This window comes from Halichoerus grypus, chromosome 2 (assembly GCF_964656455.1).
Source record: "Halichoerus grypus chromosome 2, mHalGry1.hap1.1, whole genome shotgun sequence".
Classification (NCBI taxonomy): domain Eukaryota; kingdom Metazoa; phylum Chordata; class Mammalia; order Carnivora; family Phocidae; genus Halichoerus; species Halichoerus grypus.
This window is the reverse complement of record NC_135713.1, coordinates 6,827,471-7,956,048: the sequence shown is the minus strand read 5'-3', so window position 1 is coordinate 7,956,048 and position 1,128,578 is coordinate 6,827,471. Positions and strand designations below refer to the sequence as shown.

General features: G+C 43.1%; 2 protein-coding genes, 4 long non-coding RNA genes, 1 other non-coding gene and 3 pseudogenes across 14 annotated transcripts; 7 read left to right on the top strand and 3 right to left on the bottom strand.

The window, feature by feature from the left end:
* Positions 1–114,959: 114,959 nt before the first annotated feature.
* LOC144380936 (large ribosomal subunit protein uL18-like) lies at positions 114,960–116,400 on the bottom strand (annotated as a pseudogene).
* Positions 116,401–164,402: 48,002 nt separating this feature from the next.
* LOC144380935 (uncharacterized) lies at positions 164,403–179,085 on the top strand. Its single transcript, XR_013445290.1, has 3 exons — positions 164,403–164,479; positions 167,146–167,411; positions 178,954–179,085. It is a non-coding gene; the product is annotated as an uncharacterized LOC144380935 (long non-coding RNA).
* A 38,279-nt stretch (positions 179,086–217,364) lies between these two features.
* On the top strand, positions 217,365–225,354 carry LOC144380934 (uncharacterized). Its single transcript, XR_013445289.1, has 4 exons — positions 217,365–217,519; positions 218,182–218,271; positions 221,400–221,521; positions 225,223–225,354. It is a non-coding gene; the product is annotated as an uncharacterized LOC144380934 (long non-coding RNA).
* A 113,886-nt stretch (positions 225,355–339,240) lies between these two features.
* LOC144380933 (uncharacterized) lies at positions 339,241–351,275 on the top strand. Its single transcript, XR_013445288.1, has 4 exons — positions 339,241–339,328; positions 339,773–339,976; positions 342,521–342,612; positions 350,856–351,275. It is a non-coding gene; the product is annotated as an uncharacterized LOC144380933 (long non-coding RNA).
* A 3,847-nt stretch (positions 351,276–355,122) lies between these two features.
* Positions 355,123–362,022, top strand: LOC118543214 (large ribosomal subunit protein uL30 pseudogene; annotated as a pseudogene).
* A 97,843-nt stretch (positions 362,023–459,865) lies between these two features.
* Positions 459,866–460,762, top strand: TAS2R1 (taste 2 receptor member 1). Its single transcript, XM_036104550.1, has one exon. It carries the CDS (start codon positions 459,866–459,868, stop codon positions 460,760–460,762), a length of 897 nt encoding a protein of 298 aa, XP_035960443.1.
* Positions 460,763–528,482: 67,720 nt separating this feature from the next.
* LOC118543458 (uncharacterized) lies at positions 528,483–531,640 on the bottom strand. The gene is made up of 2 exons (XR_004921072.2): positions 531,266–531,640; positions 528,483–528,829 (listed from the first exon to the last, which is right to left on the bottom strand). It is a non-coding gene; the product is annotated as an uncharacterized LOC118543458 (long non-coding RNA).
* Positions 528,927–528,996, bottom strand: LOC118543642 (small nucleolar RNA SNORD123). The gene has a single exon (XR_004921186.1). It is a non-coding gene; the product is annotated as a small nucleolar RNA SNORD123 (small nucleolar RNA).
* Positions 531,641–531,719: 79 nt separating the features above from the next.
* Positions 531,720–1,011,231, top strand: SEMA5A (semaphorin 5A). 8 transcript variants are annotated; one of them, XR_013445480.1, is made up of 24 exons: positions 531,720–532,217; positions 638,200–638,291; positions 699,003–699,200; positions 743,758–743,857; positions 759,759–759,804; positions 829,987–830,049; positions 840,835–840,933; positions 842,518–842,731; positions 857,806–858,091; positions 860,956–861,091; positions 867,717–867,921; positions 896,408–896,615; positions 920,185–920,302; positions 928,325–928,506; positions 934,716–934,859; positions 944,689–944,836; positions 980,284–980,509; positions 984,118–984,336; positions 991,534–991,704; positions 994,265–994,420; positions 995,819–995,866; positions 1,000,404–1,000,615; positions 1,003,672–1,005,022; positions 1,008,115–1,011,231. XR_013445480.1 is itself a non-coding variant. In XM_078066551.1 (24 exons), the coding sequence occupies exons 4-24, from the start codon at positions 699,080–699,082 to the stop codon at positions 1,003,789–1,003,791; spliced, it is 3,222 nt and encodes a 1,073-aa protein (XP_077922677.1). In that variant the 5' UTR covers positions 531,720–532,217; positions 532,350–532,483; positions 638,200–638,291; positions 699,003–699,079; the 3' UTR covers positions 1,003,792–1,011,231. The 8 variants fall into 8 exon arrangements, 5 of the variants coding, with proteins under 5 accessions (XP_077922677.1, XP_035960374.2, XP_035960399.2 ...); XR_013445478.1 differs by having other exon boundaries at positions 1,006,302–1,011,231; XR_013445479.1 differs by having other exon boundaries at positions 1,003,672–1,006,445.
* LOC118543447 (serine/threonine-protein kinase VRK1 pseudogene) lies at positions 913,498–914,831 on the top strand (annotated as a pseudogene).
* Positions 1,011,232–1,128,578: the final 117,347 nt, after the last annotated feature.

Here is a 1,128,578-nt window from a genome sequence, read left to right as displayed (position 1 = left end):
CAGCCAGCATTGATGGGATCTCAGGTTTGAGGAAATGTGCTCAGGGAAGCTGCACGATAGAGGACTAGTTGGCAGTAACATAGTAGTAAGATAAGCCGTCCTGCGCGTGGGATTCAGCCAGCCCTGACGGCAGATCCCTGCCTGGCCCCAGCAGGAGGCCCGGACCAGTGGCTTGCCCCCCGTGGAGCCTTGCTTTCCCAGCTACCCCGAGGACCCGCTGGGATAATGATACACTGAACAGGGGACTTCTTTGGGTAAACTCATGACACAGAGTCTTCGGTCTGTAAGTGGTATTTATTATTTTAGATACTAAAGAAAGTTACGGATTATTTCTGCTAGTCGCTTCTTGACTTTATGAAAGCTGCCATTTATGTAATATTTCTCATTTACGAGAGGAGACTTGACTGATTTAGATAAAGACAAGGAAAACCTTTGAATGTGAGTAGACAAGCTTCATGTATCTGAAATTAGTATTAAATGGTGCCTCGAATAATCCCTATGCATCATAGGAAAGAAGCGAGCTCCCAAACATACACACCTGTAACCTAAATACCAAACCGTCTTCACAGAGGTTTGTTAAGATGAGATGGTTTGCATTTTTAACTGAAATCCTAAAACTATGATCAGCTTAATTGTCATTTAAATGAGCAGCAACCTGGAGACTCATTCATTCCTTCAGCAGATACTTACCGAGTATCTACTGTGTAATAAGCTTTTCCGACTCAATGGTGAGTAGACCTGCAAGGCCTCTAATCTTATGGCATGTATGTTCTAGAAGAACGAGACAGACAAATACGAGAGTGAATGTTAGTGTGTGTGACGTTCTCTGAAAGAAGACAACAATGTGACAGTCTTGGGCATTTGTTAGGTTTTTGGCTGCTACTGTCCATCCCTTCCCAGTGGCCCCCGGTTTCTTAGGAATGAATTCTCTCCGATGTGTGTAGTTTGCTGCCTGCCCCTCCGTCACTCCCGCCAGCCCTGTGACTCAGACAGGGACCTGTCATAGCTCCCTGCCGGGCAGGTGTGATGGTAGGGGCAGGGTTTTGTGTTCAGTAAGGATGCATTCAGTAAGTTTCTAGACGCTCCTGGCAGACTTCCGGAGGCATCGGGCTATCTGGAAAGGCATATGTAACTTGCTGTTGTTGGGTTTCTCCTTCAGCTTCCCAAGAATTAGATGATGCCTGGTCCTGCAACCTCAGAATAAAATAGACCATTTCACAGAGGTGGTGAGATTCATGAAGTCTGTAAGATCTTTAATTGATTTTTTCAGTTCTGCCTTCAAGTATCCCGTAAGTGACCTGTGAGAATATTCTCCTAGAGGTTATCGTGGCTTCTCGGACTGGCTGGTTTCAATGATCAGTTACTGGATTGAGGATATTGATTAAGTTTGCACACGACACAAGGCAAGGAGTGAGAGCTACTACTTTTGATGTCAAAAGTAGGATTCAAAAGTGTCTGCCGGATTGAAATCAGGGATAAGTACTAACTCGATAAAATTTAAAGTTCAAACAAACAAACAAGAATAGAAATAGAGCTTAGTGGTGACATAGCCGAACAGGAGCTGTTGTGACCAGACCTGGAGGTTCCGTCGACATTCGGCTCAATGACCAGCACATTCCCATCTGCATGCATCTTTCTCTAAGAGGTTGGCCCCAGGGTTGCAACCCCTGCCCTCCCCCGGTGTCCCAGGGGGGCGTCGTGGGACCCTCTGCCGATCCTGGCATTCAAACTCCCTGAAATGCTTAGCTCCACCAAGAGGCTGTGAAACCAAGTTTAAAAGATTTAAGAACGGAGACTCTTTCAGACACACCGTGTTCACCGTTGCTGAGAGATGGGGTACACGGTGACAAGCCACAGCCAAACAGAACAGAAAAAATGCAGGATTCCTGACGTTTCCACCTCGCGGCTGGATACTAGGCCTCTGAAGTTTGCAGGGCCATCTGCTGGGAGCTTTGGGAAAGGTTTTGTTGTGAACAGAAGGAGGTGCTTGAGGAGGGAGCATCCTTCCTGTCTTTGGACGAGGAACACCTGCCGTCCTTGTGGCTGTTTTGCAGCCACCAGGGGCAAAGTGAAGATGGGGGCCAGGAGGCTGGTGGAGCAGAAAGATGGACAAGAGTCCAGGTGTTTGACGAGACCACGGAGTTGCTGAACTGACCCAGAGCCTCCAACTTCAGGACATCTTACGTGAAGTGACAAACCCACATTGTTGCTCTCCCACGGGTGTGGGATGTGCCCTGTGGTGGCCTGGCCGAGGCAGGAGGGTGTGAGGCTCAAGTGGGGGGAGGGAGCCTGGCAGTGTGGAATGCAGGTGCCCCTGAGCCCGTGCCCCCTGTCTGGAAGGCGCTGCAGGACAAGGCACTCGCTGGCAAGGTCAGAAGCACGTCTGGAGTATTCAAGAGGGACGGAGAGCTCCCACGGGCGGAGGCCCCACTCCCTCCCAGAGTGGCGTTTGGGCAATTGTACCAACAAGTCAAGAGGGCTCTGAATGTGGACCCAGCCTTCACCAGTGGCAGGAGTCCTCCCAGGTGCGTGTCCTGTTCTTGGGGACACGGGCAGAGCCGAGTAACAGCGGAGCCTCAGCCACATCCCTGCACCCAGGGAGTTTTGTCAGGGGAAAGATGATTCTTCCCAGGATTAGAAAGGAATTAATAAAAGGAAGGGAAGAAAACACTCAGACTGCTCTCTTGGCAGATGGGGCTGCCAAGGGGAGAAGCCATGACGTGGACTGCACGTTTGTGTCCTTAGGTTGAAATCCTGACCCTCTGTGTGCTCATACGAGGAGGCTGGGCCTTGGAGAGGTGCTTAGGTCCTGAGGCTGGAGCCCTCCTGAAGGGGATTAGTGCCCTTACAAGGCGACCTCCGAGAGCCCCGTCCTCCGCATGTGAGTGGGAAGACAGCCAGCTGTGACCCAGGAAGGGGCTTCTCACCGGACACCCAGGGTGCTGCAGCTGGGATCTGAGGCTTCTTAGCCCCATAGCTGAGCGGAACAGATGCTTGTCTTGTGGGCCCCCGGGCTGTGGTGTTCGGTGACCGCAGTCCGAGCTGGTAACCTAGACGGTCTGCACCCGGCGCTATCCAGACTTGTCCCTGCTGTAGTCATCATTTCCTGGGCCCGCACGAGGCACGGAAGTTGCAGGGAGCCAAGCTTCCAGAGGATTCTCCCCAGTGCCAGCTGGGGAGAGCGGGAAACCATCTCCCTGACATAACGGTCAGGGCTGGGTGGCTGGGTGGGCTCCTGAAGTTCCCCTGGGCCCCCTGTCTGCTTGACCATCGGGGGCTGTGGTTGGCACCATCACAGGGGGAGGCTTCTCTGGGAGGGATCTCTTCTGTGCCTCCCGGCTCACACGGAGGACGCTTTCAGCACAGTGTGTCCCTAAACCAACACGGGTGGTACAAAAACAGCTAGAGCTAGAGGGACAGGAGCTGCTGCGTTGACAAGCAGACGTGAATTCTAGATGGTAAAGGGTCTCGAGAGCCTGTCCTACGAGGCACAGTTGTTTCCCCAGGATGAGAGGAGGCGTAGAGGAAACAGGACAGGCGTTTCCCAACGTTTGAAGGCTTGCCAAGCAGAAGAAGAAAGGGAAAGTGATGATGAGCATGATGACTGTGACCCAGGAGTTTCCGTGCACAGAAACACCCCGTTCTTATCTTCATGGGGGAGGCACTGTCTACTGACTGTTTTCATTCTTAACCGCAGGGAGATGGGGTCGACTTGCTCGGTCCCGACCAGACCCAGGAGCACGGAGTCTTACTACGCTCGGTTGCTTACCTGCAATTAGACCTGTTCTAACCGGCTCAGAGGCGTAAACTTGGCTCTTGGCGTTGGTGCTAAAGCTCAGTCTGAAGTAGGGTTTTAATAAAGTCGTTTGAAGTTAGAATGCGTTGCCCCTGGACTTAGGGACTTTGTTGTCACTGGACATGCCGCTGCAGAGGGCCGGACAGCCACATGGTGGAGATGTTGTACAGGGATCCATCCACGAGCAGGTGTGGCGTCTTAACATGACCTGGAATGAGCACGAGTTCTGCAGCCTTAGCGGGACCGCCAGAACCCTGAGAGCAGGACCCAGTGGGTCTGGGAGGCATCAAAGCAGCTGTTAGCAGTGAGGGCATTTCATACCACTCCAGCGGTGCCTGGCCTCCCCCAACAGGAGGCCACGGGCAGCTTTTCCCTCTGCCATACGACACAGGCGTAGCGGACATCTTGAAATCTCAGGGAGGCTGATGGATGACAGTAAGCTTTATCAGAGCTCCAGCCGAGAAGGGGTAACGCCCAGAGGAGAAGGTTGGAGTCTGTTAAACCCCCCGAGGGCTTGGCTGCAGTTGTGTTCCCCAAGTTCTGATGAGAACCAGGAGACTGTTCTTGAATCGCTGGGAGAAACACATCATGAATGGTGCCTCATCCCCTTCTAAGTGACACCGTCCCACCCGTCAGCTTTCAAGGGAGCAGCTTTATAAGGACGCAGGCTCTCTGACCCTTCTCCAGTTGATGGGGCCAGAGTCTGGCATCGGAGCCAAAGGCCGAAGAGATGAGATGAGTCCTGCAGATTCCATACATTGGGGAACAGAAAGATCGGGGACATCCAAGTGGAAGTTAAGGTCTTGAAGTTGAGGACAGAGGAGTTTGGATACCCGGGAGAGACGAGAGAGTAACAGGTTTCTCTCTGGGTGAAGGGCTCAGTCCCAGGGAGCAGACCACAGTCCTGGGGAGTAGGACCCTGCCATGGGCCTCTCCCCGCCCACCCCAGAGGGCCCAAGAACCGGCAGGAGCAGAGCCGGACTGTGGCCGGCGGAGCCCTCGCGTCCCTAACATCGCAGCCCCCCTCAGAGGATTCAGCTGAGTGTCGTGTTCCCTGAACAACTCCATTTATGAAATAGGTTATTTTATGACGAGTGTAAATCGCACTTGTCATGAAGGGTATTAAACACAAGGAGCTTATTATCCCCAAAGATGGGGCAGGCCATATATTTACATAGAAAAATGGATATTTATATAAATAAGGAAATCTGCCATCTGAATAACACAATAAAGTTTCTGCGCTCAAATAGAAAACTTTAGTCATCCGGGATCCTCTCAGGCAGAGTGAAGTGTTCCAGTAATAGTGACACATTATGCTTATATTGGAATTGGCACGCTTGTGACCCAATGGACTGACGCGAATTGAACATGAACAAAAAAATCATAAAACTTTTATAGGTGAGGGAAATAGGATCTTATTTTTTCTAATTTAATATTATGGTGAGAATATTACCTGAGAAGGACCGATAAAACAACAGCTCATCAATCACAAAGTTTAATGCAAGGATGGAAAGGAGGAATCAAGTAAATTTTCTTCTCTGGAATACTGTGGGGTGAAAAATTGGGCAACGAAATTACCCTTTATGAGAATGAATCCAGACGTCAGGAAAATCCACAAAACCCTGCGTGTGTCCCAAACTTGGTGGATACGCTCGAGGGGCGAGGTCTTGCAGGGTTTGCTGTGGAGATAGCTGGGCAGTGTTGTTCGTGGGGAACGTGACGGCGACAAGGCATTAGGCACGGGTGGTGCACATGGCGAGCAGTCAGCACATTTGGGAGGCAGCTGGAGTTCTCTTCTAGTGATCGTCCCTTCTTGCCCCCTGACATTGACCTGTCCCGGACACCCGGGACACGTGGAAGAAAAGGCCAGGGGATGAAGGGATAAAGAAGGGACGATACATATTCCCATTTTCAAGGGCATTTGTGTTTTGTTGAGAGCTATGATATGAATTTGAACTTTCAGTGAGAGTAAAAGATGGATTTGTAATGGAGAAATGTCAGATTCCCAGTTTCCACCTGCCCTGGCCCCAGTCCAAACTACCCAACTGGCATATCCGAGACAGCTCAGAAAGGCAGACTGTGGTCCCCGCAAGTTTCTCTTGACCTGAACATGGTAATTAGGAGTAGAAATTCATAGTCCAGACACTACGGTAACGAGGAATAGCTCTCAAGTGTTGACTGTCCTAGGTCTTTTAGATACATTATTTTAGATTCTCCTACTAACCGCAGGGTAGGTATGGTATTTCTCAGTGGGGGAACCCGAGGCATTTAGAAAGTAATTGCTTTGCTAAGGCCCATGTACTCGTTAGCAAAGAGTGGAGCTGGTATTCGAACCCAGGCCTGTCTGACACTAACACCTAACACCTGTATGAGCCCCCTCGCACCCCCCCCCCGTCACTGCCTAGCCAGAGCGTGGGGAAGGGTCTGCTTCTCCAAAATCCATCCCGTCTACCCAGTAGCTTAGATGTTAGCAACATTCGAATAACTCTGAGGCTTGGGTCCCCTGTCTCTTTGAATCAAAATAAATCTTTTTTTGGGAGGCATAGCGTGGTCCTTGAGTTAGAAGCATAAGCCTGAGAAAAGGATAAAGCAGCCAATTTTTCAGAACTGTCCCCCACTCAGAAACACGTAGAGGAAGTAATGTCTCCTAAGCAGAACTTTATCACCTGCTCTGTAGGCCCACCTCCTGAAGGTGGGTTATTGCAAACATGTTGCGGCCTGTCTGTGTTGGACAATAAGCAGCTTGTGCAAGTACCCACATCTCCACCATCCGCTGGGGCTGCCCTAACAAAGCAGCTCTGTATGCCTCATAGTTTTGGAGCCTGGAAGTTCAAGACCAAGGTGTTGGCAGGATTGGTTTCTTTTTTCTTTTTTCTTTTTTAAAGATTCCATTTATTTATTTGACAGTGAGAGAGAGAACACAAGCAGGGGGAGCAGCAGAGGGAGAGGGAGAAGCAGGCTCCTTGCTGAGCAGGGAGCCCGGTGCGGGGCTCGATCCCAGGACCCCGGAATCATGACCTGAGCCGAAGGCAGACGCTTAACCGACGGAGCCACCCAGGTGCCCCATCAGGATTGGTTTCTCCCTAGCTTGCAGGTGGCCGCCTTCTCTGCTCGCTGTGTCCTCACCAGCTTCCCTGATGGCTCTTCCCCTTACAAGGACACCAGCCCTGTTGGATCAGGACCCACCCCAACAGCCTCATTTTAGCTTCATTCCCTCTTTAAAGGCCCTATTTCCAAATGCAGTCCCATTCTGAATACTGAGTAGAACTTTAATACATGAGTTTTGGGCGGGGCGGGGGGAACACAGATCAGTCCATAAGAACATCTTAGCAAGGTAACGACAGCCTCGTTTTTGTAAGCACATAATTGGACACAGCCTAAGCGTGTGTGAGCTGAGACTGGTTGAGTGCACGTGGGTGTATCCGTACGGAGCAGCCGGAGGAAAGGCTGTGGCAGAGTGACATGTCCAGACGCCTGTGTGGTTTCCAGCCGAGGTTGGAATTCTGCAGGAATGCGCATTGAACCCAGCCGGTCTTATGGAAAAAGCCGGGGTAATGGGAGACCACTCAGGATGGTTGCAACCTTGAGATCCGGGCATTAACAGCAACAGTTGTTGGTATCTGGGGAGAGAACTTGGCAGGCAGCTCAGTGTGCTGGAGGCTGCCTGTGGGGATAATAATTTAAAAAAAAAACAGCGTGGGAATGCTGGTTTGCGGAAACAACACAGTGCGGATGAGCCCTGGAGGGCTTGTCCCCTGCCGCAAGCCCAGGACTGCAAGGCTGGGGTGCCCCTCTCCGGGGTGGGACGGGCACCCGTACATTTTCTAAAAATCCAGCTGACAGGCTTCTGTGTTGAGGGTCACTTCTCTTCCTGCGGAAGTTTCCGGTTCTCATAATTCAAAGCTAAGCTCCCCTTGCAGAAAGAACCTCGTAGAAACCAGCGGAGCTTTCAGGTGATCCTGACTTCGTTCCCGATGCAGCCGTGGAATGGGAGTTACTTGGTGTGACAGTAACAGGTGCTGTAGGAGAGCAGCGTGCTGTCAGGTGTAAACGAGGGGAGGAGACTGAGATTGGCCTCCATTTGTGTAAAAAGGGCATTCACAGGCTTACACATGCGTGCGCCCCCCTTCCCCGACTCTCCCACACATCCCCTGCCGGAAATCATCTGTGAGTGTACGAGAAACTGGTAATAGCTTTTGCCTCTGGGGAGGGTGGTGGGGCTTGGGATGTGAGGTGAGGGCAAGACCCCTTTGATTATAGATTTTAAAATTTTTTTTGCATTTTTTTTTTTTTTACCATATATAACTTTTCAATGAAACGATAATTCTTTAAAGTTCACATGTACAGGTAGAAAATTAGCTTTGGTTCACATATGAGATGGCACTTTAGAAAGCACATACAGGAGAGCACTGGTCAGTGATGACATGGGACTGAAATATGCTGAGCTGGTGTGACCGTGATGAGCGGTTGTGACCATGCTGAGCCGGTGTGACCATGCTGCTTTGTGGGTGTGACCATGCTGAGGGGGTGTGATTGTGCTGAGCTGGTGTGACCATGCTGAGCGGTTGTGACCATGCTGAGGGGTGTGATCATGCTGCTTTGTGGGTGTGACCATGCTGAGGGGGTGTGATCATGCTGCTTTGTGGGTGTGACCATGCTGAGCGGGTGTGACCATGCTGAGGGGTGTGATCATGCTGCTTTGTGGGTGTGACCATGCTGAGCGGGTGTGATTGTGCTGTGCTGAGCTGGTGTGACCATGATGAGTGGTTGTGACCATGCTGAGCCGGTGTGACCATGCTGAGGGGTGTGATCATGCTGCTTTGTGGGTGTGACCATGCTGAGCGGGTGTGACCATGCTGAGGGGTGTGATCATGCTGCTTTGTGGGTGTGACCATGCTGAGGGGGTGTGATCATGCTGCTTTGTGGGTGTGACCATGCTGAGCGGGTGTGACCATGCTGAGGGGTGTGATCATGCTGCTTTGTGGGTGTGACCATGCTGAGGGGGTGTGATTGTGCTGAGCTGGTGTGACCATGATGAGTGGTTGTGACCATGCTGAGGGGTGTGATCATGCTGCTTTGTGGGTGTGACCATGCTGAGCGGGTGTGATTGTGCTGAGCTGGTGTGACCATGATGAGCGGTTGTGACCATGCTGAGGGGGTGTGATCATGCTGAGGGGTGTGATCATGCTGCTTTGTGGGTGTGACCATGCTGAGCGGGTGTGATTGTGCTGAGCTGGTGTGACCATGATGAGCGGTTGTGACCATGCTGAGCCGGTGTGACCATGCTGAGGGGTGTGATCATGCTGCTTTGTGGGTGTGACCATGCTGAGCGGGTGTGATTGTGCTGAGCTGGTGTGACCATGATGAGCGGTTGTGACCATGCTGAGCCGGTGTGACCATGCTGAGGGGGTGTGATCATGCTGCTTTGTGGGTGTGACCATGCTGAGCGGGTGTGATTGTGCTGAGCGGGTGTGACCACGCACAGTGGTGAGTCAGACTCTGGGACACCTGAGTGCTATCATGTTTCAGGGCAAACCCATTGGTATTCAGGGCTAAGCTTTTGTGAAGGTGGGGAACTGAATTCCAGTGCCTTGTGTTACTGGTTAAATATTGTGTGTGTGTGTGTTTTTCCCCAAGTCTTTTCCTCTTTGTTCCCTGATACACATCTTTATCCTAAAGTTGGAAGAGAGAAGCACATGATTTGTGAGGTTTAGGTCAGCAGCTTGAAGGACCCCAGAGTTAGAGGGACTGCAGCATAGGGGGTGGTCGGGGCAAGGCTGTGGGCTCGCATGGAGGGGGTGTGAGCAGCTCTGGGGGAGAGCCTCTTCCCCGGGACACCTTCCCCTCTGATCTTCTCTGCCTGTGTTGGCCATGTCCACCTCGTGCCCCTGGCCTTCTGTCTCACTGCTCTTTTTTGCCTTCTCTGGGAGTTTGGAGGTAACTTTTAGAACTGGTTGTGCCCAACACCAAATTGTGATAGCAAGTTAAAAGCCAAGATACGCTCTTTGCTTTTTGTATTGTGTAGAAAAGGACATACTGGGTAGACTAGCAGGTGACATACACAAACAGCGCTGAATGGAACCTTCAGGTTATTGATTCTAAATAACCATCAACTGCTGCCTGAAACATTTCGTTTTTGGATATGGCCCCCCTGCCTGAGGCCTTTTGGGGACTGGCTGTTCACTCCTAACTCTTAAGGCAGCTCGTCTTACCTTAGGGCACCCTGTTAGAAATGCCTTCTGAATACCGGGCTAAAACCTGGCTCCCTGGCACTTCCCCCATGGGCCCTTATTTTACCCTTCTGGGGACCACCCTGAACAATTCTAATGCTTCCTCCATGGGAAATCCCAAATCCAGACATTTGGAGGACTCTCTTCCTGTCCTCACTGAATCTTCCATTCTCATGTTTCTTCATATAAAGCAACTCTCCCTACCCTCGTAACTCTCCTCTTAACACAAGCTAGGTTTTAAGTTATCTTTCTGAAGTGTGGGTTCTGGAGCCATGTAGAGAGCCAAGTGTGGTCCTACCAGTGCAGAGGGGAACAGACAGCCCCCTTCCTTGCTCTGTGCTTGTCTTCAGACTGACACCTGATACTCGACTCACGTGGAATTTTTGCTTGTGCTTCTGATAAGTCACCTGTCCTGTACTATATTGTTACATAGACCGTGTCAGTGGAGTTATTTTTTTATTTTTTTTATTTTTATTTTTTTAAATATTTTTTTTTATTTGAGAGAGAGATCGAGAGAGGGCATGAGTAGGGGGAGGAGCAGAGGGAGAGGGAGAAGCAGATCCCCCGCTGAGCAGGGAGCCCAATGCGGGGCTCGATCCTGGTACTCCGGGACCATGACCTGAGCCGAAGGCAGACGTTCAACCGACTGAGCCACCCAGGTGCCCCTGGAGTTATTTTTTTAAAAGATTTATTTATTTGAGAGAGAGAGAGAGGGCACGCGCATGAGCAGGAGGGGCAGAGGGAGAGGGAGAGAGAATCCCAAGCAGACTCCATGCTGAGCATGGAGTCCGGTGCAGGGCTCGATCCCATGACCCTGAGATCAGTGCCCTGAGTGGATACCAAGAGTTGGATGCCTGTCCCACTGCACCATCCAGGTGATCCTGGAGTTTTGTTTTGTTTTTTTGTTTGTTTGTTTCTTTTGACTCAAGGGCATATTATGTTTTTGAAGCAAGTAAAAAATTTAAATATTTTCCTTTTCAAGTTTTGTTGTGTTAGATTTGCCCCACTGCTACAGGATTTTAAGGGATTTGGGATCCTAATTTAATCATCTAATTATTTGGTTGTCCCTGTGTATTTTATGCCACATATAACTTTAATAACCAGGAAATTAGTGTTCTTATCTACCTTATTTGATAGAAAAGCCACAAATTTTGAAAGAGAGTCCTGGGACCTCCCTGTCCTATAAACTATATCATTTGCTCTATGGGCCAGCACTCCCAGGAGGTGGTGGTTCATTCATTTGTGCTCTACTCACTGATGCTCTCGATCTGACCATAAGGACATGCAAATGAGCATGTAGCCCGATGTCCCCTCTGCGTGGGCTTCATCACTGTGTGCCCGGGTCTTAGGCAGTCCATAAATATTTGTTGAGTAAGTGTGTGAGTGAAGGATGTTGGGGAAGAGGGGGCACAGGTCTTAACTGAAGTCCAGCTACATTGTTTTCCCTTTATTCCAACCTAGTCATGTTGGTGCACTGGTTAAAAAAAGAAAATCTCCGGGGGGCCTGGGTGGCTCATTCGGTTAAGTGTCTGCCTTTGGCTCAGGTCATGATCCTAGGGTCCTGGGATCGAGCCCCGCATTGGGTGCCCTGCTCCACGGGAAGTCTGCTTCTTCCTCTCCCACTCCCCCTGCTTGTGTTCCCTCTCTTGTTGTGTCTCTCTCTGTCAAATAAATAAATAAAATCTTAAAAAAAAAAAAAAAAGAAAATCTCCGAATCTGTTCCTGGCAATCCATACCGTCTCCTGAAGTCTCTACTTTTTTTTTTTTAGACTCATAGTTTATTACTTGCTTTCCCACATTTTTCTTTCTTCTTTCTTAAAAAAAAGCTTTTTTGCAGTATATCTGAAATACCACCAAAAAAAAAACAAAACCAAAACCCCATAAAAAATCTGGGCATGTTTAATGTATACAATATGATGAATTTGGACATATGCACAAACCCATGAAACCATCACCACAATCAGGGTAATAAGCATATCCATCACCTCCAAAAGGTTCCTCCTGCTCTTTTGTTTTTGTTTTTTAAGATTTTATTTATTTATTTGAGAGAGAGAATGAGAGAGAGAGAGAGAGAGCACATGAGAGGGGGGAGGGTCAGAGGGAGAAGCAGGCCCCCCGCCGAGCAGGGAACCCGATGTGGGACTCGATCCCGGGACTCCAGGACCATGACCTGAGCCGAAGGCAGTCGCTCAACCAACTGAGCCACCCAGGCGCCCCTGCTCTTTTGTTTTTTGATGTTGTTTTGTTTTGGTGTTAAGAACACAACGTGAGATCTACCCTCTTAAAAATTGTGAAGTATATAACACTGATTTTTTTTTTTAAGATTTTATTTATTTATTTGACAGAGAGCGCGCGTGCACAGGAAGTAGGGGGGCAGAGGGAGAAGCAGTCTCCCCACTGAGCAGGGAGCTCCATCCCAGGACCCTGGGATCATGACCTGAGCTGAAGGCAGACGCTTAACTGACTGAGCCACCCAGGCGCCCCTACAACACTGAATTGTTAACTACGAGCACTGTATCGTTTGGCAGATTTCTTGAACTTCTTCACCCTGCATAACTGAAACTTTAGACCCCTGAACAGCAGCTCCTCATGTCCCCCTCCCCCAGCACTTAGCGACCCCCATTCTATTCTCTGCTTCTAGGAGTTTGGCTATTTTTGATTCCTCACGGAGGTGGAGTCCTGCAGCCTTTGGCCCTCTGTGACTGGCTTATTTTACTTGGCGTAGCGTCCTCCAGGCCTAGCGGTGTTGTCACACGCGGCTGGAACCTTCGCTTCCTTCCTGCGGGGCGTGCATGGACCTTCAAGGCTGGTCTTTCCCTAGGTTAACTAATGCCCACACTTGTGGGTCTGTATTCCCAGAATTGACCTTCCTCCCCTTTCAGGACCTCACTAATGTTGGCGTACCACTCTGGATCTCTGGCGCTTCTGTTCTATACTATTTCTCCAACATCCCCAGTAATAATTTGGGTGTCTCATTTACACAGCTTCTCTGTTTTCTGCACACTATTTTATTCTAACATGGATTCATTTAGAGCAGTTAACTGACAGGGCTATCTCTCTGTAGACTGAAAAAGCCCGAGTTACAATACGTTTTGCTATCCATCCTGTTTTTTTTTTTTTTTTTAAACTTCCTTTTGCTTTTTATGACTGGAATTCTAGCAGTGCTAGTTTCTTCCTGAGTAAATTATTCTAAATTTGGAATTTCTAATGAAAAAGTTTCCTCTTAGCAAAAGCACTAATTGAGAGAACATTTCTTTCTACTCACAATTTTTCATTTTTAATATGTCACTTAAAATCTAAGTATTTTGGGGGTGGTGGGTTCCCAGAATAGAACAATGAATTTCACATTTACTGCACATTTCTACTTTTATTTACAGTTTACGAAGTACTTTTAATAATTTTTTTTTTTCCATCTACCAGTTCAGCTGAGCTGGTTATGCTCTTCCTCCCTCTGACTTTCACCTTCATGTTTTTTTCTGTCTACTCTCTCTTGCATCTTGGACCCTGTGCTCCTTCTGTCTTGATGGGGGTCTTAGTCTTAGGCTTTTCCTTCCACATTTTTCTTTTTCTTTTTTTAAGACTTTATTTATTAGAGAGAGAGAGAGAGAGCATGAGTAGGGGGAGGACCAGAAAGAGTAGCAGACTCCCCGCTGAGCAGGGAGCCCGACGAGGGCCTTAATCCCAGGACCCCGAGACCATGACCTGAGCTGAACGCAGATGCTTAACCAACTGAGCCACCCAGGCGTCCCCACATTTTAATTTTTCAGGATATAATTTTTGATTGCAAAATTCATGCCCTAATGGAGCCTCTTGTCATTTTATTTTGTTCTCATTTAACTAGTCATCATCTTGTTTTTTTATGTTTTATTTTGTAGCCTATCTGCTGATGTAGCATCACTTTTGTCTCCAGTAAATGAAAGGAAAACATTTCCACCCACTTAGTAGTTAGGCAAAGGGAAGGAAAAAAGCTTGAGTGCTCAGCAGTTCTCTGAGATGAGATAAATACGTGATGGATTTGCATTTTATTCTGCTTCACGGTTTGGTTCACTTGTCGGCATTTTGTATGTTCAGTAGTTTGGTGATTATTTGTCCAGGCTTTTACTTGATGCCTTTTAAGACATGAATTTTGATCCTATATAAAGAAAGTTTCCATAAAAACAGAAGGTTTTAATTTTTTTTCAGGCATAAAGAATTACTTTGCTACAGAACACAATGAATTGTGTTGAGATGGATACGAACAAACATATTTCAAATTATCCATATGACTGTTGGTCAAATCCTGCAGACGGCTAGCAAACATGAAAATAATTCAGACTGATGATGATGAATGCTTTCCCAGAAGCAAATGAACTATTGCTGGAATTAAAACGAGAAAGAGGATTTTACTGCTCAGTTTGTATGTGGAGGGAAATGATGAAGGACAGTGATTTGCTATTTATAGTTTTTTCCCCCACAGCAGGAGAAAGTTTTGAAGTTTCAAAGTGGGTTTGATATATATTTCTTGCAGACAAACCTTTGTTCAGAAAAACCAATATTCTGGCCTAAGAAAATAGAAATCTCCTCCAAATATTGGCCGATAACGATGACGTATATTAGTACGACGTAGGAACGTTTTAACATCCTATTTTAAGGTGTTAATGGTAGAGGAGGAAAGCTAGAGACTTAAAAAAATTGAGGTAGGATTCACATACAGAAAAATTCACCCTTTTTGGTCTTCAGTGCTGTGAGTTTTGACAAATGACAGTCATGTAACTACCACACGATCAAGCTAGAGAATATAATCCCACTTCCCACAAAATTCCCACCCACTGCACTGTAGTCAGTGCCTCATCCGACTTCTGCTCCCTGGCAACCCTGATCTCTTTCCTGTCCCTACAGTCTGCCTTTTCCAGAAAGTCACATAGACGGAATCATACAGAATATAACCTCTGTGTCTGGCTTCTTTCACCTAGTGCAACGCATTTGAAATTCATCCCTGTTGTTAGGTGTTTCTTACTTTTCCTTGCTAAATGGGGCTCCGCTGGGTGAATGTACCTGACGTTACCATGCACCAGGAGAGAAACATTTGGATTTTTTCCAGTTTTTGATGGTTATGAATAGAGTCACTATACACATTTGCATACAGGTTTTCTTTTGTGAACACAAATTTTGCTGAAGTGGGCTAAGTCCCTAGGAGTAGGATTGCTGGCTTCTATGTTAACTTTATAAGAGACTGTGGTCTATGACAATTCTCATTGCTCTGCATTCTCCTTAGCATCTGCTTTTCCCAGTTTTCTTTCCTCCGTTCTAATAGATTTGTCCTGGTTTTTTATTAGGGTATCAGTTTGCATTTTGTGAAGTGTCTCTTTGTAATCTTATTTGCTACCCGTATATCTTCTTTGGTGAAGTGTCTGCTCAAATCTTTTGCCTGTTTTCAAAACTGGGTTGCTTGTTTACTTATTATTGGAATTTGACAGTTCTGTATGTATTTAGGATACAGACCGTTTAACCTACATGCATTTTGTCAGTATTTTCTTTCAACTTGTGGCTTTTCTTTTTCATTCAGTTAAGAGCATCCTTTGCAAAGCAGAAGGTTTTAATTTTGATGAAGTCCATTTTCATTGATCTTTTCTGAATTGTGCTTTGGGGTTATATCTAAAAAATCTTCGCTAAGGTCACGAAGATTTTCTCTTATGTTTACTTTTAGAAGTTTTATAGTTTTAGACTTGTATGTAGGTCTGTGATCCATTTTAGGTTAGATTTTGTTTACGGGGTAAGGTATAGATGAAGGCTTATTTATTTGCATGTGGCTATAATTGTTCCAGCAGCCTCTGTTGGAGGCTGTTCTTTCTTTATAGAGTTGCCATTACATCTGTGTTGAAAATCATTTGACAAAATATATGTGAATCTATTTATTTTTTTAATTAAAAAATTTTAATTCCAGTATAGTTAACACACAGTGTTATATTAGTTTCAGGTATACAATACAGTGATTTAGCAGTTCTATACTTTACTCAGAGCTCAGTCACGACAAGTGCACTCCTTAATCCCCATCACCTGTTCCCCCCATCCCCCCTACCTCCCCATTGGGCACCATCAGTGTGTTCTCTGAGCTCAGAGTCGGTTTCTTGGTTTGTCTTTCTCTCTTTTTTTTCTTTGCTCATTTGTTTTGTTTCTTAAATTCCACATGTGAGTGAAATCATATGGTATGTGTGTTTCTCTGACTGGCTTATTTCCCTTAGCATTATACTGTCTAGATCCATCCATGTCATTGCAAATGGCAAGATTTCATTTTTTAAAAAGATTTTAGGGGCACTTGGGTAACTCAATTGGTTAAGCATCTGCCTTCGGCTCAGGTCATGACCTCAAGGTCCTGGGATCAAGCACCACATCGGGCTCGCTGCTCAGCAGGGAGTCTGCTTCTCCCTCTCCCTCTGCCCTTCACCACCATCGCCGCCCCCCTCCCCCTGGCTTGTGCTCTCGCTCTCTTTCTCTCAAATGAATAAATAAAATCTTTTTTATTTATTCATTTGAGAGAGAGTGCACGAACAGGGAGGAGGGGCAGAGGAAGAGGGAGAAGCAGGCTCCCCACTGAGCAGGGAGCCTGATGCGGGGCTTGATCCCAAGACCCTGGGATCATGACCTGAGCCGAAGGCAGAGGCTTAACCCACCGAACCACTCAGGCGCCCCAAGACTTCATTCTTTTTTATGGCTGAGTAATATTCCATTGTATATACCACATGTTTCTTACCCATTCATTGATCAATGGACACTTGGACTGATTCCATAATTTGACTACTGTAAATAATGATGCAATAAATATATGGGTGCATATATTTTTTTGAATTAGTGTTTTCCTATTTTTTGGGTAAATACTGAATAGTGGAATTACAGGATCTTATGGTAATTCTATTTCTCATTTTTTGAGGAACCTCCATACTGTTTTCCAGCTGTACCAGTTCGCATTCCCACCAACAGTGCATGAACGGTTCCTTTTTCTCCATACCTTTGCCAACACTTGATTCTTGTGCTTTTGGTTTTAGCCATTCTGACAGGTGTGAATTAATAACTCATTGTAGTTTTGATTTGCATTTCCCTGGTGATGAGTGATTTTGAGCATCTTTTCATTTGTCTGTTGGCCTTCTGTATGTATGAGAGTCTATTTCTTGACTGTGTATTCTGTTCTGCTGGTCTGTGTGTCTATCTTTTCTTCAGTACCATTCAGTCTTAAGTACTAGCTTAAGATAAGTCTGAAAAGTGGATGTGAGTCCTCCAACTTCAGTCTTTTAAAAATTATTTTGGTCATTCACTTCCTTTGCCTTTCCATGTAAATTTTAGAATCAGCTTGTCAATTTCAACAAAAAAGTCTACTGGGATTTTTAAAGGGTTTGCATTAAATATACAGAATATATAAAAATATATATGTATAAAATGATAACCACTAGAAAAAATATGCCATCCTTTATAAATACCAAAAGAAATTTAAAAAGTGCAAAAGTGGTGTCATTACTGAGTCCTAAACCTATATTCATGCAAAATTCTCTGTAGTCGTAGGGACACTAGATGATGGGTTGGTGAGAACATAGACCTAGCTAGCTCTAAGGATTTTTTTTCTTCTACTTCCTTTATCTTCAAAACATCCTCTCGTTTTGACAATTTGAAATCCTTATGAATAACTTTTTAAAAGGGCTTTGTGGGTACCGTTATCTTTTTTTTTTTTTTTTTTAAAGATTTATTTATTTATTTTAGAGATAGAGTGTGGAGGGGAGGGACAGAGAGAGAGAGGGAGAGAGAATCCCAAGCAGACTCCCTGCTGAGCGTAGAGCCGGACGCGGCGCTGGATCCTAGGACCCTGAGATCATGACCTGAGCCGAAATCAAGAGTCAGATGCTCAACCAACTGAGCCACCCAGGGGCCCCTGTTATCTTTCCTATTGTTACGGTTTTAAGAGAGCATTTCCAATCTTTCTTTACCTTGTTGGAATTAGTCATGTAGAAATGTGATTCCAACACAGTGGCTTGTATCAGTTTCAGCACTGCTGTGTTCATACACACTCAGTGTGTTTGGAAAATCTTTGATTTAGAGTAGGAATTTTTAGTTCCTAAATGGTAGGGGCCACATGGCTTAATTTGCTCCTTATGCTTGTTTTCTCTCTCACCTGGCCTACTCTTAAAAATGTCTGTAATGAGGGCACGTACTGCATGGAGCACTGGGTGTTATACGAAAACAATGGATCGTGGATCACCACATCAAAAACCAATGAGGTATTGTATGGTGACTAACATAACATAATAAAATTAAAAAAAAATGTCTGTAATGTATGGTGACATTTTGTAAGACATTTCTCATTTTCTCTTACTGAAAATATGAGATGGAGATATTAGTACCTGATTTCTTTCTCCCTCCCTTTTCATGACTGAAGAATTCTGAAAAGCTGGCTTCTCATACAAAAGATGTTATAAACATTATAGTTGTAATATATTTTAATTAAGAAGTCTATTATGATAACAACTAATAGTTTTTTGTTTTTTTTTTAAAGATTTTATTTACTTATTTCACATAGAGACACAGCGAGAGAGGGAACACAAGCAGGGGGAGTGAGAGAGGGAGAAGCAGGCTTCCTGACGAGCAGGGAGCCCGATGCGGGGCTCGATCCCAGGACCCTGGGATCATGACCTGAGCCGAAGGCAGACGCCCAATGACTGAGCCACCCAGGCGCCCCAACAACTGATAGATTTGATCATTGTAATTCAGATCCAATATAATCATTACCCTCTCAAATTTATTATGTGTCCGCAGTGTCAGTGCTAAAATGATGTTGAACATAATGGAAATTTGATATTCCTATGTTTTAAGCCTTCAGGAGCCTCTCTGGTGTTTTCCATTGCGATTTTATAAAGAACAGCAGACTGATCTTTAGATTTGTAGGTCAATTTATACCATCTGAGGTTATGAGATAATTAAGTCATATCTTTGTAATTATCTTTTAAGATTGACCCTTGTTTTAATGAACATTAGATATAGTTATTTCCTTGGCCTGATTGCAATTGTTTTTCCAATATTAAACACACATACACAGTATTTTTGAAAGGGACCATGTGAAATTTTTGATGAATCAATGAATACTAGTTGCAAGTTGCAGAAACTGAAGAATAATTCTCAAAAGTTGAAATATATTAGTCTTAACCATAGCTGGTACTTTATTTAAACTTAATTGATCAAATACTTTGTAAAATGGTAAAACATGTTCAGGAAAGGGAGAAGGTGGAGCGTAGTCAATGAATGGATGTGATTTACCTTCTGAAAAAAAATCATTGCAGAGAATTTTATTATAATTATCCCAATAAAAAGGAAGACAGTGATTTTTGATCATTTTATTAGCCATTACTCTACAAAAATGATGTGATATTTTTACATCGATACTATATGATACAGAAAAGTAATGATAAAAATTTTTTCTCTATTTAGGGAAAACAGATGTGACAGAGCAAAATATGATTTTTAGTATTTCATCTTAATTGTTATAACTTTTTTATCCTCCTACTTATGTGTTTATTAACATTTTCATCTTTTATTCCCCCAAGTTTTTATTTAAATTCCAGCTAGTTAACATAACTGCAATATTAGTTTCAGGTATAGAGCTATAACTTTTTATGTCATTTTTTGGACATAATCACATCTTCATGTATCTTAATATTTTATTTTTTTAAAAGATTATTTATTTATGGGGGGGGCAAAGCAAGGGGGAGGAGTAGAGGGAGAAGGAGAAGCCGATTCCCTGCTGAGCAGGGAGCCCAATGTGGGGCTGGGTCCCAGGACCCTGAGATCATGACCTGAGGCGAAGACAGCCACTTAACCAACTGAGCAACCCAGGTGCCCCTCACATATCTTAATATTTTCTCTGATGTTTTTTATTTAAGATTTTATTTATTCATTTGAGAGACAGACAGAGACAGACAGAAAGAGCACAAGCAAGGGGAGAGGCAGAGGGAGAGGGAGAAGCAGGCTCCCCACTGAGCTGGGAGCCCAACATGGGGCTCAATCCCAGGACCTGGAGATTATGACCTGAGCCGAAGGCAGACACTCAACCATCTGAGCCACCCAGGTGCCCCTGATGCTTTTTTACTTTATTGTTGGAGCATTGATTTTTTTTTTAATTTAAGTGTACAATTGAGTGGTTTTTAGTATATTCACAAAGTTGTGCAATCATCCCCACTATCTAATGTCAGAATATTTTCTACATGCCAGAAATTACCCACTAGCAGTGACCTCTATCCCCCACTTCCTCAGTCCCTGGAAACCACTAATCTATTCTCTGTCTCCAGGGATTTTTCAATTCTGAATATTTCATCTAACTGGAATCATAGAATCTGGCCTTTTGTGCCTGGCTTCTTTCACTTAGCGTCATGTTTTCATCCATGTTGTAGGATGTAACAGCACTTCATTGCTTTTAGTGGCTGAATAATGTTCCAATGTACGGATATGTCCAATTTTATTATCCATTCATTAGTTGGTGGACATTTGAGTTGTTTCCATTTTGGGCTATTATAAATAATGCTGCTGTGGACATTCATGTATACGTGTTTGTGAGAACATGTGTTGTCAGTTCTCTTGCTGGGTCATATGGTAATTCTGTGTTTAACTTTTTGAGGAACTGCCAAACTGTATTCCAAAATGGCTGCACAATTTTACATTCTCACCAATGTGTGAGCATTCCAATTTCTCTATGTCCTCACCAACATTTGTTATTATCCATCTTTTTTATTTTAGCCATCCCAGTGTGTGTGTGGAGTGATATCACATTGTGGCATTGATTTGCATTTCTCTGATGATGAATGATGTTGAATATCTTTTCATGTACTTAATGGCCACTTAGATATATTGTTTGGAGACATCCATATCCAACTCCTTTGCCCATTTAATACATTGGGTTATATATCCTTTTCTTGTTGAATTGTAAGAGTTCTTTAAGTATTCTGGAAAATAGGCTTTTATCAGATATATGATTTGTAAGTATTTTCTCCCATTCTGTGGGTTGTCTTTTCACTTTCTTGATAGTGTCAAAAGCACAAAAATGAAGCACGCTTTTAGCTTTGATGAGGTCCAATTTATCTTTTCATTGCTTGTGCTTTTGGTGTCACATCTAAGAAACCATTGCCTCATTCATGGTTGTGCATATTTACTCCTATGTTTTCTTCTTCTTTTTTTTTTTTTTTAAGATTTTATTTATTTGACAGAGACACAGCGAGAGAGGGAGCACAAGCAGGGGGAGTGTGAGAGGGAGAAGCAGGCTTCCCACCGAGCAGGGAACCTGATGCGGGGCTCGATCCCAGGACTCTGGGATCATGACCTGAGCCGAAGGCAGACGCTCAACGACTGAGCCACCCAGGCGCCCCTCCTGTGTTTTCTTCTAAGAGTAATAGAAGATGCTCTTACATTTGGGTCTTTGATCCATTTGGAATTAAGTTTTGTATATTATATGACATAGAGTTGCAACTTCATTCTTTTGCATGTGGATATCCAGTTGTCCCAGCACCATTTGTTGACTATTCTTTCCCCACTGAATTGTCATGGCATCCTTGTCTAAACTCAGTTGACCAGAAAGGTATGGTTTCATTTCAGGGCTCTCTATTTTATTTTATTTATTGATCTATAAGTCTGTTCTTACGCCAGTACCACAGTCTTGACTGCTGTAGCTTTTTAGTAAGTTCTGAAATCAAGAAGTGCGAGTCTTCCAACTTCTTTCTTTTTTAAGACTGTTTTGGCTAATCAGGGTCCCTTGAATTTCCAAATGAATTTTAGGATCAGCATGTCAGTTTCTGTTAGAAAAAAATGTCAGCTGGGATTTTGATAGGCTTTGCACTGAATCTGAAGACCAGTTTGTGGAACATTGTCATCTTAACAATACTACATTCTCCATCATGAAAATGGGATGTTATTCCATTTAGTTAGATCTTCAATTTCTTTCAACAGTGTTGTGTAGTTTCCTGCATTCAAATCTTGCTCTTTTTTTGTTAAGCATATTCTTGAGTATTTTATTTTTTATGCTATTGTAAATGGAATTTTCTTTCTTTTTTTTTTTTAAAGATTTTATTATTTATTTGACAGAGAGAGACACAGCGAGAGAGGGAATACAAGCAGGGGGAGTGGGAGAGGGAGAAGCAGGCCTCCCGCTGAGCAGGGAGCCTGATGTGGGGCTCGATCCCAGGACCCCAGGATCATGACCTGAGCCGAAGGCAGACGCTTAATGACTGAGCCACCCAGGCGCCCCGTAAATGGAATTTTCTTAATTTCCTTTTCAGATTATTCATTGCTGGTGTATAGAAATGCACTTGGTTCTTGTATATTGACCTTGTGCCCTGCAACCTTTCTGAGCTTGTCTATTAACTCTAATAGTGCATTTGTGATCCCTTAGGATTTTCTTTTCTTTTAAGATTTTATTTATTTGCGAGAGAGAGCACAAGTGGGGTGAGGGTCAGAGGGAGAAGCAGACTCCCAGCTGAGCAGGGAGCCTGATGAGGGACTCATTCCCGGGACTCTGGGATCATGACCTGAGCTGAAGGCAGATGCTTAACAACTGAGCCACCCAGGTGACCTCTTTTCTTTTCTTTTTAAAAATTTTTTATTTATTTACTTGAGAGAGAGAGGGAGAGCATGAGCAGGGGGAGGGGCAGAGGGAGAGGGAGAAGCAAGCTCCCCTCTGAGCAAGGAACCCCACGCGGGACTTGATACCAGGACCTGAGATCATGACCTGAGCCGAAGGCAGATGCTTAACCAACTGAGCCATCCTGGCGCCCTCCTTTAGGATTTTCTTTTTTCTTTTTTTTTTTTTTTAAAGATTTTGTTTATTTATTTGACAGAGAGAGACACAGCGAGAGAGGGAATACAAGCAGGGGGAATGGGAGAGGGAGAAGCAGGCTTCCCGCAGAGCAGGGAGCCCAATGTGGGGCTCGATCCCAGGACCCTGAGATCATGACCTGAGCCGAAGGCAGACGCTTAACAACTGAGCCACCCAGGCGCCCCTAGGATTTTCTTTGCACAAGATCATATAATCCAATCTGGATGCTTTTATTTCTTTTTCTTCTCTAATTGCCCTAGCTAAAACCTCTGGTAGAATGTTGAATAGAAGTGGTAAGAGTAGACATACTTGTCTTGTTTCTGATCTTAGAGGGGAAGTTTTCAGTCTTTCAGCATTAAGTATAATGTTATCTGTGGGTTTTTTTGTAGATATCCTTTATCAGGATGAGAAAATCTTCTATGCTGGGGCACCTGGGTGGCTCAGTCAGTTAAGTGGCTGCCTTTGGCTCAGGTCATGATCCCAGGGTCCTGGGATCAAGTCCCAGGTCGGGCTCCTTGCTGAGTGGGGAGCCTGCTTCTCCCTCTCCCACTCCTCCTGCTTGTGCTCGCTCTCTCTCTCAAATAAATAAAATCTTAAAAAAAAAAAAGAAAATCTTCCATGCTAGTTTATTGAGTGTTGCTGTGATAAAAGGTATTAGATTTTGCCAAATGCTTTTTCTTCTTTTGAGATGATGATGTGGTCTCTATTTTTAATTCTATCAGTATGATGTATTACATTGATTGATTTTCTTTTAAAAAAAAATTTTTTTTTAAAGATTTTATTTATTTGACAGAGAGAGACACAATGAGAGAGGGAACACAAGCAGGGGGAGTGTGAGAGGGAGAAGCAGGCTCCCTGGTGAGCAGGGAGCCCGACGTGGTCCCCTGGGACCCAGGACCCGAAGGCAGACGCTGAACGACTGAGCCACCCAGGCGCCCCGTTTTTCATATATTGAATCAAACTTGCATCCCTGGGATAAATCCCATTTTGGTTATGGTGGATAATTTTTTTATATGCTACTGGATTCAGTTAGCTAGCATTTTGTTGAGGACTTTTGTGCCTATAGCCATAAGGGATATTGGTCTATAATTTTCTTCTCTTGTGATGTCTTTGTCTGTTTTTTGTATCAGGATAATACTGGACTCATAGAATGAGTTCTGAAAATGTTGCTTCCTCTTCTATTTTTCGGTAGATTTGTGAAAGATTGATGTTATGTCTTCTTCAAATATTCAATAGAATTCACTAGTGAAGCCATCTGGTTACCTAATGCTTTTGAAGAAAATAAAATCCGTATTTAGTTTTACTTACATCAAGGACCAATATAGTAATAGTTGGCATCACAGCTTGGTTATCACCTTAATAGTTTGCTTATTTAAATATCTTTAGAAGTAACTCACCTTCCCAAATGAATTGTTAAAAATCAGATCCATCAATAATTGACTAGTTTCAAGATTTATAGCTTAGTTAGACTAAGGAATCATGTTTGATGGACTCAGGTATCTTTTTTTTCCTTAAGATTTATTTGTTTGTCAGAGAGAGAGAAAGAGGGAGAGAGCGAGCACGAGCAGGGGGAGTGGCAGGCAGAGGGAAAAACAGGCTCCCTACTGAGCAAGGAGCCCGATGTGGGACCCGATCCCAGGACCCCATGATCAGGACCTGAGCTGAAGGCGGACCCTCAACTGGCCACAGGCATCCCGACTCAGGTATCTTTTAACTGATTAAAACCATTAACTGAACAAACCCATTTATTCAGTAGACATTTATTGCGTATCTATTATGTGTTAGATTTAGAAGAGAAATTTTGACATGAGGATAATGTTCTAATTTGCTGCTGTGGAGAGACTTCAGTTGTAAAATGTACATGGTTAGCTGTATATTGGAAAGACTGGGATTTTCTGGTCATCCAGAATAAGTGTTCATTTGACAGTGAATCTTTTTTGGTAATGAATTTGTAAACTGATTTTAATTTGCCTAACTCTTATTCTTATTACTGGGGCATTTAATTATTCATTCCTTTTTGAAAACCTGGCCACTGATTTCCTCTTGAGTGTCTCATTATTTGCTAAAATCTAAGACAAAAGATTATTTAAAATTTCTGTTCTTTTCTGAGCTTGTTATATCTGGCATTTTGTTGTTTTAATATTAACTTATGTTAATTAATTATAGTTTAACAAAGGTGATTTGACCTCAGGACTTTAATTAATAGCCATTTATTTTTAAAAGAATTGCTACTACATGGATCAAGGAAGATGAATATGAAAATAAGGCCCAAAGAAAACTTGCTAATCTGGTACTTTGTTATAGTTCACCTTGTTGTCTTCTCTCCTTTAAACAGAGCCAGCTATAAAGAGAGTATTCTTAGGTGAATAAAAAATGTCCTTTCATATCCTTTAAAAAAGTCAACTGATCTCTAAAAAGTTTCACTTTAATAAACCTCAATTCAGAGAAATCCACAGCATTCCTCAGTCTGAAGGGTATTCTTAGAGGTGGAAAGGAAGGAAATTGTGTTACTGTTTGCAAATGAAAGTCCCTGAGTGAAAAATCTGTAGCAAGATGAATCGTCATTCACTCTTCAAGGTCTAATTCTTCCTACTGAGTTTTCTTCTTTGGGCCCAGTGACACATTCAGTGAAGGATCGTGATTTTATACAATTAATTCCACGACTATAAGTACTGAAAAAAGAGAGGTTATTAAAACTTGGGAGACTTCTGAGTTCTAGTAAAACCATTAAGAAGGAACTAATGTGATAATAAAATGAAAAGCAATTCAAAACTTATCAGCCTAATAAAGAATATTACCAAATATCTTACCATAATAAAAATCTTTGAAAATGAAACAAAGGAAAAAAAAAGCCCCACCAGCTCAGATTCACAGTCTGTTATGATGGGTTTGGCCCTCATTAAATCAGCCATGATATCTTGAAGAGGATACTTAATTACTGAGTGATTTGTAACCAAATTCACGGGAGAGTTATAGGGGGAATTGCAGGCTTCTTGGCATCAGCATGGCGCACCAGAGTCTCGCCACAAACACCGTCTACCCTTTGGTACTCACCTGTCTTTTCTGTGATCCAGTTAGAAGCAGCTCTTTCCCCCGCGAGGCAGTGAGTTACACGTTGCACTGAAATAACACCATTCGGCCAAGAAGCACAAAGTATTTTATCTACGCAAAGGGAGTCTGCTGTCGAGAATTGCTTTGTGGCAGATGGCAATGTGTACAAGTGTCCCACCTCCCATTCTCACCGTCCTGGAGGGAAGAGACGATGAAGTGCTCAACCTTGGACGCTAATTCCTTACTACAGAGGAGAGGCCGGCTTCCCCCCGAGCGGACTTGTGCTTGCCCGTTCCATCTTGTCTGCACACAGGATTATCGCACACACAAAGCTTGCATTTCACAACCATCAGAAATCATGAGACGAGCCACTGAGAACAATTAAAGTAATCAGAATCGCAGAAATGCCAGGCGCTCTCTCCCATTCTGCCTGTCTATTCTCACCCTAACGCCCCTTATGGGTTTCTCCAGCGCTCTGCCATTCCTATGGTGTTTCTTTCTCTCTCATCCCCTTTCTTCAAGGCTCTCCTCCTCCCAGTACCCTTAAGTTACTTTCAGATGCCTGGTAGAGTTTTAGGAGTCTCATTGTTTTTGGATTCCTCTCTCTACAGAAACCAGGCTTATACAAGGTGAGCTTTCCCATAATAATCTCCAGTGATTATAAAATTGGAATGGACTTTAAGAAAATGAATCAACTCCCTCATGTTAGGTGAGAGGTCACCAGGAAAGTGATGTGTGTCAAGTCATAAAGAAGTGGCTGAACTGGAATGGGCATGCCGGTGTCCTTGAGCCTGGTTGAGTGCCTGCTAAGTTAATTCACACTGGGCTGGTGATCAGCAATCCGCGCGCATTGTCAGGGCTCTAAGACGTTTGGCAGAGCTCTAGAAAGCCACTGGGCCAATCAATATGGTGCGTCTCCTTGGAGCATCAATGCAAGTAGGACTTTTATTGGAAAAACATTAAGTGTTGTGTCTCTCAGCTTCCGCTCCCCTTCCGTGTTCAGTGTGGGGTGTTGGGGCTGAGACCGCACATTTCAGCTTTCTTAGCTGCTCCTTTTTAGGCTCTGTCAGGAGGGGGGTTGGAGGGTGGCTGCAAGGCTGGAGAAGCGACCTAGTTTTTCCTGTTTCCTGTGACTGGCCTTCCATCCCTGGGTGTCTGACGGCCCAGGGACAGTTCAGTTCCTTACCTCACAGCATCACGTATTTAGTAGCAATGGCTGCTTGCCGTTTGCAGTTTTTCCGCATGCCCGGTGTCATGGCTCTCCTTAGAAGCACAGTGCTGGGGCACCTGGGTGGCTCAGACTCTTGATTTCAGCTGGGGTCATGATCTCAGGGTCGTGGGATCGAGCCCTGCGTCGGGCTCCGTGCTCAGCATGGAGTCTACTTGTTCCTCTCCCTCTGCTCCTCCTCCTGCTCTCAAGCTCTCTCTCTCTAAAATAAATAAATAAAATCTTAAAAAAAAAAAAAAAAGAAACAGCACTGGCTGTTCGTGTCCTCTCCTCAGAGACCCGGGTCCCCGAGGGGGCTCCTCCTCTCCCCTTCTAGAGCTTCATAATCCCAGCCTCATCTCTTTATTCCCCAACCCTAGAGTGTTACGCTGCTTTCTGCGTCACGCCTCTGGGAACCTCAGTGTCCCCTATCTGCGTTTTTAGGTCACCGATGCTTGGTTGTCAACTTCTTTGTTAAATTCTCTGTTAAAATAGTAGGGCATGGTTTCTGTGTCCTGACCAGACCCTGACTGACCCAAGTACTTCAGTCAGTATTTACTATCATATTAAAACAATCATCATATCTATGGAGTAGACCGAAAGTTTATTTACATTTAAAAGATAAAACAGAAACAACCTCAAAGGAATTTCAAGCCTCTTCAGAAATGCCTCTTGCATTCCCTTCAAAACATCTTTATTGTCTTCTATTAGGGGTACCTTAGTGGGGAAGTTTGAGAAGCATAGGCTTAATGAGTTATTCCTGAGTACATATCAATGCCAGGACAGGAGGGAGACTTCTAGAGGTTCATGCCTTCATTTACTTTTTTATTTTTAATTTTTTTTAGAGAGGGAGGGGGGAAAGGCTGAGGGAGAGAGAGAATCTTAAGCAGGCTCCATGCTCATTTACTTTTTTATTTTTAATTTTTTTTAGAGAGGGAGGGGGGAAAGGCTGAGGGAGAGAGAGAATCTTAAGCAGGCTCCATGCCCAGCTTGGAGTCTGACGTGGGGCTCGATCTCACAACCCCAATATCATGACCTGAGCTGAAATCAAGAGTCGGTCGCTTAACTGACTGAGCCACTCAGGCATCCCTCATGCCTTCATTTAAAGAGATGGAGATGGTGGTTTGGGAAGATAACTGTTAGCAGCTCTCCACAAATTTTACCTATGAGCAAGTCAGATTGCTTCTTCAGAGATTAAAAGCGCATGGCTTTAAATGGTGCTATTCAATTAATCATCATTCAATAAAACTGGCAATGGATTGGTATGAGAGCGCTGTTTTCCCGAACTCTATTAAATTCTAATAGAAAGTTTTAGCTCAAGCTGAGTTGCTTACCCCATATGGACTGGGGAGTTCATGCATGAATCAGAGCCTTAACTAGCCTTTGGAGATGGCATAAGTCACACCTTCTGATTCGAGCCAGAACTAAGCTAGCAGCTGTGGTTTGTTCTGTTCACTGATCAGCGAAGCTTCTGTTTCGCATTGGAATACCGTACATATGCTTGGCAGGCTGATGGAGTCTTGTTTGCAATTCCCAGAGGAGACATAGCCACGGAGCATTATCCTTCCTGAGTAAGCTCTCAGTGTTCTTCTCGGAGTAAATAAGGCAAGAGAACAAGAAGAGAGGAAAGTCATTCTTGAGAGTCTGTCAAACATTAAATTGTTCATAATGCAGTTTAGTATCAGGAGATAAATCAGTCTTGCATTTCTAAAGTCACAAACACAATGGTAACTAGACATAAATGGGTCTACAGCCTTCTTATAGCCCCGAAGAGAAAATCAGGACATGGAAGTTACACTATGGTCAAAAGCAAAGAAGTCTCCAGTAATAGTTGGGTGAGGGATATGGAATATAGGTTGGGATCAGTGAGATTGTCCCTGGGAGTTTGGAGGTCATGAAATCTAGGTGTAGCTTTCTTCTACTGTTGGCTGAGTAAAATAGCATTAGTATGAATGACAAGGCGGTCTTTATGGGAAAGGAATGCCTGAAGGGCAAACCAAGTGTTGTGGAGAAGAGAAGAAGACCAACCCCATACCTTTGCCTGCTCAATGGTCAGAAGTAGAGAGCAGAAGAAGCTGTGATAGGAGAATTATCTATACAAAATCCCAGGTCACCGTACGTGATGGGCATGCAGAATATGAGGGTGGCATGCTAGAGTTGTCTCTGTGATGGGCCGTCACCCTGCTCTAGTTAGTCTCAGGTGATTCTTGGGACTTCATGGCTCGTATCCTCTAAAATGGCCAAGCCTAGAGCTAATTCACCTGAGAAATAAAAACTTAGACAAAACGCGGGATAAGTTCACTAACTGAACTGTATTTTTAGAAGCAAAAGCCATTTTCCCCGAAGTATATGTCAAGGTACACTCGTTCCATGACATGTTCCTGAGGTCTTTTTGGGCATAGTCTTTTGTCAAGTTTCTTGGACCTTATTCTTACATATTTCAATCTAAAAAAAAAGAATGTGATAATCATAAGGACATTTTACTGTTATTTTGGTACTCTGCTTTGGTACATGGTAGGATTGAATTGAATTTAGTCATGGCCACGTGACTTGACTTGGTTAATAAAACGTGGGCAGAAGTCTTTGAGAACTTGTGCACCAATTGCTACATTTATCTCTTCCTGCCATAATAGTTCCAGAAGGTGGAGTTGTGGGTCAGACTGTGTCCCTTCACGATGATGATAAGGAGCAGAGCCTCACCAGCTGAATGGACATGTAACATGAGAAAGAATTATTTCTCCTAGCCATGGAAACTGTGGGGTGGTTTCTTACTGTAGCATAATTTAGCTTATTCTGACTAATACAGAAATTGCTACCAGGAGTGTGGTGCTAACATAGCAAGAAAATTATAATTTGTCATTGGCTTGAACAATAAGTTATAGACAGTGAAGAAACTGTTATAAAGCCTGGAAGGATGACAGTCCATGATATTCAGTGGCAAAAAAATTTGGTGAAACTTTGTCCAGCTAACTTGGAAGGCAGACTATATCCCTAATGAATTAGTTCTAGAGAAAGAGGCAGGAAAACAGAATATTAGCGATGTTTGTTGTTTTCTTTTGGCTGCATTTGACAATGTATTATGGGAGACAAGGTCATAAAAGAATCAGCTGGATTTTAATCAGGAGTGAAGGGGAAATTTGAGGTTTTGCAATGCTGGAAAGACTGACTCCAAACAGCAGAAGATAAAATTGAGAGAGCCTTTGCTAATAGAAAAATGTTAAATCTGAGTCTTGCAGCAAAGTGCATGATCTCTGCCTCCTGTTAAAAACCATTCAGCTGATTATATTTCCTTGGCTATCACTACATTATTAAAGCCTCTGCGTTATTAAAACCTCTTTACTAGACTAAAGATCCAAATAAGGTATGTTTTTCAGGTAACTATGGGCATGACTATTGGCAGATGAAGTTTTCTGGAATCAAATAGATAAGAGGCTGATGTAATTGCAAAAGGTATGCTTCTAAAAGAATCACCAGGTTGAACTACAGGGGACTGTAACTGCTAATGACTGAAAACGATCCTCGGGCCCCAAATATTTAGGGCAGGAAGTGGGCTGAGCAGGCTCAGCCCTCAAGCTAAGCATATTCCCTAATGCCTGCTTCAGAAGTATCAAAGAGCGTAAAAGCATACTGTAAAAGGAAACCAGAGGCCACGGAGGATTATGGATAATGAGGCTTCTGGCAGAGAGCGTATTTAGGGACTAATATTCCTCACGCCCATGGTAAGCCTCAAGGTATTTGTTTGGGGGATTTCAGAATTGCTGAAGCCCAGTGTCTCTGTGTCTCTTTCCAAACAGACAACAGAATTGTCTGCTCCCTGTTTCTTTGTAGATTGGGTGTGAGAGATGGATAATTTGTCTTATTTCATAAGTCTCCAGAACAAGAAGAGCCACATCCAAGCACAGTTTACTCACTGTGTATCATCTCCTGTTATGGACGGAATTGTGTCCCCTGAAATCAAATGTTGAAACCTTAGCCCCCCATGAGACTATACTTAGAGATAGGGCCTTTAAAGAGGTGATTAAGGATAAGTGAGGTCATAAGGGTGGGGCCCCAGTCCAATGGGATAAGGCCTCAGGAGAAACCAGTCCTGCTATGCTTTGGCCTTCTAGCCTCCAGAACTGTGCAAAACAAACTTTGGTTGTTTAAGCCCCACAGTCTGTGGTATTTTGTTACGCCAGCTCGAGCCGACTAATACAACTCCTGAGGAGGAGACTGCCATGCATCACCCAGAGATACTTGATCCATGGGATGGGACTTCGGAGTTGTCTCTCTTGGGGAGGGAATAAGTGAATTTTGTTGAAGGGAAGAAAACTGAGCTCTTTAGTGACCAGAGAGGTGGATTGCAGTTATCATGAGGACTCTTCAGCTGTGAGGATTGTGTTTCCATGACCCCTTGAAGATAGGCTTTGTCATGTGGCTCACTTGGCCAATGAAATGTGACCAGAAGCTACAGGTGTTTTGTCTAGGCAGACTCCCTTAAGAGCTAATGCACAGTTTGCCATCCGCCCCCTTCCCTCTGCCACAGCATCTGTGATGTTCCAGATGGTAGAGTATCTGTCAGCCTGTGTCTCTGAATGCAAATGACACGGGGCAGAGTCCCAGCCAGTCGACAGTAGTCGTGAGCAAGGGTGAGAAATAATGTTTACAGCTGTTGAGATTTGGAGATTGTTTATTATTGTGGCATAGCCTATAGTCTATCTCAACTGATTTAATCAATAATAAGAGAAGGAAAACTTCCAAAATTTTCACAGAATTTGTATAATGTGATCAATATATTGGAGTTTGTCCTTCATAATGTGATCAATATATTGGAGTTTGTCCTTCATCAGGTGGAGAAGTAGAGCTGACATCAGAGGATGCCCATCAATCACTGAGCTGTCCTTTGTATTCAAAGGTGATGCTCTTGAATCAGTGTGGGAAGAACATGCTTTAAGCTAATTTGTCAATAGTGGTCATGGATTCTCTTAAAACCACTCAGCTGCCTCTAGTAAGGCAAGGGTTATATGTAATCATTGATCAGAGCAAGCCTGGGCCTCTAGCCCACAATGTCAGTCCCATTCACTTTGAGTTACAGGAAATGGGCATGAACAGTTAGTTGACAGCAAGAAGGCAGAGTCATCAGTGAATCTTCAGATCATATTTAGCGTCATCGTGAACCACAAACCAGGAACAAGAAATGGCAACTCACAAATTGCTGACATTTGTAAAATCAAGGTATAATGACCGAGGAATAGCCATGTGTACCTTTCTGCATAATGAGATTTACAAGGAATTTAACCCCATGTAATTCCAATAGCTCATTGATAAAGCTCTATGAACGTAGTCTGGTATGTTGTTATAATAGGGAGTTGAGACTAGCTGAAAACATTCTGTACAATAGAATGCACTAGTATCTGTTGTGTGGTTGGTGTTTGTTCTCCAACAGTACTTCCAAAAGCAGAGAATGTCAAGGGTGTGTGTGTATGTGTGTGTCGGAGGGAGTCATACTGGATTAGGGCCCACCCTAATGACATCATCTTAACTTGATCATATCTGCAAAGACCCTGTTTCCAAATCAAGTCTCATTTACAAGGGTTGAGGTTAGGACTTGGGCTATCCTTTGAGGGGACATAATTCAACCCATAACAAACGCCTTGTGATATGTCTTTTTCCTGAAGCTTTTTGGAAGTGACTTCTGTCCTTTGCAATGTCACTTGGATAAGCAGGGAAGGCCCCTGAGGCCAAACTCAAGGGCCTAAAACAGAGTGGGAGTGAGGGGAGGAGCACTGACATGAGTTGTAGGGAGGACTGTTTGATTAGGAGCTGAGTTAGCAGAGTGGCTTGAGGAGAGGCGTGCACAGCACATAGAAGCTGCCGACACCACAGTAGGACAGGATGAGAGCTCTTGGGATTCTTGCCTTTGGAAGGCAGAGACCCAGCTCAAAACTGCCTAAGCGAGAAAAGGATTACTAACTCATGTAGCTGGGAAGGCGGGAGGTACTACATAGAAAGCAGAATAAAACATAACCACTCGTCATTATGTGGAAATACCAGAAAGAGCCAGGAAATTTCTCATTAGTACTGCTAGAAATGAATAATAGCAGTAATAATACTTAAAAAAACAGGCACCTAAATATACTTGAATATATTGGTGAATGGCCAGTTTTTAAACTTAGGTGACACTAAAATAATTACTTAAATTATATGCAGTATGGCAGGGGTCTAAAGAAGGAAGGAAGAACTTTTTGCTGGAATAGAAAAGGTTTCAGGGAAGAGTTAAAATATCAGCTACGTTTGTCTGGTGAATCATGTGAGATGTTTGTCACAGGTCTGGGGTGTGAATAGTGACTTGAAGCTGGAAGTGTTTGGGCTCATGATGTTGAACTCCACTGTCAACAGTGTTGTTGGGATTCCAACAGTCACCATTCAGTGGAGGGCATCCATTCAGACACCCCGTTTCTAGACAAGAACAGGAACAGTGAGAAACTGAAAGAATGTGGATTTTCTTCCTGAGTTGTCAAGTTGTCCCCTTTTTGTTTATTCTTTTTCAATTAGAGAGAAGATATGGAACAGTCAAATCAATCTCTAGAATTTATCAACCGAAAGACTGTAGGCACTTCAGCTCAGTAAGATTAAATGCATGGATTTGCAATTTAAGTAATCCTTTATTAGAATAAGACAAGGATGCACATAAATCTCCATCCAGTTTCTACTTCATCTTTGGGGTTTGAGGGAAAAGTGTTAGATACTGTAAATGCATGTAGGAAGCTCATCTCCAAAAAGGCAAATAGACCTTATTCCAAAGTACCCCAACAAGAAGGAAAGTTCCCTATCTCTATTTTACATTTCAGGAAGAAATAAAGAACAGAAAGAAAGGGAAAGGGAAGAAAGCATGGTGTCCTGTTGATGTCTTGCTGCCATTTTGTAATGATTATGTAATCTTACTAACAACTACTGATCAGTAGTTTTGTGTTTGAACTGTATGTACATGTTAGATCATTCAGAAGTAGAAAGGATAGATGGAGTAATGTGGCTCTACCTCCCACTCCTGATTCCCTAAGTTTTCCTCAGAGGTACTCACGGTCACTGGTTCCTTATATATATGCCTGGTGATATTCCTGTATTTTTTTTATTATATAAGTGGGAGCATACAATATAAACTAATTATTTTTCATCTTGGCAATCAGTCTGTATGAAGACATGAAGCACGGTGATTTTGGTGGGAAATGGCACTCTGTCATATGGCTGTGTCATGGTATTTTAAATCATCTACCACCGATATACTTTTAGGTTGTTTACAATCTTTTGCTATTAGAAACAATGAATTTTGTGGGTATATACATGGTTTCACATATGAGCCTACCTGTAGGATAAATTCCCCAAAGATAAATGTGTAACAGGGGTCAGTCAGGGAAACAGAAGCCAGTCTTTGTAAAAGTTCTGGTTAAAGGTTTTCAGGGGACTGAGGGCACACACATCTTTAACACATGCGGAGTGGTGAAGGTCAGGGAGGATGCAAATGGCATCTGGCAGCCGGAAGCCATTGAGAGGGTGGTCCTTCTGAGCTTAGCGAGATTCTTCTGGTTCTCAGCAATCTCTGCAGCTCTCACCAAGGATCTCTGTGTGCAGCGCCATATGGGTGGTCCTTAGGAGCTTGCCTGGACCACCAGTCTCCCACTTTCCAGCGTGTCCCTCATCTGCAAGGGCTTCTCCCTGGAGGGACTCAGAACCACCCTGGGAAGGGGTGCTGGGGAGGTAGCCCCCCTACTTTCTTTTAATGATGCCAAAGAGCAAAGAGTACAGACAATCCAGAGCAAGTGACGTGTGGACAAGTGCTGGGCTGGTGGGCATGTGAACTTGAAATCTTAATTATTGCTGCCTGGTCCCTGCTCAGAGAGGTCATAGGGATTTACCTCTCTAGCCGAGAGCCTTAAGAAGTTTGTAAGGTTGCTTCCTTCCTTAACACTCGTGATAGCACAATGGATGAAACAAAAACTTTATCTTCGTTAAACTGATCATGGAAATGGATATCCTCTTGTAGTTTCCAGTTTGTATTTTGAAATAAAATTGAGGATTTTTCATACTTTGAAAACCGTTTTTTTTCCCTGTTACTTGTCCGTTCATGTCCTTTGCCCATTTTTATATTATGTTGCTGCACCTTTTACTCATTGATTTATAGGTGCCCTTTGTCAGAGTGCTGTGAACTTACACCAGGGCTGGCATTTTTCTTTTGCCATGTAGAAAATTTTAATGTTGTTTACTCAGATTTAAAAAATCTTTTATTTATAGCTTTTGAATTCTGTGTCATGCATAAAAAGGTGTTCCCTACTTGGAGAACATCAGGGAATTTGCCCGTGTTTTCTTCAACAATATTTACGGATTTTTAAAAATTTACATCTTTGACCCATTTGTAATTTATTCTGGTATGATGAGTGTGATAGGTATCCAGGTTAGTATTTCTGCATGAATTAAAGGGAAACAGAGGGTTCTAGGTTAAATTGTATTCTAATGCTTTCCAGAAATTATAAGTTCCAGACATCCCACCTGGAGGTTCGGGCAGCCCCAGGTCAGGTTGGGCAGGCAGAGGACTGGGGAAGACTTTCCAGGTTGGGGATTTGCTGGAGGCAGCCTTGAGCTTGGCATCTTCACATCAGGGAGTAAGACCAGCTGCCAAGGAGAGGTTGATAATATGGCAGAGGGAGAAATGAGATCAGTCCAGTAGGAGGGAGTCCTATGGAAGCTTCTCGATATCAGGCCAAGGTGGTGAGCATTAGGGGTTTGAGCAGAGAACTGTAATCATTGTGTTTTGGGAAGTTTGGCCTGGTGGTGGGTTGGGGAAGGCAGACGACAGAGTCGGGGAGCCTGCGTGGAGGCCACTGTCACAGCCACGGGCCGAGCGGAACTCAGGGCTCCTTCCTCGAGGCCGGGGTCGGGGAGGCGGGCGGCTGTCTGAGAGGCAGAGGCGCTGTCTGCAGACCGGGGGTAGGTGTCAAGCCAGGACTCTCAGTAGTGTCCCTGGACTCGGAACGGGACACCCCTGGGAGATCTGGGGACCAGGTGCCCCACTTCTACTCCTGAGTCAGCCCGAGAACTTCACATCAGACCACGTGTCCTTGTGGGATCCATGGCTCAGTGATGAGACTTCACGTTTGTTGATGACGTGCCTTGTTGCGGGTGAGTTTTACATGTAGCATCTCATGGAATCCCCGCCTGCTCTCACCCCCATTTCATAGATTAGGAAATTGAGGCTGAAAGAGATTAGCTAGCTTACTTGGGGTCACAGGGATTGAAAATGGTAGATCTGGCTTGGGAAGTGTGTCTTGTCCCCAGAGCTGGAGTGCGTAACCACTCGCAAGTTATGCCTCTGTGACTCAGGCTCAACACACTTTCCCTCTGCTGGGGGTTATGAGCCAAGGGTGAAGATTTATGTGCATATATAAACTGTCTACTTACAGTTAAAAATGTACCCAGGCATGGGGATCTACAAACAAGTGATTCTAGGGGCGTCCGGGTGCCTCATTCGGTGAAGCGGCTGCCTTTGGCTCAGGTCATGATCTCGGGGTCCTGGGATGGAGCCCCTGTGGGGCTCCCCACTCAGTGGGGAGTCTGCTTCTCCCTCTCTCTCTGCCCCTCCCCCTGCTCGTGTGCATGCTCTCTCTCTCTCTCTAAATAAATAAAATCTTTAAAAAAAAGTGATTCTGAATTGTTGACATACATCCTAGTCTAAGCAGGTCACTGCCTACAGAGAAAGATTCTAAGAGCTTCTTTGGGGAAAACGCTCCCTGTCACCCAAAATACTTCTCCCAGCTTCTCACAGATGCCCCGGATTCCTTTAAGGGAGACAAAGGCTTTCTTTAGAGATAAGGTTTAAAACTAAAGGCTGGGGCCACTGTTGGCTCCTCTTCGTCCTTCATGTTCTCTACAGGGCACATGCAGCAGATAGTTGATGATTTTTTTCTAGAATACAGCAGGAGAAAAGGTGGCCTCTTTTAGAAATGTTTACCCTTCCCCTTCACTTGCTGTTTTTGTGCAATTATTTGATAAGAAAACCCAGGTTATAGGACTGGCCATGTCTATCTGAAAGGAAGGGAGCCAACAGTCTGTAAGCACTTTCTCAACAAGCTATTCCTCATCCTTCGCCAGCAGTGGGCTTCCCGGGTCTGGAAATCAGGACTGGCTACCTGGGCTCAGGGTCCCATGCTTTGAAGGGCTCTGTGCTTGCTTTAACGCTGGGCTGTCGCTTGTTGTCTTCAAACTCTTAATGGCATTTTGAACAAGGAAAGTTGCCTCTTCATTTTGCGCCAAGTCCCACGAATTACATAACTCTTCCTGCCTGAAATAATGTGGCAAGCGGTACGTGCGCAGACTTGGGATAGAACACTTTATTGACCTCCAGTTACACGCCTGCGTCTTAAGGGTCGGTGATGAAATATTGGAAGCCCAGGTGCGAGGAGCAAATTTGGATAAGGTTCTATATAGGTTGCCACCCTCCATCTGTCTACAGGCACCTCTCTGACCTTTCTGCTCTCTTCCTTGCTAGAACCATCCACAACCCATAATTAAAGCAGCCCCACGGTTATTGAGAGAAATGGGAGAACTAAGCTTGCAGCTAGAGCCTTGGCTCCAAATTCCCAGTTGTTTATCCTCCAACATTCTGTGAGCCTGTCTCCTTGGGGCTCCTAGTATCTTGTCCCCATGGCACTTGCTTGTTGACATTGGTTGGAGAGTCCACAGGTGGGTCCTGTTTCTCCTGACAGCTTGGCACTAAAGACATACTTAGATGAGTGGGTTTTGAAGTTGGTTCATATTAAGTCATTTGCAGAAGTCCGGGAGACAGAACATAAAACCAACCTGTACTCGAAGCAGAAGTGTCTCAACTGCTGCACCCCCTTCCCGCCTACCCACCCTGCCTCCTACTTCTGGGGCCATAGAGTGCAAAGTTTGAAAACTCCTGGCTTAGATCCATGTATGGTCCTCCTGGTGTTTGTTCAAATCTAAGCTTATTTAAATCTGAAGCATTCTAGCTCAAAGAAAATTGAGAGAAGGGGCCAGAGCAGGCTGGCCGTGTCCCTTGGATATTGCAGCTTAGATACCCATCATAGATTCCTCTGTTCTTGAGTATCTACCTTTCCAGTCTTGTTATGGTAGCTTCATTTTAGTCTTGCAACAACCCTGTGAAGTGGGGCAGTGCGTAGGTTGATCACACGGATGGGCCACTGAATGGCCCCGCCTGCCGCCTGTAATAAAGTTTCCTCCCACTCTGAAGCTGGGCTTGGTCGTTGACTTGTTTTGACCAATGGGATGGAGAAGATGGGAGGTCAGCAGAAGCTTGCAAGTGTTTTGCTTGTGTCTTAGGGTTCTCCAAAGAAATAGAATCAGTAGGATATATATAGATATATAAGCAGAAATTTCTTATAGGAATTGGCTCATATGGTTATGGAGGTTGAGAACTCCCACAATTTGCCATCAGCAAACTAGAGAAGCAGGAAAGCCAGTGGTGTAATTCTGTTGAAGTCAGAGGGCCTGAGCTTGGTGGGGGTTGTGATGGTGTAAGTCCCAATCTGAGTCTGAAAGACCAAGAACCAAGAGTACCATTGTCCAGGGGCAGGAGAAGATGGATGTCTTAGATCACAGAATTCATCCTTCCTCTGCCTTTTTGTCCATTCAGGCTCTCAACAGATTGGATGATGCCCACCCGCCATGGTGGGGATGATCTTCTTTCCTCAGCCTACTGATTCAGATGCTAATCTCTTCTGGAGATGCCCTCACAGAAACCTAGAAATAATGTTTTTCTAGCTATCTGGGTATCTCTTAGGCCAGTCAAGTTGACACATACAGTTAACCATCACAATCTATAACGAAAAAGAGCATTCCTTTCCCTATCCTTCCCCACCCCCATCAGCAGATGCTTTCCACCTTTTTTTTTCTGTTTTCTTACGTTTCTTACCATCATAATTATAAAGATAATGCTTATACTGCTATTTCTTGACTTTTAGTTTTAGATTACCATTTTATTACTGTTGAGTTTATATTAAGAAGAATCAGAATTAAGCTTTGTTACACTATCACATAATCCCCACATTTACATATTTCCCTTCCCCACCTTCAGGGATGGAGAGGTTATATAGTCAGTGTTTTCATTACTTTAGCTATGTCAATCTTGTTTACAGATGAGCCAAATTATATTTTAGTGATTCTGTTTCCTTTCCTGTGCATTTTTGGTTCCTTCAGTTGGGAACTGCAATTTTTCTTCTCCCTTTTTTGTCTTCCTTCATCACTCTTGACATTATCTTTCTATGTGCTCAACCAGCTCTTTCCTCCAACCTTTATTCCAACTTTCCTCAAGGTCAGACCTCTCAGAGCTTGTGCTTTTGGTGGTATATCAAAGAATCATTGCCAAGACCAATGTCAACCGATTTTCTCTTATATTTTCTTCTAGGAGTGTTACAGTTTCAGTTCTTGTGTTCAGATCTTTAAATCCATTTTGAGTTAATTTTTGTGAGTGATGTAATATGGGATTATCCAGTTTTCTCAACACTATTTATTGAAGAGATTGTTTTTTCACCATCTAGTATTCTTGGCTACCTTGTCAAATGTTAGTTGGCTGTATACCTGTGGGTTTATTTCTGGGCTGTGGATTCTGTTCCATTGGTCTATATGTCTATTTTTATGCAAGTACTAAAATGTATTTTTTTGCCATATTGTTTTGATTACTGTAACTTTATAATAAAGTTGGAAATCAGGAGGTGTGATGTCTCTGGCAGTGTTCTTCTTTCTCAAGATTGCTATGGCTATTCAAGGTCTTTTGTGGTTTCATATGAATTTTAGGATTGGTTTTTTCTATTTCTGTGAAAAATGCCATTGGAATTTTGTTGGAGATTGCATTGAGTCTGTGAATCACTATGGGTAGTATAGATATTTTAGCAATATTAATTCTTCCGGTCCACGAACACAGGATATCTTCTATTTATTTGTGTCTTCTTCAGTTTTTTTCATCAAAGTCTTATAGTTTTCAGTGTATAGATCTCTACCTCCTTAGTTAAGTTTATTCCTAGGTACTTTATTGTTTTTGATGCTATTGTCAGTGGAATTGTTTTATTTTTCAAATATTTTGTTGTTAGTGTATAGAAATGCAACTGTATGTTGATTTTGTATCCTGCAACTTTACTGAATTTGTTTATTAGTTCTCACAGTTTTTTGGTGGAGTCTTTAGGATTACCTCTATGTGAGATCGTATCATCTGCAAACAGAGTAATAGCTGAGTAATAAAGAGGCTTTTCCCATGTGCCCAGAGATCCCGGGTTGGTGGTTAATTTTTAAGGATGGAACGCTTAAAAGGCGATCAGGGCTCTGTGTGTATTGATGGGATTGGTTGACCGGCTGGTGAAGGTGCAGGGATACCGCCATTTTGTGGAGAGCCTCCCAGCGTCAGTGCCTGTAGATCCTGCCATGTGCCGCCACTTTTCCTGGGATGCACTGATCCTTTTACTGGAGTTCAGGAACCTTATTTCCAAGAATGTCATGGATGTCTTCTGATTGTATCCTCACATGGGAGAGAGAAAGAGAGCGTTGGGAGTAGGGTAGAGAGAGGGGGAGCGCCGCATCTTTTCTTGGAAGGGCGCTAATCCCATACCTGAGGGCTCCACCCTCATGACCAAACCTCCTCCCCAAGGCCTCACCTTCTAATACCATCACACTGGGGGTGAGGAGTCAACATGTGAACTTTGGGGGACACGGTTCATAACACACAGGAGATGAGGGGTCAGATGTGAACACTTGCTGAACCCCAAGAGCGCTATCCTAGCTCACCCCCCTACTAGTCAGTAAGAGCTTTCCTCCCCTCCTTGCATCTTCTTCCTTCCCGCTTGGCCTGCAGGGGTCAGAAGCTGGGATAGAAGCACAAGCCCGGGGAGAGTGCAGAGGCCGCGGCAGCCCCTCTCCTAACTGCAGTGCACAGCCTGACCTGTGGGGGAAGCAGAGAAACCTCAGCTTGGAGCAGTGGTTTGAATTTTGACACTTAACACAGAAACGGGTATTTAAAATGTGGAATTGATCTTTGGTGATTTGGCCCTTTTTAGATTTTTGTAATTTAACTATGACTAAGACATTTGTGGGGCTGAGTTTTTGTCCAGGACTAGAAGAGGAACTTGCTTACCAGCAGTTTTAAAGCAAAAATGAGATGAAAATGGATGTTAAAAAGTTTCTGTTGCTTTATGAGTATATCCCAGATTTTGGGTAGTTCATCCTAAAGGTTACATTTCTCTGAGAATATGTTTATTTTGCCTTTACTTTTGAGGGGATAAAATTCCTGGCTATTTGTTTTTTAGATCATTTCAATGATACTCTTCCATTGTCTCCCTACATCGAATGCTGTTGAAGAGAAGTCTGTGTCATTGTAAATATCATCTGTGCTTCTGAATGTCTTGCAAAGGAGGCAGTGACAGCCTTTGTTCTGGACTGACCTTTCTACGGAGGTTTTTAGAGCAAACAGCCTGGGTAGATAGAGATGATATTTCCTTCCGGAGCAAGCAGTAGCTTTGCTCAGCGCCATGGAAGTGAGAGATGTGCCTCCCTTGGGGTTTTCAGCACTCTGTCCTCAGAGCGCTGAGACTGTTTTTCCTGTTTGTGGTGGGAGCTGTTTGGAGCCCAGCTTCGTCTTTTTTGGCTTGGAACACAGGAAGTACCATTTAGATAGGAAGTTGAGCAACTTCAAGCAAATCATCGTTTCATGAACTCCTCTTGAGTATTGAACCACTCTTACATAATAATGTGAATAATCCTGGGCTCACACTTTTTCCCACTGCAATGTGCTATTGATAATTCCCATTGACAACCCTGAGTTTGATTTTAGCTGACATCGTTTGTACTTCTCCCCTCCACATTTATTTCAGAGTACTTATTCTATATATATATATATATATATATATATATATATTTTAAACTTAACTCATCAAGCCTTCCCTTGTTGTACACTCTCTTGGGATTTTCAGATCAGAGGTGTTGCTATTCCTAAAATTTTACAGTGATCCCAGTCCCATTTAATGCTCCACACACTTCCCTTTTCCCCTTGCTCATGCTAGATGTGCTACATTTCCCGTTTTATGACTTTTCACTTCTTCAAACTGCCCTTTATTGCTGAGAGTTCCACATTGTAATTTGAAAAGCAGAACACTAAAATATCCGTATCTGAGTGATCTGCTAACTACTGGGCTGTAATTGTATTCCAAACTGATAGTTCAGCTAAAACTTTAACTATTTTATTCAACTTGAGAGGTATATTTGTAGCCGATTATTCTTGCTTATGGCTTTATACCTAGAGCTTTTATATCACAGTTATATTTTGTACCACATTAGATATTTTCCCATCTATTTGCACAAAGCTAGAGAAAAAATGTTAACAAAGACATAAAAGTCATATGTTAAACCAAGAATACGTTAGAATCAGAAATGATATACTGCATCATCTTTTATTTTTTTCTGAGATTTCTTGCTGGGGAGAAGATTCAGCCCAAGAATATGATAGCTAATACAGGTGTATCAAAATTTCAAGCCCCTTTGATTACGAAGCTAAAACTTCTCTCATACTCTGGCTGGAGATGAAAAGGACTCCATGTTTGGATAAGTGACCCAAGGCAGAAAAATAAATACCAACCATAGAGATGAGACATGTCTTGCTTGCTGTGAGTGCTGGATTGGGTGTTCTCCTAGTTAGGGCTGGCCCATCATTTTGGATCCTCTTCCTTCAGTGATTTCCCACAATACACTTTAATCTAAGGGAGGTTAGGAAACTATGGGTAGCATGGCAGAGAATTACTGCACCTCTGCCTTTTCCCCACAATGGAAGGGCAGGGCTTCTTAATCTGGGATCCATGGAGCCGCCAGGGGTCCCAGGCAGGCTTTGTGTGCAAGGTGGGGCATAGGTTGTGGTGTATGGATGTAAAGTTTGTCCACGTCTTTCATCGCATTCTCAGAGGGGTCCATGATCTTCCAAATGCCAAGAAGAGAAGGGCATGCAACAACGTCTCTCTTTGACTGTTACTTAAGGGCACTTATGTGTGAGGACTATTTTAAGAACTTGGTTGTAAATTATTAGGAATGATTTCAAATGCGCACAAAGTAGGGAGAACAGTAATATGCTCCTCCCTGGACTTATCCAGCTTCAGCAATCCTCCACATTTTGCAAATTGTTTTTAGCTATTGAAATGTAGGGCCTGATGTCATTATCCTAACTACCCTGGGAGGAGGATCCTGTTAATAATCCTGTTCCAGATAAGGATACTGAGGCTTGCAGGGGCTCAGCCACTTGCTGATGGTTGCACAGCTAGTGGGTGGTTGAGTGGGGAGCTGGGATTTGAACCCGGGGCTAGCCAGCTCCTCAGGCCCTCCAGGCATGCCACTAGGCGTCTCCCTTCTCGAGTGGCTGTCTCTTCTGGAGAATCTTCAGTCCATGCTCTGCGTTCCTACTCCTGAGTGCTGTACCAGTCTTCCCCAGACATGCTTTTATTTTGGAAGAAACTGCTGTTTACAGAGGACCTCCTCAGCTTTACACATGGTTTTATTGTATTTTTTTCCTGCCTGTTTAAAAAAATTTTTTTGTTCTGCTTGCTTTTGTTCTAATAAGGACTCTCTGAGAGAAGTATTTTTATTCCCATTTTACAGGTGAGGGAGCCTCATGTTAGCAACTTGACCAAAGTTATGCCGAATAAGTGACGGAGTTGGCACTGGAATCCAGACAGTATCCTCACCTGTCCGGCTTGGACCGGGCTCAAGGCTCAGTTAAATGCGGCATGAGCTTTTGAGAGAAAAAAATGTGTAGAGTGTATTTTCTAGAAGAGGGTTTATATTCACACGATCAGTTTATGGTGACTAGAATTGGCCATGTAGCTGGACATCGGAGTTATTTCAGCAAAGGGGTGAGTGCGAGGCTTAGTGAGTGAGCATCTTGCCTGCCCTTGGGGCACGGTGGTGTTCTTTCCGATCACATTCTCAATATCCACTGCGGGCTCTCGGTTCTCAGCACCAGGCTGGGCCCTTGGGTATCACAGTGCATGCTTCACAGCTTTGTGAACCTTTTAACAGGGGAAGGAGAGACTTGTTGGAACTTGTGCATTTTATGGCTTTCTCTCACCCCCGTAGCCAGATCTATTTTCTGGAACGGGGAACGCCCTCAGCCATCCTTGACCAGAAGGTATGGTGGCTGTCCTCTTGTGAAGGTAAGCATCCAGGCGAGTGACATCCCAGCATTCAGAAGACACTCCTGTCCTTCAGAGAACGACTGGCCCAGCTTAATCTGTGTCATCTGACCACATCATCCAACTGTATTACCTTTACGCACAGAGATGAGGGAACAGGGAGAATTCTGCTCCACATGGAGGTCAGTAGGAAAGAAAAAAAACTATAGGGAAAACAGCAGAAGCCAGAACATTATTGTGAAAAACGGACTTACCCTTAAATATGTAGTAAATGATTAATTTGCATTTTTGGTATATTATCAGCCCAAATTACTGCTGGAACGTTAAGACACAGTGATGGCTTGGCTAAGTGGTTGATTAGAAATCATCTAATCTGGGGCACCTGGGTGGCTCAGTTGTTAAGCGTCTGCCTTCGGCTCAGGTCATGGTCCTAGGGTCCTGGGATAGGCCCTGCATCAGGCTCCCTGCTCAGCGGGAAGCCTGCTTCTCCCTCTCCCACTCCTCCTGCTTGTGTTCCCTCTGTCACTGTGTCTCTGTCAAATAAATTAAAAAAAAAAAAAATCCATCTAATCTAATAATAATCTAGGAATAATCTAAACATAATCTAATACATATACCTATATACTTATATAGGTATAGAAAGCTCTATGGGATACACATCCACCTGTTGAGGTTTTTTTTTGGGGAGGGGCAGATCTTGAATGCTCTCCACTTTCTGCTTCATCCACTTTTTATTTTTTTATTTTTATTTTTATTTTTTTTTAAAGATTTTATTTATTTATTTGACAGAGACAGCGAGAGCAGGAACACAAGCAGGGGGAGTGGGAGAGGGAGAAGCAGGCTTCCTGCTGAGCAGGGAGCCCGATGTGGGACTCGATCCCAGGACTCTGGGATCATGACCTGAGCTGCAGGCAGCCGCTTAACGACTGAGCCACCCAGGCACCCATCTGCTTCATCCACTTTTTAAAAATTCATGATGAGCATGCATTATTTCCTATCATCAGAAAAAACCCAAAATACGAAGCACGGATTAGGAGGTGAGATTTCACTTTTTATCGCTGGAGCTCACCTGGGGGGGGGTTGCTGTCAGAATCCCCTGGGGAGTGTTTCAGCAGGGCATGCCTGTCTCCGCCCTCCCCACAGGCCCTGTGTCACCGCTTCAGCAGCTCAGGACACGGCCAGGCAGTTAACCCTTGCTGTGACGACGGTCTGTAAGCGGCAGCATGAGCAGGGCCTCACCCACTCTGGACCCCAGTGTGTCGTGCCCGTGTGTAGTCCGTCACTGGGGTGTTTGGGCGCCTTGCTGGGCCTCGAGGCCACCTTCTGCCCATCTCTGACTGGCGCCCAGTAGAGACCTTGCCAGGGAATGTGACGACGCTGGAGGAGAGCAGAGGACCAAATCCCTCCGGGAAGGGACATCAGAGCAGTCTAGGGAGAAGCAAAATTGGTCTTCCTTTAGGGGAGAGAGCAGTCTGTGGAATTAAGCACCCCTCTTTGTACTCCCAGGAGGGAAAGAGTGTTGGATGTGACTTCCTGAAGTTTCAGGAGACTTAGGGAAAATTAGGATGGAACGCTGTCCTCGAACCAGGACATTTCTGACGACAGGATACTTGAGGGATGCTCCAGGCCCACAGGGACGGATCTGGGGGACCCTATGTCCCCATCTTCCATGTCTAAGGAGAGTTGGAATAGGCAGGTTACTTAGCTGCCCTGTGCCTCGTTTCCCTCATATGGAAAAGTAGGGTAATAATGATCGTTGTGATGATATGACATCCATTAACACACGTTTGCCGGCATCTACTAAATGTTAGCTGTTACTTCTGTTAAGTCTGGTGGGGGTCATTCGGGCCTGCTCCATGGGAGCCTGAGACCACGGTAGAGGAAGTGTTGGTGTTACAGTCACTCCTTGCATAAACCCTGGAGTGCTGACGTGCCCCTCTGCCAGCCTCACGGTGTGAAGCAAGTGAGCCCAGGGCTCTGAGCTCTTGGGGCCTGGAGGAAGCTCGCTCTGTGTAGGAGATGTTGGCATTTAGGTCCCTTCATGAGAAACTGGAAGGCCATGGGGGGCTCCTGACTCCTTTTGTGTCCTTATATCACGCACGCCCTTGGTACTGCTCAGTGGCTGGTTTCCTGATAAACCACAATGAAAGCCATCTTAAATAAGACCCTGTCCTTATTCTTGCCAGAGTTCAAACCCAGGATAGACAGTGTGGTCAGGATGAGCTTTTGGCGTAGTTAACAAGATTGCAAAGGATGACTGCAAGCTTAACTGGGAAATGGGGAAGGAGGTGTTGGGATGGCCTCCTGGAGCCCAGGGCGTGTGGCGGCTCTGAGCGTCCCACCCTGCGAGCATCCTCTGTTGAGGTATTAGGGCGTGTGGTGGTGGGTGGTCTGCCAAGTGGAGGAGCCAGCACCTGGGCATGCAGCCTGTCATCCTCCAGCCCTCACTGGAGGTAGGTGAGGTTGATCTTGAAGATGTCCCAGAGATGAGACCTGGGGGCCTTTGACCACTAGCTCGGTGGGAACAGAGGCCTGTGTGTTTTTGTGTCTTTTCCCCTTCTTATGAGGACACCAGTCATTGGATTTAGAGATCGCCCCCAAATCTGGGATGATTTCATCTTGGGGTCCTTAGCTAATGACTTCTATTAAGAGCCTTTTTTCCAAATAAGGTCACCTTCTGAGTTTTGGGGTAGACATGATTTTTTTTCACTATTTAACCTACTCTGTCCTAGATGGCAGAGAGAGGGCAAGGACTGTGAAGTAGAGTTCTCATGGTAGACTTATTGTCACGGGTGTAGCTAGGGATTCCCACCAGCTGTTTCCTCAGGAGACGGATGATGTTGGGGTGGATGGGTGGGCCTAGCCAAACCAGACGTTTTGCAGATCCGTGGGGCTGATGGTCTCAAGAACATGTTTTTGAAAGTGGGTTTCACTGAGATGAGTCCGACTAGGGAAACTTGAAGAACTGCCTGGCAGGTGAGGCCACATAACTGCGACTTCTTCGTAAGTGAAGTTCACAGACCCCAGTGTGCTTAGGAGTCCAAATACTCACTGGTAATTTGCGTAATTTACCCATTCAAAACAGGGGTTTACACTATAACTAATAGCACATGCTAATTTAGTTTTGGGTTATTACTATTTTTTGCAACACCCTGGTATGTCCTAGTAACACTTGTTTGTGTCACTGGGAGCAACGGGACATGGTGGGGCACAAGAGTTGTCCATCTATATCTTCACAAAGGGGTGGATTGTGGTGGGCCACGGCCAGGCCTACCATAGGCTCGACGACTCGTAGGACACGGGACGTGGAGCACACAACTAACTGTATTAGAGTCTCTTTATGGCAGTGCTTAGAGCCTTGTCGCTGATGTGGCCCGCAAATGATGAATTCGGGGCTCCAAGCCTCCCTGACCTGATGGATGGCTCCCTCCCCAAAGGCCGTACTGACTAATAAATTTTGGAGCCCATAGGGAAGCCACAGGGGGTTTTGTTCGCATACATGTAACCATATCTCAGGAATACCTTTGGCATGTTTGCTGTGTCAGTAGGTATACTGAAGTGGACTGAATTCATGCTTTCAATTCTAGTCAGTCTTAATGCCCTGGCCAGACATTGTGGTCTGGCCTAGCTCGCCAGACCATGCCCAGATCAATCTCCATGGCTCGGGGGATGGAATAATCTACTTGATTTAAGCCAGTCTGCCAGTCTGAGGGTGGGGCAGGGAGGGTGGAGTCAGTCTCTCTCAACCACAGAGCTGAGTCGTGGAGGGGAGATTTGTAAAGACTTTTGGCATTTTGTACCTCGAATAAAGGGAGATAATGCTGGGGGGAGGAAACAGCAGATGACTAATTCATGGATTGATATTTTCCAGATTGTATGTGTACTCGAGATGGCTCGGCCAGATACTTGCTGACTCCAGTGTTTTCATTTCTTTATGACCTTTTTTCCTTGTCATGGGGAGTAAAATTTAATTTTGTTTTTCCTAGAACTGGGAGCAATTCTGGGTAGCTCTACTTCACAGGTAGAGATGTTGCATTTCGATTATTCAGCCAGTAACAGAGCCATGCTCCGTTGTAGGCACTGGGGATACAAAGATGGGCAGGTCTGTGTTGGTCCAGGTAACATTAGCTGCTGTAACGAAGAGAGCACAAACTACAGGATTGTAATAATATTAGTGATTCTGTAACAGTTCAGGTTGGCGGCGGCTCTGTTCCCTGGGGTCACTCAGGCACTTTCGTGGACACTGGCTCTGCAGTTCTCAACATGTGGCTTTCAGGGTCGCCCTAGTCCTTGGCACTTCTGCCAGCAGGAAGGGGAAAGAATGGGGGGGACACATGTAGGGTTTCAGGAACCAGGCCTACAAGTGGCATGCGTCACTTCTGCTCACATGCCTTTCTTCCAGAAAGTTCTTGGCTGCCCTCTCAGGACATGCTGTTTAATGGGGAAGAACAGCATGTGAACCAAAGGTAGAGGAGGAGTAGGTCTTAAGCAAGTTTTCCTGCCTCACATCCCACACTTGACAATTCCAAGTTGCCTGACACTAAGAGCTGCTCAAAGGGAAGGAACTTTCAGATGGAAGCACATGCCTCCTGTTACATGGAAGAAAACCATATTTAAAATGTTTTATTTCCCCCCTTATAGCTATTTCCAGTAAGCTCTTTCTTTTCTCCTTTTCTTTTCTTCTTTCTTTCTTTCTTTTTTCTTTTTTTTTGAGAGAGAATCGTAAGGGAGATTTCTATGCCCAGCATGGAGCCTGACACGGGGCTCGATCTCACAACCCTGAGATCATAACTTGAGCCGAAATTAACAGTTAGACACTTAACCAACTGAGCTGCCCGGGTGCCCCTCCAGTAAGCTCTTGTTACTAGTGATGCTCTTTTTTTTTTTTTTTTTAAGATTTATTTATTTATTTATTTGTCAGAGAGAGAGAGAGAGAGAGAGCACAGGAGCAGGGGGGCAGGGGAGGGGCAGGCAGAGGGAGAAGCAGGCTCCCCGTGGAGCAAGGAGCTCAATGAGGGACTCGATCCCAGGATCCTGGGATCGTGACCTGAGCCAAAGGCAGACGCCCAACCGACTGAGCCACCTGGGCGCCCCTCTAGTGATGCTCTGAAGTTTTATTTACCTCATTGCATCTCATGGCCATTCTTAGTCTGTATTCCTTGGGAAAAAACAAGTAAATCCGAACCTTTATTGAAGACTTATAATGTTCCAGGTTCATATCCCTGTTCCCTTCTCAATTTAATTACCACAACACACCTGTGAAGGAGCATTATTACTTTCATCTTACAGATACGGACATTGAGGCACAGAGAACTTAGGAAGCATCGTTAAGATTGTGCACCGGGAGGGATAGAGCTGGTGTTCACCGGGGTCACACTGTTGCTGAACAAGTAAACCTCTAAATTTCAGGGCTCACCATGTAGACATTTGTTTCTTACTCAGTGACAACCCAGTTAGGGGTTCCTAGCTAGTGGGGGGCTTTTGTCCCCAAGTACTTCCTATGGTTCTGCTCTTTTCTAGGACCTTGGATCACTCAACATCCAGTTGGCTTCTACCCAAACTAATGCCTTTTCATTATTCCAGAATCTCATCTCTGCCTATGACTGCAGTGTGCTGTAGACGTGCTTGCCTGTGGTGATTTTTATATTTTATAAAATACGTGCCTTGATACACTGTGCCATTAATTGCTTTTAAAAAACAAAGTTTGTCAAACTTCATGTAGGTTTTTGTCTCTTAATTTTTTACTTCAAAAAAGAAATAACAGAGAAGCAACACATTTTTCAGGCTCTCAAATATTAGCCTTATAGTTTTCTTTAGCTTCTGTGTAGTAAAACTGCATTTCCTGACAGTGTCTGTTTTTTTGCATTGTTCCCCTTCTTATTTCCCACCTTGAGAGCTGGCTTCTGTGGGTGTTTTGACAGATGCCGGGCTCCCACGGGCTCCCGTGGAGAAGGGAGATTTCTTGGCTCCCCGTGTTACCGCTCAGGCTGTTAACAGTTCCTTCAATGGATGCACCAAGCCTCAGCAGTCGGGTCACCACTGGGCTCTTCAGGTTTGTCGGCCACAGCTGGCGATGATTCTAGCACTTTCTAAAGCTCTCAGAACCTTGTTTCACATTTAGCTCCTTCTCATGAAAACCCTGGATCGGTTAGGAAAAACAAACAAACAAAAAACAACTTCTACCTAGTTCTGGGATCGAGACTGTGGAAGGGAACGTCTACTGTTTACCGTTACCAATTCTTTCTTGGCGAGCCACTTTGGGGCCCAAGGTGAGGGGCCCGAGTTCAATAGCCACGAAGGGCGAGCAGTGAGAGGGTGCGAGGTAGAGGTAGACCCACCACGTAGCGAGCAACTCGCTGCCGGTTGGCTCTACCTCGGACCAGGTCGTTATCCGACTTCTCTGATACCTCCTCCACAAGACCGACATAGTCAGCCACTTGCTTCCAAGAAATACGCCATTGTCCCCGGATGCTGATGAAGCTTGGCTGCTGGATGGGCACGCTGCAGCTGGGCCTTCTATAGCACTGGAGGGACGCCGGGAAACACCCTAGCCCTTGCACATCTAATGCAGGACCCCTGTTAGAGGCAGACATCCGTGTGGCTAGGGCCTCACCTTTCCGAAAATGGAAGATCGGATATGGGCTGAGCTCTGGGGTGTGACTCCACCCTTCCGACCCGGCTTGGTCTGCGAGTGTACCCCAAGCCCACCGAGAGCCTGGCCTCTCCCGCCTGGGGAGAGCTTGGCCTGGGAGTTCTCCCTTGCAAGGCCTTAGGTGTGACAGAGGTCTCCTGGGAAGGCTTACCTCCCCGGGGATTCCCAAAGCTGAACCACTGGGTGGCCCAGATGTGAACAAAAGACATTTGATAGCATGGATGTGAGTGGGAAGCCACGCTTAGCTTCTCAGTTTAGCTTTCTGTTTCTAGTCGTTCTACAGAATACATTTTAAACCATGGTAGTTACTGAATTTCCTAGATAAGAGGTTACTGATTGCAAAACACACAATCGATTTGCTAACAGTATTTGCATGTGCGTGTGTGGGGAGGAGAGCGAAATCCCATTTAAAAAGGACAATTTGACCGCAGAACATTCCAAATTTCAGAAACGATCAAATGTGACGGAATGGCAGAATGTTTTAGCTCAAGGAATTATGTTAGAAAAGATTTCCTGCTCTGGACTGGAGCAGGACCTGCTCCTTGGGTAGCTGGGAAGGCATTTTTTTCTCGCAGGTTAGGTATCCCTTTTTCCGGCCGGGGTTTTGGGTCTGAATTACAGGAGGCGGCCTAAACCAGCGGCTATAGCACCGAGGCTCCCACCTGGCAATTTGTGGCTGTGATTTCTTGCTGTTGTCTGTTCAGCCGCCCATCTAGCCAGCACTGAACCCACTGTGAGCCAGCGGACCCCTAGGGAGTGAATTTGGGGGAAGATAAATTCCTCTGTCCTTGCCTACATTTGAATGCTATTGTGGAAACTGAATAGAATACAGATCACCCCCAAATTGAATTCTGTGCACCTGCTCTGCTAAGTAGAAAATTGCATATCGTATATGGTTCTTAGATAGGGCTCTGTCTAGACACAAAACTTGCTTACAGTTTTTAATGTTGTTGGTCATTCAGGCATATGAAACCCGTTTGCCCCAATCATTTCCGGACCTCAGGCATTTTAGTTTGGAGGAAGTTTTTACTGCCTACTGCCAATCCTGTCCCCGTGCCACCTCCTGATTCTCAAAGATGCTGTAGTTGCCTCTGGTTCTGCATCCTGACTTGGAACTGCTTGGGCGAAGGGATGGGGTCTCATCTTTGTAGCAGTATTGAGCGGTGGTGCTGGCATGTAGCTCGTTCAGTGCATGAGTGCAGGGGGACCTGGCGGGCATGGAAACCTCTAAAGATCCTTCTTCTATGGTCTTAGCCCTGGAAGGGAGCCCGTTGCCCCCTTATTATATGGGGCATGTGGCTCAGATGTTAACAAGTGTCTGATTGACGTTGACACTGTTTTCTCTTTGATATAACTCCTCATTAGGCTCTTTTCCTCTGTCTCCTCTAAGCCCTGGTTCGGGCTGTGGCCCGCGGAGCCTGGACAGGTTGCTTGTGCCATTGTAGCTGTGACAGCCCTGTTCAGCCTTCAGGTGGCTGCACAATTCAGCCAAGCAGGAAGGGCGAGGCCAATCACCAAGTGTGGGTGCAGGGACATTAGCGTTCAATCCAGGAGCACCGCTGGTTGCTGGCAGAGTGGGTGGCTCCAGGCCCCGGATAATTTGGGGATCATCAGGAAGACCAAAGATGGTTCCCCTGCTGGTTTAACAGCACATCCGTTTTCACCTTTAGTGCTTCGCTCCTCTGAGGCTGAAGCCTTTTATTTTCAGGAGTCCTAAGTAAATAAAATTCCATGACAGGGACATGTGTGGGTGGGTGGGGCCTAAACTGAGTGTCAAAGAAATGAAAACACAAAATCTGAAGTTTGTCCTGAGATAGTCTTTTGCTTGTGTTCTGAGACATCTGAAAATCCCCCCTGGGCAAGGCCCTGGGGGTGGGGCCTGAGCTGTGTGACTGGCAGGGGATGGAACCCCAAACAAGAGGCCCTACCCTTTGATGTTCTCTCTGGGTCTCACGGTTTAGTTGTCAATACTCACTGCTTCCGCTAGGGGTGGTTTTTCCCTGGGGATGCTACATGATGGAAATCAGAGGGGACATTTTTGGTTGTGACAGTGACTGGGGGGCTCTGCTAGCATTGAGTGACGAAGGTCTAGGAGCACGCAGCATCCAGGGCACCTGGGTGGCTCAGTCAGTTAAGTGTCTGCCTTTGGCTCAGGTCATGATCCGAGGTCCTGGGATCGAGCCCCTCGTCGGGCTCCACCTCAGCGGGGAGTCTGCTTCTCCTTCTGCCCCCCCCCCCCACTGTGTTCTCTCTCTCTCTCAAATAAATAAATAAAATAAAAAAGGAGCACTTAGCATCCTACAGTGTGTGGGCCAGCGCTGCCCATTGAAGGATTGCTGTGTCCTGTCAGTCTTTCAGATGTCCCATGGGACATTCACATGGTGAAAATACTCTCACTCTGTTTTCCATATGCGTAGGTGTGATGTGCCCTAAATTTTCCAGGAAGGCAGCCACCATGTATCTCTTATTGCTTGCAACTTTACTGGGATTTACCACCTCTGTCCACCTGCCTCTGTGGCTGTTGTGTCCTTGATGATGCTAAGGATAGCAGCAAGCATTGACTCCTGCATTACACCCTCTAGGGTTGTGTTCTCTGAACATTTCTGTCTTGAAGTATATGTACATTTATCACAAATTTATTTTTTCCCTTTTGTCACCATTAGAACATTGTGTTGAGTATTTTAAAAATTGTGTTAGGTTACACACATGCACACACACACATTTTAGCCATCTTAACCATTTTATTTTTGTTTATTTTTTAAGATTTTATTTATTTGAGAGAGAGAGAGTGGGGTGGGGAGGAGCAGAGGAAGAGGGACAAGCAGACTCCACGCTGAATGTGGAGCCTGACACAGGGCTCGATCCCAGGACCCTGAGATCATGACCTGAGCCGAAATCAAGTCCGTTGCCCAACTAACTGAGTCACCCAGGAGCCCCCATCTTAACCATTTTAAAGTGTACAGTTCAGTAGTATTAAGTATATTTGCATTGTTGTGAAGTAGATCTCCAGAACTTGTCCATCTTGTAAATCTGAAACTATACCCATTGAACAACAACTCCCCATTCTTCCTGTCCCCCAGTCCTTGGCAACCACTATTCTACTTTATATGTCTATGAATTTGACTACTTTAGATACTTCATATAATTGGAATCCTCCAGAATTTGTCATTTTGTGAGTGGCTTATTTCACTTAGCGTAACATCCTCAAGGGTCATCCATGTTGTAGAATCGGACAGGACTTCCTTCCTTTTTAAGGTGGGATAACATTCCATTGCACATCTGGACCGCCTGTTGCTTATCCATTCATCCCTCAGTGGACATTTGGGTCGCTTCACGTCTTGGCTATTTTGAATGATGCTGCTATGAACATGGGTGTACAGGTATCTCTGAGACCCTGCCTTCAATTCCTTCGGACTTTTTCTCAGAAGTAGGACCGCTGGATCATATGGTAGTTCCGTATTTAATTTTTTAAGGAACCTCCATATTGTTTTCCTCAGTGGCTGCATGATTGTACATTCTCACCAACAGTGCGTGAGGGTTGCAGTTTCTCCATATCCTCGCCAACACTTGTTATTTTCTGGGTTTTTGTGTTTTTTTTTTTTTGATGGTAGTTATCCTGGTGAGTGTTGTTTTAGGTTATATTTTGCATGAACTCTATCTCCAGATATAAAGGGGTAGACATAAAATATTTGTTATAACAGGTTGACAATAACAGCTCTCGTGTCTTCATGTTCTTAACAGTCATGTCAACATACTATCTGTTTCTTAAATTTTATTTTATTATCTTTTTATTGAAATATAGTTGACATACAATGTTGCATTAGTTTTGAGTGCACAACATAGTAATTTGACAAGTTTATATGTTATGCTATGTTCACAAGCATAGCTATCATCTGTCACCATACAACACAATTATAAGACCACTGACTATATTCCCGGTGTTGTACCTTTTATTCCCATTACTTATTCATTCCATACCTGGAAACCTGTATCTCCTACTCTCCTTCACCCATTTTGCCCATTCCTTACTCTCTTCCCCTCTGTTCTCTGCATTTATGGGTTTGTTTCTGCTTTTTTGTTTATTTTGTTTTTTAGATTCCACATACAAATGAAATCACATGTTATTTATCTTTCTCTGTCTAACTTACTTCACTTAGCATAATACCCTCTAGGTCCATCCATGTTGTTGCAAATGGCAAGGTCTCATTCTTTTTTATGTCTGAGTAATAGTCCACATTGTATATATACACCACATCTTTATCCATTTGTCTATCGATGGACACTTGGGTTGCTTTCATATCTTCACTATTGTAAATAATGCTGCAGTAAACATAGGGATACCTATCTTTTGATTTAGTGTTTTTGTTTTCTTTGGGTAGGTACCCAGAAGTGGAATTACTGGATCATATGGTATTTCTGTTTTTAAAATTTTTTGAGGAACCTCCATGCTGTTTTCCACAGTGGCTGCACCAAATTTACATTCCCACCAGCGATACACAAGGGTTCCCTTTTCTCCACATCCTTGCCAAAACTTGTTATTTCTTGTCTTTTTGGTACTGGCCGTTCCGACTAGTGTGAGGTGGTATCTCGTGGTTTTGATTTGCATTTCCCTGTTGATTAATGATGTCGGACATCTTTTCATTTGCTTGTTGGCCATCTGTAATCTTCTTCATCAACATATTATTCTTTGTTAGAAAGCAACCTCTCCCTTCTTTCTCTCTAGCAATGCTCTGCTTTTCCCATACCTGGCCCTTAGAGCAGCTTTACCCAGTACAGCCTCCAGGGTTTTCCTTTGTTCTGTGTGGAATTGTTTTTTTTAAGTATATTTTTTTCCCTTTGCAGTAATTAGTGATCTCTTTCTATTAAGTAGGAGAATAGAACAGCCGTTTTGGCATCGAACACAAGAACATTATATACAATGAGTGTTAATGAGTACTATTTCCATGACTGAGCTAGAGTAATTTCCTGGTGGACAGGAATAAATCTGGACCCCTTGAAACCACAGTTGGGGTTCTGGGGCTTTTACCTGTTGTGGACTTGTTGGCCATATAAGTTATGACAACACAACACCAACACAGAGCTTTCTACCAATGTCGAAAGTAATGTCATCATTTGGTGAGTTAAGAAGTCAGAGCATTGTTGGGTCACCTGGCGGGCTCAGTCGGTGGAGCCTGCAGCTCTTGACCTTGGAGTTGTTGGTTTGAGCCCACATTGAGAGTGGAGATTACTTAAAAAAAAAAAAAATAAGGTAGAGCATTGTGAGGTGAGGATGGGAAGTGACAGGACTTTCTATTGTTGGACAGACATAGAAGCAAGCCTGCTTGACCTGTTTGTCCCAGGACTGCCATCCTGGCCTGCACCCAGGGAAGCCCCTTTTGCATTAGCCCCGGGCTCATTCTGAAGTTTTCTCTTCTCCCCTTGGATTTCTCCTCTGTGTACAAACATGGAAAGCCATTACAGGAAACCGACCTGGGATACATTTAGTAGCTGATGTTTCCTTAATAACCTTCAGTATCAGTCCCCAAAAGAAATTTTTCTTTAACGTGCCAGGGACCAAAAATATATATAAAAGAAAATCATTACAGTATTTCACTTGAGATTGTGCAGATAATGGCAAGTTCTCTCTCTCTCTCTTTTTTTTTAGTAGTATTTATGGCTATTCAATTAAACTGCCACCAAACAACAGTGAACCCACCACCATTTCCGAGTGCGCTGTCTTAGTGTTTGTAGCTCACCATATGTTTGAAGTATGACATAATCCTTATGGAGCACATTCAATTTGTTGCTTCCCAACTTCAACGGAAGCAGTTAAGTCTGTCTCCTTTTAGACAAATTGTTAATGAAAAGGTAGCTGAACAATCATTTTCTTGTAATATGCAATTCCGTCTCCTTAAATACAGGAGCCTGACAGACCCATTCAGCAGTTAGTACTTTCTCTATACAACTGAACTCTGTCTGACCCTCTGAAACTAACAACTGGAGCAAAAAGAGAGAAAGAGGGGGAAAGGCAGCTAAAAATAAATACCTGTAACACGTATAATCCTAAAAATTGAATGGACAGTATATTTTACTTTACTGTTTTCAGATAATGTATGAATAATTGCCTTCTGCTGCCAAGTTCATTTTTATCGATTTTAAAGTATTTCATGATGTTGGTGCAATGTTTGGAGAATGGTGGGACTGTCTGAAAGATGCAGAATTTAGAGTCCTGAGCTCTCCTCTCTTTTAGTGCTGGGTCAGGGCTGCTGCTGAGGGCACAGACACACCATGACTCCCTTCTTCCCAGAGAGTGATGAAGGCGGAAACAAAAGGACTGGCCATTTGTCCAAGCAAGCACGTGTTTTTATTTTATTTTATAATTGATTTTACTTTTTAACAATTTCCTCAAGAATTTCTTCAATAGAAAGACCACATAGATCTCATTTTTAAATACAAATAAATTACTCTTGCAGTGTAGGGCATAGTGCAGAACAGTGACGGCACAGGGTCCACTCTGTGCCGCCCTCTACCCAGATTATCTGCGTACCCACCACTGGAGGGTGGATGCGCGCTGACGATCACCCCCATTTGGTAGATGTAGACATGTGGGTCAGAGAGGTTAATTAACTTGCCTAATCACCCAGTAATATTGTGATGGAGACAACTTTTGCACTCAGGAAAGCAGACTCTGGAGTAGCAACACTGAACTCCTACATGATGCCGCATGTCAGCTGAAGATTGCTTTTTATAGTAAAGCCTCATCAATTCAGACTAATTTGGAGATTTGAGGGAGAAGCAGTCTGAATGACAGGATATTTGAAAAAAAAATGCAATCTAATACCTCCAAAGAGATGGTAGATAGAGTAAATTAAATGAGGGTTTTAAACTTAGGGAAGCCGTTTTGAAGATCTCATTTTACAATAAAAGAAAACGGTCTTTAAAATAATGAAGTATTTTAGGGGTGCCTGGGTGGCGCAGTCGGTTAAGCATCCGACTCTAGATTTCGGCTCAGGTCATGATCTCAGGATGGAGAGATGGAACCTTGCGACGGGCTCTGCGTCCAGCGCAGAGTCTGCTTGAGGTTCTCTCCCCCTGCACCTTCCCCTGCTCACGCTTTCTCTCAAATAAATAAATCTTTAAAAAAAGTAATAAAGTATTTTATTTTAAGGTCTTGCATTCATGATTCTAATCCCCATTTTTTCATGCACAAATGTAAACTATTTATGAATAGATTAAACAAACATCTGCAGTGCAGGCCATGTCAGTGCCTTGGGCAGGTGGCAACTTTGAGAGTGTAGACTCCAAGCTCAGGTCTGGGTTCATGGGCTTACTCCATTGCTTGATAACTGTTTGGCCTTGGGCAGATTTCTTTATTCCTCAAGCCTCTATTCCCCATCTATAAATGATTCTGACAATGGAACCAACTCTCTAGAGCCGAGGACTGGATACACTAGATGTGGATTAGATGGACAAACAGGTACTCAGACCTTCGCTTGGTGCGTGGAGCAGAGAAGGAGCTCGGCTGGTGTGAACTGCTATCCCGAGCACACAGAAGTGAGGACCCAGGACTTACAGAACAGGTGGGAGACAAAGGTGCTTCAACTACCTTCCTGAGTGAATCTAATGTGTGTGACAGTGTGGGAAGTCGGGAGTCCACTCCCAGATGGCCTCATGAAAGCGCTGGGCTCCATTGCGTTGGCCCTAGGGAACACTGAACATTCTCAAAGCTGGGGAGATCGGGTAGGATTTAGGGTGTGATTTGGTGGAGAGAGACCTTGGCAGGAGGGGAACGAAGGGAAAGGAGATAGGAGACAGGTGCTCACTGGGCCTTGTCCAGCATGACAAATGGCGGTCTGGTGGACCCCCAGCCTGTTCCCACTACATCAGGAGACCACGGAGCTCAGGGGGGCTGCCTCCATGTCACCAGACAATAACCTCCTGCTAAGTTTTGTCCCGCCTTACTCTGAGAGAATGCCATGGCCACACTGAACGAGAGCTTCAGGCCACATGACACTTGTATTTCTCATTGTGAATTGGTAAGTCTGGGTCTAGTTTTTTTTTTTTAATATGACTAAATGACTTTATTGACTTGTCAACCTGGGTTCCCCTTTTTGAGTTCCCTTATTTTTTTTTTATTATTATTATGTTCCATTAGCCAACATATATCGTTGCCTTGTTAGCAAGAGTCAGCATCCCAACTCCACACCCTCTGACACTCTGCACAGACAAGGCTCTAGGCTGCCCAGCCCAAGGCCAGCCCAGACCATGGGGAATTCACCAGGGTGTGTACTCCCTGAAGGCTTTCCTGGTGGCCAAGCTGGCCTTCCCTTGGTCATACCCCATTGTGCCCAGCATGCCTTTTCTTCAGGTACTGTGCAAGTTACTAAAGGCATCCCTGTGTCTCAGACTTTTCTCTGGAATTTCAGTCTCCTGTTTCCACTTGCCCTTTAGGTGCCCATCCTCAGTTGAGCTCATTCCACTCACACCCTGTTTGATAAAGCAAACCTCAGGTCCTTCCTCCCCCTGCGACAGGCCCCGGCACCTCCTCTCTTCACTTATGAGCTGGCTTGTATCCCGTTTGGAGAAGGCCTGTGGCCATGATGTGTTCTCCTGGCTTTAGTCCCTTGTCAATAACACTTGACTTTCATTGGCTTTACCTCCCGAGGTACCTTAAGATCTCTAACCTGGTCTCCTTCTTTGGGGTCTCAGCTTTCGTGTTCTCTGGCAAGGCCATTACTCCAGGGTTGTGTTCTCCCCACCCCTTCCCTGGGACCCATGTTGATTCCACACCTGTAGCCTCATCTGGCTCAATTTGACCTTGGGAGCTCTCCAGTGGATATTCAAAGTCATGTTTAAAGTAAAAATTATTCTGACCCCTCTCCCCTCCTCGAGAATTGACATTCTTGAATTTTAAAAAATGGCATGGTCTTTTGTTTCTCGGCTCAAGGTCAAAATCTTTTGGGCATTTGTTTCTCTGGTCTTCCTCACATTTGGATGCCAAGCACTTGGTGAGTCCTCTTCTTAAATGTCACTCAAAGCCAGCCACTGGTCTCTGTCAGTGCCTTCATTCAGAACCTGGGGTTTGTCCCTCAGTACTGTGATGGCCTTTTAGCTGATCTTGCCTCTGCTCTTTCTTTTTTTGCCTCTTTTCTTTGTTCCTGCAAAGAAACAAGACCAACGACCAGCCAGCCAACAAAACCAATATGACCTCTTTGGTGGCCCTCAGTTGCTTGTAAGATGACCTCTTGGCTTCACACTGAAGAACATCCATCATCTGGCCTTCACTTTTCAGCAGTTCGCCCTGTCTCACAGTTCAGCCACACCAGCTGTCACCATGCCCCTGTTTCCTAGGAAAGTCATGTATTTGTGTGTTTTTTTTTCAAATGCGCTTCTGTACTTTTACACCAATTGGACATGCCATCTCTCGCGCCCCCTCCCAGTGTTTGCCAGTTGAGCTCATGTTCACAAAGGTGTGGTTTCCGTGGGTGATGGCAGATGTTCCATTCCCTGTGTGCTCATGGCGACTAGAACGCACCAGGATTCACACTGTACTGTCACACTTGTCTTCCCGTCAGCCTAAGGTAGACTCTGCACTGCTGGAGGGTAGGGCCTGTGCGTTGCTGTATTTGCACCGGTGCTCAGGTCTGTGCACGACCCCCACAGACATTTGTGAGTGTGTGAGCAAGGGGTGGGGAAGGAAGGACGGGAGGAAGGAAGGAAGGAGGGAAGGAAGGAGGAAGGGAGGAAGGAAGGAGGAAGGAGGAAGGAAGGAGCAGTGTCACGGAAATGGAATGGAAGTGGGGAAGTAAGGAAGGAAGGGAAGGGAGGAAGGAAGGAGGAAGGGAGGAAGGAAGGAGGGAAGGAAGGAGGAAGGGAGGGAGGAAGGAGGGAGGGAAGGACGAAGGGAGGAAGGAAGGAGGAAGGGAGGAAGGAAGGAGGAAGGGAGGAAGGAAGGGAGGAAGGAGGAAGGAGGGAGGGAAGGAAGGAGGAAGGAGGGAGGGAAGGAAGGAGGAAGGGAGGAAGGAAGGAGGAAGGGAAGGAGGAAGGAAGGAAGGAAGGAGGGAGGGAAGGACGAAGGGAGGAAGGAAGGAAGGAAGGAGCGGTGTCACGGAAATGGAATGGGTGGCCATATACCGTGGCTGGGGACATTAAGAAATCGAAAGAACAACTACAGTCAATGAGCTGTAACAGCTCAGAACTTTGTGTTCGACTTTTATGTGCCATAGAACTCTGTCCTGTTGCCAACAATTTTTGGAAAAGCCACAGCCCTAATGCTTAAACACATTGCTGTAATTCGACTCTCCATAAAGTGGTCATTAAATTGTGTTTTGAGGCTGGGAAGTGCGCATCAGTGACATGCTTAACTGTACGGCTGCGGCGAAACAGGACTCTAGACCTATCTGTATGCAAATACAATGCTTCAAGTTCATTATTGTTATTAGGGAATGCAAATACATCCAGAGCAGAAATAACAGTATATTTCCCTCTGCCTGTGTTGTGTTTTTGTCAGTGGGGCTTCTGAAGGACTATGCATTTCCTAACCTATTAGAATGAGCGATTTTATATCCTAATGTGAAATTAAAGGAATTTAAGGATCTGCCTAGGAGATACACTTGTTTCAACCTGTATTAATGTCTCTATTGGTTATGTTGGCTAGGTTGGTGGTATATTATTAGAAAAGAAAATGTCCCAGCCACGTGTATACTTTCTAAATCTCAATGTACTTATTTTCTGACAAGGAAAAGAGCTGATTTTCTTCTTTCCCATCCAAAATGTAAGACGTGGGGACAACATAACTATTCTTAAATGCAGAGCATACCATCAATCCTTTGTTATTTGAAAAAGAATCTCATTCCTATTATTTCATTCTGCCTTTTCCTTCTGATGTACATTCTTGGCTTCTTCCAGCTCTCATGTTTGAGGTCATTAATTTCTTTTTAAAAAAATTTTTATTAAGTTTTTAATTTTAATTCCAGTATAGTTAACATACAGTGTTATATTAGTTTGAGGTGTACAGTATAGTGATTCCTCAGTTCTGTACATTACTCAATGCTCATCATGGTAGGTGTTCTGTTAATCCCCATCACCTGTTTTGCCCAGCCCCCACTCACTGCCCCACTGGTCACCATCAGTGTGTTCTCTATAGTTAAGAGTCTGTTTCTTGGTTTCTCTCTCTGTCTCTTTTTTTTTCCTTTGTTCATTTGTCTTGTTAAATTCCACATATGAGTGAAATCATATGGTATTTGTCTTTCTGTGACTGATTTATTTCACTTAGCATAATACTCTCTAGCTCCATCCATGTCACTGCAAATGGCAAGATTTAATTCTTTTTTATGGTTGAGTAATATTCCATTGTGTGTGTGTGTATATATATATATATATATATATATATATATATATGTATACATATATGTATATACACACACATCACATATATATATATATATATATATATATATACATATATATACACACATACACACACCACATATATATATATATATATATATATATATATATATACACACACACACACACCACATTTTCTTTTTTAAAAAAATAATTTATCTGAGAGAGAGAGAATGAGAGAGATAGCACAAGTGGGGAGAGGAAGACTCCCTGCTGAGCGGGGAGCCCGACGTGGGGCTCGATCCCAGGACTCTGGGATCATGACCTGAGCTGAAGGCAGACGCTTAACTGACTGAGCCATGCAGGCAGCCCCACACCATATCTTCTTTATCCATTCATCAGTCGATAGATACTTAGGTTGCTTCCATAGTTTGGTTATTGTAAATAATGTTGCAATAAACATAGGGGTGCATGTATCCTTTCGAATTAGTGTTTTTGCATTCTTTGGGTAAATGTCCAGTAGTGGAGTTATGGGATCGTCTGGTGCTTCTATTTCTAACTTCTTGAAGCCTCCACAGTGGCTAGACCAGTTTGCATTCCCACTAGCAGTTAATTTCTTTTCTGCATCCCCACGCTGTGGTACTTACCAGGGTGTCCCCTAGGTTGTGTGATCCCAGGCAAATATTCCTTTGTGGCCCCTGTCCTTATTACCAATGTGATTGAAAAATGTGTTTTAAAATGTGTGGGCCTATTGAGGTGTATTGATTTATCAATGAAGATTTAGAATAATGGGTAGAAAAGAGATACACATTTATTTCCCGGTCAGCGTACCTAATGGTCCTTCCCTCCAGACACCATCTTTCCCTGATTATCTTTATTGCCAAAGGCACCATTCCCTGAAAATTCCAGGTCTCCTACCCTGTTACTCATAACAGCATGGCTCTTTGGAACCGATGTGTGTTGAAACAGTACAGCGTATCCTGCCTCCGTTGTTCCCCAGTCCACTGACCACAGCCTGGCTACATACTTACGACGCTATGTTCCAGGGACCCTCTCACAAAGCTGGTCATTGTGCTTCGTCGATGATGACCACAGATACAAACCTTACCCAGAGGATGCTGTAAAACTTGAATGGTAATTTACTTCTGGTCATATTAAATGTACTAATTTTCTAGCATGCGGATAGAACAGCATGTCTTCCAACCATGTCCTGAACTCTTCAGACACTCATCACTGCATTCCTAGGATGGGATCTCTGTGTTGGTTCCACCCAGGGGTGGGGTGAGAAGAGCAGCCCATTGGCGCAGAGGATCCATCCCTCATCCTGCAGGGCTTACATGGACGCAGGAAAATATAGCTATCAAGGATTCTCACTCTATTTACTGCCACTTCTGTAAACATGTCAATCTCAAGCCTTGCAGATCGCCTTCTTGAGTTATCCCATAGACAACCCATTAGGTATTCTCAAAGAACTGAGAACCTTGACAAATCCTGAATTGTCCAAGAACCCTAATAGTCTGTAAAAATAGCATACGTATGTCCCAGCCATGGTGCGTGTGCACATGTGTGTATGTGAATTCCTGTAAGTGCTTGGCCATTCTCATGATTTTCTGCACCCACTTGTGAAATGTATCTTGCTGTTGATTTTATTTTTCCTTCATGAAAAAATACTGATGAAAGACTTAAAAATTTTAAAAAGGGATGTTGATGGTGGGGGAAGCTGTGCGTGTGTGCGTATATGGGAATGCTCTGTACTTTCTGCTGAATTTTGCTGTGAACCCAAAAGTGCTCCAAAACATTTATTTAAGAGGAAAAAAATCACATGAAAAAGAAAGACTGACCCAGAAGAGTACTATGTCACTACATTGATTGGAGGTGGGAGTGGACATTAAAAAAGCTCCATGGTGCTATGGGGCAGTAGTCTGGAAGGCCCTGGGAGGAGATGGGTTAGCCAGCCCTTAGGACTGCCTGCCTTGTCATGGAGCCTGCAGCAGAGTTGGTGTGGCCCTCCTCTATGCCAGGGTAAAAGGACACCTGCCTCCACCCCAGCTGCCCCTGGGTGGTGTGGATTAGAGGCTGCACTGTGGTGGGAACACAGATCAATAAGAGTCAATTCATAGACTTGCACAGTCGGTTCAAGTTCAGATAGACAACCTTAAAGTTTCTGCTTTCTTTATGACTCTATTGTACTTGCTTCTGAGACTCAGACAGGGTTCATGATGCATTCTGAAGGTGGGCCCTGCTCCAGCGGGCAGCTAGAGAGCGGCGTGCAGGGGCAGGCCCGCTGCACACGCTCTCAGGGTGGTCTTTCAGACCACAGGGTCTATGAAAAGGATGTGTTTTCTTGGGCCTCTGCGTCACTTCACTCTTCTCCACCAGCAGTTAAAATGCCCGAGGCTGATACCAGCACCATTCGGTCTCTCCAGAGGTCCCCTCCTACCCTTGGATCCTGCTTTTCTGATTGGCCTGGCCTCTCTTGCTCCTCTGGCCTCATCATCCACACAGAGCTGCTCTGTACAGTTGTGCAGGTTGTGCATTGCACGATGGTACCCTTTCCCAGGGGGCACCACTCACATCACAGACATTGAGGATTTGTGTAGTTTGCTAAAGTTTTCCAGCAGGTGGCAGTAAATGTCTTGTTCTAACAAAGATTGGTGTATTATGATGAATTTTTTTTTTTTTTTTTTTTTTGATGAAAGTCTCAAAGAAGGGGTCCCTTTGAATAATTTGCAAGAAAGTGCAATGCCTTGGACTACATCTGCCCACTGACTCTGCTTTATTTTTCCTTCCTTGACTTCCTTCATTTTTCCTTACTTGACTTTGGAGACAACACTAGTCCCTTCTTCATCAATGTGTTATGAGGCTGAGATTAGCATGGGAACAGTGCCTGGCACGGAGCAAACACTCCACGTAGTGGGCTGAATGGGGGCCCCCAAAAGATATGTCCATCTTGTAACCCCAGGAACCTGTGAATATGACCTTATTTGGAAAAAAGGTCATTACAGATGTTATTAAGTTGAAGATCTTGAGATGAGATCATCTTGGGTGATCCAGATGGGTCCTAAATCCAGTGCCCCGTAAGAGACAGAAGAGGAAAAAACAGACAGAGAAGACAGCGGTGAGAAGATGAGGCAGAGTTTGGAGTGATGTGGCCGGAAGCTGAGGATCGCGGGGAGCCCCAGGAAGCTGGGGTGGCGGGGCAGGAAGGATCCTACCCTAGAGGAGGGAGCATGGCCCTGCCAACACTTTGATTTCAGCCTTCTGGCCTCCAGAACTGGGAGAGAAGAAATTCCTGTCGCTGTAAGCCACCCAGTGCGTGGTAATTCGCTCCGGCAGCCCGAGGAGAGGATACACTCAGTGCACGTGATCTCGCTGTTACTATTGATGTAATGTTCTCACCATGCACAGAGAGAGAGGTGAGTAGCCACAGCATCGAGGAGACCAGAGGTGCTGGGATGGACGGACAGTGTCTCCTGAGATAGTCCAGGGCAGGGTAGGCAACACCTTCTGTAAAGGGCTAGAGGGGAAATGCTTGTCTCAACTGCTCCGCTCTGTGGTCCACGAAAGCAGCCGTGGAGGACATGTGGGCAAGGGGACGGTGGACCCGGCCGGCCCGGGTCTGGGACAGCACCACCCCGAGGGCGGCAGAACTATTTGTTATACTTTCTGCAGTGGGATAGATAGGCACAGAACCAAGAGTGTTTAGAAACGTTTATGGCAATTCAGTAGAGTACATTATGTCTCTTGAGGCTAATAATCAAACATTTAGGTATTTTGTATCTTTCTTTTCCTTTCACTTTTCTAGGAATTTGTTATTGTCAATTTCATGCAAGTGTCCCATTGTGGCTAATGAGACTTTGAGAAGCTTGGGTGTGTGTAGGACACTCTCCTTCATAAGAAGGCATTGCTTGCCCACAGGGTGCCTCGAGAACCAAGCAGGTCTGGGGGGACTCAGCCCCGTGGGCAGCCCAGAAAGCGGAAAGGCCATTCTCAGCGGTGCCTCCGGCCTGGGGACCTGAGGTGGCCGCATGTAGACTGGATATGGGGGCCTCATCCACAGACCCTGGCCAAGGAGGTGTATTGCTTGACTGAATCCAGCACGCAGAGCAGGGCAGAGGGGTGACCAGTCCGGGCACCTTGAACAGGAGGTGGGGACTGGCTGTGTGTGGGGGAGTCTTGGGGTCCCCCCTAGCTAGAGTCCCCCTGTCCCTGCCCTTTCCCCCCGTGTGAGGCTTCAATGAAGCTCGTGCTGTAACTGCCTTCCGCAGTGGACGTCAGGGCTCTTGAGAGCAGGGACACGGGTGCCTCACTGTCCTTGGGCCTGGGCGCCTGCCCTCCACCTGGCTCACAGCAGGTGCTCAATAAATGTTCACAGGAGAAGGACCTAAAGAGCAAACTGGCAAGACAGAGAAATAAAAGGCCTCCAAATTGTAAAGGAAGAAGTAATAAAACTGTCATTCTTTGCAGATGACATGCTATAGAAAACCCTACATTTCCGCCAAAAAACTGTTAGAACTGATAAACAAGTTCCCTAAAGTCGTAGGATACAGAATCAATATGCAGAAATAAAAAAAAATGATTGGACAAACAGATCTCCTTTGCAATGATGTGTCCTCAGCCTGTGTTTAGGATAGCGGGTCCCGTGGACGGGGAGAGAGGAAGGCTGAGAACACGGGTCCCGGGCTGTGGCAGAGCCACCATCTGCCACCGAGAGCAGGGAAGGTCCTGGAAGCACCGCGTGTCCGTCATCTGGGTCTCCACAGGTTTGGGGCTGGAGGTGTCCCTCAGAGCAAAGACAGGGACTCAGGGCCAGCTGGCAAGAGAATGCAGGAGGGATGGGAGTGGTTGTCACATGGGCAGGTGGTCAGAGCGAAGTCGGGCTGTGCGGTCATTGCAGGAATTGGGATAGAGGCTTGGCTCAGCTGAACGGTAGCACCAGCCTCATAATTTGCTGGTGAATATGGGCACTTCCGGCGGTACAAATGTTCCGAGAGGGATGGGCCTGAGCACTGCTGTGCTTTATAGGAGTCAGGAAACCTGGCGGAAGAAAGACCGGTACTGCTGACGTTCCCTGCACCGAATCAGGCCACGCAGCTGCCTCCCTCTCCTCCCCGTGGAGGTCCCCCCAACACTTCCTCCTGGTCTCCCACCCTCCCGGGCCCATTGGAGAACCCATGGGTCTAGGCAGCTCCTGCAGCCCAGGGGAGGGTCGGGGTGGGGCCGGCGGGACAGTGCCTTCCCCCTTACTGGGAGCGAGGGCCAGGATGAACCTTGAGCCCAGGACTATGGGGGCAGTTGTGGATTTGTGACTTCACATAAAATCAGGAAGGGATTTCAGATTGGGGGCAGGGGGACTGGATGCAGATCCCACCAGACCCGGAAGACAGATCACCGTGGAACATTCGGAGCAAAACAGAACGTAGAGTTGGGCAACTTTTCTTTTTTAGAACCATCCACTCTTCTGCGTGTGATCTTTTTGGTGTCTGTTATTTACCTTCTGAGGGCAGCTTTAGCTCGTGTAGCAAGTAAAAAGCCACGTTTCCATGGCTGGACCTAGTGGGAGTTGCATTCTGTGCAAGTCCAGTGAAGACTTTCCTGGCTGCTGGGCAAGGCTCACATGGTGACTTGGGGACCCCGGCTCCTTCCTTGGGGGAGTCTGGGGCCATGGCTACCTCTACATCCAGATGGCATGGGGACGGCAAAAGGGATGGAGGTGGGCTTCTTACCGTCCATGTGGGTGGCGAAAATTAGGCCCCTTGCCGTCAGCTTCCCCAGAGCTCCAGAGGGGGTGCGCCAGGGACCTGCCAGCTCCTGGGTTTACTGTCCCAGTGCCGCGGCACAAGGGAGGCAGTGAGTAGGAGAGGCGCTTCTCCAGCAGGGGACCCGGCGTCTGCTAGAGAGCGGGGATGATGCTTAGCTGGTTCAAATGTCCCGTGTCCGTCACAGGGGCCCAGGCCAGTGAGTCCCCATGGAAGGAGGTGGGTGTTACAGCCCCGGAGTCAGGGGTGGGGGGATGGCTTCCCTGGTAAGGCAGAGCCATAGGGATACCACAGAGGAGACTGGGGCAGTGGGGGTGGGATGGAGACACAGCCTTGTCTCCCAGGGAAGTCTGGAGAATGTTTTGGAAGGACCTGCCCAGAATGCACTAGAGAGTGCTCTGCTCCCCAGGGCACAGATGGCATGGGTGGGCTTGCCCCTGGTCTCGTGGTTGGAGATACCTGTTGTGAGAAATGCCCTGCCCTGGCCACTCAGGGGGCAGGTGACAGGCAGGGCCCGGAGCCTTGCTCTCCTCTGGCCCGCAGGGCCCTTACTTATTCCCACTGGGCAGAGCTGTGGGGTGCCCAGTCTCTGGGTGAGGGACACTGTGGGCCTACCCAGTGCTTCCTGCAGCCCCTCCCAACACTTCTGAGTTTGTGGCCACTCTGTCACCTGTTTAGAGATGTGGAAACCGGTTCATAGAGTGATGTAAGCCCCAGGCCTGAAAATATGTTCTGGGAAAGTGTGGGGCGGAGGATGTCTTTCTGTCTGGTTTATGGCTTCCCTCACCAAGCAGTGCTTCCTCTGCCCTTGGCCTTGCCGAGATTTTATAACCCACACTCATTCTGGGTCAGGCAGGGCCCTCTCAGACTCATAGGAGAGAGGACACCAGCCCCGCTTTCCGTGTGTGCTGGATCCTTTTGTGCTCGCCTGGATACACCAGTCTTAAGCAAAGACTCCGGTAAATAAATAGTTCAGTTTCCACCGAAATTGCCTATGCTGGAATTTCTGCCTTTAAAAGAAACATGAATAATGACTGGGACAGAGCATTCTTTTATTTGAACCCGGATGAGTTTAACACAGATAGTAGAAATGGGAGAAAGTCCCAGCTGAGTGTATTCTCTGGGTTATAAATTCCTTTTCTCTCTAATGCCTCTGCCTTATCTGGATATTCTCTTGGCTGCACTTTCTTCTTTCATTTCTGTCCTCTTTATTCACTGTGTTCCTTCTTTTCTCGGATTTTACTAGCTCAGCAGCTGCAGGTGAATTGAGCCAAGAATACTTGGTCTGGGTGGCGAAGAAATGCGCTTTGCCTCCGTGGTCCTGCTCCCTCTGAGCACACTGGTCCCCTTATGTAACTCTGTCCTTTTGAGAATCTGATCTGCCACAGCTTGGTTAACAAAAAGGCAGTGCATGACGATTTCAAATGACAGGGCTCCTTGGCTTTCCTTGGCTGCCCTTGAAACTGAGCACCTTTCCCAGCTTACCCTCCATGTGTGTTCTTTGGCTGTGTCTGCAGGATACTTCAAAACTTATTATTGTCATTGTTATTATTATTATTTTTCAACAAAAGGGCTGGGTGACTGGATGCATTTTCAAAATAGCGAGTTCCCTTGAAATTCTGTAATGAGCAAGTGGTTTTGTTGCTGGGGCCAGAAATAACAGTGGCTCTGGCAAAATGGAAATGTAACTGCTCACTCACGTTGCTTTCAGAACTCGTACTTGAAAGAAGGGTGTGATATGTGTTCACTGGGGAGAGCTTTGGCTTTCGTCATATGACCTAAACCTACCCTGGATGTTGTAATTGAACTTGAAAACACCCGACCCTTCGATGTCAGCTGTGCAGAGGGGTGAATAGAGGCCCGATTCGGGAAGATAGGGTCAAGAGGAACCTAGAGAAAGAGGGTAAGGAGGAAAAATACATACTAATGGCAGAGATAAGCCCAGATTTATCAGTTGTGATGATATAAAAATGAAATAAAATCAGGCAGAAACAAAATGACTCCAAAAGTTTTAAAATTAATTTAAAAAGATAATGTAGCAATATACATACAAATAAATTGGAACTCAAGATGGAAGGTATTAAGAAGGACAGAGACAGACATTTCATGTTAATAAAAGTGAAAATGCACCAAGGAGATAGAATCGTTTTAACACTGTAGACACTTACTACCACATCTTTGTAATATGTAGAGTAAAATTTCCTTGAATTATAAGGAGAAATTGACAAACCCAGAATGGGAGAGATTTTAACCCACCCATTCTGTAGTGAGCAGAACGGTGGCCCTGAAAATATGTCCATGTCCCAGTCCCTGGAATGTCTGAGTGTTACTTTATTAGGAAAAAGTCTTTGCAGATGTAATTATGTTTGGAGTCTTCAGGTGAGGTCATCCTGGATCATCAGGTGGGCCCTACATCACAAGTGTCCTTATAGGAGAGAATCAGAGGGAGACCAGACATACATGGAGAAGGTGATATGGAGCCAGAGGGAGGGATGGGAGTGATGTGGCCGCAAGCCCGGGGTGGGACCGCTGCCAGGTACTAGAGGTGGTGCTGGATGGATCTTTCCCAGGGTCTCAGGAAGGAGTGCGGCCCTGCCGACACCTTGATTTCGGGCTTCTGGCCTCCCAAACCTTGAGAGAAGAAATTCCTGTTGGTGTGAGCCACTATGTTTGTGGAGATTTGTGATGGCAGCCCCAGGAAATATAGTTCTCAAGAATGGACAGATCAAGTAAAAGAATAACTAATAAGAATATCAAGGATTAGAAGAATTTAACTCGACATCCAACCGAGTATATTCATTCTTTTAAAATACGTAGGAAAATTCATAAAAATTAACCATGTCCTAGGCAACAAAGAAAAACGCACAGTTTTCCAAGACTGGAGTCATCGAGTCCTATCCTTTCGGGGCAATGCGATGAGTAACCATCAACAAAAGGATAGGCAGGACATTCCCCACATACATTGGGAGATTAAACAGTACCTTCTAAGTAATTCATGTTTTAACAAGAAAATCAAACTGGGAGTTGAAGTACCTAAAGCCAAATGACTTGTAAAAGTTCTACATATAAAGGAGTCCTCACAGGGGAGTTTACAGCCAGAAGTACATTTATTAGAAATTAGGAAAGACTGAAAAGAAATTAGCTAAGCTTTCGCCTTGAGAAACTATAAAAAGGAACAAAACACATCTAAAGAAAGTAAAAGGAAGGAAATGAGATAAAAGCAGAAATTAGTGAACCAGAAAGCCAGAAAATCCCCCAGAGTTCATCAGAACCAAGAGCAGGTTCTTCAAAATGATTAATGAAATCGACAAACTTTTGGCAGTTGTAATCAATAAGAGAAAGTAACCATAAATAAATATCATAAGGAAACAGAAAAGGTCTATGGATACATCTGACCCTTAAACACTATTAAATAATTAAATATTTTTATACTAATACATTAAGAAAGTAGCTGATATTGAAAACTTCTTAATATAAGTAATCAAGTTTGACCCCCAAACAAGTAGAAAACTTGAATAGAGAAACAATCATAAATTAAATGGAAATGATGGAAAAGGATGGATTAGCAAGAAGCACCTAGTCTATATAGTTTAGTAAGTGAGTGCTACAAAATAATTCAAGGAACAGGTAACCCAGATCTGGTGAAATTGTTCCAGAGTGAAGAAAAATATGGAAAGCTAACCAACCCACTTTATGAAGTTAGTAAAAACCCTATTATCGAACTCCACAAGGAAAGAAGAAGAAAAAAAACCAAAAGACTCATTACACTTATGAATATCCATGGAAAAACTGTAATGAAAATATTAGCAAATTGAATCCTACAGTTTATTAATGGAATAATACATCTTAAGCCAGTAGGTTCGGTTCAGGAAAGAATAGTTATCAGTGTGGCTGTCTTAAATGAACAAAAAAAGAAATCCATGATTTTCACAATAGATGCTACCCACCTCCACCTCATCCACCATATAAACACCCAGAAAATGAAGCAAAGGGAACCCCCTGAACTGATAAAGAATATACACCCGACAACTGTAGGAGCCAACATTTTTAATGATAAAACAAGATTAAAATCAAGTCACTGCTCCTCTGTTATATATTTTACCCAAATTTCAAGAAAAGAAATACAACTGGAAAGGAAGAAACAATGTTCGGTGTTATAATTGTTAAATTTGAAACACCAGTGAATCACCTGATAAACAATTAGACTCAATACATTCGTAGGAATGTGGAATGTAAGTTGAACATACAAAGATCAGTAATTTTTCTTATGCTAACAATAACTAATTAGAAATTACGATAGGAAAAAATGATCCCGTTCATAATAACAGTGAAATCTCTTATGTACCTGAGAATGGACCTGTGGCCACCATGCCAGGGGCATAGCTACTGTCCTTCCTCCTTTACTCTAAAAACTGAAATTCATTTGGGTGGGCAATAGCCTCCCATAAAAACGCTTGCTGTCCCAGCGTCCTTTGCAACTCAGGCTGGCCATGTGATGAAGGTCACACGCTCTGAGCAACAGGCAGAATTCCCGTGGGAGGGCATTCCTCAACAGATAAGAAGACAACGCCACTTTTTGCTGCTTGCAATACAGACAAGAGGCCGGGACGTGCAGCAGCCTTCTTGTGATCAAAGTGTGCAAGTTTCTTGGAGCAGTTTCAGAAGAATAGGTATTAATTCTTCTTTAAATGTTTGGTAGAATTCCCCTGGGAAGCCATCTGGCCCTGGGCTTTTGTTTGTTGGGAGATTTTTTTTTTTTTTAAGATTTTATTTATTTATTTGACAGAGAGAGACACAGCAAGAGAGGGAATACAAGCAGGGGGAGTGGGAGAGGGAGAAGCAGGCTTCCCGCAGAGCAGGGAGCCCGATGCGGGGCTCGATCCCAGGACCTGGAATCATGACCTGAGCCGAAGGCAGACGCTTAACGACTGAGCCACCCAGGCGCCCCTGTTGGGAGATTTTTGATGACTGCTTCAATTTCCTTAGTGGTTATAGGTCTGTTCAGGTTTTCTATTTCTTCTTGGTTTAGTTTTGGTAGTTGATACATCTCTAGGAATGCATCCATTTCTTCCAGGTTATCTAATTTTCTGGCATAGAGTTGCTTATAATATGTTCTTATAATTGTTTGTATTTCTTTGGTATTGGTTGTGATCTCTCCTCTTTCATTTATGATTTTGTTGATTTGGGTCATTTCTCTTTTCTTTTTGATAAGTCTGGCCAGGGGTTTATCAATCTTGTTAATTCTTTCAAAGAACCAGCTCCTAGTTTTGTTGATCTGTTCTGTTCTTTTGGTTTCTATTTAATTGATTTCTACTCTGATCTTTATTATTTCTCTTCTCCTGCTGGGTTTAGGCTTTGTTTGCTGTTCCAAAAAATAGAAATGGAAGGAAAACTTCCAAACTCGTTTTATGAGGCCACTATTACCTTGATCCCCAAACCAGACAAAGACCCCATCAAAAAGGAGAATTACAGACCAATATCCTTGATGAACATGGATGCAAAAATTCTCACCAAAATACTAGCCAATAGGATCCAACAGTACATTAAAAGGATTATTCACCACGACCAAATGGGATTTATCCCTGGGCTGCAAGTTTGGTTCAACATCCGCAAATCAATCAACGTGATACAATACATTAACAAAAGAAAGAACAAGAACCATATGATCCTCTCAATAGATGCAGAAAAAGCATTTGACAAAGTACAGCATCCTTTCTTGATCAAAACTCTTCAGAGAATAGGGATAGAGGGTACATACCTCAATATCATAAAAGCCATCTATGAAAAACCTACAGCGAATATCATTCTCAATGGGGAAAAACTGAGAGCTTTCCCCCTAAGGTCAGGAACGTGGCAAGGATGTCCACTATCACCACTGCTATTCAACATAGTATTAGAAGTCCTAGCCACAGCAATCAGACAACAAAAAGAAATAAAAGGCATCCAAATCGGCAAAGAAGAAGTCAAACTCTCATTGTTTGCAGATGATATGATACTTTATGTGGAAAATCCAAAAGACTCCACCCCAAAACTGCTAGAACTCATACAGGAGTTCAGTGAAGTGGCAGGATATAAAATCAATGCACAGAAATCAGTGGCATTCCTATACACCAAGAGCAAGACAGAAGAAAGAGAAATTAAGGAGTTGATCCCATTTACAATTGCACCCAAAACCATAAGATACCTAGGAATAAATCTAACCAAAGAGGCAAAGGATCTGTACTCAGAAAACTATAAAATACTCATGAAAGAAATTGAGGAAGCCACAAAGAAATGGAAAAATGTTCCATGCTCATGGATTGGAAGAACAAATATTGTGAAGATGTCAATGCTACCTAGAGCAATCTACACATTCAATGCAATCCCCATCAAAATACCATCCACTTTTTTCAAAGAAATGGAACAAATAATCCTAAAATTTGTATGGAACCAGAAAAGACCCCGAATAGCCAAAAGAATGTTGAAAAAGAAAAACAAAGCTGGCGGCATCACAATTCCGGACTTCCAGCTCTATTACAAAGCTGTCATCATCAAGACATTATGGTACTGGCACAAAAACAGGCACATAGGTCAATGGAACAGAATAGAGAGCCCAGAAATGGACCCTCAACTCTATGGTCAACTAATCTTTGACAAAGCAGGAAAGAATGTCCAATGGAAAAAAGATAGTCTCTTCAACAAATGGTGTTGGGAAAATTGGACAACCACATGCAGAAGAATGAAACTGGACCATTTCCTTACACCACACACAAAAATAGACTCCAAATGGTTGAAAGACCTCAATGTGAGACAGGAGTCCATCAACATCCTAAAGGAGAACACAGGCAGCAACCTCTTCTACCTCAGCTGCAGCAACTTCTTCCTAGAAACATCGCCAAAGGCAAGGGAAGCAAGGGCAAAAATGAACTATTGGGACTTCATCAAGATAAAAAGCTTTTGCACAGCAAAAGAAACAGTCAACAAAACCAAAAGACAACCAACAGAATGGGAGAAGATATTTGCAAATGACATATCAGATAAAGGGCTAGTATCCAAAATCTATAAAGAACTTATTAAACTCAACACCCAAAGAACAAATGATCCAATCAAGAAATGGGCAGAAGACATGAACAGAACATTTTTGCAAAGAAGACATCCAAATGGCCAACAGACACATGAAAAAGTGCTCAACATCGTTCAGCATCAGGGAAATCCAAATCAAAACCTCAATGAGATACCACCTCACACCAGTCAGAATTGCTAAAATTAACAAGTCAGGAAATGACAGATGTTGGCGGGGATGCAGAGAAAGGGGAACCCTCCTACACTGTTGGTGGGAATGCAAGCTGGTGCAACCACTCTGGAAAACAGTATGGAGGTTCCTCAAAAAGTTGAAAATAGAGCTACCATATGATCCAGCAATTGCATTACTGGGTATTTACCCCAAAGTTACAAATGTAGGTATCCGAAGGGGTATGTGCACCCTGATGTTTATAGCTGCAATGTCCACAATAGCCAAACTGTGGAAAGAGCCAAGATGTCCATCAACAGATGAATGGATAAAGAAGAGGTGGTATATATATACAATGGAATATTATGCAGCCATCAAAAGGAGTGAGATCTTGCCATTTGCAACGACGTAGATGGAACTGGAGGGTGTTATGCTGAGCGAAATAAGTCAATCAGAGAAAGACATGTATCATATGACCTCACTGATATGAGGAATTCTTAATCTCAGGAAACAAACTGAGGGTTGCTGGAGTGGGGGGTGGGGTAGGAGGGATGGGGTGGCTGGGTGATAGACACGGGGGAGGGTATGTGCTATGGTGAGCGCTGTGAATTGTGCAAGACTGTTGAATCACAGATCTGTACCTCTGAAACAAATAATGCAATATATGTTAAGAAAAAAAAAGAAGAAGATAGCAAGAGGGGAAGAATGAAGGGGGGGAAATCGGAGGGGGAGACGAACCATGAGAGACGATGGTACCTCTGTACCTCTGAAAAACAAACTGAGGGTTCTAGAGGGGAGGGGGGTGGGAGGATGGGTTAGCCTTGTGATGGGTATTAAAGAGGGCACGTTCTGCATGGAGCACTGGGTGTTATGCACAAACAATGAATCATGGAACACTACATCAAAAACTAATGATGTAATGTATGGTGATTAACATAACAATAAAAAAGTGTGCAAGTTCCCTGCTGGGGATGGTGGAAGAAAAAACAGAAGATGCTCTGTTCCTTGGCCGTCTCCTGGGGTAAAGCAGAGGCCCTGACCTGCCTTACCTCGGCTTCTTGGGCAGAGGGGGCAGCGGCAAGGAGGCCACACTCTGACCGGGAGCAGTGAAGCTCACATTCCATGGATTTCCTCCCTGGGCTCCTTTTTCTTAGTCCTGCCATTGGCTGAAGCGTGCTGGCGAGATCCCTTCATCAGAATCACCTGCGTATGGGGCGCCTGGGTGGCTCAGTCGGTTAAGCGTCTGCCTTTGGCTCAGGTTATGATCTTGGGGTCCTGGGATCGAGCCCGCGTTGGGCTGCCTGCTCAGTGGGGAGCCTGCTTCTCCCTCTCCCCCTGCGACTCCCCCTGCTTGTGCTCTCTGTTTCTCTCTCTGTCAAATATATGAATAAAAAAAAATCTTAAGAATCATCTGGGTAGGGGACTGATTAACAACAGACATGCCAGATGCCACCAGACCACTGAATCAGAAGCTTTTTGGCCGAGGCGGGGGGGGGCGGGTCAGGGAATCTGCATTTTGACTCCCCCTCCCCCATACACTACTTTAGATTCTGGGTGCACTTAGCTGAAGAAATAGTTTCTGGATAAAGATGCTGCTCTAGACCCACTCAGGGCCTGCCTGGAAGAGCTTCAGATGGACAGGTGTGTTAGCCACCTTGGGCTGCCATGACAAAAGACTACCGAGTGGATGGCTTGAACAACAGAAATGTTCTCACAGCTCTGGGGGCTGGAAATTCAAGATCAAGGTTCCAGTGGATTTGGTTCCTTGCGAGAGCTCACTTCCTGGCTTGCAGGCATCCACCTCCTCACCATGCCCTCACGTGGCCTCTCTTCTGTGAGCACACGTGGGGACAGAGAGCAAGTGAACTCTGCAGTCTTCTGTCATAAGGACACTAATCCCATTGGATCAGGGCCCCACCCTGATGACCTCGTTTAACCTTAATTACTTCCTTAGAGGCCCCATCTCCAAAGACAGCCACACTGGGGTTGGGGCTTCAACATATGAATCTTGGGTGGGGGGGACAGAGACATTCAGTTCATAACAGCAGACCTTGTTGCTGTCCTTATCAGTGAAGAATGACAGGCAGGCGGCTGTGTTTTGCTCAGTTTGCTGTGATGCTCTTGGGAACCACAGGATAGATAGGTGACAACGTGGCCACCCAGGTTAGCCACTGTATTCTCCATAATAATCCTATGAACCTCCATTCTCTTTATGGCAGTTGTCGCTGGCATTTTCTTAAGTATTCCTCTGCACTTTGTATCTTGTGGCTTAGGAAAGTCTCCTTGATGAATAGAAAGTACCTAGCAATTACTAACCGAGTAACAGATAGTAAACAGCTTTTCTGCTTTGAGGTTGGTGTGTTAGTTTCCCAGGGTTGTCATAACAAAGGACCGTAGACTGGTGGGGAGGGGGCTTAAACAATAGAAAGTTATTGTCTCACGGTTCTGGAGGCCAGAAGTCCACGATCACTGTGTCGGCAGGGTGGTGCACCTGCTGAGACTCTGGGAGCATCCCTCCTTGTCTCTTCCAGCTTCTGCTGGTGACCAGCAATGCTTGGTGTCCCTTGGCTTGCACATGCACCATGTCAGTCTCTGCCTTTGTCACCGCTGGCTTTCTTCTGATCATCTTCCTTCTGTGCGAATCTCTGTCTGTGTCCAAACTTCCCCTTAGATAAGGACACAGTTCTACTGGATTAGGGCTCACCCTAATGACCTCATCTTCGCTTAATCACCTGTAAGGACCTTACTTTCAAATCAGATCGCATTCACAGGTGTGTGTGTGGGGGGGTGGGGCAGGGGTTAGGACTTGAAGATACCTTTCACGAAGGATGCAATCCAACCCAGCACAGGATGGATTCTTCAGATTACAAGTTACTTCTGTGATTTTGAGTGAATTGCGTCGGGTCTTTCTGGCCAGCCTCGTGATGTTCCGCTGTCTCAGCTGCAGCTTGTCCCCTGGGGGCCTGGGGGGACCGTGTCCCACTCTCTCCTGCAGCTGGTGCTGGCACTAGGGTTGTACCACGGGCCGCTCTCCACGGAGCTGTCCAAGACTGAACCAGAGGTGCTGGGCTGTCTCGTGGCACCAAGAGGCTTCCTGAAGTCTGCCCAAGGGACAAGCGCGAAGTCAGGCCTGAAATAAAAGAATGCCAACTTTGGGCCACATTCTCTGATTCTGTAGGTGCCTATCCCTGATAATATAGAAAGGTGAGTGAAGATTGGGTCGATTTTTGGGTAATACTGAAAAAAATTCCCATTGTTTACTGGCCGCTGGGGCCACGTTCATGATCTATAATGGATTTTGGTTCAAAAGGAAATTGCCAATTTACCCTACAGGAACTCTGAAAGTTTTATTAAAAAATACTCCAAGCAAGTGTAGCCTCTGGGTTGTGTGTGTGTGTGGGTGGGAGAGGTTGGCGGTGGAGAAGGTGAGCCCTGTGAGAACAGAAAGAGAGCAAGTTAGGTGGAAAGCGGCAAGCGAGCTGCCAGAGGGAAAATTCTGGAAGGCCTTGGCTCCCCCTTCATGCCAAGAGAAAGCAGGATGTAGCAACTCCTAGCGGGCCTGTTAAGAAGAAGTTGGACACGGTGGAAGCCTGTGTGCTTAAAACTCATTTTATTTGACAGAAAATAAGATGCTGAGAGTCTTAACTTCTGCAAATTTGTCAAGGACTTTTTCAAAATTTGATCTTGGCATATTTGTATTTATTTATTTGTTTATTTTATTTTTTTTAAAAGATTTTATTTATTTATTTGACAGAGAAATAGAGAAAGCACAAGTAGGCAGAGTGGCAGGCAGAGGGAGAAGCAGACTCTCCACTGAGCAGGGAGCCCGACGTGGGACTCGATCCCAGGACCCTGGGATCATGACCTGAGCCGAAGGCAGACGCTTAACCGACTGAGCCACCCAGGCGCCCCTATTTGTTTATTTTAAAGATTTTATTTTTAAGTAGTCTCCATCCCCAGTGTGGGGCTCGAACTCACAACCCCGAGATCAAGAGCCGCACGCTCCGCAGACTGAACCAGCCGGCTTTGTTAATCTGTTTTCATTTGTACTCGAAGGACGCCTTTTTTTAAAAAAATCACTTAATCATATGAAGAAGGAAATGTCATGTTGAAGATGTTAATGGATAAGTTTGCCAAAGATTCATAAAAATCCCATTTTACAGTAAATTCCAGAAATTGGGTTCATGACTTTGATGCAACTCATTTTTCAAATCCCACCCACCACTTATGCAATTTAAAACATATGGGATCAAAATCCACTGAAAATACTCATTTGGAGTCTTTTAAACAGATGAGGAAATTCTGTGTTAAGTGTGCAGTTATGAGAGTTTAACAGAGGACATGTCTTGTTTGGGGCGGCTAAGCTGTGTTGTACCGGAAGCATTTCCATGTGTCTGTGTTTGGAAGCTCCCCCTATAACATCACTCTCTGGCATACTCACATTTAATGTGACTCTAACTTTGAAGGGACAGATGGAGCGTCCGTTTTTTTTTGCCCCGAAGTGTTTGTACGATAGAGGAATACTTAACTAGTTACCTTGAAGAAGTCAAGCCAGTGTGGACACCTTATTGTTTCGGTACAAGTTAAGTGTAACCGACCTCTTGTATAGACTTGACAACTCTCGTCAGTACCTTGCCTTCACTCATAAATCCCGTGAAGTAACAGAATGAGTCGCGGTCTCCCGTTTCATTTACGTCGTCGTATGCCACTGAAAGGAATAGAATCTGCACCTGTCCGTGATGGGCAGCTTTAACTGTAATACGCCTCCAGAGCCTGAACATGAACCCTCATGTGGGGACACCACCATCACGTCCCTGGCGTGCCCCCCCAGGTGACCTTGTGATTGGTTGTGACACGGACCCGGTGGGCCGCCAGTGTTCATCTGTGTTTCAAATACAGGTTGTGTGGCCTCGAGCAAGTCACTCATTTCCTGGCCTCGGTTCTGTGAAATGAGAACTGTCACGGCCGCAATGCCTCGGGGCTACTGAGTGGGTAAAGTGGACTTGGCAAGGAGAAAACGCGTCGTAAGCACATCCTGAATGTGGGGTCTTCGTGGTTCTTTAGAGTTGAGAGAATGGAGCAGAGACAGTGCAGAGAGCTGGGGGGAGGGGGCCAGGGGAGGTGCCGTCAGTCCTGGGCTGGGGGAGGGGGGCCCTTTTTGCCTCTCGGTGCTGTGGCATTTGACTGGGTCCTAGAGGTGGGACCCTTTAGTGGGTGGGAATTCAGGGCAGGTGGCTTCCTGGTGGTGGAGGCCCAGTGGAAGGAGGAATCCCAGTGGAGGATGCAAGCTGGATGCAGGCTGTCCAAACTGGGGGTGGGGACGGTGGGCGAGGCTGTGGTCTCAGCAGAGGCTGTGATCACCGGGGAGTGATAGTCCCTGTGCGACCCCAGGCCCTTCTTTCTCCCCCAGTATCCCGGGGCCTCATGCATTTTGGCAGTTGGGTTGAACTCGTCTGTGTCCACAGGTCGGGGGGGATCAGCTCTGCCCCTTCCTCCTTCCCCTTTCACCTTTGGCGTTGCTCTTGTGCTAGTTTGACTTGTCTAGAAGGGCTTGGTTACTTAGAAGGGGATGCTAAATAATGATCTTTGAATTATTAATGATTTCAGCATTTTCTAATTAAAATGCTCATTTTCTCCACGAATTTTAAGGGCACATATATCACAAATACAGACAGAATCTATTTTAATGAATAACATTAAAACACTCGGTTCCAAGTAATGAGGTTATTTCCCCATCTTGGCTGATAGTCCATATTTGATTCATTCATTTATTTATCCATTCACTTACCAAATATTTTTGCCCCCCCCCCCCACTACGGGGAAAGTATTAATACAGCTTTGCAAATGTGGCTTCCATAAATTATGTGAAACAAATTCTCTATGCCCGAGTAGCACCCAATTCATCTTACGGAAGATACTCTTTTGGCTGAGTATTCCATGCTAATACTCGATCAGGGCACACCTGCTTTTTGTGAAATAGTGCTGACTATTTCGGAAAACATTCTGGTGGGAAAGGGGAAGTTTCCCAGGGCAGGGCCAGGAGGATCAAAGGGAACAATGAATTACTTTGTAGAATCAAGTCATTTGATTTTGAGGTTTCCCAGGGCCTGAAAGGATGTCCGAGAGGTGACAGGCAATGTGAGGAAGTCTCAGAACAGATGGTGTTTTCTAAAGATGGGCCCCTATAACATCTCCTGTTGCCCCTGCTCTTCTAGCCAGAGGTGAATCTGTGTCCTTCCTCTGGGCCCTGGGTGGACCTTTGTGATTGCCTCAGAGCTGCTAGAAACATCCAGATGCAGGTCTTTGTGTGGATGTGAGTTTTCAGTTTCTTTGGGTAAATACCAAGGGGCGTGGTTACTGGATCTCATGGCAAAAGTGTGTTTAACTTTAAAAGAAATCGCCCAGCTGTCTTTCAAAATGCTGTACCATTTTTGCATTCCCTCCGGCAATGAATGAGAGTCCCTGTCGCTCCGTGTTCTCGCCAGTGTTTGGTGTCGTCCGTGTTCCTGATTTGTGCCATTCTGATAGCCGTGTAGTGGAAACTGGTTTTTACTCCTTAGTTGGCGGTGGTTTGTGAATGGCAGTAGTGACGGGAGGTGGGGAGTGGGGAAGCTGGTGAAGGGTGTGTGAGTGAGCAGGACACCCCTGTAGGCAGCTGGACATGAGTCTCCCAGGAGTTCTCTGGGAGGCCATGTGTCATTCCCCCTTGGGGCGGGGGTGGGGGGAGTCACTGGGCATGTGTCTCCTGTCCCCATTCCTGTTGGGGGGCGTCATGTTGGAAGGGTCCCCCGGGTAGCTCCTCCCCTACCCTGTGCTTTGAGCGAGGTCTCCAGCAGCCAGAGAGGAGCTTGGTCGTGGGGGACGTGCGCTGGAGGCGGCAGCGCTGGCTTATGTGGGACCGTCTCCTGGTCGGGCAGTGGGGTTGGGGTGGGAACCAAGTACACTTCTTGCCAGGCTGCAGGAGCCTGGTCTTGAGTTGCTGCCTGTCCCTACCCACATCCATGATGCTGGGCACAATATTTAAGCTCTGTGTACTGGTTAGAGTCCCCAGGGGTAACAGATGGCATGTTCTGTTAGGATAAATTGAGGAGGTTTTATTTATAAAGCACTTGTTACAAAGGCATGGCAGGTTTTGGGGAAACCATGGCATAATGCAGGGACCAGGGCTAGCAACCGTGGAAAAATTGCCATCCTAGGATGAGGGAAGGGAGAGGTTACTGAAACCCAGAAGGAGGGATTACAGTTGAAGCAAGCCTGCTCGAGAGGAGCATTCTGTGACATTCTGTGGAAGTCTTACCAGTCCAAGTTGTCCTCAGTGAGGAACCAGAGAACAAACACCCTGATTCACTGTCGTCTTCCTCCTTCTCCTGCTTTTTATTTTTATTTTTAAATTTTATTTATTTATTTATTTTTAAATGCTTTATTTATTTATTCATGAGAGTCAGAGAGACAGAGAGAGAGAGAGAGGCAGAAGCAGAGGGAGAAGCAGGCTCCTCGCCTAGCAGGGAGCCCGATGAGGGACTCGATCCCAGGACCCTGGGATCATGACCCGAGCCGAAGGCAGACGCTTAACCATCTGAGCCACCCAGGTGCCCTTATTTTTATTTTTTAAGATTTTATTTATTTGAGAGAGAGAGAGAGCATGAGAGGGAGGAGGGTCAGAGGGAGAAGCAGACTCCCTGCTGAGCAGGGAGCCCGATGCGGGACTCGATCCTGGGACTCCAGGATCATGACCTGAGCCGAAGGCAGTCGCCTAACCAACTGGGCCACCCAGGTGCCCATCCTGCTGGGGTTCTCACTAGCTGAACCCAACTGGAAGCCAGACTTCTCTGGGGACCTGTTCTAGAGTTTCATCAGTTTAGCATCCTGGGGCAGAGACTAGGGGGGAGAAGGATGGAGACAGACCCAGAAGAGCAAATGGAAGGATCTGGGGCCAGCATCCATTCCTCTCCTTCTGGATGAGGAGCCCACCTCCCCAGCAGAGGGAATGTGTGAAGTCCCAGCTATTCTCATGTAAGGTGATGTTAATTTGCTCAATATTTCCATGTGAAGCCTATATTGTTAGCCAAGGCTGTGTGCTTCATATAAGGAAAATAGAAATGGGGCCGTCATAAAGAACTAGGACTGTAAACCCAGCTGCTACAACCCCCAACTTGGTAGCCACTCAGGGGGCCTAGAGAGGCAGCTTTTCCCACCACCCAGTGTTTGATGCCCCTGCCATGAGCCAGCCCTGCACTGGATGATTCTTTACCTGGGGAGGTGACCCACACCTTCATTCCTGCAGGATATAAGATCTTGGTAGTCACCTAGTTCTCTTGAAACTACAAGGTCTGCAGTTTCATGCTGACCAGGAATGTGGGGCAAGGGAGAAAGAAGAGATACCCCAACAAATCCTCCAGGCTTCACAGTCCTTCTTGAAACCACCCCCCTCATTTTCCACTGGACCCCGACTCTGGCTTTTGACTCATTGGCATGAGGAGGGCGAAATAGACTCATAGGGGTGGTCTCAGCTTCCTGTCGATCTGTGACCATTTCCTGCTTTGGTCACGGTTGTGATCATACCCAAGGTTATGGGCATGGGTTGCTCAACTTCCAGTTTGTTATTAGCTAGTGCAGTAAGAGGGGCCACTCCCTGTTTCCCGGGCCTGTGCTTCCGGCTACTGGGGGGAGATCACACCATATGTTGATCACTGGCTGAATCCTTAAATTTTAAGGTAGACATGTACCCTATAACCTTATAGATGTTTGCTTCCAGCTGGTACTGTAACTGGGCTTTTAGTGCACCATTCCATCATTGTGTCAAGCCAACTGCTTCTGGACAATAGGCATGTGCTAGACACAGGGAATGCTTGAGGCATGAGACCATCGAATCACTTCCCTTATTGAAAATGTCCCTTAGCTGATGTTTTGTGGGCTACCAGGGTGCTGGCTCAGGCATTCTGACATTCTGTAAATCCACTACTGGTGAAGCTGACAGAAGAGCTGAGGGCAGGGGAAAAAATTCATACTTGGAATATGTGGTACCCTATGAGGACGAGGCATTGTCCCCTCCATAAAGGGAGGAGTCTAAGGTCATGAGCCTGCCAGCAGGGAGCCAGCTGGTCCCCCTGGGGATGGTTCCGTAGGGGAAACTCAGTACTGTCCTCTGCTGTTGCAGGTGGGGCACTCAGCAGCGATGGTCACCATATTTATCTCCGTGAGGTCAGCCGTGCTGTTGGGCTGTTGCGTTCATGTGTGGTATCCATCCTGGCCCTGTGTCCAGGTTTTCCTGTCCACCTGTTATAGGACGCCTCTTCCACTTGCCCACAAGATAAATGTGGAGTTGGAAAAGTACCATCTTCTAGGCATTAAAGATCAGTTCAGGCAAAAGGCATCACCCGAGGGGGCAGCTTTGAAGAGCAAGGTGTCTGCATGGTCTCGCAGTGTCGCCCTACAGACTGCTTGTAATTACAAGGGGAGGGGGAAGAGCAACTATGCAGGGGAGAAATTGGGCACTACTTTGACCAGGTGGTAAAAATTAGCATCACCAATGAGGAGCAGATCGGATATCATGGTCTTCCAGGTATGATGCTCTAAGAAGGATGGAGCATCACTCATGGCATTTTTTGTCCTGGAATGGAGTAACCTGAATCCAACCACGAGGGACCATGAGACAAACCCAAAATGAGAAAGAGTCTGTTTTTTAAAAAATTCATTTATTTGGTGGTGGTGGGGGGAGGAACAGAGTGAGGAGGGGCAGAGGGAGACGGAGAGAGAGCATTCTTAAGCAGACTCCCCTCTGAGTGTGGAGCCTGATGCAGGGCTCGATCTCATGACTCTGATATCATGATCTGAGCCAAAATCAAGAGTTTGCCGCTTAACCATCTCAGCCACCCAGGCGTCCCAGGAAGAGTCTATTAAAAATAAATTGTATTTTTTAATGGTAGGCCTTAGTCCGTTTTTGCTACTATAAAAAAATACCATAAACTGAGTGGTTTAGTAAATTTTGCATTAAAATGAGCCACACTGAGTCTGTGGGATGCAGTACGGATATTGGAAGGATTTTTTTCTTTTGGAGCCTTTTATTTTAACCAAAATTCTGACCCAAACTCTCCCATATAACTACATCTCCATTTGGGCCAACTAACAAGTCAACTAGCGGGTTTTCAGTGTTCTGTCTGCACATAGACTCACATTGCACAGCTTCCCAGAATGCTTCAAGTGCCCTTTAACGCAGCTCTTCCTAAGCTGTCCTGTGGGCATTGCTGTATTAAAATATTTTCTTTCAAACGGAAGATCCCAAGAGCTCCAAGTCATCATGCAGTGAAGCAGGAGAAAATCTGACTTAATATCCATCTCTGCAAACTGAGCACTTAGGTGAGGAAGGCAGGGGCCGAGGAATTCCTTCAGGCTGGAGAAGGAAGCCAGCGACCTCAGGCAGCCACGCATCCACGGACAGCAAGGGAGGGAGGAAAGGTCTGGCAAAGGCCAGGATGTCACATGGGATTTCAGGGGAGCGCTCCTGGGGGGCTCTTACCAGTTTAGGAAATGAAGTTATCGAAAGCCCACTCACCCTTCTGTCAATCCCAGTTCCAAATCTTTTTTTTCCCTACCCCTCACCTTCCCCTCTGTACTGGGTTGAATAGCGTCCTTCCAACGTCATCTCCACCTTGAGCCTCAGAAGGTGACCTTCTTTGGAAAGAGTGTTTGCAGACGTAATTAGTAGCAATGAGGTCATACCAGAATGGGGTGGGCTCTAACCCAACGGCTGGTGTCCTGGTAAGAGGAGAGAACAGGGACACAGACACAGAAGGGGGCCACGTGGTGACGGAAGCAGAGAATGGAGGGGTTGCATCTATAAGCCAAGGGACGCTAAGGGTTGCTGGTGAACCAGCAGACGCTAGAAAGGGCAACAAAGGCTTCTTTTCAGAGCCTCTGGGGGGCACATGACCCTGCCGGCAGCTTTACCTTGCACTTCTGGCCTCCAGGACCGTGAGAAAAAAAGTTTCTATTGTTTTCAGCAACTCAGTTGTAGCCATTTGTTTCAGCAGCCCTAGGAAGACAACACACCCTCTTAGAAGAAGCGGTGTAGCTATTTGGGGGCCATTTGAAAGACCAGAAACTTCTTTATCTTCTTGGGTGGCCCAGGGTCTCTCAGCTTGGCCCCGCTTGCACTCACAGGTGAGTTAAATAGCTGAACACAGGCTAGTTTGGCGTTTGAAGATGTTGAACTGTCAGGCTTATTTCAGAGATGGTGGCTTATTATGTTTTTTGGTTGTCTGAGGGGTCCCTGGAGCTGAGTCTCAACTGGTCTCTGAATTCCATGAGAGAAAGCTTACTCAGGTATTTAATGAAGTTCTTAGCTCTGTGTCTGGTGCTGCGGGGGCTCCCTCCCTTCAGGATGAGGCAGATTTGGATGCTCAGAAATGTAAGAAGTGCACAAAGCAAAGGATGGGCTGTCGGGGTGGGCTGGGTGTTCTCTGCTGGGAGGAGGGGAGATCACATTGGGACGGGTTAAGGGGTGGAGAGCCTGGGCGGGCATTGTAGGATATGCTGGAAGAAGTATCTAAGAACTGTCGTCTTTGTATGAGTTTGCAGGATGGGTCAGATGAGGGGGAAGCCTGCAGATAAAGAAAAGGAGAAATCCACCTGGACAGCTTCTTTTCCTGGGTTCTGTGCTGGGACCGATGGCCAGTTCCAGACAGCATCACCACCAAGACAGCCCAAGCTGGTGAAAGGCAAATGGGGCCAGGACCTTGCAGCCCATGGCCCTGAGTCCTAATTCTTGACCCGTCACTTCAGCAAGTCCTGATGACCTTTTTGTGACTTTGTTTTCCACCCCAAAATACCAAATCACCTGCTATCGTGCCCAGTTTCAAATGGCACATAAACGATTGTAAAGTGGGTTGGAAATGTGAATGGCCCAGAAATGATAAACCGTGCTTCCCACGGATCACACCAGTCTGGCATTAGCTTTGTGCTGCGAAGCTTCTGACTCTCTTTACTTTCCACTGGCCTCTGAGTATTTGACGGTGAGTAGGTTTTGCTGTCTGTTTTTTTTTTCTTGTATAAACACACGCATGATGTCCTCTATGTGGAAGTAAACGTCCTGGTTTATTTTTCCCTTGCATTTCCTTCCCAGCTCTTTTTCGAGGACCAGATCTCCTATGTCTACTAGCTTCGTGGACGTGATTAGGAGCGTAGCAACGGCAGTATGCATGCACCATGTGATATTTTGCAGAAATCGAGCTCTGCAGAGCTTCTGTAGTTGAGGGAAGGCGTCAAGGTGTGGCAGAACGGACTTGAGATCTGTAGGGCTGGGTCCTGCTTGCCGGTCCGGTGTGGCGATTACCATTCGATGGGTATTATGCTCAGGGCCCCAGGGCGGGGTGCCTCATGAAATGTTGTTGCTGTCTTTTGCAGTTCTTTTCTTTTTTCTTTTTAAAAATTGACGTGAAATTCACATAACGAAATTGACCACTTTAAAGTGAACAGTTTGGAGGCCTTTAGTATATTTACAATGTTGTGCAACCACCACCACCTCCATCTAGGTCCAAAACATTTCCAGTACCCCAAAAGGAAGCCCTCTGCATGAAGCCGTGGCTTCCCTCACGCACCCTCGAGCATCCACCCAATCCGCTTTCCTTCTCTGCAGATTTACCTGTTCTGGATATTTCATATGAATGGGATTAGACAACCTCTTGGTTCAGGCTTCTTCCATTTACCGTAACATTTTTTTTTTTTTTTAAAGATTTTATTTATTTATTTGACAGAGAGAGGAGAGAGAGCACAAGCAGGGGAAGTAGCAGAGGGAGAGGGAGAAACAGGCTCCCCGCCAACCAAAGAGCCCGATGCGGGGCTGGATCCCAGGACCCTGGGATCGTGAACTGAGCCGAAGGCAGACACTTAACCGACTGAGCCACCCAGGTGCCCCCGTTTACTATAACATTTTTGATGTTCATCCATGTTGCAACGTGTCAGCATGTCATCCCGTTGATGGCCAGATACTCTCCATCTCGTGGCTGTGCCATACTTTGTTTCTGCGTTCATCTGCTCGTGGACATTTGAGCTTTTGTCCGCCTTTGGCTGTAGTGAGTAGTGTTACCATGACTATGTGTGCACATACATGCATTTATTTGAGTACCAGTTTTCAGTTTTGGAGGGTATATCCCTAGAAGTGGAATTGCTGGGTCATATGACAATTTTATGTTTAAGTTTTCCCACAGTGGCTGCCCCATTGTATGCTTCCACCAGCAATGTACGAAGGTACCCACTTTTCAAATTAAAAAAACCCACTTTTTTATTGAAGTATAATTAGCATATAGTGTTATATTAGTTTCGTGTGTACAATGTAGTGATTCAGCAATTCTATAGATTGCTCAGTGCTCATCAGGATAACTGTACTCCTAATTCCCTTCATCTCACCCATCCCCCACCCACCTCCCCTCTGGCAACCACCAGTTTTTTCTCTATTTAAGAGTCTATTTTTTGCTTTCTCTTTTTTTACTTTGTTTTGTTTCTTAAATTCCACATGTGAGTGAAATCATATGGTATTTGTCCTTTTCTGTCTGACTTATGTCACTTAGTGTTATACTCTCTAGATCCACCCATCCATGTTGTTGCAAATGGCAAGATTTCATGTGATATATGTAAGTATATATCATGTTTGCTTTCTTCATTCATCTATCGATGGCCACTTGAGCTGCTTCCATATCTTGGCTATTGTAAATAATGCTGCAGTAAACATAGGGGTGCATATATCTTTTCAAGTGAGTGTTTTTGCTTTCTTTGGGTCAATACCCAGTAGTGGAATTACGGGATGATGTGGTAATTCTACTTCTAATTTTTTGAGGAACCTCCACACTGCTTTGCAAAGTGGTTGCACCAACTTACACTCACACCCACAGTGCACAGGGTTCCCCTTTTCTCCACATCCTCACCAACACATTTATTTCTTATCTTTTTGATTCTGGCCGTTCTGACTGGTGTGAGGTCCTATCTTATTGCGGTTTTGATTTGTATTTTTCTTTTTTTTTTTTTTTTAAAGATTTTATTTATTTATTTGACAGAGAGAGATATAGTGAGAGAGGGAACACAAGCAGGGGGAGTGGCAGGCAGAGGGAAAGGGAGAAGCAGGCTCCCCGGTGAGCAGGGAGCCCAATGTGGGGCTCAATCCCAGGACCCTGAGATCATGACCTGAGCCGAAGGCAGACGTTTAACCGACTGAGCCACCCAGGTGCCCCTGATTTGTATTTTTCTGATGACTAGTGGTGTTCAGCAGTGTGCACCTTTAGGGAGGCACTTAACTCTCAAGGGTCACACAAGTGCCAACCGTGCATTTGAAAGACCCCTGGCAAGTGCCTCCCTCGTCATGTGTCTGTCCCTCTGGGATCGGGCTCAGATCTGTCTGTCCTGGGTTAGGTGCGCACTGCAGACCAGTCCACAAGGACAGGGGTGGGGTCTGTAGGCAAGGGACATCTGCTGTTGGCAATCTGTGCTTGGAGTGAGTGGGAAACATTTTCCGGAATGAAGGAAGAACTCTCTCTGTGGAAGCAGGGAGGATTGGTGGGAAGATTGTCTCTTGAATGGGGGGCAGGTCTCTCACTGCACCGCCAGGCCCTGAATGATCTAAGGCAGGAGAGTTTTATTAGCATACCTACTGCAAGGAGGAAAATAGGAAATCTGATTGCGTATTGAGAATGTCTCAAGCTTGGACAATTTGCTTAGCAGCATTTCTGTTTTCTATAAAATTGACAAGGCAATTTCCTTGGCTTATGTTATACTATACTTTGTTACCTTTTTCCACATTGTGGCATGTGCAGAAAACGACAGCATAAATGGAGTAAGTGGAGGCAGCTGCCCATGGCCCGGGTGGAGGTCTGGGCTCTGGCTATTCTGGGTCTGAAGGTGTGCAACCCCACAACCACCTTTAACCTATTTGCCAGATGCCGCTGAACCATGGCACCCGGCTTGGGAGACTCTCTTCCAGGGGACAGCTTCAGTGCAAAGTCATTATCTTTATTAAGAAAATTTGCACCAGGGCACGTGGGTGCTCAGTCAGTGAAGCATTGGACTCTTGATTTCGGCTCAGGTGGTGATCTCAGGGTCCTGGGATCGAGCCCCACACTGGTCGGTCTCCATGCTCAGCACAGAGTCGGTTTGGGATTCTCTCCCTCTCCTTCTGCCCGACCCCCTGCTCATGCTCTATCTCTCTCTACAATAAATAAATAAAATGTTAAAAAAAAAGAGAAAATCTGCACTCTGTGGCAGCCATTGTCTGTTAGTAAGGCAGTAATTCATATACGCAGAGTCCTAAGGAAATGATAACCTGCTTGCACAAAGAAGTGTAATGGCTACATACAAGTCTTCATGCTAATCATTCATTCATTCATTCACATTTAGTATTCTCTGCATCCAACATGGTGCCTGAACTCATGACCCTGAGATCAAGAGTCGCATGATCTACTGAGCCAGCCAGGCGCTCCCATGCTAATGGGATCCAAACACAAAATACCCTATCGTTTCAATTTCCATTGAGTTCAGTTCATCCAAAGAAGAGTTAACCCACAGTGGAGAATGCCTCCTCCTTACTTTGGCTACTTATTACGTCTAAATGGCTTATTAAATGCAGAACGTTTTCCATCTACGCTCACCACAGATGAAAAGATGATTCCTGTGGTTGGATGTAATATCTATTCTTTGGTTTATAGATCCAGAACACCTCAGAGAGTTCCATGGGAGGCCTGACGCTTGTATAATAAATCAGAACTAACTGGAAAAGGTTTCAAAGTGCCCCTTGTACTGTTATCTATGCTGCAGAGAAGACTTCTCTGGAAAGTGCACAATAGGTCTTAATAATCCCTTCTGTTTTTAGTGGAGGTAGAGGTAGGAGAGGGGGAGTGGCTTATGCCACCATTCTGTTGCCTCACTTGCACAAAATGAAATACGTTCCCATCATGGAGCAGGGCAGGCTTTGGTCTTTGTCGGTTCTGGGTAAAAGGAGCTAATTGAGGAAGTGAGGGGACGGACGGAAAGTCACTGAGTGTCAGAACTACCAATCATCCCAAACCAAGGAGCTGCTACTCAAAGGCATCGAGGCCATGGGGTGGCTGGAGTGAATAATTACATGGCAAAGACTAAGGGAAAGGCTACAGAGCTCAAAATAATTTTATAATTTATTATTATATAAAAAGCTAAGAGGCAACTCCTTGCCCTCATCCCCCCATATCCCCAGCGTTGGGAAGAGTACTTGGAACATGGTCAGGGATCAAGAAATACTTGCTGAATGAATAAATGAATGAACCCAAGTGTTTCTCTGCACGCCTTGTCCGTATCCTGGGAAGATATCCCCCCATAACAGAGGGCAAAAATCCAACTAGTCAGATACAAGAGTAAAATAGTGTGTTAGAAATGTGAAATGTTTTAAAACTTGAGAAAAAGGCACAGGGATGGAAAGTACAGCAAAGGGAGTATCAGTCAATAGTAGTGGGAAAGCGCTGTGTGGTGACAGATGTGGCTACACTTGTGAGCACAGGGTAACACACAGAGTTGTCCAATCACTGTGTTTTACACCTGAAATTCATGTAACATTGTCTGTCAGGCATATTTTAAAAAATTGAGCAACAGACAATGTCGAAAACAAAAGTAATCTAAAAACTACTCAGTGATGTAGTGGAATGAGCACCAGGTTGGGGATTAGGAAACCTGACTTCTATACTACGTGTTTTTCAACTTGATACACACCCCTACGAAGGAAAGACTATTCAGTGCTGGTGTGGGAACCTTGGTAAGGAAATGGGACAAAATACCATTGTAGGACATCAAGTCCTACCATACGACTGAATAAATTCCTGCTGTGTTAAAAAGTTAAATGAAAAAGTGATAAAAGTGGTCGGATGTGAGAACATAGAATTGTGTACTTATTGATCTCTTGATGAGAAGAAATTTTTGTTCAAACGTCTTTTGGATTAGTGTGGGTTTTAAGAGCTCTAGAACATTATTTTCTTATTTTTGTTCAAACTTCTTTTGGATCTGTGGGGGAATTATATTTGTAAGATAAACCGGAAAATACACAGGCCATGCACAGACTAATGCCCGTCGTGACTGTGACCAGAGGCTCGCAATTCCAGCGCCCCTCCCCTGCCCCCCTCCCCTGGCCCCTGGGGAGCTAGCAGGAGGTCCCTTTTCAGATTCTCCTGATATAAAAGGTATCACACCTTATAAATTACTCCGAGACTTGTAGTTTTCATTCAGCATTATGCCTTGGAGAACTATCCATTTTAGTACATATTGATCTGCTTTTTTTTTTTTTTTTTAAGTGCTCAACGCAGGATATGAAGACAAATAGGGCAGTACCTTGAAAATCCTGGGGCAATGTGACTTCGTACAAGAATGACAGTAGAGGGCGCCTGGGTGGCTCAGTTGGTTAAGCAACTGCCTTCGGCTCAGGTCATGATCCTGGAGTCCCGGGATCGAGTCCCGCATCAGGCTCCCTGCTCAGCAGGGAGTCTGCTTCTCCCTCTCCCGCTCCCCCCTCTTTTCTCTCTCTCTCTCTCAAATAAATAAATAAAATCTTAAAAAAAAAAAAAAAAAAGAATGACAGTAGAATTCTATGCCCAAAGTATCCATCAAGTTGGAGGGACACTTAGAGACGTTTTCAGATGGGCGTGGGCTCCAAGTGTAAGGAACAAGAGGTCAGCCAAGTGGCTGGGAGTCACAGATGGTGGAACTACCCAAGGCTTGAACTTGCCTGGTCCCCTGATTATGTTACATTTGCTCTGGCTCTCTGTCTGTCTCTCTGTCTCTGTCTCCATCTCTTTCTGTGTCTCTGTCTCCCTCCACTTCTCATATTTCCTGCTTGCTATCCTCTTCAAGACCCTCACCCCTCCTCTGAGGGTCCTCGCCAAGCCCCGCCCCTTCACTTTATTACACAGAGCAGTTCAGTCCTCCTTTTGTCCCCCTGGCCCACCTGGCTCTTTACTTCCCTAAATGGTCATGTCCCTCTGTGCAGAATTCTCTCCCCACCCCCCACTGCTCCTTGTGGCCATTTAACATGGAGCGGGCATTGAAATCCAATAAAAAGTCACTCAGTCGAAAGAAACTCTTGTCTGGGCAAAACTTGCCTTCAGATTTATTTTTTCTACTGTTTTTCTTCCTTCTAACTTATTAAGTCCTGCCTTTTTCTTTAATAATACTTTATGTGGCTTTTCTTGACTTTCCTTTGTGTCCTCCCAACGTTTTCAGTGGGGTTCTTCATTCATTTTATGTTCATTCTTTGTTTTTCTTCTCTTTTTAGTCAATAGAACTGAAGTGTTTTCTGCTGAGCTTTTCTTAGCTCTCTCCTTTGGATTCTTACTGTGACCATTTCATGACAGTTTCTAGAAATTATGTATTTATTTGTCCATTTTCTTTAACTCAAGGAAAGTGTAAGAGCATTTCTCTCTGTCCCAGGTGGATAGGACTTTTGTGTTCTAATTTGATTTTCAGTTTTTAGTTTTATTGCATTGTGATATAGGAAGTGTTCTGCCCTGTCTTTCTGGGGATTTTCTTTTTGGTGCCTCACCGAGTCCAGTTTTTCTGAAACTTTCATGGGCACTTGAACTGAAGGTATTTTCTTTGTTTTTAGGGTGTGTGTGAATGTATGCATGGGTGTATTTCTGTACGTATAAAACAGACCTACTTATTAATTATGCTACTTAGGTCATCATCATCTATAATTTATTTTTTGTCTACTTTATGTTCAAGGACAGAGGGAGGTGCACAGAAATTCCGAGCTGTTATCTTTATTATGAGATTATATCATTTAACTTCATAGAGTGCCCATTTTTGTCTTTTTTGTTAATGCTTTGTGGCCTGTAGTCTATCTTGAGTGATGTTAGGATCACAACCCTTGCTCTTTTTTTGTTTGTGGTTGAGTTTTGAAAACCTTTTATTCATAAAGACTGAGAAGTCTATGAAATATGTTGGTTCGGGAGTGGCTGTTGTGTGTAGCTTGCAGGTGGGTTTGCTTTGGCCCCCAGTCTCTTCCCTCATTCCCTTCCTTCTCCCATCCTTCCATCATAGATGAGTTGAGCTCATTTACCTCTATTAATGGTAGATGGCATCGATTTTTAGTATTTTTTTCGTATTATTTTACATTACGATTTTAATTTTTATGCTTTTATATAAAGTCATCTACCAGGTGGTCTGTTGTCTTTGAAAATCTTTCTGAAGTTTAGGAAGGTTTGCATTATTATTCTAATGGTTGCTTCTATAATTTCATTTAAAATTAACACCCTAGGTCCTCTATTTTTTACACAGTATGTTCCCCTCAACAGAGTAACGATAAAATCACTGTGTGCTTCCCTCCCATACACCCAGTTTTAGTCAATAATACCCATCTGTTTTAGCACGCATCCTTGTAAGATAGACATATTTATACGTCTACTACATGATTTGTCAGCTGTTAACGACTTGTTGCTTTTCAGTTCTTATAAATGAGGCAGTTGACAAACTTACTCTGCCTTTCACCTTCTTATTCCCTTCTTCTGCCCAGTTTTGTTTTTACATCATTTCTACATTGTCATGGCCTTTGGCATTTACTTCTGCTCTGTGAAACTGGTTCACATGTTTGTTTTGGTCTTATTTTTCAATCAGACATGTCCGGTGCTCACTACTAGGTTCCTTTCCCTGTGGTTTTCCTAATCATCTTCTGGTTGGCTGAAGTTTGTTCTCTTATAGCTTTCTCAAGAAGGACTCATGATAACAATGCTTCCTAATTTCTTGCAGTTAAAGAAAAAAGTACGCTTTATACTTGAAGGACAGGTCATACTTTTCCCATCAGTACCTCTAAGATGCTGCTTATCTTTTGGTGATTAATGGTGGATAAATCCGAAGCCAGATTGAGTTCTTTGCCTAGAAATTTTTTTCTTTTTTTAAAATCCAGAAACTTTACTGTGATTAAGTCTTGGCGTTAACCATTCTAGGTCAACTTTTTGTCTGATATACAGTATAATCTTTCAATTGTCCAGATAGCATTCTTCTTTTTTTTTATTTCATGAAAAATTTCATAAATTGTGTCATTAAATATTTGCTTTGTTACATTGCTTTGTGTTTCTTCAGGGATTCCAATGATGTAGGAGTTGAATCTCCTTTACCTGTCTTCCAGATCTATCATTTTCTCTCTAAGAAAAAAAAATCCTTTCTTTAATCTTGTTTTATAATGCTCATATTTCTCGTTATTGTTCTCTCTGCTTCTTAGTGAGCTTCCAGAGTATCTAGACTCATTTTTGCTCCTTCTAATATTTATTGATTTATTCTTTCTTGGAGTATAGCAGCTCATGTTTTATTTCTTTCTGATAAAAATTTTATTTTTCCTATGTTCCCATGTTTCTGATTGTCCTTTATAGAGATAACGGCCACACTGAATATTTTAAAATTCACGGTGAAATACTTAGTTAAAATTTTTATCTGCTCTGTGGCAACATTTTTCTGGTGAGTGTTCTTCATCTTTGATATATTTTGTTGCTCTGTCCACCAGTATTTCCTAGCTCATCTTTGTATTAATGCTGTGCTAATTCCCTTTTTATCACTGATCACTGAATGATTATATTCTTGTTAGTCAGTCTGTAAGCGGTTTCCAGTTTGGGGCCAGGGTATATTGGGACTAATACAGCTTTCCAGAGGCAGGCTGCTCCTTGCAAATATGGTTTTAGTGTGATTATTTTAAGATGATTTTAGTTATTTTGGCGCACATGAGCAGGAGGAGCAGGAGGGAGAAGCAGGCTCCCAGCTGATCAAGGAGCCTAACGCAGGACTCCATCCCAGGACCCTGGGGTCATGACCTGAGCCAAAGGCAGATGCTTAACTTACTAAGCCACCCAGGTGTCCACTTCCGGTGTGATTCTTGATGAAGGCTCTTCTGCTCTGTTTCTTTCAGTCAAACAGGATCAAGGCGGGCTTTTGCCCCGGCTCTGCCCCTGCCCATCATTCACACTCACTGCTGTACGTAGGGGCATACCTGTTCCTAACAAAGTGACAGCCTTCCATCTTCAGGAGGGGCATTCGGTGGCATTTCTGGGCTCTGGCAGCTCCGAGTCTGCTCCATGCTCCCTCTGTTTTTTTTTTTTTTACTTCCTTCCACGTGGCTTCTGCTCAATTTCAACTGCATTTCTCAGTCTTTACATAGATCTTCAAGTCCACCAATGATACTTTACTCCAAGTCTCACTGGGAATGAAATTCCTGTGTTGTGTTGGCAATGCTCTTGTTGTTTGTATCATGGGGGCAAGGAGGGATGCGTACACTTAAATAGCCATGTTCACACTTGAAGTCCATCTATGTTTCCTTAAGCAATCTTTATGATTTCATTTTTGATGTATAACTAAGCCATCAGGCATTTACATTTTTGTAAAATATTAGCTTGAGGTCTGATATATATTTTTTCTAGTTGTTCGAATATCTTTTATTGAATCATCTGATCTTTGCTTCTTGTTTTGAAATGGCATATTTGTCATATGCCGTCATCCTCTATTTACTCTTTTTGGAAGGTTTTTTTTTTTTAATGCCTGTTCTTTCAGTTACTATTACCACAATATTTTAATACTGAATATTTATAATGTGCTTTTGTATCTTTTTTTTTTCAGAATTTATTAGCTATTTTTGCTATTCTTCTAGATTTAATACAGTGAAGTATATTTTGAATCACCAGAATGGGATACGACATGTATTATTTTCTGTGTTTACTGAAATGTGGAATTCTTTCAATAGTAGAATAAGAATTTCTCTCTTTGAAGCTGGTTCTATAAGGCAGTTGGAGAAATGCTACTGTAGTATTTTAGCAGTAAACACCATGCTTACTGTTGACATCAAGAAAATATCATGGGGCACTTGGTGGCTCAGTCAGTTAAGGTCTACCTTTGGCTCAGGTCATGATCTTGGGGTCCTGGGATCAAGCCCCTTGTTGGGCTCCCTGCTCAGTGGGGGGCCTGCTTCTCCCTCTCCTCTGCCCCTCCCCCCACTCGTGCTCTCTCTCTCTCTCTCTCTCTCTCTCTCACTTGTTCTCTGTCTCAAATAAATAAGTAAAATCTTAAAAAACAACAACAAAAAAGAAAACATCTAACATGTTATATTGGTCTATTCCTGTCTTTCTAAGTTTTTTTTTTTTTTTCTGAGAGAGAGAAAGAGGAGGGGCAGAGGGAGAAGGAGAGACTCTCAAGCGGACCTGATGTGGGGCTCGATTGGTCTCACGACTCAGAGATCATGACCTGAGCTGAAACCAAGAGTCCAGTGCTTAACTGACTGAGCCACCCAGACGCCCCTATTTTTCTAAATTTTTAAACAGTCAGAAAGGAGATTAAATTTTGCATCCATTGAGAAGAATCATTTCCCTCCCTTGACCTGTTAATATAATGTGTTATGTCCAGAATTTAATTCTCACTGGGAGCCATCTCTACATTTCTATGATAAACCGTGTATGTTCAAGAGCACATTATTATTTTACTGTATTTCTAGACTTGATATAATAAGATTTTTGCATCCATCCTTGTGAGATTTAGTTAGTAGTTAACTTTGTCACATTTTGATTTTAGGTGGTTCAGGCTTCTTAAAATAGAACGGAACACTTCTTTTTTCCTCTTCGTTTCCTTCCAGACAATTGAAATTCTGTAGAAATGATCAGTTGCTCAAGAGTTTGAAGCAGCTCACTGAGGAGGCCCTGGTGCCCTCCTGTCTCCTTAGGGGCTGTTCTTTGGCATATTATTCATTTTCTTCTGTAGTGTGGAATAATGGACTGCCCAGATCAGAGTGTGCCAATTGCAGTTACTAGAGTGTGAGGAGCTTCTTAACCTTTTTAAACTTCTCTGTCTTTACCTGAAGAAACATGCATAACAGGACCTACATCACCAGGTTGCTGGGCGGGTGAATGGAGACAATACAAGGAAAGCATTTACCCAAAGAGCCCTTGACACTAGCAAATGCTGGGTAAACATTGGCCATTTTCTTATTATTGATCTATTCAGATTTGCTGCCCCTGTAAGAGTCAATTTTAGTAAATAGAATATGTCTAGATAATTAGCCATTTCATTGAGAGTTAAACGTTTATTATCATCTAGTTGTTGATAGTATTTGCTTATAATTAAAAAAATTTTTTTTTTCTACATCCGTGGCTCTGATTCCTTTCTAATTTTCAGTAATGGATATTGGTGGGTTTTTTCCCCCTCATTTCTCTTGATTAGCATTGTTTGGGGTTTATTTTATTGGTCTTTTCAAATATTGGATTTGTTTATTGATGCTGTTATTTTTCCTGCCTTCTCTTTCATTAATTTCTGTTTTTGGCTTCATTATATTTTTATTCTTGCTCCCTCTGTTTCACTGTTGTTGATGTTTTTCTAGCTTCTAGAGTACATTACTTATTTCATTGATTTCTATTTCTTCTTATTTAGCAATAAAAACATGTAAAGTTAGGAATTTCTCTCTAGGTGCTTAACATTTAATTAATATAAAGCAAGAATTGGCAAGATCAAATTCAGGCTATGGATCAAATTCAGCCTGCTGTCTGTTTTTATAAATAAAGTTTTATTGGAACACCTGCCCAGCCAGTCATTTCTGCTGTGTATGGCTGCTTTCACATTATCATGGCAGAACTGATCAATGGCAATAGAGGTCTATGGCCCACCAAGCCTGCAATATTTACTGTGAGGTACTTTTCAGAAAACGTTTGCTGATCCCTAATAGGAAGCATTCCATAATTGTTGATATATACTTTTGTCATTTCTTAAAATTTTCCAAATAGTCTGTAATTATACATCCCACAGGTTATCTTGGGAAGCATTTTAATTTCTTTGTGGTTTGAATTTTCTTGTTTGTAGTTTCTTTAAATTTTAGTTTTATTGCATTTGGCCAGAAAATATTGCCTATACAATTTCTTTTCCTTTCTTTTTTTTTGATTTACTGAGATGTTCTTTTATGGCCTAACAGTATGACTGATTTTTGTAAATGTTCCAAAGACATTGAGAAAGAATGCATATTTTCTATAGAAAACAAAAATTTGATACTTACAGACTTAATTCATTATATTATTTGAATCCTAATTCTTTATCTGCTTCATATCTATATGAAGATTGAGGGCTGAAGATAAAGCTATGGTTGTGTTCTTTGTTTCTTCTTATATTTCTGACAGCTCTGGTCTGGCTTATTTTGACACTCTGTTGCTTACCAGCACAGCCTGAAAAGCACCTGTTCACTGGGGCTTGTTCTTGTGCTGCTCGGGGAACCCGTGCGGCCACTGCCGCAGAGACAAGCCCCAGGCCAGCCTGCTGGATGAGGAGATACCCGTGGCTCAGTTTCTATTGTTGCCCCTGTCTGTCCTGCTTGCAGTCAGTCAACCCCAGCTGCAGAGCGCAACAGCCGATCACAAATCCTGAGCGAGCTCAGCTGAGACCCTCAGCAGAGCTGCCCAGTTGAGCCCAACCCAAATTGTCAACCCGCAGAATAGTGCACTAAAGAAAGGGTTGTTGCTTTCGGCTCTGAAGCTCTAGTGTGGTTGGCTGTGTAGCAAAGGCAGACATGTTCATTGTGAATTTTGCCTTTCGTCAATATCAATAAACACTCTGTGTCCAATGATAAACCTTCCCATGTATTGTAGTTTAACCATACTATCCGTTTTGCTTTCTTTCTTATTTATATATTTTTCTGTATATCTAAGGTATACAACGTGATGATTTATTCTACATAGACACAGCGAAATGACTACTACAGTCAAGCTCATTATCATGTCATGTCTTCACATAGTTATCTGTGTGTGTGTGTGATGAGTGCATCTGAAATCTACAGGGGACAGTCTCTGGGAGCTGAGAGTCTCTGTCCTACAACCACAAGTAAACTGAATTCTGACAACAGCCAGTGAATTTGGGAGAAAATCCCAAGTCTGAAATGGGATCACAGTCCTGGCTATCTTCTTGGTTTAGCCCAATGTGACTCCAAGCAGAGGACCCAGCTAACCCATGCCAAGATTCCTGAACCATAGAAGTTATGAGATGGTACGTGTGTGTTGTTTTGAGCAACCGTTTGTGGTATTTGTTACACAGCAATAGAAAACAGTTACACCTTTTAAAAATAATGTGCTTATGTTGCTATTTATGGAATTATTAGTTGTAGGCATCATGGATGACTTCTTTCTCTGATGGGTGAAGAGTTCGTTCACTACAATGCTTGATCTCCTCTCCCCATTTGTACCCCATTAGAGTTGTAACAGTGGGCTGCCCAGGCTACTTGATTTCATCTTTGCCCCTAGGATGAGTCTTAACTGGGCTCTGTAGCTCAAGGCCTTCTCAGTTTTACCTCTTACCAGTTGGAGATGAGAAACAGTTCCATTTTCTAACCTGCAAATCCTGGAATTTATGGCCTCTCCAAATGCTCTTTCAATCCTGCTTGTAAAATGGCCATTTCTCTTATGAGCTTATTTCTTTCTTATGGTGCCTTGTCAAAAACAGCCATTAGCGAATATCCAGTGTTACCAGTATTCTGCTTTCCCACTTTGCTAAAGCCACAAATTCATTAGTTACACTTTCAGCCTTCTAGGTTATCACAGGTGATCATTTTATCAAATGCCTCACCACTGCGTAAAAAGCCTTTCCTGGCAGTTTCCTTGCCACCTGTCACTCTGTCCGAAGACCCATGCATATATTTGGGGTATTATTATGGTAGCACCTCACCGCTGGTGTCAGTCTTTGAATTGTTCAGCTCTTCGACCGTGACAACCAACACCAAAATCAAAGAACCAACCTTGTGGCTTACGGTAACCAAGGTTTATCTCTGCTGGTTGTGGGTCTGCAGTGTGGGTCTCTTCATTCCAGGATCCAGGCCAAAAAGGCAGCCCCTCTCTGAGAGTAAAGTACATGGTGGTTTCATGCAATGAGTCTTAAAACTTTTGCTTGGAAAGGTTGCTTGTCACTTCTGCTCGCATTTTATTGGCCAAAAGAAGTCATGTGGCCAAGCTTGTTATCAATGGTTCAGGCATGTGTAATCCCCGCTCAGGGATGGGCAACAAGTATCTGCTCCAGCACCAGAGCCCCTGTTAATAGATTGGGAGATAATTTTTTAAAAAGATTTATTTGAGAGAGGGAGAGTACATGTGAGCGCACATATGAGTGGGGGGAGGGGCAGAGGTAGAGGGAGACAAGCAGACTCCCTGCTGAGCTGGGAGCCCCACATGGGGCTCCATCCCAGGACCCTGAGATCATGACCTGAGCCAAAATCAAGAGTCAGACTCTTAAGTGACTGAGCCACCCAGGCACCCCAGGGAGACGATATTTTTAAGACACACAACGAAAGAATGGTTAGTTTCTAGAGTATTTAAGGAGCACCTGTAAATCAACAAGAAAAAGGCAGGAAACCAATAGAAATATGGGCAAAGGGAATAAATGAGTTCACAGAGGGGAGAGCTAATGTTTGTAAGCGTATGGAGAGATGCTCAATCTCATTAGCAATCAGAGACATGCAAATTAAACCAAGATATCTATGCAACTGTCAAAAACTGTAAAGTTGGAAAATATCAAGTATTGACTTCAATGTGGGGAACTCTTTGTGTCCTGCTGGTGAGAATGTAGACTGGGGTGGCTATTCTGGTGAGTAATTTGGGAGGAATACGTGAAATGGCATGGACAGAGTGAAATGAGGAATGAGTTTTGGATTTGAAAAATCTGTCTTTGTGAGGTTATTATCCCATCATCTTTCCAGTTCCACCTCTCCTTCCTCATTCAGTACTCGAGTGGTGAGCAGTCCCGTCAGACCATAAGATCTGAGAAGGTGGGACCGTGTCTGATTTGTACACCATTGTGTCCCCTGCACCTTACACAGTGCTTGGCGCAGATAGATATGTAGTGTGTGTTTGGTAAATAGATGCATGTTTTAAGAAATTCATTAAAGTGAGTGACTTGCCTCCTCGAGGGCAGGAAAATATGGATTGGCTGGTATATACTTGTATTGCCTGAGTCAGTCCTCCTTTGGGATCTGTTTTGGACCGAATTGTGACCTTCTGCCCTGTTCTTCCAATTCCGGTGTTAAAGCCCTAATCCCTGATGTGACTGTATTGGGAGATGGGGCTTTGGGGGAGGCAGGTAAGGTTAAATGAGGTTGTAAGGGTGAGCCCCTAATCGAATAGGGCTGGGGTCCTTATAAGAAGAGGAAAAGAAGGGATCCCTCTCTCCATGCACCCACAGAGAAGAGACCAGGTGAGGACACAGGGAGAAGGTGCCGTCACTAAGCCAGGAAGAAAAATCTCACCAGAAACCAGCCCTGAGGGCACCTTATTCTTGGACTTCTAGCCTCTAGAACTGTGAGAAAATAAATTTCTATTGTTTAAGGCCCCCATTCTGTGGCGTTTTGTCATGGCAGCCCAGGCAGACTAATACAGAATCCAATTTATCATTTGATATAAACCTGCATCATTTGGTTTAATTTGCACTTCTATATAGTGATTCATACAAAGGCAGAAAAATATCAAGCTATTCAAGTCTCACCTATTGATCAGAATTTGCTAAAATAGAAATGTATTTTGGGAAGCTTTCTATTTGAGGTGGCTGGGAACTTTGATAATACAGAGTTCACCAAGGAACCTTAAGCAGAAGTTTGAAATGGTTGAATAAATGTAGGGCATGTCGTTCTTTCCAAGCTGATAGGGAGTTTTCAGATCACCTACTTTTTGTTAGTTTGAGACCTGGTATAGGAGTTGGGTCGTCACGGTGTGAAAACCAGGTTCAGAATGGAGGGTCCACCTGCAAATTTAGGTGGTATGTGAATGCATCCCAAGATGCATTAAGAGAAAATAATGGCCCTACCCACATTGGGAGGCAACTTTACAGTGTTTCCAGTGCTTTTATAAGTATGATTTCAGTTGATCTTCCCAACATGCTAGTAAGGTCACTGGGGCAGGTGGTGCTGACCCTGTACTGGTTTGCCTTTGCTGTATAATAATCCACTCTGACCTCTTTATTCTCACGGAGGGCTCAGCTGGGTCCTTTGCTCGTCTCAGCAGTGTTTGTGCATGTGGAGTGGGAATGGGTTTGACTTGGCTGGAGAGACTTGGCTGGGACACTTGGCTCTGCTCCACACATCCCTCATCCTCTTCAGGGGGCTTGCCCAGGCATGTCCTTCCCATGGTGATGGCAAAAGCTTAAGAAAGCAAGTGGAAACGCTCAAGGTCTCTTGGCATAGACCTGGCACTGAGGAACTTTTATTTCTGTTGTATTCTATTGACCAGAGTAACATGGCTGAGTTTAGAGTCAGCATGGGAGAGGATTATCAAGTTACTTGGCAAAAGGTAAGGATACAAGAGGGGTGAGGAATTGGACCATTAATATATCAACTACTGCACCCCACTTTACAAGTACTGAAGCAAAGGCTTAGAGATGAAATGATGTTTTCAGGGTCTACAGCTCCTTGGTGGTCAACCTAGGATAATTCCCCATCTTACCACCCATCTAATGTGTTCTAAAATGACAAATATGACCCACAGGGGAGAAGTGGGTTTGTTATAGTTCTGTTACAGTGCCTAGTGGCAGTGAACACTTCAGTAAATCTCTGGAAAATAGATTCAATTTTTTAAAAAGCTTTGGCTGTCAAAAACTGATTTCCTGGTTGAATGAAATGGCTTTGTTGTTCAGATCCTTTGAGTCTAAATTTATTTTACATGAATTTACTTAAGAAATTGATTATAATTCCCTCTCCATTTGGTGCTGCGGGGGGTATAATTGGAAGTTTAAAGAGAAAAGACAAGACAGCTTTAAACTATTCACATACCACCTAAATTTGCAGAAGGGTAAAAAATATAGGAGATTTTGAGGAAACTAGGCTGCATTAGACTCTCTTTGGGTTTAACTAACCTTGGTCTATTCTAACATCAGTGGTCATTGGGCTTTTATCCGTTCATGTTGGAAAACAAGCCAAAGGGTTTTTGCTACTTGTCACTCTTCCCCCCGCACCCTACCATTTTTAGCACACATTGCCCCAGGAGAAACCCGAGGCTATGCACTGTCTTTGCTACATGCCCTTCAAGATGGAGTCTGTCTGTCTCCGTGTCCCTTGCCGTCAGTGACGGAGATACTGATATGATCAAGTTTCAGTTTGTTGTTGAATGTTTGTCACTCACTCAAAACCTATTCGAATCTCTACTACAGAGGAATGGCTTTGGGGATTTGGGTTAAATCTTTGGCACCAAAACATCCTGGGCACACAGGATCTTACCTGAGGTAAGCACTCCATTTACAGCTAAGAAAACATTTGGAAATTGTAACTTGAAGGTGCATCTTAACCGTTTTTGAGGCTGGACCAGGCTGGGGGAAATCTCTCGTGATAAGGACATCTGTGACGCTCAGATGTTTGGGGTTGAGGCCCCTGAAGAGGTGGCTTTTTCATAGAAGGCATCACAGGACAGCAATGACAATGTTGTTGGCTTCTGGATGGTGGGCATCCATGTTGTGTTGGAGAAATGAGTTCTTTTACTCATCAAAGTTCTTTAGTACCAACCATGGCCAATCATCAACATTTGGTTCTAGTGGCCTGTGATTCTACTTGTCCATCTCTGCGTGCTCTTTACATCACCCCTGTTCCTCCAGTAAACTCACCATAGATATAAATGCATGTAGTGGCGGTGAGGGGGGTGTTGTGGCACGGTTCTGCCCTTTGCAGCTTGAGTTCTGAGCCTTTTTTCTTCTCCTGTCTTCCCTCCTTAATCTCTTCCATTTCTGACCCTCCCTTCTGCAGGTAGGGGAGCTTTCAGTCTTGTTTCTATACTTTCCCTCGGGCTTAATGCTTGGCCCATTTTCCTGACCATGACCCTGCCCCCTCTTGGTAATGACTGTGACCCCTCATACTTACTCTGCTGCCTTTAGCTTCCTTGCATATACACCTTCACCTCAGCCAGCCAGGGGACCCTCCTGATTCCAGGGAGGTGTCCTCACGAGACCCTCCTGTGCCCAGGTCTGCCGAGGGTTAACTGGATCCCTCTGGTCTTTCTTGTGTCCTAAAAGTGTTCTTGTCCAGAAGCCTATACCTCCAGCACGCATGCTCTATTTCCTGTACGCCTGGTGTCCTGAACATCTTGACCACACTGCTTTGTGGTGACGTGTCTTCACCGCTAGGTGTAAGCTGCTTGATGGTAACAGCTGTCACTTACTGAGTGTCCTTAATGGGCTGTGATGGCTAATTTTATGTGTCAACTTGGCTTGGGCCACCAGTATTTGGTCAAACACGTCCAGATGTTGCTGTGAAAGTATGTTTTAAATGAGATTGACATTTAAATTAGGAGGCTTTGAGTAAAGCAAACTACATTCCATAGCTTCCATAATGCAGGTGGGCCTGTCCAGTCAGGCAAAGGCCTTAAGAGGATAAAGACTGACCTCTGCTGCGGAAGACGGAATTCTGCCAGCGGACGGCCTTTGGGCTCAAGCTGTGCCAGTTCTTCTCTGGGTCTCCAGAGAAGGCCCATCAGCCTACCCTGCAGAGTTTGGACTTGTCAGCCCCCACAATCACATGAGCTGGTTCCTTGAAATAAAGCAGGTGCTCCCACCCAGCCCACACCCTGTTGATTATGTTTCTTTGGAGGACGCTGACTAATACATGGACCAAGCACTCTACTAAGGGCAAATATGTATTATCTCATTTAACACTTGCAAGCAGCCTTTTTAGGTGGGTGTTACTATTCCCATTTGATAAAGAGAGTCACAGAAAAGGCAAGGAACTTGTCCGAGCTCACATAGTGCATGGCAGAGAGGGGAAGCAAGCTGGCACTTGCTTCATGCTAACACCAATGAGCTTCCCATGACTGGCTTCTCTTTGTCTTGGAATTGTCATGGCTTATCCAGTGCCTGACGCCTAGTAGGAGCCTGGTAAAAAATTTTTTTTAGTGGCTTAGAACAACACAAATTTATTATTGTACAGTTTTTGTGGGTCAGGAGTCTAGAGACAGGCAAGCAAGGTCCTCTCCTCGTGTTTCATCGGCTGAAATCATGGTGTTGGCCACAGCTGCCTATTCTCTGAGGCTCAGGATTCTCCCCCAGCCTTACTAGCTGTTGGCAGAATCCAGTTCCTTGTGGTTGTAGGACTGAAATCCCCATTGCTTTGCGGGCTTTGGTTGGACGCTGCTCTCTGAGCCCCCTTGCTGACTCATTGGCCCTCCCACAACAGGGCAGTTTACTTCTCCCTTGAGGCCAACAGAGCAGCTCCTCTCCAGTACTTCACCTTCATCTGAAGGGTTCCCCTGATGAAGTCAGGCCCACCCAGCATAATCTGCCTTTTGATTCATTCAAATGCAACTGACCAGTGGCCTTAATTACATCCGCAAAATCGCTTCTTCCGTAAAATGTATCATGATCATGGGCATGATATCCCTTCACACTCACTCAAGGGAAGGGGCGTCTACAGGGCATGAGCACCAAGGTGGGAAACTTGGGGCCTATCTTTGAATTCTACCCACCACAGTTACAGACACCAGAACCAGATATGGGAGCATCTCCCAGCAGAAGAGCCTTTCCAAGTTCCTTCAGTCTTTTTGTTTCAGTAACTTGTTACAAACATGACCCTGAAAAGAGGTGAGGGGGAGTTCTGGTTTTCCCTCCTGCCTGTGTGTCAACTCCAACTTCCTGTTTTCACTTGGCAGCATGAGACTAAGGGGCTTGCTGTGACTTTGCACCAGCGTGGGTAGAAACAGAGGCCCCCTTGGCCAGGGTGCGCCCTGGGGCTCTCCCTGCCGCGTGTGTCACGTGGGTGGTCACCTTCCTCCAGTTCCTTAGGACTTCCCATTTGTATTTTTAGACACTTAAAAATGATTCCATTAATATATGCACAGTGTGGAAAAAATAAACAGGCATAAGAAGAATAATTAGCATAAAGAAGCATAAAGAAAATGAAAATCGCCCTCAACCGTGCCACCCGATTTTTAATATTTTGCTTTAGAGCTTTTCAGATTCTTTTCATGCGCATTTTAATATATTTTAATATATGCACTTTTATTTTATTTTTTTATTGGTTTCAGAGGTAGAATTTAGTGATTCATCAGTTGCATATAACACCTGTTGGTCATCACATCAAGTGCCCTCCTTAATGCCCATCACCCAGTTACCCCATACCCCCACCCACCTCCCCTCCAGCAACCCTCAGTTTGTTTCCTAGAGTTAAGAGTCTCTTAAAGGAGCCTGGTAAATATTTAAGCAAATGAATGAAGCCGCAGATTTCATTCTATTTCGTTACTTCTTTCTCTTACAGAAGAAAAAAAAATTGTAGGTAGCATATGTAATACCTAAGACTTTGTAGTACATGCTCACCTATAAAATCTTGATCGCTAAATTGTCGTGTCTTCATCTGGATAAACACGTGGTAAGAAATTGGTTGGAGAAGTCATGTGTTATAATTCAGCTGTGATTTGTTAGCCAGCTTGCCTTATGACTGTCTTTAGGATCCTGGGGAGGATTTTACGGGTGCCTTCCATCCCGCCTGTGGTGGATACGGCGGACGGGCCCTCAGCATCTACTCCAGCTTCTTTCTGGAATGTACCTTCCAGCACTGCAGTCTGGAGGGCTATAGGTCACCTTTCCAGCCTCCCTTGCAGCTCTGGCTGGGAACACGAGTTGGATTCTCGCCCTCGGAGCCTGCTCGCTGAGGCTCAGAGGGCGCCAGTGCAGAGAGCCCCTCCCTCTGCTGCTTGGGTATTGCTGCCGTCGGGGAGGGTCCTGGGATGGTGGGGTTGGCCGCAGGAGTGTTTCAGGTGCTTTACTGGCCTCTGGGCGGGGGCTGTGGCGTGAACCTCCCAGCAGTGTTTGCGGCTGGCTCACTGTTTCCGTATCACTTGCTCTGAAGGTGGGGGATGTCAGTGTTGTCGCCGGTGCCCCGTACTTGGAGCAAGAGCAGACACAGCTCCCCGTAGCGAGGTGAGGTGTCCTGGGGCAGACTTTCAGCCCCATCTCTAACTGCGGCCCAGCTAGCGGCCCCCGTGGGGGCCAGTTTGGCATCTCGTTGTGGGCATTCCTGCTGGAGGCCCAGCGCCATCGCCCAACCCTTCTGATGATTTTATAGAACCCTAGGTCCCTAGGTACTAAGTCGCGTTCGGCTTCAAATAGCTAGAGCGGTTTCTGTCGCCTATAAATGAGCGCTGCCCGATGCGGCAGCCTTAGCAGGTGTAGAAAGGTGTAGTTGATCCATTTATTGGCTCATTAGCGGGTTTTCCACTTTGAGCCTCAACGTACAGCTAGAGTCTGTCTGTGGTGATCTGCCACGTTCATTGGAGAGAATGGGTAAAGGAAGGGAGCCCACAAAGAGAAATTTTACCGGTGACCTGAGTTGGAACTGACCTCATCAGAGAGAAAACTGTACCGCATGCTTTCTGGGGCTGTTTTCTCTAACTCTTACTGCTGTTGATTCCTTCTGTCTTGAAATCTTCTCTTCCCTCTACTGCCCGTTTTAGTCCCTGAATGCCGACATGTTTTCTTTTAAGCCAGTTAACCGGGAGCTCTTTGCTACATGAATATTTCTACATAAGCCCCCTGTTGCTTACTTCTGGATATAGAAAAATTATCCCAAAACCCAAATAATGTATTTTTGTCTTGTGTCGTTTCATTCGAGGGCAGTGCACATGGAATTTTGCCAACTTTACTCTTGTCACTTGTCTATTAAAGGAGTAGAAAAATCATTTTGGGAATAAAGAATGATGTCATAGGTTAGACTCAAAACTGTGAAATTTTATCTCTCGTAGGGACCTTGGTCATCATGTGGAATCTGTCTGTCTCCTCACTTTGAGACGAGTCAACTGAAGGCCAGAGAGATGTAGAGGGAAATGCTCCCAAGCTCACAAGGTGACTGGTGGCAGAACCGGGCTCTGGGCATGGGGTTACAAGTGCAGGGAATGTTCTTCCCACCCCATCGTGTGGCTGAACTCACAAAAAAGGCTTTGGTTTATACCTGTTTACTGTGTAGTTGAGTGTGAGCACATAATAAGGGAAAGATGCAATTTTTTTTTTTTTTACTATCTGTTTTTGCTGCATGTACATGTATTAATGGAGATGATTTTCTAAATAGAATCGTGTTTTTGTAATCATTAGGAAGTGGCATGTTGGGGTTCTTTTTACACAGGACTGCTACAATGCTAAACACATTTAGTACATAAACATTTGCTAAATATTTAATACAAATGGTTAATTTTTTTTTTTTTTAAGATTTTATTTATTTGCGAGAGAGACAATGAGAGACAGAGAGCATGAGAGGGAGGAGGGTCAGAGGGAGAAGCAGACTCCCCGCCGAGCAGGGAACCCGACGTGGGACTCGATCCCGGGACTCCAGGATCATGACCTGAGCCGAAGGCAGTCGCTCAACCAACTGAGCCACCCAGGCGCCCCCAAATGGTTAATTTTTAACCATCGATTTTTGGAGCTGATATTAATTATCATCATTATTTATTTAGAGAGCATTAGAGACATCTAGGATAGTTTAAGAGAAATCAGATGTCACTTTAAAAGGTCAAGGGCAAGTTGGCTCCATTTCCTCTGATTACATTCTGAATGTGCCAGAAGGTATATGTGGAGCTTTGTTATCCAGAGAAAGTATCATTCCAAGGGAGTGACCGCTGAACCCTTAGCAAGCCGCCCATGGTTCAGTTGACTTTGTTTAATTTTTAGAAAATGAGAATTTAATGAATTCCAGATGGGGAGATGATTAGTTCCACAATGTTTTAAATCTTCTTTACAGAGCATGTAGAACCACACTGTCAGGGTTCTTTGGAGAAACAGAACCAAGAGGCTGTATGTATAAATAGAAGATTTATTATAAGGAATTGGCTAATGAGATTACGGAGGCTGACCAGTTCCAGGATCTGAAGTCAGCAAGCTGGAGACCCAGGAGAACCTATGGAGTAGTTCTAGTCTGAAGGTTGGCATGCTTGAGACCCGAAGAGAGAGGATGTTTCAGTTCGAGTCCAAAGGCAGGAAAAGACTGATGTCCTTGCTTGAAGACAGTCAAGCAGGAAAAGTTTCCCTTATTTGAGGGAGGGTCAGCTTCTTTGCCCTATTCAGGCCTTCAACTGATTGGATGAGACCCACTCACAGTAGGGAAGGCAACCTGCTTTAATCAGTCTACCAATTCAGATGTTAATTTCATTCGGTAACATTCTCAGAGACGCAATGATGTTTGACCAAATGTCTGCTTACCCTGCAGCCCATTCAAGCTGACACGTAAAGTTACCCATAGCGCCGTATACAATTGAGAGTTCAGGAAAGGCTTTCTGAGAATATTGAATTTTCCAGTGTTGAAATGGTTGGGCAGGTAGGATAACGTTAGCATGGAGTGTCTGAATTCTACCTGCTAATAAGAATGGTGATCTTGGCTTTCTACTCTTTTCCACTGATGGATGTATGCCAATTCCATTTGTTACATTCAGTCCTGGGTAGGGTGCCATCGGGGGATGGCAGAGGACAGGGCCCAGCTCCCAAGGAGTTTTCAGTCCTTTGGGGTGGCCAGACTACTACGCATGACCCAGACAAAGAACAATGAAGTGATTACAAGCGGCAGAGAAGGTGTTTTGAGAAAGGGAGAGTGGCCAGCATGGGTCAGTGGTTCTCAAGTCTCAGGCTTCAATGTCTTGAGACAATTGTGATCATCACAAATGGGTAGGGGGGTTCCTGGTATTTAAGGATGCTGTTGACCCTCTCTGATGTACAGGACAGCCCTCCATAACAAAGAATTGTCTGGCTTAAAATATTAATAGCACTAAGTTGGAGAAACCCTGATTTTGGTTGGAGCAATGAGATCAGGCTTTATGGAGGTGGTGAAGTTTAATTTACTTTTTGATTCATTCATTCCCATACTCGTCAAACATTTATCTAGTGCCTACCATTCTCCAGTGTCTGTCTTGTCCTGAGGCTGTGGTAGGGAACAAAGTAGTTCTGTGGGTATGTGTCCTACTGTTTCATGGGAAAAAATAACATTTAGAAAAAAAATCAAAATCAAGTATAATGATTATTAGGATGGGTGCCAAGGGAACACATCACAACGAGATCCATCTTAGTCAGAAGCTCAGGAAAATCCTGCCAGAAGGAAATGTCCTTTAAAATACAGCTCGAAGGGTAAATGGGAGATGGGAGTGGGTGTGTGTAGGAGTTGGAGTGCAGGGAGAGGGGCACCGTTCGAGCCCGTGGAGCAGCTTATGTTCAGGATGGGAGGCGAGGGAGGCAGAGCCTATGTCTGGGAGCACCTTGAGTCGGGCCAAGAGTTCAGGTTGCATCCTAAAGTCAATAGGACATATTTAAGACTTTTAAAGTTTTAAAGCAGTGGAGTGCCAGGATGGGATTTAAGTTCTGGCAGGTTAACTCCGGCTACAGTGGGGCCATGAGGGGAGGGAGGAGAGCAAGGACGGCCGCAGGGCAGGTGGGCTGGGTGGGGCCAGACTGGATGGCGGCTCATAGGGCGGGCAGACAGACTTGACCGCTACCGAGGAGGTAGGAGAAAAGGTAGAAGCAAGAGAAGATAATTAAGACATCCCCATTTCTGACTGGGATGAGTGGGTATTCTGGGGTACCATTCTGGAAAGGGGGCACGCCCCTTTGGGAGGACTTGGAATCATGTGCATGACAACATGGAATGGTGTTGAGTTCAGCTCTGGATACGTAGAGTTTGAGCTTTCGGAGAGGTATTCACCTAGATGTGTGGATTAGCCCCGAGAGCTCTGGGCCCGAGATAGTCATCTGAGTGTCGTCTGCTGGATGAGACTGTAGAGTGAGGACAGGAGAACAGTGCTCTTAGAAATGGCAACATTTAAGGACAAGAGAAGGTGAGGGGCTTGCAAAGACTCCTAAAGGAGGGACCAGAAGAGTGGAAGCAAAGCCAGAGGACTGTGGTGTTGGGGACATAGGGAAGAGCGATTTAGAGAAAAAAGGAGTACTCCGTGCTCTCTCATTGCTTACTGTTGCTCAAGATAAAGCCCCAAACTGCCCATGCCTTTGGGAACACGGTGGTCCCTGGCGATCTTGGCAGAGCAGTCCAGATGGAGCACGGCAGATGGAAGCCAGGCTGGAGTGGATCAAGGAGAAGAGGGGAGCAGAGAGCATCTGCAGAAATGGGTGACAGCCATAGCCAGGGGTACGGCATGGGGGCTGCCCCACCGGAAAGGCTGCCGCCTGATGGGGTACCAGAGCGTTCTGATCGTTATCAAACCTGGCTGGAGCTCTGATGGGCATATTTCCCAAATAAAGTGGTAGGGCAGCTGGTTTGGACATGTAGTCCGGGGGGGAAAAAAGGACAGTCTGGGACATGTGGTTGTTAAGGGGAGACCCATCCCTGGAAGGCTGGTGGTTCATTGATTCGCTTGGTATAGGATCTGAAGCACTGAGAGGACAAGACTATGTCAAGGTCATTTGAAGGTGACGTCAGTAAGGTTTTCAATACTCATATCTCTGAAATGTAGCTATTTATACCTGTAACCTAATTTGGGGCACTTCTGCAGAAAATTATTAGCTAAAAAGAATAAAATGCATGGAAAGATGAAATTTTCTATACATTTTAGGGAGCGTATGAGTCTTACCTAGCAAGACACTTCCATTAGCACAAAAAATAATGGGCTTTTTCAACAAGATGACTGTCACAAAGGAAAAATGTAGACAGTCAAATGATTTATTTCCCCATCCGTATTGAGTTTATTCATGGGGAGATTCACCTTGTGAACTAGTAATTTTCAGGGCTAAGAAAAAGCAGCAGGAGGTTTCCTTTTTAGGCAATGTTTTTTTTTCTTTTTCTTTTTCTTTTTTTTTTTTTTTTACAGTGGGTTTCTTTTGGCCTAAAAAAATCATCTAAGTCTATGGCTTTGATATCAGGGGAAAGGCTCCTTTCAATTGCTTTAACCTTTTTCAAAAAGTGACGTGTTGGGATAAATGTCCTCATGCTGAGAATCGAGGTTTTATCCGATGTCTAAAGTAAGGCAGGCAGAGCAGGATGCAGAGCACTTTCTTGAAGTGGTTTAAGAAAAAGTCAAGATCTCAGACAGAGAGAAAGAACTCCAAGGAAAGGTCAAGTTTAAGACCCATTCTCTGGGCAATTAAACAAGTGAAAAGACAGACCTCGCTCTCATGCTAGAGCATGAGAACAGGGACGGGCACAGGACCAGGAATCCAGGAACCAGCTCAGAGGAAGGGTTCTGGTAGATTCCTTCTTTCCTTTGGGGTGAACAGTGGAGACCAGTTCAGGCAAGGAGGTGTGGGCAGGCACGGGAGTGGATCTGGGTGGCAGGGTTTGCTGTGCGGGAGGTCCGAGAAGTTAGAACTGAACTCATAATTGAGGTCCTTGGGTTTCCCGTTAGAGGCATGCATGATTATGCCCTGTTCTTCCCGCATCAGGTCCTCATAGTGATGCTCACGGGTCTCTGCTCAGGAGAGCAGGCGTCCGGGTCTCCCCTGTTCCGCCAGCTCCTTTGGTTGCTTCCTTACCACCTCTCCCCTGGCCCTGCACTCACCAGCCTCTGGCGTTGGTACCCCTGTGCGGGGTTAGCTGCTCATTTCCTGTCTTGACCCTGATTAGGCTCATATTCGCATTAATTTCTTTTCTTTTTCACATTCATCTTCTGTTCTCATTCTAGCTCTTTGTGGATTTCCTTACCCATCTCTATCTCCTGGACCCTGACCTTGGTCAGGAATGATTTCTGGATTTTTAGAATTGCTTCTCACAGATCAGTACCTTAAAGTGGCATTGATAATAACACTACATTTCATCCCTTGCAGGCGGCATGTATAATCCAGAAGGACTGTAATCCCACACAGAAGGACCCTCTGTGGGAACTCAGGTGTGCAAGTGGGAGGCAGAGAGGACAGCTTGGGAGCACGGGCTTCATGACCAGTCCCCTACACAGACCATATCCAGAGGGCTTACTGGTCCCCACTTATCCAGGCTTCCTTCCCTGCAGGTAGGCTGGGCCATGGCACTGACAAGAGGTGTGGGAAGAAGCAGTTACGCCATCCCGTGTGACCCTCTTGTCCTCTCTTCCCTGGCTGTGGCCACCTTTCTGGACATGCTCTAGGTGACGTACACAGCCGCAAGATGGGGGAGCGGCTCTGACCCACTTGAGCAAGGAAACTTTTGTGATGTTAGGCCACCTCAGCGAGTCTGGGTTTTCTTGTCTGGCAGCACTTAGTTCCAACAAGCCTCTTCTCTTTCCAGGTCCTTTCCAAAGTGGTCTGAACAGGGGAAGGGCATTTTCCCCGGGATTGACCGATACATATATTCAGCTCTGTCCTCCGGGTCAGGATTTGGGATTTGGAAATCTGCACGCGTGACCGTGACGTCTTGGCTTGTGTCCTCCGTGGCATGGGCTTTGGAGGCCGTTGAACGGTCAGACCCCTGGCGCAGTTCTGGGAGCTCTGTGGAAGTTCAACAGAAAACCAGTTTGTGTCTCCCGTGAGCTCCTGACCTGAAGGTTCTGGCCCACAGTGTGCCATGTTCCTCAGGCCAGCGTTCTTCGTGGACACACACTGGCTGAGTCTCTGGGACCCTCCTTTGTTCTGTGTGCCTTTCGCCTTTTTCCTGAAATGCTGTGCTTTTTCTACATACATCCCAGTATAATGAAAGCAGGTCAGGATGGAGACTAAGGCAGGGTCTTGGATATAAAGGGGGCACCCAGGGAACTTGGTTTAAGCAAACATCCTGAAAGAGCAGGAGATCCTGAAGCTGGGTTTTGAGGACTACCTACTTTTCTCCTTCCCCACTTTAGGGACCCAGAATTCTGAGACTCCTCTTTGCTTCTCATGGGGATTTTGGACTACACTCATCTTGGGGAAGAAGAAAAGAGCTTCTTTCTTCTTTCCTTTTTTATTTTTATTTCTTGGCTTGGTGAATAATTATTGTCTGTATCTGAAAAATCTTCACAGAAAATTGAGGTTTGGTTTATTAGCTCTCAACAGCCTGCTCCTGAGCTCTAAGGAAGCTTGCCTTCTTCTGAGCTACCCAGTCTTTCCTCTGGGTAAGAGCCATTTGGGGATGGTTCCCCCTCTTGTTTTTAACTTCTTTCTTAGGCTTCTTCTCATGGACTGGATTCTCTTGCAGCAGCGTGAGCTTTCTTCTATGTCTCCTCCCCCATGTCTGGAGTTACCTTGTTCTTTGTGTATTGAGAGAACTGTTTCTTGTAAGCATCTTTATCTTCTTCCATGAGGCAACGCATATAATCTGCAATGTTCTGACCCATGATGTGCTTCCGATGTCCTTCTGCATTGAATACCTTGCTTTCCCAGTCATAACCAGGGAATTGTTAGGTGCCATGAGGGATAGACAGGCCTCCTTCCACAGCTCCAAAACACTATTCCCAGTCGCAATTCTGGTGAGCTCTGCATCCAAATACAGTTGGGGGGGGGGGCGCCTGGGTGGCTCAGTTGGTTAAGCATTTGACTTGGGCTCAGGTCATGATCTCGGGGTCCTGGGATGGAGCCTTGCATTGGGCTTTGCACTCAGCGGGGAGTCTGCTTCAGGATTCTCTCTCTTCCTCTCCCTCTGCCCCTCCCCACCGCTCATGTGCTCTCTCTTTCAAATATATAAATAAAACAATCCTTAAAGAAAAGAGCAGGCGAGGCCACCAGGTTGACCGTCAGTGCTGTCCACATCATATTCATCTCCACTCACCTCCGCTTGGCCTTCATAGATCTCGTCCATGCCAAACCTACTGAGAAGACAGCAGCGGGCCGGTATAATATGCCGCAGCATGACTGGTTAGGCCAGCCTTCACACCATACTTTGGGAGTGCATGAGCATGAGCTGCATTGACTATCATGTCTGCTTCTCTAGGGTCATAAGCGATCTGACAGATGATGTCTCTGTTGGTCACCCGAACTATCATCCTGTATATAGGTGTGCTGGACTTATTTTGATCCTGAATTACCAAGCGTTTCCAAGCATAGTTATCAGTTTTACCCTCTCCTCTTCTAAATTTCACCTTGTATCTCTCTCTCTTTTTTTTAAGATTTTATTTATTTATTTGACAGAGAGAGAGAGACAGCGAGAGAGGGAACATAAGCAGGGGGAGTGGGAGAGGGAGAAACAGGCTCCCCGCTGAGCAAGGAGCCCGATGCAAGGCTTGATCCCGGGACTCCGGGATCATGACCTGAGCTGAAGGCAGACGCTTAATGACTGAGCCACCCAGGCGCCCCTCACCTGGTATCTCTTGAAGTGAGCCTTATTCTTGACAACTTTAACAAGACGCATCCTGTGGAACAGAGACCAGTGTCCACGCCTCGCCCCTTATTTGGGGTTGGCGGCTTAATATGTAGGGTCAACCAGGGAGAAGCAGTTCTGTGTTGAAATTGTTTTTTGTCCAGTCCATGTTCCCGTGCTGCAACCTTGAATGTGACCTCCTGGCTCTGGGGGGGTTTCTTCTGGTGACTCCATGGGGGGTGGAGGGAGCTGTCTTTAGCTTTAGGGGCTTCTCGGAGCTGAGGAAACTTGCCCTACATCTTCCCCCATGAAGCTTATAGGCACAGGCATGGCCAAGACAGACCTACGCCTGTTTGGTCATGTGCATCTCTTGGGTTCTTCTTGGTTCATTTGGGTAGCAGCTAAAGAAGTCTGAGGCAGCTCAGGGCCTTGACATTTTGCTTCTTGGTTTTTGTGATAGCAAGTCTCAAACCAGTTTCGGTCCCACACAAGACCTTTATTGAAATAGCCTTAATTTGCCAGCGGGTTCCAAAGTGTTCATTAAGCTGTTGTGTGAGCTTAATGAAGTCCCAGCTCCTGCCCCTTAGGTGTCCCGACTCCCCACTGGGCAGAAGGAGGCTTGAAGCAAATGCCAGGGCTGTGGAGGCAGATGCTGTCACCGTGACAGCCAGCATCAGACAGACAAAATCCTCCAGGTCCAAGGCCCTACCGTGGGTCGGGGAGGGTTTAGGGCTGTTGTCACGCATCTTCCCCGAGGGAAAGCGTTCAGGCGTCGATGGATTCTTGTACCCTCTTCCTGTAGGATGTTTTAGAAAATATTTCAGCCAATCCGTGTAGCTTGAATACTTTTAATGTCACCATGGAGAGCTTATGTCTAGCAGCCATCATGATGATTTGGTCACTAATTGCACTTACGGGAGCCATTTTTGATACTATTTGATGACAACTGAAATGCCTGCAGTTACCACCCCCGTGTCTGGGCTTCCTGCACAGAACACCAGTGGTCCACCTGGAGATCTGCTGTCTTGAGCCCGGGGCCTGAGCTCAGAACATCTCTGCTGCCCACTGGATTGGACCCAAAGCAAATGGCAGTCCAGCCAGCGAGAGCCGTGGCCAGCACGGCAGACCTCAGAAGCTGGCTGGGGGTGCCATTGCTCTGGTGATGGCTGGACCTCATTGGACATTCTTGGTCCCAATGATAAGAGGCCAATGCACAATGTCTTGACATAGGAGCCTCAGTTTCCCACGTATCTAGAGAGGGTCTGTCCAGGTGGGTAGAGGAGGGTTGGAGTTAGGTCATCTCACAGCTGCCCCAGTCTGTGCTCTTGTCCTCTAGCTGTGCCCCCCGATGGCCATCCAGGAGCTGTGAGCAGGTGCTTCTGCAGAGCTGCCTGCCCAGGTCTCCCTTCACTGCCTGGACCGTACGACTTGGTCTTGGTGTGTCCCCTTGGGGGCTCTCATCCTCCCTGCGTCACTCTTAGAGATAGATCCTGAGGAAGTCCTCATTTTTTATGAGCCCCACCTTTCTGCTCTACCTGATAGCCAATTGTACCAATGCAATTTACAGATGAGTTTGATGAACTTCAGTTCCTTGAAAATTTTCACTTAACACATCATTTATGAGACCAATATCAGTGCCTGTGGATTGATGGTAGTTGGGGTAGTGTATCAGGGTGGCCGAGCACCCGGGCTCTGGGGTCAGGCAGGTCTGACTCTGGCTTGGCCACTCCTGTGCTGTGTTGAGCCACATATTTGACTTGCCTGTGCTTCTGTTACTTTATCCTAGAAGGCGGATAAGATGGTACTTGCCTCCCAGGATTGTTGGGGGGTTACATGAGTTAACCTACGTGACTATCCACTCCCCGGCCAACTAAATTGAATGGATTTATGGTGAGATTTAAATAGTAATCTTTTCTGGAATTCTTTTTGTTGCCCACATGATTCGGGGCAGAGACTTTCGGGAAGGTGGATGAATGGGAAGAACGCACTGGAAGTGGCAGCAAGAGACACCTTGTCAAGAAGCACCAAGTGCAGCCATGAATTTTCAAGCCATTGGTGAGTGACTTGGTTCTCACCATATTTATCTGAGTTTTACTTTGCTAAGTACTGTCCGTCAATTTTTGAATATCTCCGTTATTTGAGGTTGTTCATTCAAGGCAAAATGCTGAAAGTAAAAGTGAAATCAAGGAGAACCCCGGGGCTTTGAAGGCTTTTCTTAACTTCTGGCCATTTTCCGCCTTTAAAAGCACTGACTTTACTTTTACAAGAGTCTGTAGAATAATCTAACAGAAAATGGAAACCAAAAGCACAGTCATTCCCTTAAATATTTTATATTGCATTCAGATGTGCATTTTTCAAAGATCATTTCCTTGACATTTTCTGGGGGTATATTTCTTGGGAAATAAAATAAGTATGTTTGGTTGATGCTCATACCAATTTATTTAGAGCTATAAATAAGGTAAAGATGCCTCCTGTCATTTGTACTAGAAAATATAAGGATCAGAGGAATATCTTAGGAGGACAGAGCAAAAGATTAATAAGATTGTTGAGATTGTGCCGAGGTTGGCTAATGCTTTAAGCTGGTTTAGTGGATCCTCATGTGAATTACTCCTAAGAAGAATGGTGATGGAGATCCTATGGCCCAAGCGCAGGCCAGAGATACAGTGCCCCTGGCCACATACTTCATTAGGGGCTGCTGAGTGGCAGAATCCAGATTTCCTAGTTTTTCAATCTGTGCATGTCGTGTATATTCTCTGGGGTTCCCAGATCATTCCGGCTTCCCTGAGGCTGGGAATGACCCTTCACAGGTAAGAAATTTGCATGCAAGCCTCCCAGGAAGGAATAGGAGAGGAACGAACTGGCCGCCTTCTCCCAGGAAGGAATCTGTTCTTACACTGAATTTGTTGACTCATTGCTTTGCTGCTGTGGGAGATAAGATGGAAGTGGCTTCCCTGGGGGTGGAGGGTGGGGCAGACTGGAATATGCAAGACCCATAGGACGAAGTGTGCAACTTTAGGGGAAGTAAAGGCAGAGGTTAGAAGGCACAGGAGATTGAGAGACGAGGCACCCAAGTTTGGGTTGGACAGGAAAGGAGGTGGGGAAGCAAAGGGGCCAGGGCAGGGGTCCAAAGGAAGGGAAGATGTTACCTGAGTGTGGGGGAGGGCAGGGCATTGGGTATGATAAAGGAAAGCACTTTGAGAGACAACGGAGGATGAGTGACTCCACCTGACCCTAAGGGGGTGCTGGTTGTGGGCAGGTGGGGAAGAGAAGTTTCGCTGGTGGGCTGTCCTCTGGCTGTAGTCCGCGATCCCAGGAATTCAGGTTTGAAAATAACAGGAAGCAGTAGGTGATTTTGAAAAATAAACCAAATCAGGGGCACCTGGCTGGCTCTGTCAGTAGAGCATGTGACTCTTGATCTTAGGGTCTTGAGTTTGAGCCCCACATTGGGCCTGGAGCCTACTTAAGAAGAATAAATAAATTTTGAAAAGTTAAAAAAATAAATCAGAAAGGAAATACCTCAGAGGAATATAATCTTCTGAAGAACTCTTTTATAAATCCTTTTAAAAAAGCCAAAGAATATCCTTTATCATGTAAATGCAGTGAAAATAGTGACTTTTGACTTCAATGGTCCTATGAGTTCAAATTTTGTACATTGTTTTCCTGAATTAGGTGAAGTGCAACTCCATTTCTCTTATCCCATCACCAAAATAATGCCATCCTGAAAGAGAAGCAAAGTATGGCGAGAAAAGGGGGAAATAAATATTCAGTAGAAGAAAGAGCACTGCTATCAGGTACTTATTTCGAGTTTTGTCTCAGAACTGAAAGCAAGCTTTTTATTTATTTCTTTTTATTTTTATGTCAGTATATATAGGGTCCTAGTCACTTCAGAAATTTGGGACATTTTTTATCTGGAATCATTGATATGAAGAAGGATGCAGTGGTGGTAGCTAAGGACTCGTGGTGAGACTCATGGGATGGCTGGCAGGTGGCTTTCTAGCTCCTGTCCCCTTCTCTTTCTTGCCCAAGAGAGTCCTCCTTTTAAAATCAGAGCTTAGAGTCTGCTTCAGAATCCTTCTTAACACGACGTTCTTCGGCATTCTTAATTGAATTTGCAATCAGCTGGAACCAAGTTGCCTCCTGGCTTTGAGTGTAGGAGTGGTTCTCATGCCTTAGCAGGCATCAGAAGCACCTGGAAGACTTGTTCCATCACAGGAATTGGACTCCACCCCTTCCGATTTAGTAGGTCTGAGGTAGGGCCTGAGAATTGGCTGCTGATGCCACTGGGTGGAGAGAACACTTTCAGGACCGCCATCTTGGATTTTAGAGGAACCATCAATACGTGGCTGCTTAATGTTCCATTTTCACGGGGATCTGATGGGTGAAAAGAGCAGCTGTTTAGAATTTCCTTACATTTTTCTCTCACTTCCTTGTTCTCTGTAGTTCTTCTCTTGATTCCTTAATTAGAATGCTTTACAAACCAATGGCCTTAAGCAAGAAAATGTCATAGTCCAGAATCACTTGCTTTTTGACATTCCAGTGACCATAGCACCTTAGCTGAAATACAAGTTAATGTTTTAGAATAAGAAATGAGCAGTTTCTGAGTATAAGAAGAGCTGATGGGTTGACAGAATATACCAAAGAAGAATGTGCTGGAAACTTATGGAAAGTCTCAATTTTCACTCCAGGTCAAGGGTTTGTACCAGTGGTGATGTGGCTGGTGACTGGGAGTTGAGATGATGTTTGAAAGAGTGACAAAGGAGATTGTTGCTGTAACAAAGCACCCCAAAACTGGGTGGCTGCAACAGGAGAAAGGTATTGTGTCGGGGATCAGGAGCCTGGAATGTGGAGGTCAAGGGTCAGCATGGCTGGTTCTTCCAAGGCTGTGGGGGAAACTCTGCCCACCCCCCCCCACTTCTGGTGGTGTGCTCAGCTTGTGGAAGCATCACCCCTCCTCTGACTTTATTTTTTTTTCCAGTTTTATCGAAATATAATTAACATAGAAAATTGTAAGATCTTTGAAGTGTACACTGTGATGACTTGATACACATATACATCGAAAGAATTCCCCCCATTGGCTTGATTAACATCTAACATCCAACACCTCCCCTATCTATTTTTTGTGTGAGAGAACACTTAAGTTCTCTTATAGCAAATTTCACTTATATCGTACAGTGTTGTCAGCTGTAGTCACCAGGCGACACGAGACCCTCAGACCTTCTTAGAGCTGGGAGTTTGACCAACCTCTCCCTATTTCCCCAGCCTCCCAGCCCCTAGCGATCACTTTTGTGCTCTGTTTCTATGAGTTTGACATTTATTTTTTTAGATTCCACGTAGTGTCTGTCTTTCTCTGTCTCTTTGTCTTCGCATGGGCTTCTCCCTGTATGCATGTCTGTGTGTCCAAATTTCCCGCTTTTATAAGGACACCAGTAATGGATTCGGGCCCACCCTAATGGCTTCATCTTAACAGTTTATATCTGTAATGACTCTATTTCTAAATAAGGTCACATTAGAGGTGCTGGGGGCTAGGATCTAAACATATGAATTTTAGAGGGACACAATTCAACCCCTAACAGTGACCCTGAGCTAGTTACTGCTCAAGCTGTCTTCAGGAGGCCTGACCACCATGAGAAGAAGCCTGCAGGGGTGGGGGCTCTAGGCCACCCTCCCCGCCCCCGCCCCCGCCCCCGGCTCTGGCGATTGGCTGAAGATGACACAGAACGTGTCTGGGGACATGTTTGTGACCATAAAATACCCTACTACATGGGAAACCTACACCCCCTTGTGTTCTTGCTTTGTACATTGAATCGTTGAACTTTGAGATTATACCATTGCAAACCGGAAGATCAGTTACTAAGCTTGAAGAAGCACCGCTTTTACAAAGGTAGGACCTTATTATAACTGATCCTGCAGTTAAGGAATCCTATTAACCCTCGACTCCCAGACAAAGGCTTGAATCTTCTGAGACCAGCTATCTGGCAGTCATCTGCCAAGGACAGTGCAAGTAGTAAATATGTCAGTGTCCATGTGGCCTCTGATGAGCCGCTCTGGTGCGCGGTGGGCCTGCCAAGGCCGGTTACACGGCTTGTATTTTGATCTGGGGAGCTCTTGCTTAGCTTGATGTGGGGAACATTTCTCTCTATCTGTCAAGAGTATTACCTTGTTCATTAATGTGTCACTAAAATTTAAAATGCCATCTTTCTGCTTCTCAGGTAATTCTTGCAGACAGGTTCAAGGCATATTGTGAAAAGTACGTTTCTCAGCAGAACTAGACCCACAGACCATTGGTGGGATGTGTGCTTGGGTTTTAACTACCTGCCATCCTTGGATAACTAATTTACCTGCAGTGGGCTTGCTTCTTTGCAGTTTCCCCTTTGCGAGGCTTTTTGCTTAATTTCCACATCTGGATTTCTGTGTACTCATTCCTTCCACGAGTGACGATTCCTGGGAGGAAAATTGTGTTGCTTTTGTTATTTTAGCACCTTTTCTCTGTTGCCGTGGTCCTTTGCTCTTTTCCCCTTCCTGGGGTACCATCACCCCTGGGCAGCTAGTACATGAAGAAACCCCACATTGGGGCATTAAGGGACATGGCTTGAGATTCAGTGAGAAATGGGGAGTTGTTGACATGTGGCTCTGGTCTTTCTTTTTCCCTCTTTTGTTGGAATATTAGTTTCATGTTTCTTAATAGACTCTTTAAAAGAAATTCGGAAGATAGAGTAAGGACGTCTTCTGCAGTCCTTCTATTTCTAATTTTTGTGATGACTTGGTGGGGGGGGTTCTAGGTTGGCCCAACTTTTTTTTTTTTATAAATCCTTTCATCGTATCATTTGGAAGCACGTTGGAAATTTTGATGAGGAGATGACACACTGTGGAAACAGTGTTTTACAGAAACGACTCCTAAACATATGCACACATAGGATGGATTTGGACACAAGTCATTCTTTCAGACAAAATGGCACAGAGGATAGCACTCGAGGTTCTTATATCTGGGTATGCTAGTCACAGTCACCTCATCTTGACCTTCTTTGCTTTACTGTTTTGCTTGTTTTTGTAAGAATTCTTTTTAGGGGCGCCTGGGTGGCTCAGTCAGTTAAATGTCTGCCTTCGACTCAGGTCATGATCCCAGGAGAGCCTTGCATCGGGCTCCTTGCTCAGCTCCTTCTCCCTCTGCTTGCTCCCCCTGCTTGTGCACTCTCTCTATCTCTCTCTCCCTCTGACAAAAAAATAAATAAAATCTTTAAAAAAAAAAAAAGAATTCTTTTTAGAAGTATCCATAAAAGTGTGGAAATAAACAAGACCAACCCAATGAGAACAAAAACAGGCTATTGATTCCTGATTTGCTATAGTCAGGGAGTCAGCCACCATGACTTGTGTTTGGCGGAGACTCAAAGGCAACCCACTGAGGAGTGGGAAAGATTTACAGGGAAAATAGGGATGGCTCAGGGCGCCCTGCCTGGAGGCCTTGGCTTGGGGAAGCTGGAGTGGGCCAGCTGGAGACAAGGCATTCTATGTTGTTAGGGGTGAGCATTTGACTGTTTTGGTTGGTCCTAAGTTGAAAGTGGCAAAAAATTAGGGAAGCTGCCAGTTATTAATCAAGTCCTGGCCATTTTGGACCGATTGTTACAGAAGTCATTGTTTGGCTTCCTGGATGGGATGGTTATTAAAGATAGTGGTTGACTTCCTACAAGTCTGACTTACAAAGAGCAGGCTAGCTTCCTGGGCTGGTTACACAGGTAATGGATTAGTTTCTTGGGCTGGTTGCTGCAGAGTTCTATTTTTATTTTTATTTTTTTAATTAATTAATTTATTTTTAAGATTTTATTTATTTATTTGACAGAGAGAGAGATAGCGAGAGCAGGAACACAAGCAGGGGGAGTGGGAGAGGGAGAAGCAGGCTTCCTGCCGAGCAGGGAGCCCGATGTGGGACTTGATCCCAGGACGCTGGGATCATGACCTGAGCCGAAGGCAGACGCTTAACGACTGAGCCACCCAGGCACCCAAGAGTTCTATTTTTATACATACACTCGGGTCATTGTCTGTTTATATATTCAGTCTCTCAAAAGCAATCATCACAAGCAATCAACACTAGTTGCATGTCAGTTACCTTTATTAAAATACAGCTGGGCCCTATTATCCCTCCTTTTTCCACCAGACCATTTTAGATATAACTGGAGTGAAAGACAATCCACAGAAATTCATACACATTACGTAAGCTGGTTACTCCTTAACAGTGAGATTAGTTCTGGGCCTAGAATTGCATTATGTAAAAGGGATATTTATCAATATATATAAAGTATAATTATCACTCTTAGAAAGCGAAATAAGTCAATCAGAGAAAGACAATTATATGATTTCACTCATACGTGAAATTTAAGAAACAAGATAGAGGATCACAGGGGAAGGGAGGGAAAAAATAAAACAAGATGAAATCAGAGAGGGAGCCAAACCATAAGAGACCCTTAATCATAAGAAACAAACAGTTGCTGGAGGGATGTGGGTGGGGGGATGGGGTAACTGGGTGATGGGCATTAAGGAGGGCACATGATGTGATGAGCACTGGGTGTTATATGCAACTGATGAATCACTAAACTTTACCTCTGCAACTAATAATACACTATATGTTAATTAATTGAATTTAAATTAAAAAAAAGAAATGGAATTTTTTAAAGGGAAAGTATTTAAGATACTAATATACAAATAATTATATAATGATAATTCAGTTGTAAATTAGTTTTGACACCCTTTTTACTCTTCACTATTAATTTAAATACCATTTAATTAACGTCCTCCTCGGGCACTTTGGTTTGAAGAGGACTGACTCACTCGTGTTACTTTAAGTATTTAGGGTTTTCTTGTAGGATACGCAGACACAGGAGCCAGGGAAAGGCCACACCTCACCCTGACAGTAGGCATGTCAGTCCTTCCCTCTTTCTTCCACCCGTTGGGCCACTCTCACTCTCTTTTGGGGGCTTATTCGGTATTCAGCCTTTGTAATTTTACGTCACTAGCTCCCGTGCCTCCCCCAGGCCCAGAAGTCCTGGCAAACGTTACACTCTGTAGTGTGTGTGGTGAAAACAGCATGTGTTACTTCGTCCAACCATCCAGTTCCATCTCCAGATTGCATCTTACTGTCCTTCTTTGAAGTCACCGTCCTCCCCAAGTCCCCTGCTGCTGAGATTCTGGCTCAGGTCACTGGTCAGCCGGCTGATTGGCTGTCCCTGGGCCAGGTGTTCACTGCCTTGATTGAGTTCTGCCCAGTGGAGGAGTGTGGGAAAGTACATTCAAGGTAATTTCTTCCCTAACTTCCTTGTCCAAAGGGACTATAGATCCCGAGACTTGTGCTAGAATCTGCAACTCAGAAGGAGAGGACGCAGCGTCATCCTGAAGCGTGTGGGCTGGATCCAGGAAGAAAAGAAATAAGGATGCCTTTCAGGTCTGGAAAATAAGCGGTGAAGATTCAGGCTCTGTGCTTGATGAGAGCTGGAATCTGGCAAAGGAAGTGATGTCCTGCACCTCCATTCCTGTTCTCCGTAAGATGCTCAAAGAAATGACTCTGGATTCTTGCAAATGTGGATAGAAGAATTCTAAAGATTCTTACAAACCTGGAAAGGAGGGCACATGGGCGTGTGCATGAAATAGCGAAGAACCTTTAAAAGGGAAATTGCCAGGCTGTTGACCTTTAAATTAAGGGGTGCTTGGAGATTTAGGGGGTGGACATTAGAGTTGAGGGACATTTCTTCATTTTGATAAGTGATTATAGACCTTAGATTTGTGATCACTAGGTAATCTCTAGAGAACGACTCCCACGTTCATAGTGGGTTTGTTCTTTCCACCCTTCCTTCATGGCAGAGCTCGGTCAAGTCTCAAGAGATCTGATACTTCAGTTCTAGTTCATTCGTGGCACCTTATCGTGGCTGAGCTACTCCACAGAATAGCAACACCTGTGTTTTCCCAACAACTCATCCATATTTAAATCACTTTCTGAAACTTCCCTCAGCGTAAGCCTCTCTTCTGTCATTGTAACACACAATTTAAATTTAAATACTAATGTTCTTAGCCAAGCATCCTAAGACACATGCAGGATAATTGGTTGCGGGCTATCCTCTCGTGACTTTTGGTAAATTGGGAGAATACCTTAAAATCAGCCATAGGTGAGCACAGAAATTCCCAGATGGAGTTAGTAAGCTGTTCTCGTCACGTGTGTTCTCTCCCCGTTTGAATTGTGCTGCTGCTGGTGCTGGCAGCAGGAAGAAATACGACGTTCAGCTAACGGCTTGAGAAGGGGAGGGAAGGACTCGGGGTTACCTATGGCATATCCTATTTTGAGCTGAGCCAAAGGAGATTAATACTGTCACTTGCTTGATTAGCATTGCCACTTGCTGGGCTCTCGACTTCGAAACATATTAATTCCGAGAGAACAGCTCGAATCGCAGTTGTCTTGTCCACGCTTGTGACTAACCTTATAAAATCCCACGCCAGTGGGCTGACTGGAGGCGGGGGCTGAGCCTTGGCAAAGCCTGGCTTGTTTTTTGTCATGACAAGGGCTTTCAAAATAATGCTAAATTGCTTAAGATTGAGCCTGCAAAGTAATTGGTGTTTTGTATCTCCCGTGCAAGCCCCCTTTTAGCAAAGAGTTCTAGAGCAAGCTTGCATCCTTAAATCTATTCAGATGTGTACATGCATTTATTCATGTGAGTGTCAGGAAATTTCTTGTTAAGATAACCTTCCTAAGTATATCATTGTGATGTGAATTGGTAATGTGTTCCTATAGTCGGGAATCGTCTGTGCTTGGGTTTTAAATGCTCAGCACACTGTCTCACTTGGCTGGGAATTATCTAGGGTCAGGTGCTCCGAGGGTCAAAGCATGGATTTCACCACTTACAGGGAAAGTGTTTTTGCACCCCTATCTGCTGATAGACGGAGAGTTCTACATGTCAAGTCTCTCTTCCTAGCTCTGCAGATCCACTTCCCTGCGTGTATGGCAGGCGGAGAACCTGGTAGGTCCCTGAGCTCTGGAGCAGACAGAGCCTGAGTTCCAACCCTAGCTCGGGCACCTACCGGGAGCAACAATCTTTTATGTTCAAAAAGCCTTGCGGGGCGAATTGGAGTAAAGTATAAACATTGTCATTGAATAGTACAATATGAATTTTAAAAACCTTTTGATATCTAGTGCCAAATTTTCCTTTGAAATCTTATGTGAATTTTATCCTCCCACCATGCTTGTTCTGAAATTCATCGGATATTATCATTTAGATAATCCTACCCAGTGTATAGGAAAATTGTTTTGTTATTGTTCTAATGTGTGTTTCTTTGATGACTTGTGAGGTGAAACACATTTTTTTTTCATGTTTATTGCTTTTTGCGGTTTCTTTTTTGTATTGCCCGTGAATGTGTTTCTAGGTCCTCTTGTTCGAGCTCCCTCTTAATACAATGAAATGATAATATGAATGATAAAGACACTGTACTTCTTTTGGAAGTTATACCAATATTGCCGTAGCTCTTTTTTAAATTTTTTTAAGGATTTTATTTATTTATTTGTCAGAGAGAGAGAGAGCACAAGCAGGGGGAGCGGCAGGCAGAGGGAGAGGGAGAAGCAAGCTCCCCACTGGGCAAGGAGCCAGATGCGGGGCTCGATTCCAGGACCCTGGGATCATGACCTGAGCTGAAAGCAGACATTTAACCGACTGAGCCATCCAGGTGTCCCAACTGTAGCTCTTTTTTTTAAATGCTAGTTCCAAAATATGTTGCATGGACCTGGTGTCTCTGCACCCCACACTGTGCAAACTATCCTTTTGCACGCAGGGGTTCTTCTCAGATTCAGTTGTTCTCTTTCTGTGCCACAGATAGTTTCACAGATGATTCCTTTCTCCCTTTTCTTCTTATTTGGTTATCTTATCCAACTCTTCACTGCTTCCTGTTAAAACCACCCTTTCCTGGCCTTCAGCAGATTAGGGTGGTCCAGGCAATCGTTCTCTTCCCCGGCCAAGATCTGGGTGCTCCATTTCCCAGGCAATCCCGCTCATCAGGGTCAGACTCCGTGTTGGTGTCACAGGGCGGATGGAGAGTGATTTCACTGGGTCTGAGAGGAGGTCATGGGTGTGGGGAAGCATTTATTCCTTCAACCATTCAGTAAATATGGTTGAGGGATTGCCACGTTCCAAGCCCTGCTCTAAGTGCTGTGGGTACAGCAGTGAATGGAGTGGGTAAAATCTTCCATCTCCATCACTGCCACTACCTGAACGTGTAGGTATCAGAGGGGGTGCGTGCTATGGAGAGGGCTGAGGGGGGGTGCCCGGGTGGGGAGGAGTGTCACGGCTCTGTGTGAGGTGGTCAGGGAAAGCCTCCACGAGAAGGTGGGACCTGAGGGAGATGAGGGAAGGAAAGAATGTTCCAGGTAGACGGAGAAGTAGGTTCCAAACCTCTGAGTGGGGCGCATGCAGGGGACAGCCAGAGAAGACTGAGGAATGGGAGTGGAAGGCTGTGAGGTCAGATGGGGCCCGGGATCCAGACCATGGGAGGCCTTGTTGGCCGTTGGATGGCCTCTGGCCTTTACTCTGTCTGAGATGGGACATCAGTGGAGGGTGAGCAAAAGAGCGATGTGACTTCAGTTGATTTTTAAAGAGAAGCCTTGGATTACTGTGCTGAGAATAGATTGTTGAGGGAAAAGGGTCTAGGGTGGAAGCAGGGAAACCAGGTAGGAGGCTACTACACTGATCCAGGCAAAGGATGGTGGAGGCTGGGAGCAGGATGGGACAGTGCGTGTCGGGGGACACGGTCAGACTGCTTGGTAGGGCTCAGAGGATTTGCTGCTGGATCGAATGAGGTGTGTAGATTAGTTTGCTAGCGCTGCCGTAACAAAGGACCACAAACTGAATTACTTAACATAAATGTATTGTCTCCCCAGTCCGGAGGCTAGAAGTCCAAGATCAAAGTGTCAGCAGGGTTGGTTCCTAATGAGTGATGTGAAGGAGAATCCGTTCCCTGCCCGGATCCTAGCTTCATGTGGTTTGTTGTCAATGTTTGGTGCTCCTTGGCCAAAGCCTCACCCCGATCTCCTTTATCTTCACCTGGCCTTCTCTCTGTGTCCAAATTCCCCCATTAATAAGGATACCAGCCATATAGGATTAGGAGCCTACCCTTCTCCTGTCCTACCTCATCAAACTTAATTAATCACATCTGCAACGATCCAGTTTCTAAATAAGATCACACTCTGAGGGGCAGGGGGTTAGGACTTGAACATATGTTTTTATGAGGAAGTGAGATGAGTCACGTTTCAATCCAAGGCTTCTGGTTTGATCAACAGGAAGAATGGAGTTGCACTTTGAGATAGGAAATCTGTGGGAGAAGCAGACCTTGGGAGAAGGATGAGGAATGGGGCCTTGGATGCTGAGTTTGAGGTGCTCCTGAGACAGGTGCTCATTTGGGGCCCTCAGGTCAAGCTACTCAGTGCCTGGCTTCCATGTGGATCTCCTTGGGCCTGGGGCATGTGCGGGGCAGGGCCTGGGCTGGAGGCCGGTGCAGGCTGGTCCAGGTGAGCAGCTGCTCTCCCAGTGCGCCAAAAATCACAGTCATTGTCCATGACCACGGTGTGGAGAACAGGCTGGAAAGGACTGCCCTGAGCCAGGGCTGCAGCTGCTGTCCCCCGTGAGCTAAGCAGCTCCGAGAAGACCAGACACGGAAGGTTTTTCAGAGTCTTCATTATCCAGCAGCGGGCCACATGTACCCGGCTACACCTGCAATCACTTTAGAATTTGCTGTCCCCTTCCATTCCTTTTCTATAATCCTGTCACCACTTCTTTGGTGGGAATCTTCCTTTTCTACAGTATTCTACCATAAGGTCATCTAACAGTTGCCCGGAATTCTGATCTCTGTTTTCACTGGCAGACAAAACAAGGTAGATGAGATCTCCGCGAGTTTACGATTTCTCCTGTTGTGTTGGTGCAAATCAATAAAAATGGACCTACAACCCTGATTGTGTCTAGAATGATGGGTCCTGGTTCTAGTTACAGCCCGAAGGCTCTGCTGACCACAGGGTTCCCAAGAGCACTTGTGCATTCCACGACATTTTGGAATTTTCCTATCAATGTTCACTAAATTCATACTCATGTTCTCTAAACTCTGGAATATCTTCCAAATAGAAGCAGAGAGAACTACATATCGCACCAAACATAAAAATTACCACACAGTAGCTCTGTAGTCTTTATCAGTGAGTTTGACTGTGGTTTGGCTCACAGATTCCCTCTTTTTAGCATGGATTGCATGCTACCTGATGTGGTATGTCCACGTCCCTAATTTGTGTTTTCTGCTGCTGGTACTTTGAGCTCAATCTTGAGTATATGAAATATGAAAGAAGACCTAAATTTAGTGATTTTCTCTGCTTATTCTAACAAAGACCCAACTCACAGGGGTGTTTTTAAAATCCAGCTGTCTTGAGTACTTTATCTTGCCGGACCGTGGGAAGGAACATTTTGGCTTGGAAAAGCACAAGGGCTGAATCAGAAAACACTGTGAATTGCTTAAGAACAGATGATTTCCTACATTCCAAAGGAGAAAAGATCACATGAAGTCCAACTTAACATCTTATGCACAGATTCAAACGTTAATTTTGTCCTTGGGCAATTGGTGGTCATTCCCTCATGGTCCTCAGTGAGAAACCTAAAGAGGATTCTGTATGGCACCGCACCTTGCCAGCCCCATATTATCTTCCTATAACCAAATTCATTGTAGTCTGAACTTGATGGTTATACCAAATATATTTTTTCTGAGCTCTGTTATGATTTCTAACAATGGCATAGAGGTCTGCATATTCCAACTCCTTTAAGACGTGTTCAAACCTGCACAAGTTTACAGCCCAATATATTGTTGATTTTTGTAAATCTTTCATATATGCTTGAGAAGAATTTGTGTTTCCTATTTTCTGGGTGCAGTATTCTTTATAGGTAGCTTTGATAAATCTTACTGAGTACAGTTTTCAAGTCTGTTATAGCTTAATTATATTATACCCTTGATTGGGCTATTTCATAGATATATTTGACTTAATTGCTAAAAGGAGTATGAAAATTTTCCATATGATTGTTGATTTGAATTTTTCTCTTATAGTTCTGGCATTTTGGCTTTGTCTATTTTTTTCAGTTGTGTACAAGTTTCAAATTGTTTTATCTTCCTGGTAAATTAAAATGTTATTTTCACTCCACATTTAGAAATGATTTTTACCTTGGGGTTTACATAGCTAATCATATAAATTCATCTGTGTGTGTGTGTGTCTGTATCTATGTATCTATCTATGAATCATTTTATCTGTCTGTCTAATCTATCGTCTACCTAATTTATAAAATACCTAACAGACTGGGGCACCTGGGTGGCTCAGTCAGTTAAGCGTCTGCCTTCAGCTCAGGTCCTGATTTCAGGGTCCTGAGATCGAGCCCCGCATTGGGCTTCCTGCTCAGTGGGGAGTCTGCTTCTCCCCCTCCCTCTGCCCCTCCCCCTGCTTGTTCTCTTTTTCTCTCTCTCTCAAATAAATAAATAAAATCTTAAAAAAAAAATACCCAACAGAGTGATACCAGCTTTCTTTTGTTACGATTTTCCTGGCCTCTCTCCTTTCATCATTTTTCTTTGAACCTTCCCGTATTCTTTCATTATATATGTGACTTTTGTAAACTATATGCAGTTTGGATATTTTAATCCAATTTGACCATATTTGCCTTTAACACTTAGTCCATTGACATTTTCGTAATATGTATCCGGACTCATATCTACCATATGCTTTTGTTTTTATTATTTGTTTCTACTTGTTTCTGGCTTTCCCCCCTCATTCCATTTTTCCTTACCACTAGTTTGCAAGTTCTGTACTCCTCCAATTCTTTTAACATTGACCTTTGACATTGTAACATGCACGCTGAAATTAATTTTCTGGCTTCTCTGGCTCCCTCTTTTCCTCCCCCCCCTCCCCTTTGGAGAAGTTTAACTTTTTTGCTTTTTCTGAGTACTCTTAAAAGATGTGTTTTTGTTTATTCAGCAGTTTTAGTTGTGTTGATGGGAGTCAGCCAGGGTCTTTTATACTGAGGAAATGCAAATCCTAAATGGATTCTATTTATTATTTAAAATACAATTTTTATTATTGCAAATGCAGTAAAGGAACCTTCTAGGGAGTTAGAAAATGCAGATAAATACAAAGATAAAAACACCTGATTCCTATCATTCAGAGATGAGCACTGTTAATACCTTGCGATATCTTGTTTCATGTGTAGATGGTGGATATCTGTGTGTGCTCTTTAAACCTAAAGCAAAGTCATACTGCCCGGTGCTAAAAAGGAAGGTGGTTGTTTGCAGTTGGTAATTGCCACCTTTCCATGTCCATCCATTTTATTTTAGCCACAGCCTCGACTCAGGTTTCTCTGATTGTCCTTAAATGTCCATTTCAGCTGGTTTGTTCCAACCTAGGACCTTGCCCCGAGATCCCTGCATCTCCTTCACTTAGGGAAAGGTTCCTCTTTGTTTTCATGACCGTGACTGTGGAGCTGGCCTGGCCAGCTTTCCTACAAGATGCCCACCTTCTGGGTTTGTCGCATTTGTCTCTCATGGTGTCACGAAAGTTGATCCTCTCTCCCTTCTGTTGCTTACAACAAATGTGGCTCCAAGTCACACATTTCTTTATTAGAAGCCATCGTAGGTGATGTCAGGCAGCTCACATTGCACCAGGGTGCTCTATCTGATGACACCATTAGTGAGCTTGGCCACTAGGTTAGGATGGTGTTGGCCTGATGCGTCCAATCAAATCATTGATCTTTCTCCTTGACGTTCACAAATAATCTGTGTAGTGCTATTGGCGTGATAGAAATATCCAGTTTACACCAATCATACACCTGATAATTTTAACATCATTTGAACATCCTTGCCTGGGCTAGTGGCTTCCTGAAGTTTTGCAGAATGCTGATTTCCCAATTCCATTATTCCTTCTCAGTGTTATCCGGCATTCCTCTGTAAAGTGGAGCTTTCCTCCATCAACCAGATAATTGATTTCTCGAAAATACCATTTTTCCTGGAAAGGCTGGATAAAGGCTTAATTCTTCCATTTTAATTACTGGTTTTCAAAGTAAGTCACAGCAGATTATGACATAAGAAATTTTTCTTGATCTCTCTCTTTTTTACTATTATTATGGACTTACCTGTGTTCACTGATTCATTGTGCTTCAGTATACTCTCATCAATATTTTTTGTTGTTGTTGCTTCAATTGTCATCACTTTGTACAGTGGAGGCTTCTAGGCCACGTCAAGCCTCAAAACTAGAAAGTATATTTTACATTTCGTCAAAACTAAAGACATCATTCTGCTTCCTCTTGTAAGGACCCACATGATTGCCCTGGATGATATAGGCTAATCTCCCCATCTCAAGATCCTTAACTCGATCACCTCTACAAAGTAATTTTTTTTTCCATTTAGGGTAACATGCACAGGTTCCAGGGAGTAAGTTGTGGTTGACTTCTGGAGGGCATTCTTCAACCTACAACAGTCGTTACCCTAGTTTCGTATTACTTGATCATACAGTGTAAAGTGAACAGCTTTCAGATAACTATACATATATGTTTACAAAGTATAAAGATACTAAGTGAAGCTTAACTTTAATATGTCACTTTTTTTGTCCTTAAAATTAAACCATTAAGGAAGTGACTTGAAAGTGCTGTGTTGCAAACTCATTTGAGATCAATCCTTTCTCTGTGTTTAGGTTTCTTCGTCTCAGTTTGCCTTCAGTTGCAGGGATCCAAAAAAATCAGTCATCTCAAAAAAAAAAGAAACGGAGGGTTGCGGAAAGGGAGGTGGGTGGGGGATGCGGTAACTGGGGGATGGGCATTAAGGAGGGCACGTGATGTGATGAGCCCTGGGTGTTATATGCAACTAATGAATCATTGAACATTACATCAGAAACTAGTGTATTGTATGTTGGCTAACTGAATTTAAATTAAAAAATGAAAAAAACAATAAAAAAAGGGAAAAATTAGATAATATATTTCATGGTTCCGGGTGTCCTTCACCAGGTCACGAACTGGGGGGCAAAGTCATGTGTAGGTCAGCTGGGCCTGAGATTAGAGACAGGATCTTCCCCTCTTTGGACTCGGTGGGTGGTCTGCCTCTGCACAGCTTTGGGGGCTCCTTCCTCCCCCCCCCACTGTGCTCACCCTCCTTTATGCTCAGCGCCATCTGTTTTCTCCCCTTTCCTTCCTTTCCAGAACTTTTTACTTCCTTACTTCCTTCTAAACCTTTCTCTCCATTCTCCGGCATGTACTTTCCCCCAGTCTCTCTTCAGCCCCTACTCTACCTAATTTGTATGATTTCTGTCAAGATGCTGGGAGTGAGGTGAGAGTGGGTGAGAGAGCATGTGGAACTGGGGTCTTCTACTAGGGTGCCCGTGGTTTATTCACCGTCCAAGTCATTTGGCACTGAGGACAGGAGGGAGTGAGGCCTGTATTGGATCAGTAACCTCAGAAAAAAGCCCTTTGCTCTGTAAACATATCTGTGTCTGTGCTTTTGTATTTTCTACTGCTTTATTTGTCCTTATGGTTCTGTTAAATATCCATTGGAGAAATATCAAACTTGAATCAGCTGAATCAAGGAAGAAAGAGTGAAATCCTATGATAGTTGTCTTTCCGTGGTTGACTTATTTTGCTTAGCATAATACCCTCTAGTTCCATCCATGTCATTGCAAATGGTAAGATTTTTTTTTTTTTTTTTTTTTTTTGCTGGCTAAGTAATACTCACATATGGAATTTAAGAAATAAAAGAGAGGATCATAGGGGAAGGGAGAGAAAAATAAAATAAGATGGAATCAGAGAGGGAGACAAACTGTTTCTATAGGAAACAAAGTGAGGGTTGCTGGAGGGGAGGGGGGTGGGGGGATGGGGTAACCGGGTGATGGACATTAAGGAGGGCCCGTGATGTGATGAGCACTGGATGTTATATGCAACTGATGAATCACTAAACACTAACTCTGAAACTAATTAAAAAAAAAAAAAAAGGAAAAAAGAGATCCTTCCTTCTAGAGAGGTCAGGATGTCCCTAGAGGCCATGCATGGCCCTTGAATGACCATCTTCTAGCTGCAAAACTCAGTTTGTACGGCTAGGACAAAGGAAGTGAGCAGAAATTTTGAGAGCGAGGCAGCTTGGACAGGAGTGAGAATCTTTAATTTCAGTCTTCGTAACCCAGAGTGTTTCTTTACACTGCTATTTTGCACACGTGGTACTGAATCTTTTCTTAAAAGCACAGGCAAATGAAGGCAACCTAGAAACGTCTGTGCATCTGAATTTGTTGACTTTGCATCTTGGTTCAACAAACCGAAGTCTTCCTGGGGGATGGAATATAATTCAAACCCTTTTTCTCCAGCTTGTCTTGATTGTATGACTTGGTAAAGGAAATAAGACTACTACAAGGACAGGATAATTTATGTTATGGGAACTCTGGTTATTACAGAGACATTCTTGAAATTACACTGTTGCTGCTTTTAAATATTAATTCCGTTTCCTGAAAGAATGAGCTAAAGAATTCAAGCAATTCTAAAGCACATGGAGGGGAAACTAAGTTCCCAAGAAAAGAAATTGCTACAAGGTGAAATATGCAGTTTGACAGCATACATTACATTGTTATAAATGCTTCAGACTGTTTAGCATCAAACCGTAGGATGTGTTTTGACAGAGCATAGTAGTTTTGAAGATGTGACAAGTGATTAATGTAGTACTTAGTGGGATAGTTTCTAAGAAATGAGTTAGATTTCTTGGATATGGAAGTGGTTGAAGGTGTATATTAACTATTTCAGTTCATCAGGGTGGCATTTATCACATTGGAGCAATGATGGAATAAGATTCATTTTAAAGAGTTTAGAGAATTAAAATTCCAAGATAAGTTTGATTGGAATGGTTTCAGGAATCAAATTATTAGGAATGCATGATCAAAACAAACTGGGGCAGCTGCCTGGGTGACAATAATCTTTAGAGTCATTTCTAAGCCACCCCTTTTTTTAACGTTTTTATTTAAATTCCAGCTAGTTAACATACAGTGTAATATTAGTTTCAGGTGTACAATATAGTGATTCAACACTTCATACAACACCCAGTGCTCATCACGACAAGTGCACCCCTTTATCCCCATCACCTGTTTCACCCATCCTCCCACCCCCCCTCCCCTCTGGTCACCATCAGTTTGTTCTCTAGAGTTAAGAGTCTGTTTCTTGGTTTGTCTCTCTCTCTCTTTTTCCCCTTTACTAGGCTGTTTTATATGTTAACTTCCACATATGAGTGAAATCATATGGTATTTGTTTTTCTCTGACTTACTTCTCTTGGCATAGTACATTCTAGATCCATCCACGTTGTTGCAACTGGCAAGATTTCATTCTTTTTTATGGCTGAGTAATATTCCATTGTATGTATATGTGTGTGTGTGTGTATACACATACAGTGGAATGTATATACATATATATGTGTATGTATATATATATGTGTGTGTGTGTATATATATATACACATATACATACAATGGAATGGTATTCTTTATCTTCTTTATCCATTCATCAGTTGATGGCTGTTTGGGCTTTTTCCATAATTTGGCTATTGTAGATAATGCTGCAATGAACATCGGCATGCATGTATCCCTTTGAATTAGTGTTCTTGTATTCTTTGGGTAAATACCTAGTAGGGCAATTGCTGGTTCATAAGGTAGATGTATTTTTAACTTTTGGAGGAACCTCCATACTGTTTTCCACAGTGGCTGCACCATTTTGCATTCCCATCAACAGTGCACGAGGGTTCTCCTTTCTCTGCATCCTCGCCAACACCTGTTGTTTCTTGTGTTGTTGATTTTAGCCATTTTGACAGGCATGAGGTGATATCTCATTGTAGTTTTGATTTGCATTTCCCTGATGATCAGTGATGATGAGCATCTTTTCATGTGTCTGGTGGCTGTCTGTATGTCTTCTTTGGAAAAATGTCTACTCATGTCTTCTGTCCATTTTTAAATTAGATTATTCATTTTTTTGGGTGTTGAGTTTGATAAGTTCTTTATAGATTTAGATACTAACCCTTTATCAGATATGTCACTTGCAAATATCTTCTCCCATTCCATAGGCTGCCTTTTAGTTTTGTTGATTGTTTCCTTTGCTGTGCAGAAGCTTTTCATTTTGACGTAATCCCAGTAGTTTATGTTTGCTTTTGTTTTCTTTGCCTCAGGAGACCTATCTAGAAAGAAGATGCTATGGCCGATGTCAGAGAGATTACTTCCTGTGCTTTCTTCAAGGACTTTTATGATTTTAGGTCTCACATTTAGGTCTTTAATCCATTTTGAGTTTAATTTTGTGTATGGTGGAAGAAAGTGGTCCAGTTTCATTTTTTTGCATGTTGCTGTCCAGTTTTCTCAACACTATTTGCTGAAGAGACCATCTTTTTCCCATTGTATATTCTTTCCTCCTTTGTCAAAGATTAATTGACTATATAGTTGTGGGTTCATTTCTGGATTTTCTGTTCTGTTCTATTGATTTATGTGTTTGTTTTTGTGCCGCTGCCATACTATTTTGATTACTACTGCTTTGTAATATAACTTGAAGTCTGGAATTGTGATACCTCCAGCTTTGCTTTTCTTTTTCAAGGTTTCTTTGGCTATTTGGGGTCTTTTGTGGTTCCATACAAATTTTAGGATTGTTTGTTCTAGTTTTGTGAAAAATGCTGTCAGTGTTTTGATAGGAATTGCATTAAATGTGTAGATTGGGTAGTACAGACATTTTCACAATATTTGTTCATCCAGTCCATTGACATGGCATGTCTTTCCATTTCTTTGTGTTATTTTCAATTTCTTTCATCAGTGTTTTATAGTTTTCAGAGTATAGGTCTTTCACCTCTTTGGTTAGGTTTATTCCTAGGTATCTTAATACTTTTGGTGCAATTGTAAATGGGATTGATTCCTTAATTTCTTTTTCTGCTGCTTCATTATTGGTGTATAAGAATGCAACAGATTTCTGTACATTGATTTTATATCCTGTGACTTTACTGAATTTGTGCATCAGTTCTAGAAGTTTTTTGATGGAGTCTTGGGTTTTCTATATAGAGTATCATGTCGTCTGCAGATAGTGAAAGTTTTACTTCTTCCTTGCTGATTTGGATGACTTTGTTTCTTTTTGTTGTCTGATTGCTGAGGCTAGGGCTTCCAGTACTGTGTTGAATAAAAGTGGTGAGAGTGGACATCCCTGCCTTGTTCTTGACCATAGAGGAAAAGCTCTCAGTTTTTCCCTGTTTAGGATGATATTAACTGTGGGTTTTTCATATATGGCCTTTATTATGTTGAGGTATGTTCCCTCTAAATCTACTTTGTTGAGGGTTTTTATCATGAATGGTTGTTGTACTTTGTCAAACGCTTTTTCTGCATCTATTGAAATGATCATATGGTTCTTAACCTTTCTTTTATTGATGTGACATACCATGCTGATTGATTTGTGAATATTGAACCACTCTTGCAATGCAGGAATAAATCCCACTTGATTGGGGTGAGTGATTTTTTTATGTATTGTTAGATTCAGTTTGCTAGTGTTTTGTTGAGCATTTTTGCATCTATGTTCATCAGGGATATTGGCCTGTAGTCCCCTCCTCCCCCTTTGTTTTGTGGTGTCTTTCTCCGGTTTTGGAATCAGGGTGATGCTGGCCTTATAGAATGAATTTGGAAGTTTCCCTTCCTTTTCTATCTTTTTGGAACAGTTTGAGAAGAATAGGTATTAATTCTTCTTTAAATGTTTGGTAGAATTGCCTGTGAAGCCATCTGGTTCTGGACTTTTGTTTGTTGGGAGCTTTTTTATTACTAATTCAATTTCTTTGCTGGTTATTGGTCTGTTCAAATTTTCTGTTTCTTCCTTTTTCAGTTTTGGTAATTTATATGTTTCTAGGAATTTATCCATTTCTTCTAGGTTGTCCAATTTGTTGCCATATAATTTTTCATAATATTCTCTTATAATTGTTTGTATTTCTGTGCTGTTGGTTGTTATTTCTCTTCTCATTTGTGATTTTATTTATTTGGGTCCTTTCTCTTTTCTTTTTGAAAAGTCTGGCTAGAGATTTATCTATTTTATTAATTTTTTTCAAAGAACTATCTCCTGGCTTCATCGATCCATTCTATTTTTTTTTTTTTTTAGTTTCTGTATTATTTATTTCTGCTCTAATATTTTTATTTCCTTCTTTCTGCTGGCCTTAGGATAGGATTCATTTGTTTGTTCTTTTTTTTAGCTCCTTTAGGTGTAAGGTTAGGTTGTTTATTTGAGATTTTTCTTTCTTCTTGAGGTAGGTCTGTATTGTTATATACTTCCCTCTTAGGGCCACTTATGCTGCATACCAAAGGTTTTGGACTGTTGTGTTTTCATTTCATTTGTTTTCATGTATTTTTCAAATTTCTTCTTTTATTTCCTGGTTGACCCATTCATTGTTTAGTAGAATGTTATTTAACCTCCATGTATTTGTGGTCTTTGTAGATTTTTTCTTGTGGTTGACTTCTGGTTTCATAGCATTGTGGCCAGAAAATAAGCCATCCCTCCCTCTCTCCCTTCCTTCCCTTCCCTTCCCTTTCCTTCCTTCCTTCCTTTTTTAAAGATTGTATTTATTTATTTGAGAGAGAGAGTGTGTGCACGTGAGCGAGCATGAGCAGGGGAGGTGCAGAGGGAGAGGGAGAAGCAGGCTCCCTTCTGAGCAGGGAGCCTGACATGAGGCTTGATCCCAGGACCCTGGGATCATGACCTGAGCCAAAGGCAGACACTTAACCAACTGAGCCCCCCAGGAGCCCCAAGGCACCACTTACTGATGGAAGTCATGCATTCCCCTCATCTCACCGTGAGGTCTGTATGGATGCCAACTCCAACAGTCATCGATTAAAGGGTAGTCACTTGACTTGAATCAAAGTGTTTGTAACTTACCTTCCTAGCTACAATAATTGGTCTGGGGGTAGCATTTAACTAGGGTTACATTTGTTCTGGTTTGCTTGGATTTCTCCCATTTCAGAATTGAAAGTCCTAGATATCCCGGGAACCTCCTCAGTCTCAGGAATACTGGGCAGTTGGTCATCCAACATTTAACTAAGCTAGCATAGTTTAACTAAGAGTTCTTTCCTGGGGCATTTGGACTGGAAATGGAGTCTTTCTCTTTCTGGCCACAAAACTATGAAGATGGAAGTCCAGAGTATCTGGCAGCTCTGTTTCCAACCTCGGGACTAAGCTCATCTGGGATAGTAAAGTCCACTTGCAGAGATGGAGACAGAGTACCCAAACCATTTGAGTCCCTGATTCCATCTACCCACTTTTGGCAAGGAAAATGTGCCTAATATGAGCCAATGGACCTCCCCCTTTGCCCAAACTTTTCTAACTGGGCTTCTGTCAATTGCAACCAAAGAATCCAAATGCAGTATGTTTGCCCCAGACAAGCTCAGGAGTTTCTAACTTTTAATCTCTTATAATTTTTCCCAGTTTTGTAAAACTTAACAAAAAAAGGTAGAAACATATATCTAAAACTAATGATGTAATGTATGGGGATTAACATAACAATAAAAAAATTTAAAAAAAGGTAGAAACATTTTAAATAGTAATTAGAATTTAGGTTGGAAAGGATCTTAGAGGCTTTGAAGGCTGATCTTGCAGTTAGGCAGAATTCTTTTCTACAAAATGCCTGGAACAATTTGGTACACATCACTTTTCTTCTCCTGTTATCAAGCCCAGTTTTATCATAGCTTATAAGGCATCTCACGTCTGATCCATGAATCTAGGGCTTGGTACATAGAGGTATGCTACTCCTGTTAACTGACTTAACTGTTGAATGGATGCATGTTTAATTGAACTTAACTCAATTGTAGTGATCCTTTAACTGTAATTTTGTATTTGGAGTTTGGAAGAGAGTTTTAGAGAGCTGTAGAGTCAGATTATTAAGAATAAGGGGAAAATCTTATAACCATAGTTTATCATGAATATTGTGTTATACAGATCAAATAAATTTTGGCCATTTATGTTTTACAATTACTCTTTTAGAAGTTTGAGAATGTGGCTTTATTTTGACATATGATCATGTAGAACATATAGGAGTGATGTCCAAAATTTCTCTTTGGAAAAATAAAATGTTCTGTTGTAACTTGTGTTTTTATGCTTTGGAAAAGAACTGTCTGTTCACTTAGTCAATAAAAATTGACGAAGTGCCTCCCCTGTGCATAGAAGTTTGAGGAGTTAAGAGCCTTCAATCACCTTACCGTGTGTCTAGGAAATGGGAGATGTATCATCTGGACCCTTGCAGCTTCAACTAATAAAAAATACTATTCTAACTGTCCTAAACAAAAGTGAGAAGTTTTTTGTTTATATAATGGAAAAGGTGGACCAGGCTCCAAGGCTCTCACATTGTTACTACGTCCTAGCTGGTCTTTCCAGTTATGAGCTTTACTTCTTCTGTGTGAATTCTTTCTCAGAAAGGACTCTCCTCCATCCCACGGTGGTAAGATGGCTGCTGCAGCCTGAGTCTCCCTTTATTTTTGGTGGGGATGGGGAGGGAAAGAGCATGTATCTTTCCATGAGCAATTGCCACAAAGTCTCCTTGTTCCTCTTAGTTTTGATTTTCTGTGTGGATTTTTACCTCCAAAAATCAATCACTGTAGCTTGAAGATTGCAATATGCTGATGATAACCTTAGGTTTGGGTTACACCCTTCCTTCTGGAACCAGGCTGAGACCCTCAGAAGATGTGAAGAGGGTCCCCAAAAGGATGAAGGAGGAGGCATGGTTGGTAGATGGAAAAACAATTAACAAACATTTTCTATGAATGATATCTAGCTAAACAGCACTTTAGGCTGTGAAGCCTTTTTACACTTGAGTATAAGTGGTGCTGAAGTTTATGAACATTTAAAAAAAAAAACAACTTTGCAAGCATGACTTGCTGGTTCCTATGCTTACACTATTTCCATGCACTGAGAATCTTGGGGTTTTTAAATCCACTTTAACCTGATGCTGTGGCTCCACAGGAAGCCCCTCCCTGCCTTGCTCCCTCTTGTTGCACATGCTGGGCCCTCCCTGCCCCAGACCTACCAAGCTAGACTCTGGGAGGAGGAGTTCAGGGAATTTTAAACAAGTGCCCAGGTGATTGAAAGGCAGGTAGAGCTGTGCATGTTGGCTCCTTTTGTCTAGAGAGGCATCCCTCCTCTGTGTCTGGCCTCACCCACCAGCCATCACCCACCAGCTCACACATCGCTGTCTTGGGGAAGACCTCTTTGCCTCTCTCAGGGAGACTGAATGGTTGTCCTCTGTAATGCCACCACATTTTGCTCACTTTCGTGTTCCCGCATTTTTATCTTGTGTTTTTTATATATATATATTTTTTTTAATTAATTTTTTTTTTTTTTTAGAGAGAATGTGCACATGCTTGCACAAGCATGGGGAGGGGCAGAGATAGAGGGAGAGAGAAAATCTTAAGCAGGCTCCATGTCCAGTGTGGAGCCCAATGTGGGGCTCCATCTCATGACCCTGAGATCATGACCTGAGCCAAAATCAAGAGTTGAACGCTTAATCGACTGAGCCATCCAGGTGCCCCATATTTACATTTTGTGTGTCAGTTTCCTTAGCAGATTTTGAGGGACTTGTGGCAGGAATCCTGTCTTCTAAGCACTGGATTTTGGGATAGTGGAGAACAGAAGGGATTCTGAAAGCTGAGGGAGTGGTGGGACTTGTCATCTCCTGTCCAAGGAGCAGATTCTGCATGCCAGGGTTACCAGAATGGACACAGGCAAAAAGTATTAGAAGTAACATTTCTATTTATTTTTCAATAGAATCTTTTATTACTATTTCTGGGTATGTTTATGAGGTACATCATAGACAATAAGAAATACGTGACTATAATTGATGTGTTTCTAAATACACATGTATTTTAAGTGCAGTTTTCAAAAAATTTTAAAAGATGGAATGTAAGATTGAAAACAGTTGGAGACTAGTGGTTTAGATCACTGTTTTCCAATTATTTGGTAATAGCAGTCCACCATAAGGACTATGTTTCACATGTGATTCTGCAAGTGTGTGGGTGGGTGTGTATCGACTGGAAGAAAAGTTTGAGGAAGTGGCATTGACTAAGGATCCTGTGATGATTTCTGACATTTCCAATTCTGTGCTAATTCATTAAAAATGCCCAGCTCACTTTTAGCTCCCGAAACTGATTTCAACAACCCCTCTGCTAGCAGGTCACATCCAGCAGCTTGGGTTCGTGCAGGTGTGGACAACGCGCTTGCTGCTTGGACAAGGAGGGTTCTTGATTTGGAGTCCTAGTAGTCCTGAGAACTGTGGGTTCGGAGAATGTGTGGTGTCAATTGTGTGGATGGTGAGGGACAGGGAGGAAGGGGGAGGAGAAGGAGAGAGGAAAGGTGTGGAAGGATAGCCGGAAGATCGGTGTTTATTAGACATGAAGCTAGCCAGGTAGGCCTGGGCCTTGGGGGTCAGGTGAGGGACTTTTGGACAAGGTGGACGGCAATCACTCATTAGCACTATTAAGTCCTAGCAGCCTTACTGGAGTCTGTCCCCTGAAAAGTATCAGCACGAGTTTCTGTGGGCCCAGTCTGTGGGCCTTGATTAACTTGAGTTCCAAGCACACACTTTAGGTAAATATCTCCGACTTGCTTTATCCCTGTTTTGGGGACAATTGTAGATGAATATGGTAATGATTCCACAGGGATGGGTTTTCCAGCCAACAGCTCCAAGCCTTTAGGACTTTTCCTGGGAAGGCTGTGGGCTTCTGTTTATTCCAGGCTTTGATGTCTTCTCCTCTGACCTAGGAATGAGGGGCAACTGAATCCAGACCGAAGACTGTGTTCGATTTCCTGAAATCAATGCCAAGGTATGACCTATTTCTGCTTTCCTTATCTATACTTCTTTTTCTTTCCTTGTGATTGCCCCAGAGGGGGCAGAAAGGGAGGTTTCTTTACAAGCTTCGAACAGCTCTCGGATGGCCTGCTCTTCTTTCAGATGCCCCTGTGCTTGGCCACTATCTTATTTACTGGGAAATGCCTGGATGTTGCAACTTTCCTTTGGAAGCTGTTCTAAGAAAATAGTATTCCATTTTGGGCTTAACTGGGCTATACCTTTTCAGCAGACTTAAAATCATCTTGTAGGAATAATTCTTGCATGGCAAACCATGTGTGATCTTGAGGCTTTCTGAAATGAAAAGCTTGATGTTTAAAATTGGATGCTATTGATAACCAGCTCCATAAAGCTGGCAAGGGGGTGTTTGAGCGGGGTCTTAATGCCCTAGTTTTCATTAACTAGTCACTGTGGCAAGAGTTTTTTAAATCGCAAATCAGAAACTCTTAGTTAAAAGGGCTGGCTGTGATCCAATTAATATATTCATTTAAAATAGTGGGGCCCCAGGCTAGGAGAAAGCACTCACTCAGAAATGTGTGTGTGAGTTCCATCTGGGTCCTAGCTCCTGTGTCTTGATGTTGAACTGGAACATCATTGCCACACTCGGCCAGTGCCCTTGGGCTCACTTTTGAGAACTTCTCAGAGAAAGGCAGGGGGAGGCAGCATGGGTTTTGCTCTTTTCATAGTCCTAAGGATTTCCACAATCCCCAGGGTAGAGAGTTTCTTGCCAGTTGACCTTCTGATCAGCCAGGGGAGGTATAAAGTGAGGGTGTATCGATTGTCTTTGACTTTTGAGGAATAAGACAAAGGTGCTTTCTGCTGATGGCTAAAACTAATTACAACACAGGACTGCTGGGCTTTCAGCATCTTAAACAAAGCAATGCCCTGCAGTCTCCTAGGAAATCAAATAGAATCTAAGAGCAAAAGGGGAACCAACGTGGGGGAGCTCCCATTCATGCCCTATGCTTATTTGACTTCTGTAAGTGGGAATTCTGTTCTGAGGACTGATGTATTCCTTCTAATTGTCTTCCTTTGGTGATACAGGACCTGAGGAGGGTGGGGGTGACCATATTCATGCCCTAACCCATTCAAAGCAGGGCTTGGCGTTTCTAAGCATCCCCGGAACAGATCTGATTTGACCATGCATTCATAAGAAAGGGATATTTGGCTCTGGGTTTTCTGGAGAGATGGAGAAGATCATTCTCATCACTGTCTGCACAGCAAAAATGGAATCAGGTTTCTGTTGGACAGCTCTGACCCCTGCCAACATTCATTCTTCTCTGCCTTCCACCCCCCACACACTGTCTGAAGTTCCCTTCTATTTTCTGGATCGGCTTTGGCTTTGCTGGTGGCCTGCAGGCTCACTCAACAGAGCAGGAGTGGGGGAGCCGAGGGCTGCCATCTGTCCAGCGCTCCTCAGCGCTCCCCTGGTGTGCTGGTCCGTGTCCTTGTTTGGCTGAGTCTGCGTCCCCAACTGCACTCCTCCTCCCACTGTCCTGTTGGTTGGGTTTCACACTCCAACACCCTTCAGCCCTATAGAACATGGGGCTTATCACTGGCCATCTGGGCTGTTTCCGGCAAACGCTTGCCTCCTAACCTGAGGATGTGATGATCTGCCTTGCTACCAGGTCAAGGGGGTTCGAGGACCTCCTGAGAACTGGTTCTCAGATGCATGTGAGCCTTGTTGGCAGTGCTGCTCTGATCCTGCCCCAGGGAGCCTACGTGTCCCTTTACCTTGTTCTGGAGGCCAAGTTTCCCACTTGTATCCCCGTCCCATTGGCCAGATCCCTGTTTTGTTCCCAGGTTTCCATTTTTGCTATAATAATGCATCCTTTAACCTGGGTCTCCTAAACCTGACATCCTGCTTTGCTCTTGGAAGGCTATTCTAGATTCTTAAACTTATCCCTGGTATTGGGAGTCCTGCACCTCCTCCCTGATTCTGATTCTCCCCTTGGATCGCCCAGTATTGCCTTCTCTAGATTACATGTGGTGGGCAGAACTCCCTTCCCTCTGCACAAGAGGCCCTCATCCTAATCCCCAGAACCTGTAAAGATGTCAAGTTGCATGGAGAAGGCGAATGGTGGTGGCAGATGGAATTATGGTTACCAATCAGCAGACGGGGAGATGCTTCAGGGGTGGGTGGGCTCAGTGTCATCACAAGGGTCCCTAGAAGGGGCAGAGGGAGGCAGAAGAAGAGGTCAGATGTGATGTGAAAGGGCTGGCCTTGCCTCTGGTTATGGCTTAGAAGATGCGAGAATGGAACATGAGCTAAGGAACTCAGGTGGCCCTTCGAAGCTGGAAAAGATGAGGAATGGGCTCTCCCCTTAGAGCCTCCAGAAAGGAACGCAACCCTGCTGACTCCCTGATTTTAGCCCGGGGAAACCCATTTCAGACTTACGACCTTCACAAGTGTCAGACAGTACACTGGCGTTGTCTTAAGCCACTGAGTGTATGGTAACTCGGTTACAGCAGTCACGGGAAACCCACATACGTGTTCTCACTGCCCACAGGTCCCGTCACCCAGCATCTTCGGCCCCTCCCGATGCTGACCACCTGCCTGGACCACACCTGCTGCTTCACTCTAGCCCGTATTTGGTGAGCACGCCGCTAAGTGCCCAACATGTGCCGGGTGCTGGGTGTCGATTCACTTACCACTGTATTTAACCCGCCTTATGCCGATACTAGGAACCCTCTAGGTTGTGAGCTGGCCTGAGCCAAGCTGGGTAAATATGGCTATGCCCAGGTGTTTTTTGGTAGGTAACTAGGGAGGCAGACAGGTGTTGTCCCCTTTTCTGCCTGCAGACTGCAGACCTTGCCTTGCAGGTAAAGCTCTCAAAGGGGCCATGAGTGGAATGACCTGCCTTCTTGTGGCATCTCAGTGCATGGGACTCTGGACCAGCCACCTACTCTTCTAGGCCAGGTGGCTGGCCCTGCCTGATTCCTATGCCTCTTTCCTGTATGTGCCTACCGGCCACCAATCTTAAATGCCATTAATTTCACACACACACACACACACACACAACTGAAAATAATTTACAGCAGGGGCTTGCACATATATTTGTACACCCATATTCATAGCGGCATTATTCACAATAGCCAAAAGGCAGAAACAACCCAATTGTTCATTAAAGGATGAATGGATAAACAAAATGTGGTCTCTACTTACAGGGAAATATCATTCAGCCTTACGAAGGAAGAAACTCCTGTCACGTGCCACACCATGGCTGGACCTTGTGGACATTATGCTAAGTGAAATAAGCCAGTCACAAAGACAAATGTTGTATGATTCCATTTATATGAGATACTCAGAGTAATCAAATTTGTAGAAGCAGAAAGAATGATGCTGGCCAGGGGCTGGGCGGGGGGAGGAGAAATAGGGGCTAGTGGCTGATGGTACAGAGTTTCAGTTTTACAAGATGAAGGTTCTGGATGGAGGTGATGGCTAGATCGCAGTGTGAATGTATCTAATGAACTATACACCTGAAAATGGTTAAAATGGTAAATTTTATGTTATATATATTTGCCACACTAAAACATTTCCTAATGGCTTCTTATTCTAATTACTGAACTCTTTTGGTGGTGTTTTTGATAAGGACATTTTGTATGCATTTAATTAGGCACCGAGACTATAAATGTGTGCAACCACATCACACAGTTAAGGTGTTCCGGAGTCTTCATGTGGAGCTTGCACCTGCTGACATTCTGGGTGGCCAGCTGACCTGAGCCTGGTGCCTTCTTTTCCCTCTCACTGATAACCTAATCTCTAGGGCAACACACTTGTTCAAGGTGTGCCTTGTTCTTTCTGCTGGTTCCTGAGCTCCAAGCTTTCATTCTCAGACACTCAGTACATCTCTTTGGGGAGGTGGTTGTAAATATTACCCAACTACATGAAAATGAAGTTTTCTAAGTCCTGTAATTGTGGCTAAATGTCGTCAGCTATGGATGGACAATATAGGCCTTGCAGAGTGTCAGGGGATCATCTAGTCCACAATCAGTTTCAATGGGCCCATTTCAGATGCAATGACTTTCCCCCACTTTTTAAAGTTTTCCAGACGTTTCTCCCAGTAAGGTTGCATTCTGAAGTTGCAGGAGGACATATCTTTTGGCAGGGGACACCATCTAACCCACTACATCATCTGAACAAAATAGAGAGCACCAATGAAGGAGTTTGGGACAGAGCAGTGAGTGAGTTTGGTTTGGGGCATGAAGAATCCGAGGTGTTATTTATGGAATAGCTTGGTGAGATGTGCAGAAGGTATATGAGTTGAGAACTCCGGAGAGTGGTTTGGGGATGATTGTCTACATTTGGTAGGTGGGAGGAGGTAAAATGATTCAAGGAGCGCATGTACCAGAAAAAGCAGTGGGATGAGACTGCATTATCCAGGAATGCCAACAGTTAAGGGGGTGGGGGGAAGAGTCAGGGTCACCAAGGAGACCAAGAAGAGGAGAACCATGAGCCAGTCCTCTTACTAGTAAAAGGGAATAGAGAGTCTCAAGGACAGTCCCCAAGGTCAAGTGTAGCAGTGATACTAAGACAACTGCTGGGTTCTAATGTATCTAGGTCGTTGTGTTTGTGTGGACTTGAATTAGGGAGAGCCCTGTCCTTGCTCCTGCCTTTTGCCTGATGTTTGTTTCTGTTTGTTTCTGTAATGACAGTTGTAATATGATAATATGTAATGGACAACACGACGGCCATGACTGGGAGTGACTTGGCTGTGAGTAGGATGCTCTGAATTCTGGTTGTGGCATTTGAATTTGGGGATAATTACCTTCACTGGGTAGGGCCATATGCTGACTGGATCTCATTCCCCCTTACAAACTTCCGTCTGCTTTCATGCTCCTAATGATCACAATTATAAGGTTGTTTGAGGGTAAAAAGTGATGGGAAACAAAATTGTAGGAAATTAGGTTAAAACGATGTGCAGCTAAAGGCAGAAAAGTGGGAGCCCAATTTTGTGTTACTGTCAGAGTCAGGACTGGGCTGCACGGGCCACTGATCTGACCGTGATGATGTTTCTCACGAAGGCAGTGGTCTGGTGTGCTCTGCGTTAATTAGTCATGCTTTGTTCATGCAGTCCCAAATTAATTGGTAGAGTCTCAAGTGCTTTTGTACATTCAACTCTCAGAATTAAGTAAGTTCATGGTACTTTCTCTTTTCCACTTCTAAAGAACCAGAAATCCCTGTTAATTTTGAAAGGTGGCTCTAAGTATCAAAGGCTTTCTGTAAGCCTTTTTTGTTGGCTTTAGGTCTGAGTTTGACTCACCTGGAACTTAATTGAGCAGGTTGAGTGTATTAGTTGGAATAGCCTGTGTTTTGCTGCAGTAGGAAATAACCTCAACATCTCAATGGCTTAACAAAAGAGTTTATGCTCACTCATACTTCATATCCAACATGGTGGGTGGACAGCTGTGCCCATACAGTTGTCAACGGTCCAGGACATTGGAGCTCTACCACTTTTTGGCTCTGCCATCTAGAACACATGGAACTTCAGGTGGCCACAGCAGGGGAAGAGACCGTGGCTCTTTGCTACCCTGGATCCATGCATCCACTAGAAGCTAGTCTCATGGTCCCTTAGCTTCCAAATGCAAGGGCCTGAGATGTGCAATCTTCCATTGGCCAGAGTGGGAGGAGAATGGCGTACTGGTGATGGCTGGTAACGTCCATCAGGAACTGATGTAGAAAGCATCAGTGATATGCACCTTTTAGCACTAGTGTTTGGTCTAATGACTAAATACCTTCATGACTGGAATACCAACTGGCCTTCCACACCATCACTGGTTTGCCAGAAAATCCTTCCTGGAGAACTACCTAGCTTTGGATATGTGAGTAAATGTTTGCCAGATATGCTTGGGGTACCAAGGAGCCCATGCTACCTTCTGGGGAAACTTCCCACCCCAGAAGATGCAGAAGACATGCCTAGGTAGCAGCCCACCCCACCATCTAGTGACTCTCTACCACTGGATGTCTCTGCTTGGGCCAACGAGAGGTAACATCATTGGCTGATGAGTGACCAATCAGATTCTGTTTCTCATAATTGTAACAAGATGACCCAGAGGCTGTGATTGGGCTGTGAGTCTAGGGAACCAGCTGGCTGGATCCAAGCTATTGTCTCTATACCACAAAGAGTCACAGGAAGCCAGAGTACTTCTGCAAGTGTGTGAGTCTCCTGTCAGTCCTAGTCCTGCGACACATGTCCTGGCAGGGGAGGCTGGTGGCCTGACCACCAAAATGTTGGTCAGGCTTTGATGGCTTACTCTTGCTATATGAAGCATCACCCAAATGATGCCGTGGAGTTGCATTCCCCTCTTCCCTGGGAGTTGGGGTGGGGAAGTGCAAGGAGCAGGGGCACGGAGCCAGAGGTGGCTCAGGTTGGGTCAAGGCCGAGGTGAGGGAGGGAGGGAGCCCAGTCCTGAGTTCTGCCATCTGTTATCTGGACGACAACTGGAGGCAGATGCCCTGTGTCTTAGTCTGTTCATGGTGCTATAACAAAATCCCACAGCCTGGGCGGCTCAAACAACAGACGTTTATCTCTGGCAGTTCTGGGAGCCTGGAAGGTTTGAGGTCAGGGTGCCAGCATAGTCAGGTTCTGCTGAGAACTCTTGTCCTGGCTTACAGATGGCTGCTTGCTTGCTGTGTTTTCACATAGAAAGATAAGGAGTCCAGTTCCTGATTCTCCATAGGAAAGGGCACTAATCCCATCATGGGGCTCTATCTTCATAATCTCCTCTAAACCTAATCACCTCCAAATCTGAAAGCCCCATTTCCAGAAACCACCACTGGGGGCTTACAGCTTCAGCATGATTTTTGGGGGGCTGGCGGGGGGGGGGGCAGGCAGACACAAACCTTCTGTTCATACACTGTGCAAAAGGTTTTAACTGATTCTCCATTGCTGGGCGACCCAGAGGAACGTTTCACCCAGGGTTATACCTACTTTCTGCAGCTGAGCATGCTGGCTTTTAAGGTTGGTGGCCTTGGGAAGGAGAGCTTTCAAGTAACAGAACTGAAGGTCATGTGGGGCTGGGCTTGAGCCAGCCAGGGGCAGTGCGCCCAAGAAGGGGAAGAACGTTATGTGCCTGAGGAGTAGGAGGAGGAACGGGCCTGGAGAGAAGAAGGAAGAGAGGTTGGAAAAGCTCACAGCTCTAAGTCATTTCTGGTTCCAAGTTGTGGTTCCTGAGAAAACTTGCTGAACCTCCTATCTGTAAACACCCTTGAGTGAATTGTTTAGGTGAGTGTCTGTTCCTTAAAAGAAAGAAAGGGGGTGGTGAGCATCTTCATTCTTGCAACCAGAATTGTTGCTATACCATTCACTCATCCAGCAAATGTGTCCTGACCTCTCACTGCATAGGGTCTTCTGCTGCACCCTGGGGATAAAATGGTAAGCAAGACCGGCCCTTGCCACAGAGGGACCTACTCTAGTCCAGTGGGAATGCACATAAGCAAAGAGGGCACAGGAGATGGGGTAGATAGAGGGATGCACTTTCCACAGGCTTCTCAGAGGAGGTTAGGCTTTCAGTGGGGTGTTCTGGATGAGTAGGAATGTGCTAGCTGGGGCTAGCTGAAGGGGCAGGAGGGTGAGCACTCCAGGCAGAAGGACAAAGGACACAAGGCCATTTGGGCCTCTGTGGTTAACAGTCCCTATTGCAGAAATAGCTCGCTCTATTACCTACAATTCATGCTAATATAACAAGGGTCAGTGTTCACCCTGATGCCTGGCGCTGTGGACAGCTCAGTTGTCCTTAATATTATGAACTGTTCTTAATTAAATAGGTTCTTCAGATGATACTTGATGGCCATACTAATTAGGAACTTAAAAAAACATTGGCAGTGAATCACTAGAGATTTCTTTCTGAAAGGCTGGGTTTTAGAAGGACCCAGTAAAGAACACAAATTAAAGCTGTTTTCCCATGTTAAAATCTCAGTCCACCAATTATGGGCATATTCCTTTGGCCTGTGTCTATTGGAAATGTGTGCTAAATATTGTCACATGCTTATGGTCCATTAGTGTATGATTGATCAGATTTTCTTCATTAAAATATATATATATTTCCCCCCCAAATCCTGTACTGCTGCTCATGAAAAAAAATACTAGGATCCTTCTGAGGGACTGTTTTTCTTGTCTTAGTCTCAGCCAGGCAAGGACTTTTGTCACTGCTGTTCCCATTCAGATGCGGTGACAGTTATGGACCACAGAATTGCTGAGGTTAGTACCTGGCCAAGGCCCACTCTGGAATGTTCTGGAATAGGGCCCAGAATCCAATTCTCCATGCTCCCTCTTTGGTCATCTCTCAGTTTTTTCTTATTATTCTGTTGATTTCCTAATTAATAGAAAAGACCTGATTGGTTGTTTGTTTGCTTGTTTGTTTTTTTTTTTTTTACAAAACCATTTTTTTAAAAACAAAGAATCTGTTATGAGAAGTCAAATGTGCTAATTGGGCTGATGGCTTACTGAAATGTTTTGCTCTTCTTAAAAAGCATTGACTTTTAGAACTAGAAGGACCCCTCGGGGTGACCACACTCACCCATGGACAATGGCTCACAGGGAACCTTTCTTCAGAGAGCTGGGTGATGTCAGCATATAGGTAACAGACCCAAGTTTTCAGTTTTCTCAAGTGTGGAATTTAGGGATTAGACTTGATTACCTAAGAGATTTCTAAACCTCTTATTTCCAAACTTCTTTTTTAAAAATTTGAGTATAGTTAGACATGATGTTGCATTGGCGTCAGGGGTTCGACGTAGTGATTCAGCATCTCTCTATGTCCTGCTGGGCTTCCTGTGAGCGTAGCTACCGTCTGTCACCGAGCAACACCGTACAGTACCATTCACAGTATTCCCTGTGTGGTACCTTCTGTTCGCGGGACTCGCTCGTTCCATTACTGGAACCCTGTATCTCCCACTCCCCTTCACCCATTTTGCCCATCCCTCAACTCCCTCCCCTTTGGCAACCATCAATTTATTCTCTGTGTTTATAGGTCTGATTATGCTTCTTGTTTGTTTTTTTATTTGTTTTCTTTATTAGATTCCACATATGAATGAAATCATATGGTATTTATCTTTCTCTGACTGACTTATTTCACTTAGCATAATACCCTCTAGGTTCATCCATATTGTCACAAATGTCAAGATCTCGTCCTTTTTTATGGCTGAGCAACATTCCATTTTGTGTGCTTGTGCGCTTGCATGTGCACACGTGAATGCCTGGGTACCACATCTTCTTTATCCATTCATCAACTGATGGACGCTTGGGTTTGCTTCCAGGGGTGAACTGATCTTTTTGTTTTTGTTTTTGTTTTTTTTTTTTTAAGATTTTATTTATTTATTTGAGAGAGAGAATGAGATAGAGAGAGCATGAGAGGGGGGAGGGTCAGAGGGAGAAGCAGAGTCCCGGCTGAGCAGGGAGCCTGATGTGGGGCTCGATCCTGGGACTCCAGGATCATGACCTGAGCCGAAGGCAGACGCCTAACCAACTGAGCCACCCAGGCGCCCCAAAGGGGTGAACTTATCTTTCTGAATTAGTGCTTTTGTTGTCTTTGGGTAACAAACTTTTATGAATCTTTACAGTAGGGGAGAGAGACGGGTTGAGGAACTTGTATGGCTCCTAAAACTTGTATGGCTATGAAAAAGCAGGACCCCCAAGCTCAGTTATAAGTGTAATGTTCTTTCAACATTCTAGGGTGTTAAATAGTTTAAGTGTAAGAGTAAACTTCTATCTAAGGCATTATTTTCATTGTTATTCAAAACACAACTCAAATCAGTATTTGTCAGATCAAAGGGCAACATGAGAAAAATGATTTTCTAAAAGCTCCCTGGACAAAGGCTATATTTAGAATACTCATGAGCTCCATTTGCCATGATGAAATCTCTCTCTCTTTTTTTTTCTAGTGACCTTCATATTTATAATAGATATGTTTTCAATATTTTAATTTTAGTAGCACAACAATATAAATTAACCCATTTGTTCCTGAACGAGGTGCTGAGATTTCATCACTGGGTAGTGAGTCAACGTACAGCTCACCCGACATATTTGGGGGGCACCTGAGGGGAACAGAGCTGGCAGGGGGTGGGGGAGTGAGGGGAGATTGGGGCTAGGCAGGCACTGTGTGTGTGTGGGGGGGGCGGGTAACTGGGAGCACAATTGGGGATATGAACTTGAATCCAAAGAAGTTGGATTTCTCTATACAGAAAGCTACTAATAATGTGGAATGTGTGAATATGTGATGAGAGGAGCATGAATTCAATTTCATTTAAGGTTGACTTCAGGGCACAGACTCAAAGTGTAACCAAGATTTCAGGGTCCATGTTCAACCTGTCCAGACTCCCTTCCAGCCATGCCCCTCTCACCAGATGAAGAGTCTGGGGACAAAAAGGCAGTGGCCCCCTTTAGCCCCGACCCTCCTCTCTGACCTCATCCTGGATATCTGAGGTCCCGGAGCTCCCTGTCCAAAACCCCTAATCCTGCTTTCCAGGCCCAAGCCGGTGCCTTCCTTGGGTTTGTCCTGAGTGGCCCATCCCACTCTATGTATGTCTGCAGGCCCCAAGGGTGGCCGAGGTTTGACTGGTTACAGGAATAAGGGATAACTGGAGCTTACATGCGAGGAGAGGAATGTGCGCACTCAGACACATGAGCAGCTTTGAGAAATGAAAGAAATTTTAGACTTGAGCTTGGCCTTCCAGGTCATTTGAAGGTGTGTTTGACAAGGTGGTAAAAGTCAGTAATGTGCATGTTTGTTGGCTCGATGAATAACTTGTCCACATTTAGATGTAAAGCTCATGGGCCTCCACTCCACTCTTGTCTCGGGCCCTGTGAGTGATGCAGGGGCAGAGGGGCGGGGAGGGCTGATACTCAAAATATTTAAAAGGATAAAGGATCTTGGTCTCTTGCATGTTTTAAACACCTGTTTGTGTGTAAATAACTGATGTGTTCATCACACGTGCTATCAGCTAGTCACTAAATTGATTCTTAAAGACCTCCCCGTCAGCCCATATAGTTTCTCTCCAGACTTCAAAGCCACACAGCCCAGATGCGGCTGCATCCCCCCACGCAGCCTCTGTCTCATCCTGCCCCGTTGGCAGGATGTTGCGGGAATGAGTACTGGATGCACCAGGCTGGCTCCCCTGTCCTCTCCCTGCTCCCCTGTTCTTCACTACCATGTCTGCTTCCTGGGAATTTTCCTAAAATTCTGTGTGAGGCGAAGGGAGATAAAAGTTACAGGTGGCCTTGACAATGGGCCAGGACTTGTTCTAAATACTTAATATATTTGGGGACCTGCTACAGAATTTGTGAGTTGAGATCAAGCAAAAGTACAGGGCCCCGTGTTCAAAAATGATTGGGAATTTCAAGACAATGACAGCAGAGCATTAAACCAAATGGGGGGGGAGTGACTTTTAAGCAGGGTGGGGGTGGGGGTCCCTTGTGATCACACAGGCCGCCTATTAACTCGTTAATGCGTATGTTCCCATTTTACAGATGGGGATAAGTGTGATCAGGCTAAGTTCTCAGGATTAAAACGGCACTGCTGAGATTGGAACTCAGGTATACTTGGTTGTATACGTGTCTCACTGCCTCCCTAGGGAAGACGTGGGGCCTCAAACCTACAGCAGACCTTCGTACAACCTCTCTGTGAGAAGGCTGGGCCCTTCCTCCAAGCTTTCTCGTCTGGTGTTGCCAACCACCCCTACCTGTAGCCCCTAAAAAAAAATCACACCTCCATTAAGGAAACAAATCCCAAAAGCCATGACTAAACTGACCCCCCGCCCCAGTAACATACTGACCATTTATTCTGCTGTAACTTAAACATAGTCTCTGGGGAGTCTCCTCCCACCACATACACACGCACAAACCAAGAGGCTTAATAAAGTTTTAAGCCAACACAAATCAATCTTGTCTGTCCTGGGAGAGATTTTACTGCTATGAAAATCAGATTTTCTCCATATTGTTATAGTAACAAAATTACCTTTCCCCTAAAACATTCCGCTTATTTTTGCCCACTTATTCGCTTTTATTGTCCTTTTCTTCCATTAGCCTAAATCTGTGAATTTTTATTCTAGATTGTTCCAGATTCCAAGGAATCGAGATAAGGAAAAGTCTATTTTAATCGACTTTGATTCAGTTGACGTTTCAATACACTGAACACACAATGAGAGGGTCACTCTGCAGGAATGCCTTTACTTGTTTTGTGAAAATGTACTTACTTTCCAACAAGTTTTGCCAAGAAGTTAATCTTCATGTCAAGACATACTGTTGGGTGAATGAAAAAATGTGACGTCCTGTCCTCTGGGAGGGCACTTTAGGAACACTCTTCCCAAATACTTGAAGCTGAGCCAGACTGTTACTAGAACAAACAATTGATTAATTTTGCAGCATTCATAACAGAAAACTTGTATGTTAAATGTGTCTTCTTTCTAATGAAGTTGGAGTGCTGGGTAAGTGACTCATTAGAATGATGACCGGATTTCTTGAGGTTTCTTTCCCATGACAAATTACAGGGTAATACGAGTGTCTCTTATGTTTCCAAATCTTCCCACCAGATCTCCCAGTTCCCATGCTAAAGGGTGTCTGTAAATTGGCTTGAGAGTTGAGGGAATGGAAGAAGGAGCAAGGATAGAAGGAGAAAGGAAATCTCCTTGGAAAAGTTTAAGATAAATTAAGTAGATCTGATTAGTAGAAAAAGACAGCTACATTTCAAGAAGATGTTAAATGTTCTGTACAAATCATTTTATGTTGATTAAACAGTACGCTGTAATTTCTTTTCTAAATTGAATGGGCTACAGTGAAAAAATAGTATTTGGCCCACCCCGAACAATAACTTCCTTCTGAAGACCTTTACTGCAAACTGAGAATTTTAAATTAGATGAAGAAATAACAATGCATGATGATGCTTAGCAACCGCTATACGTCTGTTAGTAACAGAATCCAAATGGAGAAGTTTTGGGCCACTTTCAGAAACAAATAAACTAATTATCTGGGGCAAAATTAAAAGAATTCCCCAAAGCTGAACCTATGCCAATACCATTTTATTCATATATTTGTACCAAGGAGAGAGAGTCATGATTATGAAGGTTCATGCCTTGGTTAATGGCTCTTGAATCGGTTATCCCCTGGGTGTCCGGGAGAAGAGGCTTTGGTTTGGGAGGGGGATGATGGTGACTGGAGGTCAGTCACTGGGTGGGGGCCGGGCTGCAGGTGGTGTGTTGTGTCTTCACGGTTGTCTGGTGTTTCTGTGGGTGTAGGTTGCCTCCTGAGAGCAGAGGTGGGCGAAAGCTCTGGTTCCTGCCCTCTGTAACCTCATCACCAGGTGTCCACAGTTAAAGCAAGTCTCATAATGAATTCAGCCACCAAACAAGCTTTGTTTAGCAGGGAGCACAAAACCTGTCCTTGGAAGCTCAGAGAAGGCTCCGCTGTCTGTCCTTAGGCTCTCTGAAGGTCAGACCTCACAACAGAATCCTTAGCAATTTCGTGGCATGCCAGACTTACTTAATAAGATTGTAGGCGTGCTGTTATGTAGCTCACCAGACTCTCGTGCCCTGCTCATGCCTGAGCAATGGTGCTGGGAAATATTCCAGCCAATTCACAGATTTGAACAACCCTCATTTCACCGACAAAAAATTATTTCTAGCAAACCCTCTCGTGGAATCTGAGAGTGGAAGTTGAAGGCTTTGCAATGTGGGCTTCTGAAAAAGGTCTTTCAGATATTAAGGGACTGCCCCCGGAGCATAGATTTCATTCATTCATTTATTTATTTAAATTCAATTAGCCAATATGTAGTACATCATTAGTTTTGGATGTAGTGTTCAGTGAGTCCTCAGAGCACTTGACTCTCCAGCGCATCTCACAGCTTCGGTTTGACTTTGCATGCTATTTCACCTGCGCCCGCCAGATTGCATCAGGACGCCGTGGGGACCTGAGAAAGCCATGTCGTGTATGGGAATGTGCGAGACTTCACCCACCGAGAGCTTTGTAGCACCCGCAGTTTGAGGAGTACTGTTTGTCCTCTTAAGTCAGAGTGATTCTCGTTGTGGGATTCTCATAAAAGGGTCTGGTGTGTTTCTACTTGCAAACATTTAATTTTTTTTTTAAAGATTTTATTTTTTAAGTAATGTCTACGCCCCATGTGGGTCTCGAACTTACAACCCTGAGATCAAGAATCACATGCTGTACTGATTGAGCCAGCCAGGCGCCCCACGTTTCATTCTTGAGTTTCTCTATAGAAGACCACCTCCATTCAGATTTGGACTGATGGTAACTGAGCTCCTGCCTGCAGGTTTTTTTTTAAAAATATTTACTTATTTATTTATTTATTTATTAGAGCACACAAGCAGGCGGGGCAGAGGGAGAGGGAGAGAGAATCTGATGCAAACTCCACGCTGAGCTCGGAGCCTGATGCAGGGCTCAGTCTCAGGACCCTGAGATCACAACTTGAGTTGAAACCAAGAGTCAGATGCCTAACCACCTGCACCACCCAGGCACCCCATGCCTGGGAGAAATTTGCACTGACCAGCTCCAGGCTCTGTACACTTCCAACCTTGTTTTTTCTCCACTGCCCTCATGTTTGAGGTGTTAGAGATGTAACCGTCTATTCCAGTTGACATAACAAAATACTGCAGACAGGACAGCTGAAGCAGAGACTTCTGTTCTCACAGTCCTGGAGTCCAAGATGAAGGTGTTAGCAGGTTTGGGTTTTTTCCTGTGGCTTCTCTCCTTGATGTGCAGACTGCTGCTTTCTGGCCGTGACCTCACATGGGCTCTTCTGTGTACGAGCATCCTGCTTTCTCTTCTTCTTCTTATGAAGACACCAGTCTTATTGGATTAGGGTCCTACCCCATGACCTCATTTAACCTTAATTACCTCCTTGAAGGCCCTTTCTTCAAATATAGTCACACTGGGGCTTGGGATTTCAACCTATGAATTTTGGGGGGGGGTGATAAATAATTCAGTCTGTAACAGGGACTGTAGAGAGTGTTTGGGTTGGAGTGTGACCTCTGGACCTATGTTTTTATGCCACACTTTTATGAGGTAACACGGTGGGTGGCAGGGAAATTCTGGCCACATTCCTCTACTGTGATGATGTGCTTAGACTTGGAAGTGACTCTGAGCCATAGGAACCTCATCAAACCTCATCTACCAACCAAACAACCTGTTTCTCCTATTCAGCTTCCCCTTAACAAGGTCCCCAAGAGACCTGTGGCCACTCTACCCCACCCGCCAGGAGGAGAAGCAAGGTGGAGACAAAGCAGAGTAGAAGATCACAATCCCCACCAACACTGGTTGAATATCTTAGCTTTGCAAATTTTACTCAAGCAGATACCCTGCTATGGCGCATGCCAGGCCTCACTAGGGTCTGTGCAAGTGAGGGGTCCCACAGCTTACATTTTATGTGTTTCATGGTAGTCCATCTCTGATGTCAACTATGGAAATGTCAACTATGGAAAATCGCAGAATGCATCTGATTTGCCATTTTGATGTCAACTATGGAAAATCGCAGAAGGCATCTGATTTGCCATTCTCCAACCCTCCCCTACAACCATTTGGCTCCGAGGGGTTAAAAAGTATTCTGCTTCATCTGCAGGCATTTCTTCTCAATTGCTAACATCCATCCTGAATGCTTTTTTCTTTTTTTTCAAATTAAACTTTGTATTTTGAGATAACTGTAAATTCACATGCAGTTATATGGGATAATATTGAAAGACCCTGTGCACACTTTACTCAGTTTTTCCCAATGGTGTCGTCTTGCAAAACTCCAGTGAGATATCACAGCCAGGATATAGACATGGATACAGTCAAGACACGGAAAATTTCCATCAGGATCCCTCATATTATTCCGTATAGACATACACACTTCCCTCTCACACTGCCATTCCTTAATCCCTGGCAACCACTAGTCTGTTCTTCATTTCTCAGATTTTGTCATTTTGAGAATATGCTATAAATGGGTCATACAGTATGTAATGTTTTAAGGTGGATTTTTTTTCCACTCAGCATAATTCTAGAGTTTCATCCAATTTGTCAGATTCCTCTCCATTGTTTGGAGTCTTCTTATGTTTGTTTTATATGTAATGTCCAGGGTTCTTTTGTTGTACTTAGCAGGAGTTGGGAAATATACATCTACTCACTTCTTGGAAGCAGAAATCCGCCCTGAAAGGGTTTGATGCGGGTAGTTTTGATGGCTTGCTGCTGAGAGCAATGACGTAAGGACAGTTGCCTCGCCAGGAGCCAAGTCAGAGGCAGAGCCAGGTGAAAAGATGTGTCTCCGAAGGAAATAGAGTATGTCATGAGCGTGTGAGGCCGTCTAACCCTGTGAGTATAGACCGTCTAGCAGCTCACCTCCCGATTAGCCATACTTTATGGCTCACCAGAATTCTGGTCTCCTCTCTCCCGTTTCCCACTCTGAAGATATTAAAATCATAAAGATTTTAAACGTGGCTAATGTTTCACAAAGCCATTGAGAGGCTGGTGCACACAATTCGTGTCGTAGGGTGGGTTTCCTGAGCAGTGAAGGAGTTGGTCACTCAGGGTGTTTTTTTGGGGACCATCCTGGGCACTGACCTCTGTGGGAGAGAGCTGAAGAAAGGGGGAGAGATCAGCTCTGATGAAGCCCCCCCAACAGCTTAGGTCAACTGTGGGCATGACCTTGAGAGTCGTCCAGAGCTGGCCCCAGCTGGCTAGGCCCTTCTGGAAGAGTCTCTGGGTGGGGCTGGTGTGGGAGGGTATGCAGTCAGCCCGGTGGCTCTGTGTAGCTGAGGTGTCCCCGAAGGGTCTGTCCACTGAGGCTGTCTGCCCACAGCACCTGGAGCATCCAGGCAACTCGTCCTTCGTCAGAGGGGGCTCTGGGCGGTGCCTCGCGGCGTGCACCATGGCATGTCAATAACGAGATGGATAGTAAGGGATACATTCTCAAGATTGTTTTACTATTAGGGGTGCATAGTCAAAACTATCCCAGGACTGGTTCCTTCTGTGGGAAAATAATGCCAATATCAAAATTAGCAGTGACTCGTAAGTTCTGATTTCTTGATATGAGTGTTTGGGTCTTTAAAATGGCTTTTTTTTTTTTTTCCCTAAAAGGGATGGCTTGCATCTATGTGGATTTTTAGATTAATTTTCAATTTTTTCAAATACAAAAATGCAGACGTCTTGTTTTCCTTAAGCTTCTAAGTCCCACTTATAAATCTGATTGTTCTTTTTATAAATCCATTGAATTTTAACAATCCTATTCAAGGGTGCTTTTACTAGTGTTCCAGTCGAACAGACAAAACTACCTTAAATAATCAGCCCCCTTTACAACTTGGTTAATTAAATTCCTTTAAACATTTTTACTGCATTTATAAATATAATATATTTGATTTCTCCTATGTAGTTGATGTGATAAATTAAACTTACGGGTATCGTAAATCTCAAGTTCTCTTAAGCATCCCAGTGCTATTTACAAACCTAGCCCAATTCTCTTAGCTTAAAATCTCAGGTCTGAAATAAATTGTACATTTTCATGGACTCAGCACATTCACTGGTTCTGATAGACCAAATTATCCCCAAACACTGTACATCCTAGACGAACACAGGTTTTCCCCAGTGTAACACACGAGCATTGATATTCTAACCTGCTGAGAACTGGTTCTTGCAGGCAGGTGATCGAGACTCAGTCTGGTTACAGGGAAGAAGGTATGAAGCCAAATCCTCCTTATGGGTATTTATCAAAACAAACTCCTATTATCGAGTCTATGAGCTCAAGTCCCAGTTCTTGTCTCGTGGGTGGTCTAATCACACTGCACAGAAGGTTCACTGAGGAAGATACAACATTACCCGCAGGCCAGACTCCTCCCAACACGGGCTGGACGCGGGAATCTGACGGCATCAGATGTCAATGGCATCATTTATGGGTTCTTCATCTATCCTGTTCATGAAGCTTGGGGGCTGTTACTGACATATTTTACTAGGTCATATAGCTTGAATACCCCGAATTTTACCAACAAAAGCCCCCTTCTGAGCCTCTCTGTATTAGAGAATCTTTGCATGTGGTTGGAGATTTGGGAGGCTGAGGCTCTTGCTGCAGCCGTCCTGGGGGATGGGTTTGCTGGTGAGAACATGGACTGAGGGTTGGGGTTCTCCAGGAGGCCACTGAGTATGCCCAGGGTGTAACTTAAACCAACATATCATAGCATTGCTTTGTGGATGTGAGAGTATTTTAAGATGGATTATACACATCTTAAGATCTTCCAAGGGTTAAATGATATTCAGTGAAAAAGTCATTTTACCATTTGCTGTGGACTGAATTGTGTCCCCCCCACCCCCAATCCGTATATTGAAGCCCTAACCGCAAAGGAAATCGTATTAGGAGATGGAGCCTTTGGGATGTAATTAGGTTTAGGTGATGTCATGAAGGTAGATTCCTCATGATGGGATTAGAGTTTCTTTTCGCTTTCTCTCCCTCCCACCCCCTTTCTCTTTCCCTTCCCATCACATGTGGACACAATGAGAAGGCAGGGTGCTCTGCAAGCCAGAAGAAGGGCTTCCACCAGTATCCGACCATGTTGGCACCTTGATCTTGGCCTTCCAGCCTCCAGAACTGTGAGAAATAAATTTCTGTTGTTTAAGCCCCCCAGTCTATGGTATTTTGTTATGGCAGCCTGAGCTGAGTAATATACTCTTCTGGGTATATTGGGGTTCTCATCCTAAGCAGAAAGATGTTGCTTCTCTTTGGGAGAATTTTGTCTGCGACCCATGCCTTGGATGGCCAGATCTTTCTGTGCCTGAGATGGACATGTGGAGCTTTCTATAGTCCTCTGTAGGTGGACGATAGGGACTCCTGGTTTACCCCGCTCAACTGGGATGGTCTTGCAGCGCATGTCCTAAGGGTTCAAATGAATTCTTGCCAGTTATTGAATTAACTGTGAGTTGAGCAAAACCCTCAACCTCCCTGAGATTGCACTAACTTCCCTCCCTACTTGACTAGACGTTGTTTCCTTAGCTCTAAGTAATTTCTATGGTTTCCATTGTCTTTAGCAGGACGAGCACATGAGTTTTTCCTCTCATTTGAGTCTGCGATGAGTTTCACCCCACTGCCTGGAAAGCAAACCTCTTTGAGGAATTCTCTTTTGTTTTTGCTGTTTTCTTCTTTAACACTGACTAGGAAATACTGATCCAAGTAGAAGGACATATTTAGTGTACCTGTATATTATGAAGCATAGTAATACAACAAACACCCAGGACACTGGAGTATTTCATGTAGTCAAAGGAAGATGGAGCCACTGGGCCTCAGGAGGACAGGACATGGTGCAGTTCTAGGGATCTTAGAAACAAGAGCTTCTGGACCACCTCTTCAGGGTGTGGCTGTCAATCTCCTGCATGTACCCCTCAAGGTTGAATTCCCAGGAGGGTATCTGTGTGACATAGCTTGGTCACACACTCAACTCTGTGGTCAGGGGGTGTCACGTTCCCTTTTTGGGGGGACTCCAAAAGGAGGGAGGGAGGTAGGCAAAACAAAAAACCCATCTCTCATGCTCTCCAAGCTAGAACTTGCTGGTGGCTTCCTTGCCATTGTTCCCCTTTGTTCCCAAGTAGGTTTCCCTGCATTGGGCGGTAGTGGGCCCAGAGTATCCTATTCTGTGGCTGGTCTCACTTCCCTCTATTGCTTGGAAAATCCTTGAATCTCATTTGAATGTCATTTTCAACCTTTCCAGTTTTCCAGCCTCGGTACAGATTTTCTTTGGTCACCTGGGGCTCATTTTGAGAAGGAATTAAATTCAGTGTTCGAGGCATATTTTGAGTTGTGGGAGATATTTCTGGGGCAGGTTGACAGGGTTTGTGGGTGAGGAGGGAGGAGTGGAGCAAGAAAGAAGGTGGAAGAAGCTGAATGTAGCAACTTTCACGGAGTAAAGGAATACAGGAGCAGGGATGAATCTGGGGGGAAAAAGACAATAAATACAGTTTTCAACCTTACGGGTTTGGAGATGGCCAGTAGGTCATTGCAAATGTGGGTTGGGTTGCTCAGCTTCTCTTCCCCTCGGGCTACAGTTTTCTGCTCCTTCCCTCACTCCTGAAGGTCTGGTCTTTACCATCTAATTCATGTTTGTTCACAGTATTTTATGTCTGTCTTGGAACAAATGATTATAACTACCATTGTAGGAACTTAAGCATTGGACACGTTGAGCATTGATATGTATGTTTCTTTCAATTTCAGACTGCCTGGTGGAGGTGGCTGGAGAGGCAGATGATTCTGGACTGAGAGCAGTCTCACTCCCTGATCTGAATCTTGGCTCCATCATTTACTGGTTGGTGTCACCTAGTTAGTCCCTTTGGTCTCTGGACTTCAGTTTCCCCATCCATAAAGTGAGGATAATCCCAGAACTTACTCAATTGATTCATTATGACAATTAAAGGAACTGATATATGTACAGCACTTAAAACTTAGTGCCTGGTATGGAATGAACACAACGTAGATGCTGGTCATTGCTGTTATCTGTCTCTGTGTGTAGTTGTAGAGAAGAGACCTTTCCTGGGCATCAGGGCAATTTACTTGCTGTGGGATTTTGAGGCAGGTCATTTTGCCGACTGGGATTCCATTGTCCTGACTGTGGAATTAGGAGGCAAGTGAAATGTTCTCCAAGGGCCTCTTCACCGTTGGTTGGAATGAATGAAGGGGCAAGGGATTGTTTTTGGGTGCTGTCTGACCTTCATGCCATGTCCCCTAAGAGTGAGATGCTGGGGAAGGATCCGTAAAGGGTGACTCTCGGGATGGGCCGTGCTGGACAGAGCTTCTGCCCAGAATGTCTCTTGCTCATGGAGGTCAAACAGGTGTAGCCCCATATACGTAAGCAGGGGGCTCATAGGTTGTAGGGTTCTGAGAGCAATGGAGCCAAGTGCAGGGTCTTCAAGGATGTGGTAGCAGCAATGACCATTCAAAGACTCTCACTTCAAGGCAAGAATTCTTACCCTTCTTTATGCCCTGGATCATCTAATGAGTCCCAGGGACCCTTTCTCCAAAAAAAATGTTTTTAAATGCATAAAATAAAACACACAGGATTACAAAGGGAACCAATTTTGTTAAAATATAATTAGCAAATATATGGATCAAACTGGTGATTTAGCGATCTACAGGCTTCCTCATTACCATAGTGAAAGCAAGCTTAGGCTCTCGTGGCAGGTCTCACAGCTGCCTGAATTTTGAAATAGTGATGACAGTAAATAGTTTGAGATATCTGTGCAACCTTAATGTGAATGAAAATATCTGTGATTTCTCTTGGTGATAAGGTCTCTGGGACAACTGTGGTTTGTTGCCTGCATTCGCGTTTGAAGGAATTGCTAAATTCCAGTTAGAACTTAGTGACAATAAAGATGTACCTTTTCCCCCCATCCAAGTGTGTGGATCCTCTGAATTCATGCCACCCAGATGATGTCTATGATTCTGTGACCCAAAGGCAGAACGATACACAGGTTGTGAGGCGTGCCAGAAGCTTGGGAAGAACAATTTCTAAAGAGCCCACAATATTCCCATTTGTCAGTGGGAAGATCTTCCAGGGAGTGTGGAAATTAGAAAATCCCTCTCGCAAGGGCAACACGTTCATTGTAGAAGCAACCTTTGGGGCCTAAGGGGTTGAGAAGCAGCATGACTTTGCATTCGGTGCCCACGAGCTAGGTGAGGCTGAGCTGGGTTGGTTTGGGCCCGGGTTTCTTGCAGAGATTCCTGCATACAAACAGGGTATGATTTCCTGTCAGAGTGCAGTAGGGTTAAATATATAAAAATGCCAGCTTATCACCCACAATGCAATGGACCAGTAGGATGATTTAATGCCGCTCTCAATGGCACCGCTAAGATTTATGTGGATAATCATCTCAGTGGAGGGGATGATAAGTTATCACATTTATTATTTGCATATAGAAAGGTCCTTCTCAAATCCTCTGCATTCTCACAGTTCAAGCCTATGCTTGAGAAGAAGGTGAACGGTTTTTAGATTTAATTAGAGAGTACTAGAAAGGTAAATTTACGGTAACACATCAAGAGTAGACTATGTATTGAGACCAAAAGAAAACATGGAGGACATTTGTTTTCCGGTGTAGGAAAGTCTGGTGGAGACACAGTGATCTCTGAAGTTTTAATATGAGCCATGACCTTGTTCTAGAATGTCTGCGCAGGGGGAGTCATTTCTGGATGATTTTATGGCTATCACAGCACAGGATCAGTGGAAGCCAGCTGGTGGGACCCAGACTCCCCAGGGGCCGTGGAATTCATGCAAAGACCTGTGTCTCTCTCCACCTGTATTCTGTACTTTTCGCGATCATGTGGGAGTTCCTGCTAAAATTTCTTGGTATTCAAAAAGGATCTTTGCAAAATTAAGAACCATTGCTCTAGAGGATAGGCAATTACTTTCATAGAAATGCAATTTCAAATTTATTCTCAGCAAATTTCAAGAGACATCAGTGTGTTCAGCTACGTAGATGCCACATTGCAGAGGGATGGCTTTTATGAAACAGCATACTCAGTTTTAGGTACAAAACTTTATTTCCTTATCTTTTTTGTTTCATTACTAATAAGTCCTTATTACAAAAACACTAGGATCTCAGTTTTTAAGTTCTATTTCAATATTATTTTAAAGCTTATGTTCATAGATAACCTTGAGTTTGTAGCTAGAAACTGGCCATAAAAGTTTCAGGTTGCAGTAGTTTCTAAGGGAACCATTGCATTTAAATTTGAGCTCAAATTAAATAAAACGGGACTTAATGGAGGCTCTTTGCTCATCTTTGGAAAATATAAGATGATGGGGGAAATTTATCAAAGAACAGTAGTCGGTATCATGTTTTTGTGAGTGACTCATTTAAGTGGTGATACATTTTTTTTTCTTATTTGAAGTGACTTGGGGGTCTGATGAAATTCTGGAACTTTTCTAAAGGACAAGTGAGAGATATACTTGTAATTAGTTGATGTTTTTTTCTACCGTAGGAGTGACTTCCTTGTCACTTCCTGTAGTGGAGAGAAGCATCAAGTGGCCTGATGCCAGAAGGGCTTTGAAACAGGGAGCAGTCTCCAAGTCAAGTTCTCCTGAAACCCAGCAGCAGCTCTGGGAGGACTCAAGAATTCAGAATGTTCAAAATGAATTTTCTCTTCAATGCTGGAGACCAATTTGATCTCCAGCATTAGAGGCCCGCTTGATAAACAGCCTGAGATCAGCTAAGGATAAAGGATAAAGTTAACGATTAATCTTCCAGGTAATTTTCCCTGACCTAGTTGCCTAGACTATGGAAGCTGAGAAATCTCAAATCTGAGAACCATACCATTGAAACATGCTTGCAGGCCAAAGTCTTCTGGCTCTACGCACTTCTGCTCTAATATGGAGAAGGTAAGGTCTCAGAATCCTACAGGAGAGGACTGTGACTTGGTGAGGGTCATTTGGAGGAGGCTACGGAGTGTGAGCTTTGGGACAAGCCATTACCATGCAGGTCTCCTGCTGGAGAGAGGTGTTGACCGTGTAGGAGGACTCAGTAGGTGAGCTTCTATAGGCTAAAAAATGGGCTTTCAGAATTGGGCTTCCTGCAGAATCATTCAGCAGGCTAGCCACTGTGTCGGCCTCCGTCACTTCGGAACAGGACAAGCAGATTTAGCAGGCTCCTGCCCGGCGGTGGTGTGGCTGAGGTTGGCTCTGGAGGCCGGCTCAAGGGGATCTATTGACTCAGGTTTGTTCTAATGATGTGAAAAGGTCTGCAGATGGGGAGATTGTCTTAGGAAGCTGACATAATACCTTTAAGAACTAGCCAGGAAAAAAAGTTTCAGCTTCCTCCATCTTTCAGGACTAGCCTCCACTCTCCGGTTCTCTGGACAACCCCGTGTCCTCAAAAGCTGCTTGGAGAAGGCCCCGCTTCCCAGGATCCTATGGGCAGACTTGACTTTCTTGAGATTTAAGGTGTCCAGGATGAAGGAACCGTCAGGCCACTTGCTTGGTGCCTGTCTGTTCGTGCAGGTAACAGAGCAGCAGGGCTGATCAGATGCGCTCCCAGTAGCCGCATTCCCAAGCAGGAGCAAACACGTTAATTAAAAACAAATCTTGTAAAAGGTAATTGTTTCTTTGATCACTGATTTGTGATCACTGATTTGGTGGGGAGAGCGAAATGAGGGGAGAGCCCTTAATTTAGGTAGCAGCTTGACTTGAAGCCACCTGATTAGGCTCCTTAAAAACAATGAATTTGGAAGTACAAACGAGATTAAGTTCTTCAAAGGCGGGGGGGTTCATCCTTAAAGAAAAACAAACCATGAATGTCTCTCGGTGAGTTGCAGTGTGGGGAGCTGGAGCAAATACTGTGGGGAACCTTATGCTTCTTCTACTCACCAATTCTACTAATCGAATCATCTGAATTTTCCCAGTGGGCTGTGGGCTCTTTGGGGGGAAAAGTGGGTCAATCTTGACCTTTGCATTTTTACAGTATTCACAGATCCTTGACACTCAAATATTTGTTGAGGGAATTAGTAAAGTAAGGAAGGAGGCAGGCTAGTTTGGGTCAGTTAAGGTCAAGGATATAAGCACTTGTTAGTTCTATGCAAAATTGAGACATAGGCAGTATTTAGTTTCCATCTCCTTTATGAAGCTGTCTATACGACTTCAGGAAAAGGAGTGAGTGGTCCTCACTGGTCCCACTGAACATGTCATTCTGGCCCACTCTCCCGTCTTTCTTCTTCAGCTCACTTTCCTACCCTTGCTCACTCACGAATTCAGAGATGGCAAATGTGGATAAACCGAAGAGTGACATGAAGTAATAATCTAGCTCACTAAACAATGTTCCCAATCTCTAGGTAGTGTCTGCTCTAAGAAGGTCATTCTTCCCACTGCCCAGCCTCTCCCCGTGATTCAGGGGCGGCCTCCCAACCTTCTAAGACATCTGGACTCCTTGACGTCTAGCTCTAAAAAAGCAAAGCACGGCAGAGATGAAGTGTCTCCTCTTCTGCCAGCTCACGGCTCATTTATTGGGGGGCTTCCATTTTTTCCCCTGAGAGGATTCAAACATTCTCTTAAGTAACCCACACTGAAAAAGATCTTTCTGAAAGGGGAATTTGTCTACCAGCAGTAGGGTAAGCTATCAGAAGAATATCATTGATACAAGAGAAACTCATGTGATGTGTGTTCCCTACAGTGATATTTCCCCCAAGGAGGCAAAAATTGATTCTCAGGGTGGGGAGTGAAAAAAATCTTAGATATTACGGTGGTTTGTGGACCTTTAAAGGGTCATGGTGCATAAACAGACCCACAGATGCTAAAATGTCTTGGGGAGGGATGATTAGGAGAAGCCTAAAAAGACTCCTTGTGGGGGAGGGGTGATGATGAAAAGCAGGAACACGGATCGACATTAAGGGAGGTCATTCTATTCCCCATGTTTCGAGGCCCAGCTTACATTGAGACTTCTCTAGGACGCTTTCCTTTCTTTTAGTCTGCGGTGATCTCTTCTGAATTTCACTGAAGCCCCCTGAAGGAGATCAGAGGAGTGCATTCACGTGAGGGCCTGTGGGGCAGATTGTGGGTTCTGGAGAGGCTCACCTGCCACAGGACCCCCATGGGAGCACAGGCGTGCTCCCCGGCTGCTCTAGAACAAGTGCAGAGGCAGGAGTTCGTGGGGCCTCTGGCCAGCATCAACCCAACCAGCAGCCGTGGGATCCTAAGTGAGATCTGGAAGTTGTGATCGGGGGCAGATAAAAGCTTGCAAGAAGCCACGGGGGCCTTCACCACGAAGCACCTTTGGGTGTTTTCATTTCTTTCATGTTGGTCTGTTGGTTGACTTCAACAAAGAGCATTGGGACCATGCTTTCATTTGATTCAGAGTAAAAGAAAAAAAAAACAGGAAACAAAATCTGACGCCTAATACCATCTTTATGAAGTTATGCTCTTCTAGATGACTTGCCTGATGGGCCAGTCATCAGGTTCCCATCATTGCCAGATTTCTGCAGCACCAGCAATTTGATCAAGTTCATCACTCCGTTCTCTGACCCCAGTAACTAGGAATCAGTGCTAACCAAGGATATACAAAAAAGGAGGGCTGGTATGCAGAACCAAAGAACTGAAAAGCTTGTTTATCCTTATCAGATCCATGTATCTGAGAAGCTGACCCATCACGAACAAAATTTCCTGACCAAGGAGAAAGAATGCCATCTGGAATTAAAGGAAGGATGGCCAAGGTTCCAGCCATGAGTGAGTGAGCACAGCCGGAATGTCAGCCGGATCTGCTTCTTGTAACAGCCATCGTCATGCCTGATCCACCAGTCAGTTTTCAGAATTTGGAAGGAAAATGACACTTTGGGGATTATGAGAAAGCCAGTGAACATCTCACATTACCACAGGCAGCTCTTCTCTACCGATCCACCCTGCTAGGGACAGTTGGTGGGATATAGTTCATTTCACGTATCTGATTTTAACGGAATGCAAACAAACTCGTTATAATTACTCTCCCCCTTTAAACGGTTAATACAATGTCTAGTGTATGGTTTAAAAATTCATTTAACAGTACAGAATTTTAATAATGGGGGGATGGGCAAAATGAGTGAAGGGGAGTGGGAGATCCAGGCTCCAGTCATGGAGTGAATGAGTCACGGGATGAAGGGTACAAAAGAGGGAGTGTAGTCAGTGGTATTGTAATAGTGTTGTGTGGTGACAGATGGCAGCTACACTTGTGGGGGCAGAGACTAACATAAAAAATTTAAAAAATAAAAATATATTATTTAGTTTCTAAAACATAAAGCCTCCTTAAGAAAAAAGAATGGATTTGACTTACAAATCTCCTTGAATATGTATGAAACTAAACTAATAAAAATCACTAGCGAGGATGAGAGGCTGTAAGACTAAATTAAAGTGTGTGTACGTGTGTGCGTGCACACTCACACACACGCACGGAAGATAAAGTGTCATTCAGTACAATAGCAAACAAATGATTCCCTTAAAGAAAATCTCTAAAGTTCACCAAGAGCAATGGAATCTTCATGGTTTTGAAATGAATCAAGGCTCTTGGCACAATGCTAATTTGCATGAATGTGCATCGTGCCCCCCCCCCCCCCCCCCCCCGGCAAGGCCAACTCCAAGAAGGACATTTGGCTTTGTGAATGGGCTAAACAAATCTATTGCATATTTCCTATTTGCTGTGTATGTCCTTTCTTCAATATTTGATTTCTAAATAATTCGTTTTATACGGCCTCACGGTAGGAATGACAAGAACGTCGTTGAAGGTCTTGGTCATAGGTCATTGCCTGGGGGGCTCACAGTGACTGAAGCCATCCGCTGTGCCGCTGCAGGCCTGGCTTCTTCATACAGCAGCTCACAAACCAGGTGTGATGCATAATGCATGTGTATTGATAAAGCACTGTATGTGGAAGCTCCGAGACCGACGTTAAACGTGACACACTGGAACCTACTTCTCTGCAATCCTACAAATAAAGACCTATTCCACAGCTGCCTGCAAATCCATCCTGAGAGCCCGTTGTTTCCCATATATGATAGCCAGGTGCTCTTGTGACTCCTGCCAGTTCAGAGAGCCTGGAGGAGAGAAGGTTGTGATAAGGGGATGCCCATCCCAGGAGAGAAGGCCATGCTTGGCCCTGGTGTAGGGCAAGCCATCAGAGCCTGGGAATCAGGAGGCTAGGCTCTAGATAGGTCACCGAGAATTAGCTCTCTGATCTTGGGCAAGCCATTTAATTTCTTTCTTTCTTTTTTTTTTTTAATTTTATTATGTTATGTTAGTCACCATACAATACATCATTGGTTTTTGATGTGGTGATCCACGATCCATTGTTTGCGTATAACACCCAGTGCTCCATGCAGTACTTGCCCTCCTTAATACCCATCACCGGGCTAACCCATCCCCCCACCTCCTCCCCTCTAAAACCCTGTTTGTTTCTCAGAGTCCATAGTCTCTCATGGTTCATCTTTCCCTCCATCCCCCCCCCCCCCCATTTTTCCCTTCCTTCTCCTAAAGTCCTCCATGCTATTCCTTATGTTCCACAAATAAGTGAAACCATATGATAATTGACTTTCTCTGCTTGACTTATTTCACTTAGCATAATCTCCTCCAGTCCCATCCATGTTGATGTAAAAGTTGGGTATTCATCCTTTCAGATGGCTGAGTAATATTCCATTGTTTATATGGATCACATCTTCTTTATCCATTCATCTGTTGAAGGGCATCTCGGCTCTTTCCACAGTTTGGCTATTGTGGACATTGCTGCTATGAACATTGGGGTGGATATGGCCCTTCTTTTCACTACATCTATGTCTTTGGGGTAAATACCCAGGAGTGCAATTGCTGGGTCATAGGATAGCTCTATTTTTAAATTTTTGAGGAACCTCCACACTGTTTCCCAAAGTGGCTGTACCAACTTGCATTTCCACCAACAGTGTAAGAGGGTTCCCCTTTCTCCACAACCTCTCCAACATTTGTTGTTTCTTTTCCTGTCCATTTTTGCCATTCTAACTGGTGTAAGGTGGTATCTCAATGTAGTTTTGATTTGGATTTCCCTGATGGCTAATGATGATGAACATTTTTTCATGTGTCTGTTAGCCATTTGTATGTCTTCTTCAGAGAAGTGTCTTTTCATCTCTTCTGCCCACTTTTTGACTTGATTATTTGTTTTTTGGGTGTTGAGTTTGAGAAGTTCTTTATAGATTTTGGATACCAGCCCTTTATCTGTAGTGTCATTTGCAAGTATCTTCTCCCATTCTGTGGGTTGCCTCTTTGTTTTGTTTCCTTTGCTGTGCAGAAGCTTTTTATCTTGATGAAGTCCCAAAAGCTCATTTTTGCTTTTGTTTCACTAGCTTTTGGAGATGTGTCTTGAAAGAAGTTGCTGTGGGCGATGTCAAAGAGGTTACTGCCTCTGTTCTCCTCTAGGATTTTGATGGATTCCTGTCTCACATTGAGGTCTTTCATCCACTTTGAGTTTATCTTTGTGAATGGTGTTAGAGAATGGTTGAGTTTCATTCTTCTGCATGTGGCTGTCCAATTTTCCCAGCACCATTTATTGAAGAGACTGTCTTTTTTCCATTGCATGTTTTTTCCTGTTTTGTCAAAGATTATTTGACCATAGAGTTGAGGGTCCATATCTGGGTTCTCTATTCTGTTCCGTTGGTCTGTATGTCTGTTTTTGTGCCAGTACCATGCTGTCTTGGTGATCACAGCTTTGTAATATAGCTTGAAATCGGGCAGCGTGATGCCCCCAGCTTTGTTTTTCTTTTTCAACATTTCCTTGGTGATTCGGGGTCTTTTCTGATTCCATACAAATTTTAGGATTGTTTGTTCCAGCACTTTGAAAAATGTCATTGGAATTTTGATCGGGATGGCATTGAAGGTATAGATTGCTCTGGGTAGCATAGACATTTTAACAATGTTTATTCTTCCGATCCATAAGCATGGAATGTTTTTCCATCTTTTTGTGTCTTCTTCAATTTCTTTCATGAGTGTTTTGTAGTTCCTAGAGTATAGGTCCTTTACCTCTTTGGTTAGGTTTATTCTGAGGTATCTTATGGTTTTTGGTGCTATTGTAAATGGAATCGTTTCTCTAATTTCTCTTTCTACAGTTGCGTTGTTAGTGTATAAGAAAGCAACTGATTTCTGTGCATTGATTTTGTATCCTACCACATTACTGAATTGCTGTTTGAGTTCTAGTAATTTGGGGGTGGAGTCTTTTGGGTTTTCCACATAAACTATCATGTCGTCTGCGAAAAGAGAGAGTTTGACTTCTTCTTTGCCAATTTGAATCTTTTATTTCTTTTTGTTGTCTGATTGCTGTTGCTAGGACTTCTAGTACTATGTTGAACAATAGTGGCAAGAGTGGGCATCCTTGACGTGTTCCTGATCTTAAGGGAAAGGCTCTCAGCTTTTCCCCATTGAGGATGATATTCACTGTGGGTTTTTCATAGATGGATTTTATGAACTTGAGCAATCCCTACACTCTGAAGAGTTTTAATCAGGAAAGGATGTTGCATTTTGTCAAATGCTTTTTCTGCATCAATTGAGAGGACCATATGGTTCTTCTCCCTCCTCTTATTAATGTGTTCTATCACACTGTTTGATTTGCGAATGTTGAACCACCCTTGCATCCCGGGGATAAATCCCACTTGGTCGTGGTGGATGATCCTTTTAATGTATTGTTGGATCCTATTAGCTAGGATTTTGTTGAGGATTTTGGAATCTGTATTCATCAGGGATATCAGTCTGAAATTCTCCTTTTTGTTGGGGTCTTTGCCTGGTTTGGGGATTAAGGTAATGCTGGCCTCATAGAATGAGTCTGGAAGCTTTCCTTCTGTTTCCATTTTTTGAAACAGCTTCAGGAGAATAGGTATTATTTCTTCTTTGAATGTTTGGTAGAATTCCCCAGGGAATCCATCAGGCCCTGGACTCTTGTTTTTTGGGAGGTTTTTGATCACTGCTTCAATCTCGTTACTGGTTATTGGCCTATTCAGGTTGTCAATTTCTTCTTGTTTCAGTCTTTGCAGCTTATAGGTTTCCAGGAAGGCCTCCATTTCATCCAGATTGCTCAGTTTATTGGCATATAGTTGTTGATAATAATTTCTAATAATTGTTTCTATTTCCTTGGTGTTGGTCGTGATCTCTCCCCTTTCATTCATAATTTTATTAATTTGGGTCCTTTCTCTTTTCTTTTGGATAAGTCTGGCCAGTGGTTTATCGATCTTATTAATTCTTTCAAAGAACCAACTTTTAGTTTCATTGATCTGATCTACTGTGTTTCTGGTTTCTAATTCATTGATTTCTGCTTTAATTTTAATTATTTCTCTTCTAATGCATGGCTTAGGCGTCGTTTGTTGCTTTTTCTCTAGTTCTTTAAGGTGTAGAGTTAGTTGGTGAATTTGGGATTTTTCTATTTTTTTGAGTGAGGCTTGGATGGCTATGTATTTCCCCCTTAGGACCGCCTTTGCAGTATCCCATAGGTTTTGGACCGATGTGTTTTCGTTCTCATTGATTTCCATGAATTGTTTAAGTTCTTCTTGATTTCCTGGTTGACCCAAACATTCTTGAGCAGAGTGGTCTTTAGCTTCCAAGTGTCTGAATTTCTGCCAAATTTTTTCTTGTGATTGAGTTCCAGTTTTAAAGCATTGTGGTCTGAGAATATGCAGGGAATAATCTCAATCTTTTGGTATCATTTGAGACCTGATTTGTGACCCAGTATGTGGTCTATTCTGGAGAAAGTTCCATGTGCGCTCGAGAAGAATGAGTATTCTCTTGTTTTAGGTGGAATGTTCTGTAAATATCTATGAGGTCCATCTGGTCCAATGTATCATTCAAAGCTCTTGTTTCCTTGTTGATTTTCTGCTTAGATGATCTGTCCATTGCTGAGAGTGGAGTATTGAGGTCTCCTACAATTAACGTATTGTTATCAATATGACTCTTTATTTCGGTTACCAGTTGGCTTATGTAGATGGCTGCTCCCATGTTGGGGGCATAGATATTTACAATTGTTAGATCTTCTTGTTGGATAGACCCTTTAAGAATGATATAGTGTCCTTCTGTGTCTCTTATTACAGACTTTAGTTTAAAATCTAATTTGTCTGATATAAGAATTGCTACCCCAGCCTTCTTTTGAGGTCCGCTGGCATGGAAGATAGATCTCCATCCCTTCACTTTCGGTCTGGATGTATCTTTAGGTTCAAAATGAGTCTCTTGTAGACAGCATATGGATGGATCCTGTCTTTTTATCCAATCTGCAACCCTGTGCCGTTTTATGTGGGCGTTTAGGCCATTCCTTTTGAGAGTGATTATTGAAAGATATGAATTAATTGTCATCATGTTGCCTGTGAAGACGTTGTTTTTATAGATTGTCCCTGTAAATTTCTGTTGTAGATCACTCTTGGGGTCTTTCTCCTTCTATAGAACCCCCCTTAATATTTCTTGCAGGGCCGGCTTAGTGGTCACATATTCTTTCAGTTTCTGCCGGTCGTGGAAGCTCTGCATCTCTCCATCCATTCTAAATGAAAACCTTGCCGGATAAAGTATTCTTGGCTGCATGTTCTTCTCATTTAGTACCCTGAATATGTCTTACCAGGCCTTTCTGGCTTGCCAGGTCTCTGTGGATAGGTCTGACGTTATTCTGATGTTCCTCCCTCTGTACGTAAGGAATCTCTTCCCCCTAACTGCCCTTAAGATGGTTTCCTTGGTTCTAAGATTTGCAAGTTTTACTATTACATGCCGGGGTGTTGGCCTGTTTTCCTTGATCTTGGGAGGGGTCCTCTCTGCCTCTAGGACGTGAATGTTTGTTTCATTCCCCAGATTAGGGAAGTTCTCAGCTACGATTTGCTCAAATACATCTTCTAGCCCTCTCTCTCTCTCCACTCCCTCCGGGATTCCGATTATTCTGACATTGGAACGCTTCATGGTGTCACTTATTTCTCTGATTCTATTTTCATGGATTCTGAGTTGTTTTTCCCTGGCCTCCTCTTTTCCCTTTTTATCTATTATATTGTCTTCCAGGTTGCTTATTCATTCTTCTGCCTCACTTACCCTAGCTGTTAGATTATCTAGATTGGATTGGATCTCATTGATAGCATCTTTAAGTTCTGCCAATTCACCTTTCATTTCTGCCCTTAGAGACTCTGTGTTGCCATTAATTGATTTCTCCATTCTAGTCATTGTCTTCACAATTGCTAGCCTGAATTCCATCTCCGACATCTTGGTTATATCTGCATCCATTTGTAAATCTGCAGCATAAGTCATAATCTCTGAGTCTTTTCTATTTTGGGGGCTCCTCCTCCTAGTCATTCTGTTGATGGGTGTTTGAGGGAATGTATGGAATCCAGATTATTGACCAGAACCCAAGCAAGGTGCACCTGTTTTCTTGGGACCTTAGGGTTGCTGGCCTCTTGTTTTCCCAGCCTGTCTTCTGCGGGAGGGACCTGCCGTGCTGTTACTCAGGCAACCCTGTTCTGGCGGAGTTGCCCTGCGCCCCCCTGGCGGGGGATGGGCTCAGTGGGAATCAGTTTTTGGGGCTTTTGTTCTCTGGTGGCTTTCCCTGGCGGCTTTCCGCGTCTCTTCCGCGAGTCAGAGCAGAAGAGACCGTTTCCAACCCTCTGCCTCAGAGCAGAGAGACCTCAGTCTGTTCCTCAGTGAGCTCTCCAGGCCACACCGTCTCCGTTTCTGTCCATGCTGCTATAAACTGCAGCGGCCTGGGTTGTGTGCCCCTCCGCAGCGCTCCCAGTCCTGCCTCCAGGTCGGGGCACGTCTCTGCCCTTTGTGCTTCTAAAACCGCCAGCCGCTCCCAGTTCATGAGCGGGACCCCCGCCGCTCCGGGTTTCCACCCCGGGGGCTGCCCTACAGTCCTTTCCCCAAGGCTACCGGTCTGCGAGTTTGTGCCTGTCCCCAGAGCGCGAGGCTGTCGCTCACCGGCAGTGCAGGATCCCCACGGCCAGGCTCCTTCCCGCTGCTGTTTATCCTCCGATATCTGCCCACGGAATCACGGCTCTTCGCTTCCCACCTCGAAACCAACCGCCTGCGATATTCTGTTTGTAGAGATCCAGATCTTACATCTCAGGCTGGTTTCATGGGTGCTCAGAGTGGTCTGGTAGATATCCAGCTCAATTCCGGGGACCAGTTGAAATAGGGTCCCCTACTCCTCCACCACCTTCCCCCCTCTGAAGCCATTTAATTTCTTTGGATCTCATTTTCTTGGACCAAACTGAGACATTTGGATTAGATCTCTAAAACTGAACTGTCAATAATCCTGTAATCCCTTTCTATTGTTCTAAGAAAGCAAAACACTGAGCAGCCAGTTGCCCTTCTATAGGGCCGCAGGTGCCCCTTAACATAGCTGCCAGGTGCATAGCTGTCCTTGGGGTCCAGATGTGCCAGCATCCTGGGGGCCCAGTGCTCCTTCCCTAGAATAGTTTCTTCAAGCTAAAAGGTGAGACCTCCAGCCCTCGGCGTGCCTGGGTGTTTTCTGGATTCTTTCTGATGCCACCTGTATTTATAGGAATGTGTATAATTATTTCATCATGTGATATATTTACAACTATGCCAGGATCTGGATATATTTTAACCTGAGGAAGAGTTCCTCTCTTAGAGAATTAAATTTTTTTGTGATGTTCTTATGCTGCCTTGAATAATCTCTGCATCCCTCGATACTGCTTCTTGGATTAGTAAACCACTTCGTTTTTATATACATTGGGTTGGAAATTTGGAAACTACTATTTATGTAGTTGGTCTCCCAATGAGGTTCATTGTGAAGGGAAGAAAAATGGAACAAAAGTCTCCTGTACTATAATTGAATTTTCTCTGAGTTTTCTAACCACCGTTATGTGGGATTGAGCACTATAAAAACGTCTAAATTTTAGCTATGCTGCAGTTAAACCAATAGACTAAAACCTAGTTTGAATTGTACTGTGAAATTGCATTATTCTAGAAATAATTCCAGTACAAATGCCATAAAATATGATGATTTTTTGGGGGGATTTAGGCTTGCCCCCCCAATTTCCTCTCAGATGGTCTTACGACATTTTATGGCAGTTCAAAGCTGATTTACAACTGATAAGATGCATTAGTCAGACGTTTATTCATCTGCCAAATTTGGTATCGATTGAAAATGTTTTACATTTCCTATCTGTTTTGTCAATAGTTTTAGGTTTCTTCCTGGCCTGGGCTTGTGGGCTGTGCTCTGGCTTTGTTCCTGTTTATCACCTCCATCGATCGATCAAGTATTAGTTCCAGTTGATTATTATTCATTAAGTCTTCCTTTAAAATCATCCAGAGAAAGTTAACTCCTATCTGTCATGTATTTCAGATACTCTGTTTGAATCCCATGGAACCCAGAAATGAAGCTTGATTATTTTCAGGGAGAAGAATGGATCTCAAACATGTGACTTGAAGCCACCAAGAAAGCAAAGAACACCTGCTAACTTGAAAAGGGACAAAATGTAAGGGCTCACAGGAAGTCAAAGATCGGATTGCATCATAGAGAGACTCCACAAAATGTCTTGACCTTACAAAAACACTTTGCTAGATGTAGTATACAAATGCTGTTGTGTGTTCTACAAAGCCGAGACCCTGCCCTATGGTTGCTTATGGTAAAAACCCATCTTCCAATACTTACTATAGCTGAAATTCAATGCAAGGCTCAGGGAAACAGAATTCTTAAGAAGTAACCCAATCCATCCATCTAGAGATGATCATCTCCACATGAAAGTACTGAATCATTTTCCTGCCAGTTAGGTAGAGCTATGTCCTTTTGAATATAAAATTCTGTAGGTACAGGTTTAATGCATTTGTGCTGCTGATGTATGTATGAATGCTGATGATGACAGCTTTTTCCCCTTGTTTGGGTTTCCAGAGAGCTCCCCACAAAGGGTGGGTGTTTGAGGAAGTAGTCTGGACCCCCTCTCCCTGCTGATGGGCTCCCGGGGAAGCGGCATTGCCTAGGATGGGAACTGGATAGCCACTGTCCATGCTTGTGCCATTTGAGTGGGGGAGGCCAAAGTTCAAGGGCTTTGCTTGTATCTGGAAAGTTCTCTGGCTCTGGTGCCGTGGCTGGTACCAGCTCTCCTACTTCCTGTTTCCCACTTTTTCAGGTTTCCCTAGGAGGAGGTGCCTTCTCTCTCATTCTCACACTTTCTCTGCGTAGTAATGAGGGTCTGAGATAGGCCTGTGGTCCTGCACTTCCCTGAGTAAGTCTCAAGGTCTAGCATGGGAGGGAGAAGCTTCACTGGAGCCTCAGCTCAAACTGTTCTCCAATCCTGTTTTAGGTGAGGACCTGATTCCTCGATCCCCACTGTGGCCATTTCCCCCTCCGCTTTTAATCTACAGGTAAGAAGGAGCGAGCATTAGGACCCCCACTCCTTCCCAGGCTCCAAAGTATCAGTTTGTTGTCTGAAGATCCCAGGAAGGCCAGCATCTGTACTTGGCTATTCTGAGTAACCCCCTGTCCGGGTGATAGGATGAGCAAGAGGTCTTTATGGAGGCAGTACTTTTGGGAAAGCCTAAATAAGTGCCAACACTCAGGGGGTTTCCAAGCAGGGTCGTGGAATCAGAGATCGTTCAGAGGTGAGAACAGCATCATCAGACAGATGTACAGCAATTGTCAATGATAAATACTCACAGGTTTCTGAATCATGTCAATGTTTGGCCTTCCTTTGGTTCTCAAAACCAACACAGGCAAGGTTCCTGGTGACCCCCAATCTTTCATTTGACGCTTCCCTCTCTCCCTTTCCACCTGCCTTCCTCCTCTTTGAAATGAGGGCTTAGCCATTCACAGTAAGAACAGTGGGTTAAGGCATATCTTGGTAATAATTTTTTTAAAACCACATAAATTTGAAACTGCTTATTAATGATCACAGTGAGCACATAAAGGGGATATATACATAAATCCATGTATGTATGTGTGTGCATGTCTGTTACACATGACAGATGAAATATACATGGATATTTATATGCAAATATATGCATATGAAATATATATATACACACATATGTGTGTATAATCCTTTTTTTTAAACAAAAACTTGAAGATATGCATTCTTCGCTATTTAGGGCCCTTGCTAAATTTTAAACACATCTGAAATTTTAGAAGAATATGTATCATCTCTTTGGAAAGTTCATGATACTTATTCATTCATTCATTCATTCATTTTCTGGTGGAACAAAGCTGGTTTACTAAATAATTTGTAGCCAACAACTGAGGTAACAATCTGCAGGATTTCAAAGAAATCCAGTCTTTTGGAATGTCTGGGTTTGCACAATGAAATCACGAATCTTTTCTTAGGTGATATACCTTAGCATGTTTTAGAGTATTTTCCATGGAAAACAGAAGTTTTCCATAGTCAGATAACTTTGGGAAATATTGTGTTAAAGTTAAATAGGTTTCTTTGCAGTAGGAGTAGTCAGAGACTAATAAACTAGAATATATTATGGATTTCTAATGTGCGATAATAGTGGCAGAATGGAAATCATCATTCCTCCAAAATATATCGGACCATAGAACCCTTTCTTCAAGGTGCATCTAATCGGACTAGTGTTTTATAGGACAAACTTTGGGAAATGTGTAACTAAATGCATCTGAAAAATCCCTATCTTCCCCTTCTTAAATATTACCTTACCCGTATTTTAGCTGTCTTTTGTTTTTCTTATGGCATATTTTTGCTGACTTACGTTTAGATGTGTGTTTGTCTTCTCTCTCGTGCTTAATCTCTTTCCTTTACATCCCACTGAACTTCTCACTCTGTGTCTCTTCCTCCCTTGCATCCTCCCCCAGCATAGTGTTTTTCTTGAAAGAGACATCGAATCCACATTTGTTGAATTGACATATGCCTCTACATTTGATTTCTCTTAGTTTATTTTTTGCTGAAACCCCTGTCCCCCAGAACCCCCAACTAACTTTCTTAAAACAAAAGGAAAGAGTAGTTGTACTTGTTAGGAGATTTCAGGGAGAGTGGCCACAAGTAAATTATTCATGTCAGAGAGGGAAATGTAGCAATTATCTTATTAATAGCAGTGTTGTGAGAAACCAGCCTCCAGATAGCCCCTGAGCCATGGTTCACGTGCCAGGAACTGCTCTTCTGCTACAGCTGGTGGTCATCTTTCCTTATCTGAGAAGGTCAGATTCTGATGATGAGCCAACACCTCCTTGATTCTCCACAGATTTCAGGCCCTTGGACAACAGTGGCAGAGAGGGCCATTGTGTGGCTAAGGACGCAAATGTCCAAACACAGAGTGCATATCCTGTTCACCAACACCATCCCTGGGAATTCTTGCCTCCTTAGAACTTGGTTAAAGAAATGCCTTTTGAGACAATTTATGTCCACTTGTTGCTTGTCCTAGTATATTGTAACATTCCTAGACACCAATGAAACAAGATAAAATGAAAATCAAAAACAAAAAATGAAAAAAGTCAAATCTTTGTTTTCACTTACTACATGCGTTAAGGTTTAGCCAACAACCCAAGCTCCAACATGTATCATCTTTAAAAATAAAACAAGATTTGCCCATGTGATATTGTGACATAATAAGAAATATGTATTTGGTCTTTGTCCCTAGTTCTTGGCACAGACCTCCTAAGACCCCTGGAATTTCCCTGTAGAAGTGAGAGGAGCATCTTCTGTTATTCATCATAAAGCTCTTTCAATGATATTTGAGTTCATGCTAATTAGGTGACTGTGGAGGAGGGGCTGGTTGCCAGAGAAGTCAACCCTGTGATGAGAGGGGTGAGATTTTCAGCCCTCTGCCTGACCTCCAGGGAGTGAAGAGGGGCTGGAGATTAAGCTAATTACCAATGGCTAAGGATTTAATCAACCATACCTACATAATGGAACCTCCACAAAAACCCTAACCAACAGGGCTCAGAAAGCTTCTGGGTTGGTGAGCACATCGAAGTGCTGGGAGGGTGGTGTGCCCAGAGAGGGCATGGAAATCTCTCTCCCTGCTTCCCCCTTATACATCGCCTTGTGCATCTCTTCCATCTGTATCCTTTATAATAAAGCCCCCAATAGTAAGTAAAACACTCCTGAGTTCTGTCAGCTGTTCCTAGCAAATTATTGAACCCGAGAAGGGGTTCATGAGAACCCTTCATTTATGGCCATTCAGTTGGTCGTAAATACCAGAGGCCAAGGCTTTTCGGTCAGTGTCTGAAGTGGGGGCAGTCTTGTGGGACTCAGCCCTTATCTGTGGGGTCTGTGCTAATGCCAGGTAGTTAGTATCAGCCTTTCTTGGTATGTAAAACCTGCATATTAAGTGTCAGAGGTGTGGTGGGTAGCAGAAACAGGAGTTTTGTTTTAGCCTAGATACAGGTTATGATTTTTAACTCAGGGTCCGTGTGAGGATATTTTGTGCTACAAGTGACAGAAATGCAACTCAAATTGACATTTGTTTCCTACATCCAGGGTGCCTAGGTTTGAGGGGCACATGCAGTGACATCAGGATGCTGCCTCTCTAGCTTTTGAATCTGCTTCGTCAAATCTCTTCCTTCTCAGGTAGGTTCTCCATGTGTTGTCAGAGGTGCCTGCCAGCACACCTGGGCTCACGTCTTCCCAGTGATGAAGCTGGGAATGCACAGAGAGTGTCTCCTTTCTGATGCTTCCAGCAAAGTCCCTGTTGGGGGAGGTGACCTAAGTGGCTGTCTGTCCCTGAAGTAATTAATCACTGTGGTCAGGGGCTTGTGTTTCTTAGATGGACCAAGCCTGAGTCATGAGTCTTAAATGCATTGATTGGAAAGAGTTTCCCACAAGGGGTTCTGTTACTGGAAGAAACTGGGGGGAAGGAAAAGTGGGGGGGGAATAAAAGCTATAATTACAACAGTCCATCCCAGCAACCTTTCAGAATGAAGCGGGAGGCAGCCTCAAGTATCCCTATCATTGGGTTTCTTTACTCAAGCTGCTAGACTCACTGGTTTTATGCCTTCCAATATTTTCTGTGATGAAAAACGTGATCAAGAGGGTGCCCCTCATCAACATCTAAGTGACTCTTTCACACATCTATGCCCAGGAGACATTTTTCATGACATAGTTGAGGTTCAGTACTTACATTACTCATGTTTGGAGTCAATTAAACCCATTTGGAGTAGAGCAGCAAGCCCTTGCGAGGCTCACGGTTTGGGGCCAGTGGTGCTCTACAGATATGTCACTATGAAACAGGAAGCACTGGGGGGTGGCCAGTATCACTGCACCTGGTAATTGAATGGTGTGTTGTATTGGCGCCGTTCTGTTACTAAGAAACAGATACTCTTCAACCGAATTGCATGGAGAAGCAAAAACTGATTGTCAACAAATTTGTGGCTTGGATGTTATTACTCAGAATAAATTGCAAGGGGAAAATGGCCTTTATGAGGGTGTTGATATATTTTTAATAGAAAACCTCCATTTCTGATGGAGCAGATTACAAATGTTTCCCAGGAAAAATGGTACAGTAGGTTTATCATATAAGTGCATTCTGCTGGTTTTAGTAAATGGAGTTCCTTCAGTGCCAGGAAACTGATCACATTTCTAAACAAGAGACATAAATACACCCTCGATCACTGAAATTTTAGGCCGTTTACATACAATGCCATCATTTTTAATTACTAGGAAAAATTTTATGCAAGAAAAACAACTATTTGAGCTCTGTGGAAGAGATGGAGAGGAAGAAATCATTCTCTTGAAATGGGTATATTTTTAATTCTTCACTTTGAGTGTTGACCTAGACATGAAGTGGTTTGCGTGGGCACAGCGGTCTTTGATCTTGTTCTTCCTTTCACTGGAGATCAGCGTAGACCCAGTAGTTGTGGTGGAGGGTACCACGTCTGGTCATGCAGGCTGGCGGGCCAGCAGAGGGAGCAGAAGGCAGTCAGGTGTTCCTGGGGTGAAGGCAAGCAGCAGTCTATTGCTCTGACTATCCGCACCATGGCGCCCCCTATCCTGTGTGGGCCACACTGCCCCGAGGAAATGGAGAAGGCAAAGTCCTAGTGGGGCAATGAGGAGGCATCCCTGTCTCCTCTTATGCCCCAGGGCTTGTCTGAACTGGAGCAAGAAAGAAAAGTCAAGTGTGATGAAGCATTGGAGAAACCCATCTGGAGAGTGAGCAGAGTGAGCAGCACCCTCCTGACCGCTACTTGACTTCTCTGGGCAATTGCTGAAGGGAACATAGGCGCTTCCAACTCCGAAATGGCACCAAAACCATGAGGTTCTTTCCCATTTCTGGGTACCCAGCAGTGAGTCACGTCACACATGCAGGCTGACGTAAGCCTCACAACAGTGTCTGCCAGGCACACTCAGGATCCCTCTCTACAGTAATTGAATAGAGCCTCCCATATAGCACTTCAGGTGGACAAAAGGATGTGTTGAGAGCAACTAGGTCTGCATTCTGGAGTGAGACAGATAGACAGAGATGGATATACATATGGATATACATATATATAAATTATTTATGAGATAGCATAGTATAACATGCAATACATGTAAATTATTAATAGGTATGCAATACATATATATGTGTAATATGTTATTAAATTACTTATATAATATATGCAATATGTAATATATTAATATGTTACATGTTATATTAATACACAAAACACAATCCAATCCAATATTAATAATACAGCTCTACCATTCATACTATGTTATGTATGATGTATGTGTCGCTCATGTATTTATTGAGACACACAAACAATGCAGTGGGATGGGCTTCCAGTTTTGTTCCTTCTCAGGCAGTGAGTTCATGGCTCCATGTTTTGGGAGGAGCTCCTCTTCTGGCCCTCTTTGGACTGGGGGGCTTCTCTCAGGATCTGCTGACCCTCCTCCATGCTCCGTGGCCACCTGGTCTACCATTTGCTCCCTCTGTAAGGCCCCAGTGACTAACTGCAGAGTGGTACAGTCTCAGCTTAGGTGACTTGCATTTAAGAATAGTCTTTGGTAATAGATTTTTCCAGAAACTCTGCCTTTCTTCCCTGTGTCTCTAAAGTGCAAAGAAGGGATGATTCCCTCACCATGGAATACAGAGACCTATGCTTGGAGGTGGTCCTTCCACTTGTGTATGGTTATTTAAACTCAGGTCTTCATCATTTTATCATGTTGACTTGGGGCTACTCTCGAATGTCCTCTGGAGGCAAACTCATTTTTTTCCTGAATGAGTCCTGTGATTAACCCAGAACCTGCACAGTCCCTTACGTCCCATTCTCTGGGGGGCCTTGAGCTTCAGGTGTCCCTGACTGGTGAGTGTGGAGAGGGTTTGGGCAAGGACTGTCTCCAGATGAGCTACACAATGGCAGTGTGGCTTCGGTGCAGGTGGAAGGTTTGGTTTCCTGTGCTCCTCCCCTCTCGCCTGTTGGCTCACTGAGGGAGGCCACCTTTGCCTCTCCGAAGGCTCCCTGGGCCCTCCCCCTTTTCACTGTGGTGGTCACACCACTTTCTCTGTGTTCAATTCTGTTGGTGGCTGGTGTTTCTCCGGCTTCTCAGCTCCATTGGACCCTGTTTCACCCTCAGAGAGGCGGGTTGTATGCCAGAGGGTGCTTTGTGCTTTGGGAGTGGTGGGGCCTTAGCTGGGGGTCCACCAGCTGGCGCGTCTCCTGTCTAAGTCCTTGTATGGTTTCATGGTGTTTTGCCTGTGTATAAAATGTTAGGAACATAATTTATTCTATAGGTAAAATCGCTCCTCCATGGAGCACATTTTTATTAGTTATTGAAAAAAATGTTCCACAAATTCTCTACGTAATGTAATATTATTTCATTGGAAGTATGTTAATTTTAGGGTAAGAGACTGCAGAAGGATGGTGTTAATTTGTGATTTATCCGTCTCTGGGAAAAAAATTAAGAGAATGGCCTTGTCTTTAGATTTGTTTGGGCTTATTTAATCTTTAGTCAAAGAACCTCCCTGTATTAGTTTTCTGGGGCTGCCATGACAAGTTACCACAAACTCGGGGGCTTAAAATGAGAGAAGTTATTCTGTCACATATGGACACATAGACAGATACACACCCAGGGAGAACACCATGTGAAGATGAAGGCAGAGAGGAAATGCCAAAGATCACCAGCAAACCCCCAGACACGAGGAGAGAGGCACAGAGCAGACTCTCCCTCACAGCCCTCAGTGGGAACCCCCTTGGCAACACCTTGATCTTGGACTTCTAGCTGCCAGACCTGGAAGACAATACATTTCTGCGTTGAAGCCCCCCCAGCCTGTCTGCGGTACTCTGTGCGGTAGCCCGAGGAACTAAAACAAGAAGCATTTAGGATTAATTTTCTTCTGTGAGCTGGCCTGAGTTCTGAACAATTAACTTCAAAAGAACTTTTTGAGCACAACTCATTTGTCAGTTGGGAACTGCCTTACAGCAAAGCAAAAGCTCTATGTCATGTTGACAATTATTTGGGACATGCAGTTCTCAGTTCCCGAGAGTATTCAAGATGATATTTTTAGTGAGTTTTAAGTGATTGGAGTATCTTAAAACAGGTTGACAAAAGAATAATATGTTAGATTTTATAGCCCTTTTGACCTTCTTGCTCTTCTGCTTTATCTTTATTTTCCTTTAGAATTACCCTTTATAAATGTTTTTCCCTTAGAATTTTTCATTTGTTCAGAACTACAAATCAACACAATTAGATACGGAGGACTCAGCTGAAAGTAAAAGCAAATTAATGTATATGTTAAAGGAACATTTTGTGCAGTTTTTCCTCTTCCAATTAGCCCAATTAGTCAGTGACGTCTAGGACTGGTCTTCCAGAAAGAATTACGGGCCGAAAGTCCAGTTCTCCACTTTAATGAGTTGTTCCAAGAGAGCCGGTCATCCTGCATGAATTGATAAGTACAAGATGTTCTGGGTAATAATTCCAAGTGTTTATGCTGCTCTTCCATTGTTCATTAATTTTTGTCAATTAAACTTAAGGCTTTACAAATTTGAAAGAAGTAATAATTCACCGGTTATGTGAAACTCCCCAAAAAGGTTACAGTTCTCTAACATTGTACACTTTTTCCTCCCATACCTCTCAATATAGACCGTAGTGCACACGCTCATGTGCGTACGCACACACACGTGCATATGCAGAATCCGTGTGTGCGTGTGCACATACACACACACAGTTCTTCCCTTTAATTCATAAGTGGGCAAGATTAGGGAGAGCCAACAGAAGAGTCATAGTCTCTGCAGTTGGCACTTGTTCAGTATATAGCACGCTGCCTAGATTTGCCTCCTGAGAATAAGAATGTATCTGTTTCACAACCAGGAGAACTTGGAACTAAGAAATGATGATTATGCTCTTCTACAACCTGGTAGCTGGAGCTCGCCTTAATGAGTGGAAAAGTACAAGGAAGCATCTTCATAAAAAACTACTTTGAAATGGTAACCTGGTGTCCAGCCGTTATCAGCTCCCAGGTTCAAATTGAAGTCACATTTTCTTTTAGAGGGACATGACTTCAGACGTCCCCCTGAAGGTGCCTGCCCCCCTTAAATAATCTCCTGGGTATTTTGGGGACGTCTGTGGATTTGGGATCCGCTCTCTCATGATCCGCTCTCTCGTAATGGCCCTCATGGGGAGTGCCCTCTGGTGGACACAGCTCCCCATCCTTTGGTGAAGGCTAAAGGGCCATTACTCTGGCCTGAGAAAGGGGCGTTACTGAACCCCTTTGCCCTTCTATCTCCAACATAAATCAAGCCCTTCCATTTAGAGCCCATAGCACAGTTGAAATCAGGCTGCATTGGTAAAGTTCTACTGAATGTCCATGGGTAAAAGAAGAGAAATACAACACCAAGAATAGTTTACAATGGTTATGAGATGTGGTTTTCAGAGGGAGTCACTCCCCTGCCATTATATCTACACATTCAAAGTCCATCCACTACAAGGTTAAAGAGAAGACGGTGTTCCCCTTCACCCCATTCTAAACTTCATCTCTGAAATCTTCATTCTGTGTTCCCATATCCACCTCTTCCCAGGGAAATGGATGCTGGGAATATAGACTCATCCTAACAGAAACTGCTCATGTCTCACTGTGGGGGCTCCGAAGATAATCACTCTGGAAGAGGAGAGTTCAACACCAGGATGTTCTCCAAGGTTCAGGACAGTTTATGGAAATAACACCAGGGTACGTGTTAACAGTCTTACGCAGCTTTCATCTTGCCAAGCCAAATTTATTTCCTTTTATAGCCCAGACTCCAGCATTAGGGGAAGATCCACATCTTCACGATTTTCCTGAAGTTCCAGGTCTCAAATTAGAGCATCCAGTGTTTTATTGGGAAAGATTGACATATGTTCTCAATAAGCAGTAGCTCTTTCTAAAATTCACACCAAATCAAGAATAATTTCTTTCCTCTCTTCCTTCTCCTTGCCCTCCAGTGAGAAGTCAACAAAGACACAATTCAAACTCAATCATTTGTAATCTGGTTTTGCATCAGGTTACCTCATAGTTTTCCCTTGGAACAATGGGCAGGTACTCAGTCTACATCTGAGGAACCAGAAGGACTTTCCCTCAAACAAATGAGCCATCCCCTGGCTTCCACTTCTTGAGAAAGTTCTGCAGTTCCAGAAATCCAGTTTTCTTAGAGACTAGTTTCTTTCTTTTTTTTTTAATTTAAATTCAATTAGCCAACTGATAGTACATCATTAGTTTCAGGTGTAGTGTTCAATAAATTATCAGTTGTGTATAACACCCAGTGCTCATCACATCACATGACCTCCTTAATGCCCATCCCCCCAGTTACCCCATTCCCCCACCCACCTCCTCTCCAGCGACCCTCAGTTTGTTTCCTAGAGTTGAGAGTCTCTCATGGTTTTTCTCCCTCTCTGATGACATCAGAGACTAGTTTCAAATAGGGCACCTTCTGACACAAGTATCAGGAGCTCTATTTCACAGACTGTGTTGGTCAATTTTTAATTTCCTGAAGTGAAACTGAAGATGAGAGCATTTACAATTTTAGTTGGCCAGGCTATCTGTCAGGAATTTCAGGGTGTAGGTTCCAGCCTTGATTGATGCTGTTCTCTGTGACACCTCCTGGGCCTTTTAATGTTCAGAAGTCCTAAATCCTGAAGAGGATGAATACTATGCTGATTCTGCATGTGGCTACTGTTCTGCATTTCATAGCAAAGCCATGTCGTTCTCCCAATTTTATGTGGATTGTACATACTTCCTCCCTGGAAGTTTGGTTCCCTTCAGGAATACTCATGAGTCACCATGTTAATGATGGTGGCAGGTTCAAGAGGCTTCAGAGATGAGAGCCACGGTCCTGCAATGACTCACGGAACAGTGGGGAAGGCAGATTGACAAGCAAATGAGCATGATGCAGAATAAACACTGTAATAGTGGGATTTATGCAGTACAAAGGGAACACTGCATATGGTGGCATTCTGCCTGGCTAAGGCTCGGTGAAAGCTAAAGGGAAGAATTTTTTTCTTTTCTTTTTTCTTTTTTTTTAATTAGGAAGATGAGTTGAAAGTAGACTAGCAGGGAAAACTTTTCTAAACATGGAGAATATGAGCAAAGGCCTGGAAATAACTGAGAAGGAACAGACTGTCTGCCCTGACTAGATTGGAAGGTAGAGAGAATGGAGCTGAGGCTGGAAAGATAAGCTCGGGCCATTTTCTGAGGGTCTTGAAGGCCACATTCAGGAGGGTTTGCCTTATTTTACAGGTGATGCAAGTTCTCCGGTACTTATGAAGGACCAGCAAAATATGTGCCTCCTCTTTCAGGATGTAGGGATGTAGCTGAGAAGGGGCTGCAAAGGGCCACACAAATGGTTCTCTCTAATGGAGTGGAAGTAAAATTGGGTTTCCTCATCAGAAAGCTGGATGTGTGGTACTAGGCTGAAGGCAGTGGGGAGAAGCTAGTTCCTGTGTAGATCTGGATCATCAGTGTAGAAGTGATAGATAAATTTATGTGATGTTAGAAGCAGGTGGACATAAATTCAAGGAGTAGTAATATTTATGACGTGTCAAGAGGAAAACTATGAGGGCAGAGCCCAGGAGGGGGTAGTCAGAGATGGAGGGGTCAGCTAATTGTGATGTCGTAAGATGGGAGATAGTGGAGGGTTTCAACAGAGAGGAAGGAATCAAATGAAAAGAGGTTCAGAAAAACAGTAGTAGAAAACTATCCACTGGGTTTGGCAATTAAAAAACTAGAAGAAGCTTCTTTTGAGGTGGAATGATTTTGGGGGGAGGGGTTGAGAATTGCAGGGGTTGAGAACAAAAGGGCAGGGGAATATTGAGGCTCCAATTGGAGACAGTTGTTTCATGAATATTTAATAGTGTGAATGAATATGTACTCAGGACTTATGTCTATACTCATCAATTACTCTGAGCTAATTATGTGATCTGGGCAACACAAAGATCTCTGCTCCGCCTCTTAAAATAACTTCCCTCCTTTAGTCTCTGGCAATAGGCATATCTCTGCTCATTAGCTGGGGTGCAGGCAGTCATTTTTAGTGTTTAAAATGGCAGGGGTATGTAGGGGAAGAAAAGCCTCTCTTAAGATTGTGAAAAGCCCTATCCTCAGAGAGTGAAAAATCCACATGTAACTCTGATGTACCCCATGTATTAGTTTGCTGGGGCTGCCATATCAAACTACTCAGAGCACGTGGTTTAAACAACAGAGATTAAATTTCTCCCCAGTTCTGGAGGCCAGAATTCTGAAATGGAGGTGTCCTCAAGGTTGGTTCCTTCTGAGGAATGCGGGAAGCTGTTGTAGGCTCTCTCCTTGGCTTGCAGATGGCCCTCTTTTCCCTGTGTCTTTGCATGGTCTCCCTCTGTATCTGTGTCCAAATTTCTGCTTTTATTTATTTTTTTAAAGGTTTTATTTATTTATTTGATAGAGAGAGAGAGCGTGCGCATGGGGGGTGGGGAAGGGACAGAGGGAGAAGTAGACTCCCTGCTGAGCTCGTAGCTGTCTCAATCCCAGGACCCTGGGATCATGACCTGAGCTGAAGGCAAACACTAAACCGACTGAGCCACCCAGGCGCCCCCAAATTTCTGCTTTTAAATGAGGACACCAGTCACATAAAATTAGAATCTCATTTAAAATAATCTCATTTTAACTTAGTTACTCTTTAAAGACACCATCTCCAAATACAGTCATACTCTGAGGTGCTGGGGGTTAGGACTTCATCATATGAATTTGGGGGGGCATAATTCAGCCCATGGCATCCATCCTATACAATAATTTGTAAATGAGTGTTTGGAGAGTTTGAGAAGCACTTAGAACTAGGGGCAGATTATCAACATGGGCCCAGAGAACAAGAGTGGGAGAAGAGGACATTCCTGGTGTGGGAACTTCACCATCTGCAGAACAGGATGTCCTGAGCAGCAGACATGCTTTCATCTCTTTGAAAGGTTTATCTGTATCCCTATGACTTGATGTCACTCTCCATAAAAGCATCCCACCATCTTTTCTTGTTCCTCACTGAATGCTCATCAGTCTCTTGTTTATAATTTGACTTTCCATGTTAGAATTTTCCAAGAGGGGAGAATGTGCTGACTAGAAGAGATAAGTCTCATGGTGAATAAAGAGTTCTTTTTTTTTTTTTAAGATTTTATTTTAAAGTAATGTCTACATCCAACATGGGGCTCGAATCCACAGCCCTGAGATTGAGTTGCACGCTCTATGGACTGGACCAGCCAGGAGCCCCAGTAAAGAGTTCTTTTGATGTGAATTAAGAAATCATCATTCTCATCTATGGATCAGCCTCTTGAGGACAGCCTGGGAAACCTCTGGTGCCTGGCAGAGCTGGGCATCCAGCACATTCCCCAGTGTTCTTCTCCCAGGAGACTAGGCACTACTTGGTCTTCTCAAGCACCTTCTGTGGCTCTCTTCATTGCAGATGCAACACCTGTCAATCCTTTTCGTAAAGGCTCTTGTGGGAAGACTTTGAACCATTTGTGAAAATTAGATTTTTGGATTACTCTTAGCTTTCTGTTACCCATATTCTGTCTGTCTCCTATCCCCACAAGTAATTGAGATATGAAGGTAACTTGGCAGTGTTACACAGTGTTATCCATCATTGTGTATTTCCATGGGCTTCTGGGGTTTTGTTACTTTGCGGTGGCATCTCATCAGACCAAGACTTCTCCCAAGAAATCACTTGTCATTAAAAAAAATAATAATAGGGGTGCATGGGTGGCTTAGTCATTAAGCGTCTGCCTTCGGCTCAGGTCATGATCCCAGGGTCCTGGGATCGAGCCCCACATCGGGCTCCTTGCTTGGCAGGAAGCTTTCTTCTCCCTCTCCCACTCCCCCTGCTTGTGTTCCCTCTCTCACTGTGTCTCTTTCTGTCAAATAAATAAATAAAATCCTTAAAAAAAATTAAAAAAAAATAATCGTTAGAGCCACAGTGTGTGTGTGTGTAGAGGGGCCGTGGCTGGAAATGCCTACATCCAGCATGGCCTTTCTTACCCTCCCCCGGAAGTGCTGAGCATAGGCTTCTCCTGCCCTGAGCAAGTGTAGTTTCTCTCACTCTCATTCATGCTTCCCTTTCGCATTTCCCTTTTCCTGAATGTAATTTTTTTGTTCAATAAGTCTGACTCATAAATCCACTAGGAGTTATTAACGTTCTTATGACTTCTGCACCAGACAGTGGCTGTATCTTTGACCTATGATTCAGTAGATATCTTCTGAAGAGTGGAAAACTGGAATTGCAGAGGTGAAATATTTATATACTTTCCTTCACCCAAGATCTCAAGGACAAATAAGAAGGTGAATACATCCTGGAAAAAAGTCTAAAGAACAATGGATGTGAGCTACTTAAAGAGAATAACAAAGCTGATAGGATGCTAATAATGATTCATTTGAAGAACTGTAGGTATAAGATTGTTTCTGTGCAATGTATTAGTAAATTTTTGTGCTTTTCATATTAAAATACTTCTTTGATTGTATCAATCAGGGTTCCCCAGGATGTGGTGTGTGTGTGTGTGTATGTGTGTGTGTTTGTGTGTGTGTATTGGCAAGTTCAAAATCTGTAGTTCAAGTCTGAAGGCCATCAGGCTGGAGACCCAGGAAAGAGCTGAGTCAGGTCATGAGTCTAAAGACTTTCATATTGCTAGGGAAGAGTGGATGTCACAACTCAAGTCTGAAGGTTATCTGCTGGAAGAATCCTTTCTTGTTCCAGGGAGGTCAGTCTTTTGCTCTGTTAGGGCCTTCAGATGGTTGGATAAGGCCCACCTACATTACACAGGGCAATCTGCTTTATTTGAAGTCCACCAATTTAAATGTAAATGTCATCAAAAAACCCAAAAACTCCACAGAAACATCTAGAATATTTGATCACATATCTGGGCACCATGTTCCAGCCAAGTTGACAAATAAAATTAACCATCACAGGGATAGTCTCCAAAAGTATAAAAGCATTTTGATTGCAATTGTTATGGATAGTACCTTTTTAACTTTTGACAGGATGGTTGACTTCTCATGTATAAATAGCAAAGAAGAGGCAGTCACAGGAGCCCGTGGGCAGGTGGAGTGGAATCAGGGGGAATGGCTCCCTTATAGTTAGCCCACGAGGTTTGACTCTTAGAACCCTTTGAGTGCATGCATCCAGTGTAAGTCCATGAAGCTTACACTGCTATGTTTGTGTGGGTGTTCAGCTTCAGCTAAGCCTTTAGAGAACTTGGGGTTGGAGGCAAGGACACTTATTGGGGAGAATAACCAGTTGGGTGATGATGCCATCTTACATCAATTTGAACTTGAAAAAAATGACATTGTTCTTGAATCTGTAAGCTTCAACATTTTTATCAGTAATTTAAATGAAGATAGGTAGGTGTGATTATTATAATTTTTTGATATGATGAATCTGGACTGGACAGTAGATAAGATCACAAAGAAGGGACCAGGGTAATGTGGAGAGATTGAAATGTGGAACTGAATCTAAGGGGAAATTTACAGGAGCACATTTGTGATCCTCTTCTTGGCTTCTCCAGCACTTTGGCCAACTGCAGGAAGGTGGGGTTGTGGCTTGGTCACGTGGGATGTGTGAAAAACACTTAGGAGACTGGAGGTGAGAGTGGATTTGATGAATTTTGCCAGAGCCAACTGGATGCATTGAAAGCTTGCGCTGTTTGCCCGTCAAGTCAGCATTGCCTGCTGGGACAGGGCACTGCGCTCACCAGAAAGTCACAAAACAATTGGTCTGTTCGTTTAGTCATTAAATACTTAAATGGCTTTGCTCAAAGGGGCTTCCATTTAAAAATTGCTAGAAAGTAGAGTGCTTGGTGAGATATTTCCCTACGCCCTTTCTCGTTACTGTCACATTATTTAGAAAACCAGCACTCAGAATTCGCTTCCACAGTGGAAGTCTTTATAGCATAAATCCATTTGTTATGGCAAATGGATCTCTATTAGTATATTTTAGCTTAAATCAATTATATAAGTGCTTTGTAAGAACATTTATTTTGCCCAGTGTTTCACCAGCATCAAGGGTTTTATAAAGTGTTTGATCTTTCCTTTTCTGAAACTCTTTTATAAGAGGGATGGGTTTACTAAAATTTACAGTGAAGCTAACCTGATTACTCTGAGCTATTTTTAAGAGGATTAGACTATTCGAGGGTGGATGGATTCTAATCCTATGACTAATGTTTTGGCCAATATAGTACAATGCTTTTTGATTATGAAAATTGGTTAGTAACCATGTCAGTATGCTCCATCCTTTGCTGCTTATGACAAACAGCACTAAAATGTTTCTTTTGGAGCTTGGTTATAGATCAGCTCCCAAGTCCTGAATTAATCACTGTGTAGTAGGGCAACCTGCCATGTTGCGGAAGGGACCTAGGGGTAAAGTTCCTTGGCTTTTGACAGTTGTGGGTGACTCATTATATCCAAGTGTTTCCCATTATTTAATCAAGGTCGAATACAGAAAATGGAATGGGGTGGTGGTGGTAATAATCATCTTGGAGGGATCTGGTCTTTGCCAGGATAGAATTAACTATCCAGGTTGAAGTTTCCATTTTTTTTTTTTTCACCTAAAAGAAAACAGCTTACTTGAGTTTATTATCATCATTGTGCTAAAATTTACAATGGTTACAAGCTTTAGGAAACTGGTTAATTAGCATCACTTCTCAAGCACAAGGGAAATCTCATAGATTTGGTAACTGTATCTGTGGACCCAAAGGCTTTTAATCTGATAAAAGAAAATTTGGGGATACATTTGTACTAAAGGAGATCTGGAAATGTGGTTTCGTTAGCAAAAGATTTTTCTGAGAGATGTTGAGATTTCATGAAGACAAGAAAATTGAATATTTGAAATTGGGACTATATTGGTGAAAATAAACTCATGCTTTATCCTGATCCGTCCCTCCCCCTACTTCTCCCCTGATCCTGGTGGTTCCTTCACCATTATTTTTTACTAGTTCAGAGCACTACCAGGTAGCTCAAGCTAGAATCTCAGGCATCATCCTTTACACCTTCTTCTTGCAGAATTTCTCTATCCAATCAACTGCTGGGTCCTATTGATTATATTTCATAATAGTATTATGAAATACTGCATTAGCAATAGCATTGTAGGGGTTCAGAACGAATTGCCCCAATATGTACCACTTTAGTACACAAATTATTTTGAGTTGCAACAATCAAGGCCCAAAAGACTCAGGAAGAAGCCTTGACCATCCCCCTGACTGCCTAAAAGAATTTAAATAGGGGACCTGCTCCAGAAGGAAGCTGTCACCAAAGATAACTACATTATAGTATGAACTAGAGTTGGTAGACAAGGAGGAACTTAGCAAGGCCTGTTTGATCAAAGTCCTTTCTGTATACCATGGCTCTTTATGGCCTAGGAAAGGTTTGCCTACCAAACATTTACTCTTCTTCGTCTTTCTGTGAATTGTCCTCCTTCCCTTTAAAGTTCCAGACCCTTGCCCCCCATCTCCTTAGTTTAGGATGACATATATACCTCATTTTGCCTGTCTTTGGAATCTCTCCTATTTCTGTGGATTGCATAATTAAGTTTGATTTTTTTTCCTGTGAATCTGTCTCAATTTAACTCATAGACCAGTCAGAAGAAAAACTGTCCCTCCCCAGCACCATCCACTTCTGTCCACCTCCATGCCACCATTTTGGGGGAAGCCACCACCATACCTTATGTGGGCTATAGGAACATCAATCAAATTTGCCTCTCCAAATTCCCCTTAGCTCCCTTCAGTACATTCTTTTTTTTTTTTTTAATTTTTATTTATTTATTTGACAAAGAGAGAGAGAGAGTGCACAAGCAGGGGGAGCGGCAGGCAGAGGGAGAAGCAGGCTCCTCCCTGAGCAGGGAGCCCGACCTGGGGCTCGATCCCAGGACTCTGGGATCATGACCTGAGCTGAAGGAAGATGCCCAACCCATGGAACTACCCAGGCACCCCACCTTCAGTCCTTTCTTGACACTGCAGCAGAGTTATGTTTTTAAGATGCAAAGTTGATCATGTCGTCCCCCTGCTTAACACACTCGATGGCTCCCCATTGCTGTTAAGATGAAAACCCAGATCCTTACCATGACCACAGATCCACCATTACGTGCAGCAGTTTACTCCTGTAGCTTTCTCCTCCTTTGCTCTCATTCCCTGTGCTCTCTCTGTGCTCTCGGTTTCTTGAACTGAGGCCTTCCCGCTCCGAGCTTGTATGCACATTTCCTCTGCTCGGATCCTCCTCCTCCAGCTTCCACCTTCCGAACTTTTACCGTGCTGACACCTCCTCATGTTTCAGCTCTCCCAGTGACTGGAGCTGTCCAAACTAGCCTGTCCCAACACTGCGATCTGGCTTGGATCTCCTGGCCATCTGCCCACATAGCACCCAGCACTTTTCCTTTGTGCATCATTGTGATGACATCATTATTTAGCTACCTGTCCCCTGTCTCTCTCACCAGCTAAACTATCAGCTCCCCCGGGGGCAGGGACTGTATCTGCTGTGTCTTCTCTATAATAGAGCTTCGCTTGATGCCGATCACATGGCAGGGAGTCACTGCCTATTTGCAGAATAGAGACATAAGTGAAAATCTGGGATGTGTGGTTCCTATGCCAGGGGAGCTGTCATAGGAGCTAGAAGGTCAGGAACCAAGAATCTGTACGTACCGTAGTTTATGCTTGCGTGGCAGCATAATGTGGGCGAATGTGAGCCCCATGCAGTTCTTCTCCTCGGTTATGCTTTCTCCAGTTGGTACATCTCTGACACTCTGCAATCACTCCCTAAGGAAATGGGTGTTAAGAGCAGAGAGTAGAGAAAAGCAGGCGGGGTCCCTTTCTGGCTTGTGAGTTGTGAGACAGAGTGTGGCCCAATAAAGAAGGTATCTGGTCTTTATCCCCAGTTCTGAGCATAGGACTTCAAAACTGGAATTTCCTGCATGATGAGAGCGTCTTTTGTTATTCTTTTCTTTTTTTATGCTTTTTAAAATATTTTTTGTAGTTTTTGCTTTTGTTTTAGTTTTTAGTTTTTGCTTTTTTTATTATTATGTTCAGTTAGCCAATATATAGTACATCATTAGTTTTTGATGTAGTGTTCAACAATTCATTAGTTGCGTATAACACCCAGTGCTCATCACAACACGTGCCCTCCTTAATACCCATCACCTGGTTGCCCCATCCCCCCACCCCCTCCCCTCTGAAACCCTGTTTCCCGGGGTCCATAGTCTCTCATGGTTTGTCTCCCTCTCTGGTTTCTTCCCATTCAGATTTCCCTCCCTTCCCCTATGGTCCCCTGCGCTATTCCTTATGTTCCACACAGGAGTGAAACCATATGATAATTGTCTTTCTCTGCTTTACTTATTTCACTTAGCATAATCCCCTCCAGTTCCATCCATGTCGATGCAAATGGTGTGTATTCATCCTTTCTGATGGCTGAGTAATATTCCACTGTATATAGGAACCACATCTTTATCCATTCATCTGTCCATGGACATCTTGGCCCCTTCCACAGTTTGGCTATTGTGGACATTGCTGCTATGAACATTAGGGTGCAGGTGCCCCTTCTTTTCACTACATCTGTATCTTTGAGGTGAATACCTAGTAGTCTTTTGTTATTCTTAATGAGCCCTTTTCAGTCATACTTGAGTTTATGCTAACGAGGTGACTCGAGGTGGGTCCTCAGATAGAAGATTGGGGCTGGCCATGCCTGAAAGATCAGGGGTCTGGGAAAGGAGAGGGGCTGGAGATAGCTCTGCCATGTGGCCAATGATGGAGTAAGACCCCAGTAAGACTCTGGACACCCCAAGCAGGAGGAGCTTCCTCTTTGGTGAACACATTGATACACTGTGGGGGTGACATGCCCTGACTCCACGGGGAGAGGGCAAGGGAGCTCTGCGTTTGAGACCCTCCCAGATTTTGCTCTATGCATCCCCCACATCTGGGTGTTTCCAAGTTTTGTCCTTTAATAAAACTTAAATAATACATGCAGTGCAGTGCTCTCTGTGAGTTCCTTGACTTGTTTTAACAAGTTATTGAACCTGAGGGGGTCATGGGATCCTCCAAATTTATAGCCTATTAGTGTAGGCAGCTCCCCAAACTTGCAACTGCCATCTGAAGTGGGGGTGGTCTTGGGCAGGTCTTGGCCCTTAACTGGTGGGGTCTGCTCCAACTCTGGGGAGTCAGCGTTGACTGAATGTCAGAATGGAATGCAATGGCAAGAGATCCGGTTGGTGTCAGGGAATTGGTGTCGGGACAAGAAGAGAGAAGATTTAGGGCAACAATCCCAGCAGAGTTCCCTTCCTTTAGGGCCAGTACAACTGTCCTGGGGAAGCAGTGGGGCACAGATGTTGGTGGACCCCTGATAAGGGAGCTCCAGCGCCCGGCCTTCCTGAGACTTGTGCTGCCAAAGTCAGAACGCTCAGGCGGTTTTGTAGGGCCTGAGAACAGGGCAACCCTGTGCCTCCAGATAGCAAGGTCCCAGAGGGACTGCCTGTCCCATGAAACCCTGATGAAATTTCTTCATTTTTACTGTAGGCAGAGGGAGCTGCCTGACCCTGGGGCTGCTGGGAGGGCAGAGAAGTAGCAGGGAAGAGCCGATGTGCACATGAGGCAGAAAGTCAGATCAGAAGGGGTTTTTGGAGGTGTGGGTGGGCTGTAGGGAATGCACATTCTAACAACCAAGTGGTGTGCTCATGTGTTTGTGTGTGCACGTGTGAATATATGTCAGCCCTGCATCTCCTTTCATTCTCTTGTTAAAGTCTCTCAGTGCGTAACATTTATATAATTTGTGTCAAAAACCAGAGAGATGGAATTACATTTAGCAGTGTACGTTATTACTTTGCAGTATGATCTTTAATGGCAGGCAGAGTTATGGTCTGCCTAAGACGTCCATGTCCGAGTCCTTGGAATCGGTGAATATGTTACCCTAGACAACCAAAGGAACTTTGCAGGTGTAATTTAGGTAAGGATTTTGAGATGGGAGATTGTCCTGGATCACCCGGGTGGCTCCAGTGTAATCACATGGGTCCTCATAAGAGGGAGGCAGGAAGGTCAGAGTCAGAGATGTGACAACAAAAGCAGAGGTCAAAGTCAGAGAGAGATTTGAAGACGCTACATGCCTGGCTTGGAAGATGGAGGGAGGGACCATGAGCCAAGGAATACAGGTGGCGTCTAGAAGTTGAACAAGGTAAAAAAAAAAAAATCTTTTCTAGAGCCTCCAGAAAGAACACAGCTCTGTGACATCTTGATTTTAGCCCAGAAGACCCACTGTAACTTCTGACCTCCAGAACTGCAAAATCATGCATCTATCTTTGTTGTTTTAAATCCGCTAAGATTGCGATCATTTGTTACAGGAATAGGAAACTAAAACAATCTTCCACTTAAAATATATAACAAACATTTTCCATGTCCCTGGGTATATTCCTTTAGCCTCATTTTTAATGACTCCCATGGTTTTCCATTTTAAAGCTATATCATAATTTATTTACTGATCTCCTATGGCTGGACATTTAGGTTGCTTTCAGTTTTGTTTTGTTTTTTTTTCTTTTTGCTAGAGTAAACACCACTGCAATTAATATCCTTGACATATGTCCTTCTGCACTTTTCTGATATTTCCTTAGGATCGATCTCTAGAAGTGCAGTTCTAGGAAATGCACATTTAAAGGTTTGTGACACACATCTGACATTTGATTTTGGGGTATGGAGACTTTCCATGTCCATTTGTTGGCGATTGGGTGCTTCGCTTTCATTTATGAAAGTAGGTCTGCTGAAAGGGAACACCCCTTTATGTTTGGATCAATCCTTCCTTCTTCCTTCTGTTCTCCATCAGCAAAGAGGAGAAAAGGAAGATGCTAATATACTGCTAGAGCGGTCTGATTTACCGACAGCCAGTGGGGAGGGTCTGCCTGGGAGTACCTCGTAGTGAGTGGAAGCCAACAGCTTGCAAGAGTTGAACCCATGAGTCACTCGCACTTAAATATACCAATGGATTCTCTACAATGTTTGCTTCTGTGCAGACATGAATTTGCCCACCAACAACTGGGGGTATGTTCTGGGATGCTGTGCCATGTTCCGTGGGCACACGGTGAATACTGAGTTGAGAGAGGTCTCTTGTGAATTCCCAAGAGCATCTGTTATGCATGTTAATCACATCTCTAGACTCTATTATTTGACAATAAAGACACCACTAGAGTTAATCAGGGACAACAGATTAATATGACAAGGATATTGCATTGGGAAAAGTGGTAATCAATCCAGAATTTGAACAGTTGGGAGTTTTAATTTGGAAATAAATACAATAGAGACACCCTTCTTTACTTCTCAAATACTAAGGCTAACTCCACAGTGACCAGAATACAAAGTAAAAGAGGACAAGATAAGGAAGTGGGGAGAGAGAAACTCCAGAGGGTGGGAGAATGTATGAACATGGTAATTTTCTTAAATGTGCTAATAGGAGTTATAGTTCCCCAGTTGGCAGGTCTTGGCCTGTTATGGCCCTGTCATATATATTACCCTGTGCTGTGGACAAGCTCTTCTACTCTATTTATTATTAATCACCTACATATAATAGCGTTACTTGCTATGCATGTTTAAGGAAATCACCATGGATAAACCCTCAAGGGACTGTTGACCACATACCAAAGAAAGTCTCTATTTATAACAAGCCAAACATCTGGAAAGAAGTCAAAATAAATCTGGAGATTTATTTTCATGTTGTGAAATATAAAGTTACTTTGGAATTACCAAATTTTGAATTTTTCAGTTTTCTTCTGCCTGTTTGGGTTATTTGCACCCAGTAGAGGAACCATCCTTTTCCTTATGTCTCCTCCTTCGGCAAAGCAGGTCTGGAGGAAGGGGCTGATAATACCCATGTCTGCTGGAACCCCTGTGTTAGGGCTGCTATAAAACTAGCATGGACTTTGTAGCTGAAAACAACATAAATGTATTCTTTCACAGTTCTGGAGACCAGAAGTGCAAATTCAAGGGGTCAGTAGGATCATGCCCTCTGATGGCTCTAGTGAAAGATTCTTCCTCACCTTTTCCAGGTTTTGGTGCCTGCAGAAGTTCCTTGGCCTGTGGCCTTGTCCCTCCTAGTCTCTGCGTCTGTCTTCACATGGCCTCTTCCTCCTCTCCTGGTCTTCTCCTCTTCTGTCTTCCTTTAGGACACTGTTGTTGAATGAAGAGCCCATCTGGGTAATCGAGGATGATCTCTCTGGATCCTTAACTTAATTGCACCTGCAAAGATCCCTTTTCCAAATGAGGTCGCATCACAGGTAATGAGGATTAGAATGTGGACATACATTTTTGGGGGCCATCATTCAACCCATTGTACTCTCCTGTCCACTGGAGGTGGATGTGGATAGAGTCCATAGTGGCTGCTTGGTTGACTTGCCCAGGGGACTGAATACACAAGTGGACAATGGCCAGACCATATATATAAAAACAGAACTCTGACCCACAACCTGTAGCCTCCCACCCAGGAAACCAACCCATTATCTCCACAACCAGCCCAGGAAGCCAGCCTGCTGTAAGTCAGACCTGTGGGAAGTCAGACCACTATCTCTAGGAGTCATTCAGGTAGCTAGGCAACAACCCTATAATAGTCAGCCCCAAATGGCCAGGACTTGATTAATACTGGCAGCTTCCCTAATTTTTGTTCTCACTCTGGCTTAGCACTAGCCAGAGAAGCCACATGGGTACCTTTGACCGATCACATAGGATGCCCGCTTCTACCTAGCCTACCTCCAGCTCCCCCATACCAACTGCCCCCAGTCAGGGCACACCGAAGCCTCCCCTGGTTCCCACTAGGAGGCTTTCCTGCTCCTCTGCCTGCCTTTGAGTCTCTGCCAAAACTCGAGTGATGGTGGCCAACTCCCTGGCTCTAGCAAGTTCAGGATAAATAGCCTGTGCTTTTGTCGTTTGATTGGTTTTCAACTGCAGCCTGTGACACCCAAGCCCGAGGTCACCGGGCTCCCCTTTGTGTGCAGCTGCCTTTGGAATGTCAGTCGCTGCCTCCGATTGAGGAGATGGTAGCCACAAAGTGCTGATTCTCGTCACCAGCAGAACTGACACTTGACTTCTTCATAACGAGGGTAGGACGGCAGCACGGGAATTCCTGCCCCAGAAGCAAGGAGAATCAAAGGGAAGACCGGGTCTGTGCTCCATGCTCGGTCCCCTCTGCTGAGGCAGACCTGGCAGACACAGGTGCTGACCGAGCAGCATGAGTGACCGGGGCCGTGACCCCTGGGCCGTGACCCCTGCCGCGCTCTAACAGGCGAGAGCTTGTGGAAGCCTCTAGCCATTGTCCCGTCAGGCCAGGGGGTGCGGGGAGGTGGGGCCTCCCTCCGGCTTTAAGTCAGGCGTATTTCTGCCCATTGGCTGCTGTAGCAAATGACCACAAACTTAGTGATTTAAAGCAGCACATATGCATTCTGTTAGAGTTCCAAGGATTGCAGAAATCTGAAATGCGTCTCACCCGGCTACAATCAAGGTGTCGACAGGGGCTGGTTCCTCCTGGAGGCTCCAGGGGAGAATCTGTTCCTTGGCTCCTCCAGCATTGGAGACTGCTCATTCCTTGGCTGTGTGCAGTCTGTTTGCGTGGCTGGGCCCACCTGGGGAGCCCAGGGTCATCTCTCCATCTCACGATCCGCCATCACATCTGCAGTGTTCTTTTGACCTATACGGTAACATATTCCCACAGTCTGGGGACTGGTACGTGGACATCTGGGGGGGCCGCTCTTCGGCTGCTGCAGCAGGCAGTTCTCAGACTTGCGGGGGGGTGGTTCAGAATGGATCCAGCTCTGAGACTTGACCAAGGCCTCTGATGATGCAGTAGGATTTTCAAAGTGACTTGCTTCTGGAAACCTCCCATTCTCTGGAACTGGAGCATGGAGAGGAAGAGGGTGCAGAAACCCTGGGCTGGCAGGTGCCTGGGTGGCTCAGTTGGTGAAGCGACTGCCTTCGGCTCAGGTCATGATCCTGGAGTCCCAGGATCAAGTCCCACATCGGGCTTCCTGCTCAGCAGGGAGTCTGCTTCTCCCTCTGACCCTCCCCCCTCTCATGCTCTCTCTCTATCTCATTCTCTCTCAAATAAATAAATAAAATCTTTAAAAAAAAAAAAAAAAGAAACCCCGGGCTGGCCATATCCTCATGAATCAGCTCTTGGACTGGAAAGGGCCAGAGCGATCTAGAGATGCTAGGTGCTTTCTGCCATGTGCCCTGCCCCTGGAGACAGTATGAAGGAGGGCGAAGACCTGGCTTGTCCCTGACCCTCTATGCTTGCAGGCAGGCCCCTGGGCATGGGTATTCTTGGCTGTGACAGGAGTGTAATTCAAAATGCCAACACATGCAAAAGCCTTGTGTTAATAATTTTATTTTACTTCGATTGTTAGTTCTTTTAAAAAAGTGTATCTATTATTTCTTGCTCACAGTAATCACGATGCATGTCAAGGGCAGATGTTTGAATGTTTGAATAAATATTTGAATAAATCAGAAATCCGTAAATTAATCAGAATCCTGCTGCCTGGTTGTCTATGCTCCAAAGGCAGCGCCTCCTTGTTTTACACACATGCTCATGTATACGAAACTGGGACCAACCATTCTATAAGCATATAAGATATTTTATTTACTTATTTACTTATTTTATTTACTTATTTACTTATTTAATTAATTTATTTATTTGAGAGAGAGAGTGAGTGAGGGAGAAAGCACACGAGCGGGCGGGGGGGGGGGAGAGGCAGAGGGAGAAGCAGACTCTCCTGCTGAGCTGGGAGCCTGACACGGGGCTCCATCCCAGGACCCTGGGATCATGACCTGAGCCGAAGGCAGATGCTTAACCGACTGAGCCACCCAGGCGCCCCCATATAAAATATCTTTACAGTAGTTATTCAACTGCTGTATGGGAAAGCATTTTGATTTATTAACCAGTGTAGTATACGTCCAGGAGCATACATTTTGGTGCTTTTCCCACCTACTTTTCCTTGCTCTCAGGCTTCCATGGAGTGGGGACTTCTACATTCTTCTTTCATGAAAGCCATGGGCAGTGAACCCTACGCGTATCCTACCATGCGAGTTTCTTAGATGGCTTTTAGAATTTATGAAGAGACAATAGTCTTTTGATTTAAACCTATTGATTTGCAAGGATTGGGCCTTTTGAAAGAGAGAAAGGTGTTTGAGATTTAGTGATGTGTCTTTGGCTGTATCAAAAGCTAAGTGAGTCCCTGTGTATAGATTTATAATGTTTATGCTATAAAAAATTGGTCTGGGGGAAATGGAGAAAGAGCCACACTAGCCTGTCACCCTGTTGGATAAAGATTCCGTGCTTCGTGCAGGTGGTTGCTAGGGGACTGGAGAGGACAGGAGCAGAAAGAGAGGTCTGTGGTCCAGGGAGTGAGGGACTGGGTCCTGAGGCCAGGGATCTGGGTGTTCACTGGAGAGGCCACCATATTGATCACACTCCAGTCTTGGAAACATGCCACCCTTGCTCTATCTATATCTGCATCTGAGCTCTTAGGTGTTCTGTAGAATTTCAGGCAACTTGGCTGATTCAATTCACTTCAAATTCATGGTTTCAAACTTCCGGTGAGTTCCCAAGTCTTCCCCCCAAACCTGTATTTTCCCCCTGGGATATTTGCTCTCCATTCTCTGTGATAACTATTTCATGCCTGAATTTTTCTCCTTAAATCTCCAAGCCCCTCTTCCTTCCCATCCCTTCCACAACCAGGTAATCAGCTAGGTGTCAGTTAGCTGTGAAAATAGAAGGAATGAGATGGAAGCATTTAATTTAGCACTGTCACATCTAGAGACCTACAAGCCCTGGAACTACTTCTCCTTTCTCCATCCCCAGGCCTCTCTGGTCTCGAGGCCGCCATTCCTATTGTTCTGTCAAGGATTTAACTCCTGCATGTTCCTTTCCCTACTTCCGACGTCATCCGTTTCTCTCTGCTGGATCATGTTTCATAGCGTACAAATAGGCTGTGGTTTTTCTGATCCGCTTAAGTCTTCTTTGTCCCTCTCCTGCTCCAGTTAGTGCCCTGTCGTTCTGCTCCATTTCACAGCAGAAATCCTCAATCTCCTAAGGATTGTACACACCTACTCTATTTGTTTCCCATCTCAGACCCTTGGGATCTGGTTTTTACCCACTCTTTTATTTTGACTGGTTCTCTTCGAGGCCACCAGTGGTCTCCACATTCCAATCAGGACAGAGGATGAGTCTTCTTCTGGAAGACACACTCTCTTCCAGAACCTCATGCTCCAGGATTTCTTCTGACCTGACTCTTCTTCCTCTTTCCCATTGCTCGTTCCACTGCTTCTCCCCAACTGCAACTATCTGAGGGCCCCTGGACTCACTTTTCCTCCCTCCTCTCTCTCTGCCCCTGAGAGGTCGGATTTGTTCTCATGACTCCTGCATGTAAATCCCCAGCCCAGATGTGTGCTGTGAACCTGAGACCCCCACCTCCAACCATCGGCTGGATACATATGGTCTTACAGGCATCTCGGAGTGGCCATGTCCTCCTCCTTCTGTCTTCCTTCCTTCCCATAATCAGTAAATGGCACCCCCCACCAGCCAACCACCCACTGAGCTGCTTCCCCCTCTCCCTGCCCATGCAAGCCATCCATCCATCTTGCCATATCCCACACCAAGGTACAGTTCAAATGCATTGGCTTTTCTCTACCTCTGCCATCACTCCTTGTTCCAGCCTTCTTGAATCTCACTGGTGCCACCACAGCAGCCTTATGACTCTGACCCCATTTCTGTTCTATTTTCTGTAGCGGTCGTCAGTGCCCATTTCACTCCCCTTTACATTTAAAGTAAAATCCCAGCTCCCACCATCACTTCCAAGGGTCCTCTTGTGCACCCCTGCCTCCCTTGCTGACTCGTTCTACTGTCTAATGCACACTCAACGCCAGCCATGCTGGGACTCTCCCGCCCTAGGAGCATTGCACACATTCTTTTCTCCCAGGACTTCTCAACCTCAGCACTCTTGACATTTGGGACTGCATCATTCTTTGTTGTGGGTCTTACATATGCATTATAGAGTGTTTGGGAGTGTCCCTGGCTTCTACCAAGTAGACGTCAGTAGCATCTCCCCATGCCAAGTTGTGACCGCTAAAAATGTCTCCAGATGTTGTCAAAGGTCTCTTAATTGGCAGAATCACCCCTGACTGAGAACCCCTGCTCTGCCTGAAATTCCACCTACCAGTCATCCCCTAACCTAGGGCCAGCATTAACAAGACTTAACTGGGGTAGCATGGGTTTCAACCAATCAGAATATATGCTGGCCCCAAGCATCCTTATCTTTGTCTGTAAAATGAAGATACTGATAATCCCTAACTTGTAGGCTTGTTGTGAGAGCAAATGAGTTTAAGTAGATCAAGTGCTCATCCCAGGGCCTGCCATGGAAGAAATGCTCCATAAGCATCCGATGCTTCCCTTGCCATCCCTATTATAATTGGCTCATTACTGGCCAAGTCCAAAGCAGCCCCTCCAACTCAGCTATTCTTTATCGCTGCACTCTGGTTGTTTCCGTAGAACACTCACAGGTTGTAATTAATTTGTCATCGTGTCCATCTTTGTGCATTGATCTTTTACCTGACTTCCCTTGTAAATCCCACCAAGGCAAGTGCATCAAGGTGGTCCGACTGTTGTAACAAATAACTTCTACACCTCTGCAATTTCACACAATAGGGCATTATTTACTTTTTTCAAATGGCAGTTGCACGTGAGTGTATGGTGCACAAGCAAGCCTTCCAGGTACCTCCTGTGGCCCCTTCCTCCTCTGCCGGGACTCTGCTGTGGGATCCTCTGCCTCCGTTTGGCAGACGGGACGGGGAGAGACGGAGGATTTGACACGGAAGGTTTTCAGCGGACCTGGGCTGGGAACACCCAGCGTCAGCCCTGGTTAGTGCTCAGTCACACGGCCCCCTAGCTGCAAGGCAGGCTGGGAGGTGTAGCCTGGTTGTGCCCAGCAGAGGCAGGAAAGGGTGTGGGGAGCATCTGGTCAGTCTGTTCACAGGCAGGCATCGCATCTGTGAGCTCAGCGTCTACAGCAGCGCTGGCCACAGGGTTAATAGGGCGTAAATATTGTTGAATGAACCAGTGAATAAATAAATATGTTTTAACCCATGTAAATCTTTCCTGAGCATCTACATTGGAAGGGATTAATTTGTTTCAGAGTGGCAGTAGCACTTACAAGCTTTATTATGTATTGAAAAGCTTGTGGAAGAGTCATTTATAGTAGTCAAACGCTACTCTTAGCTCTGCTAGTAAGAGCCATCCAAACCTTGGGAAGAGCACCTGCTTCTCCATGGAGGGCCTCAGTTTCCCCATCCGCCCAGGGTCTCTTCTGGAGTGCACAGGTGCCGTCTGGCTTTGTTTCAGATGTGAGCCACAGCACAGGTTTGTTTACAACAGAGACCTGAAATAAATGCTTCTAGATTGATTTTCTGACCGGCGTCGTTCCCTCTGACTGTCATGCTCCTCCCGGTCTGGTCTGCTTTGAGGAAGAGACATTGAAAAGAAGGACTCCTGACCAGGTGGATTGGAAAGACAAGAATGTTAAAACACGGGTTGTCTTTCCCCGTGTCAAGGGCTGGCAACAAATATCATGGTTTACATTGGAATTACAGCAAACTCCTTGACAAGACTTTTGTTAAAGCCCTGAGACGGTTCATGCAGAGGGTTGTCAAGTTTAGGGGAAGAAAATGCAGGAGGTCTATTGCATGGGACATACCATAAGCATGCAAAGAATTAGTTGTTGTTCATCTGAAATTCTAAGCAGACTGGGCACTCTAAATTTTATCTGGTAACCTTATTCACGTGGACCCTCAGCCTCCAGCATTGGCCTTGTTAAGACAGCCCTGTCTCCATTTCTGATGAGTTTGAACTGACTGGGCAGAACTGACTGGGTTCTTCTAAGATGTTAGAGTAGGGCCCCCTCCTCCCTGATCATGTGTAAGTTGGTTCCTTGATGATGACTTGGGTGTTCATCCTTTAGCTCCCTACTTCCATTTCGGGGGCTGGCCTATCTTTCTGTATGTTCCAGCCAGTGGGTTACTTACTTTCCAGCCTGAAGTAGAAGGGACTGTCTTGGCCTCCCACTCATCTTGCTTTCCACCTGACCAAAATTTTTCAGCCAAGCCTCTAATGATTGTATTTCCTTCTCTTTTATTAAAATTGGGGTCAACCTTAACATCTGTGAGCCATGTTCAGATTTAATTAAGATACACTTGGTTTGGTCCACAACCACTTATAAATTTTAATTAAACTGGATATATATTATACTGAATTATTTTATAAGGACCAGTGCATTTGATAAGAAATGTAATTATCTGTGTTGGAAATGCTACAATTTTATATTTTGAAATACTGATTTTAAAAAGAAAAGTCATTTTAGTTCAGCTTTCATTTTGAATAAGCATTGACGAATGAGGCCATTTCTGGCTTTGACTTTAATTTGTATTAGTCTCCTTCCATTATTGAAAAATATTCATTCATTCATTCATTCAACATGGAGGGTCTATTTAGTACCAGGAACTATGCAAGTCATCATATTAGAAACCCAGATTTGCAGATTTATAATGGTTTTCCTTTGACCTTGTGTTTTGTCTTCATAGCCTCATGAGTTGAGTTAGTTATCCACTTAGGTGTAAGTGAATTATCTTTTCATTACTCATGTACATGTTTAACTCTATTAGTATCCAGAAAAACGTTTGGGCAAAGGGTATCTAAACTGTCTCACTCAAAAAAGAAAAGATAGTCTCTCTCTCTCTTTTTTTTTTTTAAAGCGAAGACTGTTTAGGGAAGTGTGGTATTGTGTTATGGTAGCCTGATCTGACTAATAGAGTATTAGTCTAACTTTTTGGAGTGCGTAGGATTTCTGTGAGCTTTAGCATTCCAGCCTGGGAGGTGGGCTGCTCTGTCTCCAGAGCAGTTTTGCCCTTTGCTCTAATAAACTTCATGAAATCAGCTACTCCCTTGTCCTGAGAACAGCACAACTCCATCATTAGAGTTCCCGGGACAACTCTTGAGGATGGAGCAGAGCTAACCAGCTTGTCCTTGGACTGACTCATGACCTTGACTTATTAACATAGCATCTTGACTGATTGAACTTCACAGCCTAGACACTGGTGATTTACAACCTCCAAGTCCTCCCCGAGAAAAGATAAATGCAGAATTCAATTTATCAGCTCCTGCTGCTTGCTTCCATTCCATCAGGGGGAGTTTTTCCATTAGAAGAGGTAATAATCCTTTCCTTTTTTTGTGTCCCATTGAGTCTCATATGTCAACAGATTTCAGAACATTAAAAAAAAATCTCAAGTTCAGCTTAATATTTGATGTGACTTTTACACCGCTGAGCCGTGTCCCGCCCTAAAAGCATGGTTCCCGTCTTTCCCTCGGAGGCTTACCTTCTGTACCTCTTTGATGCACTAAAAATGCTCTCTGTGGATCAATGGTCGTACCAGCCCTCCAGACACAGAGCTGTGATAGAAAATCAATATGCGGTGTGGACAGTTGAGGAGAACCTTAAATAATGTCTTAAAAGAATCTGCACTCAGTCCTCACTATGATGCTTGTGGAGACTACTGGTAGGGGTCATACCTGCTAACGTGTGCATTCTTTCTTCATGTGCAGGAGTTAATGAAACCAGCAGATGAGAACTACAGTCAAATCACAATTAAAAAGCATTTGGATTCATAGATTATTCTGACACTTTTTTCCCCTCCCATCCCTATGGTGAGAATATTTAAAAAATACTGAACTTGGCACTTTCCTTAAGACACACTGAGACCTAACGCATGCATCTCATTTTCTTTCTAAAAGCAACACTTAGCAACTTTTACTTGCTGGCATCATCTCGTGCCAAGAACAGTGAGGATGCTTTGGGGGAGAACCAGAGGCTACTTTTTTCTGGTGTCAGTTGAGAAGGGAAGAGATAAGTGCTCCCATTTATTAGCTTCTTGTTACAGCATAAAGCATTATAAAATGGCCATCTGTAAAAGAATCTGTGAAGGATCTACAATCCAAATGTCTGCAATTCCCAAGATACTCCAAGATACCTGTAACAGACATAGATGCTGATTTTTGCCAGGTTTGGATTTTTTCTGGTGGAGTACACCTTGGATAACATCCTCTAGGGTTTTTCTGGCATAAAATTTATGCTCAGAAAACTTCGTAGGCCCCTGTAATTAAACAAAGATAGGCAGGTCTTGGAGGGTGTACTTTTCGCAATAGTTTTTGTAGCCGTGTTTGTTAAAACAACAACAACAAAAACTGCAAGACAGGTGAGAAACTCAAAGGGCACGAATGTGTTACTGAAGCACTGTGGCAATGAGAACTTCCTGCTTGGACTGCTTTGCTTGCAGCTATTGAGTGGTGTTATAAAGCTGCCTGTGCTTTGCACCAATGTGCTGTCACGATTCAGTTTACAGGTGTTCAGTAGTGTGAGCTCGGTGTGAGATGTGCCTGGGGCTGGTGTGCCTATTCAGAATGTGAGCGGGACATGGAAGATGGCAGGGCAGAGGAGATGCAGGCTGTTTGCCACAAGAAAGAAAGTGTGGCTTATGGCAGGGAGAGAGGGATCTGGGAGCAGGTGACTCTTTGTTAGCATTTGTTGGAAAGAGACAAGAGCTGTGAAGAAATTTTTTGCCAATTGAGAAATTATCATCAGCCACAAACATTTATGACTCGTAATCATTTAGGGAAAGAAGAGCCTCAGGTCGCACTGGACTTTGAAGACGGACCTTTTTTTTCTTTTTTAAAGATTTTATTTATTTATTTGAGAGCGAGAGTGAGAGTACAAGTCGGGGGGGAGGGGCAGAGGGACAAGCAGACTCCTCACTGAGCAAGGAATCCGACATGAGGCTCGATCCCAGGACCCTGAGATCATGAGGGGAGCCAAAGTTAGATGCTCAACTGACTGAGCCACCCAGGTGCCCCTGAAGACAGACGTGCCTAGGACATCATGGCCCAGTTTAGGTTCTAGATCTGCTCTGATCGATAAGGCAGCCACTGGCCACATGTGGCTGGTGTGAATTGTGTCAAATACACGTTGGATTTCAAAGACACAATAAGAAAAAAGTATTGAATTTCTTAATACTCAATTTTTAAAAAATATTGATTACATGGCTGTAATGATATTTTGGATATATTGGGTTAATGAAGTACATTATTAAAATCAATGTCAATACAACCTTCTAGTTATAAAATGAGTAAGTCATGAGATGTAATGTGCAGTATGGTGACTAGTTAATAATACCATGTTGCATATTTGGAAGTTGCTAAGGGAGTAGATCTTACAAGTTCTCATCACAAGAAAAGGAATTGTAACCATGCATGGTGATGGATGTTAACTAGACTTACAGTGGTGGTTATGTCACAGTATATCCGAATACCAAATCATTACGTTGTTAACCTGAAACTAACATAATGTTCTCAATAAGAAAGTTAATTTCACCGTGTTTTGGTTTTGTTTTTGTTTTTTACTTTTAAAAAGTATGGGTACTAGAAAACTTAAAATTTTACATGTGCTTTACATTATATTTTTTTTCTGGGCAGCACTGATCCAAGTTATACAAATTGATTAAGTTGAATCTCTCTTATGTATGATCACACCTTAAAACACTTTAAGTTCCCCAATTTAAAAAACAAATATCCCCGATTCTGCAAATTTCTCTTTAAGTCACCTGGTTCCAGAGGGCTCTCACCAAACATGTCACCCCACTGACCGAACCCCCATTTGTCAATGTCCCCCTTGAAATATGATGTCTGGAATTGTATGCAATGATGGCTGATGTGGTTGAGGAAGGGCTGGGGGGAAGTAAATAGTATGAGGGCTTGGAATCTGCATGACACAGACCCAGATTGCTCAAAGTCTAATACTAACAGTTCACAATCTTTTCTTTTCAGGTTGACTTCACTGTGAGGTGGGCTGAGGTCTGACTTGGATCTGACCTTCTAGCAATAGGATGGCCCCCAGGTAGATGGAAACAAGAATCACAGCCCCCCCAAGCCCGGTACTCCCCCCATGGTTTTGGAGATCCAGATAGTCCCTCATTCTAATAGCAATATGATTGTAGACTCAGTTGGATGCTCTCCCATCTACCCCCGGGAGAGATGATTAGTGTAAATAATTGCCCTGGTTATATAAGCAAGAGACGCTGCGTTTTTAACTGCTGAGCTTTTGGAATTTGTAACTCAAGTGCCTCGAAAGCCACGCAAGGCAAGTTCCATGGTCCCTGTTCTCTGCGCTTCTGATCTCTTGACATGCCATGTAAGCAGACTGTTTGCTCCCGACTCACGCTAAGCCATACTTGATCTGTGGTAGGTGATGTCAGTGTGTTTTAGGTGGATGGAAAATCCAGGCTCTCAAGATGTTCCAGAGGCTCATGTTTGCTTACATGAGGTGGCCGGTGAAGGGGTCATGAGCAGGACTAGAGAACTGGTTCTTAATGCACAAAAGTCTAGCTGTGCTGCCCCCAATTACATCTAACACCCTCTGTTGACCAAGAGCTGGGAGGGTGGGAGCAGGGGTGGGGAAGGGGGCTACGGTGGCGAGGGGGTAGGGAAGAAAGGAGAGAAGTATTCTCCTGAAGGAGAGATTTAAAGAACAATGCTCTCTCTATTCTCCCTGGGACTACTTTTCACCGAATCACCTATTCAATCTTGGGAATTACTCTCAAAATTGAAAAGTTTCATTTGGCCAATTGAGGGGTGTGTGTGTATGTGTGTGTGTGTGTGTGTGTGTTCGTCATTTTAATAAGATAAAGCTAATCTCTTTAAACCTTCATCTAGAGAAAAACCTTGATATCTGGTATATACATACTTTAAATCTTACCCCAAGGAAATAGTACCCTAATATTTCATGAGTCAACATTCAGAATCCAGCAAATATTCTGCTGGTTGAATTCTCTCAGATGAGTGTCCAAAAGATATCTTTATTTGGTGAATCAATCACTTTGGGGTTTTTCTGCTTCTCCCTTGCTCGCCCCCTCCTCCCTCATCTGGGGCCCCAGTTGTGCGGATTACACTTCTCCTCGATGCCTCTTCCACCTCTGCTAGCATCTTAGCAGACCGCGCACGATCCTCACAGAGGTGCTGTGGGAGCCTTGTGGTGAAAGGTGCTTTGTAAAAAATAATGCTACATAAACAGAAGATCATTATTACTAGATTAGCTTCTCTCTCCCAGACTAATTATTTCAGTCTTGCAGAATGAACCACATTTGCCATCTGCTGGCCCAATTACCTAAATGATTCAAATTCTTTGAAACCTGGTCACACAGCTCCTCATTCTTCCCACTACCATTTGAGTGCTGCCAGCAGATTTTAGAACCCCGGGGTTCCGATCCTTGTTGTAGCCACTTAGCTTTACGGTAGGTAAGGGCAGTCCCCAAGGTAGCCCAGTGACCTTCTGGCAGCTGAAGGCAGTGGTGGTCTTGCTTCAGTTTCTAATCTACCTCTTGCCTTGCTTGTATCATCTATTTTGTTCTGTATCATCTCGCTCTTAAAAGTGTACAGGGAGTCTTTTGGGAAAATCAAAGAAAGCTGCATGATGCCTGCTTTCTATATATTTGTTTTTCTTTTTTTTAAGATTTTATTTATTTATTTGACAGAGAGAGACACAGCGAGAGAGGGAACACAAGCAGGGGGAATGGGAGAGGGAGAAGCAGGCTTCCCGCTGAGCAGGGAGCCCGATGCGGGGCTCGATCCCAGGACCCTGGGATCATGACCTGAGCAGAAGGCAGATACTTAATGACTGAGCCCCCAGGTGCCCCTATATATTTCTTTATTAACTTGGTTGAAGGTGGATAACTTTTGGTCTCTTTGTTATATTGTCTAAAAATGAAAGTTGAGAATGATCTGTTTTACATTTGGACTCTTTTGGTGTACCCATTTTTCCCCCCATGTTATTTATTGTATCGTCTTTAAAAACTATCCACTTTCCAGGTTACCTCTGTAACTGAACTTTAAATTTGTGTTCCAAATTTTCATGATTTGTTGAATTTACTGGTTTGTATGTATATATGTTGTTTAAATCAATCCGAGTTAAACTTGAAATTGGCAGTTGAAGCGTGGAGTCATGGTGTAACCAAAGGAAGCCCTGCTGTTAGCACCGGGCATGGGGAGATGCAACGGTACCAGACTCACGAGTAATGGCTTTTCAGGCAACTCATTAATTTCAAACATAGACGTTGCTAGGGACTCTCTTTTTCTTGAAGCTATTCCATTCCAGACTCTGCCTTACTTGTTAATATAAAATAGTGATTTCATGGGGCGCCTGGGTGGCTTAGTCGTTAAGCGTCTGCCTTCGGCTCAGGTCGTGATCCCAGGGTCCTGGGATCGAGCCCCGTATCGGGCTCCCTGCTCAGCGGGAAGCCTGCTTCTCCCTCTCCCACTCCCCCTGCTTGTGTTCCCTCTCTCGCTGTGTCTCTCTGTGAAATAAATAAATAAAATCTTTAAAAATATATATAAAATAGTGATTTCAAATCAAAATAAAGAAATCATCTATGATTCCATGCTATAGGCCGGTTTTATGTTTAATACCTATGGAAGATACACGCACACCCACTAATCCATACAACAGCATGTTCTACTCCCATAGTCAAATAACAGGGAAAGCCTTGAAGATCAGTTCAAGATATCAAAACACTTTATAACTAATCAGAGTATTAGTTGTGCAAATAATAATTACTGCAGGAAATCTCAGAAGAGAGAAATCCCTTTTAAAGAATTAATTTTTTAAAACGAAAATGTGTTTTTATTTTTTCTGTGCTCATAGACATAATACATTCTCATAAACAGGATGTAAAGATGAAAGTCATCTATGATCTCTACGCAGAAATTACTGCTATTGACAATTTAGAATATAAACTTCTAGGTTTTTTGGTCCATTATAATCTATTAGTTATTGTTTGCTTTATAAGAAACCATCCCCAAACTTAGTAGTTTGGAATACCAAGCATTTACTTATTTATTGTTTATTGTTATCAGCATTTATGTAGCTCACGATTCTTCAGGTTGGCCATTTGTACTGGGTTCAGTTGGGGGGTTCTGGCGCGGTCCAGTCTCACATGACCTCACCGTCAGCTGGTGGTTTGGCCTTGACCAGCACAGGTGGGACATCTGGGGCCTTTCTTCAGTGGCTTCTCCTTACTCCTGCAGACGACCCTGGGCTGGTTCACACAGCAGCCTCAGGTTTCAGGAGCAACAGAAAGACAAAGGCCAACATGCGAATATGTTTCAAGTTTTTGCTTCTATCATATCTGCTATTGTCCCACTGGTAAAAATCAAGTTAAGTGGCTAAGCATACCTAGAGTCAGCATGAGAGGGATTCTAGAAGAGAATGGAAACAGGGAGGCATGAACATTCAATTGGGACACACTGCAGTCAACCCACCACAACTAAATCTACCCAGTTGTAGTATTTTAACAACATGAGATTCTAGTATCCATGCTGTATTAGGGGTGGCTGGAGAAACAGAACCAATAGGATGTATCTATATCTGTCTCTGTCTGTATAGAGAGAGTTAGCAAGAGATACATCAATATCGATAGATCATAGAATCAGAGGACTTGTCTCATGCATTACGGAGTTTGGCGGGTCTTGAGCTCTGTAGGATGAGTTGACAAGCTGGAGACTCAGGAGGGCTGATGGTTTAGTTCCAGTGTGAGTCTGAAGACCTGAGGACCAGGAGGGCGAGTGGGAGAGCTCAAAACCAGGGAGAGCTGATGTTTCAATTTGAGTCTGAAGGCAGGGAAAAAAGTCAATGTCTCCATTTGAAGGCAGTCAGGTGGGACGAATTTTCTCTTACCAGGGGTGGTTCAGCCTTTTTGTGCTATTCAGGGGTTTAGCTGACTGAATAGGCCCACCCATGTTAGGGAGGGTGATCAGCATTTTCTTAGGTCTGTTGATTTAAATGTTATGCTCATCTGAAATAAAATAAAACCAAACAACGAAAAACACTCTCACAGACTCAGAAACATGAAAAATAAGGTTTGACCAAATATTTGGGCACCCCGTAGCCCAGTTGACACATAGAATTAACCATAGAATTACACGTGGTGTTGTGAACCCTGGTTTGTTTGTTTTTATTTTTGTTTTGTTTTTTTAGTTTATATGTCACGGACGTTTTTTTCACGTCAGTAAATACAGATGAACATCATCATTTTTGATGGCTGCATAGCATATTATTGTTTGATTCACATCATTTATTTCCATTTTCTTGATAAACACTTGGGTTATATCTTACATTTTACTACTCTGTTTGCATAATGAAGTTTGATTCATATTGCTAAATTGTCCCCTAAATAATTTGTACCATCTTACCAGCAAGTGTAGGACTGACTGTAATACCTTTGGCAACACTAAATGTTTATTCATTCGGCAGATATTTATTCAGCATCTACCACGTGCTAGACACTGCAAGGAGTGAGATATTCAGTGGTGAGCAGAGCAGCTAGGTCCCTGGCCTCAGGAGGTATCCATTCTATGGGGACAAACAGTAAACAAACAAAAACAGAGCTTGGTGAGGTAATCACAGCTTGTGACAGGTGAGTAAAGGGAGTAAATGATGTAATATAAGCATAAAGGGGTAGAGGTGGCTACCATAGAAAGGGCTATCTGTTTCATTATTGCCAACCTAATAGTTAGAAGAAGAGCTCACTTTAGTTTCGAGAGAGAAGGAAGGTATTTTGAAGGTGGGATTTGAATCGGATCCTGAAGTACCCAAAAGGGATTTGGGCTGGACATTTGGCATGAAGCATTCTGGAGGTTTTGCATGACCACAATTGTCAGGGTGGAAAAACTCAGGGGTCACTGGGGGGGAATGGGCCAATCAGTTTCTTAAACCAGTTTCTGAGAATTCAAGCGGGTGTGGTTTCCAGTGCACACTTAATGCCAAGCTGTCTCAATAGTCTGGTATTGTCATACTAGGTAAAGGAAAAGCTGTGTAGGTTGAATTAACAGCACCTGATTGTACCACATCCTTCTTTTCTAGTTTAATAATGTGGTTTGATAATCTGAATTTGCGTATTAATAAAGCCACATTTTCTAGGTGGTAATTTTATTTCTTAGTTCGGCACTGAGCTCACAGTAGGCTCTCTCAAAGGGTAGTGATGGGTGTTCGGTCACCCCAGACATCAGGGCTACCTGGCTTAATGTCACGGCGTTTGTAATCACCCGATGTTTCATTTTTCAAAGAACTGTTTTTCAGAACACTGTTCCTGTAATTAAGCTACAGTACCACTAGGAGGCAGTATTGGGATGCACCCACTGGCTCCAATACTGTATGAATCATCATATGGTGAGTACAAGAAATTGTCAGTTCATGATGTTATAAAAGCTAATCTTACTTGTTAAATTTGAATTTAATATTAACCTGCCAAATGTGTAATTACCTTGGAGTGCCTTTGGAAAATAAATAAAGGTCTAAGCTGCAGTTTGGTGGCTATTTTTCTTATCATCAATGTGTTTTATAGAGATTATGATTAAAATGCTCTTTTGTGATTCACCATGAATATCTCATAATAAAAGTCCAATGAGTGCTCGTAGCAGACCTGCATTTCAGATCGCTAATGGCCTTAGGCTGGCTAAGGCTGGTGTCGACGTGGATGCTCAGGACACATCTGCTTATCTGCATTAACAAGTTTGGGTTTCCCAAGTAGCAAAGCCCAGAAGGAAAAATAAATCTGTAATACACTTTGCCTGTAAAGTCCTTAGAGATTTCCCAATTATAAGTTTACTGAGTTTACCTCTTTATTTTATTTTGTTTTTAGAAAAGCTTATGACTCATTTCAGCTTCTGGTGTCCCTTGGTTATTTCTCTTCTTTAACTACAACCAAGCATAACCTGATTTGCATTGATGCTTGTTTACTTCTCCAATAAGCTATAGCAAAAGCTTAATATAGAAGCATAGGGTAGTCAGAAAGATTACTTTTAAAAACTGTTTTGTTCAGAGATTACTGTATCTCTTATGTAGAGCAGACCATTTGAACAAAATTAAAATACGGTTTTGAGAAAGAGGTTAAAACTGGATTTTATTATAATCATTTCAAAGAGTTAGTATCACCAACCAACCATCTTGAACTTCCAGTGTGTTCTGAGTAAGAAGCCGGTGATCAAAGAGAGTCTTGGTAGCAAGAAGAGGGTTTGTCACAACAATGAGAAGGATGAGTCAGGGCCATCCCCTACAGTGCCAGTGGGATGGGGCCAAGAGGAGCAAAGACAGAGGGTGCCCCTGGGGTCCCTGGATGTGATTGAGCTGTTGTGTGACTCAGTTTCCCCCAGATATGCAGCTTTCACTCCTACAGACACAGGTTTACCTGGGCCACTGGCTGGGTCACTTTGGTCTTAGGTGGGAGACTGCGATCCCATGAGAGCTGATTTACAAAAATAGGTGGTGGGCCAGATTTGGTGCATGAGGCAGTTTGCCACCCCCAGATAAAGCATGAACCTCTCAGCCTGCTATGAAGGACTCTCTGTCTGTTGGTCCCACCCCCATACCCAGCTTTATCTTCTACTATGGCACGCAGGTCCTGCCCACTCCGCGTGTCTGCTCCTGATCCATCTCTACCCTTCTGTCTGTTTCCCCCGTCCCTGCTTGTCCACGCTGCAGCCTCCGTTCTGGATGAGCCATCCCAAACCTCCTTCAGCATAAAGAAGTAGAACAAAGCTCACATCACGCCATTTCCACTGCTCAGATGGGAGAATACCCTTTTTTGTCCATTCTTCCGACTTTTGAGGTGCATACTTTCTCTTATCAACAGAGCTGGACGCTGGTGATCCTGGGTGGGACCTGTGCCCAGAAGGGGTGAGCAGGAGAGCCCCGGCTGGCGTCCCGTCTATGTTCCCAGTCCTGGGGCCGCATGCATTACTGACCTGGTTCAAGAAACCATTCCAAAGACACCATTCCATGGAAAGGAAAATCAATAAGTAATTTCTTTACCCTGTGTAGCTCCGTGGGTGACAAGGACAGTACACACCCACCCACAACTGTGAGGGAGTGTGCCTGGAGTGCCCAGCTCTAAATGAAAATCAAGACAAATGGCAGAGGCAAAGAAGGCCAAAATGGATAGATGCTGATGTACGGGGAGCCATTTTTCACAGGCAGTTAATTTTGGTTCACCCGGGCACTTTGCACCAGGGCGTGTGTGGGTGGGGCCATCATTCTATTTACGGACGGACAACGTGGAGTATTTTTCAGGGCGGAGGGTGAGGCTGAAATCTCTTGAATCTGAATCTATCCCGCGGCCTCCTCATCTTTCCCAGTTTGGAGAGTCCTCTACCGAAATTGCAAGTAAGAGATGACATGCGAGCGCGGACGGAGGAGAATTCCTCCTGTGCTTTCGCAGCGGAGCTCACCGCAACTGTGATCTATCATTTCTTGCTTCTGGAGCATCGCCGCTGAAATGGAGCTGATTCAGTGCAGTCTGAGCGAACAGTAGCAACGTCACGTTAAAGAAGCTTAGTGGTTTTGTGGCTGATACATGCTTATTTCTTTGGTGCTTGCTGAAATAAGTATTGTAGACAAAGCTCTGTATTCTGTTCTTTCCATGAGCAGAAAGTGCTTCAGTCCTAAAACGTTTTTTAATACTTTGGCTGGAGGTTATTCCAGATACAGCTGACCCTTGAACAGTGTGTGGGGGGAGGGGAATCGGGCACAGACAACACTCCCCACCCCCTGCAGTGGAAAATCTGCATGTAACTTTTGACTCTCTCAAAACTTAGCTACTAATCGCCTACTGTTGACCAGAAGCTTTACCAATAACACGAACAGAACAGTCCAGTCGATTAACACATATATTGTATGTTACATGTATTATATACTGTGTCCTTCCAATAAAATAAGCTAGAGAAAAGAAAATATTAAGAAAATCATAAGGAAGAGAAAATACATTTACAGCCCTGTTCTGTCGTTATCAGAAAAGATCCACTTCTCAGTGGACCTAGGCAGCTCAACCCCGTGTTGTTTCAGAGGTAACTGTAAAGGCACCTTAGTGCCTCAAACATTTTTGACACTAGTAAACATTATCTTTTTAGGCAAGGTAGCAAACTTGTTTTCTTTCTGACTTGCCTTTCGCAGTAGGGGATGGAATGCAGAGATAGCAATATTGCCAATTATATCAAGATGATGAAGCAACAGGAAGGTTCTAGAAGCAACCCTTAATCCATTAATAGGATTAATGGTCCCATTATGTCACCTAACAAGTTTTATTTTCCTCTGTGTGCTGAGAAGCATGAAATTATCATGTAAATAATGTCACATCTGTGCAAACAATTTGCAAGGTGCTCTCCAAATTCAAATTTAATCTGTCATTTCTCTTTGTTAACTGTTGTAGTCCCTGAAGTTTTTTTTCGCCTCACATGAGAACTGTAAATTGATTTTTCATTTAACCCTCATGCCTATGTGTCAGGAATCTGTATGTTTTGAAGGATCTGGAGAGAGTGCCCGCCAACACCATTTGGAATTAACATTCTGTGAGCAAGGACAGCCAGCAAGAGGCTTGTATGAATATCCTTAGCATTTCCTAGCCAGCTTCATAATCCCTTTAAAGGTAATCTCATTTTTCCTTTTGCATTTGCCAAGTGGGTTTTTATGTCTTCATGCTTGTGTGATGAGGGTCCCTGTGGTCTTCTAGCTGGGTTATTCTCTGTGAACTCCCCGTTAGATAACTGCACGCAGAGGTTGGCAGTGATGGAAAGAAAGTGATCACTACAGAATCCTGGCCATCTGGATTCCACGAGCAGCCTCTTAATTCTCGTGCTTACATCCAGATCTTGCATGCCGGATGTTACAAATTAATGGCATTCATTTTCAGAGAAATGCAGTTTCTGGTATTGTGTGTTTTGGTGCGGGCATTTCTAGAGTACTCACACCACACACACACACACACACACACACACACACACACACACATAACTTCACTGGGAACTTCTATTAATTAGTAATGCAAACCCAAACTATTCCCAAGAGAACGGAGTACATTCCAAGCCTCCTAGACATTTCAAGCACACATTTTACAGTATTTCATTAAATTCAGACCTACCCACTCAGGGATGGGGTTTTGTTAGCTGGATGGTTATTTCTAAGGTACCTTTTGTTCTGCATTCAAATCGTCTTAAATAAGTGTGCTATTTATGGTTTTGCGCAGTAGAATCATCAGTCTTGCTACGATGCCATTCCATCGGGTACTTGTATTCAGCACCAAACTAATTGCAAATCAAGTTTTAGCATCTCAAGGATGTGAGGGTTGGGAAATATTTTCTCCTGTCACTTGGGTTCAGGCAGAACAACAAGATAATTTCTAGCCCTCTGCTCCATGCTGCATTATTAAAGAGGTTATTGTCAGGAGAGGCTTTTTAGAGTGTGAATGGCGTGTGTGCGTGTGTGTGTGTGTGTGTGTGTGTGTGTGGTGTGGGGGAGGAGGTGCAAAAGGACACAGACTCAGAGACAAAGGCTGACCACTGCCTAAAGTTGCTAAGATCGGCAACTTCCTATCTCAGCGTCTATGTCTCATGAAGATGTGACGGGTATTCTGCTTCCATAAATGCTGGGTGTTTGGATATTTGCTTAGTCTCCTTCAGCATGATTTAAAACTCATGGAAATGATCAGACTGCTTACTGGATGTTCAAGGGCAGTGGTTTCCAGGTGACCGTAGCAGCCAATTTGATAAAATGGAGTGTGTTAAACATATATTTTACATCGTGGGTAATGAGACCTGCCCAGATAACCAATTTCATGCCTTTCGCTCAGGCTGACCAGAACAAAGAGCTTGTCAGGGCCGTTCTGGGGGGTGAGCTGGCCGTGACTTCCCACTCGGGGCTTTTCTTCCCCTCTACGGGCCCCTCTGGGAGGAACCCTGCCGCCCAGAGAACGTTTACTGAAGACCCGCTGTATAAGGCTACCGTAGCTTCCAGCAAAAGCAGGCTTCTTGGAATGACCGACGTTACTGATACATCCCAGATTGCCCTGGTGTTGACACAACCATCCAAGCGCGGAGTGATCTCAAAGACCACCGTAACGGATTGTGTTTGTTTTTAGGACAGGTTGTCAGGAAAATGAAGGACTGTGGTTTCATGTCATTTTCCATCATCTCTGAATCATTTACAAATGTGCTCCAGGCAGGAGTCTTGGGATCTATAATGAAAATGACAATTGCACACTTAAGGCACGTGACCGCCCCACGGCGCCCCGGTCCTCAGGGACAAGGCATTTGCTTAGTGGGGTGTCACTGAGGGCGGATGGGCTTTGGAAGGAGCGGCTCTCAGAGGAATGTCTCACCTGTGACAAGGTCTCAAAGAGAAATTAATACCTGTTTCCTCTTCCTTAATCTCTCAGTAGTCAGCCTGTCATTCTCTGATTACTGTTTCACGAACAGTAGTGAGTTATCAGGACACAAGAACAGTTTCCTGGGAACCCCCCCCAGAGAATTTTTTTAATGTAATATCATATCTCCTCTAATATAGCCTTTGGAAACAGCACAGTATGTGCATTTAGGCGTAGAGTTTGTTTATCATTATTTTATTCTAGCAGCGTTGACTGAACATGTACTATGTACCAGGTTTTCTTTGAGGTACTGAGATCAGAGCCATGCACACAGGAGAGTCACGTCCTACCCTCCTTCTGCTAACATTCTAGAGGGGAGAGAGACAGTGAAGAAACAAAACGTGAACAACAGAATCCCCCTTAGCCTAGACACCAGTAAGCAAAGCAAAGGAGGAGTCGCTGAGAGCGAGGTGGCCAGGGACGGGCTCCCTACCACAGAGAGATGGGAGCGCTCCTGAGTGTCCTGAGGGAGAAGCATGGCCAAGTGTAGAGAGGACTCCCCGGAGCCCCGCGGAGGTGCGTGCTTGGCTTCTGAGCTGGTCATTCTTCTCAAATCACAATCTGGAGTAAATAGATCTGCCTCTCCTTTGTCAGCTCTCAGGTGGCCTTTGGAGAAATACCCTCGAAGTTTCAAAACTTGACTTCAGGGTGCTCCTTGTCCTGCTCGTACACCAGGTTGGAAAGGTCTTGGGAGAAATTTTGTCTTAGTTTCTTTTGAAATTAAAGAAGGCCAAAAGAAAAAAATCACATTTTGTCGGATGATCCTGGTCTGTAGTCCTAGATGTGACTTGCGCTGGCAGGGTGGGCGGGGAAAAGTCTTGGACCTTCCCGGGTCACTCTTCTTTTCTTAAATGGGGGAGTTGGTTGAGAGGCATTTTTGGTCCCCAGGAATAGTGTGCATCTCCCCATGGAAGCCCATGTGCATCTCCCCATGGGAGTCTATGTGCCTCTCCCCATGGGAGCCCGTGTGCATCTTCCCATGGGAGCCTGTGTGCATCTGTTCATATGAGCCCCTGTGCATCTCTCTACATGAGTCCCCGGGTGCTGTCTCCATGTGAACCATGTGCAGTTTTCCACGTGTGCCTGAATACATGGTCTCTTTGCCATCTTGTGTGCACTCTCCATGTAAGCTTCTGTACATTCTCCTGAATCTCACGTGCACTGCTATTTCTATGTATGCTCATGGTTCCTCTCTCCATTTAAGCCCATGTGTCCCCTCCTTTTATGAGATTATGGCATTTTCCTCCTGCAGGCCTGTGCATGTTCTTATCTTGCAAATCTTGGAGGTCTGTAATTGTGATTGTCGGGGCCTCAAGGCCTGCAGAGAGCCCAAGGTGTGCACTGCCTTTAACAATGGTCGTCCTCTAGGATTTTCATCCGAGTAAGATAGCCCAAGGCCTGGAGACCAGGGATTGACTCTGGGCATCATCCATGGACAGGGCATGCCTGGGCCCTCTCCTGGGTCCTCAATAGTGTGTGGCAGCCAGATGAATTCTCACTAGCTCCTCTTGGAAATGGTGGCATTAGTGTTTGTCCAGGTCCTATCGCGGGGTCCTGCCCAGCTCCGCAAGGCTATGTAACCATTAAAACTCCAGGAGAGGGAGCCTGCTTCCGAAGGGGAGGTTGGTCCTGTGATCATCTGCAGACCCCCTGCCTTGGCACATAGTGGCATTTACTAAATTTTGCTATTGAGAGTTGCCCTGAGTTTGCTGCATCACACATAGCTCCAAGGTGTTCTTCCCTGGATAAAGGTATCTGGTCAACATTTAGAGGTGATTGAGGGTTAGTTATGCCCCCCAAACTTCCCTACTTAGTTTGTAGTGGAAGCAAGTCTCACACTAGACCTGTCACCTACAGAAACCAGTCAAGAACAGTTCACAAAGTGTCTAGTGTGAGCCTGATAAAGTCTCTGCTCTCTATCCTTCCAGCTGATTCTTGCACATCTTGCAGGAAAGGCTCAGTGAGACCTATGTGATGGTTTTCCTGTGACAGACCACTGCCATTCTCCTAGGCTTCGGGCCCCCAGAGCCCTCTGACTCAGCTGCTGCAAATGGGACCTTTTACAGGTAAGCCTTGGTGCTGTCTCTGTGGGGGGGTGGGGGGTGGGGGGGCTCAGACTTAGAATATACTCTAAACTCAAAAGCATTTTGCAGATGTGAGAGATGATTAGGAATCTGTCTCCCTTTACATATACACAGATGTTAACATTTTAGTGACTCAAAAGAAGTCCCATTTTCTCATTGACAACTTTCTTTTAAAAAAGATAGGTCCTCTAAGTTGCAAAATATGCTTTCCCCTCGCCCTGTTGCCCTCCCTGGAGACTCTGTAAAGTTATTTCCCTCTTGACTGAAATGTGTTATGATTGAAAATGTTACTCATCCTAACCTGAGGGGGAGGCAAGTTCCATTTTTGGACCGTATCTAGAGGGAGGTGGATGGTGGGCTGCTGTGGGAAGGATGATTGAGAAGAATATAGGTTAGAAACTGTGGTCATGGAAGGGGGATATGGTGGAGCCAGTTAACATGCTCTGGAGAAGTAGAGGCATGTTTGGCTGGAGGTCCTGAACTTAACGCGATGCCCATCTACCTTTCCCCTGTGGTGCTCTCCCCTGAAAGATGGTGGCTGCTCAGAGCTTGCATGGTGGACGAGGAGGCAGAGCTTACATTGAAGAGACAAATGGGGGGCGCCTGGGTGGCTCAGTTGGTTAAGCGTCTGTCTTCAGCTCAGGTCATGATCTCAGGGTCCTGGGATCGAAACCCGCTTCAGGCTCTCTGCTCAGCAGGGAGTCTGCTTCTCCCTCTGCCTGCAGCTCCCCCTGCTTGTGCTTGCTCTCTCTCTCTCAAATAAATAAAATATTAAAAAAAAGAGAGACAAATGGCCCCCCAGGTAGAGATAGCAGTAAAGATCTGAGAATTCGCAGGAGAGCCTGCCCACCACCACACCTCGGTGCTGCCAGGCCAGGGCAGGACTTAGGTGACTCTTATTCTTAAACACTGACTCTCATCTCTTCCCCGGAAGTGGTTTCTGAGCCTGGGCCCTGCCCAGACCCCAGGGTGGTATTGCGGGCAGTGGTGCCCAGTTCCTGGTCTCTCACGGAGTAAGAGCCGACACCTAGTGGGAATCTGGGCAGCCTCTCGAAGCTCAAAAGGCCTCTCAAAAAGGCAAGAAAACCAGAAAGAAGGGGACCCTGCCATCACCTTGATTTTAGCCCAGTGTGGTTTGGATAGAACTACAAGAAAATGAATTTGTGTTGTCTTAAGCCACCATGTTTGTGGCAATTTGTTATGGCAGCAATAGGAATAAGAATAGACACCAACATAAGAATTGAAGACACACACGGAGGAGTGGTGATTTGCCCCGGCTGAGGGTGGAAGGAGCAGAGCAGAGCCTGGTCTGCGGGTGCCGAGGGCCAAGGAGCACATACCTGCCTAGAGGCAGTGCCCCTGGGGAGCTGGCCAGGCCCTAGAGGGGGAGGGGCTGCAGGGTGGGGTCTGGGTAGCTGGGACCCCGAGCTACCCAGGTTCACAAGTCAGAGACCCGAGACCACAAGGGTGTCTCAGCCGCGCCTTGTACTTGAAAAGTCCTGTGCTAGACTCAGGGCTTCTTCTTCAGCCCCACTTGGTGGTATCCCCTTCATCTCGTGGCCCAAAACAGAAATCTAGACACCATTCTCACTGCGGTCCCCTCCCCACATCCCCATGCCTAATCCATCCAAATATATTAATCCCGTCTGACTCTGACCTTCCTCTTCGAGTTCATCTACTATTGTCCTCCAGCCACTTCCGTTTGTCACAAAGGCCAAATTGCTGTTCACCTCAGGGCTTCTATTTTCCTTATTCTGGGCGCTTCTTCCCCTTGGCTTGCTCCTGCTTGTTTCTTGGGCTTAAGCTCAAATGTCACTCTGTAGGGGGAGCTTCCCTGACCACAGGACCCTTGCAAACCCTAGTTTGTTCACCTTTATCTGAAATCGTCTTGTTGAGTTTTGTGCTTAGTGTCGTTCTTTCTTGAGAATGGGTAAGGCCATGACTGTCCTGTTCACTGCTGAGTCCTCCATGACTAGAGTCGTGGCATATGGCATGTGCTTTACATCGTAAGCATTCCAGAATCTTTGTCATACTCCATCTGCAACCCCATCACCCTGCCTCTCACGTGGATTGGCAGTGGGAGAGATGCTTCGTAAAGTAACAGATTTTGCATTGTGTTTGGTCTTGAATCTGCCAGAGTCCTTCTTTTTCAAGCTGGCCTGTAAGGAGAAAGGGAGGTCCCAGAGAGTCTGGGGCTTTCCAAGTACTAGAAGAGCCGGCGTGACTTACACAGTGTGGGACAAGTTAGTTTGTAAATTCAGTAAACAAATTCCATATCCTAGAACAAACATATTCTATAGATTTAATGAACAATGTACTATTTCACATGCTTTCAAATAGAAGATTGCATTCCTGGGAAGTTGAGTAAGAAATATGTAGTTTGGGATTGAATTATTTTGGGAAGCTTCTTCCTTCCTCTTATTAAAATCACAAGAGACAGATCCAACATAGACTTAGATTTAAGTGAACTTTCTCCCCGCCCCCTTACATGATTCCTTCTTCCCTGTGCCCCAGTGATGTGGAACGTAAATATTTCCTATCAACTACTACTACTGCCTACTATTACTACTACTTCCTATTACTACCACTTCTGCCCACTATTATTACTACTACTTCTGCCTACTATTACTACTGCCTACTATTACTACTACTGCTGCCCACTATTACTACTACTGCTGCCCATTATTACTACTACTGTCTACTATTACTATTACCTACTATTACTACTACTGCTGCCCACTATCATTACTACTACTTCTGCCTACTACTACTGCTGCCCACTATTACTACTACTGCTGCCCACTGTTACTACCAATGTCTACTATTACTACCGTTATTGCTACTACTACTGCCTACTATTACTACTGCTTACCATTACTACCACTTCTGCCCACTATTATTACTACTACTTCTGCCTACTATTACTACTGCGTACTATTACTACTACTGCTGCCCACTGTTACTACTACTATTGCCCCGTTACTACCAATGTCTACTATTACTACTATTATTACTACTACTTCTGCCTACTATTACTACTGCCTACTATTACAACTACTGCCGCCCACTGTTACTAGTACTATTGCCCACTGTTACTACCAATGTCTACTATTACTACTATTATTATTACTACTTCTGCCTACTATTACTACCACTTCTGCCCACTATTATTACTACTGCTGCCCACTATTACAACTACTGTCTACTATTACTACTACTATTACTACTACTACTGCCTACTATTACTACTATCGCCTACTACAGCTACTACCACTGAAATGACTATTACTACTACGACTACTGCTGCTACTGCTACAACTACAATCACCACTACAACTACTTCTATAATTACCACTATTGCTACAATTAATACTACTACTATAATTGCTACTATTACTGCTGCTACCATTACTATCATGATGATGGTTACAACTACTATTACTACTAAAATTACTGCTACTACTATTACTACTACCAGTGCTACAATTATTACTACTACTATACCAATTACTATACTACTGTACTTGCCACTCAATTGCTACTCTATTACAATTACAATGATGATGATTACAAGTACTGCTATTACTAAAATTACTATTATTACTACAGTTACAACTACTACAACAGTTACTGTCACCACTAGTATGACTACTATTACAATTATACCACTACTACTGTTAACAATTACTCTTCCTCCTCCTCTCTACTCCTTGTGATGATCCACATGGTTCTTCCATAGTTCACAGGCTTCTTCCCTTCCACAGTGCCACTTCATTTCTTTTTCTTTTTTTAAGATTTTATTTATTTATTTGAGAGGCAGAGAGAGAGCAGGGGAGGGGCAGAGGGAGAGGGAGAGGGAGAGAATCCCAAGCAGACTCTGTACTGAGCATGGAGCCTAACACGGGGCTCGATGTCACGACCCTGAGATCATGACCTGAGCTGAAATCGAGTCCAACGCTTAACCCAGGTGCCCCCCCACCAACTTCATTTCTTTTGTGGGGAGAGTATCTTTCTTTTCTGGTATCTGTCTTGAACTTTTAGTTTTAGAATAATTATGGGGTTCACAGAAAGTTGATAAAAAATGTACAGGGAGGTCCCATGTACCCTTCACCCAGTTTCCCCTGATGGTAACATCCCACATTACTCTAGTACAGTATCAAAACCAGGAAGTCAACATTGGGGTTTCTTTTAATTTTAATAAAGGCCAAATCAGTCTTTCTTCCTGCCCCCCTACCCCATATATATATATATCACTAATGGAAACTAAAAGATCAATATGTTAGAAGTCTGGAATCTTTGGGCTGAACTATCATTTCTTTGTTCTTTGTGTTTTGTTTGTTTTTGGTTGTTTCTCAGTGTTACTTATAATATCAGATGTTGTATTAGCTCATGCCATTTTCTAACATAAAGCCTTGAAATGGTGCATTGTAATGGAACAAACTTTTTAATATGGCAATATTTTATGAATATGAAGGAACAGAAGTAAAATACAGTTTTGTCTACCTGGAGGTGCATTGCTGTTTGCTGTGAAGTGATTGGGCTTTAGGGCTCCTCTCTTTCTCTCTCAGCAGGAAACAGCACCACAGCTCGTGGAGAGGGTCTCAAGTGGAGGAATTTCTAGGTAGCAGCAATGCTATACTCTGGAGCCACTTAGATGGAATTTCTTGTGGGGTCTTCCTCTGGAAGTCAGCAAAGTTAGGTTTATCTTCATCTGTGCAGGACGGCCATGGACAAAATGGCCTCACAAGACCCCTTTCCAAACTTCGTGAATTTCTTACTGTAGTTTTCCTGGCATAGGCTAGACCTGAAACACTGGTTTGCTCACTCTGATCACTCTAGTAATCTGGTCAGTTATTTCAATAGGGAGCACTGTCCTTTCTTTATTCTTCATATTTTTTCTCCCCCACAATTGTGTTGCTTTACTTTGGGGAGCAAGTGTGGGGAACAGGAGGGATGCACCCTTAACATATAAGTTTATCATTTAGGAGCAAGAGATCTAGTGAACACAAACCAGAGGGATACTTGAAAGGGCCCTTCTAACACAGGGCTCATGTGGTGACCAGAGGATTAGAAAGAGTTGGACTAGTTAATTCCCTACTCCCTTGTTCTTACCCATGGCTGCACTTCACAGCAAAAATGCCAATGCTCTGGTCCCACCAAGACCGATTACATCATAATCTCCAGGAAGTGGGGTTAGGCATCAACATTAAAAAAAAATTTTCAGGTACATAGTCAGGGTTGACAACCCCTGACTACAGTGCTGAAAACAACATATCCCAGATGAAATAACCTGTGTTTGTTTGGATTCTTTTATTAAAGGATTGGACTATGCAGATTATGTGATGTCCAGTGTGAAGGAGAGACCAGGAAGGGGGAAGACACATCTTCTCCCCGGGATGTGGGTCAAAGGGAGCAGCAGAGTTCATTCTGGCAGGCAGCGCAGGACAAGTAGCAAAGTCAGTGTGGTAGGCAATGCTCATAGGCAGAGTTGCGGTTCCGGGTAGCCTCTGCTTTCCAAACCAGGCCCATGTCTGTGGATGGAGGTTTAGGTATAGGACTCTTTTTATCAGGAGGCTTGGTGTCATCTCCAGGTGGCCAGACTCAGGAAGTGGAGTGTCATGGTAGGGATGGAAGACATGCAGTATGGATGACCTCCCACTTCCCATACAGCATGGCACTCTCCCCACTAAGCTTGGGTGGAATTGCAGATCTCTTCAGTCCCCTGGAAGCCACTCTTGAGTGATCAAGAAGGATGAAGAAAGAGGTCTGGGAGTCAGAAGCTCTCAGATCTTGGGCTTCATCTGATAGGAGGCAAGGCTGCAATCTGGATGCCCAGTAAGGCTAAGACTCCTCCTTGGAATTTTCCACTATGGCTGCCCCACTGGGGTGGACTTGGTTTATGGGAAGAGACCACTGGGGGATCTTGCTCTGAGGAGTCAGAGAAGGGCATGGGGATGATGCTGGCAAACCCCTACCCCAATACTTCCTTGGGAACCCCACATTTCTGTGAGTGGTGGCATTCATGCTCTGTAATTGGCTTTAATAATTTAAACCATAATATCATTAGTCTCTTCTGTCTTCTTTCTAATCAAGTTTCATGCTATCATGGCTAAAAAAAATATTAAAGACTGTAAAACCCCATAATGCAAAAGTGAGAATGCTGACACCCAGGCTGGTTTAAAGTGGCGTCTAGGAGACTTGACACGACTCAAGTGAGCTGGTCTCCTGTAATCACAGCTCTCTCTTCTCCCCAGCCCTGCTGGAAGCCACTCATTAATTATAGATAGAAAATATAGAGGTTGGTTTTCCTGCCTTGCATTCATCACAGAGATGTATAGTAAATGCAGTGAGATTGTGTTGCTAAACTTGAACTCATCTTAAATCAAAGTGACCTTTAAATTATCCTTCATACTTTTCCTCCTAATCTTCATCCCCAAATAACTATTGGTACATAGACCAACTTTTTATTAATGACATATTAAATCAGAGTAACTTTACCTGAGCTCAGGCTGAAAGGTTGGAAAATAGCTTTTATTGCATGCTCTAGGTGAAATCTTGTGTAATGCATTATATTAATATGCTATTTGATTCTCCAACTGAGATAAGGAAACAGAATTATGTTGGAGAATGGAAATCACAGTGCAATCTCAGGCTGGACCAAGTCATCAAAACTAAAGGATAAATTTCTAAAATACAAAACCAAAGAAGAAGAAGTGTCATGGACAGAAGCCACGATCCTCACCTTTCTTGGAAATGTCTCCTGTGGTTTGGCCTTCAGAGACAGTGATCTTCCCCAGTGTTGCTCTTCCTCAGTGGCCTTCTTTCAGAACTTCTCGCATTCTCTGGGTCCCTATGTTTTGGCCATTCACCTTTGCTATGTTTCTGGTCTTTGAGCTTGAAGAGCAGGTACAGAATCATGGGAAGGCTCTGATCCAGCTCCTGAACCCAAACCAGATTCTGAGCTAATTTAGGATCATAGGACCACAACATAACAGGCTACTGCAGTTCCTTGCGATATGGATTCTATGGAAGCTTTTTCCCCCTTGTCCTTCCACCAGTTTCCCCAGGTCTCCTCCTCTGGGGCTCAGTAGCGTGGAAGAATAATGTCTGATAGAATACATCCACCTGTGTGCAACTACAAGCAGCCTAAGAAATGCTGTCAGAGATGCTAGAGTTCACTGTTGATCCTCTGGAAAAGTGACCAGGTAAAGAGTACTCCAGAAGATCCCATATACACAAAACAAGCCTCAGAAAATGTTAGCCAATAGTTGCTGTCACACTTGAGAAGTTTTTATAGAGCTGTGTATTTAAACCTTAGAAGAGAAGTAAGACCCTCATATTTGCAAATCGAATAGCTGAATTAGGAGAATGATCCACATATTCTATATGTTTTATATATTTATTATGGATTGAATTGTGTCATAATTGTCAGTGAATTGAAAAGTGGGTATGTTGAAGTTCTAATGTCCAGTACCTTAGAATATGAGGTCATTTAGAAGTAAGGTCACTGCAGATATAATTGGTTACATTAACAAGGGGTCAACAACATGACTGCTGTTCTTTTAAGAAGGGAAATTTGGACACAGACATGTACAGGGAGAATGCCATGTGAACATGAAGAAAGCCATCTGAATGACCATATGAACTTGAAGGTGAGCCAACGAGAGAGAGACCTGGAACAGATTTTCTTTCGCAGCCCTCAAAATGAAGCAACCCTGCCAACACCTTCATCTTGGACTTTCCAGCTTCCATATCTGTAAGACAATAAATTTCTGTTAAGCCACCAAGACTGTGGTACTTAGTTACAGCAGCTCTGGAAAACGAATATAATATTGAGAGGAAGAAAGAAAGGAAGAAAATTTTTAAAAAAATGGAAAAAAGTGGAATTAAATAAGGAAGTTAACATTTATAGCACATGCCAGTTCTCATGTCATTTGAAAAAGTATCTACAGCGAGGCAAACATTTAATTCTAATTTTACAGGGAAAAAACCGCCAAAGCTTAGACTGTACATGAAGTGCTCAAGTTTGCATCACCTGGAAGTTGTAGAACCAAGATCCAAACTATTTGCCATATGGCACCTCCTATATGAGGAATAAGTACTTTCTAGTTAACTTCAAAAAAGACCAGGAAACTTGTCCTACAACAGGAAGGTTTCAGTCACTTCCAGTTATGGCTCTTTGGGTTCTAAGAAACAGAAACCCACCCTGGCTCATCAGAAAGAATGATGTTGGGCTTTCCTTTGCTTTATTGGAAGTCTCAGGGAAAATCTTGTGAAACCCAAGGAAGGAAATACCCTGGGGTCAGCTGAGCCTGGAGGGGGAACTGAAGACTCAGAAAGAAGGTCCAGTCGCCCCCTCCCTTCCCCATCTCTCAGGTCTGTATGTTTTCTCTCTTCTCAGATTCCATCCATCATGGCTTCCCTGGTGGCTAGAGTCCAATGTGGCCCCTTTGATCTCTGCCTCTTCGTGTTCATGTTCTTGTGTAATGCCCTCCCCTTATGTGAGATAATAAATGTGGACTGTTTTAAGCCACTGAATTTGTGATGATTTGTTATGCTGAAATCTCTGTTTTCAGCATCTTCTATTTTTTTTTTTTGTCATGAACTTGGTTCTGTGTAGCTGCTTAGTACCAGTAGCTCAGCTGTTAGCTTAAGCCCCTCCTGGAGGCTCTAACTTCACTCTGTCACAGTTCATTTTTTCAAACAGACTTGAAATTCTTAGAGAAATAGACTAATTCTTAGAGAAATTTTAGGTTTGCAGCAAAACTGAGCAGAAAATAATGAGTTCCCATATGCCCCTTGCCCCTACACATGCACAGCCTCCCCTACCATCAACATCCCACACCAGAGTGATACATTTGTAACAACTGATAAACTATGTGACACATCACTATCACTCAAAGTTCAGAGTTTGCATTAGGGTTAACTCTTGGCATCATACATTCTATGGTTTTGACAAATGTGTAATGAACGACCTGTATTTACCATTATAGTAGCATATGGAGTATTTTTACTGCTTTAAAAATCTGTGCTTCTCTTATGTATCTTTATCTCCCTCCCTAACCCCTTGAAAACACTGATCTTTTTACTGCCTCCATAGTTTTGCCTTTTTCAGGATGTCATAGGGTTGGAATCATACAGTATGTTGCCTTTTCAGATTGGCTTCTTTCACTTAGTAGTATGCATTTAAGTCTCCTCCATGTCTTTTCATGGCTTAATCATTTCTTTTTAGTGCTGATTAATATTCCATTGTCTGGATGTACTATAGTTTCTTTTTTTTTTTTTTTTATTTTTTTATTGTTATGTTAATCCCCATACATTACATCATTAGTTTTAGATATAGTGTTCCATGATTCATTGTTTGTGCATAACACCCAGTGCTCCATGCAGAACGTGCCCTCCTCAATACCCATCACCAGGCTAACCCATCCTCCCAACCCCCTCCCCTCTAGAACCCTCAGTTTGTTTTTCAGAGTCCATTGTCTCTAATGGTTCTTCTCCCCCTCCGATTTCCCCCCCTTCATTCTTCCCCTCCTGCTACATTCTTCTTCTTCTTTTTTTCTTTCTTAACATATATTGCATTATTTGTTTCAGAGGTACAGATCTGAGATTCAACAGTCTTGCACAATTCACAGCGCTTACCAGAACACATACCCTCCCCAGTGTCCATCACCCAGTCACCCCTTCCCTCCCACCCCACCCCCCACTCCAGCAACCCTCAGTTTGTTTCCTGAGATTAAGAATTCCTCATATCAGTGAGGTCATATGATACATGTCTTTCTCTGTTTGACTTATTTCGCTCAGCATAATACCCTCCAGTTCCATCCACGTCGTTGCAAATGGCAAGATCTTATTCCTTTTGATGGCTGCATAATATTCCATTGTATATATATACCACCTCTTCTTTATCCATTCATCTGTCGATGGACATCTTGGCTCTTTCCACAGTTTGGCTATTGTGGACATTGCTGCTATAAACATCGGGGTGCACGTAGCCTTTTGGGTCCCTACTTTTGTATCTTTGGGGTAAATACCCAGTAGTGCAATTGCTGGATCATAGGGTAGCTCTATTTTCAACTTTTTGAGGAACCTCCATACTGTTTTCCAGAGTGGCTGCACCAGCTTGCATTCCCACCAACAGTGGAGGAGGGTTCCCCTTTCTCCGCATCCCCGCCAACATCTGTCATTTCCTGACTTGTTAATTTTAGCCATTCTGACTGGTGTGAGGTGGTATCTCATTGAGGTTTTGATTTGGATTTCCCTGATGCCGAGCGATATTGAACACTTTTTCATGTGTCTGTTGGCCATTTGGATGTCTTCTTTGGAAAAATGTCTGTTCATGTCTTCTGCCCATTTCTTGATTGGATTCTTTGTTCTTTTGGTGTTGAGTTTGATGAGTTCTTTATAGATTTTGGATACTAGCCCTTTATCTGATATGTCATTTGCAAATATCTTCTCCCATTCTGTCAGTTGTCTTTTGGTTTTGTTGACTGTTTCCTTTGCTTTGCAAAAGCTTTTTATCTTGATGAAGTCCCAATAGTTCATTTTTGCCCTTGCTTCCCTTGCCTTTGGCGATGTTTCTAGGAAGAAGTTGCTGCGGCTGAGGTAGAAGAGGTTGCTGCCTGTGTTCTCCTTTAGGATGTTGATGGACTCCTGTCTCACATTTAGGTCTTTCAACCATTTGGAGTCTATTTTTGTGTGTGGTGTAAGGAAATGGTCCAGTTTCATTCTTCTGCATGTGGCTGTCCAATTTTCCCAACACCATTTGTTGAAGAGACTGTCTTTTTTCCATTGGACATTCTTTCCTGCTTTGTCAAAGATTAGTTGACCATATAGTTGAGGGTCCATTTCTGGGCTCTCTATTCTGTTCCATTGATCTATGTGTCTGTTTTTGTGCCAGTACCATACTGTCTTGATGATGACAGCTTTGTAGTAGAGCTGGAAGTCCGGAATTGTGATGCCGCCAGCTTTGCTTTTCTTTTTCAACATTCCTCTGGCTATGCGGGGTCTTTTCTGGTTCCATACAAATTTTAGGATTATTTGTTCCATTTCTTTGAAGAAAGTGGATGGTATTTTGATGGGGATTGCATTGAATGTGTAGATTGCTCTAGGTAGGATTGACATCTTCACAATATTTGTGCTTCCAATCCATGAGCATGGAACGTTTTTCCATTTCTTTGTGTCTTCCTCAATTTCTTTCATGAGTATTTTATAGTTTTCTGAGTACAGATCCTTTGCCTCTTTGGTTAGATTTATTCCTAGGTATCTTATGGTTTTGGGTGCAATTGTAAATGGGATCGACTCCTTAATTTCTCTTTCTTCTGACTTGTTGTTGGTGTACAGGAATGCCACTGACTTCTGTGCATTGATTTTATATCCTGCCACTTTACTGAATTCCTGTATGAGTTCTAGCAGTTTTGGGGTGGAGTCTTTGGGATTTTCCACATAAAGTATCATATCATCTGCAAAGAGTGAGAGTTTGACTTCTTCTTTGCCAATTTGGATGCCTTTGATTTCTTTTTGTTGTCTGATTGCTGTGGCTAGGACTTCCAATACTATGTTGAATAGCAGTGGTGATAGTGGACATCCCTGCCGCGTTCCTGACCTTAGGGGGAAAGCTCTCAGTTTTTCCCCATTGAGAATGATATTCGCTGTAGGTTTTTCATAGATGGCTTTTATGATATTGAGGTATGTACCCTCTATCCCTATACTCTGAAGAGTTTTGATCAAGAAAGGATGCTGTACTTTGTCAAATGCTTTTTCTGCATCTATTGAGAGGATCATATGATTCTTGTTCTTTCTTTTGTTAATGTATTGTATCACGTTGATTGATTTGCGGATGTTGAACCAACCTTGCAGCCCAGGGATAAATCCCACTTGGTCGTGGTGAATGATCCTTTTAATGTACGGTTGGATCCTATTGGCTAGTATTTTGGTGAGAATTTTTGCATCCATGTTCATCAGGGATATTGGTCTGTAATTCTCCTTTTGATGGGGTCTTTGTCTGGTTTTGGGATCAAGGTAATGCTGGCCTCATAAAATGAGTTTGGAAGTTTTCCTTCCATTTCTATTTTTTGGAACAGTTTCAGAAGGATAGGTATTAATTCTTCTTGAAATGTTTGGTAGAATTCCCCTGGGAAGCCATCTGGCCCTGGGCTTTTGTGTTTTGGGAGATTTTTGATGACTGCTTCTATTTCCTTAGTGGTTATAGGTCTGTTCAGGTTTTCTATTTCTTCCTGGTTCAGTTTTGGTAGTTGATACATCTCTAGGAATGCATCCATTACTTCCAGGTTATCTAATTTGCTGGCATAGAGTTGCTCATAATATGTTCTTATAATTGTTTGTATTTCTTTGGTGTTGGTTGTGATTTCTCCTCTTTCATTCATGATTTTGTTGATTTGGGTCATTTCTCTTTTCTTTTTGATAAGTCTGGCCAGGGGCTTATCAATCTTGTTAATTCTTTCAAAGAACCAGCTCCTAGTTTCGTTGATCTGTTCTACTGTTCTTTTGGTTTCTATTTCATTGATTTCTGCTCTGATCTTTATTATTTCTCTTCTCCTGCTGGGTTTAGGCTTTATTTGCTGTTCTTTCTCCAGCTCCTTCAGGTGTAGGGTTAGGTTGTGTACTTGAGACCTTTCTTGTTTCTTGAGAAAGGCTTGTATTGCTATATACTTTCCTCTTAGGACTGCCTTTGCTGCATCCCAAAGATTTTGAATAGTTGTGTTTTCATTTTCATTGGTTTCCATGAATTTTTTAAATTCTTCTTTAATTTCCTGGTTGACCCATTCATTCTTTAGTAGGATGCTCTTTAGCCTCCATGTATTTGAGTTCTTTCCGACTTTCCTCTTGTGATTGAGTTCTAGTTTCAAAGCATTGTGGTCTGAAAATAGGCAGGGGATGATCCCAATCTTCTGGTACCGGTTGAGACCTGATTTATGACCTAGGATGTGATCTATTTTGGAGAATGTTCCATGGGCACTAGAGAAGAATGTGTATTCCGTTGCTTTGGGATGGAATGTTCTGAATATGTCTGTGATGTCCATTTGGTCCAGTGTGTCATTTAAAGTCTTTATTTCCTTGTTGATCTTTTGCTTAGACGATCTGTCCATTTCAGTGAGGGGGGTGTTAAAGTCCCCCACTATTATTGTATTGTTGTCAATGTGTTTCTTTGCTTTTGTTATTAATTGCCTTATATAATTGGCTGCTCCCATGTTAGGGGCATAGATATTTACAATTGTTAGATCTTCTTGTTGGATAGACCCTTTAAGTAGGATATAGTGTCCTTCCTCATCTCTTATTACAGTCTTTGGTTTAAAATCTAATTTGTCTGATATAAGGATTGCCACCCCAGCTTTCTTTTGGTGTCCATTAGCATGGTAAATGGTTTTCCACCCCCTCACTTTCAATCTGGGGGTGTCTTTGGGTCTAAAATGAGTCTCTTGCAGACAGCATATCGATGGGTCTTGTTTTTTAATCCAATCTGATAGCCTGTGTCTTTTGATTGGGGCATTTAGCCCATTTACATTCAGGGTAACTATTGAAAGATAGGAATTCAGTGCCATTGTATTGCCTGTAAAGTGACTGTTACTGTATATTGTTTGTGTTCCTTTCTGGTCTATGTTGCTTTTAGGCTCTCTCTTTGCTTAGAGGAGCCCTTTCAATATTTGTTGTAAGGCTGGTTTCGTGTTTGCAAATTCCTTTAGTTTTTGTTTGTCCTGGAAGCTTTTTATCTCTCCTTCAATTTTCAATGACAGCCTAGCTGGATATAGTATTCTTGGCTGCATATTTTTCTCATTTAGTGCTCTGAATATGTCCTGCCAGTCCTTTCTGGCCTGCCAGGTCTCTGTGGATAAGTCTGTTGCCAATCTAATGTTTCTACCATTGTAGGTTACATATCTCTTCTCCCGAGCTGCTTTCAGGATTTTCTCTTTGTCTCTGAGACTCGTAAGTTTTACTATTAGATGTCGGGGTGTTGACCTATTTTTATTGATTTTGAGAGGGGTTCTCTGTGCTTCCTGGATTTTGATGCCTGTTTCCATCCCCAAATTAGGGAAGTTCTCTGCTATAATTTGCTCCATTATACATTCTGCCCCTCTCTCTCTTTCTTCTTCTTCTGGGATCCCAATTATTCTAACGTTGTTTCGTCTTATGGTATCGTTTATCTCTCGAATTCTGCCCTCGTGATCCAATAGTTGTTTATCTCTCTTTTTCTCAGCTTCTTTATTTTCCATCATTTGGTCTTCTATCTCACTGATTCTTTCTTCTGCCTCATTTATCCTAGCAGTTAGCGCCCCCATATTTGATTGCACCTCATTGATAGCCTTTTTGATTTCTACTTGGTTAGATTTTAGTTCTTTTACTTCTCCAGAAAGGGTTTCTCTAATAACTTCCATGTTTTTTTCAAGCCCAGCTAGTATCTTTAAAGTGATGATTCTGAACTCTAGATCTGACATCGTACTAATGTCCATATTGAGTAGGTCCCTGGCAGTCGGTACTACCTCTTGTTCTTTTTGTTGAGGTGATTTTTTCCGTCTTGTCATTTTGTGCAGAGGAGAATAGATTAATGAGAGAACAAAATGCTAGCAGGGTAACAACGTCCCCAGAAAATATACTCTAAACAAATCAGAAAAGACCTGAAGCAGTGGGAAAAGAAAGGGAAAGAGAGAAAAAAGAAAAGGAAAGAAAAAAAGAAAAAAGAAAAAGATAAAGATAAGAACAAACAAAAGCAGAACAAAACAAAACAAAACAAAAACAGAATGTGATCAAATATGATCAGGCTGGATTATAGATCAGTGCCACACACTAGATTTTGGGTGTATTTTGGTCTGTTAAAAGAAAGTCCCTCCCAAAATTTTAAAGAAAGAAAAACTTATATATGTACAAAAATAAGGGTTGATATGATGAAGGGATGGAATAGGACTGTAAAGATGGAAATTATAAAAAATTTTTAAAAAGGATTTGATAAGTTGTTTGAAAAAAGAAAGAAGAGGATAAAAAAAAAAAAGAAAGAAAGAAAAAAGGGAGAGAATGTGATCAGGCAGGGGAGTAGAAAAAAACCATACACTAGAGATTTAGAGTATATTTTGATCTATTAGAAGAAACTATCTCAAGATTTTAAAGAGAGAACAACTTATATATATATGCCAAAAATACAGGTAACTACTATGAAGGGATAGAATATGACTTTAAAAATGAAAAATAAAAATGTTTTTTTTTTAAAAAAGGGATTGATAAGATGTTGGTTGAAAAAGGGAAAAAGAAAAATTCAAAAAAAAAGAAAAAAGGAAAAAAGAAAAAAAGACAGTTAAAAAAAATAATTAACTTTGAAAGACTAAAGAATCATGGTAAAAAAGCCATGAATTCTATGTGCAGTATTCCCCTAGCGCTGGAGTTCTGCCGTTCTCACTGATCGGTAAACTTGGTCTTGGCTGGCTGTTCTCGCTGATCTTCTGGGGGAGGGGCCTGTTGCCGTGGTTCCCAAATGTCTCTGCCGGAGGCGGAATTGCCCCGCCCTTGCCTGTCCGGGCTAAGTAATCTGCTCGGGTTTGCTCTCCGGAGCTTTTGTTCCCTGCAAGCTTTCCGTACAGCTTTGGAGGCGGAGAGTGAAAATGGCGGCCTCCCAGTCTCCGCCCCGGCGGAGCCGAGAACTCGGGGTCCCGCTCCTCAGCGAGCCCCCAGAGAAAAGCAGTCAGTCACTCCTGTCTCCCCGGTCTCCCGCCGCACTCCGCGCTCACCCGGCCTGTGACCGCGCCTTTCTGTCTCTGGCACCCGACCCCGGGTGGTCTCCAAACCCAGCAGATCCCTGCGGTGCGCTCCCGCACCTCTCCTCCCGGGGGAAGAAGGTGAGTCTCCCCGGATCTGCCGCTTGTTGGGTCCCCGCTGGAGGAGCAGTGGCCCGACTGTGCCGCGGATCACGGTCTATGACAACCCCGAGCTGAGAGCCCGCGCCTGGGCTCCGTCTCTGCAGCCGGCTTCCCCGCTCTGATACCTGGGAGCTCTGCCGCACTCAGGCACCCCCGGTCTTTCTGTGACCCCGAGGGTCCTGAGACCACACTGTCCCGCGAGGGTTCCACCCCCCACTTCGCCACCGGAGTGACGTCCCTCAGCGGAGCAGACTTCTAAAAGTTCCGATTTTGTGCTCCGCGGCTCTATCACTTGCCAGAAGCGGCCGACGGAGGCCCCTCCCCCGCCGTCTATCCTCCCGAATAACGCCTCGGATTCACTTCTCCGCACGTCCTACCTTCCAGAAAGTGGTCGCTTTTCTGTTCAGAGAGTTGTTGCTATTCTTTTCTTCGATCTCCTGTTGAGTTTGTAGGTGTTCAGAATGGTTTGATCCCTATCCAGCTGAATTCCTGAGAGGAGACGAAATCCAGGTCTCCTACTCCTCCGCCATCTTGCTCCGCCCCCTGTACTATAGTTTCTTTATGAGTTCACTTACTGAAGGCATCTTGATTGTCATTTGCTTCCAAGTTTTGGCAGTTATGAATAAAGATGCTATAAATATCCATGTGCACCTAAGTGTGGATATAAGTTGTCAGCTCATTTGGGTAAATACCAAGGAGTGTGGGGTTGCTAGATTATATGATAAAAGTATGTTTACTTTGGTAAGAAACTGTCAAACTTCTTCCAAAGTGGCTGTGCCATTTTGCATTTCCACCAGCAGTGAATGAGAGTTCCTGTTGCTACACTTCATCACCAGCATTTGGTGGTGTCAGTATTCTGGATTCTGGACATTCTAATAGGTGTGTAGTCATATCTCATTATTGTTTTAATTTTCACTTCCTTAAAGACATATGATGTGGAGCATCTTTTCATATGCTTGTTTGCAATCTGTGTATCTTTGGTGAGGTGCCCAGGATTTTTGCCCATTTATAAATCTGGTTGTTCATTTTCTTATTGTTGGGTTTTAAGAGTCATTTGTATATTTTGAATAACTGTTCTTTATCAGATTGTCTTGCAAATATTTTCTCAGTCTATGGCTTTTTCTTCTCAGTCTCTTGACTGTGGCTTTCACAGTGAGGAAGTTTTTTTTTTTAAATTTTTAAAAAAGATTTATGTATTTATTTGAGAGAAGGAGAGAGAGAGCACAAGCATGGAGGGGAGGGGCAGAAGGAGAGGGAGAATCTCAAGCAGTCTCCCAGCTGAGAGTGGAGCCAGATGCAGGGCTCAATCCCACGATCCTGAGATCATGACCTGAGCCGAAACCAAGAGTCAGATGCTCAACTGACTGAGCCACCCAGATGCCCTGAAGTTTTTTAAAATTTAATTTTAACGAAGTCCAGCTTATTAATTCATTCTCTCATGGATTGTGCCTTTGGTCTTCTATCTAAAAAGTCATCACTATACACAAGGTCATCTAGATTTTGTCTTGTTATCCCCTTGGAGTGTTATGGGTTTGCATTTTATATTTAGATCTATGATTAATTCTGAGTTAATTTTTGTGAAGGGTGTAAGGTCTATGTCTAGATTCATTTTTTTTTTCGCATGTGGTTTTCCAGTTGTTCCAGCACCGTTTGTTGAAAAGACCATCTGTTCTCCATTATATTGCCTCTGCTCTTTTGTCAAGGATTAATTGACTATATTTATATGGGTCTATTTTTGATCTCTCTCTTCTGTTCTATTGATCTGCCTATTTTGCCAGTGCAACACTGTCTTGATTACAGTAGCTTTATAGAGATTCTTAAATTTGGATATTGTCACTCCTCTGACCTTGCTCTCCATCAATATTGTGTTGACTATTCTGAGTCTTTCCACTCTTCATGGAAACTTTAGAAGAAGTTTGTCAATGTCTACAGAACAAATTGCTGGGATTTTTGTGGGGATCACATTGAATCTATAGATCAAGTTGGGAAAAAGTGACATCTTTACAATATTGAGTTTTCCTATTAATGAATATGGAAAATTTGCCCATTTGTTTAGTTCTTCTTTGATTTCTTTTTCTCAGAGTTTTATGACTTTCTTCATGTAGATCTTGTACACTCATGTCATATCATCTGCAAACAAAGACAGTTTTATTTCTTCCTTCCCCATTTATTACTTTTTAGCTCCTTTTTTGTCCTATTGCATTAGCTAGGACTTGCATATGCTACTGAAAAGGAGTGGTGTTAGAGAATATCCTTGGCAGTTCATGATCTTCTGGGAAAACTGGTTTCTCACTATTAAGTATGATGTTAGCTGTAGGTTTTTTTTTATAGATGTAATTTATTCAGTTGAGGAATTTGCCATCTGTTCCCAGTATTCTGAAGTTCTTATCATGAATGGGTGTTGGATTTTGTCAAATCCTTTTTCTGCATGTATTGATCACAATAATGTGATTGTTGTTCTTTAGCCTATTGATGTGATGGATTATATTAATTGATTTTCAGAAGTTAAGCCAGGCTTGTATACTTGGGATAAATCCCACTTTGTCATGGTCTATAATTCTTTTAATAAATTGTTGAATTTAATTTGCTCATATTTTGTTGAGGATTTTTGCATCTATGTTCATGAGAGATCTAGTCTTTAGTTGTCTTTTTTTTTTTTTATTACATCTTTGTCAGTTTTGGTATAAGGTAATGCTATCTTCATAGAATGAGTTAAGAGGCTCCTATCTTTTTCTATGTTCTGAAAGAGATTGGCAAGAATTAATACAATTTCTCTCCTAAATGCGTAGAACTCACCAGTGAACCTATCTGAGCCTGGTGCTTTCTGTTTGGAAGGTTAATTAATTATTGATTCAATTTCTTTAATAGATACAGGCCTTTTCAGATTGTCAAATTTTCCTTGTGTGAGTTTTGGCAGATTGTGTCTTTCAAGAAATTGGTCCATTTCATGTAGGTTATCAAATTTGTGGGCACAGTTGTTCATAGTATCCCTTTGTTATCCTTTTAATGTCCATGTGATCTGTAGTGATATTCCCTCTTTCATTTCTGATATTAGTAATTTGTGTCTTCTCTATTTTTTTCTTAGTTAGCCTGGCTAGAGAATTATTGATTTTTTTGGACCTTTTCAAAGAACTAGCTTTTGGTTTCATTACCTTTCTTTATCGATTTGCTGTTTTCAATTTTATTGATTTCTGCTCTGATTTTTATTATTTCTTTTCTTTTGCTTACATGGATTTACTTTGCTCTTCTTTTTTTATTTTCCTAAGGTGAAAGCTTAGATGATCTATTTTAGGTCTCTCTTCTTTTTTAATATATACCTTCAATGCTACAAATTACTCTCTAGGCACTGCTTTCACTAAATCCCACTGATTTTGGTAAGTTATATCTTAATTTTGAAAATATTTTAAAATTTCTCTTGCCATGTCTTCTTCAACCCATGTGCTCTTTAGAAGTGTGTTGTTTCATCTCCAAGTGTTTGAAGATTTTCCAACTGTTTATTAGTGACTTCTAGTTTAATTCTATCGTGGTCTCAGAGAAGGCACTGTGTAATTTCCACTCTTTTAAAGTGGTTAAGGTGTGTCTAATGGCCCTGAATGTGGTTGATTTTTTTGTTCAGCTTTTTACTTGTTGGAATGGGGTGGTGGCTTACAAGCTCCTTACATGTTGGATTAGAAACCAGAATAGTAGATGAATGAGATAACAAAATACTAAAATGGCAACAACAACCCCAGAGAAATATACACTAAACAAATCAGAAGAGACCCAAAACTGAAAAAAAATTTCAAAAAAGAAAAAGAGCATATAATCAGACAGGTGAACAGAACAGAGCAATACACTGGGCCCTGTGTGTATTTTGGTCTGTTTGTTAGAACACTAGATCCCAAAATTGTAAAGAAAGAAAAACTTGTATATGTACAAAAATAAAATTAAATACAATGAAAGGATAGAATGTAACTGTAAAAATGAAAATTAAAAGACAAAAAACAAACAAAAAAGAAACAGAAAAGAAGGAATATAAACAGACAGGTGAACAGAGCAGAGGAATACACTAGATCCTGGGTATATTTTGGCCTGTTTGTTAGAAGAAACTGCATCCCAAAATGTAAAGAAAGAAAAACTTACGTATATGCAAAAATAAAATTAAACACAATGAGGGGCGCCTGGGTGAGTCAGTTGGTTAAGCAACTGCCTTCGGCTCAGGTCATGGTCCCGGAGTCCCGGGATCGAGTCCCGCATCAGGCTCCCTGCTCAGCCGGGGGTCTGCTTCCCCCTCTGACCCTCCCCCGCCATGCTCTGTCTCACTCTCTCTCTCTCTCAAATAAATAAAATCTTTAAAAAAATTAAATACAATGAAAGCATAGAATGTAACTGTAAAAATGAAAATTAAAAATGCCTTAAAAAAAGAGTTGATAAAAAATTGGTTGCAAAAAGAAAGAGAAAAAAATTAAAATTGGAAGATTAAAAAATCATGGGAATAAAACCCATGAATTCTATATACTATTTTCCCCAAGCGCTGGAGTTTTGCAGTTCTGTGTGATCGGTAAACTTAGTGTTGGCCAGACGTTCTTGCTGATCTTCTGCGGGGGAGTGCGGGGGCCTGTTGCACTGAATCTCAGGTGTCTTTGCCCCAGGGTGGAATTGCACCGCCCTTGCCAGGGGCCAAACTAAGTAATCTGGTCCGGATTGTTCTATGTGGCTTTTGTTCCCTGAAGCCTTTCTGTGCTGCTTTAGAGGACGAGAATGAAAATCTGAAAATCGTGGCCTCCCTATCTCTGGCCCCAGAGCTGAGAGCTCAGGGCCCTGCTCCTCAGTGCGCCCTCAAGGAAAAGCAGTCAGTCACTCCTGTCTCCCTTGTCTCTGGCTGCACTCCATCCTCACCCAGCCTGTGACCGAGCATTTCTATCTCAGGCACATGATATCCCATTTCCAGTCTCCAAACCCAGAAGACTCTTGTGGTGTGCTCCCAAGCTGCCCCTCCCAGGGGAGGGAAGGGGGATTCTCACCCGTTCTGCTGCTTGTTGGACCCATGCTCAGAGAGCAGTTGCCCCACCATGCCACAGTTTGGGGTATATGGCAACCCCTAGCTGAGAGCCCACTCCTGGGCTCACTGATTGCAGTTGGCTTCCCTGCTCCCCAGTCTTCCTGTGACCCTGGGGGATCCTGAGACCACACTGTCCCATCTAGGATTCCTCCCCACTTCGCCACCTTAGTGCCTTTCAGGCAGGATGTCCCTCCCCGGAGCAGACTTCTAAAAGTTCTGATTTTGTGCTCTGCTGCTGTATCTCACTTTCTGGTAGCCGGTTGATGGAGGCTCCCTCCCCCTGCCCTTTATCTTCCCATATACCACCTCGGCTTCACTTCTCTGCACCTGCTACCTTGCAGACAGTGGTCGCTTTCCTATTTATAGAGTTGAAGCTATTCTTTTCTTAGATCTCTGGTTGAGTTTGCAGGTATTCAGAATGAATTAATAACTACCTAGCTGAATTCCTGGGACCAGACAAAACTAAGATCTCCTACTGCTCCACCATCTTGGACTTCTGGACCATTTCAATCCCCAGTGTCTTTGTGAAATAATCAGATGTACTGGTCTCTACTCCTGGTTCTTGACACAGAGCTCCTAAAACCCTTGTAAATAGAGATGCTAGGAGAATCTTTTGTTCTAATATTTAGTCTCTGACCCCGGTTCCTGGCAAAGAGCTCCTAAGACCTTACAATTTCCTGAGTGATAAGAGGTTTGACACGGAGCTTCTAAAACCCTTGGAATTCCTGGGTGATGGAATGTCTTTTGTTCAAATGAGTTGACTCTTGATGGTCTCCTGGATGGGGGCTGGTCACCAGAGAGACCAAGCCATGATCAGAAGCTTGGAACTTTTAGGACCTCTCTCCACTGTCTACGGGGGGAGAGGCACTGGAAATAGAGTTAATAATCAGTCATGCCTACAAGATGGAGCCTCTGTAAAAATCCCAATAGTATGGGGTTTAGGAAGCTTCCAGCTGGTGAATACATACACATACCAGAAGAGTAGTATACCCCAACTCTATGGGGACAGAAACTCCTGCATTCAGGACTCCCCCAAACCTATGTATGTCTTCATGTAGCTGTTCATCATATTCTTTGTTATATACTTTATTATGTAACAAACTGATAAACGTAAATGTTTCCCCGAGGTCTGTGTTCTGTTTGAGCAAATGATCCATTTCATGGAGGGGATGTGAGAACCTCTAATTTGTAGCCAAGTTGGACTGAGATTGTGGAAAACCTGGGGACCCTTTATGGACGATTCACGTCTGAAGTGGGGGCAGTCTTATGGGACTGAGCCCTTAACCTGTGGGGTCTGCCCCTGCTGGTGTTGGAGGATTGCTTGGTGTGTGGAAAACTCGCACACCTGCCGTCAGACACGAAGTGTGGTGGTTGCAGGAGAGGAAGGAGAAACTGGTGCTTTCCTTACAGTCTCCGCTTTCAGCTCCCACATCATTCCTGGACCATGACATTCGTTTGTACTGAGTCATTCACCACCTTTCACAGCCATTTGCTCTGATTTTAAAATCAAATTCAGAATCAAACTCCTTGAGACCTGCACCCATGTCCTGCCCTTCTTCCTAGCCCTCTCAGTAAATATCCGATGAATGAGTAAATGGTACAGAGCAGAGCAGGAGGGAATCTGAGTCAAAGAATCATGCCCATCAGGGGGGTGGGGAGGAGACTGAGTTCTGAATAGACGTGTTCCTCAAACAGGGTCTGTCCCTGATAAATAGTTCTGTTGAGGCTAAGCACAGCCAGCATTGTTCTTCCTGACACAAGTTAAAACCCTTTGAGCAAGTGTATCTTAAAATATTGAGTGATAACTTATACACGATGAAACATACCCTTTGTCTTGTGTAAATCACCTGGACTCTGCCCTGGGGACGGGCTGCGTTTTCTTGGATGTGGTGCTTCGTTTGATATTGAAGCAGAGTGAAATCCACTGACGTTTTCGGAATTGGACTCTGGGCTGGGGACCAGCTTCTGATGATGTCCTGACCAACTGGGCTCCATCCTGAGGCACATCTCAGCTTTGACTGTTGCTTGCATAGAAGATCTATACAGTTATAAGGTAATTAGGTGAATCTTTTCTGGAACATTGATCAGAGAAAAACACTTATAATGTACATTGTTTTCATAACTATTTACTTAGACCTCCCCCCTTGCCCCAGTTTTTCTCTATTGTGAGGTGGCTGCTTATTTAAAATTTTCATCTCTAGCTATCTTACTGTTTTGTGTTTAAACTGGGAGAAGGAAAAAAATCCCTCCTGGTGCTCTTGTTCAGAGCTGTGTGAAAGGGAGTGGAATAGAGAAATTAGCAGAATGGTCACACCTGTCCCTCTGAATGCTTCCATTGGTCATACACCCTATAGTTTTCCTTTAGAATACTTAAGCACAAAAGGTGTGAAATATTTATGTGAGGGGCTAGTTAGTTGCACTCTTTATCCCAGGGGTGGTTAGTTAGCATTTACAGTGTCCGAAGAGGACTGTGTCTTCCAACAGAGGCATGGTTAGCAACTGAAGATGCTAAACAGGAGTTCACAGTTCAGCTCCTTCTGCCCCCAAATCATCACCCAATTTCATCTGCAAATCTCTGCACTGGAGGTTTGTTAATTAGGGAAGGGTTTTTGGAGATGACTTTTACTGAGGGAAATAAGTGGTGCTCACAATAACTGGAATGTGTACTTAGGCTAAACTCTGCCCAGTCCCCTCTGCCCTTCCATGGACAAGGGCGCAGGAATTTGGAGGGGCCGGCAGGATATGTGTGTGCCTTTGGAGTGTTGCCCTTGGTCTGGGGCTCTGCTGCATGTTGTTTCCTGCCTCGTAATGGAGAATTCTCTGTCCAGATCACGCAAGGTACTCAAGGAGTGCCTCAGTGGCTGAGCTTCCAGGAACAGCATTTCGTGCCTGCTTGTTAGGAAACATCCACGTGTGTGGCAGAATAGTGTTTGTAATTGCTTTCATGGTGACATGCCATCTGGTGGCTGCAAGGCCATGTGGAGGGGACCCTTTTGCTCTTTCTCATCTCCAGAGGCCATCAGCATCAAGCAAGAGTCAAGCTTGAGTTGAGGAGGGTTGTCAAAGCCACACACACACACACACACACACACACACACACACACACACACACACAGAGTTCCCACCTTGCTTCTTTCACTTAAAGAATTCCCTCTTCTCCCAGAACCAAGAGCTGAGGATAAGATTAGGTTATTGTGCCACAAAATGAGAGGTACTTTGAAATTCAGGTTTCCCTGTGAATATCTTACTCAGTAATTTACGCTCACATTTTCCCATTGGTAATAAGGGATAGTGTGGTGGTTAATTTTATGTGTCAACTTGACGGGGCTAAGGGATGCCCAGATAGTTGGTAAAACATGATTTCTGGGTGTGTCTGTGAAGTTGTTTCTGGAAGAGACTAGCATTTGAATCAGTAAACTGAGTGAAGATCCCCCTCACCAATGCAGGTGGGCATCACCTGGTCCATCAGGGGCCCAAAGAAAAGGAAAAGGTGGAGGAAGGATGAATTCTGTCTCTCTTTTCTTCGGCTGAGATGTCCACCTTCTCCTACCCTCTGACTCTGGGGCTCCTGGTTCTCAGGCCTTCAGACTCCATGGGCTTTTTTGGGTCTATAGTTGCACATGGTGGATTGTGGGACTTCTCAGCCTCCAGAATAGAGTGAGTCAAATCCTAAATAATCTCCTCTTCTACATCTCTATATATCCTATTGATTCTGTTCCTCTGGAGAACCCTAATACAGATACACTTAAGTTGAGGATGTATATTTTTCACATGTGGTTATTTTAGACTTAAAAAAAAATCAGTGGCACCTGGGTGGTCCAGTTGGTTAAGCTTTGGACTCTTGGTTTCCGCTCAGGTCCTGATCTCAGTGTCGTGAGATCCATCCCCGCAAAGGGCTCCATGCTCAGCCTGGACTCTGCTTGAGATTCTCTCTCCCTCTCCCTCTGCCCCTTCTGCTGGTGCTCTCTCTCTCTCAAATAAATAAATAAATCTTAAAAAAAAATCAGATTGTTATGAACGATTGTTAGGCCAGGAAAATTAGCCTATGTAATTAACCTAAGATGAGATATGTATTGATTATTCAAAACTTAGTCATTGGAAACACAAGGACGACTGAATGGTGACAGTCCTACTTGGAATTCTGAAGCAAGTCCCTGTGTAATTAGAAAATACATTGTTATGAAATTCAGAGAATTAATTAAAGTTAAAATTTGAAGCAGTGCATTGAAGATACGTCCTTTGCCCGCGTTTTGTCCCCCATTGTTGTGTTTATATGTCAATCTAAAATGGAAAATGGGTTCTTTAATCTGCAGTCTTCTAGTGATTTTATCTTTCTTTCCCTTCAGATAAATTGTTTCCTTGTTTTCATCATCTTCCTGGCAGATTTTGAGCTGCATGGTCTACTAAAGTGGAAGAAACACGCTTAATAAAGTCAAATGACTTCTTTCTAATGTTAATTCAGTAAAAAATGAACCCTCCTAAGAATGGGAATGTATGCTCTCATAAAACTTGTCTGTAGGCAAAGTTATAATACGTGCCCACTTTGTCATTCCAAGAAAGTTATGGCAGTCACAAACCGCAAACGGCCTCTCCGAGTTCCGGGGATGGAAATGTGGCTTGCATCCTAGCAGATAAAATAAGAACAGGTTGGTCTACTTGAAGGTAGCTGAGGTCAACACTCTTGCTTTAGAACTTTGCACTCCCAGAATTACCCAGACTGCCAACGGAAACAAACTGTGTATGGCTTCTAATTGATTACCTCTATCCCTCTCTGAAAAGAAGTGAAAAAACCTCAGATGTAAGATAGCAAGTCTGTGAGAAATTCTGTATTTACCATCTATTTTAATAAACAAAAGTCTTTCTGAAATGCAGCATTTTTAACTCAAGAAGAGATTTTTAGAAATCAATTCTTTTTATTTAAAGGTTCTAATAGTTTATTTGGGACAGTTCAATGAAACTTTCTGACTGAAAGGAGTATTTCTGAGACTATCTTGGTGTCAAAAGAAGGGAATACTTGGAAATAACAAAGCCTTACACTCGTATAGCATTCTAGAATACATAGAGCACTTTACTGTTCAATCCTCACAATGACCCTTGTGTGGAAATAAAATGGAATAATAATAAAGTAAAAAAATAATAAAAATAAACAGTATTTACATTTTATATATGAGTTCCTGGAGGCTCAAAGAAATAAAATAATTTGCCCAAAGTTACATATATGATGGTGGATTATTAACTTGAACCCACCAATTGCAAATCTTTAGAAAACCCCACATTAGTTCCCTTTGAAGAATTAGCTGAAGGAAAAACTGAGACCATACTTAGCATTCTGGGGAAGTAGCTACCCTTTCTGGTGTTCTAGAAATTCAATAATGCAGATGTTTTCACTGTAAAATGAATAAATGCAAAGGCTCACTAAGAGATCTGTCTTTTCAGAGAAAGACAAATACCATATGATTTCACTCATATATGGAATCTAAAAAAAACAAATGAACAAACAAAAAGTGGAAACAGACCCATAAATACAGGCAACAAGCTTATGGTTGCCAAAGGGTAGGGAATGGGGGTGATGGTCAAAATAGTTGAAGGAGAGTGGGAGATCCAGGCTTCCAGTTACGGAATGAATCAGTCACAGGGATGAAAGGTACAGTAGAAGGAATATAGCCAACAGTATTCTGATAGCATTGTATGGTGACAGATGGTAGCTACACTTACGGCGAACATAGCAGAACATGTGGGGTCGTCAAATCACTATGTTGAATACCTGTATTCATGTACATTGTGTTCAATGATACTTCAATGAGAGAGAGAGAGAGAGAGACCGGTCTTTTTGAAACCTATGTCCATGCTCTTTCTGGATCATTTCTTGGGGATAAGAGCCAAGCTGTGGTCTCCCTTCTTTGCCCTGAAGTCACCATGCACACAGTAGGTGCAGAGGCAGTGGTTGCATTTGGCAAGCACTTCTGCGTTCATGGAATTGGGCCCATTGTTTAAGTATATGCAAAATAATTGGCAAGTGTAGAAAATGAGGACCTTGCCTTCAAAGTACCCAGACGATCAGCTTGAAGAGCTTAGACCTAGAATAGATTGCCAAAAAGGTCATGGCCAGATGACAAGGGTCCAGCATAATTTCTTTTCTGGGAGTAAAGTAAGACGTTAGGTGAGGAAGACTTTCTGTAGAAAGAGGTGGCTGAAGGGAAGTCTAGATTTGGATCAGTAGCTAGAGAAGGGAGGGCAAGTAACATTGAAGGGCTTGGAAAAGTCCAACAGGTTTGGAGAATAATAATGGTTATGTTTTGTAAACTGACTTAAGTCAATTAGGTTTTTTTGGGGGGGGGGTAGATGATGTAGCCTTCAAAAAGTTAAAGGTGGCTGAAGGTTAGCTATTCTCTTAAGACCTCAAGGCCAGGTTCTAATGAATGTGGTTCTTAGACTAGATGCTCCTTGATCTTGTGTGGATATTTGCTAGGTGAATGCCTATTAGCAAGAGACCCAAGGCCCAATCTGTTCTGTAAGATCCATGAATTCTCAGTTCCTTGTGTTCCGGTATAACTAGAGAAAGATACAAGAGCTTGTCGGAGGCAGGCTCCACCTTTGCAATCAGCTCTGACCACCAGAGACACCCTCCCTGGTGGTTACACCCAGGCTGTTGAGGGACCCAGTCCTTGCCCTGTTCCTAAGGGGGGTGACAGCAGACTACTCTGGATTCATATGTTCTGCATAACAGTGGGGATATTTCTGAAATATTTTCACCAGTGCACATTTCTTGAAGACCTTTAATTTTGCCAAAGAGAACCTAATTCTGATATGCATTGTGGAGGTTCCAGAGGTCACCATCTTTACCAGTAAAGACCCACTGTGTATGCTGATATGCACAATACAGGTCAGTGATTGAGATCCAGGTAGCAGACACCCTTGTAGCTGTCCCACTGGAGTGCTGGCTTCCTGACTGTGACTCCATCAACCCCTGCTGGATTCTCCATTTTTCATTGGGGGCAACTGATGCCTCTAGAGTTGTAATTTAAATGAGCTGGCACATACGCAATATTGCACTGTCTCTGATGAAATATCTTTAGGAGCGTTCCAGACAGTGTAATAAAAGGCTGGTGGGTTGGGGCAGCCCTCTTTTAAGAGAATGCCCGGAAGGACATGTTGCATATATTGGATTTGCAAGAGAACAGATCTGTAATAGTTATTGTTCACCTCCAAGAGTTTTTTGGGAAGAAAAAAAAAAAAAAATCTCAGTTGACTGTTGCCCTGATTCCAAAGATAACTTTGCCTTCTGCAGGCTTTTCAAGGCAGTGCAATCCCAGTAACCAGCCCGACTGCCCTCTGCTTAGCTAACCCTCCGCGGTGCACGTGGACTACAGCCCCGCCAGCACGGCAGGGGGTATTGACTTTCAAAGGCTATGGCGGTGCCTTCATCTTGTGCCATTTTCTCTGAAACAGGAGTTCTTTTCTCTCACAACTGTGCGTCATATTTATAATAGATTATTGATCAAAGCCAGGTCTACTTTCAGAGCAGAGAGGAAACCATGCACCCCTTCCTTGTGAGTTAGTTTCCACCAGAAGGCAGTGGTGGTGCAGTCCCGGCTCTGCTCGCAGGAGCCCTAGTCCGCCCCGCCCCGCCCCGCCCCGCCCCGCCCCGCCCCGCCCCGCCCCGCCCCGCCCCGCCCCGCCCCGCCCCGCCCCGCCCCGCCCCGCCCCGCCCCTGGATCATGCGTCCGCAAAGCCTGCGTAAGAAAGCCAAGGGCTTCAGTCTGCAGGTGTGGAGCGAACGCAAATTGTCCGTGAGCTACTCAGTCTCAGCCGTACTTCTGAGCGTCAAGAAGCAGCCCCATTCTATGGCCTTCTTTATTATGCTAGCTGTTTATGTGCACCCCTTTTTGGCATTCATGTTTTAAATTTTGGAAAAAATATTGAACCTCACGCAGCAAGCCCGCAAACTTTATTCTCGTGTTTTGGGGGTGGAAATCAGCATAAAACCACTTTGCTTTGTAGCTTGGCCAAAAATGTGCTAAGTGAACCGCACAAAGAAACCTGCTGTGAAGTGGTTTCACCACCGAGGGGGTCTCCTGGCGTGGAGGCCGACGACATCGTTTCAGGGGTCTGTCCGGTCCAGCAACTCTGTTCCGAGCCTTCGTATCTCCATGTGACCAGAGTGGAATTAAGTTAACCTACTTGTACCAGTCTGCTGGGACTGCCATAACCAAATGCCATAGACTCCGTGGCTTAAACGACAGAAATTTATTTCTTCCCGGTACTGGAGGCTTGAAGTCTAAGACTAAGGTGTCAGCAGCTTTGGTTTCTTCCGAGGTTTTCTCTGGGTTTGCAGATGCTGCTTTCTCTTTGTGTCCTCACACAGCCTCCCCCTGTGTGCCACCCCTCTTGTCTCTTCTGGTGTGTTCCTATTTGCTCTTCTTATAAGGACACCAATCAGATTGTATCAGGGCCCTAATTAGACCTAATTTTAAGTTAATTACCTCTTTAAAGACCTCACGTCCAAATACAGTCACATTCTGAGGTTATGGGGGTTAGAGCTTCAATATATGAATTTGGGGGGGGACATAATTCAGTCCATTATGCCTGCTCCAGTACAGTTATTAATAATGACCATCCCCACCTCCTTCCAGCTATTCGGAGCTGTCTTGTCACTTTTTATTATATGTCAAAGGTCCTCAAGTGCTTGAAGACCATGTGACGGTGGCTGCCAGAGGCACCTCTCAGACCCATCTGACCTTTGACCCCTGAGCAGCTTTTAAAGAGACAGATTCATGGGATCCTCCTTCTCTCTCTCTGAGAGTCTTAGGCAGTAGATAGGTCTTAGGAATCTATACTCTTTTTACAAAATAGAAAAGTCCCTCAGGGCACAGATCTACAAATAGGAACATGCATTTGTCTAGAAGTCCTTCCTTCTGGGAAGGGACTGGGGAACCAGAGTGGGAAGTGAATGGTATCATTGTTACACACTTTTACGCTGTTTGGATTTCTTATTATGTTACTTGTTCAATCAGAAGTATTTACTAATTTAAAATAAAGACCGTTTTTCAAGTGGATCTTTTGAAAAATCCAATTGGAAACCATGGCTGGATGAGCCTTGGGTTCTAGAAGCTTATAGTTTTTTTTTTTTTTTTTAAGATTTTATTTATTGAGAAAGAGAGAGAGAACGAGTAGGGGCAGGGGCAGAGAAAGAGGGAGAAGCAGACTCCCCGCTGAGCAGGGTGCCCAATGCGGGGCTTGATCCCAGGACCCCAAGATCACAACCTGAGCCGAAGGCAGCTGCTTAACCAACTGAGCCACCCAGGTGCCCCTAGGACCTTATAGTTAAAAGATCCAACACTCATCTGAGTTACAGAGCTTGGAGATGGGGCCTCAGCTGGGTTTGGGGTGAGGCAGGACAGACTGACAGACTGACAGACAAAAGCACAAGTGGCTCAGATGACCTATGGGATGATGGACAGGGGAAAGCATGAAGTGGAACGCCAGGCCAGCCAAGGCATCACCATATTTGGAGCGGGGCCTGCCAAGATTCCCTGACACACTAGGCTTAGTGGGTCTTATTCTCGATGCACATAAGAATTATCTGGGAGCATTAAAAATGCTACTCTCCAGACCCCATTCCAGAAAGCCTGGTGGATTTGGTCTAGGGACAGGTGCAAGCCTTATCAGCTTCTGAAAGATGGCCAGGGGATTCTGACTTGGGGCCCACTGCCCTGACAAGTACACAATCAGTGGTCATGTCTACCTTGCACACTCCTGGGATTGAGCACAAGACAAATCAATGCAGGGTTCCATGACCAGTTTCTTCCTTATCCATGGAGAGATAAGAAAATAGAATGGGCCTTAGTCTTCTGGAGAAGGTCTGTCTTCTTGAGTGTAAGACTCTTATTCCTGGCCTAAAGCCAGCTTCCTCTGGCCCCGCCAGCCAGAGGGGAGGTTCCAAAGGGAAGAATGGACAGAGAAGATGCTTTTCTCCAGGGAATTTCAGAGATAGGGTGGTGGGGTGCCAAGGGTGGGGAATCATCTGTGTATTGACATCTCTGGGGAGATTGACGCACTACTGGGACCTGGGTTTCTTCCTGACGTTGACACATATGGTATGGGGCTCCTCCTGGGCACCAGCATTTTCTGGAGTTCCCCAAGTGATTCTGGTATGTAGCAAAGCTCAGAACTGCTGACTTCTCAATGACGTAATTGGAAAAGAGGGAATGAAAAGAAAAACACAGCAATGTCTGGGATTGTTGCAGAGAAGGGCTCTCCAGAGCTTGAGAAACAAGTAGTAAGGTCGTTGGGCTAAGAGGTGCAAGGAAAGATCCATTAGAGTCCTCAGCACATTTGAAATTTACTTAACATTTCAGAGACTGAGCCTGGTACACCTGGATCAGAACGTGTTCCACAGCCTTCTTATAAGGATGGCCCTTGTGCTTTGAAACCTAGGCCAAAGGCTGGCTGCCTCCGAGTAGGAAGATAAGATGAAGCAGAGGAAGAAAAATCCTGAAATCTGCCTTTTCTGGGTCAGAGGATTGTGGGGAGAGGGATCGAGAGAGGGTAGAGAAGGAGGAGTGTATTGGGACCCCATGGATTCTGGCGGGGATGGGGGGGATACTCCAAATATATAACAACCAGTACAGAACCTGGGTGGGGTCCCGGGGAAGCCAGAGGGGGTGAGGTGAGATGCTTGGGACAGGGTGCTTTGGGGTCAGATTGTTAGGCTCACTGGCAGATAGTGGGGATATGCCTGTGGGGTTCTGGGGGAGGGGATGTGGGACAGGGGAACTGGGAAGACTTGGGGTACGGGTGTTCTTCCATATTTTAACAACTGGTCCAGCTGTACTCAGTGCTGGTTGGGGTGTGAGCCCTGGTCTAATATCTGTTCTCTGGGTGTCTGTGTGCAGAGGAGGGCATGCATGTTGGCAGGCCAGATGAGTCGAGGCAGGCACACTGTGGGCTGGGGGATTTGGCTCTGTTTGGCTCGGGAATTCTGGAAGCACATCAGCTACATGGAGTTAAGTATACTCCATGGATTAGGACCGCCTGCAGAGGCTGGGCCAGAGCAAAGCCGACAGGTAGGACCCAATGTATCACATGCCCCTGGCCCCAAAGAGCTTTGTGTATGTGGGTTATTTCTAGAAACATTTACCATATTAGAATATTAGAAATTAATTCTTATAAAATCATTGATTAAAGAGAACAATTATAAAACTACTACATGGAAATATAAATGACATAATTCTATGAAAAGCAACAGTATTCTCCAAAACAAAAAAAATATTTGGTGAGAGATTGGCCTTGGTTTACTTTTTTTTTTTGCGTATCTCTTTAATGGAAGACAGCTACATTCTCATATGTGCTTCTGTATTCGGTCTCGCCTGTTTATCGTTTTCCAGATACATATGTGGCTGTAAAAGAGAATATTTAATGCTTTTTTTCCCCCAGATAATTACAGATATTCTTCTTTGATATTGCATAAAAACTCCACTGCAGATTAGTGAGAGAATGAGATGTAAAAAGCCAAATCATGACTTAATATTATTATAGAAATAGCTCCATGGAGCCTTGAGAGGGTCATAGGACCCCAAGGAGCCCCCAGATGACACTGAGGATTCTGGAGGCAGCAGGAGGAAGAGGATGGGTTCTGAGAGAACCTCGTATAATCAACTTTCTGTGGTTTTATCTCCACATTTCTTTGCTCCTTGGGCCACTTTATTTTTTTTCAGAATCCTTTGTTAAGGCTAATATGTGGGTGTAAGTAGGTCACAATGGCCTTTAAAACCAGAGCCAGACAATTTCACCAGGTCAGTAATTTAAACTTTGAATTGTTAAAGAGAAAAAAAAAAAACCACTAAAGCAAGGCCAACTAAAAATGATTCTTTTACGTGGACGCTCACATGTTGAAAGTGGTCATTTTTATAAACCTCCAGTCTTGCTGATTCTGAACATTTTTTTTTCTACTTTATGTCGCTTTTAGGAGAACAGTTCAGACCCTCAAGTCATGCTTGTAGGTGGACTGTGTAATATTTGTTTTTATTTTCGGATGGCGCCACGGAATGCCGCGTGTAATGGGGTTTGGAGGCTGGGGAGGAGGGCACGCTGCTGGTCAGATCATAGCTAAGAGCAGGTTAAACCGTGAGAGCACGTAGGGTTCTTAGATGTTGGGGGGGTGGGTCCTTAAGCGTCGGGCAGACCTGCTGAACCAAGAGTTAAGTCTTAGAACAGGCGAGGATGAGGTTGTGGGTAAATGCAGTGAGAAGGCATTTGCGTTGGGGCTTCTAGGAGCTTGGGAAATTTGTGCCCTTCACCATTAGGGAGCTGTCTTTTGAGAGAGAAGCTTCTCCTGGCTTCTTTGAATCTTGCCGTCTTTATTTCCACCGCCATTTCCACAGACATTTCCAACTCAACTTGGCCATGAAATTGGGGGATTTCTGAAGGGTGGATCTTGGATCCCTTTTTCTTCCTACCTTCTAGTCTATCTTTAGGGCATCTCATCTGTGGGTCCCCACAGCTTCATTACCCCTTAAATCAAGTTGTCTTACAAATTTCTGTCTCTAGCTCTGACTTTTCTCTGACTGTTATATTAAACAGCCGACTGGATGTTCCTGCTGGCAGAGCTCCAATATACCTTACGCTCCACTTGTCGGAAAGCAGACTCCTGCCCCGCCACCAAGCCCGCTCTTCTTCCTGTCTTACATATTGCCGTGAATGTCACCACTGACCATTGCTGCTTAGACCTCGGAGGCCTCCTTGGCCCTCTTGCTTCCTCAGGCTCTGTTAGGAGCTACTGAGGCATTACTGGAAGTGCACACTGAAGTTTCAAATTCTCAAGCTGGCCTTCAAGCCCCCATGCAGCAAGTCTTTCCCTGGCTCCTCCATCTTCATCCCCGGAAGGCTCCCCAAACACTCTTTGTTTCGTCCCACTCACCTGTTTTCACCCCCTCAAAGGTGTCATCCTCCTTCCACCATCTTGGCACCATCCATGCTTTCCTTGCCCGCAGCCTGAGTGCGCCCTCCCATCCTCAGCTTGCCTCACCTCCCCGTAGTTGGAGATGGAAGCCCTTCCCTTGGGGAAGTCAGGTGTTGCCTTTTCAGAAAAGGCTCCTTGTCTCCCCTTGAGGTCATCCGCCACCCCCACCCCGTTGTCTCTACAGTGAACACCCTGGACGTTTCCTTTGTAGCATTTATTTCAGGTGGTAATTTGGTGTTCGTTTCTGGAACTCTGCTTTGTGTCCATTCCCCCAGTCAGACTGTAGGCTAGTGAGATCTAAGGCCATTTTGGGGGAGGGGGGAATGACGTTGCACTGTTTTCTCTCCACTGTGTACAACTCCAGGGCCACCCCCAGGAAATCCTCCCCCAGCAATCTACATGCTTTGTGCATAAGGCTCTCAATACATGCATTATGGATTGATTGCTTTCTTTTTTTACCTTTTAGTTTTTTATTAGAGTTAAAAGTAATTCGCATGCCACCATCACCACAATGTTGTATCATTTTGTATTTGTCTACACAGTCACCCTTACCAATGAGATTTATGCCTTTCTCTGTGTTCCTGCTCTTGTTTTTTGCTTATTTTCATGTCAATCTAAACTTCATCGTTTCTTGTATAGTCTAGTATGGGCAAACTCCCTTAGTCTTTGTTTCTCTGGAAAGGACATTCTCTTCATTTTTAAAGTTGAGTCTTGCCAGGTACAGTGTTGTGTATGGACGTATGTTTTTCCTTTCAGTACTTTGAAAATATCCTCCAGCCCTCTCCTGGCCTGCAAGGTTTCTGCCGAGAAAGTCACCAATCGTCTTCTTGCTGCTTTCAGAATTCTCTCTTGTCTTTAACTTTTGACAATTTGATTACAGCGTGCCTCAGTAAAAAAAATAAAATAAAATAAAATAAAATAAAATAAAAAGAAAGAAAGCTTACAGGATTTTTGCAGCCTGTGCATCACGGGAGTCCCAGAAGGAAAAAGAGAAAGAGCAAGAGACAGAAAGATTATTTAAAGAAGTGACCAAAAGCTCCCAAATATCGAAAATAAAATAGGCATCCAGATTCCCAAAGCACACAAGAGCCCAAATAGGTTGAACATACAGTGGATTGATTAATTTTTAAAATAGTTCAGCAGAGTGTGGAAGGTTTAGGATACTAGAAGCATTTTCCTATTTCTTAGAAGCTTTAGAATTAGCAGAGCACCTAGACTCTTTCGGGCTTTGGGAAAGCAACTCAACAGAGAAAATGTAGGCAGGGTTGAATACATTTTTTTGGAGATTCACTCATTGTGACGGTTAACCCTTTATCAGCAGAACGAGAGCAAGGGGAGAAAAGGGGGTGTTTCAGAATCAGGCAGCCATTGTGGAAACTCGGCTGGGAGGGAGACAGGGACACTGGAGCCAGAAGGGTGGCCTGAGCGGGAAGGAAGGCCCTGGTGAGGCTGGAGAGTGGGAGACTGAGTGTTGGGGGTCAGGCCTGTGAGGCTGTCTGGGCCGTCCAGCACCTGTCTAAGCCCCAGCTACACTGATCTCGTTATGGCTGGCCCACTGCCCAGGGCAATTTCCACCCTTCAGCCTCTGCTCGAGGTCCTTGCCATGTTGCTTGGCCTCTCGCCCCTTTCCTGGAGTACTCATACTTAGCTTTTGAGATTCTGCTCAAACTTCCATCTGTAGCCTTTTCAGGCAAACTGACCCTTTTCTTTTTTATGCCTATGTTGCATCCACACATAATTCTATTTTTCTGGTGGCGCCTGTTATAACTTATTGCACTGTTCATTTTCAGGTTTTCCCTGCTGGACTGTAAGCTCCTCCGGATAGCTCCAGGTTTTATTCACCCTTTGTCCCTAGTACTAGCTTGATGACAAGCACACAGTAAAGGTTCCAGAAATGGTTATGGTGGGGACACATGCATAAATCAGGGATAGATGGTCAGGTGTGACTCAGGTGGTTGGAACATCACCTTTGATGTACAAGGGGTGGGGGAGCCTCACGGGACAAGTGGAAGGGATGACAGACCATCATGTAGCTATCAAAGGTCAGTGGAGTGAATGCAGTGATGAAAGGAGGAGAAACAGGATTTGAATTCCTCTGTGGTCAGGGTGCTGATGAAGCAGGGAAAGATCGGAGGGGATTTGCTGAGAAGTAAAATGTGAGGCATTGTTTGAACAATCATTCGAGATCTTTGTGGTGGAACGAAAGATTCCTATTCAGTGACTTTGCACTAATATGGTCGTGTAGGTTGTTACAATATGAACTAGTTTCATACCAATTGGCTGATGGATACTGTAAAGAATAAATGTCATTGATATCTGCATGTGATTATTAGTAGGTGGTATGATCGAGTTACCGTTCAGTGAAAGTCAAAGCAATGGCTGGGTACAGACAACAGAGACTCTCCAATCCTGCTGATAGAGTGTAAATTGGTTCCATTACTTTGGAGGACAGTTTGGCAATATCTATTCAAGTGAGCACACATATATTTTATGCCCCGGCAATTTCATGCCCAACAGTAAAGTGTGCACGTGTGCACCAAGGGATGTGTATGAGAATGTTCCCAGTGGCGTTCGTCATAATGGTCCTATAAACTTGAAGCAATCTGAATGTCCGTCAATAGTAGAATGGATACATTTTGGAAAATTCATGAAATGGACTTCCATGGAGTCATGAAGGCCAGTGAAATACTGCAGCATGAAACAACATGGGTAAATCTCACAAACATAATGTCAAAAGAAAGAAGCCAGACAGAAGAGAATATCTTCTCTTCTGTGAGATTCACCATTTATATGAAGCATAAAAACAAGGGAAACTTCAGTTGTTTTTAAGTCCACAAGTTACATTTGAGGGGATATTGGGGGTAATAACTGGGAGGAGGCTTGAAGGAGCTTCTGGGGCTGGAGATGTTCTAGGTCTTGACCTAGGTGACACTTACGTGGATGTTTTATGTTTTGACAATTCATTGAAATGTACATAGAGGCCTTGTAAGGTCTCCATATGTGTGTTAAGCTGCAATGAAAGAGCTTATTTTAAAAATAGAAATGATATTTTGTATTTTAGTAAGAAGATATGTACCATCCTCAGGTTTCTTAATATTGTTTCTCTGTGAGGAAACAGTTCTTTGATGTTGTTCATAATTTTATTGACTTTTCTCCCCCATAATCCTTTTCCTTATTTATTTGCAAATGGGTTTTCAAATGACTACTTTGGTAAGTCTAACCTGTGTTTTATATTTTATATGCCTTTATCACTCAAATGTTTTCCTTCTTTCAAAGGTTAATTTGCTGCAATGTGTTCCTATTCTCTCCCCCAGCTTTTCTGACTCAATGGCACATCTTCTTCTCCATCATTAATTTTCAGTTGATCAACTTATTCTTTTTCTCTTAAAGGATAAATTTACATTTTCATTGAATGCCAGTATAGAACAATTGATGAAACCGTACCTTCTCATACTTTAGCTTTTTTTCCCCCTCTGACTTAGACCATTTCTAGTTCAATTTCTTAAAACATCCAAACGTAACACCACCACATAACTGAAAAATGTTTGATCAGAGTCCATTAGAGCAGTGTTGCAGAAACAAAGTTATGGTATATATTATAGCAAGAGATTGGATTCTATTACACTAAATAATTTGTGTTGCGCCTACAGTGATATCTACATAAAGCAAATGAAAGGAATTAATATTCTCTCTAGTTAGCCAAGTCAGCAGCCTCTGAATTTCAAAGTGATCACAAATCTTGTATTTTTAACCAAATGGCTGCCCTTATATTTAACTTTCCTTTAAAAAAGAAATCATAACTTCATAATGATTATAAAAAAATCAAAATTTCATTGACTGTAGCATATTCAACATTGGAGAGGTGGTACAGGGCACTGATAGAAACACAGGCTTAGGATCACACTGCTGGGGTTTGAATCCCAGCTCATAGCTGAGTGACCCTGGGCGAGTCACTTACCCTTTTGACACTTTAGATCGTCTGTCTGGGAAAAAGGGTTCCATTGTCTGTGAAAGATGAAGAGTTATCCATGCACAGCCCCTAGAAGAGTGCCTTGTATACAGTAGGCACTCAATGGATGCTGGTTCTCTTGGTTTAGTTGCCATTGTTGTATTTGTGTTACAACCCGTGCACTGTTATTTAGGACCGAGAGCGAATGTCAATTTAAAATGTAACGCCATTTTAATTTGTGTGTAGTAAGGGTCCATGTGACAATAAAAAGGACAAATTGAATGATAAGGAGTGTATAAAAAATTATTTTTTTTGACGTACAGCTATTTCTTAGAAAAAGGTCAGTTATTTTGGAGCTAGCATTTAAATAAGGGTTATTAGCTGAGAGAAGGAAATTAGTGTTGGCAAGTAATGACTACTGATTGCCATTCTGACAGCATAATAATAGTTGGGGTGACAGGACAGACAGCATCCAACCATTAGGATCCTTGTAGAATGGTACCTTAGTAATTGATAATAGCAATTTACGTTTCATCATGTAACAGTTGAGATCAAAAGGTATCAAGTTGCATATTCCATTATATTTACCCTAAGCACAGGAGAAAGTCTGGCTAGGAGCCTCAGAGCTGCCTCCCTAACCCTCAGCTGGCCATAGATGCAGGCCCCAGCCCAGGCAGGCCCCGGAAAACTCTTACCTGACCTGCGGACTCAGGGGAAATTAAATGTTTATTGTTTTAGGCACTGAGTTTTGGGTGCTTGTTTACAAAGCAATGGCTAACTGATATAATTGAGTTCATTGGTAAGGGCTGAGAAGCTTTGCCTTAAGATATTAGTGCTATGTCCTGAAGGTCTTTGAACTCCCCAGTCTCTGTGACCAACCACATGAGGTCTGCTGCATCAGTGCAAAGGAAGCTTCTGGGTCCCCCAGGTTGGTCTTCTAGTCTGTCTCTCTTTTGAGCCCTTAGCCGAACATGTGGTATCTCTGATGATTAACTTGTGATCAGCCTCTCCTTGTCTACAATTATGCCTTTATTTTGTGTGCCAGACCATCCTTATCTGCCCCTGAATTCTCAAGATCTAGTTTTGGGCTGGCCTCTGCTTTTAGCTTTGTTCCTCCAGCATTGGCACTGGTAGCTGGAAGGAGCTGGTGTTATCTACACCCACTGATTCACAGCCAGGGGCAATTTGGCCGCTCAGCAGACATTTGGAAATGTCGAGAGACATTTTTGGTTGTCACAGCTGGGGGAGATGGTGCCATTGGCATCCAGTGGGTAGAAGCTATGGACATCACTCAACAGTCTACCATTCCTAGGAGAGCCTCTGTATAACAAAGAATTAGCCCGCAAAAATATCAGTTGTGCTGAGATCAAGAAACGCTGGTGTAGATCTATCACAGAGAATGGTCCCCTCAGCAGTGAAGTCTCTAATCTCCGACAGCTGTGATGCTCAGGCTCCCACCTCTATGGCCCTGCTCTTTCCATAGCCAGCCTCAGGAGCAAAGGGTCGCTCTTTCTGGTAAGTGGTGCTTCATCCAAACTGAGCCAAAACGCTTCACAAAGCAGGTGTCCCCCCCAGAGACGTGGAAGTCTTTTCATGAGCCCGTCTCAGACTCCAGGTTCGTTCAGCTCCACAACTCGTCGTCATCCCCAAATTACTCAGAGACTAATCCATAATGCCACAGCCTGGGGCATTTATACAGATCCTCACAGACGCTAAACATTTGTATTTTAAGTATGACCGAATTTAGCAACCGGTGCTTTTAAACACAACACTCGTAGCTTCCTCCAATGGGGCTCGGGTTTGTGGAATTTGAGTTTATTAAGCACATCTTATGTCTTCTTCAGAGGATTGCAGCTTTGTTTTTCTTGCTGATAAAGACAAAACCACCCCAAACTCTGAAGAGGAACATCTCTGTCCCACTAGAGATGTAGGGACAATCTGACGATCTGTTGATCATCGTATGAACGGTATGAACCATATGAATGGTAGGCTCCGCTGATACAGACCTCTGGTTATCTAGGGAAAGAATGCACATCTTGACCATCAGAGAGACGGCTCCCACAGGCAGAGAGCAAGCTGTGGGCTTTTCACCACCCGATTATACCTTCCCGCTCCTGCAACTGGAGTTGTATGCATCCTTGACATACTCTAGTTGGTATACAGTGGGAGACCCAGAAGCATGACCAATGGTGTGGAGTTAGGGAGCTTTATTATAGAAGCAAGGAATTAGGCCTCGCGGGCGTGCATGTGGCCCGAGGCATCTGTGCCCATTGCTGCCACCACAGCTGGTTTCTGCAGGGAGGGCTGAGCATGAGGTCGCCATGGGGCCACCAGAGTGACAGTGGGAAAGGACCGCTGGGTGCAGACAGGAGTACGGAGGAACTGAAGCACCCAAGGATGGAGAACTGGACCTGGAGAGGGGCAAAATGAAGCTGGCAGATGTCTCTCGCTGTCTCTATCCATGCCAAGGGGGGATCTGCCCGAGAAGCAGGTGCCTTCTGCCAGGAAGCCACATGGGTGCCTGGTCCAGCTGAAGGAAATCTCGTGGCCTATGAGATCAGGATCACTGACTTTTCCCTTCGCCCCAGACTCCTATATGGCTTATCCCAGCATTGTTACCCATCCTATTTAATATTTTGATAATTTGTTGACCATGTGTTTTCCTGCATTTTTATTTTTTAATTTTTTATTTACTTTTATTTTATAATTTTTAAAAAAGATTTTATTTATTTGAGAGAGAGAGAGAGAGAGAGCGCATGAGCAGGGGGAGGGGTAGAGGAAGAGGGAGAAGCAGACTCCCTGCTGAGCGGGGAGCCCGATGTGGGGCTCGATCCCAGGACCCTGAGATCATGACCTGAGCTGAAGGCAGACGCTTAACCGACTGAGCCACCCAGGCGCCCAAATTTTTATTAAAAAAAAAACCCTTCACATTGATATATTATCTATCTTGATTATTCAGTGTGTTAGTTCCCTGTAAACTTTGCACCCTGGGGCACGTGCCTCAGCCTGCCTGTGGACACTGGGGAGCTGCGGTTCGGATGCTCCATCAGTGCGAGCCAGCCGGTCAGCAATAATGCGGATGCACTGCCACTGGGCCCGGATCCCAGCACGGACTCTCAGAGTGTAAAAAGATGTAGCTGCTACTTCACTTTTGCATCCCAAGGCTCACGCGGAATGTCCCTACGGCCAGCGCTAACCCAGGACCACACAAGGAGGGAGACACTAGGAAATGTGCTCTTCACTTAGTTAGCTTCGTTGATGCAGTTCAGAGGCCCCGAAACATCCCAGTGTTCTGCATGACTCTACTCTTCTGTGTGAACGACGTGGGTGGGTGCCTCTAGGCTCCAGAAGTTTCTCTGAAAGCACATGCACGGGATGTTGAGCTGCTCCCTGTATCCCCACCCTTACACAGTCTCTATGTTTGGGACCTGTTGTCATGAACACTCTTATAGCTATGAACCAAGAAAGATGATGCAACCACATGACCTACGTGAAAAGGACCCCAAACTGAAGACAGAGAGATGGGTTTGAAAGGCTCATCTTGTCTGAATGACTGACAGCCGCTGCTGAGAGGCAGGTGTTCTTGGTTCACGGCCAGATGCTGTCGGATTCCATTTGTTAGATGTCCAGTTCGGGTTGGAGGCTCATACATGTGGAGTCTGGTTAAGTAGCTCAAGGCTCCAATGAGCACAAAGCAATCTAACGATCACGATCAGTCTTCGGGGGACCATGTTTTATGACGTGTCCCGTAGGCGCCGGTGCTGGCCGTGGGGCAGCGTATCCAAAGGGAAACCTTCCAGCAAAGTGGAGAAATACCGAGAAACTTCTTGGTGTTTTACCAGCTTCATATCCTGACTGCAGTGCAAAGATGAACCATTTTATACTGCATGTTACTCTCTGCTGAATTGTGTGATGTGGAGGTGATTGTATTTGTTTTCTGAACCCGTGAATCGACTGAGAGCCCCCAGATGACTCATGTTCCCCACACATGGCAGTCGTAATGCTTCCATTATTGGCTTTGGGTGGAGCCAGTTTTAGTGGATTATGCTAATTCTGGGGGAAGGAAATGACAGCCACATGCTGTAATGTGTCCTCCTCCTCTGGTTCCTTCTCGTGGTGAGATTTTGATCTATTTCTCTGTTAGGAGGTGAACAACAGCTGACTTTAGGGCTCCTTTCCCCCCCGCCCTCTAACCTATGATAGGAGCTTGAAAGACGTGATATTCTATTGATGTTCAGTTTGGGGGGTAGAAAGGAGATGCCTTACCAAAAAAAAAAAAAAAGAGGAAGAAGAAAGAACAACTTTTATACTTTTATCTCAGTGGGAAATTCATGCTGAGTTGTGATACATTAAGAGGTCCCTAGACAGAAATTTGAAAATAGTTCCAGCTGTTGAATTTCAGTTGGCTCTATGGAGATGAGAGCTGCCCAGAGCACCTGCGTGTCAGCCATTCACCCAGAGGACAGCCGTTAACAGGCCAGAGAGCCCTGAGCAGTGTGTTGGGGGCCACTGTCACTGCCAATGACAGGATTAGTTCTTGGATTTACCTCTAAATGTATTAATCAGGAGACTGCATGTGTGTATCCTAATACCTGTGGTGATGGCTATTCAAAGAGTACAAAGAACCGAAAGGTAGTAAGAGGCATATTTTGCATATATATTGAATTTTATTCACAGAGGTAGAATGAAAATTTACTGGAAAGTCAGAAATATTTCTAAAATTTCTTTTGTATCCAGAAAGAGGGAAGGAGAAGAGTTAATCAACAGTCAGAAGTATGGCTTAGTGAGAAACCCAACTACTTCCTACAAAATGAGAGCATGCCTAAGTGTTCAGTCCTCATGAACAGTGGATTTCAAGAGGGGCCAGTTGTGAAACTATAAAGAGACCTCTGTGTTAGATTCCCATTTCAGGAGGAGTCTAACATCTGAGTAATTATATTTGAATCAGCAGCATTTGCACACCGTGGTTTCCTATTCCCGTGTGAGGCGTTGTGCCCAAAATGTGGAGGAGGGACATTAAATGTGTATCTCTAGGACTCTGTTCCTCGTGGCATGTGTCGACGCATTTGGGAATAATTTGTATCCTGAGTATGCATTGTGCCTTTGTTCCTTTCCGTTACCTGAGTAGACACTTCGGAGCTAAACACGTGTGAACGCTCAGCCCACCACATTTGAAGACGGGGAATATTCCTTATGATCTCGGCAGCTCTACAACCTCCCTTTGGTTTCTGGTCCCTTCCTACTTCAGAGGCATCTTCCATACCTGTCATCACTGTCTTTTTTAGTCCCTCCTGGGAAGTGATATCCATAACTTTTGAAATTAAGAAGTTGTTATGATTTGGATTTTTAGGTTAGTTCCTTCCATCTGTTTTCCATAAAAGTAAAAGTAAATTTGGCAAGGTTTTATTTAATAATAATATTTTTTAAAATCCCCTAGCAAAGGCAATGATCATCACAAATAGAATGGGAGAAAGACCATGCTGCTGGAATGTGACAGATTTTGCTTTCGGACTAGATGGAATGTTCCATGTGGCTTCTGTGAAGCATGGATTTCCGAGCCAAATTTGCAAGAGAACCATTACGGACACCAACACTCATCACTACAGGGGAAGGAGACTGGCAGATCTGGAATTCCCATTTTAAGGGTAATATAAAGAAGTGAATACAGGAACGATCTCATTTGCTCTACTCTGGGCCTCCCCATGTCTTCTGAGTGCAGTAACTCCACCGGTTTGCCGTCTCAGAATATTGGCTGAATGTTTGAAACTCTCAAACATACTCGGGTGGCATCCTTTTCCCCCTATGCTTTTCAGGGGTCGGCTTCCCCAAACAGGTGGCTGGTTTCCATGAGTTCCAGGTTCCTTGTCCTTCTGGAGAGTCTAGGTGGGAAAGGATCCTTTCTTACCACGTCTGCTCTTCCCTGGATGCTCTTCTGGTCAGCACTGGGGGCTCCAGATGCGTAGAGAGGGTGCCGCCCTCTCTGGTGGGTCTCAACCAGACAGCTGGGAGTGGGGCAGGGTCCCTTTCTTCTTTCAACCTAGCCTCTCGAGTGCCCCAGGAGCCACCACACTGGTTATATAGTGTCTTCCCTGAAGAGCTGGGGGCAATTTAAGATGGGAATTACAGTGCGGGAATGGAAAGGTTAAACGTAGGTTCACCATAGAACAGTTGCCAGAGGTCTACAAGAAAGCATCTAATCTCCTTCATTTAGCTTCCACAAAAGAATTGCTATTCACTTTTGGGGAACTGTCACACCCCCTGTTCCCAGGCACACGCCTCCCCTCCAAGCAGCCCTGACGTCTGAGACACGGGGTCACGGCTGACACTGGAGTTTCGGCAGAATGGTCAATGCTGGCCGGTGATGCACAAAGTTCCCCTTCTTCCCCACAATCCCAACACAGTTTTTGGGGGGAGACTAGGGAATCTCACACTACATGGTGGACCTGTGAGAGCGCAGATCCTGTGGCTCCCGCAGCGCCATGAGTGCCCACATGCAAATCCTTTCCTATCGCAGGGGTTGGGCCAAGCTAACGCAAGCGTGTCTCCTGAGGGCCAACAACACTCTTCCTCAGTGACCAAACAGTCTGGATTTGAAGTTGCAAGCTGGCAGGAGGGGGCTGAATTCAGGTGACAACACAGCGTTATAAAAATATCTAAATTTGGATTATCTTTTGGCAGGTTGTCCCCTTTCCAGTTCACTATGGTCCTTACCACTCCCCATTGACTCCTGCCTGCTCCTTTATTGATTTTACCTACCTGAGTCTTAAAGTCATTTCAGTGTGTGATCAAATGGAGGAGGAACTGCCTCCCCCTTCCATGAAGTCTGTGAAAACATTGTGGGCAGTAGGTTTTCTTGCCCCTGTTTGGACTTTACAGACTCAGAAAAGAGCCACATCCCCTTTCATGGTGTCTCCATTAGCACACATGATGTTTTGGAAGAGTGGTTATTGTCTGAACACCAAAAAGCCCAGGTCTCAGGGATAAGGGTCTTATGCTTGAAATGGACTGATTTGGTTTCAAGACCAAAAGTTGACAGAATCACATAAAAGGTGAGATCAAAGTATGATCTTTAAAGATCTTTGACCTGGACTTAGAGATGGAAACAGAGAAAATGAGGGAGATTGAGTGATCGCTCAGACAGAGTGGAGATTCCATGTAGGACTCCACGTCTAGGGCTTTCACTTGTATATCAACAAAGTCTCCTGGCATGGGGACTCAGACACAACATGAACCCAACTAAACTTTGGCCCAGAAATAAAAATAATTTAAAAAAAGAAAAAAAAGAAAGAAAGGGAAAACCCTCTGGTAGTGAGCTCTTGGTAGGACTTTGAGATCCACTGTAGCCCTGATGGTCTGACCAAGAGCACAAAGCAGGACCTGAGTGTCAGCCTGAGGGGTGGATGCTGGGGAGCCAGCGAAGAGTAATGCAGTAGTTTCTAGAAGTCTAGACTTTTAGATTTTGCAAATTTGTTTAAAGACAATCACAACAATAGTTTTCCCTGATGAGTGTAACCTTGTCACCATCTTATGTTGCCATATAGGTAAGGTTGAAAACAAAATAAAACCAGTGTCACCTACTAGCACCATAACTTCCTAGAAGAAAGGACTTTTAGAACCAAAGAAGTACGATGGACATAATCTCAAAGTGAGAGCAGTTCCTCCAAAGAAAAATAATTGTCCAATTTATACCAATAAGGTAAGAGAAACGGACATAGTTTAAAATATCAAATGCAGAGAAGATGCATTAGATGAGTTTATGTTACATATTTTGCTTTGACAGTAATTTTGTCAATTTGGGAAGATATCGTTGATGCTGTAAAATAAGGTGACCCTGAATTACCCGACTTGTTCCACGTAGTACTTTGTTTTTATCACAGTCACTATTGAGAATTGTGCTGGTATGAGAGTTGTGATAACATTTTACATATTTGGAGTATTCTTGCAACCTGAAGGGAGGTCAAGCAAACAAACAAACAAACAATAGCCCCTTTCTTCCAGTGGCTTCTCTGGCCCTCCCTCTGCAGGGCAAGAAAGCAGGCTAGATACTTAGGGTTATATAGCATCCAAGGGGAGCCTTTTAGGATTGCCAGTCTGGAGTCCTGAAGGCCCGTTGGAGACAGAGAGAATATGCCAGAGAGAAGAAGGATCGTCAGTGGGTAGCACAATGGGTTCCAGAGGCAGGTGTCACATTGACTTCAGGACATCTTCTCATTAGTTTCAAACTCAAGACAAGTTATGTAGCCTTCTGAATTCTTTATTTTCTCACATATAAAATGAAAAGCTGAATAGTCCTACCTCACTGGGTTGCTGTGAGGATTATCTCAACGGTGATGTCTTCGAAGTTCTTAGGAGCAGTCCTGATGGACCATAAACCCTTAAAAGATGGTTCTATTTATAATTAGACCAGAACATTATCTGACAGATTAATGATTAATGGAATTAATGGATGACTTAATGATAGCAGGGCACCGGTGGATTTTAGGATTAGATGTGCTATTTCTCCAATCAGTATGGTTGTGCCTGACAGGTAGTGTGATTATGTTCTTTTGTCTGCATATATTAGTTCCCCAACTTAATTAACAAATTATTTCTTCATGTGCCAGAATTAAACTATTTAATTAATCTACCTAACTGATCTTTGATTAGTGGCCTGAGAGTGGGATACATTTACAGTGAAATTTATTTCCAGACATGTATCTGTCTTTCTTTGAATTCATGTATCATATTTCAGTTTTGGATAGAAAATCCCAAAGTTGTTGTAAGGGCAGTGGGAAATAAAAAGGGAGAGGGCCATTTGGAAGTACCTAATTGAATGCCTAATTCCAGCCCACTCATTCTGCTTCCCAGATTATATTAAGGGTTTTGATTTTTGAATTATTACAATTATTACACTGGCCTCAGCAGCAGACTTTTTCAAAGGGGAAAATGATTATGAAAATTAGAACCTGTGGCCACATATATGATTCTGTCTTTGTTGGTGTGAACTGTTCTAGGGGAATTCATCCTTCAATCCAGCTCAGGGTAACAGTCTAGAAAGTAAAAACTTACATAGCTGAGTGTGAATTACATTGCTATGTCTATATGCCTATTGCTAAGTTCTCTGAACTACATGGAATCTTTTTTTTCTTTTTTTTAAATTTATTTATTTGACAGAGAGATAGCACAAGTAGGCAGAGCGGCAGGCAGAGGGAAAGGGAGAAGCAGGCTCTCTGCTAAGCAGGGAGCCCGATGTGGGCCTCGAACCCAGAACCCTGGGATCATGACCTGAGCCGAAGGCAGACGCTTAACGACTGAGCCACCCAGGCGCCCTGAACTACATGGAATCTTTTGGGAAAAATTGCAGGAAATATTTTCTTTCTTGTTTTTTTTTTTAAGAGCACAATGCTCTAAAAAGTGTTTATAAGCCTGGAAGCAAAGATAAGTATACATAAATAAAGTTATTTTTGTTGGTCTAGAGAAAAAGACTATATATTAAATTAAAATATTTAGACCCACATATATATAACTATTATATAATAAAGTCTATATTTTTGAAGTCAGCAATGAGTCAAGATTATTTGCAATCACTTTATTTCTATTGATTTTTTTTCTGCCCTGAGCATATGTCCATATTGGAGATTTGCTCTTTGATCCTTGTGTTTGCTAACAGTAGACTAATTGTAATACTTTGGTTGGATTGTTCATTTCCAGGGATGTGGGCAGGGATCATGTCTTGGGCATATTAAAATGCTCAATGCATTTTAGTGCAGCCACTTACCCACAGAAAATGCTTGACAGTGGTTGAACTGAACAACCACTATCAACCTAGTGTTCTCCTTTTCTGGGCACCATTTTGGGCAGAGAAAGAATTTCAGGTGGCACTTTCTTACACATGAAGAGACAAAAATTGTGGGGCAAAATTCCTCCCATAGGATGTGCTTCCCCGGGGCTGAGTCTGAGCATTGAGGGGAAAAGAAAGAGCTCTGGTAAGCTAGGGTCTGGGGTCCTTATATCTGTGTCCAAGAATGTAGTTGGGTCAGGCAGAGTGGACACTGTGGTGTCATTTGAGTGCTGTGGGAAAAGTCATTCATCGTCCACACCTTGCCTTGAGTAGTAACTATGGAGTTGACTACAGGAAAACATGATGTTGATACGAAGGCAGCCAACCTCTGAAATGACAGCTGTTCCTTACCAACCTTGGAAAGAACATGGTCAAACAGCGGCACTGCTGAAGTGCCTCTCCTCCATCCAACCTGCAATTATCCAGAATTGGCTGGGGAAGAGATCCTGCCTCTCCAGTTGGGATCTTTGGTTGGCTTCCTCATCTTAATTCTCTCCTTTTTAGGATTTCCTCTGGCAGTCCTTTTTGCTCTCATTCCATTGGTTGTCTCCTAGAACTTGAATTTGGCTCTTGTCTTTTGCTGTCCGGGAAGGGAGGGTGCATACTGGCTGTTCTCGTGAGATCTGACAGACAGACTTGTCCAGAAACTTAATCATTCAAACCCTGCATCGTTCAGCAAAACTCTAGAAGCACTGGTTCTTTCTTATTTCCTTACATTCTTCTGGTACTTGGGTTTTCAAATGATTTCCGTTTTAAGAAAATTAATACCCTGATTTTTAAATTAGTTTAGCTCCTGCGACATTTGCTGTTGTGGCTTTCCATAGGAATAGTGACTTTGACCTGTCCCTTTCTGCCTGCAGTGCATTTCATCCTCTCGTCCATCCTGTCTTTATGGAGAAGAGCCACTGAGCTTTCAAAATGTGGTTCAAGCAACTTTTCCTCCATCTTCTGGGAAATCTGATCACATCCCCTTTTGTGGGCTCACAGTAGTCCTGACTTTGTTTTGTAATCACCTGTATCATACTTTATGGTACTTATTTACATGTATGTCTGCTATTATTTATTAGTCTATAAAGCCCTTGAAAACTGAGTCCATGTATTAATCATATCCATATCCCTAGTGTCTGGCAGAATGTGTGTCGTAGACACTCAATAAAGTCTTATTGTCTGAACCTAGAAAACATCATGTGATAGATAACACAGGGGACCAAGGGTGCAGACCTGTTGAGGAACAGGAGGTGGGGAAAAGTGGAAAAGAGGAAGTGCACTGGGCCAAAGCACTTGGTTTGGTCTTCTCTGAGAATGCTGGCATGACCCAGCATTTGAGGTAACTCTGAGGTTCCTGAGAGATAGGCAGGCTTGTGAAGATCTAGTTATAGAGCCTGAAAGGGAGAAAGAGAGATCAAGGCCAAAGCTGTAAATGTGACTTCCTTTTCTGTAATAGGTATTTGGTGCCCAGGTAGAGAGGATAGAGTGAGAAGAGATGAGGACCCAGGAATCTAAAGCTATGTGCTTGCAAGTTTGTCAGAGGAAGAGAGTAAGAAGTGAAGCTGATGATAGCTATGTTACAAGAGGCAAAGATAGTCATGTTTCTGCAAGGATGGATGGTCAATGATGTTGGTGATTGAACTATGATTAAATAACAGGACAAGTAAGATAAAGAGTACCTTGAACTTAATCTATCCAAGTCTGAAATCATTATTTTCCCCAACACAATTGGTCTGTGTTGAAAGGTCCTCAAGTACAGTGATTCACTAGAAGGGCTAAGGGACTTAGCATATAGTCATACCCATGGCTATGATCAATTATAGAGAAAGAATACCAATCACAGGCAGCGAAGGAAAAAGCACATGGGGTGAATTCTGGGGGAAACCAGGTGCTGGCTTTCAAGAGTCCTCTCCCAGTGGAACCACACAGGATGCACTTAATTTCTCCCAGCAAAGAGTTATGACAACATGTGTGGAATGTTGCCATCCAGGGAAGATCATTAGAACTTCAATGCCCAGGGTTTTTACTGGGAGCTGATCACATTCTCAAATTCCAGACTCCAAGAAGGAAAGCAGATGTTCAGCATAAACCAATTGTTATTAAAACAGTTTAGGCCCAGTGAGCCACTCTTATCTGTTAATGGCAGGAACCTGCCTGAAATCAAGTTCCCAGATGACATCCAAGGGCCAGCCCTGTAAACAGGCCTTTCAAAGGGTAGCAGTCAGGCCTGCTATGTTAACTCTTTTCTGTACAGAGTCTTTTTCTAGAATTCCCTGTCATGGTGAATGACACTATCATCAATTCTATTAAGCAAGTCAGAGCCTAAGCATCATCCTTTGCCACCTTCTGCTTTTAGCTGATTAGGCAGTTTTGGATTTATGAGGAATAATGAAAAAAGGCTAGAACACATATGCACACACGCAGGCAGACATGCATTGGAAGGCTTCAAAGAGCTACCAAGGCAGTGAGCATTTCTAGGACTAAGATACAGAAAAAATGGAAAATGAAGAAAGGTGTCTGGTGTTTTGAGCTGCTTTTGCCCACAAGGCAAATGTAAAACCAGGAAAAAAAAATGGGGCATCTGAGAGGTTAAGTTTCTGAGCAAAGTTTTTGGGAATGTCACAAGGCTGGAAGGAGAAAAACAGTAGTGTAGGACTTTCTAAGAAGAAGAAGTCAATTACTCCAGGTTTTTGGTTGTAATGCCAAAGGCTACACCCTCAGAGTAAGGCTGGACTGGAAACACTGCACAAATTACAAAGATTAAACACCAACTCCCAACCAGTTTAATCCCAAACAGGGATAAGATGATCTGCCAGAGGAAAAATTAAATCCACTCTGGGGGGTGAAAATCTTATCCAAAGCCTTGAATGTCTATATAATTTTTCATACACAACATTGGCACTCAATTAAAAAAAACCCCTCCAGATATACAAAAAGTTAAGACCTGACCAAAAACAAGAGAAAAAGAGTTCTTATATAGGAACACTAAATACATATGTGTTCATATGTTCATTATGTACATGTATAATGCGTTCAAGAAATAAAATTGCAAGATGAATTTCAGCAAAGAACTAGGAACTACAAAAAAAGAAACACTGGAATCCTATAATAGAAAAATAAAAATAAATGAAATTCAGATCTCAATCAATGGGCATAACATTATATTGAAGTACTGTAGAAAGAATTGGTGAGGTAGAAACAAGTCTGTGGAATATATCCAGACTGAGGCGCAGAAAGACAAAAGACCAGATGGAAAGAAAAGAAAGTAAGGGACACATGGAACATAATGAAAAGATGTAATTATAGTTCCAAGAAGAGAGGAGAAAGAAGAAATGGACAGAAGCAATATTTGAGGAAATAATGGCAAGAATTTCACAAAACTTTTAAAAAATGTGGAAAAACATCTGTCCTCAAAATCAAGCCTGTGAGCCCCAAGAGGATAAATACAAAGAAAACTATGCCTTGGACCCATCGCTGTAATTTCTGAAGACCAAAGATAAAAGGAAATCTTAAAAGTAGTCAAAGGTGTTGAAAAGACAGTTCTTTGAAACAGCAAGACCAATGACTGATTTCTGATGGGAAATCATGGGAATCACAATGCAATTGAACAATTTCCTCAAAGCAATGAAAGAAAATAGCTATAAGCCTGGAATCCTTTACTCATCACAATATTCTTCAAAAATGAAGGTGAAATAAAATCACTTCCAGAGAAGCAAAAATTAAGATGACTTGTGAGGAGCACATCTGCACTAAAGGAAGCAATACAGGGAGTTTTCATTCAGGAGGAGAATGATCCCACACAGAGACGTACAGCGCCGAAAGGAAGACCAACAGAAATGGGAATGGCTGTTGACAAAAATCAATAAAATAATGTATCGAGATGTTTAACATACATGGTAATTACAAACCTGAGAAGAACAGCATGAACTTTGGGAGGTAAGTGGAGTTGAAGTGTACTAAGGTCATTGCATTGGGAATCCATAAGAGGAGTAGGAAATTTGTCCTCCACAATCCATGACCTTGTTTTGTTGGTTTCCACATCCTGTATGTCCCTTGAATGTGTATCCTCCTCTCTGTTCTTCTACCCACACCCCAGTCCCGGCTCTATTATCTGTTTCCTGGAAGACTGGAGCCATGTCCACTGGCCTGCTGCTTCCCGTGGGCACCTCACACAGTCTGTGCTCCACCCAGCAGCCAGACTGATCCTGCAGAATTACTTCTCTCGGTCCTACTCCTGCTCTTCCTTCATCCGCCTGGAGGTGGTTCCCCCTGCAGAGCCCCCTGACCTGAGGACAGGAGAAGGAACGTGGAGACCAACCATCCTCCTCCTCTGCTGAGTCACCACAGGGTTGCACCTCGCTGGTGCCCTTGTGATCACAGCCCCAGGTTGGTTCTTTGGTCATGGGGCAGGTTGGTGTCCCTCTCTCTACTTGTAACAGGGCCTTCCTATGGGTCTTGCTCTTCCACCTGTGCCCTGTCACTTGCCATCTTTCTGGAATGGCTCATGGTGTCTGGTGCAGCAAGGAATGCCTTTCTTCTTTACCATGACACTAATGGGTTTAATCTTCTAGGTGTGTAGAACTGAGTGATGAAGTGGAGTCTGTATGGTAGGCCCCCTTGCCTTCCTGGAAGGGAGGGGAAACTTCTGCGGAAGCTACCTCTTCTTGTGGGGTGAGAAAGTTGGCATGAATATGCTCTGTCTCTTGCCTCTTCCTCTTGCGCGGATGGTGGGCCACTCGCCGGCAGAGCAGGGCTCCCTGACTGCTCCCTCGGGTGTGTGTTCAAGTGCAACTGGCGGTCTGTGCCTTCTGCCCAGAAGAAAGCACAGTAGGATGGGGTTCCCTCTTCCTACCCTAGGGAAGTTGCCCTTAGCTTCTTGTGCTGCAGCTCAGTCTTGTGAGACCAGTTGTCTTCAACTGTGGGGGGAGGGGTGGTGGGGCAGAAAACTAGGGCTCAGAGAACCCCTATTGGTCTCAACAACTAGGCTCCAGCTTTGGCCAGAGAACCCAGTCCTCTGCCCATAACTGGGGACTTGCTCAGCCATTCATTGAGACCAGACCCTGGACTCTTATTAGGCTGACTATCCTGTGAGTGTGTTCTTTATTGGCCAGAGCTTTTTGAAGGGGAGGAGTGTGTTCATACGGGCCCTTGCATACCAGCATCACCACCAAGGTAATGCCAATGGAGTGATTACTGTTTATATGAACATCTTCACAGTTTTCTCTAATTCATGGGCTTCCGTGTTTGAAGCCACATGTTTGGAAAACAGAGTATTGAGTATTGAGTGAGTACCAAGAGAGCAATCCTCAGGAAACTGAGTCAGAACACACAGAGGTAGGGCCCAGCAGTAGGGAGAAAAGGTCAGTGACCATCTGTGGGCTTCAGCAGCTCTCTGTGCAACATGAGAGGCTGAACTAGGTCAGCAATACCTGCATCAGGCTCTCGCTTGGGGGAAAGTGTTTGGTTTGAAAAGTCTATTTAATATTGCAGAATAGTTTTAATTTAGGAGAAAGCTCTTCCTTGTTTCCATTATACACTCTAGAGACTATAAAGCTCTAAAATCTATTGGATGCTGGGGATATACAGTAAAAAGACTCAAGACAGAGGTGAGGTAGAGCTAGGAGACATGTTGGGATCTTTTGAAGATGTGCACATTTTTTGTTGTTGTTGTTCATTGAAAGGTGATACGGTTTTAAAATAAGTCAAAGAGAAAGATGGAATACACAACTGCTAAGATTCCTCCTGTTCTAACATAGCGGATTCTTACTAATTTAATTTAATTTTGGAAAGAACATTTCACACGAGATCTACTGTCTTAACAAAATTTTAAGCATACAATACATTATCGTTGACTCTAGGTACGGTGTCGTGTGGCAGATCTCTAGAGCTGTTCATCTTGCATGACTGAAACTTTATGACCATCGATTAGTAACTCCCCCCACAACACCTGGCAGCCACTATTCTGCTTTTTGATTTTATGAGCGCTTCTATTTCAGTACCTCCTGCAAGTGGAATCATGCAGTATTGCCTTTCTGTGATTGGCTTGTTTCACTTGGTAGAACATCCTCAATTTTTGTCCATATTGCATATTGCAGAATTCCCTTCTTTTAAATGGCTGAATAGAATTCCATTGCATGTATAGACAGAATTTCTTTTCCTTATTTTAGAGAAGGAGAGGGGATGGGGAGGGACAGAGGGAGAGGGAGAGAGAGAATCTTAAGTAGGTTCCACACCCAGCGTGGAGCCTGATGCAGGACTTGATCTCAGGACCCTGAGATCATGACCTCAGCTGAAATCAAAAGTCAGTTCCTTAACTGACTGAGCCACCCAGGCATCCCTGCATATGCAGAGTTTCTTTATCTATTCATCTGTCGATGGACATTAAGTTTGTTTCCATATCTTGGCTATTATGGATAATGCTGCAATGAACATAGGAGTGCAGGTAGCTCTTTGAGATCTTTTTTAAAAGTTCGGGTATAATTGACATACTAAATTCTACCAGTTTCAGGTGTACAACATAATGATTCAATATTTGTATGCTGTGAAATTGTCACCATAGTAAGTCTAGTTAACATCCACCACCACATGTAGTCACAAAATTTTTTCTTTAGATGAGAACTTTTAACACTTACTCTCTTAGCAACATTCAAATGTGCAACACAGAATTATTATTAACTATAGTCACCATGCTATATATTATATCCCTAGTACTTAATTTATTTTATAACTAGAAGTTTGTACCTTTTGACCCCCTTCATCTATTTGGCCCATCCTCCAACCCCCTCCTCCAATATGTTCCCTCTATCTATGAGCTTGTTTTTTTTTTTGTTTGTTTTGTGTTTTTTTAGATTCCACATATAAGTGAGATCATATTGTATTTATCTTTCTTGGTCTGACTTACTTCATTTAGAGTAATGCCCTCAAAGTCCATTCATGTTGTCATGAATGGCAAGATTTTATTCTCTGTTAAGGCTGAATAGTATTTCATTGTATATATACACCACATCTTCTTTATCCATTCACCCATCAATGGACACTTAAGTCGTTTCCATATCTTGGCTATTATAAATCATGCTGCAATGAACATGGGGGTGCATATATCTTTCCACATTAGCATTTTTGTTTTCTTTAGATAAATACCCAGAAGTGGAATTGCTGGATCATAGGATAGTTCTATTTTTAATTTTTGAGGAACCTCCATACTGTTTTCCATAGTGGCTGCACCAGTTTGCATTCCCACCAACAGTGCACAAGGTTCCCTTTTTCCCCACATCCCTGCCAGCACTTAATTCTTGTCTTTTTGGTAATGGCCATTCTGACAGGTGTGAGGTGATTTCTCGTTGTGGTCTTGATTTGAATTTCCCTGATGCTGAGTGATGTTGAGCCTCTTTCCATGTCCCTGTTGGCCATCTGGATGTTTTCTTTAAAACTATGTCTATTTAGATCTTCTGCCCATTTTTAATTGGGTTGTTTGTCTTCTTGCTCTTGAGTTTGTATGAGTTCCCCTATGTTTTGGATATTAACCCCATATCAGACAGATGGTTTGTAGATATATTTTTTCCCATTCAGTAAGTTGCCTTTGAGATCTTGATTTCAGTTCATTCAGGTAAATGCCCAGCAGTGGGCTTGCTGGATCTTTTGGGAGTTCTATTTTTTATTTTTTGAGGATCCTCTGTACTGTTTTCCATAACAGCTGCACTATTTTGCATTCTAGTGGATTCCTTATAAACCTCCTTCACTCTTGGAACAGGGAATTATGTGACAAAACGTATGCAAAGGACTCTGTGTTCAGAGGCTTTGAAGGTGCTCTGTCAGAGTCCCCACCCCTTCTCCTGACTGACTTTCTGCAGATGAGCCCACAGAGCAAGTTGCCCAGAAATGGAAGGTTCTAGCTCGCTAGAGCTAGTCAGGCTTAGATCCAACTTTGATTTTATAATAGCAGCAACGCTGGGTCTCAGCACAAACCTCTCCTCTTTTAGCTGGAAATGGATGTAGCAAATATAAGACAGTGAGAAATGAGATGAAAAACGGACTCCTTTTTAAAAACTTAACATTGCTTGTGTTTAGCGGGTAAAACGGACTTGAAGGAGCCCCATTTGCTCCTAATGGATTTGCCAGTCGCCCCCCCGCCCCCCCCCCCCCCCCCCCCCCCGCCACCAATCTGATTGTAGGGGCCTGCTGGCCTGGGTCATCTGGTAGTCATTTTCAGAACGACTAAGACCCCACGGGGGACTTGCCTCTGGCAGGCAGTTCAGCTCTGCTTTCTGCCATTTGTCCATGTGCCTTTTTACGCCATTTGAGGCCCTCACCCCACATCATCACAGAACTCGAGTCCTTCCATCCCCCCCCAAGTGTGTGTTAGCTCTGCGGTGAGGACCGCTCAGCCCCGGCCGCCCTGGAACGAGACCCAGTGAGTATTTCGCAGCCACGCTGCAGGCTGGCCTGGGGCCGGGGCTGGAGCTGAGAGCAGCGCCGTTTGCCCTGCAGACCGACCCCTCTCTTCTCAGCGCGGGGCAGAAAGGAAACTCCTGCGCCCGAGGACGGGAGGCGCGCACCCCCTCTGCTCCCTCCGGGGTCCCCCACGTTCCCGAGAGCAGGGCCACACACTCCACCGCCCTGCCTGGGGTCTCCTCTTCTTCCCCAGCCGCCAGCTCGGGCGTGGGTGGTTTGAACAAGCTGATGTCCTGACAAAACTCGGAAGCAAGCTCTTTCTCGTCGCCACTGCCCCCCCAAGCAGTTTCTTCCAGCACTCGGGGTGCAGCGCGCCGCTTCCTTGGACAGATACTCACTTAGCAGAGCAGGGAGCCCGATATGGGGCCCCACCCTGGGACTCCGGGATCTTGACCTGAGCCAAGGCAGATGCCTAACCGACTGAGCCACCCAGGCGGTTTAAATCTTAAATTTTAAGATTTAAATAAAATCTTTAAAAAATAAAATAAAATGTTGGAAACTAGCTCAGAAGTTGTAAAGAACATTATTCAATCCTCAGATCCCAAACCAGACAGACGACAAAAATTAAAAACCATTTTTGCCAGATTCTGCCCATTGCTGTCGGTTTGTGATCTCAGTGCTATGTTTTTTTTTTTTTTTTTTTTAAAGATTTTTTATTTATTTGAGAGAGAGAGAGATAGCGAGAGCAGGAACACAAGCAGGGGGAGTGGGAGAGGGAGAAGCAGGCTTCCTGCCAAGCAGGGAGCCCAATGTGGGACTCGATCCTGGGACCCCGGGATCATGACCTGAGCCGAAGGTAGACGCTTAACGACTGAGCCACCCAGGCGCCCCTCAGTGCTATGTTTTAAGCAATAAAAATGGACTTGTTCGTGTCAGGTGACCAATAGAGAAAGGAACATGTTTCTTGAGAGGCATCTGCTCAGACTTCTCTTCTGCTGCAGGAAGAAGCATAACTGAGCAATGGCCTGCTGCCCCTTCTGACCCCCCCACATTGGCACCGCCACCCTCCTGCCCGCTGCGGAGGGCCGGTGTCTAGGATGAGTCGAGACTCCTCCCGTGGGTGACATCCGCCCCAGCATTGCCCATACACTTGGCCAAACCGTTTTTCCTGCAGTCTGAGACTCTTGCTCCCCAGTCCTTCTCCCCCCGCCACCCTTGCAACAGCCCCACCCCGGAGTCTCACGCCTCTTCCTGCTTCCTGCTCGCTCTCCCCATAAACCCCTTGCACACCAATCCTCGGCAGACCCAAACTAACCCAAGGCACCAGGAGCTCTGATTGGAAGGGAGCCTTCTTCCTAGTCTGGGTTCCTTAGCTTTTATTTCCTATTAGTTTTTATCTGGCTTGTTATTTGGTGCCTTGGACAGTTTCAAAGCCTCCCAGAGCCTGGGGGATGAGCTGCAGGGCAAGCAGATGGGCTGTGGGAGGAGGGGATGGGGTGAGGTCAGAATGGTGATGACAAACCTCTTGTGAGGGTGGGCAGCGCCGGCTGAGAGCATACGGGGGGCAGGTCTGGACGGTGGGCTGCCCTGACCGGTGCTGTCTTTTCTAGGAGAGGGCAGCAGGAACGTTTGCCACAACGACCAGCTTTGGCACCTGACTCCCCAAAGGTTCAATGGACTATTTGCTTCTTTAGTGGAAGGGTAGTTAGATCATGGTTTCTCCTGGATGCCTTTCTTCTTTGGATTCCTTTCCTGCCTGTCTCGCTCCCCCTCCCCCCACGGCCACTTCCTTCCCTTAAAACTGAGCACACACACACACACACACACACACACTCCTGGATTAGGTCTCTGGGAATTCACAGCCTGCCAGATAATGTGTTAGACTTCTGGGGCAGGCGATCCACCATGGGATTGTTGACTTAATATTCCACAACAATACACACGGTACTTTCAGCTCCTTTTTACTACTGGTTTCAACTCATTTTTATTCATTCAGTTTTTTCAGTGAATCCTGTGAGAGGATTACCGTCCTTGCCGTTCTAATTATGACTCAGACGTCCACCCACTCGCTCGGGTTCTCAGGGGCTGTCGTCCAGACGGTGAGAATACTGTTCTCGATGCGCGTTTGTTGACAAGAGCTGGAGGAATATATTCAATTTTGTGGAAGAAATAAGCAGCACCTGAGGTTTCGAATGGCCAGCTTTTATCTGGTTTTATGAGGTTTTAACCTCAGCATTTGGCTGGTGTTGTGTGTGACTCAGGACAGAATGCTTTGAAACCAGAACAACGGACACTCCCCAGTTAGTTAGATTCCAGTAGATCTACGGTTTGCAGGGAGCAGAGCACAGTAATCAATGAGACGCTGTAAGCAAAAGCATCTGGGGTCCTTACATCAATTTGAAAATCATGCACCTCCGAAAGAAAGCTGAATTTTCAGTTCTTAAGCAAGGAGGAACTCACTGTCTGAAAGACAAAATGCAGTTTGTGAATGGAAGTGTGTCTTGGCGGTAGCAAGTTCTTTTAGTTGCCCTTAATTCCTGAAGCTTTTCTCTCTACGACTGACATCTCCCATCGTTCTGTATCTTTGCTTTTGTTGGATTGCTGTTGTGGCTTTCTTTCTTGACTACCCTGGCCACGCGGTGATGCCAGTCCCAGTTGGATAGGACTGGAGGTCAATTCCAGGGGCCGGAGGGAGGGGCTGGCGTAAGACCTTGGCTGCTGTTAGGTGGGAGGTTAATTGTCTCTGATAGACAGGAAAATAGGCCATTATAACGAAAAGGTTCTTGAGCTTGGAGGGAATTAGTAAAAAATAAGACTATTACTGTTCTTGCACCTGACACTTTAAACACAGCTATTAAATCTGTCTCCCGCTTGGTGACTGGGATGTGAAAATCAGCAGCCAACACCACATCAGATACCCAGTTGGGCAAGATTACACCGATTACCTGCTACCTACAAATTCTCGCTTTCGTTTTTGAAGTCCAAGACTTCCTAGACACGTTCTTTTTTGGTAAATTATTTTTCCTTGTTTTATTTTGAAATATAGCGTAAAGTACATACAATCTGTATAAATTATTGTTTGATGAACACTTACAAAGCAAACACCCTTGTAACAGCCACAGAGGACATAGAAACTTACCAGGGTCCAAATTTCCTTTTCGAATCTATCGCTCCCCCAGGGGCTAACCCCTGTCCTGGTATTTTTGATAATCACATCCTTGCTTTTTAAAAATAGTTTTGTCTCTTATAAATGCATCCCTAAACAATCTAGTTGAGATTTGCTTGTTCTTGAATTAAACATAAATGGAATCATAGTGAACGTATCCTTTTGTCTGACTTCGTTTACTCAAAATTGTAAGCTTCATGAAGATGCTATATGTGACTGTCGTTCCTGTATTCTCATTATTATAGACTATTCTACCAAGTGACTATAGCACCATTTTTAAAAATCTAGCTGAATTTTGTTGGACATTTACGTTGCTTCCAGTTCTACCTGTATGCATATATACATACTAGAAGTTTCTCTGGGTTTATACCCAAGAAAAAAGCTACCCAGTCACAGAATAGGTTTATCTTCAACTTTATTAGATAATGCAAATTGTTTTACAAAGTATTTGTGCCATTTACACCCCCCTCAGCTTTGTATGGGATGCTCCTTCGCTACACATCCTCAATACTCAATAATTGTAAGACTTCAAGTCTTGCTAATTTCATTTGCATTTCTTGATTAGGAAGGAGCTGGAAGCACCTTTTATTGTGTATTCTGGGTGTTTGATTTTCTTCTTTTTGAAGTTCTTGTTCTGGTCTATTGCCCCGTTTTTCCCTTTTGAGTTGTAGAGGCCTTATACATGTTTGTTTGGTTTTTTTCTTATTGGTTTGTAGAAATCCTTTATATATTCTGCATAGCAGTCTCTTGTCGGTTATAAATGCAGCAAAAGTGTTCTCTTCTAGTTTGTCTTTTTATGAGCTTTATAACAGAAATTCTTAAGTGTAAATCAAGTACATTCATCAATTTTTTTATGGTTTTTGCATTTTTTGTCTTGTTTAAGCAAGAGGTTATGTCTTTATCTACCCCAAGGTATCTGTTATGGGCTGAATTATGCCCCCCTCCCCAAATTTATACCTTGAAGCCCTAACCCCCAGGAGCTTAGAATATGGCTGCACTTGGAGGTAGGGCCTTTATGGAGGTAGGGCCTTTATGGAGGTAATTAAGGTTAAATGAGATCTTACGTGTGGGCCCTAATCCAATCTGACCTTATTAGAAGAGGAAATGTGGACAGACCCCAGGGTACCAGGGATGCACACACAGAGAAGATCTGATGAAGAAACAGTAAGAGGGTGGTGGTCTACAAGCCAGAGAAAGGTTTTGGGGGAAACCAACCTGCTGGCACTTTGATCTTGGACTTCCAGCCTCTAGAACTGCAAGAAAAAAAAATTCCGTTGTTTAAGTGACCCAGTCTTGTTGTATTTTGTTATGGCAGCCTGAGCAGACTATATAGTATCACAAATATTCTTGTATATTATCAACTAAAAGTTTTAGATTTTGGGTTTTGGCACTTAGCATTTAAATTGAACTGGAATTTTTTTCTGTTTGTGGTGTGAAGCCAGGGTTCCATTTCCTTTTTCACCTATGGATATCTGATGATCTCTGCATGGTTTATTGAAAAGTCCGTCCTCTCCTACTTCTTTGCAGTGCTATCCCTGCCATTTATCTACTGGCCACACGAGCATGTGTATGTTTTCAGGCTATATATTCTGTTTCATTTGTCACTTTGTCTGTGTCCGCACCAGCACCGATGTGTCTTCATTACCTGAGATTTATAACCAGGCTTGATATCTGTAGAGCACGTCTTAACACCTTGTTCTTCTCCATCAGTGTCTTGGCTATCCTTGGGCCTTGGCATTTTCATCTGTGTTCTAGAATCAGCTTGTCAGCTTCCACACACACTCACACCCATACCTGCTAGTGTGTTGATTGGGGATGCATTTAGGGCATCATTAATTTGAGGAATGGACATCTTTAAAAATCTTTAAACTGGGTGCCTGGGTGGCTCAGTTCGTTAAGTGACTGCCTTCGGCTCAGGTCATGATCCTGGAGTCCCCCGATCGAGTCCCGCATCTGGCTCCCTGCTCGGCGGGGAGTCTGCTTCTCCCTCTGACTCTCCCCCTTCTCATGCTCTCTATCATTCTCTCTCTCTCAATAAATAAAAAAAAATCTTAAAAAAAATAAAAAAATAAAAATCTTTAAACTATTGAAGCTTTTATTCCATGAACATGGTAATTCACTTATTTAAGTCTTTTAATGTCTTTTGATAAAGTTTGATGATTTTCTCCAAAGAGGTCTTACACATGTTTTGTTACAGGTTTTCTTTATATTTTCATATTTTTTGATGTTATTTTCCATGGCATCATTTTTAAAAAGCTTTATTTTTTGTGTACTGTGATATTTGTATAAAACTATTTCATATGTATGTAAAATAGATGTTTTACAACTTCACTGAGGTTTCACTGAAATAAAATAAGCCATATGTATTTAAAGTCTACAATCTGGGGGCGCCTGGGTGGCTCAGTCCGTTAAGAGGCCGACTCTTAATTTCAGCTCAGGTCATGATCTCAGGATCATGAGATTGAACCCCAAGTTGGGCTCCGTGCTCAGCGGGGAGTCTGTTTTAGGTTTCTCCCTCTCCCCTCTTCCTCTGCTCCTCCTCTCCCCCCACAAAAGTGAATAAATAAATCTTTAAAAAAAATAAAGTCTACAACGTGATCGGTTTTGACATACGTATATCCCCATGAAACCATCACCACAAACATGGTAAACACTTCCATCATCCCCGCCAGACTCCCTGTGCTCCTCTGGGATCCATCTCCACCTCCATCCCTGTCCCCAGGCAGTCACTTATTGGCCATTTGTGTATCGTCATTGGTAAAGTGTTCGAATCCTTTGCCCATTTAAAAAATTGGGTTCTTTGTCTTCTTAAGCATTGACTTGTGGCAGTTCTTTATATATTCTTTCTACAAGACTTCTGTCAGATGACGCGTCTTGCCAATATTGGGTCTCCCACCCTGACTTTGCCTTTTTACCTTTTAAATTACATCTAAGAACAAAAGCTTTAAATATAGATGAGTGTTGGGTGCCTGGGTGGCTCAGTCGTTAAGCATCTGCCTTTGGCTCAGGTCATGATCCCAGGGTCCTGGGATCGAGCCCCGCATCGGGCTCCCTGCTCCGCGGGAAGCCTGCTTCTCCCTTTCCCACCCCCCCCTGCTTGTGTTCCCTCTCTCGCTGTGTCTCTCTCTGTCAAATAAATAAATAAAATCTTAAAATAAATAAATATAGATGAATGTTTTTTTCTTTTTCCATTTTATGCTTTTTGAGTTCTAGTTGAGAAATCTTTGCCTAATACAGGGTCACAAAAATTTTCTGCTGTTTTCCTTTAGAAGTTTTAGAGTTTAGGCTTTACACTTTGGTCTATGATATATTTTGAGTCTATTTTTATGTGTGGTGTGAAGTAAGGATTGGTGCTCTTTTTTTTTTCTTTTATTCTGTATGGTTATCCAGTTGATCCAGCATCATTTCTTGAAAACTTTCCCTTCCATACTGAATTGCCTTGACAACTTTGTAAAAAGACCTATTGACAGTGTATATGGATCTGCTTCTGGACTTGCTATTCTGCCGCATTTGTATATTTCTTTTGTCAAAACCAAACTGTATTCATTATTACTGACTTATAGTAAGTCTTAAACCAGGTTGGGTAAATCCTTAAACTTTGTTCTTTTTTTTTTTTTTTAAAGATTTTATTTATTTATTTGAGAGAGAGAGAATGAGAGACAGAGAGCATGAGAGGGAGGAGGGTCAGAGGGAGAAGCAGACTCCCTGCTGAGCAGGGAGCCCGATGCGGGACTCGATCCCAGGACTCCAGGATCATGACCTGAGCCGAAGGCAGTCGCTCAACCAACTGAGCCACCCAGGCGCCCCTTTAAACTTTGTTCTTACCTCACAAAATTGTTTTGGTTCTACTATGTCCTTCCATTTCCATACACACTTTAAAAAACCTGCTGGAGTTTGGGACACGTGGGTGGTACGTTTGGTTAAGGGTCTGACTCTTGATTTCAGCTCAGGTCATGATCTCAGGATTATGAGATTGAGCACCACACCAGGCTCTGCATTCAGCACAGAGTCTGCTTGAGATTCTCTGTTCCTCTCCCACTGCCCCTCCCGCTCATGCTCTCTCTCTCTAAAGTAGATAAATAAGTCTTTTTAAAAAAAACCAAAAACAAAAACCTGCTGGAGTTTAATTGGAAATGCATTATATCTTTACATTGATCTGGAAGAATTGGCATTTAACTATATTGACTCTATTGACTTTATTGAGTCTTATAATTTAGGAACATGGCTTCTCTCTCCATTTATTTAATTTGTTGATTTCTCTCAGCTATGTTTGTAGTTTTTATTGTAGAGATCAGGGTGCCTTTTTAATAGTGATTCCTAAGAATATTATGTGTTTTGATGCTACTATAAGTGAAATTTTTTAAAAATTCATTTTCCAAATGTTTAATGCTAGTACAACATACTAATTGTATTAATACAATAGATCTTATGTGCTTTTGATTTTTACATGTGCTTTTGCATATTTTTATATGCAATTTATTTCTATAAGGCCCTCATTGAGCAAACTTGCTAAACTCATTTATAATTTCTAGTTAGCATCTTTAGATTATTTTGTGTTTTCTACAAATGCAATTATACTCTCTTCAAAGAAACAGATCTTTGAAACTCCCTTTTAAATTTTTATGGATTTTTTAATAGTTTTACCATGCTGGATAGACCCTAAAATACAACTTTAAGCAGATATAGTGCTAACAAACATTATTTTCCTATTCCTGATTATAAAGCAGAAAGTTTCATCATTTTACTTCCAAGTAGGAAGTGACTTTTAGATACCCTTTATCAAATTTAGGAAATTCTTTCCTATGCTTTGTTTATATATATGATTTTTTCTTGACTAGATGTTGAATTTTGTCAGCAGCATTTACTGGGATAATCTGTATCTGTTTGAGATGAGGGGCATTAATTTTTAATATTAAATGAAGCTTGCATTCTTAGAATCAACACACTGATGGGGAACCTGGGTGACTCAGTCAGTTAAGTGTCCGACTCTTGGCTTCGTCACAGGCATGATCTAATGGGTCATGAGATCAAGCCCTGTGTAGGGCTCCACATTCAGTGGGGAGTCTGCTTGAAGACTGTCTCCCATTGCCCCTCCCCCTGCTTTCTTTCTTTCTCTCTCTCTCTCTCTCTCTCTCTCTGAAATAAATACATAAATCTTGTTTTGTTTTGTTTTGTTTTGTTTTTTTAAAGAATAAATCCACTGGGTGTATTCTTGAACATTAGGTACTCTATTTAAAAAAAAATAAATTGCTGAATCAATGTGCTGATATTTGTTTAGGATTTTTAATTCTTGATATTGGGTATTTGGGTTTTCTTGCTTTTAATTATTTTTAATCATCCTCAGGAGAAGTTTTCCAAATAAGGTAGCATTTACCAGTTCTGGACATTACGATGGGGAAATATCTTTTTAGGAGCCACCATTCAGCCCACTATAGGCACATATGAATTAAAATGTTTATGTCTTCCTGATGAATTAAATCCTCTATAACTATAAGAGAACCCTTTTTATCTAGAGAAATATTCATTATTTTTTAAATTCTTAAAGTCTATTTTACCTAATGGTATAAGAGCCTTAAAGTCTATTTTACCTTAAAGTCTATTTTACCTAATGGTATAAGAGCCATGGGTTTTCTTTTTTGGTTAGAATCACCTGGTATATATTTTTGAATCCTTTTATCCAACCTTTCTGGATCCTTATGTTTTGGATGGATCTACTATGCAGAACATATAGAAGGATTTTAGAAATCTATTGCGTGATCTTTGCTTTTTCCTGGAACATTTAATCCACTTTAATATATGTTAGAGTTTAGATGTATCATTGTTTTGTTGTACTTTCAATTTGTCCTTTATTTGTCTTTTCTTTTTCTCTTATTTATTGTTTTATTTTGTGTGACTGAATATTTCTTACCAATCTTTTTTTGTATCTCCTTGTTTTGAAGTGAAATATTCTGTCTCTTTTTTAAGAGCTATCTTAGAAATCACAACCTACATATTAATTTATTGCAGTATAAACTTAGTATCTTTTCTTTTCAAAGAGTTGGTGTCTGAGGATTTGAGAAAATAGAACTCAACTCCTGTTATGTAGGATTCTCAACCCTGTTAGAATAGGCTGGATATCCGTCCATAAAAGCATGAATAGCCCTTTGGAGTGAGAAAAATACCAAAACTTTAGTTTGATAATTGTACATTTATTTACCCTTTCCTGCTTTTTGTATATTTATGTTGAATCCAATTTTACAACTTCCTTTATTCTTATCTTAACTTTGATACTTTTTCTGGTCCTTTTGGCTTGGCAATACACCTGACTTTCTTTTTTTAGCTAATGGGTTTCTGATTTCCTTTTTGCTTCTGCAGTTTGATCATGTCCCTGAATCTGTGGTCTTATACTACATCAAACAGCCTCTGTCCCTTATTGTAACTCTGATTGATGAGGCCCTGATCCCTCAGCCTGAGAAGGAAGATACAGACTATTATAGAAATGTTACTTTAGGGAGTATTATGAGTTAAATAGTGCCCTCTTCAAATTTATATATTGAAGTCCTAACCCTTAATACCTCAGAATATGACCTTGGAAATAGGGTTGTTGCAGATATAATTGATTAAGATGAGATCATAATGAACAGGGTGGGCTGCTAATTCATTATAATTACTATCCTTATTGAAAGGGGAAATTTACACACAAAGACACACACACACACACACAGAGGGAGAATGACATATGAACATGAAGACAGAAATCAGGGTGATGTTTCTTTGGCCAAGGAACACCAATGATTCCATCTGGCTGACCTCTAGAAGCCAAGAGAACATCCTGGCTCATAGCCTCAGAAGGAGCCAACCCTGATAACATTTTGATCTTGGGTTTCTGGCCTCCAGTGCTGTGAGAGAATGAATTTCAGTTGTTCGAACCACCCAGTCTGTGGTACTTTGTTACAGGAGCTCTAGCAAACTAATATAGGGGGATAGCATGAGTTATAGTGAGATGAAGGGTAACTAAAAACAGGGAGAACCCTTTCAATCTAGGCCAATAGAAATTATAGGGATGTGGATTTGGGATTCAGTACTTGTTAGTACCTTTGACCTTCTCATTGCTCTCGAACACTGTTTCCTATCATGACCCTTCATTATTGGTCACTCTGCCTCCCTTCTTCTGCCTCAAATACATTTTCACACCCATTTGCATCCTGCCACGAGTCTCTGTTACCCCAGCAAAGATACATTCTGGCAGATGCACCCCTAGTTCCCCCAGTTTGAGGTTCTAGAGACCTCTGATGGCTTCACATGTATCCAGGGGTACAAATACTTTTCCATTCTAGGATATCAAAGATTACATGGACCGGGAGAGGCAAAGGTAGAACTACTTTATCTTAAATGCCCTACCTTCCCTCCAGGAGCAAAGTAGAAGAATGATTTTATTATGTATTTTCCAATGCAAAACATTTTCTGCACTAACTAGCTCGGTTGGAGAACTTTGAGATGGTTACCTGGGAGAAGTGTCATCCTCATTCATTGACTGGGAAAGATGCCAATGGAATAAATGAGACATGTTTTGTTGTTCTTTGCCTTCAAGAAGGAAGCCAGAGACAGAAGCCACCAGTTCAAATCAAGCCAAGGCTGAGAATCAGTGCCATCTGTCATCATCTGAAGCCACACAGGGGTGTCAGTGCTATGGGTGAACCCACCAATCCTCACGGGCTATTCCCTGGCTGTCTCATTTTAGAGAGGATTTATATTTTGGAATCTTGCTATAGATTACCTCTGAGACAGATGAAAGGAAACAATTTATAATTGCTTAACGTGTGTGCACAGGTCAACATATCTGCCCAAATTATCTGCCTTCTTAGGAATCACAGTTCTCTGGAGATTTATAGAAGGCCCTGGGTTTCAATCACAGTATTAAATTTAGTGACCTTCAAGGGAAACAGGGAGCAAATTATAGCTTCTTCAACTTGTTCATGCCAGGAGTTGGCCATTCATCCTGCTACCAGACAAATGAACATGTAGTGACTTCCTGCCTGAAAGAGTAGCGAATGAAAAAAAAAAAAATTCTGGGCAGTGAAGTTGAGTTTGGACACACTTATGATCTAAAATTAAGTCATCCAAAGATCCTAACGTCAAACTCTTGGACTAACTCTAACTGAAAAACAAGTGAGTCCTGAATACTTTTGAAGATCTAAAAGTGCATGTATATCAGTAAATAAAATTAGAAGTTAATTTCTTCAAAACCTTTTATGTAAAACACCTCAGAGGCTAAAGCTTGATTCATTATTAAAAATAATTTTATTTCTTGCAGAAAAAGCTTTCAAGTACCACTGTGATGCACTGTGGGGCTGTATATTACCCTCCACTCTTTAAGAAATGCAACATCTCAGGCTGTTATGGTGAGCTACCCCTTCTACCGTGGATGTTTAAACTTTTCTTCTTTTCTCTCTTATTCTTTATTAATGTCTCTGAACCGGTTTCATGGTGGCTACTTAATCCCCAGTCAAGCCTCTGTCTGGTGCTGTCTGGAAACAAAGAGTGACTTTTAAAAAGCAGACAGTAAGTAGACTGGAGGGATTTTATCTACAGAGAAGCACCTGACACCCCTAGTGTGACCAGCAGAGCCGAGGCCTTTAAGGCTCTCAGCTTCCAAATGGTACGGCTCCGAATGAACATTTATAGCCCATTTCTGAGATTGAGCACCTTCCAGTACTGGGCAGCATATTGGTCCAGAAACTGGGTCACCTGCTGGCCACTGGACAGTTATTTTGCCAGATGATCTGCTTTCCATCATGCGGATTCCCCATGGTTCTGTAGCTGTTTGGCATGTTCTGCACATGGCCAACTGGGAGATTCAAGCTTCACTTCTTGTGTTCCAAATAAGTCATGGGTACATTTAGAGTTTGGAAAGGAAAAGCAAAAACGCAAATCCCAGCGGAAGAAATTACTTGTGAGATCTACCGACTAAGTAGCTCAATACAGTTCCTATCTGTCTCAAAGAGCCCCCACAACAAACCCAAACCAAAAAACAGAATTAAAGTGCTTTAGAGTTGTAGGTGGTATTATTTCTTTGTCAATTGCAAGCTTTTAAGATTGTAATGTCCTCCAAAGGCCACATTGGCTGCTCCCACCCCTGACTGTTTTGTCTAGCCAGCTCAGGCCATCAGACGATAAAGATAACCTCTGAGTCAATAAAGGTTTTCAGCTTGAGTCTGGACATTACTGCAACCGGGTTCTCAATTAGGTGGGCGGGAGAGTGCACTCTCCTCTCTGAACCCACACTGTTGGAACGTGGTTTACAGATCTTGGCTCAGATGGGAAGAGTTTAAACTTTTATTCACCCCCGTGTGTGGAGGCCCTGAGAGACACTAGTCCCTGAGAGAAATGTCTCGTGTTCTGTTGCCTTGCTGGCAGCCACAGGAGTCCCAGTCAAGGATTTAGCTGCTGCTTAAAGACGTGTCTTAAATCTGACCTCCACCTGGAAAGAGAAAGCATCTCTCTCCAGCTCCTCAGATGCCACCAGCCCAAGCTTGAAAGGGAGACGGTATCTTCTTTCAGCTCTTTCTCATCTTCTCTCCCACTTCTGGGTCTGGGACTCTTTAATTAATGGGTTCCAAAATTAGAATCCAAGAGTAATTCCTTCACCACACCTCATATGACACAGCAGTGTGCTTTTCTGCTTGGATGGGGTGATGCCATGTATGAGAGGCAAATCTTTTATTGGGAGCTCCGACCGGATGTGCACGCTTGCTACCCAGCGCACTTATATTTGTGCCCATCTGTTTGCGTGGCAGGAGGCCTTTGGAGGGTGGCATAAGCCAGTTCTGAGAAGGCTCATTTGCCAGTGGAGGAGCTGGTTCAGCGGCGCAGCCTGCAGAACCCAGAGTGTGCCAACACTCCTGCCAAGAGAACCTTCTGTTTGGCAACAGCACCTGAACCAGGCTGCATGCTGCTCTACAATGGGCAACATCTGTTGATGGGAAGCTGGCGTGATGTGCCCTCCATGATCGATCCTGCTGCACGCCGTCACTCAACTCCCTTTACAACAAGCTCACGGTGAATACCTCATTTAAGTAAGCGAGTTTTAACATCACTTATTCGTGGTAGAAATACTTATCAAATGCCTACTATTTGCAAGTCATCGTGCTAGCTATTTCCGAGTGGGTCTAGATGAATTTGACATGGATCCTAACTTTAAGAAGCTGATAGCAACAACAGAAATAGGCATGCACATAGAGCATTGGTTGACTTGAGCGGAATGGCATAAGCTAAATACAAACACCCAGAGTCAGAGATGTGCTGTTGAAGCCTGGAAGAGGGAAGAAGATGCTCAGCTGAGGGGCTGGAGAAGAGGGGTGTGCAGAGAGGGCCTTCAGGGTGGGAAGCATTTGCACCTGTGGTTAGAGTGGGAAGGGCCACTCGAGCTAGAGGGAATTACGTGCTCAGGAGTGAGAGACTGCTTGAGTGGAACATGGGGTGAACCCAGGGAGAGGAGAAAAAGGAGGTAGAAAAGAGATTCTGAGGACAGATCGCAGGAGACCAAGACATCGGGATGAGGGTTTGGCCCTGGAGAGCTGGTCGACAAGTTGGAGACAGAACTATGCTGCCTCTGGGGTTTGGGGAAGGGCTTGGGGGGGGGGGGATGGGAGCTCGGTGGAGAGGCCAAGCTTGGTGCTGAGAGCCAAGTTAGGGCCATCAGAAGTTGTCACTTAACCAATACTTATCGAACTCCTTTTTATAGGCTCCTTATGTGGACCATGTCATATCTGGCCCCTCCACATGGGCAGGGAGATATATTAAGAGTCCTTTACAACTCAGTACCATGGATCAGGGCAAAGCTATAGGAATTCCTGCAGGGAAGGGAGGGACACAGAAGTAACCAAATGCCTGAAACGTTGCCCACAGAATAGAGGACAGAATGACCTTCAGAACTAGGTGTCCTGGTTGTATCCCATCGATGTGGCTTAGGGCAAGTTACATCATTTTTTCTTGTCTCATTTGTAAAATGAGCCGAATCATGACACCCATTTCGTAGGGCTACTGTGAAATTACATGGGTCGGTGCATGTACCGTGCATGCAACACGCTGGCCTCCCGCGTCCGATCAGTACACACTGACTCCTGGGTTTGTGTGGCCGTGCTGCAGCAGACCACCAGAGGGTGTTTCACTAAGCACCTGTTGGGTGAGGCTTGCGACACTCAGGCTTAAGTCTGATCCATGTGTCTCCATGGTCCAGATCCCAAGGGCACCTCCTACTTGAGACTTGTTCTCGTGGCAGAGAACTGGAGTGCTGGGTCCAAACAGTGTGCCTTGACTCTGTGTACATCGCATCTCCTCCTGCTCCACGGCCAAGGCCAACGCCAATGCCAGTGGGGCAAGGAAATTTATTCTTCCCATGGAGGTGGGGAGGGGATAGTGGGTATTTGATAAATAATAACACAATATGCCACATCTGTCATGGACGTTTTCTGAGGAAGTCATGGAACTAGATTGAAAAACCTTAGGCAGGTGTGTTAACTGCAGGTAAAAACACAAACACAAATGTAAAGAGGTAAAGCCGAGCAAGTTGTGACTAAGTGTTATAACGAATGCTCTTAATTTGGAGTGAAGTTGGCATAGTATATCACAAAAAGCATTACACTTGCAATAAGGAGTCCCAAGTTCCATTGTGTCATGTTGGTTAAGATGCTTACAATTTTGGGGGGTACTCTGTCATATCATTTGCAAAAAGGTGGGAGCTAGATTAATTAATCTCAAAGTTCTCTTCCAATATTCTGCGATTCTGTGAAAACTAGCCACAAAGAAAAAAGGGTGGCTGAGATAGGCTTTTGGAGGGACAGAAAGTGTCTAATTCAGTGGAAGCCTTTATTGTTCATTTTGGGGGTTTATTTTTTGATATAGACAATAATAAAGAGTTACTACGGGCTCTTGATTTGTGGAGAAATACTCATACGGGGCTTACGACATATTTACATGCTCTGTGTTGGACGATGTAGGTGATGCAAACTTGAGTGTGTTTCATAATCACCTGGAAGGCTGGCTAAAGGCTGGGATTGTTTTGTCCCACCCCAGAGTTTCTGATGCAGTGGATCTTGGGTGAGGCTGAGCAGTTTGCATGTCAAACAATTCCTGGGTGGTGCTGCTGCTGGTCCAGGGACCACACTTTGAGAACCACTGGTGTCGGGGATGTCGGTGCTCTGATATCCTCCACCACAGTCTCACCCAACCCCCTGCTGCTCTGAGTATGACTGCACCCCACAGCTGTCCTGTCTCTGGAGAGCTGCCCTTGGCTAATTGAACCCTCTGGAGGGGGGGTGGGGTAAGACACCCCACCCATCAGGTACACTGACTGTCAAAGGCTTACAAATGGCTGGTGCCCTTGTCTCAAGATGGAATCAACTCTATCTTGTCATTGATTCTCCAAAGCTTCCCTGTGTCATTGAGTTCCCAGATTCAAGCTGGTCTCTGGCTGGGAGTGTAATTTTGTGAGCATTCTGCCCCTGCCATATCAGCTGCCCCTACTCCCCGTTCTCCTGAGAGGACCCCCTTAATCAGTCACATGAACAAGAACTCTCATCTCAGACTCTGCTTCTAGTGAACCCGACTTCAGACAGATGATCTCAAGCTGAGAGAGCCCAGAAGCAAGGAGGCCTGGTCATAGGTTGTGTCAGGGGTCTAGCCATTAGGAGTCAAGGATATAATTTTGTGGAAGCAAAAATGGGACAATCCAAAGAAATTTTGTTTAAAAAAGTCTAAAATAGATCCACTCACCACAGGTAATGTTTTATGAAAGATTACACGTGGGGCGAAGGAAAAGATGTACAGATGTTTGCAAGTGGTTGAAGCCTGATGCCTGTGAATATGATAAGGCTCTTTATAATAATGAATGATTCAAAAAGTTGTTTTGAGAGAGGAGGATCAGCTTGGATTTCAGCTTATGAGATTTGTGTGTTTGGGAGAAATCCATGAGCTTTCCTATAGGTACCTACCTAAATGGAACTTGGGTGGGGGGGTGGGGTAACAGGGTGACGGATATTAAGAGGGCACATAATGTGATGAGCACTGGGTGTTATATGCAACTAATGAATCACTGAACACTACATCAAAGACTAATGATGTACTATATGGTGGCTAATTGAATTTAAATAAAAAAAATAAATGGAACTTGAGAGAGGGTGAGTGGTCATAGCTGGGCTATGCATTTAGGAATCATTTGTAGTTTGACATTGGGGCTAGTGCTGCTACTGGGACGTTCAGCAATAAAAAGCAGAGGATCTGGGACAGAAATTTTGAGGTTGTCCTCAGTTATACCTGAGGGAAAAGCTGACTTCAGAGGAAAGTAGATACAGAGAGAGAATCTAAATAAGATGGAGGGTCAGTGAGGCAGAAAAATGTGGCCCCAATTTTGTCTTCAAGTTTGCCAACTTAGTTTGGCACATATTGAAATATTGGTGTTATGAAGTTCTGAGCCCTCAAGAAATTTTAGGCTCTGTAAGCGGTGTTCATTTTTGTTTGTTTGTCTTTGTGTGTGTGTATGTGTGTGTGTGTGTGTGTGTATGTGTGTGTAGTGATCGGTCTAGACACGAGCAAACATTTTTCTTTAAATGTGATTTCCCAGCAGAGTGAATAAATATATTCAGGGAAGGTGAATGTTGATCATTTTTGCAGAGAAGCTAGGCATGCACGGATGGAAAGATGTGGGAAGGTTATGGTCTTTGTTCTGGTCCTTTCACTGATCCTAAGAGGGAAGAGAGGCATGTGACAAGGTGAATTCATAGACGAGCAGTGTTGGGGAGGCACAGAAGGCATGACTTGGGGTTTGTGGGACACATATTGTGTGGGGGACCCTGTGCCAGCCTCTGAGGGGGAGTCCAGGATGCTTAAGGTGTGCTCACTGCCCTCCACGAACTTGGTTTCTTGTCCCGGAGAGACAGGGTCCTGGATATGGAAACGATGTACCAGAGGCTTTGGAGATAAGTGCTCACAGTTTTGGGACTTTGTCAACTTCACACCATTTCCCTCCACTTGCGGTACCTGTTTTCCTCATTCAAAGACCTTTGCTCTCTCGCCCTTCATTGGAAATCTTCTTGGTTCATATAAAGCTCATCTAATTATATTTATGTCTCTCCCCTCTTTTTTTGCTCTTTTAAAAAATAGTTTATTGTTTCCATTTTCTTGCTCCTTCCTTGCAGTAATTGGTCCCAGAGTGAAACATTATCCTCCAGCTTATGCTAATAAATGAATAGTATTTTTTCATTTCTTCTCTTAGATTTTATTTAGCATCTGACATTGCCTCTCATGTTTCTGTTTGGTTCGGTTTTATTTTTGTTCTTGTTTTGGATTGTTTTCCCAGAATGTGCCTCTTTATTTCCCAGGAAATGCTCAATGCTGTTATCAATAATTATTAAGTCCATTAGTAAGCCAAATTAAAAAGAATAACAGTAATAATCTATTGCATTTGGATGACACTCTCCAAGCATTTTCTCATTTCATCACTTGCTGTGGCCTTTAATTTAGACTGAATTTGCAAATTCATTTTAGTTTGGCTTCAGCCTCTCTTCTTTCTCCCCTGTTTTGCTCTCCTGTGTGATGTCTAGTTCCTGTCTGTCACATTTCTGAAGTACGTGAGGCTCAATTCTACTTCAATTAATGCACCATCCTCGGTGCCTTGCGTCTTTTTCAAGTTTGACAGCTAAGTCACTTTGAATGTCTTTCTTACCCCTGGAGATGACTAATGTTACTTCTGCCTTCAAAGGGGGCTTCTCCAGAAACTAATTTCACTTGCAACTAATTTCTTCAACCACTATCATTAAATGTGCACTGGATGGAAAGCATGAGTCTAGGTTCTGTGGGAGAGACAAAGCGGAATGGACTGAGTGTTTGATGTGATATTAATCTGGCAGACAAATGTGCCCATGATACCCAGTACAAGACTGTATGGGTGAAGGATAAATGAGAGGTACAAACTCCATGACATGGAGTGCTGAGAAAAAGAAATTGGAGGAATTCATTGAGGGTGATTGTTTCTTCGCAAACAACGGAGGAATTCTGCTTGCTGTCTTTCTGGTCAGCCGACCCAGCCCCATTTATATCTCCGTATAGACAGGGGTGTGCTCGTAAATGTTTAAGAGTCGGTTCTCTGGAGCGTGGGGAGAGGAGTTCCTATTGTGGCGTTTCTCCATTTCCATGGTGTAAATACTTCCTTGCGTGGTTGATTCCAAGCTACCGACCTGAGCTTACTGAACATGCAGGTAGGAGGAAATGCACAGATGTGCTCTCCCGAGCTAGTGTGGAGTGGCTTCAGTGCACCATGGAATGTGGGCCGCAAATAGGGAGGGGGTTGGGGGGAGGGGCGTCTGGGTGATGGACATTGGGGAGGGTATGTGTTGTGGTGAGCGCTGTGTATTGTGTAAGACTGATGAATCACAGACCTGTACCCCTGAAACAAATAATACATTGTATGTTAATAATAATAAAAAATACCTAACGCAAAAAATGTTAGCATTTTTAAAATCTGGCTGGTAGAAATAGAGATGTCTACATAATTCACCATTTTTTATATTTTTTGTAAAACTTAAAAAAAACCCCATAACTTCCAAAATAGTATATACAGTAGAATTCTTTAGTATGCTGTGCTTCTCACAACATAAGACTCATCACAGTTTATTATAATCCTTGTTTCTTTCCATCTCCCCTGGTAGATTGCAAGATATTTAGGGCAGCAGATACCTTGCTTATCTTACTCTCCCTAGCCCTTAGAATAATGCTTGAACATAAGAAGTTCTCAATAAATATGTGTAAAACCGCATGCACCCATGTAGAAATAAGACGGGAAGGATATACAACAAAATGATTGCAGCACTTACCTTTGAGTTGTCTCGGGCTGGTTGATTATGGGTAATTCTTGTTTTCTGTACCATGACCTGCAGAAACTTCAGGGGAACTCCTTTCAGATCAAGACTTCATTTGACTAGGTCAGCACAAATGGGTTGTTTAGTTGTAAAGATATACGATTTCTCATTCTTTACCTATATCATCCAGATTAATTTGCAGATGTTTTGACTTCTCTGTGCCCAGTGCATTTGCACCTTGGATCCAAACCAAACATTTCTTGCCACCTTGCAATGAATCAGTGGAGATGTTAATATAACTTGAAGAAAGATCTTGTTGCTCTTCTTCTATCTCTAAACTTAAAAAAAAAAAAAGATATGATGACCAGTTATGTTTGGTTTGAATGAGTTATTCCTCAATTTTTTGATGCTACTTTTTAAGTCTACTTTCAGAATACAGAGTTGATTTCATTAAAAAAATTTTAAAAAATAAATTCAAGACTATTCAGGGCCACACTATGACTTTCATGAGTCCTAAGTCCTTTTGCCTTTATGGACTCATTCTTCCATCAAGAAGAAAATAGTATATATGTGTGTGTGTGTGTGTGTGTGTGTGTGTGTATGTTTATATAGATACATATATATGTTCATATAGGTTATGTTTTACAACCATTGATATAAAAGCAAATATATTAATATTACATCTTAAAACAAAAAAAAGTAGTCACTGATGAATATTTGGAATTGTCTTCAAACTTTTCTAAATTCCCCATTGGTTCCTTATAGGAACCAGTAGGTAGTTAAACAAGGAAAAGGAACGCCATGGTTTTTGTAGAAGCAGGGGCATTATTTACCACTTTATATCCTGAGAAGTGGGGAAGAAGTGGAGGCCGTGGACCTAATGTGGGGGCCACTGGGACTCCGGGAAGAAAAATCGATACAGTGTGTGACACTGGTCACAGGAGTACGCTCTGTGCTTTAATCGGGCCCTAGATAACATTTGCTGTTGGCCACTAAAAATGGATAAGATTTATTATTGTTAATTCTAAACATTTTTATTCTGTATTTAACAGTGGGGAAAAAAACAAGGTTTCATGTAAAATGTAAAATCCCCACTATGAATATCTAATGATAGTCTATTTTGACTTTTATTTCTATATCATATACTTTAATGGTGGGGACATTCATGGAGAATAATATTTGTGTGTCCTTTTTAAAAAAATCAATTGCTGTTACTTTGCTTAGACATTCCCAAGCATCCTCACGTTTCGCATTCAGTTTTTAAGGATCGATGTAGGCCTGTATGTGTTTAATAGTGAGAAAAACTCTTCAGACATGGACACGAGTTGATAGAGATGAGAATGAGTAAAGGCACCCAAAAGGAAGAGCCCAGGTTGTGTGTGAGGAACAGTGACGTACCCAGGAGAGCCTGGAATTTAGAGAAGTGTGTCTTATTCAGCTGGGGCTGCTTTATCAAAATACCATCAACTAGGTCGTTTAAAAGGCAGAATTTCATTTCCCCCAGCTCTGGAAGCTGGGAAGTCCAAGTTCAAAGTGCCAGCAGATTCAGTTCCTGTCTTGTAGACAGCTTTCTTCTTACTGTGTGCTCACATGGCCTTTCCTCAGGGTGTGGAGAGAGACAGAGACAGAGAGAGACAGAAAGAGAGAGAGTGAACCAGCAAGCACATAATAGGAATTAAGGATTTAATTAAGCATAAGAATTCTGGGGAAACACATTCAGTCCATAGCAGAGTGTAATAGGAGATAGGTTTGGAAAAGCTGGTTGGGTCCAGGTTATAGAGGGCCTTTCAAGTCCAATAGGGAATGTAGAAAAAATTTGAAGGTTATCAATGCTATTGAAGGCATTGATCATGAGGATATCATGATCAGACCTCAGCTGTGGGAAAATACCCCCGGCAAGAGGCATTTTCTTCTTAGCCTCTGTTTCATCCTGGTTCTGTTCTCAAGAACCAGCTGGTTTGGGAAGTACTCTGACTGGATTCTTTTTTTGTGGAAAATTGTATCCACTGCAAAAGGCCTCAGGGATACACTGGATGGCTCCACAGAGAATGCAGAATTCATAGGCACCGAGGAAGTAAACCATGGTGCCGGTCAGATCTGGGCTGATCTGCAAAATGTGTGCTGCTGATCTACAGTGAAGGGAGTATACTGATCGAGAGTAAGCATTTAGAAACCTTTATATTAATTTGAGAAGACAATTTTATGTTTGCTGAATCTAAAAAAAAAATGGATTCACATTTGGTATTATTTTAATTAATTAATTAATATAAATATCTTATCTATTTATTTGACAGAGAAAGAACACAAGCAGGGGGAGTGACAGAGGGAGGGGCAGAGGAAGAAGCAGGCTCCCCACTGAGCAAGGAGCCCAACGCGGGACTCCATCCCAGGACCCTGGGATCATGACCTGAGCCGAAGGCAGACGCTTAACGAACTGAGTCACCTAGGCATCCCTTTATTTTATTTTTTATTTAAATTCAATTAGCCAACATATAGTAAGTATATCATTAGTTTTTGATGTAGCGTTCAATGATTCATCAGTTGCGTGTAACACCCAGTGCTCATCACATCACGCGCCCTCCTTAATGCCCATCACCCACTTACCCCATCCCCCCACCCATCTCCCTTTCCGCAACCCTCAGTTTGTTTACCGGAGTCGAGTCTCTCATGGTTTGTCTCCCTCTCTGATTTCTTCCCATTCAGTTTTCCCTCCCTTCCCCTATGGTCCTCTGTGCTATTCCCTACATTCCACAGTGCATGCCTGAATAGTGAAAAGAAATTTAGCAGAACCTGGATATTTTTAGAGGTGAGGTTTTCATCGCAGAGATGCTCAAATCTTTCCCTGATAATTACCCCTTCTCCTTATTAGGTTCTTGTGAAAGTAACGTCTGACACAATAGATAATTAGGAGTTAAAACACCACTTTATTAATAGTTGCACATACCTGATGCAGATATGGTAAAAGCCTGAGTTCATCTGTTGACCAAGTATTCAGCAGATGCAAATGCATCCTGAGGGTCTCCTGTATGCAAGATACAATGGACCAAACCAGAGACGGCACCTGTTTATGGAGCTGAGTCCCTGGAGGAGGCAGATGAAACAAAACCATGGTAAATAAGTGGATGCTGTATGGGAAATCATAAAGGAGATGTATCTGGGACTGCTATGTAAATGGGATTTTTTTTTTCCTGATTAGGAATGTCAGGGAGACCTTCTAGAGGAAATTATAAGAACAACTGGCATTTCCTAAGTAAAAATTAAGGGCCTGTGCAAAGGCCCTGTGATAAGTAGGACTAGGGCAACCATAAAGGACTAAAACTGTGGCTGGAGTACTGGTATTAAAAGGTGGCACAGCATGATATGAAAATAGAGGGCTAGGTTTAGATCATGTAGGTATTTATAAGTCATTCTAAGAATTTTTTTTTTTTTCTAATAGCAATAGGAAGCCATTGGAGAGTTTTTTGTTTTTTGTTTTTTAAGTAGGCTTCCATGCTGGGTATGGATGGGGCTTGAACTCATGACCTTGAGATCAAGATCTGAGCTGAGATTAACTCAGATTAACTGTTTAACTGACTGAGCTACCCAGGAGCCCCAGGAGAGTTTTATTCTGAAGAGGCTAATGTCATATAATTTGTGACTGGCAGATTTCCAAGATGATCTCTGCCCCCTGGGGTTACACCCAGTATAGTCCCCTCTCCTTGAGTGTGGGTGGAACCTGTGACTTGTTTCTAGCCAATAGAATGTGGAAAAAATGATAAGATGTCGCTCTTATGATAACATTGTATCATACAAGACTCCACCTAAACACACTAGAGCAAGAAATTGTCCTTGCTGGCTTGATGAAGTGTGCAAGGATGTTGAAGAAGTCCACATGGCAAGGGACTGAGCGAGACCTCCAGGACCCAAGGACACTTCTAGGGTCAGCTAGCAAAATCCTGGGGCCCTCCTTCATCCAGATGCAAGGACACAAATCCCACCAAGAACTTGAACAATCCTGTTAAAGGATTGTTACCCAGCCAAGCCTTCCGATATAAATACAGCCCATGTGACAACTCTTTTGGAGCCTGGTGAGACCCAGCGCAGAGGACTTACCTAACCTGTGTCTGAACTTCTTATTCAGGGAAATGGTGAAATGATGCATCATATTGTTTTAAGCCCCTAACTTTGTGGCAATTTGTTATGCAGCAATAGAAAACTAATACTTTGTTTTAATGTAACATTCCTGTGATTGCTTTTAGAGAACAGACTAAAGGGAAAAGAGTGGATGGGGACACACCAGTAACATAGGTAAGAGACAAAATGGTGATGCTGCAGGAAATGGAGAGAAGTGGAATGACTGGAGAAACAGTTAGGAAGTATCGCAGGTAGAAGGTAAAGGAGAAGGGCATATCAGAAGTGACTCCTTGGTTTCTGGCTATGCCAGATCAGTGGTTTCCCCCAAAAATTGAGAAAAGACAGACTGAATATGTTTTTAAAAATCTGACTAAAGACATTGAAGAAATGCTAAAGCGACTAAGACTTGAAGGGCAAATAATTCAGAAGGAGGGGAATTACCGAGAAATAAGCTAACACTTTATGAGACACTTCTCTCCTCAGAGCATTTACAGTTGGTGAGGAGTTGAGAAGCCAGGACTAGATCCCTAGATAAAAGGCAGAGAAACCAGCTGAACTTTTAGCGTGGGGCTTGAACTCATGACCTTGAGATTATAATCTTCATTATTATAATCTAAGATTTTATATTAGAACAAAAATTTATAACTTGACCTTGCCAAGAAAAGCAGAATAAATTATGTCAAGGCCCTGAAAATAAGCATGGCATGGAGAAGCAAGTCGAATCTTTAGTGGTTTTCCCCCTTAAGGTATTCACCTGATGATTGAGCTGCACTGGGCTAGATCTAAGAAGTGGAGTAGGAAGCTACTGAAAGCAGAGAGGAGGTTTTGGCAGGCTCAAGGTGCTCAGGAAACAAAAATTGGAGGTCAGGACTTGTCAAGGAGGAGAGGCCCAGGTACACAGTAGATGTCCGAGGCTTCCACTGGGAACTCATGAGCCAGCAAAGATGAACCAGAGACAACAGAGACTTACAAAAATTGCAAACTTGCCTCAAACCAGTTTAATGTCTAGTTGGATTTAGGTGGTCTGCATCAGTACACAGTGCCTACCAGAGTACAGGAAAATCTTCCCTGGAGGAAAATAATGTGTTCTCGAGCCTTTGCTGTTGTTAATTGACAATGTCTGACTTTCAAGAAAAAATTACCAGACATATCAAGAAAGAGGGTCAAGGACAAAAAGACAATAGAAACATACCCATAGATGATAGAGTTTCCACACATGTACATTAAAATACCTATGCTTGATTGGTCTCAAATTTGATTTTACCTTACTAATAAGATAATACCATAATCTGCTATGTTTCATGGATGCTGGCAGAAGACATGAGATGGGGTCAGAGAAAGGACTCTATCGCACCAGCTCAGCAGGCAGCCTGAGCATCTGCATATCTGCATTGCTTCTTTGCTCCCAAGTTCCACAGGGGCAGGTGACATGACTCAGAGAATGCTACATGTGCAGTGGGCTTGCACGGCAGAGGAACACTGAACCTAGGGATCTGTCTCTTTATATCCAGCAGTAAGAAAGCCTGCTCTGTCCTAGAGAGGGACATTACATCACCCCTGAAAAGTGCTGGCTGAAAACACCATCTTGAGAAATAGCCCAGGTAAAGGGTGGTCAGTGCCTTTCATTCTTGGCATCCCCAGCAAGAACAGAAAGTGATGCTTAGGGCCCATGAGAGATTGCCTCTTCCAATGAGTTATGTTCCAGAAAATAGACAGCAGAGTGGAGAATGCTATTAAGAACCAAAACTGATAGAAAAATTATGTGGAAACTCTAGAACTGAAGTATTCAATAAATAAATTATAAGCTCCTTAGATGAGTTTAATAGCAATTATAAGCAATTAGAAGAGAGAATTAGCGAATTCAAACTAAGAAAGTAGAAAATATCCAGTCTAAAGCACAGAAAGGCAAAAAGTTGAATGTACATAAATAAAATAAGAAACATATGAAATACTGCGGGAAGCACTAATTAATAGATCATTGTTGTCCTGGAAGAAGAGAGTAGGAAGGGGCACCAACAATATTTCAGGAGGAAATGACAGGTGACACACATTCAGCCCATATTTGAGAAGCTCTGTGATTCTCAATCTGGACAAATTCAAAGTAAAACTTCAAAAACCAAAAGACAAAGAGAAAATCCTTGAAAGGATCCAGAGGGAAAAATTATACACATTATGCTCAAAGGAGCAAAAATAAGGTGGCAACTGACTTCTCAACGAATATGGTGGAATTCAGATTATAAGAAAAAAATATCTTTAAAGTGCTGGAAGAAAATAAGGATAAATCTGGATTTCTGCATCTTGTGGAAATGTCTTTTAAAAGTCGATGTGAAATAAAGACAATTTTAGATAAATAAGAACTGAGAGATTTTGTCACTAGCAGAACTTCACTGAAGAAATTCTAAAGGGAGTTCTTCAGGTAAAAGAAGAATCCCATTGGAAACAAATACAGTTAGAAATGAAGAACAATAGAAGTGATAAATATAAATGAATATCGACTGTACAGAATAATAACAATGTCTTGGGATCTAAATTATGTGTAGAATATAGCGAGTTAAAATGCATGAAAATAATTATTCAAAGACATTAAGGGACAAGTGGAGTTCATGTTTTGTAATAGTATTTGGATAGTGGCAGAAAATCATAGTTCATATTAGACTTTAAAAAATCAAGGGTGCATGCTCTAATATTTAGAATCACCACTAAAAGACAGTAAGGTAACTGAAACTAGAGGGGAAAGAAGAAATGTGAAAAACAGGTTGAATATTGGTGCCATTCATTCAGTGGTGAACTCTGGAAAGTTTTAAGAACTGGGTGTTATATGCAACTAATGAATCATTGTATTTTATATAATGTATGATATACATTATATCAAAACTAATGATGTACTATATGGGGGCGCCTGGGTGGCTCAGTCAGTTAAACATCTGCCTTCGGCTCAGGTCATGATCCCAGGGTCCTGGGATCGAGTCCCGTGTTGGGCTCCCTGCACAGCAGGGAGCCTGCTTCTCCCTCTCCCTCTGCCCCTCCCTCTGCTTGTTCTCTTTCTCTCTGTCAAATAAAAGAATCTTAAAAGAAAATGATGTACTATATGTTGGCTAATTCAATTTAAGTAAAAAGAAGAGGAGGGGTAAACTTACTGGTTGGATAAATTCATGTGGATCTCAGATGTCAGAGATAGAGGCAAATTCTTTTGAGGCATCTGCTTTCCAGGTAAAATTGAAGAAGAGTGAGGAATATTCCATTTGTGCAGGTCAGTTCTTAGTTTATCTCACTTTCTCTGCTGCTTGCATTGAAGTGATGAATGGAATAGATGGCAGATCCCCAGGAGGGAATCGGATGCAGCGACACAGGGCAGTAAGGGTCCCAAGCTTTTATGGCATAATCATCTTGTCTACTGATAGTCTTGGACCATCCAAAGGTGAGCAGAACTCACCTGATAGGGGACAAATGTCATAACACATAATATATCACATTAAATATTCCATATTAAAAGGGCCAAGGTAGGAATGCTTAATTGTTAAATATTGAAAAGCAAGAATAATCATTAGGATTTTAATTATATAATCTCTTGTAATGGTTTGCTTTTTTTTTTTTTAGATAGATGTGTTTATCTTTACTCCTTCTGGCAGCACAGTACATAAAAAAAGTACCCATCTGTGGTTCAGCCTTGCAAAATGCTCAATACCTCTGATGTTAAGCCTGTGAAGAATTTTGCTCATTCATTCTTTATTGACATCCGGGATCGAGCTTTGAGTCATTTTGCATTTATTGTGTTCCTTGAGCACAATTTCTCATTTTTCAATGTAGAAAAACACCCTCCCCATTGTGAGATCGTCAAGGGTGTTGTGATAGTCATTTTAAGGAGTTTCATCACTTCACTGAAAGCTGCTCTTCTTTATTTTGTCTTAAAAAAAAAGAGTAATAGAATAGATTTCACTCACTCATGAGATCTGCTTGGATTTATAAAAGACTAAGGCTGGTCTTCAGTGTATTTCTTGGTTTTGGAAAGCAGGATGTTATTTTATTGCTGGCGTTATGTATGAATTCTTACCCCTTGCCTCCTCATGGCAGCTAGGGTGTCAGCAACCTGGGAGGTCAGCCTAAGTTCTTTTTCCTTTGTGCGTGTCTGTGCTGGGTTTCCCTCGTCCTCTCCCACATTCACCACTGACCCCCTGCTGCTGTGACAAGACACGGTTGTGGCCTTCTGCTCAGGTTCCCCACAGCTGGGCACACCCACCCTCCCCACGGCCCTGGGGTCCACGCAGCTCAGGCTCCACCACGGCAGTGGTGACCCCAGCTGTCCGATGCTGCCCGTGCAGCGGGCCTGAGCTCCCGAGTTCAGTGTAGCATGTTATGGCTTTGAGCTGGCTCCTGGAATCAGCACCCCAGCCTGCACTTCTATATCCGGTAAGTCCAGACCTGAAACCTGAGCCTCCCAAGCTCCCACTGTGGACTGCCGGGTTAGCCCATGGCTGATGCTTAAATGCGCAGCAGAGAAAATGCTGAAGGTCAGTGTTCTCAATGTGAATCGTTTCCAGCTCTGCAGATGCTTCGAGGGACTGAGCTTCCCTCACAGTGAGATCATTGCACCTTCCTCTCATCCTAAAATATTCATATCAAAGAGGCCCTGCCCTGGGCTTGTTCTGACGTGATGCAGAGGAGAGCGATGCTTTCAGGATGAAACTCTTATTTGGCTCTTAAAGCTCTCAGAACCTCTGATTGATTCCATCTTGGGAACTGTGGATGGGAAAATCAGAGGCGAGTGTCATTAATGACCCCCAGTTGCTGAAAAACAGGAATCTCTGCATCTCGAGGTGTCACATCGCTTATGCGTAACTGTCACACCTGCAAATGCTGGGGGCAGCTTTTTCTTTCCGTATTTGGGGCAAAAAAGAAGGACGTGGCTCAAGAGATGTCTCTTGAGCTGGCACGATGAGTGGACTTCTCCGGGGACATGTAGCTTAGTAATGCATCTACAGTTTAAGAGGAATATTCTGTTCCCTTCTCCAGTCTCATGTGTTCCCACACACTCTGGGTCCCTCTCAGACTCGGACTCTGGGGAAGAAGAGGGAGCCCATTGATGCTCCTGGAAAAGAGCAAGGATAGAGAGGAGACACCAAATGTGGGTGTCCAGTGCTCTGCTCTGGGCACCCCATCCCAGACCGAGAGAGGTAGAACATCAGAGAGCTGTGCCCTGGGATCTGTGCTCTTTCAAAGCTCCCCTAAGTGCTTCTGATCATTGTCCTGATTTGGAAATCACTTTCCTGGGCCACTTGTCCCTGTGTGGTCGCCCATGGACTTGAAGCCGTAACCAAGGCTTGGTCTGTGGTATGATCAGATTGAGGAACCAAGGCTGGGACTCAACGATGTTAGCGAGATGGGGAAACCATGGGAGACAGACTCTTCTCACCTGCAAGCAGACGATGTAGTCATTCATTCAATACCTATTCACTGTGCACCTACTATACACCAGGTCTTTTCCAGAAGCTAGGGACACAGCAGTGCACAAGACAGGTAAAATCCTGGCTCTCGAGGACAATACAATCAGGGAGCTATATAATAAACCAGCCAAATACGGGGCTGCTCTGCAAGGCGGGGATTTTGTTTTGTTCACTTATGTGATCCCCCAAACTAGAACAATGCCTAGTGCATAGAAGTCCGTTGCTGAATAAAGGAAGAAAGTATTTCAGATAGAGATCGTATTCTAGAGGATAACAGAACAGAGAGGGAGGCTAGGAGTCTGGGGTGATGGAGGAGCCAAGCTTGTAGGTACAGCTTCTGAGCAGGTCCTGAGCTTGGAAACTGGATGAGGAGCTACCTCTCCATTCTGGCCACCATTTGCTCCTGTTCTATAGATTCAAGGAACAATTTAGGGCATCACTCATCTATTTCCTTGCAAGGGATACTCTGATCAATTAGCCACCACCTTAGATTCCTGTGCATCAAACAGGCTGATGACCACCTTATCCTTGCTGCCCACATGTAAATATGCCCACTTGTCTTCAAGTGCTATCATCTTGGCCTCTGCTGTTCATCCCAGAACAGCCCACCTGAGTCACCATACCTGGACCACAGAGAACAGTCACCACAAAACTTTTTGAGGACATTGATGCTCATCTCATTTCTCAATGACTCAGGAAGAGTCTTTGGGCACTCTCTGTGGATGCAGTGATGTTTGTGTGTGTCTGTATGTGTGCTTGTGTCTGTGTGTGTGCATGTGATGCACTCCAATATTCTATTTTCCTAAGCCTTTGGATTGGTCCTCTACAGTTTCCCCGGGGAGTTCTGGTAACTCAGCCTCATCAAGAGTAGTCCATGGTTGAGTTTAATTTTAGCCAACCCACAGAGTAAACTGTCAGAGCCACTTTCATCTTCATGAGTTAATATATTAAACCCGGAATCACTCATCAATACACCCTGATTGATAAATTAGGACCAACCCAGTGTTGTATTCCATGCTCCTTAGTCTTCCGCATTAGAACCTTTTCTCATGTACATTCTGCAGGCTTCCGCTGATGTGAATGGGCAAACTCTTGCAATTCTTTTTGAGTGTGAGTCATTTCCTCCTGGCCAGACTTTGCTTGTGTCTCTGGAGCATGCTGAGGTCTGACCCCAGTTACGGGTCCAAGGGCAAGTGGTGGCTTGCTTTCTTTTCTTTTCTTTTCTTTTCTTTCTTTCTCTTTCTTTCTTTCTTTCTTTCTTTCTTTCTTTCTTTCTTTCTTTCTTTTCTTTCTCTTTCTTTCTTTCTTTCATCTTTCTTTTATTTATTATGTTTTTTTATTTGAATTCCAGAATACTTAATATACAGTGTTATATTAGTTTCAGGTGTATGACATAGTGATTGAACCGTTATATGCATTACTCAGTGCCCATCATGATAAGTGTACCCTTTTGTCCCCATCACCTGGAAAAATTACTATTAACTATCAAGAAAAGACAATTTCCTGATTCTGTTGCTATCTCAGTGTGTTTAATATGCAGTCTATAGGGAGCAAAGATATTTTTTGCCATCACCTTCCTAGCATGCCATGATTATCACGTAAGGTGGTGGTTCTCAGCTGGGAGCGATTTTGCCCCAAGGGAACATGTGGGGCAGTGTCTGGAGACATGTTTTGTTTGTCACAGCTTGGGGACAGGCGTGCCATTGGCATCTAGTGGGTAGAGGTCAGCGATGTTGCTGAACAGCCTACAATGCACAGGACGGCCCTTCGCAACAGAATCATTCAGCACCAGTTGTCCATAGTGCTGAGGCTGGGAAACTCAGCATAAAGGGATTTAATGATAATAGAATTTATTCAATGTTGAGGCTCCAACATTGGAGCCTCACACACAAAAAACTGGCTTTATCTAGGCTCTGACGATGAATTTATTCTAGATTCAGTTGGAACAAACATTTACTAGGTTCTTACTGGATGACCCTTCCTGCATAATCATCCTACATCATGAGCCGCTTTTTATAAAAAAGAACCCTAACTGAGAGAGGGTCTTGCCCAACTGCAGAGCATCAGCAAGTGGGGAGCAAGGATTTGAACTCAGAATCTTTGCTTCTGAGACCCGACTCAGTAGGGAATGGCTGTCACGGTGGTACCACGGGTCCTTGCTTGGCAGTGCTCCTCATTCACGAAGCCTCGATGGTGCTCAGGGTCTGGCTATATGATGTCATTTGTGGTGTCAACATCCTTCTGAGAACTAGTGCTGAATTCTTGTCTTTCAAAATTGGCTCTGTGAGAAACTGAATGGGTGACAGCAAGCAATTATTTCTTTCCTTTTTTGCCTGTGTCCTCTGGTCTGATTCAGAGGCACAAAGGAAAAACATTCTATAGGCGTGGAGTGCCAATGGATGGCTGTGAATGGGTCTGAGCCACATGACATGGAATGAATGGGGAACGGGAAGCTTCGAGGCGTTTCTCATGGGAGGCCACGTCTGCTGGTTTCACTTCAAGAGTATGGTGACTGAGGGGCTCCCCCTGGCCACAGTGGAAGGGCGCTCTGGGAGGCCCCGACTTGGCCAGACTCTCGGGCCCCCAGAACATCACAAATTCCTGCTTGCACGTTTCTCCTTCACTGAACCAAATGTGGCCCAGTGCAGCTCTGTGCTGACTCCTTGAAACTTGCAACTGCTTTGGAGAAGGAAACTTCTCATTTCCTTCGGCGTTGATGAGCTTTAGAAAGCCGGGCAGGTGTTTCTCTGAGCGCAGCACTGCCCCGAGGAGCCGGCGGACAATCGGTGTCTAACCTGTTGCCAGACAGCTCAGGCATCGTGAAAGAGACTTAATCTCCAACGATTAAACATTAAGTGCTTTCTAACATTTAAACATTAGGCTCGTTTTATGATTGTGAAAGCAGCAGTAAAGCAAGGGGGAGAGAAGTTTACTGCTGCTTAACTTGAGCAGCAAATTGGATTTCTATCGACGAGGAGAAGTGCTTCTCCCTCTGGATGGAGAAGATGGGCAGAGGTTTGTGGGTTTAAAAAAAATACAGTAATAACGTTTATAGAGATGAAACTGTCAACACTACCCCTAATACTGCAGATTAATTTTGACAGTCATGTTTATAATGCAGGGGAGAGAGGGATCTCCTGTGTCCCTGGGGACTATGTCTAGAGATGAAACCAGAAAAACACAAGTGTTTTCTGTGGTTGCTTTGCTGTATTTAATCTTTCAATTTTTTTTTTTCTCATTGTACAAACTCTCATCCATAGGTGTGAACACATTAGCATAAAAGACTCTGTACTCTGGGCATATTTTTATATCTGTTTTTACGCAAGCACGGATTTCTTTTCTGGCATTGGGCACATCACAAAAACAGCTAGCATTGACTGAGTTTCTTCGTGTCCCAGGCACTGTTTGGTGGAGGGACTGTGTACGTGCTGACTCCCCCAGGACTCATGTAACCGTCTGAGACAGGCTTTCTGTGGCGCTCTTTTCCAGGAAAGGAAGTGAAAGGGGGATGTTGTAGAGATGCTGGGCAGCCCAGCTGGGACCTGAACCCCAGCAAGCTCACTGCTGGTTCTGCTCTCTGTGCGCCTTCAAGTGGGCAATGCTCTGCTTGCTTCCCCCTTTCTATGTGCAAAGAAGGGTCGGTGCTCCTACAAATTGCTGGGCTCCAGACCATGGGGTGGAGATGGGGTGGAGATCTGTGAAGAGGGTGGGGAGCCAAGTAATCTTCACAGTGAACAAAGGAATCACCAGCCAGGAATCACTCACTTAAGATGTCCTGCTTTGCTGCTTTACTGGCTTGGGGCCAAGTGAGCCAACACAGAACCTTGTAGGTTGTCTTCACCCGAGGGAGTTTCACGCTATAGCAAAAGGCTTTCCTTGAAGCATCTCAATTCTTGCTAAGGAAGTATATACATCTCATATATTAATTTATTTGATTATATTAAACAATTTTCAACCTCCCCAAACAGCAATTTCATAGGGTGCAGCCATAGTTATGTTTGTTATATTGATATTTATGACTAAAGACAAAACCACCCTTAATCAGATTTGGCAATTTGATGGGAGGGTTTTTCCTTTGTACCAATCAGACATTTTCCTTCCCTTATAGATGCTTGTTCCTGATCCTGTTTTCCTGTTTCAGGTACCCTAATGTCACTCCTTTTCATCTGATGTACGCTGTCACCCAGCTGCCTTCCAATTTGCATTATCCATGAACATTTGTCCTCCTTTTATTTGTCACCCTGCTTTATCGGTTTGCAATTTACAGAGTTTGTGACTTTGTCTTGTCACAACTTACCAAGAAGAATCTTACACAGTTGATATTTCTAGCAACAATGTTGGAAGAGTTAAAAAAAAAAAAAAGTCATAGGGGCGCCTGGGTGGCTCAGTCGTTAAGCGTCTGCCTTCAGCTCGGGTCATGATCCCAGGGTCCTGGGATTGAGCCCCACATCGGGCTCCCTGCTCCGCGGGAAGCCTGCTTCTCCCTCTCCCCCTCCCCCTGCTTGTGTTCCCTCTCTCGCTGTGTCTCTCTCTGTCAAATAAATAAAATCTTTAAAAAAAAAAGTCATAAAACATCAGAAGTTTTAAAGCCCTTCAATTCTATTATCAATATTTTGGTTTGCGGTGTCTTTTCCACATCTTTCAACTAATCTTATTTCAAAGCTCACCAGCTTGCATGGAATCACTTCCTTCATTGACAAGTCCTACTTTTTGCTCACTTTTGCTTTTTTACATGTATCCGATCTGTCCCACAAGGGAGACCCTTTGACTCTCGATGGTTAACTTTCTTTGCTTCAAGGAGTGCTTGAGAAGTGGGGGTTCATGCAAATTAAGGCCTGGTGAGAACCAGCCTCAGGGAGTAGCTGCGGGGAGCACCTTGGCTAGGAGTAGATGTTGGCAGAAATGGCCAGCCTTCCACTTTCTCAAGAGTTTTGCTTTTTGCCTCAATTCATGATTCGTCCTTTGAGTAAAGTTGCTAACATCAATACATAGCTGTTTCCAATCATGAGTCTAAGACCATGTTTCGGGACAAGCACAGTTATCCTTCAGATGAGTCACCTCCTGGATTCTGCCAAACCTTGTCTCTGCTCCTCTCCAGTATGTGAATAAGGAAGGTGTGAGTCTGTCCAAAAAAATAGGAGGGAAATGGTGCTCATGATCTTATTGAGAACCAGTCGACTGCAATTTATGCATATTTTCTTTATCCTTATGTTTCATAAATACATGAATGATGAGCATGAGACTCAGTGTAGGCTGCAGATCAGAGAGAGAGAGGGCGAGCCCAGCATGGGTGCACTGAGCGTGCTAACGGGTCATGTAGGCAAGAGAGTGAGGAGAGAAGCTGGCCACAGTGCTCACTGGCTCTGGGAAAATGTGAAAGGCACTTTGTTTTTCTCAGCCTCAAATTTTTTTTTCATAAAAAAAAATGTCAGAGTTAAACGGAAATAACTGTAAGAACTTCCTAGCATCTTAGAGAGCCTCTGAGCTCTCTCATATTACGCCAGAATTTTCTTTGGAAATTTCTTAAAGAAGGACCTAGAGACCTTTTCAGAGAAGGGTACCGAATGTAATTAAACAGTTGATTTGGTAAGACTGGGAGGAAAAGGTTTGAGGAGCAAGAATTATTTTGCCTCGGCAGAGGAAAGACGAGAGGTTGATAGTAATTTTAAGATAATAACAGTAATCGAAAAAAAAATGAATCTAGTAAGAAGCCTAGCTGTTCTTTAAAGTTAATGTGTTGTGATTTTAAAAAACAAATGCAATATGCTCATTAGAGAGAACTATAAATTGCCAAAGAATTCACACACAAAGATAAAAACATAATTGTATCCCTCAAAATCACCTTTTAATCTTTCATTGGATTTTCTCTTAGGATTATTCTCTAGTTTAAGAAAGTCTAAACAATGTTGCGTGTTATACAATTCAGTATCTTGTTATTTTAAATTTATACTAAGATAAGCATTTCTAAATGTTATCACTTTTTGTAAACATTTTTATAGCTTCTTATTATTCTTTTGTGAGATTATTCCATAGCTTATACTTATAATCTTTTATATAATCTTTTGCTTCTAGTCATAACCCTGTAGAAAACATCTTACATAACACTTTGCTCTATATTTTCACTATTTCTCCGTAACAGAATATGATTCCTGAGTTTCCTGGGTCAATGGAAATGCACATGTTTGAGTTTGCCAACAATATTGTCTGATTGCTTTTCGAAAGAATTCTGTCTAGTTGTATTCCCAATGGCAGTATGCTTCCTGTCTCACCCATGTACTCCACAGCAGTTATAATTATATAATTTTATATTTTAATTATGTAATTATGTTATAATTACAGGCTAATTGATAGAGAAAACTATTACTTGCTTCAATTCTTTCTCTCTCACACACACACACACATGAATACTATTTCATGTGCTTGTTAATAATGTTTGTTTCTTCTTTTTGTAAATGTCTCTTCATGATCTTGGTCCATTTATTTGTGAAGTCTTAGTGATTTTGACCAATTACCAGATGAACTTAGATTTTTCCAAGGACGTGCAAGCGTGGCATGATTTTTTAAAAATCCACACGCATTGGAATGTGTTGGAAAGACTTATACCTCTGAGTGAATGCAGCCTCAGGGAAAATGCCACAGCTTGAGTGAGTCACTTTGCTTTTCTACATCTGTGTTGAACTCTGTTAAATAGGCATCAAATGAGATTATCTTTATGACCATGAAAATATGCTCTTGGAGAAGAAGGAGGCAAGAGATCTCAGAGCTAGTGCCCTGTTGGTCAGAGACATCAGAGCAATGACCCTTACTACGGTGTCAGATAGGCACCTCCAGATCCCTTCCAGCAAGTTTTCTGCAAAGGAATTTTCCAGCAAAAATTCAACAGTTTGATACTTATATGTGTGTCTTGCCTACCTCTATCATCTATCTATCTGTTTGTCTGTCTATCTATCATCTATTTATCTGTCTATCTGTCTATCATCTATCTATCTATCTATCATCTATCTATCATCATCCATCATCTGTCATCATCTATCCAATCTTGTCTTTGCTCAAGAATTCTTGGAGCAGACCTAAGGTGCACTTACCAGGTACTTCCCTCCACAGCCAAAACTGTAGGTGGTCTACATAACAGCCCTTGTGCCCTCACACCTGTTGCTCAGGTAAGCTCCCCTATCTCTGTCTCCTCTTCTGAGCCCCCTTTTCCCTTCTGGTGTGCTGCCTCTGGTTTTGACTTACACTTCAATGACACCTCTCTGTCCTGATCTCTGAAGAACATCTTGCCTGAGGTAGTTGGGCAATTCTGGAGGGGAAGGGACAGTTCTCTGTCACTCCGGGGCCCATGGCTTGCCCCCTCTGCTGCGATTTAGCAGAACTAGGTTTCTGTCTTCTCAGCAGGGCACTGAAGCAGAAATTACTAGTGGTCATTGTTCTCCCTTGCAATTGAAAGCAGAAGAAAAAAATATATCTGGGTTCTAATTGCAACAATCAGTGAAATTAATTGTTCACCAAAAGGAGATTTTTATTTTGAATCACAGAAATGATTTTGGAGGATAAGAACTTTCTTTGTCTGTGATTGCAAAGATAGGATAGTCTTGACGTCCTGAGATGTTCTCAAAAGAACAACCAGGTGGTGTCTCTGGGTCTCTTCCCCATTCCATAATTTTTATCTCTCTCTTACCCACTTGCCATGGCATGGTGAAGGTCTGGTATTTTTTGTTTTCAGAAAGAATTATTAGACTTCTGGATTAATAAAACAAGAGCTAGTGAGGTTAAAATTTTAATGTTTTTGATTATTCAAAAATTTCTATTTCACAGCTTTTGCAGAAATTTTAGCCTCTAGCTAAACAATCATTACTTCACAGTAATTTTTTTCCCCTGAAGTATATAGCCTTATATTCGCTGGCTTACCTTCCAACATAAATCCATTTATTTCAAGCTCTTCACACAGCTGAGGTTCTTTATCAATTGCTAATTATCACTCACACTATGCAGAAACACATTTCCTCTGTATTCATGACATAGCACTTCTATAATCTCAGCCCCACAGTGAATGTTCCAACAGAGAAAGGTCTGTGTACCAGGTAAATGTGGTAAAATCATTCTCCACCAGCCTAAAGTAAAATAAAAGGCTATACCTTATTTGGGGGTCTTGTTGTTATTAAGAATGATGTTTCAAGGCTGATACATCATCTCTCTGATTTACAGCAGCTTGGGAATATGAACATATGATAAAACATAATTTATAGCATTTAATTAAGAATGGACAGCTGTTTACAATAGTCTGGAATCCAACCATATCATTCCGAATGAGTTACCCCCACTTATCTCTATATGACTCTGCAAGTCAGGAAATCACATGTGTTTTAGCTTCAAGCACACAAGAATGAGGATATGAATCAAATTAAATGAAAAGTAGTTGATTAATCAAATGCAAAATAATCGATCTTAAGGATAAATTTTGTTTGGAGAATACCTGGTTACCCATGAACTACCTAAATAATATTAATAGCTAACAGTTATTAAGAGCTTACCTCATGTCAGTCCATCAACTTGGTACTTTGGGGGCATTTAACATTGTACTAACAATGCATAATTCCCAGGCCCCAGTTGTAGTAATTAGAATGAGACCTAAAGAATGCGTATGAGCCAAGCATTTGAGAGTGGGGGTAGAGGAGAAAAATTATACTCTAGGTAGAAGCAAGAGCAAAAATATAAAAGCACTAGAAAATATTTAGAATTATAGAAATGAAAGTTTATCAAAGCTGAATTTAGTAGAGGGACTATAATAACAAGGTTTCTAAGTAGATAAATTAGTTTGGGGTGTAAACAGGTAAAGTTAGGACTTTATTGTAAGGATAAGTTATTGGATCTTAATCAGAGAAATGCTGAGATTTGATTGGTGTGTTAAAATGATGATTCTGAGTATAGCGTGGAGACTGAGTCAGAGAGGATGAGAACTGGAGCCTGGGAGTCCAGTGAGGAGGTTTGGGGGGTGGTCCCAGACAAGAACTGATGCCCACCTGTCCCAGCAGAGGGGCTGGGTCAGGACGAATGGATGGGTTGGGATGCTGTGCAGCACGTGGGGCTGAGAGCATTTGGGATTGGCATACCCAGGAAGTGGGTAAGAGAGGTGACGGCAGAAGGGAAGGCTGATGCCTGGGCCATTAGATTGGCACCAGGTCTGACACCAAGAAGACTAGGGGACAGAGAGAGGGGGCAGGAGGATGAACTCAAACTGGTACATGCTGGATGTCCAGTGCCTGTGGATGTGGAATGGAGACAGCCTGTGAGCAGTTAGATACATGTGTCTGGGGCCCAAAAGTTAGGTCATGGATAAAGTTATAGAATTTAGATTCACTAATACATAGGTGGAGATTGAAACCAGGGGAGTGGATTAAATTGTCCAGGGAGGGATTGTAGAGAGAGAAGCACGGGGGATTATGAAGAGCACTGGTATTTAAGAGATGGTGAAAAGAGAGACTTCAAAGGAGCCTGAGTATCAGGGGGCAGGAAAGTCAGGGGGTGTGTTCCATGGAAATGAAAACAAAAGTGTTTCCAAAAAGAGGAAAAAGCCAAATGTTGCCTAGAGGACACGCTAGGTTAGGGCTAACATCTGTCTCTTAATAAAATGAAATTTTAAGTACGTTTTAAGGTCAAAAGTAGTACATGATCACTAAAAAAACAAAACAAAACCCAAACTGATGCATATCTATAAAATAAGATACCTTGTATAGGTTTTAAAGAGATGCTAACTTATCTTTAATATATATTCAATGAAAATTCTGCTAACTAGTAAAGTTAACTTTGCCAGAATAAGTAAGAGATACTCTTATGTCTTATGTACATATTCATCAAAATAAACAGTGGAAGAATAAACAAGAAAAAACCATGAAATAGTTACCTATTGAGACATTTCAGTGTGTTCCTTTAGCATTGTTTTAACTTTTGACTCATAGAGGTATTAGTAATCTTAAAGCAAATTGAAACAGATAAAACTGTATGTCAAATCAGCAACATGATAGAAAGTGGATTATTTCAAGTGACTTTAATATATAGTACTAAATGTAAATCTTTAATATGATTTATCTAAAGAAAAAGAATTATAAAAATCATAAACTTCAATTACTGGTTTTATTATTAATATTAGTATTATTTAAAAATAATTTTATAAATATTGTAGAATAAAGCTAAGAATACTGTAATGGTTACATTAAATAGAAAGTATCTCACATCTTCATTATTTTATTTTATTATTTTTAAATTTATTATTGCAGTATGTTGACATACGGTGTATATTAGTTTTGCATGTATAACATAGTGGTTCGACAAATCTATTCCTTACGCAGTGCTCATCCTGGTAAGTGTCATCACTATCTGTCACTATACAATAATATTACAATATAATTGACTAAATTCCCTGTCCTGTACTTTCCATCTCCATTTTTAAAGTACATTTTTCCACTTCTGACCACTGAAATGGCCTAGAACAGAATCACCTCAGCAGCAACGAGCACCCCTCCCAACCAGCTCTTGGCCTTTAACACCACTCACCTCTGTAAGTAATCGTGGCTCCTTAGAGAAATGACTTCTTTCAGGCCAAGCTGAGGCTGGAACTGTTTGTGACTCTGGAAAGCGAGGAAGGGTTCTCAGATTAGGGGACCAAAAGGGCAGAGGATTAAGCTCAAAAGTGCTCCCCCCATTGGCCAAAGTCCTAACAGCTTGAGCATGAAAATGATTTTAGCTCATTTCTGCAGAACGCCTACGTGAAAATCCGTGAGTGTCTGATAACACTTGTGTGGGAATGGGATGGGAGAAGCCTTGCCTCCGTCTGGAGTCCCGCCACGTACACATGTACGGTACCTAACGGTACTCAGCACACCTGGAGTTCTCAATTTCATGAGGAGGGGAGATTAGGGAGAAAAAAATGTCTAAAATGTCTAAAACGGCTCCCTGTGGGGATGATGATGAAAACAAGAAGGGACACGTTGGGAGGCCCTGTGACATACTCCCAAACTGCCTCCTCCTGGGAAACGTATGAAATTCTGCGCTCCCACCAACAGAGGGAGACTCCTTTCCTTTCCATTGGGTCCTCTAATCCAGAAAGATGGAAAATCTGTCCTGTTCACTTTTTTTTCCTTTTCTTTTCCTTGTGATGTTTTATCGTTACTTTTAAAATGCGCAAGTCCTGTACTGTCCCTGTTCTGTGTTTCCAAGTTTGGATCTTTGAGGGGTGGAGGGGGTGCTTTTATTTTGAGGGAGGAGTCTGGTTTGGGCGGACTCATTGCTGTGTGATTAGGTAGATGGTGTTTCCCTGCCTTGCAGTTTTAACTTTGCATAGAACCCCGAATCTCCTGCAATCCTACTCAACCATCTCCCGTTTATTATCAGGCTCTTGTTTTCTCATCTCAGATCAGTTTTGCCCTCTGGATATTCTGCAGGTGTTTCAAAATAGCCAAGCCTTCTTTCATTCTATGGAAGAATAATAACGGCAAGGTTTGTCTGCCTAATGCAGAAGATTTGTCAAAGATCTGTTCCTGTATTGATCTTTCTAGATTTGAAGTGGTTTTTTCATTAATACTTGTGATCAAACAAGGAAGCACCTGTTCCAATTCAGTGCTTGTGAAGAGAGAAGGCAAGATGGGGGTGGGGGTGGGGGTGGGAGGGTGTGCCTGAGACTTCTCTGCCCCCTTGTGAGATGAATGGCTCCCACCTCCAATCCACAGATGTGCAGGGGTCCCACTAGGATTCCCAGGCTCTAAGTCTTTCACCTAATATACATCTGTTCTCCCAGGAGACACCCTCCCTTGTTGTTTTCTTGTAGTCAGACCCAATGAAGTACATGAAAAATACAGTTCTTGGCCTGTGCATCTGTCGGGACCCCTGTCTCCACCTATAAAGCTTTAGCCCGGAGACATCATCAGCCAGGAAGCACCAAGATTCTGCTAGCATCCCCTCCTCCTTACTTCCTGCCCAGTTGTTCCCTGAATTTGTATTTCTGTGTAGACACATGTTGACAATGGCAGGAGGGTGTAGTGATGTTGGCGGGAAAGAAAATCCGTTCATCTCCCAGGTTTCCAGAATGGGCTGGGATTACGGGCCCGAATGCTAATTAGTTCAGTGTTTTGGGACAGATGTTTGAAGGATGGAAAATGACTTCTTGTTTTGCTCTTTTGTTTTTATTTTTAGGAGAAATTCATTTCATAAAGTAGAGTTTGAATTTGACATGAACTTCAGCTTAGATGGATTTCTCTTAATCATTCTTTGGGCCACCTATGGTTATTTCCTTCAAGATTGAGGAATTGGTCTGTCTCTCAGTCTAAGTTCTTAGTGCTTTGAGTTTTTGTGCTTTGTGGGTATTTAAGAGAGAAGGTGGAAGAGGCTAGACACTGTCTCGAACTGAAAATGATTATGTAGTCTCAGTAACCACCCTTTCTGATGACTGTATATTACTTTATTAAATTGATGAACCATAATGACTTTCCTAGTGTTAACCATTTAATGTTTTTCCAAATACTTACTATTAAGTGACCTTTGAACAACACAGGTTTGAACTACAGGGGTTTACTTATATATGTATATATTTTTTTTTTTATAAATACAGGACATTACTGTAAATATATTTTGTCTTATTTTCTCTTCCCTCACGTTGTTCAAGGGTGAATTGTATTATCAACAGTTGTACAATAAACACCTTTGTACATAAAACTTTTTCTAGGCTGTAAACACAGGTTCTGGTTATGGCAGAGATTTCTTGTCCTACAATTTCTATTTCTCCTTTTTCTATAGAAATTCAGCTCCCATGTCAGTCTAGAATAGAGATTATATCTACCAATCTTGCTTTCTAGTGACTTTCTTTCCGTGTGATTACGTTCTGGCCAAGAATGTGAACAGAAGTGTAGTGTGTCAACTCCATGAGATTTCTTGCAAGGGTGGAGCTATCTGCTTTTTCTTTTCCATTCCCCCAGTTTCTGTCTGGGCTGTGATGGCTGGTCCTCTAGCTCTACCCTTACCCCATGAGGTTTCATAGCGGCAAAGTGGTGAGGTGGGAGAAGTGGGGTCCCTTATGGTTCCATGGAGCTCATTTGTCATGACAGTGCTGGGCTGCTTACATGAGAAAAAAGAACTTTCTGTCTCGTGTAAGTATTCTGTTTTGTGGTTTTTGCAGCTGTATGCAATCCTACAGTACACTTAGGCTAACACGAAGGTCCTAGATTTTAATAAGTGATCAATAAATGGCAAAAGACTCAAAGTAGAGATCCTGGAAATTAAGGTAGGAATGTGCCCAATATATGCTTGCCTACTTCTGGTTTTTCCCTCTGTGATTGGCTGGGCTCAGGGGATCTGCTTAAATGCACCTTAGACCAACATGCTACATCCATCCATGTCTCCTGGGACAATCCTTCAAGCCAGATGGAGCAGATACAATTATCCCCATTTCTTACTTAATAGAACCCAACTCCCTCAAACAAACTGGGACACTTGCTAAAATTATAGATTTTCCCACAAAACCCCTGAACTTACTGAATCATGATGTCTGAGAGTGGAGCCCAAGACGTAGTATTTGTAATTAGTTTACTGAACGATTCTGATGTGCAGAAACACCCGGCAATTGGTCTTCTTTATTTCGAGATTATCATTTTGTTTTCCCAGTTATTTGCCCTCCCTCTATAAAATTAAGCAACATGAAATGGACCTGAGAAAACATACGACCTGAGCCGGTAGTCTCATCTTTGAAGGACAGAGAATGCAAGCACATAAATCGTTCTTTGCATGAAGAGCCATAAACCCAGCACTTTCCCTGGACTTGAACTCAGTGAATGTCTTCAAGGGTCTATTGACCATCTCCAGACCTCTCTCTCTCTGCAACCCTCATCTAAGATCATATAAGGACAGTCCCCTTTCTGTTGGATCAAACTCCCTTCTATCCACCTGAAACAGGAACTGAGGCGCTCTAAAGAGAAGTGGATGGCACAGTGGTAAGGGACACAGATGCATTTCTGCTCACGTGGGGATGTTTTCTCTAGTGAAAACACTCTCTATCTGAATCATACATGGCCTGGAAGTCATTAAATCATCATGGTCCTCATGTCCCTCTGGGAAAATTAGCTCTGTGAGTTGAGAGCCCTCGAATATTTATTTCCTTATGTTCACAATTTTGGAGTCTCTGTTGCTAGAGCTGTGGAGTAGGTTGTTCTTGACAAGTGACCACCATTATTCCCCTCCCTGTAGCCGACATCTTTCAGTGTGACTCCACAATTCCTCCCATGAGAGGTGGAGCCTGTTTCCCCACCCCTTGCGTTTGGGTGGGCCTTGGAACTCAATTTGAACAGGAGAATGTGGATGAAGTTCTCTCTTGTTCTCTCAGAAGCCTGCCCTGTGTGAACAAGCCTGAGCTAGCCCACTGGATGAAAAAGGACATGTGGCCCACTCACCCTGTCAGCCCAGCTTACAGCCAGCTAACTTACCTGACTGGCCACTGAACGTGGACACTGAATAAGTGCAGCTGAGCCTCAGCCCAAATGGCTGACTGTGGAATCATGAGCTACAGAAATGATTGTTGTTTTAAGTCACTACATTTGAGGATGGTTAATTATTCAGCAAAAGCCAGCTGATACAAGGCATCAGTATGCCTACAGAGAGTGATGAAAGGCTTGGGGTGACCGTGCCTCAGGGGTAATTTCACAAACGTCTCCAGCTCCAAGCCAGTGAGGATGTTTCTTGTCTTGGTGAGGTAAGAAAATGTCTTCCCTGAGAGTCTCCCCTGAGTATTGGCCAAACGTGTCTCCCTGTACAATGCAATTTGATTAAAAGAAAAGTCCTACTCATGGGTAAGATGGCCTTAGGAAAACAGTGGTCTCTGCTGGTTGTTTCTAGCATCCTGTGTCTGTCCCTCATCTTCCACTTTTGGGCTGGGAAGAGACACAGTGGTTATAGGGGAACAGTTCTTGACAATTCAGCCCTAAATCAATGCTCCTTCCTCAGTGCTTTCTGGTTTGGTTTTGTTTCTGTTTATTTTTTGAGATACAATTCACATAGGATAAAATTCATAGTATATTCACAAGGTTGTGCAACCATCACCACTCTCTAATTCTAGAACATTCCCATCACTCCAAAAAGAAACCCCAATTCATTACCTCAGTGACTTGTTAAACTTTTTTTCAGTTCGCAGAGTTTGGAAGATTAATTTTTTTTCTGCATCAGTTCCCATTGTGCAATCGGAAAATGTGTGCATTTGTGAATCAGGTAGGATTTTCATTAAAAAGTCAAACTTTTTCAAGGAAAACAAGAAGCTTTTTTTTTTTTTTAATAGAAGAAATACAGAAATAAAAGCAATGCAGAAATAAAAAAAATAGGTATGTGTAAAGGAGAAAGTAAAATCCACTCTCCCATCTCCATGGAGACAACTGCTGTTTTCAGTTTGGGGGATATTTTTCTAGGAGAAGAGGATGTTTTTACAGATATTAAAGCTCATCCACAGTGAGTTTTAATAGGATATGTTCCTTTGGCTTGAGACCTGTGGGTTGAAAGTAATTTTCATGATGTTCTGCTTGCTTTTGTAGACCTCAGAATCTTATTGAAGACTTTGACTCACATAGATAAAGTGCCACATTTAGGGCAACACTTTTCAGATAGTGAAAATGTTAGTAAGTTTGGAAAAATTAAATATGATGTTGAAATTTTTATTATAAAAATATTAACTGTAGATTATAGAGAATTTGGAAGCTCTGGAGAAAAAAATAAAAATGACCCTTAATCAGACCCATCCTAAGTTAACAACTGTTATTATCTTGGTGTATTTCAAGTTAAGCATTTATTGTGCATATTTTAATTTAAACTTCAACTTCAAGGATTATGATCGGTTTAGTAGAAAATTATATTTAAAATGTAGAAATTATCAATTATATTATTATTAAAATCATGAACCGCTTTGCTGTTTCTTGGTTCTCATGCATACTTGTGGATACCTTTTACTAAAAACTTCTCAACAGACCAAGAGAACTCGATTAGAATGCCTCTAGTTATATTGCTTTTCATCACCCAATAATGAAACGTTTCTCCCTGAGATGAATTATTTCCGACTATTTCTGATAAGCATCTCTCATGAATGGTAGTATGACACTATCTTGAGATATGTCTACAGAGAAAAGCAATAGATTTTTCAATTTATGCTTATTCGTGACTCAAGGCTGTTTTTATTACAGGGGTTTTATATTGTGCTTTAATTCTGCTCCATTCCTGATCATTGTTTCATGCTTATTTTGGTTTTTAAAACCTTGTTTTAACAATAGAATGGTTCAGATTCTTACTGTCTTTGTTTGAAAGACAATGAGCAAAAAAACCAATTGTAATTGATTATCCTGCATAGTAATGTGTTATTTCATGGGCAGATTAACATGGTATACTATCTTTTCAAAACTAATGTGCTTGAGGAAGACAACATATTCATAATTGATCATGTTGAGAGAGAAGAAAGCAAATAATCAAAACAGGGTTGAGGTGACAACTGATAAATTATAGATTACAAAATATTCACTCTACAGAAACTTATTATTTTGTTTTACAATAAAGACATATAATCCTTAAGAGAGGAAATTTACACCCTGATCAGTTCATCTCCATTGACACATAAGAGTTAATTTCATGATCAACTTAAAGTAAGATTCCTCTACTTTGCTTAGTTGGAGAATACATATATATATATATATGATAAAAATGCCAGTTTCTATGATGGATAGACTTTAAGAACATTAATGACCCTAAGAGGGTTGACCACTTCTCATATGTATAATTTCAAAGAAAGTGGAATTATTGAGTCCTGGGAAATAAATATTGGTTTCCTTGAGCTTGAGCTTCACGAAGAGGAAACAATTTTGGAACAAACACAAAACATGTTCATTTTGTGGAGTTTAGTAACTAGTTTGCTAATGTAACCTGACAATAAGTTAACAATATATGTGGGATGTTGAGTATTCATATTTATGATTCTCCTTGTTCTACTAAGGTTCTTTTGTTTGTTTTTAGCAGGGAGCAATGAACAATACAGACTTCATGAGACATTTTTAATTGCTGTGGATCTTCTGCTATCCTTGCTAGCAGGCATGTGTGGCAGAGGAAATCTTTCCCTAGGGGTCTGCAGATGTGCACAGCTTTCTCTCTCCTTTTTGTGTGTGTGTGTTTTTAAGATTTTATTTTATTTTATTAGAGAGAGAGAGAGAGAGTACATGAGCAGGGGGAGGAGCAGAGGGAGAGGGAGAAAGAGAATCTCAAGCAGACCCCCCACTGAGCACAGAGCCTGACTGGGGGCTCGATCTCACAACCCTGAGATCATGATCTGAGCTGAAACCAAGAGTCAGACGCTTAACAGACTAAGCCACCCAGGTGCCCCGCTTTTTGTGGTTTTAAACTGACATCTTGGCCTTTTACCATTAAACAAAAAATAAGCTGCATGTACATTTAATTGTATGTGTGTGGAGAAGAGAGAGAGAGGGAAAGAGAAAGAGAAGTCACTTGTACCAATTGTCATCGTATCTCAAGGCTTTGGACATGGAGTTTGTTTCTTGGTTGTTGACAAACATCTTATCCATACTTCTGGTGCTTCTTCTCCATCCTATAATGTCTTTGGATTACATCGCATTAACTCTTTGGTGGAATCCCAATGTGCCATTTGTCTCTAGCATCAAGGAATGTGATATACTACTTTGATCAGTTATAACCTCCTTTTCTATTCCTTCTTTAAGGGAAGTTTATTTGGAAGGCTTTTAGGAAGCTTAATTACCTTTCCTTTTTTCCATTTCAAAATAAATTAAAGACTGTTTCATTTACATCGCCCATGTGTTCCCCATTCTGCCTCGCTTCCTCCAACATGCCACGTAAAAGGGAGAAGGAAAAACACTGCATTAAGTTGTATATTTCATGCAGAAATTTCAAAATGTCCTGACAGATTGCAGAAATAAATACTAAACAATAACAGTGTTACACTCAGTAATGAGATAATTTATTAGTAAATTATGGGACTTTGCTTTCCCTGTTTTGCAAATGAGGAAGCAAAGTCACAGATAGGATATTTTCTTTTCCCAAGGTCACATGTTCTTTCTTGGACCAAGCCAGGGAAAGAAGTATGATTTTTTCCCATATTTTCTCTTCTGCTTAGTCCATTGATATGCTAAAATATTGCGAGCAAAAATGGATCATAGGGAAGGTAAGTTATGTCATGATTGAATGATTCAAATGTAACCACGTTACCATTGATTCTAGAGTAAAACAGAATGTAGGACTGACTGATTCGTTTGCATTTGTAGACCAGTGCTTCGGTGAGTTTTAATTTTTATCTGGAATGTAGAACGGATCCTCTATTTGAACTTTTCGTAGGATATCTGCTTGAGAAAGAGTTCAGGAAGAATAGAATGGATCATAATAAAAACCCCGAAGCAACCCATGTTTGATGTTCAAAATGTCCACTCATGTATTCCAGCTTAGATAAGAAAATTCCTGCCATGGAGTGTCCTTAAATTGAGATAGAATTTAATCAGCATTTTGTACTATTGTTTTGTTTTTTGTTTTTTGCTTTTTTCTTTTACTCATATTGATTAAGAAAAATCATGCATATAGATATCAATTAACAATGGATCTGAATTTTAATGACAACCTTAAAAAAAGGCCAAAAATGTCTAGCTAAATCCCATTGTCTCTGAATCCTACCTCAGGAAGAAGTCCCTCCAGTTTGAAGGGGATCTTACTGTAAAGCAAAAGACACAAGAGTAGAGGTAGACACGTGTTTCAGGAAAGCACTTACCTATAATGAGGATGGCTGAGTCACATCCAGCTGTGCCTGGGTTGAAAGGAAGAGAAAAATAGTGCAGTGGCAGGCTTGTGTTCCAGAAAGCACCTTGAACTTGAAAACCAGACTGGAGTGAAATAAAGGGAATATTATGGTTGAGGGATAAGAAGGAAGTATCTTGGAAGAGATGTTTTGAGTGGTCTGCAAATGGGAAGGGCAGTGCAGTTGACAATGAAAGCCAAGTCAGAGTTGATGAAATAACGAGCCTGGAGATTTAGGAGGCAGACAAGGATAGGACAGGATGCACTTTAAACTCCATAAATGTGTAATGTATCATAATGATGAGAGGTCAAGTGTAATTCACTGTTAAGCTTCCCTTGGCCATAGTGTGCGAGTCTGTTTACAGCTAGCCATGGCCTGCGTGCCAGATGTGTAAGTTAGGACATGGGTGAAGCTGCTGTAGCAAAGAGGTCCCGAACACGGGGGCTTGGAGGAGATAGATTCTCTTCTGGAACTGTCCAGAGGGTATCAGTCTTGGGTGCTCTGTCAACAGTGGCATGGCTCTGCCACATCAACACGTAGCTTCCAACTCTGGACCTGAGATAGCTGCTCCAAGTGGGCAGGAAAGGAAATGGGCCAGGAGGTTCACCCACATTCCTTTCTGGGGTCATAACCTGGAAGTGGTACTAAGTTTGCTAGAGCTGCTGTAACAAAGTGCCACAGAGTGGGTGGTTTAAGCTATAGAAGTTTATTCTTTCTCAGTTCTGGAGACCAGAAGTCCCAAATCAAGGCATTGGCATTGTTGGTTCCTTTGCAGGGCTGTGAGCAAGGGATCTGCTATAGAGCTCTCTCCTTGGCTTGTAGATGCACGTCTTCTCTAATAACACTTCATCATTTTCCCTCCATGCATCTATGTCCAAGTGTCCTCCTTTTATGAGACACCAGTCATATTGGATAAGGGCCTACCCTAATGACCTCATTTTAACTTGATTACCTCCATAAAGGCGCTGTCTCCAAATAAGTTCACATTCTGAGGTATGGGGGATTAGGACTTCAACATATGAATTTGGGAGTGACACAATTCAGCCTACAATAGCATTCCTCACTTCTGTTCTCATCTTATTAAAACTTAGCCCAGGTCCGCACCAAATTACAAAGGACATTAACACCTGTCCTAACTTGTGGCCCTTGACCTTATATATTTTGTCCCTCTTCCTTTTGATGTTTAGGAGGAGGACACCCACTTTGTGACCAGACCCCATGCTTTGAGTTTACAGGTGGGGCTTTTTAAAACATGGAGTCAGGGGATGGAAAACAGACACAGTCTTGGGGCATGACTGGGTGAGTCAGTGCATAGGGTGCTGGTGTGGACAGAGAGAAATTCTCTCTGGTGTGGGTATGGACAAATGGAAGATATCCATGTGCTGATAATGGAAAGTTCTCTGTAGAAAGAAGTCTGGATGATTGTCAGGCAAGGTTCAGCTCTTGCTGATGCCATGGGCACTCAAGCAATCCTCCTTGCTGTGCGCCTCTGATGGGTTTGTTCTCCCAATGCTGCCTGGATTCTGGCTTCTCCCCCTTCTCAGCAGTTCCCAGATATCAACTCCTCTCTACCGTGGGTCCCATCTGGTAGCAATCTCTCCATTGCTTCCTTACCTTTCCACCAGTTCCCTGTGCTTCCTCTCCCCCCACCCTCTTTACACCCCCTAACACCTGGAAACCTACTTTCTTCTTACTCTTCGTGGCCCATTAAACTCAGAGCCAGAGAAAATGAAGGTATGGATGATTTGCCTTTCCATGGAGAACACAGAAGCCAAGACTTCCAACCTCCCCAGGAAGTGAGGGGAAGCAATCGTATTTCCTCCCTTTCATGCAGCATAAAACAAACAGAAAAGAATGGTTCAGTTTCCATATTCATACAAGGCTGAAACTTTCATAACCTGCCACAGTGGACTCATAGCAGCTAAGGGAGCAGAATGTTTTCAGAGATGGGAATGTGTCAAATGGTAATGGGAGATCAAGTAATATTCTCACTCACTTCCTCTGGATTTGGCAGATGAAGGCTTTGGTGACCTTGTTGAGAGAAGTTTCTTTGGATGGTGGAAGCATAAGACAGATTGGGGTCCTTGGAAGATTGGTGGGAGTTTAGCTTCCTCTAGCACACATGCTAAAAGTGGGCTTGTTCTGTTGCAGAGGCCAAGGCAAAATCAACCTGTGGTCCATATGGGTTCCGCACACATGTGAATCAATAATGAAAATTGGGGATGAGTGAAGGAGAGCGTCCTTGGAAAGTTTCAGATCATGAATCAGACTGATTGTATATCCAGTAACTTTAGCTTTTCAATTGTGGGCATGCCAGATAGTTGACATCATCCAGGATTAAAATATGTGTGTTTTTTAATCAAACCTTTTATTCTGAGATGATTATAGATTCACATACAGCTGTAGGAAGGAATACAAAGAGATCCTGTGTAAGGATGAAGGTCCTGATAGGCATTGGTAATGAAGGGAGAGAGAAGAAAAGACTGGAAGATGAGATCAAGATAGTGATTTTTATTAGTGGATCAAGACTCTAAGCCAGACATGCAGAGAAGTGAGAAGTGTAGGTCAGTGAATGAAGTAGCATGAGAAAGACTGGATGCTTTGGTTCATCAAGAGTGCTGAGCAAATATTTTAGAAGCTGAAGAGGAGGAACTCAAATAATGGATGATTGAAATCAGGAGTTCTAATTGAAATTTCTGGCCATGACAAGGCAAGACTATTGTGTAGATGGCCGAGCTGGAGGGAAGAAAGGTCACTGGAGGTGAGGAGGTCAAGGGGCCAACAGGCCAGGAAGTCTTAAGAGTCATCCACAAGGAGCAGCAGTCATCCAAGCCAGAATTTTGGAGGTCATTCTAGAACCTTCCTTTTCTTTATCTCCTACATGCAAATTCAACAAAATTTTACCCTCCTGTTTCTTGTTTCTGAGCCATTCTCTCCATAACCACCACCTGTGACCAGTTTCTCTGTCCCTTAGAGAAACTGCACACCTGGTCTCCTTGGCTCCAAGGTTCCCCTTATATTTATTCTCCACCCAGGCATCAGGGTGATGACCTTTGACTCGCGACCCTCACAATGATGACCTGCTTGACAAAACCCAAGCTTGGCATCCATCCGAAGTACTTCAGGAGCTGGCCCGCCCTTCCCTGGCTTCCCACTTGGTAAGGCAGAGCTGCTTGGAGGTGCCCACGCATCTGCTGACCCCTTCCTCTTCTCCTATGTTTGGCCAGTTCTTACTCATCCACTGCAGGCCTAAATTCTCCAACAACAAATTCTTTATCCTTGCCCACCTCAAGTACATTCCCCCTTTTTCTTGACAAGATAGAGTCTCCAGTAGAGCGCTCCCTGTTTTGGAGAACACTTCTGTATTACACTGGAAATGTGTGTCTACGTGGCTGCCCTAAGTAGACCATAAGCTCAGCGCAAGCAGAAAACAGGTCTCATCTACAATGATCTGAACCTAGATCAAATCATCTTCTGTCTATACCGGGTCTTTCAGCCTCGATACAACTAACATTTGGGGCTGGATATTTCCATTGTTGGGGGGCTGTCCTGTGCGTTGTAGGATGTTCAACAGCATCCCTGGCCTCTACCTACTATATGCCTTTAGCATCCCCGGTTGGGACAACCAAAAATGTCTACAACCATTGCCAAATATCCTTTTGGGGACAGACCTGGTTCAAACCTCTGGTCTGTACTAGGCATATTCAGAAGGGAGCTCCCCAGAAGAGGAATGAAAGCAGGTCTGTTTGAAGGGTCCTAGCCGGGTTAGTGTGCGCATGCTCACCTGGGCAGTTTCTACCTTTCCCCGGGGGCTAAATCTCATCTGTCTCACTTAGGCCAACATGTATTCAAAACGCCTGTTGGATTTTTTTTATGATAACAATGTAATCTTAAAAAAAAAAAAACAACATTTCCACTGAAATACTGTGTCGGGAAGTTTATAATATCCTCAAAATGCCACTGAGAGGAAAATGCGCTGGAGAACAAGCATCTGTTAGCTCGTTTGAAGTTGGGACGGCCCTCGGGATCTGGCACTCACCGTTGGGCAAGAACAGGTCTTCGGTTTCTTTAAAGTTTAGCAGAAGATGCCACAATGTGTGTCTTTCTTTCTCCTCTTCTTTTTTGACTTAAATGCTTAATTGGGAGAATTATGCCCCCTGATTTAGTAATGCAGTGACAGTTCAAATTATTTCAGAGGAATCGTGAAATCACATGGTATAAAAAGACCCAGCTGGATTGTTTTAGCAGAAGAAATAATTCATTGTTTCCGGACGGGTGCTTCGGAGTCTGTTGTTCTCGTTGAAACAACACGCGCGCTACTAAACGTGGGCCACCTGCTGGTATAGAGGCTGAACCCTCTGGCTGATGACCCTTAGCTCATCCTCCCGATTCGGAGCAGCCTGGTCAAGTGTCTCTCCTTGCTAGGGAGCTCTCCGTGGAAGATAATTAGGTTAGACGAGTGGAGGGATGTGATGGTCACATCACATGCTTGCTTAAATAGTTTATGCTAAGTGTGATATGGGTGAAAATTTGGGAGTGGAAGTGACTGTATTTGGGAAAATATTTTGAGTGTGGGTGGCCCCCACTTTTTTTTTAAGGATCTGAAAGAGGTAGGAAAGAAGACCAATGCTCTTCTCTCTATGTAGTGAGAAGGTACTTTTCAGTATGTTTGAAAAAATCAGATATACAGAGCTCTCCTGGCTGCTCATACGTGAGGGCCAGGAAAACAAAATTGGGTTTCCAAAATTTCTTATGGAAGGATTTCATCTTTGGCATCATTTGCAATCACTATAGAGATGCCCACCAAAAGTAACCTGAGTGTGGGGCACCTGGGTGGCACAGTTGGTTGAGGTCTGACTCTTGATTTTGGCTCAGGTCATGATCTCAGGGTTGTGGGATCGAGCCACGTGTGGGGCTCCCTGCTCAGGACGGAGTCTGCTTGTCCCTCTCCCTCCCCCTCTGCCCCCTCCCTTAAAATAAATAAATAAATAAATAAAATCTTTTTAAAAAAGTAACTGGACCTCAATGAGAAACACACGCATGGTGAAGGGAAGGCGAAAGCAGGCTTAGCAGGAAAGGCCCCTGTGTACACGGTTTGACTGTGAAGGCCAGAACGGCCGAGGCATCGTCTGGGCAGGAAATGTGCATGAGTGGGTTTTGAAAAGCAAAGGGGGAGGGAAGCAAATTCTAGAGCATACTAGGGAGTCTAAAAGAGAGGTAGAATCAGACCTGCCACTGCCCTGAGTTCTGGGAGGCTTTGGTGAGTTCTTCTACTTCACAGGGAGCCTCAGTTTTCTCATCCGTGAAATCGGGAGAGTAAGATCTGTCCCATGAGGTCCTGCGAGGATCTCATGAATTGGTGATGTGTATCGAGGGCTGGTGAGGTGCCTTGCCCTCCAATCAAAAGGGAACCTGGTCTTGTGTCCCTCTGTGGTATGAGGGGATCTCCGCTGGACTAAGAGGCATGGTTTATCTGAAAACATTCACATGAGAATTTCTGTATTTGACTGCAGAAGAAAGAGGGTAGTTTGGAGCCATTCAGGTATGGGAGGGGAGGAGGTTGGGATGGGAACTGGATCAGCCAGGAGGTGTCTGGGCCCTGCTCAACCATCAATCCTGAGGCAGCCAGAGAGGAGACTTTGTGCAGAGGGAAGGAGCAGTTCTTCTTGAGGGTCCAGAGGACACTGGGGAGGGAAGGTCTGATGCCCCACAGATATAATGGTACAGCAATGTCCCTGGGTCCCCCTGGTCCATATAGTGCCTTTGTTCAAATTAGAAAAAGGTTCCCCTCCTCTGCATGGCCATCATCCTACACTGAACTTAACAAGCAGAGCATGGAATGGAGCTCAGCTCCTACTTCCATCCCCTTGACTGGGTTTCCTTGTGCAGTCAACAACCTGTGCAGCTGCATATGGAAGCTCTAGTGTCCTAGCCCACCTGGTGAGACTTATTGGTGAGTGTGGGAACAGTGCTGTCTGAAGATTCCCCCAGATACGTGGTGTGGACATTTCCTGCATCCGCATTGAGCATATAGCTGCATTTCTTGATCCTTTGGAAAGGTAGGAGTTCTTGGAGAGACCCTGCCCTGGCCCTTCCCTGGTTGGTTGCAGACATCCTCTGCAATGCTGTGAGATACTGCTTGGAAGGAGAGCCCCTCCTGGCGGTTACCAGGGCGAACTTGGGAGAGAGAATATGTCAGCTATGCATGTGGTCCCAGACTTGACTTCTACTGGCCCAGTCACTCACTCTCTATAAGCCAAAGTGAACTTCAAACGTGATTTGATTATTATAAAGTAATGACGCAGGCCCACGAGTCAAGTTGTAGCTGTTTGCTCTTCTCTTGAAATACGAGTAGTCACTTAACCAAATCTCACAGCACGAGATACAGACAGACCTGAGGCCTCTCCATCACTTTACAGTTTGGGAAGCAGTCCAAGAGCATATCAGTGTCTTGTCTTCAGTAATGCAGGTAATTACAGGTAGAATCTGGACTGAGATATAATGTCCTCCCCCTGACCCTGCACCCAGAGAAGTGTTCTTTCTATAACATTCTCTACCAAATACCAGGAAAAAAATCCTCCCAGGTCTAATAGATTTTTTGGTGAGAGCTTTAGTGAGGTATAATTTACATACCATAAAATTCACCTGCTTTCAGTATACAACTCGAGTTTTAGTAAATTTACGGAGCTGGGCAGGTGTCCCCAAATCTGATTTTAGAACATTTCCATGACCCCAGAAAGACCCTGCATGCCCATTTGCAGTAAACCTCTGTTCTTGTTCCTTCTCTTAACTCTAGGCAACCTCTAATCTGCTATTTTTATAGATTTACCATTTGTTAAAAAAAAAAAGACTTTTCATGTTCATCAAATCGTACAATATGTGGTCTTTTCTGTTCGGTTTTGTTCACTTAGAATGATGTTTGCAGGGTCCATCCCTGTTGTAGTCTGTGACAGTACTTTATCCCTTCTTATTACCAAATGGTAGTCCGTTGTACGGAAAGACCACATTTTGTTTGTCCATTCATCAGGTGGTGGGCATTTGGATTGTTTCTACTTTTTGGCTATTATGAATAATAGTGCTATGAACATTTATGTACAGGTCATTGTGTGGATATATCGATAGATTTTTTTACGGTGAATTTGCAAAATGTTCCAAAAAGAGTTCAGGGGGTGCCTGGGTGGCTCAGTCGGTTAAGCATCTGCCTTCGGCTCAGGTCATGATCCCAGGGTCCTGGGACTGAGTCCCGCGTCAGGTTCCCTGCTCAGCGGGGAGTCTGCTTGAGGATTCTCTCTCTCTCCCTCTCCTGCTCATCCCCCTGCTCATGCTCTCTCTCCCTCTCTCTCAAATAAATACATAAAATCTTTAAAAACAAAACAAAACCAGAAAACCCAGAGTTAAGTATTGTGCTAAAAATTGTGCCCTGCACAACGTCCCTTTTGCTTCTCTTTTAGTCACAGGGTAATGTACAATTATGATAGAGGGATGGGTTGCAAAACCATCAGCGACATCGCTAACATCCTTAGTACCACTGTCAACAGCCTTTACTGGGCGCTAATTCTTTTTGGTACCTGGGATGGGCAAGAGATTTTTTTTTCCTACACGGACGAGAATGTTTTGCTTTTAAGTCCGACGCTCTTCTGTCTCTCTCTAAAGGAAGGTGGTTTTCTCAGCCTCAGAAACAGCAAGAATCTGGATCAGAGAATGTGATAAATGTGCAAGCTTTGGGCCATGTTGTCTTCCAAGTCCCCTAAGGGCTAAAGGACCCATCTCTGCGAATGCCTTCCTTACCTTCGGCACTACTGATACTGGATTCTTCCTTACGCGGGCCTGTCCTGGGCCTTGCAGGGTCTGTTGGCAGCATTCCTGACCCCCACCCACTAGGTGCCAGGAGCGAACCTCCTAGTGGTGACAGGAACGTCTCCCAGCATTGTCCCTGCGTGAGGGGGCCTGGCTGGAAGCACAGATGAAGGGGCAGGTGTGAAGCCCACTTGAACACTGCTCTTCATCTCGCAGGGCTGGGGAGTGTGAACCAGCCCGGCCTCTCTTGGTCCCGGAGGGGGACCCGGGGCTGCCGAAGTCTCCTAGATAAGATCTGTAAATGGAACCATGTTAGCCCGTGACCGTGGTAACATGAGCTTTACTTAAAATACAGTGTCTGCCAAAAGGAGAGTCTTGTGAAGGGACACATGTTTAGGCTGGGGGAGGTTGTTATGGGAAACAAGGGGACGAAAACATCACAGCCTGAAGGGGAAATAACTTCCTTTCACTGATCTGAAGTCAAATACCATTTGAGTCAAAAACAGCCACCCACCAGATGACCGAATCGGCCACCGAGCGAGGGTTGTTGCTGCGCACCCCAGGGGGAGGGATGCTTCCCTCTTCGGCGAGGAACGGTTTTCTGCACACAGATGTTTTTGTGTTTTCGAACGACACATTTTTCAAGGACTTCTGGGCCACTCCCTTCTTTTGGTAGAGGAGCTCTGAATACTCCCGCAGAAGATGGAAATTCGGGTCTTTTTATTTGTAGGGCAGACAACCCCCCGATTTTCAGGGTTTGAGAGGTGTCCCAGGATGCAGGACTTGTAGCACCAACCCCCACAAGTGGTCACCTTGCTCAGAAGAGACAGCATGCTTCATCAAGTCCTGCCCGTGAGCCTGCCTGGCCCTGTCTCCCTGAGGAGTCCCCTCCGTACCCCCAAAGCTGCAGGTTCCTCTCAGGGAGGGTGGGCATGGTGACACATCCTGGTGTCCCTGCTGGGGCGGGCATGGGGGCGGGCACGTGGGTGGGTGTGAGCAGTGAGCCCATACGGAAACGTGTTCCCACTGTGCCCAGGGTGGGTCCTCCAGTGGGGGAAGGCAGGTTATGCCTGAACCCCTAGAGCGGCTGCATCTTCTAAGTCCTGGGGATGCCGTCCAAAGTCCTCCTTGGGCTCCTGCCTCCCAGTCTCGGCCACGTGTTTTCTCTCAGAGGACTAAGGCAATGAAAGCTTAATGCTAGGGCACTAAGAATAGGGACCCATAGATGTGTACCTTGTGTACGCAGGGTGCTAAGCCCTTCTCATGTTAAAGAGCTTTTAGCTTTGAAGCCATTACTTTTCTCTCTAGCCCCAAGGGGAGAACTCTCCTAGAAATGGAGTGGTCTTAGCTGTCAAGTCCAAGGACACTTGACAATGATGTAAGTAAAGCGCCGAGCCTTCAGGTTTCAAGTGGACATAGAGAAGAGCCAGAGTATAAATTGCTTTTGGTTGCTGTGTAGAAAACACCGATTAGACATGCCAGTGGACGTGCTTTTAACAACCCAACTGCTAAAAGCATCATTATTGCATTATTATTGAGTGTAAGTTGGATGATTGCAACCTAGATGCTATCCTAGAAAAGACAGACTTCAGTGTGGTAGGGGCTTCCAAATTAGCTGCAATACTGCGATCATTCTTTTTCCCTTCAATGGGCTATTCAAGAAAATAAAACAACCCTACTTTTATTTCAAAGAGAAATGCGACACCTTTCTGAGTCTATTTGAGGTGTATAGTAATTTAGATTAAAAAAATTTTTAGTAAAGGTTTGTCTCAGGAAAGGCTACTTAGAATAACTTTTGTATAAATCAATGCTCAATTTTTAAAGTTGAAAATCAATTTTTTAAATATTTGTTTGATTAACTCGTAAGTTAAACAAACGAGATCACCTAAATAACCAACCAAACTTAGAAACTTACTTAGTTAAATTCTCTTAAGCATTTTAAAACTCTATTCTCAAAATTTAGTATGTCCATAGCACTTTATATTCCTGTCAGGACAGACTTACAAACCCAACAAGCAGATTCCTTCTAAGCACTTAGCTCTTATAAATGTGTAGGTGGATAAATCAGGTTCTCTTAAACTATCAAACACTCTTTCCCAACTTAATCAAATTCTCTTACTCCTTTCAAACTAAAACCACAAGTCTACCACCGACTGAAAATTTCAAATCATACCCCAGGGCCGATATGGCACATACTCCAATATGCTGAAATCCTGTGTATGTTTCTAGTGACTTATATGACACATAATCTTCTTTTAGACGATTATTACATAGTTGCAAATTCTACACCGAAGTATTAACACTGTGGGTTAGAGTTGCTTCATTATCTCTACATGTTTGTTTCATGTTCCTGATTACAAAGTTGCTCAGTTGTCCAGGGGGAGCCAATCTGCATCTCAGGCTCAGTTTGGGGATGTGGCTCAAGATCCAGGTTATGTTCCCGGGGTGTGGACCCACTCACAGCATCTGGCCACCGCGTTTAGAATGATGTGCTCACAGGGTGATAGGATGTTTCCAAGCCTCACTTTTCATGCCTCCTGATGTTTTATGCTGTCTCCCTACCCAGTTTTTACAAATAGCAACCTAATTATTCACAACCTTTAATTCCCTGACTTAAATTGATGAGCCCCTGCTCCCCTTCAGGCTTGCATCTGGTTTCTCTTCTCTCTGATCACATGGTGCTTCCGAGGCCAAAGAGCTCCTCCCCCAGACTGCAGTCTTGCTGACGTCCCGGATTGAGAACTGCAGGGGAGCGTCTACACCACAGGTGCATATAGGGGATTTGGGCTCATTTTATTGTGTCTTCCAAGGGCTGTTTTCCTTGACTACTACATGCTCACAAGCTCCTACTCTCCTCCATCTGTCCTTAAGGTTTTCCCATTTGCCATATTTGGTTTCCTTTGAAGTGATCAAAGCTGAGTTTTCTCTTTGTTACTTGAGTTGAAAGAGCTACCTTTTACTGATTATCCCTTCATACCATAGGTAGTATTGAGTTGTTTTGAAAACAAAGATTCCCTAACATGAATGTTTTATTCCCTTTTATCTTTACTTACCTTATGTAACTCTTAATTTCTACAATGTAGCTCAAGACAGGTCTCATCTCCCCTGAGCCCTCTCCTGCCACCCCACCAAAAAAAAAAAAAAAACCTACAAAGGAAAAAAAATGCTTTCATTCCTATGATTAGCTCTACTTTCTGTTCTCTCTTTTCAGGATTTTCGTCTGCTGAGCGTGGTCCTCTGCGGAGTCTCTTGCTCACCTTCACGCTCCACCTGTAGAGAGGACAGAGGAAAGTGTGCTTCGAGAAGGGGCTCTCTCGCTCTGTGCCATCCCCACCAGCACAATGAAGAGGTCTGAACTTCTCCTTTTAGCTCTGGGATCGTCTTTCACTTCCAAGAACATACAGTGGGATTGCAGGTAAAATGGCTGGTTTTGATCAGAATCTCACTAGTTTAAATGTGAAAAGTAGAACTGGGGGGAAGAAGAAAGATCTTAGAGGGGCCTTCATCTTCTTACTCACGGTGAGTCCTATTTTTCATCTCCCAAAGTAGAAGTCAAGATTCATGGACAGATGGGTTTTTTTCGTTGCACATACCACTTTCCCCCTGAGATGAATGATCACTGCCATGCTTTCTCCCTCTGTTGTCGAGCAGGACTAATCATTTGGGAAGGTCCCTGAGATGTAGTACTAACACCTGAGCAAAGAAATATGGGTGAGCCAACATTCATCCTCCCTTTTGAATTTTTTATCCTTTTGGAAGAAATTTTGGATGAATTTTTTATCCTGTTGTTAGTGGCTTCAGTGAAAGTGATTTTTTTCACTTCGAAAGCCTGGGTGATTGTTGCCAACATTTGTAACCCAACTTGAGATGGTTAGACATTTCAAAGGGAGAAGACATGAAGAAAGCCCACTTGTTCTAGTAATGATGCCATCCTCCCCGGTGTTTATATTGATGGGCACCCAGATAGGACAGGTGGGTTCATTCTATGTCTGTGACCTTGACAACTCAAGAGGCTTTGAAAAATGGCAGAGGTTCATCATCTCCTCAAAATTACTACTTGTGAATAGGAGTCTTCATGGGTATATACATATATCTCTATATACATATGTGTGTGTATACACACACATATATGAAACTCTTCAATTAGACGGCTTTAACTGCCTGCAAAAGCAAGTATTATCAATTATATAGTCCTTAAATGAACTTGGAGAAAAATGATAGTAATCCCAAAACAAATAACATTCCAAATATTCTGCCCATTGGAGGCAATATTTTTACTGCTTATTTTCTGATGTAATTTAAGGCTTCCCTTACAAAGGACCAGGTATGTCACCATACGATGGAGACATAATTTGGAAGTTGAAGACAAAGTAAATTCAGATAATATATCCTCTCATAAGTTGGTTAAAGTGTGGAAATAAAAAAATCACCAAAAGAACAATGAAAACAACAACAATGACAATAACAACCCTAGATGTACTTGAAAAATACTTTGTGGAACCCAAATTTAGTAAACCCCAGTCCCTCAAGGAATCCAGTTTGAAACTCCTAATTTTGGCTTGTTTACCTACATTCAAATGATCTAAGGTAAAGGGCAACCTCTTTTTTTTTTTTTTAAAGATTTTTATTTATTTGAGAGAGAGAGAACATGAGCAGAGGGAGCGGCAGGTAGAGGGAGAGGGAGAAGCAGGTTCCCCGCTGAGTGCAGAGCCGGACACGCGGCTCGATCCCAGGACTCTGAAATCATGACCTAAACCAAAGGCAGACAGTTAACTGACTGAGCCACCCAGGTGCCCCAAGGCAACCTCTTTTTAACATAAATAATCAGTAGCTCTTTAGAGAGATAAAATGAACTGAAAACTATTCTAAAAATGTGTACAAAAAATAACACACCTATATGGCACCTTAGGAAGTTTCATTTCATAAAGAGCGTCTCTGTAAACCTCAGAATCCCAGTGTGGAGGGAGGAGGCAGGTGGCAATTACTACTTCTAAGCCCATTTAATAGACGAGAGCACTGAGGCTTGGGGCGTTTAGCTGGTTTATTTAGGGCTAAAGAGGAGATGCTCCGGGTCTTTGGACTTGAAGTTACTGTGGTTTCCTCACATCAGGTGTGTGCGGGCTATTTACACGTGAACTTGCAATCGAGTCAAATCCAGAGTCATTATGCTGCTCTGATCCTAACTCCTGTCAGCTCTAAACCCCATGCAACACATCTGTCTCTTTCCTGCCCCTAATTTGGGACCTATGTACACAGTGTCCCCGGTGAAGGTGAGGACTCAGGTGCTCACAAGAGAAGCTTGACAGCTCCACTCCTGGCTTACACACAGACCTTCCTTCTGTGCCCCGCTGCTCCCAGCCCTCTGACTGGGAAGCCCCACCCACGCTGCACCTTGAGTGCCCCAAACCAAATGAATCTCCGAGATCAAGGCCCAGGCTTCAGTATTTCTAAAAAAAGTATCCAAGTGATTTTCATGTGTGGCCAGGGTTGAGCTATCCAGTCTGTCCTTGTCACCACTCTCGTCTTGCTGAATGGGATAACCTCTGAAACTCTTTCCTCTTGCCCCATATGCTGGAGCCCCAGGATGCACGGAGGGGTGGGGACTGTCTCCATGATCTGTGTGCATGCATCTGTGTATGTGTGTGTTCACTCTGGTATGATGCACTTACCAGCTATGGCACCGATGTCATTTAGAATGCTACTTATCAGACTTAAATGGGCATGAGGATCATCTGCAGATTTTGTTAATGTTCCAAGTCAGTGGGTCTTGGCTGGGGTGTGCAATTTTGCATTCCTAACCAGCTCCCAGGGGGCATGAATAGCTTCGAACCACAGCCTACACTTGGAGGAGCAAAGATGCAGAACATTTAAGAACTGATCAGCCAGTCTCATTTTCCACACACATACCCACAAATATCATATTTCATTGATTTTAATATACCTTTTTTTCACATTTCAGCAAATGTGCAATTGGAACACGTCTTCGAGACAATGATGTCTTATGCTTGCTGTTGACCAGGAAGCAGCCGACACCGTTCCCATTGCCTGTCTGTGAGTAGACTCTGTCTGGTTGTCACACTGATGGTGCTCCCATGAGCCACGAGTGTGTTGGTAGCTACATGACTGAGTTTAACTGACACTTAAAAATCTCTCCAAAAATTACGTATAATTTTGCACTTAAAAGAAAAGTTGTTAAGTACACAGAAAGGCATGCAAACAAAGCAGCAGGGTATAAATGTGTTATTGGTAGAGCAAATATTGCTCTTTGGTAGAATGACCATATTCTCTAGTTTCTTGCAAAGTGACCACCAAAATATTCGTTCAGAATATTTGTTCAGAATATTCACTGCCCCTCCCCTGGACCTCTCTCCCCCTGCAGGGCCCCTCCTTCCTGAATCCCCCTGTGGGAGGAGCGTACTCCACACCAGTCGTGGGTGTGGCGTGTGAGTAGAGTGATGTCGGTACTTTTGAGCGGAAGCCACGGGAGCCATCACACCCACCTGCTCTTTGTCTTTCCCTCTGACCTGAGGTCGGTGTGCCTTGATAGGGGCTGTTCCCTCAGCCTGGACCCCGGATGAAGGCCTGGGGTGCAGAGCGGCAGCCAATCTGCAAAGCACATTTAACACAAGCGAGAACAAAACCTTTGCTGTGTTACGCCCCTGCCATTTAGGTGGTGTTTGTCAGCGCGGCACAGTTTACTGAAAGCTGACTGATACAAGGACCTAAGAAAGAAGTAGGTGAGAAGGAATTAGTACTGAGATATATGCAGAAGGATTGCCTAGTGCGGGGCCACCAACGCAAGCAAAGACAGGAGCAACTGCCAAATCCCTGAGGAAAGAATAAGGTGCTCAGAGTAAGGAGAGACTGGTGTGATCATGTATTGATCAATACATGCTGTAGCTTCATTAACACATCAGTTTCCTTAGTCATTTGAAAACTAAAAGCGTGTCTTACGATCAGTATTGTCTGGGAATCATGACACAGTCACTGGGTTCCAGCAGGGGCGCCATATCGTATTTTGGTGTGTGGGGTCCTGTCCTGTTCACATGCTTATCACTTGTGACCGTTTCTCAAGCATTTCAATTTAAAGTCTGTCAAAGGATTTGTTCATATTTAATGAAGAAAAGGACTATGTGTAGGTGGATCCTCCAAATAAGGAATAAATCATGCCTTTTTTTAAAGCAAAAGTCAAACTCCTCCTGAAGGGGAAGATCTGAGGCCTTCCTGGTTGCCTTACTTTGAAAATTACTTTGTATCAAATGCCCCCCCCCCCCCCCCCCCCCCCCCCCCCCCGCCACCAAGGAAGCTCCCCTGCCTCATGGGTCCATGCTCGTTTCTTATTTGGATGGCAACTCCTTTTTTTTTAAGTAACTAATTTTATTTTTAAAAATTAATTATTTATTTAGTATTTATTTTTATTACATGTTTTTAAAGTTTTATTTAAATTCCAGTTAACATACAGTGTAATATTAGTTCTAGGTGTACGACAGAGTGATTCAACAATTTTATACAACACCCAGTGCTCATCACGCTAAGTGCCCTCCTTAATCCCCGTCTCCTATATCACCCGTCACCCAACCTCCCTCCCCTCTGATAACCATCAGTTTGCTCGCTCTACTTAAGAGCCTTTTTCTTGATTCGTCACTCTCTCTCTTTTTTTCCTTTGTTCATTTGTTTTGTTTCTTAAATTCCATGTATGAGTGAAATCATATGGTATTTTTCTTTCTCTGACTGACTTATTTTACTTAGCATAATACTCTCTAGCTCTGTCCCTGTTGTTGCAAATGACAAGATTTCATTCTTTTTTATGGCTAAATAGTATTCCATTGTATATATACCATATCTTCTTTATCCATTCATCTACTGATGGACATCTGGGTTGCTTCCATAATTGGGCTATTTGTAAATAATGCTGCAGTAAACATCAGGGTACATGCATCCCTTTGAGCTAGTGTTTTTCTATTTTGGGGGTTAAATACCAGTAGTGCAATTACTGGATCACAGGGTCGTTCTATTAACTTTTGGAGGAGCCTGCATACTGTTTTCCACAATGGCTGCACCAGTCTGCACTCCCACCAACAGTGCACAAGGGTTCCTTTTTCTCCACATCCTCGCCAACACTTGTTATTTCTTGTGTTGTTGACTTTAGTCTTCCTGGTGTGAGCTGATATTTTATTGTAGTTTTGATTTGCATTTCCCTGGTGATGAGTGATGTTGAGCATCTTTTCATGTATCTGTTGGCCATCTTCATGTCTTCTTTGGGAAAATGTCTGTTCAAGACATGAACATAAAACTTTTTTTAAAACCTAGTTTTAATTGGGGATTATTTGTTTTTTGGGTGTTGAGTTGTAAAAGTTCTTTATTATTTTGGATACGAACACTTTATCGGATATGTCATTTGCAAATATCTTCTCCCATTCCCTAGGTTGCCTTTTAGTTTTGTTAATTGTTTCCTTCGCTGTGCAGAAGCTTTTTATTTTGATGAAGTCCCAATAGTTCATTTTTGCTTTTGTTTCCCTTGCCTCAGGAGACATATCTGGAAAGAAGTTGCTGTAGCTGATGTCACAGAAATTGCTCTCTGCATTCTCTTCTAGGGTTTTTATGGTTTCAGGTCTCACATTTAGGTCTTTAATCTATTTTGAATTTATTTTTGTGTATGGTGTATGAAAGTGGTCTAGTTTCATTCTTTTGCATGTTGCTGTACAATTTCCCAACACCATTTGTTGAAGAGACAGTCTTTTTCTCATTGGATATTCTTGCCTCCTTTGTTGAAGATTAATTGACCGTGTAATTGTGGGTTTATTTCTGGATTTTCTCTTCTGTTCCATTGATCTATGAATCTGTTTTTGTGCCAGTACCATACTGTCTTGATGATTGCAGCTTTGTAATAGAGCTTGAAGTCCAGAATCATGATGCCCCCAGTTTTGCTTTTCTTTTTCAGGATTGCTCTGGCTATTTGGGGTCTTTTGTGGTTCCATACAAATTTTAGGATTGTTTATTATAGTTCTGTGAAAATGCTAGTGGTATTTTGATAGGGATTGCATTAAATGTGTAGGTTGTTTGGGTAGTATAGATATTTTAACAGTATTTGTTATTCCAGTCCATGAGCATGGATGTTTTTCCATTTCTCTGTGTCATCTTCAACTTCTTTCATCAGTGTTTTGTAGTTTTCAGAGTATGGGTCTTTCACCACTTTTGTTAAACTTATTCTTAGATATTTTATTATTTTTGGTGCAATTGTAAATAGGATTGTTTTCTTAATTTCTTTCTGCTGCTTCATTATTGGTGTATAGAAATGCAACAGGTTTCTGTACATTGATCTTGTATCCTGTGACTTTACTGAATTCATTGATCAGTCCTAGCAGCTTTTTGGTGGAGTCCTTAGGGTTTTCTGAGAGCTTTTCCCCTAAGGTCAGGAACAGGACAGGGATGTCCACTCTCACCATTTTGCTCAATATAGTACTGGCAATCTTAGCCACAACAATCAGAGAATAAAAAGAAATAAAAGACATCCAAATTGGTAAGGAAGAAGTCAAACTCTCACTATGTGCAGATGACATGATATTATACATCCATGATATATACGTGGATGGCAACTCTTTTTAGATGGTGGATGCATTATGGAGGGTGGGGAAAGTTAGGCAAGAGGGTAATGTCTACCAACGCATTTTTATTCTATTTCCTTAAGAGTAGAAAAAAAACAGGTAGTATTGCTATGAAATCATGATACATATAAGACATTGAGATTTAGGGTACATAGGTGTGTGTCTAAATGCATGTGTTGTCCACACATGGCCCTTGTGTGTGGGTTGGGGAGTCAATCATTAATGAGACCACACTTCCATTTTTCTTTTCCTCTTTGTCTCTATGTGATGAAGAAAACTTACAAAGAAAATTTATTCTAGTTTTAGAACACAAAATATTTTTGTTTTTTACTTCAAATTTGCACTCTGTATTCTTCTCTAAAATACCCTAATAGCTTTGAATGAGTTGAGTGATGTTCAGCTGAAATTAAGCCACTACTCTATAAGACTCACATTTCCCTCCGAGATGTAAGGCAAGACAAAGAGAACTATGATGATGTTTCCTTCTGGCTTCTATCTCCTCCTTTATTCCTATTTTTTAAAAAAGAGATGAAGATCTTAGTAGAAGTGCTTCTCTCACACACCTGTTGGAAACTCTTCAAATTCTAAGAACTGACTCTGAAGAATTTTTAGGTCAAAGATAAGGGTCGGCTAGACTTGGTGAGCCACAACAAAATAACTGGATACCGGCCGGGATTACTTTGTGGCTCTGAGCCGTATTAGGGATGCAGAGTGGGAGCAGCTGGATGTGGACCATTTGTACAGCTCCGACTGGACTTGCCCAAGTTGATATAGTCAGTCATCCTTAAGCTGCCTACAGGGTGAAGAGTCTAATGAGGTTCTGAAAATCAGCGGTGTGTTTGGACAGCACAAGTAGCCGATCTAGATGTGCAAGCAGAGGACTCCAGTTTAAGTCCCCACCTTTGGATTGGACATACATACGCTTATCCCTGTGATTCTTCAGCAAGAAACCATTATGCTGTGTGGTCATAGTTCCTCTGCAATCTGAAGAGGCTGAACTCGATGATCTCTCTGCTCCCTCTGAATGCTGACCGCCCCGCAATTCTGCTCCCTCCTCCCCCGGTGTGGCTGTCGACAGCCCTCAGCAGGCTTGCCACAAGCTTGGTAGAGCAGAATCGCCTGGAGGTTACCACATTAAACTTGACAGTGTACATAAAGCATCTGTCATTCAGGCACTCTTGGTCGAATGGCTGTCATCCTGCAAAGTCTAATTCAGAGTGCCACATGACTGCAAGAAACCCCAGATGAGAACTCCATCTTGAACAGCGTATGCGGCACGTAGCAGGAGAAGTTTGTCCTCTGCTTTGGCACCAGCACCATTTGCTCCAGCGCAGACACCCTCCAGGGGCTTCTTTCAGACTTGATTGTTTGTAAGGAGTTCTGACAGTGTCTCTTGTGAAGTTGCTGGAAAAAGGAGCCCCAGGGTTGCTTAGCACACAGGAGATGCTAGGTCCTTAATTGTCTGGGAAGACAGTCAAGGAGGAAATTACCAGGTTCTGGTATTTCTGAAGTGTTACTGCCATTTGGTTATGGAGCTTGCGAGAAATTGATTAGGGTGGGCAGCAAACATTTGCAGCTACATGTTACAGGGCTTTGCAATCTCCCAAAGGGAAGGGGTTTCTTCCGTGGGACTGCTTGTGGAAACTAAGTATCTTGTCTTTCCATAAGGCTGGAAAAAAATCATGTGGGCTCCTGGGATACTTTATGTTACTTGGCTTCCTACAATAAGGACAAAGGGGAAAAATGCAAACAGATTTATAAACACCATATAAGATGCAACTAACTCTACATTGCCACCTTTCCCCATAGTGTTCTCCTTTAAGCTTTTGGGTGCTATCATCAACAAAGCAAATTTTTTTCTTAAATGTGCATGCCTGCCAAGACTATACATTTCTCAGTATTCAACTAAATGATTAACTGATACATGTTTCCTACCCTTGTCCTGCTTCCTGGCTTCATCTGATACTCATTTCCTGATTGTCTGTGATCACCAGCCACTGGCCTAGGTGATGGGAACCCACAATGAATGGGCAGTCTCTTGGTTTTTTTTTTTTTAAGATTTATTTGAGAGTGAGAGAGAGAGAGAGAGAGAGAGCGCGCATGCGCAAGACGGGGGAGGGGCAGAGGGAGAGGGAGAGAAAGAATTTCAAGTAGATTGCACGCTGAGTGCAGAGCCCAATGCAGGGCTCAATCCCAGGACCCTGAGATCATGACCTAAGCTGAAACCAAAAGTCAGCCCCTTAACCAACTGAGCCAACCAGGTGCCCCGCAGTCTCTGCTTTTATGGCGTTCTCTGAGGTCAAGTGGGGAAACATGCACCAAAACAGATCATTAAAAGCAATCCAGTGGGTCCACACCTTAGGGGATCATAGGGATGCTTCACTGAGATGGACCTCTTAGGTTGAATTGCCAAGAATGAGCAGGAGTCATTTAGGGAGAGTTTCCTGGAAGAGAGAAGCATTAGCAAAGCAACAGAGGAGAAAAGTAGGGTGGTTTATGTAGAGAAAAGTTCACTTTCCCCGAAGCAAATAGAAGACTGTAGACTATAGAAGGCTGTGTTGCCACACGAAGGAAGTTATTTCTCATTCTCAACTTTATCTTGTTTCCCAGACAGCCCTTCTAATTTTTAGCAAATTTAATCCCTTCCAGTTGAATCTTCTAGGGACGTGGGTCTCAGCCTCTGCTGTACGGGAGAGTCACATGAAGAGCTTTAGAGATGCTCGATGCTCAAGTGCATCCAGTACCAATTAGTTGAGATGCAGGCGTCGGTGCTCTCAGAGCTTCGCAGGTGGTTACGATGCTTAGCCCAGGCTGAGAAGCACATCATTATTGTTCTTTAATGAAGGTAAGAAAGGTAAATTCTAGGCACCGCTTACTTTGCTTTGAAATTCACATCCCTTCCTTACGGTAATGTTCCGTGGTCACTCAGCATCTGTCACAGTCACCCATGAACTTATTGACGATTAAAGGAAACATGGACTGCAATGGAACTTTCATTGGGGTTTTTATCAAAGGCTCTCAATGATCTTTCTAGGAACCACACTCCTAGAAAGGGCGGGCACGCAGAGGGGGGGTCTTGGTATAATTTCAGAGGTCACCGCTGTCCTCCCCCAGTTCAGTGCCTGACATCCCAGGGTTCTGTCCCTCTCACCACTTCCTGATGACTCGCTGCCCAGTCACGTGTGAGCTGATGTTTCTCTTATGTCCTTAGAAAGTAGACGTTTATGCGTGACACATCGGACTCGAAAGTTAAGTCACCGATTTTAAATAAGCAAAGGAGAGTTACAGCAGATCTTTGCAGGATGGCTGGGGTCGTGGGTTGCTAAAATTCTTTAATTTTTTTGGTCTGCTTCATTGCTTTGTCCGTTTTCAATGGTCATGAAATTTTGGAGGGTGGATTCTGGGACAAGCGCATCTAGACTTTGCGAGCCAGTTCTAGGAAAGGAGATGCCATTTCTCTTATGAAAGCAGATGTGGAGGAGAGAGATGGCCTGGGGGGGATAAATGGATCAGGGTTTGAATCCTCAGTCTGACCAGCGAGCTGCACAGCTTAGTGCCCACCCCTCAGAGCCCCGTGCTTACCTGCAGGAGCATTTTAACGCCATCGGGCCCCTAAGGTGACGAAATGTGGTGGCTTATGTAGAACACTGAGCATTAGCCTCTGGGAGGCTAAAATGTCAGTGTCCTTTTTAAGCAGGAAAAAGGATGCAGGTTGTACCAGTCCTACAGAGATAGAGTTTCTGGAGAATGCGTCAGCTACAGGGCAGGGACACACATGCTGATGGAACAGCTGTCCTGGCTCAGGTTCTGTGCTTGCCTCACATGCACAAGGATGGTGGATGAGAGCCCCTGTCCCCAAGTGCCTTGAGATAATCACTGTTCATTTTCAGTGGATGCCCACACGGCAGAATATATTATATAATCATTGAAAATAGTGATTTAGAGGCTTATTAGTAGCTGGGATAACTTCTGCCAGATGTTATTGTGTGAGAAAAGCAGGATTCAGAAAAGGCACATAAAGTATTCTTTAAAAAAAAAACAAAAAACGGGCGCCTGGGTGGCTCAGATGGTTAAGCGTCTGCCTTTGGCTCAGGTCATGATCCCAGGGTCCTGGGATCGAGTCCCGCATCGGGCTCCCTGCTAGGCGGGGAGCCTGCTTCTCCCTCTGCCTCTGCCTCTCTCTCTCTCTCTCTGACTCTCATGAATAAATAAATAAAACATTAAAAAAATAATAATAAAAAATAAAAAATAAAAAAAAAATAATAAAAAATAAAAAATAAAAAAAACAGTGACAAAACCCTCCCCCGGAGATGCATTTGCACATAATGAGTTTATGCTTACGAAGACGTGTGCGGGAGCCTCTGAGTAAATAGAGGCGGGTTGAAGGACACCCACATCCACGTGTCAGCATAGCTCACCCAGTGGGGGAACAGGGGTGGGGGCAACGCGACAGCAGGTGTTAGTGCGAGTGACAAAGGTGTGGAGGATAAATTCTCATTCAGGAGAAGGGGTGTGTGTGTGTGTGTGTGTGTGTGTGTGTCAGAAAGAGATGCAATCATTTATTGTTGTTGAAAAAGATGTAGACTCTTTAATGCAAGAGACTGTCATGGGCTGAAATGTGTCTCCCAGAAAAGACACATTGAAGTCCTCACCGCCTGTACCCCTGATTGTGACCTTATTTGGAAATAGGGTCATCGCGGATGTCATCAGCTAAGGTGACTGGTGTCCCTCCATGAAGAGTGAAGGTGGCCCGTGAGGACGCACGCTCACAGAGAGGCACCACGTGAAGGCAGGCACTACGGAGAAGCTGGCCTCGAGGGAACGCCAGGTGGCGGCCCCCCCGGGAGCCCGCAGGGGCAAGAAGGACCCGGCCCTAGTGCCTGCAGAGGGAGCGCGGCCCTGCCGACACCTTGATTTTGGACTTCTGGCCCCTGGAACTGTGAGCAGATGAATTTCCATTGTCCTAAACCACAAAGTTTGTGGCCCTTTGTTACAGCAGCCTGGAGAAACTCACAGGGCCACCATTCTTGATTCTGTTTTATAACCTGGCTTTTTTATTTAACAAACTATTGTGAACATCTTTCCGTGTCATTAAAGCTTCCGCTACAATAGTCAGGATTGAATTTTCTTTCTCCTCTGGAAGGATGAGTGCATTTTGTATCCTGTAAACTGACCTGACAGAGGAAACCCCACCCTGCTGCCTGGAGACTTGGAGTTGCGGCGTTTCCTCGGACACGTGAACCCGTGGCTGTGTTCTCATTTCTCCTTTGCCTGCGTAGTGCTGGCCGCTCCCCAGGCCTTGTGCGTGGTACTGGGGTTACCACACGTGCCACAGTGTCAGACGTGTGTCCTGGCATGTGGCCTGACCAGAGCCGCAGGCCCAAGCCAGCGCAGGAGCCCTGGACCCGCAGCTCTTGGGGCGCAGCAGGGGTCTGTGTGGACAGACATGGACCCACGGACAGCCCAGCGGGTCAAGGGCTCTCCCTTCCCCAGAAGAACCCCTGAAGACCAGAGCAAGTAAGTTTCCTGCTAGCCTGTTTGCAGAGATGCTCAGAATGAAAATCATATTTATTTATAGAAAATTAAGAACTAAGGGCTCAGTTGGTTAAGCATCCAGCTCTTGATTTTCGGCTCAGGTCATGATCTCAGGGTCGTGGGATTGAGCCCCACGTTAGACTCTGTGCTCTGCGCAGAGTCTGCCTCAGATTCTCTCTCCCTCACTCTCAAATAAATAAATGAAATCTTAAAAAAAAAAAGGAAAATTAAGAACTAATGTTCATAGTAGACTTTTCTATGGCACAAAATGTTTAGTACTACCTATATTCTTACCTTTATTAACTTATTTAGCCTCGTGATACGCTAATGCCCTGCATACGGTTGTCATCCCCATTTCACAGCTGTAAAACTGAAACACAGTGAGGCTAAGCCACTTGCCCGAGGTCACTAAATTAACCAGAGGTAGAGCTAGGAATTTGAATGGAGGCAGTCTGGCTGCAGGGGCTAGGTTTGCAACCACGTGGCTATGCATACTTTTAACAGTATTCTGGGCTTTCTGATATGATAACATACAGTTTTGGTCTTCACATTTTCAAGTGGTAAAAATAACCAAGAGGAAAATAAAAAGAAAAAAATGGAATAACCTTATTCCATTAAAAAGAACAAAATACTTTTACCCTAGAGGAAATCACCAAAATCTTGCTCGGTAATTTGAAATGCCTTCATGCAAAGGGGAGGGTATGGGCTTCAGGAGTTCAGGTCAGACACGAGGAAGGACTTCCCGGTGGGCTGGAGCCAAACGTGATTAAGTAGAACCTGGGCCCCCCCCGGCTAAGCGCAGATGGACATGCTCGAGGCCATCTGGTTCTGGAAGGACGGGTCTGGCTGGGGTGTCCTCCAGCCTCCATGAAGCTGACCAGATGCTTTTAGGAGCAGCTCCCATTTCAAGAGCCAGTTCGGCCAATTGACATTATTGCCTCTCTTACTAGCTAAGAAGTTCAAGTAGCATCTTGGAGATGCCTCCCCAGCTGCCCTCGTTCTGAGATGTTCTCTAGTCTTTTACTGCAGCTTGTAAAATGCTAGCCCTTTTGCCCCATTAGTTTCCAGATAAGAATCTCTCCCTCTTTCCCCAAAGGATATTTTTTTTTTTTTATAAGTAGGAGTCTTTTTTCCTTGACAACGCAACACTGAGTTCCAGCATTAGGAAGGAGAGAAAAAAGCTTATTGCCTTTCAGCCTGTTTGGAAGTCACGGATGAGGTGGGTGTGAATTCTGTTACACGTAACATTAGTCTCCGGTTCATGTGCGCGTTGGTGACGGAAAGCCAAGGTCCCGGTAATGGAGATGGAACAGCAGTGAGATCCACGGTTCTAGATGGACACCTGGTTGGCTCAGAGTGGCTTCTCTGATGTGCTCTGAGGCCTGAGTGTTCAGGTCGGTCTCAGCAAGATCAGGCATTACTGTGCGGGTGGGACCTCCTCCCACCCCCTCCAGGATGCCCGCCTGGGAGAAGTCAGCTTAATATGAGCAATCAGTTTTGAAGGGGAAAGGGTGGGGTGGGGGACATCTGTAAACTGGTCACTGTGTTGTTAAAAACAGTTCTCATTTCAAAATCTTCCGGAAACTGGCCAAGCACAGCCCCCACTGTGCCGGGGGTGGGTGGGCGGGAAGAGGGTGATAGGATAGTACAAGTGGCAGGAACCACCCCCCTTTCATCTCGGAAGACCCCCCTGCGATCAGAGAAGCTCTGCTGTGGGCATCCCCCCAGAATTCACCTATTGAAATCCTAGCCCCCAGAGGTGATGGTGTTAGGAAGTGGGGCCTTCGGAAGGTGCTTGAGTCACGAGAGGGGAGCCTCATGAATAGGATTAGTGACCTTATAAAAGAGGCTCCAGAGAGATCCCTCCCCTCTTCTGCCTATGAGCACAAGGTGAGACATTTGCAACTCAGAGCAGGGTCCTTACCGGACTAGGCTGGCGCCCTGATCTCGGCCACCCAGACTCCGGAACTGTGCGTTGCTTATAAGCCGCGCAGTCTAGTATTTTGTTCTAGTGATGCGAATGCGCTAGGCCATGCAAAGACTGGCGCCTCCCTGTGTCAGGGCCTGTTTGAGGTGCCTGGATGAGAGAGACGGGTCCTAGTACTCCTGGAGCTCACCCCCGAGTGCAAGGACGAGACCAGGAATAAGCACCCTGAGAAGACACATTCGCAGATGACTTGTCCATTCCACACACGTGCCAGGCATCCTCCTCCACATCGGGGAGACACCTGTGTACAGAACAGAAAGATGACCGTCTACCTTCTCCAGGGAAGGGCTAAACAGTGCCTGCAATGAGCACACATCGTGCCACGATAGGAGGCTGTGAACCCCAGGAAAAGTTAGAGCAGGATGAGCACGGTGGGGGGCTGTGCCTGAGTGCATGTGGGTGAAACTACATGCTCAGGACGCCTCGCTGGGATGAGACATTCAGGCAAAGACTTGAAGGAGGCAGGGAGTTAGCACGCGGGGATCTGCAGAAGAATGTCCCTGGCAGAGGGAACATTCTGGGGTCCAGGCCCTGGAGTGTGTCTGCTGTATTTAAGGAACACGAGGGCTCAGTGTAGTCAGAGGGGTCCACGCGGAGGGCAGAAGTCAGTGGGGTCAGGAGGAAAAGGGGACAGCTTTTCTAAGGCTGGAGGACCACGCTGAGGCCTTTGGCTCTTATTCTGGGTGCAACATGGAGATGCAGTGTGGTCCACGGCAAAGGAATGGCTTGGCCCCGGGTTGCGCATGCGGATGCTCACCGGCTGCTGGGTTGAGATGGGGAGCGAAGGTGGGAGCCCCCGATTCAGAAGCTATTGCAGCAATCTGGGGGAGAGGTGATGGGGCTGGGGGCAGAGGTGGAAGCTGAGGAGGGCAGAAGGAAGGGAGAGCCAACGGGACCTGATTGTGGGGTGCGAAAGAGAAGCGTTAAAGATGACTCAGAGGCTTTAAGAACAGGGGACTGGAAGGATGGAGTTGCCGCCAAATGACGTGGAGAAGTCTGCCAGGAAGATTCAGCCTTGAAGAGATCCTTCTGTTGGGTATCTGAGTGGAGATGCCAAGCAAGCAGGTGGATACACAAGTCTAGAGCTCAGAAGAGTGACCTGGATGAAAAATAGGAATGTGGGGGTCATGGAACATGGATGGTGTGATGGTTATGTTACACGTCACCTTGGCTACCCTGTAGGACCCAGTTATTTCATCAAACACTCACCAGCTGTTGCTATGAAAGTATTTTGTAGATATAGTTAGATGTAGATGTGGTCAATTAAGCTCAAGGAAAGGAGATGACCCTTTATACTGTGGGGTGGGCCTTGTGTGATCAGTTGAAGGCCTTAAGAGCAAAAACTGAGGTTTTTCAGAGAAGCAATTCTGCCTCCAGACTGCAGCCTCAACTGCTGCCTGAAGGTCAATTGATTTTTCTTTTTTTTGGGGTAAGATGAGACGACTAACAGCAGGTTTCCATGCTGATGGGAATGAGCTCACAGAGACGGTGAAATTGCTACAGGAGACGAAGACGGCTTTGCTGGAGCAGGGCTCCAGAGGCGTGTGGGTTGGCCTTTGGTGGAAACGTGGATTTGTCTCCAGCAGGAGTTGTCAAGTTGGCAAGGGCATCAGAATTGACCCAAGGGCTTGTTAAAACCCAGAATTCTAGACTCCGCCCCAGAGGTTCCAGGCCTGCGATCTGACCTGTGAAGTTGCATTTCTTCCCAGTTCCCAGGGAACCCTGATGCTGCTGGTCCGGGACCACACTCTGAGAACCATGGACTTACAGTGAGTCGATGGGAGGCAGAATGTGTAAACACAGATGCTCGACAGATGAGAGGTGGGGTGGGGGCTAACATTTCCCTCGGGGTGCTTCCGATCTCCCAGTCAGGTAGAAAGCCAGGCCCCTTGCTGAAACGGGGGAGAGAAGAGAAGGCTGTGGGAACCTGAGGAGAGAGGAAAAGCTGGGGAAATAGTCATTGAGGAGAAATGGAAGAGAGTAAAGCAGAGCAGATACATAATAGGCTTGGCATCACTACAGTCCACTGGAGTGTCTCCAGCACGGATTTCAAGTGAGCTCAGGCAACCTGCTGTGTTTTTTTTCCCCCAGCTACATTCAATTGGCAGAGAGCTGGATTTCAGAGTAGTGGTTTTGCTGAGTGAGTGTGAGCAGCTATGACAAAGCAGGAGTGCAAGAGAGCTGAGGATATGGGCAAAGAAAAATGGCAGTGGGTGCCCAAGGAATGGGAGCTGAGTAAGGAGGAGAAAGAAGGGAGAGGGTTGCAGAGCAGGAGAGGGAGGTGAGGACTGAGCCCGAGCAGCATCAACCCGAGCCCTCAACGAGAGGGGATTTCAGTCAAGGACAGTAAGGAGGGGTGGCCAGGCGGTGGGAAGAAACCAAGAGCGGGCTGTGTGAATTCCTGGCTCTGATCAGTCCACCCCACCCCACCGCTGGGGACTTGCTCGCTCCCCGTGTCCTGTGCTCTCACCTCTGCCCAGAGCGGGCCCCGAGCCGCCCGGCTGCTGCACGGCCTCTCTCTGGCTGTCGCCTGACTCCAGGTACAAACAGCAGGGACGATGGGTCCGAGTCTGTCCTGCAGGGTCAGCATTTGCCGGGACAGAAGGGCAAGCCAGGCTCACCCAGATGAAGGCGTCAACCACAACGTGCCAGGTCTAGCCCACGTGGGAGGGCCCCCCTGATTTTGTATTTAGCTGCCGGCTGTGTTACCAGGACGCCATAGGCTGCGGGATGGACACTGATCATGGATCATAGTCTTCTCAGGGGTCATGAGACCCATCCCACCACGGTGGATCCTGGTATCCTCTGGGGGATTCAGACCTGCCCGAAGCACATCTGTCTGAAAAAAAAATCCTACATCGTGGGCTGCCTCGTGTTTATTGTTCTGCCTCCTACCTTGTTTCAATGTCTCTGTTGTGTTTCCCATGAGGAAATCCCCAGCGAGGAGGGCCTCGAGTCTGCTTTCATCTTGATCCCCAGCCAGCTTCAAATATTCAACAATATTCTAGACCACTCGTTCCTACATGTGTTGGTGTCACATCAAAGCTTATTTTGGATTTAGAGGAAGCATTTGTGGACATTTATTTAACATCCTTTTGCGTTAAAAAATATTAAACACCTCCATAGTCAAGATTATCTAGGTTTGTTGAAGGTTTTCACTATAAAATTTAAGTATTCCATTATGTTGCTTTTCTGGATGGATGATAATGATTTACTTGAAAAAAATACAAGACAAGATCTTTGGCTTTTGTGCTGCATTCCTGCATAAAGCTTAACTATGTTATTTGGAAATGCCAAAGAATAAATCTGAAAGGCCAAGTAGCATTCTGGCTACGAATAGCTCAGCCCTGGGTGATCACAGAACCCCAGACAACAAGAAATGCATTCAGATAAAATATTAATAGAATGAAGTGAAAACATATTTCTCCTTGCCTTAGGCCACCTCTATGTGCATTTGACACATGGGTGCTTCTGTCTGAGGGTAACCTAGTCTGTGTCCTTGTGGGACATGAAACCAGTTGTAATGATACGCTCTAAATTTATTCCAGAGGCACTGATGTGATCATTTGCTATTGAATGAGGTGCTGGATCGTTTATTCCTGTGTTAGGTCTTCCATTATTTTCCTGTCTGTCTGTCTTGCTGTCATGTTTCTGCTCCCACCATGAAGGATCTCATCAATGCTCTCCATGCCACTAGGAACCAACCAAAAGGAGGGCTGTTTCCTGCATTTGGAAGCACCTTCCAGAAGGAGGGGATACCACAGATCAAACGTGTGGGTGTGATATTCCCATGCCGGTGAAGAAGCGGCAACTCAAATACTTATCTGGAATGGGCTATTTTTTTTTTTTTTTTTGACTACTTCCATTGTAAGTATTTAGATTTGGCTAGCATGTATTCACACCTACTTTGTGCTAGAATTTTATTTGGCACTTAAGATATGTCATTTTAATTGAATTATTCCATGTAATCTCATCCCAACCCAGGGGGCGTATATTCTTGTCTGAGATGCAGAGAAGAGTGATGAACTTGTCTCTGTCGATACAGGAATACGTGATGGGCTCAGTCCAAGTTCAGTGTTGTTCAAAGCCTCATAATGGGCACTTCATTTATGTTTTATTTAAATAATTGAATACTGTTTTTATCATTATAAAAGCTACTACATATGCTCATTATAGAGAAATTATAATGGTATAAAGAATAAAATTAAAGTTGTATTTCTGCCACCCAGAGACAACCAGTGCTAACTCATTTATGTGTTGACTCTCAGGCTTTTTCTAGAGGTCTGTGTGTGTGTGTGATTTTAACATATTTGAGTTCATACCATAAATAAATTTTATATTCTCCTTTTTAATCACTTGATAGTGTACGGTGAGCATGTTTTCCTGTTGTTAAATTTTTCCAAAACATGACAGTTACAAGTAATTTCATGGCTGTATCATGATTTATTTAACATTTCCCTTGCTGGTGGTTGTCAGTTTCTTTTTTGATTTTGACTAAGTTCTATAAGCATATCTACCCATAAATCTTGGTCGAAATCTCTGGTTCCTTCTCTAGGCATGGTTTCTAAAACTGGGATTACTGGATCCTGTGCTACATGCTCTTGTTTGAGACATGTAGAAAAATTGTTTGTCATACAAGATACTTCTCTGAGTTAGGACAGAAGGGGTGTGAATGATCCGGTGTTTTCCCATTGACAATGTTTGCATGTATGTTTATACGTGTAGGGGACATACATGTTGGTGAACAATGGTAATTCTTCTCAGATTTGCCTTTTTCTTAGCAGAAGTTCTTCCTAGACCCAAGTCATAAGTTGACTGTGAGTCTTACTTTTGTTGGAAATGCAAGTTTTGTCTCTATAGATGGTCTTCATAGGTATTTTCGTAAGATGTCGAGAGCAGCTCAAAAATGCTAGCCAGAAATTATTTGAATCTTGAAAACCCCAATCCTACCAGGGCACTTTAATCTGAAAGATACTTTCGAAGGTGATCTTTGAAGCTTCAATAGAACTAAGGATTTTCCTCAAAAGCAAAGAAAACATGTGACAAAAATGAGAAGTCCTATAGGGGGACAGAAAAGCGACTGCCACATTGACACACTTTTGTGAAGATTTCCGATACATGAGTGATTTATAATCCTTCTGGAATTAGGGGAAAACATGATGAATTTTTCAAAACCTAACTTGGTCTTCCGTTCATTTTCTCCCCTCCCTCTGTTCCCAAGGTCCCTTGTTATCCTTCCTGTCTGACTAGTTAAACACACAACCTTTTAATTTATTTTTGAATAGCATCCTTATGGAAATCTAGGGAGGAGAAAGGCTAGGAGGTCATTTCAATTTTCTCTTCAATCTTTGGTGCCTTCCCTTTTATCCTCCCTAAATTGTAAAGTAATTAGATTCTTGCATTATTTTGCTTTTTGAACTTCTACAAACATTCACTTTTATTTTCCATATTGTTTTACTAGCTACACAATGCTCCTCTCGATTGGTTAGGAGCGCACAGCAATTCGTGTGAAAATGGTCTGTTTTATGTTTATTTCCTCCTCCTTTTTTCCTTGCAGAGTCTAATGCCCCATCACTGTGGTTTTCATGGCTTTCATTCTTTGTCGTCTGCTGGGGTTCACTGTACTTTGCTCTTCCCCATGCTTTGCTTTGTTCTGATTCTCGCTTCTGCTTCTCTTCCCCCTCTGCCCCTTGGCAGAACAGGTTCTCAGACGTTGTTGCACATCTGGTCCATTTATAGACAATAACTTCCGACTGTTTGTTTCCTTTCCTCGGTTTCCGTTGGGATTCATGGAGTCATAGAGTGAATGCTGGCGTTGCTGTTTTCCCTCATGCATAATATTTCTCACACCACTTTTTTTGTGATTTTCCTGATTCTACTTCTTTGGTTTCATTTTAAGTCCCACAAAACGAATCCTCCAAAGGGTAAGCTTAAGCAAGATTTCGATATGGGCTTTACTTAGGGAGACCAAAGTGAATTTATACTTGCACCTTAGTGGTTACCTTCTGTTTTTTACAAGTTCATATATTTTTTTCCCTATGATTTAGCTATGTATAAAGAAGCTTCCTGGAATATTCTCTTTTGTTATCTTGGTGTGCATCTCCACAAGAGTATTCCAGTGAGAAAAGGCAACAGGACATATTTTTTTCTTTCTTTCTGATAGGAAATCCCTGAAGAGAATTTTTTCTGTTTCCAATTCAGACAAAGCTTCTCATCCCTGAGGAAATAGTTCCCGTGTAAGGTTAGAGACAAGGAACTCTCACAAATTGCAAATCATTCTCCATTCCCAGAAGGGTGTTTTTTTTTGAAAGAGATCCTCTCCCGGAGTGGTGTGAAGTTTGTCACTCTTTCTTTTCTGGATTCCAACAAGTAGGTGTCAAGCCCAGATTTGTTAGCAGCTTTTGTGCTATCTTTTAAAAAGGAGGGATGGAAGGAAAAGATTCAGATCATCGCAAACTTTCACCCAGAAACCCATTATGGAAAAATGAAGGTTTTCAGGACAACTTACCGGTTCTGTGTTGCGATGTACTCAGGCCTCACCCACGTACTGACACAAATGGTATCTTTGTTCTGGTTGGGAAAAGATGCATCACCAGCAATATAGTTTAGCCTGAAATGCCATGAACTCTAATATTTTTTTCCCCTGGGAAGCTGGTGATCTGAACCAAGTTTTAGTAATATTAATAACCCAAGATTGGGGTCCTTTGACTCTCCTGAAAGATATAAAAGGTACAGTATCCTGTTTTGTGCCTTTATATGCAGAAATTCATTTTGTATTTTGTATTTTGTTTCTTAGGGTTCTTTTATTTGGGGGGTCGTGTCGGTGGGTACGAGAACAGTGAACAGAGTGTTGGACAGGCTGAAGACCCACCTCTGGCAGGTTCAGCGTGCTCAGTGAGGGCAGAAGGATTTGAGACAGAATATTCTATTATTGTCAAGGTGGGGCTGGGGAAAGGATCTCTGCATTCTCATAATACAAGAGCAGGATGTGGTGCTCTGCTATACACTTTTCATTTGTCAAGGGCTCTGAGCATCCAGGAAAATGATGGTGGATGGTACAAGGCTCAAGGGGACCCATATGAACCAGCCCAAAGACAGTGTCACTTAAAGTCATCCAGGTTCCCATTGCTGTATCTCTCCAGAGGAGCACATGGGACTAGCCCCAGGATTTGGAAATGTTGTCAGATTTCAGGGTTCTGGAAGACGGTTCAGTAGAGCTGCATGAAAAGCTGGGTAAAGTGGTCTTCATTAACGGAAACTGTCTGGAGCCAGAACAAGGTGCTGTCTGAACATTTATGCCTCGTTTTATTGCAGCAATTACTGGCTGTCCAGGAACAGGGTAGTAATTACTATTGCAACCTTTGCAACCCTTGTGTTTGATGACACACACACATCGTCAGAGAGCAGGCACAGAGAATCACAGCCCACTGGATAACAGACAAAAGGCATTAAAAGGCTGCATAAAAATATTTCAAAGAGCAGAAGGAGTTTAGGGAAAATGAGGAACGGTTCTTCTTTGAAGTGAATACATAGGAAGCCTATCTATGAAAAAGATAAGCATTGCCACAAGGAATATAGGCAGGTGGACAGAACTGAGATTTGAATGGCTAGCAAGAGGAGCCAGCAATTTCTCCATACCCTGCGGAACCCAAATTGGCATTTGTCATCAGGACCGGAGGTATTAATGCCGTGAGCCCAAGCGCTCGACGGGTATTGGAACTTCTTCACCTTCACTGGATCTTCAATGGCACCTTCGTTAAGCTCAACAAGGTTTCAGTTAACATGCTAAGGATTGTGGAACCTATATAGCACGGGGGGACCCAAACCTGAAGTCAGAGTGGATTGATCTATAAGCGTGGTTATGGCAAAATCAACAAGAAGCCGATGGCCCTGACAGATAACACATGGATCACTCGATCTCTTAGTACATAGGGTGTCATCTGCAGAGAGGATCTGATTCCCGAGATTTTTCCATTGGAAAACATTTCAAAGAAGCAACTTTTTATGGACCTTCAATTATCTTCTCCACGAGGGGGAATGAAGTAAAAGGCCACCCATTTGGTAGAAGGTGGGGATGCTGGCCACAGGGAAGACCAGATCGATAGGCTTATTAGAAGGATGAACTAAGGTATCTACCAGGATTATTTTTGTAATCTGGTCAGTTAATAAATGGCCACTTTCAAATTGAAAAAAAAAAAAAGATAAAGTGAATACATAGGAACGAAGAAAATTACCAAAGTTATTTTGCAAAGGTATTAACACAATTTCCTCTACCCTGAAATTTTAAAGTGGCATAGATATTTAAGTCTTCCATTTGTATAAAGGAAGGATAAGTTCCTATTTTCCTACATCAAAGTGTTTTTTTTTTTTTTTTTTTTTTAAAGATTTTATTTATTTATTTGACAGAGAGAGACCACAGCGAGAGAGGGAACACAAGCAGGGGGAGTGGGAGAGGGAGAAGCAGGCTTCCCGCGGAGCAGGGAGCCCGATGCGGGGCTCGATCTCAGGACCCTGGGATCATGACCTGAGCTGAAGGCAGCCGCTTAACGACTGAGCCACCCAGGTGCCCCCAAAGTGTTTTTTTTCTTATACTAATGTGTAACCATTAAGACCATCACTTGCAGTTAGCCCATTTTCCCTTTGAATCTGACTCTTAGCCAGCATCCTTCCTTTCATCCAATTCCAAAAAAAAAATCTAAAATGAGGAATATAAAAAGAAAGAGCAAATGTTGTGCCACTTCTTTCAGAGGATTATTAATTTGTCAGTGTATTTTCTCCTCAATTTGGCCACAACCTTCTCAGAGTTTGGACTAACATTTGGATTAACATTTTGTTTGGATTAACATTTTTCCACAATGAAAGAGAAACCATTTAAAAGAAAGCAATTGCCTTTTGTGTATTAACCTTCTATCCTATGACCTTGTTATCTTCTCTTATTAGTTCCAGGAGTTATTTTGTACGTCCTTTGGAATTTCCTACATAGACGATCACACCGTCTGTGAATAAAGACAATTTTATTTCTTCCTTTCCAATATATATAACTTTTATTTCTTTTTCTTGTCTTATTGCACTATTAGGATTTCTAGTATAATGTTGAATAGGAATGGTGCAACAGAACATCTTAGCATTTCCCTGATCTTAAGGGAAAAGCATCCAGTCTCTCACCATTAAGTATGATGTTACCTACTGGTTTGTTGTTGTTGTTTTGGAAATGTTCTAAAATAAAGTTGAGGAAGTTGCGCTTTCTTTTCAGTGTGCTGAGTTTTTATCATGACTGGATGTTGAATTTTGTCACATGCTTTTTCTGTATCAACTGACATGATTTTTCTTCTTTAACCTGTCAATGTGTCGGATTACAATGATTGCTTTTTTAATGTTGAAAGAGCATTGCATACCTGAAATATTTCCACTTGGTTGTAGAGTATAATTCTTTTTACACAATTTTGGATATTATTTGCTAATAATTTGTTGAGGATTTTTCAGTCTGTGTTCATGAGAGTTATTGGTCTGCAGTATTCTTTTCTTGTAATGTCTTTGTCTGGCTTTGCTACTCTGATAATGCTGACCTCATAGCATGAGTTAAGAAGTATTCCCTCTACTTCTATCTTCTGGAGGAGTTTTCAGAGAATTAGTATTATTTCTTCATTAGGTGCTTGGTATAATTCACCAGTGAACCAATCTAGATCTGGTGCTTTCTCTTTTGGAAGGTTATTAATTATTAATTTAACTTTTAAGACTAAATATATGCTTATTCGAACTACTTCTCATATAAGTGTTGGTAGTTTGTGTTTTTTAAGGAATTGCTCCATTTCATCTAAGTTATAAAATATGTGGGCATACAATTATTCATAGTATTATTTTATTTGCCTTTTAATGTCCATGGGATCAGTAGTGATGGCCCCTCTTTCATTTCTGATATAGGTAATTTATGTCTTCTCTTTGAGTTGGTTAGTGTGGTGAGGGGCTTATCACATATATTGGTCTTTTCAAAGAAACAACCCTTGTTTTTATTTATTGTCTTTAAATGATTTATAAGAAAGAAGGAAGTAAAAGGCAATGTGGATGAGCAAAGGGAACTGTACATTTATTCACAGCTGTTCTTTAGCGAGCTGAGCATGTAGTCCAAATCTTATGCGAGGTATAATGAGCCATATATCATAGGAAACTACCATTTTTATTTATTTTTATTTTTAATTAATTAATTAATTTTTAAGAGAGAGAGAGAGAGTGTGAGCATGAGTTGGAGGGGAGGGACAGAGGGAGGGAGAGAATCTTAAGCAGGCTCCATGCTCAGCACAGAGCCTGATACGGGCTTGATCTCATGACCCTGAGATCATGACCTGAGCCAAAATCAAGAGTCTGACGCTTAAACAACTGAGCCACCCAGGTGCCCCCCAAATTACCACTTTTAAAATAGTGACAACCTGGTTTCTTCTCAACATTATTTCAGACAAATTTCAGTGTGGATGACCTTTGCTTTGAAGGCAGTGAGTAGTGTACCATTTGCCAGAACAATTCAGTAACTATTTTTTAGTCCTGTTTTCTTCCCAGGAAAAAAACTCATACACTAAAGATTTTCAAACTTCAGTTGTATAAGAATAATGTGGAGATTATTTAAAATGCAGATTCCTCGTTCCCACCCAAATTCTGTTTGGTGTGTCTGTGGAGGAGGCCAGAAATTTATTAATTGTATAGGCACCCAGGTGAATACAATGTAGTTGCCTGATGACCTTTCACTGACAACATTGCCATTGACCTTGGAGCCAGAAAGGCCCTCAGAGGCCATCCATCCTGACCCTTCATTTTATGAGTGAGATACTGGACCCCTAGAGTTGGCCATGCAGAGTTGGTCAGTGTCAGTGCTGGAAACTGAGCCCATGATTTCAGCCTCTCAGTACAGTGACCCATTACTGCAGAACACTGGTGATGATGGTTCAGCTTGATCATTCAACTTATTTAGTCAAACTTTGAATGTATTTTGACAATTATAAAAATCAAATTTTATATAATGAATGTTTTTAATGACTGTTGAAATTGCAAAGAGCGTGTGATAGATATGATGTTTCATCGGTAGGATAAGGGAATGGGGTCACCACTGTCTGCTTTGACATCTCCATTCCCAGTAGCTACAACTAGACGAAGCTGTACAAAATTTTGTGGCTCATCAATCTGGCTGAACATTCTAGGTGTAGGTGCTTAACTATCAGAGTTCCCTCATTAATTGATGAGAAAAACCAACTCTTTCACACCTGTTTATATTTGTCTGAGAGTCATGATTTTACCATTTGGATTATTCTTCACTCGTTTGGAGGTGCCATTTAGATATGAAGATTTATCTGACAAACTGTTGCTGGAGTGGTACACGTCATGGACTGTTCAAGCCTGTATGGGTTTTTTCTTCGTTTCCCATCTGAGTTCAAAGTGACTTAAACTTTACCATTGTGGATACTCTGTTTTATTTTATTCCTTTCCCCTGATTCAGTGTTTTGTTTTTGTTTCTGGTTCACACAGATAGTCCACATGGGGTGCTAACTTACTCCCCACTGGAGATAGCAGTGATTGGAAATTTGGTTCTACCATCTACAGTTTGTTGATTTCTACAGGTGGAGGATAGTGATCTATTCTCTCTTGGGTGACAGACAACAGAGAATTTCGTTTTTTCACCCTTTGTGTTTGTCTATTCCGCGCTCTAATTAATTAAGACTTTCTGGGAAGGAGAACAACTCTTTGAGATCGAGGCCACAGAGTTTTTGTGTGGCTATGTTTATTTTAGACCTGAGGTTGATATTGTAGAACTGAAGCTACACATTCTCAATGTTTCTTCATGTCCATGTGTCCAAGTATGTAATTGAGAAAGGGTTCTTCCTCTCCTGTTAATAGAATTCCCCCCCCGCCCCCCCCCAGAGGATATTAACAAATTAGGTTGTTACAAGTCTTAAAGTAAAAGAGCTCTCTTCTGATCATTTATTGAAATAAATATATACTTATATAAATAAAATATTTCTGAATCTTCCCCCAAAGTAATGAAATTGAATTTCTAATAATTTAAGAGAGTTATAGCTAAAATGATTATTCTGCTGGATCAGAAACATTTTAAGAACTCAAGTTTACATAAGTAAGATAAAGCTTTGGTGAATTGGACTGGTTTACTTGTTATGGTTTTCAAAAATAAATCTATGTTTTGTCTGATTTGTCAGTATTAAGTGTATATAAGCACACATTATTTTACTTTGTTGATTTTCTTGTTCATGAGGAGAATAGTCAGTCTGAACTTCCTAAAATTCTGAAGGTTTCATGATCAAATAAGCTAATAATACTCCTACACATTGTTAAGATTACAAAAGGTAATTTGTGCTCAACTAAATTGAGTCATTATTCTAACAAACTTTTTATAACAATAGTAATTATGTTTTGTAGTGTGTCAGCTTAAACATAATTTCCAAGGTCTTTTAGTAATTTTAAGTCTTAAACTAATATTAAATTGAGCTAATTAATGGATAATTCTTGGATACCTCGATATTTTCTATGTAATATGGAATCCTGAAATATTAATGTCTAAGCATAATTTTAAGCTTCATATTTCTATATGCTATCTTTGGGTCACGTTATTGAACAGGTTCACTTTTGCCACTTTAAGAAGGTAGAAAAGGGATGGGTGTGGGTGTGGAAAGTGTGTTAAACATACTCACAAGCTGTGTTATTCTGCTTCAACACTGCAAAATGACAGACAGTTCTCAATCATATACCCTCTAATTTTCTCTGTGAAATAGGAAATTTTCACGTTGGTCCAAGTTATAATTAATATACATGGTTGAGACTATAATACAAGCAATAATGATAGAGAAATGCACATGGCACAAAGCACATGTGGCTTTGTTTTATAAGAAAAAAATAATTTTGTTCTACTATAAGAGCCTGTTTGTTCCAGAATACGGAAGAGCTTCTTGGAAGACAAAACCTGGAAAATAAATTTTATTTGCCTTGATTTATAACAGCTGAATCTGAAAAGAAGGCTTAAAATAAGTTAAAATTTTTGTTAAGTTGGCTCATTTTTGATGGGTTTGTTTCACTGGTTTGCTAATTAATACCATTATTTACAAGATGAAAGAGTATTCTTTACTTTCTGTACAATCAGTTCACGTAGCAGAGAACCTGGGCCTACTAGAACGATTTCTGTGCTTTATGTTGACTTTATTATGTCCTTGATTGTTTAAAAGAAAAATCCAAAGAACAAAGTTCTCTTACTTGTGAAAGAGCTAAGGTTCTTTATGAGTGTATTTCCTTTTATGTGTATTTCAAAATATTTTGTTGTCACTTTGATTAAATAGGTCACCGTGCAGTTGGTTTTCAGGCACCTATGATCCAACCAAAATCAAGTGCCCCAGCTCTCCTCTGACAACTCTTTTGACTTTGCTGCACCAAGCCTGGATCCTATATTTAGAAAAAAAATAAAAGAAAAATTTCAGGATATCTTTTACACCTAAAACTATCTTTGAGATTTCCCAAAGGCCCAGGGCCATCACAAAGATTTAGTTTTTACCATATAAAAAGAGAAATACTAGAAATAATTAAGTTTGTTTAATGTGTTAGGTATCTCTTAAATTAGTTCTGCGCTATTGCAAGAGCTACAGGGAAAAAGTCATCAAATTAGAAGAGATGTTAGCCTTTGCTTGCATTTGTTGATGTGCAACGTTATTAATATAAATATTTCAGAAAGTCTGTGCCTTATGAGAAGACTCTGGGGGTTGGTTTTAGTCTCAGGGGACACATTGATCGAACCCTTCTGAACTAATTACGCATCGTACTCCGATAGGGAGTTTATCCTGCCACATTCTGGTATTATTGATGACAGTAATAAATTAACCACAATCATTAAGTATTTGTCATCTGCAGATAATTTTTGTTTTATTCCAGTGCTTGCCTGCCTGCCTGAAGACCTTCTCATAAGGTAAAGGACTATAGTAGGTACTTTGAACTACTGACGCTTCTAAGTAGAGACACTTGGGAACAGGTTTCTAACCAGACATCGTTTAGATACCGTCAAACTGTACCACCTGATTGAGGCAGGGTCTCCTGGTTTCTTCCTGAAAACAGGCTGGAGACCCATGACTCACAGAACAAGAGGACGAAAGAACCGATGACAAAAATTTTGTTGTGATGAGTTGCTCGGAATTTTGTTGACATTTTGTTAATGCTCCATATTTTTATGTATATATTAAGAAACACTTTTTCTTTCTTTCTGAATCATTCCTAAGGACATTCAGCTAAGTACACTCTTCTTTTGTAAAGGGAAGTGAAACATTTTTAAATGATATCTGATTCCCACTGATCCCCCCAAATTCACCAACTCTTATCAACTCCCTTTACGTCTCATGGAAAAATAGTTATTTAGCTAAGTTTAATATAAATCTCCCCACTGTTTGACCAGAATATAATTGAACTGGGCAACCAAGGCCATTGAAGGAGTGTCATGTTTGAAAAGAATTCTTGTTTAATCAGGAATAACAACCAATTTTCAAGAAAAAAGGGTATCTTTTAGAGTTAACGTGGCTTAGGGTCCAGGCCTCCCAGATGGTGTGGAAGGTCACTATCTGGCAGGCCAAGAACCCTGGCAAGTTTGAGGGACCCTGAAGGGCAGGAATCACCCAAGTTTGCAGGTGCTGTAAGTGACATCTGGTGGACAGTTTCTTGGACCTGGTTTCCTAGCATCAGGATAGCAAATGGCACCGGCTTTAAAAGATAAAATTCCATCTCCTTATGAAAACTTCACACAGGATTTAATTCTGTGGCCTTGGTAATAACTCAGAACAGCATGGTTCTCAATTTACAAAGCAAATATATGGTTAATTAGCATTCCCACAACAGCCATGGAAATAAGCAGGCCAAACCCAATGAGACCAGCATTTTTGTGATCGAGCGTAATTCTAGGAGACAGTGTTTATGATCTCCAGGGCAAGCTTATTGGGAAAAATTTTAAAAGCCTTTGAAATGGGCAGCAGATTACAGATTGTCATCTTTTTTTTTTTAACTTTTTTTTTTTAAGGTTTTACTTATTTGCGAGAGAGAGAATGAGAGACAGAGAGCATGAGAGGGAGGAGGGTCAGAGGGAGAAGCAGACTCCCTGCCGAGCAGGGAGCCCGATGCGGGACTCGATCCCGGGACTCCAGGATCATGACCTGAGCCGAAGGCAGTCGCTTAACCAACTGAGCCACCCAGGCGCCCTACAGATTGTCATTTTAACAGAATTCTGGAAATTGTCTAGCAGATCCTCCAGGGTTATCTCATTCTATAGGGGGCTGTGCCTTTGATTGTCTTTGACTGGGCTATATTGTGGCTCTGTCAATTGTACAAAACTAGTAGGAATGCAAATTAATTTTGTCTGGTGGTGAGACAATTGTTTTCTACCCTGCACAAAGAAATGATCCAAGCATCATTACAGAGATTACATTTTGTGCCTAGTTTTGCATCTATCAGAAATTCATTTCAATATTTTTGATGTTTTAGATAGATCTGTTTTTCACATTCTTCTTTGAGTCAGTTAAATATGTCCATTTAATTTTTTTTTAAAGATTTTATTTATTTATTTGAGAGAGAGCACGAGAGCAGGGTGAGAGGCAGAGGGAGAAGCAGATCCCCCACTGAGCAGGGAGCCCGATGCGGGGCTCGATCCCAGGACTCCAAGATCATGACCTGAGCCGAAGGCAGACACTTAACTGAATGAGCCACCCAGGCGCGCCCTGTCCATTTAATATTTGTGCAACAGTTATGACTGTAAATTTGAAAGTGATCCTTTTGAAAAATCATCCTTTAACCCTTTATAAGTAAACAGGGGCCTACAGGTAATGGGCTGGTTGTACAGGGAATCAGAGGCCAGGCTGGAGCACTCTGGTGTCCTAAATCATAATCTGGTGATTCTGTCTTGTTTGTCTTGTTCATATCGCTCACCCAGTGCCAACCAGCTCACTGAATTTACATGTTAGCCCATGCTTTGAGCACTCTTTCCATAATTCTGGTATTAGTAAGGCATTCAGAATTGGGGTAAGGAATCATCAACTTTGGAATTAACCCACCTGACCAATCCGATGGCTCATCCAAACAACTTTAAAACGTAATGTGAAAATTATGGGAAGACAATACTGGACAACATTTTATAGATAATATTTTAACTATGAATCCCCAAGTGGGAGTTCTGTGTTCAAGGAAAAAAAAAAAAGTGTGTGTTAAGTGAAAGGCTTCAAGCTGTGACATGAAGGCCAACATTCACGTGGCAAGTAGGAAAACAGGGAAGAGGAAAACCAGGCCAGAAAGAAGAGAGTGTAAAGGAAAAGCATTTTCAGTCTCGAATGTATGCCTGTGGGTCCTGATCCTGTGTTTGAGTCACTTTAAACCTTATCCTCTTTCCTTTGTTTCCACGGGAAACTACCAACCATAGTATTCTGACATCTTAAGCTTTCCCAGATTTAAGTTGGGACGAATGAAGGCTTTGTAAGATTGTCTGCAGTGTTCTGCCAAGTATTTAATGCACAATTAGTCAAGGATCCAATTAGAATGCAAGCAAAACTGAACCTATGGTTAATTAAAGCAACTGGACAGTGACGCTGAGAGCTGGTAGGTTAGGTACCTCAGGACATTGAAGTTAGAAAATTTGGTCCATTAAGAGTTGCTCATAACCATTTTAAAGTTTGTTCTTTGGGGAAGAGTTTGTGCAGAACAATGACTAGTTATTAAAATAGGCGTTTTAGGATCTTGGCTCAAAGTTGAGTTGCTTAACTAAAATGTGTCCTCTACCTTCATGTATAGGAGATTACTGTGAACTTCTTATTCTGTATAGAGTCATGGGGGGTAAAATGGAAATGTGCAATGTAGAGCAAGTGAGGGGCTCATTATTGAGTAAATAATTGAAAAAACCCAGAAAAGATCATTTATATCGGATGTTTCTATAACCTTCTAAAATGACATATTCAAAAATTAGGAAAAACGAGATCCAGATTCAGATTTATGCACCTCTATTGAGGACCAACTGTATGCTGAGTCTCCATACTAAGACAATTTCATTGTTTTATGAGAATATATTATGTGTTCTCATCAGACCAATATATTGACCAGAAATGACCATAAGGTCACCAAATGTTGGATCTGGAGGAATCATTGGAAACCATCTAGCCCACTTTGTAAGCTTTTTCTTGAGGGGAGAAGTAAGGGATGTTTTGGTGTCTTATGAAACCTGTGACTCTTTTATGTTAAAAAAAATACATATGCAAACATATTCCAAAATTTGCCAAGTTTTACCGGAACTCATGAGATATATTCATAGATCTCAGGTTAAAAAGCCCTTGATCCAGTTGCCTCAACTTATATGTAAGAAACCAGGCTCAACGTGGCCCAGGGCACCCAGCCAGTTACTGGGGAGCATGGACTGGGATCCAGAGTCCAGCACAACTCTTGTCACCCTGCACGCCCTCGGCATTTCTGGACCGTTTGGTGTTGGGTGTTACTCTTACTACTGTTGGGTTGTTTTAATCAATCAGCAGACAAAATATTTTAAAGGTAGCATTGTATTTCTGCCCTTCTGTGACAGTTGTATAATAGCTCACTGAAAGCTACTCTATAGCATTTTGTGTGGGAGGACACATCCAATCAATATTGCATAAGGCCTGTGACTTGCCCTGCTTATTCTTCTAAAGAGCTAATGGGCAATCTTCTCTAACTTGAGAGGAAACAGCTATCTCAATCTGATTGCCAATCGGGGGGGTTAATTTGGTAATTTTGTATTTGATCACTGCTTTTGGAAGTGCTCCAACTGTCTGCAGCCACACCAAAAAGGAATTATGATGAGTTATGTGCTATTTCTAATGATGAAAGTGGCAAAGTGACCATTTTCTCTCTAATTATCACGTAAATCCTGTTACATTTATTGCTGGGCCTCTGTGATAGAGACTTCTAGTCTTGACCAATACTGTGTTCCTTTTTCTCTTGGGTAATTGAGAGGATGAAACGTCCCAGTCCCACAGGGGTTAAGCAGTACATGTCTGGTCCATGATTTCAAGTGAAAGTGACGAGGGTCATTTTCAGAACAAAGCATTTAAAATCTGGGTAATGGAAAAGAGTTTCATAAAGGGTGGCCTGGATTTTAAGTTTGCAACGGTGTTTGCAAAGGTGCGGGCTGGGTTTTAAGAAATCAACAAGGGATGGTGTTACACTCTGGGTCTGGCAACGTTGGGGAGGTGTTATAGCATCTAGGCTTTAAGAGGCAAGAGAAGGGGGCAGTTACCAGAACATAGAGAGAGAGGAAGAGAGAGCAAGCTCTGGTGCTCAGAAGAGGGATGCAGCAGGCTACCATGACCCCATGGAGAGTGAGATCTGAAGTCACTCAAGTTCTGCCCTTGGATATCCTGCTGGCATTCCCCGTTGGTCAAGTTCAGTGAGGACACGATCACGCAGAGCAGACTTCTGTGACTCAGAACAGGCTAGAGCATGCTGGTAAAGGGCTCTGGAAGGGCAAAGGGAGATGCCCAGCACAGAAACCCTTTGTGCTCTCTTCCCCTGCAGCAGCCATTATGGAGACTCAGGTTCACAGGAGCTGGAATGCTGAGCCCCCACGTGGAGGGCAGGGGTCCTGTAGGATTGTTGGATCCACCAATAACCTTGCATGAGCAGGAAATGCTCTTGTTGTGTTAAGCCAGTGAGATTTCGTTGTTATTTGCACTTGACTGATAAGCCAACCTCTCCGAATTGGCACTTCTCTGGGGAGGAGTTTTGATGTTCTTCTTGTTAATATGCAAAGACAAGAATTCCTTCAATGCCTGGGTGGAGGAGTGAAATGCATCTCCTTGTTTGTGGATTTTCTAAAGCTTCATTAGCCCCCACGGGGATTTTGTTACTGGCTCAACGTCACCTCAAGTCTCAATGAGTCATGTGGTCAATATTCTCATTCATGCCTTTTGGAACCTTTCAGTACCCGGAGATTTAACGCTAAAATATGCATATTCCGTGCACGAATAATAATTCAAATTTTGTCCAGTGTCAGCCACAGCACTGTGCCATGGTCAATTTTTCAGAGTTATTGACCATCCTTTTATCCACTTAACCCCTGTCCTTCTTTGGAGGCAGCCATCAGCACTGGGGTCTACACTCTAGTGGGAATGACTGTGCTGGGCCATTCTCCAACGTTGACATCACATTTTACAAAAGCAGCTCTTGTTGTATTGATGAGATGGCTGTGCCACAACTTAATAATGTGTGAGTTCTTTCTCCCTGTTCATTCTTTTTGCATTCCTATCCTAGTCTTCCCGGAAAAGTTCTATAACTGTCAGACCTGTTCCTGAACCTTCCGTGATACAGATCTTGGAATCTGGAGAATGGATAGAGAGAAGAAAGCTTGAAAAGTAAGAGAGAAAGAGAGAAAGATTTCATTCAAGAGCTTCAGTTTATCTTCATAATAGAAAGCTGAAGAGCAGGAAATGGGAGGAGGGTAAGGAAGGTGGCCCCAGGCTGGATTAGGGGAGGCATTTTAAGTGTCTGATATTTGGGAAGCTCTGGAGAAGCTATGGGCCTGAGAGATCTACAGAGGAGTAGAGGAGTTTGAGAATTCTGAGTATTATGAATGAGCTCTTCCATAATGCTGAGCCTCCCATATGTTTGGAATCCCCTTTGAAACTACGTCAAACCACTGGATTATGGTTTTGAAAATTCAAACCTGTGCTGAGATGGTATCACCTGAGAACCTTGAATTTATTTGCTTTAAAAATTTGGTTTCTGGGGCGCCTGGGTGGTTCAGTTGGTTAAGTGACTGCCTTCGGCTCAGGTCATGATCCCAGGGTCCTGGGATCGAGCCCCACATCGGGTTCCCTGCTCGGCAGGAAGCCTGCTTCTCCCTCTCCCACTCCCCCTGCTTGTGTTCCCTCTCTCGCTGTGTGTCTCTCTCTCTGTCAATTAAATAAATAAATAAAATCTTTAAAAAAAATAAAAAAATAAAAATTTGGTTTCTTTGCTGGGACACCTGTCTTTTCAAAATTAAGCATTTAGATAACTTCATCATCTACTTAACAGAAGAATAAAAAGCCGGTAGATAGCAACTGCCTCCATTTTCCTCCATCAAACCTAGAAACTCACCTGCAACTGCCTATATCCATCCTTTCCTCCCTCCCTCCTGTTAGTGGAGACTGGACATGTGTTAGTGGAACACATGTCTTGTACTGCCATTCATAGCACGTCTCTCCATCTCTGTTCTGGATTCATGCCAGCTCCTTAAGGATCTTATGACACTTGTTGTCTCCTTGATAATCTGAATGGTCAACTTTGTCCTCTCTACTGGCTTCTTCAGATCAACACTTTTCTCTCTTCAAAACAAATTTTCTTACAATTCCTTACCATCCCATTTCATGCTTCTCTTTTTTAGTCCAGCTTCTTGAGAGAGGTGTCTCACTTGTTTTCCCTACTTCCTCACCTTATACTCACTCCTCCTTAACACACTTTGGGCTGACTTCTGTCCCCACTATTCTACTGAACATATTCTCATTCAGGTCCCCAGTGGTATCTGTTTTGCAAAATCCACTGCTCATGCTTCTACCTTGCTCCACCTCTCAGCAGCCTTTGGCACTTTGGATTACACCCACCATCTTGAAATCTTCTCTGTTAGCTATCATAACACTGAATTCTCCTGGTTTTCTTTCTCGCTGGCTATGGACTTAGTCTCCTGTGTAGATTCCTCTGCATCCTGCTCCTTAAAAATAGTGTCCTTGGAGTTCTTCCCTAAATTCTCAATCTATACACTTACCTTGGGTGCTGTCATACTCACCGACCTCCATCTGCATTCATATATTGATGACTTCCAAATCTTTGTTGCCAACAAAATATCTCCCTTGAGATGCAGACTGATATATCCAGTTACTTATTATTATCTACAACAATCACCTCCCCATTACAAATACAACATGCCCAAATCAGGACTCATTTTATATGCCCACCTGTAACATATCTCATACTCAACCACGATATCTCATACTCCACACTTCGCTGAATGGAGGTCATCCTCCTGGTTGTCCAAAGCCATTGTGATTCCCATTGACTGTTTCTCTCACTCATCTAGTTGCCAACTCCTGTCAATACCACCTTCTAATCTTTCCTAGAGTTCACCCACTTTTCTCCATGCCCATGGTCACGATCCAAGGCCAGGTCACTGCCTCTCTCACCAGAGTTCCTACCTGGTCCACCCACAGCCTTTTTCAACCAAGTCATTCTCTGTACTGTATCTGGAAGGAGTTTCCACTAACACCAATGTGATCGTGTCCATTGCTTGGTGTCGCTTCAAACCTTGTAAGATAAAATTCCCTGTAAGATGAAGTTTGAAGCTTCTATCATTCTGGTCTCGTCTCTTGGACAGAAATCTATATTTTGAACTTTGAACAAGTGGATTTATCCTTTATCTAGTGCAGACACAGACTTCAAAGTTTCTCTGAAACTTCACCATGACAGTTTGAGTCAAAAATGGAGAATTTAAACATGAGCACTGAATGTTGAGATGGGGGTAAAACTTGTGTTTGGGTTTCATTTTTGCATAGCATGTAACCTAACCCAGTCACAGGATCCAGGGAGTAGAACGTGGACATCTTTGGGCATCATTATTCTGCCTACCATAGCTATGAACAATCAGACAAAACTGTCTTCCCTGATGGAGCTGATAATCTAGTGATACCATGTGAGATTCAGCTGTTCCTCAATGTACACCCAAGCTTATAATAAATAATCTCCTTGATTAAGAAGGTATTTCCCCACCCCCATTGGCAAGTTTCAGTGAACACACTATGTTTTATGTGTGTGTGTGTGTGTGTGTGTGTGTGTGTGTGTGTGAATGTATCTGGTTTCCAGGGTTGTGATCCCACCCTGCTGAAAAGAATACCTAGGCTTTATCCAATATTTTTCTAGTCCCATTTTATTTTCTATAGAAACTAAAGGACTTGGCATTTAATTTAATAATTTGCCTTACACATATTAAAGGAGTGTCTCTGACCTCTGAGCCCCATTTTGGACACTGAAAGGAGAGGGTCTGCGGAAGTATGGAAATTGCAAAGGTGCAATTTATACAGACAAAACCAGTCTAATGGTCATATGTTAGAGAATCTAAAAAGTGTCAAAGTGTGTGGTTTCCAGGATCCAGGCTGACAAAGTTCAAAGATGGGAGAAAGCAGTGTGGCTTGAGCTGGTCTTGGGAGAACAGGAAGAAGGAAGACCATCATGGGTGGAGGAATTAAGGCAACCGGGTTGCAGGGTGTCTGGTCTAACATTTTTGTCAAAGTATTCAAACATGAATGATCCAGAATAGTAGGTGATAACAAATTAGATGCATTTGGCTTTAAACTCTGTTATTTTAAAAATACTTTCTTTTGAAATTATATTCCATTTAGGAAAATATAAAAACGAAATTACATGTTCTCAACATAAAAAGGTGCTAACAATTTTATGTATTTTAAAATCAGTTCCAAAGAGAATATTCTCCCCCGCCCCTCCTCACCTGCCTTCTAGTAACATCCACCTGGGATATCTCTCTAGATCCCTAAACTGACGGGGTTTCCTTAGTCTAGAGGAGAGATCTTAGGACCTTCTGGAAGGAAGTGCCAATTCCATGTCATTTACAATTTGTGACATGGCTTAGGTCACATAAAATATTCATATTTATTCAATTTTGTGCTGTATAATCCACACTCGTTTATATTTCCATGACTTACTGGTAATGACACTAATTATGCAGTTGGCAGAGAGGCGTGAAGTGACAGTTATGATGATTTTGTCAACAGTGGGGTGTTTGACTGTAAACTGTTCCCGTCAAGAAATCCTCCACGTTAATTTGTTTTCTCCTTATTGCCAGTAGTAAAGTCTCAATGGAGACTGTGAAACTTAAAATCTCTGACTTCATTAGCATCCAGAGGGGAAATCCAGGGAGAGGGGAGAAGAGGGGATAAAAGGGAGTTGCTTCTGGCACTAATTAATGGTAAAGACGAACAACATAGTTGGTAAAGTTAATCTGGAACTTTTTTGCAAGTATAGTCTCTTTTGTGGATCGTCTGGTTGGAGAAAATGGAAAAGGAATGAGCTCAGGTGTTGCTCTGCATTACCTGTTGTCTCCACGCATCAGCGAATGCAGGTCTCCCTTCTGACTGGTCCCTGCCAGGATCCTGTTTTTGCTAATCATGTCACCCAGGCCATGCCCACAGTTGGATGAACTCTTCCCTCTCTCTCTCTGACTCTACCTCACCGACTTCTTCTTTTCAGGTCTAATCTAGACATGGATCTTTCATTCCTCTTCTGGGTTTTCTCCTCCTCTGCCGTTTAGAGCTTCAGGCAGAAAAAGCATTTTAGGCTCTTCTCTGAATGACATCCGGTGAGAGTCAGCCAAGTTTCCTTTTCAAATCTTCTCAGCCCACAAGGTTATTAATGTGGCACAGCAGGAATCTGAGTTAAAACAAAGTCCATCTATGGAAAATAGAACAACCCAAGTATTTTTGTTTTTGTTGTTGTTGTTAATCAACCCTAAACCCCGTGTTGTTTTTCTTAGCTATAGAAATGAGAAAGACTAGGAACTTAGGGTCAAATTCAAAGATATTTGTCCCTTCTGAAATATCTGCCCCCTCCCCAAACTTGGAGTTTTCTTCTGTGTTAGCATGTGGCTGATAGAGCAGGCAAATGTCCCATTAGGGAGACTGAAGTTAAGTGTACCAGTATTTCTGGGGGAGTACAGTTGTTTGGCGAAGGACTCAGAGCCTGTGTTTTGCATGCTTCAGGAGTAGGCATGCAGGTAGGAGTTTATCTCTGTGGCACCTGGCTAAAATTTCGGGAGGGTGATTCTCAGCCAGCGAGGGAGGCAGGCGAGTCGTCCCCCAATCCCCTTCCAGGCCTATTCATCAGGGATCGTGTGTTAGCAAAACACTGAGAAATTAACAGGAAATCTTTTCACTTGTTTGTGCCACCATATGGTATGTGACACAGGGGAGAAAGCCTCATTAATGATGACATTTGCTCTGCGGAGAAATCCCGCCTACAAGAGGGAGGGCATCTGAAGACCGAGAAGAGCGCTTGCAGCCAGAGGAGCTCTCAGGGGTGGATTGACTCGCTTCCTCCCTGCCCCGCTGCATTCAAGTCAGAAACTGGTTAGCCTGTTTCACAGACATGGGACGGAGACCCCAACAGGTGTGGCATTCACTGGGTATCCTGGACCAGGTAAGGAGAGATGGCAGCACAGGTTTCCTGTCTGCCCCAGGTGCCAGTCAACTCATAGATCTCTTTTCCAATGTGCGCAAAATAAAATCATTATTTTTTTCATGTAAATCTTCCTTTTGGTAATTTTCTAAGGTCCCACAAATATCCTCATTTTAATGCATGTATGTCAACATTCAACGTTAATAACATCTGTCATTCTGGGGAAAGAGTGAGTGTATTGCAGTAGATCAGCAACTTAGAGTGGCCCGAATCCACTGGCAACTTCCCGGCACTGGTTTCAGTGAGACACTTCGGAGGGTTGTGGGCTGAAAAATTCACTGGAGCAAGAGATGGAAAGTGTGGGTCACACTGACCATCTGTGGGCCTTTGGGGAATCTCTTAATTTACTTGGATTTCTGTCTCTCATGAGTAAAACGAGGAGATGAAAGTAGATGATCCCCGAGATTTCCTCCCGATTGTAAAGTTCTGGGAGTCCGTGGATGCGGAAGGAGTGTGTAGTTGACTTCTGGCCCCCCTCTGGGACTCTGCATTAGCAGTGATTTGTGGTATTTTAGTGGAGGAAAAGATATAATGATCCTACCCAAGTGGCAGGGGCTGGCTGATGAAGAATGGCATGGGAAGAGACAAATACCTAATTCCTGTTCAGGATTTAATGAGAGGTTTGCTTTGGGGCTAAGCTCTGTTTATAGTAAGTCCCACCTGGGACTGATTGTATTGTTAATAAATGTCTTTGAGTTCCTCTGCTGCCACCAGGATGCATCACAAGAACTAATTACTCAGATTTTTGTTTAATGGTGCTTATCTAAATAACTTAGGAGCTTTTGAGTGAAAACAATAAAAATGCAAATGATTATGGTGCCGTGCAGTGTAATAAGGATATTTTCATAATCAGAAGTGAAGGGAGTCCCAAAGCCAGCAGCAGTAACCCGCTGGTGGGTATTACTTCTCAAAAGTTCTGCCGGATTCAAGGCACTTGGGACCTGTAGTAACGGGAGGTGTCTCTAACTGTCTCTTAGCTTCTGTCCCTTAACCGCCACCTGCTCTGAAAAGAGTGGATGCTCCGCAAGCTGCTCTTGGGTCTTGGAAGGCAACGGGGTGACACATTCCATGGATATCACATGCACTAGAAAATTCCACAACTGAAGTGGTGGTTGATCTCCAGTTGTAAATTTGTCTTTAACTAAGTTCCATTAACTTGTTAGTTTTGAGATTCTTGGAAAAGTGCATTAGGAAAGAGACATCTCTACCATGGTGCCTTCCTAGTTTCATTGAAAAACGACGCATGAAATAGTGTGTTAATGAGGTGCTGGTGCCACAGTGGGAAGGCCCCCGCTGCATTGCTGGCTTCATTGATTCTTTACTGGGTCTTTGGGGCAAATGGCATCATCTCTCAGGGCTTTGTTTTCTCAGCATTTCTATTCACCTTCAAATTGGTCCAGGAAAAAGGCTTCGTGGTAGGGAAATCTTGAAGGGGAGAACACCGCGTTGACAAACACCTCATTTATTTCAGTGTATCAAAGTGACTGAGAAAACTTTGATACATTTCCCAAACTGAGTAAACCTCGGGACCTCTCTGAGCAACACGAGCTGGATGACCTCTCCAATCCCTCTCAACGCCATGGGTGGGTCCCCAAGGTGCGATTTCTGCACATTTTGAGAAAAGCTACTAAGAGATGAATGAAATTCAATACCAAAGTTAACCTGCTTTAAAAAAGACCTTGAATTCTGGAAGGACTCATTGAGTTGCTGTATTTCATAGAATCTAAAATGCCACTGGTTATAAAAGGCACCATTATTTTATGTACTTCTAAGGAAAAAAAAATGCTGCTAGTTAAACTGTGACATGGCTTTGGTTATAAGACTCGTCCTGATTTAGAGATATCTCAAAGTCCCTGAATTCAAGGAGTGCTCGTGGATTCAGAGTCCGGTAAGCTGCTGCCACCAGGCTTGCACGGAGCAGCACACAGAGGGCATTGGAGGGAGTCAAGCCCTGGAAGACCTTTATGCTCTCATCTCCTACATAAAATTTTTTCATGAATAAATTTTACCACAACTCTAAGGAATCGCTGGGCATCTTCCTGGCCTTTTAGGGATGAAGCCACTAGGATAGAACAAGGTTGTGTAGCACCAAGGGTGACAGAGTGAATTCCATTGGTTTTTTGGATGCTGATATGCGTTGACATGCCTCTTTACAGTCGTAACTACTTTAAAAATATTATTTATTGGGGCGCCTGGGTGGCTCGATCAGTTGAATGTCGGACTCTTGATTTCAGCTCAGGTCGTGATCTCAGCGTCGTGAGATCGAGCCCTGCATCGGACTCTGACCTCAGTGTGGAGTCTTGCTTGGATTCTCTTTCTCCCTCTCCCTCTGCCCCTCCCCCTGCTCACTCTCACATGCTCTCTCTCAAATAAATAAATACAATCTTAAAATATGTATTTTTATGTATTAGTCCTTAATTTTACTAATTACATCTTTAAGTGAGGAATCTGGACTCTAGTTTGGATTCCCCACTATCCAATAAATTGTCCCTCCTGGGGCAGGTTAGGGAATGCCCCTCCCAGGGAATATTAGCCACCCAACCTGGAGAGGGCGTCTGGGATCAGACGGGCCAGGAAGCTGCTCACTGTTTTCTGGGAGAGCTACCAGTTCAGCAGGAAAAAGCACCAGAAGAAACACAGCTGGATCTGAACGCGTTAGGGACAAGGGGGTGTGTGCTCTACAAATAAGGGGGTATCGGTCAGTCTCTTGGGAAAAGAAGAATATGGAAGTGACCAAGCTTCATTACTGAAGCAGCTAAAGGCAGTCTTCTGCTGTTTCTAATTTCTAACTTTTTCTAGAAATAGGTGTTGAAGAAAATTTGGGTTTTTTTTTTTTTTCCTGAACTGAGTTAAAATAGAAAAATATGACAATGTAGATTGGCTTTTTCCAGCAGCTTGACATGGGATTACTGCTGGAACTTATCTCTATAGAGCGAGAAAAAAAAAAAATTAAACACAAACCTTGGCGTATGTGCACAGAGGGAGCGAGGTTCCTAGTGGAATATTTGAGAGTCTAAAGACCCATCTGCACTGAAACTCGTTCTCTGTGGACCTGCTGCCGCTAGCATTTGGTTCGTTAGTCATTCCTTTGAATCAGGACATGAGATTCTAAGGCAACGTTGGTACCTCAAGGAGTAGTGCATTAAGTATAACTCCCCATTGCTATCTTAGCTTGAATTGGTCACCTGCTAGTGCCCTGAAGAAACAGAAATGAATGGTAAGTTTGAAGAATATAATAATCTTTGCTAGATGGGCTAGTGAGAGAAGCTGTTCTCAATGGGGACAAAACAAATGTGATATTATTACAATAGTTGTGGATTCCATATGGGGACCCAAAGTAAGAATTGTGCTTTGGCTTCAGGAAAGCTTGGAGCCAGGGCCTGGAACGGTGGGGAGTGTTCCTTCCCCTGATCTCCTCTCTCCCGTCTGCCGCCTCCACTTCTCTGGTTCATTTATCAGGGAACAAGGCAGCCGCCGGGGGCCGAGGGCTACCTGCCCCAGCCCAGGGCACACAGAGACTGGCTTCTCACTCCCAGCCGCTCCTCCTGCCTGGCCCTGCTTGGATCAGGTTCTCACCCTCTGACAAGGGGAAAGGGGGTAACTCCTGGAAAAGCAGTCATTTCCTGGGAAGCAAAAAAAATGGACTGCTCAAACCAGTTGCCGAAGAGAAAAACCCTCGAATCTTGCAGAAGGAGAGACAGAAAAGAGGAGAAAAGCAGAGTTGTGGGATGATTGGTGTTCTTTAAACCACAAGAATGAGGGCAGCGGGAGCTTGGTGGGTCTGCCGCCGGGTGGGGAGATCGGGGTGAAGATTGCACTGTGCACATGTCTCTCTGTGCCGTCCTGGGCTCTGTGTAGTGGTCGGGGTGTGGGCTGGGGAGTAGGTGGGCCAGGCTTCCTTCCGGTCCTGGTTGCCTTGGCTTCCCATCTACAAACCCGAGATAAAATTGTATGTCCCCCTGGGATTCGGGTAGGGAGCATCGGGCGGGGATTTTGTGTGCTGGATACACAGCACAGCACTTGGTCGATCATAAGGGCACCACCACACATGGTTGATAAATCAGCAAAGTTAATTGTGTTTGAACAAGCATTGTGGGGGGTTTTGTCTTTTAGAACAATTACTTTTATTTTATCCCTTGTCTGTGTTGTCACTGTATTTCCTTACACCCTGGTGATAAAAAATATCATATCAACTTTCCTTTCAGTCGGTACTTACAGAAGTTCTCAAACACTATTTTGGTTCAGATACAAGGTAATGAATTGAGATGTTAAAGTCAGTTCGTTTCAGTGAAATTTATTCCAAACAAAGAAACGTGCGGGGGGGGGGGCAGTTTCCATTGATATGACAAAATGTTTCAAGATATCAAGTGGTAGAGGAAACATAGGAATAATTATGTGGCAAAACTACTTCATTAAAGTTTAAAGCTTCATAATACGCTCTTGCCAGAAAAAAAGGCAATGTAAATTTTTTAAAGATTTTATTTATTTATTTGTCAGAGAGAGAGAGAACAAGCAGGGGGAACCTCAGGCAGAGGGAGAAGCAGGCTCCCCACCAAGCAAGGAGCCCGATGCGGGTCTTGATCCCAGGACTCCAGAATCATGACCTGAGCCAAAGGCAGATGCTTAATGGACTGACCCACCCAGGTGTCCTGCAATGCAATTTTTTAAAATGTTTTTTTTAGGGGCGCCTGGGTGGCTCAGTCGTTAAGCGTCTGCCTTCGGCTCAGGTCATGATCTCAGGGTCCTGGGATCGAGCCCCGCATCGGGCTCCCTGCTTGGCGGGAAGCCTGCTTCTCCCTCTCCCACTCCCCTGCTTGTGTTCCTGCTCTCGCTGTGTCTCTCCCTGTCAAATAAATAAATAAAATCTTAAAAAAAAAAAAAAAAAAAAAAAAAAAAATGTTTTTTTTAGCAATGCAATCTTTTAAAGATAATTTTCTCCCCTTTATGGAGGTGATGATAAGCTGCTTAAAAATGGGGTGAAAACCTGAGTCCAATCGCTACTTGCAAGAGTAAGCAGGTGGCTGTGGCCATTTGTGTGCACGTGCAGATCCTTCCTGTGAGATTTATTAGGGGTCACGTTCAGGTGCCAGAGCCCCAAGCTTCAGCTTTTGAGCAGCAAGCTAACAGTTGCCCGAGGGTAAGCTGCTTTGAAGCCAAATGCAGATGTTTTGGGTTTCTTCTCCCTGAAGAATATTCTTTTAAAGTTTTCCCAGATCTCCGCTGGGTTCAGATCTGCTAACTACTTTCTTTTTTTTAAAGTAGGCTCCATGCCCAGTGCTGAGCCAGATGCGGGGCTCGAACTCATGACCCCGAGATCAAGACATGAGCCAAGATCAAGAGTCCGATGCTTAACCAACTGAGCCACCGAGGTGCCCCCAGACCTGCTAACAATTTTGAATCCTGAATCTTTTCCACTGAACCCCTCAGTTGCCTTGATAGGGTAACTCCACAAACTTTTTCTGTAAAAGGGCCAGAGAGTAAATATTTTTGCTTTGTGGGCCTCATTTGGTCACTGTCACCACTACTCAGCAATGCCGTGGTCACACAAAAGACACCCGTAGACAATGCCCAGGTGAATGGGCGTGGTTGTGTTCCAGAAAATTCCATTTACAGCCATAGGCGGTGGGCGGGATTTGGCCCACTGGCTGTAGTTTGCTGGCCTTTGAGTTACACTGTTGGTAAAATGTAATGGTTTCTATCACACAATTACTTGGAGCTGTGGATGCAAAATGAAAAACCTCTCAGAATTTCTAAAAAGTGGAAGAGAGTTTTATTCAAGCCCGAGTGAGGACAGCTGCTCAGGACACACAATCTTCACAAAGGAGAGCGAGCCCCAGAGAAGGAATGCTTAATGTGGGTTATGCATGTTTTTGTTACATCAGAAGCTACAAATCATCATGATGAAGGACATTCCAGAAAATGACAAACTTTATCTTATGCTTCTAGTATGTGCAAGGTTACAGGTTTCGGAGGTATGGCAATGGAACCTAGGGAGATTTTCACTCTTATCTTTAGTTTGAAATGTTTCTTTTAGGTTATTTGCTAACCAAGCAGATGTACAATGCGTGCTTGGCAGAAATAGAGCCCATGCTTCGAAGTGCTTTGGTTAAGTCACTCTGACCTTGGTCAATGTTGACTTGTAGCTTCCCTGGGAGCCCAGGAGCAAGGCCCACACACATAAAAAGTTGAAAATTTCCTTTATCATTTCCCTCTTTTGATCAATAGTCTTTCCTCAGAAAGCATTGATGATCAACCTTAATTTTTTATGTCCCTCGGTGCCAGGGTGACCGGTCTGGGCCTGTCAAGTCCCTTGTTGCTAGGGTTCACCATTGGGGGGAAAGTAACGTAAATGGCAAGAAGCTTAAAAAATGATACATCTTTTTCCATTAAGTCCAGTTGACAGACAAACACAGTACATGTGCTTGGTTTAGATTGTCTACTTTTACATTTGCTATAAAATTTATAATAAAGATACACGAACAGTAGAAGAATTCCAGTAAGTACAATTTCAAGGAACCAATGTGATGTTGGAGTTTCCTTTATCAGCTGTGATGGTTATTTTTAGGGGTCAACCTGGCTCGGCTATTGTACCCAGTTATTTAATCAAGCCCTCGTTAAGTTTTGCTGGGAAGGGCATTTTGTCTGTCTGATGTGATTAACTTCTATGATCAGTTAATTGCTAGTAAAGGAAATTACCTTCACTAATGTGGGTGGGCCTCATTTAATCAGTTGAAGGTTTTAAGCAGAAGAAGGGGAAAAAAACAAAACAAAACCCTGAGGCCCCTCTAGGAAGAAGAATTTTGCTTCAACACTGCAATATCTGCCTGAGTTTCTAGCTGCTGGCCCGCCCTACAGATGTCCAGCTTGTCAGCCTCCACAGTCATGTGAGCTAATTCATAGATACACCTCCTACTGATTTCTTTCTCTGGAGAACCCTGCCTGATATAGAAGAAATATGCCTAATGCATTATTTCTTACCCTGAAGACTCATTCTCCTTTACTGCGTTATTATCCTTACATATTTATTTGTTTATTCATCCAGCCACCCTTCCATTCTTTTAACAATCTTTTCCATCTCAGTAAATGGTACCACTGTGCACAAGTTATTAAAACCGAAGTCCTCGAAGGTACCCCAGCCTCCTGTCTTTGCCTCTGAAGCGTATTTCCTTCCCACCGTCACCCCATTTCCATGGCGCCGCCCCATTCCGAGCCCCCTCTGTGGTCTGTACCTCATCCGGTTATCTGCACAGGTGCGGTGCACCTGCCTCAATTTGCGGCTTTGTAGCTATGTGTAAAAACACATTTGATCCCAGGCCTTGTGCTTTCCTTCCAAAAGGTCATCTTGTGGAGATGGGGCTTTTGTCTTAATTTCCCTTTATGCAAAGCCAAGGTATAAATATCTTCCCTGGGCCTCCTTGCCAAACTCGCTATGAGAGTCAAAGAGAGGGCAATGGTAGAGCGACCAAACCTTGGATAAAAGAACCTAAGGTAGAATTTTTCTCTGGGTTCTTTCTGAGCCTCTTCTTCATGTTGCCATGACATTTGGAATCCATATGCATTGAAATCATCCTTCCATCTTTTGCAAAATCAATATCTAAAGACATACGTAGAAGAATAGCAATCGTTACCACTGTAAGCTACGATCTGATATTGGTATATTACATAGTATGCCTTTTTAAAAAAATAAAAAGGAGTTGGTATTTATATCTTTATACTCTAAATTTCCTCTCCTAGGATTTCCTCTTCTGCATTCCTGCCTCCTTTATCTACCTGTCCACCATTAGAACACTTGGCACAATTTCATTACACAAAATTATAAGACAAGGTCCATGGGTGTCACCAAGAAAAGAGAGATTTAAAAAGGGGGAAGAAAAGAAGCTTAACTCTGCTCAATAAACTGTAACTTAAAACATGATACACTTTCCACTTTTCAGCAGAGGGGTCACTGAGTCAGGCCACATATTGGCAGGTCATCTTGCTCTTTCTGTCAAGTGAGTTGTTGAGGATGGAAGGGTCAGTGTTGCTTTAAAATAACAGGCAACCATCACTCACTTTTAAAAAGAACTGCTAGGGAAGCTAGACTTTTCAAAAAACACTGGAAACAATGTGTGTGCCTACTTGCTAAGTACTGTCTCTGGCTTTATTTACCCTGATTCTAACCTACTTGTCTCCATTCCAGTGAAGGAAGGGCCTTTTGGTGATTTTCGGTGTCTAGAATCTTCTTCACAACGTCCCAGACATTCTCAGCAAGGAGGACTGTGGTGCATGTCACCTGGGGCCATGCCTAGGAATAAACAAGGGTCCCCTATTCAGGGCAAAGTGGGGTCACATGTGGTCAGAAAGGCAGAAATTAAAGCTGGCCCTGGGCATCACTTTGTCCAAACGGGTGTGTGGTCCGAAGACAGAGGCCAGGCCGCTCTGCCTGCCAGCACCACCCTTGGGACAGACCCTCACTCTTGAGTCCCTGTGATGTCGGAGACCATGGGCCTGTCCCTGAGGGAGGCTGCCCCTCAGGCAAAGGGATGAGTTCCTTCTTTATTAGACCTTCTGTTACAGTGTCCGTTGGCTCCCACTGCCAGCCAAATGCACACATTCGTGGTGAGCCTGGTCAGTGGGGGGTTCAGGACTGGGTCCACCGTGGCTTCACCTCTCGTGTGAGTTTTTGTAAGGTGGGATGAAAAGGCGAGGGTCAGAGGGTCAGAGAGGTGGAGAGCCCTCTGTGGCACAGATGGATGCTTGGTTTTCTCCTCCTCGCGCCTGAAGGGAGCCCTGGTCTGGTCTCATTGGCCAGACTGCTCTGCCTCCTACTCATGTTAGGGGAGCTCCCCTCAGTATAGATGGGAGCAGATCACAATGTCCCTCAGGGCCTCAGTTTCTCTGCTGGACTCTTCCTTCTCTGGGTTCCAGGAAGCCCCTCCAAGAAACGAGTGTGTTGAGTCTTTCAAACTCCAAGCTCCTGGATCTTCCACTCAGGGCTGGGAAGAGCACAAGAAGAGGACGCAGCTCTATTTTCAGATGCACCCCCTCTCTCCTTTGATTCCACTTCTTGGCCTGGGCCCAGCTGGGAAGAGGCTTCTCTAGTCCTCATCCCCCTCCCCCCAGCAGCGCCCACTCCTTTTCACTCTTCCATTCGCACAGAATGGGCCACATGGTTAGCGCAAGCTTCCGTAAATCTGAGTAAATGAGTTTTGTGCAAACTGGACTTCTACCAGACTTCTTAAAGAGTCCTGGTGTTTTCTCTCCCCTGAATATTTGAAAACACAAGACACACAATGGCATTCTTGGGCAGTGACAGTATAGGGAAAATTTTGTTTACAAGTTCTTGAATTTCAGGTAGTGAAAATACTACATAAACAGAACGCTGTATTAGAACTTTGTTCATTTTTCCTCGTATTTTTTTTTTTTAAAGATTTTATTTATTTATTTGACAGAGAGATAGAGAGAACAAGTAGGCAGAGAGGCAGGCAGAGGGAGAGGGAGAAGCAGGCTCCCCTCCGAGCAGGGAGCCCGATGTGGGACTCGATCCTGGGACTCCAGGATCATGACCTGAGCCGAAGGCAGCTGCTTAACCAACTGAGCCACCCAGGCGCCCCTTTCCTCGTATTTTTTAAATGTCTCAGTTACGATACAAACGAAAGCTGTGCTCAAATCAGATTTGATGGACCTTCATTTGTATATGTCAGGCGACATAGTTGTTATCACCATGTGCGTATATTTCAATCAGCACCGTCTTCGTGTGCCAGAAAGTGTATTTCTTTATTTTTATAATTTATCATTTAACTTTGTGACTCTGTTCCATTGAGGTGGAAGAAATTTTGCCAGCTTGAGGTGACCCCAACATTCCTGGGGTTGTATTTAAGCTCCAATTGTGAGAGAAGACAGGGGAGAACCTATCCAGCATTTGTCTGGGACGCTGAGCATCTGCTGTTGGATCTCTGGCCCTCCCTCTCACCCCACATCGTCCCCCCCCCCGTTTTGCATGACTTATCTGGGGATCTAATCACTGCCTTACATCTGTGCCCAGGATGCATTCTGCTTCCTCGGCCTCTGCCTGGGGCCAGACTCAAACCCCCAACCATCAGGAATCCTTGTCAGCACCCCTGAGGCTCGGTCTGAGGAGAGCCCGGGCGCCGTCCTTTGCTCAGAGTCCTTCCAGCATCATAGCTCTGCTGGCTCTCACTGACTGTTCCCCCACAAGCCTAATCTTTCCTAGGTGGCAAAGAGAAAGGCTTTTTTACTTGGAACCTCGACTTGGAAAACCCCAAAGCATTTCACTGCTTTCTGCCATAACGTGACTCTTACCTGAACTCATACACTCGGCTCCTCCCGGTTCTCAAAGGGTCCCAGTGAATGTGGAGGGGTAATGTCAGGCTGAAGAGTATTATCGGAGACAGTTTCTCTCCTTCATCAGCTCTATCTGGTAAATGACCCTCGATTGATGTCCGCTTCCTCATGGAAATGTACTAAGGTCTTAGAAAACAAAGGGGAATATAAGATAATCCTTCCTCTCTTTCAGGCTAACTATTCAGGATGAAAAAAAAGAGTTGCCTCAGAGAGACCAGCTTGATAACAGGGTGCAAACCAGCACTCTGGTCTAGGCAGGTGAGGCTACCCCGTGCTAGGCAGGTGTCTGCACTGTTTCTCGAGTATCATTTGGTGCTCAGGAATCGCTGTGTGCAGAATTTGAAATTACTGCTTTTACCACTGATACGAGGCAATTGGGGCATACTTCCCGAAGAGATGGAGCAACACAATTTGCAGATCCCATCTTAAACACTGCACATGTGTCCCTCAGCTGCTCATGGTTTGCATGAAAAAACTTTACCCGTCAGGAGGTACACCAGCACGAAAACGGGTCTTGAATGCGCTGAGCAGATTAATGCTTTCTTATCAAAGAAAACTTGCCTGATGAATCCTTCATGTTGAGCCTCTGTGTTTAGAAGTCCTGGTTTTAAACTTGAAAATCTATGAGAGATCACACCCAGCAGGTTCTCAGATTCCATCACCTAATTCACCCATTTGCTCGCGGGTGCCCCATCACCGTGTACGACACATATTTAGGCAGCTCGGGGACCCAGGTGGCCCATGACCAAATCACAGAAACACCACACTGTGTTCAAAATGGACTGCCCAACAGAATGCCTTCCCTACTACCTGGGCTTAATATATACCTTTGCAGGATTCCGTAATTCTGAATGTATTGATTTTATCACTGCTTCTGGAAGAATTACATTGCAATCAGTGGAAAGTCCTTTGAGAGAAGTTTCTCAGTAACTGTTTTCCAATTCTTTGCCCAGCATCTAGCCAGGTGGCTGTACATGGTCCGTGCTTAGGATTTGGCCCTAAAGCCATACTAACAGAAAATACTTGCTTATAAAACTCCCTGAAGGAAAAGTCTTTTATGTTGAAGAAATGAGGTCATTCTTGTACTCGACCTGATTCTGTGATACCAGGGACTTGTCAGTTACTACCTGTATTCTGCACAAGGATATAATTTGCCTCAACGGTTCACTAGAAAATGCTATATCTTATTGATAGATTTGCTTAAGAACAACACAAAGACTACATTTGTAGTCCATACATGGGGCAGAATTTAAAATAGATTTTTCCCTTGGAAATAACAATTTGGAAATAAATTTCCTTTTGCGCATGGAGTTATTTATTTATGTTCTATCTCATTGCAAAGGAAGACAGAAAATGGCTTAAGAAGATACAATATTTCAACATAATAAAAAATTTAGGAATATTGAAGAGGCACTTTTCAAAAGCCAAATAAAGGATCAGGGGTCTGGAATTAAAATAGAACCAGAGGGAGGGTCGCCTGGCAGGCCCTACGGTCTTACATAGGGTGGGAGGTGGACCACAAATTTGGTTCTAACCATGAGGCCGACAAAAAGATGCAAATTAAATCAGTCCTGGAGTTGGATTTCAGAAAGTGCTCGAGTCGAGTTTTAAAGGATGAGTGGAGTTTGCCAAAGAGTCCAAAGCAAGGAGCATGGTTAGTGAAAGGCAGAGGTACTGGATTTTAGCAGAGGCAGGAAATGTGCAAACATCTTACAACTTGAGAGAGAATAAGCCATTCAGAGGAGCCCAGGAAGTAGGGATTAAGTACAACAATCCATGTACAACACTTACACACTTAGTATAGTCCCTGTAAATAGGACATCTAATAACGGTGATGGTTTTATTGTCAGTGGTGGTTTTGGTGTTGTTTGATGGTGATCATTGTGTTGGGGGTGGTGATGGTAATAGGTGTGTTGTTGTTGTGGCTGTTGGTGGTGATTTTGATGTGGTGGTTGATGGATGGGGGCCAAAAATGGCTGGGGTTCAGGCTGGTTCAGGTCTTCAGTTTGATTGTCTTATGTTCATAAAAATGTACTGTTGGCCTATGTGACACGTTGTGAAAATGGGTAATAAGATTTTGTGCCTCAGAGTCCGCAATGGCAGGGTCCTCTCCCCTTAGGAAAAGACTCCAGGCCCCTAATAATGAGGTGGTAAAATCTTGGAGCCTCAGAGCTATAGACTTCAGCTGTTGTTTGATAAAGACTATGCAAAATCTTCGTGGCAACAGCAGAGAACCATTGAAACTCTTCCCAAGGTCTAAGAAATTTTAAAATGTCAATTGATCTGCAAGCTGGATTAGCAAGCTTGGAGCCCTGGGTCGGCAGATGGTGACAAGCTCCCAAATGCCAGTTTGACCCCAGACTGAAATATTTCTGTGCACACTCCTGATCTCCATCTTACTTTCATTCACGTCCATCTGTTTCGGAGGCAGGTTGTTCACTCAAGAACTGGGCGCTATCTTTGTAATGCAGAGCGGCCTCTGTAGGGATCTGTGGGGCCATTTCACAGCGTGAGTGACAACTTCTGTGTAAGCAATTTAGGGAGGGCAACACGGAGGGCAGCTGTCCAAGGCCTCATCCAGAGCAATGGTGCCAGGAAGATTCCAGGCACCAATTTTTCAGCCTTGGCATCCCTATGGGCTATGACTATACTTGTTCAAATGCTTCTGATATTCTAAATACTAGGTGGTGTTTTTCTGCAGTGAGCTTGGATGATTGTGCGAAGGATGAATAACACAGAAAACAGCTCGAGGAGTGGAAAGAAAGAAGGTCGAACCAGGGATAAAACGAGTATGGGGATTTAAACTTTTGTTTTGAAGCATTAAGGCCCACCTGTGATGCAGAAGCTCCACATGCCCATGTTCAGAACCCCCCACAACTGGCACTGCTCCATAGGGCAAGCGTGGCAAGTGTTTTGGTGAGAACGTGATTCCACTGGGCTTCTCTAGGAAGTAGCAAATCTAACCTCGTCATGTCTTAGAGATTAAACTCAAACTTCCCTATAGTGCTTAGTACAGTGCGGATGTACTCTTGTTGCAGAAAAATTACTCTTGACCTGGTAGCGTAAAATGACAACATTTGTTAGCTCAGTGTATCCCTGGGTCAACACTCTGGGCACGGTTAGGCTGGGTCCAGGGGTTCAGAGTCGCTAGTGAGGTTGCAGTCCGGGTCCCAGCATCAGTGGCAGTGACCTCAGGGCTCAACTGGGAAGGATCCTCCTGGACTGCTGGTCTGAGGGCCTCAGGGCCTCCGCCCCCCCGGACTCACAAAATGGCAGCTTGCTTCAGCACAGCGGGTAAGCTAGAAGAACCAAGGATAAGTAGTGGAGACAGGAAGGAAGTCATAGTCTTTCAGAGCCTCATCTTAGGAGTGACACACCATCGCTTGGGGGGCATTCTCTTCTTTAGAAGCCAGTGGTTGTCCACCCACAAGGGGAGAAGAGTACCCAGAGAGGAGGGCACCTTGGGAGCCATTTTGAAGCTGCCGAACACAGAAGCGGATCAGTATCTGACTGTGATTATTATGAGTTCTTACCAGGTACTATTTTATATAAGCTGAAGACACAGCAAGGCAGAACAGTAAAAATAGTTTTTTTTTCTTGAAAAATACATAAGGCTATGTTGAAATCATTTGTTGGACATATTTGATAAATCTTCAACTACATCCTGTTTGTTTCTCCTTCAATTTCCTATTCCCTAATTACCCAAGGCAAGAGGCCTCTAACCAGTGAATATAAATTCTCCATTAATTAGAAACAGTCACTATCCTTTGTAGCAGTGAGCTAAAAATATTCAAGATTGTATTTGTCAAAATTGAGTAACACATCTGTGGAAGACAAGCAAGAAAGAAAAAAAAATCCAGCAACACTCAAAACATGATGATGATGGCAACTTTTGTTTGACTTTTTTTTTTTAAGATTTTATTTATGCAGTGCATACGTCAGGTTAGTCCGGACCCTTGGAGATTTCAATAATCTTTTGTTTCACCCTTCTAGACCTCTGCAAGCTTAGGAAGGGCCTTATTTTCTAGATGAAGGAGTGCAATCTCAAGATGACAAAGGCAGTTAGGAGCACAAGGGTGGTAACCCAGTCTAACTCCAGAGGCGTTGTCCCCACAGCCCCTCCACATTCTGGGTGGGAACACATTTTTATATACAATTTTGCATACAATTTGCTTCTGGACTGTTTCTTTTAAAACAAATGAATTTAAAGATGTATGTAGCCTTGGTGTCAGACCTGCTGTTTGCATAAGAACCTCCAAGGAGCCACTTTATGAAAAGCTCCTTTGCTCTTTGCTGGCATAGACTCTGCTCCTAGCCTGTCAGAGAATTTCTGCCAAAAAAGGCTTAATTAGTTATATAAATAAGTGGATACTCATGAGTAGGGAAAAAAACCTCACACACTCCTGGTGCTCGGCTACACCTCTGGCAGGCGGGAGGGGCCCCCCAGAGACCCCCAGCTGCGAAATCACATCACGCTCAAGTTCCAGAACATCACAGAAGCCATTGTACCTGCCCAAGGGAATGCAAAACGACAGCATCAGGACAGGTGGGCATAGCTGCCCCCCAGGTGTAGTGCAGCGCTCAGGAAGCTCCCCAGGTACCTCCTCAAGATTATGATATCAATTTCCTTGGCTATATATAGCTAGAAGGGAGACTGCTGGATCATACTGTAGCTCTAGTTTTAATTTTTTGAGGTACTCTTTCCCATAGTGACTACATGAACTTACGTGCCCACCAACAGTGTGCAAGCATTCTCTCTTCTCCACGTCCTTGTCAACACTTCTTAGACCTCTTGTCTTTTTCATCATAGCCATTTCAACAGGGGTGAGATAATATCTCCTGTGGTTTTGATTTGCATTTCCCTGGTAATTACTGATGTTGAGCACATTTTCATATACCTGTTGGCCATTTTTATGTCTTCTCTGGAGAAATGGCTACTTAGTTTCTTAGAAAATGTCTTTCTTTCATTTTTAAATTTTGTTATTTGGGATTTTTTTTTTTTTTGCTATTGAGTTGTAGGAGTTCCTTATATATTTTGTGTATTAAACCTTTATCAGATATATGGTTTACCAACATTTTCACTCATTCTGTAGGTTACCTTTCCAATTGTTGAATATTTCCTGCATTGGGCAGAAGCTTTTTAGCTTCATGTAGTCCCACTTATTTATTTTTGTTTTTGTTGCTTGTGCTTTGGTGCCATATCCAAAGAATCATTGCCAAGGCATGTCAAAAAAAGGTCAAACATTTTTTTCCTTATATTTTCTTCTAGGAAATGTAGAGTTTCAGGTCTTATGTTTAAATCGAATCCATTGTGGGATGCCTGGGTGGCTCAGTTGGTTAAGCGACTGCCTTCGACTCAGGTCATGATCCTGGAGTCCCAGGATCAAGTCCTGCATCGGGCTCCCTGCTCAGCAGGGAGTCTGCTTCTCCCTCTGACCCTCCCCCCTCTCATGCTCTCTCTCTATCTCATTCTCTCTCAAATAAATAAATAAAATCTTTAAAAAAAATAAATCTAAGTCATTGTGAGTTGATTTTGTATATGGTGTGAGATAAGGGTTCAATTTCATTCTTTGCATGTGGATATCCAATTTTTTCAAACACCATTTATTGAAGAGACTGTACTTTCTCCATTATATACTCTTGCTATCCTTGTCAAAAGTCAATTGACCACATATGTGTGGGTTTATTTCAGGGCTCTCTATTCTATTCCTTTGGTCTGTATGTCTGTTCATATGCCAGTGTTATACTATTTTGATTACTGTAGCTTTGTAATATATTTTGAAATCAGGAGGTGTAATGCCTCCAGCTTTCTTCTTCTTCCTCAAAAATGATCTGGCTATTCATGGTCTTTTGTGGTTTCATGTGAATTTTAGGATTGTTTTTTCTATTTCTGTAGGAATTTCCATTAGTATTTTGATAGAGATTGCATTGAATCTATAGAGGATTTTACAACTTTACATATTTTTAAATAAATTAGTTATATAAATCCTTTATCTTTTACATATGTTGTAAATATTTTCTTCCAGCTTATTTTTGACTTTGCTTGCATTGTATTTATGGCATCCGAAATTTTATTTTATTTTTATGTAAATTTATTAATCTTTTCTTTTATTGCATTTAATTTTAAGTCATAATTAGCAAGCCTTTTTACTATACTCAGATTATAGGAGAATTCACCTCTGTTTTCTTCCAATATATATATATTTTCACTTTTAGATTCCTGATCTAGTTGGAGTTTATTTTTATGTATGGTTTGAGGACTGGATCTAATTTTATCTTTTTCCAAATGACTACTCAATTGTCCCTACATCATTTATTAAAGAGATTATGGCTGTGCCAGTGATTTGAGATACCTGTTTTACATCTTTTTCTTTACTCCTTTTTCTACAGCACTGTTCTGTCTGTTCACGTGTCAGTACCACACTGTTTTAATTATATAGGATTTGTATTATGTTTTACCTTCCGGTAGGCTTATTCCTCCTCCCACTGAGTTCTTTCTTCTCAGTGTTTTCCTGGCTATTCTTGTGTGTTTATTTTTCTAACTCGCCTAGCTCCATTAAAAAGCTCCTTAGAATTTTTACTGGAATTGCATTGCATTTATAAACTAACGGGGAGAACTGACATCTGGAGAACCATGGAGGCATTCCAACCAAGAACAAGAGATGTTGTTCCATTTGTTCAATGATTCTGCAGGAGACTTCTTTTCCTCCTCTTATTTCCTCTCCCTTCACTGCCTCATCTCCAAGGGGTACCAGGTCTTCTCTGTATATCTGTTTCTCTCCCACAAGTAATGCTTCTTCCAAGCTGCCCCCTCTGGTCCCACACACTTGCAAGTGTCTTTTCCACAGTAGGATGAGGACCCTTCAGCTCCTGACTGGTATCCAGTCATCTTTTGTGTATTGTTTCCTTTCCTCCTATGGGGGTGGTTTTGTCTGGAGTTCTTCTAAGCCCTCTGGTCCCTCTGCTCTTTCTTCTACTCTTTCCAGCCTCCCCTCTCTGCTCCTCTGCATGCAGAGGCTCGAAGCAGTGGCGAGTGGGCATGGGAGCTCTGTGGGAGTCTGTTGCTTTTTCCCTCTATGTTCAGGTAATGCAAAGATTGTGGCTTTCTCCCTCTTCTGGTAGTGCTGAAGGCATGAGACCTTTGAGTTTCATTTGTTCTCCTTATTGATTTCATGGTTGTTTGGGAGGGAGGCCAAGGTTCCAAACCAGACCACCGTTGTTCTCCCAATCCTGAAGACTGTATTTTAACAAGCTTGAGATCTAGGCAAATCTAAAGGTAGATCTCACATCAGAAGCTGTCATTTTCCCCATTAGAGAAAGACTTGAGTATGTTCATAGACTATGGCATAAAGAGAAGGACAGTTTCAACTGATGAAAAAGTTCTGTGCCCCAAAGGGAAAGGGGTTTGTCAGGGAAAATTTTGAGGGCAGAAATGAGGGAACCCAGTTCTCAGGGAACCCACATTCCAGTGATTAAGAGGAAAAGAATCTTGGAAGTGTAAGTGAAAGCTACAAAATATAGACTGGGTGGAAATCTGGATTTGACTTAATTTGATTGCAGTCCTGAGGCTTTGTTCCACTATAATATAATAATTTAGACATTCTAAGTTAGGTTGTGATAGTCACAAATAAACGGTACAGAGGTACTAGAGAGAACCCCCTCTCACCATGCCTTGGTTGTCGGCAATAAAAGAAGTACTGACCTCTGAAATTGGGTGTGCCGGTCCCTATTTGGGGGCTGCCATAATAAGATAACAGTGTGTTTGGGGGCTGGTTTATTGTGGCCTTTGAACTCGAAGTATACAAGGGGAAAATGTCTTTATTTCTCTCCCACTTCTATTTTTCATACTGCTCTGTGGGATTTCCCTTCCCTGCCTATTGAAGAACATGTCAGGCAGATCCATACAGCTTCCTCAATGCTTCAGCTCATGTGGTAGAGAAGGTTCACTGCCAGGCATTAAAAGAGTCTAGTTAGACTGAAATTAGTTAGAGCTTCAATATCACATCCGGTGCAAAGCTGCTCCCAACCTCAGCTCTCGTTGCCTCTCCCCATGTCTTCAGGATGGGGGCGGGGAGGGGGGACTGATTGGAAGAAGCAGGATACGTCTTCCATGCTTGGCGCCGTTGTGATCCACATGTCCTGTCTGCATGGTTGGTCCCCCAGAGCTGGCATTCCCTTGGGAGGTGCCTCTATGGTCTGGCAGCCCCACAGAGATCTCTGCAAATAGATCACAGAGCTCTGGGGAGGATCTTTTGCAATCCTCTGTCTGCTTTTGTTCTGATGGTATACCCACAGCCTCCTGGGGACGGGACCACTCACCACCATATGCTGCCCTTTCAGGTGGGTGCTTCCAAAGGGCACCTGTCTTCTCTACATCCTTGCCATTCGAGGGTGTCACACAATTATTGGGTCATAAAGTAGCTCTATTTTTAACTTCCTGAGGACCCTCCATACTGTTTTCCAGAGTGGCTCCTCCAGCTTGCATTCCCATCAACAGTATAATCTTTTGAATTATTGTATTCTTGAAGGAATATGTTTAGAACTTTATTCTGGAACAGGAGGGGCTTTCCCCCTATTTGTTTGAAGCCTTAGCCAGAATCCTGAACCAGGGAGAACGGTGTCAACCATATTTAGTTACAAACACTTTCTACCATTTGTGATCATTTCTTGTGCGCCAATGCCTATTCTAAATGCTTGAACTAATTTTCATCCTGTTCCTGGAAGGGGATTTTCTTTGCTTCCTTTGACAGAGTAGGGTACTGGGGTTCAGCGAGGCAAAACATCTTGCCGAAGATCACACATCTGGTGAGGCCAAACGTGGAGAGGGCTGGAGCGCTGTGTGATTGCAAAGCCTGCATTCTGTTCTTCATCCCGGCATCAGATAGTTAGCATCAGATGCGTCCGCTAAACTAAAACAGGCCTCATTCTCCTGAAAGGGCTGATTAAAAAGTTCAGTTGGGATGGTTGTGTTTGTTATCATGAACGTTGGTGTGGATAGCACTATACTCCCTGGAAACCATGGAGATATTATCTACATCCCATTTACAGATGCGAGACCAAGTAAAGACTGCAAACTACTGCTCCCCAGGGAGGGAAATCAGCCAATCCCTCACTAGGGACCTGGTCAGATTTCTAGTGTCTCCGTGAATGTCGATTTTTGACATCAAGCTATTTGTGCACACGGGGCGGGTATCGTCAGAGGCATGTAGCCTGTGCGGCACGCAGGGCTCTGCTCCCAAACAGGGAGAACTGTTTGGATGTGTAGGCCTGTCATTCAAAGAACAGACCCAGCCACAACCATGGCATTTATATGTGGACATGCAGCTACCCTTCTATCAGTCTTAAGTGAAATAATTTCTAAACAAGTAATTATACTTTCAATAGAGGGACAAAAGGAATTTTGATCCTGAATTTGTTATGTGTTCCACCCTTTTGTGGATACACGCCAGTGCTTGGTCTTCAGCCGACACAGACACTGAGCCATAAACCATTGGCCAGAAGGATCCTAAATGATCAATTTCCCCTGTTATTTTAACTCCCTTGTCTCTCCTAACTGTACCACGCATATTTTTCCTCCCTGACCTTCCAACACATTCCCAGCTTTCATGAGCTTTGTACTTCAGTTATTAAATTACAAAAGAAATGGAGCAAAAGGACTAAAATATATTTCTCAGAAATACAGCTGTGCTAGCAACGGGCACCGCATGTGAAGTATGTCTCTTATCCCACTTCTCCTCATCACATTTCAGCAAATAAATCCGACTCTCTGTGGAACAATTTTGGTGTTAGCACAAAGTAATTCAAAACAGTGGGGGGTGGGAGACGCATAATTATGACCAGCAGAAGATGCGCTTGCAAAAGCCGTGCGTGAAATGATTGAGTTAGGAAAAAGCTTTGCCAGAAGCCCAGAAAATCCTTCTGTTTCCCCTTAAATTACAAAGCATTTATTCTATTCTGTAGTGATTTACATGATAATTCCATAAAACTACTTTGTCTAAAATTATTCTGTTTGTCCTCCTCAGTAATAATATGTTAGGATTCATCCATTTATTTATTCATACATTGGACAGAGTAAGAGATAGTTCCTGCTCTGGTGGGCCACATAAAGGAGGTCATTATATCCGATTTAACACATGGATTGAGAGGGGCTGCAGAGCGAGCGTCATCAGGGAGGACCACATAGCCCAGTCTGCATGGTCGTGACAAGGTGATGTCCTGGGCAAGGTGATGGCTAGATCGAATCCTAGGGAAGGAGTTGGCATTGTTGAGGGTGAGGTAGGACAAGATGTCCGGGGTGTAAGGGAGTGGCATGACCAAGGACCAAGGGCATGACGAAGAACATGGAAGACGGAATCAGGAAGTATAAGGAATGTGGCGAGTTGGAGTCTCAGTTGGCTTGGGCTACCATAACAAAATACCATAAGCTGGGTGGCGTACACAATGGAAATCTGTTTTTTCACAGTTCTGAAGGCTGGACGTCCAAGATCAAGGTGCCAGCATGGTCAGTGTCTGGTGAGGACCCTCTCCTTGGATTGCAGATGGCTGCCTTCTTACTACGCCCTCACATGGCCCTTTGATGTTCCTATGGAGAAAGAGAGATATCCACGCTCTCTCTCCCTCTTCTTAGAACTCTAATCCCATCACGAAGGCCCCACTCTCATGACGTAATCTAACTCTAATTACCTCATGAAGTTTCCATGTCTAAATACCATCACAGTGGGGCTTAGGACTTCAGCATATGAATTTGGTGGGACACAGTTCAGTTGATAATAGTGTGCATATTAGTCAGGGTTCTCCAGAGAAACAGAACACATATATATGTGTTTTATATATATACATATACATACAGAGAGAGAGAGAGATTGAAAGAGTCAGAGAAAGAATTGGTTCACACAGTGTGGGGGTTGGTGAGTTCAAAATGTGTTGGACGAGCCAGCAAGCAGGAAATTTTGATATGACTTGATATTCCAGTCTTGAGTGTGAATTCTGCATAGCTGCCCAGCTGAGCTGGAAACTCAGGCAAGGCTTCTATGTTTGGGTCTTGAGGCCGAATTCCTCCTTATTCAGAAAGCCTCAATCTTTGCTCTTCAGGCCTTCAACTGGATGAAGCCTGTCCCCATTATGGAGACCAATCTGTATTATTCAAAGCCCACCAATTTAAATGTTAATCGCATCTAAAAAAAATACCTTCACAGCAACATCTAGACTAGTGTTTGACTAAATAACTGGACACAATAGCCTAGCCACGTCGGCGCATGAAACCCTCACAGTGGACTGAGTGGGATGAACCAAAGAGGGGTGAACGTGAGAAATTAATGGTCTGGGGCTGGATTCCAGAAAAGCTGGCCTGTGCTGATGAACCACCACTGCCTTATGGATCTGGGATCATAAACACAGATGTCTAAAGGACCAGGCTGTAAGACAAATGAGTGAATTGAGACCTGCTTATATTTCTTATACACTTTGTATACACATCAAATGCATGAGAATATTCTATTTTATAAAGAAAGATGTGTTCTCAATTTCTTTTTTAGTAGAGCCCTTTTGATTTATGTTTTGTTTTCCCACTTTTGATAGGAACAAGGATACACAAGAATATGTCTCTGTTATAACCAAATAATGGTGCAGATGAGGTTAAAAAATGACAACTATCACTTGCCCTTATTAGTGTTGAGGGAAGAGTATTGGAGGAAACTCGATACATTGGAGAGGACCTGCTTTCTAACAAGGGTGGCCAGGCCATTGGCCCAGCTCATGGTACTCTATGGACATATGGAGCGAGTGTGGCCAGATGTTCTGATATTTATGTGACATGTCCCAATTTTGAAACATCAGTTCAAAATATCTTAAAAGACTCTAGAGCCAAAATTCCTCTGCTGGAAATGCCAGACCTTCTGCCGTACATGGTGGGAATCACTTACAGGTTTAGGTTTTAGACAATACACTTTCACACGAAGTGAATTCGGTATCTACCACTGCATAACAAATGATCCCCCAAATTTTGTGGCACAAACATTTATTATCACACGGTTTCTATGAATCAGAAATTGGGATCGGTTTAGGCGGTCGGTTCTGGCTCAGGATTTCTTACAGGTGTTAGTGAAGCTGTCAGCTGAGGGCTTGACTGGGGCTGGAGGACCCACTTCCAAGCTCACTCACGTGGCTCTTGGCAGGAGGCCTTACTTCCTCATTATGTGGACCTCTCCATAGGATCGCTGAGCATCCTTAGAACCTGGCAGCTGGAGCTCCCCCAATGTGAGGGATGAGAGAGACCAGGATGGAAACCACAATGCCTTTGATAGTCTGACCTCAGAATTGAAATCCCATCATTTCTACCATCATCTCTTAGCCACACTGACCACCCTGGAGCAATGTGGTGGGGGGGACTACATAGCATGTGACACTCAGGAGGCGAGGATCACTGGGGGCCATCTTTAAGGTTGGCTACCACACTCGGTTTTGGGCTGACATCTGTGTACAGGATAGATTTGAGGTAGGGACCTTTTAGGAGGATGTTGTTTGATAGAATGCTGATGAGGGCATGTGGCAATTAGAAAAAAGAAAAGAAAGTAAATTGACAAATACTTAAGGAATAAAATAATTGAGAGCTTGTGATGGATTCAATGACTCATTTCTAATCAATGGGGAAGTCTTATGGGAGGGAGTTCTGGGAAAAAAATTCTACCCCAATAAAAAGACAGAGCTGAAGAATAAAGGTATCCTCATTTCCCTGGCTTCTCCCTGAATTCTCCTGCCTTTGAGAATAACTATGTGGGAACACGATGTATGGAGTTGTTGCAGCCATTTTGTGATGATGAGGTGACAAATGATTATGCTTGATGTGGTAGGGTGGGAGGATAGACAGAGCCTGGCTATTTGGTGACATTGCTGAGTCACCAATCAACCTTAAAATGTCTCATCACATTAATAATAAAGACCTTAAGAATTTAAGCCACCATGAGTGGGGCATTCTGTGATACCCTGCTGAAAACATTCTTGACATAAAGGGTGAGAGACAGTGGCATGAATCCAAGCTCTAAGACTGAATGGTTTAGTGGAAAAACTATGAAGGTTTTTATTGCACAAATGATGTAGATGGTGGTGATGCTAGAGGAAGTAAACATGATGAGAAGAAAGCACATTCTGGGCCATGTGGTTTCTGGTAAAATGGGCCTGCCTGGGAGACATCCACACAAGAGAGACCAGCACGTTTTGTTCACCTCTGCATTCCTCATGGCTAGCGTCACGCGTCACTCACGTTAGGCCTCTGATAAATGTGTGCTGAAGAATGAACAAGTGAGTGGATAGAAGGACGATGAGGCCAGCACAGAGGCAGCAACAATGGGTCGAAGAAAAAGGCCAGTTGTCTGTGTTTGGCGACAGAGCCTCAGTGTAGACAGCATGTCACAGATCCTGGCAAAGCCTTTCATCAGTGTATTTAGAAGTTAGACTGGGGGCGCCTGGGGGGCTCTTGATTTCAGCTCAGGTCATGAGCTCAGGGTCGTGAGATCGAGCCCTGAGATCAGCTCCACGCTGGGCCTGCTTAGGATTCTCTCCCTCTCCCTCTGCCCCTCCCTTCCACCGCTCATGTGAACACTCACACTCTTGCTCGCTCTCTAAAAAAAAGAAAAAGAAAGAAAAAAAGTTATACTGCATGGAAAGGGAGACAGGAAATGCATCGAGAGGACATTCATTTTCTTTGTCCTCTATGTACATATTTCTTGACATGGTAAATTGCCTTTGAAGAAAATGCTGTCTCCATTTTTGCAGAAGAAAACTATGTAGGAGAGAAGAAAAGTAAGTGAACAAAATCGAACCTGTCACGTGACACCAGATCTTCAAGGATTCTCATTTGAGCCCCAAGAGAAAGTGACCAGTCCCCAGCCACGAGGGCTCCGCCGTCCACGTTACCCGCTCCCCCATGTAAGCTGAGAAGCCCAGAAGCCTCAGAGCGCCTGGTGGTCAGTTCTTGTCATTTGAAGAGTGTCCCATGGGTCCCTTCTTTCTTCTTCTTTGGACTTTGAAGTTTATTTCCGTCTTCTGGGCTGCCTTCAAATGGTGACGTGCCCAAGCAGAAGCACGCACCATAAAGACAGAATATTTATGGTCGAGGCCTTTGTGTGCCCTCATTTTCACTAGATGCTAGAAATCGGGTTTCGGACGGGGACCCCGCCAGGGAGCTCAGCCAGCAGCCACGGTGTGTCTGCAGTGTTGGCTGGGAGCAAATAGTGAGGTTTGGACCAGCAAGTGCCACGGGGTCTTCACAGGGTCTTCGTGCTCATCTGAGTTGGTTTGCATCGCTTCCCCCCACAGGCAGCCCTGGTTCCAGAACATGGTGCAAAAGCTCAGGGAGGGCCTGGGCCAAGAGCTCCATGCTTAGCCCCACATGCTTCCTCCAGGTGGGCAGGCTTTCTGGTCTTCTAAGTCTGCTTAGGGCGTGGGAATATTTGAGGCCGTCTAGGGTCCTGAATGACGGGACTGGACTGCCCCGCCATGGTTTCCTCTCGTGTCTGGCAGCTGGACTTGGGATTTGGGGTGCACTTGGTGAGGGGGTGGGGGTGCTCCTGTGTCTTCACTCCGGCCCCCGACTCTACCACCAGTCAGAGGGAATCCTTCCCTAGCCTTGAGGAAATCTTTCTCCTTTCGAGGTTTTTGGGTATTTCATCTCTGGATTCCTCTCGTGGCTTTGGAACAGCTATTGCTCTTAGGGGTAAGAACCTTAAAGGTCTTAGGGTCTTTCTGCTCTTCACATCCCACTGCTGAGGCGATAATAAGCAGAGTGATTCATGAATACCTGCTTGCACAGGGAGACCTTGGCAAAGGGGGAAATTGAGTGAAGAAAAAACCCACAGGCAAGAAAAACAACATTGTTTAATATCTCCAAATAGTCCCCTACTGGAAGGGCCCGCTATCCTTTAGCCAGGCCTTGCCGAGCCTGAAGACCACCCACCAACCTGCACCATAGCCAGGGTGTGGGACGAGCCTTCTCCCTGCTCTCCCCTGGGTGCATGGGTGTGTCCCGAGCACCCACATGGCCCCGAGCCCTGCCTTCCTGCCTGCCTTCTCCCTGCTGCATGGTCATGACCTCAAACACACTGGGTCTGCAGGGCTGTAGGGCTCCACTTCTGCTTTGGTTTCTGATGGCGTGTCCCTGATGAGAGAAGTGATTTTTCCCGACAGTCTTGCCTGGTTGCATGGAACATGGCCATCACATCTAATCGTCACTGGCCTGGTCCCCACCAATGCTTTGGCTTTTGCTCAGAATGTAACAGAGCAGATGGGAACCATGACTCTGGGAACCTTGACCCCGCTGTCTGTGACTCCAGGAGTTACTTAGATCTCCCTGATGATCTAGCTGGTGGTTCTTCCTTGGGCATGTCTTGGCCCCAGTGGAGCGTGACCTGGGCCTGGGGGTTTGGGTTGCCTGTCTTGAAGGCCACACCAATTTCCTCTGTTTTTGAGTATGAGTCCAGCTTGGCTGCTTTGAACTGTTAATGTGGAAAATGGTGCTGGTTTGTAGCAGAAGTGCCCAGAATTATTTGTTGGGGAGACAGGGAAGACTTAAAGTCAAACACTCATCTTTGGGGCCTAAGTTATAATACAGATAAAAAAATTACATGAATTTCTTTTTTTTTTTTTTTTTAAGATTCTAATTCTTTATTTGAGAGAGAGAGTGCGTGTACAGGAGCGGGGGGAGGGGCAGAGGCAGAAAGAAGCAGGCTCCCCACTGAGCAGCGAGCCCGACGTGGGGCTCGATCCTGGGACCCAGAGATCATGACCTGAGCCAAAGGCAGATGCTTAACCGACACAGCCACCCAGGCACCCCCACTTCTTGTATTTTTAATAGAGCCAATTTTGGAGAAAGTGGCTTAAGTATGAAGCCGAGGGGCTCGCCAACTCCTTCCCTCAAACTCAGACATGGCCTTAGGGAAGTCCCCCAAAGGAAACTCACTCACCTATGTCCCTGCATCTCACTGAGCCCAGCAGGGTGGCCTTCTTGCCCCCAGACTGTTCTGGTCTAGCACTGAAAGCCCTGTACCCCAGAAACCCTGGGTCCCAGCAGATGGGGTGGAGGGAGAGTGAGAGGGGGCAGGGAAGGGCAGTTGGTCACCTTAGACCCCTGGACTGCCCCGGGCTCAGGACTAAGTTGATCAAAGTGGTGATTAGGATTGGGGGGGGGGACCTTTGACACTATCAATCAGTACTAAATTTCATTTTTTAGTGTACCTTTCTGCCTCAGTAGAGTATGGCTTCTTTTTACCAAATAGTTGGATATTAGGAAAGCAACGTGTGCATGCTCAAAGGAAACCATTTCAACAGCACAAAGAGTGTATGTGGAAGGTAGAAGTCAGCCTCTGTCCTGACCTTCCGGTTTTATATCTTCTAGCCAGGGGCAGCATCTTTCAATAGTTTTGCAGTGTTCGTCTACGAATGGTCAATGCACATAGATGCCTCTTTACGCACGGTATGCGTGCGTTATAATCTCCCCCCTTTTTTTGCAGCAACTCTGTTTTGAAACTCCACCTCTAAGAACACCTATACCTTTTTTATTTAGGTTTTAAAAAATGACTGTATAGTGGCCCCTGTGTGGCTCAGTTGTTAAGAGTCTGCCTTCGGCTCAGGTCATGGTCCCAGGGTCCTGGGATCGAGCCCTGCATCAGGCTCCCTGCTCCACGAGAAGCCTGCTTCTCCCTCTCCCATTCCCCCTGATTGTATTCCCTCTTGCTGTGTCTCTCTCTGTCAAATAAATAAATAAAATCTTTTTTAAAAATGACTGTGTAGTTTTCTTCCCACCAAAAACCAATATCTAACCAGCTACTAGTGGATATGTAGCTTGTGCTTAGTTTTCTGCAATTTTGAACAATCTGCAATGAATAAACTAGCAACACATCTGTGCACTCATAGCTGCTGGGTAAATTGCTACAAGAGGAATGGCCATACCACAGGGTATGTACGTTTCACACTCTGATAGCTAAGAAATGTGCCCAAGTACATTGCGCTCATTTACGTTCAGGTTCACGGTGTGTGACAACGTCTACTTTCAAACTTTCTCATTATCTCTGGGTAGCAGCAAACTTCGCAAACTTTGGCACTCCGATAGCAAAAAAAAAACAAAAAACCAAAAACAAAACAACTACAATTTTATTTGCATTCTTTCAGTTATAAATTGGGCTGAACCTCAGTTATATGTGAATTGGACATTTGTCCAGTTTTTGTGTGTGTGGACTAACTTTTCCTATCCTCTGTCCATTTTCCCCCTTCTTTTTTGAAATCTGCATGTTTCTGCTTCTTAAAAAAATCTATAATTTTACGATGCTTTTATTTGGTTTCTTCATCATGAATTGCCTTTTGTTGTTCCTTGAAGGTATTAACTATTTACATTTAAATATTTAAATCTCAGGGCAGCTCGGAAGCAGCCAGCCTGCAGCTCATGGGATCTATTTCACATTACCAAATTAGATTTGTAATATCTAAATCTTTTTCTCAGTGGAGCTGTTGCTGCAGGAAGTAGATAAAGAATAAGGGTCAATAAAAAAAAAGGAGATACTCTGGGGAGGGGTAGGTTTTTGAGGGAAGAAATGGTAATAGCAAAAATTGGGATAAGCATAACATAAAAAGCTAAGGCACTCTTAAGCCCATAGGGTTCAACACTTCTGATCTGAATTCAAATTGCATCCCCCCAGCTTTTTGAAGTTTCAGGGAAATCATTGCATTTGTTTTTGTCTCTTCATTTCTTCACCTATCAGAGTGTCGATTAATATTTAATATTAATATCAAAATAGAACAGAGTGCAGTCAAAAATTTCTAGACTAGGGGTTCAGGGAAAATGAATATTTGTGTGATTTTTTTTCCTAGAGATCAACTTTATAACTTTGACCACTTGGCAATCAGTTTCCATTATCATAAAGCTGAGTCTCTCCTCTAAAATTTTGGTCTTATGGGATATCAGCTATTCTCAGAGCATGGATTTCCTCCAGTGGCTAAGACACTTTGTCTTTGACAAATATGAACCATCTCTCCAATTGTCAGCCATGCCCCCTTATCTACTCACGCCGGAAGTAGGCAGTTATGGGCACAGACGCAATGTCGGCAAGGCTCAGGGTCTCCACCCAGAGAGTGACACGAATGCCAAGTTTCCCTAAAGACCTTATTCTTTCATGTTCTGAGGAAGGGTTCTTGGTGGCCATGTTAGTTCTATTCACGGACCAGCCATCCTGTCTTTCTGGGGATTCGTCTACCTTCTCCTGCTGAGTGGGGTGACACTTTGTGTACGTGTGGTTGGATCCCTTCTGCCTGGCTCTTCCCTTCTTGTCTCCGTGGGACCCTTGTCACTTCCCCCAGATGCTTGCTATATGAGGGGAGGCCCCCCTAAATGACTGTCCTGCTCCCAGTTGCCCAATTTGGCCAGTCTGGTGAGCTCCATTTCTAAAGCACTCATCACAGTTACAGACTTGTTTATTCATTTCTTTCCAGCCTTCTCTTTGGATGATGTTGGTTGGAGAAGTTCCAGAGTCTATGACCCTACCTAACAGTATCATATCACAAAGCTCCCGTGCCACAGATGAGCCGCAGGCTCTGATAGAATCCCAGAGCTGCCCCTTCCTTTTGATGTCTTTCCTACCCAGAGGTGCTGCCCTCTAGCTGCTGGCAGAGGGGGTGACTTTAATTCTGGTATTATGGGCCCTGATTGACTAGAGTTCCAAATCTCTACTGATGTCTTCTCTCAGGAGGCAAGCCAAGTCTTCAGGGTCCACTCTGGTCCATGGGGCTGAGACCCAAGTCTTAAGGTCTAGCTCTGTTTTTGCCTGAAGGCAACAACTTAAAGGAGGTACTGCTTGGCCCCTTTCACTTCTTTACTGACCCATCTCTTGCATCCAATGGGTTTTCCCCCTTTCTTGAAACTTTCTTTTCACTTTCACTTTTTCTTTCTTGCCTCTGTTGACCCCCCACCCCCACCCCCCAGCTTGGTTTCCCTTGATTTCATTTCCTCTGTCTGATGCCTCCATCACTTGCGCCGGCTCTGTCTCTCCACCATCCCTTAAAAAACTGCCTTTCTTCCACCCTCATCTCTTGTAGCTTTACAAGATCATTCTAGACATTGTCATCTGGGTGATTTTAAATTACCAATTTGTATTGGGTAGCTCTTTCTGCATCACAAATCACCCCCAAACTTAGTGGCTTGACATTATAGCTATTTAACTCTTTGTTCTTCTGACTGGCCATTTAGGCTGGGCTCAGCTGGGTGAGTTTCTGTGTACTTATAAATTTCTACTCATCTCCGAATTTCCATTTATTTCCTTTTATTTCCAAGATTTTTCACCCTTGGCACTATTGGAGTTTCAGACCAGATAACTCGTTGTTGGGGGGGGGGGGCTGTCCTGTGCATTGTGGGATGTGTCACAGCATCTCTGGTCTGCACCAGTTAGATGCTAGTAGCAAACCCTCCTCCTCAGTGTGACAAACCCAAACTGTCTCCAGACATGGCAAATGTCCCTTGGCATGGGGACTGGGGAACGGCCCCTGGTTGAGAAGTGTTAATCTAGCACAATACCCAGAAGAGTGAGAGCTAAAGGTATATTTAATGAATGAATGTTATTTTTACCCCTACAGATGCAAAACTTTTAGAAGCTTTTGACACTTACCAGACAGACATTTGGTAAGTAGGTTCTTACCAGGGTGGGTATTTCAAGGTTTAAAGGAAAGAGAGGAAGGAAATAGCCTTGCAACTCTCTGACTTGGAGACATGAGACCACATGTAGCTCGAACAGTAGATCCCATGCTTGACATCCTTTCTAAGTTTTTCTTCAGACAGGACATCATTTCGCTGTCTACATAAAGTGACCCTTTGGCCAGTTTTGCCCTCTGCAAGTCAGATTCATGTTTCTCCAGCAGAGACTTTGATGATAATAAGGAAATAGTCCATTCTATAAAAGGCTTTAATTTTGGTGCAATGTTTTATCATGAACAGTAGCGATGTGACTGTGAGGAAGAAGAGGACTTATAACTATGATGTGTGAATTTGATTTGGGAAACGTCTCACAATCTTTCAAAACATATGGAACAGATCAAACCTGTTGTAATAAAAATTGGGAAAAAAATGTTTCCAATATATGAAGACATAACTTTACAAAAGTATTAGGAGTTGATACACATATAGATAGGCTTCAAAATTAGTATTTGTCAAAACATCCTTGATTCTAATTTCTAGGATTTAGATTTCCTTTAATTCATGTTTGTCAGTTGATCATTGTTTCCTTCCTCCTCAGAAACAGGCATCTTTTTTTCTTTGTCATTGTACCAGGTTATGCTTATATGCAGTATGAATAAGGCATTGAGGAGGACTTTTTTTTTTTTAAGATTTTATTTATTTATTTGAGAGAGAGAATGAGAGACAGAGAGCACGAGAGGGAAGAGGGTCAGAGGGAGAAGCAGACCCCCCGCTGAGCAGGGAGCCCGATGTGGGACTCGATCCTGGGACTCCAGGATCATGACCTGAGCCGAAGGCAGTCGCTTAACCAACTGAGCCACCCAGGCGCCCTGAGGAGGACTTTTGAGACACCCAGTGTCACCCTGTCACATTTCATGTCAGAAAAGTAGTTTGCTCCATACAATAACTCAAAGTTATTCAACCTAGTCCCAGCAAAGCTGCCATTCATCTTGTTGCCAGACATATAAAGAGAAGGATTTCAGTGAAAGATGAGTTCAGGGAAGAAGCAGATGAATATCATTATGGGACTCCCTATGTGATATGTCCGCCATATTGCCAATGAAATAGTAACCCCTTTCAGCAAGAATGGCTCTTCACCCAGGCACATGAGGAAACGCAATTTGTTTTTCCCATTTCTACTTTTTAGAGACTAATCTGTCAATGATGTTCACCTCTATCAAAGGTATTGAACAGCCTTATCATTCCTTTGAGAAATACTGCAATGTTGATGCTTCCTATATGCTATGGACTGAATTATGCTCCCCCACACACCAAAATTCATATGTGGAAGTCCTAATCCTCAGCACCTCAGAATGTGACTGTTTTTGGAAATAAGGTCTTTATGGAGATAACTAAGTTAAAAATGAGATCATTTGGGTGGGCCCTAATCCAATATGACTGGCTTCCTTATAAGAAGAGGAGATTAGGTATGCAGACATACACACAGGGAAGATTATGTAAAGATACAGGAAGAAGACAGCCATCTGCAAGCAAAGGAGAGGCCTCAGACGACACCAACCCAGCCAACATCCCGATCTTGGACTTCTTGCCCCTAGAATTGTGAGAATATAAACTTCTGTGGTTGAAACCACCGAGTCTGTGGTACTTTATTATGGCAGCCCAAGCAAACTCGGATGCATATTTCAAGTCTGTTGTGCAGTTGTGTGATAGAGATTTGAGTTTCTTAGAATGGCCCTCCCAGTCTTTTCCACTGCTTCCTGGCCAAGTACACGAATTGAAAATAAGAATAAAGATAATGAAGAGCATCTCCATGGAGGCGTATATATTTATATCCTCACATCTGTGACTGGTCTGTAACTGACTTCTACATTGCCTAGGATCACAATTTTCATTATTTGTTCAGTTGGACCTACAATGGAACTAGAGTAGACACATAGTTTCTGGTCCAGAAACCTCATTATTTCAAAATTGTGAACTTGATGAACGATTCCATTTCAACGGTAGAAAACATAAGCTGGATACTGAATCAGGGTCATTTTTAAAATGAACTCACTTAGAATCTTTTTTTTTTTTTTTTTAACTTTATTGCCCAATTTGTGGGAAAAGCTCAAATCATTGCAAGAATTTTTCAAAAAGATATTCCACCACCGTGGTTCACTTAGTCTCTAATGCAGGAGATGCTACTATAGTTCTTCAAAAGCAGACAGTGTGGCTGCTGATGTTAAAAGCCTCAGTGTTCTATAAATAGAAATAAATTGTAGAATCAGAATGGCGGTCAAACTACCGTTTTTCAGAGATGAGAAAACCGGCAGAGACAGGAAATGAAGTATACCAAGACTTATTTCTTCTTCCAAGCGTCTTTCAATCATTTAAAATTTGGAAGAAAAAAAAAGTTTTCCTTTATACCCTTTAGACATTTGTCTAATTTCCTGCAATGTTCTTCAAATCCACAAAAGATAACCCAGGAAGAGTTGAGATCAATCTATGTAAACACATTATGGATTCTAGTGACCTTCTCATCCCACTTGCTTGTGTTATTAAGATGATTGAAATTTGGCCTTCCCTCCCCCCCCCAAGTTTTATTGAGAAATAAATGACATACATCACTGTATAAGTTTAAGACATACAGGATAATCATTCGATTCACAGATATTATGAAATGATCACACAATAAATTTAGCTAACATATCTTCTCATATAAGTACAATAAAAAAAAGGAAAAAGGGAAAAATTTGTTATTAGAACTCTTAGGATTTACTCATTTAATAACTTTTAATAAATCACACAGCAATGTTGTACCTGATGTCCCTAGTACTTATTTATCTTCTACCTGAAGTTTGTACCTTTCACCCCCTTCCTCCAAACCCCCCTCCCCCCACCCTTCACCTTTGGTAACTACACAAAGTCTGATCTCTTTTTCTTTGGTTTGTTTGTTTGTATTTTTTTTTATTTGGGTTCCACATTTAAGTGAGAACAAAACTTTCTCTGTCTGACTTATTTCACTTAGCATAATCCCTTCAAATTCCATCCATGTCATTGCAAATGGTCAGATTTTCTGTTTTTTTAATGACTGAATAATATTCCATTGTTTATACATATCACAACTTCTTTATCCATTTATCCGTTGATGGACGCTTAGGTTGTCTCCATGTCTCGGCTTTTGTAAACAATGCTGCTGAACCACGGAGGTGCAGATATCTTTTCAAGTTAGTGTTTTCATTTCCTGTGGATATATTCCCCAAAGTGGAATTAGTAGATCATACTGTGGTTCTATTTTAAATTTTTGAGGATCCTCAATAGTGTTTTCCATAGTGGCTGTACGAGTTTACAATCCTGCCAACAGTGCACAAGGATTTCCTTTCCTCCACATACTTGCCCTCCTTTATCTCTTGTCTTTTTGGTGATGGCCGTTCTAACCGGCATGAGGGGATATCTCAGTGTGGTTTTAATTTGCATTGCCGTAATGACTAATGATGCTGAGCATCTTTTCCTGTATCTGTTGGTGATTCGTATATCTTCTCTGGAGAAATGTTTGTTCAGGTCTTTTGCCCGTTTTAATTGGGTTATTTGTTTTTTTTGCTATTGAGTTATATGAGTTCTTTATATATTGTGGATATTAATCCCTTATCAGATATATGATTTACAAATTTTTTTTTCCTATCCCATAGGTTGTTTTTTCCACTTTGTTGGTGGTTTCTTTTGTTGTGCAGAAGCTTTAAAGTTTGGTATAATCCCACTTGTTTATTTCTTATTTTGTTGCTTATGCTACATTGGTAACTGTGCATTTGAGTAATTGGGCTCTCCTTCTAGACTTTATAGTTTTGCTTTGGCAGAAATAGTTCTTCACCAATTAGTTCAGTTTGGGTTTCTGGGTGTATCTGCTGGTAATGTGCTTGGGCAGGTGGGCATTGCTATTATGGTCTATTCTGGGGTGAAGCAACTGTTTGAGTTCCAAGGATGGGGAGGGGGGGTGTGCCCCTGGCAGAGTCCCACTGGACAGAACGGCTGGCTTTGTTTTGTACCCAAGGGGAGCAGTGGGAGGGCTCTGTGGTTGCCTGGATTCTCTGGTCAGGCTTACTAGATGGCCAGGACTGGGTACTATATTCAGTAGTAGATAGAGCTATGAACTAGTTTCCCTACCCTGGTAGGACAGCAGGACAGGACCCAGGGCCTGTATGACTCATTGTTGGGGGACTTGATTCAGGCCAGAGTGTGCACTGGATTCCCTGGTCAGATGAGGCCACCTGCATTATTCTGCAGATGGGGGGCTGTGGGTTGTGCTCTCTATTCAAGTGCCTCTGTATGTATGGCTATTGAATTAGCTATGCAGCTTGGTGTGCTTTGGATAGGTTCTCAGATCAGAGAACCTGAAGGCTGTATTCAGCATGAGCAGGGCTATGGGTGAGATTCTCTGCTGGGCACAGTGGGAGAAGCAGTGGTAAAGCTGGTAAGGCTCTTGGTTTGTTGTCTTAACCCAAGCTGACCTACACCTCAAGTTCTCTGACAGAACAGGGCCACTGGTGGGGCTGGGAGCCACCCTCAGTCTTGGCTGTGAATTAATCCTTCCTGCCTGTGCTTAGCACGGGAACATTCCATGCCTCATACAGGCTTTGCTTTGGGAGCAGTCAGCTCTGCCTGCTCACCTTTCTGCTCAAGCACCACTGGACTGCACTGCTTCCGGGAGTCCTCACCAGCCCTTCTGATCAGAGGCTGCTGGAAGACGCTCTCCATTGCAGGTGGGGAAGACACTCTCCACTGCAGGTGGGGCTGTGATTTAGTTCTTTGCCTGGGTGTGGGCAAACCAGGATGTAGGGCCAGCAAAACACCTCATTTGTGGTTCTGAATCAGGCAGATCTGCACCCTGCTGAGTTCCCTGGTGGGAGTTTGCCCCTGACTTGGTTCTGCAGATGGTTGGGATTACTGTTTGGGAGCTGCAGGTATGAACTTGCCTGCCAAGATCTGTGTGCTGGTTGTTGGAAGCTCCTCTCCCTTTCTCTTATCACACTCAGATTCCCAGCGGTTGAGTCCTACAGATTTCCCTGAACCCCATGGTAGGAGATCAGAGTAGGGACTTCTGCAAAGCGATCCCCCATGCAGGGTCGGGGAGAGGACTTGTTGTCTCCCTGGGTTCTCTTTCCCCTGTAGAGGAACTGGAGGTTCAGGGGAGACCTCTCTGCCTGGTGTTGCGCTGGCCTGGAGGAAGGGCAAAGTGATCAGCAGGTAGCCATTTCTCCTCCCTTCTAGTAGTCTGGGCTTGGTGTCTGTGGTGCGGGGGGCAGTTCCTTCAGCCTCACCCCATGTTCTAGGATTCTCACAGGGATGTCTTATTCTTGAATAGTTGTTAGGTGTGTGTGTGTGTGTGTGTGTGTAGACAAAGTCAGGAACAACCTATGTCACCATCTTAGAATCTTAATGATAAGACCATGATGCAAAAGTTGGGGGGAAGAATCTGATTGTGTTCAGAATTTTATGGGTTAGTTTTGTTTGTTTAAGGCAGAGGGAAGCTTTGTTATCCACACATTGGAATTAGGTTGAACACCAGAATATCTTTGGAGTTTGAAAGACACTGAAATGGGTTACCTGAGAAATCATGGGATCTCTTTCTCTGAAGAACCTGGAAAAAATTGTCTGGTTCTTTTCTGTCAAGGGTGCATTGTTGTGTTTCGTCCTTGGGCTGTTGATGCCCCGGAGACCCTACTAAATTTTTGTCAATATAAGAAAAAAGTGAATTATTACTTCAAAGATGCTACAGGCCTCTAGTTAATAATGTCTTTGTAGAGGGCTTAGTCAAGAACCAGAAACAGCATGTTGCCATTAAAAGAATATAGGTTTGCAGAGAGAAGAAGGGCAAGGTGGCCAATGGGCAGTCAGCTTATAGCACATCAGGTTCCTATCACAACTGCCCACAAATATGGCCAAACATCAGAGCACTTGCTTTTCCCATGAGTAATTAGGGTCCACAGGGAAAGTGTGTTTAGATATAGAATTTTAGATGTCAGGAAAAAAAAATCACAGAATCCCTGAGACCATATGAGTTTTGGTGATAGAATCTGACTTTGGCTTTTGGTATGAATCTGGCTTTTTGGTAGTGGTTCAAGGGCATTAGACACAAGTAATAAAACAGGATTGTATCGTTTCAACTCACATGGATCTTCACCAGAGGAATAAATGGTCCTTAAAAGTCAGAAAGCTGTATCAGCTGCATGTTAAAGAAAGCATGAAAGCATTGAAGGGAACTGGCTCATTCCTGAGATATTCAGCCTCATCGCTTTGATTTTGGTCTATAGAGTTAATTGCACCTCTGATTGGACTTACATGTTAGATCATTCAGTATGTTTACATGAACTGGATGCTTCTAATCACTGTGTTTATTCTATAGTTTGGCGATAACTGTGAGAACAAATTTTTTTTCATATGTCTTGGTCTATTCTCTTTGACTTCACAGTTTACCTATATTATTTTTTTTAAAAACAGCTCTGTTGAACTATAATTGATATACAAAAAACTGCACATATTTGATGTATACAATTGGATGAGTTTGGACATATGTGCACATCCATGAAATCATCATCACGATCAAGGTAATAAACATATCCATCACCTCAAAAGTTTCTTAATGACCCCCCCTGCCTTTTTTTGGTGGTAGGAACATCCACATGAGATCTACCCTGTTAACAAATATATTATGCCTGCAATGCGGCATCGTTAACTACAGGCGGTTTTTTGTACAGCAAATCTCTAGAACTTACTCATTTATGTGGCTGAAAGTTTTTAGCCACTGAACTTACTCATTTGTGTGGCTGAAAGTTTTTACCCATTGAACAACTCCCCATTTTCCCCTTCCTGCAGCCTCTGGCAACTACCATTCTACTCTCTGCTTCTGTGAGTTTGATTATTTTAGTTACTTCATGTAAGCGGAATCATGCAGTATTTGTCTTTCTGTGTCTGGCTTATTTCACTTAGCATAGTGTCCTCCAGGTCCATCCATGTTATTGCATATGGCAGGATTTCCTTCTTTTTTTCATGTCGAGTAATATTCCATTTTAAGTATATTTTTTTTATCCATTCATTCATGAAGAATACTTGGATAGTTTCCTAATATTGCCTATTGTGAATAATGCTGGAATAAACGTGGGGGTGCGGATATCTCTTCAAGATCCTGATTTTGATCTATTCTTTTATACTGTGCCATCTGACATTTCTCTTGACATTCCCAAGGTTTAGCCCTATGCACACTGAGATAACCAGAACCTGTTTTCAGCTTAGTTCTTAAGTGGGCAAGTCTTTCTTATTATAAAACTCCTTTCCTGCAAAAAGAGTAAGATGTCTCTCCATTTTCAGTATATTTACTAAAATATTGTAGGATAGGATAGATAAATTTGGAACACAGAGACAAAGAACATATATAAACTTTTTCTCTTAATTTTTCATTTGAAAAAAATTTAAAATAATATTCTTTCATGAAATCTGTGAAGGGGGAGAAGGAGAGAGAGAGAATCTCAAGCAGACTCCATGCCCTCCATGAAGCCTGACTCAGGGCTAAATCTCACAACCCTGAGATCATGACCTGAGCCAAAATCAAGAGTCAGATGTTTAACTGACTGAGACCCCAGGTCCCCTCTACCTCCCCTGATTGATGTTTTCCTGTGACAGCACATTTTCTAACTTTGAAAGTCAGTGGAAAAATCTGTCTCACGTTTGCTACAAACAAAATAGAATACTACAACTTTACAGAAAGGAGCTTTTTATACAGCCATTTATATGATTAACCAGGAACTGAAAATAAAATATATAAAAATAAAATAAGTTAACCAGGAATTTTGGGATTTCAATTTTGACATGATATTTAAAACATTTGAGGATGGCATGCATATTATTTTATGATATTGTGTTAGCAATCAAACATAAATAATTCATTTGAAACTATTAATGTAGAATATACCTAAGCTATTTGTACAAGTTTATTCTTTCAGGAGGTTTTGAATCATGTTTTCAAGTCCCGAGAAAAAAAATCTATTGCGATTTTGATTAGAACTCCATTAGAACTATATATTCACTCCAGAAAACAGGCTTATTAAAATATTCATCATGGGGGCGCCAGGGTAGCTCAGTTGGTTAAACATCTGACTCTTGATTTCGGCTCAGGTCTTGATCTCAGAGTGGTGAGATCAAGCTGCATGTCGGCTCCACACTGGGCGTGGAGCCTGCTGAAGATTCTCTCTCTCAGTTTCCCTCTGCCCCTCCCCCATTCTCTAAATATATATATGTGTATGTGTGTGTGTATATATATATATGCATCATGTTCTTATCTATGAATACAGCATGTTGCTCCTTTAATTTTTAAAAAATATTTTTTCACAATAAAATTCTTTCTTTAATGAGGTTATTCCTTGATGCTCAGTGTTATGTATGTGCTGAGAACAAGATCCCTGCCTATTAAGACTTTTATGTTTCTGGGTCATAAGTTAAGATTAATTTTTTCAACCTTATTGAGTTTCTTTCTTATTCTTCGAGACTTTTCTCAATGATTTTTTTTGGATTTTTAAACCTTTTTTTTTTTGCAGTTTTTAATAACTTTTGCCTTATCCTTCTTAATGGGTGTATTTTTGTTTTTTTTCCAAATTTTATTGTATAAACCAGAACTTTCTTTTTTTTTTTTAATTTTTTTATTGTTATGTTAATCCCCATACATTACATCATTAGTTTTAGATATAGTGTTCCATGATTCATTGTTTGTGCATAACACCCAGTGCTCCATGCAGAACGTGCCCTCCTCAATACCCATCACCAGGCTAACCCATCCTCCCACCCCCCTCCCCTCTAGAACCCTCAGTTTGTTTTTCAGAGTCCATTGTCTCTCATGTAAACCAGAACTTTCTGAATTATATAAAATAACAGTGATGATTATCATATTCCCGATTTTAACCAGAACGTGTTTAGCATTTTATTTTTTTTTTAAAGATTTTATTTATTCATTTGAGACAGAGAGATACAGAGAGAGAGAGCAAGCATGAGCAGGGAAGAGGCAGAGGGAGAGGGAGAAGCAGGCTCCCCGCTGAGCAGGGAGCCCGACGTGGGGCTCGATCCCAGGACCCTGGGATCATGACCTGAGCCACAGGCAGATGCTGTTAACCATCTGAGCCACCCAGGCGCCCCCGTGTTTAGCATTTTAAAATTAAGTGTGATAGCTGTTGGTTTGAGACTTAAAAAAAAAATCATACTAAGAAAATATTCTATTTGTAGTTAACTGAGCTTTTTTTTTTTTTTTTAAATAGCAAATGGCATTAAAATTCAATGAACTTTTTTTGGCAAATAGTAGGATCCTTAGTTTTTCATACTGGTTCTCTTAATGTATAAAATTATATTAACAGGTTTCCTAGTACTAAGCCAGTTTTGCACTAGGGGGATCAACCTTCTTTGATGAGGTGAATAAATTATTTTTCGTGTATTATTGAATTGCATTTAACGTCCCTATTTCCAAGTGAAATTGGACTTGAGTTTTAACTTACTTTGTGTTATATTTTTTATACATTGGTCTAATGCTCTTCTGCTAGCTTGATAAAATGAACTGGATAACTTTGTCTATTTTTCCTCCTATGAAATCTTTACATATTATATGGACTACTTTCTTTAAAGTTTTGAAGAACTTATTTGTAGAATAGTCTGGCTCCAAAGACTTTATGATGTGTAGTTCATTGGTTGGCTGGTTTGGTAACTTCTTCTGTTTCATCCAAATACACACACACACACACACACACACACACACGTACTTGATATTTTCTCAGAAAAAATCCATTTATTAAAAAACAAGCTCTATCGTAGGATATCACAGGCAATATTGTTTTGTCTAGCTTTATTGAGATAGAATTGACATGTAATATTTTGTAAGTTTAAGGTGTATAAGGTGTTGATTTGACTCACTCATATATTGCAATATGATTACCACCAGTATCAGCTGACACCTCAATCACATCACATAATTTTTTTATGGTGAGAACATTTAAGATCTATTCTTTTAGCAACTTTCAACTACATACTACAATATTATTAACTGTAATTACTATGCTGTACATTATACCCCTGGAACTTACTCATCTTGTAATGGGAAGTTTGTACCCTTAAACCATATCTCCCCAGTCCCCACCACACTCCCCTCCAGTAAGTACCATTCCATTCTGTTTCTATGAATTTGGCCCTTTTAGATCCACATATAAATTATATCATACAATACTTGTCTTTCTCTGTCTGACTCATCTCACTTAACATAATGTCCACATATTCCATCCATCTTGTAAATGGTAAGATTTCCTTCTTTCTCATGGCTAAGTAATATTCCTGTATGTTTGTGTGTGTGCATGTGAATATAAAGAAGATGGATATATATATATATATATATATACACACACATACACACATACATACATATCTTCTTTATGCATACATCCTTTGACTGACATTTGGGGTTGTTTCCATATCTTGGATCTTGTGAATAATGCTGCCATGAACATAAAAGTGCAGATATCTCTTTAAGATTCTGTTTTCCTTTTAATTTCTTTTTTTTCTTTTTATTTTTTTTGGATACACCCAGAAGTGAGATTGCTAGATCTTAAGGTAGTTCTATTTCTAATTTTTTGAGGATCCTCCATACTGTCTTCCAGAGTGGCTGCACCAATTTACATTCCCACCAACAATTCACAAGGGCTCCCTTTTCTCCATATCTTTGCCAACATCTGTTATCTCTTGTCTTTTTGATAATAGCCATTCTAACAGGTATGAGGTGATGTTTCATTGCAGTTTTGACTTACATCCCTGATGATTAGTGATGTTGAGCACATTTCATGTACCTGTTGGCCATTTGTATGTCTTTTGCACTGCCAGTAGCCCACTTAAGTTCATCCACCATAAAATTACTTTATTTTTCCACCCTGTTAATGTGGCTTATTACTTTCTCTAGTGTGTGTTTTAATTTACCTTACTTAAATTTTTTTTCCATATAATCTGTCTTCATTTTATCCAGTGTTCCTTTCCCGAAAGCCTTTCTCGTCCCGATTCTTTCTTTGCTGTTCCTCAGAAGGGATGTCTTCTAGCTTCTTCCCTGTTTTGCCTGCCTTACACTCCATTTCTTGAACCATGCTTCAGTGGCTGTGGTAAATATTTGACTGAGGTATGTGCCCTCCTGCATCTTCAAGATCTTGTTCCCCCTGCTCATCCTGAGGGATTTCTCACAGGCTCTGTTGAATGTGAGCGTCTTGCTTCCGGTGATCATGGAGCCCTGCCAATTCCCTCACTTTGAGTCTCTGTACACCAGATGGCCTTATTCTCCATCCCCTTGGTTACACCCATGCAGCTTTGTAGATTTTCAGAGGGAGGTTTTGTCGACCTTCAGAGCTTTAATACCTAGCATCTAGGCCAATCTTGCCCCAGTCCCCCTTGGTTCATTCTGTAGAGAACATGAAATGTCTCCCAAATTTTCCTTAAGCTTGAATGCATTTCAACCCAGTTCCATCTGCCTTGAAGTTGCTGCAGACCTCTTCCCAATGCCAGAAACAGAAGTGCAACTCTGTCAGACCTGGATCTAGTTCATGGGCTTCCATGTTCCCTGTTTCTTCATAGTTATTTTATTAAGAAGGGTATGAGGCTTTCTCAGGGCTGTGGCAAGATGACAACTGAAGCAACAAAAATAATAATGTTACTACTGGTTATAGTAATAATGGCAACAGGAGAAGTCTGTCATCTTGTTGGGAGCTTTCCCACACTAAGTCCCTAGGTATGAATTACCAAAGCGGTCCCACTAAGTCACACAGCAGGTGGAGGGGGGGAGGTGCTGGGAATTCACTGAACTAGCTTAACTCCATAATCAACACTACTAACCATGCCCTGGAACTAGAAAGGATTTTATGTGGTATTTAGTCTACTTCTAGAGCTCAAGAATCAAACTCTGAACAATGTCATGGCATTGGGAAAGGGCCTTGAATGGTGAAAAAGTGAAATAACATGATGAAACATTGACAAATCAGTGAATTCTAGAGAAAAGTGAGGGAAAAGAGGGAAAATTCCTGGAATGACTCCCATGGGGTATTAGCCTAAGTAATCAATATATGAGAAAGAGTTAAGGAATAATTGTTTTATTAATTTCTTTTTTTTAATATTTTATTTATTTATTTGACAGAGAGAGACACAGAGAGAGAGAGGGAACACAAGCAGGGGGAGTGGGAGAGGGAGAAGCAGGCTTCCTGTAGAGCAGGGAGCCCGATGCGGGGCTCGATCCCAGGACCCTGGGATCATGATCTGAGCCGAAGGCAGACACTTAACGACTGAGGCACCCAGCTGCTCCTTTACCAATTTTCAAGTCAGTACCATCCTCTTCGATGCTTATATTGTAGCTGGCAGGACTTTCTTACCAAACATCATGACCTACAAAACTGGATCTAAATTGAAATAATAAGAGAGATTGAAAATTAAGATCAAACAACAGAAACCCATTAGAAAGAAATTGACCTTTTAACATTTTCTTTTTACTGATTCATGGGTGGCAAGAGGCGGCAATACACTTCACACACAAGCTGACACCTACTGGGACACCAACCTGTTGGAAGCCAAAATTAAGAAAACCCTTGTTTGATACATAGGGTAACAGGGACTCGTTTTTTATTCTTCTACCTTTATTTTGGGGAAACAAATGCTTCCAAGGCCCTGGTTTGTTGCCCTTAAGCTAAAGACAAGAAGTTGCTTTGTGTTCTCTTGTTTGATTTGCAACTACTGAAATTTCCTTTGATCTCAACTTAATGTCTTCCATATTTTTATGAACTAAAAACTTGTTTGATTTTGTTTTCTCCAATTGTTATAATTTATCATCGGCTTTCTTGTTGTCAACAACTGCAAACATATCTTAGATGCTACACTTAAAAGGGTCAATTTTGTGATTCATCTGTGTCTCAATTTTGGCCAAGGAACCTAATTAGTTCTAACTCTTCCCTCATGAATTACTAAGAAGCTGTTTCCCTTGTGCAGTAACACTAGACCCGGAATAGCTTTGTTAAAATTGGATGCCTCTCAGAGGGAAAAATAAAAAGCTAGTAATTTCTTTGAAGATAAACTATGGTTGATTCTTGGAGGTGAGGGTTACTGAGTTATAATAGTGAGTCTAATTCTAGTGAAATGTATTACATCCCAAAGCGTTGTTGAGCATAACACCTGGCCATGTTATTTACACTGCTGTATAATGGCTGACGCCATATACAAACCAGTCTCTAAATGGACCCATGCACTGGGTAACTGCTGGCTGTGTAATAAAACATTTTTAAACAGGCAATGTCGTAAGCACGCTCGGTGTGGGAACAGAAAGCGTCATACCAGAGGTCATGCTATAATTCGGCAAGAAATATAGATAAAGAAGAACTATAAGAAATGTACTTGCTTCTTTATGGTGGCTCTCTATTAAAAAAAAAAGTTTTGAGGAAGCTTTTAAAAATGCCTGTAAAAAGCCAAATGTTTTAACTAGTTGCTGTATAATTTATTTATCTCATATTTATCTATGTTTATTTTTCATTTGGTAGCTGAGGGCAGACAGCCATCTCTGTGTCACTAAACCTTTGTGAGTGCTTTGCTCATTTCCAGAGGTGCATCGACTGATGAGGAATAGTCTTTGAAAGCTTTTCCTGTGGAAGGAGTTGGGTGGGGAGCGGTGAGGCGGAGGAGAACAGTATGAAGAAGCAGGGAGAGAGAAAAAGCTTCTGAATTCAATAAGAGAAGTCCCTACAGACAAGAGAAACGAATCCTCCTTTAGTATGGGTCTCACAGGTCCTCAGTGAACCTCTTTCTTAGTAAGTTTTGAAAAGTAAGTGAGAAAATCAGGATGAAAGAAAAAAATAAGAGGAAGCCAAGATGAGGCTTCTACCCAGAGGTGAGTTGCAAAGCCAGTTCCATGACACTCAGGAAGGAGAACACGTTTTGTCGTGTAATTCTTGGCATCCGTACAACATGAACACTTATTCAAGGGAGACATAGCTCTTTTTTGGTATGCAGACCTGAGAGAAAGTTTTCTCATTGTTTCATGAAGACCAGGCCCTTTGATATCAGGAACTATTGGATCCACGATAGTTCGACTACAAATTCAGCGAGAAACTGCAGGGCACTTTTTTTCAGGATTCCTTACTGGAAGTAGATAGCATAAAGCCTCAGAGAGTTTGGTGTGAGCATCTTAACAGGTAACTAAATTATGTGACCAGGATCTTTAATGGTCTGGCTTAATGTAAGAATAAAAACTTAATATGCAAAAATGTGAGTGTGTAACCTATTATTGAAAATCCATAACTTTGGGGTGCCTGGGTAGGCTCGGTTGGTTGAGTGTCTGGCTCAGGTCCTGATCTCATTGGCCATGGGATTGAACTCTGTGTCTGGCTCTTCACTCAGCGGGAGTCTGTTTGGGTATTTTCTCTCTCTGCCTTCCCCTGCTTGTGCTCTTTCTCTCTCTAAAATAAATACATAAATCTTAAAAAACATTTTTTAAATAAAAATTAAAATTAAAAAAAATAAAATCCATAACTTCATCAGTAGATGACCCCAATTTTTAAGAACCACCAATCTGGAGGAAGGGTGGTGTGAACTCTCAGGCAATCCTGTGTAAGCATTTTGCCTCTGAATTGACCTGTTGTTCACCATTGGCTGGCAGCAGGTTCCAGGGGTGCTCTGACAAGCACTGAGGGTGTGGATACTCTTTGACACCAACCCAAGAAGGAACACAAGCATTGGTAATAACTGGAGCTGGGATTAGTATGACATGTAAACTAAGAAGCCACACAAGGATACAGCCCAGAGCCAAGGCCACTGTCCCTCTTCATGGGGGTCAAGAGAATAAACGAGGACAGAGCCCTGACTTGCTGAGAAGGGAACTCCACTGGCTCCAAACAACGAAGAGAGGAGGGGAGGTAGACAGCCTCTTGCAAGGTATCACAGAGTGATTCGAGTCCAGGGTGGGGCTGGAGGGAGGCTGCACCTCAGCCTTGTTTTATCCCCCTGGGAATTATCATCTGATCTGCCGAGACCTAGTTCTCAGCTTCATTATTAAGAGATAGAAACTCTACAGGCACTTTTTTAAAATTTTAAACTGAGTAAGTTCTTATTCATTGAATCAGAAACTAAGACTCAAATAAAGCACTAAATATCCCATTTTGTTTCACCAAGTAATAAGCATGTCATCATTCCACCTGTCCTACCTGTTCCTTCACCCGAATGCTGGCGCCTCCCAGTCAGCTCCAGCACCTGTTTTCACTGCACCTCCTCAGGAATCACGCCAGTGTTGCATTCCCATTTCTCCTGGTATAATCACCCTTGTCCTACAATACAAACTGAAGGCACATGTCTCACCCCTCTGGAATCTTCCAAGAAGCTTGGAGGCAGCAAGCGCTCTACAGTTAGGGTGAGTGGCACAGGCAAGCCTCATTCAGTCCACGTGCACATGTTAGTGTCCCGTGGCTGCTGGAACCACACTGGGGTGGCTTACAGTGACAGACATTTATGCTCTCACAGCGCTGCAGACCAGAAGTCTGAATGCAAGGTGTCAGGAGGGCCGAGCTCCCTCCAAAGTCTCCAGTGGAGGATCCTTCCTGCCTCTTCCAGGTTCTGGTGGCCCCAGGTGTTCCTTGGCTGTGGCTGCGTCACTCCCAGCTCTGCCTCCATCCGCACGTGGCCTTTCTCCTCTGCTCCCTGCGTATCTGTCTGCTTTTGCTTGTCTCTTACACCAACACTTGTGATTGGATCTGGGAGCCACCAGCATATTCCAGGATGATCTCGTCTTGAGATCCTTAACCTAATTACATCTGCAAAGACCTCTTTTTCCAAACAAGGTCACACTCCCTGGCGCCAGAGATTAGGACATGGACTTTACTTTCTGGGGGACCATCATTCAACCCATTGCAGTACATGAGCCCCCGCCCCCAGGACTGGGTTATCTGCCTGTGTCACACACCCTTCTGTAAATAGTGAGCCATGGTGTTAGAGGGAAGGGATTTGGCCTGGGTTTGAAAGATCTGAATTCAGACACACCCTAGGCTGGGTAGTGAGGAGGGTGTTTTTGTTTGTTTCGTACGAGTTCCCTTCTATCCCTTGACTGTCGTTGTTCTAAATGCCCTGGATTAGCAAGTGCAGGTGGTGCTGATGCACTGATGATCAGCACCATCTTTGCTGAGCATTTCTCCCAGTGCCCAGTTCAAACCATTTGTGTCCAATACCAAAGCATCCAGTCCGCAAGCATAAAGCTGCTAACTTTGCTAACATGCCAACTTCTCCATTCTTGCCCTGCTTTGCCTTGCTACAACCATGGTCTTTACAAAGTGGTGATGCAAGTAGGCTTCTGGAATTGGAGGGGATGATGATCCATGGCGCATCCACTGGGCAAGGGTCTTTACATTCCCAAATTCCATAGCCGTTGATGTTTTCCCCATCATAAAGATGTGGATGCGAAGCCATCTAGAACCTAGGGGACTCACCCTTGCTTGCAGGAGTGTGGGGAGGTTGGGCATCTACTTGACACAAAGGTCTGTCTGTCTTTTCTCTGTCTGCATTTCTCAGCACACATTGGAAACACCTGCATCTAACTCACCTATGGTACTTGTCAAAAATGCAAATCCTGAACTTGTCCCAGATCTACTTAATTAGAATCTCTGAGGGATAACTGGGAATCTCTATTTATTTTAATAAGCCCAACAAGTGATTCTTATATTCAGTAGACTTCAAGAATTCTCTATTTCTGAAAAAAAAAAAAAACAACCCATATTTTCCTATAACCATATGGGATTTCATTTAACCTGCCCAAGTGATCAATCAACTCTCTGTCCATGGCAAGAATTTTGAAGCTTAATAAAGATGACTCCATCAGTGGTTTAATGGGTTCCTAGATTTGTACGGATAGCTAATTAATATAACTTAGCATAGTCATCTCAGCATTGAATCAAAAAATGATGTCTTTATTCCGAGGTTTCTGGTACTCAAATCTCCTAGGCAAGGAACAAAACCTAATTTGTCACCTTAAAGCCTTTGGTTATTTTTTTCCTCTATGCAAGAGTCCATCCTCCTAAGTCAATGACTCCAGGGATTTTCTTGTAGCTCCTCTTCTTGGATTGGCCCTTGGCATGTGTAGCACCAAATGCCGTAGGCAGCCTATGAAGTTACCATGGATTCCTACTGATAGAAGGACTCCCACCTTCTATTCATTATCCGCCCCATTCAATTAGAGTTACACAAAACAAATACTAATTAAAGATCTACTGTAGGCAGGACATCCCTGCAGGAACTGCAGAGGGCTGTTAACAAGGGTAGGACACAATCTCTGCCTTCTGGAAGCTTGAGAGAAAGTACACGGATAAAACTGGTGACACCGGAAAATTTATTGTCAGTAGATGAGCATCTCTGTCCTGTTCTGTGCATGGCCCTTGAAGGTTCCCCAAGGAATAAGGGGCAGGTGCCTTTGACTCTTTGGTGGCCAGAAGGAGTAGAACAACAGAGAGTAAAAAGAGAAGGTCCATGGTGGGATCCTTCAATCTTCATCAGAGCACACAGCGTGCTTTGCCTGGCTCTTCTGTTCACCATGACCACCAATCAGGCTCGTCAACCATGGGGCTGCCCATGGGGCTGGTTCACTCACAGGAGGATCACAAGACAAAATTGTACTGTAGACACCAGCATTACCTAAAAGTCAAAAACATTTCCCAAGTCGGGTGAAAGCATCGCGTTTCCCTTTTCACTGGTGGCTCTTATTTCATCTGGCAATAATTTAGTATAAGGAATAAAATCAAGGAGAGAATTTTGGGGAACCGGTGGATATTTATGTTTTTAAGGCTCATTTTTAGGGATGTACTGTCATCGTAATGCGTTAGCTTCAGAGAGTTCATTGGGTATGCTCCACTCTGTAACTAGGCATACCAAATCAAATTCCATTTGTTCTGTGGTTCCTATTTAAAATATATCATATGTTAATGACTCTTAATTAGAACATATCATATATTAGAACATATAGTTGAAATATGTACTAATAATTCAAGCTACCTTTCTGTCATCTATCAAAATAATCACAATTATTAATTTTAATGGAATATTTTTCATGCGTTTAAAACTCATGCAAAATGTAACCAGATATTTTGAAAACATAACAATTGTTATTTTACTTTTAAAGTAATACATATTAACTTGAAGGGCAATATAGTATAATAACAAATACAGGAAAACACATGGAAATAAAGATAATCCACAAGTATTGTTACCAAGATATAATTATTATTAATATTTAGATTAATATTTATAGTAATCAATATTTTAAAATAAAATTGGAATTATTTGATGTGTTCCACTTTAAATTCAACTTTTAAAATGTTGACAATTTAACTTGTAGATAATTAAGTTCTAAAGATCTAATGCACAGCATAGTGATTACAATTCTGTATTATAAACATCAAAGTTGCTAAGAGACTAGATCTTAATTGTTCCCCTCACAAAAAAATAACAACATCATTTTATGCCATGATAGAGATGTTATTTAACAGCGCATTGGCAATTATATTGCAATATATAAACGTATCAAGTCCACTCATTGTACACTTTATTTATTTATTTATTTTTAAGATTTTGTTTATTTCTTTATTTGACAGAGAGAGAGATAGTGAGAGCAGGAACACAAGCAGGGGGAGTGGGAGAGGGATAAGCAGGCTTCCTGTCGAGCAGGGAGCCCGATGTGGGACTCGATCCCAGGACCCTGGAATCATGACCTGAGCCGAAGGCAGACGCTTAATGACTGAGCCACCCAGGCGCCCTCGTTGTACACTTTAAATTTATCTAATGTTATATGTCAATAATAGCTCAATTAAAATAAATTTTAATTTAAAAAGTTAACATTTCATTGAGAGAATTTTTCAATAATATTAAATTTTTGAAAGGCAAATTTTAGCAGGCATGTATTTTCTAACACATTGGTATAATGTAATTGCCCATTTCCTCCTATGATTTATTTCTTTTGATTTATTTTTCCGCCCTCAATTTTCTTCTCTTTTCTTCTCTCTCTCTCTCTCTTTCTGGTAAATAAAGCTACAAGGAACATCAGATTACAGGCCTTGTGTGTGATTAATTACATGACAAAGTCCAAAGGAATTTCTCGGAATTAATGGCCACTAGGAAAGAGCTCTCCATGGGCCAGACCTCCCATCTGGAGACCGAGGCTCTGGGAAATGCCCAGGGATAACATCCTTACGGCTAGATTAACATTTTTTCTTCCTTCCTCAAGAATAATATATTTTTCAAAGTGAGATTTTCCCAGAGGCAACAGCTTTGTCATGTTGAACACACTGGTATTCAGGACAGTTATTTGTTTTTGAGGTGCTGATAAATAAATCTAGGTATTCAAGAGCTTATAAAATAGATTTATTCAATTGTCATTTTTTTAAGATTTTATTTGAGAGAGAGAGAGAGCACAAGTGGGGGTGGGGGCTGGCAAAGGCAGAGGGAGAAGCAGACTCCCCGCTGAGCAGGGACCCCGATGTGGGACTCGATCCCAGGACCGTGGGATCATGACCTGAGCCAAAGGCAGATGCTTAAATGACTGAGCCACCCAGGTGCCCTTCAATTGTAGTTTAAAAATGGTTTTATCTGCCTTAAGAATTTGCTTACATTACTTAACAATATTTAATTGTGTATATAACACAATGCACTATGCTTTTTGCAAAAATAATTTTTAGAAATAACTATATTTCTTCTTTGGCACTGTGGAGTGTGAATTTTCTGGAATATGTCATTTTATCAACAGCCATCAGCTCTGGCTGGGTAGTTCCACAGGCACTACACAAAGTCCTCAAGATCTGCCATTAATATGTAACAACATCCCTAATCTGAGTAGACTTTGACACAATTATTAAATATGTAAATAATCACCCTGGGCTGGTGGTTCCAGGGTATCTGATATCCAAAGGATGTTGTGTCCAATTTTATTTTTATAAATATATTTATGATATACTACAATACAATATAATGTGATATTATAATAAATATTACAGATATATAACTATATTATAAATACAGTATGTATAAACATAAATTTTTGTATCTATAGCTCTCCAGAAGTGTTTTCCCTTGACATATTTTAGTCTAGATGGGATGTTTTCTATGCTTCTGCAGCATTGTATTATGTGACCAATTAATCCATTTCAAAGAGCAAGAGTCCACTTTTTTCCAAGTCTCACCTTTGGCTGTTTGAATAATAACACTGCTTTACGGTGCTTTCACCAGGAGGAATAAATATTACTAGGTTATTTCCTACCTCACCTGTAGCTTTACCTGTGAACTTTACTTTGATGCCTCTCACATCCCTGGTGCTGCCCTGGACCTCCTTTGCTCTCCAACCCCCCACACGAGGTGGATTTTGGGTGTCCCCCGTGAATTCACGCTCCGTTCAGCAGAGAACTGTGCATGAGTCACGAGCTGCGGAGCCTGTTGTGAAATCCACAAAGCCTCTGTCCTTCGGGGTGCAGGCGGCAGTGGGTGAGGATGGAGGGGCATGATGGGCCAATACCTCGGACCCAGTCCAAACTTGAACTTCTTCCGGGCTGTGCCCACACCTGCTCTTCTCCCCTAATCGCCATTTCAGTTTTTGGTGCCCCCCATTCCCCTCTCTTTCCGTTCTTATAACAAAATGTGCACCCACTTGGCTGGATGCCGGCAACACGACAGTGAAGAACACAGACCTTGAGTTGACACCTGGAAGGATCACAGTGACAATAGTCTGCTGAGGCAAATGCACACAGCTGTGTTTGCAGGCAGGAGGGGTGAGAGAGGAAGGGTCCAGCTCTGGGATATCAGGCAGTTTGCATTTGGTACACAGACTCCAATCATTTAATTCAGGCTGCCCTGAGCTCTGGGTTGAGTAGGCGACATCTAGGTGGAGGCAGAAGATTACTGTGATCAATTAGTAATGTCTGTCACGGGCAGTAGCCAAAGGCATGTGGTCATGGATGTTAAGCATTTACATCCTATTTTGCTATTTCTATCTTAAAGAACCAGGGAAAACCACCCCTGGATGCTTGCCTGAGCATTAGATGGTTTGCTGGGCTTCTGTTTAAAGGGCTCTGCTCCCCCTGCATTCTTTTTTTTTTTTTTTTAAAGATTTTATTTATTTATTTGAGACAGAGAGAATGAGAGAGAGAGCACATGAGAAGGGGGAGGGTCAGAGGGAGAAGCAGGCTCCCTGCCGAGCAGGGAGCCCGATGCGGGACTCGATCCAGGGACTCCAGGATTATGACCTGAGCCGAAGGCAGTCGCTTAACCAACTGAGCCACCCAGGCGCCCTCCCCCTGCATTCTTATATCAACAATCAAACCTTCCAAAATTGTGGCTGTTCATAAACTATACTGTGTGTGTGTGTGTTTTTAATGCATGTGACCAGTGAGAATCATCACCTTGATTTCTTAGGATAATATACACATGGGTCTTAAATCATATGTGTTAAATGGATTTTCAAGAGACTTCTAGAAAGGGGTATTCTGCCTGATGAAGGATTATAAATGCATGAGATTCTTGTATGAGTTATTATGAGTTGTTATTATGGTCTATGTATTATATTAATAATACATATTATACTATAACATTTAGGGTTTGGAGGAAAACAAATTTTGTGCATTCAATGGTACGGAAAAGGCAAAGAATAAGTAATACTTCAAATGATGTGGATTTGAGCCTTTGTAGTTTTGTGCTCACCTACATGAAAGGATGGGTCTTTTCATGTTCCTGGTCCCCTCAAAATGCCGCTTATTACTACTGGTTTCTTAGAGTTCATCCTTATTAAGTGGATTAAAGATGCCATTATATTTCATTTTATGTAATTTCCTGGTCAATAGAGGCAGGGGTGATGGAAAGTGAGCCTGCCTGAAGGGAGGAAACAGTGACAGTCCTCATACCCTGCAGTTTGGTGTGTCCCAACTGGGGCTGTAGGCTGAGCTGGGCATTTTCCACCATGCCTGGCTCACCTGGAAACCATGGGAGGCAGTTCAGATCAAGTTTGGGTCAGTAGGGCAGGTGCAAGGGTCTCATTGTAAAGTAGGCAAAATTCAGCCCCGTCAAGCTCTCTTCAGTATCTAATCACAGTGTCAGTCATCTAATCTTCGCCTGAGACTTTAGTTCTTCAAGATCATAGCTCAACTATTGTATTTCTCTTTTCTCCCTTAGTTCCTATTTGTTCCTTTTTCCCCCTGAATTTCCTGCTGTGGGTGGGGATACCTACCATTTCATCAGAGTACCCTACAATCCATGCATCACAGGAGGGAGGAACAGGGCTGCGAAAGATGTGGAGAGGACCCTGAGCAAGTTGACAGGGCACCTTTGTATCCACTCTCTTTGGACTCTACCTGGAGAAAGCTCTATACAGGTCTGTTCACCCTCCATGACTTAAGTCTTATGAGAGCAGATTCCCACTCCCCAAAGGGAAGCCTGGATAAGCTTTATGCCTGTCTAATTCTGGGCAAAGTGTAAAGAAGCTGCTTAGCTCTACAGCAAAGCCATGCTCTATAAATGGGACGTTTTATACATCATCTGCCTGACCATTGCTTGCACCTCAGTTATTCCTACATTTTGGCAAGGAAAATGGAGTGTTAGGTATTAACCTATAAAATTTATATAAGGTTCCAGTACAGCTTTTCATTTCATAAGTCCATTCAGTCCTATTTCCATGAATGTCCCAGATACCATGAAAATATTGGAGAGAAAGAAAAGAAGTAAATGAAACATGGCCCATGTCCTCAGTGACTTCATAAATTGGAGAGGACATAGACAATTTAAAAATATCAGAGAACTACATGGTAAGGGCTTGGGGAGAACTAAATCCTAGTGCTTGAACATTTCCAAATGTAATATGGCTATAAATCAACTGGAGATCTTGTTAAAATGCAGATTCTGATTCTGTAGGTTTGGGTGAGTTGAGGGTTTGCATTTCTTTCTTTTTTTTTTTTTTTAAGATTTATTTATTTGAGAGACAGAGCGTGAATGAGTGTGAGCGTGGGGGGAGGCGCAGAGAGAGAAAGAATATCAAGCAGATTCCACGCTCAGCATAGAGCCTGATGTGGTGCTCCATCCCACGACCCTGAGGTCATGACCTGAACCGAAATCAAAAGTCAAATACTTAACCACCCAGGTGCCCCAGAGTCTGCCTTTCTAACAAGCTCCAGGTGATGCCTTTGCTGTCGGTCCATGGACCACACTGAGTAGTGAGTAGCAAGGCAATAAACTAAACTACACTTACTCACTGGTAACCATATTGCATGGAAAAGAGGCTCTCAATCAATTTATTTTGGAAAGGCCTGGGAAGACTTCTCTGAGGAGGGGACAACTAAGTTGAATCTTTAAAGATGAGCCATTCATCAAGAAAGATCTGGAGTAATGGAATGTCCAAAGGTGAGGAACTGTGGAAGGACATGATGGTTTGCTGTGATTGTCTGAGGAGCCATGAGAAGCCCCCACAAGCATGAAATGGAGCATGAGTTGGAAAGAGGAGAAAAAGAGAGCTGGTATTCGGTGCTAAGGATGGAGTTTTGATTTTATCCTGCAAGTAATTGGGACCATTTAAGAACTTAAAGGGATTTTCAGCATCTAATTTTAATCTTTAATAGGCTTTCATTTTGAACAACAGTCACAGAAAAATTAAAAAGAGATTAGAGGATTCCCATTTATCCAACACCCACTTTCCCCTAATACTAACATTTTACATTAGTTATAGTACATTTGTTATAATTGATGAACCAATATTGATACATCATTATTTATTAAAATCCATACCTTATTCATATTTTCTTCATTTGTCTCTAATGTCCTTTTTTTCTGCTCTAGGATACACTAGATTTAGTTGTCATGTTTTCTTTGGTTCTTTCCGACTCTGGCAGTTTCTGAAACTTGCCTTATTTTTGATGACCTTGACAATTTTGAGTATTGCTCAGATATTTTGTAGGATGACAGTCCTCTACTGGGGTTTTTCTGACATTTTTATCCTGATAAACCTGGGATTATGGCTTACCTGGAGAAAGACCACAGAGAGAAAGTGCCACTTTCATCATGTAAAATTAAAGGTACATAATATCTACATGAGTGGGGGGGGGGAATGAATGAATGAAGTACAGGGATTTTAAGGCAACAAAAACTATTCTGTATAATACTGTAATGGTGAATACATAACATTATGCATTTGCCAAAATCTGTAGAATTTTACAGGACAAAGAGTGAGCTTTGGTGTATGCAAATTAAAAAAAAAATCATTTGGAAGTTTAGATTAAGAAAAGCAAATGGGACCAGAGAATCTAAATATATTACAAATGAATGAAATAACTGCATTAAAAGGGATGAAGGCAAAGGTGCTGACCTATGTCACTCTGGAAATGAGCAGAATCTGTAAGACTAAAAGCTAAAGGAACTGCATAGAAAGCTTGCACTGTAGTTGATAAAGTTGTTTCCCACGGGGTGTGGATTAACCTGTGAATATGTTATCTTACTTGGATAAGGGACTTTGAGATGTGGATTAGGATTACTAATCAGCTGACCTTAAAACTGGGAGATTATTCTGGATTATCCAGGAGGAACCAAAGTACTCATAGGAGCCCTTAAAAGCAGAAGCAGGAGAGGAAGTCACAGAGATTGAAAGAACAATGGGTATTCATTGTGCTGTTTCTGCCTTGGAGATGGAGGGGGCCGTTGTCAGGGCAATGGGGACCTCAGTCCTACAATGGCCAACAACCAAGATGCGTTTGGAGGGAGCTTCTTCCACGCAGCCTCCAGAAAAGAACCCAGCCCAGTCAACACCTTGAGTTTAACCTTGTAAGATCCTAAGCAGAATAACCAGTGATGCTGTGTGGACTTCTGACCAAAGAATCAGTGGGGTCACAAATGAGCATTTTAGGGTGCCCGGTTTGTTGAACTTGGTTCTGCAGCATCAGCATCCCAATAGAAGGAGCTGAGAAGAGTTCCTGAACCCTGCTGAGTCAGTCTCCTCAACTGGAGAGAGGAGCTAACGGTAGATGTGCTCAATGAAGATTAAATTAAGTCATCAGATGACAATCTCGTGTGATTCACGGAATATGGTGGCAATTCAGTAAATGTGGGCACATTTCATGAGTATACAAAATTCACTGTGGGAGTGAAGAGTGAAACGGAGGAACTCTGACTAGGAGAAGTGGCACTTTCACTGAACTTTAAGGAACCGGCAGAGTTTTGATAGACAGTCCAGATTAAAATTAAGCCAGTAAAGAATCAAGCGGAGAAAACCCCACGGTTTACACAAATCCATCACACATTGCAGTGAAATATGAATTTGCATTTTAATAGGCAGAAGAGAATTAACTGATCTCAGGCTGTGGCAGCTTCCGGAGGCAACTTTCAATCCTAAAAAATAAAACAGGAGCCAAAAAAAAAAAGGAAGGAAGGAACTCAGTATAGACTATATAGCGGTTTATAGCCCATATGTTCATCGAGCTGACTGGCAGGCCCAGCACCAACACAGGCTCGTTTTGACTTCAACTGCGTACCGTTCACTCTGTGTGTGCAGCGGCGAGCTGGACATTTCCGTGTAAAGCACACCAGCTCACCTAAAGGCAGCAGGGACCATGCATTCACGCTCGTGATTAACATCCGACAGCGTGATAGAACAACCTCCGCGTTTCTACAGAACTCGAAGGAAGCCAGACTGAAGTGAAACCACTGAGATTTTAAATAGTGTTAATTCAGAGATGACAGTTCTGCTGACTTGTTGGGAAATGCCAATAGGAAAAGAGGGAGAGCGGGAGGCGATCCCGCATAACATGGTTGGGAGTGGATTCGTGTCCTAAGGTTGCCACAACATAATCTCCTCAACTGTCTGGCTTAAGGCAACGGAAATTTCTTCTCTCATGATTGTAGAAGAGTGAAGTCTGAAATCAAGGTGTTGGCATCAGCTGGTTCCTGCCGGAGGCTCTGCGGGAGAACTGGACATCGCCACTCTCCCCGCTTCTGGGGGCTGCTGACAATCCTGCATTCCTTGGCTTGTAGATACATCACTCCAGTCTCTACCTCTGTTTTTACGAGGACTTGTCCTCTTCTCTCTCTTGTCAGGACACTGGCCATTGGATTTCGGACCCAGCTGGGTAATCCAGGATGATCTCATCACAAGATGCTCAACTTGATGATGTTTGCAAAGGCTCTATCCAAATAAGGTCACATTCATGGGGGAGAGGGGGTGAGGACTTGGAAATATCTTTTCTGGAGGTCACCATTCAACCCATTACAGGGACTATTACCTAAAACCTATGGAGAACAGCATAGACCTTTATAAATGTGGAATTATAAGAGAAAATAAGACAGCAAGCTCAGCATGGCTAATTTCTGTGGGTAGCATTTTAAGTTAAAAAAATTATCTAATTTGAATGTCAGATAAATAATAGCATAATCTTCCACATGAACAGAAAAGTTTATTCTTAAAAGGAAAAACAGGAAAGTTTAAATCTCTGAAGGAAGTTGAGCCATTAGAAGCGATTGGAATTTATAAACCTCTCTTCTCCATTACAGACTTACAAAGATTCGAGCATGAAAAATAAGAAAATTAAAAAAAAAGTACAACTTAAAAATATAAGCTATTTTTCTACCTTTATTTCAATTTTTTAAAAATATTGCTGTTGTTTGGGTCCAAAAATTCCAACTGGTAGTTGGGGTGATTCAGTATTATCTCTTTGGCCTTCTCCCCCCACCTTTTTTTTAAAGCACAGATGTTTTTAGAATCACCTTTATTTAGCAAAGTTTACCCAAGAGTAAGCTAATTTCTAATTATTGTCTTTATAACTTTGTTATGAATTAATATAGGTAAGAGTGCTTTATAATGTAGAAGAGTATTCAGGTGTAAAGTGGGATTTCATCGAAGCAAATCACCTGACAACATTTCATTTTAAGTAGGGGGGGAGTAGCCAAGGCTCAAAAGGAGAAAGGGCCCACGATGAGAGAGCCCAAACTACCACACCTTGGAATCCAAGCTCTATGTCGTCCAAAGAAATGGCAAGAGATTTTTTGAGTCAGGATGTAGCTCAAGTCCACATCCTTCCATAGCTAATCAAAGCTCATCTGGTCTTGACAAGGAAATTCAATTTAAATTATTATCTCTGGAAGAAGCAAGGTAGAATTAGCCCTCCTAGGAAAATTTCTTATGGAAGTGACAGAAGTACAGCCTGTCTTGTTCTTCTTTCTTTACTGATGTATAGTTAGAGAATATAATTTCTGGAACACTGATAGCGTTCCAGGTAGCGGGAAATATTTGAGGTGTCTGGGTCACTCTCCAGGCTGATGGTGTGTGTGTGTGTGTGGGGTGCATATATGTGTGTGTGGCGGTGCATGCTTGTTATCAAATATCTTTGCTCATATTTGAGTTCCCCTCTCTCTGGGCAAATAATAAGACTTTACCTCCCCCTGTCCTGAAGGCAAGTGTGATCATATAATTTACTCTGGACAGTGAGCTTGTTGGGCGTAGCCTATGTCACTCTTGGACAGAAGAATTTAATTGTCTACAAGACACTTCACTGGTATCTTTCCCCCAGTTAGGATAACCGACACAGCACGTGCTGCGTGGGGGAGTCAATCCATCAAATGCCATCCTGCATTTCCGAATGAGGAATAACTTGGAGCTGAGCCCCTCGCAGACCATGACGGACGTGCAGCCTGAGTCAAAATAAACCTTTGAGATTTGGGCTTTTGTTAGATTATGAAAATAGCCCTAAGTTCCTCCATCACCTTTGCAATAGCGGCTTGTTGCTCTTCCCAGCAAGGGGCAGATTTTCCTCCTCTGCCCCCTGAAACTGGGCTGAATGCGTGGCTTACTTTGATGAGTCGACTGAGGGGAGCAAACTGAGAGTGAAAAAGGCCTCCTGCTCACCCCTCATGCCGCCCTCAGCCCGCCTTTGAAGCCAGCATCCTTGGGGAGGGACCATGTGCAGAGAGACCTGGCTGATGGCCAGCATCCACCTCCAGGACTGCCAACAGGCCCGCCTTGGACCACTTGGCCCCAGATGACTGCACCACATGAGTGACCCCTGGCGAAACACAAAGAAGAACTGCCAACTCAGCCCAGTCCAAAAACTGTTGGCCTGTGAGTGAAGAAAGTTTTGCTGTTTTGAGTCACTCAGTTTGTGTGGTTTGTATATGGCAATGGATAACAGATGCAGCGTAAACTAGGCTCATCCTGATGAATGCATATACGTGTGTATGCCCGTGTGTGTGCGTGCCATTGTGCATGATAGAAATCTGTGTATATATTACATACATCTACACACACACGGATATGTGAATATATATCAGACTGATTTTTATCATCAGGCTGGCTCAAGAATGTGATCCCATTTTTATTTTATAAACAAAGAAATTCAGATGTTCACTCAAATTTTCCTTATTTCTGTCAGCATAATTTCAGCAGATGGCTAGATTAAAGTGGTCTTACAAAATGGACTTGAGGAAATCATTCTCTAATAGCTGATTCTTCTGGAGACAAATGATATTAAAACCAGATTGTGAGGTTAGAAGATCAGCATCTCTGTTTTTCCCTCTTTGCCCTATGCATTCCAGAATATTCTATGCAGTCATTGCCAGACGTGATTGAGACCACCTTCAGGGTCAGAAAAGATAGCATTCATTCTCCTTTTTGGAGGTTAGGATTACATCACTTCTAACTGACACTGCTGTGATTAGTCAAGCTGGAATCATTTGGGCTAAAATCGAACATGGAAATCCACTGATGTTTTTAATAGAGAAAGTTTTGTACAGAAAGTTATAAAGACCTTTCTAAATTACTTCATCTGAGGAAGAGGGTTGCTTTACAAGAAGGGACCAGAGTTCAGGCCGATTAGAGTTTGCGGCTAGAAAGATTAGGATTGGCTGAAGTGGAAAAGTTTTAATTAAAAAGGAAATTTGCTTGAAAACTATGTATACTCTATTGCTGCCATAACAAATGACCATTAACTAAGGGGATTAAAACTACCCAAATTCATTACCTTCCAGTTCTGGGGGTCAGTCCAGTGTGGGTCTCAGTGGGCGGCAATGCAGGTGTCGAAGGGGGAGTTCCTCTCTGGAGGAGAAGCCGTCCCGTTGCTCATTCAGGCATTGACGTAATTCAGGTCATCGTGGTTGTAGAACCGGGACCCCCATTTCCTTGGGGACTGGGAGCCGTTCTTTCCTCTCAGAATCCTCTCTCCAATGCTTGGACTTCTTTTTTTTTTTTAATTTTATTTTATTATGTTATGTTAATCACCATACATTACAACATTAGTTTTTGATGTAGTGTTCCATGATTCATTGTTTGCGTATAACACCCAGTGCTCCATGCAGAACGTGCCCTCCTCAATACCCATCACCAGGCTAACCCATCCCCCCACCCCCTCCCCTCTAGAACCCTCAGTTTGTTTCTCAGAGTCCATAGTCTCTCATGGTTCATCTCCCCCTCCGATTCCCCCCTTCATTTTTCCCTTCCTACTATCTTCTTTTTTTTTTTAAATATAATGTATTATTTGTTTCAGAGGTACAGGTCTGTGATTCATCAGTCTTACACAATTCACAGCGCTCACCATAGCACATACCCTCCCCAATGTCCATCATCCAGCCACGCCATCCCTCCCACCCCCCCACTCCAGCAACCCTCAGTTTGTTTCCTGAGATTAAGAATTCCTCATATCGGGGTGCCTGGGTGGCTCAGTCCTTAAGCATCTGCCTTCGGCTCAGGTCATGATCCCAGGGTCCTGGGATCGAGCCCCGCATTGGGCTTCCTGCTCCGCGGGAAGCCTGCTTCTCCCTCTCCCACTCCCCCTGCTTGTGTTCCCTCTCTTGCTGTGTCTCTCTCTGTCAAATAAATAAATAAAATCTTTAAAAAAAAAAAAAGAATTCCTCATATCAGTGAGATCATATGATACATGTCTTTCTCTGATTGACTTACTTCGCTTGGACTTCTTGATCCTTCTCTTGCTGCCATCTGATTTTCCCCCCTGCTGTCTTCTTCCAACTTTATGAACTCATGTAATTAATTTGGACCCATTCATATAATCCAGATAATTTTCTCATCACAGGTGTGTTACCTTAATCATGGCTATAAAGCCCTTTTGCCAGGGAAGGTGACATCTTCACGGGTTCCGGGGATTGGAATGTGGACATCTCAGAGAGCCATCATTCTGCCCCCACAGCCTACAGAGAGGCAGAGGGTCATTAGAGGTACATGTTTTGAGCATCTTGAGACCATTGTGTCTCACTTCCCAGGCTGGGCAGTTTGGGGTTCGAGCTCAGGGAAGGAAGGAGTGCATTAGAGATTCTATGTACCTCGGTGACTCCTAGGGTGTGTTCTATGGGAGGGCAAATGGGGTTCTTATTTAGGCCTTATATTTTGTCAGTTTACTTAGAAATACTTCAGACTTTTCCATTATACCTTTTATTTATTCTTAAAAGGTATTCTTAACTACTTCTGACTATTTAGGGACTCCTATATAGATGAATATTGACTGTTCATGTCCCAGTCTTGAGAAACTCACTGGTGAGACCAGGGCACAGGGAATATGTGTGTCTTGGAGTTCGGGTGTCCCCCCTGCAGGGTAGGACAACCCAAAGGATGTCCCAGCCCTCTTTTCTGATTCTGTGGGGCAATGGTCCTAACCCAGAGACATTCTCTTCTTTCATGGTGAGTGTAGACAATGAGAGGATGCTCACAGGAAGGGAAATCATTTGGGGGTGTCGTACGGATCTCATCCAGAAACAGGGTGATATCAAAGGCATATCTGCTCTGGGCTAATTGTTCCAAGGAGAGGAAGGGTCAGCCTGAGATCTGTTATTAAATGTGGTACTGTCACCCTTCCCAGAGGGCAGCCAGTCTAGGTCTGGAGGTGAGTCACAATTAAGGATGTCAAAGTGGCCTTTCCGAAACCAACCTCCCTCGCTGCAGTCCCCAGGTCTTTAGGGAGGGATACTCTCTATTTCCTGGGGCAGGAGTTCAGGGATTCCCATGCTCCCTGTGGTCCCGCCAAGTCTGGACTCAACTCCCCTTTGAGAGGCCAAGAACTGTTTTTATCAGTTTTCACAGAGGTTATCAAGCTTTAGGGGGTTTGAGCCATACAGGAAAATTAATAACAGACAGATTTATTAAATCTGAAGGCCGATTTGCTAATTTGCTACAGGGGATAGACTTTACAGGCATAAGGATACTTGTATCCAAGGCAACATCTCCTGGAAAAGCCGACGTAGAGTGAGAGCAAGGGGAGGGCGAGGTTTTGTGGGATGCTATATTCATATCCTGTCTTTCGTGACTTCTGAAAACAAGGTTTTAGTGATTATAAGCCCGTGTTGTGCAGTTATGGAGGTTTTAGAGTAAATGATACTCCTCGGTTTTCCATCGCCCTGGACTCCCAGCAGGCTTGTTGCAGGAACGCGTTGCCTCATCCTTGCCGCAATATAGTTGAGTAAGTAACAATTTTTAAATTGGATTATCAGCCAACTTTGCTACCAATTACTTCTATATCAATAGCAAGTCATTTGGGGTAAATTAATTTGATCCACGAGTAACTCATGCATTATTGATTGTTTACTGGATTTAATTCCAGGAACTGGTGCACTTCATTGCAACGCTTCCAGAGTGTCTGCAGCGCCGCTCACCGAGTGGGCCTCGGCCCGGCCCGGTCCTGGGAGCTTGGCAGACATGCGCAGTAACGATTCCTGACTCAAGACTCCGCGAGGACCTGGGTTTAAGGACGCTTCTGGGTGATTCTTCCGTCCCTGAAAGTATGAGAGCCGGGGCTATAGTGGTTAAGAGCATGGATGACAGGGCCAGATGGCCTGGGCTTGTAGTTTGGCTGTTCTACTGCAGAGGGATGCCCTCGGGAAAATTACTTCACCCCTCCGAAACTCAGGCTTCCCATCTGTAAAATGGACCTAATTATGATTCTTGCTTCTCAGGGCTGTTGTGAGGGTTACCGACTCAACACATGGAAAGTGTGTTCTGAATGGCCCCTGGCCTTAGGAAGCACGTTCTAAGTGTTTGCCATTATTTTTGCCTTCATTCGAGGGGTGATAGAGAATGTAGAAGTGTGCACTCTACTTGCCCTGATTTGCTGAGGGCTCAGCATCTGAATGGTGATGTGATGAAGGCAGAGGAGCCCAAGATGGGGCACCGGGGAGAAAGGACATGCATTTTGGCCACTCGTCTGTTCCAAGGCCATGACCGGATGACTGAATTTATCTGACTCTGATTTCTTCACCACTGCAGGCCTGTCGGTTTTTAAGATCACTTTTGTCTTTGAAACTCTGTCCCTAAACGTCACCCCAGTCTCTTGTCCTGCTATGGCCACATTAGGAGGAGAAGTGTAGGTCAGTCAGTGCTGAGACCAATCAGAGCAGGAATATTTGTAGTAGAAGCAAATGGAAACTTTTAAGAAAAGAGTGGGTTTCAGCAAACTGCTTTTGATTGCGATCCGTTGTGCACTGGAACCTCAAGGTGAGGTCCAGCTATTTAAGATAACAGGGCTTCCAAAGCACATAGTTAATGTTTTCTGTTCTATAAAATTATACAAATGAATCATGTCAACTGACATAAAAACTAGGAAACACCAGATTAGCAAAAGGAAAAAAAATCACCCATAATTCTGTTGCCCTGAGAAAATAGCATTTAATTTTTTAGATGTATGTTCCTCCAGCTTTTTCTGTGTATATATTTTAAATTAAAATTGGATTTTACTATAATTCTCTTTTTAACTGGCTTTTAAAACCTAACATATTGTGAATGAGTTTTTAATATCAACAACTGTAGGTTATTCTATATCACTGTTAATGATTGAATTATATTTCATTGTAATTTATGGTTTATTTAATAACTCCTTTAAGTATTTAAAAAATATCTTTCGGGGCACCTGGGTGGCTCAGCTGTTAAGCGTCTGCCTTCGGCTCAGGTCATGATCCCGGGGTCCTGGGATCGAGCCCCACATCGGGCTCCCTGCTCAGCGGGAAGCCTGCTTCTCCCTCTCCCACTCCCCCTGCTTGTGTTCCCTCTCTCGCTGCATCTCTCTCTGTCAAATAAATAAATAAAATCTTTAAAAAGAAATAATAAAATAAAAAATACCTTTCCATCTTGTAACAAATATGCAATGAGATCTCATGTACGAATATCCGACACTTATCTGATTGTTTTCTTAGAGCACATTCGTAAAGGCTGAATTACTAGATCAAGAGGGTAAAGTATGTTAATGGCTTCCATTAAATGTTGCCAAATCACCTTCCAAAAAAGTTTAGATCTGTTTCTGCCTCCACCAGTAGTAGATAAAAATGCCACAACTTCACACTTTGCCAACACTGGATATTTTTGTTCATTTTAATCTTTCCCAATTTCAAAATGCTGTCTCACTCTATCTAAAACATTCACGAAATATTTACTGAGCCCTTGCATGTCCCAGGCACCATGCAAGGCCCTCGGGCTGTAGCTTCGTCCTTATAGAACTCACATGGCGGCTGTTGGAAGAAGCCTGCCTCTTCATGACAGTAGGACGAGCGCTCTGCTAGGAATCATGGGTGGCACAGCATGCCGGAGGCGGGGCTTCCTAATCAGAACAGGGGTCAGGACTAACTACCAAAGCTGGTGGCATCAGAGGACTCACCCAGACATCAGGGTGGAAATGGTGCTGGAGAAAGAATGGAAACACCAGTCCTAGGAGAACGCAGGGCAAGATCAGGATGCAGTATGCAGCCATTTTAATTTGTCTCTCTCTGATTTCTAGACAAGTTGAACATTTTGAATGCTTATTGGTCTTTTTTTTTCTTGTGAACCGTTTCTCCATATCCCTTCTCTGTTTAGCTATCCAAGGATTCCATTGACTTTGCTTTTCTAGTTCTAAGAATCCTTCCATAGTAGAGATACACTGACCTTTGGCCAATCGTGTGACACATTTAAAATAGTATTTCGGGCACGTCTACTTCTTTAATAAATTGCCTATTTTATAATCTTTGTTCATTTTCCTTTTGAGGTGTGTAGTGGGTTTCGTTTTGGGTTTTTTTTTTTTTTTTTTTTTGGTCTTTTTAATTTTGAGATTTGTTTCTAAAATAAAGATAGTAACTCAGTCTCTTATACATAATGATTTCTTTCTGGTCGTTATTCATCTTTCAAATATTGTTGGTGGTTTTTTGATCCACAAAAATTTAAAATAAGTAGTTATATTTGTCAGCCTCTCCTTTAAATATTAAACCCCTTCTCTACCTAATAATTTTATGAAGATATAATTGTCATTTAAGGTTTGTAGTTGGATGGATTTTGGCAAATCCACACACCATGTAACCACTGCTACAATCTAGACGTAAAATATTCCTCTCATCCCAGAAAGTGTCCTCATTTCCTGTTCCAGTCAATTCTCTCCAAACCCCGTGCCCGGACCACAGGCCACCGCTGTCACCACAGACTCATTTTGCTCATTCTAGAACTTCATATAAATGCAACCATCCAGTACGTACTCTGTGTCTAGCTCTTTCCACTCAACACCATGTTTTTGAAATTTATCCATGTTGGTGCGTGTAGAAGCATTTGTTCCTTTTAATTCTGAATCATAATTCATTGTGTGACTATATTTCCATGTAGTTATCCATTTATCCAAATGTCTTTTTGGTGGACATTTGGTTTCTTTTATGTTTTTGGCTATCATGAATAGCTGCTATGCACATTCTTTGTATAAGCTTTTTTGTGGACATATGCTTTATTTCTCTTGGGTAAGTAGATAGGAATGAAATCGTTGGATCACGGACTACGTGTATGTTTAACTTTACAATAAGCTGAGAAACTCGTTCATAGGAACCATATCATTTTCACTCCCACCAGCCAAATATGTTCTAGTCACTCTGCATTTCTACCAACACTTGTTTCATCTTTATTAATTTCTACATAAATTCTGAGATAGGAGGAATCTAACTTCATCTTTCCCTGGGTGGTTAGCCACTTAACATTATTAATCAGATGGTCCATAATCTCCCCATTTCTTTAAAGACCAGAATGGTTTTATGAACTTTTTTTCTTTTTATGGACTATCCATTTATTCCCCTGGTTTTCCTGAGGCCAGCATCACTTGGTTGGAGTCATTATTGCTTCATAATCTATTTCAATATCAGATAGTGAAAGTCATTCCTCTTTACTTTTTTTGCTGTTGTTCTTCCAAAAGGTACCCAGCTATTCTTATACATTTAATCTTGCTTGAAATTCAGGATTGTTTTCTTAAAAATGTGATTTTTATAAGTCAAGGAATAATGGAGGGATAGAGAATAAAATTGAGATTGTTCCATTCTTCTGTACATTTTTGCCCAAGAAAATAACAACCCAAAGTCTTATTTTTTAAAAGGCATTAGGTATTATTCTTACACAACAAATGCAAGAGGGTTCTGTTTGTTTATTTTTTAATTCCATACCTAGCTGAAGTTGAGGAGTCTTTTTAATTACTTCTTCAGGCATGGAAATTCTTATGGAAAGTAATTTTAAATGTTCTCAACTTCCTATGATCTATTTTTGGAGGGGAATTTACATTTCTTGTTAATCTGCTCCAGACACGGTTACAATGCTCTCAAGGCTTGCCACTAAAGTGACCTAGCTGAGTTGTCAGACTCAGACCAAAGTTTGATGTCCTGAAGTTATCCACTAATGCAGAAGTTTGTTACCAGAAGATCATTTACTAACCACAAAGCCAACTGCAACCTTACCTTCATGCTCAGAAATCACTATATAACCACGAGCTGGGTTTTAGGAGAGAAAATAATTGTGGCTTCTATCAAGGAAAGAACAGTGGACTTTGAATAGTTGGGAATTATTCTGCCTTTGGGACTAATTTTCAGAGCTGTTGATTAAAATTTAAGACAGTAATTGATGCAATCCCATTTGGTTTCTTTTCTTGACTTGTGCTGGGGGTTAAGATCCTGGGGAATTCAAAGAGGAAACAACGGGGCTGAGACTCTGGAGAAATTGGAACACTTGTGCCGGGTTGGTGGGAATGTAAAATGGTGCAGCTGTTATGAAAAACAATATGGCCGTTCCACAAACAATTAAAAATGGAACGATCATATGATCCAGCAATTCTGCTTTTGGATATATACCTAAAAGAACTGAAAGTAGACTCCCCAAGAGCTGTCTGTACACCCATGCTCACAGCAGCATTATTCACAGTGGCCAAAAGGTGGAAGTGGCCCAAGTGTCCACGGACAGATAAATATAGAAACAAAATGTGCTCTCCACATACAATGAAATATTATTCAGCCTCAAAAAGGAAGAAAATTCTGACACATGCCATGATAGGGATGAGCCTGGAAGATATGCCAAGTGAAAAACTCGAAAGGCCTAAAAAAATAAAAGTAAAAAAAAAAAAAAAAGAAAAACTCGAAAGGCCTGACATCCAAGGGAAGCCGTCTTAGATCTCTTCCTAAGTCAACATGACTATTTAGAAACTTTATGCAAACCAAAGCCTGATTTATGGCTAGCCATGCATGCATTGTACATCTGCTTTGTGAAGGACTAGCCTAAAGGAATCCATCTTGTCCTTGAGATATCCATCAATGCTCCTACTCCCTGCATTCCTTTACGATAAAACTTGTGATTCCTGCTTATACGTTAATCTGTAATCTTTTGAGCATTTACAAGAGGTAAAAAGTATATAACTCTGTAAAAACTGTTCATTCTCCAGAGCACCTTCTTCCCTGGGAAGAGCGTGTTTCCCAGGCAACTGTCCTAACTTGGGCTCAAATAAAACTCTCTTTCATACTTTTAGAGATTCTAAAAGGTTTGTTCCTTTTACAAGAACACCAGTCACAAAGGTTAAATACTGTATAATTCTACTCATCCACAGTACTTAGAGTGGTCAAATCCACAGAGACAGAAACTAGAATGATGGTTGCCAGAGACAAGGGTGGTGGGGATGGGGAGCTATTGTCTAATGGGGGCAGAGTTTCAGTTTTGCAAGATGAAAAAAGTTCTGGAGGTGAATGCACAACAGCGTGAATTACTTACTGCCGCTGAACTGTACACTTAAAAGTGGCTAAAATGGTAACTTTTATGTTATTTACAGTTTAGCACAATTACAATTCATTTTTAAAAAGTAAATGAAACAAAAAAGATCCTAGGAAATTCAGATTCTGAAAACCCATGAAGGGTCATCATGCTTGTCAAGGTACATTAACGGAAACAAGCAATCCCAAAATGTAGGTGGCTTAGTGCAATACAAGTTTATTTTGCACTCATATTTCAGCCCATTGTGAGTTTGGTGAGGGCAGGTGGGCAGTGTATTTGCTTCATACAATTATTTTCAGGGAACCACACCCTGCCGTCCTGTGGCCCCAGCCTCCTCTAGCTCTCTGGAGTGCTATTCACTGGGGAGAAGAGAAGGAGGATGAAGATAGTGCTTGGGTAGTTTTTAATGGGCCAGGCCTCAGAGTGGCACACATCTGTCCCAGCTACTTTCTCCTGGGGGGAACTTTGTCCCAGTGACACATATAATGCAAGGGACACTGGGAAATGTAGTTCAGCTGTGTGTCCATGAGGAAGAAGGGCCTTAGATATTTCTGAGAACTACAGGTCTCTGTTCCAGGTGAGTCCCACTAGAACAGCATATTTGATAAATGTCTTGAGAATAAGATCTGCAATATTCTTAGTCAGAATCCTGTAGGAAAGATATTTCTTATAGGAAGCAAAGAGATACTATGTCTATATGATTGGTCCCAAGTGCTTAGCATGATAATATATAGTCATACATGTAATTATTTCAATTAATCCACATTTTGATCTGAAGATCCATAGCTTCGACAACAGACCTCTAAATCTTCTTCTGACATTCAGGCGAAGAGTGACTCTTATGGTGAGAGTCATTACTAAGATCAAGTTCAGAGATGGGATGGTAAGGAAAGCTGATTGGCCCCCCTGCTCAGATGGGAATATAGAAACCCAGCCACTACGGGCTCCTTGTGAGGTTCTAGACGACTTCTGTCATCTAGATGTTCTAGTACTGAAGTGAGTGGGAGTGGGTGGAGGGGTTTGGGTAGGCTACTGAGTCCCAGTCACAGCTTTAGTGAGTCATAAGTTTGCTTTTGGCCTCTGGAATATTCGTCATCCTCAAACCTTCACCTGGGTACTTCAGAAAAACCTATAGGGGCATACCTCATTTTATTGCCCTTCACAGATACCCCGTTTTGTACAAATTGAAGGTTCGTCGTACCCTGCATCCCGCAAGTCTACCAACAGCGTTTGCTCACTTCATGTCTGCGTGTAACATCTTAATGTTTCTTACAATATTTCTAAGGTTTTCATCATTATTGTATTTGTTATGGTGATCTTCGATCAGTGATTAGGAGTCGCTGAAAGCTCAAATATGGTTAGAGTTTTTTAGCAATAAAGTATTTTTTAATGGAGGTAGGTACCTTGTCTTTTCTAGACATGATGCCTTTGCGTATCTAATAGACTACAGTACTGGATCTACATGGAGCTGGGGCTGCACTCTCTCAAATGGAGTGAGCTACAAATATTGACATTATATGTATATTCATAAAACTTTGGGTTTGGTTATAATCTTTAAAAAATGAGGGCTTTAGGGGCACCTGGGTGGCTCAGTCGATTAAGTGTCTGACTCTTGATTTTGGCTCGGGTCATGATCTCCAGGGTCATGAGATCAAACCCTGCATTGGGCTCAGTGCTGGACATGGAGCCTGCTTAAGATTGTCTCTCCCTCTCCCTCTCTCCACCCTCCTCCTCCCCTCTCTCTCTCCTCTAAAATAATAATAATAATAATAATAATAATAAAAATCAGGACTTTAAAATTTGTTACAGATTTCTCTATTAAATGTGCCTACATTAACTTGAAAAATCTTCATGATATGTGAATCACTTCCCAATTTATCTTGTTTGTCAGATCAGAATTTAGTATATTGGGTGATTTTTAAGTAACACACATGCTATTGAATTATTTCACACTTTTCTGCTGGAAATTCTTTCATTGCCGATTTCTGGTCTGGCTATCCTTCCCCAACCCAAGCTTTCCATACCAGCACTTATTTGAATAAACAGAAGTCTCTGCCCAGGTTCATCTTAATGAAATTCAGTCACTACATTGAGGATCAATTCAGTGATGCATTTATGAAACTGGAACATTGTCCCTCCCTCAGGCTGCCTGGTTGACCATCTTGAGAACACCAGTCTGATAGGGTCTGATGACGGATTTTGTTTAGTTTTTCTGTTTGGGATTTCTCTGCACCACAGCCCGACACAGCCTTTGACGCTTTTCATACTCTAAGTCTGTCAGAAGCACACAGAAGTCTTGATATTTTCTAAGTGTTCAAAACAATAGCCATTATAGGAATTGTTTCCAAGCCGATCTGCAAGCTGCACTCTCTACTGGACCTTTCCACAATGTCACTGATGAACAGATGTATTTTTATTTTAGTCACTTAATTATGCAGTCATTCAACAAAGATTATTGAGCATCTATATGTACCAAGCACCATCTAGATCCTGGGGATACATTGATGGACAAAAATTGTCTCTGTTCTAATGGAATTTTAGATGCTAGGAAGAGGAACAGATAAAAAAAATTAATATGTCCAGTAGTGATGAAGTGTTAGCAAAAAAAAAAAAAAATAGGGAGAGAGAGAGAGAGAGATGAAGCAGGGGAAGGAGGTGGGGAGTGATGCTGGTATGGGTGGAGGAATCAGGTAAGGCCTGAGGTGACACTTGATCTGAATTAGGACAGGGCACGGATCTCGTGGCTATGGAAGAGTGCTCCAAGCATGCTGGACCTCAGGCCCCACAGAGGGTAACCTGGGCACATCACAGGGTCCACCCTGGTATTCGCACCGGACCCAGCGAAACCCAGTGTGAAACCACAGGCATAAAGTCACGTACTCACCAGTGTAACAGATTAGGAGCTCCACAGAGGATCTAGACAATGCAGTAGAAATGCCAGTGTGCAGGGGCACCTGGGTGGCTCAGTTGGTTAAGCGTCTGCCTTCAGCTCAGGTCATGATCTCAGGGTCCTGGGATCGAGTCCCGCATCGGGCTCCCTGCTCAGCGGGGAGCCTACTTTTCCCTCTACCTGCCGCTCCCCCTGCTTGTGCTCTCTCTCCTTATCAAATAAATAAATAAATAAAATCTTTAAAATAAAAAAAAGTAAAAAGAGAAAAAGAAATGCTAGTGTGGATTCACTCACCCTACATGGCCAGTAGTGCAAGAGAAGGACATCACACACACACACGTGCAATTTTTATTTTGCTTTCTTTCATACCATTTTTTGCTCAGTGTTTTCAAGGGTGAACATGGATGCTGAATTAGCAGAAACCCAACTTCTTTAATTTGGAAAAAAAGTTTTCTTTGGTGAAGGCAGCCATAAACGAGTTTAGCATGTATGTAATAAGATTATAATTCTTAAGCTGTGTTAGAGCTGATTTTCTTTCTGTTATCTAACTTAGAAAATGCAAATTTTCCTATAGCTATACACTTTATTTGTATATCTTGGGTAAGAATTGGCTGTCTCTAAAACTCATTCTTGAAAATCACTGAATGTCTTTTATTGCTCTATTACTAATTTTATTTTTCATATAAAAATTTCCAGGACCAATTGCAGACTGTATAACTAATTCCATTTAGGCTGTAAACTGCTTATAATTAAGTTTGCTTTTTAATTGCATATTTATGTGTAGGCCATTATACCTGGTTCAAAATTCACATTTGGTAAGTATTCTCAGTTTTAGATAAGAAATAAATGCCTACTATTTTAAAAATGCAGCCTTTTCCCCCCAAATGAGAGATATTAGCTCTTCTATTGGTCATGAATCTAACTTTAATAAAATTTTCTTTTGCTCCAAGGTATTGACAGGAGGGGATGCAGTTTGCATATTTTTACCTCTTAAGTAACAAACGCAAAACAAATGTAAATGTGCCTCCACTTTTAATACACTTTTCATAGGGCAGAACGATTCGCTGGAACATGCATGTGCATATCCATGTTTCATTAAAAATCATATTTGAGAGAGTGCTTGCCCTAGGACATGTTACTGCTGACTTCTGACTGAATTATAGGAAACTGAGAAAATAGAAACTGACGAAGTTACATTCCAGAGAGATGATAAAGAAGCCATTACCTAGGAGTATTTTGGGAAGATAAGACGTAGCTAGAGTCACCCTGAGACTGAGGTCATAAAATTTGAGTCAGCAAATTTCTGCACAGATCCTTTGCAAATACTTCCGACTCCTGCTATTATATTCTCCATATAATATTTGCCATATTGGGCCAAAAAACAGTGGCAGATCACTTGTTTCAAGTGCAGTTGTGAATGGTTCCTTGAGTAGATAAATGAACTTTCTTAACATCCTGCTGCTTCCGCACTTCGCTAATGATGCGTATGAATAAACGCGTAGCCTAGTGGGTGCCCGGTAGGTATGTTGTTCAGTGGACAAATAAACGAGGGCAATGCCAAAGGTCTGGGGGTGCCAACATACTTGATACATCTGCGAAATGAAGTGGTGGGACTCGAAGACTGCTTTGCATTGTAAAAGTGCTCCTGCTCTGCAGCTTCGGTCAGGTGCATTGGCGAAGATGAGCCTCAGGATGAAGGGAGTGTTCCTAGCTCTCTTGCAACAGCTGGGAATCGGGGACCTTACACCAAACACTATCAGAACACCAGGCGGAGGAGTTTCACGTCCCTCAGGAGTGAGCTGGCGGGGAGGGGGCTTTCCGGAGGAGAAAAGCTGAAGAGATCCTTCAGGGATGCCTTGGTGCGGGTGCTAATCCCTCGCTCCGCATGAGCTCGTGGGCCTTGCCGGGGCTGAGCTTGGCTTGAGATCCAAAGGCGTGCCAGATGTCCCGGGGCATAGATTGTTAGTCTAGATTCTTCCTAAATGGTGATACCAGTCCCGAACAGAAAAGGGCAGGGGTGCTATAAGAAATTGAGGTTTCCATTTTGGCAGGACCCTGCCTTGCAAACGATGGGTCATTCCTTGTTGCTGACCAACCCCCCCCCCCCCCCCCCGCCCATGTATTAGTGAGTGTGGAGCCAATGGAAACTTAGCTGAGGTAAGTGCTTCTGCTTGAGGTAACCAGCCCTTATCCCACAAGGCTCAGAGCATTGGGAGCTTTAGCTCACCTTAGAGAGGGCATGATTCTGGCTCCTTCTGTCAAACTTCAGTCCAACCAAAATAATGCAAGAACGATGCAGATCAACGCTTTTGTAGATCCGACAGATTGTTAGGGAGGGGAAACAAGGCATGAAAATGGTTTTCATAAATCAATTTTTAAAGTGGTGGGAAGCTGTCTGTACCCAGCAATCTGGGTCAACAGGAGAAGTTTGGGCTGTACTAATTATCAGTACATATAATTAAGATCATGTTTTTCTCGGCTGAGTTGGACAGTTCCCTCTCCTTTCCCCCACTCCACACCGCCATGTTGCCACTGAAATATTGACTTTCTCTGTTTTAGATCAAAGCATGATGCACTGTGAATATATCTGATAACTATTACTTTTGGGATATATTTGCTCTCATCTTGTTTTTATAGCAAAAATTGCTTATTTCATGATTACGTGAATTTTGAGGAGGAAATAAGTTTTTAAATCACTGTGTTAAGTCACAACCAGAAAAAAAGAGAGTCCATTGAAACCAGGAAAGACCCTACTCCTGATTGCTTAATTTTTTTTTTATTTTTTATTTTTTATTTTTTTTTTAAAGATTTTATTTATTTATTTGAGAGAGAGAATGAGATACAGAGAGCATGAGAGGGGGGAGGGTCAGAGGGAGAAGCAGACTCCCTGCTGAGCAGGGAGCCCGATGTGGGACTCGATCCTGGGACTCCAGGATCATGACCTGAGCCGAAGGCAGTCGCTTAACCAACTGAGCCACCCAGGCGCCCCTGATTGCTTAATTGTTAACAGTATCCAAATCTGTGCTGCTGTAGGATGTGTGATTATCTAAATTGTGCTTCATACTAGGCAGAAAGAATAGATTTTTTAAATTGGTATTATCTATTTAATTGCAACAAGACCACATTCAGATTAGTGGATAATTGAGGAAGGATAATATTTCATAAAATGAAACTTCCATATTATCACTTAATATGTATGGAGGGAGCCTTAAGTGTACAAAGGTAAGTATTAATGATGACAGAAAACTGGAATGTAAGGTTTCCTTTATGTTTCCCTTTCTACATATATTATGATTGCAATTTAAAATATGTTGGAGTAAAAAAAAAATGTTGGACCAATTTCACTCTATACAAATACCTGCAAAGCCTTGGGTACCATTGCCAGATAGTCTTTCCTTTTCTCACATTTTGAGGAAGGACTGCAGATTCCTGTGTGTGTCCTTTGCAATAAACAACAGTGGGATACAGATATACGGATGTGGGGTTTGCCCAGCTTTCCCCAAAAGCATTGTCATTAGACATGTCTTGGGAGGACCTATAAGACACCATTGTCCCATCAATTGACTGCATTTTATCGTGCTCCCACGGAGGCTGTGCTAGCCACACCCAGGTGCCGCAAATCCAGAGTTTTCCTTCTTCTAGAATACCCAACATTTGAATTCCCTGGAACAAGGCACAGGGCGTTATACATCCTTTCTGAAATTCTATTCTCTCTTCTCTCATCCAATAAAGAGCCAGCACAAATAATCACTAATATCCTTTGCAGATCTGACATGATGTGGTTCGTTATTAAATTTACTGTATTGAATTTAAAAAGCCAAGTTCATGTTTTTTTTCACACCCTCTGAATTAGTGAGATTCACTTAATTTTTTTTTAAAGATTTTATTTATTTACTTGACAGAGAGAGACACAATGAAAGAGGGAACAGAAGCAGGAGGAGTGGGAGAGGGAGAAGCAGGCTTCCCACAGAGCAGGGAGCCCGATGCGGGGCTCGATCCCAGGACCCTGGGATCACAACCTGAGCCGAAGGCAGACGCTTAATGACTGAGTCACCCAGGCGCCCCGAGATTCACTTTATTTCCTGGCCACAGACCTTATTCTTCATCCTATTAATTTGTCCCACAAATGTCCACAAAAGGATATTAGTTGATGGTGGGTAAATGGAATTATATTTTCTGCTGTAAGAAAGACATTATGAAGTTTATGTAATACTCAATTTTGAATAACAACATCTTTCTAAAGATGAGAAGCTTTATTCATTGTTTTCGTTGCTGCTCATTCAACAATGCTTATAGAGCATCCCCATATATATATCCATACATAAATATCTGTTTCTGGATGCAGGGAATGGGGCCAATGTCCCTAAACCACATGAAGTGAGAGACCATGAAGCCTGATCCCAGCTGCTGGGGAAACAAAGCAAGGAAAAATAATGTGGGTCCTCTAGGAATTGATAAAATTAAGTCTGGAGAAAGTTGGCTCAAGGAAGAGAAAGAGAAACCAGGTGCTGGACAGCCTTTTTTCAGGAAAACCTGGAATGCTCAGTCTTAGCAAGAGATCTGGCTCCTAAGATGAGAGAGAGAACCATTCAAGATTGGACCAGGGCAGAAATGACGCTGAGTTTCTTTCTCCCCCTCCTCCTCCTCCTCCTCCACCTCCTCCACCTCCTCCTCCACCTCCTCCACCTCCTCCTCCTTCTTCTTTTTTAATATTTTACTTATTCATTTGAGAGAGAGAGAAAGAGAGAGAGCGAGAGCACACAAGCAGGAGGAGGGATAGAGGGAGAGGGAGAAGCAGACTCTCCGCTGAGCAAGGAGCCCGACACGGGGCTCGATCCCAGGACTCCAGGATCATGACTTGAGCCTAAGGCAGACGCTTAACCAACTAAGCCACCCAGGTGCCCCTGACACTATGGGTTTCAAGACCACATATGCACCTTCTTCATTCATGTCTCCAATCCAACAGTTACAACCAGCATATATGTAGATCAGCATAGGTACTGTGTGGTCCAGTAGATCCAAAGATTCATAGATCTACTGGATCACACATCCTCTGGGCAGAGGATAGCCAGTCAGCATACCAGGGGTATTCTGTGCAGTTTGGAATGAATGAAACTTCTAATGCCCATATGGTAGCCTTATGCTTTGTAAATCCTTCTTATAGCACAATAAAAATCTGAGCTGTCAGACTGAGTATGTGAGGGGAAATGAATAATTAAATGTATAAGGGAGACCCCAGAAAAGTAACCTGTATTTTTTCTAAAAAGTTCTTCTACAAATATGTTTGAGAAAACTATGAGTTCAGTGAATGCAACAGTCAGCTCTAATTTAGAGATCACAGGTTCGTGCTCTAGGTATATTGTTAAATGCCTGGCTTTGAGCAAATCACTTCTCTGGCTCCAGTTGCTAAATGTGAAACATGGAAAGCACATCTCTGCCTTTCTAGATAACCTGCAGCTGTTATATTCTAATACACCCAAAGTGACAAAAACCCACTTCAAGCTCACTTTAGCAAAAGCTGGGAATGTATGAGTTCATTTAAATGTCAAGGCCAACAGGAAATGAAGCTGGCTCTGAGCCCTGGTCTCGCTGTCTCTTCTCTGATCACTGCTGCTCTCTGCGCAGAGTCCATTCTGAGGCCGGTTCAGGTCTGCCTCTCATGGTGCAAGATGGCCGCCAGCAGCACCCGACAAACATCCTATCTTGGACAGAGAGGGACAGTTTGCCCAGCCTACTCCAGCAAAAGTTCTCGGATTACTTCTGACTTGCCAAATTTGGACCTCATGCTCATTCCTGAATAGATCGCCCCTGCTCGGGTGAATGGAAATGTTAGTCATCACACCTGGGTTGTGTGCTTATTTCTGGATTTAGAGATGGGGAATCCCAAATAAGACACAGAAACAAAGATGGAGGAGAGGTGGTTCCTCCAAAGAAAGTCAGGGTAAAGGCAGGGGGTAATGAATGCTGAGCAGGCAAAATATAGCAGTTGTCCAACCTTCACATTAAACCATGGGTGGGAATCTTCACTATCATTGTGAGTGTTAACACGGAAGGCCGTGGTACTGAATGGTTAAGGACACACACAGGATTTGAAGTCAGATTGTGGTCCACATCTTGGAAATGCTACTTTTTACTTGCATGACTGAGGGCAATTTCCAATCCTCTGTGCACCTCAACTTCATAATCTCTAACATTGAGATAGTATCGATTTCATAGAGTTGTCAAGAGGGCAAACAGAGACTAGGTCTGTCAATTGTTTAGCACTTTAAGTGCTAAATACATGGCAAAGATTCTGCCCCTTCCCAAAAGCCCCTGGCCTCAAATTCTTTCACTGTGAATTCTTTCATTCTCCAAGAAACAGATCATTCCCATGCTATTTAAATTGCTCTGGTGCATAGAAAAATAAGAAAAGCTGAACAATTTCTTGATAAATCCAGCATAACATGTATAATCAAATTTATCAAATAGAGCACCAGAAAAATCTACAGACCAATCTGCCTTATAAATAAAGAAGTAAAATTTCTAAATGAAATAGCAAATAGAATCGGCCACATATAAAGAGATTAGGGTACCATGACTGGTAGGGTTGACTTCAGGGAAGCAAGCGTTAACTCATGGATTCTGCTTTCATCAGGTTTCCTTCCACAAAGAGATGGCATCAGATGGGACAGGCAGGGTGACATGAATGCACAAAATATTCTGTTTCTTATTTATGGTTCTCAGACACTCCTTTTGGCAATCTCTTTCCTGCATAATCTTATCCAGTCTCATGACTTTAAATATCATCTATATGCAAGTAAATTCCAAATGTGCATTTCCAGCCTTTGTGGTTCCCCAAATTCCGAATTTCTCACTCACTGCTTAGTAATACCTCAACCTGAAATAGGCATCTCAGACAGAACATGTCCACACCAGAGCTCGTGATTCGAACCTTCCTCCAGCCTCCTCCTTCTTGAAACATGGCGCCGTCACTCACCAATGGATCATGCTGATGACCCAAGAGTAATTCTTATTTCTCTCTTTCTCCATCAAAGCCATCTGAAATCTCTGTTGGTTCTACCTTCACAATATATTACAAATCCGACACTTCTTTCCACCCTGTACCACCAATCCAATTTAAACCAACAATATCCTTTGCCTGGTCTACTGAAATAGCCTTCAGATTGGTTTTCCTGCATCCGCTCTTGCCCTTTGCTGACCCCCAAGTCTGTCATCCAAAGTAAATGTTGTTTTTGGATTAACAACAGCCATAGTAAATGTTTTAGTCATAGATCTGATTATGACAAATCCCCCACCAACACACACACACACACACACGCACACAAACCTTAGGATGGTTTTCTGTCACACGAAGGATGCAGTCTCGTTCTTACTGTGACCCAAAGCTCTCCATGATCTGGGCATTCCTGCCCCTCCATTCTCCTCTCCTTGGGTTCTTCACCTTGCTCATGCTGCTCCAGCAACTGCAAAGTTTGGTCCCTTGTTTTTCTGGAACACTTTAAGCTCTTTTTTTGACTCAAGAAGGCATTGCCATCTCTTGCCCTCTCCACTTGGAATGTTCATCCCCTGGATATCAAGACATGATTCCTTATTCAGTTCGCTTTTCAATTATCACCTTTTCTTGGGAGAAATCTGCCTTCCCTGACCATGCTCTCTAAGATAGCATCCCTCTCTATGTTACCTGGAAGTATTTATTTCTCTACTTGTTTAATTCTCATCTTCCCCACCAAATTGCCAAAATGTAATTTCCAAGATGACAGAGACTCCGTCTCGTTCATTACTATGTCCCCCATGCTTGAATAGTGCCTAGTCCATAATACATACAGTAAATATGTGTTGACATATGGACAAAAGGAGGAAGGGAGAAGGAGAAAGAGAGAAAGGTAGGGAGACAACAGGTGAAGAAGAAGGGAGGGAAGGATTTGAAGTTCCATAGCTCACTTTCGAGCTGAAGACAAAATCATGAGGACTAGAGATTATTTGTGGGAATCACGGGCAGCCTCTCTGGCTAGCCTTTCCACATTGTCACTAACAAGGGATTCTTGTTTATAAAGCACGTTGAGTTCTTTACTCAAGTGTAGGACTTGAATTCAATGTATTACCACATTGTGTCCTGTTTCTACTTGCTGCCATGTACATAAATTTCAGCATATTGAGAAGAGTAAAGAAAAGCCTAGAAATACATTACCAGGACTCACAGAGAAAGAGAAGGGACAAGTAAATGGGAGTGACCTGAATAGCAAAGACAAAAATTGTAGTCCGAAAGATCAGCTGCAAATTCAAGTGGAGAGAAACAAATGAACGGATTTAAAGAATGATTAGTCTGAAAGAGTCTGGAGCTTTTTAAAACCAAAAGGCTGTCAATTTGAGATGTGATAAATTCCGCATACGCTTCCCCAGGCCTGAGCTCTGTTTCAGGGAAGATTCTGCAAGGGTGTCTGCACTGGTCTGCTCAGGGTCTATCTCTCTCTTATTCGAACGATCTTATTAAATATGCAATAATATTAATACATGCACATGATCCTTAAAGCAGGAATTGTTCCCTCGATAACCAAGTGGGAAGAGCCACTTGGGAAAGGTATTAAAACTATCGCTCACTTTCATGATGGCTCTAATCTCAAAGTAAATGTCTGGGTGCCACTGGAAAGCAGAAAGATGATCATTGCAGCCTTCTACCTGGTGAAAAGCTCGCCACTGTCAATCTAAGTGCCTGTGAAAACCTCGCACTTGCTTTTGAGGAGCTGAATGATTTGAATATAAATAAGCAACTCTTTCCGCCTGTCAGTTACCTCGAGAATATTTAGTGTTGTCTCCTTTAATGATTGCTCATTACAGATGAGTGCGAGTGAGCGGATTTAATCAGGGTAATATGGGGTAATCATCATGTGAATTTCTCCACCTCGGGACTGGCTCCATCTGTTCCAAGCCATTTGTCCATGTCAAACTGTCACCATTCCGAGCCGATGACTGACAGGTGAGGCCAGACATGTACGTTTTTCATCTCAGACCCAGAAATTCTCTGACGTGTCCTTCTCACCGAAACAAACTGCTCAAAAGACGCAAAGGGGTTCTGGATTTAGGACCATTTTCTCTTTCGTTGGTCTGTTGGGTGGCTCATTAAAATACTTGGCTCACTCGGGCTTAGCACAAGAGCCTGGCCGAGGCTGTGGGTTATCTTGATTGGGTGGTGGAATCTAGGGGGAAGGCCAGGGAACACCACCTCGCAGGGCTCACACCGCCACCAACACACAGCCGCCCGCCGCCCCCCGCCGGGGGTTGAATGGGGCATCGGCTTAGCAACCACACATGCTGTTTTCCTAGGAACAGACATCGTATTCTGCCTTCCTCCCGTGTCAGAAGGGCGGCGTGATGGCCCTTGTCGGCAGCCTTTGTGTGTACTCACTGAAGAGGTTGATGATGGAAATTATTTAATGAAAAAAAAATGTAGCTTAAGCCTCATGAATTTTTATTTTTTCCTCCCTGGGATTTCTGCATCAGAGGACCTACGTGAAGGAAAGTTCTCTGTGAAGGAGTGCCTCTCCTCCCCAAGCCCGTTGTAACAAACACTACAATAGAGTATTTGAGAACCACATATCCCCTCAAGATGCTTGAATCCAAAAGACAAATAGCAGTTAATAAACACAAGTGGACAGAGTTATTTCCTTTAAGTCTTTGGTGTGCCGTGCATTATCTCTGCCCTTTTGCTGTCAATGCTGGAAGACTGGACTGCGGTTTGAGACCCAGAATCGAATTTTGTCCACTTTCGGCCTTGTGTCACCATGACGTTTCTGCAAGAGCGAAGTGCCCAGACCATGCTGAAGGGCTCAGTACGTCAACGTCGTGACAGTACTGAGGCAATAGGCAAGAGCTAGACGGTGAGCCTGGGGTCTGATGTGTCCAGGAACAGACAGAAAACAAAAATTCCCTTTCAAGGTGACTTTGTAACATTTACTTCTCTTTTCCTTTGTTATGAAAAGCTTTATGTAACCGGCTTTGGCTCTACTTCACAGAAGCACCATATGCCAAACACTAAAGGAATGAATGGGGCCGGGGATGAGGAGGAAGCCCAGAGAGGCCCTCACAGAGCAGAGTGTCCCAGGCCCCCAGGTGATGGGCGCAGGTGCGGGGCTGTGACGGAGAACCAGGGAAGGAGTCGCTGCTGCTCTCGCGAGAGTTCCTGGCTTCATCATTCCCTAGGTGGAGGCCCTTCTGTTTTGCTTTTCCAGCCTGCAGAATGTAAAACCCCAAAGCACTTTTTAAGTACTTTTTTCTTTCCACCTGAGGGAGAGGAACAAGATTGACCCTGATTGTCATGCTCGAATCTGGATTTTTTTGATAGAATCCACTCACGAACTGCCTCCCTCGGTATCTCTTTCATGATGGTCCTGCTCGTCCCCTTCATCTCATTGAAGGTGAGACAAGAACAAAGTAGAGTCCCACACTGCACAGACATTACATATTCGGGGAAGAATGATAAAGTAACCTAGAGATTTATTCTCACCGCTAATGTTTTCATATGGTTTCTTCCCCAGTTTTCTAATAGGAAGATTCATTCTAAGTATCCTTTAAGACACCTTTGGACAAAGTAAAATGTTTCCATAAGGACATGCCTCACTGCGGGGGGAGGGGGGTTCTGCAGGGAACAGTATGGTCACATGCTAAGCTGGAAAAGCTTCAATTCCCCCCGATGTGTAATAAATTGTTCCCCACTTTGCGCTCTGGTAGTGAATTGTCCAAAAACCTAACGTGGTTTTATGTCACACTGTACATGTGGCTGGCCCTTAGTCTGAGCATCTTGAGGACAAAAACCACGTTCCGTTCACCTTTATCCTTCCAATAGCTGGGATAATGGTGTTCAACCAGAGATAGTTTTGCCACTCAGGGAGCATTTGGGAATGTCTGGGAGCACTGTTGGTTGGCACAGCAGAAGAGTGGGGTGTGCTACCGACATCTAGTGGGTTGAGGCCAGGGATGATGGACATCTCACAGCACACAGGACATCCCCCCTCCCACAAAGAATTATCCAACCCAAAATGGCAACAGTGTGGAGACTGAGAAAACCTGGTTTAGTTTAACACCTGGCACAGCATACATGTTAATAGATTCCCATTTAAGTTTTCCAAAAATAGTCTGTTAGACACGTATAACAACAAAGTGAATCAGGTACTCTTTTTTTTTTACTTTTCCCCTGGAACAACCAGCTCACGTCATAAAAATCTCATAGTATTGAGAAAACAACAGGAAAAAGCTTTCAAAGCCTGTGTCATCCCACACATGGTTACGGGTATGAATGGTGCTAAGTGATTCTCTCAGCGGCTTTGGCTTCCTTTAGGCTTTGGACCGATTGTATCCACATATATGCAAGCTTAATTCCTTTGTCTCTATCTTTTGTGACCGTCTCTGTTTATCACATATATTTTATTACATAACTGCTTTAAAACTTTCGGTGGTCTCGAATCGCTGAATTATTGCATATTGGATAACTACTACTCAGCAGTCCTATGTTGCTGACCATTCTATGCAGTCACAGCAGAAGTGATCATTTCAAAGACATGTCTTTTTAAAGAATGCCTCACTGACATTAAGTAGAATTACACCTACAGGCAGCACTCAATCTCCATGGTGGGGATGAAGGTTTGAGGAGCGTCCACTGATTATGTAGTGAAGGAGCCCTTCTCCCAGCCCTGAAGGTGTCTGGTTCCACCATTTGCTTGTGATGGCGTTGGAAGCTAAGTAGACCTGGAAAATGCAAAAGCTGTCACCAAGAAGCAAATCGTTACTGGGGTATCTCTTTCTTATTTGACTGCCTTGGAACCAAACTGGAGAAAACGGTGATATAAACAAATGTACACCACCTTCCTCTTTCACTGCTTTTATTGTCAGAGGCATGGTCCCCAAAGGGCTTCTAGTCTAGCTGAAGAAAAACAGAAAGCTCGAATACTCCAAACTGTCCAAAAATCTATAAATACATCAATTTTTAAAGTAACTGATTTTTTTTCTTCTCAAAATGCTAGAGTTTTACCTTATTATCCATTTTCTTTTTGCAGTGTTACAATTTCTCATCGGGGTTTTAGCAAACGGCATCATTGTGGTTGTGAATGGCACTGAGTTGATCAAGCAGAGAAAGATGATTCCATTGGCTCTCCTTCTTTCCTGCCTGGGGATTTCCAGGATTTGTCTGCAGTCGGTCATCTTCTACATTAATCTGGCTATTGTCTCTTTGATTGAAGTCCCTCTACTTGTTGAGAATTTTGTAATTTTCATGTTTGTAAATGAATTGGGACTTTGGTTTGCCTCGTGGCTCGGTGTTTTCTACTGCGCCAGGATTGCCCCCGTAGCTCAACCACTCTTCTTCTGGTTGAAGATGAGGATATCGAAGTTGGTGCCATGGCTGATCCTTGGGTCCCTGCTGTATGCATCCATCCCCTCTATTTTCTACAACAAATATACATGGGTTCTTTCCCAACAACTCTTGTTGGGCTTTTTCTCCTCCAATGCAACAACTCAAATCAAAGAAACATCTGCCTTACAGATTGTCTTTCTTGTGAGGTTATTATTGCCGTTATTTATCTTCCTTGCTTCTGCCCTGCTCTTGATATTTTCCCTGGGGAGACACACCTGGCAGATGAGAAACGCGGCGATGGGCACCAGGGTCCCTAGCACAGGTGTCCACGTGAGATCGCTTCTGTCTGTCCTGTCCTTCCTGGTCCTCTGCCTCTCCCACTACATGACAGCTGCTTTGCTCTCTTCTCCGATTTTTAAGCTCAGGAGCCTCATGTTTCTGTTCTGTATCTGGGTGTTTGGGTCATATCCCTCTGGACATTCTACGATCTTAATTTTAGGAAATCCTAAACTGAAGCAAAATGCAAGGAAGCTCCTCCTCCATGGGAAGTGCTGCCAGTGAGAGAGAACTTTGAACCATTGGAAGAACCCACGGTTCCAGGCGTTAACATTACCCGCCACCCCTCCGTCGGTCAAACAAAGCTGTCTGCGCATAAATACACGAAACCTCATCTAAAGACCGCTTGTCCAACCTGAGGCATTTTTATGGATTTGATCTTTTTTCAAAGGGTTAAATTGATTTTCAAAGCACAACACACAGGGGCGGATTCCATCAATGTCATTATCCCGGTTGTGATATTATACCATCGGCTTGTAAGACGTTTCCTCACTGGGAAAGACTGGGTAAATGGTACAGGGATCTATCTGTATTATTTCTCACAACTGCATGTGAATCAGCAATGATCTCAAAACAAAAAGTTTAAAGAAAAAGAAGATGTTTGAAGTCATGATGTCCAAAGGATGCATGAATCCCATGGGGTCCCTGGGTGCCTGATACCTCATCTTAGACGATCTATCCTGACAGGACTGCTGCTCCTTTCTTGTCTACTTGCAGATTATTTTTGCTCTGTTTGTTAGAGTCACGGACAATGGAACCATTCTTCCTCATCAGATCTGAGAGGAAGCTGAGGACAAGCCGGCTTTCTCTATCTGTGTGAGCTTGCTCACTGACTCCACACAGCTGAGATGCTAGATGCCATGTTGACATGTCCCATCAACTGCTAAAAAAAAAAAAAAAAAAGGCAGATGGAAGAGGAATCCAGGGCTGGATTTTCCATTTCCCCTAATTGGGCACACAGTCCAGAAAATAGCTTGCAAAGATGTTTCATTTTGCATTTGTGTGCTGGGCTTTGGGACCTTTTCAACCGATGGTAACAAACTAGAACTCCTACCACATTGCCTGTCTTCCCAACGAAGCAACATCGGTAGGTGGGTGGGCTGGGGGTGTCTCCATCTGTTTCAAGTCACAGATGCATTTTCTATTTGAGTGATGATTTTAGATGCTAAGATATATATGTATTTCTAAAACAGCTTCAGGACCCTTTTGCTTCCAGTGAAGTGAAAGATGTTCCTCAGTTTGGCTAGAGCTTGCAGTTCACGTGTGATGATGGAAAGCCTGTTTAGGTTTGGGTTTGCCAATTGCCAGGGATGTGGATTCCAATGGTGGTTTACTAGCCCAACACACACAGGCTTGGTTGCACCAAACTAACAGAGATCTTTGCTTCAGAAGATGCAGGAAAGCATTTATCTTCGTGGGTGTGGGAACTGAGATCTGAGGCTACTCTTCGTCTTTCCATGCATCCTATCCTTCATTCACCAAGGAGCAAACTAACAGCCTTCATCTTCCTGCTATCTCATTTTCCTTTGTCCCAATAGGTGGAAAGTTTTATAACTAACCCCGTGCGCACAGGCAGCCAGCTCTGGGAACAGTGGTTGTGTGCTGCAGGTGATCATTGTTCCTGCTTTGAAAAGGGACAGTGAAGAGTTACTTTTATTTTCTCAAGTTCAGATGCCGGCTCTTTGAATCCTGGTGTGTATACCAGCAGGTGGATAGAGAGAGAGTGGGAGAGCGATTTCAGACATTCAAGAAGAAACTCGTAAATATACAACTTGTGTGTTTTTTTCTCAGATACCAAATTCCGATTCCATTTCATGCAAATTCTGCTTCAATAATGTTAGTTAATGAGATGAATATTAAGCTACGACTGTTGGTATACCTAAACGTTACCAAGGAGTTCTAAAGAAGAGAAGGCAGGCTAAAGAAAACTATTCTGGAAACATTTTCACAGTCTACTTTCCTCGAGATATTTCTTCCAGAAATGTTGCCTAGCTATCACATTGATGGATACTATGTAGGACACTGATTACTCCATTGGAAAAGCGAAACAGACCCAGCCTTTGGTCTCTCTCGAGCCGCCCTTGTCTGGGTTCTTCAGCCTGGACGGATTGCTTTTGTCTTGCCCATCTAGCCTGGAGTAGCATGGACTTAACCTCTGTAGTGATGCAGATTCTTCCTCTACCCTACCCGCATCTGTAGGGATGGCCTGGCCATTGTGGCCCCTGGGAGCCTTGGCTGGCTTGGCTGGGGGTCACATGCCCGCGGGTCAGGCCAGAAAGCTGCTAACCACAGGGCACGGTGCTGTGCACTCTTTATCCCCTGCCTGTGGTCCCCCATTTGGAGGAGATCTGGCATCCTTGTTCAGTCAAGGACGAAGGCGGATGGGCCACCAGGCAGGCTCTTACTGAGAAGGGAGCCAGCACAGTACCCCATTCCATTTCAGATAGGGTTTCGGTAAATGGCCCCAAACCAGAATGCAAGACTTGCTGCATCATGTCCCATTGCCCTTTCTGACATTGACTCCTTTAGCACCCATGCTACGGGGATTCTTCGTGGCTTCCAGTGACTAAACATGGTGGCCGACTGAAAAGGCTAAATCTAGGTGCTTCTATTAATACATTTTTTAAAGTATAAATGCTATAGCAATTTGAATATTCAAAAAATAAACACAACGGTTTTAAAAGTCTCACAAATTGCAAATGCCTTTTAAACCCTCGGTCACTCATTCAAATATAATAACTGCTTGAAGGTAGAATAATCTGGACCTGGAAGTGCTGGGGGCACATTAACATTTAATATCTACCGGTCTTCAGGCTGATGACCACCCATTCCAGAAAGATCTTATGGGCTGTCATATGCTGAAGTATAGTCGTACTCGCCAGACTATGAATATTCCCATCCTAGGCTTGGGAAATATGGTTGCCATAACTTTCGTCCATAGAGACCTACATCTCTTTGGGTAACAAGGGGGACAGGTAGTCAAAAATATCCAAGAGAGAAAGAAATCGGGCAGATCATCCAAATCGACTCTGGCAATCAACAGGCTAACAGATGTTGCAAACAGATGGTACCCATACTGGAGAAAGCTCCAAACGACAGGGGCAGGGAGCCCCCACATGTTTGAAAAAGTGTCTTGCTAGAATATGAGTTTGGAAATCAGAGTAGAGATGCTGTTAACACAAACTTAGTATCAATGGTCTATTCTTATTTTAAAAAGTATTATTTTGCCACCCAATAATTGCAGACTGTCTTCTGAAACCTTAATGCCAGGGGAATGGGTAGGTACTGGGGAAATCTGTCTCAATGAGCTGAAAATATTAAGCTTTGGGGGAGGGTCCACATAAATTCAGAGCGCTGGTGGACACTTGCTTCACTACCTTTCTATGTCAAGCCAACGTCTCCCTCCCTTCCCCTGATACACTCCTGTACCTGAGCTATCACTCCGTACCTCCACAGGATTAAATACTGATTGTGTTTAAGATGTGATGTGAACATTTGGCTTCATATCTGTGACATCTGGATCTACTTCATCATTTTGGCTGGGGGTCAGGAGTTGGTGATTTTATCCTATAATCTAAAACATATTCAAATCAATGAAGTGTGGGTTTCCTCTTTTTTTGGCGTTTTATTAGTTTCTATTTTAAACAGTTCTCCATCAACCAAGATCATCAACATAACATAATATTAAATAGAATATCCACTTAAATGCCTGAAAATATGTCCATTTTTTAAATGATGACCGAGAATTCATTTTGTGTAAACCTCAACATTCTTGAGAAAAGAAATACATTGTGACTCTCTATTTTTGAGGCTGGAATGCACATTCCTAAGTGAAATCTTCAGTTTCTTATACCTAAACTTTCTTCTCAGAGGTTTGTGTGAGTAATGCATGTAAGTACCCGCTGATATATAGCTGGGTAGAATTTGAATTGGAGAATATCTGAGGTCCTGTAGCTAAACTGGGCTCAGCACTTGGTAGGCATGCTCTGGAGGTCCTAAATTCTAGAACCACTGGGGGAACCAGATTCTTTTGAAACTAAGCAGGTGGAAAAGGATTTGGAAAATAAATAAGTGGCTAATAGTGGGATAGGATATTACTTTACTAAATATATGGATTGCCCTCTGGCAGTAAACCCACTCATTTAGAAAGCAGATGACTTGTGATTGTAAATTAATGTTTTACTCCACTTAAAACCTAGGCAATTTGCTTCCAGAGGACATTGACCAGATATGGCCAGGAAGCTCAGTTTCATGATAGATATTCTCCAGCACATTCACCGCTGCTTGTCTGCTCTAATGCTCGGAATTCTTGAAATAGGGACTTGTGCCTTTGATCATGGAGGCATGATGTTCTTAATGGCACTGGTTGATGATAGATCCGGAAAACAAGCTCTATGGAAGGAGAGAGGAAACCTTGAGCATAATATTTAGATTCGGAAACCTAAGTGGATTTGTATAATACCGTATAAAGAGAGGTAATTCGTCTATACACAAGCCAAACCACTGCGTTTCAAGGCTGATATCCTGGTTTTCCCTGTTCTTGTTAAAACCGCACCTGCTATTTTGGTCATTTAAGCAACTTCTGTGCAATGCAGTAAGCATAGTAATGAACTGATCCTCTCTTCCTTGATCTGTGAAATGGTGATAAAAAGGATGGATACCACACACTTAACAAAGTTCCAGGTACATAACTGTGAGCTCTAACAATGTAACTCCCAAGTCATGGGGACTGGGGTCCGTACTTGCACAAAGAATATCCAACGGCACTCTGAGAGAAGAGGAGAGCACCCTGGGAAGGAGCATGTTGAACAACAGAGGGTCACAAATGAAGCTTGATGTGGAATCTAGATCCACCATCAATGAGCTGGGTGGCTTAAAAAACCTGCACATCATGCTTCCCCATCTTTGAAGTGGGGGTGTGAATAATTCCAAGGTTTCCGAGAGGAATCGACGAGCTAGTAGAATCAATGCCTTGTTGCTACTAGTGTTTTCAGTTGTTAAACCGTATACACCTGCTGACACGTGACCATTTTTGACCTGCAGAAATGGCAGTTTCTTACATTTCACGTTCATCATCGATCAAACAATCAATCAGAGGGCTCGGAGGGGGAAGAAAGGACATGCTGTTCTTGAGGCAGAGGGCAAGGAACAAAGACTGGGGAGCCACACCATAGTTCTAAAATTCTGCCATATCTACTCCAATGGCCAAGGGGCCCAACCCCATAGAAAGAAGGGAGAGCAGGACATCCCCTCAGAGAAGGCTGTAACTATCTGGGAATAAGAACAATAAGAAGTTGTGTGGCCAAATTCTGGGTAATGGTGACTCTGCTGTGCAAAACAGCTTGGTGTTTCCTCAAAAAGTTAAACATAGAATTATCACGTGACCCAGCAATTCCACTCCAGGGTATATAGTCAAGGGATTGAACAGAGACTTGAGTAGACATCTGCGTACCAATATTCAGAGCGGCGTTATTCCTAATATCTAAAGAGTGGAAATCACCCAAGTGTCAAGCAATAGATGAACAGGTATATGAAATGTATGTCCATACAATGGTGCATTATTCAGACATAAAAAGGAATAAAGTCCTGACACGTGGTACATCATGGGTGAACCCTGAAAATATCGTTAAGTGAAAGATGACAGACACAAAAGGATCAATACTGTATGAATCTGATTATATGAGGCACCTAGAGAAGGAGAATTTATAGAGACAGAAAGTAGAACAGAGGATACGAGGAGCTGAGGGGGTTCATGGGGACAGAATTTCTGCTTGGGATGATTATAAAGTTCTGGACACAGATAGTAGTTATACAACATCGTGAAAGTACTTAGTGTCACTGAATTGTACACTTAAAATGGAAAATGTTATGTATATTACCACAATAAAAAAATCTATCATAAAAGGAAAGAGGCAGGAGCGCCTGGGTGGCTCAGTCGGTTAAGCGGCTGCCTTAGGCTCAGATCATGATCTCAGGGTCCTGGGATCCAGTCCCAGGTCTGGCTCCCTGCTCAGCGGGGAGTCTGCTTCTCCCTCTGCCCCTCCCTCCCCGCTCGTGCGTATGCGCTCTCTCTCTCTTTCAAATGAATAAAATCTTTAAAAAAAAAAAAAGGAAAGAGGCAGAGGCTGGGTGTCCTAGTACAGCCATGTCCTGGTGCCGTTCACTGGCAAACGCAGGTGCCCGTCTCCACTGGGAATTCACTCACCAGTAAATCCTCAGTCACCTTCCCTATGAGAATCTGCTTGCGCTCAGGCTCAAAGGTAAACGTTATGGACCTAGATACCTTTAGAATCTAAATAGATCATTACCGTTCAAACACGCGCTCCTCCCTTCAGAGCCCGCAAGGCACGTTACGGGCCACCGGACCTAAGAATGTGCGGTGGTTGTTGGAATAGAGCTGGGAGAACCCAAGTCCTTTGACATCTTCCTTAAAAAGAGGTTAGTCTGTGGAATTTAATAAACAAAACAGATGAACATAGGGGAAGGGAAGGAGAAATGAAATAAGAAGAAATCAGAGAGGGAGACAAACCGTAAGACACTCTTTAACGCTAGGAAACAAAATGAGGGTTGCTGGAGGGGCGGGAGGTGGGGGCTGGGGTAACTGGGGGATGGACGTAAAGGAGGGCACATGATGTGAGGAGCCCCGGGTGTTATATGCAACTGAAGAAAAACTAAACTCTACCCCTGAAACTAACAATACACTATATGGTAATTAATTGATTTTAAATAAATTTTAAAAAAAAGGTTAGTTGGATTTTCATCTCAAAGGTGAAACACAAATAAACCTAAGCAGTAGATTTCACTCTTTCTTCCTTTCACTCTTTCTTCCTTTCTCCCTTTAATGGGTACTGACTGGGTGCTTGGGGAAAGCCGTCAGGGAATAGAAATTCTAACCCCTCAGGGCATCGAAGTTGTGCTTGATTGCCTCTAGTCAAGAATTTTGAAGACCGATTCCATCATTGGTAGCTAATTCAGAGGGAGTAAAGTGATTACGGGTAGTATGCTTCTAGAATGTTAAAAATAAAAATGCCTCCCTGGATGGGACCAGGTTCTGTGGAGGTGAAGGCCCTCAGGGAGCATGCTGCGGGCGCATCTTTGGGGGATAGCCATCCCTCCCAAATATGAGTGTGACCCGAGTTTAGTTCAGCTAGCTCAGCTGGGCAATTTCACCTGAAAACAAACGACTCTTTGATTTTGTCCATGCTCTGTGTTTTGTCACGCTCCAGGGCTCCACCCCTGCGAATCACAGCGGCTTCGTCCTGCTGCGCACCCAGATCGCCCAGCTGTGGTCTGAGGGCTGCTTCTCAGGGGCAGGTCGAGCGCGATGCCTCCCAAAGAGTTCCCAGCAGGGTCCCAAGGATGAATAACTCCCTGTCTCCCTGGAAGAGAACGAATGGGCCTCTTGTGAAGTAACTCTCCAACGTGTTCTCTTTGGGGTTTTAAATCATATCTAAAGAGAGCAAAAATTTAAAAAGTGGAACAGTGTGGACAAGCCAGTGGGGACATCCTGGGGAAGGAGCCTGAGGCCCGTGGGGCTAAGCCCTCCGAAGGCCAAGGTCAAGAGAGACCAGGGCATTTTCTGCCCCTCAAGTGCAGAGCATCCTGACAGAGTGTGAGCTGTAGAGAAGTCCAGTGATTCTTTTGCTGGAATTTTACATTTCTAATTGGATTTCTTACTTAGTGCAAATAATGTAGAATTGAATAACAAATGATGAAGAAGAAAATCATCCAAAATTCATCATCTTAATAAATCAGCGATTTTTATTTGCCCATGTTCCCATTGAAATGTTGTAAATAAAAATACTTAATTTTATATCATTATAATCCTGACAAAGCTATATTTTTATAAATTTCATTTCCTTTATTATGTTAAGCATTTTCTTGCTGATCATTGTAATAACTACAGAATATTCTGTTGAGCTGTTATATAGCACAGTGCCCAGAAACAGAGACATTTAGAAAATATTTGTTGAAAAGATGAACTAATGTACTCTACTTATCTATTTCCTTATCTGGGGAGCATTGGATGTGATTTCATTTCTACTTTTATGAATAATATTTAACAGAAATCTTTGTGATTTTGTTTTTCCTACCTTTTGCATAATTTCACAGGGAAAGTTCTCAGAAATAGGATTCCCAGGTCGGTGGCTATAAAAATGCATCGGCAAATTGCTTTTTAAGGAGATTGTATGGATTTGCTGCATTGCCAGTTAGCAAAGCACGCGTCTGCTGATTTTTTCATATCTTGACCAGCACTGCTATTTAAGATTTTTTTTTTACATTTACTAATTTAATAGGTGCAGAAAGACTTCACTTTGAAAATCTTTCTCTTCTAAAAGAATGATGGAGTAACTTCTGCTTTTCATCTTCATTTTATAAGCTTTTCCTGTGACCTGACATAGAACCTAATCAGCTTTTCATGTTTCTCAATAAACCTCACTTCACTGAGTTAGACACCTTCCAAGGGAGCTTGTGGGGCATCTAGCACCTGCTCTGTTCTGCAGAGGACACGTTTGAGTCACTGGACTCTCCTGAACCACCCTGAGCACAGAGCCTGTCAATGCATGCCAGGTAGGAGGCTGCAAGGTGACAGAAACGCTCTGAGACATGGAGCAGAAGCCGAAGGCTCGGGGCAGCTTGCGGCTGGCAGGGAAGGCTCCCAGGTGGGGGTGCACTGGGGCCGTGAGGTTGTTACTGACCACCCTCGCTGGAGCCCTGGTAAGGGCTTACTATGGGCCGGGCTCTACCCTCCACATGTCCCAAAGGTTAATTTATTAAATCGCCCAGCAGTGTGAAAGGCAGCCTCAGTTTCATCCTGAGTTTCCAGATACGGGAACAGGGCCCTGGGAAACGTAATTTGCCCTCAATGCCTCAGCTGTCAGCATCCAGGCTCGGGAGATGAGATCCCACAGTCCCTGCTCCGAGGGCTCCCCTTGGCCGGTGCTGAGGCGCAGGGAGCCCCGAGGCTAAGGTGTGAGTCCTTCCAAGTCTTAACTGGAATAAGATTTGCACAGATGGAATGTACAAATGTATTCAATGGTTACACCCTGTCTTCCTATTTGTTTTGTTTTGTTTTGTTTTGTTTTGTTTAGAAATTAAGATTAGGATACCCATAATGATGATGATGACGTGCACTTGACTGGCTTGATCCTAATATTTTGAAAACTGAGACCTAAGGCAGGTATTATTGATCCCATTACCAATGAGGAAACGGAGACTCGGAGACTGAGAGACCGGCCTGCTGGCAGAGCTTCTAAGTCACGGGTACAACGCACTGGAGAGCAAGGCTGACCCCGGGGGTGCTGAGGGCCAAGTGCAGGGTGAGGCCAGGTTCCCGGAGATGACAGAGGAGAGACAAGCAGAACCTACCTGCGCAAGAAGGTGGACATGGAGGTCAGGTTCAGGGAACGTTTGCTTCACAGAAGACCAGCGATAGGAGGAAGAGTCCTGGGCAGGAAGAGGTTAGACCAACGCCACGTGTTGCTGGGCCCTTCTAGAATAAGAACACAGGGGACTGAGGGTCCAGGGCCGGCTGGAGTTCAGCTGGCCAGAGAGGGAGCTGAGGAAGGAGGTGGAGAGGAGGTGGGGAGGGCCACCTGCGGGGCCCGTGGGTCATTCCCGTGGGGCAGGCAGCTGAGGACAGAGACGGAGTCACGGGACAAGGTCAGGGTCTGCGCTGCAGCAGCCTAGTGCCCAGGAGCCGCTCGGCACCCCGACCCACAGACAGGCTGAAAAGTCCCCTGTGGCATCAGCATGGAGGACACTAGGGTCACATTATATGGGTGACAAGACCCAGGACGAGGGGGTGTGTAGGCCCTCTAAACAGAGTTGATCCCCCAGGACCCCCCACCCCCCACAATCCATTTATCGATGGCCCCTGCCCCCTAACCCCCACTCCGTACACATGGTTTTCCTTCACCCCTCTGGGTTTCTCGGTTTCAGGTCAACATTTTCTGGAAGGGGACGTGGAGGACACCTTTTCCTCATGGTGCTAGACCGGGTCTCTCCACTTTGACACTATGGACATGTGCTGGGTGACCTTTAGGGCAATGGGGGCTGTCCTGGGCGCTGAGGGACGCCAAGCCGGGTGTCTGGCCTCACCCTTTAGAGGCCGGCAGCACCTCCCCTCCCCACTGTGACATCCAGCTAAGTCTGCAGACATGACCCAGTGTCCCTGAGGGCAGAATCCCCCCTGGGTGAGAACTGTGCTAGAGGGACCTGCTCTTGTCCTCTACAAAGGGAAGTGGGCACATAAATATGTAGACTAACAATTTTATAGTTTAAAAGTCATCGGTGACTATTGTTCTACAATCAAATAATAGAGCATTGGTTGGGTTTAGATAAAACTGTGAATTGTGTCATTCAAACCAGATTCAAACTCAGTCTGTTTTGGTTTTTCTCCCTGAAAATTACCCCAGGACACGTCCTCTCTGGCTTCGTACTCCAAGCCATCGTGTGTCATCTCTCAATAACAGCTGCTGGGCCCCAAAGTGAGGACATCTCAGTGGTTCATGGTGCATCCCTGCATCTGCAGGTGTTGTAGGGTTTAATAAATTGGTGGGTACAAAACTCAGTGCTGTTGGGACAAATTGCAAGAGAAGGGCAACTTTGCACGTGGATTAAGAAGTCAGTGGATGCATAACCTCTTCCTTTGATTTGTAGTTCTGCTTAAGGAGCATGCTGTCCTTAAATCCCAGACGGCACTATCTGATGATCTGAGTGGGTCAGTCCAAGTGGGGCCACCATCCAAATGGGGGGGCCTGCAGAGCGGGAGGGCAAGATTCGCAGCTCCTCTGATCCAGACATCTGCGTGTCTGTTTCTGGGTTCACTGAGGTTGTGGACAAGCTCCCACCAGCAGTTAAGGGCGACTCTAGCCCGGTCGTCCATCATTGCTTTAGACACGTGGAGGGAGATGTCCAGCCAAGCAGGCGGGGCTGTTCGTCTCCTCCCTGAGAAGCCAGCTGTGGCCACTCCAGACCTGGGGACAACCCTACCCTCTGAGGAGGGCTCACAGCAAAGGAGCTTAAGGACTGAGCCTTATCGGATGGGAGCTGTGAAGCCTCAGGGTGAATACTCTGGAGACTGAAGAATGTTCGTGTGACAAGGAGGGCGAGCGAGTAACGTGACTATGTTTTACGTATTTTTTTTTCACAGCAGAATACCACTGGCACTAAGACAGCCGACTGGGTTAAAATGTAAATATAAGGCTTTCACCAACAGAAAGATAAACTGCAGATTGATGGAATTTGGGGTGGGGAAGGTCTTTCTGAGCAGAACATTAAAGTCAAAAAATCCATAGAGCTGATGACATAAACATTTACAATATCTCTGCAGAGAAAACATCTCAGTGATAATCATCAGAATATTAGGAAACTATCCCAACATATATAACAGAATTAATATTAACAAGGTAAGAACTCCCAAAAGCAACAAGAAAAAGACAAGTGTGCTCAACAGAGTAGGCAAGAGATATGGAGTAGGCGACTCAAAAAAGATCCAGAAAGTGCACGAAAAAGTCATAATCAAAACGCAAACTGGAACAACAGCTGGGTGGCACGGTGGCCTGGCGGGCAGGTGAACCAAAATGGAAGAGCGGGGCGGGGGCTGGTGAGCGTGGTGAGCATGGGTGAGCCCTGCACGCAGGAGGGTCTGACAGCGGCACAGCGAGCTGCTGGCCAAGGTACCTAGAGAGTTCACAGCGTGGACACTGCCCTCGCAATCCCGCAGCTAAGCACTTAGTAGCAGGAAATAATGAGATCAGCGCCCCAGATGAAAACTGAGAAAGCCTCATTTCATTGACATGCGGTGCTGGGTGGCTCACCCTTCGGGGGCTATGGAGGCTGTCCTGATACACGCTAACCATGTGACAGGGTTTTTGATGAAAGTGAAAATGTGGGAAGCCCTAAATGACTGGGAGAGTGTTTACATAAACCACAGCTGAACCTTGCAATGCAATACTCCTGCGTCTATTAAAAATAGTTATGTTGACCCACATGAGGATGTTTGTAAAACATTAAATGCAAAAAATAGATAATCAGGTAATATAGATGATGTTATTTGTTTATTTATGGCTCTCTTTCTGCCTTCTGGCCTTCTGCCTTATATTCAACGCCGGGCCTTGGTCTGAATTCCCCTGACTCTCATGGGGTTCTCTCTCTCATTTTTATCTCGCACATATCCCGCTTCACTCCTGCCCAGCTGCTCCTTGTGGGATCCTGCTCCTTCAGGCTTTTGATAGGACCCCAAAATCAAGTTCCCAGAAGCCGACTTGAAAGCAAAAGAGGCCTATTGCGTACCAGCAGCTATTTTAAAATATGTAACTCTGGTTTCTTGCTCTCCTGTTCAAATCCCTCCATCGTTTTGTTTTCATATTCAGAATAAAAGCCCTACTTTCTCTGTAGTTCATAAGATCCCATGAAATATGAGCCTTCTCTAAATTCTTTCTGAGTTCTTTCCTTCTGTCTCTTTTCCTTACTTGGTCTGCATTGAGTACATTAGCCTCCATACTGTCCCTAGTTAACATACCAAGGCTATGTCGACCCCAGGGCCTTTGCACTTGCTTCCCTTTGCTCAGAAAATGCAGCCTGGCTCTCTGCCTCGCGTATTCAGGTCTCTGCTCTAATGTCACCTCCTTGAAGAAGCCTCTCCGGATCATCCCATGTGAAACAGAACCTTCCCCCATCCTTCTGTGTCCTCAAATTCAGCCTTATTTTCCTCCTAGCACCTCAACTACCACCTGATAATAACTTATGCATTCAGTTGTTGTTTATTACCTTTTCCCAACCAGAACAAAAGCTCCATGAGGGGGAGGCTTTGGCTTGTTCTTTGCTGCATCTGTGGTTTCTAAAGGAACATCTGGTCCATATTTATTGGTGGAAAGAAAGAGAGGGAACAGTAGTAGAAATGCAAAGACCAGAAATGAATTTTATCAGTGGTGACGAAGGAGGCAAAACCTACGAGGGAAAAGTTTTAAAAATATGAGAGACTGCCCTGACCAACCTCGTAACAACAAACTGGAGGACCCCGGGACCCTGGGACGCTGCTCTGCCCCGAAGCTTCCCTGGTGGCCCCTGTAAGCAGTGGGGACAGCACGGATTGGCTGGGGTGGGGCTGGAAGCTCCTACAGCAGGCTTTCATGACACAAGCAAAAGAATCACACAAATGCACATGCTAAAAAGCTGACAAATGTTGCAAACCCCGTAAAATCCAGAAAAACAACATGAAATCATTATTCGTAGTAGTAACAGTAATTGACAGCCTGCCACTCTCTGCAATGCTCATTTCTCTGGGTTTTTTTCTCGGCACGCTCTTTTATTGCCTCCTCCTATGAAAATAATTTTGTAATATCATTTTCTGTAGAGAGAATAGAAAACTAATTCCATCTTTCCTCTAGCAAGGTTGACAGAAATTTGTTTTTTATTATTGATAGTTTAGAAAAGCTTCTTTCGGCACCACCTCTGATAAGGGGTACGGCCACAAAGGGTGACTTCCCCTCCAGTTTCTTGCTCCGTGGGTCCTTCCAGCAGGACTGGGGAGGTGTGCAGAATCAAGGGAAGCTCTCAGGGGCCCTGGGTCTTTCTGGGGACTGGCATGGGTGCAGGATCAGGCTAAGCCCTCAAAACCTCTTTCCCCCGCTCTCTTGGGATATAACCTCCCACGGCCACTGCCTAGGTGGCACGTCCAGCTCCCCACCCCCAGGCCTTTGCTAGATCCCCCACCAGCAGGGTGTCAAGGTGACTCGTAGGCTGGAGGTGCTGAATCCTCCCTGCATCCTTAGGGCAGGACACAGCCCAGTGGAACCCTCATTCTCCTCATGGCAAGCCCACCACTGAGTGGGAGCCAACCTTGGAATGGGTAGGAACAGCTCAGGAGCCCGCAGGAGGGGCAAATGGGACTGCTTGCTGGCACAGGCTTTACTGCCGTGGTTCTGTTTCTAGGTGTTCTTCCAGGTGTGTTCTCCCCCCGATGCTTCCTCACTGCAGCTGGAGTCCTGGTATTGGCCCTCCCTCCATCATCCGCATCAATCCCCCTCTCACGCTTTGTACCAGGGACAAGAACGTTCACTTTGTTTTTACATTGGCCATTTTACTGTTTATTTTTTTATGTTTGATGTCTATTTTGTTCCTCTGTTCCTCTATGACTGTCTTCTTTCATGTTAAGTATATATACTTGAGGGTGCCCATTTAATTCTCTTTGCATTTATTCACCTGTACATGTTTTAGTTACTTCCATTGTGGTTGCTCTGGGATTACAATTTACATCTTAATATATAGCAATCTAGCTTAGATTAATACCAATTTAATTTCCATAGTACAGAAAGATTTTGTTCTAATGCAGTGCCTTTCCCTCCCGCTCTTTTGTGGTGTTATCATCACAAATTATGTCTGGGTTCAGGCACACCTCAGAGATATTGCTGGTCTGGTTCCAGACCACCACAATAAAACACGAATTGCAATAAAGTGAGTCAAATGAATTTTTTTGGTTTCTCAGTGCATATAAAAGTTATGCTTACACTATACTATAGTCTATTTAGTGTGTAATGGCATTATGTCTTTAAAAATATACACACCTTCATTAAAAATTCCTTTTTTGCTAAAAAATACTGACCATCTTCTGAGCTTTCAGTGAGTTGTAATCAATGATCACAGGTCACCATAACAAATATAACAGTAATGAAGAACTTTGAAATATCATGAGGATTACCAAAATGTGACAGACATGAAATGAGCAAATGCGATTGGAAAAATGGCATGATAAGATTTGTTCAACTCAGGGTTGCCACAAACTTTCAATTTATAAAAAGCAACAATAGCTGCAAAGTGCAATAAAACAAGGTATGCCTGTACGCTGCATGCCCATCAACACACATTTATCATTATTTCTTTATGCTGCTGTCATTTAAATTAGATAAGAGAAAAAGTTATAAGCAAAACATATGTTTACACCGTCTTATATTTACATACATTTTTACTTTTATTAGTGCTCTTTATTTCTAGATTCACATTGCTGCCTAGTAGCCCTTCATTTTGGTCTGAAGAGCTTTGTTTAGTATTTTTTTGTGGGGTAGGTCTGTTAGAGACAAATTATCTCCAATTTTTAAAATATGGGCGACACATTCAGTTAAGTGTCCGACTCTTGGTTTCAGCTCAGGTCACAATCTCAGGGTTGTGAGATCAAGCCCCGTGTTGGGCTCTGCGCTCAGCGGGGAGTCTGCTTGAGATTCTCTCTCCCTCTACCCTTCCTGCTCACGCGCTCTCTCTCTCTCTCTCAAATAGATAGATCTTAAAAAAATAAGATAAGATATGAGAATATATTAGTTTCTCCTTCATTTCTGAAGGATAGTTTTGCCAGGTATAGAATTCATTGTTGGCAGTTTGTTTTCCTTCATGGCTTTGAATATGTCATACCATTGACTTCTGGCATTCATGGTTTCTGGTGAGAAATCAGCCATCAATCTAAATGAGGATCACCTGTACAAAATCAGTCACTTCTTTCTGGCTGCTTTCAAAATTCTCTCTTGGTCCGTGGTTTTTGACAGTTTGATGATGATGTGTATGTGCAGATCTCTTGAGTTTATCCTACTTGGAAAGCATGGAGCTACCTGGATGTGTAGATTTGGGGAGTTTTAGGCCATTATTACTTCAAATATCTTTTCTGCCCCTTCCTCTCTCTCCACTTCTTTGGAGATTCCCATTATTCATATGTTGAGAATCTTGACTGTGTTCCAGAGGTTTCTGAGACTCTGTTCATTTTTCTTCATTTTTTTCTCCTCTTTCTGTTTCTCAGACTGGATCATCTCAATTGGTTAGCTTCAAGTTCATTTATTCTTTCTTCTATCTGCTCAGATCTGCTGTTGAGCTCTCTAGTGAATTTTTCATGTTAGTTATTATACTTTTGAACTGCAGAATTTCTATTGATTTTTTTTTTAAGATTTTATTTATTTATTTGACAGTGAGAGAGACAGCGAGAGAGGGAACACAAGCAGGGGGAGTGGGAGAGGGAGAAGCAGGCTTCCCGCAGAGTAGGGAGCCTGATGCGGGGCTCGATCCCAGGACCCTGGGATCATGACCCGAGCCGAAGGCAGACACTTAATGACTGAGCCACCCAGGCGCCCCTCTATTTGATTTTTTAAAATTTATTTCTATTTATTAATATTCTCTATTTGATGAAGCATAGTACTTTCTTTTAGTTCTTTACATATGGTCTTCTTTAGCTCTTTGAACTTATTTAAATAATTTATTTAAAGTCTTTGACCATTAAGTCTGATGTCTGATCTTCCTCAGAGATGTCTATTGATCGCTTTTTCCCCTCTGTGTATGGGCCATACTTTCTTGTTTCTTTGCAAGTTCCATAACTTTTATGTTGAAAATCAGACACTTAATATAATGTGGCAACTCTGAAAATCAGATCGTTCTCCACCTTCATCCTGGTTTGTTGTTATTGCTGTTGGTTGTTGTAGCTATTGTTTGTTTAATGACTTTTTTGTGCTAATTCCACTTCAAAAAAACTTGTGTTCTTTTTCATGTGTGGCTACTGAAGTCTCTACTCAGCTCAGTGGTTGGCTAAGGATTGGACAGAGATTTCCTTAAATGCCTGGAGTCAGTAAGCCCCAGCTTTTGCCAAAGGCTCTGTACATGTTTGGGGACAATCCTTCAACACGCAGTCAGGCAGTTGACAATATTGCCTTTGCCTTCCCTTCGTTTTTGTGCAAAGCTTCAAGGTCATCCAAAGGTGAAAGCTTAGGACCTACTCAGGTTTTTCCCAAGCATGCACACAACCTAGGACATGTGTATGCCTCTATCATACACATGGCCTTCTAAATTCCCAGGAACACATCAGAGCTTTTCTAAGCCTGGCTTTTCCTCTTAGGTTTGGTCAGTCTATAGTTTATCCCCACTGTATCCCCCACCTCAGGCAATTAAAAGTTAAACATGTCCCTTAATGGTTTTCAACAAATACCCCTTGGAGAGAAGGCTCTTTGCACTGGGCAGCTCTAAGTTAGGTCAAAAATGGATAGCTTTGCAAGTAAGATCTTTCACAGAAGCATGGGAGAGGTCAAATAATGAAAGTTCTTTGGAACTGGGGCTTTGTGAAAGCTTCAGCTGTATTGTTACCTCTGGTGGCTGCCAGGTTCAATGGGAACACAGGCTTCCATTTCACATGGTTATTGTAGATCTGGAGAGCAGAGGATGGGAGTAGGGCAAGTTAAATACTACAGAGATCACTGATCTTACTGAGATTTAGCCAGTTATTCTCCAATATGCTCCTCAGATTACTCCACACCTTTGGTTAATTTCCAGAGTTCTCAAAAAGTCAATTCTGACCATTTTTGCCACTTTTCTCATTGATTTTATGGAGAAGAGAATTTCTGGCAAAGAGAATTTTCTGCCTTTTTCATTGATGTCATTTAACTTTTTCTTGATACATGAAATATCTTAATCATGCTGCCTTTATGTAGCCTCAGCCTGATCTGCTGGCTCTGTTTCTGAAGGGGATTCACCCTGAATCTTGGTACTTGTCTATTTATCTCTAGACCTAAGTTTTCGCTGTTCTATAACATGAGTATATCCCTAAAATAAGTTGGAGTAAAATGTGTGCTTATTGAGGCACCCAAACTAGTATATATATTAGCACCATTATTATTTGCATACAGAGGTTTTATAGCGAAGGATTATTCTAACTGAGGCTGCAACTGACAACGTGAGCATCACCTGTGAGCTTATTAGAGATGCACATTCTCAGGCCCTAACCTGATTTATTAAACCAGAAACTAGGGGGCCCAAGTAACTGTTTTAACAAGAACTTCAGGTAATTTTATGTTCTTTAAAGTTTAACAACCACAGGAAAAAAGAAAAGCATATAATTTACACCAATTAAACATTCTGATCACCCGAGTAACCCTTTATTCTCTTACCTCCACAAAATTAAGTGAAATTGGATGAATTACTTATTCTCACTTATAAGCTTTATATCCAAATCTGTAAAGTGATGGGGTTAATATGTAATCAAAGAGACCATGGGGTTGTTTTGTTTTGTTTTCTGTATGGCATCTGAATTATAAATCTTGCTTAGAAGTACCTTCCCCACTCAATAGTTAAAAAAACAAAAGCATAGATAGCTCCTTTATCTTATTATGTCATTAAATGGATTTTAACTTTCATCTAGATTTTTAATCCATCCTTAAATCATTTATAATTTTGCATAAATGCATATATATATATATATACCTTTTTTAAATTTTTTAAATTGTTAGCTATGTGTCCAAGTATCATTTATCATTTATCAAAAGCTCAAGTATTTTTGGTTTGGTTTCTGGATTCTATGTTCTGTTTTGCTCAATTTGTCTATTCTCATGCCATATTATTTTGGTTAGAGTAGTTTTAACATACATTTAAATATCTAGAAAATAAACTCTCTATAATGCTCTTTTCCAAAACATTCTCAGAAATTATCACGTTTATTCTTCCATATAAAACATATAATCAATTTGTCTAATTCTAAAAGCAAGGTCAGAATACATAAACAACCATTAGAATTTTGACTGGAGTTGCATGAAATTTATGCACTGATGTGAGAAGCATTTACAATGTTCAGTCTTCCCATTCAGAGATATGACATGTCTTCATTTACCAAAGCCTTCTTTTATGTCTTCTGTAAAATATTAATAGTGAAAGATGTGTTCTAGTCTTATGACATCCTTGATAAATTTATTTTAAGTCATCTTAAAGTTTTAGTAACTGTCATGAATGGAATCTTTTACCATTTCATTGCGAATTGGTTGTTACTAGTATCTAGGAAAGTTCTTAACTTTTTCAAATATTTATCTTATGTAATGATATCTTCCTGTGGTTGGTTTTTTTTTTTTATGACTTCAAAGATGTTTTCTTTTTAGTTAAACCTTCTGAGTTTTCTAGGTATAAAATCATATTATCTGCAGAAAGTGGTCCTGTCCTGTTTTCACCTCTTTTCTAAAATTTACACCATTCACTTGATTCTGTCTTATTACATTAACTAAAACCTCCCAAACAAGATTGAATTTTAGTGGGAAGTACCCTGTGCCTTGTCCTGTTTCCCACTGCTGTAGGGATGCATTTAGGATTTTACAATTTCATATCATGTTTTATAATGATCTCTGGTATCATTTAAAAATCATTTTAAGGAGTTTTTATTTTATTAGAAGTCCTTAATCAGTAATTTTATTGTACTTAAAGTCCTTAATCACACAATTTCTTCTCAATTAGATCAAATTTTTTTCAGGATCTGATGGTAATTCTTTACTCAAATTATTTATTAATATAATTAACTATATTGCTGGATTCCCTAATGTTGAACCATTCCGGCAAGTGTGGATTAAAACTTTTGTGTAGTGGGTGTAGTAGAAGGTATCATAAATTACATTAAATGATAAATGAGAGGCTCAGAGAAAATATTTGCAATATAATGCATACTGTGTAACATGTATGTTATATATAGATACACATACTATAGAATATTAGGTGATCTTTACTAATTAATAAAAAAGTAGAAAATAGACAAAGGGTGTGAACATGCAAAACACAGATGAAAAATAGAAATACCCAGTAAATATTTGAAAATATACTCAATCTCCCCAATAATTTTTAAAACAAATTCAAATGAGATGCAGTTTTACTTTTCAAAATGGCAACATCTAAAGACTATTCACATTCTCCTTCTCCCTCTCCTTCTGCCCCTCCCCCCACTCGCACACTCACACCCTTGTGTGCTTTCTCTCCCTCTCTCTAAAGACCATTCACATCAAGTGCTAGAGAGAATGGGAAAAATTGGTGTCTTCATGCATGTGTAGTGGGAATATGAGTTAGTATAACCTTTTAAAATATAATTTCATTTCCCATATTAAAAATTTTTAGTATGTATATATGATAATCCAGCAATTTTCCTGCTGGGAACCTATACAAAAACCACGATGTGAGTTCGTAAAGACAAATGTGTCAGGGTTTTCACTGTTACCTTGCATATGAGAGTTAAGATAGGAAAATCTCTTAAATGTAAGTCAGTAGGGGCTTGTTAAGCAAATTTTGGTGGAGGATTCAATGCCATGGAATATTATGGAGTGGTTAACAGGAAAGGGTAGGTCTAAGCTAACTGAGTGTGTATATCAGAGCTCCATTCTGTTTGTTTTTGTTTTTGTTTTTTTGGTTCCATTCTTAAATATAAAAGTACATCATTGCTTTTATGTATACTGTATATAGACTCTGGGGCTTGTTTTAATAAGGATGGGATAACCGGGATCAGACCAGGTGATTAGTTGCAAGTAAGAGTAGCTAATTATGGTAGATTTAGCAGGAAAGAGTAGACTGAGGGTCCCACAGTATCCTTGAGACATTTGGAGAAATAAGTTCACTGCTTCCAGAAATTGTGCCCCACGCCATGCACAAGAATGGCCTGATGGTGGGACCTTTGCTGTCACTGAGCTGGGCGTGTTACAGTTTGCACTGACACCAGGCTCTACCACAGCTGCTGCTGCCCCAGGTCCCATGTCAAGGGACTATCCAGGCAAGTACTGCTGCTCCAGGAGCTAGATACCTCTACTGGAAATGGATTCCACTGGATCCTCCTTCCTTAGGCTGCTTCTTCCCAAAGCAGAGCCTGTGTGTGTGTGAGGACCAGCTTGATGGAGCCTGGAGACATTGGGGATTCCACTGCCAAGAGCTAGAACCCCAAATCCTCTCGGTTTTGCCTTGGGGAAGTGGGGCTCACAGAAAACTCTACCTCCTTCCTCCCCTCCACCAATTCTCCAGCCCCTCACCTGCTCTCCTACCAGAATGTTACCTCCACAAGGAAAGGGACTTCAGTAGTCTGAATGTATGCATCTACCCAGAATCCATATGTTGACATCCTAACCCCCAAAATGATAGTATTTGGAGGTGGGGCCCTTGGATGCACTTAGATCAATCATGCAGGCGGAACCCTCATGAATGTGATTAGTGCCCTTATAAAAGAGGCTCCACAGAGATCCCTCATTCCTTCCATCACATGAGGACACAGCAAGAACTTTTTGTTAGATATTGAATGTGTATAAACTACATGGATATTCATATACAGGTTTCAACTGGTTAAAAAAATGAATGAATTCTGAACATTTCTTTGTGGCTGATCTGAGGACTATACAGCTAGAAGTGGATTACACTGGGAAACACAGAGCAAAGAGCAGAACCTACTTAGGAACCATTAAGAGCTATTGGAAGAATGTAGGTGGATAACGTGACCCCAAGTAGGCAGATAAAAAGAGTTTTGAGCCACCGACAATGTTGTACAGAGCTGCCCAGAGGCACCTATGATGAGTCTGCATGGTCGGTTGTCTTAAGCAGGTCGTCAGTGGGGTGAGGCCATGGGGGACTGGGAGCTCAATGGAAGAGACAGGTATGGAGAAAAGGTCCACGGGACCAATAATGCAATCAGTTTCCTAACATGTTTGGGTGATAGGAGTTCAACAGGAGGCAGATTCCACGGGAAAGAAGCCCGCCAAGGACTCCAAAGGAAGCAAATCTATTCAGTACTGCAGTCCAGCTGGTGGTCATCCCTTGAATCCTTATATACTGAAGATCTGTGATGTGCAATCACTGGGTTGATGCTTCCGACTGTTGGAAGGAAATGCAATGTCATACAGCGTTCTTGCAGAGAAATTGCTCATGGGTTTGCAGACTTCTTTCTGACCACACCAAGACTCTTTGCTCAGAAAACATGCTGAACTTTTCCAGCTTTGATTGAAACAAAAAACTCCAAATGCTTATATTTCTTCATCTGGCATCTTATGCAGCAGAAAACATTAGGCTGCTTTAAAAACATACCCTGAGTCACTGTTGGATTCTACCACTGTGTCAATATTAGTTAAAATGTTGGCATTCTGTCTTGTTTCAGCCACCTCTTTGATTACTAAATCGGATGTCTTATCATACCTTCACCTTTTGATGCGAATTTCTACAAGCCACTACAGTTCTATCAAGCATGGAAAATAAAGGTGAGCGTTGTTTCCATTATTCATTCTGCGCTTGACACAGGGTGGAACATCACAGGAGAAATGAAAAGTAAGAATCTGCCACAAAGAACGTGTGGTCAGGAAAATCGTGAGAAGGGCTGCAGTAGTCTGAATGTATGCATCTACCCAGATGTTTATACCAGAGCCTAAAGGGAAACATGTTCACGGGACAGACCTTTAAAGGAAGAGGACACTTGCTCTCTGTTATTCCGTCAGGGGCAGGAGCACCAGGGTGGAAAATAGAAAGCTGTGGACAATCATCGATCTGGCAGGGAGTGAATAACAGGACAGCGACTGCCACCAGGATTTGAGAGGATTAAGGTACAAAGGAAATACAATAGTTTGTAACTAGACGGCTTCTGCTCTTACAAGTGCAGGAAACACGACCTATTTCTCCATCTTGTTTTAGGAATTCCATTACTTTTCCAGGCAACACATTGGGTGGAAGAAAGAATGAAACCCCCGTAACCCCAGGGGGAAGCCCGTTGCCCATCCCGACAAAGCCATGCGGACTTGGGTGTTGCTGGGTCTTATCGTTGAGTGTTATTTTTTAAGGCAAAAGATATTCTGCCTACAACGAGGCTTCAGGGTCCAACTTCAGAAGTTCTCGGTAGTATACCAGGTCTGTGTTCTAGCTCAGGGCAGTGACAAGCTCTCACTCTTTGTGACCATCCAATATCGTCCTCCCCTTCGAGAACTGGAACTTGCCTTCTGTGGTAGATGCTGTTTCGCTGGCTGGTCCAGATGCCTTTTCTGGGACAGACTCCGGGCTGTGGGCCGTGTGAACTTTGGCTGCTAATGATCTGCGGATGCCCCCCACTTTCCACACCCTCTGCTGCCCGGAGCTTGCATTGGCTCCTAGAGCTACAGACCCATGACTCAAATGACAGAAGTTTATTTCCTTACATTTCTAGAGGCTGGAAATCCAAGATCAAGGGGTTGGCAGGTTGGTTTCCCTGAAGCCTTGGTTTTCTGCTTTTTTGGCTTGAAGATACCCATCTCCCCACTGTGTCTTTAAATGGTCTTCCCTCTGTACCTGTCTATGCCCTAATCTCCCCATCTTGTAGGAACACCAGTCATGCTGAATGAAGGCCCACCCATACAACTTCATTTGACCTTAATCACCTCTTTAAAGGCCCCAACTCCAAACACAGTCACATTCCCAGGTCCTGGGAGTTGGGATTTTAACACATGAAAGGAGGGAACACAATTTAGCCCATAATACACCAGAAGCCTTTCTTTTTTTTTAAAGGAAACTTTCTAAAGCTATTTGGAGTCTGGTCATTACCATCCCCTGAGTATTTCATGCCCCCTAAGGCAATTTCCTGTCCCGAAATCTGCAACCACAAGAACTGCACTGCCTTTTTTTTTTTAAGATTTTATTTATTTATTTGAGAGAGAGAGCACTAGAGAGAGAGAGAGAGCAAGCACGAGTGGGGGTCAGAGGGAGAGAGAGAAGCAGGCTCCCCATTGAGCGAGGAGCCCGATGAGGGAATCGATCCCAGGACCCCAGAATCATGACCTGAGCCGAAGGCAGATGTTTAACCGACTGGGCCACCCAGGCGCCCCAAGAACTGCACTTCTAAAATTACACCCACTTCCCCCCCAGAAAGAGGCATTCTTCCCCCAGGGTCACCGACAATGTGGCCAGGGAGGGACAGGACATGGACAAGCAAGCCTCTCCCTAGGAGCAGAATGGGAGTCAGGGAGAGACAGGACGAGACAGACCCTCCAAGGTTGCACAACAGAGTTGTCCAAGGGCTCGCTTTGCCACCAGGGGGCGGCGCTCTCACCCAGCAGGAGGCGGGGAGGTGCTCCACCAACCGGTGACCACCGGTGCCATCCTCACTTGCCCCTTCCCTGAATCGGCGTTGAAGATGAATAAGAAGCAGAGACTAGATGGGACCAGAACAGTCCCATTTCCTGGAGCTTCCACGGCTTTTCAGCAATTCCTTACAGATTTGAAGGTGGTGCCAAAGCCTCGGGCTCTCCATGGGTGTCAGGCTGACTATGGGGCCCAAAGACGCCTATGTCCTGCTCTCGGGCACCCGTGAATATGTTACTTCGCATGGTGAGAGGGACCTTGCAGATGTGACTAAGTTAAAAAATTTGAAATGGGGAGTTTATCCCGGAATATCTAGGTGGGGCGGTGTAACCCCAGGATCCTGATGGAGGGAAGCGGGGCAGGTGACGGCCGTCAGAGTCAACGAAGCTGTGATAAAAGCAGCATAAGTCAGAGAAAATGCTGTCCTGGTGGCTGGGAAGACGGGAAAGGGAGCCCCAAGCTAAGAAATGTAGGCGACCTCTAAAAGGCGAGGCTCAGATTCTGCCTCCAGAGAAACGCAGCCCGGCCGACCTGCCGCCTTGGGCCCAGTGAGATGGATCTGGGGCGTCTGACCTCCAAACTGTAAGATCACCAATTCCTGTTGTTTTAAGTCCCCGAGTTTGTGGTACTTTGTGACAGCCACCGTGGGAAACTAAAGCAGTGTGTTGCAGATCTAAATCTGTGTTAAGGGGCTTTGGTCCAAGAACCATCACATTATCTAACTTCCAAAACGTGCATCATATTAGAAATATAAACTGTCATCTTGTACCTAAATGTAGAGCTAACTGGGCAAGAACCGGCCTGATGGGGCAATGTGCGATGTTGTCATTACCCATCCCTCCCTCGGCCTGGGATCTCATCAGTACCCAGGGGGCTGAGTGATCCGGAGAATTCATACAGGATCTCCTCACTTCAGGCGATGCTGGGAAGGGCGGCACACTCGTCTAAACCCGTAGTTCCAGCTAAGAGTTCGGGGGTCAGCACGCTCTCTTCAGCGATGAGCCAGAGAGTAAATATTCTAGACCTTGCCATCTCTGTCTTTTCTCTGCTCTTGGAGCATGAAAGCTGACAAGATGCAAACAGGTGGATGTGGCCATGTGCCAGCAAAACTCGATTTACAAAAACAGGCTGCAGGAGGCCTGTGGCCCGCCAGCCACGGCTTGCTGACTTACCATAGGCCCCCGAAGGCAGGCGAACTGCTCCTCACCACCTCCATGCCCTGGGATGAATTTGGTGACTTGGCTCTTTCAGGCAGCCTCAAAGGGCACAGGTCTTAGGGGTAAGCCTTCAAGCCACCACAAACTCCCTTACTAGGTGACCACCAGATGGGGTGCTGCCTGGGGTCCGGGTTGCCCAGCAGAACTTGTCCCCTGCCCCCCGCCCAGCCCGTGACACCTGTCTGTGTGGGTTGGTCTGCCTTCTTCACGCTACCCCTTCTTTACACCTCTTCTTCTGCAAGAATCCTGCTCTTTCCCTCTAAGAAACCCTTTGGCCATTTGAGAAGAGAAAAGAAAAGGAAATAAGCTTTTCCTTTCATAACCAGAGAAAAATAATGTCTTCAATCAGATTATCCTTTATTTTTCTATTATTTACAGTCTGTTGGATATATGGTTAGACTTGGGTTTATTGCTTAGTAAACTGTAGGTAGTTTTCAGTCTACGTGAATGCTCAGTCATTATCAGCCAATCTTTTTGTTGCCTTAAAAAGTCACAAGTTACAGAACCCCACAGATAACAATGCAGATAAACATCTAACTTGCGAGTCATGTACTTGAAAACAACAGTCTGGGTTTTCGTGACCGGAGCTGGGAGGCTACGTGACCAGCTTTCCTTATAATATAATGGCCCATTCACCAGGTTCACTCCTGTTGGGGTGCCCCACTCATGCCGTCCTTGACCTTTTCCTGCTCCTCCACTCTCCTCCGCAGGTTGTCTGTCTGGTTTTAGGAATCCCCGTGGTCGCTGGTCCGCTGAGGATGACAGTTGTAGATGTGAACAGAGCTGGGCTGAATAGGCTTATACTGAGGAGACAAAGGGACTGTCTTGGGTTTGAGCCACCTGCCTTACCTTAGCATCAGAACAAAACAAAAATAAGCTCTTTGGGGCTTAGTAAATATACATCTATTCTTTGGCTTGCCAGTTCATGTTAAGCTGATATCTGATTTTTAGCATTGGGACACATGTTTCCAATTGCTGCATATTGGGCTTCATTATAATAAAGAAAATGTTTAATGAGTTCATCTTGAATAAAATGGTGCACTTAATGGCAATTTTAAGAGTATCTTTATTCAACAAAGCTTTTTATTTGAAAGAAATAAATTTATAGCTTCAAAAGAAAATTTTTAGCAAAGGTTGTAGAAATGGCAAAGTATGCTATTTTCTTCACCTTTTGTTCTCTTGCTATTCAACCTTCCCTCATCCACCTACACTTACTGAAGAAGAGCCCTTGTCTAACAACATGCTAGCTTATCTTCCCTGGCAAGAGCTTAGGAATCAACAGGAGGGGAACAAAGGCATCTGGAAATCATAGGTAGGCTTATCATCAAATCATATTTCTTAAGCATCCAGAAGGGGGAAAGCGCTATGCCAACGAACCTATGAGCTGAGTGAATGCGAAAACAGCCGACACACACCAGGGAGGCAAATTAATCTGTTGACCAAGAAAACAAGCTAACAATTGCTGTTTCTACAAAGTTTAAAGAGAAATAGTGCAAATGTCTGTGATGTCAGCAGAAAACGATTTTTCTCACATTATATCTAAGAATCTGCTTCAATTAACTTATCTGGAGAACTTGAAAACTTGAATGTTTGAAAGTAGGAATGATGCACTGTCTACTATTCTTTTCCAGTTCTCCATCATTGTTCAATTTTTCTTTAAATGAACTCAGAACAGGACAGCATGACGGAGCCGTGTTGACTTTGTCGACTAACTTTTGTCAGTTACTCAAATCAAGGAGGAAGATAAGTATTGATTGTCCCATAGAAAAACACCAGGAATAAGTGTCACACTAATTTTTGTTAATTTGGGAAATAAATCATAAGATTTGTCTTCATCTAGTAATTCGGGAATTGCACTCTGCCGAACACACTGGTACCCTCAATTTAATGTGTGTTGTATCAACAGTAACTGAACCAAAAACTAGAACTAGAAAAGCAGATATTGGATAACAGTATTCATTCCTCACAAGGCACCTACCTGGTCTCCTACAGAAAGTCAGATGCCACCTGAGGATCCTTTGTTTTCTTCATAAAGCAGTCGGGCAACTTATTTCCATTATGTGGGAATGGGCCAACTTTCTGGATGCTGCTGCTTAGGTGAGGGAGAGAGACTGCCAAACAATTGAGGGGTGCAGAAACAGGGGGGTGTCCGGGAGAGCCTGCCAGGTGCTCCTCACCTTCTCAAGAGCCACTGGTCATCTCAGAAAACTTTTACTCTTTTTTTGCCACACACAAGTGAAAAAATAGTTTGTTCTTTGTTGCAGTGCAAATACCCATATAATTTCAATGCTCTGTGAGAAAAATTAAAGACTGGGAGACTGATACTTAATAAATCAGAATACCAGAGGAGAAGAGGCAAAATGTAAAATGAGAGGAAGAGGAAGAGAAAGCTCAAAGGGGACAAAGTGGAGTTAAATAGAAGGAGAAGAAAAAAAAGAAGAAAGGCACATGTCAGTCCATTCAGGCTGCTGTAACAAAATACCATGCACTGGGCAGCTCTAACCACAGATATTTTCTTCTCACAGTTCTGGAGGCTGGACGTCCAAGGTCAAGGTGTTGGCAGATTCGGTGTCTGGTGAGCACCCAGTTCCTGGTTCATGGATGGTCGTCCTCTTGCTGTGTTCCCCACATGGCAGATGGGACAAGGGAGCTCTCTGGGGTCGCTTCCATAAGGGCATGAACCCCATTCATGAGGGCTCCACCCTCATGACCTAAATCACCTCCTGGAAGGCCCCACCTGTTAACACCATTGTGTTGGGGGTTAAGTTTAACATATGAGTTCTGGAGGGACACAAATGTTTGGTCTGGAGAAAGGCTCAGAGGAACGGCGAGAGGGAGAAGGAGAGTCTAAAGGTAGAGAAACCAGCAGCAGTGAGGGGAGGAGGGTCATGAAAAGGGGAGAGTGAGCGTAAGACAAGACAGAGTTGTTTGTCTTACAGACAGTTCTCTTGGGAACTGTCCTTGAGGAAACCCTGCTTCCCCCCCCCCCCACCTCCCGTCTTTGGAATAAGTTATAACATGTTGTCATTAACAACTACCACACTGACTTCCACAGAGAAGTTCTGGGAGAACTGGTATTGGTATTCTGATTTGTTAACTATCAGAATTATTCACCCAGCAAATATTGATGCGGTGCCTTTTCTTTACTGGGTGGTCCTCAAGGGTGCCAGTGTGTATCAGTAAGGCTCACGGTCTTGGGTGGGAACCTAGAAATGTTGCTTTTGTCACTGGGAAACATGGCATGTTTTTGCCAGAAAATTCTGGAATTTGTATATTATTTTATTATTTTTTTTATTTTTTATTATGTTCAGTTAGCCACCATATTGTACATCATTAGTTTCTGATGTAGCGTTCAGTGATTCATTAGTTGAATATAACACCCAGTGCTCATCGCAACACGTGCTCTCCTTAATACCCACCACCCAGTGAAATTTGTATTTTAAATAAGGATTATTTTATCTGCAGGTGTCTTTACCTTTCGTATTCATATGAATGATGAAGGGTTTACACTCGTAGTTTGGAACACTGCAGAAGTCTAACTTTTTGGTATAGTTGAAAAGTCTTCCTTTATGTTCGAAAGCAGACAGATGGGTTTGCGATTGGATTAGGGGTTTGCAGGGACTGGGGATGGGATGGGGACTAGGACCAAATCATTTCAGGACCCTAAAGGTTACATTTGGAAAAAACGCTCATTTCATTGTCTTGGCCTTTTTTCCTCTGCAATTAAGCGCAGATGTCTGCTGAGTCCGGTCGAGTGTCAGAAAGCAGCACTCTTGGCACAATCTGGCAGGATATTAGGAAAACCTTCAGGTGAAACAAAGGAGTGAAACTCAGTTCTTAACTTTCCCAACTGCTCTTATCAAAATGCCAAGCTTCTCTGCGCTGCCGGGGAGGGGACGTCAGGCCATACCACCGCGTCCTTGTGACCGAAGGGTGGGGTGGCGGGTGATGCAGCTGGACAGGGAGCTGCCCGACAGCCAATTAATGCAGGTCGGTCCTTCAGATCTAACTCTGTGCCCGGGACAGGGCGCTCTGGGCTGTCCCCCTGGGGCTGGCTTAGGGCCAAGGTGGCGGTTCCACGGCAAATAGGATGGCGTCACCCCAGAGACGATCTCGATGGAGCATGCGGTGGGAACTTGGGTGGTGAGTGGGATTTCCAAAGGAAAATCCCTATGATTTTCTGTCCCTATGCTCCAGAAGTTATTTTGATTAAAAAACAACAACAACAACAACAACATACCATTTGATAAGATCATTTGGCAACATTCATTTTCCCTGGGAAGTGAGATTTCTTTGAACTATTAGAAGCGTCCAGTTTTAGTCAGTAATGACCATCAGCAACTTTCAAGTTCAACAGTGGTGCTGGTTGGCACACCCGTGGTGAATGTCCTTAATGCTACTGAATTGTACACTTAAAAAGGCTTAAAATGGTCAATTTTATATTATCTTTATTTTACCCCAATAAAAAAGCTGAGTTGGCCAATTTTATAATGAAACAAGTTGCAGCAAGAATTAGGCATCAGTATAATAATATCTTGGTTTCAAATCAATGGGAGGAATGAAGTAAAATTTCACCAAATTTGAAACAATCTGCTCCTAGGCCTGTATTTTAGTATGATTTGATAATATAGACAATGAGTTCACAATGGAGACTAATTCCTTAGCAGAACCAGAGTTGCTGAGTTCTTCTAATGCAAGAGTATTAAAATCGGGATGGAAACAAAGAGACAAAAATTACCAGGAAAAATCCAGAGCTAATCATAATATCAGGAACTCAGAAGGAAGCAAATGGGCTCCCATGAGATAAATTGCACCATTTGGCATACAATCACTTTGTTTAGGAAACAGTAGGTTCAGAGCGAATGATACCTGCTAGGGGAGAACATCCTTTTAATCTGATCAGAAAGAGCTCTGCACCTGGAGTATGGAGCCAGCGTCCTCTCCCTTCTTTAGAGGTTCAGCTTCACAGTGAGGAACTCCGTTTGAGGAAAAGCAAAGCTATTTACAATCATTTTTCTCCCTTCGAAAGCTGAGGCTGTGTGAGTATTGAGAAGCAGCTCTATCAGATCCCCAGGCAAAAATGAGGGTTTTTCAAAAATGCAAAAACTTACTTTTATGGTAAAATAATCCACCCAATAAAATTAACCGCTTATGTTGAGCCACCATCTGCAGAATAAAATTCATTTTTATTTTGTTTTCTTTTAAACTTTATAGATCTGCCGAGACTATGCATATGCTCAGTGGACTCCTCCCATAAAGAAGAGGTTGACTGTTATATAATGAGCAAAGCCTCGCTAAATGTTCCCAAGTTTGGCTGGTGGTGGGCTGGGGAGAATCCGGAGATTAATTCAAAGATACTCCATTTACCAGGATCTTAACACCTCACAACCTCCTTAGGCAATGAAATGCAAAGTCAGCCCTTTCTAATGTTTACCCTAAGGTGACTCTGCTATTAAAGAAATAATTTCTTTTTGTCTCCTCTCTAGCAAGAAGGAGGAAAACTATTTACATATTATCATGCTTAATGGCTGTTGACTGTTTCTTATCTTTAAGCTAATAAATCCAGAACCCCTCGCATCTTCATAAAGAGATTATTTCCCAACATTTTGATTAGGTAATTCTTCTCTAGGTGTTCTTTAAGGGACTCCACTGGATAAGCAGAACAAAATGGAACTAAGTTACTGTTGATCGTGCAGAAGCCGCTTTGAACTTGCAGAGTTAATTCAAATACAATTATCTGGATGGACTATCATGACCCAGTCACCCATGGAGGACCAGAGTTGAGTCCACTGACCTGGCTGACTGGGTGGGCCTCCTGCCCCTCATTACTGAAGGTGGTCCTTTCTCAAAATGACACCTGGGGAGAACATGTGTGTGATCACTGTCACCATCTGATGCTCCCTATAGCCCCTGGAAGCCTGGGTCCCTGAGTAATTGAAATGGGCAGAGCCTGTAATAGGCAGTGTGAACAAGAAATAAACTTCATCAGTTAGCCCCTGAGATTTTTCAGGTTGTTTCTATAGCATTACCCAATTGATCCTATCTGCTACTTCACCAATCACAACTGGAAATACTGGTGAGTTTTTCTCTTTGGATTCCCATGGAAGACTAATGACCATCAGCAACTTTCAAGTTCAATTGGTATCAATGACTATTTGTGACCTACTGATTCCATTGAATGAGGAGCTGGAGCATCTGGGATCAGCTCAGAGGGCAATCTTCCACAGATCAGTGGCACAGGTACGGTTTGGTAGATCTCTTGTGTGACGAGACAATAAAGACATTGCAAGTGTAAAGTAGGGTAGAGTTGAGGGCATCCAAAATGATGTGTTATGTGGGGTAGCAGCCAAAATGGCTGCGAGAAGTTTTAGGGCAGGATTGCTATTCTAGAACTCATGAAAATTTAATGTGAGAATGTATTAGTCAGGGTTCTCCAGAGAAACAGAGCCAATAGTTGATAAAAATGATATAGATAAAAATGTAGATTTATTATAAGGAATTAGCTCATGTGGTTGTGGAGGCTCAGAAGTCCTGCTGTCTGCAAGCTGGTGACTTGGGAAAGCCAGTCTGAGTCTGAAGCCCAGAGAACCAAGAGTGCTGATGATATAAGTCCCAGTCTAAGGGCAGGAGAAGACTGTGTCCCAGCCCAAAACATCAGGCTCTAGAGAAAGAGGATTCTCTCTTCATTTGCCTTGTTGTTCTATGCAGGCCCTCAAAGGATTGGATGATGCCCACTCACATCTACCAGATTAAATGCTAATCTAATGCAGAAACACCCTCACAGAAACACCCGGAAATAATGTTTAACCAAATAGCTGGGCGCCCTGTGACCAGCCAAGTTGACATATAAACTTAACCATCAAGGGGCATTAGGACTATTTCCCAAGTCTGGTATTAATGAAATTAGGTGTGTATATGTTCACATATGTTTTCATACATACTGCAGTTGGGGTTGGGGGAGCTAAACTTTTTTAGTGAGGCACAACATACACCCAGAAATGCACACAAATCGTAAGAATTCCAATCAGTGAATTTCTGCAAAGTGAACACACCAGGTAAGCAATACTCAGAAGAAACAATATTACGAGCACCAGAGAATCCTCTCATGTCTCCTTCCCTTACTCAAGAGTAGTTACTTTCCTGACTTTTAAAGCAGATTACCTTTACATGCTGTGTCTACTTCTTTTTCTCCATGCTGTGTTTGTGACATTCATGTGCACGAAGATGTTGGTCACATAGCTTCTTAGCACTGCATGAGTACATGTACACTGCAATTCATTTATCCATTCCATTGTTGATGCACATTTGAGTAGTTCCTACTTGGGACTGTTGCAGAGAGCACAGCTATGAACATTTTTGTACATGTCTACTGATGAACATACAAGTCCAGTCCTATGGGGTGTGTGGCCTCGCGGTGGAGTTGCTGGATCACAGGGTATATGGTATGTCCAGTTTCAATATTATTGCCAAGCCACTTTCCAAAGGAGTTATGCTCCCACCAGTGGTATTTACAAGGCTCTCACTTGTTCCATATCCTTTCTAACCCTTGCTGTTTTTGTCCGCTTGAATTTGAGATTTGACATCCTGATCATGATTTCGGTGATACCTTATTGTGATTTTAATGTGCACTTCCCTGTTGCCTCTTGAGCATCTTTTCATGTGTTTATTTGCCATTGGGAGTATCCTTTTAAAGTGCCTGCTTAAGTCTTTTGCCCATTTGCCCTTTGGGTTGTCTGTCTGTCTTCTTGATGATTTGTAGAAGTTCTTTTTGTATTCTGGGTACAAGTCCTTTTTCTGATATATGTTTGTAAAATTTTCTGTCATTCCATGGGTTTCCCTTGCAGTCAGTCTGTTCATGGTGTCTTGATACACAAACGTTGATTTTAATGTAGTTCCAATTTAACATTTTTTATGATTAGCATATTGTGTGTCTTACAAATCTAAGCCTAATCCACAGTCATGAATATGTTTTCATGTAGTGTCTTCTGAAAGATTTATTATTTTATTATTCACATTTCTATCTGTACTCCATCTGTAATTGATTTTTGTGTTTAGTGTGATGTAAGGCTGAAGAATCATTTTTTCCAGATGGATATCCAGTTGGCTCAGTGCCAGCAACCAAATAGGCCGTCTTGCCCTCCTGCCTAGGAGTGTCACTTTTGGTCACATACCAGGTGACTGCAGAAGCGTGGTCTTGTGTCTAGACCTTATATTCTGATGCATTGACTTATTCATCTAACCATGCACTGTGTTAACTGTCATAATTTTATAATCATGATACGTATTGCCTTTTTAAATTATTTTCTTAACACAAATTCATAGGAAAAGATGCACTGGTTCAAATGACACGGATCCTATTTGGAGAGCTGTTAACACATATAGTCAAATGTCCTCAAAAGATTACACATCCCCTAATAATACTGTGATTATTATTATATTAGTATAATTACTATTTTACTCGTTTGCCCTCAATTTTGTCCACTTTTAGTTCCAATGTTTAAAAACAATTGCCTCAGATGCACCCTCCACCAATGACACTGACCGCCACCACTTAGGCTACTATGTGCCAGGTACTACGTTAATGATTCTTTCAACAGATCTGCATGCTTGCTTTTATGTTCCCCATTTTCCATGTTAAGAAACCAAGGTCCTAGACAGTTCCTTGACTCATCCACAGCTGCCCAGGTAGTAAACATCAGAGAGGCACCATCTGCCTCTCTCCAGAGTCCTTTCCCAGTGTCCTATTGTATTAATTTGCAATTCTTTAATTTCAGGTAGATGGAACTGCTTTCTCTTTGTGGGTGTAGATGCTCTGTTCCCTCCTATTCTTCTGTCCTTTGATCCTTGTGCCTTTCTCAGGAGGAATGATAATTCACAGTCTACCAGACTAGGGGAGGCTTGCATATTTTATCCCCTAGCCCACCTCCAGCCAGGAAAGAAGAATTGTAAAGATCCCTTTTGCATGGATATGCATTCCATGGAGGCTAGTGGTCTAAGGGAACTAGTTAAGCACAGATTCAGAAAATGTGTTGGCCTTCCTCACGTGTCGGTGAAGAGAAAGACATGTGGGTTGCCAGTTTGCAGGGGAAGTTGAGGACACGTAGAGAGGCAGCTATTCAAATAGCTGAGCATGGGAGTTGCAAAGGCTTCTAGGAGAAGTGGACTTGAGGTTGGTTGGTTGACCCCGGAGGGAATTCTCAGCAGACAGCATTCAAATGGGGAGGGCCAGCAAGACACCTGGGAAGTTGAGGGTCATTGCCTGCCCTGGAAACAGTCTCCAAAGAGCACATGGACTCGTTCTTCTTCTAACATACATATTCTCTTTCTCTCACACACATGCACCCACAAATCTCTCCCTGTCGCTCCCCTACACACTGACATTTGAGATCTTTGCCAATATTCTAAAAGGAATTTTGGCAAAAGAAGGCTCCAGCTCCTTCCACAGCCTCTGACATATGTGCCTTGTTCTGAGCTGAGCTGTGCAAAGGCAGCAGGATGAAAGTGGGTAGAAGATCAGCAGAGGCGTGTGCCCTCTTTCCAGCTGCTTCATTATGTAATTGCCATGGATTTGTATATTTTCCCCAGAAAAATTAATGTCATTTTTAGAAGAAGGGTGTGATGTGTTGCTAAAAAATATGGAAAACATGGTTACTGGATCTGGGAAGAGTGATATCTGGAAATCAACCCCTGTTCTTGGAGCAGATGTCAAGGGGCTTTTCTATTTAAACTGGATCGTGGAGCTCTCAGAACCATGTTTGTTAACTCTTAAATCCTTGAGCTCCTCCAGCATGTCAAGGGATGAGGAAAGAAAGCAGTGAAGGGGCTCCCATTGTCACCAGGACAGCTCATCTTCCAGCTTTCTTAGATCTGACACTGACATCGGTGAGTGAGCAAGCACAAAAGCTGCAGATTGCTTGGAGGACAGAAAGCCCAGGAACCTTCTGAGTCCTGCATGGTGTCCTGAAGCTCTGAGACTGGAGGGATCGTTTACACTATTTTATCAAAATGGCGGAAGTAAGCCACCAGCACATCTGTAATCTTTCCCTCTCACAGAGTCCTGCGTCCTCAGCACCAGCCATGGTGGCCTTGCATTTTCTTTAAATGTCCACAAGATAAAGGTGTTCCTCCAAAGAAGCAGAAAGAAAAAATGAAGAGTGAGACCAAGTCTGGGCTCAGCCTGGGCTTGATGAGGTTTGGCACTGATCATAGAACTGGGGCTTTTATTTTACTACTTATGTGTTTTATAGAAATTGGAAGGAGGGAGTCAAAGTTGTTCAAGTAAGAGCGTCAAATTGTGCCACCTGCCTAGAATGTGCCTCCTGCTTCCGCCGAATCAACTTCTGAACACAAAGGAAATACCCGTTTGGAGAATTTATAATGGTCAAGCCTTGGTGCTTCACCCACTGAGTCCTTAACCCTCACAACCCTGGAAGGCTGACATCCATTTTACAGATGAGGAAACAGGCTTAGAGAGGTTTTTCCTTCCTCCCTCCCTCCCTCCATTCCTTCCATCCTTCCTTCCTTCCTTTCTTCCTTCCTTTTCTTTCTTCCTTCCTTTCCCTCTCTCTCCCTCCCTCCCTCCCTTCTTTTTTCTTTTCTTTTCTTGTCTTTTCCTTTCCTTTCTTTTTTTTCCTTTCCTTTCCTTTTTCTTTTCTTTTCCTTTTGCTGACAATCACACAAATAGTAAACGGTGAGCATAAGATTTATTCTAGGTCTGTCTGGCTCTAAAATTGATGTACAGTGAAGTTGATTCTGGTCTCAAATATAATAGTCCTCAGGACTTAGATCCCCATTACCCTTGGGCACAGTGTTTCACAAGCAGCTGTAGGTTCTTGGCAGATGGGTTATCATGCTGTCCTTCCATATATTCCCATTTTTTATAGAACTTTTAAAATATTTTAAAGGATTAGTTTCCCAATCATGGAAATACAGACAGTCTCAAAATTTCTGGGAGAACCAAAATGTTCTTAGCAGGCTGGTTCATTTGGCATGAGTAGTTTTATCTCCAAACTTCATGACAATAGAGCAATGGGCAATCCCACTGGAATGTTTTAAATGTGGCAGGAGGTCTGTTCTGAATGAGAAGGAAAAACCCAGAGGGCACATTTGTGTGGCAGATGAAGATGGCCGCTCACTGCCAACTGTGGGTAATCCCAGGTGTTCCTCATCCACATCTTCACCCAGATTTGAGATTTGGAATTAAACTTCCCAGAGCTCTGGTTGAACTCCCTCAGTCTTGCCTAATTCCACACACAGCATCCAGAGAAATCTGCCTCCCTCAGCTTTGGCTGCAAATGGGTTAAAACGGGTTTCTTAAAATTAGAGTATATCTCAATTCAAACGATTCCTTGAAGTTCTAAGCTGCTGAGTTTGCAGTTCCTCAGATGTCTAGACCCAGGAAGGCATGCCAGGGAAGAACATTCCAAATGCACTCGCTATATGGACTCCACCTGATTGTGTGATGTCCAGGAATTACCTACAGAGGAAAAGGGGGATGGGCAGCATTGAGAATGTGAGGACCTCAAGGGGTTTCATAGTGAATTCTCCAATACCTACCATCTATGAGGAGCAGATATCAAATGGAAGTAGCTGAACTTTGTAGAAAGCGGATATAAAACCAAAGACTTTAAGTAACTAGCTTGTAGCCACACAAATCAATGCTGGAAGCTGAGAATAGAAACCAGCCTTCTGACCTCTAGTCTGAGACTCTATCCATCATCCCTGTCTCCCTAGGGCTAAAATGCACACTTCCCTTTAAAAACAAATGGAACCAGCATGACCCAATGAAAAAGAGTCCTGTTGTTACTGTTGTCATAGCAACCAGATTTAGAATTTAAAATGTAAACTTTTATTTTTTGTGTACTTGGGGTGTGGGGGGCACTGGAGAGAGTCTCTCCAAAGACATAAGGTTGAACCCTTCTATGACATGATTCTTAATGCGACCATAAAAAATTTTAATGATTTGAGTTTTAGAACATCTAGACGGGTAAATATAATTTTCTCTTATAGATTTTTTGCTATTTTTTTAACAAAATACATTTCAATAATGAAAAGTATCTCCACATAGCTTAGTGAGAATCTTATTTTAATTCTATGGTTATCTTTATAGTAGTCAACGTTCTTTATAAGCTTGATGATTCAATATATAATTAGTACATTTTGTAGGATTTCAGATACTTTCTAGCCAAGATGTAATTCTATATATCATCATAATGAATAGGCCAATGTTCTTCATTTATTTTGTTTCTAGGGTTATATGATATGATTGTTTTCAAAAAGAAAACTGTCCTCCAAAAGCAGTCCCTAATGCAAGTGTTTTACTTAGGAAGAGGATATAATTATATGAAGCAGAAATTCTGAGTGTCCACTCCCCCATTTTCCTAGTAAGAACCCCAATTTTTTCCTCATCTCTTTGCCACCAAGCCAAATTACTACTTGGTCATGTCCATTAAAACTAAATGTGGCCATGCATTTTGGCCAAAAAATGTAAGTCAGAGTGTTTGTGCAATTTCCAAGAAGTGTCTCTAAATGGAGGAAGGTGACTTTCCTCCATGGACTGTGGCTGTGATGGCTGGAGCTCTGGCATTCAGCCAGGATGCTGAGGTTATGGGACATATTCTAGGGACAGCAGAGGTGTTGGCAGGACAAATCCTATGTCTTAAAGACATAGGAGAGCAGGCCCAGGCGTGCCCTCACTGCCCATTTCTGGGCTGCTTTTATAGGTGAGACAAGTAATATTTCTATCTTGTATAACCTGCTGCCAGTGTAGGCTTTCTGTCCCATGCAGTGGGACCTAATCCTAGTGGATACAACATGCAAAATCATATTATCATTACTGATTGGATTATTCTGTTAAAAATCTAACCTCCCAGGGCTCAAGGAAGGAAATAATCCGTCTGGTCTTTTTTACACCACACTTTCCTCCATCCACATCACAAACGGTGCCTGGAATCCACCTGATGTTCGCTCAAGCCTCTCTGGGGGTCGTTTACTCAGGGGATGGGTAAGAGGAGCTTTCAACACTCTCTGCAGAAAGCGAACAGCCTTTAATGACAAAGACTTATTCCTAATAAACTAGCTGTCCACGAAGTGTGAGGACAGCCAGCTACTTCATCAAGGGCAATCTCCAGCCTGTGAAGCGATCTTGTCCTTTGTCCCCTGGCACCTCGGTACAATTAACTTATGACCATTGCTGAGCTCGAGTTCAGAACAACCACAGAAAAGGCCACCTAATGCCGGGGGTTGGAGGGGGGGATCCCATCCTGTGAGCATGGGTCCAATGCACTTCTCGTCTGCTCGCACGGCCATTGAGGTCCGGCCTTATTTCCGAAACAATCTTTTAAGGCAAAAAATCTTTTATCAACAATATTACTTAAATATATGACCTCCGCACAAACCTAAATATGCATTGTACACAATGCTCCCGATGTTAACCATTTAAGTGGCAAAACTTGCACTCACTCATATATGAAGCTATGTCACAAATACAAGTATTAACCTCATTTCTTCCTATTAACTTTATTCATGTAAAACCATAAGCTGAAAATCTCAGCCTTTAACAACTTCTCTTTCAGTAATAAGGGAATGTTTCTCCAATTCAATGATCAAGCTGCCTGGTGTGTACATCTGAGTGATTATTCCTAATCATCCAGATGCGTCACAATTGTGGTTTAAGGGTTTTAGGGGAAGAGATTAATATAGTTTCCTTGAAATTCTCGAGTGATATTTTAATTGAGTCTTTTTCCTCTTCCACCTTGTTTTACATGATTTAGCAAGTGGAGTGCAGGCTCTGTTTAAAAGTGTTTGCTCCCAGGGGCGCCTGGGTGGCTCAGTTGGTTAAGCGACTGCCTTCGACTCAGGTCATGATCCTGGAGTCCCGGGATCGAGTCCCACATCGGGCTCCCGGCTCGGCAGGAAGCCTGCTTCTCCCTTTCCCACTCCCCCTGCTTGTGTTCCCTCTCTCGCTGTCTCTCTCTCTGTCAAATAAATAAATAAAATCTTAAAAAAAAAAAAAGTGTTTGCTCCCAAAATAAGGAGCCCAGTTGTTGTTGGTACAAAATCTACCGACTTTGGAAATGTTGCTGAATTGTACATTCTTCCAGTGTGATAGGTCATAATATCAGTGCATTGCAAATTGATTATGCTTATTCAGATGCACCTCTAGGGAACCCACTCGCACGTCATTTTAAATGTGTTTGGTTGTTTTTGCTGGCTTATAGATGTTCAGAAGAAAAAGAACCTGGATTCTGTAGAAGGCAGGGTTCACAAATGGAAAGCTTCTCATCAGGAGCAAAGATTTCAGTAAGTTTTGCCGAAGAGGAAAAAGGGTCAATTACCAGTTCAGGTTGAACTGGTTAGGCTGCCTGGGTGGCTCAGTCAGTTAAGCATCTGCCCTCAGCTTGGGTCATGATCCCAGGGTCCTGGGATCGAGCCCCGCATCGGGCTCCTTGCTCAGCAGGGAGCCTGCTTCTTCCTCTGTCTGCCGCTCCCCCTGCTTGTGCTCTCTCTCTCTGACAAATAAATAAATAAAATCTTTAATATATATATATATTTTTGTTCAAACATCTGGTAAGCATTACTCAGGCATAATTTGATTGTTATTAAAGCTTATATTTCTTTTACCTTGTGTTCTCATTGGACTGTCCTGTTTTATAAGAGCATCTACTTTAATGAATACATGTTTTATTTTCTTAATAAAGGGAATTGTGAGTTCCTGAAGAGACAAGTCAAGGAAATCGAAGTGGTAGTTTGTTCATTCCATAATTCAACAAAATTAATTGAGCAATATGTATTTTTATATCTGTGTGTTTGACTTCTGAGTGATTTTCATGAATCTTCAATCGTCCTTGTATCACCTTGAGTAACTAACGCAGTATTTTGCTGCTTTATAAAGATTTGTGAAATGTGTTGAATTTTGTAGGGAAAAAAGCACAAGTTCATATATACCCTCCTCTTACTTGAGAAATGCCTACCGGGTTAGGTTAAGCAGCTCAAATGATGGTTCTCCAACATTCAGACCAGGGGCACCTGGTTGGCTCAGTTGGAAGAATATGTGACCGTTGATCTCCGGGTCGTGAGTTTGAGCCCCACATTGGGTGTAGAGATTACCAAAAAAAAAATAAATACACTTTTAAAAAAACCCCAAAACGCAAACCACATTTTTAGTCCTGCAAAGCTCACCTGCCTGGGTTTAAAGCCAGGCCTTGTGATCTATTAGTTGTGTGACTTCAAGAAGCTTACTTAATCTTTCTGGGCCTCAGTTTCTTCATCTACAAGCAGAGGATAATTGTAGACATGTACAATACGGCAAAGATGAGATACTGGAATCGTTGAGAATGACAAGTTTCTACGTGGTAACGTGTTTGGATGCAAAGCCCGATGTTTGGGATTGTCTGAAGGACAGAGAAGAATATTTCCTTGCCTTGAGGGAGCTTATGATCTAGTGTGGCAACAAGAAAAAGTACAGAGGCACCTGAGTGGCTCAGTTGGTTAAGCGTCAAACTCTTGGTTTTGGCTCAGGTCGTGATCTCAGGGTCATGAGATCGAGCCCCACATAGGGCTCTATGCTCAACACAGAGTGTTCTTTTTTTTTTTTTTAAAGATTTTATTTATTTATTTGAGAGAGAGAGAGAGAGAGCACATGAGAGGGGGGAGGGTCAGAGGGAGAAGCAGACTCCCTGCTGAGCAGGGAGCCCAATGTGGGACTTGATCCCCGGACTCCAGGATCATGACCTGAGCCGAAGGCAGTCGCTCAACCAACTGAGCCACCCAGGCGCCCAACACAGAGTGTTCTTGAAACTCTCTCTCCCTCTTCCTCTGCCCCTGCCCCACTCACGCGTACTCTCTTTCTCAAATAAATAAATAAATCTTTAAAAAAAAAAACCAAAGAAAAGTTACAAAAATTATAAGAAACGTGGCTGAGTGTGCAAGGATGACTATGAAGCTGCAGTGGGAGAGGTGTTTCGGTGACACTTTCTGGAGAACAGAGCATTTCAGCTGCATTTTAAACCAAGATTCAGATTTAAATTCACCATGTGAGTTGTACGCATCTGTAATTCTAAAGTTCAAAATTCTCCAAACACCATTCTGTTCATAACCCATGTGGCTAACAACAACAACAAAAATGACCTAATGAACTTTTTAGGGAACACTTGACATGAACTGATGTGAGGCTATTTACCATCTCTATGATCCCATATTGTGACTATTTCTAGATTTTTCTACAGAAATATTCATGTGTTTGGTTGCAAGGTGCTACCCTAGACCCCACTGGTAACATAAACCAGTTAGTTCTTGCTATGCAATGAGCGACTCTTAAACCTATGGCTTAAAGCAACCACCACCATTCATGGCCTCTTTCTCCTCATAAGATCGAGCGTCGATGGACACAGCTGGTAGTTCTTCTGTCCCACGTGGTGTCAGCTGCGAGTTGTGGTCATCTGGAGGCTCACCTGGGCTGGGACTTCTCAGATAGCTCACTCACATGGCTGGCGGTCAAGCCTGAGCTGGGCCCTGGCTGAGATGAATCAGGTCCCCACCACAACCTTCTCCATGTGACTCATTTGGGCTCCTTCAGCACGGCAGTGGGATTTTGAGAGGGTGAACTCCAAGAAGATTGAAGGAAAGCTGCAGCTTTCCTAGGGCACAGGCTCAAAGTTTACGGTGCCATTTACATTGCCTTCCAGTGGCCCAAACAAGTCACACACTAGCCCAGACTGAAGGACAAGGGAAACCTACTACCTCTCAGCGAGAGAAGTAGCAAAGAGTCCAGATTTTGTGAACCCACCACAGGATGTTATGTACTGTGTGGAGTAGGTACCATCTTACCTTTGTAACTTACGATGCTTCTCCAGCCTCAGGAGCTTTGAGTAAGAGCTAGAAGATCTGTATGTCCTCCCACTGTGTGCTTTAGTTCAATCTGGTGCACGTGAACTTGGAAATACACCAGCACCATGGCCGGCACCTTCAAATATGTTTCCAAAAAGAATGATGAATGTATGAATGTTTCTGTTTGCATATGTTAAAGTTAATATCCAAATGTCTTATCACAAATTTAACTAATTACAAGGCTATAGTTTCAAATGTCCTGTACATATTGAAAACTGAAAGTAAAACCTTAATATTTTCTCTTTTAAATATATCCAGTGGAATCTAAATTCCAAAGCGAATTGATATCCATCATCGACCATTTTAAACTAGATGAACAAACTTTTCTCTTACAGGGTAAGTTTTACATCATTTCTTTTGCTCATTAAATTTGCATTTCCATTATACTTCTCTACAATATAAATATGGGTATGTATTTAAATTTAATTTTCTAAAATATCATGTGATATTTTAAATACCCTGCTCTACCGCTTGAATAATTACTTCTGGATTTAGTTATCATTACAATAATTACCATTGCATAATGGAACAAAAATGAAAATGTCTCACAAATTTTGATAATTATAAGAAAGAACATAACATTTTATTGAAAAATGCATCTTTAGTGGGATGGGTACTTTTTTCTCCTTTTTCTTTTTCTTCTTTTTTTTTTTCTTTTAGTTTATATGTCTCTGGATGAAAATCACTTATTGCTAAAATAAAAAAAAGGATTCAGTATCAATTCCATTCCTATTTTTCAGTTTTATAAGTTCAAGTGCTTAGAGAATTCATCCACATAAATACATGGAAATGGAAGAAAATTGTTGTAACAATGTCACTCAATTCTTTGAACTCTTCAAAGCTACCCTCCAGAAATTGTACTATCATCTATCATCAAAAATTACTTTTAATGTTCTATCAGCTGACAATTTAATTAAGTTCTTCTGCAATCTGGCTGAAAACAAAAAAGATGGAAATCTATCTGACTTATTACCAAGTCATTAGTATGGATTTCTTTCTCCATTTCTCAAAGTGTGCTCTCTGAGCCGGGCATATGGGAAGATGAAGGAATGGTGGGAGGAAGTCTTTTGTTCAGTAACATGGCTTTTCCTTCCCTCAAGGGCTGAAGAACTGATCTGTTGGATGAGTGGAAGTCACAAGGAGTTGGGAGGAGGGAGGTGAGGAGTGTGGTCTCTGAATCTGTGAGTCTCTGCCCCATACCAGGAAAATCAGCTTAATGTTTACACTTTATTAAATAGAGAACTTCTGGGAGAATAGCTCCCTAGTTGACCAATAAGACAAGAGCATTTGGAGGGAAAAAAAAAACTTTCAGTGTATTGGAGGGAGGGGTACAGAATCAGTTCATGCAATTTATATCCCTTTTGAAAATTCTTAACAAATTTACGTTAAAAGTTGCAGGTAACTAAATTAAATATTTTACACTAGCAGAAATACAAAATGAGTCTCATGCCTGGCATCTAGTAGGAGAATAATAAATGCAAATGAATGAATGAATGAATGAATGAGATAATTGAAAATTATCTGGATTCTTTCTGGGCGAGTAAGTTTCTGAAGTCATCAGATTTAATATTTTTGTGGTATCTGAAAGGAGGAGTGTGTGATTTGCATGATACTGTTTGTCTTCAACCCCAAATCATGAGTATAGACTGAAACTCTCCAAGTGGGCCCAGTGATATTAGATGAGTTTTAATTAGCAAGTGTTATACAACAATGCTTTGAGAACTAAAATACAAATTTTGTATATAGAAAGATGGAGTCAGATTGTTAATAATTCAATGTCATAGGTAGATTTTGCCCCTTGAATTTTGAAATAGAATTGACACAACATTTATCTAAAAAGACCAAAATGTTTAAATATATGAGAAAAAAACTTCCAAAACGTATTATCCTACAAGGTGACTGTGGCAGTAAAAGCTAGCTATGAACCCAAAATGGTGCTCCGTCTTCCACAATTTGGAGATGTTCTTTGTAGGTGGTTGCCCAACTTAGAACATTTTCCAGATCAACTTCATACCTAGGTCTGGCCATGAACCAGTTCTTTCCAATGAAGTATGAGTGGAAGTGATGCGTGTCACTTCTTAGCTGGGGTATTTAGAGGCAGATGAACCTTCTCTACTGTCTTCTTGCCCTTTTGCTGGTTGGAAAAAGATTACTTTGTGCTATCATAGCACCCAGGTATGGTGGCCCCACAAGATGGAAGGTGTTTAGGTCTTTGAATCACAAGTTAGAAAAAAACTGCCTTCTGACCAGGAATTCTGCATTGGACTGTTATATGAACAAGAAAAAAAATCCATTCTATTAAACAACCAAAATGTTGGGCTTATTTGTTATAGCAGCTAGCATTGCCCTAATAAAACAGACAATAGAGCTACCCTATGACCCAGCAATTGCACCACTGGGTATTTACCCCAGACACAGATGTAGTGAAAAGAAGGGCCATATGCACCCCAATGTTCATAGCAGCAATGTCCACAATAGCCAAACTGTGGAAAGAGCCGATATGCCCTTCAACAGATGAATGGATAAAGAAGATGTGGTCCATATATAAAATGGAATATTACTCAGCCATCAGAAAGGATGAATACCCAACTTTTACATCAACATGGTTGGGACTGGAGGAGATTATGCTAAGTGAAATAAGTCAAGCAGAGAAAGTCAATTATCATATGGTTTCACTTCTTTGTGGAATATAAGGAATAGCATGGAGGACATTAGGAGAAGGAAGGGAAAAATGAAGGGGGGGAATCGGAGGGAGAGATGAACCATGAGAGACTATGGACTCTGAGAAACAAACTGAGGGTTCGAGAGGGGAGGGGGGAGGGGGGATGGGTTAGCCCCGTGATAGGTATTAAGGAGGGCATCTACTGCATGGAGCACTGGGTGTTATACGAAAACAATAAATCATGGATCACTACATCAAAAACTAATGATGTACTGTATGGTGACTAACATAACATAATAAAATAAAATTAAAATAAAAAAATAAAACAGAAATATAGATTGACTATATATACATACATATTTACATACATATATATGTATAGTTAATGTATATAAAACCTTTTAAGTAAATTAATGCATGGTAGATTTAGATTTTCTATTTAAGAGAATATAAAATGTTTATATTTAAGGAAACATAAGGTATCTGTGTGCTTAAATTTTTCCTATTGACTTTAGGGAATTCAAACATGCCCGTTTACTCTCAGGACTCCATTCATACATGCTAACTTTCCAAACACTGCAATTAAAAATGTTGAAACTTGCAAAAGGAAACTATGGATTTTATCACATTATGAATAATTATTTGGAAAATGTCATTCCAGCATGTCTCCCAGAAAAAGTGCCAAGCAGCAGCATGTCGCATTACTAGAATGATTAAGAGTTAGCGGCAAAATCAGAGCGATGGTGTTGAATGTGATGAGGCCCGGTGGTTCCGGCTGTGGCATCTGTTAATTGCACTGCGTGGTGCTCCTGCCGGCAAACGCATCAGCATCCACAGTTGGCAGTGGAAGAGCCTGACTGGCCAGAGCCCACCACCCATCCATCTTCATTCAGCCTTCCTTCCGAAAGGCCAAGGTTACTGATGCTCTAACAAGCACACTGACAGGCTTTATCAAACTTCGGTTTAGAGTCCCCACTGATCACAGGAGGGCAGCAGTTCTCCCTGCAATTTATACAAATTACTTTGAATATGGTAGTTTTAATGCTGATTTAAAAAAAAAAAAAGAGGAACCTGTCGAAGTCGTCATATTTTTATTTGGGGCAAAAGGAGAAGAATGGAACAAAGAATGCCAGTCTGTCCAATTCCCTCTAAAACTAACCTGTACTAAACAGGACAGAAATCAGATAGCATTTGAATCAGTTATGGGTAGACACTCCATTCTAAATTGACAGATATTTGGCTAACAAAACTGCGGAAGTTTGCTTCACCTTTGAAGAAGTCAGTTTTGATCACTCCCCGAGAAAATCACACGCAGCATACGTTAGCATGATGTAGAGTGCAAGCGAGTTCTAATTACTAAGATAACCCTACATTCAAAGCCATTAAGAATTCCTATAACATGGGAATGCAAGTTGGTACAGCTACCTTGGAAAACAGTGTGGAGGTGCCTCAAAAAATTAAAAATAGAGCTACCCTATGACCCAGCAATTGCACCACTGGGTATTTACCCCAAAGACACAGATGTAGTGAAAAGAAGGGCCATATGCACCCCAATGTTCATAGCAGCAATGTCCACAATAGCCAAACTGTGGAAAGAGCCGAGATGCCCTTCAACAGATGAATGGATAAAGAAGATGTGGTCCATATATACAATGGAATATTACTCAGCCATCAGAAAGGATGAATACCCAACTTTTACATCAACATGGATGGGACTGGAGGGGATTATGCTAAGTGAAATAAGTCAAGCAGAGAAAGTCAATTATCATATGGTTTCACTTCTTTGTGGAACATAAGGAATAGCATGGAGGACATTAGGAGAAGGAAGGGAAAAATGAAGGGGGGGGAATCGGAGGGAGAGACGAACCATGAGAGACTATGGACTCTGAGAAACAAACAGGGTTTTAGTGGGGAGGGGGTGGGGGGATGGGTTAGCCCAGTGATGGGTTAAGGAGGGCACGTACTGCATGGAGCACTGGGTGTTATACGGAAACAATGAATCGTGGATCACTACATCAAAAACTAATGATGTATCATATGGCGACTAACATAACATAATAAAATAAAATTAAAAAAAAAATTCTTATAACATCTGATTACAGTCACACAATAGGAAGGCAGGCAACATCATCAACTCAGCCCAAATCTCAGTCTGTAATCCAGATGTTCTGTTTACATGCTGCCAATTTTCATCTTTCAGATTTTTTAAACTTTAATTGATGTAAACTTCTGACCATATTGACCTGAGGCTTCACAGGCTTTGCTCTCCTTATGTGAATAATCAACTACACAAAGAGTTGGATGATTATAGAATCTCGCCATCAGTTTTCACTATATTTTGCAGCAGAAACGATCCCCAAGTCTGGTTTATTTCTCGCTCACGGTTGATGTCATTGGTGGGTCAGCTTCATGTATCTTCATTCCAGGACCAAAGCTGGAGGAGTGCCTCCCCCCGCACCCCGGGACAGAACATGATCCTGGCTGAAGGAAAATAAAGGAGGTGAGGCAAACACTGGGTGTAAAGCTTCCGCTCAGATGTAGTCTCTTTCCTACAGCTCACACAGTCAGATGGGGGAGGACTCCCAGCTCTTGGTGTACTCTCTTGGTCACACATATTCATTTACTCCCCTCTGCACAAAACAGACTACATCCTCTTGCAGAGGGAAATACTCCTCAGGTCCCGTTGACTCTGAGTTCAGGATTTCATGTGATCTCTCCATCAGCTCTGCATCTGACTCCCCTTGATCTGGTTACCTATGAACTACCACCACCACAACAAACAAACAACAAAAGTTATCTTTGGGAGGCCCCTGGGTGGCTCAGTCGGTTAAGCATCTGCCTTCATCTCAGGTCATGATCCCAAGGTCCTGGGATCGAGCCCCACATCAGGCTCCCTGCTCAGCGGGGAGCCTGCTTCTTCCCCTCTCCCTTGCTCATTCTCTCTCTCTCTCTCTCTCTCTCTCTGTCTGTCTTAAATAAATAAATAAACAATTTTAAGAAGGGTAATCTTTGAAGGAAAATGGCACAGTAATCAATCTCATTTGTAAAGGTGAAGTACTACTGCTCAGTACCCTGGGCTAAATTCGCCATCCTCCCAGCCTGGGATAGACTATTGTCCTTCTTTCATCCTTTACAAGAGTTACTGATATTTACACTATGTTGGAATTTTATTATTTCTCTTCCCAATGCTGTCGAAATGCAGATGGGTCCTTTAGCAAGTATTACATCTATCATTTACAACTCCTTAGTCTGACTTTGGGACGTCTCCCCAGCAGTTGCTGGGTAGGGTCTGCTTCTCTTCTCTTCTCTTGCCTGTGTTATGACTGACCTATCATGCATGGCACGATTGTCTCATTATGTAACCTTAAATGTCTAAGGGGAAGATTTGTGATCATTTCCAGGCAATGACCAATGACTTTTCCTTTTCGTTCTACTATGTTTCAGTCTAAAAGGTAGAAATGATAACTCCCCGGTGGGCCTCTCTTTCCACTTTGTATCAAGATTGAGATACAGCCATGTCCCTAATCCATAGAGAGAGGAATGAATCCAGAGTGGGAGATGAAAGACTGAGACTTTCCTCACAGTTGAGGGAATGCCAAGTTCCAGAATCAGGACTGTCAAGTCCGTGATTGACTTGTATTTGGAGCACAGGCAAGTGTAGGGTTGGATCAGATGAACTTAACATTATTTTCTCTTTTCCGTTTTCCAACTATTTACCCTTTTATCTTCTCCAGGCAGGCAGAGTGAGAAGACCCCTAAGTCAGACATAATCTTGGTGTAGAATTCAAAAGAATGAAGAAACACGGTGGGTTCAGTTCCATGAGAGTGTTGGTAGAACCTACTCTGGTAGATCATAAAGGTCCAAGAGACCACAGGATGTGGGTATCTGGGAAGGAGATTTTCATGTGGCTTTCCCCTGATTTCTGAAGCTTGATAAACATAGACACCAGAAGAAAGACAAATGAAGAGGAGACTGATTTTATCCATAAACCTGAAATGAGATCCAAAGTCTGTGCTTCCTAATTAGACTCAGGTGATTGGGCCTGGTGCCCAAGAGCCTGGGGGAAGTGAAGAGACCTGCTTTGAGGCCTTTCTTCTATGTTAGCCCGGGGCACAGGGGTGCAAGAAGACCTGTCTCTGGGGCTCCCAAACAGACCAGGTTTGGCCACCTGCTGCCGACAAAATCCAAAGGCAGAGAACCAAGTGGTGGTAAAACAAGAAAGAAATTTATTTCAGAGAAGCCAATACCTGGAAGACAGCAGACTAGTGTCTCAAAGATTGTCTCCCACGTGCTGAAAATACCTGCAGGTTTATCTGGGGCAAAGGTGGGTGGGTACGTGCAGGTAGGCAGGGAAGGTCAATCCATCATTATCTTGGAGTCAATGGTGGGTGAAATGTTGCTGGCTCTGGGCAGTCCCTGTTGCTTGAGGGATAGTTTCAATTGCCATCAGGGGATGCTTTGCCCTCAGGGTCTTCTATCTGAACTGAGGTACCAGCTGGAAAGGAGAACCTAACTAGGAAGTCCAAGGTCAAAATGGAGGCAGCTGAAGTCCTCTTGCCCTAGCTCCTCCATTCTGGCCCCAGGCATTTTCCCCTTAATGGTAGTCTTCTTTCCACCGCCACCCACCCCCCAGCCCTCATCCTTTGTGCTGCAAGCACCCTGGTCCCTCCAGACAGCCCATGAATCTCAGGGTCCTGGAGCAGACACTCTTAGAGACAATCACTCTCCCCTTAAACAGAGTGAGAACTACCTGAGAATCAAGAGTTCAAACCCCACCATGGGGTCTGATGACTTCTTTTGTGAAATCAGCCTTCAAACGTTGCCTATTCTTCTCTGCCACCCTTTTAACTTTTGCTGTTTTCAGTTTTCTACTTTCAAGGCGACATTTCACCACTGCTTGCTTCATGCATCTTTTTACCATCTGGGGCCAAAAGCAGGAAAATGCTGTCATAACCTTAATGTTAAAAAATGTTCAGCCCTTGCAATGTTTGCATTTTAAAGGGGACCTCAGAGAGAGGAAGGAGCCACATTCCCCTGGTGGAATTTAAGGCTCACACTCAAGAGGAGATGAGATATTCTGCAGTTGGGGATGTTTTCCAGGGAACCCTCACACTAAGGCGGATTTGTGAGGTCCTACTTTATCCGTCCACCCAAAACCAAATATTACTGAGCACTAAATATGGGCTAGGCACTGTTTTCAGGACCAAACAGATAAAAACTCCTGTCATTATGGGAGCTTACTTTCTAGTGAAAGTATTATTTTACTAATAAAAGTAAAATATATAGTTTGTTATAAGGGGATAGGTGCCCTGGGGATGAAGGGGGCCAGATAGAGCACAGTAAGGGGGGAACTAGATGTATGGGGAGAGGGGGTGGAAATTTTAAAAGCCCACTGCCTCAGATCCCCCCATTCTGTCCCACACGTGTGTGGGACCATGGTGCCAGGAGGAGGTGTAACCACACGAGCATGGACCCCTGCTGTAATGGGCTGTGCAACCCCCATTCACATGGGCCACCCTCAGACTGTCTCCACACTTGATTTAATGCTCTGCTGTCAACACCTTGAAATTCTTAATCATTTTTGAACACGGGATCCCGTATTTTCGTTTGCAATGGGTCCTGCAATTTATACAGATAACCCTTTCTCCCAGATCTGAAGCAGAGGTTGGAGGAGTTCTAATATCAAATTCAAAGCTGGCCTTCCCAGGTTGTTAACAAAAGCATCACTTTTTAACTTTGGAGATAATTGTAATGATAACTTTTGAGATACATTCTGAGAAAATTATAGGTTCACATCCTTGTAGGAAAATCTTCAGAGAGATTCCCTGATCTGCTTTACTTTGTTTCTTCTGATGGTAACATCTTGCATCAAAAATACGTGTTTTTTTTTCCAAGATAGGAGGATGGAGCATCTTTTCCTTAACAGCTTGTTAGTTGCATTTATATTTTAAATATTTAGTCAAGTGGGCTTGTTTGTACTGTTCATTGCGTCTGCAAATGTTAGGATTCCAGCCATGACCACGACCTTTTGCAGGAAAACTTCAAAAAATTCTCTACACTCCCGCATTTCTTCTCTCACCTCCTCTCAGACTCTTACCCCTCCACTCCCAATAGCTGCTCCCAGTTACACAGGTCAAACCCAGCAGGCGAATCTCATCTAGCCAACTTTTTGGCAGCATTGGAGCTGATTTCTGTCTCTTCCTGGACCTGCTTCCTTCTCCAGGCTTCCAGCACACTAAGCAATCTCAGTTTTCCTTCTTCCTGTCTGATTGGACACCCCTCCCTCCATTGCTGGTCCCCCCACCCCCGCCTCTTCGCTCTTCCCCTACCCGCTCTCATCCTGTCCAATCATCTTAGAACTGAAGACTCCCGAACTCGCCTTGTGAATTTCAGACTTGCTATCCCAGCTGCCAGCAGGAGGAATACTTTGTATCATCACTTTGTGCCCAGAGAATCTCATCTCTTAAACAAGATTAAAGGCAGTAGGACATTATAAAAAGGACGGAGATTATGTTAAGTAGTACTTTCTTGACTCATTTGCTAATCATTGCCCAAGAACTGCAAACATGTTTTTGCTTTTGCTTCTAGATCACATTTTACTTTATTTTTCCACTTTGCAAACTCCAGGAATGATTTGGGATGCGTATTTCTTCTACTCCAACATAAAATATGTATTTTAAAATTGGATTTTCTGTGGCGCCTGGGTGGCTCAGTCGTTAAGCGTCTGCCCTCGGCTCAGGTCATGATCCCAGGGTCCTGGGATCGAGCCCCACATCGGGCTCCCTGCTCAGCGGGAAGCCTGCTTCTCCCTCTCCCACTCCCCCTGTTTGTGTTCCCTCTCTCACTGTGTCTCTCTGTCAAATAAATAAATAAAATCTTTAAAAATAAAATAAAATAAAATTAGATTTTCTGTTTTTATGTTATTTCCAGTCATCGGTAGCTTTTAACATTTGAATTAAAATTTGTTTCAAAATACCTTGCAAATCTAATCAATTTATAAAATATTGTGAAAATTTTCTTTCTTTTTTTTTCTTTTTAGGTTTACTGTTCTAAATTAAAGGTCAGAGGAAACTACTCCTTTTTATGTATATGAAGCCTATTTTAATGTCAATTTCAACTCCAATTGGACCTTCTAAATTAATGGTTTAGATTAGTGGGAAAGTATTATTCTAAAACATTTAAGGGGTGGCGGGCGTGCCTGGGTGACTCAGTAGGTTAAGCTTCCGAATCTTGATTTCAGCTCAGGTCATGATCTCAGGGTTGTGAGATCAGCCTCATGTCCGGCTCTGTGCTGGGCATAGAGCCTGCTTAAGATTCTCACTCTCCCCCTGCCCCTCCCCCTCCTTCCTCTCTAAAAAAAAAGAAAACAAAAAACATTTAAGGGGCGCTTGGCGGCTCAGTCAAAAGAGCATGTGGCTCTTGATCTCAAGGTCATGAGTTCGAGCCCCATGTTGGATGTAGAGATGACTAAAAAAATAAATAAATAAACTTAACAGAACCCCAGAAAACATTTAAGTATGATATTAATAAGTATGATGAGAGTGCCAGTATTTAACATTTAAGATGATATCTCGTGGTTACTTTATTTTTTAATTTTGTAGCAAAATTGAGTTTTATGATTGATATATATTTTATTGTTCCTTTTATGCATTATTATTTATTCATCTTTTATTTGGGATTTTCTTTTTCTTAAGGACTCTATATCTTTAGCATCACCCAGATCATCCATGTCTTGAAAGTATAAAGTTGTCTCAGCTTTAGGGACCCAATCTATCAGTGATGGGAGTTCAGTCACCCCTAGGCTGATTGCCAGGAATCAGCTCACTACAAAGAATCCAGTCCCCGTTACTTCTGGGAGACCCACGTACTGATAATCCCAGCTAGTGAGCTGCCATCACTGCCTGCTCTCTGAATTCCTCTGTTTATCTTGCTCTGGCTCCCACTTGTCCATGTCTACCATCATCGGGACATCATATTAGAAAGTCTACCATCACTGGGACCTCATATCAGAAAGTCACAGTGCTGCCGCCAATGATCAGGTATGAATACTCTTGGGAGTTACCAGAGAAACTGTCTTCTTTAAGATAGGAAAACAGTAGTGCCAATCCTGTAACCTCTGTGGATGCCCATCCTTAGGATGCAGGAATTTGCCAGGCTTCAGAGATGGGGTGAGTAACCAGGGATGGGGAGGGGTGGCATAAAGCCACTGTTTTTACCTAGAGGCATCTGGGATCTGGCTAAAATAACCAAATGTCCCTGGATATACAAACATAGTAAGTCTTTGTTTATGACAAATGCTGCAAATATTTTCTTTTTAGTCTGTTCCTTTCATTACAATTTATTGGGTTGAAGTATGTAACTTAGTTTGCTTCTACATGATTGAAATAAGGAGTTGACTTCTCTTCATGGAAACAAGATCTAGTAGGTAGTCTATAGCTCCTCCCACTACAGAACACCTGAAAAGCCTGGATAAAAATAAAGTTCATTCATATGTGGAATATAAGAGACAGCGCAGACAATCATAGGGGAAGGGAGGGAAAACTGAATGGGAAGAAATCAGAGAGGGAGACAAACCATGAGAGACTCTTAATTATAGGAAACAAACTGAGGGTTGCTGGAGGGATGGTGGGTTTGGGGGATGGGGTAACTGGGTGATGGGCATTAAGGAGGGCACGTGATGTGATGAGCACTAGGTGTTATATGCAACTGATGAATCACTGACCTCTACCTCTGAAACTAATGATGTAATATATGTTGGCTAATTGAATTTAAATAAAATAAAATAAAATAAAATAAAATAAAATAAAATAAAATAAAATGCACAGCTGAGCTCTCAAGAAAGTGCAGAGACTCCCAAGCACTAAAAATAAAGAGAATAGAATCTCACTTGGTTGCATTGTATGAACTGGGGGAGAGGACAAGTGGGACATGCCTATCTTGGTAACCACTGATCAAGGGGCTCATATTTTAATGGTCACAGAAAATAAGGCGTTGGGACATGCAAGGTGATGAGATAAAACTGCTCCCCCACCCAACCCTGAGAGCCAGCCCTTTCGATTGGCCACATCCTCAGTGACAGGGTATGTAAACATCCACTGACCAGCGAAGAGATAACAAAGCTGTCTCCTCCTTGGTTCATGGTGGGAGAAACTCTTCCCTTCCTTAACAGTTAAAACCGTGAGGGGGCGCCTGGGTGGCTCAGTTGGTTAAACGACTGCCTTCGGCTCAGGTCATGATCCTGGAGTCCCTGGATCGAGTCCCACATCGGGCTCCCTGCTCGGCAGGGAGTCTGCTTCTCCCTCTGACCCTCCCCCCTCTCATGTGCTGTCTCTCTCATTCTCTCTCTCTCAAATAAATAAATAAAATCTTTAAAAAAACCCAAAAAAAACCAGTTAAAACCGTGAGATTTCCTTCATGAAGATTTTGCCTGATCTCACTCTATTTGGGATCCTAAAGGAAGAACTTGACAACAACAAATGAGTCTCAGTTTGGTATCAATCTGAGGATGCCCAACACCCACTCCGAGGGACATAGTTTAATCCAGGACACTCAGGATTTTTGCAGATAAAGCCCCACTGAGCACAAACTCACAATATAAACTTAAGAATCATAAGAACGATCTGCCATGTGCATGAGCCAGCAAAACACACAAACAGTAGATTCAGACTCTGGAATAATAAGGCACTGATAATAAAATTAGCATACTCCGGAGGACTGAAGCCACAGAGGAAAACAGAAAACAAGCTCGATATTTTTATAAAAAGACCACGTACATTCTAACAATGAGAACTATGTCTATTGAAAATAAAAATAAGGAGTTCAACCAGATGTATCCAAAATACGAACTTTGAACGGTTACCTAAAGATTTCGTCACTTGATATCCTTTCAGGCACATGAAGAGTGGATGCCCATTGTTTGGGAATAAAGGGAAACTCAAATGATAGTAAAGGATCAGGTCGCCCTAAAGATTTGAATAAGGAATTTCCCATAATTCTCTTGTTGGCAATACCACCAATATTCTAGAGAGCAGAGTCTTAGAGGTAGACAGTATAGCCATGCTGCAATTACATCTATAAACTAATTATAGGTTGTTTTCTAGATATTTATGCTTCACCTTAAACAGATTCTACAATGTGGCAGAGACTGCTCATTTTCCACAATATTGACTTCCCCTCCTTCCATAGCAATAAAAACCCAAAGTTTTGTCTGGGCACCAAGCCATACTGAAGAGTAAGTTTATTCTTGAGATTAAATTCTGAATAATGGGATTGAGCGAAATCTCCCAGTTATGCTTAACAAGCAAGGATGTATCGTCCCTCCTTCTGCCACCTTACTGGTGGATATGATGGTAAGAAAGGTTGGACCACGAAGGCAAGACAATCACCAGGGCATGGCAGAGCAAGAAGAAGGAGCCTGGATGCCTGATGACCTTAGTGGAGCAGAGACCACAGTTCAGATCTTTCATGAGAAAGAACGAAACTTCTGGGCTTACACCACCACCATTTGGGGTGCTCGCTCCCACATTGACATCTATAGAGCAGAATTCGATACCTGGAGGTACAACGTTACCTTTGTTAGAACCTAAAATGGATGTCCTTGGCTTAGAGGAAACATTTTGATAGTGGGTGGCAAAGACCCAGATCTTGGTGGCTGGGGAGCTAATGATCCTTGTTCTGAGCCGACAGAGCATCCAGGGACATGGTCATCTGCAATATCTTGGGAGGCAGAACACTTAACACTTATCACCAACAGTTAGGGAAATGGTCAGAAAATTCAGAATGTTGGTGCGTCCTGGCTGCTACTTGACACACAAGAGGTGAATTAAAACCGAAAGCAGCCAGACGTTAAGCAAAAAATGGAAGAAACACAGCTCTGCTAAGAAACGTGCTCTCTTGAGGAACAGACTCACTTCCAGATAGTCACCTGAGTTGAGTAAGTGTCCTCTTGCGACTTTGTAAGTTTGATAACTCCGAACTCGACCCCAAACAGAAACGGTGACAAGAGGCAGCAGAGTGAGACCACAGGGCAGGAGGCAGAACCAAAGAATCAGAAATTGTTCTCACGTTCCTCAGATGAGAATTTTCCTGTCAGACAACGGGACATCAGAGGAAGGAAATTTCCTTCCCATCAAGACTATTGTTCCAGGTCCTGTCCAGATAGTCACCATCAACTTGAAAGGAATTTTGGCAGAGCACGGAGGTAGAGACGTAAAAAAGCTGAATTTTAAGGTTTCAATGGCGGTCACTGCTAAGTTTTTGAGGAAGTTGTGTTGCCAAAGAAACCACGGGCAAGCCCGCAGAAGGCTGTGATTGGTGACCCACTGCCATCCTGCTGAAAGCTGTGCGTGCCCCAGCTGGACCCCACAGGCTGAGGCACTCAGCAGACAAAGCCAGGGGCCATGGAAGCCAACGGACGAGGACGTCCTTCCAGAGAGGTCTACCGGGGCTGCCAGATAGTGACCAAAAAATTGACTCCAGAGGCTCTTCCGAAGGATTTATAAACTAGTAAGAACTTGTGACTGCTATATGTCTTCCACTGGGAGATGTTTCTTCATTGAAGTCTTCTACTCCTGCTCCACCATTAAATATTGGACATGCCCAGTGGGCAGAAAACTTACCTTTTAGTTTGTAGCTAGTCTGAGGGGACCGAGCCTCTGGCGAATAGACCAGTGGAGAACATTGCCTGTCAGGTGGCTATCGTGACCTCACAGCATGAGGCTTAGGGATTGCCCGCCGTCGGTGCTGGGGGGATGGACATGTTCCTTACATGCAAAGATGGGTAGGCACACGTACGTGGATGGCCAGCGGGGCCAACTAAGGCAGAACTGAGGCAGAATGCAATAACCACTGGTTCTTCTGCGGTATGTTATACTATTTACTATGTTTTGCTGGGCAGGTGGCTGCTCAGAATCGAAGTCTGACCATGTGACTAAGCTCCGTGTGTGCAGAGTCCAGCGCATGGCCACATGGGAAAGAATGTGCACTCCCCTTCTCCTTCTCCCCTCCCTTCCCTCCTGGCTAGAATTCCTGGGGTGGTGGTTAACCACATCGGACCGTGAAGACACGGGACGGGAAGCCCTCTAAGAAGGCAGAGCGATGGAGAGAAGGAACCAGGCCCCCGAGGTGTGTGTGAAGTATTATATCATGGTTGCTCTGGCTTTCCCTTTCACCTGGAAACCTCCAGCATTTCTGGCCCCCGTGGTTTTGGATGTCTGTCCCGTTCAGCCCAAGCACATCCTCATTGCTACTCCACGTGGTGAGGCTGAGCCATTCTTGATTAATTCTCTTCAGGCTTTTGTTTGGTGTTTTGTTACCAGATCAAAGTAAATTAGGAAATAGCTCAAAACAGTGGACTGAACTAAAATGATAGGCAAGCGGACTGCAGATGTGCACGCGCTCTCCCCGCCCCCGTACGTGCACACTGGAAGGCGAAGCAGCGACGGGTAAGTTAGAGCCCCTTTCTTGTAAAGGACTTAATGGGGAGAGTGGAGCCCAGGAACACAGCGGTACAGTCACTCATTTTATTTTCATTCTACTGGCTTATGTGCATCAGCTCTGTCCCCTACTGGCTCTGTGTGACAGGGAAGGACAATCCTCACTCCAGCCTCACTGTCTTCATCTGTGTGATGAGGTTTAAGATCGGTGATCTTGAAAATCCCTTCTGGCTCTCAAATCTTATCTTGACATTAACAAAGTAATATTAATTTTGCAGTTTCATAATCTGCAATTATACATTCTCGTCTTCAACTCCATCTGCTTGCCGACCTCGGGAGTGTGAGCCCTTAAACTTGGAATAGAAATGCTTAGAAGTTAAGTTTGCCTTTTCGTTATGAAATAAAATTAAAGTGCCGAGAGCGTTGTGTGAGTTCAACTTAACATTTGGACACAGGAAAGGCCAGATGCGTGTGTACCACATACAGCAAGCGGTCTTTTCACACTGCGGCTGTGTTCGGTTTTTCTCAGAATTGGGTGGGGGGGTGTGGGGGGGGGGAGAAAAGTCATGCTTTGAAACTAAATGAGGTTCTCTTTTTTCACATTCAAATAGTTTGGAGGACATTTTAATTTCCCACCCATTTTTCTAAATAAAGGGAACCACGGGGCTCTGAAGCCTTTATGGTTCAGCAAGAGCACTGAGATTTCTTAAGTAGCTCTGTCCTCGCCTAACACCTGGTATTTACCCCGAGGGGGAAATCAATCCGGGCAGGCATCCTCTACTCAAGTTAGTTCTGGACATGTCCAGTCAGCCTGATCCCAATCTTTTAACTATAAGATCCTTTATTGCCTAGGTTGGTACTGCCTTTTGTGAGACCTAGAGCCCGAGCCTCCTTTGGTCCCCCATCTCTAAGGAACAATGTCTTGACAGGCAAGGGCTTCTTCCTATGGAGAATCGTAACTCAGGGCAGGCTACATTTACCGTGACTTGGAGAAAACTCAGGCTACATTTACCGTGTCTTCAAAATGTAGATTTTCCTTAAATGTGTGAACTGGAAAAAATGAGCTACTTGTTCAATACAAACGATTTTCCCACACTAGGTAATGTCATTCTCCGAGTCAGAGCAATTTACCCAAATCCTTAGTATTTTTTATCACATTTTAAAATTGTTGGAAATCATCTAACATAGCAGTACAGTCATTCATTTTATTTTCATTCTACAAGCAAACATTTTGAGCACCTGGTAACATAAGCCACTCTGCCAGGCACTGTGAATACCAAGATAAAAACCTGGTCCCTGTCTGAAGAGCTAGCTTTCCAGAAAACCAAATTCCTGAATAAAGCCTGCAAGGAGAAGAAAATAAGAGGAACTTACGAATAGGAATGGCAAGATTTTATATTAATTCTGATTTGTTTTCAGAAGGTAATGGGTAGGCCGTGTGTGTTAATATTCCTCTGGGCGGTGGTTCTCAAATTGTGGTCCCCAAGCACGCAAGATCAGCATCACCTGGAGACAGACTGAAGCTGTCAAGTCTTGGGCCCTCACTCAAGACCTACTGAATCCAAAACTCTGGAGGTTCCTGGGCCCCCGCTTGATTTTAACAAGGGCCTCCCGATGATTTTGAGGCATGCTCAAGTTTGAGCACCACTGGGCTGGAGCAGGTCCCAACAACCGCCCTGCGGAGGTGGGGAGCAATGTGGCTCCCCTCCTGCTTTTGTAAATACAGTGTTATTGAAACACCATTAGTTTATGAATCTGAATTACAACAGAGACCGTATATTTACACAGAGCCTAAATATTTACTACCAGGCCTTTAAAGGCAAAGTTCTCAATTCCTGGTCCAGTAGTGGAGGTGGGGAGGATCCAGCCTCCCATGCCCCCAGCGGTGCCATCTGAATCCCATCTATGCCTCTACCATGACATGAATGACCCGTTGCAAGACACTTCACTGAGTTTGCCTGAGCCTCAGATGTTTGTGACTTCACGGATGCAGTTCCCATACTTGGATGAATCATGGGCCATGTACTGCACAAGGCTCTAGGGAATGAAACAGAAGACAAGCCAGCCTACTCAGTGCACCGTTATTTAACTTGGTGGAAGTTGGAAGGTGTGCACCATTTTTTAGGAACGAGGTACCTACATGCCATTTCCTCACCTGCCCAAGAGCCTGACATGTTTTCCTGGGGTGAGTGGGAATGACATCATCTCCTGCGGGTAGGGAAAAGTGAAATAAATATTGTAGCTCTCATACTGGTATAATTAAATAATCATGTCTGTGCTGGTTGAGCTGGGAAGTTAGGGTAGAAGAGAAGTAAGCAGTGGTCAAGATGGTTTTGGTGCTACGCAGTGGGGAATCTTTTCTCAGTTCCTTTCCCTTCCATTCATGCACAAAGCTGGAAATTCTGATCTTTGCAAAAGAGAAAAGTTGTGTGTGTGTGAGAGAGAGAGAGACAGACAGACTGACAGACAGAAGAGAGATCCCCAATAAGATTGGCAGTCTCTAAAGTAATAAACTTTATGGAAGATATTACAGATCAGCAAAACATTTTCTAGAAATCCATTGATGAAAGTTGATATTTTAGTGAATCTTTAAGCAAGATAAGCAAATATTAAGAATGTTCTGTGATACCATAAGATTCTGAACAGGAAAACATATCTGTTAATACAGCTTAGCATGGAATGAGTTGCAATGTAGGATACTCAGAGCAAGAACCATAGAAATGGACAGAAAAACACAACTGCGCACTTAAATCTTTGTTCTCTTAGATCTTTTCTTTCTCTGGACTGTCAGGACCATTCATGCTTTGAAGACAGGTGAGTTTTTGTACTGACAATAACCTGAGGTTAATGGTTGTTAAGTACCTGGATATCAGACTCATCTTGGGAGCTTTTACAAAATGACAGGTCTGCACACATCCCCTGGAGACTGATCACTGGGTGTAGGGTCAGCCTGGGCTTGTGTATGTTGAAAAAACTCCTCAGATATTCCTGATTAGTCACATTGGTTAAGGGTCGTGATGACCAGCTCCGTCCAGAGGAGGTCCTGGAAGATTAGCATCAAATTCCATTGTTCAGTTATTCAAGTTTACTGTGTTGAAACTTGTATGAGAAGATTGGTATAGGTAAAAGAGTATGGTTTGGAATCCAACACTTCTGGGTTTCTCTGCTTATTAGTTTGTGAGTTGCTTCATAGAGGTGCATTCTCCCTGGACCACATTTTCAGACTATAAGATGAACAAAGCCATGCCCTTTTTTTCATGGCTGCTGTGTCCTCACCTTCCTGTGTCACACTGCCTCATTCACTCAGGATTCCTCTTGGGGACTTCACCACCTACATTCATCACACATCTAAGAGGCTGGCTTTCTTCCATGACCCATCTGTCTTGCCTGCCTGCAACGACTATTAACTTCTCCAGCTCAGGTCCCATTATCATGGGCACATCTTGGACCACTGCACCTGCTTAACTACCAAACCCCATGACAACTTCCGGTTCACCTTCTCCAGGCTCCCAGTGCAATGGTTCCTTGACCGCATCTTGTTCTCCATTGACACCATCTTTACTTTTGTCCCCATGTCCTCTTAGATAGCTTACATTGTATGACCACCCTTATCACTTCCTTGCTAACATCCTCAGCTTTCCTGCTTCTCTCTTTTTCTGTTGCCTGGGGAACCATCTCCTGGCGGGACCCAGTCATCGGCCTTCTCTGCACCCGTGCCTGAGCTGCTGAACTTGGCTGGAGAAAAATCCCAGTGTCATGTGGTAGAATTCATTTTAGGATGAGAACCACAAGCCTCAGCTGGTCATTCAATGCAGCATGGAGATTCCAGTAAGTTCGTTTTCTTGATTTCCAAGATGTTGATTTCATAGCTTCTCTTCTCTTCTCTAATGTTAATGCCCTCTCCCTACTCCTCATCCAAACCCAACCTTACGTATGTCGTTCGGAAAACAAAAGATCTCAGAGCGGCCCGGCCTTCATCTGCACCAACACAGCTTCTCCTCCCACCGGGTCCTCTCTCTTATGACAATGTGAAGACAACCCCTGCTCTCTCCAAACCCAAATTCTACTGCCTCATCTCTTTCCAAGGCCTTTGTGCCTGCAATTATCTTGTTTCTCTAGTACGTGGTCAATTTCTCTGTCCATGAAGTTATTTCAGTCAATGTATAAATATGCCTCAAATGACCCACTTTAAAAAATAGCCCTCTGTGCTCATGTCCCTCCAGCTGCTCCCAGTTTCTTTGTTCTTCTTCAGGACAAAACTGCTCTAATGAGCTTCTTTCACCTACTGTCTGTACGGCCTTACTTCCCATCAACCTTCTTTACTGAATTATGAAATCTCGTGAGCATACAGAAAAGGATAATAATCTAATGAACACCCACCACACCAGCTCTATCCAGTCTTAACAGTTCTCAATATTTGCTTCATATTTTCTTACTTTTTTCATGGAAAACAGAAGCACAGATAAAGTTGGCAGCCCTTATCTTTCATCTCCCTCCCACCCACCCGGAGAGAAACAACCTGAATTTAGTGTTTATCAGTTCTGTGCTATTTAACTGCTGTGTATGTGTCCATACATTACATAGATATGATTTTTGTTGTTGTTGTTGTTGTTCTAGTGCTTTATATAAACTGGCAGTATGTGACCATACTAGGTTCGTGCAACTTAGCCAACTGGGCTCTATGGAATGTAGATTTTCAACTTTACAAGAGTGCCCAAAATGCCTTCCCAAGGGATGGTACCAATTTACACCTCTACAGTTTCTCTTGCCAATATGTGATAACAGTTGGTATTGCCAGACTTTTTCACTATTGCCAATCTGATCGATATGACATGGTGCCACTTTGCTTTAATTATGCTTCTAGCAATATCAGGGAACTTGCATTCTATTCATCTGTTTATTGGCCACTGAGTTTCCTGTTTCATTTGTACGGTATTCTCTTCTTTCCTCCTTCTCCGGCGGATTGGTAGGAGTTTGAAAGCATTCTGTCTACCATCTTTTGTCATTTGTATGCCCTGAAATTTCTCCCAGCTATGGCTTGCTTTGAAGTTGTATTTCATCATGTAGAAGTTCTAAACTTCAATGTTGTTTGCTATATCGATTTTTTTTTCCCTTTCTTTATGGCTGGTCTTTGTATCTTATTTTGAGAACTGCTTCCCTACCCAGAGGTCATATATATAGCTTCTTATATGTTTTCTTAAATGTTTTAATGATTTGTTTCTCACTTTGGCTTTAATCTACTTTGGAGTTATTTCTATAAATGGCTTGAGGGAGGTATCTAATTCAGTGTTTTTACATCAGGGTCCTCAATTGTCCTAGATTCATTTACTGAGTTGCATCTCTCCCCCGTGGGCCCCTTTATCACACATCAAAGATGGCGTATATGTGGGTCTGTTTATGGGCCCTCTGTTATATTGTTCACTCTGTCCCTGTGCCGATATCTCAATGTCTTAATCTCTATAGCTTTATGAACAATAAGGATTCCAACCTACCTTGTTCATTTTCTGCAGAAATCTTTAACCACTCTTAGACATTTCCTCTTGCTTTGCTTATCACTTTTAGTATCTACTTAAGTTCCATTTAGCCAATTGAGATTTTGATTGGATCTCCATTGTATTTAAGGATGAATTTGGGGAGTGTGGATATTTCTGAATGAATATTTCATATTCAAGAAATTATATACTGAATCACTCCACACATAAATGTGAGATAACATCAATTTATTTTGACATTCTTTAGGATCTTTAAATTTAGTTTTATAAATTTTCTACAGAGGTCCAATATACCTTTTGCCAAAATTACTTAGGTAACCTATTGATTTTTTTGGTTAATGTTATTTTTTTCTAAATTATATTTTCTCATGTTTGCTGTGGGTTTATGGGAACAGAACTGATTAAATACTGAGATTCTATGTAGCAAACTTGCAGAACTTTTCTGTATTCTAGCTATTTATCTGTGGATGTTCTTTTTTTTAAGGATTTTTTTTAGAGAGAGAGCACGTGTGTTCGTGGGCGGGGGGAAGGGCAGAGAGAGAGGGAGAGGCAGAGAATCTCAAGCAGACTCCCCGCTGAGCACAGGACCCTGAGATCCAGACCTGAGCCGAGACCAAGAGTTGGACCCTTAACCGACTGCACCACCTGGGCACCCCTATCTGGAGATGTTCTTAAGTGACTTTACCGGAGACAGTTACATTGCTTACAACTCAGCTTGTTTCTTCTTTTTCAACCATTGTTTCAGTGTCAAATGGAAGGGTGGATGTGTGCTTGCTTGTCTTGATCTCTTTCAACTGAACGTCTCCAACTCCTTATGATTAAATGTCAAGTTTTTTGTGGATTTTGTTTTTGGAAGGTGGTCTATCAAATTAGATAAATTCCCTTCTATTACTAGTCTAATAGCCAAGAAGTTTTTTTTTTTTAATGATAAACACACGTTGAATTTTATCAAAGTATATTAAGTAGCTATTGAAATGATCATATGGTTTTTCTTCTTAATTCTGTTGGTGAGGTGATTTGTATATTTTCTAAAGATAAAACATCCTTGACATTTGAGGACTTTGCCCTGTAATTTTTCTATTCACTGGAATGAATTATAAAAGAGGGATTAATTGTGCCTTGAATATTTGGTAAAGTCTTCCTGGAAAAATCGTCACTTGGTAAGTATTTACTGATTCAGTTTCTTTCTTTTTTTAAAATTTTAATTTATGTATTTTTAAAGATTTTATTTGTTTATTTGACAGAGAGAGAGACAGCGAGAGAGGGAACACAAGCAGGGGGAGTGGGAGAGGGAGAAGCAGGCTCTCCATTGAGCAGGGAGCCCGTTGCGGGGCTTGATCCCAGGACCCTGGGATCATGACCTGAGCCGAAGGCAGACGCTTAACGACTGAGTCACCCACATGCCCTGATTCAGTTTCTTTAATGGTTATAGATATGTTTGGATTTTCATTTCTTTAGTTTCCTAAGCTAAATTTTTCTAGTGAATTATGTATCGTGTCAGACATTTGTCTACTTTCTCAATCCTTTATTTTTTTTAAAACAGCTTTGGTATTGTTGATTCTATTGTAACTTTATAATTTATTTCCCTAATATGTGATATTTACTACGTTATTACCCTTGCTTTGCTCCCGACTTTTGAGTTGGGCATTTAGCTTGTTAATTTCAGTCGTTCTTTCCTAAGTACTCAAGGCTAAATTTCTCCCTAAATACTACTTTAGCTACATCACTTAAGTTTTAAATGTTGCATTTTCACACAACATATGAATCTTCCTGATTTCCATTACAACTTCTTTGTCACATGTGCTATTAGATATGTGGCTTATGATGGACAAATGTGAAGTTTATGAAGTTATTTTTTAAATTATTAGTTTGTAACCTAATCCTAATGATACTGATTATTCAAAATTCACTGAGACTTGCTTTGTGGCCCCAGACTTCCTTAATTTTTGTAAATCTTGCCTGATCATTTAATATTTCCATTAGAATAACCTTGCTAATTGCTTTTCTTAGGATATCTAAATTCTTACTATTTTTTCCCCTAGGGATTTATCAGTGATAGGAATGTGCTTCCTATAGTCAAAGATTGTGGATTTGTTAATTTTCCTAATCATTCTGTAGATTTTTACCTTTTATATTTTGAAACTATTTTGTTAGTTGCATACACGTTTGTGTTTCTTAATGAACTGAATATTTTTCTGTGGTGAATATTTTTACTGAAAAAGATTTTCATCTTAGAATCTGTTTTTCTGATGTTAGTTGTTTGTAAACTAGCTTTATTTTGACTGATATTTGCCTGATGTATTTTTTTCCCATTGTTCTACTCTGCTTTCTGCTATGGTTACTAATTTCTTCTAGTTCTTCTCTATGATTTTTTTCTTTTCATTTCTGTCTTCTTTCTCTTTCCAGCCTTCTCTACTAGATTGATCAAATTGTCTTTATTTCATCTTTTTTCCTTTCTACTGTTTAATAAGATTGTACCTATTGCTATTCTTTTGCGATTACTATTACTATCCCTGGCATTTTAACAAGTGTGTTTGAGTTAAATTCTAAAGTTGATATTTCCACTCTTCCTTGGCTCTCATTCTCTTCCCCTAAAGGACCCCCTTCCCATTTTCTCATTAGTCACTAATCATCCTTTAAATGCCAGCTCAAATGCCACCTTTTCAATGACGCCTGTCCTAAAAGGGCAGGAATCTTCTGTTTCTCTCCATTCTATTCTTAAAGTACAGCTGAGTGCTAGGCACGTGCTGTGCAGCAAACTTGGCAGAAGGAGGGAAAGCAGAGAATGAGGGAGGGTAGGAGGGAGGACAGCAGGGGTAGTGACGTTGAGATGAAGCTGCAGGGATGCTGGATCTGGAAGAGCCTTCTATCTTCTGTCAGTCAGGAATTGCATTCTCCTGATAAATCCTGAACAGAAACATGATGGGTAAACAAAAGGGAGAGTTATTTCTTTCTCACCTTGTGAAGTCTGGGGATAGGCAATCCCAGGCTGAGATGGGGGCTTCATAGGGTCACTGGGGATTTAGGCTCTATTTTTTAGCTCTACTATCTTTGTCTCCTGGCTTGAATTATCAAGGTTACCTTGCAGTTCAAGATGGTGGCTGGAACTTCAGCCACCACAATCAAGTTCCAGGCAGGAATCGGAAGTGAGAGGAAAGGGCAAGAAAGATCACGCTGTTAGACCTTGGGCTCTTCTATGAAGCCTTTCTTTTCTTTCCTTTTTTTTTTTTTTTTTAAAGATTTTATTTATTTATTTGACAGAGATAGAGGGAGAGCACAAGCAGGTGGAGCGGCAGGCAGACGGAGAGGGAGAAGCAGGCTCCCCGCTGAGGAAGGAGCCTGACGCAGGCCTCAATCCCAGAACCCTGGGATCATGACCTGAGCCGAAGGCAGCCGCTTAACCGACTGAGCCACCCAGGCGCCCCTCTATAAAGCCTTTCTTGGAACTGCACTGACTTACATCGTATTTGTCACAGCTATGTTCAATGGTCTCACCTAGCTTCAAGAATTTTTTTTTTTTTAAGCTAGGCAGATTGCAATTCCAATAAAATCAGGAGGTCTGTGTTATCAAGGACAATGTGGATTGCTGTTTGGGGATGAGTACTGTGGTGTATGCTACGGACCTGGAGCGGCAAGGAAACCAGTATGAGGTGCTGGGATTTGGGGTGAGAGGTTGACGTTCTGAATTAAGGCGACAGCAATGGGAATGAAAGGAAGGGTCTGAAATGAGGTTGACAGATGGGGGACAGGACCCTTGACAGCGCGTCTTCTCACGATTTGCTTCAGGAGACACTTTGCCTACTGGCTTAATTTCACTTAGTAGATATTCTTTTCATTGAACTCAAGGTCATTATGAGTTAATCTCCCTGGTAAATGATGGAATAAACAAAGGCAGATGAATTTGTATTTTATTTCTAAATCTACGTTGGACTAACGTTATTTTTGAAACTGTATTTCCAAAGGGACTTATTTTCCCCCAAAGCTCTATTTCCAAAGACAGAGGAATATAGAGGACATTGATTAAAGTACAGCCATTGTTTGCTTATAGACACTCAAGATATATACAAGGTCCAATGTCAGAAAATGACACTTAGGAAACCATACAGATGTTTCTTTCCATGCCACAAATCATCTGCATTTCCTCTAGGTATTCCAAAAGTCTTTTCAACCTAGCATTTTCCCTCTCTCCATACTATACTTATAAAAAGATGACTTGAGGTGTTTTGAGCACAGATTTTTTTTTATATACTTTTCTTTTTTGCAGAAATTGGGTTGTTAGAAATTTAACCACAAAGAAAAGGCAAAAATACTTCCAGATTTCTAGACCATTTAGATCTAGAGTAAAATGCAATGTCTTTTGTTAATAGGTCCTAACTGGAAATGAGATTAATTACTAAACTTTCTAAGTAAAAAATAGGTGAGCACTTCTTGCTGAATGTATGCTCTGGCTGTTGTATCCTTCAGCTTTGGCTGTAGTCCTACTGGGTGGGCTTTAAGCAGGCTGCTCCCCTGAATGTGGCTATGAGGTATTTTTCTTTTTTGAAGATTTTATTTATTTGAGAGAGAGAGAGAGAGAAGGAACAGGGGAGGGGGAGGGGCAGAGGGAGAAGCAGGCTCTCTGCTGAGCAGGGAGCCCTAGGCAGGGTAGGGACGCAGGGTGGGGGGCTTGATCCCACGACCCTGAGATCATGACCTGAGCCGAAAGAAGACGCTTCACCGGCTGAGCCACCGAGGCGCCCCTATGAAGTGTTTTTCACTTGTGGAATTAATTCAAGAGAGTTCAGGGGTGAGCAGAGGCCCCCTGTCTTGTGTGAGGGCTAGGTGGCTCCGTGTCAGCTGTCTCTCTGACCAGACATGGGAAGCTGGAAGCAGGCTCTGGACGGACCGGCATGGAAAGTCAGACTCGGGGAAGGGGAGAGGAGGAGCGTCTACTGCGCAGACGGGCAGCGGGCTGGAGAGCGGGGGCACATGTAGTTAACCTAGTCCTTCCATTGAAGGCACCTGCACTTCGCACCGCGCCATTTGTGCTATCAGGTGTGCCAGAAGGATTTTCTCTCTTTTCTGTCCTAGTTTCCGGGCCACTATTTTTGAGCAACACTGGCCTGCTTACCTCTGCCAGGGGAGTGGGCAGCTACGCTAAAGGGGGGCGGTGAGCCTTTCAATTGGGTGAAAGGACCTGGACGAGCTTCTGGTAAAGCACCAGGGCCTTGAGTCTGGGCTGAAGGCTCCCTGAACTCTCCCCACTTGATGATTCTTCATCTGTCAAAACTTAGGTTTGCATCATCTGTAGCCATATTCATGGGTCTTTCAATACTTAAAATACGAATGGAAAGCAGCCTAGGCAATTTTCATAAAATGGCACATCTTTTTACCCATGTTTGGCCATCTAAAGACAAAAACGGATGGGGTTGTTGATCTAACAGTTTTATTAATTCTTAAATGCCACAGATCTAAAAGAAGGAAAACCAGAGCAAGAGAACATTTGTGGCTGATGACTGTGATGTGTCTCCTGGCTCATCTGTACGAAAATCCAGTTTAAGATGTAAACGCCCAGAGGCCACGATTTCTGGACTGAGATCTTTCATGTTGTTAATACAATCTCGTCCAGTCGTTAAAGATCACAAATATCCAGGGTTCCCTCTGAGGGCACTCCTGACCTACAGCGGCTTCTTCACCTCTCCTGGGTGGTGGTGGTGGTCTCTCCAGCCCCTCCGGGCTCTGCTCCGCTGAGTTGGCAATGTCATGAGCGATGTGGCTGGAATTCAATCGTAAGGGAGGGAGGGAAAGATGAGACAAAACTGGTTACTTATCTTGGAGACATAAGATCCCTCCTATCTCCATGCAGAAATTAAGGTGAATCAGGAAATGGATGGCGTTTCTCAAGTCACATGAATCAGCGCCCCAGGGTTCATCATTTTCACCGAGTGTTTGGCTGGGTTTCTCGTTTTGTTTACATTATGTGCCTGGCTCATCAGAAACTGTTTGGGGAGAGCTATAATTTTATCTTGAAAAGAAGAGAACTAAACAGTTTTGTTTTGAAATTATCACCTCTAGTTTTGTAATGTGATGAGAAGCAGCCCAGTGTAGGAGGAAGACCTTCAGTGAGGGACGGCTTCTCAAAGAAAAAAAAAAAACCAGAAATTTCATTTGGGAAAAGGAAACATCTGTGGATTCTTTAAAATAATTTTATTTGTAAAGAGCCTGTTTCTGTGCTGAGCCCTGGCGAGGGTCTCACCTCACCTCCTATCTCCTTCATGCTAAGCAAAGACTCATTTGCCAGCAGGTTCTCACCTCACCTCCTATCTCCTTCATGCTAAGCAAAGACTCATTTGCCAGCAGGTTGGTTCAAGCTCCAGATGAAAAGACCAGCTCAGAAAAATAAAGGAGCTTTCCCCAGATTACAAGGTGAAATCATGCCCTCAGTTTGGGTTTATTTCACTTTAAGGATGCACTCTGAATTATTATTTGGGTCTCCCCCCCATCTCATTCTTGTTAACTGTTTGTAATTCATTATCAGGAAATATATGTATTTTAACAATGCTTCCTTATAGCCTGTAGGTTGCCTGTAAAATTGAACCCCCCCCGCATATACATAAAGTTACATATTAAACATTATGTTATGATCCCTCCTGGGTTATGACCTAAAAAGCTATTTTCTTCCCAATGCTTAAGTCTCAATGTGCCAATAATTTTTTTTTTTTTTTTTTTTTTTAAGTGTACATGCCTTTAACCATAATGTTGAGGGCAATGACAAGAATTAGCTAAACGCATTTGGGTCCTAATTTCTGCCTCCCTTTTTCCTGGTGGCTGGAGGCTCCACAGGTCAGCCCACTCACTCAAGGGCTGCAAGGTCAAGTGTATGGCAGAGTCCTCCCTCCCTTCCCCCCAGCTCCCCAGGAGCAAAGCAGCAAGGCTAGACCTTGGCCAGCCTCCTCCTCCCAGGAAGTGCCCCTAGGCCTTGTGCCACGTAGGCAGAAGAATCAATGGGAATGTCGGGAAGGAGCTAGTGTCCCGAGTGCCAGGCACAGAAGGAAGAAGTGTTAAGCTTTTCATGAAGGCTCTAGGAGCCAGGCAGCTGCCCTGCACCAGGCTGAGTGCCCCCAGCACAACCCAGGGAAGAATGCTTCTACAAAGAAGCCCTCGGACACTGACATTTCCCCTGGATGTCTTACAGGAAATCCGAGTGGGGCCCTGAGTACCCCCAGCAGCTCCAACACTAGTGAGAGAGAGAAACTGGAGGCTTGGGGCTGGGCTTCCTTCCATGCAAACCTTCAGAACTGCTTTTATTTAGTTCTTCTATATAAGAATATTTCATTTGGAAATATCCTAAGACTATAAAGGCAAACCAACATCACTTTGTACTTCTATTGTCCTCCTCTTGGATCTGCGTGGTTATTGTGTGAGCCATGACACCTTCCAGCCAGGGACGCGCGTTTGTTTTATAGATGGGCTCAATGGCACAGTTAGGGCACACTGGGCCCTTCCCAGTGTGACAGATCCCAAGAACCGGACACTCGAGCGGTTTTGTCACTGCGGGCCATGTCACTGTGGTAAGAGAGGACGGCGGTGGGGGTGTTCATGCGTTCCCTTATTCAAGGGAAACTTGAAAGCCACCCTCGGAGGCCGAGATAGAGAAAAAAAGGGCCCAGGGATAGCGTTCCCCACCCCCATCCAGAGGGAAAGGGTCATGCGCTGCCCTTCAGGGTTCCAAACGGAAGTTTTGCAACAAAACATGAAATTCTAGGCGTCTTGAAAGGTACTATGCTTTCCAATTATGACTCTTTTCACTTTAATACTTGCTCCATAAGGCCGAAAGATCCGGCAAAAGTGCAACAAGTAACATTTAGTCCAGAATTGGACAAGCCGACTTTGTCCGTCCCAGGGTTCCTTTCTTAACGCTCAGCGTGGCTACGTGGGGACCCCTGACTTGCCTCACTTGCTTGGTCGATTTGTTCATGCTCTAACTTTTTTCCACTGAAATCCAGCCGAACTAGCGGGGAGGTGCACCCTAAAACAGCTCCTCCAAAAACCCGAAGCAACTCTCTCCGTCTTTTAGGAGTTTCCAGCTCAGAGCACGCATGTGGATGTCACACAAGACGAACAAAATCACAAACTCGGAGTCCGGGAGGCCCCGGCGGCCCCTACCCACCCCCACCACACGGCCAGATTCGGCCGGGGGACGCGCACGTACCTGAAGATGAGGCCGGTAGGGTGGGCGCGCCACGTCTCGGGTCTCGGCCCGCGCAGCCTCCGGCCCTTTATACCGCGCCCTCCTCCCCCCGCCCCCCCCCCCAGCAGCCACGTCTGAGCTGCCGGATGGGGGGGCGGGGGAGCCACAGCAGGTCTCTGCGAGGTGGGGGAGAGGGAGTCCCCGAAAGTCAACGCTCGGGCGCACTCGCACTAAGGAAGGAGTGGGGCTCCTGGGGTGCAGGGGGCGCCCGGGCGCGGAGAGGGGGGTCCCGTCCCGGGAAGGGCAGTGTCGGGGGCGTGGCCCAGGGAGGTCAGGCGCGGGGTGGGGCGTTCGGGTTTCACCCGGGCTGGGAGGGGAGTAGGAGGCGCGGCGGCGGAGGCGGGGCAGGGGGCGGGGTGGGGGCGGGGCGAGGCGGCCCCGCGCTCCCCGCCCCGCGCTCCGGGCCCGCGCTCCCCGCGCAGCTCTACTCGCCGGGAAGGCGGCGCCGGCGGCGGCTGCTCTCTCTACGCCGGCTCCCGCGCGCTGTCCTCCCACCGCGGGTGGGCTCCGCAGCCCCTGCCGGCCGCGGCCCGTGCCCGGTGGCGGCTCTCGCCCTCCGCCGGGGGCGGCCTGGCGCGTGTGGCCCTTCCCGGGGGCTCCCCTCTCCTACCCGTGGCTCCCTTTTGCAGCTGGCTCGGGCACCCAACTTTGCCTTTCCTGGTCCGTCGCCCCCGCTGGGCGCGAACCTGCTCACCCCCGGCCCGGCTGCGCGCCCGGGAGCGGTGCGCCTGGCGCTCAAACCGACGTCCCCAGCCCGGAGCGCAGCGAGTGGCGGGTGGCTCTGGGGAAGTGGCAGGGGGCGACCGCGGCCGCTGCCTCGACTTCCCTCGCCGGTGCACTGAAGAGGACCCTCAGAGCTGCTCCGGGGCCCCAGGCGCTGGATGATTGGCAAGAGGAGCGCGCCTCGCACCTGGTGAGAGACCCCCGCCCGGCCCCCGCGTGGCCGTGGCCGCTGCACCGACCGTGCCGCGTTGCTGGCCGCGACCCGGGGGCGGCAGTGGTCGGCGGGTGGGTCGTGACGATCTCAGGCAGGGTCGATCCGCAGGCACTGGGCGGGGGACAGCCGGTGGATGCGCGTACAGGATTAGGACTACCCTCCGTGCGGGGCACCCACAGTTGAGCTAGTGCACGGGCTGGAAGTTTGTGTCCCTGTCTTTGCCGAGGTCGGAGCGTGCCGAGGTAAGGAGCGGAAGCGACGCGGTGGGCGACCTGGTGGTGGGCGAGGCGGGACCCCTACCCAGCACCTCGGGAAGGTGCGCACTGGGGCTTTGTGCGCGCACCCGGCGCGCGTCCAGGAGCACAGTCGGGAGCTATGCTCCGGGGTGCGATGGCTTGGGCTTCGCAGCCCCGCCGGCTGGGGCAGGTTTTCCTCTTTGAGTTACAGGGGTTTTGCGGTGCTCGTGAGAAACCGGGAGGCAGTGGGACTTGGGCTCAACTCCTCCAAGCGCTTTGGTTAATGAGGGAGAATGAGGCTGGGGATGCTGAGGCTTGGGGCCGCCTGATGGGTTGCAGCCAGGCGAGTCGCTTTCCGCGGGCTGCACGGTTTCGCATCCCCTGGATCAGGGTTTCGGGGCCGGAGGTACATTTGGGCCCCCGAGGGAACTGGTCTTCTTGAGATGTGCGGGGAAACTGTCGCCAAGGAGTGGAGTGGGCTCGCTTCCCGCGGCGCCCAGTGTCGGGCTTACCGCAGTCAGATCCGGATTCCCGGGGCTTTGGCGGGAAGCGCGTTTACCTCCTCGCCCTTTTCTTGCTTTGTACCTGGATGAGGCGGCTCAGAGTTGGGATTTAACTTTCCTGCGCCTGCGGCGGCCCGGGGATTGCCGGCAGGGGGCGCTGAGAGCGAGCGCTGGAAGTGGGAGAAAGGATGCTAAGAGCAGTTTCTCTGTCCTGGGTGAGTGGGTGGGGGTCCTAGTCAGCAAACAACGGGACCAGGCAGATCTTGGCAATGATTTCGTAGGGGTGGAGGGTGGGGGGAGCTGATCCGTTAACCCCGGGGGAGCTGTCAGCCTTGCTAAGAGAAGGGCCAGGAAAGGTGGTTGCCAAACACAAGTCGTCTAGATAAAGGTTCCTTCCAGAGACAAACGTATCCCTGCAAATTCTTCCTGTTTATGCCTATGTCTTCCTCCTTGTGAGTATTTACTAAAAAATAAATAACAACAACAACAATAATAATAATGTGACTTATGTTTAATATTGACAAGATTTTGCTCCTCAGAAGCACATTAGTTAAAATGCCAGGAGTTACAAATGGTTGTTGCACCTTGTTTTTAAGAAAAACAATCGTATGTCTCAGCTTATCCAGAAGAGCTCCCTCATAATGGCCAATTTTGGAAACAGCAGATACGTTATTAATTTTACAGTTAGTATTTCCTAAGAAGACACATAAAGACAAGAACAGTCTTTACTAGGGAAGATTTTTAACACCTAATTAGGATTGCTAAGTTAATTGCTGATTGTGCCAGTTTTATTATTGAAGAAGGGGTAATGTTTATCATGCACTACTTTGAGTGATCAGTTCACAATTTCAGTTCAAGGAGATAATACCTTAAACTGTGTATCACTGAAACAACTTTTCTCATCTATGCCTGTGTTTACCAAAGGAAAGATGGATTTTTTTTTTAATCCCAACCATTTTTCATTTTTGTTTGAAAAGAAAAAGCAGCCCAAGATGTAATTGTCTGGGCCACTTGAAACACAGATTTTTTTTCCTTGTGGTTCTTTCTTGTAAAAACTTTGCCACAAAATAGCCCCTCATCCATGATGTTGCAAGGTCACCTAGTCATTTGCACACTCATGGACCCCAGGGGTGATAACTGGTACCTGCTTTTACATGCTTTTAGCCTATCCGTACTTGCCTTAATAGGGAGAAAATGGGTGGTGCTAATCATTTTATGCCTTTTGCGAATTGCCCGAACTTATTTGGTTGTTTTAATGGCGAACAGCTGCAAGAGCCCTGCTGCGAGCAAAGACTTTGGTCTCCTGGGTGGTAAAACTTGTGTCTGTCCAAAAGAAGTTTTTGAGATGTGCAGAATTCGGTAAAAATAAACCTGCATTCTTCACTGCCGCTTCCTTTTACAACGATTTCTTCACCATGTCTGGAGAGAAAAACACAGAAACATAGAGTGCAGTGGCTGTTCAAAGTTGTTGGCTGTGGGACCATAATAAATATATGCACATCAATGTAAGCTTTTGCTTAAGCTTTAGAGGGTACACAAACCTTCTGAAGGCCAATCCATGGCTTTGCAGTGAGAAATTTTGCTTGAGAGGCACTTTAGACTGTTAATTCAGGGACAGATGTTAAAACCGCAAAACTTTTCTGTGTCATCTGCCAGCTCCTTGGGACTATGTTGAATGCTGCTGAAGTTAGAGCTGCTTAAGTGAACCACTGCACAGTCTTTATTAACTTGATCATTATTTTGAGTGATTCCAAATGTCTTTCTTGTTGGTTACAAAATCATTGAAATTGAGGCTTTGCTTCTGATAAAAAGACAGCAAAGTGGGGGAGGGGGAAACAACTTTGCTAAATGGCCAGCCAAAGGTATAAAGGCGTTCCATTATATAAACGTGTGATCGTGAACTCTAGAAATAGCTAAGAGAAGAAGATAATCCCAACGAGAAGGTTTGCCTTGCAAATCATATAGTTTGTAAGATAGAACAGATTAATTAGTTTTTGTTTGAGTCAAGGAGTCCAGTTCTATAGCAGTGTACGTACCAGTGTTTGAGAAAAGTAGTCCTACATCCTGCAGCGAATCCTTCATAATTCTTGATTCTAAAATTATACCAAAGTTGTACTTAAAAGTGCGTCTGAAACTGTTGCTATAGTTACTCAGACAAATTGCTTAGGGTATAATTATAACACCAAGGTGACAAATTTTTATGTTTAGTGTTAAATAATTTTTAAAATGTAAATTACAGTGTCTAACAAATTGAGTTACACCCAAGTGCAAAGTGTGTGGTGTGGAACCTTGTACATTTCTGTCCACCTGCATCTATTTGCAAATGTGAACAGAGAAAGCGAACAATTTTCTTGAGTACTAAGATGAATATATATAAGTGCTTGGAGTTGTTTGTACTATCTTTGCGTACTGTTGTTCACAACACATTTTCATGTATGTGTCCAGCAAGCTTTTGAAATTGAGATGCAGAAGTTTTGTTGAGAATTACTGGTTTTTATCACTCTGCTTGCTGCCTTGTAGAAATGATCTGCTGTAGATAGGGGGCAATCTGCTGTCTCTAATCCCTGCACAAATTGGTAGCATCGTAATGATAAATTCAACAGGTGAGGAGTAGCTCATTGCGAAGCAGTTTGAAGAAGCAGCTTTTGGTATGCTTGATAAATACATCACATTTCTTGGATGAATTTGTTATCTGGATATATAAAATCAATTTCTAACAGCAAGACAAGAAGAAAAATAATTAGAGTGGGCTGGAATATACATAGATAAACTTTTCACTCTCAATGAACCTACCGAAAACTTGTTTTGATTCAGAATTTAAGTCAAACAGAGTAAAGCAAATGAAAACTGGATCCAAGAGAAGATAGTGTATAAGTAAATTATTATAATGTACCGGTAACAACACAATCTATGCCATCTAAAGGTTGTAGGGCTAAGAAAACCTGCCTCTGAATTTCAGAGTATTTTGAAGCCAGGCAACTTCAAAGACAAGTTACATTTTACCTGGGGCATGACATTTACAATAGGATTAACCCAACAGTGGGCTCAAGAAAACATAAATTTTTTTCAAAGGAATTGCTGTTTTCTTTTTCTTTTCCTTTTTTTTTTTTTTTGGTCCAGGATTAATGGTTTTCTGACAAGAGCAAAGGTGGACATACTTTATTTCCCTTTCCTGAGTTTTAAAATATATTGGCATAGTACTGCATTTGGAAAAATACAAAATCATTCCATTCTTTGCTCTTTTTTCCCACATGTGTTGGAATTGGTTTCCTGATGAATATTGAAAAACACTGTATTCCGAAAGAGAATACATTTCTTTGGGGCTGAATATCTTTTATTTCTGGAAGGCCATGAACCCACTAATCCCTTATCTTCCCATCTTTCATTCCTTATTTGTCACTGTATCTCTGGAATTGGCCATCCTGCAGTTCGTGTAAGATGATGAGGAAGTATATGTTGGAACAATTTTATTTTATGTTGAATTTTTATGTACATTTGCGAGTAGATCACATTACTGCAATAGGTAATTCAATTACAGATATGTATGATAAATAACCAGGAGAGTGATGGTATCAGAAGCCAGCTCTCCTGGAGAAATAATGCTGTATTTGCTGCGATGTGAAATTAAATAAGTTCTAGGCAAATGACAATCAGGACTGAGCAAGGACAAATTGTTCACAGGAAATAGAGCCTCTTTCAGTCAGTTCAGATTCACCCAATGTTTGACAACGATTTATGATGTGCCTATGCAAAGAAAAGCAGAGTCAAAAAAAAAAGTAATAAGAATTCTGCTAAGCAGTTTCTGTTGAGTTGTCTGCAGATTGATCAACGGCTAGTGCTTGGCTTAAACTTCCCGGAAGAAATGCGTTCCTCACAGACTGGCTCCAGATAAAATTCCACACAGAGAACTTCCCTTTCTGTAACAAAACTGGGGATGTGGCACACCTTGGAGAGGGCACCGGAAGCTGTTGCGGCTGCCAGTGATGCCCCTGCCTGGTCTGCCTAGCGTTCTGCGAGAAAGAAAGGCATCGGAGGCCAGGGACGTCGACGGTTGGACATCCTGCAACCCAGTGGATTTTAGAATCATCACTGGGGTCTGGGATTCCTGTTCCAGGACCGAGATTTCGATCTGCTGTAAAACTCTACTGAATTTAAAGCTGACAACATTGTAACTGGTGGCGTAAAGCAAAGATGATTACTCTGGATGTTAAACTTCCTTTGTCCAGCAGATATTGGAGTTAAGCCATTGTTAATGTCCGTTGACCTACAGTATGAACTAAATAAGGGCTGGCTTCTGAGATGTCTGTCTTGTAAGTTCCTGTGGGCCGTAGCTGTGGACTTGACTTTAAGAAAGTTGGAGGGGGGCGCCTGGGTGGCTCAGTTGGTTAAGCGACTGCCTTCGGCTCAGGTCATGATCCTGGAGTCCCTGGATCGAGTCCCACATCGGGCTCCCTGCTCGGCAGGGAGTCTGCTTCTCCCTCTGACCCTCCCCCCTCGCATGTGTTCTCTCTCATTCTCTCTCTCTCAAATAAATAAATAAAATCTTTAAAAAAAAAAAAAAAAGAAAGTTGGAGGGAAGCTGGGTAGAATAACAACCAGAAGTCCATGGTTTAATAGAGCTGCTTGCCTAATTGGGCAGGGCAGTTGGGAGAGGGCTCAGCCTCAGAGGAAGCACTCGCCGGCACTGGAGGAGTCCCAAGGGGACAGGCCTGCCTACGTGGTGTCCGGATTCCAGGCCAGAGTGGGCAGCTGGAGAGGGGTGGCATGAACAGTGGTGAGACTGTCCCTGTCTGACTCGGATGTTGGTGGAGGTTCTGTTGAGGTCCCTGCACAGAGTCTGCAGGTGCAATATATGGATGGACTTGGAGATGGCTGAACCTCGGTGCTGGGTCTGGGTCCGAATCCAACGTCTGCATTGGGTCTTTGGGTCCTTACAGAAACAGGTCCTGCAGAAGATAAAGGGGAGGAGGAGACAGGAAGTGTGGTAGGTGTTCTCTGCAAGAGGGGTTAGGGTGTTTGGTTACTAAGGTAGAGCCTCAGGAATGATAACACGAAACACACCGCTAGAACTAAATTAGGGGCCTGAGGATGGGTCAGGGGGACAAGTCCTTGAATTTGCATGCAGTGATAGAACCAAGCCAGCAGGGCTAGCTGCCTGCTGAGTGTGGGGCCAGGACTTGTCCCATTGTGGCTGTCCCTGGGCCCAGGAGCTGCAGTGGGCACTGAGTAGTCCCAGCGGAGGGCAGATACACACTTGAGGCTGGGAAGCTTGACTTGAAAGCATAAAAACACTTTATGTGTTTTTTTTTTAAGATTTATTTATTTATTAGAGAGAGAGAGTACGTGCATAAGCGGGGGCAGAGGGAGAGGAAGAGAAGCAGACTCTGAGCTGAGCTTGGAGCCCGACGCTGGGCTCAGTCTCACGACCCTGAGATCATGACCTGAGCCGAGACCAAGAGTCAGAAGCTTAACCAACTGAGCCCCCCAGGCGCCCCAAACACTTTATGTGTTTTAAGACATATATTAAAACATAAAACATGGGAATTAAAGGATGTTGTTCACTTATTTAAAATAGCATCACATACAAAAATGCCAGGAAACGTGCCGTATCCTCATGACCTATCTTAACACGTTTACAGAGATTTTAGAAATTCCAGAATATTTTAGAAACTGTGGTGGGCTTTCTTATTTTATTTCTGAGATTAGGCCAACCAGCTTGGTCACTTAGTTGGATTTATAGATTTAATAAGCTGAAACAGATGAGTGGATAAGCAAAATGTGATACAGTCACACAATGGACTAGTTTTCAGCAATAAAATGAGTGAATTCTTGATCTATGTTTCAGTATGTGTGAACTTCAAAACATTACGCTTAGTGAAAGAAGCCAGTCGCATAAGACTACGTATCATATGATTTCATTTGTATGAAATGTCTAGAAAATGCAAGCCTATGAAGACAGAAAGCAGGTTAGGGATGGGGATGTGGGAGGGACTGACAGTGGACAGGCAGGTCTTTCTGGGATGATGGAAATGTTCTAAAACAGGGTTGTGGAGAGACTCATGCAACTCTGTACATTTACTAAAAATCACTGAATTGTACACTTATGAGGAGTAAATTTTATGGTATGTAACTTATCCCTCAATAAAGTTGTTTCAAAAAGAAAAGGAATCTGGGACATGATCTCTACAGCTAGAGTGCCTTACACTGCCACTGGCCTGAACATCCTGCTGTGAAGTGGGAATGATATTCTGTGTTTCCAGAATGTTCGTAAAGACTAGTGCTGGGGGCTGTAGGATGCTGAGGTTTGTTCACTCCCTGGGAATTGAACTCCGAATTGTGAGCTCTTTTATGTAAACGAGCAAACCCAGGTTGTTTTGCAGACGAGGCCACACAACTGAGTTAAATCACTCAATTAAACTAACCAGCCAACCTAGCTCATGACTGGTGCACCTCCGTTCCCAGTTTGTTAGAGTAGACTTCTCTTCTGCCAGTTTTATTACGTTGATAGCTCAGGGGGAAATCTTTCGAAACGCAGAATCTTCTGGTCTCATCAGAGCTGCAGGGTCTGGACTCCCAGCATCTTGCTCTGCCTGACGAACAGCACTGCTTTCCAAGTGACTGGGGAAAGCCTCACGATGCCTGGTTCTGTGCCCTTGTGCATTTTCTTCGCGGGGCTTTTCCTTCGGCTGGTGAGGCAGGTAACTTCCAACGGCCAGATCGAGTGGCAGAACAGATTTTTAAATGCCCAGGGCCCGAGTACTTAAAGGAGGGTATGGTTGTTTTTTTTGTTTTTTGTTTTCCCTCTTTTAGCAGAAGAGTCACAGAATTGCTTCTTCTTTCTGTGCTTCTCTGACAAGTTTGGCTGTTAAAGCACGAGCTGAAATTAGGTTATGGGTAGAGATACATATGAATTGCCTGTAATTTCCTTGCTCTTTGACTGTCGTCTCTGGGTGGAAGTGTGTCTTTAGCTCTTTCCTCTTGTTTATTGCCGACTTCCATCTGCTGAGTCCATTAACATCCTCTGCCTCCTGCCATGGGGCTTCCTCCGCTCTCTCTCGGGCACCTTGCTCTCCCCACACCAGTTGGTGTCCACATGGTGACTTTTTATAGGAGTGTTTACTTTGGCCCAGGCTGTCTGAGGTCCAGATATACCCAGTAGGGCTTTCGGGAGCCTCCAGAGCTCGTATGCTTCTCTCTGTTTAGTAATGAAGTATTTTTATCCAGCCCTGTGATGTTTTGAGCAAGCATTTTCCAACAACATCTGATTTCTTCAGTTCTTGGAGTTGTATGCAGAAACTGAGATTGACAGAAGTTTCAAATCCTAGTGCAGTAGCTTTCTTGACCTCGTACCGATGTAATTTCTGACTGGCTCATTCTGAATTTGCCTCCTCCCTAACTTGAAGCCTAACTTCGATGCAAATTAAGAGTAATATTTATAAAATGACCACGTTTTTCTACTGCCAGTCCTAATTTATGACTCACCCTTGGTGAGTGGCAAGGAATTACTTTAGCATTTCCTTCTGTTTATTGGAGGGCAAAGAAGTGGGTGACTTATTTTTTGACATTTTTATTTTTGATGTCACTTTTGACGGTTTTAATTGGTCAATAACATACTGTTTGGGTGGGTACTTTTTAGTGGTTGTTTTCTTTCATTTTCAATGAGCTAATGTCCAGATTTCAAGGACAACTAGTTAGGCATTCTGTTAAACAGATTGACTGGTTACATGATTAGAGCAATTTCCATGTTGCTATGATAGATATTTAGTTTTGAAACATGAGGAACAAGAAACGATGTGATGTTCTCCTGTTTTAAGACCTCTATTAGAATAACTGTTGATTTGTATTGGATCTGATAGCTGGGGGTTTCATCATGAGAGGAACACAAACTGTTAAATGGCGTGAAGACATTGTCCTCAGTGGGGAAAATGTATTAGACCCTTACTTTGGATGATTTTTTACTTTTTTCTAAACCATTTCCTTTTCTGGAAAGCATCCAAATGGTAACATCAAATATTGATTTTGGACACTAAAATGTGTAGGATCCTAACTTTACTCAGGCAGTTGGGCGCACAGGGAAGAACCTGGAATGTTCACTCTAGAGCCTGGGGCTGTGTTGTCCCTTCTATCATCTGCTGGCTCCTCCTTACCTTACATCCTGTCATTGCTCTGAAGTTTCAGATTGGGGGAATCTTTGCTAACCTGTCAGTGAAGGAAAATGCCTTTAAAGTCTGAGCTAGGAGGCAAAGATAGGCAGTTCCATTATTTAAGTTTGAGATTTCTGGGCTGTACATATAAAAGAAAGATCCTGTTCTCAGAGCAGGGGTCCAGTGCCCAGATGTTCAGTGTGGGAAGGAGAATGTTTCCTCTCCATTCCAACAGGGCTGCTCCTCAAATGCCCTTCTGTGGCTTTTTCAATTTCTCTGCTAATCCAGCAGCCTTTTAATTATTGTGTTTCTCCTTCACCAGGAAAGTTTTGAGCCACACTGAGCTCATAATGTCCCCTGATTGACCCTATCGTTTCTAATAGGACCCAGCTCACTCTCTTTCCCTTCCCTTCTGTTTCCGTGCCCTCCCCGCATGTGAAAGGGGTTTGCCAGGTTTTGTCCTGGGTCTGATACGGTCCGGCGTCTCCACTACCTGACTCTTTGCCGAGGGGTTTCAGAGTTACTGTTGATGTGACCCGACCACGGTAGACATGTTTTTCACCCGGAGTCTTGTTCCCGCGGTGTTCCGCATTGGCTCACACAGATCAGACCTCATCTAGGTCAGGAGTGTCCCAGGAATGTGTTGGTTCAACATTTGCTTCACATTTGATGGTGCCGTCAAGCTGGGAAAAACTTGCATCTGCTTATCAGATAACTGCTGGGCGGTGGGGAGAAGTATTTGCTGCAAGGCAGTAGGAACCCCTCCCTCCCTGGGGCACAGTCAGGATAGAAGGGATCTGAAGCCTTGGAGCTCTGCTCTCAGGCCCTCCCCCTCTCCACCTTTGCATCCCTCCCACTCCCGTGGCAGCTGGTCCTACCACCACGGTGGCGCTCAGCAGGTGGGGATGCCTAAACCCAGGTACTTGAGTTGAACGTATTTCCCACTCTGCCTACCCACCCGTTTTTTGTTTTTTGTTTTTTTTTTTACAATGCGTGTCTTAAATCCGTGTTTTCCTCCAACTTTCTATACCTAAAAATGCTCCCCTTGGATGTGCATTGCGCAGTGGTTGGGGGTGTGACTGGGCGGTGGAGATGGGGAGGGGTGGGGGGCGGGGAGCCCTGCACAGAGGTCTGCAAGCCCAGGCAGTGACTCTTGGCTGTCTGCGCTTTCCAAGCAGACTCCAAAGTCAGGCCTGAAGCCAAATTTACTCTCCGTCTGCCAGCAGTGATGGAATTCCTAGGTCCTATCACCATCTTGTGAAAAGGAATCATTCAGAAAACTGCAAGCTGGCAAGTAAGAATTGCAAAGATTCATTGACTCGGAAGCTTACGCCTGCAAATGTTATTTAACATTGAACAGTTTCTCCAGGCCCACCTGCTGGCTTTCCGTCTCCTTGAGGTTTATCTTGGTGCCGAGGAAAGCCTGTGAAGGATGCACAGTGGCGATCTGATGGGACATGCCCCAGGGATGATATCAGCTGAAGGGCCTTCCCCACGCCCTAGATCTTGCTCATTCCTGACCCAAGAATCTGTGCAGTAAGGTCACTTCTCTAGAACGTCATGGAGTAAATGTAAATGCTGGGACTTCAGTTGCTAAAGCTACAAACCACAGGACCATAGAGGGGAACCCCAGTCTTCATACCCTGTCAATTAAAATACCTTTAAGACATTTTTTAAAGGAGTATCCATCGATGAATTAATTGTTTATGGAGGTAAACTCAAGGAAATTAGTGCTTTGAACATGGACCATGGCTAGGGAGAGGATGGACTTGACAGGCATGGGGAAGGGGCTAGACAGAGTCATGTACCATGAATTTTTAATTGGGAAGAAGTGTATTTCCCAATGTCTACATAGTATTTAAAGGGACTTTTTTCTTCTATAATGGAAATTATAACCAAAAAAGCACACCCTGCAGATTCAAACACGATTTAGAAGTGTATTTTATGTATTTCTTTTGGTTGTTAGAGGGGAGTAGTGCAGGCTTTGGGGTGAGTTTGGGAAAGAGAAGGTCAGATAAACATTTTTCATTTGATCTTTGTGACCTTGAGTTTCTTGATAATCTTTCAGAAAATCCCAGGTGTCTTTTTGATGGCCAGTTACTTTGCTCTTTTCTCTTATGAGGGAAGAGTCATGACTTCTCAGTCTGGGATTGTAGATGAGAGAAGCTCAGTGTGGTGCCAGCTGGGTTTCATAATGCTACTAAGTGTCACCTCATACACTTTTCCTGTTTTGGAACACCCAGCTCCATTGGTGAGTTGGTTTGGGGTCAACATGAGGAAGGGGCACAGAAAAGAAAGGGTCTCCCTGAATAATGGAGACCCCTCTGAGCCCCAGCGAATGTTGGTGCCATTTAGTCTTTCTTCCATTTAATAAAGCCCACACTGGCCTTTTCTGTCCTCCTCCTGTGTCCAAGACAGCAATCATTTGCAAAAGCTCTTATCCTTCCAGTTGTCGATGCACTTGTGATTTGCAGAAGAACCCCGGAGCATCATGACACAGTTTGCATGGGAACACGGCCTCATGGACTGGAATGCTGGCCAGGCTACCCCTCGAGTGGGCACCGATGGAGGCCCTAAGTCATGGCTATGAGTTCACCCCCTATGATGTGTAATCAAGAGTCTCTTTAATGACTGGTGGTAGCGCATGGACTTGAATGCCGTTTTGGCTTGGCCACTAAGTAAGTGCTTTTCAATGGGCTTTTAAGTTTTTGTTTTTCAATGAAAAGTGTATGTTCCCCAAGAACTGGCTTTGGGGCTCAGATTTCCTGCCTTGGGGTTGTCGGAGGGAGTCATAAGTGGGAAGAATAGGACCATGATTGGAGGCTTGGCAACATGTTCATCAAGAGGCCTGGACAAAGGGTGCAGATAGTGAATGGCTCACTTTGGGGACTGATATGCGGGCCCTCAGGGCCAAGGGGTCTTAGGGGTTCTTCTTTAATTGCACTTTTAAGTGAGTCCCTGGTTCAGTTAAGCCTGCAGGGGTAAATTTAGGAAAACAAACCGAAAGCTCCTTTGGGAAGGCTGCTTGTTTCAAAGTGTGTAGGAACGCTTCTGTTTACTTTGTTCCTCTTTAGGTAAGGCCACTGTAGGTCTTTTTAAACCTAGCTCTTGGTGTTGACTTTGACTTCTGCCAATTAGCCATTTTGCCTGGTAATGTTATAGTTTATATATGTATGTTACAAATCTGTTACAGCTTGTGTCAGATATTTACAAAGCCCCTGGTGAAGGGGGCCATCCCTTTGCCAGGTCCATGTCTTGTATTCTTCCTATGTGTGGGAAGAAAAAGATTTTGTAGGTATTTCTATCAATGTAAATAAAGAGTTTGGCATTAGACTTTTAAGGATTGGTAGAAAGCTAAAGGAATTCATATAAAGACATAATTAGAGTATGCAGGGAACTTGTGAAATATACATGTTTGAAATGCTTTGCCTTTCTGAGCAATTGGGAGGTTGTTAGCTGTTTCCTTTTCTCACATCGGCTTCCAGATGATTAATTGGATTTACTTAATTAAATGCTCCATATTTAAGTGGAGTGGAGGCCCTGGGAGTATTCTGAAAATAGTATCAATTGTTTTCTATTGATCTGCAATATAGGACATGGTTTGCTTATACTTAGAGCAAAGACATTCAGTTCTATATTAATAATCTTTTAAAATTATTTAACTATAAGTTCTAAAGTGAAAAATCTATTTAAAATATCTTATGGACGATCTCAAAAATCCCATATCATGAAATTCTATTCCTTTATTGCACTCCAGGGGAGTAAGCCAGCTTTGAAAGTAGAAGCACGTTTCTGTTGCTGCCACAGTAAGTCGAAATGTTTGGAGGGGTAGCTGGGCTATTTTTAGCAAGTTCAAATGTATCCTGTGGTGGCCGATTTCCAATGATCCAAAATTAGTCATGGGATCTTGTACTGCCGTGTCAAAGGCTCAGACAACCAGCCTGCTCAACATCTTTGCATTGTCAACCTAAATCTGACAGTAGGATTGATCACTTTGGTCAAACAATGCATCATTCTTTGGAGAAAACAAAAGGATAACCTCTCACTGTGATGAGCAAAGGGGTTGGAAGCTATGGATTGAGGTGCTAGGCAAAGTGGGTGCTGAATAAAATTGGCAACAGTTCAGGCTATTGGAAAGATGACAGGTTCTTGGCGATGAGGACAGTTAAAAACTTAATGAGGTATTTTTGTTTTATTGGTGGGGCATAAAGGTGAACAGCTGAGATTTTTTTTTTCCCTCTTCTGTTTTGTTTACATGAAAAGAAGGTCAAAGGGCAACCCCTAGGGCAGGGAAAGCTTGCTTATCACAATGGCCTTTCATCTCTGGAAAAAAGGAGAGAGACAGTTACCCTCCTGAAAAGATCTCTTAACTCTTGTTGCCCCCAATCATGTGAGAGCCAAATGACCAATTTGTTTTGAAAGAATTATTTTGCCATTTCCCATGTCTAGAGAAACACTTCATTATTAAATATATATGCAATATACAGTTGTCCTTGGCAGTGATCGCCGACGACTGTTTTTCCTTAAGGTTTTGTTGTTTTTGTTTTTGCTTGTCAAATAATCCGTGGTTTACAAGAGGATGGGCTAATTTTTAATAGTTTTATTCTGACAAACCTTATCTGTTGTCCTTTTTTTTAGAGAGAGCATGTAGGCGTTTTGCGGGGGGGAAGGGCAGAGGGAGAGGTACAGAGGTAGAGAGAGAATCTCAAGCAGGCTCCACGCTCAAATCAAGAGCCCCCCTTTCCTCTTATCTTAATTCAAATTGACATGGTAGATGGGAGGTTGGTTTGATTCAAAGGAAGGGCAGTGCATTTGGTTGAATTACAGCATCCAATATATTTGTTGAAGGTTGAGGGCCTCCTAATTGATAAAACCATTCCACAGAATTCTAGAATTTGGAAGATAGTGAAGCTGTCCGGTGTTTGCCTCCAGGCAGGGTCTTTTCTAAACCCTCACAGAGAGATGGTGATCTATTAATGCTTTTAAAGAAGGGCGAAGCTAGGGGCTCCATTATAATGTGGGCTATTTACTTTTCCTGTAGTCCAGAGGAGCCCAAGGATGAAAGGCAGCATTTGGGCAGCTAGAACATGCTGATCAGGAACTCCGTTTGTGCCAGAGCCCTGCCCTGCCCTGGGAATACGGAGTGTACAGGACAGAGAGTTTCTGCTCTCTTGGTGCGTGTTTTCGAGAACCTGAACGATGCTTCAGGCTCATTCAGACACTGAGGATTGTCTAGAACCCCGCACCAGGAGGTCCGTGATAGCCCGTGGAGGAGTCGGTCACGGGCACAGTTGGAACAGTGCTCTTGTCTTGTGCCCTGGCTCAGCTTCCTCACCTCCCGGGACTCAGGGAGCGTGAAGGCTGGGCAGGTGCATGCCCGGTGGCCTGGACTCACGGTCGGTCCCCTCTGCCCAGGATGCCCAGCCGCCCTGTCCGAGCACTTGCAGCAAGGGGTGTGGTGTCTTCTGACGTCCTTCTCTATGAGTAGAAAATCGGGAGCTTCAAGGTAAGTAAGGATCTAAGTGTTCATGGACTTCTTTCCGGATCTTTGAGAAGTTTATAGTCATCCCCGTGGGATCGTCGGGGAGCTGGATGCCGAGACCCCTGTTTGACCAGCTCACTGTCTCGCAGGGCTGCAGACGTGCGGTGCGTTTGCCGATGGTTTCCAGGACAAAGTCGCATGACCCACCCCCGCCGCAGGACTGCCTTTTCCAGTGTTTAATGCACTTTGCGGTCAGGCGAAGAAAATCTGCCTTTCCTGAAATGGAAGAGGCCCGGGATGTGGACAGGAGAGTTGGCGTTGGAGCAGAGTCAGGGAACAAGCCTCCGCACCCCGGCCGCTCACCTGCTGCGCATGCGGACTTCCCGGCCCCAGAGCCAGGGCCCCTGAGCACCTCTCTGTCTTCCCGGCTGTGTCCCTGACTTTGGAGGAGCTGAAGCCACTGTCTCGTCAGAGGTTACACAGGCTGCTGGCCGTGTCGACGCTCTACTGAGTCTGTTTGAACCTGACACCCTCTGGGTTTCATGGTGCTTGAGTTCCAGATAACTATTCTGAAGACCCCAGTTCCAGATGATCCAAGGCGGGGTGGGAGCAGCGAGGATCTGGGTATTGAAGCAGCAGAAGGAGGTCTTAGCCATACATCCGGTTGCCAAAAAGAACTTCTTTTTCTCAATCCCCACCTCCCCTTCTTGCTGAAGAGCTTTAAACAGAATGAATGATAATCGAAGGCTAACTTCATAGTTACTTTCAAATGTACCGTACCCATGGAATTTTATAAGGATTGAAATAGGAGGAGGAGGCCAGTATTTGAAAGCACGTTACTACTTTATAGTTTGGAAAAAAAAAAAAAGATGCTGGCGCTAGTTTAATAGATGGCTTAATAACGTTGGCAGGGGCCTGTAGGTCAATGTCTGGAATATTCCTGGCGTAAAGAGCTTGCGTGTTTTATTTTGTTTTAACTGAAGTGTATTAGTGGTAATTTCGGTTCAGTAGCTTAGCATGAAATGAAGGCCACAGTGCTATATCCTGAAGCTGGTGGGAGGAGCCATGCTGCTGCGGGGGGGGGGGGGGGGGGGGGAGGGGGGGCAGGCAGGGGAGAGGGGGAGAGGGAGCTCTCAGCTGCCAGGCAGAGGCAGGCTGCCTCACAGGGCCGGCCGAGTGGCATCCTGACCTCTCAGAAAGGTGCTGCCAGGCCTGGCTGCCAGCGAGATGCTGTGGGGACTTTTGCTCCAGTAACGTGGGGTTGGAAGCAATGAGAGCAGAATTGGCATACTGAGGCAGGCAGCTCTTCTCACCCAAGGCCTGGCTGCCGTCCTTAGGTTGTTCCTTAGTTGACAGCTGGTTGCGCTTTCAGAACTGGGGGGGAGACTCGGCCGAGCCAGAGCCATCTGCAGAGAGTGCTCCAACAGGCTCAAAACTCAGAATGCTGCCCTTCTGCCTCTTTCTGGGGATTTCTGGAAGAACGAAGACTTGCAGGTATAATCATTGTAGCTTGAGAAATACCTAAGCACAGAGGCCTTGCCAGACCTCTAGATCTGGGTCCTCCTGGAATCTATAGGTGCCTGGCTCCCAGATTAAATTATTTGAATACCTGGGAATATAGTAGTATAGTGTAATGTAGTTCTCTTATTTCTACGGCCCGGGTATCCTTGCTCTCTTCTCAAAAGTAAATATAATAAACCTTTGAACAATGTGGGGCTTAGGGACAGTGATCCCACAGCCGAAAATCTGCATATAACTTTTGACTCTCCCAGACTTGACTGTTAATGGCCTACCTTTGACCGGAAGCCTTACCAATAACATAAACAGTTGATTAACACATTTTGTACGTTGTATGTATTATATACCATACTCTTGGAAGGAAGTAAGCTAGAGAGAAGAAAATGTTACTAAGACAGTCATAAGGAAGAGAAAATATATTTACAGTCCTGTACTGTAGTTACCAACAAAAATCTGTTCAAACCCATGTTTCAGGGTCACCTGTAGGTGACGTGATACATTTGTTTGTTTCCATGATCTATGGCTCTGCAGCACGTTATCCCGTAACTTAGTGGCCAAGGACGTTCATTTGTTCTTCTCTGCCTCAGTCCTCCGGGGGGCTGGGCTCAACCGGGTGGTTCTCCTTGGGTCCCTCGTGCGGTGGCTGTCACGTGGCTGGGGCGGGCCTCGTCAGAAGCTTCCCAGGGCTGGCTGTTCCAGATGGATTCCCTCACACGTCTGGCGCCAGAGGGTCCCTCCGTGTGGCCTCCCTCCTCTTAGATGAAGGCATGAGCTTCAAGAAGCAAGGGAACACGAGCTTCCGGGCCATTTAAGGACGTGCCCAGCACTGGCACTGGCTACGTGCGCCGTCTTCTGTCACTCACGGCGGCCCCCGGGCTTTGCCCAGATTCCTGGGTAGGAGAAATCGAGTGCGTAGGGATGGGCCAGTGCCAAGGCACGCTGCAGAAGGACATGTGCGAGGGGGGAGTGTGTGGAGGCCGTCTGTGGAAAAATACCATCTGCCGCACCATTCCTCATGTTCAGTGTGTAGGAACTGACAGAGTAGATGTGTAATCACTTGCTAAGGTCAGTCATCCTTGACGTCATCTCTGCAACGACAGGATGTGGAAGCCAACACATGGGTACCTCAGCAAATACAACATCCAAATGTTGGACTTACAGATTCCAAAATGAGTGATTTTTTTTTCATTAAAATGGATTTATTTATTTATTTATTTTTACTCCATGATGAAGATTAGTTGCAGGATATCCTTAAATATCAAAGTCTTACGGGTCTTTTCAATATGCTTATGAGGCAGCGTCAGTGTAGCGGTTACCAGAGTAGATTTTGGGTCAGAGTGGCCGGATTTGTAGCTCAGTTCTGTGAGAATTTGGGGAATGTCTCAATCTCTCTGGGCCCCCCCCCTCCTCAATTCTAAAAGAGCAGTTCCTGCCGGTAGGCGTTCTGTGGATACCAGACTGAATGCTTGTGAGTTGCTTGCTCCATTGTGAGCGCCCTGTAGTGTTAGCAAGTATTTGTGTCGTGAATAGAAAGTCTCTAGACAAGCCCAGGTGCGGGTTAACATCCTCCTCTACCCAGAAGCATATTGCACGATGCACTTGGATCGGCTTGTCTGTTAGGTCACCTGCACAGGAAGGCCCACAGAGCCGTGGGAGGGAGGTGAGAAGAAAAAGGAATTTGCCAAAAATAAAAACAGGGCTGGGAATTGTTGCTTGACTTTGCAAAAAAGCAAATCTCTCCTGACATTAGGGAAAAGTAAAACAAACAAACACAAAACCCCACGGTTGGTGATTTCTTGTTTGTTTGTCCTGGGTATCTTCTGCTTTCCCCTGCAGATCCTTTCTGGAGCTTTCTCCAGGCAGGAAGTTCAGCTGCGTGAACGGCATCCTGGGCTTGCTAGCCTTCTGCTTCTGGCTGGCTTCCTCCTATGGGAGCCCTGGAGGGGATGAAGGAGGGCTTGTGCCCTGAGGAGTGTGCATGGCTGGTCACATCCTTCCACCAAGGCCTCAGTGCCCACCAGGGGGGCCCTCTACACAGCCCCTCTCGGTTCTCAGAACTGGAAAATGCTCCCTCCACCCAGCCCAGGAGGCTTAGAGCTGGTAGCTGAGCTGGCTCAGGCCTCAGAACTATGCCTTCGGTTTCCTTCCCCATTATCAATCCTCTCATTGTTCTGATACCCAAATAGAGTGCGGCCTGAGTCCCTCAGAACCCTGGCTATCCCACCCCCGGAATGATAGCCCTGACGTCCTTTTTCACTTGGTTTTTTGATAGCTGCTCCTGCCAGCAAGGGGAAGAATGTGAGAAGTTAAGAACTCCATTATCTTTCCTAATGCCAGTAAAGAGCTTTGTCTCGTTGAAGTCACAGACAACCCTCTCTGATCGGTTATACATTGTTTGGGAGTCACATAAGTCACATAACGCTCAGCAGGGGTGAAGCAGGTCCTGTGGCTGGAAATATGATCATGTGCTGAAACCAGACCAGAATCCTGGCCATCGGATTGCAATCCCCTGGCGGACCACCAATGAGGAGGGACCAGGACGAGAACTCACAGCTTGAAATCAGGCTGCCCCAGGGCATCCAGACCTTCCATCACTGATGGCTCCCTGGAAAGAAATTGCCTCTGGAGCGTAACTGAAGGCTGACAGTATTTTCATTAGAAAATCAGGAGTCTCTAGGCTAGACGGTTCCTGGTGCGCAAGCTCATGTCTTTGCTGGGTAATGGACAGCTGGTTGACATGATTTAAGACACCTGTATGTGCTGGGAATCAGTTTTGATAAAATCAGTAAACTGTGTTATCCTGGGACAGCCCTCCTAAATGGGGTCTGAGATATACTTAGTCTCGGGTACATAAACACACAAATATCTGTTTACCTATTGGTTTATACACACACATCCCACTTGGCCTTCTAGCTTCATCCTGAACTTAAATGTTTGTTATCCCAGTTTTTCGTGTGCTTTTAGTTAATTGAAGAGGACTGTCCTGGCTCAGGTGCATTTCCCCGTCCTTTCAGTATTTATATGAACTTGGGAAGCATTTGGTACCAAGAACTTTGCAACTCAATGTACAATATAAGTTTTATAGCAGGTCGTATTTTGGATGAAATGTGTGGCTTCTAATGAGAAAAGAAATGCTCTTTTTGATTACTTTCCTGGTTATTATGAACCCCAAAGGGGTTCCCAATTCTTGGGAACTCCCCATAATTTTAAAAATTATAATTATTTCAATCCTTGGAGTGATTATTTCTCCATAATATGGCCCTATAAGGGACCACAAGGATAGATACTCCAAACAGTACAGTTTTTGCTCTAGATTCAATTATTTCACATCTCTAGAACTCACTCTTCCAGAAACAGCGCCTCTGTCATACTGTGTTCCCGCCCCTCTATTGATTCATGCTTATAGGAAAAAGGTACCATTTCTCAGTCTGCTGTGCCAAGAATTTCAACCTCTCTGAAAGCCTTCCCGAACTTTTCTCATTCTCATTCCATTTCCTGAGGAGTCTCAGCAAAGACAGTGCCTAGAAGCAAGGTGTGGGGGGGCATTTTGGGTTGTCTCAGTGACTGGGGGTTCTCCTGGCATTTGGGGCCCGAAGGCCAGCACAACCAGTGTTATCTGTTGCCCTCGCTTGAAGAATCCTGGTACCTTCGGGCTCAGAATCCAGCTCCTTCTCAAGTCCCAGCTCCAGCCTGGGCTCCTAGGGAATGCACTGCACTGGTCTTGCCCTGCTCCTGAAATTCTGTTGCCTTTGCTGTCATTGCAAGTCATTGGATGCAAACACTAGGTTAAATGAAGGGTTGACAAAGTTTTCTTGTAAAGGGTTGAATGGCAAATATTTTGGGCTTTGAGGGCCACATGGTCTGCGTCATGACTGCTAAGCAGTGCTGTTGTAGTATGAAAGTAGCCATCGGGGCATGCAAAGGAGTGGACAGGGCTGTGTTCCAATAAAACTTTATTTAAACAAATAGGCAGGGGTCCAGACTTGGCCCACAGGCCATAGTTTTTGACCCTTGGCTTAAAGCATATGACATAGCTATTTTTGTAGTTCGAAAACGGTCAACTATGGGAAGTTTCATGTGATTCGGTGTAATCTATTGTATACCTTGTTGTGAATCTCCTTATCATCTGAATGTGTGTCTCATGTCTACTCCGAATACATCAATATCTCTCTTCTTCTCCCTCTCTGTGTGTTTGGTATTAGCTTGTTTTTATGCTTCTCTGGTGCCTAAGTCAAACCCTGAAATATTTTGGTCATGCAGTAAATACATGTTTAGAATGCAGAACCCTAAACTCAAAATCCCTTCCTTGAAAGACAATTTGGGGTTTATTAAATATTCTCTCGGTTACCCGAGAAAGTGTTTATGTCTGTATGTCTGTAATGTATAATTACATTAATAGCAGTTGAGATTTGCTGGGTCCCTTACTGTGACCAAGGGGATGTTCATTATTATTGTTGTGGTTGTGGTTGCTGCCCTCTGCACCTGTTGCCTAGGGCTACCACCACACACACAACAGGGATGTTTTCTTCTGGAGGCTCTGAGGCAGAATCTTTTCCCTGCCTCTTCCCAAATTCTGGTGGTTTCCCGCAGTCCTTGGTGTTCTTGCTTTGTAGATGTATCACTCTGGATTTCACTTCCGTCGCCATGTGGCATTATCCCTGGGTCCCTTCTTAGAAGGACACAGTCTCTGGATTAGGACCCACTCTATTCTGGAATGATCTCATCTTAATTTAGCTAATTACATCTGCAAAAAACCTTATTTCCAAATAATAGAACATTCTGAGGTTCCGGGTAGACACGAGTTTTGGGGGGGCACCATGCCACTCTGCAGCCCAGTTATAGCATCTGTAAGGGAGTGATGCAGAGTGCCAGGCATCGGGGCTGGCTCTAGCTGGCATCCAGACAGAAGCTGGCAGTCCATAGAGACCTTTTCTGTCCCTACGGGCGGTCCCGAGTTCCTAGCTTCGGACCTAGACTGGAGAGTTAAGTTTTTGAGTGCTCCGTAAACATTTGCTGATTTCAGTTTGCCTGTGAACCGCTTCTTCCAGACCCATGAGAAAGTGCCCCAGGAGGTGGTTTGATGTGGCATTGATGACTGATCAGTGACAGTCCCCTTGTCTTTGGTCCCTCCTTATATCTTTTTCTACATTTGTGTAATAATTTAGATGCTTAACATAGATTGTGTTTAACGGTTTTGATTTATGAGATTTTGTGAACAGTTTTACATAATACAGAGTGCTGGCATTTACAGCTGAGATTTGAAAAATATACTATGAAGGTTTCTCACTTTATGAACGCTTACCATCCCTGCATTTTTTATGGGATTCGTGAGCATGATTATGCTTGTCATTTTAGAAATTGAAACCACCTTTTTTAAGAGAGATAATAGCACGGGAGCTTACATCTCTAACGGGACTGTGATAAGATAAGGCTCTGCAAAAAGAGGCGACGTTTAGACAATTAAAATAGTGAGCCACAGCCAGTGTGTCTCATTTACTTCTTCTACTCAAGTCATAACTGTCCTTTGTGGGGACTCAGTGTGGCGATTACCCAGCTCCCTTATGTATGTTTCATTTATCAATTTCATTTTCCTCTTGAGTGGGAGAGTTAATTCCCGTTTTATCTAAATAAAGAACAGATTTTTTTTCAGCTTATAATGGATTTTAAACATTCTTGTATTAGCTATATAAATCAAATCACCTTTATTGCTTACTAATTGCTTTATCTTGTAAAATTATTTATATCTTTATCTTACTTAAGCTCCAGATATGCATGTGTGTAATAATTTGGAAAAGAAAAAAAATACCTCCAAGAAGCTGTTTCAGTAGTGTTAGGAGCTGCATCCGTCCAAACTATGCAGAAGGCTGTGTGAATTCAATTGCAGTTGAAGACCAGCTCCATCAAGAACTGTGTAGAAACTCTACAACTAAAACATAAAACATAAAAGGAAGAAGCTGAATTATATTAAGACTAGTTATTGGAGACCAAATTTAGATTTCATTTTTGCTAAGTAGTATTAATTTCATAGTTAATGATGAACCTCACAGGCATGGTTCAACTTTCCAGGGTAAAGCTGTTCATTTGGGAAGTCCAGGAATTAAAACCCTTTAGGAGAATGAGGCATCGTTCACAACCCACCTCCCTTTATTTGCTCCCTGCTCGTGGTCTTTGCCCCATTTTCTCTCTTGTACATGTAACCCGGCTGCTCCAGAAGCTTGAGATCACTTCTCATGGTAGCCCAATCTCGCCTTTCTCCCCGGAAGTTGTCAGCACCCTTTATGGAGTAATCCGTGCATGTAGATGCTGTGGTAGGCTGGGAAGGTGCCACAGAAGGGAGGAAGTGAGGTCTGTTGGGAGGGTTCCCTTTCCCTCCCTGCAGTTGGGGTCACTTAACGATGAGAGGCTGCCTGAGCCTGCATTCTGGAGTCCCAGACAGTCTTGGTCCTCAGGGAACACGTGGAGCACTCAGGGTGCTCTGGACCCCTAGGGAAGGTGAAGGAAGTCCTGGGGACAGGTGTGGCAGCAGTGACCTGAGCATCCCCTCAGATATCTGCGACCCTGCAGGGACGTCATGCAGGCACTCTAACCTGTCACTTCCTCCCTGGAGGATGCCAGGTGCCCTCCTTGGAGAGGGTGACAACCATGGACACCCCAGGGGCACATCGACACACACTGTTGGTGCAGAGAAGTTCAGAGCTCGGTGAAGGTAAGGAAGTACTTGCGTTGAAGATCTTCCTCACCAAGGACTGGATGGACTGTTGACAAGGGAGGGAGGTTTTCTTTGTCACTCATGGCCCCCTGAGCAAAGAATGAGGATCAGTGAGGGGAAAACAAAAACAAAAACAAAAACCTTAATCATTTAGAGTTACAAAGAAATGGATTGGGCTGGCTTTGAGGCCTCAAATGGGATTGATAAACCACTTGGCAGGAGTATGCAGAAAGGTGTTAAATCCTGAATAATTGGCCTCCAGCGTTGTTGCAAATTTACCATTATTTTTTGTTTTAGTTTGTATTCCAGAATCATTATTTCTAGACAGAGGACCTTTGTGTATTTTAAGCAAAATAAATTAAAAAAAATTTTTTTAGGATTGTTTTCAATTTGTGGACAAGTTGCCAAGCTACTGCAGAGAGTTCCCGTATGCTGTGCACACGGATCCTTCCCTGGTAAGTAACATCTTAGGTCAGCGTGGTCCGTGGGCCACAGTGAGAGCCAGCATGGGTACGTTGTTATTAACCCGAGTAGGGACTCCATATGCACTTCCTCAGTGTCCCCCTTTTCCGCGTCCCTTCTCTGTTCCAGGATCCCATCTAGGATCCCACATGATACTTAGTTGTCTTGTCCTAGGTTCCTCATGGCTGTTCACTGTCAGTCTTGTCCTTGTATTTGACGACCTTGACAGTTTTGAGGTGGCTGAGGTCATATAAATGTGGTGTAACACGTCCTCCAAAGACAGGAGGCTCTGTAGGTCCTGTGTGAGCCCTGCCCTGCCCTGCACCGGCCCCTCCCTGCCCGCTCCACCCTCCTCACCCCAGCCCCTCTGGCTCCCCTTCTCCCTGTGCTCGCTCCAGAGGCCCCTCCTTCCAGAGGTCAGCTCTGTGCCTGTTTGCCCCCTCCCCGCCCCACTTGTGCTGCCCTTTGTCCTGCTCTGTGTTCCCCATGGGCATGCTGGGTAAGTTTGTCTGTGTGCTTGAAGTCTCCTTCACCAGAGGGCAGGCCCTAGGAGGGTGGGGAGTGTGCTTTCTCCGCTGGGTGCTCAGGCCTTGAAGAGGTGCCTGGCACGTAGTAGGTGCTCAAAAAACATTGAATGAAAAGCAAACGAATGAGTGATTTGCAGGAAGAAAGGTCACGGCATTTAGACCATGGCCCTCTACTTCGGAGCTTGTGATTTTGGGGTGAATGAAGACTGGTGCCAGGCCATGGGGATGGGCCTTCTCCAGGTACCATTCAGGGGCACCCATGGCACTTGGCTTTTTTCTGCCCTTTTTTCTCACAGGATTCTGCTTTGAGAGCTGTGGGGTTTGATGACACCCTGCTTTCCCCCAGCACTTTTCTCCACAAAGGTCTGAACTTGCGTTTTCTGCATGTGTATTTGCAGAGGCACATTGTGAGAGTTCAAATGGGTTTCAAGCAGGGAAATGCATCAGAGTCCATCAGAAACGTACTGTTGTAGCAGAAGGAAGGGGGTCATGTAATCGAGGTAATAAATGATGTATTAAAATGCAACAGTGATCTGATAGAATGCACTGAAATTCAGTTGGATTTACAGGCCTGAAAAACCAGCGCGTGCTTGTCTTAGCCTGGTCTCAGTGTGGTCTTAGCATGGTCTTAGCTGTCCTAGCAGTCTTAGCTGGTCTTAGTGGGGTCTTAGTATGGTCTTGGTGTTAGGAGTTAGTTGGACAGTCAGGTAGTCAGGGCCAGGGTCCCCAGCAAGAAACTACAGAGTCAGGACAGCGAAAATAAAACAGCCCTGACATCCTGCTTTGCAGCGTAGACTGGACCACACTGACATTCTGCTTTGCAGCCTTTGCAGAAATGACTTCTGCAAAACGTCCTAAACTAAGACAATGAACCACAAAAGCATTTGTCAATATCGCGGGCGAGGGGCAGTTAAGACCTAAGCCCTCAGATGTCAGCAAAAAAAAGACCACCAGCACATAGACATGAACCTAATAGGTAGACAGATACGTGACCAAAGCCCTGATTGGCATGACTCAGCACACCCTGATTGCTTAAGAATGTTCCTCAAAAGAGCTCATAAAAACTCCTAAACTTAGAAACTCCAGGAGCAACCCTCTCAGGCCCCCCCTCCATCTCTGGGAGCTTTATACTCTTGCTCAGTAAACTTTGCTTTGCTGCCCACCACTCTCCGTCTGGTCTACCTTTTCATTCTTCCAAGAGGCGTGACCAAGAACCCGGGCACTAAGGGGACACAAAATCCTGCAACGTTAGCGTGGTCTTAGCATGATCTTAACAGTCTTAGCATGGTCTTAGTATGGTCTTAGCTCTCTGACTACGGTCTTAGTATGGTCTTAGTGTGGGTCTTAGCTTGTTTCAACACTTAATTATGTGGATTTTGTGGTTGTTTGTAGTTCTGGTTTGTTAGTCCTTGGCTTTAGTACATGCACGGCCATTGGAAACATATCTAAAGACTTTTTCCTCTTCTAAGACATAGAGCGCTGAGTGGTAAACCCTGAAAAGGCTTCTTTCAGCATTAATTATGTGGCTAGAGAAAATAAAAGAACAAATTAGAGAATTAACACCAAACGAAAAGGACACTGGTGTGGTCAAGCAGCTAGCTCAGAATGTTCTTGCATTTCGGTGATGGGAAGCTTTTTCTCACTTTGCAAATATAGTCCAACGATGGAAAGTTCAGGAGCATTGTCCTTTTCTAATGTTGTGCAAAGTAGTATCGAACTTAATTTTTTTGTGGTTAACCCATCAACAATGTGCTGTGCGCAAAGTAGAATGCAAACATTTAATTTGGAAATGTTTTGGAATTCTTTTAGACTTGAGTTGAAAGTAGGACAGTTACTTTAAAAAAAAGCCGTGACCAGGAGGGGCTGTGCAAACAATGTCAGCTTTTATTTGCACACTCTGTCAGTGCCTAATAAGACGGTGATAATTAGCAGTGACATGTTTTACAGAGAAAGGAGGGAACCCAACACAGCCACACAAAATGAGGCAAAAACTCACATAAATACGTTATGCAGAATGGAGCTCAACTTTATATTTATGTGTCTATAATATGCCATTGTTATTAATTTAACCCTGAGAGTAGTAATTCAAATAGCAGCTGCCCCCGAATGAGCCTTCATTTATCAAGCTCAAAAAATATTTTCTACTCTGGTGTGGAGTGAAAAAAATAGGTAAAAGATAAACATGTCATTCTGGGCTATAAAAATATCATTGAGACTCATATTTACAAAATTTTTTTTACCTCCTCTTGTGATTCAGTATCTCTCTCTGTTTTTAGTAGAGCGGTCATTTTTTCCTTTTGGGCATCCATTAAGCATCAGGGAGTGCAGAAGCTGCTCCGAAAAAAAGAGTAAAAGTAATATCTGGTCTGAAAGCAAGAGACAGCATCCAACAGATAAGTAGACAAATCTACAGAAATACACGGGGTGGGGGGAAGCCGTTTCCAGCATTGAAGCTGGATGGACATCGCTAGGCAGTGGGTGGTTTGGCGTTCGTGGCTTAAGCTTTCCTGCTTTATTTTCTCTCTGTAAATACTGTGGAAATGTATATTGATCTTTACATAGGAAATCTACAGAGGACCGGCTTAGTAAACATGTAACAGGCAGGGTCGTGAGATCATTCGTCTTCCTAAGGTGTAAATTGGATATTTTAGGAGTTAACTTGAATTTAAGTCTCGAAAATTGGTGAGAAGCCACTCTAGTGACCTTCAGGAGTTGTTCGGGAATGTGCCTTTCACCTAAGGAGTTAGCTGAGTTAAGGAAGGGCCATTATATCTTCAGAATACATGAAGATCTAGATTGAGTCACACATAAATAACCCGGTTGTTCTAACGCATAATTTAACAATTCCACTGCAAACCACACAATCGGTGATGGTGCTTGAATAAAATGTTTGTGTTACTGTCTTCCGCAAATTCAGCTATTTCTGGGAATTTGCCTATAGCTAATTTTTTTGTGACTGAAATAGAGTTGCTTTGCCCTTTGTAAATTACAGGTCTTTTTGGAAGTTTTTGTCTGGTTTCCATAGTAACTGCTTATGTTTCTTTTTTATGTGATGATGCAAATCATTGCTTTTCTCGACCTTTCTCACCTGTTGCTACCATAAACCATGAACAGAAGGGGAAAAACTCCTTTGTGTTAGTTTGCTTGCTTTTTTGGTGTGTGTTCTTGGGCTGCAAATTTGAGTTGCTATGGTTACAGGAAACTAGATTGGAGGGAGTCAGCTTATTGGTAAGGTGCAGCCCCTAGATTCTTTTGTGACATTATTTTCTTCATAATGAGCTGGGAAAGTAGACTTGGTAAACTTTATAGGTTTTTCTGGTGCACGAAAACTGACCATTTCACAGATTAATTATATTAATCCCCTTAGCCAAAGGATTCCAAGTCATTGGTGGGCAAGCTTCATTAATTATAGAAATTAATTATAGTCAATAGTTTGAAAGGGTGAACTACAACAAGTGGTTCTTTTGACTCATGGTTACACTCCTGGTGTGTTTATTCCACGGCTGTTCTCCTGCCTAAAGGTATGGACGTGAAGAAGAGCTGAGGATTCTGTAAAGTTGTAGATGCTGATCCATGGTGGCAGGGCAAGGCCTGAGATTCTGCATTTCTAACGAGCTCCCAGGTGATGCTGATGTCAGGGGCCTGGGGGCCCCACTTGGAGTAGCCAGGATTATGCTGCACAAAACTCCAGAGCTGTTAAAAACCTTGGAGAAAATTCCTTTTTCCTCCTGCGTAGATTTTAGTAAGCAGGCTAGGCAAAATTTCATCTGAGTCTCACTGTTGTTTATTTAGAAAAATACATGGCAGTTATCAACAGGTGTCACAATTTGTTTTTCTGTTGGTGCTTGGTTACGCTGTATGTATATGTCCTATGTGAATAGTGTGTATGAGTGGTGTATGTGTATGTGTGAGTGTGGTATGTGTATGTTGGAGGGGTGTGTGCGGTGTGAGTGTGGTATGTGTATATGGTGTGTATGAGGGGTGTGTGTGTGAGTGTGTGGTGTGAGTGTGGTATGTGTATGTTGGAGGGGTGTGTGCAGTGTGAGTGGTGTGTGCGCGTGCGCACCTTCTTGAAGGCAGGGCTGAGGTCAAGTCCAGCCGCGGGTCCTCTGCAGTGCCTTGCGTGATGTTTTACACAGAGTAGATGTTTAATAGATTTGTTCAGTTAAATTGAATGGAACGTATGAGTACTGTGTTTGACAGAACAGAGATTGTTTTTATAACGAATTCACAAGTCTCAAATAACTATCGCTAAGAAAGGAGCAGGTGGATTAATAAGAGAACCAAATTCCCGTCACAGTTCTTCTGTGGGGCCCCGGGGACATCATCTGAGGGAGCAGTGAGGTTGACTGGCTCTCTGCACCAGCTGGATTCTTGGCGTTCTGTTTTTGGCAGGTGAAGAAATGAAATTCCTATGATTATTTTCAGATTTTATATTGCCATTCACATGTTTTCTTTTCCCTCTCTGTCTGATCAGTTGTTGCTCAGGAATCTGACCTGAAAAGTGGCAGCAAGTAGAGAGCTAGTAATTCTGGGTTATTGTCTGCTTAGCTCTGTCGCGCCCTGGACTGAGCAGGGCTGTGAGGAATGCGATCTGTCGCATTTCATTAGTGCCTGAAAGCTCTTCTGTTTGTGTAGTTCTTAGATGATCGGGGACTAATTGGGGACAGTGCACGTTCTCCCGAGTTTCCTGCGGAGCCCCCTGTTGCTGTTACCATAGCAGGCATGCATTTTCACACTTACATCAAGGACCTCAAGAAAAGCTTGCGCACACTCGTACGGTCACGAAAGCTGCTCTATATCAACTCCCCCCCCCGCCTTTTTTTAAAGATTTTTAAAAATTTATTTGTTTGAAGAGAGAGTGCGTGCACGAGCAGGGGGAGGGGCAGAGGCAGAGGGAAAAGCAGACTCCCCGCTGAGCAGGGAGACCAACTCAGGGCTGGATCCTAGGACCCTGAGATCATGACCTGAGCCCAAGGCAGGCACTTAACTGACTGAGCCACTCAGGTGTCCCCCCCCCCCATCAACTTTTAAAGAAGTTTCTGCTCAATTCTTTATTGCATGATGGACTAGTGGGTTTTGAGATCGTGTCCTCCCATGTACCATGTGGGATGCACATCTCCTGATAACATGAAGTTTTAGACGTCCATCCTTTGGAAGTTGGGGGCAGGAAGGAAGGACTCCATTTTGTGGGGTGTGTGGGAGGAAGGATGGGCAGTCTGCAGCCTTGTGGCTGTCGTCCGCCCGGCTGGGGCTCAGCCAGCTGGCAACCTCTGTGAGGACCGGCCTGGCCGGTGCAGACGTTGTGTCCATCTCCTGAATTACAAGGTGCCCTGCTCAGGTCGTGGGTTCTAGAGGAGCCCTCCTTGTCCTTGAACTGGGAAAGGCTGTTTTAAGAGAGAAATTAAGTAGGAAATACAGGCATACCGTGGAGATGTGAAGGGTTCGGTTCAGACCACCACAATAAAGCGAATAATGCAGTCAACTGAGTCAAATGAAATTTTTGGTTTCACGGTGCATTTATAAGTTATGTTTACACCGTACTGCAGTCTATTAAGGGTGCAATAATGTTGTCTAAAAAATACTTCCATTAAGAAATATTTTATGGCTAAAAAATGCTAACCATCACCTGAGCTCTTAGTGAGTCATAGTCACTGAGCACAGATAAATTAATAATCAGAAAGTTTGAAAATTTCGAGAATGACCAGAATGTGACCCAGGGATACAAAGTGAGCAAATGCTATTGGCAAAGTGGTGCCAGGAGACTTGCTTCAGACAGTTGCCACAAACATTCAGTTTGTAACAAGTGTGGGATCTGCAAAGCACAGTAAATAAAGCAAAGCCCAATGACAGGAATACATTTGCCCTGGGAGGAGAGTCACAGAAGTCCTCTGAAATTCTGCAGGGGGATTCTGCACCCTTGTCTTGCACGCTGCTTACCTCCTACTGGACTGCCATTTAGAGACGAGCATATCCCCTTGCTCTATGCCCTTTCTAGAGATGGAAACCTCAGCTTGGTGAGGCTAGGGTTCCCCAGCGATAGGACTAGAAATCTGTAAGTAGTCACACCTGACATTAAAAATAATATGTGTTTTTTCCTGAAGAGTGTTTAAGCCATATTTTAAAAATTGAATTAGAGTTAAAATGTTTATATTTCACGTTATTTAAAGAACCCTGTTATAAATCTATGCATGTAGGTGGATGTAATTTGAAATATAATTTTCGGGAAAGAACATTTTGGAATTTTATTTATTTTTAAAGCTAACATTTTTGTATTGAGGCATTTATAGTTTTGTATTTGTAATAAGGATGAGTGTAAATCTGTATCCATGACTTCTCTTACAAGTGAATCTTCTGTTCTTTCGTGTCTTTTCTTGCTACTTATATTTTATTTCATTAGCTTCAACCCCTAGAATTTTTTTTACGTGCCAGTGCTAACTGTGGTAAGTAAAGAAATGGATAGGATAGCACTTAAATGCATTCATCCTGGACACCCAATTGTCTGGAACTGGTTCTACCACTTACTAGCTGTGTGACATTGGGCAGGTGACTTAGCCTCTCTGTGCTCAGTTTCTTTATCTGTAAAATGCAAATCATAGTGCTTATCCTTTATGAATTCTTTTTTTTTTTTTAGGATTCATTAGTGTATGAGTTAATGTAGGAAAGCACATAGAACTGTTCCTGGTGTATACTATGTGTGTATGTATTATCATTGTTAATTATTGTCATCAACAACATTATTCATCTTACTAAACATTAGAGACCACAGGATACATAACATATTTTGGATGAGGGGGACTCATTTCCTTTTGGAGCAGGAGTTATATTCTAATCACTGTCATATATACTTTATTTATAATTTCAGTTAGTTGTCCCCTAAGCTAACGACAATTACGTTATAACTTGGCATCCAGGTAAGAGCCAGAAACTTGAATGGGATTCTGCCTCTGATAGCCTTGTTCCAGGAGCTGCAGGACAGGACAGGTGCTCTGAGCAGAATGTATGTCTTCTGCCCTCCAGAGCTTAGCACAGAGTTGAAAAGATGAAGTTCTTGTTCCAGAAGCAACTGAGACCATAACTACAGGATAGCGTGTCACCAGGGACAAGCAGAGCGATCTGAGGGGCAGGGACATTTGCTGTAATAGAATAAATGCCACCAGAAGGACGTCCCGGGGGTGATGGAGAAGGGGGAGAGAGTTTGTGTGGTGGGTACAGGCTTTCAGATGCTCCTCAGCAGGTGGGGTGTGGGGACAGCTCATCCATCAGCCCGAGCTGTGGGAGACCAGCTCCGGACCTTCTGGAATGAGCTGGGGGCTGCGGAGGGGGTCACACCGAAGTTGGTTGTTTCATTTGACCTTTGCTGAAATAACTTAAAATTAAAACTGAAAAATTTTATTTTTGCTGACCTGTTAGTTAAAAATATGTTAATCAGCCCAGCAGTACCTTGAAGATAGCCAAGGGTCTGAGCTTAAATGTCCGATTACTTATTTTGTACCCAGAATAACCCATGATCACATTCAGATGATTACTTTTCCTCTTACGTCCCATGACTGTAATGTCTTTGGGCAGTGGGTTAATCAATTCGACCGCACAGGCTGATGTTAAATTAGCAAACTTTTAATTTTTTAAACTTGAGATATAGAACCAATTTTGAGTTAGATTTTGACTGCTGTTATAAAAATATGATTTGAGTGTGGGAGGAAAACATTTTGAGGAATCTAATTTTAAGCTTTTCAACATCTCTGTTATAAGAATGAAGGGATCACGGGATCCCATCCTGTAATTTTTCTCCAAGAGTTTCATAATACACAGGGCTGATGTTTAAGTTCGAGTGGAATTTAAACTAACCAGCGGCACCTGGGTGGCTCAGTAGGTTAAGCGTCTGCTTTCAGCTCAGGTCGTGATCTCAGGATCCTGGGTTCGAGCCCTGTGTTGGGCTCCTTGCTTAGCGGGGAGTCTGCTTCTCTCTCTCCCTCTGCCCTTCCTCTATGCTTGTGCTCTCTCTCTCTCTCAAATAAATAAATAAAAATCTTAAAAAAAAAAAAAACTAGCCAAAGATTTCAAAATGCTGATCGTTATGAGGGATTCTTAGAAAGCACATACCCATTTGTAAAGGGGATCCAGGAATAGTTTGGAGTGTTAGGTATTGCATGGTAAACATCCACTGCTGTGTGGGCAGAAAGGTGGCCCAGTCCTGTCCCAGTCCCTGAAACCTGTGCATGTTACTTGGCAGATGTGAGTAAGTTAAGAGTCTTGAGATGGAGGTTATCCTGGATTTTCCACGTGGTTTCTGGATGTAATCAACAAGAGGCCTTAGAAGAGGGAGATGGCGGAAGTTGCTAGAGTCAGAGAGGAGAAGAAGAAGTGAAGGTGGGGCAGAGAGATCTGAAGACGCTGATCTGCTGGCCTGGAAGCAGATCCCAGCCAAGGGATGCAAGAACATAACTCTGGAGGCTGGAAAGGCTAGGAAAAGGATTCTCTTCTAGAGCCTTCAGAGGGATCGTGGTCCTGGGGAAATGTTGGTGTCATGGCAGAAAAACCCGTTTCAAATTTCTGACCTCCAGAAGTACAAGGGAAGAAATTGGAGAAATGCAAGGGAAGAAATTGGAGTTGTTTTTTAAGCCACCGAGTTCGTGGTAATTGGTTTCAGCAGTAATTGGTTTCATAGGAAACTGACGTGCCACTCCACCATATTAGTAAGCTTTTGGCCTAAGTGCCTTGTGTTTTTAAAAGTAAAATTAATATCCCAAAGTATAAGAGGCCGGTATGAAACTGTAGTAGCTTTAGTGATTCAAAGAAAGGAAGAATTAAAGTGCAAAAAAATTTAGGCGTTGACTCTGGAGTATAGATTGTTTGGAAAAGCTGTGGGAATCGATGGGACTGGTGATTCGTTACTTTCTTGGCATTTTATGACACAGCTGTGTGCTGTACCATCTGTTTTGTGTGAGGAGCTCCTCCTGCCACGATGTTGTACAATCAAAGATTGTAAATTTTGCTGAGGACATGATGTCCTTCTGAACCTTTCCCTCCTCTGCTCCTTCTCCTCCCAGACATAGGTAGGTGTCCTCAGTGGCTGAGGTTTTTCTGGAAGGCAACTATAGTGTGTGCATATTTTTTATTTGATATGATTAGGATATTCTAGAAAGAAGAGGAATTCATTTTTAAAGAAATTTGATGGAATGTCAAGGATTTGACACCTTCTTGGATGAAACAGAGTGATAGAATTCTCTCTGGCTTATTTCTTTCTTTTACTGTAAAGATAGTGTGGTTCTCCAGCTTAATAATGTCCTAAGAGTAAATTGTTCAAGTCCTTACATTTCCTAAAACACGCCTTTAATGCAGGGGACTGTGATTCTTTTTCCTTTTTCTTTTTCTTTCTTTTTTTGTCTTTTTCTTTTCTTTTCTTTCTTTTTTTTTTTTTTTTTAGTTCTCAAGATGGGAGATTGATTTTCTTAAAAAATTTGAGTGGGAGAAGTCACATTGCACCTTGACAACACTGGACTTAAGGTTAATCCTCATTTGCATATTTTTCTTTTGCATCTCATTTTGATGGAATAAGGCAGACCATTTTTACTACTTGAACTTGGCTTCATTTTATTCTTTGTTTTCATTAATGCTTTTCTTGCTTTGGCACAGAACACTATTTGATTCACAACACTCTAGGAAAAAATGCTTAATTACCGAAAAACTTTGACTGAAATTCAGGAAGCACATGCAGGGGAACATATTTGTTCAGGTTTGGTTTATATGACTTTCAAAAATAGATTAAAATAATCTGCAACGAAACCAAATTGGTGCTTTCATTGAAAGGATTTGATTATGAGTGGAACAGAAAGAGATAGTGTCTAAGGCTTCCTTTAATTTAAAACGCCTTAAAAGGAGAAGCGGAATGCATCACAGTGCTCCTGCTGGCAAGGGACTAGGGTCTTCTTGCGGTTTTTCCGGAATCCTGTACACAGGGCAGCAGAACTGAATGTGAACATTGCCTTTCAGATCCATTCTGTGTGCATTGAGACCGCTCAGTTACTACGGACACCTAATTAAAAAAAAAAAAAAAGAAAGAAAGAAAAAAGAAAAGCAACACTGGATTATGAATTGGAAGACCTGGGGCACCTGGATGGGTCAGTTGTTAAGCGTCTGCCTTCGGCTCAGGTCATGGTCCCGAGGTCCTGGGATCGAGCCCCGCGTTGAGCAAGTGTTAGGCTCCCTACTTGGTGGGAAGCCTGCTTCTGTCTCTCCCACTCCCCCTGCTTGTGTTCCCTCTCTTGCTGTCTCTCTCTCTGTCAAATAAATAAATAAAATCTAAAAAAAAAAAAAAAAATGAATCGGAAGACCAGGATTTCTGCCTTTGGATTCATCAGGATTCATCACTTCCTGCCCAGTTGACTCTAGATAAGTCCCTTCAGGGCACTGAGCTTCCAGTTCTTCGTTTGCAAAGTAGGAATATCTGCCTGGCTTCTACTCAGGATTCTTTGGGGGATTGAAAGATTTGGGATATGGAAACAGTTCCTAAAATACAATTTTATATAAAAAGAAATGCTTACTTATGAAGGTGTTTTGATTCTGCTGAAGTCAGATGAAAGTAAACTTTCTGCAACTTGTTTGTTTTTTGGGCAGAATGGAGAAGAATCAGTTCTGCTCTTAGGCTGTGAAACAAGGGAGACGGGGGATTTGTCAGCTCCTGTTTCTTCCAGCAGCCACAGTTGTGACTCCTCTAACTTTGATGCCAGGAGCCTAAGACTGATGAATACCCCTTAGCCTTCATCCATCTCCATACAATGTGAAGAAGGTTTCCAGATTCTTCCAACTTAAATCCCTGCCTAAGAGAGAACAAGTTGTTAGTGCAAAGAAGAGCAAGTGGGAAGAGGAATCACTTTTTTAAAAAAAAGATTTGTTTATTTGAGAGAGAGAGAGAGACAGCATGAGCTGGGGGAGGGGCAGAGGGAGAGGGAGAATCTCAAGCACACTCCATGCTGAGATTGGAGCTCTGATGTGGGGCTTGATCCCAGGACCCTAAGACCATGACCTGAGCCGAAACCAAGAGTTGGATGCCCAACTGACTGAGCCACCCAGGTGCCCTGAGAAATACATTTTGATGGAAGATAGTATTGTTTGCATTTGGTTGCATACTGTTATTTGTCATAATTGCCTCTCAAATCATGGGATTCCTGGGTATTAGTAGGGTAATTTAGCTTTGGTTTTAGATTATATATTCTAGTCCAGTACCTGGGACACAGGTACTGGACTAGAATATTTTCAGGTTACAGAGCTGGGTGTTCTCGTGTTCTTTCATCAGGCTGTTTGTCTCCAGTACATCAGAGATATTTTTCCTCTGGATTCTGAATAGTGAGAAATGATATTGCACAAGTAATTGCAACGACAGAGAGTTTTCTCCCTTGACATTGGCTCCTGAATCAGCCAGACACAAAAGTTAGTTCTGCTGTAGGAAGAATGTTTCACCTTGATTTAGTGTAAACTGGGAACAAGACCTATTCCAATTTTGTATCATAATGAATAATGGAGAGGAGAGGAATTAATCATTATTACCACATCAGAAGTCTCTTGAATGTGATGCACTTCTGACTCTCTGCAGGAGTATGTCACACAGTGGGAAACCCAACTGTAATGTGCGTCACCTCAAGAGTTAAAGAATCTATTATAATTATTTACTGTACATGAATTCCATAAGGGTTTGGATGAGTTCATGAATTAAAGAGCCATCAATGGCAACGGAGAGAACCCAGAATATTTCTAGCTTTTAATATTTAATATGAGGAAGGACAGTATATGATACTCATGGCCTCGGAATGTGGAGTGACATTAAATGACTTAAGACAACAGCAGCTTCTGACTGTGGGTCTGTTGGAATTGGCACGGTAGACTGAATGGATTATGATTCAGTTTATTTGGCAATTTTGTGTGTTTGTGTGAATGGTTGTTATCAAAAATATGTTTCAAACTTGTTTAACTGGGTTTCTTGAATTGGTACTGGAAATTATATTTTACAGCATTTCTCTCCTGAGGGATTGGAAAGATAGTCTTAGGTTGAAATCCTAGTTGGGGGGTAAGTGGAAGGGATGCTGATGTATAGCTATACATGGAAAATATTGTAAACTTTGCATTGAGTTGGAAGAAGGGTCTGAAGTATAAATTTAAGAACATTCAATTTCATTTATTTCAACCGTTAATTATAAATGGAACAAGGCTAACAAAGATTCATTCAAAATATCCCATAACCCAGAGATGAGACTCCTTTGCAACTGAAAGTACGAGAATCTTGTAAGGATGCATAAATGAGCAGTTACGAAGGACTGAAAAAGCAAGTTTCTAAAACATGTTATTTACCTCCTAGTAGTTTGGGCTTACCAATCCAGAATTAAAACATCACGGGTGAATCATATGAAATTGCCATTTTGTAGGTCAAAATCTGTCCAGTATTGGAGAATTTATGTGTTCAAATTCACATGATTCTTCCATCAAGCAACAACCATTTATTACATTATTATCATCTGCCACAGTGCGTGGTGTCCTGTAAATCCTTAGTATCCTTTTGTCGAAGGAATGAATGAGACAGTAAATGAATGGAAGATTGAATGAGTGAATGATTGTGAGTTTTGGGCTGGGCATTGTGGTGGAGGTTATGGGGGGGTAAAATGGTATGACTTTTTTTTTTTTTTTTAAGATTTTATTTTTAAGTAATCCCCACACTAAACGTGGGGCTCGAACTTACAACCCCAGGATCAAGGATTGCAAGCTCCACCAACTGAGCCAACCAGCCGCCCCTCTTAAGGCTTCTTTTAAAGTTCTTTCCAGATTCCATGGAATTAATTTTCTTTTTAATTATCCTGGTCCCTTGGATGTTGCCTCTCCAGAGGGTCTGTTCCTGGATGTCCTATCGGAAAGAACCCATTGCCATGCCCATGAGAAATCTGCTGCTTCTCACTCTGCCTTTAGTTCCCCCCTCCCTCTTACCGTATTTGAAATAATAATGCTTTCTAATATATATCTTGTTTGTTTTCTGTCTACTCCAGTGAGGTCCATGATTGGAAGCACCTTGTCTTATTCAACAGTGTATTCATTTCTTCAATGAATGAGGAAATGGATCATTTGAAAAGAAGCCATCTAGTGAGATCTGCTGATTTGCCTAGAGGCGTACCCAGAAACTAAGTGTTAAGGTGAAGTTCTGACTTTTTGCAGAACTGAGGATATTTGAATGATAAGGCCTTGGGCTCATGTGAGTGGACTGACACCATAGTGCTGCAAGGATCCTGGGGCTCTAGAACCAATATTCATTCATTTAACAGTTATCTGTTGAATGCCTACTAAGCTCTAGTATCCACTGGATATTAGGGGATCATGGAAGAAATCTAAAAGTGGACTCCTCAAGTTCCATCCTATTTCTCCTGTCATCAGTTGCCATGGTCCCCTGCTTTTGCAGCTCTGGAGAGTGGTAGTGGGCTTCTCCTTACACCTACCTGATACCCTCTCGTTGGTCAGGTTTGGTACGTGGTTGCAAGATGACTTGGCTTCCCTTTTCTTTTCGAGGCATTGATTTCATTGCTACTCAGTTCATTGTTGGACCCACAAGGGTTCTGATAAACCTCCTCTAGGGTTGCGAGTGAGACTGTCTTAAACCTTGGTTCTTTATTGTAATTCATTTTTTTTTTTTAAGATTTTATTTATTTGACAGAGACACAGCGAGAGAGGGAGCACAAGCAGGGGGAGTGGGAGAGGGAGAAGCAGGCTTCCCGCTGAGCAGGGAGCCCGATGTGGGGCTTGATCCCAGGACCCTGGGACCATGACCTGAGCCGAAGGCAGACGCTTAATGACTGAGCCACCCAGGCGCCCCTGTAATTCATTTTCCATTTGTTACATATCATTAAGCTCTTACTCTGTAGTGCGTACCAAGAACATGGTGATGGACAAGACGGACATGGCTGTGGAATCTTATGCCAATGAAGATGGAAAGTCATAAAAGTAACTGCAGTGAAGTGGGAGGAGGCTATGGAAAGTCCAGCTGGTGGAGGTGGTAACTGGGGGAGTTTAGGAAAGGCCTTCCAGAGGAGGCTGTTACGGGGACACCAGGGAAGGCCAGGGCCTGGGTGGGCAGGTGGGAGAGGTTGTTGTAGGCAGACGGAGCTGTGTGTTGGAAGGCCAGGGTGCAAGAAGGCTTGGAGCAGTGAAGACTGGATGCTCTCTGTCTAGCCAGTATCAAACCCTGTGTCCACGGTATGCCTCGATGGGAATTTTACAAGCCACCATTTTCACAGCCTGGAGAATGGATTGGGGGGAGGGCGAGATTGGATGCAGAGAGACCATTTTGGGAGCCTTTTCAGTAGCCCAAGCCTGATATGATGGTGGCTCTTATTAGAGGCAACAGTGAGAGGGAAAGGGGTCCAGTTAACAGGAATTTAGGAGGCTCCGTGTACAGGATGTGGGGAGTGCTTAATGTGGGAAGAGGAGGGAGCTTCGTGATGAAGAGAGAGGTGACACTGGTTTCTTGCTTCATCTTTAGAAGAAGCAATGCTCCATCCCCAGGTGAGAAACTGGAGAAGGCGTGTTCCTTGTTGCTGGTGTTGGGGGTGGGGAGAGGAATTCAAATCTTTGGATTTTAAGACGACCCACTCACAGTGACTGCTCTCTCCCCATTTGTGACCATGGCCTGATAATCCTGTTCCAGAAGTGCTTCCCCACACTGTCTTTCTCACGTTTCCCTTTGTGCTGGAAGAACAGCTTTCCATGGTGGACCCTTCTAGGATGGAATCCGAGTCCTGCCTGAGTCACCACATGGCAGTTACAGGGCCTGTGTCCTTCCTTCGTAGTCTGACTGAGAACGTAGGACAGAGTCTTTACAGGTATTACATCAAATATGAAAGCCAAGGAATGAGGAAAGAGCTCAGGAGTGTATCCTGTGAACGTAATAAGCATCTGTGACCATATCGTGTAGAAGGCATGGAAAAGCACGTCTGACAAGAGAGCAGATGTGTTCCTGAAGAAGGTGATGGAGGCACATGTAGGTCACACAGGGTGGTGGCATTCCAGTAAACTGCGAACGGGAAATCATACTGCGCCAGATGGCTTTGCTTTCTAAGATGTCCCCTCTCTCTGAGGAACTGGTTAATGTGTAAATCTGCACCAAGTATTCTGGGATGGTTTTGACTTGACAGTGACTCGAAGATAATGGAGATAGAAACCCTCGACTCTAGGGCAATGGTGAAAACACCATTGCTCCCTAATCAAAGCACGTGCTCTTGTATTGCAGCGATAAAGCATAATTAGGTCTAATTGTGATGGAACGCACCCACATAACTTGTTAAAATTATTTTATTTCTAGTAAAATAACACCTATGCTACCTTACTGATTTCATCCCATCTCTAACAGGAATAGATATTGATCGTTCTATGAGAAAGTGACACCCGTTTCATTATCAGTTGTAGCAAACTTAACAATAAGATCAGCTTTTAATAAATACTCAGTAATTACTTAATTTTAGAGGTTATCTTGGCACAAGCCCATGCTTCAGAGTAGTTATGGAGAAGGGCTTTCTGTAGGAACCATGGCGATCCTGGGAGGGCATGAGGAATGGGGGGCATGGCGTCAGCATGGTGAGGCACTCATGGAGATGGAGGCTGATTGTGTTCCAGGACCTCAGAGCTGGAATCTGCTGTTCTGGAAGCTTGCCCTTGGCTTCGGCTCGGAAAGACTTTGTTTTGATGGATTTTGTCACCTTCCTAACATTGCTGCTTGCCATATTTGCCCATGATTACTAAGGGCTCAACAAACACACACAGAGATTTCCCACACTGGCAACCTCTGATCCCTTATTCTGATGCTACAAGAGATGCAGGGCCTTTCCTTTCAACCCTGCCCGATGGGGTGCAATTTGTTGTGCATTAGACCTGGCCTCCTGCTTAAATGGGATTCTTGACGGTTGTTGCTCTAGAAACTGGGCCATGTAAGATTGTCTGATGATAGTTATTTGCAGCCCAAACCAAAGTTTTCAAAAAGAGACCCTTTTTATTAATGTTTTATTAAAAAAAACTTGTTAGAACTTTTGAGTATGTATTAATACATTTTATAGCAGTTAAATGTAGATATAGACAGACTAAGGGGTCAGGTAATTTTAGCACCTTCTAACCACTGGTTTGAAGTTAAAACAATATGTGTAGTCTGCTAAAAGAGTGTCCTCATTACAGCTAATATAAAATTAAACTTTAACCACTGTATTGACCCTTGTCTAATGCTGGTTCCATCTTCAAATGATTCTAAAAGAAAGCCTGAATTATCTGGTCCCTTCTATTCTTTCCTCTGTCTGTAGCCATCATGTAAATTATTCTGGGCAGATGTGTTAATTTAATTATACTAGAAATTTTCTCATGAGGTTGAGAACCCCTTCCCTCATCCACAGTGCCATTTCTCTTGATATCTACTCACACTTTTTGGTTTTATTTTTGGCATGTTTCATCTGGCTCTGTCCTTGATGAATGTGGAGAATAGCTGCTAGGGTGACAGTTAATCTGCTGGGACAAATTTCTGATTGCTCATTTTGAGCCTCTTCTTATCATTGATCACTGAAATTATAAACCGGAGAGTCAAAGACAATGAAGAAAACCATGCTACCCAGCCAGGAGCCTGCTCTGTATCTTCTTGCAGCAGTTAGAGAATAGACCACTGTCCTAGCTTTAGATCTGGTTTTCCTGTTGGGAAGATCTGTTGTCAGAGGCATTTTGGGTGCCATGGGGCAAAACGCTCCCTCTCTGGGGTCCTCAGGGCTCAAGGGCTGGGGCTGTGTGTGTGTGGGTGCTTGGCCCTTCTCTGCTTTCCTGAGGAGGGCGACCAAGTAACTCTTCTCCAAGGGCTTCAGGGAAGTCAGGGGACTAGAGGACGTTTAACAGCCTCCACTGTGTCCTCAGAAAGCGTTCTGGTCTGTGTGCCTCCCCCCAAGGGGGATACGAGGGTGTGATCGATCCAGCAGACTATTTCCTGGTCCCTCCCAAACAGTGAGGCTGTATGTGAGTTCTCCCCCTGGTAATTAGTGAAATAGCTGATGGAGCGAGGTTATAATTTGAAAGTTTGAGTCACAGAAATATGAAGGATAATTTTTAAAAAAATTGCACTAAATGGATTTCTTCATTGGGTGAACCACACCCCATGAGCTCTCTGTCGAAAGCGAGACGCACTGGTCTTTTGGGAACTAATAAAATGATTGTGAGATCCAGGAGAGGAGGAGGAAAGTGGGCATCCCGTCCTTTGTCCCCCCCTGCTATGTGAAACTGCTTAATCGTTATTGTGGTCATATTAGATGTTTCCAGAACATGTTTCCTCCTCCAAGTTGTTGTATTTTTCTGCCTAAATAGAAGATGAACAGTGAAGCCAACTCAGACTTTTAATTTGTCAGCATTATGAACTTTGTTGCAATATTTGTTCAGGAGAAATTATGAGGTGATGAATTTTGATTTCTGTCAAAAATGCAGTTATAGGAATGCTGAAGATGGCTGGGTATCTGCTTGTTACACCAAGTAGAGGGGATTAGGAAAACAGAGAGGAAGTCTAAACCTTTGGACAAGGTCATAGGTTGAAAAATGAGGATAGGATAAAAAGGAAACCCAACAAAATGCCCCTCATCATTCACTTGGCACCATGATTTATCCCACTGATGGCCTTAGCAATATGGTGTCTCTGCTCAGGACCCACCAAGGACAGAGCCTCACAGCAATGGCCTGGCCCTCGGCCCCTGTTTGTCTTCATTCACCACCCTCCTCCCTGCTTTATCCTCCAGACACGCTCACCAACATGCTCTTCCTTCAACTGCTACGTGATGCCCATGGGTTTTGCCTTCCCTTCAAGAAGGATTCTGCTCCAACATCACCAGCTCAGGACCATCACTGCTGTATCTGATGTCACTCTGTCCCCTCACTGTCCTCTGTTCTTCTTCACACTTATTACCACTTGCTGCTACATTCCATACCTGAATTTGTTGGTTTATTCTCTGTTCCCTCTCCTGCCTCCATCCCCCCATAGAAGGAGGACTGTGTCCTGCTCCCACTGCGTCTCTGGGGCTAGCAGAAGTTTCTGGGAAATGACAGAGGCTCCAGCGTGTCTAAAATGAGTACTGCGTTTGTAAGAATGAACATCTTTTGTGGAAACTCTATCTGTGAAAAATAAACGTTGGTGTTTCTTTGGTTTAATAGCATGAACATGGGAAGATTGTGATTCATAACCTGTGACCACTTCATATCCCGTAATAGTTAGCATCGGCTGCCTTTTCTTGAGCACTTTGTCTGTCCTCTGGACCTTACTGTCTTAAATGATACCAAGTGTTGGGTTTCGAAGAAATCTGTGACTTCAAGTTAATCTTTGTCCCATGACGACAAGCAGTTTTATACTATCCCTGGTGTCTGGGCAATGGACTTTGCTCTCAGTAGTCAAGAATGATGTCATTTTAAGAGTGGGACCATTAGGGGTGCCTGGGTGTCTCAGTCGTTAAGCGTCTGCCTTCGGCTCAGGTCATGATCCCGGGGTCCTGGGATCAAGCCCCGCATCGGGCTCCCTGCTCCGCGGGAAGCCTCCTTCTCCCTCTCCCACTCCCCCTGCTTGTGTTCCCTCTCTCGCTGTGTCTCTTTCTGTCAAATAAATAAATAAAATCTTAAAAAAAAAAAAAAAAAGTGGGGTCGCTCTGCTGACTTTCATCCATTACAAGGTATCCAGTGTTGCAAGTGTTCGTTTATAAACTTGGAACATACACAACTTTAGGATGTTATTTAACAGCCATGGGGCTGGCCCCACCTGAACGTCAAACCACTCAAGGTTAGCCCCAGGATGTGGGCGGCGAGGCCGCCCCGCGGTGTTTGGTAGTGGAACAAAGCTGGGCGTTGTGATGCCTGGTCCCTGGGCTGGCTCTGCAGTCCACTGGTGGGAGCTTTGCACGGGAATACAGGCTCCGGGGACACCAGCTCTCCCGTGCAGCATAGGCTTCACCCATCGGCCTGCTGTGTGTCCAAGAGATCACCTGAGTCAGGGCACTGGCTCTGCTTTCGTGTTCCCTCCTCTGCCGGAGCCCTCCCTTCTGCCTTCGATCTGTCTCCGTGTTCCCATGGAGGAGGGGGGTGGCTCTCCCGCAGATGGGCACCAGGCACTGTGTCGGGCAGCCTCTTCCTCATGGGCCGGGGATGCCCGAGTGCCCCTCCTGCCTGCACCGAGTCCTGCAGAAGGGCGACAGCATTCAGACCGCGTTGAATACTCTCTCTCTTGCTCCCCTTCTATGTTTGTTTAAATCTTGGAGAGGCCAGAGGTGCTGTTCCCTTTCATGGACAGTGTTATCCCAGTGACTCACGTATCTCCCATATTATCATCATTTGGGCATGTACCAAATGCAAAGCTCGGTGCAAAATGGTCAAGGAAAGGTCTTCTCTGGAGGAAAACTTTGTACCCTGGGTTTTAGTTGGGGTTTAGTGTTCTGCTGTCCCTTTGGGAAAACATTCCAGGAATCAGAGACCTGAACGAGATCTGCTTGTCCCTGACACTCCCCTCTCTTTCCCCCTCCCATCTCTCTCCTTCCTTCTTTTTCTTTTTTTTTTTTAAAGATTTTTATTTATTTGAGAGAGAGAGAATGAGAGAGAGCGAGCACATGAGAGGGGGGAGGGTCAGAGGGAGAAGCAGACTCCCCGCTGAGCAGGGAGCCCGATGTGGGACTCGATCCAGGGACTCCAGGATCATGACCTGAGCCAAAGGCAGTCGCTTAACCAACTGAGCCACCCAGGCGCCCTCTCTCCTTCCTTCTGTCTGCCCCCCACTCGAACCCTCCGGGAAGGGTATTTCAGGATGGAGTGACCTCTCTGTCCTCAGGCAGCGTGTCTCTGGTGCATTTCCACGACGTGCCCTGTTCCTCTCCTTGCAGCTGGGGACCCCAGGCCAGGGGCCTCCCACCGGGACTGTGCTCTCTGGTTTCGTTGGGACCGTGCCACGGGACGAGCCCGGCACGCGTTTGCTAATGCAGGAGCCTCCTGGCCGTGGAAACTCTGCGAGCCCGAGCTGCAGCATGTGCAGAGGTCCTCGTGGCCAAGAGGGCGTCCAGGCCAGCTCTCTGCTATGTCTGGCATGAGCTTTTACGGGGATGCTGTCAGTCCTGGCAGGCTTGCCACGACATGGATGCCTCCCTTACTTCAAATCACGTGTACCCAAGAACGTGGCGGGCACAGCCAGGCCTTCTGACCTTGGGCCAAGTGGTGCCTCTGATAATCACCTATTTCAAGGGGGCTGATGTCCCACATGCAAGGACAACCGGGTCTGTGTTGCAGAGAGGTGGCTGCTTCCGCGTCTGTGTAAATTTCCAAGTGTGCATGGACATTGTTCCTGTCCCCCATCTTAACTGCTCTGGAGCAATAAACTCTACCCTGCAGGAAATATTATCCATGTTGGATGCAGGGAGCTGTTACTTTTCTTTATTCCCCATCACGGACCCTTCAGATGCTTCCACAATATTGTCATTTTAGGTAAAAAAAAAAAAAAAAAGGTACTTGGGGGCAAAGAGTGAGAGTTTACTCAGAATGCTCCTGATTAGATATTTGTCTACTTTGGTTTCTGTGGTGGCTTTGATCATTTTAAATACTGTCCCTATGCCTGAAAAAAAATGTAGATACCTGAATTCCGTTACATGTTTAAGTAATTCCGGTGGAATAGTCCAGAAATTGAACAAGTTCTGTTTCCTATCAGTGGATTAACAGGAAGTTTTAAGTCTTCCTTTTGTAAAACAGTCTGGAAAATGTTTAGTTGCATCTACCTGAAGACTCAATTTTTGGCAGATTAGCCGAGTAAGACCTGTGTTACTGTCCTGTAGCAAGCTGTGTGTCCAGGGCTGGTGGGGTGCCCTTGGGGTGACCGTTGGCACCCAGGCTCCTTCTCTCCTTCCCTCTGCCATCCTTAGTGCGTGGCTTTTGTCTGTATGCCCTGCTTGGCACCTGCAGGGTGCAAGAAGGCTGCCCCTCTGTCCTGCAGCTGAGAGTCTGTGTCCCAGCAGGAAGAGGGGAGGGTGGTGGTGTGAGCGCTGTGCCAGCTAGTTCCTCCTCTGGAAGAAATTCTCCAACATCCCCCTCCCCCCCGGTGCCTGCTGTTTACCTCCCACTGGCCAGAAACCATCGCGGGTGACCTGACGGCGAGAGACAGGGAGATGGCCCCCAGCTACCCCAGTGCAGGAGAATAGGGGCGATGGTTGTGTAGGGGAAGGTGGGAGGGGTACTAGGGGGCAGCGTCAGTGTCTGCTCCTGTCTGCAACTTCCAGCTCCTCATGAGGCTTTTGGATGCTTTCCTTTGCCCCCTTACTATTCCCTTTTTTATTCTGCACATAGAGAAGCACCCAGAAGAGTGTGGGCTGTGTCTTTGTCTATATACATTAGAGTACAGTATTTTATACACATACACTTTCTCCTTCAGACACATATATGTATATTTTGATATTTGTCTTTAGAGTAAAAGATAATTTATTAGCAATTTAAGTTCTCTTATCTCCGCCTCCTACATTTGAAAATGTAAATATGCATGGATTTTATTTTTCTATGGTATATTAAAATTTTAATAACAGGTTAGAGCTAAAGTTGTGTTAGGAAACATTTCAACACAGTTCTGTGAAACTGCTAATGTATTTTGTGAATTAAACGGATTTTAAGTGGAGAAAACCAATCTTATTTAGAAGGTTGCTGATCACTTTTTTTTCCCCTAGTCTTTGTATTATATCATCAGAAGTATCAAGAAAATCAGTGTAAGAAATTCTAGGCTCACACAGTGGCCATTAGATCAGTGTCTGGGTTTTTGCATAAAGGCAAGGATAGTTAATTCTTTGGCTAGGGATTTAGTTTGATGTTTATGAGCAGTTTAGCTTCTGAAGATATTGATGAATGATTCTTATGGAGTAAAGATCCAGCTTAGAAGGGATGTGTTGGCCAGAGCCAAAAAGTCTCTCATGGAAAGACCCATGAGGGAGCAAGTGTACTTGACCCTCAGCTGCAAACGCGTTCCTCTCCTGAAATAAATACAGCGTGGGTGGGGCCGGGCACCGACCACAGCCTGAGGTTGGCAACCCTGGGCACAGAGAGAGCAAACACTGTAGTGTAAGTATGGTCCCAGCGTTGCACAGGGTACAGTTATGCTATGACATTGTTCACTGGTTGTCCGGTAAGCAAATTTAACTGGGGGTCTTGGATTTTATGTGGCGCCTTCTACCCAGGGCTCCTCTGTGTGGGCCATTGTGCCCGGTCAGCCTGGATGAGCTCAGCGTAGTCCCTGGTGGTAGAATGATGATGTCTGGATCAGTCGAGAGAAAATGAGTCTTCTTGGTTGTATAACAAGGCGCACATTGATGAAAAATGCACACATCAAGAGCTACCATGCTTAAACTTCTGGAATGTTTGGTGTTTGGCCAGACAGCTCTTCACATGTGTCCTCTGAGCAGAAGTTTCCTTATCGTTTGGAGGGAATATTGCTTCAGAGGCCTCGTGGGGCCAGCATCCGCCCCCCTGTCATGATCAATATGTGACAAATTTACAAATGATCGAGTCTGAGCCATGTGTTGCACTTAATAATGTATTACAATAACACAAACTGATTTGAGGATTAATCAAAACTTTATAAACGGGTGCTAAATTGACTCAGTGATTTGCATCTGGCTCTATGGTCGGCGTGTTGACAAGAACTTATTAAAAAGCTCGCAGTTGCCTCTTAATTGCATATGTTGTGCTGTAGGGTGATGCAGAAGATACTAAAATATGACTAACAGATGGATGCTTGCTAATGGAGCTTCACATCCCATGTATTTTCTCATTCTTGTTTTCCATTTATTTATACACCTATCTCTGTAAAATATAACTTTCCTTTTTCCAGACACCACTAGCTTTGGCCTTTTTACTCACTTTGCCTGCACTTTCTTCTTGTTACCTTACTGTGTGATGGAAGAGTTTTGTGCTCTGGAATCCATTTGGAGTTTGGTTTTTGTTCTAAGTGGGTGGAGGTTAATGATACATAACTAGGTTGACTTTTAAGTCAAACACTTTTAAGATAATGGCAGTATTTGTGTATTGATGATTGTTCTTGTTGTCATTTATCTGCTGTGACTGCAGCTTCTTTATTTCTAGTGATAAAAAACTAAAGAATCCAAGTGTCCATTCTGGACCGTGAGATGAGAGGTCGGTTGTCAAACTTCATGCTCCGACACGAGCTTATTTGTAGGGCTTACTGTGCACAAGGCATTGACTGATATTTAGAGATATAGGAGGTGTTTCTCTGATTTCAGATAGCTTGCAGCTTAATGGGGGGAAGAGAAAACATATCCAGACAATTAGATCAATGAGGCATTCTTCATGTTCCATAGGGAGCAAGGTTGCTTCGTGCCATTATTAGTAGTACGATTTCTGTGATTTTTGTAGTGCATTCAATATCAAATACACCCATCATTTCTATCCATTTCTTGCTTTTTCTTTTAATTTGGCATTTGATGACTTTTTTTAGTAATGGAAAGTTGACTCAGGTGGAGACAGAAAGAGAATATAGAACCGACACTGAAATATTTGATGTTTTCCCTGAAAATAATTGTTCTTCAAGTGCCTCATAAAAGTTTGTGAAATTTTAATAGTAACACTTTGGGTTCTTGTGAAGTCTCCTGGTGGTGGTGTTGGTGGGGCAGTCACCCAGTTTTGGGACCAACTGGTGTCCCGTCTCCCTTGCTCCCCACCAGGTGGCACCACCAAAGCGCAAGCATCCTTCCCACCCCAGGGAAGGGCTGGGACCTTTCTGTGCTTCTATTTACGCCCACTGCTTTGCGTTTACTCATTTGATTGTGGCATTATCATAATTGCAGCACGCATACATTTTCATTATGTTCCTTTTAGCCTGCAGTAACTAATATATCTATTGATAGAATGAGTTCTGTAATTGTTAATCATATACACAAAACAAATGCACAAAATACAGTACAAAACCACATGCTAATGCTGCTCAGCCCAACCCAGCCCAAACCATGGTAAACATTGCCTTTTATGTTCATGGTTCAAGTCCAACTCCAACACCCAGTCTTGGGTCTTCATGGGCCCAGGTCAGAGTTGGTTATTATAGTACTTGTGTGACCCACCCATGGGAAACGAGCTGCTACAGAGAATATATGGTGACAATTTTGTGATATGAGGCTCATCTACCGTTCCATGCTATTTTGCTCCCCGGTGCCGTGTTGTGGGCTGAGCCATAGACCTTGTGAACCCCACATCGGCACAGTGGGTGTGCCTCAGTGAGGATCCACACAGTAGTCTGAGAGAGCTGGAACTTAACAACTGTGTCTTAAAAAAAAAAAAGTCTTAACTTCTAGAAATTTGTGCTAAGGTTTCTAACATTTATTTCTGAACCGAAATAAAATATGGCAAGGTTTGTTGTTATTTTCTTAAAAGAGATGAGTGGATTTTGAATGAAAGTCATATTCCTTTACGGTGGCATTGCCATATTTTAGTCTTTATGTTTGTTTATGATAATGATGCTCTGAAATGTATTGTCGTGATTGTGTTGTTATTCTAGAAACTCTTTGGCGTATAGGCAACAAATACCTCTTTTGAGTGTGGGCCCAGAATTTGTACTCTGTGGGCAATAATTGCATCCACTTTCAGGAAATGGTTTCTCAATTCTGGATGAATGGATGAGATATTTCATCATCAGGGTTAATTTTGTATTAAGCACCGTAAGCTGTGTTGGTTGATAGCAGGAAGCTTAGGAACACTTGACTCCTATTTCTGAGCATCTACCATCTGCCAGGACCTGGAAGGAAATAACAGTACAGAGGCCAAGGCCAAGGCCAAGGCCAGGTACCCGAGGACTTTACTGGGCCTTTGCCCCATTCGCAACTTAGCCTCTCCCCGCCAGTCCCCGTTCCCCTCCACTTTCTCTCCTTCTACCCCTCACCTTCATCTGAAGCAAGCATAAACATGTAGATCCCAAAGCAGGTCAAGCTTTCTTCTCTCCCCATTTCCCTGCAAACCTGTCTGTATCTTGACCTGACCCCTTCACTGTGGAGGAAAGGCCAACCCAAGAAACAAGATCACCCCAGCCTACATAAAAGAAGCAAATATGGGAATGCTGAGGAGGACGAGCACTCCGCAGTGCCCAGGACTTCCCTGGCGTAAGGGCTGACACTTGGCTTCTCGGGCTGTGTGAATCCAGGCAGGCTGCCTGGTGCCCCTCTCGGTTCCAGAGAGAGGTGACGGGGCCGCTGAGCCCACTCCTCACCCCTATGGACTCCTGCCCTGTCCCTCCTTTCCCAACTCTTCACCTCTCCGACATAATGGAAAAGAAGCACTTTTCCTAGGCCACCCCGGGGCATCTATTTCCTAGAACACATCTGTTCAAAACCCCTTTGAACTTAGCACTCCCCGACAGATGAGGAGGGCTGGCTGGGAGGAGCCGGGAGCCGCCCTCAGCGTCTTCCAGTCTCTGCCCCTTCCTGGGTGAGGAGGCAGGGCTGAGGGACCCCTGACAGCCCAGGGCACATGAGAGGGGATCATGAATCTCTGGTGACAGGAGAATGGTGAGAAGTGGTTCTCTCCAGCTAGGCACGTCACACATCAGGTTTTTTATAATCAACGCAAAAATGTTTGTAGGCAATAGAAACCGCAAAGGCACGGAGTTATTCAATAATTTAAAAATCAGCTCTTATCTTTCTGTCGAGGTGACTAAAGGCACAGCTCAGTGAACCTTCCTGATGCCTCCCATTTGGAGTCAAAGGAACTTCCGTGACTTCCCAGGTCAGCGGGACTGCGTCGGGCCTGTGGTCCCTCAGCCTCCGTGCAGTTAACTTTGGATGGCCTCTTTGTATTCAGTCCGGTTTCCAGCTTCGCCTGCCCTGGTGGTCCCCAACAATTGACATCCAGTTTATCAGGTCAGAATACAATAGGGTGCATCTGCCTTTGAGTGCTAGCAAAGAGTCAAACAGGCTGTTACAGGATGAGGAAAGAGGGACCAAGTCTAACACCCGCAGTCTGAGTGAGAAACTAAGGAAGGTAGAGCAGACCAGTGGTGATGGGAAGGAGTAGCTTCCAAGAGAGAGGCTCATGGCTGAATCACTGCTCATCACTTATTTGCTGTGTGACCCCGGGCAAGATACTGACTTCTCTGGCTCAAGCCCCTCTTCTGTAAAATGAGGACAAGAACAGCACATCCTTTTGGGCTCTTCTGAAGATGGATCGTCCCCACCTGTAACGTGCTTGGATGCCTGGTATCCCGAAGGGCTGGCTGAATGTTAGTGAACACAGCCTTCACTGTGAACCTCCCTTCCCATGTTTGTTACCAGAGTATGCTATGACACCCAACCTTAAGTCTCAAATATCATGAGGTGTGCCCAGTGCTTGAGACGTCTGGGCTCTGGCTGCCTCCTCCATCGTTGCTGCTCTAGCAGACTCCATCCTGGAAGTAAGTGTGTCCAAACATGGTGGGCAGCAAGCCTCAAAAGACGCAAGGCTTTATTATCATTATTATTTTTTATTTTAAATAAAAAGATACTTGAGCATAATGGTTTTTGAGGCAGGATGAACAATGGTGATGATTTTCTTGAGAAACCACTGATGTTAATTATCTATGGTCCGGTTACCATTAAGAGCTCATCATTCTCCGCCAAGTGTGGAAGCTGATTGTTTCGATATCATTTTGACTTCCCTGGCTCCAAGTGTTTCAGAGAGAAATAGCATGTCCCTGTAAGTCTCTAATACACTGAGCTAAAGGGGGAAAGAAAAATGGTACCATATGATCCTGTCTTCAATAAGGCAGTGCATTTAGAAGCCCATACCAGATTAACTAATTTAAAAGACAAATATTGGATTCGTTTGCAAGGCTATTTTAAGGCCTTTTTATTCATGCATATTAAAACACAAATGGGCAGTGATTATCTCAAATAGGCTGCTCAGAATATTATCCTTCCTGGTAGCTGGTTACAGCGTGTGTGTGTGTGTGTGTGTGTGTGTGTGTGTGTGTGTGTGTGTGTGGTTTTATGGGCTTTAAAAATATTCTCATGGACTGATCTGTAAATTAGGGAAATACATGCCCATCGGTAACAAGTGAAGAATCAAAGCAGTTCTTCTAAAGACCCAGCCTTCCTCAGGTAACTTACCAAATACTCGGGGACGATGGTTTTGGCCTGACTACCAGCAGGTAGGCGGCGTGTTGAGGGGACAGAACACAGGCTTTAGATTCTAACAACTCTGAATTTCAAATTTGACCTGCTGCTTACTAGTTGGGTTAAATTGGACATTTTTCCAATGTGAAAAATGCGCATAATAATATTTCTTTTGGCTGTATTCACTGCAACTTCAGTGTTAGAGATAGCTGCTTCAAAACAGTCGTGGCCTTTGTAGATAGTCTAGATGGAAATTTCTAGTGCTTCCTTATGGAATAAACTTCAGTAATTACATTAACCTTAAGCTTCCTCTAAAATGTATTTTATCAAAGCATGCAATTATACATTCTTCATTGATGGACTTTACTTTTTGCTCAAAAGTTCATTGAAGAAACATTCAGTGCCCCCCTATGTGAGGGCATGCTGGGGAAAACAGTCGTGGCCTTTGTAGATAGTCTAGATGGAAATTTCTAGTGCTTCCTTATGGAATAAACTTCAGTAATTATATTATCCTTAAGCTTCCTCTAAAATGTATTTTATCAAAGCATGCAATTATACATTCTTCATTGATGGACTTTACTTTTTGCTCAAAAGTTCATTGAAGAAACATTTAGTGCCCCCCTATATGAGGGCATGCTGGGGATACAACAGTTCACCTTCCTCCTGAAGCTTCCATTCTAGTGTGTGTGTGCGGATGAGGGAGGGGGAGCCCGTCATCAATGGGTAAACAAATAAATATTCAGCCTATGAAGAGAAAAATTCTGTGAAGAAAAGTTAAGGAGGCTAAATTAAGCCTTCTTAATTCTCTCTTCCCCCTTTTGCCAGCTATCTGGGAAAACCCTCTTCCTAACTGTCCTCTTACTGAGAGGAAAAAGGGCACGGATGCTTTTTTTTTTTTTTTAATTTTTTTATTGTTATGTTAATCCCCATACATTACATCATTAGTTTTAGATATAGTGTTCCATGATTCATTGTTTGTGCATAACACCCAGTGCTCCATGCAGAACGTGCCCTCCTCAATACCCATCACCAGGCTAACCCATCCTCCCAACCCCCTCCCCTCTAGAACCCTCAGTTTGTTTTTCAGAGTCCATTGTCTCTCATGGTTCTTCTCCCCTCCGATTTCCCCCCCTTCATTCTTCCCCTCCTGCTACATTCTTCTTCTTCTTTTTTTCTTTCTTAACATATATTGCATTATTTGTTTCAGAGGTACAGATCTGAGATTCAACAGTCTTGCACAATTCACAGCGCTCACCAGAACACATACCCTTCCCAGTGTCTATCACCCAGTCACCCCATCCCTCCCACCCCACCCCCACTCCAGCAACCCTCAGATTGTTTCCTGAGATTAAGAATTCCTCATATCAGTGAGGTCATATGATACATGTCTTTCTCTGTTTGACTTATTTCGCTCAGCATAATACCCTCCAGTTCCATCCACGTCGTTGCAAATGGCAAGATCTTATTCCTTTTGATGGCTGCATAATATTCCATTGTATATATATACCACATCTTCTTTATCCATTCATCTGTTGATGGACATCTTGGCTCTTTCCACAGTTTGGCTATTGTGGACATTGCTGCTATAAACATCGGGGTGCACGTAGTCTTTCGGGTCCCTACTTTTGTATCTTTGGGGTAAATACCCAGTAGGGGCACAGATGCTTTAATTGAAGGAATTGTTGATATTTTTTTGGTGGAAAAAAGTATTTGCATTGTGTAGGTTCAGAGTAACCACATTTGATATTTACCTCGGGGGGATTTATCAGGGCAAGTATTGGGGACTGCTACGCAAGTCTGGTGGCAAAAGTCTTTCTTTTGCCTTTAAAATTGTTGAGGATATGATAGGGGACCTGGTGTGGTCGTCAGAGTTCGTTTATTTCTAACACAACAATAGATTCATTTCCACTGGGCAAAGCTATCTTGGGAATAATCTTATAAGTCTTACTTACATATTTCTCCCCCAGATTTCCGTCTTCCAAGTTTGGTATGGTTTACAATTTGGGGAAATTTCAATTTTGACCAGATGTGGGTTAGAAGACATGAGAAGTGATGCATTTGGCACTTTGGCTCAGGCTGGACTGTCCCACTTGGGGTCGTGCTGTGTGTGGGCCCCGCTCATCTCTGTCCTTGGAACCACAGTGCCCTGAGTGGTCTGAGGGGTGGAGCAGAGCACCTACTCTTACCTTGTCTTGCTTGTGAAGACACTCATATAGGTGTGACTTAGAGAAACCATGAGGATCAGCATGATTTTCACTAGGAAAGGAAACACTAGAGACAAAGCCCAGGGACACTCCCTTGTAGTGCTCTCTGCTGAAACCGCTTATCCACTAAAGTTTCTTAGAAAACCCCAGCTGCTCATGAAGACGGTCGTAAGATGCAAGTCCATTAAATGGCCTCTTGGAGTTTTACACAAGCTGACTTCCTTCAAACTGGACAGCTTCTTTTGGTATTAAAAATGATGCTTTTATAGATAGACTATATGGCACTTGTGTAGAAAATACATTTAGGGGCGCCTGGCTGGCTCATTCGGTAGAGCATGCGACTCTTGGTCTTGGGGCTGTGAGTTCAAGCCCCACATTGGGTGTGGATATTATTTTAAAAAAAAAATCTTAAAAAAAAAAAGGAAAGAAAGAAAATACATTTAAAACTAGATTGGCAGCTCTGGCATTTTGGTGTGAAAACCAAGAATGTTTTGTGAACACCCACATCATTTCATTTTTAAGTATCAATGGGAATGTATTGAGTTCCAAGTGAACACTGTCCAGAATGAAGCCAGCATTTTTGCTGACCAGCACTTTCTCATTTGGTCAACCTTGTTTCTCTTTGTCTATACAAGGTGTTGCTGTGCCCAGAAGAAAGGAAGTATTAATTTTTTTCATCCTCAGTTTCTTCTCTCTTTTAAATAATTTTACATCCCTTATGCCATGGTCTGAATGTTTGTGTTCCACCAGAATTCATGTGTTGAAATCCTGTCCCCTAAGGGTGATGAGAGTAGGTGGGGCTTTTGGGATATGATTAGGCCATGGAGGGTGGAGTCGCCCCCCCCCCCCCCGCCCCGAATGGGATTAGTGTTTTTATAAAAGGGATCCCACAAAGCTCCCTGGCCTCTTCCACCATGTAAGGATACAGGGAGAAGTTGGCCACCTGGAAGAGGGTTCTCACCCCACTGTGCTGCACTCTGATTTTGGGCTTCCAGCCTCCAGAACAGAAAAATATTCCTGTTGTTTCTAAGCCACCTGGTCTACGGTATTTTGTTACAGAAACCTCAGCAGATGAAGACACCATAGCGAACACTGTATGTCTCAAACCAATTAGTCTAGTGGGTAGAGAACCGATTTGGGTTAGAATCTGATACTCTCACCAACTGGGCCTCCCATATGGGTATGAGGCCCTAGTGCTAGTCTTTGCTTAGTTTCTATGAATAGAAATTGGTGGATGTGGGATGCTCACTGGCTTTCTGTCAAAAACTGTGAAGGGGTTTGACCTTACTTGTAAGCTAATGGTTAACCTGCCGCATTTTAATGGATGCTGGCAGAAACCATGAGAATCCCAGTTCAGAGAAAAAGGACTTCGTTCCTAGCGGCAGAGCAAGCAGCATGAACCTCGTGTTTGCACTGAGTCCCATTGCTGCCCCCCCCGACCCCAAGTCCCACAGAGATAGGCATGGAGGGCGCAGGTGAATTTTTGTACATGCGGTAGATGTGCATCATGGCTGAGAAACCCCAAGTTTAAGAAATCCAAATCTTTGATAATTACTGTATGCAAACCTAACCAATGTTTGCCCCAGAAAGAGACATGATCTTTTATTACATGGGACAGTGATCAAATCTGCCCTCTGCTCCTGGACGGAGACACTATCTCTGTCTTCCAAGACTGTTGTTATTTGAACATCCTTGGAAAGATGGCTCAGAACAAAAGTTTTCAGTGCCTCTGTTCTTAAGATGTTTAGAAACATGAGATACCCATGGTGGGCTATTTACTAACACTCACATATATCCATTGACAGCTCTTCTTAGAATCTTAAAGGTTTTGACTTTGCTCATTTTTGCCCTCTTTTTTTTTTTTTTGTAAGATACACTTACTTGAAAGAGAGAGAAAGAGAGAGCGCACATGCACAGTGGGGAGGGGCAGAGAGAGTCTCAAACAGATTGCGCGCTGAGACCATGACCTGAGCTGAGACCAAGAGTCGGTTGCTCAACTGACTGTATCACCCAGGCCGCCCCCATTTTTGCCGTCTTGCAATTGATTATTCCTAACTTTAAAAATTAACTTTTTATTTTTAAGATTTTATTTATTCATTTGAGAGAGAAAGATAGCATGAGCCCGGGGGAGGGGCAGAGGGAGAGGGAGAATCAGACTCCCCACTGAGTGGGAAGCTGGATGCGGGACTGGATCCCAGGACCCTGAAATCATGACCTGAGCCGAAGGCAGATGCTTAACAGACTGAGCCACCCAGTTAATGGACTGAGCGACCCAGGCGCCCCTAAAAATTAACTTCTTTCTTTGTTCTCCTCACACAGCTAACTGCTCTCTTCTTGTACTTATACTGCATCCTATTATGTATTTCCTTTTTATGCATACCAATAGATATATTTTTCTGATTTACTTATTAGGCTGTGCACATCCAGAGGATATTCATGTCCATTGTTTAGTACCATGCTTGCTACTTAGCAGGTTCATGCAAATAAATGTCTGTTGAATGAATTGATGAATAAATGCATTCTAGATTCTTGTTAGCAAGAACAAACATCTGGAATATCTACTGTTCATTATATTGATTCAAAGGACAAGTAAAATAAAACAGGAGTATTAGTAGAAAATTATTTTGAAACACTTGCAACTATATTTCAACTACAAACCTTTAGCTGGACATGTTAAATTTTGAAACATGGCTAGGTTTTGCTCCCATATTGGTCCCATACTGATGTCACATTGTACTGCCCACCTTAAGGAGCATTGTGTACTCTGAGATGCTAGCCTTCTAAGCTATGGTGATAATGGGGAGGGTGTGAAGAGGTGGCGTAGAGAACTATTTAAGACTAATGGGCTTACCCCATACTAATGGGCTTACCCCATACTGGAAAAGGCAAACATCCGTGATACCAGCCTCTGCAGTCCATGTCAGAGCCATGGTCCAGCGGCGAGCAGGGTGGTGACAAAACACTTTCTTCTAATTCATGTGCGACCTCCTACTGCACTTTATACTTTACGTGCATTTCTTCCTTTTACTCTGGGAATAAATTCTCAGCTAAAACCATAAATAAGTAGTCAGAAGAATCTTCGCAGCTTGCATTTAGCTTTTGAATTGGCATGGTGGAAATTTCTAGTAAGAAGTAATTACTATATTTTAATGATCAAATAACAAGTCACATATCTTCTACACATTAGCTGAAGAGCATAGAGATATTCAGAAATACCAACGAAGAAAATTGCATTTAGAGTTTATTTCCTAGTTCCTGTAAGTAGAGTTTGGGTAAGAAGTACAATTGCTAAACTGGAAGACCCGAGGAAAACTTCAAATAGGTTGATTTATTGCTTACCTACTACTGTCCATTTTTAATGTAAAAAATATTTAGTTTGCTTTGTCAACATTACAAATTTATGAATATCCTTTGACTATCCTGGCTTGGACTGGCCCTGCTGGTTCTCTTCTCACCCTCTTGAGGACACATTTTGTTTAGCGTGGCTCGGCTTGAGGAAATAACGTCGATCGGCTTGTTACTCAACCAGGTAGACACCCTCACTGTGGGCTTAGTCTTATTCTCTCATATTCTAGCCTTTACTAAAGGCCCAGACACTTAGGGAGGCAACAAATACATATTTAATGATGGAACACGCAGATTCTATTTCTAGGCGTGGTCCTTACTGCAAATGAAGGAGTGAGTCTTCTTGCTTTGGGAGAGCGTGACGTTATGGGCAATAGAACATCCTATAAGAGCCAGCTTCTCTGACTCAGAACATTCTCCGTTTCAGCTCATTTATTTGCTCTCCTGTGAGAAGGCTTCACCTGAATCTCTTGGATTTGCTCTTTTGTGCTGTTGTTATCAGAGACCCCTGTCCTTGACCATGTCTACCTACTGATGTCTGGCAATGGTCATTTAGTCCCTGACTCTGGGTAATTAATCATCTAGTAGGGACTCCTGTGTATTTTAGGTATGACCAAAGGTATCACGGCCCCATGGCAGAGAAGGAACACAGATTATTTGTTTTACCTAAAATACTGGCAGTGTCCAAGGGAATAAAGATTTGAAGCACTTTGATATAATCTACAACTACTTTGGTTTTAGGTACGTCCATGCACACATAAGAACAAATAACTGTTTTTTTTTTCTACAATTCCTAGTTTCAACCAGAATGAATATTTTCTTATATATAGTTGGTTCACCAGAATTTCTAAAGTAAAAAACGCTAAAAGGTGCACCTGTTATTTCTTAGAAACTTGAACATTCTAACCAGATACTTTGGAAAGGATAACTTTTTGTAATCTCCTTGATGCCCTTAATATGTTCCGATCTACAGGACAAAATCTTGGAAATATATCTTTGTATAATGTCTAAAGTTAAGCTGTGGTATCTATTATTTACTGGCTGCAAATAGGAACATATCATATAACCCGCATTTTCTCACCTAAAAAGATGGCAATAATGATCTCACACAAGATGAAAAGTTAGAAAGATCCAGGAAATTTTGTAAGCTCTGAAGTGCTGTGCAAATATGAGGTTAGTGGGGGGGCATGGGAGAAGCAGGAATTGGTGGAAACTGACTCCTTGAAGACCTAATATCAGAGTCAGGCACGGAGTCTGGGAGCCGAGTGATGAGAAAGCCTCTCAGCAGAGTCACCTGGACTCACCTTGACTCACCAGCCCAGGTGAGCGGCTAAGTTGCGGAACACTGGCTTAGCCCTACATAGATTCTGTTCTCATCAAGTGTCCAATCTTTGGAAACTCACTTGGAAACAGAAAGATTATATTTAGAAAGAGTGGATTTTACTACTTTCATTTCCTACTTTCGTCAATTTTAGAATGAATGTCGTATGGCCTTTAAGTTCTATTTCTGATCGTTTTGAGTTTGAGAGTTAAAAGATGAACTTATATGTATCCTTTCGTCTTTCCCTCTGCTCGCATAAGAATGCACCTTGAGATCAGGGTCTGTATCTTGCATTTCTTTTATTTATTATTATTACTATAACACCTGGCTAATTATGAAAACGAAAGGGCTCTGTGGATAGTTGTTTACTTAATTTGTTTCTATTAAAAGGGGATAATTAAGTTCAGTCTTCATGGAGAACATATGGACATACAGATCCAGATAAGAACATGGCCCACTCACTTTTCAAAAATGTAGTTTTTTTAAATTAACTATAAATAGGCACAATGTTTAGCACATGCTGGCAATAGATAGTACTCGTTAAAGGTATAATAACCCTACATCTGTCGCACTGAACCCGGGCACACTGAGAGAGAAAATCAAAGGGATACTTTGTTGGCTCACTGCTAGAAAACATTCTTTCAAACATTTTCATTTCTAGAAAGGTCCGTCCTGAGCCACTCCTGGCGAGTGTGTCCCCTCACGAGGTGCTGGTGTCGTGCTGACATTGCGTCAAAGCTGCCATCAGGTCAGTACCATACCAGCAAGATGCCATACTTGTTTCCTGGGAGTCACAGACCGCGGAGCATGAGGAAAGTTCTCTCAAACACTCGGCACGCATTTCTAAGAAGAGAAAACACAACAATATCGACTTAACTTTGCATATTTGTAGTGGGGAGGCACGTAACTTTAATCCCATTATCAAGGGCTGTCAGGCCCTAATGAGATTCTTCTCTCCTTGTCCCCATGGCTTTTAGTTAGTTCCGTTTCATAAATAGAAAGACGGTACTGACATTCTCCCCATAGAAATAAAGAACTTAATAATTATTTATTAATGCTACCAGGGGCATCATTCTTGAGGACTTGCAGCAATCAAACGAGGCATGTGTGGGTGAGATAGAGAGGAAGCCGTTTTGGGGAAAAAAAAAAAAAGATGTGTAAGAGTGTAGCTTTCTGAATAAACATTCACAGTGGTCATAATGGTATGCTTTTTCATGTTTGTTTTATATATATTTATTAATTGATAGACTTTATTTTTTTAGTTTTTATTTTTTAAATTTATTTATTTATTTATTTGACAGAGAGTGAGAGAGCACAAGCAGGGGGAGCGGCAGAGGGAGAGGGAGAAGCAGGCTCCCCGCTGAGCAGGGAGCCCGATGCGGGACTCGATCCCAGGACCCTGGCATCATGACCTGAGCCAAAGGCAGATGCTTAACAGACTGAGCCACCCAGGTGCCCCTATAGACTCTATTTCTTAGCTTCACAGCAAAATCGTGCACAAAGTCCGGAGTTTCCATGTGCCCCTTTGGCCGGCTGCCCTGCCATCAGCATCCCACACCAGAGGGATACATTCAGTACAACTGATGAACCTCCTTTGACGTATCATTGACCCCAAAAATCCATAGTGTACATTAGGGCTCACTGTTGGTATTGTACATTCTCTAGGTTTTGACAAATGTATAGTGACGTGTCTTGTCATGGTAGCATGATACAGAATTTTTTCACTGCCGTACAAAATCCTCTCTGTTCTTCCCTACACCCTAATCCATGGCAAGCACTAATCTTCTTATCATCTCCATAGTTTTGTCATTTCCACAGTGTCATCTACTGTTGTTAGAATCATACAGTATGTAGCCTTTGAAGATTGGATTCTTTCACTTAGTAATATGCGTTTAGGTTTCCTTTGAGTCTCTTTGGCTTGACAGCTCATTTTCTTTTTGCGCTGAATAAGATTCCATTGTCTGGGTGGACCACAGTTTATTTACCCATTCACCTGCTGAAGGACGTGTTTGTTACCCCATGTTCTGGATATTATGAATGACAGTATGTCTTTAGACGATGTCGCTTTTATGCTGTTCTCTTCTAAATAAAGATTTCTATGAAAATGAAAGGCAAGTGGAATTAGGTTGTTGCAGACACCAAGGAGATGGTGAGAAGAGCTTGAATGTTGGGGATGTCCATGGGCATTGGGTCATCTGGTGTCCAGTTCCCATGTGTTAACCTCTTCCCCAGCTTGCAGTGAGTGTAAAGCCCAGTCTCGCCATTCAGGTAGTTAATTAGGTCTCCTTCAGGATTGCCCAAGAGTCCAGTAGAGTAATGATTACACAAACACTCTCAGATGTGCCTTTGAATCCCTGTGTCAGCACTTACCATTTGTGTGAAGTTAAGCATGTTTCTTCATCATCCCGAGCCTCCATTTTCTCTTCTAGAAAAGGTGTCAATAATACCTTACTGGTAATGTGTATGCAAAGTCTTGCATAGAAAAAGTGGTCAACGGGCAATTACTCTTCTCCCTTGGACTTACTACTTTCCAATTTATTATGACATTTACTTATTATCTTGTTTATTCTTTTTCCCTTACAAAAATATGAGCTCTGTAGGAGCAGATATATTTATCTGACTTATTACTGATGGGTCTTCAGCGTCTCGAAAAGTGTCTGATAACACTTAATAAAAAGCTGTTGGATGAATGAATGAACTTTCCAAATGAACTGATGGATTTCATAGAAGCTACTGTGTGCCTTTTGTCTGTATTCCAGGAAGACTGGCCACAGATTTGCCAATGAAAAGTGTGAATATTGGCAAGTGGTGTTTTTCCATGAGTTGCGGAGCACTCAATAAATGCACTGAATTCAGGATCTCTACTCATGATTGCAGAACTATCGAATTTAGCCATAAGAAATCAGGGCACTGTGCATTTTTCTGATGGGTGAAATGGCAGTGGGAATAAAATTTTTTTCTTCTCCTTTTTTATTATTTTTGTGTTTATCTTTTAACATTATTTTTGTAGTGGCAATTTAAGGTTAAGTGATCTGATTAAAATAAAATATGAAAGTTGATGGTAGAAATCTGAACCTGGGGGAGCCTGGGTGGCTCATTCAGTTAAGCATCCAACTCTTGGTTTCAGCTCAGGTAGTGATCTCAGTGTCATGAGATCGAGGCCCACATCGGGCTCCACGCTCAGTGAGGAGTCTGCTTGAGATTCTCTCTCTCTCTCTCTCCCTCTGCCCCTCCTCCTCCCTCCCTCTGCCCCTCCTCCTCCCTCCCTCCTTCCTCCCTCTCTAAAAAAAAGAAAAGAAGTCTGAACCTGACTTTAATCAGAGAATTTAACGATGCTTATTGTCTGTTCATAAACTTTTACTTTTTTTCATAATTACCTGCGTTTGCATCTGTTCACGACTTTGAATTATATGTACAATCTAGGTATATAAATATAAAAGAACTTCAGCGGCCGTGTTGTAGGTGAAGTGGCTGCCCTGTTCAGAGGGCTGTGGTAGGCTTCTCAAGTGGGGGAAACTGAGGCAGAGGGGTGTGTGATCCAAGCACAGCCCCTTCTGACCGGAGCTGACTGGGAGGGTGTCACGAGCCCAGTGCTGGCCACGTGCGGCGGACCCCTAAGGAGGACGGCCTGTCACTGGCTTGGGACAGAAGACTCCCCAGTTTCTCTCCTGTTGATCGGCCACTAGATTCTGACACCTCCGGCGTCCAAGCCACTCCACGAGGCTGAAGAAGAAGGGAGGGAGCCTCTGCTATACTGTCTTTGTTTATTTGGAAGGGGACAGAGGGAAAGGCAGGTGGCAGGTGACAGTGGGCAATGGGAGCTCCGGGGATGGACCAACTCCCGCTTCTCACCAGTTCCGAGGGAGAAGCTGGAAAAATGTCTGAGTTAAGGCTTGGGCAACACGGGAGGTTATCGTCAAGGATGCTGTCCCCCAGGTGGCCTGGCCGACACAGGCCCCCACGGGCTTGTGCAGCCTGTGCAGGTTCTCCCCGCGGAGCTGCAGGACCCGGGGGACAGTGGTGGGATCAGGTGTCAGCCGCAGGTCCCCGAGGGCGGGTTATTTTGGGAGCTGCGCGTCATGCTCTGTGCCGGCCCGTGTGAGCACAGGCTGAACGAGGAATGCAGTTATTTATGTATTATACATCTGTTTGAATGAATGCTTTTAAGATAAGCTACTGATAGTCAAAGCATAATTTTACTGTAAATTTATTTTATTTTATTTTTAAAGATTATTTATTTATTTATTTGAGAGAGAGAGAGTGAGAGTGAGATAGAGAGCATGAGTGGGCAGAAGGGTTTAGAGAGAAGCAGACTCCCCGATGAGCAGGGAGCCCGATGCAGGACTCGATCCCAAGACCCTGGGATCATGACCTGAGCTGAAGGCAGACAGACGGTTAACTGACTGAGCCACCCAGGCGCCCTGTAAAATTATTTTAACTGGGTGTTTTCTTTTTTTCCCTAATTCAGAGAAATTAATGATGGATCACATGAAAGAAGAAAATGATCTACTTTCCTATCCAACTCGTTTCTAAAAATCTGGCGTATAGTCTCCAAAAGCTGCATTGTAAGGATGGGGTTGTGCCAGACAAATCTTGTGTCTGTTTAAATAAGATGTATTCTGCTTGCCTTGTTTCTCTTCTCTGCTGTGGGGCACCTTTAAGGAATTCACATTGGGCCTTTCTTAATGTTCTCAAATTGCAAAAGTAGCTCTTTTTTAGCAAATGAGCAGAAGAAAGTTGACAATCCTATTTGTTAAGTGCATTTATTTTGAAGAAATGTGCGCAGACATTTTACATATGTTGGATTATTCTACGGACCCATTCTCACCAAGGCATTCAGTTTGTTTGGTGAGCAGATGAGAATTGTTCCCTTTTTTAATTATAAATTCCTCGTATATCTATTTCAAATAGACTGTGCCGAGTGGCTCACTGATGTAGCTTTTCCGTGATCACGTAGCAAGAAGAGTGCCAGTGACCCCATGGGAGGGTAGGGGGTGCCAACTGAAGTTCAACATGACCTAGCTAAAGATTGGATATCTTGAGTGGTGCTTGAAGGCACTGGATTTAAAGCAAATAATCACTCGGGTAGCCTATTAGATAGAAATTTGTGCTTTGAATCGTAATGGGTGATAATGTTAGAAATAAGGTCTCCGTCTGTCTGTGGGGTTGTAACAGCCCTTCCCGTTGGGAGCTGCTCCAGGCTTTCCTTCAAGGGCCCTTTCCTTTCTTAAGTGTTAAATACCTACTTCGCTTTTCTATTCTGTTTGAATTATTTTCAACATGTTGTTTGAAGAGTGGTTTTCTCAAAATTTCTGATACTCAAATTGGAGATGAGGGACCAGACATATTTGCAACGTAATCTGCAATATCTAGCATGTTCCATGTAGTGGTGGCAAAATGCGTTCATCACTGTCCTGCAGATCCCCCCTGGCTCTATTCCCAATGGCGGCTTCTCCATCACCTCCTGTCTTACCTCACAGAGGGCCTGTCTCCTAGGAGGGCTGGCGCAGCTGTATGTTTTGTGAAAGGCTGGGGTTTTGTACCTTTTTGCACAGTTTTAATTACAATTAAAGAAACTCTTGTATTCTGGGCTGAGCATAGCACCTGCCATTTGGTAAGATCTCTGTACAAGTTTTATGAAAAAACTAACATTTTGGGCTTTTTCCCAACCATATTCCTTTGAACTAAAGGAAACCTGTTCTGTGCAGGTCTCAGCCTTTCGATGGTAATACTGCAATGCTATCAGCTAGAAATGCCTGGGGGCACCCGCCTGGGCCCCCTGAGCTTCCTACAGACATCTGCCCTTTCCAAACCAAGACTGGACTGGCCCTTGTGGCTTTTATTATGATTCCAAGCTGCCCTTCAACAACCACCAGGAAACTGAAAAAATAGAGGTTGATTCCTTACAAGGGGAAATTACAGCACCCCTGGGACCACATGGCGAGGTAAGGGGTAGACAGAGAGCATGAGGGCCTGGGGGGTCCTACTTTTACTGGGGTCGAGGGTGGGGGCCTAAGGTCACAGGAGCTCACGTATTATCGGTGGATTTGAAGTGTAAGGGCAGGAATTTAAAGTGTGGGAAGAGAAATGATGAGTGGCCCAAATTGTGATCGAAATCAACCCAGATCTCTGAAAGAGAGGGCCCTCCATGGGGGGAGGTGGCCTGGCTCTTAATCCACTTGTGCGGCTGGTAGTGTGTGTTTATTCGAGATAGTTCTCTTTGAGGTGGATGCCTGGGCAATCAAAGCTCACTGTCAGGGCTTATACTGCAAACCCATTGTTGTTCGCTGAATTCTGCATGCAAATCTAGTTTTTTCTAGTTGGGCCGAAGCTGCTGATGGACAGACAGTCTTTGGACGTGATGTCTGTATGTGTCACCTACCTGTCTGGGCCTCAGGAAAGCCGGTAGGAAGATGGTGTGTGAGCCCCGCCCGAGATTTCAGGTTGTTCAAAGTGGGCTGATCATCATGAAAATATTAAGTGGTTTCTCACTGGAGCTAAATGAAAAATAAATAACAACCAGAAACAGCAACCAATGAACATTTCAAAAGATGCTTTTTTGCAAACAAGTCTGTGTTGAGTTACGATGCAGAACACAAGAGGATAGTTCATACTAAAATTTATTTAATTCGGAAGGAATTTCATAGACTTCTAACATCTTTGCACAGTTTTTTTTAAACGGATGGTGGATTTCAAATAGACCTAAATATCTTTGTTTGCAGAAAAGACCCCGAAATGGACAAATTTTATTCCAGAATATAACAAGTAAATATTGTACATAAATACTTGTGATCGGGAGACAACAAGCACCACAGTAAAGAGCATAGACCGGGGCACTTTAGGAACTGATTTAACTTGAGCACATCGAATGCAGGTGTGTGCAGTTATCTGCCCCGCCCCCCCCCATGGGTGATGGCATTCGACAGACGCAGGGTTGAGATTAGTCATTGATTTTCCCGACCTGAGGGCAGTAATGAATAATGTTGCAGACAAAGAGCAGAATATAGTCACAGTACAATACGATAGGCCAAAATGGTCTTTCACAACAAACTCACCCGTGAAAGGCGGTGTATTTTGCATCTGAGTCATTGTATAAATACCACTTACACACCATGCAAGATATAAGATTACCAGTGGTGCTGTCTGCGCGTGCGGTTATTCCAACTTCCTGTCAGTCCACGTGCAGGTGGAGAGGCCCATCGAGAGGGGATTATGTCCAAGGGAGCACGGAAGAGCAGGCGATTCAAGCCAAAGTGCGGATGAAACAGCCTCCCAGGTGAGCATTTGGTGGAGGATTCCTGCATTACCGAAGCAGACAAAACTCCCAGAGGCCATGAGAGAAATGTGGGAGGTAGCCTGTTTTCCCCGACTAAAGGTGGGAAAAAGACAGGGAGGCTGGCTGTCCCAGTGTGGTCCAGTGATGAACTGGAGGTTTTATGCAGTGCAGTTGGATGAAAAAGAAGACAAAATATGAAAATACAAAATCAATCCATGTTTTTGGCCCCTAAACACAAATTAATCAGTTATAAGTATCGGAAGAAATAAGAATTAAATCAGGTTACAAGTTACACAATAAATATGCAAGAGTCAACAATTTTCTTTTTACTAGCAGAAACTGGTTAACATATAACAACGTAATGTGATTCCATTCATGGTGGCAGCAGAAATACAAAGTATCTAAGGATTAATGTAGGAGCCGTGTAGCTCTTTGGTGCCTCCTTATCTTCATGCTGGTTTACCTGAGGTTCTTGGTCCTTAGATTGCCTGGAGAGGCTCCAGTCTCTTACCTGTGGCTGTACTTTTGCTTTCTCGTGGTTGGAGTTCAGTGGCCGAGGAGGGTGGGGTGGGCACACGGCGAGTCCTCTTCTGGGCCCTCCTCGGGGCTAGGGGTCACTCAGTCACCCTGCTTCTTTTGCCCCAGTGCTCACACTGGTGGTTCCCTCTGGGGGGCAGGTGCTCCGGCTGCTTGACCTGGGATGGGAGTAGCAGGCACCATTGTTTAGCGGTTCTGAAGGGGGTTCCCCAGGTAATCCCCATGGATTTTGCTTTTCTTGCTCTTTGCATCTGTTGCTTCTGAACTTGGAGCAGCTCTGGAGGCACCACGGTGTTTCCCAGCAATCTTTTTCGTTTATATTTGAAGCTGTGGTTTCTTTCCTCTGGGTAGATGAGCTGATTTCCTTCCCGCCTTTCAGGGATTCCTCAGGATTTCTGGCCCACATGGAAGTTTCTCCATGTCTTCCAGGACTTCCCTGAACACTTTCTTTTATTTTTTAAAAAAATTTTGAAAAGATTTTATTTGTTAGAGAGAGAGAGAGAGAACGCACACGTGCGCACGAGCAGGGGGAGGGGCAGAGAGAGAGAGGGAGACGCAGGCTCTCCCTTAAGCAGGGAGCCTGATGAGGGGCTCGATCCTGGGACTCCAGGATCATGACCTGAGCCCAAGGCAGATGTTTCATGGACTGAGCCACCCAGGCACCCCATCCCGTTCTTTTAAATGCAACCATCCTTTGTCATTTCCAGGGTCCAAGGATGGGAAGAGGAGCTGGGTTCATGTGCTCAGATGGCATCTTGGCCCCACCCTGGATCAGGACCTGGATTATACAAGGGTTCACACAGCTTCCTCAGGCTAGGGTTGACAGATAAAATACACGGTGCCCATTTGAATTTGAACTTCAGATAAACAGTGCATAATCGCGTCAGTATAAATCTGTCCCGTACTTACCCCCTTACCCAGAAGTATCCAGTGTTTATCTGAAATTTACATTTAACCTTAAAAGCTCTGTGCTGTTTATCTGCAATTCAAATTCAATTGCATATCCTGTATTTTTATTGGCTAAATCTGGCAACCCTACCCCTGGCGTCTGGTAAACAGAGGCCACACTGCCTCTGGAAGTGCATGTGTGCTCGAGGGTGGGGGCGGAGGAGAGAATGACCCACACTCTAGGGACCCTGCAGCATGGGCTCCCTAGAGCCCTAATACTGCCGATGCATTAGCTACCATCCACCTCGGGAGCTGGGTCGAATGAAATGGTAGTTGAACTGAAATTGACATACCCGGTATCCATCAGGTGCTTTCTTGGTGCCAACTTCCTAATTATCTTAGTTCATTCGGGCTGCTATAACAAAACACCATACCATGCTAGGTGACTTATAAACAACAGAAATTTCTCACAGTTCTAGAGCCTGGGAAGTCCAAGATTAAGGTGCTGGCAGATTGGGTGTTTGGGAAAAGCTTACTTATGGAACCAGACTGAACTGTTCTGTTCATAGGCAGCCCTTACTCACGGTTTCCGCAAATGGCAGAGAGAAGGCTGAGCGATCTCACAAGAACCTTTTCTGTATGGCCTAATCCCACTCCTGAGGGCTTCCCCTCAGGATGCAATCCCCTCCAAGGGCCCTACCTCCCAACACCATCACCCTGGGGGTTGGGCTTCAACAAATGAATTTGATGAGGAGGGGAAACAAACATTCAGACCAGAGCAATAATTAACTATATGAATGATCCAAATAATATGTAACTGTGAATAAATGAATTTCTAGTAAGAAATACACCAATATATATAAAAATAAATGTGATCATTTCAAACGGGATACCATAACGTTTACTGATGTATTTCTAGTACTTTGCTTGAAATGCAGAGTAATTCTCCTGCAGTATTATTAAAGCGTGCTCTTTAATGACAGTTCTTTTAGTATTTTTGTTAGTATCATTAACTTCAAAGATCATGGATGTTGACTGTGTCGGCCAGCTATTTGCTTACAGCCTCCTGATGATACGCTAAGTAAGAAGCAGTGTGTTATTAACGCAGAGATCACGTAAAGAATTTTTTATGTTTTCCTGACTGTAGGAGGCCAGCGAAATGATACTAGGGGCTAATTATTGTTGACATATTTGTCAAATAATTATAAAAACCATAAACGTGGCTTTTCTTTTTATTGAGCAGAAGAACATGGAGCACATGCTTTGCCTTCATTTTGGAAAAAAGTTTCTTATAAAATCGCCTGCATTTGAATGGTTTCAAGTTGCGAATCTGTTCCTTTTTCCTTCTGAAAAATCTGTGAATAACCACAATTTCCAGTTTTCGGTTGTTCAAAGGAACAAGTTCGTTCTCTGTTTTCCTTATTATTCTCAGGTGACAGAATTTTGATTCGGTCCTTCCTGGGACTCCCGCCTTGCAGAGTATGATTTTGTGAGTCAAGAATCGGCTCCCAGGAACTGTCACGTATCGAGTCCCTGTTACTTCCTGTCTGTTCCTGCTCATGCCGGCAATGCGGTCTGCGTTGGCCAAAGCCATAATTGCCTTTGACGTTATCTGTATCTTTAATGGGTTTTTATTCTCTGTCTGATTCCTCCACAGCTGCTTTTTTCCCCTCCCCCAAGTCTGTGAATATTTTATTTTTTTTAACTGCATTCATTTTGTAACTGAAGCTTTGTAGTCATTGGGTCTGATTTGCTTTTGTCTTCTGAACCTTTTCATACAGAAGAATGTAATTTAAAGGCTTGGCTAGTACACACCGGGGTAAGGGGACACCAGGAAGTAGAGAGAAATAACACCGAGAATTCTTGCTGCAGCATTTTCCGCTAGCTTTAAGTGGTTGCTAATTTACTCACCTGTGTAAATTAATAATGACCTTTTTGACCCGCGGGACTTGTTTTTGATACATACTATTAAGTATGTAAGTTTTGCACTCAGAGCTTTGTTCAGGCTTTTGTTACGGATGGAATTTTGCTGATATTTCATTCATTTACTTCTTCCTGTTAGCTCTGTCATCTGGCAAGTCACTCCTTTAAGCATGTCTGGAAACCAGGGCCTGGGTTTCCAGCTAGTTTATGAGGATAGGAGTTGGGATCTTTGCCTTCTTGAGAAGTGGAGAGAAGAGTGTGAGAGAGATGGAGGGGGGAGGAAAAAAAGAGGGGAGCCAGGAGGGAGACCAGAATTGGGGAGGAGGACAGGAGAGAGAAGGGAGGATGGAGGGAGAGGTGGATGGAGGGAGAGGTGGAGGGAGGCCGAGGAGTCTCAGAATGAGAAGGTGAACCACCTTTGTCAATAAAGACCATTAACTAAAGTGCTTCTGAATCCAAATTAGTGGCATGGTAATTCCATGCAATATTTAATACAAAAGGGTCACAACAGGAAAAATGATGAACAGTCCTTTGAAGTTGGGATTTAAGTTAATATGTGCTCTTCATGAATTTTTAATTTCCTAAGAATTGTATAAAGGCAAATGGATAGAGATAAAGGAAAGAGGCTCCCTTTAATTTCCTAGAATAAATGATCATGATAGCCCCCTGTGCTGAAGCCCAGTTGAAGCCCCTTGCAGAGCAAATCCCCAGGCAAGGGAAGTGGGTCTCAGGGCCCCCACCAACTGTGTGCACCTCTTCCCACCTCTGTGTTCAGTGGCATCCTCTGGTAGCATGGAAACTGGCTCTCCGGAAATCCGGTGATGAGATATTGACCAGCACACACCGGACGTCCCCATGCCCTTCCAGTGACCAGTATCCATGTCGCCCATGATGGCTGTTTTTTCCTCTCACCTCCCTCTCATCCAGAATGTCAGCCCTAGGGATGCCCACTCCAGGTCGTGTCTTGCGCTCTTGATTGCCCTTCCTTTCCTCCATCACAGTTTACTTGCCCTGAGTTCTTTCCTTGTAAGCTGCTGGTCTGCCTTAGCGGACCTCCAGTTCCCTTGATATGGGGCCCTGAGCTTGTGTTGAATTAGTAGAATGTTTTTCCCAGGAGCCACATGTGAATGTGGCAAGATGGTCTGGACCTTCCGGAGCTCGGTCTGTCCATGACCTCGTGGAGGGAATGTGAGGCCCCGTTCAGCCTCAGGTCACAGCACTTGACCTCTGCACCCGCCTGTGTATGCCGTTGGCCTTGGCGATCACAACCATAGCACATTCAAGGACAAGAGAAAAATACGTTTGGGTTGACAAAGGTAATTTTGGGGGGTCAGTGAAATTTCATGAGGAGCAGAGATGCTATGTTTTGTTTACTGAACCATCAGTTCAATTTCGGTGGAACAGAATGGTTTGGAGATGTGATTTCCATTTTGTGCCTTCAACAGGGGCATTTGATTGACCCTCGTCCCCAGGGAGGCTGAAATAGATGTGTCTGTGCATTAGGATCTTTCACTGGGGTTGGGGGGTGGGGGCTGGGCAGGGCTGTGCTCTTTGTATAGATGGGAGGATGAGTCGGTGATAAAAGGCACCTCCTCATTGAAGCCTTATCTGTGGCCTTTCGGTGAGCCCCTCGTCTCTGTGGACATCTGGCCTTCTGGAACCTCAGAGCTTACGGGCATCTCTGTTATGATTAAATCTGGCTCTAAACAAATGAGTGGAACCGAACGAAAGGTCAGGGAGAGAGAGAAAGGGAGAGGAAGTGAAATATACACTAGAAATGGAAGTGCTCATGTTGTAAGTGACTAAAAAAAAAAGAAGAAAGAAAAATCTCTAAATCTCTAACAGTTTAAGCAGAAATCTATGAGCAAAGTGTACACAGGAATTATCTTGCAGGTATTATACCAGATGGAAATCTATGGTGTTTTTCAGTCTCTTAGCGGTTTGGATTGTTCATCTCTAAACGGTAATGAATTGTGCCTGTCCACGGGTCAGTGGGTCTAAATTTTACCCGGTATGATTCATCTTGTCTTTCCCTGGATTGAGGATGGAAGGTTAGGAAGGAGCGGAGAGCTGATGTGTCTAATTGACACACTTGTCATGTGTCTTTCTGTTTCACGGGAGGGGGGTAGTTAAGTTATCAGTCTGCCCTGCCTGTGAGCTGGTTTTTCCCTCCTCCACAGGCTGGAGGACCACTTGAGCCTCACATCTTCCAGCTGAAAGCAATAGGAGCAGATTTGCGATGTACAATTTCCCTGATTAATTGAAGAATACACATGGCTTATTCATACTCACAAGAGCAGGGTTGCCACCAAAACCGAATCTAATTGGCTAAATAAATAACCCTAAGGTTTTATTGCCTGCAGCCTTTCCTTTATTGAATTATTAATGCTGTGTCCCCCTCCAGATCAACAGCAGCTGATGATGGATTTGCCTCAGGCAGTTAATATTCTCCAATATGTTGTAAATAGCCCTGATGACTTATTTTGCTAACTTATAGCTTCTATCATTGGCTCAGCTTTCAAAAAGAGCTTTGGAATCAGAAACATAGTAAAAATTAAGCAATTTTCAACATTGTATTTTTTTTTTTTTTAAATAAACAAATATATCTGGTTGTTTTCCTATAGTCCAAACCCGGTGTTCTCAGCTGGGGGTGATTTTTTTTATAATGTCTGGATTCAGTTGTAGTTGTCAGAACTTGCTGGGAGAGCGTGTGCTAAGTGGTGTTTAGTGGATAGAGGACAAGGATGCCACTGAACTCCCATCTAATGCACAGGACAGCCCTCCCGCAACAGAGAAGTTCTCAAACTCCAAATATCTATAGTGCTATGGTTGGGAACCCTTAGTTGAAACAGATTCTTAAGGAGGAAAAAAAAGCAATTCTGGGAGAGCTTCCTGGGGGACATTTCATGCATTCCTTCACTTCAGAGGTATTTTGTGAGACCAGCTCTCCTGAGGCGCCGTGCTGGCCCCGGGGGTAATGACGCCCTTGAGCCCAAGCGTCTCGTTGCCCGGGCCATCTGCACAGGACATGGTCATCCCCAGGATGATGCCCAACCTGACGTGCCACTTCAGGTGAATAGATTGTGGTTGTGATTCACGGTGGGGACAGAGAGCAGATAACTCCTTTCTCTCTGTGTTCCTGGTGTGAAGTGAGAAATAAGGCCTGAAGAGGGATTTTATGGCTTCACGTGGAGGTCCTGCTTCCCACTGCCAGTAATAAGCACCTCTTGCATTCTGCGCCGCATGGGCACGAAGGTGCGGAGCTCACATTACTCCTGCCCGTGCACATTCGTGCAGGGCCAGCGTCATGACAGATGGTGAAGCTGAGGCTCAGGAAGGGGGAGCCCCGTGTCCTGCCCTCACTGCTCCTGAACAGCAGACGTGTCCACTACCTCTAGAGCCTGTCCCACTGCCTCTTCTCTGTGTCCCCTCTGGGCACCATTGGGAGGAGAAGCTGTGTTATTCTCTAATGACGACTGGTATTTTTATTCGGTCTTATTAAAGGTTATGGTAAAGAATAATGGAGGGTTATGGCAGCTGAAATGATAAACATGCATTAAAAAAATAATAAAGCGTTATTGTCCAGCAGCCTGGGTAAAGGTTAGGGGTGAGTTGGGCCGATTCAGCTCAAGAAGCAGAGCTCAGGATGGTTTGGGCTGTGTGTGGACTGGACACTGACTCCATACGGATTCCTGCTAAGGGGGCTGGTCCTCTTCGGCATCCCGCTCAAGTGCTTAGCGTCCTGCTTGGCACGGATGCAACAGAAAGTCTTCATTACTTAGAAAAGAAATACAGAGGGCAGCTAACAGTATGAAAAGCTGTTCAGCCTCACTCATAATGAAGGTAATTTATTTTTTAAGATTTATTTATTTATTTTAGAGAGAGAGAAAGAAAGCACAAGCGGGAGGGGCAGAGGGAGAGGGAGAGAGAATCTCAAGCCGACTCCACGCTGAGTGCAGACCCGGACACAGGGCTCAATCTCACGACCCCGAGATCACGATCTGAGCCAAAACCAAGAGTCAGACATTTAACGATTGTACCACCCAGGCGCCCCCATCATTAACGTAACTTAAACTGTCAACTGATTTTCACCTATCAGATTGGCAAAGATATTTTTAAAAATAGATATCCCCAGTGTGTATATATAACAGCCATTGGGTGGCTTAAGAAGATCTAATATTAATTGACCTGGTGATTCTGCTTCTAGGAGTTGATCCTGTATTTATGCCTACCTAATTGTGCAATGGTAGACGATGTTCATTGCTTTCTTATTTTTAATAGTGGAAAAAATCTAAGTGTCCACAGGAAGGGACCTAGTTAAATAAAGTGTGAAGTAGTACGTGACCTTTAAAAATAAGGGAGCATGCCTATGTTTGCAAACATGTAAATATATCTACAGTATATTGGGTGAATGGAGTAAGTTATGAAACAGCATCTGTAGTCCCTTTGTGTATGGGTTTTTGGTCAAAAGTGCATGGAAAAATCAAAGAATATACATCAACCTGTCCTCATCGGCTACCTCTGTAAAATGAATTGTATTGGGGGATGGAAGGAAAGTTTTTTTCACTTTCTGTAATCCTATACTTCTGATGACAGCTACCATGTATTAGTTTAAAATGAAAAAAAATTTTAACTGAAAACACATTTACTGAGGACCTCTTAATTGCCAGGTGCTCTGCTCAGCACCGATAACATAAATATCAATGAGACCTTTTTTCCTGCTATGGAGTAGCTTCCAGACAAACTAAAAACAAAGTAAAACAATCTAGTAATCGCCAGATTAACTCCATTTTCTATTTTTCGGTCCTTAGTTACTTTGTTGCTCAGGACAGGTTAATGTCTGAATAAAATCATTTGATACCATGCAGGTGAAATAGTTTTTGCATACTTCTAAAACAATTTTTTGAGTATTATTTTATTGTTTTCAAAGAAATATTATTTTAAAAGCTGCATTTTTCATCCAAGTGCATTGGGTGTGTATGTCATGGTCTGAGATGTTTTTCTGGAGAATGTGTTCACAGGGAGTCTGCCATGAGACAGGCACCGGGGTTATCTTGATGAGCAAGATGCATGTGGCCCTTTCTTTTTTAAAGCCTAGCTGGGGAAACGGGAAACAAATAAGGAAATGAAGACTTGAATGTATCATTAAGCTCGAGATAAGGGCTGTGGAGCCTGTGTGTGGGGGGAAGATCTTGACAGGGCTATCCACAAAGGCCCTTCTGAGGCGGTGATGTTTCAAGTAGCCGCGAAGAATGAGAAAGCACAAACCAGGGGCGCCTGGGTGGCTCAGTCGGTGACGCGTCTGCCTTAGGCTCAGGTCATGATCCCGGGGTCCTGGGATCGAGCCCTGCATGGAGTCCCTGCTCAGCGGGAATCTGCTTCTTCCTCTCCCTCTGCCGCTCCCCCTTCTTGTGCTCGCTCTCTCAAATAAATAAGTAACATCTTCAAAAAAAAAAAAAAAGAAAGCACCAACCACACAAGAAGGAGGGAAGGTTCCAGTACGTGAGAGCCCCCGACCAGGGAAAGTCTGGCCATGTTTCGGAATCCAGCGGCCCGGGAGGGTTGGCCAGAATGAGGCAGGACGGGAAGGCAGGCCGTTCTACCCTGAGGATGGAAACGGCTCTGTCCTACAGGGTTAATCCCAGTGAACTTGGAGGTAGCCGATGAGCCATCCCAAAGCGCCTTGCACAGGGTGGGTATTCCTTTCCTGATTACTCAGTTAAGTGGAGATCTCTTTTAAACACAGACACTTTCAGATGAAATACCAGAATGTCCTAAAAAAAAAAAAAAAAAGTTAATGTGCTTCTCGGACTTGGCTACTGTTCCCTCATCCGACTCGTGTTTCCTGGTGGGAAGGTCTGTCCTTGCCTTTGATTCGTGTCTGCCGTGGCTGGTGACCCTGCCCCTGAACTCCTTTACTGGCAGACGATTTGGTTTAACCTTGCCCACAGTCTCAGCCCCGCTGTGTGCATCACCTTCTAACTTGGCCTCGGGCTGGTGGGCAGGAGTGGCCTAAATCGAGAAGCTCTGACTTAGTGGAAAGTCATCTCTGCTCACAGCACCTGATCTTTGGGAGTCAGCCTCGCGGGGACGGACTCTTCACTGGCAGGGCGCTTCTTTCTCTCAACATCTACAGTGTTTTATTAGCATCTCCTTTATCACTCACGATTTTTCTAGTATTTAAACGCTTTGGCATATTATTATTATTTTTTGGAGGGCAGACCTCAATGGGATATGTCTTGCATGCTGCATAATTAACAGTCGCCATGTCGTGGGGAAGGGGCGTGATGAGTTGTGCCTTTTTGCCGGCTCCTTTGGACTCTTTGGTGTCACTGATGGGCTTGTCATTCTGTCTTTTGATCATGGATTCCTGACTCTGCTGTTCTAGCTTCCAGCATCTGGACTCCTGCCCTCTAATCTGACCTCCTGCTCTCAGGCTATGAGAACGTATCGCTTCTCCACCCCCTGGCTGTCGAGTCCCCGGGACCGGTGTGCAGATGTTCATGACCTTGCTCCGTGCCGGCCGGCCAGGCTGGGCTTTCTGTGGGTGCCCCGTGCCGGCCCAGCATGTGCCATGAACACCACCCTCCTGGCCCGTTCTCCCTGGCTGGCTTCATCTGCTCTCTCATGCTCTCCCCACACTCTCTCCTTCCTGCCTTCTTCTTCCGTCTTCTATCTTCTTCTCTGTTACCCCCTCTCCTCAGTTCATCTACTGCATTGTGGGTTTGGCCAAAATTTCAGGGTCAAATCTTGATGCCCTGCTGCTCGCTTTCTTGGACCGGCTACTTGATCTTGGGCAGTCTGGTCCTCTAGTGTCTGTCCCTGGAGAGTCAGAACCCAGGATGTAGCCCCTGATGTTTTACTGGTTCTCACTGGACCTGCTCGTCCGTTAGTATCCCTCATTCTTACTACTGATTTCCATATTCAGCCAATAGGTTGTATTAATGAAAGCTGTGCAATTTGCTGGCAAAACTGTTACGTACAAATAGATTTTTTTTAGGTTCTCTTTATTGTTATTTTAAATCATTCACGACTAGGTGACCTGGTAGTTCTTTCCCGGTTGACTTTTATCCTACTTGTTAATTATGGGAATAGACAGAGAGAAACATAAAGAAGTGAACAGTTTAAAATATGGAGCAGAGAACTGCTCAGCAGTAAGGACATGAGTGAATAATGCTGCATAAATAACATGAGTATTAGGCAGTTGTTAAAAATCTTGCTTTTCCCAGATTTCACTGTGTGCACAGAAATGTATCTTATCCAGTAAACATCACTTGTATGGAAATTTGTGTATTTTAGATACATTACATATGTATTTCTAAAAAATAACCATGAATAGGTAAGAGGCCAGTAAGAAATGTGCGAAAGTGATAATGGTGATCATCTCTTGGTGGTCAGATTATGAATGATTTTTTTTGTTTTTTGTATTTTATTACACTTTCTGCAATGGGTATGTGCAGATTACCCACTGAAGGTAAAAAGACCTGTGAAAACATTAAGTACATTTATGTAAGTAACCAAAAATTATTGTGCATTATTGTGTGTATTATTATTTTTTATTATTTTTGTTTGTTTGTTTGCTTTTTTGCTGCTATCCCCCATCCCCTCCAAGCCTCTCCTCCCCCCTGGGGATCTGCTGTTTTAGTCAATTCCTTTAGCTGTTGCCCCAGACCGTGTTAGGGATGATTTCTGTGCCTGAACAACAATACAGGGAAAAATGCAGCACAGTTGCAATAGGAATCCCCTTCTTCTCTGAATGCAGGGCAGGAACTTTTCATTTCATACCTTATTCGCACAGCACAGAATTGATTTCCAAGGTCACATAATGCTATCGGGGGGTGCCTTAAGAGAACAAAAATCGAAACAAAAACCTCTTCTGGAGCACTATATGTTGTCTTTTCTACGCTCAAAAGTGTCAAGAGGCAGATAGAAGAAAAACAAAAAGCAAAAACACAGCCAAACACTGCCAAGCTTTTAGAGAAAAAGTGGGAGAAAAAACTTCCCATGGGACAGATGCCTTTAGAAAGCATATGACAGGCTGTATGTACTTGAAGAGACAAAAGGAACGAGTTGATAGCTCTTTTATTTTTTAATTAAACATGTATAGCTCTGTTTTTTTTTTTTTTTTTTTAGATTTTATTTTATTTATTTATTCATGAGAGACAGAGAGAGAGAGAGAGAGAGAGAAGCAGAGGGAGAAGCAGGCTCCCAAGGAGCAGGGAGCCCGATGCGGGACTCGATCCCAGGACCCTGGGATCATGACCCGAGCCGAAGGCAGACGCTCAACCATCTGAGCCACCCAGGCGCCCTATAGCTCTGTTTTTAATAATTTCATTATGGGTCTTCTATGGTCAAGAGCTTCACATCATTTTACTAAGAGTAGCAAGTTGTTACTTTTTTCCCTACTTTTCTACCTTCTTCCTTCAAGCAAAATTGGATGTAAAAATGTACCACAGAGCATTTAATTTTGCGTGACTGAGTTTGCTTGTAACTGTATCCTTCAGGTAGGTATTTAATGACTCTTAGCCAAGGCTAAGATCCAGAGTGAGAAAATGGTTAATAGCAACTGTTATTCAATGTAATACACATGACTAATAAAATTGAGTTATGGTGCGTGTTTTGGATATTTACAAAAATCTCTCTCTTGCTTATTATTCTCATTGACCCAAAGACCTGTTACTTTGTCAGCCATCTTTTGGAATTTCGCAAAGTCACGGCTAGTTCTCAAGTGTTCCTATTCTTACTTTGGGACTGAAGCATCGTCAGTCTTTCTGGTGGTTATGGACTTGGAGGGAGGGCATGTTGTTCTCCCCCTCCCTCATTCAAGACTTGGGAGGTAGCTGTCCCACGGGGAGCAGGGGAAAATCTGTTGTGTCTCCGTGCAGCTTCCCCATGGCCAGATCTCCCCGCAGGCACCCAGCTGCAGGGAGACCCACACATGCTGTCCTGCAGGAATCAAGAAATCAGCCTGCTTGTTTTCAGACCCCATCACTGGTCTATCCTCAAGCACCCACATCACCCTTCCTGTAGATTTAGGGGTGTGATCTGTGGATGTGACCAGATTGGGTAAAAGTAGAGTGACCCCAAATTGACATAATAGAAGCATATTTGCATGCATAAAAATCACAGGTTGAACATACTTCGAAATGCTCCCAGAAAGCGTTTCTGTCCACCACCGAGAGATCGCTCTTGTCATCTTTTTTGTACTTTTTTGTATTTTCCAAAATGTGTTACAGTAAATACATATTCTGAAAAATATTGTAATTTATTTAAAGGAAGATTTAAAGAAACTTAAGGAATGTTTAGTACCCGTAGCTGAACTTTTTAGGTTGCCATGGAAAGCAGTAGAATGTTAGGTTGGAGGCCTGGGGAAGCTGCCCCAACTCTGGATGAGATTCGTCAGAATCATAGTCTTCGTTCCAAGAGTGGAAGGGCCAGCCAGCATCTCAAGTCAGACATTTCTAATTTGGCAGAATTACTGTCATTTACTGTTATTAAAGCGACAGCAGAAAACAATGTCTACTTCTTTATTTTAAATAAAGTCTAATCACAGGTTTCCCTCTGAGTAATGAAAGACTCCTTAGCTGACCCTCCCTACGGTTTTAGTAACAGCGTGAGTCAGTGGAGTGAGGGGTAGACTCGGTGGTTCCCGAGATATGAGTAACACTGAGCTTCCCATTGCCCGGAGCAAAGCTTCTTACCTCTCTGCTATCCATAAAATGGGGATAATAATGCTTATTTGCTTACCTAGCTCACTAGGGTGTTGTTAAGATTAGTTGGACTTTGTTAGCAAAAAGGCTTTGAAGCTTTAGTGCCCTGAATGGTGTTATTACTAATAAACGTGTAAAACCTTCCTCGGCAGTGTTCCCCTATTTGTAGTGCTTAGTAATTCTGCACGAGGAACCAGCCTCCTGCAGGCATGAAGCTAGAGCCATGCTGGGCCCGTCGGGCTCAGGCCTGCCTGGCCCGCACCGCCCACCTTGGCTTCCACCTTGGCTTCCACCTCCAGGGCAGAGCCGCTGCTTACCTGCCTTGGCTTGATTCTGGCTTAGAGGCTTCTGGCGCTTATTTACCAAATTCTGTCCAGGGAGAAAGCCACCCATGCTCACAGCTCTCCAGTCTGTGCCAGGAAACAAACTTTTTCCCCATGTGCCCACTTTGCTAGTTGTGAATTGTGCAAAATAGCGTGGCCAAACAGAGAGCCTGGGCATCGCCCAGCTGGGGCCCTAAAGCTCCCACCCGTGGAAGTGGGAAGTACCCAGAGTCATCATCCGGGAATAGGTAGATGCTCATGGGGTCTCAGAACAGTTCATGCAACTCACTTCCCTGTTCTTGGCCTCCGGGTCCTCTTGGATGTGTGGCTCAGGAGCTAGAAGGTCTGAAACTTCGTGTCTGCAGATGAGACGGATACAGATAGTGGCCAATGAGGATGCCTTTGGCTAAGAATAATGAAACTCACCTCCGCACTGTGTCTGCCAAACCTCATTCTCCTTTCCCCTCACACCTGCCCACTTGTGTGGTAAATCTGAGACACGCCGATCTGAAAACACAGTCTCCCTCTTGGCAGCGACTTTGAAGAGTATTTTAGAAATGCTTGTCGGGGGTGGATGCCAATTATTTAATGCTGAGTGGGAAGAGGAGGAATGAGAAGAATCAGCCAACTACCCAGGTGAGACCAATCCCAGATCATTAACTCTGAAATATTTATGATAAACATTGAAAATAAGCACTTCATCGTAACATGAGAGCAGATTGTATTCATTTAATGACTCTTTGGTAATTGGATTTCCTTATCTTTCCCTATAAATATGTTTACCTCCTTTCCCAAACTAGAAACCTCAGAATCATTCTAAATTCTACCCTTTCTTTCACTCACCTTCTCTGATAGTTGGCTGCTAAATTCTGTCTCATAAAGACCCCCCAGCCCCCAAATATTCTAGCCCTTCTTTTCCATGCTCTTTAGCCACATTGATAAGTCTGAGGTATAATTCCTTCGCTGGCCTCATGGCTACTCTTACTCCTCCTGGGTTAATCCCTGTTTCCAAATGATCCCCTGGTAACCAGGTTAAATTACCTCTACACAGCCACTCAGATCCCAAGCTCTCAGACCTCACTGGTTTCTCATTGCCCTCGAGATAAAGTAAGAAACAGACTTCCCTTATATGCAAGTCCTTTCAAGAATGTCAAGGGAGGACTGCCCTGGGGAAGTTCAAGACTTAAGACTTTAGGGGTCAGGACGGTTGCAATAGGGGTCAAGAGAGAGATTGAACTCAATTCCACTCAAACAAAAAGTGGAAGTGTTTTTGAAGCACTGGGGTGAGCTAGTGGGAAAACAGCGAAGGATGTTGCGGGGAGGTTGGTTTGTGGGATTGGGCCATCTGTGTTTGCCAATTGGCGCTTATCAAAGGTAGGCTTACCCCCTTCCACAGAGACTGGGAGACAGGTGCCCTGTCTTCCTTGATGATTACATTTCACAGGCATGGCTCCCAGGTCCTTGAGAAAAACCAGTCCTGGGTTTTAAAACTGGCAAGAGCCTGGGAAAAGATTTACATCTCGAAGGGGCAGAGAAGGAATTTATAATGGTAAGTTTTTCTAAAGTAAATGCTCTAAGAAAAGGGCCTAGATCTGGAAGAAATGGGCCTACAGTTTAGTCAAGAGTTGGGGAGAGGTAAGGGCTTCTTGATCAATAGCCTGGCGTCACTTTGTCTTGTCACTTCATCTCTGAATTGCCCTCGAGGGCCCCCTGCATTGAAGCCACACTGAGCTTCTCACTGAAGCTATCCTCTGCTCGCCTTCCCATTCCACTGTCTTGCACACCCTTCTTCATGCTTCCAGAACCTGTTCACCTTGGCAGTCCGGGCAGTGACAAGTGCTCCTGTCAAGGACCCCAAATGTTGTAACGTAATTAAATATCTACACGGCAGTCAGCCCCCCAGACTGTAATGGAGTATATGAAGTGTATCTTGGCACATGGTGGGTGATTGAAACACCCCCTTTTGTGAAAAGTAAATGTTTCCCGACTGTTTCGAGATTGATACATGGAGACTTTTGGGAAAATCCTTAGATTTTAGCCCTTGGGAAAGTCATTGTATTTTATATAAGATTCTGATTTTAACCCCCAAATCAAAGAAATTCACAAATAAGGAGAAGGTTTCATAGGAGTCACCTGGTAACTTGTGAAAACTGAGACTTTGAGGCCCCAACCTAGGGATTCTGATTCAGGGATTCAGGGATAGGCCTGGGACCCTGCATTTTGATGTTTCCTTAGCGTTTCAGATGGGGAGCCAGAACCCAGAACCAAATGACCTCATGTCACGAAGCTTTAGAGCGCGTCCGGATGATGGGCCTGGCAATCCTGAGACTAGCAATGCAATGAAAGGTTTTTGGAGAATACTGGGAAACGGGCAGTGTGGGCCGCGCCCCGCCCCCCGCGCCGCACACAGACGTGATACAGCAAACTCTGGTCATGGGTAGGCGTGGAACAACCGGTAGGACTTGCTGCCAGCATCCATTCTAAACGAGGCCTGAGTCCATTAGTCCTAACAATCTTGTTTCAGGGCTAAGATGACCACACAGCAAGCAATCATTCCTGGGCACTGACGGCACTCCCCCACATTTTCTCCTCATTTCCACTCACCGTAGGCTTCAGGCCAGGCCCGACTGAGGCTGCTGTTGGCCCGGCATCACTGAGTCCTTGCGCCCAGCTCCCCCCCCGAGGCTTTGGAGGTTCCAGTGGATTGGAGAGTCCCATTCAAACTCCAAAGTGACTGTAGAATAAAACAAACAAAAGAACCCTAGTTTTCTTTCTTTCTTTCTTTTTTTGTAAACCCATTGAATGCCAGACTTTAAAAAATATGAGAGGTTATTAAAATTATTTCAAAAACAGTTAAAAAGGAGTACATGAGTGTAGCAAGCAGTGCAAAACGGTACAGTATAAATGATCATCAGAGATAGGCACGAGTAAGTGTCTTGTGTTTCTTTCCAGAGATTTTCTAAGCAGTTGGGAATATGCATAGGTACGCACACTCTTTATAAGAAATGGGGGCTTAGATATTTTGGCCCCTGCTTCTTGTCCTGTAACTCTTTATCTCAAAGAGAGCTCTAGGGCAGCATGTAGATTTACCCTATACTTTTCAATGCCTGCATTTTGAAAGTGATACCATTATATGGATCTAGCACAGGGACTCTCAACCAGGGGCAGTTTTGCTCCCCAGGGGACATTGGCAATATCTAAAGACACTTTTGTTTTCACAAACTGGGGGGCACTGCTGGGTGTTACTGGCTTTTAGACTAGGGGCCGGGATGCTGCTGATCGTCCTGCAGTGCAAAGGCAGATCCTACAACAAAGGATTAGCTGGCCCCAAATGTCCGTTCTGCCAGTGTTGATAAAACCTGCTGTAACGTCACTGTATCAGCCAGTAACAACGACATAAAACCGAGTCACAGAATAAACACAGTGAAAACTCCTTGTGGGGTGGGGGGCACTGCTTTTCCAAAGAGAGCTGTGCGGGGAACAGCGTGGGTTTGATTGTTACATCTCTTGGTTTGGAACAGCCTTGGTGGTCTCAGCATCAGCCTGCATCCACTACCTGAATATTAAATATACCTTGCCATTTCCTAAGGCACAGCTCCGGTGGAGGAGAGCGAGCTGCTTTGGGACAGAGGAAGGCCGCGTGGGCAGCTGAGGTCTCGGCGGCTCCGAGCACCTGCCAAACATATAATTTCGCAGGCAAAATGAGAGTATCCGTTTTTAGCCCCAGAGTTTTTATTTTTTTAATTTAATTTTTTTTTTTTTTTTTTTTTATGGTTTGCATTCTGGAAGCTTTATTTTTGTAGCGACTCAGGATAAAGGATCTTTTCTTTCTAGAATGATTTCAATGGACTAAATTTAGAAGAAAAAAAAACTAACATTGCTAGGAAAATCATGCTTTGTTATTAAAAATATAGCTGACCTCCTGCCCTTCCCCCAGTGGGCTGTCCAACCTTTACTATTTAGGCAATACCATAAGTTTATGTGTGGTTTTGTTTTCTTTTGTATCTAAATAAAGCAAGTCTTTCAAAAGCAGTTTATCACCAAATCTCCCTCTTTCTCTTTGTTTGTTTCAAGGAGCTTTTAGTGTTGGTTTTATCAGAAGTCTTGCTTTGTCTTTGAGATCTTTTCTCTGGTTTTTTTTTTTTTTTTTCAGGCTATATCTTTCCCAAATAAGACTGTCTTGTTTAAAAGAAATGAAGAGAGTTCCCCACAATCCGCGTCTTTGTGAGAGCTCAGATGTAAGGTGCATCCTTATTTCTCGGGCGGTTTACCGTCCATTTGTTGTGAGGCTTGGGATGCAGATGCTCTCAGCGCTGGAGCAGGGACAGGTCAGGCAGGTGAAGTTGGTCACAGCAGCCTCTACTCCGTAAGCCAGGATTATATGTAGCAATGCAATCATCATAACAATGGAAATATGTAAAGGAAGGATTAAAAACATTTGTGTGTGTGTTTTTAACTTTTATGGTGTCATAGTCCCACTATGGTTTTGGTCTTTGGTTTCCTGGTTAGAAAGCCTAATTTGGAGATTATAGGATGGAGGGGAAGTCATTTTCTAGCCACATAGAATGGCAAATGCCATGCATTTGGGTACTACATGCGTGTGTGTGTGTGTGTGTGTGTGTGTGTGTGTAAGCACACTAGATTATTTAGACTATACTTATTTTTTTATAAATATAAAAAAAAATTGGGTTGCCTTCCTTTTACTTGGCAACCTGTGAAGGTCTACACAACCCAATGTGCCCCATGTACAGTCATGTAGGAAGTGTCTAGATCTATACCGCTTTCTAAAGGTCGTATTTTTCGGGGAACGGAGGTAGCCAGGTGTGACAGAGTGATATTGCTGTTGCGTTTCTGAACAGGTATTGATGATCTGTGTTTGATTCTACTGGGAAAACCACGTGACTAGGGATGTTTCCTGGGAAAACTGTCCTTCTCCATGCCTTTGTTCTGTTTGGTCCACCATTACTTGGCAGCTAAGAATTGCTTTTTTATTCTATATTTTTAAAGATTTACTTATTTGAGCGAGAGAGAAAGCAGGGAGAGAACATGTGAGTGGGGGGTGGGGGAAGGCAGAGGGAGAGGGAGAAGCAGATTCCCTGTTGAGTAGGGAGCCCGATGTGGGGCTGGATCCCAGGACCCTCAGATCATGACCTGAGCTGAAGGCAGATGCTTAACTGACGGAACCACCCAGGTGCCCCAAGAAGTACTTTCTCAATTTCCAATTGAAGATCTTGCTTTCCCTGGGCCATTAGTAGTAATGGGTCTAAGCTGAGGTTTCCATGTGGCTGACCACTACTGTTGTAGATGTTCCCAGGCGGTGGCCGCTAAGCGGGCCCTTGGTCATTACATTTGCCTTGTCCTAAGTGATACCTTTGTTTCTCCCATATCTCTGGGACACTCTGGAAAATTTAGTGAGCATTTTCTATATGAACCTGAAGGAGAATGATAGTTTGAAATAGCATCTGGGATTCAGCCTTCCCATCATTAGTTGAGATCTTCTCGCTTGGCCCAAGTAGTTCCATAACCTTCAAATATCATTTCTGTGCTAGGAAATTTCTATGCTAAATGCATGGTATAGGTGGGAGAAACGTGTGACTAAAGAAATAAGCATTTCCGTGAATGATGTAAATTACAGCGAGACTGTCTGTATTCAGGTTTCTTAGCCATCTTTGGGGTTAGGTCCAAGAGAAGCCATATGCTGCTTGTTCAGCGGGGTGCAGAGAAATCTAAGACAGCAAACAGAAGGAATAATTGGTAGCTACTCTTTATGAGAATGGCAAAGTAGATAGTAGAAAACAACCGTATTTAAGTCTTAAAGCAATAAATAAGCTAAAATGTTTCCAAACACAATTACAAAGCCTTATCAGTAGGGGAATATAAGGCTTGAATATAGTACAGTTGGCCCTTGAACAGTATGGGTTTGAACTGTGAGGGTCCACTTACATGCAGATTTTTCTTACAGAACAGTACTGTAAATGTATTTTCTCTTCTTTGTGATTTTCTCAGGAACATTTTCTTTTCTCTAGCTTACTTTATTATAAGACTACAGCGTATAATACATATAACATATAAAATGTGTTGACTGTTTATGTTATTGATAAGGCTTTCTGTCAATAGCAGGGTATTAGTAGCTAAGTGTTCAGGGATCAAAAATTATATATGGATTTTCAAGAGTGCTGTTGGGGGTGGGGGTGGGGTCAGCACCCCCAACCCCTGTGTTGTTCAAGGCTTAACTGTATTTATTTTCATTTGCTTCTATTTTGTACTTCCAGTGACAAGAGAGGAATGGATTTTATGAAACAAAGAATTCTATAATTTCTAGGAGCTAGAACATATAAACTGGGAACATGTGGTTCTGTTTCAAATTGATAAACATGTCAAGATGAGGAAAACACTTTCCTCCCCTTCCCCCCAAAATGAAGATGTGATTGAAAACATTCTGCTCTGTATACGTAGCAAAATGTTCCTCCTTGGAAATGCATTTTATTACATGCATTTTTAACTGAAGACAGAAAATCATTTATTTAAACGTACCAATCATGTTTAAATTAATATGCTTTTAAAAAACAGTTTGATACATTTTGCTATGGATTGTGTCTGCCCAAAATTTATATATTGAAGCCCTACCTCGCAATGTGATATTTGGATATGGAGCCTCTGGGAGGTGATTAGGGTTAGATCCCCTCCTGATGGGCTAGTGGCTTTATCAAAAGAGACACCAGAGAGCTTGCTTTTCTCTAGCTATCATGTGAGGACACAGCAAGAAGGTGGCCCTCTTTAAGTCAGGAAGAGCACTCTCACCAGGGAGCTTAATAGGCTGACCCTTTGATCTTAGATTTCTAACCTCCAGAATTGTGAGAAAATAAATTCCCCAAAATAAGCTCCTCAATCCGTGGTGCTTTGTTATGCGGTCGCTAATTGACTAATAATACATTTACATAATGTTTCATGTTCCGGAGTATATTTAATCTGCAGGATATGTTGAAATAGTGAGATGTTTGCTTAAATGTAAACGGCTTTGTTCTGTGTAAAATACAAATGTCTGCATTCATGGTTTTATTAACCTGCATGCCTGTGAATTTGTTGACAGTTAGTCTAACCCATGAGCTGCTAACATAATACAATTTAGCAATACCTTGCTCATGTCTGTTCCAAAATCCACATGCTTGGGTGCATGGGTGGCTCAGTCGGTTAAGCATCTGACTCTTGATTTCAGTTTTGGCTCAGGTCATGATCTCAGGGTGGTGAGATTGGACCCCGAGTGGAGCGTGCTTGGAATTCCCTCTCTCCCTCTCCCTCTGCTCCCCCTGCTCTTTTTCTTTCTCTCTCAAAACAACAACAACAAACACCCAGATGCTTCATTTATTCTATTGCTGACATCAAAACCAGAATGTTCTTAGGATGATTTATATGACCTATCAGAATTTTGAAAATAAGTTTAGACAGTATTTAATGGGACACATTATAGTAATTATAGGTCATTTAAAGGCTGAACTATCTGTGGTTAGTAACTAATGATCAAATGTTGATGTTTTGGTCTTATGCAACCTTCTTTCTCTTACCTGATTAAAGCCTTGCTATCTGGAGAACACCAGAGTAGTGAACGGAAAATGCGAATGAGCTATCTGCAATGCTTGATTTGTATTGTAGTTAAAAGTAGTCTTGTTAAAATCGGGTATTTAAAATATATAATTATAGTTTATGATAGACAAGTTCAATTGAATAAATTATTATATAAACTTAAATGAAATTAGTTGAGTCACTCTATAAAACAGCTTGAGTTTTAATGATCTGTATGACTTATCTATTTTTAAAAAATATTTTATTTATTATTTGAGACAGAGAGAGCGAGAGAGAGAAAGTACAAGCAGGAGGGAGGGTCAGAAGGAGAGAGAGAGACAGACTCCCCTTTGAGCAGGGAGCCTGACACAGGGGCTTGATCCACGATCCTGAGATCATGACCTGAGCTGAAGGCAGACACTTAGCTGACTGAGCCACCCAGGCGCTCCACGACTTATCTATTGATATATTAAAATATTACAACAAACTTAGTGAATTAAAAGAACACATATTTATTATGTCACTGTTGTTGTGGGTCTGGAGTCTGGGTATGACTTAGCTGGGTTCTCCGTAATGCTGCAATCAAGGGCAGTTGACTGGGGTTGCGGTTTCATCTGAAAGCTTGACTGGGTAAGTGCATGCCTCTAGGTTCACTTGGCAGAATTCATTTCCTTGTGGATACAGGACTGAGGGCTTCATTTTCTTGCTGGAGGCGTCCCGCAGCTCCTTGTCTTGTGGACTCCTCCAGCATGGCTGTTGGCGTTCTCAAAGCCAGCCAGGGAGAAAGAAATCCGGAAGGCGGGTGTTGAAATCCTGTATAGTATAATCATGCAGTCACTCATATCTTGTCACTTTTGCTGTGTTCTATTGGTAGAAGCAAGTCACAGGTTCCACACCCTCAGGGAGAGGGATCTTGTAAGGACAAGAACATGTGGAGGCAGGTATCCTGGGGAAAATCTTTTTTTATTTTTAAAGATTTTATTCATTTATTTGACAGATAAAGACACAGCGAGATAGGGAACACAAGCAGGGGGAGTGGGAGAGGGAGAAGCAGGCCTCCCGCCGAGCAGGGAGCCCAATGTGGGGCTCGATCCCAGGACCCCGAGATCATGACCTGAGCTGAAGGCAGATGCTTAAAGACTGAGTCACCCAGGCGCTCCCTGGGGAAAATCTTAAATTCTCCCTCGAACGGGATCCATCAGTAGCTTTCTGAGAGATTTCTAATTTTTTAAAGAAAACAATGTAATTGTGGGCAAATTAAAAAAATAAGATTGGATATTAGATATTAATCTTATGCCCTATGTATAGCATATAATAAGCACTATTTACTTATTGCTGCTCACATTGATAAAAAGCTTCCTGGTCCATATTTTATCTTTTGAAAATAGATCAAATCAAGGGCTGAGCCTTCAAAGACTACCTGAACCAATTTTCACCCAACATAGCTTATCTTCTCCTAAATGAAGGCAAAAGGAGCCCATGAGGCTCTAAAGGATGTCCCTACTCACACACATTTGATGGTAAAATGTGTACATCTCTGGGACTCCCTGCCCCAGCTTCTCAGCCTTTTATACCTGCTCATGAGCTGTCGTTGGGTCCCCCACACATTGGTGCTCATGTGTGTTCTTTGTGGTTGGCCCTGCCTCCACGGTGGTTCAGAGCTTCCTGGGATATAGTTCACAGCAAACTTGGCTTTAAACATGGAGATCCAGCCCTGTTCGGAGACTTTCCCTCATCCGTCTTGTAGCTTCAGCTTATGGACTTGTAATGCAGGCCCAGACAAGTGGTTTGATGGACAGCCTGACTTTGCATGCTGACCACATGGGAATGTGTGCTTGCTCCCCATATCTCACTAACAGGTTTATGATTGATGTGCTTCCACCGAGGAGCAGCTTAAAATTTGAGGAATGTGCGTCAGTGCAAATTGCTCATTTAGTTTCAGGCAGTTACTTAAGGCTCATATTTTCTATGTTATTCGGAGATTTTGAGAAAGACCGCCAAACCGGTCAAGTCAATTTTTAAGATGTAGCCGACTTGAAGATTTAGAACATAATTACCATCTCTAGGGGAAAAAATGGGACCCATCTGTCAACAGCTCTTTGGACCTTTACACTTAGTAAAACATTCTCAAATGAAAGGAGACACGCTGATTTTTAAAGAATAAGTTTTCTTTTTGTTTTGTACTTTATATCAAAAACTTGTCCTGTGACTCTTTTAAAACATGTTACAGAGGGCATCAAATTGATGTTTTTTAGTGTTGTTTGTTTTGTTTTGTTTTTCTGGAAAAGTTACTAGGAGGGAGAAAAATGTCAGGAGAGGCATAGAAGGAACCTTTGTAGTTGCGGAGTACAGAAGAAACCAAATCCCCAGACAACTCGATTTTCTTTTCTTAAGATTTTATTTATTTATTTATTTATTTTAGAGAGAGGGAATGCGAACAGGAGGGCAGAAGGAGAGGGAGAGAGAATCTCAAGCAGACTCCATGATGAGCGTGGAGTCCAATGTGGGGCTTGATCCCACCACCCTGAGATAGGGACCTGAGCTGAAGCCAAGAGTCAGACACTTTAACCGACTGTGCCATCCAGGGCCCTGAGATTTTTACAGCTGAAATGGGCATTATAGAAAATACTTGACATGCTAACTTTATTTTATCAATTAAGCCACGAGGCACAGAAGGAAGTTGTAGATGCAGGCTGCAAGGATAGATGATCTCCAACACCCTTGGGCATCGTGACCCCTTTGGTGGAAGACCCAATTCCATTTGTCATAGTGATAATCAGGTTGAGGCCCGCCTTGGAGCCAGGAACTTGACACACATAATTTTGAAAACTCAGCTTTCCTGTAACCTGGTTGCTGTTATTATCTTGCTTTTACAGCAGAAGAAACTTGGGAGAGTTAAAAAAAAAAAAAGAAAGTCCAGGCTACACAGAGAAAGTAGTCACAGGGTTTGAACTCGGGTCATAGGGCCATTTCTCCTCCTGGGGAGCCTTTTTAGAAGTTTTCATGAAAAAGAGAGCACGAGTTATCGATTTACTTCTGCTTAGCTGTCCCGGATGGATGACCAGTTCTGTGTCTTTTAAGTGACTTGGGAAGTTCTGGGCCGGAGTTCGTACTGGTGGGAATTACACTCCAGAGCCACAGGTTTTAGCACAAACAGGGAGACCGTTTATTTTCCAAAAGCTCTGAAATAGCTACCCAGCCGGGCTAATTTGCTGGGATTGATTTAGAAAATTTAAGGGTAACAGTATGAAGACTCTGGAAGCTTTCAGTGACCTGGGGGCTTAGAGGCCTACTCGGGACTAAGGAGGTTTTCCTGGGGAGATAAAAGTCTAGTTGAGTCTCTCTTTGAGGAGCAGGGTCCTTCTGAGGATTTCTCTGTTTGATCCTATTCTCTTCCAGCGAGTCAGGCCTCTGTTGTCATTGAAACACCTCATTGAAAGGCAGTCTCCTAATGGTTTTGAAAATGATGTCTGGTGAGGTCCTGTGCTTCTTGAAGTTTCCCCGGGCACTGGGTTTTCCCTCGCTTTGAATCACAACGTTTGTTTTTCGAAGCTTTCGTGGTTGGGCCCTTCTGGATTTGTTATTGCAGCTGGACTGGCTTAGATCTTCCTTCTCTCCCTGGTCCTTTTGTGGTTTGGGGTAGCGTCCAGCCGCTTTAGGATTGGGCTGGAGGGATGGGGGCCAAGACCTCCGACACATGCACTTTTTGTGAGCTCCCAAAGTTGCAGGTGTCCCCAGTTGCGTTCCGCCTGCTCGTGAGAAATGTTCCTCTCTCCCTCCTTGTCCTCTTGCTGCCTGGTGTTCTCCTTGAATTCCCTTGAAAGTTAGGGTTTTTAATTTTCTTCTTTTGTTATGTTTTGTTGTCTGCTTCCAATTACCCCTTCCTCTTCGCCAGCCAAATCCTGCTTCTCACCTGCACCCGGAGGCTGACGTTTGCCTTAACAGAAGCAATTATTTGCAGCCAGTTGCAGAAGAGAGGTTAACCTTCCAGAGAGGCAGGAGGCCACCGTGAACACATACTTCCCTCCCCGGCTGGGCTGGGGACACAGGAGTTCTTTGTCAAACTGGGGAGCCAGGCACTCAAACCCTGTTGAAGGATGAAGCTGGTGAGTGGAAATTCTGCAGGGAACCCAGAAAGATGTACTTTAATTAGAATTTATGCCCCAATCTAAGTCCTGTAACTGTTGGCTTCTGGGAAACAAAGAGCCGGCTCCCGCTGTAATTGGCGGACGGAGGCTTGCTTCTTTGTGAGCACCTTCTCTGCCGTCACCGGGCGCCTTTGATCTTGCCCTTCTTTAAGTGCTTTATGCATTTCAGGCTCTCCAGATAATGTGTCCCCTGCTGACCTCTTTCCCTTCTCAGAAGGGTCTCCTGTAAGTTTAGTCAAATACCAACCATTTCTCTGCTTTTTCAGTTCAAGATTTTAGTGGCGCCAAGCCCCGTTTTCATGTTGCCACCGGATCTCTTTAAGGCTCCCAGTTAACTTATAGACATACGCATCCTTATTTTAGCATCTCGTATTCTGAGAGATCAGGGAATTTTTAGAGCCAGATTTGGCTGAAAACCCAGATGGAATAGTCATTTCTTTAAAAAATTCGCACAATTTCTTATTACAGGATTGCTTGATCCCAGTTTGAAACCCCTTTTCCTGTTCTGGCCCGTTCCTGTTGGCACGCGGCCGCCCTGTCTTGGTGCTTTCTCTAGAAATCCGCCAACAGTACTCGAACCAACCAGGAAACTCCGTGAGACGTGTGGTTAGTTTGCAGTATTCGCAGCCTCGGGGTGTACACAGGAGAAAGCCCTGTCTGATGCCGGCAGGATAGAAATTTTGGTGCCTGACTCATATCTGTAACTCGTGGGTTTGGTTTATCGCTCTTACAGACTATTCTGTTTTTATTGGTGATTGTGTTTGTGGAGCTTGCCTTTTTGAGATCATGGTAGAAACTACTCTTCTTGAACTTGGAAAACAGGCTGTTTTATCAGTATCTTTTCTTAGTCTGAAGACACATGTGAACCATCTCTGTTATTTTTACTCACTTTCTTGTGACGCCTGACAATGTACAGGTCGAAGTAGAGAGACATGCTCAGTTTTTTTTTTTTTCCCCATTATAAAGGAAGGAGAGCAGTTTAAAAGGAAGCCAATTCCATTCCAGAAGGTAGTAGTTACAGTTCCTAAGATTATAATGAAAGGGGAGAAGTTGCTAGCAAAGAACTGTGAGGCCATGAGGAAGCCAGAAAGGAAGGGCTTTGGACCTTTTTATTCTTTGGCATTTATGGATTGTATTCCTTGTTTTATTTTTAATGTTAAAGATTTGCGTGTACTCAAAGTGACTCAGTTCAAGGAAGCCTTTCCTGGACTGGAAGAGAACAGGATTCCCCGTTCTGTACCAGTTTCACTTTTTCTCCTTTATGTGCTATGTAGTGAGGACACACTTTCCTATTTGACACATGACAGATGGGAATATGTCAGAGGGGGCCACGCGGGACGTGTGCTGGTATTTGGAAGTTCAAGTCAATAGCCTCAGTTGTCAGGAATCTATTATCGCAAGTGTAATGAGACACAATCAGCTCTTTAGACTGTAATCATCCCTTAAATCTCTGGAGCAAGGCTCATTATCTGATGCAGAAGATGGGGATCTGGTTCACATTATAGAGTGGGAGCTCTAAAGAGTCTTGGGGGCCAAAGCCAGAGCCTTCATTCGGGAAGTGACCTTGGCCACTGGCTTGTCATCCCTGATGGCCGGTAATTGTCCAGATTTCTTTTCTGAGGGGTCTGATTTTCCCTCTAGAATGACTTCAGAAAGTCTCTGCCCACGGTGGTTAATGGCAGACATTCAGGCACCAGCACTCCCACGGCTTGTAGGTAGAGCAATGAGTTAAGTGCTCCTCTGAAGACAGAGGGCCACCATTTTGCTTTTTAGGAATGATCAGATCGCTTGTATCTTTCAGCTTTCCATTGCCTGGTCCTAATCTCCCTCCACCAAGTGATACGCACTCCACACACACAAATCCCACAGCCCACCTTCATGCCAGTCAGCTCCTGACCTTCCTGGGTAGAGCTGGGGACTCTGTTAGGGTGTTTTTGTTCATGTCCCACATTTACAAGTCCACGCTCCTTATTCGTGGTGCTCTTCTCTGGAAGATCATCGTGAACAATGAGAATCAGTTAATGCCGACCCATCTCTCCAAGGGGCCAACTACGGTTAGGCTCCTATAAGCTTCTGGTCACAACGGCCTCATCAACCCATCAATAAAGGACCTTGTTTCACAGGCGTTTCTGTTTAAAGACACCTTATGTAATATATAGTTCATTCATTATCTTTGAACTCACAGACGATGGCACATTTTGGGTTACAAATCAATTTTAGTAGATGGGTGAATTCGCAAAAATGGAATCTGTGAATAATGAGGATTGACTTTTTTTTTTTCTTTTTCCTTCCGTGAATATCAGTTACCCTAAGAAAGAAGTGATGTCTGGAGTTATTTGACTCTTTTGTACTCTGAGTCTCACAAGTGCAGAGTAGATGTTTAGGCTTGTGGTAAGGAAGCAGGATTTTCTTCCGTGTTTTTGGTGGTTGCACCGAAACTGATGGAAGACGTCACGGCCTCTGAGGCTGCTCTCAGGATGTTTCCTTCTTCCTGGGGATGAATTCGGCCCCTTTTGGAGCTCTCCTGCCTGTCCTGCTTTTGGCATCATTGTATCTGGACCCAGTGCTTCTGCATTAAACTGGAAGAGAACAGTGATTTTGAAGCTTTTGTAATAAACCTACCTTGAATACCCAGCTGGGTGAGGCACAAAGATGGTTAGTTTCCAGTTTAGCACATCACTTCCCATTCTCTTTTTAAGTTTGGTTTGGGAGAGTGTGGCTGGAAAGCTGAAGGAAAGTTGCGTTTGGTCTGCATTTAGAGAATGTGGCCTGGTTTGACTTTTCCTTTGACGTGGTCATGAAACCTGTTTCCACAACACAGCGCCAGCCTCCATGCCCCGGGAGCTGTGCGGCTCGGGGTTGGAATAATCGGGGGTGGACTGCGTTCTGCTTGCGAGATCGTGTATCGTCAAGGGCTGCGCCCCCCTGGCTGAGATTCAGCAGCTGTTTTTCCCCAAGCTGCTGACTTCTGTTGACAAGCTGGGGCTGGCTTAGGAATTCCTGTGGAGCACCCCGCTCGGGGAAGCCTGTGCTCCTTGACAGGCAGCCATGTGTCAAAGCAAATTGGACTTGGGGAGAAGGGGGCTCCCTCTGGTGATTTCAGTCACAATGAAGATATCTTCTGAGCAGGGACAGTGTCTGGAGGGACTGTCCTCAGGGAGGAAAGCTCACGTCCTTGACACTTCCCCGCCCTTCCTTTCTCTAAGGGTTTGTCATAGCGGAGGGAGCCCCGGCAGGGCCCATGCCGACCTGTAGGGCTGACGAATGGAAAGGAGCTCGTGGAAGAGGTGCTGAAAGGGGCTGAGGGGAAGATTCTGTTGACAGTTCCTCATTTGAAGGCTGAGGGCTTAGGTGTAGTGATAAAAACCAGTCAATTATTCGGATTTCCGTCATGATTATTCTTTTCTTCCCCTTTACTGACTGGGTCAGGTAGAAACATGGTCCTTACTTGCTGGTCAGGTGGATACGCCTTGTCTGCGAAGGTGAAATCCTGTCTGCCGTCCTTGGCCGAGCCACAAGAGATGGTAGGGAAGTTGGCATCTCCCAAGGTTCGCAGCAGAGGGAAGTAAGTCAGCCTGGGCCCTTCCTGACCCGCCCCCTCTCTCGTCCTAGGATGGATATAACTGACTTGTGTCATTTTAGCTTCTCTTGAAAGATCCTTGTGCACCCCAGAGTAGGAAAATAGAAGAGACCTAATTTGAAGGGGGGGTGAGGAGTGTGTCTCTCTCGAGGAACGACAGGAACACCATGCCATTGCATCAAACCGTGGTTTGCTGTTTTATCTTAGGAGTCTTCGAGAAAAGCAGCTATCCCCAAAATTTCATGCCACTTTTCTGATTTATAGCTCTTTTGCAATCTTTGGAAATGGGGCACAGCTTGAAAATTGTCCGTCAGTAATGAGTCGCCATGCCCTTTCCTCCCAGGGCAAGCTGAAGCATGAGAAGAAGTAAGTGGCCAACAGGGCAAGACGTTTTGTTCCTTGTTCAATAACAAGTTTTGTCACCTTTCTCCTGCCCCATAATGCCATCAGCTTTCCATTCGAATGAGGGGTGTTGTTTATGGTTTCATTTCCCTGGTGTTGACAGTGAGTGTGTACTGACGAGAAGTCCCTAGTTAGGTGCTAATGTGCGGGGGGACAGACGAGGAGCCTGGCTGAGATGCCGGCTGTCTGCCGGTCCAGGAGGGAGGACGCAGATGAGAAGCCTAATTTGCCAAGAGTGTCTTTAGTGCAACACCTGACTCTGTATCGTTTGGGGGAAAAAAAAATCCCAAAGCAAGGACTTTATTTTCAGCATCATTGTTTCGTCTTCTAGGCTAGAGTTACACAGACTTTACTTAAAGCTCTGGATTCAGTTGTTAGGCTCGTGACCCTCATGGAGTAGCATCGCTTCCGTGGGCCTGAAAAGAGGTCATCGGGATTGTGATTATAAACTAACAGAGTCAAGAGACGTAACGTTGAGATTAAAATGCACATTTTGAAGTCAAGCATAAAATGCCCCCAAGAACGTAGTGATTTCCCGGTGCTTCATTATTACCTAAAATGCTTTTAAGTCTTTGATTTGATCTATTACATCATAATTGCATGTTCATGTCGGCCAGAGCGCGTGCGTGTTTCCTCAGGCCACATGGGAAATTGGAATCGGGACAGTGAAGGAGGGACACTTGAAACGTGTCTTTTCTCTGCAGCTCCCTGGGGGAGCAGGGACCCAGGAGCGAGCGGGGAGAGGCGAGGTGGACAGGCCTAGCCTCAGGTGCTTTGGAGACACTACCTGTGTGAAGATGCTCGAAAGCCCTGGTTGGAGAGCGAGGACAGAAGCCAGGAAGCAGAACTGTGGATCTCGGTTCGGTCAGCGCCTGCAGAATTGCAGCTTGGTCAGCTGAACATCATTAATTCACAAACTGGAGTCACTGTTACTTAATAATTCTCCCGATACCTGAGAAAAATGGGCTTCCTGAGGGAATTATCAGTATAAGCCTGAGATTCGCAAAGATAATGTTCATATTACGGAGGAAAAGTCTTTTCCTGACTGCTCGCCGTTGGCCACCAGCTTGGCCTTGTTCTCCTGACTTGACTGTTCACGGGAGCTGCCGTCTGTCCGTGGGGACATCTCTGAGCGCGCAGAGAGCTCTTCGGGGTGGAGGGGGCTGTAGAAGGATCCTTGGGTGTGCCCCCTGGCTCAGGAGGCAAGAAGAGGGGAGATAGATACCGGCATGTTTGTGCAGCAGGGTCTGTGATAGATTTGGATTATACAAGAGTACGGACGGGGCCCGGAACCTGCGTGTATAGCATCAGAAAACTTCTTCTGAGGCTTGAAAATCTTCCAAAGAGATGTGAAAAAAGAATTTTATTTTCAGCGAAGGTAGGATCAAGGCAAGCCTCGTGCCTCCAGGCCAGGAAGATGTGATTTTCTCTCCTCCAGACTTTGTCTCCTGCGCGGCCTCCATCCACGCCTCCTACCTGGGCACCTGCTGAGTGCCCGCCGTGCTCTGAACCTGGATGAGGAGCGGGTGGTACTGGGTTCTGGCCCCGTTTAGCTCCTTGGGTGATTTGGATGGAATGGTGATGTCACATAGGAAGGATGTCTCTAGAAGCTGACTTTAGGTCGTGTGCCTGGTCTGTTAACATTTATTTACACACACCCTTGAAGTGAAAAGGAGACCCTCTCAGATGTCTTTCTTGAACATGCTCATTTACGGAGGCCTGGCCTCGGGGATTCAAAGTGGCGTGGGACACAATGACTGCCCTTGACATGGGGAGGCCGACAGATAGGCAGTGGAGGATGATACGAGGTAGCCAGAGGCAGGGCTGAGTGTTCGTTCACAGAAGAGAGGCAGCCGCATCACACGGGGACACCGAGGACACACGCAGATTTCAGAGAGCCAGCGGGAAGGTGTGGGTGATGGCGGTGGACCAATCGGATGTCATCTGTAGCGCAAGAAATACAGAGTTCTGGATTCGGATGAGCTTCATATGAATCACAAGGAGGGCCGTTAACCGTCCCGGCAGCCTGTACAATCGAAAGAACAAAACAGATCAACACCAGTGGTCAGTTTCATGCTGTTTGCTCAACAGAGGAGGGGTTTGATTTTTTGTTTTGTTTTGTTTTTGTTATTTTTTTAAAAGATTTTATTTATTTATTTGACAGAGAGAGACACAGCGAGAGAGGGAACACAAGTGGGGGAGTGGGAGAGGGAGAAGCAGGCTCCCCGTCGAGCAGGGAGCCCGAAGTAAGGCTGGATCCCAGGACCCTGGGATCACGACCTGAGCCGAAGGCAGACGCTTAAGGACTGAGCCATTCAGGCGCCCCGGGGTTTGTTTTCTTGATGCTTTATGAAGAAGAAACACAAACCCAGCCCTGCTGTTGGGGGCAGGGCAAATACTCCCAGGCATGGTCCTTCCCACGTCACCTGTGTTGACACATTTACTCGCGGAGCTTGTCAGTGGAAAATGAAATATCATTTCGTAGAATGTGGTCTGCATTTCCACCTGGTCCTGTTTGCCTTCCAGTTGCTTCAATGGATTGGGCTTTTACTGAATGAAGTGGTTAGGGATTAACTGTGGCTTCTTTTGTAATCAGTAAGCTCAGAAACTTCCCGAGATGATTCAGCACGGCTCTCCCAGGTTCGGTCCTTGAGTATGTCCCCTCAGCAAGGATGGGGACACGGATCAGGCAAACGGGGCACCGTTAACTCAGCCTCCTGGGTTGAAAATTTTAAGGGAGTGTTTGCACACAAAATGAAAGAAGCGTCTGAACTCCTACAAAGAAGCAGCAGGCCTGCAACAGGACACTCCCGGCCTCCTGGTTGCATTTCGTGGGTCCGATTTGATCAGATTGTCTCCTTGATGGAGCTGCAGGATGGGCAAGAGCGCTTCATCGCTAATCTGAGGCAGCGGACACAGTTGTTCTTAAACATTAGGGAAGCTGCACTGGTTTTTCATGGGGAGGAAGTTTCAGTACTGTTCGTCCTGAAATGGACAACATGACTCATTGCCAAATGTAAAAAAATAAAATCTTTTTTGCTCCCCCGCATGTGTAAACACTCTAAACACAGCCGTGTTTATAGGAAGGTAAGACACCATCTGGTTCACTGTGTAGTAGCCTAGTTCTTACTTTTATCATTAATTTATATCGAGAGGATGACAAATAGAACAGAATTAGATTTTTGGTTATATAACACACCCAAGGATTCTTATAGTGTTAAGCCTTCTGTTTGTCTCAAAAACATGATAGAGGTCCTTACGTGGGATGAGTCCCCATCCTTGAGCACCTTGACTGAAGCAATATGAGCTGCCTCTTCCTTCTGCAGCCCTTGGTGCCCACCTTTGACACTGGAAGACCCACCAGGTAGTTGGGACTAATTTCAGCTGGATTTAAAAGTCTTTTTTTCTTCATGTCTTCGGAGAGACTTCAGAGGACTCTCTGGGCTTAAACCAGAAAACAACACCATAGTTTGCTTTCCAAGTCAAAGCAAAATTTGCCTGGCCCAGATCACCCTATCCCATGTAAAGCACCAACTCTGGGCTCGAGGTACATAAAATAGATCAAGTCACTGAAGACCCAGGACTGACATAGACCAGCGTGCATGTTGGATTGGCTTGCATGGGTCTGTACTCAGCTATCACCCTTACTGAGTTGAAGGAGAACATCTTTTCATTTCTCTGTCCTGAGTTGGAGACAGAGCCTCTTTTATGGCTAGCAACTTCTAAAACCTGCTATCTGTTATTTTTTTAATTTTATTTTTAATATTTTTATTTTTATTTTTAGGAAAATATTTTTCTGAGTGATTGAACCCACTGCCATTTTGCTAACAGTTCTTTGTGAATCCCATGGTCAGCCCTCTTTGCAGGGATAAGCAGTCCTCTTTTCTCCATGCTCTTGCAGCAGACCTTTGTCTGCCTCAGTTCAGCTTTGTTCTGGGAAGGTTCTGGTGCCACTTGCGGACTTGATCTGTGGCAGACATTTCCCTCTTCTTAATGGAATGACCGAAGTACTGATCTACGAACCCAAGCCCTTCCTGTCTGCTTTCATAGAAGTTAAGTAACACGAGTAATTCAATAATTTTTTTAAAGTTCAATTTTGATCTTAGAATTACATCTTGAATTGAGATTTAGAATTGAATCTTGGCTGTCTTTTGTGTGGGCAAGCTTCTGCTTATAGGGTAGGTCTTATTGGTTGCATTGTTCTGAATGAGTAGGAATTGAGAGACCACATTTTACAAAAAGCCTCAGACGCCCTTCTCTTTCGGAGTGGTGAGATTTTTAGTCTACAAAGGATGGATCAATTTAGCTGTCAAAATGAAAGCTGAGAGGCCAATTGCCCATGCAAATTAACCACTTGTGTAAGCCCTTCAGAATCGCCTGCGTGAAAATCGAGCCTGCCCTTTGAAAATTTGGCCCATGGTGGCAGAAATAAAGTAGTCACCCTTCAGAGATGGTGATGTCCTTAGAGAGCCGATTTTAGAAATTGCTCATTTTTTAAGCAACTGAGCAGTTGCTTAGTTTTTAGCAACTTGTTTGCTTTAATAAAGAAGCCGTTTTTGCCCCTCTCTTTTTCCTCCCTCTGTTCCCATGTGTCTCGGCGGCTCAGAACACATCTCATTGTCTGATGTGGGAGTTAAGGGATGCGAGGTGTTTCGCTCCAGCTTTATTCCAGTCGCTCAGGCGAAGTATTCATTCCAGGGTCAGCAGCTCCTACCAGCTTTCAGCACTCGGCAAAGGATGACTCTGCATGAAGACTAAATGGGAAACAATTGGGTTGCTTTCTTCCCAAATGTTGTTAGAATCAGTCAACACTTGGAGAAATGAAATCCCGGTTTCCACCTTCCATTTTCTGTAGGCTTCCACTGTGTTTAATATTGCCAAACCAGCAGGTTTCACAGTAACCGCCACCTGTCTGAAGGAGGGAGCGGTCTCGGCGGATCTGGGTGTGAGAGCTCCAAGTGCAAGTGCGTTTCTCTGTCTTTGGCTTCAGCTTTCGGAAGTGCCTGCTCTTCTGTTCAGAGAGGTAGCATTTGCCTCTGCTGGTCTTACAGCCAGGTGATTGCATCATTAAGTGACCGAAATGTGAGGCCCTGTGTCCCCATGTGAGGACACACTGTCCACGAAGCCACAGCCATCCCTGGGGCCGGTCTCTGGGTGTTCCTGCTTTGGCCCCAGGACAGCCAGGGATTTGAAGAAGGGAAATTGTGACATCTGGCACTTGTCTTTTGAAAATGCACTTGCGATGACTCTCAGAGAGATTCTTTATTAACCGGTATTGATCCATACGTGGCATTATTTGTACGGAAAACGATTAGCTGGTGACTAAAGAGATCGTGTCTGATTTGGGGAAGGCTCTTCCAAAGGGTGAATTCCTTGAGCCCCTAGCCCTTCCGCGCCACGCTGGCTTTCTGCTTGTCATTCTTCCACACATCCTGTGCTCAGCTGTGATGCAGAAAAATGTCTGATTGGCCATGTATATTGATGAAGAAAGGAAGGCAAACCATTTCCTTTTTGGGTGTGGTGAGACTGTATGGTTAGCAACTCGCAAGCCCGGATTGAAGTGTTTTTTTTTTTCTCCTCCCTGTACATTTGTTGTGTCGCACATGTTTGTGTAAGGTCTCTAGCTTTCGAAAGCCCCAGTGGTTTGCCGTGATGCCGTGCTTACGGGGACACTCCTCACTTTGGGCTGTTTGCAATGGCAGAATTTGGTTGGGGAGCAGCACAGTTACCTACGGGTGATGGGACACCTTTCACAAAAGGGAAAGGTACTGAGTTGGGACACCTTCTCGTGCTGCTCTCAGCATTTCCAAACGTCCCGTCCAACAGTGTTCCAAGTTGAGGTGGCGGCAATATTGACCCGAACAGCAGACCTGTCTTTAAAAAAAGAAAGGAAGGGCGCCTGGGTGGCTCAGTCGTTAAGCGTCTGCCTTCGGCTCAGGTCATGATCCCAGGTTCCTGGGATCGAGCCCCGCATCGGGCTCCCTGCCCAGCGGGAAGCCGTCGTCTCCCTCTCTCACTCCCCCTGCTTGTGTTCCCTCTCTCACTGTGTCTCTCTCTGTCAAATAAATAAATAAAATCTTAAAAAAAATTAAAAAATAAAAAAAGAAAGGAAAAACAAGGCCCTAACTTGTAACCTTTGAGTCCTGAGCCTGTCTCGAATGGAAAGCAGTCAGCAGTCCTATATTTGGGGAGATCGGGATGAAGGTGCTCCCCCAGCCAGCCTCTGGCGCCAGCCGGCTTCAGCCTGGAGCCCAGGGACAGGGCTGCTCCTCAGACGCACCTGGGATGAGCCGAGGGACAGGCCACCACCGTCACCACAGACCTTCATCACCTCATGCTTTCTGTGCATTTGCTTTCGATCTTCACGCAGTTTTCCTAGATGCTGGAAGTTCTGCTCAGGATTGTGGGTGCAGCTGGGAGCAGAGATTCTGCCCTCGTCCGTCTTGCTAGGGGCCCAGGCTGCCTGCGGCAGTTTATGTCCTTAGAACTCTGCACCTCGTCAGAGCACCCAGGTATCTGCCTGCTGCTTCCTGGGTGCTTGTTGCCATGTGCCCCTCTCCTCCCCGCCTCGTCCTGCCCCCGTCCCTGTCCCGCTCTCCTCTCTGCCACACTTGCCTCCTCAGTTCCTCTTTCTCTGTTCTTGCTGCAGGGACCTCCTTTTCTTTACTTTTAAAAAATTGTTTATTTGAGAGAGAGAGTGAGCGCAAGTGGGGGGGAGAGGCGGAGAGGGAGACGGAGAAGCAGACTCCCCGCTGAACTGGGAGCCCGATGTGGGACTCGATCCCAGGACCCTGGGACCATGACCTGAGCCAAAGGCAGACCTTAACTGACTGAGCCACCCAGGACCCTCTCCTTTTCTTTTCTGAATGGCTGGGGGTTTCCGGCGCTGCCCCTGCCCCACAGGAGCCTGCCTTCCCTTCCAGCAGCATCTTTCTTCACCCTAAATGCCCACTGTTGATTTCTCCAAGCACTGTCCCATGGGGCACACGTATGTGAAGCGGAAGACGGAGATTGTCCGAGGTGACTTCATGCAGGAAGAGCAAAGTTAGGGATAGTCTCGGAAAGGGGCACTGTGTGTACAGAGAGTCGTCTGATTTGTCTTCAGCCCCCATCCACCTCTGCCTGTGGATTCCCCGGATTGTTCTTCCCAACCAAACCAGTGGCCTTGGACTTTTGAGCCAACAACAATAATATCACTTCCTTAATTCGTATTTTATTTTATTTTTAAAGATTTTATTTATTTATTTGACAGAGAGCACAAGCAGGGAGAGTGGCAGGCAGAGGGAGAAGCAGGCCCCCCGCAGAGCAAGGAGCCTGACGTGGGACTCAGTCCCAGGACCCTGGGATCATGACCTGAGCTGAAGGCAGACGCTTAACTGACTGAGCCGCTCAGGCGCCCTCATTTGTACTTTAATTCACAGTGAGAAAGTTTGGATTCTCATGGATTACATTACTGCCTTATATGCAGGGACATTCATTCATCACTGAGTCCACACTCAGCTTCTAGACTCTTTCTGTACAAGTAAGTTTGTAGAAATGGGCTGTTGATTTATAGCTGGGTGGTTTTTTTTCGTGTGTTTTTGTTTCTGTCTTTAGTTCAGTTCTCAGTGAGAGTTTTCAGTGGCAACTGCTCCTGACCTCTGGCTTCTCCCCTTCTTGTCTGTCCGTCTGCAGAGCTGCCATATTGATTGTCCTAAACACCACTCTCGTTCTGGTACTTCACTGAGCCTTCAATGACCCCCTTCCTGTGGATGAAATCTCATCTTTTTCTCATGATAGCATTCCCTAATTGGCTGCTCTTCTAGTCTAAGAGTTCTGTGGAGTGGCTCCTTTGAGCCTTCCCCCCAACTTGGCCATGCTCGGCAGAGGCCTGCCACTCTTTTTTTTTTTTTTTTTTTTTTTTTTAAAGATTTTATTTATTTATTTGACAGAGAGAGACACAACGAGAGAGGGAACACAAGCAGGGGGAGTGGGAGAGGGAGAAGCAGGCTTCCCGCCGAGCAGGGAGCCCGATGCGGGGCTCGATCCCAGGACCCTGGGATCATGACCTGAGCTGAAGGCAGACGCTTAACGACTGAGCCACCCAGGCGCCCCGCCTGCCACTCTTAATGATGCCCCTTCCTGCTCCTCAGCCTTGGGTTCCCATTTGGAATCCGCTCTCCCGATTGCTTTCTTGTTTTCCTCCACAAATTTGAGTAGAGGACAGCTTTCTGTCCGTGGTCCTAACAGCCCCTCTAGTCCTGCCTTTCCATCTTAGATGAGTTACTTTGTTCAGTCTCCTATCTGCTGGCCCCAGAGTTGGGGTTTCCTCAACAGGTAGATGGTGAGGGCTGGTGCTGTCTCCCCCATGACACCCTGTTGGCAGTTTCTGTGTGCGTTTTCAATGGCTTTCCTCTTCCTTTTTCGTTTACTGATGAATTCATGATCTCCTTCCCTCTGAGTTTCTTTTTTATTTTTTAAAAAATATTTATTTGAGAGAGAGCGAGAGAGGGAGGGAGAGAGAGAGAGAGAGAGCGGAGGGGGAAAGGCAGAGGGAGAGGGAGAAGCAGACTCCCAGCTGAGCAGGGAGCCTGATGCGGGCCTCAATCCCAGGACCCTGGGATCATGACCTGAGCCGAAGGCAGTCGCTTAACCAACTGAGCCACCCAGGTACCCCTGGTTCTTGCTTTGTTTTCTGACCACCTACAAGGCGTGGCCATGGGGCCGTGTGGCAGTTAATTAACTAATTGACTGAATACAAGATGTCTCTTAGTTGAGCCCCATGACCGCTGGTAAAGTTCTTGCAAGCTAGGAAACCCTGGTCCAACAGTTTATAGGTTTTCTGAGCCTGTACCTGGTGGGGTTTCTTTCCATGACTCCATTAAACATCTGTATGATGCCAGGTGGTCTCATCCATTTTCATTTTATTTCTTGTGATTTTACTGTGGTACAGTTTCTATATTGAGCTTTTAAGACTGGCCTGAAATTTTAATTTCTCTCATGTATCTGTAGGAGAAAGGCCACTGCTCAGCTGACCTTTGGTTTCTAGAAGAATGTTTAAATCTACATTTTTCCTCATTCTGAGTAGGTCAGGCTGGGGAGGTTGCATATTTTAGCAGAAAACCATGTGCTGATGGGCACTTAGTAAGTTATAATTGATGTTCAAATTTTATTTATGCATTTCAATTAAGAGACTGTTTTAAGGGCCTGTGAAGGTGACTACAGGGTGCAACTTCTAGGGAAGGTTTACTGCAGAAAGAGCTGGGCACATGCGTGTGCAGGGGCCGTGTTTTCTGGAGTGAGGCTCTCAGTGAGAATTCTGATGCCAAGGACTTAGGACGTTATTTCTACCAAAGTGGCTGCTAAGCTAAAAGAAAAGAATAAGGATAATATGGAATTGAGTCAAATGGGGACATTTTTGTTTTAATAAAACATAAACCGTTTCTTATTTAATGGGTAGTTAAATATCCATTTTAAAATATTCGGACCTCCAGCCTGAGGCAACCCTCTGGGGCTTTGTAGTTTCTTTGCCTTTTGACTTTCTTCTTAGTTTTCTGGAAAATATGTCAGTGATTTATGGTTTATACATCAGGTAATCTATGACCTTACTGGGGAGGAGGGGAGCGCTCAGCCCTCACACCCGAAGGGGCCTTTGTCTGTGACTTTCACTGAGCTCTTATACAAGGTCACTGCCTTGTTGCCTTGGCTTCTACTCCTGAGCCTACACTGCTTGGCACATGTGGGTGTCGTGTTGAGTGTGGTGTATTCCGTTAGAGGGTGGAACGCCATCCTCTTAAATGGTTGACCTTGCAGAGTAGAAGGTCCCAATGCTGTTCGCTTGGCCATCAGGCACCAAGGTGGTAAAATGTCTTTTTCAACATTGATGTAAACACAGGCAGAGTAAGAACCTTTCAGGGTGTATTCCCCTGAATCCTGCTGCAGGAAGGGGTTTCTGGTTTAAGCTTTGGATTCTGAAGGGAGCTGTGTTGTCCACCAAACCATGTAAACTCTGTGCTGGGCATTCTGCCATTGGAGTGTTGCCTTCTCACAAGGAGGGGGCTTGATTTTGAAGTCAGAAAGTTGGATCTGGAGCATCCGCTCCATGCTGTGGGTTGTCCTTGCCTGGATTGTGCCGGGATGTCTTCTTCCTGAACTATTTATCTGGTTGAGTCAATGATTCTGAATTCTTAACAGTGTCCTTTTTGGCCTCTGAGCCTTTTGGCATTTAAGAGGATGGCCGTGCTCTGCAGGCATGACTCTTGGATGTCCTAGCTGGGGGACCACATCTGCTAATTTATGACCACACTGGGGGAGGATAGGAGGGCTCAGCCTCCAGGTCTAATTATCAGCCCTGTTTTAAATTTAATTCTGACACATGCGAGGCTGTAGAAATTGCCAGGTATTCCTGGCAGTAATGAGTGGGTCTGTCCAATGCTGACACTTGAATTTTAACTACGAAATAAACAAATGCAAAGGAATTTTAGTGCTAATTTTAAAACAGATTGTAGGACTCAAGAGAGGATGCTGGTGTATTCAAACATGCCGTTTTATAAAGAAGTTCCAGCTAGCATGTTTGTTGCCACACCCAAATGAGATATTATTGGTGGTGTGAGAAAGGAATTGGCCGCTCCTAGGAATTTTTCCCGGGCTGAGTATGCCTTCTTACCTTGGGGAGAGCTCCCTTACTCCTCTTTTGGCCTCAAGGATTTGCATCTGCACCTCCTCCTGTCCAAAGGATGATGTCACGGGCTTTCAAAGACTCAGCTGGGACCACATTGGGCTTGGCGATGCTTTAGTGTGTGTGCACACCTGGGCTGAGCAAGCCTTGCTGGGCAATTCTGAATGTGTTGCTTTGGATTGCCCCCTTGCTTCCCATGAACTAACCCAAGGCACCTCATGGAGGCAGGGAGCCTCATGGAGAGACGTGTCACTTAGCCACTGACTGCCCTCTGGCCTCTGAACCTCAGGACTTCCAAATGGCTGATTTCGACAGATATAAAATTTTGCAAACTTCCAGATGCTGTAATTCAGTTTATTTTCTGCAGGCAGATGGCCTCTAGATAATGACTGAAGTAGACAGTGTGGGAATAGCCAGAATATTCCAGAATGTTCCGGGAAGTTCTTCTTCCCTTTTTCTCATCATCATTCTAGCTGCTACCCAAGTGTATGTGTCAGGATAGGCAACATCGGTGTGTTCCAGGCTTTATTGGAAGCCAGAAGCTGCAGAGCACGTGGGGTAGAAAGAAACTATGTGAACTAGGACAACAGAACACGCGTGAGCCCTAAAAGGGCAGGATTTGAAGTAACAGGCGTCCCTCACTACTAATGGACTTGTTTCTTTATGAATCAGAAAGGAAAAGTAATCCATTTCTTCCGTTTCTGGCATACATCATTCTACCGAGGCTGGTGCCTTGTGGTAGTCTTTCTGTCACATTAGAGTATCAAGTTTTCAGGATTTTTATGTTAAACTGAAGAGATTGCGGGGCGATTAGATGAGATTATTTTAGTGAAGTGAATGCTTTTATGGTTTACAGTTCTTTTCCTAATAAAGTCTCAACATTGTGCCCCAAATTAATGTGTAAATAAAAATACAAACTCATATTTTTTGGTATAGTTTATTCTATACCTTCTGCCTTTACTTCTTATTTTTCAAACGCATTACTTAAGGTACAATATATACCCCAAAACAGGATGAATGAGCCATCATAAAATGGGTAAATTCACACAACCAATCTGAATTTGATGTTCAAAATGCTTAAAGTAATTCAAATGGCTTTGAAATGATGGTCCTTTTGGTTGTTTGCATACGTTAACCGCATCTGAATTTTTCTTTTTCTTTTCCTGAAGAAGAAAACCCATTGGTGCATGGGCTATCTTGTTGTGATTTCCAAGCTGTCCTGGGTCTCTTTGCTCCAAGTTTTACACTGCTAAAGCAGCTTGCTGGTTGTGCTGGGCCTTAATGGAAGCTTCATGAATCGATAAGCAATGACCACAGCCTCCTTTAAAATGGATTAATAGGATCTGTTTTTTTCTTTTCTTTTTTGAAGTGCCGGCATGTGAGTTGGGCTTGAGCGCCCAGGTGCTGTGGATCTTCAGTGTGATACATGATCCAGGAAACGTTCCCACCTTTCCCTCCTTGGTAAGTCAGACACCTCAATGGGAAATGAAGAAACCAACAGTTCTGTAGATTGAGACACTGTGATAGCTTATGAGTAACACTTATCTCTGCTGTTAAAAATGGCAGTGAATGAGCAAGCTTTCAGAAAGGAACGGAGCCACAGGGAGGTGAGGTAATCTGCTCACTATTTCCCAAGTAGTCAGAGGCAGAACTGGGATTTGAACCCGTGTTCTTAACCCTAACATAATACTACCTCATAGCGCGAGGAATGCTTTTTGAGAATAAGGCAGGCACGCTTTTTAATTTTTTCCCTTACTGGAAAAAATTCCCTTAAAGAGAAGCTCACAATGAATATTAAGAAATTAGTTTTTCAAACAGCAAGCTAAATCAGGAGATGGAAAACTTTTTCTGAAAAGGGTGAGGTAGTCAGTATTTTAGGATTTGCTGGCCATATCCTCTTTGTAGCACTAAAACAGTCACAGACGGTAGGTAAATGAGCAAACGTGGCTGTGTTCCAGTAACACTTTATTTACGAAGACCAGTGGCAAGCTGAGCTGGATTTGGCCCACAGGCTGTGTAGTTTACTGAGCCCTGATCTACGTACAGCACTCAAAGATCTCACTGTGTGGAGAATGAGTGTGTTTTAGTGGCCAGTAGGTATGAGTCCTTTCACAAAATTTGGCTTGGATGCTCAGGATTTAATCATAAGTGACTTTTAATGAAGTCTACTGTAATTGCGAAAACCTACTCTTTAGAGTTAAGTGCATCTTCTGTCCGATGCTTGACCTAAGTCTGTAGGCCCCAAGTGTAGGGTGTAAGGCAGGGACCTAGACTGCAGCTTTGCTCAAAGTAGGCTTGATACACATTGTTCTTTGAGTGATTTTTTTAGTCTAGAATGTACAGCTCTTTTATGAAGTAAGTTCAGATAGCATTTCCTCTTTTGGTCTCTGTATAGTTTCTAAATGTGACATTTTTATTCTGCACCCTTAAACATACTATTGCTTATACTTATTAGGGCAAACATGCAATTATTTTGGGCTGTCTGATAATTGTGTTGCTTGAAAGTGTTCTGGTATCAAATCTTCCTCTTTTATTATGAGCAAAACCAGATGTTTATAAGAGTCAAGTTTGAACAAGGCTGATGTATGTAAATCATGGGATAACATGGTGATTTCCTTTGCCACCATACATCAAAGGAGGTGGTTCTGTGTTTTTTGTACTTAACTTCTTCTTACAGAAGGATACTTCTGACACCTGAAGGTCTATCTGACTATTGTACTGGTTATCATCTAAAAAGATGGGTGAAGGGGGGCCTCCTGGAGGTTCATTCATTAGGTCAGAATAGCTGCAGTTGACTTACTATTTTAAAGCCAAGCATTTTCAATAAGATTGCCAATTGGCTTTGCATAAGTGTTGTAGATATTTATGCTTCACTAGTAATATGTTAGAAGGTCTCTTTTGGTAAAACCTCACTATCATGGAGCATCATTAGTTTCTTTTTTTTTTTTTGTCCCTTCATTTTGGTTATGTTATTTGGTTGATTTTGTTAAATTATGTGATAATTTTTTTTTAAGAGGGAGAGAGCACATGTGAACATGGGGGAGGGGTAGAGGGAGAGAATTTTAAACAGGCTCCATGTTCAGCATGGAGTCCAACTCGGGGCCCCCAACCCACAACCCCAAGATCATGACCTGAGCTGAAATCGAGAGTCAGGCACTCAACAAACTGAGCCACCCAGGTGCCCCTTAATTATGTGATAATTAACCATTACTTTGAGAAAGGGGGGAGAGAGAGAGGGAACATACATCTGTAAGAGAATTGTCTTTATTTTATACTTATTTAGCTATTGAGATTCAGCACATTTCTTAACGGATTTTAACAGAATTTTTTTTTAACAATATTAACTCTTTGTTGTTAATATTTCCCCACTTCATTTGCTTGTTGATTTTACCCTTTTTTTTTCTTAAGATTTTATTTATTTATTTGAGAGAGAGAATGAGAGAGAGAGAGCATGAGAGAGGGGAGGGTGAAAGGGAAAAGCAGAGTCCCCAATGAGCAGGGAGCCAGATGCAGGACTCCATTCTGGGACTCCAGGATCATGACCTGAGTCGAAGGCAGTCGCTTAACCAACTGAGCTACCCAGGTGCCCTTGACTTTATCCTTTTAAATTTAAAGAAGTTTATTACAGTGTTGCCAAATTTTTTTTTTTCATAATGAAATCGGTGCTTAGGAATTTAATACAGATTTTCCTTTACTTTCTTCTGATATTATTACAAATATTCATCTTTGGAATTCAGAGAACAGCTCAGTTATTTAAAAATAGATCCTGTTCTTTGTAATTTGTCTCATAGTTATAGTCTGCCTTTCTTTTTCCTCACTGACAAAAATCTACCTCCAAATTTACTCTAATGAGGATGTTCAGACAATTAAGATATTTGTATGAATGAGAGATCTCAGCTGCACATTGCTTCATCCTACAAATAGAAATGTAGTTTATGGCCAGACAACTGAAATTATTTCATTCTTTCATTAATCCCCTTAGGATAAGGTTAAGTTTCACATTTTGAGATGTTCTACAGCTTTAACCTATATTTTTAACAACTGTGTGTCAGTGCTTTTTATATAATAGAACTTAACCCATTATGCTATGTATGATTAAGTCATTATCACAGTGCTAATCTCATGTTTGTACCGCACTTCTGGTGTTTGCATTCAATGTTATGTGGTGTGACTGCAAGACAGAGACTGTACTGGTGGAATCACGTATGTATTGGTTGGTGTCCTCACTTGTTGAGTTTAGCGCACTCACTTAAAATATTAATTATGAGTTATCATGTCCCTGCAACAATGGTTTCCTAGCTTATACATTCCAGAAGAGAGAGAATTGACTAGATTTCTCTTTTCGAGATGGAGATTAACCTGGCTTTGAACAGATCTAACCACAACTCAGGTCTCTAGCTTTACTTTTCTTGGTTTTCTAGATTTCTTGGCTGTAAAATCAGGAAAGTGAAAGAACATCAGTTGAGAGTGGGAAGAGGCAATGAGACACTTGATTGGGTTTGTGGAGACAAAAAGACTAAATAGGAAAACAAAGATGCTTACTGAGTTGCGCTCAGGGCTTCAGTTGGTGCTGCTGTGCTGATTGGAATTTTATTTCGTGATATTTTTGGTGCATTTCTATGTATATTACTGACACAGATGCATCACTTGCTTAAACATGCTGAGTGGTGGTATTTTGGGATAAAGATTTAGCCTGTCATTCTTAATAATGTCAGAAGTACTAAAGCTGTGGACTCAACTCCCTATTATTCCTGTCCTGTTGCCTCGTCAGCCTGATGGAAAATCTCTAGGAGGCGATTTGGAGAGGCTCGTGCAGGTCTGATTTGCCTGGTCACATGTACTTCACTCCTCATTTCCCAAGTTCACTGACAGGACAATTATATGCCTCCACTATCTATGTTAGAATGCATCGGATTTCCCATTATGGAGCTGGGGAAACCTTGCTGTCTCTCCTGTATGGGATTTTGGCCCTTTTCCTCATTTGTTTAGGTGAGTGTCTGCGAAGTATGTTTTGTTCTGTCTTTATGACCACTATAACTATTTGTGAATCACAGATGTATGGTCAAGTTCAGAATCCATTTTCTTTCCTTCGCTTCGTGTTTGAGTCAGGCTGGTGATGGCGTCTTCTCACACACCCATTAGAGGGGCAGATGTGTGTGGGGTTAATTGCTTGGATTTGAAGATTTACATGTGCTTGTAAGGATATTACCCCCTTGATGAAACTGTGCGTAAGATCTTTTTTGGCAGAACTTTCCTAAGGGCATAAAAAATGAGCCTGTGTTTGGATTTTTGAATTTCATGGGATGTGGGGTTTTCCTGCGCTGTGGCCTCCAGGTCAGAGTATTGGAGAGGCTTCTGTAGCTTCAGGGCTGCAACCTAATCAGTTCATGTCTTATCCACTGGAGCTCTTCATGTGGTTTTCATGTGTGTTTGTGTCTCTTTTAGCCTTCCAGGCCACAAAGTGATCAGAGTCATTTTGCTTCATTCGCTTTTGCTTACAGCTTGGACAGTAACCATTATTGGTTAAACCGAAGCAGAAAAATCAAAGGTTGGAAAGATGGTTAGGAGATTCTGGGAAGTAAATACCACCATATTTTCATATAAGGGTATCTAAGAATAGTGAATAGATTTTATGTTTCCAGCATTCAGAAATAAGTTGGGTATATCTAAGTTTTTACCAAGCTCAGATTATTTTTTTGGGTGGGTGGTGACTGCCTTGCTCAGAGGCCATGTGCCTTTTGAGAACTATGCCTCCTCCTCCCATAGGAAGCCACCTCCCTGCCACAGGGATGGGTGGAAGGTGAAGCACCTTCTCAAGCTGGCCAATCACGTATCCCACCTAGTGGCCACCCAGACTTAGTCTAGTTGAGGCCATGCCTCCAGCTTGGGCACCAATACCCCCATTCCTTCTCTCCTACTCGAAGATAGTACTTAAATTGTTCTTCCCTCTCTTTCCAGTGTCATCAGTTTTCATTTTCCCCTTTCTGCTGGATCTTTCCAACAGGAATGCAAATATCTACTGTCTTAAAAAAAATGACCCATTGATTTTCATTTCCCCTCCAGCTACAACCCACACCTCTCTCTCTCTTTTTTTTTTTAATGGAAAAACTCCTTAAAAGCACTCGCTTATATTTCTGTCCCCAATTCCTGTTGTTTGCATTTCCTCTTGAACTCACTTTGACCACCAGTCTTCCATCAGTACTGCCTCTTCAGGTCACCAGTTAGAGTCATGCTGCTGAACCGGGGGGTCAAGGCTGTGTCAGCATCGCACTTGGCAGTCAGTCGGTAGGTCAGTCAGTCAGCTTTCCTATGCTCATCCCTCCCTCTTCTTGGAAGCACTTTCTTCATCTGGTTTCAGGGCACATTTCCCTGGTGTGATTCCTAAACATCTCTGGCCATTTCCTCTTAACCTCAGCTGCTCATCCCCTTGCCCACTGGAGTCCGTGAACATTCAGTGCCTTGACCTTGCCTCTTTGCCCACCATCCCCACCATTTGCATACTTTCTGCCCTCCCTGCACTGTAAGCTCCATAAGGGCAGAGAGTTTTGCCTATTTGCTCTATCCCTCCAGGCATAGAGAAGAGCCCAAGAAGTAAAAAGCTGTCAATAATTATTTGTTGAATGGATGGATTTATAGAGGTATGGATGGATGGGTGGGTGAGTGGATGGATGGATGGAAGGAAGGATGGATAGATAGATCTTTCGGGATTTTCCAAACTGGGTGAGAAAAACCCTATTTCTAATTTGGGCTCAGGGCTGGAAGTCTATGAGCTTGTCTGCATGAGGAAGAATGGGATTATTCCCCCTCTTCTTCCAACTACAGTTGGTGTGTTCTGTATAATTTAAGCCCATACTGTCCGGCGGGTGGATATTTGCTAGTTCATTTCTCAGTTCACATGTCACCTCTCTGGACCTTTCTTTTCCCTCTCCATGGCCAGATGAATGAAGTTGCACTTCCTCTGTGTCCCCGCACCCCTGTGCATGTCCCTACAATGGCAACTTAAAGTTGGATTCATTGTAGTATTTGTGGTGTACAAGAAGTCTTCTCTGTTCACACTGCGAAGTGCTTGGCTTGACTGCCTTTCTCGTCCCAGGGCTTAACGCTGTGGCACACGGTAAGCACTCATTAAGTATGTGTTATTTAATGAAGTGATTTAGACTGAAATTTTGTAAAACATAACGTACTCTAATGGTCCTTAAGAGTGCAATAAAAATGTGCCTTGCTAGCCTTCTGATTGTGCTACATTTAAGATGTTTATTTCATGATTTTACAATAATTAAATAATTAGATTTGCTGAAGCCTTTATAGCCTCTCCCCAAACTGTCCACCTGAGGCCTGAATAACCCAGTCTGCTGCCTTCTGAGTAGTCTTTGCCATCTTCAAGTATAAGTGAACATTCTTCATAGTGTATCTGAGAGAGGAAACAGTGTGCAGTCCCTCCGAAGTCTCTTTCTCCCTAATGGTTTTCTATAATATGTGAAGATGGCTGAAAAGGAAGGGGACAGTAGATAAATAGCACATGGACAGAGACCAGTGGCCCTGCCCCCTGCATGGTAGGATCCAATGTCAGTTCCTTCCTGGCATTTACATTTCTTAAATTCAGTATTTGGACCTCCTGTCAGTGTCACAGAGAATTTCATCAGTATCATCTTCAAGGAGTAGATACTCTCAAACATAAAAATAGCACAGCACAGCAAGACTGTCAGGTCATGAAGCTGAGCCAGGCTCAGAACCCTGAAGTCCAATTTCCTGTAAATTAGTTATTGAAATGTACATGTTCAAAAAACAACAGTGATGTGTCTTTATGGAGTCCCTGCCATACTGGGAGCGCGAATCTGTCAGTTGAATGTGTATATATATTTACAGATAGATAGATGTAGATAAAGCCATAAATATAGACAGATGTAGGTAGATAGACATAGAGGTGTAGATGTAGATGGGTGTAGATAAAGACAGACACAGATACCTAGATGTAGATACTGATACAGGAGATACACATGTAGATTATAGGTATATAGATGGGTGTAGATAAAGATACAGACACAGATACCTAGATGTAGATACTGATACAGGAGATACACATGTAGATTATAGGTTTATAGATGGGTGTAGATAAAGATACAGACACAGATACCTAGATGTAGATACTGATACAGGAGATACACATGTAGATTATAGGTATATAGATGGGTGTAGATAAAGATACAGACACAGATACCTAGATGTAGATACTGATACAGGAGATACACATGTAGATTATAGGTATATAGATGGGTGTAGATAAAGATACAGACACAGATACCTAGATGTAGATACTGATACAGGAGATACACATGTAGATTATAGGTGTATAGATGGGTGTAGATAAAGACAGACACAGATACCTAGATGTAGATACTGATACAGGAGATACACATGTAGATTATAGGTGTATAGATGGGTGTAGATACAGATACAGACACAGATACCTAGATGTAGATACTGATACAGGAGATACACATGTAGATTATAGGTATATAGATGGGTGTAGATAAAGATACAGACACAGATACCTAGATGTAGATACTGATACAGGAGATACACATGTAGATTATAGGTGTATAGATGGGTGTAGATAAAGACAGACACAGATACCTAGATGTAGATACTGATACAGGAGATACACATGTAGATTATAGGTGTATAGATGGGTGTAGATAAAGACAGACACAGATACCTAGATGTAGATACTGATACAGGAGATACACATGTAGATTATAGGTGTATAGATGGGTGTAGATAAAGACAGACACAGATACCTAGATGTAGATACTGATACAGGAGATACACATGTAGATTATAGGTATATAGATGGGTGTAGATAAAGACAGACACAGATACCTAGATGTAGATACTGATACAGGAGATACACATGTAGATTATAGGTATATAGATGGGTGTAGATAAAGATACAGACACAGATACCTAGATGTAGATACTGATACAGGAGATACACATGTAGATTATAGGTATATAGATGGGTGTAGATAAAGATACAGACACAGATACCTAGATGTAGATACTGATACAGGAGATACACATGTAGATTATAGGTGTATAGATGGGTGTAGATAAAGACAGACACAGATACCTAGATGTAGATACTGATACAGGAGATACACATGTAGATTATAGGTGTATAGATGGGTGTAGATAAAGATACAGACACAGATACCTAGATGTAGATACTGATACAGGAGATACACATGTAGATTATAGGTATATAGATGGGTGTAGATAAAGACAGACACAGATACCTAGATGTAGATACTGATACAGGAGATACACATGTAGATTATAGGTATATAGATGGGTGTAGATACAGATACAGACACAGATACCTAGATGTAGATACTGATACAGGAGATACACATGTAGATTATAGGTGTATAGATGGGTGTAGATAAAGACAGACACAGATACCTAGATGTAGATACTGATACAGGAGATACACATGTAGATTATAGGTGTATAGATGGGTGTAGATAAAGACAGACACAGATACCTAGATGTAGATACTGATACAGGAGATACACATGTAGATTATAGGTATATAGATGGGTGTAGATAAAGACAGACACAGATACCTAGATGTAGATACTGATACAGGAGATACACATGTAGATTATAGGTATATAGATGGGTGTAGATAAAGATACAGACACAGATACCTAGATGTAGATACTGATACAGGAGATACACATGTAGATTATAGGTATATAGATGGGTGTAGATAAAGATACAGACACAGATACCTAGATGTAGATACTGATACAGGAGATACACATGTAGATTATAGGTATATAGATGGGTGTAGATAAAGATACAGACACAGATACCTAGATGTAGATACTGATACAGGAGATACACATGTAGATTATAGGTATATAGATGGGTGTAGATACAGATACAGACACAGATACCTAGATGTAGATACTGATACAGGAGATACACATGTAGATTATAGGTATATAGATGGGTGTAGATACAGATACAGACACAGATACCTAGATGTAGATACTGATACAGGAGATACACATGTAGATTATAGGTGTATAGATGGGTGTAGATAAAGATACAGACACAGATACCTAGATGTAGATACTGATACAGGAGATACACATGTAGATTATAGGTGTATAGATGGGTGTAGATACAGATACAGACACAGATACCTAGATGTAGATACTGATACAGGAGATACACATGTAGATTATAGGTGTATAGATGGGTGTAGATAAAGATACAGACACAGATACCTAGATGTAGATACTGATACAGGAGATACACATGTAGATTATAGGTGTATAGATGGGTGTAGATAAAGATACAGACACAGATACCTAGATGTAGATACTGATACAGGAGATACACATGTAGATTATAGGTATATAGATGGGTGTAGATAAAGATACAGACACAGATACCTAGATGTAGATACTGATACAGGAGATACACATGTAGATTATAGGTGTATAGATGGGTGTAGATACAGATACAGACACAGATACCTAGATGTAGATACTGATACAGGAGATACACATGTAGATTATAGGTATATAGATGGGTGTAGATACAGATACAGACACAGATACCTAGATGTAGATACTGATACAGGAGATACACATGTAGATTATAGGTGTATAGATGGGTGTAGATAAAGATACAGACACAGATACCTAGATGTAGATACTGATACAGGAGATACACATGTAGATTATAGGTGTATAGATGGGTGTAGATAAAGACAGACACAGATACCTAGATGTAGATACTGATACAGGAGATACACATGTAGATTATAGGTATATAGATGGGTGTAGATAAAGATACAGACACAGATACCTAGATGTAGATACTGATACAGGAGATACACATGTAGATTATAGGTATATAGATGGGTGTAGATAAAGATACAGACACAGATACCTAGATGTAGATACTGATACAGGAGATACACATGTAGATTATAGGTGTATAGATGGGTGTAGATAAAGACAGACACAGATACCTAGATGTAGATACTGATACAGGAGATACACATGTAGATTATAGGTATATAGATGGGTGTAGATAAAGATACAGACACAGATACCTAGATGTAGATACTGATACAGGAGATACACATGTAGATTATAGGTATATAGATGGGTGTAGATAAAGATACAGACACAGATACCTAGATGTAGATACTGATACAGGAGATACACATGTAGATTATAGGTATATAGATGGGTGTAGATAAAGACAGACACAGATACCTAGATGTAGATACTGATACAGGAGATACACATGTAGATTATAGGTGTATAGATGGGTGTAGATACAGATACAGACACAGATACCTAGATGTAGATACTGATACAGGAGATACACATGTAGATTATAGGTATATAGATGGGTGTAGATAAAGACAGACACAGATACCTAGATGTAGATACTGATACAGGAGATACACATGTAGATTATAGGTATATAGATGGGTGTAGATAAAGACAGACACAGATACCTAGATGTAGATACTGATACAGGAGATACACATGTAGATTATAGGTGTATAGATGGGTGTAGATAAAGACAGACACAGATACCTAGATGTAGATACTGATACAGGAGATACACATGTAGATTATAGGTATATAGATGGGTGTAGATAAAGACAGACACAGATACCTAGATGTAGATACTGATACAGGAGATACACATGTAGATTATAGGTATATAGATGGGTGTAGATAAAGATACAGACACAGATACCTAGATGTAGATACTGATACAGGAGATACACATGTAGATTATAGGTGTATAGATGGGTGTAGATAAAGACAGACACAGATACCTAGATGTAGATACTGATACAGGAGATACACATGTAGATTATAGGTGTATAGATGGGTGTAGATAAAGATACAGACACAGATACCTAGATGTAGATACTGATACAGGAGATACACATGTAGATTATAGGTATATAGATGGGTGTAGATAAAGATACAGACACAGATACCTAGATGTAGATACTGATACAGGAGATACACATGTAGATTATAGGTATATAGATGGGTGTAGATAAAGATACAGACACAGATACCTAGATGTAGATACTGATACAGGAGATACACATGTAGATTATAGGTATATAGATGGGTGTAGATAAAGACAGACACAGATACCTAGATGTAGATACTGATACAGGAGATACACATGTAGATTATAGGTATATAGATGGGTGTAGATAAAGACAGACACAGATACCTAGATGTAGATACTGATACAGGAGATACACATGTAGATTATAGGTATATAGATGGGTGTAGATAAAGATACAGACACAGATACCTAGATGTAGATACTGATACAGGAGATACACATGTAGATTATAGGTATATAGATGGGTGTAGATAAAGATACAGACACAGATACCTAGATGTAGATACTGATACAGGAGATACACATGTAGATTATAGGTATATAGATGGGTGTAGATAAAGATACAGACACAGATACCTAGATGTAGATACTGATACAGGAGATACACATGTAGATTATAGGTGTATAGATGGGTGTAGATAAAGACAGACACAGATACCTAGATGTAGATACTGATACAGGAGATACACATGTAGATTATAGGTGTATAGATGGGTGTAGATAAAGACAGACACAGATACCTAGATGTAGATACTGATACAGGAGATACACATGTAGATTATAGGTATATAGATGGGTGTAGATAAAGATACAGACACAGATACCTAGATGTAGATACTGATACAGGAGATACACATGTAGATTATAGGTGTATAGATGGGTGTAGATAAAGATACAGACACAGATACCTAGATGTAGATACTGATACAGGAGATACACATGTAGATTATAGGTTTATAGATGGGTGTAGATAAAGATACAGACACAGATACCTAGATGTAGATACTGATACAGGAGATACACATGTAGATTATAGGTATATAGATGGGTGTAGATACAGATACAGACACAGATACCTAGATGTAGATACTGATACAGGAGATACACATGTAGATTATAGGTATATAGATGGGTGTAGATACAGATACAGACACAGATACCTAGATGTAGATACTGATACAGGAGATACACATGTAGATTATAGGTATATAGATGGGTGTAGATAAAGATACAGACACAGATACCTAGATGTAGATACTGATACAGGAGATACACATGTAGATTATAGGTATATAGATGGGTGTAGATAAAGATACAGACACAGATACCTAGATGTAGATACTGATACAGGAGATACACATGTAGATTATAGGTGTATAGATGGGTGTAGATACAGATACAGACACAGATACCTAGATGTAGATACTGATACAGGAGATACACATGTAGATTATAGGTATATAGATGGGTGTAGATAAAGACAGACACAGATACCTAGATGTAGATACTGATACAGGAGATACACATGTAGATTATAGGTATATAGATGGGTGTAGATAAAGATACAGACACAGATACCTAGATGTAGATACTGATACAGGAGATACACATGTAGATTATAGGTATATAGATGGGTGTAGATACAGATACAGACACAGATACCTAGATGTAGATACTGATACAGGAGATACACATGTAGATTATAGGTATATAGATGGGTGTAGATAAAGATACAGACACAGATACCTAGATGTAGATACTGATACAGGAGATACACATGTAGATTATAGGTATATAGATGGGTGTAGATAAAGATACAGACACAGATACCTAGATGTAGATACTGATACAGGAGATACACATGTAGATTATAGGTGTATAGATACAGATACAGACACTGCATGGAGCGCTGGGTGTTATACGCAGACGATGAATCACGGATCGCTACATCAAAAACTAATGATGTAATGTATGGTGATTAACATAACATAATAAAATAAAATTAAAAAAAAAAACAACTCATGAAGGCCACTAAGTCAGGATTGTGGTCAATGAAAGAAATGTGCTAAAACCCAGCATGGTGGCTTAGCTTTGAATTTTTGGTAAGGTAATTAAGGGCTGCTAACGTGTACACCAAATAGAGGAAAACCACAGCTATGCAGCACCTTTTAAATAAGTCATCTTTCATGAGCTCGGGGCGACGAGCACATGTGAGTGTGTGGGTGCGTACACACACGCACGCACAGACGCACGCACACACACACACATGCACGCACACGCACGCACAAACATGCACACACGCACGCACACAACCACGCACAAACATGCACACACACACGCACGCGCACACACATGCACGCACACGCACAAACACGCGCACGCGCGCACACACACGCACGCACAAACACGCACACGCACATACGCACACACACACGCACGCACACACACACATGCACACACGTTGTGCATCAGAGAGTGTGGACAGTCGCCCACTTTTTTATCAGCCATTGCAGAATGTGGAACTGTGTCACGCTGCCATTGTGCACCCAGGTGGGAGCATGAGATAGGAGGCCTCCGCAGGGCACGCACACAGGTGGGAGCATGAGATAGGAGGCCTCCGCAGGGCATGCACACAGGTGGGAGCATGAGATAGGAGGCCTCCGCAGGGCACGCACACAGGTGGGAGCATGAGATAGGAGGCCTCCGCAGGGCACGCACACACACGTGGGAGCATCAGATAGGAGGCCTCCGCAGGGCACGCACACAGGGGGGAGCATCAGATAGGAGGCCTCCGCAGGGCACGCACATAGGGGGGAGCATCAGATAGGAGGCCTCCGCAGGGCATGCACACAGGTGGGAGCATCAGATAGGAGGCCTCCGCAGGGCACGCACACAGGGGGAAGCATCAGATAGGAGGCCTCCGCAGGGCACGCACACACACGTGGGAGCATCAGATAGGAGGCCACCGCAGGGCACGCACACACAGGTGGGAGCATGAGATAGGAGGCCTCCGCAGGGCACGCACACACAGGTGGGAGCATGAGATAGGAGGCCTCCGCAGGGCACGCACACACAGGTGGGAGCATGAGATAGGAGGCCTCCGCAGGGCACGCACACAGGTGGGAGCATGAGATAGGAGGCCTCCGCAGGGCACGCACACACAGGTGGGAGCATCAGATAGGAGGCCTCCGCAGGGCACGCACACACAGGTGGGAGCATCAGATAGGAGGCCTCCGCAGGGCACGCACACACAGGTGGGAGCCTCAGATAGGAGGCCTCCGCAGGGCACGCACACACAGGTGGGAGCATGAGATAGGAGGCCTCCGCAGGGCACGCACACAGGTGGGAGCATGAGATAGGAGGCCTCCGCAGGGCACGCACACACAGGTGGGAGCATCAGATAGGAGGCCTCCGCAGGGCACGCACACAGAGGGGAGCTCCGCAGGGCACGCACATAATAGGCGCCAAACGAGAAGAAATAGCAACAGTGAAGCGTGTGACCGACCACACACTTCTTTGTATTAGTGCTCATTCTAAAGTATCTTCATTGAACCAAGCCATGTTTTTAGTGGCAGGTCTAGTTCTTTTCTCCCAGGTAACTGTGACTTTTCTCTATTTTCCTGGAATGTTCTCCTTCTTAACTTAATTCGAAACATAGTTATATGCTAGCTTTCTCATTCCACTGCCATCTTTTCCAGGAGCTGATTACGTGTCTTTTCATAACTTTCTATTTTATGTACTGTATTATGCTCTTCTAAGATTATTGCACCTATTACACCTATAATCTAGGTGTAAAAAAGGTCCGTGCAGAGGTCTTAGAGGTTTCTTCTGGGATGTCATAGTAATTGTGAATTATGATGCAGTGCCTTTGTTTTGTGATTGTAATGTTCAGTATCTTGTATAAATTTTAGCTTTGACTCTTGTTTTTTTTTTTCCATTCTCTTCTTTCTTTCTTTCGGGAGTGTGCATGTGATCAGGGGGTAGGAGGGGCACATGGAGAATCCCAAGCAGCCTCAAGGTGGAGCTCACCCCAGAATCCCGAGATCATGACCTGAGCTGAAATCAAGAGTTGGACCCTTAACCGACTGAGCCCCCCAGGCGCCCCACTGACTCTTGTTCTCTTATTCACAGTCTGTCTCTACGGCAGAGCATTTACAAAGTAATTTTTGTTTTCTTAAGCGAATCTTAAATGGTCGGATACACCTACAAGGAACGTTTCTACCACAGATGCCTGGTTTGTGGAGATCTAATTGATTTGGAGTAGCTTTTTCTCCTTTGCCTGAACCCAGGCCAGTTCCCCAGGGCAAATATTCCTAGGTCACCTCCAGCTACCTGCAGTGCTCACCCCTGTTTGGATCTGAAAGAGGTCTTGGACCAGTTCACCAGTGGACATCATTCAACAGTCCTTGCTAATGTAACGATGACAGTACAGATTTAATAAAGATTCTCCAATATTTCACAGTATGAAACATGATGTAAGTCACTGGTAATGACCTGGCAGTAATTCATAATATGGCTCACGTTACTTGAGCACTCGCTGCATCCCAGGCACCTACTATACCTGCTTTACTTATATTATTTCATCTTCTCAACAACCGTACAGAGCAGGTGCTAATGTTATCCCCAGTTGAGAGGTGAGAAAACTGAGGCATGGAGAAGTTGAGAAACTCACCAAGGTCGTGCAATGGTCATGTGGATGGCCAAGCCCAGTGGATAACATGTACCTTCTTAATCCAGTGTGTGTTTCACCCCTTTTATTTTGTAAAGGTCACCAAGGGAGCTCCCCTGGCAGAATATTATGGACAAGAACTGTAAAGCAATAGAACCCACCTATTTTAAATGTTGCAAACTAAAGCTACTATAGGTTTCTGCAAATAGCGTCTTGGTTTTATTTCACTGAGCTAGCAGATATTTTGAGGGTTAGAACCCACTCTCACTGTGTAATTTTCTTGCAGAAAACACATGATTGGTGGTTAATCTCAAAGATCCCTCGTGAATAAACATCTGTGTAAAGGAATGGTGGTTCTCCTACATGTCTTCCTGTAAATGGGGATCATCAAGGACTAGTGGACATTTCAATCAATGTCTGATTGGAAATTATGTTTCTATTATCGATGTAAAACACTAACCCCTTTTCTTGAAAGTTGTAAGGAAACTGGCAAGGTGAAATAATCTGTATCCACCCCATCTCCAAGCAGACATTTATTGAGCACATACAGTGGATAAGACCGTTTCAGGCATTGGAAATACGTACACAAGAGAGGCTCCCAGTTGTCATGGAGCATACATTTTAGGTGGGAGAGTTCGACCATAACCAATAATTATATCGCAACAAATAAGAAGAGTTATTGTGTAGCAGTAAATGCAGTGCAGAGAACCTGGATTGGGTCTCGTGATAGAGAGTGAGTAGCGGGCAACTTTGGATTGGCCTGTATATAATGAGGGAGGGGAGAGTGGTGTGAATTGACCACAGAGGTGGACGAGAGTTAGAGCGTGTAGGGCTTTGCAGGGCAGGACAGCAAACGTGGATTGTTCATTATGGGCGTTGAGAAGCCTTGGTAGAAGCTGTGGAGGGACTGGACTTGTTTGCATTTTTCAGTTGTCATTCAGAATTGTCAGAGTTACCATTGGGAAAGTGGACGGTGGATTAGCAAGAGGGGAAGTCGGAAGACCAGTTGGAAGGCCATCGAAGGTGACCGGGTAAGGCATGATGGTGGCACAGACTAGGGCGTGGTTGGTCAAGACGGAGAAAACTGGATGGGTTTGGCGTATTTTTAGAAGCTCAGTCAATGGTACTCTGGCTTGGGCACTGGGGAAGAGAGGAAGAAAAATTAAGAACGGATTGTAGGTATTGGACTGGAGAAGGTCAGTGGATGGTGGACTGTTTACAGAGACAGAAGTTCTGGGGTTGGGAGAGGCACAGGTTTTGGAGGGAAAAATAAGAATTCTCCTAGGGCCATGTTAATTTTGGGTTGGCAGCTTTCATTTCTCATCCAGGTGGAGAGAATAGGCAGATAGATATGTGAGTCTGGACTATCTGCGGATGATTGGAACAAGAGGTAGATTTGGGGAGTCATGGGCATATCCACAGTATTAAAGTCCAGGGCTCTCCCCTAGGATACACCAGAGAGAGGAAAATGGTGCTGTAGACAGAACCGTGGGTGCTACAACATTTGGGGAAGGGTCCTAGCATCTGTTGGAGAGCTCTTCATAATATTTTACTTGACATGGTAGTGCTTTGATACTTCAGAAATGATCCTAAAAGTGACAGAAAGTCCCAAAGGTAATTCTCCCCTTGAGAGAGATTTCATTCAACATCTTAGCTGAAAAATTCTCCACGGTTGTAACATTAAATGCCATTCTGGTTATAGAAAATAAGGTCAGATTCTTACAGTGAAGTCTGCAGTGGGAGTTCTTGTCAGCATTTATTTTGCTTTTTTTCTTCCAATTAGCAGTACAGGCTGTTTTTCGTAAATACAGTCTCTCTCCAGTTGAGTCTTGGGAGCCGCGGGGCAAGGCAAGACACGGGTTGTAACGATCTATCCCGTTTTCCTTGTTACCAAAAGGCTGCTGTCTGACATAAAAATCTGCCCTACTGTTTTCTCATCCTGCTCTTTTAATTATTATGTTTTTGTTTTCTAAGGACCTGGAGCTAGTGAAAGTTCAGTATTTGGGAAGCCCGTCGAGTATTTTTCCCAACATATTTCAGGTTCTCGTTCTCAGGGCCGGCAGCAGGCGGCATACTTGTTGACTAAATCAATCTCTGAGCATTTGCGATGTGCTGGTTAGGAGACTCCGACGTGGTGTTAATAACGCAGCGGATAGCGATGCTGTCAGAGAGCCACTCCCTGTTTGATTTCTTGCAGTGAGTTGAGTTAACCCCACTAGCATTGTTAATACCTTTTATTAGAGGATCAGAGTCATGAAACTCAGGGAGTCACCAGAGTTTCATCAGTGGTTTAGAACTTTGGTTTTCTATCAAAGAGAAATGCATCTGGCTTATTCACGCAAAGGTGAAAGCTCACCTTTCTCGTAGTTAGTGAAAATAAGGTTTGACGCTGGCCATTAAGATTCCCCAGGGCAGCTGTGTTCTACAGTAAACCAGGATGCAGGGCTGTATGTTGAGAAGGAATGGGTTTGAGCATCCAGCATACACACAGAGACCTTTGTGTAAAGGACACAGGTACCTTGTAAGGCACGGGGATCCAGCCGTGGTTAAAATAGATAAGCTGAACTGAAGAATAAGTTATTTTTTCCCAGGGGATCATTTCATGGGAAAAATGCCAATATATAGAAAGTATAGTGTATAAATAATCTAAAGGATCTCATTATTTATTTATTTATTTATTTTAATGATTTTATTTATTTATTTGACAGAGAGAGACACAGCGAGAGAGGGAACACAAGCAGGGGGAGTGGGAGAGGGAGAAGCAGGCTTCCCGCGGAGCAGGGAGCCCTATGCGGGGCTTGATCCCAGGACCCCAGGATCATGACCCGAGCTGAAGGCAGACGCCTAACGACTGAGCCACCCAGGCGCCCCTAGGATCTCATTTTTTAAAAAGCCACTTTGTTGAGGGAAATGACTGACTTATAAAAGCCAATAAAAAGAGTATATTTAAATGTGTACTTACATATATTGATGAGTTTGTGAATCATCGTAAGCATCAGGGCCTTAAACAGACCCATGACCTCTCCAAATTACTGTTTTTTTTTAGTTTATTTTTTAAGATTTTATTTATCAACTAATGATGTACTATATGGTGACTAACATAACATAATAAAGAAAAAAATACAAGGTTTTATTTATTTATTTATTTGACAGAGAGAGAGAGAGCACAAGCAGGGGGAACGGCAGGGGAGAGGGAGAAGCAGGCTCCCTACTGAGCCAAGGAGCCCGATGCAGGACTCGATCCTAGGACCCTGGGATCATGACCTGAGCAGAAGGCAGATCCTTAACTGCTTAACCAACTGAGCTACCCAGGTGTCTGAAATTATTGTTTTTTTAAAGAGTATTTAACATAAGATCTACCTCCTCAGCAAATTTAAGTATACAACGCAGTGTTATTATTTTAGTTTTAGGCATTATTGTGTATAATAGATTCCATTTTAAAAATTCATGTTATTTTTAGAGATTGGGAATCACTTCTCAAGAATGCCTTTTGGAACAGCGCAGTTGGGGGTCAGAAGGAAACTTGCAACACTTTAACTCATAGTCTGCCTGAATTTTACTGTGACGTGATTTCCGTTCTCTGCTGCACCGTGGTGTTCAGATCTCAGGTGTACGGCTAACGCTGGTGTCTCTTCTCAAATGAGTAATGCAGAGCTCACCGAGGGCAGGAAAATATCAAGGTGGAATTTGCCCCCAGCTGATCAGGCCTTTCACGCTTGCTCGCAGGCTGTGGGGCCAGAGAGCATGTCACCTGTGGCCATAAAAAGATTTTTACGGTTGACCCAGGCTTTCGGATGGGGTTGGTGAGGTGAAAGGGGGTTTTGTTGTCCTTTTTAAGCCTAATTTTATTCCACCATTTTTGGGATTAGAAACACCATCAAGCATCTTCTTTATTGTTGATAGCAATAATGATCTGACAAAAATCCAACAGGATACAAAAAGCCAACAACACTGAAAGATCCCTGGGAGGGTCAGGTGGAATGATCAATACATTTCTTTCCCTCTTTACCACCTATTAGGAAAGCCTGTGACTTTGTTACTTGGAAAATTCTGGAAGATGACAGAACTGGGTAACAAAAACTTGTAATGACAATGAAAGAAACCGATTTTCTGGTGGATGCGTCCCGTTGCTAGCATTCTTGTTGCTTTATCTCTAAGGTGGAGAAAAATACCGTTTTTTTTTTTTTTTTTTTTTTAAGATTTTATTTATTTATTTGACAGAGACAGAGATAGTGAGAGCAGGAACACAAGCAGGGGGAGTGGGAGAGGGAGAGCAGGCTTCCCGCCGAGCAGGGAGCCAGATGTGGGACTCGATCCCAGGACCCTGGGATCATGACCTGAGCCGAAGGCAGACGCCCAACAACTGAGCCACCCAGGCGCCCCCACATACCATTTTTAATGAAACAGAGAGTCAGTCCTTCCTGCAGATTGACCGCGTCTCACATTGTCCCCTTCTTAGGGCTCCCAATTCTCCCCTTGCCGGAGATGGTTTTTGGGCAGAGCGTGTCATACAGGGTCGCTGTAGGTTCTGGTCAAGGAGTCCCTCCTCTGGTCAGCACAGAGTAGGATTTGCAGCTGAACGTTCCCCAGACAAATGTGCCCAGATTTCAGAATTGCTGAGTGGCACGTTAGTGACATCCACTGCAGGCTTTGGACCAGCCACGTTACTGACTTTCTGTGCGATTAAGCTCTTGTCAGCCCAGGAAGGGTAGAGACAACCTTTGTGCCAATGGCAAGGAATGCATTTTTGGACATGTAGTTTTATTTATACTGGATTCTGTTCAAGTTAATATTTCAGTGCATTTTTAGTCTTCATTTTAACAGTTGCAGATGGGGAATTTTCTGCTTGTTTCTTCCTCTTTTTTGGCAACATAAGAGCTAGAGGGTGATTTGGTTGTCATTACGAGACATCTATGCTAAAAGATGATGGAAACAATCTAACAAGTCAGATATTACATAGAGACAGTATTTACAGTGCATGTGATAGACAGAAGGGTCACATCTCTAATCTACAAAGAGGAATCAGTGGATAAGAAAGATTCAAATAACCCACAAGTGAATGGGCAAAGATAATGAATCGGCAATTCAAATATGAGTGAATTCTGATGTCCAGTAAGTAGATGAGATGATGATCCATCCACAACTGAAATTCCTTTCTTCTGATGGGCAAAACAAAAATGAAACCCCTGCTGGTAAAGATGCTGATAAAGGGGACTCACACCCAGTCCTGATGGAAATGTGAATTGTTTACATTTTTGGAAAAGCAGTCTGACAGTTCCTACGAAAAATATACAAACTCTCTGAGCTAGTAGTACACCCCTGGGAATACAGATGACAAAAATAAAGATGCGAGCACCCCTAGAGAAGAGTGTGTGTATTGGGTGTTACAGTATAGCGTTGTTTTCGGTGCCTGCCCCCACCCCAAAGCCCTCCAAAAACTACCTTGCATGTTGAGGATGTATCAAGAATGATACGTTTTGTATCAGTTAGATTGTAAGAATGCCTCAGATACGGTGCATCCATTTAAAGATTAGTTTAAATCACACCTGGTTAACTTGGAGAGGTTTTTATAATATTAAATGAGAAAAGTAGAGCCTATCTTTAAGCAGGAAGACCCTCATCCTCCAAGTCTATATACATGTGTTTGTATGTGATTATGTGAACATGGAGAAAGCTCTTAGAAGGGTGTCTACTAAACTGTTAACAGTGGTTATGTAGGTAGGGGGAGAAGCGGCTTCTGAGAAATGGCCCAGCAATTGGCATTGAGCTTGCAAAAGTATGAAGGTGTGGGAATTTGGGGACCAGGAATTGCAACCCTATTATTCTGGACTTAGCTGAGGTCTGGATACAAGTAAGATCTTCACAGAGCCTTTGCATTTCTTTCAAGGGCTTAACATAACTCCCACAAGGGATATAGACTCTTCTCCACCCCCAACCATTGCTTCCTGATCTGAAGAATCCTTTCTGACTGTCTTCTGATAACATTCATTCTCCTTTTGAGCATCCTCTTCTTCTTTCTTTTTTTTTTTTTTACTTTTTCAGAGTATTTTATTCTTTCTTCTTTTTAAATTCTATTTTATTATGTTACGTTAGTCACCATACAATACATCATTAGTTTTTGATGTAGTGATCCACAATTCATTGTTTTCTTAGGAGATCAACATTCCCCAGCAGTGGATTAGACATCCTTTAAGTCTGCCCTTAGCTATTTGATATGAGATATCTAATATTTCCCCTTCTCTCCAGCACACAGGTAACCCTCAACAAGTAAAAAAAAAAAAATGCTTCCCGGGTCTCCTTTTCCTGTGTTTCCTTTTCTCTGTGTGCAAATACCACAATTGCCTTGTGTGTTATGGGTAGTGGCAAGAATTATAATTAAGGTAAATTATAATGGTGAATGCCCAACTTTTTCTTCACGAGGTTTTGTATGAACAGAGACTGAGCATCACACGGCCTCCCAGCACTATTCTGCTGGCCCACGCTCTGCTCTCCCTTAACAGGAGGGAAGCTGGCGGGTGCTGAGAGGAGCAGAAGTAACTTGGCTGCGGGCATGCGCACGAGTCGTTGGTGCAGGTGTGGGTTTCTGTGAGTTTCAGCAGGCGGTCTGGTCCACTTTCGGAAGAGCTCCCGTGCTTTGCACGTGGTGCATGACGGAGTGCCGTGTGTGCACGTGTACCAGCAAATGGCACCAAGGCGACAGGCCATGGTGTGGCCTTGGAATGAGCCCCCTTCCTTTATTAGACCTGCATCTGGAATCCATGTGGCCGCTGGGGGCCCAGCAGAGCACATCCTGAAGCCAGCCGTTTGGCTGCAGATGGACTAATGGGGCTTTTGGGATGCACATCAGAAAGTGTCTGTTCTCGTCGTCACTTCTCTCGCCGTGCCGCTGCAGACACACAGAAGTTGTTCCTAATTTTCTCTTCCGAGAGCTTGATTTGTTTTTGCTGGCTCCGCGTTGATCTAGTTGAGCCTTTCCGTATCTTGTCAGACCCTGATTCTTGAGGAAATGAAATGCTCCCTAGATGAATAAACAGAAGTCATTCATTGCTAGACTTGTAAATCTCCCGTGCACTGGCGCGTGCATGCGTCCCCGGGAGAAGGATGGCGCCTCCGGTTTTGTCCCCGCTGCCGTTGCACTAGCAGGCTGCGTGTGAGCCCTGGGGTTTGCACGGTGACAGGTGAGGCTGCGCGGTTGTGCTTAGGAAGACAGGGTGGCTAGGTAGTGAGCATCTGAACACCATCGTCACCTCGTCCTCTCTGATCCGCGGCTCAGAGGTGCATTTTTTCCTCCCTTAGTAGGACCTTGGCGAGGATTTTGCACCATCTTTTCTCCCCTCTGTCCTTACTTCCCAGGTGAGGCACATTGTCTGGCCAGACATTCTCTTTGTCCTTTACTTTGTCCTGAATGGTGAGGATGCTTCTTACCCGTCTGAGTCCCTTTTAGCTCCTCTTGTCTCTGGGACTTTCTACCCATTACTTGTTCTCATCAGCATCAGGAGTTGTGTTTTCTACTAGTTTATTGTTCTCTGGTGTAGAAAGATATAGATATCAGAGTTCCCATTCCTAGGGAGCTTACAGCTTAGTGTCCCCCCAGTCTCTGTCATCTATAGGGACAGTTGTCACATGCCAAGGATCAAGAACACTTTGGTTGGGTGGCAGGAATTTCGAGCAATAGCAAGCACATTGGTTGCAGTCATAGGAAGGGGTCTGATAATTACACCCTGAAACCAAATACCGTTGTTATGGAGGCAAAAACATGGACAATGGAAGGCATACCCTTGTTTTTGCTCCATCTTGCATATGGGAGGTGTTATGGACTGAGTGTGTATGTCCCTCTAAAGTTCCTATATTGAATTTCTAACCCCCAGTGGGATGGTGTTGGGAGGAGGGCCCTTTGGGAGGTGATGATCAAGCCCTTATGAATGGGATTCGTGCCCTTATCAAAAAGACATGAGAGAGATGGCTTTCTCCTTTGCTACCTCTGTCCCCATTCTGCCTTGCAACAGCACAGAGAGAAGACAGCAGGCTCTTACCAGACACCATGCTTATACCTTGGTCTTGGACTTGCCAGCCTCCAGAACTGGGACAATAAATGTTTGTTGTTTAAGCACCCCCCCCCCCAGTCTATGGTGATTTATTACCAAAGCCTGAGTGAAGACAGGAGAAATGTAATACATTTTAAAATGAAATTATCAATCAGAATGGCCAGTAGGCAGGGGATGTGCAGATCCCGGGATCAGTGATTAAGATAGGGTATAGAAGTGAAGGAAGATGTTTTGAGAGAGGAAGGCAGTTATGGAATCAGGTGAATTCAACCTTCATGACCATTTTTACTCCCCTTAAGTTTGAAAACTACAAGAAGTGGGAGCCAGTTTCTACTTTGCAAATTTCAGGCAGTGCTAGGGAGTAACTGGAATCAGTGGAGAACAGTGCACAAACTGGGATCCCACTGAAGGCTTAAATAAATACAGACTTATGTGAGAAAATTAAAAAAAAAATGTAGCAAAGCAGATGATGTGCATAAGTGGAAATGGGAAATATATTCTGCATATACAGTCCAGTAGGATAGCATATTTAATTAGAAGTCACAGCTTATGATGTTAAGAATATGCTCTTTGAAACACTTGTCTGTGAATTGTGTCCAACTATTTTTATTTATTCTGGTGCAACTTCTTATGGGTAAAATGTAAAAGGAGCAGTGTCTTAAAATAATACAGCAGAGAGCTGAAATGCTTGCTATAAATTGCCTCCCTTATTTTTTACACGGCAGGATAAAGAATCTGTGTAGTGTATAAAAGGTAATTAGAAAGTTGTCCAATGACTCCACCAGGCTTCCTGTTTGGGGAGCTGAGACAAGTTTCAGTGGTAAGGAGCTTCCAGCTCAGTGTGCCTTCAGCATTTGTGGTCTGCGGAGAGCAGATGTCACACGTGGACGATAAAGGACATTTCCTATTGCCTGGCAGGAATTTCCAGTACGTGGCCAGACTTGGGTTGGAATCACGGGAGGGAGCTGATGATTACATCTGGTGATGGGTCTTACCAATTCCTTTCCTTCTTACTGTACATAATGCTATTTAATTCCATCTCTCTCTCTTTTTTTTTTTTAAATTTCGTTCTAAAGCAGAGTTTCTCAACCTCGGCACTATTGACATTTTGGGTTGGATAGTTTCTTTTGTTGGCGGGGGGGTGCTTTCCTGTGCATTGCGGGTTATTTATCAGCATCCCCAACCTCTGTTCACTAGATGTCAGTAGCATCCCCCAGTCGTGACAGCCATGCAGAATTGTCTCCGGACATTGCCACACGTTCCCAGGCAGAGGGAATAAATGAGCCCTTGATTTTGAACTATTGGTCTCCACGCACTCTACTAAGTTAGAAACAGGACAGATACAAGTCTCGAAGACATTGTGCGTACTTGTGTAACCATGGATCCGTGAAGGCCAGGCCTTGCACTCGACGCACTGCTATTTTCATGTTGCCTGTGACGGTGTTCCTGACCTCATGCCAGTAGCTTCCATCCAGGAGATAGCCCTGGGTGGAAGCTGGCTAGAGGACGCGGCAGTCACAAAGTTTGCTCTGTCTTTCGGGGCGGCTCCTGCAGGCTCGCCTCCATCTAGATCTAATTGCTGGCAAGTGTGGGGCCTGCCTTTGATGAATAATGACTTTGGGGTTTATCCTGTAGTTACCAGTGATCAGAAATGGGTTAGAGTGGATAGACACTGCCGCTGGATAGCTTCCATCTCCCCTGACCTCCCACATTTCCAATTCAAGCCTCCCCCCCGTTTATGTGCTCGAGTAAAACATGGGAACAGATCCAATCCAATCCCCCCGACCAAAGGCAAGAGAAGAGCTTTGAGAATTAGTTTATGGTATGATGACCTTCGACCATCACTTCATTTGTCTTCCTTATTTTCCCTGACAACTCTCCAAAACAACACAAGGATTAGAGTAAAATATATATTTGGAATGACAGTGAAAATCTTTTTGCCGTTATCCCTGAAACCCACGTTGTTTATTGAGCTGAGTGAGTGTAGGTTAGAGTTGCCCTTGAAAGGATGCAATTAAAAACATATTATTGTTTTGCTGCTCAGCTTTCCCAGCTGTGATCCAAAGAAGAAAGTTGTCGAACGTGGAAGATTTCACAGTCTGTATCTCTGAGCTAAATCGGAGATCTGAAGCCAGCCCTAGCATTGCAGAACATTATACGAATTCGAGAAACTCCTTGAAATAGAGTGAGGCCATAAACCAGTGAGTAAATTATAACGACGCAGGCAGTAGTCATTTTGATTTGATAGGTGTTCTGCAGGGCCTCTATTGCATATTTTTCCCATCTTATTGAAAGGAAAATTCCACCCAATTTGCTTGGACCAACCATCTGGAAGTACTTTTTATTGTCTTTTGACACCTTGCCAACCGGGAAGAAAAAAGATAGAGGACAAAAATACTATAAAAATACTGAATTTAATGCAGTTAATGTTAAAGAAAATGCTAATTTTCCATCTCCCGGCACATGTGTTATGTGAAATTAAGTTCCTCTAGGTTTTCTTTGGTGACTATTTGTCCTCCGGGATTTTTCAGAAAGTGTGTGGATTCCTTTCCTTCCATCATTTGACATCTCTGAGGCCCAGCGATCCTTCCATGTGTCTGTGTTCAGTGATCACCATTGCTTGATTATGTAGAACTCTCATCTTACAACGGGGGAGCCCTAGTCACTGAGCAGTCAAGTTCTTAGGGTTGGGACAGCTTCCTCTGTCCTGGCCCAAGGTTTTTTCATTTTGTAATGAAATTCTGTTTAAATAAAGCAGTTTTTTGAAAGCTGCATCTTCAAAGTAATCTCTTATGGAAAGCACTTATTGTATAAATCAAGTGTTGGTTGATTTATCATCTGAAAAATACAAGTCAGGATTCATTTGGGTCCCGTGTCTATCTGCTTAAAGGTCCAGCCTATCTCATGGTGAGCAGATCTCCTGTTTGTATCAGGTGGACTGAGCTTTGTGTGGTAAAGAATCACACAAAATTGAGACCCACCTGTGAAGTGGTGTAATATTTATCAAACTGCCATCTATGAAATGGTGTACTATTTATAGCAGTCTTGCTTTGTGTCAGGCACTGTACTTGGTTGTTTTTGAATGGTAGGTCAGTCATGATGGAAACCTGTAAGGTTTTATTCCCATTTAATACATAAAACTGAGACCTAGGAGTCACGTAACTTTCCCAAAGTAGAATCATGAAGCTGGGGTTCATTCCAGGATCTGCTAACTCAAAACCCCCCACGCTGATTCTGGGAAAAATTCTTCTCTTGGTTGTCAATGATACCTGTGGTTGATATGTTTTCCTAATGAGTAGATCATTGGTTTTGCTGAGGTTTTCGGATGAGTTTCTCATTGCATCTGTGTGAAGATTTCTAGTAAAGAATGTTACCAATGTTCTAATGTTACGGTTAGTAGACAGAGTATTTATCAAGCCAATGACTTACAAACATTTGAAAATGGACATATTTCCATCTTAGTATTTATGCAGGATCCATGATATTTTGAGCACTGAATGGAAATCTGTGTTATAAAATCTACTCAGAGGGACATTTTTTAATTGTATGCCCATTTAAAGAGACTATATTGGATAGGTATCAGCAAAAGAGCTAGAGAAAAACTATCATCTTAGATGCAAGTAATATTTTTTTTTTTTTACTCATAGTGAGTTGCTAGATCTCTAACGCAGCTGACTAAAGTTTTCCATATCTTTTTTTTAATATTTTTTTAATGTTATGTTAATCACCATACATTACACCATTAGTTTTTGATGTAGTGTTCCATGATTCATTGTTTGCGTATAACACCCAGTGCTCCATGCAGTTTGTGCCCTCCTTAATACCCATCACCAGGCTAACCCATCCCCCCGCCCCCCTCCCCTCTAGAACCCTCAGTTTGTTTCTCAGAGTCCATAGTCTCTCATGGTTCATCTAAAGTTTTCCATATCTTATGCTTCATTTATTGTGAATGAGTTAATGAATATTAATTTGAATAAATAATGAAATTAATTTTATTTGATGGTATCCTTTAAAGTCTAAAATATTATTACACTGAAATATGATGATTATAATGATGTCTATTTATGCATGTAATATGTATTTTCCAAAAATAATTACATAATAAATTTTCATTTCACTGTGACAGGAGAGTTGGGTATCCTTTCGGCTCTCATCCCGTTAAAAAGGAAAGATGTAGATGATAATTTTGAATCAGATACTACTAGCTAGAAAAAAATTGTTAGCAAACATTCTCTCCTAATTTTTTCAGATGAGTTTTGCTTACTTTAGAGATTTTTACCTACCTACTTTGGTGTATACCATGTTTGCATGCAGCGAAATTCATTTAAAGGAGGATTCATAAACTTTGTAAATGCTAGGCTGTTGGGGAAACTCAGAGTACAGGAATGTTTCAGGAACATCTGAGCTATTATGACTGTGTAATTTAACTTTTATTAGGCTTGTGGAGCTTTTGTTGTCCATGTATAACAAAAATTCGATGGAGTAATACCTGCTGTCATTTGCCTTCCCAGGTCACTGTGTAAACCGATCAGGGCGAAAATATGTAGCGATTTAGTTTCTCCAATTTCTGTAGTGATTTCAAGCATTCATTCTTTTCTTTTTTTAAAGATTTATTCTTTTATTTGAGAGAGAGAGAGCAAGCGAGAGTGGGGAGAAGGGGAGAGGGAGAGGGAGAGAGAGAATCTCTAGCTGACTACGAGCGGAGCACAGAGCCTGAAGCAGGGCTCAATCCCAGGACCCTGAGATCATGACCTGAGCCGAAATCAAGAGTCAGACGAGTGACCGACCTTCCCACCAGGCGTCCCTTCAAGCATTCATTCTTACCCTCTGGTCTAACTTCCCTTTTTCTACCCCCTTCAATCACACAGGTCAACATGCCTTATCACTCTTTCCAATTCATACTACTGGAAGGAGTATGCTTCCTTTATTATGAAATCCCACTGAATTTACTGGAAGGTTTTACCCCAATATATCAACATATACCAGACCATTTTATATGAGTCCTAGTTCCACTCTGCCCAATACCGTGGGCATGCCATTTAAATCTTGGATATTCTTTGCCTAAACTTCCCAGATCCTGTCCAAGATTTCAGAAGCTGGTTGAGTTCCTTTTTTCCTTTCTCAGGCCAACTTCCTTATGTCTAGTTAGTCCCCTCTGTATCTAGAATATACTTTTACACTAGTGTATAGATGATATATGTTTGAGGAATAACCCTTTCTCCTTCTCCAGGGTGCTCCCCTGATGGTTTGGGAGACGTTTTGTGCACTCTTCTCTCTCTGGATAATTTATTTCCCATTATCCTGGGGACATGCCTGTCACTCCCAAAGTCCCCTTCGCTCTGACCCCTAGGAGCCCACTGCCTGAATTTGTGACAGCTGGCTGGGAATGCAGATTCTGTTTTACCTCCTGCCAACAATCATCCTACATCCATTTTACGTGGTGGGTTATATGGAATGGTGGACGTGGTTGATGGAACACCAGAGATTGCTGATGGGTGGATATATACATGCTGTGATTTTCTCATGAAATTTTTGAATACAAGAAAATACTAACAATGGGGACTGTTCAGTGTAGAAAACAGTAGTAAAGTGGTAGAGGAATTACAATAAAAGCAGTTCACAGTTCTTTGTTTTATATGACATTCTTGATCTGAAAGTCTAAAGAATATTAGTCAATTAAGATAGCTATTCCAAAGAGAAGTCATTTAAGTATAGACCAATCTAGGAAGTGGTAGACTCTATTTTCTTTCCAAAGCAGTAATTGTCTAGGGCTTAATTAGAACATGCAGAAGAAGGGATGAGCAAGGAAAGAGCCCCTGGAATCCAGAACAAGACTGATTTTCTGCCCATCGTTTACTGGGGACAGGGCACTGCCTTCTTGAAGGGGACAGAGTCTTTCATTTCGGAGAACACCTTGCATGAGTTTAGCTAAGATCCTCAGTCTTGTTCTCAAAGAAAGCTCTAATACTGACAGTCACAGTTGTATTTGGCCTTAATGAGCCTCTGTTTATCCTCCTATAAGTTATAACTTGTGATATTTTCTAATCATGATCACACATTTAATGTCAAGGTTTCCTGTGTGGTGGGCACAAGATTAATTTTATTTCTCCCTTCTTCCATCCATTCCTTATGGGTAATTCATCAGCACAGTTTAATTCTTTGGGCTGGGGCTGAGCTGTCCTTCTAGCAGTGGGTTAGATGTGGTAATGATGTGACTTGACTCTCAGCCCACGGGTGACCTAAGGGAGGTGCCCAAGGCTTATTCTACTTGGAGATGGTACGCATGAGACTCAGGTTTGCCTTTAACAGTGTGGCAGCTAGGAACGCACTCTTGCTTCCACTTGATGTTGCTCGGATATGGGCTGGAGATGCAGGACCCCTGAAATGGCTGAATTCGGAGGACACCCACGGGATAGATAAGGCACAGAGTGCACATCCACCACAGAGACTCATCTTCTGTTTGTTTGCTCTAGCCCAAGGCTAAGCTACGTGTCCAATTAAGAAGATTTATTAAACTCCAGAGCCCCACAAGAGAATCAGCAGCGTAACAGAGAACATGCCAGGGACATGCCATGTTATTTCTTCCTTTCCACACTGTGCAGCTGGCCGACCCGATTTTTCTGGCCCGGGCTAGAACAAGAAGCTTAGCATGCATGAAGGTTGAGAATAATTTCTGGAGTCGTGCTGTAAGCTCTTTTATTTATGGTTACACAGTGTACAGTTTTTCAGATTATCACAGGATGAAATGAGAAATGCCTTTACGGAAAAAAAAAGTCCAGATGGAAATTGTCATTTGCTATAATTCAAGAATAAATATAGTGAGTAGGTACAGAACGCTCTGTTGTGGAAATGTAGGCAGCTTGTATGTCTTTCTTCTTTCCCTGTAGACTGTTTTATTTATTTATTTATAATCTTTGAAAAGAATAGCCTGGATGCTTTGCAAAATTAAAGACCAGTGAAATGGAAATCCCAATCCTGGGGAGATTGACGGCTGACTTCTCAGGGAAATCAGACATGAAAACAACCCTAGGAAAATAGAATAAAATGCTCTGAAAAGGTGAAAAAGAAAAGTCCTACCTCTTTGGAGTGCATGTAATGTCAATGAAAGTTTATTAGTTGTACATACAATGTTTTAAATAAGATATTATTATCTCTCTGGAGTTCCTTATTATTATTAATTTTTTACTTTCTTAATTGGTAGACTTACAACTTTGTATGATTTCTTTTGTCCTGTTATAGATGTAGGTGCTTATCCGTTATTTACACACTTTTCAATTTAATAAAAACAAATGAGATATACTGGTAGATAAGATTGCTAGCATTAACTTTTATTAATTAATGGTTGCTAAAAAAATTCTCATGATGAAGCAAAAGCTGGAAGAGTTTTTTCCTATCAAATTATTATTTTCATAGGAAGATACATAAAATTTTTTATTAGGATTTCGTGATGCCTGGGTATAGGAAAGGAAAAAAGAAAGCCTAAATAAAGGCTATAGCATCATACTTTATCTCAGTATGAAACCAGGGAGCGGTAGGGGGTCTTATTCGTTTGTTAAAAACAGTTTTTCCTTGAGTTTTTCTCTCCGTGGGGACTTTGGTTCGAGGAGCTGCATGAATGGTCAGCAGAAGCTGTCTTGGTAAGGACACAGCCTGGTAATGACCCTCTCTTGTCTCCCCTGCGAGGCACCTTGGCCACACGGCCAAGCCAGGTGCATTTAGTAAGTTCTCAGCACCTCTTCGGGGAGGGAAGTGCACTTTTCCACAGGGAGAAACTTAGTCATGGAAAGGTTTCAGGTGCGAAGGTCTGAAGGTCCACCTATAAATCACTCATGGAGCTGCTACCAAAGAGCCTCTGTGTCTCCACGCGTAGGTAATGGTGCGGGCTGGGAGGGATAGCCCAGCGCTGGGTGCGTGCACTGGCCACGGATGGACAGCTGGATGGAGGGATGTGGGGCTTCCGTTCTTGCTTGGTCATGAACTCACACCACCAGTAACTTGCCTGCCCAGCTTTGCCTGAAAAGGGCTTTGGACGCCACAGAGGAGAGGTGCAGCCCCAGTCCCAAATTCCGTACTAAGGGTGCTGGTGTAGAGAGGCACATTTCGGTGAATGAGTCTTGTCTGGCTTTCCTGGTGAATTATTTTCACGTGTTTGCAGCCCTGTTTCTAAACTGATAGATATTCAACCATACTTTTATCTAGAACACTTAAGGGGGGATTCGTTGGGCTGCCAGGGTCTAACTGAAGAGTGGCTTGTTGGGTATCAAGACCCCTGGGTCCTGGGTTCAGCTCTGCTCTTAGTGGTTCTGGGGTAGATGACTTTTCCTCCCGGAGCCTCAGCTTTTAAATCTGTGAAAAGAGAAGGTGGAAGTAAAATCGGTGGTTTTTAAACCGTGTTTAGAATGGCCCCGGATTTTTCCTGAAGTGATCTGAGAGGAAAGGTGGGGCAGGGAGGGCTGGAGTCAAGGCTTTTGAAAATCATGGTCTGTTATTAGAGAAGGGTTGAAAATCTGCAACCAGATGTTCCTGGAGCTCTGTTTGACTCTGACATTTATTTTTTTAAAAAACTAACTTAAACATAAAGTTTGCCTTGGAACTGCTTTCAGTTTAGAGTGGCTGCAGAGTGGAGAGGTTCGGAGACCCGGGAGAGACTGTTGTCTGGGTTCGCATCTCAGCTCTGCTACTTATGCCATGCTATGTATTTGGGCAGGTTTCTTAACATCCCTGTGCCTCAGTTTCCCCATCTGTGAAAAGAGGATAATAACTTGGGTAATAACGGTGTGTCAGTGTAGGTCCATTGATTGTAACAAATGCGCCACTCTGGTAGGGAAGTTAATAATGGCGAGACTGCATTTGTGTGGGGGCAGTCGGTATTGTAGGAAATCTCTGTGTCTTTCCCTCAATTTTGCTGTAAGCATGAAGCGACTCTGACAAATAAAGTCTATTAATAAAAAAAAATAGGGTAATAATAATATTAACTGTAGACTTAAGGACATGTATCATATGATCTCACTGATATGAGGAATTCTTAATCTCAGGAAACAAACTGAGGGTTGCTGGAGTCATGGGGGGTGGGAGGGATGGGGTGGCTGGGTGATGGACACTGGGGAGGGCATGTGCTATGGTGAGTGCTGTGAATTGTGTAAGACTGTTGAGTCACAGACCTGTACCTCTGAAACAAATAATACATTATATGTTAAGGAAAAAAAAAAGAAGATAGTAGGAAGGGAAAAATGAAGAGGAGGAAATCGGAGGGAGAGATGAACCATGAGAGATTATGGACTCTGAGAAACAAACTGAGGGTTCTAGAGGGGAGGGGGTGGGGGGATGTGTTAGCCCGGTGATGGGTATTAAGGAGGGCATGTATTGAATGGAGCGCTGGGTGCTATACGCAAACAATGAATCATGGAACACTACATCAAAAACTAATGATGTATGGTAATTAACATAACATAATAAAATAAAATTTAAAAAAATAATAGTAACTGTTGTTATAAGGGCAAGATAGTTAATAATTGTAAAATAATTAGAACACCCCTCGGTGGCTATTAAGCATCATATAAGAGTTAAATATTAAGTGGATGCTTATCCATTGGAAAACTTGTTTGGGAAAATGAAGCAATTTCTGCAATGTGTGAGAAATTTTAGTGTTTTCTTCATGTCCAGTGTGTTTCCAGCTTGACTTAATAAGATGGTAACCCATCTCTTGTGTACAGTGGATGTTTCAGGCCAAGAGAACAATTTGAGCAAGTTTTGGAAATGTAGAAGTTCTAGAAGTAGAAAAGTCTAGTGTAGGTAAAAATTGTGTGCTGAGACAGTTGTTCAAGGAGGGGTTAGATTATGCTGGAGCCCATTGCAGGGTTGGGGAATTCCTTGCTATAGGGGTGAGACTTGCAAGTAATGGTGGTGGTGATGATGATGTTGGAGGTGGTGGTGGTGATGGTGGAGGTGTTGGTAGAGTTGGAGGTGATGATGGTGGATGTGGTGGTGGTGGAGGAGGTGGAAGTGATGATGGTAGAGGTGATGGTGGAGGTGGAGGTGATGGTGGAGGTGGAGGTGATGGTGGAGGTGGTGGTGATGGTGGTGGTGATGGTGGTGGAGGTGGAGGTGATGGTGGAGGTGGAGATGATGATGGTGGAGTTGATGATGGTGGAGGTGATGGTTGTGGAGGTGATGGTGGAGGTGATGGTGATGGTGGAGGTGGTCCTGGTGGTGGTGATGGTAGAGGTGGGGTGGTGGTGGTGGTGGTGGTAGAGTTGGAGGTGATGATGGTGGATGTGGTGGTGGTGGAGGAGGTGGAAGTGATGGTGGAGGTGGTGCGGATGGAGGTGGCAGTGATGGTGGAGGTGGAGGTGATGGTGGAGGTGATGGTGCTGGTGGAGGTGGCAGTGATGGTGGAGGTGGTGATGGTGGATGTGGCGATGATGGTGGTGAGGCAGGACAGGAGACTCTCTCCTTTATCCCCATTGAGTTTTGTGCTGGATAATCCCTACCCAGAGCTTAAAGGTATCTGGCAGACTGCTTGCTGGTTGACAAGGAGTGGCTCAGTTAACTCTTGAGACTGAAGAGAAGGAAGCCATTTAGCAGCAAGGTGAGGAGAAGTGGGGGACAGCTAGGGACTGAGGCATCCTTTTTTCCCTCGTTCTCCATGGCCGTCTCCTGTGAAGGGCAGAGAGCCTTTTCCACTGGTGCACGCTTGACTTGTCATCCCATTTCCATCTCAAAGCAAAACAAAAGCAGCCAGAGAGCTGAGGGATCGAAGCACACTTCCCTAGGACCCTGGGACTTTTGGGGTTTCTGTTCAGGTTTTTGACGGTTTTGCTTACAAATGTTGGCAGCATTCATTTCATTTCCCAAACTGTGCTGTCCTCGTTACTGTGGTAACTGAAGCACACTTAATCTGGTTTCCATTATATAAGTGAATTGTAAAACCCACGTTTCATTGTGGTGAAATTGTGTGTTGTAGTGACTTGGGATGCAGTTTTGATTAGTATGTGTAGCACTTTCCAGCTATAGGATCATACGGACCTAGTAAGGAGACGAGAGATTTGACGTATGGAAAAAAGAGATCGGATGTTCTCTTTTTACGTGCAATCCTTCTGTTACGCCACAGCGCAACATTTCTTTGAGATTTAACTGTATCTAGTAGTGATTCTCAAGGTGAGGGAGGGTGATTTGCTCCCACTCCCCACCCCCAGGACATTTGTCAATATCCGGAGACATTTTGACTGTCAAGCCTGTTCCCTCGGGCTCCTGGCCTCTCGTAGGTGGAGGCAAACAGCGCTGCTCACCCCCATCCGGTGCTCACGCAGCCACGGCACAGCGAATTAGCCCATCCAGACGCCAGGACTGCTCAGATTAAGGAACTCTGGGGCACAGTGTTCATTCCCTGAGAAGTTGTATAGAAAATACATTCCTCGTTCTGGACTCTCTTCCTTTCCGGTTCCCACATTCCATGACAAAGCCATCTAACATTTACTTAAAGACCTGTTTGGAATCCGTGCACTATGAGAAACCTACTTGCATCCGGCCAATTTCTTTTTATATCTTTTCTGTACATTCTCCTGATGAAAACATGGCCAGTTTATCCCTACAGATAGTCTGTGTTTCTCAACATGGCATTTTTAGCACTTCTTACAAGGCAGCTTCTGTATGTGTTTCTTCTGCCTAAATTTGGTTTTAAGCTCTTTAATACTGTGCGAAATTTCTTTGAGTTATGTGGAAAATGTAGTTTAGTGCTGCCCATGCTTTACATATCTAGTAAATACTTCGTGTTTAAATTTGATGCTGATGTGTTTGTATAAATCAAAATATTATTTTCTTGATAGCCATAATTCCTTTCACTGAAGAGAACAAAACCCGGTGTTTCTTTTCTTTTCCCAAAGCAGACACGTATTTAAATCTCACTGGATTTGGAGACAGACATCAGAGCACTTTGTTTCACATCTAAGAAAATATTTCTAGCTTTCTACTTGTCTCAGTTTCACTTATTGTATTTATTTGTTAATAAATCTAGGGTAGAGTCTTTATGACACTGTTCTCACTGGCTGGTGTTTTCAAAGCCTGTGTTATGCTCTCTCTTTTTTTAAATGATATTATAAATAAATATGTATGACTTTGCAAAACTTAATGGTGAATAAGCAACTGCCATTAGGAAAATGTTTCCATTTGGACAAATCCTGCCATCGGGCATGCCTTTTAGACAGCTAATTTGGTGGTGTCATTTTCACCATGTTCTATTTATCTGATTTCTATCGGGTTCTTCCATGTTCATTTCTTTGACTAGATAAGGCAGGAGACGTGTATTAACATCATTATGGGGAGTTAGAAACCCAGAGTTCTTTTCTTCCTGGTAGGTGAAGGCAAGTCCCAGCCATTCATCATTTTTGGTCATTTGGCTGGCTCGCCTCTTGGAGTGCACGAGATGCAGGCGGCGTGTTTGCGTAGCTGAGTTGGGGTCCTTTCTTGTGGGCACAGATTACCCACATGTCTTTCGGGTGGTCAGTTCAATGATAAGGGGTAATAGTGATATGGAAGACAATCTAGCAATGTTGAAGTCCCCCTTTAAAAGGCTGTAGAAACAAATTCATGAATATTGCCCATCAGCTGGGCACCAGGCACCTTGGTGACCTTTGGTAGGTATTAGCTCATTCTCTCCTCGCGATCGTCCAGCCAGGTGGGTGTGAATATTCTTATTTGATGCACAGAGAATCTGCAGCTCACAGAGCTGAAGTAACTCAGCCAATGTTTTTATTTCCATATTTGACTGAGTTCTGCCCAGCTTCGAGTACGGATTCTCACTGTTTCCCATTGGCTTTTATTATAAATGATCCAGTTCAGTGTAGGTGAATAAAGGTGACCCCGGCTCGACCCCTAGGTGAATGAAGGTGACTGTCCTAGGCCTTCTGAAAACTTGACTTTAACCGTTCCTTAAAATTTAAGAAAGGCATTGCCTTAAGTTTGACCAGCCTTGAGGCAGAACGTATGGCCACTGGATGCCAGGGAAGATTTTTATTTTTTATTTTTTTAAATTAAAAAAAAAAATATTTATTTGAGAAGGAGTGAGCATGAGCGGGGGGAGGGGCAGAGGGAGAAGCAGGCTCCCAGCTGAGCAGGGAGCCCGACATGGGGCTCCATCCCAGGACCCCGAGATCATGCCCTGAGCCGAAGGCAGACGCATAACTGATGGAGCCACCTAGGCGCCCCACACAGGGAAGATTTTTATGAGATCATGCAGGACAGCCCCCATTGTGGGATTCCTGGGGAATTTTGGATCTCCAAAGGGTTGGGTGGCGTGGGTCCCGTTTTCCGGGAAGCTATTTCTGTGTTACTCAGATTCTCAGAACGGACAGAAATACTCTAACAAGCAGGGCATTTTGAACACCCTGTTTTGCTTCCTGACATGTACAAACACAGTCTCAGAGGACCTTCCCAGAGTTGGCTGTTTGGGCTTGTTGTTTCATGGTGGGATATAATAATGAATATCTTGCTTAACATTTGGTAACTCTGGAAGTTGCTTCCAAACCGCATGGTTTTTCATTAAACTGGGTGAGAGAACATGCTCAGAGAGCTGCTTACCTTAGATTCATCCTTTCTTTGGGCAGCTGGATAATCCGTTTTGGAATCTAGTCTTCTTCAAGAAGAAAGAGATAGCAAAACAGCTCAGTGCTTGTTGGCTTATGGTCGTAATTCCAGTATCCACCTTATGACTTAACCTTTGGAGGTCATCTGAGACAGTCCACCTGGAAGGTCTTTGTGTTTGTTTATTCATTTGTGGCTACTTCCTTCCTCTGACCTCAAGAACTAGCTATTGGAGGTTAGTCTAATCACGATTTCTCCCCCAACAAGGGGAAATTTTTTGTCATCAGATTATATGCCAGTGGGACACTGGAATGATCCTTTGTAAGAGGAACCTTCTAATCAAACCCTCATTGCAAATACATTTCAAAATAATTTGATTAAATAAGGAATGTAGTGAAATAGCATTAGGGACTTTGAGCTTATTATCAAGTCTTCTAAATGGTTTAGCCTTGACTTAAAGATTTATTGCTGATATTAGAGAGTTATGGCACACGAGCAGCAATTTGAATCTTGTTTTTCTCTGTCACCCAAACACATACACACACACACACCCCATAGTGGAGAGTGTATGTTGAAACGACTCGACTCTATGACTTTGATTAGAAACAAATCATTGATGTGTTCTTCTCATGGCAGGCAGCTAATAAAAGCATGGGCCACCATTGTTTGGGGAAATACGACAGTCCTGGATTTCATAGGCTGTGAAATTAGCATGGGAATCCATGTATGTCTTCTAGAAATGACTCCCAGGAGCACGCTGAGCCTGACTCGGAACTTGGATATAAACACCAAGTAGTTTTATGACCATACCTTTGTTGTGTTTCTGACCAGCTCCAATGGCAGGGGAGCTATGTGTATACAGTTTCTGGTTCTCTTTTCTCTCAAGGTTTTTTGTTTTTTTTTTTTAATTTTATTAAGTTTGTTTCTAAGGCTGAAACCTTTGAACACTGACGAGGAATACTCAGCAAAGCAGATTGGCCCATTTTTCAAAAGAGTATGAGATGGCTTAAAATTAGGGGTTCCAAATTTCATTACAGTGTGACAGCAGGTATGTGTTAATCATTGCGTGCTAGTCAGAGAGATGATGCACAAAAAGAATTCAATATTATAAAATTCACAGCAACCCACGGGAAAGTATAATTAATATCCTTGTTTGTAATGAGGCAGTTGAGCTGTGGAGAAGTTAAGTAACTTGCCCAAAGTCACCCAGCCGGCAAGGGGCAATGCAGGCACTTACATTCAGAAAGCCTGGTGGAGGAGCTGGGCTTCTTCACCCCTCCTGGGCCTCCTTTTTATCCCACAAACATTGGCTGGGTCTTCATAATGCTGAAGATCTAAGCTCTCTATTGTGATGAAAAGGTGTAGGAGCAAGAGTGTCTCTGTCCATGGGTTTGTGTTGTATTGGGGCAATTACGTTCATCGATAATTGTATCACTTTGTAAGTAGAATGATAAAGGGTGTATACAACGGGTTTTGAGTACACGGTTGAAGGAAGAGTTTGTTCTCATGAGGCATGAGAACGGGTACTTTTGCAGATGCATTTGAGGTGGGCCTTCACAGGATAGGAGGGAGAGATGGGAAGTTGTAGTTCGCAGAAGCCATGGTGAGCATAAAGAGCAAAAGGGTGTATTGATACCAAAATGCTGGTGTCTCAAGAATGCTGAATCATGCCTGGTGCATATTGGAAGATGAGGCAGGGGCTCCCAGTGAGATTGGGTTGCATCTTGCAGGCCATGCTCAGGGACTGTCCATGGGATCAAGTCCAGAGGGTCCAGACAGAGGCATTTAAGTCATATTGAAGGTAAATGGAGGAAAGAGAGAAGAGAGGCAGGTATGTTCACCCAGGACACTGGTCAGGGCAGGAGAGAAGGGCATTCAACAGGGACCATTTTGTGGCCACTTAATACATGCCTGTGTTGGGGACGTTAAAAGGACAGGTAGATGGTATTGGTATTTTCAGCGAGGAGAAAGAGTTGGCAAAGGTTAGTATATTTTTCCAGAGTCACCAAGCTAGAAAGGAGGGCAGAATTCAAACCCACATCTGCCTGATTCCAGAAATCTCTCCAAAGACCTATGGAACAAACCCTTTTGCATGGTGGAATTGGAGATAAAGCCATAGCATCTCTTCTGAAATTGAGGGTGAGGTTGAGATGTGCCCCTTCTAGAAAGCCTTGAGAGGAGTGTGGATAGTGGAGATTAGCTGTCAAAGTCCTAAAATTTTTAGCTCTGTGGTTATATATCTACAGTGGAACCAACTAGTTGTTGGCCATGAGCAAAATCACCTTATTTATTAATTGTATGAATATGTGGATGTTTTCCCGATCCTTCTTTACGGGTTAGGGTTAAGAGAAAAGAGAGGACTAAGAGAGTAGTGTTTAGACATTTGGGTCCAGTGTGTGTGTGTGCACGCATGTGTAATTGTTTTAAGCATGTGCTTATAGCAAATAAGGACACCGTTCTCCGTGCTATAGACCAGTCCACACCATTGTCTAGAGATTCATATGTGGCGTCCACTTGGACTGTAACAGGCTGACATTTGATTTATCAGAGCATGCTGGAGACAGTGTGCTGGCCTGCTTGGGGACACTGGTATGGAGGGTTTGGTGACAGTCAAGAGAAGAGGCAGCTGTTTGTTATGACTATATATTGCGCTTAGCTAGCAACCCTTGGCCAATTCTCATCCTTGACAGTTTTTAGTACAACTCCCATGGGATAAGAATCTTGCCCAGAGAATCCCTCTAGGGTAAGAATCTTGCTCTGTGGTCAAGGAATTTAAGTTCTAAAGTTATGCTTGCTAAAGATTTATAGGATTGTGATTTGGGGAAAACATAACTATTTCATGATGCGAAATGCTAATTTGACAGTTCACAACACACTAAGTTCGACCTCTTGCTGTGGGAACCACGCAGGGAGGGGTGATTCTGACATTTAGAAGCTGAGAAGAGGACCACGAGGGACTGCTGACTTGGGTCATTACACAGGTGTTGTGCAAGAGAGGCTTCATTAAGAGGTGGACCTTGTGATCCCTGGGATAGTTCTGAGATTCCAGAAAAGCATGTTTAATAATGGAGGGTGGATATGGTGGGAAACATTCTCTTTGACTGACAGATGGTGCTAGATCCTGTGACTTCAGTGGAACTTAGTGCTTTGAGCAAAAAAGTATCAGAGCATTTGTGGTTTATACATCATTGATGTCCCATGTCCAAGAGCTTGGGTACAGCTTCTGTGGATATTGCCCCTCTACCTTCATGCCCACTGGCTCTTCCATCTTGCTCTTCTTTTGGAGAATGGCCAATACTGGAAAAACTTTCCTTTAGCTATCTGATTTAATTGCTTTAACCCCGGAAAAACACTGGGGAGGAATGGAAATTTCTATCAAATGTGTTTAGCTGAAGAAGTGTGTGCAGGGTCTGTAGGGATTGTTGAACGGGGTGCGTGGAATATATGTTGGAGATGACAGTGAGTTTGGGGGCTTGGAGAGTCCTCCACCTACACAATTCTTAGGTAAGTGAGTTATAAAATTATTTTAAAGTGTTAAGTAGAATATAAGTCCTTTAAACTATGAGGTAATTTATATTGATAAATCATAAGAATTGTATAATAATTAATAATTATAAACAGGGTAAGATATTTAAAGTTATTCTGGAGTCAGAGGCTTCATGAATATGTGTATGGCAACAAGCCCTCTGGGTAACTAGTCCATTTCAGCCTAAAATTGCTTTGGGCTCATTTCTGGGTTTTCTATTCTGTTCTGTTGATCTATGGGTTTAATTTTGTGTCGGTACTATTCTGTTTTGATCACTACAACTTCGTAATATAACTTGAAGTCTGGAACTATGATGCCTCCAGCTTTGCTTTTCTTTTTCACAATTGCTCAGGCTATTCAGGGTCTTTTTTGGTTCCAAACAAATTTTAGGATTGTGTGTTCTAGTTCTGTGAAAAATGCTGTTGATTGGGATTGCACTAAATGTGTAGGTTGCTTTGGGTAGTGTAGACATTTTAACAATGTTTGTTCTTCCAATCCCTGAGCACGAAATGTCTTCCCATTTCTTTGTGTCCTCTTCAATTTCTTTCATCAGTGTTTTACTGTTTTCAGGGTACAGGTCTTTCAACTTTTTGGTTATGTTTATTCCTAGGTACTTTATTATTTTTCATGTAATTGTAAATGGGATTTTTTTTTCTTAATTTCTCTTTCTACTGCCTCATTATTAGTGTATAGAAATGCAACAGATTTCTGTATGTTGATTTTGTATCCTGAGACTACTGAATTTGTTTATCAGTTCTAGTAGTCTTTGCATGGAGTCTTTCGGGTTTTTTATATATATTATCATGTCATCTGTAAATAGTGAAAGTTTTGCTTCTTCCTTACCAATTTGGATGCCTTTTATTTCTTTTTGTTGTCTGATTGCTGTGGCTAGGACTTCTAGTACAGTGTTGAATAAAAGTGGTGAGAGTGGACATCCTTGTCTTGTTCCTGACTTTAGGGGGGAAGCTCTCAGCTTTTCCCTATTGAGGATGATGTTTGGGGTGGGTTTTTCAAGGCCTCTAATATGTTCAGGTATGTTCTCTTTAAACCTACTTTGTTGAGGGATCTTATCGTGAATGGATGTTGTAGTTAGTCAGATGCTTTTTCTGTATCTGTTGAAATGATATTGTTTTTATCCTTTCTCTTGTTGATGTGATGTATCACATTGATTTGCAAATACTAAACTACCCTTACAAGGCAGGAATAAATCTCACTTGATCATAGTGAATGGATAAAGAAGATGTGGGAAAAAAAAAAAAAAAAAAAAAGAAGATGTGGAATATTATTCAGCCATAAAAAGAATGAAATCTTGCCATTTGCAACCACATGGATGGAGCTGGAGGCTATAATGCTAGGCAAAATCAGTGAGTCGGAGAAAGACAAATACCATATGATTTCACTCATATGTGGATTTTAAGAAACAAAACAAATGAGCAATGGAAAAAAGAGAGAGTGACAAACCAAGAAACAGACTCTATTTTATAGAATGATTTATTTATTTGAGAGGGAGAGAGAGAGAGAGAGAGCACAAGTTGGGGGGAGGGGCAGAGGGAGAAAAGAGAGAATCCTCACGCAGACTCCCCACTGAGCACAGGCCCAATGGCGGCTTGATCCCAGGGTCCTGAGATGACTTTAGCTGAAACCAAGAGTTGGATGCTTAACTGACTGAGCCACCCAGGCACCCCTAGACTCTTAACTCTAGAGAACAAACTGATGGTTACCAGAGGGGAGGTACATGGGGGGATGGATGAAATAGGTGATGGGGGTGAAGGGGTGCACTCGTAATGAGTACCAGGTGATGTATGGAAGTGTTGAATCACTCACTGTATTGTACACTTGAAACTAATAAAAGTCTGTTAACTACCCTGGAATTAAAATAAAAACTTGGGCGCCTGGGTGGCTCAGTCGTTAAGCGTCTGCCTTCGGCTCAGGTTATGATCCCAGGGTCCTGGGATCGAGTCCCACATTGGGCTCCTTGCTTAGTGGGGAGTCCGGTTCTCCTTCTCCCTCTGCCCCTGCTTGTGTCCCCTCTCTCGCTGTATCTCTCTCTGTCAAATAAATAAAATCTTAAAAAAAAAATAAAATAAAAACTTAATAACAAATTTGCTTTGGGCTCCAAAGCAAATGTCAATTTCACATTGGTTTTTCTATGGCTCTTTTAGTTTTTACATAGACCAGTAGCTCGCCCAACCCTGCTCCTCATCTATGTCAGGCTAGTGGGAACTTGGCCAGTGAAAAGCTTGGTATATGAAGAGCCCTCTCCTTACTGGCACCCCCGTCACCACTATCACCTAATGCCACTGCCGAGGCCCCTCTTCCCTGAAACTGGAAAGATCCACCAAAGTCCCCCCTCGGAATGAGCCATACTCCAACTTTCTTTCTTACCTTAATTTCTGGTGCTGGAACCATCATCTCAACAACCTGGGAGACTGAGTTGGAGTTTGGAATTGGCTTTTTATAACAGCTTGATATGTAATTCACATACAATAAATTTCACCCTTTTAAGGTTTACTGTTCTTTTCATATATTCTCAGAGTTGTGCACCAGCCACTGTTTAATTTTGGAATATTTTCATCACCCCAGAAAGAAAACCTGAACCTATCAGTGAAAACTCCCCGTCCCCCCACCCCTTAACCCCTGGCAACCACTAATCTATACTCCGTCTCTATGGATTTGCCTCTGGCAGACATTTCATACAAATGCAGTCAAACGGTATGTGGCCTTCTGTGACTGGTTTCTTCCCCTTAGCATAATGTTTTCAAGGGTCACCCGTGGTGTGGCCTATGTCAGCACTTTGTTCCTTTTTCTAGCTGAGTGCTCTTACACTGTAGGATATATCACATTTCTCTATCCATTCACTGTTCATTGGGCATTTGGATTATTTCTGCTTTTTCGGACCATTATGAATAGTGCTGCTATTACCATTCATGTACAAGTTTTTGTGTGGACATATATTTTTATTTTTCTTAGGTATATACCTAGGAATGAAATTGCTACGTCACTGGAATTTTTACAGAGACAAATACTTTAGTAGCATCTTACATTGAGATGTAGCACGCACTTTACAGAGTTTAAAAATGTGGTGCTTTCTCCATTGGTGTTGGTAAATTATGGTTGCAAAATTGACAGCAGCCTAAAATAGAATTGCACAGTGGTTTTTTGAGTCAAACCCAAGTGAATTCAAGTTCTGGCACTGCTTTCTAGACTGACAGTAACCTTGGGCTGGAAGGTTGAGTTCTTTGAATCATAGTTTCTTGTCTGGATTAAACCTGGGTCTGTGATTCTTAAGCTGTCATGGTTTTTTTTTAAAGGTTTTCATGTCATTGCATGCAGAAAATGGTAACGTTTGTGTGGATAAAATTGGTAAATGGGGAAGACTTTTCACCTGGAGGCTAAGGGGTTGGTTCTTGGCTGTGACTCTCATCTATTAGGAAATTGTTTCTTCAATGTGTCTGCACCCAACTTTTTAAAAAGAATATTTTATTTATATATTTGAGAGAGAATGAGGGAGAGAGAACGAGAGAGCACCAGTAGGAGGAGGGGCAGAGGCAGAGAGAGAAGCAGACTCCCCCCTGAGCAGGGAGCCCGCCGTGGGGCTGGATCCCAGGACCCTGAGATCGTGGCCTGAGCCAAAGTCAGATGCTTACCGACTGAGCCGCCCAGGCGCCCCAATGTGTCTGCACTGTTGCCTCTTCTTGTAACCTCTCCTCTTTTAATCGGTGAGAATCACCATTAACCACTAGAGAAAGATGTTGGGCAATAAACTAAGCCTTTGAAGGGTTATGAGCTCACTGTGTTCTATCTTCACTGTGGTGTGTGGAAGAAACTCGCAAGATTAATGAAGACTCGGGCGATGGTGCTTTTGAACACTTTAGCTCTGGGTTCCACTTAGAAAGGTATGGTTGACCCCTACGAATGCCCATCATTTGACCTGGCATTTGATGCCACACTGTTGTCCTATTTTTTTTTCTAGGCTTTGGAACATCATATTGTTTTCCTTGATTTGTTTTATTCTGTGCTTGCTCTAGTCAGTAGGTCTTCGGTCAGTGTGGAGTTTAGGTAAAACATTGGATTTAAATTCTGGATTCCCGCTGTGAGTAAAATCGTTGGCTGTGTGGAATTTCCTCTAGAGAAGTTGGGCAGAGCATCTTGTTCTGTTTGATTTTTCTCTGGGGATTATAGCTCTGATCAGCTCTCCCCTTAGAATAGGACCACCCATACGCTGCAGGTGTTTGGGAACACGATGGCCCTCGAGCCCTGATCAGATAAAAGAATTCTGGTCCTTTTAAAAATAATTAAAGGTGGTCTGTAACACCATCTCCCCTATTCTTGCTGCTGTTTTTAAGCATGACCACGTGTAACTAACGTGTCCAGGCTGGACTTAATAGATAGAGCTTCTTCTGTTCTGGGGTGATGGAAATGAATCAGTGAAGGGGCTTAGGTCAACTCATCTTGATTCTTCTCTGTAGCATTTTCTTAGCACATAATACATGTAAGTTTTTCCTGATGATCACACATTCCCATTTGCAGTAAACTTGCAAAAACAATCCCCCAAAGTATGAAACAATTATGGGACCCACATATCTCAAAACATGCTAATGATTGGGTGTATTTTCCTCCAGATGTTAATTGTAACAGCGAAGATCCACATTGTCATATCTAACAATTATTGAGCACTTACAATGGGCCTGGCGTTGTTCTAAGTGTTTCACGTTGCTGAGAACAGTAAATCTTCACAAACTGTATGAGAAAGGCACAGAGGTTGTCCCCACCTGAAGATGGAAATAGAGGGCACGCAATCAGCATGAAGCAGAGCTGGGATTTGCATCCAATTTATAGTCAGACATGGAGACCAGGCTTCCAGTATTTATAGGTTTACATTTCACTGTGAGAATGTGTGTGTGTGCAAGCACATGAGCATGCATTTTGGTAGGTGTGTCCTTCCTGTGTGTGTGTGTGTGTGTGTGTGCGCATTTGTTTATATGTGCCACACAAGAGAGTTTATTTTCTACCAATACACTTAATATTACTTCTCATGGCCTTATCATTTCTTTTGAAAATAATCTCCTGTCTTCCTGATGTATTTAATTTGTAAAAAACCATTTTCTTCTCTCCAAATAGAAGCTTCCAAATCATGATTGTAACGTGTAATGTTCAGACGAGGAGGAATATATTTCACCTTAAGTCTTCGCTGACATAAAAGACGAATGCCTTTGGAGAATGTTCAGCAAAGTATATGACTACTTTTAAGGCCCTTCAGGTTTTTCAGGGTCTGTATGGGTGTGTTTTGGTGTGTCAAATCACTATAGCATGTTTAGTTAGACAGCCGTAACCACCGCCAACTTCTTCATGGTTGTGTTTTAAAAATGGCCATCAAAGCAATCCTGGATTGAACCAGGTAGAGACAAACTTTTTTCGGACTTTTCAAGTAAGCAGCTTTGTTTCACAACTTGCCAATTCATTGTGATCTGGGATTAGTTACTGAACTGGATAGATGTGTCTGTGCTTCTCCGTGAGGAGTTATCCTCAGCCAGCGAGTTCTGTGCCTGGAACATCTGATTTTTCCAGAATGAGTGTTTGTGCGTCAAAGCCCAGCCCCATCACCTCCATCTCATCTCCATGGTTAATGAGCTGCTCTTTGTGGTGCTGTGGTTGTAACCAGAGAGAACTGCGGGAATTTTCCAGAACAGTGAGCTTAAGCATAATATTTGCCTCTCACATATGATGTTAGAGAGAGTACGTCACTTTCTTCTATACACTCAACCAGAAACACGATCTCGTGCTTCTCAACAAAACAAACGTGTGTGTTAGCTTTCCTGTAATGAATGCGCAGGGGTGTATTATTCACCAAGCTAAAGTGGCGGATTAGAGGACAGAAACCCAGTATAGCTGCGTCAGGATGGAAAACATTTATCAGTGCCTGTGCGCCTGAGCATTTCTCTTCAATGTAAGTGGAGAGCTTTGTGTAATACGGTTTATCGGTCAAGGCTGATGAAACCAATTTCATTTCCTTAGGCAAGAGTGAATTTTTCTCCCCCTCCCCGGGTGAAATCAATCTAGAAAGTAAAAGAGTGGGAGGTCCCATTTGTAGAAATGTCTGTCACTGGCTCCCAGTTCACGCCTGTGTGCCTGACTCTTCCTCACTGGACTTCAGATGAGAATGGGAATTTCCTGTGGTTGTGAAGAATACTTAGGAAGTTGGCTCTGCTCTGAGAGCATCTGTGGTTTCTCTAACCATCCCTCCTTCGTACCTGTGCTGCCTCTGCCCTGCAGCCCTCTCTCCAGGATGTCTTCCCCCCTGCACCCAGCGAGTCAGCCTGAATGGAATCTAAATACGTGTATTAGGGCTCCTGTCTAAAGGCTGGTCACCCTCTGTCACCATACAAAGTAATTTTTTAAAAAAATTTATTTTATAAATTCATTTAATTGACATATAGTGTATTATTAGTTTCAGAGGTAGAATTTAGTGTTTCATCAGTTGCATATAACACCCAGTGCTCATTACATCACCTGCCCTCCTTAATGCCCATCCCCCAGTTACCGCAGACCCCCACCCCCATCCGCTCCAGGAACCCTCAGTTTGTTTCCTATAGTTAAGAGTCTCTTATGGTTTGTCTCCCTCTCTGATTTCATCTTACTTTATTTTTCCTTCCCCTCCCCTATGATCCTGTTTTGTTTCTTAAATTCCACATATATGTGAGATCGTATGATAATTGTCTTTCTCTGGTTGTCTTTCGCTTAGCATAATAGCCTCTAGTTCCATCCACGTTGTTGCAAATGGCAAGATTTCATTTTTTTTTGATGGCTGAGTAATATTCCATTATATATATATATATATACCCCACATCTTCTTTATCCATTCATCTGTGAGTGGACATCTGGGCTCTTTCCGTGGTTTGGCTGTTGTGGACACTGCTGCTGTAAACATGGGGGTGCAGGTGCCCCTTTGGATCACTATGTTTGTATCCTTTGGGTAAATACCTAGTTGTGCAATTGCTGGGTCGTAGGGTAGCTCTATTTTTAACCTTTTGAGGAACCTCCAAAGTTATTTTTTTTCAAGATTTTATGTATTTGAGAGAGAGAGCAAGAGTATGAGTGGGGGGAGGGGCAGAGAGAGGGACAAGCAGACTCCCCGCTGAGCGCAGAGCCCAACACGGGACTTAATCCCAGGACCCTGAGATCATGACCTGAGCCGAAGTCAGATGCTTAACTGACTGGGCCACCCAGGCGCCCCTGTCACTGTACAAAGTTATTACAGTATTATTGACTATATTCCCTATGCTGTGCATGACATCCCCATGACTTATTTATTTTATAACTGGAAATTTGTACCTCTTAATCTCCTTCACCTATTTCACCCTCCCTCAACCCCTTCCAGCTCTGGTAACCGCTAGTTTGTTTCCTGTATCCATGAGTCTGTTTCTGTTTTGTTTTGTTTTGTTTATTCATTCGTTTTGTTTTTAAGAATCTACATACAAGTGAAATCATATGTTACTTGTCTTTCTCCATCCGACCTATTTCGCTGTGCATAATACCCTCTAGGTCCATCCATGTTGTGGCAGATGGTAAGATTTCCTTCTTTTTATGGCTGAATGATGTTCTCTCTATATATCAGATCTTCTTTCTTCCATTTATCTATCCATGGACACTTCGGTTGATTCCATAGCTTGGCTGTTGTAAATCATGCTGCGATAGACATAGGGGTGCATATTTTTATGTCAGCGTGTAGAGTTTTACTACACTGGGTTTACAAGCTGCATCATATTTAATAGTATGGATGGGCCATAATTTAGTTGATCTCATTACAAATAACTTTGGTCTTTGCATTTCAAACAGGTAAATGCATTTGCTATCTTACCCCCATTCTTAGTAAATTCTACCCTGAGACATTATTCCATTTCTCTGTGAAAAGTGTGGCCTTTTTATTTCCAGCAGATTCACATGATTCCTGTGCTTCCAAAACTCGCCTGATGCCCAACCTCCTTCTATATTAGCCTGCCACTTCTTTCCAGTATATGTTAATGGTTGGCTGGTGCATTCGTTCAACAAATATTCGATACTTTCTGTGTGCAGAGAACTGTGATGTCTTTGAGGGGCCACAGTAATTAGGGGGGCACAGGCTCTGTCCTCGAATAACCCTGCTACACTGCAAGGCTGCTGTGTCACAAGGCAGAAGAAGCCAGACTCTGTGGCAGAGTGACCTGAGGGCTATGGATATTGCATCCTAAGGAGGCTTGGACGAGCTGCCCTTGCTTTCTCAATGGAGAAATGGTCACATGAATAGGAGCACTGGTGTTTGATCTGGAACTTGGAGGGACTTGAGGTTCTCATACTAGACCAGGAGGGATGTGTTCGAGGCAGAAGTGTGGATGTGGGAAGTGTGGGGCATGAGCAGAATTAGTGAGTGCTCAAATTTGATCTGGGTGTCTTGATAGGAGGAAGTTGATGAGGAACAGACCTACCTCTGTTGCCCATTCAGCATCCATTCATTTTCATGTTAGCACCACTGTGAAGTTTCTGTTGACGTTTCCTTGCTTTCCCATATAGCTGTAACAAATTCAAAGTATTTACTCTTTTTTAATTTGCAGTAAATACGGATTTACTGTATTCTATATTATTCTTGACATTTTTTTTCCTCCCGGCGTTCTGTATCTAATATTCCTTTACTCTACATCATTTCAAATGAACTCATCTACTTTTGAGCCCTGGCTTTGAATTCCATATTACAGATGTTGGAACCTGAGGCCTGAGGCTTATGTTGGAGCTAGTGCGGACCCAGGAGCTCTGGGCCCGAGTCTGTGCTAGCAGCCCCCAGTGCTCCTCTCCTACACCTGTTGGGGGGCGGGGTGGGTTCCTGGGACATCGTAGGCAATTCTTCACCTTTTGCAAGACAGAAGCCGGAATCAGACCTCCTGCAGCTGTGTCTGAGCCCCTTCACTGCTGGGGACGGACTTGCCAAGTTGATGCAACCTCATGTTCCTTTTTCTGGACTTAGACTCAGGAATTGTTCCTTTTGTGTTTTTACAACCATATTCACCATCGCCTGGCTTTTAATATTTTGAAATACAGGACTTAAGACACTTAGGGATGACTTTTCAACCATGGAGGCCTTTCTCGTGATGTCCTGGATGACCTTTCCACATCTCTGGCTAATGAACTGAAGAATAAAATACCATATGTTCACAGCACTTCTGCATTTCACAGCATTGCATTATGTGCTAATCATTCGATGCTTTTGTGGCAGCGAATTCAGGGTCTTTATTGACTTCTTCTTGTGAAATCTTACCTAAGAGGCTGATTCCCTGCCAGTGAACTTAGTCGTTTTCCATAGAAATTCTCCTGAAACTTTGCCGTAAGCACTACTCAGTGGCCCTGGCAGAAAATGTGGGTCTGCACAATGATGTTTTCCATCACTTGGACAAAGACTATCTTGGTTTCTATCCCCTCTAGTCCCTAATCCGTCAGTCAGTAATATTTATTATATGTCAGACTCTCTTCTAGGCCCTGGGGATATCAAATGAACGGAACTAAGGCTCAGTTCAATTCTTATATCTGAGTAGGTTAAACAGGCCATAAACAAGAATGTCAGTTGAGTGATTTCAAGTAGTTTTAAGTGAAAAGAGGAGAAAAATCAGAGAATCTGGTAGAGAGTAAGACACGGTGCTGTAGCTGGCCTGGTCGGGGATGCCTTTGAGTGGGTGACATCTGAGTGAGATTAGAAAGGAGGAAGTTTGGAAGGACCTAGAGAAAAGACTTCTGGACCCACATGCCAATAGGTGCTGTCTGAAAGGTGATGAGTTTGGTGAGTAAAAGGACCAGAGAGGCGGTCCGAGCATGTGTGTGTGTGTGGGTGTGCGTGCGCGCCTGCGTGCACACTCGTGTGTGGTCTGGGCACGGGCCCCGGGGGTGCTGGCAAAGGTGCTGAAGTGGATGGGGCTGACCCCAAAGCAGTTCTTGGTTTGGGTCAAGGCAGCTACCATTTTACTCTCTGCTTCAATGAGTTAGACTTTTTCGAACTCCTTACAAAGATTACTCCGGTTACAACGTAGAGAATGGACTGTTGAGGGGGGCGAGAGTGAAAAGCCCCAAGACTGACTAGAGGGGCTCCTGCTGAGTCCGGGGGAGAGATGGAGTGGTTTAATCTGGAACTGTAGCTGTGGAGACGAGCGAAGAGGACAGGGGTGTGATCCAGTTGGCACGGTTCAGTGATGGTTTACAGTATCCTGTGGGGAAATTAGAGAAAACAAAATGCCTCTAGCTGTGACAGGGATTTGAGGCAGGAAGCAGATTTGGGGAGAATCAGTGGTTAGTTTGGTCTATATTGAGTTGGAGGTAATTCTGTGTCAGTCAAGTAGAAGTGAAAAGCAGGTGGAAGTTGCAGTTTTGGGGATGGGGAGGAGGCTGAGGTAGGAATTTCTATTCACCAAGTGATGGATCGTCCCCTATGTCATGGGCCCCCAAGAGGGTGTGGGGGTGGTGGCCAGAGGATGACACAAGACACTGGGAAGGCTGTCCCCAGCGTGCAGAGGCTGGTGCTCTTTCATCATTGGCTGGACTAAATCTTGCTCAGGAAAGTCTCTGGCTCTAGTGTTGGTGAATCATGCTGCAGCTAGTTATTTAGTGAAATTTCCGTCCCCACAGAAACACATATTCAGGCCCATCGTGAAGTTGGCTGGTAGAAATAGGGCATCTTCTGATCCTTTCAGCCAGGGTATCCCACAGCTCCCAGTCCCTAGTCAATAAGTGATCAGTGCAGAAATGTGGGAAAGACAGCGATGGTATCTGCAGAACAGTAGGGTGAACCTGGGCTTTGAAGCCAGGGACTTTTCTGTGAAAATTTTTAGTTCTTCTATTTACTTGGGAGGCCTCCTTCCTTGAGTCGCCATATGTATGAAATAGGAAAGAATAGTAGTACTTATTTTATAGGTTTATCTCAGCAACAAAAGAGATACATTCATACTATACATAAGCGCAGCACCCTCTCTGCAGTTTCTTAAATTTTATTATTCTCTGATTGGTGGAATCTTTGATTTTGATATGGTATGTCTTAGTATTTTTTAATTTTAGTGATGATTTCTTATTCTTGTTTTTATTTTATAAAAATAAAGGGAGGGAGAGAGAGAGTGAGCGAGAGTGAGCAAGGGAGGAGGGGCAGAGGGAGAGGGAGAGGGAGAATCTTAAGCAGACTCTGGCTCAGCACAGAGCCTGATGTGGGACTCAGTCTCACGACCCAGAGATCATGACCTGAGCCGAAATCAAGGGTCGGATGCTTAACCGACTGAGCCACCCAGGAGCCCCACTTATTCTTGTTTTTAACAAACTGACCCCCAAATTACAATGACATTAGTCCCCCCTTATGTCTGGGGATATGTTCTCAGACCCTCAGTGGATGCCTAAAACCACAAATAGTACCGAATCCTATATATCCTATGTTTTTTTATAATACGTATCGATGATAAAGTTCAGTTTATAAATCAGGCATAGTAAGAGATTGACAACGACAGCAATACTAAGAGAGCAATTATGACAACATACTGTAATAAAAGTTATGTGAATGTGGTCTCTCTCAAAATACCTTATCGTCCTGTACTCAGCCTTCTTCTTGTGATGGTGTGAGGTAAAGAAATGCCTGTCTGATGAGAGGAAATGCAGTGAGTGATGTAGGCACTGTGACGTCCTGTGAGGCTGCTATTTACCTTCTGACCATATGTCAGAAGGAAGATCATCTGCCTCTGGACTGTGGTTGACCACAGGAAGCTGGGACTATGGACAGCGGAGCCACGAACAGATAAGGAGGGATGATTGTAAGGCTCTTGAGGCCTTCTGTTTTGTGTTTTATTTTTTAAAGAGTGAAGATCATGACAGATATGAATAAACACAGATGTATCAACTATGACATATCTGATCCATTGGGTTGAATAGGTATCATTGGATATCGGACACAAAGGTCGTTCCCAACTAAAATCTGAAAACAATAAATCAGGAGCATTTTCATTAAATAATGCTGGTTTTTTCAAGTGTACCAGCCATCCATTTTCTGTGAATAGATCTGATAATATTTCAAGGTATTTGTGTTTTCACCTTAGAATAATGAATTTGATGAATGTATTTCTCCTATAAATTATAATGTCCTCCTTTTTCTGTCCTCTGACTTTTCAAGTGGTTCCAAGGAGTTATGGTGTTCCAGAGTACCTTATTTGAGCCCCTCAGGGTTCACACACTTTGGTTATGTCTTCCATGTGCTTTCGTGTTTCGAGGCCCAGGAGACTTCCTCTTTTCAGCCGCTCTGCCTATAATAATCCCTCATCCCTTTGACCATTAATTGGAAAATTATGACATTTAGAAAGGACATTTCTCAAAACCATGGGAATCCTTGTATTTGGACCAGATGTTAGGAGAATTTTAATAGAGGAATAAAACATCTGTGAAAATGAAGAGCAGAGTCACAGACGAAAAGAGAACGTGGACAGCATATTGATGGGAGCATAAACATTGTGAGGAAGGTAGAGAGGTGTATGTGGATTTACATTATTTTTTTTCCCATTAATTCATTTCTCCAGCAGTGATTGTTCATCTCTCCTATGTCTTGTAGTGTCCAGAGGTTGATATTTTCTACAGCCTGGTTTAGAGTGAGGCAGAAACACAGGTAATGGTGGTTTCCAGTGACTAAGGCTGCAATAGAGATGAGTGTTGTTGTACAGTGGGGCCAGGTGAGAAACATGAACTCTGAGATGAAGCTTAATGATTTGGGTGAGAAGCAAGGAAACCCGTCAAGAAACATCTGACATTGCACAGATGAGAAATAGAGGGTTTGGTTCAGGTGGGGTGGAGGGCACGACTCTGGATATGGGTAGGGAAAGAGTTGTCAGGATGTAGTGACAACATGCCAGGGGGATTCTGGGAAGATGAAGGAGGGAGAAGGTGGCAGGTGAAATGTAGCTAACCGTGAGAGGAAATAGGCCCAAAGGAGAAAGTTGGTAAAGACAGATAATGAGCTCATCTTTAGATGAGGTATCTCCACCTTATTTATGTGAAGACGTATATTTTGATTTATATATCTGGGTTATGTGCAGAGGTCTCGAAGAGAGTTATAGATTTAGAAGTCACCAGGTTTTAGAAAGTACGTAAAGTTGTGTGATTTTGAAGAGACAGGCCACTGAGAGTGCACAGATGGAGAAGAAATGAATGTTCAGGAGAGATTGGGGTGTACCTTCATTTAAACGGAAGACTAAGAAGTAGGAGTTCTGGATGTACAAGAACACAGGGAGATGGGGCTGTTAAGGAAACCAGGAGGGGGGTGTTGGGAGATATTCAAGGGAAAAGTCAATGGGCACAAATGCCATGGAGATATCCAGCTGTGTGAGCTCACTGGGTTGGCAGTGACAAGGTGACGAGTGATGTTGGTCAGTCATGAAACCACAGGGTGGATCCTTCTTTCCTGCTCCCATTGTGTACTGTAGCATGTTGGCATACATGACGTACCTTCTGGTTGACAAGGATGAAAGTGGCACTCCAGGTCCTGCTTAGCTGAACTAAAAACCAATGGGAGGGGCGCCTGGGTGGCTCAGTCGGTTAAGCGTCTGCCTTCGGCTCAGGTCATGATCCTGGGGTCCTGGGATCGAGTCCCGCATCAGGCTCCCTGCTCAGTGGGCAGTCTGCTTCTCCCTCTCCCTCTGCCTCTACCCCCGTTGGTGCTTCCTCTCTCTGTCAAATAAATAAATAAAATCTTTAAAAAAATAAAAAATAAAACCAGTGGGAGCTATGAATAGTAATTTATCCACCATGAGTCATTTATCACTTGATTTCTGATTGTGTCCATATGAATTTCCTGCCTTGGGGAAATGTCTCTGGATAAATCTGTTAGAAATTGTTGGTACCGTTGTGTTGCCTTGAAGGGCCCATTATTTTTCTTTTCTTTCTTCCCTCCCTCCCTCTTTCTTCTCCCTCCCTCTTTTTCTTTTCTTTTCTTTTTTCTTTTCTTCTCTTCTCTTCTTCTTCTCCTTCCTTCCTTCCTTCCCTCCCTCGTTCCCCCCTCCCTTCCTCCTTTCTCCCTTCCTTTCCTTCTTTTCTTCCTTCCTTCTTCCTTCCTTCCTTCTTCCTTCCTTCCTTCCTTCCTTCTTCCTTCCTTCCTTCCTTCCTTCCTTCCTTCCTTCCTTCCTTCCTTCCTTCCTTCCTTCCTTCTTCTCTCTCCATCTCTTTCTTTCGGGCTTCTGGTTGCTTTAGCTAGCACAGAAGTGGATTGAGTGAACTTTCACTTAGTTTTAAAACCTGCTGACAGATAAAATTAATATTGCCTTTGTGTAAATAATAATTTTATCTAATGGACTTCATTTATTTTTATGGTTCCTCCAGGCGATCCGGGGCTAAACAAGGGGAAATAGGCAAAACGGTAATAACAGTTCCCTTTGAAGAGAGATATAAAACAAGGTCACTGGAGCCAAACCATTACTGAAATGTATAAAAGCATTTAATGTTTGCTTTTTCCCAATTTATATCATGAGGTCATTTTATATAGTCATAACATTCCATCTTATCTCTGTTCAAATAGGATAAAAATCTATGAGTAACAGAGCCAACTTCTTATCCAGTTACCTGAAGGTGGCCACCAGTGGTGCCCCTGTATGTCTGGGCAGTCCGTGTTTTCATTAACACGTTCCCAAAATATTTCTCTAAGTCATTTACGTTCAATCTTTTTTGGCTGAAACTTGGCAGTCAAGGTACATGGGTTAAAATAATATAAAAATTTTTACCAAAAAAATGTATGTTAACAAGCAAAAAGGCAGTATGTTTGGGGAACATCCTGATTCTCCTCATTGACTCAACTCAATAACAAGAGAGCTTTAATTTCACTTTATTTCCCAAAGAATAAAATGTTCAGTTATTGGTTTTGAAAAAGGTTAGAGGAATCTATTTACTCGAGCACTGTGCATTAACGCAAGTTTATTGTTTTATTGATTCTTCATTTAATCCCATTTCCTGTTCAGCGCCTAGAATATCTGATACTATCCTAAAGAGAGACCATGGATTCATTCAAGATACGTGCCTTCCAGCCCTGAACACAGCCCGCGCTTTGGTCCTCCTGGACCATCCACTCCTTCCTCTTTTCTGAACACTGTAGCTGAAACCTCTTTAGACGCCATGGCTTCTGTCTTCTTTCTCCTGTGTTTCCTGAGACTTCGCTCCGACTTCTGGTTGACAGTTATCCAGGGGTAGACGTTCACTTGCTTGACAGTTCTTGCCTGGACTGTGGCCTCTGCATCTTTGCCCTGCTGTGTCGGAGGGCTGAGCCTTGAGCACAGGTGACCCCCTTCAGTGTGGTTGGCTAGAGGCCACCCCTCGCTCCCCTGGTCTTAGATTCATTCACCTGTAGGATCTGTGACCCTGGCTGAGCCTCTGCCTTCTCAGCTGCAGAGTGATCTCACCTCCCCTTCACCTCAAATTCAGCGGGTTGTTGACTCATTTCCTGTCTCACGTGCCAGGGGACAGCACAAACCACCTCCCGGTGTTGTTTGCTCAGGGCAAGGGATGGGTGAATGTTGGCCGTGCCGTTCCTGATTCATGCGGACGGCCGGGTGAGCATGTTGGAGCGCATCGTCTCGGGACCGTAACGATGTGTTCAGTCCATAATGAAATAAGTCAAACTCAGAAACAGGACAGGTCGTGTGAGCCTCCATGCAAGCAGTGATGAGGAAGCAGGTTCTGTAATTGGTAGCCCGTGGTTCCCCGAAGGGAACTGCTGCGTGGGCGGCCGCTGTGTGCGCAGAAGGGGGAACCAGCCTGACCCTTGGTGTCGCGGACTCGGGGCCGGCCCGGGGCCCGTGGCACCAGCCGATGAACTGATGTGTGTGCCAGGCTTCCTCTGAGGACCCTGCTTAGGCCGGAGAGGCTGGCGGGAAGCCTTTGCAGGGGGAGGAGTGGCCGTGGCATTAGCGGACGGGTTGTGGGTGAAAGGCACCCTCCTTTCCTTGGGTTCCTTGGGGTTCCTTCCTGAGGGTTTTTGAATAGGGCAGGGCTGTTTACCTGTCAGCGGAGAATGACTGCGCGACACTGTATTTGGCCGTGCCAGGAGCTGTCGGGAGTGCCGGACAGTGGAATGTTGCTTTCACTTTGGGCTGGGACTTAGTCTCTGGGTGAGCCTTGGAATAGGGCCAAGAGGTGGAAAGATCGATGACACGTCAACCTTGCAGAAAGAGGTGTCTGTCCATCCCCTCCTACCTGTTGTGCCGTTTGTGTTTCTGGTGTTTCCACGGACTGGCTGCTCACAATGAAGGGGCCCCCGGGCAGCCTCAGCCCGTTGATACAAGGACAGTTGGGCTGAAGACAGGCAAGCAGGCGGGCATGGGGCCCGGCTACCTGAACCCTCTCGGTCAGCTCGGTGGCTCTGTTCCCTGCCCGACTCAGGCATCTTCTCTCCCATGAACGTCCTTCAAGCCAGCAGGTAGGAGCTGGGCCGGAGGGTTTCTGTGGATTCTGAATTGCCCCAGCGGGTCTGGCCGCTTCCAAACATACAGTAGGTCTGGAGCTCAGAGGAAACACTGCTTCCCCTGCCCAGAAGTACATTAAGCTTATTTTAGGTCTGTTTTTATTAATAACTGGTTAGACTTTGTTCCCTAAGCAAAACTTTTTGTGTAAGCTTTCATTCTTTGGATTTCTTTTTTATCTGACAGCATTTTTTTTTTTTTTTAGACTAAAAGGAATAGTCATTTTTTCACCAAAGCCTATTCATTTGCAGTGTGGGTGTGAATGGGAAATGTTATTTATTGCACAAACACTTATATACAGAGTTTTGCTTATTTAGATGGAGCTTATAGGGGGTTCCTCCCACATTAGGAAACTAAAAGGAAGGCTTCAGGGATTTTAAAGTAGATGCAACAAAAATGTTTTATTTTGTAGCCCAGACCAGCCTGTTGTGCTACATCTGCCTATTGGCAAAATCACTTATTTAGCATGAAATCACCTAATATATTTTGTATTTTCCAGAGGTGCCTAGGATAACACCAGAACAACTTTTATTGAAATTGATCCTTTGAAATTTCCTTCCTAACTATCTCCCCAGCGAAACAAGTAGTCGTAATTAACGGGACATTCATTTTTATTGGAGTTTTGCTGAAATGAATCAATACAAAGTCAGTTGGGTGATTTATGTAAGTATTTTAAAATGAACTTTCAAGTGATGACAGCTTGTCTAATTTCTAAAGAGGAGAGGGATTATGATCCATATAAATCAGAAGTTCTCAACCGGGGGCGATTTGGCAATGGAGGCAATTTTGGTTGGCACACGTTGGGGCCAGGGGCGCTATTGGCATTGAGTAGGTCGAGACCAGGGATGCTGTTAAATACATAGGGCAGCTACCGGAACAAATGATTGGCTCTAATTGTCACTAGTGCTGAGATGGTGCACTCAAAGCCCTGGTATAAATATGCCCCTGCCCAAGAGGCGAGAGCTTTATTATATTCAGGGGAAGTTAGAATTGCCGAGTCCAGGATGGAGGGACCTGCTCTTGAGATCTACGCTATGCAGAGGAGAAGACATTCAAGGAATCAGCCTCCCCGGGTGGCATCTGAGAAAAGCCCACTCTAAGTGAAGACTGAATGCCCTTCCCTGGCACCTTCCCGGGACGGCTGTTTATAGTGTCTTTATTTTGAGAAAAGAGGTAGCATGTTATAGCCTGAAAATTACAAACTTCTAAAAATCACCTGTTCTCATTAAATCCGCTTTCCTTAGGTTAACGTGGCCAGCCTGTAATTTTGTCTCCTCACCAGTCGAACTCCGTGTCCTATTTTAGCTGCTCTTTAACTTGACAGGGCATGTCCCGCTTCTCTAACTTGTCACTTTCTGGATCCCAGGGAAGGCACGTTCTAGGCGCTTGTGTGATTTTTCTCTCCCTTTCCTTCCGGAGGCAGCTGTGTCAGGCTGGAGACAGGAGTGAGGGCTACCGTCAGTGTAGGGCAAGTCCATGGGCAGCGGGTCTGTCTGTGTTGACACACGGAAGAATTACATGCGAGGGAAGAATTTGCTCTTAGCTCCTGGTTGACCTGTGCTGGGTCTCGGGGTCGAGACCAGGTAGCGCCCCTGTCCGTCGGACTGGTGCCCTAGTCCAGATCTCCTTGTCCTGATGAAGATTCTCTCCTTTGCCACCCCCCACGCCGCCACCGCTCCCTCTCTAAAATAAACAACTCAGTCTTTAAAAAATGAAAATAAAATGTGTAATGTCTGTGCTCCAGTCCTACTGGATTTCTGTGTTGCCCTGTGCCCTTGGTGCTCCATCTCTGTTTTCCTTCTCTTTGTGGGGGTCACTTGTACAATTACAGTTTCCCAGTAGGTGGTTCTCTTTAACCCTTTCTTTGCTTCCCTGCTTTCCCCTGGTGAAGCTTAGCCCCATCCAGAATGTAAACATTCCAAACCTCCATCCAGTTCTGTCTCTGAATTCTTGTTTTTCTTAGCACCCAACCTGGATTTGCAGCAGCCTGCTGTCTTCCCTTAAATATCCTCTCAGCATCTTAAACCCCACACACATGAAACTGAATGATCATATTCTCATCTAAATAAAGTTCTTCTGTTGATTATGATATTTAAATGAGGGGCATTACTGCTCTTACAGTCACTTGTATTCTCTGTCTTGAGTCTGTGCCTCTTTGCTTTCTTTTGCCCCAAATGTAGCAGATTAGAACGACCACCATTTTGTTATATTTCATACTTTGGAGGTTAGGAATTTGGGCAGGGCTCAACTGGGTGATTCTTTTGCTCTTGTGATACTGAAGTTACTCAGTGGGTTTCAGCTTTACTCGGCTTTGGTGGGGATGGCTGGGAAGCTGGCCTCAGTGGGAAATGTCCCTGGGAGTCCCTATATGTGGCCTCTGTAACATGGCTGTCTCGGCTAGTTGGGACTTCTGATTCTGGTTTCTTAGCACCCCAGAGAATGTGTTCTAAGGGACAGGAAGTGGAAATTGCTAGGCTCTTAGGGTATGGGCTTGGAAACTAGCAAGCCATCACTTTAGTTAAATTCGAATGAACAAAGCAGTTACAGAGCCAATCCAGATTCAAGAGAACGGGCATAAACCCGGCTTTCATGGGTCGAAGAAGCCGTGGCCATGTTTAGTTTGCCATACTTCCCCTTTCCCATCACACTGAGTGTTTGCTGTGCTTGCCTGAATTTTTATTCACATCGATAACACCCAAAGTCACAGCTTCATTTATTTCTCTCCTGAATAGTTACTGTAGGTTCAAATTAAATTCTCTATCTTTATGCTCTTCTCTATCCAATTTTCTGCATACACTATTCTGAGAACAACCCTTTACGTTTCTTCTGCAGTTACTCTACCATGGTAGCTTGTTGACTAGAAATAGAGACCTCAGACCTTGGTGTAGGGCCCCTTCCATATCTTAACCCAAGCCCCTGTCTAAACTGCTTCTCACTAACTCTCCTTTATATCTCCTGGGATCTGGCTCAAGTACAGTAAACTGTTGCCCAAACTGTTATTACCGCCTCCTTCCTCAGGAGCACGTCTTCATCCCCCTTCCCTTGGCATGAAATGCACTTCCAGAATCCTCCATCTGTTGAAATCCTTTTTATTCTTCAGTATGAAACCCAAATGTGAGCTCTGCACGGGACCCGCCTGGGTTCCTCTAAATGGTGGTGGTGCTCTCCTAAGTCCTAAAACACTCCTGCCCCTTTCCACACTTTTTTAATGGCTTGGCTTACAGTTATTTTTACAAGCCCATCTTATTTTAAAGCTTATTAATCTTCTAAATTATTCATAATCTTTAAAGTCTCCCAGCTCCCAGCCTAGCAATTTCATTTCACCCAGTAGGTGCTCACTATGGCTTCTTATTTGATTCATGCTGGATTTCCAGCCACAAGCTTTGCAGGCAGGTCATCTATAAATTTCAAAGGATACATTCACCAAATATGGGCAGTTTTTAAGAGTTGGGTAGCATGGTACCGGGTTATTGGGAGAAGACTGTGGTCGTGGTGTTCAACAGGGGCTTTGGATGTCAGAAAGGGAAGGGCAGGGATCCTCAGGGTTTCCACGCATGGATCTGTGCTAGCGTGAGGGGGCGAGGGAGATATTCTAAGGGAAAAACCATCAGCGGTCACAGCTATTAAACTGCTTTTTTCAGGAGTGATGACTTGGTACAGGTTAAACTTGAACATTTCTCCTTTTATAATAAATGGGTTATTTCATAAAATTATGGGCAGGAAGAGAGGTCTGTACCAAGACATACTCACACGTATTTGAAATACCACCTAGAAAAAGGTAAGTTTGTCCAAGCCCTCAAAGTCTCTCCTTTTTTAAAGCGAGTGATGAGGCTTAACTAAAAGACCACCCGCCGGAGAACCTGAACTCACGGTCATCTAATTATTCTCTTTTGTGTGTTTTAGGCACTTGCCCCACATGACAGGAAGACGAGCTTCTGGTTAGAAGACAAGTGCCCAGAGTCCAAGGCCGTCTGCCCACCATGAAGGGGACCTGTGTCATTGCATGGCTGTTCTCCAGCCTGGGGTGGTGGAGACTCGCCCAGCCGGAAACAGACGCGTCTCAGTGCCAGAGAGCGGAGCACCCGGTCATTTCCTATAAAGGTGAGGGGCAGGCACCCTCGGACTGCAAGGGTATCACTTACATGCATTTTCCATGTTCAGTGATAGAGAATAACAATGGTTATTGCTCTGTCATTCTGTGACTCGTGTTTTAGACATCGTTTAAAATACAACTACAAGTACAAAATCCTCCATTGCAAGAACTTCCTATTCCGAAACCGATCACTACAATCTCGAGAAGAATTCAAAATTGGAGTTATTACGGGTAGAGAATCCCATTGTTGAGGCCGCCTTTATTTAAAGGTGCTGCGAGCCTCCTAGGCATTCGGACCAGGGGCTAAAAATGTGATCTACAGAAATAATAATAAAACCAAGTAACAAAAAATTCACTTCAGCGTTTCCCAACAAAGCCTTAGTCTTACCACAAAACTTAAATGCCTTGATCTCTCTATCTCACACTGCATGGCAGACAGAATTGATTTAATGTCTTAAGAATGTTAGTGGATCTGTAGGATTAATTACTTAGTATGTGTATCCAGTCATTTTTTTCTTTTATTTATCAAAATTTATTTAGGGCTCTCTCTACCCTGGGTACTCTAAGCCTTCAGGATGAAAAATAAATTAGTCTTTGTCCCTGTCCTCAAGGAACTTAGAGTTATATTACCAAACCAACTATAATTAATCAGACATTATATTTTAATAATTCATCCAATAAATAGCTTTATGTTTTAAACTTTATATCATGAAAAATTTCAAATATCTGCAAAAATAGAAAGAATAATCTAAGGAACACCCAACCCAACATTTATTAATTCATGTCCCACCTTTTTTCTTTTAAATCCACATGCATGCTCCACCCCACACCCACCAAATTATTTTGAAGCAAATTCAAAAAATCGTGTAATTGTATCTATAATATTTCAGTACATGGTTATGAAAGAAAGGGAATTCCCAGTGCCATTATTGCATCAGACCAAAAATGCAAAAAAAAAACCAAAAAAAAAAAAACAAAAAAAACAAACCCAATTCCATAAAATCATCTGACATCCAGTGAGTATTGTGAGATCCCTGATGGTCTCATGAATGCTGATGCGTTTTTTTTTTTGTTGTTGTTGTTGTTAACAGTTGGGTTGAATCAGGATCTAAATGGAGCTCATACACTTCAGTTGGTTGGTCTTCTGTTTTGTTGTAGTTGTTGTTGCTTCCTTTGCAAATTAGTTACAGAAGAAATCCGAGCTCTTTGTCCTATAGCATTTCCCACAGTCTGGATTTTGCCAAGTGCATCCCCTTGGCGTTCAAGAGTTCTGTCTCGAATATTTGTGTGAATTCATGGTAGTATCAAGAGGAGGCTTCGATTCAGGTTCGAATCTTTCTGTCTCCCCTGTGGCACGGATGGTACCGTGTCCATCTGTAGGAAGGCAGGTCTTGTCTGGTGTGAAATTAGCAGTCCGTGATGGTCATGGCCGGAATCTACCGATTCATTCAACGGTGTAAAGCTGGGATTTCCTAATTTTATTATTCTTTCTTCATTTAATAACAAGAATATTTCTGTATAAAGTAACTTTCCCTTATCAACTATTTGAATATCCTGAGGCTACAGCTCATATAGGAAAGTCAGAATTAATGCTTTTGTCCTTTCCTTCCCTTTCCTAGTTTTTTTTGTTTTTTATTTTTTTAAAGACTAGTTAGTTGGTTCTCTAACATTATCCAAAGGGAGCAAGTAAGATGTTATGTTTACTTTTTGTTTTGTCTTGTTTTCTTATTTTGGTTATTAGAATCATTGTTAACATATGGATTTTTAACACTTGAATTATTTCAAGCAATTGCAGTTTTGATGCTTATAGGGGGTGAAATCATCTCATTTTAAGCCTGTGGAAGCATCTTCAAGTGGGCTTCTGAACTATTCTGACATAACCCAGGTCGCCTTTGCTAGCTTGCTTACTCTCTGGGAGAGCAAGATGTTCTTGATTCTTCTCAGCCGCTTCCTTCCGTAGACCTGAGAATCAGCCATTTTGGGCTGATTTAAGCACGGACATCCCCAGTGTTAGGTCTTTTCAGTGTACAGAGCTCAGGAAAAATTTTTTAAAAAGCACCATAATTCCTCTGGATGCTTCCAGTTCATCTCTAAGATCCTAGGGTTTTTCTGAACCTCTTCTACCTTCTGTCTGTGTCTTTTTGTCCTGGGCACAGAATCCTGAGTCTCTGCAGCCACCACAGTCATTCCTTTGCCTTTTCCTGCAGTAGACCCTGCATCGTTTCAGAGAGAGTCAAGCAACTCTAGTCGTTTTTGACGACTCAAAGTGCTATAAGATGGTCTGCTTCTCTTCTTTTAGTCCTCGGGCTACCAATGTCCTTGGGAAACTAAAGCAATTACTTCACTTGAAGGAATTTCCTTTTGCATGGTTATGCTGCCAACTCGAAACCTGGTTTGTTTCATTTGTTTAATTTCCCTTTTGATTTTTAGAAATTAAAAAAAAAATTTACCTTATTATGTAGTGTTGCAGAGTTTCATTAATGAAAACGAGGAGTGTTCAGAGGAACTGCCTTCACTTATGTTTTCTCCACTCTGTTCCCTCTCTCTGCACTCAGCTAACCTTTCACTTCTATTTTAAGGTCCGTGCCTCTTTTCTCGGTCTAGCATTTTTTTGACATGGTGGTATATCCTGGAGTCCACTCCCTAGTGGCACCCTCCATGCCACTCCTTTTCAGAGCACATAGTTCTCCATCGTGTGATGAACCGTAGTGTACTCAGCAACAGCCCAATGGGGGAGATGTTTAGGGTATTTTCTGTCCTTTGTGGTCATGGGTAGTGTTATGATGAGTAACGCCTACTGCAGACATCTCTTAATCCTTTACAAGGGTACCACTGGAAAAGAATCCTAGCAGTGGGATTGCTATGTCAAAGGATAAATGCATATGTGGTTTTGCTAGATATTGCTCAATTCCCTTTCATGAAGGTTGAGCCATTTTGTATTCTCGTTCCCCCTGGGTATGAGGATCTGTTTCCCACCGCCCTTTCCAGTGGAGTGTACTATCACTCTTCAGGATTTGGACTAATCCCATAGTTTGTAAATGACCTCTCAGCATAATTTTAACTTGCATATGTTTAAATTGGAGCAAATGATTTACAAACACTTAACAGGTGCCTGTTACGTGCCTGTTTGTACTAAATATTGAGGAGATAGAGCAAAAAACATGGTCCCCATTAAGGGTTTAGAATATCTCGAGGAATATAAGCCAAAAGGAACATTGCATTACATTCTATTAAGGGTCCTAACAGGTGTCTTGGCTGGGTGCTGTGGGAGCCCAAGAGAGGGGCATCTGGACCAGAGAGCCTGGGTTTTAGGAGAGTTGTTACAGGTTTCTGGGATGAGGCAACAGCAGAACTGAGTCCCAAATGATTGTTAGAAGGTGTTTATGAGTCTGATGAATGGAGAGGTGTCTCGGGGAGAGAAAAAGAGCAAGTGAGGGAGAGGAGCATAGCAAGCCCTGGCAAGTCTCCTGTAAGGTGAGCCACGAAATCTTCATTTAGGTTATGGAGAGGAGGTGGAGGGAGATGAGGCCGAAGTAGTTGTAGGGGTTCAATATTGTCCAGCATCTGAAGGCCCCTTAAGAAGCTCCCCCATCTGGACAGGTTCCGTGTTCAGAATGGCAAAGGCAGCAGGGAGAGCCCATCCTGAGTTTGCCGCTGTGATCAGAGCGAGCAGTCATGAGGCACTAAGCTAAAGGGATGGTAGCAGAAATGTAAAGAATTAGGTGAATTCTAGAAATGCGTAGGAGGTGTTGATGATTTCATGGATGTAGGACAGGAGGGAGAAGGAGGCACTGTGTATGATCCCCAAGTTCTTGGCTGTTGATTCCATACAGAATAAAGAAGGGGAATCGAAAATGATGATTTTAGATTGAGAAAGCTGAGTCCCTACCCACCCTCAGATGGGCTGTCTAGCTGAGAGCGAGGCATCATGGGATCCAAGAAGGGAGAGGCATCCCTCCGAGCATCGGGTGATGCAGAGTTCGAGGCTGACGTGGGCCAGAGGGCAGAGTGACAAAGTCATCCTGGTTTGTCCAGGACTTTCCTGGAGATAGCACTGAAAGTCCTATGATCTGTGTATTAGTTTCTTAGGTTTACTCTAACAAAATATGACAAACTGGGTGACTTAAAACAACAGAAATATTTTCTCTCATAGTTCTGGAGGCTAGAAGTAAAAAAAGAAAAAAAAAAGAAAAAGAAAAAAGAAACCAAGGTGTCAGCAGAGCCATGCTTTCTCTGACAGCTCTAGGGAAGAGTCCTTCTCTGCGTCTTCTTAACTTCTGGGAGTTGTCCGCAGTCCTTGGCTGTCCCAGGCTCGTAGACGCATCCCTCCAACCTGAGTCTGTACGCACATGGCATTCTCTTGGTGTGGCTGGCTTTTTGTCTTCTCGTCTTTTTGTAAAGACACTGGTCATATTGGATGTAGGCCTCACCCTCACCCAGCATGATCTCATTTTAACTAATTACATCTGAAAAGACCCTCTTTCTAAGTGAGGTCACATTCACAGATACTAAGGTTTGGCCTTCCGTATCTTTTTCGGGGGAACACAAACCTGTAAGCAGTGGCATACATCAGAGCAGTTTCAGGGCAGGGCTGGGGGAAGAACCTCGATGGTAATGAGCAGAGAAACAAATGTGAGGTGAAGGAAGAGATATAAAAGGAGACAGTTATTGACTCAGCCAGCAGGGATGTGAGAGCAGGGGACAGCTTTTAAGAGAGCATTACTTAATCATCCTTAAGTGGTGATGGGGAAAGGCCAGGTGAAGGAAGAGGCTGAGGAGAGGAGGAGATAATTGATTAGATGGAGTCCCTGGGGCCGTAGGAGGGGATAGGATACTGGGCACAGGTGGGAGATTAGCTTACAGGAAGCAGACCCCACCTCCAGCGAGTCTGGAGGGAGGAAGGCTGGGGCACCCAGGATGCAAGAACATACGCGGGTGGGGGTGGCTGCAAGGGGAAGGGGTCCCCGAGGACCTCCATCTCTGCATCTTGGCTGAGAAGGAGTAGGCAGGCCATGGGCCGAGAGCATGGGGGCTTTAGGAAGGAAGTGCTTCTCTGAAGAAGGGGTGAGGCTGTTAATCACAATATACACCAGAGATTCCCTGGGGGGGGTGTTAGGAGCCCAGCTAGTCCTTGAAACGGCTGATGTTGCCGCTGAGCAGGTGGCCGCTGGTTTGCTACATGAACATTCCTGTGTGAAGCGCGGCTCTACGAGAATGTTTGAGAAAGCAGGATGGAACACTGGAGAAATAAAGGCAGGACTGGACTTTTAAAATCTGGATTTCCGCGTACACTTAAAACTTCATGATTTAATGTTGTACATTGGAGGCTCTCTGCACAAGAGACTCCTAATGAAGTGGACCAGATGCTACGGTCACGTCTGGATACAACGAAGCACGTTTTATTGAAGTCTTGCTTCGATTTACCTGGGTAGGTGGAAGATGTTGGCGGGATCTTTTTTTTTTTCCCCATCCTAGGTAAAATATTTGCCACCGTGGGCCTTCTCTTGTCTAGCAGAGTTCATTGCTCAACATGCTCTAACAGCTTGCTGTGTTTGCAAGGTTACTCCCTTGACTGCATGTTCTGGAACATTTATCCTTGATCATGGAGGGGCTGCTAAAACACCCTGACCCGTTGCAGATGCACCATTTACACTTCTGTCCTTGTCATTTGCTTAAACGTCTGTTCCAATAAAGAGGGAAAAAGTAGTGACCCTTCAAGACAGCATGTTTCTCAGCATGCTTACTGAGTCTCATAACCGTCTCTGAAATGAGTTTTAAATGTTTAATGTCCACTTAAGGCAATGGTGCCATATTCTGCCTTTGTTTGTTTATTGATTAAAGTTTACCCAGCGTGCTTGTTATTTAGATTGTGCTCCACTTATAGGGATTGGTTTATGGGGAGCAATTCCGCAGTAGGCACAGAGGAAGACCGCCAGGGGGGTGAGTCATGCCACACTTCGGCTTTCCCCGCCTCGGACGCCTTTCTTCAGTGCTGTAGCTGGTAGTGCTTATGTTAATGATTACGAAGATTACTTCTCTGCCTGTGGAATCAGGTGAGGCACTATAAATTCCACTCTAGGGTCCCCGAGATCTTGATCTCTGACTCCGTGGTGTCCCCGTTGATTGCCTTCCTACTTACGGATTCACCGATTGGCCTGAGATTTGGTTTGGGACTTTGGAGAGAGTTGTAGGAATGCTTCATAGGGGATTAGCAACATTTGGCCCCCGATCTTGGGAGGGGCATCTGAGGGAATGGGGTGCCAGCTTGGGCCATCCCCGGGGCAGGACTGGGAGTGGCGCTGGCCCCCGCGTTTAAACAACTGTCTTTACCTCCACGGGCAGTCTTCGGTGATTGAAGGAACCATGATGACAAGGGTACGGCATCGGATTGTGAACTTGGGTTCTAGTCTCATACCATAGTATAGATACTTTTCACAAATCCTGCATCTTTCTTTTGAATCATATAATTATATTCCAGTGTGTTTGTGTGTGTGTTGGAAGCGCTGAATTGTTAAATGTTGGCAATGATAGTCAATGACGTACTTTGTGACTGTCTTCTTCGGGTTCACTTACCGGGACCTGCAGCCTCTTCCCACCTCGGAGAGAGGCTGTCTTTCTTCCAGTCTGTAAGGTGGCCATGTACACATGTTCTGCCGCCCCATTAGCCACCGTTCCTGCCCACTGTCCTGCCAGTTGTGCTCGTCCTGTGGCTGCCTCACCGTCCCTGGGACCCCTGCCTTGCTTGCTGTGCCACGTTCTCCCCGTGGGGCTGAGGAAGGCGTAGCGTGGGCAGCCTCCATTACCCTCCAAGGCCCAAGGATGGGGATGCCAGAAGGGAGCCAAAGGCCTCGTTTCTGTGCCATGGCTCCACGGGTCCCACGGCCCCCTGCATGTCCCCCAGCCCACGCGTGTCCCACAGTTCTGTGGTGTCCCACGGTGCTCCATTTCTCCTCTGGGTTTTGCGTTCTGGGGTCCAGTGCCCCAGTCAGTCCTGTGGTGTCATGGCCCTGGCTGGGTCGCACCCCTTCTCTCGGACCTGGACCCTCATCCCTACAGGAAGGGCTGCGGGAGATGATTTCTGTTTCCCAGAAGATTTTGGAGACTTCAGAGTCTTTGAGTACCTAAGCCTGGATTGAAATTGCTTCGAGTGTTTCCTCCCCATTCATCTAGTCTCAGATCAGCCACTTGACCTTTATAAACCATACGTGTGTGTGTGTGACACTGGCCTACTGTCTCCAAGGAAGAATTAGGAAAATTTATTTTAATTAAAAAGAGTTGGTGTGAAATTCATTTTAGTGTTTAGTTTGAGTGTTTTCATATGAATCCGATCAGAGCATAGGTAGAGCGAGACACAGCCAGCTGAGGAAAACTGTCTGGAAGGCGTTGCTTTTCTTTGTAAAATGTAAAACCTACGTAAACCAAGTGTGATTCTTTCTGGTTTGATAACAGGATCTGAGTTACCCTCCTGTGAGTTCATTTGGGGAGGAAGAGTGTTGTTACGGATCCTTACAAGTTCTTGGTTCCATAAATAATTTGACTTTTGTTATCGTGCATATGACTGAATGGTTCATACAATGTACTGTCCAAATCACACGGGCAAAACACTCCAACCTATTTGCAAGTGAAGCCACTAAGGCACAGGCCGCTGCCTGTTTTGTACATTAAAAACTACATTTGGGAATACATTTCTTATTTTCAAGTCTGTTGCTAGTGTGCTATCTGAAAAATGGAATATTTAAAAAAATACACAACTTTTCAACTCTGTCATATCAGTATATCATGATCCTTCACAAGAGCACATAGGTGTTAGAAGAAATGCAAAGTGGGGCGCCTGGGGGGCTCAGATGGTTAAGCGTCTGCCTTCGGCTCAGGTCTTGATCTCGGGGTCCTGGGATCGAGTCCCGCATCGGGCTCCCTGCTCCTTGGGAGCCTGCTTCTCCCTCTGCCTCTCTCTCTCTCTGTCTCTCATGAATAAATAAATAAAATCTTTAAAAAAAGAAAAAAGAAGAAATGCAATGTAAAACCACCATGTGTTACTCACTGGGTGATTTGGTTCCAATACCTACATTGAACTTTTTTTTTTTTTTGAAGATTTTATTTATTTATTTGAGAGAGAGAGAGCATGAACAGGGGGAGAAGCAGAGGGAGAAGCAGACTCCCCACTGAGCAGGGAGCCCGATGTGGGGCTCGATCCCAGGACCCCGGGATCATGACCTGAGCTGAAGGCAGATGCTTAACCGACTGAGCCACCCAGGTGTCCCTGCTACATTGAACTTTTATATCATTATTGGTCTTTGACTGGTGAGAGCTGAGAGAGTCCCTATCGCCTGTTTCGTTTTTTTTTTTTTTTTTTTTTTTTTTACAAATAACGATTGGGTTCTGATGAAAATGGTTTATTGAGTTTTGAGAATTATTAACAACTTCTGTATTATTTTTTGTGTTCTAAGGCCACTAATGAAATTATGAATAAGATTGAACATCTATATTGTATCTCGAGATAAAAATTTCAAGTGTTTTGATTGATTTGTCTAAGCGGGGAAATAGTTTCTATTATTTTAAGGCTACAAATGGAATAGCTTATAAGTGAAATAGTGCAGTGTGATTGCATTAAAACTGGGGAATAAGATTTTGTAATGTTCTTGTCAGGATTCTGATTTAAAGTAGTCATTTCATTTGGCCCCAGATGGTGTATTAGTATATTTTATTTATCTGTAGGCATATTCTAGTCTTTCTAAGCATTAAGTGGGCCCTTCATCCGTTCTCACACTGAAGGTAGAGAAAAATCGTATTCTTATTTTATATATGATGTAAGAGCTGAAGAGTAAATATAGAGTGAATAAAGTTTTAATGAGGTGGTGTTCTTCTTGGATTTTTCTTCTCTTGTCTTACTCTAATATCAAGGCAAGGCAAGCAGCCATGGTTACACTGGAGAGACGAAGCATTGTCCCATCTCCAGCAGACAGTGGTGCTGACGTTTTCCTGTTACTGATGATCTAGAATATTGATGACACGGAAGGGACTCCATCGAGGTTTCTAAATTTAGTTTGTTTACTAATTTAATCATCACACTAACCTTTTATTTCCTGAAGCTTTCTTAGTGTGGGGTGAAGAAGGTCCAGAAATAGACTCTGGCTTTATGGGAGGAGTTGTTCCTTAATTTCTCCCTTGGTTTCCCATTTCCCTCTGTGACTCAGGGGTGGCCTCAGAGAGCCTAATCACACGTGTTGCATGACGTTGTGTGCTGTGTGGGAATGGATACATTCCTCCAATCTGCCATGTGACAAAGTTGTGGTAAAACTGTTTGGTCATTCCCACCTTGAAAGGACGTCTGGGCTGCATGTTAGGGAGACCACAAACCCTATTAAATAAAATCAATAAAGTGGGGCCCCGATGGCAGGCTAGCAGAGTGCTCGTGGTAGCTCCCAGATGAACGATTAACGATTGTCATTCTCCTTTTTTTAATTAAAAAAAATTTTTTAATTTTTGTGCCACTCGATTCCCTGGCTTCAGCACACAAGAGTGTTTTTGCTTCCGCTTGTTTGAAGCTAAAAGCAGGGTCCAGTTCGTTAGTAATTTAATCAGTATTTATGGAGCACCTGTTATGGGCTGGTTCCAGGCCCTGGGGTTACCCCAGTAAACAAAACAGGTGGCGATCTTGGTGTGCACTGAGTTTACGTTCTCCGAGGGGAAACGGGCAAGAATAAGATGGTATAAGGCAGAGTGGGTCACATAAGGGCTGAGGAGAAATGGAGAGCAGGGAAGGATTTCAGTGTGGGGGGGTCTTGCCGTTTCATCGAGGGAACCAGGGCTGCCGGACATTTTCCCGTTGCCTTGAAGACACACACTTGCCCCTTTTTATTCTGCTCTGTGTGACGGGTCCGGGAGTCTGAAAGATCTCTCAGGCTCCCAGGCCCGCGGGGCTCCTGTTGGGATGTGTGGATGGGAGGAGGCAGCAGGAGGTGGAGAGGGCCAGGGAGGCCACGCTGATGCCTCCCGTAGCTGAGTGCAGCCCAGGAGGGAGGCCGCACCTTCTGGCAAGCCCCACTCGCGTCAGAGCTGCTGACAAGAGCAGAGCAGCCCGGACGTGCTTACGGGCTCCAGCCCAGCTTGTTAGAGCTGCTCGTCTCTGTGGGCCATGCATTCTTCCTTTTGCCTTGCTCAGGCCCAGTCCTTCATCCTTTTGCTTTTTTAGTTTTCACATTGTCTTTGCAATGAATTCCCTATGTTGAATTTTCTCTATTTGAGCTACGTAGGGTGGTTTCTGTTTTCCTGCATGGATTATGATGCATACAGCAGGAGGCATTGAGTCTAGACTTAAAGGAGGTGAGGGGCAAGCCAGGGGGATAACTGAGGAAACAGTGGTCCAGGTAGGGGGAAGGGCAAGTGCAAAGGCCCTGGGGTGGGATCATGCTTGGTAAGTTTGAGGAACAGCAGGGAGGCTAGAATGACCAGAGTGGAGTGAATATTGGGGGGAGAGAAATGGAGATGGGGTCAGAAAGATAACAGGGACCAGACCCTGTAGGGCCTTTAAGAATTTTGGTTTTCATCTTGAGTGAGATGGGAAGCCGCTGGGAGATTTGCTGTAGAGGACTGATGGGATCTAACATGACTTGGAAGGATTGTGCTGTATGCTGTGCTGAGGATGGAGCGAATTGCAGGCGGATGAGTGGGAAGCAGGGTTGGGAGACCAGAGTGGGGGCTGGTGAACAATCTAGGTTGGAGGTGGTAGTGGCTTGGATGAGGGTGTTAACAGCAGACAAGGGAGCAGTGGTCGTGTTCTGGATATAGCTTACTTTGGAAGTCAAGTCCAAAGCATTTCCTTTCAAATTGTGTACATGCTGTGAGAGAAAGAGAAGGGCAAGAGGGACCCTGAGGGTTTTGATTTGAGCAACTGGAAGAGTGGAAGAGGAGGAAGGGACAGTCACATTTGGAAGGAGTATTAGAGCTCAGTTTTGGGCATGTGAAGCTTGAGATGCTTCTTTGGCATCCAGGTGGAAATGTCAGATAGTTGCATGCACAAGTCTGGAGATCTTGGGAGCAGTCTTGGCCACAGGTGGACATTTGGGAGTTATTAACACACAGATAGCATTTAAATCTATAAGTCTGGCTGAGCTCTCTAGGGGAAAGAGTGTACGCAGAAAGGAGAAGAGGTGTAATGAGTGAGCCCTGGAGTAATTCAGTACATAGAGTTTGGAGAGATGAGACAGCAGATAAGATGGAGAAGGGATATTCAGAGATGTCCTAGGAGCCAAGTGAAGGAAAAGTTCTTTCCATGGTGGCCCAACAGGCTAAAAACTAGAGACGTGGCCCTGAACACCAGGAAGCAGGAGGCCAATATTAATATTAGCAAGAGAGGAACACGCAGCTGCTGAAGGGCCTCAGAATCTCTAAGCCTAGACTGGGGTTGACCTAAGCAGTGAACTCTTTGGTAGATGAACAGTCAGATACTTTAGAGGACTGTGGAGCATGTCACATAATTTGAATATGAATATCCCTTGAACAGTGGCCAAGTTAAAGAATTGCCCTAGTGACTTGTAAGAAACAGTACTGTATGAGGTTGCTATATATAAAAGGAGAAATCTTAGAAGTTGGTCTTGCCCCCTTCATTGAGATCATTATTAGCCAGCTGTTGAATAGGAGGAGCAGCATGGCCAGGAGACAAGATTTTGGGTTTGTGTTCTGTAACTTAGTCAATGTGTGAACTTGGGCAAGTTAATAATTCAGTGCCTCCATTAGCACTTAAAAGTATGGGGATGATAATGCCACCTTTTTAAGATTATTGAGTAGGAGAAATGGGAGTTTGTGTGTATTGGTGCGTATGTGGAAGTACAGAGACCACAGCGCCCCCTGTTACTATATCTAACATTACAGTTCGCTGCCTTTGAGCTTAAATGTAGCACTCATATAGTACTCCTAACTATTAGCAAGTTTTCAAAACTCTGAGGCACAGTAATTTGAGAAACTAGCGGTGACGAAGCGAACAAGAAATCTGAATATTTGGTCTTCGTGACTTCTGTCTGGGTTTTAATGTTAATCACTGGATAATGCAAAGGTATGTTGAGAACTTCTCATTTGCGAGTTAAAGGGAAAATTTCAAACCATTACATGAATGGTTCAAGTCAGATTTAAACATTTTCTCAATTTTAAAAAAATGGGCCAGAATTTAATAAGCACAATTCAGTAAAATTTAGAACTCATTTGCATGCTTTTATTTCTTAATTCCAAAGGGTCAGGCCTACTTTTAAGAAGCATATCTACAAAACTAAAGCCCCACAGCATGGAAATCATAAATCCTCCATTTCATAGTGGGGAAACAAAAGCTTACATGATAAATTCATGGATCAGGGTATAAATCTGAAATCCAAATTAATTACTCTGGGGACTAAAAATGCAATCCAGAGCAAAATATATGAATGTGTGGCTTCTTCTTTCATGTTCGAGTCTTTAACCATAACATCTAATACTAATTTTAGAAATTGTGTACGGACTCTCAGAGAGCTTTTGTCCTATATATCTATTATTTGACCAAGATTTGGTGAATAGATGGTTTTTATTTTTAAGATGAAAAATGATATGTGGGACTTTACCAACTGGCCATAATGGAAACATGGGATTTGATTTACCCTCTTGCTGTAAACAAGAAAACCAGACAAAATATTAGGAAGTACATTTTCAGATCGTGGACAATAGGCGAATGGCAGAGCAGGATGGTAATACTTAGACAAAGGAAATAAATACGATGAGTCCTGTGATAGCCTTAGTTCACTGGAAGTGGTTTCCAAGGCAAAGTACAGTGATGGGGAGTCCAAACATAGACCAGCATAAATCAAGTCTCAGTACATGTAAAAGGATTGAAATCATGCCTGTGTGATCTATGAGCACATAAGAACCAAAGTAAAAATCAATAACAGAATGATATATGGAAAATTATGTTGGTCTTGAAGCAATATAATTCTAAGTGACTTACAGGTCAAAGAACAAATCAAGAGGGAAATTCTAAAGTATTTTCATGTGAGTGACAACAAAAGCACAAAATATCTAAATTTGTGGCATGCGGTTAAAGCAGAGCTTAGGGAGGAATTTGTACATTTGCTTGTATTAGAGATAGAGGAAGATCTGTTATCAATGATTTTGGGATCTTAGGGAAGTAAATAAAAAGCAAATTAAATCTATGGTAAACAGGAGGAAGAAGAAAATAAAGATAAAAATATAAATCAGTTAAGGGGAAAATTACAATGAAGATCAATTAAACTAAAAGCTAACACTTCAACAAGATCAACAAAATCAGTAAGTCTCTAACCAGATTGGTTAGGAACAAGAGAGAATACGTATTTGTCAATATTAGGAATGAATGAGGCAACACCTCTACAGAGCCTGCCAGAAGTAAAGAGGCTAATGATAGAAAAACAATGAGCAAGTTTATGCCAATAGATTTGACAATTTAGATGAAATGGGCAAATTCTTTGAAGATTCAGTCTGTCCAGGCTCACTTAAGAAGAGACAGATAACCTGAATAATTTAATATCCATTAAAGGAATTCAATTTGTAGTTAAAAATCTTACAACAAAGAAAACTTCAAACCCAGATAGCTTCAATAGTGAATTTGAAAAATATTTAAGGAAACGGAAAAAAAAGACACCCATTCTACTTTTCCAGTATAGAAGAAGTTGGAACTCTTCCAGAGTAGAACAGGTTGGAACAATTTTCAGCTTTTAAAAGAAGTCATCATTACTCTCTTACCAAAACCAGAGAAGACATTCCAAAATATAAAACTACAGATCATTATCTCTCACAAACATAGGCACAAAAATCCTTAATAACATTTTAGCAGTTGAATCTGATAATCTGTAAGAAGGATAATATATCATGTCCAACTGGGTTTTATCCCATAAATGCAAGATTGCATGGGATTTCTAAGGTTTAACACTTGAAAATCAATCAGTGCAAATCAATGTATTAACTGACTAATTTTTAAAAAAAAATTTATCTCCGGGGGACCTGGGTGGCTCAGTCAGTTAAGCATCTGACTGTTGGTTTTGGCTCAGGTCATGATCTCAGGGTCCTGAGGTTGAGCCCCATGTAGGGCTCCATGCTCAGGGCAGAGTCTGCTTGGTATTCTTACTCTCTTCCTCTCCCTTCCCCTCTGCCTCTCCCTCCGCTTACATGTGCCCTCTCTCTCAATAAAATAAATAGACAAATAAATAAATAAATAAAATCTTTTTAAAAAATTACCTCAGTAGATATGGAAAAATCATTTGATAAATTTTAACACACATTCATGATAAAAAAAAAAACAAAAAACAAACTAGGAGTAAAAATTATCTACAACCTGACAAAAGACAGCTTAAAAAAATCAAAATCTAACATGATCCTTAATGGTGAAAGGCTGAATGCTTTCACCACAAGGATGTTCACTCTTTCCACTTCTAGTCTAATGTTTAGTTACCATTGTTCTAACCACTGTGAAAGGTAATAATAGATAAATACTATATTATAATGAAAGTAATATAATAAACAAATGACATACACATTAGGAGGAGTTAAAGTTGACTTCTTTTTTTGCAAACAAGATTATCTATAACAAACATCCTAATGAACATTTTAAAAAGAACTGTTAGAACAAATAAGTGTGAGCTGCTGATTTTAATATACAAAGTGATTATGAAAATATTCAATTGCATTGTGATATATTATCAACTAATAATTAGAAATTGAAATTAAATTTTATCATTTATAGTGGCATCTTAAATATGAAATAAGGATACATTTAACTAAATATGTGCAAGAGCCAAACATTGAAAGCTGCAAAAGCATTACTGAGAAAATTAAAAAGACCTAAACAAATGGAGATAAATATTCATAAATCAGGAATTCAGTGTTGTTAAGATATCAATTCAGCTATATCATATGCATTGCAGTCTAGAGGGTCATGCAAATTGAATCAGAATCTTATTGTGCTTTTATTGTGTAAATCAAAAAGCTGACTTTAAATCTTCTATGGCAAGGCAAAGGATTTAGAAAAGCTGAAATAGTTTTGAGAAAAGATTACAATGTTGGAAGGCTGACAATACCTAAATTCGAGACTACGTCATATTTGCACGAGGATAAACATGTAACAGAAAGCAGAGACCAGAAATAGATGCACACATATATTGTCAGTTAATTTTCAGCAAAGTAGCCATGGTAATTTAATGAGGAAATGATATTCCTTCCAACAAATGATGCTGGAAAAAATTGAATATCTCATATGCAAAGATGAACTGAATGGACAACTGATGCTGGACAAAATTTGGTATCTCCTATGCAAAGATGAACTGAAATGGATCGTTGGCCTAATGTTCAGAGTTAAAATTATAAAACTTCTGGAAGGAAACCTATGAAAAAAATTTTGAGACCTTGGATTAGGCAAGGATTTATTAGGATAAAAAAAGCACAAAAAGCACATACGTATTTTTGTATAAATTAGACCACATCAAATTTAAAAATATTTGCTCTTCAAAGATACCATTGAGAATAAGGAAAAGCCAGCCAGATGTTATGTGGAAATAATTACAAAATGTGTATCTACGAAAGGTCTTGTGTCTAGCATATGTAAGGAAATTCTTCCAATCTAATAAGAAAATAATCCAAATTTTAAGAAATGGCCTCGAGCTTTAGACAATTTGAAGAACACTAATGACAGCCATGGAGTCATTCCTCTACAAATGCAACGGAGCAACGACAGTTAAAAGACTGATAGTACTAAGCTTTGGCAAGGATGTGGTGGAGCTAGACCTTTTACACTATGCTGTTGATAATGCAAGATGGTGCAGCCACTTTGGAAAACACACAGTTGCTTCAAAAGTTAAACATACACTTAACCATCAATTCCCAGCAAAACTGCTTGTAGGTATTTGCCCAAAGGTAATGAAGTGTTGAATAATGTCGACAGAAAGATTTGCATGCAAACGTTCATAACAGCTTCATTCTTACCAGCCAACACCTGGAAACAACTCTAAAGTCCATCAATAGGAATGGACAAATTGGTTATGTGAACTAGATACTCCTGGGCAATAAAAAGAAGAAAATACTGCTAGAGACAATGGATGAATCTCAAGAGTATTATGCTAAGTGAAAGAGTCCAGATACAAGACTGTACATTCTGTATTATCTCATATGTGACATTCTATAGACGATAAAACTAAAGTCACAGAATATTTATTAACGTTTGCCTCGGCACAGATGAGGGAAGGAGTTCACTGCAAAGGTTCAGGAGAAATCCTGTGAGTCAGTGCAGGTTATTTTACATCACAATTAAGATGGTGGTGACAGAGTTTATACATTTGTTGAAAGTCGTTGAATTTAAATGAGTAAATTTATTGTGTCTCCCTTATACCTCAGTTTGTGAAAACACTGCCACATTTCCTTGGCACTAAGGCCAAGCATTATGTGAGAACTTTACATTGAGAAAGATAATTATGAATAATGTGTCATGCAACATTTAATAAAGTGTGTGTGTGTGTGTGTGTGTGTGTGTGTGTGTGTATGCATCAGCAAGGCTACTTAAAATCTAAGATATTCAGGTCTTTAGTGAAAAACCTGCTACATAAACTGTTTAATCAGTAAAGGTTTTAATCCAAAGTTATATTAAGAGATAAGAACCTTATAGTTCAGGTTAACTTGATGTAAGAGAAGTAACTTATATAGAAAGCTTCTCTTTCAAATACTATTCCGCTCAGTGGTAATCTTTGGAGGAATATATTTTTGACTCGTGTGTACTTTGTCACATCTGAAAATTGCTGATTTGTAGGTCACTTTTTAACTTCGGAGATAAAACACTTCTTGGAATTAGCAGCTATTAAAACCAGAGAGAAGAAACCAGAGAAGCATACATTTAGTACTTTTGGCTGTGATACAAGCATACAGCTTTTCTTTTTCCTTTTCAAAGTTGATTTTCGTTACGTGGTCATTTACTTTTTCCCACTTCTACAATAAGAAACGGGGCGATAAGAGGACCCATTAGTATAAAGGAGCTCTGTGCACTAGAATTTTCTGTGATGATGGAAATGCTTATATTCCATCCTGGAAAATATGGTAGCCATTAGCCAGGTGTGGCTTTTGAGAACTGAAATGTTAATAGTGTAACTGAAGTAATGAATGTTTAATTTTGCTTAATTTTAGTTGGTTAAAATTAAAATATAAATAGTCATCTACTGGTAGTGAGTACCATATTGGACTGTGCACCTACGGACCTTTGGCCTTCAGCGCTGTATAATATCTACTGACGTAGGCTGTTGTTTCTGTGTCTAATCATAGAGGCTCTTGTCCTGGCATCCCATCCGAGTCAGTTTTTTGGAAAGCGTCATGGTTCATATTTTAAGAAGATGAGGCTGAGAAGAAGAGAACTATGTAATTGTTGCTCTTCTGCTATTAACTACTTCTCTGACGTAAAAGGAATCTGTTACTGTCTTTTGTTTTGGTCTCCATTATTTTAAGTGGAAAATGAGTGTAGTGGGGTCTTCTTTCTTTTTTTTTTTTTAAAGATTTTATTTATTTATTTGAGAGAGAGAATGAGAGAGAGAGAGCACATGAGAGGGGGTAGGGTCAGAGGGAGAAACAGACTCCCTGCTGAGCAGGGAGCCCGATGCGGGACTCGATCCTGGATCTCCAGGATCATGACCTGAGCCGAAGGCAGTCGCTTAACCAACTGAGCCACCCAGGCGCCCCATCTTCTTTCAAAAACTTTGCCACACCGGTGATTTTGTTGCCCTTTAAACTAGAATCATAGGGGAGGCCAAGGGTCTTTTGGGACGTTCTTTATCTCCTCAAGGAAACTCCCTCCCTTAATCCTCAAGCCAGAACACAATGACATTCTGTATTGCAAGAGCAAAATAGGAATTGAGATTTCTGTTGACACTGTTGACATTGACAACATTTTTATCACAAACGTGTAGCAGGAAACATTAATATATTTTATGTGACGAATGGTTTAACCTTTCATTTTCACAATTAATTAACATCCCAAAAGGTTAGATTCATATTCCAGGAGATTTAGCAGGTTTTCTTGATACCTAGAAGCAAACAATTCAGAGAGGAAATGTTAATATACATTTTAGTCATCAGTGCAGGGAAGTTTAGAAACTCTTACTCTGAAAGCTCACTGTTGAGCTTACGGCATCCATTAGAAATATCTTGGCTTGCAAGGAACAGATAACCGACCTAATAGTGGCTTAAGTTTTAACGCCGTTTATTGTTCCCCAACTAGAAGTACAGAAGTAGGCTGTCGAGGCTGGCTCAGGAGCTGGGCAGTATCAGCTAGGACCCGCTCCATCATTTTGCTCAGTCAACCTACTGCGGTTGGCTTTCACTTTTGTTTATGTTTCATGTTTGGATGGCAGCTGACAGCATTCAAAGTCAGGCAGCGAGAGGAGGAGGCGGGATAACCAACTTCTTTACTCAGGTGTTTTGTCTCAGGAATCAGCAACAAAAGCAAGATCTCTCATGGAAACCAGTGTTCAGAATTGTTGGCATGTAAGTGGCCAGAGCTGTGTCACAGTCCTGCCTCGAGGTACCAGGGGAAAGGAAGTGTCTGGCAAATGACAATGGGCAAACATCATGATTTAACCCGAGTCCACTAGGCCTTGTAACGGGGAGGTGAGGAACTCACCTTGGATGCAAATTTAAGAGGTAAAAAACCTCAGTAGTCAAGATAAATACCATATGTGTGTGTGTGTGTGTGTGTGTGTGTGTGTGTGTGTGTGTGTGTGTATACATCTATATAATGCAATATTAAAAAAGATCAGTATTAATGACAAAAAGAATCCATGGTGAACACACTATCCAGGTTTTAAATGAAGGCAGGATTAATATAGTCTCCTGCTGAGCCCTATTGGAGCTCCATTGTTTTCATTTAGAATGTTGCTGGTTTGTTCATCATGGAGTTTTTTGGCATTAATGTAGAATGTAAAAAATACTGCCTTAGAGTATTATTTCACTGAGATTTTTTGCTACCCTTTTAAATTTTGCACTGTATAGGAGACCTCGCTTCCCTTACTCTTGTCCCGGCCCCTGCTATTGAACCCAGTTTGGTTTCCGTTAGCACGCAAGGCCTGGTGGGCAACTACCCCTTGTCTGCACAGCTGTGTAATTGGTTCTGGTGTGTCTGCTCCATAAATATTCATAAATGTATGTTCTGATATATGCTTCATGGAATATGTCTCTTATTTTATATTTTAAAACCTTGCTTGATAAACAGAGTGTACACTCTATCTTGTGCTTCACACAAGGGCTCTTTCTGAATAATGAAGACTCAATACATTTTTGATTGAGTAACTAACCAGACACTCTATTGATAAGAAACAGAAAATTTATTACCCCTGGCAGATTGTCCCCAGACGTATCTGAGATACCATGAAGAAGAGCAAGAATTTCCCATTTTTATGTTTTCTCATATTTTAAAAGAAATATTGTTGGATAACTTGAAACTTTAAAACGATTCATGAAAAGCTGAGAGGATAGAAAGATCTGTCGGTGCTTTTTTGTGTCTCCTGAAATGGACAATGGGAATTGGACTCTCTTTGAGAATGACGAAGTATGTTTCAAAGAACTCATGTCATAAAATTGTGGAAATTATCATTATGTAATATGAAAGCTGGTACAAAAGAAGTTATTCTTCCTATAATTTTAATCTTCCTCTATCTGATTAACTACGAGTTGGTGTTGATAAGCTGTTTATTTGAAACCTCTAGTGTTCTTTTTCCTAAGGGGCATTATAAAAACAAGCCATCTCTCACTGGGAAAGCTTTAAAATTCTATCAGGCCGTTCCTTGTGAATACAAGTAGTCCTCTTACAGTGAAAATTTCTTACGAAAAAAAATCATCTAGACCTGTGAAGTCTGACTAATATAGATAAGTAGTAGGAATTTCATGCAAGCCTATAAAATAAAGTTTGTATTAAGGGCCAAATGTATTATTCACACCATTTATAAGATATAAATTCTTCAATCTCAGAAGTGTCTGCACAAAATTGTTCAGTGTCTTGTCTGATTTAATTCAGCTTTTGAAAGCTCTTGAGAGCAATGTTTGGAATTTAGGGGATAAAAAGGGAAGAACATATGGAAATAATAAATTTACATAGTTGGTTGTTAAAGATGCCTGCTATGAGAAAGTTTAATGTGCACAGCAGTGATAGAAAAAGTGGGAAGGTTATAGTGAACATTGCATGTGTTTATCATTACTGTTCTTATTTAAGATTTCCCTTTACCCCCTGAGCCAAACCTGAGCACCCCAGTTTTTTTAAGCAACACTTTTTTTTTTTCTAAAGCAACCAATGAAATACTCTTCCTCCTAGCCATGTCCTGCCTCACATCCTGACTACTTCCACATACCCCATTTTTTTCTGGCCACCTGAGATGCCTTTTGATTCTGTTATTTTTTGATTCGGCCATCCCATTGCATGAATGAAAAATTGTTGTTGTTGCAACTGAGCAATGACCCTTTGCTGGTCTGCATCTCTTGGCCAGAACCATGGAACCCCTGCATGGCGTGGGGGTGGGAAGTGAGGGTAGGATGGTTGGGTAATATTCCGTCCACAGTATGTTTTCTACTTCTCGAATGCTCTCTGGGTTTCCTCTGCCTCCCTACCTGTGTGAAGCTTCAGTTGCTGTTGCCAAGAATTTCACACTCCAAGTAAGAGAAGGATGTCTCCCAGAGGATGTGTAATTCTATTATGCAGCAATAGCTCTTTCTGTGACTTCCAGCCAAGCAAAAATATTTGCTAGTGCTAGAGTTACTTCCCAGCCAATCCAACCATGTGACCTTCTAGAACTTCTCTCATCCCAGCAATTTGCTTTTGACCTTTCCTGCCCTACCATGTAATTGTGACCTTCCTCTTCTTCTACTGCGGTAGGTGAGGGTAACAGGCCTGTTTTTAAGCCCGAAGCCAGCACACGACCGCATCTGCCTGACTGCTCTGTTTGCTTTTATCATCTGTAGTACATTAACGGACCCGTGTGTGTGGATGGGACAGCAACCATCTTCAGACGGGGCAAAACAGAAAAGATGATATCAGCACTTTGCAATGATTTCCTCTGTGCTATATTTGCTCATGTGTAGATTAGAAGGACTTAGGCCTTTTATAGTCTGAGAACAAATGCCTCTGGCCGCGTAACCACACAAACAAAACGATGTCTGAAGAATCTCATGTGATCATAAGATCTCATGAAAAATCCTGCTCTAATGAAAAGTACTAGTGAGTCCTGGAGTCTTTAATGGGTGGGGTTTTCTAACCATGTTAAAATAAATAGAAGTGCAAAATAAAAAATGAGATGCGTGCCCAAATACCATGCCTAGATGACTGGGCAGTCACTGAGAAAGCCTGCCGAGCACTCCCCAGGGGCCAGGTGAGGTGAAGAATGGTTTCTGGACAGCTCATCATCTCTCCTCTAAGCATTCACAGATGGTTTTGCACATAAAAATTAAGATTTGAGTTGGAGACTAAAGAGTTTCTGCTTTAACCTCAGCTCTGAACCACCAAGATGGCCTCACTTTTGGAGTTCTGCTAGCATGGTGGCTTCGTAAAGAGATTAGGTTGCATGTGGCCTGGATCCTAAAACTATGGGGCATGTAGACCCAACTTTGTGTTCACTTGGGTTTTTATGTTCTTTCTTTTTGGATAGATTAAATGAGATTTACCTTAGTAGTTTAAATTCTACTGTAAAACATCAGATGTTAAACAGAAAGTAGGACTTAAAATTACATACCTCTTCCCTAAAAATTTAAAATGTTACTATTTATCAGTGTGAAAATGTTGGGATAGCATTCAAAGTAATTGTTTCATTGTGCTTACTGGGGGTAGTATTCCTAGTTACCAAGAAAGTGATGTGAAAACGTAAAGAAGACAATTCTTACCAAAGATTTTCAGCAAAATGCTGAGTGGATGGGAGAAATCGCTCGCCATCATATAATGGCATTAAAAACTACAGAGCTGCCCCAACAGCGAGAGAGGGAAAGTCCCAGGGGACAGGTATCAAAAAGAGGAGCCAGGTCTGGAATCCAAGCTGAAATGCCTTAGGGACTGCATTTTCAAAACATGCAAAACATGCTGGAGGATGGGAGAAGTGGTGGGGGGACACTGATCGGCAAGGGGAGCAGGAGCTCAACGTTCTATATAATGCTGCAAGCCACACTGAGCTGTCCTACCTGTGACGTGGGAGTCCAAAAGAGGTACATATCAGTCCCCTAGGAAGAGGGAAGAAGGCTGGCCATGGGGGGGGGTGGGGGGGTGGATCAGACTCTTGAAAGAGCAACAGCAAGCCTGCTCTATGGGCTCCCACGGGGGATCTAAACAGGTACTATCCTTGCAAGGGAGAAGCCCCAAGCAAAGAAATTGACAATGGACTCAAACACCGAACCACAGACTCTGAGAGGACCCTCTCTGTTCTCCTGTCTTGCGGTACCTCCGGAGTTCCTGGGCCATGGGTTCTTATGGGAATAACTCTTGCTAGGGATGAGCTCAGAGTCAAAGAATACATACCAATGAGATGATGGGTGGCTCTACGAGTCAGCAGGCCCAATCAAAGCAGAATTTAAGCCCCTAGACCCATATAATGGACCGACTCCCAACAGATTTTAAAGTGTGTAAGGGATACAAGTGAAATCCATATGGCCAGAGCAAGAAGCCAAGAATAGATGAGACAGAGAATAGATGCAGTAAAGAAGAGTATTCTGAGTTGGAAAAAAAATATTCTGAGAAATCTGTGTGAATCTAGTGCAAAGAGAGGAAGAGATTATCCATATTTGAATTCAGAGTAAGAAATTCATTTAAGTATTTATCTAGAACTTATAAGATGTAAGAAAGAAATGGCTCATCCTACATCACAGAAAAAATAGAGATCACCACAATGGTCTAATGTTGATCATTTTCCCTCCTTTCTCTCTTAAAAGAGCCACGTGTTCTTCCTTTATTTTCAAGGAGTGAAGTATATGATCCTACATGGGCTTGTGTGCATAGAGGGTGGGCTTTCTGTTTTCTTCATTGTTGTACCCCAAACCTGAGCTTTATAGATGTTGGTGGAGAGAATATCTTCCTATTGAATTCTCTACTTTCAAAGAGCTTACTCTCTCCAATAGGAATGAAGGAAACAGAAAGTGAAGCATTCAAATGATAAATTAGAGATTGATAGAGAAAATTTTAAAATAAAGAGTGTTCATCATTTGTGGTTTTTTCTCTTCATTGCCTTTTGGCTCTTGAGTTCTAGTTTTCCTGCGTGAATAATGTGGATAAAAATATCTCCCTTTTGGGGCTTTTTCAAGGATTCAGGGGTGCCTATGTAAAATAACCACCTTGTTGCCTAGTTAAGCCCTTAGATTACTGTATGCCATCAATACATAGCATCGTTAGCCTTATCATTTTCATTGTGGTTTTATTATATGCACCATCGCCTGAAATAAAATTCCTCAAGAGTGTGTGCTAAAGCTTCATTTCTTTGGAAGCTACGGTCTTGTTATGAAAAGCATAGTATGGAACATAATAAAAATGTACTTGTTTGGGGGAATACTATTGAGAGACTTCTTTTTTTTTTTTTTTTAAAGATTTTATTTATTTATTTGAGAGAGAGAGAATGGGAGAGAGAGAGAGAGCACAAGAGGGGGGAGGGTCAGAGGGAGAAGCAGACTCCCTGCTGAGCAGGGAGCCCGATGTGGGACTCGATCCTGGGACTTTTTTTTTTTTTAAAGATATTGAGAGACTTCTTGTGTCTCTTAATCTAACCTCTCTTTAGAGTTGCCTTTATTTTATTAATAGGTGTATTTTGGAGCTAGAAAAGCTCCAAGTTTTGAAAAACATCTTTAGTGATTTTTAGACTATTAAAATGTTGTCTCTCTTGAAACATATCCAATCTGTCAAGTTTCTTAAGATCTTGCTTGCTGGATTCTCTCAGGGTGCTAACAGAATCAGGATCCCATCCCAGATAGTACCCTATACATTATCTCCCAAGTATGTGTGCCCATACTTGATGCTAAGTTCTGATTAATGTCCAAACTACAGATGGGATAATGATGTCCACTACAAAGGTGAACGGTAGTTCATTCGGTGACTAGTTCCTTGACCTGCCCGAAGGGCTCATAGGCCATGGCTGGAAGATGATGTCACTGTTGAAATTCTTGTTTATCTTGAATTTAAAAGCTGAATAAAACCGGGCTCCTTCATTATCCTTCATAAAGTGAGGACCACAAAAATCCTAAAATCTGTTATCATGACCTTAGGAGAATCAACCAGGAAATGTAGTCAACGGAGTCATTTTTAGATCATTACAGTCTTGGATTCCAGATCATTCTGCCTCCCCTGCCCCAGTGGTCCTTAAGAAACTGCATGGACATTTTGCCCTCAAAGGGTGAATTATTCCATGGTTTTCTTGTTTGCTTTTTTTCCCTTGCCCTCAAGAAAATGGTTAAGTTATGCTAACATGGGTACTTCATTGCTGAACAAGCCGGCATGATGTGGTGCCAAATACAAAGACAGAATAAGTTGGAATGGATGAAATTTTGAATTTTTCAAAGGAAGGGACAAAACTGGGTATAGAGAAGAATTCTTGTCGGCATAAAAGTTATGGCACATCCTCCACAAGAGTGAGGAATCATTTTAGATTCTGTGGATGTCAATTTGTCATCAGTTCAACTTCAATCTGAACATGTTGGGAAGCCCCCACTCTGGCCCCTGTGCTTCAGAGGGAATCTCTTGGAGGAAAACAATGCCGATCATCACGATAGGCTATGAGAAAAGTAAAATTTAAAAAGCAGTCTTGAATTCCAGTGATGCCTCACGAACACCATGTTTTTTAGTCTTTATAAAAGTTCTATAAAGTGGCTATGTCTCTACCTTTTTGTATAGCCCAGGAAACATTGGCTAAGATCAAGTGCAGACTAAGAGGAGTGAAGTAACTTGCCCACGAGTCCCTGGCGCATGCGTAGCAGAACAGGGACTAGAATTCTGCCAGGTCAGGCTGCAAAGGCCGGGCTCTAAGATTTTACAGCCCTTCGCGGTGATGCGAGGAGCTTGCAGCTTGCTGCTCCTTCCTCGTGTGCATGTCTTAGTGTGCGTGCGTGTGTGTGCATGCATGTGTCGTTTGGGTGCTGAGCCGAGGGTCTGGGGGCCTGAGTGGGAAGGGAGGCTTGCTGTACCCTAGTCAAGACGTGCTACTCCCCCTCCTCGGGTTAACAGAAGCTCCCCAGAGCCCCGCTGGCTGTCATATTTACAAGGAGGCTCTGAGCCAGTACTTTGCTCCTTGAATCCAAACATTTTAAGGCAACGATATCTCATGGTATACCCCAGTGCCCAAAATAGGAGGTTCCTTTTCTAGCTCCCAGGTGTATTTATTATACGACAGAGGAGCAGAGCACCCCAAGTTTAGTAGAAAGAACTCTAACATCCATCCATAGCTTTGTCTTACATCTAGTTTCATTGTTTTCATTATAGAGTTGGTACCCAAGACTCATGTTCATTCATTCACCTTTGTGTCCAACGTTTATTCCTTCAGTTACTCCTGCAACCAGTATCTGTTCATTCCTTAAATACATTTTTATCAAGGCAGTACCTGCTTTGTGTTAGGCACTGGGGATACGGGAAGCAGAGTGATGGGCAAATAGGCGAATTGAACATGGCACCCTGGGTTCTGATAGGGCAAAGCTTGGGGGGGTGTATGCTCATAGCCTTGTGCCTTCCTCCTGTCTGTGGAGACTCAGGGAGGCTTTCTGTAGGAGCTGTCCAATGAAGTGCAGGCAACAGGTGGGGAAAGGGAGGAGGGATGGCAAGTTCCGGATAATCCCTGGCTCAAAGTTAGAGCCCAAAGTGCACGTACGATGCATGGCAGAGAGAGTGATGGGGCTGGGGATTAGGATTGGAGATACCCCTTTGGTATGGTTTTGCTGCAGTTGTTCTAAGGATACTGATGTAGATACTGATGCAGAGGAGAGATTGTGGTGGCCCAAACCAAGGTCATGGCACAGGGGACAGAAGGAAGCACATTAGAGAAGTAACAGCCAGAGGAGTCTGTGAATGGATGTGTGTGCATGCGTGGGGTTATTGCTGCATCATAGTCTGTGATGATCCACTGTCTTCAATTTGATTAAAACCTGATAATTCCTCCTTTTGTGGTTGAATTTCAGCACTGGAAAAGGCCTTCTCACAATTCATGTCCACATAACGTTAGTTAACAACTTCAGTAAAAGAAGTGAGGTTAGAAATTTATCCATAAATATCCATCGATATTATTCTATATGATGTGGAGATAAATAATTTTTGCCTTATATATTTTAAGACATGGAAGTTCCAAACGATCCCCTCATCTTTACACGGGCATCCGATTATTCCTCTGCGTGTGTCCCTTCAGTATAAGCTACTGACAGTCAAAAGAGATGTTTCTTCCAAGGCTTTTTCTCTTGACGTCACCAACTAAACGTGGGCTTCTTGGGTACCGGTTCCTCCCATCCTCCCTTGTCCTCCCCGTCCTGTGAACAGACTTGATCTATGAAAAGAGTTTTATATTTGTTCTTAGCATTTATAAAGATACTGTCAGTCTCTCCTCTCCCTCTCCCCGGGTATCTCATATAGTCGTGTTTATGTTTTGGGAAGAACAAAAATAGAAATGTTTATAACTGGTGGGGCAGAAAAAGAACGAACTCAAGCTGGAGTCATCAGCTTGGTTGTCCTGTTTGTGAAAACAGTTCTCGCTAATTGTAGCCCTTCCAGAAGGACAGCATTATTATACTGACCACATGCAATTAACTTGACTTTTCCTTCTCTACGTATGAAAATAGAGCACACTGCCATTTTCCCTTCTGCATTCCTGAGCAAGGACTGTACATCCTTTCCTGGACGCAGTCCGCCATCAGTCTTTTCTTCAGGAGTTCTAAAATCTCTGCCTGGCATTAAATTTAATAGGTCTAGTATATCAAAAATAGAATTATAATTATGAAAAGTCAGTTAAAAGGAGGGTGAATGGTAAAATGAAATGAGATTTTTAATGGCTTGCCAACAGTTATAATTAATGAGATGGAGATCTGGCCGTGCGTGTCACCTTCAGGCAGGAACCAGACAGAGCCTCTTGTCCGTGGGCCCGGGAAGGAGGATGATTTTTCAAAAGAGCAGGATCCTGCCAGCTACCGCTGGGTCGTCTTGAGGACTTCCTGAAGTCGAGCTCATTGGTGCGTTCAGGAGGCAGCTTGGTGGGCATTTCAGGTGCATGAGAGCTTCATCGGAAGAGACGGAGCGAGCCACACGATGGAACCCGTGGAAGGAGTTTTGGCAGTTGCTAGACTGTGACTCCCGTGTTTGATAGGACACTTGTTACTTGCTCATCCCAGGAAGCTGCTTTTCACCACAGGGTTAATTCATGGATCTGATCTATGATCTACTTCGCTCTCTGTTCTACACAGTTCGTTTCTTTGCACACTAGCTGCAAACAAAGCTCGAATAGTACACACGTACGCTGGCCTCAGTGCCTAATACCATCCCACTGTACAACTTCCTCGCACATCAGATGGGTTCCTGAGGCTGCAAAGATTGTTTTTGTCTGATTAAACACAGGTCCCTTTGAACTCTGTGGGGGTTCTTTTTCGCGTGCACTTTCTTGTAACTGTCTGCAAAGTCCTTTTTTTTTTTTTTTCTTTTGGGTCTGATTTGGAATCCAAAGAGTCAGCCCACTCCACCTCCTTCATCCTTCATACATTCGTAGGTAGTTTCGTATCAGTTACATTCCATCCCCGAGGGCAGACAGGCAAAGCTGAACTTTCTGCACACACTTACACTCCCCTCTTTCCCTGCTCCTGTCCCGGAAGTGGGTTGACTGGGAAGCACAGGCAAATCAGAACTGATACCTAGTAACCGGTTAGTACAGGATGTGAGTTACCCATTTAATGACCACCAAGGGAGCCTCTGACTTTCCTGGGAGTCGTAGGAGAGGAAGTGCATCTCTGGTGAGGCTGGGACTTAACTAGGGCCGTAAGCTGTCTCTTCCAGAGAAAGAATTGGGGCAACGAGGCAGGTTAGAATTTATATTTATGGGACTGGAAATAGTATCCAGTTGGGGACTCTTAAAAGCACATATGCAGACGAATGGCTTATCGGTCTCAGCGATGGGGCTAAGTCATCAAATTAACTAAGATCAGTACCCTCATGACTGTTAGCTCTGACTTCTGCAGTGAACTAACTGTAGGAGGTGCAAATGAATGACGAAGGATAACATAACCCTCTGCAGAAAATGGGATTTGCTCCTTTATTGTTGCATGTATTTATTTGTTCCTTTGCTCAACATTCTCAGGTCTTTTTGTGCTGACTTTCAGTGTGAGGACCATTTTCTTCTTGTTCTCACCTGCTCCCTTTAATATCCCAATTAGACTTGTAAATAAAATCAATGTGTCGATGTCCATCAAATTTTTATCTTGAGTTTCAAGCCCAGAACCGCCACTGCCTACTCAACTCCACCGGGATTTCCGTTGGGCATCTCCGCTTAGGCGTTCATCAAAGAACTGTTGGATTGTTCTCCACGTGCCAAGCCTGTTTCTCCTCCAGTCTCTCCTGTCTCAGGAATGGTCCCATAGATTGAGTACCTCTCATGGAAAACGTGGGTGTCATCCTTAATTCCTCACATTTCCTTAGGGCCCCAATTAGTTGCAAACACTTAACTACATCTGCCCCTCAGTGTTTTTGGATTGCTTAGGCAGATTCACTTCCTGCATTTCACATCCTCTGTGGTCCATCCTCCGCACAATAGCCCTAGAAGCTTTTAAACATGCAAAGTAGCTTATGTTCTCCCCACCACCCTTCCCCACACCCACCTCGGCTTCTTAGTGCCATAGAATGGGGGCTGGTGAAAATGACAGCCCACCCCCAAATCTGGCCCACCTCCAGGTATTGTGAATAGCATCTTGTTGGAACCCAGCCCCACCCACAAGTTTATATTTGTCTATAGCAACAGCACCCGAGTTGAGTAGTTGTGACAGAGACCATATGGCCTGCAAAGCCTAAAATACTATCTGGCCCTTTGCAGCAAGAGCTTTCCAATTGCTCCCATCGAATAGAATCTACACTTTTTCACCTGCACCTGCAGGACTCTACCTGAACCAGCCCTGTTTCCCTCTCGGCTCTTCCCTCCCAATGTCTCTCACTGCACACCTGCCTTGTTTCTTTTTTTTTTTTTAAAAGATTTTATTTATTTGACAGAGAGAGACACAGCGAGAGAGGGAACACAAGCAGGGGGAATGGGAGAGGGAGAAGCAGGCTTCCCGCTGAGCAGGGAGCCCAATGCGGGGCTCGATCCCAGGACCCTGGGATCATGACCTGAGTCGAAGGCAGACGTTTAACGACTGAGCCACCCAGGCGCCCCTACCTGCCTTGTTTCTGTTGTTCAGTTACCCTGGCTCATCCTCGCCCCCCCCCCCCCCCATCAGACCTCTCCCAGACAGGGCTCTCTCCTGGAATGTGCTTCTCCTGCATCTCTGTGTGGCTTTTTGTTGTCACTCAGGCCTCAGCTTAAATGTCACCACAGTGGAGTGGTCTTCCCCAGAAACTCTAGAATGTCGCTCCGGCAAGTGATTAGTGTTGGCCGTGGAAATTGGGCTCAGATCGGGAAGGGTCTCTGAAATTGTGTGGGATACGTCAGGAAATGAGGATATGAACTTGTCAAAGAAAAATCGAAAACAAGGTGAGAAATGTGACTGTGACGCTGAATTTACTTCTCCAGTGAATTCATAAACGCAGCTTTCAGCCTGTCCCCACAGCGGCTTTGCTGCAGGCTGGGGACGAGAGCAGCTGCTAGACAAACCCAGTCACCGTCGGGGTCAGCTTAGTCCCTGGAAGCGAAAACGACCACGGTTTTCCCAAAGACACCCAAGTGGGCAGACAAAGGGAAAGCCAGCCTTCACTGCCCCGTCTCCTCTGTCTACCCCTTGTGAACCTATCTTCCTCGAGGTCGGTGACTCAGAGGTGTGGAGGGCAGCGTTCTCTTGCAAAGGCTGGGCTGAGGCAGGAATCCACTTCCCTTGGAAATAAAAACCTTAGGCCATCAATGTCAGCTTTGGTTTCATATTTAAAACATGCTTTTTTTTTTTTTTCTTTCAGTCTAACATCTTGAGTGACTTGGGGCTATTGGGACCTAAGTGAGCCTGCAAGTGAGGGCTGTCAGTTTTCTGGAATCGTCGGTAACACCAGCTAACAGGGAATAGGCCCTGCTAGGATTTGCAGAAGGTTTGGTTTTTTTCTCTTGGAGGAGATGGAAGTATAGTAATTAGCTGGGGTTTCAAAATGATTTTGTGTGACTGTGCACGGAACACTCAACTTTTTTCTATGAGTTGGCTAATGATTTTCTGTATGTCTTTTTCATTTCATTTATTTATTTATTTTTTTAAAAGATTTTATTTATTTATTTGACAGAGAGAGAAACACAGCGAGAGAGGGAACACAAGCAGGGGCAGAGGGAGAGGGAGAAGCAGGCTTCCTGCAGAGCAGGGAGCCTGATGTGGGGCTCGATCCCAGGACCCCGGGATCATGACCTGAGCCGAAGGCAGACGCTTAACGATTGAGCCACCCAGGCGCCCCTGTCTTTTTCATTTTAGTTGAAATGTATTAAAGGCCATATGAAACTAATGGTATAAAATACCTTGGAAATGCTAGTACTTGTTGATGTCCTGTGATATAGGGTGAATTATGTAGGGTGAGTAATCTTTCTAGATTAATCTGTATTAATGTGTGGCTGAGTAGATTTCGGCAAGTCCCTTTGCTCTTCTGGACTCCCGATTTCTCATTGTTGAAATGAGGCATCTGAATAGGTGGGTCCTGTGGTTTCTGCTCACTTTGAGATTCTGTATTGGTGTTTTTTTCTGTTACTAAAGAATTACACTTAGTATGTTTAATTATCTGTAATACATGTTTATTGAACTCTTACTCTATCCTCTAGAGCAGAGATCAGGGCAAGATAGTAATATTTTAGATGTTGGAGGTCAGACAGTCTGTATTCAGCTCTGCCAACATCATGTAAATGCAGCCCTAGACTATAGGTAAACACCTGGGCATGCTGTGCTCCATAAAAATTTATTTACAAAAAAATGCCCTGGGCCTGATTTGGTCCATGGGCCATCATTGGCCAGTCCCTGTTCCAGAGTCTAGACGTGGACAATTATCCTGTATAAATTCAAGTCAGCTTTCTTTAATAAATTCACCACGTTCTTTGGATGGAAACTCGTTCACATGTAAAACAATGAAAAGAATAGTAGAATATCGTTCGTGACTATGACTTAAATATAATCAGCAATCGAGCTATATTATCCAGGCAGTGTCTGGTGGGTCAGAGGGATGGGGAGCATGAACTTGCACCCCTCTCTTGAGTGGCTCCCAGCCTGTTCATAGTTATTAGAGAGTAGGCGGGATCATTTTGAAAGGATCGAGTCATGTTAGCCAAGTGGGGATGTGAGAATGAGTCCAGCGAAGAGCTGGTTGGGGCACAGTTGAGGTGTCTGTGTTGGGGACAAACAGAAGTGGAGAGCCGGGAGGTTTGAGAGGGGCTGACGGCCAGGCAAAGGCAGCTGGCTGTGGCCGTGGAAACGTGCAGACAGAGAAAACCTTTGTGCAAGTGCATCACGTGACTGCAGCAGGGTCAAAGGTCCCCCCATCAGTCACATTGCTTGCACAGACTATGTGGCCGGGCCCCAGGCCCCCAGGAATACAGAGGCACTCTTATCTTATCAGGCAGGATATTCCAAGGTCTTAGAGATTATCTCTAGGAGTCATTCAAGGGTCAAACTTTTCTTTGGAACAGGCAGGGTTTGAACCCCCCAGACCTGCTGAGTCAACTAGTTACTGAACAATCTCTCACTTGATGAATGGATTTCTGCCAGAGTGTTGCCTGTTCAGTTGTTCGTGGCCTTCCTGAACATTCCAGGGCCCTCATGGCTTTCACAGGTAGACTGTGACTTACATGAAATTGCATGTCCTTCTACAGGGGGCCTAAAATGAATGACAGATATTCTCCCTGGTCCTCAGGATATTGTCACAAGATATAGTAGGGCGATCCTCATGGTGAACTCATAGGAAAGGGGAAAACCACCCTTTACTGCCTGCAGTGGTGAGGGTGTGGACCCCTGGTTCTGGAGGCCCTCCCATGACTTCGGTGCTCTGCCAGAAGCTTCTCGGGCCTTGGTTTACACATTCTTCTCCATGCAAACTCTTGTGTTCCTATTCTTCCTCTGTTAATATAGTTGGTTAAGAAAAAATGAGGCAACTGCTTTTGGCCTCATAGCCCCACTGATGAAACCTCCGAGTCTGAGATTCAAACTCAAATTAGCCTCACTCCAAGGACCATGTCACTTGCATTAGCAGTTGGGTGAACTGAGGGCAGTTTTGTTGGAATCAGCCTCTGTTGCAGAGTTAATGGCCGTTGGTTCTGAGAAGACCCAGAGTTAATTTGTTTTTCAGTAATGGATGTAATGGAACAATGCTTCTCTATTAACAAGGAAGCCCTGTTCTTAATACCTTAGCTACACTAATACCTCTCCTTAGTTCAGGAGAGGAGCCACAGGCCATGTTTGGCTGTTGAGCACAAGAAAGTGGCTAGTCCAAATGGGGATGTGCATCAGTGTAAATGCACACTGGCATTCAAAGACGTCGAACGTACACATGAAATCAAAATATCCCAACAATTTTTATTTTGGTAACGTGGAAATAATATCCTGGGTATACTGGGTTAAATAAACTATATTGTTGAAAATTGATTTTACCTGCTTCTTAGCATTTTTTTATTTTTTACTTTTTTAATATTTTATTTATTTATTTGAGAGGGGGAGAAAGAGAAAGAGAGTGCAGATGCCCACAAGTAGGGGAGAGGGGCACAGGGAGAAGGAGAAGCCGACTCCCCGCTGAGCAGGGAGCCCTATGCAGAACTCGATCCCAGGAGGGATCGAGTCGGAGGCAAATGCTTCACCAACTGAGCCACCCAGGTGCCCTGCTTCTCGGCATTTTTTAATGTAGCTACTGGACAATTCAACATTGCATGCATAGGTCACATTATTATTTTCATTAGATAGGGCTGCCTTAGAGCATTGACCATTGCGCTTTTTTGGTACCAGCTAGTGTTTTCTTTAGTTTCGCTCTCTTGTGTATATATCTTTTCAGCTAAATTATAAATGTCTTGAAGGCAGAGGTCTGTCTTCCATAACTCTGTATCTTCCATTCTCAGTCCTCAAGTGGGTTCTTCCAAGTAGCAAGGACTCAAGAATTATTCATTGACTATGTAAATGAATAATTGTGTTGCCCATTCTAGATGCATATCACCCTAATGCTTAACCTTGACGTTTCTGGAAGAATCTGGGTCAGTCTTGGAAAATGTTTTAGCTCTGGTGAATAGATAGAATCAGTAGTTTGGCAAAGAGACCATCTTGGGACATATTAGAATGTCTTCAAGCAAGGAAACTTCCTTGCACAAATAGCTTTATTTGTACCCTTTCAGACTTCTGGTCATCCCTGCTTACAGAGCAAGCACGTGGCCACTCCTGGAATAATCTCAGTGCCCGTTGAGTAGAAACAGTTCATTTTTATATTTTTTTTTTTTTTTAAAGATTTTATTTATTTATTCATTAGAGACAGAGAGAGAGAAGCAGAGGGAGAAGCAGGCTCCCAAGGAGCAGGGAGCCCGATGCGGGACTCGATCCCAGGACCCTGAGATCATGACCTGAGCCGAAGGCAGACGCTTAACCATCTGAGCCACCCAGGCGCCCTCATTTTTATATTTTTAGTCACATTAACATCATTTGTAATTCTCAAGTTATAAATCTGAAGGAAATTACTTTTTAATGTCCTCTGGCACAACATTAAGATTTTGCAATTAGATTTTATAGCCTGTAGTCATATGCTGCAGGTCACAAGGCAAAATTAAGACCTTCTGCACCAGCAAAGTTTACTGTTGGAAAGCCACACAGAGTTTAGGGGCAGGACAGCTCTGGAACATGCTTCACAGCCTGGAGGACAAAGCTGGTCACAGTCCACGGGTTGGAAGGTCTTGCCTAGTTTACATTTGCATTTGTATAATCTTTTAAATTAAAAAAAAAAAAAATCTGTCTTGATGGATGGGTGAATAGAAATTGCTTCTTGTGTGAGTTATCCAGCAATAAAAACCTGCTTCTTATCAGCTGGGTTCTGATCCCGCAGCCGCCAGGAATAATTGCTCCAGATGGTTTAATGAAATAGGAGGTTTCCATGATCTTAAAAGTTATAAACAAAAGGGAAGGATAACGCCAGCCTGTCAGGCAGATTTTGAAACCAGTTTACTGACAACATTCCAGAAACTTCTCTTTACACCTTGCCAGGTGTGTCTCCGGTAACCCTTGGACGACTCAAGAATTTCTTGGGGCCCACTAGCATTGGGATCCTGAGATTGAAAAGGTTTTCCGGGTATGGCCAGAAAATCATGCAAACAAATGAAGACTTGGGGAAATGGTAGAAATCACAAATCCCACCCTTGATTCCAAAAGGGAGTCCATTTCAATTGGTTATGAAGATGGTAGTTGATTGTGATGAAATTTTGTCTCCTAAGATTTCTCTTAAAATGCATACTCAGGAAAAATATAAAAAAACCATTTATCAGTTCTATGTTATCGTGCTGTAATCTAACTTGGAGAAACAATATGCTTGAAAGTCGCAACAGGAATCTCTCAGAGGGGTGAGGCGTGCCCTCAGCCTGTCCCCGGCCAGTCTTTATCTACAGCTGCCTTCCCGAGGCAGGCTGTCCACTCCTGCCCTTGCTGGAAGAGTGTATGTGTTCCTTCCTGTAATTTTAACAGATACGTGGCTATTATTTAATACTTCTTTACAATGTAAATCTATATTATCCTGGGGATTCCAGGCTGTAAAACAGAGCTTACATTTGTGGCTTTCCAATTGTGTTTGAGTTAAGAAGACCCAAATCAGGGAATGCTGCAAGTAGAGAGTGCATGATCACAACTCTTTGGATTCTTAAGAAATCTACCAGCCATGCTGTCCGAGGTGAAGTAGTGAACTTCAGAAGAACGCAGTTCGAGAGCACAGATATTTTGCCAAACTTGCAGTTAGTGGAGTTTGCCGGTGGTGAACCTATGGCAAAAGGATTAAGTGTTGAAACTGTCACTGTGAAGGAAACATACGAAGAGGCTTGATGGAGCGCCTGACCCCTGTTGAGTGGGTACAGGACTGAGCACAGAAAGGATGGGAAGAAGCACTGTTAGCATTTTAAAATGCTGTGTTTTATGTGTCATGTTTACAAATAAAAATGTAAATGAAAGATGCTTTATGTCTTCTTGGTATACTGGATCCTTTTTGCTTTTACTGGTATAAAAGTGTTTTACCAAAAAAAAAAATGTTTTACTTTCCCCTAATTTGTTATTATTATCATGTTTAAAGATTTATTTGTCAGGGAGAGAGAGAGAGAGAGAGAGCATGAGCGGGGAGGAGGGGCAGAGGCAGAGGGAGAAGCAGACTCCCCGCTGAGCAGGGAGCCCGATGGGGACTTGATCCCAGGACCCTGGGATCATGACCTGAGCCGAAAGCAGTCACTTTATCGATTGAGCCACCCAGGCATCCCAAATTGGTTATTATTGAATATTTTTGCTTTATTTTAAAAAAGTCACATCAGAGGCGCCTGGGTGGCTCAGTCGTTAAGTGTCTGCCTTCAGCTCAGGTCATGATCCCAGGGTCCTGGGATCGAGTCCCACATCGGGCTCCCTGCTCCGCGGGAAGCCTGCTTCTCCCTCTCCCACTCCCGCTGCTTGTGTTCCTGCTCTCGCTATCTCTGTCTCTCTCAAATAAATAAATAAAATCTTTAAAAAAAAAAAAAGTCACATCAGGTGAACATTTTGATCATTTCCTATAGCAGGCTTTTGAGATTTTTTCCCCTCTAATTTAGTGTCTTATATATATACACACACACACACACACACACACATACACGTACATATATATGTAATATAGATATATATGTTATATATGTATTTTTGTATCTCTTACATTTATGCAAATACGTATGTATATGTATGTGTATATATACACACACACACACATATACACATAGGTATACATACCAATGAACATATTGATGCCTCTAGATGTAAATATGTATAACTATATATACATCTGTATCCAGGTATAAATATATGTAAATATATACTTAATACACATTTATTTATTTATTTATTTTAGTATGCAAAATATTCCATTTTGTTTTATTTTTATGGATACCTGTCATTAATACAGCAGGAACTGGTATGATTATAAAAGATACAAAAAAATCAGAAGAATGTTAGCATTCAATAGAAATTAAAACCTGAGCTGAAGGCTGATCAGAAAGTCTGACACTTGGCACTGTTCTGATAAAAGTTAAGAAACATGTGTGCTAGACTTCATGAATAATTCATATTAACTCAGAGAAAGTTCGCTTACATTTCAGAATCTACACACGGAGCTACAAACGCACCAACACTTGAATTAAATGACTTTTGCTGTTGACAAACATTTAAGATAACCAGTGTTACCTAAAACTCCCCAAGGGGGAAAGCAGGGAAGTGTATAAATTGTAGATTTCTAATTAACAAGTTGAGGTGTGTTGGTATATGGTTTAATTATTTATTCATGTAGATCTTAAAGGCTAGCTCAGTTTGTCAGAGGATAAGAGAATGCCAAAAGACAAATGGGGATGGATCAACGTAAGTCCACCCCAACTTCTGGAAAACAAGTGATACAGTGTAACACCGCCTCAAAGAACTGTGCTTCTAAGAATAGGAGAGTGTGGTCTAATTCAGTTCTCACTTTGGCTTCTAGAATCTCTCTAAGAATTTGGTGGAAAAGAGGGAAATTCAATTCCTTTAATAAATAACTGTCCATAAGCAGAAGGCGGGGAAGAGAAAGCTAACAGAGTGATGGGGCTTTGTTGATTAAAAATCTTCGAACATGAATACATGTTAATATGTTGAATCTTGAGTCATACTTACAAATCAATGGTTAATATACTACAAAACTTTACAAACATAAAATCTCCTCATCGGTTGCAGAACTTCCAAACTAATGGGATTAATTTCTTCTCCCTTTTAATTACATATATTTATATATCTGTGTGTGTATATATGTGCGAATAAACATATGCATATGCGTGTGTACATACATAAATGTATATATACACATACCAATATGTGGATGAATATATTGAGATCTAAATTAAGAGCTAGACATTTTGGTCCCTTAAAATACTATAATTTAGAAAGTTTTGTGTGCTCAGAGACCACACGATGGTATTCCCATTTGGATGGATATTCTACTAGAGCTGTGACGAGAAGAAGATAGATTGGCACAGAAATCGTAGGGCTTGGGGTCTTCTACTTTGTCCTCATTGGTGTGTAACTTTGGGCAGTCATGTAACTTCTTTGCCCTTAGTTTTATAAACTATAAAGTCAGGGGGAAGTATTGCAGGATAACCAGTGTCATGTCCTACTATACTACTTTGATTCTATGAAGTCCTAGATAGCAGTTATAGTGAAAGTAATTGAGGTCTTTACATTTGGAGAAAGAAAATTGGCCTGATATTTTTCAGTCTTTCTAGAAAGCTAAAGACAGACATCGAGTATTGGCATATTTCTGCTAACATCAGGACCTGTCCTGGAAAAAAATGATGAAGATAAATCTTCCACAGTTGGGACCTTCTTCCTCCAGATGCCTTATTGCTTGTGGGGACCCTGGTTTCTTTATGCTTTTTTCTGGGACCTTCCTTCTTCCAGCTGTGACCTGCCCAATGGGTGGCTTGGGCTGGAACATTCCTGTCCCCCATCTGAAAACTACCACTTCTTCCTTTCTATCTAATTTTGCTCTCTTTTGGTGGGTGGCAACTACCGTTTCCGATAGATTTAATCCATGCTGATATATTACTAGGTGCTAGGGATTAATGCACTTTATACATTCCTGGGAAAATTGATTTTTAACTTGGACCTTATGGAAATACTGCCTTAGTCTTATCCTGGGTTTAAATTCCAGCTTAGCCACTTACCACTTATGTTATATTTGGCAAGATGTTTAACTTGTCAGAAACTCAAGGCTTTTAATTTTTAAAATTTTTATTTCTGCAAGAAAGATTATAGCTCTAGCTTCACGGGATTATAAACATTAAATGAAACAAGACATTGTTAACATGTGAAATTGTCTAACCTAGGTCCTGAAACTAAGTAAGCACTGATAATATACACAGTAACAAAAAAAAGTGTTAAAAAGAGACATTGGTTGTTCTGATGTGTATTTTTTTCATAAGCATAAATGTTTGTGAACTTGCATCCTTCCTCCCTGGTGAAGCGTTTGCCTTGGTCTGCCACTGGATAAACACGTGAAACTTTGGAACTGAAATCTATTATAATACCTTAGAGAGTTCCGGGCGGGGCTCCTATAGCTGAACACCTGGGTGTATCTTATTTTGGGGGTGAAGCATGGCATGGGGTGCTGTGGCTGCTGCCTGAAGTGTGCTTGTCTTGCTCTGAGTGATTGGTGTTGGAGGAACACGCCTGGAAAAGTAGATGGGAAAGGAAAAGGAAGAAAAATGGTAGCGGTCCAGCGACGGTGCAGGAAACCAGCACTGACCTGCCATGCTAGTCTTCTTTGTATGGCTTCTTCAAAATTCCACTCCTTTGTTTTCCAGTCATGTTTTAGCTCAGATTGCCTTGCTAGAATGGTTATGTAATGCACTGAAGCTGAAAATGATGTCTGTGGAAGGGAGACGCATGCCACCTTTCAAGAGGAATAGGTATTTTTGATGTTGGATGGTTTCTTTCACAATTCAGGGAAAGGTCAGGCAAGGAGCACTTTTGGAATGCTCAGCAGAGAGTATGCTCTGCACCTCTCCTCCTGGCCCGAGGTGCCCAGCTGGCAGGAGTGGTCTTCTGGGGAAGGTGAGGACCCAGCCCTTGCGTTTTCAGGACAATGTCCTGTCCCCACACATCAGAGCTGAGTGGCCTCGACTGCTGAGCCTTCTGGCCATTCCATTCTGCTTGCATCATCTCTGCCTTCTCCTTCCAGAACGTTCTTTGCTCTGATAAAGCAGATCAGTGCATGGTTATTGACATTTTCTCCTCCCTCCATTACACCAAGACCCTTGGAGCATAAAACCTAACTAGCGACAGTGGGAATGCTCTTTTTTGTAGATCTTAACTGATATGTAGATCATTGTTATTCGTAATCACAACACCAGAAACAATCAATGCATTATTTATTAAACTGAGTGGGTGGCAGTTTTTATTTAACAGTATACATCAGTGGGAATCGATTCGCTTTCACAATGAAGAGGACTTTGATTTTTCTTTCTTCTTGTTACTTTCCAAATGTGTTGCATAATGTGTTACTTGGGAAGCTACCTGTTAGTTTTTCCGATATGGGTTTCAAGTCCCCCAAAGAAGTTTCTCAGTCCTGCTTGCTGGACTCCTTCATTGACTGATGTTTGGAGGGAAGAATGGAACAGGCTCCCCAGAGTCAACTCTTATTTGACCTGGGAGGTTTTCACTCCTCAGTTTTTGCCTGCCAGTCAGCATGGTCTCTGGACTTAGAGGAGCCATGCATCTGGTTTTCCGAGTGACTGTCAGGTTTTGGGACCAGTGCTGGTCTTCCCCTGTGATTCTTACTTACCAGGTTCTAAAAAGTTTTCTTGGCTTGCAAGCATGACTACCTTCAATATCTTTACAGTGTTTGATTTTTTATTTAATAGTCACATTTATTCTTTTAAAAAATTTTTCTTTCTTCTTCTGGGGGTGGGTGGGGAGTGACTAACTTGAATCTGTAAGCGCAAGTCTCTAGTTTATATATACCATCATTTGGGCCAAATTTATTAACACCAACATATGTTCCTAAAAGTTATTTCTTGAAACAGTAATGCTGGGTTCTTTTAAAAATCAGATCAGTATACTTTTTATTAGAATATTTACAAGACAATCACAGAGGTGCTTATGTGGTCGTAAGAAAAGGCACACATGTATCTTTGCAGCTAATTTTGCAATAGAAAGTTGTTGCCAGGGGCCACGTTTAAAAAGCCTTATTTGTGTAATGAATGGATTAGCTAGCATGATTACTGTCAAATATTCAAAATTATCTACAAAGTATTCAATTTGAAGTTACAGGTTTCATGTGACTACTTAACTTCCAAACAAGGTTGTGTTGGCTGCCATATTTAAATTCCATTTCATCAAATGGGTTTTTTTTCCAGCAAGATCAGAAGAGAGAGAAGAGGAAAAACGTAAACCCATTATTTGGGAGGAGTGAGCGTGTTTTAAGAAAGTTAATGTTACTGGAAATTGTACTCTCAACCTGCCATGTGCTGTGTGCCGTCCCCTGCTCTCTTCAGTTGCCCTGGCATTTCTTTGGCATCTGCTGAGCTTGTTCACCACCATCTGCCCCGTGTTCAGACTCTGTCCTCACCGGCCTTACTTGACATTGTATTCTTCTAGCTTTCTGTATTTACGATGGTTTTCTGATGCTTTCTAAAGCAGCACTAATAATTTCTTCATGCTACTATTGAAATCTGTTATTGTGGTGGCAAATTCTACGGATAGAACTTCTGATGTTAAGCTTGTTGATCCATTCTTGTGTTTCTGGAATAAACCCTATCCCATATGAAGCGGTGTGTGTGTGTGTGTGTGTGTGTGTGTGTGTGTGTGTGTGTGATTTGCTAACAGGCGTCTTCCCTTAGCAGTGTTTTCAGCCATATTCTTAAATGAGGTTAGCCAGTGATTTTCCTTTCCCATAATGTCTTTGTGCAACCTTACTGGCAAGGTTATCAGGACCACAGTCGCCTCAGAACTGCATTAGGAAGCTTTACCTCTTTGTCTCATCTCTGAAGTAAGCTGTATAAAGTTGGCATTACATTGCATTCCTTAAAGGGTTGTTGAAATGTACATGTGAAACTGACCCTACTGCCTTCTTTGACAAACTGTACCTGAGCGTTTACTATACATTTTGTCTTGGGTATTTGACACTGTCATAACAAGAGTGTAAGGAAAATGTATTTTAAAAGGTTTTTTTTTTTTTTTTTTTTTAATGAGGGAATATGTGTATACTTCCAGATAGAGGGAAGGGGCCTGGTAACATGGGACATATTAGAGGAGAAAACAGGTGATTTAGAGAAGGGACCAAAGAAGAGGGAAGAGGTGGGGTGAGCAGAGGAGGAGAGGCTGGTCTCGGCACAGAGGAGAGAGCACCAGCCTCTGATCTTGCAGGGAAAGTGGGAGGAGTGGTGTTGGGACAGGCACATTCTCAGTGAGAGCTGGGCTGGTGCAAGACCGTTCCCCCGAGGCCCTCGTGGTGTTCGGTCAGATAGAGGGCATGTGAGATGCAGTGGGATAGCCAGACCTGGAGGAATGCACAGGAAAATCAAAAAAAAGAAGAGAATGTCCAGATTACCCAACTGAGATCTAGTGTTAACCATACAAATACACTGTTCTAGTGGGGTAGCTTTTTGGAAATTTAAATAAGGAAAAGGGAACAATAGTGATAGAACTATAGGTCGTTCACTTGTTTCTCCTGTCTACATGCCTCCTGTTATTATTCGAGGGCATTTTAAGAAGCAGTGTAGCCGTTTTCATCCCTCAGTATAGGAACCCAAACCAGAAGGATGTCTCTTCCTCCTGGTCCCCGTTGGCCACTCTCTTCCCATTTGTCTAATGGAAAAGAGATTAATTCGTGAGAGGCAAGTTCAAGGATTTTTTTTCTGATGTCTTTTTGCGGCCTTCTCTCGCCTTACAGGGCTCATATGTCCACCCCTCTGACACAGAGGTCAGCCTGTGACCCTCTGTTCTCGCCTCCTGCAACCTCCTCATTCTCGCCACCTTGAGTCCAACATGTGTGCCCGGCTCTGGGAGCTGTGAGTTTCGGAGAATAGACTCAGGAGCCGGGGACTCCAGTCCTTGCAGGGCTCCCTGGTCATGAGTTTCCTGTCTGTGTGATGAAGCTCTTGAACTAAAACAGCTCTCTGGGTACCTCCAGGTCTTAGCCATGCTCAGCGATGGCTCTGGAGCCTTTCTTCCCACGTAATCTTGTCCATTGTTGCACCTGACCTGTCCTCTCTCTCGCAGACCACACTTACCTCCTGAGGCCTGTGTCTCATCATCATTGCTTTCCTTTTCCTTTAGCCTGGGAATGATTTTGTTATCTTCCACTTGTTCCCTTAGCCTCACCTGCAGTGAGTTATCAGGCCCGTGGGACGCCCTCACCACCGCTTCCTTCCGCATGCGCGTAGCCACTGGAAATACAGCCACCATGTCACGGGTGTACGGTGCTGCTTTCTAATGCCTCACACTCCGGCCCCGTCCTGCCCGCCAGCGGCCCAGGCACATTCCTAAGGCACCTGCTTTCACGGGTCAAGTACTTGCCCGAGAACTTTTCAAAGCCTCTCTGTCACGGACGAAGCCAAGTCCAAATGTGTGAACCTGGGAGCGAATATGTTTACAGTTATATTTAAACACACCTGTCAGTTATCCATCCCAGTGGTTTCTTGACTTACTGTTGCTTTTTCCTTTCTCTCTTTTCTGTTTTCCCTCGTGCCTTTCATTTTTCATTCTCCTTCTCTTGAATTCACCTACTGGTTGTTGCTCTTTCATTACTGCATCTTTTATGATTGCCTCCCCACATTCAGAGTACTGTGCTCTGGGCTGTCGGCACCTCAGGGAGCTTTGCAGACATAAGAGCCTTCGGCTCCAGCTCCCAGAAACAGAGAACTGATGGGGCCTGATGGGCAAGAAGGTGAGCAACACCGATTATGGCCCTCGGGGCACCATGGCATTCCGCATCGCTCTGTTCCCGTGGAACCCATCTGCACTGTAAATACGCAGTCAGATCTTGCCTTTCTTCTTCTTCTTCTTTTTTTTTAAAGATTTTATTTATTTATTTGACAGAGAGAGAGACAGCGAGAGAGAGAACACAAGCAGGGGGAGTGGGAGAGGGAGAAGCAGGCTTCCTGCTGAGCAGGGAGCCAGATATGGGGCTTGATCCCAGGACCCTGGGATCATGACCCGAGCCGAAGGCAGATGCTTAACGACTGAGCCACCCAGGCGCCCCAGATCTTGCCTTTCTTCTTACCTAGGGCCCTGTCCTCTTTCCCTTCTATGTGTGAATACTTCCTATAACATTTCAAACGCCTGTAAAGATCTTCTATTCATAGACCCTGTGCTTAAAGAAGATAGTAGGTCTAGTTCCCTAACTGAATTTCTGGAACACACCATTTATTAACAACTTTCTATAGCTCCAGGGCTTTTACCTACTGTACTATAATTAAGTGTTTTCTCTTAAATGACTTGGCTCTAAAATGAATAAAATTTATATAAACTTCTAAAAAGAATCAAGACACACATTAAAATTTCAAAGCCCAAATACAGGTCTCTATAGACCTCAACCCTGGTTTCCTTTACGTGGAGTAGAACTTTCTGTTCATGACCTTCTTCCCCCCCAGTAACCGGTAGTAGAGAAGTGCTCTATTTATTATACAGAGCCATTCCTGGAAAATAATCCATCTCGATCATGTCAACAAAGGTGTTTATGTGGGACGTGTTATGGGACCTGGGCACATTTCCATATTAAATCTGGTTTTGGCATCTGCTTTCATTGAGAGACATTATTCCTTTGCTACACCAGTGACTTTGTTGATGTGACATTTGTCATTGTGCCCCTTTATTCAGTGTGATAGCACTCAAAATAGTAAATCTAAGAAAAAAATGACAGTCAGATAACATGGCTAATTGTCAGGAATAATGATAAGGCAAGCCGCGACTGGCAGGCAACTCCCAGAGTATTTTTATGGTGTCAGAAATGTGCTAATAAAAGTTGCAAAAAATTTGGCTCATGGAGCAGCATTCTGTCCTTCTCCAACGCTGTCATATTATCATGAACGGACTCTAGGCTGAGGCTGGAGGCCGTGTCATAGGAGGTCACAGTCTTGTGAAAAACCTGCCTCTACAGAGTGACTATTTCCTGGTTTCCCATAGAGAAAAAAGAATGCCAACAAGGCCTAGAAGTAACTGGATTTCTCATCTAGAAAGCACTGTATGAGTTTAACACGCCTGATAGAACAGAATTGAAACCCAAAGGACAGACATAGGGTGTCCACTTTGAAGGAGGGCTACTGGTGCTCCCGTGTTTATCCTGGGTCCCAAGGAGGGCTTTGTACTTCTCAAGTCTTCAGTTCTTGCCAGTGAGCACACATAGGAAATGGTCCTGTTTGCGTTCAGTATTCCCTTGATGAAGCGTGTGAATGCTGTGTGATTTTTCTGCCCAGCCCAGAGCCCAGAGGAAAATGCACATCTGGTTAGTAAATCACACCCGAGCACGGATGCCTTGCTCACTCTTTATTGGGTGGCCGTTCTCTAGGTTTTACACATCCTCAGTGTAACATTCTGCTGGAATTCTGCTGGAAACCTCCCGTGGCCCCTACGCGATCACATCGGGGGACCTCCAAATCCTCTGTGAAATGTAATGTTTGCTACCTGTTGTGCACATTTTGTGGTCCCTGGAGGAAAAATCATTCATTTTTATCTTTTCATTTATTTATTTTTCCTATTTAGAAATTGGCCCCTGGTTACGGGAGTTCAGAGCGAAGAATGCTGTGGATTTCTCGCAGTTAACATTTGACCCAGGACAGAAAGAACTTGTTGTAGGAGCAAGGTGAGAGATCTTATGTTTCGCCACTGCAGATAATTTTGGATTTCATTTGACATCTGTGCAGCTACACGTGAGCTTCTCTGCCGTAGTTGATGGGTGCCAGGTAATACTTCTAAGAATGAAATACAGCATAAGGTTGCCCCAAAGTCTGCTACTAATAAATAGGATGACGCCTGTTCTTTATAGCGAGTGTTCGGGGGGTTCCCATGTGCCAGGAACTGTCTAACATGAACTAGTTCATGTTTTTTCGTGAAAGCTGAGAGGTAAGTATTGTCAGCATCCCTGCTGTAGAGATGAGGACATGGAGGCAGGACACAGTCTGATGTCCAATAAGAGCTGGACTCAGGTTTCAGACCCAGGCATTTTGACTCCAGAAACCATGTTCTCAACTTCTCAGTACATTCTTCAGTAAAATTCTAGAGTCAAGAGGTTTTGGCATCCATTCCAATGTCCAATCATTACCGTTCTCTGTGACCTTGATTACACCATTTACCAGCCAACTGAGAATTCAGGGAAATTGTTATTCTATACCCCGCTTAAGGTGCATGTGCTCCCGTATCCAGGCCAACACTTGACGTTCCATTTGATGATGAGGCTGCTAGACAACAATTAGAACAGATCTTGAGTTGTTTCCCTCCTCCTTATCATTCCTTCTCTAGAAAACAGGCATAATCCTTGCACTCAAATCACCTATCCTGCCAGTGTATTTTGAGGATGATGTATAAAAAAATACTTCATACCCATCTCTTAGGAAAAATATTAATTTTGAAGAAAGAGGCCTTTTGGCCTCTTTTGGCATTCAAGGAAAACATTTGGGCCACCTGAGTGCTTGTATCTCTTTTGGTCCAATTTACTAGATTATAAAGCATACCTTTCATAGCAAGAGAGGATATGCAGTTTCCATATATACCTGGGTGAAGCTAAATCTGGTTTATTGAATAGTTTCTAGAATCATTGCTTTGGCTCTCAGATCTCTAGGAGCCCTTGTGCATCCACCCAACACTTGATGGCATTGAGATGTATGGGCACAGCGTTAAATGAATAGACAGAAGTTGACTTAGTTTCTAGCATTGAACATGTCACCTGCATCTCTTCTGGTATTTTTGAGCGGGCAGTGAGTACAGATTGGTTGGGCTTACTTGGTGTATTTTTATGTACTTCAGCACATGGGAATACATGGGGGGCTTTGGATGCTGACTTCCATCACATTTCATCACGAGCCTGGACCGGATGTTGCAGGGGCTTTTAATTGGTCCTCTGGCCTCCAGATTTTGTCCTCCTTCTGTGTACCTTGGCCAACACCTTCTTTATAAAATGCCCCCCCCCCCCCCCCCCCCGCTTCGGTAGCTCCCTTCGGATAAATGACGGTGCTTTGGTGTTGCCCATCACACCCTTGTGGTGCCTTGTGGTCCCACATCCCTTACAAACGGAGCTCTTTTTCATTCTCTCATGGTCCAGGCATGTAGAGTTATTTCTATTGCCCACCACTGTCCAATGTTCTCTTTCTTGCCTCTGGGATTTGATAACAAACTTCTTTGCTTTTCTGGAGCATTAGCTACCCCCTCCCCCAAGTTCTCTGCTCAGTGAGCTCACAATCAGAGTAAAGAGATCTGGCTCAAGGGCCCTCCCCTGGACCTGGGCTCCTCCTTCCCCTGCTCTGCATGGTCCTGTTAACATACCTGTCATCTACCTTCCTTACTGCACTTACTGCATGATTTGTGTCAGGTGTCACCCCCCACCCCCCACTCTGCATTATCAGGTGGTGGAGGAGATGTCTATCTTTTCTTTCTTTCTCTAGAAGGTAGCACACAGTTTCTCCCCTGGCAGAAGCTCAAAGATACCTGTTGATTCAACATACCTACTTCAAGGATTTGATTTGTATAGGTGCCCCTCTGCATCTGGGGGGACCCTCAGGGGAAATGGGTTGGGTTTTGTAGCAGATTTATTCGAAATTCCCACGTTTGGGCAAGGACACAAGGCAGTGGCCATCTCTAACCCCAAAGCTAACCCTTAGGGAAAATGAGCTCTTGCTCTTAGCCAAAGGGAAGGAGCCACCTGCTGGGGTAAAAGGTACAAATATGACCTCGGTTGGTAGAGCTGAGTCTTCTACCCTTCATTCAACCCTGAAGGACTTTGGAAAAGGTTTGCCTGTGAGCTTGACTTGAAAGACTCTCCATTGTTTCTGGAAGTGCGGGGTGCTGCATGACTAGGACGGCACCACACACGTGCATACATGCTGCAGGTGTTTGGCTTTTGGCGAATGACACAGATTCTCTTAATGGATGTGAAAAGCCACTGAGCACATTGGCACTGGGAAGAGATACCTTGTGGTCCTGTCCTGGTGGGAGAAACAAGGAGAAGGAAGGGAGAGGTAGACTGGATTTGCTCAGCTGCGTGACCTTGAGCCTGTTTCAGAGTCTAATTTTCTCAACTTTAAAATTGGTGTAATTATTTCTACCCCTGTCAGCTGTTGTGAGGATTTAATAAAGTAATCCATGAAAAGCGATTGTCAGTGTAACAGGCACGTGGTAAGGGCAGTGGTAGGGTAGCTCTGCAGGTAACTCTGGATTTTGGCATCCGTGTGCATGTGTGCTTCTGGTGGTCATCACTGATTGAGGAGAATAGGAATTTTACTAGGAAACTTGGTGGGATTAGGCTCAGAGAGTTTAAGAGGGAGTGTGAGCCAGTTGTAAGACTTTAAAAATAACCCAGCCCTCAGCTTCCTGTTTGGGAGGGCTTGACCTAGCAAAAGAAGTTTGCAGAGCAGGTGCTTATTTAAGAAATCTGTAATGGTTTAAATATGAATGGTAGGAAAATGCGATGATAGGCTTTCTGTTTTCTTATAGTTAGCACTCGGCATTGTAAAGCCATTTATTGGATGGTTTCACTTTATGCCAGTGATACTTTATGTTCTGGAAATTGAATTCACTTAAAGATTCTGTGCACTCTTCACAAAAAGGAGTTCATTGTGCTGCAAAGGGAAAGGCTCTCTTTAAGCAATTTGTGGTTATATAGTGCCAGAAGGTACTTGCATCTTGAATTCATGGAACTTCTGGAAAGATACCTAAATTTACTATTTCTAAGGTGCACATTATCTTTTATATTATTTTAAAGGCATTGACATTCATAGTTTGTTTCACCAAAGGGTTCTTTAAAAATTAAAATAAGGTTTGTGTTTTCAATGATGACACTGAAGCATTTGCATTTTAGAAAATGTGGAAAATACGGTTAAAGCATTAAGAAAAAAACACAATTTCAGAAGTAATCAGTTAACCTTTTCAATTATTTCCCCACATTATTTGATTTCTTTTTGTTTATATGATTGGGATACTATTTTATGAATGATTTATGTATGTCTTTGTCAAAAAACCTACTAAAAGCAGTTACCATTTTGTTTTATTTTATTTTTCATGACATTTTATATATAGGAAGAAAAATTCCGAAGTGAAGAAATATGTTATGGCGTAGAGGTTTGGTAGAGATAACTATAAAAGTACTGATACTAATACTAGTTCACAATGTTGACGTACATGTAAGTTTTGTTGCAGATAGGATTGTAAAGCTGAATGTAAGAAGGTGATTCTATTTTTATTCTCCAAATGAATCTGTCTGTCTTTAGTGTTTCAGGTTCACTGTAAGGATGACAAGTGATTCTGTTCTAAATTCAAATGTTATTCCAAGTGGCAACTAACTTGGCTTACATACAATGTACTGTTTGATTATAATCAAATAATAACTGGGGCATTTACAGATGAGCAATAATTTTATAAAGCATAAAGCCATTTAGTAGTAATGAAAAGAGCCTCTCATCAAAGAGAATGTGGATTTCTTTCCATTCTTTTTGTTTGTTTGTTTCTTGGTCTTTCGGTTGAATTTTTTTTTTTTTTAAGATTTATTTACTTATTTTAGAGAATGAGAGAGAGAGAGACAGAGGGCACGCAAGTGAGCAAGCATGGTGAGGGGGGAGGCGGGGCAGAGGGAGATTAGAGGATCACAAGCAAACTGTTCGCTGAGCGCAGAGCCCAATGCAGGGCCTGATCTCACAACCCTGAGATCACGACCTGAGCCCAAACCAAGAGGCAGATGCTTAACTGCCTATGTCACCCAGGCACCTCTCAGTTGATTTGTGATTATCTTACTCTTCTCTAACCAGCTTCAGTGCAGTATAGGTATATATATTGAAGGGCATGGTCTCACAACCTATGATATTTTAATAAGAACACTCACCCATAAGCTTTCACACCAGGACCTTTGAGTCCAGGAGGAACAACCCTCTGCAGGTGATTAAGGTGGTGGGATTGAAGCACACAGACTCAACACTTATGTCACGTAACAGTCATAATTGATGATAAATATAACAATTTATGACATTGGAAATTTCAAATTTTAATTCTATTAAAATTTAATTCTATTAAATGGGAGCATTATGGAGATATCAAGAGAAAGGGTAAATGGGGATGCATGAGTCTCCTTGCACACCTGACCTGACGTGAGGACCAGCCCAGAGCTTTGTACCTTGCACAAGCCCTTTGCCTTGCCCATATAGTCAATGGACTATTTCCATATGTGGGAAGATCTTTCTGTACATATGTCTATACAACAAATGTATAGATTTCTAGCCAGCGTGTTTATTACTAAAATAAAAAACTACAACCCTAGTGCTTCCAAAACAGAGTTTGATCTGCCTTATAATCACAAAAACCAGCCTTGAAAAATATTAGTGTTTTATTTTCAAGCATTGTTCTGTCCTTGGTTTGAATCTGCAAAAGTAAAAGTAAAAAGGAATGATTAACTTGCTTTTGTTATGCCGACACTGAATTTGCTTTAAGTAGTTACAGCATCTGTTCCCATAAGATCACATTGAATGAATGGGCAGGCTTCTATTTCATTAGACTAAGTTCCTCCTTTCAGAATGATTTTGCCACTGGATCTAAACAAAGAGCTGAATTTTAGATTCATGTAGTCATTTTTTTTCCTTAAATTGACGAATGTAATTTACTCTTTTTTTTTTTTTTGGTGGTGGTTATTTTTAATTACTGTTTTTATTTTAGAGTTGTACCTTAGAATTAATCTGTTGGAAGCAGTATATGATTAAAAGGAAAAATGGAGATTTTTTATAAGATCAGCAATTCTGCTTCCAGTAGCCACTTGGTCCTTCTGTTTTCCAGAGGAGACATTTTAGTCAAGTTTACACAATTAAAGGTAACTCTTGCGGAGTGGAATGAAGTCAGCAATTAGGAGTGAATCCAGAAAGTGGTAGACCCCCATAGTGCAAAGAAATCCAGGGTGGTGATGATGTTTACCTTCTATTTATATTAATTATGATTTAGGAAAAACAGCTGGTGATGAAGAAAAGGATGGCCCTTTTCATTCCTGCTCTTCACCTGGAATTTTTTTTTTTTTAAGATTTACTTATTTATTTGAGAGAGAGAGAGAGAGAAGGGAGGCGGACATCAGGAGAGAGAGACTCTCAAGCAGACTCCCTCCTGAGCATGGAGCCCAATGTGGGGCTCAATCCCAAGACCCTGAGATCATGACCTGAGCCGAAATCAAGAGTTGGACGCTTAACTGATTAAGCAGCCCAGGCTCCCCCTGAAATTTTTTTTATCCTTGAGCTTATTCGTTAAGTATTTTCTCTTCTCTATCATTTTTCTTCTCAGTGTTGGCACTGGATTTATAGATGTGTGGTTCTCTTAGGTTTCTCTTTGCTTATCTTCTGCCTTCTTGTACCTATTAATCTCCTTTCTTCCAGGAGGCCTACTTGATTAATTAACCTGATCTGTGTTAAAAAGTCCCACTCCTTGTCTGCTGGCTTCGTTACGTTTTGTCCAATATCTGCCAGACATCAGTGTACCTAAGCATCACCACTGTTCATTCAAAGTGAAGCTTCCTCTGTCCCTTGCTCGCAGCTCTGCTGCTTCGGTGGGATGGAAGGGGTCCAGGAGTGTGAGCTTTTAAGAAACAGGTGGTCTACAGACACTCTTGTGGGAAGGACTTCTGCACATCGTGTTCCTTTTGCTGTTGTAAAAAAAAAAAAAAAAAACCCAGAATAATCTCTGTACTTTCTTCCCTGCTGGAACTGGGGAGCAGATAAATCTAGCAGCATAGTTATTTATTTAGTTATAAAGTCCTTTTTTTCCCAAAATGCATGAATGAGCCAACAAAGCACAGTAATAAAAATTAATCAGCCTCTTTACTTTGAGTGTATGTGTACGCTAGTGTTTGAGTGTTGAGAGCTTTGTTCCCAGCCCGTCCCACATAGGGTCCATCAGAGTTTATTAGTTCACGTAGTTACTCTTTTAGGACTGTTCATTCATCATATATTTATTGAACCTACATTATGCCAGGAAGTATCTAAGGCATTGGGGAGACAAAGATGAAGTGTAGTCTCTACCTGATGAAGACTTCATAGCCTGGCGCAAACCTAGCGCAAGGTTGGCAAGCTGAGCCTCCGGAGTTGGCCTCCTGTTTTTGTAAATAAAGTTTTATTGGCATGCAGTCACACCCATTCAGTGGCATATTTCCTGTGGCTGCTTTTGAGCTTTACCTGCAGAGATGAGTAGTTGCAACTGAGACCGTCCTTTAAGGCAAAGCATTTGCTATCTGGCCCTTAAAGAAAAAGCTTGTGGGCTCTTGGCCGGTGGCTGTCGGGGGAACACAAGCAATGAGAATTTCCCAGGGAGGCCTGGGTCAAAGGTCCTGGAAACCCCAAGAATAAAGAAACATGATGGTTTTGGGGGCTGGAAAGGGTGCACCGAGAAGGTGCTCTTTCAGGTGGGCCTTCGAAATGCATTAGGAGTCTGGCAGATGGAAGAGTCTTCTTGCCGGAAGGACCGTACCTTGGGGAACATCAGAGATCCTGATGAGGCTGAGAAGAGCTCAGCTTGACTGGACCAGTTGGTGACTGAGAGTGGAAGTTGTTGCAGGGGAGGCAGGAGCTCTAGGTGGGGTCAGATTATGGAGGAGCTTGGACTTAATCCTCCAGACCAGTGATTCCAATTTTGGCGGTCATGAGAGGCCTTACAAAAATGCAGATGCCCAAGCTTCTCTTCTGATAATTGCAATTAGACTTTCTGGAAGTGATGTTGGAATCTTTGGTTTAATCAAGTTTCTGAGGGTATCCTGGCCTGGCAGATTTGGGAACCTCTGCTAAAGGTATTAGGAGTTTAGGACATTTTTAAGCCTACATATTTACATGCTCAGATTTGCATTAGGAAGGTACTTCTCCCGTATTGTGTGCAGAGTGTTCTAGAGTTTGAGGAATTCAGAGGTCGGGGCGGTGGATCAGGTGACAGAAAGAACTTACACTCAGGCCGTGATGGTGGAAATGAGGAAGAGAGTCAGATTTGAGACATATTTCAGAGCTGGGTTTGACAGTGATTGATGGCGACTGAAATGGGGTGGCAGAGGGCAAGGGTCAAAGGTGAGATTTGGAGCAAGATTTGGGAATGTGGTTTGTTGTGATGGCATTAGCTAGCCCCGAGCATGTGGGGAATAAACTGCAATTCTTTGATTATTTGAAGATACATGAAAAAAAAAAATTTAAGGTTTTGCTAACTCTGAAGATAACCCAGAAAAAGAATTATATATGGAGATCTCTTGAGGAGTGAATATTCCTAAGAAAGCAGAGGTTAAGGGAATTGTAAGATGGTTCAGTTGGTATTTTTTCAAATGAAATATGATCTCTATTAACTGAAAAATGGGAAGGAATGAATCAAATACCCAGTGGACCCTCAAAAGCAGAGGCTGTAATTTAAATTTGGAGCAATAAGTCATCATCTGTAATCCTTAAAGCACTGAAGGATTTGCAAGTTCTATTTAGAGCGTAATAAAATTTAAATTATCAGTGTGATTATTAACAATATTGATTAATAACTTTGACCCTAAATATGCTTATGGGAAAAGGTTTTTCTGATTTTACGTCTCTGCAATTTGCTAATAATATTGATCTTAATTATTGCATGCCTCTCAGAATCCATCTTTGTTATTTCATTTTACTTCCTAATAACAAGAAGCTCTCCATCTATTTCTGTTCCTTTTAATCTTGGTGTTTAAACATACAAGAGTGCCATTAAAATGATTTGTTCTTGGTTTTGATGTGTTCTTTGAAACATTCCTAATAACAAAGACTTGTAAAGAGTTTGAAGTAACCTTTTGGGGATAAGGAATGAAAAAAGCCAATGCAATTTTGGGGGGAGTTTCTCCTGGACACATATGGTCATGGCAACAATAATAAAATTGGAATTATTTTAAAAATTTCATAGCCTAAAGTACATATATTTACTATTTTTGAGGAGGGTAGGAACAATTTTGATGAGGATGTAGCTCATGACATGAGTGTATTATTCGAAAACTGGAATCTAAATGTGATCTAACTGAATAATTAAAAAAATGAATTAAGTCCCCAAAAATCTGTGGAAAAAGCACATGAAAGAGATATTTTTGGAATGGTTATAACCCCAGAGAAAATAAAGGCTCCTGGAATTTTCTTGGAGTCAACCAACATAGTGAAAGTCTCTGGAGGGGCACCTGGGTGGCTTAGTCAGTTAAGCGTCTGCTTTCGGCTCAGGTCATGATCCCAGGGTCCTGGGATTGAGCCCCGTGTCGGGATCCCTGCTTGGTGAGGAGTCTGCTTCTCCCTCTCCCTCTGCTCCTCCCTCTTTCTCTCTCCCTCTCAAATAAATAAATACAATCTTCAAAGAAAGAAAGGAAGAAAGTCTCTGGAACAACAGTTATAGATAGGTTGGTGAGCTCTCTGAGTTGGTTACAGGATGAAATGAAATCTTCACATTCTTTAAGCTTATTGATAAGATTGCTGTATTATTTATTTACATTTAGATAATAAATTATTTTTTATAAAAGACTTTTTTTTTTTTGCTTTAAAGGGTAGTTATTACTTTTCCTTAGCTTTGAAATCATGAACTTATATTTTAATATTCAAGTCTATCAGTGCAGTTGAAAATTTGGGTGTCATGGAGGATGTCACTCTTTCAAGCTCTGCACGGTCACGTGCTGACGACAGGTAGGATGGAATCCTGCCATGAAGAGAAATCAGGGAGGACGAAGCTGGCAGGGGTACACGTGAGGCTGGCCTCTCACTTGACGTCCGCTCTCAGATTTCCCCAAGTGGTGATGATTTCTCTACAGTTGTGTGTTTTGTCTTCAGATTGTTTTACGATCGACCATGGTCTAAAGCTTTTATTAAGTGGAAAGAGAAGTCACTGTCATCATTGTTTAAAACAGATTTGGTAGATTTACTTGTTGTTCTGTCTCTGTCTTCTCTTCGTGCAAAATGCATATCTGTCTGTCTTAATTATTCATTCTCCTGCCCCTCAGTTATGAGCAAGCCTCTCACCTACATGTTCAATAAGAACCCAGGCTTTCTTCTTTGATTTTATAGCTATATTCATCAGAGACCAATTGAGTTATTCTAAGAGAATGTCATTTTGAAACACCTGTGTCTTTCATAATTAATGGAGGTCAGAGTTAAGTTTTATAGAGTCTCTAGATAAAATGAGTCATTTAGTTAATATGCTCATGATGGCTCAACCTTTTCTTTAATGCCGGCTGAATTTTATTACTTTACATGAAGACACAAATGAACTTCGTCTATTAAGGCCTGCATTGCTCCCTCAGAGAATTTATTGTTGTGCTTAGTGATTTGTTGCTAATAGGCCACTGGGGAACATGATGGGACGCAGGAATGAGTTATACAATCCTACAATCAATAAAAAATAAATTCCAGTGAGGAGGGAGAAAGCACACTCAGATGTCTAGTGGGGAAACTGTCAGTTTGTGTCTGCCAAATTTAATGGCTTTGTGATTTGAATTATTCAGTCTGTTGGATCTATGTGTCCCTCATATATTATTACTCCTAACATTTGAATGCACAATGTCAAATTTTATTCCAAGATATGTGAAAAAAAGGAGATCCATACCAAGGGAAGAAAAACTCATCCTTTTGTTCACTCTCGTCGTAAAACTGACCTTTACAGCATGGAAAATCTTGCTTTGTACTTCTGTAACGAGAGGGGGCAAATAGAAATACAGAATAGTTCCCCTTGAGCTGTGCAACTAGTACATTCTAAAACCTCTAATCTCTTAACCTCTTGCACCACTGCCTTTGTCCCCGAAGAATGGCAATATTCCTTATTACTACCTATTTACATCTCAGGGTGTTATGAAGATGAATGAGACCACTTAAATGCTCCGGCTTGCTCAAAGCATTGCCTTATGAAAGAAACTGACCCTATATGAAACATTTGGTTAGCATTCCCTGTTGGCGGGGAGCCAGAACCATTACTCCTTCACGTTGGAAAGGTTGGTAGCCTTTCTCGTGAACCTCACATATATTGTTTTCCCTCCTGTGTGCTCAGGATTGCAAGATAAAGTTATTGCCCCTCTCTAATGCCCTGGAGAACAGCCACTTCCAGGGACCATAGATCTCACTTTAGTGTGTGAGTGGCCCAACATCTGGGAATATCAATTTTTTATTCCCTTTAGAAGATTTTCTTTCATTTTGTAATCTTTAACGTCGTAGGTCGTTGACCTCAACTGTGATGGATCAAGCTGTCTTGGGAGATTTCGGGTCCCTCACGTTGCTAGCTGGATTGGAATGTGTCCAATAGCAAAAATGGACTCGAAGTTGTACTTGGAACCAAATAGTTTGAGGAAAGGCGTTTGAGCATAGTAGAATCCACACTGTGTTTTGTCAGGTTCTTAGGTTCCAGGGAGGTGATTAGGGAATTCCACAAATGTTTTGTTTCTACTTAGTTTTTTAAAATATCTTTTAAATCATTGAAAATCATGATAGATAAAGTGAATACTGAAAGGTGCCATATTACTTATTTCTACTATTGAAAGGTCCAGGGAGGCATTAAACTATCTACTTGGATTTTGTGTAGACCACAGTTGTGTATTTAACAGATTTTTGAAAGTCCCTACCAATTCTTTGTCTCCGAAATCAAACAAAAAATAGCAACAAAAATGTAACCAACCAACTGATGCAAAGATCGACTTTAAATAGATGTTGAGGCTGTGCGAAGTTATAGGTAACATATTTCGAATAATTCTAGTTTAAAAATTTTTAAGTTAGTTTAATCAATTGACTATAATTAAGAAATATTATATGTAAGTACTTGTTGAATGAGTTTTTGTTAATAAAGAATTATCTTTCCGGGGTGCCTAGGTGGCTCTGTCGGTTAAGCATCCGACTATTTTGGCTCAGGTCTTGATCTCAGGGTCGTGAGATCTAGCCCTGTGTTGGGCTCCGTGCTCAGTGTGGAGTCTGCCTAAGATTCTCTCTTTCCCTCTCCCTCTGCCCCTACCTGCCCCCTCTCTCCTTCTCTGAAAAAAAAAGAAAAAGGAAAAAAAAAAAAAAGAAATAAAAAGAATTATCCTTTCTCTCTTACATGCTGAGATTTCATTTAAAATTATTTTGAAATTTGGCACTGAGTTCTAAAAAACAAAAACACTCAAAGTATTTCTCATAATTTATTGAAATATGTCAGGATAACAGGTCTTTCATCTGATGGTCACATATTCATGCAACTCTCTTGGCCATCTCATATCTAAAAAGAGTCACGGTCTTTTAGGAATTTGTGTGACTTAAGTATACTGAGAAATGTTATAGCGTAGCTCTCTCAGTGTCATAAATGAAGAGATGTGGGCTCTCTTAAAGTACGGGCAGGCAGTTTCAGGAAGAATTTGTGGGAAATAAGGAGGGAGAAAGGAGGCACCATGTAATCAGCCAGACCAGTCGGATTAACATGTTCACTTAATGGGGAGACATATGTCACAGTCAGATCTCAGTCCCAGGGGTGAGAATCAATTACCTAGAATCAAAAGCTTGCCATTAGCAGTGTTGAGACTTGAATCATCTCAAAACGATATGTAAATGCACCTGTGAATTGAAATGAAGACATGAAATATTTGTGCTGTAACAACTATTACTGTGTGTGGGGGGGTGGGTGTGGGTGCTGGTGAAATTAGGGAAGGGGTCATGGGATGACTGGCTGGTGAAGCTGAGTGGCACGGTGGGCCAAGAGAGAGCACAGCGTGAGAGGTCTTGATACTAATGCTGGGACTTTATCTGATCCTAATAATCTCGAAGAGGTGCATTGCACCTCTTAATTTGCAGACTTTTCCTCGTCAGCACATTAAAGGTATATACCTTCTAATGACGACTCAGCTTTAGGGTTCCTGAATTCTCTGCCTTTTTTTTTTAAGATTAAAAAAACAAAACAAAACAAAACTGAGGATGGTTTAAAAATAATGACTGGTTTGCATCTTGTAACCCAGAAAATACCAAAGGAGAAATTCCAGTCCTGTTTGATGCTTCTCTCCATGGCGGTGGTGGTGGTTGTGGTGGCCTCTCGTAATTACCATGGCTCTTTCTCTGTCCCCTTCCCTTCCGTTCCCCTCCTGCATGTCTCCACCGTCCTGAGGGATTACTGACCAGATGGTAGTGAGGGCGCCAGAGCTGTGAGGTGTTCAGGGGAGTAAGAGTAAATGGTTGAAATTCACCAGCAATGGTGGGGGCAGGGGAGGGCTACTTTTACAGACTGTCACCTGCGGAGTGAGTTTTGCTTGGGGACATGTGGATTGAGAATGTGGCATGATTCTTATAAATCAGCGTCTTCTTGTCTTGGTCTCTTGGGGCTGCTAGAACAAAACTCGACAGACTTGGGTGGCTTATAAACAATGGAAATTTATTTCTCACAGTTTTGGAGGCTGGGAGTCCCAAGATCAGGGAGCATGGCTGGGTTCTGGGGAGGGCCCTCTTCCGGGCTGCAGACGGTGGACGTCTCACTGTGTCTGTAGAAAGGTGAAGAATCTCTGGAGCCTCTTTTATCAGACCATTAATCCCACTGATGAAGGCTCCAACCTCATGACCTAATCATCTCTCAAAAGTCCTGCCTCCTATCACCATCATCTTTGGGGGTTAGGATTTCAACGTAAGAATTTTGGGGAGGCACAGACATTCACACCATAGCCCTTCCTTCACGGACAGCACCTGAAAACTGGACCCAGGGGTTTCAAATAATGATTTCTATACCTCCTCTGACCCACTCCCCAAGTAGAGAGAGGTCTTTGAACTTTTCTCTCCAGTTGTCCTGTCCAAAGCTCTACAGAGCATGGTGGACACTACCATCCTCTTTCCTCAGTGGTATGAAGGAAACTCCAGCTCTTAGTTTGTGTGTGAGAAGTGCCTTTCTAGAAAGTTCCCAGATATGGGTGTGTGTGTGCGCGAGTGCCCGCATGTGTGTACACAGCAGGGGGGTGGGTGTATGATGGGAAGGGAGAGAGAGATGGGGAGGGGGGGTGGCCTTGCAACCTCATCAGAGCCCTTAGGTAATTAATTGATTAAAAATATGAATTATTTCTTTTACTGTAAGTATTTACAGAAAAAGTCTTTCTTAAAAGAGCTAGTGAGTGCAAAGAGTGTGAAGACTATGTCCCAGAACCATAAGCCAAACAGTGCTGTCTTCTGTTCTAAAAAGCCCATAGGGCCATACCATCCCTACTGACAGCAGCCCGCACTCCTGAACACACAGTCACGCTGCCTTATGCCTAAAACCAGCAATGCCTGGACAGCAGAAGTTCTCTGTCCTCTGTTCAATGGAGAATGTACTGAGAATTTCGGTGTGTCTGGAAATTTCAGTATTTTCCACAAACTGTCTAGAAGTGGCTACAGTTGATGGAGTGCTTGCAATGGATCAGACCCCATTCTGCACGTTTTCCTTGGATGTAACCCTCCCAACAGCTGCAGGGCGTAGGTAGGACTCTTAGCCCCATTTTACAGATCAGAAGACTGAGGCGCAGGCCGCTTAAGCTTCCTTCCCGAGGTTGTGTGTTGTGTAAGTGGCACAGCTTTGGCTTTTGCACGGATATTCTTTACCACGGGGTGATCCCACCTCCCGGAGTCAAGGCACGGTGACCACCTTCAGCATCCTGCAGGCAGGAAGCCAGTTACGAGACCGGTGCGAGGGTGGGGAGCCATGGTGCTCATAAAGGCAATGTGTGTGTTACGGCCCGTTAATGCCCCTGCTGCCACTCGTAGGCCTCTCATCTGAAAGATTGATCTCTGCGGGTGTCTCGATTTCTAGCTTCTCTTGGAGGAGTCATGCTGGCCTCTCTTTCACATCAGGTGAAGGCTTGGCCCATCTTCCGAGGCTCGCCAGCTCCAGTGGTGCTTTCCGTGGCAGCTCAGCGACGCTCTTCCATGCATGCGCCGGGTTCACGTTCCTTCCCCTGCAGGAAGATGTTTCTGTTGGAAACCTTGCCTCTGCGTGGTGCCCGACCAAATAAAAATAGACTCTGCTGTCACATTCCCTCGTCAGAGGCATCCTTAATCTGGGTCCGCAGAGAGGGCTGTGGGCCGCCTGTAATAAAAGAGAGGGGAAGTTTTCCCCAAATGGCTTTGTGGCATGAGCCAAGCAATGCTTCTGGGAGCTTCTCTGGCATTATTTCAGAGATAAAATTGGAGGTTCGGAAAGAGTGTGGTGAAGAGGCTGCTGAAAGGCTCAGGAGGTGGCAGCGTTCGCTGAGTGTGGGACAGCAGGGCCCCCCCCCCCCCCCCCCCCCGTGCTGGGGGACAAACCGGGAGACAGCAGAGTGCCCGGGGGCGAGTCGCTCGGAGAGTGAGCCTGTCCCTTTCCTTCCTCCCAGCAGTGCGCACACACGTGCTGCTGGGTGCTGGCTTCCCTCTTGGCCCTGCCTTCCCATCCCTGCCCACGCAGTAAGGCTGTTTCTCGGTCTCCCCAAGGGCATGCCCTTGGCCTGACTTGGCTGTCACTTGTCACTCCCACCAGGACAGCGTGGCCACTTCTGACATCTGCCCACCTCCCCGGATAGTGAAAATAATGTACTTCAGCTTCTGGCTGGTGTCGAGACACTTGCCTTACTCTCTTAGTGCCGTGGAGATCATCGTGGGGCGCCCGTTACACGAAAACAGCGGCTTCCTGGAGACCCTCCCCCCACTCACGTGTTCATAGCATCTGCTTTCCATTCTACGCCCGTTCTCCTGCACTTACTGTTCACACCTGGGCTCACTTTCTCCTCCATGGGGCCCGGAATGTGGCTCCGGCTGCACTAGCTCCTGGTCGGCACGCGTCGAAGGGGGCGGTCACGATCTGGGTCCGAGGCCAGAGCGTCGCCCCCGAGGGAGGCCAGTGTGTTTCTGAAAGCTACAGCGATAAAGTGCAAAGCCTGATGGTGACTGATGTTAGTGTTTCCCCCCTGCGATGCTGATCTCGACTGCATATTTCATTGTTCTTCGCCTTCATTGTTGAAAACAGATAGTTCCCTTTTCTATGCTTTCTTGCTTCACACTTGGGCAGCCAGGGGGGGGGACCCTTTCAAACCCTTGATGGCAGACTGATGAGTTTATGCTTCTAAACATGCACACGCTGAATCTATCCAACAAGAGAGAACACTCTAATACTCAGACTATGGTTGAATTCAAAAGCTGGACGTGTTGTATTGTAAATCGTGGTGAATGTAGGTGATCTTTAAGAATGAAGACTCGTGAAGAACGGTTTTGTATTCTCTTACTTAACTTAAACTCAGTTTCAGAATCCATTGCCCACGTCCTTTGGTCCTTTCCACGTAGAACAAGAGAGTCAATTAGTAATTGAGATTTACCTTAGTCACACACCAAACACACACACACACACACACCTTATTCCTTAACTTTCTTGCCATCCCAAATGTGCACCTGTTGACATATTGAATGCCTCTCTGAACTCCGAGGTGCAAGGAAAAACATGCTAAACACATTCTTAGCAGGAGAAGGCTTAGGAAGCCAAAAATCATTACTTTGTTTTCCCTTGTTCTCATAATTTTTATGACCTGTAATATTTTACATCTATTAAAAATAAAACTCTCTTTTTGTATTTTGTAGAAACCACCTCTTCAGGTTACAGCTTGAGGATTTGTCTCTGATCCAGGTAGGTGCAATTTATCTTTCTCGAGCTTTCATTTTCCATCCCAATTAGCTTACCGTTGGAGGGCATGAAGATGGATGTCTGTTAAGGTACCAATCACAGCAGAGTGGGCGGTGCATTTCCCCAGCGGGCCAGGCTGCAGGACTCCTGGCTGCCCTGTGTGACATGACTCATCACCTGCTTTCCTTCCCCACTGGCCCTTTTCTCCTTCTGGGCAGCCTTCCTTTCATGGGCATCATCCCGATTTATTCTTTGTCAAATGGTAGATAATTCAAAGGACACCTCCTCAATGTCTGGGAGCACCCTTCCCCCCAGTTAGAAGAGTCGCTGATTATTTAGTTTGCTGCCTTCAGCCATCAGATTTTTGTAAAAGGCGGTTTCCTTAGAAAGACATCTTTGTTTCCTCTTTATTGCTTATAATGATATCAATATGAATATAGGGGTTAAAAACCACATAGAGCAAAGAATAAGTGATAAAATACCAAATAAAAATGCAATTTATCTCCTTCCGGTTTTACTGTTTGAAGAAACAGCCTGAGATCCTTCTGCCTGAATAGAATATGTATTTTAGTGGAAGTGTCTGGTAACCAGGGTCTCCTTCGACAAGGGGAGAGTTAGGAGGACATGAATATCTCCCTGGCTGAGCATCTGGAACTCCTCCACGGAATGTGCCAGAACTCCTGGGCGCTGTGCAGCTTCGGAGAAGTTCTTCAACCAATTTTATTATCACCCTCCTGTACTAAAGCTCTAAGAAGTAGTGGAGAGAAGTTGATCCTAGTTTCTTCTCTGTGTAATGCTGGTATTTGTGAACATCCAGGAAACTTCAGAGTGAGGATTTAATATTAGACCTATCTTTTATTCACCAGGGCCTCAAAATAAGCCAGAGCTAATTTTGGTAAAAAGCAAGGGCTCTGAAGATCTATAGACCCGGGTTTAGGATATAGCTTCATGCGTCCCAGCAACTGTGTGTTTCCTCATCTGTGCAATGGCCACAAGGCACTAATTATCCTCACAGTGTCACTGCTAAAATTAAATAAAGGAAGGTGTGCAAAAGGGAGAAGGCATAGTAATTTCTCAGCAAATGTTAATTGCTTTTGTTTTTAAAAGTGATAATGACAAATAATGACTTATTATCTTAATCATTTCAACACACCAGCCGAGAATTAATTGTCTTGCCGCTGCAATTTAGTATATAAGTCTTTAAATGAGTTGATTTGTTGGTTAAAATCATGAATGTATTAATAAGTAATCAAAATGATCAGCAGTTTAACCAAAATACTGCTTTAAAACTCTGATTTTTCAATGGTCTTTTATAAAAGGTATAGATCTTTCAATAGATGGGAACTATATATTATGCTCATTTTGATTCTCATGGTATACTAGATTATCTGCCACAGTGTGTGTGGGGAAAAAGTGGAGCATGTAGATGTGGGTACAAACATTTGTTTACGTGTGCATACTCATTTCCTTGTCTCCTAGTTGTCTTGGCTGAGAGGGTCTGGAAGCATTGGCATACTAGTAGCAATGAGCTCATTTAATGTACAGTTCACAGTTCTTGTTTTTTTTTCCTTAAGATTTTATTTATGTGAGAGAGAGAGAGAGCCCATAAATGGCGGGGAGGGGCAAAGGGAGAGGGAGAAGAAGGCTCCTGCTGAGCAAGGAGCCCAATGTGAGACTCTGTCCCAGGACCCTGGGATCATGACCCAAGCTGAAGGTAGATGCTTAACTGACTGAGCCACCCAGGTGCCCCTACAGTTCTTAGTTTCTAAATTTAATTCTCCACTAATAGGAACCAAAGTTTCTTGGAGAAGTAGCTGGTTCCAGGCCCTGGGCAGTGAAAGTCCCAGAGAAGCCTGGAATATCTTGTTGTTTCAGGAATTAAGGACCTATTCAAAGCATGATGAGGGCAGGTCAGAAGGTCCTAGGAGCCAGCTGGAAGTGGGCTCACTGAAGAAATCTGGGATAATTTGATTGTTAAATCATGATGTATAATCAGTCTCAGTTTATAACATGTTGAATAAACTAAGAATCAATGAGGATATACTAACATCAAAATAACTGAATAAGTACACAGATGAGGCAGAAGGGACCGTTCTTCCTTCTGTAAATGCCAGCTGACAAATATTGAAGGAATGATTTAATTACAAAATTGTTACTTGGCAACCATGATACTAAAAATTGATTCAGGCACAAATGATCAATGGCTGTGAAAATGTATGGGTGAGACTTTGATGATGACCAAGATATTTATGTAGTCTCAAAGTATTTACCTATAACATATTTATTCATTATAAAAGGAAAACTATCTTTTGATGGTGAAGAAACCCAGCCAGTCTCACCATAACCAAGTAATCAAAGGTCCCTTCACCCGTAATGGGACAAAGAGCCAGCAAACGTGTCCCGATAGAATGTAGAGAAGGACACAGCAGGATTTCCTTGATGTTTGAACTACAGATTATAACCAGTTTCATCAGGAGGAACATCACACAGACCAAAACTGAGGGGCATTCTATAAAATATTGGCCTCTACTCTTCAAAAATCGCCAGGCCATGAAAGGCATGGAAAGAAAGAAGGGCTAGTCCCTCATCAAGGAGACAAAATGGCATGGCAATCAAATGAAACACTTGGTCCAACTCATATCTTGGAACAGAAAAAAAAAATTTTTTTCTTGCTATCAAGGACACTGTTGGGACAACTGGCAAAATTTTAATGTCTGGGGAAGCCTGGGTGGCTCAGTCGGTTGAGCATCTGCCTTCAGCTCAGGTCATGATCCCAGAGTCCTGGGATCGAGTCCTGCATCAGGCTCCTTGCTCAGCGGGGAGCCTGCTTCTCCCTCTCTCTCTGCCGCTCCCCCAGCTTGTGCTCTCTCTCTCTCTCTGGCAAATGAATAAATAAAATCTTAAAAGAAATTTTTAAATGTCTGTAGATGAGATAGTAGAAATGTATTTATTTTCTGATTTTGATAACTGTGATGTGATTATGTAGGGAAGTGATCTTGGTCTTTGGACAAACCTACTGAGATAAGTAGGGGTAAAGGGTATGGTTTTTCCAACATATTCTGAAATCATTTAAAAAATTATAACACGTGCACCCAGAGAGAAAGAAGCAAATGTGATAAAAATAATTAATGGGGAAATCGAAGAATTTAGGTGAAGGGCTTATTAGAGTCCACTGTGTTTTTCTTGCAAATTTTCTTTAAGTTATTGCAAAATAAAGAGATGCAAAGAATCGGACCATGCCTTCGCCACGGACGTGTGCCTGCCATTGCTGTGGGGGGCGGGAAACCAAGTTGCTCTTCCCATCATTGCTTCCTGTTGCCGTGATGTCCTTTTGGTGGAAATCAAGGGTAGGTCATTGATGGAGCTGAACTGTGGAAAACCCATCAGCATCACCACCTGGTGAGAGAGAGCACAGAGGAGGAAGACCATGACTTCCTGAACAGGGGCTTTGACAACACAGCCCTTGTGACAGTCGTCAGATGTCACCTTGCCTTTGGTGCAAAACAGTACAGCTCTCCTCTTGGACATTTTGTGGTTGTGTGTGCTGCTCGGAAGCCTACTGTTTACTCAGTGTGGAGAGAGATAAAGCTTGCGGTTCTTCCTGACAGACTGTTCCTTCTTACATGTCTTTGGTTAAGCGGTCTTATTGATTTCTATGAATAATTTATTTTAATTTAGATGATGATTTCCAAGGGTGACTAAAAAGAGAGGCGTACGGATAAGCAGAGGGTTGTGCTCGTGTCATAAATGGTGCTGTCCAGTAGAAACATAATGCAGGCCTCATGGCTAGTTGTTTGAAACTGGTGGTCACATTCAACTAAGTACAGAGAAATGGGGATTATTTTTAATAATATATTGGTCTTAACTCATCGTATCAAAAATGTTATTTCAATATGAACTCATTGCAAGAAATTAACGAGATGTCACGTTTCTTCTTCTTCTTCTTCTTCTTCTTTTTTTTTTTTTTGCATTAAATCTGTAAAAATCTCATGTGGATTTTACACACAGAGCACACTGTGATTCGGACTAGCCCCCGTGCAGGAGCTCAGCACGGCAGGTGCTACCTAGTTGACTGTGCCATTATGGAAAGGGTGTGCAGAAGCCTTTATGACTTGAATGCATTCAGTTATGTCGTAGAAATGTTATTTTCTACAAGGATCAACTGGATTAATTTTAATATCTCAGGCTAATAATTACCTCCTTCCTTCTCTCATTAAAGATAAAAAAAATGATTGTTTAAACACGAGAAAGTAAGGACGCTGAGATGAGGGAAAAACAAATTGCAACGAAGTGGAGAGAATCAGAATTGAGAATCTGCACAGCCCTTGTTTCTCACCCGACAAGGCTTCATTTGATCTTGCCCCCCTCTGGGTGACAGCGGGGTCCACTTCCTGGTGGCCATGAGCTTTTTTCATGTCTCTCCCCATCCCCTTGAGGCGCCTCCTCCTGGTAGGTCATGTCAAGCTGCTTATAGCTTCCTAACCTGGAGGCTCTTCCCCAGCAGCAAGCATTTGCTCTTGCTGTCCTCTCTGGTAAACACTTTTACCCCATCCTCTTCTTAATCTCAGAAAAGGCTACCGATCCTGAGTCCCCCAAAGCCCCAAAGGCGCCAGATCCCGAGTTACCCCCTCTTTGTAACTTATCCCAAGTCAGTTTGAGTTGGTGACCCTCTGATGCATTTCACAGCCTCACAGCCTCTATTTCCGACGAGCCCTTACTGTCTCACATGGAAATTCACTCTGTGTCGTGAGGAGCGTTCTCTTTCTGTCTCCTTGGTGTCGGTTGAAGTGGATCACTAGATTAGGTTACCTGGCAAGTGGTAGACTCAAGACAAATATCTGTTGATTTCGAGTAATATGTTCGCTCTTTAATTTTCTAAACTTCTCATTAGTGGGGTGTAGGTAAGCTTCATATTTTGTCCCTAAATTTGAGGAAAGGAACACAACCGAGAGACTAGAGCAATGAGCAACGCTTGCTGGAAGAGGCATCCAGCAACACGTGTATACACCCTCTCTCCCCAAAGGATGATTCTAGGACGAAAGGGCTAACTGCTGGCTCTGATTCCTTCCTTTCTGACACACCAGTCACCTCTCTGCTCAGTCCTGCTCTACACTGTTCCTCTGCCCCGAATTCGTCTCCTGCCTTGACAGTGTTTTAGGATCAGTAACGAGAAAGAAGATGCTGATTAATGTTCCTTCTTTTCCTCCTACTGAGTGGTAGTTACGGAATTCTAGAGACTGTCCCCTGTCAGTGTCCCCCAAATTCAATGTCCTGCATTACATAGAGTAGCCAGCAGAGCTCTTGGCCAGAGCAGGAGCACAATGAACGCCTCTCAGTGGACCCTCTCCCTCTCCCCTTCCTCAGGTCCCCACACTGGCGATCCCAGTTTATGCTGTTTGGTGAGAGGAGAAGCGGAGGGGCCAGGTGTTAGTCCTCCCGGAGCAGTGAAGGGAGGACGGGATGCAAGGTGTCGGCATTACACATGGGAGTCAGAGCACATTGTCCATCCAGACATGGTCATGACTTGGGGCTCAGCTTGTGGAACTGTGCCAAAATCCCTTGGTGAGAAAAATGGACTTTGGTGATGGCCTCAGAATTCGAAAACTCAGATTGCCTGACAAGCCCAGTGCTGAAAGCATTCTGGAACTGGAGTCAACAGCACCCCGAATCAGAGTTCTTGTTCCCTTTGCCTCTCTAGCAAGGGTGAGACATCACTGGAGGGGTTTCTAGAGCAGAAAAGATTTGAGCCGGGATTGGGTTGGGGCAGAATTCCTCTGTTACCCTGAGTGAACATGATCTGTTTGAGGAAAGTCTCTTGGCATCACCACAAAAATATGCACATATAAATATACCATGAGGTAAAATGCCTATATGCAGAATATTTGTTACAATTTTCAAACAGGCATACCTTTTGTATTAAAGCGAAAGATCAAGAGTTGCTTTGATTTAAGGAAATAAAACCTGTTTTTCATCAGTGTCTGGAGAATCAGATTATCAATGTGATATCCTTTCTAAGGCATCTTTCCACTCAGAGGCTGTGATAAGTTTCCTCGTGGCCCCCAAGTGCTGAAATTTATCCATGGCATCTTGAAAACCAATCAGGCATAGTGATAGAAGATGTGGCATTTACCATTATGCATCTCTCCTACTTCTTGTCATGATAACAGATTCAACTCTTCAACATCACTTTTCTTCTTGCCTTGATCACAGCAGTTATTTTTCAAGAACAAAGAAGCTTTTTGAAAAATATAAAAATGCAGCTGGCTTCAAGACTAATTGACAACATTTTCCCATCTAGGATCGTGCCTCGGATGGCCCAAGGTAGACACTCCTTGAAGAGCGTCCTAAGAACACAAAGGGGCTGCAGCTCATTTAGCCTCCCTATCTTGCTAATATTCTTCTGGGAAATGGCTCAAAATCCATTTTTATATTGTTTTCTTACTGAGGGAAAGGGATTCACAGCCTATTTCTCACTTACAACTGCTGGAATAAGCAGAAAAATTGAAATCTGTGTTCCAATTTGCCACCTGCCTCTCCACGATTTGTGAGTTAAAAACTGTTAAGTCTCTGACAACCTGGTCAATATTGGTAGAGATTTCTCTTGGAAGTTAAGGTACATGTTGACTTTGTTTCCTGAATCTTTAGGTTTGGGGAATTGACTTTCAACTTGAGACAGTTTCTAAACCAGTGTTTCTCAACTGGGGGCTGCTTAACCTGCTGGGAACCTCTGGTTTTCGCCACTGGTGGGGGCCGCTACGGGCATGCGGTGGGTGGAAACCAGGGATGCTGCTCTGTATCCTACAATGCACAGGGCAGCATCTCCCCACTCCACAAAGACTATCCTGGCTCAGGGTGGTAGTAGCGCCAATGTTGAAACCCCACATTAGATCATCGCTGCCTCTCTCCTACATGCTTTGATGAAGCCGCTTTCCTAGTCTGTGAAGTTAAGATTACTTCATTGAATCTGTGAGATCTTTGATGTGCTTAAGGAACTTTTCTTTTTCGATTTCTTCATATACTTAACCAAACACATGTATGAAACCTTAGTGGCCATTTCTAAAGAAGCTGCTGGAATTCTTGAGTTTAGATGGCTTCCTTTTGTCAGTATGCGATTAAATTTAAAAATAAATTCAGTCAATTTATAATGTCAGTACCTCTCTGATAGGTCATAACAATATGATGTAACTACCCTCTGTTGGAATTCTTTTGTATAATTTAAGGAATGATGTATTACTTAATATTTTAGAATAACTATTCAAATGAGATATTCATATGGACTAATTGTTTAAATCAAGTTTTATATTTATATCGAATAAGGAGAGACCAGTCTCTACTGTAGTCCTCAGAAATCGTAATTCTAAACTTTATTTTTGCCTTTCTTTATCAAACATGTTCCTAAAATCATGGTATTGTGGAAGTGGAAGGAATCATAGAGATCATTGTTACTAAAACCTTTCAGGAGTCTGCAAACCAGGGCTTGTGGCTCATAGTTAAAGTTTCCTTGGAACACGGCCACGCCCATTCATTTGCATATTGCCTGCCTGGGATTATAGTTCCTGATGTTTCTTGGAGCGCAGACACACCCATGTGTTTTATATATTGTCTACCTCTGCTGCAGAGCAGGGTTGACCAGTTGTCACAGAGACTGCTCTGCCTACAAAGTCTAAACTATTTGCTAAGTGACCCTTTAAGGAAAGATTTGTTATGGTATCTGGTACATAGCAAGTTCTCAGTGTTTCCTGAACGGATGAGTGAACACAATACGAGGCAGTGTATTTTGTTTTGTTTTGTTTTTAGTTTTTCAGATGGTATTTGGTTGCTGTGTTTATTCTGAGTCCATGCCCAATGCCTTCGTGGTCCCAGGTGACCTTCGTCCCCACATTCTGGACTCTTGGGGAGCATTCCCTGTTCAAGTGCTGTTTATCTACCCATGTATTCAAACATCTTTACTTTCCTTTTCTCATAACTTCCTGGAGGATTTGTGGTTGTTTATGTGAATTTTGTAATGACAAGTAGGATTTTACTAGTTTCAGAGTCTCGGTGAAGGTGAGCTAACTGCTGTCTACAGACCGTCCTGTACTCTCAGTGGCTGAACACACACGCAAAGCCTATTACTCACTCGCATGACAGTGCAGCACAGAGGCTGTGGGGGCCCCGATCCTTGCTGCCATCCAAGAGCCCAGGATGTTCTGCATTATGTGCCCCCATCTTCAACCCACATCTGCAGGAGCAGCATGGAAGGAAGAATGGAAAACCACACAGAGGAGATCATATGGGCCATGCCCGGAAGTGGCACATCTCCCTTCTGCCCTAATTCCAGCGGCCATCACTCAGTCACATGGCCTCTGTCAACTGCAAGGGGGGATGGGAAGTATAGTTTGCAAAACCAGGAAGAGGCACAAAACTGGGACATTAGGATAGTGGCAGGCACTAGCATTTTCTCCCAGACAGTGCTAGGAAAACCAAGACTAGCCCCTAGGGATGCCCTTACTGCTCCCTGTTCTCCATCGCCCCCGCTCCATCACTGCCATTCTAATTTTCTACTACACACAAACAGACTTATTCACACTTTCAGCATTTCTGTAAACAACAAAGTGGAGATACTTTGAATAAACCACTTTGGACCTCAGCTTTCTCCATGGTGTATTTTGGAGACAAGAGCCAAGATGAAGAGTGGAGTAACCCTGCCATTCCTTTCAGCATTAATATCTCCGTGTCCGCCATCCTTCTACTTTCTCTTTATTCTGTCATTGCTCAAATGGCTCCTGGATTCCTCTTCTTTAAGGAAAACTTTTCCCACAGTCGGAAACGTGGCATTATGCTTATTTGAGGCAACTGCAGTGACCCAGTTGCCGTGCAATCGTGATGTCAATAGTAGTAGCAAGAGCAGGTGGCCCTCGCTCTACCCTTACTCCGTACTCAGCTCTTCACATGCATCGTCTGTCTCGACTTTCACCCTCTCAACATCATTAAGGTTGAAGTTATATTATTTTTAATATTTTTTAGTGGAGGAGTTGAAGTCAGGAGAGTTTATGTGATTTAACCAGCACTGCCTAGCAGGCATGTGACTGAGCTAAGATATGGATCTGGGCATGTTGGGCTCCGGGGAACAGGCTCTTCATCACTAACCAGTATGCTACTTTCTTGTACTCATTGGTACGGGCTGCCTTACCGTCTGTGGTTGACAGCTGGCTTACAGGGAATGTAGTGGGTAATTTATAATGACGAGTTATACCTGGGTTTTAGGTTGGGTTTCCTAGAAGTCAGAGACAGGATTCCGTATGCTTGTGCTCTGTTGAGGGCATGTTCTTAGCAGGTGGGGAGTGAGGAATATAGCAGAGAATGGAAGTAGGCAAGGATTTGCTCTGAGCTGGAGTCTAGCCTCAGCTTGATCCCAAGGGAATTCTGGAGCCTGGATGGAATCTCAGTTGGTCCCCTTTGAGGCCAGGGGGTATGATGATTTATGCTCAACTCCCACTTGTCTTTCAATCATTAGCTACTGATTTTAGTGTTTGGGGGAGGTGTGGTGACATAGTCTCCTAACGAGGTAGCTCTCATCAGCCAAGAGCAATTTTCAGAGAAGGGGGCAGCTGTGAACCAGTATGGGTCAGCGCTCCCAGTAGCCAGTGGAAGGGCCACTGCTCTGTAAGGAGTGCCGGGTAAGGCACCAAGAACACCCACTATAGTGTGTACTACTCAGGAGGTTTGCATATTTTACTTAGGCTTGTCCTGATATTCTAGACCTTGCCTGCGTAGGTATCAGCCCCTGTCACCAAAGAAGTGAAATATTTGTGTGTCTTCGAAAAAAGAAAGTAATACATACTTGATTACTGAATGCATTCTGTTGTGTTGTGCATGCCTTCGTCTTTAATGATTTTCCCTATCCATTTCTGAATTTATGCCCCAGAAACTGATTTGAAGATGCATGAATATTTTTCTTAGTTGTGTGTCTCCTTTAGTTTCCTGAAATAAAGTCAGGAAGTTTCTGTGAGCCAGCAGCAGATACTGTCTGACAGTCGCCGGCTGGTAGATAAACGGAAGGGTCCATTGCATTTATCTAAAATGCATTTCTACTGCTATTGCAGAAGTGGCCCCAGCCCCTGACAGAACCGCTGAATGATGGGCCTGCTTAGATTCTCTGCCCTGCTTTCGGTTTCCTTATTTGTGTGCCTCTCCCCAAATGCTGACACAAATAGATAAGCCAACATACCAGAAGCACCCTTTGTTTCCGAGATAAGTAAAGGATTTCTTGTTCGGGTAAGAAATTAGGTATTCGGTGACCTCGGGGCCAAGTGAAAATGAATAGCAAAGGAGAAATATAAATGAAAAACATGTGAGTCACATGGGCCTACCATTCTCTATAGTGACTGGACTGAATCTCCTGATTTGGTGATTCTTTAGCATAGGGGCTGTTTGTCATCCTGAATTTATTCAGTGACTCTGATAGAGTTGGATAGAATAAGTGTGAGTAGAGCTGTGATGGGCACTGCCTTTGTTTAATGTATGTGTATCAGACTCTCCTTTTCCTATTCTCTAATAGCTAACCCTTTAGAGTTGAGATGTTACTTTGTCATTAGGTCACAGTCCTTACTCTGTGTGCATCAGTTCTTACGGGCTTAGGGGCCGGCCTCTTTCAAATGACAGGATACGATCTCTGCTATGACTTTATATGGGTTGATTGTACAGTTTAATTCTTGAAGTTCAACCCTGTTTTCAATTTTGGGGGATACTCAATTTTTGTTTACATGTTTTCTGGAAGGCACAGAGGCAAGTTGCCCACTCAGATATTCACTATTAGAAGGAGTCTACTTAGGGTGCCTGGGTGGCTCAGTCGTTAAGCGTCTGCCTTCGGCTCAGGTCATGATCCCAGGGTCCTGGGATTGAGCCCCACATCAGGCTCCCTGCTTGGCGGGGAGCCTGCTTCTCCCTCTCCCACTCCCCCTGCTTGTGTTCTCTCCCTCGCTGCCTCTCTCTGTGTCAAATAAATAAAATCTTAAAAAAAAGAGTCTACTTAATAACAAAATAGGTATGGGTATGTATGAATTGAAGTCCAAAGACCTTGTAAATTTCTTTGCTGAAAATTTTTAATCATCATTTGGGTAAAAGAGCATTGAAATCAAAAGTAGTCTTCAAAGTATAGACATCAGTTTCTGGTTCAGGAAGGTGGAGACACCCTGCATACTGCTCTTCTACCCATAAAAATGTAGCATTTAAATGACAATAAAGATATGTAAAAGGAAAATCTCTATGAACACTAGGAATGGAATCTTATATGTATCCCAAATAATTTGAAGACATTTTTTGAAGGCACCCTTTATTTGGAAATTTAGAAATATCCAGGAACAGAGAATACCAAAACCCAGAACATGGTAGTAAAAGCCAGATGCCAACTACAACTAATTACTTCAGATGATACAGTAATAGTCCAAGGAACACAACATGACATTTAAAAAGTTCCAAATATTATATTTAATGAGATTCAAGAAAATATTATAGTTATTCAGTAAATATGGAAGACTGAATACTAATGATTACCTCAGCTCTTTCCTGACACACAATTTTGAAGACAGAGACAATATTAAAATGTTACAAGTTCACAAGAACAAGTCATATGTGAAAGAAGATGAATCTATTTTGGGTTCAGGTAGAGGTTAAGCCCCCAGTGGATTGCTGCTCAGAAAGAGAGAAACCAACAGACATTTGGCTCTCACACAGTGGTGTAGCCAAAAATTAAAGACTCAGTGGGCTTCAAACACATGGCCAGTCTTCCCCCTGAAGGCGATTGCCAAAATGTGATGGTCCTATGGCTAAAGATCTAAGCTAAAGCAGAGTGGAAGGAATTTCCCACCACGTTAAAGGACCAAAGAGCTAAATAGCCAGCAGGTTCCTGACTGAAAACTCTGGAAGACCATACGCTAGAAACAAAGATGAATCAGAAGTTCATTGAATCTCCCCCGACCACACTTCGGCCCTGACTCAGCTCCGTCCCTGCCTGTACCTCCTCCTGCCCCTCATCTGCTTAACAGAAAAGCAAAGCAACTCTCTCTGAAGGAAGATTCTTTGGTGGAAGTAGCATAATTCGGAGTCTCTGCAGTTGCCTTGCAGTAAAATATTCCAGATGTGTGAAGAGGCAAGACTTGTGACAGATAAATTAGGTAAAAATAAGCAATAGAATTAAACCCACAGATGATCCAGTTAGCACAATAAACTGGGAGATAAGTTGCTGGAAAATATCTAGCCTGAGGTACAGAGAGTAATTAGGGGAGAAATGTTAAAGGTAAGAGACAAATATCATACATTCAAAATTCTATCTCACATATAATTCGAGCCTCAAAAGGAGAAGAGAGAAAGCAAAGCAGTAGCTATATTCTCAGCAATATTGCTGAGACTTTTCAGAAATGATTAAAGACCTCATTTACCAGGGTTAGACGTTCAGCAGGGACCAAGAATGATAAATAATATAAGACCACATCTAGACACATTATGGTCAAACTGCTAAAAACCAATGGCAAAGAGAAACATCTTAAAAAGAACCAGAGTGGGGAGAAAAAAGACACACATCCCTCAGTGGAGTAGAAATACGATCGACAGCTGATTTTTCAGTGGAAACCAAAGAAAGCAGGAGGCAATGGAAGGAGCAGTTAGATTTCCAGACCTTCCCTCCCTTAATACAGCAGCACAGGAGTCCTGTGTTGCCCTGATAGAAGATGGAGGCTTGGGTTTAGAACATAACAAACCTGGAGGTACCCAGAAATAGCTTAGATCTCTCGTTTAAAAAATGGAAATTAAGTGTAAATCTGTATACAATCTGTGTGAAAGTGGAAATTAAGTGTAAGTCCATGTGATCCCAGCTCCTCTCCCCTGTGTGTGGTGTTCATGCTGACATATACTTTACGTTCATGCTGACGTTTAGAATACACATTTGTCAGTATTTAATAGGCTACAAGTTGAACCGTAAGGATATTGACATTAGTAGTTATTCTAACCCAAGAAAGTCACATCCAGCATAATGGGCACTGGTAACTCCTCTTCTACAAGGCAATTCATGTACCCAGCTCTGTTTTTTTTTTTTTTTTTACAGTTCCCATTATGAAAAATAGGTGATAAAACCAACTGAAGGAGAAACTTGGAGGAAATAGAAACAAGAAGTTGCCATTAATGTTTTCTGAAATCAGAGAAGATACTGCATCCATGAAACAGGGAAAATAAAATGTGTAGTCTATTAAAGTCCTTCACAGATTATGTTTAAAATATGAGTGATAAAATGATGTCAGCGGTCAATTAGAAAATAAATTTGATGAAATCTCCAACAAAGTTGGCTAGAGTGAGAGATGGAAAGCGAAGGAACATATGTGAACAGTATATGATTACTACACCGGGCCTGCAATAGAGGCTCCTACAAGAGAGAGAGGGAGACAAATAGGATGAGGGCAAAGAGAGGTAGTTGTGGGATTATTGTGCTTCTGGCTGTAGGAGCAGGTTGGAGTAGGTAGAACGGTGTCAGAAGGTATCCTTCCAGGAAGATAACCATATTGGAATCCTGGAGGTGTTTGAATATATTTGGAGAAGGGGCACCTGGATGGCTCAGTTGGTAGAGCGTCTAACTCTTCATCTCAGGTCCTGATCTCAGGGTTATGAGTTCAAGCTCTGTATTGGGCATGGAGCCTATTTTTTTTTTTTTTTTAATAAAAAAAGAATGTATTTGGAGAAAACGCAAACTTATAGCTGGGCATTGGGGGATAAATTAGTAATAAGTACATAGAAAAAGAAACCAGAGTCCTACTATGACTGAATGTTTGTGTCCCCCCGCCAACCTCCAAATTCATATATTAGAACTTAGCCGCCAATGGGATGGGGTTTGAACATGAGGTGTTTGGGTAGTGAGTCAGTCATGAGGAGAGAGCCCTCATGAATGAGATTAGTACCCTTATAAAAGAGATCCCAGAGACCTCTCTTCCACCGTGTTAGGTTACAGAGAAAAGCACTATCTATGAGCAGGAAGTAGACCCCCACCAGACACCCAATCTGCCAGCACCTTGATTTTGGACTTTCCAGCCTCCAGAACAGTGAGAAATAAGTTTCTGTGTTTTATAAACTACCCAGTTTATGGTGTTTTGTTATAGTAGCCTGAACAAACTAAGACAAGACCATTATTAACTCCAAGAAAAACAAAACTGTTTTGAGAAACATTTCTTACTTTATGGCACCTCTGTGAATAGTATTGACAAGTCATAAATATGTAAATGTTGAATATCCAAGCAGAATTACGATAAAACAACACTGAGAAAATAGGAACAAGAAGAGGTATATATATTGATGGGGGTATTGATAGGATAGGTTGAAAAAGGAGCCAGTTAGTGATATTTTCAGCTGAAAAAAAAATATTAAGAAACCACAGTAAAATTATATTATTTAGAGATGTGGAGATAAATGTCAAAATAGACCATAAAAGGGTTGAACGTTCTTACTTTGAGCAGTGTGTGGGACCCAACATAGAGGGCTTACTTGAGTCTTTTATTTTAGCTCTTGTAGATTTCTTTATAAATTAAGTGTATGTTTAACTTAAGGTAAAAAATAGTATCGGGGTGCCTGGGTGGCTCAGTCGTTAAGTGTCTGCCTTTGGCTCGGGTCATGATCCCAGGGTCCTGGGATTGAGCCCCGCATTGGGCTCCCTGCTCGGTGGAGGGGCCTGCTTCTCCCTCTCCCACTCCCCCTGCTTGTGTTCCTGGTCTCGCTATCTCTCTCTCTCTGTCAAATAAATAAATACAATCTTTAAAAAAAAAAATCAACATGATAATTTATTCTTAAGGCATGAGAAGGCTGCCACGGAAAAGAAAACAACAGAGGTCAAGAAAGAATTCACAGAAATAAAAGTATGAGGTCTCACATATACGACTCATCAGAAATTATGCAAAATGAAATTAGAGGGTTCCATAAAAATGCCTTTAAGAAGAAAGTAGATAGTTTTAATTCAGATCACAAGTGGTTAATTATATGAAGATTATTTTGATCAAAAGGAAAAGTAGAAATGCAATTAGAAATTCTTTGGGGAAACCAAGATAAATAATAAGTATACAAGTAAATGGTACTCCAAATATAACACAAACTTGGGATGATTTTGAATATAAAAAGCAAAAGCAACAAATGTGGGTGAAACACAAGGGCCGCAGTTTTTATTTGTGTGTAATTTTTTAGGAGTTATTTATCGTTCACAATACAATCAATTTTCAGTGATGCTTATTTTATTTTTCCCTAACAAGTTATTTGTCTCATGAATGGGATATTCTGCTGGATAAATATTCATCTTCTCCTTTCTGGCTTTCTTTGAGTATCATGGTAAAAACAAGCTTAGATTTCAAAATTTGTTCCTTTTCAAAATATTTTATTACAAGACTTTGTTATTGTCTTTGTAAATCTTTGTTATAAACTTTGTTAAACTTTGTAATTGTCAAGGATTTTTTTTTTATAAGTTTTTATCTAAACTCCCGTTAGTTAACATACAGTGTAATATTGGTTTCAGGCGCACAATGTAGTGAGTCAGCACTTCGAAGCAACACCCAGTGCTCATCACAACAAGTGCCCTCCTTCATCCCCATCACCTATTTCCCCCCCGCCCACCTACCCTGTGAGACCTGAAATCATAAAAATACTAGAAGAGAACACAGACCATAACCTTTTTGACATAGGCCATAGCAACTTCTTTCTAGATAGATCTCCTGAGGCAAAGGAAACAAAAGCAAAAATAAACTATTGGGACCTCATCAGGATAAAAAGCTTCTGCCCAGCAAAGGAAACAGTCAACAAAATTAAGAGGCAGCATATGGAATGGGAGACAATATTTGCAAATGATGTATCTGATAAGGGGTTAGTATCCACGATCTATAAAGAACTTATCAAACTCAACAATCAGAAAATGAATGGTCCAATTAAAAAATGGGCAGAAGACATAGACATTTTTTCAAAGAAAACATACAGATGGCCAACAGAGACAAATGAAAAGGATTGTTTTTTATTTGGTTCTTCTGATTCTTCTTAAATAGCGGATCTAAGTTTTACTACATGGACACATGAATGTGCTCTTTATTTTTAAAAATTTTTAATTTAAATTCAACTTAATTAACATATAGCATATTATTAGTTTCAGAGGTAGAATTTAGTGATTCATCAGTTGCATGTAACACCCAGTGCTCATCATATCACGTGCCCTTCTTAATGCCCATCACCCAGGTATCCCATCACCCCACCCACCTGCCCTTTAGCAACCCTGTTTGTTTCCTACAATTAAGAGTCTCTTACTGTTTCCCTCCTTCTGTTTTCCTCTAATTTTGTTTTTCCTTCCCTTCCCTTATGTTCATGTTTTGTTTCTTAAATTCCACATGAGTGAAATCCTACGGTATTTGTCCTTCTCTGACTGACTTATTTTGCTTAGCATAATATCCTCTAGTACCATCCACATCATTACAAATGGCGAGATTTCATTCTTTTAGATGGCCGTGTAGTATTCCATTGTGTATATAGACCACATCTCTTTAAAGAAATATGGTGGAAAATTAAACAGCTGCATTGCTGACCTCATCCTCTACATGTTTACAACTTTTTTTTTTTTTTTAATGGTACCTTTTAGGAATGTTTTGGGGTTTGTAAGTTTGGTAAAGAAATAGGAAGTTTGGGCATTCTTTCAGTTTGATCTCAGCTTCTTTTTCTTCTTCATATATAAATTAAATTTATTTTTTGAGATAAGTTAATTAGCAGTGGTGATCTTCATGTGGTAGGTGGTTTGGATTTTCCTTTTTATACTTTATTGTAATTTTCCAGATTGTTTGCTGTATATATGCTTTCTTTTTTTTTTTTTTTTTTAGCGTGGGCAAAAGCTAATCAGTTTAAATAGACTCACGAAGAAAGCAAAAAAAAAACAAACCCAAAAAGCAAAAAAAACCATAATTTAAGCCTGGTTTCAAAACTTCTTTCCATATTATAATTAGCGTTTGTTAAGGGTTCCCGTTCTGTTCTCTTGGCTTGAGCCTCCTGTGAGTCAGGGAAGACATGCTGAAGGAATGGGTGTTCCATCTCCTTTTCTACCATCCACACAGTTCCCTGCTCTCCTAGCAGGTACACATCAGATTTCTACACTTGACAGTAGCTGGTTCTGTCTTAGTTTTTAAAGCATTGTGTTCGTCTAAATTGGCTCACGTTCGTATCATGGAACCTTCGATGCTTCTTTGGTACCTGGGATCATACCTTGGTGATCATTGCCCATCTACTCTGAGAAACAGCCATGAATGAGCCAGGTTCATGAGCATGAAAGGAAGCATGCTCTTTTCAGCACTATCTGCCCCATAGCGTCACTGTGAAGATAAAGCAGGGATGAGATTCAGTTTGGCTTCTGTGGCAGTTCAAACGTGTGATGACATCACTGTACCCAGAGGATCCGCAGCAGGGTTCATAGAGCAAGCCCATGCTCTAGCCTGTGCGGGGCATCTGTCACTGCTCGCCTCTCTCTTTTCTTTCTGGGATTATCAGGGCCCCCCTGTCTGTGATTCTGGCAGTATTGCTGGTGACATGGTGTGGTAGGTTAAAAATTGGCTCCCCAGAAGATGTCCATGTTCTAATCCCTGAATCCTGTGAATGTTACCTTACGTGGCAAAACTGTGGCTAAGAATCTCGGGATGGGGCAGCTGTCTTGGATTACATGAGCACGTCCTAAGTGTACTCGCAAGTGTTACTTTAGGAGGGGAGTGGAGTGGTATTTGACAACTGCATGCAGAGGAGAAATCCCCGTGAACATGGAGCGGAGAGAGACTGGAAGAGGCTGGCCTTGAAGACGGGAGTGATGTGGCCACAAGCCAAGGCGTGCAACAGCCACCAAAGGCTGGAAAGGATAAGGTTCTCCCCTGGGGCCTCTGCAGGGAGCGTGGCTCGGCTGACCCCTTGATTTTGGTCCAGTGATACGGATTTCTGACTTCTGACCTCTAGAACTGTGAGAGACGAAAAGTCTGTTGATTTAAGCTGCCAAGTTTATGGCCATTCATTAGAGCAGCCACGGGGGACTAATGCACATGGCTTCTAATTCCTGTATCTCACGGGTGGGCTGCTGACCCGGGAAGCCTCGTAATCGTATCCCAGGTCCTTACCCAGGGTTCTGAAAATGACCCAAGTGCAGCTAATTAGTGGCCTTTCGGGACTTCGGAATATGCCCTGAGAGAAATGGGGATAATCTCTCTTCTTTGCAATCATGAGCTGGAAGGATGGTGTGAGCTGTAGGCTGCTTGTGGCCATCTTGTCACTGTGCGGTATCCGCCCAAGATTAAGACCCAGCAGAGCCCATCATAACCAGGAACTGACACCATTGAATTCTTTTGGCATGCTCTGAATCTTTGGGCTAGTCTGAATCTGGTTTTCATATCTTATACTTCCCAGTTACAAAATATTTGACAGCTTTAGCTCTAAACTGATTGGAGTTGAGTTTTTATCACTTGTTACAAAGACAGTCCTAAGAGCTTGGTTAAAATGATTTTACTTCTGTCTGCTGCTTACATTAAACCTTCTTCAGACAGATTTGAATGCCCATGTACACTTACTTTGAGACTCCTGATGCTTATGAGTTTGCTGCCTAAAATTAGTCCACCCTTTGGGAGAAGAGGCTGTCTTTAGAGTGTTGGGTCTGATGCCCATACCAAGTGTGATTTTCTTCTGTTTAAAACAAACGTTACCATTGGTTGAGGGAGTCACTTAGCTCATGAGACACATGCTTGGCTTATAAATACAGATCTCCCAAAATTCACTTGGAAGTCACATTTAAACCAAGCATTTCTGTCCATTAGAGAGAACACAAGTTAAGTCTGGCATATTATTCTTCTAGTAGCGTATTAGTATGCTAGGGCTGCTGGACAGCTCTTACATGTTTAATGGCTTAAAAAGTAAAAATTTATTCTCTTAGAGGTCTGGATGCCAGCGGTCTGAAACTGAAGTGTTAGCAGGACCACACTCTTGCCGAAGATTCTAGGGGAGAGTCCTCCTTTGTCTCTTCCAGCTTCTGGTGGTTCCAGGAGTGGCTGGCTTGTTGGTCCAATCTCTGCTCCATCTTCCTGTGGCCTTCTGTGTGTCAGAGTGTCTCAGATATCCCTTGCCTTTTTCTTCTTTTTCTTTTTTTTTTTTTTAAAGATTTTATTTATTTATGTGACAGACACAGCGAGAGAGGGAACACAAGCAGGGGGAGTGGGAGAGGGAGAAGCAGGCTTCCCGCGGAGCAGGGAGCCCGATGTGGGGCTCGATCCCAGGACCCTGGGATCATGACCTGAGCCGAAGGCAGACGCTTAACGACTGAGCCACCTAGGCGCCCCTCCCTTGCCTTTTTCTTATAAGGACACTTGTCATTGGATTGAGGGCCCACTGGATCATCTAGTATGATCTCTGAGATCTGGAGATCCTTAATTAGATTTGCAAAGATCCTATCTCCAAATGAGGTCACATTCCAGGTCCCAGGTGGCTATGTGTTTTGGAAAGCCACCATTCAGCCCAATGCAGGTGGTAGGTGGGGACTCTTTGGAAGAACATCTTCCCTAGTTTATGCATCATGGTTTTGAAGAGGTTCTGCCTGTTCGTGGTGCCACGAGGCTCTCCTTGTGTTATGACTGCAAGATTTAAAAAAATGACTGTTCCTCTTTTTCTCTACCTTAGGGTTTCCTAACCGTAACACCACGGACATTTAGGTCAGATAATTCTTTGTTCTGGGGGGCTGTCCTGTGCATTATAGGACATGGGACAGAGGCTGCCGCGCTGTCCTCTGTTCGCCGGATGCCAGAAGTCCCTTGCTCCCCAGCCGTGACCACAAATGTCTACAGACGGTGCCCGATGCCCCTTGGGCGGCAAAATCACCCTCAGTGGCGAAACGTGGCTCTGTCCCCACATCACACAATGACGGTGATGAATGCTTTCTGACAAAAAGGCAAAGAGATACGTGAACAGGATCAGAGAAAACAGAGACAAATGTCAACTCTGCCTTTCCCAAGTCAGAAGTGGGAGGAATGGGTTTTCTCTGGCAAAGCCAATGGCCAGTGGTGCGTGGAAGGAGCTGCGTCTGCCCACTGGCCCCTTTCTTGAGTGCACGTGACCTTAGATGGATGCGGGGGTCGATGATGTCAGAGAGCTCCTTTGTCCTAGTGCCATCTCAGTGCTGTCCTGGAGCACACCTCCCCGGGGGCCACACGAGGTGCTCGCAGCTCGGCTTGCCCTGCTGTGCCAATGGGTGCTGCACAGTATCCCCAAATCCCTCAGGCAGGTAAGCACACGATCCTTGGCAAGTGGGGGGAGTGAGAGGGTGGGACTGCAGTTCTCTTTCTGTTCACATTTTGGAAGTCGTTTTAGGATGGTAGTAATGTCCCAAGGTGAGAGCACTGGGAACTATTGGTTCTCCGGTGAGCTCGGCCCCTGAAGAAGGGCTTCCAGAGTTCCCCGCCTGTTGTAATTCAGCGGCGTGAGGACATCCCTGGTCCTGCCCCGTATGGGAAAAAGGAAGCGTGACGTGTGGCTCTTGTCCATTCATAATCATCACTGCCAAGTTTTTCTTGTAAATATTCTCTGGCTTTTTATAGTTCCTGATAAGAAAGTGGAGAAATGTGTTACATTATTTATGGCCTCCTTCCCCAAACCTGTTCAAGTAACAGGTGTTTACAAAGGGTGGAGTTCTGCCTAAGGCTCTGCCTAAAGGGGTGGTTCCACTTGGCCCCTGAGCCTCCCTGCCAAGGCGGCGAGGGTCACCAGGGCTACTCCTCTGCCCAGCCTCCCTGCTTAACGCCCTCCTTCCTCGCTCCACCACCGTGCCCAGCCGGGGACAGGAAGCTGACGCAGACACAAGGCCAGCTCTGAGAGAGTCCCCGGGATGTGTCCCCAACGTGCTTGCCCTCCTACGGTTGAACCCAAACCTCCCCCCTGTGTCTTCACTGGCTGTTTCTCCTGCTCTCATTATTTGCTGCCTGTCTATACTCTCCCCCAAATCAAATGCTGGCACTTTTATTTGAACTGTCCCCCTTCATGCCAGGCTGTTTCTTCAACACTCTCCTGCCGCTATTCTTACCTTGCTTTCCTCCATCCCAACCAGATTAGACCAGATGCACAGATGGTCTCCGAGGGCCCTTTCCGCTCTAAGAGGCTGAGGTTTGCACGGCCAGTGGCTATGGAGTCCCCTTCTTCTGAACAGTTGGGCTCGTTCTCAGCGTTTAATTAATATTGAGAGTGCAGCAAATCTCGCTCACTCTGTGCCTTCAGTGGCCCATTGACTGTGGGCTTGGCTTGTCAAGCCTGTCCAGATGACTAGCTGGTTGATCCCACACTCCTAACAGCTCCATATGAGAGTATTTACTTAGGCTAATGGCCTCCATTCCTCAGTGGGCAGCCCTGAAGGCTGGGAGAGCGCATTACTACAATATTCCGGTAATAGTTTGGAAATCATACAATGATGGGGCCATTTCAGAGTGTTTGAGTATCACCATCCTTCTTTATGAATGTTGTCACTCCATATATTTGCAACATCAAAAATGTCAGCTCCTTTCCCGGTCTTGAAAAATAACCTCAATCACAGATATTTTCCTTTTTTTTTTTTTTTAAAGATTTTATTTATTTATTTGACAGAGAGAGACACAGCGAGAGAGGGAACACAAGCAGGGGGAGTGGGAGAGGGAGAAGCAGGCTTCCCGCGGAGCAGGGAGCCCGATGTGGGGCTCGATCCCAGGACCCTGGGATCATGACCTGAGCCGAAGGCAGACGCTTAACGACTGAGCCACCCAGGCGCCCCACAGATATTTTCCTTTAAACCCCTTGTTCAACATTCTGTTCCAAACAGAGAACAGATCTCCTATTTAATATTCTTTAAAAAAATGGACTCAGGGCAGCACTAGAAAATTAAGCTGTGGAAACATTTTTATTACTTATACGTTCATGTTTACTTGGGAGGGACTGTTCAACTCTTCAGAAAAAGCTTGGGTTGTGATATTTTTCTCTTAACCAGGCTGCTATGACAGAGTAACAAAAACGGAGTGGTTTCGCAGCAACATAAGTTCATTATCTCCCAGGTCTGGAGGCCAGAAATCTGAAATTAGGGTGTCACAGAGCTGGCTCTCATGGAAGGTGCTAGGAGGATCTGTCCTGCCTTTTCCAGCTTCAGGTGTTCGAGCGGTCCTGGTCCTTGGTGTTCCCTCAGGAATAACGTCACTCCCGTCACCTGGCTGTCTTCTCTCTGTGTGTCCTCACACCAGCTTCCCTTTGTGTTCATCTGTCTTGGTTTCCAAAATTGTCTTTTTTATGAGGACACCTGTCCTATTGGATGAGGGCCCACCCTAAGGACTTCATTTTAACTAAGTTCCTGGGCTTAGGATGTCAACATATCTTTTTGGGGGGAACACAATTGAGCTTCTAACACCATCAATATAATTTTAAATCATAGGTGACATTTTAGTCACCTAAGTTCATGAGTATGTATTTTTCATTTATGTGTGTGCGCGTGCGCACACACACGCAAGTACACGTATTTCCTCTCTTTGCAGAACATTTAGAGAAAAAGTATATGTCTTTTTGTTTTTATTTATAGTTGAATTTGTCACTTTTCAACATTCAGCTGTTGTTAGATTTTCTTTTCTTTTTTTTTTTTAAGATTTTATTTATTTATTTGAGAGAGAGAGAATGAGGGACAGCATGAGAGGGGGGAGGGTCAGAGGGAGAAGCAGACTCCCTGCTGAGCAGGGAGCCCGATGTGGGACTCGATCCCGGGACTCCAGGGTCATGACCTGAGCCAAAGGCAGTCGCTTAACCAACTGAGCCACCCAAGCGCCCCTCTTTTCTTTTTTAAGACTTATTTATTTAAGACAGAGAGGGCTCAAGAGTGGGGGCGAGGGGCAGGGGGGAGGGAGAGAGAGAGAATCCCAAATAGGCTCCGCGCCCAGTGTGGAGCCCAATACAGGGCTGGATCTCACAACCCAGAGATCATGACCTGAGCCAAAATCAGGAGTTGGGCACTTAACCAACTGAGCCACCCAGGCGTCCCTATTGTTAGATTTTCTCAGGCGACCCCCATGCCACCGTATTTCTTCATCCTTTTCCTCAGTGCTCTCCTTTTCTCACCATGGAGCTCCAAGGATTCTGGTTGTCTTCTCTGGACTTTAATTGCACCTTGTTCTTTTCCATCATGTGTCACATGGAGCGTGTTGTCTTCCAGATGGAGATCCTGAAGCTTCTGCCATAACTCCGTTAAAGCTCCCCGAGGAGAAGAGAGTGCCTTTACATATTTTTTGAGCCCATACAGTTTGAAGCATGTCTTACACATAGAAGATACTGTCTTTCCGTCCCCGTATCTCTCCTCCTGCCCCATGTTGTTACTGTCCATAGTAATCCTGAAATTTAAACATTATCAAGTGTTACAGAAAATATTTATTATTTCATAAGCTGATCCTTGAGTTGAAAAATCATAAGGTAACACATTTGGACCAGGTTACTCTCTGTGTGATGCTTTGCATTTATATGTGGCCCAAGACTTTCTAATATGCAGATTTCCTTTTGTAATTAGAGAAAAACAAGTAGCTAAATTGACCTTGAGCATAAAAGTTGTAAAATATAAAATAAAAAAAGAATAGTCATTATAACGATCTGACCAAGTACATAATATGATGCCTTTTGGCATTGAGTATAAAATGGAAGTATATATAACCATAAATGTAAATGCGTTCCCTGAGTCAGAAAGGAATTTATAATTTATTTACCTTGGTAAATAGAGATTTTACATTGATGGCTTTTTTATTAGATTTACACGTATGGATAAAAGTATAGTTCTAATGGTGATTCCCCCCTCCCCGAGGAAATCATAAATAAAATGGGCTAATCATTTTGAGTCATGATTGAAGCAAATATATATAATCTAAAACTCATTGCTCATGGTCAAGGACACAGGAAGGGTTCTTATGAAAAGATGAGTGAACTGGAGCAGTAAACTTGAAAAGATCGTATGTACTTGAAGCTAATTGGAAAAGAGGGGGAGGTGATTCAGTTTGAACGAAACCCTCTAGTATCCAGGGCATGTATGCAGTAAGTGAATTGCTGGTGAAATTATTTAATATTTTACTGTCGCATTGTTATCTTCCCATAAAGTTCAGTTAAATTGTTTTTACTCTTTTTTATTAGGTCCAAAGTCAAATTTAGGGCCCACATTTTTTAGCTTGTTTCCATAACATTTAAAGTAGGAGTGTATTCTGCCAGGAAAGGCCCATTAAATGTTAAGAGAGAATACATTTGTGGAAAGTGCAGTTTGACAAATAGAACACAGAGACTTTTCTATTTTCATGCAAAAATGCATATTTTTAATTATGGGGTGTGTCACATTATGTACGTGCCCCCTGATGCTAGGAGAGCTCTGTATAAATGTACCACAATTAGCTCTTTTAAAAAAGAAAACGATTTTACCAGTTTTTGACAAATTTCACTTTGTCACTGCTGTTTAAACATAGCCAATATATGTGAAGATTCACAGATCAACCTCGAAGGCATTATAAGCCTATAAATGGATGGACAGATAGTATATTAACTCTACGTGTTCTACACCAATAACCTTTTTTTCCTGACCTTCTTAAATAACTGGTGTTTTTAGACTGTATTCCTGCTCGTGGGAGTCAGCTCTCTATTTTCTTGCCCCAATTACATACCCCTTTTTAAATTAACATGGTAGCATTTGAGGTTTTAAGTCCTTAATTATCATTCATCACATTAAAATACCCTTTAGATGATAAGTAGTAATCTGTTTGCTCCACTGGTTGATCAGAGTTGGTATTTGGCAAATAGAAATTATATTTTCTGCTCATTCTACCTAGAATCAAAGGAAGTGTTGAGTGATACAGGAATGAGTACATTGATTTCCAGCCAGATGTTTCAGATACATGCAGTGTCATTCTCTGAAGATATTTAACTATAGGAAGAGGTTAAATTTTCCCGAATCTTAGAGGGAACAGTGATCTTAGGCAATATTGCGACATTGTATCCATCTGTATCCATCTGTATGCCTAGAGCATATTGGGCGTGCGTTGAATCTTATCAGAGCTCCTCGTTGATAGGCGCAGTCTTTATCCTGACTTTGCGCATGAGGAGAGCTTGTCGGGGTCGCTAACTGTGGTGGACTCCAGGATATACCTCAGCCTTCCTGGCTGCAGCACCCCTACTGGTAACCTAAATACTGAAGAGCAGGTTGGGGGGACAGTAACTCTTCCTCCTTCGCTATCAGGCTCACCTCTCTCCCTTGGAACTTCTACCTACCATCTGAACCATTATAAAATTCATCATTAAGTCCAAACATTCACCATGAATTATCTGGTCTCTTATTTCTCTCTGTGTTCACTTAATTCTAAAAAGCTGGATATCCTTGGGGTGCCTGGGTGGCTCAGTCAGTTAAGCGTCTGCCTTCAGCTCAGGTCGTGATCTCAGGGTCCTGGGATCAAGTCCCGCATTGGGCTCCCTGCTCAGCGGGGAGTCTGCTTCTCCCTCTCCCTCTACCCCTCTCTTCTGCTCATGCTTTCTCTCTCTCAAATAAATAAATAGAATATTAAAAAAAAAAAGAAAAACAACATTATAAAAAAAGGAACCAACAACCAGGTATCCTTAACTAACAAAGGAAAGTTATTTCTCTGTGCTGCCTTTTCCAATAGAATGAATATTACAAATGTGAGTCAGGACAAGAGGCTTACTGACTTTTTAACACAGTGGTTCTAGAATCTGATAGATCATCAGGTTTGCTTGAATAGGCTTTTACAGATGGAAATCCCCAAATCCCTTCCATCTCTACTGAATAAGGGGATCTCTGCTCTGAGCATGAACCCTGGGAAATGAGAGCACCCCTCATACTGTGTGGGGCCAGATCCAAGCACGGACTGTGTAGACAGTGCATCTAATCACAGACCTGCTGAGGGCGACGGGGAGAGGGGGGTTTTGAGTAGATGTTTAGGTGGGTCGAGGGGATGGAAGACAGGAAGGTCTGCTCTGACCCTGGGGACTCTGAGTGATTGTGCGGTATCCAGTTCGCTGTCCTGTGGGTATTTGAAAAGGCAGTTTAAACTCTTGGTGGGGGTAGAATAGGAGGAGGGATGGTAGGAGGAAAACAGAGCAAGTGGTAGTGAGAGAGTGATGGAGAGAATGAATGAATGAATGAACGAGTGGATGAATGAACGAGTGAATGTGGAACCAGGAAGGTTTGGGAACGGGGCTAGACTGCTGGGTCATTAGGAAGCCACTCCTGCATTTCGACCTCTCAGTTTCAAGGAAGAACGGGTTGTCTGCTCTGTGGGGAAGTGTTTAGAGTCCAGGTCCTTGGGTGAAGCAGATGTCAGGTGTGAGGTTTGGAGTTCGGAGAGGTGAAGCAGGTAGGCTAGTTGGGGATCTAGGGAGCGCTTTTTATGTCAAGGTATGTGGACAGCACTGGACGTTCTGATATTCCAGGCGGGGAGTTTGGCACCAATATAGGTATTTAATATGAAGGAGGCGTACTGTCACTCTTGTGCGAGGAACAGCGGGAGGAATCCAGGAGACAATGGAAGGAACCGAGTTTGTATCCACCTCCTGGTGTCTGGTGGAACTGTGGCTTTTGAGCCCAAGGCAAGGGTCTGCTTCCCCAGTTTTGGGCAAATGTGCTGATGTGGAGGGAGAGTATCTCCTGGGTGTTTGCAGCTTTCCGAGGTGATGCAGGGCGCATCCCCGGTGCATCGTGGTGCATACCCCGGGCGACGTGCCTCCGAAGAGTCGTGGCGCTTGTAACTCTCCAGCCCTGAGTGGCTGCCCTGGAGATGAGCCGGGAGGAGATTCTGTGCCAGAGGGCGCCTGCACTGCAGATGCGTGGCGGGAAGCCCAGGTGCTGTCTGGCCACATTTCAAAGACAAATAGACAAGATTTGGGGATTATCCACCGTTGTCCATGATCTGAGCTTCTGTTGCCCATTTCATTTGGCAATGAATGGCATTTCCTCTCCCTTCAGTTATACGATTAATTAAAAGCCAACATGTTTTCCAGCCACAGATACTTCTGTTGGCCAAGGTACTATCAGGTGATAAGACAGGAGGTTGGAATATATAGACCGTAATGGTGATATTGCAGATAAAGAAACAAATGGCTCTTCATTTCTTTTCTCTTTAGAGAACAGTATAGAGCTAACACAGTTAATACAGAACTAACATAAGATGCCAATGGCATTAATCTTTGTATTTACTTCTTTATTGGTTTTTGCAAAAAAATACTAGTATCCCCTCCTCCTGCGCTGAATATCAATTGCTAATTTGCATGAACAGTTTCTCAACTCCAAATACTGGGAGTAGTAGGGCTAATCTAGGCGTATGGCATTGCTAATTGATCTAAATAAACTTAAATTTTAGAGGAAGAGGAGAAAGAGAAGTGAAAAGGAAATTAGATCAGCAAATAGTATGGGAGAGGTAGATGTGAGAAAAACATTCTATAAATGTGTACTGTGACGGGGGCGCCTGGGCGGCTCAGTCATTGAGCGTCTGCCTTCGGCTCAGGTCATGATCCCGGGGTCCTGGGATCGAGCCCCGCATTGGGCTCCCTGCTCAGCGGGAAGCCTGCTTCTCCCTCTCCCACTCCCCCTGCTTGTGTTCCCTCTCTCGCTGTGTCTCTCTCTGTCAAATAAATAAATAAAATCTTTAAAACAATGCATATTGTGACACACTAGGATCAAGAACAGTGTAGAATTTAATGACAGGCTTTGGACGGTCCACGCAGTGAGTATAAAGCAGCTGGAACGTTCGCACTGACTGTTCAACAATTGGAGTTTGTGTTTCTCTTGTCATAACTTTCTCTTGCAACTTAAAATGAGAGGACGTTTGTTTTCCTTCTGCCTCTGGAGGGGGAGGAGCAAAAGGACGGTGTCGTAAACCCTTAAGAGGTAAAAAAGACATTTAAGGAAGACATTGTCTCAGAAGGAAGCAATTACCTGAATTGCTTTGAGTCTTTCATTTCAAATTTTCAAGAAATGGCAATTATAAGGTAAATCATGTTGACAAATAGATATCAGGTGCCATTTGCACTACATTCTGCCGGGAAAGAAAGGGACCTGAGAACTCACCAGAAGCGTATGTGCTAGTTGACAGGATAAGATATATGCTCCTGAAAAATTAATCATGATAGTGGAGTGCTGTCCCAGGCACTCTGTGATTAATTGCTGGTGTGTGATGTAAACCTGCGCTGAGGGAGCTCAGAGCCGGGAGAGAAGATGCTCATCATGGACACGGGCCACCAGACGAGACAGAGCACAGCTCTGACCACCTTCGACACCAGGGTTTCTCACACTGTTCAAAGTTTGGGCCAGATCATCTTTTTTTTTTTTGATGAATGCTATTTGTGCATTGTAGGATTTTTAGTATCGTCCTTGGCTTCTACCCACTAGATGCCAGTGTCCGCACCCTGCAATTATGACAACAAAGATGTCCCCACACATTTCCATGTGTTCCTTGGAAGGAGGCGGCTAGATAGCCTCCGGTTGACAGCCGCTGGTCTACACCAGCAGCAACTGCTTAGCGTTTTGAATTACCCATATGATACACACAGTGGAATACCCGTTGTATCATTTAAGGATTTCAAAGGAATATTATTTGCCATGCTAGTTTTTGTTTAATAAAGCACCAGGAATACTGATTGTTTAAACTTACAGGGAATGCTAGAATAGTTCATCTTCCTGTAAATTCAGCAAAGTTTAGTTATCTGATATTCTATCTACAACTTCTGTATTAATAACTAGAGACGAGGAAGAAGAGTTTTGATAAATACTCTCCGGTTCCCACGGCCTCAGTTTCCCATGTGTGTGGCTTTGGGCAAGTTGCTTAAACTCACTGTGTCTCGCTTTCCTCTTGGGAATAATCATAACGTCTCCCCTCAGGTTTTCACGATGAGTAAATGAGTTCACGCGGATAACACTCGGTGAATGCAGCCTGGCGTATCGTTAAGCACTGGATGAACGTCACTATTATTTTATTGGTATAGTTGTGAACTTTACAAATCTCCCTCTCTCTCTCTGTCTCCTCTTCCCATATAACTCCTACTTGGCATTTTATCCTCCAGGGCCTCTCCTGCTGGTCGGGATAGTTGTACTTCAAGAGGCAGGAGGCTGAGCTGATCGGCCAGTTAGGGCTGAGTGTGGAGGTAGCGGGGACAGGGTCTCTTCTGTCATATTCCATTGGTCAGAATGATAACAGGCCTTCAGGGGTGCGGAGCGGTGAACTGGATTCAGTTCTGGACCGGGGACAGGCACGTCACCTTACAGAAGCAGGGGTGATGTAGTGGGGGCCGTCTGAGGAGCATAGCGGGCCAGGCCCCTGACCGTGTTGAAGCCCTGTGTTCTGTGACTTCACCTCCCACCGATTCTGACCTCCTTGACCAAGAATCTTCGTTTTTAACGCACACCCAGATGTGAGTCTGGTGCAGGAAATCTGGAGTCAGAAGCAGTGGTTTCAAAAATGGATGGGGGGAAAATACTAGAATTTCTGTTTCTGTTATTTTTATGTAAAAGTTGGTATAAAATTTGCTAATACTAATATGCAGCTGATGCTCGTGTCCTCGCCTTCTCAGTATGTCATGCTGCTGCCACATGTCAGAGTCACTTTCTGGGCTATCTTGAGGGGGTCATGGACAGATGGGGACGGATTTTGGTTTATAAGTGCCACCACAGTGGAATTTTGCATTATGTTATTTAATACAGTAGGATCTTCATAGTGTTTTGTAATGAAGTGGGAAGGGACTGTTACTTTGTGTTCCATAGAGAAGTTCTCTAGGTATCTAGTGGCAACGTAGTTTAAAAATCATCATATTCATTTAACATTAAAGAGTCTCTTTTTTTAAGAGAGGTGATCCAAATTTGCTGAACTTTCTATAGTTTTTAATAGTGTGATAAATAAATAGTAGATACTTTTGGACAAAAAATAACCATTTCAAGAATAGGATAAAAATAGAGCTACCTTATGACCCAGCAATTGTACTACTGGGTATTTACCCCAAAGATGCAGATGTAGTGACAAGAAGGGGCACATGCACCCCAATATTTATCGCAGCAATGTCCACAATAGCCAACTATGGAAGGAGCTGAGACGTCCATGGACAGATGAATGGATAAAGAAGATGTGGCCCATATATACAATGGAATATTACTCAGCCATCAGAAAGGATGAATACCCACCATTTGCACTGACATGGATGGAACTGGAGGGGATTATGCTAAGTGAAATAAGTCAAGCAGAGAACGACAATTATCATATGGTTTCCCTTATATGTGGAACATAAGGAATAGCATGGAGGACATTAGGAGAAGGAAAGGAAAAATGAAGGGGGGTGGAATCAGAGGGGGAGATAAACCATGAGAGACTATGGACTCCCGGAAAGAAACTGAGGGTTTCAGAGGGGAGGGAGGTGGGGGGATGGGTTAGCCCGGTGATAGGTATTAAGGAGGGCACGTACTGCATGGAGCACTGGGTGTTATACGTAAACAATGAATCATGGATCACTACATCAAAAACTAATGTACTGTATGGTCACTAACATACAATTAAAAAAATTAATTAATTAAAAAAATGAGTAAGACAGAATCTGTGTTTTAAAAACCCTCTTGCAATGGAAGTTATTTTTTAATTAGACACTTCAAAATATTTCCATCCTTACACGGATTTGCTGCTGGAAATGATACAGGTTGTCACTGTAATAATGCCTTGCCTATATTCTAGGTTTGAGAATTTAGAAAAATTTTTAAAAATATTTTAACATACACTTTTAACTTGGTGATAAAACTTCCAACTGGAGGGTTTCAGTGTGTTTTGTGTTCATTTTAAAACTTTTATGAGTTTTCAAGCATGAGATTTTGACACCAGTCAGGATGGAAATGTACTAGGCAAATTCCAACAACAACAACAAAAATCATTTAATTGGAAACTAGGTTTGAAAAAAAATAGCAGATCAGGGGCACCCGGGTGGCTCAGTCGTTAAGCGTCTGCCTTCGGCTCAGGTCATGATCCCAGAGTCCTGGGATCGAGCCCCACATCGGACTCCCTACTCGGCGGGAAGCCTGCTTCTCCCTCTCCCACTCCCCCTGCTTGTGTTCCCTCTCTCGCTCTCTCTCTGTCAAATGAATAAATAAAATCTTAAAAAAAAATAGATCAAAATTTAGTAAGAACAGTCAGAGATACAATTGGATTTATGTATCTGTTTTCGATGCCTACTTTAGCTGTAACACTTTTAAACCAAAAATCAAAATAAACTGAATATCAAAACAGAATCCCTAAACAGTTTTAAATCACTGTATCACTATATCATAAATTACTGAACCAGGATTTAAAAAAAAATCCTTTCGTTCAATTAGAATATAAAACAACATTTATTCTACAGTATCCTTCATTTTATCTTTCTGCCATTCTTTTAAGATGTAATTAAAATATGCATATCTACATGCCCAGCTCTATGTGTAGATAACACATAAATGAGGAATTACACTTGATGGGGAGTAAATGCTGAGTCTTACTCATAAGTGTGTACAAGCAAAGCATTTTGAGAAATACTAGAAGAGTCCTATTAAAGATGTCCTGTGAATACCACAGTCGTGGTTTCCAGTCAGCTTAAACAATTGAATAAAATATTACTGTAGCTAAGATTCTCTTTCTGGCAAAAAAAAAAGGCACTGGATTTAAAAATATTTTTTGGAGAACGAAGCCTTTGTTTGGAGAACATGATTAAATGTTTTACTGCTTTTCGCTTGTTTGTTATGTCTATGCTTTTCGATATCACATGATGAGAATTAGACGTAGTTTAAAACTTGCATATTTAGCTACTGCCTGGTGAATTGTTTTCTGATCGAGATGGCCTTTTGATTCTAGCCACTTCGTCATGATCCCAGTTTTTAGTAAAGTTAGTTTTTTAGTTTAATGTTGGAAAAAAAGAATCCCCCTCAGTTCTTAACCTTGACTTTTTAGAAAAGGAATTTCGTTCATGAGACTGTACTTGCTGGTTTTCACATTTGTCTGCTCCTGTTCCATCCCCCTTGAGAACGCATGGTCCTGGGCTGGGCACCCTCGCTACTGTCTCCTAGTACGTTTTCCCCTTCTCCAGGGGACCCTGCAAGAGTCCAGTTGGCTGGGGCGAATGGAGAAGGCACACAGAAGGGCAGGAGGGAAGAGAGGGGACTGGGGTTAAGATTCCCTTCAGTTGTGCTCACAAGGTCACCTCGGACTGGCTGTGGCCCTAGGTCAAAGGTCAGCTGCACCCAAAGACTCGCACTACAGAGCTCCATATGACCTGGCTCCGTCTTTGTGGTCCCAGTCTCCTCGCACTGTGCATCTGGACTTCCTGGGAGCCACAGGGGACTCTTGTGTTTCCCTTCACCCACCCACATCTCTGTTCATAGTCCTCTTATTAAGCCTTCCTCAGTTATCTTCTGTGATGATATTACACACTGTTTCCTAGAGGACCATGGTCTAATAAAGGATCCTACAAATTTATTTTAGGATTTTCCTAGGCTTTGGAAGTATCTTTAACTCTGTTTTAAAACCACAGTATATATGTCATTTGTTTCTTCTAAATTTGTCTTATATTGCTTGCTTATGCTCTTTACCCATCAATGATTTTAAAGAGACAGAATTTTTTTTTTTTCAATTGAAGCTGTCAAATCTTTATTGAGTATACTGTATCCAAGCACCAAACTAGGCTTTGAATAACTTTGCCCTTTAGGAGTCCATAACTTACGTGTTGCACTAGCTTGAATGATTTATTAATTTTATCCTGTTTTAATATGATTGTTTTTATAAGAGATATATTCATTTCTACTTTGGTCAGACTTATAAACTACTTAAGATAAATTTAAGCCAACTGTATTGTGTTCATGTATATTTAAAGTATGATCGATATAAAAATCAATGAAAATTTGAAAATTTTCAAGAGTTAAATGGCCTAAATGATGCTACTGTCTATAGCAACATTTTATTTTATTTTTTATTATTAGATAGTTCATTTGTTTAATTATAATTTTTTTAATTTAAATTTTATGTCAACTGTATGTAGTTAACATACAGTGAAATACTGGTTTCTGGAGTAGAATTCACACAGCAAAGGAAACAGTCAACAAAACAAAGAGGCAACCCACAGAATGGGAAAAGAGACAGAAATTTTAAGAATCCACATTTTTTTTTAAGATTTTATTTATTTATTTGAGAAAGAGAGAGAGAGAGCACAGAGGGAGAGTGAGAGGGAGAAGCGGGCTCCCTGCTCAGCAGGGAGCCCAATGCGGGGCTCGATCCCAGGACCTGGAAATCATGACCTGAGCCAAAGGCAGACGCTTAACTGACTGAGCCACCCAGGCGCCCCAAGAATCCACATCTTTTAACTGAGTTTGTTTGAATATGATGGAATTTTATTTATTTATTTATTTATTTATTTATTTATTTATTTATTTAAGAGAGCACGCATGTGCTTGCATGCTCTCCAGTGGGGAGGGAAGGGGCAAAGGGAGAGGGAGAAAGAATCTTAAGCAGACTCCACACCCAGCATGGAGCCTGCCATGGGGCTCGATCTCATGACCCTGAGATCATGACCTGAGCCGAAATTAAGAGTCAGACGCTTAACTGACTGAGCCACCCAGGCGTCCCACATTTTAATTTTTTAAGTTAGAGTTTGAGGAGAGGGATTTTCAAACTGCTTTGCTGTATTTGACTAGAGCAAGGTTAGCAAATTCGTTTTCTGTAAAGGACCATTTAGTAAATTTTGAAGCTTTGCAATCATGTGATTTCTGGGGCCAATGATCAGCTGTGCCATTTGGTGCAAAACTGGCCCCAGACAAAATGTAAATGAGTAGAGGTGGCTGTGTTCCAATAAAACTTTATTTATAGTAATAGGTGGTGGGCCAGGTTGGCCTACTGGTTGTCGTTTGCCAATTCTTGTAGGAGACTAACACAGTGTAAGAAAATGGATATAATTTCTTTTAAAAGCATGACATTTTTAGAGGTGGATAGATTATAAATCTTTACAATGGATGAAGTTATAAAATCTTTGACCTTTAGATCATTATTTAAATTCTCTTTATTTTTTTTATTATGTACACTTAGCCAGCACATAGTACATCATTAGTTTTTGATGTAGTGTTCCATGATTCATTAGTTGTATATAACACCCAGTGAGAAAACTTCTACTTATATTCATCTAAAAATAGTTATAGTGTACAAAGAAATACTTGGCTGTAAGAATTACATATGTATTAAAGAACTAAGCATCTAGTCTTTTTGAATAAAATAATATTTAGTGTATTGTGTGAAACCTAAGAGTAGTATTTGATACTTTTTCTGACATCAAAATCACTTAACAGATATTTGATTGACCCTAGTGACTGTTGAAAGAGATGGTATTTTCCAGATCATGCTGATGTCTGAGTTGAAATAAAAATGAATGCCTTTATTTGTTTTATACATGTGTGCATGTGTGTTTGTGCATCCGTCCATATTTGCTTGTCTTCTTGTGAAATCGAGGTGGAGGAGGGAACAGGAAAATGGATCAATCCCTCCATGAGTTCTGGGTCTTCACACTGCCGGCTGGACCAGGGCATGCGCTGTCCCCTCCTTGCATGGGTGCATGAAGAACAAAAGCAGAGGGCTGAAACTTGCTGTGATTGTTTTGAGTGCAATTGAAAAAGGAGAATGTGTTCAAAGAGGGAAGTGTCCAATGTCAGTGGGTGCCAGGAGGCAGGAGAGAGAGAGACAGACCTGAGGAGACTCCTGTAAAATAGAGGAACAGATAAAATATGAACATTAAATAAGTGATTATATGGGGCACCTGCCTGGCTCAGTTGGTGGAGCATGCGACTCTTGATCTCAGGGTCATGAGTTCGCACCCCCGCTTGGGTACAGAGCTTACCTAAAAAATATTTTAAACAATAAGAATGGAGGATCCTTTATTAAAAAAAAAAAAAGTGATTGTATGAAAACAAGACCTAAGGAATATCTTATTTGGACTGAAATGGGTTAGCTGTCCATCCCTGGTCCATCTGGCTATGACCGGGAGGCAGGCCACAGTAAGACGGTCTTTTGGGGCCACTCCTTGAAGGGGGTGCTTCTCAGGCAGTGGGCGTGGTGAGCTGAGGAGAGGTTCACAAACGTCTGCTGTGTTGCCCAAGGCAGGAGGCGAGAATCCAGAATCAGGCAGCAGAGAAAGATTGCTGAGCTTTATTAATATATTGGCCTGGGAGATAGAAGGGCGGGGTGAGCACCAGATTCTATGAGAAATATAGCTATCAGTAAAATGATAGGAAAACCCAGTTTGTATAATTCTTATCCTTGTTAAATCAGTGCCTTAAGCATTGTAACGATTTGAAAATTTGACTTTTTTGTTGGCAGAGTCAGGTGACGGTGACCCACCCACATGTAACACACAGGTGCATCTTCAAACACAGCCTCATAAGAAATCTCTTTGTAATTTCTTTTTATTATAATATTACAGATGGAGTCGTAGCACCTTAATTTATCATCTGTATTTGGTCAAGGTAATAGAACAAACCCCTAGTGTTCCTGGAAGCTTTATGCAAAGGGATCAATATTTCTAGTTCAGCTCAAAGCTCGTGCTTCTTGATCAGTTTTCTTGGAAACATCCATACTTTTTTTTTAAGATTTTATTTATTTGAGAGAGAGAGAGCATAAGGGGGTGGGGAGAAGCAGCGGGAGAGGGAGAAGCAGACTCTGCTGAGCAGGGAGCCCGATGTGGGGCTCGATCCTTGGTGTCCGGAATCATGACCTGAGCCGAAGGCAGACGCTTAACCGACTGAGCCAGCCAGGCGCCCTGGAAACATCCATACTTTTTGACAGTATTTTGTGATTCCCCATGAAGCAGCCACCAGCAGAGCACTTGGGTCAAGATTCATTGTAGCATGCCACCTCCAGGGGGGAGAAGGTTGCTCTGAGACCTCCCTGGGAGTGTGCTCTTCCCCTGCGCACTCGTGAATGACTGCTTGGCTCAGAGACACGGGTCGGGCATCCGGACACAGCTGTTGTGGAAACTTGTGAGCTCATGTTGAAGTTTCACTTAGAGAAGAGGAAGGACTAAGCCTGGCTGCTTTTGAGTCACATGACTCATGGCTTGACCAGGGCGACTACAGTTTGAATTAAAGGACGTATTTGATTTGAATGTTAATATGGTGAAAGACTAAGTCAAGAGTTCCTTGTTAATGCCTTGCTTCTTTGGGGAGGAAGAGCTCTAGGCATTTTTGGCCTTTGTGGCTGCCTCACAGAAGCACTGTCTTGGCTGGTTCCCAGAGCAGAGACTGATGCTCAGAATTCCTTGCAGGCCCATTTGCAGAATGAAACACAGCACCATCAAGTTAGGTCAGTTTCCGGAAATGCAAGCATTTTGTGGGCAGGAGCGCTTTCTAACAAGAAATGTTCCAAATGCTTACGAGGATAGAAGGCATCCCGGACAGTAGATGGATGGAAAAAGCACCCGCGGTGATGTACAGATGGTTCTAGTCGGAGGGAGGGGACCTGAACTGCGTTGGAGGTGTGAGGAATTCTGCACACACCCCAGATGCTTCTCCCTCACTTCCTCTCCTTTTGTGTTATTATTAGAATAGGCTTCGAGAGTTGTCCTCCTGGGCCCACTGCCCCAGACTGGCAGGGTTTATCTGGCTGGCCAAGGAGGTGCCTTCCTCCCTGTGCTGTCATCACTTTTCCCAGGGCTGGGACCTGGCTGTGAAGACCGCTCCTTCCCTCCCCCAGGGCTGGGGTAGAACTGTAATTGAAGCAACGTGTGACGCGTTGGCACAAGGAGAGCTGTTTATTAAAGCGCATCCTGGTAGGTTTCTTCCAGCTGAATCCTGTAAGAGCGAATAAGAGGGCTGTTCCTCATTTTACACAAAAGCACCCAAGGTGCACACTAGCTTGTGATTTCAATTTGTGATTTCCTCAAAATTTTACCCTGTGAAAGAGTTCTTGAGTTGGGATTTTGAAAAAAATCACCATCCGTGGTGATTGTTAAAAATAATTGATAAATAGCGTTGCATTTGAATCAGCCCAATCTGTCATAAAGATGGAATGGAAGTAATTATATTCTCGTCTTTCCTTATTCGCTGGTTCAGTGTTAACTCCCCCATGGCCGATTTCCCTTCATAATTCATTCAGGATGTGTCTACGTTGATACGTCTCAGGCAAGCAAATCTAGGTTTGAGTTTACATTATGAAAATGAAGGTCTTTTGCTTTCCCCTTGTCACTATTAGTTTCTTTCCGAATGCTGTATTAGCTTCTGTGTTATAGTCCTGTGAAAATTGTTACATTGCTGGATGTTCATTACAATGTGCTTTCGTTTGGATTTGGAACATTCAATCAGGAAAACATAGTTGATACCGACAAATTCATTATATATGGATTTCTGATAAAGCCATGGATCATGTGCCTTGAGGTGCATAGCAATTAATTCCATGCGCCCCATGTTCTGTGTTAGGTACTATGGTCATGAAAATGAAGTGATGTTTGGGCATTCTTTGAGACAGATAAGAAGGATCTGGGGGAACAACTTGGAGGCAGTCATGGACAGAGAAGGGCATGCCTGAAGTTACACGCGTTCTCTGTAACAGTGAGCCTATTCAGGACAGTGCCTGCAACTCACTAACTGGCCTGTGTTGGGGGATTTGGTGAAAGATAAGCTGACGGGCAAGCTGACGACGTACTCAGTTTTCTCAACCAAGGAGTGTGGGAGACAGAATTCTAACATGGTGCCCAGGATTCTGCCTCCTGATTTACTTGTCCTGTCTCATCCTTTCTTGCTGAGTGTGGGCAGAGCTGGTGATGAGAAGGGGTTCCCTTCCATGATGGGGTTGCCTTATGTGGTAAAAGTAAAGGGATTTTGCTGATGTAATTAAGAACACGGATGAACTGAGTATAAGTAAGCAAAAAGGAGATTATCCTAGTGGCCTTGACCTAATCATGTGGGTCCTTAGAAGAGACTCCCAGCAGAAGCAGATGCTCTGCTATTGACTTTGAAGAGGCAAATTCCTAAGCCGTGAAGAGGGCCACATGGCAGGGATTGATGAGCAGCCCTTATGAGGAGAGAACCTCAGTCCTAAAACCACCAGGAACTGAATTTTGCCACAACCAATGAGCTTGGAAGAGGATTCTGAGCCTCAAAAGAGGTCTCCATCTTAGCCAACACCTTGACTTCAGGCTGGTGAGATCCTAAAGAGAGGACCCAGCTAAGTAAGACACGACTGGACTCCAGACCCAAGAGAACTGTGAGCTCGTAACAGGTATTGCTGTAAGCCTCTAGGTTTATAGCAACTTGTTAGAATGCGATAGAAAATGGAAATCGGAACAGATTAGTTTCCTATTGGTGCTGTAACAAATTACCACGTGCTTACTGGCTTAAAACAATGTACATTTATTACCTTACCCTTCTGGATGTCAGATGTTCAAAATGGGTCTCACCAGGGCTAAAATGAAGGTATTGGCAGGGCTGTGTTCCTTTTGGAGCCTCTAGGGGACAATGTATTTCCTTGCCATTTTCAGCTTCCAGAGACCAACTCTGCATGGCTCCTGGCCTCCTTCCATCTTCAAAGATAGTGATGTCATCATTCATCACTCTGACCTCTGCTCTCCTCATTATACCCCTGCCTTCCTCTTTTACTTATGAGGACCCTTGTGATGACATTGCACTCACTGGGTGTCCCAGGATAATCTCCCCATGTCAAGGTTAACTTATGAGCAACCTTAATTCCATCTGTAATTTAGATTCCCTATGGCCAGGTAAGATAATGCGGTCACCAGGTCCACGGGATAGGACAGGGACACCTCTATTCTGCCTACCACTAGGAACTCAGGTTTTAGGTTTTGGAGTGGGGAGGCACACGTGTGACATGATGGAATATGTGTTTCAGAAAGACCATTCTGGGGGCACCTGGGTGGCTCAGCTGTTGGGCGTCTACCTTCTGCTCAGGTCATGATCCCTGGGGTCCTGGGATCGAGCCCCTCATCGGGCTCCCTGCTCAGCGGGAAGCTTGTTTCTCCCTCTCCAGCTTCCCCTGTTTGTGTTCCCTCTCTCACTGTGTCTCTCTCTGTCAAAATTAAAAAAAAAAAAGAAGAAGAAGAAGAAGAAGAAAGACCATTCTGATGGCATGGCCATGGGCCTGGGTGGAAATCCCTTTCTCCTTCTGGTCAGATATGGCTTCCAGGGAGCGGGGAATGCCTCAATGGACCCACAGCACTTCAGATTCCACTGTTCCTTTTCTCATATTCTAGAACTGGAATTAAATTAAGTGGATTTCGCTGTAAATAGTGTTGTGTCATGTTCATTTCCCTTAGTGTCCATTTCACAGGGAGGGGGAGTGTGCCATTTAGTGTGTGTGTATTACTGCGATTGAGAGTTGTGGGGACACTGCAGTTGCCGCTTGTCCAACTCCCGCCTTCGGGACGTCCCGGGTCCTCTTCCGCAGCGTTGCTGGCAGCGTTGCTGAAGACATCAGAGACAAGTTCAAGGTCGGCTGTCAGCCCGCGCACAGTCCTCGCTGCCTATATCAGTTCTGGCTCCTTGTTTTTCCTTCCAGCCTTTACTTCCTCTTTGCTCCTTCCTTCCTTCCTTCCTTCCTTCCTTCCTTCCTTCCTTCCTTCCTTCCTCCCTCCCTCCCTTCCTCCCTTCCTCCCTTCCCTTCCCTTTCCTTCCTTCCTTCCTTCCTTCCTTCCTTCCTTCCTTCCTTCCTTCCTCTTTTTTTCTTTCACTTTCCTCTATTTGTCTGGTCTTCATAATTTTATTTGTAGTCATTATTTTGCTTAAAGGTGTGCCTGACATTACTCTGTTTGCTCCAGAGAGTGGACCTTGTTTAGTCTGAATTCCGATGATGCTCTTGTGTTGCACTGGGAAGGCGATGAGATCTGAGCCAACCATCCCTCCCTTTACTCAAGAGACCCCGGTGTTCCCGAGACGTGTGGTGGCCTGACATGGTTTCTCTTCTGTCGGGGACAGTAGTATTTCTTGGCCTCTTACAGGCAGGTTTCATGGTTCTATTTACCCTACCTGTTTGGTGATTTGCAAGTCTGTAAGATATGTCTCAGTATCCCTCTGTAACTCTGTCAATCAGTAAATCAATAGAAATCAATAAAATAATGTGGATATGGGACTTACTTTTCATATAAAGTAGGATTTCTCAAGTATGGTACAGTAGACATTTGGGGCTGGGAGAATTCGTCACGGACAGACTGGTCTATGCATTCATTCTAGGGTGTTGAGCAGCATTGCTGGCCTCCATCCACCAGAAACCAGCAGCCCCAGAGGCAGGGCTCAATCCCAGGACTCTGAGATCATGACCTGAGCTGAAATTAAGAGTAAGATGCTTAAGGGACTGAGCCCCCCAGGTGCCATTCATGGCTGTGGTTTCTATTGTGAAGCATATGAAGCCAAACCCGTAGAAGAAGGCACCTCATGGGAGAAGGTCCAGAGGCAACAGGTAGAAATTTCCAAGAGTCTTCTCATGGGGGAGTCACAGAGGATGAGCTTAATTCCTCCAGCAGCACCCTGTGATCACACATGTGTGGTGCTGTCTACCAGGAAAGCTCACTGGACTCAGTGCCCATGGTTTTTACTGCGGGTTGGTCACGTAGGGACCCTCTGCCTGGAACATTCTGAAATTGCACACTCCTTGAAGCAAAGCAAGTTTCAGCATAAACCACCTTGTTACATATGTGGTTTGGGTCCAGTGAGCATTCATAATGGAGGATGGTGGAAACCCTCCTGAAATCCAGGCTCCCAGCTAATGCTAAAGACCGACTTTGCAAGCAGGTCCTTCTAGGGATCTGTCTCAGGCCTGTGCTGTGTGGACTCTTTTCTGTGCAGTCATTAAAGGAGGATAATTGTCAGATGGGGTTTAATAGCACTGGTTTTCTGGGTCAGAAGAGACCCCTAGAACTAATCCTTACTTTTTAAACCATTATATGTTAGTATTGTATAAGTATAAGTCGGGAGTATAATTTGAGAAATTCTGTACACATTTATAGAAACCTTAAGATCACCTTTTGTCATACAAAATCTTACATTCTCTATTTTATGCCCTTTTTTTGCTACCATTCCACAAATAATTATAATGGAAATGTTTCTATTCCATTTTAGTGTTAACAAGAGTATTTTCATGGATGTTATCTCTTTGGAACTCTGTATCATCATTTTTTGGTAATTAGGGCATTTATTTATTTATTTTTTTCCATATTTCCAGACGAGCAGACCAACTTAGGTTAGGTGCTTTGCTCAGGTTGCATAGCTAATAAAAGCAAAGCGAGAACCCAGATAGTGTGCTTGTTTTCCTTCATGAATTCCACAACCATCTCTAGTGTCTTGTTACTGAGTCAGGTAAGAGTCACAGCTCCAACACCCAGAGGCTGTTACCAGCCTTGAGATCTACTTTGATTGCTTCCATGCCCTCAGCAGATAGTATTAAACTCTCCCTTATGTGTTGTCTACCTGGCTACCCCCTCTCCTCCATCTGCCACCACGCCATCTCTGATTGAGGGTGGGGATTCTAGTCTAGGGAATTTGTTGCAGGTGGGGACGTTGGGTGACTCAGTGCGGGGACGAATTATAGACACGAGGCTCTCAGCTTTCCAACCAACAGTTACTTCTTCAGTGTAGTCTTCTCCCGTATGGCTTTCTGTGATGATTCCAAGGGATGCACTTCTGGTAGTCTCTTTAGTCTAAAGATCTGATCTTATAACCTGAAGGGAAAAAAAAAAATGTATTTCTGCTTAGTCTCAGAAGGCAACTGTATGATGCAAATGTTGTACTCCTTACATCCTTATTTTTCACGAAATTATCATCATTTCTAAAACAAATGGAAATATACCTATTTCAAAAATAAATTAGTATGTTTAAAACAGATAAATATAATTTATCCCCAAATTATTAAGCAATTACAAATCAAACAGTTGGTGCTGATTAATTATCTATATGCAAGGTAGCGTTTTAAAAATTCATGATAAATTGCAGCAATCTGTTGAAGTGTTGAAGGTGATTATTTATAAAGTGTGATGTAAATGAAATTTGTCACGGTGGAAGGAAAATAAATTCTTTATTAACATCCAATTATCTCTTTCTCTCACTTCTGGATTCAATATGTCGTACCTCTACATCAACTCTTACCGCTCTGGGACAATGATATTTATTAAGGTGGCATTTTTAATGCAATCATCACTCATGTTTTTCACGTCCAGATCAGTGTCATCACATTACCAACAAATTCCAAACTTGATTGCAAAAAAAGGATGCAAAAATAAGCTTTACATTTCCTTCCCCAAGAGCTCCACAACCTCATTTTTTGGGTTTTTCTCAATGAGTGGACGGTCTTATCACTGTTTGTCTGGTCATCCTTCCGGACTGAATTGCTAACTGTGAACATCCTCCACAAACAGGAAATGCTTTGCAAGTTCTTTCTCTAGACTTTGAACCTCAGCCTGTCTCAGTGTTTTTTTGTCAATGATTCAGATTAGGATTTAAAGCCTCTGCTAAAAATATTTGTGCATACCCAAAACCATAAGATACCTAGGAATAAATCTAACCAAAGAGGCAAAGGATCTGTACTCAGAAAACTATAAAATACTCATGAAAGAAATTGAGGAAGACACAAAGAAATGGAAAAACGTTCCATGCTCATGGATTGGAAGAACAAATATTGTGAAGATGTCAATCCTACCTAGAGCAATCTACACATTCAATGCAATCCCCATCAAAATACCATCCACTTTCTTCAAAGAAATGGAACAAATAATCCTAAAATTTGTATGGAACCAGAAAAGACCCCGCATAGCCAGAGGAATGTTGAAAAAGAAAAGCAAAGCCGGCGGCATCACAATTCCAGACTTCCAGCTCTACTACAAAGCTGTCATCATCAAGACAGTATGGTACTGGCACAAAAACAGACACATAGATCAATGGAACAGAATAGAGAGCCCAGAAATGGACCCTCAACTCTATGGTCAACTAATCTTCGACAAAGCAGGAAAGAATGTCCAATGGAAAAAAGACAGTCTCTTCAACAAATGGTGTTGGGAAAATTGGACAGCCACATGCAGAAGAATGAAACTGGACCATTTCCTTACACCACACACAAAAATAGACTCCAAATGGTTGAAAGACCTCAATGTGAGACAGGAGTCCATCAAAATCCTAAAGGAGAACACAGGCAGCAACCTCTTCGACCTCAGCCGCAGCAACTTCTTCCTAGAAACATCGCCAAAGGCAAGGGAAGCAAGGGCAAAAATGAACTATTGGGACTTCATCAAGATAAAAAGCTTTTGCAAAGCAAAGGAAACAGTCAACAAAACCAAAAGACAACTGACAGAATGGGAGAAGATATTTGCAAATGACATATCAGATAAAGGGCTAGTATCCAAAATCTATAAAGAACTCATCAAACTCAACACCAAAAGAACAAAGAATCCAATCAAGAAATGGGCAGAAGACATGAACAGACATTTCTCCAAAGAAGACATCCAAATGGCCAACAGACACATGAAAAAGTGTTCAATATCGCTCGGCATCAGGGAAATCCAAATCAAAACCTCAATGAGATACCACCTCACACCAGTCAGAATGGCTAAAATTAACAAGTCAGGAAATGACAGATGTTGGCGGGGATGCGGAGAAAGGGGAACCCTCCTACACTGTTGGTGGGAATGCAAGCTGGTGCAGCCACTCTGGAAAACAGTATGGAGGTTCCTCAAAAAGTTGAAAATAGAGCTACCATATGATCCAGCAATTGCACTACTGGGTATTTACCCCAAAGATACAAAAGTAGGGATCAGAAAGGCTACGTGCACCCCGATGTTTATAGCAGCAATGTCCACAATAGCCAAACTGTGGAAAGAGCCAAGATGTCCATCAACAGATGAATGGATAAAGAAGATGTGGTATATATATGCAATGGAATATTATGCAGCCATCAAAAGGAATAAGATCTTGCCATTTGCAACGACGTGGATGGAACTGGAGGGTATTATGCTGAGCGAAATAAGTCAAACAGAGAAAGACATGTATCATATGACCTCACTGATATGAGGAATTCTTAATCTCAGGAAACAAACTGAGGGTTGCTGGAGTGGGGGGTGGGGTGGGAGGGATGGGGTGACTGGGTGATGGACACTGGGGAGGGTATGTGTTCTGGTAAGCGCTGTGAATTGTGCAGGACTGTTGAATCTCAGATCTGTACCTCTGAAACAAATAATGCAATATATGTTAAGAAAGAAAAAAAGAAGAAGAAGAATGTAGCAGGAGGGGAAGAATGAAGGGGGGGAAATCGGAGGGGGAGAAGAACCATGAGAGATGATGGACTCTGAAAAACAAACTGGGGGTTCTAGAGGGGAGGGGGTTGGGAGGATGGGTTAGCCTGGTGATGGGTATTGAGGAGGGCACGTTCTGCATGGAGCACTGGGTGTTATGCACAAACAATGAATCATGGAACACTATATCTAAAACTAATGATGTAATGTATGGGGATTAACATAACAATAAAAAAAAATTAAAAAAAAAAAAAATTTGTGCATAGTCCCGAGTGAATAAGTTGATTGGCAGTTTTAGTGTCTATTGGATCTTTATAGATGAAATCTACCAATATAATATTTTCAAAGGCAAAATAATAAGCTCTCCAATTGGAGCTAAATCCATCACCAATAAAACCAGCAAGAGCCAACTTTGTTAATCAAGAATGAGAGATAGTTGAGTTGTTTCAGAAAACACAAAACAACAGATTTTGGTGGCTCTAAAAAGTAATCATTTTTCATTAATCACTGTAGAATATTATGATTCAGAATGTGGCCTTAGCTTTTTCTAACTAATCCTATCATGTCTGAAGTATTATGCATGTTTTTGGAAGTTATACTTCTAAAAAAATTTTATTATGTAAAATGTCAGATCTAGACAAGGGTAAAGAAAATTCTGTGAAACTCTGTATTCAGCAGTCAGTTAAAAAATGTATCAGTATTTTTGCAAATCTTGTTTCTATTCCCTTATCCACTTCCTCTATGAGCACCCCAGCCTCAGATGATCCTGAAGCGAATCTCAGAAAACAGGTCATATATCATCTTTCAGTATGTAAGTTGAATTCTATACTTCTGAGTAATAGGCAATCATAAAGAGGAGAGAGGAAAAGGGCCGGAATAGTCAGAGGAATCAGATGCCATATTATCTGAGAAATGAGAAAAGGAACTTGAGCATACTGGTCTAGAGAGGAGATGACCCAGGAGGACAATTTAGGGGTTCATAAACAAGAAAGGAGCAATAATGTGGAAGAAGGCAAAGAATTTATCTTGGTGTCTCTGAGGCGTAGAACCAGAACTAATGGGTAAAAGCTGTGGGGTGATAGATATCAGCTCAGTTTAAGAAAGAGCTTCCTAAAGTCAAGTGGGTCAGAGACTCAATGGATGGTTACAAGAAAGTGGTGTTTTCAACCAGCTGGGTTTATCAAGCAGACAGAACCACAGCACTGGCACCGAGAGGGGGTTAGGTGAGATTTGATGTCACGTGACTCTCTCCAAAGAGCCCTAGGAAGTGTGGTTGGAGTCTCAGCTCACCCTTCTCTTGGTTTATAGGAAATAAGAATCTGATCTTTTCTGAATATAAAACCAGATATGAGCTTCAGTCATTTGTAATGTGGTTATACAGGGCCATGGACAGATCCTAGTGTTTTGAGCCAACAACCTGGGGATCCTCCTGGATTCTGCCACTTTCTAGCTGGGCAGAACTCAATGAGGTATTTACCTCCAGCTTGAACCTGAGGCTCCTAAGCTGTAAGATGGGGTTTTTAAGGAGGTTTCTGAGAATTACATAGGACCCATAATTTAATTCTGTTTCCTTTAATCTCTACTCAGTTAGGTGCTTGACTTTAGTGTATACGTGTTTGACTTTACTGTTCAAATGTCCAGAGCCTCCCAAACTTCCATGTTAAGATTGTATTGATGGAGTTGTATTTGTATTAATTTGTTCAACAGTCTAGCTGGGAGTACAATGACGAGATACACATGATCTTTTCAGAAGGAGGCTAGACTCAGGTGGGCATTCCGGGTGAGGTCAAGTTCTTTTCATTACTCTGGAGAAATAAGAATATTCTTAATTTAACCATGCTTGCTTCTTCCCATCAAAAGGGAATGGTTGCAATCATTCCATTACTATAATCTTCCCACATTCTTTCTCACAAGGGTGGGAAGGAGTTGGTTTAAAGATAACATATTTTTTTCTAGTACTGTCTTAAGGGACCTGAAAAAAGTTTCCATTGTACCAAAAATCACACTAAACAATAATGGCTTATTTAACCAAGCATCACATCATTATATTGGTAGAGACTTTGTAAACCTGCAGTAGTCCTTTATGGAACCTTCGCCTTCTAGAGGTTGCCACAGATAACAGGATGCCCCCAAATCATGTTTCTATTCCTCTTCTTTATTAATAATATTTACAAGGGGAGGTTTGCCAAAGGATTCAATTTATAGGATACCTAGAAAGTACAGAAATGTTCCTTGCTGTGAAGTGTGCCCTGCTAACTGACATGTCATGGTATCTGAAACATCACAACAAAACACAGAGCTGTGGACAAGACTGTTCTCTCCTCGGAAACATGAACCTGTATTCAGAGACTTCTGGCATCCATGAGATCCTAAAATGCCCCGAAGGCAGATACAGCACCAGCAGCCTTTGGAGCTCATGCAGTGTGGAACTGAGCACTGATGTTCTTTGTTCGCGAACAGGTTGTTGGGAAATGTGAGATAAATGGGATTTTTTTGTGGTGGTGGGAGAAAATGTGGGAGAGGCTTGGAAGGAGAGGGTGCCGTGGGGCAAGGAATGTTAAAACTTAGCAATGCCTCTTTGGTCTTCCTCCGCAAAACACTGCCTTCCTCCTGACAGCATTTTTCAGATGCCATGCCCTCACCATGAAAACACGGCAGGCCAGCCAAGTGCCTGACATTCCCCATGAGCACGTGGTGTGGAGCCAGCCAGTGCCCCCTGGGTCTGGAGCCCAGACATTCAGCGTGGGTAGAAACCAGTCCTGGGGTGGCCTGAAAGGAAGCTGAGGGGACAGCTCCCTTGAACTTGGTTTAACATAACCTGGGAGGTGATGACTGTTTTAACTGCCTTCTGTTCACCTACGTGGTGAGACCGTAAGTCCTCTGCCTCAGGGTTATGGGGACGCGGGAAATCCGGCACTGGGCAGATAGGATGACAGCCGTTTATTAGTCACATATGCACAAAGCCAGGATAACATGGGGAGCAGAGTGAAGGACCCGGGCTGTGGGTACGGGCTTTATACTATCAGGAGGTTGGGGTGCCCCTGGTGCCCACAGCAGCAGGTGCTGGGCTTGCTTGAAGGATTTCAGGAGCCGACAGCTGACGCCAGTACTCGGGGATGAGCAGGAAAGGTGCCGGGTCCCGTGAAAAGGAGGGTCTTTGGGCTTAGGGGACCTCATCCATGGTGATGCAGCAGGGAGGGGAACGTGCAGTTTGGCCGTTTGAGACCCTCCCATCCCCCCACGTATGGAGGCAACACAAAATAGTAGGCTTTGATTTTAGACCTTATGCCATCGTGACTGGAAGAAAAAGAGAGAGAAGAAAAATTGCACGCATTTGTAACCCCAGTGGGCCCCTTGCTCATTGTTTGTCACTCAGCTCACATATTCATAGTTTCTCCCTACCTTTCTTTTTTCTTTTCTTTTTGAGAGAGAGAGAGTGCTAGAGAGCACACACGAAGGTGGGGGGTGGCCAGAGGGAGAGGGAGAGAGGAAATCATAAGCAGGCTCCACACTAAGTGCAGAGCCTGACGTGGGGCCCAGTCTCACAACCCTGAGATCCTGAACTGAGCCAAAATCAAGAGTCGGACGCTTAACTGACTGAGCCACCCAGGTACCCCTTCCCCCGACCTTTCTATTCCTAAATATTAACATGCATATACATTACAGCAAAAAATCCCAGCAGTGAGATAGAAGGAATTTCAGATCAAAGACAACCTTTATTCACCTGTTGGGGGGCTCAAAATAAGGGATACGTTAGGGAGTTGATAAAGATACTTGATTCTTGGCCACAGGGCACCCTCCCTTCCTCCACCTCCCAGCACCTAACAGGTCACACATTACATCTCCACTGAATGTTCTTTGCTATCATTGTCTTTCAAAAGCTATCCTCATTATTAAGAGGAGGATACCTTTCTTTGTCCTCCAGTAGGATATACAAAAATGATAAAACTAGAGATGCACTTCCTGTTTAGTTTTCCATCCTCGGTCTCCCAGGTCCACTGAGGAAACAACTGGACATTACTCCCCACAGGCGAACTCAGAGGGAGTGTGAGTGTGAAGGCATCACCCTCCTGAACAGCCTAGGATCTCAAAGCTGAGAACCAGAGGCTAGGCTCCACCACCAGTGATTCATTTGACATCCAGTTGAATTCATTTTCTTACAAGATGGTTCCCTGAATGTGTGGCCGTATTTTAATTTCCAGTGCTTGGTGCACTGCTCTGGGATTTGCTTGGAACATTATTGGAATACAACGCATCCTATCCTTGGAGGCTGGGTGGTTGAAGCTTTCCGACTTTCTCTTCACCCCTGCCCCACTCCTTCCTTCAGTATACCCATCTCCCCTCTCCTTCTTGGCCTTTGCGTCCCCTCTTCCTTCCCTGCTTCATTGGCCCTGTTTATCTGTCCTCTGTCTTCCCACTGCACAAGTCCCATCCCTCTTGGTTTATAGACATGTGTTGGGCAAATAAGAAATGCTCTTCAAGAGGAAATAATAGACATAAACTCAAACTAAAGTGATCTATTTTAATGGTATGTGGTTTTTTTTGTTTGTTTCTGTCCATTCTTACAACATAATTCCCCCAACAGACTTGAATTTGAGTTTGTTTACATCTTTCGCGAGGAGTCGGTATTTCCTAAAAAGAGACTAGGCACAAAGCCACCATTTGAGAGTTCCTAATCCTCCAATTAGTGTAAAAAAAAAAAGTAGATTGACGAGCTAAATTCTTCTTATCAGTCTCTGCAGGGGAGATAGCAGGAGATGAGGCGAGAGGGTGTTGGAGAAAAAATAAATCATCATAGCCCTTGTGGTTGGTTTCTGCAAGGAGGCCCATTGAGAAACACCCAAGTGTAAGCGAAAATGGGGGCCTGGGCAAACCTCTTTAGACAGGTCCTGTGGTTAACAATCCAAGCATAATTGGTGAGAATAACTGGACTTTTACCAGGTAATCACATGATGAAGAATGAGTACAGGTCACACGATGAGGAACTAGTACAGGTCACAGGCATTAAAGGCCATGGTTTCTTTTGTTTTGCAAGAACCTAAATTCAAGTCATAGAAAAAGGTTACTGGCAGTATGTAGGTGTCCTTGAACCGGGAGATGGAGGTACTTGTCTCAGGGACTCGAAGAATGAATCCCGTGGGCAAAGGAGAGTGAGTAAAGCCATAGAGTTTTATTAAGCAAGGATACAGAAAGAAAAAGCTCTCGGGAGTGAGAGGGGTCCTGACAGGGTTTCCACTGAGGGCTTTTAGGGTTGGTCTTTTATTGAAGGCTAACCAGGGAACTTAAATCCTTTTTTTTTTTTTTAAAGATTTTATTCATTTATTTGACAGAGAGAGACACAGCAAGAGAGGGAACACAAGCAAGGGGAGTGGGAGAGGGAGAAGCAGGCTTCCCGTTGAGCGGGGAGCCCGATGTGGGGCTCGATCCCAGGACCCTGGGATCATAACCTGAGCTGAAGGCAGACGCTTAACGACTGAGCCACCCAGGTGCCCCGAACTTAAATCCTTTTAATGTCTCTATTGATGGCATCATTGAGGAAAGACTAGCGATAACACCTTTAGTGGCTTACTTCCTTGTCAGGATCTGTAATTCTTTATTGGTCACAAGGGACTGTTATAACAAGACCCCACTTCTGACACCTAGGGCAGGGTGGTCTGGTTTGTTCCCTTATTTCTGGTTTCCTTACAAAACCTCCCTGTTTTGGGGATTTGTGTGAGCCCCCTACCTATCTCCCCCTACCTAGCCCCACCTGTCCCTTACTCAATAGGACCCTTTAGATGTGTATCAGTGGGTCATATACTTGGGGGATAATTGCCAACATGTGTCCTGGGGTGAAGGGGGGGTGGATAGCAGAAATTTCCAAATTTTTATATGTTAAAGTAGACATATAGGATCCTGGGGGTCAAGCTAAGATTGCCTTTTGCCTTTAACGAAGTGTCAACATCCAGGCACTTGGGTCCCTAGGGGATGTCACTCTGCCTGTCTCAAGGACTTGTCACTGGGCTGTAGGTAGTAAGGACATTTAATAACTTTTCTTCTGCCTTTGTTTCCCACATCATCCTGATGGCTTCTGTGGCTCTGGCGGACTGGGTGGAGGTTTTATTCCTTTCATCATCAGATCTGCTTCTACTCACAACACTTCTGACATCAGTGGGGCTTTTCAGCCACACCTGAGTCATACAAAGTGTGTGACACAACCACACACAAAGTCATTGTGGCTTTCTGAACTCCTAGATTCATGACTTCTGTCAACACATATTTAATTAGGATGTCCTGTGTGGTGGTCAGACTTCTAAGTGCAGGAAGTAAAATGGTGACCAAAGAAAAGGACTTTCTTCTCTTAGAAGTTTGATTATAGTTGGAGACAAACATTTAATCAATTAATAGTTAAGGAAAGGGCTAGAAAGTGATAGTACATGGGCCATGTATCCTATGGAAGCAAAAGGTGACCTGATTTTCCTCCATGGGGCAGTCTGAAAGTGTTTTTCCCACACCGACCAATTCAGCAACTCCCCGGACACCAACTAGGTATCCTAAAATTCAGTTTAATTCTGACACTAGCTTCCTGGAATTCCTCAGACCCCACAGAGTGAGGACTCAGTCCGGGAAGAGTAATCTCTCCTTCAGATGCCAGTCACAAGTCCTGATGGTCACCTATACTTCTGACCAGCTTGCTCTAAATCGGGGCTTCCCTCTCTCCATTCCTCAGGTTTGATAATTTGCCAGAAATGGTTCATACAACTCAGGAAAACACTTTACTTAAATGTGCCAGTTTATTATAAAAGATACAATTCAGGGACACCCAAATGGAAGAGTTGTGTGGGACAGAGTAACAGGGGCGGTGGTGCATGTTGGGCCCACCACCCTCCCAACACCTCAGTGTGTTCTCTAACCAAGGAGCTATCTGAACCTCATCGTGTACTATATTTATGGAGGTTTCATTACATCAGCATGGTTAATTAAATCATGGTTATTGATGAGTGAACTCAATTTTCAGCCCTTTCCCCATTCCTGGAAGCCTACGGGTGGGGCTGTAAGTTCCAACCCCCTACTGGGGTGGTTGCTTCTCTTGAGAGCCAGCCCCATCCTGAAGCTGTCCTCGGGCCCACCAAGAGTCAGGTCATTAGCATAAACTCAGGTGTGGTTGAAAGGACCTTGTTATGAATCACGAAAGATGTTCCTCTCAGGAGTGTGTCCTAGGACTCCTGAAATTCCAAGAGTTTTCAAAGCTCTGTGTCAGGAACTGGGAGGGGAAGGGGACAAAGACCAAGGATATGTTCCTCCTGGTGTCAGACATTGATAACAAATTTTCAGTAATTCCTTAACACACAGAATTGTTTGTTCCAGCTTTCTCCAAATATTGCAGTAATCAGCTTAACATTCTGAACAGATTTTGTAGTGGGTTTTGTTTTTGTTTTTGTTTTTTGGCAGACATCTGTATCTTTTTTTTTTTTCCCCTGACTGAATGGATGAAACTTTTCTAAACATTTGGAATTCCTTAGACATTTACATGAAATTTTATTTTCAAATCTCCCCCAGAGCAAAAAAAAAAAAAAAAATCCTCATCAACACACTTGGAAATACTTGTTACTCTGAACCTTTTAAGAATATTAAAAGCAAACTTCCGCCCAATAGCTATTTCCATTTCTCCCTTCCAATGTAGCTGTGTTTCCAAGCTACACACAGATAACCTGGAGGATTAGGATGGGATGAGAAAAGATTTTTAAGAAATAATCGACATCATTAAACAGTTAACAGTTTTGCAGGCTTACTGTGTGCAGACTCTATATTCAATGCCATTTAAAAATTCTCCTTCGCACTCGCCACGGCCCTTCGAGGCTGTTAGTATTTATTATATCCATTAAGCAATGAGGAGTAATGAGGGAGAGAGAATGACAAAGAGTCTCCTAAATCACGTAGCCAGGGTTCAGCCCAGCTCTCCCTGCCCCCAGATAAACCCAAGGGTGCCTGGAGCAGGACTTTCATGGTCTTTACAAAGGAAGAGAGAGAGACCTGTGACTTTGCCTTTGAGTCTGCAAGGGGGGAAGACGGACTGACAGCCAGACCTGCTGTCTCCCTTCTGGATCAGCTGCCTGCTGGCCTGACTCTCTGTCTTCATTAGGTCACCAAACAGCATACCCGAGACTGAGTAGGTTCGATCAATACATTTTTAATCCAATAGTCAGGATTTTTGTTGCATAGGAGAATTTTGCTTCCCTGAGCCCTCTAATTTAAGAACTCAAATGAATCTGTAGAATTATGCCTCAGACTAGCATTTGAGAACCCAGTTGAAGGGAAGAGGGTTAGACTTGGAACTTCTCTGGAGATTCTTTCCAAATCAGCATGAATATTTCTATTTTATTTTCATGTCATGACATCTGACAACTCATCTCCCCAGTGTTCCTCCTCAGCCATTTTTGAGTATTCAGTCTAAATGAGCATCCAGTAGGTGCAAACCTCTGGGTTTTGCTCTGGGTGCAGGCCGCTGGCCTTTGGGCCCAGGGTACCGCCATGACCACCCTGACCTTTGACCTCTGGCTGCACTTCTGCACTCTGCCTGCTGGGGGCCTTGGCGGCTGTGTGCAGAGCTGTCCAGAGGCCACCCCCTCTCTGCTCACTCTTGTATATAACCCACCCCATTCGCGCCCCTTGACCTTGCCACTGGGAAGCATCTGGAAGTCATGGCCAGCACCAGGATGCCAGGCTGACCATTCTCGTGCTTCGGTTCTGAATCACTAGGGCTGCCTTACGAGTAAAGTGGTGGGAGGAAGAGGCTGGGGGCTTCATTTATTCATTTATTCTTCAGTGTTCGTGGGCCTCATCTGCAGGGAGAAATGATAATTAATTTTTTAGAGCCAGGCAGCCTCCGTCCATGATATTAACCACATGTTTTGTGATGGAGCTGAACCTTTTGATGGCCATTTTCAGGTATAATACCGAAGCTGTGATTTCGTTTGGCTGACTTTCAGTGAAATTTAATTTGGTATGAAAACAGATTATGTGTGTGTGTATGTGTTTATGAAATTACATATATATGTATGAAATATATATATGAAATTACATATATGTGTATATATATATGAAATATGTATATGAAATATATAGTTTGTTTGCCGGGAGTGCTGAGCTTTACTTTTCCCCCTTAGAATAGTTTTGTGGTCGTCTCTCCAGTGTGATAGCACATGGGCCATGTATCCTGTGGAAGCAAAAGGTGACGTGGTTTTCCTCCATGGGGCAGTCTGAAAGTCTTCACTACAGGCTGCTGTGCAAAGGTAATAGCTGAGATGGTGTCGAAGGAGTTTTCTCTGTGTTTCTTACTTGGTAGAGGAGTCATTCTCTGGATTGCTGCCAGATGCAAAACTCTCCCTCCACCCTGCGTGTGCCTCACCCACCTAATGGGTCAGCAAATCCATCAGTGAGAAGAAATGAGCTTTCCAGGTCCTGATGAAGACCGAAGACTCCAAGCCCAACTACTCCTGCTGACTTGGTTTGCCCTAGAATTTACAGGGAGTTTCCACATCCATCTCCTTTTATCTCCAAACACAGGAAGCATGGGGATTATTGTTCCCATTATATGGATGTGCAAATTGAGTTTCAGAAATGCAAAATGATTTGCCCAAACTTCACTCATCTTGAACCCGTGGTCTTAAAACCTGTGATGAAGTTATGCCTTGAAATTATTGCCCACTGCTCAGAAAGTTTCTAAAGGCAAAGTCATTGTGGCTTTCTGAACTCCTAGATTCATGACTTCTGTCAACACATATTTAATTAGGATGTCCTGTGTGGCGGTCAGATTTCTAAGTGCAGGAAGTAAAATGGTGACCAAAGAAAAGGACTTTCTTCTCTTAGAAGTTTGATTATAGTTGGAGACAAACATTTAATCGATTAATAGTTAAGGAAAGGGCTAGAAAATGATCAGTGTGCTGCCAAGAATACAAATGCAATAATCCAGTAGACAGCATCATTATGGCTCCTGTATGTTAGGTGGGCAGCACAAGCCCACTCTTAGGGAGTGATTTTGAGCTAACACCTGAGCAATGAGGCATGGGGCAGGGGTGAGAGGAAGAGATTTCTGGAGAGGGAGACCAGGAAATCCAAAGGTCCAGAAGACAGAATGACCTTGGTAGGCTAAAGGAATATACAGAAGTTTAAAGTTGCTGGATCATAGTGGTCAAGGGGCGGAGGGATATTACACATGGTCTGAGAAATGGGGGCAAGATCTCATGACGTTTGTGAACAAGGCTGAAGACCCCAGATTTTAAGGACAATGCTAAGCCCATGGAAGATATGAAGTGTGATCTAATATGCATGTTAGAAAGGTACTTTGGTTGAGGTGTAGAGAAATGGTTATGATGGAGCAAGACTGGAAGAAGAACACCAATTAGGAGATGATTACAGTAATTCAGTCAAGAGATACTGGTAGAGAAATGGATGGGTTTGGGATTTTTTTTTGGTTTGTTACCATCAAGAGGATTTGCTGGTGGATTGCATGTTGGCAGTGAGTAAATGAGGGGAATCCAAGGATAGCTTGCCTGTTGTTTTTACCTGAGTGGGTGGTGATATGAACAGAACCTGGGGGAAAAGCAAGCTGGAACACATTGAGAGGAATCGTGTGTGGTGATTTGGGTACCATGAGATGCCTTTTGGCTATCCTGAGGGATGTACCCAGAAGAGAGAAGAATGAATAGTTCCTGGCAATGGACAGAAATGGAGGCACAGCATATGGATGGTTTTTACCCTCATGGACCAGGTGATACTCCCCAAGTAGGAAGGGTTGAGAAGAATCACAGGAGTGTCAGGCAGATGCCAGAGGCATGCCACCATTTGGGGAAGACCTAGCAGAGAGGGGCTGGTAAGGAGACTGAGAAGGAGCAGCTAGTGAGTGAAGAAAACCTGGGCATTGTGGGTAGACCATGAGAAGTAAGTGGTTCTAGAAGGAAGGAGAAGTCAACGCTAATGCTTTTGAGAAGTCAGTAACAAAATGCTAGGCAGGTTGATGATTGAGCTATGGTGACTTCTTGTTCCATTCCCTTCCCAAAAAAGAGCAAGACAAAATCCAAAATAAAACATGTGGCCCACACTTGTCACTACACGCCCTTTGTTTCCAAGCAAAGATGAATATAAGGGTCCAGAGAAACCAGGCTTTGTGTTTACCTCCAAACCAGCTTCTTTCCTGGATGATAGAATACTTTCTCACACCACCACCACCACCACTGGAATGGAGCATCTCAAACTGACCTCAGAGAACGAACTCGAGACCATCTGTCCAGAGCGCATGTAGTGCTTTTTTTAAAGCTGCATACCTGTTCATGGTTCAATCTTAGATCCTTCACGTGCTTTCTGACCTTGAGCAGTTGTTTATCATGCTCCGTGCCTCAGTTTCCCCACCTCTAACTATGGTTAATGTCTTAATGTAGGTAAACTACTGTATTACCTTAAGGCTTAAAATGCTTAAATGGAAAAAGTCCTGTTTTCAAACCACATTATGTAAGAGACTTCATGGTCTGTCCTTCTCTCCCTTTCCAGCTTCAAAGTCTGCTAATCCCCACCCTTCCTTGTGGGCTTCAGCAGACACATCTCTCACAGGTCCCTGAACATGGGATGCCTTTTCACTCCTAACAGACCTTACACATGCGGTTACTTGCGTCCAGCAAGCACTTGCCCCTTTCATCTGCCCCGAGAAGCTCTGTCCTCCATCCCTGCTCACATGGAAGCCCAGCTGAGTTTCTTTGTGTGGCTCTCCCTCTTCGCTACCCAGGGTGTTCGCTTCTCGATGTTCTCATGCTATATACTCTTACTTCCCAAATTGTATTAGTTACTCCCTTCCTTTTCTCTCACCTTTACTACGCTGAGAATTTCTAAAGTGTAGGAGGCTTTAGGAAGAATCATGTTGTAACCCACATTCTTTCACATAATAGGTGCTCAGTAAATATTGGTTGAATATGTTTACAAGTTAGGATGGATTACATAGAAATATACTGGATAATTAGCATCCCCTGTTTTGGAGTGTTTCCTTGGCATAGAACCAATTAAAATGATGACAGGGGCACCTGGATGGCTTAGTCAGTTAAGCATCTGACTCCTGGTTTCAGCTCAGGTCATGTGGGGAGTCTGCCTGAAAATTCCCTCTGCCCCTCCACCATTCGCTTGTGTGTCTCTCTCTCTGATAAATATAAATCTTTAGGGGCGCCTGGGTGACTCAGTCAGTTGAGCATCTGCCTTCAGCTCAGGTCACAATCCCAGGGTCCTGGGATCAAGACCCGCGTCCGGCTCCCTGATCAGCAGGGGAGTCTGCTTCTCCCTCTCCCTCGGCCTGTGCTTGCTCCCGTGCTCTCTCTCACTCTCTCTCAAATGAATAAATACAATCTTTAAAAAAAATCTTAAAAAAAAAATAAAACGATTACATAAGGATGACATAGAATTCGTCTGTATTTCATATGTGGTGAGTTTACCAATATTAAACTCAGACGAGCCTCAATGACTGTCCTTTGTGTTTTTACACATTGGAGGAGAAACTTTACTTTGTTGTTTTAGGATTATTATGCAGTAACCTTTTTGTTTATCACTGATGTAAAGGGAATATAGAAGCTATTCCCTAAACTATGAGTTTCTTTTTCCTGGGACTCATCATTATTTAAAGGAAAAGCAAATATTGGCAGAGAAGGCCTAGGGATGAAATCTTTCGGAAATGCCCAGAGTCTGGTGCCTAGAAAAAGTGAGATTCTGAGATTTTGTAGGTCACTTGTGGATTTGCCACATCCATTTTTTAAATAGATTCAATTATAATTGGGTAATTAAACATTATGTGTCGGCCGAATCACCCAGATTATGTATTAGTATGAACACAAATCTAACTAATTACGAATGACATTTGTCAAAATACCATAGAAGGCAAACCAATCAAAATAGTTATAAATAGGCTGATAAGGTCTTTGAATATGCAACAAAAATGATGAATACACTGGAACAGAGATAGTTCTCAAAATCAGAAATCATTTCTAAATTAAAAAGCAATTAAGTATTTTATAATTGCTATTTAGATGCATGTGTATGTGGCTTGATTTTCACCACTACAATAATCCTTAGAAAATAATTAAGAGACCTAATTATCCATCATCATAATCTATTAAACCAAGTTGCCCTTGAGAGCACATATAGATGTGTATGGGGAAATGTTATCTTATTTGGAAAAACAAAGAAGAAAAATCTGCTTCTCTTAATATTCAGCTTAATCAAAACTGTAGGTCTTAGGAAGTGAGGATAACTCTGTTAGCATGATTTATTTGAGAGAGATTAGTGCTCTTAGGGTATGACTGTTCTAGAAAATACTACACTGCAAGCGCAGTGCTTGCCTACAGCCTCTGTGATGGCTTGGGGAGCAATGCTTGGCTTCCCTCTCTAATAGCATTACTGTTGCCAGCCTTGAGACCATTTAGGGAGACTCCAAAAGGCTGGGTTCTCCAGTAAGAGGAGAGTAGTGGGAATTGTGAGACTGTTTGGGGTCAAGGTGTAGAGACTGGGGGAAAAGGTAGGCTAGCTCCCAGCAAGGACAGGAACCCAGGAGTGAACCAGGTCCCACTGCTCCTTGTCCTTGTCTTTCTGGGGCCCGGCGGTACCTCTTCAATGGTCTGTCACACCTCCCCCGAGTTCCCCTGCCATGTGCAATGAGGCAAAGGGGCTGGCCTCCGTGGTACACGTGGGGCGGGAAGGACCCACCTTTCACTGGAATGGGGGGACGTGGAATCTTAGAATCTCAAATTGGAAATTCAAGTGTTTTCTTGGCCATGCTTGCGTAATGTGTGGGTCCTTCATGCCATATCCAAGACACTGGGTTCTGTTGACTGTGGTGCTTTTCAGCTCAGCTTGCATGGTATCTCTGTGGGATGGCGTTTCCTTTATCTCCCAAGTCCGATACATAAACTGACTTTGGGAATATAACCCAGTGTGAATTACCTGTATGTAGTTTAGTATCTTTACCCCAGTGTAATGTGCTGGAAGATGGGATTGTATACACACTGGCTGCTCATACATGCTCTTTGTCTTGCCTTTGATATAATTCCCCATGGGTTTGGATAATTCCACAGAATTGCAGAGTGATAGGCTATCCTCAATTAAATTTACTTTTGTGTTTTGAGGGCCCTTTCAGAACTCAGGGTAGGAGGGGTTGCCAGCCGAAACGTTCAAACGAATGAGTTCATATGGCATCAACACTGAAACCATAACAGTTTTGTCAAAAATCTCTGTAATGACAAAGTGAAGAGACATCAGCTGTTCAAGCAAACCATTTTATTTCTCTTTCCCCACCAAAGGTCTTTTCCCATTTATTAGGAAGAGAAAGCATCGTATTTTATTTCCTCTGACAAGTTCAAAGCAAGCCAACTCAGTCTTTCAGTAGGACCCTGGTGAGGCAGGAAGGAATTAGGAGTCTGGGAGAGCCTGGCACCCCACTCACTGAAAGATGGGGCCAAGGCACATGGGCTAAGACAATGGAAGCTGAAGCCAGATGACCTGAGTTCGAATCCTGCATCATCCACTTAATAGCTTGGTGATGTTGGGTGACTTACTTCCCCTGCCACCTGCTGTGTAGGCTGAATCTGATAGTAGTGCCTATTTCTCATGGCTCTTGGGAGGAGAATGTGTGTGTGTGTGTGTGTGTGTGTGTGTGTGTGTGTGTGTTTGCATGTGTGTAGTCCACGTATACATATGCCTGCATTATTTTTCTATCACTGCTGTGACATACTAACACAAACGTAGAGACTTAAAGCAACAGAGCTCCGTTCTCTCACAGTTCTAGAGGCCAGGAATCCAAAATGAGTTTTATGGAGCGAAGATCGAGGTGTCTCGTAGGCCATGCTCCCTCTGGGGGTTCTAGGGGAGAATCTGTTCTTTGCCTCTTCTGGATCCTGGTGGCTGCTGGCCTTCCTTGCCTTGTGGCTGCATCACCGCAGTCTCTGCCTCGGGGTCACACTGCCTTCTCCTCTGTGCATGCAGATCCCTCTCTGCCTCCCTCTGCACGGTACGTTTCACTGTATTTAGGAGCCGCCCAAATAATCCAGGATAATTGCCCCATCTCCAGATCCTTAATGCAGTCACATCTGCAAAGTCCTTTTTTTCCCATACAAGGTGACACATTCACAGGTTCCAGGGAATAGGATGCGGATATCTTGTGTGGGGCCATTATTCAGCTGACCGCATTGTCTCACTCCGACGCGCACAAGCATGTGGCTCTGGGTGCTGCCAGAGCCCCAAAGCTCAGTTCCTTCATAGGAGGCTGGATAAAGTTACAATGTTTGCAATGAATTGCCAGGTCTAGCTAGTCAGGTAGCAGAAAAGCTCCTGAGAATGGGCCGAATGGGGGAGGGGGAGCGTGAGTGACCTTCACTGGAATTTGTTGTAAAATTATACCAAAAAATTCCCATTTTCAAACAAAATATCCTAGACGTTACATATATCAGAAAACCACCTGCTCTTGGGCGCCTGGGTGGCTCAGTCAGTTAAGTGCCTACTCTTGATTTCGGCTCAGGTCATGATCTTAGGATCATGAGATCGAGCCCCGTGTCAGGCTCTCTGCTCAGAGTAGAGTCTGCTTGAGATTCTCTCTCTTCCTTTGCCCCTTGCCCTGCACACACACACACACACACACACACTCTCTCTCTCTCAAATAAATAAATAAAATCTTAAAAAAAGAAAAAACCCAGAACCTCTTATTCTCATATATGAAACACTTTTGGACTTCTTTACTGGATGGAGCTCTTTCTCATCTAAGGTTTTAGGAATAGTTGTGATAATATTTTAGGACTCTCCTCTGGTATGTAGTCTGATTATACTAGAGAGAGAGACAAATGTTTGAAGAAATAAATGGCAAACTCACAAAGTACTGTTTAATGCTAAATTTTTTTTTTTTTTTTTTAAAGATTTTATTTATTTATTTGGCAGAGAGATAGACAGAAGAGCACAAGCAGAGGGAGTGGTAGAGGGAGAGGGAGAAGCAGGCTCTGCACTGAGCAGGGAACCCGATGCGGGACTCGATCCCAGGACCCTGAGATCATGACCTGAGCCGAAGGCAGACGCTTAACCATCTGAGCCACCCAGGCGCCCAATGCTAAATTATTTGATTTAATAAGTTCCAGCAGACATTCATAAAATTATGAGAATGTTAAATATTAACGGGGAAATGGATATATCAATAATGTTCATTAAGTTCTCATTTAACATTGTGATCATATTATAATGTTTTTTGAACAGAAGTATATCATCGTTTCACAGTTTATTTAAAATAAGAAAGAAATGTAACTGCCCAGATGTACACCAGAAAACAAATTTTAATGTTCATTTCGCTCAGCTGCAAACAAAAATTTATGGAAATAATGCTGAATAAAGCTCATAAAAAGAGTTTTCAATATATCCTGAGATTTGGCAGATAGATCGGTATGTTCTGAAACTGGGAGTAAAGTCATTCGTGGTAGTGGTAGGATGCATCTCAGGAAACAAGCATTTATAATGTGAATAATAAATAAATTCTGAGTGGTTGGTTCAGTGAATAGAAAATAATTTCCAAAGAAGCATCTATAATCTGGGCTTTCTATGTACTCCCGTGAATACGGTACACACATTCTAACTCAGAACTGCAGAGAAAAGTAATCAGGTATGAAGTGTTGTTTGTTTTCATGAAGCCAGTTTCAGAAAAAAATAGAAAATATTGATGGGAAAAACTAAAAGCAAACACTCATCTATTTAAATCTATATTGCCTGTTAAGCTGACAGTTTATGTAGAACGTCTTCATTAGGATTCAGCCAGAATATGCAATAATGAGACCAAAACTGATGAGCACGACATAGGTGACCTTACAGTTCTAGCAAGAGAAACCAAACACACAAAAAGTCACAAGTGGTAGGTAAGGTGTATAGAAATTATCGTGTCTCTGCATCTTCATTTACATTCATGCTATGGTTGCTGGAGTCTTTTTCTACATCTGTTTCATGTTGTCTGAAAATAAAGACCTTGGTCCTTCATATTGCTTGTGTGATACATTCCCTTTGAACCCTTTGACTATATTTCCAAATGAAATCTCATTATAGGGCTGGGGCGCTCATTCCTGTACTCAGGCCATGATTGACTCTCTTCATTTTCCCAATGGTTCTAGAATATGCTTGCCAGTCGTCAAGTGTTCTGTGTAGGAATGCTTTGGTCCAAGCCATGCTACAAAGTTATCTTTCCAAAGACATTTCCAGGACAGCCTTCTTTATAGCAAGTTGTTTGTCCCTAGAGTTCTTTTTTTTTTTATTTTGATTTTTTAAAGATTTTATGTATTTATTTGACAGAGAGAGAGCGAGAGCGGGAACACGAGCAGGGGGAGTGGGAGAGGGAGAAGCAGGCTTCCCGCTGAGTAGGGAGCCCAATGTGGGGCTCGATCCCAGGACCCCGAGATCATGACCTGAGCCGAAGGCAGACGCTTAATGACTAAGCCACCCAGGCGCCCCTAGAGTTCTGTATCTTACAAATAATCCCATGCCAGTATGCTGCTCATTCTTTTTTTTTTTTTTTCTTTAATTTATATTTTGCAAAGCCTCATGTCATTGTCAAGTAAGTCTTCAAATAGTGGTATGAAGCTCAGGATGGTCTGATAGTTGTCCTAACTTTCTATAATCAACTCATTCCCTTTGGGGCACCTTTTTGCATGTACAGAATAAATGTTACATCAGATATAACATCTAATTTCCATTTGATTATGATGTATTATTTAATTTCTAGTGAGCATTACAATTTCTGTTAAACATTACAGATATTGTGGTGTTTGAATGGCATCATCTCTATGATGTATGTTTTTGAAAAACATACGGAGAGAAAATATGTTCAGAAGCAACAGTTTTCCCACCAAACACACTGGGAACTTAAAAAAGGCAATTCCTTGAAAAGTCAGCCCACTCTAATGGCAACATGCTTGACTGACTTTGAACTGAGTTTCTTATGTACTAATACTTCAGGAAATTTAAGTATAAAAATAGTCCTTCCTCTAGTAATTGGACTTTTTTCCACCGTGGTTAGGCCAGCAAATTGTACAGGATGCCATTTTTTAAATCAGTCCTCCTTGGATCCACCAAAATAATTTTTTTGAAACCCAAAGCAGCTTTTGGTACTAGGCTTACCTTCCAGTACCACTTTTCGTTAACAGCATCATTTTTAAAGTTAACAATTGTTTGCTGCCTCGGTGTCTATCATAATTTAAAATATTATACCATATATTACAGCATCCTTTGATATTAGGCTCATTCCTAAGGTACTTTTTTCACCAAATTGTCTCAGTGGGCCTCATCCGTGTTCAGGAATAGGGTTATTAGAGCTTGTCCTCCATTACTTTGTTTTCCTCCCTCCTCAGGGCCATTCCAAGCATTTAACTTGGGTGTCAGAGTTTGACTGGTACATTAAAACCAAATATGTTAAATATGCTTCCTGGAACTGCAGGATTTTAGAGGTGCTCAGGGGTTTTCTACATTACATATGTTTTAAGTCTGTTATTTAAAGATCGTTTATACTAATATACATAATATACACAATGTTTAGGCATTGGAAACCCTCAGTGAATTAACTTTTATTATAACATTACCTGGATTAATTGGTTTATTGTAGAATATAGAATAAATTGACTGCTTTTACTTCAGAATATACTCCACATTAACTGAGCTTCAAAGGTGGCCTTATTTATTACTACTTAATTCGTATAAATCACTATTATTTCAAAAGTAGACAACCAAAACAAAATACAGAAATAATTAGATACTGAGTGTTGTGACTCAGGGGTCATTTGTTCTTACATTTTACTAATCATTTACTGCTGTAATTTTACATTTTATAAAGCATGAATTTGGTAAAGGCCACTTTTACTTTCTTTTATATGAGATTGTGCATAAGAATTAAAGAAACGAGCTTGGTCATAGCAGCTCTTACTAGACACATCACCAGAGGCAAGGGAAACAAAAACAAAAATGAACTATTGGAACTTCATCAAGATAAAAAGCTTTTGCATGGTGAAGAAAGCAATCAACAAAACTAAAAGGCAGCCTACAGAATGGGAGAAGATATTTGCAAATGCCATATCTGATAAAGGGTTAGTATCCAAAATCTATAAAGAACTTACCATACTCAACACCCAAAAAACAACCCAGGTAAGAAATGGGCAGAAGACATGAGTAGACAGTTTTCCAAAGAAGACATCCAGATGGCTAATAGACACGTGAAAAGATGCTCAACATGACTCATCATCAGGGAAATACAAATCAAAACCACCATGAGATACCACCTCACACCTGTCAGAGTGGCTAAAATTAACAACACAAGAAACAACAGGTGTTGGTGAGGATGCGGAGAAAGGGGAACCCTCTTGAATTGTTGGTGGGAATGCAAGCTGGTGCAGGCACTCTGGAAAACAGTATGGAGGTTCCTCAAAAAACTAAAAATAGAGCTACCCTACATCCCAGCAACTGAACTACTAGGTATTTACCCAAACAGTACAAATATACAGATTCAAAGATGCACATGCACTTCAGTGTTTATAGCGGCATTATCCACAATAGTCAAACTATGGAGATTGCACAAATGTTCACTGATGAATGGATGAAGATGTGATACACACAACACACACACACACAAACACACAAAAACACACGACTATTACTCCATCAAAAGGAATGAAATCTTGCTATTTGCAATGCTGTGGATAGAACTAGAATGTATTATGCTAAGCCAAATATGCCAATCAGAGAAAGACAAATGCTGTATGATTTCTGTGGGTCAGAAGACAGTGGTTTAGAGCACAGGTTTCAATCCAAGTCACCAAGTTCAAATTTTGATGTCTCACTTACTCTTCTTGTCGCTTTATGGTAAGTTATTTAGCTGATGTCCTCATCCAGAATATTATGTTAATTTTATCTCCCACGTAAAATTATAGAGAGACTTAACTTAGAAAATGTATACAAAGCACCCAGCTCTGTAGTCAGCACAATGTAAGAGTTTTGTAAATTGTTATCAGTATTTTGCCTAAGATTTGGCAGCTGATTTCCAGCAAAGCAATGGCCCTCATTTGTGTACTACCAGTTGTCAATCTCAAACTTTTACTTTTATGTCACACTATCTTGTACTGGGTTGAATGGTGTCCTTCCAAAATTCATATCCCCCCAGATTCTCAGAAGGTGACCTTATCTGGAGGTAGAGTGTTTGCATATGCAATGAGCCACATGAGGTTTTCTTAGACTAGGGTGGACCTTAATCAAAGACCAGTGTCCTTATAAGAAGAGGACATTTGGGCAAATAGAGGCAGAGGCTGGAGTGATGTTTCCAGAAGCCCTGAAACACCAGGGCTGCTAACCTCCAGCAGAGTTTGGGAGAGGGGCAGGGAACAGATTCTCTCCTGGGGACTCCAGAAGAACCAACCCTGCTGGCACTTTGATTTCAGACTTCTAGCCTTGGGAACTACGAGGGAAGAAGTTTCTATTGTTTAAAGCCACCCAGTCTATGGTACTTTGTTATGACAGCCCTAGGAATCTAATATACTGTCTACTCAAAAAACAACCCTCAATTTAAAAAGATCCAACCAGGGCGCCTGGGTGGCTCAGTTGGTTAAGCGCCCGACTGTTTATTTCAGCTCAGGTCATGATCTCAGGGTCATGGGATTGAGCCCTGCGTCGGGCTCTGTGCTCAGCCCTGAGTCTACTTGTCCCTCTCCCTCTGCTCCTCCCCCTGCTCACGCTCTCTCTCTCCAAAATAAATAAATAAAATCTTAAAAAGATCCACTGAGAAACAGAAGGCCCAGTAAGCATTTAACAAGTTGGGAACTCCACTGTGCAGCTATCAAAAGTAAGTCTGATTTGGTATTCTGATGTGGAAGAAGATCTTGGGCTTTCATACAAGGGTTTTAAAAAAGGGTAGTAACGCATTTTTATGGGATTTCCAAAGTAAGCTGTATCTGTAATCTTGGATGATGCCAATGTCCTGAGAATCAAAAACCAGTCATTGGATAATAGGACTAATGCCCCCTTACAGTTCTCTGATTTGGAGGTCACCAGTAAGAGTGAAATGGACTTACATATTTGCCGTGGACAGAAATCCTTCCCAAGTGACTAAACTATCCACCCCTTTGTGTCTTTCCATGCATACCATTCCATCTCAAATTCCCGGTGTTTTGAACCTGTCACGTGTGGCCACTAAAGGTAATTTGCGAACATGTCTCTGCTTAAGGGTAACTGGATTAGCACCTTATTGAAGTAACATAAAAATCAAGTTATTTCAAGTTCCAACTCATTTGTGTTTTGCTTCTGTTTTGAACAAGGATATGGTCTCACATTGCCTGACAGTGTGTTTATAGTTGCCACCACGATTTCACATTCTCTGGCATTTCACAGATATACATGACATAAGAATATGAATGCAATGTATAAAAAAAAAAAAGCCCTCAGGTGGTTGTTAATTTTTGGCACTGTGTAATTAAACTAGTTTTTTTAATGTTATCTTTTGCCAGTATCTAATTAGTAAAGCCATCTGCTGAAAGAGTAGTGGCCCATCTGCCTAGAATGTTGTTCTCTTCATTTTTATGAAAAGTATCTGCCTTTGCTGGTCCCTGTCTAATTAACTTCTCTCGCTGTGGAATGTGATAATACACAGCTTTGTTTATATACTTCTGAGAACTGTGGATTTATATGTATGTAACACGTACATAGAAAGAGCCAATCTTTTTTCTTTCCCACATTTGATTTACTCCCGAGATCGGAGCTCCATTTATCATAACTTGAGCATATGTGTGTGTGTGATGGTGAGGTATGTATGGTGTCGTGCTTCCTTCCATCCAGGGCTTCTGCGGGTATAAAATGATACACTGTAAATCTACTCTATTTCCTTTTCCGTCTGTCTCTAACACTGTGGCTTCCTGAAAGTTGATGATGTTGTAAGTTCCAGGGTATCTCTGGATCTGAAATGAACATGGCTCTTGGAACAATGGAAATGACCACGGTGAAGTTCTCAGAGTGAGCAAGTTCTCAGAGTTAGCAAGATGTTGTCCAGACTGATGGAAGACACTTGTATGTTATCATAAACTAATGTCTGACATCTGCGAATATCACCTATATGTCTATTTCTCTTCCATCAAAATTATCTAGCACTGCGTCTTGCACTTGGTAGGTGGGTACTTCCTAACCGTGTAGGACATGAAAGAGAGAATGAATGCAAATGCGTAAAGCAAAGCTTCTGTAGGTAGTTGAAGAGCACAGATGTTATTGGTATATATTTACATACAAAACAAAAATAAGGTTCTATGAATGGGAATCTTCTTGTCTTTTAAGATGTAGATGCTTCACACTCTTCGCCTACTGTGTATAGCCTTTGGATATCCAAGTAACCACAGTATTAATTCTACGTGTGTGCTGCCAAGAAATATAATGAAGATTAAATGCAGAACGGAATAGAGAATTAAGATTTTTTTTTTTCCCTCTGCAGGGCTATTGTGCAATAGGAAAAGACAAGAGATGATAAAAATTAGATTTAAAAAAAAACACAGAGACTCAGGAAATAAGATCACGAATGTTGTACTGAGATCTGAGATGTAGCATGTCAATGGCTTCCCATTTGTTTTGACTGTCATAAAGATAGGTGTGTGTAGATACAAAAGTGTCTTAAAAGGAAGTCAACTGGAAAGATGGCTTCATGAATCAGTAGTGGGATTTGTTCCAAAATTATGATGCATGAAAGAATAACAAGAATCTCCTGTGAGAATATAGTGAGAAGACTTGATTAAAAGAAATTTAATTTATTAGAACAGTTCTTGTGGAATAAAGAAAGTTATGACCAGGTTAAAACATAATATAATTTCAAACAGGATGAGTAACTTTGAGAAATAAACTCTGGAGGATTCTACTGATACTCATATTTCTCTCTAATAGAAGTGTTTTTTTTTTTTTCCCCATAGTTGTGAAGTGGTCAAATGGATTAAGTTCGGTTCATTGAGAGAATAGAAGGATACTATGGGATCAACATCCTGTTTTAGGCCAATCTGCAGATGACATGTTTTCTCACTGCATTCTTTGATAAATTCTGTGACATCCAGTGATATTTGTCCAGCCCTACGATAGGTAGTTCAGTCCATTCCTAATATAAATCTTGTCTATCCTGTCCTCTATTCAGGTAGGAAGTGAATCAACAGAAAAGCTGAACAGTCATGGTCTTTAATTAATTCTGGATTTGAATATTATTGGAAAGCCAGTTATAGTATAATAAAAATGCCTCAGAAGTAACTTTGCTTCTTTTAATAACTGTCTTCAGAAAAATCTGTAAGATCCGTCCTATTTTCTATTGGTCTAATAAACTTGTGAGTGCAAGTGCTTTTTCTTGCCAAACTGGATAAAGTAATGAAATATTCTTGAAAACTCTCCTTCTTTTTCTATTACTTTCCCCATCCAATCCTTGGCCTTCAATTATCTTGAAAACACACGGGCTACTTTGGCATTACACAGACTGGGGAAGCTATTTCTTTGTGATTGCGGCAGAAGGATTTGAACAATTCTGATGGCATTTGATAAATTTTCTTGCAACCCTGGGACTAACCATGCTCCTCATAGGTCTTACGTTTACTGAAAAGAGAATTACTATTTAACTTTCAACAAAATCACTGGACTAACAAGAGCCCCTACAAATGCCTCTTTACCTAAAGCTTTTTGCTTTGTAGTTGTCCTAGTAATTATATAACCAACCCTCCTGATGATAGGAGGTCAAAGTTGCGATAGGGTCGACTTTGTAAAAGAATGTATCATAGTATATCAATTCTGTTTTGAGTTTAAGTAAGGGCAAAAATACAGATATCTTTGTTTAAATACAAACAACATAGTTTTATAAAGAGATCTAAGAAAGGAAAGGTCCATTTGGAACAATAGTAATGCACTTATTTTACGTGAGTCCCGTGGGGACACACGGATCTGCCATTACACATGAAGCCCTTATGTCTTCTCGGGAGGTGTCATCCCTTGTCACGAATGTATTTGTCATCCTAGCACAGAATTCAAGTCATTTGTTTGCATCACATGTTGACTCGCTGTGATTTTATTGCTGCCATTAAACATTATGAACAGGAAGACATCACAGAAAGAATTAACAAATTCTCTTATCAAATGTTGACACTGACAAAAATCGCTAAGTTGACACAAGGGAAAGCAGTTAGGATATTGTTTCTGTTTGAAAGTCACTGAAGTGGTTCTCTTTAGAATACTTTTCTTATGGACTCATATTTGCCAAGGAAGATAAGTTATACAAGAGGCAGGGTTTTGTGTTTTAATCTCTATTATGTAACCTTCTTTGGAGGACAGTAGATACGAGATTATATGGTACACCATCACTTTGTTACTCTCCTAGGTTTAGGAGAATTAAAAAATATCTTCTTCCTAGAAGTGAGAGTGAAGCCATTATTCTCCTTCATAATGTTTGACTGTAGCTTATTTTTGGCTTAGTTTAGTTTACTATTTAACATTAGTTCAAATTAGCAAAGAATTGTCCCTTGCTTAAATTATTTTTTCTGATAATGGGGCACCTGGCTGGCTCAGTTGGTTAAGTGTCTGACTCTTTTTTTTTTTTTTTTTTTAAGATCTATTTATTTATTTGATAGAGAGAGAGAGAGCGCATGGGCACAAGCAGGGGGAGTGGCAGAGGGAGAAGCAGACCCCCCGCTGAGCAGGAAGCCTGACTCAGGGCTCGATCCCAGGACCCTGGGATCATGACCCGAGCCGAAGGCAGACGCTTAACCAACTGAGCCACCCAGGCACCCCAAGTGTCTGACTCTTGATTTCAACTCAGGTCATGATCTCAGGGTTGTGAGATTGAGCCCCGCATCGGGCTCCACGCTGAACTTGGAAACTGCTTAAGATTCTCTCTCTACCCCTCCCACGCCCACCCCCCAACCCTGCTCATGCTCTCTCTCAAAAAAATAAAATTTTAAAAAACTTTTTTTTTCTGATAATGATTTAACTGATCCTTCAAAAATCCTAAATTCTTTGGAAATCCAGCTCTAATAGGAAGATAAAACACAAATCCACATTCCATACAATAATACAAAAGATAAACAGCTCAAATTCTTAAGTTTGTTCAAAAAAGTGATTCACAGCCTCAGCGTATAGATCGTTAATATTTGCAGGCATCATTTCTTCCTGTGAAGTCAGCGCTGTGTGTTATCTCAGGTAATCACGGACAGCAGCAGATGTGAAAGAATGCACGTCAACTTGACGCCATACGTTAGATTTGGAAAGTCTGGGAAAACATACTCGCAGGTTGTGGCTCTAACTATTTAGTCAGAGCTCCTAACGGTATGAAAATTACTGGTATTGGGTGAAGTAGTAGATGTGCTCTTTGCATGAGCTATTTCTTTTATTGACTATTCATCATTTACATATGGATCTTGGGAGTAAGGAGGTTGCAAAATCATCCTTGCTCCATTATCTTTGAATATTGATAAATGACATACTATGAACAGAAAATACAAATGTCTAAATGAGTATTTATATCATTTTGTTCCAAGGCTTGTCTTTTCAGTGTGCTGTGGATCTATCCTGTGATGTCACTGCAGGGGTGGTTTCAGGAATTGGTACTAGATACCAACTCCTTGCATGTGCCTTTCTTACAGTCACCGAAATATCACACTACTTCTGCTGAACTGTAGATACTTAGGGGACAGGTCCTTTAAATGCTTTGATTTCAAAGCTAAATAGAAGCCTCTGTGAGTGAATTTCATGAATTTAGTGTAAATTCTATATTAGTATGAAGGTTCCGTGGTGTGCCCACATTTCCTAATCTGATTACCAGTGCTTTATTGTTCTTCCCCTTTTCTTCAGTCAAAACCGTAACAGTCGCTGTCATTTTGGTGTTTCCTACAGGCTGTGGAGTGGGAGTGTGATGAAGCCACCAAGAAGGCCTGTTACAGTAAGGGCAAGTCCGAGGTAAGGGGCATGCGGAAATGCACGGTCACCACTGTTTGGAAGGACTATAGGTGAAGCATTTTGATATGAAGGTTATTCCTGATGATGGTGCCTTGTAACTTGAAAAAACAGGATTCAGAATATACGTTGGACGCCTTGGTGGCTTGGTCATTTAAGCGTCTGCCTTTGACTTAGGTCATGATCCCAGGGTCCTGGGATCGAGTCCTGCATCAGACTCCCTGCTCAGTGGGGAGCCTGCTTCTCCCTCTCCCACTCCCCCCTGCTCGCGGTCTCTCTCTTTCACGTTCTCTGTCTCACGCTCTCTCAAATAAATAAAACCTTTAAACAAACAAACAAAACAGAAACAAAATATATGTACAGTAGATTCTCAAGGTTTTAACATTAAATCAAGATTAACCACAGTTTCCAAAAAAGGATTCAGAATAGGAGAGCAGATCTGATTTGCACCATTAATCATTAGGCTAAAATATGGAATCAGTTGGCTGTGATATCATTTGGAAATATATGGGCCTGAATTTTAAAAATAACATTTTAATTTCCCCAATTATATCTTAGAGCTAATTCCATAAAGTGACTCTATGATAAATAAAATTATTATATCAAAAATGATGAGATTTCTTTATAATTCATTTTAACATATCTATAAAATAAACTCTCTTTCCCTCTCTCTCTCTCTCTCTCTCCTCCACCCACCTCCTCTCTTTCCATATGAAAATCAGCATCCCCAAGTTCCTAAGGAAAGTGCAGTTTCTAATTAAGGTTGGAAATGCATTTCTTGAGCAGCTTTGCCCAGGGTCGAACTGCCTCCACACGGTCACTGGCTCAGGAAGAGCAGAATTCCTCCATCCGGGGAAATCCGGTTCTGAGAAAGTTATATAGGACCATCTTGAGGAAATTCTTTTGCAGCTGGTGCAGACGCTCATTCTATCTCGTTCTGAGGGTGATGGCGTTACTTTATTGGAGCACAGGTCTTTCCACTGTGAATCCCACTTTGGGTCACAGAAGAAAGCAGATACACAAAGAGCAGCAAGTAGGGCTCCCTGTGCAAATGTGAGCCCAGAGCCAAGAGCTTGGGGGAAAAATCTAGCAAATGCAGTGAGCAAACACTGGTAAAAGATCCTCACACCGGCTGTGTGGGTAAAAGATGTTAGGCACTCTATTTTACCCAATTTCATTGCCCGTTTCCCTGTTAACTAAACAGTTTTGAGAGTCAGACGTGGAGGCCGGTCTCAGCAAACTCAGTCACTGGGTTTTCCAAAACTGAATAAAGAACCCGGAAGGAGGAGAGGGGAAGGAAGAAAATGCCATCTTAGCCAGGGAAACACTTGGAGACGAAGAAAGAAAAAAAAAGCAGAAATTGATGAAGGCAATTTACTGAGAGATCTTTAACCTTAGAAAATGCTTCTGACATAAATCATTGGAGACACAAGAAGATGTAAAGATAGCACCAGGTTACGAAAAATATGAAAATGCCCCCACAAAATAAAGGAGAAGTAACTAATGAATTCTTCTTACTGAGTTTGGATAAATTATGTGCAAAACCCTGAGAAGGGGGTGTCTCTGTGGTTTGCTTTCTCCTCCCTGGAATGTTTGCATGTCATGATGTACCAGAGGTATTTCTCCCTATTCACCAGAGCACAGGGAACTCTTCAAACAAAACCACCTTATTGCAGTGTGGAGAGGCAGAATCGTCTGGGGGCAGTAAGGGGGAGGCACCATTTTTATTTCTACCAGCAGAAAACATGGACCTTCCTTTCCAAGCTTCTAATGCCCTCCTTGTCCTCCCCTTTGCCTGATGACCCCGGTACCTTCCAGGGTCTGCGTCCTTCTCCCTCTTGGCTTTTCCTCTCCTTTTTCTTTTTGTCTTTATCTTTTCTTTTTTTTCTGGTACTTTGGCTCATCCCTCTCCTCTTCCTTCTGGGTCTGTGCATGTGCCAATAAGCATGATTTGGTTTTGGGCAGCCCAGCAACAAATTTTCTGGACCTGTGGGGTGGCCATGGCTTCCTACCCGTTCAAGGGGCCCCATCTCAAGCATTCCCCCTGCTTCCACCTTGCCCACGCTCCCCCCTGCACCCCCCCAGTTATCGCCCGGGACTTGTGTCTTTCTCTGCAGGGGTTCCTGCCCCTACTGCACCCCCACATTGCACCAGTTACCAGTAGCCATCTGTATTTTCCCTGTCATGCTGCATTTTCATTACGCAACCCATGCCCCTGGACTGGGAGCTGGGCCTGACGGTTTCCCGTTGAGCCCAGGACACAGCCGAAGTTGGGAGTGTCACTCCACTCTCCTGATGAGTGACCAAACATGTGAGACCCACACCTGGGTGGTGATCTTTGTTAATTCAGGGTTTCTCGGGCTCCCCACTCTTGACGTTGGGGATCCGATCACTCTTAGTTGTGGGGTGTCTGTCCTGTTCATTGTGGATGTTTAGCAGTGTCCCCAGGTCCCCACTAGAGGCAAGCAATCCCTCTCACCCAGTCGTGACAGCCAAAAAGAACCAAAAATGTCTGTAGATGTTGCCAGATACTAACGTGCTCAAGAATCTGGACTGTATTTCTCCAAATGATGAAAGCATTGGCAGTTCTTACATGGTCCATTTCACATGGTTCTCATGTTTCCTCTAGATCACATTCATGCGTTTCACAGACTATTTCAAAAATAGCTATTTCCTTCCCTCTCTGGACATCAGTCTCCTCTGTTCCTTATGTATTTTAGGAAAACATCTGATTATTTCGGTAGCCAATGCTTCTCCTGCTGATAGTTTCTGAGTCAGTAATTTTATAAGGATTAGAGCGGTAGCCTTTTACTAGCAGATGATTACTGCTTGGAGTGAATAATTGCTTCTGAATCAGAACTGACCCATGTTTTGCCTTAAGCTGTGACCATTTGTTGTTTGGCGCTTAGAAATTAGGCAAGTGAAAATCAGAAACAAATCGGAAAGAGCATCTTTCATTCCTTTAGGTAACATACCCTCGATTGACAGATGGGAGCAGTCCTCACTACCCTCTGCTGAGTTTTCTGAGACACAGAAGGAAAATGAGCAGAACAAACACGGTCAAATAAAATCAGACCTTCACGTTCCACGTGTTTCTGGTTTTGATGGGTTAAAAACAATGGCAAATCTCCGTCATTACAAATTGATTCAAACTCCATTTGTAGATGGGATTTTTTCAGAAGAATATACTAATGCAGCTAAAGATGAATTTCAAGCACCAGTACTGTAAGGAGAGATGGCGCGTTCTTTGAGGTGGCATTAAGTATATTGATGGACCCATCTACGCTCTTGAACAACCTGTGCTCAGTTGAAATGGATTTCAGTTTTGTGGCAGCACTGTGTGCGGTAGAAGTTCATGTGCCCAAAATGATGTGATGGGTTTCCAGAGGCTTCAGCCTACGCCGCACTGCCAGGTGGTCCGTGGGTGGGGAGCCCGGTGGGACGTCCGGCTCTGCATCTTTCTCTACTAGTTCCTTTTCCTTACTTAGCATCTCTGTTACATTCTCAAAATGGCACCTGACCCAGCAGCCTGAGCCCAGCCCCTGGGACACAGAAGAAGAAACAAGGCCACTTCCTATGAAGAGGAGCAGTGAGGCCAAATACCACCTGCCCGAGGGCCAGTCTCTGAATTCACAGTTCAGACAACCCAAATTTCTCCAATCTGACAGTTCAAGGGCCCAAATCGGAAAACATTTTCACAGAGTCAGCTTAATTAGAGCAGTCCCCTTGCTTCTGGAAGTTTCCATCACCTGCAGTCAACCGCGGTCCAGAGGCAGATGATCCTCCTCTGATGTCACGCCAGAAGGTCGGTAGGCCCACGCTGTGTCACAGTGCCTACATCAGTCACTCACATCACCGCATCATGTAGGCATCTCATCATCTCAGACCATCACTCACAGAAGGGTGAGCACAGAAAGTAAGACATTTTGAGGGAGAGAGAGAGCACGTTCACAAAACTTTTACTACAGCATATTACTAGAATTGTTCTATTTTATTATTTGTTGTTGTCCTCTCTCACTGTGCCTCACTTACAAATGAAACTTTCTCAGAGATATGGTATGTACAGGAAAAACCGTGGTATCTGTAGGGCTTGGTACTATCCATCATTTCAGGCATCCCCTGGGGGTCTTGGAAGGTATCCTCATAGATAAAGGGGGACGGCTATAACATCCGTTTAGGGAGTGGAATTCAGGTTTTTTTCTTAGTGGCCAGGAGTTTAGAAATGAGAATTCAGCGATTGTTTATTTTTTGTTTGTGCAGTAGTCTTAGGACAACTTTCACAGAATTACAAAGTTTCCCTTCTCCCTGAAATCAAAAGAATAATGCAAAATGTGACATTTCAAAAATGAGAAGAATGCCAGCCGTTTTGACTGAACTCATGGTTTTCTCTCCCCGAAGAGCAGTGGTCCGTGCTGTCCCACAGAAAGCAGGATAAGCAGAGCCAGGAATGCTGGGCGCGGTGAGGGGGCTGAGCCAGCGGGGTGGCGCGCCCTGGGCCCCCTCGCCGCTCTGATGGGAACATTCCTCAGCCGGCTGCACAGCAGGGGAGAAGAAAGAGGACACATTTGCTCTTTTTCCCTGGTGGCGCTGGGACCGACACAGGCACCATTTCAAACGTGTAGTCCATTAAACTGACAGTTCAGGGAATCAGGTCAAGAAAATGGCATAGATCTTTGATTTGGGCCCATTTAGAAGAGAAGGGAGGTGCGGAGACTTGCCAGTTCTCTGTGAGGTTGGAGTTCAATTGTATTTATAAAATTTTCAGCTCATTTTGGGGAAAGAGGGTGACTTTGCCTACAAAGGACTCAAACGTTTCCTGCGTTGAAGGGGGAAGAAACGTCTGTTTTTATGTATTCTGAAACTTTTATAATAAAATCTGTCGTATTTAGTTCTTTTTGAAATCCGATTACAGAAGGATGCTTCAAGAGTTATTTAAATGTCTTTTAAACAAATATTATTTTAAACATAAATGGCTGATTCTCCTGCACGCGAACAAGAGTCCCTTGTCTGTCTGGGGTCATTGTGTCTGAGCCACAGCCCTGCCCGCTGTGCCCTTTAGGAAACACACCGGCTCGCAAGGGGGTGAGGGGGCTGCTTTGTGCGCCTCTTGGAGCTTTTGCTTCTCATACCTTTCTTGCTCGTGATCTCATTTTGGTACTTTTGACACCAAGTGCCTAGAATTATTTTGCTCTTTGGTGGGAGAGTTTTGATTGGAATCCAGGGCTCCATGTATTGTTCTGCCTGCCTTTCTCCTGGGGCCCTGCTTGCCGTGTTGTCCAGCTGTGCAAGGAGAGTGCAAACTCCAGATGTTGGGGGGAAGCCACCATGACTCCATGACTCCATCCTGCCTGGTGGCATGGCGGAGGGGGGCCTGGACATGTTCACCGGGAGTGCCAGGATTTGGAATTCTTGAGTTAATGCATACAGCACCCTGCAGACCTGAATTTATTCTATATGATTACTGCAAAAATTAAGGCTTCTTTAAATGGGACACGAACAACCTGTGTAGATTCTGTGCAGGCAGTTTTATTTTTATTTTGTTTTGTTTCTCATTTTTTTTTTAAATCGAGGTGTCCCCAAGAAGTTTTCCATGGAGTTCAGTTGAAAATAGTCACATTATGTAAATATATGCATGATAAGTACACTCTAATTTATCAATACACTATGTATTATATAGCATACAATAGATATGTTAATATATATTCATATGCATATGTGTGTATTTTTATCTACATATTTCTAGATATGTACATCTGTATATTTAGATATAAATATGACTATAACAGCATGTCTATATATTTATTTAAATTTATGTAACCTGGGGGCGCCCGGGGGGCCCAGTCGGTTGAGCATCTGACTCTTGATTTTGGCTCAGGTCATGATCTCGGGATCGTGGGATCAAGTCCTGTGTCTGGCTCCCAAGCTCAGTGTGGAGTTTGCTTGAGATTCTCTCTCTCCCTCTGCCTCTGTTCCTACCCCTGCTCACGCTCGTGGACTCTCTCTCTCTCAAAATAAACAAACTCTTAAAAAAAAAAAAAAACTTCTGTAATCTGTATGCACATACATACATATGTAATACATGTGTCTCTTACACACATATATGTCTCCTATGTGTATACGCCATATATATATATACATTTACATCTGATTGGGTGATGCAGTTTCTCAAGATTCCCCTGGTAATCGTGACTTTCGGTAAGTATGCATTCAACAGGAGAGGCACGTGCCGTTACTGTCAATTGCTCTGCGGCTCACAGAGGTGATGCGTCACTCAGGGAGACACGCTGTGTTCAGTGGGAGCGCTGTGATGAGCATGGACGCTGCCTGGCTCCCAGCCCTCCTCCCCCACCCCTAACAAAGATGGGTTGGCATTGCTGAACCACCTACCCGGTATACGGATCGTCTTTCTGCTCAGTTACAGTGTTTCTTCAAGCAGAACATACCTGTTTGGGGGAAAAAACGATGAAACACTGTAAGGGAAAAATCAGTGAATTCATTGAGAGAAAGGTCCTGAAAACATGTGTTTTCTGTCCTGGGGTCAGGGCCGTGTGTCCTTGAGACCAAGGAGGCCTTGGCCTGCCTCTGTCTCGAAGCTCTTTTAGTGAGTCAGCAACTCTGCCTCCCAGCTGTCAATTCAAATAAGAATTGCTTCGAAGTCAAGGACAGGTTGACCTGCCTGTGGGATCGCAGGCACCCACGGGTCGTTTTAAGGTTCAAGTGGTATTACCAAAAGGTAGATAGATGACTGTCATTATCAACAAGAGAAGCCGTGTGGTGGCAGGCTGTTGGCAGCCTTGGAAATGAGCACTATGACTTCTTAGAAAACCAGAATTCATTAAATTCCCTTAAACCACTTTCAAGATACAGAAATGGGATAAAAGAAAATATTCTTAGATGAGAAAAGGAAACTCAAAGATATTTAGGTAAGTTGATTTATAAGACAAACCTATACCAGAATCTCCGGAAGGGACATCTGCATCGTGCCTGTACTTTAAATAAAACAAGCGATCCCAAGCAGTCCTTCTGGCACGTTTAGATAACCGGTGAAACAGCCACGTTTGTAGCCGTGATCGATAACGCGATCCACCAGGAGATTTTCCGTAGGAGAATTCGGGTCTTAGGCCTACCACCAGCAGGAGACTGATGATTACAGAGCCTGGCCCTCGGGGTCATTTCCTTTCATTCTTAATTTTGACTCTCTGATTTCTACATTTATCTGCTGCTCAAAAGCTAAGTACCTCTACTTTCTTCTATCTAATACGGTCTACATTCTGTTTTGTCTGAACTTACCCCAATTTCTCTTAAAAAAACATTATTTTAGATGCATTTATTTGTTTACGATTCACATCCAGCCTGCTTCTAAAATCAGTTGAAGCAGTCTGTGAGTTAAACATGAGGCGGCTTTTAAGGGAGTGAGAATGAGAAAGCTCTGGGATGCACTGAGCCAGACTTTTGGCAAAGGAGTTCAGCTCTTGACAGTTAAGAAGAAACACAGAAGTATGCCCACCTCCAAAGGTTCCTCTTACAGGACACAAGGAGGGAGCATGCCTTGTCCTAGTCCCATTGGTGATAATGCAAACCTTCTCCTCTTCTCCTCTCCTCCTCCCCTCCTCCCCCAGTGCAACCCAGCGTGCATACTGGACTCATCTAGAACATGACTCTGGTCAGGTCCCATATGTCACAAGCAACTCTAGGGTCCACAGGGTTGGGTCTGTCCTCTGTCCTTGAGAAAAAGACTGTATGGGCCCCCTTATCTGATTGTCCTGATCCCTGAACTCTTCCTCTATCCTGCCCTGCAATCTCACTGAGCTGGGGAAGCTGATGGGTGGTCCATGGGCATGTGACCCTTCTCAGACAGTAGAGCCCCCGAGTGTGTTCTCATGTGGTCCTGGTTACTGGAACAGGCTTGTTACAATTCTCTGTTCCAATTGAAATATCATTGTGCCCTCTCTTGTTTACTTTTTTCTAAGATTAAAAAAAAAAAAATCCAGCTGGATTTGTCCTGCCTCTCTGGTACACTTCTGCCTTCTGGTGCTCACCCTCCCTAACCATCCTTCCAGTTCTTCATCAAGTTTGTGATGGGCCCTCACAAAAGTTAATGACCTCTGCTCTTATTTTCAATTTGTCTTTCTTTTGGGAGATGAAGATAAACATTTTTGTTATCTCGATTGTTTCCCTTCCCATAATTGATGAGATGTACTGGCTTTCTCTCCCCCAGGTCTGTAGACATCATCTTTCAGTCGGGATCTTGGAATAACTTACCCTTGACTGTGTTCATGGATATAGGCTTGCTTCCAGCACATTTCTACTTTGTGTCAGTCTCTTGCTTTAAAACGACAACAAAAGAGTTCCTCTATGTCTTAGACTCCTTCTTGAAAGAGTTCTAAAAGCACAACAGAAAACAAGCAAAATCCCCACTTCTCCCACTGTTTGTCATTTCCCATCTCCTATTGATTATAGTGTCATTTCTGCGTCTGTTTTATATGTTAAGGCATCAGGCCCTCTCAGCTCCCTGTGTGCTCCAAGTTGTCTCTTTGGAGTATCCCTCAGACATGTTTAGTCCTCAGGCTTTCATCCTTGCCTTTATGCTGTCTTTGCAGACCCCCGTGCCCCCATGCTCCCTGACATGGCCCGGCCACCTCGCCCCTCCTCTGTGTCCTCCCTGTGCTCCCTGAGCCTGGGAGGAGATAACCATGTGGCTCTTTGAAGTCTTGTTTTGTTCTTTCTCTTTCAGAACTCTCTGCCCTTTCCATCGTCATAAAAACAAAGCAGAACACAACAAAACAAGCCTCCTCCCCATCTGGCGTACCTTTCTCAGCTACCCAGTACACTGTTGACATTCATTTCTCCATTCTCCTGATATCGAACTTAGAGCTTTCATTCCTTTTGTTGTTTTTTTTCTCGAAGTGTGTTCAGATTAGCAGTCACTTATAATTTGTTACTATTCTTGCTAGTTATGGTATTGGGAGAATTATCTGCCCTTGACATTTGACTTCATATTTAGAAAGCAGATCCCCAGACTTAGCTCTTTTCATCATCCTCATGGCCAGGCCAACAAGCAGACTGAGTTATGGCAAATCAGCATGGCATGGAGATTGGGGCTCCATTTGATTGAAGAGAGCATTGCCAAATGCAGAGCTTCTTATGCAGGGCAGCATGCTATTTGGACCGTCATGCATCATGAGATGTCGGCTCTGTCCACTCGGTTGGCTCCTCACCACATCCTGTTGGTTCACTGCGTTCTGGCTGTGCACGTCCACACCCCCCACCCGGTCTGGGCACTAAAGGACATGGGACCCAGTTAAGGAAGTGGTTCCCTTGTCTGTCTCTGGAACTGTAATCTCCCTATCTCAAGTTTAGCTTCTACACTGAGTGGTCCTTCAACATTGGGTCAGGTCAGACTTCATGCAATGAAAACAAATAGCAAGTCCCTTCACATTTGGAGTAAAATTCAAATTCACTAGGCACAGCGGCCCCTGTCTGACTGTGCAGCGGATGTGTGACCTCTTCCATACACCACGAAGCCCCTCACTCTCCCCACGGCACCTCGGCACAGTCCACTGCCCCCACCTAGGAGGTCTTTTTCCTTTTCAGGTCATTAAATCCTGTAAGTGTCAGATGGCGCTTCCTCCAGGAAGCTTCACTAAATTCTATCCTTCTTGTATTTTTTTAAAAGATTTTACTTATTTATTTGACAAGAGAGAGAGCAGCAGAGGGAGAGGGAGAAGGAGACTCCCACTGAGCAGGGAGCCTGATGCGGGACTTGATCCCAGGACCCCGGGATCAGCAACTGAACCGAAGGCAGACGCTTAACTGACTGAGCCACCCAGGCGCCCCTCTATCCTTCCTTTAAAACTTACATTAGATGTCACCTCCTGGGAAGCCTTTCTCCAACTTTTCCCTTCCCCTTCCCTCTCGAGGTAGTAATATTCTGTTCTCTGGACAACTCCATAGTAGTTGTCATGGCCCTGTATTTTCATTTTCTGCTGAATGCCTAGATTGTGACCTCTAGCACAATGTCTACCAAAGAATATCTAGTCAGTAAATGCTTGCTGAATGAATGAAGAGCTTTCTGGCTCAGAAGTCCATGCACTATGATGACAGTGCCCCAGATTTTCTATGCATGCTTTGCAAGCACAAAACATACTCAACTCTGGGTCATCACTCAGCATGGGGTCTCATCCCACATGTTCTGGACATCCTTTCCTTATTAGTTACATTCTTGCTTCTCCATCAAAAATAAAAAATGTGTAGAGATTCTCACTATGTATGGAATAGCACTTTGAAAACTTTGTGTAAAACTTCCAATTTGTATGCAGAGTTTCACATGTGACCCTTGCATTTGGAGAAGCATTTGTAACATTTTTTTTCAAAGTTCTGGAAAGTTTTCTAAGACATTTTCATGAGTGGCATCCAATAGTTTCCTTTTATTCATTCTCCTCACTAACACATATCAAAGGCGATTTCGGGTTTGCTCTGTTAACAGGTACAATTCAAAACGAAACCACGTTCATCAAAAAAAAAGATACATGCTTTGAGATTTTAATTGAATGTGTATATTTATCTTCATAAATATCTTCTACCGAACAAGTGTGCAGATAGAGAAGGTCAGATTTTTAACAGTTTTATTGTTGTTTGGGGGTCAATATCTAAGAGATTTTTGTTTTTGTTTTTAGTGGTCAATTGCCATATAATTCATTAGTCAGTCAAAATATATTCAGATTTGCCATTCCTCTTGTGTTCAGGCCTGTTAACATGTTTTGTGTGATTTTTTTTTTCCCCCTCCAGGAGGAATGTCAGAACTACATCCGGGTGCTTTTGGTGGGTGGCGACCGGTTATTTACCTGTGGGACCAATGCTTTCACGCCTGTCTGCACCAATCGCACGGTAGGTCTTCGTCTTGAGCTCTTCGACAGAGTTTAATACCAAGAAAATCCAAACGTTCTGTTAAAGCTGTAGTTTTACATGTATTTCCGTTCTCTAAGGAGTTGCTTTTTTTCTGAAAAAGACTGAAAAAAAAGTCTTTTTTTCAAATAGAAAAAATATTTGATGTATTGATTTATTACTAATCACACTGCCTAGAGTATAAAGAGCTGGAAGTAACGATAGCTTGTTGAATTAAATTTCATTATGTTTCCAAACTGTTTCTGCCAGCTTTTCTCCACCAGTGATCCTAAACACTAATCCTCAACATACTCTTCTTTTATCCTGGTTTACTATAGAGATCCTGAGAAGTATTAAATGGCCTTAAAATCATAGTCCAAATGATGAAAATTATAATTGACCAATTGGATAAGAGCAATGTCAAAAAAATGAAAGCAAGCCAATAAATGAAGCCCAAGCCCTGGGCAAAGTGATGGTCCAACCTGTCCTCTTTCTTTTTCTTTTAAACCTGTCCCTATTGGCGGAGGACTCTTCAGCGCCTGTATCTTACACCTGTAGATCCGTGGGGCGTCCGAGCACAAGGGCAGTCTTCCTAATTCGAGATAGGAGTTTGATGTCCCGCAGGGAGCATGATGAAGAAATATCGTTATGTTAATTTCCTGGTTACCCAACTTCTCTCAGAGCGTGACTTTATCATCTACAATATTTTCAAACTAGCATTCGGTTATTGGAAATATAAGAAGAACGAGGAGGAGGATGTCACGCCGTGTTCTCAATGCTTTGCACCTACTCAGGTGGTGGTTATCTACCCCAGGTTGTGTTTATCCTTTGGGTCCCTGTTGTATTAAAACAAGAGTTTGAGATATAAAGAATTTAAGTAACTTGCCCGGAGCTAAACCTCTGCCGGCAGAGAGAGCAGTGTGTGTGGGTCCCCTGTCTAGCCCTGTGCTCTGCTACCACCCAGGTCAGGATGAAGAAGCCAGTGGAACTTTTCTCGTTCAAGGATGGGTTGGGAAACCAGCAACTGAGAAGCTGGGTTCACACCAGATGCCTGCAAGACCCCGAGTTGGCTGTCTGAAAACTGACAAAATAAAGTGTTGGAAATTGGGGCTACACAGTCCGAAAGAGCACGCATCCTTATCTGTGAGCAGAGTTTGGAGCTATTCATAGCATTTTAATTCACTTAGGGTGATAAAATTGTTCAGAATCTATATTGTGGTTTGTGTTTCTCTAAATATTGAAGTTTTCTCTATTGAAGTGGAAAGATCTGCAGTACCCATGCATTATCAATGGGACCCATGTACAATCACCTTATTTCTTTTTTTTTTCTTTTTTCTTTTTTTGGTGAGAGTTTAATAGTGTGAGGTCCCGCAGCTCTGAAGGGAGGATGAGGGAGATGATTGGTGGATCCTCCATCCAAGTCCACCGCAGGGCGTTTTCATCAAAGTCGGAGTGCACACATCTGTCGTGTCTTATCCTGAGCCCCAGAGAGTTTATTGCACATGCGTCTTTTGTGGGTCGGGCCGACCCTGTTCTAGGGCTTTCCTGGGGGATAATTGGTTTCGTCTCTCTTGTCCTCCCCCACAGTTGAATAACCTGACCGAGATCCATGATCAGATCAGTGGCATGGCCCGCTGCCCCTACAGTCCCCAGCACAATTCCACGGCTCTCCTCACAGCCGGTGGGGAGTTGTACGCTGCTACGGCCATGGATTTTCCCGGACGGGATCCTGCCATTTACCGGAGTCTGGGCATCTTGCCTCCTCTCCGCACGGCGCAGTACAACTCCAAATGGCTCAACGGTGAGTCTTCCCATCACTGGAGGGGCCCCACCTCGTTTGTCTGTAACGCCTGGGTACTTGTGCTCAAAAGCAAGCTGCCACCGCTTCCAGACAAAAACAATTTCTTCATTTTCTCAGGAAATCAAAATGTCACTTGTTTTGTTTGTCAGTGTGGAAGGGCATCTGCGCGGCGCTCTTTCGGAGTAGAAGGGGAAGAGATACTGTCAATGCTGGAGACCAGGACAACAGGGCTAATGTTGACATGACCATACATCGAACTTAGGCTGTTCTTTACGCTGGTGTTTGAAGTTCAGGAAATTTGATGTCGTATCAGAGATACCTGTAGATTCATGTGCATTCTTTCTTAACTTCTCATTATATATCTAAAAGCAGGAAATTACTAGCATTCATGAAATGTTCAGACACTGGGTAAGAGAATGGGTTTGGCCACAGGTAGCTCCAAAGAGCTTGATCAGTTTAAAAAAGTATCGAGTCACATAACCAGAGCATTGGGGTACGCGTCTTCGGGGTTACTTCCTTCGATGGCGCGAGCGTCAGTGAGCTCTGTCACTGGTCTCTCTGCCATCCACGTTGTGGCAGTGTGGTCCTCAGACTGACTCTGCTGGGCATGCAGAATCGCTGATGCAATTTCAGGCACTGCATCCAGGTGTGACAATATGCAGCAGCAGGAGAAGCTGTGTCTTCCCAGAAGACTTCAGTCTCGGACTAGAAATTGGTCATGTGCTCACTAAGCAGTCAGAATAGGGGTTGGCTTTGTTCAATGTCCTGAGTGAGGGGTGCCAGCTAAAATTGAGCCCTCTGTATGTGTGTTCATGTGTGAATGTGCTTGCACATGCACACACACACACAGTGTTATGGATAGATACGTGCATCACATGTCATCCCTTTATTTGGTAGCTTGCACAAAGATGAAATCTTGAAATTGCCCTTATATTATTTATTATTTTGAGCTTTCGAGTTCTACAAAGATTTACTGGCCTTCTGTCAAGTACAAGCTAATTATGTAGATGGGAATTTCTCAACCTCAGCACTACTGACATTTTGGAAAAGATAATTCTTTGATGTGTGTGTGGTGCGGGGCTCTCCTGGTTATCATAGGATGCTTAGCAGTATCTCTAGCTGATCTATACTCACTAGGTGCAGTAGCATCCCCCTCTACCTAGTTGTGACAATAAAAAAATTTCCGGAAGTTTCCAAACGTCTCCTGGGGGAGAAAATGCCTCTGGTTGAGAACGACTGGCTTAAGCTCATTATTTATGCATATTTATTCCTGAAGGTGTATATAAACACGACACAAGCATTTTTCCAAGTAATAGAGTCAAACCAGCCCCCAGGTTGCCTTTAAAAGATTCCATTGTAGAGAAGAGAATATCCTCCTCAGATTTCTCTAGTAATTTAAATGACTCTGTACCCTTCCAAAGGGCAACATGAATTGTTTTCCTAAACTGAAGCTGTACCTAGCTTTTCTTCATTAACATTATTTCTGTTGAACTGGTTTCAGTCCCCTTCGGGCCCTGAAGCTTTCATCTGTTTAGCTTAAAGCTCTTCTTTCTGTTCATTTGTTGATTTTTACTGACCATGCAAAGTTTCCAGTTACAAATCAAAATCACCTGCCCCCCAATCAAAGGCATTGTAATTAGAGTTTGTCCAAAGCAAAGTAAAAAGTAATTAGGAGTACCGTCTCTCTCTCTCTCTCTCTTTTTTCCCCCCAAAAAATGACCCCCTGAAGAATATCCTGGAAAAATAACTCCGGTTATAGCATGAGTTAAAAACACTGACTATTTCTTTGCATGTGACTCCAGTGCCCGCTGGCTGATCAGATGGTCTGATTCCATTAACCCCTGGGTGGAAGCCTTTCTGTCTGCGAGTCAGAGGATGTGAGGAGGGCAGTGGGAGAGCTAACCCTCCTTACCACAGTCACCATAGGTGTGCTGTCATTTGGCCAACATAATGAATCATGTTTTAGGTTCCTAAAAGGTGCTGCTGTTTATATATGATAGAATCCAACAACTGGAGAAATTGAAAATTAGTCCAAGGTAAACATGGTAGAGCCACCACTCAGCCTACCTTGTCATCTTCATTCCCATGACCCTGAATGACCCTGTTGCCCTCAGCCCTGCCCGCCCCCACCCGCCCACAAAGGAAGGCCCTCACTCCCAGGGCAGAGAGCAGAGAGTTCTTGGATGTTGAGTGTTTCTTCCCTCTCCTGGGCCCTGTTGGGTCAGTGCCTTCTCATGAACCCCGAGATACTGTTTCTACTGCTGGTTGGCCCTGTTTTCGGCTCTGATGGACCATCCAGGACAGATTCTGGCCTCTGACCCCACTTAGTTCTGCTTCTGTCCCCCTGCTGAGCCTGGAAGCAGGGGCTTCTGTTCTTCTTGACCTCATTGGAATCCCTACTTTGCATCCCATCTGCTCCGTGACCAGATGCCCTGGTCTCAGTTCCCCACTGTGTTCTGGAGTCATTTTCTTTCTTTACTTGAGATTGTTGCCGTATCTGTTATCCCTTCTTCTTCTTTTTTTTTTTGCCCTAGCCTCAGATTTCTTCCTCTCTAGCGATAACTGCCATCTTTTTATAAAAATGTACAGATTTCTTTCTCCTTCAATGAGACGAAAACAAATAAAGAAACCCAAACAAGCTGAAAACAAAGTTCGTTCTGCAGTATCCAAAAAAAGAGTCCTAATTTCCTGTTGTGATTTTTAGGGACCCATTCAAGGAGGCGCTTAGATTCTTCTCCAGAGTTTTCAGCTGATTGAGAATCAAGGCATGGAGTGAATAAATGGAGAGCAGAGGTTTGGATTTATTCTTGATAGAGCTGAGCGGGTGTGCTGGAAAACCCGGAGCTGGTGTGTTCAGTTAAGAATATGGGGCGCCTGGGTGGCTCAACTGCTGGGCATCTGCCTTCAGCTCAGGTCATGATCCCAGGGTCCTGGGTTTGAGCCTCCCATTGGACTCCCTGCTTAGCGGGAAGCTTGCTTCTTTCTCTCACACTCCCCCGGCTTGTATTCCCTCTCTCGCTGTCTCTCTCTCTGTCAAATAGATAAATAATATCTAAGAAAAAAAAAAAAGAATATGCAGACTCCGACCTGTTGAATGAGGAGACATGAGCCACCCCCATGGGGTCGGCAGGCAACTCCCTTGGCATTGGAGCTCCCACTTTGGGGAAATAGAAAGCCCGGGGCCTGCTGATTGAAGGTGTGGTTTCATGACACTCACTCTCAGACGTGAACTCACAGTGTTCATGACACTCACTCTCAGACGTGAGCTCACAGTGAACTTACTCATCTCAGGCTATCACTCAGCTAACAGCTGCTCACCCATGATCATAACCAGAGCTCACTTCTTCATCTTGGACATTTTTTGGGTTTTACCAACAATTTTGTTTGACAAAAGAGAATTGTCTCAGCAGGAAAGAGGTCTGGAGGATAGGACCTTCTAACTATGGTCAGCACAATTTTTGTCTTCAGATTTGGTGCTTGTGATTAATTTGTGCATAGGACAATTCGCCTATACACAGAGGTGGCCCTTTCCATAATTCAATTAGTTACCTTATACAGGAAAAACTCAGTAGTCTTTGAAGATTATAGAAGAGGCCCATTCCTTGCCTCTTGCAGCTCTGGTAGTCCCAGATATTCCTTGGCTTGTGGCAAATCACTATAGTCTTTGCCTCGTTGTTCACATGGGCTCCTCCCTGTGTGTCTCTGTGTCCTCGCTTGGCCATCTTCACATAAGAACACTGGTCATCCTGGATTAGGGGCCCGCCATACTCCAGTATGACCTCCTCTTAATTCAATCTGTCATGACCCCATTTCAAATAAGGTCTCATTTACAGTTACTGGAGGTTAGGACTTCAACATATTTTGGGGGATGGCAGGATACAATTCAACCTATAATGGTGGGCTAATCAAGAAATGCTCAAATATTGCCACCTTACAGCACAGCACCTTACTTCTGATGACAACCCCACTCTTCTTTCTGTGCTGTGTATGGGTCAATCCTCTGCCCACTCCTCAGCCTCCTTGTCTCGACGCTAGCGTCTCATTCTTAGCAGACAGTGGTGTCTCCCCTTTGCCGAAGGCACAGCTGGGTTTCACCTGTTTCTTCCTTGCGTTCTCCAGACCACTGCTGTGGACAGGCTGTTCACGTAAGCTGCCGCCCTGTCTACTGAGCATCCCTTCTCCACCCCGTGATCTCTGGGGAAGGGGGGCCCCTCTCCTAGGCATCAGGCTGAAGTGCATTGCATCTTGCTCATTCTGTGGCTGAACTCTTCCCTCAAAGGACTGTAGTAAAGGCTTGACAGAAATAAGCACACAGACACCTCAGTCTAAGGGAAGCACACAGACACACAAAAATGTTCTTCAGGACATGTGGACCGAGCACAGCAAGTCGGGGCCCTTTGGCCACCACAGCCTTTCAGGAACCTCCATGCTCCAGGGGTAATCTTCAGGCACATGGTGGCATCAGCCTGTCCAGGCTCACCTCCCTCCAGGACGCAGGGAGCCCTGGGTAAGAACCTGTAGAGCCTCGACTGTCCCCAGGGATGCAGCATAAACACCTGCTCTCATTCCAACAACCTGCCTGAAGTGCACAGAGTCCCCATTCCACCTACAGAAAACGCCGAGGCCCTACCCACGGCCTCCTCTTACCCCTGTGACCTCACTCTTCTTCCCACCCCTTGCTTCCTCTGCTTTGGCCTCTTAAATGTTGCACAGGGCTGCTGGCTCTTTACTGTCTCCCAGGGATCAGCAAAACCCAGAGAGTCGACAGCTTAAGCTTTGCAGTCCAAGTTGTCCCCATTGCAGCTTTTCAGTTCCTCCCTCATAGCGGCCATCACTGGTGCCCACCTGATCACTCACAGTGGCTGTGTGCTCATAAAACTTTATTTATAGCTAGCAGGTAGGGTTGGCCGGCAGACTGTAGTTTGCTGGCCCCTTTCTATCTGAAAAGCATCCCCCCCCGCCAAAATCTACCTGGCCAACTGGTTTAGCTCCTTCCAGTTTTTGCTCAGATGGGGCTTCTCAATAGACATCCCCCAACCGTCTTATGTGAAGTGACCCCCTCTCCCATCTAAGGCTGCTTGGTCCCTCTTACCGTGCTCAGCTTTTATCCTTAACTCCTATGCCCTTTAGTGGTTGTCTCCTCCCTCCCTTAGAATGGAGGTTCCCCAGTGGCTGGGCTAATGTGTTTTGTTCACTGACGTGTCCCGCATGCTTTCACCAGTGCTGGGCACATAGTAAGCACCCATCAATATTTTTTGAATAGATGAGCTACTAGATGAGTAGTTTGCTTCTTTGCTTGCCCCACATGTGTATGAATTTCTTGAGGGCAGGGATTATATGTGAGCTGTCTTTGTGTGCTCAGCATCTCACTCAGAGTCTGAAACACAGTTCACACTCCATCAATGTTTGTTGAATGAGTTAGGAGATAAGCACATTTCGTAAATAGTAGAAATATGAACGGTGTCGTTAAACAAATGGAACGTGTCATAGGAATTGTAACCAAGAATTAAAAAAAAATAGATTTATATGTTTGAAACTGATTCAGGTCTGAAAAAACTCTTCTTTTGTCATCTGATTTAGATACTCCTTCTCAACCATTATTTATTCAGTTAACAAACACAATGCAATCGATTGGATAATGTTTTGGAGGAATTTGAAACATTGAGTTATGTGCTTGGTAATGAATGCAAGTTTCAACATCAGATTTATCCCCCTGTGCCAAAATCACTCTGAAAACAAATTTATGTGTTTAGAGAAATACCTTAACAGTTTTAATGCATTAAAATACTCATTGTTAATAACGTTTATTAAATGATTACGGTAAGGCAGGATAATAAATGTTTAATGGTCAATGCTTAAAATAGGGAAGCTATAAAACTTGCCTTCAAGAAATTGGCAATCAAACTGGGGAAACAATAAACCCATGAAAGAGGGGAAAGTGACATTTCCAAATTAATAGTGTGCAAATTCAGTTTGTGGGTTCTGAGGGAACTACATGCTTTCACGGAGAAAAAAAAAACAAACCTTGGTAGGAACTTGGAAAAGCTAATTCATAAATGAGCCTTCATAAGTCAGCATAGATATCTACATGGACATCATCTTATTAACACTTGGTGACCTGTTCATTTTTCTTCTCTGGGGGTAGTGTTTGCCTGTCCACGGGGTTCTGATGAGGTCCCCAGCCCCTTCTATTTCTGCAGATTCCAACCAGGACCTCATGTGGAAGCAGACAGACCTGACATCAAAGGCCTTCTCCTTTTAACAATATTATTTCATATGAGCTATTATGTTTCTAGCCAAGAGAGAACTCTTTTCGTTACAATCTCAACTTCTCCTGGTTTGAAATACTTTAATGATGTTCCCCGTGCCTTAAGTAGACTCTTTGAGGTCTTTAAAGTACAATGAGTAACCTCCTAATGATTAAGGATAATTTACTTAGAGGGAGAAAATCCCCTCTGTGCTTAACTCAAGGAAAAATTGTTTCTCCTTACCGTGAAGACAGGTGCCTGGTGAAGGAGCTCAGCGCTTCTCCCCGAGAACAGATGATGCCTCTCGGAGCTGTAGGCATGGCCAGGCCAGAGTGATTCTTTTGGTCTCGTCCTGGGGACAGTGAATGAGTTCACTTTTGGCAGGGTCTACACAGCACAGTCCCTAATGGTGTGAATCATCTGCTCTAGGGTCTCCCTGGATGGACGACATTTGCTAGAGCAAGAAATTTATAAATTGGAGGCAGTATTCACAGAACAAGCAAAATACGGACAAGTGGAGCCTAGGAATGAAGTATGTTTGTGTAGGAAAAGTCAAGTCTTTATCAAGGGAAAGAAGCCCAGGAAAACCAGAACAAAAATCACGATTGCCTAGTCAGCAGCCTGGTTTTATATTTTACTAAACGGGCATCTGGGGAGATGCTTAAAAGGGGTGTCGTTGTGAACAGTGGGCTCTCTTTGGTGAGCTCTCTTTAGCTGTGAGGCTAAAGCCTGACATCTCACGTGTGAGTTTGTAGCTCTCAAGGTGAGCTGTGGGCCTAGAGCATGTGAGCAGTTGGGTGACATGGGGCCCAGCCCTTTTCTAATTGGTGGGACATCGGGCAGTTGTCCATCTTGAGTGGGTTGCAGGTCTATTGGAAATTGTGCTGTAAACCCAATCTGATTATCTATATCATAGGGGTCGCAGTGGCTCTTTAGAACTTGCCAGGTGGATGGGAGACTCCATACATACGCCATCTGTAATCCTCCACAAAATTCGCCAAGGGAGATGACATTGTCCTTATTTTAAAGATGAGCAAGCTGTGGTCAGAGGGACTAGCCCCCTGAACCAGAGCCACTAGGCTGATGTGTACATGAACTGGGATTTGCAAACACACGCACTCCGGAGCTTGCATCCTCCCCCTTCCATGTGCTCCCTCCTCCCCTCCGTCTCATCCACATCTTAGGAAACAGCAACACCATAACCTGCCTCCATCTCCCTCCCGAGGTCCACGTTTTTATGCACGAGCTACCACAGAAGAGGGGTAGGGGGACTTCGGAGAAGGTGAGGAGGGTTTCCTTACCGGTAAAAACTTGCAAAAAGAGGGGCGCCTGGGTGGCTCAGTTGTTAAACGTCTGCCTTCGGCTCAGGTCATGATCCCAGGGCTCTGGGATCGAGCCCTGCATCGGGCTCCCTGCTCCGTGGGAGGCCTGCTTCTCCCTCTCCCACTCCCCCTGCTTGTGTTCCCTCTCTCACTGTGTTTCTCTCTGTCAAATAAATAAATAAAATCTTTAAAAAAAAAAAAACTTGCAAAAAGAAATGAGATGAACGGCAATTATTAAACCCAACCCAGAAGGGCCTGTGGCATAATTTAAAGGAGTCCTTCATGGGCACAAAAGTTTGTTAAGTGACATGAAGGAATGGGTTCTTGTGGTGCCCTTTGCAAGCAGTGTTGTGCACTGATGGGTCTCTGGGCTGAATGCCTGAAACTGGGGGAGCACAGGATCCCTTCCGTCTTGTGGTGACAGCTCTGTACTCGCCAGTCAGTCATTTGGACTTTCAATTTGCACATTTCAGAAGAGAATGGATGAATGAGCCCTTCTTTCCCCCACCAAGTTAGTATGTGGCCAAAGGCACCAACTCGATACACTAAGTCATACGGAGACCTGCATGAAACAAAACAGAAATCCACATGGAGAAGTTATGTCCCATTAGACAGAATATAATATATTGTATAGAAATTTTCTAGTACTTACATTACCAGGCAGGAAAATGGTTCAGTGTATTGTCTAGAGATCATGAGCCATTTCCTTGCGACAGCCCTAGGTCCCTCCTGCCACCCTGGCATGATTATAACATTGCTCCCTGTCCCTCTCAAAAGTGCTCCCGTTTGGCTCATAACTCATATTGTCATCCTGTTTATAGGATCCCCAGGTCTATGTGTTTCAGTAAATTTGTCTCCATAATATTCTGTTAAACTCTTTGTAGCCCCTCAGTGGCCTCTCACGTAATGTCATGCACTGCTACATATTGGAGAGTAGAGTCTGTCCTTTGGGCTTCTGCCTTGCCCTGGCCCGGGTCAGCGCAGGAGACAAAGACCAAACAGTCATTCAGGTTGACGTGTTCTAACCGCATACTCTTACAGCCTGATACCCTTTTCCAGTGAGCTCTCACATCTTGTCCTCTTCCTCTTTAAAACCATTTTATAAACACTAAAATATTTCTAAGATCTTTGAATTCAGGTTAATATGGCAATTTTAAAAAAATTCCTAGCTTTTGATTCACAATTCTGCAGGCTCAATGATTCATTCTTAAAAGAAGTGAACTGCTGCATTGAAAATATAATCAGGAAAAAATGAACGTGGTAAATGGAAACTTTCTGTTTTGAAAATATTCAGAAATGCATAGTCGTGAAATTCGTTTGAACAAATTGAGCCTAGGAACGTGTGACATGGTAGATGCTTATGGGAGAAGGGAAAGATTGCGGAGGCTTTGTGCTTGGAACAGATCGAGGGAGAACAGACCAGGATGTGTTTGTCAGTTTGAGCAAGAACATCTTGCTGACGGCCAGTTAGCGAAGCTCCTCTAGACCTCGAGGCAGAATTCCAGGGAGAGCCGTGGGCTTGCAGGGTGAGTCCTCACACAGAGGGGGCAGATCTCCTTCAGGGAGGGACAGCACAGGTCCCCTTGGTACTGGCTGCTCGCTAGAATCAGCAAATCCATGCAAATACCACATTTTCACCAGGTCATACTCCCCTGGAAGCAAGAAGGAATCAAGTCGGCTGGAACCACGTTTCTGGTTTGACGCAATGGTTTCTTTCTGCTGGGTGCTCAGGGAGTGAAGGACTTGGGGATCCAGGTGCCGTCAGTGACCACTCAGGACATGCTTGGGGCCCCGTCCCCCTTTTCCCTGACCACTGCCACCACAGGAACGTGGATCATAAACCTTTTTTTCAAACTCTTCAGTGACTCTGCAGGGGCAGTTGACATCCCAACTCCTGTCTGGGTTGCTATCCTGGCCTTCTCCTGTTGGGTGGATTCCTTCATTCCAACATGAGCTTCATTCCATTCCTGGCCACTCTTGGGGTCTCCTCTTAGCTCTGGTCCCTCCTGCTCTTGGCCTGGTGGCCCCTCCCCAACCTTCCCTCTGCCTTTTTTCTGATCCTCTCCTTTCCAATTCTTGAATTCACCTCGCTGCTGGTGGTCTTCATTGTTCTTGTCATCACTGTGATTGCTTGTTGGTTTGTCTTGTTTGTTTTCCTCACTCTGTCCCTGAGGGCATGAGCTCTGTCGGTCAGTTGCCCGCACACCCAGAGCCCAGCACCGCCTCCCCCCTACCCCGCCATAGGTGGCGAGTAGCCGATGATGGAGGGGTTTATGATTTAGCTTGTTAAATAAATACTGATATGTTTACCGATATGTGTGCCAATGTTAATTCACATATTTTGCATACATCACATACATATTTAGATTTTAATTTGCATATACAAATGAATGGTGGTCTGTATCTTGATGCTGAGCGATTAAGTGCTAGGCACTTGTCGCTCATCGCCTCTGATTCCCCCAGTGATGCATATTGGGTGGTGGTACCATCATTCTAGAACAGGACACAGAATGTGTGCTGTGAAATAATGACTAAGTTCACACAGCCAGTAGGTGGAAGTATTGAGCCATATATACATGCGCCCCAATAAGGTACGTATGTATGTGACCCACACACAGACACATATACACACATACAAACATACCCATCTGTCTGTCTGTCTGTCTTTTACTGGAAGTCTTAGGGAAAGCTTTAGTACATCAATGCCTTTTAAACCACATTGTACTTAATTTAATTTTAGTGTAATTATCCATGCTTACTAAATACCTAGATGAAATTAGTTTACTTTGGAACACCCTGCAGCAGATTTTCATGTAGGTGTAACAAGGGAAAAATTTGCACAGTGAGAGAGGGTATGAAATCTAGGAATATATATGGAAATTGTTTTGGTAGTGACGGACACCAGCAAATTTAGGAATTAAAAATATCTGGCTCACTGTGTCATGTCTAAAGATCATTTCCATTAACTCCTTTCCTTTTTGTGGAATAGCTTGCATTCAGCATGGCTTTATTTATCTTTCTCAAATTTTGATCACCTTTAAGTTTAACATTTGCATGTTTGATTATTCATTATCATTATGTGGAGTCCTACTAAATATAAATTAGTAAGAGGGAAATCAAGAGTAAATCGTGAAATAATAATTATAGGCACCACTTACTGAGAGTCTACTGTGTACCAGTCTCTTTAATCCTTACGGCAAAGTAGGTCTTTTGTGCCCTGAATTGTCATACGGGATGAAAGAACATTCCAGGTGTCCATGGTCCAACCCAGGGTTTCAAATTGGGATGGGCAGAGCCGTAGCCCATACGGGCTCCATGCCCAGCCATCTTCTAGTCGGCCTTTGGTGAGTGTATTACAAGGTGGCTTTTGATTGAAAAAGGATTTATGGTAGGTTCTGATTCTAGTAAGACTTTTGTAGAGTTGGCAAATTGGAATTCCTTTCTGTCTTCAATATCCATTGGCATTAATTTGGACAAATATTTCTATATCAGGAACCTATCGATGATCTGGTCAGTCATCAGACTGAACCACCGAACATGAGGGGTCTCCAGACGGATGCAGGAGTTGATACATTAGAGAGAATACAGAATGGAAGGATCCATTTGGATGTTCAGGATTTGGTTTTACATGGTCAAAATCGCAGAAATGTTGAAGCTTTTCTTCTCATTACTCACATTTATTATCTTATGGATCTCTTCTCTTACCCCTATCTGCATGGTCACTAATAAGTAAATGTATAAAATAAAAGTTCCTGTATCATGAAACATATTTCCTCTTATGACATATTTTGTAAAATGCTCTGTAATCCATGACTCAATATGTTTTACAAACATGAGGAAAAACAGTTTCTCTGTGCATATATTTATAATGAGCTGACGTACTCATGTCTTTCTTTTTTTTCTGAATTGGCAGCACACCTTCTATTCATGTGTAGCTCTAATGACAATAAAGACTAAAGAACCACTCAGATCTCTCTTTCATGCACTCACATTCATTGTAGACAAGAAAGCCGTGCCTGATTTATGACTTGTTCAATTCACTCAGGAGTGACAGATTACTAGTTTGTGGTGAATTACAGTTTAACAAGAGACCGAACTTAAATAATGGAAGAGAAACAGTATGCATCTTATTACACTGCCTGGTGAGATCCAAACATCCCCCACCTCCAGATTTATATCTATAAATGCGGGAGATATTTGCCTGTCTGTCTAACGATTATTCCAGCTTTTTTATTGTCTTTGGAAAAGGAACAGGATGCTGGCTGAGTTTCAAAAGGCTCTGCTTTCCAGGAAATGGAGTGTCGTGGTTTTACAGCAGGTCCCACAATCAGGGACCCATCATCGTCCTGAAGGGCCACCGCGGGACAGCAGGATGGGTTTCCAAGTGTCAGTTAGCTCCCTGACTAAATGGACCTACACTGTGTGGTGGATTCTAGAACAGCATATACTACACACCAAGCACAAATTCTTCCCCATTTTCTCAGTCGGAAAAAATGTGTGTGAGCATTTCTGTCTAAAATGTGCTTTGTCACCCTATCATACAATTGTTTCAGGGGGGTTTGGAGAGCTATTGGAGGTTCTCTGTGGAGAGAGGAAGCTGTGGGCCTATCTGCATGGCATTAGCCAGTATCCCCGTTCAAGGAGACATCGGAGTGCGATTATTCAGTGGAGCGGACGATGAACATGGAATAAATGTCCTAACAGTCGCTCCCTGGCTCTCTGGAGCTGGTGGGGGCACCATTTGAAACATCATCTCTGGAGTTGGGCGCATGCTTCCCAGCAATACTGTTGCCTGATAAGCCCTTGGATTATTGGCTCCTTCCTCCTGCTTTCTCCTCTCTGTCATTCCTGATGTTCCTAATAGCTCCAGGGTAAATTTCATCTGGGCATTTGTCTTCCTGAGTCAACCTGTTCCCCACTTTGGTTTCTAAAGCGTTGTCCAGAATACTAAGTTTTATTCTTGAATATTGTTAATATAGTCAATTGTTCTCTTGCAGCCTATTGTGTTTTTTTCGTTTTGTTTTTTGTTTTTTTTTCAATGTAGTGTAATGGTAAGTGCCTAGGCTCTGAGGTCAGACTGTCTGGATTCAAGACATAACCCCCATCCCATGCCCCCCATGGCTAGTTGTGTGAACTTGGGCAGCTTACTAATAACACAGCACCTACGTCTATGATTCCTATGAGCTTAACGAGCATATGAATGTGAAGCCCCGAGTGTAGGGCCTGGCACAACAGCATTAGCACTCTGCAGATATTTTTAAATTACAGACTCAGCTTTGACTGGAAGAAACTGTGACAGATCTTTCTATCCTTGTAGCTTCTCCTTTTCTTGCTCAAGACTTCCTAGAGACACATACTCTGGTCTCCAGGCGGTGTGTCCTCAAATTAGTGGCAGGAACAGGTCTTTGTGAGGGTGTTTGATAAATTCTGTGGGCTCTGCCCGCACCTCATGCACGTGTGTTGGTGACCACGGCCCCGGGCTAGACACACCCAGTGCTGTACCTTCTTCCTTTGTTCTCTCCACCTTAGGTCAGCTCTGTGGTTGCTGCTGTCATGATGATCATGATAATTTTTGTTGTTTGTTTTTAGTACACTGATCAAACTACAGTCTCTTTGTAGAGCCTAGGTACAGGACATACTCTGAAATGGTTTATTTAGTCTTCTCTTTAGAATTAGACATATAAGCGAATATTTTCTTTAGAAACCAAATATAGTTTTGTAATTATTCCATATCTTTGCTTTTGGGGTCTTCATCAATGAGTCATTCTTTTTTGGAGGCTCAGTGAACACAGATTCAAAAACTGCCCCATTATTTTGCTGTATGTCCCAAAACTCAAGTCACCTCCCGTGTCTGTGAGCATCTCTCTCGGATGTGAAAGCATACTGCACAGGAAATGCATCTAACTTCCATCTCATACATTTTAATGCAATCTGCTTTCCTTTATACCCATTTCAGCCTAATGCAACAGTGATCTAATGGGATGTTTGACAGTTTATAAGTGAAAAATAGCCCTTATGGAAGTCTCTATTACTTGATGTAATTAAAGGACTTAAGAACAATATCATGGACTGAGAAGAACGCATTGCATGTACAACGTACACAATCTAGAGTCATTCTTACACCTTTACAATGTAAGGTCGAATTAAAATAAGACATTTTGTGATGATATCTAACGTGTGTTAATTGAAAATTGGCAATAGTTTTTTGGATGGACGAGTAGTAGTCAACACCACCTCCATGTCTACATTCAGATCTGGGCGAGCCTGCTGTGTCTTACTTTTCACGTTAATGGGTTGTCTTGTAGCCAAACATACTTTTTGTAGTCCTGCCAGTAACACGTGTGTTGGTACAATCTGATTGGATCTGGCAAAGTACAAGGCCAATTGAATTACCCCCAAAAACTAATTGTCCCTGAAATGTGTCCTTGTGGATATAGTTCTTGTGTGTATCTTTCCATTAATTTTGAACACAAAAGGTTATTGCCATATTATCGTAATGGCACCATAAAATTCAGACACTTGCTGGTTGAATAGAAAGCCCCTAGCAATAGAGGAGAGAGTAAGAATCAAACCTGGTTATTAGAATTTTTAAAGATAAATGTTAGGGCATATCCGTGTCTGAAAGGGTATCATTTCTCTCATCAATGGACTCAGACAAGAAGCTATGAAGATAACACTTTGAACGCTATATCTGAAATTCAGTTGACAAACTATCAAATTCCTAAACTCCTAATGAACTTGGTGATTAAGTAAAGATTTTGCCATCATTTTGTCATTTCAGAATCCCTATTTTTAAGCTAATTACGAGACTGGGAAGCTGGAAGGCAATGACCCCATCTCCATATACTCCCCTCTTTCTATGTGGATTTCCCAGCCACCCAAAAATAAGAAAATAAGGGCTGGTCCTCCCAGTTCCATGGTCACCATAGTAACTGGAATTGCTAAAGCGAATTCAGGACACTAACCCGATAGTTTCGATGTTTGTTTGTTTTCACAAACGAAAACCATCTTCAAGTTCTCACTAAAAGCACATAAATTATGTCAGTCATACTCCTGTATACAAGTAAGATCAAAGAATTTTGTTGTCTTCTACACAAACATGATACTAGACTCCTATATTCTGAATCACATTGCGTAAGTTTAATCTCATTTTCTCCCATGCTTTCTGAAGGTCACGTGAGAATATATAAATAATTAGTGTATGTTGCTTTCAAGTGTATTGCAAAGTTTTGACGGCATTAATGTTCTGTGACTTGAGTGATGCATTCAGTCAGGATGCTTTTGTGTGGATTCGTGCAGGCAGTTTCTTGTCACTTGGAACTTGTGTCCTGGGTTCTGCCCTTAGCACAGATCACTGAGCTGCTCACGGGGCTCTCGTGCGTCCCTCCGAACCTGGGTGTTGTCTGCACAAACCCACGTCTCCTTGGACAAAATACTGAGGAGGTAAGACATAAAGAAACATCAGATGAACGTTTACACTTTCCTTCTTTCCTCTGGCCTCCAGAACCAAACTTCGTGTCCTCTTATGACATCGGAAATTTCACCTACTTCTTTTTTCGAGAAAATGCCGTGGAGCATGACTGTGGGAAAACCGTGTTCTCCAGAGCTGCCCGGGTCTGTAAGAACGACATTGGGGGGCGGTTTCTGCTGGAGGACACCTGGACCACGTTCATGAAGGCTCGTCTGAACTGCTCCCGGCCCGGGGAGGTCCCCTTTTACTACAATGAACTGCAGAGCACGTTCTTCCTGCCTGAGCTGGATTTGATCTATGGCATCTTTACCACCAATGTGTAAGTAACTGGAAGAAAAGAATTTCTGTCCCTGCGCCTCTGTTCATGGTGAATGAGTCTACTGTGCTTTGACCTTTGAGGTTGGAAAGTTGCTTTAAAAGAAATCTTTCTTATTTTACTGGGCTTATGGCCAAATAAATGTTTGAGTATGAACTAAATATTATGTAACAATAATGTGATTTCTGAGACTGGTATTAGGAGAATAAAGTGAAGCAAAAAGTTTCAATCTATCCTTAGGTAATTGTAGCATTAACTTAATTCGACTATTAATTTCTCCTTCCTGATTTGCCAGTGTGTTCTGGGCACTTTCTGAAATGCTGGCAAATAATCAGATGCATTTTTTTTTCTACATGCAAGGCATGCATTTGTGCATAATGAAGGCAGTGTTGTCTCAAGAGTCTGATCTTTGAGATAATGTAACTCATGCCTGAATCTCTGCTCATATGTGAAATGCACATTCTCACTTTCCTGGAGCTACGTTTTAAACCATTGTTCCCGGAGATGGGTAACTTGGGCAGGCATTTCTAAAATGATGATTATACTTTTAAAAAATTCTTGAAAAACCTATAACGTCTTTTTTCTTCAGGGGAGATACTCCTAGCTCCAGAACTGACAAAATTTGGATGAGGGAAACCATGGGAAGTTTCCTGGTCTTTCTTTCACTCTTAGTCTGGAGGAGTATGGCAGGTGACCCACACTTATTTCCTATTCTTAGCGGCTGTGCCCTGAAAGACTCATTAGGATCACACCCCACACCCAGGGGCAACAGATCGCTTTTTCATACTCAGACTCTGGGTTCCCTTTTGCTGGTGGTAATGGTGGTCCGGAGTGTAGGCTCTGCTTTGGACCGTCTTTGAAATCTCTAATCTGGCGACCTAAGAGTCCAGAAAACCTGAATCAGGGTGGGTTGAAAGTACTGATAAAGGGGATAGGGTGAGCAGCCATCCTGGAGTGTCTGGGATTGTCCTGGTTTCAGTGTGGAAGGCAGCTCTGCATCCTGGGAAACCTCACAGTCCTGGGAGAATCGGGGAAGCCTGAAGAAATTGCCAGAGACTCACTTCATCTGCTCTTCCTTCCCTGTTACTCTTTCACTCTTTCCCCTACTGAGTTTAAATGTTAACAGCCGCTTGATAATAACATTTATTCCATGAAGTCTTCTTTCTGACATGAAGTTAGAAGAATAAGACAGAAATGGATGGCTCCCCACCCACCCCTACCCCACCATGACCGTCTTATTGTAAACCTGGTTTTCAGCCCTAGAGGTTATTTTCCCTCCTTGATAAGTTTCTTTTAAAAAAATCAATTTATAGTTTCTGAAGTTGATTTGCTTTCCAAAACCTGGTTTAAGAAATAGTATTGGCTGCACAAGATGGATGTTCAGTTGCTGAGTTGACACCAATTTTACACACAATGGGAGCTTGGCTTACTTAGCTGTTCATTCCCCTGGCTCTGGGCAAAAATAAACAATTAAAAAGTTATATAAGTACTGTGTCTGGGCCATTCCAATGGTGAATGGTCAATTTAGAAACTCGCAAAAATAAGTTTCAGAATATTCCATTTGATTTGTTTAGTGATGCAGATGCCCATCGTGTTGGAAATCCCCCAGTATGTAGCCTCTATACTAGGAGAGATAGAATGGCTAGATCTTCCCTTTCTCTCTCGAACACGAATTCTCACCAGGTCTTGGGGACCCCTTTCTGATACATCCATTCCTAGTCCCACAATAGACCCCACCTCTCCTTCCTCTCATATCTCAGCCTTGATCTTACCCTCTGGACGGATGACCACATTCTCAACAAGATTTGCTCCAACCTGAGAGAAAGGGATGATCAGAGGCAGCCAGTTACTGCCCGGCTCTCTGTTGGATGGCTGCATCACGCTGTGGCTAAGCTCTCTGGTGCTTCTGCTCATAGTTTTGGTTTGCTTCTGTAGACCCATCATGGTCTCTTAGTGCTGGCGAGTGGGACGGAGGTCACCGTTCTACCTCCTTCTACCCCAGGACTGTGTGGTTGTCTCACCCCCTTGGCCATGAGTCGGGCAGTAGGAAATGGTATACTACTGCACTGTGGGGTCTGCGATGGTTTTACCATTTTGTTCCCGAATGTCTAAAAATGGCGGCTCCCAGGGGGCAAAAACCAGAGCTGTGCTCGAAAATGCAGATTTACTTCACCAGACAATATTTTGCTGTTGCCACACTTTGTAAAAGGGCACTGAACTCCTGCGAGCCTCCCATTTACAGCTCCCTCTGCGGAGCTTGAACTCCGATTTGAGGTTTCAAGATTTCCTACATCAAATTTTTCTCTCTGACCCTTTGAATTTAAAATGCTTTTTAAATTAAAAAAAAAAAAAAAAGAAGATAGGAAGGGTCTCTGACAGGCAGTTTTTGCAAAATGCCTTTAGTTGGTTATTTTTTGAAGGCTTACAAACACCACTCTCTGGGGATTTAAAAAGAAGTGGCTCTAGGAGCAGCGTACCCCACTGCTGTCTAGAGGAAGCAGAGAAACGGTGGGTCGAGAGCCACGCTGGACTGGGGAGAGGTAACGGCCCCTGGAGGAGAACGTCTGCTTTCTCCAGAACTTAAAAGGCCTCCCACGCAACTCTTCACAGTCCTGTGTCCCTTTCGCTGTGGCTGAGTGAATTAATCCCGTGTGGCAGGATTAGAAATGTCATAACTTGCTTCCGCAGCGACGTGCTCCCGCATCCACAAAGAAGCCCCAGACGCACACCAGGACCTGCTTCGACTTCATCCTTGGGGTGTTTGGGAGATGCTGATCTTGAGGTCGTCCGGAAGGCGCCTGCGCCGTGCAGTGTCCTTGCGGGGCTCTCTGACCTCCCTCCCCTTCTCTCTTCCTCGGCACCCCCAGGAACAGCATCGCTGCCTCGGCCGTGTGCGTCTTCAACCTGAGCGCCATCTCCCAGGCCTTCAACGGGCCCTTCAAGTACCAGGAGAACTCACGCTCCGCCTGGCTGCCGTATCCCAACCCCAACCCCAACTTCCAGGTAATTTCAGCGGGGGCAGTGGGACCCTCGTTCCCCTAGAAAGCAGAACCTCCTGTAGACGGGCCGACACAGTTGAAACCCCAGTGCATGCAGCCTGCAGCTGGGAGCTCCCCCAGCCGTCACCCACAGGCCTGCGCTCGGCTTGGGCTCATGGAAGTGGGCCGAGGCCTTTTGTCAACTGAGGTGCCGGGGCTGAAAAGGGGCCTTTTGTGGGCTGGGCCGCTGGAAGCTGAACTGAAAAAGGCCAGCATAAAGCAGCAGGCTGGGCATCCAAGCTTTAGTTAGTGCTAATGATGGTGGACTGTGTCCTTAGAAGCTCTGAAACCTAATGAATGACACCATAGTGAATGGAGCCCGGGACACAGAGCAGTGGAGACGCACAAACAGAATTAGAGCCCTAATTGGTGACTGTGGCGAGATTTCCTGTCAGGGTGAGCAGGATGTGATGGTGCGCTGGGGGGTGTGGGGGGGGAAGCAGAACAGATGGTGGCCATGAGTTTATGAATCACAAAATTACAGGATGTTTGAGCTATAAGGGGCTCTGTACGTCATTTACTCTCATCTCCCAATTTCAGAAGAAGCTGAGACCCAAGAAAGTTAATGTGATTTTCTCATGTTTGGTCAGTCAGCAGGTGTATGAGTCCGCATAGGCTGCCATAACAAAATACCCCCGACTGGGTGGCTTGAATGGTAGACCTGTGTTTTGTCACAGTTCTGGGGCTAGGAGTCCAAGATCAAGGTTCTGGCTGATTCAGTTTCTGGTGAGCGCTCTCTTCCCAGCTTAAACATGGCCACTTTTTCACTGCATCCTCGTGGGGCCGTTCCTCGGCGAGTGGGGAGAGACACTAATCCTGTGGGATCAGGGCCCCACCCTTGTGACACCCTTATGGCCCCATCTCCGAAGACAGCCACACTGGGGGTTGGGACTTCGACCTGTGCATTTGGGGGAGACACGAACATTCAGTTCACAGCAGCAGGCTTCCCTTGAGGGCCTCCCTTCTGACCAGAACGCTTATGGGATCACTGACATCCTCCTCACGGGTGTAATTCTTAGGACCACCACGTTCCAACTCTGCGCTCGTCATGGTGCATGCTAACAACGGTACCGTGATCAGTACCAAACTCTCCCACAGACAGAGAGCAGCACTGAGCCTCAGTGCACGTAATCAGGCCTAGGACACTGTCGGAATCGCAGCTGAGCTGGGATCTCAGACTCAGTCCTCAGATGCAAAGCCCCAGCGTCTTCTGTCTAAAAGACCATCAGTTACCCTAACGAGTCAGTGCTAGAACCACCTTCTATACTCAGGCCTCCAAGTTCAGGTTGGTTTATCAGCTTAACACATTGGCTTTTGAGAAAATTTGGGAATATGGAAAGGTTCAATTATTTTATACTTTACTTGGACTTTGGCAGGAACCATTCAGCTCTAATTGTTTTGAAAGAAGGTTTATTTTAATTTTTATTTACGAGCATGGGGTTTGAGATAGATGGGTGGTTTTTACATGCTCTTTACTATTTCCTGGTTTACTTGACCATTCACTTAGCATCTTCCATCTCTCATTTTCACCAATCAGATGAGGAAGGTGGGATACAGAGGCCCAGGAATATTTTAGGGATAAATTTTGCTAATATTGATTAATGTGCCTTGCTGACTGTAGAATGTATTTGGAGAGGACGACTCTTAGGGGCATTTATTGGGTGTCACACATTGTGTTAATGCTTGATTATATGCTTGTTGCTGTCTCTTCTCCCCAGTTCTGTAAAGTGGGCAGCACCATCTGCACTTTGTAAGTCGGGAAACCGAGGGATCAGTTTATGTCTATTATCCCAGCCCTGCTACTAAGAAAGTTCAGTACTAGACAAAGAAATTCCTATTACGGGTCAGGCGAGCTAACACTTTAGCGGGAACCGAACCTGAAGTAGCCCCAGGTCCTCACAGCATAGACCATTTATGTCATCATTAGCTAAACGCTGACTCTTTGCCCCTCTGCTGAGTCTCTGCACCCGAATTCCACCCTGCCCCCGGATGCCGGGGTGCAACATTAACTATTTATGAAAGCCCTTTGTAAAATCCTGAAAGTGAAATAGATCATCCCCTTTAAGAAAGTTCTTTGTAAAATCCCGAAGGTTAAAAAAAAAATTAACAAAGATGCTCACTAAATTTATAGGGTACTTGTAATGCCTGGATGTTTCTATTGCAAAAGTCTTCACAATGAACAGTGACTTAATAAGCCCGTGATGCCTTACCACCTCCAGGCAGTGGATAACTTTTAGCCCCTTTGTCTGAATATATTTGTAGCACACAGCAAAACCCCTCATTGCAGAAGGCCACGGGCGTCTGGTTTTATAATGCCGCTGTCACACTGAAGGGCTTACTCACGTTTATGAGACGGGAGTCGGTCTGTGCCATCGAACCAACGAAGCTTGCCGAGATGGGGCATGCATTCCGGGTGGGAAGCTTGCTTAGCTAGGCTGAACTTGTTTGGGTAGAATTTAAGATTTTCAGGGAACGAAAATTATAGATGATGATGATTCCTTGTGTAATTTCTGGTACAAATAAGTCCCAAGGATTTTCTTTCATTTTACCATATTTGATAACCATGTTAGCAACAGCATCCTGACTGACATTCATGAGACCATCTAGCTGGCACAGGGTGGGAATACATTTTGAACCAAGGATCCCTCCAGTAGTCATGTATAAATGGCCTTCTGTTTGCAGTAACCAGCAGTGAGAAGTGGTTCGATTTTTTTTTATTATTATTCTTATTTGCCTACTGACATTTGGAATTTTATGCAGCACTTGTAACTAGAACCAGCAAATTAGTTAGAGGAGCAGAAATGTGATTCAGGTTCAGGAAGAAGAATGGGTTAGGAGGGACAGTGCATCATTTTTCAAGATTTAATACAGACATCTCAATATTGAAAACAATAACAAAACAATGAAAAATGTTTAGTATTTGTACTGGTTGCCGTCTAGAAACCACCGTAGGCAGTGCTGGGAAAGCCTACCTCGTCAGAGCCTGCACTCCCCAGAGTCATCCTGGCCCTGAGCTTTGCAAGGAAAAACATTGGTCAGTAACAGGAAACACCATCCAGACCCAGTGGACAGACTCCAGAATTTTCTGTGCACTTTTGATAACCATCAATCAGAAATGATGGAGCCAAAATGGAAAACAGACCCTTAAAAGTGGTCAGGCAGATGAGGAGGCCATTGCTGGACCAAATGAAGGGGTCGGCTGTGTCATCAGGACCCTCTGATACACAGAGCAGGTTTGCAGCAAGATGGGAGGAAGAGTGCCATTCAGATCAGGCACTCTAAGCATGAGGCTGTGGGTGACTGTGGACTTGCACAAAGCTCCGGCAAGCCGGGATGAGGATGGGTCTATTGTCTTCAAAACAAACAAAAATGCAAATATTATTGCATTAAAAAAGTTAGTAGAATGATGACTCTTATTACTCTCAGAAGCGTTAACAAGACAGCCACTGTGGTTTGTAACACACTTGAGGACAATGACTCTTTGTATTGTTTCCGTCTTGCACCGAGTCCCCAAGGTGTCACACAGACACTCTGGGAACCCAGTGTATAAGGCACAGCTAGAGAATTTGCAGCCCCTTAGAGAGCTAGGTGGGTTATTTACGAGCCAATAAATATATACTATAAATCTAAATAGCTTTCAAAATAGTTGAAAAAGAATCCTTGGGTGAGATATTTATTATAGGCTGGCAAAATAAACCAAGATGTTATGGAATATAGTTCAAAATTAGTTCTTGGCCAACGATTTTGTTACCCAATTCCAGTGTGTAGGAGTCTTCCGCCCACCACTAAGCAGTTTTCCAACACCATCTGGGTGTCCTACGAGGCAACTCAGTTCTGACACTATTTACCAGGAGATAGCATCAGATCTCACAGGTGCAAGGATCAGTCCCACCAGGCTCCTACCCACCGCCTCGCCACTTCAGATGCTGATCTTAATTAAGTCCAGGTCCTCCCCTGTGCTTCTGATCCATTAGTTATCAATGGGAAGTTCCAGTGACCTCCCCCTCGGGTTCAATTAATTTGCTAGTGGGGCTCACAGAACTCAGAGAAACATTTTACGTACTAGAATTACCCGTTTGTTATAAAAGGACCTAACTCTGGAACCACCAGCTGGAAGAGATGCACAGGGCAAGGTCTGGGAAGAGGCACTCCATGCCCGCTCTGAGCGCCACTCCCCCCAAATCTCCATGTGTTTACCAACCTGGAAACCATCTGAACCCTGTCCTTTGTGGGTTTTTATGGAGGCTTCATTACATAGGCATGATTGATTGAATCATCGGCCATTGGTGATTGAATTGAACCTCCGGCCGCTCTCCCCTCCCTGGAGATGAGGAGGTGGATTGAAAGTTCCTACCCTCAGTTGGGTCTCCTGTCAACTGGCCTCCATCCTTAGGTTACCTGGGGGCTCTGGCTGCCCAGAGTCACCTCGTTAACATAACAAAAGGCACCTTTACTGCTCTTAGCACTTAGGAAATTTCCATGGTTTAAGGAGCTCTGTGTCAGAAAGAGGACAAAGACCAAATATGTATTTCTTACAAATCATGGTGTCACAGTGGCAGTTCTGGCTGATGACTTAAGATATGGGGACCAGGGTAAAAAGGACAAAGGCAGATCCGTGGTCCTACTACTACCCAGCTCTAGCCCACCAAGGCCTCCCAGGTCTTGCAGACCTCCAGATTCCTCAAGAGCAGCATGAGGTCCTCAGTTTTGTGTTAGGACTCCCGGTTTTTATGATGCCGATTTTTTAAAAACACTGCATACAACACAAAGCCTGGGTGTAGAACTTCCCCCAGCAAGTAGATAGCTAAGGGCTACCTGTGTTTCAATATTGCCGTTGATTTCAGGAAGAGAAAACTGCCAAACACAGCGTCACGCGCATGAGCTCACCTGGGTAGACCTCAGGCCAAGTCTGGGAGAGAGTTTCATTGTGTCCCACATTGGCAAACAGGCAATGTCCCTGTCCCTTACGTGCTACCGTTCAATACGATGATGATGGGAAATCTCCGGGCTCAGCCCCCTGCCCTACTAGCAGCTGCTGTGTACTCACCCACTGATTCCGTCCTTTACTGATTCACACATTTCCCGCTGGCCACTGCAGCTCAGTGGACCGTAGAATTGCTGTCCTGCTACAAGACAATTTACCGTTGGTTGATGGCTTCTCTGTACCAGGCACACTGTTTGTTCCTTGGCATTTCCAAGTGCTTTCAATTAATTTACAAATGCCTTCCACTGATGATCTCTGTTGGCCTCACTGCTGCCCTGTGGAGGGAACGGAGGAAGTGTTTCTCCAGCTACTTTACAGACAACCGAGACAGGCCAAGAGGCGGTGTCTCACCTAAGACGGCGTGGCTCCCCGGGCGGCAGAGCTGACCGCTCACCCGACTGCGTGGGGTCCCCATCACCTGGCAGATGGGCTGCCCCTGCAGGGATGTGTGACATTGACGATGCACTGGACCAGACTTGGAACCCATGTCTCTCCGATACTCTCTAATTTACAACCGGCTTATCATTTTACAGCACGTGGAGCATTGTATCAGGTGCTACGGAAATATCATCTATTTTAAAAAAGCCATTTCCATCCTACAGTTTTGCACCTCTCACTTGTTATGAAACCAAGCATTAGAGAGGGCGTGTGATAAACGGTAGTTTCAGGTGGTACCGACAGAGAGATCCATTTCCATCCACCTTGTTTATGGGAAGTTCTGCCGAGGATCAGCTTTTGTGGGCGCCAGGATTTAAGCTTAGGAAAGAGATGAGAAAGATTGGTGAGGATTTTCTGATTGTGTGCTCTGCCCCAGGAAAGCTTTTCTCTCTTTCCCACCCCTCTGTCTACCTGGTTCTTGCCAAAACCCATCCTATGCACCGCCTGCCCGGCCTCTGCACCCCACAGCTCTGGATTCACTTCTCAGCAATTGTGAGGCCTGATCTTCCCCCCCACCCCTGCTCCCGTATCTCCCAGACTCATCTTCATGACAGCACCTCTGTCTGAACATCTCTCTCCTTCTCTTCTTCCTGTAGTCTTCTTTTACCCTCCTCTTTCCCCATCTCCCTTCCTCCCTCACTCTGGCTTGGAGCATGAGCACAAAGCAACAAGGCCTGCAGTGTTTTGTACCCAGGTGAAAAATACTAGAATAATATTATATCATTTACAGGTAAAAGTGGCCTAATTCTATCTCCATGGAATCCATATCTTGCTTATAGACCCATCATTCTAATAGGGAAAGTAATAGATCTATATGATGTTCCTGGTTGCTGCATTTTCAATTTGAGTCCCTGGTTTATCAGACAGACAGAATAGTGTGCACCTGGCCAGACAGCTCCCATGCGACTCAGCAGGTGATGGGGAGTTTTTATGCACCTGTCGGATCATTCATTTATGATGGAGTTTAAAGACTCCCCAAATGCGATGGGTTCACATCTGGAATGGAAGGGACAGCAAGGGCGGGGAGTTTGGGGGAAAGGGAGAAACGCCCGTGTTTGCACGAGGCAGTGACTCAGCTGCCATGTCCCCTCCGGCCAGGTGGCCAGGATCGGCCGTGGGTGTCCAGGTGGCCTGTGCGTGTCCCGTGACGGCCTGCTTTCCCTTGCAGTGTGGCACGGTGGACCAGGGCCTGTACACGAACCTGACGGAGAGGAACCTGCAGGATGCTCAGAGGTTCATTCTGATGCATGAGGTGGTGCAGCCCGTGACCTCGGTGCCCGCCTTCATGGAGGACAACAGCCGCTTCTCCCACGTGGCCGTGGACGTGGTGCAGGGCAGGGACATGCTGGTCCACATCATCTACCTGGCCACAGGTAGGAGTTGGTGCCTCCTCTGAGTTTTCGACCATCTTTTGCTTTCATGTTTTACATTCTAAACGTGTACTTCCATTGTCAAGCTGTGAGTCTGTCTTCTCTGCTCACCCAGCAAAACCCATGGAGCAGCCTTGTCCTCGTCATCCTCTGTGCTTCTCATAGGAAACTTCGTTTCACTCTCTTTCTGCGTTACACTGGTTCTGATTTTAGTCGGGAAGACTGCCTGATTTCTTCACTATTATTTCTTAACTACTCATAAAATAAGTGTTTTCTTAGCAAGACCATTTTCATTGGGATAATTTAAGACAATGGAATTTGTTAAGAGGACATTTGCTAGGTGCAGTATTATCCTGCGATTGTCATTGTGATTTTCATTTGGTTCAAAACAGTGCTCACAAGATATTCTTGTTGTAGGATGTAGATACAAGCATTTGAAGAATATGTTTGGGGTCATAAACAACAAATTGTTTTAAAGAAAACATAGGCAACATTGTTGTTCAAATTATCGATGATGTCTAATCATGTCCAGTTTCCATTTTCACCAGCATATTGGAGGCAGGTCCTGTCTTGGTTTACGGCACAGAGAGTGCAGGGGCCCTGAGACCAGCCTCAGTGACCGTGTCCCAGTTCGCATATGTGTCCAGCTTTTCCTTGCCTTCGGGTCCTCCTGCCCAGAGCTCCCGCACCGTGGAGCCCGCCCCCACCCCTACATCCTCTGTCCAGTGCCCTGTGGAATGGCCACTTTCTCACAGAACACAGTTTCCATTGTTGTTTATAATATTTTATACCCATCGGTTGGTTGGTTTTATTCATTAAGTCACCGAGATTTATTGAACGTTTACTATTTTGTGGTTCATATGAGCCATGATGGGTCAGATGGTGAGCAGACTGGCAACGTCCTCCTCTCCTGAGGACAACACATAATCAAGCAGTCACTACGGGCAACGACAGAGAGCTGTGACAGGCTTAGGCAGTGGATGTGAATAGAGCCATGGGCTCGCAAGAGCCAGGGAGGCTCCTGTACTTGTCTGGTGAGGGCTGGCCTCTCCCAGCAGGTGATGTTTAAGCTGAGAGCTTCCTAAGGAGGAAGACCTGGCCATGCAGGACGAGGGAAACAGCAAAGGTGTGGGAGTGGTCAGCTGTAGGTGGGGCCACCATGTTGTCAGGTAAGGTAAGGACAAAGATGTGACCTCTGGATCGCCAAAAGAGGCCACTCATGCCTCTAAAGTTCCATCTGAGGGAGGAGAGGGGAGGAAGTGAGATGGAACATCCATGATGAGCAAGGCTTCGAAGAGGATTGATGGGAGCCTGAGGGATTAGGAGGTCAAGTTTGTTGTGTGTTTTAAGAGAAGACAGAGAATTACCAGTGTGTGTCTTGTTCACCAAAGCATAAGAAGGAATCATGGCTCGTTTTCTGCCATTTTTATCCTCAATGCCCACAGAGTACCCGGTGTGAGGTAGATTGAGGAATGAGTGAACTGGATCTTTCCAAAAGTTTCCCTAGTTTTTCTTCCTAAATGTTCTGGTTGGTGCTGCAGAGAATAGAGTCCTCATGGAATTCCAGGAGGCTGCTGAGTCTCTTATCAGTACCCGGAGTGGGGATGGCGAAGGGGAGAGGAGCTGGTCCTGAGCAGGCCTTGGAAGGTCCGGGTGGGGCAGCCTGAGGCCTCAGCCTGAGTATTCTGACCTCTTCCACAACCATGGCTGTAAAAAGGTGATGTTTGCTTCCTTGTGTTTATAAGGATTTGTAGTGAGCTTTGAGGATTTCTAATGGCGCTGTCCTGGTACTTTAATTTTGACTCGTGTCTCAGTCAGTTCAGGCTACTGTAACAAAATACCATAGACCAGGGGGCAGGGGGTGGTTTAAATTACAAATCTGTTTCTCACCATTGTGGACGCTGCATGTTCAACATCAAGGTGTCAGCCAATTTGTTTCCCTGTGAGAGTCCTCTTCCTCATTCATAGATGGCCATCTCTTTGCTATGTCCTCACATGCTGGAAACAGATCATCTCTCATGTATGTTTTATTTTTTTTAAGATTTATTTATTCATTTTAGAGAGAGAACATGAACAGGGGTAGGGGCAGAGGGAGAGGAAGAGAGAGAATCCTCAAGCAGACTCCCCGCTGAGCAGGGAGCCCCACTCGATCCCAGGACCCCAAGATCATGACTTGAGCTGAAGGCAGACACTTAACTGACTGAGCCACCCAGGCGCCCCTTCATGTATCTCTTATAGCACTGATGAATACATCTTGAAGGAAATACCTTCTTTTCTAAATTTTTATTTAGAATAAAATCCATTTTTAAAGGATATTTTTAGCGATCCAGCATATAGGTTTCTTCTTTATTTCCAAGGATTTGAAATGTGAAAATGGAATACTGGAAAGATTAGTCTGTTTTCAGGCTGATCTGTTTTCACTAACCCTGCGAAGAGCTGAACAACTTCCTGACAAGTAGGGGTGACAAAGATCAGAGATTTTGACTTAAAACTCTAAAGGCACATGTCGATGTGGTCTTTTATTTACATCTTCCCAGTGGAGCTCCATCCAGGCAAACCAGGAACATTCCTCGTCTTTAATATTAAAGCTAATACTGAGCACACATGGCTGGGGTCCTTCCAGCCCCATTGCAGCACCTGCTGGACCTCATCCAGGAATTTATAAATGCTCCACTTGTAGAGTGTGAGTGTAGCATTCCTCAGGGGCCAACATGAAGCAGAGTGCTTCCTAACTTGCTGTCTTGGGTTTGGGCATCCGGGTCTGGTGAGAAGTTTATTTACTCCCCCCTGGATTTTACTTGAATTAACAGGAACTAGAGAAAACCTGCCAATGGCCATTTGAACATTGGTTTATTTTATTTGTCAGTATTATTTAAACATCGAAGTGAAATAGACCTTGTTAATAGTGCAGGTCCTGGTGCTTCTTGCAGCTCGAATGGTTTTTCCCTGCTGGCCGCCACCCCATTGAGTCAATGGGCCTTTCCCTGACACGCCCCCGGTCAGCCAGCTGTTACTCTCTTTCTCTCTCACTGGAAATCTGGGCTCATTATCTGGGCCACCCTGTGCTGCTGTCTTAAAAGCTCTTTCTTTGAAGGTCTTCTCAGAGCAAGAGGCAAAATGGCAAATGGTAACTCCTTTAGGATATATATGCCTGGGGAGGGGGGGTCGCCGGTTGGCTCAGTCGGTTAAGCATCTGATTCTTGAGTTCCGCTCAGGTCATGATCTCAGGGTCCTGGGATCCAGCCCCGCATCAGGCTCTGTGCTCAGCCCAGAGTCTGCTTGTCCCTTTCCCTCTGCCCATGCCCCCCCCCCCCACCGACTCGTGAGCTCTCTCTCTCTCTCACTCTAAAATTTAAAAAAAAAGAATAAAAGAAGAAGATGCACGCGTGGACTTTGTAAGTGACTCAGTCTCACATCTGGACAGCTGCTCGGCTCCCCCTGCAAAGACAGAATTAGAGACGTGTTGACTGCTCATGTGTTCTGCAGTTCTCCTCCTCGCTTGCTTGGCAGAACACCAGCTCCCTGGCACTCTGCCTCTGTGATGGTCCTTGGCTGGCCCTGCCCTGCCTGCCTGCCTGCCTCTCACGTGTGGCTGTTACTCAGGCTCTGCCCAGAGTCATGGGGGTTCTATTTCATGCCACCTCCCTGGAAATACCATTCAGTTTCAGGGTTTCTACTATCCCTTCCAGGATGACGTATATTACTTTTATTTTTACTTTGTCTCCATTCCAGTGTGTCTCTAATTGAATGTGTGTCTTTACTGCACAGATCTGCTTCTGCTCCCCTATTCTCTCTTGTTCTTTTTGAGGCAGCACATCCTGGAGATTCGAACCCTCTGCCACCTCTGTTAGCCATCCGTTTTATTTTTCCATAGCTATTTATTCCGTTTCCAACTCTAACTATTCTACAAGTACTACTTTAAACCCATGTTTGTTCATCTAGAGAAGGGATAAGACCTGGATTCTGATTTAGTACAGAGAGCTGGGACACACACACACACAGACACACAGAGAAAGGAATATGTATTTAGAACAAGAAAAGAACTAATAACAAATTACAAATTTTATTTTAGTTTTTAAATTTTATTTTATTATTCTTTATTGAAGCACAGTTGATGCGCAATGTTACATTAGTTTTAGGTATGCAACATAGTGATTTGACAAGTTTATACATTATGCAGAACACTGGGATTTCTAACAGGCTCCCAGGTGAACTTAATGCTGTGCATTTTTGGACCATATTCAAGTCGTGCTGTTCTGGATGAAATAAGAATTTTCTTGGCCTAGAATGTCTCTAGAGACGTACCTTACCTTTCTCTGTGGTTAGTCACCAACATCGTTGTGATTGGTTCCCAACTGTTTGTGATGCAGCTGTGAAATCTGTTATCTAACCTGAGCCTAACGGATGTGTTTACTGTTTGTTTCAGCAGCTGTTGGTATGATTTGCTAACTAGTTCACAAAACATCTGGGACTTGATTTGAAAGAAAATGTGTAAGATGCAGCAAGCTAGTACAGAATGATTAAATAATGATTAAAAATCATTAAAATATATCAGGCAATGGGGTGCCTGGGCGCCTCTGACTCTTGTTTACGAGCTCAGGTCATGATCTCAGGGTCATGAGATCGAGCCCTGCGTTGGGCTCTGTGCTGGGCGTGGACCCTGCTAGGGTTCTCTCTGCCTCTCCCCCACTACCCTGCTCAAGTGTGTGCACACGCTCTCTCTCAAAAAAAAAAAAAAAAATACACACATATACATGCACATATGGCAAAAAAAAAAAAAGAATCAGAAGGTCAGAAATTATCTCTAATAGAACTTGGTAGTCTGGACAAGGGGCAGGCAATAGTACCAGGAATGATTTCTCTGAAATAAAGAAACATTGAGTCTGAAAATTTCAAAGCACACCATGTTTGAGCAATATTGATTCAGAATAAATGAACACCGCATGTAGCCAGGTTAAGCTTTTAAATTCCAAGGATCAATAAAGCATTGACATTCAGAAGAAAAATAACTACAACGGAAAACAGTTGGGAGGCCCCAGCTCCAGCTGCATAAATCTGTGAAACGTGTTCTAAAATATTCTGAGGAAAAGAAGTGTGAATCACTAATATTATGCTTAGCCAGGAGTAAAGAGAGCATAGGCAGACACTCCCCAAAATGAGACGATCTCATGCATCAGAATACCGGGGGTCTCTTTTACAAGCACAAAACAAGACTAATTCCTGCCTAGATTCAGCCAAACAAATGATGGAGAAGCTTTGAGAAAGAAAGGAAAACAAAACAAAACAAAATACAGCAGTGGACGTCTCTATACCAGATTTCAAACAAAACAACATATATAGTAATTGGAGGAAAATGAAGTGTGATTCAAGGGTTTTATTCTAGGCTAATCTTTCCTTCAAAAGAAAGGTGCGGAGAGAATTTGGGGATATAGCATCTGTGATTTGAACCTTAAGAACAGAAAACCTTAATTTCTAGCCAAAGGAAAAAAAAAAATCAGAACAAAAACCTCAGGAAGGAAGTCATGGGAAGAGGATGGGTGTTAGGATGAGAATCCATTTTCATTTCAGATAAGGAGCAAGTAAGGTGTCCTGGTGAACATGACGCAGCAAGCGCTCTTGAGAGTTGGTGGAGCGTAGCGTGTTCGGCAAACTTAGAGCTTCGAGGAGGCCTGGGAATCGGACAGATCTCCAAGCACGTCCTCAGCTTCTCTTGTCCTTACTCTATCCTGGACCCTCAGCCATTTGCTCTGTCTCATTCACCACCGTGGCTGATAGATTCCTGGCAGGACTGTGGGATTCTTCCAACTGATGCCTACCAGCTGGTGGCCAAGTGCCTCCTGCCACCTCCGAATTGGGATGAGACATCGTACCACTGGTGTGGGATTTGGCTTCTCATGCAGGTGCAAAAGGGATGGGGAGATGCACCCCAGAAACACAGGGGGCTTCGTTCCCTGCGAGGTGAGCTTCAGCCAATGAGATGCAGGGCATGGGAAGAAACAAGCTAACACATTTCCTTTCTCTTTCTCCCTCCAATGGGCTGTCCGCCGAGGCAAGTAGCCAAAGCAGACGTCTCTCTGTGGTTCGATATAAAGGGGCCATGGCACCTCGCGTGGAATTACTCCCTGTTCTTTCCTGCGTTCCTTTTTTTTTTTTTTTTGCTTTTTTTGTTTTGTTTTGTTTTAGTTTCTAGTGTACAATATACCCTGCTTCCTTTCTTCCTTCACTCACGCAGCCCTGGGATTGTGCCCCTAATAATGCATTAGCTCTTAATCCTGCTTCATGCTCTGTGTTCTCAGCAATCACAGTAAGAGAGAATTTACTCAACCCTGCAGGGCTGCATGGCTACAAACATAGGCAGAGATAGAAGATATATGCTCTGTAGACCATGTTGAGATACTCAGATTTCAATCTATAATCAATCAATAATAATAATAATAAACGAGCGCCTGGGTGGCTCAGTGGGTTAAGCATCCGACTCTTGATTTGGGCTCAGGTCATGATCTCAGGGTGGTGAGACTGAGCCCCGTGTCGAGCTCTGCACTTGGTCTGAGGCCTGCTTAAGATGCTCTTTCTCCCTCCCCATCTGCCCCCTCCCCACTCGCACATGCACACTCTCTTTCTCTAAAAAAAAAATTAAAAAATAGTCATAAAACTGAAAATTTTATAAAGAAAGAAAGTAACATGAAACAATAAGTATTTTCAAAGATGACTGTCCATAATTCCTGGAGAATGAATTGGTGGGTAGCCCCAAGGGTAGAAATGGTACAATTTGGATCTGCAACATCAGTGTGATTTTGCTGCAAGTTTCACTGATTATATGAAAATAGTCATTAGAGTGACACGTCATGCCACTGCAGTTATGTAATGAAGACAAGTCTGTACTCAGGGCTACTGCATTCGGAAACGAGGTCCAGGAGGACATGGGTGTGGTGGTGTGGCTGGCAGACGGGCGGTGATGGTGTCGACTGAGGAATGCACTCTTCACCGCAGCGATATTGCCCCCAAGAAGGCAAGAGTTGATTCCTGAGGGACAAAACTATCTTACTTTTAGGTATAAAGCACAGATACACATGCACTGCATAAATATGTATATATATAGTTTTTAGTATTAAAATTTCAGGTACTGGAGGACAAATACAGGAAAATTAAAAAAAAAAAACAAAAAACAAAACTATGAAAAGTCTCCTTGCTGGAGAGATAAAGAAAAAAAGTTTGAGAAACACTGCTCTTGGGACTTTTCATGGAGAGAAGTTAACAGATTCAGTGTATGTTCTGGAAGTATGGAGGGGTGAGGAAATGGGTAAGGTCACGAAAGCTCCTGATTTGTTTGGTTTGGGCATTTGAATAATTGCTGACAACCTTTTCTGAGAAGGGGAGAAATGGAAGTTTGGGGGCCAGATTCCCTGGAGAGGTTTCATCCATGAACACCGCAGTCTCCCCACCCTTCAGAAGCTTATATTTTTAGAGACAGATACAAACAACAAAATAAACAGTTATAGGAAGCGTCACTTGGGGAAAAAAAATAAAGCACGAAGAAGGAATGCGGGAGGCCGGGATTTCCGTGCTAACAAGCCATTTCTAAGGGTAACGAGTGGGATCCGTTGTGTTTAGTGATTATCAGGAGGTAGGAGGTAGAGCCTGGAATTGTACTTTCAAGGACTTCCCGTGTTTTGGAGGGCACCATCTTGACTCTTTTCAGTAGTGATTAGACCCCATGAGTCTGACTTTTATAAAGTTTCCAGCTACTGATGGGAATCACCTCACTGAGCAGGAGAAAGGGTCACTGAATGGGTGACGTTCTGAAGGCTCCCAGAGGCTGGGGTCCCATAACCCCAGGGAGGAGAAGGGAGATGCCTCAGTGCAGATGGGACCCCAGTACTCATGTCTTCCCATGGCTTTTCTGGGAGTACCATGGAGAAAATAGAGCCAGTGGCTCTATCCTACCCTCCCTTTCTTTTCTTCCAAATATGTGTATATTTTAAAGGTTTTATTTATTTATTTTTAGAGAGAGAGAGAGAGAAAGAAAGGGCATGTGAGTCGGGGGAGGGGCAGAGGGAGAGAGAGAGAGCAAGAGAGAATCTCTAGTAGATTCCCAGCTGGAGCCTAATGTGGGGCTCAATCTCATGACCCTGAGGTCATGGCCTGAATTGAAATCAAGAGTTGGATGCTTAGCTGGCTGAGCCACCCAGGCATCCCCCAAATATATTTTTAATATAGAACATGGCATCTTTATTGTTACTTGCTACCAACCATTATTAAAATTCAGAAATCAGTAATGCTTCCCAAATGAGCTAGTAGAAAAACCCAGAAAGAAACAATATTCGTTATACTCTAGAGTTTCTCCTGTAAGAATAACAGTTGGCAACTGACTTAGCACATGCCGAAATCCCATTCCTGACTTTATCCCTCTGTGTACAGTTTCTTCCAGTATCTTCTCTAGCCCTGCAGAAGGGGATATGCAGAGAGGAAGATGAGGCCGCTGAGTGCAGGACGGACTCCAACAGTCCCTAGGACTGAAGTACACAAAACTTGAGAGACTCTAGGGAGATCCCCGTGGGCACCAAACATTGACTGATACACTTCTGTTACTGTTATTAATAGCTGTCTCCCTTAATATTTATAATTGATTTGCAACTACTTAGGTGTCATGAGCAAGCATAGTATTGTGCAGATCCTATATTGGAAAGAATTTTCAACAATCACTCCTAATTCTGTCCATCTCACTGGACACTGGAAATCCAAACCTAATCTGAACTCGCTCAGCGTGTGTCCATTTGTGTAAGGGGTTCTCTCCCGTAGGCTAGAAGGAAGCATTACATAGTTTGTTCATTAGATAAAATTTAATAAATTTTGTGTTTAATGATAAAATCATTGTAGAGAATAATAGCAGAGTGGGGAAATCCCAATGACCTGGTATTATGGGTTAGATTATGTCCCGCCAGAAGACATGTTGAAGTCCCAACCCACCAATATCTCAGAATGTGAGCTTATTTGGAAATAGGGTCTTTGCAGATGTGAGTAGTTAAGATTAAGTCACAGCGCAGTAGGGTAAACCCTTAATCTGATAGGCCTGGTGTCCCTTTAAAAGGAGGACACACACACACACACACACACACACACACACAGGGAAAAGGACACATGACAACATGGACAGAGACCAGAATGTGCAGCCACAGGCCCAGGAACACCCGTGATGGACAGCCACCCCCCGTAGCTGGGAGGAGACAAGGAAGGATTTTGCCCAGAATCTCAAGGGAGCACAGCCCTGCCGATACCTTGATTTCAGACCTCCAGCCTCCAGCGCTGCAAGATGATACATTTCCGTTGCTTTAAGCCATCCAGAATATGGTCTTCTTTACTGCAGCCCCAAGGCACTAATCCACCTGAGGGTACTTGGCCACTCTGCCTGTGGTCTTGCAACCAAATTTAAAGTGTAGCCTGGCTTTCTCCTGTTCCCCTGACATTTCTCAGTGACTAGAACTCAATGAACAAAATTGGTATTTTACTGTTAGTTCAAGCCAGGCCCAATTAAAATGGAAACTGTACTGTTGAAAACAATTTAATATATGCCAAGCCACTTCAGATGGCATAAGAACAACCAATTGTTTGGTTTTACTAAATACAGAAACATTCGTTCTTGTATTTTAATGCGTTTTGTTTTTAAACATGTTTTCTGAATAATTTTAGTAGTGCACGCCTAGATCCCCAACCACAAAATAATAGGGAGTTCTGTGCTACAAATGAATGGATGTCCCGGTTTCCTCTGAATGTGGGGCAGGCGGCCTCTGCGTCTCCGGAGTGGCCCATTTTCCTGCTCGCTTCTTCTCCACCTTCTTGTGTCTGAGACCCTGCTGAGTCTTCCAGTCTTCCGCTTGCTTGTTTCACATGATGGGTATTGATCGAAAGTTGCCCCAGGTAGTAAAGCGCTGTGGTCTGTGGACAGAAGAAATACAAACCATTTCTCTTTACCACGTCTTTTCATATAAACCCCGGCTGACGCTCATGGCTGATGTATCTCATGAAGATTTCATGGTGGTTACTAGAGTTCAAGTACAATAGTCTCCTGTTCCCAGACCTACTGTCCTCTTGTTTATACAGCAATCTGGGTAGGATGTCATTGTTTCTGTGGGAAATGATGTCCTAACCCCAAAGAGATTTTAGTGGCCACCCAGTGCCCCAAATCTCCACTTCTGCAGAGCAAGCCTTTCTCTGTGGAAACTTTGCAAAGTGGTGACGTCAACAATGTGCCATCTCTTCTCTCTCTCTCTCCTCTGTCCTTTCTTTGTACTGTGACCACGATGCATGTCCTTTTGCTGACCTGAGGGACCCGAACACACACCCCGGCAGGAGGGGAGGCGGCAATGCCTCTCCCCCAGGGGGCGCCACTGCTCAGCCATTTGGCGGTCCCAGGACCCCGGGGGAGCATTCAGGAGTCCCTCAGGAAGGGACTGTCCACTGCTCCGGGGTTGGTGTGGACCTCTGTGAACACAGAGGATCGGGATGAGGTTTTGTGATTCCTTTGAGAATGCAGGGAACAGAATTCTAGATCTCCACCACACGTGCACCTCGCAGGTGGGCATTCGATAGTAGGTGGGATTGCCATCAGCGGGCCCGACGCAGCCATTGTCTGCACTGTTAAATCAGGAAAGTGAATTGTTCTTAGCACCATAAAATCCGGAATAATTTGATTCTTTCATGTTAACAAATGGAATCTGTGTGCTAGGAAAACTCGGGTTCCACTCACTTGGCCACAGTGCTGTGGTCTCCTGGCCCTTGAAAGGAACGTTGTCTTCAGAGTAAATCTTTCCATGGTGATTTCCTCTAACTTGATGTTGGCCACGGTAACGGGGTTTGGAGAGGTTGGCAGGTTGCTTGGACCACAGGGGGGCCCCATCTGATCAGGCAGCCAAATCATTCCTCGGATTGTTTATGCCTTGGTTTTGAATGTGTACCTTCTTCATTTTGACCTTAGCACCTCCTCGCTAACTTGTAGATATGATAATGTATGTAGATATGGGTAATTCAATTCTAAAGCAGATAGCAGGCATTCAGAAGGACTAGGAAGGAATAAGTACAATCTCCACCGCTTGATAAAAGGTCATTAACAATGACATTGTATAGAGGCTTTTATCCAGAAGCGGTTAGACTGCAGAGTAACTGGAAGACCACACACCCCATTGTTTCTTTGCAAATAAGCCTTCTGCAGAGGAAATGTGGATAGAAAAGTCCCTAGTGTAGGGCGCCTGGGTGGCTCAGTTGGTTAAGCAACTGCCTTCGGCTCAGGTCATGATCCTGGAGTCCCGGGATCGAGTCCCGCATCGGGCTCCCTGCTCAGCGAGGAGCCTGTTTCTCCCTCTGACCCTCCCCCCTCTCATGTACTCTCTCTCATTCTCGCTCTCTCAAATAAATAAATAAATCTTTAAAAAAAAAAAAAAAAGAAAAGTCCCTAGTGTAAAAGGGATTTGACAGACCTGGGGGGAAGAGAGCACCAAGGTATAGGGAGCGAGGTGTGCCTATTAATATTGTTCTCACCTGGAACGCATCCGAGGAAGTGGGCTCGCCCCAGATTGTCCTGGCAAATGAGCAGAGCGCACTCCCTTCCACCAGGATGCCTGCAGCGCAGTGTGATTTGGGTAAACAGCCTGCTGCCATGGTGCAAATATTGACAGTTCCCATGTCTCCAAACAGACCTGTTCTGGATGGAGGGAAACAGTATTTGTCATGTGCAGAGATGTCACATAAGAATTTCTTTTCATTTTTGTCTTTCAAAAAATGGCATGGTTTCACAGCCAGATTAAAAGACGGTTGAATTACTGGTTGGCTTATAAAATTTCCACCCCACTTTCCTTTTGAAAGGTAGAGATAGCCACATTGATGTTCCTTAAATAGGGTATTTTATGGTCTTTCAATAGAATTGCCCGTACAAAAAGATGTGGCAGGGGTTCTTATCAAGGAAGCATACAATTCTCATGGTGTTAAGAATGGGATGATGTTCCAAGCTGATGTCCTCAGGGGCAAATGCTGCCCCGACCTGATTTAATCTGACTTACCCATTCGATAAATAAATATTTCCTTGGAGAAGCTGAGGACATGACTTTTACTGATGAAACCTTCTATGAAGAATCAACACAGCCTGCACCTAACCAACCCCTAAATCAAGAATACCTGAAATTAGGTGGGCGCCTGGATGGCTCATTCGGTTAAGCGACTGCCTTCGGCTCAGGTCATGATCTCAGGGTCTTGGGATCGAGCCCCGCATCAGGCTCCCTGCTCCTCGGGGAGCCTGCTTCTCCCTCTCCCTCTGATGCTTCCCCCTACTTGTCCTCTCTGTCTGTCAAATAAATAAAAAAAATAAAATCTGAAAAAAAAGAATACCTGAAATTATAATTCTGTAAGCAGTTACACATGTAGACCAAAGAAAAAATCAATGTGAAGTAAAAGTTCCTTCCCTTGTTTTGCATCGGCTGACCTTAGGATATGCTAAGTAATTGCCAAATGTACGGGCAGATGAAAAGTGGGAAACCTGTCCGTCTGTCCATCCAGCTATCCTTCTCATCAGCCAAGCCCCACTGTCATTATTTTAACCCCAAATATGAAAGAAAAAACTCTAAGCTTTTGGTTCTATCTCACCCTGTAGGAGCATTCAATGTAAATTAGTTAACTTTCTGACCAAGGGGATAATTATCATCACTTTTTGGATTTCTGAAGACTGCAGAAATCAGTTTAACTCAGTTTGAAATTTTTAAAGCATTTTGAGATTAAAACACAGTCTGGGAGAGCGGTTCTTGTTACCTGTTTTTAGTTTAACTCTTGTGCTCCGACTGGGTATAAAGACGCTGATGGAATATGTGATTTGTTTTTTGAGGAATTAGACTTGAGTTGAAAGGAAAGGAGAATTTGCTCAAGGAAAATTTGTTTCTTTAACTAGAAAATATGTCTGCAGCTTTGTGACCATGTGAGGCTGAAACACTGAGAGTTGTCTGTAATCAGTAGAAGTCCCTTCAGGTTAAGTGACTGACTTGGTTTCAGCTCAGGTCATGATCTTCAGGGTGGTGAGATCGAGCCCCGTGTCGGGCTCTGTGCTCAGCAGAGTCTGCTTGAGATTCTCTCTCCCTCTGCCTCTGCCCCTCCTGCTTGACTGCTCTCTTGTGCTCTCTCTCAAATAAATAAATAAATCTTTAAAAAAATAAAAACCCTGAGTTAAGACCAGTAGAAGTTGGTTTTCACACTCTTAGGACAGATAGGAGGTTTTAGAGGCCTACATTTTCATGTATGTGTGCCAATAATAAAAAAATCCAATAACTAATTGTCTAAATACTCAAATACATTTGTGGGATTTTTGAAATAATAAAAAAAAAATCCACCCCTAGTATTGAAAGTGATCTCTAAGGTTAATTATCAGGGTAGAAGCTTCATGTAGGTCCTCATTGATATGATCACTTAATTAATTTTTAAAATCTGACCTTGTCCTTAGCAAAAGAGCTCTGGTTCGATATGAAAAATAGTGGCCTTGACTTGTCCTTGATAAATTGGGTCTTTAAAGGCAATCTTCACAAGGAGCTGCTGCTTTTTGAGTTAAACAATAATTTTTTTCTTTCATTTAAAAATTTTATTGATTATACAGAGTTGGCATGTTTTTAAATACTTGTGGGCAGCATTAATTATTTCTGGACCAGATAAGAGCCAGTTGTCTTGGTCTTTATTGAATTGCTGACCTGTGATCATTCTCTGGGCAGCTTATCTTCAGGAATCTCTAACTTTCAAAGGTGGGTCCTTAACCTGCACCTGTTGCTTCCTCTGATCCCTTCCTGGCCTTGGGCACAGAGCATGCTGGGAGCAGGAGGGCGCAGACTCTGGGCCAGCTCATCGCGCCCCGCTGGTCTCTGGCCTCTCGCCTAGTTTTAGTGACAGAGCCTTTGACATCTTCTCTCCTGAGCACTGTTCCAGTCTTTTCTCCGGTGTCCGAGTTTTGTCCTGCCTCCTCTGACACATTCCCCTCCCCGGAATCACGGTACTGCTCACGTGCCCTGTGGTTGGTCCTGCTCTATCGCCAAACCCCGACCTGTTGCCTCCCCTCTGCCCCACCCCAGTCCTCTGTCTCCTGCTGTGTGATTGGGACCCTCACCGTGGTCTTCATGGTTGGACGATGTATCACTGGTGTTGGGTTTAGGCCGTCTCTCAAATATTCAGATACGAGTTATGGAAAAACAGTGAATTTTGTTAAGACTCGCAATTTGCCTTCTGTGTGAGTAAGAACTGGCTGGGATGCCACAATGATCACCAACTAAACCCACAAAAGATTCGGGGAGCCACACTGGAAAGTCAGCATGGAAGCCAGCATGCTGAAGGGCTCGGGAAGCTGCCCATCAGTGTGGGGCCCATCATCTCAGAAGTGTTACAGTGAGAGCCTGTTTCCCTGCACAGGATCATTTGAGAACATGTGTCACGTCTGCCCAGTGGGTCCAGCTGGGGCTGTCCTGTCCCTCGGATATTTGGTTCCTTATTTCAGATCCCACTTTCATGCCTTTGGACATCCACAGTTTTCCCCGTAACTTCTGTTGAGTAATCTCTGGTCTTAGGCTCACAGAGTCCTCTCTGTGCTCTGGTGGAATGTGTTTCTCACGTGCTGTCAGCATATCTTGGAAGGTAGGGAGATGGCTGCCTGGTGGGGAAGGATGGATGGATCTTCCTAAGAGAAGGCACAGAATATGGAAAACTAACGGGACATTTGAAAGGTGAAAAATTTAAATTCTCTGGAATTGTGGGTAGAAAGATAGGAGATGAAGCTGAAAGATAGGATGTATCAGATTGAAAATTTTATCCTAACAGATGAATTCAGGATTTCAGATGCATGGGCAGATTTGAGCCAAAGGGGAGCAGACATAGCTCAGTTTTGAATATGCTGTATTCCCGTTGTGTGTGAGCGGTCTGGTAGTTGGAAATCCTTTTTTGAAGCTGAAGAGAAAGGTTTGGGTCAGTAATAGAGACCTCGGCTCCGCTTTGAAGCCATAGGAATGGATAAGGTCCTGCCTGAAGAAAGCGGGTGAAAATTGTAGCTACCACATAGCTTGGAGCTTTAGCCACTTGTTCATAATTAGTTGAATGTAGCAATTCAGAAGAGTGACAAAATCATTTTCTTATTCCATTGGGGAGAGAGCTATCTTTTTTCTTTTAAATTAATGTTGCAAAAGTATAAAAGTGCTTAGCAGAGATTTTTCCTCAACCATCCCAACTCACGCTAATGGGACCAGACGCCGTGTAAATTTCACCACTGGGGTGACAGGCTGATTTAGACTCTTTTTTCCCGCCTGGTGACTGTCAGGGAAGGGCTGCCAACTCTGCCAAGTGGGTGGCTGTTGTATAATTTAGACACAATAAATCCAAGGCCAGTAATTTCCTTCTAGAAACTTGAATTGCCTCCTTTGCGAAACGATGAGAGTTAGATCTAAGTGGTGTGGTCAGATGAGAGCTTCAAGAGGACACCCAGAGGACTCGATTGATTGCTCTCATTTTAATTGTAATACTGTTTTTATTCATAGGAAACTCCAGTGATAAACTTCCTAGAAGCATCAGCTTCTGATTTTGCATAAAGGAGTGTTTGGTTTGGTTTGGTTTTTTGTAAGGCAGTAGAAGGTGTTGGGACGGGAAGCATCTCCCCTCCAGCTTCAGGTGAGGCGAGGACTGATGGAGGCAGCAGCTTGCTCATTTTAGACAGAACTTGAGTAGAGCTTATAATCCTGGAAGTAGCAAGAAAATAATGATAGTGGGTTTTTACATGCACTGTGTGCCAGGCACCGGCCAAGCCCTCTGCATAGAGCAGCTCACTGTGTGGCTGCCAACCTAGGAGCTGGACCCAGGGCGAAGGAGACACAGAGGTGTAACCAGCCTGCTCTTGGCCATGTGGCCTGTAAGAGTTGGAGCGAGGAGTCTAACCTGGGCCATCGGGCCCCAGAGTCCACACTCTGAACCCTGTGCTCTGCTTGAGCACCTACTCGGTACCAGACACCGTTCCGGATGCCAACGGGATCACAGTGAACAAGCCAGGCTACATCCCCCAAGACCTGCCTCCCTGGAACTTCTATGCCAAGGGCGAGGATGGGGAATATGGCTTAAAATAATACTTTGGGATCAAAGAATTTTGCATGCAATTTATGACTAAGATGCTTCAATAGGCTAACATATTCTTTTTGGGGGAAAAAAAGCCATTAGTTGAATCTGATAAACTGAGTTGATTAAAATCTCCATTTTAAGCATATAATAGCCACGAAGACCTGTTTTCCCCTTTTAATTCCCTTTTACTTGTATAAATGCATTGCTGAGCTCCCAGTGCCAAAACCAGTTCAATTCATTTACCCAATTAGGAGTTAAAAGAAAGAACGTTCATAACATATTAGCAGTCTGCTACTTTGGGATAATGACCAGCTGAATTGATGAAGTTTATATAATGATCTGTTGCTGTGGCAACATGCTGCCCAGTGAGTGGAAGGAGGGCATTTCATCATTACCTCACTGATAATGCCTGGAACAGTCACGGATGCAAATACAAAAGGTTTCCTTTTACTCTGCAGGAACTCTGGGTCGATGAGACAAAACACTAAAAATGCCTCTTGGATACAGCGGCAGAGAATCAAAGAGAGTCAGATGCACAACTGGAAAGATAATAATTTAGCTTTCCCAGTTAGTGGTCTTGGTGTCCACAGTGAGTCTCCAGCCCGGTCACAGGAAACCATTGTCAGAACTGCCATGTGTCCATTTTATGGGTTTAATTTCTGTACTGGATTCAGCACAGGGTAAGCTCAATAATAAATACTGCTAAAATATAACGAAACATCGAGACATAACAAGAGGAGAATGCGGTCAAGATTACGTTTAACCATCTGATGCTTTGCAATAATCTCTGTGTCTTTATTCCACATTTTTCTGAACCAGCACTTCCTTTGCTTCTTATGACTGTTTTTTTTACAAGACACAAAATGATATATACACACACACACACACACACACACACACACACATATACTATATATAGTCTGTTATAACTCCACCCTCTGAGTTTTTATTGCACCTTAGAGGAAATATATATTTATTGTGTGCTTTGGAAGTGCTTCCGGCTGCTCTACTTAAGAATCAGTTTCTCTGGGTCTTTTCGCATTGTTCAGGGTTCTCAAGTTCATCGAATTAAAACCACTTCACACATAGAGCATAAGGAATTTTACTTTAAGTATTATTTAAGCTTAATTGTTTCATTGTCCAGGCTTTAGTGAATTGCAGAAGGCTGTCTGATCATATACAAGTATGAAAATTCAAAAAGTATCATTTTTAATCACAGCAGTAGTAACTGTTATATTGAGCTGACCATGTTTCTTTTATCCTTCCCTCTCTCCCTCCCTTCTTTGTTCCTGCCTTCTTTCTAAAAAAAAAAGAGAGAGAGATTTGTTTTTATAAACTTCCAAAATTTTGGTGAGACTAAAATTCTAGAAATCCTCCAAAAAGAAATTGATTATAATCAGCGACCTTTTCCTCGGATACCTGAAAGCTCATTCTTGAGTGCTCATTCAGTTTTCTCTGACGTTCCCCCAAAGAGCAGCAGAGCCATTAGCATAAAGGTCGTGAGCGACAGCACCATCTGTATGAATTATTTTATAATGCTTATCAAAATGCATCCATTTTTCACAATCTTACATGTCCTGTATCATCTCCTGCTGCTTTACTAGCTCAGGATCATATATATAGGGGAATAAGTGAAATAAATGACAGTATTTGAAAATACTAGGCTGTTACTAATATGAATCTTACACTGTGATCATACAAGGTAAAAAAAAAATTGAGTCAAATCTATAATTTATAGCGTCTTTGCATTTGAATTTGAGTCATGATATCTGAAACACGGAACAATAACTCACGGTCTATGTTATTATAAGGCTTATTTTAGTAACAAATGAGAGATTGTTGTACTTGGCCATCTCTATCAAGATGCAAAATGGAATCTCAGTAAAACGATGCAGTCCATATTAGTAAGCAAAGTGAACACTGAAAATTAGAAAAATATCAGCTCTTTGCCCCCAAAGTTAAAAATATGGCTTATTTTCAACCAGTAATAACTGAATGACGTACAATAGAACTTACATTACATAAAGCTAATGTTACATGTAGCAAATAGTGGTTTAAGGGTCTTATTTGTATTGTAAGCTTTTTTGTTTAAATATCTTTTGGGATGCCTTTGTGGCTCAGTGAGTTAAGCATCCAACTCTTGATCTCAGCTTCTCAGCTCATGTCTTGATCTCAGAGTTGTGAGTTCAGGCCCTGTGTTGGGCTCCACATTGGGCTTAGAGCCTACCAAAAAATTAATTAATTAATTAATTAACTTAAAAAATAAATATCTTTTGCCATCTTAAGTGCTCTTTGTTTAAAGATGGCACTGAAATAGAAGGCATTTTTTCATCAGATTATTCTCTTGTTTGCTTCCTGAGCTATTGGAAGTGAGAGCCCCAAGCCTGATAGAGAAGTCAGATCGATTCTGGGCTTGGCACCACTTACACATTAGTTATCTATCTAGTGAATTCTATGGTAAGATAAGCACTTGTCCATAAATCGTAGCTTCATCTTTGTCTTGTTTAACAACTCTTTATCGGTCCCCCTGATCTTTCAGGAGCTCGTGAGCCGTACTGATGCTGATGCACTATTACGGGGATTACATACTACCCCTTCCATACTTGTAAAACAGAAATAACGAGCACTTGATTGCTAAGAAGAGGATCTAAATTCTGGCCCAACAGTGTGAACTTTGGCACTCACTTAACCTTTCTGGGCTTTGCTTTCCTCGCCTGCAAAATTCAAATAATGTTGTATGTCCCCTCCATCTCTTATGCCCTGTGACCGTTTGGGATTTTAATTCAGAAAACATAATGATGGGGGCACCTGGGTGGTTCAGTTGGATAAGCGACTGCCTTCGCTCAGGTCATGATCCCGGAGTCCCAGGATCAAGTCCCACGTTGGGCTCCCTGCTGAATGCGGAGTCTGCTTCTCCCTCTGACCCTCTCCCCTCTCTCTCTCTAATAAATAAATAAAATCTTAAAAAAAAAAAAAACATAATGATGATAGACCATTTGCAATTAGAGGTGGCCCTTCTAGTGGGGTCTCTCTTATTCTCCCCATGGACTTGTCTTGTTGGATTCAGAAAATGAACTGAGTTAGAAAGGTGAAGGTTGTCTATATTTTCCTATTTATACATAAAGCTGTACACCTGCACTTCTCTTTCCTTGTTAGCTTAATTTTGGTTACTTTTTATTTCTTCTCTGTGTTAGCTGTAACATGTTGATTGTTCATGCCATGGATGGTAAAAGATTATGTCACCCACACCCTTTCTGTTTGGGAGGTCTTCAGGCTCATTTGTTTTCTCAGAAAAGTGATACTTTTCTCAGAAACTACACTCCACAGAAGAGGAGGGACTAGCTTGAGCTCTAGTTAAAAGGAGAACTCTACAGAGCAGACAAAGAACAGGAAGGAACCTTCTCTAATGGCTGTGATTGCTTTGTGGCAATCCACAAGTTTCTGAAATGATCTGACAATGATTGAATTCTCTCTCACAGGACATCTGTCACTTGCCTGTGGGCAGACTGTCAGCGGGCGATGCCAGGTGGGGAGATGAGGAGTGTGGGGCCAGGTTTAGCCCTAGGGCTGTACTCACCAGCTAGATAATTGTGAGTTATTAGTTAACCTTTAGAGACCTGGGTTATCTTACCTGCAATAGGAAGCAACTAGACTAGTGCCCTCTTGTGGAGGGGAACCCTCTATTCAAGGGAAATCATATGGCAAGTTTCAAAATGTGTAATGCTGTCCAGTGAAGCTTGTCATGCTATGGGTGAAGTGAACTGTCATGAACGTACTGCCTGTTTTTTGGGGGGCTCTTTAGGGCAGCACCTAGGACTGCTTTGTGTGTCTCCGGGCTGTCCAATATGAGAGCTGTAGCCTCGGGCGGCTGCTGGACCCCTCAAATGTGGCTAGTCTGAAATGATACTGCATTTTCAAGACAGTATAAAAAAAAGCAAAGTATCTCAATATTATATTAATTACATATGATAATTTTACATCTCATAATATTTTGGATACATTGGGTGAGATAAAAATAGATAATGAAAATTAATTCACCTGTTTCCCTGTTGGCTTTTCCTTTTTAAATGTAGATACTAGAAAAATTTAAAATTACGTGGATTGTAATATATTTCCATTGGATGGTGCTGGTCCAGACAAACTCTGTCAGCTCCCACCTGCAGGCATAAGTGCTCTCGAAGGTTTTGTGGATTTTAATCATTGTTGCTGCTTCCCCAGGTGCCATGAGCCAGTCATCCTATCCCCAGGAAATGCGGTAGGAATTTGTCCTGGAAGCTCTCTTTACTGCCAGCCACACTCCACTCTAAGAATATATTTTTTTTCATTGAAGCCAAAATACTTGTTGATTTCCTGCTAAAAACCACATTTATTTTTGTTCATTTTTGTTTTCATTTCATTTACTCTTTCCATGGAGTGCTCAGTAGCTCATCTGCTGCAGGACATTTTCCTATAGGGTAGAGGTGGGGGGCGGGCAAGATGCAGGGTTTCATGCATCATTTCTTGTGCCTGTCATTCTTTGGGGGAATTTCTTTATGTCCTTTTCAAGTGACACTCCAGTCTTTCAGTTGGTTTTACATAAATATTTTCCCTGAGCAGTCCCTCATTCATTTTAAAATTTAATTGATTACTCCTTCATGTGGTGATGTTCCAACTTTTAAAGCATTTTATTTACAACCTTTGCTTTGTAGAGTATTGAGGTTGAAATGAATATCTCTGTGATTCCAGTAATCCAATTTTACGTCTGCGTTCTCTACCTTCTATCAGAGTCACTTCTGGTCTTCCGTGACTTCATCAGGCAGGAACAAAAATCAGTATCAAGAACTGTTTGGATGTGCATTCTGACGATTTATGCCCTGGAGAGTTCTCTTACCACTGGCAAGCATGTTAGTGAAGCCCTTTACTTGTGTGAGGTCTGGTCTGGTGATGGTTTCTTGGGGTAGTTGTCTCTTTCTCTGATTCCCGGAAATACCAGCTTCTAAGTATCTGTACAGCTTCTGCTCATCTGCAGGCATGTATTTGAATTTGGCTCTGTGTGCCCCACTAGACAGATGGCATATGCCCCACCTCTACCCTATAGGAAAATGCCCTGGCATACAGGAGCAGGGACATCGGTCATTGTGTTTGCCCGACTGTCCGCATCCGCGTGGTCCGTAGGAGAGGTTAGTGTGGTCCCGGTGACCAGGGGAATGCGTGCCTTCTGAAGCAGCTGCCACCTGTGCGTGTCCTCCCCGTGGGCATCAGATGACAGCTCCCATTGGGTCAGAATGTTGACTTTCTTCTTGTTACCTCCCAACTGGTTAAGTTTTATGACTTCTAGCTGAGTTCATGGGATAAAAAGAGAATGCCAACAATTTCCGTAAAGCTTACCTCTTCCTACGCAGGACACTGCTTCCTCAGCAATAGCTTTTAAATTACTGGTTACTTCGGAATTCCTCGTTACAATCTTTGATCCCCATTCGTTGACATTGAAGCGAACACTTATTTCATGTCTGGATCCCTTACAGGAAAGTGCAGCTTATCAGAAAGATTTATCAATTCTTCTTCTCTCTGAAACTCAATTTTCTCATCTATGAAGTGAGAATAATCGCGCATGTACACTTGACCCTTGGATTACCAGGGGCTAAGGGTGCCCACACCCTGCGCATTTGACAACCTGCATATTTGACTCCACAAACTTAACTACTTAGAGCCTACTGTTGACTGGAAGTCTTACCAATGACATAGACAGTCATTAACATATATTCTATGTAAGATGTAAGATATATTGTATTCTTACAATAAAGTAAGCCAGGGAAAAGAAAATGTTACTAAGAAAATCATAAGCGTGGTGTCTGGGTGGCTCAGTCGGTGAAGGGTCTGCCTTTGGCTCAGGTCATGATCCCAGGGTCCTGGGATCAAGCCCCACTTAGGGATCCCTGCTCAGTGGGGAGCCTGCCTCTCCCTCTCCCCCTGCTTGTGCTCTCTTGCTCTTTCTCTCTCTGTCAAGTAAATAAATAACATCTTTAAAAAAAAGGAAAATCGAGGGTGCCTGGATGGCTCAGTCGTTAAGTGTCTGCCTTCAGCTCAGGTCATGATCCCTGGGGTCCTGGGATCGAGCCCCGCATCGGGCTCCCTGCTCTGCGGGAAGCCCGCTTCTCCCTCTCCCACTCCCCCTGCTTGTGTTCCCTCTCTCGCTGTGTCTCTCTCTGTCAAATAAATAAATAAAATCTTAAAAAAAAAAAAGAAAGTCATAAGGAAGAGAAAATACATTTACAGTATTGCACTGTAGTTATTGAAAAAAAAAATCCACGTGTAAGTGAACCTGCTCAGGTCAAACCCGTGCTCATTAAGGGTCAACTGTATTCGCTACATCTTAACTAGATTGCTGAGATGATCAGATGAAATGTGGGTGTAATAGGGTTGCCAGATTTAGCAAATAAAACACAGGCCGTCCAATTAAATTTCAATTTCAGATAAATATGAATACTACTGACTAGGACATAACTACTACTAAAAAAATTATTCATGGTTTATCTAAAATTTAAATTTAAGTGGACAGCCTTTATTTAATCTGGTAACCCCCTAGGATATAAACATAACTGCTTGTCCTGCTGAAATGAGGCCAGTATAAGTTACTCAGTACAATAGAGAATGAAATTTCCATGTGATTGCAACTATTCATGTCTTTCAAATAACAACCATACTATCAGCTTTGATCGGTCTTAAAAATCTTGCAGTAGCTCTGTCTTTCCCACAATGCACCTGGTTTTCAATTGGAGACATAAGCTACCAAAATATGACTCTCAAATTTGTGTCGATGACAGACTTAGTAGTTGACACTTTGAAGAAAAAGCAACTGTTAACGAGCGTTTGTGCCAAAGCAGCACCAGTCCTGTGTGTCTGTGTTCGCCTGGGAACCTGAGCTACAGTTGACAGAAAGTGCCAAATTCTTCTTTTCTTGCTAATCATCAGAATTTTAAAGAACAATTGAGAAACTTGTATGTAATTCTTGTGTTAAAAACAAACAAATAAAAAAAAACAAAAACAAATGGAAACTAATCTTGAAATGTCCCTGAGCAGATAAAACTAGGTCAGTCATGCAAACAAAACATAATCTGCTTCTTTTACAAGGCTAACTTGACCTGGGTCATTTCTTGCTTATGCCTCTGAAAATCGTAAGAAAAACTTGAGCTGTGTCCCAGGGTTGATATTAGTAACCACTAACCAATTGCCTATTATTTAAGAAAATTCTAATATTATAACCAATCACCATGAAGAATAAAGTCACTGGCTTCCCACAACATAAGCTGCTGTGTAACAATACCCCCCTGAGCCTCCTTCCATGTAGTGGTCCAAGTGCTCTTGGTTTCACACTGTCCTTTTGGTGTGTGCACAGTAAACGCTTACTAATTGCTACTTCGATGAGTCATTGCTTTTACTTCTGTTATTTCTGAACTTTTGACACTGGCATATGTTTTTTTTCCTGTTTTTTGTTTTTTCCCCCTGCAACTCACTTGGAGTAGAGTATTGAATTTCCAGTGTATGGGAGGTATATATGGTTTTATTTATTTATTTTATTTATTTATTTTTTTTTTAAAAGATTTTATTTATTTATTCATGAGAGACAGAGAGAGAGAGAGAGAGAGAGGCAGAGGGAGAAGCAGGCTCCCAAGGAGCAGGGAGCCCGATGCGGGACTCGATCCCAGGACCCTGAGATCATGACCTGAGCCGAAGGCAGACGCTTAACCATCTGAGCCACCCAGGCGCCCTATATGGTTTTATTTTTAATGGCAAATTTTCAGAGTTAATATTTTATCAGATGAAACCAATTAAAATTATTTTCTCTGTTCCTATTTAGCTTATGACACTTTTCGCTGACATCTCTGCATAGTGGGGAAAGAGTGTTTCTTGTTTTACCTTCACACTGACTGATCACATAACTCTCATTGAAGACCATGATGGGAAAAATATTAACCAGGACTTTTCCTAGCAAGTGCACAGATGATAGTGACGTTCCCGTTCCCATTCCTTCTTTCTCCCTTTCGTCCTCACTCGTCGTTGGGTCTCTCACCCAGCGTGTGTTTATTGATCTCCACAGGCCCATCGCAGTGACCACTCTGCCTACATCAGAGCACAGGACTGACAGTGTGTGTCCCCGTGGTGCTTCAGGTCAAGCATAGAAGCCACAAAACAAGTAAATGAGTAATTAAACTCTGATAAATGTTATAAAGCAGAAACAACAACAAAAAATTAAGCACTCTCTGGGACCGACCAGGGTCCTACTGTTTTTTGAACAAAATCGATGTTTGCCCACTCATCTCTTCTATGGGCCAGGCTCTGCCTTTCTGCCACGGAAAGAGATGAATGCCTTTGCCAGATCCTTGTTCCAGGGCAAGTGTTTCCACCATATGTCAAGCAACTAGGAGAGAATATTCCACTGTAACAGGAGGGAGCATAAAAGGTCAATTGGCCACCTGCCAGGCCAGTGGTGGCTGTGGGGATTATAGAGTCCCTGCTTAAACTGCTTAAAATAGCGGTGTCATGTTAATGTGGGATTCAGAAATGTTGCTCCTTCAACCTGTCCCTTCTCTTTTCTGAAATGCAGGATAACTCAGGCTTTCTTTTTCTTTTGTTTTAATGTATTCCAAGGAGAAATAGTTTCCTTGGAATTCCAAGGTTATTTCATAGTTCAAAATGTATCTGTTTGTAGCAAAATTATGTGACAGGATAGAAGTGTCACCTGACACTGCGCTACAGTGTTAATCATGTTGCAATGGATAAATGTATCAGGTCAGCGAGCGGTGGGCCTTAAACTTACACAGTGTTCCATGCCTCAATAGAAAAAATTTTGGAATACAACCAAGATACTCATTCATTCACTTAAAAAATGAAAAGAAGCCTGGGTGACTCAGTTGGTTAAGCATCTGTCTTCGGCTCAGGTCATGATCCCAGAGTCCTGGGATGGAGTCCCATGTTGGGCTCCCTGCTCAGTGGGGAGTCTGCTTCTCTCCCTCCATCTGCCCCTCCCCTGCTTATGCTCTCAAGTGCTCCCTCTCTCTCTCTCTGTCTCTCTCTCAGATAAATAAAATCTTTAAAAAAAATTTTTTTTAAATGAAAAGAAAAATAAGCCCTGGAGATGGAAAGAACAAGACCTAATTGTGCCCCCAAGAGAGGGCAGAGAGTGGGAGTGAAAGACGAATGGTGAAAGAACGCCCTGACCTGGGCATCACAGACACCCTGGGAGGAAGTGTCTACCTGGGGGTGTGCAGAGGGGCATTGAGAAGACCCCCCCCCCCCAGCTATCGGAACAAGGACACAAGGGCAGCAGCCAGAGGAAGATGGCAGGGCGACCCCTTCAGGCAGAGAGCCTATATGTGCAGGGCTGGGGCCCTCCCGGGCTCTCGGAGCTGCAGGTGCCCCTGTGACTGGTGCGCAGAGAGGTGGAGGTGAGAGGGAGCCCTCGGGTGACTTGGGACCACGGTGGCATCTCATGTAGATGGTCTGTGGCGTGGTCACATGTGGGTCCTGATGCTCTCTTCAGACACAGGAGTAGAGCGAGTCTTCTGGAGGCATCCAGGTGAGGAAGGTGTTCTACACCAAGGCAGCAGGGTGTGAGCTCAGAATGAGAACTAGGCACGGGCTGGGGAAGGAAAAGCTTCACCAAAACAGAGGCCGCTTCGGGTCCGCATGGGCTGGTCCTGGTGCCAAAGGCAGGGGGAGCTTTGAGACGCTCCTCGCATGACCAGACACTGCAGAGAGTGAAGGAGTCCCAGCAGAGGCACGGATGGTGGACAAGCACACGAATCCATGCTAAGTTCCGTTGTCTGAAATGCTCAGCCCCGCAGTTGTGTTCGAGCCCGTCTGCTGGAAAGTGATACATGGTGTGCAGAAATATGCATTGAAATGTTTTGACCGGGGCGCCTGGGTGGCTGAGTCGCTAAGCGTCTGCCTTCAGCTCAGGTCATGATCCCGGCGTCCTGGGATCGAGCCCCGTGTCGGGCTCCCTTGCTCAGCGGGGAGCCTGCTTCTCCCTCTCCCTCTGCTGCTCCCCCTGCTCGTGTGCTCTCTCTCAAATAAATAAAATAAAATCTTAAAAAAAGAGAAATGTTTTGACCAATGATGGCTATTCTTTTAAATCAAGTCAGTAAACATCTCTTAAAATTTGTTTTTCCCTGCAGTTGTTTAACAATTTGACATGCTTGTAAGCATGTTGATAGTTGAACTATTATTCATTTGGGTAGGTTTCTCAGACTAGCAATTCTTCAGCAATCTAAATACTAAACATCAAGGTCTTTGTTCAACTGTTGAAGAGCATTTTGTTCTGTAACCCATCTCTCCCATGAATATAGTGTGACAGTGTCCAAAGATGACGATTTTCCCGCTGGACTCCCATCTGCTCTGCCCCCGCCCTGCCCCCACCCCCATCCCTGCATTGCTCTCAGATGTCCTTGTTTCATCGCAAGGGTCTCTCACTTAAGCCCTCATACGAGCCTTGGTGCCCACTGGATGGTGGCAGTCCCTGGCTCCCCCTCCTGTCCTCTGGCTCAGACGATGTCTGATGTTGTCACGGTGTCCCAAAGGGTGGCCAGGGGCTCCGTGCGCGGCACTGCTCCACAGGAGGGCGGGCGCTTCCGTCTGCTGGTGGGAACCTCCTGTCAGGGTGTTGTGACTGAGCCATCCGCACTGAAGTCACCTTCCCTGAAGCTTCCATCTTGTCCCCATCATGGCTTGGTGCTGTGCATATTTGTTGATGCTTGGCTCTCTGCAGGGCAGGAAGACCCCCGAGTCACTGAAGTTGAATTTCCCACCAGCTGGGAACTGTGGTCACCAGGTCCAAATTAGGTTGACTTTTGTAGTGAAGACATACAAATTTTCTTGCACACTTAAATCTGTGAGATGTTCATTTGTTAGAATGTCTGCTTCTTGCTGTATAGGCTGTTTCTCTCTCTCTCTCTCTCTCTCTCTCTAAAACACATACACTCTTTCCTCAAAGACAGGCACTACATTTTTCATCTTCCCAGGATATAGCATAAATCCGTTTATGCTTGAACTTTCTCAAAAGTAACACATTTATCCAGGTAGCTCAAGATAAAAATTAAGCAATGGTTTACTAATACTGCATACATTATTATGAAGTCAGTTCATAATCAATAAGTATTCACTGGAGATGTGGTTCAGATATACTTTTTAAAATAAATTCAGGATCATATATGTCTGCACATGTACTTTTCTCTTTAAATGAAACATTCTAAGTCTCTGAGGACTTCCATTAGGCATGGAAAACTGAAACATGTTCCTGTCTAAAGTCTTCTTGAGATTTATGGATTGATAGGAAGCCTCGAAGCCAAAGGTTCTTGATTTAATTCTGGTTTTGGAGTAACTCCTTGGCCTCATTCTCTGTATTTACAGGATGAGAATTATAATGTTTTGAAACTCGGGATCCTGATGGGTTGATTAGGGGAGCTTGATGATGGCTTTAGGAGGTGCTCCTAGTGGGTTTGGTGTCTTGCCCTGGCTTTGTAGGCTGGCAGCAGGGGCCTCGCCCTAGTGCACCGGGGACATTAGCGTGTGTTTCATATCTGTGTCCCTGACACGTGGCATTGGCCATGCTGTGCCTCTCACGGGCTGAGAGGACTCTTCTCTGTGCTCTCCCCAGCCAGGCCGAGGAGATGCCTGGTTCAGAGGCCATGCTCATAGCCATGCTTATAAGTAAGTGAGCACAAACACATGGTGAGCGGAAAACCAAGGGCAGGGAAGAGACCAGGCTGGGAACAGATGTTCCCTTGTGCAGGAGAGAAGAATTTGGGACTTTGAGACAGAGAAGGGCATCCCAAAGATCATGCATTAGAGAGAAAGAGGAAGGAGGCGTTCTAGACAAAGGAGAAAGAGAGACAACGAAGGATGAACTTCCGAGGCAGGAAGGAGAAGGTGCATCCTTTGCTGTCCTGCATACCTGCGGTTGCCCATCACACGGTGTCTGCCCTGGACGGGTGGCAAGGTCAGCACCTCTTTCTGACACTAGGAATCCAAAAGAGTCTCCTGAAGACTCCTCTCATCTGATGTTTTCCCTGGGATGGCTCCAGGCTGGCTACTTGGAACCTCAGGAAGCTTTCCTGAGCTCTGGGTGTCTGGACCTGGAACTGGGTGAGGCACATGGTGGCTGAGAGGTTCTTGTCACCAGCTACGTGCTAGCCCTGTACCAGCTGTTGGCACCTGCCCCACCCGCAGCACTGACCATTGAACAGGCCTGGGGTGGGATTCGGGTGTCAGCATTTTTTAAAAGCTCCTCAGATGATTCTGTGTGCACCAGGCTGGAGAAGCACGGCTGCTTAGGGGAGGAGTGGCTGGAGAGACCCGCTCACCTTATTTCCCTTTTCTTCCTTCCCTGTTGCCCTCACAGATTACGGCACCATTAAAAAAGTGCGGGCACCCCTGGCTCCGGCTGCCGGCAGCTGTTTGCTGGAAGAAATCGAGCTCTTCCCTGAACGGCGGGGGGAGCCCATCAGGAGCCTGCAGATTCTCCACAGCCAGAGTGTCCTGTTTGTGGGCCTGCAGGAGCACGTGGCCAAGGTCCCACTGAAGAGATGCCTGTTCTACCGCACACGCAGGTAGGGCAGCCCCGGCGGTTTATGGCATTATCAGGACTTTAACATTCTTGTGAGCCCTGCATCCCAGGATGCAGACTTTGATGCAAACTCATTTCCCATGTTGGGGAATAACCCGCCAGGGTCTGCAGGGGAGGAACCACGTTATGACATCTGTAAACAGTTGTCAGCGTTAAAATAAACTCTTCCGTGCAGGATAACACTCAGCAATAATGCTGATATTTGGTGTTCCTGCATTCATCTGTACAAGTTTATTTTTATAGGAATATATGTAATATAGGTACAGAGCAGGCAGAGAGTAATGTGAAGCGCATCATCTCTGCCCAGAGCTAATCCCCTGAGATGGAGAGATGTGGCATCCCCTCTCCGGGACAGTCCTCACGGTACTGTCCTCAGCACCATCTCTCTTGGGACACTGCCTCTCTTCTGAGGCTCCGGAACCCTACGGGCCTGGGAGGAGTGAGGAACAAGGAAGCCCTGCAGGTGCAGGGAACCCCAAGTGCCATCACCTTCCCTCAACCCTCCTCAATTCTCATTGGCCATGGGGTGTCCACCATGGACCACAGTGGCCTTCACAGCTCAGTTTGGGAAAACGCAGGCCCAGGTGCTCAGGAAACTGAAAAGTACTGTGCACACTATAAACTTGACCAGCACTTGAATGTTGGAATATTGCCTAAGTGCTGTGACCCCCAACAAAAGATTGCCCTTGGGGAAATCATAATCTCAAACGTTCTTAGGGATCGGTGATCTCAGTAACTCCATCCTCCAAGGCGGTGCATAAGGGCAGATTTGGTACGGAAATGGACTCTTTGGGTATATCACTCACAGATACCATTCACAGGTCATTCTTTCTCAAACAAGGTGCTCCATCGCACAAGCTTCGGGGCTCAGAGACTGGCAGTCACATGACAGGCTGCATGTGCTATTTCTCGACCTGGTCACTAAAGTATTTTAGACCTCACTTTTCATCTAATACATGCGAATTGCTGTAGAGTCAAATGGGATAATGCATATAGTTTAAAATTTAAAGCACTCTGCAAAGTGGGCATTCTCTTATAGAAGGAAAGTTTTTATGTATAATAAAAATTATTGCAATATTCCTTTCTAGATAATTCTAGACAGTGAAGTGTATCATATGCTGCCTCCTTTGGTCCTTTGGTATCAGGGTGTTGAGGAATAACGTAAGGGACTTTCTCCCTAACAATGATGCTGTGGTGAGCAATAACAACAAAGAGTGGTATTTATCAGCAACTATCTTTTATATAACACCTTTTTCCTAAAGGTAACCAATGGCTGCTTGAAATTTGTTCTGATTTTTGTTCCCTCCAAGACTGACCTAGTGCAGGAATGATTCTGCCCAGTTGCTGATGGTCAGTGGGTGACAGGGAGACTCGGGGTCTTGCCAACAAGCATGTCACAAGCTGGAATGCCCCTGGAAGGGCCCCGATCTTCCAACCACAGCCCAGTGAGCTCTGAGTTGTAATGGATTTTGGGGGGCGTGACACAGGATAACACGCAGGAAGACATAGGCCTGTGCTTTATGTGGGGTGTGTCTGGGGCCAGAATGAGAGTTCGTGGCTTGCAAAGCAGGAGGCAGTTTATCCTTTCCATGGTACTTTCCATGGTACGTTGAGTCGGGGTTACAATAGCCCGGGTCCTGTGAGTGTGACGGGAAAGGCTAACGCCCGCGTCAGGTCGGGGAAGCGAGGTGTCATGGCGCCCACCTCATCTCCTGCACGGCGGCACGTGGAGCCCAACCAACACACCACGGGCGCCGGCCGCCACCAGGCACGGCAGCCCGGGAGGCATTCCCAGTTCCCCCTTTTTCCTGCAAGGAGAATGAGGCCACTTGTCTGTTTTCATCATGCTCCTGGGAGGAGAAGATTATACAGTTATATCCAGAGCTGAATCTCCCTGCTGTTTACTTGTCCGACCGCTTGGAGAAAAGCCTCAAGAGATTAGAGCTTTATTGTAAACTGAGAGACTGTGGTCTTCTGCATCCCCACACTCAGAAAGGGTTCGATTGTGTTTGACTCGCAAGTATTCCATCTGAGAAAAGAAAATCTGAAGACTTAAACCCAAGCATTTCTGTGGATTCTTTCCGTTACGTTTCTTTGGCATCCCCTTCCTATAGAAAGACAAGAAAACCTCCCTCATTAACACTAACTGGAGAAAAGGATCCATTTTTCAGAAACTAATATCTATATGACCAGATTTTTTTTGATGAATTATGGGGAAAGATTTTTTTTTTTGACAAAAGCAATTTCAAAGGAACAGGATAACAATTAACAACTGAGCAGTAATTTCTTTGTTAAATATACTTTCCATAGTAGAATATAAGTAATTTCATTCCCTATTAGAAAAATCGATTTTAGGGGTGCCTGGGTGGCTCAGTCATTAAGTGTCTGCCTTCGGCTCAGGTCATGATCCCAGGGTCCTGGGATCGAGCCCCGCATCGGGCTCCCTGCTCAGTGGGGAGCCTGTTTCTCCCTCTCACAGTCCCCCTGCTTGAATTCCCTCTCTTGCTGTCTCTCTGTGTCAAATAAATATATAAAATCTTTAAAAAAAAAAAAGAAAAAAGAAAAATCAATTTTATAAATGAGTTTTATAATGTTAACAAGAGAAACTGAGCTTAACTAAAGTACCTGTCTCCTTCCCCAAATCATATTCACATTTAAAAAAAAATTTTTTTAGTATCCATTTTTCAAAGGCCATGCACAGTTTGATGTCTATTAAGATGTTTATAAATGATAACAGTCGATATAGTCCCATGAGTTTCTTTTACATGTCGGGCTCTGTGCTAGTTCTTACCATGATTTCTTGTCACCACTACACCCTGAGGGTCAAGTCAAGGTCATTTTTAGATGAGGAGATGGGGGCTCAGATGTTTGGATCCTGCCCAAGGTCACATACCTTGTGCAATATGAAACCCAGGTTCAGGGCTGGAGCTCTGACCCCAAGGCCCAGCCTTTGTCTTTGGTTCACTGTGCCGCCCCTGGGACAGTGAGGACATCAGCCCAGTGGTCAGGTGTCAGCAGGGACGAGCTGCACCATGACCCTGACCGCGTGCGTCTCTGAGAGCCAGAGTTGGTGAGCCCGAGGACAGGCAGAAGTCGGTTGTGTCCACTGATGACTAGCCATGGCCTCTTCCCATTATTTCCTCTTCATTATGCTTGCTTCCAGGCTACACCCAACACCCCAGAAGGAGGTTTCATACCCTCTTGGTTATTCTGCAGTTCTGGAGATGATCCTGGAACCTCAGGGGAGGCTGAAAAAAGTGCTTATGTGTGTGTCTCATGCTGTGCACACATCTTAACTTGTGACAGACAGCACTGTGTTTTTAACTAGACGTAGCCATTTCCCTCACAAAATTATTTTGGAAGAACAATATTTAAAAAATACATTTTAATCACGTTTGACCTCAGAAAATGACTGAAAATATTTTGTTTTAATTTTAGCATTTTTTTGGCATAACTCTTTCATGAATAGCATGGGAAAAGTATGTGAATGATAAATCCAACTCATGAGAATGGATGGTTACCTCTGGGGGTGTAAAGTGCAAGAGAAACTTTTCCTTTTCTTGTATCTCCTTTTGTACTCCAGGACTTATTTACCATATATATGTATTTGTTTCATAAAGTGAATAGCCACTTACTGAATTTTGAGGTACGTGGGCATCTTGACAGGCCCAGATGTGGGATTGGTATGAATCGGAGAGAGAATGTCCTGAGAATCATCAGGCCTAGAACAGAAACTAGAATTCTGAGCACTGCTTGCCAGGCCACGTTTCATTCAGCCCATCAGACCATGAGCCAAAATCTGGGCATTGTCTTTCCAGATCTTTGCAACTTCCAGCATGGTGCCCAGCCCAAGACAGGGTCAATAAACATTTATCAGATTTACAAATGGACACTACCTTTCCTCTCTCTGCTTTTTTACTTCATGATCTATAAAGTAAACCTAAATTCTCACGAATCAATAAAACTCTCTTTAGAGAAAAGTGTAGCTAAATGATCTAATGCCCCTGGGCTTTAGGTGTTTGTTGTTTCATTTTTGCTTTATTATAAGAACTAATTGGGGAGAGAAGAAAAGCTGGAATCTGGAAGAATCATAGTCTACATATGAAACAGAAGAGACATGTCTTTTAAGTTTTGCTTTATAAAACTGGAGGGAAAGATGGAACCGTTAAGAGATTGGCTCCATTTGTGAATGGATGTCTAGCCATTCTTAATTCATTTAGTTTGTAATAATGCCATTTAGTTAAAGAAATTAGCACTCATTAAGAAAATTAGTATGGAGATTAGGTTACTGCAGAACATTTATTGCTTGAAAGAGCAAAGTTTCAAAACATGGAGTTAATATGTCGGCACCTTTATTAGTTAAATATCATCTACAGACAGCATCTGCCTGGTGGGAGAAATGCAATGTATAGAGAGAAATCACAGGATCCCCATAAGGTCTTCCAGCTTCCAGCAAGACAACTTTAGCCATTCAGTTATGAATCACATAAACATTTGGAAGGAATTTTGACGTATACTCAGTTTACAAAGTAAATATTCTCCCTTCAAAATGAATTTGATATTTTCCAAATCTCAATGTCTTGAGTTTTTATTTGCATTGACTTTGGATTAGCTTCTAAATACTGTGACTTTTCCTTAGTTAATTCATTCATAATATATTTATTGATCTTAATATGTGCCAAGCACAAAGCGAGCCCCTGAGTGTAGGATGACGGATGAGGCATCCCTGACCCTGTCTTCATGGGGCTCAGAGTCTAATGAGTAATTCTGGCATGAATAAAATCTCCTGAATATCTATTGTGGATTTGAGCCAAAGGACCTTAGAGTTACCTTAGACTTTATCCCAAAATCAATTTATCATTAAAATCTGATCCTATACTGTACTAGGACCTAATCTTCCAGCCTGACATCCCTGTCCAGTTATTTTTTAAGCTATATTTGAATCACGACCAGTGTTCCCATCTTAAATTTCTAATAGTCAGAGAATTAATCACCAGGTTATAATAACATATTATAACATATAACAGAGTATTCACTCTGTGGATTATTCTGAAGGCAATAAATGATGACTACGAAGACATATGCATGATATGATAGTAACTGAAAAAAGCAAAAAGCAGAACAGCAGTATGTGTATGCTATCATTATAATTTTAAGAAATAGGAGGAAAAGACAAATTACATTCACCAACATCTAATTACTACTATGAAAAGCACAGTGTAAGAGGGGCTTCGCTGAAATACTATTTTTTAGTGAAATCATAGGTTAATACCCCCAGGTCCTGGGTAGGTTGGAAAATGAACAGTTGAAATGTGATAGGTTCGAAGATGAACATACATAAACTTGACTAGTAATTTAAGAAACATAAATCATACTACTGTTTTTTCTGTAATAGGGAGAAATGCAGATTTTGTGGGGTCTGAAGCTTATACAATTTGGTAGGGGGTCTTGCTAAGGAGAAGAATATCAAAATTTTGAATACAAAATGACTAAGACCAATCTCAGGTCCTTCACGAATCATGAAGTAAAGAAGTTTAAGCTTCCTTAGCTTCATGGCAGATCCATCTTTGGCAAAGATATAAACACATATTTTGATTCACATACACCATAAAAGCAAAGAACATATGTGAACACCATCTTGTAGAGATGCCATGGGCGGCTTCTGCAACCATGGGATTATGAGTACATATTTTTTCTTCTCTTTCTTGATCAAATATTTTTTTAATGATTTATTTATTTAAGAGAGAGAGCAAGAGAGTGAGTGGGAAGAGGGACAGAGGGAGAGAATCTTCAAGCAAACTCCCTGCTGAGCATGGAGCCTGACACAGGGCTCAATCCCAACACCCTGAGATCCTGACCTTAGCCAAAACCAAGAGTTGGACACTTAACTAAGTCACCCAGGCACCCCTCTTGGTCAAATGCTTCAATGTAATCATATTACCGTAGCCATGGAGAGCACAATTTCTAAGAACAAGCCAGTGCACTAAAAATATTCCATAGGTCAAATCTACTAGTATAGGCTCTCAGCTTTCCTTGGTGATGCATTAGCCAGCCAACAGTTTTGGGTTCAGCTTTCTGTTCAGTTTCCTCAAAGAGCATGTTTCTGTTTCCTAAGTGGCAATCTGTGTTCTAGTCACTTGGATAAAGTCGGATAATCAGTGTCATTACCAACCTTTTGTACTTCAGTTGAGTTTGAGAGAGCAGAGAGACAACCAGAGAGCTCACAATGTGAAGTTTCACTATTTAGTGTCTATTCCACAGGCTTCCTGCGTTTGCACTCCCCAGTTTAAAGCTACATGGAGAACTCCATGGGTAAGCTTGGGCTGCAGCGGTGTTCTCAGCTCCAGATCCTTGCTCCTGAGTTATCCTGGCCAGCAGCACCTTGGCTTTTATCCACCAACCTTCCCTTAAGATTTTTATTTGCAGCATAATCCAATGAATTAATGATTCTGCAAAACTGCTTGCATATGGAAAGATCATGAGCTTCGGATTCATGTGGATCCTAGATAAGCTTTTACTTGGTATGTGATTGTAAGCAAACCACTTGTTTGTTATTGGAAGCACAATGTGTTACTGGAAGCACAAAGTCAGGGTACATAATGGGTCTGGCACATAAAAAGAATTCAGTAGAAGATGGTTCCTTTCCCTTCCTGCTTCAGTGGTATAGCCAGCTCATGTACATCCTGCTGAGTTGGCATTGCTGGTGAATGGTATTTCTTCACTCCTTGCACACTCTGTTGAAGGCTTAGTTTCAAAATTTCTCTGTGTCCCAAATGGAATTATATAAAAATCAAACATAAGAAAAGAAGGAAGGAAGGAAGGAGAAAGGAAGGAAGGAAGGAAGAAAGGAAGGAAGAAAGGAAGAAAGGAACAAAGAGAGAGAGAAAGGAGAAGAGAGAAAAGAGGAAAAATTCAAATAGCTCTTGTATATGTGCTTTGCCTTCTTTGTTGAGATATACTTCATGTTGCCTCTGGACCAATCAGTCTGGACCTGTCAAGAATTTGCTTTTCTGCCTTTAAAGCACTTCACTTTATCTGAGAGGTACAGGGCCAGACTGTGCTCCTTGTATTATATTATGTACCTGGCTTTGGTCTGTCTGGCAAATAAATTTTCTGGCAGTTTGTGAGACTCTACCCTGACTGCATTCTGTCAACAAGGCAGAGAGTAATTGTGTCTTCATTTTTCTCTGATTGGCAGGGGAGGAGAGGAGACTATGGACCTTCCATTACCTCTATTTTGTAGAGTAGAGAACATAGAATACCAGCAGTGCAGGCTTTTTCCTGAATGAAGTGACCAGGGATTCTTTTCTTTCCTTCTTGGGCACTTGGATGCAGCGTTTTCTGGTCCTTTCTCGCAGCAATTACTTCAGCATCCCTGAGCTGTGAAGGGCTCATGTTGAGTCACTGATATTCCCTGTGTCTTCTTTGTCCTGGTTTTGATCCCTGAGAACAAAACTGCCTTCCTTGGAGAGTTTCATCCTGGGGGCAGACTTGGCCTCTCCAGAAAGACAGTATGTTTGTTAAAAGACAAATTTCACGATGATTGAGATCCACTGGGAGGGTAAGATAAGCAGCTCAGTGTTCTGTGTGTGACGAGTGTGGGAAGTGGGATTGTCTGTGTCATGTCAGAAACCAAAGCTGATGTCCCAAGTTGATCACAATTGCTAGATTTCAGAGAGCGCTTTTCTTTTGCTTATATCAAATATTCTCTACTCTTTTAACTATTTCTTTTTTACTATCAATTTTCCCAAAATGCTTCATAATATGTTGTCAGTCTTGTTCAGTTTTCAAACAGATTTTTCAGGAAAATTTGAGTGATATATCCACCTAATAAGATTTTAATGAAAAAACACTTGCTTAGTATTACTGGCAATACATATCAAATATTCCTAATTGAATATTAAAAGCAAATTTAAATATAAAAAATTCTCATTGTATTTAATCAATGTCATTTAATGATAAGCCGATAGTGAATAGTTTTTAATGTATTAAAGTTAGCGACTAATTGAAATTCTAGATCACTCATTTCATCTACAAATCATAACATGTAACATGAATTACTATTAAATGCCTTTAGCAATTGATGCATAATGAGTATAAACATGTATTTTTACTAGTAATTATATCTTTGTTTACTTGGCATGTGTCCTAAATTTAAAAATGCCATTACATTGTAGCTGTATCTTGGTTTTTCTTGGGAATTATAAATTAATCTTCTAGTAGATTTCACAACTTGATACATGCTGTCCACCACCGCCAGATTTTTCTTGCCTAAGCAAAACTCCAACATTTTATTCACATCAGTATGCTTCCTAAGAATCTTAAGGAAACCTCAGCCAGCCATGCTGCTCTGCTCATCATCCTGATCATGCCTCAGGCACATGACTCTCTCATCCTTCCTGGGGCCTTCATGACCAGGATGCTCCTCTCACTCAGCTAAACTCCAGCTTCATTCAGAAGCCAGCTTATGCATGGCATCTTCCTTGGAACCCTTCTGGTCTACCTCTCCCTCCTCTGACTCCTGTCACACCATTGTCTGAGCTTCTCACTTAATAGTTAGCCCTCCTTATGTTGGCAGGCAACATTCATGAACATATTCTTCCTCCCTCACAAGACTGAAAGTTCATTCCTGGTCTTGGTATCTTCAACACATGGCATCCTGCCAGGTAGTCCAAAACATCATTGTGAATCTATCCAAATGTGCAGTTAAAATAATTCGCACCACTTAATAGAATGTGCTGTGGTCTGTCACATTGCCTCCTTAAACAAAGAACCCATGGCAGTTTCATGGGAGCAGAAACTGAAGAAAATACACGTTTCGGGTGGATTCACCAACTAAAGGACGTGTGGATGTCTTACAATGCATTCCTCAAGCACTTTACTGTCTCATTAGAATTTTTTCAGTCTTATTTCTTGTAAGACAGTGTTTTTAATGCAAATCTTAAAATAAAAGCAGATTCTGAAGTATAGAGTGACATTGGTCATTAGGAATAAGACATCTCAGATCATGTTGGGAATTAAGGCAAAGATCATTCATGAACAGAAATACGTCTATCCCACTACTATCATGATGATAGTAGAAATATGTTAAGTAAATAGACGCATAGTTTTTGCACAGTATTTTAAAGTTTACAGCACTTATTAGGAAACCCTAAATCTTGAACTGGGCTCCAGGGCTCTGCCCATTCCTCTTCAAACTTCAACCAGAGTCTGGCCGCCATTTATCTCATCCTTTAAACTCCCCAAGTTCCCTCCTACCTAAGTGCCCTCCTCATGTCCATCTTGCTACCAAATGTTCTGTTTTTCCTAAGCCATGTCAAATGGATCACTTCTCTTTATCTCACTGATCCCAGTTTAAATGCTGCTCCTTGGGTATTTCCTGACCCCAGACTCATCCATCCAAACAGGGTTTCCCTCTTTGGGTTATTCCTTTGGAAATGGTTGTTGCTATTGATCAGTGTTTATTTCCTTTGCTAAAGGGTAGGTTCTGTGGGTACAGTGCCTGTGTCTGCTTTGCTGTTCATGGCACCCCCACTGTTTTCAGTTTAGTTCATGGCAGGTGCTCCTAAGTATGCCCCGAATGAATGAATGATTGAAAAACTTAAAATCCCATGTTTAATGAATGCATTTTCTTAATATGGCAAAAATTCTTAAGATCAAAAATAAGCTGATTTAGAAAGCGGCGGGAAGTTCGTACAGTTCAGAAGGCGACGCGTCTCCGGCTCGGGTGAAAATGCCTCGTGTAAAAGCAGCTCAGGCTGGGAGCAAGATGGCGGAGGAGTAGGAGACCTGGATTTCGTCTCCTCTCAGGAATTCAGCTGGATAGGGATCAAACCATTCTGAACACCTACAAACTCAACAGGAGATCGAAGAAAAGAATAGCAACAACTCTCTGAACAGAAAAGCGACCACTTTCTGGAAGGTAGGACGTGCGGAGAAGTGAATACGAGGCGATATTCGGGAGGATAGACGGCGGGGGAGGGGCCTCCGTCGGCCGCTTCTGGCAAGTGATAGAGCCGCGGGGCACAAAATCGGGACTTTTAGAGTCTGCTCCGCTGAGGGACGTCACTCTGGTGGCGAAGTGGGGGGTGGAACCCTCGGGACAGTGTGGTCTCAGGACCCTCGGGGTCACAGGAAGACCGGGGGTGCCTGAGTGCGGCAGAGCTCCCAGGGATCGGAGCGGGGAAGCCGGCTGCAGAGACGGAGCCCAGGCGCGGGCTCTCAGCTCGGGGTTGCTATAAACCGTGATCCGCGGCACAGTCGGGCCACTGCTCCTCCAGCGGGGACCCAACAAGCGGCAGATCCGGGGACACTCACCTTCCTCCCCGGGGAGGAGAGGTGCGGGAGCGCACCGCGGGGATCTGCTGGGTTTGGAGACTCCACCCGGGGTCGGGTGCCAGATAGAAAGGCGCGGTCACAGGCCGGGTGAGCACGGAGTGCGGCCGGAGACCGGGGAGACGGGAGTGACTGACTGCTTTTCTCTGGGGGCTCGCTGAGGAGCGGGACCCCGAGTTCTCGGCTCCGCCGGGGCGGAGACTGGGAGGCCGCCATTTTCACTCTCCGCCTCCAAAGCTGTACGGAAAGCTTGCAGGGAACAAAAGCTCCAGAGAGCAAACCCGAGCAGATTACTCAGCCCGGACGGCAAGGGCGGGTTAATTTTGCCTCCGGCAAAGACATTTGGGAACCACGGCAACAGGCCCCTCCCCCAGAAGATCAGCGAGAACAGCCAGCCAAGACCAAGTTTACCGATCAGTGAGAACGGCAGAACTCCAGCGCTAGGGGAATACTGCACATAGAATTCATGGCTTTTTTACCATGATTCTTTAGTCTTTCAAAGTTAATTATTTTTTTTAACTGTCTTTTTTTCTTTTTTCTTTTTTTCTTTTTTTTTTGAATTTTTCTTTTTCCCTTTTTCAACCAACATCTTATCAATCCCTTTTTTTAAAAAAAAAATTTTTATTTTTCATTTTTAAAGTCATATTCTATCCCTTCATAGTAGTTACCCGTATTTTTGGCATATATGTATATAAGTTGTTCTCTCTTTAAAATCTTGAGATAGTTTCTTCTAACAGATCAAAATATACTCTAAATCTCTAGTGTATGGTTTTTTTCTACTCCCCTGCCTGATCACATTCTCTCCCTTTTTTCTTTCTTTTTTTTTTTTAATCCTCTTCTTTCTTTTTTCAAACAACTTATCAAATCCTTTTTTAAAATTTTTTATAATTTCCATCTTTACAGTCATATTCCATCCCTTCATCATATCAACCCTTATTTTTGTACATATATAAGTTTTTCTTTCTTTAAAATTTTGGGAGGGACTTTCTTTTAACAGACCAAAATACACCCAAAATCTAGTGTGTGGCACTGATCTATAAACCAGCCTGATCATATTTGATCACATTCTGTTTTTGTTTTATTTTGTTTTGTTCTGCTTTTGTTTGTTTTTATCTTTATCTTTTTCTTTTTTCTTTTTTTCTTTCCTTTTCTTTTTTCTCTCTTTCCCTTTCTTTTCCCACTGCTTCAGGTCTTTTCTGATTTGTTTAGAGTATATTTTCTGGGGATGTTGTTACCCTGCTAGCATTTTGTTCTCTCATTAATCTATTCTCCTCTGCACAAAATGACAAGACGGAAAAAATCACCTCAACAAAAAGAACAAGAGGTAGTACCGACTGCCAGGGACCTACTCAATACGGACATTAGTACGATGTCAGATCTAGAGTTCAGAATCATCACTTTAAAGATACTAGCTGGGCTTGAAAAAAGCATGGAAGTTATTAGAGAAACCCTTTCTGGAGAAGTAAAAGAACTAAAATCTAACCAAGTAGAAATCAAAAAGGCTATTAATGAGGTGCAATCAAATATGGGGGCGCTAACTGCTAGGATAAATGAGGCAGAAGAAAGAATCAGTGAGATAGAAGACCAAATGATGGAAAATAAAGAAGCTGAGAAAAAGAGAGATAAACAACTACTGGATCACGAGGGCAGAATTCGAGAGATAAACGATACCATAAGACGAAACAACATTAGAATAATTGGGATCCCAGAAGAAGAAGAAAGAGAGAGAGGGGCAGAAGGTATAATGGAGCAAATTATAGCAGAGAACTTCCCTAATTTGGGGAAGGAAACAGGCATCAAAATCCAGGAGGCACAGAGAACCCCTCTCAAAATCAATAAAAATAGGTCAACACCCCGACATCTAATAGTAAAACTTACGAGTCTCAGAGACAAAGAGAAAATCCTGAAAGCAGCTCGGGAGAAGAGATATGTAACCTACAATGGTAGAAACATTAGATTGGCAACAGACCTATCCACAGAGACCTGGCAGGCCAGAAAGGATTGGCAGGACATATTCAGAGCACTAAATGAGAAAAATATGCAGCCAAGAATACTATATCCAGCTAGGCTGTCATTGAAAATTGAAGGAGAGATAAAAAGCTTCCAGGACAAACAAAAACTAAAGGAATTTGCAAACACGAAACCAGCCCTACAAGAAATCTTGAAAGGGGTCCTCTAAGCAAAGAGAGAGCCTAAAAGCAACATAGACCAGAAAGGAACACAAACAATATACAGTAACAGTCACTTTACAGGCAATACAATGGCACTAAATTCCTATCTTTCAATAGTTACCCTGAATGTAAATGGGCTAAATGCCCCAATCAAAAGACACAGGCTATCAGATTGGATTAAAAAACAAGACCCATCGATATGCTGTCTGCAAGAGACTCATTTTAGACCCAAAGACATCCCCAGATTGAAAGTGAGGGGGTGGAAAACCATTTACCATGCTAATGGACACCAAAAGAAAGCTGGGGTGGCAATCCTTATATCAGACAAATTAGATTTTAAACCAAAGACTGTAATAAGAGATGAGGAAGGACACTATATCATACTTAAAGGGTCTATCCAACAAGAAGATCTAACAATTGTAAATATCTATGGCCCTAACATGGGAGCAGCCAATTATATAAGGCAATTAATAACAAAAGCAAAGAAACACATTGACAACAATACAATAATAGTGGGGGACTTTAACACCCCCCTCACTGAAATGGACAGATCATCTAAGCAAAAGATCAACAAGGAAATAAAGACTTTAAATGACACACTGGACCAAATGGACTTCACAGACATATTCAGAACATTCCATCCCAAAGCAACGGAATACACATTCTTCTCTAGTGCCCATGGAACATTCTCCAGAATAGATCACATCCTAGGTCATAAATCAGGTCTCAACCGGTACCAGAAGATTGGGATCATCCCCTGCATATTTTCAGACCACAATGCTTTGAAACTAGAACTCAATCACAAGAGGAAAGTCGGAAAGAACTCAAATATATGGAGGCTAAAGAGCATCCTACTGAAGAATGAATGCGTCAACCAGGAAATTAAAGAAGAATTAAAAAAATTCATGGAAACCAATGAAAATGAAAACACAACTATTCAAAATCTTTGGGATACAGCAAAGGCAGTCCTAAGAGGAAAGTATATAGCAATACAAGCCTTTCTCAAGAAACAAGAAAGGTCTCAAGTACACAACCTAACCCTACACTTAAAGGAGCTGGAGAAAGAACAGCAAATAAAGCCTAAACCCAGCAGGAGAAGAGAAATAATAAAGATCAGAGCAGAAATCAATGAAATAGAAACCAAAAGAACAGTAGAACAGATCAACGAAACTAGGAGCTGGTTCTTTGAAAGAATTAACAAGATTGATAAGCCCCTGGCCAGACTTATGAAAAAGAAAAGAGAAATGACCCAAATCAACAAAATCATGAATGAAAGAGGAGAAATCACAACCAACACCAAAGAAATACAAACAATTATAAGAACATATTATGAGCAACTCTATGCCAGCAAATTAGATAACCTGGAAGTAATGGATGCATTCCTAGAGATGTATCAACTACCAAAACTGAACCAGGAAGAAATAGAAAACCTGAACAGACCTATAACCACTAAGGAAAGAGAAGCAGTCATCAAAAATCTCCCAAAACACAAAAGCCCAGGGCCAGATGGCTTCCCAGGGGAATTCTACCAAACATTTCAAGAAGAATTAATACCTATCCTTCTGAAACTGTTCCAAAAAATAGAAATGGAAGGAAAACTTCCAAACTCATTTTATGAGGCCAGCATTACCTTGATCCCAAAACCAGACAAAGACCCCATCAAAAAGGAGAATTACAGACCAATATCCCTGATGAACATGGATGCAAAAATTCTCACCAAAATACTAGCCAATAGGATCCAACAGTACATTAAAAGGATTATTCACCACGACCAAGTGGGATTTATCCCTGGGCTGCAAGGTTGGTTCAACATCCACAAATCAATCAACGTGATACAATACATTAACAAAAGAAAGAACAAGAATCATATGATCCTCTCAATAGATGCAGAAAAAGCATTTGACAAAGTACAGCATCCTTTCTTGATCAAAACTCTTCAGAGTATAGGGATAGAGGGTACATACCTCAATATCATAAAAGCCATCTATGAAAAACCTACAGCAAATATCATTCTCAATGGGGAAAAACTGAGAGCTTTCCCCCTAAGGTCAGGAACACGGCAGGGATGTCCACTATCACCACTGCTATTCAACATAGTATTGGAAGTCCTAGCCACAGCAATCAGACAACAAAAAGAAATCAAAGGCATCCAAATTGGCAAAGAAGAAGTCAAACTCTCACTCTTTGCAGATGATATGATACTTTATGTGGAAAATCCCAAAGACTCCACCCCAAAACTGCTAGAACTCATACAGGAATTCAGTCAAGTGGCAGGATATAAAATCAATGCACAGAAGTCAGTGGCATTCCTATACACCAACAACAAGTCAGAAGAAAGAGAAATTAAGGAGTCGATCCCATTTACAATTGCACCCAAAACCATAAGATACCTAGGAATAAATCTAACCAAAGAGGCAAAGGATCTGTACTCAGAAAACTATAAAATACTCATGAAAGAAATTGAGGAAGACACAAAGAAATGGAAAAACGTTCCATGCTCATGGATTGGAAGAACAAATATTGTGAAGATGTCAATCCTACCTAGAGCAATCTACACATTCAATGCAATCCCCATCAAAATACCATCCACTTTCTTCAAAGAAATGGAACAAATAATCCTCAAATTTGTATGGAACCAGAAAAGACCCCGCATAGCCAGAGGAATGTTGAAAAAGAAAAGCAAAGCTGGCGGCATCACAATTCCGGACTTCCAGCTCTACTACAAAGCTGTCATCATCAAGACAGTGTGGTACTGGCACAAAAACAGACACATAGATCAATGGAACAGAATAGAGAGCCCAGAAATGGACCCTCAACTCTATGGTCAACTAATCTTCGACAAAGCAGGAAAGAATGTCCAATGGAAAAAAGACAGTCTCTTCAACAAATGGTGTTGGGAAAATTGGACAGCCACATGCAGAAGAATGAAACTGGACCATTTCCTTACACCACACACAAAAATAGACTCCAAATGGTTGAAAGACCTCAATGTGAGACAGGAGTCCATCAAAATCCTAAAGGAGAACACAGGCAGCAACCTCTTCGACCTCAGCCGCAGCAACTTCTTCCTAGAAACATCGCCAAAGGCAAGGGAAGCAAGGGCAAAAATGAACTATTGGGACTTCATCAAGATAAAAAGCTTTTGCAAAGCAAAGGAAACAGTCAACAAAACCAAAAGACAACTGACAGAATGGGAGAAGATATTTGCAAATGACATATCAGATTATCAGATAAAGGGCTAGTATCCAAAATCTATAAAGAACTCATCAAACTCAACACCAAAAGAACAAAGAATCCAATCAAGAAATGGGCAGAAGACATGAACAGACATTTTTCCAAAGAAGACATCCAAACGGCCAACAGACACATGAAAAAGTGTTCAATATCGCTCGGCATCAGGGAGATCCAAATCAAAACCTCAATGAGATACCACCTCACACCAGTCAGAATGGCTAAAATTAACAAGTCAGGAAATGACAGATGTTGGCGGGGATGCGGAGAAAGGGGAACCCTCCTACACTGTTGGTGGGAATGCAAGCTGGTGCAGCCACTCTGGAAAACAGTATGGAGGTTCCTCAAAAAGTTGAAAATAGAGCTACCATATGATCCAGCAATTGCACTCCTGGGTATTTACCCCAAAGATACAAAAGTAGGGACCCGAAAGGCTACGTGCACCCCGATGTTTATAGCAGCAATGTCCACAATAGCCAAACTGTGGAAAGAGCCAAGATGTCCATCGACAGATGAATGGATAAAGAAGAAGTGGTATATATATACAATGGAATATTATGCAGCCATCAAAAGGAATGAGATCTTGCCATTTGCAACGACGTGGATGGAACTGGAGGGTATTATGCTGAGCGAAATAAGTCAAACAGAGAAAGACATTCTTAATCTCAGGAAACAAACTGAGGGTTGCTGGAGTGGAGGGTGGGGTGGGAGGGATGGGGTGACTGGGTGATGGACACTGGGGAGGGTATGTGTTCTGGTAAGCGCTGTGAATTGTGCAAGACTGTTGAATCTCAGATCTGTACCTCTGAAGCAAATAATGCAATATATGTTAAGAAAGAAAAAAAGAAGAAGAAGAATGTAGCAGGAGGGGAAGAATGAAGGGGAGGAAAATCGGAGGGGGAGAAGAACCATGAGAGACAATGGACTCTGAAAAACAAACTGAGGGTTCTAGAGGGGAGGGGGGTGGGAGGATGGGTTAGCCTGGTGATGGGTATTGAGGAGGGCACGTTCTGCATGGAGCACTGGGTGTTATGCACAAACAATGAATCATGGAACACTATATCTAAAACTAATGATGTAATGTATGGGGATTAACATAACAATAAAAAAAAACAAAAAAAAACAAAAAAAACCAAAAAAAAAACCAAAAGTCAAAAAGCAGCTCAGGCTGGAAGACAGGGCCCTGGGAAGAGACGACTTGCAGAACACTTTGCAGCTGGGGAGATAATCACTGATGTGACGGAGAAGGAGTGGAAACTAGGATCGCCCATTGGCCAGGGTGGCTTCGGCTGTATATATCTTGCTGATATGAATTCTTCAAAATCGGTGCGAAGCGATGCACCCTGTGTTGTAAAAGTTGTGCCCAGTGACAATGGACCTCTGTTTACTGAACTGAAGTTCTACCAGCGAGCTGCCAAACCAGAGCAAATTCAGAAGTGGATTCGCACCCATAAACTGAAGTACCTGGGCGTTCCTAAGTATTGGGGGTCTGGCCTACGTGATAAAAATGGAAAAAGTTACAGGTTTATGATAATGGATCGCTTTGGGAGTGACCTTCAGAAAACATATGAAGCAAATGCCAGAAGGTTTTCTCAGAAAACTGTCTTGCAGCAAAGCTTGAGAATTCTGGATATTCTGGAATATATTCACGAGCATGAGTATGTGCACAGAGATATCAAGGCCTCAAATCTTCTTTGAGCTACAAGAATCCTGACCAGGTGTACTTGGTAGATTACGGCCTTGCTTACCGGTATTGCCTGGAGGAATTCATAAAGAATACAAAGAAGACCCCAAAAGATGTCATGATGGCATTATTGAATTCACCCGCATTGATGCGCACAATGGTGTCGCCCCGTCAAGACGTGGTGATTTGGAAATCCTTGGTTATTGCATGATCCAGTGGCTTAGTGGCCATCTTCCTTGGGAGGATAATTTGAAAGACCCTAACTATGTTAGAGATTCCAAAATTGGATACAGAGAAAATATTGCAGATTTCACGGACAAATGTTTTCCTGAGAGAAACAAGCCAGATGAGATTGCTAAATACATGGAAACTGAAATTACTGGACTATGCCGAGAAACCTCTTTATCAGAACTTACGAGACACTCTTTTGCAAGGACTGAGAGCTGTAGGAAGCAAGCATGATGGCAAGTTGGACCTCAGCCTCGTGGAGAACGGAGGCTTGAGAACAAAGTCAATAATGAAGTACAAGAAAGGAATTGAGGAGAGCACCGAATCCAGTGTTGAAGATACGGAATGCTCAGATACACAGACAGAAGAGGCCACAAAAACCTGTTCAAAAACCAGAAAGAGAGTCCAGAAGTAAATCAGATGCTTTCAACGGACTTTTCTTTTCTTCCTGTCATTTGACTTTTTCCTCTTTTTCTATTTTAAATGTTATATTTTCATGTGAGTCTTTGAGGATGGGGCTAACCGTGAAATACTATGTCTTTGAAAAATATAAACTTTTTTATTAAGTAAAAAAAAAAATAAGCTGATTTAATGACAATTAGTGTAACAAACAAGTCAGATAAAGTCATTGACACTTAGATAATCTAACATGCGAGGGGGTAGTCAGTAATTAGCTCCAGCTGTCTAGAAATACAGTGAAAAGATTGTAATGAACACACCTCTTTTCCCTATTACTCAAATTAGGAAATAGCATAGCTGTAAACCTTAAAATTTAAAGGAAGCATTTAGTTAAACATTAATATTACTGACCTGGAAAAGGGAAAGTAGTTTATCCTTCTTCTAGAATTAAGGCCTGTCTCTAAATAGACATTTAGCTGTAAAGCATATTCTCAAGAAATGTGTTTTTAAATTAAACTTTCATATTCTGACCAACATATTTTCTGAATTCAGATACTTTCAAATACCAAGGCAATAGATCAAATGAGAATAATCTAAGGTTATTAACAAAATGGGGAAAATTTTTTATTAAAAAGATTCATCATACAAAGAAAAACATTTTCAAAGGGCAATGAAGAAAAGCCTCTTTCACGATGGCCACATTAATAAGACATCTGATTTTCCACGCGGTCTCTTTAAAAGACCCACCTTCCCAGAGCAATAAGTTATGATGATTGGTTTTTCTTAGTGTAAAGGTAGGGCTCATCAGAATTTTGCCATGGCCTGAAATATTTTGACTGAGGAAAACATATTTATCTATAAATGGAATTTTTAATGAATGGGCATTTGTGCCTGTAAAGAACTTTTAATAGTTCAAGGGATAAGTAGAATGTTAAGAATGTGCAAAGTCCTCAACATTATGGGAAGAGAGAGGTGTTTTTACAAGCAGCTTTTCATTGAAAACAGCTTATATCCCATGTATCCTGTGTAACCCTGTGGCATTGTTTCAGTCCTGCAGGAAGATTTGCAAAGAGAAGCCAGGAGCAAAGGGAGGGGGCTGGTGGAATTTTCCTGTTTTTTGGAATTTTAATTTTGTCTAATGGTCATGTTGCTTTAATAACAAACATTAAAAGGAATTTAGGCCTTTTGAATCATTTTGCAAGTGTTGCTTTGTCCTGTTTGCTTACCCATGTGAAAATGGGATCATGCTCAGTGAGGTTCCCATGTGTGATACACGCTGTGGAATCAATGTGGCCAGTTGGTTCAGTAAGACACGGACACTGTGGGTCAGATCGCCACTGTCACAGCAAGGGAGATCACAGCAGGAAGCAGAAGGTTCTTAGTTCTCACTGCGCCCAGATCTGTCTCCCAGTTGAGGGGTCTTCAGATTTCCAGAAACTTCCTACAGAACAACATCTGCACAGGGACGATTTGCTGACCCTGAGCTCAGTGACAATATGTGAAATATCTTATTTTGTAGATACAAAAACGCACACTTTCCTGTCTTACACAGTCACTGGTTTATTTTCATCTTTCTTATCCCCTAAAAAAAAAGTTATTAAATCAATTGTGTGTCTTAAAAATGATTAATTCTTAAAATTGAGAAATGTGGAATATGCTTTATGTACTATAAGTACAGGCCAAATTCTACTCTATGGAACTGATCGTTGAAATGAATTTTTATTTAAAAGTAAGTTATGAAAAAAATTATATTCCCAAACCTCAAGAACTAGAGATTTTCAAAAGCTGATGCTCACACTCTGTGTTGTAAACTTGTATTTAAAAAAGATGTCTGAAATTGGTAGAAAAAGGTAAAAGAAACCGTGAACAGCTTCCTTGTTGTTGTCCCAGATCTGCTTGTGTTGGTATGAGGATTGAGAAGTTTAGGTTTAAAAATATATATACATGTTTGTTTGTTTGTTTGCTTGTTTGTTTTAATTCAACAAATGGAGGGAGGAAAGGAGAGTTGCTATAAATACATTTCACATGGATCACAGACAGGGAGGCAAATGAAATGATACTATGAAAAGGATCAGAAGAAATTCTGCATAAATGTTTTTATGATTTTTAAGTGTGGAAGCTCTTTCAAAATATGGCACAAAATTCAGATGCTGTGAAGGAAAAGATCCATAAACTTTACTGCATAAAAATTTAAAACATTGGTATCTCAGGAAAAATATTTAATGACAAGTAGGATAAAAGTATTGGAAACATTATTGACAGAAGGTTAATTTTCTAATACAGAAATTTTCACTTGCAATGACTACATAAAAACAGTGAAGCCAGTTAATCAAAAAGAAGCAAAAAGCAGGAATTGGTTACAAATAGGAAATTTACAGGAACGGAAATACGGATAATCCATCAATGCGTGTGCACGCACGCACACACACTAAATTTTCATCTCACAACTGAACAAATAGAACAGAGAACTAGAAGAGTATTTTTATCTATCAGAAAGGGCAAAGCTAAAAAAAAAAAAGTAGCATTCAGCATGAAATAGGGGAGAGGAGAAAGAGTTACCCTCCAAACTGTTGATTGGTACAAAATCATGAATACCTGTAACTTCTACCTCGTCAACACAGTGTGTGCGTAACTAATGAAGCACTGAACACTACATCAAAAACTAACTATGTGCTCTGCAGTGGCTAGCTGAACATAATAAAAAAAAGAAGTTTATCATGTAGAAAATACGTACAAAGGTGTGCATTACAGCCTTGCTTCTAAAGGATTTAAATAAATGTTGGTTCTTGTAGGTAACAGAATACTATACAGCCGTATAAGGAATCAGGTAGAGCTATTTATACTGATAAGAAAAAATGTCACAATATGTTTTTATGTGTAAAAAGCAAAACAGGAGGCTGTGTGTACAGTCCCTTTGCATGTGTTATATCTGACTGTACTGACTAAAAACAACAAAAATATACATGTGTATATAGACATATCTATGCGTAAATACTGTTTTGTGCAAAGAAAATATCCCCCAAACAAATGAATGTGTGAATAGTACCTACTTCTGGGGAAGGAAAACATGTACTTTGTCTGTTATAACTGTTTCGTTTGATTTTTCACGTGCAGTTATTATGTGCCTAGTAAGGTAATTCAGCAAGAGGCCCTTAGACGGGGGTGGCCCTAAAGCCTCGGTAGCCGACCTAAGCCGACCAAAACCAAAGCCAGAGTCTGGGATTCAAGTCCACGCTTGAATCTGGGAAAGTGACACTTTGGAAGGACCAATCCCAGTCAACCAGGCTTTCCCAAATAAGGCCACCAGTTAAGCTGTAGCCAATCAAATAATTTCCTTGGTTTGCTTCCGAGTCTTCTCTGTAAACTTCTCTCCCTTAGCTTCTGTTAGGGGAGCCTCCTAAGCACTTCAGATTTGGTGCTACCAGATTATTCAAAATTTTAATGTGCCTCAGTTTACCTTTAACATGTGCACGGTCACTTACCAACAAGTTCTAATGAGGCTATGGTGACAGGCAACTAACTGTTCTATGTCCCTCTCCACCCAACCTAGTCCTGCTGGGAGAAGAGCCAGTTTTAACCATCTCTTTTTGAACTTCTTTGGGTGGTAAATTAATAAGAATTCCATAGTAACAATAAATAATAGTTTTATACCATTATTGCTTGACTTATTGTCTTTAGAGGTATCTTCCCCTACTGTGGGACTTCAAGTTCATCTTTCTCTGCTTGGGTTTCTGCATTTTAAAGTGACTAATTTATTTCATTTAAAATAAATGCAGGAGCTAATCGAGGGATTATATTTGTAAGGTTCTGTGAGGTTGGAATGAGCTGACAGAGGCCAGGTTCTTAGAATAGTGCTTGATATGTGGTAATCCCATTTGGTATGTTAATTAGGATTATTTTGTATCATTAATATTAACAATTTAATATTACTTATACTACCTCCTTGGCCCATGTTTGATAGTTAGGCTATGATTTCTAGACCTGCTCTTGGTTAACTGGTAACCCTTTCCCAGATTCTCCCAGCCCGAAGGGGCCCCTTACCTCTAAGAAGACGTTAGCATTTTTGTGCTGCACTAGCCTGCCTTTCTTCTCTCTCGTTTCCTACATGTCTGACCTCTTGGCCCCTTCAGAGAGAGAATTCTCAGGTGTTCAATGCCCTGTTTGCCTGTGGGGTCATCTTTTGTAGAATTTTGGCTGAATCACTGTCACTCTGCCTACTTCCCTCCACCCTCGAACACCTTCTCTTGTATTGATAACATAGGGGCCAAAATCTTCATCTAATGATACCCCTGTGGTGTATGAACTCTTTCATGGGGACAAAGCCAAAATAAAGTATCCACCATCTCTGTAATACTTCTGAAATAATGTATTGAATATTGCAGTTGGAGCTATATTAAGTTACTATTAAATTGAAATTTTTAATTCATTTTTAAGCTACGGTACCCAAAAGGAAGACTTTCCTATTTTATTAAATTCAAACTAACCATGTTGAAGGGTTTGGGGTGTATTTGCTTGTCGGGCCAATTTCTTAACTCTTCTGTGCCTCAGTTTTCTTATCAATAAAGTAAAAATAATACTACCTCCCTCATTAGAGTTAAGTGTCTAAATGATATAATAAATTGATACATTACAGTAGGTGTTCAGCAAATAACATGTTATTAAGGTGATGATGATGATAGTGGTGGTGGAGGTGATGGTGGTAATGATGGTGATGGTGGTGATGATGGTGATGGTGATGATGGTGGTCATGGTGATGGTGGTGATAATGGTAGTGGTGGTGATGGTGGTGATAATGGTGGTAGAGATGGTGATGATGGTGATGGTGGTGATGATGGTGGTCGTGGTGTTGGTGGTGATAATGGTAGTGGTGGTGATGGTGGTAGAGATAGTGGTGATGATGATGATGATGGTGGTGATGGTGATGGTGGTGATGGTGATGATGGTGGTGATGGTGATGGTGGTAGAGATGGCGGTGATGATGATGGTGATGGTGGTGATGATGGTGGTGGTGGTGATGGTGATGGTGGTGATGTTGATGATGGTGGTGATGGTGATGATGGTGGTGATGGTGATGGTGATGATGATGATAAAGTGAAAATAATAATGCATCTTATAAAAGTTGTCTGGAAGATACAACAGGTTTTTAGCAAATACTACCTGTTGCTAAGGGGATGGACATGGTGGTGGTGTCGATGATAGTGATGATGATGGTGGTGGTGATAACAACGTTTAGTGTTTTTGAGCATGACACCAAAAGGCTCATGTTGGCACAGACAGTACTTTAGTCATCTTAGGAAAAATAGAGATATTTGAACCACAGTTAATTGATTTCATTAGATACTTACGGATGCATGCATACAGTGTCCTCTAGTATGCAAGCTAAAACTTGGTTTCTCCTAACTAGTTCCCATGTCAATTCATCAGGGCCAGACTCGCCTAAGCTCGCATCTGTTGTAGCGTGGGTAAGGCTGCCTCTCTGTTGACCTTTGGGTGTGTGTTTGCAGTTCCTGCATTGGGGCCCAGGACCCTTACTGTGGCTGGGACATGGTGATGAAGAAATGCACGAGCCTGGAGGAGAGCCTGAGCATGACGCAGTGGGAGCAGAGCACCTCCACCTGTCCAGTAAGTGTGCATGTTCTCCAGCCTTAGAAAGCAGTCAGTGGGAACCCAGCTGTCCTAAATCCTAACCCATGTCCTGTTCGCGCATCTGGAACCTTCCTTGCAAACCCAGTCTGTGCTCTCTCAACTCGTTCCGCTCTGAGCTTTCGCTAGAGCCACACAGGATGTTGCCATAAGGTTTTTGTCTGCTTTGAAGAAACACATCTTAAGAGAAAACACTGCTGATTTGCAAATGGGGTGTAATTTCTGTTTCATTCTTGGGTTTTCTCTCCAGAGATTGGTGTGGACTCTTTTGCCCTTTTTAGCATTAATAAAATAGTGACTTCCATACCCATCACTTTCCCATGGGAGCTATAATTCTAGAAACTGAGATAAGTAGAGCTTTTAAAAGAATAAAATAAAGGATATTCCTATTGGGCCCCATGTGGGACAGTCTCCTGGATCCTGCTCAGGGTCACGGGAAGGCCTGGGAGACAGACCATGACGGCCATTCCCACTGTGAACCCACAGAATGAAGAGACTCACTTCTGCTTGGAGCCAGTTCTTTGAGTCTAGGAAAACAGTTTCCTTTGCCTGTGTTTTTGTTTGAGGCCCCACTTGTAGGAGCCAGCTTATTTGTTTTCCTTTGTCTTTAGAACTCTTAATGCAATGGACTCAAACTCTTTTTTCTGTCCTCAGACCATATGAGCAATAGCTGTTAACCTCCACATATTTGAAAACTGATTGAGTCGCTGTGCTGTCACGTAGGTTCTGATCTCTGTGACTGTCAGTGCTCGCTCACCTCTGCAGGGGAGAGCTGGGAAAGAAGCAGCACGTTCTGTTACTTGAGATCCGCCCTCTCCCAGCAGAATGGCCCGTGCCATCGGGGCAGTCACTCTGGTTCCTATCAAGGAATCTGCTCTTTTCATTACCTAACCACATGCTCATGAAGCCTATCCTTCAGTTTGTAAGGGGAACATCAGGCAACGTGACATGAGGAAGGCCAGGGTTAGTAAAACCAGCATCGTCTCCCAAAGGTGGGCACGAGATCGAAGCCTTTTACCGCAAAGGTGTGAGATCAGCGCATCTGGGCTCTGAGCAGAGCTTTACAATGGGGTTCGCTGCTGGTTCTCTGGGTTATGGAGCTTCAGCTCTCTGAGTTTAGAAGCAAGGTTTTCTTCAGTGTTTCTTGAAATTGATTAGAAAAATGCCAGTGTTTGTGCCAAGTTCTCTCTCATTTCTGAAAATACTTTAAAAGCATGTTCACTTTAAATCTTTGCATCTAGAGAAAACATAAATGTAGCTCTAAATTACGGGCATGTACTTTCGAAGAAATCAGCACCATCTTCTCGTATATGTTTGACCTTGCATTTTTAATGTCAAAAAGGGCAGAAGAATATAATAACAGTTCTTCTTAAGCAGTAAGGCCATCAGTCTATGACCCGTGGTTTTGTGGATATCTGAGACATCTGCTTGTAAGATATCTACTTGTAAAAAGATAAACTGAGGCATGTTAAAAATCTTAAGAGTTTATTTGAACAAAAATCAGTTCCAATCAGGCAGATCTAATCTAGCAGATGGAAAGGAGCTCTGAGGAGCTGCACAAAATCAAACACTTTCATAGACAGGAGTAAGTGGGAACAAAGAGGTTATAGTAGGCAAAAAAGCAGGTTGGTTATTGCAAAGTTACTTTCCTTAGCGGATGACAGGGGTCTATCAGGCAGATGACCTAACTAGTGCTAATCAGGCATTTCCTGATTGGTTTAAGATTCCTTTTCTAGAAGAACCAAAATTGTAATTAAGTCAAGTCTCAGTTTGGTGACATGGGGCTTATTGGCATAAGAAGCTCCATTTTGAGTCTGTAGGTTTTTGTTGTTGTTGTTTAAGATCTGTTTATTTGAGAGAGAGAGAGAGAGAGAGAAAGCAAGCATGAGTGGGGGGAGAGGCAGAAGAAGAGAATCTTCAAGCCAACTCCCTGCTGAGCTTGGAGCCTGATGCCCCTGGATCTCACATCCCATGAGATCATGACCTGAGCCAAAACCAAGAGTCAGACACTTAACCAACTGAGCCACCCAGCGCCCCTGCAGTTTTGTTTTTTAGCAACTGTATCAATTGTATATCTTTTTCCAAAAATCTGTCTCTTAGAAAGAAATGAGCTCAATGAAAATTATTAGCATTATTACAGAGCTGTCTTAGAAAGGTATTTTTAAAAGCTCTTAAAATATAATTTTGCTTCCATGTTATTTTTTTATTTTGACTAAAATAGAAGAAAGGTTTGATTTTATTGGCCAAATCTACTGCATTTCATCATTTCTGATATGCCATTGTTGTTTTATAAGGACAAAATATGCTACCGTAGATTGCAAGATGCAAACTGATTTCAGAGATGTATACTATATATAAGTATGCATACACGTACATACACATGTATAGTGAAAAATCCTATAATCAGTTAAATAATTTTCTTTATCTACATATCTTTATCCAAAGGAAATTAAGCTTTATAAGCTGAGGGATTTTTGAATGAGACCAGAGCATCTTATCTCCAATGTAAAAGCGAAAGTTTAATAATGAAAGTGTAGATGCTACCATGTGGAGCTCAGTGGGAGTTAGGCAAACATGGGGTACAATGAGGGTAAAGCAGACTCTGTGGGAACCTACCAAGTAAGTGTTCATGAACTTCAGACCAGCGATGTAGCACAACCCAGTCCCCCAAAGTCAGTGCTGCAGTTGGAACCCAGGCAGATCCTCCGCTGTCTGGAGAGTTCCACTTGGTGACGGACCCCTGGAAACCCTCCCAGGGACTTAGTGCCCAAGAATACCTATTTTCCACTAAAAGATTCCTTTTTTAAAATGTTTGTGGATTTCTATCATCCAGGAGACAGGGCAATAGTTGACTGATGTATAGATTAACGTTCTGGTGGCTTATGTAATTGTAATTGAACACATTCTCTGTTTAAGAGATTTGAAGTACTCGAGCAAGATCTGAATTTACAGGTCCAGAAGTGATTTGAATATTATTTATGTCCTGCATAACTTGCAATGTTGCTTTACAAGGATAGCATTGTCTTAAGAATCTCCCTGGGCTTTACTGATGCCCGAATACCATCCACATCCTTTGCAGGTGCATGATCACCAGTGTACTGTCTCATACAATGGCTCCCTGTTCCAAAATACATCATGCAATAACTAGGAAGATACGTATACTTCATAAACACCTCGATGTCTTGCAATAACTGGCTCTTTCCCAGGACGTTGTGTAAGTAGCACCTTTGTAGTGAAACGATACTTTAGCAATGATTGAGCCCAGAGCCCTCCATTTAGAAAGCGGCACCATGGAGCACCGTCTAAAGGGTTTATAGAAGATTCTAAAACTACATTGGGAAAGAAATTGGGACTTAAATCCAGTGCTTCTGACATTATCCCCAATCTACAAGATAGTGACATTTCCAGCTGCCAACCTCTCCCCAGAGCAGTGACTGATGGGTGCACCCAACGATAGGTGACCTTGTGGTCACCTTGCATATTATGCTCAGATAGCAGGTTAGACATTATTTCCGAATTTTGTACTGAAATCTACTGTAAAAGAAGGAAGAGGGAGCTGAGGTTAATTGTGTGTCTACACCATGTGGTGAGTGCAGTGTTAGGCCATTTCAATGGATTATCTCATTTAATGTCATGATCACCCTGGGGATAGGCATTAGTGCTCCCATTTTAAAGACTGCCCCTATTCGCCCATCCTGTCATAGCCCATAGTGCTCCCGCTTACTCCTCTTCAAAGGTGCTAGCTTTCCCTTGTGCAGTTCGCTCATGGAGAGAGATTTAGGGATATTACACTGATACTGTAATATGAGACAGTCCTTTCCAAGGAGCACATCCAATATGCTGTTGTGTTACAATCACTGACCAAAAGGTCATGAACTTTGAGAATAAATGAAGATCTTTTGACTTCTGAAAAAACATCCCAGCAGAAGATAGAAGACTTTGATTTAACTATGAGGATAATAGTTGGAGTACAGAAGAACTTCCAGATATACTCCAGGGATCTCTGTACCTATCGAATGCATCTACATCCTTGGTTACTTGGGAATTAATGAATTGAACATGAGTGAATCAAATGTAGGATTGTAGATTATGCTTGTTAATAAGAATTGAATCTTCCTTAGCTAGCACTTGGGAATCCATTATTTCCTAGGCGAAGGGAACTCTGCTATTATAACAATTAGGGATAAAATTGTATGGTGCTGGTTTCCATGAGACTCTCATCAGGGAAGGTTCTGTGAATCACATTACGGAATGAAGTGGCTGAGATCACAGGCTCTGGATTAGCTTGTTTAGACTGATTCTTGGGTCTTTCACTACCAGTGAGACTCTGAGTAAATTGAGCCTCATCTGAACCTCAATTTGCCTATCTGTGAAATGGGATGTAGGTACCACGAACATTGTGAACATTGCAGAGTTAAGACATGGAAATCACTCATCACAGTGCCTGGCATACACTAAACTACCTGTATGTGATACATGTCTTACTGTGGCTTAATATATAATATTTAATGAAACAAAGCACATACCTCAAATAGAAAGTCACTTGGCAGAAACCTGGAGATAGCACAACCACAGAGAATATATTGTAGATAGCTTTATTTCTGATTTCTAAGGAACACTAACAAAATATAAAAATACTTACTCATGTGGGAAAGGGGAATAATAGAAACCTACCCCATTACTCACAGATCTGTTCCCTAGGCAGATTCTCAAACTAATATATTCAGTGTCAAAAGGAGGGTGTAATTAAATGCGATGAGAGTTTGACTGCCCACGTGCTTTTCTGCATGTTGCAAGTTCTTCTTGCTCTGAAAGTTAATGGAACCGACTGCAATGGTCCTGGGTGGAAAATACTGCCCCTCAAAGTCTGCAGTTACCCCGCCCCTGGCCAAAACAGAAAGCCCCTGCTCTTACCCTGCAAATTGCAATCATGAAATACTCTTACTGACAAGTGCCCAGCACAGTTCCTTTTCTTTCCAGTGTTTTTATTGCAATAACTGTTCTATGCTTTTCTTTTTTTTAAGATTTTATTTATTTATTTGAGAGAGAGAGAGAGAGAGAGTGGGAGGGTCAGAGGGAGAAGCAGACTCCCCACTGAGCTGGGAGCCCAATGCAGGGCTCGATCCTGGGATTCTGGGATCATGACCTGAGCTGAAGGTAGACGCTTAACCAACTGAGCCACTCACGCACCCCGTGTTCTATGTTTTTCTACCTCATTCCACAACATTCTTTCATTTATCGTCACTTATTTCAGGTTCTTCCTCTTTTTCTCTGTCTTATCAGCTCATCTTTTGCTCATCCAGACATTTGGACAGAGAACATGCATAGCATCTCTTTGCCTAGAGACTATTATCTTACAGCAGTGCCCAAGGTTGCAGGGGGAGGATGTCTAGTGCAGTGGGCTCTTTCTTTCCCTGTGCGTTTTACTGAGATATCATGTCCGCACCACATGGGTGAAGGCGTACAGCATCATGACATCACTTGCCTAAACTGTGAAATGATCACCACAGTAAGTTCAGGTAACTCCCATCATCTCATGTAGATACCCCCCCCAAAAGGTTTTTCTTTTCTTTGTGAAAAAAAGGATCTCCTCTCTTAGCACCTTTCAGAGGTCCCATCCAGCAATGTAAATGAACTCTAGCCATCGTGTTGTCCATGATATCCCCAAGACTTACTTATCTTAGGACTGGAAGTTTGTACCTTTCGACCCGCTTCCTCCGGTTTCTCTCCCCCACCCCCATGTCTGTCTCTCTGTCTACCTGCCTGCTTCTCTCTCGCGCTCTTGGTGTTTCTCCTTGTCTCTGTCCTGTATTGAGTTCTTTTCTAACCACCCCACTGATAAATTTAGCTTGCACGAAGTTCAGTCGGCTGAGTTTGACCCATGACCGTGCAGTCTGAATATGTTTCTCTCATAAACTGTCCTCTTTCAACAATCTGGATGATTTCTGTTTCCATCTCCTTCACTTGTCATCATCGTGGTGTATTTCTCCTGGCCTCACCAATCTTCAGTTTCTCCACGTCTGTGCTGTCAGCGCTTTCAGATTTCCTCAAAACCTCCTGTAGCTGAAGAGATCCTGAGTCTCCATGCGCCTTTCCTTCCTATGTTAGAGGAAAGAACAGATGCCAAGGGGGTTTGAGAGAATCTTCTTTGCCCCAATCCTCTGACCTGTCGCCATTCTGCCCTTTTTAAAGTTTCTGGTTAATATTGTGGGGATTCGTAAACCTTCAAAAATCACAGTAGCGCCCCCTCCCTACCTTACCCCTCACATCTTCACACAGAAGAGAGGCGGGGGGACCAGATGTCTCACAGAGCCTCTCCTGATAGTGCTGAGCTGGACGGTCTTCATCCCCTCCCCATCCGCTCTCTGCCCCATGGGCCTCACGTGCCCCACTTGGCTTGCCCCCCAGCCAGGCTTCCCTGTTGTCTTGGGTTCAGACCACAGGAGGCATGGGCGGGGAGCAGAGAGACTGGGGTCTTTCTTCTTGCCCTCCTCCAGTTTAGGCTGCAGCTCTGGCGGGGGCTTCCTGTCCCCGTGACAGCCCTGTCAGGCCGCCCTTCCCCGGGTGCTGCCCCTCACTCAGCCGCCATTACCTGACCTGTTCTCTGTCCCCAGAAGGCCTAAGATACAGGTTTGGATTTAAAGGCATGTGGGGCTTTGTTGGCTTGAGTTCCGTGTTCAGTCACAGTGAAGGAAATGGCTGAGCCTTCCCAGCACAAGAGCCCTTTGGGCCAGAGACGAGAGCGGGTGGAGGATAGATGTGGGAACCCCCAAGGGACAAGGTCTTTGCTGCTTGCAGGACACTTTCATGGGAGGAATTCGCTTGACTCTGTTACGCGTGGCTCGGCTCTCCAAGAAAGCACTGAAGGCCCTGTGGAAACTTAAGGTCACAATAGGAGCTGCATTTTTATCCTGGCTGGACGGGGCTTACAGAGACCTTGGAATTGGGGATATTTTCTTCTTGGGAAAAATCTGCCTTTGTGTGTTCACTCCCACTCTGGGTCGGGTCCAGTGAGTCCCCTCCAATCCAGCTCCGTTCCCTCCTCTTTGCTTTTTACGGAGCCAGGCATGGCAGGGAGTTCTGGATTTTCATCCATCTTCGTGGATATAAATGGTTAGAGTATCGACAAGAATGGAGGAAGGAGAGCTTCGTACTGTGGAGGCTGGAGATGACCCACCAGCCACATCAGAGCCCGCGAACGTGTTTCGTGGGGACTCTTTCCTACTATGTTTGGAGAAATGATGGGACAAATGTAAAGCTCACCTGTGTTTTCACAGGGTGTTGGCATTTTTCTGAAATGATGAAGTGCAGGTAGTTTGTAGCCTCCAAAGAATGAATCGCTTTGTCCATGGAGTCCTCTCTTGTGAGGATGATGGGGCTTTAAAAGTGCCTTCCTAGATCCCGATCCTGGCCCCCCGTGCTTGCTGGCCAGCCAGCCCCTCTGCCGCCGCCTCACCGGGCTCAGAACTCGGTCCTTTGGGCCTTGCACCAGCGCGCGGGATCAGTGGGTCACTTCCATGCCCGGCCCTTGCCGACTTGCAGGCGCTTCCCGGTGGTTATAGTATGGCTCCGCCCGGGATGTGCCTACCAACTAGTACAGTTCTGGTTGCTTTAACAGGGCTAGAAATTTAATGTTGTCCGTTTTTGCAGTGACATTTGAGCTAGGCCAGGTCTGAAATGGAACTGTTTGAGCTTTCTGTCTTTTTTTTTTAAGGGACGTAAAAATGCAGCAGGGTTGCACATCTGTGATTTTTCACTCCGGTTCTGCTTGTTCTTTGGGTTTCTCACATTAGTGGACAATTCTGCAGGGACCTGATTGCTAAGCCATTGGCATTCTTCACGCCCCTCCCCCTTCTTCCCCCCTCCTCCAGCACTGTCTCCTCTTTAATGGTTACATCAAAATATTCTAAATGTGGTCTGATGGTGCCGTGAGAGACCTTTCAGTTTTCCTGTTTACAGCCTTAACCCTTGCTGACTCCTCAACTTGTATCCTCTTCCTAGACGAGGAATCTCACCGTGGACGGGCACTTCGGCGCATGGTCTCCGTGGACACCCTGCACGCACACGGACGGCAGCGCCGTGGGCTCCTGCCTGTGTCGCACCCGCTCCTGCGACAGCCCGGCCCCCCAGTGTGGCGGCTGGCAGTGCGAGGGCCCCCGCATGGAGATCGCCAACTGTTCCAGGTGCGTTCCCTCCCCCACACCGGGGCACCCGCTGTGTGCGGGCAGACTGGGGAGGGGTGGGAAATCCTTCTTAGGGCACCTTCCCTTTTCAAGAGAGAGGTGGCAAAAGACAGGGACACTTATCACATAAAATTATGTGATCTACGGAAGGAGATTTTAAATTATAAATTAGATCATAAATCTAAACCTGTGCAATATGTTCATTGCTAGATTAGGAAACATATTTTTAATGGGCACGATGTTACTGGGCTGGTTTGAGGGAAACGTCCATGTCAATCAAAATCCTCTTCTGGAACATCCAGGCTAATAGTCCCTACTGGTCGAACGCATACATTTTTTGTGAACTGACCACAGGGATTAGACCTGGCTCTTCACAATTGCCTTTTCCTTTGCCAGCATCAGTGACCCCAGTGTCTAGAATCATATGAGTGCTGTCGACCCTCCACCCTGTCCTCGCCATTAGGTGGTTCCTGAGAATGAAAGCAGGTCTGAAATCAGATTTGGCCACACCTAGAAAACTGACACAGCCAGTTGGTGCAAATGATGGAGTCCCAGCTCCCTGTCCCTGAGGCGTGCTGACATGGACGCATGTGGAGGTTTACAGAAAGCAGATGCGATGCTTCTGGCGGCACGTTAGCCAAACTTTTAGTCAGACCGGGCAAAGGGAGCCTCTGCTATCAAGGCAGACACTTCATGAAAGAGAGGGCCCAGTCTTGCACCTGACCTCTGCACAAAGATGCATGCGCAGTATATCAGCTCACCCAATCCTGACGCCGTTCCATGCATCAAAGGAAAATTACTCCTACGGCCCATGTACTAATAAGCGCCCCCTCGTGCAGATTCGGGAAGCGACATGCACTTGGCCTCCTCTCAGTGTGAGCAGCAAGGTAGTGTAGTTTTGGTAGTCTCAGAAGCTACCCACTGAGTCAGTATTCCCAAATCTGTAAAGGACAGATCTGGGGGAGCAGCTAGAGCGCACATGTCCATGCGTATACAAGGCGCATTCACCGTGTTTGTACTTGGACAGTACAAGTGTCCTGGGGCCGTGGTCCTCACAGCAACTTGTTCATCTGCCCCGTAAAAGAATATTGCTAACCTAAATACCCCCCAAACGCTTGTAGATTGGCATCTAATTTTTTTTCATCAGAGGTTTTAATAGTTGCAAAGATGTAATTTTTGTTACATCACTATTTAAATGTGTAATGGAATCTCAGTGCCTTAGTGATTTCATAGCTACCTGCCCATTTAAAAAATCAACAAGCAGGCTCCACTTTAACATTTAGAAAATTTATGTGTTTCCTTCTTTAATTTCCTATTTCTATTCTCTTTCCCTCATAGAATCTGATCCTAATATATTACATTTCTCTGTTTGAAAGTCTTATATTGGTCACTATATCATACTTCTCTACAACTACCACAAAAACAAATTATATGAATGGCATTTGAAAACAAAATTTTTATTTCTGATAACTATAGGCTTTACATTTTATTTTTTTATTTTTATATTTTTTAAGATTTTATTTATTTGTTAGAGAGAGAGAGAGAGAGCAGAAGCGGGGGACCAACAGAGGCAGAGGGAGAAGCAGACTCCCCACTGAGCAGGGAGCCTGATGCAGGGCTTGATCCCAGGACTCTGGGATCATGACCTGAGCCAAAGGCAGATGCTTAACCGACTGAGCCATCCAGGCACCCCTAGGCTTTACATTTTAAATATGTATTTTGAAAATTAGCATACAGTGAATCTAAAAATCATCAATATTACACATTTTGATAATATTTTAACACTAAAAAGGGAGGTTTTATTAGAAACCCATTCCTTCAGGCAATTGTTTTTAATTCCCAGCTACTTTTCCTATTCAGGCATGAATGCAACCTCTTGCCTGATTCAGGGAGAGCTTAGCATCAATTCCATTCTTAGGTTTTTATTTTTCTAGTTACAAGTACCGACAGGTATGACTCTCATAAGTTGATGGAAATGTAAGATTACAGCATTTTCCCTCACTTCTCTGAATTCTTTCGAAGTCATCTGCCAAAAGCATGGTAATCTAACGCCAAAGATTGTTTTTATTGCCCCATATCAGTTGATAACCTGCTTATGTTGGCGTTTAATTTTGTTGGAAGCAAAAAAAATCGCAACCCACCTAACGTGCAAACCGACTTTTTTGCTCATTCAGTACTGACAGATACTTCCTCAGTTTGTGCAGAGCTCGTCAGAAAGCCTTTAAGAAGGCTGATCAGAGGATTCCAAATTAAACCTGTTATTTGTTATTTATAGGCACCTTGTCTAACCCAATACGCTCAGAAAGTGTTGGGAAATTCCAAATATTGCTAATTCAATACACTTTGCAAATGTATCTTTGAATTTTTTTAGGATTTACTTATTTATTTGTGTGTGGTGGGGGGAGGGATAGAGGGAGAGGGAGGAAAGCAGACTCTCCGCTGAGCGCAGAGCCCCTTAGACCCTGAGATCATGACCTGAGCCAAAATCAGGAGTCAGACGCCCAACCGACTGAGACACTCAGGCGCCTCACAAATATATTTTTGATTAAATGCTTTTATCACATCACATCATTTAAATATGTTTTCTCAATATCCTGGAGCCCCAGATTGAAGTCATTCAGTGTATGAAATGAAATCCACAATATAAAGTAATTAGCTAAGCCATACTTTCTAAACAGGGCCAAGTCAGACTTAGTATCGATCAGAAAAATCTGGTTTTATGTTATAATTAAAATGAACATTTGACTGTGCATCTGCATGACATCATGTCACTTCTGAATTTTAATTCATAAGAAAGGAGGGATGGAGTCTTGGGGAGAAGGAAGAGAGAGAGAGAGATATAACTAGCCTAATGGGAAGGGAGGACTGCTCTGTGCTGTAGGCCTGAAAAGGACTCAGCTGATTGCACAGGGAGCCCTGTACGTGGGACAGCCCTTGATGGTGGTTTGATTCTCTCAGCTGCCAGTCCAAGCTAGCCATGAGGGGCTGGACAAATGAGTGCCTCCATCCCGCTGTGGGGCGTGGCATCCAGTACTCTGTGCTTTGACAGCTGGGGGTAGAAGCAGCCCAATCCTTAACAAAGCTCTGCTCTGCTCTGTAGTCTATCTGAGCTTAGAACACCCCAGCTCAGTTAACATCCTGGTACTGAGTAACCAGGAGAACGGTTCCAACAGTGATTCATTGAGTTGATTTCCTGTTTCCTCTGCTGCTTCTTCTGTTGTAGCTTGATTGTTTTACTACACTCAGGTGCTCCTTCTCCCCTGCACGACACAGCATCTTCTATCTTGAAACAAGCATCAGGAAAGCTTCTCAAATCAGTCTTCAAGCGCTCTCCTCATTTGCTTGTTAATTTACAGTATTTTTTAAAAGTATTACCTTGTTTCTATGAGCCTATTTAGAATGCAGAAGCCTCTGGGCAGGTCTTCTGTGACATCCCTAACACTGCAGATCAGACCAGGCGATGGCACTCTAAGCGAGCCCAGAGGGCGAGGGCGCTTCCTACCCAAGAGGAGAGGCGGGTCGATGCAGAACCGCAGGGTGCAAGGACCCGCTCTGTCCTCTGCTCACCTTCTCCTCAGGCCAGCCCAGATCATTTCACAAGGTTGAAAGGAGCACAGCAGGGCTACACAGATTAGATTATTTGTGTGATTACAGAAAACAAGCACATCAACATTGCATTATGCACCGCATTCTTTCTATAAAACTAAGATGGTTGCCATCCAGGCATGGGAGAAACTTTGTAATAAAGTTACAGAACTGTTACTGTTTGAAGGTTGTGATCTGTGAGGAATATCCTCTTTGATACTGTTTATGGAAAAAAGGACAGTCAAGTGCATGGCTGCAACTTGTTTATTGATACATCTTTGGCTTGGGTTCTAGTTGAAATGTCATCCTCTGAGCCGAACTGCAATATAATTAGTGGTTATTTTAAGATTAATAATTGAATAAGTGAACCCATTTTAGTGATGCTTTATTTTTTTATTTTTTATTTTTTTTAAGATTCCATCCATTTATTTGACAGAGAGAGACACAGCGAGAGAGGGAACACAAGCAGGGGGAGCAGGAGAGGGAGAAGCAGGCTTCCTGCTGAGCAGGGAGCCCGATGCGGGGCTCGACCCCAGGACCCTGGGATCATGACCTGAGCCGAAGGCAGACGCTTAACGACTGAGCCACCCAGGCGCCCCTTTAGTGATGCTTTAAATGCATAGTGGGTTGTTGTGGACTGACTGAATCCTCGCAATGACGTGTATGCTGATACATGCTTACTTGGTGCTACTTAATGGCTCCAATGTCTGGTTCTAAGCAACATTTATAAGACTGCAAACCCGGGTCCATACAATAGACACACACATAGACAATTGCACTCATGTAGTTCTTCACTTACTATATTTCTGTTATTTATACCTACTTCCATTTACCCACTTCTCTGTCTACAACAGGTTCCCTGTATTGTACATAGACTGTATCACAAGATGTCATGTTTATTAAACGGTTTAGGAAATTAAGAATTAAACAAATTTAAAAATTACACAATTTTGGAAGCAGAGTTTCCTGCACTATCTAGCCATTTTGCCAACATAGAAAGAAATTTTGAAAGTAAAAAGGTCATTTTATTTATGTTGAAATGGCTATTTTTTAGAAAATTCAGTGAATTACTTGGGTAATTTTTTAAATTGTGTAGGTAACAGGGTATAAGATACTAGCTAATTACCTTTATGAGCAGCTTGGGAGGATTTGTCTTATTTTGTGATTACTTGGTTAAATTATCATAAAGCAGCTTTATGATAATACATTAAAGTATCACTATATATTTTATTTATATCATGATGAAGTTTCAGAAAATAGAGAAATATGAAATATACTAAGAATTTTCTCAGAGGAATTTTCACTTGAAATTATTCTAGAAATTATATATTCAAATTATTATTTATACCTTGAGCTTCAGTGGCACAGTTGGGACCTGCATATTTTTAAGGGAATGTATAAAGTAAAAATAAGAATTAATGTCAGTTGATTTTTCCCAGTGGAAATGAAAATCCTATGAGACTAACATACTATAGAAATGCATATGTGATCTGTGAAATATAAACATACCCCAGCTGCAGTAGACTGCTCACATAGGAGTTTGGATTCTGGATTTAACAGATATTTTGACAGTTAAAATTTTTTAAAATGCTTACAATTTGTTTTTTAATAGCAGGGACTAACTACTAAGGAAGATATTTAAGTTATAAACATTCTGAATACAGGCATTTCAAGGGAAAAGTACAATATTAAACAAACAAAAAAAATTCCTCTAGCTGTCAGTGGTGGTTCATTTTATAAACCACTTTTATACAAGCTGTTTATTTTATTTTAATTTTATGTTTTATATGCCTATCATATTATATTTATTAATAACATAAATACAGTTATGTGCAGTTTGTACTGCTTGTTTATATTCTATATCTTTGTCAAACTGTAAGAAAATAGCCAAGAATCTGAATTTAAAGTACCCTTCCTTCATTTTTAATAAAGTTTGTTTTAAAGCTTTGGACATTATGATGCTCTTTATGAATATGAAACCTATCAAGAGAATTACTGATTTTTGTTGATATTAATAGATTTTAAAAGTGAGCATTATAGGTAGTTTTAGATGCTATTTTGTTCAGATGCGCACTTTTTATAGATTCTAAATGATATAGTACAAGTCAAATCATAAACTCTAGAGGCTCGGGGATTTATCTCTAATTGCTTTTCAACGAAATAAACTTATTTTTCATTAGTTTAACATTTTCATAACCAAATTTTTTAATAGTTTCTAATATAGAATTTTCTCAGAGGAATTTCCTGAAATTATTATAGAAATTACATATTCAATTATTATACAAATGACTGAAATTATTATAGAAATTCTATATTCAAATTATTGCTGATACCTGGATATAGAGCAAATTATTATATCTTATTTTTAGTGCACTTTAAGCGCTACTCTCCAGGTCCAACCTGGACTCTAAAATCAGGTAGCCAGGAGCAGGATCTCACCGAAACCGAGAGTCCCGTGACACAGCACGTCCAGTCCTGTCCTGTGGTTCCGGTTCCCTTTCCCTTCCCAGCCCGCAGTCCAGCAGTCCACACGCGGGACACATGACGGTCATCGGAGGTGGGCGCACACAGGGGATGACTCTGAGCCAGTGTGATTTCATGACCCCGCTGCCTTCTGTCCCCAGGAACGGAGGCTGGACCCCCTGGACCTCGTGGTCTCCTTGCAGCACCACCTGTGGGATCGGCTTCCAGGTGCGCCAGCGGTCCTGCAGCAGCCCCACTCCCCGGCACGGGGGCCGCGTGTGCGTGGGACAGAACCGCGAGGAAAGGTAGGCGCCGCTCCGCCCCGCACCTCCGTCCTCGCGCTTCCTGCCATCCCAGCGCCGCCCGGGGTCTCTGCGGGTTTAGTTTGGGATGTCGCTTAGCTATCTGTGGCATCCTTTTCTGTTGAGCCAAATCGTCCTGTTCTTTTCCTGACATCCTTTAATTTTGATCAAAGCGTCGTGTTGACAACATCTCTGCACCAGCCGCAGCAGTGCCCGAAATGTTGGCTAGCGGAGCAGTTCCCAAGGGAGCAGAGATGCAGGGACAGTGGGCACCTGTGTGCTGGGCTCCCTGGGGACTCGGAAAGGGAGTCAGCTGGAGAAAATTTGTTCCAGTTAGAATTCAACTAGACCGGGTCTCAAAAGCTGCAGTTCCAAGGAGGACCTAAGGCGGCCCTGGGTCCCGATGGTAGTAGTCGGGTGAAGTAGAGTTTTCCATCAGAATTAAATCAAGCAGCTGGAGCAAGGTGAGAACATAGAGTCTGGGTGTATTTATAACCACACACTCCTCTATTAACTCCTACCCTCAGGGAAGCTGCAGTAGAACCCAAAGGGGCATCGTGTTCCACTTGTACTGTAAGCTTTCAGCTCCTGGGGTGGGGGTGGGGGGTTGGTTCTGTCCAGTCTCGAGTTGAACAGTTTGTTGCTTTTCATAGAATCGGACATTTGGCTTTGGCATCATAAAATCCACAGTTGGTGATAGTTGGCTCTTTCTTGCATATGTAAAGTACATTCTAGTTTATGATTGTTGGGAGAAAATCCAAGCAGGTGAATTTCACATCACTCAGGAGTTTTATTCTGCCATACTAATAGGAATGTATTGTATCGATCCATGTGAAACAAAATGTCTTTCTGTGCCTTTTAATTAAAATGTAGTAAGGATTTTGTCTGGTCATATGGGTTCAGTGAGAGCCTCTTATAAAAATACCGTATGCAGTTATTTGCTATGTGATCAATATTTATATGGACAAAACCAACAGGTTTACTCTACAGATAATTCCCTGCTAGGCATTTATTACGACCTCAAAGCAACCTGGGAGAATCATTCCTTTCTTTCTTCCCTGTGTTCCTAAATTGCCAATTAAGATTTCATTCCTTTTGTCTCAGAGGAAAATGAAAAATGATTTTTACAAAGCAAGGTTGGTCATTTTTGAAGTAGTCCCCCGAGACAGTCTTGTGGAAGTCTATCATTTCCAATCCAATACCAGCTGAGAAATGGGAAGGCCGATTATGGGCCAATTGTCTCCCTGCTATTTCTAAACTTTGTAAGATTTAAAATTGTTTGGAGGTTTTAAACTTCTGTGCATTGTCACATAATACAGCCCATTCAGGGCAAGTCACCTTCGTCAGTGTGACGCTGCCCTGCAGACCCAGCACCTCTGCAAATCTAACGCCTGTTAGCACCTTTCTTAAGCTGAGCGCACGGGAAGGAAGATGCTATTTAGCACTGCAGCCAACAGATACGTACATTCTGTATGCGCTTGGGATTGTTTGTAAAGCTACTACCTTTTCAGGGAAAAATCAGGTTGGCTAGCATATTTGGGGGACTTACACTTAAAATGTTCCCTTTTTACAGAAAAAAAAAATTCTCATTTGGACAAGATACATATTTTGTTAATAGAGGAATCTTTGAATGTATATAACAAATACGTGGATGGTAAGAATAGGGACTCTGTAAGATTTTTATACAATTGAAGCTTCCCCATTGAACAGCCTTTCTCACGGGTTATCAGGCTATCAAAAGGTTAATGAAATCTAGAAAAAACCAGTACATAATATCTGTTTCTTGGTCTTCACAAGCAAACAGTTCTGAGATTTCTTTGTTCTGTTATGTGGGAGCTGTCTCCACCTGCGTAATATAAGGGAACACCATCCCTTAGATGTTTGAGAACTAAAATTCGAGGAGATTCTGGCCTCCATGGGGAGGCACAGAAGAATGATGACTAGACAGGTACACAGTAATGCCATTGCACCCTTTTGCTCTAAACACCATCAACCCCAAAGAGCTCCCAAGTGGCCTCGAGTGAATAAATTGATTACCCCAATAAAGTCCCTAAGTTAAGGCCAGGATGATAGTTAGTGACTTCATTTGGATCCAAATGCCCAGGATGTGGAGTAATTCAATGGGAGTTTTATGGCAGCAAAAATCTCAGAAGTATCACATTGTTTTTTCTGAAGGACCGGATAAAGAAAATCTAACTTATCTTTTACATGTACTTTAGAGGATGTGGACACTGTTTTTCTGTTCTAAAATTTACTGGCAAATGATGTTCTTGAGTACCAAGAACCCGGTAGAAGCACTGATTCCCAAAGAGGCCACTAACAAGGATGAAACAATGGACCTCTGTGTAAATACTATCAAAATGCAAGTGTCATTATCTGTATTCGTGTTCTCTTCCTCTGTAACCATAGCTCAGAAACTTCATGGCGTAAAACAACGCGCATTTATTATTTCACCGTCTTAGTGGATGAGGAGTTTCACTATGACTTCCCTTGGTTCTCTGCTCAGCCAGAGCTGTGGTCTCATCTGGGCATTGATTGGGGAAAGACCTGCTTGTAAGATCATGTGGTTGTGGTTGTCAGCATTTAGTCCCTTATGGACCGTCAAATTGAGAACTTCCGTTTCTTGCCAAACGAGCTTTCCCAACACGGTCACTTTCTTCCTTAAATCTAGCAAGGAAGAAAGTCTCCTCCCAGGATGGGCAGTATGCTTTTGTATAGTGCAGTTGCAAAGTTACATGCCATCACCTTGCCATACTCTGTTGTTTAGAGGTCACAGACCCTGCCTACACTCAAGAGGGGGACATTACGCAGGGCATGAATACCGGGAGGCAAGGCTCATTGGGGTCACCTTGGAGTATCTGCCACAATTATATGTCCCTCGGTCATTCGTGTCCCTTCCCTATGCAAAATGCATTTCACCTATTCCCAAGGTCCCCAGAAGTTTCATACCATTAAATCATCTCCCCAGATTCCAGAATTTTATTGTTTAAATCAGGCTCAGATAAGAATGAGGCTTTCTGGGTGTTGTTCCTCTCAGTCGGTCAGCCTCTAAAATCAGAGTCAAGGTATCCACCACCAATACACCCAGGATATGACGGTGGGCGAGGCAAAGGGTAACAGCTACAGACATTTCTGTTCAAAGGCGGGGGGGGGGGGGTGGGGGGTGGGGGGGGTGGAAAGTATAGAGGAATCACTGCTCCATAGAAATTCTGAAATCTAGCCAGACAAGTGTTGGGAGTTGCTCGATTAAGTTTCAAGGCCTGTGCATAATTCTGCATGGTTCTTGGCTCAGCCTTCTGGGCTCTCATTTCTGCTTCCTGAATCATCTTTTCTTTTTCATGGAAGTTAGCATGTGCTTGCGGCTGGGTAGTTGTGCCAACCTGTTTCCTGCCAGTAGAAGTCTGGATTCTAGCAACCTCATTCCATTTGTACTTTTTCCGTACATTTCAGTGCAAGCTGGTATTTTGGCTGAAATAAACTTTATGGGTCTTCTGTGGATTTCCTGGAGGTTTACTCTAGTAAACAAATCCACACCCACAGATCTTTTTTGAGATAGCCCTTCTCCAGCCGGGAATCCTCCTGAGGGCTGAGGGACCACACCCTGTGGCTGGCTTGTGACAGAGACCATCTGGGAGGCACACCCTTGCTCCTGACCTCCTTTGTGTAACTACTCTGATCTTTGGTCTTTCTGAGGTTTTAACAAAAGGTTGTGCCCTCATACCTTCGGTTTTTTTACTCTCTGCCAACTCTGACAATGCTCAGAGCTATTTATTAATTGTAGCATATTTGCCATCAGGAGAGACTCAGAATTTCCATAATTAGTCCATCCTGCTCCCTCCTGTTTGTTATTCCTTCCTGCAATATTTTTTCTTTCTTCATACATTTTACCATAAGCAGCAAGAAGACACTGGGCAGCACTTTGCCTGGAAGTGTCCTTGGCCACGTAACTCACTTCACACTGACGTGTTCTGCTTTCCATAGAACCGCAGCGACAGCCTGGAAGCTTTCTGCCTCATGTCACAAGGCTCTTCCTACCCCTAGTTTCCAATCCTGGGCTCCTCTTTTCTTTCGAATTTTGGGGGCGGTAAAATATATTTAACCTCAAATTTGCCATTTAGCCATTTTTAAGTGTTCGGCTCAGTGGCATTAATTACATTTACAGTATTGTATAACTATAACCCTATCTGTTGCCAACACTTTGTCATCACCCCAATCCTGTAAACAGTAAGCAGTGACTCCCTATTTTCCCGTCCTCCCAGCCCCTGGTAACCTCTAATCTATGTTCTTTATGAATTTGCCTTGTTGAGATATTTCATATAAATAGAATCATATGCTATTTGCACCCTTGTGTCTGGCTGATTTCTTGTAGCATAATGTCTCCAAGGTTCATCCAGGCTGGACCATGTGTCAGAGCTCCATTCCTCTTTTCAGGCTGAATAATCCTCAACCGTATGGTTATCTCGTATTGTATTTACCTCTTTCCCCGTTGGTTGACAGGTGGGTCATTTCCACCTTTGGGCTATTGTGAATAATGCTGCAGTGAACACTAGCATATGAGTGTCTGTTCAAGTCCCCGTTTCAGTTTTTTTGTGTGTAAACCTAGAAGTGGACTTGCTGGGTCCTATGGTCATTCTGTGTTTTGTTTTTTGAGGAGCTGTCACACCGTTCTCTGCAGTGCTTTCACCACCGCGCATTCCTCCCAGCCGCGTGTGAGCCTTCCAGTGTCTCCGCACCCTTGCCAACACTTGTTCGTTCTCTCTTTCCTCCCTCCCTCCCTCCCTTCCTTCCTTCCGTCCTTCTTCCTTCCTTCCTTCCTTCCTTCCTTCCTTCCTTCCTTGCCAGCCTAGTAGCTATAAAGCAATGATCTCATTGTGGCTTTGATTTGCATTTCCTGAAGGACTACTGATGTTGAGCATCTTCTGTGCTTATTGGCCATTTGTCTACTCTTGGAAAGTCTGTTCGCATCCTTTGCCCATTTGCTAATTGGGTTGGTTTTGTTGCTGAGTTTTAGGTCTTATCCTATTTTCTTCTAAAGCCTCACTGGCAGCATCCTCAAAGTCTCTCGGCCATGATCCTCAAAATTCTCCTTGCATCCGCCCATTCCCTGGTCCCAAAGCCACGTTCACATTTTTAGGTATTTTCTCCAGTAGCACTGCATGTTAGGGCACCAAAATCTGTTTCAGGAGTCATTACATAACAATGTTACCACTGACTTGGGGCCTGAAACATTTCGTGTGTATTGGCTCAAAGTTTCTATGGGTTTGTAGCCTGGACACAGTAGACCTGGGTCCTTTGCTTCAAGATCTCACGAGGCTGCGGCGTGCCGTAGACCATGGCTGTGGTCTCATCTGAGGCCTGACTGCAGAAGGTGTGCTTCCCAAATCCCGTGGTTGTCGGCAGCGTTCAGTTCCTCAGATGCTGTCAGACTGAGCTCCCTCAGCCCCTCGCCACCTGGGCCATTCATTCCTCAAAGCCGTGGCGCGGGGGTTGGGGGAGAGTTTTCTTGAAAAAAAAAAAAGGGTATTGCAGTCTTATGTAGGTTTAATCATGGAAGTGATATCCTGTCATTTTTGTCATATTCTGTTGGTTAGGAGCAAGTCACATGTCCTCCCACCCCCCACCCCCCCACCACACACACTGAGTGGGAGGGGATCACGCAAGGTGTGACTTCCAGGAGGTAGGAACATGGGGACCACGTTAGAGTCTGCCCCCAATCCATTATCAAAGTTAAGAGTCCCAGGAACCAATGGGGGCTTATTATAAGTTTTTTATTATTTGATTATTTTTTTATCATATGATTTTTCATTATATTTTTCTCTGTCTCCCTGGGGTGTGTTTGCTTAGCAAGCCAAAGTGCTTCTCCTTTACAAGTCATTCCTCTCCCGTCATGGGTTCTCTTAGCTCTCTCCTGGGGTAAAAGTTAATAGTAGGAGGAACTCAGTGTATGTATAGTTTCTCCGGTACCACAGAGATTTGATTATTCCAGTATGGACCAGGAAAGGGACAGTCATTTGAGCCAAGCCAGGAGAAAATGGCTCTGACAGGGTCCTGGCTGGTTCAGGTGGGCAGGGGCTGCAGTGAGAAACTAGCACGGACCAAACCAGAGCAGAACGCAGCTCATAGCATGAAGAGATATGACCAGAAGTGATACAATGTCGAGAATCTAGTCCACATGGGGTTATAAAAGGTTGTTCTTTTCACAGAGACAAGGTTTGTGGAAAAATTGATAATTTATGGAGAAATATTGCTGGTTTATTAATTCACTTTTAAATGCAAAATGAGAATGAGCAGTCATGGGCAAAATTAAAATCTTAATTTTTAATGCATCACGAAATACATCTGTGACTTTCAGTGCTTTAAAATACTAGAGATCCAGGAGAGCCACTAAACCATCAGCAATGTTCAGCTGTTATGTGGCAAAAGCTAGCTGTGTGTAGAGGACTAGAGAAATGAAGAACCACTGGCTGGCCCGTTGTGTAGATATTTTATTCATGAATTAATAAGAATCCTTGAACAAGCAGAGTTGCCAAGGTAACTAACTGCTGATCCCCGTTGTTGTCTGTGACCGGGAAAGATGCTGGAGACTCGGGTGGGTAGTTTAACAAGAGGCCCATCTGTCAGGAGCACATGTTGGTTGGGGTGGTGGCGCAAGGGGGTCGGAGGGACACTGCTTCCGTGAAACTGTGGGGAATTCAGGGTTTGAGCCTTATAAGGGCTTTGCCTCTGACCAGACTCTCCTGGGTGGATTTGTGAGTGCAAACCCAGACATGAAGGGGCAGAGCTGGCTAGCCTAGCAATTTCTACTTCCCTCCTGACCTGCCTCGCAGAGGGTGACATAGTCACATATCTTGGCGTAGCTGTTTTCCCAGGACTGCTTTAACAAGAGAAAGAGAAAAATGGAAGGCAAGTGGTGGACAACTTTAAAACGCAGCCAGATATCTCATTTATTGACACTGATCGCAAGTGCTGTGCTCCACGCAGTTTTCAGGCTCTCCTGCGGTAGACTCAGCTCTACCCACATGCTGAGTGTTTGCAGAGGTGGCCTGCCATGGGCAGATGGGAGAAAGTATTTGCGCGCTGTGATGTGTTTTGCTTTGGGAAAATGGTAACTCCCTTGCTGTGCTTTTTATTAAAAGCCAAGTGTTTTATAAGCATATTTAGCAAGATTTTCCTTTGCCCTCTCTATTCTTTTATTGCTTGTTTTTGTTTCTGAAAGCTAAAATGAGGGTAAGGAGTCCTGGTAGTTTATACCTTTTAAATGTCGGTGAATCGGCCTGGAAACGGGAGGTGGCCTTCTACTTCTCAATTTATCCACAGTGAGAGAAGGTACCTGTGGATATTTTGAATCAAATGCTGCCAGATCTGATGTTCTGAGTTTTCTTTTCTCCCAAACGTGTTGTTGAATGGCACCTTCCTCTTGGGACACTCTGTGCACCGACACATATGTTAATAATCCTGGGTAGTCAAGGATGTTTTCCTTCTTGCAATTCTTCGTGTTTGCACATGCTTCCTGAGGCCAAATTCTTTTCATCTGTTGTCTCCTCAATTTTGTTTTGGCTCTCCTATGTAGAGATCCCACTCTCTTAATTAGAAAATTCCTTCCCTTTCTCCCCTCCACGTAAGCGTGTCCATGGCCCTGAACTCTGAGAGTCAGAGCCCTGGGAGGCTGGGTATGACTCTGGAAGAAGGAAACCTAATGCTTCTCTTTCTTAAAAGTTGAGAAGATGAAAGAGAGAGGATTTTTCGGTTCCATTGACTAGTCTTCTAGGTGACCCGTTTAGAGAAACTCAACCATGTGCCTTAGTGGTTCTTGCCTTTGGAGGCTTCTCTGCCATGACATCTCAGCTCTCTCTACCCAGAAGGACGCATGTCTCCCACGTTCCCACAAATGGGAGGCTGACATGTGACTCTACTGTTCGTCTCTTTGTTTTTCTCTGCACTCACACAGTTGCCACACCTTCGCCCCACTCTACCAAGTCCAAGTGCGTCCCTTTTCCTCTTTCCACCACCATCATGTTTGTCCAGCTTGGAACACCTCTCCCTTACATTGTTGCAATCCATTCTCTCCTGGTTGGCATTTGCCCCCTCTGCTCTTCCTGCTGGTGGGGTTTTTGGAGACTGGACCCCACACTTAACGCATGGAGAGCTCCTGAAATCCCAGGGAGCTCCAGGCCACCAGTGGGATGAGGCAGAAATCCCTGGAGACTGGTCTTCACTCTGGAACTCGGACGGTGCTATTTTGTCTCTCGAGCTCTGTGGGACTTTCTTGATTCCTTGTAAGTATGTTTCAAGTTCTTCCTCCTCATAAAAGTAGGTGATGCTACTTCCCGTCACCTTCTTCTGTTCTCTTCTCCCAGGTCACCTTTCTAACTTCACTCTTCCTATTTCTATATTCTGTTCTTTTCCACAATGGCGGCCATGGCTCGCTTTGCCTCATCCTGTGGGCTCCCCTTGGCCTGGCCGGGCTCTGAGGTCTTCAGATTCTCCACAGAGTTTTCCTGGTTTGGTGGAAAAACACTTGAATCTTATCAGCATTTGCTGTCTGGAAACCGCGCTCTCCAAATGACTTGTCCTGGTTTCTGGAAACCAGCTACCATTTGTCCTTACTTTCTACTCATTAAGATAGTATTTTCTGTTCTGGGCTTGTGCCCATTTCCCTGTATTCATCTTAGGTTGTAAACACCTGTTGTATGGAAACATGCTTTGTAATGTCCTTTGTGTAATGCCCTGCAGGATTTAGCGTTTATTAATAACCATGACATTACAAGTGACTGACTTAACCTCACAGATAAGAGTCTCTGCCTCGTGTCTGAATCCAGATGCGGTGGGTAGAGAGATGTCAGAAAAAGTCTTGCATGCTGCTGTCCTCTAGCAGCTAAATTTCTGTTTAGAAGATGGAGAACTGAATTTAAATAGTCCTTTAAATGGCCAGATATGTCTTACTACGTTTGCTTATGGGTAGAGCAATCTCTTCCTCTCTAGAGGCTGTGACCTATAGAATGCCAGGCTGTTTCCTTCTTGTTTTTTGTTTGTTTGTTTGTTTGTTCATTTGTTTCTCTCATTTGGCTTCATTTCACTTGTAGTATTAAAGGCTGAGGAGAAATTTGACTCATCTAAGGCTAAAGAAAGCCTTGTAGAGTTGGCTAGTAATTGACAATGTGAATGTATATTTAGAAGTACAGAGTATATAAATAGGACCAGTGTTTGTAAATAGTTATTCAACTTTTCTGGAATAACTGGTGGCCTTTTAAATTAAGGTTCTTTGACATCATTTTGAGAGTCTACAAATAAATTTAAAAATACAATAACCTAAGGAGTGTATGGCATGAGTCCTCCTGCTAAAATCAGGTTTTAACTTTTCTTTAATTTATATTAATAGGATCATGGAGCTTTACTTGGTTCAAGAATGAGAAATGAATTCCAAATACACTTTTGCTGACTTTGTGTCCACAACCTACTTTATCTTTCAGTGTTTGTGTTTAGAAGATAAATGCCCTACCTAGATATTCTCTATGTGTTCTCATTTTTGGGTGTCTATTTGAAGGGTTTTGTTTTGTTTGTTTCTCCTCTAATTGGCTGCACAGGAAGCTCCATCCTGCATTGTGAGTTTAGCATTTTCTTCATTGTGTCCCGTGCATCCCGTTGTCTGTGCCCTCACAGCATGGCCACCACGTCTGCCCCCCTTACCGCGCCACCACTCCACACTCACAGAGCCCCTCCACGTGGAGCATGCCCATGTGTTCAACATCAGTGCAGGGACGGACCGTGGAAAGGTCTGTGGCTTCATGTTGTCCTGAACAGTTTCCTTTTCCTCTTGGTTTCCCCATCACAGATACTGCAACGAGCATTTGCTATGCCCCCCACACATGTTCTGGACAGGCTGGGGTCCTTGGGAACGGTGCACAGCCCAGTGTGGGGGTGGTATTCAAGCTCGCCGCAGGACCTGCGAGAATGGACCTGACTGTGCGGGCTGTAATGTGGTGAGTATGAACTTCGTTGTTCCCAGCCCATGACCTAGAGCTGGGTGTCCCGAGCCAGCACACACTGGGTGTTCTGCACACACCTGACACACTGCAAGCATTAAGTGTTCTGCAAACACCACATGCTCTGTAAGTGTGACATGTCTAGACACTGGGTGCTCTGCACACACTTGATACACCGCAAACGTTAGGTGTTCTACAAACACCACTAGGTGTTCTGCAAACACTGCATGCTCTGTAAACATGACCTGTCTAGACACTGGATGCTCTGTACACAGTAGATGCTCTACAGATGTGACATGCTCTCACACAGCAGATAGTCTGCAAACGTTAGATTTTCAACAGGTACTAGATGCTCTACAAACATGAAATGCTCTGTAAACATGACATCCCCAGGCACAAGATACTCTGCATGCACTGTGTGCTGTAAATCATGTAAGTTTCTCTAGTTAATGAGAATATTTGGAGGAAATACTGGAAGTTCATAATAGCTTGGAGGCTTCTTGAATTAAATATTCACTTCTGGGATAAATTGCCCCTGGAGTTTTTCAGTTCTGATTTGTGAGCTATGACAAAAGCTCCAATCTGCTTACCTGTGGTCACTATATTTGATGTGGGAAAGTGGCGTATAAGGTCTCCACACTGAACCACGCTAAGGTGTAGAATGCAGAACGAACCTGAAACACTGAGGGTTGAGAGACTTTATGGAGCTGTAGTCAGGGCACACTGGGGCCAATTCAGAGGGAATCAAAGACAGCGCATAGTTTTGTTTTTCTTCTGCCTTAGCAGGTCATATTTCTTTTGACACTAAATCCTTAAATAAAATTCCACTTGTGCAAGCACCTTTCCAAAGGCCCGCTGTTGCTCTTCCTGCGCCCCCTGTAAGAATGACTGAGTGCCGAAGGGCGCTGGGCTTCCACCTGGTTCAGCTACCCCGGCTGGCGCCGCGGAGTGCACGCGGTGGGTGGGCGTGTGCTGGGGGAGACATTCCGCGTGGGAAGGTCTGGCTTGGCATCCTTCCTCCCTCACCTTTCCAGTCGTTCTTTGTATCGTTTTCATAACCTTGGTCCATGAGGCTGAGCGATGTTTTTGTGCTGCAGTAAAGCTTGGTTTTGCGACGTGCACAACCACACACTCCAGATAGCCTTGGAAAATTCAGAGAGAGGAAGAGGGTGTGGGCATTTTTGTGAGATATGCCCAAACCAAGGAGATTTCTGTTACTGGGATTTGCAATTAGATTCCTTCCCCTTCACACTGGCAAATATCGCGGTAGCTTTAATAGAAGCTCTTATTGGTTCTAGAAGCACTTCTTTCCAGGTTGGCCTGAACTAAATTTTGGCCATGAAGAATCTTAGTGCCAGTTTAGAATGATGTATTTATTGATATTTCAGAGGCTGAAACTTATTAAAATGTGCAAGGTAAGTCCGTGAACACTCAGTTGCTCTAGGAAAACAGTTCAAAGGGGGTAGGTTTATTCTTTGCTGAAATACATCATTTCCTGCTTCTGGTGGCTCAGTGTCAGAGATGGGGCTCCCCACTCACGTATCAGGCTTTGTCTCATCAGCTGGGAATCTGCAGGGATTGATGACCTGAGTGGATCCTGCACTTTAGTTTCTAAAACTTTTCAGTACAAAGAACTCAGAAAACATTTCAGGTCATTCATTTTCTTATTACAAATTGACTTCAATAGTTATATTTATAAACAGTTTAATGAAAGAAAGAGTTGTGTGAAGGAAAGTATAGCAAATCTCCTATGTAGTCACTGGAATGTGTGTGTGTGTATGTGTGTGTGTGTGAGATACATCGGATTATAAAGGTAAAAACTGAATGTCTTCCTAAAGTATTAATGTGTTTATTGTTTTGTGTCCAAATTCACAGAACTGTGTTTTATGAAACAAATATAACATCAGTTTTCAAATCCAGAAAAATGTCATGCATGTTTCCAATGAGCCTAATGTCAGTTCTTAGGTATTTTAGTTTTTTTTGGGCGGGGGGATTGTTTGTTTTTTCTTCTTGACCATGTACTTCCAAGAAGGTATCACTGTGGTACAACGGAGCAGTCCGTTGTTTTTTTTTTTTTTAAGATTTTATTTATTTATTTGAGAGAGAGAGAGAGAACACAAGAGGGAGAGTAAGAAGGAGAAGCAGATTCCCTGCTGAGCAGAGAGCCCAACATGGAGCTCCATCCCAAGACCCTGAGATCATGACCCGAGCCAAAGACAGACGCTTAACCAACTGAGCCACCCAGGTGCTCGAGCAGTCTGCTCTTTTATGATAGAAACACAACATTTATTTTTCTTCTTCTATGGCGTTTCCCTCTTACTGCAGTTCCTGTCTCTTTGAAGGTACTAGCGCCACTGAGCAACAGAAACAGGATGGAGGAGGGGCTTGGCTTTGTTGGATTGCTGAGAAAATGTATCCCATCAGTTAAATCCCTAAGTTTATTTTAAAATGATAGCTACTTAAAGGAACATACTGATCATCAGATTCTTGCTACAGTTTATAAATCTTGAGGCACAAAGTAGGTTCATTTTTTATGGAGGTCTTCTATAAGATAATAGCCATTAAGCATAGGTAACATTTTGATTTGGAAGTCATGAAGTTGATTATCCACTTGCCAATATCTATATGGATGACGAGTCAGGTGGCATTTCTGAATCAGTCTTCTCTTCCAAGAAGGGGACAACAGTCCCTTTCCCCCACAGGGCAACGGTGAGTATCAAAGGTGGTGATGTCTGTGGGGTTTTGGCGCTTTCCTTCTCACCGTTGTTTCTGTTTGTTACTCTTGGACTCCAGCTGCTTCACCAAGTTCAAGCTTACTGGAAATGGCCATATGCTACTGAAATATTATTTACACAGCAAAAGACATGTCTGTGGAAATGATAAGAACTCGAATTTCCTGAGGACTTATAGCAGTTTATAGAAGAAGAGTTGATTTCAAGTTCAAGTATGAAGAAGATATAAAAGACGAGAATCTTTTCTCGCTCCACCATGTTGAAATTGAAATACTACGAAGAGATTTCCCAAGTGTCATCTGTGAAATAATTATGTTCTTGTCTTCGAATAAATCTCTAAGCCTTTATTTAAATCTCAATAAGAAGCTGAGTTCAGACAAGTAAAGGGCCCTCTTTGAAAGCTATTATCTTTTTCCTCGAAAACCTGCTCTTAAAATTCCAAATGTTGACATTCTTCAAGATCTTGGTTTCAGTTCTTTTGGATAAACATGCAGAAATGGGCTTGCTGGATCATATGGTAGTTCCATTTTTACCTTTTTGAGGAACTTTGGTACTGTTTTCCATAGCAGCTGCACCATTTTGCATCCCACCAATGACCTGCCAGGGCTCCAATCCCTCCACATCCAAAAGAACTGAAATCAGGATCTTGAAGAGGTATCTGCGCTCCCGTGTTCAATGCCGCGCTATTCACAGGAGCCAGGTGTGGTAACAGTCTAAATGTCCATTGACAGATGAGTGGATAAAGAAAGTGTGGTGTGTACGAACGATCAAATACTATTCAGCGTTTACAAGGAGATTGCACGGTGTGCGAAACTCAGACGAATCTTGAGGACGTCATGCTACATGAACTTGGGCAGACACAGAAAGACAAGCGCTGCGTGATGACACATACATGAGGTATCTAAAATAATGAAATTCATAGACTCAGAGAGGGGAATGGTGGTGTAATCAAGGAGCCCTCCAGGGGCTGGGGGAGATGGAAACGGGGAGTTCCTGATCAAGGAGCACAAAGTTTCAGTGAATCGAGATGAACAAGTTCTAGAGGTCCGCTTGTACAACATTGTACCTTCAGTATTGTACACTTAAAATCTGGGGGGTAGACTTCATGTTAAATGTTCTTACTGCAGCAAAATAAGATAGAAAGAAATAATAAAAAAAATAAAGTTCGGGGGGAAAAGTTCCGAAGGTTGGAGGTTTGGTGGCCGCAGAGCCTTAGGTTGTTTGGGGAGCTGGTTGACCCGGAGTGGAGACCTGGATCTTGTGTAGCCATTAGTTGTGTGAGCCTGGGGCCCACCACGGTCCCGGACCTCTGGCTTCCCTGGTGCGGTTTGAGGCCAAGCCAGCTAGTGTCCAGGCTCCCAGGGCCCTGACATTGCCGATTCTCTGATCCTGGTATCTCTTCTCTGGACCTTGGGTCACAGGTATCCAGGTGACTAAGTGACCACTTGCAGCAACTGTCACTCCCTAGGGCTTGAGTCCTTGGCTAAGTTTGTATGAGACTCTTGATGACACGTCAGGACACTTAAGGGACAGATGTTTCCTCTCCGCTTCCAAGTAATCGTCTCTAGAGCCAAAGGGCTGCTGGGTTTCTCTGGGCCTCACCGCTCCTCCACCACATCCCCGCGCGCACAAAACCTCACAGAGCAGTGAGGGAGCGTGGGGGGGAGTGGGGGGTAGAGAGAGCTGGAGCCTCTGAGTCACTGGGACACCACAGGTGCTCTTCCACCTTTGCCATCCACGTCCCCGACTGAAATAGGAGGCATGAACACCCAGCGGCTGGGGTGATTACGCGTAGTCTCGCCCAGTGGCAAATCTAACCCAGGCATTCATAAAATAGAAATTATCATCACCATCATTATTGGCATCCATGAACAGCTTCTGGGGGAAAATGTCCTGTTCTTGAATAATGTAACAGCAGACACAGCTACCATTTTATATTTTATTATATTTCAGATTACTTCAATATTAGGTACTGATATATGGATGTTATCGATATTTTACATTAAATATAATATTATTATTTTTTTAAGATTTTGTTTATTTATTTGAGAGAAAGAGAGAGCACATGAGCAAGAGAGCACAAGCAGGGGGAGCTGCAGAGGGAGAGGGAGAAGCAGACTCCCTGCCGAGCAGGGAGTCCGATGTGGGGCTCGATCCCAGGACCCTGGGATCATGACCTGAGCGGAAATCAAGAGTCCACTGCTTAACAGACTGAGCCACCCAGGGGCCCTGGTTGTCTTTCATTTCTAACCTGTTCTGATACTATCTAGTAACCATAGTGATAATTATTATATCAATTCTTATAAATCCTAACTTACTGAGTAACGTCAGATGAATTATTGAAGTGAAATTATAATTAAACATACTGGAGTTACTGTTTAGTCATGTTATGATAGACTGACATCTTGTGTTACATAATAAAATGCCCACAGTAACCCTGGCTGGTGAAGGAGAGAAATCAGGAGAAATGAAGATACTGAATGCACAGCCACCGAGAGCCGGGTACATTCTGTTTGTCTTTGGTTCTGTGACACATCTCTGGGAATGTGACTTTGCTAATGTTTATGGATGTGGGAAGTGAGACAGCCCAGGTAGGCAACCTGCCCGAGGGTACCAAGTCTGTCTGCAGAGGAGCGGGGCCCCTGGGAGAAGTTGTCACCATTATGGTCCCTTCACCTTCTCTTTCCCCCCGTGAGAAATCAGCTGAGCTCCGGAGACAGTGTCTGTGGGCATTTTGCTACCAGGCTTTGAGCCTACATCCCGTCAGTGCCCTGACAAGTCAAAGTGATAATTATTTAATTTAAAATAGCCAGATCACTTTAGAATAGCCATTTGGGGGTTAATGATCTTTGGCCTGTTTTTGTTTCATTTTTAACCTTTACTGGATAATACCTAGTAACCATAGTGATAATTGATAAATCAAGTCTTTATAAATCCTAGCTGACTGCGTAATGTCTGATGAAATACTGAAATGAAATTATAACAAAGCACACTGGGGTTGTTATTTAAGCAGGTTATGATAGGCTGGCATTCTGTGTTATGTAATAAAATAAGGAATTTTTATTGAGCACCTACTGCATACCGTAAACTACACTAAGCAATTAAAATCTGTTACGTTTATTCTCCCTGTATTCCTGCTGGGCCGTTTGCATTAGTACCTCATTTGGAGATGGAAAACTCAACCTGAGAAAGAATAATGAACCTGTCCAATAGCAAATGGCTGGTGGGTGACTGGGCCAGCCTCTTGAGAACTAACTCACTAGCACACATTGAACTAAATGACATCACTCCGTTTGCCTCATCTCTTTGCTGGATGTCCCGTAATAAATGACAGGACTTTGTTTTTCTTTCCTTTTATTGAGTACAAAGTGTATCTTAAAAGAAAGAGGAGCTTTTGTCCTTGTATACTTCTCTGTCCATTAGCACTCTTGATTTTCAGAAGACTGTGATCATGTTCTTTCAGCCAACCATGAGCATACCAGGAGGAGATTCTCATGACCATGGAAATTAACTGAAGATAAATGCAGAACACAAGTCTTAATTTTATGTTTTGGCTGCAAATTACAGCACATGAAAGGAAGAAAGACAGAATGATGTTATATTCTATAAATGGAAATGCTCCCCAAATTAATGTTACTCAGACTTCCTCAAAGGTTTCAGCAGACATGTGAAAGAATAGAGCTAAAGACGGGGTCAGATACAACAAGGATAATTCAAAGCCAGGAACAGACATCGCGGGGCCAGCCCTGTATTTATTACTGAAATGTCACACAAAGTGTAAAACAGTTGACCCAACGCTGTGATTTCTGCTCTCAACAGGAAGCATAGGAGAGTATCTGTTTCCTAGAAACAAAAGAAGCAGCCTACAGAAGACCCTGAAAGGTCAAGAAGAAAGACATTAAGATCAATACACCCTGTCAAAGGGATTCTGCGAAGGTTAATCAGCGTTGACAGAACATAGTGAAAATTGTTTGGGTCAAATAAAGGCACTATAGATAAATTTAGGAGCAAGCAAAACCTGGCAATTGGAAGTTTATTTTTTTTAAAGATTTTATTTATTTGAGAGAGAGGGAGAGCAGGAGAGAGAGAGAGAAAGACAGTGAGAGGTCATAAGCAGGGGAGAGGGGTAGAGGGAGAAGCGGGCTCCCCGAGGAGCAGGGAGCCCGATGTGGGACTCGATCCCAGGACCCCGGGATCATGACCTGAGCCAAAGGCAGATGCTTCACCGACTGAGCCACTCAGGCGCCCAGGAAGTTTAAATAGGTTGTTACAGATGAAAATAATAGCACTGTCACAAAATACCTCAGTTTTGTGTAGCACATTGGAGTTTGCAAAATTTTGAAAAACGCCATCTCACGCATTCCTGATTTTCCAAATGGGAAAACCAGGGTCCCGAGAAGACGATTTTGGGATCCGGAGCCCTGCTGCTGGCAGAGCAAGGCCCCGCTCCAGGTCTGCTCAGCACTGAGGTGCTGGAAAGGTCCGGATGCTGTGTGGCCTCCTCAGAAAATCCTGGGGCAAGAACTTCGAGATTAACCAACAGAAGCTAATCTCCCCCCACCCACAAAACCGGATGGATTCAAAGACACTTAGAATGATTCGTTTCCTTTCCTCCTGGATTAATACAGTGATCTCTGGCACCCCATTTCTTTCTTTTTTTTTCTTTTAAAGATTTTATTTATTTATTCATGAGAGACAGAGAGAGAGAGAGGCAGAGGGAGAAGCAGGCTCCCCAAGGAGCAGGGAGCCCAATGGCGGGGCTCGAACCTGGGATCATGACCTGAGCCGAAGGCAGATGCTTAACTGACTGAGTCACCCAGGTGCCCACCCCATTTATTTCTTAGTGCTAAACCGTCTGCAAGAGACCCTCCGCCTCCTTGCGATGGCACCTGCTTCCAATCAGCTGGGCAGCTGGCCCCTCCTCTGCTTACGACAGAGAAGAAACGTGACGTCGGGGGGACGAAAGTGCTTGAGCATACACAAGTAGTTTTAAGCTTCTTCTTGTTACTTTGTGGTTGTCCGTTTCCTTTGTGCTCACAGGTGGTTTGAACAGTGGTTAGCCGGAGATCCATGGTTCTGCCGTGGACAGGTACGCTTCTATGAGGAGGGGCATCGGAGGTTTTCCCTCTGTTCTGTTATTTTGTTTCCTCTGTTCCATGTGTGCCCAGCACAGGCGAGGCCGCGGGTAAAGCGTTACTTCACTTTGGGCCGAGATCCATTTCTGTACGTTTATTCGCCGATGCCGACCGTGCCCTGAAAGCTCATCACAGGCGCTGACCTCTCGCCTGGGTTCCCTGCATGAGCTGCTTATCGAGGAGTCTGGAAGCTTACTTTAATGAGCCATTTGGCCCTTCTACAAGATATAACTAGTTTAGATACAACTAGTTTAGATGCAACTAGTTTTATGCATTGTTTATGAAAATACCAATTCATAGTTCTAAAAAACCCAATTTTTTAAAAGATTTTATTTACTTATTTGTCAGAGAGAGAGCACAAGCAGGGGGAGCAGCAAGCAGAGGGAGAAGCAGGCTCCCCGCTGAGCAAGGAGCCCCATGTGGGGCTCCATCCCAGGACCCTGGGATCATGACCTGAGCCAAAGACAGACACTTCACCGACTGAGCCACCCGGGCGTCCCAAAAAACCTAATTTTCTTAAATAAAATGGAATAGATGAAATTAGGTAAAATCAAATACTTGATTCTAACTCAATTGAAAGCATATAGAACTTCTATAGAGAAAAATAGTATTTTTCATCACCACTATTATAATTAATGCAGGCCAAGAATTGTTTGGAAAACTTCTTAGGGATTTTATTATTTATTCCTGCCAGTGAACCAGGGATGTGGCATTATTATTAGAATAACCATTTTATAGGTGTGGAAGCATGACACAGAGATGTGGTGGCCCAGCTCCTGCGAGGGGCGGCCAGACTCAAGGCCAGGCATTTGTACTGATGGCCTGTGTGTTTCCAGCTACATTCGGTAGCCTTATCTATAGTTGAAAAATAATTTCAAAGGGTAAAGTTTGAAAGGCTGCAGTTTTCCTGATGTCACCATAAACACAAATGTGCTTATGGAAATCTGTTTTGTCCAACTGAATATGATCCACAACAGATTTGATAAAGTGAATCATTCAAGATAAACGCTGAAAAGAGGCAATCAGTTATCACTTATCGAGAACAAGAGATGACCCTTAGTGGCTTCTTAGAGTGCATGTAATTGAAGGGCCAGAGGGACTGGAGGATTCTTGGGGGAAGCCTAGATATCCAGATGCTTCTGGGAGGGGCACCCGCCAATACCTGTCCTCCAAAGCCTCTGTATACGGTTGTGCAGGTTGTGTACTGCATAAATCTGAGGGGTGTTGAAGATCATCTAAATGTGAGTAGTACCCTACAGAAGGACAGTGCACAGCCTGGGTACCGTATGAGCTCCATTTAACATAGAGCTTGATCACATAGTCTTTCCTGGAGCTGAATCTACAGCAGCAGCTGAGACAGATGAGGGGAGCAAGGCAGGGAAGGAGAAAAAGCTGGCTACTGCTGTGAACAGCAGGGCAGATATCCTCCAGGATGGCTGAGAAGCCTGTGGAATGGCTGTCATAAGCGCCGGGCCTCATGGGCTCCCCTTCGTTGAGGGATGCTCCTGGCTGCATAGTCCCCGGGGGCTCAGAGAAGACCCTAATGGGAGAGTCACAGGAAGTGAGACCTGTGCCCCTGGGAGATGTGACTGGCATACAGCTCCCTGCACCATGCCTGCAGCTGGGATCATGGGGTGGGGGCTGCAATGTGGGGCCCCCAAGGCACTTGCTACACCTGGCTTTGTGAACCCAAATCCTGAGCACGCTAGAACAGGCTCGTGAGCCCAGGAATTCTAAAGCTGCCGTCCTGTAATTGGAGCTCAGCCCTGCCTTCTAGGGTACCGTGGACTCCCAAACTCTCTAGCCATCGGATGGCTGTAGATGCTTATTACTGAGCAGATTGCACTTTGTTTTCCATCAGACGTTTTTATCTAGCTCAGTGGTTCTCATCATGTGGACCAGTTCCTCCCATGGGAAGAGCTGTTAGGGGGGTCCTGGGAAAGGTCTGTGTATTCCGGCAATAAGAGATGTAGGAAGGGAGGTTTCCTTTCCTCCTCCGGATACTGGTGTGTGAGCAGGTGAAGCTAGAAGGCTGCTCTCCGGCTGCTGACAGCCTGAGGGGTCACCAGGTTGGGGCCGAGAGGAAGACCCTAGCACAGCAGAGAGGCAGAGCTGGGGCGCCCGGCTGCCTGGGGCACCCCCTTGCTAGGGACTGTGTTATGTGAGATCCGAAGTCCCCATGACTTTTGCTGGTTTGAGTCAAAACCATCTTAACTGCTGTGCCTGCCCCCGCCCTTCCTCCTCCTCCTCAGAAGCCCCTGGAATCCCAGATCCTCAAGGATGGAGAGGGGGTGCGCACCCCCCCCCCAAGCTTTCTCACTCCTGTCCCATCTCTGGAAGCTGCCCTGCCTCTTAAAACCACTTCACAACTGATATTAAAAGGCATGCTCTTTCTTGATTGTTGTATTTGTTACAGGTGGTCTAGAATTTTCCTGTGATCCACATGAGCTCCACAAAATCTCCACAAATGATCTTGACCTTCATGAAGAAGGTCACAGCGTGAACTCCGCTACTGTACCATGCTTGTAAAATGCACTCATTTGTATTTACAGATACTCTTCCACAGAGAGGTGACTGATCTCCCTAGCTGAAACTTGATATTATACCTTCATTAGCATGGGAATGCAAAAATTACTTTCTTTTGTTATGAGCTCTCTCCGTGAAGGGCTTGCAAATGGGAAAGTGTCAGAGTAAAAATGCCATATTTTGTTAAGAGAGATGTGAGCATTTTGAAGAAGGTAGTATCAGTACACAACATCAGGTGGCATGCCGGGTTGGCCACGGAAGTGTAAGTTTGCTGAAATGTAGCCCTGCGAGTTCAGTGATCAAGTTTAAGAATGCGGCATGACACAGATGGGGAGAAAAGAAAAATGATGGATGATAGGAATTAATCCATCGAAAGTCTGCCTCTAGGACATATGAATTATAATCTACAATCTCTGGAAATTGCAGTTGTTATGGAGATCTGGAGTATTTCACAAAAATGTTTTATTTATAGTGTTGGAAGACTCTGTTGCACAGATTTCTTTGATTTTACAAAAAAAAAAAAAAATCAGGTTTGTTCCTGCCTATTCAAATGCAGTGATTGCAAAGTTAATTGAAAGAATCTTCTTGAAGGGGGGTTTTCTGCTGTAAAAGTGACTTAGGTGAGATTTTTTTTTTCTTTACAGTTTACCAATAAATTCCATGATAAAGATTTTCTAATACCTGACATTAAAACATCTGCAGTTTATTTATGGAAACACAGTAACTGAGTAAGTGTTCTCAGTCATAAAAATTTCCACTAAATGGCCATGAGTCTAAAAATCTTTCTAGGCCTGCGTGAATACACACAGAACAAACTGACTTTGGAAGGCATAACACATTCTCAGCTGTGGGAGACTCAGGTCTCTTGCCAAGGGTGCCAGCTCTTTAACTGCAACAAAACGTGTAGTTAAATGTGACTTTGTAAATGTTAGCCTTAGTAGAAGTTCCTTGAAAACAATCAGCGAGTATCCTTTTCCGAACTCATCTTCAGTCCTTGATTGCAGCCCTGCTGACACTTTTGGGCTAATCGTGGATTATCCAGAGAGAAGCCTTCTGGGGTCGCTTAGTCAGTTTGCTGTCCTTACGTGTGGTCAATTTCCGTAGCTCAGCTTGTCTGCTTCTAGGTGCATCAGACATTTGCCCTGCAGTGAAAGAGAGTGTTCTCCTGGAGTATGAGCAAGCATTGCTTGCTCATAGCTCTTAAAAAGCATCTGCATTGTCCAGCCAGATTGGCCTTTAAATGATGTGGTGTGATGCTCTCATTTGGAGGCGAGGAGGACCTGCCAGTCTGATGGGCAGTTCGGGGCATCCAGGACAGGCTCTGGCATTTATTGGCATCTTTGGGTACTTCCCGCTACCCTCCACTTTGGAAAATTTGTATTTCAATGCAGACCTCCCCGCACAGGCTGGCGCTGTGAGAAGAACATTCTGCGCACCCCGCCATCCCACTCCGAGGCCTGTGGGTCTATTCAACCGACTTATGGAAGATCTGGGGAAGGGTAGGGACCTGACCCATCGGAGGTCCATTACAGTGGCAGACATACTGCCTCAATGCACTCACTTCTAAAACACTCCAAAATGCAGTAAATAAGCAAGCAAACAGAAACTGGGAGAGAAATTCCTTCGATCAAAGACTTTTTTTTTTTTAAAGATTTATTTATTTATTTATTTGTCAGAGAGAGAGAGAGAGAGAGCACAAGCAGGGGGAGTAGCAGGCAGAGGGAGAGGGAGAAGCAGGCTCCCCGCCGAGCAAGGAACCCGACGTGGGACTCGATCCCAGGACCCTGGGATCATGACCTGAGCCAAAGGCAGACGCTTAACCACCTGAGCCACCCAGGCATCCCAAAGACTTTTGTCATTTACTGAATTGATAGTACTTCTTGTTGTGTGATCTTCATCTGGTTTACTCAGTTTGGCAAAGCCCTGTGTACATCACAGTCTTAGTGGAGGTTTGCCTGAATGCACACTGATGTGACCAGACTCGGAGCATCTTGATCCCCCCCCCACCCCATTTTCATTCCACCATGACTGAATGACTATTAAGCTCCTACCCCGTGCTGGGCTGTGGGGACAGCAGGGGGAATAAGGGACTCACAATCCCTGCTCAAAACTTCGGAGCCAGCCTTCTGTTGTGAAGCTTACCCCAAAATGGTCTCTGCACTAGTTTTTTCATTGTCTCATTCTTGTGTTTATGGGTTCTGCTGATACCCGTGTTCACTCACAAGGATGGGGCGTGTTGTAGAAATAGTTCACACACATACAAATGTAGTCCAAGGGTTTTAAAATGAGTTTTGATCCCACTATCCTTGTCATTTGGTTTGGCTCACGGCAGGCAGTTCTTCCTTTTGGAGAAGTAACATACGTGTTTAATTATATCAACAATATGTTTTAATTTGTGTTTTGCTTAAGATTTGCATTTCCCATTTTTTTTTTTTATTATTTCATCTGAGCGCCCTCAGTGGAATTATTAAACATGTATAATTTTGGTTGTTAAAACACTTCACATACATAATAATTTTCAAAGCAACTTGTAATTAAGTAAGGAAGGGAAGCAACAGATGTTGGAACATGAAAAAATGGTTTTAAAACATTGACTATTTTTCCCAGATGCCATGGTTTCTTCCTCCCCAAGTGCTACCCAGTCCTAAAATGTGGAAGAAATAGAGCCCCGTTCAGAACCCTTTTATGTGAATACAAGAAAGACCATAAGAAGCTCCTGCTACATTTAGATTTTTTTTCCTTTAATAGTTCTAAATAGAAATACAAGGTGATGTGAGGAAGTCTTTGAGGGTTATCAGGAAAAAAAAAAGTAATTATTTTGCTCTGCCGTCTCATGCTGAGCCACACGAACATTCTTCGAACAGACAGTGTCTCCGTTTCTCTCCAAGGCATGGTTTTTCAAGATCCATTTGACTTGCAGAATCTCAGGAGGCTCTGGTTTGAAGGGACGAGTTGCAATAAAGGCTCTTAAAGATAGATTTGGCTCCTAGCACGCCACATTCTTGCATGATTTTATAAAGCCATGCTGCATGAGAAAGTCCCATCCCACACACGACCACTTGGCATCTTGCTTCTGTCATGATGTGACACATTTCCCACATCTGTCCCAGTCTGTCCTGGCCCCACGAAACTGCCCCAGTGTGAGATTATTAGAGAGCAGTCCTCGAAGGAACTCATCACGTGGGAGGGAGGAATGGCCGCAGCGGAGAGAAGGAAGCTGAGGAATCTACCTTATAAAATCATCCCGGCTCCGCATCTGTGGAACCAGAAGCACGTGAACTGCAGCCTCTCAAAAGAGGGAGAGATAAAAATAGTAGGGCCAACAGATGGACTCCAGACATCAAGAGGAGCCCTCTGATGTTTGCCAGGCAGTTTTGGTTAGGAAGCTTATTTAATTGATTTCTTTCTCTTATCTTCGCAACTGCTAATAGCTTTCAGTGATAAGACCTCGCCATCTGTGCCTGTTACATGCGTCTTCTTTGACTTCTTTGAATTAATTTCTCTAATGGTGTAATCTCCCACGATATTGTTAATTTCTGAATAGTTTTGCACGTGGAAGGAAAGAAAACTCTCAGTGACTTCAGTCCCTGATTCATGTCTGTCATCCCATCCTGTGTAGAATTTCCAGAGCTTTTCATCTGTAGACCTGACTGGTCAAAAATGTTGGTGATCTACTCTATGTAAAGAAGTGCATTAGGCGTTAGGGAAGATATGCAGATACGTACGATAAAATTCCTTACGTCAAAGACTGACTTCTGAGCCTAGGAAGAAAAATACAGATCACGTGGCTGGACTATAAGGAACAAGTCAGGAATGCCAATGGAACAATGAAGAAGAGCCAGAGTCCAGAGGAGGCAGAGTTTACCCCTGGCTGGATGGGCCAAGCGCCCTGCAAGGTGTGGGCAGGATCTGGCCAAGTTGAGATGCAGTGGGAGCTTCTCTGTGAATGGGACATGCGTGAAGGGTGTGGATCAAAGGATGTGGGGAATTCTCTAGGACCTGAAAGTAAGACACTGATTTGGAAAGTAAGTCGATCCGTTCCTACAAGGTCGTCAATACCAGGCTGAAGGTGCTCGTCACTCGGCCCTCGTTAACTTGCTGTTGCTGTTTCATGATCATAGATAGGCTAACTTTCTGGGGTTACTGTTGCCACAGTACAAGTCCATTACTCACTTCAAGCATTTAAGCTACATCATGTTTTCAATTATTTTTTCTTGGCAGTGGAAAAAAAATGTTGGTTTTACTAAAAAAGATAGATACTATCTGATCTGAAATGCAGACGTAATGTTGTGGATGCAAATACGTGAGGGTCTGTATGTGTGTGGTCCTTATTCTGAAATATACTGCTTTCCCACAATCATTGCTTCAATCTTAGCAGGTGCTTACCCCTCAACCTAAAAAGCTTAAATTTAAGGTCAACGTTGCCCAAAAATATGTCATATAAACTTGGGTTTAGTCCTGTTTAAGAGAGAAGAGTCCCATCACACTAATGATGGTATGAACTAACTTGTTTTTAAATTAATAACGACGACAACAAGAAAGGTATTTTAAGATTTTAAAGTCAGGGACAATATCTATTTTATTCATGATTGTGTCCTCAACATCCAGCAGAATGTAGGATAAGGGGGTAAATAAATCTAGTTATTCAATTCATGTATTAATTTTTTTAAAGATGGTGGCAGTTTGGGGAAATATTGTCAACATCTTTTCAAATGAAGTGATTATTCTCACGGATTATATGGCCCTTGTCTGCTTTGTGGTTTCTTCTCAGCCTTTTATGACAGAACATATTTTGTGGCTGGTCTTCTCTTTCACAGAGATTCTTCAAACCCCAGTGGAGTTGCCTTTACTTCACATTTAATTTTTCTTCCCATGATGTTTGCTTATTAACATTTTATTTCTCGTTCGTATTCTTAAGTTATTTCAAATTCTTTCTAATTAGTTTTACGAGGCTGCTCCAAAGGAGTTGACTTTAGCACCGAAAACCAGTTCGCCTGCAGTAATAGTGTATGAAGTTCATTAAAATTGGTTTTGATATTAGATTATACTTGGCAGTGACCTTCCAAGACCTTATCAGATCCCCGTAGGCAAGACATGAGTACATATAACTAATGCAGAGCACCTAATTAGAAAAGAAAATCTGAATTTACTATTTTAAAGTGGCACAGATTCCAATATTTGAGCTCCCTTCTGTAAATAAGAATTCCATGTACTAGTGACCCTGAGCCCTTTTTAGACCATCAGCCCGCCTGCTAATCAAATGTTGTCTTAGTTCCCTTGGTGCATCAATACACACCAGCCCACGTCTTGTCCAGCTCTGTCCCCGTAACAGACAAGTCTTGAGTAACTGTGAGTTTGAATCAGCGCTCGGGATGTGGGCCGGGTGGAGTGAGAATCTGGGTAGGTGGCTGTCCTCAAGAGCGCTCAGCCTGGGAGGAGAAGGATACTAACCCGGATAGCAGTGACTTCAGGTAGAAAGCGCCGTAGTTGAATCTAAGCTACAGGTGTCCAAGGAATGGAAGGAGCCAACAAGTCTCCTGTACGTGGTCTCTGGAAAAGCACCCATGTCACCATTTTAGCAAAGTCATTGGGGTGTTCGGGGGGTCTCTGAGACTTAGGAACCAGTGTTCAGTGGGACTTTGAATTTAAATAGTGTCCCGCAGGTGCTGGCCCTGGAGTTGGCAGAGCATCCGGTGTTTCCCTGGGGGTGGGTGTGAGGGCGGCTGGCCTCTGGTGCACAGTGCTATGGGGTGCCCCCACCATGTCCACTGAGGAGCCCTCAGCCTTTACACTACACGATGGAGATTCGCCTGTGGACCCAACAGCTTTGTTGTTTTCTGTCCACTGTGAGTCTCATTGAGACAAATGTGGCATTTAGCCTGCCGTCCGTTAAACTGCAAATGTAACTCCTTCTGGCCTGTTGGGATTGATAGAGTATTTTGTAAACCATGGTTTCTGGGGCTGTTTGGGAGAAGGGATTCCATGTGTGTGCCTTCACGAACGGGTTTGGCAGGCTTTTACTTGGGTGCCCGTATTTTATATTATCTTCTCGGGGCTTCTCATGCTCTTGCACTGTCTTGTCATCCTTGGCACTCATAGATCATATTGTTCTTAGATGGGCCCCATAAATCACAGCATAATGAGAGGAATCTGACCAAGTGAAACCCTATTTCATCCTGATTAAATTGTTAATTTTTAAAAAATTCTGCCATCTAATTTATACCTTTTACCTGAGTCTTTGAAAAAAAAAAAAGTAACTAATGGATAACTTTTTTTTCCTAGCAGATATTACTTTTTGTTCCTTAGCAGAACTTGTAACCCCTTTTGTTGCTTTTATGCTGATATTTGCATAGGGAGGCCCCTAAGTGCGGCTGTGAGTTTTTTTACTATAACTTAATGGGTTTGCCTCATTTGTCTGAAAGGAATCTGAATTAATCTCCAGCATAAGTACTCACGTTAAAAAAGATAGGCTTCCCACATAAATATTTACAGCAGGACTGGTATTACAAAAAAAAAAAAAAAATTATAATCCTGGCACTTTGCAGGCATTTTATTTGCATCTCAGCAGAGGATAGATATTTGATTGGTCTGGTTTTTCATTGTAAATCATGTCCTGTAACCATTTCAGTATGAAATCATTGGTGAGGCTGAAGGTAGAGAAAGCAGGATGATGCTTGTTTGCCTCAGTCTCCCCACCACATGACATGGGGATACTTTGTGGAAAATACCGTGAGATTCCAAGCTTCCAGTTGCAGACGCCCTGTCTCCGTGGCTCTCCACTGCATTCTTAGCACCTTCTCAGTGCCTGGCACAAAGTAGCTGCTCAATGAATTATGTGAAATGCATTGGCAGCATTCCAGTCGAGGGAGAACTCTTACATTTTTGGACCAGTTAGCAGAGATGAAACGGTCTCTCGAGAAGGTCCTCATATTTTTTGGAATGCATGCTTAGAAGAGGCAGTTCCTCAACATTTTAAGTTTTATTTGTGCCTCTCACCCTCAGTTCAACATCCAGGTGCCTTTTCTCATGGCCACGTCTCTGAGTAGAGGAAAGGCATTCGAAGTTACAGAGCTAGTAGTGCTAGCTCACAGATAGCGGGGATTCTGAGCACAGACAGAGGGGCATGCTGTTTCAAAGCAAGGACTAATATAGCGAGTTTTCTCAGGATAACATGTCCAGTGGTTGGGTCGCTTGGTAAATGGTATTGGCTCTGAGGATTAGAAATGGTTGAGAGCCTAGAGCCCTATTCACCTATAAGGTGCCTTTGTGTGAATTTGGTCTGTGTGTGTTTTAAGATTTCATATTTATTTGACACAGAGAGGGAGGGAGGGAGAGAGAGAGCACAAGCTGGAGGAGCAACAGACAGAGGGAGAGGAAGAAGCAGACTCCCTGCTGAGCAAGGAGCCCGATGCGGGGCTCGATCGCAGGACCCTGGGATCATGACCTGAGCCGAAGGCAGACGCTTCACTGACTGGGCCACCCAGGCACCCCCCCCCCACACCCTTTGTGTGAATTTGAAGGAGTTTCCCCTTCCGGGGGTCACAGTACCACAGGCTCAGGTTTGGGCCAGCAGACAGTATGTTTTTATAGAAAGAACAGTGCCTCTCCCTCTAAGTGCAGACAGCCCCATGCCAAGGCTCATGGCTTAGGAGAGGAGGCAGGCTGAATTTCCGCCTTCCTATACCCCTCTGCCAGGATCTTCCTTTGTGCTGCAGGCACATTGTGCCATCTTGTACAATGTCATCAGGCTTTAAGGATAAATATAAATTATATTCATAAAAATATGTACATTTCACTTATAGTCATATGTTCATACGCATGATTTGACATGGCAGTGATCAAGTGGAGAATCTAGTAAATAAGACATTTTATGTTAATGATATTAACGGAGAAAGAATGTTAAAACCATTTCTGTAGATGCAGAGTAAATGTTTGATAAAATGCAACACCCATTCATAATAGTTCAAATAAAAGTCAGCACAGCGTGGATGAGAGCTTCTTTAACCTTCAAGGATAACTGTAACCTGAAGGATCCTCTTAAAACACTGTAGCGGACATCATCATGCTAGGTGCTGAAAGATTAGAAGCTATTCCATTGAAGTCAAGAAAAAGCTAAGGATTTCTGCCAGCCCTGCTAATGTTCAGTGTTGTGCTGGAGATCACAGCAAATTCAACACAACAAGGCAAAAAAATTAAGAGCTGTAAGGTCAGGGATAGAAAGACTGAATCCCAAGGATGCCTGCCATCTCTTTTACCCGCGTCTCAAAGACCAGACGCTGTTAGTTAATGGCTGGTCATTACATGGAGGGTGACATTCACTCATTGCTGTGTTTGGCAAATGGCGCCACACTGAGCCCCTGCAGATGGTGGTGGAGTGGGGGTGCTCAGCTGGAGGGGCTTCTGGCCCCTGCCCCCCTCAAACCATAGTCACTTGGTTGTTACCTGTTCATATGTTATTTATTTATTTATTTATTTTTAAGATTTATTTATTTATTTATTTATTTGCGAGAGAGAGAATGAGAGATAGCATGAGAGCGGGGAGGGTCAGAGGGAGAAGCAGACTCCCTGCTGAGCAGGGAGCCCAATGCGGGACTCGATCCTGGGACTCTAGGATCATGACCTGAGCCGAAGGCAGTCGCTTAACCAACTGAGCCACCCAGGCGCCCCATATGTTATTTATTGATTGAAAGGTTATTTAGTATTTCTAAAGATTTTGGACACCAGCGAGGAAAAGCTATGGAAAATAATCCCGGTACTGTCCGGTGTGGTGATGTGTGGAGCGTTCGTGCCGTGTTTGCCTGAGGAAGTGTTGGCAGGTCTGACGCTGGTGGAGCACCTGCTGGGGGACAAATGGCAGGTGTCCAGTGCTGGGTGAGGACCGAGAAAACGAGAAATCGGTAGTGGCCTTCTTCACAAATCTCAAGACCCGTGCAGACAGGTCATTACGGCTCTCTGTCCTTTGTCTGTTACTTCCCGGAGCCGGGTAGAGTGGCAGCACCAAGGAGGGAGTAAGATTTTCGGGTAAATTGAGGAGAACAAGCGTCTTAGAAGAAAGGGATAGGCGCCTGAAGCCACAGCGTGTGTTTGTGGGTCTTCAAGACAGTGCCACGGGGCTGGGATACAGGGCTTGGGACGGAGGGCTTGGGACAACGCGGTTGGCCTGAGTTTCTGAGTATCTGGAAAACCGAGGACTCTGGTTTCTACCCTTGGCTGACATGGAGTCACAGAAATGTAATTAAGGCTGATCAACTCCGTCTTTTTCTAGCTGGCACCTCGGCCCGTCCTGCAGAATCTCTTATGCTAGAGCCCTCTTGCATACTAATTTGATTACCATTTTGTGGAATTATATATATTTTATATGTAAATATATATTAGAGATAATAGATATTTAGGCTTCCAGATGCTGATGTCATTCTTGCCTGCCCATGTGGGTGAACAAACCTGACATCTCCCTCCCCTGCCTGAATTAAGACCTTTCATGGTGCAATAAAGCCCAATAACCTTTAATGTTCTAAAAGAAGAAAACTAAAATTATTCCTATCACAGTATAAGAGAAAACGTAGATGTCTACATTCACCCCAACGTATCACTTATTTTTTTTTTATTCTATATACTTATATTTGTAAGAAAATCCAGCAATTTAGAGATGCTTTAGTCATATTTTGGAAGGGCATTTTTATTCTGCCAAGCTATAGAATTTGTTTGCCTAAATGAATAGAAATTGAAGCAGAAAGCAGTCAGTACTCCTGCTTAAATTTTGCCATGTTTCCTAGGATAGAAAAATGAATTTTAAAGCCATCCACAGTAGAGAATTCTAAATATTTTAACTGGGGCATTCTCTCTGGGCCTGAATGATGGTTTTGAATAAGAAACACCCCTTCCTTATTCTGATTCTAGAATGTTGCAACTGCGTCAGTTGGTTCAGATAACTTTCAAGTAACTTCTAAATAAGTGACCTCCATCATGAGTTTTTATATTTTCATAGATAAAAGTGTGTCTCTAGAGTGCCATTAATAAGGGGGAAGGGTTTGGATGGCTAGAAACTAAGCAGTGGGATGCAACATGCATCAGGAGAAATACATACCTGCGGTTTAAAATACGGATTTGGGAGAAGTCTACCTACTTCCTGATTCAATCACCATTTTATATTTTAGGAATTTCCAGCAGAATGATTTTCTGATCGTATTTAAGCAGATGAAAATCCACAATGTTGTCTAGTCTTTAAACATTGATTTGGACAATTATTTTTTATAGGACACTTCCAGATTAATCAACTGTTTTATGTTATTGCCATATGTTAAGTATATTCGAGTCTGGAAGTGTATAACTTGTAAGTTTGGTTGCAACATCTTGAATATCTAATTCCATTGCAGTCCTCCTTTGTGGGCAAGCAGCCACATCAAAGCTAGTGGCCGGGAGCAAGGCCCAGTTTAGGAAGCAGGTGAGTCACAGGGATTTTGCTATCCAGACTTGTGGCAAAGACTTTGATGTCCTCTCAAAGTCTTATGAGTCTCTTGATACTTGCTCAGATAAGCTCGATCATCTGCTGTCCACCGTGTCACAGAGATGGAAGTAGAGAGAGGCCCGTGAGAAGTGGGGCATAGAAAGTAGCAGAATTGTGGCCTGAAACTTAGGTTATAGGTAAGAAAAATAAACAAAATATAAGCAGATGTGAGATATGTTTCTAGGCTATGGTAAAAATAAATATATTCTACTGCATCAATAGTATTGTCAGTAATAAGTAAATTTAATTATAACCCCAAGAAATCACTAAGCCATTAAATTAAGGTCTGAGAGACAAGGTTATAAATCTTAGAAATAAATCTATCAATAGCGGTCATAGACAAATTATTGTTTTATGATGTTGTCACTTCATTTAGACAGAAAATTCCCTTTTGTGATAATTTAGTTGGCAAGGATCAAATTAAAGCCATTGTATGTTTATATTACTGCACTAGGCTGGTGATTCTAGCAGGAAAGGACAAGGTCTTTATCCTCAGATGGAAAATGCATCTGTTTTGCTGGGAGACTGGGGGGCTTCTTGTTAATATCACTCCCAGCTTTGGGAGGAAAGAATGATGATGAAAGACAGGGAGCCCATCCAGACCTGGGGTCTTGGAATGAAAGTGGCCATCACCTGTGACCACATGTCCTTGGCACACCCTCCTAGTGCTTTTCTCTTTTCATTAGCATTATTGCAGGGACCCTGTGCATATATTTTAAACATTTATAAAACTGAGGCACAAAAACTTTTACTCATTAAGAAAAAAAAATAAGGATAAATACACCATATTTTGACAACTTATATTTTAACTAGTGGATCTTTTTATTTTCTGTGATCAAGACTAAACTTTTCTTCAGGCAGCTAAGATTGCATTTAGGTTTTCATTTTGTTTTGTATTAGCAGTGACATTCTACTATTAGGGCATGGATAATTTAGCCAGAATTGGTTGCTCAAGGCAACTAAAGCCTGAGTGTGTCCCTCGTCTGGTGCTGTGATTGTGGAGACAGCACTCCTTGGTATACAGTCAGTCACAGAATCCCAGGTTGAGTGGCCCATGGGATTGGCCATAATGCAGGTAGTTACTAGGTGCTCGTATTATTCCCAGTTAGTTTCCTCTGCATCTTAACTCCCGTAACGCGTAATTGGTGTGGCCTTATACTCTTGCAGGTGTCTCCCTTGGACTCCCCTGCTTGTTTCACCAGTAACATCTAAAATCCTGAAGCTGTAGCTTAGCATCTTGTACATGGCATAAATGTTCCAATAGCAATTATCGAAAGATGGATGAATGGATGAATGGATGAGCGGATGGATGGGTAACATGATACTTCTATTTTCATAACTTCGCTGTTAATTGAAAATGTCATTTGGATAATATTACTGTGACTCTTAATTTCAAAAATATAAATACTTTAATTAAGATATGTAGATCATTAACCGTAAGTTCTGGCAGGAAACATTCAGGAGGTAATGGGAATGGGAATCTAATTAAACAATTTGAATTATAAACAGGAAGTCATTTAAGGATCTTTATTTGAGGAATTAATTATTTTCCCACAGTAAATTGGCCAAAAGAAGAGCAAATAATAATAATAATAATAATAATAATAATAATAATACAGTCCCTTGTGATTTCAATTATTAGCAAAAGATGCTGCTAAGACATGTTTTCCATTTCCCAGACCCGTTAATGACGGAATCCCAGCTTGGAGAGCCCCAACAACACTCAAGTGTTCTGTTTCCATACTGGTGAGATGAAATGACAGAAAGACTTTGGCCCCAGCTGTGAATGTTCCAAATATATCATTCATGATGTAAGGATTTTAGATTAAATGAATGTTCTTACTACTATGTTTTAGGGCATGAAATCTTAGCTGATTATTTAAGGAACATGAACTGATAAAAAGCCAGCTTTATGTAAACTCTGATAACAAATTTTGAAGAAAATTTTCCACTAGATGATCACATTACAGAGGGAGTGAAATTATATATATATATATAAATATAATATATATATATATATGGAAACTTTGATGGAAGTTAAATCTAAACTTATTTTACCAGTTAGATAAACCCATTCTCCTGAGTATGACCTGCTCATACTTATGGGTTATTGTGACCATCCACACCGAGAGAGGATGATTTCTCAAGATTGCTAATGACCAACTTTGGAGAGCCTCTAATATTTTCATGTTCTGTATCCTGACCACCTTTGAAGAACTCCTGCTATTTTCATGTTCTGCAACCCATTTTCAGTTCCAGGCCTCTGTGCAGAACAAAGAGATGCGTCATAATCCAGGCTCCCTGCTCACGCCTGTAAACGTATTATCTCATTAACGTTCCCAAATCATCACGATGTGTCACTTTATATGCCCACTTTACAGATGAGAAAGCTAAGGTGCTAGATTAGGGGATTGAAAGGAGTAGACCCCCTGGACAGACCTGGTGGGTTTTCCTGGCTATCACACAGGGCCATAAACTTGGAAGTGAGGAGAGTTTCATTCACAGTAAAAACTGACCAGCCCCTGTATAAATGAACTCAGAGAAAAAATTGCTTGAGGAGCATAACTGATGACATCTCAGCTCCCTCTACATCATATACTCACTGGAGAGCCACCCACCAACTGTCTTGAAGGAAGGGGATGTTTTAGATGGCTTCCCCCATTAGAGCATGGAGCAACTGGGCTAAATAAAGATTTTATGAACATAAGACTCCATCTTCAGTCTTTCCAATCCTAGTTAGGTTTGGCAGAAGAGGGGTGACTTCCCTATTTTCAGTTTTGAATCAGTGAAGTCGATTTTAGAATCAATCATAAACGATGAAATTGCTCTCACCTTTGAGAACTTTTCTGATTCCAGGTAGCTTCTCCCCCAACAGTGTTTGGTAATGTGCGCTCCCCTCAGTTCTGCTTCCCCAAAATGAGCTCTCACCACTCCTGGCTTGAAGAAACTCACTTAACTTTGTTGAACCCATGGTCTCTCTCTTACCTGACAGCAGAAGCTTTTCTCCGTGGCACCCATCAGCGTCCTACAGAGACACACCTGGGGAGAAGCTCATTTGCGGAATGAATAGAACACCATTTTAAATTCTGTTTATGCCCTTAAAGCAAAAGACATTAGCCCAATATATTTCTCTCAAACATAGTGGACTTTCACTAAATCTACAGCTTTAATGGAATTGGTGAAATTGAAATACAGTTCGATCGTCAACACATGTATATTCTGTCATTATTCTGTAAAGTGGAATTAAAATTAACTCTGGATGGTATCGGGCATCTTTAATAAAACATGAGTTGTAACAACCAACCTCAACTTAGTACATAGCCTGCAGGTCCCTTATTCACACCTTGACTTTCCTAGGTATTATTACTGAGAAGCAATGGTCACTTTTTTAAAACTTTTCGCCAAAACTTTCTCGTAAGAAAAAAATTGGAAGAATGTCATAGCAGGAAGATAATGAGTTTTCCATGAAAGAATCTAATCCTTCCGATTTCTTGCCCTGGGGATACCAGATTAAGAAAACTCAGCTTCATTTGAATCATGTATTAAACTGAATTCTTGGAGTATTAGATAAAAACAGGGTCATGGAATAGATTCTGTCTTGTGTACAAATACCAAATAAATGTATATTTACATAGTTTTCTGTTGCTGTGTAACAAATGAACACAAATTTAGTGGCTTAGAATAACACATTAATTATCTCACAGTTCCATGGGCTGGAAGTCCAGGCCCAGTTTAACCAGTTCCCCTGATTAGTGTTTCAGGCTGAAATCAAGGTGTTGACCGGAGTTGCAAATGTTTCCGAGGCTTGGGGTCCTCTTTCAAGCTCTCTGGTTGTTTGTAGAACTTAGTTCCTCGTGGTTTGGGGACTTAAGTCCTCATTTTTTTTTTCCTGGCTCTAGGCTGGAGGACACTGTTAGTTCCTAGAGGCTGCCCCCAGTTCTAGCCACGTGCCCCCCACAGCATGGCAGTTTACTTCTTCAAAGTCAGCAAGAGAATCTCTGTCCACTACAAGGAGGTCTTGGTTAAGAGGGATCTCATCAAGAGAGCTGCTATCCCATCAGCTTCACAAGGCCCATCCACACCCACGAGGAGGGGATTACGCAGGGCATGACATCCAGGCTATGGGAATGATGGGTGCTTACTGTCAAAGTACTCTTAAGATCATAGCTATGCCATAATTGAGGTACCAGAGTACAGAGGACTAATGGAAAATGGACCAGGTATTCCCAAGGCTCCAAGCAAGATGACTCAACTCCTGGGACCTGAACACACAATCCCGTATGCCTGATGAAATACACAAGAGAACTGAGTGCTCTGGATCTTTCTAAGATAGCTTTAGGAATTTTGCCAGTTGAATAAGCAGATAGCAGGTGTTACAACAACAATGGAGGAGTGGAAGTAAAGGGTGGGCTCCTTTGCTCAAGGTCACCCATTTCAGTTGTTGATTTGGGAAGGAAACCTTTTCCCCGGATGATAGGTTTTCACTTCTAGCTAAAAGTAGTTTTTCCTCTCATTGCACGGTATTTGCCAAAAAAGCTGTCTGAATTCTTGATGTTCGCTTTCAGAGACTAGCTATTTAAAGGCATTATAGTGAGAGAATAAAATAAATAAATGGATCTTCTCATTTGAGATGTAAGTTTATAGATTACCCACAAATCACAGCCTCTGTAATAAAGATTTCCAACAACAGCACTGATTTTCTTATTCTCTTGCGCTTTCTACAGTGTTATAAAAAAGAATGCCTAAAATGATGTGTAAGGAGGAAAGCCAGCTCCATTTATATATATATATATATATATACACAAACATATATAATCCAGTACATACACAAACACAAGTCTTTTTCAGTAAGACAGCAGAGGAATATTTGCTTGCTTTTCTGCACTTAAAACAAAACAAGACAAAAACCACATAAGATGACCTCTTGTTGAAAGCGAATGCACCCATTTGAAAGCCCCTGACATGTTCAGCCCAATCCTCTTCCTCTTTAGAGTCAAAGATAGTGCCAGTCCCCCAGTGAGGATGAAAGTTGCATCAACCCCAGGCTTTACCCTGGAGAAGCTCACAGCCTGGGGAGACCCCATGCGAACAACTGGTACACCAAAGATTCTAAAAGAACTGTCGCTAACTCAGAGGAAACCCACTGAAATGCAAGCAGCTACTGCTTGGAACGGTGCAATCTTCTACTTGAAAATACTCGTGCTTTTGTCACTGTGTTTCTTTCACATTTAATAAAATTCCATTTTTATTTCACCAAACTGTTAATAACTGGTAATAGTAACGGGACGAAATGAGGAATATTCATAAAAATCCCTAAATCATCAGCCTCTCTTCACAGTAGCCAGTGTAGACTGTTTGTCAGGTAGCATTGGACTATCGAATCTTTTTACCTTCTGTGAAACAGATTCAAGTGTATGCACTGAGTGTTATTTGGGGCCAATGGACTAACCCAAAACAAGGCTGTGGAGTCCAAAATGTAGGCAGTGTCCTGAGCTCACCTTGTGTAACCCCTGATTTGGCATTTGTTGGGATATGTTCTGTAGACTGAATGTTGGTGTCCCCTCCCGGAATGCATGTGTTGAAAACCTAATGCCTTAAGGGGATGGTAGTAGGAGGTGAGGCCTTTGGGAGGTGATTAGGTCATGAAGGTGAAGCCCTCATGGATGGGATTGGTGTCCTTATAAAAGAGGCCCCAGAGAGTTAGCTCACCCCTTCCTCCATGTGAGGAGACAAGACAAGTTTGTAACCCAGAAGAAGGCCCTCGTCCAACCATGCTAATACCCTAATGTTAGGCTCCAGGCTCCAGAGCTGAGGGAAGTACATTTCTGTTGTACCCATCTGTGATCTTTCCTTATAGCAGCCCGAATGTACTAACACACCTTCCAAGTGTTTACAGATTTGCAGTCTAACATACACTTACCATGTGAACTTGGATAGAGAGTAAGAAGCTGGCCTTGGGGCAGGGTTCTTCCACCAAGCCATCCTGTGACTCCAAGACTTCTCCAAATGCCAGGGAAGATGATTTTAACTCCTTCACGTTCAAAAGCCTGTACCAGCATGAAGATGCACTGCAGCTAAAGAAACTGCTTATAAGAGAAATAAGATTATAAAAGCATGCCTGTTCCCTTTTGTAACCCCTCCCTCCTACACCGTCCCGATCCCAGGCAACCACTGATCTTTCTGCCTCTATGCTAGTTTCCATTTCCATCAATTTTATGTGAATGGAGTCACTCATTCTGCTGGCTTCTTTCACTCATCATTATTTTCAGATTCTTCTATGCCGTATACATCAACAGTTCATTTTGTTTTACTGCTGACTAGTATTCCCTTCTATGGATATAAGATGATTCATTTAGATATTCACCTGCTGACAGATAGACATATGGGTTGTTTCTATTTTTGGCTGTTACCAGTAAAGCTTTTATGAATGTCCATGTACCAGTATTTGGGTGGACATTAACTTTCTTTTTTCTTGGGTAAATATCTAGGAAGGAGATGGCAAGGTCATATGGTCATAAGTGTATGTTTCATTAATTAGGAAAAGTGTCAAATAGTTTCAAAGGGATTGTGCCATTCTCCATTTTTACCAGCAGAGTGTGAGAGGGGGGTTCCTGGTCCCTGCAAGCTTACCAGCATTTGGTGGTGTCCGGTTTGGGGTTTGTGTTTAATGTAGCCATTCTAATAGGTGTGTGGTAGTTTCCCTATGGCTTTTTCTTTTTTTCTAACAAATGATGTTGAGAATTTTTATATATGCTTTTTGGCCATCTATCTTTTCTTGTGACATGTCTATTCCTATCCTTGACAATTTTTGTATTAAGTTTTTTATTGTCGAATTTTAATTTTTTAAATATATGATGGATATGAGTCTTTTATCTGATTTGCAAATATTCTCTCTCAGGGTGAGGCTTGCCTCTCTTTCTCTTCACAGTGTCTCTCAAAGAACAGAAGTTCCTGATTTTGAATAATTCAGATTGTCATTGTTTCTCTTATATGAATAATGTTTTTGGCATTGTAGCTAGGAAATCTTTGCTTGACCGAAGCTCACAGAGAGATTCTTCTAGGTTTTCTTCTGGAGGTTTTATGGCTTTAGATAGTTGGCCTGTGATCCATTTGAGTCTATTATCAAACAGGGAGTAAGTTATCATTCAGAGGTCTTCTTTTCACAGATGGCTGTCCAATTGCTACAGCTCCATTCGTTGAAAAGTCTCTACTTTCTCTGCTGAATTGCCTTTGCTCTCTCATCAAAACTGAATAAACCATATACACGCAGGCCTATTTCTGGACTTTCCAGTCCAGAATTCCTCTGCTTAGTCTTTCTATCTTGCTGCTGACACCACACAATGCTATTGTAGTTCTATAATGAGTCTTGAAGTCACGTTGTATAAGTCCTCCAGCTCTGTTCTTCCTTTCCAAAATGTTTTGGGTATTCTAGATTTTTTTAATTTCTGTATGAATTTTAGAACCAGCTTGTCAATATTTACTCCCAAAAAAGCCTTCTAGAATTGGATTAAGATTGCATTGATTCTATAGATCATTTAGGGGATTTGGTGTCCTTTAGTGTACAAGTCAAGCATACATTTTGTGAGATGTATTGCTAAGTATTTCATATTTTTGATGCTCCTGTAAATGGCATTCTTTTAATTTCTGCTTGCTCATTGCTAGTATGTAGGAATGAAAGTGATATGCACTATTCCCTTTGATCTTTGCAGGTGGGTCTTTCGCCACCCTTGTGGTTTCCTCAAATTTCACAGATTTGTACCCTGTTGAATACTTGAGGCGGGCTCTCTGCATAACACTGGAGTTACCTCCGTGCATCTCTCTCCTTCTGTCCCTTTGGCTTCCGCCCCTTCTCACTCTGTCTCCTCAGTCACTAGAATGTTTGCCTGGGATTCTCCTTCCCCCACCAGGGTCTGGAACCCTCATCAAGATTCTAGGCTGGGCACTTATGGGGCTCACCTCATGTTTCCCCTCACTTGGCCATCACTGTCCTTCATTGCCCTGTGCCCAGTGTTTTAAGAACTGTTGTTCCATACATTTTTTAGTTGTTTTGGGGGGAGAGAGTTCATCCCATTTCTGTTTACTCCATCTTGGTCAGAAGCAGAAGTCATTCTGTGGCCCTCTAATTCTGAATCTGCCATCTCTCTTTTACTTCTCTTCCTTACTGGGTACCACTAAGCTTATTTCCAGGACTTCCTGTCAGGTTTTGCTCTGTTTGCCCCAGTGCCAGGGATCACAGGCCTCCTTCTGTGCACTTGCTGGAGCACTTTGGCCCTTTGCAAACACAACTGCATTTCTTCCTTGTTTGTCTTGTGCAGAATGGCTTTCTGCCTCAGCAGGATAACCTTTGCTGCTGAAGGAGCACTTGTTAAATGCATGTGACAACCATGAGTATTCCATATGAGAATGAATTTAGTTCATATATTCAGCTATTGATGAAATGACTTTAAGGGTAACTTTCTTAGTTTGTGCTGAGCACAAGCTATCAAAATTTTGCTTGAGTTGTCACCATCTATTTTACTTTCAACCGATGGAATATAGATATTTCAGTGTTTTTCAAAGGAAGAATAAACAGCAAAACACGGAGCCCCTCTTAACCCCCTAAATTTGTTCCCCAAATTTATGCACATTCCCTCAGAATGCACCTAATTGTGAATTGATCAATATGATTTATACATTCACCAAAAAAATACTATACTCAAGATTGGTAATATAAATTAAATGTGACAAAATTCTTGCTCTTGACAAACTTGCAGTCTGTGGGTAAAAGCAGACTTGCAAATAGACACACTTCAATGAAATTCATGCTTCGATTCTGTGAACCAGGCCTGAGGTGACAGTGGCTTGAATTAGGAAAGAACCAGTTCAGATGGGAAGAGAGAATGGACCCCAGAGTCTATTTCTATAGGTACCTCCCAGCTTCTGGGTTAAACTTTTTTTTTTTTTTTTTTTAAGATTTCTTTCTTTTTTTATTTGAGAGAGAGAGAGGGTGGGGCAGAGGGAGAGAGAATCTCAGACTCCATGCTCAGCGCGGAACCCGATGCAGGGCTCGATCTCAAGACCCTGAGATCATGACCTGAGCTGAAACCAAGAGTCGGACACTCAACCGACTGAGCCACCCAGGCGCCCCTGGATTAAACTTTAAATGTATGGTTCTTTTACTGTTGATTGGGACAGAGAGTACATGGGGAACGTATCTGGAGGATTGTACAAAATTGCTTTAGTAACCCTTGGGATTTTTGGTGCTCTTGACCCTTTATTTATGTTTTGTCCTTGCATCAACTGTTTCCTTAATTCATTTTTATGTTTTTCCAGAAATAATTGATCCATAACTTTGTGTAAGTTTGAAGTATATCTCATGTTGATTTGATACATTTATATATTGCAAAATGATTGCCACCAGAATATTAACTACCACCCCCATCCCATCACATAATTAAAACATAGTCAAACATTTCTGTTTTGAGGTGAGAACATCTAAGATCTCCTTTCTTAGGTGAGAACATCTAAGATCTCCTTTCTCCTTACTGTATCAGTTACATGATAACAGTATTATTAGCTATAATTGCTATGCTATCCATTAGATCCCCAAACTTGTTAACCTCATGCCTGGAAGTTTGTACCCTTTGAACAGTATCTCACCATTGTCCCCTCCTCTCCAACCCCTGGTAACGACTACACTTTTTATGTTTCTCTGAGTCTGTCCTTTTTAGATTCTACGTAGAAGTGATAGCATGCAGAATTTGTCTTTCTCTGCAAGATTTGTTTCTCTTAGCATAATGTCCTCAAGGTCCATCCAAGTTGTCACAAATGGTGGATTTTTTTTTAATTTAATTTAAAGGTTTTATTTATTTATTTAACAGAGAGAGAGAGAGAGACAAGCAGGGGCAGCAGGCAGAGGGAGAGAGAGAAGCAGGCTCCCCACCGAGCCAGGAGCCCAGTGCGGGGCTTGATCCCAAGACCCTGAGATCATGACCTGAGCCAAAGGCCGACACTTAACCAACTGAGCCACCTAGGTGCCCCTGGTGGATTTTTTTTTTTTTAGAAGGTCATTCTCACACGTGAGTTTTGACTCCAAACAAGGCGTTTATGCTCTGTTTCCTCACCCACAAGGCTTTGGAATATCCTTGATTCATTCACGTCCAACCAGCACTTGGGGCCCATGTGCTGTCTTTCATGAACCATCACCCTTTTGGTGGCGGCAGCCCCAGGACAGTGCTGTTCCTGCCCCCGTGTTCCATGGTCTGGTGTCCAGCTTGCTCTCTCTGGCTTCTCCCCTCAGAGGCACCAATATGCAGCTTCTGGGTAGAGCGGCCTTCTCCCCAAACATACCTGCTCTTCTTAGATGAGGGTTTGCTGCCCTGACTGCCCTTCAAGTTCATGATGTCAGTGGAACACGAGCTGACCGTGGTGGAATTAAAGCTGCTATTTCAACAGATATTTTCCGATGGCCTAAGCTAAACCATGATGAGAGAACCCCGCTCAACATTCCCACTTGCTCTTTCTTTTCTTTGTACAGAAAATATCATTTACTCTTTCCACTTCCTGCAGGGATTTTCAGGGACCAAATAAGAGATTTCCATTCTAGATGGTAATATTGGGCCAATCTGTTTGCTGAAATAAATTGAACGCAGTACTCAGGTTCTGGGATCACTTCTTTGCTTAAGGATTTTTTCAGTGGCTTGGAGTCAAGAAAAGTGAAATGGGACAGAATATCCGTGTTAGACTTTGGCTTCCCGGTAGAGTAATAACAACGACTTACATTCCTAGAGCTTCTCATGGTTTGCAGAGTGCTTATCTATTAATGATTTCATTTGACCTTCATAACCTTCTTGTGATGTACACAGGAAACATTTGTCATGGGAAAAAGTGGGGACAACTGCCAAACTTGGGTGCTGTGCTCCCTCACAGATTGCGTGGAGTATCATGACAGTGCCCATGTGTGCCTCTAGGAAAATTAGGTTTAAATATAGGATGGCTGACAACCTAGTAACTGTGTTCTTCCTTTGTTCTTCAGGAAAGCCAGAGAATGTTCTAGAATGAAATATATCCAGAGGAAAATAACTTTTATCACTGGCCATTAGCCTAGAGGGCCTCATAAGACCCAAATAATGTAACCTGAGCATAAAAGCCTGGATCTATGGGGAGATTTCCTTCCTTTTTATGACTGAATGGTATATATTATATATTATTACACATTGTATTGTATATTATATATCATGTTCACACACATACCACATCTTGTTTATCCATTCATCTGTTGATGGACACTTACTTTGTTGCCATACCTTGGCTACTGGGAGTAATGCTGTGATGAACATGGGAGTCACACTAAGATCCTGATTTCAGTTTCTTCAGCTATATACCTCGAAGTGGAATGGATATTAGTGACCATTGTTACCTAATATTTTCCAGCAGAATATTAGGCATCCGATGTGACAAGTAATAGTAACTGGCTCCCTGAAATTTCTTAGAAAATAATTTCTATCTTTAGCATTAAATGTAATATTGTTCACGTTACATTCAAAGTTGGGTAGTTACTGCCATGGGTCATCAGTACATTGTGGCATCCAGATTCGGCGGAGCCATAGAACTACTTACCATTGAATGAAATCACTTCATAATTTTGGTCACCGATATAAAACTGTTTGGTCATACCATTTCTTGGCATTTCATAATTTGATATTTTAAATGAATGCATCACAATCAAACCTCAAGAAGCAGGTGAAAAGGGCAGTTCTGAGTCTCAAGGTAAACTTCATACGATGAAAAGACAATGAATGGAAGAACAAACTTTGTTATCAGAGGCTATCTAATAAGCCCACATTGATCTTTATCCTTGAGCTGTGTGCACCTCTGCCCCACTGGACCTGTCACCAGCACACAGAGACCAACTCAGCCTCTTGAGCCAGCTTTAAAATATATTTGCTATTCATGTATTTCAAAAATGAAACTTCACCTCCATAGAACAGGTGACATTTCTGGTGTACAGAAGTGAAGAGTCACTGGGAGCATCCTATATTTGTTTCTTAAAATGGGGGATCTTACTGACGAACTTGTTAATGCTTAAGGACCCGCACTTTTTAAGCAGGGGTCCATAAACCACGTATGTTCTGAGTTGGTTTCAGCAAGGAGCCCTGGACACCTGCCTGCCTGGCTGAAGTGATGAAGGGGAGGACAGTGGCATGTAGCATGTTCGATCTGGGGATGGCGGTACCGTCACACGGCAAGCCTGGACAAGGGTTTATTGCATTCCTATCGTGTGGCCTCCATTTCAAGAGAAAACGAGAGGGCTCACGCGTGTTCTGCCTGGTTTTTCACACGATTGGGTTTATGGCATTCACTGGGGCTATTTTTTTCATTTAAGAGGCAGCATCCAAATAATATCATAATAAAAGATGCCGTAAACAAAGGGAAATGAAGTCATGAATCTACCTGGTACGTGTTGGTGTGGGGATGAGGCGCATCGGTGTGGGCGGGGAAGGAAATGGCGAGAAGATAAGAAATCAGAGAAGCGGTGGTGACCACTTTCCGTAATTCCTGCTGAAAACCTGTGATGTCACACACAGGAAGAACTCCTGAGTCTTGTTACTTATGGGTATTTTTTTTTTTTAATTGGACTACTAGTAAAGAAAAGTAGTTAGAGTAATTAGATTAATGACAAAATACATATTTTCATAGGCTTCCAAATAGAGCTGGCTGTGTGGACACACGTGGCCACTCTCTTTCCTACTGGAAGCACATGACTATCATATTCAAGGAGTATTCTTTTGAAGCATAAACCCACAAGGACAGTTCTTACTATGCCTAAGTCCCTGACTGGAGGGGGTATAAATTGGCGATGAAGTCATAGAATCTAAACAACCACCCCCAAAAACTTTAGTGTGCAAGGGACCTGGATAAGAATAGTAGCCCATCACCCTATCCCATCCCTCAGCTGGGGATGGTGTGCCCCTAGTTATGAGTGCAAATGCTGGACTTTGATCTAACCAAAGGAACAATGTTACTGCATTAAGATGATGAGAGATGGTAAATTTTCATCAATGTTGCTGACACAGGGATGGGGGAGGGAGTAAAGGGCCAAACCCTCTCCTTCCATAATGCACAGTTAATGGATAATGCCTGATCCTTGAAAATTCTGGTTGTTAGATCTAGGGGCTAAACATGCAAATATTTAACTAAAACATATGGGGGATAAGTCAAGCAGAGAAAGTCAATTATCGTATGGTTTCATTTATTTGTGGAACATAAGGAATAGCATGGAGGACATTAGGAGAAGGAAGGGGAAAATGAAGGGGGAGAAATCGGAGGGGGAGACGAACCATGAAAGACTATGAACTCCGAGAAACAAACTGAGGGTTCTAGAGGGGAGGGGGTGGGGGGATGGGTTAGCCTGGTGATGGGTATTAAGGAGGGCACGTATTGAATGGAGCACTGGGTGTTATACGCAAACAATGAATCATGGAACACTACATCAAAAACTAATGATGTATTGTATGGTGATTAACATAACACAATAAAGTAAAATAAAATAAAATTTAAAAAGTAAATAAATAAAAGATATGGGGGAAAGAATATTTCTCTTTTTCATAAAAAAACCTTAGAGGGCTATTTAACCGTTACTTGATATATATGTTTAACACTGATAAAAATCATTTTTAAGGTATGGTCATAATTGGATGTATTCTATGTTGTGGGTTTCCCTCTAATGAAACAACCTTTATTGTGCAGTGGAAGAACAAACAGCGCTGTGTCCAAGGTCCCACCTTGTACCCTTCATACGTGGTGCTTTTTATGGAGATGCCGTGTTTAGAATTCTTGACAAATAAATCTTTAAGAATCTTAATCAGTTCCACACACCCCCGCACACACACACCATGCCGCATTTGCCAGACCTTCAAATGTACGCTGCTCAGTAACTGGGATGCTCCCCGCTGTGCTTACAAGGGAGGAATCTGGTGGCGAGGGAAGGGAAGAGAAAGTGAGAAGCGCTGTCCAGGGATTAAGCAGGGAAATGTTGTGAAAACTTACACACTATAAGTTACTACATTTTGTGTGTGTTATTTGGATACTCTACTACTCTAACACTTCCAATCCGTGATCCCAGAGCTTAAAACACTCCTTCATCTCAAGCTGAGTGTTATGTTGTCCAAAATAAAACGTTTTGGTTCCATCATTTTAACTTTAAGCCTTTTAAAAAAAAAACAGTTAAGCTTCACATCGGAATAGTCAGCAGTTTGGGTTATTTATCAAGTGAGAGGAAAGTGATTTTTACGGGCTCACCATTCTTACTCACATCCGGTTACATTTATTGTCTCATTCTCCTCATTGACACAGGAGAAACTGTGCAGATGCCCTCTGCAGTGGACCGTGAACACTGAACATGCTTTTAAAGGCCCAACTGAACAGCACTGGTTTTCACTTGGTAGAGTAGCAGATGGGTGTCAGCACGTGCAGTTTTAGAGAGCCCCATCTTCCAGTGAAAGAGGGAAGCCCGGGACTCTGTGGATGCTTGCACGATAAGCACATGCCATGCCCTTTCTCGCCCAGGAGTACCAGCCTTGCAACACCAACCCGTGCCCCGAGCTGAAGAAGACCACGCCCTGGACGCCCTGGACGCCCGTCAACATCTCAGACAACGGGGGCCACTACGAGCAGCGGTTCCGCTACACTTGCAAAGCCCGCCTGCCTGATCCAAATCTGCTCGAAGTGGGAAGGCAGAGAATCGAGATGCGGTACTGTTCCAGTGACGGAACCAGCGGCTGCTCCACAGATGGTGAGCGTCCACCCCCCCAGTACCGACCCACTCCCCACAGACGGGCGTTTGATCCCGTCTCTAAGGTCGTAGAAGAGCAAGGGGAGGGGATGTTCTCCTTTTGATTGTTTCTGGTGTCGCAGTCTTTGTGACAATGAGCCCACTCGTGCAGAGCCAGCTTGATAGCAAACGATGGGAAAGAATTCTATATTGAGGTGGTCCCGTGAATTCAGTCCTCACAATAACACTATATTCTAGAGATCCAGAATAGTTGGTGGGAGATTTATTTAATATCAGGAAATATATTGAGGAAGGCTCAGTGGTCTTCCGTCGGTCTTCTCGCCCCCCAAAATGTAAGCTACAAATAAGCTTTTACTTTCATTCTTCCCCAAGCTGGACCAAGACAAAGAAAGGGCGTCTGTCTGTAGAAGGATCTTTCTACTTGAAAGTTCAGCCTGTGAGAATCCTTTCATAGTCTTTGAAATTGCTCTGTCCTTTTAATCCCTTCCATACCATATTAATAACGTAGGGAAAGCTCTAAGGTAGACCAGGAGATGCACCCTCTGCCTGGTCCTGCGGCATAGTGGGCTTCTCTCCTCCAACAATTCACTTGCTCACCCTGGAGCTCAGCCGTCTCTACTGCAGGAGAAGGGGTGAGCCTGGTCATCCCCAAAAATCTTCACTTCTGCTTTCTTCTTCATCTCTTCTGTCTCTCCCATCTACTTTAACAAGATCTGTCCAATTCTAAAAAGAAGATAGGTGTTCACAGATGGTTCTCGGAGCACGATGTATTGAGAACGGTGATAGTTCTATCGTGCACTAGACCACTGGGAACATTTCTCGGCACGTTTGTGTTTATGTTTCCACATTATTCTGACAACATGAATGTGACCTAGAAAATACAGTCGCCATCAGTGTCGCTTTTCGAGAAGCCTCCTTGGACCGAGAGTGGGTGGCCTTGATGAACCACAGAGGTAGTAAGCCACCGTGTTGGGCTGCCACGGGTAGGATAAATTCATGGGGGTGTGATAGATGTCCTCCTGCCTCCTCCAGTACCCACGTGTCACTGATCTCTATATCTCCTCTGGGGAGAGCTGCTGCTTGGAGGCCTGGCCGTTGCCATCAAGAGCCCCTCCTCGTTGTAGGTCCTGACATTAACCATCTCCTGACCTCAAACCATTCTGCCCACTGTAGTTCAGCAACCGTATATAGGCTTGTTCACCATTTCTTTAAAAAAATAAGTCTACTTAGTGAAAAATCTTCTGTGACTAGGTTTACAATTTCAATAAAGTGAACACCTATACACGTAGAAAATCAAGCAAAATGATCTTCACTCCTACTAATTTTGTAAAATCCTGCTTTAGTAAGAAGAAAAAGGCGTATATATGCTGGAATACCAAGAGGGAACCGAGGACCCATTGTAAAGATCTACGTTCTGCAAGGGACGATCTTCTGATCTCACATTGGAATAGTGACATAAAATACAAAATTCCCAGTTAGAGATGAATTTCAGATATTTCTCAGAATTTTTTAGTATAAGCATGCCCCATGAATCTGTTTTAGGATAAGTATGCCCCATGCAATATTTGGGACATACTTACCCAGAATATGATTTGTTGTTCATCTGAAATTCAGATTTAACCAGGCTTCCTCTATTTTATTTGCAAATTCTGGCAGCCCTGTCTCCAATTCATGCACTTAACTTTCTTATTTCAGAGCAGGCAGTGAACTGTGTTATTTCTTACGACATCAAGGTAAAAAAGAGACAATGAGTGGCAGTGTTTCCCTACACAGGAATGTCGTTGTCTTTTCTGAACATATCTTTTTTTACCCTTTTTTTTTTTTTTAAGATTTTATTTATTTATTTCAGACAGAGAGAGCATCCATGAGCAGGGGGAGGGGCAGGGGCAGAGGGAAAAGCAGATTCCACCCTGAGGAGAGAGCCTGACACGGGGCTCCATCCCAGGACACTGAGATCTGAGCCAAAGGTAGACGCTTACCCAACTGAGCCACCCAGGCGCCCCTATTTACCCTTTTATTCTCAGATACATACAAAACCAAAGCTGATGTTTGTTTTCAATGATAGTAATATAAACTAAGAAAAAGTTTGGTATACATTTATAAAAGATATCCCATATTTCCTCCAAAAGTATATCATGGGCAAGGCATAAAAAATACTTCATCTTTCTTGTGTCTTAAGGGCTTCAAGTTCTAATGACCATCCACACCATGTTTTGGTATTGACATCTTGAAAATACAAAATTGGACTTCTTTGCCTCCAACCGCACAAAATGAGGCTGACTTGTGCATAGCTGTTCTGTATTGATTAACCACAAAGTATTGGTGCATCACAGAAAGACATTTCAAATCCATTTTCTCTAAAGAGCATCCTACCGAGGTTTCTGAGCCGGAGTTTTTAAGTAAACAGCAAAGGAGCTCAGCAGTGGACAGGACTCTTGCTGTATTTGCCTTTTTGCACTTCCCCAGAACTTCGTGGCATACTTTGAGAGTTTTTTTGTTTTTTTGTTTTTTAAGATTTTATTTATTTATTTGATAGAGAGAGAGGGAGAGAGAGCATGAGCGGGGAGGGGGGGGGGCAGAGGGAAAGGGAGACACAGAGTCCCTGCTGAGCAGGGAGCCCGATACGGGGCTCGATCCCAGGACCCTGGGATCATGACCTGAGCCGAAGGCAGACGCTTAACCGACTGAGCCACCCAGGCATCCCGAGAGTTTTCTGTTAAAACCTGAGTCACATTGCCAGCATTTGAGAGCATTAGAATATTTGTTGATATTGTAAGTGAGTGGCCATTTTCATCAAAGCGAACAGGACTTTTGGCTGTGCCTAATTAATTAAATGACTTAGCAAGCATAGAGCGCTCAGAGCAGACCAGACACACGGGACGTGTCCAGAGCCTGTTCCTTCCAAGACAGCTCCCAGCTGCCGCTGCTTCTGCCGCCACACGTGTACCTGGCGAGACACAGCTGCGAGTAGGCGGGCTCTGAACTTCCTGGGGGCGTGTGCCACTGGGCACCGTCGTTCAGGGATGTGTTCGGTTCCGAGTCATGAGCTCTGCCCCCTGCGGGGTTCCAGACAGACACCTGTCTCTGTGGCCTGGGATTCGAAAGTGGCGAACTCTGCATCTTCCACCAGCCTGAATTCACTGTGGAAAGGCTCACAGGTTGAGGGACAGGTTTAGAAAACTGTCGGAACCATGCTTTCCTCTCTGCAGATGGATGTCCCCAGTGGTGGGCATCACCTCCTTCTGTACGGCACGGTTTGCTCTAGAATTCCCAAGAGAAGTGAGAAAGTTGTGTTTTCTTTGTAAGAAGTTTCTCAGAAAAACGAGTGGCCTACAAACCTAAGACCTATTGCATAAGTATGTGACCGCACTTACCCATCAAGTTCTGCGTCGCGTCCTGTGTAAGAGCCAGCGCAGAGAAGGAAGCTTGAATTATGGAAGATTATCATTCACCCGCAGTCCTTTCTTCTGAAGTGGAAAAAATATTCAGCTGATTTGGGGGGTGCAGTTACAGAATGAAGCAGGCAGCTGAGACACAGGGAAGGTTAGCTGGGACTCCGGTTACGCTCAGGACTTCTAACAGCCACTCGCGGGCCATTTCGTTGGCAGGACTTTCTGGCGATTTCCTGCGCGCCGGGAGGTACTCTGCCCACACCGTCAACGGGGCGTGGTCAGCCTGGACGTCATGGTCCCAGTGCAGCCGGGACTGTAACAGAGGCATTCGGCACCGGAAGCGTGTTTGCAACAGCCCCGAGCCCAAGTACGGGGGCATGCCGTGCCTGGGCCCGTCCCTGGAGTACCAGGAGTGCAACATTTTGCCCTGCCCAGGTGAGTGGATCGAATAATCTGGAAAACATCTGGAAATTCAAGGGCCTTAGGCGACCTTCTAATTTAGGGAGGCTTGCTTGACTTCCCTGCCTTTAGGCTTGAGATTAAATATATGAAAAGTCACAGATTACATTTTCTAAACTGCCTTGGTAAAAAGACAGCTATATAACCTAGGCTGGGTTATATTCATTTATTTCTCCTGATTTTAAAGAAACTAAAACATTCTCGTGCACCCCGATGAGGCTCCAGGGCCCTCGGCACCGTGCCTGATGGAGCAGGGGGCCCTGCGGTCCTGGCCTGAAGAGATGTGTCGTGTCCTCGAAACTGGAGGCTGGCCTCCTCCCAAACTGTTGGGACCAGCCCTCCCTTCATACCACAGATTCCTCCTCCAGGGTGACGGGTATCAAGAGTGACCCACCAGGGGCCTGCCAGGCCAGCCCCTCATGTCCTCAGTCAGCAGGGTTCCGTTTTGTCCTGAGTTCAGTCCTCTAAAACACACACTCTTCTCTCTTGGAGGCTGACAGAGGTTGTGTTGTCGGGGTCTTCCTCCTGAGACCTGGCATTTCATTCCACGGAGTTCCCAAATGAGCACAGGGTTAGTAAATGAGCTTAAGGAGCCTCCGTCTTCCTGGACAGGACGTTGCATGCGGACTCAGTCCTGAGGCTGTCTGTCGTAGTCAGTGCGCTAGCCCTCTCTGTGCTCTTCCTGCCGAGCTCTGGGGGCAACCCCGGCACCTGACTCCCTCCCACCTGACCTTCCCATAACCAGAGGCTCTTTCATCGGTGCCTCATGGCCACCCGAGCGCTGTCTATGACTCTGCACGTTGCCTCTGACTCTGCCCCACGAAGGTTCCAGAACTGCAGGGACTTCCTTGACAGTCCCGCTCACTGCAGCGCCCCCAGTGCCCCGCACAGGCCTGACACACATGAGACAGCCGTCAGTGATCGTTCACCCACCAGTTCACCTCAAATAAAAACAGCCACCAGGTCACGTTAAGGAGTGTCTCTGAGATGGGCCTGAGTCTTGCACTCAAGGACCAAAGTGGCATCCAAGCATTTGGAGGAGTCTGCATGTTCTGCTGACAGCAATGAGGACTCATGTCTGGAGCCTGGGGAGGCGAGGGTAGATGGAGGGATCCTGACGTTCCCTTGTCGCCCTCCCTGTTCAGTTTATAACACAGATCCTAATCTAATGATGTCACCAATGAACTCTCTCCCAGTGCCAGGGAGGAATCCTACTCTCCGTGCTGGGGCTGTGGGAAAGAACTGGCTCTGTGACCTTTCCCACCCCCTCAGCATCACTTGGCTGGGAGAGCCAAGTCGTTGGAGGGAAGAGTCTCCTGAGGCTGGAGAAGTTCAGGCAGAGTCAGCCCAGGGGGAGTAGAGCAACCATGGGAGCAGGGGCGTTACTGGGCTCCTCCTCCTCAAAGCTGAGAACTAGGTATTTTCAGTTTAATATACATTTATTCATCCATCCATCCAACTGTCCGTCCACCAATTCACACACCACCCATCCACCCATCATTCATCCACCCATCCATTCATCCATTAATCCACCCATCATCCATTCATCCTCGCACCCATTCATCCATCACCCATCCATCTATCCATCCACTATCTATTCATCCACTAATTCATCCACCACCCACCCATCCATCATGCATTCACCCATCTATTCATCCCAATCCAACCATCACCATTCATCCACCTACCCATCCATCCGTCCATCCTTCCACCTATCTATCCATCCACCAATTCACTCACCACCCATCCACCAGTTCACCTACCACCCACCCATCCATCCATCTATCCATCCATCACCTATCCGTCACCCATCCATCCATCTATTCATCCATTCACCCATCCAACAAATACTCACTGAGCACTGCCACAAGCCAGTTCCTTGCTTAAGGAACTCGGAAACTTATTTGTACCTACTGACAAAGATGCTGTGCTCACAGGTTTCTGTACCTTTAAAAACACCGTACCTGGTGTTTGGAATGACCCCCACCCCCACTCCCCATCCCTGCTCCTCTCTTTGGCCAATTCCTGTCTGTCCCTCGGGACTCAGCTCAGGGGCGGCCTGATAGGGGTAGCTGCCATGACTCCAGCTCAGTGGGTCCTTGGCTGATGTAGCTACTACATCTGGTCACTAACCCAATCACCAGTGACCATCCTGGGTTGACATTATTCATAGGATGCCTCCTCATGAACTCTATGTTCCTTTCTGACCTGGACCATATCACTGCATCTACATGTACCCTGTGAATGGCGCACAGTGGGCGATCCAAAAATGTTTGCTGACAAAGTTGAATGAAGGAAGGAAGGAAGGAAGACCAAGTAACCCAGTGCTTGGTCTTTCTTCACTCCTTTTTTTTTTTTTTAACTTTTTTTTTTTATTATTATGTTATGTTAGTCACCATACATTACATCATTAGTTTTTGATGTAGTGTTCCATGATTCATTGTCTGCATATAACACCCAGTGCTCCATGCAGTATGTGCCCTCTTTAATACCCATCACTGGGCTAACCCATCCCCCCACCGCCCTCCCCTCTAGAACCCTCAGTTTGTTTCTCAGAGTCCATAGTCTCTCATGGTTCGTCTCCCCCTCTGATTTCCCCCCTCCATTTTTCCCTTCCTGCTATTGTCTTCTTTTTTTGTTTTTAACACATATTTGTGTTATTTGTTTCAGAGGTACAGGTCTGTCTGTGATTCACAGAGGTACAGGTCTGTGATTCAGTCACACAATTCACAGCGCTCACCATAGCACATACCCTCCCCAATGTCTATCACCCAGCCACCCCATCCCTCCCACCACCCACCGCTCCAGCAACCCTCAGTTTGTTTCCTGGGATTAAGAATGCCTCATATCAGTCTTCACTCCTCTTTTTCAATCCATGTTTGTTTTCAGAACTAAGGATTCCAGACCTTGGCCTACAAAGGTGGAGACAACAGGTAGTTCTTTGTTACTGAGTAATATTCAAGTTTAAGTAACATTATGGGAGCCATAATATGAGGCAGGAGGGACACTGAGTGACAGTCTAACGGAGGGACAGACTCTGAATGAAAATGATGACTTGGGTGTGTGTCCTGTAGGTGTCACATACACCCATGTCCCGGAGGACTGTGAAGGCAGGACTCTATATCTCTCGACAGCCCCCAGGATGCCTGACATGGGCCTGACACTCAGACATTAATGATTTCATTTTGCTCTGCTCTTCAGATTGCTGGTAATCGTAATTCTGGGGCCGTCATTCTTGTTTTGCTGTGGCGGGTGGAGTAGTCAGTCAGAACAAGAATTCTCATCCTCTTCCATCAGGAGTACCTAATCTATGAATTTCATTTGATCCGCAATAATTCCCTTCAATTAATTGCCTTGATCCTTGCAGGAAACATGAATCTGAGCTTTTGCGTATTTGTCTGATCTTCCTCTGAACTGGTCTTTCTGGGCCAGGAAGAGATTCCCATAGGAATTGCAGTGATGTGGCCAGAGTTACGCGAAGCCCTAAACAGTGCCTGGTCCTGGGCTCAGCCTGCTTGTCCTGCACCCCCACGCATCGCCTCTGCCCCCTCACCCCTCTGGTTCCATCCCGCATTCTAGAACACCCCCCCATGGTGGTGGTGAGGACAAGAAGCAATACCGAGTGGGTTATTATTTCCACTAGTGTGGTGATTGTGTTAGCCCAGCATCATTTACGCAGCAGGCTAGGAAGCCTTCAGGTGCCTCACATGGAGGCTACATTTGTTTTCTTTCCTTGGCTCCCAAGTTCCTGTTTCCCTACCAGGTTCTGCAGGCTCCCTAGCAGTGAAGGCTATGGCGTGAAGCTTTTTCATGCTCTGTAATTTCTATTTTGGAAATACTTTAGTCTTCCTAATATGAAATGTTACTTCAATGCTCATTATCATTTTTTATCCAGCCCAAAGCACCGTCCCCCTTGCATCCAGAGTCCATGCTCCGAGAAGGTGGAGATCTGTGATGGAAGCACAAGGTTGAGGTGGCAGGAAGTAAGGAGTGGGGTCGAACTGGTCTGGGGTGTCCGGTGATTACAGAACAGGGCAACTGCCTGATGGAGTAAAGTGGCTGGAATTTTCCTCTGATTTCCCTTTGGACTGGAAGCATCTCTTTCCCCAGTTGAGTATATCCCTTAGGACAATGAAGTTGCAGTTGAACTTGGTAGAGGTATTTGTGAGCTTATGGTTGAAACTGGCAAGTGGGAATGTTTTAGCAACTGGTTTCTATTCCAAATGCTCCCTCAAACTGCTCGCATTTCGAACAAGAACTACATTCTATTAAACAACAAACAGTTCTGTGCCAGGGGAATTTTTTGTGATACCAAGAGGACAGTTGGTGTGAATGGGGTGGGTAGCATTTATTAGACTAGATGAGATAATACTTGGAATGTTAGTTGAAATGTGGATAGGAATGAATACTATTTGAAATATCAAAAGATAGTTTCTAGACATCAGCTTATCAGCCTCCTGGTGTGTGACTGTTAGGACTGCATGATTATAACATGATTATGAATGAAAAAATCAATCTTTGGGTTTTTTAAAATTTTTTTTATTGTAGTAAGAATATTTAACATGAGAGCCACCCTGTTAACAAATCTCTATTTTTTTTTTAATTTATTTATTTACTTGGGGCGGGGGGAGAGGGAGAGAGAGAATCCCAAGCAGACTCCCCACTGAGCTCGGAGCCCAACAGGGAGCTGGATCTCATGACCCCAAGATCATAACCTGAGCCGAAACCAAGAGTCAGATGCTCAATGGACTGAGCCACCCAAGGGCCCCTGTAAACACAACTTTACATGCACAAGACAGGACTGTAACCTAGAGACACAGTGTTGCACAGAAGGCTATGTGGGCTTTCCTGAATAATACTGCAACGGACATGGGAGTGTAGATATCTTTTTGAGATCTTGATTTCAATTCTTTTGGCTATCTGTATCCAGAAGTGGGATAGCTGGATCATACAGTAGTTCTGTTTTTAATTTTTTCAAGAACCACCATAGTGCTTTCCCTAGCAACTGCACCAGTTTGCATTTTCCCCAGTAGTGTGCAAAGGTTCCGATTTTTCCAAATCCTCACCAACATTTTTATCTATTGTTCCCTATTGTTTTTCTTTTTATAACCTCCATCCTGGCAGGTGTAAAGTGATGTCTCATTGTGGTTTCGAATTGCATTTCATGGATAATTAGTGATGTTGAGCATTGTTAAACATGGCCACTGGTCTGCAAGTCTACCATGAGATACAAAAGTGAAGAATCCGCAGATCCCATGGTTGGTTCTATCTAAGTCAGGTTCCAGCACCGTCTAGATGAGGCACTAGACCCTTCTGAGCTCCAGATTGTCTTGTGCACATTCAGACACTCAAGCTCTTTGACACCTGTTATTCTAAGGCACTATGACATATGGGCACCTTCTTCTTGGGTGTGCAAACATATGCACTAGAGACCAAGCTTCAGCTCAGGTTACAGACAGAGAAAAACTGGCAGCAAGCATCCCCCCAGTAAGAATAGATGCAGAAGAGGATTTTTGGAACTTGTACAATTCTGCCTCCTACCAGTGGCAGATAACTGACTGGTTCCCCCTTACTTCCCGATCCGCCTTATTGCCTATTAGGGAAAACGTATAAACTTCGGAATCACAAAGTTCCCAGTTAGGTCACAAACCCACTTTAACATGGGGTTCAAATGTTTTGTTTCTGTTTTGTTTTTACTTTTTTGCAGATAAAAAATATCATAAAAATGAAATTCCTGCTCACGTTTCTCAAAAATACTTTCTTTTTACTATGCTTATATCTAAAGAAAAATATTACTCCACAAAGATGCATTAAATCATGCTGGGTATATTAAAATGCAAACGATGTGATTCTACCCAAAACAACCTTGAACAGCTTTGGCATTGCTTCTCATGATTGCTTCTGGTTTTTTTTTTTTTTTTTTTTTTTTTTTAAGATTTTATTTATTTATTTGCGAGAGAGAGAGAGAGAGAGAGCACGAACAGGGGGAAGGGCAGAGGGACAAGCAGACTCCCCGCTGAGTGCAGAGCCCCACACAGGGCTCGATCCCAGGACCTGAGATCATGACTTGAGCTGAAGGCAGCTGCTTAACCGACTGAGCCACCCAGGTGCCCCATTCTGTTTTCTTTTTATGTAGGATACAGAGAAAATAAACTGTGCAACTATGTACATATGGTAATAGTGAGTCTCTCATCGGGTTTTTATTGTCACTAGCTGTGGTGATGGCTATTCTTGCCCATTTTTGATGAGTCTAATGCTGGGTCGACAGAGTCCTGCAGCTTTGCTCTGGGGCTGGCTAGCAGGAGGGAGCACCATTCAGGAGTTAGATACATAACAGGTCGCATATGACAGTATCAGAGACCACCGCAGCCAGGTGACAGGCCAGTTTTAGCAACCTCAGCTGACGCAGGATGAGCAGCGAGGTCCTACATCTGGGCGGGCCACCGATGCCAGCGCTCAGGAGGCCCGCGTGCAGGTGTCAGGAGCCCGGATTGGGGCAAATGAGGGACAGGCTCTGGGTTACCAACAGTCACGGAACCAGTCATGCCTCATGTCCACGTTGTAAAACTCTCCTCCATAATCATCTGGCTGTGGATATTGGGATTCGTCTCTTTAATCCTTCCTATAAACGCACTGCCAAGTCAATGCGGGTCATGCTCAGTTTGGTTGTTCGGCACCTGCGTCTCCGGAGCACCCTTCATGGTTCCTCCGGAACCTGTTAGCTTTTCTCAAAACCCCCTGTCGTCGAGCACATTGTAATCCAGGTAGGAAGGAAGCCCGTGACTGCAGCTGCTGATCCTTGGCTCTAGGTAGCTTGTGTGGTTAGCAAAGTGAGAGAGAGCTAGCGGGCCTTCACATGAATGACTACAGGACGTGGCTCGTGGTCCTCCCCGGGGACTGGGACTTTGTATTACATACGTAGCACTCGGCTTTCTTCATGCTTGCCTGTTACAGGTTTAGAAATACTGTCTGAAAGAACAAGTAAGAGGCACTGAGAAAGCATGGGGAGAAATATGCAAAGCTGGTTTCCTCAGCAGGAGGACGAGCCCAGACAGCCCCGTGCGCGGCCAGGAGCGCACCGATGCCTTCCTGCAAGGCACGTTCCATCCGCGGCCACATCAGATTGGTCAGACCGGGATTTCAGAAGTGTTGTGACTTTGTGTCCCTTCCCAGTGGATGGCGTCTGGTCTTGCTGGTCTCCGTGGTCAAAATGCTCGGCGACGTGTGGCGGTGGGCACTACATGAGGACCCGCTCGTGCACAAACCCAGCCCCAGCCTACGGAGGAGACATCTGCCTGGGGCTGCACACGGAGGAGGCGCTCTGCAACACGCAGCCCTGCCCGGGTAAGCGGCCTGCCTGATTGCCCGACTCGGGGCTCAACCCGCCCCTTCCCTCCCTTGATTTGCAAATGGTGAAAGTGATGAGACCCCATGAGAGCAAACAGCGAAAGAAGGGAACACCTCAATCCCGCACTGTTATCCTTGCAGTGACGTCATAGCACATTGTTCCACAGGAGAATAAACAGTACTCACCGTGCCATAGTTTCTCAACTAGTAACAGACACGGGTCATCCCAGTGCATTATTAAAAGGTTTAACCTGGTAATGGGATCTGAAAATCAGGTTGGGGAGCAAGGACAGCCCTTGTGAAGGACTTGGCCTCCGGTCCGGGAGTCGGGGGGATCCAAGCTCCGAGGCTGGCTAGCACAGGTGCTCAGTGGGTACACTGCGGCAGCATCCTCGTCCAATGATCTGGTTTGTCCTGACGTGTGGAGGCCGCTCGGAATGGAAATGAGACACCTCTTCTGAGTCTAACTTTGACATTGAAACACTCATAATTTTAATTTTTTTACTTGCTCCTGCAGATCTTTCTGGAAGGTTCCATTTATATTGAAAAGTGCCTAGAAACCAGATTCTCACAGTCATTCCCAAACCTCGTACTTTACACGTTTTTTTTTTTTTTAATTTTATTATGTTATGTTAGTCACCATACAATACATCATTAGTTTTTGATGTAGTGATCCACGATTCATTGTTTTTGTATAACACCCAGTGCTCCATGCAGTACGTGCCCTCCTTAATACCCATCACTGGGCTAACCCATCCCCCCACCTCCTCCCCTGTAAAACCCTGTTTGTTTCTCAGAGTCCATAGTCTCTCATGGTTCATCTTTCCCTCCAATTCCCCCCCCCCATTTTTCCCTTCCTTCTCCTAATGTCCTCCATGCTATTCCTTATGTTCCACAAATAAGTGAAACCATATGATAATTGACTTTCTCTGCTTGACTTATATCACTTAGCATAATCCCCTCCAGTCCCATCCATGTTGATATAAAAGTGGGGTATTCATCCTTTCTGATGGCTGAGTAATATTCCATTGTATATATGGACCACATCTTTATCCATTCATCTGTTGAAGGGCATCTCGGCTCTTTCCACAGTTTGGCTATTGTGGACATCGCTGCTATGAACATTGGGGTGCATATGGCCCTTCTTTTCACTACATCTGTGTCTTTGGGGTAAATACCCAGGAGTGCAATTGCTGGGTCATAGGGTAGCTCTATTTTTAAATTTTTGAGGAACCTCCACACTGTTTTCCAAAGTGGCTGTACCAACTTGCATTCCCACCAACGGTGTGAGAGGGTTCCCCTTTCTCCACAACCTCTCTCAAAGTGGATGAAAGACCACAATGTGAGACAGGAATCCATCAAAATCCTAGAGGAGAACATAGGCAGTAACCTCTTTGACATCGCCCACTTTACACGTTTTTCAGGAAAAATGTAACCTCTTTACCGTGGATCCAGGCACATGTTTGATTTCCAGATTTTCCCTGTAATGCAGAGATGATGCTGAAATTTAAGAAGAAGAAAAAATCAAACTGCATTAAAAAATACCTTTTTAATTTGTTCAGTATTTCCAAATAATACTGAGAGCACATTTTTTTGACCTCCTTACTTAAAATATGAGTGTTTTCTTTTCACACGTCCTTAAGCCTGGGTGAAGGTAACGAATCCTAGCAAATTTTCCACTTCAGGGTGACGTGTCCTTAGATCACTCAGCTCTGGGCCTTAACCCCAGACTCGTGCCCCGATCTTAGGCACATAGGCAGCAATAAACCTGGGATAAAATAAATCTACGTCAGGTTCTGCCGGACATTGGTGTATCGACTGCAGAACCGTGTTTGTAGCAGAAGGGAAGGTGCTCGTAGTTGCTGCAAGCCCCTCTCAGCGACCTGGTCTCTCTCGTTCACGCACCGTCCTTTCTCTTGCCCGAGCTCTGAGGCCTGTAGGAATTTTGGCAGGAAAGGGTTTGAGGACTGCTCTTCACGGAGGGGCATTGCCCTGTGGGAAATGGGGTCTGCACTAAAGATTTCTCTCCCCTGACCACAGACCGTCTCTGCACAGCTGGACCTCATGAATTTGTGTATTGTGTGTCCAATTACAATGACTTTAAAACATTAAAATAACATGGATTTTAGAAAAGCACTTTTGCTCCAAGGTCTACAAGCTCTTTTATTCCAGCCCGTGTGTAATTTATTTACTGGGATACTCAGAGGATACGTGTCCATCTTATTTATACACAGCCCCATTACAAATGTAATATGAAGGGGCGCCTGGGTGGCTCAGTCGTTAAGCATCTGCCTTCGGCTCAGGTCATGATTCCAGGTCCTGGGATCGAGCCCCGCGTTGCACTCCCTGCTTTGCAGAAAGCCTGCTTCTCCCTCTCCCACTCCCCATGCTTGTATTCCCTCTCTCGCTGTGTCTCTCTCTGTCAAATAAATAAATAAAATCTTAAAAAAAAAATGTAATATGAAAATTTAAAGTCACGTGTGTGACCTGTGGTGCTTCCAGGTGGGTTGATCTCAGGGGCATTGTTGTCACATGTCCTGTCTTCCGGTCATTGCAGAGAGCTGGTCTGAGTGGTCAGACTGGTCTGAGTGCGACGTGTCTGGAGTGCAGGTCCGTGCCCGCCAATGCATCCTTCTGTTCCCTGTGGGTAGCCAGTGTTCTGGAAACACCACCGAGAGCCGGCCGTGTGTTTTTGATGCCAATTTCATCCCAGGTAAGGGCAGGGAGGCTTGTCAGTGTGAACCAAATCATTTCCATCATTTAGAGAGGAAATGAGTCATAGGTGGGAGTTTTATCTGTCATTTGAGGTCTTGTTTGGTGGAACAGAGATGATTCTATCAACTCTTGTGGTTTCAAGGTAATTAGTAGATTTACAGATAACTGTAGGTTTAGGCTTGAATTTGGGCCATGCGTGTTAAGAATTTTTTTTCTAACACAATATCTCCTACAATTTACTGACTATAACACGGTGAGACGATTTTGCTCAAAAAGTCAAAATAGATTATCCTGTTATTTTAACATTATGCTAAATGCCTTTGCAGTGCTGTGTGCATGTGTTTGTACAGAGAAAAAAGGCCAATTATTTATGCAACCTTGGTTTACTTGGGAAGATGGAAACCTTCCATGGCTCTCATCTTGGAGAAGAGACTGGCTGGCCCTTGGGCTATAGGCTTTTCCATGTGAATCGATGTTCAGTTATTGATGATAGCAAGTCATCTGTCATATGTAGGCATGGTGTTAGATATTTCCAAGTCATTTTGTCTCTGTCCACTGTGGACTTTAGGGCAGTGATGTAGACCAAAGCAGAGACCAACCTCCCACAAGGTAATAATAGGTATTTACCTTGTTTTCTTCTACGTATGGAAAAAGTAACCACATTTTAGAGAAAATTATTAGCTTTAGCCTTATAAGGTGCTTCCATCATGTAAGGTATAGAACTGCAAGTATTTATTGTATTGTTTTCCTTTTTGACTACAGACATATTGCTAATTCTTGTTACCCACTGAAAAATCAGTACAGGAAAGAATAGTGTCTCTGGTCTCCTGAAATGGTGTTTGATCCCTGTGGGTTAAACCATTCCTAGGATCTGTTCTCTCGTTGGCATTTTACTTGGGTATATAATATGTGTCATGGCAAAGAGCACGAGTGGGTGCTGAATGGGGGCTTTGTTTGACTTTATGGCGATTTCCTTGGAGCTGTAGTGGATTGGTCCCCTCTGCAGGGAATTTGACAACACTGCTTTGTTCAGAGGCAGGAACACCCAGGCAGATACTGTGGGGTGCACACCTGGCAGAATATTTGGTAACAGAAAATCAGCACATACTCTGGTCTTATTTTGAAATTAGTGCCCTGGTTTCAACCCAGAGGACCATAGCCTTTTCTTTCCGTGATAATGAAACTCGCTCCTTCTTAATCCAGATGACCTTGACCAAATACATCTGAGGTTGGTTAAAACAAAGAAACATGCAATTTTTTTTTTAAATAAGGAATCAGGCTTTTGGAACTTTGACTCACATAAAACACGAAATCATTAGACATTCTGTAAGTGACTCATTGATGTGCTCTTTCTTCCCAACACCCTTTACACGTCGTGATTTAATTTTTTTTCCAGAAGTATCTGTGGCGAGATCCAGTAGTGTAGAAGAGAAACGGTGTGGGGGTAAGTTCCTCTTTTTAACTAATTTTTAATTAATTTCTGATATTTTCCCATCATTTCTTTTCCCATATGTTTCATGTGATGTTTGGCCCAAGAAGAACAGACTGGAGAAACTCTTGATCCAAACACCTTATACTTTGGTTAGTATGAATGCAAGTAGTCAGTATTTACATCTGGATGAGTGGTTCTCAGGTGCAATATCTACCAGCTCATCAGCATCACTGTGGGAGGTGGTGGGAGTGCATATTCTCAGGCCCTGCCTCAACCTGTAGGATCAGAACCTCTCTGAGTGGGGCCCAGCACTCTGTGGCTTAATAAGCTTTTCAGGTGATTTCTTTAGGTGGATGCTAATAAGCTTTATGAACCAGTGATCTTGATATTAGATATAGTTAAATTTCTTATGAGTAAAAAACTCAATTCAAGCATTTCCTTTATATTTATAGTGCAGATACATGGCAGCCAGCCTCTAACGTGCAGACTGCTGGAGTGACAACATTGTAATGGGGCATAAGGTTATACCTACATCTCTAGAGGTGGTTTTTAAACTTTCTGCAAATCTGAATGACAAAACTCACATTCTCTGGTTCCAGTTCATGCTAAATTTGGACTTGACTGTCTATGTTTACCTTGTCTGGACAGGAGGGGCTGACTGTCCACTGGTCAAAGCCCATCCTCTGTCCACCTTTGGTAATCAGAGCCAGTATCCACACCAAGACCACAGATTCATCCATGTGGCTGGTGACCTATAAATATCCATTCCTGCCATAATCCAGTCCACCAGCAGAGTCCCAGAAGCTCAGCCAGAGGCTCTGGTCTTTGTTTATTTTCAATCAGAATCCAGAGCTTCGTGGATGTGTTTTAGGAATGTACATACTGTTAACTACATTAATTAAGAGCTTACTATTTGTTGCATTCTATCTATTTAGTTGTTAATCTGTTCATTTATTAATCTTTGCGGAGCACCCGATCCATGAGCTCTGTGAGGGGCACTGAGTTGACCATGGGGACACCAATAGCCCCAGCCCTTCTGGAACCAGCAGTCATATCATAAAAGACCCCAGTGCCTGAGACATTCAGTGTCTGATGTCTGACCTACATTGGTTCAGAGAGCTCACAGACTGGCAGTCACTGACTTGGGATCCACTGGAAGATGAATAGACACTAGTTCCCATGAAAATAATCAAAGCTGTAAGTGTCCGTTAATATTTTTAAATCAGTCACTCTACACCACCGTATTAAATGGCAAGAAGTATCCTATTTGATCCTCACAAAGAGCGTTCACGTAGGTGCCTCGGCTCACAGTTCCTTAATGTAAAACCTTTGGAAATGCAGGAGGGTTTTAGAATTTAGCATTTTTCAGGTTTCAGCTGGGTCGTATGGGGCATATGACGTCTATTACGTAACACTCTGCAGTGCCCAGGGCTACATTCTGCAACCAGTCTCTTTCATGATGCTTTGTGAAGTGTGGGCAAAGTGAAGATGCCAATGCTTCTCCTGCAGTTCTATTTAGTTCTGCAGCAAAAGGGTCGGGTCAGGTCATGCTTTGCTGCCAGGTGAGTGATGAAAAATCCGTTTCCAGAGATTTTGGTTTTGTGAATTGCAGCCATGCACTGTCATCTGCATTAAGGTCGGTAAGAGTCAGTGGGATGAGGCCACTGGCCGAAGTTCACACAGGTAGTCAGCACTGGAGTCACAGATGGGATCCAGGCAGTGGGAGCTGAGAGTCCCACGGGAGAAGGATCCTGGCAGTGGGCATCTGGGAGGATTGTGTCTGGGGCAGCCCTGGTCAGGAGACAGTTTTGGACAACACCCAGGGTCCAGGGACACCTGCTGCCCTTGGAAGCAGCGTAGGTCCAAAGAGAAGCAGAGCTTTTAAGGAGTGCCCCTGCCCTATGGGAGGCCAAGCCAGAACTTCGGGTCACCCAGCTGATACCTCTGCAGAGTTGACTGGTCCTCCATGCCCACCAGAGATTCAAAAACCATTTTCCCCAGCCAGCCTTCTCTGGGTTAGGATATAGGAGACCTTCAAAGGCCTTGAACATCTGGGAGAACATGGTGCAACATCCATTCCCATCCTAAAATGCTGCTTCTGTGTGTCTGAGTCCGATGGGCTAATTGGCTACCCAATCCCAAATCAAGCCTTGACATGCTATTGATTAGATCATAGAGACATTCCTTACTCTGTAATATTCACAACTGATATTTTTAGATCTTTAGGCTGCTAACATGGACACACCAGGACAGGCAAGTCAGAGGGCATATGGATCTGACTGTAGGGCTGATGGGTAAAAAAAATCACCTAGCAAAATATTTTGGGATGTTTAGGGAGACAACAAGATGTCTTTTTTTTTTTTTTCCCATTTGAAGAGAAATCAATCAAATTTTGTACAGGAAATCATCCAGTTGACTGAACTGGGTAGGTGGTTTCTATTCCAGCTTTTCTGACCAAAAACAACAGAAAAAAAAAAAAAAGCATATTCCAAGCAAAGAGCCACATTAAGCAAATTCAAAAGAGATTTAATATACACTATTTTTCCCTATGCAGAAAAATGTAGGCCTATTGAAAATTTTCAATTTATTATTAGTTTTAGTTTTAGTTTCATGAGACACAAAGACTAGATAATCCTCATTAATCCTCATAAAGATGTCAGTTGGCCCCAGCCTCCCCGGGCACCTGCACACATGATCCATTTGACTAATGACAAAGTATCTGCATATGGAGAGCATCATGAATCTTTCACATGTTATAATAAAGTGTTATCAGTGCAGCAGAAAGTACTTTTATCGGTAGAAGGCGTTGACCCTGGGGAGTCAAAACGGCTAAAGTATAAAACAGTGACAGCACGTGCGAGATCTGCTCTCGCTCTCGCTTACCTTGAGCACAGTTTCAGTGTGATGGTAGACGCTTCTGGTGGTGGCTGGTGGGATGCCCCCTGGAAGCTTTGTCCAACCGGCCCCCGTGGGGGGCTGTCCAGCTCTGGAGGCTTCAGACAAAATCGGGAAAGGCCAGAGATTTATGAATTGTTTCCATTTTGTTAAACCATGGACCAAAGAATCAAGAAGTGAAAAACCGGTGGATGTAGGGAGCAGGTGATGCTTGTGGAATATTCTAGTAACATCTGCCGGGATTAGCCAGCGTCTGGTGCTGAAGACTTGGACGCCTGCGTTAGGAATGGGGTAGGAGCGAGGGGGTTGCCGCTTACAGTGAACCCAGCCTCTGTGCATGCTGGCCACTCACCTGGGGAGGCCTCTCCCTCTCTCAGGGGTCCCGGGAACGCGGCATCCGGGAGTAGCAAAGGGACACGGCATAGAGGGAGACGTGAGGGTGTGGGGACAGTGAGGGTACCCCACCTCTGCTGCAGATTCGGGCAGGAGCCAGGGTGGTTGAGGGGCAAACACCCCAGGGCCTGGGTGCAAGGGACAAGCTTGTAGGCCTTCTCTCCCTGAGAGCCTGGGGGCCTCTCTCTGTGGCTCTGCGATTTGCCTGGTGTCTGCAGTGTGCCGAGAAGGCATTTCCAATGGTTCTCTTTGGGTGCAGGATGGACAGACAGATCAGGGAAGAGCGTGGGTGGCACTGCACCCCCTGGTGGTGTGTGGAGGGGACACCCTGGGGGAAAGCCAGTCCTCGGGATGTGTCCTGTGTGCAGGGACAAGGCCAGTAACCCACAGGCGACAGGTTACACAGGGCACCAACACAGCGTAGAAAAAGCAAGGTCATGTTCTGCTTCACCCGATTTTCACTAAGCCCAGCTTCATGAGCATTGCCCAGATGTTGTCTTTATTCCCTGAAAGGCTTGAAACCTTCATTGTATGGTGTTCTATCAACACATGATGAACATCTATTTTTCTGTGTGGTTGTTTCTCAGACATTACAAAGATCTTTGTTATGTTACCTTGATGTCCCTCAAGCCAATCCCATATTAGAGACATAAATCCATGTCTGCTCATTTTTTCAATATCTTGTATTCATAACTCAAGGAAAATAACCCAAAGATGCTATTTAATAGAAAAAAATATGTGAAAGAGGGTTGTTTCATAACCATTTAAAAGATCATATTTTATTTCTTCGGCACAAATCCTTTATTTCTTTGGTGCAAAATTTTCTTTATCAGGTCTCCAAAATACAGTACTTTTGAGCAATAATTGGAAGCAGTAAGTGCATTCTCACTTTGTTCATATAGGCTGTAGGCAGGGATGCTCCACCTGTTAAGGAGCATGAAAAAAATGTTCTCTAGGAACCCCCTAGACCAGAGATCATGCTGCACTTGAAACAGATGAGCAGACTTGTGCAATCCTTTAAACGAGAAAAATGCTTCTGCTAGTATATTAAGGTGATCTCCTAAAGACTCATTATAGTCCGTAAGAGCATTCACTTAAAATATGCTGTGCTCCCTGTGGGGGAGTGTGTTGGTGGCCATGACATTTCAAAGGAAGGTCATGGGCCTTTTATTTTGTCTGGCTCTTTTCATCCAAGTGCGTTGAGCTGCTGAGTAGTGTGTTCTTTTCCAAAGGAGCGTCACTTTTCATACTGTCTTCCCAGAGTTCAATGTGTTCCACATGATCGCCGTGGGGCTGAGCAGCTCCATCCTGGGCTGCCTCCTTACTCTGCTCGTCTACACCTACTGTCAGCGGTACCAGCAGCAATCCCACGACGCCACCGTCATCCACCCTGTTGCTCCCGCCCCGCTCAACACCAGCATAACTAACCACATCAACAAACTGGACAAGTACGACTCGGTGGAAGCCATTAAGGTAAGGGATCGGCAGACGGAGGTGCAAGGAAGAGCCATTGGCCAAGCTCGGGGGTGGGGGGTGGCTTGAGTGAAAGAGTGGAGAGCAAGGTAATGGGTGCCCCTCATGATGAGCTGCCGTCTTAGCTTTGCTTTGCCTACAAAAAAGATGGCGCCTTCTATGGGGAAGTAGGGTAAAAATAGGACTTGGAAACAGCAACGGATAAAATGCCGGAAAATATTGGGTCATTGGCCAATGTCCAGCTCTGCCTCCAATCCCCAGGATGGCATCCTGAGAAAAATTGTTACATTATGATAAAAACTATCTTCAAATAAATTTTATGCATAATGAAGGCTCTTCAGCTTTGCATGCTATTATGTGACTGGTGTGGGATGAAGTGTTCTGTTAAATTTTCTCAATGGGTGATTAATTCAGTGTTCGCCCCAGAAATAGAGAGTCAATGGCCAGTCTCCTCATTCTGAGGAAGAAGGAGTGGAAAGGACATCAGCTCTGGACCAGGCAGACCTGAGTCCATGAGTCACCAGCTGAGGCATTGTGTGTCAGGGTTTAGAATACAAGTCAGTTAATTCGTTGAACCTCGGTTTCTTCATCTTTAAAATGGGTATAGCAATGTGTACTGTCATATCTCTGTTGTGAGGACTAAATGGGATAACATGCAGGAGTCGGGGTATAGCTGGAAGGACACGCAGGGCTCTTTTCGACTTCACCCCACATGCCCTGCCACCCACATGAATGAAGGACGTTCTCATTTTGATATTCCTCTTAAATTGGTGGTTCCCCATAACATTCCCAGGGAGCATTTTGATGCTCTCTCTGCTATGATGGTTTCCTTTGAAATTTGATTTCCTTCCCATGTGGGAATACGGAATGTCTTCAGCCCTTACAACTTCAGGTGGTTGGGAGGTCTTGTGTCCTGGGGACCACAGTGTCCTCTCTTGTTTACTTGGACAGAGACAGAGCCAGTTGGCTTTCACCCGTGCGTCTTGCTTACACCAGGATCCAGAACCCACCAGCACCTGATGCTAATCACCTGCTAGGGCCAGGGAATGAAGCCCCAGGCACTAATAACACTCCCCTCACACCCTCTCAGCACTGAGCTCCCAGAGTATGAGGAGGAACGTGAGCTCCTTTTATGAGCAAGAACCTTTCAAACAAGCCTTCAGAATCCAAGAATGGGGCACCTCTAAATGTGATTCCAACCTATTGACTTGTGTGTTACTTTAAATGTCTCAAGAGGATTTAGCTGGTCTTCTGATCTCACTTGAGATCCAGGAACCACCCAAGATAATAAGAAGTTTCACTGCTAGGAGGGCAGAGGGCTCTGAGGGCACTGACTGCTGCCTAGTCTCTAATGATCCTTCCGGAACTTTCTTCTGACACCTTGCCCAGACCAGTCCTGGACAGTTGGCCTCTGCCAGCCATCTGACATCTTTATCAGTCCTTTTAATATTGAGGGTAAATATTAAATAGTTTGCATTTTGAAAGTGTGGGTGACTTTAATGACTTAATAAGGAAGGACAATCCGTGTCAGAAGTGGCTACAGTAGCCTGTGTTGGGGGTCCATAGCTGGGCCCCCCAATAATGTGCATATTATGGCCTGCTGAATGAGAAGGTACAGGCCACACGGGATCAGCAGGCAGCTCCCTCAGCACCCGAGCTCCTCCTTTGGGGAAAGAGAAACCCCGGGATTGTTTTAACTGAAGGCACAGTTTCACTACACTCACTCAAAGGAAGTCAGGCCCCAAGGATTATTACTTACCCGTGCGCGTGAGCCTGGGGAAGGGCAGCCCTCCATCCCTGGTCAGCAGTGAGCAGGAGACAGAGAGAGGGTAGCAGGCACCTGTTACTTATAAGGTGGTTCGGGCAGACATCACTCACGTTTTACAGGCTCAGCTCTTAAGTGGCTATTTTATTTTTTAATTTTATTAAAGATATTTATTTATTTATTTAGAGGGTGAGTGAGCGGAGGGGAGGGGCAGAGGGAGAGGGAGAGAATCTCAAGCAGACTCCCTGCTGAGTCCATCTCCAGTCCCTGAGATCATGACCTGAGCTGAAATCAAGAGTCGGACACTCAACTAACTGAGCCATCCAGGCGCCCCTTTAAGTGGTTATTTTAAAAGGTGTCCCAGGATAGCTCTATTTTTAATGTCCTGAGGAATCTCCATACTGTTTTCCAGAGTGGCTGTACCAGCTTGCATTCCCACCAACAGTGTAAGATGGCTCCCCTTTCTCCACATCCTCGCCAACATTTGTCGTTTCCTGCCTTGTTAATTTTAACCATTCTGACTGGTTGCGGAAGGGGAGGTGGGTGGGGGATGGGGTAACTGGGTGATGAGCATTAAGGAGGGCACGTGATGTGATGAGCACTGGGTGTTATACGCAACTGATGAATCATTGAACTCTACATCTGAAACTAGTGATGTACTATATGTTGGCTAATTGAATTTAAATTAAAAAATAAATTAAAAAAAAGGTGCCCCAGGAAAAGCAAAACAGGAACTTATGTGGAAACACTAAACTGGGGTCCTTAGGTAAATGTTCAGACTCTGGGTCTGAATGGGCTTGTCAGGCTGCAAAATGCCCAGGCAGCAACTTAGAATGACTGTTTTCTCATCACTTGCTCACCTGCTAACAACCGTAGAAAATGAAAAGAAATCAAGCCATTTGAAATTTCATGCATTTACTTAAATAAGCTCCTTCAAAATCTCTTATCAATGTACCTGTCTGTGATAATCAGAAAGCCGCTTAAATTCTACTCAGTTACATAACATTCAAAGTGTCTGTTGATTTGAAATCACTAGAGTTTTAGGTTTGTTGAAGGTTTAGTTTTCTCAAGATCCATATATCAAAAATTGCCAACCTCATTCTGGTCATGAGGCAGGTCCTCAGGAAGGCAAATAAGGGGAGGAAGCAAGTAAGTGACAAATCACATTTAGAACAATGGAGAACAATGTTCAAGTTCAACATAATCATCCCCTCATTATGTTATCTTTCCGAAATACTGCTTGTGGAGTATTCTTAAATCTTTCTTTTTATTATTACTTTACTTTTTACAGGCGTTTAACAAAAACAACTTGATCCTAGAGGAAAGAAACAAGTACTTCAACCCGCATCTCACTGGGAAGACCTATTCTAACGCCTACTTTACAGATCTCAATAATTACGATGAGTACTAATAGCTGTTATATTTTTGGCTTCTTGTAATCCCCCAGTTTCTCAAGGCCTGTCCTCCATGACTGCCCATGTTTCCAAGACTTCAGAGATGAAGTTTGGATACATTTCAAGTGCATTTCAAGCCACGAGTGTCCCATTGCTGCCAAAAACAGACATCCTTAAAAGCAACAAAAATCTAAATATGATGTCGTGAAAACCTGGTCTAAGTGCTTGATCATTGTTGAATGAGCCATGGCGTGAAGTTTTGTTTTGTTTTGTTTTTATTGTGTTCAGTCCATTTTTCTAACAAGTCCGTTGTTTTTGTGAGCTTTTTAATAAATGTACCACCCACATAGGAAGGAGTCTTTAGAAATAGGAATGTCTTCCTGCTCTTGAGCATAAATCTTCATGATGTTTTAATTCAAGAAAATAGACACTTCCGTTGAGAGTCCCCCTCCCTCCACAAGGAGTTAGGTCCATAGTATTTGATAAAATGAAGGATATGAATGTGGCTGTATAGTTATGCACCATGGATCTCCCATCTTCCCAACCTGGATAATTCTGTGGAATCCTTGGAAGCAACTTGTGTGTTTGGACTTGGGATGGTTCTCACCTGGGCAAGGGCAGGGATTCACCCGGGCTTGGGACTGCAGAGGTGATGGTATGAGGTGTGACACACTCATCCCTCTGTTGGTCTAGATGCAGTTCTTGTGTTGTCCCTGGTGGAGTTGAGCTTAAAGACCAGAGGCTCAGACACGATGAAGGGTCCAGCGTTCTGCGCAATGCTGCAAGGCTAGCCGCCATATTCTCACTTCTGGATTTCCTAGCATTCCAGGGAGCTCCTTGTCACGTGGTTGGCCCGGAAGCCTACCTGTCCGGTCCATAGTAACATCCTGAAGAGCCATCTGTAAAACCACCACTCGTTCACCATTTGGATATCCTCCTCAGCCTCTCTTATCCCTGCAAGGAAAGATCGTGAACATTCATAACACCAATGAGGGAAAGTATTAAAAATACTTTGAAATATAATTGAAACCAACTTTTTTTTTTTCCCGTGTTATAGGAAGGTTCGAAAGAACTGACATTTAAGGAGAAGTAACTTTTTATTTTCTGTCTCCTGATAGAACTAGTGTATGGCAATCAGCCCCTTCCCAGAGCATTACTGACGTGTAGAACTGGTTTTCTGCAGCCCATCGATGTACATATTGAAGTGGGCCCCAAGTACCCAGCTGTCATTTGCTGCCTCCGGGTCCGGTGAGGAGGTTCTGGTGCCTTGTGTTTCTATCTATCTCAGTGCTGCCCTCCCCTCTGCCCCCTCCCACCTCTCCCTGCACGGAGGCAACAGCATTTCAAGATGTACCTTGAGAAAGCAGGGAAGTGAGGTTGTCAGTGATCCCTGTGGTTCTGAGCATTGATCACCACTAAGCATTTCAGAGTGCCGTCATGTATTCATAGAGGTCCCCGAAAGGAAAAAAGCGGGAGAAATTACTCATAAACAACTGATAAATAATACATGGCAGTTGGTTGAATAATTTTTGGAAGAAAGAACATGATTGAAACTGCTCATCGGACGCCCCTGAGCGACATGGACAGTAAGACACGTTCTTATTGCACAGTGAACCTTCAGATTGGTGAACGTACGCAGCGCGGGCAGTGAGGAACACAGACTTATTAGCACACATGTTTTTATCCTATCCAGTTGAAAGAAACAATTTCAGAAAGTGTTGGGGGAAATCCCACGTTTAGTCAAGAGTATCGTTGTATTGAAAATATTCTCACATACCCAGATTTTCAGAAGCTACTCTACTAAAATTCCAATTTAAATGGCAGGGGGTCTCCGGGAGGTCGGAGAGGTCGCACCTGAATGGTGTTCTGGGTCTTTCCAGGGGGGAGTCCATGTTGCCTCTCCTGCGTGGCTTGCCCGCTGTGTGAGGCCGCTCTGCTTGGACACACAGAGCCGAAGTCCACACTGAGGAGGTGAAATTCAGCCAGCTGGTTTCCTCATTGTTCCTCAGCTGGATTTGCATTGGATGCTTTAACTTGTGTCTTCACTTTCCTTTAAGAAAAATGTCCTCACTGCGAAGCACAATGTAGTTGCTTTTGAATCCCTTCCCCAGTGTTTTCTAAGCTTAAAAGGTCATTTTATCTCCCCTGGGAAAGAGAATACTAATATTTGGAGAAAGCATCCCTGGACCTGATTAGAAATGCTTTCTAAGTGCTGTCCATGCTAGACTTCAGTCCATCCCCTGCCGTGACTGGGGGCAGCACCCACCCTCCCCTTGGAGTTTTCACGTTTGCTGATTATACGTCCTGGAACTTACGGCTGCTGAGAAATGCTCTCATCTTTGTTCTCTGAAACTCTACTTAAAGAAAAATTACTCTGGCTTCTCTCTCTCTTTCTGTGTCTCTCTCACATTCTCCTTATTTCACAGAATTTCAATTCGTTAAGAATAATTTTAACTATAATCTAAGTATTTTAAGCAGCTACGGAGTAACTTTTGCTTTTCCATCCTTCTGCGGCTGTTATTCGTAGGTGTGTGCCTCCCCTCCGTACCCCTGGTTGTTGCCTGAGCCCCAGGCGGCCTTTCACAGGGGTGCCTCCCATGTCCACCCGGACCTTCTCCCTAAAGCAGCTCTCCTGGAGGCTGCCACGTTTGCCTTCCCCGTGGGTCACATTGTAAGTTTCTGGATGACTTTTTCTTTCGGTCTTTATCTTTTTTTTCTTTTCCTTCCTTCTGTTTTCCTCTCTCCCTCTCTCCTTCCTTCCTTCCTTTCTTCCTTCCTTCCTTCCTAGTACAAGCAGCACAGACAGGGACTAATACTTTTAAGCCGCACTCCCTCTGAACCTAACATCGAATGACACTAATCACAGTTAAATCTCTAGGATTATTTCTGGATAGGGTTGAAGTTTGCCTGTTTTCATTAGGAAACTGGCTTTCGGCTCACATTAGTCTGCGGAAGTGATTCCCAGCGGCAGGGCTGCTCAGGGTCCTTTCTCCAGACCAAACGAGTCTCCATCCAGAGCGCCCAGCCTGCAGAGGCTCACGTCCTATGGAAGGAGAACACTGCACGGCTTTCCCCAAGGAGCGCTGTGGACCAGCGGCTGGCATGAGCCCGAGGGCTCGTCACCCCTGAGCGATGGGACTGTGACTTGGGAGGAGCTCTGCCCCACGGAAGCCCCACCGCCACCAGACCCGGTGCTTCCCTGCAGGGTTGCCCAGCTCACTGGAGGCCCATGTCCCTGCTGCTTCAGGGAGACCTCTGTGCCCCACTCCTGCGGGGACATTCAGCAAGCCCGCTTCAGTGCATCCTGAGGGCAAGTGGTGCTTCCTTGTGTGTGTATGCGGGGCGGGTGGAGGTGCCACAGGGCCTGCAGAGGAGTGGACTGTGGGGGGACACGCATCCCTGCCCCAGAGAAGCCCCTGTCCCTGGGAAGGGGCCGCCCTGTGCTCAGGGTGGACCAGGGTCTGGCCCCATGGACTTGTGGAATGATGCCAAAGAAAAGAGAAGCCAAGGTGGGAAAAGGTGAAAATGGGGACCTGGTGGCTCCCGAGCTGAGTGTGAGGGCCGGTCCCAGGTGGGGAGCCACAATGCACGCACAGTTCTTGGGGTCCGATGCCGGGACTCTTCCAGGACCAACTGCCCAAAGGGCGGGAGTTTCAGCCGAGGGTGGCCTTATTTACTTATTTATCTGCACATGGGTGAGAGTCGTGGGACTGAAAGCCCAGGAGGATGAGTGTTTCCACTGGAGGCTTTGGTAGAATCCGTGGGTCAGACCACCTTCCAAGTTATGGACAAAGTCTCAGCGGGGGAATCCTGTGTCCCCAGGGCCACCTACAGGATACATGAGTGGTTAACGGAAGATCGGAGGAGATTTTATGTTAAATACATATCTAGTCTGCACTCAGCTAATCATTTTGCATAAACACTCCCTTAATGCACACTGAAGGTGCGGTCTTGGTAGTGTCTGAATTCACAAGTATTCTGATGCTTCTTTATGACATTTACTTGTTTTTAGAATAAATCGTGGACATGTCCCTGACACTGTCAAAACACCTTCAGCAGGATCTTTTACACTCCATTGGGGTTTTCTGGTGTGTGGCATTTGGGGTCCACTCCATTGAAGTCGGCATTTCCATCTCAAAAGCTGGCTCTGGGGCACCATCCAGGGGCAACAGGTACCAGTGGGGGGTATGGTGAACTGCTTCTACCTCAAAGCAGCCATTCTCCACAGAGCAGGACTGTCCCTAAGCCTCCAGCTCCAATAATCAGTGTTCCCGAAGGTGGGAATTACAATGAGAACCTTAAATCAACTCATACGCAAACTCTCTGCTCTTCTTTTTAAGATGAGGCAAAAGTGGAGTTCTCGGATTGCGTTGGCATGCCCAATACATTCATCCCTTCTCATGTCTCCATTACGTCATGGCCATTCTTGTCACCTGGTGAGAATATGTGGACACAACATTGCAGATCTGATTACCTATGATTATCTATTGTCAGAAAACAAAGCCATGCTGAGCAGCACCTTGCTTCTCTGCGCAATGGGTGTGAAATGGGAGAACGTAAAGTAACTGTCACTTTGACCAGAGGAATACACAAAAAGGAATGCCAGTTATTCAGAGATCAAAGATTTGGAGACCAGAAACCATTATGGAATTTATTTCTGCTTTTGTCCTTTATTGAGATCATTAATAATAATTGATTGAAAGATGCTTTGTAACTGTACACATACTGACTCAAGGTATTCCTATTCTCTGTTTTGATAATCTGATAAAATACAGGGAAATAAATGGCTGGAATCCTTGGTTTTCCCTTTGGAAACTGAAAAGTAATGAACAAGATGCAATGTTGGATTATTGGCAGGGATTTCTATAATGACTATTCTGTCATTTTTTTTTATTATCCTGTCTCCTTTTTTTAATGGACTTGTATTAAAGATGTGTTATACGTATTTTGGGGAGCAGATGGATCAAGGTTTTTTCATCTATCACATGTCGCATTATCAAAAATTTGATACATGTTACAAAAGCATCAGGAACGGAGATTGTTCTCTCTTGAAAACATAGCTTACACAGCACAGGGACTTAGAACATCGTCAAAACCAAATTCAGAGCCTGACACCAAGTGTACAGTTCCTAATGTAAGCTGCCTCGTAGTATTTGCAAAAGATCATATTTGTTTTGCCATCGAAAGCAATCAAGCTTATTACCCATGACCAGAGTCAGAATCAATTTTTGTTCAAACAGACAGGTTTTACTCTATTTACATGGTGGGGGTAACTAGCCAAGGATAGTTTAAAACCAGAAAGGAACAAAGTAGAGAGAGAAAACCACTCTGTGGCACTTCTTAAGCCAACATTTTGGACCAGCAATGCCATCCACTCCATCTCTTTATATTTAGGAAGAAATCTGAGGCCAGTGGTTGGAACATGAGTGACCCTATTCTTTTTCAGCTTCGTGGCAACTTAATGCCAAGTAGTCCAAATGTTAGGCGAATGGTAGTTCTACTGGTAGTTCAGACTGGTTCAAATGCTCGATAAATATGAGCTGGGAGCAAAATCTGGATTCTGGAAAATCCCAAACTGTCCTTCTATCATGTCACTGAGAAAAAGGCATTGTTCTCCATCCGCTGTAAGTGCAGGTAGTTTAATTCCCTATAAAAAGTTGCCAGGGCCTTGTTTGAGATGGTGATTTGTCGTCTCACCTGGATATTATTGGTTCCATTTCAAAGCAGAGGATTGATTGGCTGCACTTTGAAGAAGATCTTGTATGTCTCTTTGAACTCAGGAATAGAAAATGACCCAAGGAGCACATCCTAGGTGTGATGTCTGCCCCCGCTGGGTAGAGCATGTCGCCCCAGAACAGGGGCAGGTGTGTGTTCCGAGTTCAGGTTATCCTGCTCTCAGCCTTCCCGAAAGTGACATCACTTTAATGATACATCTTCCGCAAAACGCATTAGGGTTTGGTCTGCGGTAGGGATGCCGACGTGCTGCCAATCGAAGTTAGAGTGTTTGTTACTGTCGCTCTTCAGGCAAGTCCACAGATGGAGGAAAATCAGGCTGGTGACAGCTGGTACAGATACACTGAGTGGAATGAGAACCACCTAGGACTTCGTGCGCTTTTTTTTTTTTTTTAAGCCAACGTCAGCACTGCTTACAAGTACACAGTTGTCAACCTTAATTTGGATTAAGAAAGTTAATGGTGTTTTCTCTGCTAAAGGTGTTTTTTCTTATACCGTCACTGTGGCCACAACATCGAACTTGAACTTCTGCCCTTTGAAAGAAAGCACAGTTTGAACCTTCAACCCCCGCTCCTCCATTCACCACTGAAACTCTACGTCATCTGCAAAGAAAACGCACAAACTTGGTCCAGTGTAGGATTCTTCAAAAGTGGGTGACAAAGCTTGTGTGTTATGCCCCTTGACGTGACTTATGAAGATGTTATGCTATTAAATGCCTCGTTCTGTGTTAATTTGCTGTTGCTGTTTTGTGATGCAAAATAAATGTATTCGGGATTGTTTCAGTTTTTCACTGAACCTTCTCCAAAGCCAACTACAGCCCTTGGGAAACTTGCAGAAAGTTCTTGACCTTAAAATTAATGTTTAAAAGACAATAAGTAGTAATCATAATGGGGCTTTTTAGATGAGGTAGCATTTGCCTTTCCCTTCCTTTGAATGAGGAACTGGAGTTTCGATTGCCCTGTTGGAATCCTCGTGAATTGCCAGAACTTTCTTCACTGGGCCGTTGGGTGCACTTTTTTTCTGTCCTTACGTTCGGTTTTCAAGGTTTCATTTGAACAAAAACCTTATTAGAAATGTGTAATACAAATTTCCAGTAGTCTTCACTTTCATGTTTTCTGTTCATCAGTTCATTGGTCTTAAATGCTCACTTGAGAGCTGTCCAGGTCTATATCCAAGAACGGTGTTTAATGACACCTGACAGATACATTGCTTTCAAAAATCAGTTTGAGGTGCCAGCTGTGGCATCCCAGGCAGGGAGCTCATGAGCTGGTGTGTTGAATCCATTACGGAAATTTTGAGAAGAGGCGGGATGGGGGGGTTACCCGCCGATCAGCAGAAACCAACTCACACCTGCTCCAGGTCCCAACTCTGAGAAAAGCAAACATATTTATAAGATAAAATGAGCTGTTATTACAGAAGGGGAAATGCTGTGCTCACTGCTCTTGGTGAATTGCCAGTTTCTATAATCCAAACCAGTTCATCTTTTTTAAACAATAAATACATGAGGAATGGTCCTGAGTGCCACTAAGAGTGCAATCTTCCCTCCATAGCATCCCCTCCACACCATCGCTATCTGCCAACATTTTTCGGACAAAAGAAGAGAATCCTGGCTATGTACAGTATAAATTGTATTATATTTTTTGTACTTATGTTTTATGTAAATAGTTTGTCTCATTCAATTGTATGTGAGCATTGAAATAAATCCTACCATTTAGGAAACAGTTTAGTGAAATTGTTCTTTGCCTCAACTTCCCTTTGCCCCCAGAGGTGCTAAGGCGTAACAGCTCCTTGAAGAAGGTTTCATCAGAGTGAGACTGGACAGCCTTCTGGGCAAACCCCCGATCAAGCTCCTGTTTGTTCTTCAGATCCCAAAGCCTCTTGAGTGGTGGCCAAGATCGGCACGCCCACAGCTTCACGATGATTCTGCAATGCAGTAAACAAGTAATAGAAATATTTCTGCAGGTGACAGGACCTAAGTGACCAGGAAAGCCAACCAGGGTTTTAATTTACTAGGCGTTGGTATCAGGTACTGTTGATGGTTCATTCATTAAGTTCTCTTCATCTTCTCTCCAGCACACCATATTCCATTATTTCTTGCCTAAAACAAGGTTTTTCTAGAATGAACTGCTGACTATCAGCATGAACGCAGAAGATGCGTGACCCAGGAAAACCTCTGTTGAGTGAAAGCCACATTTTATATTTCAGTATCCATGGTCCCCTTACCTCTTTCTCTCTCTCTCTTTCTCAACTGTTCAAGACATAGTTGAACAAGGCAGGGGTTGGGGGTGCAGACGCCTGCAGTTGAAAATCCCCATATAACTTTTGACACGACCCCCCAAAAAAACTTTACTAATCGCTTACTGTTGACCGGAAGCCTTACCAGTCAGAGACACAGTCGATTAACACATATATTTTTTATGTTGTATGTATTATATACTTTATTCTTAGAGTAAGCTAGAGAAAAGCAAATGTTATTAAGAAAATCATGAGGAAGAGAAAATTTACAGTCCTGCATTAATAAAAAATAAAAATCCATGCGTAAATGGACTGCACAATTCAAACCTGTGTTGTTCAAGGGCCAACTGTGTGTGTGTGTGTGTGTGTGTGTGTGTGTATACACTCACATATGTATGTACAAAAAAGTGTAATTTCATATGTATATAAATTTTTAATTGCCTAAAAAGCTGAAAGAGCCCATTTAGTAAGGAGGCCAAAATTAACATAAAGTAAAAATATATAGTGAAGCATGTTATAATGATTAAACTGTTCTTAACCCCAAGGAATAAAATATTAATTTTTAATTTTTTTAAAATCTGTATTTTGCCCAAATCACCCAGGCTGACTACACCGTTTAAAGACCTCTCTCCTATTAGAAGGTTGGAAGGTTGGATGTCCTTTAGTGCTGAAAGAGTCCCAGAAGAATAATTTCTTTAAGCTTCTTGGGGACATCTGTTCTCTCCCCATTGAATACATTGACAATCCAGGAGGTTATTAGCTCTGGCTGCACATTATCTGAGAGTTTTTTGTTTTGTTTTTAAATATCATCCAGATCCCATATTCAACCAATTCAATTTGGATTCTGAGTATCTCTAGTTTATTAAATATTAGAATTTTAAAGCATTCCACGAAGAACCTACGTTTGGCTGTCAGTTTAGAAAGTGCGTGAAATAAGTGTTGTACCACAATTTTCTTTCTTGTGATTGTTTCTCAGAATCTTTGTATTTACAGAGATCCATTCTGCTACTTAGACATTCTCACACAATGCTTATGTAACCAGTTCTTCTTTTTAGAGTCTACTTCGTTCTTAAAAAAATAAAATGGAAATATGATTTAAAGTACTTTTTTGGACCTATTTGAAATATATAATGTAAATTTCCATTTAAAGTGTCTCCTGGTGCCCAGCTTGTGAAGAAAGCAGAAATGATTGAGCATCTTGACTGCACAAATGTAGCTATTTAATGTAAAAGGAACTTGTCTTTAAAATAATATCTGAAATAGGATTATTTTTCTGGAATTACACTTGGTTTATCTTTAAAGCAGATATGATTTGGTTTATACAACAAAACAGAAAACGATGCTGACAGGATATTCTCTCACTAAATCAGGTTGGCATACATTTTCTTCGGAAGAGTCTGAAGCTCTCACCTCACCCCTGCAATTCCAGTCAGAGCCAGGGCTGAAACAAGACGGCGTTGGATAAATGTGTGTGTGTTCTGGGTGGTGCCGAGCTCTTCAGACTAGCTACCAAAAGTATAACAGAAGAAATAAAGTCCGAAAGGAACCCTTGTAAAAGTATTCCTCATACAATACACAGAATTGTAAGTGCTCATCTCTAGTTTGAAAAGCTTCTACTAAAATTTGAAAATGAGTCTCACCAGAGAGCACGGAGAAACTTTGCTGAATTATGACTTTCTGATCGTAATGGATGTGGGCTTGATTTGGGATGGCCAAAGAGAGTCAACTCTGAGATCACTCATAACAATAGTGGTCTCAGAGGCCATCCTTCCTCAGAAAGTCAGGAGGAGGGTAACATTCCAGCGCTCAGCAAATGCCCAACTACAGTTTTCTTCCTCCTCAATTTCCTTTCTCTCCCACCCCTCGGATTTGCTGTCATGCCCAGTTTTCTGCTTACAGTAGATGCTCTTTATAGGGTCTTGTGCTCTCCAAGGTCATGCACCCCTGGTGGCCACACCTCACCCTTCCCTGAGAGAAGGATGGCGGTGGCCGTGACAAGGCACCAGGAAAATCTGTCATTGGGCAGCAGGTGGCCAAACAGCCCTTCAGAGAGTGTATGCGTGGCCCTTTTCACCCCCAGAACCTCAAAACACACCATTCTCCCTTGCGACCTTCTCCATATTTTTATCCTCCTTTCTCTGTTTACTTCCTTGCTGGAAGTCCCACGAGTCTGTTTTGTTGAAAGAGCAGAGTTTTTGAGTGTGAAGTAAAGTTTGAGAGAAAGTGGTGAAGTCCCGTAATTTTCCAGAGAGGGAAGGACCTTTGAAGACCCCAGGAGGTGCGGCACAGAGGCAGGTTCAAACCCAGCTCAGCAAACCCCCACCAAGAGTGCTCTCGTCTCCAGCCTCAATGTCTGCAGGCTTCCCTTCATTTGGAGGAAATGCAGGGATCTTCAAACCCCTGCTGAGAACCTCAGTCATCATTAATCACTTTAATGTCTGTGAGCTCCTTAGAAAACGTTTCATGATAATGCATTTATCCAACTCCCTCTGCTCAAACACTGTCCTGGTTCGGCGTTTAGGAGGTTTTTCCACTCTTATTCTAGAGTCTAGAGGTAATCTAAAAATAAACGAGACAGAACAAGGCATTCACATGTTCGCACACAGTTGGGAATCCCACAACATTCCACCATGATGCCCAAAGGTGGGGATGAAATGACAGGTGGTGTGGTTCAAGCCAAGATCTGTTCCCTCAAGTGCTCGGAGTCTTCTGTGGAGAGAGAAGCTGAAGGGCATAAATGCACCAGTTTGAAGAGGGCATGGCACACACGCAGTTCCAAAGAGATCATCACCTTGTGTTAAAGATCATCTGATGGCCCCACATTTGGTTAAAAAATGGAGCATGGGGAAAGGCACATACAGGCTTCACTTCCCACTTTGCTTCTCCCCACCGAGCTTCTTAGATCTTCAACTCTCCCCCAATGAAAAACCAATCTGTTTCTGGTTCTCTTTCCTGAGACCAGAATACATTATGAGATCCAGGCTTGGTGGGCCTTTCTCAGAAGAAAAAGAGGGTGTCCTTTCACAAATCTTGGTGGTTATAATTCAACGACATAATTAATTGAAACAAGTTCCATCTCTCTCTCTTTTTTTTTTTAAGTGGAGCCCAAGGTGAGGCTTGGACTCATGACCCTAAGATCAAGACCCTGAGATCCAGACATGAGTTGAGATCAAGAGTCAGACACTTGGGAGACTGAGCTACCCAGGCACCCCAAGTTCCATCTCTTCTAAGTTTGGATAAATGCGACCTGGTATTTTAAGCCAGTTAATCCCATAAACAAGGAAAATGCTCCTTCTGCTTGAAGAAAGACAGCCTATTTTTAGCAACAGCCTGCTGATGGGGAACAATCCCATTACAACTGAACATTACTGTGCTGAGTAACTAATAAGATTTGGGTAAAAGTTATACAATTTGGGCTTGTCATTCTCCTCTCTCTGTAAGCAGTGTTGTTGCCCATGCCAGAAACTAATTAAGGCACAATTCTTTGGAAACATTCATTAAATCAGGCACTTATAAAGATTGAAAAATTACGGTAAATTACAAATACTTTGCTAGAACAACTGATACACTCGGGAAGGAAGTGACCTGGTTAGATGTGAGAATTGGAAAAAGTGTCTGTAAAGATTCTAACTGAAGCAGGTTTCCTTTGTTCTTCATGGCAAGGGAGGCAGGAGGGAAACAAATAAAGGACTGAAACTAGCCCAAGGATCATTCTTTCATCTCATTCAGTGCATACAGACTTTTAGCTACTCTGTTTTTCTTTCTGAAAAGTGCAATACCTGCTTCTGAATCCCTTTCAAAAAGCCAATAAATTGTTTCGTTTTCCTAATTTATGTTGAAGGTACAAAAAAACTTGCTCAGTTATCAAACCAAATGTGGAAATGAGAGATGGAGATTATACCTGTATTCCCAAAGCAAGAATTCTACATCATTCCATGTAATTTTCCCAAAAGTTTTAAAGTGTTATTATACCTTTTTAAAAAAGATTTTATTTATTTATTTTAGAGAGAGAAGGCATACAAGTTGGGGGAGGGAGGGAGAGGGAGAGAGAGAATCCCAAGCAGACTCCTGGCTGAGTGAGGAGCCCAACTTAGGGCTCGATCTCACGACTCTGAGATCATGACCTGAGCCGAAATCAAGAGCTGGAAGCTTAACTGACTGAGCCACCCAGGCACCCCAGTTATTATATCTTAATGATAAAAATAAGTGAGGTTGAGATTATTTAGGTCTACTTCCCTCAAAACACACAAAGGGCTGAAAACAAGATAAAGCAGGACCCAGTCCGAGGTGGCGCGGTGCATTTCTGTAGGGTCTGAAGTTACTTTGCTCCTAAAGGAAGTTATTGTCTTTGAAAACTTTGAGCACAAATTTCCTGAATCATAAAGATGATATAAACTCTGCTGATTTTCATGCTTGTGAAGAAATCAGAATTCAGAAATTATCTGATGCTATACATTTAGCACTAATTGGTTAGATAAGTCCAAAGAACCAAACCCATATTTCAGAATTTAAATATCTGCCCTTTTGATTTCCACTTTGGTAATTGAGTCAAACTATGGAAAACACAGTTCACTATTTTTATCTCACATTTCAAATACCTTCAACTCCTGGTAGAAAATCGCTAAAGAAATTTAGTCTGTCAGTTCCAGAAAGATGTGAAAATAGATGTTGACTTTTTCCCATTACATAAACAATAGTTCCAAATCATTTATACACCTTCTCCTTTTTTTTCTATTAAAGATTATGTTCTTTAGAATTTAAGAAGGCTTGCTGTTTATCTCCCTTGGAGTTTGGCTGGATAGGAGGGAAGGATACTAAGGCAGGATGCTACTGATCCTGGTAGGTAGTGGAAGGGATGCACCAGGATATCTGAGCTGCATAGGGAAGGAGCTAGTAACAGGCAGAAGATGATGGGAATAAAAGAAACACAGAATGAATGCCCAGAACTGAGGGCTCCCAGATATCTCTGTATTCCACTCCTCAGGATTCCCCAGTGACCATTTAGGGATTGTCTACTCCTTAAAACTCACAGTCCTTCCCACTCTTTCCCCTCATCTTTGCCCTCCTTCCCTCTGGCTTCCTCTCCTTGCCCTGCTTCTTCACCCCTGTATTCCCCATGTTGAAATCAACAAATGTGTTTGTAGTAGGTCAGTGCAGTCAGGGAGCTATGTTATGGTCATAAAATCTGGGATGAAATTGAGGTGGCATCATCTCCTCCAGAAGGTTCTCCTGTCGGGGTCATGAGATACATTCTAAATTAGACCTGGTCCTCTTTGGGGTGCCCCCTCTCAGAAACCTTCCAGGCAGATCAACTTCCTTCTGTCTTTACTTGATGTGCTCTCCTGGTCACCCCTAAGCTGAGACCATCACTAAGGGCCCTCATGGTGCTGATGTTTTTCTTGATAAGTTTAGAACCAGAAACCCAACCTGGGAGGAGGGGAGGAGCATGCCTGATTGAGGATTTACCTGTACCCCTTAGAAGTTGTGAGACCTGCGTCCAGCTGTTGTCAGGTCAGGTGGTGTGGGCAACGGCTCCTTCTAAAGCAGTCCAGCATGCTATATGTACAGTCCTAGGTCTTCTCTTGCTGTGCTGACACAATGTACAATCCATTATGGATTTCAGAGATGGACACCGCCATGAGGGATTGGAGTCCATGGTCCTCATCCCACACCTGTCCTAAGGCAGCTCCACATGGGTGTTACAGCCCGCTGGATACGTCTTCAAGACACATAGGCCATAGAGAAAGTAATTTGAACTTTGCTTGATGGGTATTTCCCAATTTAACAGCCCCCCAGTACTTAAGTTTCCATAGTGAAATGTGAATTTCATGTCTTGGGTAAGAAATCAAATGAGTCTTCTTTAATCTCACTCCAAGACAAGTTTTCAGCATTATAGACATGATTCAGCCAAACAGCAGGGTTGTTACACATCAGCTCTGTGTGCTGGGTGACCAGATATCCATCTAGTGTACAGGTGTCCTTTTATGAATACACTCTAAAGACCAACACGCATGCCCTTGTAACTATTCTACAGCTCTTGGAAAAGAGCATCCAAAGTGTTGCTGTTTGTTCGAGAATTGCAAATTCAGTGAGGAATCGAACACTGGGCAAAAAAGGAGAGTCTGAAATGAGCCTGAGTCCAGGGGACAGGTTAGTCTTGACCTCTAATGTCAGGAGGCACAAGAAAGAAAACCAAGTAAAATCTCACCCAACACAGATTTAATACAGTGAAAAAAAAGAGAATGCGATGTTTATAAAATGAATGTATCACTGAACTTCTGAGGTTGACATAGTAGTGGCTGAAAGCAGCTCAGGAGACACAGTGTGTTCAGACATACAACATTTTCTAGATTTGAAAAGTTTTTACTAACTCCTTCTCAAGAGACTAAGGAAGATGCCGTCCACAGAGCGATAGGCAAGAAAACTGTTTTAAAAAGGTGTGTGAGGGGGGAGCAGTGTCTGACTGGACAGCCAGTTGCTAGAGCATGAAGTTAACAGTGAGAGGTCAGGTGGTGTCCGTGCATTCTCTGATGAGCTGGGACAAGGGACAGGTTTCAGGTGGTCCAATCTACTGAGGACACAAAGGTGTTTAGGCCAGAAAGGACCACAGGGAAGAACAGAAAGGCTCCCTGAAACCCAGTAGGTCATAATCCAGGGAACTGACAGATGATCGCAAAATAGCCATGTGGACATTAATGCTCCTGGACGGCGTCCTGTAAACTGTGTGCCAGGCTGGGGTGCTCTCCATCAGTTCAGCCTCCTGGTAGAAGCTGGAGGCTTCAGCCTCCCTGAGCTTGGCATATATATGGCAGCACCTGGGAATGTGTGTCTGTGGTTGGAGACAGGGAGAGGACTAGGACTGTATTGAGAAAAGAATAATGTAGAAAAAAGTCAAATACTCGGAGCGAGACCACGCCCATCAGTTATAAGGTCCATGTCTGGCTCTGCTGCTGAGTGGTTTTTTGACCTGCATGAAGCTGGGGGAATTGGAAAACCAGTTTGTACCAGAGAAGTGCCAGGAGCAGTGGAAATGAGGACACACATGCAAGTCTCAGCCTGATGTGAAAATAGGACTTTGTGTCTGATTCTGCCAACTTAGCTGTTATGGACCGAATGCTTCTTCCCACCCCCCAAACCCCCACCGGCCAAATCCATTTATTGAAGCCCTGATCTCCAGTGAGGCTGTATTAGGTGATGGACCCTAGAAAGAAATAATTGATGAGGCCCTAAGTGTGGGGCTCTGACCCCATAGAATTAATGTCCTTATTGGAAGAGATGCCAAAGAGCTCTCTCGCTCTCTCTCCCTGTGCATTCACTGAGGAGACCATGAGAGGACACAGTGGGAAGGTGGCCAGATAGCCAGGAAGAGAGTCCTCACCAAAACCAAATTTGCTGTCACCTTGATCTTGGACTTCTGGCCTCCAGACTGTGAGAAAATGAATGTCTGTCGTTGAAGCCACCCACCTATGGTATTACGTTACGGCAGTCCCAGCCCAGCAAGATAATTGGCCACACTGGAAAATGCTGGAAAGTTCCAAGCTTGAGGTGTGTCAAGCAAGGAGTGGCAAACTAAGTCCATACAAAGATGCTAATTTCTTAATTCAGGAGTAACAGTGATGAAACAAAGAGGGAAGAATTCAATTCTCTGCCCTCAGAGGTTCACACGCAGAGAGAGAGGGACTCCAGGCATTAAATATAACACAACGTGACTTAAGTCACACCACCCTAGGAAGCTCAGTTCAGGAGTGATGGGGTCACCTGATGTCTATGGTAATTTCCTAAATGGTTTGTTCTTTGAATTCAGGCCTTTGGAATATTTCCTATTTTAATAGTTTGAGATTATTGAGATCACATGTTCTGAAGCATTTTTTCCCCAAACTTTGGTGATACATATTCATTTTCCCAAAATATTTAGTTCACCATTCTTTGTTTAAATTATTTGAGAAGAAAAAAATGAAAAATTATTTGCATGTCTTTGATAGCACTAAATATAAAAATCATAGATGATATGTAGAAGGATGGATGGATGGATAGATGATAGATATAGATAGATAGATAGATGATAGATAGATGATAGATTTTTAAACCAATCAAAGTGCATGCTTATCTCTTAAGGAATGGAATCCTCAGAATAGTCTGGTGGTTCATGGAAGGAGGTGGGATTGTCCCCTTTAGGAGTGAAGATTATTTGGTGACATTCCTAAGGTCACACAACAAAGTCAAGGTGGTCTATGGCTAGATCAAAGCTCTCCTACAACTGTCTGAGCACCTGACCCTTACACAATCCTGGTATTTAAAAGCATGTAAAGTGCTTTGAAATGTCAGCCTGAGAGGAAGAAAACAGGAAGAGGTGGAGGGAGGCAGAAGAAAAAGTACAGGGAGAGAGTCTGGGCTCCAGGAATGAGAAACTTCCTCTAGAGCAAGAGAGAAAGGCAGTGTGAGAATGGACAGGAACAGAGCGGAAGGGGCAGGTCCGCTCAGCACTGGGCTCCTCTCTTCCCCAGGATCCTCATGGCTGCCTCAGCTTTCTCTGTGTGACCCTGAGACTCATGCCCCCTCTTCACCAGGAGCCCCAGCAGGGTGGGGATGCCACCTGCCTTTCTCTCGTTTCCACCCGGTGGCCCACTGCATGCCCGCCCTGGAAGGTGCTCAGGAGATGTCTGCTGGGGGGACAGGAGGAGGAGAGAAGGCTCACGTGGGCATGAACACACACTCACAGGTAAGCACGGCAGCTGGCAGGGCTCTGTTCTGAATCTAGAAGGTGCTCCTGTTTGCTGAAGGGACAAGGGGAACACACACTCGTTCATGTAAGCATGGCAGCGAGAAGGACTCCATTCTGAATTTTCTTCATGGTCCATAGCAAGAGGCAGGGAGCATCAGGCCTTTGGGCCTCCCTCCTCTCAGTACCTGGGAGCTCAGAGGTCCAGCGGAACTGACTCTGGATTCTAGGAACTTCTGCATCTTGCATCTATCTCCCCGGGATAAGGATTTGTAGTCATTTTAACTTAGCTCAGGGTGACATACACATTTTTAAGCACATACCTAGGGACAGATCCCACTTTTAAAGCATCTGAAGCATATATAATTCAGGGGGTCTTTCGAAAGAAAAGGAATACAAAATTCCAGGTACAAAATCAAGCATGAAAAGAAATATTTATTTAGATTTAGAAATCACTACGAAATTCCAATGTAAAAAAATCTGATAGAAATTACATATCTAGTCAAGTCAAGAAAGACAAGGGAGCACTTGTGTTCATCAACTGCCTCACACACATCTCGAAGTGTTTCCCACGTGTCCTGTTGGCAGGCAGTTTGACTCGCTGTATGGTAACCCTTTTGTAATATCTTTCCCCATTGGGAGGACAGAAAATAATTGTTAATCGACGCTGATTTATCTTTATCAATAACACCTTGTCATATGGAATCACGTGTAAAATGTTAGGATCTCTAAATTTTTTTTTTTAAAAATGTCTTAAATTTCTAAAGCGCCCACATTTTGGAACGCCTCTATCAACTTCCGTGTGCGGGCAAGCTGAGACCCCAGATGATTACTTACACAGACCAAATCCTTCCCCTCCGCTGCTGGCAGACCTCAGGGGCTGCGCCCAGCAGGACGGCGCTCCAGCCCTCACCCCTCTGTCGGCACGTGGAGGACACGGCAGACGGAGGTGACATGGAGGTGACTGCCAGCCACATACACACATGTTCCCTAAGTCCGAAGGACATGTATCCCCAGCTCAGTCTCCGCATGGAACCCCCCAGCACCACCCGAGAGAAGCGGAAATGTGATGGAGAGAGAGAGAGAGAATCAGAATGGAAAGAGAAAGGAGTCTCAGCGGCAGTGGAATCACTGATCTGACCACATTTTAGCAGACCCCGCAGCCGCAGGCCGGGGAGGCCCCTGACACGCATGCGCGCTGACTTCCTGCGCCTCCACCTGCCCCCGTCCTCTCCCCCCACCCCCCCACCCCGCCCGCAGCTAGATGTGAGGTCCGGGCTGGATACTGGGAAGGCGGAGTGGGTGAAGACAAATGTACATGTAGCTCCCTTCCAAAGGACCAGGACCCCTGGTGACGGGCAAAAGGCCCGGACACATAGGAATTGTTCAACAAATATGTCATTGTTATTATGGCTTTTATTACAAATGAGAGAATAAATTGAATAATATATAAAAAATTTTACTGAACACTCTTTGTGGCAACTGGGATGTTGTACAGTTAAAAAGAAAAAAAAAAGAAAAGAAAAAAGAAAAGCCCATGGCATGGGAAGAGGGGTTTGTGCTTTCAAACTATGTGTTTGAATATCAGAACAGATGTGTGTCCATCATGGGGAAATAGTGGATCCGTTCCGTCAGATGCATATTTGGGTGACTATTTGAGAGTTCTACGACATATAAATAAGTTATGATTATCCAGTGTAGAGGTGCCCATGGGAAGGGAAATGTTTAGAGTCTCGACTGTCCTGTGGAATACAGAATAAGCTGTTAGAACAGAGCTGTTCTCTGTCCTCACATCATGACAGAAAGACTTGTTCAAACACATACTAGTCTTATAGCTCTTAGGAAGGAAGGCTTTCTGTATATCCAAGGTAATATTCTCCTTTAGTATGTATTATTTAAACAAAGAGTGTGTGATGCTTTAACTTGTTCAAGAATTACAGAAAAGATAGGGTTTCTGTGGTCAGGGTCAGGAGCTAAGGTTGCTGATTGTCTTGGGCTGTCAGCTCTTGACATAATCAGAGAAAGAAGAAGGTTTTTTAAAAGACAGGTGGTTTGACTGCTCTTGTTTCTAATCTCCTTTTCTATTGCCAAAAGAGATGAGGATGAAAAGCCCCAAGGTCAGGTAAAAAAAACAAAAAAAACAAAAAAAAAAAACACAAAAAACTAAAATCCAGCCTTCAAACTTCCCTTCAGAAAATGGGGACCAAGGTCCTCATCACCCCACCTAACTGCTCGAGAAGATGGCAGAAACATCTGCCAATGAAACCATATTTTATGGTCAGGCTGTATGAACTCCCATTTGATCTTATAGTTTGATTTTTCACTGTTTCATATGTTCAAAAGTTTTCCCAGAAATCAGGACTGGGAAAACTTGTAAAAGGTACCCAAGTTCAGACAGCATGGGTCCTGGAATTTACCAGCAGGGTCTTACTGGGATGGAGGGGGCCACAAGAAAGAGGCAAGATGGGAAAAGATAAAGTCAGCTGGAACGAAAAGGTGCACGGTTCACTCCCAGCCAGACTGAAACCATTCAGTGGGATTTTCCTTGCACACACTAACATATGTACAAAGTCGCCTTTTCCAAATTCCGGTGTTTGAGAGCAGTGGAAAAAGAAAATTTCTTAGAAAACAAAAGTAAAAGCAAACATGTGTTTTTAGTTGTTGTGGTTCAGCCCAAAGGAGATCCACCAGCAACAGAATCCAGTCCGGAACTCTATGATGGGCCAAGACTGAAGCGGGGGGGGGGGGGGGGGGTGCTCACTGCACCGATGCCGTCACGTCCCCCCGCCGCCCCAAACCCCAGGGACAGAGCCGGGTCCAGACCCAGCAGCAGCTTCAGGCTGCAGGATCCAGTGGTAGGGCCTTTGACAAGCGGCCAGAACCTGGGACATGAGATTTCTTTAGAAGGAGAATGAGAGTATCCACTGTCCAGGTGTTGGGGTTAGTATAGGAACGTCATAAAATCCATGATCTTGTGTCTAGAAAGGGGCTCAGTGATTCCTCTGAAAGGAACATGGAACAGGGATAACACTTTGGAAATAACTTAGTTTGCATTTTTTCTTCCAGTTATCCTGTTGTGCTTTTTTTTTCTTTTTTCTCTTTTTCCTTGTCATCTATGCTCTTTGAACTAAGACAGGGCTGTGAGTCCCGTGGCCCCAGCCATGTGCAAACGGCAAGAGGCCAGAAGAGGCCAAGTCTTCCCTGTGTCCAGGGCAACAGAGGTCCCCGTGCTCTCTCTTGCTGTAGGAAGTGGTGGAGGCCCCAGGGTCCTGGGCCTGCCATTGTGAGAAACCAGGTGGCCCCAAGGTGGGGACAGGACGAGCCATGACAGAGAGTCCAAGGGGCCAAGCAGGCAAGATGGCTGCAAGTAGGGGTGGTGAGGTAGAGAATGGGTTAGATAATACATTGACCTTGAATCTCCTGTCAGTCTCCACAAGATCAGAGGCCTTGGCCCTGGATCAACAACTGGCTCTTCTGTGTAACTGTTTCTGTGGGGGGTTATACATTGTTATGGGTTTTAAGGGAAGGGTAGATATGCCTTGGAGTCTTGGCTGTGTGTGGGGTGGGCGGGATGGGGATGTTGGCCGGAGAGGGTGGGAAGCAGAGAGACCTGACACCGTGGTAGGTCTGCCTTTCCCCCAGTCCTAGAACTGGGCCCCCTGCTTGGTGGGGCCACCAGGCAGGCTCTTGAGGGAGCTCTTTTCCATGAGAGCTGTGAGTCTCAGGGGAGATTAAACCCAGGTTTGCTATCGCAGTGGGGAATGACATGAGTCGGGGAGAAAGCCGTCTCCACTTCTGTGTGGAACCCAGAGCTCTCTGTCTCTTGACACTTAGGAACTAGGGGACAAAGGCCAGTACCCTTAGCGACACCACTGGCTTTCTCAGACGGGTGTGTGGAGCGGTACAACTCCAAGCAGACGTAGGGGGAACAGTTACTAAATGGAGGGAGCGAAGTAGACCCAGGAGAGGAGAACAGGGGGCCCTTCCTGGGAAGGGGCTGCGAGGCGACCCCTGCCCACGAACACAGCCCTGGGGCCCCCGACGCCCCGCGTGGCACACGGCACCTGCGGGGGGGCCTCCGGCGAGCAGCTCTGCAGCCCTGAGCGCCGTCGGAGCACCTGCGCAGGGCTGAGGCGTGATGGGGAAGACGGGGGAGGCCGCCGCCGGCCGCCAGCGTGAGCACACCTGCCAGCCCGCCGCCTACCTCGCTCTCCGCGCAGCGGGCTCAGAGGACGTCCACACGTGAGCTGGAGACGAGTGTAAACGTGGGCGAGCGAGCGCGAGCCTCCCAGGGGAGCAGCTTCACTTGGCTGCCTGCGGTCTGGGAGCGAATGCGGGTGGGTTTGTCCGTGAGCACAAGGACACGATCACTGCGCGCGTGGGCAGGGGTCTGAGAGCCCCTTCGTGAGAGCCTGGCACAGGTGGGAAATGACGGGATGGGTGAGGGCCAGCGCAACAGACCTGTCCATGAGTTTAGCACTTGCCTGTGCCGAGATGGGACCCTCATGCATCAAGGAACACCTGAGTAAAGAGCTGTTCCCTTTTTTTTGTCCTCTACTCAATCTTGGCATCTTCACAGAATGGAGGCCACTCACTAAATCAGGCCAATGGACTTCATCCAACTCCCTCACCAGGGAGGAAGGACTTGCACCTACTTGGACATAATTTAGCAAAAACCAAACTTTTCACAACAGCCAAGTGTAAATGCAAATCTATTGTTGAGTAGGAGTAATCTCATAGGAAGATGCCTTTCTGAAAATTCAAATATTTTTGTAAAATTATGTGGAAAGAAGACTGCTGCGTGTGTTCAGGTACGGGACTGGTTGAGGAGGCATACGTGCCCAGCTCTGGGGACCACGACTGGGGTTCGGGGCCTGTCCTTGGCTCTGCGCAGAGCTGCTGTGGGGGTCAGGGCACAGGGAGGTCCCTGAGATGGGAAACGGGGTGCTTACCCAAAAAGGCAGGAATGGAGCAGATGAAGGGCAGGAGTTGAAGGCAAGACAGGAGCAGGGTCAATGAGAGGAAGTGAGGGTCTGGAGGGTGGTTCAGGGAGGTTGGGGGTGAGGGGAGTCTGAGGGAGCAGCACGTGGGTGGGGATGGGTGAGGAGCCTAGAAGAGTCAGGTCAGGAGGAGCCCCACAATGTGGGGCTTTGGGTACTTTTGTCAAAACACAAAAACAACTCTTACCCTGGGGACAAGTGGCCTTAATCTCTTGTTGTCAGTTGTGGGGCTCCCTTCTTTTTTAGGTAAAACAATCATGTGAACAGTGAAGGGGTGGTAGGTAAGGCTGGGGCATGGGGAGACCTGCTTTTGCTGAGCTGTTACCAGGGCCAAGGGCGCTGGTCCCAGTCTAACCCTCCAGGTCAGCTTGCTGCTGTGGGAGGACTCTGCTGGAATGGGATGGTGCATCCACAGAAGCAGACATGCCCCGGTGAAAAAGGGTTTGCAATTCCAGAGAGAGAGAGAAAGAAGGAGAGAGGAAAGGTCAGGAGAGGATGGAAGGTGCTGGGTAGGGCTGAGGCTTCCATTAAGGAGGGGCCTTGGTGGTTGGCAGTCAGCAGCTGTTCACCCAACAACCTGGAGAGCAAGATACAGGGTGAGCTCAGGGCTTAGAGAATGGCCAACTGTCTTGTGCATCCTCAAACCCATCACTGTTAGCCTTCCAAAGTAGTTGGCTTATTTTCTGGAAGCTTTTCAGAAAACAAGTTTCAACAGTGTAATATAATTAAATTGGAGCCTAGGTAACAATAATTCTTATTTTTGGGCTGTATAAAATCTTTTGGGGCTTGTGAAGGTCATCCTTTTTGAGACAAAGATCAATGTCCTTTGAATGTGTTTCTAGTACCCTGAGGGGTGACAGCTCACCACATTGCCAAGTTCAATGTGGCTAATGAACAGAAAAGGATTAGATGTTGGAAACAATGGAGAGGAAGGGATTTAGGGGGAAAATCTAGGCATGTCTAATTCCTACATCCATACTGCCATAACTGGGCATTGCTATTTGCAAAATTTTGACAGCCTGAAGCAAGTTAACACAGGAAACTCACAAATGGGCTCATTACAGAGAATACTGCCAATATTTGGTTTTTCTTAAAAAGATAATTATGTTTCTTACATTACATTGGAAAAGCTGCTCTGCATTGCTCTTATAATACCTGAAAAGTAGTGTGACCAGTGTATCCTAAATCCCCTATTTTCATGCTGTCCACTCTGGACATACTCAAAAAGTATTTCGAAAGAAATACATTTACAGAAAAAGTTGTCATACTTAAGACTTTACCATCCAGAAAGTTCTATCAAAGTGCCTAATATCCCTTAAACTAAATATTTTATTAAAACAGAAGATTGTGCAGGTTAAAACTGAGGTGTTAAATATCCTTGTAGAGAAGGGGGGGGTTGGGATACAATTGGAACCAGATAATCCTTCTGCAAGGACTGTATTGTTGTGTTGGAAGGAACTGGAACTGAGCCTTTTGTATGGGATCAGGAACTGGGAAGGCAGTCTTATTCATGACATAAAGAGAAACAACCTGTGCTCACTACATAGGAACCCCATGCCTATGTGGGAACTGTTTCTGAGCTATGGTTGGAAAACAGTAGTCCATGAGAGAGAAGAGCCCATAGCCTGTGTGATGTGGAAAAATCTAATACAGACATAAAGGTTGAAAACTAGTCTATAATGATAAAATCTTCTCTGTACCCACCCTAACAAAATTTAAAAGCAAATCCTGAAATGATTAAGCCAATCTAAGACCAGGACAGGTCCCAGTACTCTATACAGTAATAAAATAAAATTCAATATTAAACAACACAAATATGCAATTTCCAGCACCCATTAATAAAATATCAAGCATGCAAAGAAACAAGAAAACATGACTCCTAGCAAGAAGAATAATCAATTAATTAAAAATAGGCTTGGAAATTATAGAGATAGATAATAAAATTAGCAGATAAAGTAAAACAGTAACTATAAATAAGCTGTTAATGCTCAAGAGTAAAAAGGAAAACATGTACATGATAAGGAAAGCAATATAATGTATAGTCATAATTATATGAAAAAGATAGAAATGAAACTTCTACCTGGAATAAAAAATATGCTTCAGAAGAGAAGATTAATGAATTTAAAGACATGCCATAGCAAACATCCAGAATGAGGAAAAAGGAGAAAAAAGACTGGAAAAATAAGCAAAGCACCAGTGGCTTGTGCATCATATCAAATAGTCTCACACATACATAATTGTTGTCTGAAAAGAATAGAAGAAAAGAAGGGGAAGAAAAATATGTGAAGAAATAATGGCCAAAAATGTAACACCTTTGAGGGAAATTATAAACCCACATAGTCAGGAAGATCAACAAACCTTTTGTAGTAGAAACTTAAAGAAAATGACAAGGAACATCGTAACCAGTTTTCTGAAAACCATTAATAAAGACAACATCTAAAAGCACCTAGAGAAAAGTAAGATATATAGAAGAACAAAACTAAGAGAACAGCAGACTTCTTGACAGAAATTATGCGAACCAGGGAAATGGAATGATACGGTTGAACTACTGGTAAGAAATCTTGTCAACTAAAAATTCTATTTTTAGGGAAAATATGTTTTAAAAACAAAAACAAAAAAAAACCCCACTTTTTTCATGCAAATAAAAGATAAGAAAATCCATTGCCAACAAACCTTCACTACAGGAAATATTCAAGAAACTTCTTCAAAAAGAAGAAAGATGATACCAGATGGGGAAAATGGTTCTAAGTAAAAGAATGTTAAGTGCCAGGAATGATAAATGTATGGGTAACAGAAAAGACATTTCTTAAAATTTATCTCCCTAAAAGATAAATAAATGGCTGTTTAAAGCAAAAATAGAAACAGTGTATTATGTTTATTATGTGTGTAGTAATAGTATACATTATTGGGTAGCAGCAGAGTGGAAGGGAGGATGGGACATGTAAGTATATTATTTAGGTCCAGAAATAGACCCCTAGTTATGGCCTTTTATGAAACAAAACTGTATAGTACTTTCCAAAAATGATTCAGGGGCAATTGGATATATCCATACAGAAAAATAAGTCACAATAATTAATTATGCTTTATACAGAAATTAATTCAAAATGTATCAGACCTAAAGGCAAAAGCTGCAACTATGAAATTTTGACTGAAATATTTTGTGACCTTGAGTTAGGCCAAGATTTCTAGGACACAAAAAGCACAACCTATGAAAGAAAACGACAATAAATTATACTTTGTCAAAATTAAAAACTCACTATTTGAAAGATGCTGTTAGCGAAATAAAAGAGGCAAGCCATATTGTGGAAGAAAATATCTGCTAAAAAAAATCTAGGAAGTAACTTGTATCCAGAATTTTGAAAAAATTTTAAAACTCAATATACCACAACAATTAAGTCACAAAATTTGAACATGCACTTCACCAAAAAGATACAGATGCAAAAAGACACATGAACAAATGGTTGCCATGTTTGTCACTAGGGACATACAAATTAAAACCATAATGTGATTCCACTACACACCCACTGTGGTGTCTAAAATTAAAAACACTGACAATATGTATTGGTGAGAATGTGGAGCAAAAAGAACTGTTTCATAGATGGTGAAAATACAAAATGGAATAGCCATATTGGAAAATAGTTTGGCAATTTTTTTTATACAGCTAAACATATGTTTATTACAAAACCCCAAAATCTATCCTAGATATTTACTCAAAGAGAAAGGAGAACATATGTCCATGCAAAGATTTGTATGCAAAATTCCTATCAGATTTGTTCATAGTAGCAAATCAGTAAAAATTGCCCAAATGTCCAGCAGTTAACTAGCAAATGATAAACAAATTGTGGTATGCCTATAAAATGAAATAGGGCTCAGTAATAAAAGAAAGAAACTACTGATACATATGATAACATAAATGAACCTCAAGAACATCAGACTAAGTGAAACAAGCCAGACACACACAAGGGACTTTACATGATCTACTATTCCATTTACACAAAATTCTAGAAAAGTCAAAATAATAGTGACAGAAAATAGACTTGGGGTTGCATGGAGTTAGGGGTTGGGGTGGAGAGTGTATTGTTTCCAAGGAAAATTTAAGAGGTAATAAAAATGACTTTTATGGTTATATTAATGTATGTATTTGTCGAAGATTATCCAAGTTTACCCTTAAAATTCATTTTGTGTTATTTATATACTTCAGTAATGCTGATGGACAAAAATTTAGTCTGTAACTGATAACATACTGTGGACCGCACAGAGATAAATGTAGAACTCTCTCACTACAAGGTCTCACAACTAGAGACAGCGCCTCCTGCCATAAGGTAAGGAAAGAACATAAGCACACAGAGAACATCCCTCTGGGAGGGATACAGCCATCAGCTGGTGAACATTTGGGTTATTTCTAGTTTGCAGCTATTTCAAATCTGAAGGAAGGGTTTGAAAATAAGTATACTTAATGTGTTTGAAAAGTTAATAGAAAGGATAGAATCTGTAAGTCAAGAGTAGGGCACGGTGCACAAAGAAGAGGGTAATTCAGAGAAATCATCAAAATTTAAGAAAAAAAACTATGCAGAAAAATATCTCTCAGGGTAAACAGTAAATTAGATATTAGCGACAGGAAGTCAGTATTTAGAGGATAGAACCAAGGACATAAAGCGAAAAGTACCACAGAGGTGAAATACGTAATGGGAGTTAAGAGTCATGACATAAGGAACGACCTAAGGCTGAAGATGGGAATGGAGAGAGAGAGTAAGAAGCAGAATCAGAAAACACTGTCAGGTACCAGCTTTTATAGTCTCTTGCCTAGACTGAATGCTGTTGAAAAAATTAAAGCATTAGGCACTTAGAAAAAATAGAGAGGAAAGGATTTAGGGGGAAAAAAATCCAAGAATTGTCTTAATGTCCCAGTGTATTCTAGAAATCAAACAAATGACTAATTCTTTGACCAATAATTTGTGAAACAGAGCTTACTGTCCATCAAAGACTGCTGTTCTCCCATCCACACGTTGGAGCTGTTCCCGGGGAAGTGGCTACTCCGGGAAGGACTTTATTTCCCTATCCTGGTGCCTTTAAGTGGGGCCAGGTAACCGGCCAATGGGACGTGAGCAGTGGAAAATGGTATGTGTCACTCCTGGTGTGAGTCTCTCCCAGCCTCACTCATGTGCTGGTTGGAGGTGCGCTGTGAGTCCTTGGAAGTCAGCGTCGACTCAGGCACTGGTGCTGCCACCAGGAACCCTAAAAGACTCAGCATGATCAGTCTGAGATTCATCTGTGTTGCTGATATATCAGTAGTTCTTTCCCAACCCCCAGCCCTACCCCCTCATGGACCTGGAAGGGTATATGGGCACACCAAACTTCCATGATGCTTGAACGATTGTGCAATTTGAGGTCTATTTGTTAAATCAGCTTATCCTAAATGTGACCAAAATATCATTTAAAATGTTTCTAGGGGCACGTGGGTGGCTCAGTTGATTAAGCTTTGGACTCTTGATTTCCACTCAGGTCATGATCTCAGGGTCATGAGATCGAGCTCTGACTCAGGCTCTGTGCTCAGTGTGGAGTCTGCTTGAGATTCTCTCTCTCCCTCTCCCTCTCCCTCTCCCCCTCCCTTCCACTCTCCCTCTCTTAAAAAAATGTTTCTATAGTTCTATAGAAACATGCTTTCTGTATGAGGAATTTACTTATTTGAATTTTTTAAAAGATAGCTGTAGTATTTTTCAAGACTGTTGTTTGTTCAGTAAGTGCCCTCCGTTTTATCAACAGGGATAAATGAGGTGAAAAACGGCTCCTATTCATAAGCATATCTTGAATTTATGCATTATATGTTTTTCCAAATGTCTGCCAAAAATAATCAAAGTAGATATCTAATAAAGTAGACAAAAAGATGTTTATTTTCTTGAAGGGATGGAGATTCTATATTATGGTTTTGAAATGCTCAAGGTCACAGAAACTATAAAGAATTCTGGTATTTAGGGGCACCTGGGTGGCTAAGTCATTAAGCGTCTGCCTTCGGCTCAGGTCGTGGTCCCGGGGTCCTGGGATCGAGTCCCACATCGGGCTCCCTGCTCGGCGGGAAGCCTGCTTCTCCCTCTCCTGCTCCCCCTGCTTGTGTTCCCTCTCTTGCTGTGTCTCTCTGTCAAATAAATAAATAAAATCTTTAATAAAAAAAAAAAATTCTGGTATTTAGAAAGTCAAACGCTTGTGAAAAATCACCGTTGGGCTCATGGGAAGTATGCATTGATGAGAAATGGAATACAAGTATATTCAGCATCTACTAAGAAGATACTTTAAGCCCTTTCAAGGAGAGAAATCTTCTAAAGACTGAAGCCATGATTTGAGATTTTAGCAACATCAATTACCTACTCTCCCAGAAGCTACTATGTCTCACCACGTTTCTGCATTCCACTGGCTGGTCAACCTCCATAGCACCTACTTGTACCTCTCACTGTGTTTCTCCAACTTGGACAAGATAGAAATGATGTTGAGTCACAGATTTAGGAGATGAGAAGGTGCTGACCCCTAGATGTGGAAATATACTAAAATAATAACAACTGTCATTCATTTTATGACCCTCATTCAGTAGAGTTACGTGAAAATGTTGGGTTAGAGTGCCTATGAACATATTGAAAAGTAAATTTAGGAGAGGGTAATTTTGAAGAAAGATCTATGGACTAGCAGTCAGCAGATCCATTTCCAGTCCTTCATCAACTATTATGGTTGGGAATGCAGAATGGTACTGCTTCCGGGAAGAATGATTTCTCATTTTCTTATCAATTACATATGTGTTTTCCATACAACCCAGAGATTGCATTCCCAGAGAAATGAAAGCATATGTTCACACAAGTACCTGTGCCCAAATGTGTATAGCACTGGGATTCAAGAGTTTTCTACCCTTCTTAGCAAGTCATTTGCCTCCGGCAACTCCAAGGACCGTCTTTACTCCAGTTGGAAGAAGGTGGGGGCGGTGAGGAGGAGTGGCTGGTCTCCAGGAAAGCTGCTGGCAGCCTGCTGCACCCTCTCCTTTGGTTAAACCTCGAGGTGCAGGAGATTTTGGAAAATACTCTTTACCTGGTCCACTGCAATTCCAAACAAAGGAAGGATTCTTTTGGGAAGAAGGGCAGAATCAGGAATATACAAATAAAGAGCAGAGCCTGCCATATACACCTGTCATCCAGAGATGACTGCTAACATCTATGTTCATTTTATGAACATAGAAGTAAACAAATGTTTTTATAAACACGGACTTGAATAGTGTTTAAACCATTTTTTCTCTCTTAACATTGGGCATGGATATATTCCACGCAGCAAGCTGTTTGCTTTTCCATCATGTTAATTGGCTCCATAATTCCCCTGTCAGGAATGTATACTGTTTGGGGGAACTTAGGGGGTTTCCAAGTGTCATTAGAAACAAGGTTGTGATGAGTATCTTTGTAAGTATGTCTTAGGGTATTTCCTGTAAATGAAGTTACTGGGTCAGAGTTAGGCATGCATAGGATGCTTTTGATTTGATTGCTAAATTGCCCTTTAGGAAGGTTATTCTGATTTATATTTCCATCCTGTTTCCAAGTACCTTCACTGGTGTTGGGATGGAAGAATCATTTTTTTAAAAAACTATTTTGTGAAACCCTTCTAAAATTGTGAGGCATGCTAAAAAGATGCAGATACTCAATTGGGAGAAGCTGAGGCCCATTTGTACAACTGGTGTAAACCATCTCAATTGAAAAATTATAGGAACTGCTCGCAGGGCGGTGTAAACGATGAATTATTTATATAGTTGACAGCCTTTGGATTGCAGAATACCAGCTATATTAGTGATGGAGCATCACTCCTTTGCTTCAAAGACCCTCCTCACCACAGTGACTTCTGGAAGTTCTTCGAGAACTTCCATGTGCCTCCACAAATAAATGAACCTCTCCCTTTGTCTTCCTGTCTGGACAAATCCCCACTGTCCCATAAGCTCTTGCTGGAAGACTCCCCTTCCTGTTTCAACCTCATGAGGACACCAAAGACTCCTGGCACGTCTTGGAGCTGTAGGAGCTCTAGACTGCAGGCTGGTGCAGGGCACAAGCTGGAAGGGGAGAGGGACCTCTTCTGTCATGGTGCTTCACTCTGCAACTCTGGACAGAAGGTTAGCTGCTTGGCAGCACAAGTAACCAAATCCTTGAGACAGATCAGTGATCTGAAGTGGGTAAAGCTCTCTCTCTCTCTTTTTTTTTTCTCTCTCTCTCTTTTTTTTTTTTTGTAGATTTAAACCAGCATAGGAGACCCCAGGGTGAGCAGGTGCCCTCATTCCTTAAAGTTCTCCTCTTCCCACTAAATTTCTCCCTCACTAGAACCTCTCCTCTTCCCTCCCATTTTTCAAAATCAGGCACCATGAATGAGAATGGAAAAGAAAGGATCCTACTGAGGGCTCAAGTGGGGCACTGATGCTCGGGAGCACCTGGAGCCAAGTGCTCTCCCATGTGCATTTGCCCATAGCTTGCTGTATTTTCTGCTTCTGTAAATTTCTTAGGCACACTTGGCAAGTGCTCAATCCCAGGATTTGCTTGGCAAAGGAGCAAAGTAAAAATGGTGAACCCACAATAAATGGAATAGGTTTTAAATAAAAGAAGATATGTGACTAGTGTTGTCATTTCACTTTGGAGCTACCTGGAGGTATAATAAAGGTCAGTGGGAAGCAAGGAGCCATGGTAAGAGTTCAGTGGAATGGTTACAAGATGTAGTTTGCCCTTTTATTTTCTTTCTCTTTTTTTCTTCCTTCCTTCCTTCCTTCCTTCCTTCCTTCCTTCCTTCCTTCCTTCCTTCCTTCCTCTTTTTAATAGCTCTATAATTTTGACAAATTTACCTAATATCTGTGTTTCCTTATTTACAAGATGAGGATAAAACTATAAGCTGGGTCACAGTGTCTTTGGGAGGATTTGATGAGCTAATGCCTATAAATCTCCACACACAATTTGACATCTAGAAATGCTCAGTTACTATTAGATGTTCTTATTTTTAGCTGATTTTCTACTGAAAAAAATCAGTAAACCCCAAGTTTTCTAGCCCCCTCTCTCCTGGCCCATTTAGCACATGCCTCAGACCTTCTCACTCTGAGTCCCCAAACTTTCCTCTCATAAGGTCCCACTCTCCATCAAAACCCAGGTGGGCAGTCCCCACTTTGTCCCTTCAACAGTTGCCCACAAACTGCACACAAACTTGCTCCCCTCCTTCTATCCACTTCCTTCCCTCTAGAGGTTGTGGATGGAGCCCTTCCACTTGGGCTGTTCCAGGATATTATCCCGGAATAAGGGGCCCAGGTGCAAACATCTATCAGGTCTTGGCAGTTAAGTGGGCTGGGTATAAAAGGAGCAGAACCAAAGCTGAGGAGCATTCACCCATTAACTTGGCGGCTGCTCTTCAGCTTCTGCATGTTGTCAGTTTGCAGGAAAACAGGCCAGGATTGCCAAACAACTATCACATGATGTTTATTTGCAAAAAACCCTGAGATTCGTGATTTTTCAATATGAACTGATTTAAAATTTTGAAAAAAAGATAAAAAATCACACAGGAAAAGAGAATATCTTTACATATCTTCAGGGCTGAAATGGCTGAAGGACCACCAGTTTTCAATCTTTGGCCAAGCTAGACCCACTTATTTGTCCTATAATCTAATGTCTTCTGGAAAAAATTAATGCTATCAGGGTTTGAAGGCTGAGATTTTTGTATACACTCTTCATTTCTTCTCAAGCTATAGGCAGAGTGGCAGCTCAAGAAGTCTGATGATGATGTGTTCTGTTGGTTCTTTCCTTTTTTGTTCTTTTTACTTTTTAAGTAATCTCTACACCCAATGTGTAGGCTTGAACCCAGGATCCCAAGATCAAGTGTTGCACACTCCACTGACTGAGCCAACCAGGCACCCCTCTGTTGGTTATTTTCAATTCCATAGTTCAGAGGTCTGTGAGAGTGATTTGTCTTGGAGGTATCTAATCAATCATCAGGTTCTCTTAGAACAAATACTACAAAGATGAAATAATTGTCACCTTAAACATAGCACTATAGTTTTTTAATTAAGGAAATTCCAAATATCTTCACAATGGGTTTGATTTAACATTATATTTGAAAGTTTGTATTACCAGATGTGGTAGGCAGAATAATGACTCCCTAAAATATGTACACATACCGATCCCTAATACCTGTGAATAGGTTATGTTTATGGTAAAGTGGAGTTAAGGTGGCAGATGGAATTAAGGTTTGTTAATGAGCTGACCTTGAGATGGGATTATACTGAGTTATCCAGATGGGCTCAATATAATCACAAGGGTCCTCAAAAGTGGGAGGAAGAAGGAAGCAGAGGAGTCAGAGAGAGTATGTGATGTGAGACTCAACCATCTGTTGCTTGCTTTGAAGATGGTATAAGAAGCCATGAGCCAAGGAATGTGGGTAGCCTCTAAAAGCTAAAAAAGGCCTGGAAATGGATTCTCCCCTACAACTTCCAAAAAAGAATGCAGCCCTGCTGACAGCTTTATTTTAGCCCCATGGGGCCATTTTGGATTCTTGATCTCCACAATTGTAAGATTGTGTGGTTTAAGACATGAAGCTTTTGGTTATTTGTTACAGCTTCAAAAGTAAACTTAGTACACTAGATGTTCCTCCCCTCTTGTTCTTTGTCTAATACTTGAGGTTTCCGATCTTTTGAAACTGTCAGTTTTCTTATCGTTAAAACCAGAATAATCTCTGTCTTCTGGTTTGTAAGAGTATGAAGCGAGGTTATGTTTCAGTAGAGCTTTTGCTAAAAACTTACAAGCTCGTTCATAGCATTAAAATATACACTCCTGATCTGTCTTCTATTAGGCTGACAAAGACCCTTATTTTCAATTTTTTTCCTTTCTGTGAGAAATATAGACTCCCCAAATATGAAACTTTGAGAAACTTTATTACTAGCCTAAAGCTATATCTCTACTTTAGCATTTAACAAACGGAGACAATAAATGTTATATATGTGTTTGGTAAATAAAATTGAATTGGGAATTACAGAGTACCAGGCTATAAGTTATTTCTCAATATTGGAGATCTATTTATTTTTGAGAGAGAGAAAGAGCACGCACGTGTGTAAGCTAGTCGGCGGAAGAAGGGAGCAGAGGGAGAGAGAATCAAGCAGACTGTCTGCTGAGCAAGGAGTCCAATGTGGGGCTCTGTCTCATAACCCTGATATCAGGACCTGTGCAAAAATCAAGAGTCAGATGCTTAACCGACTGAGCCACCCAGGAGTCCCTGTTTCTCAATATTAACTCACATGTGCTAATTTAATTCTTCCATGATGCTTACTGAGGTATGTCCCCTTATTATCCTCACTCACAGATGAGAAAGTTGAAGCTCCAAAATGTTAAATAGCTTTCCTGAAGTCACATGGTTAATAATCGAGAGGGCCAGTATCTCTACCCAAGCAGGTCTGCCCCACAGTCAGTGCTCCTAGCCATGGTGCTCTGATCCTTGTAAATGAGATGTTTTTGTTTATTCCCCAGAATTAATTACATTCCCCTGCTACCCAGTGCAGAGTGGGTTTCCCTACCAGGCAGCTGGAGTGGGTCTTGATTAGGACCAACATTCATGGTCACCCATTCATTCCTCTTGCTGGGTATTGATTCAGGCTGGGCCAAGCCAATGTGCACAATTGTGATGGAATTAATTGATTATATTCGATTTCTCATCTACAAAATGGGATTAATAATTGCAACTATTGAATAGGGTTGCTAATGAAGATTAAATGAGTTAATTTAAAAGAAAAGCTGGCTCTAGATAAATATTAGCTCTTATTTCATCAGCCAATTAATAGTCATTGACTATTAAAAATGAACTGAGTTTCATGCTATGTGTGGAAGAAATATTTTGATAATAAAAGCCACTTCAGGCAGTGAGTGGCACTCCGGAAACATGCTTGGGTAGGAGAATAAAGGACAGAGGGATTTGGAATTATCTGGGAAATACTCAGGAAGGGAACAGAAGAGCCCTGAGACCCAGGACCCGGCTTAGCTGGAAAAACTGCTAGAGCTAAGTGTGTGGACAATGGACTTGGATCCTTAAATCATTCATTTAGGGGATTTACTTGAAAATTCTCTTTTTTTTTTTTTTAAAGATTTTATTTATGTATTTGACAGACACAGCCAGAAAGGGAACACAAGCAGGGGGAGTGGGAGAGGGAGAAGCAGGCTTCCCGCTGAGCTGGGAGCCCGATGCGGGGCTTGATCCCAGACCCTGGGACCATGACCCGAGCCGAAGGCAGATGCCCAACAACTGAGCCACCCAGGCGCCCCTTGAAAATTCTCTTAATTTTAGTTTAATTTGAAGAGATTAGTCAAAAATGAATTTGGTGACCACTGAAAGAGTTTACTCTGTGTCGGGGGGCATATCACCAGACCAGGAACAAAGGACAAACAAGGTCGTGGACAGGATTTAGGAGAACATAGGAAGCTTGGAGCTTCCTCATTACAGATAAACTTCATTAGGATATTGTCTCTGATTGAGGACGTGTAATGGTAATGGATGGCAGGGAAATGCAATATTCTGAAAGCTCTGTGAAAAGAATCTTAAGAAAAAACGAAGATTGTCACCTGAAGTAAACCAGCACTAGTGGCGTATCTGGAAGAACCAAGTTCTATTGTATGCATTCTTCTCCACTTAATGAGAAATCCTTTTATAACATGAATATTAAAAATTACGATTATGCCAATAGATTATAAATTTGCTCAATCAATACACATTCATTGTACGCACTTTATGCCAGGTGCTCTGCCGGGTGCTGGGGAGACACTGATTAATGAGATAGTGTCTCTGTTAATGGCCAGATCACACTGAGCAACTCTCCAGGAAAGAAACAACACAGTGTCGTCAGTGTAAGGGGCTGGGAGGACAGCTGGCCTCTCAGAGAGGACAGCCCCAGTGGAAGGTGGCATTCTTACTGTCCCTTGAAGAGGAATTCCCCTGCAAGTGAAGGGCAGCAAAGCTAGTGTGCTGGATCCATTTGCTACCCCCAGATCTGTTCTTCTCCTTCTCCACTATGCTGTGCTTTCTTGGGCTGACATTTACGGTTTGTTTCAGTGGGCTCCCTTGTCCTCCAGCTTCCAATTAAACTCATGTGATGGAGCAGATCATCATCTGGGAGAAAAAGGTTTGAGTCTTTACTCCTATGGTTCCCTGCCTGCTGGTCTGTGCGGTGACCGTGACCGTGATCCTTCACCAAAGTTCACTGCTTCTTTTGGGTGTCCCTTTTTCATAACTACAACTCTCTTTGGGCTCTGGAAACAGCTCTCTTCCCATGTCATATGCCTATGTTTGGTCGTAGGTCCTTGCAGTTGCTAAATTCAGTGTGCTAAAATACCCCCTTTGGTTTTATCTTAACCTTCCACCCATCATTATAAATATCTTATTTCTGTGTGATACTGGATTCCTCTCGGGACACCAACTGATGCAGCAAGTATACACCGAGTCTCTGAAACGTACAACTTACACATAGGGGTAATTTGTTGATTTCCTCAGAAAAGTGTGTCCTCTGATTACATCAGTCTCAAAGGCTTTATCAGGTATAGTCTTGTACTCCATGCCAACCATGACTTGAGGTCTCAAAGGAGATAAACCTGCAATAAACTAGGAATATGTAGTATATTTTTATTTCTATTCAAACTGCATATTTCCTACTCTGTCTATGGTTTTAGGAATAATTTATGCTCTATTTCTAACTGAGCAAACTGTTATGATAAGAGTTTGAAGGGAAAAATATATTTAAGCATATTCTCTAAGCAGTAATGCAATTTAAAAACAAGAATGTTAACTAGGATATTAAAGAAACATTTGAAATTTTTAAGTGTATTTACTATCTCTTAGATTATGCCAATATAGAAAACCAGCTCAGTTCCTGTATCACATAATTAGTGATTATGAATCATCTAAAGATCAGGGGAAAGTGGCCATTATTAAAGTTTAATTACATTTGAATAATATTTCAGAAAATATTTTATATCTATGACTATATTACTTTTACTTACAAGAAATAGTATATTACTGGGTCTTAGTTTGTGCATCATGTGAATGATTCTCAAGTCTTACCCCACCATGGGAAGAATCAAGTGTTATGTACTTCCTATTATGAGATCATCTCTTCTTTTGCTTTTGATGTTTTCACATTTTATAGAAGCAGGTATGAGTCTGTAACCAACAAATGGACTAAGGTCCAGGAGTATTTAAAGCAAATTATTGGATGATCTTCTGTTGACTCCTTCATGTCTTTCCTTTATTATTTTTTATTTTTTTAAGATTTTATTTATTTATTTGATAGAGAGAAACACAGTGAGAGAGGGAACACAAGCAGGGGGAGTGGGAGAGAGAGAAGCAGGCTTCCTGCTGAGCAGGGAACCCAATGCGGGGCTCGATCCCAGGACCCCGAGATCATGACCTGAGCCGAAGGCAGACGCTTAATGACTGAGCCACCCAGGCACCCCAATGCCTTTTCTTTAAAAGAAGGCTAAATGCCATGTGTATTTTCTGTTCAACAAGAGTTTGAATGAGTTATCCGTATATAATTTGTGTGTTAGGAAAATGGAGGGGAAGGCAGGGTATTGTGTGTTCTCATCAGATCTAAAAGGAACTAGTTATTCTGGGAAAAAATATCTGGGACATATGATACCATATAATATCCAACCATCTTGTATGCTAAGGTTTACTATTTGCTTTTCTCTCATATAAACTCAGGCAAAGCTCTAACGGAAGATAAACTCTGAGCTCATGCTTACATAGGTATAGAAAGCAGAGTAAGACAAGACCTCAAAAGGGAGTAATGGTGGACAGCATATTAACCAGAAATTCCTTGAAGGTAGGACTGTTCTGAGAAATGTCTGCTTTCTTGTTTCTCTTAAGAGAAACCCAGGCAAGTGTTTCCTTCTATAATAAAATCATTATCTTTTTATTGCTTTTTTTCTCTCTTAAATAGGCAAAGGTTTTTCCATGGGGAAATTGGAAACATCTGATGGATCTATCCACCAGTTTGGAAACATGTTCTCTACCATTCTTCATCTTGCATTGTGTACATATTTAGAAGAAAACAAAAGCACAACATCTTCACTGTAAGAACTAAATTAATCAATGGGATCTTTTTATGAGATTGAAAAAGAAGGAGGCCAGCACTCAACGAAGTTGAACTTGGATATTCCTAAGTCAAAGAAAAGGCTTGTAGGAACAATCTCTCCATGCAGAGCAGGGAGTTGATCTCATATAGGATTCTGAGAACTGTGTAAGTGAAGATTGGTGGACTTTGAAAGACGGAGCCTAAAGGCATTTATTTGGTTTTATTATCTGGGTAATCCATGTTACTTCGTGGTGTCTATATGGTGCTGACAAGCTGGCTTTCACAAGGGTGACTCCTGACGTATCTCTGCTGCCAAGTGGTGGATTTCCGGAAGTGCATCCTGTCACTGGTTGGCTGGCTTCAAAAAGTGATGTCATGACGCTGAGTTGCCATCAGTCCGGTAGATGCATGGAAAACTGGTTCCGGTGGCTCCTTGTCATCACAGTTACAAGATACTCCATACTTTCAGAGAGTAAGAGAACTCTTAATCAGAATCTCCTTTTTTGGTGATCTCCTGTCCAAAGTTGTAGCCAAAGGTGCTGATGGTCCTCAGTGTTAAGGTTTTATTTTCAGAAGTCTGATTTAGAGTTTGTGGGCTGACATTTCATCCTGTGTTTGCCTTTGAATCATGACTGGATAATTTGGTGTGGCAAACACATTTTTACATCATTCTCTAGTTTTCTATAGGCCTGAACACCTTTGTATATTTCTGCCATTTTATAGCAAAAGATGTGGTTGCAAATGTTTGAGTCTTTTGGGATTTTGATTTGTAATATTATCACAACAGAAACGCCATGAGTAACAATCAAAGGATGGTAAGGAACAGATAAAATTGCAGGATCAGGTTGAGTTATGGTTTTTATATAACTAAGATTATATCCAGCCTGTCCTGAATGTTAATCAGTCTACCATTTGTTAAGAATAATAATTTGAATATCCTTGATCAAGATGTACTTTGACAACCTTTCCTGAAATTATAAACATTATTTGAATTTTCCTAAGAATTGGCAAGGAATAATATGCCTGATAATTCTTCAGAGTGTCTGTGCTAGCAATAGCTTGTGAAACTGAATTTTAGTTAGGGTAGTGATGGTAGGAAAACACAGACATGGGTAAGTTGCTATTATTTAAGTCAGAAGTGTGTAACATAAACTGTTTCAAGCCTATGTCCAAAGGAAGTATGCAGAGGAGATTGTGAAAGTCAGTGGCTCCAGGAATGTGAGAGAATCTATCCTGATAGTCTTGGGCAGAAGCTGTCGATTTCATCCAGTTGCCGGGTTGTTCTGAAGATCCTATGTCATCATTAAACTTCCATGGACCATCTGCTTCTAGATCTCCTTGGAGCACCTCATTTTAAGATCTCTAATTTTCCTGCTTTTGTCGTTTGAGAAGGGGCGATATTGTTTCAACTGGGAAACATGCCCATAAAAATTAACTCCTTGCAATTTAATCATTATTCCGCTAGGCATGAGTACAGGATGTGGTGCTTACCAGAGAGGTCGGAACATCAACTCATCTACCTTTAGATCACTTAGGAGCATAGATAAATGATTGGTGAAGGAAGGTGGCGCCTGGGTGGCTCAGTGATTAAGCGTCTGCCTTCGGCTCAGGTCATGATCCCGGGGTCCTGGGATCGAGTCCCACATCGGGCTCCCTGCTCTGCAGGAAGCCTGCTTCTCCGTCTCCCACTCCCCCTGCTTGTGTTCCCTCTCTCGCTGTGTCTCTCTCTGTCAAATAAATAAACAAAATCTTAAAAAAAAAAAATAATTGGTGAAGGAAAACACCCTGTATAAGTCCATGAGAAGACTGAGCATACAAAGCGTTCCTTTGTAGTATTCTGCTACCTCAACCATGAAATATAGGAGCTGAGGATCAGTGGAGGTATTTTTCAGACATGGGCCTGCCAATGACCAGTTCAGAGAGAGAAAATGTATAAATTCCGGAGGGGAAATAATGCACGGCCATGAAAGGTAAGGGTAGTATTCTAGGCCATGAGATTTCAAAGGTGTCTGAGAGTTAAAATAATTTTAGTTTCAAGAATCTATTTGCTGATTCCACTGTGGCGGAGACTCTCTGGTTATAAGACAGGGGATTTTCTGATAAACGGAGGAAGCTTTCACTAAATCACAAATCAGTTTCCCAGAAAATGATTCCCTCTATCACTGTACTGGGATAGTGTAAGTTTTAACTCCCTACCTGGAGGACACAGTGTATTATCAATTTTAAACCACTATGAGTATTAAGGCTTTTGTTTTTTTAGATTTATTTATTTTGAGAGAGAACGGGGGAGAGGGGCAGAGGGAGAGGGGGAGAGAGAATCCCAAGCCGACTCTGTGCTCAATGCGGAACCTGCTGTGGGGCTTGGTCTCACCACCGAGATCACAACCTGAGCCGAAATCAAGAGTTGGATATTCAACTGACTGAGCCACCCATGCATCCCAAGCCTTTTTTTTTTTTTTTTAAATGGGATTGTTTCAATCTATCTAAGAAAATAAATATATTATGACTAGTCTATATCCACAGCCCATAGAGGGAGGCAAGTGTATGAAATCTGTTTGGAAGTATTTGCTGAAAAGATCCCTTAAACTGTGATATCTTACAGTTTTTCCATGAATGTCTCTTTCTGTTTTATAAAAAGCCCTTTAAGTCAGAAGAGCATGTTTAGCGTGGAGGTCTGCTAAATTATTTCCTCTTCTTTTTTTTTTTTTTTTTTTTTCATTGTGCACCTCTACCCTTATGATGGCGTGTTTGGGGGCTATTATTTTTTTTTAATTTAATTTAATTTTATTGGTAAATACCCAGTAGTGCAATTGCTGGGTCATACGGTAGCTCTATTTTCAACTTTTTGAGGAACCTCCATACTGTTTTCCAGAGTGGCTGTACCAGCTTGCATTCCCACCAACAGTGTAGGAGGGTTTGGGGCTATTATTGAACATCAAGTAATTCTTATATTTTTTGGCCATTTTCACAGGGGTGCCAATGGAAGTTAAGAACACTGTTTCCACAGCATTCTGAAGCCATGAAGTATTCCCAAAGCATATAGACTATGAGTGTATATATTTACCGATTTTATTTTTAATGACTTAACATGCCCCAGAGAGGCCGTAGGTTCAATCATTTGAGATGATTTGCAATCGGGTAAAGGACTGATTCCACAAGGGAATCAAGAGTATTATCGCAGAATAAGCCTGCAACTATCTCCTTTCATTTGAAAATAATACATAAACAATATTAAGTTAGAATTTTGTATGGAAATATCTGATGTATCTGTTAGAAGAGTGGGCACTTCTCAGATCTCAAAACCATAATCACAACCATGAGATTTCCGTGTTGTCCATTTCACACTCCTAGAGCAGAGTATAATCTTTCATGGGCTATGCAATGAGAATGCTCATGATTTTCTTGGAAAAAATCAGTCTTGTGTTCTAAGGACATTTTTCCTTAAAGTTTTTTTTTTTTTTTTTTTTTTTTTTTTTTTTTTAATAATCTCTACACCCAACGCAGGCTCGAACCCACAGCCCAGAGATCAAGAATCACAACTCCACCAACTGAGCCAGCTAGGCACCCCGGGTGTCCTAAAGACTTTTTTTTTTTAATGTTATGTTAATCACCATACATTACATCATTAGTTTTTGATGTAGTGTTCCATGATTCATTGTTTGTGTATAGCACCAAGTGCTCCATTCAATACGTGCCCTCTTTAATACCCATCACCAGGCTAACCCATCCCCCCACCCTCTCCCCTCTAGAACACCTCAGTTTGTTTCTCAGAGTCCATAGTCTCTCGTGGTTCATCTCCCTCTCCAATTCCCCCCCTTCATTTTTCCCTTCCTACTATCTTCTTTTTTTTAACTTTTAAAAAAAAATCATTCTGCCTAGGTCTGGGGAGTCTTTTGCTTATAAGGCTTCTGGGAATATAACTTATTCTTTGTCTATATTTGAATCATATATAATGTTGTTATATTAATATCTAGATCAGTTATAACTTGACCAGGTGTGGAGAGCTGTCAAATACTTCTAAAATTAGTCTGTCTTCCATACATGTTATTGGATGTTCCTTTTGCAAGGTAGATCTCAACTTGTTAAATTTTATAGAGGTTGTGTTTGTCTGGTAATGATCCCAAAATAGCAGTTACAGTTTGTGTCATGAAGAAAGACAGAACTGTTAGAAATTTCCACTACTTGAGTGACTTTATAATTCTAAGGGATCTGATTGTACTGATCGTGTATTTTATTTTCTATACCGTATGATATTTTGATGTCCCTGGGGGGCCTTCTGGCTGGAGAGATGCTGCCCCTCCAGGGGCTAACTAATTCCTAGAGATAGTAAACAACTTATCAGTAAACCTGCCTTTCATATGCAGACCCCCAGTTCCAAGTCCATACCCCCAACCACCTCCTTTGTCTGAATCTCACACACCAAGCCAGAATTACCCCTGCCCTGAATGGACCCAGCACCCATACTAGACAACTAAAGACCGCCCCTATGACCCCAAGCCAGCTGGAATTATTAAAATCAGCAAATCCTAAACTGCTTACTCTTCTCTGTCTTGCCCTTCCCATGGAAATTCCAGTAAAGGTTCTGGTCTGTGCCTTCCCCTCTCTCCTCTCTGCCTCCTGGCTGACATGCCTGCTATGCCCTTCTATGGGATCTGTAACATTAAACTTTTCATTCAATGGCATTGGCCTCTACATGTCGTCACTAAGTCATTCTTATAAATTAAGAACTAGGCACAAATCAGGGATGCTCTAAGTCATCATTGATCAATGTAGATGGTAGATATAGAAGCACTCATACCAACAGAAAGTCATGTTATCTTATACTTATGTTTATACACAATTCAACATGAGGTTTTGGGAATACAGACATGGAATCTGGTGGTGCTGATGTTTTCTTTAGCTTAAAATGTTTGGAAAGATTATGGAAAGTTGTCCTTTGTTTCTTAGACAGTGTGGGACATGAGTCCTTCTGGTTGTCCTTGTACTTATTATGTCTACAAGTGTCCTGATTCATAGCCTCCTAATTCTTAAAGAGCAGAGGGCCCTCTGATCTTGTTTTTATTTTGGGATCCAGGATTTGGTTTTTTTGTTTGTTTGTTTGTTTATATAAAAGGCTATACATTTGTTTCCCAGCTTGCTTACTGTCTAGGTCTTTTTTATATCTTTGTTTTATCTTTTAAAAAGATAAAAAGCTTTTGAACAGTGAAGGAAACAGTCAACAAAACCAAAAGACAACGGACAGAATGGGAGAAGATATTTGCAAATGACATATCAGATAAAGGGCTGGTATCCAAAATCTATAAAGAACTTATTAAACTCAATACCCAAAGAACAAATAATACAATCAAGAAATGGGCAGAAGACATGAATAGACATTCTGCAAAGAAGACATCCAAATGGCCAACAGACACATGAAAAAGTGCTCAACATCACTTGGCATCAGGGAAATAAAAATCAAAACCACAATGAGATATCACCTCACACCAGTCAGAATGGCTAAAACTAACAAGTCAGGAAATCACAGATGTTGGCGAGGATGCAGAGAAAGGGGAACCCTCCTACACTGTTGGTGGGAATGCAAGCTGGTGCAGCCACTCTGGAAAATAGTATGGAGGTTCCTCAGAAAGTTGAAAATAGAGCTACCCTATGACCCAGCAATTGCACTACTGGGTATTTACCCCAAAGATACAAACACAGTGATCTGAAGTGGCACATGCACCCCAATGTTTATAGCAGCAATGTTCACAATAGCCAAGCCATGGAAAGAGCCTAGATGTCCATTGACAGATGAATGGTTAAAAAAGATGTGGTACACACACACACGCACACACACACTGGAATATTATGCAGCCATCAAAAAATGAAATCTTTCCATTTGCAACGATGTGGATGGAACTAGAGGGTATTATGCTAAGCGAAATAAGTCAATCAGAGAAAGACAATTATCATATGATCTCGCTAATATGTGGAATTTGAGAAACAAGGCAGAGGATCATAGGGGAAGAGAGGAAAAAATGAAACAAGATGAAACCAGAGAGGGAGACAAACCATAAGAGACTCTTAATCTCGGGAAACAAACTGAGGAGTGGAGGGGGGTGGGAGGGATGGGGTGGCTGGGTGATAGACACTGGGGAGGGTATGTGCTATGGTGAGCACTGTGAATTGTGTAAGACTGATGAATCACAGACCTGTACCCCTGAAACAAATAATACATTATATGTTAATAAAAATAAATTAATTAATAAAAGTTTTTATTTATTTATTTGAGAGAGAGCGGGAGGGAGAGTGCAAGTGGAATGGAGGGGCAGAGAGGGAAGCAGACTCCTTGCTGAGTAGGGAGCCGGGCTCCATCCTAGCACCCGGAGATCACAACCTGAGCCAAAGTCAGATGCTTAACCAAATGAGCCACCCAGGCGCCCCCTTTTTTCATCTTTAAAAAAATTGTGGAAAAATATACATGACATAAAATTTACCAGTTTAATCCCTTTGAGTATTCAATTCTGTGTCAATAGGTACATTCACAACATTGTAAGAACAAAGGCAGGGGAGAAACAAACGGTCAGCTGATAAAGAGCACAGTCATGCAGGACATGAAACTCCACTAGAGTTTGAAACTGTCTTCATAATTTACAAGAAGAACACCATCTTCCTAATAGCCAGACGTCCAGGCACCTATATATGGACAATTTCCTGGAGTTCTAACGTCTCTTTCACCTCCTTAGGATAACAAGCCCTATAGAATCAGTCACTCCTCACAATTGCAAGGCAGCTCTTCCTGCCCACGGTCCCGCCCCCGCACTATATAAAAACACCTTTTTGCACCATAAACCATCTCCAGAATTCTCTCTTGATGTTGCGCTTGATGACCCCACATCAGTGGCCACTATTCTACTTTCTGTCTCTACAAACGTGACTAATGTATATACCTCATTAAGTCAAGTCATATAATATTTATCCTTTTGTGTATGGCTTATTCCACTTCTCATAATGTTTTCAAGTTTTATCCATTTTGCAACATGTGTCATAACTTCATTCCTCTTTAAGATTGAATGATATTCTGTTGTATGGACATACATTTTGTGTATCCATCCACCTGTCAATGGACATTTGGATGCTTCTACCTTTTAGCTATTGCAAATAATGCTGGTCAACACTGGTGTACAATTTTCTGTTTGAGACCCTGGTTTCAATTCTTCAAGACGTGTAAGTAGAAGAGGAATTGCTGGATCACACGATATTTCTGTTTAATTTTTTTTGAGGAACTGCCATACTGTCTTCAACAATGGCTGCACCATTTTGTATTTCTAGCAGCACTCCACCAGGGTTTCAATTTCTGCATATGCACACCAACACGTATTTTCTATATTTTGGATAATGGCTATCCTAATAGGTCTGAAGTTGTATCTCACTGCAGTTTTGATATCTATTTCCCTCATGGTTAGTGATGCTGAATATCTTTCCATGTGTTTAGTGGCTATTTGTATGTCTTCTTTGGGGAAATGTCCATTCAAATCCTTTGTCCACTTTTTGACTTGGTTTGTATGTCATATCATTGTTGAGTTTTAGGAGTTCTTATATATTCTGAAAACTAACGTGTTTTCAGATAATGATTTGCAAATAATTTCTAAGGCTTTTGGAAAAATATCCAAATGTTCAAAATCTTCTAAATGGGCAATCTCCATTCCATTTTCAAGCCTCATTAACATTTGAACACATTTAAAAAGGAACACATCTGATGTCTTGACTTCAGCTCTTTCTGTGCCCCAGAATATTGTTTGAAATATTTCTGAAGTCCATCTTAAAAAGATATTGATCTTTATTTTGTTTATAATTGTGTGTCTTTGCCCAGTCTGAACTTAAGGGAAAGACTTCAGAACTGACCTTACATAATACGCTTCTTTCTTAATGCCATTTTTTGATTTATGCACAGCTAGATTAAATCCTCTCCTGGCATTTCCCACTGTGCTGCTTCTAACCATTTTCCCTTTCTCAGGGCCTAAATGAAAGGAACTATACAGAAATGCTCATCCAGGACAACAGTTATCTAACAAATTCCTGAATTCTGTCACTGATTTGTCTGTCTTCCTGAAACAGGCAGAAATACTTTTTAAAAAATTTATTTTATTTTATTATGTTATGTTAATCACCATACATTAAGTCAAGAAAATACTTTTTTTTTTTTTTTTTTTTAAGATTTTATTTATTTATTTGAGAGAGAGAATGAGAGACAGCACAAGAGGGAAGAGGGTCAGAGGGAGAAGCAGACTCCCTGCTGAGCAGGGAGCCCGATGTGGGACTCGATCCCGGGACTCCAGGATCATGACCCGAGCCGAAGGCAGTCGCTTAACCAACTGAGCCACCCAGGCGCCCAAGAAAATACTTTTAAAGCCCTCAACTCCTCTCTCGACCAGGATTTGAGTTCACCTTTTATAGATCTAGAAATTTTAAGGGGATATTATTCAATGTGACTTTTTTTCCTGCTTCACAATAAAAACACAGAATCCTGAAGGAAATGTAGACTTTAAGAAGGTCAGGAGGAGGAGCAGGAGGAATGGAAGTGACGTGTGTGTGGGGTAAAGACATAGCTGGATATGGAGGGAGGTAGGGAGAACACTTTCAGAGGCCTTGAGTGGTAGTGAACACTTCCTCTTGTTTTTTCTGATAAAATCTTTGAGACTGGCTCTCCTGGAGTCTTTATTTTTGTTGAGACTTCAGCATCCAATCAGAGAATGCTGACCATACTGTGTGTCACATTTTGTCTTTTTTCTAGAGTTCCCCTTAAATGTACAGTTTGTATATCAAAACACCTCCAGAAGGGTTATTCTGATTCTCAGTCTTCCTTAGTGAGCTATTGCCAGTTATCAGGGTGACCACTAGGATTATTTTGAGAGGTCATACAGGAAACAGGTGTTCTCTTGTGGCTTTGATGTAGACAAATTCATGACAAACACCAATGAGGTTATGCTCTGTCAAAAGTCTGAAGAATGCTGTCTTAGGTCTTCAAAGAATACAGGTTAGGAAGAAGCCATATGATATACAAGGTGGCAAACTGACTTCAGAATATGTAGTTAGCAAAGATGTCTTTCATGATTTAATAAAATAAGGAATGCCCTCAGGTATGTTTGGTTGGTGGTGGGGATGGGGACAGAGGAGACCCAAACATTACTGACCAATCACCTTTGCACAGGTTGGTTGCCATTCTTGCAGACCTCCAACCATCAGTCCATGGGATTCACTTGAATGGAGGTTTATTTGCCCTACACCTCCATCTCTCCATGGGGATTCCCTTATATGCTCAACGGACATAATATAGAACAAAATGGAAATACACAAGACAAGACTTGGTATAGATAGAGGAACAAAAAGTGAAAATGAAGCAAGCAGTATGGAAATAAGAACATTAACAGTGACAATATTTATCAAATGATGCACCACCACCCCCCAAAAAGGTCAAATTCCTTCTTTCAAAGACCTATTTTTTAAACAAATCACAAAATAACCAAATACATTCAACAATGCCAGCACAATGAGAAAGTCAGATCTGATACCATTGTTTAGAGAATCATGAACAATTTGAGGCCTGTCGGAGTGTGGGGATCAAGAGCACCCTCTTAGATCTCCCACTGTTGCAGGATTCTCCAAAGGACACCAACTGAGACTCGTCAAAGGATTCTGGTGGAACCTCCAGTTGTCAGAGGAAGAGATAAAATTAATATCCATGCAACATCTAATATATATATATTATAAAATTATATATACCATATATATATAAACTGAGTTTCTTATTTGCTTAAGCAAGAAAGGCAAATGTTTGTTAACTCAATTTCTCCAACTGGGATTGGCCAATTTTACCACTGGAGTGGTTAGGACATCTAGATGTAACTAGAGGTAACTAGATAACCAGATGTGTCTAGAAGGGTCTAGATATCTCTAGAAATATAGATGTAAAAGTGGAGCTATTGTTGAGTTGCTACTTGATCTCAATTGAATTTCTTACCTTCCTTCCCAATTCACTCCAACCCCCTCCCATCAGCTAGATTATTTCAGGGTGAATCTACGAGATGCCTCCAAGTCACTCTTCCCAGATCACCCATTTGATTGATCACTGGCTTGCTGAAATTTTTCCAGTGATTCTCAATCTCCATGGAATAAATCTGCATGTCCAAGCTTGACCTGGCATTCCAAATCCAACACATGCTACCTTCCTTTCCATACTTCTTTGCCAGTGTTCCTCCCCAGGTACCTCACACATCGTCAGTGGCTTGCTGGTAAGTAACCTAAGTATCCCTTTAAATTTTATCATGTGTGTCCTTTTGCCCATGTTCTGTCCTCCATCTGGAATGTTCAACACCCCCTGGTCACAACTCTTCCTTCTGACTCAAATCAAAAGCTTTCTCTGGTTACTAATTTGACAGGGGCATAGAGTAACCATCCTCACCTCTGAGTTGTAAGTATATTTTGGTGTCCTGGGAGCAGGTAAAACCCTACATTTCTTAGTTACTGACTCACCCTTGGGTGATTTGAGTTTACACCTTCATTGGTAAATTTTGAACAATATCATCCGCACTTTTGTCTTCTACAGATTTGTAGAGAGGATTCATAAAGTTAATGTTTAAGAATGAACAGTGTAGACCAAGAAACACCATTATTTGTATTCATCTCTCAGTGCATTGTTTCGTGGTTAGTTGTGTGTACAATAGCTCTCACAGACTGTAATAACTCCTAAGAAAGACTGAGGTAGCAAGCATCCTCAAATCATCCCATACAGCAGTGTCTTAGACATGTAAACGCCTTGTAACAGTCCAGTGTATCAGTAATTGAATCATAGAAGAATATTATGAAAAATACCTACATCATATACTTAATAGCACTTACATTTTACACATGATATGTGTTAGGGATTTGTATCTTTAAAGGAAACTGAATTCCACATTATAGGCTACAAAATTTCCATAATCATTAGGAAGAGTGACATCTATAGCAAAATCAATGTGAACTGTGTCTATGCTTTAGAATGACCAAACACACAATAAATATATTTTGATAATGCTTCTTTGATTTCTGCCACCTTGTAATTTTTCTCCTGGATTTTGAGGTAATACAATGTAAGTGAACGAGCAACCTTTCTGTTCATTAACAACAAAACAACAACAACAACAACAAAAACCAAACCAAAACCAAAAAACAAAACAAAACAAAACACCCCACAAAACTTCCCCTAAATTAAACTCATAACTTTGGGGTGCCTGGGTGGGTCAGTCGTTAAGCGTCTGCCTTCTGCTCAGGTCATGATCCCAGGGTCCTGGGATCGAGCCCCACATCGGGCTCCCTGCTCAGCGGGAAGCCCGCTTCTCCCTCTCCCACTCTCCCAGTTTGTGTTCCCTCTCTCGCTGTGTCTCTCTCTGTCAAATAAATAGATAAAAAATCTTTAAAAAGAAAATTAAAAAAAACCTCACAACTTTATTTCAATAACTGCTTGATAGATCAGATTGTGCTGCTTTGGGGCACATCCCTCCTTTTTGTCTCATTTAAGAATAAAATCTACGGGCCTTGGCTTCTGTAAATTCTTTGGAGAAAAATAGAAATCCTGGCACACTCTGCCTTCTGTTTCATCATCTCTGAGCTTCTCGGTCACAGGAACCTGTCAGCCGTGGCTGCACATGTCTGTGGTTTCTCTTTTCCTAGGCAGAGGTACATCTCCTATAGTCTTAAACCTCTTGGAGACCTGATAGGATTAAAGATGACCTGGGTTTGTTCCTAATGTTTGAATGAACAAAGTACCAAAGCTGGCATTGTCTTTCGGGCTAATCTGGATAAAGTCCTCTCATTCCACCCTTGAGGAAACCGAGGTAAGAGTGGCAAAGTGACTTTCCAGGTCACAGATCTCACTGGGGCAGAATCAGGGCTGGGACCCCCATCTTCTCACATTCAGTGTCCTGGGATGGGGTCTCCCGAGTGTGTATTTGTCCTAGCACACGGAGCAGCAGCCTGTGTGTGAGGATCCACGTGGGCTGTCTCCTCCCAGTGTCACCCAGGTCCTAAGGAGGTCCCCTCTCTGTTCAGTCAGGCAGAGGGCATGAAGTGCCCCAAGCCATATGAAGCCACAGATACTCATGACCTGTGCCCGGCATTGTCTTTATTCTCACTCTCGTTGTTTATAGACAAGGCTGATCTTCTGGTTAGGTTAAGGAGATGTATCAATACGCCTGTCTCCTTGGGTCATCATAAGTTCATGGAACTCTGCTACACTTAATGTGGGTTTGGAGTATTCTATAGAACCAGGAGTGCTGAAATAAAGAGCATGCCATCAATAAAAGCCGGTAGACTGGGCAAAGTTTATTTTATCAACAAAGCAGAGAGCAGATCTTTACAGCACAATTGTGTATTATGACAAGTAAAAAAAATTTTTTTCATGTTCTGGAAAAATTTTATTAAATACAAGGGAACTGTTCATAGCCTGCTATTGCCCTGGTGAGGCTAGAGATGGGGATTAAAAGCTTCTGTGAAGATCTTGGAACTAATCCTTTCACATTCAAGAAACCACTGCGGGGAGTTAACTGTGAGCAAAGCATTGTTATGGGGGTTGTTTGGGATCCGAGATGATCACAGACACTGCTCTCGAGGAGCCGTAATTCATTATGTGTTTATGTAAGAATGCAAGAGAGACATTGATAAATTCCAAGAGAATGGTAAAAAGTGATAGCTTAATGCAGAGAGGGGCAGCTGGCTTTCCACTGGGTCATGTTGAAGGAAAGAAAGAAGACCCTTTCTTCACATCTTCTGATTTCAACAAATTTTATCAGAAGAGCTTAACCACACCATGACTTTTCCTGAGACTCAAGTAAGGAAGAGAATTTCGCCTGAGTGTTCCAGTGTCAAACATGGACGCTCATCACAGTTCTAGAAAGTCATCGCTTCACTTAAATACTCACTCCTCACCTGAAAATGGTGGTCTCAATGGGCGTTTTGTAAGAGACTGGGAATTAGATACTTTGAGGCAAATAAACATCGAATCCTTAAAATTAGGGGGTGTATTTGAATAGGTTTAAGAGATTTAAAAATATTTTTTAAAAGACTTTATTTATTTGAGAGAGAGAACACAAGCAGGGTGACAGGGGTAGAGGGAGGGGGACAAGCAGACTCCCTGCTAAGCACAGAGGCTGATACAGGGCCAGATTCCAGGACCCTGAGATCATGACCTGAGCTGAAGTCAGATGCTTGACCAACTGAGCCACACAGGTACCCCGAGATTTTTTTTTAATTTTAAGATTTTAAATTTTAAGTGGATTTTAAAACAATGCCTTTGTTTTGGCTTCTTTCATCCTCAACAATAATCCTCTCTCCAAGTTTCTATGATGACTTTGGTCCCATTTCCATTACAGATGGCCCATTACATGAGATGCGAGACCAACACTACTACAAAATTTAGGCAAATGAAAGAGCTATCTGAAGAAGGAGATGACATAAGGCAGCTTTAGCCTGAGGATTATTTTCTCTCTAGTTAACATCTACTTTTTGCTCTTTTAGACTCTGTTTATATGAAAAGATCTTATCTTATTTTTATTTTCTTCACATCTAACGTGCCTCATATAAGACACAGCAGGTCTTCGCAGAAAGCTAGATTAAAAATAAAATAAATAAATAAATAAGTGAATAAATAAATTAATAGAATATTCATGGTTTCCACTTTTATAATAATGGTCCATTCAATGCATTGAAATCAGATTATAAGAACCCCTGACGACACGCAACTTAAGCTCTACTCAACATGCAGGCTGATAGTTTGCTACAACCATTCTAACTTAGCTCACTGCAGGTGCGTGCCACTGAGTTGCCAGGGAGATCACTGATATATGCCCTGCCTTTCTGTAAAGAAGATGGTATAGAGTCATGATATTTTAAGTCTCCAGATTTTTTTTAATTAAAGAAAAAGAAAAATGGGAGCAGAAAACAGGTATGAAAATAGAGAAGGTTGGAGAGAAGTTTAGCTCTCTTTTCAAGAGCGACACAACAATAACGTGGGGAACTTGTGGGGAAAAATACATGATTTTCCCCCACTGAAGACAAGGAGATAACCAGTTACAACAGGAGAGATACTACCAGGCATTCGAGAAAAATGTTTCTCTCTCAAATTAAACGTCCAGGCTTCGTTAACACCAAGGGCAAGTTGACTCACTTCATCTTTATCACCCTGATTAGACACCCCAGGTGTTCAACCAGATCCTATTTTATATCGTTGTTTCTTGTAAATTATGATACCAGTGAAATTAAATTGGCCTCAGCAGAACCCATAAGAACCATAATTTTAGCACAGCACTAAAATTTACCCCCTGAAGTCGACTCTGAAAGGGTCTGTGTCTCGTGTTATCGTCTGCAGAAATGCATACTTGATAACTCAAGTGAGGAAATCAAACCGACATGATTTGTCAAGTCAGCGAATTAGAGAGAAATCTGAGTCTAATGAAAATACCAAAAAGATACAGCCATGAACAGCAGCTGACAAACAACCACAGTCATGCAATTTGGGCTGCCACTTAGGGGACTGCATTGGCTTTGGAATAAGGGGCATCATGATAAAAATGTTAAATGACTCCAAAAATATTAATTTATTCATAGAAATAAGGCTATCCAAAGAAGAGCCTGCAATGTCTTTATATGACTCTAGAATTTATATAAAAGCTTCCTTTCAAATAAATTAAGAAAAGATTATGTATTCAGATTTGAATTCACTTTCCACATACCTTCTGATTTCTGGTTGATATGGAAATTACTTGGACGAGGTCTGAGAACTCTACTTCTTTTGAAGACAAGATTGCATGAGTGGATGGAGGTAGAAGAGTAGCAGTGTGGTGAGGGCCTACTGCCATGTGCTCATACAGGCCAGAGTCCAGTTAAACCTTGGGCTTCTGGGGGGAGGGCGTGGGGGATAGGAGAGCAGGTGTGAGAAAAATGTTCTCCCCACCTCACCCGCACCTAATAGATATAATAAATCTTAATGGAAAAAGGTTCTGAAAACCCTGGATATGGAAAAATACCTTCAATTTATTTATATAAAGTTAAATAACAAATATGTATTTATCTGCTTACATTATTCCCTAATGAAAAGAAAATGTTGGGAGAAGAGTAGTAAATCACATTCTTGTCCTGAACTGTGGAGGGCAAAATGACCAACATTAGGTAAATTATAAAGGGATAAATTGTGAATGGTTACTAAAATTGTGTAACAAATACTCTAAGACTCAGCAGTGTAAAGCAAACCTTTATTATGATGATAGATTCTGTTGCTCTGGAATTTAAATAAAGACAGATATCAAGGACAACTGGTCTCTGCTCCACAATATCCAGGTCCTCATGTGGAAGACCGAATGGCTAGAGTCTTCTGAGGATGAATTTACTCAAATTGCCTTCAATGGGTCAGGTGTCACATGAATAAATGATTGATAGGCACAGCATAAATGAAAGGAGTAATGCCTAGAAGCAGGCCTAGTTACAGCAAAGGTTACATAGGTACCTTTTTTTTTTTTGGCAATGTTTAGTTTTATTTAACTTCTTTTAGATTAAAATAGGTAGGGGCTCCTGGATGGCTCAGTCGGTGAAGCGTCTGTCTTCAGCTCAGGTCATGATCCCGGGGTCCTGGGATTGAGCCCCGTGTCAGGCTCCCTGCTCAGCGGCGAGTCTCCCTCTCCCTCTGCCTAAGGCTGCCCCTGCTTGTGCTCTCTCTCTTCCCCCTCTCTCTCTGACAAATAAATAAATAAAATATTTAAAAAAAACATTAACAGAGGCAGAGGGATAACACATTAGGAAAACCAACAAATGGAATTCCTTTATAGGAAGTGAAAATTATAATAATGTATTTATCCATTGATTCAATGAGACAGCTCCCAGGTCAGCAGATGGATAGCTTCCAAGACAGAAGGGCAAGTATAGACTGAGGGCAGGGACCTCCTCTATCAGGATCACGAAGGCACTTCTACCCCCCAGGACAATTCGTGGCACCTAGGAGTCATGTGATACACATTGCGTCCGATATATTCATCAAGTGATCGATCGGTGGAAGATGCCAGAGCGCAGTGCTGGGAATCAAGACGTGGTGTTCCACGCCCAGTGCTGACACTACCTGGCTGTCTAAACTTGTGAATATATTGAATCTTCTGGGACTGGTTCTTACAAGATAAGGATAGATTAGATGATCTCCAGGGCCCTTTAGCTCTTCCAAAGTGAAGTTAATGAGGCAACTAAAAACTACGGCCCAGAGGTAAATGGAGCTATGTACCGTCTTTGAGAGACACATAGTAACCTCTTCTTCTCGGTCCCACAGAGGTTCAGTAAATGAGCAACAGAGTCCCCAGAGCTCAGAAGATGACCTCCAGCAGCTGGCACACAGGTCTTGTGTCCTCAAGCCCAAGAAAGGAAAGACGAACTTACCACCTACAAGAAGCTGCTTTCCCTTGTCCTCCCCCCTTTCCCCACTTGGGCTATCCTTGTCCTGCACTCCAGTGACAAAGCATGACGTGTTCATCGACAAGGGCCAAAGTAAGCGCCTTGTTACAATGGCCCTCTGAAAAAGAAAGCAGAATTTCATGGGCACTTGGAGGCAGAGGGCCCTGCCTAGCTGGTACATGCTAGCGATCCCCAGGATGCTTCTCTGTACATCTGCTAATTTTGGATTGTATCCTGGATATTGTGACCAAGACGTCATAACAACTATGAATTCTTGTATGTTACTCTCAAAAGTGTTCATTTAGTTTTTTGTTTGGACTCAATTCAAATTCCCCACCCCGTCTCCCTAGAAGTAGGCAGCAGCTGAAATGTCTGTTCTGTTCTTTGAGACTTAGCTAAGCTGAGCTCAGTCTACATGCAGAGCTCCATGGGAGTAGGTGGGGCAGCAGCCTGGGCTGTGGGCAGAGTTGACACATAGAATTTGTGGCTCCTCCACTGTGGTTTCTTAGCATTTCCTTCCTCTCTTTCCAGCTGCCATGTTCACTTTGGAGTCTGTCCTCTCGTTTCTCAAGCTCATAAGGCCTTGTGTTTCTCTCAGAGTTTTAGACACCCAGCATGGCCCTGACAGAAGCCGGCCCTCACCTGCAAGAGGTCAAAAATGGGAGCTCAACCAGCAACCAGTCCCCTTCCCTTTATCTGAGTTTCTACTTACTGGTATTGGGTCTTTAGAGAGCTCAGCCACTCACAAGCAGATGAAAGCTAAGAATTGAAGCAATTGGCTTTCCTACACTTCAACTAGGTATGCATGGTCTAAATTTTTCTATCTCAGAGATTTAAAAAAATCTTACCCGTTCATACCAAGATGTTGTTCACTTTCTCTCTTCACTCTTCCTACCCGTCACTCACACCCCCTTAAGAAGGGGGACACTTGGAATTAAGGATTATGGAAGCTGGCTAGATGCAAAGCATGATACTTTCATCCATACAGGTCACTTTTGAGAGTTAAGGAATGTTATTAAAAACTGTATCAAGATGGCCAAAGTCAAATGGCAATGTCCCGGGCAATTGTATTGTTGAGGTTCCTTTGTAGTTCTCCACTACATTTGTTTCCCAGGGTTGCCGTAACAAAGTGCCCCACAACCGAAATGTGTGTCTCACAGTTCTGGGGAGTAAAAGTCTGAAATCATGGTGTTGGCAGAACTATACTCCTTGGAAAACTGGAGGGAATCCTCCTTTGCTCCTTCCTAGCTGTGAGTGGTTTTCTGGCATTCATAGGCATTCCTTGGTATGTAAATACGGACTCCAACCCTCCATGTGAATATGGCCTTTTCCTCTGGCTCTGTCTACATGTGGACAACCTCTGATGCAATCATAGCACTTTTTATGTCTCCTTTTTCCATCTGCAGTAGAAAGTTGGTATGAATTCATGCAGTCAGTATGTTTTTCTGATGTAAGGTATAACAACAAAAAAACAGTTGAAGTGCAAATTTAAAATGCTCCTCCTTTTAAAACAGGGATTCTCAGAGGTAGTTATGGTGTGAATAATCATGATGGTCATGACTGGACCCAATTGCAGGTGTACATATACACTGCACCTTATTATTGCCCAACGATGGTAAATATAAAATACGGTCATCTTTGATGCATCACCAGAATATCATACAATTTAAACAAAGATGAGCTGTAGAAGTGAGAAATCTTATTTTCCTCAGTAAACATGTCAAAAAATAGAGTCCAATGCTCAAGGAGTTTGCATGAGTTGGATATTCCATTTTGGCATAACTAGTTTTTCATTTTTAACGATTGAAGGTCATTCTCATCAGGTAAGAACAAAGGACTTTAACCCTGGAAACTTAGAATTTTGGAGCAGTAACAGCATTAAAAATGCATCTAATTAGAATATTCATATGACCTAATTATTATTTCACTACCCATCAGTATTATGGCCTGGTTTTATTACTCCATTCTAAGAGTTTTCCTTTTCAGTCTTATGAAAGATTATCTATGTACATTGTACTTATTTAGAACATTCAAACGTACCTCAAAGTCTGAATCTTCTTCACTATCTGCTTGGAGCAATATTTTAACTGAGCAGTTTTACCAATTGATTTTACTGCAGACATCAGATCTAGGGTCATAAGCCCTTGCCCGCAAGAGCAACCTAGATGGCAGAAAGCTTTTCTTTGATCAGCATAGTGTATTATCAAAGCATATTTGAATGCTTGGCCAGTGCACGCATATGTGCACGTGTGCACGTGTGTGTGTGTGTGTGTGTGTGTCTGTGTGTACTGGCATCCTCATTCTTGTATCTCCTTATATTCAGGGAACTCACACATGTGGGTTACTGCCTGGTCCTGTGGACATTCACTTTAAACCCACGCTACAAAAGTTGATTTAAACATCTTGAGAGAAAGACACTCAGAGCAAGGATTTTCTAGAACTTATACAAGTCCAATACCCAACAGAGGTAGAATTAAAGAACTTGCTTTCAAGATACTTTTCATATTTGAATCCCAGGTAATAAGCAATGGGAATTTGGGAGGCAGGAACATGTAGGCGCACAGAGCTTAGATCCGGGGTCAGAGACCTGACTCTGATCATTGCCACCACCCACCATGTATATTTTGGACATTTTACAGGAACTGGTAAAATCTTGAATCTTTCATCTATAAAACCAGAAATTGTGCAACTTCGTTACTGTGATTGTGTGTGAAATGACAGATAGTAATATTCCTTCAATATTATTGGTAATAATAAAAATAACAAAGTTATTGAATTATTGACTAAAGTATAAGATGAATGAAGATGACTAAGTCATTAAGACCCCAGAAGATGTCCTCATAGAGTTATGTTAATACAATTTATGTTTTTTATTTTGCTTGATTTCATTGCAAACATTATTGAGAAACTCAAATTAGTTTTATTTTGACCAATGTTGATTTTCCTAGTAAATAGTTGATGGGAATTATATCAGGTTTACATTCCCAACTTATTGGCTTGCAGTACTAGTTCACTTTACAGTAGGTTTGTTTTTCATTTCTGAGTTCTTCAGGGTCAAACTTTCTAACTTCTGTTAGACAGGGAGCCATAGGAGGGAGCCATGACTTTCTTAAGAGTCTAAGTCCTGTCTGCTGTTTCTCTGGGACAGTCTTTCCCAGATTTGTCTAATATGATGGAGTAAATTGGTTTGGGCTTCTTGGATAAATTCCTCACAAAGCTCCATTGATTTCTAAATGCAGTCCCCTATGATATTGAAAGTACATACAAATTGATTCTTTGACAATTCATTCTAGTATTTTTATGTGTGAATTTGACTATCTATGTATAGTTTTTTTGAAGGTTTTCCTTTTAGTCATTTTTTTTTTCTTTTATAAAAGTGTATCTTTTTCCATGTTTTAGCAATCTCTTGGATCCTACATACTTTTCCAAAGATAATTGCTGGAGACCCCACAATTATGTCTTTATAGCCACATTCTTGACAGACTCACAAATAAAAGTTCACTTGGGGCTCACAGATTTCTCAAGTGTCATGCAAATGAAACCTTAATACACACATTCCAGATGATTTCCCAAGAGGGACTTTTTCTACTCTTCATATGGCTGGCTTCACCATATCAAAATGATGTCCCAGCTCAGAAACAATCTGCATGACCTCTGACTAGCCATATGACCTCCACACCATGGGAAAAAAGATCAAAGAACAATTTGATTATCATTTAATCTCACACACAAACATTTTCTACCTCTTGAAGCCCCTAAGAAAACAAGACAAACCACTGAATGTGGCTTTAATACTTGGCTCTAATAGTGTCAATTTAAGGTTGATACTCTCCAACAGCAATTTAGTTAAGTGGTTCTTAAAATCTGGTGCAGAACTAGTTAGACGTGGAAACCATATGGCCTGCAAATTAGCTGTTACTTTTGGACTTGAGTGATGCTAAGTGCCAGCAGAGAGGGAAGTCTGGTGAGATGGGATAGTGACCTGGTCAGAGATAAATACTCTAAGAGGTAGTGATACATTTGAGACGATGAACAGAAATTTAAGCTTGTCCTGGTAAATACAGGTATGGGAAGGAGGGCAGAGGAGGCTGATTTCATTAGATTTAAACTTCTGGGACACAAGGAAAATAATTTTGGAAAATTATTCAAGGAGTAAAAGAACTCAACATTTATTTCAGGATGTGTAAATTTGCTTGTCTTCAATTTATGCTACTAAATTACTTTCTGGCAATTTGTGTATGGAATATGGAATATATATATATATATATATATATATATATATATATATATACATCATATAATTAGGCGCTTTTCTTGTCAACGTGAAACATGGCCAATGAATTCCAAAGATCATAAAAGCTTTAAAAAAGGATGTTTTAAACATAGAATAAATTGTTTGTATTTTAAGGTGACTACATGTAAGACCATAGTGAGAAAGCTGAGTTCATTCTCGCAGTGGGACAGAAAATAGGGAGAAGCCTTCCCAGTGAGCCAAGTGGGAGAGAAGTGTTTCTTTCAAGATGCCATCTCCACCGTTGTGGTGGGATAGACTACAGCTGCCATGTGACCCGATCGCATCAGAACTGCCATATGAAAGAAAGATTCCGTGTGTTATCCCAGATTGAAGCTCAGCTTATTTTCCTGATGCAAAACTAGTTAATGTGATCTGAGAATATCAACTATTCTAGGAATCTGAATTTGTTTTACATCGACAAAGGACACCAAGACAAACAGATACAACAAAGGGAAAGTGAGCAAATTTTTCAGATAAAAAGAGTATAAATCCATTTTTCCAAAGCATGACTTCAAAATTAACTATGTAGACCCCTGCAGGGACAGTCCTCTGATGGCTGAGAACTGTGTGTTTAGTGAATTTATGTGCATCTTATTTTTTGTAATAGTTGCACTTGGCCTGTTCTTTTTTCCCCTACTTTGGGGATGGCCCATGTAGGCTGAAAGAAGGATCCCTCAAAGGGAAATGTGCACAACTGGTTACCCATTTGGCAATTGGGGACGAAGAGGTACATGCTAAACAGAGCTTAAACTAGCTTAATATAAAATGAGAGTTTAATGCCTCCCAGAGAAGAAATAGCATCAGGCATCACTAAACCAAGGGTTCTGACGTTATCAGTGCATAACTCTGTCTCCCCATCTCTCCCCTCCCTGCTTTCCGGGTGGATATATATGCACATGTTCTGTACATCTCTCCCCTCTACATTGCGATTCGCAAGCCTCTTCTTTCTCAGTTCACCCCTGCCATCTTCCTGCCCCACTCCCCCACCTACTCTTGCACCATGGTACCCAGTGAACACAGAGATCGGATGGAAACCTTTCCCAGGGCTCACCACTACCCTGTGAGCACTTCCACATACTAGTCAGCCCCCGTTTGAGGATTCCCTTCCAGATCACAGCTCCCTCTTCACAACACCATAAGTATTATGAATCTTAGCTTTAACTATGAAGTTAATTAGTTAGTTATGAATTTTTAATTCATGTCCAGTGTCAATTATTAAGTAAAAATGAATATATAACTATATCCTAACCATAAAGGAAACTGTGAAAGACATTATGATTGGTTTACCCAATATTTATTACCCCTCTTCTTCCAGTTCTAAGGAAACTTCTATATTACTTGAGCAGACATGTGTTCAGCTAACAATCTCAATTTTCCAGACTCCCTTCTACCTAGCAGTGACTATATGACATAGTTTTGTCCAATAAGAAGTAATCAGATTTTTTGGGGGGTGGAGGGGACTTCTGGGAAAGCCACTATTTTCTCTGATAAAAAACGGTCAGACTTAGCTGGCGCACTCTTTTGGCTCTTTCTCCCTTTCCTTTTTGCTGCTTGGAATATGGATGTGATGCCTAGAGGCATCGCAGCCATTCTGTGAACATGAGAATGAAAGTCATACATTAAGGATCACAGATCAGAAAGGTAGGAGGAACGTGCTTCCTTAGTTCAGTTTGGCAGTACTCTTCTCATCCAGAATGTATACCTCGTCCCTTGGTATTGTCTGTGGAGAAAATGTATTTTATTGCATCACTTCATTCAATTTTGTATTGCCTATAGCCGAGAACTCTGATACAATGTACAAAATAATCTAAGGAAAAGTGGAATTCCAGACATCTTAATTATCATCATGAAAGACAGCTGCTGAATATATCCATAGACACTTCTTAGAAGATAAATCAGGAAGGAACCACAGAGCTACATAGACATAGGGTGATCACTATCTACTCAATTTTTCTTTAAACTCACCCTGATTGCTTTTAACCTTTTGTATTTCACACACACACACACACACACACACACAGATATTCATCTTTTTAAAATTTATTCAAATTCAATTAGCCAAGGTATCATCATTGGTTTTTTGATATAATGTTCAATGATTTATCAGTTCAGTATAACACCCAGTGCTCAGATATTCATCTTATTTTCTATTGATACAATAGTCTCAACATATTTCACTGGTCATTATAATTACAAGTTTGGTGAAAAAGATGTTAGAAAAAAACAGTCAACCTTTACCTTCATTCTCTTTTAGAGAAATCAAAGAGTAAATGACATGCCCAAATCAGAAAGAACTAGTATTCTCAGCAGTTATCTTTATTGTTACATGGCTAGACTGCATAATTTTCTGTCTCATCTTCTTAAACACAAATTGTAGAGATCAGTGAACATTGATAATTGAGGCATGAAATGGAGGCCATTTTTACCTGAATTATCCATTTCAGCAAATTACCATCTTTGACAGTAACTGCGTGATTACAAAATTTCTTCTTCAATTTGATCTAGATAATCAGACTTCATAAGAAGTCAGTATGAATTGATCTGTATGAATATAAACTGTTATAAATGTTTAATATCTTAACTCATAAACCAAATATTTTATCAGTGTTTTATGTGCTACAATCACATAAGAACTAATCAGAGCGGCTTCTGTACTCGAATTAGGTAAGCAATTTTTTTCATTCTCAAAACAACATGAATCAGACATCGAAGAACTTTTTGCCATCTGGCCTTTCGTTTTTTCTCATACATGCCTCCTCTTTTCTAAGAATCATGTGTGTGTGGGCTGAGGAAGTAGGATGTAGAGCAGCAAAGTGGGGATTTTGTTCCTCTCCTTTTTGTCTTGGAATCCCAAACTCAAACCTGTTCATGAGAAATACATGCAAAATAAGAACCTCAAGGTTTGAAGAAAACAAATAGTTAATGAACAAAAATGAAATCTGTCAGGTCTTACTTTGTAAATGTTACATGTGTGAAGTGTCTAAAAATAAGAGTATCATTTCTTACATGGTTACAGTTGACTAAATATAAACTTGGAGGTTTGCCTAATTATCTGACACAGACACAAAGAAAACAAACACTACAACAGTATTCCTATTTGTAATATAGTGTCACAGGCAATATAAAATTTTATGACAGCATGAGCTCCATTTTTGTCAACTTGGGTGAGGAAAATAAGCCCATGGGGGCAATCCTTGCTTTGCCTACCCGATATTCATTATTCCCTTCTTTCTTATTAACAAGAGTCTCTTGTCTGGAGTGAGGGATGTGTGTGACATGCTCCCAGCTAAAATACTCATTCATCCTTCCTGTGTGAGTGGGAGACACACAACCAGACAATCAGGCAGTCATGCCCAAATGGAGCCACCAATGCTCATGGGAAGAAAACTATGCCTTTGTGCTTTTCCTTGTCCAGAATATGAACTGTTTACTGTCCTGTCACCTGACGCTGGAAGCCACGTGCTGGAATGGAAAGTCAGAAGGACCCTGGTTCCCTGAGCAATTGGACTACACCGCTGGACTTCGTATCATTTGAGGAAAGTAACCCTACTGTGTTCACATCAATCTTAGGCGTATTTGGAACTAACAGCAGTGACAGCCTGATTTGCATACCCTTCCTCAGGAATGCAGGCATTATTGGCTTCAGGAAAACAAGCCATCTTGGTGGATCACAATCTCAAATAAAAGCTTGGATTTCCCGATTGCTCAAGTAGTGTTCTAATTGTATTGTCAGGTAGAGGAAGGAGTCTCAGAGAAAGGAAGCTCCTATGGTTTCTGCTTCTACAAGCTACTACCTTCTTCCACACACAGGAGGTGCTCAGTGAAGGCAGGTGGCCCCACCAAACCCCTACCTCTCTAGAAGTCTCAGAAACCCCATGGGTGGGGCCCCTGCCTCAGGGGGTGATCTAGATAAAGCCTGCGTTTATTCATCATCTGGAGAGCAGTGACCCTCAGGGTGGGCTCTTGGTTAGGTCAAGGCCGTATATGGCCGAGCAGGGATTGAGCCATCGACTGTGTGGGAAGATGGAACCTAGGGACCCAGAAGGGATGTGAGGGAATCAGGTGGGAGGAGGCCAGCCACAGCTCCAGGTGGTACAAGAAGGCAGCTGTAAGACCTGTTATCCATGAGGCCAAAGGTTGGGGTTGGGGACCTAGTTTTGGATCTGTGACCACTGCCCAGGCCTGGAATGCCCAGGAACAAAGGGAAGGAGGTGGCCTGCAGAGAGCTGCCCTTCTGGCAACTAGTTAATAAAACACAAACAACAAGTGTCTAGTCACACACAGAGAGTGGACATTGTTAGATTCTGATCCAGGGTCTGGGGTCACAGCTACACTAGGCATACAATGTCCTCAGGGACAGCAGGGCTGGAGGAGAAAGAGAGTCAGTGCATGGGAAGAAGAACACACAGGGTTCTCCCAGCTTGGGACATGAAGTCCCAGTGAGGATCCAGGACACTGGGAAATGCTGAAGGCGGAACCGAGGACAGTACTTTAGGGGTGGTGGGTGGGTGGGGATAGGGAGCCATGTCTATAAAAGGGAAGCGAAGATATGTTTGAGGATGGAAAGCCCTTGCAAGGGGTGTGAAGACGCTTCAACCCCCTGTGTAAAAGAGAGGGTTCATGGAATTATTTTCTTTAAAAGCTTGGAAAAGGAATATTTTCTTTGTGGAATAACCACAGCCTAAACCTACCCTTCTTATTCTTTAGGGTGTGTAGAGTGATAGTACCAATGTTAGGGTTTAGGAAGACTTCCTAGATGACTTTGTAAGAGTCTGGGAGGGACCCTGGAGGCAGTGAGGCTGGGAGGTCAGCCGCATCTTCCAGGCAGGAGTGGAGGGAGCTGGGGTGAGGGCAGCTGTCTGACAAGAGCTGAAAACAATCCCTTGTTTAGTCCAGATTTCTGCATAGCATTGCTTTTCACATTTAGATTATGTAACTGTAAAGAAAGAGTAATGTCGGTGGTCATGGGCATTGGGGGCTGATGAGACAGCCCTGCTGTTCATTTCTGCACCTTGCCCCCCACCATCCAATACTGTCCCCAACTGAGACCAACAGGAGGAACAGACAGACAATCATCAAAGTCCACCCAAGTCAGAGAGACTGGAAGCACCTCACAGTTCACTATGAAGTAAGACCACAGTCTCCTTGACTTGAGGACTGACTAAAAGCAGTAACACAGCTTCACTGAGAAGCAAGGGAGAGCAATTGTCCTAGAATGAACCAGTAACACACTTAGTCTGAGTTAGACCATAATTCATGGCCCTACTACTGTTTACCTAGCCCAAAAGCTGGGGCTATGATGATGCTAATATTTTTTTAGTGACAATATTGTGATTTTTTACTATACACTGAGCTAATTTTATTTATCCTATATATACGTATGTAGACTTAAAACAGTGTATATTTCATTGGTAAACAAAAAATTCAAAAGATTCATATCAATCTTTAGAGTGTTTACAAAACAATAAGAAGTTGACATAATAATAAGGAAATGAACGAAGTGTGAAAATGTAAACACCCAAATATACAAAGGGTCAATAGCTATGTGGAAAAAGAATCAAGTCTTACAGGGATTCAAAAAAAAAGAAAAGAAAAGAAAGAAGACCATTTCTCACATACCATGTTGGTGAAGACAAAAGAGACTGAAAATATCCTGACATCAGCTTTAGCCCTTTTGTACACTTCTAGGATTATAAACGATTATAACATTGTCAGGGATAATTGGCAAACTATTTTAAAAGCCTTAAAAATGTGCTTGGCATTTACCCATCTCTGAAACATAGCAGAATTCCAAGAGGAGTAGGCAGTGAAACAGGAAGATGATATTTACTCCCATCTCAATGGTGCTCCTCGCTAGAGAGAAGAACATGGTGCCACTGAGAAAGAAGGATCAAGTTTGGGGTCGGAGGAAATGTGATGTATTCATTGGATACAGCTACATCAAGTCAGCAGGGTCTTACATATGGTAGTTGGTGAACTGTGTGTTGGGAAAAAAGAGAAATATGAGTGATTTGGGGAGTAGTGGTGAAGAAATGGAGAGAACAAACATTGGCAAGTTTTTGGTGGGAAATGAGAAATAGTAATGGGAGGAATATATAAAGCCAAGGACATTTTTTTTAAATGATAGGAGACTCTTGAACATTTTACATGCTGATGAAGGGACAAAGAAGGTGAGGTTGAATATAGAGCAGAAGGAAGATGCTTGCTGGATCAAGGTTGCTGAGGACTGAAGAGGTGGTCTAGATGAGTCTGCAGGATGGATACCTGGGGAGGAACTAGCTTAAGTCAGGAACACCTGCTCCCAATGGACAGGACAGTAGAAAGAAATGGTGAATAAAATGAAAGCAACTCTGTACTGAATTGGTGATGTCTGACATAGACCCAATAATGGCTAAATTCCCAGTGACGGTAGAAAGAAGAGCTTCTGCAGAAATGAAAGGTAGAATTTTAGGAGAAAGGAAAACACTCAAAATAATCCAGAGAGTGGAAAAGTGAGTGTGTTATAGTTTAGAGACTCAAATGGCCTGGAAGAGAATGCAATTTCATTTTATTCTGGGATGTTTATTTTATTTTATTTATTTATTTAGAGAAGGGGAAGGGACAGAGGGAAAGGGAGAAAGAGAATCTTAAACAGGCTCCACGCCCAGTGCAGAGCCTGATGTGGGGCTTGACGCAGGGCTGGATCACACGACCCTGAGATCATGACCTGAGCTGAAATTGAGAGTTGGATGCTTAACCACCCAGGCGCCCTGATGTTTATTTTATTTTATTTTATTTTTTGTTTTTTGGTATTTGTTTTTTATTCTATTTTTTATTTTTTTATTAAGTTCAGTTAGCCAACATACAGAACATCATTAGTTTTTGATGTTTATTTTAATCTAAAGATAACTTCTCTTAAATATTTGCCTTCTTTACTGTAAAATACACCATTTATTTAAATTCACAATTTTAGCAATGATTTTGAATGAACATAGAAAGAAACTGTCCTCTGAATATAATATGACCTCTGTATCTACCACATACTATTTTTGTAAGAATCTAGTAGAGTTAGATTTCTATCCTGGCTCATAAAGCCCAGGGGTTTCATAAGACAAATACATGAGACTAAAAAACGAGCAAAAGGACAAACTCATGATGATATAATTGAATACTTACTTTTGATTTGGAGGAAAAGCTTCCAGTCATTTCTATTCCACATCCTTCCATATTTATAAAGGGCAGAGAGAAAGATGTTTAAAAGAATAAGGAAAAAGCTAACTTTATAAAAGTATATAAAAGTATAAAAGTATTACTCATACTTTACTGAGTACGTATTCTCTATTTTATATCTTACTAGAAATAATCTCAATGGTTGATTTCTGATCTTTTAATCCAGTTGCTAATGAGTTGGAAACTCAATGTTTCAATGTCTCTTGATAATCTCCATTTTTGTCACCCAATTTCTTGATCATATTAGTATGTGTATGTATATAATTTAAAGTTTGTGTCTCATAACTTTAATATCAATATTTGGATTTCCCATGAGTCTCTGTTTTCTTTTTTTCTCTTTGCTTTTCCTGTCATTTGGTCTTATTTCCTGGTATGTTAAGTAATTTTTAATTTAATGCCAGACATATTTTAAAATGTTGTAAAGATAATTTGCTATCGTCCTTAGAGAGGATCTATTTTTATTTCTTTTTTTTTTTAAGATTTTTTTTATTTGACAGAGAGAGAGCATAAGTCGGGGGGAGCGGCAGGCAGAGGGAGAGGGAGAAGCAGACTCCACGCTGAGCAGGAAGCCCGATGCAGGACTCCATTCCGGGACCCTGGGATCATGACTTGAGCCTAAGGCAGATGCTTAACTGACTGAGCCACCCAGGAACCCCTATTTTTATTTCTGATAGGAAGATAACTCATCATTAAGCATCAATTTCCCCTAGAGACATTTGTGAATTAAAATTTAGAGCCCAGGGGCGCCTGGGTGGCTCAGTTGATTAAACAACTGCCTTCGGCTCCGGCCGTGGTCCCAGGGTCCTGGGATCGAGCCCCGCATCGGGCTCCCTGTTCCGCGGGAAGCCTGCTTCTCTCTTGCCCACTCCCCCTGCTTGTGTTCCCTCTCTCACTGTCTCTGTCAATTAAGTAAAATCTTAAAAAAAAAAAAAAAAAAAATTAGAGCCCAGTGGCTCAGAAGCCAATCACAAATTAAATCTGACCACGGATTGACTGATTAGAGGTTGGGCTTTATTATCTTGATATTTGGTCCATTTCTGTTTCTTAAGTCATGTATATAGCCCTTCAGGATTTCCATTGAATACCTGGGTTAATAGCCAGGCATTCTCTTCTATGCTGGGACCTGAATTCCATTCTTAGTCTCCTAATGCAATAAGACTCGTGGAAACTGCTCAGCTTCTTCACCTCTCACCTTTAGTTACCTGGTTGGCTTCGGAACCAGTGTAAACTAACCTTTTAATTCACAAATGGCTGAAGGAGAAAATAGTGCTTCATGGTGAATTTAATTCTCTGTACTTTGTCTCTGGGATCTCGGCTTATATTATCTTAGTGGTTCTGCAAAGCCTTCAAACAGGCATTTCCCCACTTTTTGTCATTGTTTCTAGTTTTCTTGGTGGGAGGGTTGGATTGCCACAGGCTCATCTACAATTATCAGGAGAGTTAAAATCCACTGATGACTGTTGGAAACATAGCCAAGTCAACACAAAGGAATAGAATAGAAAATAGGCACTAATATCATTTAAATAAATTTGTGATTGTCACCTACATTTATTCTTTAATTCAATAGAATTTACACGAATCCTCTGCCCCAAAGCACTGTGAGTCAATGGGGACCAAGGGGTGGTGAGGAGACTCATGTTATTGTGGAAAGAGAGCAGAACTGGGAGTCAGACGTCTAGGCTTGAATCTGTCTCTGCTTCTTCCAAGCTTCTAAGACCTTTAGGAGATCTCACAACTGTTTTGCCTGATCTTTCTCACTGTGAACCAGAGCCAATAACTACTCTACCTTCTTCACAGTGTTGCTGGGTGGATAAAGTAAAAATGGGAGACTGGTGAGGTCTATACCACCTTTCTAGAATTACACATGGGTAATTTTAATTTGCGTCTTTAGTAGAAGACAAACTACATACAGTATCTCCTTATAATTGTGCTGTTCAGCAGAGAGAATAAAACCATGAGAAGAAACAAAATCAGATTTATTTGGGGGGGGTAATTTCATATTATCTATAGAACCAAGGCTCCTCAACATGCTCTATCTTACCCCCAGTAGTTGAAGTTACCTAAATTTAAAGGGCCCAGAGGGAAGATAAACGCACTTGGCATCACTGATCCTAAGCAGAGTGGTTTAAGGTTTGCTTGGTTCTGACCAATCTGAAAACATGGAAGAGAAGTTGAGATAATTCATTCTCTGGCTCTTCCTTTCTCAAGAGTGCCCCTCAGGGTGGGCTAAGTGTCCCAACAAAGTCAGTCTTGGGAATTTGGAAGCCTTATTCCTTGTACCTTAGGGGGGTTTCATGAAATTCCTGGTAAGAAGGAAAACCATGAATCTCCATGGAGTTGATTGATTCTTACTTATTTGCTGTTTTGGCCACAATTCGAGATCTTAAGACACATGAAAGTGATATGAAACTTGACTAGTGCTGCTGCTAGGATCAATGCATTGCATGTGAACTGGCTGATGGGCAGTCTCTTCATGGTAGCACCTAGCAGTAGCACTGCTCCTATTATTAATGCCATAGAGCAAACTAGAGGTTAGTTTTATGTGTGCCTAGGTGAATGAAAGATACATTACAGCAAGAATCAATCACAGGATAAGTTGAAAAGGAAGGAGTATATGGAAACTTTTACTGGGAGAAGATCACCAAGAGAACAAGGAATTACAGACGGCTTAAGCACCTCGTATAAGAAAATATGCATCCTTCCGCCCTGTCCAGCTCCCCAGAAGGGAGTGCCATGAGTGCAGATAAAGCTGGAGGAGGGATAATTGGGTTTCTGTTAATAATGCAGAGGCAATAACAAGCTTAAATGTGGTGATGACTAAAACCTGAAGACATTTATCGCAGACGCTGCTAGATAGCCAATTTACTTTAAAATCTTGCATGATTTATGCATATAATTTATGCATCTATAGAAGAAAATTCTCTTTCCTCACTCCCTTCCTTGGCAAACTAGTCATAATGCTATTATTAGTATATCAAGATTATATAGAAATATCTTATGAACCCCTATTTAAAAAATGGTATGAAAACCTGCCATTTATTGTAATGTTTTCCCCCTAAAAGCAAATAATAAACAAAAGAAAATAAGATAAAAATACAAATAGAAGTGTGGGTAATATAACTACAGGATATATTTAACATATTAGAAGACAACATATAAATATCTCTACAAAATAAATGTAGGGAAACTAGAAAAGTAGAAGTGGCAAATGAAAATGTATGATAATCCTGCTGAAGCATCATCACAAAACCTTATAAACTAAAAATTATTATGATAGAGTTATGATGACAGTAATTCACGTTTGAATAAATGAAATGATACTATTGAGTACAATAATTACCAATAACCTCTCTTAGCATCACCTAATACTTTGCTTGTATTTGTTTTTGAAAAATTGTCAGAATTTGGTTATTTTTTCCTTTGAGGAAAATGGAGACTTATCCAATCACTTCAAAACTTATTTGCAAACCACTGTCAAAGGCATTAGTCCGGTGGAATCTTTTCTTTGCAAAGATTCATGTTATTTCCTCTTGCTTATACCATTTTTTCCCCTCTGTATAGGGAGGTGACCCATGCTGACTGGCTGTCATTTAAGCAAACCAACCTGGCCATTCTACCTCGAAATAAATCTCTATTCCACCTCCTTCCCTTCCTCTGGGTCCAGTCTTCCGTCCTCACATCTCTGTGGCCAGAATGTTGTCCTCCCTCCTCCCCTCCCAGCAGTGAGATACTGCCCTCCCTCTCTCACACTGGTATCCAGAAAGCCATCCTCACTGATCCACCTTCACCCACCTGCTCCCTTCCTGTGTGCTCTGTGCAGAGCAGCCGAGTGACCTTGCTACCTTGTGACTGGATCCTGTCATTCCCCTACTGTGAGCCCTTCATGGATTCCCACTGCAAGTGTGCTAAGATAAATAATCCCTCATGGGCTCTTCAAGGCCATGCATGACTCGGCCCAGCCCTCTCATTGCCCCCAACTCTTGACACTCCCTCTTATGCTGTTCCCCCCTACCTATATTGCCCCTGCCTGCCCCACCCACTTCCCTTCCACCCATCCTGCCCATCATGTAAACATCATCCTGGCTGAGATTTCCAGACCCCAGTCAAAATCAGAGCCCCTGCACCAGCTATTCCTTCTCATAACTGCCCAGCGTTTTCATTTATAAGACTTATCACAATACAATGTACAGCTAAAAATTTGTTTCTTTTCTTGTTTGGTCAATGACTGAGGGTTCTCTGAAGGCAGAGTAATGTTCTTTTTGTTCATACAGGTGGCTGTCCTGACTGTCACTGGCCTAGTCCAGTGTAGAGTCTGCTAAAGAGTTAGTTGACACAATGCATGGCGTGGAGCTCCAGATTCCTCAAGAGAACCCCTAGAAAATTACGAAAAGTCAGAATATTTTTACAGTTTGTTGCCTGCTTTTCATTTACATTATAATTTCTCTTTGATTCTCAGAATAAAATCAGTATCTTTCGTGTGCACACACGTGTGTGTATTTAAAAGTGCTTTCGTTCATTGCATCTTACAAACATCTGTGGAAAAGAAATGGACATTTATGCCCATTTCACTGATGTCCCAAATGCAGTTGTTTGTGTCCATGTGCAGTAAGTTTCTTTACAGCAGTGACCTGCAAGTGAGTAAATACTGCTCGTCGTTTAATTCATTCTTTGCTTCCAACATCAATACCATATTCTCAATGCCCTAATACAGGAGGAAGTGGGATCACCCACGCAGAATCTACAATGTCTGAGATCCTAGAAGTCTATGACATTCAAAAAACAGAAAAAAAGAAAAAGAATGATCGCTCTGCTGGGCACTCTGAATACTATATCACGTTTAGTTCCTTCAACAATGCAAAGTAAACAATCTCCTTTAGAGATGAGAAAAACCAAGTCAGAGAAATGACTGAAGTTGCCCATAGCCATACTTGTTAGGGTTAGAATAGGAAGGCAGTTATGTATCATATGACCTCACTGATATGAGGAATTCTTAATCTCAGGAAACAAACTGAGGGTTGCTGGAGTGGGGGGTGGGGTGGGAGGGATGGGGTGACTGGGTGATGGACACTGGGGAGGGTATGTGTTCTGGTAAGCGCTGTGAATTGTGCAAGACTGTTGAATCTCAGATCTGTACCTCTGAAACAATGCAATATATGTTAAGAAAGAAAAAAAGAAGAAGAAGAATGTAGCAGGAGGGGAAGAATGAAGGGGGGGAAATCGGAGGGGGAGAAGAACCATGAGAGACAATGGACTCTGAAAAACAAACTGAGGGTTCTAGAGGGGAGGGGGTTGGGAGGATGGGTTAGCCTGGTGATGGGTATTGAGGAGGGCACGTTCTGCATGGAGCACTGGGTGTTATGCACAAACAATGAATCATGGAACACTATATCTAAAACTAATGATGTAATGTATGGGGATTAACATAACAATAAAAAAATTAAAAAAAAAAAAAAAGAATAGGAAGGCAGGTGTCCATGACTTAGTCTAAAGCCAATACTTACTCCTTTTTTTAAAAAAAAATTAATACTGTATTTATTTATTTATTATTTATTTATATTTAATACATCCAAAGTGTAATCATTTCAACATGCAATTAGTATAAAAATTATATGAGTTATTTTACACCCTTTTTTCATATTTTACCTTTATATCTCATGTGTATTTTATGCTTACGAGCACATTTTTGTTTGAACTAGGACAGTTCAAGTGTTCAGTAGCTACGTATGGACAGTGACTGCCTTATAGAACAGTGCGGGTCTGTTGTGCAAAAGAATTCATACAAACTTCTAAATTGTTATAAGCCACATGTCAGGCCTATGATAATAAGCTTTCATGCGTGTAAATCATTCAGTTGAACCCAATGCATTTACAGTGAATCAAAGAATGATTGCATAAAACACTTGATTTCCACATGTTCTGTAGCTATGCCCCTAGATTTTTTTAGCAGTGCTTACTGGTTTATCTGCATATTAATGAAGATAACTTATATTTTACTTGAGCGAGAATGATTGGTTTTGATGTGAAGTAAAACAAGCTTGAATAAGGCAATCAGATCACATCTTCAGTTGACTTGTTTTCATCTTTTTCTGTACGCAAAATCTGGCCTTCAAAGAACTACTGATCTTACAGGGACTGGACATAGTGTAATAATTTGGTAAGTTAACAAAATTCAGAAAATGCTTCCTGAAAATCTATGTAAACATAAATATTATTGCTTGTTGAATGTTTTGAGAGTATAGTTGTTACTGGTTTCTTCTGTCATTATATTGGACTTGCATCAAAAGAGTAAAGTGACTCTTTACTCCAATATATTCCCATATTAATCAAAAAAGCAATATCGTTTGTTGCCATGTCTTGTCATTTGGTATGGCCCCTTTAAATACCAACGACACAGCTATCAGGAGATCATCTGATAATATACCACTTTATTGAGAAAATTTTCTCAATTCAGTTCAGGAATAGTTCTATGCATCAAGTACCAGATGGGCATGTTCATTTATAACAGTGGCCCACGTTATAACAATTCTGTAACAAAGGAATCACAGAAGGCGGTGATGGATCAGAAGACGGGGCACTCATTCTGGCTGTAAGGGAGGCTCCAGATGAACTTACACAGCTGCTGCATTTTAACTGGAGGGAACTGGAGAGGGGAAGGACATGAGCTGGGGAGGGGGGACAGCCAGCCAGAGGGTTCACCAAGTCTGTTCATACCATGAGGTGGTGCGAGCTAAGGCTGGAAGAGAGCTGGGCACCAGACTACAGGGCATCTGGAGTGTCCTGTGGAGGGTGCCAGAACATTCAAGTTTGAGAACCACAACTGTAAGGAAGATGGCTTCTGCCTTGGTCCTCTCCGGCCACTAAAATGCTGCTGACAGAGAGCATTGATTGTGTTTCTCTCTGTTTCAGGTGCTCTTGTCAGAACACTGCATTTCGTCCTACACCCCCATGAATTAAGTACTGATATTATCCTCACATGAAGGGAGAAAACTGGCAGTTGGTACAACTTGTCTAAGTCACAGAGCCAGGACGCCAGCACAGGTACCTCTTAACCCAACATTTGGCTTTCGTCTGCCAGGACACCTATATCCTTGGTCAGTGTGGTTCCCTCGGGCTGGACTGAGCCCACCTCACATGGTGAGAACCAGTTTCCTTCAGGCAAAGTTTATACTGCACTGGGTCAATCATATTCATGTTAAAATGGCTCCATATAAAAAAGAAACTGTTGGTTATGATATGGATTTCTAGTCCCTCCTCACTGTGGCGCTGGTGAGAACCCTTAGCCAAATTGAATTAAGAAATTGTCTCTATTCTGGTGGTCCGACTGGGGTTTGGTTTCCACGGACCCTCTTCTGTTTTCCTGTGAGAGTATATTACCCAAGTTCTCCAATGTTTGGATTTCAGGACCACTTCATATTCCTAAAAAGTTAATGAATCCTCCCAATCAGCTTTTGTTAATAAGCGTGATGTCTACTGCTAGTTGGCCAGGTTATGAATGCAGCACAAATAATCACATTTGTTAATATAACTATCAATCTCCTAAGAACATTTTTAAACATTGGAAAATGATCAAGCTCACAATGGCAGTCACAAAGTTTTCCAAAATTCTAATTTTCACTTGGAAGCTCAAATTCTGGGGCGCCTGGGTGGCTCAGGTGGTTAAGTGTCTGCCTTTGGCTCAGGTCATGATCCCAGGGTCCTGGGATCAAGTACCGCATCAGGCTCCCTGCTCGGCGGGAGACCTGCTTCTGTCTCTCCCACTCCCCCTGCTTGTGCTCTCTCTCTCTGTCAAATAAATAAATAAAATCTAAAAAAAAAAAAAAAAAGAAAGCTCAAATTCTATCCTTGGAAACAAATATTGTCAGTTGTTTCTTTTGGAGCAAAAGCCTTATTTTATTCATTTAAAAAAATATCTGCCAAATATCTATGTTTGAATAACCGTAGTTGGTCTGTCAGTTATTTCTTCATATATAAAAGGTGTTCTGTAGAAAAAATAGCTACCATGTAATTTAGTTTGTAATTGAAATAATAACACAAGTGATTTTTCTTGAGATAACCATTACATTTCTCATTTTAACGCCCAAAACATTTTTTTTAAGAGGATATATATACTAAAGGGCTGAGATTTGGTAATATTAATAATTTTGACTTCTTCATTTAGGACATTCTTTTTTTTTTTAAGATTTATTTATTTATTTATTTATTTGACAGAGAGAGACACAGCGAGAGAGGGAACAGAAGCAGGGGGAGTGGGAGAGGGAGAAGCAGGCTTCCAGCTGAGCAGGGAGCCCGATGCGGGGCTCGATCCCAGGACCCTGGGATCATGACCTGAGCCGAAGGCAGGCGCTTAACGACTGAGCCACCCAGGCGCCCCCATTTAGGACATTCTTGAGTATAAGCCTTCACATTCAGTGAGAGCAGGTGGCAGGGAGAAATACGCTATCTGCGAGCACGGTCTGCACCCTGCTCTGATGTGTGTGTGTACTTTCACATCCTCAGTGAAAATCCCAACACATTTTTTTCTGAAATAACCTCTGAGGATTAAAAAAGTCATTCAATACTTCGAATATCTTAGCACCATGTAAGTTTCATGTGGAGAATTTGCATACTAGGGAATCCCTCGGTAGACAGTTCCCTTCAAGTTCCCTTAGGTGCGCACACAAAGAACTGTATTCCATTTAACGGTTTCCCCAGACAAGCCCCGTCTGCCATGCACAGAAATGTCGTATGACCTAAACTCCTCCGCTTCTGCTTCAAAGAATCACTAACCCAACTGAACATAGGATGCCATAAGAGCAAGATAGAATCAGTGTTTGATCTAAACTTGAACTTTGCAGGGATGCAGTCGAAGGAGTCCTCAACTTTGTTTTATGATTGGGTTTTATTCAATTCTCTCTCCTCCTGAGTGCATTTTCTGCTTATTCATTATGCCATACTAATGTGCAGGTTGCTCAGAATAACTGAAACTCTTTGTCATATATATATACATATATATATATGTACATGGCATGTGTATATATATATACACACACTCCACTGAGAAACTCTCACTTTACTTCCTGGATGGCAGGGAGTCACTTCTGATACCACCTCATTAAGCCAAGTCTCAGGTCCCCTGCTCCTCCTGTTGCTGACTTCTGCCTTTGTTTCATTAAGAAATCCTGAAGATTAAGTGCGACATCCAGGCACAGTCCTTAGCGCTGTGCCTGGCCTATGCTCAGCATGTAATTTTGTATCCACCGTTACTGTCTCTTTTTCATGAAAATATAAAGATTGCTGCTCTCATCTCTTTATGGAGTCAGCACAGCTTCTTTGTGACTTCTACAGAAGGGGTCTCGTGTTTTGTGTGTCATAGCTTTTCTGCCCTGGACATGCATGTATCTGGTCTTCCTGTTAACAGGTATCATGCAACTTAGATTAATATTTAAGTATATAAACTCCAACGCCATACATCTTACTTTATTGTATTCAGAATTTATATTAAGCTATAAATGTCACCTCTGCAAAATCACAGCGTTCCAAAAATCTATTAAAACATTTATGCCATAATATCCAAATTGTCTAGTGTTTTTCTCCATTTATGAGAAGTGTTTTTCAATGCATGCAATGGAAAGGCTTTTAAATCAAGAATTCAATTATAAATGTTTAATAGCAATAATATATGGATGAGACGATTGCTTGTCAGTTTGATTTGTAAACCATTCTGAGGCACGGTTTCTAACCACATCGAGACTTTGATTGCATCTCACTAAACCAGGACTTCTGAATTTGGCTAAGTTACAAATCATCATATTCTTGGTTTGAAAGACTTTCATTGCTGCCAACAAATGCATTCTATATAGAAGGTAATTTCAACTAGAAAATAAATTTTCCTCTAATAGTGTCCTCTCGTAACATCCAGAATAAATTTAGGTGTTCTATGATAAATGTTGAAGTAAATTTTATTAAATTGGTCGATTTTCTGTCCCATTTTCTGTAGTTTCAAATTCACCAAACGGATATTTCTTTCGCTCCTTTCCAACAATGAGAAAGAACCTCTCATGTAAAGGCATGCCCTTGTGCTGGCCAAGAAATGTTTTGGCAGAGACCGAGAGCTGACATATGGTGTAGAAGGCAGCATTTTACCAGGTGAGTGGTTTGACTGAGAAGCATCTCATCAAAACCCTTCCCTCCGATGGGCCACCTGTCAATTCATTCTGAGCTACAGGGGCTGGGCATCCTTCTGTTGGCTCCAAGCTACTGAGGAGAAGAATGATAAAGACCTTGATAGGAAGAAAGGAAGACATTTTTTTTGCCTGTCCCAACGAAGAAGCTACTCTCCCCAGTCTCACGCTTTGTGGCTCCACAGAGCAACTATCCCCCCTCATCGGCCTTCCTCTTGCCCAGGTGACTGGGTGCCAGCAGGTGGCCTGGTTCCCTCTTTTGCCAGGTTCTTCCAAAACATCTGGTCTGAACCCAGCCAACCAGGAATAATGTACACTCTCTGTGTGACTGGGAAAATCACTTCTCTCTTCCAATTTCTTCTTTCCGGGAGCCACTTAGAGTGGCTGTTGGGAGGTGTGTTTGTTTTTTTTTTTTTTTTAGATTTTATTTATTTGACAGAAAGATTAGCAAGAGCAAGAACACAAGCAGGGAGTGGGAGGGAGAAGCAGGATTCCCGCGGAGCAGGGAGCCCAACACGGGACTCAATCCCAGGACCCCAGGATCACAACCCCAGCCGAAGGCAGACGCTTAACGACTGAGCCAGCCAGAAACCCCTGTTGGGGAGGTTTAATGGGAGAAGGAAGTGTCTGGGGATTACAATTCTTTCCATTCCCCTCCTGAGTCTCTCCTGCACTCTCTACCTCCCCCTGTGGGGGAAGATGGAACTGCTCCCCAGTCTGTTTCACCAGGGACAAACCCCAGGAAGGCCCTTCTGCCTGGTGCTCTATATGCTTTGCGATACTTAAAAGACAGAAGCCCTAATGGAAAACACAGATACAGACAGCACATTTTTTCATGGCAGACGTGTCTTCTGGTGCCTCCTGTCCCAGCACAGGGCATCCTGTCTAGTCCAGGTGCCTGCAGTCAGGCAGTGAGCCTCCGGGGAGACACTGAGGAAAGAGAACCCAGTCCCGGGATCTCCTGCCTGCGGCCCCTGCTCCCAGCAGGTGCAGAGGACCGAACCACACCGCCACGACACTCCGGCTATTCTGGTGCGCCATGAGGGGAAATCTCCTGGGCACAGGAAGCTGGAAACAATGAGAAGAGTTGAAGATCCAGAATCATGTACATTCTTTCTTCCATTTAAACGATGGCTGGATCACTCTTTTCTAGCAGAAGCGTACGTCTTTTTTTTTTCTCATGGATTTCCCAGAGAGCGATGATGTGCGTGTACATGGCTGTGTGTCTTATTCCTACACAAAAAACGCGTATCAAAAGTGATTCATTAGTATTTAGCTTAAGGAGATTTGAAAGGAAAATGTCACCTTTCATCCTAGTATCTGGTTTGATTTTAATGTGAATTCCAAAAAGCCAGCATCATAACTAAAGTCATAACCCTTTGCTCTGTTGAAACTTTGAGCGGTTGACCCAGTGAAAATCTGTCACCAGGAACATTTTAATTTAAACATATTGCTGTAAATTCCACTTCCTGATAGACCTTTGTGCTTCTGTTGTAGTTCAAAGTTCTCACACCTCTTTCATGTAAATTATTTCATGTAAATTATTCCAGTCCAGGCTCCTGAAGGAAAATTACTTTTTAAAGGTCATGTGGCCAGTAATTTTTCAAGCGGGATTTAGAGTCCAGGTTAATATTTTCCCAGTAAACTATGTTGTATAAACTAGGTAATGTAATTAACATTGAAAGTAGGCAGCTTACTTTTTAATTAATTATAAGTTTCTGAGTGTTCTGGAGAAATAATGTTGCTAATTAAAAATATAAACTGATTTTTCTAGATTTCACATGTAAGTGAAACCTTACACTATTTGTCTTTCTGTGACTTATTTCGCTTACCCTCTCATTCCATCCGTGTCACAAACAGAACAAACAAAAAATAGAAACAGACCCATAAATACAGCGAACAAACTGATGGTTGCTGGGGGTGAAGGGGAGTTGAAGGTACAGGCTTCTGGTTATGAGAAGAATAAGTCATGCGGGTGAGAGATACAGCATGGGCCCTTTAGTCAAGTGTATTGTGTAGCGTTGTATGGTGGCAGACGGTAGCTGCCCTTGTGGTGGATAGAGCATGACGTATAGAGTTGTCCAGTTACTATGCTGGACACCTGAAAGTAATGTAACATTGTGTGTCAACTATATGTGAACAAAAAAATGAAATAAACTAAATGAAGTAAAATGTAAACTGAAAGAAATCAAGTCATATCACATGGGATATAGAAAATCTATATTATCTTCAATCTCTGTTGTTTTGGAAACCTATTTGCTGTCAATGGTGGACAGCTGTAGTATTTTGCTTATACCAGGAGGTGCCCACTTCCAGATCTTTCCATCCTGTTTCCCTGTTTGAGAGCCTTGGGGTAGGTCATCTGTTACCTGCACCTCCCCCCCAGTGGAGGATCCATGTCATTGCACAGTGCAGGGCAGTGCTGTCTGTGAGCACCTGCCACCTGCAGGGCTGTGTTCTAAGTGCTTCAGGTGGGTTCACTCATTTGATTCTTGCCCACAGCAAACCTAGAAGGTACATACTATAATCACCCCATTTTGGAGATAGGGGTATGAGAGTCATCAACATTAATTAAGGAATTTGCCCGTCACTTGATTAGTAAGAGCTTAGTTTTAATCCAGGTGCTTTAGATCCCCAGCCTACCCCATTTACCTTGGTGCTATCCAGCCTTGCCATCACAATAAAATGATGATGCCCACACAATGCCAGGAATTATAAAAAAAATCCAGTTTCTCTTCATCATTTTGAAAATAGTTTCTGAACATTTTCTGAAGCCAATGATCAATTTTGATCTTAGAATTTCATTTTGTGGTTCATAAAATACAGAGGTCCAAATTAAGAAAAGTATTGTCTTCTTCAATTCTGTCATGTTTAATAAAGAATGTCGTGCTCAATTACCAAAGCAGAGAGAGAGAGAAAGAGAAAGAGTGAAAGAGAGAATGAATTAATTTGTCTAGTCTCTGGGAATAGGTGAGGAATGAAAACAATGACTAGACACACCCCAAGTTCCTGTGGAAACAGTGTGAGAGAGAATATTATATTGTTCTTTCCTGCTCTTAAGAAACCTAGTGTATAGTCATCAAGAAAACAGACCTGTGAAGTTGAGCCACAGTGTGGGACTGCAGGAATGAGCACAGACAGCTAAGGAAGAAGAGCAGGACTCACAGAGAATGCTCAGTTTTGCAAGCAGACCCAATGGACAACTGCTGGGTGGGAGGAGCCTTCCGGAAGGAGCAGGCTGGAAACTGGGTTGCCAGGGTCCCTGAGCCAGAGAGGAGGAAGAGCCTGCCAAGAAGGGAGAATGGTGAGGGCAGAAGCATGGCTAGAGGTGCTAACCCGAAGTGATTAGAAAATGGTATCCAGAGATGGACTTAGTAGAAGAGTTGAAGGCGAAGCTAAAGGTTAAACTGGAGCCCAGTTGAGGACTGACTTAACTACAAGACTGAGTGGCTGTTAGTTTTGGAAGTTTGTGAGCAGAAAAGAAGGTGAACACAAATAGCAATTGCATATCTATTGTGAGGCAGTCATGGTACTGTGTATTATAACTACAATCTTATTCAACTCCCATAAAACTTGCAATTGGTAAGTTTCTTCCCCATTATATAGTAAAGGCAACTAAGGCTGAAAGATGATCATTAGCTTAGCCCCGGTTCTTGCCAACAAGGAAGGGCCATGTATTTTGAGCTGCATTGTTACCTGACTTTTTTTTCTGCCGGAAGTTGAGAGATTTCATCCTTGAATTTGGGAAGATATGTGTTAGTTCAATATGTTTGTTAGAAACATGACCAGACATGGACCAACCGATTGGGAAGCTGAAATTTAAACACATTTTTAAAAAGCGATTTTGCTGATATACAATGTGAAAGAGGCCTATGAAAATGCCAAGTTATTTCATTTCCTCTTACTTCTGTCAGGGAGCTCCTCTAGCTGGCTTCCAAATAGAATGCATTTTAATCACAGCCACTGGCTGACTGTTAATAGTGCTTTAAGGGAAGGAACTGGAAACCAAAATTCTATTCTAGAATTAATTCAAAGTTGTGTGAAAACTTACTTTCCATAATGAATCAGACCAAGCATGATAAATTTAATTATAATTGATTTCGTGTGGGTGTTGACATTCATTTGCATGTTCACCAAGTCCCATGGAATTTTTCTTACCCATGAATGTTAACACTCAGGAAGGGTCAAAGCACAGACAGGGGAAATAATGAATTTGCCTGTAATGAAAAGTAAAGCTGGTCTCAGGGAGCAGGTCTCCTATTTAGAGCAAACTTCCCAGACTCGGTCCATTGGGCCCTTATGTTTATCAATGTACATTGTCCGTTTAATTAGAACAACCTGATTCTCTCAGCTTGGAGGGCCTGTGAAGCATGTGGGGATGTGTCAGCCATTGGAAAGCAAAAGCCACCACTAACTGTTGAGCCAGGAAGTCAGGAAGCCCCCAGGCTCACTCCCAGGAGGGCCGAGGAGCCGCTGGCCTTGGTGCTGATGGGTCCCCTGGCTCAGAGGAGTTACAGGTCACCCAGGCTTTCTGTCTTTCCAGTCCCTGGGCCACAGTCTAGCTCTTGCCACAGGTTGGTTCCCTGCGGATGGAATCACTAGGACCTGAGGCTCCAGGGACCTCTTTCACACCTGCGGATAGAAAGGGCTGCTCCTGGGCATTCCTCAGGAGAGCAACAGGAACTGCCTCTGAAGCTAGCAGCAAACCTGTCCTTATACTTCACTGGTCCAGGGGTGCCACGTTTCCACTCCAGATCCCAACAGAGGCAATGGGAATGGGCTGAACCTCATTGACTTGGATTGGTCAGGGGGCATGTCTGCAAAGGGGGATGAGTTATTGAATTAATGTTTTTTAAAAATCTGGAACAACATAAGGACTATAGAAGAACTTGTTAAATGACTGAATGAATGGATGATGGTTAGAATAAGCTTCTGATAAATCACCTGAATATAATGACCACCTGACTAAAAGTAAAGTTCTGGTAAAGAGGGCTAAATGAAGAAATAGATGCCAGGTATGAAGTACATTAAATGATTTACATGTACCCATCTCTATATGCATGCGACCTACTGAGTTATCAAAAAGAAAGAACACTAATTAGGGCTATTTCTTTAATCATTGGTGGTGGTGGTATTCAGGAAGCTGGAGCTTCACCAGGGAATAATAGAGCAGAACCATTCCTGACTCCTATCTTATGATTTAAAGGCTTCCATTTGTGTTCTAAATGTCTGAGGTTTGGAGGGTGGGCAGTGGGGGAATAGCTTCAGTGCTTCTGGTCCATTAAAAGCCACGATCCTGGATTTTTCTAGAAGTAAGATGCATGCTTAGCTTTAAGGCAGCAGAAGTAATCCTGATTCAGGAAAGGAAAGGTGGCCATCCTGAACTTGGGTCATGAGCTGAGCCTACTGGGATGTACGGAGGTGGTAGATGCTCTGATGTGTGGTAGGAGTTCACACACTCAGGGTTTGAACTCTGAGGGCTGTGAGGAAAGCTCATGCTTGGGGCAGAGTGAAGCCCTTGATTATAAAGGAGCAAATGGATCCATCTGTGCCCGTATCTTCAAGAAGGCATCATGGACTTAGAATCTGTCAGCAAGCCAGGCTTACAGTAACACAAACTGGGGATTCTGTAGAAGCTGTACAGGGAGGGATCAGGGGCAAAGAACACTAATAGTCACTAAGAGTGACGTGGCTGAACTTCTGAACAGCCGGCAGGTGAAGGGCTGAGCAGATTTCACTCAAGCGAAATAGAGAAATGTGACTTTTTCCGTCAGTCCATGTTTGCAAGGCAAGATGCACATGGGATCGGTTCTATTCCTGGCCTAAAAGACCGATGCCCAGGCACTGGAAAGAGAGAAATGGAGGTGTTCAGCGATTAGGTGTGTGCACTCCCAACACTTGTCTTCTGACAACTGGCCATCATTTGTTCCAATATTCTCTCCACCCCCTCCTTCCTGCTTCTTCTGCAGCTCCTATCATGCTTACGTTGCTCTGCTTCATGCTGTCCACAGGTTTCTATGGTTCTGTTTAGTTCAATGCATTTTTTTTCTTTCTGTTCCTCACTCGAACTCTCCTCAAGTGTGCCCCTTCTTTCTTCTGCCTGCTCGAGTCTTCTGGTAAGCCCCTCTAGCTGAATTTTTTAAATTTGGGTTCTTACTGAATTTCAACTTGAGAATTTCCATTTGAATTTTCCATCTCATCATTGACCTTCTGAATTTGATGAGACATATCCCCATTCTTTCCTTTATTTCTTTATTTTTTAAATGATATTATTTATTTTACAGAGAGAGAACACAAGCAGGGGGAGTGGGAGAGGGAGAAGCAGGGAGCCCAACGCAGGGTTCAATCCCAGGAGCCTTAGATCATGACCTGAGCTGAAGGCAGATGCTTAACTGACTGAGCCACCCAGGCGCCCCTCTTTTATTTCTTTTGACACAGTTTCCTTAAGTCCTTTAAAAGTATGTACAATGGCTGCTTTAAAGTGTTTGTTGAGAACGGCCAGTGTCTGGGCTCGCTCAGGGGTGGCTTCTCTTGGCCACTGTTTTTCCTGTATGTGGGCAGTACTTTCTTGTTTCTGTCCATGCCATTTTTGTTTAAACTAGGACGTTTCAGAAAATATAATGTGGCAACTCTAGAAATCAGTTTTTCACTCCTTTCAAGGTTTGCTGTTGTTGCTGTTTGTTATGGTATCGTTTGTTTATTGACTTTCAAATCTATTTCTGTAGATTCTGTATCTTTCCTCAAGTCTTCATTCCATTAGCTCAGTGGCCAGCTAAGGATTGTAGAGAGATTGCCATAATTGCCTGGAACCTCTGGCTTTTCCAATGAAACACCACTCAAATCAGGTAATCATGCCCAAATTCAAATGGAAATTCTCAAATGGAAGATTTCCAGTCCTGCTCTGCTCCCTCTGGTACTGGGAGGTTGGGCTGTTATCTTTCCAGGCTGTCATGGAGCTGGGCAGCAGGGGATGGACGGGAGCAGGTAAGTTCACTGATCTTCCTGAGATTTAGCTGTTTTTTTTTGAATAAATGTTCACTGGATTGATGCAAGCTATTAGTTAATTGCAGAGCCTTGAAAAAGTTGATTTTGACAATTTTTGCCAAGTTTTTCATTGCTTTGTTGGAGAGGCAACTTTTGGAAGTCCTTACTTTGGCATTTTTGCTGACATAACCTTCACACTGCTTTTATGCCTCCATATCTTGACAGGCTGTGCTCTCATATCCATCCACAAGGAATGGTGAAATTGGATTAACATCTAAAAGGGGTAAAGAGAACTTCAGACATATAAGAATAAGAGATGTAAATTGCAACCACTAACTCTAGGGCTGAGGGAAATAACCTAAGGAAAGAGGTAACTTGGAAGAGCTTTGGCGTCCAACCCCCAAAGCTGAGACTCAAACTTTGAAGAGTGCATCTGTGGTCCATTATCTCCTCTCTCAAAATGAAAACTAAAGACAGTAAAATCACCTCTAACAACTGCTCCATAAGAATGAAAATGGAAAGAAGAGAGGAAGGGAAAATATTTAACATATACAAATAATATAAATATATATATAATAAAAGAAAATATGCAAAATATGATAATCCTCATTTTAAAAATTGATCACAAGGCTGTAGTTGATATCTCTGGCTTTTTTCTTCCACTGATAATGTCACATTTCTCTTGCCCTCAGCTATAACGTAAGCTGGTCAGGGTTCCCTGTCTATGGAGTGGTCCAAACTTTCACCCCTGCATAGATAGTATTGATACTGAAAAGTTCTACTATGTTGATTACTGTCATTTTCCAAGCCCAGAAAATCCCTATGGCTTCTGGACACAGCCTTCCCTGCCTGCCATTGTGTAGCAGCAATCAAATTTCTCCCTTGATAATGAGAATCAATTATTTCATCCAGTAGAATAACTCCTTTTATCTCTGTTTGTTCAATGGCATAAAAAGACCAAAATGTCCAGATGGCAGGCTCATTTTCTAATTCAATGAACCATTGTTGTTTCTCCTGGTGCCACCATTACCCTTTGGGAAATAAGACATCAAAACTAGCAGAATTCAATGTCTCTGGGACAGAAAGCAAAACTTTTGTGAGTTGGTTATTAGGAATAACATTGGCAGGAGACATACTGACATCCACCCCTTGCTTCCCAGACTCATGTATTTTAATTATAGGGAGAAAGTACTGTACAATGATCTCTGATTCAAAGAAAATACTACGTCCTGTAAGACAAACATAGCTCTCTTAGGGTATTGTGTTCAAACTGCTGCCATAACAGAGGCCCCAGTTAACCTCTCCACCATCCAATTAGTCCATCTGCTTCCAGGTGATGGTTTATATGATAAGATCAATTCATACCATGGAATGGGACCATTGTTGTACTTACTGCAGTGAAGTGAGTTCCTGCTTAGATGTGTCATTGTGCAGAACACTATGATGATAAATTAGGATTCTGTGAGTCTCTGGGTGGTGGTGCTGACAAGGCAAATCCATATCCAGAATGTGTCTATTCCAGTGAGGAATGTGTATTTTATTGGAGGTATATGCATATTTTTATAAATATGGAGCTCTTTAACCTGTTTTTCATCTCTTAACATTGTATATGAAAATGTTTCAGGGAGCTTGGGTGGCTCAGTTGGTTGAACATCCAACTCTTGATTTTGGATCAGGTCATGATCTCAGGGTCATGGGATCAAGCCCCATGTCAGGCTCTGCACTGAGCATAGAGTCTGCTTGAGATTCTCTCCCTCTTCCTCTCCCTCCCGCCACCAAATACATAAATAAATAAATAAAATCTTTAAAAAAAGAAAATGTTTCATATAACAAGCTGTTAGGTATTCTTTCCCATCATGTCAAGTGGCTTCATGGTTTCCATGTCAACAATATGAAATCCTTGCTTACGGGAAGTGAGGTGGTGTTAAATTACTCTTTGGAAAGGTTATCCCGATTTGTATTTCCACCCTTTTTCCAAGTGAAGAGAAAGTGAAGCCCATCTGTATGAATGGCACAAACCATCTCAACTGACATCATAGGAACTGCTCATGGAACAGTGACCTGGCCGTGTGAAATAATGACATAGTCAATAGCCATTACCCTAATAAATGTCTTCTGTGTTAATGATGGAGCAGCAGTCATCCCCCAAGAATCCCCCAGTTATTTCTGGAAGTTCTTAAGGGATGTCCTATGTGTGCCCACAAATGCACAAGGCTGCCCCTTTGTCCTTCTCTCTGGGGAAGTTCCCACTGGCTGGAACCCTACATGCAAAGGTCCCCGAGGACTCTCCTGCTGACCCAGCTTCATGGAGCCACACACAGCAGGTCTCAGAGCAGCTGGATGTCCAGGTGGTGAGAGAGAGGGGGGCCTCCCGCAACACTTAGAGGTGATCTTGAAGGGCTGTGGTAAAAGGAAATTCTCCAAGTGGGCCTGTAATACTGCAGCTGTGATTTTTAGGTGTTACCGGTTACAATACTGTGCAGATCCCCTTGTAAAAGAGGTTTGAGTCTTCACACTATCGGTCAACTGGCCAAAAGGAATTCCCCAAGAAGCTGTAGGAATAAATTGAAGGAAAGGAAGCAAGTCAACAGAGTCAGTAATGAAAGATTCTGAGCCACCTGCTCACAGGACAAAACTATTGTGAAAAATTGTTACGGAAAATCATAGTAATTCATTGCTGAAAATGATGCAGATTAATTACTCTGCAGTCTTAAAAGGGAACAAATGAAGAATCTTCAGGTCAATTAAAAAGTGAGTTAAGATAGCCTATGCAAAACCAGCTCTTCTCTTTGAAAACTAATTACCTCAAAAAACTCAATTATCAGGATGAAAAATATCATACTTATTCATGGAAGAAGAGAAATGTACACCTTTTCTATTATGCAAAACTGGTTCTTTCCTTCTGTGCTGTGCCCCTGGTCCTATCAACACTGTGACTGGGGAACATTTGGAGGAAGGGCTAATTCTTCTTCAGGAAGAGGCAAAGGACTGTTACAGAGCAAAGATATAATCATGGTGTCATCTAATAGATTTCCTGAGCAGGCTATGACCTTTAGCACCAGGTCACAGGGAGTGGAAATGGTTCATCTGAATGGTTCATCTAAATTAGAGAATCAAGAGAAACAACACCAACAACAGAATAATATTTATCCCAGTAGATAACCATGTCCAAGCACTGGATTAGGAAGAAAATATGATTTAGTTGAAATGGTAGTGGGAAAAAACAACAACAACAACAACAACAACAATGTGCAGGGAGACAAAAGAAAAGGTAAAGTTGTTCAGTATGAAGAATTTTTCTCTTTACTTCTTTTCAGAGCAGTATATTTTTGTTAAAGAAACGAGGTGATATGTTTAAGTTCTATCCTTCATAATAAGGCTATCCGGAGGCTGAATGTTTGGTATCTCCAATTCAAGACTTGAATTCTTGGCAAAATTCTCGTTTTATGTGTTCTGATGGTTTCCACACAAGGAACAGTCATATCCTCCTCCTTGGATACCTTTTCAAGGCCTTGTGATGCATTCTGGTGTTCTTGCTCTCCTTCTGGTTGGTATATAAACTGCATCGATATTCTCCTATGGTTAAGTCTCTGGTTTTGCAGATTGCCTGGGGTGCACCCAACTACTGACTGTTCCTTATACACATTACATTATCTCCTTTGGTCTAGGCAAGAATATCCAGCTGATTTTCTCATGAATCCGATTTAATTGACCATCAGTGATTTTGTTCTTTTTTACTGCCATTTTAGCTTCACTGGATTTCATTGTATTTGTCATGGTTTTCCCCTATCTTCATGAAGTCGATATCTAAAGACTTAATTTAAAGTACACAAAATTATATTTAAGACTGCCATTACCCATGCCATTGTTTATCTACAGATTAAGCTACTGCTTATTTCAAGCAATTCATTTGACTTGAATTTTCAACTTCAAATGCAGTATGTGTTCTATTGATATGTCAATCATCTTGTTTCAGGGTAGAAAGTAGTTTAATGGACTAAAATCTCATTCAGAAACCATTAGCTCAGAGTTCACAGTAGTCAGGCATCCTGTGCTGAATGTTACCTTACAGCCTTCGTGAGGAAAGGAGGTCCTGAAAAAAACAATAATGCAAACAAAGAACATTTTCTCCAAGTCAATAATGACATCATGCAAGTTTTCTTGGCTTTGCTTTAGAAGAATCTTAAATTCCAACATGGAAGTGTAATGCAAAATAGAATTAAGTGCCTAACAGGAACAAACTCGAATGTCTACAAAGACTTTATAATATCCTGGGTGCTCTTCTAAGCCCTGGGAATAACATGGTGTCCTTAATTTTGAAGAGATAATATTCTAGAAGGTAAAACAGATATGCATATATGCCATTACTTACAGTAAGGATGCTAAAAAAGTGCTACAGTTCTACAAAGAAATGATGGATGAAAAGGCATCACAGATGATATCTGAGTTGTGTCTTTCAAAATAGCTTGAGATTTAAAAGGAGCACCAGAGACATTTTTTGGAGGTTTTGTAAATAGAAGGATATATGAAGACGTGCATGGTGTGCTCAGATGAAGGTAAAATACTGTGAGGACCCCTGGGGTAGGACACATGGGGCAAGCAAAGCAGGAAAGCATTCAAATACAGGGCTCAAATACTGGTATTATTACTTAATTAGATACCCAAGAACCACTAAGATTCGCCATATTTTCTCTGCATTCAATAGAGAGCCACCAGAGCATTATAAGCAGAATGGTGATGTCCCCAACTTCATATCAGAAAGATGTTTCTGGCAGCCATTTGGGAGTTGAAAGGAAGCAAAGGTAATAGTCTGGAAGACAGGTGATCTGGGCAGAAGCTCATGTGTTGAGGAATGGAGGTGGAGGCAGAAGGATGCAAGAGAGATTTGGGGGGTAGAGGAATTTGGGGGAAGGGAGGAAAAAGAAGGATCAAAGGTTTAAAAAGCTGAGTGGAAGGTGGAGAAGGACATCAGCAGGTAAACGAAGTGGGTTTCATGTGGCTATGATGAGTTTAGGCACCTGAGCACGTGCAGGTGGTGGCTGGAGTCCAGAGGAGTGTGGGGTCTTGATGACCAGGGTGCTGTCTGATGCCATAGGGAAGTGCATGTGGACATCCAGGCAAGGGTGCTGACCAGACATCTAGAGAGTCAGGGACAGAGCCTGCAAGAGAGCCTTTACCGGGGGCTGGTCACAGAAGCAAGACTTTAGCAAGAGTCCCAAACACACAGAGAAGGCTCAGTCAATGCAGCAGGGATTGAGCTCAGGGTGGAATTCAAGTCTTCCATGACATGGATGAAGGAGATGAGATATGGTGATGGCTACAAGCAATTAAAAAATGTTTATGTTAGGAAATCAAAGGAAATACTTGAGCATGAAAGAGACATGGAAGCCAGGTTGCTATGAACTGAGTTGTTAATGAAGGAATATGGAACCTCACATTTGGAATGGTGGCTTCAATAGCGTGGGTGTGAATCCAAAGGGAGTTGAAGCTGGTTGGGACTCGAGGATCAGAAATGCTTGGAAAAGTAGATATGCCAAGGAAAAGAGTATGGAGAGAGACAGACAGACAGAAAGAGAGGGAGGGAAAGAAAGAGAGATGCTTTTAAAATAGGAAAGAGACGATTTTAATAACCCTCTTTCCCTTTTAAGGAAAAGAGATCATGGTAATGGGTAGCTCTGAGTAGATTACCCAGAAGTTTATAAAATGATGCCCAGTGTGCCAGGCAGAGAACACAAAATAAGGAAGGCCCCCAGGCAATGCACATCCTGAGGTGGCAGAGGAAGTCCATTGGCACCAGCGAGTCACAGGATGGGTTGGGTGGTTAGGCGGGGGGGAAGGTGGGTGAAAAGTGTCAAGAGATGAGCTTAGAGAGCTATAGATCATAAAAGCACTGTGTATTTGACTGTTTTTTTTTTTTTTTTGAAATTACAGACCATTGAGGGACTTTGAAGTTTGTAATGATTTTTATGATTTTTATTATAGGAGGCATATTCTGATGGACAGTGTGATGGTTAATTTTATGTGTCCAATGACTGGGCAGAGAGCTGGTAGAACATTATTTGTGGATATGTCTGTGAGGGTGTCTCAGGAAGAGATTAGCATTTGAATCGGTAAACTGAGGAAGGAAGATCCGCCCTCACCATTGTGGGTGGGTCTCATCAAATCTGTTGTGAGCATGAATAGAATTAAATGGCTAACCAAGGGGAAATTCTCTCTTGAGCTGGGACATCCACTTCCCCTGCCCTCAGAATCGGGGCTTCTGGATCTTAGGCCTTCAGACTCTGGGTCTTACACCAGTGACCCCCTCCCCTTGCCTTTAATCTCAGACTAAATTAATAGCATTGGGCTTTCCTGATTTTCCAGCTTGTAGGTGGCATATTTTGGCATATCTCCGTTTCCATAATCACGTAATATATATCCTCATAATAAATATCCTTTTATGTATCTATATACGCTGTTGGTTCTGCTTCTCTGGAGAACTCCGACAGATACAGCGAGCAATCGGAAAGCAGAAATACCAAGGAGGTTCTGGTGAGAGATGCTAAGGATTCCAAGTAGGCAACGATGAGGAGGAATGAGAGGAGGAGATGGGCACAAGAGATACTTGGGGGGAAGAGTCCACAAAAATGGTGACTGGCTTTACTCAGGGAGTCTTATGGTTCCAAGCTGACTTTTGGGTGTGTGGGTGGATTGTACACAGAATGAGGAAACTGAAATAGATTGAGGCGGGGAAGGAGAGGCAGGTTCAATTCTGGACCTGCCAAGCCTGAGGAGCCTTTGAATCCATAGGGGAGATGTCCGTGGGCAGCTGGCTGGGTGCGGCTGCAGCAGGTGCTAGTTAGGTTGACTCCCGCTGCTGTAGCAAACAAAAACACACAGCTCTATCTCAAGCCTGAATTCATTTTTTAAGATTTATTTATTTATTTTCAGAGAGAGCAAAGGGAAAGGGAGAGAGGGTGTTAAGCAGACTCTGAGCTGAGCGTGGAGCCCAACTCGGGGCTCGATCTCATGACCCTGAGACCATGACCCTGAGCTGAAACCAAGAGTCAGACACTTAACCAATTTTTCCACCCAGGTGCCCCTCAAGCATGAATTTAAAAGCTCGTTCTCATTCACGTAAATCTCATAACTGGTATTCCTGATTGGCAGAAGGCTCTCCTTCAACTGGTGGTTTAGGAGCCTAGCCTCCTTCCTTCTTGTGCTTCTATTATCACAAATATGTGATTTCCAAGGTCCATATACTTAATGATGGGGGCGAAAGGACATGAAGGATCAAATGAGAGAGTTTCCTATGGGCCATTCCTGTAAGTCTCAGACTTGGCTGACACCCAGTTATGTGAGGATACCTAATTGCAGAGCAGGCTGGGGAATGCAGCAGATAGAGTCAAGAGAGCCATTAACTTTTTTGGGCACTGTAATTTGTGTAGGGCAGAAGAGGGCTTGGGCTGAGGGAGGGGGACACTGGTCATGTTCTTTATCTTGATCTGGGTGCTGATTTCATACGATGTTCATTTTGTGAAAATTCATTGAGGTGCACACTTTATGATGTGTGCATTTTTTGTATATTACATTTCAATAAAACAGCCACTTAACAATACAGTTTTGTACATATTTAAAAATTTCTGCTCAAGGGTCCTAATAAAGAAATTAGTTAATCACATCCTAAGTAAGAACTCTCCCTAATTAGGAAATATTGCCATCTGCTCCCTTTTTTTTCTCTCTCTTCACGTCTTATTAAATTTTGTTTATTGCTCTTCCCTAAAAGTGAGAATTATTTTATCCTTGAAACAAGTCTTTCTAGAATATTATTTTGCATAATCCAATCTAATTATTCTGGATATTTTGATGTTCAGGGCAAGCATTTTCTGGTTTGGACCCCTAGAAGAACTTAACTGCATTAATAGTCTTGAAAGTAATTTCAAAGAGTACCTTAAAGTCTAGGGTTGAGACAGCTCTCTGGCCACCAAAGACACATGCATCTCTTCCATAATGTAGCTATTTTTGCTGGCCCTTTTTTTATTTAAATGGGGCCACTGTCTTCTAGCAAACTGAATGTGGGCAGATGTAATTTATGCTTCTTCCAGTCCTGACCCTTAAGAGCTTTTAGACAGACTGTCCATTCTTTCTCTTTCTCCATCAGCCGGGAGGTCGCCAATACGGCGACCTGGGGACGCTTGCACATGGCCGAGCTCCCCATGGCACAGACGTCTGAATGACAGCATGAAGTTGAACACATCCCTTGTACTTTACAGGAGCAAGAAATAACTTTATATTATGTTGAGTCACTGTGGTGTCAGTTTCATCTGTGCTTCCTCTAAATATTTTGCTTGTCTGGAATGAGTTATGAATTGCTCATTCAGAATATTCAACCACGTCTACTTGCAGGACCATTGGTTCCCAGAGCCCAGGATCTCCATCCTCTACACTAGCCAGCTGGGTGGTCTTTCCCTGAGTCAGTCATGATAATCCACAGTAACTTCCAGATCTGCCCAATTCGTGAGAAGACCTATATTAATTTGCTTTGTAAGGAGAACAAACAAACCTATCTGTGTGGAGAATAGCCTTGCAGTCATTTAGATTTCGGTCTTCCTTAATTTGCTTCTGCTTTGAATATTTCTTTGGAATGCAGCATCAGTTAAAGGTGAAAGACTGATTCTCAGAGAGAGAACTGGTGTCCAAAGGGTTCCATGATCCACAGTGATCCTGGTGATTAAAAATCGGCCAGCACATACAACCTGCAAGTGGGATGCCTGTGTTAAGTGGTGTCCTCTGCCATCCAAGAGTGTGTGGCTGTCATAAATAAAGATGGACACAGCGTGCTCCTGGGCACACTGCCTGTGGACTCAGCAGGTGGTTGCTACCTTTCCGCAGAGCTCCAGGCCTGGGTTGTGGGGCCTTTCGTTGATGACGAATGACTTTATTTCTCTTCTCATTAAATTGAATCCCTCATGACCGCTAAACTGTGTGATGAGGCAAAGCCTGCCTGCTCCTTACCCCGTTTCAGATCTGTTTGAAAGAGGAAAGATTCTTACAGGAAAATAAAATATTTTCAAATTTAATTTTGTGTTTTCTCTCACCCAGCATATCTGGCCAGAGAAATGCTCCCAGACTTTTTCTTTTGCTCTTTTACCGAGGGAAACATGCATTGAGTGCAGAGCACTTATCTTAAGGGTGGGGCTCAATTCATTCTATGTCTTTACTCAGACTTGTAACCTGAGAACACAAAGCCTCCCCAGTGCCCTTTCCTGCTCAGCATCCCTTGAAGGCAACTCCTATTTTGACTTCTATCCTTACAGATTCAGTCCAAACCAGTCTCTAAATATTCATTGAATACGCATCTCACATTTGTCTGTATCTCTACTCATGGTTTTAGAAAAATGTTACCGAGTGTGTTCTTATTATTCAGTAACCAAATCCTACTTTCTTCCTTTATGTCTTTTTTTTTTTTCGGTTTTATATGCATAAAACATGCCTCTCCAATTTTTAAAAGAAACTATTTTGAATTCAGAAAATTTTGCAAAGGCTCCCAAGAGCAAGTAGAAGAGATGAGCAAAGTAAGGTTAAAGGATGTTTAGCTCCTTGGAAGCCCACAGGTGTCCAGCTCCCGGGGCCTCTGCACTGATGTGCTGTGCTTCCAAGCCCGCCCCCACCATCTGAGCTGCAACCTGGAGCACAGCTGAGCCATGGCCATCCCGGCAATCTCTGATGATTCCCAGTGTGTCATGGTTGAATCCTGATTTCTGGAATCTTGATTTTAAAAGTTCATAATTTCTGCAGCCTCCTGGCTAAAATGCAGCTTCTTGGGGCTTCATCCACCTTGTTCCCAATCACTAGTCAATGCCTTTTAAAAAGCTCTATCATGGGGTGTCTGGGTGGCTCAGTTGTTAAGAATCTGCCTTCGGCTCAAGTCATGATCCCAGGGTCCTGGGATCGAGCCCCGCCTTGAGCCCCGCATTGAGCCCTGCATCGAGACCCTCATCCGGCTCCCTGCTTGGCAGAGAGCCTGCTTCTCCCTCTCCCACTCCCCCTGCTTGTGTTCCCTCTCTCACCGTGTCTCTCTCTGTCAAATAAATAAATAAAATATTTATTTAAAAAAAAGCTCTATCATGTTTTTCTTTTATTTAAACTCAATTAGTCAACTTATAGAACATCATTAGTTTCAGATGTAGAGTTCAGTAATCCATCAGTAAAACACCCAATGCTCATCACATCACATGACCTCCTAAAGCCGATCACCCAATTACCCTATTCTCCCACCTCCCCTCCAGCAACCCTCAGTTTATTTTCCAGTTTATAACCCTCAGTTAAGAGTCTCTCATGGTTTATCTCCCTCTCTGATTTCTCCCCATTCTGTTTTCCTTCCCTTGCCCTATGATCCTCTGCACTGTTTCTTATATTCTTCCTATGAGTGAAACCATATGATAACTGTCTTTCTCTGATTGACTTATTTTGCTCAGCATAATAACCTCCAGTTCCATCCATGTCGATGTAAATGGTAAGATTTCTTTCTGATAGCTGAGTAATAATATTCCATTGTATATATTTATATACCACATCTTCTTTCATAAGTTTTGAAACAAAGTCATCTAAGTTGTCCAATTTGGTAGTCCTTTCTAAAAATTGTTTGAGCTATTGTAATTTATATGTATTTCCACATACATATTAGAAATAGTTTATCAAATATATAATTTCCTTAGAAACCTGCTAGAATTTGATTTAGAATTACCTTGAGTCCATAGATCACTTCATGGAGCATCGACATTTTGACAATATTGGGCTTTACAATCCAGTGACAAAATATTATCTTCTCATTTATTTAGGTCTTTAATTTCTCCCACCAATGATTTATAATGTTCAGCATATAGGTCTTTAATATTTTCGTTATATTTGTCTCTGTTTTATGTTTCGCATGTAATTCTGAATGATTTAATTTCTTTTTTTCCAAGTGTTCACTTGTTTATTTCTCTATATAATGTATTTTTGCATACAATATATTTATTTTGTGTATTGACTTTGTATCCTGCAACTGTGCTAACATCCTGTATTAGTTCTGCTGGCTTTTCTGCAAATTCTTTAGAATATTCTAGGTGATGAGTTCATGTCATCTCTGAATAAGGACAATTTTATTTCCTCTTTTGCAATCTATATTTTAAAAATGTCTTTTCCCTGAATTATTCTGATGGATGAGCTCTTCAATATAATGTCTAATAAAGCCAGTGAGAGTAGCCCTGCTTGACTTATTGACAAACTTAGAGAGGAAATATTTATTCTTCCATAATTCTGTATTTTGTAAGGTGTAAGGTGTTTTTGTTGTTGTTGTTGTTTGTTTGTCTGCTTCTTTTTTTGTAAATGACCTTTCTTAAGGTGAGATAGTTCACCTCTAATTGTAGTTTTCGGAGGGGTTTTTTAAATTACTCATGGGTTTTGGGTCCTGGCAATTTTTTTCTGCCTCTATGGATATGATGATACAGTTTTTCTTCTATATTCTCTTCATACAGAGAATTTAAATAATTGGTTTTTGATTGATAAATCATTTTCACATTCCTGGGGAAAGCTTCATTTAGCCATGATATATTATGTATTCTTAAGTATTTCTATATTTGTTTTGCTAAACAATAATATTTTATAAAGGGACTTTGCATACACATTTTTGAGAAATGTAGATTTATTTATATATATTTATCTCTTCTATTTATATTATCTGGCTTAGAGTCATGGGTCTTATAAAAGGATTTGTAAAATATTTGTTCTTTTATTTTTTTAAATAGTGAGTAATATTGGTATTATTTTTTGTTAAATATTTGGTAGAATTCACCAGTAAGGCTATCTGGGACTGCTGTGTCTTTGTAAAAGGTTTTTAGTTACAAATTCAATTTCTTTAATAGATACAGGGCTATTCAAGTGTTCTTCTCTTCTGTCAATCTTATTTTTATCTTTTTGAGAAACATATCCACCTATTTAGGTTGCCTATTTTTTGGTATAAGTTTGTTCATAATATTACCTCATACCCTCCTACTATCTGCAGGATCTCTGACATCATCTTTTATTGCTGATGGTGATTACTATGGACTGAATTGTGCTTTCCCAAGATTCCTATGTTGAAGCCATGCCCCCAATGTGACTGTAGTTGGACAGAAGGCCTATCTGTACATAATTAAAGTTAAACAAAGCCAAAATGGGCCGATTTCCCACAGAGCTGGTGTCCTTATAGAGGAGGAAGAGACATCAGAGATGTTGCTCGCCGTACATGCCCAGAGGAAAGGCCACGAGAGCACATGATGAGGAGGTGGCAGCCTACAGGTCAGGAAGAGAGATTTCACCAGAAACCAAGCTTGAAGGCACCTTGACCCTGGACTTCCAGCATCCAGAACTGAGAGGAAATACATTTTTGTTGTTCAAGTGCTCCTGCCCTGGTATTTTGTGATGGTAGCCCGTGCAAGACAAGACAGTGCTAATCCTTGTGTTTGCTCGCTTTTCTTCCTTCTTTGGTATAGCTAGAGTTTTATAAATTAGACTCATATATTCTGAGATCCACCTTTTAGTTTTATTATTTTTCTCTACTGTTTCTATTTCATTGTTTCAACTCTTTGTTATGTCCTTCAGAGTACTTATTTTGGTTAAACTTACTCTTTTTTCCCTAGCTTCTCAGGTGGAAGCTCATGTCAGTGACTGTGAAACTTACACATTTAATGCACTTTCTGATATTGTTGGGCTTATATGTGTCTTACTGCATAGTTCCCATTTATGCTGCATGTTCGTGTTTCCTTCTTCCTTTTTAGCCTGTCTTTTTTGAGAATAACTGAGTCATTTTTTAATATCTTTTTAATCTCTACTTTTGGACTGTTTGCTAAATCTGTTTCATATATTTATTTTTAATAATGGCTCTAGGGTTTGCAGTTTTTATATTTTCATTGTCACGGGCTACTTCCAAATTATATTTTGCCATCTCAAATATAGTTTGAGAGCCATACACAACTTTCTTGTACTTCCTCCTTCTGGTGGACATGCTGATGCTCTCGCACACTTTACTTGTATGTATGTTTGAACCTTCAAGCTGACCGTTACAAGTGTTCATTTAAAAGAGTGGTTCACAAAGTACAGCCTGAAGTCCTCCAAAAGGTCCTTCCAGGATATCCATGAGATTGAAACTATTTTCATAATTATAAACCAGTGCTTGCCCTTTTCACTCTCATTTTTTCATAAGGAGAATTTTCCAGAAGCTGTATTATGTTTCATACTGCAAAGGATTGAATGTGAAAGCAGTTCTAATATGTTAGCTGCCTTTTATTAAGTTAGGCATTAAAAAGATCTGCAGAAATATAAAACAATGCCACCCTGCTCACTCATTTTTTTTTCTCTTTTGGAAAATGTAGTTATTTTGCTTAAAAAAAGATATTATTTCTCTTAACAAAGCAGGGGTTTATATTTAATACTTTATTTTTTTTTTTTTTAAGATTTTATTTATTTATTTGAGAGAGAGAGAATGAGAGACAGAGAGCACGAGCGGGAAGAGGGTCAGAGGGAGAAGCAGACCCCCTGCTGAGCAGGGAGCCCGATGCGGGACTCGATCCCAGGACTCCAGGATCATGACCTGAGCTGAAGGCAGTCGCTTAACCAACTGAGCCACCCAGGCGCCCTATATTTAATACTTTAAAACAAATTGATAAATAAACATTTTCATTAATGTGTATTAATACGTAGGTCAGTTTTGATTTCCAATATGGCAAATATTGATAGATACATAATCCACATTAACAAAGCTGCCTGAGGTTCTCAATAATTTTTGACAGTGTAAAGGTATCCTGAGACAAAAGTATTTCAGAATAGTTTTATAACTGTTAATTATATTTTAAATACACTTTAAACAATCTCTTATTTGCTCCTACATGTACTATTTCTGAGCTTCTCCATTCCTTTATGTAGATATAAGTTTCCATGTAGCATTTTTCCCCCTCCATCCTGAAGGAATGCCTTTAATGTATCTTGTAGAGAAGGTATGCTTGCAAAAACTTGTCTGTTCTTGTTTGATTAAACATGTCTATTGTGCCTTCAGGATGGAAAGTTAGGGTATGGATTGCTGGGTTGGCATCCCCCCTTATAGTTTGTAGGTCCACTGGTCCTCTTCCAGCTGCTGTGAACAGTTACTTGAGAAGGTCAATGTGAACTGCGTGTCAAGAAAAGAAGGCAGTTGGAATGGGAGGATAGATAATAAGCATTAACTCCATGTTTAATTCAATGTGAAAACTGCCCTTTTTACCAATTCATGTTCCCGTCAGCAGAAGCTAGGGCATTTCAAGTTGAGTTGCATTATTAAGTTTATAATTTTCATCTAACCTCAAATCTTTGAAACCTTTGTTTAACAGTCCAAAGGAATTTTTAGTTAAATTAAAAATTCTACCTTAAGTCAATGGTATTATGTGTTTTGGGGAAGAATATATAAAGAAACAGTTGGGTGACCTTTCTCATTCCACCCCGCGCCCCAAATTTATTCTGCTGAAGTGATATTAGTAAGCCTTACTAGAAAATGACAATCCTTTATAGAATGCCACATTATTATTATAGAGCTGGCATTTGAACATGGGTGTTTTCTTAGAAAATTTAAAGAGAACTAATCTTTTCTTCTTTGATGCTGACAACTTTGAACCCATTCTATGCAAACTCCAGAACTTTCAGAAGAAAAAGCACGAATTCATGTGCTGGAGGAGAAGGGGTGACACCTATCCATTACCACCAAATACCACCAAAATTATGAGGAATGTTTAGGAAAATGCCTCTTTTTATTTATTTATTTTTAAAGATTTTATTTATTTATTTGACAGAGAGAAACACAACAAGAGAGAGAACACAAGCAGGGGGAGTGGGAGAGGGAGAAGCAGGCTTCCCGCTGAGCAGGGAGCCCGATATGGGGCTTGATCCCAGAGCCCTGGGATCATGACCTGAGCCGAAGGCAGATGCTTAACGACTGAGCCACCCAGGCGCCCCAAAATGCCTCCTTTTAAAATAAATGATGCTTAATCATGTTTGTATGTGTATGTAGGGCTCAAGACTTCCCCCTTTCCAGGAAGCAGTGCATTTAAGGAGAGCTGCAAAACCATTGTGAAGAGAAAAAAAAAAACCACACATTCTAAAGGGTCTTTGATCCACTTCAGCTCTGCGTTCTAGGATTTCCTAGTGACAACTGTCCTATAGATGTTAGTGTGCTTAGGAGGGCGGTGGCGTCAACTGAGGCAGGTTTTAGTCTGCTATCCTTCTGCTATCTGGGCAGATACGACCCACTGAGAGCACATACCTCTGAACCCTGCAGGGCTCTTGCCACCCAAGCACCCCACACTCTTCCCCTGCCCCTGCGTTGGCCCGTAGGCTTCATCCCTGATCTGTCCAAATCCTGCTCAGCCTTCAGGGCCCCACCCAATGACCACGCCCGCCGTGAAACCGTCCTTACACCCTGGATGGACTTAGTCCTCCTCTCCCTGCAGCCAGAAGAACGCTGCTTTTACGCCCCCGTTTAACGCTCCATGGGTGGGCTGTTTACTTGTCTGCACAGCTCCCGCGCGGTGCAGAGGGGTCGCGTTCAGACAGCACGAGCCCGCGGTGCAGGTGGAACGTGGGGTTTCCCGGGAGAACTTAGGTCCTCAGAGGTAGTAGAACACACACACCTGATTTGTCACGCCCCACCCTGGTGTCCACCCCCATGACCAGCCTGTTAGCGTAGTGTCCCTGTTCCTCTGATGCTTTACACATTCACAGGTTGGAGGGAACACGTGTGTGACTAGTGCCAGTGCTGCTCCCTGCTCGGACAAGCTGCCTTGTCAGGAAGGGTGAATGCGGCCGACTTCAACTTGTTCGGTTGAAATAACCCTGTCCAGCTCTGTGATCTCTATGCTGAGCTCCCAAAAAAAGGAGAACAGAAGCCGCAAGGGCCACCCAGACTTATCTCCCTGAAAAAAAAAAAAAAAAAAAAAAAGCCTTGACCTTGTTTATTTTTTTATCCTCAGTAGAATTCTATCACGCAAGCACACAGTAAATACCCATGATGAACTGGGTGAACGTGGGTATCCAAAGTGTCATTGACCTTCTGCTGCTGTGGACAAAAACTGCATGCAACGCTGCGCGTGAGCCATGTTGGAGGTGTATAAGAAAATCCTCGACATAAACTCTCGGAATGTTTCAACAGATTCCTGTTTGAATAACAACCCAGGGGGTGAGTGACATCGGGCCATCCCATAAAGGTGTGAGACTCCGTAATCAGCTGTCCTCGGGCTGAGAATATTCCTGATACTTCAGCCTTCGGTATCTGGACAGTATCCCCTCATTGGCTCAGTTGGCCTCTCTGTGTGTATCCTTCCGCCTCAAATATAACAGTCCCAGTGATTGTCATTTTGTTACTATTTATGCCGTACTTATTCTTGAAAGATCTCTTGGGATCTCAAAAGTAGATTATTATTTTTTCTTCCATTTTACCAAGTATTTCTATAACACAAGTCCACCCCATTGAGTGTGTTGAAACAGAAAGATGCACTTCCAGCTACCAGACAAGTTCTAGGCTCTGCTCTGACACTGGCAGCTAATAGTATTTTAGTCTCTTCAGCACAAGAAACAGAATAGTTTTGCTTAATGTGTTTGCTGCTTACTGCCGTTATTCTGAAGTTTGAGCACTGTTTGGTAATTCAATGCCCTATTTTGGAATGCATGAACCAAGAGGACAGACAGAAGGACATGCATTTTATTTTTATTTATTTATTTTTTTTTTTAAAAGATTTTATTTATTTATTTGACAGAGAGAGAGAGCAACAGCAGGAACACAAGCAGGGGGAGTGGGAGAGGGAGAAGCAGGCTTCCTGACGAGCAGGGAGCCCGATGCGGGGCTCGATCCCAGGACCCTGGGATCATGACCTGAGCTGAAGGCAGACGCTTAACCACTGAGCCACCCAGGCGCCCCAGAAGGAAATGCATTTTAAAATGACAGGAATACTGTGCAAAATACACTGGTAATTTCAAATTCAAGTTAGTGCAGGATGGTATCAGCCAGGGGAGCCTCGATTCCCCTTTCCAACCATTGAACTTTCCATGAAGTATCTGATGTTCAGCAAATGCCTCACTAATGTTTAATTGGGAATAATTCCTCCTGTCTCTGTCTTAGTTTGCTCATCTCTTCTGGATTTTCAGAGCCTCAGGTGGAAGTTCCTGTTAGAGTATAAATTTCTTCATTAGTCATGTGTCTTCATTAGCAAGCAGCTGTGCTAAATGAACCTTGATTATTCAATTTTTCATGTAATTTTGTGGTTATGATCTCAGCTGAATGCTATCCTCCTAGTTCATTGCCATGAGTATAAGCTAATAACAAATCTTAGGTATGGAATTAAGTTAAACCCAATAACATTAAATCTCAAATGGGAAAATTAACTTCCTCTGAACAACTTTAAAACCTCAGAGGTTTGAAACAGTTAAGGTTTGTTTCTGGCTTATGCAATGTGAATTGGCAAGGACCCACTGCCCAGGGTCATCAGCCGGTGTCCACACCAACAAAAGCCTCCCCTCCCCACAGACTGCCATAGTCCCACAGCAGGTGAGCTGTTCTTAAAGCTTCTACCCTGCAGTCCTGTATTTCACTTCCATTTGTATTTCAATGGCCAGATCAAGTCACACGCTAACCCCCTTTCAGGAAGTTCAGCCCTGACGTGTGCGGGAAGAAGGTGGACAAGACACTTGTAAATATCTGGGATGACGGTGACACGGTTAAGCTGTTGGTAGAAATGCAGATTGAGAAGAAACTTCAAGGAAGTGCAGTTTAACTCCTTTGGTTTACAAGTTGAAAAACCACAGGAACTGGAGAATAAGGCTCTGTGGCCAGCCCTCAGACAGGCTCATCGCTCCTGGTGAAATCATTCATTTTTCAGCAGTCAGTGTCTTCCCTGGGGGTCCTGCTTCTTGGCAAGTAGTAAGGGCACTCCTGGGGGAAAGAAAGGTGCTAGGATGCAAAACAGCATCCTACTGTACCCAGGAAAGTGCATTTATCCAAAGCTAATTGGAAACCTGGAAAGTATGGGTGAACAGAACTGCCTATTACTATTTCTTAAATATTTATTTATTTGAGAGAGAGAGAGAACATAAGTGCGAGTGAGTTGGGGTAGGGGCAGAGAAAGAGGGAGAGAATCTCCAGCAGACTCCCCTCTGAGTGTGGAGCCCGACCCGGGGCTTGATCTCACGCCCTTGAGATCATGACCGAGCCGAAATCAAGGTGCTAGGATGGACCTAGCTCAGTCAATCAGAGGCTCAACTGACTGAGCCACCCAGGTGCCCCCACTATTTTTAAAACCAGTCTTCAATTCTCAGAAGAGAAAAAGAGCCTTTGGAACAGTTGCCTGAAACTCAACCCACCTTGTCTGATCATCAGGGATAGATAATCCTGACTAAGCTTTTATCATCCTAGTGTCCAGGGTGGACAACAGAACAAGCAAACCGAAATTTCTGGGGGTAGGGCCGAGATGTGGGAATACTGTATCCCAGTAAGGATTTTAGTTGTGTAAACTGCCGCACACAAATTCTCTGAAGTCTACCCAAGGACCAAAAGTACAATAGCAACAGTTAATCTTAATTGTCATCGGTGCACCACGGGAGAGAGGTGGGTGATTTCCATGGTAACCGAGCCTTGAGCTCTGGGACTTCCGGGGTTGAATGCATTAGTGTTCTTGGCTCCTGTGCATTCTAGCCCAGCACAGAATGGGCTCAGTTGACAAACTAATAAGAAAGCATTGCTTTTCAAAAACATTGTTTTCCTGGAATGTAATTTAGCCTCTGGTAAACAATAGGCTTAAACTATTCAAATAGATGAGGAGCCTCTCAAGGAAGGTCCCTGAGGATGCTGATGGCTCCCAATGGTCACATCGAAAACAGACCTCCAAAAGCAAAATCAAAATATTGGGTTTTTTGTTCAAACTGATCAGACACTGCTGTGACCTCCTCTAGGCTAAAGTGTACATGAACAAACGTAAGTCAGAACCACTGTCCAAGCATGACAGAAGAGGCGAGGCTTGCTGACCTCAATTCTTGTCCGCTGTGCCATTATCTCTCACAAATGAGCCGGGGGCGGGGGTGAGGGTCCACACAGAGCAGCCGCCGCCAAGCCACCATTTGTTTTCACATCTATCACCAGATATATCAGACACAGCTGTCTCTAGAAATGCCAGGAAGGGATGAACACCTGGACACCGGTGTCACTGGGATGGGGACCTTTTGCAGCAGATGGGAGTAAGGTTCACAGCCATTGCCCAGACCAGAACCAGTGGCCTTCGGGCAGCCGGGGAAGCGGCAAATGAGCTGGGGTCCAGAGCCAGTGTCCGTGCAAGAACGAATCTCCACACACAGGTGTCTGCGCCTCACAGCAGGTTGGGGCAGTGCTTGTAACACGACACCCCAAGACAAACACCTGTAATCACAGTGAGCTTTTCCAGCCCCATGTGGGCCACCCGGTTCTCAAGCTAGTTCTGCCCTGCTGTTACAGCTGCCTAAATATTCCATTCCAGACCCCTTCCCTGCTGCCCCAGCACACGTTGCAATTGACAATTCTTCTATTTGATACCAATTTGATAGCATCACTTCCCTGATCAGAAGCCCATGTTGGCTCTTTAGTTCTTGTCACGAAAAAAGACAAAAGTGCTGCTTTTTCCACCTTGGCAGAGGCCAAGGATACATGAGTGTTGGCAAGAAGTTTCATCTTGAAACTCCAACTAGGTTTCCTGCAGGTGAGAGAGGGAATAAATGGTCCACAGACGCCCTGCTTCTTATCCCTGGCCACACAGACAGGCACAGTGTGATAGCATAGAATGAAGAACACAAAATTTATAACTTACTTAATGATTTGAAAAACTATCCACTGTCACAGCCATAGTCATGAAGATTATAGAAGTGAGAAAACAGCTTCTGTTCCCTTTGAAAATTATCTTTGAGGGGGTGTGCGTGCGCACATCTGTGCATGCCCGTGTGTGTATGTGATGTGCCTGTGATCTAATGCATCACTCATCTTCTGAGCACTCAGGAGCGTGAAAGGACCCAAGCTCGCACAGGGTTAGGAGCAGAAATAAGGGGCTATAGCCCCTGAAAAGGGTGGACAGGGATTATCCCCGGCAGCTTTGCAATCTTTTGCTGTAGTTGAAGCAATAAAACTCTTCCTGGAACATTCTTAGGCCCTGGGATGGTAAAGGCCATTCTGGAGTCAGACTTTGACGTGTAATTCTGGGAGTGGGGATGGATTATTGGCCAAACCCACCCCTGTGAATTTTGACTTCCACTTCTGGTGGGTAGAAACCATTCATCACAGGCTTGAGGTGGTGCCCTTTCTCCAAGAGCCATGGGCATGTGAAGAGGAGGAAATGCAGTGTTGGGAATTTGGGTGTACCCTGACCCACCTGGGGAGCCGTGGGTGAGGTCCTGTTACAGGGCATAAAGGAAGAAAAATCAAGGCAGGTGAGGCCTCCCCACTTTTACTCATGCAGAAGAATAACCTCCCGCATAGGCTCCATCCCTGTGGGGAAGTCGTGTTTGGGGGAGGGAGGGGAAGCATAGGGACAGATGGGCAGGCGTAGGGAAGTCAGTGGAGGGGTGGAGGGGTGGGATGAGATTGGGGGCAGTGAAAAGCTTGGGAAGGGGCCAGGAAGGGACCTGGCAGGGGAGAGAATGGGCAGAGAATGGTGAGGTGGGAAAGGTGAAGGATAGGGACAGGCTGGCAGGGGCTGGGGGAGAGCAAGTGGGCCTAGAAGCAAGTCCAGATCCCCAAACTCGTGGGCTGTGAAATAAATTCTGTCCTCTTTCCATTTATGACCTGGAAAGATTGGGACTTCCGGAAAAAGGGAAGGAGGACACATAGATCATGGCTCTATTGAACAGTGTGGACTTTCTAGAATGGCTGTTAAGGTCGTTTACAGCCTGAGTTCAATGGATGTGTTTAGCCCCTACTATTCTCCTACACATACCCGATTCCAGTTGAGTTAAAAATTGGTGATTTGTCTTAGGATGATGAAAATCCAAAATACAGACACCACCAAATGCTATTGAGGACATGGAGCAGCAGGAATGTTCATCCACTGATGGTGAGAATGCAAAATGGTACAGCCACTTTGAAAGACAGCTTGGTGGTTTCTTATAAAATTAAACATATTTTACCTTATGATACAGCAATGTCATCCTTGGTAAATACCCAAATGAGTCTCAATCCTATGTTCATACAAAAACCCACAAGACAGAGAAATTGCTTTCTTGCAGAAACTGACTAGAAGCAGGGCCAGTGCTTATTTTTTTGAATGGGTGGCATGGGAGCTGAGTTTCTGGGTGATTCTGAGTTTCTGAGTGATGCTGCAGTCACTTCACCTCATTAACAGCCAACTGTGCTCTCTGGGGAACAGGGAAATATGCAAGAGTCACCATGCCCTGGAATGATCACACATGAGAAGTGCCAAGGAGGGAAAGACTGCATTTCTCCAAACCCTCAAAGACATGAAAGACGGCTCTCCGGAAGCACTACGTTTTAGGGTTCAAGATGTCTCCTCATGGCTGATCCACTCTAACGATGATCCTGCTGCAGGGAAACAGGTGTTCAAAGGAGAGGTCTTGAGTAATGATGGCAGCTTGGAAAGTCTGCAGTATTCATCCATTGTTTCTGCGCAAAATGAACCTGAGATGTCTTAAATAACACACGATAGCTAAAAACAGAAAACAGGAGAACAGTAGTTCACTTGTAGCAGTGTCTGCAACAAAACGCCCAGATGAACCATAAATTCGCCTGGGGCAGAAGGAAGCTTTACTCTCCTGCACATCGCTCCTCTTACCTGGCCGTCTGGGAAATGTACTGAGAGGAGACAGAAGGTCTGAATGCTTGGCCAACCTTCTCGCTGCTGCTTTTTGCAACGTTCCAGTCTGAGTGCACTGGTTTCCTCTATCCCTCAGCCCTAGTCCAAAGCTCAAGTGTGGGGTTCTTAAGATGCCTGTGCTGCCACCCCAGCTGGTAAGAGGGCACCCCTCTCCTGAGAAGGGATACAGGCAGGAGGTGCTGAGAGGTGGGGGGTTTACACTCTAGTTTTGAACTGTCTTCAGTCCCTGAAGTCTTTTTCTCTCTTTAAACCTGTAACATTCTGCCTGATTCTCTGACCCATCAGGAAGCTGGCTACTATGAGAATGTGGCTACCTAAGGAAAAGAGAAAAGGAGGCATCGATTTCTCTCTCCTTAGGACCCAGGATCACTTTGCTCCATCCCTGGCCCAACCCTGGCTGAAGTGAATATGGACTCCACCTTGCACACAGCATTTTGCTAAGAAGGAAGCAATGGTCTCCATGTCGCATCGTGATTTTGGTTGCAGATTCAGAGGCACACAGAAGTGTGAAGGTCATAGCCCCCAGGAGTCTGGTGGCAGCTACGTGTGGGAGGGTGGCATCCACAAGAGGGTTTTCCTCCACTCTGCCTGGGTGCCAGGAAGCATGGGAAATGCAGGAAAAACCACTCAAGAGTGGCAGAGCTGTCTTCATCGTTCTTCCCCACAGCAACCCCCTGTCTCCCTTACAGTTATGGGGAAGCAGGGACCAGATGTGACCTGGGACCTCAGCCCATGGCCAGAGTGGGAATTCATAAATCCTGCTCCTCTTCTTCCAGGTGGCTGGTGACCTACGGAGAGGTCTGTTCATCAAAGGTGTTTGCACAAAGGAGTGGGGACTGGTTAGCAGCTTCCAACAGCTGATATGTTTGAACGAAGTAAGACGGTGTTTCCTGGATTCCCAACTATAGGACAAGTCCATCCTACATAGGAAGAGGAAGTGAGGAGGCCAGAAGAGAAAGCACAAAGCTCAGAGTAGATTCAGTAACCCGTCAGCATAGTTTATTCAGCTAGCTGCTTACAAATAGGATTAATTTATCCTAGAGCTTTAGGACATTCCGATCTTCCCAGAGAAGTGCTGGAGAAGGGCCATAAGAGCGGTGGTGTTTGGGTCAATGAAGTTAGGAAGGGACATTATACACGTGGTTGGGGATTGGGGGCTTGATAGAGAATGGAGGACTACCTTTCTTAAGGCCTAGTGCATGGAGGGGGGGAGGAATTACATCAACCGTAACATTTCATTATAACATAAAAAATCACAACACCTAAAATTTTTTATAAAATTTTATAATTCAAATAGAAATTCCCTGTGGTGTAAATAAAACCGGAAATATATCCTCCTGCTAAGGTAAAGATAAGGAAAGGACACAAGTGAGCAAGAGCCAAAAAGCATAATGAGCAGAAAGCAGGCTCCAGGGCACTAGGGGACAGCCTCTTGGAGATGTTGGGACACGATGGGCCACGGGAGCGTGGCAGGGCATGTTCAGTCCAGACAGAGGAGCCTGGGGAGGGCTACAGGGGAGAACCACTGAGGGATCTTCACGGTGAGATCCTGCGAGAAGAGCATTAAACATAAGCTTCTCTAATTTGTAACTTTTCTGTTCTTATGTATATGTATGTAATATAAATTATATGGTTTATAGAAATATTTGTTTTAGTTTCAGAAATGGGTTAAGGATTGAATTAAAAGTTATATAAAATGATACTAATGAGCATGGCATATCAAAATATAGAATAATTCAAAGATGTGATTTAGTAAGAGCATTATAATCGTTGTGATGTTAAATTGGCTAAGCCCTGTGCTAAGGGCTTTACATTATTATCTCATTTAATGTTTGAAACATTATTTTGGGCAGAAATTGTCACTCTGTATTTTACAGATAGGGATATTTTAAAAGGTAGAAAATAGTATCAAAGACGTTAAAACAAAGAAAGTTTGAAAAATAAGCGTGAATTGAAAATAAGATTAGAAGAGATTAATATGTTTAAACAAATCACTGGTTAATTTAAAATAAAGAATTAAAGCATGGATTAAATTCGTAACAGGAAGGTATTATAGTAAACAGCTAGGTCCATTTCTATGCTAATAGAATTAAGAGATTCAATGAATGAATGGCATTATGAATATATGATTCTCTGATAAAAATATTACCATATTTAGCTCAAAAAGTAGAAAACCTTAAAATACCCGCAGTTATGAGAGAATTCTTGAAAATTGCCAAGGAATTCATTCAAAAACATCCTAAGAACTTTCTTCTAAATGGTATGTAGTAAAGAGTGACTAACTACCGCCCCCACTGCATAAACCAGAGAAAAGGTGGACTGAAGAAGTCAAATTTTGAAGATGAAAAGAGGGTCAGAGAGAAAGACTAGTTAATAAGCTAACATTCTCTATGGAGAAGACCCCCCTACTCAGTGGGCTGAGATACTGGACATTATCTTCCTGGGGGCATTTGACAATTTTTGGGGGGAATAATCATGGTCTTGGCTCAGAGCACTGGACTCTGCAAGAGAAGGAAACCGGCAGAGTCCGCTTGGCTGCACGGGCTGCAGGGATGGACGTGGAGGGGAACCTCGTGTTCGAGGAGGCTGGTTTTTCCCACGAGGAATTTAATGCTGAGCCTTGGGCTGGCAACGGAGGGAAGGGAGCCGGGTAGCCCTGTCTCGGTGTCCAGGAGACCAAGTCCCTCTAATGGGAAGGGCTGCAGCAAACATAACAGCAGAGCTCATGCACAGGTAGTAGAAACCAGAGGAGGACTGAATATTACTAAAGTTGCTACGCCTGGACCATCTTCGGCTCCTGACTGAACTGAGGTCAGCCTCTCCTCATAGCTGCCTAACGGGAGAGGAATAATCTTCTCTGGGAGAAAGCAAAACAAAATAAAACACATAAATCCTAGAGTCTATGGTCTTCTTATACAGAACTAAGGACGTACAGGGAAGTCACCAAACATCCCATATTGTTATTAATTATCATTAATTTCCCTTAAACAGATCTATGCATTCAAAATCACAGTGGGATTTTTGATGTTGCTGTTTTTATTTTTGTTGTTGAAGCTCTCAAGTCCATTCTAAATTTTCTGTGGAAATACAAAGATCTGGAATACAAAACCACCTTGAATAAGAACCGCCAGATTCTGGGGTGCCTGGGTGGCTCAGTGGGTTAAGCATCTGCCTTAGGCTCAGGTCATGATCTCAGGGTCCTGGGACCTAGCCCCACATCCGACTCCCTGCTCAACTTCCCCCATCCCTCTGCCCACCCCCGCCGCCACTCATGCTCTCTCCCTCTCTCTCAAATAAATAAATGAAATCTTAAAAAAAAAAAAAGGAACCACCAGATTCCAAGTCTTATGATACAGCTATAAAGAATGTTTGACAAAATTCAATGTCATTCATGATTTTAAAAACTTTGGCGAATAAAGTACAACTAAAAATGAAATTCTGTTACCTGATAAAAGTCAGCTATTAGAGACCTACAGCAAATGTAATACTTTTTGGAGATACTTTAATAGCTATTCCATTAAGCAGAGACACAAGTCAAAGACACCTGCTATCCCCTTATTATCCAGTGGATGTTCAGTGCATATGCAGTAATGCATGGGAGGCTCTTTTCAATGCAAGGAGATGGAGAAAAAAAGTACAAGTGTTATGGGGGTTACAAAAAAGGAAACAAATTTTTATTGTGGATATGATAGTCTACATAAAAAATCTACTGGAAAGGTACTGTATCAATCAAATTAGAATAAATTATGTTGAAGAATGCCCAAATCTCAGAAGTTTAACACCAAAGGCTTCTTTCTTGCTGATTCAGTGTCCATCAAAAGTCTGGTTTTGTCTCCAGATCAACTACCCTGGATACCCATTTTTCTACCAACATTCCAAGCTGGAGAAGGCACTCTTTCAGTAACTGCCATGTGTAACATGAGATAATCCTTGATTGCTGTGAGGTTGTTATAGGATCGTGGGGAAATGGGTGTTGGTTCTTAAATGCTGCCATCTAGAAATGACAGACATCACTTTCGCTTATACCTCATTGGTCAAATCAAGACATATATCCACATCTAACTTCAAGTTGGGGTAGTTTAATCCTTCCAAGTGTCTGGAGGAGAAAATGAGAGTATGGGCAAGAAGCAGAAAAGTCTACTGCAGACACCTAGGAATAAGAAAATTACAAAAGATAGAAATAACATATGGAGAAAATAGTGAAATGTTTTTTTTTAAATGAAAGAAGAGTAATATGATGGAGAGATGTAAGAATAATCAAAATAAGACATTAATTTTATCTGAAATAATGTATAAATTTAATAAGTTCCTAGGGGAAAAAAGGCTTTGAGAAAGGTGATATCCAAAGTGGGGAAACATTCTAAATGCATTTGAGATGGACCTAAAGACCTAAATGTGAAAGCAACATTTAAAATGTTAAAAAAAAAAAAAATATGTATATATATATAATACCTTTCTGACCTTATAATGTGGAATAATTTTTGTACAGGAAGCAAAAGGCACGAGCAGTAAAGGAAAACTTGCATTAAAATGTAGAAAATGACTTCTATATGACATTAAACCTTTAGTGAAAGTCACACAAAGATTAGAAGAAACAAAAAAATGAACAAATATGATACAGCATTAAGGAAGTGTTATAGTTTTTTAATAGCATTAATGACATTGCATCCCCATCTGTTAGAGATTCCATGTGGAGAATTTATGGGTAAAATGTTATGATGTTTGGGGTTTGCATTACAGTGCTCCAATGGATTAGGGAGCATGGAGAGTTAGAGGGTATAAATAAAGCAAGACTGACTAATAATTTCTAACTTAGAGATAGTCAAAAACTGCATGTGTATGCATACATACGTGTATGTGAATATATATATGAGTGCATGTCTATGTATTTCACTGTTTTGGTTAAAAATATATGTGCATAAGTGTCTGTGTGTGTGTGTGTACATATGGATATACACATGCATTTTATATACTTTTTATTTGTGGGGGTGTCTTCACCAACACCCACAATATGTATGTGTTATCTATCTGTCAACCATCTGAATGTTTTGCTGAAGAAAGGATAAAATTTAATAATACTAAGATTGCAATAAATTACTGGTATAGATATATTGCTAGTGGGAGAGTAAATTCATGTAATTTTTCTAAGATATTATTTGTCAGTAATCAAGAGTTTAAAGATCCTTATTATCCTTAATTTTGTAGTCCTACTTTATGCATTTGTGATGTGGCATTAATTAATTCATGTCAAATATTTATGCAAATATTTCATTATACTACTATTAATAGATTAAAGATAAAATAATAAGCTACTCTTCATTAGAACAAGGTTGACATTAATTATGCTATAACAGATGCTAAAAGACCTCTTTGGTGACATAAGAGAAGATTTACCCAAATGGAAAGGCACTTTGTGCTCTTGGAGAGAACAATTCAATAATCTAAATATGCCTATTGCTCTGAACGATTTCATATGATTAATACAACTCCCCCCCAAATCTAATGGAATATGATTAAAACTTGCTAATTATTCTAACACTGTAATACATACATACATACATACATACATGCATATATTACCTGTGGAATCAGTCAGGATAAGCTAACTTTGCTACAGGAACGAGTGAGACTCACATCTCATTGATTAAAGCACCAAGTGTTTATTTTCACTCTGATCATTATAGTTCTTTGTTTTGCATGGTTGTCATTTTCATGTCAAACTCAGCCTGATGAGACATCAGCTTTCTGGAACACTGCTGGACATCAAGGCAGCGAGAACACAGAATATGATGAAGGATGTATGGGCTCTAAGAGCGACGCCTGGAAGTGTCACATGTCACTTTCACATTTCATTGGCCAAAGAAAATCAGATTGTCATGTGTGAGTTCAGGAAATTGAGGAAATATAATTCTACGGAGGGAGGACAGTGATAACTGATTTAGTCTGCCAGAAGATAGAGGAACTAAGCCTCCGAGATATAAAAATAGAGATTAATTTATGATATTTAAAGCAAAAATAGTATCCTGGAAATATGTGCATAAAAATGGTTGCCTAACATCGATATTTATATGGTATATATAATATAAATACTTATATATCAAATATTAAATATGACATATAGATATTAATTTATATATTTACTTATAATATATATTTTATATAGCATGTAAAATGGTATACATACATTATGTATATACATAATAAATACTCTATATATGATTATATATAAAATGTAATTTATGGTATATATATTTTAATTTATATTTATATGTGATGCATTATACATGGAACATATAAATATGTATTTTATATTTGCATATTTAAGAATAATTAAATATATAACATATTATTTATATATTAAATGCTTATATATTTAATATAAGATATATTTATTATATATTTTATATATTATAATATCTATGTAAAATATAGTTGGCCCTTAAATGATGCAGGGATTAAGGGTGCCAACCCCCATACAGCATAAAATCTATGTGTAACTAATTTTTGGCCCCACCAAAACTTAATTACTAATAGCCTATTTTTGACTGGAGGCTTGACTGATAATGTAAGCAGTCTATTAACACATATTTTGTATGTTACATGTATTATGTACTGTATTCTTACAATAAAGTAAGCTAGAAAAAAAAGATTAAGACGATCATAAAGAAGAGAAAATATATTTATAGTACTGCACTGTGTTTATTAAAAAAACTGATACTATGCAGTTAAAACCTGTGTTGCTCAAGGGTCAACTGTATATATAATATATAAGGAATGTGTATAAAATTATATATATAATATAATCATTTACATATGATATGTAATCTTACATATTGAATATTTGTTATAATATTTAACATATTGAAATATAAAAAATATTAGATAGATAATATTACAGTGTAAATTCAAATATAGAAATTTTCCAATCTGAAGAATAGAGAGAAGTAGATTAAAAAAGAATGACCAGATCTTCAGGAAGCTGTAGGTCATATCAAATGATCTAGCATACATGGAATTGTCCCTCATGAGGAGGGCATAACAGAACAAATATTTGAAGAAATAAGAGTTAAAACCTTCCACCATTTGATGAGAAAATTCACTTACAGGTGCAAGAATCTCAGCGAATCTCAAGCAAAAGAAATATGAAAAGAACCATACCTCGATACACCATAATCAAAATGCTTGAAACCAATGTTAAGGGAAAGGGGGAAAAGCCCTTGAGAGCAGCCAGAGAAGAAAAGCTGCATTATGGAGAGGCATGCGAGAGTAAGAATAACCGCTGGTTTCACAGCAGGTCATAGAAATACATTTTTGGAAGTGCTAGAAGTTAAAAAATAAAAGTTTATCAGCCAGAAATGCCCTCGAAAACTGAGGAGAAAAACCCGATCTCTTCATGGGAAGGAACGCTGAGCTGTTTTGCAGCCAGCAGCCTGCAGCCCAGGCGATGCTAAAGGAGAATGAGGCCAGGGGAAGCTCAGAGTTGGAGGTGGGGTAGGGAGCACCATGAATGAGTGGTCAGTGGATCATTAACTGTAAAATACAGTGTGCTCTTTCTTCTTGTATTTAATTTCAAAGAAAACTGACTTTTAAGAGAAGAAACAACACTATGAAGTAGGTTTTCAGACACTTACAGGCAAACAATCCTATGAGGCGGGTACTTACTTATCTCTATGTTCCAGAAGAAACAAACAGTGGGCACTGCGGGTCAGTGGCTTTTACCAAAAATCCTGTAGCAGGTGAGTAGAGTGAGGACCAGAGTCTGACCTACCACGGGGCACTATTTCTCCTTGGTATCACCACTCTCTGTTAAGAAATGATTTACAGTGGGGCGCCTGGGTGGCTCAGTTGGTTAAGCGACTGCCTTCGGCTCAGGTCATGATCCTGGAGTCCCGGGATCGAGTCCCACGTTGGGCTCCCTGCTCAGCAGGGAGTCTGTTTCTCCCTCTGACCCTCCCCCCTCTCATGCTCTCTCTCTCTATCTCATTCTCTCTCTCAAATAAACAAATAAAATCTTAAAAAAAAAAAAAAGAAATGATTTACAGCAATTGTATAATTAAATCCTCACAATTATGTTTGTGTGGTGCGCATGAAACTGTCAAAATATTGGATGTCATTAAAGGTATTTAGTATCATATTTGGTTATATTTTATACAGCATTACCCAAGGAAGGAGTGATATTTTTTTTCTGTTTCACTAACCGTTTCCAATCCTTCCGGAATCCTTCAAAATTCACTCAGATTTTGCTGTAATATCTGTTCCAACTTGAATTTCATCCTCAGAAACCACTCAAGCACAGAAAATTCTATAAGCCATGGAAGACTTTGATGTGAAATATTTATCTACTTTGGTAAGTCGTATGCAGTGACTTCTCACAATAATAACTCATTGGATCAAAGGAATAGTAAAGGGAACATTTGCTCTCTTATAAATATATAATCAGCAGTGTTATGGCAGTAGGTGACCAATTTATATTGTAATAAAAAAAGAAAATGATGCTTCAATTTATAATGTCTATGTCCAAAGAAGAGCTTAAATATATTAAATAAATCCAAGTTCTTGGACATTTTTTCTCTTTTTTTTCCTGAATATGCTTTTGAAAATGGAACTTTTTTAGATCTAAGGAACGATGTGGAAGGTTGTATGTAGAGCTCCTATATGTCTCACCCCATTTCCCTTATTAACACCTTACATTAGCTTCGTACATTTGTTACAATTAAGGAACTGATATGAACAGAGATAAAGTGTCACTTTCATCATGTTGTATCAAAGGCGTATACTATCAACATGACTAATCACTACTGATGTTAATTTTGATCAAAATGGTAGATATGGATATACTAATGTTTGTTTATCCATTCGCCTGTTTCGCACTTGAAAAATTCTCAACCTCATTAGTGATTAGGGAAATTAAAATTAAAGCCGTAATGAGATATACTACACACCAATTTGAATGGCTAAAAGTAAAAAGATGCCCTGTCAAAAACAGATATTACAGCAAAATCAAGTGGCCGAGGTAGTGCTTGTCACTTCTCTTCACTGTGAAATTACTCTTTTTTCCTTTTTCAGAACTGTACTCTTTAGAAGGCAGATGCTATATGCAGCCCACTCTGAAGGCTTGGGAAGATACACTCCACCTCCTTGAAGGGGGGAGGATGAGTCTTTTGGATCTTAAGCATTTCTGGAGACTGAGGAATATGCCAGGCAAAATCAAACAAACAACAACTATACACACACACACATGTGTGTGTATGTATGTATGTGTGTGTGTATATATACATTTATTTATCCTTCCATATTTGTATAAGAGGATAAAAATTACTTCATTCAATTGAAGAACTTCTACTTTTGAAAAGTAATATTAAAAGAATGAAAACAGACACTACATATGGGAAGAAACCATTTGCAAGACACATATTTATTACTGTGCTTGTATCCAGAATATTTAAAGAACCCTCAAAACTCAATCACAAGGAAACAAACCTAATAATGAAATGGGCAGATTTCAAAAGACACTTCACTGGGGCACCTGGGTGGCTCAGTCGTTAAGCGTCTGCCTCCGGCTCAGGTCATGGTCCCAGGCTCCTGGGATCGAGCCCCGCATCGGGCTCCCTGCTCTGCGGGAAGCCTGCTTCTCCCTCTCCCACTCCCCCTGCTTGTGTTCCCTCTCTCGCTGTGTCTCTCTCTGTCAAATAAATAAAATCTTAAAAAAAAAAAAAAGACACTTCACCAAGAAAGATATATGGCTCGCCAATATGCACTTGAAAAATTCTCAACCTCATTAGTGATTAGGGAAATTAAAATTAAAGCCGTAATGAGATATACTACACACCAATTTGAATGGCTAAAAGTAAAAAGATGCCCTGTCAAAAATGTGCTCAATGATGCAGAGTAACTGGAATGCTCATGCACTCCTGGGGAGCACCTAAAATGGTACAACCCCTTCGGAGAACAGTTTGGCAATGCTTTATCTGCTAAAGGTGGACCTAACATATGACCTAGCCATTCCACTCCTAAGTGTTTAGACAATGTAAGTGAAAGCTTACGTCCATGCGGAGACTGTTATGCCAATGCTTACAGTAACTTTATTCTCAATAGCCCAAAACTGGAAATAATCCAGACATTTATGAACAGGCGAATGGATAAACAAACATTAGTATATCCATATCATGAAATATTTGGAATATTGCTCAACACTCATAAAGAATGAACTACTGTATTGATACACACACAACACTGATAAATAACAAAATATGCTGAATGAAAGAATTGCTTTTTCTGTGTATCTTTCTATCATCTATCTATTTATCATCTATCTAACTATTTATCTATCATCTATCTATCTTCTATCTATCTATCAACATCTATCTAAATATATATAATTCCAGAAAATTCAGAAAGTAGGCCAGGGTTTGCTCGAGAGTCAGAGTGTTGAAGGAGGAAGGAATTATAGAAGGCATGAGGACTCTTATGCAGTTGATGTGTACGTTCACTATCTTGATTGTGGTGAGAGGTTTTTTTTTTTTCAAGATTTTGTTTATTTATTTGACAGAGAGAGACACAGCGAGAGAGGGAACACAAGCAAGGGGAGTGGGAGAGGGAGAAGCAGGCTTCCCGCTGAGCAGAGAGCCCGATGCAGGGCTCGATCCCAGGACTCTGGGATCATGACCTGAGCCGAAGGCGGACACTTAACGACTGAGCCACCCAGGTGCCCCTGTGGTGAGAGTTTTATGTTTATGCACCTGTTTCACAGTTTCAATATATGTGGTCTATTGTATGTTAATTATACCTCAATGACATTTAAAAATATATATATGTATTTCAAAATGCAAAAGTTAGTCACCTTTCTTTAATTTCTTTTCCATGATTTAACTTTCATGTATCAAAATATCTCTTTGATGGATTCCTAATGAAGCCCATAGTTGAAGCATCAATGATTGCTTGAGTTGCTTGCAAATATTCTTGTTAGTTTTTCCCTTTATTTCTCATGTTTAGCCTTTACTTAGGCTTAATTTATAATAGATAACTAATTGTTCAAAGTAGTATCTTGCTGAGTAAAGCATGCTGTTTAATCTAGTGGAGGCTGCAGATGTTATGCTTTGGTTTGTCATCACTCTGGATAATTGAATATTGTTAGTGGTTATTTATTAAAGAACATGCTTTTATCTAGAGACTTTGGTTATAACAGTTTATTTAGTGTAGTGACTAAAAGCTTAAATTTCCACACTATCTAGAAAGGAAATCCAAATCGGCAAGTGGAATCCCATAAAAGAACCTTCCCATTTTGTAATATTTCATACATGTCATAATAAAGATTTCTACCTCCAGGTCTTAACATTAATTATGAGCAATGGAAAAACTATTAGATGAAAATGATTTGGGGGTTGACACAATGATAATGACTGATTCCTAACACTTTCTTAAATATACTGATGACTATTATGAATTAACTGTCTGTTTATCATGAGCTAAGCTTACTTTATTTTTATTCCCCAATTCACAGATTTGGATTTGATATAAGTATCTCTGATCTGGTATACCTTTGACAATATTCTTAACCTGAATATCCCTAGGGAAAGAGAAAAAAATTAAAACTTATGTACTTTTTGTCATTTGCATTTTTAATGAGCTTTAGTTTTTAAATGAACATTTAATTTTACAATTGTTTTAGATTTCAAAAACTGTTGCAATGTTAGTTTAGAGAATTCCTGTATACTTGACACTCTTTCCCCTATGGTGAACATGTCACATTCTGTGGAATATTTGTCACAACTAAGGAACCAAATTGATGCATTTACTATAAACTTCATACTTTATTTGGATTTTCTTAGTTATTTCTTTTTTTTTTTTTCTTAGTTATTTCTTAATATCCTTTCTGTTCCAGGATCTAATCTAGGATAAAACATCAGATTTCTTCTTCTTCTTTTTTTTTTTTGGAAAGCAAGTTCCTTCTAGTATTGAAAGAAAAACTTCCTCCCTGAATTCCAAATACCATCCTGGTTTCCAAACACCTCCTAGTCAGGAGATTTGCAATGCAAATGTCTGGCTACTTTATTATTGTGGTATAATAATTATAGTTGAGCAGACTCATAAAATTTTAGAGACATGTAAGACCAGAAATCATCCAGTCTAATACCCACCCCAAATCCTACATTTTAAATATTTTAAATATATTAATATATTCAGAGTTAAAGGTATTTTTTTTTCTCCATCTACATTCAAGGGCCAATGTTTATAGTTTGGAGCATCACAAAACAGAACCATCCTGCCCTTCCAACAACAGATTCTTTTAAATCTGTGATATAGGCTATGAAATTCGTTTTCGATCTCTGCTATGAGTGGCCCATCTCCTATTGTAACTGGTTTACTCTCCTGAGACTTCCAGACCCATCCACCTCCAGGTGATGTCCTGCCCACCCTCCCCAGGAACTGTAGCTGCTCATGATCCTTTTATATGGCAGAATTGTCTTCCAGGAACATTTGGATCTTAGCTCTGAGCTCTCATCCTCATAAGAACCTACATCTCTGCTTAGCCCAAAGCACAGACCACAGTAGCGAATCTCCTATAGCACGTTTATGGGTTTCTTGGCTGCACTGAGGTGTAGAGTTAAGACTCTGACAAGCAGTTTTAGATCCTGGCTCAGAAATGGCTTGTTGCAGCTCCAGTGATTAATCTGGTTTTAGAAGCCTGAGTGCGTTGTTCAGCCCAGTAATGCTGTATGTGGCCACCTAAATGCACGTGGAATGAGAAAGCAGAGAGATTATATGTGGAGATAAAGACTAACCAGATGAGAAAAGCAAAGGCTCTTTGTTTGCAGTGCAAGAGCGAGGGAGTAGGCCACTGTCACTTGCGTTTTGGCGGAGACTCGAAGGCAGGCAGAAGAGTCTCCGCCAAAAATTTTATAGGGGAAATTTTATAGGGGGAGAAAGGGATGGCTTCAGATGCGCTCTGAATGGAGGCTGTCTGGCATGGGAATCCTGGAGCTGCGCTAACCAGATGCAGGCGACCTATGTGGTCGGTTAGGGTGCATCTTTGGTTTTCTCGGGCGGGTCTTAAATCAGAAGCAGGGACAAAAATTAGGGAGGCTGTCAGTTATTTACCAATTTCTGACCCTTTTTGGCCAGTTGTTACAGGGGTTTTTGGTTGCTTCTGGGATCGGTCATGAGATTGTGGTCTGACTTCTTACAAGTCTGACTGACAGAGAGCAGTCTGGCTTCCTGGCCCGGTTATTTAGATAATGGGCTGGTTTGCTGGCTGGTCGCTGCACATCGTAGGTCAGAGTTCCATTTTCATATCTGGTCTGGAATTGTGCTTTTGAATAGAGTCAGTCTTTCACATAATTGATTTCTAAAAACGTTTTTGTGCCCCTTTTAAATTCTGCTCAGAGCTGCGGATCATGGAGATTTGTCTGGCTCTCCCGTAACACCACTGAGGCTGGGGTGATCCACACGCCATCACTCACAATCTGTGATTCGTTAAGGTTTGCTTTACGCTGTAGCAGTTCATGAAAGATGTGGGTTACAGCTTCGATTCCAGTTGGCTTTTAAATTAAATGAAGTATTGTTTTTGGTGGTACATGGTAAGTCTATGGAATATCAAATTTAAATGTATTTCTGCTTTGGGAACTATTCCATCAATTGGAAAAAAAGAAACACAATGTAGTCAATTTTAAAATAGGTCTTGCTATATTGCTGCTCTGGTACTTGTAGCTGAGTGCACATTTATCTCCTGTATGATAAATCAAATTACCATAAAAACATGGATGTCAGTCCCCCAATAGCTATGAGAAGGCAAAGCTTACAGGACCAAGTATCAGACAAGCTTAAGACAGTCAAACAGAAGATGAATAAAACAGATTTGCTGTAAGAGGAAACTCACAGGAGATAATAAGCATTTATTCAAAAATCACATTTCTGTGTTTTTAATGAGAAATGACCATGGGGTCCTTCCTGCCTTGGCTGATAGCTATGGGTTGCAGAACCTTGTTGGAGTCTATAATGATTATTTGTTTACCCTCTTCTGCAATTGAATCTGAGCTGCTCAGAAGCAGAAGCCAGTTCTGTGACTGTTGTGGCCTTCTATCCCTGTCCACTCACCCCTAATTCCTCATTTGTAGAAAAAAGAAGAATTTCTGATTCATGGAAGGTGCTAGTAAATGTTTGTTAAACAAATGGGCGCATGCAGAAATGAATGGATGAATGATTTTATTGCCTTTCTCTGGTTTGTTCAAAGCATTAATAAGACATTTTGCATTCTAGAGCTGTTTTACCCTTGACATACCCTTGCTTAGAATTGATTATGTACTTAATACTTTAGATATCCTTCTAACATTAAATTCAAGGAATGATGCTGCTGAAATACTATATCCAAACTGAAACACTAGCGTATATTTCTCATTAGGGCTCACTGGGGATTTTGGCCACATGTAATTTATCAGCAAGGGTCTAATAAACAACAACAACAAAACCATTTGGTGTGTTAAAAACAGAAACAGTTTAAACAACATTGCTCATACATATCATGAAAACATTGAGAATCCAAACAAGTTGGTAAAGCCATCCGGAGATGTGTCACACAGGATACTACCATCCCCCAGGCTGGAGGCTCAAAGACAGGGTTGGGGTTCCCCGGAGGCAGAAGTAAGCACAGAATCTGTGTGTATACAGAGATGAGAGGCAGCCATGCCAAAGACTCCAACAAAGATGGAGGGAGGAGAAGAAATGCTCTGGTTTCTCCCTACCCTTTGCCTTCCCATTTCCTACTGGAGCCTCTTATTGGCAAGATCCTGCCAGAACAAAGCTGTCATGGGATAATGGGAAATACAACTTTCAGGGATGGACCCTGTGATGGAGAGTAGGAGACAGAAGGGTGGAGAATAGATGGGAACCAACAAGTCCAGAAGCAGTCCAAGGTGAAGGAGAGGGAGACATTCATGGTGAGTATCCCTGAGTCTAATGTGACTCAGATAGCTGATTGTGATCAAGTTATTAACTCGGATGAGGAAATTCACTGTTAGAGGAGTTTTCCCCACCTCCTAATCAGAAAAAAAGTTGATTCCAACCCTCTTTCTAACAACTGTGGAACTCTGAAAGCACCTCCCAGATGTCTCCTAACTTTCATCAGGGTGTACACTTCTCTGTCTTTGGTGAAAATGTATTACCTCTATGAATTCAATTGTCTTTAATGTTTTAAGATGGTCCTTATATCGTTGTCCTGGTATCATTCCAGACCCAAGTAATAATCTCTTCTACCTTATTCACACATCATAGGCTATTGCTAAATGTGAGTAGAAGATGCTTTACTGGAGAGCTGGGCAGGCTCACCTTGCCCACTGCATGAGCTGGAACTTATGATGACCTGGGCCTCCGTTCAGCTACCCTGACACTCATAGTCTCTTACTAACCTCTCTTTACCAGTTTAGACCTGACTTCGTTGTTCTACCTGCTCTTTTCTCTTTTTCCCCACTCTTATATTAACTCTTCACTCTCTTTCTCTGGGGTAGTACCCAGACACTTGGAATTCTTGCTTATGTCAAGCATTTAACTCCCTTCAGCTTTCATTGATAAACTAAGCTTCACATGCACTAAAAGTGTTTTGTAGATCAATAAGAACTCCTCTGTTACGGGGTCTTCTCTATAGAAAAATGGTAGTGGTTTTAAATAATACATATATCATTATTAACCAAACCATCTTGGTTCTGTAAGGGATCTAGGATGAGTGTGTTTAGATAATGAGATCAGGTTTTGGAAGTTTAAATTTCAATTGCCTTAGGATGTTTTCATGAAATTGTTCTGTATATAGCTTGGAAATGTGGAACTAAACCTCAGAAAAATGTCAAAGCATTGAAGGATATTTAAAACTTGTCAGTGGTAGCTAAAGACATGGGAATGAATAGTATTGTCTGCAGATGATATGGAGACTGAGAAGAAACTGGGCCTCCTGTCAGACTTTTGAGTAACAGCAGATAATGGGAGAAAGTAGGGAAGGAGGGGCAGATATAGAAGGCCAAGAGCTGAACTGTGAAGAATCACTGTCAGGAAAAGGCACGAGGGACTCGGTGAGGATTGTGAAAGGGTAAGGAGCCTCCTAAACACAGTTTAACAGCTGACTTTGAAAATGTCCTTTGAGGGGCAACTGGGTGGCTCAGTTGGTTAATCATCTGCCTTCAGCTCAGGTTATGATCTTGGGGTCCTGGGGATTGAGCTCCGCATCAGGCTCCCTGCTCAGGGAGACACTCATCTTTATCCTCTTTCACACACTTAGGCACACCCCTCCTTTTGGTCCTCCATAGTTTTCTCACTTTAGCAGGGAGAAGAAGGAAGACAAATTTCTCATGGGAGTGAGATGCTGATTTCCTCAAGTCCTATGCAGCTGGTCAAAGCCTTCATTTTTTTCCTTTTCTTCTCTGGATTCTGCCTGTCCTTTCTAGAACTCCAGATGTTGGTTTTATGCAGATGTAGCCAGCTTTAACTGGAAACTGACTAAATAAAGGCCAAAAGAATGTTGAAGTTAGCCAGGCCAAAAATAGAGGGTTGAGTATGACATGCAGAAGGAGTGAGTACAAACACAGGGTCTTAAAGAAGAGAAATCAAAGAGGAAGAAACCTTAAGAAAAAAGATTCTCAAAGGAACTCCCCAAGTGGATTCTACAACTTTTAATCTTTACACTGAGAATCTACTGATTGCACAATTGTATCACATGGTGACCTTGACTTTGAGTGTTATCCTGGTCATTCCAGATAAAGGAGTGTCACTAATTAAAGTAGGGGTTGTGGAATATGCAAGATTATAGTGGTTCATCTGTGGAATGGGAAAGGCAGAGATTGGGACAGTAGGAGTACTGAATGAGGGCAGAGGAGAGTCACTGAAGTAACCCATCTCATTCATTCATTCATTCATTCATTCCTGAGTCAATTGGAGAAATGTTAATTCAAGATACAATATGTGCCTTGGGCCTGTCAGTGAGAATACTCATGAAATAATTTGTTCTGGGTTCTGGAGGAGTATCCACTCTAGTGGGAGAGGCAGCTAAAAATTAAGTTATAACATTATGTGAAATATGTAATTATGGATTGAATGGTGCTTATTCTAGCTTTGGGAGGTCAGGGAAGGCTTTCCTGAGAAGGTCATGTCTAATCTGAGGACGGATGATAGTCACTTATGTGAAAAACTAGTAAAAGTCAGGCCAGAAGAGGAGGGTAGTGTGTCGATGAGAGAATGTAAAGGTCCAGAGGGTGGGCACAGGGGGGAAAACTGATCCAGCCTAAAGGCAAGGACTGTTGGAACTCAGGATTCCAAGAGGTGACTATGTTTGACAAAGTCGCAGACTGAAGCAGAGCCTAGATTTTGTCCTGAGGCAAAAGGAAGTCCTTGAATTGATGTGTATTTTTAAAAGAATAGCTCTCAATTAGCTGGGGTAGAAATGAAAGGAAAGAGATCAGTGACCAGGAAGGAGCCTGTGTAAGAGAAGAGGTGAGAAGTGTCTGCACCAAGGTTGTATGTGGGAAAATGGAAAAAGGTAAACAAATCTGAGCCTATTAAGAAGGTAAAACTGACAGAAGGATTTTTAAAAAAAATCTGGTATCTTAGTCTATGTAGGCTGCTATAATAAAAATACCATAGACAGGGTAGCTTATAACAACAGAAACGGATTTTTCACAAGGCTGGGAGGCCAAGATGAAGACACTGGAGGATTTTGTGTCTGGTGAGGCTGCTTCCTGATTCAGAGATGGCCATCTTCTTGCTGTGTCCTCAGCTGGTGGAAGGAGTGAGGGGCTCCCTGGAGCCTCTTTTATGATGGAATTAATCCCATTCAAGAGGGCCCACCCTCATGACCAACACCTCCCAAACACCCACCTCCCAATACCATTACATTACGGATGTGGTATCAACATAGGAATTTTGGGGAGGTGCAGCATCTGGTCTGTAGCGTCTGGCTATAACCTGGTTTCACCTTGCTCACATTCGATTGAAGATACTCCATTATTTTTATTCAGGATGTTTCGATTTCTCTCAGAATAGCTACAGACAGATGGAGTGGACTGGCAGGGCGCTGTAACTGTAACCAGTCAAATGTTAGTATATGAATAACTATCAATTAAACACGACTGACCAACCACACATTGGGCTCAGAGTGACAATATTTATATCAGCTTCCATTACTTTAGCATCTGCCAGGTATTTTATAGATTGTTCTCATCTTACTTAATGCACATATTTAACTGCATCTGCATTTATGCATGAGGAACAGCATCTCAGGAGAATCAGGCGGATTGGCCACTTTATGGGCTGGTAAGTCTTGGGTCCAGAGTCAAGGCCAGGGGAGCCCCACCCTAAAGCCCCACCCTAAAGGGGGCAAAACCTTGGCCAACCCTGAATCTTCCATTCTGGGAAAGGCGCTCTCTTAGTGTGATCCCTGGCTTCTCTCCACTCTCCTCACTGCACCCAGGAAGAGAATGAGCTGAGTGCAGTCCTGTCCCCTGTTCCCTTTGGGGGCACCTGTCTGCCCCAGCATGACTGTCCCACAGGTCTTGCCCTTGGCCTGGGTCAGAGAAGGGAGAGTTGCTGGTCCTTGGTTGCCAGCCTCCTTTCCTAGCAGCTGGTGTCCCCCACCCATCCTTAATCAGGAATGGGTGTGACGATCAGATCAGGCATCTGCCCATTACTCCCCATTTGATGCAGAGCCCAGGTGGGGAGAACAGGTGCATTGTGCGGGGGTGGGGGGGGCTCTGACCCCCAACACCTGAGTCTCACCATCACCCCACTGCCTGTCACAGTGAGAAAGAACAGTGTGTACCACGACCACACTGCTTTGTGTGCCCTCAGTTCTGGAAGTGAGGCTGGAGCCCAAGATCTGCCCTCACCCTGTTGTGGGTGATGTCACTCGCCCGTGGCTGCAGCTTGCTGACATCAGGCCCTTGTGTGACCACAGAGAAGGACCCATGGTGGGGCAGAAAATCGGGGTCTGAGGCCATGATGCCAAGTCTGGTGCCAGCACTGAATGCCATAGCTTCCACGGGTGGGTGGACTTTGCCTGAGTCTGTTGAATCCCTTTGAAAATATTAAAGACAATTTGTAAAATGTTTTTACAAATGGTACTGCGATGCTATAAAATCAAGACATCAATGTACAGTATTTGCTCAGGGCAGGTTTTCTCATGTTTAATACTTCCTCTCTATCCTTTTCCTTTCATGGTTCCTTTGCATGTAACCTTTAGTGCTGCAAATTTCTCTTTGCAAGTCTTCATCTTCACTAAGCCATGCTTTAGAAAAAATGAAATAAATGTATCTTGTTCTAAATTTATCTTACACTAGAAACCTTCCATGACAAATAAGTTAAAGTCAGCATTTTATTTTGAAAAGAAATTGCGAGCTGTTGTTTAAAATGAGTTTACTTTTTATAAAAGAAGGAAGGAATGTAATCAGTATTGGTAATGTGGTGACCTGAATTTCCCTGCTTTGTTTAGAAATGAGAACTAATGTGAGCAAAGTTTTCTCCTCTTTGATGTTAACTGTGACAAATTATTAGGGCAATGAAAATCATTTTGGCTTTTGAGGGTTTTTGTATATTTTCGCTGTTACCTGAAAAAGCCAAAGATATCCCACACATGCAGGTGTCCTGGGTGATTTGTTACTCTCTTAGTCATTGATTTGGACTGAAGACTTCTGAAGCATTGTGGATTAGCACTTGGCCCTGGTTTTGCAACCATCCATCCTCTGAGGGACGATATTGGAGTGTTTCTTGGAAATCAACCCCGTTTGCAAATTGAAAGGTAAATATTTGGTTCTAGTAAATATGAATGCAAAAAGTTAATGCCCTTAAAAAGGAAGTGACTCACTGTGAAAATAAAAAAATGCAAGCCATAATCACTTTAGTTTCCTCTATTAACTTAAATTTCCACTATTAATAATTGTAATATTTTGGTTGAGAGGTAAGACATTACATTGTGGAAGAGCACTAAGAGAGTTCACTATATTATAGGGGAAAATGTATAGAATAAGAGAGCCAGATCTGCTTTACATTTATTGGGAAGTTATTTTTCCCCCAGTGAAATGGCTTTTAAAAGTTTTACTAATGGGTCCCGCATCGGGCTCCTTGCTCAGCAGAGAGCCTGCTTCTCCCTCTGCCTGCCTGCCACTCCCCCTGCTTATGCTCTCTCTCTCTCTCTCACTCTCTCTGTGTCAAATAAATAAATAAAATCTTTAAAAAAAAAAAAAAGTTTTACTAATGGGGGCCCCTGGATGGCTCAGTCAGTTAAGCATTAGACTCTTAGTTTCAGCTCAGGTCATGATCTTATGGTCATGGGATCAAGCCCTACATGGGGATCTGTGCTCAGCAGGGAGTCTGCTTGAGGTTCTCTTTCCCTCTCTCTCTGTCCCTCCCCCTGCTCATGCTCACACACATGCTCTCTCCCTCTCTCTGTAAAATAAATAAATAAAATCTTAAAAAAAGTTTTACTAATGATTTAGATAATAAATGTTAATCATTAAAACAGAAAAGAACAAACATCGAAGAGAAGGAAAAAAAGAAAGTAGGGGCAACTGGATGGCTCAGTTGGTTGTGTCTGCCTTCAGCTTAGGTCATGATCCCAGGATCCTGGATTGAGCCCCGCATTGGGCTCCCTGCTCAGCAGAGTCTGCTTCTCCCTTTCCCTACCCCTGGGCTTGTGCTCTCTTTCTCTCTCTAACTCTCCCTCTCAAATAAATAAATAAAATCTTGAAAGAAAGAAAGAAAAGGAAGGAAGGAAGGAAGGAAGGAAGGAAGGAAGGAAAGAAGGAAGGAAGGAAGGAAGAAAATCACCAGAAATTAAAAAAATCAATACTGATATGAGAGATTCAATAACCATCATTTCATACCTTTAATATGCATACATTAATCTACTCAAATACCATATATATGGTATTTTATATGGAAGGCAAACATACTAAATATGCATATGCATGGAGTAAAAAGTATAAGCAAATATAACCAATATGAGACATATATTCTTACCAAAGTATTTAAATAATATAATTCAGTATCATCCAAGTCCAGATAACTCAAAATTCTAATATTCGATTCCCAAATGGCAGAT

What these genes read in the sequence shown, in the direction of transcription:
- SEMA5A (XM_036104506.2), top strand. Translation starts at nt 699,080, where the DNA reads ATGAAGGGGACCTGTGTCATTGCATGGCTGTTCTCCAGCCTGGGGTGG. An exon ending in ACAGTAAGGGCAAGTCCGAG is followed by an intron (nt 830,050 to 840,834) that starts GTAAGGGGCATG and finishes TTCCCCCTCCAG; the next exon opens with GAGGAATGTCAGAACTACAT. An exon ending in CATCATCTACCTGGCCACAG is followed by an intron (nt 867,922 to 896,407) that starts GTAGGAGTTGGT and finishes TTGCCCTCACAG; the next exon opens with ATTACGGCACCATTAAAAAA.
- TAS2R1 (XM_036104550.1), top strand. Translation starts at nt 459,866, where the DNA reads ATGCTAGAGTTTTACCTTATTATCCATTTTCTTTTTGCAGTGTTACAA.